Below are 1,134,435 nucleotides of genomic sequence, written 5' to 3'. Positions count from 1 at the left end.
GGTATTCTACTGAGGGAGAATATGGCCCATATCTTTAATCTTGTTTAATATTAGTTAGCTAATATAATACTCCATATGAAAAGATTTTTCTTACATTAATACAAATATGTTAAGTAAAGAGAAAGACAAATGGTGATGCAAATAAGTTAGCAGAATTTAGGAAAAATATGAAGCAGAACATTTGCTCCTCAGATTTGGACAATGATAGCTTACCACATTTATGAATAATTCCTTACAGTTTTTTATCACTTTCTGCCCCAGCAGCTAAATTAGTTTTACAATTATTAATTGAATTGTCCAACTTCACTACGCACTGGGTGATAGAAAGGATTATTAACTCCACTTTACAGATAAGGAAACTGAGACAGGGAGAGGAAACGATTAGCTGGAGGTCACACAGGGAGTCATAGAGAGATAAATCCCAGATCTCTCCATCCAATGCATTAAGTGCTGAACATTGCTACCACTCCACACAAACAGCCCTCAGAAATGAGACACATTTCAAAGAGAAACAATTAAAGGAACATTTCATCAAAGAGAAAAGCTTCTGAAATTCATCCTACTCTAGTGATCCCAAATGTTGTTCTCTTTTGTCTCTGTCACATTGTTTTAAGAGCAGATTATCCCTCCTTCCTTGCTTCCTTGCACCATTGGGCCAGCATGTGCAGCACATGCACTTCCATCTCTCCTGTAGCCCCCCTGCAAATATCTGCCCTACCTACATACTGCACACTGCTGAGTATGCACGTAAGCACCATTTCTATCGTACAAAAGCCGCTTCCAAGTACAAAAGCTGATCATTCCTTAGCACTCTGGTACATGAAGCACGTCTGCCTCTCCAAAAAGACAGTGTCTATACAGATGTAGGACATTTTTTCTATTAAGAAGTTAATGGGCAAGTTTGCAAGTAAGCTGTGCCAGGGTCAATTCTCTGAGAGGATCAAGAGGGGTAACAAGTAAATAAATAAATAACAATATACCTTATACTTCAGAGATTTGCTTGGCCTGACTTCACTCACACTCTGGGTGTCCAGGAGAGCTCTGTCATATTCAGCTTGCACAGCACTTTACAATTTCAGCTATCACTACTCTGAATAAGGTACTTGATTAAACTAATTAAAGTGGTGTTTATTAGCTGACAGCCATTAATAAGCAAGCTGGTTAAACACTTGCCACAATGTATCAATCAACAGATTAGAATTTTCTTTGTTTTCCTGTAAGCCTACATGTTTTTGTTATAATTACCTTAGTACTTAGCTCTGATCCTGAAATTCCATAAATCAACAGATAGGTTGCCATTAATTTACACAGGAAATACACCAGGATCTCTATTAAAAACATTTTATAAAGCACAGTATGTAAGCAAATCAGGTGTCTATATGATTATGGTTTTGAAGAACTTTAGCTTCTGGCTTTAGGACTTCTATGCATACTCTCGTCTCAAATTAATACTTGTTCACAAATTATTTGCTCCACTTCTAATAGAGTGAAGGAGGCCTAATGACTTTAGTTTAATGGGTCATGTCTATGCTACTAAAGAAGAAAACAGAATTATTACATAGCAAACATTAGGGCAGTTGTGCAGATTCATATCAAACAAAACAAAATACTTCAAGAGATAGCATTAACTATTAAAAAAATCTTGTTTGAGCTACACCATTTTTGAAAACCATTCTCAGGTTTTGCTGTGCAAGTTTGTAAAATAAAGAGTTCCTGAATAGCTGCATGGATCAAAAATCAATGTATTTTTAAAACGTTTCTTAATGACTGCTAATTTAGTGTGGAAATAGCCTTCAGACATTTTCAAAGTTAGATAAAAGTATGTTTGTCTGGATTGGTTTCAGTGGAATCACTGGGAATATGATCTGATGAATGATTTTCTTAAGATTAAACTTCAAAAAACTATCTGGAAATCAAGAAAATGCAATTAGATATAATCAGAATGACTTACTAATCATTACTGACCCTACAACAGTTGTCTCTGCCTATTGCTTGCTATAATTATAAATAGTTTTTACTGGATTGTCCTGATGTCTCATACAAGGCCTAGAACATGAGCACATTCTAATTTACCTATGACATTCCTTAGCTAAAAAGGATAATGCATTAAATTTTAATATTTGGTCTAGATACATTAAAAAGTCTTTATTCTGCTTGTGAGGTGAATACTCTGCTTATTCACTTATAATTGTTCCTGGGACCAGTTATATTTTGTTGGAACAAACTAGAATGTGTAAAGAATGACAGACGAATACTTAAAAAAAAAGCCAGAGTGAGTTTGGTTTATAATAAGACTTTTTCAGGCTATCTAAGAAAAAGAATTTATAATTAAAGACTTCTGTCTTCTTAATAACAGCTTAATAGTCCTTAAACTCAAAGCCATGTTTAGACTTCAGCTGTAGGCCATTACACATCTGTGACCTTCACCCTCCATCAGCTGAAGAACTTTTTGAATCTGTACCTAATGGCAACTGTGTTGTAGAAAGGAAACAACCCCAAAACAAAAAGTAACAATAACAACAAAAGCAACCAAGCAACCAAACAAGAAAAAAAAACCTTATACCCAAAATTCTGGAATGAAGCACTGCCTCGCTTCCAGGAGGCACTGCCCCTGTTCTTTCAGGCTAGAAGGGGCTCAGAAACCCAGGAATTTCTTCCACCAGTGTTATTCTCCAGAGGGAAAAATTCATGGTGTACAGTCTCATTAAATGCCTAGGGCTGTGTCAGGGCACTGGATTGTCACGTCTGCACACAGATTAATTTCCAAACCCATCTCCAGAAATCTTTCCCATTCTTGCCTCCCAAGTCCCAGTGCAGAGGCTTGGTCTGTTTCGGTTCCATTTTAGATGCCAAGAAGAACTGAATGTTCTGCCACAAAATCCAGGCTACAACTGCATCTCTATTTGTGCTGTGTTTTGAGGCAATGCAATTACTGCACACTGGTGCAGTCTACAGAACAGTGTTTACACTAACTGGGCTTCTTTTCAGGGATGTCTGACATGATGGTGGTGCTCCATATGGCCACCAGTTTCACTTCAGCCCTGCTGGGGACACATGAGCCTGTAACAGTGGTTGCTGCTCCAGAGCACGACTCGTTGCAGTGAGTCAGTTCCATCACAAGAGTGTGTTTGAAGCAGATCTCCCGACTGCCCCACTCTTTGATTTGCACTGCAGAGGGGTCTCAGAGAGCCTAAACTGGATTCCTTGTAGGTGAAACTAAACTAGAAAATGTACTTCAGTTTCATCTAGGGCACTGCAGCTACTAGTGGACATTCAGTGTATAAGATCAGATGAGATCCAATTTGAAATACACCCTCTGAAACACACAGAGTGTGGTCCTCAGCACCAGCTACTTCCCCCTGCAGGCCTGCTCTTCCTGCAGCACACTATCTGCTAACTTAAACACAGCCTCAGAGAGTTTCAGACCACATGTGTGGTCTTGATGATTGTGGGGGTTTGGGAGTCCAACTTAAAGCTGCTGCAGAGTAAAACCTCTGGACTGCACATAATATAGACGTACAGGCCTCAGAACCATTCAACTCAATAACTGTTCCTTTTATTGCACCAAATTACTTGCTAATATGGATGTAGCAGAGAGCTCTTTGCCATTAGACAGTAGCCTCTGATGCTAAATCATGCCAAACAGAGGACAGGTATTTTAGATGTGTGAAAAAATATATGCAGTTTTATCACAATTTTTACACCTGAACACTTATGCTCATCTCTCTGTTGCTTTAACTCTATGGAACTACTGACAATAAGGTTGCAAGTAGGGAGAGGTGGGAGACCGGTCATCATAGAAACCCTGAAATAGGTTGATGACTGTTGGTTTTCATAGCTCTGCTTACTTAAGACTAAAATTCCATCATGCAGCTTTTACTGACAGTTTATTTAAATCCTGCAAATGCAGTTTTATTTTATCAATGCACTGTATATCAGATTAATTTTTGCATGCTTTTTTTTAATCTCTGTATATCACCTAGAATTAAAAGTAGAGTCACTGAAATAAATACATAAGTGAACTCAAATCCACCATAATTCTGCTGGTCTGATTCTGATTTCATGCTAGCATTAATCAGAACTAAAACAACAGAAAAAAAAATCAAAGCCATATACTTCCAGAGCTGGTACTAGTACACATCACAGAATCAGAAGGTTGTCATCTAGCAGCACAGCAACTTCTGCTGTTGTAGATTGCAAATACTAAACTAAGGAGAAAATCATGACGGAGCCTAAAATTAATCTGATGCAAAGCCCAGGAGAGATCCTCCACAGTCCTTGTCAAAAGGGAACAGGAAAGATTCAACCAACTATTACTGGTCAGGATTTAAAAAGTGGAAATGAAGGTTTCCACACACCGCTGACTTCTGCCATGTCATTTCAGTCTGCAATAGAATCAACGTACAAAAGAAAATAAATTATGACAGAACTACAGACAAAGACCAAGGCTGCTTTAGATTAAGTTACATCAGGGATCTGCACCATCTGTTTTGTATTGAAAAAGAATAATATTTTAAGGGACGTTTATTTCAATATACTAAGCATCTTAAGAGCTCACATAGTCCTTTAAAGTATATCTTGAAATTAAAGACAAAGTCCAAAAGTGGAAACTGAGGGTCCTCAGCATCTTTCAAGAGACATTCAATAACTTCACGATAGCACTGTAAATGGAAAACAAGCCTAATATATATGATTCTTGCCTGAATCCCATAAAAATAAACACCATTAGTTATACTGTGCAACTCACATATTTTATATTCATATCCTGTAAGTTACAAAGAGTTATAATATTTACAGATAAATTTCTGTTCTACAATTTTATGGAGAACTTTATAAAAACAAAATATTTGTTTATTTTTAGTCATGGATGGACCTACTAAATTTTCATACACTAGACTTCAGACAAACCGGATTTAAAATACATACAGCTTTTTATTTATTCACTAGATATGAAATCCACTTTTTTTGTTGGGTTTGTATAACTTTTCTCTTATTATTCAGATTTCACAATGTCCTTGCATTGTATGCCTTGGTGAATTCACTAACTTCAGGGTTTTTTAGCAAAAAAACAATTGATGAACCACCACATATTATCCTTGAGCACTGCAGTTACAGTTTCCTTTATACAATTTAGGAAACTCACCCATGCTAGGACTGTCATGGTCAGTTGTCTTTTTAAATGAGTTATCCAACATCATGATAGATATAAAAGGGCCCTAATGGGATCTGGTTTTTTTTAATGGTTCTCAGAAACTAGAGTTACAAAGACCACTTCTCTGCAGCTTCCCTGTTTCCTGCCTCTAGCTGTCAGTGCAGCAGCATGACTGTCTGGCTGACAGAAGGGGTTGGGCCCCTCTATTCGACACTCATGTCCAGTTTTGGCAACCCCAGAATAAGAACAATATGGGCATGCTGGACCAAGCCCTGCAGACAGACATTAGGATGTTTAAGGGACCAGAAACACAATATACAAGAAGGAGCTGAGGTATCTCAAGAGGAGAGACGACTAAGTGGGAATCCAGTTTCTGCTTTGAACTGCCTAACTGGGTTTACAAGGAAGATAAAACCAGACTCTTCTCAGAGCTGCACAAGGAAAAGACGACAGTCAGGTTGCAATAAAGGGAATTCTGAGTTGATACAGAAAAAATTCCTCTGTGAGAGTACTTAAGGACAGGAATAGGTTGCCCAGAAAGAGCAGGAATCCATCTTTAAAGAGACTCAGATTTCGGCAGGACTACCCACTGCAACTTGAAAGCCGATTCTGCTTTGAGCAAGGGGCTTTATGTGGTGACCTCCAATAGTCCTTTCCAACTAAATTCTAAGCCTATGTGCATGGGTTGCTACTCCTACCACAGTAATACCTCTCATATCTAGCTTCTACATCTGCATCTATACACTAAATCTGTCATCCAGATCCTCATAATCCTGCATCCTGATTAATTCAAAACTGTTGCTTTCAGGCCATCTGTTATACATATTCCTTCCCGCCCTCCCCCATTGAGTATATACAAGATACAGTGGTTATGATATTCCCTGAACACAATTCTTGCATTTTTGTGTCTCATCACAGCATTTCTTATCTCCCCCCACAGCACAGGAGATTCGCTTGTCCATTTGTCAGATTCTGCCACTGGAATCAGCCTGTGCTGGCAGATCTGCATGGCAAATCGTAGGCCGTGACCAGTCCTTCTGAACTGGTGCACAAATGCCTTCCAGCCTTCCATATTCTTTTGCACAGAGTTCAGTTATTGTGATTTTTTGAAGAAGCTGCCAGATGATGCATAGCTGGAAGGGTCATGGTGTTTGTCAGTATCTTTCTTTAAAATGATGTGATACAGATTAGAACATTAGGGAATATGCAGAATATGGTATGTCAGCAATTAAATTCAATTAAATAATTACATAAGTCTAGATAACAAAATAAATAATTAAAGCAGTTTTCAAAGTATAGGAGTTCTCACAGATATGGGACATGTTTGACAAGAGTCTAGGTAACAACAATAAAAATACTGTGAAGGCTCTTAATCTAAGTTCGTTTTCTGTCCAGAGGTCTTTAGGCATTTTGATGATTATGTTTTTGGGGAAGACTGTAGGATGTTGTGCTCTATACAAATACACAATTCTGCAAAATAAAGTCCATCACAAAGGTTTGATTCACATACTTGTACATAGGCACCTGGTGATCTCTTTGAAATGTTCTAGTTTCTTGCAAACCTGCCATGGCCTCTGTCTTGGCACTACAGAGAGAGAACTAATCATACACTACATTTGGCAGCTACCTGAGGATTCCTGAGATCCTCTGGGATGTCTGAAAAGATATGGAGCACCTTCAAATAGAGGCAACTAAATCGGAGGCCCTAGCCCCTAGTTTGTATGTAACTTGTAAAATAATAAAATAACAAAGGAAACAATTCTACAAAATACGCTGAAATTATTAAAAAAAAAAATTGTAAGAAATCCAACGGAACAACAACAACAAAAAAATCGCCATCAGGTATTCAGTTTCAAATGTTGGGTATATCAGTTCTTGGCACACTGGAATGGAAAGTGCTTTCAGTGCTGGTGAATCTAGTCCCTGCTATCATTGGCACAACCTATAATCCTACAAGTTTTGTCCTTGAGCACATATCACCTGCTCTGCCAACTAACAGCCAAACCTGGTAATCAGTTATAACCCATAGATACATGTGATACAAATATGGGTTATATTTTCCTGGAAAGATCTACATTTTGATTGTTTCTCACACTCTTTCCATTCTTTTGGAGTGTGTTTAGACCGTGATTTTAAAGAATTCTATCAGTAAAGCTGGATATCAAGCTGCAAGTTACGGAATACTTGTCTCCAACTATCTGGCTACAATGTTGTTAGAGAAAGTGGAACTACTTACTAGACAACAACCCTGTATGCTTCATATCCTTAGGATAAAAACCACAAATAATTATATCTCCTTTTGTACTGCCTCTGCCCATTTTGGACTGACAATCAGCTGTCTAAAAACCGATATTTGGTTTATATTATTCCATATAAAAAGAGAAGAAATAAATTCAGGACAGATACATCAACACAGAAAAACAAAATCATTCTTAAAGTGGTCTGACAAACAACAGCTTCAGTAAGGGAAGATTAGTAATGGAACTAATAAATTAGGATTTTACTGAACTCTCTGCCTAATGGGAAGTTAGAAACATTTGTGGCTGGACCTCAAAATACACAGTCAACAGAGCTCAAACCCACTGACTGGAACTGAGATGTAGATTTGATTCTCTTTGCAAAGGAGGGGAGCATTGCTAACTTCCTATATTTTTGGTCATCTTTTTGCTTGAAACTCTTCACTGGAAAGTTCAAAATAACATAGAGGAGGAGGACGAAAAACTTATTGTTTTGAAAAAATGAAGAGAGTGTTCATCAAAACTATAGACAGCCTTGTCCACCAGACAACTCCAAGATCCTAGACCATAAATAACTGCATAACTCTGTGAATATAACTACAGGAAAAATCTTTAATAATACTGTCTACATTGATCAAAATATTTGCATATTGAATTCACCAAAATATCCCCAAATGCATCCACATCATTATTCAGCACAATATATTAATTACAGATTGAACTTGACAGCTATGACCAGTTTCATAAAAGCATTCTGACATGAAGTGTAACCCCTCATTTTACTTATAGTAAAGGATTCTTTTCTGGATTTAGGTGACTTGTTATAACAATCTCTATCTTTTTTTTGGGGATATTATTACCATATTCTCTTCTTCCTTAGCAGAGAAATTGAAAGTATCTGATGGTGTTAATTTTCTTGCTGTATGTTGCTTCTGGAATAATAAGCACAACGTGGTTACAGCCTTCTATCTTTTTTACCCAAAAGATGTGAGTGAATGTACAAGATGCTAGTCTGTGGCAATCACATCCATTACATAACTGAATTTAGACTCAGACCTGCCAAGTATTTCACACTGCTTGCAGGGCTCCCACAGTTGGCTCCTGCCTGGCCTTCTCTTGCAGCTGGGGATCCAATACACACATGTATTCAGCACTTACACAGATCCTTTGATTTGGTGCATGAGATCATGGAGCAGGAATGAAGCTGTCGCAAGCCCATGCCATCTTAATGGAGCCTTCTGCTCACAGAGGTCCTGCTAGGGGATGGTGCTCTCTGGATGCAGCCCAATTTACCAGCTGCATGTTAGCCCATCACTCAGTGCTCCCTCTGTCCCTTGGCCTCACACAGCATTCTCACAGGTACTGAAATAAATAGGACTGAAAGCACCGATATCTGATACAATGCAATGCACAGAACTTGCAGTTTATTATGAAGCAGACAGTGCAATAAATCCCTCTGTATTATATTTAGTAATGGTATCATTTGTGTCATTCAGGAAAGTGATCTTGATAGTTTTGTAAAGCCCCACAGCTTTGAATAAATCACTTCCAGAGTGAAGTATTTGACTGATGAGACACTAACTGTCCTACAGCGAGAAAATTATTCAGGCTGGGAAGATGACAGGTTCAGAGCCCAAAAAACAATAAGCCATAGAGAGGCTGGAAAGAACAACATGTACAAAAGACCAAAGGGCAATTGTCACTATCCCTGAGTAATGACCATAACAACAGGTGCTAAAATATACAATGCAACTATATAGTACTAGCCAATTTCTAAACTGGCAGAAAGCTCAATAGCCAAGTGAAACCCTTTTATAACCAAGAGAGTCTCATTAGCACAATGAAAGGGACAAATAAAAATGACTAGGTTTTGTTTGCAATACCCGTTACAGTCGCTTGCAATGTGAAAGAGCTTCCTGTTTTCTATTTATATTTGATCTCCCTATGCCATATCTAATATAATGGTTGCCAAGTGGAAAAAGGAGAATAATCTGTAGTTAAAATTGTCTATGGCCTTGAAATTGTTATATTTTTTTCCTCATCTTTCTTTCCAATGAGATCTCTGTCTTACCAAATATAATATATAACTATTCCAATTTTCCCTCTTGAAGATGTTTATCCTTTCTTATCTAGCCTGCCTGTCATATTTTATTATAATTTACAGAAATCTGAAATATGCTGTTCTGATAAACCTGTCAGAATAATAAAGAAACATGTATAGTTAATCATTGTGATAGGGTTTCCATATTATTCTGAGAAAGACAGAACTGAATATTATGAATAATACTAAATGTAATTTATATGAATATATAAATCCTTACTAGTGGTTTCAATTTTCTAATAAACTTGAAATTTTATCAGATACTAATTGCTAATAAGCATGATTCATTATGACTTGCTGTGCACAGATTTACTATTCATGACAGTGAAGTAAGACAACAGACATGGGCATGAAGTATTACTGAAAATGAAAAAAAAGTTGTAGCTATCTATAGGTCTGCCAAACATTAAATACTTGTTCTAAAGAATGTCAGTATGTCTGTGTTGGTCCTCAGTAACTATGTTACTCTCAGCATTTTTTAAAATATAGTATGCAACCAGGCTGAGGTAGCTAGAGATAAGGATTGGCATCAAGCTGTCATTTGGGGAAATATTGCATCTAGATTCTTTAGGTCCAGTCAGGGGGACCTGAGGGGAGATTTATCTTTTCCCGTAAATTGCTAATTACTTCAACATTGAATTCACAAGTTCTGAAACCAGAAAATAAAAACCCCAGAGAAAGACTTTTTTTGTTTGAAAGGCACATTAGCTGTAATCCTAAGCATATTTTCCCTGCCCCCTGCACAAATATAGGAAAATCCAACAGAACAAGCAAAACCATTCTTTGATTTATTTCTCTGAGCTTTGTTGTCATCAAGCAATCTATTTCAGCCTCCTCTGCGCACCTCACATCTCTTCTCATTTTGCTGTTTTTCACTGCAGCTCTTCTTGCTGCTACTGTCTCTTGAGTCACACACAAATAGATTTAGGCATGAACATTTAAAGGCAAAAGCCTTTGAAAATGATAGAACTAATTTTTTTTTGTCTAGTTGATAGCTTGCAGCACCAAACGAAACAGAATCATTAAATGGTTCAATGGACTAAGATCAAAGGGAGACACCTGTAAGCAAAATCCTCTATTATCCTTTCACTGTCAAAAGTAATTGTTGCTAATTGAACAAGTTTGTTTAATTGTAATATAGCTCAAGAGACCATATCCTGAGCTGCTGGAAATAGATCTGGTTCTGCTGAAGTCAGCTCTGCTAATCTGTAGCAACTGAGGAACTGTCACAAGGAAACAGTTAACTCATTGCTTAACTGCATGGGCTGCATGACCTGCTATTGCAACCAAAAATGTCTCAAAAGTTGGGCTGAACAAGAAAAAAAGATCACATTAATCTTTGTCTAATTTTATGTGAGCTATTAAATACACATGTTGGTATCAGTAGACTAAAAGACATCCAATAGAATTTTATGAAGGCCAAATATAAAATATACCAGAAAGTCTGCAAGCAGACACCAAACCATCATTTTGTAAATGCTTTTAAAATCTGATTTCCCTTTGCAAGAAAGCAAGCTTCTTTCCTACTTCTTCAGGTTTAACTACCACAATAAACCAGCAAACAATGAAAAGCAGTGCTAGTGTACGGATTTAAAAGTTTAGAAAATAAATAATCATAATTACAGCACATCTTCAAATCAGTCATCTTTGTAAAAAGAGCTCAAAAAAAGGGGATGCTTCTGTGCACCCTGGTTTGAGCGTGCTCAGCTTCATGTGTCTTGCGTCAGGAACTAAAACTCATGAACTCTTTGGCTTGCATCCTTCCCCTTCTCGCTCCTGCTTTAATTCTGCAAGACAGTTCCTGAATCTGAATGGTGAAAAGAACAAGATCCTCGGGTACCACAAAGACAGACCTTGTTCCATCTATGTACAGTCATTTGTGCATCTCACTAATGATAAGGAAGGTAACAGAACACAGTTATAAACTCTAAAGCCTTTTGCAATGCCATTACTCTCTGCATTGGAAACTATATCCTCAAGTCTGGACTTCCCAAGGTCCTTGAAAAGTTTCTGCTCTGCTCTATAAATGAACCATGTAAGGCAACTGACCTCAAATTATTGCTGTTCTGGACAACAGTGATTTTGCAAAACCACCCAGCATTTACTCCTATTCTGAGTTAAGCATAGCAAAAGGCGCATTAGTACATATCTACTCAGAAATTAGGAGTGGGCAAGTACAAAAACTGCCATTCTTCTAGAATTCTCCTCAAAGGGAGTGCAAGATCCAATGACACCTAAATGAACACAGGAAAAGCAGAAGACAAAGGACGGCTGTGTTGCAGGAAATGTTAGTTAGCATCTTATTCAATATCCTAAACTAAAGACAGCTCTCAAACAATTCTGTGCAGAAATCCTACCAAAACTCCTGAACACACCCTGACAAACACCTAAAATGACTGGGCTGATGACCAATTTCCTAACATCCAGAAATAGGTAGCATTTTGGTAGGCTGACAATATGCCAAGGTAATTTTCAACACAAATAATGCCAAACCAAGAAGTGGAGAGTAATCAGCCTGGGAAATATGTGAAATTCAAAATAACTTCAAGTAAAAACAAGAGTTTCAAGCAAAAACAAAAGTTTCAAGTAAGAACAAGTTTCCATGCAATTCAAGGTCACAGACTAAAGCATAGCTTATCTTGCTTTTTCTGCTCCTCTTCTACTTTGTCTAGCATTTTTAGGAGCAAAAATATAAGATCTTGGCTTGGCTGATAGATCTAGAACTGTATCTACATCTAATTGAAAATGTGAATTACACTATTCTAACAGTAAGGCCTGGCACTGCAACCAGGCTTCAGAGACAGCACTGCTGAGTCCTTCCAAGTTTCATGGGCTCATTAAGGAGTTGGCCAGCAAGATGCTGGATTCTCACGTCTGGTGTGAGTCTGGCAAAAACACTCCAAAACAAGCATTTGTAGGGTGTGGGAACACATAGAAGCTCTGAATTTTACAAAAATTCCTCTGTGATGGGAAAAGGGAAGAAAGCAGCTTGAAAATACTTAGATATCCTTAAATACATGTATCTGACTTTTTGCAATAGTAACAAGCTATTGAAATATTCTCACAACATCAGAAAGGACAACTGAGAGTTAAAAGCAAAGAATGCAATGAATAATAATTAAAAGTGATATATAGACTGACAGCTTAAAATATTTTAAATAAAGAGATAAAATTTCTCATTTCTGAACCCATTTTCTAGACACAAAGGGAATTTCCAGTTAAAAAAACCCCGAACAACACTAATGGGACTTTCATCCAAACTGGTATCTTTCTCAGGAAAATTGATTCATTTGACTCATGTGCATAACCTCAAGCTTTAAAATGTTTGTTTCTTTTCTGTTTTCCAAATTTAAAAAAAATCTCTACATAGCGATTTCTTTTCTCTCAGCTGCAGGGATATTTTGCCTTAAGTTTTTAAAAGCTGTACAGTGAGAAACAGGAAAATGCAACTGTAATTGTGTACTCCGTACTGTTTTTTGAGTTATGTAAATTACAGAATAGATCAATGAAGAGGAACTGAAGAAAAGTGAAAAAATTGCTCAATTTCCCCTATGAGTCTGAAAGAAACATAGGAAGAAAAAGAAAGGGACCAAACTCTCAAATTCTGAGACTCACAACTCTATAATTAAAAGAGCAAAGACTTTGATAAAGAATGATTCTCATTTTGAATGCTGCAGTATTGAATCAAATGAAAAATATTCATTAAACTGTCTTCTATATTTTGTGAGTCTAGCCTTCAAATGCAAGAACAGAGTTGTCATTCCTTGCAGAAACACAGCCTTTGGCAAGGCTTCAGAGGATCGGTGCTGCTACAAGAATGGAAACAATGCAGCATGATTTGTCCTGAGGACACTACAGAATATTCAGTCTTTGAAGAATGAAGCTGTACATTGAAATTTGGGCAAGAGAAGTCCTAGGTTTTTTAAGTACAATCTTCATCAGCACAGGAGATTGTGGCCTCTGAGAACACCCGATATCGAACAATCTGTCCAGGATGACACTTAACAGTATCCCTGAGAAGTGATTCAGTTTAGCCTTTAAAAGAACCTATGTCTTGGGAAAACAAGGATTAAAATATATTTGCTAAGAGATGTGAAAATATTTAGGCAGAATTATCTGATCTGTATTAGATGTAAGGTCAAAAATTTCTTCACTTACTTCCCTTCCTTCAGTCATTCCTTGCAGTCATTCTTTAACATCTCTGATAACATCTACAGTTTTCAAATACCACTTTAGATAAAAACCCACTTGTATATATTCATTTATGTTAGCTGACAGTGGTCACTCCTAACCTACTCTTTTTTAAAAACAAAGAAGGTGATAGTCACGGTGATGTAAAACATGATCTCATTTTCTTGGGATACATATGCCCTAAGAAACAAGTGTGCCACCTATTGATTTCCCAGGTACCGCTTAAGCATTCCCTTCCTGATTTTGTAATGCTTATGTGATCCAGCAACAATTTTTGAGAACCTTAATGAATTTCATCTCAAAACACTGTGTACGATGAGAACTTCAGAAGCTCCCAGTTTCACAGGCAGAAATTCAACTATAGAAATACTAAAGTATTTGGTAATTTCTGTTAAACAACTAAATTGGTTTCATTTTATGCAGTTTATTCAGGATTATACAGAAAGTTTTGTGGTCTCAAATCTTGGCTTAAAGCTTTCACTGCTGAACCACCTGTCCTCTTCTGAGAGTCTCTGAAGCTCTTAAGTACATACATACACATCCACTGATGTGACATACCATGAGCAGCACTGAGGTCTAGGTACAAGCTGTGGCTGCAAGTCATCAGTTTCTAAATGATAGTGCTATGCTATTTGCTAAAAGTTCTAATTCATGAACTTAATTTTTTTGTTTTATAGAAAAGAATGCTACTACATTGGGGGAGCATTTTTCAGTATGCCGACAGCATACACTTGGTTCAGGCAGGGTGCCTATGAAAAATGAAGACTTACAAATCTCACTTGCAAGTCAGAAGAAGGAAAGGCTTGTTCTCCATTTTGATTTCCCTTTTTTTTTTCCCTAGAGAAAGAGGTCAATTTACATTGATATTGAGTAATTTAATGTGTGAAGTAATACAGAAAACAGAAATGCCAAGATGATGTGTTATAAATTCATCACTCCTTAAGTCAGCTGCTTCTTGTCAGAAAAGGAAAGTTCCTTTTAAGTGTCTTTTGAGACTGATATAAAACAAGTTATATGACAAGACTGTTTGTACTTTATGTCATCAGGTATTTCTTAAAGCATAAATTATGACTAATTTTTTTTTAATGGAAAAAAAAGAACTATTTCATACAAGCAATCCAGCAAATAGTAATTCTACTTCTGATGTTTTAGGAAATGAGAAATGACTCCCCCAGTGGCACTTTCAGTAAAAGCAGAGAGATAATTTCAAACACTTCAACATGCAAATTTCCAACACTTAAATTCAACAAGTACTTTGATTTGGCAGTAGCTTATTAATTTAAATCCCTTTTGAAATTAAATATTTAAAATGTTTTAAAATGTTGCTCCCCAATATTCTTTCAAATATGTTTCTAATCCATACTTGATTTTTTTTTTCAGAAGCTTTAAATTAATCGAACTGATTGGCCCTGTCTCTTCATTGGACAGCACACAAATTCTATAGTGGCTTTATCAAAAGTTTAGTCATGAAATTTCATTAAAATGTGTAGTTAATGAAGTTCTTGTAGTTAATTAAGTCCTTTTACACTTTATTAGGTATTGAGTGTCTAGAAAGTTCTTTAATTTCATAATCTCCTGTCTTGGTTTGAAAGACAGGTGTCTGCCAAGGAAGGCAGGCATCTCCCTTGAAATGGAAGAAAAAAAGATTGCAACCCCCTTCCCTTTGAATTATTATAATTTTGAAATTAAGGGGCTTTCAGGCAATGATATGAGGAACAGGAATAATAGTTCTTTACTATTATATATCTCTATGTGTATAACAAGGCAAACAAACAACAATAACTGTGGCAGTAACAGCGAACAATCACAAACCCAGTGCCAGCCTTCTCGGCTGTCAGTCCCTTTTCCCCTCGGGTGCAGTTCCGCTCGCAGCCGGCAGGGGCGCTGGCGGCTCCCGGTGAGCAGGGCAGGTGCGATGGTTCCCCCGCGGCTGCAGGGGGCGCTCCGGAGCGAGCTCGGGAAACCCGCGGCACCAGTGCCCCGGGATCCCGGGGAGGGATGGAACAAAGGCTTCACAAACCCCTGGGCAGCTGATCCCGGTGTCCGGCCGGACCCTCGGGAACAGCAGGCGGTAACAGCAGGCTGGAACAGCGGGGACAAGCACAAATCCCGGGTGGCTGACGAGATGTATTGAACTCTGGAGCGGCAGTGGGAACCCCCGGAGGTCTCGGCAGGCAGGGCGTGCACGGCTACAGAGTAGCGAAGGCTTGAAGCAGCGGCAGGGGCAGGGCGGCCACAGTCCAGCTCCCAGCAGGGCAGGGAAAGGCAGGCTTGGGAATCCTGGGGTTTCTCCAGTAGAAGGAAGGCAGCCGAAAAAGCAGAAGCCTGCAGTGCTGATGAATTCCTTCCAGCCTCTCCCTCAGTCCAAACGCCGGGAACTAACAGCCCACAAGCCCAGGTGAAAGAAAGTAGCCAGATGCACCCCTCCTTCTGTGGCCAGGTCTTTTGTTTTTCTTAAGCACCCAGTAATTTGTCTGCCTGGCAGCCTGTATGGGGAAAATTCTTTAAGAGAAAAAGAAAACAGAAGGAGAACTCCTAAAACCCCAACATCTCCTATCTTTAATACAATATGTATTATTTTGGTTTGCTTATTTTTTAGTGTTAGAATAAATTGTATTTCAATAAAATATTGAGTTCAAGAAGTGTTTGGACAATGCTTTCAGGCCCATGCTGTTATTCTTGGGGCTGTCGTGTGCAGGGCCAAGAGTTGGGCCCAACGATCCTTTTGAACCCCTTCCAACTCAAAATATTCTGTGATTCTGTGGATTCTGTCATTTGTGACTAGTTGTTGTGAATTTTCATGACATCTTGTAGCTGTTCTCCTCATTAGTTCTCCCCCTTTGCTTCCTTATTAGTACTTCCTACTTAATGATACTACATTTCTACTTAATGACACCTTCAGAATATTTTCACAAAATAAATTTAAAGATATTTTTCTTGATATATTTGCATAATTTTCCCAAAACACATGTAAAAATGCTGCAATTATATGTTTGTCACACAGTGCTTGATTGCCACTTCTCATGGCAAACATAGATGAAAGTAAAACCACCAAGTCTTTATTCTGTCTCTGCAGGCTTGACTTTCTCCTCATCATCTGCTGTTCTCCATCTTCCTTCCTGTTTCTCAAAACAGATTCACACTCTTCACAAAATTTGTGAAAAGTGCTGGCTATGAGTTTGAGACTACCTGTGCATTTCCTTCTGTAGGAGACACTCTAGTCTTCAAGGAGAGCCGAGCCCATTGTTCCATGTGAGTGTATTGAAACACAGGGTGATCCTGCACCTGAATACCATGTCCCTCTTCTTTTACATGGATTCTGCATCATCGTATATCTTTAATGTGATCATTCATACGAAGTAAGGAAAATATCTAACCAACGAGCAGTTGGCCAGAATTATGCCTGAAATAGCAATAAGAACTACCATTACTGATGATAAAAAAAAGACAAGCTTTCCCAGTAATGAATATCGTTGGGTTTGGGATAAGTAGAACCTAAGCAGCAACTAAGCAGCAGTGGGCTGCTTGATCAGTGTATCTCCACACCCCACAGATGCGGGCCAGAATTAGAAAAACAGAAGTGAGAAAGCAACAAATGGTTCAAGATAAAGACTCATTAATAAAGGAAAAAAAAATTTTTAAAGTTTTTAAAACCCCCAAAGATTTGCAAAGGCAACCACTTAGCACCTTCCACCAGCAGGTAAGTGCCCAGCCAGTCCCCAGGCAACAGCTACCTTGGGAAGATCACCCTCCAGCTTTATTGCTGAGCCTGATGTGATACGGCATAAAATAACCCTTTGGTCAGTCGGGGTCAGCTCTAACAGCTGTGTTCTCTTCCCAAACTCCTGCCCACCCCCAGCCTATCCCCTGGCAGGACAGCATGAGAAACACAGGTGGCCTTGACATTGTGCAAGCACTGCTTAGCAATAGCATTATCTACACTGTTTTGGTCACAGACCTACAACTCGGCAACATACAAGCTGCTAAGAAGAAAAGTGTCTGCAGCCCAGCCACACCCAGCACAGAGTTAAAACCAAATTTTTGCCATTACTATTTACATTAATCTCTTTAAATTCATTTAAAGCACCTACCCCTCACTGTGGTGCCTGACTCTGTTTAGAGAAAAATCCATGAAGAAGTTTGGGAAGCTGGTGACTTCTCTCTACCAAAAGTTTTTTGCTTCCTTTCCTGGTAGGGTGAGACAGAGTGTCTTGTAAACCCAAGATATCCATTGGCCAGGCTTTATGAAAAGTCATTCAGCCAGTCACAAAGTTCAGTGTGACTTCTTTTGTCTCCAGAGGTACCAGTCAGTATAAACGGTTCTTGACTTGTCATCACAGTTGCTTTCAAAGGAAGATGACTATAAATCTCCATAAATTTTGTATAGGCATTATGATGTTAAAAGTGGAATGAAATGCCTTCACATGTGGCTTGCCTATGGCTGAAAATGACCCACTGGGTCTTCTATTATGATGGTATACATTTGTCATAGTGTCAGGCCAGGACATGTTTCTGCCATGATCTCAACAGAATGATACGGCTTATAAAAATAGAACTAATTTAGACTTGCAGTGTAACATTGTAAGAAATCTGGGGAGAAAGCAATGATATTTGTGATTAAAAGGAATCACAAGAAAGAGATTATAGCAGCTGTAATTTCTTTACCTATTACTACCTGACTTTGAGGCCCCAAAATGATTATATTTGCCTATTTTCTGTTACTTCTGCAGCCACTGATAGCAATTATGCTGCATTTGAAGTAGAAAATGTTATTCGATTTCAGAATTCAGCTTAGGATTCCTTCCAAAATAGCCCTGGCTGGCAGAAGAGAACACTGGAATGAATTATTATTCTGAGACTAGCACAATTCTCCACATGGCACGGCTTCCTCCATCACCAGCCTAGAGCTGAGAGGAGAGGAGGTCGCCCCTCGGGCCCCTGATGTGCCTCTGTGCTCATGTTCTGCCCACGGGGCTCTGACAGAGGTTTGCCTGCGCCGTGCTCTACCTCCTGGAGAGGTTTTATCCATTTATCCTGAAAACTGTTGGCTTCAACTTAATTTTTAAATTTTTTTTTCCATGAACGCTCTGAAAACAGTTAAACGAGATCGAGAAAAATCACAAAAGGAAAGTATGAACATAGCAACTTCTAATTTTTAGACAGACTGTACACGTTTGTTAATTTTCAGAAATTGTGTCTTTGGGTGAGAAAGTAGCCTTTTCCTTTAGTCTGCAGAAATAACTCATTCCTTTTTCCACTACTACTCAGGGCCCATCAGCATTAAAGACTTAAAAGTTTCCCTCCAAGCAGTGTCACCAGCACTTCGGAGTCGAGATAAACTGTGAAGAAATGGATTATATGCATGTGTCACGGCGAAACCGTTCCCCGAGGACTTCTGGGAATTCATATTAAACACTCGAAGCCGCTGCCCGGAGGCAACTGGGAGAGGGGAGGGAAGGAGGCGCGGGGGCGGCGGGCCCGGCTCCCTCGGGCCCGGCTCCCTCAGGCCCGGCCTCCCTCAGGCGCGGCCGCCGCCGTCTCCCGGCAACGGCGAAACAGCGGCGCGGGCGGCGCTGCGCGATCGCCCCCGGGCGGCGCGGGGGGCGTGGGGGCGCGGGCGCTGCGCTCCGCCGGCTGCGGAACAAGGGCGGGGAGCAGCGGCGGCGCTGAGGGCAGCTGGCCCGGGGGCAGCGGGCACAAACCGCCGGGGACAGTTCCCGGGTCGCGGCGGTGCCGGAGCGGCGTCGGGCGGGCGGTGCGTTAGCGGTGCGAGCCCTCGGGCCGTGCCCCGGCTGCTGGTGGGTCTGGCTCCTTAGTGCTTGTCAGTGAAGTGAGGGCCACGTGTCTGTAGACCTTCAAAGTAGTAAGTTAAAGTTTTCCAAGAATTTTTTTAAAAATTCTTTTTTTAATTGGTAGTATCATTCCAGGTACCAGAAGGGATAGAGCAAGACTATTTACACGGGCATGTAGTGACAGGACAAGGGGGAATGGGTTCACATTCGGAGAGAGTAGGTTTAGACTAGATATTGGGGAAAAAATCTTTACTGTGAGGGTGGTGGAGGCACTGGAACAGGTTGTCCAGGGAAGCTGTGGGTATCTCATCCCTGGAGGTGTTCAAGGCCAGGTTGGATGGGGCTCTGAACAACCTGGTCTAGTTGAAAGTGTCCCCTGCCCATGGCCGGGGGGTTGGAACTAGATGATCTTCAAGATCACCTTTCAACTATTATTGTAAGATTCTATAATTTTAGAAGGCATACATTGGTGTTTCCTCTAACAACAACCAAAAAGCCCACTAAAAACTTACTGTCTCCATGATAGGGGCATCTACCCCTTCAAGAAAAGCAGTGACAATTGCAAGATTTATATTAAAATTGCGGTGTTTAATAACAGCTAAAGTGTATCAGTGGGAACATAAATAAAATTTAAACCCAGACAGAGAATATCCTGCACTGAAGGGCTCCTGACACTATTTTATACTAGAAACTGGAGATTTAGGAACTGGTGTCAGCAAAGGTAGGATAAGGTATGGGTGGACACATTCAATAGAGGATAACTGTACCAGTATTTTTAGATGTGAACTGGGAACCAAGAAACTGCAGTGGACCTGCCATAAGGAAACTTAGATGGTAGAGGAAAAATAATTTTATTTAAAAATCTAGACAGATAATAGGGAAAAAGAAAGAAAACCAGTTTACTTCAGGTGAGACGTGGAATTTTTGTGTGACAGTAACGTGAAAGGTATGAAATCTAAAATCCTGTAGATCAGAGATAAGAATATAAAACCCCAATTGGATACAGAAGTTTTCTCTGAAAGAACAGTCACAGGTGATTAGGCTTTTAGGGGGAAAACCTCACCTCATTTATTAATATTTAAAAGGTTTTGGGACTTTTGTAGATGAGAATTTCAAAGCAAAATATGGGTCAGCTGGTAGAGAAGCATCGTCTGTTGTACAGAACTCTTTTAAAATCTCTTTGGTTATCTGAAATGATCATCTATATGAGATAGTCTGGTACTTATGCAAGGTAAAGACATCTGCTTTCTATTGTTCATTGACAGTAGGCAAGATCACTTTCACATTTATTGATGGAAGCAACATTTTCTTTTTTAATTTCCTTTAATTTCTGTGATTTTTATCATGTTGCCATTTTCTGATTATCTAATATTACTCTAACACAATGGATGCCAACATAGGCTTATATATCCATTGCTGCAGTTATGTTTGCAAACCTGCTGCCTGCATATTTGCCTTAAACTGCAACAAATGTCTTCTTTTTTTTTTTTTTTTTTACTGTTAGCATAATAAAGTCTGGTAAATGAGCAGTTAAAATTAAACAATAGGGCTACCCTTGCAGATATACAACCATAAAAATCATGAACATGATAATAACACATCTGAGACATTTCCCTTGTCGACAAAGAAATATGAGTACAATTTTGTACAAGACAGGAGAGGCTTCATCTGGGATGCAGTGTTCAGCAGAGGTCATCCATGTTTTCAGAAGGTTGACTTAAAAAACGCTTTTGAGGATGATCTTTCTAATGCAAAAATTCAGAAAAGGAAACAGTCAATATATTTCTTTGAAGAGAAAATTATTAATAGAAGCAGTTTCCATATCCCTGTATTCTTACAAGGTCTTGGAAAAGTAAGGGCTAAACTTAGAGTTTATCTCATTTCCTGGGGTTCTACTTATGTTGTGGTGTTCTTCGCTCAAAATTCGTGTGTGTGTGTGTTTATGTGTTTTGTGGTTGTTGTCTTTTTTTTTAGAGTTAAGTCCCCCTTACAGCAGAAACTCTTTCGTTGCTTTCATTATGTCCCATCACAGCCATTTTTCAGAACTTATTTATACTGTTTAAAATAACTTCATTTTCTGAAAAACAGTTCTTACTCTTCAACTATACTTTTGTTATCCAGATGGTGACATATGGCCATGTCTCTTCTTGCTCTTTTGCTTGTACATGTATAAACTACGTATTTTCAGTGGTAAACTTTTTTACTGAGACAGGAAAGAACATAGGGTTTCAGTATGTGCAGTGTGAGAAATCCTTTGATTAAGGTTGCAGTTTTGCATCCTTACAATAGACAGAGACTATTACATATATAAAATATATTTTAACATTATATGTATTAAAATTTTATGTATATATAATATTATGAATTAAAATAGAGATGAGGATAAAAATTCTTTTTGGGTTCCATTCAGGATTTTTATTTGTTAAAAGCTTGACTAATCCATAAAATTTTACTGTATGATATAATCATTATAATGTTTTACAATTTTTATTAAAAAGTTTTCAATGAATAAGATGCTGCTGGGACATGATTTTTCTTTCTAAAGCAATCTGAACACTTCAGTCAACAGCATGTGTCTTCAGGAAGTTTGTGAGGCCCCTTTTTTGAACATCTTTTTATGTAGATAAGTCTTTAAACATTCTGGTTGAATTTAGATACATATTTCTGTAATTACTTAAATTAAAAGAGGCCCTGTGGAAAGATTGGGACTAATTAGGGGATTGGGCAATCACCAGACGTGAAATTTAGCAAGGTCAAGTGTCAGGGATGGGACAACCCTGGATGTATGTGCAGACTAGGAAAGGGACCTGGGGGTCCTGGTCCATGGCAAGTTGAACATGAGCCAGCAGTGCCCTGGCAGCCAGGAGGGCCAAGCGTGTCCTGGGGGGCATCAGGCACAGCATCACCAGCCGGGCAAGGGAGGGGATTGTCCCACTCTGCTTTGCACTGGGGCGGCCTCACCTCGAGTGCTGGGGGCAATTCTGGGTGCCACAATGTAGAAAAGATATTAAACTATTGGAGAGTGTTCAGAGGAGGACCATGAGGATGGTGAAGGGTCTGGAGAGGAAGCCATATGAGGAGCAGCTGAGGTCACTTGTCTTGTTCAGCCTGAAGGAGACCAGGAGGAGACTTCAATGGAGTCTACAGCTTCCTCACAGGAGGAAGTGGAGGGTCAGGCACTGATCTCTTTTCTGTGGTCACCAGTGACAGGACCTAAGGGAATTGTCTCAAGGTGTGTCAAGGGAGATTTAGATTGGATATTAGGAAAAGTTACTTCACCCAGAGGGTGGTTAGGCACTGGAACAGCTCCCGGGGGAAGTGGTCACAGCATCAAGCCTGACAGAGTTCATGAAGCATTTGGACAACACTGTCGGGCACACGGTGTGACTCTTGGGGATGGTTCTGTGCAGGGCCAGGAGTCGATGATCCTGATGGGTCCCTTCCAACTCAGCATATTCTATGAGTCTATGTGGGAAATAAGGAATCATTTTTTGAGGGAAATTAGAATTCTTTAACAAAATGAAAACTGAGTGGGGATATGTTTGTTGTCTTCAGATAGAGGAAGGGCGTGATCAGAGGGTTGGAGCACCTCTCCTATGCAGACAGGTTGAGAGAGTTGGTGGTTTTCAGCCTGGAGAGTAGGCTCAGTGGAGACCTTAGAGCACTTTCCAGTACCTAGAACAGGCCCACAGGAGAGCTGGAGAGGAACTTTTTACAATGGCATGTAGTGATAGGACTTAGGGGAATGGCTTTAAAATCTAAGAGGGTAGATTTAGGTTAGATAGTTACTCAGAGGGTGGTGAGACATTTGAATAAGTTGCCAGAGAAGTTGTGGATCCATCACTGGAAGTGTTCAAGGCCAGGTTGGATAGGGCTTTGAGTGACCTGGTCTAGTCAAAGGTGTCCTTGCCCATGGCAGCAGGGTTGGAATGAGATAATCTTTAAAGGTTCTTCCAACCAAGCTGTTCTATGATTCTAAATGTATTCTGATTCTATATATGTAAATATATGTGGAATTTATATAATGTACTATATAGTATATATAGAATACAGTAAATATATATTGTATAGTATAAATAGTTACTATAAATAGTATTTTCATACATGCCAGCAAAGAAAGTAATTGACAAATGATCAGACATGACACATATATAGTAAACTGTAGACTGAAAATTAAAAATTAAAAAAAGTTCTCTGATGCTCTTAGCAATTGGCTTGTGGGACAACTTTTTAATGAGAGAGGTGGGAAAAAAACCTAAGGTTTTTAAGGTAGTGTTATAAGTGGGATTAACATGATGCCATGGTTGTGATGGGGAGGGGGACAAGTCCACTCATTCAGAATGTCCCTTTCCCCCTATGTCCCTGTGAAATGGCCAGGAGAAGGCGTTCATTTTAAGACATGTAGGTTTTCACAGCTGGCTAAAATATTAGGAGTGTCTTTAATTTTTTACTAGTACTTCTTCCTAAGTCAGACCATCTTTGCCTTCTGAATGGAAGTGTCCTGCTATTATAGCTCAGATAATGGTTGTGTAACTACTGTCTCTCATTTGGTTTAGATTAAGTCAATTTTTCTTTCTCATGGGATGAGGGATTTCACTGTGCCTCTCAGACATTTGGAATCACACACATAATTTCTAAAAATCTCCTCGATTAAGCTTGTCACAGCTTGGATTCTCCAAGGATAGATCCTAGGTCTGTTGTTATTTAATATGTTCATTATAATTTGGAAATGAGCAATAACATAGAGAAATAAAAATTTTCTGGTGAGATAAAATAATTTGTTACAACTAAAGAAGACTTGTAGAAACTTCTGAGAGCTCTTCTGCAGTTGGGTGAACTGGTAACACCATGACAAATAAAATTCATTGTTGATGAAAGCAATGTAATTTATACTGTCAGGAATACTTGGAACAATATACTCTTCAGTAGTAAATTTAAATTAATTGTGATTGACTGAGAAAATGAACTGTTTACCATATGTGGATAACTTAATGAAAATCTTCACTGAGGAAACTGGGTAAAAATAAATACTCTGAAAGTTACAATGTCACTCAAATAAGTCAGTAGTGTTCTAGAATTGATTATGATATTTCTGGTTAGGTATGTCATATCTGAGAAAGATTTAGCAGTCACAGAGGGACTCTGAGACAGGAAACATACATGTCTGGAAAAGCTATATGGAAAAAATAATTAAGACGGCTTAGAAAGGAGGTAAATCAGAATGTACAGTGAGGTATAAAGGAAGGTAAAAAAGATCAAGTTAAGGCATCTGTTAACTAAAGTTGTAATACAAGAACGAAGGGTTATTGTGTTGAATTGAATAACACATTTAAACTATTTACATATTTTTAAATCTAAGGAATAATTCCTTATACAATACACTTGACAATTGGACCTGTGCTGTAGCATGTCTGACTAAGAATGAAGAGTAAAAGGATTAGGCATTTATGTGGACAGTAAAAATAGCTACTATTGTTAGGAAGAACATAAAAACTTTAGGAGATCTAAACCTTGGTACTTTAGGGAAATAGAAACCCTGCAACAGATGGAGGAAATCTGACTTTTGGGATTAGTTTCATGCATTTATCAGAAACATTTGTGTGTTGTCATTCTGGAGGCTGGATAATGTTCAGCCATGTGGAAGACTGTTCTTATTCACAGAAGCACAGAATCACAGGGTGGATCAGGTTGGAAGGGGCCACAGTGGCTCTGGTCCAACCTCCCTGCTCAAGGAGGGCCATCCTAGACCACATTGCACAGGATTGCATCCAGATGGTTCTTGAATCTTTCCAGTGAGGGAGACTCCACAACCTCTCTGGGCAATCTGTTCCAGTGCTTGGTCACCTGCAGAATGGAAAAGCTCTTCCTCATATTCAGGTGGAACTTCCTCATCATTCTTTTGACAAATAGACACGTGGACACAGATAAAACAGTGGGCAAATTCAAAGGCCTTGACTTAATTATCTCTCATATAATGTATTATTTTCATGTGGCCCATATATCCATATCTGCAGGAACTGAATATTAAATTGGACCTGCTATCTCTTTTTAACTTTCTTATTATATGAAGCCAAGTTTTTTTAACAGTGTGCTGATGCTTGCCCTGTCATTACAATACAGGGAAAGGGGATCCTGTTGATCCATATTTAAGGAGTTGGGTAGAAAAAAAGATGAAAGAAGAATTCGGGAGAAGGGAAGGAGTTTCAAGACTATTCCACATTGTCCTCTTAATTAAGATGAAGTTATCTGAGAATGATGAGGAGGATCAAGAAAGGAGTGAGATTGTCTGCTGATGATATGATTATATTTTGATTGCATTGGAAGGCAGCAGTACTAGAATGTCCATACAAAAATCAATTGAAATAATCAATGATAATGACCGATTTATAGGCAATTTTCACTGTTATCACAAGAAAAAAATAGTTTCTGTGAGACAAAAATGAGCAGCCAGACTTCACTTAAACTTACTCAGCTAAATTGACATTATGTTATTCTCACCTGTAAGGCAAAAAGAATCTCACTTGTGCATCATTTTCAGTAAGAACCTGAAAATCGTGGCTAGGTTGTAGTAACACAGATTCAGACTGCCTTAAAGCATTTCACTGTTAATTTGAAAAGTGGATCATGTGATAAACAACTGGTTAGAAGCTATTTCTAAATCCTTCTCTTTGCACTGGTTTTCTACAGGGGTAATTGCTCTCAGAAGAGACCTTTGATTCCTCGACTCAGAGGTAAGTTCCACAGCTGGCTGTGCCTTTGACTTATTCCTGTTCTTTGTCTCAGCTCTTGCAGTATGTGCAGGGTCCTAGGTTATTGCATCTGTTATTTAAAGTTTTAGAAAACAGAAGATGCAGATGGAACAGGTAGTGTTTTCTAAATGCATTGTCTGATATAAAACCAGAAAATACTATGTTCTTTAAGAGTATTCAACAGGACTCTAATAGTGTAAAGGAAGTATTTATAAGACTTCAGTATTTCAAACAGAAAAACAATCAGAAGACTTTCCTCATATTTCAAAGTACGATTTATAGATTCTTTTTTTTGTTAAAGCTCACTTGCTAGCCATCATCTTGTGGTTTTTTTTAAAAAAAACAGTGCAGTGACTAGAAATAAGTGGGTATCTCAGATTTGCAATCTAAGAAACTATTCACACTGAGAAAAGAAACTATTCACATTAAAGCATGACAGTAAAATAAGTACAGGGATCAGGGCCATCGTTATCTTATGATCTAGTACTTGGAATCTGCTCCTCTAAGCAGGCATCTGCTGCAACTATTTCAAAAAGTAAATAAATTTTCCGTATTTTATTTGACATGGCAGAGATGGCAGTTCCTGATAAAATAAGTCAAGAAGTTAGAGAGTTCCACTTTGAACCAAAAAATCCACATTTGTGACCTTCCTCAAAATCATTTTCCACTTACAGGGACAATGTTCTGGTCTTAAAGATTTTACTGGAGATGTTCCTGTTCCTGCAGCCATTTCAAAAAAGACAAGGTGGCTCTGTTTTGTTGTATGCCCGGTTCTGCTAATGTTCACTCTGTTATGATAGTGTCTGCCAGACCTATCCTGGCATGTGGATTCATGTGGAGAAATGGGGTAATAAACTTAGCTCACAAACTTAGATGTCAATGTAAATGTAAATACATGAGCTAACAACTCTAGACTCTGGTTTTGGTCCAAGGAAAAAGTAGTTATTTTTAAGGTGGTATTCCATTTTAGATACCTCCTTTAGGATGAATCTGCCTTAAGAGCTATTGAATATGTTGACTGTATCTCCATCCATTATCAAGCAGAGTGATTAACTTCAGTGCTGATGCTTAGTTTAGTTAAATGGACACTACTCATAGATTCCGGATATGGGTTTAACTTAGGATACTCACACTGGAGTGGTTTTGGTCCTGTGGGAAAGCTGGAGGTCCTAATGAAGTTCAGAGTGAAACAGAAAAGTGCCTACTGAGCTAAAGCACTAAGAATAGCCAGAGCTGAGGGAGAGCTTTGGGGATTGTGGTTTTGGAATGAGGATTTAGTTAGACATAATGACTGTCCTGCTGCTTGAGAGACAACACCTGATTGCACCACTGCACTAAAACTGGGTCAGAGTAAAGTAAAGCAAACTAGTTTGTCTACCACTGAGGCAATAAATTCCAGGTGAAGGACAGGAAGTAGCATAGAATGATAACTTCATAGATTGCTTGGCTATGTATTGGCTACATCTGTTAGGTCAAAGTACTTTATTACCACTAGCTCTACATGATTTCAAACAATCAAGCCTTTAATCTCAAAAAACATATGTAGAAAAGGCATGCTCCTATGATTCTAGAAATGTAGAGGACATGAAGTAGAGGATATTACTTAAATGAGAATATTATTTTCTCTTCAAGATTTAGAAACATAGAATCGTTTCGTTTGGAAAAGACCTTTAAGATCAACAAGTCCAGCTGTTAACCTAACACTGCCAAGCCCACCAGTAAGCCAGGTCCCTAAGCACCATGTCTTAAATACCTCCAGGACTGGTGGCTCAAGCACTTTCCTGGGCAGACTGTTTCAATGCTTGACAACCATTTTGATGAAGAAATATTTCCTAATATCCAATCTAAACCACCTCTGGCACAATTTGAGGCCATTTCCTCTTGCTGTATTGCTTGTTATGTGGAAGAAAAGACCAACCCCCACCTCAGTACATCCTCCTTTCAGGCAGTTGCAGAGAGCAGTAAGGTCCCCCTTAGTCTCTTCCAGGCTGAACCCTCTCAGCTGCTCCTCATCAAACTCGTGCTCCAGAGGCTTCACCAGCTTTGTTGCCCTGCTCTGGACTCACTCTAGCACCTCAATTTCTTCACCTCCCCCTTTCATGTAGTGAGGGGCCCAAAACTGGACCCAGGATTTGAGGTGTGGCCTCACCAGTGCCAAGTACAGGGGAACGATCACTGCCCTGGTCCTGCTGGCCACACTGTTGCTGATCCAGGCCAGGATGCCATTGGCCTCTCGGCCACCTGGGCACTCGCTGGCTCATGTTCAGCTGCTGTTGACCAGCACCCCCAGGTCCTTTTCCAGCTTGCATCTTTCCATCCGCTCTGTCCCCAGCCTGTAGCACTGCAGGGGTTGTTGTGACCCAAGGGCAGGCACAGGCACTTGGCCTTGTTGAACCTCAGAGCTCTGGCCTCTCCCCATCAATCCAGCCTGTCCAGATCCCCGTGCAGAGCCTTCCTGCCCTCCAGCAGATGAACACTCCCACCCAGCTCAGTGTGTCTGCAAACTGACTGAGGGTGCCCTTGATCCCCCCATCTGGATCACTGATGAAGATATTAAACAGAACTGGTCCCAGCACCAAGCCCTGGGGAACAGCACTGGTGACCAGGCACCAGCTGGATGTAACTCCATTCACCAACACCCTCTGGGCCTGGCTTCCTGACAGTTTTGTACCCAGCAAAGTGTTAACCCATCCAAGCCATGAGCGGCCAATTTCTCTAGGAATTAATTTAATTACACATAATTACTAGTGAATAGTTTTCATTTCTAAAATACGTTTTTCAGGTGACATTAAGCCAGCATTTGATAGATATAAAAATTTAAGCCCTACTACAATTGTTTTCCAAATTCTAAATATTTAGATTGGTAAACTGAGAATCAAAGATAGGTATACTGTAAACCTACTGTGAAAAAGACAACATGCAGTTATCTTGGAGAGAAAGGGATTTGAATAAAGAAGCTCTTTTATGGGTCAGTAGCCTTTCAATACCTGTACACATTGATTGTCAGTGATAATTACAGATCAATGCAGAAAACACATTTTTAATTATCAGTGAGCCAAAGAATTCCATGTCCGTCATTCCCTCAAGTCAGAGAATGACCACTGAATACAGAGAGCTTTATGGAAACAAAGCTTACACCAACATTTGATGGCAGAATACCTTGAAATCTAGACTAGTAATTGTAGCAAAGAAACAGACTGAGGGGCATAATCCACAGTAAAGTAATTGACCTGTTTTCTCTACTTGTTGCTACAGATTACACTGCTTTTTTAATGAAATTTTGTAAGGAACGACATATTTCTGAACACTTAGAAATACCTAAAAGTTTCTTTAAAATATGCTCAGAAGTTGGATGCTTTTATACAGAATGAAGAAATATTTGCCATTAAAAGGCTTAGTTATTCTTGGTCTTGAAATAGATACATAATTTGAATCTGAGAACATTAATTATATAACATTATATAAATAATTTTACATCAATTAACTTTTAAAATTATTTGGTTTAAACTTAATTAAACTCACTCAGAATTAAAATTGCCTTTTATGACTGCAGCTTAATTTATATCTGAAGTGAATTGAGCTGATCTGAATGATTCTAAATAAGTGTCCATATCTCCATACCAAGATTTAGCGCAGTTTAAATGACCCAGATTTCCTCAATATCTGTCTAAATCTGATTCTTGTATGTATGCATGATTCTTTCTTTCTACAGTGACTGCATAAATCAGAAGGTAGTGTATCCATCACAATTGTTGAATATACTGTTGGTATTTTGTCCTTATGCTTTTCCTTATATAAGTGAATTTGTCTCTGGCCAAAGCTGTGCTTTCTGAAACACTGAATTCGCATGTGTGTGGTTCATATATGTGTATGTACAGATGCACAAGGGTAAAGCAGATTGGAGCTGAAAAATCTTTGGTTTTATGGATCTTCCTCTCCAAACTGTAATTAGTGACCTGCCTGTGAAGTTTTAAATTTCAGATCTGTTTTTAGGATATGCTTATCAACTGCTTTCATTACTGATGTGTTACAATTCATTTGTAGAGGCTGGTAGAGGAACAGTAGCTGGAAAATTCAAGAAGAGCTCCAAATTTTTTTTGAACACGGTGAACAGTAACCTTGACTTTTGTAACCAGCCAGGCGACAAGTCATGTTGCACTAGAAAATAATCTCTTATACCAGGGGGAGGCTCTCAGTAAACCCTGGCTGAGGGTGAATGTGTGGTCTCCCTTTGAGAACTAACTGAGGAATTAACAGGGGATACTAACAGTGCACGTTTCACTTTTACACGGTGTTAAACTTCAGTTTGGCATAACTTGGGTTATGTTCTATGTATAGCTAGTGCTAGTGGCTCACGTTGCCCTTTACTTTTGCTGGTACCTTAACTGGAAGGCTCTGCTGAAGTTTTGCAAGCCGCACAAAATTAGGTCCACATGAGGTATTACATCCATATGCTTCAGAAGCTGCTATCTTGGTCTTCTTGGTTATATGCACATGTGCTAACACAAAAAAAAAAAAAAAAGAAAGACAAGCTGAACTTTGTGTAAATAAATGTAACTTTTTAAAGTCAGTGAAATTTATACTGTGCAGAACCTGTGGACCTGATTTTTGTCTCCTGTGAAATAGGAAAAAATAATTAGAGTTGTATTTGAACCATGTTTTCAAGGTAGAACTTATTTGTACATTCTGCAGTTGTATGGAATGTTTGCTGGCATAGAACGTATAGACAGACATGGGGAAATACCCTAAAAGGACTTTCAAGTTCATATATGATTTATAGATGCATATAAAGCTAATTTACAGAAAGGGATGTTCTATATATTTGTACCACATTAGAGCCTGAGCCTGTGATGTCTCAGACCTTTTTAGCTATGTATGTTGTTGGCAGATGTATTTTACTATATGTGTACTAATGTTAGAAAGAGGGACTGCTTTCTATATAGAAATTAGTATGTCAAAGAAATCTTCAGACTGATTACGTGGGTCAAATGAATAAGAAAGTCTGTCTTACAAGCTTTCCTAAATCACTGGTAAGCTGGTTCCTAAAACACAGAAGGGAGTTTGTTTGTCTGCTTTTATTTTTTTTGTTTGTTTGTTTTTAGAATGGGTAAAAAAGTAAAGAAGGAAGCAGAGTCTCCACCCAAGGATGTGGTAAGTTTATAAACTGCTATGTGCTATAAAATAAACAGTACACAATTACAGGCCCAGCTCTACCATCCTTCACATAGTTCCTTATTTTCCTAGTGTACCCTAATTATTCTAAAAATGGCTTTTAAAGATGACTCTGTTTCTGCTTTTCTTGGACAGCATACAAACCAGAGTGACTGGGCATGTGTAGTTCTTTGTAGAGATTGTTGTCTTTGGCAGGCATTGAATACAGTTATGTATGAAACAATCCAGGCTTCTTTTTATTTGAAAAACAGTGTTAGCTTTCTCTTTGTAAAAATCAAAGGAGAAAGGAGAAGAGCAACCTGAAATCTGCCTGTCCTTTCAACTGTGAAGACATTATCTTTCTTTAAGGATGAAAGAGTTAAAAGCCTAAATGGATCTGCATAGTTTTTTACTGGATACTAAATTTGACAAATATTTTGAATAATACTACATGCTCTGGCTCTTTTGCAAATATATACAGTCTTAAGAGGCAGTTTAGGTTTTTCTGTTGTCATTGGAAGTACAGTGAAAAGTACAAGAGCTGAAGCCAAATATATAATAATGGTGATAGTGTGACTTTTTTTTCAAAAGGTAGAGGTTAAGGGTCTGACACTAGCACACTTTTCAAGAGTTTCTATAAATTAACAAGGTACAAAGAGATCCCCCAAAAAGGTAATTGTTCAAAATATAACTATTTTTTGAAGTTTAATTGTTTTATTCAGAAAGAAGTAGGGGAAATACAGAAACATTGAAAAGAGTACAGTATAAATTCTGTGTCAGATAAGAACCAAATTAATGAAAATGGGGACCTCAACAAGTCCCACAGAGGGAGTCCTACTCCCTCAATGAGTCCCACTAAATGCAAAGTTCAGTACACTGTTTTAAAAAAACCAATGGATTTATGTCCAAAGAGTTGTAGTACTGCAAGAGCTTTTTCAAAGATCACAGAAAAGTTAGTCAGCAAAAACTACATTACAATTTCAATATTAAATAAGCATAGTTTTGACTAAGACAGTAATATCCAATAGCCATGATGTCCTTGAGACATAGCAGTTGACATCAGGTTTACCCAGCTGTTCTGTGGAAGGGTGAATATTACCAATGTAATTCATAACCTTCAATCAGTAATAAATCCTTATGAAAGAAAATTGCATAAAACCTCAACATAACTTAGATCTGTATAAAATAATCTCGAAACCCAGGAGTCACAAAGAAGGTGTATGTGGATAAGTCTAATTAAAACAGGTCTGAAGAATTAGAACTAAGTATCTTTGCAGTCTAAGAAAAGGTTTGAAAGGCATGACGACACATTTAAGTCATACATGTGAACTGAAGTAATAAAAGTTGACTTTTTCAGTAAATAGCTAGAAAATCAGATGCAGTACCACAATTTTTATATCCAAAAGATACCATTAGATTTTCTAGAGAAAAGTGTGGTACCACCTACTAGGTTCTACAGTAACCTGTGAATACTCAGAAAAAGTCAGTAAAACTATCAAAAAGGAATGAATTGGAAAGAGTGAATTCCAGATGGCATCTACAGCTTTTGGCTTAGTTTTTACCCTTACTGTACTTCAGGCTAGCATATCTATTCTGACAGTCCTAGCAGGAGAAAGAAATCCTGAATGTTGCATATTAAACATGAAAATTGATCATTGTAACTATTAATGAAGAAAATCTTACCATGATGAGAATTTTGTTAATAATTATTGTGTAAAATCAAATCCGAAAACTTTAAATTTCACCTGGGTATTTCAGATGGCAGGAAATGAGATGCAGACAAAATAAAAGATGTATTAGCTATTATCTTGTGATTGATAATCTGTTTATGAAAATGTCAAGTCCAAGAAAAGAAGCCTTGAGAAAATGTAGATGAGCTTATAAAAGAGGGCCTTTGTGCATGTGGAATACTCTGAGAATATATGGTTCTGCAGATGACCACTAATTTTTTATAGATTTCTAGGAACAGGTGGGAAACACATCTCTTAGCTTAGCCACTGCTTGTATGTTTCAGAAAGTATTCCTGAGGTCTCTGTTTTCACTGCCTTTCATAATTTGTCTTTTACCATTCTCTGTTCTGAGAATTGATCTCCAACAGGAAAAACATTGCTTTGAGCCTCTATCTCTATATGAATGACCTAAAACAGTAATTCCGGCAGATTAAATATGCCAGCTTTGACATAGATTGATAGGAACTTTTCACATGATAACTACATTAGGTTTGGTCTAGACAATACAATTATTTGATCATCAGCTAGGTCATGGACATTGAAAGGGGAGCCTAAGATTATCCCTAGAGAAAATACTGAAGTGTTATCACTTAAAGAAAGCTATAGATACCTGAGTATTTTTGAAAATGGCTGCATTCACAGGACTGATGTTAAAAGGTGGAATGTGTGAATTGGCGCAGTCAGCTCCTGAAGTTGTCTCCACATAAACGCCTTATTTTGATTAATGCCTAAATATTAATTTAACTTGGCTTTAGTGAGGCTTTAAATACTGTCTCTTGTAATATCCTCATAGGTAAACTGGGGAAGTACAGACAAAATAGTGTAAATGAACTGAAAAGTAGCTGAACTGACAGGCTCAGAGGGTTGTGATCAGCAGTATGAGATCCTGTCAGAGGTCAGGCACTAGTGTTGTGCTTCAGGGGTTGATCCTGGGGCAGATACTCTTTAACCTCTTCATCAGTGACCTGAATGATGGGACAGAGTGCATGCCCAGCAAGTTTGGAGAAGACATGAAATTGAGAGGAGTGATTGACAGACCAGATGGTTGTGCAGCCATTCAGGGGGACCTCAACAAACTAGAGAAATAGGAAATTGGGAATTTAATTAAGTTCAATAAAGGGAAATGGCAAAGTCCTGCATCTGGGGGAAGAATATCCGGTACAGACTGGGTGATGACCAGCTGGAAAGCAGCTTTACAGGAAAGAAGCTGGTGATTCTGGTGGACATGCACCAGCAATATGAACTTGGGACAAAGAAAGCTAACAAAACCCTGGGCATTAGGCAGTGTTGCCTGCAACTTGAGAGAGAGAACTCTTGTCTTTCGCTCTGTGTTCGTTAATGAGACCACACCTGGAGGGCTGTGTCCTAGTGTTCTGAGTTGTCTGGTACAAGAGGGACAAGGCCTTACTGGAACAAAGTCTTGGAGCATTTGTCGCGGGAGGAGGGACTGACAGTTGGGACTTCTCAGTCTTGAGAAAAGGCATGGAGGGGTCTTGTCAGGGTAAAAATGGCTGATAGGAAGAAGTAAAGAAATCAGGCCAGGCTCTTCTCAGTGGTGCCCAGTGAAAAGATGACAGGCAGTAGGCACGAATGGAAATGCAGGAGGTTTCCATTTAATCATGACAAAAAAATCCTCTTTTACCATAACAGTGATGGAGCATAGCTTGGCAAGAGAGCTTGTGGGGTTTCCATTGTTGGAGATACTCAAAATCAGACTGTGCACTAGGCCTGAGCTCTAGCTCCCCCTGCTCTGAACAGGGCAGTTGGACCAGATCGTCTTTGGAGGTGCCTTCTAATATCAACTATTTGTGATTCAGTGGAATATCTTCGGTTTTATTGTTAGTACAGGAGATCAGACAATCACAGAACTGAAATAATTAGCATGTCCAGGTATCTACTAACTCTGTTTTTCTAGGTAAAGGAAAAGGGGTTAAGAATATCAAAGATATCAGTAGTGCTTCTAAAGATTCTATGAGAGGTGCAAGGTTAAAACTGACCTTAAATCAAATTTAAGGGATGAAAAAAAAACAACCCAGCATGATGAAACAGTAGAATAATAGCAGATAAATACAACCTTCAAAAGGTGGGATTTTCGTCCAAATGGGAAAACAAAAAAATGCTTTCACTCCCGAAAGAGAAGTAAAAGCACTATGTCATCAATGTTACCTTGCATCAAAATATTTTGGAAGAGAACTAGCAAAGATACAAAAACTAGCAGTAAAGCTTTTTCAAATTGACTAGATGCAAGAAGCTTCTTAGAGGGACACTGTTAGGTGATTGCAGTCATGAAAGAAAAAGAAAATGACTTATTTTTGTATCAAAACCCAAAGCAATGTGGTAATCACTAAAATAAATGTGATAAAATTGCCGAAATAGGAATAAATATTGTTTCCCCAGATCTTGTGCTAAATGAAAAAATTGCTAAGATCTGAGAATGTGACACTAGAAGAATGGAAGGTAGAAAATTTCATTTTCAAAAGGAAATACAGCAATAATTACAGGAGGTTTATCTTCTGTGCTGTGCAAACTGGTAAAAATAGTTTTGGAAAAAAAACAAAAACAAAACCAAACCCATGGATAAATATGACAGCAATGGGGAAAAATCATAGTGCTTGTGTAGAGGAAAGTGTGAGCTACGAAATCTATTTGAGGAAATCTATTTGGAGGAGTCAGTGAGCAAGTGGATAATGGTGTTCTGATTGATACAGTTACTTAGCTTTTTCAAAAGTTTTCAGACCAGACTTTTCACTCACATAAACATGAACAGGTAAAAAGAATTTCCTCTCCTAGCAATAATGTCTGGTTATAAAATAGGAAGCAAAGGTGAGAAAACAAGTTATTGTTCAGATTTCATAATGGAGAGAAATTGTCAGTCATGGGGTTTTATTCTGCAACTGTGTCATCCAGTGTATCAGAATTAATGTGGATATTTTCATGAAAATGGCATCCAGTTCCTAAGTAGGAAAAAGTGAGTAAGTGCAAAATTTCAAATTCGAGGAATAAAAGAGAAAACATTATGTTACTAGCAAATGCATTACACATGCACATGAATGCCATTAACAGTTCTGGTGTTTCCATCTCAAAGAGATACAGCTGAACTATAGAAAGACAACAGAATGAACTAAGAATGAGCTAAGAAAGAAACAAGAACAGACAGAGCGGCTTCTGTTTTAGGAAAGATCAAAGGGAATAGTTTTCTTCATTCCCAGAAGGAATCACTGTGAAGAGGAGTATCATAGAAACTTACAAAATTATGAATATACAGGGAAGGCAAATGGGTGCAATTTATTTCACTTTTTCTTATAGTGAATGAACTGTGGAGGATCAATAAAATTGTCAGGTGGTATTTTTAAAACATAGAAGAGGCACAGTTATTTTATGACCCTTTAACTCTGATCTCATGTCTCAGAATATTAAGGGTGTTAAAATACAGATGGCTTCAAAAATTATATACCAAATTTTTCTTGGACTTTTCGAACACAGAGATAAGAATCACTAGACTCTCCAGTTCTCTAGGTTGCAGAATGCTGGTATCTGAGAGGGAGCATAAGTAAAATTTAATAGTCTGCTTGCCCACACCTGTTACCTGGCCTTTGTCAGAGACAGGATGCTGGGCTAGGTGGGTCTTTGGTCTGACTGGAAACATATTTTGTATTACATTCAATTTCAACTAAATTAAGTTGATGGAAGCAAAAAAAAACCCAAACAAAACCCCCCACAAAACAACAACAACAAAAAAACAACAAAAAAACCAAAGAAACCCAATAAACAAAAAACCAAAACTAAACCAAAACTAAACCCCACATACTCTTCAGTTTCTAATGGCTTTGAAGTCAAATGTACACAAAAGTCAAGATCAAAGACACATAGAAGCATTTGAGTTTATAGCTTGCTTTTTCATTTAACTTGCTTTTTTCTTAATACAAACTGAATGTTGGAAATGTTGTTGCTTATAAATTAGTTAAATTCTGTGTTTAATTGGGTTGTTTGTAACTTCAGGTATGTTATTCTAGCACATTATGTCCTGTATGTGCCATTACAGGAAGAGTCTGCAATGATGTATGAAGATTTAGATGCAAGGCTTGGGTAAAAAAAAAAAAAAAAAAGGTGGAACAGTACATATACTGGCATTATGATAAGGAGAAGTCATAACCAGTTCTATGATAGTTTTGAGGAACAACATTACTTCCCTGCGAATCTCAGAATCACAGAATGGTTAAAGTTGGAAGGGACCGCAGTGGTCATGTGGTCCAGCCTTCCTGCTCAAGCAGGACCATCCTAGTGCACATTGCACAGGAGTGCATCCAGATTTTTCTTGGATATTTCCAACGAGAGAGACTCCCCAACCTCTCTGGGCAACCTGTCCCCATGCACAGTCACCACACAGTAAAGAAATTCTTCCTCAATCACTCAGCTGCTAGGGTGTCTTGACTTCTTAAACATACATTGATTTCAGTGGCTATTTTTACTGTGTTTTCAGCACAAAAGTGCTTTTAATAGGAAAGTGCCTATTGAATATTTCGGAGAGTAATAGCAAATCTAACGTCTAATCAAATGGGTAGAGATTAGACTAATTTCACTGTGTTCATGTGCCAACCTTGTCATTAAATCCTAGGAATTTTCATTGAGTTGTGATTTATACAATTAATTGTAAACATGGGAAACAGTGAAAATGGGGCAGTGCAATTGTGACTTTGGTATTAGATTAATGTATAAATAACTGAGATTTAAAACTCTTATTTAATCTTTCATTTCCTATTGAACTTCATCTGAGATCAGTATTGATGTTTATTTTTCTCTGAAGAGCTAACAGCCTTTTCTAAAACTTGGAGTTTTATCCCATCACCAAGTATTTGACCAGACTCAGGAGATATGGTTGTGTTTAAATAATAGCACTTACCTGGAGGATTGTGTTCTGTCCCATGCAAAGACCCAAATGATCAGAAGTAGAGAAGTATGAAGGAGAATAAAGGGACTTTCAGTCGCCTCTGAATTCTCCCATGGGTAGGATGAGCTGTGATAAGCTGAATTTTTTGCCTCCTTACTATCCAAAAAGAAAATTCCAATAAATAATTCCATCATTTTAGGCCCATCGTTAAGATTAATTTGTAACTTGCACCACTATAGTATTATTTGATTTAATTCCCATTGCGGAGTCATTATTAGGCAAAATGACTTACGGTACAGTAAGCTGATTACATTTTTTTTAGAAAGGAGCTTTGTTCCATGCCTTGGCCCATGCCTCCAGCTTGTCACAGCAAGCATGAAATTGGACAGTGTCTTCGGATTTTCAGACCTGATTGAAGCTAGGTAGACCAGTTAAGCACATTCAGCAGACCACCTCTTAATGCAACTTGTATGTTGAGCTTGCTGCCTGCTAAATTGTGTGATCTGTCTCATGGAAGGTGTTGAAATTACTTAGATTTAAAAACCTATTGAAAATATGAATTTAGAGGTCTTGGTACTAGTATCATATTTTGCCTTATTTTTGAGCAAGTCAGAGAAGGGAGAAGAAAACACCCTTTTCTGTGTTCATTTATTTCTAGCACGCTCATAATGTTTTTTAAGGTTTGCTCTCCATAATTTCCTTGCTTGACAACTGATTTGTATGTATCTTCATACCTTGATTGTTCAGCAAAATGTGCCTTTGATGTAGGTATTCGAAGTTTTTTTAATGACGTAAAAGAAATCATTGACATTTGTAAATATAGATGTATATTTATTGTGATAATATTTTAATTAATTTATATTGATGTCTTATAATCTGGTATATTTTAAAGATTAATACATTGTTTTTGAGAAACTGCATGACTCGAGTATCTAGTCATTTCTGTATGTAACACAGATACTGTAGAGGCCTGAAGTGTGAGGATAGAAGACAACTAGTTTTTTCATACTAATTAATTGCTTTAAATCCAAGGAAGCTTAAAACTTTTTAATGAGTAGAATTTTCAGAATTCCTTGAGTCTTCCTGAGAAACAAAAGGCTTTTTTAAAAGATTCCCTTGCTCAAGTGATATTAGTCCTAAGGAGTCTATTGAGAGGGTGAAAACTGTCTGATTTGTTGGAAGATTTCTTTCTGCATGGAAGAGCTCAGAAATGGAAATGAAACCTTTGTATCATTTCTAGTTGGGTGAGCAGGAATTACATCTTGGAAATACTTCATCTAGTAGAGGATCATGGTGAGCTGATGAACTGAGTTGACAAAGGCACAGAAAGTGTTCCTTTATTTTTTTAAGCAACCACAAAGTGATATTGCTGCAGAGTAACCAAATTCTCTTCTGTGTACACCACCTGAGTTCACAGGCTCTGTGTACAGCTGCTCCAAAGAAACTTCTCATGTCTCTTTCTGAAGCCTCAGAATGCTCTTACATGTGTAACAATTACATAGTATGTTACCTTCAAAACTTTCTAGATTTGCAGGGAAGCGTCAAGGTTTTCCTAAAATCTTTGTATGCAATGAAATCATTATAATATTTATTTGGAAGTCAAGTTTTCTTTCTTATTTTTCAACAATGTCTCTAATTGTTCTTAAAAAAATTGGATTTTCCCAAGCAAACAGCACCTCATTAATATTTCTAATTCAGTGTAGATATCAACCAAGATTTTATTTTATTTTTGGTGAAATGTGGGAGTCTATTGCAGCACACAGGAAGACTCAGTATAAATCAAACTTTTCTTTCCCCCTTTTTTGTAGTTTGATCCTTTATTGATTGAAAGCAAAACACCAGCAACAGCTGTGCTAATGCTTAGTTCTCCTGAAAATGAAGTTTTGGCCAAAGCATGTGATGCTCTATATAAATTTGCATCAAAAGGTTAGTCTGTTTGCAATGAGCTTTCTTTTGCACTGCTTAGATTTTGATAGTAGTTCACAATTCTTTAGTTTCTTAGCATTGAAATCTTTCTTTCTTCTCAAAGGTGTCTGTTGAAGTTTTGGGGGTTTTCTGAAATATCTATCCAACCTGTACTTGCAGTAATAAAGAAGTCTTGTCGTTTGCATGAAGGAAACTTTTGTCATTTTGTTGAAGAATTTTATATTCACTGTTTAATAGAGCTTGTTTTAAATATAATATAGATACGCTGTTTATGAGCAACAGATCTGCAGTTGTGAACGAATTCTCTTTTGTATGTTACAGTTGGAAACTTCTGTACCAGTGTAGTTATTTGGAGCTTCAGTTTTCAATGAAAAGGACTTCTTAGTTTTTTTCTGTTATTTTTACACAAAGTTGTTGCATCAGTATTTCTGTGCAGATGATTCATTGGAAATTGCTCAACCTCCTTTATCAAACTTATTTGTATATGAGTTGGGAGTCTAACAAGTCTCCAAGATTCCACATCTTCCAAAGGTCCCTATATAGTCTATAGCTAAATGTCATTTTCAAGGTACTCAGGAGACAAACAACTGTGTAACAGAGGCTCAAATTTTTATGGCATGTAATTTCCTAAGTTGTCTCCTACTTATTCCATGTTATTTGATATTAGTCACTCAAATTGGTATACACTGGTAGTGTTCTTGCTCTGATGAGTTAAATTTTAATTTCAATTTAATTTATGTTTTATTTTAAAATTATATATTTATATGCTGATAATTATACTGATGTAAATTACCAATACTGCTGAAATTGTGAGAGAAGAGCTGAAGTCCTTGATGGTTGGCTAGGGGTCGCTGGGTTCTGAAAGATGTTCAGGTTCTGCTTAATATGGCAAGCTTGGCTGACAGCATGAGATCAAATTCTGAATATGTGAAGAGAGAATGTGGACTGTTGGGAGACAGCTATGAACCATAAATTCTTGCTGGCTCCTTCCCTCCTGTCCACAGTAAAATATGTCACACTGCAAGAGGATAGATGTTTATGTCTTCTATGTTTATACTGAAAGAATAATCCTTTAAATTGTTAATATATTCCTGTGATCTTCCAGAAGAATAGACTAACTTTGTGGGAGCAGGAGTTGATTTCAGTTAATCTATTTTTTTGGACTGTTGCTAGTAAATTAAGTCCCATCCCTCAATAAAAAATACTTCCTCCATTTTAATAATGTCTTGTCCTGAGATTGAGCATAGATCTCCAGTTTCCTCTCACATTGCTCACTTGTAGCCTGGAAGGGCAGGCATGGTTCACTAGAAAATGAATTATAAAGCTGTTGTGGGAACTGAAAATAAGAGTAGGACTGGGATTTTGTTTCTTGGGGTTTGTGTGTGTTTTGCGTGAGCAGGAACAGAAGGCTGTAATCACACTAAACTTCTCTGTTCTTTGCGTGTCCAGCACCAATTCAGCTACAAAGCACTTCATTCTCAGATAGTAGAAATCTCATGTAGGAATTAATGATACAAATCCTGGTAGTTGCTTCCCTTGAGGGATAGTAAAGATCCATAGAATTAATGAACTGTTATTTTGAGGAAGATAAAATTGGAAGGCAAGAAAAGAGGAAATAGAATGCGTTCACCTGGTGGTGTTCACCTATACTTTGCTAAGTAGAAAGCTTTCCTTTCTACTTCCACGGCAGTCTCCAACAAATGAGTGGAGTGTTCAATAGACAGTAGCATCCTTTGCTTTAAAAATATAATTAATCTTAGATACTACTAATCGTGAAACTATTTGACACATATGTATTTGGGGTATAAATTAGATGATCTCCAAAGGACCTGTCAGGCCTCTGTTCTTTAAAGTTTACTGTCCAGTAAAAGATTGGTAGCAGTTTTACCTTGATACATTAGAACTGTGAGGTTGCTGGAATTTTTCTTGCGCTTTTAACCCAATTCCTTTTCAGGTGATGAAAACAAACTGACACTTCTTGGTCTTGGAGCACTGGAACATCTGTATAAACTCCTCTCACACGAAGATCCAATTGTACGCAGAAATGCTGTCATGGTATTTGGCATCATGGCTTCTAATCGTAAGAGTCTCAATTTTTTACTATTTTTCAGTGTGTGATCATCAAAACAAGAGGTTGATCATGTGAAAAAATCCTAGATTAATGGCCCAGAATAAAGAGTAAGTGATGTAAGGTTGAGTTTCAGTGGCTGTTATTTTTATAGTACTTTATAGACCTGTATCTGATCAATGCAATAAGCAGGTCTTAATTTGGTGAATGTTTTACCCAATTGTCTTCCATGAGGATATCCCAACCAGTCTCAAGTCTTTTCGTCAACTGCTGCCTGCTTGTCATTCTGCAGTGGACCTTGCCCTCTCGGGTTACTTTTAATTTGGCATTAGCATATAGTCAATGCTGCTGCACAAACATGGATTTGAATGAACAAAGATCTCCCATTTATATTCACAGCTTAATTGGTTTTTTATTTAAAAGTAAATTAAGCTCATACCTTTCTTTTTTGCATTTCAACATGTTGAATATATTGATAATAACAACACAACCCTGTAGGATCGCATGAAGTCTGTCCCAAAGAATATTATTTGATTTTTCTCTCCAGGAGTTGAGGTTTTGCTAGTTTGCCATTGACAACAATAAAAATGCAATCTGAAAGTCTTTACTGTGATTTTAGTAGGACCTGTGTAATTCATGTTTTCCATTTGCTGTGTGGGTTGGTGTTAGCATAAAATTGCAAAGTGGTGACTTGAAAACTAAATAACAGAAGGATTAGTTTTATTTTGATAATTTTAACCACAAATAATTTTGACAATTGCGGTGTGACTTCTTTGGCAACGAAAATCATGCAATATTTAGTCAGAACCTGCTACATGCAAGTATTTTGAATAAAGTTTCAATGAAATTGAAATATAGAGGAACTTGATATGTATCAAATGTCAAAGAATGTCATCTGCTACTTGAAAGTCTCTGCTGTTTTTTCTGGGCCCATTATGATCTTGGTCTAACTTCAGTTGTGTGTCTTTCCCAGTCAGATCTTTTTGTCACTCAGGGAGTAACCATAAGTACATTTTGCTTGGAGCAGATTCTGTTTCTTTACTCAGCCAACATTGCCAAACAAAAGACTTCATATTTGTATTTACTTCATTGTAGATGATGTCAAGAAGTTACTGAGGGAACTGGATATCACAAATTCACTTATATCACAGCTATCGCCAGAAGGTACCTTACACTATTTTCTCCTTGTGCAAAAGTACAGTCAGAAATACTTTATGATTGTCATTTTATGAGACAATTTAATAAAATCTTGCCTGTAACTTACAATTTTTCCTACTACCTGTTAAATAGGTAAATACTTTTATATAGCTCTGTAGCTCACTGAGTAGAGTTTTATGTTGTAAAGATGGAACAAGATGTTTGTGGACACACTGGGTATGGTTAACAGCTATTATTTATTGACTTCAAATAATGTTTTAAACCACTGGATTAGTGAACATACTCTGTGCTGAATAAAACTTGATCAAAATGTTTCTTTTTTCCCCCCACAGAAGACGTAGTTGTCCATGAGTTTGCTACTCTTTGTCTAGCACATATGGCTGTTGAGTATACTACTAAAGTAAAAATATTTGAGCAAGGTGGGTTAGAGCCACTTATCAGACTCCTAGGTAGCCCTGATCCTGATGTTAAGAAGAATTCAGTTGAATGTCTCTACCTTTTGGTACAGGTAAAGTTTGCTCTTGTTTGTTGTCTTAAACTACAGAGGCAGATAAGCATTTGCACCCCTGACATTCTGTGTGGGGTTAATAATTTTAAAAGATTTGTTTCCTTTACTCCCCAGTGCTCATCAATGCATTTGAAACATTAAGTCCTTGCACCTGAGTCCTTGAATGTTAAATTAGTTATGAATATATCTGGTTTTACTGTAATTCTGTTGAACCTAATGCAGTTGTCTGTGCTGTACTGCAGTAAAAGTAAAATCAAGATGAGCTTCAGGTTTTTAAAACTAAACAATAATTTGCCTTCTTAGTTGAAAAATATTAATCTTAGTAATGAGAGTTGTAATCTGTCTATCTAAAAGGTTGGAATAATCCTGTAAATTAAAGAACTACCAATTGCATTGTGTCTTGTTTTGACCGGCAAGTCCATAGCACAATTTTGAACATCTTTTTAATGATAGGTGAAGGCTGTCAACAGCTACTTTCCATACTGGGGGGAATAGATTTGTTATTGGCTACTTTCACACTCAGCACTAATGTCATCCATATGCTGCTTAGCAAAAGAATGGTGCATTTGTATGGCAGTTCTCTCCCATGGCTTAAGTGAATCAATTCAGTAATGAATTCAGTTTATAACTCTATCTCTTTTGGGGCATCAGAGCATGTCTATTCAGAATCACATTTTACTCTTTCTCCTTTTTTTACTATCTCGCTGTCTTTGTTGCAGGGTATATCTGGATAACTGCACCTGGTGCTTGCTTATATTGATAAGGATAATTGCATGCTGCACATGTGCAATAAGCTATTTAAAAGCAAATTGTAATTTTTTTATTTATTTTGGTTTTTAATATAATCAACTACTGTCTTTTTATTAAGCTGCACATCCACTGTTTAAACTTGAAATTCTAAATTGTCATGTTATAATTACTAAAACAAAAGAAGATATAACCAGGCAACCACAGCAGAGTTCAAAAACTGTTTTCCTCCCACTGAGGTAAATAAAAATGGTGAAACTAAATCTACAAAACTTTCTCAAAGAAACTCTTATGTTGAGACAAACATGGCAAAGTCAAGAGTGAATAGGCTTCTTTATACAGGACTAGATTTTGTAGTGTGTACTTCAGTCATGCAAAAACCCCTAGAATTTAAGGTTTGTGAGGCTTGATTATATTCAGTTTGGTTCTTGGCTTAAAAGAAAGCAATCTGCCGAATGAAGCTTTGGAGTATTGACTCATTTTTAATGTCTGAAATCAGATTTTTGGTGTTTTTCTGTAAAGTGAGGAATTGATGCACTGTTATATTCTCTATCACTAACATTCTTTGTTGGAATATTTTGCTGCAGGATTTTCAAAACCGTGCTGCAGTTCGTGAACTGAATGTAATTCCCCCCTTGCTGGGACTACTGGAATCTGAATACCCGGTCATTCAGTTGTTAGCCCTTCAAACCTTAGAAGTAATTAGCAAAGACAGAGAAACCAGGATAATACTGGGAGAAAATAAGGGATTAGATTTCCTTCTGAATATACTGGAAAACAATGTACGGTTTACTTGCCTTAAAAGTTTTTTTGTTCTTGGTGCTGATGTTTGTATGACTAATGAGAAATATTACTTATTTTATGGAAGAGTGACATAAGAAGAAAGAGTTACTTACTTGGGGTGAACTATGATAGAAATAGGGTAAGCTAGAATATCTACCTTACTAAGAAAAGAAGCAAAGACATTTCCCAAAGTGTTTATTATTCAGTTTTTTAGTTGAATTTACCTTATATAGTGGCTTTCAACACAATTTTCTACCATTGTTTATGTTATTATGAGACTCAGTTTCGTACTTCCTGAGTTCACGTGTCACAATGGGAAATATAGTGCATAGAGAAATTAGTGATGTTTTTGAAGCTTTAAGATCACAGGCCCATTCTGAGTACCTGTCTAACCCACTTTGATGTAAATGAGAAACTTCGGGGGATTTTACTATTTTTGATACTTTGTGTTGCATCCTAAGGCATCATCAAATAAATTACATGAAAATATGAATTTGTAAGTATGTACTTTGCAGTACGAATAAACTGTCCAAAAGAAAGTTACAACCATTATCCCACAAACTTAAATGCCAAAGATATTTTAATCCTGATTTCAAGGTTGTTTGGTTTTGTTTTTTTTTTTTAATTAGGAACTCAGTGATCTACATATTGAAGCTCTTGCTGTGTTGGGAAATTGCCTTGAAGATGTGCATACTCTGCAACTGATTCAGCTGACAGGAGGCATTAAAAAACTACTTTCATTTTTAGAAATCTCTACTGTTCCTGGTATTCAGAAGAATGCAGCAAAGGCAATTACCAAGGCAGCTTTTGATGGTATGTGACTTTTCAATAATCCATGGACATGAAATTGTTTATGAAGTAAATTTTTATCCAGAATGAAGCCATCTTCTCTGGTTGAGGGTAGTACTTGTGCTGAGGTAAACATTGGAAAGAATTAATTACCGTGATGAGTCTTGCCGATCAGAGCAGCAATTGGATGCTAGGAGATTATATATATATATATATATATATGAAAATGTTAAGGTTTTGCCTCAATTTATTTTTAAATGTAATATATTCTTGTAAAATGCTGTCCTCAAAGGAAAATAGAGTTCTGAAAATATGATCCTTGTCTTTTGTTTGGTGATGCCAGCTGACTGCCATCTTAAGCCACCTTTGCTGGCACTGTTTCTCGCTTCTATCTGTTAAGGCTTCATGGCAAGCTGACTTCTTTTTGCATTCAACTGCTCGTCTAAATGTCAGGCAATTTCAAATACAAATTCCTTTAACAGAGGCATGAAAGGAAACCTTTCAAATGGCTTGCAGATTAATATTCCCAGGGGAGTTAAATAGTTTCATTGTAATCTTTTCATAATTATTCATCCTATAGTTCTTTTTTATATACTTTTCTTTAATTCACCAAGGAATTCCGAATTAGGCAGAGCATGCTCATCATTTATGCCCACAAGGATGCTCTTTTAATCAAACTACATTTGAAATTCCTTCTGTACGTTGGCTACTGAGTTGCAACATGTGCGAAGTAGTGTTGTGTAACAAAATGCAATGTAACAAATACCATACTTCTGACTAGAGAAGATTTTACTTCTGTCAAGGGATTTTTATGACAGTAGAATTTAAATATTTCATTCATATTTCTGGCACCTTGTGGTTGAATCATGGCTTTAATTTATGTGTATTTTAAAAATATGTCATTTAATTTAATACATGGATAAAATAATCTCTCCTTGCTGCCATATTTCAGACCTCCTTTCATCTCTCTCCGTGCTATCTTTCCAATTCTTTTCTCACCTTGCTTAGTTTGATATCCTGAATATTTGTAATTATTTGGATTGAAGATGATACACAGAAAGAGTGTCCTAGTATTCCATGGGTTTTTCTGTGCTTTTGTCATTATCTGTTGGAAGCTTGGCAAGTCACTGAAAATTGTTTTCATTAATGTTCAGGTATCAAAGATAGGAAGGGACTTTCTTATGTCAGTATTTTCTTTGTGTATTTTCGAAACTGTGTTGTTATTTTATTATGCTACTTAGGACTGTCAGTATCATTTTTATAGTCCTGTGACAGGCTTGTAAGTTGTATGCTAAGCAGATTTATATTTGCTCCTACTGCTTTCTACTGCATCTTACTCCTTTATCATATTTATTTTCAAATAAGCATAGCCTTCTTTTCCTCTTTCACACTTTTTTTTTCAGTTTTTGTGGCCTAATATTTTAGCAGCTGTTAGTAGAAACATGTCTGAGCACATTTTTAAAGCACGGTTGCAAGAACCACACATAATATATTACAGTACTGCCTATGATCTTATATCATGGGATGTTACCGTCAGTGAAGATGCATCTTCTTGTCATGCTTCTTTACAAATGGAGTCAATGAGGTTTCATTATAAAGGTTTGCTCTCTTCTTCAACCTATGACAGTTAGTATGGATGCAGCAAGCTGGGAAAATACATCAAAAGAATATTTAAAATACTTGTTTTCAAGCTGTAGAATTTTGGTGACACCCAGTTAGACAAAAGGAAACTTCTTGTCCTGGTGCAGTGGAAAACACAGTCCAGTAAACTTGCTGCTCAATGTGGCCCCCAAAAGCACTGAGTTTTTCAGATACAAAGAGCTTCTGGTCTAAAGTCAGCCTTGGAGTGGAAAGAAAAGGCCATTTTAAGAAGTAGCCCAAGTGCAAAAAGAAAACAGAAATATTTTCAGGTTTTGTTTGTTTGATTGGATTCTGGTTGTAAGCATACTAAACAGCCTATCCAAAATGCAACACTAGTGTATACTATACTAGTACTTGCCTTGATGAATCCAGTATAATACAACACAGGTCTTAGTTCTGTGGTGACTTTTTCATTAAATTTGCAATAGCCATACCCACATTCTTCAGGTTTGATAATCATGGTTGCAATTTACCAACATTTCCTGTATACTTGGGAAAAAAAATACTGCTTTTCATTGGAATGAAAAACCTACTTCTGCTATGACAGAACATGTATCTAGCTGGTTTTTTAATCCTGGCAGCTGAGTATACGGCAGTATCTGGTTTTGAAATTATTATTGTTGACAGATGGAATTTAGTTTTGGATTGGTTTTTTTCCTGATAGATGTGATCATAGCAAGCAGTTTTGTTTTATGTCCCTTTCAACCCTTTGGAAAGGGACTCCTGTAACTTGGTGTTGTTGTTATAAGATATATTTATCCCTTAAGATTTATTCTCAGTATCAGAATAAATTACATGGTATAAACTTGATATTCAACTTTAAATAGCATCTTTAGGATGCTGCTCTGTTTAAGTACATTAAAATGGATCATATTTCTGTACATAATCATTATGCCTTTGCCCCTGAAATTTTTTTTGTTCTGTAACATAATTTTGAATTGAATATATTAATTTATTGATGATTTTGTTTTGTATGCTCAGAATTACAGTGGTGAATTATACTGTGATTCCTGCCTTGCCCACCAATTAATGCAGTCATTTCAGAACGCTAAATATAATCTAAAGCTATAAATTATTGAATGTCTGTGAGTGGATTATCTGGACTTTTGATTAAGGAGGGCCTGATTTTCCCCTGACAATGCCAGACATGCCAGCAACAACAAAATGCTGTGGAGTGTGTATGGAGAAAGTGATGATGATGCTCCCTGTGCCAAACTTCTGGTTTGAAGCTCTCCCGGTTCTTTCTGTGTATCTCAATGCATCTCATGCTCAAAGGGAAGCACACTGAACATGCTCTGTAGCCTGATTCACATTTGCATTTCATAATACGGATCCTTGTTTATCTGCGTTAGCTCAGCTCAAGATCAGTGAGAAGTCATGATACTATATAACGTTAACTTTTTTTCATTTGAAATTGGTATAAATAATTCCATAAGGTGGTGACAGTGACCTGAATAGTAATAGACAGAACTCAGATCATGATTTTGGGGTAAGAAGGGGAAATAGGAAAATATATTGAAAAATAAAGGTTGTCCTACCATGGGGTCAATGCATGAAAAACTGGACAGAACAGTTGATACTCCAAACTCTTTTAGTTGTGTGTGCTTGATTCTCCTTCATGTTGAATCAATGCATTCAAATTACTTAGGGGTCAAGAAATTAATCACTGTAAAAATGGTGTTGGCACTGACATATGAAGTAATTCAGTATAAACAAGGCTTTTCAATTGTGCATTCTTTCTAGTCTGTAGTAAAGGACACAAAGGAAACAACTCATACACACAGAGAGAGGATCGGCAGAAAATGTTCATTCCTTTAATAGAATTCTCACCTGGATATCGAAATATTAATAATTTTCATTGATGTAGCTAACTAAATATAAATGAATACTCTTTATCATAAGTTCAAATTCAAGATCTGTTTTTCCACATTATTATAAAATTCTTTTTCTGTTTAAAATATTTTAAATTATTATTTTCACTCATTCAAATGAATTATATTATTATTTCATATAGGCATGAATTTTCTTTAAAATAAATGCTTACCCATCATCATAGCTGCCTTTAAAATCAAGAATAATTTTAAAGAAAATCTGTAAATACATAAGTAACTTGCTGTACAAAAAACAAAATTATTGAGACATAAAGAACCTTTAGAGATCACTATTTGAGATTGTGGACTACTCTGGTGAGGAACAGGCCAGCAACATACTTGATAACCTGTCAAAAAAGTCTCTTACCCAATTAAGGCCTTCTCTGGGAGGTGGCTGATACGTATAAAGTTTATGGCCAAAGTTCTTCTGACACTTAAAATCCTCTCTGTTTTATTTGTTGCATCTTTGTTTTGTGATTTCATTTGTGTATCTGAGGATTCTAAAAAAGTTTAAAGCTGAGCTGAAGAGGGGAAAGTGACTGCACCTCTCTCATCTACGTGCTTTGAGTCATTTCTGCTCTGCAGTTACATTTTTGATCAAACTTGCTTCTCAGTGACTTTGTGGACTTGTATTTGTTTACTTTTATTCACTACAGATACAGATTTATCTAAAAGAATACTTACTATATATTTTTTTCCTTTTAAAACTTTTTTATTTGGAGGACAACAATCCAAACCAGGGAGTGATCCCTCAGAACAGTAGCAAAGCACTGGTAAAATTTCTAAATATTTTGAAGTTCCACTGACTTCACAATTCCTGAAGTTCTTTAATACATTCAAAAATTCTACTCTGTAGATATAACTTCCAACATGTAATTAGTCTGATTTAAATTATGCATATGGTTAAATGCTTATTGACTCTCATCACTGTGGAGCTTCTATGCTGTCCTGTGCCTTTCTTCATGAAAAAGTTTCTTTCAGGAGTGTTTCTAAGAAGCACCTACGTTGCTGATCTCATCAGTTTTGGGATGAGGGAGTTTATCAGTTTGTTAGTATCTAAATACAGCTGTCTGTAGATACTTCATAGGTGCTGTGTGTTGTTACTTGTGTAGAGGAAGGAGCATCTCTGTCCTTCCTCAGCTGCTGCCGCTCAGTGCAGTGGAGGTCAGCAGTGAACTCTGTGTCAGCAGGCTAAACTACAAAATTCAAATTCTCTGCAAAGTGGACATTAATGAAGAACTACAAGCTGTGCAGAATTTAAAACTTTCTTTGTAATGCTCCTTGCCTTTTTTGGGCTATTTTAATACATTGAGTGGTATTTCACCAAGTTAATTGTACATTTACTGGTATCTTCTTAAATGTTATGCATTTGAACTTCATTAGCGTAAACTGAAGTTCAGCACGATCCTGAGTAAGCATGATGTGTTGCATTGGAAAAGCTGTTTCCATCAAGCCTTTATGCATTCTGCAGTTTTAAAGTCTTGCAGAGAACAAACTTTGCATTCTGTCAGCCTATGTATGTTTATACTGTGTTTAATAGTCATTATTTGGGCTTAATTCAGAGCTCAATGAAGCCTAATCCAGGAGTTGGACTTGGATGATCCTTGTTGGTCCCTTCCAACTCAAGATGTTCTGTAATGGATTTGGCTCAGGTCCTTTGTGCACATTTCTTGATGGCTGGTTCCTCTGTTACCAAAATATTTCCAACAACTAAATGAAATCAAATTCATGTCCTTTCACTGATTTGGAAAACAAATGCAGATTAATGCTATTGTTGATTCTCATTTAAAGCTGAAATCCGAAAAATCTTACATTGGGAAGAGGTTGAGAAATTTCTCCTAAACCTTTTGGAAACTAACAATGATGAAGTTAAAGTTGCTGCTTCCCAAGCTATTTCTGCCATGTGTGGGAATATAGACAGTAAAAGTGTCCTTGGACTCCAGGGTAAGTAAGGTGGGAAAGGATGAAATGTGAATTTGTGTTTTTTCTGTTTATAAGGACAATATTATAATTTTGCAGACTGCCATGGTTTATTTAAAGGCTCATATATACAATTATTTCTTTCAAAGGGATTCCCCAGCTAGTACAGTTGCTAAGCAGTAATAATGAAGAGGTAAAAGAAGCTGCAGTGACAGCATTAAGTAATTTGACAACAGCCAGTCCTAGAAATGCAAGGTGAGTCTGCAATAATTAAATTATTATTTAAAACACTAATCTGAAGTGGTAATATTTTTGTTTTTAAAGAATGCCTCATCTTGTCCTTATCCTACAAGGCAGGTCTGTGTGAATTTGACTATAAGGCACTTTTTGGTACTTACGAGTCACCTAGAATAGCTTGGTTTTCCTCAGTGTTACAAGAGTTGTGCTGTCTCTACTAATGTTTGCTTCATCAAGGAAAGGTATGAAGCAGATGTAATGAAAGCAGAGATATAAATCTGTTTTGAAGAGAACATATGAGCAAAATATGCCTTTTAATCTAAAGCATTTGATGTTGGTTTATTTTTTTAAATCCAAAATCATCAAAATGTTTTAAAACTTGATGGTTCATACAACCTTTTTGACTGATCTAAATCCATTCTTTGAGGGAGATAGATCTTCTGAATGTTGGCATTGTTTTGCTCTTCCTTTTGTTTTATTGTTTCCCAAGTAATAGGGAATGCTTATAGTGCATTCTCTGAAAGAAAAGAAGTGTAACTTCAGTATCCAAAATTACTAACAAAGGTAACAATGGTTAGCTCACTATATGTTTGAAAACAATTGTATCAACTAAATTCTAATGTCAGCTGCAGCATTTTTTTATGCCAACTCTATTAAAAGTCCTGTTAGGGAAAAGCAACAGAGCAGTGTGATGTGTATGAGCAATCACACAAAACTTACAAACCAAAAAAAAAAAATCCTTGAAAGTTTCCTGGAATATACATACTTAAAGAAGTTGTAATCAATTCACAGGCATCCTTTGACATGAAAAAGTAAAATAACTCACAAAATAAACTATTTGTTTCAGTTTATTGATTCAGCTCTAATAGTCACTAGTATTCACTTAATGTTACCAGATGGAGCCATAATTTGACACAAGAGAATAATACTCTGTTCTCAGATTCACATAGTACATTTTTTTTTGTCTGATATTCTGCTCTCCTCATGTGCTGGACTCTTCAGTTGGTGTCAGTGGGAGTCACACACACATAAAACAAGCACAGTGCTGCAGTCCAGAGGTCAAACTTTCAGCTCCACTACAGCTGGTTTTCGTAGTGCAGCCCTTTGAGGTTTCACATTGTGAAAAGGGGATCTCTGGAGAGTTTTGAGTTGGTATAGAAGCTTATGCCAACTCATTCCATTTCTTTTGCTAAGGAGATAGTCAGGACATTGTTTAGCTCAACTGCTGGAACAATTCTCTGAGACCTCAGGCAGGGAAATAGCTGTCTCTGTTCCTCTGCATTATAATGAAGTCCGTATTTGTTTCTTGCTGGGCAGAGTCAGGAAATTGTAAAGGTGGCTTACATATACTTCTGTCTCCTCACAATCCAGCTTCAAGTACAATATGGAAGCACCAGATAATCTAATCAGAGGTCTTCTGTGAAAATCAGGAAGCAATAATTTACATTAAATATGTATATTGGATGAATTCCATGTGACTATATAATTACTTCAAAGCTTCATTTCTAAATCAAAACCATTAATAAGTCATAGAAGGGTCTGAGTGTGACTAGGATCTAAAAATTAATATATAGTGTTGAACCCTTAGCTGATACAAATTGGTACAGTTCCAGCTCACTGACTGACTATCAGGCCCATATTTATTTTACATTCACATAATAGGAAAAAAAAAATAATTTGGAGAAAATTCATTCCAGACTGAGTTACCATAATCATATTTCATTCTAGAATGTTTCATTTGTATGTCCTGTAGACCAGTGAAAATAAGTGTATAAATAATGACGATGCTGATACACTTTTATAATAATGTGACTTTGCTGTCTGATTATGTTGACAACATTCTGTTCTTAAATGAAACTGGTGAGACTAGTGCCTTTTTATCAGTTATGTATTAGATTCTTGTTATAAACCCTCCAAGAATATAAAATCATAAAGGTAGTAGCAGCAGGTGGACCTTATGGGCAAGAACAAAATGGGTCCAGTGATGGGGAAGACTATTTGCCATAATTGCTTTCACTTTTTACTGGCCAGTCAAATATTTAACCTTATTGAATTCGTATGCATGCATTCTGCTGTATTTCAATTAATGAGCATTCTTCTATGTTATATTGATTGAAGGTTGTGTACCTTGCCCTTTTATTTGGTACAGTGTATATTTGAGGCTCTAAAGTGTGAGTACAAGATGTTGCTATTTTTGCTGGAGATTTGTTGCTCTTGTTAGGAATATCAAAAAGTGCTGCCATATAATATGGAAAAAAATAAGATGTAAGACAAATTGTGTGTAATTAAAACTCCCGCCATAGGTAGCCCATAAAGTCTTCCATTGATTAATAGCACAAGAACAGCATAGGCAATGGGCAGTACTACCCCCCACTAATATAAATTAACCTTGACCTTTAGGTGCTTCCCCACAGCAATGAAAAGCTAGTTCTGTACCCCTACCAAATCAATGGTTTGTTTCTCAACTGAGACAGCTAATAAAGGTGTCAAATATGGTGGAGGTTTGGTAATTAGAGCACCTGTTCATGATGAACGGGACAGAGACCAGCTTGTCATTTCACACAAGTCCTCAAGCAACCATGATTTGGCAAAACCAAATAAATTAATGAATTACTGTGCTTCCCATAGTAGTTTAACCAAAAATCTAGAGCAGAAGAGGACATGAGTCCCCTACAAGTGGTTTGAGTTTTCAGGTTTACTGGAAAAAATGGATTTTCAATAGGATCTCTACCAGAACACATAGCAATTAATATAAAAATAACTTCTAAAATATTTAAGCATTTAAATTTTTGCTGCAGAGCTGATGTTGTGTCATACTTCAGTAGCACATAGAAAAAAAATACAGTGGTCAAATGCCTCATTAGTTTGCAGACTGACACCCCCAGAATATGCTTTTATAAGAATTTTACCATAAGGACGGAGTTTTAATGCTGCTCAATATTGATGATAAATCCTTTTAAATTGATTAATAATTAGGCTAAGTAAAAATAAAATTGCAAAGTGCATTGCAGTTTAAAATGCCATGTGCTTATTCTAACATGTTACGTTATATGTTAAGTGTGCATTGCTCTGAGGTCATCCTTGATATATATGTCAGAATTTGTTTCTGTGGTCTGCTTCTGGAAAAAAAGAGAATTATGTTCAGCTGGGTATTTGCATCCATCTTCTCCATTGCATCTTTTAAATCCAGAGCAGTAAGTTGCTTTATTGAAAACTGTATACAGTTATTTGGACAGAAGAATGCCATTTAAAGAATCTCTGAAGCTTTCTGGTTTTGCTGTGTCCAGGCATCGGGCAGTGTGGGTGCAGTCACTTCAGTAATGGATGTGGTGCACAAATGGAACAATTACACGTGAACAAAGAAACAGCAGCGTCATCTGTTGGGCAGGAAAATAAGTGATTCTGTGCCACACATCTAATCCTGGAACAAACGGCTTACCTCAGCCTCTGCCTATTTTTTCTCATTGAAAGTATAGTCAATTATTTTTGCCTTTCATGTATTTAGGATAAGATAATCATGTTAAACATAAATACAATATTAGAAGTAGCACATAGAAATAAGGTCTCAAGTATACCAGTTAGTCAGATATTAATTTGACCAGCTCTTTTCTTCAGTATTGTCATAGCACAAATGCCATTTCTAATAGCTGCCTTCATAAATCTGGCAGTGTCTGAATTCTGAGCACCTAATGGATTTGCCACTAAAGAAAAACATATGCTCTGGAATTTAGAACTTTGTACTGGACATGAAAACTAATTAGCAGCCTCAATAATATTTACCCTAAATTGTTTATTTTAAGTGCAAAATTTATAGCATTCAGTTAGAATTTGGGCTGGGGGAAGAAGGAGAAGGATGTTTTTTCTTTATCTGTACCAAGGGCTTCAGGAAGTTGTGGTACGTGACAGACTTATGACAGAATATTTCTCCTGGGGTTTATAGTGACTGTCATGTGACAAATTTCTGTATTGTATCTGGATTCAAGGCAGCAAAGTATCATCCCAAAATTTACAAAGTCATCAAGCTTTATGTTATTTAGCTTTCTAATTCTTAAATCCTTCACAGGAATCAGAGAACCTATTTAAATTCCCAAAGGTTTTATCCATATAGGCAGTTCCAGGCATTAGTGCAGCATCTGAATGTATGTTTTCTGAAATGTATCAAGATTGTCAAGATTTGAGAGTAGTTTGGGATAGGAGGAGAGGTTGGGAACTTGTTGGTTATGAACAGTGCCCAGTGAGGAGAAAGTGGGTCGTTCCCTTGACTTTGGATATTATATCTATTATATCTGTTATTCCAAACTGAAATTCATGCACTGATCTAATGACTCAAAATACATCCTCAATCTGTTTCACCTGTAGTGAGATCGTCTCACCTTTTTCAGCTGAGATTTTCAGTACACAACAGATCTTTTTATTATTTATGAGTATCGCTGTCAAGGAATAAATTTGAAGAACATCCATTTTATCTTACATTCCAAATATAGTTATTATTAGGAAGTAGTGATTACTACCATTAGGTAGTAATATCACTAGGTAGTAATCTTCCCTATTAGAAAATAGAAAACTTAATAGTAGCTTTTCTCTTTCAAGACTGTAGATGGAACCTAAGTCACATAACTATTGAAGTGTCAATATTACATAAGATAATACATTTGCATGAATATATGTGTTAATTTATGAACACAACAGGAACACAAATTTCTAGAACAAGAGCTACATTTAATAGCATATATAGGTGATAATCCACTATAGGTTGTGTCCTTTTTATGGTTTAATAGTTCTTTATGACCTAAGTTTGTTTTTCTGAAGGAGGCGATCAACAATAGAATGCTGCTGGCAGTATTGTGCAGATGTAATGTGTTTTAATACTGACCCCTAGTGACAGAATTATTTTTTTGAGCTAATGTGCTGCAAGGTAAAGGGATTTTTTTGAGTTTTGTGGGTTGTGCTGTTACTTTTTACATTAGCATCCACGTCTACTGCATCCTGTAAAATACAGTTATCTCAGGCCATGAACAGATTCCTCTTTTTCCTTTCTCTTACTGTATATCCGTATTATGTGAGGTACTTTATAAAAAGAAAAAAAAAAAAGACTACAAAGCCACTGCCCATTACCTACAAGCTCATAAGCTTTTCCTTGCAAGTTACATCTTGACTTCCATTGAAAACTGCAAAATGTTTTATGGTAAATTTCTTCCTTGGCAGAAAACCTGAATTAAATCCTGTATGGGATGTCACTCAGAAATGGGTTCCCACTAAGACCTTAACATCACATCAGATGACTGATACACAACCCACAGACATGGGTCTGTGCCCTGCTGGCAGTGAAAAATCTTTCATACAGCCAGCTGTTGTATTTTTCACTTAGATTGGGAAGGTGTGGCTGCATGGGAAACTCCTTCTGTAGGCTCAGACACTCTAACTGTGTTTTCTTCCAAGTACAGGTCTTCTTTCACAAAAAAAAGAAAAAAAAAAGAAAAAAAGAAAAAAATTGTTATGCATTCTCCTGGTTTGGTTTTTTTTTGTTGTTGTTTTTTTAACTTTAGATTATATTCAAGACAAAGACCAGTAAGCGCATTTATCTCTATCTAACACAGATCTCATGTCACCACATCCTAAAGTGCATGGAAATCTAAGTAGGTCTGAAATAATTTCAGACAGAACACTTCTGATCTGGGATAATGATAACTACATAGAAATTTTGCTCCTTGTAGATATAGCAAAATCTTTTGGCCTGTTTGTACACCCCTACTTTCAAAGCCTTGCAGTATGATCACTGTTTATCTTGGCTGTGGAAGGCTGGAATTTCACTCAGAGCATGTGTGTTGTCACCTGTAACTTCCCATTATATATTTCTGTGGGATCAGGTGAAAACTTTTTCTTCCCAGATGGAGACTCCTAAGCCTGAGAGAGAAAACTTTCTTTTGTATGGTGGCACAAGTACCATGATTACTCTTGAGTGTGTATCCTTGCAATGTCATTCAGTGATATCCACAGAGGTAAATTATGCTTTTTTTGAATTAAAAGTGGCAAGGTTTATTTTACATATGAGTAAATATTTCAGACAAATATATTGGTGGTTTTGCATGAACATTTTCTTTGTAGTAGATTTCTAAATTAAATTATTAAAGTGTATGTATGTTTGTTTCAACTTAACTTGAGTATAGTGTGAAGTTGTTTATTTGAAGTTGTCTCTAGGGAAATTTCAGGGTTATGACTGACCTTGCAAACTTAATTCTGCCCTGCTGTGAATTTAACCTGTGCACTGACTGGCATGTTGTCCACTTGGACTGTCGTCTGGTAAAAATAAGCTTTCACAAGTAACCTTAACATTTTGACATGCAACCTTAGTAATTTTATCTTAACATAGTGGTCTATGTGTATTTTCTTAGAGATGTAATTTAAAGAGAGAAAGCTAAAAGCATAAATTTCTGCACTCTAAATCATTGTAAGAGCTTGAACTTTTAGCAAGGCAAAAGAGACTGCTGCCTTCTAAAATATGTTCACAGTTGTCCAGAAAAGAGTTATCCAGAAGTGGAAGTTCAAATTCACAATGCAAAGTACTGTGTGTAGAGACTGACTTGGTACAGCTTTTTTATCCTTCCTCAGCTGGTGCTTCCAGAGATGAAGAAGAACCATGGTCTCCTCACTCTCTGTGTTCAGAGGAATTTTGAGGACCCTGATTTGGCTTCTTCTTTCCTTACACCTCCATGAAGGCTGCTCTGGCAACACATGCATGTTCCCTCTTACTTGGCTTTTGTAACAGTGTGGATTTCAGACTCTGAATATTTGTGCCTAGTTACTGATTTTTGCATGCACTACTTCTTGGGTCAGAAAAAAGAGAGAGGGGGATTGTGTCATTTTCATGAGCTTATCCTGGCTGAAGGTACGTGGGATCTTTGAGGAGCAAAAAGGGTATCTGTTGTTGAATTTCATGCCTTCCACGTAATAGTGGAAATGTCAGAAATTCTTTACAAAGGTTGCAGTTAATTGAAAATCTCAGGTATCATGAACAGATAGTTCATTACCAATACTCCTGTAATATTTTAATTTAGGTATACTACAATTTTAGAACTGAGATCTGTGTAACTTTGTCAGATGACTTCCATGGTAGACATTGGAAGATCTCTGTGAATTGCTAAATGAGAGTCAGGTATTACAGTCTCTGCTAACCCGGACAGGTTAAGGTTTTATTACGTCCAGACTGTGAGGTTTATTGAGTTTTGGTTTTGTTGCAGTTTCAACAAGATATTTGTCATTAGAAAATAGGATAGAGGGCTCAGTTCCTGAAATGAAAAATTAATACGGTTTGTTGATATCATCGATATTTTTATTGGAGCACAAAGGGCCCCCAGATTGTAGATCAGTCTCTTGTGCTAGATTCCCTTATTCAGAATAAACATACTGACATTAATTTCCCTTGTATAGTGAAGAAAACGGAAGTAATATTAGTCTTTAAATAAAATACGAGTGACTATTTACAACAGTCAATTGCTTTTGAAAATAATTAAATCACAAAGTGAAATTTTTGGTAAGTGCAGAAGCCATTTATTGGATGTGATTATTCTGATGGCATAACAAGGCTAATGAAGAATACTAATACATTTAAGGAATAAAAAGGAAGCTATTTCTTGAGGCTTTTTCAAACTTCTGGTTATGATATTCTTTTTCAGCCAGAAATTGCATAAGAGAGCTGGATCACAAATGCCTGGTGTGAAAAAGAAGTCATGCGATTTAACATAGATAGAGTTGATTTTAAAAAATATGTGTAATTAGATGCATAATTCTTATGCATAATTTACATGCAATTATGTATGAAAATGAGATATGCACAGGCATAAATGGCTAGCTAAGCACCTCACACACAATCACAGTAATTTTGCACAGAAATTAAACATGCAGTTGCAAACACATTTGAAAAAAATGAAGTCCAGTGAGGAGGAAAAATTTGAATTTTTTCTGAGCAGAAATTGTGTTAAATCTTCAGTCAGGAGTGGGGGGGGAGTAATCAGCATAGAAGTGAAAAAAAAAAAATTGAATATAAACCAGTTTATGTTCAGTCATGAAAGAAGAAACAAAACCAAACATACTTTACCATTTTTATGAAGTGTCGATCTCACTAGTGTAAATTTAGTACAGTCCTGAGTAAACAGTGGTGTCAAGCTGTACCACTGCTCTTCTCCTCTATCTCCCCTCCCTGGAAGGTTGTTTAGGTTAGGGGTTTGGGGGGCAGTCTCAGTATTTTCTGGCAGCTTTTTGAACACTCTTAGTTGCTTTCTCCCTTAGGCTAGACTTTCTCTTCAGGAGGAAAATTCCCGATGCTCTGAGTAAATAATCTGTTCTTTTTCTTGCCATGGCAAGAAGGCTTGGTCGCAGACCAGAGCTTTTATGCTCCTGTGATGCCAACAAAGAGGTGGTTCTTGTCACAGAGTGCTTATACTATTAAAAATAAAGTAAAAAAAACCCACAGAATTTTCATCAAATTTTTATTGCTGATTGTTTTTACAACACACTTCCAATATCTGAGGTTTCCTGTTGCACCCCAGACAACTAATGCAACAAAATACTTCAGTGACATTCATACACTTCTCCAAATTGTTTGTTAAAAAAAAGTTTGTATTGTGAAGTTTTTGGTAATGATTTTATTGACAACTTAATTTATTTTTGCAGTAAAAGTAGTCAAGAAAATGTTTGTTTTTCTTAGTCTCTCAGCATTTATTCTTTGAGTCTTGAATGATCTTTTAGAGAATTTTCAAGAAAATGTCTTAATGTTACAATGTATATTTAAAATAAATTAATTAAATATTTATTATCTGACCTTTTAATATTTCTCTTCCCAATGACAGTTGAAAAAAATATTTTAGTTCTTCTTGAATACAGTCATTTGAATCCAATTGTAATCAGAATTTTACTGTTTCACTAAAGAGCGTGCTTAAGGTCCTTATGGTACCTGAACTGTGTATACCTTGATTAAGGTAAATACCTAACCCTGTTAGGGTAGGCATTCTAAGGATCATAATATGTGCTTATAAATCATAACGTGAATTATTTTAACTTTAATTTAAGCTCTTCAATTCCTACATCTGTCTTGCGTGTTTTTTTCTTCTTATTTGTAGTTCAGATAGGCAGCTTCCGCTTTTGAGGAAAGAATGGTGATGTTGCAACATCCTTTTTTTTTTTTCTCATCATTGTCTTCTTTCCTTTTCCCTAACCTTTTTTCTCCTTCCTTAGGAAAGTGTGTATTTTGAATATATACACAACATGGAGGAAAAAACTTGTGGATTTATTTAATTTACTCCTTTTCCAGATCAAAAAGTGTATTTTTTTTTTCAGATAAACCAAGGCTCACTTCTTCCTTGAGGATACAGTTCCGTAGTGGAAGCACTGATAAATTCCACAGTCTCAGTAGGATGTGTCTGAAGGAGAGTGTTCTGGAGGCAGGGAGAGTCTAGTGCTAATCTACATTAGTCAGAGACAGAGCTGGTGAAAGCATTCTCTGACTTTTGTTGCCTTATGACAAAAAGATTACGCTTTGCATGTCTCTGCCCAAGATAGAAGGGAGCAAGGACCTCCATACTTAGTGGTGTGGTATTTCAGCACCTTAAACTTAAACGTGTTCATTCTCTCAGCTCCCTTCTGAGGTCAGGTTCTGTGGCCCAGGGTGACAGTACTATTTCTGTGTTCTCCAGAGGCCTGTGGGGTAGGAGTGAGTTGAACTATGAATTCTCCATTCTTCCTTCTTCTGTGTGCATCTCTGTTACCAGGACACAGCAGTGGCCTCAGATGTTCATGCCATCTTAAAAACTTATTATCAAAGGCATTGATTACCTTCAACTCTTGTTACCTGCCATTGTCACTTTGAACAAATTCTTTTTGCCTTGTGCTCACTTGTACTACTTGATTAAACTATATGCATGAAATTGTGATTCAAAATGAGTCTGCGCAGAAGTAGAATGCAGGATGGAAATAAATATGCATGATCTTCTAAATCAGTGGTTCTCAACCTTTTTGAAGTTGAGTGGCACTTGAGAAAATTGGCTGTGCTCTGTACCTTGCTGAGGTCAGCTCTGAACACACAAGGAGCCGTCACCTTGCTCTTTTGTTAAGTGCTTGTGTACTTGCTGGTTTTATCGAAATTATAGTAAATCTGCTTATAATGTGATTGGTTACGTCATTCAGTGCTATGTGTCATTCTGTAGCCACTCTGTCAGGGACTACATGTTTACTAGGAGCTCCTGTGGGAGAATACGTGTATTCTTGGGTGTAGTATAGGAATAGTAGGTCCTCTACTTACTGCAGAAATATTGGATATACTACACCTGTCAGATGCAGCGATGCATTTTATGAGTAGTGACTCTGTCCCATAAATCCTGGAATTTCTGTATATCTGTTGTAAAGGAGAAACTGCTTGGTTTTATTTTTGTTTTTTTTTTTCTTCCTGGTTAAAGTGTGTGTGTATGCACTGCATAATGCAGTAAATCTGATAGCTCATGAGCACACCTTACTGTGTATGGCCGTGTGTGTGTGTGTGCGTATGGTGAATCTCACCCAAGCTGTGCCAGCAGGTCCGTCCTGGCATTGTTACATATGCTGGGAATGTGATGTTTTCCAGCAAACCTGTGATACATGTGGTGTATAGCTCATTCTTACATGTGCAATCAACATGTCCAGAATTTCTTCATATACAGCAGCCTGGATAGAGCTACAATAGCCCTGAAGCTGAAAATTTGGATAAAATTTTCATGGGCAAGGTAAGACAGTATTAACCAAAGAAGTACATACTTACCTCAGTAAAAAACCCAAAAAAACCATGAGAAAGAAAGCCGCCCATCAAATAAAACATTTTCAGCTCTTTGTCATCTGGTCAAGTAGGAACAGGGAAGGAGGACACACAAAGGGAAATCCAGCTACTTGAAGGAAGACATGTCTGCAGTGTGGGACATCTGAAAATGTAAGATTCACTTCTGAATAGAGACTGAAGTGCTTGCATTAAAGCTACTGGTGCTCCAGGAGGATTAATTAGGCAACACCAAACTGACCCTGTATCTTAATGTTGCACCCAAGCTAATTCCACTCACCTTCAGTCCCTGGATTGCTGCATTTTCCCTGGTTTTCCGAACAGGTAACTACTGCCCGCCTGCCAGATTTTGTTAGATCCGTGCTCCAACACTACTTGTGAGCTGCTACTGCCTTGCACCTGAGGCAGAGATGAGAGTAACAAACCCCATTAGGCTCTGCTGATTCATTCCGAGTGTGCTCAGGAGCATCTGTATCCCCCTCTCTGACAATGTGGACATACTTGCACTAAGATGAGTTCACAGTAAGACCTACATCATGTTGCCCATGTAATGGGATTATGTGGCACAGGTTGGCATGTATTCTACTTTCTGTCCTATTTGCATAAAAGTGTGACTGGCAGCATTCCTCATGAGGTTTTTTGTTTGTTATCAGTGCCAATAGTCGTTGGTTATATAATGTTTTCTTTTATATGTGATACTTCTAAGCTTGGTTTATTTTGTAACTGTGAAAGTTACCAAAATACTAGATTTTGGTAAGGCACTGTTACATGAAAAGATTTTCACATACAGATCTCTTTTTTACTGTGTTCACAGAAATTTAGCAAAACCTATAAAAAGTGTAAACTCTTTTGTTGAAGAGTTTTTCATGGTTTTGATGTAGACAACGTACTAATAGAGGGTATAAAAAGCAGTTGCATTGAAAATTCAACTTGCCATCTGTGCATTGCTAACAATATTACCAACTTTCGTTTAACAAACAGATGAGCTTAAAGTAAAATTATATATGCTCTAATAGTGCAGCTCCTTGCACCTTCTGCTGTCTCCTTCCCAAAGTTCCTACTACATTAATAATGCTTCTTCAGTGTTTTTTTTCCTCTGACTGTTCTCTAACCTAAATCTGTGAAATTATCCTTAGAAAAAAAAAAATCCCAGCCATCTTCCCCAACGTTATTTGGAAATAGGTTATTTGAAGTCTAGCTGAGGACTTGACCACACCAGCATTTGTCCCAGCACTGCTGAGGGGCAGCACCCTTCAGCCGTGGATGTAAAATCATCTGGGAACAGAGGGAATATGTAAACTGGATCTGCTGTTGATAGACTAGTTGATCTGGACTCATAGTCATAGCCAGCCCTAAGCTCTGTTCTGATGAGTGTGCTGTTACCCTTCTAGCTCAGCTTGTGTAAGTCCAGCTCAGTAATTCCTGCATTGTACTGAACTGCACCATGTTCACTTGTGAACATGTACACTTTCGCTGTAAGAATGACAGAAACTTGGTGCTTATATTTATACCACCCAGGTGTCTGATCACAGACATTTACAGAGGCAGAACAAAGAAAAATGTGATTTTCTGTTCACTATAATCCTCATTAGAAATCGTGCTAGAATGTTTATGGGGAAAGGTGGTAAGAGGCTACAGAAGCATTTGCCTGGAACTAAAGATACAGAAATTCTGCACCTTTGAAAAGATGCAGGATTTAATTGGCTTGTTCATTTCACTCAGAAAGAATCCATGTCCTTGTAAGTTAAAGAATCCAGAAGTTTGTGTCTTGGGTTGTCTGCTTAGGTTGTTCCTCTTGAATTCTCACTGTGAGTCATATATAAATCACACACACACATATATATGTACAGATACATACATATGTATATATGTAAATCTTGAATTGCAATACTAGTTTAGTTGGTAAAATAAGCACACTAAGAAGAAAAAATGGTCCTAAAATAATAAATATTTTTCCCCTCCTTCATTTTGCTAGTGTTGTTGCTGAGGCTGAAGGAATTGAGCCATTAATGAACACCTTGAATGCCCAGAGAGATGGAGCCGTTGCCAATGCCATTGCAGTGGTAACAAATCTGTCCCTGCAAGAGCCATCCCGCGTCAGTATCCAGAGCCATGGTATCATGCGTGCCCTAGCAGGCCCACTGCGCTCAACCAACAGCCAAGTGCAGAGCAAAGCTGCGTTTGCTGTGGCTGCCTTTGGTTGTGATGCTGATGCACAAACTGAGGTAAAACTACTCTTTGAGGTTGTGGTTATTGATAACGTTTCTAGATCTGAGTTGGGAGTTACATGAATCAGGAATCTGTTGTGTCTGACCTAGAAGTCCTGAGCTTTCTAGGTAGTTACTTATTTTTGAGATACTTGTTCTGCTGAATTTAGCTCAGTTTTTCAGGAGATCTTGGAAAGGGTTTTCTTTAACTTGAATTTTTGTGACTGTTTGCTTTCACCAAATTAATGCTTTGCAGCTTTTCAGTAGCTCAAATGAGCTTTAACCAGGGCTATATCTTGATCTGTATATTTAGGAGCATTAAACATCAAGGTTTCTTTCAGCTGCAACTGTCAGGTGAACTTTGAAGATGAGAAGTTCAGTCCTCTTTACTCTCCCTCAGAGTTCTGTTGCCCATTTTCAAGGCCTGAATGGCAATGTCTGACCTTGATTAATGAGATATTGGATATGCATGGAGTAAATGTATTTCAGACAAAACTCAAAATATAATTAATCCTTTGATCAGTGACATCCGGCAAGTTGAACTCTTTGCTGTTTATGAATTGGTCATAGTATTTTCTTCTCATAAATAAGAATAATGCTATGTGCATTCATAAATCATAAGCTGGGGTTTTCCCATGGGTCAAGGCTGTTAATAAGGACATGAATAAGGGGCATAGATAATTAATCTACCTCTTTCAGTGTCCTTAAAATGTCTTTCTCTTCAAAAATCCAAATGAGCAATATTTCCTCCAGCATGTATAGGAAAGGTATTGTAGCACACAAGAGAATAGGATGTTAATAAGATTGTCATACATACAATACAAATTCAAATATATTGTGATGTAAATTAGTTGCTAGGAGGCACCAGAACACAGAAAAAGCCGTGAAACTCTCTGTGGCAGTCTTGGGTTGTGTAGTCTCTTCGGGTTCCACACCACAGGCTAATAACTGAAAAGCAGGGCAGAGCCAGAAGGGATGTCTGCCTTGTACCACTCTGAAGCTCCAGCCTATGCAGAGTTCACAGAAACACAAAATCCCCATAAATGACCTTTTTTTCAGCCCAGTATATACAGCTTGTCTACAAAGCTTGAATGTTTTGGGAGGTGAATTTCACAGGCCGTTCTTGCTGGGATAGAAGAAAGATATAAGTGGCAATGTCTTCACTTTTCTAATAGTTAAGAAATGCAGGCGGACTGGGACCACTCATTGAATTGCTGCATTCTAAGAATGAAGAAGTCAGAAGAAATGCCTCTTGGGCTCTTATGATCTGTGCAAGTGATGAACTAACTGCTCTTGAACTGTGCAGCCTAGGGTGAGTAGAAATAATGTCAAAAGTCAGAGGAAAATTTTTGATGGGAGAATTTAATTTAAGTCAATCTTTACATATTTATAACAGAATAACAAAGCTTTCTGATAAGCTGAAACTACTTTTGCACTACAGATGTTACAGATGAAATGGTATTGATTTTTAGGAACAGAATCTTCTGACAAAACATAAGCCTGCAGAGAGAACTGTCTAGAATTATAAACCATTTATTGTTTCTTTGACTGAATTAGACTTTACACTGAAGATAACTTATATCTATCAATATTAGGGACTACAGTGCCCCATACATTTGAAACTGAAATAAAGGTTTCAGGCTAAGTTTAATATACAGTAAATTGTACTTATTACACATAGGATAGATTTGATTTACAAGCTCTGGTTAACTGCAGGTGTGCTGAAGTGTCATGTGAAAGTGGCTCTGTTTCTTAGAAACTCCCAGTTCCATATATTAATATCTGAATTACAGAATCTGGTTTAGGTTATAAGAATTACGACACAGAACTCCTCAGACAGGGCAACTCTTTAAGTTACTGTTAAATTAAAATATATGTAATTGCCCTGCTCCCTCTGCTGGGCACTTCTCTGATGGCTGCACAGATACTTTAGATCCATCTATGAGGGGATTTCTGAGACTCTCAGAAATTCAGATCAAGAGGGGACCTCAAAGGTGACGTTATCCACCTATCCTAGTGTAAGACAGAATAAGGTACACTGACATATTTTGGCTTGGGTAAATACTGATCCTAGGGAGTTTCACAACTTTCTGAGGTAACCTGTTCAGTGCTGGAATATCCTTACACTTAGAAGAGCTTTCTCAGTTTCAAATATCCCTTAAAACAAATCATGTTGTCCTGCTTTCAGTGAGATTGAATAACCACTTTTTATAGCAATTTGCATTTAACTCACTAAATTTTCTCATTTTCCATGTCCCTCTCTGTTTCCTTTTCATGACAAAATAAAAAAGTTAGACAAGTTTTGTTTCTATCATTTCATCACACATCTCAGAATTTCTCTGATTTTTATGCCATTTGAAGTACCGTCTCCCAGCTTGGATGAGGTACTTCAGGTGAGGTCATACCACCATCAAATAAAGCTCAGTAATTATTTTCTGTATCTTGCATATGGCACTGTTCTTATTTAATCCCTTTTTGTGATGGTACCGAAGTAGGACTCTAATTTATGTGTCCTTTGAGTTTGACAGCATATTGTTGATAATAATACATTAAGCATAGTGTTTCAACTAGTCAGGCACTACTTAATGTTATTTTCATGTAGATCATATATCCCTGACTTGCTCATGAGTATCCAAGTAGGAATAAGTGAAAAGACTTAAAAAAGTCAAAACATATTTCAAATTCAGCTCATATCACACATCTACTTCTTCTGCCTATATGTTAATTCAATTATCCTATTGCAGCAAGGATTAGATTGACTTTACATGATTGATTCTTGACAAATACATAATGGCTATTTTTCATCTCTTGTTGCTTGCCAACTGATTGTTTAATAATTTGATATGATGTTCTTTGGACACTGAAATTTGGCTGAATGATCTCTATTGTAATTTCCTTGTTCTTAGTTTTTTCAAAACTAGATTGTATCTTTGCCCTTCTCCACTCACCAGGCATCCAGCCTAGAATTTTCCAATACAATTTTAAATAGTTCCAACGTTGCTTTTGCAAATTCATAGAGTGTATGAGGTAAGTATCCTCAGGGATTGCTAACCTTTTCTCCTCAAACTTATTCTAGACATGTCAAGACTACTGTTTCTACCTCCTTGTTAATATTGCTGCCAGGCATCTGCTTGAAACCTTTCTATGAAAACTGAAGCAAAAAAGGCATCAGACACTTCAGTCTTTTCTGTGCCATCTGTTATGAGTTTTCTTTCCACATTGAGTAAGAGGCCTACATTTTCCTCTCTGACTTGTAGCATATGAAACATTTATTTTTGTTTTGGTCCCTGACTAGTTGTGTCTCACTTTGCCTGTGCATCTTTTGGGTTTCTCCCTTACTTTTTCTATTCTGTTGGAAGTGTCAGTGTTTTCATTTCTGTTTGATTCCTGGCTTTTTTTTTTTATTGTTTTTGTCTCTTCATGGAATTTTTGGTGCAGCTGTATTTGTTTGGTTTTGGCTTACCTTTCCTCCATATGAAGATAATGTGCCATTGTGCCTGTAATGTCATTTGATTTAGACCCTGCTGTACACATTAGCCTTTCTTTATTCATTTACCCATTTAAAATTCTTGCCTGTGTTGCTTGCTATTTATCTGCAATATGCTGTAAACATACAGCCTGAACTGCTCTTCCACTATCTTCTCCCACTTCTCTCTTCTATAAGAGAAGGTTGTCATGTGCCTCGCCTGAAAAACTTGTTCTCTGGAGTTCATCTGAATTCATCCCTCCAGAAGTCTACATTGTAGATGTCCACAACTGAGGCTCCCTGTGTAGTTCACAGAAATATATATATATATATAGGGTACATATAAAATTGATCCCTTGGGACGTGAAGAATATCTGCATATGTGCATAGTCGAACACACAGATAGAAATTTGAATATGTACACACACACACACACACGAAGATATCATCCTTTTTTCCTGTGTTTTTTTTCATTCCTAAACAGTCTCGAAACTGCAGTATGCGATGTTCTCCTGATTTGGTTTCCTTTATCTTCTTAGTGAGCTTTTCCTAAGTTTTTCAGGTCAAATGTTACCAGTATGTGTGTTTCAGCACCAGAAACAGCTTAAGAAATTAACTCCTGTCCTCCCATGTCCCCACATTACTATTTGTTTCTATCTCCATGCTGCAAAAATCCTGCCATCCTGGTGGTGTTGATACAACTCTTTGTGTTTCCATGCTCGTTCATGTTAAGCAAATACCTGCCAGCTGTGCTCCCCCAAACACAGTAACAGTCCTAGACCAGAAGGATTCACACATTGCATAATGCACAACTGAATCTGCAAATTGCATTGCAGCTGGAAAGAGAGAGAGAAAGACAGAGAGATAGAGGTGGGGGGAAAGAGGGTGAGAGGGTGCTTGAACTGTATCATATGGTCAGCTCTGATCATTATTACTTTTACATCTTTTTTTTCCCAAGTTCTCTATGGTGCATAACATCCTTCTAGGTAAAAGGTTGTGGCATCCTGTCTGCATTTCTTTAGGTAGCATTTAACTACCTAAAGGAATTGCTTTTGCTTTTGAGCACCACACAGAGAAGGAATTCTGTGCATCCCAGCCAGCTCATTGCTGGCCCAGAGGGCACAGGATCAGCCCTTGGAAGTGAATCTACCTTGGCCTTGGTAATGCTGAAACTAACTCTGAGCTGTATAATAACAGTTAATTAGTATTTAATGATTAATTAGCCTTTGTATTTTATTTATCAGTGCTTTAGACATCCTAGAAGAAATTAATCTGTCAACAAAGCGTAAAAATAAGTTTAGTGAAGCTGCTCTGGAAAAGCTACTTGATAACAATCTTTCCCAAAAGTACAGCCGGATGGGATATTTATCATCAAGTAATATTATTACTAATGGATTCTATGATTGTGGTCAGGTAAGGTATTCTGAAAAAATTACTCTATTTAGAAAGAAAAAAATTTTCCTCTTAATTTAGGAAAAGTACTGTAGCAAAAGCCAGAATCTGGCTACAGAAAAATACTTTGTTTTCCTGTCCTGAAATTTCACAGCTGTTCTACAGATCTCTTTCAATTATCTTTTTTCATGGATGAAATCATCTTCATGCTATTCCCTAGTTGTGATCCTGCCAATCCTATCTAAGCTCTTCAGACCTAGTTCCTTTCCAGATCCTTTCTCAAACTTTAGTTCTTCTGGTCTCTTTCCCTGCACTATACTTAATGCTAACTTGACATTGAATGACCTATGGACATTTTGTTTGTTTATTTTTACATAAGGAAGCAAAGAGTTCATATTTTCACCTCAGTCATGACCCTTTCTTTCACAAAAGAAGTGTTTATATATAAAGACTGACTCCAGTATCACTTGTTAGTGCCGTGCTCAGTTTAAATCCGAGAAGGACTTTTCAAAATACCCAAATGAAGTAGAAATACTGGTCTTACCAACAATCAGTGAAATACCTGCTCCTAAAGCACTTGGTTGCTTTTGAAAATTCCATCCTGTGTTGTAAAGCCTTCAGAATCAGGAACATTCCTTATTCTGGAACTGTTTGGAATGCTTAAAAACAAAAACTACAAGCTAAAATATTTATAAACAATCTTTTCTAAGAATAATTGATGAAGAAAATGCAAATTAAGAAGAAAATAATTTCAGATATTTTGAATGGCTTTATAAGTTCTTACACAGTCTTTGGTTTACAATTAGGAATTTTAAATTACTGTTTAGGTATCTTTTAAATATATTTTTTCTCTGCATCTTTAACTGAACAGAACACCTTATATTTTATGCTAATTTTCTTGTAGATAAAACATGGAAAGAAATTTTTGTCTTTGGAAGAACTAAGCAAGCAAGGGCTTACTGACCGTCGGGCAATAATCTTCATTAATGCTAAACCCCAAGAAAAGTGAGTCATGTTAGATCTACTAGCATTTGTTGCAATAGCTCATATTTTTAATGGTTTTCACTGTTTCCAGTAAAAACTTCATTCTATCTATCTATCTATCTATCCACACACATATATAAAGTAGAGACATCTGTTTTATTCACAGCACAGTGCTTTTATGTCCTAGAAGGCAAAACATTTGTATTTTATAAAAAAGAAGAATTTGGAAAATAGCTTATTCAGTTGAGGTGCTTTATTTATCTTAGCCTTGAAGACTCATTCATTTAACACTCTTTGATTCCTGATGATGGGACACCCAATGTTTTATTAGCTATAAAAAAGCTTGTCATCTGCTGTAATAATTATATCATCTAAGCTAAATGTCAATGTTTGACAATGAAACCTATGATTTGATGGTCCTCTTGTACAGACAAATGCATGGAATTTTAAGCACATCATTCCAAGGGGTGGAACAAAGCCAAGCATTAAGCTCTCAGGCTTGATAAAGAACCTGTGTCCATTTCTTCTCTGTTTAAGTTGAAGCCAGCCTAACAAATCTTCTTAGATTTGAATGCAGGAAGTTGGTATTGGGCTTGTTTAACTGGGAGCCATTTCCCCTAAACAGTCTCACAGATCAAAGATTGCTCTACCAATATTTTGCAAGTCCAAAAACTTCTGCTCTGTCAACACATCACATACTTGGTTTACAGTATCATTAGCTTCCCTTTTAAGCTTGTATATGACACCATAAAGATGTCTGGGAATATCTATGACAAATTAGACTTCCATGCTCTATGTCGATCCCTAGAGTTGTATTTAACTATGAGGTCTTCTTTCTTTGACTTTGATACAGCTTCTTGCTTTTGCACTTTGGCAGCAGTCTAACTCCCCAGTTACTTTTGTGTCCATCATTGGATATTCACTGATCTCAGAAGGAAAACAGAGTTCTAGCACAGGAGCTATCAGGGCTCGTTTGCAGAGCTTTAAACTAGCCTGGAAGGGAGAAAGGGACAAAGCCAGGCTGGCCAGTGATGAGTGATGGGATGCTGTGTCAAAACTTGAGGAAAGGGGCACTAATGGGATTTCCCAATGTGCCTCAGGAGGTGTTGGCTACAATGTACCACACCTGAAATGTTTCCACACTAATGCCCCCAGCATGAGGGACAAACAAGGGGAACTCCAGGCTTTGGCCCAGTCCCAGAGATTTGACATTGCTGGCATAAGTGAAACCTGGTGGGATGAGTCCTGTGCCTGGAGTGCCTTGTTGGATGTTTACAGGCTCTTCAGGAGGGACGGGCACGGCAGGAGAGGTGCAGGGGTGGCACTGTATGTAACAGAAGGGGTAGAATGTATGGAGCTCACAGCTGGCAATGGTGCAGTTGAGAGCCTCTGGATAAGAATCAAGGAACAAACAAATAATGCAGATGCCATCGTGGGAGTCTATAGACCTCCTGGCCAGGACAATGATGAATTAATCTTTGAGGAACTAAGGGGCACTTCCAAGTCAACTGACCTTGTCCTTATGGGAGACTTCAGCTTGCCAGAAATTAACTGGGAACACAACACAGCTGTACAACCCGGGCCAGAAGATTCCTAAAAAACTTGAATGACAACATTATGGAACAGGCTAGGAAAAATGCCCGCCTTGATCTTCTCGTCAACAGAGTGGATCTCGTGAGCAAAGTGGATATTGGCAGCTGTCTTGGCCTCAGTGACCCCGAAGCAATTGAGTTTAAAATCTCTGCTAACAGAAGGAAAAGTGCAAAAACCTCTACTCTGGATCTGAGGAGAGCAGACTTCAGACTGCTCAGGCAATTACTGAGTTTCCCCATGGAAAATGTTTTTGCAAGTGCTGGGGTCCATTAGTGTTGGTTGCTTTTTAAACATCACCTCCTAAGGGCACAGGAGCAGGCAATTCCCAAATGTCAGAAGTCAGGGAAACAAGGCAGAAAGCCATCTTGGTTGAACAGGAATCTCCTCTTAAAAATAAGGCAAAAAAGGAAGGTGTATGCCCAGTGGAAGCAAGATCAGTTGACATGGGAAGAACACAGAGCTGCTGCTTGCCACTGTACGGAGAAAATTCGTGTGGCCAAAGCTCAGCTGGAGTTGAAGCCAGCCAGAACTGCGGGGGACAATAAACAGAGTTCTCTCAAATATATTAATGGCAACAGGCCGTGTAAAAACAACATTGTCCCATTACAGGATGAGGATGATCTCCTCACAAACCAGGACAGAGACAAGGCAGAGCTGTTTAACACATTCTTTGCCTCTGTCTTCAACAAGGATGAGGACCAAGGGTGCCCTGAGCTGGAGGACCATGACTGCGAGAATGATCAACTCTCAGTCAAACCTGAAATTGTGCAGGATCTGCTTCTCCAGGTGGATCCCTATAAATCTATAGGGCCTAATGGGATTCATCCAGGAATTGTCAAAGAGCTGGATGATGTCATCGCAGAACCTCTCTCGATGATTTTTGAGCAGTCTTGGGAATCTAGAGAAGTCCCAGCTGACCAGAAGCTGATTTTGTCCATTTGTGAATGTCCTGATTTTCAAGCAGTGCAAGAAGAAGGACCCCAGAAACTACAGGCCTGTTAGTTTCACTTCACCAGTACCTGGTAATGTTATGAAGAAGATTATTCTGGGAGGTTGATAAACACCTTAAAGACAACACAGTCGCTGGTCACAGCCAGCACGGCTTTATGAGAGGAAAGTTCTGCTTATCGAAACTGATTTTCTTTTATGACAAGGTAACCCAACTGGTTGATCAGGGGAAGCCACTTGATGCGATGTTTTTGGATTTCAGTAAAGCTTTCCATGCTGTCTCTCACAGTGTCCTTCTGCACAAGATGTCCAGCTCACATGTGGATAAACACATCATGTGGGGGGTGAGCAACTGGCTCATGGGTTGGGCACAAAGGGTTACAGTGAATGGGGTGACGTCAGACTGGAGGCCTGTCACTAGTGGGGTTCCACAGGGCTCCAGCCTTGGCCCTCTGCTCTTCAACAGCTTCATCGATGAGTGGGACCCAGGACTGGAAGGGACACTAAGCAAGTTCACAGATGATACAAAATTGGCAGGAGCTGTTGACTCCCTTGAAGGCAGGGAGGCCCTGCAGAGAGACCTCAACAAATCAGAGGGCTGGGAAATCACCAAACATATGAAGTTCAACAAGGGAAATTGCTGGATTCTACACCTGGAATGGGGCAGCCCTGGATGTACAGGCAGACTGGGGAATGAGAGGCTGGAGAGCAGTGCCAGGGAAAGGGACCTGGAGGTCCTGGTCCATGGCAGGTTGAACATGAGCCAGCAGTGCCCTGGCAGCCAGGAGGGCCAAGCGTGTCCTGGGGGGCATCAGGCACAGCATCACCAGCCAGGCAAGGGAGGGATTGTCCTGCTCCACTCTGCACTGGGGCAGCCTCACCTCAAGTGCTGGGGGCAGTTCTGGGTGCCACAATAAAAGAAAGATACTAAACTATTAGAGAGTGTCTAAAGTAGGGCCACAAGGATGATGAAGGGTCTTGAGGGGAAGCTGTATGAGGAGTGACTGAGGTCACTTGGTCTGTTCAGACTGGAGAAGAGGAGACTGAGGGGAGACCTCATGGCAATCTATAACTTCCTTATGAGAGGAAGAGGAGGGGCAAACGCTGATCTCTTCTCTGTGGTGATCAATGACAGGACCTGAGGGAATGGCCTGAGGTTGTGTCAGGGTAGGTTTAGGTTGGATATTAGGAAAAGGTTCTTCCCCCAGATGGTGGTTGAGCACTGGAACAGCTCCCCAGGGAAGTGGTCACAGCATCAAACCTGACAGAGTTCAAGAAGGATTTGGGCAATACTCTCGGGCACACGGTGTGACTCTTGGGGATGGTTCTGTGCAGAGCCAGGAGTTGGACATGATGATCTTGATGGGTCCCTTCCAACTCAGCATATTTTGTCATTCTGTGATTCCATACTTCGTTTTTGATCCCTGAATTAATGTCTGGTTTATTAGTAGTTACATTATTTTTTCCACTTATATACCACCTAGGAATATATTTACTGTCCTTTAAAATCCGAACTCCATTTTCATAGCTTCACATGCAAATATTAACTCTACAAATAACGTGTGAAAATATCTTACTCTTTTTCAGTGTTGTTGTAGAGAAGGCACAAGATGTGTCACCATCTCTTTCAGGAACAAGCAGTAGAGAAAAAGCGAGGTATGGTTTTCAGATTTGCTAGTTTTCAATGTTCTGTTGCTGTAACAGTAGAAATAGAATTCTGACTGAAAATAGTGACAGTTTCTGAATGGAGTACAAAGACCTAAACACAATGTTAAATATGTTTTTGTAGTCTTTCTTTCACCTTCTATTTGCAGTAATATTCCTTTGTCTACCTTAGTGATTATTTGTCCTCTCTTCCCATGCTATATTTGAACAGCTCACACTTATTTGCTCTTTCTTTCCTTCATTAGCCTTTGGAAGCAGTGAAATGCTGTTATTTTACAATTTGACAACCAAGACACAGGGAAATTACAGTAGAAGTTCTTTCTCAGTTTAGAACCTAGACCCTTAAAATGTTCCTACACTGCCTACATGCCTCCTTATTTCTAGATTAAATCTCTTCTAGTGCAGTTCCATAGATGACTAAAAGCTGAGAAGGGTGTGCTCAAAGATGTCCTGATTTTTAGGCAACTAGCCTAAAAATGATTCACTCTTGCAGCGGTTGTTGTGATCCATACGATATACTAGGTACAGTGCTGCAGTCTGTCTCTTCATACCAAGTAGATCAGAACCTCTACTCTTGTAGTGGAAAATTAATTTCCTTCTTTTACAGAAAGAGGATTTGAGTCTGTCCCTCACACCTGCAGATAGCTGACCACAAGATATTTGGGGCTTAGCAGTCTCTTTGTGGTTTGTTGTAGCTGATAACTAACGATGAGGTGTAACGAACAGGGCTTTCTACTTCAGCTGTTCAGGTACTTAACCTTCCTTACTCTTGCCAAGACCAGGCTTCTAGTCCTTTTCTAATATAAAATACTTAACCTGTAGTTTGTTCCTGTGGAGGAAAACTGAGCCATGGTCTCCCAACTGTCCTTTATGTAAACCAGCAGCACAATCATGACCACAACAGTGCCTTTTGGAGAAGGCAGGTGTACCTGCCTAATTCCAGGGGAATCCAAAACCAGTCCAAATAGAGCCTCCTTGCCATCAATGGAATGCTAAGTGCTGCAGGGTTGAAAAAAAAGGAGAAATGGTGTGTCTGTTTTAGGAGCTGATGTGCTGTTTCCAATTTTTATTTTGGAGCTCATTCATGAACTGATACCCTACTGTCTGCACAGGTGTTTTATTGACAGATATAATGGCTGATTTCTTACACTGCTTGTATATTTCTGTGTATGTTTGTATCTGTGCTTGAGAGACAAAATGTGCGGTAAGAAAATCAAGAAAAAACTGAAATGTGCTTTTGATCTTAATAGTTCAGTGGTATCTCCAACAGAGGGAAAGCAGGAGTTATCTGGACACATCAGCAAAAGCAGCACTAGAGGAAAAGGCTTAAGGTATTATACTTTGAGTAATATTTGAATATGCTTGAATTATATCAACTTGTTTAGAACATTCATGCAAATTATTGACAGATAATAACTACTGACTGTGAACATTTCAGGTTTTGACTTAAGTCACAACCCAAGATAGACTAGACTGTCAGACTAGTCTATCCAGAAGTTATTGACTTAAAAGGCATTCCCATTTGACTAGTCATTAGGACTGCAAGCACTTCTGGACTCCAGTTTAAATAATTTTATAGTAAATACCTGAAATGGATCATATGAACTGCATCGTGGAAGGTCCCTGTGTCAGGACGCACAGAGTGGATACGGCAGCTTGAGTGTCTTAGGAGGCCTGTCCCAGCTTCTGCTCCCTTGCAGGTCCTCCTGCTGCCCCGTGTGCTTCTGCCCATGACCCACTGTGCATGTGCCCATTCAGTCAAAGGGAGCAGAGGCAAGGGGAGGTACTGAGCCCCAGTTATGTTTTCTCTGCTCCACTGGGGGGTTCCTTCACCTCGGAAGATGCTCTAGAGTCACAGGCCATTTTGTATAGTCTCGAGAGCTGAGAGACCTGTTCTGACAAGATAATATATTTGTTTATTACAGTGTGTGATGAGGATACACTTGGATAGTTGCTTATTAATGTAATTTATGTCAATTACAGAGTAAATGACTGCTCTGTTTGCAACCATAACTCTTCAGAAAGCAAAAAATTTTCGTTAGGAAAAAATAAATACCTGCCTCAATTTCCCATAGTAAACCTTGTGGGGGTACAAGGACTCCTTTCTTCAACTATGAAATAATTGCTTTTGAATGTCATGATCAAGTTGTATGATTTATAACCCCATTGTCATTCATTTTGAATCCATAATTCATATATCATTGTTATTATTAATTTGTGAGATATATGGGAGTTACTTGAAGGTCAGTAGCTGACTCCAAGTCTCAAACATGCTTAGACATTTTCTTACATATTTTTTCCTTTGATCATATGTTTCTGTTCATCACTATTTTGCAAAGTCCTACTGAATACTGTTTAAAGCCACTGTTTTGAAAAAGTGATACTACTTTATATAAACCATAGTTGAAAGCCAAGAGAAAGGGCAGTTGTAATTGTCTGCTGGAAATGTTTGAATTAGATGTAGAGGAAGTGCCTAGTTGATAGTTTGACATATATTCGCATTGACAGCAGCATTTTTAATCAGGCAGTTTCATATCTGATATACATTGACTGGGCTAAAAAATTGTATTTAATGTAGACTAATAAATGTGTATTTATTCCATCCTATGTTTCTGTACTGGATTTAAGAAAATATTTCCCAATGCTCATTTATTCCTTTTCAAAAGAGAACCAGGGCATTTAAGCTATGCAAAATGGAAAGAAAATAGGTGTCATGGCTGCCTTTTTTTGGTAGAATACTGTATTGGCTGCCTTCTTCCTCCAGCTGATGCTCTGGTGACCTGTTGGATCTTGTACTAAAGTTGCAAAGAATCAGAAACAGCTTGGAGACTGTTAAGTGCCATGAGCTTTCCTCTGCAATATTCCTCTGCTTTCACAGCAAGTAGTCTTATGACTAGGAAGACAGCTCTGAGAAATGAGAGTGATTTTTTTCTGATGTCACAATTCCCACTGGTAAGAAGATGGGGATTTAAAAAAGAGGGCAGGAAAAAATGCAGTAGAAGTCTCCTGTAGTGGTTACCAGTTATTTTATGGCACTGAGCTGTAAGACAGCAGCTCCACAGTTCCTTACAAGGTAAGGATTAGACAGATATGATGAACTGAAGAGTTGAGGAGTAAGGTAGAGACAAGTGTGGAAGACAACCTTAAATCACCTATTCCACCAAGGAACAGAACATAATCATACCTGAGAGAAATAAGCAGCAGCAAAAAACCCAAACAAATCACTGTTCAAACCCGTCTCTCTCAGGTGTTTTGTTCCTGAAAACTGGAAAGGAGGAGAATAAGTGTGATTCTAGAGTTATTTGAATAGATAGGAATAGGGAACAAATTCTCCTATAGCACTGTAATTTTATGATGCACTTCTCATAGAGAAAACAAAGTACTGGGAGGATAGAAGGGAAGAAGTGGGGAAAGAGCAAATGGTGAAGAAACAAGGATTATAGCATTTGTAAAAGTTGTTCTTTTGAAAATCTCCTAAACTGGGCACCAGGATTTTTTAAACACTGTATTTTTAACCGTAGTGTATAAATGGTTAAATGGGTAAGTAGATAGCTATTTAATCTAGCTTTATAAAGTTCTCTGGCTATAGTTAGATAGAGTCAAATTAGATAAAAAAAATTGTTTGTCTGCTTTTTTCCAAGTGTAAGTATAATTAGTAACTAGAACAGTTTATTTAAGAGGGTGGTGAATTTTCTATAATTTTAAGATTAAATCTTAATTGGTTACCCTTCTAAAATAATGTCCTTTGTGACCCCTATGAAAAAGGTTTTTTGTGAATATGGTAAATCTCAATAGGTTAAAGAAAATTTTGCAAAGTATTCTGAAGACAAATTGCTTGAATTCAACTACTGATAATGGTATATGCCCTTTTGCTTTGTTCAATGCCTTCCACCTTAAGAGTGCTATTCACAGTAAAAATTTTAAGAATAATTTGAAGACCATGCAATAATGATAGTGTGTCCTGGAGCCATGTACGCCAGTGGTCCTTAATTTCTTTTTTTCTTTTTCCTTCCAAGATCACCAGAAGTACTATAGATTTTTAAAAAATAAGCCAGAACTGTTAAATGGAGGAAAGAAATTTTGTTGTATTTCACAGTATAACTGTTCAGGATCTATGCTGAAAAAAGACATAATGCTTACAAAATACTAGTTTCATGTGTTCCCACAAATGAAAGATCCTAAACTGTCTGGTTGTATAGACCTTAATAATACCTCTAGTAAGATACTGATTTTATAGTTGTTGCATAACTTGTGAAATGCACAGTATTTAATTGAAGCAGAACAATCATTTCATTTATACTTCTGCTGGGTGTTTAAGATGCCTGTTTAGGATCATAGTAATTTTTTCAAATCCTGAGCATTAGTAAAATATGAAGCATGTGCAATGAAAAAAAGTTAGTAAAAACACAGACTTGTTATAAAATCTTTCTCTGACAAGCCATGCTGTAGTTTGCATAATGCTTGAAGTACTTGAGCTTGCAAGTACAGAGGCTGTCTTTTGGAATATCCTGTCAAGATTTCAGCCATGCTTTTGATACCATTTTTTCTTTTATTTGAAGACCAGATTTTTATCAAGTAAAAACTCATTGGAGTTCATTATTTTTAGTTCATATCCATACAGAACTAAACCATAACTAAAAATATGCCCTATATGTATATAGTAGGCAAGTAAGTGTCTCCTCCTCTAGATAATCCATGTATGGGAACGGCATATCAGAGCCATTAACTAAAAATAAAATTACAACATTGTTAATATGGAGTTAGTGGCAGTTGTTCCTAACCACCTCCTGAGGGCATGTTCCACAAGCGTTCTCTACAGCTTTGTAGATTTTGGATATTTGTTACCAAGAGAAAAGATATTTCCTACCTTCCACTTCTCCCCAGTCAATTTGTTTAAATGTCCTGATGGAGAACTAATGTATTTGAATTTGAACTTTAGAGTTTACAGTATTCTAAATAAGTGTGTAATTTTTTTTCAATGTAAGAAAAGGGAAGGGGGAAAAAGAAGAGGAAAAACCAAAAGAAGTTATTAACATTACACCTCAAGTCCAGGAGGAAATAAATGTAGAACATTCCCACTGGCTACCACCACCTGACTTCATTTTAATGGATTACATTAATGATGCTTCCAGAACAATTCTACCACTAACTACTACCCGGGAACAGGTTGTGGCTCTTGCACAGTGAGTAGCAAATTGTATTTCCATAAGCTGAATTGGTAAAATAACTGTTTTCTTATCCAAGGACAACTTTTCCAAAATAATTATTTTCCAATGCTTAAGTGGAATCCAAAACAGCTTTGGCCCAGAATGTTGACATAATTTTAGATTTTAGTATTTTGTTTCTAATTTTGTTGCAATTAATTTAATTTTTTTAAAATAAATATCACTTGCAACAAAAGAGTATCAATTTCTCATTTAAAAAATATTGTTATAGACAATTTCAGGTTCTTTTTCATGTTTATGCCTCTGTACTGATTCTTTGCAATGAACACATTAGCAACGCATCAAGGAGCCCCAGAGACCTAGGTTTTGCAAAGCCTAAAAGCATGCTTAGAACACAAATCCAATAGTCAAGATGGTTGAAAGTTACATGTATCATGTCTGTTCTTTCTCCTACCATCTTTCCTGCCTACTTAGTTTTGGAACCCCTTGGGACAGCAACTCTGTTGTATTTTGTTTTCTATAGAGCCAAAAGCATAAGACAAGTTTTCTAATATAGCTTTTAAGTGCTCTTGTAATTAATATCCTAATGATTTAATAGTGCCAGAATATTGCAATAGTGCATGTACAGACTGTTGGTATCAATGTGTGATTCATTAGTTACACTGACTTCTCAGCCTGGGCACCAATCACTGCCACCTCCAAGCAGTGTGTCTGTTTTCATCTTCTCCATAGTTGAACCTTTATATCTTAGCAGTTTCCTGGCTGCCTCCTGAATCTGGAGAGTTTGGTGTCAGATCCCACTTACTCTCACAAAATTTGTTACTTTTACTAACTCATTTTAATGAAGTGGTCTAATGTGATATGAGGAATGAATTTTCCATTGATTGCAGAATTTGACAGGACAGATATTCAACCTTAACTATCTAGCTGTGTATAAATCATGCTCCCTTCCTCAAGGTGGAATCCATAAAATTCTCTTTTAAATCTACTCTTCTAACACACCAGTGAAATACTTGCAGACACACAACCCAGTGAAACAATCATGGGAAATTTATGTAGAATGTTTTCTGTGGGGATTTTTCTGCTTGTGTTCCATTTCAGGCAGCTGCCTGAATAGCATGTGTTGAATAGGGAGCAGGGGAGAAGGCAGCTGCCATCCTTCAGCAGCCTGGCAGCCTGGGCAGAGTTCCTCTTGTGCTCATTGGGGAGGGGGTCAGGCTAGGTGAGGGGACATCAGTAGTGCTGGATGTCTCCTCTGGAACAAACACACAGCGCACCTTTGTGTAGTGGTGAGCACGTTGGCTCGTGCAGCTTTGCTCTCTTTAATGAGGGCTGGCCATGGGCAAACACAGCACAAGGGACTGCCTCGAGCCCCACGCTTCCTCGGCTTCACCCAGTAATTCCCAGCTTCAAGACACTCCATCTGACACGCTTGGTGATAGCTCTCTGTGGTCATGCTATTGCAATCAGTGCCTCCTCAGCCCTAAGTTTTGAAAAGTGAGGCCTCAGAGGTTGCCTTGCTTGTGCTGTGCAGAGGAACATGTTCACTGCTTCTGCAGAGATGGGGATGCAGGTTTTAGTTCCCTGTCTGAAGCAGTGGCTTGCGATTTTCATGTCTAATTTGCAACATCTTGTCCAGAGTGAGAGACCCCAATAACCCTTGGGCCTGTGGCTGAGACACTGAGGGGAACAAAAATCTTTACGTACAGTGACCCTGCATAGGGGAGGTGAAGGTGTGTGTATATGGGGAGACTTACAAACCAGGTCTCGGTCCTGTGTGTGCACAGTCCCCCAAAAGACATGCTTTCAGCAGAGCTTGCACTGACTGTGAGTTCTGATCTGTTTCTGTTTCTGAGCCATTTGTTTTAATGGATAAATACCTCTCACCCCCAGTATACTGGCTTCAATATAAGAAAACACATGTAGAAGGTAAGTACCTTCAGTGAATACAGCTGCTTTCCTATGCTGGGATCATTACCTATGGCTTTATTTTTGGCATATATATTCTCATGCCTTTATTACTATTTCAAACAAATGATAGGTCTGGGGACTGTAATATGTAACTCACCTAATCTGTTGCCTGTAAACATGAACACTAGCTTCTGTAATTACTTCCTGAGTAATTAAACTGTTATTGATGACTTTTTCTGAGGACTTTATGCCTATACTACACCTCTCCAGAATCTCTGCTTTTGCACCTTGGTTTAGGTCTGTGACAAATGAATCACCTGAGTTATGGTTATCTGTATTTATCAGTAAGCATATTTAAAATACCAGTTACTGAATTTTTAAAAATTAATTAGGCAAACATAGAAAAAGTGTTACAGTCTCTCATTGTGCTACATTTTTGCAATAAATACAAGAGGAATTATAGATGTAATTGATCCCGGCATGCATTTGGAACAGGTTTGTTGCGGACAAGATGGGTGGCCCTGTTGAAATAGAGAAACTACACAACTTCAGCTGGGAACTTCAGATAAGTGAAATAGAATTTGAGCTGAAGTGCAACATTGTACCTATCGGGAAAATCAAAAGAGGGACGTTCTATCACAGGGCTTTACTTTTCAAGGTACATTATAATTTCTTTTGCAACATAACATGTTTTTGTTAAATGGATATTCTAAACTAAAGTATATTTGCATCAGTATAATACAGTATTTATATTAATGTAAAATCTTTTGTATACAGTTTCATAATTTTTCACCAGCAAAGTTGATTTCCCAGTGAATGAAAGCCAGCATCGCTTCTTTCTGTAAACATTCTTGTTGTCATTAAATTGTCTTAAGTGATATCAGCAGAATACTTGATAAATGGCAAAAAGCCAAAGGATTTGATTTGGAGTCAAAACATTTTACATTTTCTGTAAACTGTAAAATATTGAATTATGCAGCTTCCTTCTTTTTCCATGCTGCAAATGTAAACTTGTTGGGACAATTTATATTTGGTATCTACCCAGTATTCTGTGATAGTATATAACAGTTTCTGTGTTCTAGTTTCTTAAACTGGGAAGTTTTATTTCTTCTTTCTTCATATGAAGATGTATGGTGCAGCCTGGTTATCTGTCCCATCCTTTTTCCTTGGCTGGATTTTTCTCTTTCTTGAATGGAAAGAAAAAGAGAAACAAGGGCCTAGCACATTAAGCAGGAAGGACCTAGGAAAGAGTACACAGGAGAAAGTGTACAACCCTAAATTTATGGTATCCATAGGGAGAGAAAGTTTGCAACTTATTTTATGACGTTCTGAGGGCATGAATTAATTATGCTCCACTGTTCTAAGAAACTTTTGTAGGGACAGGACGTCTCTCTTAAAGCCACAGCACTCTAAGCAATAGATATCCTTGTCCATTTGTAACAAGTTAAAAATCTTCCTGGATTTCATTCCTTCACAGCAGATGCATGTTGAAAAAGCAGTTTGGTAGCTGGAAACCATTATAGGTCTGTCTGTGATAGTGCAGCCCAGAGGAAAGGCAGGTGTTTCATCTAGCAGACACTTGCCTCGCGTTTCATTGTCTCCCACATTTCCAGGGCTGAAAAGCAAGGAGTGTCCTTCCAAGTGAAGCAACAATCCTAAACTTAGACTGATAAAAATGTTACATTTTTACGCTTAATATTTCATACTAGCTATATGTGTGCAGTGTGCCTACACCTAATTGCTTGAATAGACTTCAAAATGTTATTCAGAAGTAAGTCTTCCAAATAGAAAAAAACATTTCTGGGTACTGTGGGTGTTGCACTTCATTTGAGGTCTGAAGGACTGGCTGATAAACAAATGTATCAGTGTTTGAAAAGAGTTAAAATCAATGTTTTGCATGTTGTGCACAGGATATGTGAGAAATAACATTTAAAAGTCTACATTTTCTAAGCAAAACCAACAATAAAATTTGAAGTTTGTAACACCTGAGACATTTATAAAGTCTGTTTCAAGAAAGCTCTAGGCCTTTCAGGTGTTCATTTTGTTTTTAAGCATCTCTGGGCCTTGCTGTACATCACAGAAGCTACATGAATGAACTGTGATTAACAACTTTTTCTTTCTTTTTTAGGTGATAGCAGACAGAATGGGCATTGGCTGTAGTTTAGTTCGTGGCAAGTATAACAGAGCTTGGAATGAAGTTAAATTGGTTGAAGACTCTCCCAAAGGGCTTCTGCTTCCTCCTCAAGAGTATGTTGTAGATCTGATGTTTGAACCAGGCTGTTTGATGAAACAAGGAACTGCAAAGGCTGATCAATACAAACGTATTTAATCATCTTGATGAATTTCACCAAAATAAATATTTTAAATATGTTTGCAGTGCTGTATTTATGAAACATAAGGGGGTTCATATCCAACTATCAAAAAGAAACGTATCTGGTATGTTGCCTTAAAGGTTTAATAAAACATGGTTTTGGTATCTAACTTCAGTGCTTAAAAATTTTGTTAAATTTTTTGTACTATTTTAAGACTAAACTGCAAAACTACAGATTAAAATTTGGTAATCAATCATATTTGGTGTGTGCTAATATTACAATGCTTATTAAACAGATTTAAATTCCAATACCACAGATTCTTTTTTTAAATTTTCCTTCAAATCCCATGCACATTTATAGGAATTTCATGTCCATAAAGCAGGAAAATGTGACATCTGATGAAATAACAAGTCACCTAAAAACAACTGGACAATTTTTGTGTGAAATAACACAAGAACTGAGAATTATAACTACAATAACAGTATACTTACAGCCTCTGTAGAAAAAAATCCCATTTATATTTCTTAGAACTTGGCAGAGTTAATATTTACAGATGATAGGATACTCTGGATAAAAGTAAATACTGTTTGTCCTGGCACAGGAAAGACAGATGATTGATAAGTTAATGCTTGTGATCTCTGTTCAAGTTCTTTATTTTTGATGTGAAGATAAAATGGACTCCGAGAAGGCAGTGGTTTTAGACAGGGAATTTGTATTTCTTGCAGCCTTGGGTAACGTGGTGTTGCTGAAGAGTGGCAGTGCTTCTAAGAGAGGTAAAATACTGGCTAGAACACTCTAGTAAACACTTCCTGGTGAAACTGTCAGGAATGTACTGGAGTATTTCAGAGAGCACCACTATCAATTGAGTTTACTGTGGAAAACTGAGAAAATGTCCTGTACAGCAGTTAGGCCAGTGCAGGCAACATTGTAGAGAACTGAATTTCAGAGGACCAGAACACCTACAACAAGACATTTGCTTCCTGCCCACCAAAAATGTGATTTAAAAAATTGGGGTCTGTGTTGTTTTAGCTTTTTAATGTTTGTATAAGCACAGTCACTTGTCTCGACTGCTTTGGGTTGAGGAGGAGATTTGTATCCATTGTATTCATTACTGCTCATGAGCATGATCCCACCACTCCCTCTCCTTCCTCCTCTGACATGCAGCATGATTTCCTGGTAGCCCTTAGGGGAACATTTTATCTTTATGTTGTAAATTCACTTATATGGCCTCATGCTCATTTGTTATTTTTACCTTATGTTCTGCAGTCCTCTAGACACCAGAATGAAAAAGAACTCTGGAAACAAAATGCAGGATGTGCCGGCAGAATTGAGGGAAAGGTGAGGATGTGTTTCTTATCATTGCTATGTAGCAGGTAGGAGACTGATGGAAGGTCATATGCTCTCACTGACAGGTATGATTCGGTATAGAAACCCACAACTTTGAAAGTCCAGTAAATTGAAGTAAAGTAAGAATTAATTTCCTGCTAGCTATCATTTTGTATAGTTTTCTTACATTGGAATTTCATTATTTTGTATTGGAACCATAAAGTTAAAGTATGACTTACTGTGTTTGAGGAGGTCTTGAAAAGAAAGCAATTTATTTTGTTTCTAATAAAAATTGATATTAAAAAAACCCCAAAATGCAGTTTTTCAAAATAAAAATTGGGAATTTTCTAGACATATAAGCTCACTTTACATAAAATAATTATCTAAACAAATAAAACCAAATACTATACCCTGCAATGAATAATGCAGAATTTGATGATCCTAAAATGTAGGATCCAGAAATGTTTTATGTCGTTCACAGTTTTGAACTTAGAACTGTTTGAGTTCTGTCACTTCAAAATTGTAATGCACGTGGATGTCAGAATTAAGTTCTAGGTAGAATATAAACACTTCAGTCTCAAATTGTTGCTTTGAAAGCTGCACTTTATTTGTCAAGTAAGTCAAGAGATGCCACACCTTTTTATTTGATGTTAATCCAGGACCTATGGTTGTGTCCATGGGCTGGTGAAGAGTTCCTCCAGCCTTGATAAGAGCAGCTCAGTTCACATTCATTCCAGAACTGAATCAGAAAACAAAACGTTTAAACGTTTCTGTTGGGCTCAGCTGGGTGAATATTCCCAGGACACGCCCAGCACGCACCATTTGGTTTGGGCCATGCCTGAGGGATTTGATCACCTACCTTCATTTAAGGAGCAGATGGGGAAGGGCTCATACTTCCTTTTACGTAATAGTTCACTGGGCAGATCAGTCACACAGAAGGAGTCAGGCTTGATGCCTTCCTAAGCATGAACAAAACAGTCTGCAGCTACCTCATTGCAGGATCTGTTCTGGCCACTAAGCACTCAAGCATCCCCTTTTGAAGATCTGCCGTCATGTAGAAAAGAATGCAGGATTAATAGACTACGGAAACAGAAAAGTTGAGCAACCTCTTCAGCTTAATATTTGGGGGTAGCAATTAGGCTTTTCCTTTGGGAAAAAAGAGTCTGGGTCTCCAGTACCCACTTCCAGAAATGTTCTTACAGTTTACTGCATAGACATGTAAACTTCTACTGTAAGATGTAGAAACTGTACCCTACCTAGAACAAGATCCTTATAATTAGGTGCTCTCCTGCAAGGGGAAAAGCTGTCTTAAGCAAAGGTAAGAACTGAGATGAGGTTCATTCCTCCACAGCTGTAACCACCATGCAATGACACAGAAATGGGCATCATGCCCAGCAGCTGTGCAGAATGAAAACCAAATGAGATGTGCTCAGCTTCATGAAAGAGAGGGCATGTAGATGATTATCCCAGGACAGTGATGGGGACTGAAGATCCTGATTTAAATGAGGCACATCTAAGTCATCCTCAGTGTGGTGTCTGTGCTTCTGAGAGAAGCTGTTGTGAAGACTCATTCCTCCTGTTCATGGGAACTGCCCAGCTTAGTATTGACTGTGCCAAAATGATGTAGTGCCCTGCTCAGCTTCCTGCATGGTCTCTTCCAAGGCATCTGCAAGTGACACACCACATGTGCAGACACACACACCCCACTGCCCCTGCTACTCATTGAAAAGAATTTTGGTTTTGATTTGGCATTGAAAAGTACAATGCCTAATACAGCACACCTGCATATTAAGAAATAAAAATCTGGACTGTGCTGATAAAAGGTCAGGTATTATTCCAACGTTTCTGATGAATGTGAGCTGGTAAAGCAGCAGACCAAGCTGATGGTGGTGTCAGTGGGATTGCAAGCTGCAGTAGAGGTTTTGGTATGAAAGAGTCTAATGCTTTGGCCCTGCATACCTCTGCTTTTGCTTGTTCTGTGTGTGCTGGGACCATTGTGGCTAAGGGAGTAATTCCAGGCTCTGCAGATGAGTTTTTGGCTGAGACCTGTTTCTGAGGGGTGCTCCTGGTAAACACCTCCCTGCAGAAGAGGACTCTTCCTCCCCCAGCAGGTGCCGAGGCAGTACAGATTGCTGGCAGCAGCACCACCAGCGCTTCCATGCCTCCCTTCTGTTGCCCTTGATCCCTGAGCAGTAGGAACACTGAGGTTAGCTTACATTTGTTTTATCTTTATGCTAGCAGAGAACAACTGCAGTATGATTTATAGGATTGGGACATTTCAAATAGTTTCTGATTACCCACCGCTAAACTAGAGCATTGATGGGACATCACTTCCTCAAACCATGCACTCCCATGCATGTAGAAATTAAAATGAGCTCTTCCTCCCGGAAATCTCTGTTGCTGATTAACTCTGGATCCTGAGAAGAATCCAGAGCTCTCAGAACAAAATAGGTATTTATTTTCAAATCCAAGAGGAACTTTTATTCTGTTACTTTTCTCACTAAACTTGTCTTCAGGGAAAAACAATTCTTTCATTAGTAAATGTGGGCTTTGAATGGTGACATTATTTTATCTACAGCTTCTTTGCATGAATCAGCACCTCTTCTACTACATGATTCATTTCTCTGTAAATCCAGCTTATTATTGACACAGAGTGTCAGAATGGAAACAGCAGAGGCAGTAGACATGTACTGGCCAGTGTGTCAACTTAGTCAAGATAGAAAAGTGCATTAAAACATTTATTATATTCATGGCCCTCTTGCTGGTTTAGACAAGAGTCTTCCTCACAAGAACTCTTTGGCACTACCTACTTTCCTTCAAAGACTGGAAAAAAGAAAAAAAAACAAAAACAAAAACAACCCATGTAATTAAAATCCTGTGTTGGGTTGACCCTGAGTTGATGGACAGTCTTTAAGACCAATTACGCTTCTCACAATTTACATATTTAAACCGCACGGAAAGGCGGGACTTCCCTTTTTGGTCGGAGCTCGCCTGCTGGAAGGTGGGGGGGGCTCCGAGCCTCCCGGCCCCGCTGGGCCGGGCCGGGCCGGGCCGGGGCCACTGCCCCTTTCCCCCTTTCCCATCGCTGCGGCACGGACCCTGGGTCACTGAGGGGGACTGTCCCAGAGCCGCAGGCAGCTAAAACCAGCCATGGACTGCTCACAGCTAAACCCATCCAGCGCGGCTTCTGGGGACAGGCGGGTCCCTCTCCTCTCCATGCGGAGCCGGCGGAGCCAGCGGGAGCCGGCAGAGCCTCCTGTCTGCAGCCAGTACACTCCGTGCTGAACTGAAGAGGACACCACGCAGCCAGCAGCACAGAGGGAGCGAGGCTTTCCCCACCGTAAAGCCTGAACAAGAACACTCTTCAACATGGCGGCTTCAGAGTCAGAGAGAAAGAGAAGTGAGTCACGTGGGACGGAGCTGGAAATGGCGACGGGAGAAAAGAGGGCGGTGCCGCGATTCTGGCGCGCAGCTTAAAAGAAACCTTCTTGCATGCCGTGGTAAGAAACTGTAATAGCACAAACTGTTTGTCTCTTTAATCCATTTGAAGAACATGGGGGGGGGGGGGGGGGGTGGAGAATCAACGTGTGCCTATGAAGTTTGTGAAGAGTGCCTATGCCAGGCTATATAGAAGCAGTGAGAGGCTGTTAGAGACTTGTGGCGAAGAAAAGCCTCTGTGTGCAGGCCAAAATAACTTATCCTTAAAAAGATGAATAACCCCATGTGATGGCCCATGTTCTGTAGTGTGAAAGAACTGTGAAATTCTTCATGGGAGAGATGTTCTACACATAGCAGACTGTTTGTTTCCGGGCGGGTCTGCTATTGGTGGCAGTTTGGGAACCACGTGCAACTGAAGGAAAACCCTTTTTTCCTTAAGCATAAGAGAGAGACTTTTCAAGAACTGCAACACTGACTAACATCCCATGTTCTGTCATCCTTGTGTGAGCTGGATAAAAGGAGAGAAGTGCTGGAAAGAAGGGGGTGGGGGGGAATTTACTTTAATTTTGTTTTGTTGTTTTCTCTTTACTTTTAATTCTGTTAGTAATAAAGCTTTTTCATTGTACTGCAACTGTTTAAGGTTTGTGGCCTGCTTTTGCTTTTCTCCTAATTCTTATCTCACAGAAGGAAAATAAGTAAATAATGAATATTTTGAATCAAAACCACTACATTTAATTGGTGTTTTCCGCCCGGTTTCAAACTCAACCCGCTACAAATCCCAAACACATTGCGACAAAGCATAGGAATTGACAGACAGGATCAAGCCAGGAGTCTATGAAGAAAGTAACTCATCTCCAGCAATGGTCAGTATGGGAAAGGTAAAGAGTATGGCCCAAATACATTTCTGTATTTCCAGAGTACTCTGCTAGGTTCAGCACTTCAAAGCTGAGGGAATTTCTATTTGTCTAGGGATTTAATAACACATTTACACAGAGATGAAAACACATAGCACAGATATGCCTGTACAACCACCCACTGGCACATCCAGTAACACAAACGCTCTAACTCTACAGCTGTGACACTGTACCTTCTCTCCTCCCAGGCAGCTGCACCTCTTCCCAAATGGCACAGAGGGAAACAACCAAAGGTTGTTGCTGTGGCCTTTGCAATACAGCTGTGTATACAGGACATGATTTTTTCAGTTCACCAGAACTACTATTGCAGCAGATCTTTATAGATAAATTAACAGCTCTTTAGCCCTCTTAATGAGCTTATTATTTTCCTTTTATACAAACAATGTCTCTGACACTAAAAGATATCAGAAATAGTGGAATAACTTTGGACTTCCTTGTCCACTATCACCCAGGCAGAATTTAGAATTCACATATAGGTAGAGTATGCACAGGCACGAGGGAAACTTAGGGTGGGAGAGACATACATACACATGCATATGTCTTTGACCTATAAAAATGTTATTTGTAGGACATGGAAGAAATTGGAGTATTGGAGACACAAGGAGCTTTTCTTTCATGAAGAGTGAGCTTATTTTCATGCTAATGAACCAGCTAGTTCTTCCAAGTCATTGATGTTTCACTGGCATGCTAAGATGCCATCTATGGGAACCTTGTACAAAGGATAATGAAGCCAGTTCTTGCCTGAGGTTGGATAGATATTGGGGGAAATACAGTAAGATGGGCAGCAGATCCTGTTGCTCGTGCAGCCCTTTGCCCAGGCTACACCCACCTATTCAAATGCTGTCCACAACCAGCTCTCCTCATGCTAGTCCTGCCTTGCATATGAGCACAGCAGAGGGTTTCTTTGACCCTGTCTTCCAGCAGACCAAATGCTTGGACTCCGCAGGATCTTTTTGCATATTTTAGAATAAGAGACAAAAAAAGCCGTTCAGCAGGACCTGTTTGCTGCTGGTTTTCACTCCCTCATCCATGCTGCATAAAAGTAACAAAACTCTCCATAGGCTCCACAGTGTGTAACATCTTTCTTTTAGTGGTGCCAGTGTTGTGCAAGTTTGCTATAAAACATGGTGCCAAGTTCTTGTGAAGCAGAAACTGCTCCTAAGTCACCTCACCTTTTCGTTGCAAAAGAGGTTGAGGTAATCCCAACCAGAGACCTCAGTGCCTGCTGGTCCCACAGCCTGCAGTCTCACTGTTCCCCATTTCTTTGTTGCTTTCTCTTGCTGTTTCCCTAGATTGTCTCATTGTGTCTGATACTGATCTGTTGTGTTTTCTAATCTACATCCTGTCATGGTTTAACACCAGCTGTCAGCCCCACGTAGCCTTTCATGCACTCCCCCTCCTGTAAGATGGGGGACAGAATCAGAAAAGTGAGAAAAATCAGTTTAATAGGTAAAACAAAAGCTGCATATGCAAGCAAAGCAACACAAGGAATTCATTCACCACTTCCAATGGCCAGGCAGATATTCAGGCATCCCCAGGAGAGCAGGGCTCCATCGCATGTTAAAAGTGACTTGGTAAGACAAACAGAATCACAGAATCAATTAGGTTCAAAAAGACCTCTGAGATCATTGAGTCCAACTTTTGACTAGGCACCACCAAGTCAATTAGACTATGGTTCTAAGTGCCATGTCCAGTCTTTTCTAAACACCTCCAGGGAGTGGACCTCCACCAACACTCCACCACCACCATAAAGGACATCACTCCGAATGTCCTCCCCCTTCCTTCTTCTGCCCCCAGTTTTATATGTGGAACACGATGCCATATGCTATGGAATATCCCTCTGCTCACTTAGGGTCAGCGTCCTGGCTCTGTCCCCTCACAGGTTCTTGTGCAGCCCCAGCCCACTCGCAGGTGGAGTAAGGAGCAGAAAAGGCCTTGGTGCTGTATAAGAGCTGCTCAGCATTAACAAACACATCCCCATGTTATCAACACTCTTTCCAGCACAAATCCAAAACACGGCCCATACCGGCTACTGTGAAGTAAATTAACTCTATCCCATTCAAAATCAGCACACCTTTTCTACAGATCAGCAATGCTTCCTAGTAATAAGAAGGATTTGAACAAAAACCCCCACACCATAGCATGTTTTTAATTCCTTTTTAGTATGAGCTTCTCTGAACAAGGTGCTTTTAGTGACACAGTCTGAAAGAAGATTCCTTAAAGGCCAGGTGTCAAAAAGATATTAAAGAGTCAAAAGGCTTTTCAAAATGTCATTAGTTTTAATTGGCATTAGGGAACATATTATGAAAGACTGGAGGTCTGCTCAGTGTCTCAAGATATAACAGATGTTGGTAATGATATCTAATTTCCAAAGTTGGAGAATTCTCTGACAAATGGGCACTCTTAAGACACAGCTTATCCATGGTAGATCATACAGAAGAATCACATGCTGTGAGTGCCAGCTTCTTTTCATTTCATACACTATTTTTGCTGCAGACTTCTAATGTAAGTGGGTTTAATCCTAGATCCACCTGCTATTAATGGGAGCTGCATTACCAAAGAGAGAACTACGTGACTAAAGGCTGGCTCCTAGGCATAAATATGTGCAAAAAAGTCAGGGACTGTAAGCCCAAACATTGGGCTATTCAGGTACTACCTTTCTTCAGGAACTCCCAATGACAAGACAGTATCAGGAATTGATGGGGACTGGGACTTGCAGCACTGGGACAAATTTAATGTTGGGTCTAAGTGTCTCACTGCAGTTTCCACAAGCTAAGAGCTGTGTGGCATGTGGTACAGGTCTGTAACAAAAATAACATGAATGAAATGCAGGGTGAACTCAGGATGCAGTGTTCCACATGCCAAGGATCACACTGATCCAATGCTCAGGGCACCTCCTTCAGAGCAAAACCTCTGGTCAGAAATCTGCAGTTATTTACGCAGGGATTAGTCTGTAGCATTTGTTAGCCTGGGGTAGAGGAGGGATGGGAGTCACAGAATCATAGAATGGTTTGAGTTGGGAGGGGTCCTAAAGATCCTCTCGTTCCAACCTCCACAGTGGGCAGGGACACCTTCCACTAGACCAAGTTGCCCCAAGCCCCATCCAACCTGACCTTGAACGCTTCCAGGCACAGGACATCCACAGCTTCTCTGGGGAACCTGTTCCAGTGTCTCATCCAGGGGCTGCCACTGATTCAGTGTGTCGTTGCCACTTGCTGTGTATTTGTTGACCACAGAAATTCAGTAGTAAAGAGCAGCACAGGTTTCAGTCAGGTCCGTGCTCAGTTTTGATACTGGAACACTGCTGAACATTAGGTATGGTGGGAAGGTATCTTTCCTTGGCACTCAGGAACTAAAGCAGTGCACTAACAAATGTGCTAGCTATACCTGACCTACCAGTATTTTTTCTTGCTAGATGAATGGCAGTATGGTAGAAATAAGAGGTCCATGTGAAACGTAGAGCCTGCTCTGATCCTTTCTACCCTCTTCCTCCATAGCAGATATGGACAAAAATATTTACCACAGCAGCACTGACTCAGTACACTCTGCCTTTTAAAAGGCTCCTCACCTAAGGTTCCCACATAAGTAGGTTGTCCCCGCAGATCTGGCCAGATTTTGTATCACATGAAGCTGGAGGAGAAGGTTTTGCTCAGCTCAGAGTTGCTCAGATAGGTTCTGGAAAGGAAACCCCAACTCCTGTTCCTGTGGGAGCAGGGTGTGCTGGGCCAGACTGCCACCAGGCACTTCATTTTCATGAAGTGGAAAACCAGCTCATGCCTTGAGAACTGAATGCTAGTTTTTCCAACAGATAACTGCTGAGCATGCTGAAGACCAAGGATTGTAACTGAATCTTGAAGTAGTGCTACAAGAATGAGTTTAAGGCAGGCAAAGCACACAGGTAGTGCAGAGCTGCACACTGTGCACCTGCACCTCCCTTAGGCAGTTTTTTGAACTAGTTTCTTATTTTTCAATTCAATCAAAATCTGGTTTTATATAACTGTGAAAATAAAACTCAAACAAAAAAGCCTCCAAAAACACAGATGTCAAATTATTTTTGAGATATTTTGTCCCCTCCACTGTCCATCTACTTTATTAACAGTCCTGCTCCTTACTCTGTAATTCTTTCCCTAGTGAAATCAAGAGGCGAGCCCAATCTCCCAGTCTGGCGACAAGGCAGGTGTCTCTTGCAAAGAGCCACAGAGTGTTTGAGAGCCCCATCAAACCCCCATGACCCAGGTCACAGCCTTTAGGGATACTGAAAGCTCTGCCAAAGCTGCTGCAGACCCAGAGCACAGTGCTTCACACTGGTTAGAGGTGCTGGTGGCAGGAGCAAACACCACATAAAAAAACATAGGGCTAAGATGTTCTTGGCTTTTTAACTTGTTCAAATGCATCCATTTTTAGTAGAAGAGTTCCAGAGGACAGATGTGCCAAGAGGTCTTACACAAGACAAGTCAATCAGAACTAGAACTCCCAGCTAAAGCATTACCATCACTGGTGGCTGGGGCAGTGGCAGTACAAAAGAACGTAAGGTCATTTGTAGGAAGCGGGGAATGCACACTCAGCTCCCTGCTTTCTTTTCCTCTTTTCTAATCAAGAGCACTGCAGTGAAGGTGTTACCTGCACAAAACCTCTAGAGTTTTTGGTAGAGTGGGTCACTCTACCAGATGGGCCCACATCTCAGCAAAGATGAGATGGAGAAAATGCAGTCTTTGGGGAATTTTTAAGGAGCATGATTTTGTGCTTTCCCAGATTAGAAAATACATTAAAAATAAAATTTTGGGGGCTCACTTAAGAGAGAAGGAAAGGAGATTCATAATTTCACTTACATGAGCCCCAAATTAAAAAATACATCTACGATGAATGAATGGGAATAAAACTTGTTCTTGTGAGCCCCATTCCTCAGTAATTCCCATTTGCTGGGAAAAAGGCAAACTCTGTTATCAGGGAAGTCTATTGGAGAGAGCCATTTTCCCAATCAGAGTGTGAAACATGACACACCCTACTCTTAAATCATTTCTATTTTACTTTTTTATGATTCAATCATGAATTAGCTTTTTCTGCATTTGTAATGAGAGAATAGAACAGATGGTCAGGGCTTAGTTCAGGGTGATAAATCCATTAAGATAACCTACAGAAAGCTGCTGCTATGGCCATTGCTGCCAAATAGGTGTTCATTCAATGCTCTGTTCAGGCTTTGGTTACAGTCTGGAAGAACCATCTCAGTTCTTCACTACCTTGGGGTACAAGGGATAAGAAATCACACACAAGTTTGTAGAATGTATTATTACTGTCTATGTGACTTAAGAAATTTGGATGGTGTGGTACAGGGGATGCATAGGGCAATGCAGGGAAATAGCCTGGATTTGTTGCTTCCCAATAGCTGCCCCTGAAGATACGTGTACTCCATACCAGACTGCATGTCTGGGGCTCATTTGCAGAGTAGAGTTTTCTGTCAAGGAGTGATTGCAAACTATCCATTTAACTTTGAATTCATGCCTTAATTTGTTATGCAAGAGATTTCTCAAGGCATTTAGAATCCTAGAATAATTTATACTGGATGGGACTTGTGGAGGGCATTTGGTCTAATCCAATTCAAAGCATTTGTCACAGTGGACCAAACCGATAGGTCCCTTCCAACTGCAACTATTCTATTCCGTTCTGTTCTGTCCTGTTCTGTTCAAATTCCAACCTTAGACTCCAACAGAAGGCTTCCACTTAAGCTAGTCCACAAATATGACCTATTACTTTCCAAAAACAAAGGTTAGAATAATCAGGTATCCTATAGCTTATGATTAGCAAAAAGAGGTATTAAACCATAAAGAAAACAAAGAGAGAAGTTGTGTGTTCATTATTTCTGATGATGTCTTTGACCTGAATCACATCAGGCTGCTCCATAAATTAATCTAAGCAGAATCCGTAGATCAGCTTCAGGGAGTTTCAGATCTGCATTCAGTCTTTGTGTGTCTCTGGAAACCAGCAATACCCTTTTCCAAGGTACTTTGACACTTCTGCTTCTAATAAATTTTGCCCAAATCCCTTTCCATCACTGGAATCCAGCAACAGAGAATTACCGAGTATCTTATGATAGTGTTTCCATGTGGAAACAGTATCTCCATATACCAAAAGCTCATAGTTTCATTGCACCCGAGTGTCTGGAGCCCGGCTGTGGAGCTGTATCAAGTCTATTAGAGGAGAGAGAAGACTCTGCTGAGGAAGGATGTGGAGTTCCTGCAGTATCTCCTACAAAAGCATTGAGGGTTTCTGTGGGGGAAGACGGAGCCCCCCACAGATACAACCTACCTCTGAAGGGCTTATGCCAGGCCCCTGTTCTTCACTCCCCAGGGGCCTCGGCGCACAGCATCACTACATATGGCACCTCCAAGACAAATTGTTGTGTGTTGAGCTCCCACATGTTTCAATGGAACCACCCCATAGGAGGGGGCATACACGAGGTATGACACAGTGAGCAGAAGAAAACCGATTGCATACAAAATAAAACCACCACAATTTCAGTGTTTTTTTCCATACATAGTAATGTCGAGGGGCTTTATTAACAAACGCTGTGTGAGCAGAGGTTTGAATTTGAGCAGGGCTCATTTCACTTCTGCATCTCACTGCTTCCTGGCTGACTGCTCAGTATCTGCCAGTGTAGGCATTACATGGTGCTCTGCTCCCAAAGCTGTCAGTCAAGACAGAGCCTGAGCCAGGAAATGGTTGGAGCCCAAATAAATATTAGCAAGATAGTCTGGACTGTGACTGCTTCCTTCTTCCCTCCTGCTCTTGCCTTCACATGTGCTGCTGCTGCCTCAGCACAGAGCCACCCTATAGGAGGAGCTGAGGAGCTTCTCCCCAGCTACACGTGTCTAATGGGACACTGTGCTGTGGATGAGTGACCCTTCCCTGGATGCAGCTTGTGTACATGCTGGAGTCAGGTGACATTTTTAACAATAAATCTGCTGAATTACAACTCGGGGAGAATTTACATGAAAATTTACATAATGTAGCTAGGGGAGATTTTTAACTGCTTCCCCTTGTGTATAAGGGAGAAAAAAAATAGGACGAAAATGAAGTAACAGCTTAATTGGCTTTTAGAACAGTCTATGGGGAGAAAGGCAGGCTGGATGTCTGCCTAGCTACACGGCTTGGTGTGTGCTGTAACCATGGGAGGCAACATTACAGGCATGACAGGACAATGATTTGGTTTTTCAGCACTGAAGATCTGAAAAATGAATTACCTCCAGCTGGGAGGGGTTTGTTTTCCACTTGAGGAAAGCCTGTCATGCTGGTTTGGATGACTGCAGGTCAGGCTTCTGTTGGAGGGGAAAATAGAGGATCTGCTCCACCATGCACCACCTCAAATGTGGATCACAGCTGTTGGGATGAATGGGATCTGCCTCTTCCACCACCACCCTCATTTTAATAAAGGAGTGGCTTGCAGTGAACTGGGTAACTGAGAGGATGATGAGGCTTGGGCTGATGAGCCTGATGCCTTCTGCTCCCACTGCCCCTCAGGTGCCCACTTCCCTTGCCACAAACTAAGGAAAATGGCACAGCAGCAGACCTCTGTTGGTTCAGTTCCCACTGCCTCAAAACTGCTGCATTTTGGGATGGTACCAGTAACAGAGACCTGCAAGGAAGATACTGACAGTTCATTTTTTATTTTATTTTGTCTTTTAAAAAGGCACCAGTTAAATCTATGTCAATTACATGAAAACATGCAAGTTTAGGGACTAACCACTTTCTCTCATCCTCCTTCATTTCTCAGATAATTCAGGGAGAACTCTATTGATTACTTGACCTCCTCAGGAGCAAACACTGTCTGAGATTAAGAACAGGAATGTGAGGGAAATGCCTCTTTTCCACAATTGAGCTGGAGACAGAGGCCAGGAGTGACACCATCACCCCCTCCCACATTCCAGCCCTAAGCCAGTTGCAGAACTGGGGGAGTGTCAGATTGGGTCTCTCCTCTCCAAGGCTCCCTAACATGTTCCAACTCCCTTCTAAACCATGGCTAAATGACTGATGTAAGATGCCATAGGGGTAAGCTAGAAAATGTTTGGAAAGATCACAGGATCTCACTTCCCAAAATAGCTGAACATGGAAAAATGTTGTCCCTCTGCCTATAGCATGGGATGCTGCCTTCTGCCAGCACCAAAGTGGGCTGGCAAAGCCCTCTCCTCCCTGCCAGCAGCACTGCTCTCCCAACATCCTGAATCACAGTCCCGATTCACAGGTATCACATCTCCAGGATTTTTATCCAGGTACTCTGGCTTCACTCCACTGTGTCTTATTACACAGGACAAAGCCATAAATCAGCTGTGTGCCCCTCTCCCCCACCACTGCAGACAGTGAATGCACCATGTAGGAGCCTTGCTGATATCCAGCCTTGGGTGCAATACTCTGTGGATCCGAGCAGAGGCAGTGATTGCAGCCATGGTACTGATCAGATGCTGTGTTGGAACTACCATGCTGCCATGGAGCTCACTGTGTTAGGCATAAGGATGGTTCAATACATATGTGTATATACAGGACTGATCACACAAGACTATTTATAGCTTTGATTTTAGAATTAGGCTAGAAGAATTAGACTAAAGAGAAAGTAATTTTGCATTAAACACCATTATTAGCTTTGCTATCCAATGTAATCAAAACACTTCCTTCCACATCCTTCAGAAATGATGAACTAATTCCAAATCAGAAATGTAACTATTGGAAGAAAAGCAGACAGTAGCACTAAGGCTTAACCTGGAAAACTAACTTGTGTTTAGGCCTACCTTTTAGGGACGGGCTGCCAAAATAACACACGTGTCCTGTTACAGGTATATTTATAGGCCAAGCCAAAGCAGCTGTGACTGCAAATCACTCCACGAAAACAGGAAACCCTCAGATGGCACAGCCCCTTTGCCATTCCTCGATCAATAGCACTGAGAGCAATGCCTGTAACATGCATCCAGGACAGCAAGAGAGCTTTTGCATGCAAGTACCAGACTTGTTCTCCTTAAAAACAACCTAGAATGGTTGCAAGTAAATGTCTCAACAAGATTTTGTTGTGTTTGCAGCTGCAGCGAGTGTTCATTTTTAAGCTGGTCTCTTTGCCTCTCGGTAAGAAGTGATTGAAACCTTTACCTGCAAATGCTGCATCGGCATTTAAGCGGGTGCTTTACTCATTGCCTTTGTGAGGTCTGATTCTTTAGGTGGAACGCAGAGATTACACACGGCCGGCGTCTTCCCCGGTCCCGCCCCGTCGCTATGGCGGCTCATCCGATCTGGAGGATGCTCGGGAGCCGCCACCTGCTCGTCCTGCTCCGCTCCCCGCTGCCGAGCGCCGGCCGCGCCCGCGCTGCGCACAGAGGCACAGGTACCCCGGCCTGGAGCGTGGGGAGGGGGAAAGGGCATCCCTGTGCTCGCCGTCTTCTGGCCGCTCAGGAAGGGCTACGTTAGCATGCTGTAGGTTTTGGTCTTGAATTGGCAGGCTAAACTGTGGGGTTTTTGGTTAAACTATCATTTTAAAATTCATTTCTCCCTGCCCTCCCCGCCCAGTCTCACCTCTACCTTGCAAGAGATGAATGCAGGTAAGCGTTCATTCCTCAGGAGCTGATTGTTTTTCGAGGATTCCGTGCTGATGGGAGATAGGCTGGGAGGTAATTCCCCACCTCAGACTTTTTGATTTTTAAACTATTTTACTTGCTGTTTTTCAGACAGTCTATTAATTCTTTGCCAGTCCCATACCACCATAAGTGTTCTTGGTGTGTACAGACTCACGGGATGTGTTACTGGAGGTTTGCACCATGATGGGTGACTTCTGCTCTGCTGTTGTGTATCCTTCACTTAACTATGGCCCCTCTTCTCTTGGGCTGCACGTGTTGCTTTCTTCCAGGGTTCCTTCAATGGGGCCTGTGGAAGTTGCTAGTGTTCCATAGCTGATAGATGAACATTACTTCTGGTTTCTGAGCATTTCCAAGAGGTTTGCCAAACCTTTTAGTGATACCCAGGGATGAAGAAGGAGCACCAGCAGACCAGCAGTTATCCTGAGCCAGGGCAGATATGGGCATGCACTGGGAGAGTGGATGGTATCTTGGGTCATAGGTGCCCATTTCCTTTACAAGCCTTCCCAAGCCTTCTGGTTTGCTGGAGCTGCTCTCTAGATGTAGCACACCAAACAGGAAGTAGATGCAAAGTCCTGCATTCACCCCTGCTCACTTCTCTGAGCTGCCCTCTGTGCTCGGTCTGTAGCCATAGAAACTTTGGGAGAACAGAGATGATAATGGAAAGCATTAATGGAATCTAAGTTATGTTAATTATCTTTCTGTATCTAACTGAAGACACGGGCTCTCTCACTAAACAAGCTGAAGCAACTGTTGCTACAGACTGGAAAAAAAAATTAACTCCGGAACAATTCTATGTTACACGAGAAAAAGGAACTGAACCGGTGAGCAAAAGTGCTAATGCTGTCCAAGGGTGAGCCACCTCCTCTGCCTGCTGGGCACAGAAAAACCTGCCCTGGGGAGCTGTCACCACTCAGTTGCTTCACAGGATTTCCCCTGCCTTCCTGTGGATGAAAGTTAGACTCAACATACGGAACAGGGTGGATTTTGTTCTGACCCAGATTGTTTTGCAGATGAAAAAACATTCTGCATTCTTTTCATATTTTATTGTTTGGTTTTTTCTGGGATACTTTGCTGCCAAATCAACTGTTTGTGTGGTGGGAGTAGAGGCCCCTCCAGAGGAGGGGGAGATCATATTTTTATCCTGTAGTCTCCTTTTTTTGACCATATGTAGATTAGCCATGGAAATCTTAGACATAGCTCTCCCTTCAGGAGATGGGTTCTCCCTCATGTGCCAGATCACCCACCCACATGTCCCCACTTTTCCTCCTACTGTGGTGGAGACCATGTAGCATTGTGGGTGCAGAGCTGGTTGTCCCTAGCCCAGAGCCAGGACTCCTGCACACATGGAGCATGTGCCATGGGATTAAGTCATGTGAGCTGTGCCCAAATCCATATCTGTAAAATAAGGATCCTGGTACTGGACCATGCAGGAAGGAGGAGAGTTCCTTTGTAAAGCCACTTTAAAGTTGTGGCAGTACATAGCAGAGCCCTGGCCTTTGGGATCCTGCACATTTCACCAGTCTCTTGGAGGTCACGACTCCATCCTTGGTACCTGGATGATTTATGCATCTGACTAGTCTCAAGAGTTTGTGGGGGTAGGGGGTAGTCTTCACTACTAATCCAAAGGCATCCTCCCCGTCATTTCTTCAGGCTGCTAATGTTTGTTCTTCAAAGCCCCCCTGCGAAGCCTTCTTTTTATGGTTTTTCTCCTGTTTTGAATCTGATTCCTACATGCTTCTTCCAGATGGTGAGCTTTTAAAGACCTGCATTGTTAACTTGTCTTTTTTCCTTCCTATGTTAAAAGCCATTCAGTGGGATCTATCTGAATAACACAGAATCAGGAATATACTGCTGCGTGTGCTGCAATGCCCCACTCTTCAGGTAACGTCCTTTGGATTTCACGACATCTTTAACATGTACTAATTGTGGCAGGAGGGGCAATGTCTTTTCATGAATGGCATGGGAAGTGTTGGTCAGAAGAAAAATCCCTTGGTGCCCAAGTGCTGTGTGTAAGTCTTCCAAGATGCCTGTGGTGATACAGATACCTGGTACACCTTTTTCTTGAGCCCATGAGGATTGCCAGTGACCAGCATGCAGCTGCCGCATCAGGGTCTGCCTGTTTCTCCTGGCACACACTGTTCTTTTTGGTTAATAATAATTCTCTGTTTAAGAGGTCCTTAAGCCACAAGCTACCACAAAATATGCGTATTTATGCATGAGTATCACTGTGTGTTTGCTCTGTTCTTGTGCTCCTCCATACTCATCTTCTGCCACCCATGCTGCTTGGTCTGCCTTTGTCTACTGTTGTGATGTTCTTATTGCTGGGTCCCTCACACTGGAGCTGAGACCTTCTCTTCATCCACACCGCCTCTTCATTCCCTAAATTAAATTCCACTATTCTTGCCTTTTTGGTTACATCTACTTTTTAAAGCCTGGCTGCAAATGACTGCACAGTTAACCTCTGTGCTCTTTACAATACTATATATTTTGCAACTTCATTAATGTCTAAGTAAAAGGAAATAGAGTACCTTGGAGTAGGATGTGCAGAGGGTGTTCTGTTCTCTGTAACTGAACCAGGAAAGACAGTTTCTCATATTTTTAGTCTAGAAAATAGCCCTTATTTATTCCCAACTGAGAATGGAATGAAATGTGGCTGATATGCCCAAGTTTACGAAGACTTAAAAGGATGAATCACAGATCAGAACTTCAAATTATACTGAAGATCAAGAGATCTGCTTAGTAAAAAAAGGACGGGAAAATGTAATGGAAGTATTGAAAATAAACCGAAACCAAGCAATTTAATGATAATTGTGCACAAATAATTTTCCTTTGGCCAAGTGAAGAAAATTATTGTTATGTAAACATGCATTTGCTTAAATGTACAATTTTCTATAGAGGTTTGCTACTGAACACTACTAAATAAATTTATTTCTGATGTTAGCTCAGCATTACAAAATATTCTGAAGACTGATATAAAACCTAAAAATGCCTCTGGAAAATTCAGATAAATTAGAAAAATTGTAAATTACTAAGCTGTAGATGAGTTCCTTCAATTCCTTCAGATTTTTCTTCAATTTAGGCATCTTTTGTATTAGACAACTTATATTGACAGGCCAACATGGAGAGACAAACACTGGAGGGAATTGCTTCTGTTGTTAAACTAGTAACAAAACAGCAATATAACTGAACAGTCAGGCTGCCTTTTGCACTATCCAGCTCTCAGAGAGTATAAGCACTTTTCTTTGCAGCACAAGATAATGCTAAGCCTCACAGACAAAAAAACCCAAACTTTCAGGAAAAAAACCAAAGCCTTGTAAGAAAATTGGAAACTATTAAATGTGCAAAATGGTCTGAAAAGATCTTTTCTATGGAGGAATTATGCTGTGGAGAGCACTAGCAATGAGGGGGTGAAATGGTATTGGATGAGGGACTCATTCATCATATTTATTTCCTAGTCCATTAAAAATGTTCTTTCTTTTTCAAATGCATTAGATCATTAGCTACAGGTAAACATGAAATATTTCTTCCTTCTTTGAAAAATGTGTATATACATTTATACCAGAATTTATTACCTTCTGCTACCAAATATTCATTTGAATGAGTTGGAAATATATGGAACAAACCCCTAACCTTTTAAGACAGCAAATTGTGGTACTTTAATGAAATTTCAAACCTTCATCAAACCATAAACCTACAGCTGAGATTCATACAGCAGAAAGCACTTTTTAGAATTATCTGGATTCCATCCAGGACGACTGAAAGAGGGATCAAAGTAAATGACATGTGCTGGAGGAATGGCGTGTTGAAGGCTAATCTAATGCATATGTTTAGGGAAAGTCCATTTATCCATAAATTAAGTGGTGAAATACTTCAAAGGACAAATATGATCTTGAACAGCAATATTTTTGGGTACTAAAATGTTTCTATTAGGGAATCTAAGTGATATTACTGTTAATAAAACCACACAGAGACCATTTCTGTTGAGAGCTAGTTTAACAGCTCAAAAGATTGTTCCTTTACCAGTGGAAAACATCTACAATAAACTTAAGTATTGTGAGTGGCATGTAAGGAACAGGGTCAGAGTCAGATGCAGAATCTACACAGTGTTAAAGACCTTTTTTGGCTCTGTGGGTTTTCAAAGAGGATCTTTGTATCTATGTGTGAATAAACATAAGGATCCCTGTGTCAAAAAATGAGTTTTGATAAAAAAAGGAACAGAACAGATGTATGTAAGGGAAGCTCAGAAGTCATGCATGGATATGTGTCCCACAGGTTATTCTTGGGGACTCTGTGTCTGGTAGGCACAGTGTTCATGTGGTTTTGTGGCAGGGAAAGCAGGGAGCCCTCTTTGGCTGCAAAGAAATAGATCTGAAGCCCTAAGGACCTTGATGTACAGTGTCTGCAAACTGCATTTGCTTCAGAGCAGGCTGCTTCTGTGCTGTGTCCTATTTCTCTCCAGTTTTATGGAGAGGAGGGGAAGGAGAACTTTTCTCATGGCTGTTTGTGCATTGATGTAAAGGACTAAGCAACATCCCACACAAAAACTAGCCTTTGGTCATTCTGTGCTTGCAAATCTTTTATTTCCACAGCTGCATTACTCAATGACAGCACTGTACAGATGATTATAAAAATGCTGACTCACGCCCTGTTCTTTGGGTTGGATTTTTTATGCTTTTTTCCTAGTTTTTTTGCCTTATCTTTCTAAAAGGCACTGCAATGAAGATTTTCAGATTTTTTGCACTGTTAATAACCTACAAAAATATACATGCCATATACCACATACTTTGTTTATATTCTATCTTAACCAACGTTTTAATCCCCTTGATCAAGAGCTGTTACTGGTGTTGATGTCTCTGTCCACCACTAGATGCCGGTAAGAGCATTAGGTTTGCAAAACTGGAAAAAAAAACATGGGAAATCGAGAGGAAATGGTTGTGGTGAATCTCCAGACTACTGATCTGAGAAGCATGTGAACCTATCTTCATTTCTTGTTCTGACTCACGCAAGGTCCCTCTTTGATAAGAGAAGGTTCATATTGCTGTCAAAGCTTGCACAATTTTAAATAGGAGGGATTATCTATACCAAATCCCCAAAATATCTTCTGGTCATATTTGCCAATACACTCTAGGTTTTAATATGCAGCTAAACAGTGTTGGTCACCCTGGATGTTAACAGGAGGCACCCACAACCTGACAGTCTGTTGTGCTGTTTCTTATGGCTGCAATTATCTTGGGAAAAGCAGATCTTTGTGCTGTGAGGATTTGTCATTGGTTGATTGATGGTTTGAACAAGGCTCTGTTTGATTTTCCAAACCAGCTTGATGGCTGACTGCAAGACAAAGCCTCCATCATCATCAGGCACGAGCCTGGTCTGGTGGGCCAGCCTAGCCTTTGTCTATTCTTCATTTCTTCTTGTAAACCCTTTTTTTCTGAGATTGCTGGATTGGGCCAGGCTTCAAACTGCAACTCTGTAGGTGTAATTCAGCTGAACACTATAGCATTTTGGGGTTGTTTAGCCTGGAGAAAAGGACACTCAGAGGTGACCTTACCACTCTCTATAACTTCCTGAAAGGTGGTTGTGGTCAGGTGGGGGTTGGTCTCTTTCTCCAGGCAGCAACTGACAGAACGAGAGGACACAGGCTTAAGCTGCGCCAAGGGAAATATACGTTGGATATTAGGAAAAAGTTTTTCATGGAAAGAGTGGTGAAGTACTGGAATTGTCTGCCTGGGGAGGTGGTGGAGTCACCAACCCTGGCTGTGTTTAAAAAAAGATTTTATGTGGCACTTGATGCCGTGGTTTAGTTGAGGTGTTAGGGCATGGGTTGGACTTGATGATCTTAGAGGTCTCTTCCAACCTGGTGATTCTGTGAGCATAGTATTAATATAGCATAGTTGTCAGATAAAACCCTTTTCCAAGCTTTATAAAATACCAACCTGTCATTGAAATAGAAACAGTGAGGCAAAATCTCCTGTTGTGAGCTGATCAAGAATTCCCTTTGGAAAAGAGTTTCCAGCACAGCTTGATGCCAATGAGAAAACTTCTACCGTGCCAAATATTATTAATATTGGTACATCATAGGAATGAGGGGAAAAGCCAATGTTCTTAATAGAAGCAGACTCTTTTGTAACATCTCTGTCATTAATTAATAAGAAGATCTGGTTTCCACTATAGCTCAGAGAAGAAGTACAATTCTGGGACTGGATGGCCATCTTTTTCTGAGGCTTATGGTGCTTGTGGCAGAGATGAAAGCAATACCAATATCATGAGACGACCAGATAATTCACTGGGATCAACTAGAACTGAAGTTGTCTGCAAACAGGTATGTTTATTTTGGAGATGATACACAAAGACACAAATCTTAGCAGATAAGTTTTGTTTGTGCCCATGAATGAATCTACCTAAATACAGCAGTGAGAATTACAGTACTGCTGGAGCCATTCTGTCTCAGCCTGGGGTGAAGAAAAGTATGTGACTGGGGAAAGCAGTTGTGTATGTATAGCCAAAGGCTGGAGTTCAGACAGAAAATTTACTCAAGGTATGCTGCAAGGTGTGGCAAGAGACAATAGAAGAGACTCTGAGGTAGGGTCCATGCATTTGGCCCATGACAGGGACAGTTCTTCCTCATTCAGTCTTGCTAAATATTTGCTGTAGATGTTCTTAAAATATGCAGAGATTGAGACACCAGCCACTGAAGCCATTTGCAGCTATTACTATCTGCCTTCCAGGGTGGTGACTGTGCCCTGCATCTCCATAGCTATTTTCTGTGGATTCTCTTGTTTCACAGAAGCCACCCTTCTATTTTTTCTAGCTATTTTGACTCCCTCAGTCATCTCCTTTCTGGACTAGAAAGGTCCAGTTCCTTCAACCATTCCTTTTTATGCAGTGCTTTTTAGTGTGCTGATCATCCTGTTGCTCTGTTTTGCATTCTTTCCGATTGACCCTTTTCCTTCTTGAAGTAGAGTGCGAGGCTGGACATAGCACTGCAGCTGGGCCCAGCATGCAGCAGGGTGTAGAGGCTGTTCAGGTGTGTTAGAAATGGTGTTCCTGTCCTTACACCTTTACGTTTCCACAGTCCATATTACACAGACACATTTATTTTGGGATCTGCTGTAACACCCAGGTTCTTTTTCTAAAGAACTGCCACCCCTAACCATTTCTTCCCAACCCTGAATCTGTTTCTTACTTTTGTTAAGGTATAAAAGTATGCAATTGAATCTAATGAACTGTATCTCAGATTTGGGGGGTTTTTTATGTCTGTGTGTGTCTGTTTTTCTAAACTGCTACGATAGTTAATGCTGTCCTTCAGTGTGCTTGCAGCAGGCTTTGGTACATCTGCAAATGTAACAAGTCCATTTTCTTGGTAGTGTTCACATTTGCAGCCATATGCAGCAAGCACCTTCAAGAACTGCAGCTGAAGACCTTCCAATTTTATAATGTCACCAATAGCTGTACTGAGTCTAATTTATTCACCTCAGTAATTTGAGAGGGGAATCCTTAGTTGATCTCTGAGAATGACCTACAGTGACTTACTAATTAACTTGATATTTTCATGATATATTGAGATGTCTAGATCCTCTCATTTATTTCCTATACTTTCTGACATTAATACCTTTTGACTTGCTCTTCTGGGATCTGCTTGTTTGGGAGCAGATACTTGCCCACTGACCAGATGTGATTCCTTGTCACTCCCCAGGATGCTACCAGTCACACAACTCAACAGTAATTTAATCATAAAAGATTCTTAATTCAGGATAGATACATGAGGTAACAGCATAATATTGGTCCATAAGTGCAATGGTAATAACGCAATAACAATGGTTTCTGGTCACCAGTGCTGTTCCCCAGGGCTCAGTGTTGGGACCAGTTCTGTTTAATATCTTCATCAGTGATCCAGATGGGGGGATCAAGGGCACCCTCAGTCAGTTTGCAGACACACTGAGCTGGGTGGGAGTGTTCATCTGCTGGAGGGCAGGAAGGCTCTGCACGGGGATCTGGACAGGCTGGATTGATGGGGAGAGGCCAGAGCTCTGAGGTTCAACAAGGCCAAGTGCCTGTGCCTGCCCTTGGGTCACAACAACCCCTGCAGTGCTACAGGCTGGGGACAGAGTGGATGGAAAGATGCAAGCTGGAAAAGGACCTGGGGGTGCTGGTCAACAGCAGCTGAACATGAGCCAGCAAGTGCCCAGGTGGCCAAGAGGCCAATGGCATCCTGGCCTGGATCAGCAACAGTGTGGCCAGCAGGACCAGGGCAGTGATTTGAGGCCACACCTCAAATCCTGGGTCCAGTTTTGGGCCCCTCAATTTAGGAAGGACATTGAGATGCTGGAGTGTATGCTGGATGCAGGAGAAGGGCAACAAAGCTGGGGAAGGGTTTGGAGCACAAGTCCAATGAGGAGCAGCTGAGGCACCTGGGGGTGTTTAGTCTGGAGAAGAGGAGGCTCAGGGGTGACCTTATCACTCTCTGTAACTGCCTGAAAGGAGGGTGCAGCCAGGTGGGGGTCAGCCTCTTCTCCCAGGCAACTGAACGAGAAGACATGGCCTCAAACTGTACTGGGGAGGTTCAGCCTGGACATCAGTGGGAATTTCTTCATGAAAAGGGTTGTTAAACATTGGAATGGACTGCCTGGGGAGGTGGTGAAGTCACCATCCCTGGAGGTGTTCAAGAAAAAACTGGACATGGCATTTAGTGCCATGGTAGTGATCAGTCAAAGACGGACTCTATGAACTGAGAGGTCTTTTCCAACCTAAATGATTCTGTCATTCTGTAACAATACAATAATAAAATAGCAATAATTTCTGTTGCAGTGTGACGCCCATCTAGGCCATGTGTTTGATGATGGACCCACACCTTCTGGGCAGAGGTTCTGTATCAACAGTGTTTCATTAAACTTCAAACCAGGCTCTGGTCAGTGAGAAGAGGCTCTCTCTGGCTTGCAGAACATTCTTTCTCTGCTCATACACGCTCATGCACGCTTGTGAAAAACTCTCATGCTTTTAATATATAACTCAAATTTTAGTATTTTTGCTGTAGTAGCTTTGTTTTCCAGCTGTTATCATTGTTGATAAAATACATATTTTTGTTTTAACTCTTTGGCAGTCTATCTTTTCATGGTTAATGTGATGTGTTGATCTGCTTATTGTATTTTTTGATTTAAAAAAAGTACCTGTGCAATAGTTCACATTCACAGCTGTCATCATTAACTGTATTGAGGCTGCTGAAATGAGGTGCTCTCCTGAACCTGACTGCCTGTTCTGAACGGTAGTTGTGGCCCTCAGGAACACAGATGTACATGGCTGATCATGGCAGAGCTTATACTTCTGTAAAATCATCGTATCCTTCTAAAGGGAAGCAAAAATAACATGAATCTTCAAATAAGGTCTGAGGGGGTTTTTTCCCCCTAATGTGAGAGACCTTTAGCTGAGCCAAGTGACTTTTCTATGAACCCATAAAAGCAAAGTCCTGAAGAAGGACCTAATTAAAACTATTTCAGGCAATGGAACCAGTGGAGACATGGAGTCTTTCTTCTTTTAAATCAATTATTTTCATTCTGTGTCCAATAGCAGAGCTGAAATAGGGTTTGCTCCAGAAACTTCTCTTACAGCAATTATATGATAATAATGTAATGATATGTGTCATATTTTCAGACTTCTGTTATCACTTGTGTATTTCAGAATCCAAAAATGAAAATGAAATTAACTGTATTTGGGGAAAATAAATCAGCATCAAAGACCAGGTTTGGTAAAGTGATGCTTTTGATGCCTTGTCTGTTCTTCCTTGTACAAGTTTGTAAATACTTCTGCATTCTCCCAAGCATTGTCATTATGGTTGGCCCTAACAGCAAAATAAATCCTACATCTGTTAAACTGAGCTTTCCTTCCTTCCGTATTTTTTCCAGAGAAAATAATCTGTGACTCAGAACATCAGCTTCACTAAACTGGCTGGGTTTAAATGCTTCCCTGCTGAGAGTTACTAGGCAACATCTCATTTGGCTTTACCTATAACAGCCTGTTTCCATTCTGCCCACTTTGGTTGCCTCAGTGATAAAAAGGGTGTGTTCATTTACTAGTGTAGTCTTAAAGCTGTTTAATGTCTTCAGAAAATGGACCTCTACTGCACTGAATTTACTTCTGCTCCTTCTGTCTTGCAGCTCTGTGGTTTTTCATTCTCCTGTGCTTTCTACAGGGCAACTCTACAATTCCGTAACTTTTAAAAACATCATAGGGACAATGATCACTACAGCCAGCCTAAACCAGAATGGCACAAAGCGCACCAGAGGTGTGAAGCAGCATGAATGAAGCAGACACTTGGTGCTACTGATTTTATGTAGTGTCACAGCTGGTGCTAGTCCCGTTGCCATCAGAGGTGTCTGTTAACAGCACCAGCGTGCTGCTTGCTGTGCCTGTGCTGCATCGTGCTCTGCCTTTCAGCATTGCCCTTGCATCACCCTCTCTATTTTCTGTCTGCTCTGACAAGGCTGTGAATGCCCAGCCTGCCCAGGTCTCTGCTTTCAAGCGCCTTCACAGAAATCACTGTCTTTGCACTATCTGAATTCATGTGCCCCCTATCCTGATACATTTTCATCCACTGTTTGTTTGTATGTTTTTTTGTTTGTCTTAAAATCTATTGCACAGCTACTGAAAAGGTTATTTGACCTTTAAAGGCATTCTTTAGTCAGGCAGCCTTCTCCATTCTCCTTGCCTTTCCCAACAGGAGAGGCTTCTCTCAGAAAGGGGGAAGGTGTTCCCATGTGGACTCCTGTGTTCAGCCAAATGCTGATGGGAGAAGCCAGCACCTGCCTTAGAACAGTGACTTTTGGCTGGGATACCAATGGAAATGTTCCTCATTTCTGCAAGTGGCCAAAAGGAGAACAGAACTGGCAAAATACCTAGTTTTTTTCCTGTCCCCAGAGATTCCAGGTCTCACTGACAACTTTTGCAGATGAAAGTGCCATACAAACAAAACAGACCATGAAGCTGCAAAACAAGTATCCACACAGGCCTATGTGCAAACCACGCTCATTTTAGTACCTTGGAGGGATAGACATGGTTGGTGGAGATCAGTGCTTAGTAAACTGGCAAGTTAGTAGCTACTACTGACGGAGGGAGCTTGCCAGAGCAGAGAGTTCATTTATTTCACACCTACAAACATTATTGTATGCAACCAGATGTTTAGGGTGAGCAGCAGCTGGTACCTCCTCACTCATACAGCAGGATGACCTGAGGAAAGAGTCCTGGAAGGCCCCAGTTCAGCTTGTGCAGTGTTACTGATCCATAATCACATGAACAGATCCGTAGCTTTGAGAAGAGCACCTGACCTGCACTGCATTGATACATCACCAAGCAAACACAGGAAAGCCCCCAAGAAACCAGACACTGAGACAAGCAGCCTTGTTCTGCTTCATATGAAGCAGGGGGAAAGAGGAGAGTTTGACCACGCATGTAAAATCAGGGTAATGACACATCACCTTTCAGTGGGATGTAAACTGTTGGACGTTTGGGACCTCTGACCAAAAGCTCTTTGGGGCAGTGCACTTCATTATCTTCTGCGTTTGTGGTACCAACCACACCAGGACAGATCCCAACTAAAGGCCCAAGGTGTTGTAAGATCATGAAAAATAAAGACCAATAATAATGGAAACCATTGTCAAAGGGTATCATAGGCTACAAGAATTTCCCCATGTGTTGGCAATTACTTTGTTCCACCATAGCGAATAAAGAGCAGTTTCTTTTCTGAGTGGAACATACTCTGCTAGGCAACTGTAGATTTATGTTCCATCCTTCGTATCTGAGGAGTTTTTTACCATGGTTATTTCATTAATTACATTCAATGATGATACTTTTTATCCCATTGTGTTTTTAAATAGCCTTTTTATAAATCCTAATTAAGGTTTCTACATAATTCTTAAGAGATTTTTACGTCTTAAATAAACTATTTAATGACTTTCTTGGTCTTTATAGCATCTCTACAAGGCAAGCAACTATGCCCTCTTTTACTGAGGGAAGACTTGATGAGAAAAATTTAATTGACTTCCTCAAGACTTCAAATTAAATTTGTAGCCAAGCCAGAATTAGACTCTGCATGGCTCATGACAGCATCCCTATATTCTGACCCTACTTTTTGAAAACTTGTCTTGGTATTTGATTGTTTAGGGCGGAGAGGGGTGTAAATTATCAAAAGAGAGGGGGTAAACTTAACATACGTTTTTCCAGCTGTGGTATTAAAACCAAATCTAATCCAACACAGGCAACTTGGCTCACAAAGAGCAATACTTGACCTCTTTCTCAGAGTAAATGTGGTAAGGGCTTGGTTAGAAATTAGAGAAAAAAAAGTGAGAAAACAGGAAAGAAGGAGCAGATTACTCCCATATTACTAGAAACTTCATTCAGAAGAAAAACAGAATGGGTAGAAATCATAATGCCCATTATTTTAGCCATGTATCCACAGAATTGTAGTGATGCTCTTTTCTGTTGCACCATGCTGCAAATAATTTGGGTTCTTTTCTGTGCTTGTGGACAGCTTAGTCTGATTTTGGTCAGAATATGAATAGAAGGTATAGGAGAAAGTTTCACGAAGGATTTCTGGACTTCAGGCGGCTCTCTTGAAAGCTGTTTATTGCATCGGCGAAGTTAGAGCATTTCAGGGAGTGGATATCCAGAGCCAGCCCTACAGCTGTCAGCTCCAGCTGTAGGCATACCTGAAGCTTCTTTCTGTTCAAGTTACAAAGCATTAGATACTTTTCTTTGCAGAGTATCTTAATACATATCAACCAATAAGCACCATACACAATACCTTTACATTTGCCTATAGCCTATCATAGCTACTACCATCACCATATTATAGTCATTATTATCCAATCACAAGAGTAAGTAAGTTACAATTTAAGCTTACAATGGAAAATTCTCAGACCTCTCTTCTTCTTGCTACATTGACATTTCTTGTTTGCCTGCCATATCTCTCTTTTTGGTAAACACATGTTTTCTACTCTTCTTGAGACTTATTTACTTGGTGAAAAACATGTCTTTGTTTGTGGTCACATACCTTTGTCCTATTCATAAAAATCTCCTTCCAACTCATCTCCAACCTTTGCCTTCTCAGTTACTCAGTGGTCACTGTTTCAGCAAAACATCTTTTACTCTATATCAAAACTTGCTTTCATTTCTATCTCATCCTAAGTTTCTACATTCAGAGATCTTTCTGCCAAGCCTACATATCTGTGAAACTTTCTTACCAAACTTTCATCCTCTCCAACAGAAGGGACACTATTCTCAGCGCAAATACAGGATTTTTGCTGCTCCTAAACATCTCCAGCATAAGGTGGCTCAGGAGATAGTCTGCATGAGAAAGAACTGGAAAAGTCTCATCTTGCGTTTTGCTTTTTTTCTGAGTATTTAGCTAGTAATCCTAAGCACGTTTGTATTTTCTGGTCTTAAACCCTGGCCCTACTGTGTAGAAGAAGTAAGTCCTGTCACCACATGACTCCACTGCCTCCTCTTTCATTCACTTAATGACTTTTTGCACTGGGCAGTGAAGTGTTTTAAACCATACTCCTGTGCCTGCCCCACCTCCTGCCATACCCGAGTGATGAGCTGATGGTAACACTACCCTCACAGCGTGTCCTGTACTGCTCAGCACCCAGTCACCCTCATGGATTTCACAGCTCTTCACACACAAATGATGCCTCGCCCCAGCCCTTTGAGGTAGTGGTGAGCCACACATCACAGAATTGGAAGCTGAGGGACAGCTGTGGGAAGTGACTCGCCCACAGTCCCCTGGGGCAGGGCAGGGAAATCTGATTACAGAAAGGGTTCTCAAAAGCTCTCCAAGTGTGAGCTGCTGCCAAAATTCACAAAGGCAGAGTAGTTTAAAAGCAAAGCTCTTTATTGAAGAAGTGCCCAGATTTTTTCAAGACTAAAAGAATTTGTCTCAAGGCAGGTGTGTCCATGGGGACTGGTTTTAGTAGCACTGAGGAATTTGTGTAGAAGAGATTGGCAGCTTGCCACGGGGCAGAAGAAAGAGAAATGCATGCCCATTATTGCACTCCCTTTTACTGTCTTCTCTTTTGTTGTGGTGTTACTTTTTTTCTGTTGCTCTTTGGTATCCTTCCTCGCTCCTCCTCCCTGGGCTCTGGCTTTCTTGACTGCACTCACCCTTACCTTGTGCCTGAACCCTCCTAGCTTCACACTCAGTTCACTCCCCTTGGTGCCCGAGAGACGAGCAAGCTCACGGTCCTGCAGCCACGTCCGAATCAGCAGCTCCCTGCCTGTGCCGGGCGTGACTGCGGGGATCCGGCCGGCAGGCTCTCGGGAGCTTGGATCCCGGGCAGGCTCCGGGGGTTGGATCCCCTGCCAGAGCAAACATCGGCTGTGCTCATCCTGCTCTCCTGCTTTGCACACACAGTTTGACAACATTTACAAAGTGACTTCCAGAAAAACTCATCGGGGCAGAGGAGTTGCCACATAGATCAGGAAAAAACCGGTAAAAAAGTCACAAGGGATTCTTGCATAACCTTCTTTGTTCAGGAAACAAAGGCTGTGCTGCCCTGCTGTATTACTGATGCATGAGATGTAGAAATGTGGACCACAGCCAGGTCATCTTTGCTCAGGTGTCATTTGTGGAAGAGCAAAAGATGGATCCAGACATCTTGTAATAGCAGGAAAAGGAACAGGAAAGAACAGCAACTGTTGCCCAATTACTAAGAAAGAGGCAAAGGCAACACAGAGGAAGGTGCTGGAGTCAGGGACATCGAGAATTCATGTTTTCCTTTTCAGAGGAGTCAGCACTGAAGGATGATGACACAGCTGGTGGATGTCAGCTGAAGAACTGACTGAGCTCTCAGAAACGGGAGAGCTGAGATCAATCCTCCCTGGTGTGAAAGTCTCTTGGGGATAGTTCTGACAGAGGCATGGGATGCCTATGCATATTCTGGGATTACTGAAGGAGAGAGCCTTGTGAAGGGCTAGGATATGAGCAGTGCTAGAAGCAGGTGTTCACGCTTGGTAAATTCAGGAGATTGACCTCACTGTTAATCAGAATACCAGGTGCAAAATGAACCCGCATACGTTCACTGCCCCAGGAATGACCCTATCCCAATCCAGAAAATGTTCCCACCCTATTTCAGGCTTTACATTTTACTTTTTAGTCCTGGGCCTCTCCTGAATGCACTTTGGTATTCACGCTTGGATCCATTATGAACAAAGATCGTTAAACCTTGTAATGTACAATATGTCTCACTGGAGTTTCCTTAGGCCCCCAGAGAAGGAAAAAAGGGGCCTCCATGACACTTCTCCTCGGCAATAGCTCAAATAACCTCTGCCTCTGGGCTTAGTCTGTAAGACGGGCATTTTCCAAAACTGGATCACATGTAACTTTCTATGACCTTGTAGCCTTCACTTAAGTTTTATGAATGAATCTCTATTAAAAGCGGGGGGTAAATGTTTTTCCTTTGTCCCTCTTTCAGTTTACAAATTTGTCTTCTCCTATAGCCAGCTGTTAAAAGATTGGTTCTGCCCCTGCTTTCACCTTTCCTGTTTTATCAGCTGAGACGTCAAACTGCGGGCCTGACCACTTGGTGTTAAAGATCCATGGCTTTTTTTGTAAGGCAGTGGCCTGGCCAACTCTAGACTCTAAATGCTGCCTTGTCTTACAGTTTGAGTTAGCCTCTCACACCCTAAATCGTGAGGCATCGTTGCCTTGAGCAATGAACAGCTTCTCCGTCCTAATTCAGGGGCGACAGCAGTTAAGAAATAGGTGAAAGAAAATGTGTGTTTCTGGTGTATGAGCACTGCTTGAGAGGCTTGATTCTTTTGGCTCTTGCAAATTGTTTGACATGCACAGATGAAAAGGGCTGTGGAAATGCTTATGATGGCTTATTATTTTGGTCCTGTTGCTATTTTTATTTCTATTACCCCTGTGCCAATTTATCTTTTCTGCAAGATTTCACCTTCTTGCTCTACAACTGCCTCAAGAATAGCCAGAAACAGCCAATTGATAAACATTGCCTAAATGGAGGTAGCAGATGAGCTTCTCCAAAGAGGCAGTAAAACTCCTCCACTCCACCTATACCATAGTATTTAACAAAGTCCCTTAAGCACCTCTCCACAGATAACTACAGCTGATTAGAGGTGTTCAGCTGTGCTTGTGATGACTTCCCAGCCTGTGGCAACCACTGCAAGGACCTATTCCTATCTGCCAGCAGAACCATTCTTCTGGTTGGAGAAAGGAAACAAATCTATTTGATGGAACCATGGCAGGGTGAGAGAGGCAGTTTGTATATGCTGCAGAGATGTGATGCAGACAGGATGATGAGACTAGGCTACTCCACAGCAGGAAGACCTCACGGGGTGAGGTGTGGTAGAGGGAAGAGGTGGGAATATGAGGTGGAGGGTGTAGCATGAAGGAGGTGACATTCTGCCTGAGAAAGGTAACAGGGCAGAGTTTTGGGATCCTGCTCTATGGAGCTATGGCATATGGTTGGGTGGTTTTGGAGAGAGATGGACAATGACTACTCAGAGTCACCTCAAATCTAGTATTTCAAAGTGTTTTGATAATTTTCCCTCGAAACACATTGCGACTCAAATGACTGCTCTGCAGTGACCTCTAGGGTACGTTTGCTTTCAAACCTACTGCAACGTTCAATCACCTCGAAAAAACAGCTTCCCCTGAACATATTATATGGACCTACTTTCTCTTCTAAAAATGGCTTGTGCCATTGCCTGGCTCAAAGTCCTTCTTCACATAATGCCCTGCACAGGGCATGTACAGAGAAGAGAGCCTTGTTATCTCCAGTTTGCTGGTGCATCAAAGGAAGTTGCAGATGGTCTGCGTGAATCTGGTCCAATACTCTTTGAAGTCAATGAAACCCCTTCCCTCGACCCCTCATTCAGTTCTCCTCTCTCAGCTCCTTATGCAAATCATAGTCTATTTTGTGTGTCTCTCCAACAAAACCAACATGCTCCTCCCAAGCATATCCCTTTGTAGAACCTGATGGCAAACCCTTCAGAGTTCTTGGTGTTCTCTTTTTCTGATGAAGCGTGACTTGAAAGTAGATTGGTGTTGTCCAAAGCAGGGGGGAAGAAGTAAGCCCCAACCCTACAAACCTGTTTAAGTACTAATTACTGACAGCTATTATCACTGACTGCAGCAGGACTGCTCACCTGGGTAACAGCCAGGACGAATAGGCCTCAGAGAGGAACCTGGTGAAAATCAGACACAATGCCAGTGAATGCAGGCCACTTGACACAGAAGGTTGTCAAGAAGCCAAACTGAAAAGTGCTGTCCAAGCCTCAAATGAAATTGCCTGTATTTGCTACAAACAAACAAACAAATTGATGGATGGAAGTTAACAAAGTGCATAACTCCTAGAAAACTCAGGAGGAAACTCTTGAAAAATTATGCCAAAATTCACAGTGGAAGCTAAAACCAAAAAACGAGAAGCCCTAATTGTGATGCCTGGGATACCATCCTAATGCTTTGTGCCTTATAAGATCGTTCTCATGTATTCATGTGCCAATTGCCCCCCCCCTTAACAATTAAAAATCCGGGATACGGATTAAAGCGATAGCAGGTGGCAATCTAATTACTATCAATCTTACATCTGAATCTCTCATTTGTCATATAAGCCCAGCAACAGCTGGCTCTCAACCCTAGTTATCCTCGTGGCTGTTACAACAGGTTCAAAGAAGGTACGGAGGGATGGTCCCTCGTCTGCACGCTGCCAAGGGGCAAGGGAGGAGGGGGTGTCCAGGTGCCGTGACGAGATGGAGGGGACACCAGTAAAGCCCATTTTTCGTTCTCTTCACGGGAGTGGTTTGCAGCAGGACTCGGCACCGCTACCTGGTACCAGCCCCAGCCCTCACCCTGAATCAGCGCGGGCTGAACGGCATCCCCGTGCCTGGGCTGCGGCCGCAGACATGCACCTCCCGGGGCAGCAGCACAGCAAATGAAAGGCGCCCTTCTTAGCGACAACTACAGAGAAAGCACATTTCCAGTTTCCAGGACTGTTTCAGTCGTATCACGGTGTTCCAGGCGGCGGAGCCATCCCAGCGCCGCTCCCGGCCGGCTCCGAGCGGCGTCACGAGGTGGCGGCAGAGCCCCGAGGCTCCCGCTCCTGGCACGCTTTTCCCGTGGGGAATCTGGAGACCTGGCCTGGAAAAAGGTGGAATGAACTGTTGTGTTGTGAGTTTTGGGGATGTCTGTGTTCACACTTAACGGAAGCTTGGTCGATTTTTGCAGCCAGGTACATCGTAGTTTCCTTCTGAACAGGTCACACTCCCATCCCGGAGTGCAAGTCCAGGCACAAAATTGTTTGTGGTCTTGAAAGCTCTGTGTGGCATTTGCCTCTGGAGTTAAAAAGTGGGGGCTGGCTGTGCCATCAGTATCTTCTCTGCTGGAATTTGGTGAGAGACAGTAACATTTGAAATTGCAAATCTTGGGTAGAGAAGGAGAAGAAGGAGCAAAAGATGGTGACTCCAGGCACAGGGCAGTAGGGGGAGGGGGAGAAAGGGAATAAGGTACCCACTGAAGTGAGGTGGCATGGACAGGGGTTTCAGCAGGTAACTGGGATGAGTGAGGGGAAAGATTGGCGTCGCATCATAGAATGGTTTGGGTTGGAAGAGACCTAAAGGATCATCTAGTTCCAACCCTCCTGTCATGGGCAGGAACACCTTTCACTGCACCAGGTTGCTCTGAGTCCCATTCAACCTCGTACACTTCAAGAGATGGGGCATCCAAAATTTCTCTGGGCAATCTGTTCCAGTGTCTCACCACCATTGCAGTAAAGAATTTCTTCCTAAAGTCTAATCTAAACCTACTCTCAACTTAAAGCCATTCTCTCTTGTTCTATCACGACATGCCCTTGTAAATAGTTTCTCTCCATCTTTCTTGTAGGCTCCCATTAGGTACTGGAAAGTCACAGTTAAGTCAGCCTTCTCTTTCCCAGGCTGAGCAATCCCAATTTTCTTAGCCTTTCCTCATAGGAGAGGTGCTCCATCCCTCTGATAAACTTCATGGCCTCCTCTGGACTTGCTCCTACAGGTCAATGTCCTCCCTGCTGAGGACCCCAGAGCTGGATGCAGCACTGCAGGTGGAGTCTAAGGAGAGCAGGGACAGAATCCCCCCCTTGACCAGCTGCCCACACTGCTTTTAGTGCAGCCCAGGACACATTTGGCTTTCTGGGCTGGGAGTGCACATGGCTGGGTCATGTCCAGCTTCTCATCCATCAGCACCCTCAAGCCCTTCTGGGCAGGGCCACTCTCACTCTGTCCATCCCCAGCCTGGATTGACACCGTGGATAACAGCATCTCTGAGGACTCATTAGAGTGTGTAACCTGGATGTGTCTTGTGGCTCAAGCTATCATTACTAGCATGACCCTTCAAGAAATGGGGTTATGTTCACCAGGTAAACTCCATTTGCATCTGATAACAGCAAAGAAATGGCAAGGTTATAACCAAAAGTACAGCTGAAAATGTGTTATTGTCCCTCAGCTGCTATTCCTAAACAATTGCAGTACCCAGGGATCCAAACTAAAGGGAGGCAGCATCTCTGCCCTCTAAAGAGAGGACAATCTGGTGTGTGAAACACCAGGCAGAAGCCCTGGGAATGCAGGAGCTGAGCCGTGAAGACCTATGGAGGATTTGCAATGAATGCTGGCATGGCAAAAAGAGGGCACTGAATTCACACGCATTGCCCTAAGCCTTTGTGTGCCAGTGCACAGGGCCCGCTCTCGCTGCCCAGTCCCACAGCCGTAATTAAGGGATTCCCACTCGGCGTGAACAGGTGCAGCCCCACCCAAACAACAAGGCTGCAGACAAAAGATTATAAATATGGCCTAAATCCCTCTACTGTACATTGCAGTGGTGAGGGGGGACAGGTGGCCTAGGGTAATTCAGGTTCAGTCCCCATGTTGGGGTGGGAAATTGCAGCAGCTCATTTGGATGTGATAACTCCTTGTTGCCTCTGTTGATTGGGAAGCCAATGGCGGCATGGATTAAATCAAACAGCCTGTAAGATACTGGCAGTGGAACTTTTGCTACAGATTTCTGACAGCTTGTAAATAAAGGCACAGATGACAGAAAAGCTGCTTTCTCAAGCTATCCCTTTCTCACACATATTCTATGTCATTTATTCATTCATTCATTCATTCATTCAGCTATAATTGATCATAAAAATCTTGTACATCAGATGAGCCTGAGTGTATGTATGCAGGGCATTTGCAGTGTTCACACACCTTTGGGGCTTGCTATGTTCAGAAGAGCTCTTGAGAGTTTTAGTAACAAAAAAAATTGTCATCTGATGTGATATTTGCTGTTTTCCAAATTTATTGCACATGTGTATTGCACACTGTTGTGTTAGGCATGTCTTGCCACTGCTGTCCTGTCTGTAGATTTGGAGGGAGGTCTTACCTCTGCTCATGTAAATTTACAGTTTCATAATCTGTACTACTTAATGTATCTTCCTTGGGTGCATGTGGCTCTGCTACCACAGATCAGAGTGCCCTGCAAGCTTTCTTCTGGTTATCCTCACCTGAGAGTGAGCGAAAGGCTGTTTTCTGCATTTAATAGGTAGAGCTGAGTTATAAAACCCTGGATTCCTTTGAATCAACAAAAACACCCAAGCTAAAGTTTGAACACTGCAGGTTCTCTCAGTAATTGTTAGAGACCTATAAGCAGGTAAAGATTGTCCAGAAGTAATTTGAAGCAGTTAGCTTCCTACATGGCACATCTTCTGTAGTGCTGAAAAATCAGCCAGACTAAGCCTGGGCCAGACTGAGTGCAAGGTGCTTGAGTACTTAAAGCTCTTCTTAGGCTTTTGAATCATTTAAATGGCAGAATGCCTTGAGAAACATGTAGCTGCCTAAATATTAATACTTTAACTTGCAGGTAAATTGTTTCAGTTCCTTCTGTTGCCAGTGAACCAAGAGTGGCATCTTCAATTGCCACCAGACTCCACCTTTAAAAATTTCCCTTCTGAGGGTGGTTTGTTGTCCCCTTTTTCTCCCCCTTGACTATTGATGAGCACCTTACACTTAGGAGGGCAGTTACTTTAACATAGATGCAGATGCTCTATCCTGTTCTAGATGCTCTCAGGTGTCCCATATGGATAGCCTGCATGGAAGTTCCAGCTGAGCCTCCAGAAAGGTGCAGGTCTCCTGTTGATCCTGTGTCATATCTGCAAGCCCCAAGTGCTGCATAGTTTTGGGTACTGTGTAGTACTTAACATGGTATTAGACCATATATGTCATATTGCTCTGTGTAAGGGACTGAATCCCTCTCCTAATTAGTGTCCAACTCTTGACTGGATGAAGTTAATGAGGACTCACACCCTAAGTGACTTGCTTGAGGACATTGATGCCAGAGGCATGTGTTTACAAGCCTAAAAAAGAGCAAAGAAGAGGATCCTGGGAAGTATAAATCCATTAGCGTAACCATGATAATGAGAGTAAATTATTAATCAATTTGTAAGCACATAAGTGATAAGAAGGCAGTAAAACATATCAGCATGGATTAATCAAGAACATATCACTTCAAATTAATTCAGTGTCCTTATTTGAAGGACTAACTAGCCAAGTGTGTAAAGAGATAGATATATGTCAACTTCGTTAGTGTCCAAAGCCTTTACTCTTCTTATAAACAAAACCATTGTTGGGGTTTTAGTTTAGTCTTAGGTTTTTTTCCTGTTAAAGGAATTTTCTCCCATATGCATGTTGCTAGGGGACAAATAGCTGTACTTAAGAAAGACAAAAAGGGGAGTGGGGCGGGCCTGGCTACTCCTTTGTCTACACCTGGGTGTGGGGTCAGTTCGCTCTGAGCGTCCGGAGAGAGAAGCTGCAGAGAAAGGAGCTGCTGCTTCTTTCTTTTTGGCCGTTCTTTCTTCCTGCTGGAAACAACGCCGGGACCCCAAAAGCCGCTTTCCCTGCCCTGCTGGAGACCGAGCTGTGGCTGCCCTGCTCCGCTGCTGCTTCGAGCTTTCGCTACGCTGTAGCCCTTCTCGCCCTGCCTGCCTGGGCCTCCGTGGGGTTCTCCCATCTGGATACATCTCGTCTGCCACCCGGGATTTGCCGTTCGTCCCTGCCATTCCAGCCTGCTGTTCCTGAGAGCCCGGGATCAACTGCCCAGCGGTTTGTGAAGCCTTTGTTCCATCCCTTCCCGGGATCCCAGGGCACCAGAGCCGCGGGTTTCCCGAGCTCGCTCCGGAGCGCCCCCTGCAGCCGCGGGGGAACCATCGCACCTGCCCTGCTCACCGGGAGCCGCCAGCGCCCCTGCCGGCTGCGAGCGGAACTGCACCCGAGGGGAAAGGGCCCGACAGCCGAGAAGGCTGGGACTGGGTTTGTGATTGTTTGCTGTTACTGCCATAGTTGTTGTTGTTTTGTTTGACTGCTTATATACATATATATATAGAGTAAAGAACTGTTATTCCTATTTCCCACATCTTCGCCTAAAGGCTCTTGATTTCAAAATATAATAACTTGGAGGGAAAAGGGGTTATATCTGCCACTTCAAGGGGGGCTTCTGCCTTCCTTAGCAGACACCTGTCTTTCAAAACCGAGACAGATCTTGGCGCCCAATGTGGGGCCTGAGGGCATTAAGAGATAGAGGTGAAAAAGGAATAACAGTTCCTCGATAACTTTATTTTGTGTGCTGGATATTGGAACCTTGTTAGGCAGCACTATGTGGTCTAGTTTACCCTGGTTTGGGTGGCATGTAGCCGTGGCTATATTCTTCCCCTTTGCAGCTCCTTACTTGAATATGGGTCCTCTGACTAAGGCTACCATTGCTGTTATCCAGCTTGCGTTATGGGTCGAGAAGGTGAGGAATTCATGGGTTTTTAACTTCCTCCGGAATGTGGGCACATGGATAAACAGCTATCACACACTGAGCACATGTTTTTGGGGTTATGTTAACAATGGTACCTTCTGTGAGGAAATGACACCAGGGGAAGTTTTCTCCCAACCCCTCAACCAGTTCTTTGGGCCCACCCCATCAATTTTCGAAGGGTTTAAATTCCCTCTGAATACTAACCATCTGCTGCTGATAGGCCTACTCTATTTAGCATTCAAGGATAAGTTGAGATTGGCTTGGATATCTACCCGGACACCAGCCCCAGAGACTAGAGATCCTGCCCCAGAACCTGACATGGCCCCAGAGAGTAGAGTTCCTACCCCAGAGCCTGATCCTGCCCCAGAGCCTGACACGGCCCCAGACACTAGAGATCCTACCCCAGAGCCAGAGCCTGCCACAGCCCCAGACACTAGAGATCCCACCCCACAGACTGATACTGCCCAACAGTCCACCTCAGAAATGGACTACCCAAACTGGGTGGGGGTACTGGCAAAAGGGATGCAGGAGATGTGCCAAGAGATGGGTCAGGTGCGCCAGGGGATATGCCAGGAGATGGGTCAGGTGCGCCAGGAGATATGCCAGGAGATGGGCCAGGTGCGCAAGGAGATGTGCCAGGAGATGGGCCAGGTGCGCCAGGAGATATGCCAATTGCTAAGGGAATACACCTCCTCAGCTAGTGAAAAACCCTCTCCCTGCTCCAAAGAGGGTGAGTCCGATGGTGCAGCAGTGGAACCCACGGATGTTACAACCGTCCAGGCTTCAGCTGAACCACAAGGACAACCACAGCCAGCAGCAGTCGCCCCTGTGCAAAGGAGGAAGTATAAGACCAAATCAGTACGACCAGTTAATGATGATGGGCAATCAGGGCCCTCACAACCAGCAGGAGAGCCAGAGCCAGAAGTCATCACTGAGTCCCTGTCGCACGACAGTCTCCGTGCTATGCGAAACGACATTGTGCGAAGGGGGCATGAGCCTTATACCACCTGGCTGCTTCGGGTTTGGGACCTTATGGGCACAAGTGTGCAACTGGATAGTGGTGAGGCAAGGTATCTGGGATTGTTGACCCAGGACCCAGGTGTGGACCAGATATTTGTGAGGGAGCCAGGGCCTCTCTCTCTTTGGGAGCGGCTCTTAATGAGTGTGAGAGAAAGGTTCATTCACAAAGAAAGAATGCAGGAGTATCATCATAGAATGCAGTGGAAGACACTCGAGCAAGGGATCCAACAGCTAAGAGAGGTGGCAATATTAGAGGTACTCTTTGGGAAGGATGGACAGCATGATAATGACCCCGATAAGGTCAGGTGCACAGGACAGATGATGTGGAACCTGGCAAGGCTAGGGCCATCGCAATACACCACCTTCATTGCAACGATTGATGCTGACAATACCCGAGAAACAGTGGGCTCTGTTGCCAACAGGCTCAGGCATTATGACAGCATGATCAATGGCCCGCTGAAAGCTCATGTCTCTGCTGTGGTCCAGGACCTCAAAGAGGAGATGAAGGAGATGAGGGAGGAGATGAGGGAGGAGATGAGGAGGGTCAGTGTGGCACCAGTGCGAGTCACAGGCCCCCAAGTCAGAGCCCGTCATCCCCCTGCTAGAGAGAGAGGGTACACCCCACGAGCTGAGCTGTGGTTTTTCCTGTGTGAGCATGGGGAAGACATGAGAAGGTGGGATGGGAAACCCACCTCTGCCCTGGCAGCGCGGGTGCGTGAACTCAAGGAGGGAGGCACTAACCGAGGGGGTTCCGCTAAGGTGAAGGTAGCCTCAGCCTCCCGTGACCGAGCTGCCAGGCATTACAGAAGGGAGGATGATATGTCGGATCCCCTTGAAGGTACCTCGAGCATGTACGCCCAGGGAAAGAATGATAACCAGGGCTAGAGGGGCCCTGCCTCTAGCCAGGAAGAGGCACGGGAGAACCGAGTTTTCTGGACGGTGTGGATCCGATGGCCTGGCACATCAGAGCCACAAAAATATGATGCGTTGGTTGATACTGGGGCACAGTGTACTTTAATGCCATCGGGACATGTGGGGGCAGAACCTGTATCCATCGCTGGGGTGACCGGGGGATCACAGCAGTTGACCCTTCTGGAAGCTGAGGTGAGCCTGACTGGGAAGGAGTGGCAAAAGCATCCGATTGTGACCGGCCCAGAGGCCCCGTGTATTCTGGGCATAGACTTCCTCCGGAATGGCTACTACAAAGACCCAAAAGGACTCAGGTGGGCATTTGGGATTGCTGCTGTGGAGGCAGAGGGCATTAGGCAATTGAACACCCTGCCTGGACTATCTGAGAATCCTTCTGCAGTTGGGCTCCTGAAAGTGGAAGAGCAACGAGTGCCAATTGCCACCTCGACAGTGCACCGCCGGCAGTATCGGACAAATCGAGATGCTGTGATCCCCATCCATAAGATGATCCGCGAGCTGGAGAGTCAAGGGGTGGTCAGCAAGACCCACTCACCCTTCAACAGCCCCATCTGGCCTGTGCGCAAGTCTGACGGGGAATGGAGATTGACTGTGGACTATCGTGCCCTGAATGAAGTGACTCCACCATTGAGCGCTGCCGTGCCAGACATGTTGGAGCTCCAGTACGAGCTGGAGTCCAAAGCAGCAAAGTGGTACGCCACTATTGACATTGCCAATGCCTTCTTCTCCATTCCTCTGGCAGCAGAGTGCAGGCCTCAGTTTGCCTTCACCTGGAGGGGCGTGCAGTACACCTGGAACCGACTGCCCCAGGGGTGGAAGCACAGTCCCACCATCTGTCATGGACTGATCCAGACTGCACTAGAAAAGAGTGAGGCTCCAGAACATCTGCAGTACATTGATGACATCATTGTGTGGGGGAACACCGCAACCGAAGTGTTTGAGAAAGGAGAGAGCATAATTCAAATTCTCCTGCAAGCTGGTTTTGCCATCAAGAAGAGCAAGGTCAAGGGACCTGCCCGAGAGATCCAGTTCCTGGGAGTAAAGTGGCAAGATGGACGACGTCAGATTCCCACTGAGGTCATCAATAAGATCACAGCAATGTCTCCGCCGACCAACAAGAAGGAAACACAAGCTTTCCTAGGTGCTATAGGTTTCTGGAGGATGCACATTCCCGAGTACAGCCAGATCGTGAGTCCTCTCTACCTGGTTACCCGCAAGAAGAATGATTTCCACTGGGGCCCTGAACAGCAGCAAGCCTTCACTCAGATCAAACAGGAAATTGCTCACGCCGTAGCCCTTGGCCCAGTCAGGACAGGACCAGAGGTGAAGAACGTGCTCTACTCTGCAGCCGGGAACAATGGTCTGTCCTGGAGCCTCTGGCAGAAGGTGCCTGGTGAGACTCGGGGCCGACCACTGGGATTCTGGAGCCGAAGCTACAGAGGGTCTGAAGCCAACTACACTCCCACAGAGAAGGAAATCCTGGCAGCTTATGAAGGAGTCCAGGCTGCCTCAGAAGTAATCGGCACAGAGGCACAACTCCTCCTGGCACCCCGACTACCGGTGCTGGGGTGGATGTTCAGAGGAAAGGTTCCCTCCACGCATCACGCCACCGACGCTACTTGGAGCAAATGGATTGCCCTCATCACGCAGCGCGCCCGAATTGGAAACCCAAGTCGCCCTGGGATCTTGGAAATAATTACAAACTGGCCGGAAGGTGAGACTTTTGGGTTATCTTCTGAAGAAGAAGAGGAGCAGGTGACACGTGCCGAAGAAGCCCCACTATATAACGAGCTACCAGAGAGTGAAAGACAATACGCCCTCTTCACTGATGGTTCCTGCCGAATTGTAGGCGCTAGCCGGAAATGGAAAGCCGCTGTATGGAGCCCCACACGACAAGTTGCACAGGCTACTGAAGGAGAAGGTGGATCGAGCCAATTTGCTGAGCTCAAAGCTGTCCAATTAGCTCTGGACATAGCTGAAAGAGAGAAGTGGCCAAAGCTCTACCTCTACACTGATTCATGGACGGTAGCCAATGCTCTGTGGGGTTGGCTGGAAAGGTGGAAGAAGGCAAACTGGCAGCGCAGAGGAAAACCAATCTGGGCTGCTGAGGAGTGGAAAGACATTGCCACTCGGGTAGAGAAGCTATCCGTGAAGGTCCGTCATGTAGATGCTCACATCCCCAAGAGCCGGGCTAATGAAGAACATCGTAACAACAAACAGGTAGATCAAGCTGCGAAAATAGAGGTGTCCCAGATAGACTTGGATTAGCAACATAAAGGAGAACTGTTCCTAGCTCGATGGGCCCATGATGCCTCAGGTCATCAGGGCAGAGATGCCACCTATAAGTGGGCACGAGACCGAGGGGTGGATCTAACCATGGACAGTATCTCCCAGGTTATCCATGACTGTGAGACATGCGCTGCGATCAAGCAGGCCAAGCGGGTGAAGCCTCTGTGATATGGTGGGCGATGGTCCAAATACAAGTATGGGGAAGCCTGGCAGATTGATTACATCACACTGCCTCAAACCCGCCAAGGCAAGCGCTATGTGCTCACAATGGTAGAAGCCACCACTGGATGGCTGGAGACCTACCCTGTGCCTCACGCTACTGCCTGGAACACCATCCTGGGCCTGGAAAAGCAAGTCCTTTGGAGGCATGGCACCCCTGAGAGAATCGAGTCTGACAATGGGACTCATTTCAAGAACAGCCTTATAAACACCTGGGCTAGAGAACATGGCATAGAGTGGGTGTACCACATCCCTTACCATGCACCAGCAGCTGGGAAGGTTGAGCGGTGTAATGGACTGCTTAAAACCACCTTGAAGGCACTGGGTGGGGGGACTTTCAAAAACTGGGAGATGCATTTAGCAAGAGCCACCTGGTTAGTTAACACTCGAGGTTCCACCAGCCGAGCAGGCCCTGCCCAATCCGAACCCCTACAAACAACAGACGGGGATAAGGTTCCAGTGGTGCACATGAGAGGTATGCTTGGAAAAACTGTTTGGGTAAAGTCTGCCTTGAGCAAAGACAAACCCATCCATGGGGTTGTTTTTGCTCAGGGACCAGGTTGCACCTGGTGGGTGATGCAAAAGGATGGAGAGACCCGATGCTTACCTCAAGGGGACCTTGTTTTAGGGTGAACTACCCATGGCTCTGTACTTGTATCAGTATCAGCATGTATATTTGTATATAATTTGGGTAATGCATAGAGTTATATGGTTAAAAAAGTTAAGTTTCATGTAACATGTTAGTATGGGAAAAAATTCGGGGTGGATAATGTTGGGGTTTTAGTTTAGTCTTAGGTTTTTTTCCTGTTAAAGGAATTTTCTCCCATATGCATGTTGCTAGGGGACAAATAGCTGTACTTAAGAAAGACAAAAAGGGGAGTGGGGCGGGCCTGGCTACTCCTTTGTCTACACCTGGGTGTGGGGTCAGTTCGCTCTGAGCGTCCGGAGAGAGAAGCTGCAGAGAAAGGAGCTGCTGCTTCTTTCTTTTTGGCCGTTCTTTCTTCCTGCTGGAAACAACGCCGGGACCCCAAAAGCCGCTTTCCCTGGCCTGCTGGAGACCGGGCTGTGGCTGCCCTGCCCCGCTGCTGCTTCGAGCTTTCGCTACGCTGTAGCCCTGCTCGCCCTGCCTGCCTGGGCCTCCGTGGTTTTTCCCATCTGGATACATCTCGCCTGCCACCTGGGATTTGCGTCCGTCCCTGCCGTTCCAGCCTGCCGTTCCAGCCTGCTGTTCCTGAGAGCCCAGGATCAGCTGCCCAGGGGTTTGTGAAGCCTTTGTTCCATCCCTTCCCGGGATCCCAGGGCACCAGAGCCGCGGGTTTCCCGAGCTCGCTCCGGAGCGCCCCCTGCAGCCGCGGGGGAACCATCGCACCTGCCCTGCTCACCGGGAGCCGCCAGCGCCCCTGCCGGCTGCGAGCGGAACTGCACCCGAGGGGAAAGGGCCTGACAGCCGAGAAGGCTGGGACTGGGTTTGTGTTTGCTGTTACTGCCATAGTTGTTGTTGTTTTGTTTGACTGCTTATATACATATATATATATATAGTAAAGAACTGTTATTCCTATTTCCCACATCTTCGCCTAAAGGCTCTTGATTTCAAAATATAATAACTTGGAGGGAAAAGGGGTTATATCTGCCACTTCAAGGGGGGCCTCTGCCTTCCTTAGCAGACACCTGTCTTTCAAAACCGAGACAACCATTTAATGAGATCTAAATAAAATAGGGATTAGAATGAGCATACAATGTTTGAATCATATAAAAGTGCTCATCCACAATTCGCTGTCAAAGCTGGGTGTGCCAACTGGAGTCCTGCAGGTGTCTGTTGCAGCCCCAATGTTTTCAACAATAAATAGGCTACTGGGAAAGAGAGTGCTTTATTCAACTCCAGAGAGCACTGCCTGGGAGAGGCTGGGAGAGTTTGATTTGGAGAACAGGATCAGGACTCACATTGATCTTCACAGATTGGAGAGCTTGCCTGAAATCAATAAGCTGCACCATAGTAAGACAAATACAAAATGCAATCTTGGGAAAAAAGACAGATCAAATATGTGATTTGTGAAGAATAACTGATAAGGCAGCAGTAGTGCAGGGATGGATCAGCTGGCTGTTGTGAACTATGCACGAGGCAAAATGGGAGATGCAGAAAAACAAATGTCATTTGAGGGAACATTAACAGCAGTGTTTTGGGTAAAACACTGAGGTAATTATTCTGCTCTACTTGGCACTGGTGAGGCTTAGCCTAAGTACAGTGTCCGGTTTTGGACACTACACTTGAAATGCTACAAGGACATTAGCATCTAACAGCATCAAAATGTTAACATGTATAAAAAGTGCACACTTGAAGGGGTATGGATTTGCTTAGTCTCAGGAAGAGGTCACTGAGAGGAGACATGAAAACAATCCTCATTTTGAGAAAGTTTCTCATGGAGTGGAATGAACAATGTTTTCCCCTACTGGAAGGTGAGCCCTGGAGAAGGGCTACCAGGCTAGGTAAAACAGTACTTTTAATGTGTGGACAACTTCCAAAGGAAATGCAGCATCTCCTTGTGTAGATGTTTTTTGTGTCCCTGACTTGGTTAATAATTTGCCACAAAGATAAAAGCCTCAGGGCTAAATGGATGGAGAGATGTGGTTTTGCAATGCCTAAATTGTAGGTGCTGGGCACGCAGCCCCAAGGCTCCTGGTATAGTGAGAGGCAGGTGATAATAAAGAGTGTAGGAGAGACGAAGTGGGCTCACTAAGGAGCCAACAAATGTCTAACTCTGGGCCAGAGGAAAACATAACTGCACTTAGAAGTGGAGGTTGAGGGATCAGCAGTGGAAATCCTTTCCTGGAACTGAACAACCGTGGCAGGTCAGCTATTCTTGTTAGAAGTCATCAGGATAGTTTTACCATCATATTACAGCCAAGACTACTCAAGAAAACATCAACAATGTAGAGTATTTCCTTGTGAGAGACACTTGTGGGGCTAGATGGTAGCTGATGGGAGATTCCTGAGGAATGTGGACCCTTAAGGTGCTTTTAAGCCTTTGGTTTTTCCTGCATCTCTAAGTTTTGTCTCTTTCTGAGACAGGAATCATTAATTTTAAACTCAGCTCTACTTAATAGTACCTAATAGTTTTAATAAAATTACTCGAGTTTTAAAAGCCATTAGACAAGTTCATGGAAGGGATAGAGAGGGAAATGTATCGAGAGCTCTTAGACACATGGATCTATGCTGTGGCCCAGGATAGTAATCTCACTGCTCTTATGGACAAAACAGAAACTTTTTCATGAGAATTGTAGAACAAAAGAAGGACTGAAAATAATATTTGTCAGTCATGGAACAGGAAAGGCATCCCAGCATGGAAGGGGCTTGAAAAATCATCAGAGGAAGCATAGGACTGTGAGTATCAAAGTGGCAAAGAAGAAAAGAAATCCAGTGTTAGGAGGTCACACTTTAGGGACGTGTATTAAGAACATGTGCTATGGCTGTGTCTTGATAGTCCTTGCCAGGAAGAGGAAGAAAAAGACCTTGGGGCACTAGTTAATGACAAAGTGGTCATGAGCCACTGAAGGAACATGGCCATGAAAAAGGTAAATACAACCCTTGCAGTACAAAGTGAGGGATTTTGGCAGAAAGGCAAATGCTTACGTCATTCTCCAAGGAGCTGTGAGAACTCTCCTGGACAGGTGTGTACCATTACGGTTCTGGTTATCCCAGAAGATTAACTTAAATGGAGAAAAGGGCAGGGAAAGGTGATAAAGAGGGAGTCCAATCCTGAACTTGCTTTGCTTTCCCTGGCAAAATGAGAGCTGAGAAGGAATGTGGTGACTGCATGTAGACCTAAGGGAAAACCCCATGGAGATTGAGATCTTTCATGGGAACCAACACCCACACCAGAACAGATGGGCATAGACCAGGAAGAAAGAATTCAAGGGAAGAAGATAGAAAATGAATGGAGTTTCTAACCAACAAAAAGGATCAACGTCTGGAAAGCTTCATTTCTATTTAATCTAGAGCTGGTTTCATTTATGGAAGAGACTATGTAACACGGGTGCTTAACAGAATGGAGAGGTGCCCTGTTACCCACTGGGTAGTCATTGGAAATTGTCAAGAATAAAAAATTAAAGCTAAATCGCAGCATCTCCTGCCAGCTGGTGTTAGGGAGCCTTCCTGCCCTCGTTACACCGTAAAGCAGTCACTAGCTTTCCATCAGCTGTGCCCTGCTCTGCTGTGTTTCAGCGAGCCCTTCTGCACTTGTGGGGACAGTCACAACTTGTGGAGTGTTTCAAATGAGCGACCCTGCGTCAGAGCGGTGTTGTCAGGACCTGGTCTCGAGGAACCATTTCCTCTTCCCATGAGTGTTCTTGTGTCTTGGAAGATAAGACACTCCTTAGCAAACGTGCTTTTTACATACTGCTTTCCTCCAGTGGCCCTGTTTATACATTCCCCACGAGGGAGCAGGAGGGACACCACGCAGCTCGTACCGCGGGATGCGGGCAGGGGACACTGGGGAAAGTTCTGCGGCCAGGGGCTCCGGGCAGCCCGGGGAGCCAGCCCCTGCTCCCAGGCTGCCCACGCCTTCTGGGGCTGTCACGGCCTCTTAGGAGAGCCCGTTCCGTGCGGGGACCAGTCGGGTTGGTTGCAGTCTCATTCCACTGCGGTGCACTGAAGGAGTCACTGCTCCGTCCCCGTCCTGCAAAACCAGCACCCGCCCGACATCCCCCACCCTGCACCGTGGCTGCCTTTTCCTCCGGCCTCTCCGTGCCCGGGGCCTGGCCGGCCAGCTCCGGCTGGCCCCGCAGGCTGGGCACGGCCGCCCCGCTCGCACCTGAACAGCTCCCGCAGGAGCAGCCGCGGCCCTGCCGCCTCCGCAGCCTGGAGCCTCGAGCCCGGCCATCTCCGTTGATGTAAATGATATTAACTTTAAGCCCTTCTATTGACGGGTCAGTTTAGAAGCTGATGAAACAGTAAATTGTTGGTGAAAACGTAGGCAGCTTTGTGCTTTGCCAAGCAGGTGCCTGGCGGTTTTAGTCAAGGACTGGTAAATTTACAAGAGCGCAGTGAACGTGCCCTTCCCGGGCTATTGTGAAATTGAGGGGCGAACAAAGGAGAACGTGAATATTCACACAGCCGCCTTTCAGCGTGTGGCATTGCTTCGCAATTTTAAAGCGCTGCGCTTTTTTTGGTTGTTGTTTTGTTTAGGAAAAAAACTACCAACAGTCCTCCCCCCAAATCAGAAAGTACCTGTTTGCGTTTTAAAAGACATGGAAATCATCCGTGAGCAACCATATAATTTGATTTGCTAAGCAATCTGCGAGGCGATTGCACATCATTTATAATGTTCATTGAGCATTTTGCTTAATTGTGTCTCTTTTTGTAAAGGAAGCACAGCCCCCTCCCGGCTGCGGCCGGCACAAGTGGCCAGATTCCCATGGACCCGCAGACAACCGCCGGCCCCGCGCGGGGTTTTTCCCAAGCGGAGCCGTCCCCCACGCACGTCTGGGGGGCGAGAAAAGGGCTCAGGTACGAGCTCGCTGTCTGAACCCCCTCTGCTCACAGCCCGCGGCTTCGGCAGGTGCTGCCCGTCCAGGCTGGCGGGTGCCCGGCTCGCGTCTCGCCAGGGCGGTGCGTCCCGCGGGCGGCGAGCGCCGGGATCCACAGGTGCGGGACGGGCCCGGCAGCAGAGATGGCGGGAGGGGCTGATTCCCTTTGCCAGCCCCAGGCGCAGGAGAGGAGTTCGGAGAGACCTGAAGCCGGCACCAGAAGGGAAGGAAAGACCTCTCATGCACGACCTCGCTGCGGTCCGCTCCATCCCGTTCCCCCACACGTGCTTTGCCGTAGTCGGTCGCGCCTCCGCACGCCGGGGAACCTGCGCGCAGGCCGGAAGCGCGACCGAGAGGCCGTCGGGCCCCTCGGGCAGGGAGGTGCCGGTCGGGGAACGGCGTTTAGCGGGACCAGGGCCAGCCCCTGGCAGCCAGCGACCCCCCGCCTTTCAGGCCCCTGCACGGAGCGGCAGGCGAAGCCGAGCGGGGCTCGGTGGGAGCGGAGCTGGGGCTGGCAGCCCCTCCGCTCTCCGGCGGAGGGAAGCCGGCAGCCTGCCCGCCGCCCATCCGCACCTTTTGCCGGCCGCGGCCGCCCAGCCGCACCATATAATTTGATTTTCCCCCGTGCCCGCAGATCGATTGCAGCTCATTTGTTACATTCAGTGGTTCCTCGGGACGGGGAGGGGGGAGAAGGGCGGGCCGGGGGAGCCGGCGGCACAAGTGTTGGGATTCCCATGGGCTGTGCCTGCTCTCCAGCTTGCCGCACTGGCACCCCGGCCCGAGCGGCCGAAGGAGGGGGGTTTGCAGACACGGTGACCTCCGCGATCTCGGTTTGAAAGACCCTGAAAGGCGGCCCGCTATGGTGCATTACCAGCCCAGCGCCCAGGTACCAGCTCGGAGGGGAGGGCGCGCAGCCGGGCCGACCCCGGCTGCAGGTGCCGCCTCCTCCGCCGGGCGGGCGAGGGCCCGGGGCCACCCCGCCGCCTTTGTGGGGCCGCCGTCCCGCCGCGCCGCGCTCGCCCCGGTAGCGGCGCCGAGGGGGGAGAGCTTTTCGCCGTCTTATTTATGGGCCTCACGTGGTGGAGGGGGAAGAGGTGGGCTCGCTGCGGGCTGCTCTGCTCCCTCCGCACCCCCCGAGCCAGTCCCTGCTCCGGGAAAGCCGCCCGGGTCCTGGGCACCTGCCTCCGGGGATGCTTGGGCTACAGGGCCCGGAGGTGCTATGGGCTGGTGCGGTTCTGCTGGCCCGCGGGAAGCAAGAGAGCTCCCGCAGACGTCTCTGCAAGGTGGGTTTGGGTCTCCAGTACCTGGCAGCTCAGACCTACCTGGTGTCTGGCGTGCAGACCAGGAAAGTTGTGTAAAAGTTTATTACCATGAAACACACAATCCCCCAAGATTGCACTGAACAAAGTTTGATTTAAATTATGCTTTCAGTGGTAAAAAATTCCTAGAAGTTGCTCAATAAAGTGCCACTTTGTATCGTGAATTGCAATAGGACTTTTTTTCCCCCCCCAAAACCTTTCCTGGTAAATATCATTTGCACAGATAGTGGGCAGACTCTGGTCCCGTCTTTTAAAATACTCCTGCTTCCTTTCTCCATCAAACATTGCATCTCTGAATGAGTGCAGCACGCCAAGGAGTCCCGACAGGTGAGCTGTTGAGTTTTATAATCTTGAGCAAAAAATGGTCACACTCAGAATTTGCTCCGCTGAGGATTTATGGACCCGAGACTTTTTGTTTAACCAGACACTGACAGGGTGGGTACGAAGATTTGAGAAGAATATTGCGTAGAGCCTGCATGGATGAAAGTGGAACTCTCCTGCCTTGTCTTCCCATGCCTGTGGTATGACACCCTTGAAGGGTATTGGATCAACAATAGGAGACAGGAAAATTATGCAGTTAATATAGGAATAAGAGTCGAATGGGAAGCCCAACACACCGGGGGACTTCTGGGGACCAGGATTCGTTATTCTGGAATCTCACATGCGTTTGGAGCTACTTCACAAGACTCCGGACTAAAAGGCAGGGCGCGGGCTGTGGATCTCGCCCCTCACCTGTGTCTCCCCTTCACCTCGGACCTCACTGCTGCCCTTTAACGCCACCTGTTATCCATTTTCCGTGTCCTAACTGCTGGGTGAAACATGGCAGAAAGTAGAAGCCGGGGCACCTGTGGGTTGGGGCGGCTCGGGGGCAGCGGGGGCCCGGCAGCTTCTTCCCGTCACGGGGGCTCAGGTGCGCAGTAAGGCAACGAGGACGAGCGCTGCCGCTTCTCGCCTTGCGGCTCATCCTCCGGCGGAGGGGCTGAGGAGCAACGCCCGGTCCCGTGTTCCTGCGTGGGTGTCCCAAGGGAGAAGCTCACCGCCACGCCCGCCGCTAAGACGGCCAGGCGCAGGGGTGTGCGAAGGTGTTCGTGGGGATCGGGACAGACCCTTGGGAGGTGCAAAGCCCGCCAGGGTCCAAACCTTCGGGCACGGCCCGACGTGCTCAGCGCGGCGGGCGCTGGGACAGTCAGTGAACCGGGACTGCCATCCTGTTGCGCTACGTGCAGAGCATCGCAGGGGGCCGTGCGCTTTGCAGCCCCTCCGGGGCGAGCGACTGCCCCCGCTTCCCGGGCCAGCTCCGGCCCCGAGAGACCTCGAGGGGAAACCTGTCGACGGGAAGTGATGGGTGGCGGTGGGCCAGGCGCGCTTCTTGCCTTAGAGAAGAAGAGCCTCTGTGGACCCTCAGTGGTGCAGGGGGCGGCCGGCCACGGAGGAGATCTTTATCGTCTTCTCGGGCCAGGGCCGAGCACCCCAGCAGAGTCAGGGCCGAGTGTGCTCCGGATCCCCTCCATGCAAGGTTCGCGCCTTCTCCTTATTCCCCCGACGAGGGGCTTTGCGTGGTCCCGCAGAGTGTCGGGAGTGGGTGCTGGTGGGCCAGGCTCCGTAGGCAGCCCTGCCCTGGCCCCGTGTCCCGCCCCATCTCTGGACCTCTGGTGAGTCCTGGTCCCCGTGGAGGTGGCTGCCAGCTAGACCTGTCGTGTGGTCATTGACTCTGAAGGAAGGGCGATGCCCTTCCCCCCCCCCTTCTCCTCTCCCCTTAACACTTGTTTCTGCCCTCAGTGGATTGAAATAACGACGTGTCAAGTGCTGTTCATACATTTTCATTGCTGGAGAGTGGTGCAGGGAGGTGTCCTTCCCGAGAACAAAAGGGGGCCAGGTGACGCATCCGTGTTGGACAAATATTGAAAAAAGGGAATTTGCGACACAGGCGGTGGTGGCCCAAGTGTGATGCCGCGGCCCAGGCTCTGCTTGTACAGGTTCCTGGTTTTTGTAGATTTTCTTTCGTAATATCTTAGGCAACCCAAGAGGAACCTTCCTGCACCTCAGGCCGTTCCTTCGGGGACGGTCGGTATTCATTTCCCAAAGGCAGATGTACAAAACTGGAATCGTTCATCTTTAAAGCCATCACTGCCGCAGGGACGAGGGCTGAGTTGGGCACAGCGAGGGAATCGCTTCTGCCGGGCGTCGCATCGAGCGCTGAGGAGCTGGGGAGAGATATTTCGTTTCCTGCGCACCCCAGCGCACAGGTAGAGCGCCAGCCGTGCCCGTCGTGGGGTTCTCCCTGCATCGCTTTCCTCCCTGGGACATTGCTCCCAAATTTTCCAACGATCTGCTAGGTCTGACCGGTTTCAATACAAGCTCCGAGTCTCCAACAGTCTGGAAACAGTGGGTTCTCACAATATCCCTCCGCTTCCCTTTGCAACTCTCTTCCTTCGCCATCGGTCCTGACGGAGCTGCCTCTCAGGGACAGACAGACCGCACAGACGGACTTCCCAGACTGCCTGCCTGAGTTCTGTGGCCTAGTGGTGTCGTGCCACCTCCACAGTGTGACATTGGCATCCTAATGCTGCAGGGCTCACCCCGGCTGCGCAGTGTTAACCGTGCGCCAGAGCTGAGCAGGCTCCGGCAGCCCTGGGAAAGGGGGAAAGACTGGCATGGTAAATGAACTGAGCTCCCCCGTCTCTCCGGGCATATGCTGTGCTTGGATCAATAGGACAGATCCTCTTCTCTTCTTTCTTACTCCCGAAGGCCTTGTTCAGGCTGTCGGGAAGATGCTTCACCACCGTGTTAACGAGAGGTGCCCTGGCGCCTTGTCACGCTCTCGAGGACAGGGACACACCGTGGTCAAAATGCTGTTCTGGGAGAAGGCTGGTGGCAGAGGTTTTGAGGGAAAGAGCCTATTTGGGGGTGTTACTCCCCCTCAGGATCTGGCTGCACTTAGCCTGTCTGACCTGGGGGAAAGGTTGCAAAGTGGGCTATGAGTGCGTGTATGTGAGTCTGTGTGTCTCGACCGGGGGCAGTGGTGTCAGGTCGACATGGTTTGCTCATCGGCTTTCAAGTGTCCGGCTCCAGCCAGAATGCACCAGGAATAAGGACTCGCCACCCCACTCCAAGGACTCCTTGGGCATGCAAGGGAGGGAACAGAGCCAGCTCTGTGGCCAGGAAATTCCCCCGAAATCACCTCAGTGTTGCTAGGGTTTAGCTTTTTTCTTTTTCCGTGTGTTTTGCGGTAGGTGTGACGTGGATCCGAGAGGGATGCACGGTATGTATTAGATTTATACTTGTACTTCTGGCTGTGGTGCTCCACCGGTAGCGATCATTCCCTGGCTGCACTCAAGCCCATTTGCTTTTGGAAAAGGAGATACTTCAACTTCAGGCACGGCCCGGCCCGCCCACGCTGCGCGGGGCCAAGGTGAGGAAGGACCAGGCTCACGTTCAGGTGTGTCCCACCAGACAAGAGAGACCGCGAGCTGAGCCCCTGTCCCTCGGGTCTGCACAGGCCTGGAGTCCGGGCTGCTGGCGCTGACACGAAACAGGGGTGCAGCACAGCTGTGGGACTGTGGATGAGCTGGCGGCTCCTGGCGGCCGTGGGGCTGCAGGGGTGGCCGTGGACTCCCCCGGACTACCCGGCCCCTCCACTCCCCACAGCAGCCTCAAGGGCTGGGCACGGCAGGTCCCTGCCGTCCCACCAGCGCATCACGCCCGGCTGCCGTGGGGTCGCAAAGCATTTACCCACCCAGCGGTGAGGAGCGCGAAGGAGGGACAGGGAGGCTCGCAGTGTAAGGGGGCAGCGTGGCCCCCCCGGGACCCCCGGGGCGGGGAAGGGAAAGCACCCCTGTTTTGTGCGGTGCAGAAGCTGTGTTCGCTCCCAGGTGGATCTTTCTGCTCAGCAGGACAGGGCTGCTCGGGAGGAGTGATTCGAGGGCGGGCGATGTCTCTGCCAAGCTACGGCTGAGAACGCCAAGGGGCTTCCTGGCCGCCGTGCTCAGCGCCATTCGGAGCAGTCCCCGCCAGGCGCCGGTGGGCAGCGAGCTGAGCGGGAGCCAGCCGTGTGTCCCGGCCACACGGAAAGCCGGCAGAGCTCTGAGCGGTATGAACACGGTCACCGCTCAGGAGACCGAGGGAATGGATTATTGCCCGCACTCGACGCTTGTGAGACCGCATCTAAGATGCGGGCGGTGTTAGGACAGCCAGTGCAGAAAACAGTCGTGAGGGGCGAAGGGCTGAAGAGGCAGAGGAAGCTGGAGCAGCTACCTGGGGCGGGAAGGCTCCCCTGGAGTGGGGCTGGCTCAGCCTGGGGCAGATGCAGTGTGGGGGGCACCGCGCAGCTCTGCGGGGGTGGGCGTCCAGAAGCCTGGCTCTTGACAGAGGCGCATGGTGAGTGGTTGAGGGACGGGGGGCGTGAGTGGAAACAGGAGTCCGGACACACTCATCCCAGTCTCCTCCGAGGTCCCCGGTCCCGCCCCGCGGGTGGACGTGAACGGGGAAACGCATTGCCCCTCTACGGGGACACTCTCTTAGTTTCCCCTTTGCGGGACGGTGGAAGCAGTCCCCCGGCCACGCGTGGGCGCGTTCCTGGCTTCGCGCAGAGGTCTCCGCCTTCCCTTCTCGTTTTTTCGCGTGGTCCGTCTGCAGGCGGGACTTTCCAAGAAGTGGTTCTTGGCAAAGCTCTTTGTTCCCTCCCGTGACTCACGCGTTTCCCTGCCGTTATCACGGCGATGTCAGCGGCTTTGAAGTCGAGTCATTTATTACCTTCCCGGAGCTGGCCCTGTCTTGCTCTGCTGATAGACCTGGGTACGTTTCCACGCGGAGTTTGATCTCTGCCCGCGCTGGTGGCACACTGGAAAGTCACTTTCGATAAACCTCGACAGACTCTGCCGGACAAACTATTGCAGCGCTAATGACAGAGATAATCCTCTCCTAATCTGGCGGGTAATCCATTTCACTCACAGTGAGAATTTTTAAGGCTTTAATCAGTGAGAGTCAGTTAGGGAATTATTAACAGAGCCTCCTCCGAGCGAGCTCGTCCGGAGAGGGGCAATGGGAGTGGGAAAAGAGAAAACGCAACGGGGCCCGATGAGGTCAAAATCTATGCATGGCCGGGCGCAAGAGCTGAAGTGATGTGTTCTGATGTTGCGATAGAATTGCCTTCAGTTCGAAAAAACCCGCGCCATCGACCCCCGCTATGTCCGCTCCGGCAGTGGCTCTGCTGGCGGCGGGGACTGGCGGTCCCGGCGGAGCGGGAAAAGCGCCGGGGGCAAGACGCGCAGGGGTGGCGCTTCCCGATAGGGAAGGCTGTGTCAAAGCCAAGAGGCGCGTTTCGGCAGCGGCTCCAGAGGCGGCCCGGGGCCCCTCGCCCGGTCGCGGTGCGGGCGGCTGCAGCGGGGCCGGGCGGTGCCGGGCGGGGGCTCCGTCGGGTCCCGCCCCCGGCCGCGCGCGGTGTCCCCGGCGGGCGGCCCGGCCCCCCCGGCGCGCGCTGATTGGCTGGCGGCGGCGGCCGGCGGCACGCGCCCGGGGATGTCGTTATAAGACCCCTCGCGTGCCGGCCCGCCGCGCCAGCGGCTCCGGCCTCCTCCCCGGAGAGCGGCGGCGCGGCCCGGCCTCCCGCCACACCGGGGCGGGCAGGGCGGGGGCGGCGGCCCCGCCACCGCCGGGGCGGCTCGGACAGCGGGCCGGCGACAGCAGCTGCGGGCGCGTCCCGGCGGGGGCTGCCCCCCTGCCCCGTCCGCGCCGGGAGCAGCATGGAGACGGTGCTGCTGGAGCACTTCCCCGGGGGGCTGGACTCCTTCTCCTCGCCCCCCTACTTCGACGAGGAGGACTTCTTCTCCGAGTCGCCCCCGCGGGACGTGCTGACCTCGGACGGGCTGCTGGAGCCGGACGTGGATTTCCTCAGCCGGCAGCTGCAGGAGTACTACCGCGACGGCGGCGACTCCGAGGGCAGCTACCGCTGCCCGGCGCCGCCCGCCGCCTTCCCGCCGTCTCCCGCCTCGCCCGGCTTCGCCTACGAATGCTGCGGGGCGGCGGGCGCGGCGCTGCTGTCCCCCGGGGGGCGGCTCCAGGCGCTGGGCTCGGCCAAGCGGCGGAGGCGGGTGCGCTCCGAGGCGGAGCTGCAGCAGCTCCGTCAGGCGGCCAACGTGCGGGAGCGGCGGCGGATGCAGTCCATCAACGACGCCTTCGAAGGGCTGCGCTCGCACATCCCCACTCTGCCCTACGAGAAGCGCCTCTCCAAGGTGGACACGCTGCGCCTGGCCATCGGCTACATCAACTTCCTCAGCGAACTGGTGCAGTCCGACCTGCCGCTGCGCAGCGCCAGCAGCGAGAGCCCCAGCCAGCCCAAGAAAATCATCATCTGCCACCGCGGCACAAGTAAGTGGCTGGCCGGCACGGCCCCGTACGTCCCGGCGCGGCCCGGCACCGCGCTCCGCAGGAATGCCAGCCCCAGCAATAACCCCCTGCCTTCCTTTTCCCCCCTGCCCTCCAGGATCTCCCTCCCCGAGCGACCCCGATTACGGACTCCCCCCTCTGGCCGGTCACTCGCTGTCGTGGACTGATGAAAAGCAGCTCAAGGAACAAAACATCATCCGGACAGCCAAAGTGTGGACCCCCGAGGACCCGCGGAAGGTGAACAACAAACCCTCCGTTAACGACATAGAGAATGAGCCCCCCTTCGACTACGTGGCGTGAGGCGCCGCGCGGGTGGTCCCCGCCCCCGCCCGCTCTGTACATGCTGTATGTAGAGACCTATATTGTAAATGTAATTTAAGATTCAGACTCTAAGGGCAATCAGCTTTATTTATCTATTTATTACGGCGTAGTGATAATGAGGTAGAATCGTCTGGTTTGAATATATAATTTATATAATTTATCTTGATTTTTAAAGATATGCAATAGTTTTATTCCACCAGCACCTTTTTTTTTTCTTTTTTCTTTCTTTCTTTTTTTTTTTTTTTTTTTTAATGGGGGAAATATGACAGAACCTGTGAAAATAATTTATTGCCTTGTATTTGTTAATAATAAACCCGAATTGTACCTTGCGGAGCAGTGTATTTGTGGGAAGAGGCTGCCGAGAGCCTCACCGCATCCCGAGGAAGCCTTGCAATGAACGCCTGGACCGGTCTCCAGGAGGGGTGGGCCCCGAGACCCAGTGGCATGCTCGGCCCAGATGCTGGCCCCACTCTACCCCGTCGCCGGCTCGGGCTGCTTGCTCTTATAGCGTCGCGGGGACGGGGACGGGCGGGACGCCTTCTCTCCACCCCTTTTGACGTCCGCTCCTGAAGTGCTTCCAACTGATGTCTTTGTCTATCTCTAGAAGGTCCCCCTCCTTTCAGTGTCTCTGCACTGCTTGTGGTTTCCAGCTGGACGATCCGAGCCCCCAAACACAAACCTTGCGAGGGTGTGTGTCCCCCGCCTGGTACCCCCGGCCCTGACGCCATGAGAGTGGGCGCGCTATCTGGAGCCGCATAAAGCTGTTCCCTAAAGTTGCCGGGGAGGGAAGGACGAGGCTGGGGGCCGAGCAAGCTTGGGGTTCTGACGGCTGCCCCTAGTCTTTCGCGGTTCTCCCACCGGCCGCGCCTGGGAAACAGCCCCCGCAGTCCTCGCCCTGGGGAGGGGGCAGGGGGATGGCAAAGCCATCGTGCAACTGGTGGTAGAATCGCTCTGGTAGCCCCAGCTCAGCGTGCCCGGCTGCGGAAGGGACGGCTGGGCTGCACCTGCCCGGGGGCGAGGGGTGGGGGCGGCAGTGGCCGGTCGGGCCGGGGGCTGCAAGTGCTCCCGGCGGGGGCGGGGTGGCCCCCCGGGGCTGGGGCGGGGGGCTCGGCCCGACGCTGCAGGTGCTGATTTTCCCGTGGCACCCGCGGCTCAGCCCCGACGGCTCAGCCCCCGGCAGAGTCCCAGATGCCCAGCCCGGCCCGCGGCCGGAGCAGAGCTGTTCCCGCGCGGAGCCCAGGCGGATGGGAACGGCCCGGGTGAGCCAAGGTGTAATTATAACTCATCATATACTGTACACCTCTCCCTCTCCTTCTTTTTTTTTTTTTTTTTTTCCCAAATCTGCTGCAAAGTAGGAGCAATATGTTGCGTGCATGCTAATTGCATTAACCTAGTTAAACACATTTAGTTCCCTAGCGCGGATGGCATGGATCTATTCCAATAGCAATTAGAGGAGCTACTTACACACAAACACGCCGAGACTGGGCCGGGGCGGGGGTTGAGTGGGGGCATCATTGCTTATTTATTTGCTCACTTTTCGTGCGATTCCGGGCTGCGGCGGGGCTGACCGGCCGCAAGCCTTGCCGCGTCCGGCGGGAGGCGGGCGGCACCGGTGTCATTGAACTTAAACGGGGCTCTTTGAGAGAGAAAATGAGCCGACCTATAATTCGATCTTGTCCTGTATTAGGACCTCATTAAACACAGAAAGTCGCTTTTTCACAAATGCTTCCATCAGGCATGTAATCTCATTACACTCATTAGAAAGTCAAATGTTAGTCGGACTTCAGCTTAATTATAAGTTATGGAAGTGTTGTACCGTTTCCTTCTGTGTATAGCCTCGTTCGTCTCAATTGGCTTTGGTGATGCGATCCCCCACAATTAAAACACTACAATCATTGTTATGTGGCACCTTTTCTTTGGCGTGCCACTTTTTGTGATTCAATGCTTCAACACATCCTTTAGTATGGTGCAGATGAAGCGGAAGAGCCGGCCTTCGCATGTAAAGCACCAGGGTCTCTATCTTGTCATTCTCCCGTCTTGACTTGGCAAGTCCCTTTAAACGCAATCTTCAAAGAGACTGACAGCTCCTTTTGACTGACTCATCATCCATTCACCCCAGCGTCGCGCTCCTGCAACAAAATCCGCCGCACAGGGCAGGAGGGAACCGCCTGTGCAGGTCCCCCGGCCCAGAGGGACCCGGAGGGACCCGGCGGCTCCCGCAACGCCGGCTCGCAGCTTTTGCGGCAGCTTTGGGGGGTTTGCTGGTGGGGAACAAGGTTCGGAGCGGTACGGACCAGCGTGGAGAAGGCGTGACCGACAGCCACGCAACCCCAGCACCCAGCCGCCTGTCCCCTCCTCCCCGCGGCCGTGAGCTGCACCTTCTAGCGCTGCCCCCCGAGGCCCCGTGGGCAGTGGCTCCCCGCCTCCCTGCCCCGCTCCCAGAGCCCCGCTCCCCGCCCGAAACCCCGCGCCGGCTCCCGTGGGGCCGCCCCTCCGCGCCCGCACTGCCCCGACGGCACCCCGGAGGGGCGGGGGAGGCCCTCCCGGGCGCCGGGACTGTCCCGCCTCCCTCCGCCGCTCCCCCCAGCCCCGCATCCCCGCGGGAGCTGCAAAGCAGGGTAGGAGAGAACAAAAGGGGGCGGGGGGGGGGGGGGGTGGAATCCTCAGTCCTGCTTGGGGTAGGAGGGAGTGTTAGAGGCACTTGCAGGCAGTTTGCTTCCCGCAGTCTCACAGGAGGGAGGTGCGGACTCTAGGTATGCGGGCTGATGCTGTGCTTCTGGAAGCAGGATCGCTCGTGATGCCCCAGGTGTAAAGACAACTTAATTACCGAAATGGGCAATCCTCCATAAAAAACAAAACCAAACCAAAACAAAAACCCTAACCCCCAAACCCCAACAACAAAAAAGTTCCCCAACCCAAAAAAACCAAAACAACAACAAAAACCAAAAACAACAAGCCCCCCACCCAAAGGACGGGAAGCATCAGACCGCTCGCCTGCACAGACAGCAAGGGGATAGGAAGGCGTGCGTGACTTCTCGGCAGAGCTGTGCGCAGGCAGGGGCTGCCGTGGGCACTGTGAACCCGTCCCGCCGCGGTTCCCAGGGCCTCTCATCTGCCGGCAGTCGGGTGAGCGCACTGCGAGGCGCGGGGCGTGAAGCCTCCCAAGCCCGGGATCTCATCCCTCTTTCATTCACGCATCTCTCGCTGGCACCGAGTACCAGCTGCGAGGTCGAACAAACACCAGTTGAGTGTCCCCTGGTAAACCTCCCGCTTTCCAAAGCATCCCGCAGCCGGTGGGAATGGTCCTAAATAACTCCACAACAAACCGTGCTGCCGAGACCTGGAAGCGTGGGCGGGAGGCGATTCCCACGACGGGGCCGGGGTCTGGCCAACAGGTGCTCGGGTTTGGCGGAGGGCGCCGGGGGAGCCCGGGGAGGCAGAGCCTCCGCTGCCAGAAAGCAGCCTGCTCCGGCGCCTCCGGCTTTACATGGCGTGGAAGCCACAAACAATCGCAATGATATCTTTATTGCTAGGTTCATGTCCTGGGCTATAACATATCAATCCCTGTCGTGGTTCTCTCGGATGCACCTGGTATTTCAAACTTGTTCTTTTTGTGCTTCTGGGTCCTGGACTGCAGCTGCCTAAAGCGAGCAAAGAGAGAGGCCCTTACAATGTGTCCAAGACGTGTTGGCATGGTTTGCTTGTCTTTAATGTACCATTAACTATTGTCTTTACACAATATGGGAACTGTAAAGCATGACATGTGTTATAATAAAACACATTTTCAACGATACACTTGGACTCGGCGCTGGGATGCAAGCAAACAAACAGGCCCAAATCTTGTTTTGTCTCCCTCGCTAAGCCTACTGGCAATTAAACTTAAGACCACTGCTTTCCCCTGATCAGCCAATTAAATTTTATGTCTCCTAATTTTTCACATAGAAAAAAAGTCTCGGTGCCGGCCCCTAAAGACATTGATTTTCTTGCTATCACCTGGCGCTCAGACCTTAGTTCCATTTATCAAGAAGGGAAACGTCAGGCGTTACATAAAGTGACTCTGTTACCATAAGGCTCTCACCATCCTGCCCTATTGTTTTCCCTTGTTAATAACTCATTACCAGGATTTAACAAATCAACCATTACATATGTTTTGTGTCTCCATATTTTGATCCGTACGATTAAGCAGATGTTACGATTGAAAATTGAAAAGTCCAAGGCTACTCTCGTCTGAAAGAAAGAGGGCAGCCTCAAACAACGAGCTAACAATGAGATTCAGAAGATCTTCAGAAAAACATTTACGACCAATAAACAGACTCCAACCTGCTCCATTTCAACCATTGTGCGCCTTGGGGGAATAATTAAGTTGAATAGGAAGAGGTCCGCGGGGTTTTCAATGCCAAGCCCACAGGTGCGGGGTGGCACGATGAATGATCCGCCTGATTTTTGCCAGGCTCAAGGGCCCTTCTCCTGGCCGGGCGAGCAGATACGAAATATTGTCATTTCTTTTAATTCACAGCGTTACTCTCAGGGCGAACAAAGGGGCGGGGGATGAATGGCTCCGGCTGCAGGCAAGGCGCGCCCGGCCGCCGCTGGCCTCTCCGGAGACCGCCCGGCGGGGCCGAGCGCGCCGCCGCCGCCGCGCCCGGGGCCGGTCCCGCGAGCTCAGGGGGGTGCCCGTGCCCCCCGCGCCGCCGCGCGCCCCCCGCGCCGCTCCCCCCGCGCGCCCGTCCCGGGCCCCCGCCGCCCCCGCGCCCCGCGCCGCCGCGCGCCTCGCCGCGGGCCGGACCCCGCGCGGGCGCACGTGCGCCCCGCCGCTCCCCGCCGCTCCCCGCGCCGCCGCCGCGGCCGGGAGGGGGCGGGCGGGGCGGCCCTGGGCCGGGGGCGGCTCCCAGCAGCAGCCCCCGGTGCGGACCCGCCGCCGTCGGGGCCCCGGCGAGCGGCAGCGGGCGGCGGCAGCGGGGCTCTCCCGCCCGCCGGCCTGCGTTGCGCATGGAGGTCTCCAAGAGGGGGCCCGTCTGCCGGGCGCCCCCGCGGGCGAGGGCGGCGCCGCCCCTGTGCGGTGGCCGCGCCGGGGGGGGCCCAGGAGGGGGCCCCGCGAGGAGCCGTCGCGTCGCGCCACGGGGCCACGTCTGGCGGCGGCCACGCCGGAAGGAGCGGGGCTCCCCCCGGACGGCCCCTGGGGCGGCGTCGCCGGCTCCGGAGGCAGCGCTCCACTCTCCGTCTGCGGGCGCAATTCCCGACCGGGCGGCCCGGAGCCGGCCCCCAGGGGACCCACGGGAGCGCCCGCCCCCTGCCTGCCCCGGTCCCCGCGTCCCCAGCCTCCGCCTGCCGCCCCGGATGGGCGCGGACCCCCGTTTTCCCCGTGCACCTGCTCTGCGCAACCTGGAACGCCGAGCGGCTTGGAGAAGGCAGGGGAGGCCCGGTCCCGCCGCGTCAGCCCCGCTGTGGCGCCCCGCAGGACAGCACCGGGGTGCCAAGAGGCTCTTCCCGGCCCAGCCCGGCCCCGCCCGGACGGACCACGGCTGCCCCGGGCCCTCTGATCCTCGCCGCCCCGGGATTTCCGGTTGGAACGGCGCGGCCCGAGCCTCCGGGTCCGCCTTCGGAGGGTGCCCGCTCCCCGAGGACTGGCAGCGTGGCGGGGTCGCACGGGGGGGAGCATCCGCCGCCAGCGCCCCGCGCCCCGACGGGGCCTCGAGCCCTCTGCCGCCCCGGGGCGCGGTGAGAGGACCGGGCGGAGGGGACTCCTCGTCGGAGGAGTTCCGCACTGCCCGGGCGGACGAAGGCGGCTTCCCGTACTGGGGAATGTCTCCGCCGAGCGCCCCGACGGCTGCACAGGTCCCCAAGTTCACCGGGGGCCGGGACAGATTCAGAGCGGCCGCTCATCGCCCCAGCCTCCCGCGCTCCGGCCCTGGGCAGAAAGATGTCTCGGGCAAGAGCCACGGCTGGGACCCGGGCAGACGGCTCCCCAGCGGATGGCGGGCAGGGACGCCCCCGGGGCGAGGTGGGCACCCCCGACGGCGCCGACCCCCACTCGGGCGAGACTACGGGGAACTGCCCCTTGCCGCTGAAGCGAGAAGTGGCCCGAGGCTCGTCGGGGCGAGTGGGGAGAGCCCCTGTGGTCTCAACTCGGCTCGGAGAGCCTCTCTGATGCCTGATCGCCGCCGGTGGGCTCGGAAGGGTAGAGTTTTGGGAAAAGGGGGAGAACACGGTGCCTTCGGGACGTGTCTGGACCGATCGTGCCCTCCGGCGTGGGGAGCACGGAATCGGGGATGCGCGAAGCACTGTGGCCCCCCCCTCGGCGGAGCGCAGCCCGCGACACTGACCTTCCCGCGGGGGCGACCGGGACGCGCCTTTCACGGAATTAGCCGCACAGACGTCTCGCTATAACTTTTGTTCCCCGCCACCGCCCGGACACACCGCACCCGCTCCGCCGCCAGGCCGTCCCGTCCCGTCCCCGACGGCTCTCCCCGTGCCCTGCCCCGACAATGCGTGAAATGCATCACTGTCACCGGTCGCGGGTGACAGATGAGGCGAAGGCGCGGACCCCTCGCCAAGGTCAAGTTGAAGATGCCGGTGGCGGTGCGGTCGCCGCCGGTTGAAGCTGAACAAGGCCCTCGCGGGGGCCCTTTCCGACGTTATATTTGCACCTCCCCCGCTTCCCCTTTGCCAGCCCTTTCTCCGGGGATCTGCGGGGCCGAGGCGCGGTCCGAGGGGCTCGGGTGCTGCTCGGTGCTGCGCGAGGGGGGGTGGTGGTGGCGCGGAATGCCGGAGCTCCGGGCCCTGCGGGTCCGGGTCGAGCCCAGCCGGGCCGTGCTGGACTGGGCCGGGGCGCGGAGCCCCGGTAGCCGTCACAAGCGCGGTCACCGCCTTGAAATAAACTGCAAAACGCTTCGGGGTGAGTTTTACCCCGCGTTCAGCAGAAGTTTTCCAAACGGAGTCTGGTTAAACAAACACTTCACCCTGCTCCCGGCTCCCTCTCTCCCTCGCCTTGTGATGATTGATATTTTTTATTCAGCCAACTTTTATTTACCTTGCAAAAATGTTAGGGACAAATGTGATAAATTACAGATATGCAAATTTCTTTGAATGGCGTTGTAAGTGTGTCTCGCTGGAGCTGAATAAGTCCTTGCAAGTCGGTCTGCGCGCACTCAGGACCCCAGGGAGCTGATCAAAGCACCCTTTCTCTTTCATCCCCAGTATTCTCCTCCAAACTATTTCGATACAATATGTTTCCATGATGCACTTAATGTGCTAGGGACACAGAACTCATTACAACCTAGCTAGTTCTGCCGACCCCTTTGTTCAGAGGCATAAAGTTAAAAAAAAAAGGAGGGGTGGAGGGGGGGTAGCGCTGCTAGTTGCCAGCTTTCTGAAATGTTAAAGCATGCGTCATTTTTCACCAGGTCTCGTCTTGATATCCTCAAAAGACAAACTATGAAACCGGCCTCAGCCCTTTCTGGCATTAATTACGCTGCTGTCCAGCCGATCTGTTTTTCCTATTATATGCATTTCTCAGCAGGGATTTTTTTTTTTTTTTTTTTTGCAAGACTAATGCAGCTGCAAGTCGAAGTATGAATACGTTGTATCGGTATAGAAAAAAAAAATAAGTGGAAAGGCTGAAAAAGGTGTCAAAATCAATGCTGATGTTTTTCTTGCTTGCCCCACGTTTGAGACAGTGGCTTTGGAAAAGGGTTTTGAATCGCCCTGTAATGTTAACTGGTTTTGCCTCGAATTATAAGCTTCTTAGAAGGGAACAATCTCAGCCGAGGGCTGCTGAAAGCAGGTTACATGTTTACTGAATGCCGATGCGCCCAACAAATCTTTTTCGCTGGAGAAACGCTTCAAAATATTTGGGGAAATCGCTGGAAATTAGAAGCCCCGAGTTCAGGGCGATCCATTTCAAACCCATGGCGAGGTGGCGGCTGTTTGGGGAAATGACTCCAGCGGGATGACAGTAAGAAATAAACTCTATTTCAGCGGATGGCGCGTTTGTTTACGGGGTTGATTGGTTGACGGAAATGGCTGGCAGCCAGTTCTGGGAAAGATTCCAGACCTGACTCCGATTAACCCTCTCTGGTGAAACTCTGCTGGAAACCAACTCACCAGCAATTGCCATTAATCTACTTACTAATTAAGCCAATTCATTTCTAAAGGAGAAAAATTCCTTTCTTTGGCCAAACTGATGGGAGGAAATTTGAAAGAAGCGCCAAACTGTGTAACTGTAATTCAGCCAAGGACTGCTAAAACAAGGTGTTGATATATAGCTGGAGATTTAAAACAAGTTTCTAGGGCAACAATCCTTTGGAGACGGTGGTATATAGTGCATAGTAGATGAAGCTCGAATAATGGTGGACTGCAGTGTGCAATTGTACGGACATTGGTTGGAACCAGGACTGCTTTTCCCAATTAAGCCGCTCAAGGCTTTTACTCCTAATAATTTATCTGTCCCGTTCTAACGTTTCAGCCTTGGGTGACAGCTACAAAGAGCATGTGTGCCGGACCCAGAGAACATGGTCATAGAATCACAGAAAATACTGTACTGGAAGGGACCCACAAGGGTCATAGAAGTCCAGCTCCTGTCTCTGAACAGGGCAACCCCAAGAATCACACCATGTGCCTGACACCATTGTCCAAACGCTTTTTGAGCTCTGGCAGGCTTGGTGCCGTGACCACTTCCTTGGTTGCGGAACTTGACGTCCAACGTTCGCGTGGCGTTGGCGAGGACACTCCATCTCCCCTCGTCCCAGGGTCCGGATCAGCCCAAGGAGACACAGGGACACCCTCTGCCCTCGCAGTACTCTGCGCCTGCGAGGGCCCGCCAGGGCTTCTCACGGCAACGTGGCGTCACGGCGGTGCCGCTCCGAGGCTCTCAGTGCTACTGAGGTATCACCTTTAGGCGAGCAAAGCTTGGCTCGGTCTGGGCGAGGGAAGAGAAGTGCCGGGGTGACTCGGCCGCTGGCCGCGGCCGCGGTGAGCTGGCTCGGGGGGCGGGGTGCTCTTTTCAGAGCAAGCCGCCAGCCCTTGCGCTGCTGGCAGCGGGGCACCTGCAAGGTGAGGGGGAGAGGTCATGAGGAGGAGCTTCACCCTTCGACTCGGCACCTGCAGGAGAAGGAGCAGCCCCCGGCTCCCTGTCCTGTTTGTCGGCCCTGCCGCCAGCATCCCTGCCCGCCCCCGCCCTCGGGGTCTGGCTCGACCACAGTCAAGGGCACCCGCCGTCCCGGGCAGACCCGGGGCCCCTTCATCCTTCGCTTTTGCCTCTCAAACAGCCGTGTCCCTCCGCTGTTCTCTCTCTTGCACCTTTCTCTGTCCCGCACCTCTCGCACAGCAGCTCCGCCACTGCCCCCCGTGTGGTCCCTTCTGTGCCCCCGGTGACGAGCAGCGCTGACATTCCCAAAGCAGTGCTGAGGGTGTGGGGCCTATGACGGGCACGCAGCGGGGAAGGGAAGGTGCCCAGCCCCAGGCCACGGCGCTCCTCCGGACCCGCGCCGCCGGCACCCCCAGCCGCCGGGCTGGGTGCATTAAGGGCGCAGCCCTCGGGGTGTATGGCGTAAGAGACGACACACTGAAGGAAGGATAGTTTAAAATCAGTGTAACCGATCCTTCCTTTTTCGTTGCTATTGTTGTTGGTTTGTTTTGGTTTTGTTTCTTTTCAGGTGCGGGTAATCGCATGAGGAGCAAATTCGGCGTTCGGCGGAGCAGTCTCCGGACAAGGAGGCGGTGGCCAAAGAGCTCGGCGGGAAGTAGGAGGATGCTGAGCCCTGGACGTGAACAAACCACCCTCCCAGAAAGCAGCAGCTTCGTGTCATTGCACTAAAATGACACGATCTCATGAAATACACGGTACCACCAAGTGATGACAGCAGAACTATGGACGCAAGCTGGAGACGAATGGGGAAACATTTCCTCCAGCAGCTGATGGCAAAACTTAGCAGGTGCTGTAGGTAGTGCGCTATGTCTTCATATCTCAAGCAAACACTCAACTTCTTCATTTAAGTCTCTCTCTGAGATCATAAAAAATAGGATGCAATATCTTAAAAAGACTAATGACATTTCACAGGTAATGCAATTTAGAAAGAAACACTTCCATGTTTTCTTTTCCAACAATGTGCATTTTTGTAAACTGCTATAAATTGCAATTCAAAAGCCCTGATCTCGCCATCCCCAATCATTTTTTATACTGATCAAATGAATGCAGATACTCCCATTTGGGAGGGGCGACATGACATTTCACTTGGCAGTTCTAAACAGGTCACAGACCTTTCACAGACCCTAAGGCAGTGGGAGGGAGCTCTTTACGAAACCGTGTAACCAAATCAAACCAATGGTTACCCCTTTTCAATACCATTGGAATGGTTTGCACAATGCTATTCACATAGCAGCAGAGAAACTGAAAGGATGGTCATCCAATGGAAATTTCTTTTCTTTTGTTTAAACTTGTGGAGCTCAAAAAAAAAAAAAAAAAAAAAAAACCAAAAAAACAAAAAAACCCCACCAAAACCCAAAACCAAACCCCAAAACCCCCCTGGAAAACAATTACTTTTTGTATGACAAAAAGCCAAACACTTCTACGTACAGACGTACGTGTACACCAGGGCCTTCAGCGCGCCTGGATGTTTATACAGATATAGTCACGCATCTGTGTGTGGGGATGTACATTTATTGGAGATGTTGCTTTGTTTGAAGCCATAGGCACAAAGACACAACATGGCTGCCCTGGAGATGACCTATTGCTTTCAAGTTGCTTGAACACATCAGAATTTCTATTGTTGAGGTTGATTAATTGTAACTGATAAGTTACCATGAATAAAGATTGTTTTTCTGTTTAATGTGGTGGGCCTGATTTGGTAAATGCTTCATTCATGTAGCCTTGCAGTGCAGCATATGGGCAAGATTCATTCAGTATCGCAAACATATACAATTTATTATGCCTGTATGGTCACAACCAAAAGGCCTTTCTATTTTAATGACAAAGTTTGAATGAAAAATTCCATTTAAAGAGTCACTAACATTAAGTGCGGCTTCGTAATTTATTCCTGTTGCCGGCTGCCGGGGAATCGAGCCCTTGCAAAAGCGAAGGCGCAGCGGGCAGGGCCGGCTCCGGGGCCAAGCAGCCGCTCCTCGCAGGCCTCGGCCGCCCCACGCGTGTCGAGGCCGCTCCTCGCGTCACGCGCTGCTGATAAACTCATCGCCCCCGGCCTCCAGCGCCTCCTCTCCGGGCAAAACCGCCCACGGGCCCACGAACGCCTCTGCCTGAAGCAGGAGGTGTCAGTGCCCACCCGGCGCTGCCCACGCCGCCGGAGGAGTCTCACGCCGAGGGCTGCGGTGCCCTCCCTGCGCTCGGGTGTCCCGAACCACGGCACGGCACGGGCGGGCGGCCGGAGCTCACCGGGGGCTCTCCGCATCCCCGCGGAGCGCACCCCGGCCCCCGTGGCGGCAGGGAGGGCGGCGGGATGCCCGTGCGTGCTGAGGGTCTCCCGCCGGGTGCCCTCCCCGGCCGTGGGTGCCACCCCGGGGGCGCTTCCACGGCAAGGGCATGGGAGGAACAAAAGGCTCCGTCTCCAGTATTGGCTCACCCAGGGCCTTGTGTTGATACTCAAGTGAAGTTAAGCACCACTGTGGCGCAGGGGATCTTTGCACCCTAACCTTTCTCCTTCCCCGTCTCTTTCTGGCTAATCACTGGTCTAAAAGTTTTCAACATAGGCGACTTTCAGCATTGGCCTCGCGTCTACTTAAAAAGCCCCTGTCGTTTTCTGCATTATCTATTCCCAAGGAAACAGGTCAAAACAACAACACAGCCTCACCCAGCAGGGGAAAAAGATCAAACTTGAAATGGAGATGTGATGAAGACATGTCACATCTAGGAACTTGGGTGTGGTGCAAATCACTACATTTCAGTCTACAGGTAGGGGGTTAGGTCCTGTTCCTGTCTATTTGAGGGAATTTGTAAAACAACATTTCACAAAATCAGCATGTTTGACAGATAAAGTAGAGCTTCTGCAATATCACAAATAAACATTTAAATATGGGGGTGAAATTTACGAAAAATCCCTTGAAAGAGCCCTTTCAAGCGTTTTTTAAAAAAATATGACCTCTTAACCTCTTCCTCCTCGATTGACAGAGTAATTTGAAACAGAAACAATGTAATCTATCAAAATAAGTTGTGTTACTTCTGTAAATCAGATATTTATGTTTGAGCTTTCCCCTACTGGCAAGCTGTAAAGACCCACTGTTATTCCAAGGCTTTATCTCTGAGATTCTTGTCTTTTCTGCTCATTAAGAGTCTGTCTATAGATTACAAAGTCAATAGATGCAAACACCAGACTGTGAGAAAACTCTCCCTGGGTACATAAAAATCAACAGCACTGGATGCTATACAATGGAAAGCATAGATGTTTGTAGGTGTTCGGTTTTATCATCTTTAAACAAGAAGGAAAGTAAACATTGTGGCAAAACTTCACCTTCCAGTGTTGCACACTTCCTTCTGCCATTTCTAAAGGTGGATCTCTGCAGCATCATTTCGAACTGGCAGATGTAAGTTTAGTTGAAAGACAGTTTATAACTGTTTTGAGTTTTCTACCCCTATCTACAGTGCTAATTATGAATCCAAATAGCAGGTGGTGCACCTGGACGGGATGACTTTACAGCTACTTTTACGGATTATTCTGTAAAGGCATGACTGAACCTAGTGGAGCTCTTTCACATCATTAAAAGACTGAAGGATCCTGGGCCATGGACAGGCTCCTTCAGTTCTTTAGAGGTGCTTTGAGGTGCAGATTTTCAGTATTTCCTACAATATTGAGTCCAAGTTACTAGATGAACTTTTTTTCCTTTTTTTAATGCTGCAATGTGTGTGTGCATTCTCTATATTCCTCTGTGCTCGCATGCTAAAATGAGACTAAAGTAAAAAATATCCACAGACAAAACTCTCAGCTTCAACCCAATCCACACGAAGGGGAAATTATCTATGAGGAAGCTGATGCACACAGTCGGATGGATTTTGCCAAGCTTTTAATAATCGAGTATTACTGTCAATAACACTCTTTTAAATACCTACAAGTAGTGCTTGGGGTCACCTTTAAAAGCTGGCAAAAAAGCAAAGCGATTTTCCAAGCTTCCTGTGGGTACCAGGAGGTCTGCAGTGGGCGCTGCTGGAGAGGAGCCCGCCCGGCACCGCGGCTGCGGGACCGCCCGCGGGCGGGGGCGCGGAGCGGCTCCGCGGTGCTGAGCGGCCGTGCCGGGGGCGCGGGGCTGCGGCCCGGAGTGCGGGGGCGGCGGCTGGAAGCGGGGTTGGAGGTGGGTCGCAGCCCACGAGTGTCTCCTTCCCCCTGCTGCCAAGGGCTCCCATGGTACCTTCACGCCAGCTCACTGTTTCGTGTTGAAAGAGCAATTAAGTTTCAGACCTAGGCGCAATCAACATTCCCCGTTTCGCCCAGCAGTAGGGCAGACCCGGCATCTTCCCTCACGCGAAGTTAACTTTGGGATGGGAGGAAGGTAGGAAACTTTAAGTCAGTTTGTGTAACTGCCTAGGCCCGGTGCTTTACAGTTGGCACCTCATTTAATTCAGCTGAATTAACTTTTCCTGCCTACACTATTGTCATGCACTACCCACTCAGGTGCATGGTGCTTTTTCACTTCATGTGCTACACGGAGCAGTGACTGCCCAGAGCCCTGAAGGAGCCTCTTGCACAGCAGAAGCTTTACACCTGGGTACGTGTGGCCAGCAAGGCTGTGCTTACAGCTTATATTTGTAACTGCTTTACAAAAGTAGCAAATAATTGAGAAAGGTCTATTTGAAAATAAGGAAAGTATATAGATGAGGTGGGGGCAGGTGTACAAGCTAGAACCTGTCCAAGATAAAGGGATTTAATATGTTTCCTAAGCATTTATAAAATATTTTTTTTTTGCAGGATGTTAACCTAGCATAAGATTTCCTCCTTTACCTTTAAAAGGTTTAAGGTTCTACATACTACATTTTAGATAAAAATACATTTGTATGGGAATAAAGAACCTATATTGAAGCTGATAAAGTCACAATTATCTTTACTGTGAATCTATTGTATTATTAAACTTGTATGTGGAGGTAGACAAATGGGGGAAGTGATGCACCCATTGAATCCTAAATTCAGGAACTTCAGGAATAGATAAAAGAAACAGTTCACTTCCTAAGATGTACTTGATTTATATTATCATACATTCCTCAGCATCTGTTTTTTCATGTCTTTGCTTAAGTAATTATTTATTTCATTAAACATCAGCAAACTTATTCACAGAAAAAACCTATGCATTTAAACATTATGTTATTTTCCTGTTTTAAGAATAATTTCCCAATCTGAAAAAAATTCCAAGCAATTAACATACCTGAGATTTACTGCAATTAATTCTACCTCAGTATACAGAGTTTTCTGGATTTATCCATGGGATTTATCTGGATACAACCAAGAGATGATTTCACTGGTGCTTTGACAGGGAGCACCAAAACTGTTCTCACTTCCATACTGTTTGCAAGTATAACCAAAGTGATGCATTTCACCCTTTTAGAAAGGAAATTTCACAATAATTGCACTAAGTGAAAATTTCTCAGTTGATGTTAATAATATTTCCATAAGCTGACAGCTTGCAATAAATCAATCATGGATATTTTAAAAAGGAATCATAAACCCGAAGCATTTCTTTATGTTTGCATCAGTTATGAGGGCTTTGGTACCTTGAAAAGAAATTCTAGTTTGTCATTCTTGACATAAAACTGATAATTTTAAAATCAAGTATGTTTGTACCATTCCTTTCTGAAATGGGCTAGCAATGTTCTAAGTATATTTCTCTGGAAAGCTTGACCATGCCATTTTCAATTTGAAACTTTTCAGAGTTTTCTTCCCTGAGCATATGATCAGATGTTTTGAAGCAAATTCCTTCTGTTATTGGAAGAATAAATCCTTGCCTGTTTTTGGACCATCTACTGTGCTTAGTAGTTTAAAAATCTTATTTTAATAACCTCTATTTTCTGTCTGGTATTTATTTATTACTGCTGGTTTTTAGGGTAGGTTGTGTCTCTGTTACTGTAGGTACACAAACCCATGAATTCAAGACTGGAAATGCTGAGAAGCCTTTTCCTCATCCTCAGCTGACACTTATCACACACAGTTCCTGATAACTTGCTTCTTTTGGTGTGTGCTTATGTATACATTCATCTGGTGTGTGACTCCTAAACCTCCATGTCCCCAGGGAAAGCTCCTGCAGTCAATACTGAATAAGGGCTCTGGGACTGTGTTCCCATATGCAGCATCACATGACAAGACATCAGCATTGACAGAGGTGGAAATGAGAGATTTTGCAAAGAAACCCCTTTGAGCACTTGAATTCTACCCATACATACTATTATAGCTGAATGTTCAAAATCTTCACAGAAAGCCTGTGGCAATAATCTCATGAGCGGGGAAAGGCAGAGTATTTTGCAAGTGTATCTTGTGATTAATGCTAGGTAGGTAAATACTTAAACTTGGGAAGAAGTGAGAAAGAGGGCTTTTTCTTCTTTAAAAATTGTTCATTTTCTTAGTATTTTTTGTTCATTCCATCATACATGACAAGAGGGTGTAGGGGTACAAAACAGAAAATCCATATGTCCAGATAGATTGGATGCCTTCTGATAATTTACTTGAATATGGAAGCAGGGATGAGGTTGGTTACTACAGAATATTCAAACCAGTTTATCAGCAGTTAAGAAGAGACTTTTCAGGGCAAAAGAGTTATTGAAAATACCAAGGATTCCTTCAAGATATCCCATATGCTCCTTGAGGAGAAACTGTAGGGCAGACATCAGCCAGTGGTACAGGTCTCTAACTGGAATGATGCTATATAGCACTGGTAATTAGATCAATTATTTCTGTACAGCTTCAATTATGCATGCAGACATTGTACTCTACAGCCTAATCAACTATTCATGAGAATGTTATCAATCCCTGTGCAGAAGCCAAAACATCACTATGTGTTGGAGGAGTCTTTTGCTGGGTCACAGTTTGCAATATACTCCTTCATGTAGCTGAAATGATGAATTTTTTGTAGCTGCTTTTCAATAATATTAAAGTATCAAGGTTAGGCTTGCTTTAAAGGAAATTAATAATGAATTTATTTCTAAGAATTTTCTCTAGTTAGGGGAATGTTTTCCTTTCTGTTAGTGATAATGCAGTGAACACTCTTTTTTGCCTAACTAACACTTTTTTTTTCTTTCCAAAGTTCTGAAAACAAGACATATTACACGTATGTACCCGACAAGCTGATCTTTCTATGGAAACAACCGCTGAAGTATTTCAGAAATAGTATTCCCACATTATTTTCCTTTGTGCTCCACATTGCCCCAGTGAAGGTAGCAAAAATTCTTTCAAATCATCAGAACAACATGACACTCTTGTTGCTGAAAGTGTAGTTTCTTTTTATTTTAACACAGTCTAGCTGATAGTCTTTCAGTATCTAAAAAACGCCAAAACAAACAAAAAAAACCCCCAAACACAAAATTTTTCTTAATTCAGCCAATATTCAGTGTTCAGTAAGAGTGATAGGTATAAAGAAATAAAAGAAGTACATACAACTATTTTGTAATCTGAAATGTGCTTCTGGCTTGCTAAAAGAGAATGGAGAACATCTTCCATGCATTTTTGGTCATAGTGAAATGCAGTTGCATTTCAGTTTCTCTATGCTTTGTTTGGAGCCCTACAGCTTCTCTCGGCCCTTTGGACTTTGGTGAGCAGGACTCTGAAGAATGCTAAATGAAATTTGGCACCTAGATATGGGATGGAATCACAGATTGCACTTGGAAAACCAAGGAATCATAGGCTGTGTTATGCCTGGTTTTGTTCCATTCATCATCTGTGAAAAATTCCGGTGGAAATTACTGTAGACATGGTGGTAGAAAGAAGGCAATGGCCAGTCAAGACTCAATCCAGATCAGCCCCAAAAGATGAGCAGCTTGCTAAATGTATTAGAGGTTGATGAAGGGAGAAAAAGAAGGAAGACAGTTCAGAAATCCTTTCATATAGATGAGAGAACAAATGATACATTTGCCTCAAATTCCCAGAACCATTAGCAATTACCAAGACATGCTAGTGAAAGTGTCTAACTGGACAAGTTAGTACATAGTAGGTATTTGCAAGGCTTATGCATTTATTAGAGAGTCTTCGTAGAGTGAAGGAAACTAGTGTGAAACCTCCAGTCACTGAAGCAATCAGACTTTTGTGTATCACAAACAGAACCCACCTCATTCACAATGAGTCATAAACACTCACACATCCCAAGCATCCCTTCTTAGCTAGCCAAAATAAAATGTTCTCTGAGAGGCTACCTCCAAACCTTCTGATCCTGTGTCCTGAAGAACAGAATTTTGCCTGAGACAACTATTCTTTAACTCAAAATGTGGAATTAAAGAGCTCTTTCGCTTGCTCCCCAAAATCTCCTTTGCTTGGATTTTGGGTCAGATAAAATAGCCACTGACAGCACAAATGCCACCAGATGTAATAGATTCAAGTCCTTTTGAATGTAACCATCTCTTATCTTTTTAAAAACCACCATACCCATGCTATTTTTGCACTCCAAAATTGTATGACTGCAACATGCTAAAGTTAAAAATACTTCAACTTCAGAGTATGTTACTATGAATCAAAAATTTCAGATTGACTGTCCTCAAACACTGTCCATTTTTGTTGCACTTGGAAGTCTAAGAAATTAATCTTTGTCTTCTTTTTTTCTGCTCTTCTGTAGTCTGGATATTCTGTGGTAGATCTATGGCTAGAGGAGAAATATTTCTTTATCAAGGTTGATTAGAAATTATTGTTGGCAATAACAAAATAACAAAAAAAGCCAAGTTATAGTAAAGTTTATCTGAAACTCAGGAAAAAGATGTAAAATTAAAACTGTTCTTAAAGAAAGACTAAAACACTTTAAAATACAGAAATGAGACTTACATGAACAATTCTCCTGCTTAGCTTAGTAATGTAACTAAGTAACTTAGCTGAATGCTTAAAGAAAACCTTCTGAGAAATAGTTGAACTATAAGCATGTAAGCCAAATTTAATTCTTGAGGGACTCTTCTAGGCCCTAACTCATCAAAATAAGCATAAATACTTTCACTGAGTTATGAGAACTGGAATTATTTCTTACATGCCTTTTTTCCAGGCTATAAAATGAAGAATTTAATATTTGCATTTCTGTATAAATATCTGAATCTATGTATGTAGCTATGTAACCTATATCTGTGTCTGTATCATCTATATTTATACTTACATTTATTTCTGACTGACAGCTTGTTATTACATGAATAAGGCACATTTCCATCATCTTGGTTAAGAACCCAGCTTTATCCAGTTCAATAATTTAAAGCAGGTCACTCACTCATAGATGCAGTGAATCAGACTACTGTTAGACACACCAGCATACCATGTAGTCTGTTAATAGCCATAATTTTAAGCACTTAAGCAACTAATATTCCTTTTAAATAATTTCACTTCTCTTAAAGAATTGCTAAGATATTTTCATGTTCTCTTCTGAGAGAAGCACCTGAAAGTCAATTAATCCATTGTTATTTTGAGACTTGTTTAGAGAATTGAAAAGACACACTTCAAGATGATTTTCACTGAAAATTGTCCTTTTTTCAGTTTATCTGAATTGATGGTTAAAATGGAAAGCTCATTATTTTTGTAACTTTGTAGCTTTTCTGTAATTACCTATAGCATCCTGAACAGCATCTTATTCCTCACTAGCCCTTACTTCAATGTAATTTTTTCCTACCTGAATATTTTCTGTCTCTATATTGACCCCTGGATCCCCATCATCTTCTGTCATAAATAATCATATCATAAAGGTCTTTACATTCACATTATATATCAGAATTTCAAACTCTCAGTTGAGTGACATGTATTTCTCACAAAAATTCTACCTGTGTTCACAAACTGGGTTTAGAACTTTCCATCCCCTCATGATCTACCCACTGAGATCAAGGTTTATGAGGTAGCAAGACAAATTAAATTCTCACTGGTTCGGCAACTGGTGGTATTCATAGCATTAGAAACTCACTCATTTCTCATTAAATAATTCTGGTCTTCCCATTTATTTTAGAACTGGAGGAATCAGGGTCACACTGGCCTTGCTACCCACTGAGACAATACTATTTCAGTTCATATGCAGATGGTTACAATTGCAGCCACATTTATTTAAAACAGAAGTTGGGAATTAATTGTTATTGTATACATTTGGAAAAAACCCCAAACCCTTAGAAAATCTGAATATGTTAAATATTTAAAAAATAAAAAGCAACACAAAATAACTGCAAGTAATATTGCATATTGCAGAGAAAAGGGAAATTCCATTTATGTCCATAAACAAAAGATTTTTAAAAGAATGTAGCATTTTGTTGACTCTAATTGAATATGGGATCATCACTGTATAATCATTCTTAAATCAGGGGAATATGTTTTAACTTGACTGTTAAATTGAATTGTTTATCTTTTCCATTGAGTATGAATGTATTTGCAAGCAAATTTTAAATATTACTTTAATCAAGAAAAAAGTCAACGGCAAGTACTATTGTAATGCAACTCTGTGTTTGAACATTCACATGCTGGTGATGGTAAACTCAAAATGTTTCCAATTTGACAAGTTCCATCCTTGTTCATTTTCCCTGAAATTCTTACTATGATGTCAGAACAGCACTAAGGGGGACAAAACACATACAACTCTGCATGAAGGACATGAAAGTAATTATTTTAAGATTGACTGTGATGCAATACATGAATTTTAATCCATTTATACCTCCCAATTCTGTTTTGCCAAAATAATTTTCTTAAATCCCTCCAAGGCCAGTGTAGTGTATTTCTAACTGAACAGACAGGGACAATATGGATTTGTGCTGACCCATGGCCATCCAAAGGATTGACTGAAGAACCTTCTGAACTCTAGAGCTTTTAAATCAAATCCTGAAGGGCTCAATCATTATGGATTCCTCTGCCCTGTTCCTGAGAGGAAACCAGACTGTGCTAATCCTGCATCTAGTTGAGAAAGTATCATCCTATATTTAACATCCCTGGAAAAAAACAGGCCCCTAATTTCAATCAGGTCTGCTGTGATGTATCCACCTGCAAAACAGAAGGACAGATGGCTTTTTAGGGGTGGCTCTCCCTGCTGTGTCAGGACTTGAAATGTGAGTAGCCAACAGAGAGTAACATGCCAAACCTCATAGTCCTGATCTCCCTACCTTCTGTCAGGTGGCTACAAGGGGCAACCTACAGTCTGAGTCTGAGTTCAGAAAGTGGCTGAAAGAGTTACCATTGTGGTTCACTGTGAAACCCCACCTGGGTGGGGTCTGGTCCTCAGCACAGGAGAACCATGGTCCTGTTAGGTTGGGTCCAGAGGAGGACTGTGAAGATGATCAGAGGGCTGGAGCTCCTCTCCTACAATGACTGGGTGAGAGAGGTGGGGTTGTTCAGCCTGGAGAGGAGAAGACTCTGGCCTTCTTCACTGCAGCCTTTCAAGTACACAGAGGGGGCTTTTAAAAAAGGGAGATTTACACAGGCAGATATAGGAAAAGGAAGGAATGGTTTTAAACTAAACCAGGGGAGATTAAATTAAATATTAGAAAGAAACTCCTTACTCAGAAAGTGGTGAGACACTGGAGCAGGTTGCCCAGAGAACCTGTGGCTGCCCTATTCCTGGAAGTGTTCAAGGCCAAGTTGGATGGGTCTTTGGGCAACCTGGGCTAGTGGAGGGTGTCCTTGCCCACGACAGGGTGGGTGGGTGGAACTAGATGATCTCTAAAGTCCGTTCCAAGACAAACCATTCTATGATTCATCCATATACTGCAGAAGGATGTCTTGTTTACACAGTCAAGGCACAATTCCTGTGCTATTTGTACACACAAATTATGTACACAATATTTCACTGCATGCAGCTGAGCATACCCAGCTTTGACAATCTGCCTTTGTTGGACTTACTGTTTTATAATTTCCACTGTCACATGGCATGAGCAGGCTTCTATGTCTTGATGTATTAGAAAGGTTTCTTTTGATAGAAATGAAGCATTAAATAAAATAAACCAGTTGCCTTGTCTTTACTTACTGTCTCACTGAGAGATGCACATTTAAGTGCTTAGTAACTGGCGTTGCAGTTTTTTTTTCCAAGAAACCTGTCATCCTTAACCAATGCAGACAGAAAAGATTTTCATATTAAAGTAACCTATATAAGCTTGTTGTCATTCTTAAGATTTACAGTACATAATTAAAACCATACTGAAATAGAATTCCCAAAATATCAAAGTAACTGTAATGAAATGGACATTTGATTTTCTCTTGAGAGATCTAAATATAAGAGACTTTTAAATATAGATGGAGCATCTCAGTTCTGGGTAGCCACAACCTCTGTAACATGAGAAGTGACTCTGGTCAAAAAATTCTGCAGCTGAATTTCTCTTAGCGAAAGAAATCAGTTGGTGTATGAATTATTATCCACTGCTCTGCCCAATTAATATTTACATTCATTAAAATTTTGAAAATGAGAAACTTACCTAATTCCATCATTAATGAGTGTGAGGTTTGGCTTTTCCCCCTCCTCACTTTATTCACTAATATTTGCCTCGTCCCTGACATATTTTCTACAGACTCCTGCATATTTCCTCTGCATATAATTTCTATAGGGTATCAGGTACCAGAAGTCTTAAGTTCTGTTCATTCTACAGTGACTCTTGCCAAAGAGTTTCTTAAGAATTTATACAAAGGTTGCAGTGATAATAATGTATTATAGCAATGAACACCAGGTATGTTTGTGAATATGGTATTTCTTTTGCTATGTGAATGTACGCTACATTTCTTAGGTACAAAGTAACAGAGCAAGAATTTAAAAATACACTCAATTTTTAGTCTGGTTCCATACTACTAAAATGACTGTGATAGAAACAAATAAAAATATTGGAAACCAGAAATTAAATGCCAGAATAAACCAGAAAAATACAAACATATGCATTGACCGTTTGCATTTCTTGACCATAAATATAAATATACCTATGTAATAAATATATAATTGTACACAAGTACCATAAACACTGTGATACAGAAGAAGATTTAGGTATTGCAACCAATACTCTCCAGTAGAACTTTAAAACAGCCAGTTACAACAAACTGTTTTGGTCTCTTTTCAGGCCTCAGGAGAAATAACTAAGCAAATGCTATTGATCAGCAGAATTAAAACAAATAATCAGTAAACGTTCAGCAATCCACAAGACACATATACATAAAAATGACATTATTATATTGCATTAAATATTTGAATACAGTAACAGACCTTATGTAGTGGAAAAATCTGTGAGGAGTAGAACACAGAGCTTGAATTTAAAATACCATCCCTTTTCTCTCCTATAACTTTAATCACAGAGTGCTGATATTTTATCTAATCCATGAAAATTACTACCTAATTTCTCAAGGCCCAGCTCATGAATTAATTTGAACAGCTGTAAAATTTTTCCTCTTTCTTTTCAAAGAAATGCATGACACAGCAGAAACAGGTCTTTTTAATGAAAGGAAGCAAAATCCCCTCAAAAATATGAAAAATGTTGTATCAGGTGATAAGAATTTTTCTTTAAAAAGATTATGTAGTTTGGATTGTTTGGAATATTTTTTCTTGAATTCATGAGGGAAGAGTGATAAGTGGCAATGAAATAAACTCTCTTCCACCTCAGAATCACCTCAGAGCAGCTCCAGTTCAGTAATAACTAAAAGACAGCTCTGACTGATGGTGATATTTGGTCCTATATGATTGAAATAATTGATATATATGAAGACTTTAAAGTAAAAACATCTGTTACAAAACCAGAAGTTCCTGGACATTTTAGCTACAAATAGTAAATTAAGAAAAATATAAAAGAAAAATTAAATGGATTTCATTGTTATCAAAAATGAAAGAGAACTGACACTAGAAGTATTAACTAAAGAAATGTACACTTAGTGTTCTCTTGATAGTTTCCAGCAGTTACTTCACCAGGCCACATAGTTTTTGATGATTTCATAAGACACATAGAAGATATTCCGGCCACAAGAGGGCTCACATATTTTATAGATTTTTTTTTTTTTCTTTTTTTTTTCTTTTTTTTTTTTTTAATGTGTATAATAAAATTATAACAATATACAAGCTAAATTCAAGGGGAATATCTGCTGCCCAGATAGTCACACTGTCAGGAAAAAAATAATTTGTCTGGTTCTTTAACAAGCTATTGGAATAAAGTGAAGAAAAAATAAGGCAGTTCCTACAGGCTATTTATTAGTCTATTAATTGGCTTTTCATCAAAATTATTTTATTACATTACACGTTAGCTATGGTTAAAATGACACATTCATATTTTAATTAAACAAAAATTTTAATGGTCTGTGTTAAAAAATATCTTCCAGCACCTACCTATTCAGGTAAGTGTATACTCATTAAAGCAGACTTGGCAAGAATATAAGAACTTTATTTTTCTAAAGAGACCTGCATAGTTACTATAAACACTGATAACATTGTCATTATATAATCAACAACATAGTGTATTCTCACCATTTTCAGATGAGAAGATAGCTTGGGGCCGATTTCAGTGAATACTGAATTTACTGAGAAACTATCCATTGATCTTAGAGATACTGGATCAAGCTAATTAAGCATGAAGTACAATACAGAGAGTTTGCTGTGCAATGGATGTGTCTTCATTGCAGTTCACCATTTGTAGAACAGGAATTGCTGCATTTCCATGCCTTTGGTTTGTGTTGTGGAGATAAAAAAATACAGGAAAAGAACTGTCTGAAAGACAGCAAAATGTGCAGTTCATGGGAAATATTGTTCAGTAAAGTTCGGTATCAGTCCAGATAAATTTGAAATGAACTTGAATTTCTGAAAAAAAGTAGTCTTGGAAAGAACAAAATGTGATGTTTACATGATTAAATAGATTTTTCAGGACTCCATAAATCTGAAGTTAATATTTGTCTGATTCATCCCTACAACAGTGGAAAAGACACCACCAAGAACATATTGAATTAACTAATTTGGTATTTACTCAGGTTCTCCTATTCTGCTATTCCCAACACCACTCACATGTAAACTACCTCTGGCTGTAAACCATACAACTTCCACATCTTGTCCCAGAGCTTTCAGACTCTAGTTCCTAAGTTCATAGTAGGGACCCTAGAAGCTCTGAGAGCCCTTGTTAGAATAGAGGCTCCTGAGCCTTTCCACCCTACTTTTGTGCTGCGGAGTTCTGTCTTAGTAAATCCTGCACATTTCACAGACAATAAAGATGCTGCATGCACTACATAAGACATACACCACTAAAATGCTTTGCTGCAGGGAGGAAATCATAGCTCTAAGATATGCCACATGACTTGTTAACCACACTGATGAGTACCAGTGACCTCCTGAGTGGACTGGTTGCATTCATACTGTGATAGGTTGGGTCCCATGGGACATACGTGTGGATTTCAGGTATTCTTAGTCTGTAGTTTCCCACCTAAGATTGCACTGGCTCAGTCATGTCCTGTGAGAGAGGTGTTTCTATAGCATGGTGCTAAACACATCCTTTGCATGTTCTGAGATGTGGCCTGATGTTACATGGGCTGTGTCTTGTCTGTTCTGACCATAGGGAGCAAACCAGCACTACGGTTTTGCCTTGAGAATCTGGCTGATCTATTCGAAAACAAAATACGAATGAAGCAATAGAGACACTCTGAGGCTGGCAGAGAACAAAGACCCAAGGATGAATGCAAGCATCCAAACCACTAAAAATTGATGGTATAGATGTAATCCTAGCCCACCTGACTGTCCAAGTGCTACTTGCCTAAGGAGTGGCATAAAGCTTCTTCAACAGGCAAGATTTACACTGGCACCAGTTTTAGACCAAGGGAATTCATGGCTGTACAAGGTTTTCAGTCTTCACAGCAAATCAGAGAGCTGTGTCCTCAGTAGTTGTGCTGGAGCTCTGTGACCTAGAAGCACTGCATTTCTCAATCAGTCTCTGCAATGATTAGAGGGAATTCCTGGGTTTTGACAACCAGCAATTTTCAGCCAAAATGTTTCACAACATAGGGAGTGAAGATTTTAGAGAGGCTGGATAGAGCAAAAGTGGTTGAGTAAAAAGTATGCAAATAGGAGAATAGTCATCACATGAAAAACAGAAGAAAGCACTGAGATTCGGGGAAAGAGAAAGTGCAGTGACAGAAAATGGTGATGTATGGAACAAGGGAGATGAAAAAGAATTCAATGAAAGAGAGCCATTAGAAGGAAAGACAAAGAGAAATAAATAAGGTAAAAAAGCATAATCAGATTAAAAGCTCATTCAAGACTGATATAAGAAAGACATAAAAAAGATGCAGTCTAACAGCACACAAAACAAGTTCTGTTTTTAAGAACTCTGAGTACTATTAGCACAGTCTACAGAATTACCCATCTGAAGTGCTTATCATTGTTAGAAGCAGTTTAACAGTATGCTATTCAGCACACTAATATTTAATTCCAATCTTTTAAAGGTAGCTATTGCATCCTCAAAAGCTAATGACTAGGTAACTGTATAATGTATATCATTACCTTAATTTTCACAAATATAATTTGTACAATCTATAGGCTTGAGGTATTTTATCAATGCAATTATGCAACAATACTAAACCTGTTCTATAAAATCTGGAATTTCTTTTTAATACTGTGTTATTTTGCTCAGATTCCTAAGATAGAAAAGTGCAAAGAGAAGAAGTTAAATCATCTCAGAGACTTCTTATATATCTTTGAAACACAGCTTAGACGTTTTGGCCACTACCTTTCTGTGGTTTGCCTTTCCTGACCTTTATGTTTCTTGAGTTTCTCTGTTTCAGCAGTCAGGCTTGTCTTACCAGCTTGCTGCTCAGGTACCATGCATGTTATCTGAAAGTAAGTAAAACACTGATTATTTTCTTTGCTAACTATGCAAAAACAAATAGGAAATTTTGTTAATATACAGTGCTATTCTTGGAAAAAGTATTCCCTTTTTGGGGTTGTTAGATTTTTCCAATATCCTGCTAAAAATTGAAAGGTTTTGTAACCTAAATGAGTTGTTGGAAGTTGAAATTTTTTTTGTTTGTTTTTGTTTTTCTTTTCTTTTCTGTTTTGTTTTGTTTTTATGGATTTCAACAGGGAACATTTTGGCAACTATAACAAAAACAGCGTTGTGGATAATTAAATGCAATCTTGTTACTGCTATCCATGGTAAGATTGCTATTGCTTTAAATGGATGAGAACTGAAGACCTATTGTTACAAATTCTCACTGGCAAAACCAGTACTTTGAGGAAGGTGTATGGCCATGTGAACCAAAGAAAGAAATGAACTCTTGACTCAGAGCTAACTCTGATTTTCACAATTATGTCTATACTTGGAGGCCATGAACCCTACCTAATCTTGGTTTTGTGGGGATGCTCTGACTCAGATCAGTCTCAAGTCAGAACTAGGAAAATCCAGGTCCACAGACTAGAAGGGAGCTGTGGCACATTTCCAGTCTGGGTGGTTAGATGGGCTGATGCCCACGGAACATCCTGTCATATAACTTACACACATCCTGTGTGACTTTGGATCTTCACTCTCCTTTCCTGGAAGCTGATTCCTATTTCAGAGAAATGGCATGAGGATTTCTGAAGGGTCCTGAGATAAAGCTGCTACGTAAATGACTACTACTACTTTAGCAATAAAAATGTTAAAGATGACGTAGTTCTGTGAGATCCCTAGACTTTAGAAAGGTCCACATGTAAATGTATATAAAGTATATATCTAAACAGAATCACAGAAAGGTTGGGCTTGGAAGCAACCTCTGGAGCTACAGCAGTTTCACCTAGAACAGCTGCTCAGGATTGCATCCAGGTGGGTTTTGAATATCTCCAGTAAGGAAGACTCCACAACCTCTCTGGGCAACCTGTTCCTGTACTCTGCCACCCTCACAGTACAGCAGTTTTTCCTCATATGCAGATGGAACTTCCTGTGTTTCAATTTGTGACCACTGTCCCTTATCCTGTTGCTGGGCACCACTGAGAAAAGCCTGGCTCCATCCTCTTGGCAGCTCATCTTAGCTTGTAATAATTCAAAGATCACCTTGACAGTAAGTTTTTCCATCTATTTTTAAGGTATTTCTGTCTCACAAGGTGTTTCTTTTCCAATTTTCTTTTATCCTTGGGCATTATAGTTTCAGTTTCACTTTGCATTGGCAAATTGGTCATTATAACTTACTTGCAGTGGTGAAAACTGACAAATAAGGCTTAATAAGCACACAAACCTGTTTTAATTTCCTGTAGTATTTTTATTATTTGAGAAAAGAGAGGACCATTGATGAGGCACACTATCAAAAATCTTTATGCAACCAATCAATCTCAAATCTTCCATTTTCTCTCTGCAGGGTGTAATATATATTACTTTTCCAACTGAAAATTATATTCTATACAGAACAGATAAAATCTGAAAAAAACTAAGATGAAATGCTTGTTCTGTCCTCTCCCCAGCTATCTCCTTCTTCACATCTCGCACAAACACACATTCCCTCCCCTGTTACATTTCCACAGGTCTCCACACATGAACATGGACATGAACCTGGTAAATCAAATACACCATGGACCCACCTGTTTGAACAGAACTTCCAAGTTTTCAGTCATGTTTTGTATGAAGCCCTAGTCCTATTCAGATCAGGTCCTCATTTTGTTTTTTCAGCTGTAGATGCATTCCACTTTCTCTCACATACACGTGCTGGTAGCTATGGGGCTCATTCAGAGGTGTAAACACCAGACTTAAAGAACAGATAATATTGCAGATACATTGCAGTATCAGGGCTTTTAAAATAAAAAAAGAAATCTGCAAATGAAATTCACTGTAAATATTCGTTATTACTAAATGACTGCAAAACCAATCACAGGGTCAAATTCTCCTTACAACAGAGGGATTTCATACTGATGTAGCACCCTGGATTTCAGTGTCAATATAGCTGGGTAAATGGAGAGTTTGCAAAAGCAGAATCAGGCCTATTGCAGCTGTACACAAAACGGGCTAGAATTCAAGCCACGCGATAACGGTCCAAAGCAGCTCCAAAGCCACAAGATTTGATTCCCACCTGCTTGAAATAGAAGCATAAAAGGGTTTCTGTAGCTCTTACTGGTATCCTCACTGACTGCTAAGACACAACAGAGTAGAAAAGACCATGTCTAGAGACTTTGCACAGTTTGAAGACCCTCAGCTCTTGGGATGGTTCTGTGAGGAAGCAGTGGCACTTCTGAACTCCAGCTCGCTATGACAGTCAATAGGAGTGAAGGACAGTTGCACTTGTGCTTCGTATAATATTTATTGTGAAAAAATGGTAAAAAAGCCCACCTTTAAAACTAGTGCTAAGGACAGCTACATCAAATTTAAACATATAAATGTTTTAAATATATAATTCCCTCCACTATGTTTTTTCATTTCACTTCTTTTCCTCATTGCAAATCGTTATCATGTTTCTTATTAGATCACTTCGGTCACTCCTGCGTTTTGATATTCTTTCTACTCTGCTTTTGTTTACTCCTCTGAAGCCTCTGTCACCACATCTGTCTCTCAAAACTGTGCTTTGCCTGCCTGAAAAGAAGAGCAAATATCTTTGCAGATGTGGAAAGCAACTATAAACTGGATTAAAATTAAACTTTTGAAGACAAGTGAGACTCCTGCCCCTTTTCAAGGGTCTTCAGTGTATTCTTAATACAGAAGGAGCCTCGATCAATCTCTTGGTCCAAAAAGGCCTTGCTATTTAAACTGTATCCTTCAGCTTTAAAATCATAGTCAGGCCTAAATAAGATTTGATTCAAATTTATATATAAAAGTGAAAAGAAACACTAAACATCAATGTAAAAACCATTAGGGTATTCAAATTTTTTTTCAGAAGTTTGGAACGTATCATTCTAAATGTGTTTATTACTGTCACTCATTCTGCTCAGTGCAGAATGGTGAACTAAAATTTAGGCACTCCTGCAGCTGACTGAAGCTAGCAAAACAGGTTTCTACCTACTCCTGATGTATCAACAAACCTGGGTGAAGAGCTATGAAACTATTGCCTTCTTCCTTACATTTGATTTAAGCTCTGATGCCTTCGTTTTTTTTACATAATGCTGCTTAGAGTAGGACACCCCACAAGCACAAGCCTACTGAGTATTTTCCACTGTGAGCTTCAGCTCTCAGCAGCCACCCTTGGTACATGTGCATGGTCTTTGGGCTGCCTCAACACATGGCCATCTGTCAGGACTGCATGGTGCCTCCCTACAACTGGGTCGGACCCTTGCCTGAGGGCATTTGGTTCCAGACAATGCTGGTTTAGATGAACACTTTGGCTGACACTACAAGTGCCATCTGTTCTACAGGAAATCCTTTCTCTGTGTCATTAATGAAGTGTTTTCAGCACATAACTATATATTCTTCTCCTCATATAAGGTTTTATGTAGTAGGGATTATGAGAACATGTTACTTGCAAATGAATAGTTTGCAAAAATACCAAATTTCATTACATAAAGTTGCTTGATACACTCAGTACAGATGAGCCCTACCCACCTCTTTGGCAAAGGAAGCAATTGCTTAGATGGTGTTTCAGCGTGGTGACAGCACCTCAGAACCTCAGGCAATGTAAAAGAGCTGAACCTTGATCTAAACCTTGCTTCCTCAAAACCAAAATATGAATCCTGTTAGACAGATTCCAAAACTTAAGTAAGGAAGGTGAGCTCCTCTAGCATAAGTTAGGATGTTCTGTATTAGTATGATGATTATAAGAGTTATATTTCAGGGAAGATCTTTAATATATTTCAGATATATGATCAAATATGAAATTAAGTTTTGAAAAAATAAGTATGGCCAGAATCTAATAACTACAGCTTTTCATGTTCACTAAGCTTTTCATCCATTCAGATGCTGGAGCTTTAACTTTCTGGGTAGGAAAGGGCATTGGCAACCAGTCTTTTAGTAACATCTCCCCCTCCTTCCAAACTAATTTTCATCTTCAAAGGTGAAAGTTTGGAAAACAACATATGCTGCTTGACTCAGCACAAAAAGCTACTCATAGTTATGTAACAGAAATATTATTACTGCATTTCAAAAATATTAGATTTCCTTCTCAACAAGACTTCTAATTGCCTGAAGAGTTTTAAAGTGAAACCCTTTTGGCTGAAAGGCCACAAGGGCTGGAGAGGGGTGAAGATACCATGGCTTTATAGACAGGATCAGAGATAGACTTTCCCTTTACACTTAATGGAGTGTCATAAATATCAGATGCAGTAACCTACTGGAAATCTTCAGTTTTGGGAAATTTCAGGAATATTCTTTCCTCTCTAGAGTCCTGGAAGTACAACTACTGAAAAAAAAAAAGGAACACTTTTATAGGTCACTGTTCTCTTTTTTTGAAGTAGTTACAGTTTCTACTACTTGCAATTCAAATTCACTCATCTTAATCTACTTAAGTTCAGAAAGATTTGCAAACTTGTGCCAAACTATGAGCATCAACAGTATTATGACAAGATTTCAATAATAATAAATATTATTTTCCATTACTTATTGTATTATTATAAGGTTTTATGATGACAAAGAGAAAACCTTGAAGAATATAAATACTAAGGAAGGAAGCCATTCAGTATGTACTAAATATTAGGAGCTGAGGGTTGAATTTAAGGAAGTTAGAAAATAGAATGAAACCAAGAAATTGAACTACAAATATAACAAGTGAGCCTATGAAACAGATTTTGGGACAAATGTGGCAATTTCATTACTTGTGACACTATATCTGTTCTACTCTTACACCGTTCCCATCATTATATTGCTTGGATATGAACTGTTGCTCTAATGAAAACCCCACACTAAGAAAAGCCTTCCCTTTGATGGGACTAGCTAGAATAATCTAGTATATATTTCCATCTCTAGTCTCCTGGTTCTGTAATAAACACTATTTCTTATTGCTTATGTCTCCCTTTTTATCAACAGTACATTATGCAGTCATCAGTTACCACTGAAACAGAGGATAAACAGATATCCTATTATTTTCAAAATCTTAATCTATACCAAAATGGATTTTCCAGTGTAAATAAAATCCCTATCTAGATACATAAAAATGTATAGAGGTGAATGCAGGTGTCTCTATCTACAAAAAAAATTACACAACCAAACCTGCAACAGTACAAACACAGTGTAAAAGATCAGCTAACACTGTATGTGTACTTAATAGTAATTGAACAGTAATTGAAAAGTAGTTGCACATTATTGAATGTGTTATTGTGTGCTCCTTCAAACCCACATTCAAAAATTAAAACCCCCAAACTATAGAGCAAAACCTCACCATATCATTTAGTGTTTCACCCATTAAGAGCAGATTGTATCTTGAAAGCCCTTCAGGCCATGCCAAAGTGTACTCAGTGTCTGAGAGGCACCATCCCCCAGGACTGCAGGGCTGTGAGCAGGGAGTGGTGTATGGACACCCCCACATCCCCGTGTGATGGCCAGTCAGGAGTGGTCAGGTCTGGGCCTTTATCCTTTGCTAACAGCCTGAAGGGAATAATTATGCTTTGTACTTTTTAAAGGGTGTGTGGAGGATGAGGACTCATCTTCTCTCTTGAAGAACCACTGTTGTTGTTCAATGTCAATACAAAGCCATACAGCTTTAAAAAGAGCATCTGCAACCACAAAAATGATACCTAACAGAAAACTGGAAAAACTGTAATTCTTACTTCATCAAATTGCACTAGAATCAAAGTGGCCATCTGAAGACCAGTCCTTAAAAAGGACTGAAAAACATTTTAGAGGTGGTGTGGGGGCTGATTTTTTGTCAAAATTTTGTGTTGTTTCTATTGAGATTGAAACATTATGTTTCTGCTGTGATTTTACTGTATGAATATAGCATTAGGGCAAGTAGAGGTCTGGGTAAGTGTCAAAGCAGTACTTAATTGATACTGAATCCATTAAATAAGAACATGAATTAATTTTTTTCAATAATGTGTATTTCACTGTGCCTATTTTGTGCCTGTTTTGAGCCACAAGTCTAAGTAACAAATAGATAATTACTAACAGTATACAAACTTTTTGTTTTAATATAATTAAGTACCACTTTCCAAGATCACACATACTTCAACTAACCTAGATGTGCTCTAGTTCAGTTTATCTCAGCATATGGCTTGTTCTCACCACATGCCATAGATTTCCAAATCTAACTGTAATTAATAGGTTATGTCAAATAACTATTGAAGGAAATCCAGCCTCAAAAAGTGAGGCTGATTAACACATTGATTGAGATAGCAACTTCTAAGCATTGCCTTAGTTGGTTTTGTTCCTATTATTTGAAGTTTCAGGAAGATCGGGGATATTAATAACCCTTTACTCAAATAAAGGCATTGTGAAATATAAATTCAATGTAACTTTAAGGATAATACAAACAATTAAAAAACCTTTTGTTTTTATAATGGTTCACTACTTGTATTCTGATATAATAAAAATATTTTGAAACAGTTAGAAGAAGTCCACAAATATATCTATACACACACATATATGTATATATATATGTATATATACAAACACATTTCCAGGCAAATGCTTTCTAAAATGATTAAAATATAATTCATAGCAGAAGGGAGATCCAAACAGTTTCACTGTCCCCACACCTTTGGCAAATGACAGGATGTAGTAGTATGAATAGATGACAAATTATATTTTTATTTGATTATAATCACATTGAGAAACCTCATAGTAGAGTGAGTTTTTAAATAGCTGAAATAATTAATGGAAATCGTTATAGATCTGTCATTCTTACGAAGGGAGAAAGAGCATTTTTTAAAGGAAAACATACAAATGCTATTTAAATGGTACAAGATCTTTCCTTATTTCTTTCACATGTTCTTTACTTGAAGGATTCCAAAATTGGGAAGTGTACAGAAGGACTTATATGAGCAAGGATTTGGAAAGGGAATATGACTTATGTAAAGCAGATCACACTTTCTCTCAATAAAGCAAAGAAGTGTTTTTGATTATTCAGCATGAAAAAAAGGAAACCATAAATGGAGATTTAATCCCTAAATGTCAAGAATAACTCAAAGAGATATAATTTTATTATAAAACCCTTTAGACCACTGCTGCTGGGATCCCCTTCCATGCCATTTTAAATGAAACTAGAATGCAATACAGGACAAATGAATTTCCTAAATGAACTGCTCTGTGGGCATATTTTGAAGTGTTTCAGTGATAGATTATGATAGGCTTTTAAAAATTACACTAAACATTGCAACCACCTTAAAAACTAATTATGTATCCATGTATACTTTACTTGCAGACTCTCCTGTATTCCAAAAACATTTCTTGCAATAATTTTGCAATAATCTTTATTTTCAAGAGAGTTCAATGATTTCTTAATATCCTGAATACTGACAGCCACAACATAGTAAGATCACTTTATATATATATATATCTGTTTGTCAGATTTCTTTCAGTTGTATATATTCATTACATATGTGTTATTGTGCCTTGAAGGCTAGAATACGTGAAGTGCAAGAGTAAGGAACCATACCTCACATCAGGTATAAAAACAGAGCAACTAGAGGACCTCCATGCAGGTATCCGTAATTCCTCAAGAACCTCCTGGCACCACTTAGGGCCCACACAGGTTTTTTTCTGGTAGTTACTCGCTCAGATGCCAGCTGTACCCAAATCCCCTAGCAGCATTTTAAATGCTGCTTCTTTCTCCATGGTCCCTACAGGATCTGTTCCTACTCAGTTAATCTCAATGAAGTAGAGGAAATATTTTTCACATGAGGACAAATATGATTCTCAGCTTAAGATTCAGAAAGAAAAAACTATTCAACACCTGGACTACTTTTTCCTAAAACTTGCTGTGTGAAGGCACTACTGCAGCTCTGTAAGCTGTTGGTCTTCTGCAATACTACAGCATTAAGGTAGGATTTGTGCTGCTTTTGGAAATACGTAGGTGTAATGGCAAACAGCAACCATCTTGGTTTTCTGTCTCTGTGATTCATGTAGTTGTGTATTTTTGCATTGTTTCTGGTGGAAAACCTAGGATTTGAGGGCTGTTTAATATTTTCCAGTATTTTTAGCTATCTGTGAGGTACAGTGATAATAAAGGGATTTCTTCCATCAGACTCCTACCCTGTAAGTTGAACTGATTTCAGACAAACAACCCCAGAGTGACACTTACCCAATAACTGTAGCTGTCAAACACCATGACCATCACCAGACCACCACCCTGTGGTCTGCCATGCTCTTCTCTCTAGATTGAAGAGCAAGGATCAGTGAGTACCTGTTCAAAGAGGTAGAAGGTAAGGACCTAGTTTAGTAGTGATGTTACTCAACTCCATTTGAGTTAAATGGAAAAAAAGGCTGTTTAAAAAAGCATAGTTGTAAAGAAAGCAGACTGCTTTAAAGAAAGTAGACTGCTTTTGGTGTAAGGAAAGTATTTAATTACTTACATAATACTCATACTCACATACTTACAAAACACAAACATAGGCTTAAGAGAAACTGGTGGAAAAAGAAAAACTGGACTAAAACAAATTTAAACAGAGGTATAACACAGTAACAGCACTTCACAATATTAAGTAATAAAATTTGTATTTGCCTTATGAGTTAATGGCATTCTTCTTTCTGCCACACCCAGGACACTTCACAGTTTTCTCTTGTTGTCTTCTCCTACTGCTGCTGAAAAAAACCACCAAGAAATACGAACAAGACTATGGCCAGAAATCTTTGCAAAAAATCTAATATTAACCAGTGTTATGGTTTATCTAATAATTACATTAAAATTAGTTACAAAGAAGTCATCTGTGAATAGTGTATTCAAAAGCCATAGAACTTTTTTTCAGATATAAAGCTAATTGTATTAGCACTTTGATCTATGCCAGTGGAAAACTGTTTTTCAGTTCACCATCTGGGAACATAATAATAACTAGAGCAAAAATATGCATTCTTTTTCTTTGAAAATGCTGTTGAATATGAGCTGGGACTGTCAACAACATTAGAAAGTGACAGCAGCTCTAGCTTGTACTGAGTTGTAACAAAGCCAGCTATTTCTGTGTACTGCTCAGCATTGCTCATGGATTTGTACTACCCAGATGATGGGAAACCAATAATATTGTCTATAGGCAATTAAATGGAACAGAATATTGATAGAATCATTAAAGATGACAAAAGGGGAACATTTAATCAATTGATATTTTTCTCCATAAGATTTTCCCAGGATTTTACTACTGATTGAATATTCAGTACTTTGTTCCTGATTCTATTTTGTAATTGTTCATTTTTTAATGTTAGTCTAACATTGTTACATTTTCCAGGATTTAAGATAGTCATTTAAATGACATTAGGGAATGTCATTTTCTAACATTTTTATTTGTTAAAATAAAGTAAAATATATGAAGAATTGTATCATAATAAAGAAAACATTACATTTATGTAATAATCTTTATGAAATTTCTTTAAGAACATGTTAAAACTGAGAGCAGATCTTTTGAGAGCACAAATGCTTTATTCCAATCACACGTTTTAGGATTTATATTTCCAGATTCAGCCTTACTGACATATTAATTTTTACATTCCAACTTCATCCCACACAAGCACTATGTACACTGAGAGTGTTTTTATTCTCTTTCTTGTCCATCTTTCTTTTCCACATTTGTATGCACTCAGAGTACCAATGAGAAGTCCCAGAGAGGAAAGCTTTTAAGTTCTCACTGAGTCTCCTCCTTCCTTGCTGCTTTCCAGAGGAGCAGCATTCCACGCTCAATGTTATTTCCCATCCACTGTGCACATTACTGCTCTGAATTACTTGATTTAGCTGCATTACTGCTGTATTTCTTTTGTGCTTAATATTGACCTGTTTGATAATATGCAATGACAAGACAAGGTCCCAAAAACTTTCATGCTAAATAAGGTTAGGGGTTGCAATCAGTCAAGGTATGTTCATCACTTTTCACTATCAATTGTGAACGCTCTCCGTGTTTTGGAGACCTCAAAAGCAGACTCCAAAGTATGTCCTAGATATTTGACAACTGTGTGCTTGATTTTAGAATTAGGAGGAGAGAGAAAATTAGGAGGAGAGAAAAGAGTGAGACCAAAGCTCACTCAACAGCCTTTGCAAAGGCCGGACCCCTGCGCACTCAGACTATTGCTACACCTGTGCATGGAAAGGTTTGCCCAATTCATCCAAGAACATTCCCTTAGAAGAAGCATTTTTAGACAAAATTTTGAACTATCTCTGGATTGATAATAAACTAGAAGTATAGGTGTCTAATAATAAATATGTATTTTAAGAACCATTTTTATTCTGAGAACATATTTTTCTCCTGAGTTAATAAAAGCTTCCTAATATCTAGATTATATCAAATCTGACTGCTTAAGCTTTGATGTTAAAGGTCCCACTGTGATTTCTAGAATTATCACAACTCAATTTATGACTTAAAATTATTTTTCTAGGTGCCTCAGAGATGATCCAGAAATGTGTCTGAGCTGTTTTCATGTTACATACCACTTTCGAAACAGATGATGAAGCCAAATCAACCCTCAGTTACAGTATCTTACACCTTCCAGTGCTTTTGGTAAATATACCAGTCAGACTGTAATTTTTAGCACTAACTAGGATTCTATGTGGGCAGATTCTTATCCCAAAAGATTTTCCCTGAAAGAGCAAAGTCTATACTCTGGCCTGACTTTAGACAAAAAAAAATTAAAATATTTTATTTATTATTTCCAATTTAATGCAGTCCTGCTTACACCTTCAAGTCAAAGAAATTTTCTTAAAATGTGATGAGAATTATAAACTAGTTTCATTTTGAAGGTGCTTACTAGAATTTATTTAATATGCAACTTATTTGGTAGGATTTTTTAACCTTCACAAATTGTTTTGAAAGACCTACTCTACATTATACTTTGGGTTTTTTCCCCCTAATTAAAAAAAAAAATGCAGTCCTACAGTACTTACCCAGACTCACTGAACTGAAAACTGAGTAAGTACTGCAGGATTGGTCCTCTATTAAAAAAGCCCAAGACACATGGTGGTGAGATTAACAAAACAAAGTAAAGCAGCTATGACTTGGCACAAAGTTTGACAAGCTGCAGAAAAGCAAATGTTTAAATAACTGAAGTGGTACTGTTTTTCTATTCACAACCTTTTCTCTTCTAAACAGTATCATATTCTTTTCCAGCACATTTAGATTGCAAGTCAAGCTGTGTTTTATTTTTTATTATAATAAACCCAGTCAGTTTACTGTAACAAAGACGTACTAGCAGTGATCAGTGTGAAAGCCAGTACGAAATCAGGCTGGGGAAAAAAAAAGTCAAATGGCAAAATAAAGGACCAGCCGTCTGGAAAGTTCCTGGATCATGTAAAAAGAAAATAAAAGGCAGTGTTCTTATGAGACTAATGCAGAATACAAAAATATTTTAAGACAAAACTCTGTATCATTCCCTATGACATTTGCAAACAGCAGCAGCAAATCTTTTCAAATAAGGTTGCATTTATTAAATATTTTCCAAGTCCTCCTAAATCAAAATAGTAGTGTTTTTTTTTTTAAAAAAAACATTTCTAGTAACAATGTTTACCTCTGTTCCTTTCAAAATACAGTAAGAACAAAATAAAACAGTAACGTATGTTTGCTGTCCTTTTTCACATGTAAAATAACTTTCCTACTTTTAAAACAAAATTATTCAATCTATGGGCTACCAAAAGACTTTTGCATATTTTATTAGACTTGCAATAATAAATGATGGTTACAAACAACTGTGTACACACCAGTATCTCACCAGATTTTTAGCCGATGGTCTTTCATTGTCAAGTTCTGCCTTGAATTTTGATCAACTAAAATACATATCTGGGAGAAACAGAGTTGGATTTCTTACTACAAACAGGCATAAATTTCTAAAAACCCTTTCAAAGGGTCAGTCTCCCTGATAAAGAGACTACAGATACCTAGCTTCTGGCTGGGTTTAAACCTTGACACACATACATTCATTTGTGTGATAACTGCTAACAGATAGATATCTTCACTTAGAGCTACATACTTTAATGTGAAGTTTAATAACGTCACAAGAGCCACACATATAAAGCAGAGTAGAGTGTGATGTCACAGGAGGCAGGAAAAGGATGAAATCATCAGAAACAGAGACTTCAGTGACCTAAGCCCTCAGAAAAGTGGGTACTTGTGGAAACCTGTTCCAGGCAGACAGCAAGGGCAGTTTGGAGCTGCAGGAGCAGTTCCACTGTTGTGTTGTGCACGTGTAGAAAGATCAGCAGATGTCTGTATCATCTGCAGCAAGTTCTAACATGTCCCTGAGAGACAAACATTGTCAGGAAAATTACACATCTCTTCTCACCCAGGACAAAGGATTGTGCCAAAGGAGCAATTTAGGCAAAATTCTTTATGAATTCTTTAGAAGTTCCAGAATCAAACTCCTTTAAACAGTTACACCGCATGGCAAAGCTTCCTCAGTTCTGCTGGACTGGAGCTGTCTGTCAAAGCTACTGTCATTTGGGAGTTAAACATCTATATTTCCCAGTGTCACCAGGAGCATAGTTTGTTACTTACTGAATTTGCATTTTGAACATATTTAAAACTAGACAATGTTGAGTACAACACTGACATTCATTTTCTTTCATAAAAATGGAGAAATGCTCCCCTTCAGCATAATAACCTAGGAGCTAGAATGCTCGGCCACAAATCAGGGCAGCTGGCATTGTATGCCACTGGGAGTTTTATGGGGCTTGATTACAATATCCCAAGTCATGGAAAAGTAGCCTAACTACCCCTCTATGATGAGAATAAGCCACCAGTTCTGTTCAAGCTGTGCCATTGGACACAAAGAATATGAAATTCATGAGACTAGATACAGAATACTCATGCATGAGCTTGATGACATACCAAAGCTGTGACTGCATGAGAAAGGGACAACCCTGTGTTTTGGCTTGATAGATTATTTATGCATTTTACGTTAGACTATGAATTACAAGAAGACAATATACAAAACATGCCCCCTTCCCCCACTCTGCAACCCAACCCAAGCAAAAATACTCAGCAAAAATACAAAGAAAGAAAAAACAGATCTATAGATATAAAGTCTCTTCCTCTATGCTGAGTATCCCAACCTGCATCCTAGAGATTACGGCTCTCCTGTGCTTGTTCCCCCTGTATTCAGTTTTAAGAGGCACGTGGTATAACCTAGAGTTAATTCATTGGTATATGGAGCTACAGGTTCAAAGGTCCTCACGTTCAATGATCAGAGCCCTGGGCAAATGCTCCAGTCCTTGTGAGAAATTCAGTCCTTGCCATTTCTTATGATGCTCTTATGATGAGAGAAATAAGAGAGGCAGTGCTACCAGACAGTGCACAGCTCGGCTGCCTGGGCACAGGAGGAAGATCAAGACTCCAAGTCCCACCTACAAGAAATTTATCAGTAATTTCTAGTTAGTCCAAGTGCTTCCAACGGGTTTCATTGCCACTTATGACTGGCTGTGTCTGCTTGGATCCCATTTTTAAGTCTTATCTTTTCCTTATACTGCGTATACTGGATACTGGTGCCTGTATCAACTTTGTGAATTCCCTTTCTGGAGTAAAATATCCAACTGCTGGGTACTACAGCAGTGTGTGCCTTCATGCCCAGCTCCTCTTTTTTAAGATCAAAGCTTCATAACCAAAGAAGAATTTATGCACATTCTGGTTATCTGGAGGACATTGATCAAAGGATATGTAGTTGATCTCTAAGAATTGTGGTTTTCCTTTTAAGAATTGAAATATAATTAGATTCATTATCAGAATTATAATGAGGACTGCCCCAAAGATTTCTCACAGAACTTCACCTACCTGTCACCTGACAGATTGTGCCATGACTCTGAAGGGCCTCCCGTACAGGCAGCTGTGCTGGAGGCAATTGGGAGGAGGGTGTGTGGTCCAAATTTACACAGATATGTGCTTGCAGATCATATGAGTGGCACACAGAAAAGAGTACCTGTGCTGCTGCTCAAACCCACAGACTGAGGTGACACCTATGGGAAGATACTAAATATTAGACAACACTCTCCTTTGTACGGACATGAAGGGAAGAGAAGGAAAACAGAGTAAGTTTCAGGAAAAATTTTCTGTGAGTGAAGGGGTGAAAAAATGTACTTTAAAAATACTCTTTGAACTTTGCAAATGAACAAAGAAGGAACATTCAGTATAGGAACAGATGATTGGCCTTTTCTTTTGAGCATGAGTCTTCAAACCTAAGCTGGATTCCTGAGCACTGCCACAACTATAAAGAAGATAAAAGACAACAGTAGACACATCCCTCCCTTAACAGACTATTGCATTAGATAGACCAATTAATACTCCAATTTTGATTTTGGATTTCATGTACAAAATCCTAATGAATTTATCCTTTCAATGCTCCTGTAAAGATAAATAGGTATCACTATTATAGGAGTGGGAAATGTGGTCATAGAAGGGATATTCATCCAAAGCACAATAAAAGGCAACAAAAGGGATGATTTTAGAAATCCAATGCCTCAATCACCACAAAAATATATCTATACTTTTAAAATATGAATTTGTATGAGAATTGAGTAATAGTGGGATTTGAATATAGAAGTACCACTATTTCCCTTATGTTTCATCACAGGGAAGTGAGTAATCTACAAAACATTTTGGAAATGTGTCACAGAAGAAATGTTTTTTATAGGAAGAAGTCCTGTGTCTATTTCTTAATTTTCAGAATGAGAACTATACACTGTAGAAAATAGTCCTTTGAGAACTATCACAAGATAGGAAGTCCACTGGGAAGATACCTAGATGTTATACCAGGAAAACAGTGAGTGCTGTCAACCTTTTACTGATATCAATTGTTAATTAATAAATATTGGCATTGAAGGTTTTCTTTAAAAGTTGGCTTTTACATCTTGTTCAGATAGTGTTTTGGTCAGATATTATATAAATAATAATTCACATGTAGTAATAGATCTATTTAGGAATAGTGGAATATTTAACAAGTCACAGGTTACAAAAACTATTAATTTTCTTTTTTGAAGTTTCTAGCTATTCACCTATACAAATCTTCTTTCCTTACCTTCAAAAACTTACTGAATGTGTTACTTTTTAAAATAAAGTGTTCAATCCTTTTACTGTAGCATATTGAGGTTTAGAATATTCATGGTTTTTTCAAGTAATTTTCATTCAAGGAATACCAATTCATTATTACCCTACAATGAGTTACACTACCATAACCCAAAATGTAACATAACTTAAAGTCAGCTTTCTAACATTATTTGGACTGTACATTGCCTACACTCCAAGCTCGTTACTGTTCTACCAAGAGTGTAACTTACAGAAATTAAAATACTTTGAACCTTTTGAAGTGCTTGCACATCTCTTTCCATTTTTAATTGCACTGTTTGAACTTGCTTATCTGAAAACAAGAGGGGAAAGAGAAAACCCATGAAATCACTTGCCTACGTTAATTTATACAAAATGTTTGCTTCAGGTCAGTGTCCGAAGCCAGCAGAATGCACTGGGATGAGAGTCCTGGCAGAATTGTGACCTTCACCGCCGCCCTTGACATTCACAGCCTCCTCCCTGCTGTTCTGCTGGCTGGGCAGAGAGATAGGAAGAACGAAGTTCAAGTGTGACTGAGTGCCCACAGCTTTTCATTAATATTGGTTCTGGACATCCTTGCTGCTTGTCACACCCAATACAAAGTGTTTTAGCAGGTAGTTCTTTGTGTCTCATCTAAAACTACCAAAAGATAAGAGGTAAGATAGGATCAGATGATAAACAGGAATGAGGAATATTGTCTGTATCAAATAAATCTTGCCACTATTAAAGGTGATACTGGGTCTAACCTTTGTAGACGTAACAAAGCTAAACAGCCAAATTTGATTCTGTTGCCATAGTTTCTAGTCCTCCACTAAATGTTTCACTCTGGCAATATGTGAGAAGTGCCCTGCAGGTAAGGACTGTACATTGCATCTGGAAAAACACCTTTTTTTAAAGAACTATAATAAAGCACAGGTATCAAAAGTAGCACCAGCTTATTTGAGAGAAAATGATTCTGTTATAAACTTTCCCAAAACCACAAAACTAATTATATGAAGAAATGTGCATTTTGCAGAAGCTCAAAAACTACTCTAGGGAGAGAGTAGATTTTAATATTTTTAAGATAAAATAGTAGACCATTATTTAAAAACATAACTATCTACAAATGACACTTTTCTGTATCAGTAACTTCACAGTATATATCTGTCACAAAATAAGAAGTCTAGTCACATTGCTAGGCAATATTAGAAGTCTCAAAAGCCACAGCAAATATTCCTTTGTCATAAACTAAAAATATGTAAATATATGCATTAGAATTAGAATAAGTATGTATGAATTTTGCTGCAAATACATACAAAATTAGCATTTGATACCAGAAAAAGACAACAGTCCAGAAACAAGTTCTGAAGCATAAACAATTCCAACTTAATGACATTTCTTACACGTTTTTAAACTAATCATCTTGATCTGATATCAGTTTAAAGTTTTACCTAATAAATACTTTTCTTTTTCAGCATGTTCCAGAGCATTTTCGAGTTGAGAAGTCTCATTGTGCAATTTAAAAGCCTCATTCTCTTTTTCAAGCATTTTTTTTCATGGTCATCGTCTTCAAAGACAACCTGAAAGATTGTGACGCCTTGAATTTATAAGGAAGGAATCAGGGATTTAAATATGCTGCACTGGTGTAATATTATACAACACAGTATCATATAATTTCTGAATTCTATTACAGAGTCATAATATGAATAGAAAAAAGTCGAGACTCTAAATAGGTCCCTGCTAGAAGAAAGGCTGCAGTACATTATATACAAAGCCCATAACACATGGGGACATTTTATTGACAGGAATAATGCATATCATACTGTTTGTGTGCCCTCATCATTCAGGTCAATTTATTATGGAGGCTGTGTCCAGGAAGGCAGCTGGGGCCTATCCACCCACACTTCCCCCCGTGTTTATGAAGTGCTGTCCGTAACTAGGCAGGCAGGAGGGACTGTGGACAGGCAACACCAGGGGGTTGCAAAGTGCATGGCTAAGGAGGGGGGCTTGTTGCCTTTGTGTCATTTCTCAGTGACAGTGCTGCCAGTGTCATGAGGAGCACATCACATGTCAAAGCGGTGAAGTTTTCAGGCTGGGAGCCGCATGGAGTCCATCAGGCCTTCTGATATCAACACAGTTGGTTTTCTACTTGGTGTCAGAGCCACCCAGAGGCAATTCATATTCTGAACATTAACATGGCTTTGCATGCCTGTCACACATAGACCGTGCAGGGGTTTAATGCTATTGAAGACTACGGTTTAAATCTCTATGCAAACAGTGATTACCTTGTAAGAAGGTTCCAGGATAACATGCAACAAAAGACTTTAAAGTTATAGTTTTAGTAAAGCAATCTCATTTACATTTTTATTATGCGTGTCCTTTGTTTAAATCTTGCCACGTCCATTATGGAAAAGACTTCTTATGCAACTGAAGCTTATTGGGACAGCTACTCTTTTTTTCTTGTTGGTTTCAAAGCTATTGAAAACATTTGAATATATTGTCTTATGGCTGTCTAGTTTTTACTGCCACATATTTCTTTTAAAATTATAGAAAAGCTTTCAGAGCTGGCACAGAACTTTATAGTAATACCAGAATATTAACTAACTCCTGAAACTATTTAAAATATTAACACAAAAGAGAAGACTCACACAACAGTTGCTTTGCTTGCTAAAAAAACCTCAGGATATTATTTGCATTGCTTGGTAAAAATATGAACTTTTAAAAAAAATTACTCCAAACAAAAAATCTTAAAGACCTTAAAAAATTAAATTTCAAGGTTTTGAAATGGCATGTAAACTTAAACTATAGTGTAATGAGTGATAAAATATAGTCCATAACGATTTGTTTTTCTTTGAAAAAGACATTTTTTGTCTCAAATTTACCAGAAGAAATTACTAACGTACATAAAGTTTTGGCTGCAAAGTTTTCATTGATTTTATAAGAAATTGTGTAAATAAAATGTCAAGTGCTTTGCAAATTAATTCATATTAGTTTGTGGTTTCCCTTCCTGTACTGAAGAAACAGTAGCAGCTTACATAAAGACCACTTGTGAGTAACAAAAATGTTATTTTTAATAATGCAATATTTTAAATAAATTCTAGTGAAATATTTCATCAATATTTCATTTTAAACAGTGTTTGTGCAGTATCAGATTTAAAATTATTCCTCTGAGATAACTGTGAGTGTGCATGCTTTCACTGAAAACTTTTACCAGATCTTGTAGACAGCCGAACACCCTGCAGGGAAAGCAGTAGTGTTAAGAAAACAGCACAAGAGACATTTAGGTAATTAGCTGACACTCTACTCTGGCAGTGGTCAGCTCTAAACCACCGCAAAACAACCTCAGAATTTCAAAAGACCTTTTAAGTAACTGTTACAGCTCTTAATAGGCTTAAGTATTTGTTCCTCTGCTCTGGCTGTGTTTAAGCATCAACAGCAGATGCTCGAAGAAGAACCTTCACACAAAATAAAGAAAAAAAGATTTAGATGACTCCTATGAGTAAGTCTGAAATGGCATCTCAGTGTAATCATGATCTTGTCCTGTTTTTAAAGAAAGGACACGAAAGGCTTTCCTGGCCGAGCTGCCCTCTGCTATTCCCGGACAGCCTTTAGCTCGAGCGCCACCGGCTGCCGCGGCCGAGAACTGCAGCTCATTAACTATTCCGTCTCCTGCTGCAATGAGGACACTCATTAGCAAAATGAACAAAGGGACAATTTTCTGTAGCTACAGTCATCTGTTACACTTTGAGTGGCAGGTTTTGTAGCAATGTTCTCCCTACCATCTGCCCGCAGCGGTAGCGTTTGGCTTGCTTAAACTGGGGAACTTTTAAGTTGTAAGAAAAAAGGGCTAGAGGTTGCATGGCTTATACAACATGGCTCAGACAGGAGACTTTCTAGATTTCCCACCTTTTCTGATGTACTGCCTTCATTCTAACAATTTATTACTTTAAATTAAAAAAAAATAAAAGAAAATCAGCATATTTCAGCCTTAATAATGCTACTCCATATTTGCTAAGGTTTTGTACAGTGAACTTAAAATAGCTTTTCTAATAACACTAGACAGATATGCACACATAGTTGTGGAGCACAACGAGCTTCAACTAGATTCATTCACCTATACTTATAGTATTCTAGACAAACAGGTAAAGGGGAGAGAACATAGCTACTCACTATGCAATTGAGAAATACGCACTTCAGTTTTGGTGCCTGGCAGTATTTAACACACACTCAAAATAATAATTCGGCCTTTTGAATAACCGCTATGACTTTTGCACTCCTATTGCAAAGAAATGTGATGCAAATTACTGATGTTATCCTATGACATGAAAGAAGAATGTATTTGAATATATTCCAGTTAAAATTATAAACTAAAGTTGTTACATTGGTAATTTTCCTTGAAAACAAATCCATTCTCGAGAATCTGTCACCCAAATGATCATGTACCTCTGTTTCAAGCTCGACTTTAGGTATTTACAGGCCATGCTGTGTGCACACCAGAGGGTGCAATTGCCCAGGCTGTCATTAAAAACACTCCTTTACAAACACACCCAGTTCTGAGTTGCAAGGGAAATGATAATTTCACTATTAATTTTTATTTATTTTTATTATCCATAACATCTTACATTCCCATGATTATAATTTTAAATCTTTCACAATTTATAACTGTATATTTCAAAGAAATACAGTTTAAGGTTTAACATGGGAACGTGCAGTATGGGCATTGGTTGGATACAAGCCTTTACTTTACAGTCAGCCATCCTGTTACTAAATCCGTATCTTCAATTCAGCTAATGGATATATTTCATTAGGGCTTCCAAGGTCTTGAAGGAGATCAAAATGTCATAATTCCTTTGACAACATGCTCTAATCAGCAACCATTCTCATAGTGGTTTCATCTTGTAGCCACTGCATCCTGTCATCTATGGAGGCCTTTTAAATGAAACAAAACAGGCACTGCCCAGGGAAGGATTAACAAGTGGCTACTGGCCCAGATACCTCCATTTACCTCATCTATGGGGGCCTTTTAAATGAAACAAATCGCAGACACTGACCAGAGAGGGATTAACAAGTGGCTACTGGCCCAGATAGCTCTACTTACCTTCTAATGTCATGTCAGAGCTGGAAATACTAAAGACAGCATAGCTTGGGAGGGAAAATAGGGTTTTAGTTGCCAATTCTTTGACATAAGAAAATAGTGAACTTTTCTTGTTCCTGTTTTGTATGAGAATGCAGAATTCTCAGAGAAGCTGGTGATCACAAACGTTTGCTGTATGGATTAGCTAAAGATTGCATAGATCCTGAAGTAATCCTGACAGTGCCGCCTAAGGATGAGGAGTCGGCCATCCAATTTGACACTAAATGTTTACTGCAACCAACTGTTTTCATCCATTCAGAAGCTTGTTTGGGATGAAAATCAACTAGCAAAGTTTTGTAAACTGTTGTTAGAATACTGCATGTGACCTGGAGAGAGATTAAGCATTCTCTTAAGAGAGAGATTCCAAACACTATGCAAAGATCTCCAAGTCTTCTCTTTGGCAAGGTATTCAGATTCTGTAATCAAGTAATCTCGAACTATATGATAAACAGATTTAAGATGAGTTTTTCAACTTAGGGCACTTTCTCCAGTTTTGACTGGAGAAATGTTTTGACTTTTTCTTGTTCACTTCCCTATCTATGCAGGCTAGAACTAGTACTAGTTCTCAAAGACTTCAGAGATCTAGTACCTCTTTACACTTATCTGGCGCCTGTTCCAGTACCCAACCAGCCTTTGAGTGAAGCACATTTTTCTAATATCCAACCAAAACCTTCCCTGACACAGCTTTAGGCCATTCCCTGTCACTGGTCACTAGAGAGAAGAGATCAGTGCCTGCCACTCCACTTTCCCTCACAAGGAAGCTGCAGACTTCCCCTCAGTCTCCTCCAGGCTGAGCAGACCAAGTGACTTCAGAAGTTCCTCACACGGCTCCCCTCCAGGCCCTTCACCATTCTCGTAGCCCTCCTTTTGACATTCTCCAATAGCTTTTTGTCTTTCTTATATTGTGACATCCAAAACTGCACACAGGACTTGAGGTGAAGCCGCACAGAATAGAGCAGGACAATCTCCTCCCTGGCCAGCTAGCTGTACTGTGCTTGTCCCAAGGATTTTCATTTTATTAACAATTCCACAATTTTTACTTAAGAGTAAAGCCATACAATTGCACTCATGTTCCTTGCTTCCAATAAATTGATTATTTTGTCCTTAATTGTGCCATTTATAGTTCTTTCATAGATATGTTGTCCATTTTATGGACAGGTCTTTAGTAAAAGCAGTTCTCTCCTTTAGTAAGGGCCTATGCCTTATTTGCCACATACTACTTCCTTTTTTAGGAATTTCAGCTTTTTTGTTCATATTATTGCATTCAGATTTTAACTAGTTAGTCAGTTTTTCTCATCAATATATATCAAGCTTTGGAAATATTGCATGTATGTGCACCAAAACTCACTTGCATACATAGATGTGCTCATATATTTATGGCATAAATATATATTAGCATCTCATTCACCTTGGCCTCACCTTGAGCCCTGTGTCTGGTTCTGGGCCCCACAATTTCAGAAGGATGTGAAGATCCTTCAACATGCCCAGAGGAGGGCAACAAAGCTGGTGAAAGGGCTGGGAGGAAAGTCCTATGAAGAGCAGTGAGGACTTTGGGCTCATCTAGTTTGGAGAAAAGGAGAATGAGGGGTGACCTCATTGCTCTGTGCAGCTTCCCAAGGAGAGGAAGCGGAGAGGAAGGCGCTGATCTCTTCTCCCTGGTGTCCAGTGCTAGGACACATGGGGATGCTTCAAGGTAGTGCCAGGGAGGCTTAGACTGGATATTAGGAAGCATTTCTTTACTGAGAGTGCCGTCATACACCTGAAGAGGTTTCCTAGAGAGATGGTCAATGCCCCCAGCCTGTGTCTTTACAGTGGGTTCACACGTATGACAGTGGTAATACAAGTGCCCTGGGGTTAAGAGGCAGAGTCCAAAAACGCTATCAAGATCCCTGATGATCCACTAAATAATGCAGCATTACAGCACTAAAATCTACAACTAACTGGCCTAGTACCACTAAAAGCTGTGAGGCAGTTCAGGTATTGCTGCCTAACTATTTTGAACCATAATAGCAATGAAAGGTTTAACATCTGAATTCCAGTGAAGTTACAAACGTCTCTACAGGCTTTCTGATCCAGCTGGATGTTCTAATAGTACTCCCACCAACTCAGAACTTTTAAAAGATAGTGAGGAGATGATTTTTTACCCCTAGAATTTCACATACCGTCTACCTTAGGGGGCTGCCAGCACAGTTAGATGGCATTTTCAGATCTCGTTAGTACTACACATCTCAATGAAACATAAAGAGCAGGGATGAAAAAGCAATAGAGTTACAGGCTTAGCTGGCACTGTGGAACCTCTTTAGAGCCTGAGACTGCTTTTACCAGCCTAAAGCATATGTGAAGTTTCGAAAAAGTGTTACAGATTTGTCACATTTCAGTGAAATCCAGATGAATACAGTGAATTTGGATAGAAGGACATGTTTATGTTGCGGAAGGGATAAAAAGATGCATGGGCAAATGAGACAATCATGTCTTCCATTTGAAGACTACAGACTGAATAAGCAGGAGAGTTCTTTGCCTTTATAACTACCTATTTACGTCTGCATTTGCATGGGGGAAAAGATTAATAATTGAAAAGAGGTTCTCATATTTATGAATGGTTGTACCCAAGTAGCTGTCATACACCATGAACTCCTACTGCAGGTGTTAAGAAAACTCAAATGAGGGATTTTGTATTACATCTTTATATTTCAAATGAAGTTATATCTTCACTGTATATTTGAAATGCTGATTTAAATGATTAACAACCCAATTCTGAATGCAAAAAGAAAATACTTATTTTAGAATTCCCAGAAGCAGTGTTTCACTACCTAATTGTAAAAGGGAACATAGACTATTCTTCAAATTGTCTGTCTAGTCTACAGCTCTTTTAGATTATCTCTGCCTAAAACATTAAAATTAATTGCTAGAAGATTCCTCAATGCTCACAAAAACCCCTATTTTAAACTCGGTTTTGGAGCAGAATTTCTTTTTTCAACTGATAGTGCTACAGACTATTATCCAGGAATGAAGAACAAAAGTAAAAAATGAACATCTTTACGCTCTGTGAAGTTTTAAAAAATCTTGCAGTTTCTTTCTTTACACAAGCCACCATTTCCTTCACTGCTAAAGCCTTGGATTTGCTTTCTAATCACCCACTTTAAGCTATGCAACATTCTTGAACTGCGTATCATCTTCTGTCACTCGGTCAGTGTTTTCTGCATTCTGATTTCCTCTCACATCTTCTTAAAATTCCTCAGCCTCACAGCTCCCTGTATCTTTTCTGTGAACTTTTCTCCTTTGCTTCACATTTCTCTATCCTATTCTGTGAAACATCCACATGATTAATGCTGGCTTAAACCCATTCAGAAGTGCACCTGTTCTCCTGTCCCTGCACATGTCTAGGAGATCATTCATGCTGTAAAAACACATTCTTTTCTCCTTCCAGGATTCTCTATGATTTTTTAATATACTGTATTACACAGTAGATGCTGTTAATATACTGGACACACTTCCCGCTATATATCTCCACTTGACTGTGCTATGTACAAACAGGAGAGTAATTTTAGCTAAATATTTTACCCACTACGTATCCCAACTACCCACATAAGTGAAGTAATTTAATAATCCTTTTATTTAATACTGACTTTGTTTTGTCAAGAAGTACAACTGTGCATGCTCTGTTTGCATGCAGGGAAAGAAAGATTCCATACTTCCTAATGTGGATTCTTTTTGCTGTTCCAGTTATATGCTGAAATTAGTCACCATGAAGGTTTGTGCACAGACCCTAGAGGGCACTAGGAAGCCACCTGGAGTGCCCACGATTGGTCATCATGGGCTACTTGGGAGCCTAAGAGTTCAACTACCAAATTCATCAAAATATTTTTTTTTTTTTTTAATTGAACCAGTCTCCATTTTATATGGTTACTATGTTTCTGCCTCCTAACAGACCCAATCACAGACTGGCAATAAAGCAGGCTCCCTTCATTTGCTGTGAATTAAAGCATGCTCATCCTTCATGATTTGACTATCCTGAGTAACATGGAAAAGTAAGCACTGACTGCATATTTGGGTCTAATTCTACACTGCTTGAATATTTTGTGGTCAATCTTCACCAGTCAAGAAACTAAAATCTGCACTTTTTGCATTCTTCCACTGGTATCTACTAACATACCTCATTCATGCTGTATTAACTATGATGTTACTCACCTAAAACTGTATTCAAGAATGCTAAACTGCCTAAGGAAAAACAATACTTGTAAAAGGAAATTTTGTGTTGATTTTTTTCTATTAAATATAGTTTAAATGCCTAGTGCTCACAAAAAAATCAAATACCTTCTCCAGGTTTTGAAGAGCAAAGTTATACTCTGTAACTAGTTTACGACACATTAATACTCAGATCAGCAGTCTACTATCACACTAATGACTAAAACCCACCTCAAAAATGGCCCTGAAAACAGCCAGTACATCACATACCTGTTGTTGGTGTTTTGTTGAATTTGGACCTCTTTCTGTAATTCAATTTGTAATACATTACTGAGAATTTTGAGGTTCAGTAAAAGGACAGGAACAATTACAAAACTGAACCAACTACTTTTATTTGTTCTTCTTTTTTGTTTAAGAAAGTTAAATCCAAGATCTTCTACTTAAATAATAGGCTCATGTTCCTTTTCTGTAATTTTTTCTGCATTGGCTATTAAAATATTTTTTATTAATGTTCGTATCAGAAACCTGAATCTGAGGCTTTATGTATATTTCTCTCTTGTAATGAGGGTTCACTGATTGCAACATGATAGCCAAGGAGTGTTAATGCTGGCATGGGCTGTGATTTACTACCTAACAGTCACTGACGGTATTTTGTCAAATAAATATGTGGGAAAAGAACTGTAAATAAATTATACACACAGAGAGTGTGGTACTTTTCTTGCCCATTAAAATACTGCTATAAAGTATTTCACCAGAAATACCACAAGAAAATTTAAGAATATTTTTCTAAATATGGTTGTTAATATGCCAAGTACATTGTAATTCATGTTCTGCTCATCGCAAATTTGCAAAAGGCACCTTACACAGTAATTTTCTAATCTATATTAGTACTATTCTTTGCTTCCTTATTTCCAGTACTTCCATGGATTATTTTTCATTAAGGAAAGTATTGTTTTATCTGCACAAAAAGGACATATGAATGAATCCCAGTATCTAGTGAAGATGAACATATAAGTAAAAAAGAATTTTTTCTTTACCCATTTATGTAAAAAGTCAATGTCTGTCAGTGGGTCATTTATGTATTTACAAAGGTTTGGAGCCTGCTCTTCAAAATTTTCTTCATATTGTGCTTGACTGATGCTTTTGCAAATGAACAAATCTGGCTAGAGGGAGCAACTGAGCTAAAAATCAAAACCTTAAAATTATTTATTTTTATATAGAAGGCAAGCTGGTCGAAAGAGAAGTATGGCTATTCCATTACTCTGTTCAAGATGCTGATGACTAGAGTCAGTCACCTAAACATATTTCTATGTCCTACTGTTCACCTGGGCAGGGTCTCTACACCTGTCAGAGCTCACAGCTTCATATGAACACTTTGGACATCTCAGGCTGCCAGCTGAAATGACATCTGCAGAACAAAAGACCTAAATTTAAGTGTCTACCTAAGAACTTGGGGAGTTTCAGCCACACGCATAAGGCAAATGAAACCTGACTCATGAACACATGGTTTAGTGTCAGAAGAAGTGAGGTATGAAAGACATCTCATGCAGGGCTGGCTGACAAGGCACAGGGCTGAAGGAAACCTCTCCCTTTCTGAAACCAAAGGCAGAGGCCAGGTAGAATATCTTTAGACATCTCCACTGAACAGAAAGATCTGCATTGACTATTTGGGAAGATACTCTCATAAGACACCTAAATGTATGTTTCTTAATCTGTGAACTGATTCTCAACCCAAACTAACAAATTTGACTGTTAAATAAAGTATCAGGGAGCCTTCTGTAAAGAAAATAAGAAATATTGCACTGTAATGCTGTTTCATAAAATTAAAAAGTAATTACATGAAGAAAATTCTAGTTTGATTTTGCAGAATAAATTGTAAAAATGTGCCCAAATTAACATATATTGCCAAGTCAGAAGTATCAATGACACCTTTTTAATGCTTGTTGTAAGCATTGCTCCATTGCATCACTCCTGGGGATGTAAAATTTAAAACTAACACTAACATCAGGAAAACTGTAACTCATTAAATGGAAGATCTGAATATACAAAATTGAACACATATCTCATTAGTCCCATGCAAGGAAAGCACGAGACCTGACCCTCAATATAAATATACTTGGTATACTGGTGTACAAAGTGTTCTCTGTTAAACTAAAGACTCCCCCTCCAAACCTTCAGTACTGCATATTTGGAAGATACTTGGACTCACTATTTGACAGGCAGAGAATATTTATGCAGGAAGGATATTCAGCTTTCTCAAAAAATAACTAACTTAGGAACACTCAAGTATCTGCCAGATGGTAACTAGTCAGATTCTGCAAATGAGACCCACACATATGTATTAATACAGATATCAAAATGTAAGCCCAGTAAGTGGCCAAAGCTTGTTTATAAATCCTAATTCAACATCCTGCAAAGTATTTTTTTGATAAAAAGAATTGAAAAATCAGCATTTTAGCAAGTAACAGGCGAAGGGTTAAAGGAAATACATTCTGCTTGCCCCTGGTTCAGATGAGCAAAATACGCTGGAGTCTTCCAGGGATTAGAGGCAGAATGAGATACTGCTTCTAAAAATAGTACCCGAAGCATTTAATTTTAGTACTTATCTCTGTATATCGAGAACTAAAAAGAAAAGCTTATTCTTTCTAAGAATTTTGTGCGCATAATTATTTTATAACCCTAAGCACCTTCCTCTGAAATTTCTTACACAGTAAAGGGACAGCTAGAAACCCCTCATTTTGGAGGAACACATCTCCCTCTGCAGGTCTCTAGAGGCAACTTCTTCCCGCACAAATTGCTAAGGCACTTACGTTAAGCAGACTGCACTGTGCCTACTTTAGGACTGCACCCTCCCTCCCAAGTCTAAGCATTACATTCCAGTGACACACTGCTTAGGATACACGTAACTGCGCAAGACAAGAGTAGACTATATTATTTGGATCTTCTTCCCAGTTTGCTTTTGTATGTGATTTGCCAAAGCACTGCACTGTTTCATTTAATCTCCTTAGATGTGTGAGATCAGCTAAGCCAAACTTGTAACTCACACAGGGCAAGTGTCAGGGGAACTGCCAGGGCCGCATTTATCTCTCTGCTCTTAGCCACTATTCTAAACTTTCAGAATTTTCACTTATCTTTTTTGTACCTAAAGCCATGTTAACCCCTGTGTAATTTTCTCTGATTCAGATAGCCGAGCCATCCAGTCTCTAATTAAGCTACTAATACTTGCATATTAATCTATTTTAAAAACAGAAATCTATATGATTTAGCTAAAATAGGTATATGAAAACAGAACAAAAGCCAAATCAGATTCCTTAAGGATTACACAATACAGAGATGACAGTGACAGAAGTATTTTTTATACCGCAAGGAAAACTCTGACATTTTCCTAATTACCTTGACTAAAGTTTGCACAGCAATAGATAGCTCCTTTATTCTGGTATTTCTCTGACACCTGCTTGTGTCGCATGATGTGTCATTTTTAAGTCACCTGAAATGCAAGGGATACAAAACTTAAAAGTTTGAAAAAACCCCACTTGCAATATTACAGTACTTGCATTATTAATCGATCCTCTGTTAGTAATGGAAAATCAGAGGCAGTGCCTGTATTTCTTGTATCATTTCACTTGAATCACTTTTTTAAGATAGACGGCGGTATTGGGTTTGCATGGCCAGGTTTCGGTAGCAGGGGGGCTGCAGGGGGACTGCTGTGGTAAATTGCCAGAGACTTCCTCCATGTCCGACAGGGCCAATTCCAGCCAGCTCCAGGACTGACCCAACGCTGGCCAGGGCTGAGCCCATCACTAACGGTGGCAGCACCTCTCCGGTAAGAGATTTAAGAAGAAAAAAAAGTTATTGTGCAAATGTGATTGTGCTCGGACAGGAGTGAGAATCTGAGAGAGCAGCAACTCTGCAGACACCAAGGTCAGTGATGAAGGAGGGGGAGGAGGTGCTCCAGCCGGAGCGGAGATTCCCCTGCAGCCCATGGAGAAACACAGGGATGTAGCGATCCACCTGCAGCCCGTGGAGGAGCCCCACGCCGGAGCAGGTGGATGCCTGAGAGAAGGCTGTGACCAGAATCAGGAAAAAGAAGGCCGAGTCCCGTTAACAGCGTCACCCGTATCACGGGATGAGGGTCCGGGAGCCGCCCTCGGCCCTGGAGCTGTAGAGCCCGGCGGGACTGCCCCGGAGCGCAGCCGAACCCCGACAGTCCCTGCCCGGCAGCGCAGGAAGTGACGCGGGCCCGGTGCCGGGGCGGCGCTGGGCTCGGGCCGGGCCCGCTCCGCTCGCCCGGTGCCGCCGCTGAGGCCCCGCCCCGCCGGGCGCGCCCCGCGGCCTCCGCGCTCCGCATGGGCCCTGCTGCCCCGGGCCGCCGAGCAGAGCCCGCCCCGTGGCTGGGCCGCCCTGCAAAGCCTTCCCGAGCGGGGAAAATCGCTGCAGCCCGACCGGCCCATCTCCCCGGAGGCGGAACGCGCTTGATGGGTTTCTCCTATTTGCTACCAGTCAGCTGTTGCTCCGCAAATACCCTCACTCCTTCTGCACGTTTTTCTCATCTGACACGTTTAAATCTCATTCCGTAGCCTCTTCCCCACCTTAAGCCAACCTCCTCGCTGTTGGAGCATCTGGTCAACTGGACACTTCCTATTTAAGCTAGAAGTGCTGTTAAGTTGTAAATATCAGTGGTTAGATCCTCACTGGAGAGCGTCTGATGAGAGTTCATGCACTCCAGGTAAACAAGGTCAAGAAACATTCTCCCCACATGATGGCATTTTTCAGACAATATTGCACATAACGTGGCACCAATGCAATGACTCCCACCACACATAGAACTTCTCACCTCTGTTTACAAACAGACTGGAGGAGGGACAGGTGGATGAAGTTTACATGGGTTTTTAAAGCTGCATAAGAAGGAGAAGAAAATGTGGAAGAAATACAGAATAGTGGCTTAGGTGTTCAAGGTAGAAGAAGAAGACGAAAAAATCTGGGCAGTTTATGGCTGCAGGCTAGAGGAAGATGGTGTCAAACATGAGTATAAGCCATTATGAATGGCCAGTTTTCTTCCATTGTAATAACAAACGTAGACTTTGACATTCTAATTTTCATGTGGTTAGGAGACAATAGTGTGATGGCCCAGAGCTAGGCATAATTTTCTCCCTTGATAGAAGTCAGTCAGAAAGTAAGGGCTAGCTGAAAAAGCTATAAAGGTATTAATGTGAGTTTGAATACACTCTTGGATCTATAGTGCTCTTTGACCACAATAGCTATTAGCATCTGCATTAAAAATTCCTTGAACTTTCTTTGAACTCAAATTACATCTAAAGAGATATCAAATATTTAATATCAAACATTTCATTGATGCCTTAGGCATCATCATCAACATGGCACAACTATACAAATATAGAAGCAAATAATGACTTATAGATGATGCAAGGAGTTTTAAGCAGGATGATTTCTTCTAATGGAGTTGAATTTTGCAAGTTCAATGTGACACACAATCTTTATGGCTCATAACTCACCATGATCAAATGAATAAGACTATTTCAAATTCTTAAATTCCACAGAAGTGCCAGGGAATCATATGGCTTTTAGAAAAAATGTGCCTTTTTTTTTCAAGAATGAAAATAATTTTACTAATTGTACCTTTCCTGCAAGTGCCAGGCATTATCTCACATCGTCTACAGAAGAAAGATGGAAAGTGATACGAACTGCCAACATACAATTAAATGCTAGATTTTTTTCTCTGAGCTCAAGCTGAAAAAGGGATAAACAAGTGATCCCTATTATAATAGTAAAAAAAGAGAAATTTAAGAAGTTACATATAGTACAGGAGGTAAGTTATGAGTACATTGACAAATGTTACTTAAATGAATATAAAGGAGGGAGATTTCATTATTAAGTCAGATGTGCTGAGTAATACTTTAAATTGATACTTGTAACTTAACTATTCTTCTCAGAGGTTTTCTTCCGGTTAGAAAAATAAAGATAACTGAGTGGCAGAAATTATTACTTGGCTTCAAAAGACCTTTTGTAAAGCCTGTCTTTTAGGTCACCTTTCAACACTAATAATATAGGGAAGAGTGCATTTTGATTTGGAAAAAGCCTCATGAGCCATTTGAAACAGATCAAAAATTTATTAAGAAAAAGCTGCTGAAAATTGCATCAAAGTTTTTATGACATGTAGGAATCAGGTCACAGATTAGGAAAACTTATTTCTTTATCCTATATATTGCTTTGATCCATATGAAAGGAGCAAGTTTTATCCATTAGAAGTTCTGATCAGAAAATTCACATGTATTTATGAACTGAAAAACTCAACACTTTGTTTATGATATATTTCATCCTCTGTTCGTTCTTTTCTTATTTTTGATTACTGTTGGTCTTAACTATTCTAACTAATGTCTTTATGTTAAGTAACTCAATGCTGCACACCCTAATTACCTACTGCACTCATAATAATCTTGTTTATTTAGAAATGTCTTTGCTCTTTAGCCTGGGCAAGGACAGCTATTGATTCTCTTAGATAATAATCAAAAGCTGTTTGTTTATATTCTTCATTCTCCAAATTCCCTGAAATGAATTTTTATGATAATTTTAACCCAGTTAGAAGCTGCTGAAAATGGATTTGGAATGGTACTGATGCCAAATCTAAAAGAATAATACTTCTGGCATAATAAAACACTGCTTTTAACTTTGAAAAATGGGTTCAGTTGTAATCTTTGAAAATGAGATTCTACTTGCCTCTGGTTTGTGTCCCAGCCTGGCTAGGTATTCTGCTTTCTGTGCAGGGAACACTGTGGCACCACAAAAAAACCCAGGAAAAAAAAAGCAAACCAGGAAACAGAGAGAAATGGAACAAAGATGTGGCATAAGATTTGACTGCACATTAAGATCAAAGTCTTTACCAAGCTATAGTCTTCTGTTATAATTCAACCATAATGGTCCTCACATTCATAGGCCACCCTGGTTTCACCATGCTGCTGCAAGTATTTTGTTACCAGGATCCTTTCATAAAATTATTTGCAGTTATGTCATATCTGAAAACCAAGGCTGTGAGTCAGGACTAAATTTATTCATTGCCAGTTTGTATCCATTTCTTTTTGGCCAACATTACCTTTAACCTAAGGAGCTCTTCTTACTCCCTAGTATTTAATTTGTGATGTATTTGTTGGGATCCCTTCTCAAACTCCGTTAGGTAATGCAAGCCAAGAACAGTTGTCTCCTCTTGTTACACAGCCACCAGTGCCCTGATCATTCTAATTCCCCCTTGCTCTCCTGCCAGTCAACATCCTTAAGCAACAGTGAACAGAAATGTATACAGTATCCCAGATTAAGTTTCACAAGTCCTTTCTAAAAGAAATATTTATTTTGGATACGTACTCACCTGCTGTGTTCTAAGATACTATTTATTCTTTTGAAAGTTACATCACATCAGAAACTACAGTGATTCTGCCTCTAAATAGCACTTGTGTGTCTTCTGTCCTGATGGTTTCTCACAGCTGAGATTCTGCTAATAGCAGAAATACTGACCTGCCACCAGGTGGATGTCCTTTCATTTTGCACTGTTCAATTTCAGATAATCACATAAGAAATTCTGTCTCTAGTCTTCAGATGTTTCCCACATGACACTTAAAAAATCTTCTTTAAATGCTGCTCAGCTCTGAATCTTTAATTCAGTAGCACACCTAGTGGTGGTGTAATTAATGAAACTATTTAAGTCAGTCTCAAGATGGATCTTGGAAGAACTCCACTAGCAAGTTTCTTTCAGTATAACAGTTTCTTTAAATCATTTTCAGTTGTCTCTTCCCATCACCACCTTTTATTTCTTGTTGTAATCCTTGTCTTCATTGGGTTGGTAATGACTCATACCATGCAGTATCAGAAACTTTATTTAGATACTGCAAGATTAGGTGTACTAAATTTCCTATAGTGACTTTATATTCAGATAGACAGATATAAATTCAGATAGACATGAGCTAAACCCTCTATGTCCAGGTCTGATATAGTAATCTGACTGTATTTGGGATTCTATCTGTGAATTACTAATTGATTAATGCTTAAGTGCTTACCTATAAATCACAACTTGAAGAATGTTTATTTTCATGTATGGATAATGTAGCTTTTACAATTAGTGCTTCTTTGTAACAATGTTAATGTTTCTGTTACACTTGAACAAATACTGAAACTCTCAAATTGCCAAAATCCTGCTTTAAAGTCTTTGTAGATACTCACTGGAAGCCTCAGGAATACTAATTTATATTTCAGGCCAAATAAAGATTCCATCCTGATCGGAGTTACCAGTATAAATCTACTAACTGGAGAGTATCTGTCCCTGATTTCTTCCAGTGAAAAATATTTCAGATTCAGGCTCTTTATATATGCTATATATATAGTTATAAATGCTTTTTAAAAATTGTCTCTTGTTATATTAGAACTTTTAAAATTCAGATCAGAAAAAATAATTCCATATTGTACACTTAGGTATGGTAAAGTGTGTTAAAGAAAGGTTTAATTATTTACGCAGAGTAGGACATCAGTCAGGATGAATTGATGTCATCCTCCCTCTCTAATGGCTCTACCTGTGTTATTTTGTCATGTTAAGACAGTGGAGTTAAATAGCTGTGATCCAACCTTGCCATAACAGTTAACTCTGTGCTACATAAATGGAAACAGAGCAGGTTTTTAATTGTGATGAGGTAAGCTTCTCCCTACATTTCATCAGGGATTTGACATGACTTGCTGAGCTGGTTATGTAGCACATAAGCACAGCCCTTTCCCACAGGAAGGACTTGGCAGTGGAACAACAAAGCTGGTTAATGTAATTACGTGCTATTCCGTGACTCTCAAAGCATGAATGATGAAATGTGGTTTTCTGTGACACTCACTTCTCACTGATTCCTCCTTTTGCTGCTTATTGATGGCAGAAAGGCAGGGAAAAGTGTACGTTGCAAGGTTGTGGAGGATAGAGGGCATGACACTTGCCATGGAATCAGTCTGTTTCCAAAGTCTTTCGGTTGTGAGGCCACACATGGTAGTGCTGGCTGCTTGCTACTTCACTGGAGTATTTTTTCACTTCAGGAGTAGACAGTATTGCACCTTCTTTTCTACCACAGTTATTTTATGCTTCCAGTTTTTATCAAGATTAATCTATTAATAGTATTTCCTGTAATTGTGAGTGGTGATTTCCTGCTTCTGGTATTTCTGTATTGCCCATTTCCCCTACCTCCTTCACAGTCTGTCCTTGTCAGAACTGTGTTCTGCTCTTAGTCTTAGCCGAAGTATCTACTTTCCTTGACCCTAAATTGCCATTAACCAACATGACAGGGAGAGAAGGTGACTGACCTCCTGTAACTGACAAAAAAATAGACATTGTGAACACTTTTATATCTCATAAGGTTTATAAAAACAGAGAAGATAACCTTTCCAAACATCATACACATTATAAAGTTTGTCTATGTAACATTATTACCACATTATTATAATTTTTTTTTCAGAGGAAGCAGCATTGTAGATCTTCCGCCTTCCCCCCTTTTTTTTTTCCTGGTATCATCTTAAGGCCCTGTGCACAATGATCACTGCAAATGCCATTTACACTTCTGAGCAGAAATGTGAGGCTTGACCTGCGTCATCGCTCACATTTAGAGACTCAGTTATCGAGTGGGATACCAACTGAGCCCTTGAGACATGAGCAAATATCTATATTTATCACCAACAGCCCTTTTTCCACAAACTCTTGCCACATGATGTCATAGCACTGCATCTCTAATGCCTGGTGCATCCATACAGTGAATAAAATTTGAATATATGCAGAAGCTGAACAACAAATTGTGAGGCAAAGCTCTCTGAGACACAGTCCTTGTTTTATGCAACTTTTTCACACCTCAGTGTAAGCGTGTATACACTTTTCCTCCTTTTTATGTTAGCATTTAGGGTGATATGCAGTAGGTACACCAGTTAATACTAACACTTAGGCCATCACAAAGCAGCTGGCATCAGGAGTAGAAAAAAGAGATGGGGAATGGGAAAGAGCAGAACTGGTTCTTTTGGCAGTGCTGTTGCCTTGTGACAGCTTTATAGATTCACTGACTATACCCTGAATAAGTTACCTGTAACTGGTAATTTTATGAAAGATATGATATGATATGATATGATATGATTGATATGATCATCTGCAGGCAACAGAGGATAAAATTGATGTTTTGTCAGTACGTTCCTTCTAATTGAAGTGTATATGCATTTCTTCCCTGTATTGGAAGATCCTTGATACATTTTTCTATTTTCTATTATTTTCCACATTTTGTCCTTGGTATACTGCTTCAGATTATTAGTATAAATTCAACATTTCATTTTCCAGTTACATACAGAAAGTTATTAATTCATTAAATACATCAGTCAGAAATACCTTTGTCTGAAGGGCTGTTATTTCAGCACAAAAAAAAATCAAAACAAAAAACCAAGCAATGGAAATGCTCATTCAGTGTCATTCAATACATAATTTTAGCCAACTTCTTGTTTCTTCACTAGCAAATGTTCCTGGTGATGTAATTAATTTGTTTCTTCTATGTCAATCATGTATCTACTACATATTAAAGTTAAAAGTAGTTCTACTCTCATGCATTTTGGTTTACGTCAGTGAATACCACTGTTATTCCACAGCTGTTTTTGTGATTGTGGTTTGCCTTCCAAACAATCTAAACTATTCCTGGAATGTGCAAGGTAACCAGTGATAACAGTAATGTCAAGAGAAACTTTAACCACGGAAGATGTTTATGCTTTATTACTACAGAGCTTGTTTTGAGATCTATTTTGTAAGAGCAAAGGACTGCACATAACCCTGTAACGAGTGAACCAGAAGCTCAGGAACTCTGTGGAAAACAGTGAAGGGCATATCCATGCTGTGTTGTCCTCACTTTCCAAATCCCTCTAGTGCTTGTGAGGCCACAACAGGTAGGCAAAAGTGGATAGAAGTTGGAAATACAGGAGTATTCTGGAAGCAATCAATACATGCGTTGTGTTTTAGCCAGGTCATCTTAAAGAAAAATTTAGTTTTCCCTTGGAATTAACAGCAGTTCTATATGTAGCTGAAAGAAATGTTGAAGACCAATATTCTGGTAGTAAAAGGCACTAAAGGCAGAACCACATGCCCCTGGCTTTTATAGATACCATTGCATTAAAGGATTCAAATATTTCTTTGAAATTTCTATTTCACCAGAATTGTACTCATAGCATTTGATCATTCCAGGTCCTGCACCTGGTGGTGGTGGATGTCCCACCCATGGAAGTGTTCAAGGCCAGGTTGGATGGAGTTTTGTACAACCTGGTCTAGCAGAAGGTGACCAGGAGCTAGATGATTTTTAAGATTCCTTCCAATCCAGGCTGTTCTATGATTACTCCCTGGTGCAGGATGTTATTGTTAAAACCTGTCAGATATCTAAGAAAATTACCTTTAGGAAGTGGTGATTCCTGGTAACTCCTAGTATGATAGTTGAAAACTAAACATGAGATATCTTGTGTGGCAGAAGATCAATGGGATTTTTGTCATTGGTCATCCAAAGAGACTGGATTCCCCTCAGGCCAAGTATGTGTGACTAACTCTGGCTGCTCAGTTATGAAAAATGTTGGTTGCATTACATTGTCAGTATTTAATAACAACACAGGTAAAACACACCAAGGTGAGCTTCTCTTTCCATTTACTTCACACAGGACATAGTAAGGATATCAAAAGTAGTATACTATTAACACCAAGACAGTGGTTACAATGTTTGTTTTGTCTCTCAGATACCTAGCAACAGATTTTGATTATATTTTAACCTTTATTAGAGAGCTTATTATGTGCTTTTTAACTGAAAATATAGGAAAGACATTATATCTGCTTATAAGCAAAAAGAGAAAAAAAAGAACAATTTATCTGCTACCATTACAAAAACCTGCTGGCATATTTAGCGTGTATTTCAGGATATTCACTGGATTTCTGTTCAGATAAACAAGTTTTCTTGTTGAGAATATGCTACATTAGAGCATTAGAATACTAGCACAAGGGTAATTTGGGCATACAAAAATCTGTTTCTCTCCTCAAATGAAGCACCACAAGCTTTAAGCTGTACTTCATTGTAACTAACAATCAGATATAAACAGCTGCCCATCCATTAATGTACCACTGTTCCAAATAATCTATGGTTTTGGAGAGGCAAAAAGTCATTAGCAGGAGTTTTTGTAATATCCTAGAAGAAAGAGATTTGCAGTACTGAGTATTCAAAATGCAGCACTTTCTCCTGCCAGAAGTGCTCTTATTCTGCTGCATCCATTTACTGTTCTCTAACAGAAAGAGCTGCCTCTCTCCCTCCCCTCTCTCTGTTACCAGACCTTTGAAGACTTTGAACTGCCATCCTGTACTCAGCTCTCACATTTACTAGTAGACAGAACATTCACTAAACCAAACCACAGACACCTGTGAAAAAAAGTAGCAGAAGAACTGGTGAGCTTTAAGTAACATAAGTAACATACATCTTTATAAATGACCAAAGCCACAATGAAGAGCAACTGGCATATTTTAAACCAACTTGGAAGGGGAAATTTCCAGTAGTTTTACACTAAATCTCCTATCAGTATATATATAAACATATACATGTTAACTTGGAAATAGACATTGTCAAGTTTTGACTAAGAAATAAAACTAGGCGGGAATCTTTTCTTTGCTCCAAGCAACCATTTCAAGGAGGGAAGGTTTCAATTTACTACTATTTGATCAATATATATTCCTCTCTAAGTAATGATTAGTCCAGAAATAAAGACTCACTGACTGGGCTCACAAGCTATATTTAAAACAAAGTTCTGAACATTCTGAAATACAAGAGTCACTCTGTAATTTCAGAGCAGTTGTAATATCTTATCCCCCTGTAACAGGCTGCCAGAAATTCTCCTGGATAAGGCCCTGATATCACCATTTGTTCTAAAGATATCAACTTTTTGGCTGGCTCTGGCAGGTAAGTGAGGACATTTGGGCTTTGATTCACATCTGATATACTTCTTACATTTCAGCTTCGAAGGCAAAAATTTTGGATATATGTTTAGTCTGTAAATTTTTATTGAAAGGCTCCCAATATTGCATGCAATAAACTGCTGTGTTTTATCCAGAATAAAAGAGATGGGAAAGCTTTTTCCATAAATATCCACATTACATTGTATGAAGGGTTTCAGCATTTTTTCTTAAACATGCAATTTAGTCAAGTGAATCATAGTATGTTTTCTGTGTGAAGAGAATGAAATTCCATATTGTTAATTATTCATACTGGTAGCCCTTGAATCAGCTGCAGAGACTGAAGATAGGAAGTATATCCCTAAACATGGATACAAAATACAACCAAGGCTCCAAAGAAACTATTATTTTTGACATTGCAGTATATTGCAAGTGATCCTCTTATTCTGTCTTTTTAATTAATGTAAGTGGAATGAGGAAAATAATTTTTTCAGAATATTCAAATAAAGAGTTTTCTGTTTGTTTGTCTGTTTGTTTTTAAAGTTCTGCAATCTGCTTGGGTTACTAAAATTTTCCTGAAGATATTTGAGGCTGTGGGATGGAATCCAGAATTGTTTTAAAATATCACTTTGAACTTGCCTATGTCAATACCTTTCCCCCCCATTTTTTAGGAGCGACTGTCTGTGTTAATATTTGATCATAGTGTAAACTGGTGTTTCTCAGTCAGCATGCCTGTCAGAACGTAATCAAATCGAGTGTGTAGAGATCACATCGTCATCCATGGACAAAGGCTTAGGTATGACTTTATTTATACCGCACTGAGGCTAGAAGACATGGCTTAATTTCAAGGTGCTACAGGTATTAATAAACCAATTATCAATGATCTTGATGAGACCCCTATTTCAGACCGCATCTCTCCTGTTAATATGTGCTGTTTTATATCACACGTGTTTGTATGCATGCACTGCATTTCCCTGAGTGGGACTACAGATGGACACACACCAGCTTGTGCCTGCGACTGTCCAAAACCGAATGGATAAAATGATTATTATTCCTGCCCGAGCTGCAAGTTAGGAACCGTGACACCCATCACACGTAGGCAGGAGCTGGGCGGTGCTCGCTGACGTGCCGGGCAGCCCCGCCCCCCTCCCGCGCTCCCGCAGCTTCCAGAAGGGCCGGAGCCCGCGGGGGGCAGGGCCGGTGGCGCAGTCGGAATTGCCGCGGCCGCGGGGCCCGGGCGGGGCGGGGCGGGGCAGGCAGTGATGCCCTTGTTTATTTTTACCCAGGCGGTTCATCCTCCTCGGCAGCCCCAGCGCGGCCCCCGCTGCCGCTCCCCGCCCCAGCTCCGACGGCGGCGCCGCCTATAAAGCGCCGCCCGCGGGGAGCCGAGGATGCAGCTCTACAGCTCCGTGATCACCCACTACCCGGCGGGCGCGACCGCAGCAGCCGCCGCGGCCTCGCCGAGCTCCGCCGCCGTCTTCAAGGTCTCCTTGTCGCCGGGACCCTCCGCCGCGGAGGCACCGAGCGCCGCCGACGCCGCGGGCCCGAACGCGGCCGCTGAGAGCTCCGGCAAGGACAGCTTCGTTCCCGCGGGGGGCAGCAGCAGCGCCGCCGCCATGCCCGCCTTCTCGTCCTGCCTGGAGGTGATGCCGAGCGGCCCCGCGGCGGGCCCGGCCGGGCGGCCGGCGGGCGGCCCGCAGTTCAGCTCCTGCGCGCAGGTCACCGTCAGCCGCCGGCGGCCGCTGGAGCGGATCGTGCCCATCCGCATCGTGCAGCGCGCCGAGGCCGCCGGAGAGCTGGTGCCGGGCTCGCCGCGCAGCCGCGCCTGGCTGGAGGGCATCCTGGAGAGCGTGCGGCAGGCCGGGGGCGACGGCGAGGCCACCGCCGAGGAGCCCAGCAACCGTAGCCTGCGGCTCAGCGAGCACTGCCAGGCGCTGCAGGCGGCGGCCGCCGGCGCCCAGCCCGGGCTGGCCCCCGGCTGCGGCCCCGCGGAGCGGAGCGGGGGCCCCGCGCAGCCCAGCGGCCCCGCGCCCTGCGAGGAGGAGGAGGAGGCGGCGGGGCCCGACGTGCGGCGGGGGCCCGGCGGCAGAGCGGAGCGCAGCGAGAAGCTGGCGCTGTACCTGGCCGAGGTGGAGAAGCAGGACAAGTACCTGCGGCAGAAGGGCCGGTTCCGCTTCCACATCATCCCCGACGGGAACTGCCTGTACCGCGCCGTCTGCAAGGCGGTGTACGGGGACCAGCGGCTGCACGGCGAGCTCCGCGAGCAGACCGTGCACTACATCGCCGACCACCTGGACCACTTCAACCCCATCATCGAGGGCGACGTGGGAGAGTTCCTCATCGGCGCCGCCCAGGACGGGGCCTGGGCCGGCTACCCGGAGCTGCTGGCCATGGGGCAGATGCTGAACGTGAACATCCACCTCACCACGGGCGGCCGGCCCGAGAGCCCCACCGTTTCCACCATGGTTCACTACCTGGGGCCCGAGGACCCGACACGGCCCAGTATCTGGCTGAGCTGGCTTAGCAATGGGCACTACGATGCTGTGCTGGACCGCATGTGCCCCAACCCAGAGTACGAGGCGTGGTGCAGACAGACTCAGGTACAGCGCAGACGGGATGAGGAGCTGGCCAAGTCCATGGCAGTGTCCTTGTCCAAGATGTACATTGAGCAGAACGCCTGCTCGTGAGACTGCCTGGGCCGCAGGCTGGGAGCTTTGCTGCAGGGACTGACAGAGAGAAGGTGTGCTGGCTGTGATGGTGATGCCTTAATCCTTAATGAAGCAGCAGCACCACAGACTGAGAAGGACTGTAGATTGTGGGGGATAAATACAGACGTATTTGTAATATTCTGTTGTAAAAACTTAGCCTCGGGTTATTTGCAAGCAGATTTCTCTGTGTATGTTTGTGTCTCCCCTCTCCACTGTCTATTTTCTATAAGAATGTATTTTTTGCACACTATTTTTAAACTGTTACCTCCATCTTCTACATCTTACATTAGTATCTGGCTTTCAGCTGTACAGCCAAAAACGTTTGTAAACAGTTTTTGTAAATACGGCTTATGATGTAACAGCTATTTTTTGCTGTGTTTTTTACCCATAAACCTTATATTTTTACCAAATGAGGTTGATGTCAAACTGACCCCCCTAGCTGATGAAACTGTTGTGGGTATTTTCTTGCAAAGTTAAAAGAATGGCTTTTGTAAGAGTGCAGCAAAGTAAGAACAGACTGCTTTTAGGAACAGTTGCTTTCTCTGCCTGGAGCACAGAACAGGTCCTTTGAGCCAGTTGGAATGCAGCTTACAGCTACACATGAACAGTGCAGGGAGCAATTGACTCTTCTGTATTTAATTACTGTTTTGAGTAAACTGGCCTCTTGTTGCCTGGTTGGCTCACCCTCTGCTCCATTTTTATTATTTATCTATAATAACAGAACATTAACTTGCAATAGAATGTTGTGACTAGATAATAGTCTCCTGCTTTGGCAGTAATTGCCTTGGCTGCACCTCAGTGTTTGTGTTCTTGTTTCTGGGGTTTTGGTGTCTTTTGTATAAGCCCTGCTTCTTTTTTTGGCACTGGTGTTTCACCAACAAATCATTATCTGATCACAACATTTTATTCACTTGACTTTGTTTTCTAATCAATAAATCAGGAATGGTATTCTACATTATGGTTTAGAAGAAAAAATACTGAAATTGAGGTTTGTATGGTTTGCTGGGTCAAACATTTAAATGTTTCCAATATGAATTCTGTCTCTTCTACTTTCTGATTAACTTGTTAGATCTATTTATTAAGTAATGCAGTTTGTACTTTTTTATTTTGTAATATATTGTGATTTTGGAATTTCTACTGTATTTGTATAATAGGAATATTCACAGCTAAAATGGAATGAATAAAGAATATAATTTTACTTGTGCTCTTTTTTGCTATCCTGTGATTCCTGGTGTGGGAAAGAATTGCGAGTGGGTTCACAGGACCTTTTGTTTAGCTTCTCTGCCTTAGTCTCCCCTATTACGATGTGGGAAGAAGGGGCATAGTACTTTACAAATGTGAACCACTGATAGTTCTGGTGTCTGTCAATATGTGAAAGACAGAAATGCAAGCATATGAAGACAATTGAGTATCTGTAATTATATTCTTACTGCAAGAGATCTTAGTATATCTGTTTGCCAATGAGAAATGATTTTTTGTATTAACATGCCTTAGAAGAGGTGTTCTCAAGCACAGTACATGAGCTGGTGACACCAGGGTTGGTGGTGAGCCAGCTCTCTGCTGGACTGTGCACATGTGGGCTTGGACATTGGTCTTCGGGAGCCTCCATTCTGCAGTTAGCCCCAAACTTGCCTGAGATTTGTTCTGTCACTGGTGATACTTTGGCACCCTCTTGTTACATGAATAGAAGTAATGTCGTAAGGAAATACAGCTTTTTATTCCCCTCACAAGATGGAAATTCCTTGCAAGTTGTTAAAACATGTTTACAAATCAGTCCCTGATCTCAGAATAGTAGAAGGCCCCATCCTTAAACAACAGAAGGGTACTCAGTTAAAGTCAGGATTAAAAAGTAACTACGTAGTTGAAATGCATCAGTCTTAATTGAGCACATGTGATAAAGAGCTGCAGGACTGATTTTGTATGTATTTGTTACTGGTTTATATGGTACAAAGAGCAGATTTAAATACTATGTTTTTTTCAAAATATTGGTAAATATTTTTGCCCATTTTCTTTACACATAGTTATGCTTTTTCTTTGAAGTGCAAACAGTGATGGAAAACCCCCAGTCTTTCTAGTCCGCTACTGCTTAACCACTGAATCTTTGGAAAGCTGAGTTTTGAGGTGACAGCAAGGCAAAGATGCAGTCGTGGATGTGTTCAGAAGGAACAGAGGTAGTTTGTGGGGAAAATGGCTACTCCCGTGACTCTAAACATGAAACTCTTGATACAGCATCAGTAACTACCAGTGATGTGTTGACTGATTAAAAACATTGTGTCCAGGCTGCTTAGGTTTTGGGTTGGATATGATTAATTCATTCAAAATTGTGAATATCCCAAACTTTCAAAAAAACCCCAAACATACTTACTTTAGGTCTTCTAAAGTTACCATTTTCAGTTGTATCATGAATTGTGATCACAAATTTTGTTCTGTTTTGCAGCACAAACCTTAGAAATGCTCAGTAAGCTAAGTGGAAAGGATTGGTACAGCATAGTGTTCACTCTCTGTGATAAAAATGATATTAAAACATCACAAATAAATAGTGTTAAAAATGAACTGTGCAGGACCCTGGGATGGGTTCCCATGGAGTTTCTCAGCAATTTATCTACTGCATGAGTCATAGGGGCATGCAGATAACTTTAAGGAATTTGAAAAAACTGGGTTACTTGTTGAACTAGTTTGCAAAGACATTTGAGGGTGTGTTGCTGAAGCGTGTAACAAGGCACTTGTTTTTTGCAGCTTGCATTATAAACTGTGTCTAAAAGGAAATTACAGAAATGGCACTTCAGATGTTTTGGGCACATTGAAAGTGATTTTTTTTTTTAATAGCTGTGGTGTTTAAAGTTCAGCTGAGACATTAGGTTGAGATGCAAGCTAGGGGTATCTTGCTTGAACAGGAGTAGAGGCAGTTTCATGGAATAATTTTATGGAAGCAGGGATCCTAATGTGGACACAGCTTTACAAAACTCCTTGTAACATTGTCACTTGCCACCAGCAAAAGCAGAGGTAGATGCAAGTTTTCCCTTACTGTCCTCTGTTCAACAATTCCAGTAACAAGGGAAGGACAAATACTGTCCTGGATCATAATTTCAGTGCCTCATTATTTTAACCTTGGCTAATCACTTGCATAACCCAGCTAATCCTTAGACCTGTCTGGGGACTTTGGTCAACAGACTTTTTATTATTGAAAATAAGTCAGAACAAGAGCTTGATTTTCACTATGCCACTTGTATGGTTCTGTAAGTCAGGTAGAAAATGCTTTAATTCAAACCCAAGCAAATGGGAACTTTGGTCTGTGGGAGCAGAAGCTTTGTGATGCCATCTTTGCCTGTATTTTATAACACAATTGTGAATTAGTTGACATGTTGGATGCTTCATTTCAGGAGTTCCTTAGGTTGCCAAGACTATGACATTCTGTCACTAAATGTGTATGGGATATGTTAAAATTCTTATGTGTTTTGAACAGACTTTATTACACAAAGCAACGTTTGCAAGAGCTGAATTGGTTTGCAATGAACGAATCCCAAAATAAGGGTGATGGGCAAGTAGGAGAGGGAAGATTTGTGTATCATTGTTTTCCATCTCAGTCAAGGGCTTGCTCTTCAGGAAAGGATGACACTTTGTACTTAGCAACTTTCTTAGGACACACAGAAGTTGTCTAACGCCAGCTACGGGGTTTTATCTGTCCTATTGTATTTGGCTGGTACATTACATGTGTGCAAAATAAATCTGTTGCATTAATGCCACTTGTAAATAAAGGTGTATTTCAGTACTCCTTATACATGTACAAAAATCACCTGAATATAAGTACTTCTTCTGTCTGCTTTTGCTTTTATCATGTTGGAATTAGTTGATAGGATTTTTGAGGACAAAATTTCAATTTTGTTTTAGTGATTTGTCAGTGTGCTCATGCATAGATTCTAAATCCAAGCAGAAAATGATGACAAATATTTCACAACAGAGACAAGTACCTGTCATTACCTGTTTTTTGCCTATAATTTGCTTATACTCTTTCATATTTATCCAGCAGTTTATTGATATGCAATGATAAGTGCTCCTAGGATGTTGGTGCAAAATGATGTGAAATGAAAAAATTCCTGAGCCTCAGTGTTAAAAAGATTGTCCCATTCCAGAATTGCATGATTGTGTGAAAATATGCAGCATGCAGTGAGATGGTGAGTAACTGTTTGAAAGGACATCAGCTCTGCCAAATGCAATTATGTAGTCATCAGAACTTTTTAAGAAGCAGAAAAATTTAAACTTTGAATTTTTACTAACATACAGGCCGATTTGTAACATTTATGTGTGTTTCAGTTGAAAAAAGTGTCTTTCATATTTCCTGTTCAGTTTTAATTTATAATCTGTCTTTTTTATAGCGAGTTTATAGTATTAATGGATAAAAAGATACAGCAATGCAGTAATACATTGCACTTCAGCCATTTTTTTCTGGAGTTAGTATTTAAAATCTGTTTATACAAGGAAACCCATACATGGTATTCAGACTGGAAATGAATGGAAATAAACCACTGTCAAGTTCCAGGTTTCTGTGGCATGAGTGGTTATTATTCCATCTTCTCATAAATTTGTCCTAATTACTGAGTAAGATCAGCCTTCTCTGGGGAAAAGGTGAGTGTGCATTTGTAGTAGCATGATGCGTGTACATATGGATGAGTAGAACACATCTTTCTTGTGTGTTCTTAAAAAATGGCATTTCCTGCATTTTTAGTGTGCATTTTTAAACCATTATGCTTTTAATCCTTATTTTACTTCATAGGTTTCTACTGGAAGTTGTAGAAATAAAACCTACTGTGTTCTTCTTACGAGGCATGGTTAATAGTGTTTGAACCTTCAGTGCTGTAGCACAGTTAAGCTGTGTACAGAGTAGCATCTGCAGGGAAGAAGACAATTGTGGGAGGAAAGTTGGAACTGGGATCTGGTTGGGAAGGGGCCCAGGTCGCCTTCTATCCTTTCTTCTCCCTTGTTCAACCACATCCCTGGCAGAGGGACCCTGACTCGCTGTGCCCTTGGGCTGGTGACAGCTTCAGGATCACTGCTGCTGCTCCTCCTTGGGGTCTAGTTATGGAGTTCTTGTACTGACAAGATTTTGGGGGCTGCGAATGAAGGAAGGGATGCAACACTCATTAAAGAATGGGAAGGATTTAATAGACAAAGACATGGCGTTTTTCTTGCCTGTGAACTTCTATTACTGAATTTCAAACACTTAAAGCATGGTTGAACATCAAAATGGTTTGGAAAGATCAATGTAATTTTAAAAATCACATAAAGCATGTTAACAGATTTTTGAGACTCAAATAATGCTGAAATATGCTGAAATACCTTTTTTTAAAAAAATTAATCCATAATTACATTAGCAAAACTATTATTTTCACAGGTACAAGGATTCATCATTTTTCCTGCAAAAAACTTCTATTTTTGCTGACAGCTAAACTTCATTTTCCAGCTGTTTAACTAACCAACATTTCTGGGCAAGAAAATAATGATTTCAGATCTCTGAGTGGGATTTGGAATTTGGTAAACTCTGTCAATTTAACCCAGTATCACTGAGTGCAATATTTCTTCACATTGCTGATGCTGTACTCAAGTTTAGATGTCTGCTTTGAGAAATAACATGATCTTTGGAACTCCAACTGAGCTTCTTTTGACATTTTTTAGGGAGAGCCTGTGGTCAAAATGTACTCCCTTTGTAAATAAACAAACCAGTATGTTTTATGTCTAAATTGCCTGTCTTCCATATGACTTACAGATTGAGATATGACCAAGCAATTAAGCAGCTAACTAATGTGTTTATATGATTTGTTTGCTTTCCTGACAAACTTCAGCTCCACTGGATTGGGTTACTCACAGGGACTGACCTTGCATTTTGTGGTTTAAGGTAGGAGCAATGATAAAATTATTGTCCCAATAATTACTAACACAATTCCTATTACTTCTGCAAACTCTTATCTTCCATTTTAAAATTTCTTTTAATGGTAATTTTTGTTGATTGTCAATCATATGCCTATTCAGGATTAACCTTAGAAAGCAGTTATGCTGTAAACCCAAACCTAATTAAATAGAACATTTGAGTGAGTTTAGGAGTTGACAGCTGTTTTGCTGTTTATGTATAATTGAGGGAAAGGTGGTGCCCAAAATGAAGTGGTTGTGAAAGGACTTGTTTTGCTCTGAAAGATGGTTATGTCAGCTTATAGATCAGCATTGTGACTGCTGATGTAAAAGCTTTAATGCACTTGAATTTTTTATTTCTAAATGAAGTAATAATGTTATCTTACAACAAGTTACATTTTTGCTACACTCAGGATGGAGACACAGGAGACAAATACTGGTAGATTAAAAAGAAAATAATGTTTTTCTTTTAGAAGTAATTGCTTTTTTTTTCATTTATCTCCCACCTTTGTAATAGCCAGTGAAAGAGAGCTTTGGTTTTAGGTACGGAATGTTTGTGCATGTGGCCTGTGTTCTTCCTGAACTGATAAGTTGAATACATGTAAAATAAGTTTTTTTACTTCAGATTTATACCCATAAAAGTGGTGAATAAACAGTTGGCTAAAAAACTACCTGTTATACTGGAGAGCATTTGGCTCAGCAAAGCTGCAGTCCCACTGAGACTTGGATGGGAAGCAGCATTAAAGCAGCACATGCTTTATAGGTATTTGAAAACTTAATCTCCATTTATTTGTTTTGCTTTTAGTTTTTAAATTTTTTTTCATGCACATTATCTTACGTATCAGGAAGTAAATATTCATGGATGTTTTGTCAATTAGGTAGCTGTCCTTTTGGATGTACTCACGATAATTCATGTGAACCATTCACGTGAATGTGATTCCTGGTAGATTTCCATTTTTAGTTAGTGTTTTACAGTGGTTGCCCTGAAGAGGCTATGTAACATCTGAAATTGCTAGAAATTATACCAAACAGTTAAAAAATTCAGCTATTTGATAGAATTTATGTAATCAGATTCTTTCTCTTGTCTAGCTCTGGCCAGAGAAAAACATGTTCCAAAATGGATAAATAAGACAACACTGGGCTCTGTTAGGTAAATTAAAGAGGCTTTTGCAGAGAAATAGTAACTGTGGAAAGCTTCACCAAACATTTTATTGCTAAGGGGGCTGTCGAGATACTGTAGTACATACGTTCTTCAAAACACTTTATTGTCACACTGAAATTGTGACAATTTCAAACAAACAAAACTTAAAAAAATCCAGACAAAAATGGCAAACAAAACCCCAAAAGAATGTAAACTTTTACAACCAAAACCCCAAGGGAAGGTGCTCTGAATAGGCTCTGTGTGTGAGGAGCCATCGTCACAGGGACAGGTTATATAACATGAACCTTGGCAGTGGCCTCAGCTCTAATATCTACAGGAAATCATTCTGCCAACCAGGCTTCTGCCCTGGGAGACCAAGTAGGTAATAGTAGATGCTCTACTTCAGTCAAGGGATTGAGTTAATCTCTGCTAAGACTTTTGGTGCTTCCTCAAGCCTTTGAGCTTTATCTCTGCTCTCTGGATTATACTCTTGCCAGCCTGCAGCTGTATCATTTCTCTTTGGGTCACTTGATATTGACAGACGAGGCAGACAAGAGGCAGGTGCTGTCTGTGTAGAGAAACCTGTGCTCCAGCATATCCCGTTGGTGTCTTGTATCACTCCTGCCTAGTATGAAGTGTGAGGAAAAAGAAATTGTACACCACTGGAACATGGAATCAGTTCTATCTCTTTGTTCACTCAGAAGTTCTCAAAGAAAAAAGTACAAATCTCTGCCAAGTCAGTTATACTTACTTTTAAAATTTATTTATTTTTTCTATGAACTATAAATATATCACAAGGAGTTTATAACTAGCCACTGAGGAATTTTACAGCTCTAAAAATGCTACAGACATTTGGTCACATGGAAATTTTCAGTGGGATGCCACAGGTTTTCTACCAAATTCAGTTCTGGATTCAGATTTATCTTCTGCTTGAATATTTATTTCAGTCTGTTTACTATCACCATTATGTACTTATTCCCCTCATAAACTTTGAGTGTTTATTCCCATAGCATAGGGAGGAAATACTGGGAATTGTTTCCAGTGTTAAAGCTAGAAAGGAAAGGAGGGTAGCACCTTATGGTAGGGAATGTTCCATGACTGCTTAAAACCAAGAAAAAAACACCTGAAATCCTTGACATGGACATTTTAACTTCCTTTTTTTTTTTTTTTTCCCTAAGGGAAACTGTGGGAACCTAGAATGCAGAGAATATTTCTCTGCCTGTTTTGAAAGGTTTTACCCCACTGGACAGTACTGTTTTTGACCTTTGCCCATGGGAAAATTTGCCTAGCCTCTGAGAAGAATTTGAATCTACAATGGTGTGAATTAGGTGATAGAATACTATGTGAGATTATCACAGGGTGAAAAATTTAGAGTTTTTAGGTCTAATTGCATGGTAAATAGATAGAAGTAGAAAACCTCAAAATGGAGGATAAGTTGTAGTTAAAATCTTCTTCTTCTTCACTAACTCCATATTTTGCAGCAACAGTGGTTTGGGATGATTGGATACAGAATTCCGCAGTTCCTGTCTACGTGATTTAGGAACTTGTTGGACATGGTAAAAAAGTGAAAATATCTTGCATTTTAAGTTTTCATTGGGTAATTTACCTTTAAAAAGGCTGTGAAATCTTGATAAGTTGTCTTCTTGCTGCATTCTCTGCTCTGTGCTGTGTCTAAGCCATGCCAGTGGCTTGTACTCCTTAGATAAGAATTAATAAACACCTATCTGGAGACTGAGAAGCATGAAGTCCCATTCGCCTCTTTTTTTCTCCTGGCAAAAGTCTACACGTCTTCCCCCATCAGGGAAGACAACAATTAATGACGTGGACAGCGTTAGGAAGCAGTCATTTAAGTCCAGGCCTTGCATATCGATTTCTTTTTGCATACAGATATCTGTAGGGATTGTGGATGAGAAAGAAAAAAATTCAATAAAATAAATAGACAAAAATGTTTGTATACACACCAAAAAGGTTAGGAATGGATTTCTGGTCTCTCACTACTAAAAGGACTAACACTTGGAAAAAATAGTTTCAGACTGAAAGCCTTCTTTAGAAAGCCTTATTCTGGTTAAGTATTTCTTGTATTGAGTACATGCTGATGCCTTTGCTAAACACGCTGAAGAGAGGGCCAACAAAATTGTGCCAGCAAAAGTGGAAGCGATGTGTCTGTCTCTGAGATGAAAGTGCAGCATGTGAGGCAGCTCTGCTTCCCATTGGCCTGACCCATGGGTTTTATATCTCACTTACAACTTTGCCTTTGTTTCACTGGCATAAAAAATGCATTTTATATGTTTTTGCAACACATTTCCCACCTAGAGATTAAATATGAAGAGAGATCTTGTTTCTTGGGAGTCAAGTCCAAAATATATTTTAGAAATTTTCATTTGATTGCACAACCTTTATGGTGTAATTCAAGCACAGAGCTGTGAAAAGTATGTTTGTAAAGGAGTATTAATTTCACCTTTATAGGCTTTTAAGGTAAGTGTTTATAGCTGGGTTAAGTTTGATAAATAGTAAGGGAATTCTGAATGGGAAATATGTGAGTAGGATGTTATAAAAATATGACATTTCTTGTTCTTATATGCTTCATTGTAAATTTCCAGATTTAATTTCTTTGGGGGAAAAAATAATTGAGAATGGAGCTTATTTGAGCTCCTTGCTGCTGCACTGCTGGGCAAGTTCATCCCAGCAAAACCCTGAACCTTGTCACCTTCCTGAAAGATCATCCCTTGCCTCTAGTTATTGCTGATGAGGAATTAAATGCAGAGTCTGTTTACACAGATTCCTGAAAGAAAATCTTTGAAAGGGAGAATGTAATAGCTACAGCTGTATGGAAGGTCAATCATCACCTGTACAATGTTTGAAATACCATTTTTGACTTGTCTTCCTTCTATGCTGCCCAGTGAGATGAAGAAAGAAAATTATTGTGCTAGTCCTTTGGGGAATGTTTGCTCTGCAGAACACAGTGCTGTGCAGAGATGCTGTCGAGCTCAGCAGGGGCAGCAGCATCACAGAATGGTGCTCCTTAGGTAGAAGGAAAAGGCAGGTCTCTGAAGCAGGTGCGTAGGATTCTGAGTCCCAGAGCTGTTTTGCTCTCTCCCCGGTGCATGGACAGGGTCCTGGACACTGACAAGGTTCATTGTCAACACTTGGGAGCATAGGTCAGTTTTTAGGGGTTTAACTCTGTAGACCTGGTTTGAAGGTATTACTCTGTGCATAGCTGCCATGCAACAATCTTGCAATATCAAGCTGCAATAATTGTATGAGGAGAATGTAGCCCCGGGAAAGAGTTAAAGATACTATATTACATCTAAAAGTTCCATATATAACCAAATTACTTTTTAATAGGAAGCCATGGTGACTACAAGCAGGAAAATGTTATAGCAGTTGTAAATAACATAAACCACTTCTCAGCAGTTCTGGTGGAGATGAGAGGGAATTACATAACAGCTGCTTTCCAGCCCCAAGCTAATATGACTTGCCCGCTTTGCCAGTTCTTGGAACTCAAAGATCTGAATCGTCACCTCCCACCTACACTACAACTGCTGAGCTCAGAAGGATGGTTTAAAATAATGGATGTTCTACAGTCATATTTCTGTGAAACATGCAAACTTGGTTCTGTTGAGGTGTTGGGGTTTTTTTGGGTGGTTCCCCCCCTGCCCTCCCTACCCCCCTGAAGGTTTAGGAGGAATTAGACTGTTCTCAAAGTCACGTGTAAACTCTAAGGTCAAAATGCAGCCCTAATGCACATGCAAAAATTGGTTTTTTTCTCTGGCTATTTGAAAAATGTGACTTTCACTCCCCACTGTCCCAGGCAGGCCTGTCACTGTCCCACCAGTATTCCCACCTCTCTCTGCTGCATTACCTTTAACTTTGCTCTTACTGTCTGTACTGCTTCTGGCTGGGGTAGAGTTAATTTTCTTCACAGTGACTAATATGGAGCTGTGTTTTAGGTTTGTACTGAAAAGAGTGTTGATAATAGATAGATATTTGTTACTGGAGAGCAGTGCTTGCACAGCGTCAAGGCCTTTTGTACTTCTTGTACTGCCATGCCAGGGAGGGGGCTGGGGATGCTTGGAAAGCTGGGAGGAGACACAGCCAGGACAGGTGACCCCAACTGACCACAGGAATATCCTATATTATAGAATGTCATGCTTAGTATATAAAGTGGGGGGAAGAAGGATGAAGGGGAGGATGTTTGGAGTGGTGGTGTTTGTTTTCCCAAGTCACCATTACATGTGATGGGGCCCTGATCTCCTGGAGATGGCTGAACACACCTGCCTGCCCATGGGAAACAGTGAATTAATTCCCTGTTTTGCTTTGCTTGCATGTATGGCTTCTGCTTTTCATATAAAACTGTCTTTATCTCAACGCATGAGTTTTCTCACTTTTACTCTTCCGATTCTCTCCCACATCCTGCTGGTGGGGGAGTGAGTGAATGGCTCTGTGGTGCTTAGCTGCTGGCTGGTGTTAAACCACAACACCGTCTCAGCCCCTTCTCCCCATCCTTTTGCCAACCTGTCATTGTCCTCTGATCCCAATGCCTCTTCCCTCTCCCTCGCAGCATGCATCACTCCCAGTGGCAATTACCACTTTTCACAGCATGTGTCCCAGTAATGTTGGATCTAAAGCCCCTGAGTCACAGAGTGACTGCTGCTTTTCAAAAGGACATAGCAACACATCTTATTAACAGCAAGCCTTGTTTTTACTGGTGATATCCTAGTAGGAACTAGCGGTCATTTGGAACAAAGTTGTCTTCCTCTTGTTTTCATGAGCAGGTTAAACAAATTACAAGTTTGAATGCATACACAAACCTTCATAGCATTACAAATCCCAGTGCTGTTGGCAGAAAGGCTGTAGTGTAAGGCAGAGAGTAGGTAGATCAGAGAAGCTGCTGTGGCAGGGCTGGTTCTGCACAGGCCTGGCAAAGCTCAGCTCTGTCCTGACTCAGGGCCAAGGAGGCTTAGGCAGCAGCACAAAGGTCTGATGACTTTTTTATTATTTTAAGACCTGCTTATTCTAAAACTCTACAGTTCTAAATTACTTTAGTTCATTGCATAGTCACTGGTAACTGCCAAAAGCTGTAACAAAGGTGATTTTAGCATCATGTTCTGCTTTGCTTGCGTTGCTGGAGAGATCAGAGCTGCAGACACTGCAGACAAATCAGCCCACCAACTATCCTGATGATCCAGAGCCTGCAGCTTGATCTGAAAGGAGGTGAGTGAGGCACCCGAGTGTATTGAGCAGTTGGTGAGCTTACTTGCGTCTTAGTTATCGCTCCCTGGAAACATGAGGTCTGACAGGCTATGATGCCTCTCCACCCTTTGGAAATGTGGCATTTTGTGAGGCGCATATTATTTTATGGTTTTGAAAAGCTGTGTTACACTGAAAATTCTTCTTCATTTGGATAATTTTGTAGACTACATGGCACCCTATAAAATTTTCATCCTTACTGGTAACTGTAACTTATGATTCCTGCAGTATCACAGCTTTATCCACAGCTTCATCAGTGGCTCATGGCTGTGACAGTCATGCAACTGCTCTTGCTCAATTAATGCGTATCAGAGAAGCAAGGAACAACTTTCTCACAGAATTAGCTTACATGAGGTGAGAACCTCATGAAGTGCAACAAGGCTACATGCAAGGTACTGCACCTGGGTCAGAGCAATCCCAAGCACAAACACAGGCTGGACAAAGCAGCCCTGAGAAGGATTTGGGGATGTTGGTGGGTGAGAGGCTGGGCATAAGACAGCAATGGGCACTTGCAGCCCGGAAAGCCAAATGAGCTAAATGGGCTATATCAAAAGGACCTGCATGGCTAGCAGTTTGGGGGAGGGGGTTCTGACCCTCTGCTCTCATGAGACCCCATCTCAGGTACTGCCTCCAGCTCTGGGGTCCTCAACATAAGAAGGATGTGGGCCTGCTGGAACGAATCTGGAAGATGGTGACAAAGGTGATCAGAGGGCTGGAATACCTCTCGTATGAGGGTGGGCTTAGAGAGTTGGGACTGTTCAGTTTGGAGAAGAGAAGGCTCCTGGGAGATTGTATAGCAGCCTCCCAGTACCTAAAGGGGGCCCACAGGAAAGATGAAGAGCAACTTTTTACAAGGGCATGTAGTGACACGGCAAGAGGCAATAGCTTGAAACTGAAAGAGAATAGGTTTAGATTAAATATAAGGAATAAATTCTTATGAGGATGGTGAGACATGGAACAGGTTACCAAGAGAAGTTGTGGATGCCTCATCCCTGCAAAGCCAGGCTGGATGGGTCTGAGAAACCTGGTCTAGTGGAAGGTGTCCTTGCCCTTGGGGATGGGAGGTGTGGAACTAGGTGATCTTTAAGGCTCCTTCCAACCCAAATCATTCTATGAGTCTATGATTCTATGAGTTACAACTAACAGGCTTTATAAACAGCAGAAAGTACAATAGAGTTGCTGTGAGTCACGGTAGATATGATACATGCACTTTATTTTTCCTTATTTTTCTGTGCTTGTAAATTGCTAACTCATGATAGATGCGAATGAAACATTTGGCCTGTCTAGTTTTTCATTCTGTTAGGTTTCTTTTGCTGTTTTCCTTTAGGCTGTAACCCTTTTCTGTCAAACTTGCTTTGCATTTGTTTTTGAGTAGATACTTATGCATTTGTCTATTTATATACAAAAATATAGCATTCATTTTCAATAGTAACAGAGAAATATAGCATTTACTCATAGATCTTTGCAGATTAAAGAGAAAACATACAGAATAGATCCAGTTACTAACTGGATGAGGAAAAGACTTCATAAAAGCCAAAAGAAGTATATTATGTTTATATATGTAACAAATAAAATGCCTTAATGAACATAATACCACAAGAATAGTCTTGCATTTTAACAGAATGGTGTCTTTAACTCAATTTACATTAAAATTAATTCATATAATTATCATTAAACCCACATTTGTTTCAGTGAAGTTCTCAACTTTCAAAAAGACAGAGACTTGCCATCCATTTCTGGTAGGGCCAGTAATGCTGTTTGTACTTTGGCCAAGGCAGAAAAATGTGCCAGCTCTTTGATTAATAACAATAATTTGCAAAATAAATTCCCTCCTCTCAGGCTATTTCATATCACTAATTTGTTTTACTTTGCTGTATGAAAGATTCTATCTCCCAAACATTATTAGAGATAGAAGCATGTTCACAAAGTTTTTTGTCCCTAAACTTGTGTTGTTTATTGTAGTATCTCTAATGCCTCTGAAAAATACAAGATTAAACCCCCTCAGTATGCTGGATTCCACTGACAGATGAGATTGAGTCTTTTTTATGTCACGTGACTGTGTAAACAATTTTGTAGGAAAACAGCAGTACCATCATATGTTGTTCTCTCAAGCAGTAGGTACATAATCTTCAACACAAATACCTTTAAAAATAGAAAGGGTGAGTTGTACTGTGTGCCTGTGACTTTTAGTTCTACGAGTACTGATATATATCAGATACTGTACTGCTGTGCTATTTCAACCCTGTGGAAAAATTGGTCCCCTGTAAATAAGTGTCACGCATAGGGCTGCATATCATTGTAATAACAATTCCTGCTTAGTTCTCTCATGTTCAGAACTTCTGTTCCTTACAGTGCTGAACCTGTAAATAAATGAATCAGACACCTAAATAATGGGAAGGAGAATAATAGTTATGTTGTTCATGAACTGTCTTGTGTTTCATTACTCTTTGGAGTTCCTCACAGGTTTTCTAGTCAAGCAGAACTGCAGCTCAATCCTAACAGCTGTTGTGAGCTAAGTGTGCTTTTGGCTAATCTTTGTTACCTTCCATGTTTGTGGCCTTCAGTTAGTATGCCACAAAAGTCCACAATCTTAGACACCATCTTCATTTGTTACATATGTCACTACAAACAGATGCTTATGATAGAGGAATTCAGTAGCTTCTTAAAGTGATTAAGAGATTACATTACAGTTTGAGGGGAGCATTATTAAAGGATTAGGAACCTCTCAACCACTAAAAGCACAAGCAGTCTAAGGTGTTACATTGCTTGATTTGCAAAGCTATAGGTATATGGGTGTGCACTTTCTAACCTTATGAGTAGATGTGGTTTTGGCTGATGTGGAAAGCATTACTGTTGCCAGAACTCCTAAACACACCCAGAACATGTATTATAAACACTCCGAGAGCACCTATTGTTACTGCTATAGAGGGGGAGAAACAAAGTTTGGATTTACAACACTGAAAAAAACACTGATGTGGTGGTTTTTATGTACAGTGTTAATTTCCACAAAAATTGGAATTTACATGGAAAACATTTTTGAAGTTATTTTCAATCACATGTTAATTAAAGAAGGCAATAGACTTTTCTGAACCGTGTGCTTTTAATGCCATATATATGGTGTGGCTCTTAAAGGTCATGGATTTGCTCAAAGCTATTTGAAAGTGTGCTTTTTGTAATGTTTGTGTTGTAAAAATGACATTGTAATGTAAAACTGGTAATGTTTTTAAACTTCTTATTCATTTAGTTAAGACCAAGCAACTCCATCCTCTTGTGATGGATAAATGTGTTTGGATAATGGCAATCAATGTGGCAGTGCCTGCAAAATAGTTACTGCAACAGCAATCACTTCAAGGAAACCTAACAGGTTTGCAGGAAACAGCTGAACCCTTGGACCCAAGTGAATGGTATCTGAGCTTAACTTTTTCAATATTCAGTTCTACAATGCAAAATGTTTTATCCCAGTAACAACACTCCTTTGAAACGATTGTATTTTTCAGAGCTATGAATTCAATACCAAGCTATACCCCTAATAATTGTACATTCTTGGTAGCTTGGAATCTGTTCAGAAAGTAATTTAAGTTTTATAACCTATATCGGAAAAAAATCCATTCCAGGATTTTTTCCAGTCCTTCCAAGAATTGCCCTTTCAGCTTCAAACACCCCTGTGTCACTTAACTTGCCATTAGGAAAAAAAAGAAATATCTGCAGGGAACAGATCCAACTGTGCCTCAGCAGCAAAGAAAATAGCACAGAGGTGTGACAGTCTGGATCCTGTACTTACATTCTTCAGGGGAACGTAGAAGTAGCTTTATTGATTCAGAGGGGTCAGCAGCACCTGGTCTTCTCTTTCCTGTAGTAACTATAAGTAGACACCTGGATGGAGGACTAAGGACAGGCCAAGCATATGTGATATTCTCCCCAGAAATTTTCCCCACACATGATTACTCACAGCTAAGGGGTTTGTCTATTGGGTTGGTCTGTTTTGTAACCCTTTCTCTTGCAAGGTGTCCCAAGCAATGGGCAATCTCCCATGAGTTCCCTTGCATCTACAACTTCCTTTGGTCATGCACGGCACCCTTCCATGCCTTGCATCTCACCCCACACACCACATCCTCAGGGAAACTGCACAGATTAAGCAGAATCACTCCTGCACTCAGGCAGGAATTCCTGGCTGTCTGCTACCAGCATTTCTCACCATCAGCTACTGCCCTCTCAGACCTCTCAGTCCTGAGCAAGAAAACCTGTTAAAAAGATGAAGCTGAACCTTCAGGAGAACTACAACTGTCAGTGTAAATAGAGAAAAAGGTTTTCTATCAAGTTCCACAGGCAATAATGACCTGGAGTTCCTGTTTCCCTGCAGGAGATAAACATCTCACCTTCTGCCCTCATTAGCACTGTCCTGGAGACTCCAGTTACCTTTTCTCTCAGATGATTAGCATACCAGACTAAAATTGCAGGGATTTCTTCAACTTGCATTCAGCTTTGAATATCACTGCCCTGTTTGAAGAAAGGATTGACTGTCTGCAAGCTTTTTTTTCCCTTTGTACCGGGTGGTCTATCGAAGACCTTCCTCTTCCCACAAACTCTCCCTTTCTTGTGCCATTGAATGTTCATGGTGGTTACGGTTACTTCTAAGAAAACAGCTATTGAAGGAATGGTATTGTTTGAATTACTGCTCACTGTGTTCCATTTTCAGGTTGTATTTAGTGTCAGTAACAAAGACTTAAGATTTCCTAGCACTGGATCTTGAGGATAGCGGAAGTCAGGGCTGTGAGGTTAGGATAACTGGGTAAGTAGGCCAATAAGTAATTATGGTAAGAAGGTTAGGATAATTAGTAGCAGCAATAAATGGCCAAAGTTATCCTGCTTGAGTTCTCTGTTCTATATTTTGTCAGTGATCATTTTATTAGGACAAATTAAGAGAAGCAGAAATACCTTGTTAAGTACCGTTGCAATCATAGAAGTTAAAATTAAACTATATCAATGGGAAGGGATCACTGTTTTTTGATGTGAAAAGGATGAAGTAACTGGTGTTAGTAAAGTAGAATGTTATACAGTGAGTGATACTGATACAGTGAGTGAGCATGGAAAGCTCAAAACTGAAATTAATCAAATGGAAATATATGAAAAGCTTAAACAGCAATACATTCAAGCAATACATCCTGCAGCTGACTTGACTAAAAAAGGATTTTAAAGAAAAATTCGTAGTTAAACATGCAGTTTAGTGCATATATAATTTTTATTTGCACACAGACCATGCACAGCACTGGAGAAATTCCAGGTGAAATGTAGTTCTTGGCTTTCTTTCAATATGTTTTCATGTACTATTTCTAGGATTTATATCTCTTGTGCTTGGGCTTTTCACTCCATCTCCTCCTAGTACTGAAGTCTGGGTGACTTTGTGTCTAGGCCAGCCTATGTAGAATAGACTATCTGCTTCCAAGTAGGATGCAAGTAAGATCATCCATAAGCTAATAATTCTCCTGAATCTTTCCTGTACTTTGTCTCAAAGTGGAAGATGTTCTTCTGTAAGTGTCACTGTTTCCTGGTGGAGCATGTAAATGCAAAGAACCACAGACATGTGGGCTGGAAGTGTACTGACAATTACAAAAAAGGGCGCAGCTTTGCCATGAGGGGAACCATCAAAGAACACAACACAGCTGTATATTCTGCTTTCTTGCTACTGCTGATATTTTCTTTTTCTGACCACATTATGCTAGAAATTAAAGTCAGAAGTGTCAGTAACAAAGGCTGTATCCTTGTCCCTGCGATTCCTGCTTGAAGAACTCACAGCTGGAATATTAGTCTCAGAGATGGCTGATATATGCCAGCTTTTGTGTTCATCTATGTTCATCATGTATCAACTCCTCTTCCTGCTGCCCTAATTGGATTGTGAGGGGGTTCTTTGATTTTAAATAATCAAGCTATGGAATGCTGCATGTCTACATCTGATCTTGTTAACAGCCTCTGAGGTTTCCTAGAACCATAAAAGGTGTTTGTCTTCAACCTGAAAACCAACACTGCATATGCTGGTTTGATTTCATTGGAATCTCTTCTTCTTTTTTACTCTCCTTTTCATAAACCAGAAACTGTGGGGTTCATCCAGTGCTCAAAGGGATAATATTTCCAAGTAAAAAAATATTCAAACCACTGGTCTTCCTTTTCTTTTGCAAGTGTATCTTTCTCTTTGAGAAGATAAATACAAACTCTTCAGGGTTGATCAGGACCTACAGGGTTGGTGTATGCCTAAACATGACCTCAAATAAATTAGTGGTTTACATGCCTATGCATATTATATATAGTAGTAACATACAGGAGCCCTGACAGAGATTGGTTTAAGCACTTTATAAATGGATAAACAAGTAGATTCTGTCTGTCAGAAAGCCTGAAAAAATGCAAAATAAGTTGTTGCAGATGAATAAAGTAAGCTAGATGATTTTTCCATATGCTGAGAAGATCAGTGTCGGGGTCTCCTCCCCCTGCCATGTAGCCCTGGGAGAGGGGCCCTGGGGGGAGACACGGGATTTCCCTGCCCCTGCTCAGCCTCGTTCCCCATTGGTTGTTTTGTGTTCCCCTGCACGGGCAGGGACCCTCGGGTCCCGTGATTGAGCAGTTCCTTGGCAGAGCCCCGGCCATGTGGCTGGAGAAATAAACATCTCTGGAACATCTATCAAGAATCGGTCCATAGATATGTTTCTTTTCCACAGGCCTCGTTGTTTGATACACATGTTGCAGCTTCCCCACTGTAACAGATCAGAATTATGAATGAGTAGTTTAGTCAAAGTACCAGCTTGCTGCTTGGGGGTACACTTTATAGTTAAGGTTGTGGCATCCATCCTTTTGAAAACAAAACATTTAAAGTAATGCATACACATACACACACATACGCACAAACAGTTTATTATCATAGGTCAAAATAAGTTTGTGACAGTAATTACAGGTTCAGAAATAACATTGCATTTCTTTAACTTAGTAGAGCCATGGGCAAAATGGAGTAAAAGCTTTATATGATACTTCTTTTCAGCAGAGCTGACATTTTTCTAAAATTTCATCTTAAAAATTCTTCATGTCTGCTACTTTGTCATTAATTGAAATCTATCCTGCATGACTAGTAAGGCATGTTTCACCTGAATTTTTCATACCCTATGGAGTATAAAGGATTCAGCAATGAAAAGTATTTTACCCAGCTAACCATTGCCTCTGAGGTTATGCAAGAGGCTGGTATGTTTCCAGCTAGGCTTGTAAGTTTGCAACATGAACTCCAAATGTGCATCAAACTGGGGTGGGCTCAGGGCTTCTGTCTCCTTTGTGCTGTCCTCACTTCAAAAGTTGGGGTTGGGGCCTTTTGCTTCTCTGCTGAAAGCTTCTCTTATGTTCTCCATTTAGAAATTTTTGAGGAAAAAAATGTTTTAAAGGAAATTTTTTCTTCCTTTAAAAGAAAACAGTATGGAAGTTAGATGTGCTAAATGCTATCACCCCTTTATGTGAAAAATAAGAATCATGGTGGTCATTCTGAACAGACTAGATGAGGTTTCCAAGAGGATTTGAGGCAGCTAGGGAGGTAAGGTAATTAATAAACCTAAGTACCGGTGGTGTCACTTGGACAGACTCTGCTTCTTACTAGGTGGCTCTGCATATCACTACGGAAATAAAGTGTTATCACAGTAGTCTTGTTTACACTTTGGATGACTCCTCTTGCAGTGACTTGTAATCTCTAAGTAGTGCAATTCTACACTCTAACAGAAGAGAAACACACAGGGCAAGGCAGTGTGTGATTTTCTTCCACCACACAGTGAGGAAATCCAGACTCGTTTAGATTGTTGTACTTTTCTCTTGCAAAATAAAATTTTTAAATCTTCATTTCTCTGAGTTGAGAAATGACACCTATCAGCTCTAATTCTTCCCTAATGTAATGTCAGCTTTATATTTTCCAAGCAGTGGGTTGCAAACAGTAACCTGTTTGTGCCTGGAACAGCTGCAGAAGTGAAACCACAGTGGCTCTGGGCAAGGCAGTGGGAAAGAGAAATGGATTCTTCAGGTCCAGTGCCCAGTGCAGTCATCCAAATCCTACTGAACACCAACCTGGGTGACTGTGGACAGTGCAAAGTGTTTGGGAGGAGTAGCTGGGCATGGCATCCCCCTGTTTAGCTACCCCTTGCATAGCAGGCAGACGGTCAATACAAGCACTGTTGCTGAGGTGAGGGAAAGGAAAGAAAGAAGAGCAGCAGAAAAGTCAGGAAAATGATGCAGCTTCTTCTCTCGTTTTGCTGCTCTCTTCTGCCTCTGTGATTGACAGTGCTCCTGGGAAATCCTTGACTGACTGAACCCATATGTTGGACTGAGCAGATCAGCCGCATCCAGCAGCTGGCCACTGTGCAAGGAGGATGCAATAGTAACTGATTTATGAATTAAACCTGCTTCTTTTCAAGTTTTTTCTTAATGTTGCCAGAAGGGAATGAATCATATTTACCATCCAAAAAGAGCTGGACATAAGCTATCCATAAAAAATTAATAATTTCATTATTTTCTTTACTGTATTTACATATCAAGGGAGGCTAATCCTGATGGGATAAATGAGTTTGTGGCATGTCTGTTCAATTTAGAGGTCTCTGAATTGAAGCCTGCACATATTTACAGACTGAACAAGGATGAAATACTAATCTGGTAATAAAGCCTCTTATTCTAACATGCACACAAGAGTCATAGTAAAGGTCTGATTACAGAAAGGAAAAATATTAAGGTAATGTATAATTTAAAATAAAGAAGCAGGTTGTTGTATTTAGTGGATTTTGAACAGGAAACAGAAAATACACAAAGCATATTGTATTTGAATCTTAATTTGAAAGAGAACGGTTTCAGGTTGTTCTCTTCAACGTGGTCAAGTGTATTTCAGCATTTGGGCATCCCTAACTACCAAAGTTATGATTTGAAGTTTAAATTCAATAAGTATATGAGGAAATTGAAAGAGTGAGTCATAAAAGATCATATCCTTGCAAAATATTTGAATAATCAACTATATTGTGAGGGGAAATAATATGTATGACAGCTTCATGTGATTTTTGGTAACCAAATTACATTTTCAAAGTTTGCAGAATGCAGCGAGAGCTCTGCAATTGGCCTCTGCTCAGAAGGTTCCTCAACTCATTATCATCACCATTTTTTGAGTAATAGCAATAAAATATTTCTCTGCTACATACAAAGTGGTGGTGAAAATTGTTGCTAACAAGTGTATATGGAAATGAGATTCATTTGTTTTTATGTGGTTATGGGTATGAACAAAAATCTTGAACCATAAATGTCAGCATTAACCTTTAGCTTGAAGGTCCCTCTCAGCCTGGAGGCAATGCTGGATAAAGCAGAAGTAAAATTGAAATAGAATAGACATTCTTTATAAAATGTCATTTTGAATGCAATAGCATTATAATTGAAGACACTACCAAACCAACACAAATAAATTCGTATTAACATTAAAGGTCTCTCTAACTTAGCTGTTTGAACAAATGGCCACCACAGACACACACAAGTGCTGCATAATGAGTTAATATTAAGAAAACTAAGGTCAGTCTCAGATTCAGCTACCTGCTTTCCCCCTTTAAACAAAAACACGCATCAAGAACAAGAATCAAAATAAATCAGTAAATAGAGAGCTCAAACTGAGGAAGATATGAGGCACCTTTTTTTCCACAAAGAAACAATTCCATCTGCAAAGGAGCTAAATTGTTACATTTCCACCTTATTAGCTGTTCATCACTGCATTATCATAATTTTTAAGAATCCTGCTTCTAGAATTATTCAGATACCACAGAAACTTTATTTATGGACATTCTGAATAAGCTGAATAAATCATTAAGCACTGTATATAAAATTCACAGGACAAAAAAAGACTATTTAAGTTAATTTTTTAATGGAACATTCAAGGTCTATTAAAGTTACGAGCTTTTAGAGTAATGTAAAGAAGCTGCTGCACATTGTGACTCCTGCTTTCATCTGTAATACTTAATGGTTTTAGGTCTTGCTACCATTAGGCTAAATTGAACAAATGATTGGAAATGTTGTTAATTGGGAGAAAGGGGGGAAATGTCAATCATGAGTCATTAATCATTTTACTTTTCATATCTGCCTTTACAAAAGCATGGGCAGAATGTGCTGGGCATTAAGCGTGCTTTAATTAGAACTGAGAGACAAACCCATAGCTTCACATTGAAAGAGAGGTGTTTTACCTGGTCTCTGGTGAACTTAGAGTAACAGGGCATTAAGACAATTTATTTCAGAAGGACCCTTCTAAAGCTATTATTCTTAAGGCTTCCAGATGATCAGCTGATCAATTCTCCTCCCCACTGTGTGGTACTTATTTGCCAGCTGGGTTAAACTTGCACAACATTTAAAGAAAACCTGCTTAAAACAAAGAAGGTAGCATTAAAAGCAAAAATACTACAAAGCTTAAAAACCTAAACCACTTGTCCTCCTTACAAAAAAACTGACAACAACAACAAAACAAACAAACAAGCAAACAAACAAAAAAACAAACAAAAGAAAAAGCAGCTGCAGTGTTTCTCCTCAACTGCTGAAATACCTGAGGCTTCCCAAGCTAATATAGTGGCGTTAGCTCATTGCAGGTGGTAGAAAACGTGGAGGTTTTAACACAGACAGTCAGGACTGTGAGAATTTGCAGCACAACCCCTGATACTTCAAGGACTGCTGTGTGTAGAATGGTATGCACACCAAAGTGTTATTGGGATCTGATTACAGGGATAAAAATCCCATCCCCAGTCCTGTCCTTTCATGTCTGTCTTTTAATGCCTCTCCCAGCAGTGGAGCTGTGCTTTGCCAACTTATGTGCAGACAATGACTGCTGTAGAAAGCAGAGCAAAGTTTTTGGTAGGAAATGAATGATGGGAAATAAATCTCTTCTTGTTCTTAATGACTGTTCTTTAGAGTGCCTTGATTTGGCAGCCTGCCTACTCATTGGTATTCCCCAAGAATGCAGTGGGCTCTTTGCGGTGGGATGGTACAGAGTGAGTTGGGATGGGGTAGGATGGGATATGGTGGGGTGAGTGGACTTTCTCATCCAGGAGTACTGGGTGCTCTTTTGCCCTGCTCTTCTGGTGGCTACTGCTTTCTACTGCTTGCCAATGTGAGAGGGCAGCTTGTGATGTCCAGTGGTATACTGTCATATTACTTGTTAGCGTAGTCATTTATTTTGCCTTGTTTAATATTTCAGTAATGAGTAAATACCAGAAAACTTGTGCAATAATCTCTGCCTGAGTATTTAGGCAGTAGTTTGAATAGCGTTCCACTCTGGGAGATGGATCTGCAAATGACAAATGCTAAAATACATGTTTTTATTTGTGGCCACTTCCCTGAGAAATGTGCAGTTTGCATTTCTTTCTCAAGGAATACTGAGCCTGAGAAATCAGTTTAATGTTATTTTTAATAGAAAGGTCAGTGATGGCTGGCTGTATTTCAGAAATTCCTATGAGAAAGGACTCAGCTTGTCTCTTGACAGCGCTGCAGATGAGCAATGATCCCAGCACAAGAGAGGTCAGTTCAGCTGCCCAGGGGATCAAGATAGCTCAGATTGTAACAGGGATTTCTGAAAACTGAGCTATGGCTTTCTACAAACCAGTCAGCCAGGCCTCCTGTCTATGGAGAAAAGGAAAAAGCTTTGTTTAGAGTCTGAGATTCAGCACAGGGTTTTCTCTAATGATCATTATTCTTCAGCTACTCCTGAGCACCAGCTGCTGCAGTGGCCCTTCATCCCCACCTGTGTCTCTGCAAACACTGCTCCAGTCCAGGTCTGCTTCACCCCTTGGCCAGCAGCAAACTGAGTGCTCTCCACTTTGAGTTGGTTACAATTCACTCTGAGTTTGGTCTGATGCTGTTAATAAATTTTCTCTTCCAGGGAAACACCTTCATCTCAATCCATATTTTCAATGGTTAGAGACTTTTTTTCACTGGAATATGGAACTCTCCATGCAGTCATCTCTGATACCAGTGCTCATGGTACAAGCCGTAAAGACTGCTGCACCCATCCTTGCTGACACTGACCCTTTTTCACCAACTGAAATCAGAATCTCACTTGAGAGATGTCTCCTGTTGAAGAGTATTTTTATTCCACTTTTTTATTGCCTCCACTTAATAGAAGTATTTTCTCATCATTTCCTAGTTTTTCATTTGGGCAGCAGTCATCATATTGCCTTACCCCAGAAGGCAGGTAACAGATAGGTGGGAATCTCCTCTTGGGAGAAAGTCTTTGATTTACTGTGTTCAAATTAATCCTACCAACCTCCTACCTTCCCTGCTGTTGCAATATCCTGTTTTGGATTCTAGGCAATAAAGGAACAACATTAGTTTCAAATGTTTTATTCCCTGAAAGGTTTAAGATGAACACTAGGGCATGCAAGGTGATGACCTTTCTTGTGGTACTGACAGAAACCGATAGTTAAAGATGCCAAACTTCTGTGAGGAGAGGAGAAACCCAGTGGGTGTTTAGAGAAAAATCTTTCCAGGGGAAAATTGGTTCTTGGTGGGTAAGCAAGTGTTAATAAACTCATCTTTTTTTGTCGATTACTTTCTTTCCTCCCTTCTCAATTCCCCACCTCTAAAGAGATTTTCTTTATCTGATTCAGTGGTCATGGAATGCTGTAGGGCAATGGAGGATAAATATATTGTGCATTGAAAAGTAGCTAATACTGTATGTCAACCAAGGAGATGTTCTGTGGCATCAGTTTGTCTTATTTGATTTGACCCAGGGACACTTCAGTCAATCAAGCTGTGCATTATCATTTCAAGCTCAAGGAGAGATACACTATTAATCTAAGTGAGCTGTAGTCAGACTTGACGGGCAGGGGACAAATCCCTAATCAATCTTTTAATCACCCACCTGGGGTGATTTGAATGAAGTCAATTAAGGGATCTTTCATCAGCAAAAAAATCTGTACTCAGCTAGCTGAAGAAACATATGTAAGATCTCCTTTGTGAAGATATCTTTAGACTACAACTCTCGAGTATCTTTCTCTTCCCTCATCCATTTAGTGGAGAGCAAGCTGGATGAGAAAGGAAAGATGTATGTAGGAGAACTGCATAAGATTTCAAAATAATATGATCACAGACATGTATTTGCAATAAATGTCCTTATTCTCCAGAAGTGTTGCAAATATTCCAGAAAATGCCAAACTGGAAAGAAACATAAATACTGAGTAATTCTTTTCATAAACCAGCTCTATAAAACATCATGATCAAATAATTGGTTGAGGTGTTAAAGGACTGCTTTTCCTACTGTAGATAGTGAAGAAACATATGGTGGAGACTTTTATAAATTCGTTTTCTTCTGTTGACTTTTCTGATACGGTTTGTGACTAATATTTTGTATTCAAAATTCTTGCCAAAGCTAGTGATGCACAGGATGGCCATAGAAAGCAAAACTTCGTTGTGATTTCTGAGGAGAGATATTTTATTTTAACTCATTGGAATATGCCTGTAAGTTTTGAGAACAAGGTGGTTCTTTTCCACTGAAACTTGAATTGTGCGATTTGCTTACTGAGACTTAATATTTACAGATCTTTGAATATATGACCTGTTGTGCAATTTTATTTTATTCTGGAAAAGTTTGAGCTGAAGTGTCAAAACCTGTAGCATTTGTCATTCCTGTAAGTGACATAGATTTGGTGTTCAAAAGCAGCTTAATCTTAAAACAACCTGACAATCTACCTGCAGCACGATCATGAAAATGTGACCGTAAACTAAAAGTACTTTCTCAGGGCATCTCAGATGGAGCTTCTATTTGTGGGGAATAAAATTACTGAAGGAATTTTCAGGATAAACATTAAGTAATCTGTTGTGGTTGCTAGACTTCTTATTCAGCCTTGTTTTTAAAGCTTTGTTGGGTTATTTCTGTTCTTTATCCTTGTTTGAAATGCATCCAGGTTTAAACTTCTATTGCATGTACATTGGGAGAGATCAAACCTTCAATTCTGTAATAATATTATTTTTTTCTTCCCTAATAGAGTCATATTAGTGCTGTATTAGGAACTTAAGCACTAAAGGTTGAGCTGACAAATAATCGACTTTTATTTTCCTCTCTACTTAGATCTTGAACTGAACAAAATCACCAGCTCCTGGTAATGTTGTCTCCCATTCTTATCTCTGTAGAAGACTGAGATAAATTTCAAAAGAAACAAACAAAACCTACTTGAGAGGGACCTGAGGGATGTGCAGGATTGCAGTGACATTTTCTGTAATCCTCTTTGGCACACTTTTGGTACTGCCTTGTGTGAGCAGCTGAAGCCACTTCCTTTTTGAATAGCAGGTGTTATTGCTAGCTGAAGCCCAGATTCATGGGGACTCTCGGGAATCTGAGCATACACCTGAAAATCTATTGTGTCACAGCTGATGGGGTCACACCCCTGGTTGACGTGAGCTGCCTTTACACATCTCTGAAAAAAGAAGCAAACCTCTCCTATGCAGTTGGACCTACATGCCTGCTCTTGAGGTGGTTGTTCTGGTTTCAATGTTAATTTTGAAATAGGAGTTGAAATTCGCTGGTTGCTGCTCAAGGTCACTGGGACATTGGCTGTTGTTTCAGATTTTATTTTCCAAAGAAAGTCAGGAACCAGCACATAGGACTTCACTCTGCTTCTGTTGAAACAATAGGAGAAGACAGAGACCACCATGAAGGACAGCTCACAGAAAAAGAACAACCAACAACACACAACAAAGCCCATGGGAGCCATTAGCTGCATGGAGGAAGGGTCAATTAAGGCTTACGAAGGAAAAGTCACTTTTCATTTCTTCTGGCTTATCCATTTCAGCTTTCACTGAATTCAGACAAATCACTTCATAGTTACACCAATGTGGTAAAAAAATCAGGAGAGTGGGTCATGCATGCAGAATTTATTGACCTGGCGGAACCCCAAAACCAGTGTCTCCTTACACAGGACCACTTTCAGCACAAGATCCCTGTGTGTCCTTGAGCTTCTGGGGTGACTCTGCCCTCCCTGCAGGGACAGGTACCTCATGCCTGGGGGCAGGATGGTGGTTCAGATTTGGGCTCCTTTTCCTGTGTGCTGGGCAGGTGATGTTCCAGGCTGTGCTGTAGCTGTGTGACGTGAAGTAGAGCAGCCCCAACCTATCTTTGATCCTGTGTTCACGTTAGGTCACAAGCATAGTACCTGAGAATGTCTTGCAGAATCTGGGACTACCTATATGCCCTAGTGTGTCCCAATGTTCCACTGAATGATGATCCAAGTGTGCACTGTCCCTCTGCAGGGTCTGAATTTCTGCGGGAAGGTGATTGGGGCCTGTGGGCGAAAGGGGACCTGAGCTACAACTCACCCTCTGCCCGCTGGAGTCACCTGGGACACGAGGGTGTTTGAGTTCAGATACAGCCTCAGTCCCATGCTCCCTCCAGACTTGGGAGATGAGAATTGCCTCTTATCATTCACAGGCATGGTTCTTAAGGTCAGAACCCCAAGAGGCAAAACTGAACAGCTCAACAGTTCACATTCTGCTGTAGGATGTTGCTACCCTCTATTTGTACAACAGCTCAGGTGGCCATTGTCTTCATGCACATTAGGAAATGAGTCACAGGAGTGAAAGGCAGGCCTCATCAAACCTTTTTTCTCTTTCAGTCCACAGCAAGCTTTTGTATGCTGAGGAGATGACAATTAATGAGCTCTTTAAATAGTTACTTGAGAGAAGCAATTCAGGTTGTGTGTAGTAGACACAACTTTCAGTAGTGTATGGAAAACAGATTTACTCTTTAGAAAGAGATTAAATTTCATTCTTAATAGTGTGTCTTTCTTTTCTATAACAATTTTTTAATTAAAATTCCTTAAGAATAAATATCCCATCAGGTTGAATAAAAAGGCTATGCCTAATTTATGCCATTTAAATTCAAATGATTATTATGGTGTTCAAATACCCAAAATCAAGTGGGAGCTAGGCAGACAATGAAGGCACAAAAGACAACATAAAATTTTTAAGGGAGAAAATGCTCAGGGCTCTGCTCCTCAAAGCCCTATCTCATGCTAGTCCATTGACTTCACTAGGATCCTCTGATAAGAGTCCATGCTGCTGGGGTCATTCCCATAAGAAGATATGTTTTCAAATTAGTGTAGCTTTTCTGTTCTTAAACAACAAAAATCTGAGATGATATGTGCAGCTGACAGGAATTTTGGAAAGCAGAACTGCAATGAATCAGTAGGATAGTACATAGGAAATCAGGGGATTAAATAAACCAGGAAAATGTGTGTGGGGACTGCTCCAGAACACCATTTTAGAAGCATGGAGTTAACGTGTACCACCTACCAGGGAAGAGTTTTTAAAGGACTGAAAGGAAAACAAAATGTTGTCATGATCAAACATCAAGGCAGTGGAAACTGCTAAATTAAATCAAAGGCATTTTTTAAAAGGTGGAAGTCTTATCTGAACAAAGAAAATGGAAAAGATCATAAACCTACCATACTGAGTGTCCCTCTTTAGTAAAGTAGGCTGGAGAAGATTTTTGAGGGGGAGCTAGTATAAAGGTGTGAAAGCTGCTATAAATCTGCATCAAAAACATCAAAGGAGAAAGTTGACCAGAAAGTCAACTGGACCAATGCATGATGAAGTGTAGAAAAAGCACCCTGTGAAGACAGGACCTTGCAGCAGAGCTAAATGATGTGTTTCTATTAGTGCTGTTTACAGGAGAGGTCAGCGAGGCTCCTGCTGGAGTCATTCTTTGCAGGAGATGAATATGAGAAACTGATTGGAATAAACCAGCAAACTGAATCTAACCTCTTCCCAGGACCAGAACAAATTAGTGCAGGAGCTTTAGGTAACTGCAATTGTCCTGTTTGAGGCACAGCTTCAATCACTTAAAGACAAAATAATGGAAGGCTGCAAATGGGACACCAGTCTTCAAAAAAGGGATTGAAGAATAATCTGAAAGACTATGGATTAAGTCTAACATCCATAGCAAGACAGTTGGTAGAATTGAAAAGACAGTGGGAGATGGAAGGAGCAACTTTCTCACTCATAAGGAGGCTCTTTCCATGGATCCTTCTCTTCATCGATGGCCCAAGACAAAAACACAAGGACCTGATACCAAAGATATCCCTAAGGACAGAGACATAGGGACAGTCAGAATGAAGGGCTCCTCTCTCTTTCAAAGATGATGTGCAGCTGGCCTGGGTCAGCTTTGCCACTGTCGCCTCATGCTGCTAGTTGGAAGGGTCATGGGTGTAGTTTTAATGTGTTGGTGAGAGCTCTGGGCCCCAGCTCACCCTGCTGTGTCCCCCCGGTTTGCACCCCATGGCACCCAGGAGAAAGGAGGGTCTCAGCCTGTGAGAGGGCACATTGCAAAGGGCAGGGACACTGCACAGCGGGGAGGAGCGAGTAGGGCACAGGCTTTCGGAGGAGGACTCTGACTGAGCCTGCTTCATGTTCAGGTGTTCCATGGCTGTATGTTGGAGAAAATAGGAGGTTATTTGTGGATTATCACCTGATTTGGGCTTATGACTATGCCATTTAAGACATAAAGGATATGGTAGGAAGATTCGAAAGACGAAATGAGGGACAGCAATGCAGATGTTAAACCAGAATATTTTCTGAGAGTAGTCTGACCTGAAGTTACCTGAGCAGATTTGCAGAGATGACTGATTAATGAAATGGCACATGAAATTCAATGTCAATAATTATGAGGTAATGCATACATGAAAAAATAAGTATAAACATAGTCAGTAAGGGATTAATTCCCTAGTACCACTCAGAAAGGAGGCATAAGAGTTAATGTGGATAGTTTTCTAAAGGCATCAGTTCAATGGTTGTTCAGAGTCAAAGGCAGATTGAATCAGATATGCTTTTAGGAAAGGAACTTACAACAAACCAGAGCATATGATTATCCTCCAGAGCAAAACTGTGATGAGTTGGCACTGGAGTGCTGTGGATGAGGCCCCAGGACTGACAATCCTGGTCTGCCAGACCTGGAGGAGGCTAAAGCCAAACCAGGAGGAGGGTGCCTGGCTGCCTGTAGGGAATGATTTGCAGGTTTGGTTTTAAATTTATGCCTTTGGTCTCTCTCTCTCTCTCTTTGCATATGGGGCTGATTTCTGAATTGTTAAAATTTGTGGTGTGGATATGTGTGAGGCTCTGTCTTAGGAGAAATACTGTATGCAAAGTCCTGTGACCAGTATAACTGCAGGTGCTGTTACAGGAGGGAATACAGAGATAGTCCCCCTTCTGAATCGACAGCTCAGTTACATCCCCAAACCACAGCCAAGCCTTTGACATGCAATTGCGGCTGAGACCAAAGAAAGTGGCCTTTTGGTGAAACTTTCTCTCCTCTGTATGTGGTCTTCCGATCTCATGATAGGATGAAGTTTTTCTGATGTTTGTCTTGCCTTGGGGAGGCAAAGAAGGAGAGCAAAGCAATCTGTCCATTGTATACTCACTTCCTTCTCCCATCAGGGTCAAAGTCCTGAGCTGTTTGACCTATGTCAAGAGGGATGAGCTGGGCTTCCAAATTCAAGTTAGCAATGACACTGAGGCACTTCTCTCACAGACTTCCTGCAGCAAAATTGTTTTTTCAATTTATTCTGCTGCCCAGTGCATATATCTTTCTATATTTGTTTTTATATAACTGTAACAGACTTTGCAGGGAATGTTCCTTTGGTTGCTATTGTACAGAAGATAAATTACAGTGTCTGTACTGTATACCCAATATAACACCAAATTTTTTAAATTTAGATATTATTTTATTATATTATTTTAGTATTTATATTATGAGACTATTAAATGATTTTCCTTTATCTAGAGGGCTGTGAGTGTGCTTAATTTTGGCATTAGAATCATGTTAATCTCTTGTAAAAGCATGATGAATCGAGAAATATTAGATTGCTAATAGTCCAAGTGGATTAACTGTGTGAGTGTAATGTAAAGTTCTTACATTTAGGTAAATCTGTATAGTATCTGATAATGTGCTGATTTACTGTTAGTGCTCTGTTGTCTGGTGCGGTAATTGGTACAGAAATAGAACACTAAGTTATGTTCTGTTAGACAAACATGTACTTTTAAAAAACGAAAAGCAAAAACTGTTACAAGTAAAGATATGGCCTGTTTTTTTCTACTAATATTGGAAAAGGCAGTTTCATCAGTTAGTTTGTCCTTTGTCCGTGCTTTAAAATTGTTGCTCATATTATGTTGCAGCAGGTTCGAATTTTGCAAGCAAGGGAGTTTTGTTGAGCCCTTCACCTTCAAAAAGTGCCCTTGAGTTGAGCTTTCAGCTAATCTCTCTTGAAACTCAGCTTTGATTACATTTTGAGAGATTAGGAGCTGTTTGTGGTGTCTTTGGGAATGACAACACTAGGCTGTAGCAGGGTGTAAGTGTGCTCTTCTTGAGTGTGCTGCTGTCTCTCCTTGCTGAGATAGCTGGGTTTTCTGAGCTTTGAATGTGTATAAAAGTAGAAGGGAGGCAGATCTTTGCTATCCCACCAAAGTGAGCAGATCTGCTTGGAGGATTAAGGACTGCACAGCCTGTTTTAGCAACCTTGCACAAACAAGGTTCAGTGATGCGACACTTCCATTAGACCTTTATCAATATCACCTTGCTACTAAATTATGAGCAAGAATGTATTTATTCTTCATAAAAATGTTAATAAATTCCTCTTGCATTCATTTAAGCAGCAGCCAAATAGCTTTATGTTCTACAGTGACACTTAACATACCAAGGTAATTGTTTTACTGAAGTGTTTCTACACTCTTAGCAATCGGGTTTGCTTCTTACTTGCTCAGCATTTTGCTGTGCTGAATGAACAGGACGTCACTGAAAAACTTGGGAACCTCTAGAGTGTTTTAAAAGATTTTAGATGGAGAACCTTAAACTCACCTTTGTATCCTTTGGTATCTGCTTGTTCTCGTTTTTTGCCTTGAAGCACCAACATTCATACTTTATTTACAGATCTCAACAGGCTTTGCCTTGTCAAATATTTTGAATTCCATAATGAGGTGTGTAATGTCTCTTATATAAGCTCTCATTTGTGCTCTCCTGGGGATGCCTTGCTTTTGTGCTGAAATGGATTTGCCTGTGTTTACTCTACTCATTTTACTTTTTACTGAGAAATTAAGGCAGTAATGTTTGGCTTATGTTCTCCCACCATGTCGTTATTCCTCTCCTTGAAAAAAAACCAAAATAAAATGAAACTCAAGCAATCACCCTGCTTCAGATCATCAGTTTGGTTTAGAACTAATGTCAGTTCCAAGAAGCAAGTGGGCTGAGTTGAAGGTGGATGAATGTCTCCAGCAGGAAGTGGGTGCGCTCATTTTTCCTGGATGAGAACTTCATTAATACTGTGATGGACTGTATATACAATCTGAGCTACTTCTATTTATGGACTGGCTCTCCAATTCATGTTTTATGAGTTTCCTCCCAGGCAAAGCTGCTCTGTTTGCTTCATTAAAGTCCTGTCAGGAGAACAATCAGGAGGATATTAATCTGAAGCTCAAATACCATGTCAATTAACAGGCGAGGGTTTTGTACTGTGGAGTTCAGAATGTACTTGGCAGAATAAATGCAAATAAACCTTTTATCAATGAGAGAGCCTTAAAGCAGTAGATAGAGACATTTCAGTCCCTTTTCTAAATATGGTCTTAAAATAGTTTGTACCAGATGCCATCTATGAATGACACTTTGTTATTCTCATATTTTAGATAAAAATTTTAGAACAGAACTTCACTTTCATAGCAAATATGTGGATATTTTCATGACATATTTTGGAGACAAGCAAACAATAATCTGTTCTACTCTTTTTTATGGCACAGAGAAGCAAACAAAGAGAAAGGTCGCTCCTCTAGAAGATGATGATGGTTAGATGCACTTTTTAGGAGCCCCACCCTAAGTGTGGAACATTGGTAGTAATATACTGTGGGAAACTCCTTTTTTACTGGCAGGCAAAAAATCTTAGCTTTTTCATGTAATCATTGGTACAATCCATGTGAAGTAATTTCCTTACAACACAATGGGATAAAACATAAAATTGTGTTTGGGAAGCTGTGATGGGGACTGAAATACAGGGATTATGGACACACATTTGAGGCCATGTCCTCTGGTGCACTGACTCTCACTGTCAGGAGGAAACAACTGAGCCTTGGCAATATGTGCTGCATTTGGGTGAAGAGATTCCATTTCTAGGTTAATTTTCTAAATTATTTAAATTAAAATAAGTACTTCAGTGTTTCAGTCCATTAGAAGTTGGCTTTGATACAGTTACGTTAAGGTCTGAACTAACAGTGCCAGAAACCGTTTTCAACCGCTTATGCTGGGTAGTGTGGGCATAAAATGCTAGTAAATATAAGTCAGAGTATGTCACATTCATTTGAACATGAACACAGCTATGTTAGCTTCAAGGCAGGAGACAAGTAAGGCATGAATTTATTACCTAGAACAAACCCGCATGCATGAGGTTTGAAGTCACAGTCTCACTGGCCATGTGTGTACTGCTTTATCAGATTGCTCCAGGGGACAGACCCAGGAAGGCAGCCCAAGCTGGAGTTCATGTCCACATTTGGGGGTTTACCATACTTTCCACATGCCCCAGATGTGTCCACACAAAGCAGCACTGAGTGTCCTTGGGATCTCCTATCCTGCAGTGCTTTAGGCACTGTCAGCAGGAGAAGTGCTATCTATGTGACCTACCATCAGCTCTGCCTAACTGGCCTCTCTTGCCTCTGTTTGTGATTGCCAGTAGCAAAGACAGGTATAGAGCCTTTTTTATTTTCCTGGACCTCTGGATTCCCAGCTGGTCTCACTGCTTCCCCAGAGTTTGTCTTGAGTTGGAAGCAAACAAAGCCCTGCTGGCTGAGCCCCCAGGGGGTTCCCTGATGCCAGGACAGGTGCCTTCCCTCTTGCTCTGCTCATCTCAGGCTCATTCTCTCCCTGGGCCTTAGTTGCAGCAGTGGTCCCCAGCACCCACACTTGGTAGCATTGATCCCTTGGGAGATGCGGAAGGCGAGACCCTTCCCCTGTTCCTGCTGCAACTGGATTTTTACAGCTTCCTCATGGAACTGAGTCATGAGCTAGATTGTGCGTTGCCAAGTGACAAACACGTTGGGCAGGACTCAGCCTGGGACACTAAAATTAGTCATCCAATGTATTTGTAGATGAGATTTCTAAGCTCCCACTATTGATGGTGAAGATCCAGTCCCCAAATCTCAGGGGAGGGATATTCAGCAGAGATGGTGGGGTCTGGAGACTGAGTCTGCCCAGAGTGAGGTAGACACTGAGAAGTTCCATTTGGTTGCCCTTTTACTATCAGTGGTAAGTGGTAGCTCTGAGATGCCTGAGGCTACATTAGACATCAAGATGGGGCTTGCAGATGTGACACAGGATCTACAGGAGACATTAGGTCCACTGGAGCAGCAGCTGGAGGCCAGCCAAAAAACTCCAGGGCATCCTAATATTATCAGACACCAATGCTTTCCAGCTGAATCACGGCTGATCTCTACTGACTATAGTAGGAACTGAGATGCTCAGCTCACAATTAAAGGTTTGAGATTAGGTGCTTAAATTTAGATACTTCAGTCTCTGACTGAACACCATCTTTGTTTCTGGCAAGAACCGGGAGCCATTTTTGCACTCTGAATAAATTTACATCCATAATACACACACACACGCACATATGTACACACAAAACATAAGTTCTTGAAGCCAACTACCAAACCAGCATCCCCTGGACTTCTCTGTTCTCTGTCTTTAGGAATGCCCTGGGCATGGGGCTCCAGCCTTTCCCTTTTCCAGCTTCCTTGGAAAGCTCCTGCCACCTCCTTTCTTCATAGGTGAGTGAACAACAGCTCCTTTCCACCCTCACCCTTGGTGCTTGGCTGGCGGAGTCTGACAGCCCTGGCCTCAGCCCCTCATGCCCACACAGGACTATGAGAGAACATTTGTGCTGCCTCTGAGAGCCCAGGATGTTGAAGAGGTGGCTCCTTTTATCATACCAGTGAAGACAGAGGTTCTGGCACTGGTCAGCACTGGGCACAAAACCTTCCAGTGAGGCTCTGCTATGAAGTGGGAACTTCTGCTTTACTTATGTTGTGGCCTCTTGAAGACCACATGGTCACTGTCAGCCACAGCCTTTGATGCAGACTCTGAACACACAACATCACCTGCAATGCCTGGGGACAAGACCCTGTGAGCACAGCACAAGTGCTGACATGAACATTCCTCCTTAATGAACTTCAAAAAATTCTGTTTTCTGAGAAGATAACCACAGATCCTCTTTGTCAGTATGTGGTGCGGAGAAGAGTGTGACACCAGCTTTATATCCTGGAAATATTAGTGCAGTGCTTCTTTGTCTTCAGTATAGCTATTGACTAGATATTCGCTTGTATATTCTATTTATGCATTTGTTAACAAAACAGTTGCTACAGTTGCACTGAATGGTCTGGGTATAAAATTTATTAATTCTGGAGATAAGCATGTTCAGCAAAATGTGAAGTTGCACATGACCTTGGCAGTGTATGTTTGCCCTAATTTGATAACTCCATTGTTTGATCCTCTGGCAGAAGCACCTGTATTTGTTATTACTTATGTTAGTTCTTATTATCACCGTATCCACATCCACAGGTCCATCTCTTCTATACAGCATACACTGAACCTATCACATTTGTCTGGGTAAAACCCCACCCTCTTAGCAATACACTGGTACCCCCCTACTCCTACTTACCCATTACCTTCTCAGCAAACAACTGACTGCTTTGTCAGTCCAGAAAGTGTTCCAATGCAAGAGACTCAATTACCACTGTTCAGAAATGTTCAGATATTATCTCCTGGATCTGAAGAGCATTGTGTTTTAACAGTATGAGATACTGTCAAAGAGAAACACACAGAAATGCTTTTGTTTGGGCCTTCGCTAACAGAAGTAATAGAACTTCAGAAAATTAAAGAGTCTAGGTAAAATTACGACCATAAGCAAAAGAGGACTGAAGGTGGCACTGTAGGAACAGATATTCCCCTTTTTAGAAAAGAGTGAAGGTAAATGCTTGCTTTCTCTTTGAAACAAGAAAAAGAAAAAAAAGAGAAAGGAAAAGAAAAAGAAAAAGGAAAAAAAAAGATAAGGTTGTAATCCATGACCCTTATTTTCCCATATATTTTCTCTAATTTTGCTATTCATCCCCCTTCCTCAGAGTGGGACAGCTTTGAGGAGAGCACCAGGGCATTCCTTGTCCTTTCCAGCAGAACAGACACACGTCTGCCCACAGTGGGCAGACCGTCCACACCACGAGCAGGGCAGTCAGCTGGATGTGGGGAAGTCCAGCCAGTTTGATACCAGGCTGAAGAGCCATAAACTACAGCACTTTTCTTGAGAGAGAGGTCAGGCCTATGGCAGGTTATTTACTTTCAGCAGGTCTACCCCTAACACTCACTAGAAGGGCAAAGAGAGACACATCTAAACCAACCAGTCTTTACACAAAATGCTGTGGGGTTATTACTCAGCCCTGCAACTCTTAACTCCAGCCAAACCTTCAGACTATCTTTGCCTAAACTAACCGTCCATCCTTTCTTTGCCCCTTTGTTCTCCCTCTGCTGTAGGTGGTGGCCCTGCTGGCCTCCAGGCAGGAAGACTTTCCAAGAGCAGCTCCTTCATCCTATGAGAAGTAATGGTTATGTTGCAGAGAGGTTTATGGTTTCAGAAACTATGGCCTAGAGCTCCAGAGGTGTCCAGCACCTGCTTTGGGGACATACAGCAAGTACAATACCCTGAATGTCTGCACAGTCTCTATACCACTTAACTGCAGAGTAAAGGCTTAATTTTGCAAATATTATGGGCCAGATGCACACAATTCAGAAGGAACCTTGTGGGTTGCAGCCAGCATCTGCATCTACCATAGTGCTGTTTCACTGTACTCAAAAGCTTTTGAAGACAGGGATCTGCCTTCTCACTCAGCCACAAGAACCAGACCCATGTTGGGAAGCAGCAATGTGACCTGGTCTGGGAACAGCTCCAGCTGTGAGAGCACAGGGGGGGGTTTCAGATTTTGTTTGGATTTGGTGCAGTTAATGTCTATTTCTACTTTGTTTTGGACCCTGTCTGAAGGTTCAGCCTTTTCTGGTCACAACTTTGCTCCTATAGTTCAGCAAATTAGTGGGATTTATTTTCTTGTTTTGTTTTCATGAGAAGGACAAATCATTTGTCATTGTAGGCATAAGTAGGCATGGAGGCTTTGAAAATCAGAAAACGGCCCTTGAAGTGGGATCTGCATCAGGAGCAGGGTGCTGGGCAGTGCCCCAGTGTGCGGTGCATCAAAATGAGACAGATCTTCAATCAACAGCAGCTCCAGCATTGGTGAGCTGGTGGACAACAAAAAAGTACAGCAAACCTGAGTGTGTGCACATACACACATAGCACAATGAAGTTCAAGAAAACAATAGCATACAAAACAAGACCAGAATATGTTATTTGTTATCAAGATACTACTGAAGAGATGAGAGTTTTTAGATGTGTATCCTGGAAGCCAGAAAATACAGTCACTGTGTGGAGGATATATGGTTTTCCTGCATGCTGCTTTGGTGTGCAGCCCAGGACACCCCATGCCTGCCTCTATGGATCTGGGGACAGCCAGTGACATCCCCAGAACGGACCGATGGAGAGGTTTCACAAACATGAGAGCTATGAAAGGCGTTTAAGAGCTAGTAAAAACAAGTATCATGGGAAACTTGTTATTTCTTGTAGCAAGTTGCTACATCTTGTAGTTTATTATCTGTTGTAACAGGTTTGCACAAGGTCTGTAGTTGCCTCCTACGACGTTACTACGAGATTTGTTCCATGGAAGCTAAGCTCTGTTACATTTTGCCAGTGCTAAATTTCATTCTAAAGGAAAAATGCCATGGAAATACTTTGGCAGGGTAAATAAAGCAATGTGGATAGCCCAGCATCTGTAAAGGATGAGTCATTCCTACCTTCTTGTCTCTAAACTCTGCTGTGGAGCAGGGTGTCGTGTTCAGAGACATCTGGGGTATCTTTGGGCAGGGTCTTTGTTCTAGGACCCAGAGTATATGACTGTGCTCTGTCTCTGAGCCTGGGGGATGAAGTTGGTGTGCACTATGAGGACAACTCAGGTAGAAAGTGTGGTGTTGTCCCCAGAGGCAACTTGCAAAGCACTTGTGAAGATTTTTGAAGGTGTATCTGATTTAACAGACTGATGCCTTCAATGGAGGGGTCTGTTGTAAGGCAGGGGTGTTATTCTGTGTGTTTCCTTCATGTTGGCATTGCTGTTCTCTGAATGTCTTTCTCTGTAGGAAGGAAAAGACAAGCTCCTTCCATTATTTTAGTAGGACAGGCAGAGTTCTTTTCCTTCAAAGGCTGGAGGTGTGTTGGTGTGTGCTCCACAGAGCTTCCCTTGCCCAAGAAAACATCCAGTTGAGGTCCCGCAGCCTGATGCAGATTTTAGGGCCCTCAGCTTCATAACTGCTTCTGACACAACAGTACCCTAGGTCTGAATGTGCCTGGTCAAACAGGAAAGATGAACAAAACAAGCACATCCTGTATTTTTCTAGAGATGCCAAGGAAGACTGTGTAGGTGGGAATCTGGTATCAGCCTGGATATTGTGCCTTTGGAGACTTCTCTCTCTCAGTAGTTCTCAGTAGTTATAGCCCTGATGATCACATGTGGGTACCAAAATCTTCCTCAGTGAGCCACCACATGAAAGCATGCTTATTGTCCAAGAGTGTTTTAACTGCCCAGATTACAGCTTCAGTGAGAGTGTTTTATTTGCATGGGAAATGTTAGGATGGTTGTGAGGAGGTACTCATTGTGGCTCATACCCTGTCTTGCCTCATGTAAGAAATGGGAGATTCGTATGCAACACTAACTGTATTTGAGTTATGAGAAAATAGAAATCCTTTCTATGTCTCTCTCTCACTTTTTCTGACACCCTCCTATTTAACAAGTCCCATTATCTTCAATAGGAGGCAATTCATATGTCAGTGGTAGGATAATGGTTGACTGTAAGGTAGCAGATAACATAATCTGCCTCTTGAAGTTCTACAGAAACTGTCCTTTCTATTTATTTTACTTGACCTGGAAAGAGCAAAGTGCTGTTAAGCGAGCAGGTTTGATTGATTGCAGATATATATCTATACCCAGGAGTCTCGCCTATCAGTAAGTTACTTTCAAGTAAGGATAGGTTTGATTTGCAAGCTTTGTCCTTAATCTAAACCAATGTGTAATGGAAAGCTAAACCTCAAGTCATAAGGTGCTGTTATAAATAAAGGCAATCACTGGGAAACAAAACAAGTTACTTGTTCAGATGATTTGTTAAAATAAATTAAAATACAGTAGTGTGATAATGCTGTTCTTTAGATGCATTTGAACATCTTCTATCACTCTCTGTCACTTGGTAACTTCATTAAATAGCAGTAGATTTTAAGAAGGAGAAAAATACAAGTTATTCTTTTGCAAGTTGCTCTCCCACACATTCACACGCAACATCTGTCTTTAAGAGCTATAACACGTCTGAGGCTATGACAGCTCTGCTCTCTCAAGTGAGTATTTATCACTAACCTGGGGAACTTGATGATTTATAGAAAATTTTGAAGCATGACAATTATGAGACAGCTTGTAGTAGTCTTTAAGTCGTGTGTGTTCATTCTGGTCATGGATTGAGCAGTGGAGTATTTTTTGCTTTCATTTTGAGCCACCTAGTGGTAATATAAGTGAGATACAATTTCTGTGCTGAAGAGCTGTGAACCTTTCTCAGCAACTATTTCTAATTTAATGGGACTAAGCTCAGTAAAGTGAATTGAGACCTTAATATTTTCTCCTTTTGCTAAAGATCTTTTGTTTTGTTAGAAATACAGTAAAACTTTCAATGCTGTCTAACAACAAGGAGTTAAAACATTCCCTCAGATTTTTCCTGTCAATGGGCTGCTCCAGGACTCTGCTGAAGTTGTTTCAAGCCACTTTCAGCTCTGGGAGGCTTTCTGGGGACTTTCCAACTCACCAGGTGTTCAAGTGATGCTTGGCAGGTGTGGCAGAAGGGTGCATTTAGTGCCTCCCTCACCTCAGCCCATTGCCTCTTTTGCACTGGAGATAAGCTTGGGTGGAGAGTCAGGCAGCCTTGGGCCATACCATTTTCTGGCCCTTAGCCAGATCTGGTTTGAGAGGCTTCCCCAAAATATTCTTTGATTGGAGTCAGGATTATGAATGGAAATCCCTGAGCTTTGCCTTGTGTCTTCAGCACTTGCTGCTAGCTTTCATTCTCCAGAGCACTTTTATCCAATGTATCCTAATATTAAAATCTGAAATTAAAAATAGTGTTTTCCAAAATTGAGCAACCCAAATACTAACTGCATAGCTGAACTAGAATTAGCAGGGAGCATTATATATTCATATATCCATGACAGAGCTGCATTTTCTAGGCCTGTTGTCTGAATGATAATCAATCACATGTCTTTTAGCACTCAAAGAACCAAAGTTAATTACAGACCTGCTCAGTGGTCTGTGAGATACACTCAGCACCTCAGATATACTGTAGCTAATTTTAGGGTTTCCTAAATGGGAACTGTAGATCACAGTATCTTTCATTTTGTCTCTGCACTCATAAAATGGTCTCAAGAGCATCCAGATCACTAAAGCCTTATTGCTAATCTTGCAGGTTAGAAACCACAGTCACCTTTCTTTCCTGTGCTGAATTCTTGAAGCCTGTCTAGTCTTTGGCTGTTCCCTGATGCCATGTTGCATACCTTTTCCTTTTTTTCCATATATCACTCAGTTCCATAAATATGACTTCCAGAGGCTCAGACTATGTAATGTTCCAGAAAACCCCTAAATATTACATCCTATATTCTCAATTGTATTACTGAAATATTCTTCCAGAGCAATCTTAAAAAAGAAATAAAATAGTTCATCCTCTGATTTTAATATACAGTCTAGAAAAACAGAGGTCTTATTAGAGAGAAGAAAAAAAATGAAATATTGTATCTTTAGTGCTTCCTAAAAGTTAACAGGCTCAAATAATCCCCCAAGCATTAGGAAAGAGAACATGCTTTGCCTTCCCCATAGGAAAGTTAAGACTTCCCCACCCATTTAGCATTTGTAATTTCTGTGTGATACCTCAAGATTCTGGTATGTCATGTTTCTGTTTAATTTCCCCCTAAATTGGGTACCGGAAGCACCAGACCTATTAAGCTGAAAGATAGTTACAGGCAGAGTATGGAGACAGGTGCTCGTTAATTATTGTTTGTTCTGAAAAAAACATGTAGAAAGGATTATAAGAATTCCTTGTAAAGTAGGAGAGGAAGGAAATGTCAGCTGGGGCAGGGAAACCACAGGAACAGCCCATATGGGAAGAGAAATTCAGCCAGATGTTTGTTATCATGCTGAATGCAGTGAAGCCAGACACCAGGTTGAGGATGAGCCTGGACAAGGAAAGGGATTTTCTCTCTTCTGCTGAAGGGCTGTGTCCAGAAAAAGATGTGTCATTTCCAGATTACTGCCTGTGTGGTCTAAAAGGAAGCTCGGCTTTTACTGCGCTGCGTGTTTTCGGGGTCAGAGCGAGACAGCTGGGCTCCAGCTGCCGGCTCCGCCAACGGAGCGATGGAGGCAGTGCTGGAGACCATGGCTGGCAGTGTCAGCCGCTGCCGTGGTTGCTTTCCTCGGACACTGCCCTGAGCTCTGGAGAGAGAAGCCAGGCAGCTGCCGCGGCCCCAGATGAGCAGCGCTGTGCCTGGGGCCTGTGGGTCCACAGCCCGCTCCTCTCGGTGGAGTGCTAACCCTGACCTCCGCCGCTCCTGGGAGCTTTCTGGCTTTGCAGGGAGGATGAGGGAGAGGGGGAGAGCTGAGCACGAGAATTGACACCCTGACTACTGCCCTGAAGGAGTGGTGGAGACCACTCTCTGTTCCAGTCCATGTGGAAATACTGACCGTGAAATAGCAAACCCCAAATTGCTGTCTGTTACACCCAGAGAGGAATTTAGGAATGTCGTTCAGACAAAAATCACGAGAATACACTGGCTATCTAAATGACTGAGGACAAGTTTCACTGATTTTCAGTGCTTGTAAGACAAGGACGTATGTCTTTAAAACCGGACTTTATCTCCTGCCAGGTTTGCTCAGAGGAGATGGGAATTCCTCAATAAGCCTAGAAAGGAGGTTCTGGAGTTTGCAGCCATCACAGGTCTCGAGGCACAGCAATGTCAGTGGTGGTTCCATCTGGCACAACTTTGGGGTAAACTCTGCCTTTTTCTGACCAGAGAAGGTGGGGGTGTCTGCACAGAGATGTGTGCAGTGAACTTGGGCAGGCAGTTACCATTGCAGAGGGACATAGGCTGGGGGGAAAGATAATCTGTCACCTGGCCTCTCTACACACCATGGATGTCTGTGCAGGGGACCCAGTGCAAGAACCTTTGTTGGGCACTTCCTGATTTCTTTCCAGGCGTTTCCCCAGGGAAGGACAGGCAGTGGTTTTAGATAAGCCCTGCCCAAAACGACTGAAGCTTTACACCCCTTCTCCAGTCACTTCCTCCCTGCTGTCCAGGTGTCCCTGGCTGCTCTGCACTGGAGGCAGCAGTGTGGTCTGGTGCCCAGGCTGGCACAGATGCCAGGAGAGCCCTGGCGTGAAAGAGGGGTGAGGAGATCCATGTAGGACCCACACTGCCACTGCCATCAGTTCCTGGAAAACTTTCCAAGCTGTCTTCCCTGCCTCTCCATGGACACACGGAGAGCTGTATCCACAGTTTTCGTGGCACCTCACTGCAGGGCATGTTTTTGGCTCCCATTAAGCAGCTGAGAGGCATAAAAAATAAGGCTAGAAAGGAGCAATAGCTGGAATATCAGAACAGAAATTTCTAGAGCGGGTCTGCCTGCTCAAGAAAACAGTGTGCTAACAGAAGCAGTGTAGCAAAGGATGGGCTGTTTGAGATAAAACCATTGAATTGACATATTTGCTGCTCCACAGAGATCTGTGTGTTCTTTAGCTGTGTTACTCCACCACAAAGCCTGTCTTGTAGCAGAGTTATTGCTGCTGTGCCAGTCTGATGTAGGGAAGTTTCCGGACTTGTGCAGGTAACTGCAGGGCACTAGCCCTGGCTTTGCCAGCTTTGCCATTTCAGAAGTTCTTCAGACCCATATGCATGTGCAGGGCACAAAAAGGTCATTTCCACCTTGGGGGCCCATGAAATTTGTCATGCAGCAGGCAGGTATGCTCAAAACTTTTAGATGCAGCATAACTGCTGGACTGTAGCCACCAAGTAACTTCCATTTGGTCATGGAGAGAGCTGCAAAAACCCTTCAGATGTGTCTAGACAAGGAATAAAGTTTAAAGTTATTCCCGCCAAAGACTTCTACAGACTCACAGGTATGTATGTATCAATCCAAAAAAACCTTCAGGTAACAGTACATTGCATGGAGCTCATGTTCAGTTATATACAATGTTGCTTGCAGAGCAATTATTTTCCTGAGAATATTAATGAATAATATAAGCCACCATTCTTATTTTAGGTGTATAATTTTGCTTTGGCCATTTTCATAATCCATATTGTCTAGTACCACCTGCTTTATAAATTGATCCACCTCTCTCACTCTGCATTACTGACATGTCCCCATTCTTTACTACTCACCGATTTCTCTCAGCTGCAGGATAAACTTTACATTTTCTTCCCAGTCACTGATGATAGTGTATAGCAGTTTCTTGACAAGAGGGAAGGAGCTGTCATGCCAGTCTATCAGGTCCCTGTTATTAACTGCAGCAGCCAAAAGCCCACATTGCTGTAGAGAGGCTGCCTGGCCTTCACAGCACTGTTACAGCAACAATACCCACTGTAACCCTTCTCACCCACTTTAATTTCCCTGCAAAACATTGATAATGATGTTGTCAATTCCCAGTCACGTTCTCAGCAAAGTGATTATGCTTAAAAAAAAAAAAAGGAATTGCAATTGTTTAAGGAGGGATTGATTTCATAGAGTCCGCACTTTTCTGAACTGCTTCTGAAAAACAAAGAGAAAGAAACAAAATAATGTGCAGCTAGTTAAGAAAGAGCTTTCAGACTTTATTTTGTTGGGAAATGTTTTAATGTTGCTAGTCATGGTTAGACAATAGGGGCATGACCTGAACATCCTAGAAAAATACCAGCTGCTCTGAAAGAAAAAAATTACAAACATATGGTGAAACCGGTATCACTGAAGCATTTAACTTGACAAATTTCATGTAAGTTAATTCTCGTGGTAATGTAGTTTCTTCCGGGAACATTTATTTATTTGCACACTGTTTTTCTAAGTGAGTTACATCCAGGCTTTTTCACTAAGGTTCACTGTCTCTGGGGAATGTCATTCAATTTAATGTTGCTCAGAGTGGTCTCCGAACACACTGCTCCAACTGTTTTTTGAGCAGCACAGTTGTGTCTCTTCAACCCAGCCCTCCCTCTGCTGCTAACTGCCTCACTTTCCAGACTACACCACAACCTTACTTACTTTCAGAAAGAACTTCCTCCACCCTTAAAAATTTTTGTTTGTTTGTTTTACTGTTTTCTTCTCTGGGATATACTTATTTCCCTTAAATCAGCCTTCTACTTCATTCTTCAGGCAGATATCTTGAGTTGGTTTTGACATTGTCTGCCTTTCTCTCAACTCTGCCTGATGGGCTGTGAGTTGCTCTACCCAGACCTGTGCCAGCTTTTGCTCTCTTGAAATCTTTATGTCCAAATCACCACATGACTTGACAATTGCAATTTTCATTTCTGGTTCTCCTAAATTTTTGCTGTCTTAGCTCTGATATTTCTGGGATGCTGCAGCCAGGCTCCTCTTGGTCCTTGAACAATATCTACTTCAGGATTGTCCGTGACTGTTGGTGTATTGATTTGCCTAATGTATAAAATTAAATACATTTTTTGGGCTTTCATATTTTGTACTGCAGATTTGTGGCTATGTCTGTTGATGCAACCTGTACAAAATTAGTCACCAACTACTTACTGTATTGGAAACTAAAAGCTGGATTTATGCTGCATTGTTAGAGGTGATACTGTTCTCTCCAGGTCTGGAGAACTTTATATTGCTCCATTTCTTGTGCTCCATCTGTCCTAGCTGAACTTACTTTTATCCAACCTGCTCCATCAGCACAGGCAATTCCCTTCTTCTGGAAACAAAGCCTGTCTCAGAAACCAGTTTGCTACTGTCCCTGCTTGTAAATTTCACATGGTCACCTACATGAGAAACTGCTTTTTAAGTTTGATACATAGTTCTCTGCATATCTGCCCAGCATAGGGGTACATTTGCCCTCCTCTGTACAGGGACGTGTTGAATACCTTTTGATTTTCCAAAGTCAGTAACTGACGTGCTGAGTCCATCTATAACTTTGGCATTTTTTTGGCTTATCTCCTTTCAAAATTTCACTTTCAATGTAAAAGGATATTTTATATTCCTTTATTGCCAAACATGTTATTAAGTTACATAGACACGAGACAGAAATTGGAGGACTGTGGGTAAGAAAGATATCATAGATCCATAATTGTGCATATATTAAAAAAATATGCCAGTATAAGAGAAAGAGCAGAAGTATAAGAGGAGATGTTTCTTCATTGCAGTTTTTTATATCGGATAGTCCAAAACTGGGGCATGGGGAGAAAACACAAGAAATGTATGAGATGAATGGGAGACTGGGTGGGAGAGGCAAAGATGTGAGAAACAGTGGTCCAGAGAAGGCTGGATGGTGACTTTAAATCTCTTTTGGCCTGCACAACCCCTGTGAAGGTCTACATGTGATGGTGAAGAGAGGTGGCAGCCAGCCCCTGAGCTGGGGTGTGATGCTGGCACTGGGCTGTTATGGGCCTCTGCAGTTTCCAAATGAAAACAAGAAGCGTAGCCAGTGTCTACCATAAGCCTCTCTTAATCTCAAACTATTTCTTTCAGCATATGGAGTGTATTAAAAGAGTATAAAACCATTCTCAGTGGAGGTTTACTGTGTATTATACAAAAATTGAATTGTTGTAATAGCAACTGCAGTTGACTACCACCTCTAAAGATGTGGCATAAATCTGAGTTTTAGTGCCCCATGTAGTAAACACTTAGTGGGTAACGTTGCACAGTCTGCACAAATAGCGTTATGGAGCAGAGCCTCTCTGCTAAAACAAACACGTTGCCACCAATCTACATTAGAAAATAGAAAGGCCACACCAATTTAGAAAAAATATGTATCAAAGCAGATCATTATTAGACATATAAATCTAAGTTGTTGTGAGATGTTGTCTCAACTACAGCACCATCATAAAATGATCCTAATAACCTATACAGCCATTTAGCTTCATTTAAAAATACACGTTCCTTTGACATGTATGGGAGTTGTGTACTGGTACTGTAATTACCTTAACTGGGCAATTGCCATTAATAATTCTCCTTTTTAAGGATTTGAAGATGCTCTGAGTAGTTCCTCTACTTTGTTCTTACTATAGTGTTTTCCTAGTTGTTCAAGGCAATTATTTAGAATTTAAATGTGCCCAGTGAATCTGCTATGTAAATGCAATTTATTGTATATAAATTATTAGCTATGTCTAGAAAGAGGAGAAGCAAGAAAAATTAAGACCCAGCATATGTGGTTATACTTTTTGTAGCATCTAAGTATATATTTTTTTTTATTTTTCCAAATTTCATGTCATTTTCCCATGTAAGAAGAAGTACAAGATATCCTGATTCTTCTTGTATTCAGTCATATGCTTTTAACTTGTGATTTAGGCTGGAAAAATATGAATAAAACCAGCTTCTTTGACAAAAAATATGTATAGAGAAATATTTTTCTTAACAGTCTGATGAATGAAAAGACAAAATATCACTGAACGGTAGAAAAAAATGTTGACACACCTAACAATTTTTTTTAATCCTGCAACAACTAAAAACTTCATTAATGGAATAATGACGTAAAATAAGTAAAAAATGCCATGGGGAAGACCCGCTTTAATATAATGAAGAATCTTGCTGTTCCATATCTGCAATATTAGAAACACTATACATTGCATATATACGTGGTGATTCTGCAGGCTATGAAAACAGTGACTCCTCTGTTATTTATAATCCATAAACTGTAAAAATCAAGTCATTCTCATTTCACAGGTGAGAAGCAGTATTCAGTAGTTCAGTATTTCAATACCTGAAGTTGTGGCCCATTGGAAAAAAATGGAGGAACATTATGAGGGATGAGTTCATGAGGAGGTGCCTGAACGAATTAATGAATGAACAAATGAATGAATTAATTCAGAGCTCCCATGAACAAAGGAATTTTCCAAGTATAGACCTGAGTCATGGGTAGGAGGATCCAATCTACAAAGACAAAAGTGAACATCACAATTCTTTGCAATTATGACTATGTTTTGAGCCAATATTAGAAGTAATAGAAAGCATTATAAGAAATAATCCTTACTACTGTAAGGGTGACACCATTCTGGAGCTGTACGATACATCACTACATACTATGTTCTCACATTCCAATAACTGTAAGAAGTTTCTGAGGATACTCAATCTCAGCCAGCATCCAGGAACTTAATTAGAGCTAGGCAAAACTGAGAAAAATTAGCCTTTGGAATTTTTTCTCTTCTAAAACATAACACACATAAAAACCACACAATAATAATAAAATCCCCACCAAGCATGAGGAATGATGAATAGGAAGTTGACTGCAGTGTTTTGTAAAAGCTGTGTCTGAACTTGTCAACTGAGTGTGCCCAGGATGGTACCTGGACCCAGAGGGCAGCTGATCCACCACTGCTAAATTCCCTCAGGCCTTGGGGTAAGGTATCACATCTCATGGGTAGCAACCAGGCTATGCTAACTCCCAAAATGTGTTTAGGAATGGTTTGAGAGAGTAGGAGGAGGCATGGGCCAGCCTTGTATTGGAGGCAACTCTGACGGCTCCAGTGCCTGGGGATGCTCCTTTGAACTGTTTAATTTGCTAGTATTGGTACAATGAGAGAGACAGTCCTAAAATAATAGCTGAGTATGTGTGTGTGTGAGAACTGTACCACAGTCAAAGTCTTACATTTGTATTGTCTTTCTAAGTATGTATGTTTAAATCCTGAAGTCATTCCCTTGAACCACAGTCCCCAAGAACCCGGTTCTGCAGATGGGGAGAATGAATCTCTGGAGAGCTATTAAGTGAGCAAGTATTTGTGGCGAACAAAAAAGCAAGTGTCAGCAGGATTAATATTCAGGCATCTCCGCTCTGGCCCACAGCCTGCCTGCCTGGCATTGCTCCCGTGTGCCTGCCTCGGCTTACCTTGCTGCTGCTGCTCCCACCTTCCCCACAGTCCCAAGGCCTCTCTAAGCAGTGAGTTGCATCTCCCACCACCCAAGCTCTCTCTCTACTTGGCTCCTGCTCTCCTGAGCTCCCAGTTACTCCTCTTTCACCAGCTGGTCACATCCTGTTTTTGCTGCAGACTGCTTTTCCCTCTGGCTCAGGCCCCTTCCATTTGGGCAGCCAGTATCTTTTTCTCCTCCAGCATCAAGCCTCAGCTTTCCCAGGAAACTTTTCTCTTTCCAGCCTTTGAGTAATCTCTACTTCAGCAGCAAGCCCAGAACACCCATGAAAGACAAATCTGCCTTGGCTGGGTATCCTGGAGGCTGTGAGTCATGCTGAGGGGACAGTGCCCTCCCTGTCACTGGAGCAGTTTGAGCAAGATCAGAGAAAAGTGAATTCTTGGAAACTGTGCTGTGAGAATAGAAGTCACCACCCAACAAGAACAAACAGCATTCTTCTTCCCAGAAATTAAAAAACCCAGCAAGATCTGGTGAGATTTATCGCAGGCCTAAAAAAGTGCAGCTCAGAAGCAGGAACCATCCATTGTGTCAAAACATGGCAGCACCAGATTTGTCTCTTCTGTTATCAGAAATTTTAAGGCTGGTAAAACAACAAATTTCTCGAAGTCTTGCATCCTGAAATGATAGAAACATTTAGGCAGCAACACTTAAACCAGACAGTCCCAGTAACCAATACTGCCTGAAGCAAAAACCCAACATAGAAATATCTTAGCTGTATAGACATGCACTAGAAGAAGCCAAAAAATAGGATATATTGAACTGACAACCCCACTTTTCATACCAAACCATGCTCATAATGTAGGTAATATGGATTACCAGAGCCAGCCCAGTTTGACACCGCGTGGCTCAACACTAACATTTGAAATGTTTATACAAATGATGGGTACTCACATGATAAAGTTATCTTGTCTTTATTTTAGCTGATTCTCCCATATCAATACTGTCACACAGCCTAAAGCAATTGAAATGATTGACTAGCAAAATGTGCTAATAACGTTGATTGTCTTCATTTATTTGCATATAATTCTTTGCTAATTTCTCTGCAGTAATTAGGACAGTGGCACATTGCTGACATGACTTTTTAAAACAAGAATGTGTTAAGTAATATTCAAACCTGTTTTGTGATTTCCAACTGATGTTTTCAATAAAGAAAAATCACCTTCAGGAAAGATATTTCTGAAATGAATATGTGTTTCTAGATTTTAAGTAATCATTAGAGGGAGATTTTGCTATCAATGCAGATGTTAGAAATCCAGAAGACATTTCTCTTGAGGCTACGGCTCAGTCAAGATAGATCACTGTTGCCAGTCAGGTAGGAGTTGTTGCCTGGGAAATATGGAAATGACCCAATGTTCTGCACTCAAAGCCCCAAACTGGTTGGAAGAAAATCCTGGCAGAAAGAAATGCACTCCTGTAGTGTCCCACGAATTATATTTCAGTTTGTCATTCCACCTGTGGCATTTAAGTAAATCTACTGAGGTTGATAAATTACTTATTAATTATGCATATTCCCTTTTGTTCAGCAACTCTTCCTACCAAATCTTTGATCCTCTTTGGGGGTTACTTACAATCATGCTACTTATAAAAGTATTTAAATACTTTTTTTCTTCCTGTCACCACTTTAAATTGCATCTATACTGTGCATTACTGGGTACTAGACACTGAAATATTTTATAGAGATAGCCTGGATGTTAGAGTCTGTTCTTATCTCTTATTAACATCAGGTTAGCATACAATTCACAACTCGGTTTTGTGTCTGTGTCCCTGCGAGACAAAAGAATAAAAGTGAAGGACAAAAATCTGTGTCCAGAAAATCACGACTGGACAAATGTAAACTTTCCTGAGTGCTTTGCCAGACACATAACAATTTTAAATAGAAGAAAGTGAACAGGTGAAGAAAGCATCAAAGTCAGCATTAATGCTGCTGCCTAAACAGTTTAGCTGTCTTTGCTCCATTTCTTCCACAGCTATTGCTGACTGTGACTACAGATAAGTTGAAAAAGGATGGAGGTCACCAAAACAAGAAATGCCCTAATAATTAAGGGCTCAATACATTTCACAAATGCACCTTCTTCTATATCTGCTGCCAAACAGCTGTGTATCTGTGATATCTTGTAAAAATAAATTAAGAAGCCTGAAAGGTTCTGTTCATGATCTAAATGTGGAACTGGAGATGCAGAATGAGGATGAAACTACTAATTACTCTCTCCAGGCTCATACTTGCAATATAATCAAATCTGTCTACCGGGGCGATCAGCACTTAATCAATTGAAGTGTGATATAACCTTGCACTTCATGCTAACATGAAGCTAGAATTAAAAAAAGCCCTGTCATTGTTACAAGCATATTTTCAAGGCAGAGAATTAGCAGGCTTTGGTCTCCAAAATAAGCCTTTCAACATTTAATTACCTATAGTAGGCTGCACACGTTTGTTAATGTCTGTGCAGAGCTAACAACTGAGCCCACTGATGCCAGCAAGCCCTTCCTCTGCTGCCCTAAGAATGGTTTGCTATAGGAATACCTTGTCCCAGCACACTTGTCTGTTGGTAAAACACTAAGTGCTCTCCTTGTTTTAATGCAAGATGACTTATCAAGTAAAGAGGTGAAGAATTTTACATTTTCCACACTGTCATATCTTATAGCCTGAAGAAAATGTTAATCTTGGAAAGGTTGCAGTTGTTTGGTTGTTTTTGTTTTTAATTTTATTTTTGCTTTTGTTTTGCTTTGTTTTGTTATTTTTTCCCCTTTTTAACTGAGACTATTCTTATAGCTGAAAACCTCTGTATAACATCAGTAGTCACTTAAATGCTGTGTTTGGACAGTTAGCAAAATTTTGTTGATATGTATTTAAATATCAGGGGAGCTTCTCTGCCTGTCACATTAGTAGCTGGCAGCTCAAGAGGAAGGTTTCCCACAAAGATTCACTTGTCCTTTGATTGTGGGGAAGTGAAATAACATCTCTCTGGTTTTTTTATGACTTCTACTTCCGAATTAAACAGGGAAATACAAGGACATGATAAAGAGAAAGATCTCAGCTTTCTGAATCTGTAACACACTTTGGTTAGGCAATAGAGTGAAGATTCTGTGTCAGCTCTTGTTTATTCAGATATGCTTTTGCTGCCCTCACAACAGGTTTTCCTACTCAATGTCCCTTTCTGGGCATGGAGAGCAACACTGTGGAAAGGGACCTGGGGGTCCTGGTTCGTGGAAAGTTGAACATGAGCCAGCAGTGCCCTGACAGCCAGGAGGGCCAAGCGTGTCCTGGCACAGCATCGCCAGCCAGGCAAGGAAGGAGATTGTTCCACTCTGCTCTGCACTGGGGCAGCCTCACCTCGAGTTCTGGGTGCCACAATATAAGAAACACATTAAACCATTAAAGAGTGTCCAAAGGAGGACCATGAGCACAGTGAAGGATCTGGAAGGGAAGCTGTATGGGGAGAGGCTGAGGTGACTTGGTCTGCTCAGCCTGGAGAAGAGGAGACTGAAGGGAGATCTCATTGTGGTCTTCAACAACCTCACAAGGAGAAGACGAGGGGCAGGCACTGATCTCTTTGCTCTCGTGACCAGTGACAGGACTCAAGGGAATGTCCTGAAGTTGTGTCAGGGGAGGCTTAGGCTGGATATCAGGAAAAGGTTGGGTGGTTGGGCACTGGAACAGGCTCCCTAGGGAAGTGGTCACAGCATCTAGCCTGACAGAGTTCAAAAAAGGTTTGGACACTCTCAGGTACATGGTGTGATTCTTGGGATTGTTCTGCACAAGGCCAGGAGTTGGAAGCAATGATCCTGATAGGTCCCTTCCAACTCAGCATATTCTATGAGTCTATGGTTCTACGGTTCTATGATTCTGTGATTCTGTGATTCTATGATTCTATGTTTCTTTCCAATCAGATTTTGAGATAGTTGAAATGCTGACACAAATCATTTTGGTTTTGTCTGTTGTTCCATTTCTTTAAAACTGTTTAACTCCCAAACTTTGATTGGAAATGCTATAACAAAGAAAAATATTTTTAATAACAATGCTCTGTTTTGAAATTTCTAAAACAAAGCTTAAGGATCTTGCTCTCCCTAAAGAGGATGATAACATGGCTGTTTTGCTTAAAGACTGAAAGAGAGATCAGTCTGGGGCTCCAGAAGATTTCCAGCAGGCCTCTTGGCCTGATGTTCACCAGTCTCCATTGCTCAAGACAACTGAGGTGTCAACAACTTGTTTCCCTCTCCTGGGTGCTTGACTTTTCTCCATTTTGTCTCCAGACCGTCCACCCTGGACATGACTCTTGTCTCGACAAACTCTGGAGAATAACTTACTTGCATGTTATTTGCATTTCATCACTCTTAAGGTTTGTTTAATACTAATTTGTATTGATTGTGTAATATGACATCTTTGGTTATACACCTTGGGTTTTGGAGACAGGAGGGAGGAGTTAGTCTGGCAGTGTCATGGTGGAGAAATGAGTGCTCTGGCAGGAGGAGCAGCTCGGATTGAGCTGGCTGTGCCGTGTGGAAGGTAAACACACTGGATAAGTTCTCATCTGCTGCCCAGGGTGGGCAGCAGCTGTGCAAAGCTGGAGCACAAGCCCCTGTTCTTATGCTGTACCTTGCTCTGCTCTGTAGGAGTGTGCATTACTGCATATACTGCAAGTGGGAGCATTTGGCCTAATCACCGTTTCTGCTGAAAACAAAATCTGTCAAGTGGTAAAGACAAAACACTGTGCTGAAAAACCTTCACATTTTCTGCTTCTGTTTATTGTGAAGTCTGCCTTGAAAAGAAAGGAATCACAGAATCACAGAATAAACTAGGTTAGAAAAGACCTTTGAGATCATCGAGTCCAGCCTGTGACCTAACATTACCTTATCAGCCAAACCATGGCCTCATTAAGTCTTTTTTTAAACACCTCCAGGGACGGTGACTCAACCACCTCCCTGGGCAGCCCATTCCAATGCTGAACCACTCTTTCTGTGAAGAATTTTTTTCTAATATCTAGCCTAAACTTCCCCTGGTACAGCTTGAAGCTGTGTCCTCTTGTCCTGCCACTGGTCACCTGGGAGAAGAGGCTGAGCCCCTTCTGGCTACAACCACCTTTCTGGTAGTCATAGAGAGTGATAAGGAAGGCCAACTTTACGCCACTACAAAAATGAACAAACTACATTTCTGCTTTCTAAGTTCAGCACAGCCTGTGCTCTCAGAAAAATATTCTCCCAGTAGGCAAAATATGAACACAAAGACATGATATCTTTGCTCATTCCTATTTTGTCCTATCACCTTCTGTTAATATCCAGAAAAGTGAAACAACCTTTGTAATTAAAAAAAAACCAAAACAAACTCCAAAACAATTTCCTGTGTACTTCCTTCCATGGATCAGGAGGACATTAGAGGAGGTCAGCTGTATCCTTGATTTTCTTTTTCTTTGTCAGCAAAATAAGAACATCAGAATTATAAAAATGTCCAAACTCAGTCAAGTGTTCATTAGCATTCTGTGGAGTCACTTCAATTAAACAAAACTCTTATTTTGTCTGTATCACTAGGGAAATGCAGACTAAAATTGGAATGTAAATGCGGTTGTATTTTAGAATGATTTAATGTGACAATCTTCCTATTTGAAAATGGCCCAGCAAAGGGTCAGAGTTTAACATCAATTCATAGAATAAAATGCAAGTTCAAAAACATGTCAGAACAATTTGCAGGATGTTTTTCAATTATCTGGCAAAGAACACACAGAGATTTCTTATGTTATTTCATTTTTCCTTGAGACTTTATATGCTGCCAGTTTCGAGCCACGAGTTGTTTGCGTTCTTAAATTCCTGTTTGGGAAGTTTGCTCAGATTCTAGCAAGAAGCTCTAGCAAAGTTTCCCTTCATTTCCAAACCACTTCAGTGTCTTTTCCCACTGATGGGATAAATGGGCTGAGCATTTTCAGCTGCATCTCAGGTAAAACCAACCAAAATCAAGCCCTTAAGGCCCTGATTTTTGGAGTGCTTAACACTAACTGTAGCTGAAGGTAATTGGAGCTGCTAGGGCACTGTAACCCTGAAAACTTTAAACAATGCTGTCTTCGTGATGAGGATGGTCCTTGGATTGTCAGACTTGCCTGGAGATGTGAGGTAGGATGACTTTGCACATACTGCTTAAAGTAGGACTATGTTTTAAATTGTCTGCAATCTTGTTGATCACAATTTAATGAGCTGTTCCTCTCCCCTGTGCAATTAAGGTTAAGAAAGTACTCTAGATATTCTGTAAGTAGGTACAGTAAATACCCAGTAAATAGGCACAGAGGTTCTGCCCAGCCTGAGGAGTTTCCCATCAGGGCATTGGGTGGTGGGGAGGTGCCCTCTGCCCCGGAGGGGAAGCAGCCTGGTTGCTGTTCCCTCCTTGCTGGGGACGTGTGTGCACACAGGAGCATGTGCTAGACACTTGTGTGCACTGGGGTCCTGATCTTGTGGCACTGAACACTTCCCAGCCAGTCCCCACTTTTCCACTGGCATGAAGAGCAATGCCAGCTCCATCACACACTGTGCAGAAAAGCAAAGCAAACCCAGGCACATTTTGTAGCTCCTAATTTCTTTGGTGGGGGAGACATTAAGAAGTGGTATTCCCATGTGCGTCTCGGTCGTGCTTGTTGCTATGAAAGTGCTATAAAATCCCTGACCTGTTCTCAGGCTCTCTGTACCTCTGCCATTGATGTGCCCATTTACAAACCCCTTGGCTGTTCCTCCCAGCTGGGACTCCAGAAAAGAACCAGGACACTCAGGCATCAATGCCATGAAATAGTTCCAGCTAATATTAGTGAATTCAGTAGAAGCAGAGCAAGGTTTGAACTCTGAGCTCTGTAAATGGCACTCTGTGGTTACTACAAAGTGATAAACCAAAACTTAAGCTACCCTTTTGATATCTGATGTAGTTAAAATTGTGTATTGTAGAATCACAGACTTGTTCAGGTTGGAAAAGACCTTGCATTTGCACCTTAATCAGTATGCCAGGGTCAACACTACTGGCCATCTCCAGCAGCCATGAAGACTTGAAGACATACTACAGTTAGACCTTCTGCTGAAACAATTCTCCCGTGTCAATTTGTTCACTTACTTCTTTCACAACTGATCTTTCAGCTTTCAAGAGTGAAACGACAAAGTGCGAAACTATAAAGTGCCACTGAAAAAATACCCTCACTGTCATAGTCCAGTGGGGTTCTATACTCACTGTCTGTCAGTGTGGCCCACACCAAATAGGTTTACTGTACTAGACTGAAAAATAAAAGTATTTTACTAACTGTGAGTCTTAGAAGATGGAGTGTATTGACTGAGCACATGAGTGTATTGACTGAGCACAATCCCGTACAGCCAAAATATTAATTCAATCCATTATCTTCTCTCTGATAGCAGTCATCTGTTGATGCATTGAGAGGAGTACAAAGCCAGGGAAGCCATAAACCCTTCCCCAGCATAATATCTCAACTTCTGATGACCCATAGCTCCTGGGCTACACATTTTTTCTCCATATTTAATAGAGCTGGACTGATTTTTAAAATTTTCCTCTTTTGACTCATCACTCTGGGAAGCCTGGGAAGTTCTGGAGAAAGCCTGTGGAAAGACTTTTTGCAGCTGACTGTGTGCTTTATTTCTTTTCTTTGTTTTGAGTTTGCCATCTTTTGTCTTTCTTTGATACTTTCTGATTCTTGCACTAGAAAAGCCAGTGAAAAAAGATCCTCGTTTATGTTTGCCATACACTTGTGATTTCATAGACCTTTCTTACAGCCTTGTTGTCACCTCTTTTTAGACTGAAAAAGCCTGGTCTATTTAATCACTTCAGATGCAGAAACCATTTGACACCTTTGTCATCCTAATACTCTACCTCTGACCCCCTTTCAGACCTGCTGTACACTATGGAAATGGGCAGACCAGAACTGCCCGCAGTATTCAAGGTGTGGTAGCCCCACATCTATGCAGCATGGGATGATGTTCTCTCTCTCCCTTCTCTTTTCCTTTCTTAACAATTCCTCACATTCCATTTACTTTTTTTTTTTATTACTCCTCAGCATTAAGCTGACACTTTCATAGACTGTCTATTATATTTCCAAGATCTTATTCCTGAATGCTAATTTAAAGACTGTCACCATGTATATAAAGTTAGGATTGTTTTCCTTGTACATGCTACTTTACATTTATCTACTTTGAATTTCATTTGCCACTTAATCATTCAGTCAGTTTGTTTCCTGCAGTTCTCTCTCTTTCTTTTTTTTCCTGCACGAGCTAAATTCTTATCAACAGAAAACATAGCCATCTTACTATTCACCTCCTTTTCCAGGTAATTTAGAAGTGTGTTGAACAGGGCAGACTTATCACACACCCCAGTAAGACTCTACTGGTACCTTCTCTGCATTGAGAAAATTGGTTGTTTATTCCTACTCCTCATTTCTAAACCTTAACTCTTTACCTATCCCTCAAAGGAGTTCCTTTCCTATACTGTAGTTGGAAGAGTTTTTGGTGAAGGACATTGTCAAATACTTTTCAGGAATTCCAGAGATTAAATCCCAATCAGTATGTGTAGGATAGGGTCGGAATTGCTTGTTCACCATCTCTTCTTGTACCTGAAGTGGGGGATATTGAAGGATGCTTCTATAAGGCATACTTAGGAATTTTTTTAAAAAAGGAAAATGATTCTTTGTGCAATGTGTAGTTAAGTTTCAAAGTTCATTGCCACAACAGTGTGGATAGTATTTGGTATTTGTGGATTCTGGGGACAGACTGGTCTAGCTCACAGATCACAAATCCACTGAAAGTTACTAAATGTATAGAAATAAAGGCTGCCTGAAGAGCTCATGAAGTTAAAATGATTGGAAGCCCTAGGAGAACTCATCAGGAACATCTTGTACATCTGTCCTGGTTGTCTTCTCTTTCCTAGGCATCCACTTTTGGAGACAGGATTCTTAGCAAACCCAGCACAGCCATTCCTCTGCCTTTTTGTGCCCACATTCTTAACTGGGTCTATTATTGGATGCCTTCAGAGAATTTTGTCTGGTTTGAAAGGCATGACTCCCCTCTATGAAAGCTCCTTCCCTGGGGTGCACTTTCCCAATATCCTCTGATTTAAGTCCTACCCATGCTCCTGATACAGTTGTCAAACTAGGAGGTGCTACAGCTCTTCAGGTATACATTAAAAATTTGTCATCACTTTTGCCATCCTCCATTCCTGCAGTGCAATGACAGCTCTAATGCCTTGCAGGTTCCTTTAGTAGGTCAGCTTTTAAATCACCTGGACCCGACAATTTTTTACCTTAATTTTGACAATTTCTTTTATGGATTCTTCTAATGAACTCACTCTGAAATAGTTCCTTTGACATATCCCCTCTGATGCATGAAGAAAGTTTCCAGCCCAGATATTTCCCCAAACTCCTTCAAGGCTGTAAAAAATAATTTAATTTTCCTCCTCTGCTTTATCTTCTCTGAAAGTTCCTTTTGTACTTTGATCAATTAATGGGCCTACAAACTCTATAACTTCCTGCTCCTGATGTGTTTGAAGAAATGATTAATTATGAGGTTTTTATGCCCTCTGAAAACTGTTCTTCAAACTCTTTTTTACTGGCCTGAAACGAGGAACAAGGGAACTTTGCTGAAGGCATTAATTTTGATTTTTTTTTTTGTATTTTTACTTCAGCAAAGAAAGGAAAATTCTTATTGATTTTCATAATCCTGAAAATATATGGATTTGCAACTGAACATACTTCTACACCAAATTTGTTACTCTTTTGGTCTTACATACATATCTACAATAACAATTATACAGCATAACCTGATTTGTTTCTGTAAAAATATTTTTACATATTCTCCGACACATTATTTTATGCTAAATAACTAGATGCCTTTTTCTTTATAAGTGTGACAAGTTGCTTCTGTAAAATGCACAAAAGTAGTATTTTAGTCTTCTCTTTCTTTAGCTAGATGAAACTACTTGGATGCCTTTCCTCTCATCTGCTTACATCTGACTTGTATCTCACCTATGCTTATGGCAGTTGGTTGCTCCACTGCTCTTCCACAGACCCCTTTACACCCCCATATTGATTTCTGGCTGATATTTGCTGTTTAACTTTTTGTACTTCTGGTTTGGTACTTGCCCAGTCCCCAGTCAGTTCGGCTACTCCTGGTCATTAGTATCTCCTTTGTTTGTTTAAGCATTTCCATGTTGGTAACTTGGCTACTCTCCTCAACTTCTGGTATAGAGGCTGTTGTGAAGTAAAATAATCTCCTGGCTCTTGTTCTGTGCCAGGGGGTGTGTTGTGGTTGGGCATGCTTCTATTCTGCCTGCTGATGGCAAAAATCCTCTGTTGTTTTGTAGCTTCATCTTTGTACATGTTCGCAGAAAGCTTCTATGTTGCTCTCTACCCTACTGGAAATGTTCATATTCCTAGAAATCTTCCCTGTTCATTCCTTTATTTCTGCTACTTTCTGGTTGTTCACAATGTAAGTAAATTTCCCAGAATTTCCTATTTGCTTTTGGATATTCACAATCATTCAAATTTTGCTGAAGTTGGTCTTGTTGAAGCACGTTATCTACTCTGTTACTCATGGCTTTGGAGGTTTATCTGTATGTGCACAGAAACTGGGAGGAGGGTTAAGTCAGTAGCAAATAATGGCTCTTCATGTTTCAGAGGAGGAACTTCACATTTCAATCCCAGGAACTTCACAGTGTCCCTTTTCCAGGTCTGTCTCATGGGCCTGTTCATGGGCAGCCTGAAAAGTTGAGGCAATAGCAAACAAAACTGTGATTTTTAGTCCTGTTGTGCTCCTTTTTTTACTCATGATTTTTCCTGATTGACAGCATCTGCCTTCTCACTAGAAGATTATTACTCTTCCCTAATTCTAAGTACCTTTTGAGGTCACTGTATGCCATGAAATTCTCTTTGTTAAATGAATATTACTAGAGATGATATGCACATCTAGACTGTTTAATGACATAAATTTTTGTGATGTATAAGATTTTTCTTCTCTGAAACCTGCTTGTTCTTAGCTACTTGCCTGTGTCTGATTTCATTTGTGATAATATCACTCATTAACAGTTTCTGACACTGGCACTAATAATACTCTATTTCTCATCTTTCAAATTGCCATTCTTTTGGTAGTTTGACAGTAAAATAATCTTTAACATTAGCAGAAGTAAGGCATCTACCCTGTTGGGCAGTTCTAAAATTTTCTATAGTTTTAGCTGACTAAATGGCCTCACCTTTCTAGAATTAGTCAATTCTGTCTCCTTCTACCTTGTTTTATTTACCTCACTAGGAGAAAAAAATTGATAATTTTTTTTAAAAAAGCAAATGATTAAGTATAATTTAAATACTTAACCTTCTTTGAAATTGTGTATTTGCAATAAAAAAACCCCAAACCCCAAAGTGTATTGGAATCTGAGCTTGGATGTGAGTGTCAGAATGAGATTTATAACCCCTTCATAGCCACTGGCCATTGGGATTCTGCTGAACTTTGAGGTTCTTGAGTCAAAACGTTTCTAAAAATAAATTTGGAGAAGTTTAGAAGTGTGCTTTGAAAGGTGTGACAACAGAACACACTGAAGAAGGACTAAATATACTGCCTTTACTCCCTTTTACTACCCTCAGATGTGCTAAGCAGAGCTAGGCAGACCTGTGTTTCGATGAAATTTCAGGCAGAGATACTGCCTGTACAACATTTCAAACGTGGTTCTGTATGGTCTGAGAATCTCTGCTGATGGCCTCTTAAGGATGAGCATGTTTGCTCCTTGGCCTTTGTGGCTCCGGCTGTGGAGGCATATTTTTGCTTTGCTCAGTTGGTAAACCTAGCAATGCCTATGCCTGGAAGTAAAAGAAAACCCCACAACAAACAAAATCTGCTTGAAGGAACTAGCTTTAGTACTTGTTCATTGAGTGTTGATTCAAAACCAAACCAAACTGCTATAAAACACAATCACCACCTCTGTGAGCCAGACAAGAGTTTCAAGGTTTGGTGCTTATCTGAAGCATAAGATGCACCACTGATCTCTGTCTCTCCAAGAGACACAGCCCACTTTCACTCTGCCTTGTTGTCCAGCCACTCTTTTAGTGCCCCTTTACCCTTTGGAAATACTTGGCTGGCTCCTGGAGCGCCAACTGTCAGAGTGGCTCAGTCTCGGCTGGGAGACATCTCCTCCCTCTGAGCCCTGCTCACCGTAATGTTTTCTGACAGGGGGAAGCTGGTTGTGGCTCCCTCGACCCTTGCCCACACCTCTCTGCTCAGCTGCACAGAGCATCCTGTGCAGTTATTTTCAGATGATAAAAGTTAGCTGATTCCTACAGCAGGATCACTCTTGCACTGCGGATGAGCTTTCTTTTATTGCTTTGTTCTTCAGCATGTGTGAGGTGGCCCTGGAAGGACTGGGGTCCCATTAATCTGGTATCTGTACAAATCTTTAATGAGATGCTGTTCCCTGCTACACAGCTTGCAATCTACAAATGTCTTATGACATATGATGAAACCCAAACTACAGAATAGAAGCAAAGGGATTTAATTGAATGTCATATCCGCAAAAGCCAAAAGGCAAAATCCTGGCCTCACAGAGGTCACTGGCCAAGATCCATTGGCTTTAGCGGTGCCAGGCTTTCAACAAGAGTCTTTGCAGCACAAGTATTTGTATTCTGCTCACATTGACCTACTTCAGGTCGAAATTCCCTTTAGCAGTGCTCACTAAGCCATAGGGCTTGCTGGTAAACCTTAACGTGTTTAGCCAATGCAAGCTGACAAGGGCATGACATCATTAGCCAAGTTTCACATCCCACTGACCTTGCCATCATGACTTAATCCTCTGGGGTCTGTCATCCCTAATGGTTTGGTCTGACAGTGCTGTACAGCACTTGTTGTGTACTCACCTACTACAGTCTGTCAAGAAAACATGGATATGCAGAAGCTGCTGTATGTCTCTGATGGCATATGAATTATAGCAAAGATTGACTACTTTACGTCTTTTGTTGAACTAGCATATTGACAGCTCTGTCTTGTTTTCTGATACCTGAGTTATGGATTTCCCAAGTCTGATATTATGTGAATTGTGTCACACAGAAATTACCACATTTTGAGAAAACTTGGTATTTCTACTGAGAGGGTGATTTATTATGATTTCACATCTATCATGTTTGTCTTTCGAAATTCCACACAGTTTTACAGGCATCAGTACCCTGATTTATTTTAGAGAGTGAAAACCAAAGTTGCACGCTGACAGGTCTGACCAGAAACCATTGTTTCACTGATTAGGTCTCTCTGCGCTAGCAGAAGGAAGAGTGAGTGCCACATCTCCAGTAGGGAGCTGAAGTATTGCAGGACTGTTCTGCAGACCAAGCACACAAGCAACTCACCTTCTACTAGAAAAAACAGAAGCAAGTACCATAAATTCCAGAGCATCATGTGTACTCTTCTCTACGCCCCATAGAAAAAAACAAAACAACAAAACCGGAACCAAAGCAAACAAAACAACCTTTCCCCCCAAGGCCCCCCAAACAACTAGAAAAGAGAAGAATCAACACCACCTAAGATAAATGATTTGGGCAGCTGGGGGAAAAGAGGGAGATATGGACCTGTACCTCCAGGCACTCCTATTTGAAACATCTTTCCACATTCCAAGTAATTTCTAGTCTTGCCTAGCAAGCTGCATCCGGGGGAGGAGAGTGGGCATTTTAGTGCATAAAAGATGAACTAAGCTTTACAGCTCTTTTTGTGAACTCCTTACATTACTTTCATTAAAAAATTGTCTGTGTGGGGCAGTTGTTGCAGAATAAATGCAGGGGGTGAATTCAAAGTGCAACAATCAGTCCGTACTCCTTCCCAGTGTGGGTTAAACAAAACACACAGGGACAATTTCACTATGGATTAAGAATGTCCTCCTGAAGAGTTAGTATGCAATAACTATTCCAGGCTATTTCCCCAGGTAGACAAGCCTAAACATCTGATAAATAGTTCTATTCCTTTTCCTCTTAACCAATTAAGTACTTATTTTAGAAGGATAAAATGAATTATCACATAACTATTTCACTGCAATATGTCTTACTTAGTGCATTAATGTCAGAAAAAGTGAACTACTGTCCAGAGATTAGAAAGAAAGGTATTAATGTTTTGCATGTACAAGCAAAGAGATGTCTCTTGACCTTATTTTATTTTGGGTAAAGATTATGATGTATTGTTGTTTTTGCAACGCTTCACATTTATTTCACAAAATAAATCACATAATGGACTGTCATAATAGCCCCAGTAGCGTGATAGGAAAAAAGAATTGGTAGAGCTACACTTCAGTGCACAGTGAAATAGCTAACAATTTGTTAAATATCCCATGAGTGGATTAAATAGGCATATGATCAGTTATGTGGCTGCCAAGCCACAGCAGGAGCCAATTAGAATTCACCAAAAATAATTTAGATGAAAACTGATGAATCTATCAAAACCTAATTAAATTTATGGAAAAAAGCAAACATCTCGTTGACAGATTACATAACCAACAAGTTTGTCTGTAAACAGTCAACAAAGGATGGTCACTGAAAGTAGACCTGCATTATTTGATCTTGCTTGAAGAGTGATGAGTTTTTTAACAAGTAATATTCTTCCTATTTCAGTTTCAGGTAAATCAGTCACATAGAAAGTGAGTCAGCTGGCTTTACATGAAGTAGCACAAAGTCATTCAGCAAATTGTAACTGTTGTTAATTATTTCATGGCTTGCCTTATGTGAGACACCTGAGTCTGTGGAGGGGGAGGGATTTGAATGAAGAAGGTGCTGTATACAGGAGCTCTTTCAAGCTCTGATTTTATATAACGAACTAGAAAATACACTGATAAATACAACTGTTAGAGCTTGAGTTCTTTAATATTGAGTTATTTTCTATGGTATAATGTTGGGGTAGAGCATGGTTTTTATTGAAATGTTGGGTATTAGGCCACCAAATGGTGAAGCAAGTCTGTGTAAGAATGAGCACTGAGATACCAGCAACAAAACCCAGAAGGCAGAAAGGCAAGACACCTCTAAATCAGAGCTTTCAGCTGCAGTAAATAGATAAGCTGTCTTTAGAACCAAAAAGACAGGGACTCGCATGGTTATTCTCACTGAAATCCTGCAAAGAATTATCCAGAAACAGGGCTGCTGATCATCTTACTCCAGCAATGTCAGAATAGGTATTTCTAAAATGTACCTTACACTCCAGTTGTTTCTCAGATATCTGCACTGTTCATTATCCCATGAAACTGTTGTACATTGTGAACTATAACCTGAGTTTTCTTTTCACAGAAATTCAGTTTTCCCAGTGCACCAATGTATTTTGTGCTGGATGTGTTTTGTATGACTAATCAATACAACAAAGACATAGCTGAGTGTTACTCAAGACAGAGATTTTTTTCCCCCCATGCTATTCAGAAATGAAGCTTTCAGCTGCCAACAGAAGAAAGGTGATATGGCCACATGGGAAAATGCTAGGCCAAGGTCTGATTCATCTCTCTTGAAACTTGGGAAGTTAGCAATGACTTTCCTTTTCCCTTTTCCCCAAATTGAAGGCAAGTGAAAGATCCAATCCTTTAAACACAGTTTAAAACATTCTTCCAACTTGAAGAGTGAATATTTAGAGTAGATATCTATAAAAGTCAAAATGCAGAAGAGTATAAGTTCTGTCATCACTGCATGAATGTTAACGTTAGCCAGACCCTTGCATTACATAAAGATGTCTGAATTACCTTGTATAAAATATTCTTACAGTTTAAGGAGACATTTTAAAGTGAACGTGTCTTAATGCATAGATCCATAATAAGCAGAGGTGTTTGCTTTCTCTGGGAAAAAGAGTAGTCACACATGCCCCATTTTCTGATTTTTCTCGCTCCTAGAATTAAAGCTATCCTTTCAAATGAGGCAAAAATAGAATTGGACTGTAAAATATGAAGTAATTTAAGTTCTTGAATTAACTTTAATTAAACTAGAGATAACCTAAAATGGAGGAAAATGGGGAACCAAAGGGGAAAAAAGAAAATTGCAAATGAGAATGAGGACAACTTATTCAATCAACTGTTATACTCCCTCTAAGAGATGCCTTCCTGAGAGTTTGGGATTTTTTGGGGGGAGTGGGGCGAAGTTTTTTTGGAGGTTGGGTGTTTTTGCTTTTGGAGGCTTTTGGGGGTGGAATTTTTTTTTGGGGGTGGGAGGTGTTGGCTCATTTTGAGGGAGGAAGTGGGACAAAAGGCAGGAGACTCACCTTGCAGGGCCCTGAAAAGGGACAAAAAGATGCTGTGCTTTACTTGCTCTTGGTTGTTTCTGTGGTGCTCTGCGGGGAAGAGGAGACTTTTGGCATGTCTACCCCAGGCAGCACAGGGACTGCAAAAATGCTGTACAGAGTCATACAAATAGATGACACACTATGCAACTTCTCGCCACGCCTAAATAGCCATGAGTGAGCTTCCTGTGGAAAACACCCAGGAGACAAGCTGTGAACATGTAACATTTTCTCAGCACTTAACAAGGCATCACCTTGGAGCTAAAGAGGATAGCTACCCTTTACCTCCTTGTTCAGACCAGTCCCCAGCCATAAATAAGCCCCTTACACTGCTGCAATGTGCTGCAAGGAGCACTTTGAGGACCAAGAAAAATAAGCTTCTGCTCAGGACATAACAAAATGCAGGAGCACAATCTTTCACTAGGAATTTCCCACTGCTGTGGGTTTTTTTTAGGAGTTGGATAACCAAGTCTAACAGAAGCTTTAGAGATCCTCTAAAAATGGTGCTCTGTACCTGAGACTCCAAATTCCTCTTGAACAATCACAGAGTCTGCCCTGCTCTGCTCAGACATAAAGGACAGCCTACTTCTTTGTAAGAAGGAATTAGATAAAGATTTGTTGTGATTACTTTAAGCCCCATACCAATTTGCTAAAACTTGAATTCCTTGATGTATTTTGAATTACTGAATATATTAAAGAGAAATTACAGACATTTGCATTATCACAACTGGGTCTTAACATATTTTTTTCACATAAAAGTCACATGACAGGTTGGACATTAGGAGGAATTTCTTCACAGAAAGGCTGATTAATTGTTGGAATGGACTGACCAGGGAGGTGGCAGAGTCAATGTCCCTGGAGGTGTTTAAGGAAAGACTGGACATGGCCTGGTCCAGTTGACATGGTGGTATTTGGTAAGAGGCTGGACTTGATGATTTCAGAGGTCTTTTCCAACCTGTGGATTGATTCTTTAATTCTGTAAATATGAAGTTCTATGACACTACTAGAAATATGCCCTTTCCACATCCAAGGGTTAAATTTCATGCTTTGCTCCTGAAGAATGCATTAGATTCCTTTAAAACACATATCACCTTTTCCTGCTGGGGCTGGTGCAGGCAGGCGAATAAGGGCTAAGCAGCAACTGAAATATGTACGTCTTGTGGTAGATTTCATATAAGATGGTGCCAATGTGTCTCACATTTATCTCTCACCAAAATTTTTGATAGTTCTGGAAGACCTTTCTAATGTATCCCTCCTATTTGTTGTAAGCAGAATGGGTCTCAAAACAACACCGCTGCACTCTAATAATATGCATCAGTTTCTCATTAAAAGAAGCTTATAGCTTTGTTATCTGTTTGCAGAAGTAAACAGAAAGAGCTTGGTGTATGCACTAGCCTTAATGTAGAAAATTTTAGAAGTCTCCTTGATAAAGGCACTACATGGTAAGGCATAAGAATGCATTACAGAGCATCTTTAAATAAGACGGAAAGTGTTCATTTTTTAAAATCACTGGATATACTCCTGATAGGGAGCTTGATTCATACCAAATAACATCAATAAAAATGTAGTCATTGACTTCATTAGAAGGATGCTCAAACTAATTATTTGCCACTGGTTTTACATCTACAATTAATTTTGAACTTAATTTTCAGAGGTACTAAGCACACTCCCATAACCCATTGATTTCAAGTAATGTTTTGGGTGCTGAGCACTTCAAAAAATGAGGCTGCCTTATCTACAAATTCAGTCAAATTGTTAATCCACATTGGAATTAATGGACTAAGCTAACAGAATCTGCAAATAAATTGGAAGCACTGAATTAGTGCGTCTCCTGATGGTTCTGGAGAGCAGCCTTATCTTAACCAGCCTGATCCATTTTTTCACCTGCTCTGACAACAGGCTGCCAGGCGTGGGCTGCTCTGCATGGCAGCAGCTTTCTGCTAGGGCACTTTATGTCACACAAAAATATATTCAGTGCTTGAAATGAGCCTATTATTAATAAACACCAACACATCTCAGGGGTGCTATTCATCTTAGCACCATCCTCATAAAACCTTTTTTATTGTTTGTGTGATACATTCTCAAGATATTAACATTTTATGTGGCTGGAAAGAGAAGAAAATCCCCGAATTTCACTCTGTGAACTCAAATCCAAAAGTGGCCAGTGCAGAAACTGTATAAAATTGGATAATCTGTTTACAGAAAGAGCTGGATGGGTAATGGGGTTGGCAAAGAGATTCAACTTTTATATAATTGGCTCAGATTCTTTCCGAGTCAGAAGGGTCAGTAAGGCTTTACTGCCTGAAAGTTGCTTTGAAAACCTGTGAAATAAACTGCACATTTATCATGTAAGGGACATTGCCCATCATAGGAAAAATACCAACATGCATAACATTGCCTGGTATCATGGAAGAATTGCCAGGATTTAAACCAGAGGCAGCCGAACAACAAATGGGGTTTCAGGTACTTACAGGATCCTGGAAGATTTGGAGTCAAATGATGACTGGCCTCCCTACCCTCATGGAACAACCAACACTCAGACACCTGTATAAACAGCAATAATTAGCTCTTTTGTTGATCTATTTAGAAAAAAATTATATTTCAGCATTTTTAATTAACTCTGGGTTGGAATAAATAATCTTTATTTTTAACATGATAGTCTCAACTTCCATTTCCAGCATCTCCAAATATTGCTGACTATTCTCTTAAAATGAATCTTGTCTAAATAATTTCTTAAAATCTTTGAATTCCATATTTTAAAATATGCATGAACTTACTCTATAATAAACGGAAAAACTAAATGTATGCTTAACAAAGAAAGCTGAAAAGACATGAAGTTTAGAGTAAGACCATATTTATTTTTTCTGGTTGTTTTGGTATATAAAGCCATAGAAGAGAAAAAAGCTAAACCTATGCTATATTAACAGAAGTTAAACAAATAAATTGCTAAGTAAGGCTAGAGAATAAGTGAAGAAAAGGAACAAGAAATCCACAAAATACAGTAGCTTGTCTATTTGAGTTAAAATGAAAGCAAAGTGTTCACATGTGTGTAACTTCCAAAATATTCTGCGGGAAGAGAAAGAATTCGTAATTTTCTGTGCTTTTCTGCTCTTGATTTTCAGAGCTAAGTGCAGTAAAGATGTAAAAATTTTTGAGTTCTTATTGTTGTTTTGCTCCTATTGTACGGAGAAAGGAAGTAAAATCCTTTGGATATTGAATATTCCGTTACAGGTCTTCCTGCAGGCCATTTGGAATCCTTGCAGCTGTGAGAGAACTGCATGCCAGACCCAGGTAAGCCTGGCTGAAATTGAATGTTCAGCAGGGAAGGCTCAGGTGTTGGGAGCTCTCTTCTCTTTGAGTGCTTGTAAACTACTGGATCATTTTCCTCTTGCTTGTGCTGTTTCTGTCCTATACACAGGGATGGAGCAACTTCAGGCTGGATTTGTCTTAGTTGCATATCCCATAGAGTAAGGAATAGACTTCCTGGACCCACTGCTCCCAGTGGGACAAGGATGGCGAGGGCTTTAGTTTCTACCAAAATGTGTGATGACAGTAATGAAAAACCGAAGCTGTCCTATCACCTGCAGCAATTGCAGCTTTGGTATTGAAGCTTTGAGACTAGAGTTATCTTTTGGGCACAGATCATTTTGGTAAGAGTTATCACATGGATATCACCATTGCTTCCCTCCTTCTCACCTGCCTCATATCTGTAACAAAAGTTGTCGGTATGTATAAAAGTTTGTGCTGAGAAAGTCCTGCTTAGGCATGATGTGAGTAATGACTTCCAGACCTGAGTGTGGAGGGACTCTATGCTTGGAACAAGTGCTTGCCTTACTGGCATTCCTCCTCGGAATATGTAGCAGATCTTTGATAGATAGATCTGTGATAGAATGCAATTAAATGTATCAAGTTCCAAGGTTCAGAAGAAATTTAATACTTCCACAATTTTTAGTAGTCCCACAAGAATGTTTGGCAGAAGTTGCAATGCGTGGTACAGCAATGAGTATCAGTCTGTGTTTGGAGAGGATTTTGAACAGAAGAGTGCTACCATAGACAACAGCAAGGTGAGTTTGCTATCAAAACAGTGGGACAGTGCAGTCAATGCTACCCTTTGTAAAACACTCCAAAAGCCAACAGAACATAACCAAGTAGACAAACAGTTATGTCTCTCTCCTTTGTATTAAGCTGTGTAGTTAGTACCCCTCAGAAGGCCCTGCAGCAAAGAATGATTGATGCACGTAACAGTGAATTTCATCCTGCTCCTCGAGGACAGGAGCAATTGCTGTGCCTTTCCTCTTCATTTTATGCAGTTCACCATGCTCTTTGCTTCATGCTTTTCAAGTCCTTGAGCATAATCAAAACAGTACAGGCTGTCTGTAACCTCAAAGTAAAACAGATAATTTAGAAAATGTTTTCGCATATCCTTTCTTCCCTAATTTTTCATTTGACCTCCGATTATTTTGGTTTCTTTTTGGCATTTAATATCAAAGACTATACAGCTAAAGTCAGTACCTACAAAAGGTATATGAAAAACAACACCATGTTCCCAGACTGAGAAGGGTGCTTGTCTGGATGGTATAATTTTAAAAAAGTCTAATTTGGCTGCAATAAAATATTAATTGAATGCTTTGCATTAGCTGTTCTTATTTCCTTGTGTGCAGCATTCTTTCATACAATTCTGGTACATTCTAAAAATGCTACCAGTCTAAGAGGAAGATCATGTCTCTAAAAACTTCTTGCTAATGGAATATTAAAATTACAAGTCAGTTGTCTTAAAACCACTGAGTAACAGCACTTTCCTGTTTACCAAAAAAACTACTCTTTTCAAATGGCTTTATCTGCCTCTTAGATTTTCCATCTTAGCCTACTGGCCTGTGGAGGAAAAAAAAAAAAAAATTATGTGGCCAAAACCGGAATCTGCATTAGTTGCCTCTGGGAAGACTGAATAACATTTCAACAGTACTAGCACTCAGTACCTCATTGTGATTTTCAGCTGAGACCACTGGTGCTTAAAGGATACCTATCTAGGTCACAGTAGTACTTGTTTATCCATAGCAATTGCTGTATGTCCAAACAAATAAGGTGAAGCTTAAAAGGCAGAAAAAAAAAAGAGCAGCTTTTGTGTCATCAGTTTGCCTTGAGAAACTTAGTCACCTATACGGTTTCATAAGAGCACATTATGTACACAGCACATCCACAAAACCAAGTGTGTGAAGGGGGCCTATCCAGATGACAAAAGTTTTTCCAGTCTTGGCAAAATGATTTGGTTTGACAGTTGATATGGGAGCCATTTCAAGGTAGCTGGGCACAGGAAACGGATGGAATTTCTCATAAGGGGGAAAGGTTTCTTCCCATTCCCTTTGCCACACGGTGATGTTGCAGCTTTCAGCTGAAGAAAATGTTTCATCTGGGTCCTGATAAAATTGTTATCATGTAGTGAGTTTTAGAGTGAACAGCTTTTGTTGCAAGTTTACAGCTGCCTTCTGATTTCAAATGGATTTCAAACACACCTGTGCAGTTCTTCAGGCATCACTGAATCCAGCATTTACTGATTTCTGTGGATCAAAAAATCTAGGAACCAGTATAAACTGCAGACCAATATAACACAGCATAGATATTAAAGTGCAAACCCTGCCTATGCGATGTTTCTCCTTTAGCTCCAGGCACAAATGCAATTTGAGAGACATTTTCTGCTCAAGAACCTTCAATGTCTTACTATTTGTTATGGATGTTGAATGTACAATTTTTAGCTTTGAATCATGTCATCACTGTCACCATTCAAAAGACAGCATGTCATTTTGGCTTAGTGTATGAATTATGGAGAAACACAGTTTTAGTACTTTACTTTCTATAGTAATCACATATGCAGTCTTGACATACTTCATCTTCTCTTTAGCCTTTTGGAAATAAAGATCCTTATGAACAAGCAGGTATTGTCTGTACTTAAAATTCTGAAATGTTGATCAGTAGTTCATCATTGAGTATATAAAATGAAGCTTGTACCATTAGCCACTTTTACAAGAGCTATTTTTTGGGAGCTGGAGCTCCAAGTGTTGATATAATGATTTCCTGTTTTCATGATGGTACTGCATTTTCAAATATTTTCTACTCAGAGGACTATCTCAGTTACTCGAAATATAAAACAGAATACTCTATAAATCTAGAAATAAATGTATAAGCACATCATTTCATGCTTAATGTATTTGTCATAGGTTTCCATAAGTCAAAAAAGACCCCATTAGTTTTAGCATTTTATCATGAGTGCTTCTCTTTTGATGGGAACAGCTCAGTCATAAGCTAAGAGTAATTACATTGGATGGGAGCAAAGGCCCACATCACTCAGGACACTTGCTCTAATGGTCACCAGTGGCAGATCACTATGGGAAAGTAAGTATAAGCAAAAATAAGTATAAGCAACAAATTTATGTCAGTTTAGGGACTTCTATGCAACTATTGCATATACCCCACTGTATTCAACAGCTCTCCTTGGATGTTGGTTGTAAAAAACCTAAATGATTTTGAAAATATTTGTATTTCAAGCTGAGTCAGATATTGTCTTACTGAGACCTGTTTCTTTACTTTAAACTTGAAGTTGGATAATTTCAACTGGTGGATTATAGATCTAGAATTATGAGAGAGAGAAGATAATGATTTCTTATTTTTCATCTCGATATCATCCATGATTTTAACCTTGGTTGTATCTTCCCAGTTACATCTTTTCAAAACTGGAGATTTCAGGTTGTCTTAGTTTCTCTTTGCAAGATTGTTCTACCCCCAGTCAGAAGTTTTTCTAACAGAGGCATCATTCTCTGTGGGATTGCTGTAGGGACATTATTAACATTATTGGGCTCTAATAGTCTTCAAATTGTGCTGAGAACTATCTACAGATGTATTCAGCACCTCTTAAAGCAAACCATTACAAATAAAATAGTTAAAAGGGATTTTAGCTGCCTATCAAAAGCCACACATAGCTAAAAGTCCATGATGTCTAAAAGATATGGTTTTCCAGGAGGAAATCTGACAGTGTAAATATAGATTCAAATTGGTGTTTCAGGAACATTTTTAGTCGTTATTGTACAGGTGGGGAGACAGTGAGCTTCCTTTTTTTGTATTACTCTTCGTAACTTGGTTTTATATTGAGGGTTTAGCTGCCCACCCTTCCTTGGCAACAGGCACATGAATGAAAAACATATAAACCAAACATGTACACACACACTATCCTTTCACTCTGGCATCTTTTTTACACTGCAGAGCAGTTCCTGGTCCGTTCCTGCTGCAAAACCATGACTGGCAATGCTTCAGCAGCATCTAAACTGCTGAAATCTTTATGCCAACAGTTGCTAGGGGAGGCAAGGATACAGCATTTGTCCCCATCCTCTGACTTTCCCCAGGAAGACTGACAACTAGGAGATTTCAATATCCTACCAAAAAAAAAAAAAAAAAAAGAAAAAAAAAAGAAAGAAATTTATTGTCCAACATATTCCTCTTATTACTCTTCTCTCATCTAGAAATGAACTTCTACTGAAGCCAGCAGAATAACACCTGACTTAGCTGGGAAGAGAACCGAGAATATTTGGGTTGCCTTCCTGAAAACACTGATGTCATTGTTCATTTCCATTTTATTGAAATGTTATAACTTTCGTCATTTTAATGTAATTTCAGTGGGCATAGTCTAGCACAGAGTTCAGACCTAAAATTTCTTTTATCTGTGGGCTTTTATTTTCTAATATTTTCTTCAATATATTTTATTCAAAAGTGAATGATTCCAAGGTCATGTAACATCAGAAACACAGTGTCCTTCAGCAATGCATAGAAAATATGCAATTAAATTAATCTGTAAAGTGAGTGAAACTGAATTGCTAGGAATGGCAGAATATTGCCCATTCCTACTTCAGTGCCAAAATGAGGAGTCAACCAGTCCTCTTTTGGCTAAAACAGAACCAAGGGAATACTTGGGGTGAGGAAAGGCAAAAAGAAGTTTCACTTCTTTGAGGAATCCAAGAAGGCTCTTTGGCATTGAAATGAAATATTTAGTTAGGGTTTTTTTCCAAAAGAAGCAGAGAAAAATGCAGATTTGGGATTGGGTTCAGAAGGGAGAACCAGGAGTGTGGCAAACACCTGCATCAGAGATACTGATGATAATGATCCTAGAGCTGGAGATGCTCCTCTGACCCCCCAGCCTGGACTCTCCCTGTGCCCACTCAGCTTACATGTAGGACAAACCTGGCCACCTGCCACAGACTTGACCTTGTGTTTTCCAGCAATTCCTGGAAAATGCCAGCTTTCCAGAACAACTCGTAACTCAGGGAAGAGCCACCATGGGAAAAGCTGCTGCACTGGACAGGACGTAGCTGGATCCTGCCTGAGTTGTCCTGGGTGTGGATACTAAAGCAGTTGTTTTTCATAGGAATTTAATTATTTTTGATTCCTCTCTCTTGCTTTAGAACATTGTTGAAATTGGCTGAGTGCTCTGCTATGTACTATTGCAAAACCCTGTGATGATCTTTGCTAATCATAAATGGTTTTTTGTGTATTTTCTTAGTTTTTCTAAAAATCTCTTTTCCCTCTGTTGGTTGAAGTTCAAAGGAGTATTGTGTGCTCCAAAACAGGGGAGAATGTTGCCATGATGAGATTGTGTCTCGCAGAATTCTTTCTTTTTTAAATGCAGAAAGTTCTGAAGGATATTTTTTTTTTCTGCAGAGCTCCCTGCTTGGAGATCTGAATTAAATCTAGGAAAATATTAATAAAGTTTAAAGATAATTCCATAAGAAAGCAATGAAAACAAGTCCATGCTCTAGCCACAGAAAATGTAAAAGACTAAATGAATTCTCCATTGAGGTGGTTGCCAGGTTGTGCTGCAAAGGGGATGAATTTGGCTCGGAAGCCGAACTGCAAGTTCACAGCCTCCCCAGAGGTTTGGTTCTGTTGCAGTGTCTCTGCTGCTGTGAACAGTGACTTCTGGGAACTGTGCCTTCCCTCAGTAATTCTGCAGCAGTGCAATCCTATATTTAATCAATTCAGGTTCTAGAAATACTTCATTGCCCAGTGTGAAAGTCACTGCACAGACCCAGAGATCAAGAGAATGTACTTAGCCCCCATTCAGAAAAGTTAGACATTCCTTTGTAGAAAAACAGATGGTGAAATGCAAGTGAAAGAAAGAGAGAAAATACTGTGTTGGACTTTTCTGCCCTTTCAAAAGGTGATAAAACTTCGGGGAAGTTAGAGTTGGTTTGTTCAGTGGTGTTTTTCTCTTTTTAAAAAAAAAAAATATTTTTTTAGGGGGGTGGTGTTGGTGGTTTTTGTTGCATTTTGTTTTGTTTTAATACTCCTCATCCCTACTTGACTCTTGGAAAACAAAAGGGATTGTTTAGGCATGTTGTACTCAGGCTAATAAGTTTTAGATGTAACGGTAACTTAAAGCAACATCATGATTGTCTCAGGAAAACAATAGAGAAGTAAAATCAGTGAATGCAGAAGTTTTGTGGATATCACAGGTACAAAAATTCCCTTCATTTCTCACGGTGCAATTGACAATTACAATTTTCTTGTGAATGGGATGGGGAATCACAACACACCTGCACAAGAACTCTATTGCAAATACCAAAGTAAATATTAATCCTAGAATAGAATATTTCCATCTGACTCAACTTCTTTCCACTCATGAATGGCTGCATTTAGATATCTTCCTGTTTGCAACCATGACAGGAGCTGTATAGAACAGCTAACAGATATCAAATAACTAACTTTACATGAGGACAATGTTGAAAATTGATTCCTTTTGAAAAATCCCACTGAATGGAGAAGATGGTACTTTTTAGCATCTCTAAGGCTCTTATTCTGCCTGCAGGAAAAGCTTGTTTACTTCAATAGGAAAACACAAAAAAATAAGTACTTGTCTGCAGATAAAAATGCAGCATTTTAATGTAAGATTTTTATTCACAAGAATTAAAAAAAAAAAATTCACAAGAAAAGACTAGCATATGCTTTCTAAAGATCATCTTAAGTTTATTAATAATGGGTTTGAATCAACCCCAGACAACGATTTCTTCAGTGCAGTCTCCATTGGTATATATTATTTGTGGCAATTATACGTTTAAAAGGCTTTGTGGGTTTAAAAGGCTGTGGTGGCTGATTGACCTGTGGTACAAGAGACAAGAGAGTTCTTAGTAACACAGTCTCTGGTGCCAAAGACTTAGGTTACAGTGAGGGAAAGAAGCCTCTCCCAGGATGCCGTGTTGGGTTTCGGTAATGTACCCCAGTTCAGCTTCCCCGCTTGGCTGCTGTGTTAGCCACAGCCCTGTACTTACCCTGAGCTGTCACGTGCTCGGGGTCATTGGCCTCTGGAAACCTTCACAAGTTGTAGCAATGAACTGCTTTCTGTGGAACTCTAAGCAAGGACCCTTCTCAACTCCTTGCCATCGGTTTAATATTATTGGAGCCATCCCTGCATCTGTGTGCTCACGCACGTGAGCCATGGAGCTGGCAGGGAACCCAGTAACAGGGCTCTAACCTGCTCATTAGGCCAACACACAGGGATCTTGGTTCTGTACTAAATCTGATGAACATCACTAGGATTTTCCTACAAGAGGAAGTAATTTTCCATTTACAGGTCACTGTGGGATGTTCAGTCATGCTCTTTGGCAAGGCTCAGGGAGCGTCCTGTGAGACTGCAGGAGCCCTTGACTGCTGGTGTTGGTGAGAGCAGAAATCTGCAGCAGGACCTCTTCATGCAGCTCATGACAGTGTTTAGATGGGTGCTTGCAAAGCAGCATCTTCCTTCCAGTCCCTCACAGCTTCCTTCTTATGTTTCTAGAAAGAAATTATACAGATTTGGTCTCAGCTGGACTGAATAGCTTCCTTTGAAAATGCTGAGGTAGATCTTTTCAGATGTTTGGAATGAAATAATCTGAAGCACTGCTAAATGCAAAGGCATTTTTTTCTCTTTTCAGTTTATTATAATGATACTACTATGATTGTATCCATTTCAGAAGTTTCCTTTGCAGTTACCCAGTTAGAATTAATCACCACCTCTACTCTATGAACTTATGGCCCAAGAGGCATTATAAGTAATGAAAATAAACAAGTCCTTAGCATTACTTTAAGTGAAAAATTTAAAGCTGGAAAAATGTATTTAATACTATGATAAAACATTAAGCGACCGTTACTGTATTTTACATAAGGGCATATAGAGCATAAAGGTACTTATATTTATTTCTGGTGTGTAAAGTCAAATATCATTCAAAAATGATTCCATTCATAAATATCTTCAGTGGAGGGGCAATAATTTGCACTAACGCTTGGAAAACCCAATCTGAATTCATTAATTTTGCAATTCAGCAAGAAATCAGCATATTTAGCACAAAAGAGGAGAACTCAACTGAAATAGCCTGGTTTCAGGACACCAGCACGAAATTGTATTGAATACCTTTTGCTGCTAGTGCTTAGAGCTGTTCAGAAGAAGAAGAAAACCTCAATAAATTAATGCACCATAACACCAGTCTTGCTAAAAACACAGTTTGTACATTTGATTTTCAGGACTGTGCTCAGTCCATCATGTCATCATTTAAAGAAATGCTTGGCATCACTGGAACTGTTGTATGGGCTGCTGGATCAGACACACCTCTTGCATGGTCTTGGGCAAGTTATTTCACCTTTCTTTGCTTCTGTTTACCCTGCCATCACTTGCCTGTCTTATCTGCTTAGCCTGGACTGGAAGTCTCCAAGACAGGCATGCTCTCTCTGTGCTTGGTCAGTAAAAAGCCCGAGTCTCAGTTCAGCTGCAGCCTTTGTGCACTGCTATATTACAAATACTGCCTCTCACCATAGATGTAAACACAGTGTATTGTACTTGGCAAAACCACAGTCCTGGTAATAAGATCTCTCTCTAGAGCATCTGATACTCTAAAATCTCAGAGAGATGGAGAAACCACCTTATTTATATGAGCAAGGGTGAAGTTTGTAAGGACATACATTATTGAAGTTTTGTTGCTGCTCTGTCTCATGTTTAAGTGGATTATTCAACTTCATAGCTGTTGGTTTTTGCCCAGCACACTATGCAGGCAAAGCCCCATGCCTTTTGATAAAAAGGTCAAGTTCAGGCTGTCTACCTTCCAGACGGAAATGTCAGCTAGTTGAGAACAGGAGGTGCAGAAAGGCAGAAGCCAAAACTGCATTACTAGCTGATCCATTTTAAATATACCTGCAAAATAAAACCATCATCCCCCATCAAAATAAACTAAAGCAAGATTGTGACTTTATAATCAGAGTTTTTAAATGTTGCCTGTCTTGATATTTCTTGCTCTTGCCACTTAAAATTCTCAGATAAACAAAATTTACAAGCATAGTAGTTGTTCCAGGAGGTATTGCAAGATTGCAATACCAGTGTGGGCTCCTTGCAGCATCAAGAATCATTTTTATGATGGGGGGGGGGGGGGGGGGGGGGGAACACAACAAGGAAAAAGAGATTTAGTATTTTTCTTTCATGTAAATTTCTTTTTTCTTTCTGAGACCCTGTTTATTTTGTTTGAAGTTTTTTTAAACATGCATGACATTGTAGAAAGTTTCCATAATTTCTCATCCTCATTTACCATCAGATTACATAGATAACTGCGTCCAAGTTTAGATTCTTTTTTTCTGGGCTCCTCGTGCATTTAGATTCTTGCTCAAGATATTTTTCACAGCCCGATTAGAGTGTGAAAGCCCAGTTTGTCCGAACAGAACTGCTAGTACGATGTTCCCACAGAAGACAGTCGCGTCCCTGTTCTGATAGAAACCACTCAAGCCAGCACTCTCCTTAAAAAGCAGAGAGGAAGGTTTCAGGGGCTGGGGCACACGCTGATGCCCTTCTGGCTATCTCTCCACCTGGCTGTGGCAGGAGAGCTCTTTCCCGGTGTGGAGTCAGCCGGGCCAGTGCGTGAGCGACTTCACATTATGCCCATGTAGAACTGATTTGGGAGGTTCGAAGCACAGGAGCGACACGACTAAAATGCTCCGCTTAGCTAGATGCGGCTATTAGGACGCCTAATAAATATTTATAGCCCCTCACCGAGGAGGTGATTGACAGCACGGGGGCAATCCCTACCCTGCAGCTGCAGGCAGGCAGCCGCCTCGGGGAAAGCATCTCGGGGCTGGGGTCGCGTAGAGTAGGGTGGCGTTGCTTCCGCACTCGCGGAGGGGCTTGGGACGGCCCTCGGAGTTCCACAGTTCGTGCCTTCCTCCTCAGGGGCTGCAGGCACCGCCAGGGCAGGACCCGCCCCGGCCCGCGGAGGGACGAGCGGCCGCTGCGCGGTGCGGCCCGGCCCGGCTCCCCCCGTGGTGCGGGAGGGCGCTGCCGCAGTGACTGCGGTCCCGCGGAAAGCTGCGGAGCCGCCCGCCCCGCCGCAGCCGGGCTGCCTGCAGGTGAAGTGAAAGTCGTCGGGGAGAGAGAGGAGGAGGAGGAGGAGGCGGCTGCGGCGGCGGCGGAGGAGGAGGAGGAGAGAGCGCGCAGCCCGTCCTGCGCGCTGCAGCCGGCGGAGGCTCCGCACCGCCCCCGGCCCTCCGCGGCGGCGGCATCCCCGCTCCGCCGAAGTGAGTGGTCCCCAAGTTCGCTTTCCCGGGGAAGGGGGTGACCTTGGGGCCATCGCCCCGCGGGCAGGTGGGGCTGAGCGGGTCAGGGGTCGGCGCTGTCCCCGCCGCCGCCTCCCGGTGCCGTCAGCGGCTCGGGGAGGCGAAGGGCGGGCGGGGAGCGGTGCTCGGGCGGCTCCCGGCGCGGGGGAGGCACCGGCAGCCTGCGCGGGAGCAGCCGGGCGGCTGAGCGCCGGGTCGGGAGCACCGCATCCTCCGGCTGGTCTGGCTGTCCCTGTGCCTGCCTGTGCCTGCGAGTCTTCTCCTTGTGAGTAAACTTAGGAATATGTCAAACTTAGAAGTTACTTATTGATAAGCGTGGAGTACTACAGAAACTGCTTTTCCCCCGAAAAACATGATGGGGGTGTGTGTGTATTGCATGCTTTGACTGTCAGAAGCTTACCACAACAAAATGACTGTGCTTTTTGGAGGAAAAGAATCCCAACCTAAATCCTTTAAGAATGTGCAGTTTGAGTCGGCAGTTTTTCCTTTGAGCCCTGAGGACGAAAGCGCAGCTCTCCAAGCACTCCAGGTGCGGGGTCCGCAACCCTAGACCTGCTGCTCTGCTTGCAGGGACCGTGTGAGGGTATGGAAGATGCTTAGTGGGGTGTTTTGCGTGTCTTTGTCCATGTGTGTGCCCTGAGGTATGATCTGCTCTCAGCCGAGAGTCAACTTTTTCTGCTGCTTCTGAAGTTCAAGCAAAACTATTGTTAGCTTCAAGAATAGCAGGATTTGGCTTGTTTGTGTTTGGCAAAGTTCAGCCCCTGCATGCAGTACTGGGCAGTGTGATGATGTCAGCTTCTCAGAATATTTAAATGTCGTGTTTAGTGCTGCATATCTGTGCTGCTGTTTAAAATCAGTCATCCTTAATGTGCTTTTATTTCCTGTTCTTTCTCTGTCCAAATGCCTTCAAAATCCTTGTTTGGAGTTCTGCAGATGAGCGTTGCATATTGCCCAGGGATATCACCAGCTGATCGTTTGCATGTCTCTGGCTGCTCAGGAAGGCAGCCTGGACAGTAGCTCTTGCTTATTGGGGAAGCACAGACTATTAGGCAAAGCATTGCATAATATCAATCATTAAGATGCAATCTTGTAGACTTCTAGTAAACTGACTTTCTGCTTGTTAGAGATGGATATCAAACCCATATTATTTATTTTTTCCTTCTGACCTTGTGAACTGTGTGAAGTGCAGTGAGTATGCAATGCATAGGAATCTGTATCCTCTAGTTCTCTGAGAATGACATTTTTTTACAGTGACCAAGATAGATCTCTGACTAACTATACCAACTATATTTTTATTTCATTATCTCTGTGTTCACCAAGCCAAACCTAATCTCAGATTCTTTTGATAACACCCAAACTAATGCATGCAGGAATTCCTGGGCACACAGCTGCTCATGTTGTACGTACAGTGTCCAGGATGCAGCACTGATAGTGCACAACTCTTTCTGCAGCCAGAACCTCACTGTGATTTCATACTTTGTGTACTTGGAGTTCTGACTGATGTGCATAGGCCCAGCGACTTTATATAATGCCATAGTTCAGGCGTGGATTTTAGAGAACCTTTATCCTCACATCATTGCACAATTAGAGGAGGAAGTTTAGTATTGAGTACTTTTAATGCTCCTGTGTCTGGAACTATAAATATATTTTTTTTTCCTGTATGGCAGAAAAATTATTCTAAAACTGTTTTGACAATTTGTTGTAATTCAGATTAGCTATGTTTTCTAAAGCATTCAATGTGCAACAATAAAAATGCCATTAATAAAACTCCTGTATTTGGTTACTTTTTTCTTGCCCATAAAAGCATTGCTTTTGTATTCTTATTCATCATTGGTTTTGTCAGGGCTTTTTATTTGGTTTTGTTTTGTGCCTTTTTTTTCTTAACAGATAGATGTTCTGATTAGCTAATTTGCTGTGTACCTGTTTTCAGTGCTTGACATAGCAATCTCCTGTTTATCGCTTTGTGATCAATTACTGTACTGATACTCCATGTATGTAGCTTTTGGTTTAGGCTATAGGAAGAGGTGAGAAAAGTTAGCTTACCTTGTTTTTTCCCTTACCAGTGCTCTGGTAGGGCAATTTTGTTTGTTGAGTGAATAAATTCATTTCTCTTCATTGAAGGTTAAAGCTTGGCAGCTCTTTCATGTGGAGCCTTGTATAATAGGGGCAGTGGTTTTGTTGGGGCAAAGATGACGTCTAGGCTGCTTTTGGTGACAGTTTGGATTTTGTAAGGTTGCCCTTAATTGAACAGCTCTCTTGTGTTTGACATTTGCTGTGACCTCCTGCTGTAAGCAAAAGGAGACAGTTAATGATTTTGAAGCTTGTCTTTCACTCGGAGTTGAAAATGAGGATGTTATTTCTAGTTCCTGTTCTAACTCTCAGCAATGATTGAATTTTCACTTTTTTTTTCCTGATATTCTATTGCATCCCTATCACACTTGAAATTTTTACAAACATACAGAAAAATTTGTGCATGTACTGAGAAGCTAGGTATTTAAAGTTTGCTTTAAAGATACAGAAGTCTTAGAGATAAAGCTAGCCCATTTTTACAATAGTTATGTTGACTAGTCAGTTAGGGTTTGCAGACTGTTGGAAGTTAAGTTAGAAGTAGTGAAGAAAGCAATGAGGAGAAAGTAGACTGTGGGTGGTAAATATGGGACTAAGAAAAAGGGCCATGCTCTGGAGCAAGAAGCAGAGGATGCAAAGCAAGCTGAGAGGGAGGAAAACTAAAGAAATTGCTGGGAAAGTGGGGTGGAACTAATGTTAGCTGCCAGGGAAAGAGAAAAAATGTGGACTTTTTCTATTTGACTCATCACTTATATCAAACTGTAATGAGTTTAAAATCTCATGGAGGACGATGTCATTTTTACTTATGCCCATTCTGTATTTGACACTGTTGTGGTGGGCAGAATCTCAAGTCTATAGAGAGGAATTTTATTGCAGACCCAGCTTTGCTGGCTTGTGGTAACCAACTAAATAATTTGTGCACTACCTCAGTCCTGGGCTCTTCTACTGAAATAGTGCATGTGACTGGTTTGTCACGGTATTTGTGTGTGCTTGCACCTCGGCAATGGAACTGAAAATGGCAACTTGAGCATTCAAAGGGTGGTTGGTGGTAACTGCTTTGTCTCATGCATAGCCCAGCTGGAATGTAAATTGCTGACCTGGGGGTGAAGGCCCTTCCAGTCCATTGCAATTACTTGAGGTTTTGGGCCTCCTCCAAAACAGTGCGTTCCAGCTAGGCATCACTGATTCTTTAATTCTGCAAAAAATAAATTGCTTTCCCTTGAATGCGTTGGGCTGTGGTGCAAAGGGACATTCCTCTGTGATACCAAACATCTCAATCCCTCTGACTGGAGGAGGTGTGGTCCTTGGTCTTGATTCAGTGAAGACTTGAACATAACACTTGACATGATATTTATCTGTTAGTCCTTCTAGATTTGTATCCATGGATTTGGATTCACTAAAGATGTCTCAGAACTTGTATACATAGTTTATATACATGCAAGACTGCTTCTCATTTTTTTTCTTCCTCAGCACAGTTGAGTAATAGTGTTTCTTCCATTTTTTTCTCCAGTGTAAGCTGGAATTGGCTATATTCCTGAATGCCTCAGAATTCATTAAATAATGGAATGGTAGTTTTCCAAGCCAGCATGAAACGAAATAACTTGTGTACATGTGTGCACAAAAAGAAAATGCTGAGATATTTGTTGTTAACATTAAAGTATACTTTTAGATCTTGGGATAACAACATTGTCTGTCCCAGGGTGATGGGTAATGCCAGGAGAAGAAACAGGTTTTGTGTCAGGGACAAAATGCATTGGGACAGTACAGTGGTTATTCCAAGATCATCCCTTGATAGTAAATGGTGGTGGTGGTTTGGTTTTTTTTTGGTTTTACTTTTTTTTTCCCCCCTGTTTTTGTTGTTGTTGATTTTTTTTTTAATTAAGGGGATATTAGAATGATTGATTGTTATCCCTGTTGTTCCAATTTCTTTGGATGGGAGAGGGAAACAAACCCTTCTGTAGTTCCTCACTTAAAATCTCTCAGGAAACCCTGAGAGGTTGGAGTATCTACAAATTGCTTGATACAGTGTTTGGGTTCGTGCAATGTAATGGTGAGTTTGTAAAATCTTGTGGACTATGTGTTTCTTTGAAACAGGGTAGCTTTTGTATTTGTCACCATATAGGTTCTTTCCCTGTATCTCTTCCCTCTGCCTGTAGCATTATGCAACTTTTTACTCTAGGCCCCAAATTGCCTAAAATATAAGTCATAAGTCACGTGTGTGTGTGTGAGTTTCTTTTTCTTTTCTCTTTTTTTCCTTTTTTTTTTCTGTTCATGCAGTATAGACTAAATCAGTTTTTAGATCTTAGGAAATGCAGTGGAAACTGTTACTTTTCTGCATCCCTTCTTTGAGTGTGGTGACACATGAAGTGGTGCCTTTGTAGAATTCGGTAGGAGTTTGGTTGAGAGCCACAGGATGATTAAGATTGACAGGGATCTCAGGAGTCCGTCTTGTACAACCTCCCAGTTCTAGCAGGCCCGCCTAAAGATGGTTGTCCAGGCGACTTCTGAGCATCTCCAAGGATGGAGATTCCAGGGCCTCTCTGGATACCCTGTGCTCAGTCAGTATTGCTAAAAAATATGTGGACTCCTTTGAGATGGAGTTTTAGAGGAGTGTTAAAATCTTTGCGATTGGCGATGAGTATTTGATGAAAGATGCAATTTAAACCAAATTAAACCCACTACAACCAAAAACTTCTGGGGTTTGCTTATTGCTAAGGTGCTTTATACAGCTTTATGCTGCTCAAACTCACAAAAGCTGGCATTTTGTTCTTCAGCTTGCCTACCTGGTGCTTCCCTTTCATTCAGTTTTCTTGTGATCTCTATCCCAAAAGAATATGAGCACAAGAAACATTTAAATCCTAATTTCCTTTACAAGAATGGAGAAAGAAGCCCTGCTTGGACTACTGACTAAAGAATCCCTTAATTCTGGAAGAATGAAACTTAATCATGTCAGATTTGGGAGTTCTGGACCACAAATATCCCCACATCCTCCTGCTCCTTTCCTGGTGCAGCTGATGCTGGTGGGTGCTCCATCTATTCTGTTCCTGAGTCTGGATATGCAGTTCAAACAGACCTTTCCCTAGCTGGAGTCACAAGTCTCAGAGAAGATCTGGAAAACAAAATACATATTTATCAATTAATTTGCCATTTGTGGTGTTCACTGTGTGGCTAATGTTACTGGCCTATTCTGTACTTTCTTTAGAATACATTGAAACTATATTGCATAAATTCAGTTTTGTTGCATTGCTCAGGTATCATGTACAGCAGAGTAGGCAAGACTACTTATAATTAAGCATTTACTAATTGTTTTAAAAACTTATTGTATATAGCTTTTTGACCTAGGAAGGTTTTTGTAAGTGAAACATAGCAATACTTTTTTTCCTCATAATTGACTCATATATTCTGTTTAAACCAGTTTTTTTCTTGCCATATTGCATAAAATAGAGTAATAGAAGGCTCTCTACAAGCATGCCAGAGCTCAGCTTCATGTTTTTGGCCATTGGGAAGCCAATGGAGAAAAGCAACAAGGTTGTCTTGGGATCATGTAAAAGAGAACATGGACTGTCTAGATAGTTAGGACTGAATACTGCTTTAGTAATGACAAGTCCTACCTTGGAAACAGCATTCTGTCTGGCAAAAGTCTAAGTTCTGTGATTAGGAAATATATTCTATCCTTTATTGCTATGACTTGGTATGGGGATTATTTGGAAAGGTTTGCTGGAAGAAGTTTCTTAAAGTTATTTGTCTTCATGTTGAAATCCATAAAGATGGATTATACCTATTTGTTATGCAGGCATGGAGTATGTAATTAGAACTTTGGCTGAACATGTATTATGCATTTAGTGAGCAAATGCTTTCCATTGTTATGTTTGTTGAGTAAACCACATTTTAGTATGGATAATCCTCTTTTAACATAATTAGAACATGGAGCTAATACTAAAACATCTTCAGTTTAAAGACAAATGGGATAGTAATAGTATGCTACTGAAGTATCACCAAAGAAATATTGAAGGAGTTGTGCTATAAGCATGACTACAAGACTTCTGTATTTCATCCTGGCCCATTTCTTTCATTCTCATGTGTGGTGCTATAGTAATTATGAAGGCTTTAATTGCCTAAGGGCTTGCCAGCTTGCCAACTATGCTGAAATCCTGGCCAAAATCTTCAAAATCATGCAGTAAGCTGCAGTTGGCTCAGAATGGCGGATATAAATAGATGATATGGTGCTGAATTACAATTCATTATTGAAATTCAGCTAGTATCTAACAAATAGCCATAAAAAGGCAACATTTTTTCCCTAATAAGAGCTTTTAAAAGAATGCAGTATTTTTTTTTTTTATTTAGCAAAGTTAATATTTATCACAACATCGTAAGATCTAGTTCTTAGTTTAGTGACTCTTTCCAAACAAAAATATTTTTCTGTTTTTGAAAAGAGTTGTGGTCTACTATCTAGTTGGTTTCCAGTATGAACAGTTCATTATTTTATTTTGGGGTGAGGTAAAATTTGGATGAAGACAGTGCATTTTATTCATAAATTGCTTTTCAAACATCTTGCTTCAGAAGTTGCATTGAAGAACTGCAGTACCTAATTGATAGTGTTTTCAAAATGATTTGTGTTGCCTCTTCCCAGTAATAAGGAAAATTTGTGCCAGATTTGAAAATGGGAAGATACAACGGCTTGTTCAGGGAATCAATTTTAACTAGTCTGTGTGTGGCTCCCTAACAGTACCTTCCAGAGGCTAGAACAACATCAAAGTCCAGTGGCATGACATGTTATGGCAAGTATGGGAAGAACTCATGGGATAAATCAGTCTGGAAGGGACCTCATAAAGTCTCTAGAGTGGCCTCCAGCAGACAGCAGGGGCAGCTGTGGTGTCTGAACAGGTTGCTTAGGGCTTGATTCAGTCTTGTCTGTGCAGGCTCCATCCGTTTTCATATCCCTCAGGACAGCCTGTGCTGCTGCTTGACTCTCCTAACAGTGAAAATGGCTTTATGGATTATGGGTTTCTCCAACCTGTATGCTTGGTGTGTGCATCTGTGTTAGATCTTGACTCAGTTTTTTGTGTTGCCTGTCATGTGGTTTTGCAGTTTGATTTTTAGAAGAAGGGGATCAGTTCCCTGATTTAAGTGTTTCACCTATGTGCTTGGGCTGTTTCCTTTGCATACAGAGAAGTTGGGTCCCTTAGAAGCCAAGCGAAAATGCACTTCTTGGGGCAGGAGGTGCAGAGTGTGAGGAAATGCTGCATGTGTTATATTTGATATCCTGTCTCCATGGAGCTTAGGCATATGAGGCCATGCCAAGTATTGGGTGTGCTAGAAGTCCAAAGTCTAGCATTTGCAAAGCATTATGTGGGGCCAAGACCAGGACCTAGTTCCTGAAGCTTTGTCTGTTTGTGTTGTGCAGCTAGAAAAGCTGTTTAATTGACTTATCTCTGCTCCTCTGAAACACGAGACCTGAGTATGAATACTTCAGGGCATTTTAGGTAATAGGCAAACAGGTTAGTTTGAAGCGCTTTCAGCAGTGTTTCAAGTTACCTTGTACATTGCTGCCTTCAAACTAGCAGTTCTTCCCTAGAAGGTTCTTCTAAGATGTACTAGGTAATTCTGTGAGTGGTAATCTGAGGAATTCAAATTACTTCAGCCCCAAGTTAGCACTTCCAGCATCACCTGGCAGGAAAGTGAGAAAAACATTCAGCAATTCCTCAGCCTAAGTAAGTCTAAACCCACTTGTCCTGTACCCTAGCATTGTAACTTGCTGAGGTCTGTTTATGTGTCTCCTATTAAAACTCTGCATCTGGATGAACAAACCAACATCCTTGGAGGCAAGAAAGCATAAAGCTATTTCCTTTCTTTTCAAGTGATGGGAATGCTGAGAAAAATGGACCTGAGCTAGAGTTCACTGTCTGCAGATGCAGTTTCTCAGGCTTTATCTGTGTTACTGTGAAGTGTAACTGCTGGTGTATTCACTAAAGGTATTAGTGATGGATACATCAGCTGTCAGCATGCTAATAAGCATCATTAACTATCCTCAAAGCAGCTAAATGACACAGCTGTTGAAAAGGCAGGAGTTGCACTCTAGCCTCCTGTCTGAGCTCCTCTTTAGGCCCTAATGGATGGAGCTTACTGGGGGAAAACCTGAGGGCAGAAGCTTGGAGGCAGGTGAGTCTGTGTGAGAGATTCCTCCTTTTGATGTTTGCTTTAATGTTAACAGAGCACCAGCATGCGCTGGAATTGTTTGACTAGAGTTACTGTTTTTGTGTCTAACGACCCATAATCATTTATTAGTTTCTGATGTTATTACTGTAATTGCAATAACATCCAAAAATTTCCAAATGATGCAGTGAGGCCACTCTGCCTTCCTTGGTTAATTGTAGGTGCAGATTTACCGGTAGCTTAACCTTTTCATTTTTTACTGTTTTCAAGGTGTTGTCTTGCTTATCTAAATGTTACAAATTGTCTTTGTAAACCAAGTGTCTCCATGGATAGCTATTAATATCCTATTACTGTACTTCTGTTATTTTGTAATGTGAGTCTTGTAACCAATTCTTTTACGGGATTCTCTTTATGGCCTCTGGCACAGAGCTTGGTCTCTGGATTGCTCAATAAAGACCAGGCCTCTGAATGCTTTCTATCATTCACAAAAAATCAGACCATTCACTAGCATCCAGCACAGCAATAAATGATTTTAAATTTTAAAATTTTTTTTGCCTGTGAAGGAGAAAATCCTCCTCGCGTTTGCGGGAGGACTGAGAAAAGAAACGGGGCACTCTGAGGTTAAATGGAAGGAGATCTGGGGCACAGCGAGGAGCCGTTCAGCATCGTCTGCCCCTTAAACTCGGGATTCGTGTGCTGAGGAGGGATGGGAGCAGCGGGGCGCTGCCGCAGCTCTCCGCGGCCGCGGGAAGGAGCGCGGTGGCTCCGCGCCGGCCGGCGGGGCTGCTCTGCCCGGGCCCGCTGCGCACCCTGGGCGGAGCAGGGCAGGGTTTGTCCTCGCCGGGACATCTGCGGCTCAGCCCTCCTGTTCGCCGGGGCTGGAGCATCAATGCTATTTTATGTGTCCAGTTTTAAAGGTTATGTGGGGCGTTGTGTGCAGGGCGAGAACAAGAGTCTCTTTCTTCTGCAGGCTGCCGACTTCGAGAGCTGCTGGCAACTTTTAACGAGTGATAAAGTTGTACTTTTCCCTACTCTTTTTATTTTTATGGCTGACATTTTAAAAATTCTGAACAAATATCTGCAAAGGGCACCAAATAAGCTGAAAATTATTAAGATTCAAAGATATGAAGTGCAGCGATGAAAATATTTAAACCACAATTTTGTTTATTCTTTCCTTTCTTTGGTGGATTAAGCTAGTCAGTGAAAATCTGTCTCAAGTTCTATTGCCCACCCCCTCAAAGAGAACCTCATTTTGCCATGCAGCACTACTGGACACAGTTGTTATAACAATGGCATTTCTTTGTGATTCTGTACTAAGCTGAATTTTAAGGATTCTTGGTTTTCTCCCCATCTTCGCATTCTGTCACTACAAGGATTTCATTTCTCAAATGCTCAAAGAAACCCAAACACAGTATGACCAAAGAATATCAATAATACCTATTTATCAACTGCTTTAAAACATAGCTATTGTTTTAAAATCAGAGTTCACCAGAAATACAGACCAAATCAGGTGCTCCAGCCAGTCATGCTAGTTCCTTAGGTGCAAAGCACCCTTTGAATTCAGACACACAGAAGTCCCCCTGACCCTCAGTTCATTGATGTTCAGAACCATGTTTCTCAGCGTTTTAAGATTTGCACATATTTTTTCCTGAGTTATTTTTTCCACATCTTACATTTGCTCTAGAAGAAGAAATGCAATGGTAGTGATAAAAAATACAGACACTTTTTCCTTTTGAGGCTATACAATGGTATTTGACACATAGAATTAAAGCATGAAGGTAACCAGACAGACTGTCACTACATTGCAGCCACTTCTCAGATTCAGTACTTTATTATAGACCTGTATGTAAAGGATATGTTTGTGAGATTTGACATGTCCAGTAACTTCTAGCGTGACGTGTAGCAACTTGAGCCTAAACCCCGTCTTCACACCTTCATCTCCTTACTCACTTTAGAAAGATGCAGACATTAGACATACTGTCCTTTTTGATATGAACCAACCCAAGTACATGATTAAATTAATAATGTAGGAGAAAAATAACTGAGGCATAAAACCTAAAACCTTGAGGCTAGTTATTCTGTGGATGAATATCACATGAAACATTCAAATATAGCAAAGTTAGTTATTTATTGTAACCAGGCAGAGCTGAAATACTGTGACTATACCAGTTCACCAAATGTCAGGTACTAAATCGGAACTGATTAAATGTGTAATTAATTTAGTTCATGCACTGATTGTGAAGAACTTCAAACTAATATGTGTGTACTAATAAAGCTGCATTTTTGCATTGCAGCAAGCATGAGCAGAACTTTTTATTTGTCATCCTGGTCCCCCGATTTTGTTTTACACAGCTGAGTAACTGTAAAACTGAGACTTTCTGTCATGTGGAAGCAACAAGAAAAATGTTTGTAGTCTCCTAAATAGCTTTGTTTGTCCTAAAGGCAAACCATATAGTCAAACCATAATTTTCTTCCATGGTTAAATACTAAATGACGGAAATTTGCTTGTTGATTGTTGAGAATTGTTGATACAACATTTGGGGTTTGATGATTTACTTAGTTATTGATTTATTCTCCAAAATAACTTTTTATGTTTCCATGGTCCAAAGGATAACTGTAGCAAACCAGTGACTGATGGAACTGATGCTTTATAGCTGCTTTTAGTTTTGAATTTTTGGGATTAATACTAGCAGTTCTCAGGAATAGAATTAACACTTAGCTTCTTTCTGTAATAATACTTACCTGCTTTTTGTAGCTCAAGAAAGGTGCCATGCTGGACAAGCAATGCTGAGTGCTAAGTGAGGCATGTACTGCGCACATCTTCCTCTTGCAGCTCTTCCAGCAGAAGAATCAGGAAGTTTTGATAGTAGCACTACAGAATGATTGGAAAACAGGAGGCTGTAGAATTCAGTAGTTTCTGTTAACTGTGAGAGTTTTCTTTTCTTGTGCATAGGGTAACATGACCTACTAATGCGACCATTAACTTACAGGGTAGTGCAAGTTGCTTTGTGAAGTGGGGCAGGAGGGTGAAAGCAACAAGTCGGTAGCTAATTGTCAGAAATTGGAGGGTGTCACAATAGAAGTACTCTTCTAAACCTTGTTATTTCTTTTCCTGTAGTTGGCTACTATCAGAAAAAAGTGGGCTAATAAATAGTAAAGTTTGATATGTTGCAACCTGCCTTGAGTTTTACACAAAGTGGCAGTTCCAGAGCAGTTACACTGCTGACTTCTGTTGCGGTCTCCCTCCATTCTGTTGGTGTTTTAGCTCTGTAGTACAGAAAATAATCTTTCATTCATATTTTGTCATCAGCTTAGGTTCCTCTTTATCTCTTGACACCCATGTGCAAGAATATTTGTAGAAGAACTTGCTTAATAGTTTCAGAACCCATTTTTACAAACAACCTGCACCTTTATTTCCTTTAGGAATTCCTTTCAGGTGCGGTGTTTATCATACAAGTTTACCTGTGGCTGAGTATGCACATCCTTCATTGCATATATCTTTATCTGCACTGTAAGGGAGGCTTGGTGAGCATTGGCAGTACTGCTTTTAGAAAGAACAAATGGCCTGTAGATGCAGAGCCTGAGATGGAATTGTATCACCTTGTGCTTGATGAAAGCTTATTTTGAAGAAATGCTGTCCGTAAGACATTCTTCTGCTATACCGTTCAGTCTCTTACTAAAAAGGGTGCTTTTTTTTTTTTTTAATATAATCCTCTTCCCCGCCTCCGTCCCATCCCCTTCCAGTTTCCATCATGAGCATGTTCAAAGGAGTTGTTGTTGGTGCTAAATGTGACAAAAAGCTGAGCAGGAAGTCTGGGACTGGTGCCGTGCTTTGAGCTCCCTTCTGACTGTATGAAATGAGTGAAGCATCCATGCTGTCTCCCATTGCTTTATGCAATACAGTTTTATCTCTTAATCCAGGATCTTGTGATACCAGAGAGAGAAGCTGGTGTGATACAAGGGTTTTGAGCTCCATTGCTTTTATGCAACACATCTGTTTCATATATTTGATTTTATTAGCAGTGGTGTTACAGGTGTCAGGCTTTCAGCGTAGATTTCTTTTAACTGTACCATGAAGTACTGTTTGTTAAACAATACTTCATGTTTCTTTTCAAAAATTATGTTTGTTATCAAACACAGTAGTTGAGTTATAAGTAGAAACCAAAATGGTGGCATGAAACATAAACATTTCTCACCTTTGGGGATGATGAAAGAAAATACCTTTTAATAACAGTGTTTTACTAAAATGAGTAAAGGTGAAATGTGAAGATGGTTTGTGGGCTCAAGATGCTAAACATCATGCTAGGAACTACTAGAACACATCAAATCTCACAAACATAGCCTCTACATCCCAGGTCATAATAAAATACTGAACCTGAGCAGCTGCAATGTAGGGACAATCTGTCTGAATACCTCTATGCTTTAGTTCTTCATGTCAAGTATTGTGGTGTAACCTCAAAAGGAAAAAGTGCCTATATTCTTACATTGCTGCTGTTGCCTTTCTTGTTCTACAGAAAATGTAAGAGATGACAAAAATAAACTGAGGGTCAGGTGGACTTGTGTGCATCTGAATTTGAATGGTGCATTGCACTTAAGGAACCAGCATGACTGACGTGAACAGGAGCACTGCATCACCTCTCTGTTTCTGGTGTATTACAGCTGGTGAGGGGTCAGAGGCTCTGACCCACGAAGAGGTGACCGGTCTGGAGAGATGGTCCTGAAAGGAATCGCCTTCCCAAGGCCCGGTGTCTTCCCTCAGCTGCTGCCTAGGAGGGCCCTTGCAGAGGCTGTCAGCTCTTTAGTGGTTGTCAGCTCGTGATTTCAGCTCAGCTCTGCAGGGCAGCCTCCAGGCCAGGCCAGGCCAGAGAGAGACGAGAGGCTCGTGTGGCTGCTCTGCACGGAAGGTAGCTTTACTGGTCCATACTCCGGCAAAGGGGAAAGCCAGGGATGAGAGCTCTCTCTCCCACAGGGGCAGAGGGCTAGCTTTTATAGGGATACAGGGGATGGGTGCCAGGGGGTAAGGGCCAATGGGTTACAAGGGATCTGCACAGGGTCTCCCAGAGGATTGTGGGTCTGTCTTTTCTAGCCATGACTAAAGAAGTGGTTGCCTTTCCAGGGAGTCCTGCTGGCCGATTATGCAATCTCAGCAGATATCGCTCCAGGGCAGGGGCTGGGCATACCCCACACTGGTGAACTTTGATTTTGAAACCATAGCAATGTTTTAAAGCAGTTGATAAATAGCTGTTATTGATGTACTTTCGTCATAATGTGTTTGGGTTTCTTTGAGCATTTGAGAAATGAAATCCTTGTAGTGACAGAATGCGAAGATGGGGAGAAAACCAAGAATCCTTAGAATTCAGTTTAGTGTAGAATCGTGAATGAAGAAATGCCATTGTTATAAATACTGTATCCAACAGTGTTGTATGGCAAAATGAAGCTGTTTGAATTTCTTAATTGAATTTTCATATGTAGCATATTTGGATTCTTTCCACACATAAGCTTAGTTCATTTTCCTGCATGCTATAAGATTAAAGCAGGGCAACATTAGGGTTTGGGATTTTTTTATTTTTAATTATTAAGGTGTTGTGAACAGATTGATTTCCACACCACCACCACTTCCTCTTTTGTGTTGTTCATGAGAGAAATATGCACCTTTAAATTCTATTCCTTATATGTGCTAAAGCCTTTAAAATACATTGTTGAAGTGTTTAACTGTTTAGCACAGTTTATTATATTCACATACGTGCAGTTCTGTCATCCCTTAGTTGCTCTGCCTTGTCCACTGTGGTATTTTAGTAGTCTTTTTTGAGTTCTTGGGTTTTTGTCTTGAGTTTACAACTGTACAGGATGGACTCTTCAGTCAGTCATTACTGGTGTGTTTCTTGAAGTGACAATTACTATGTAATGTTTTTGCTTTCTGAGAGGTGTAGATCTGGATGCAAACAAGAAACAGGATTTATACTGTCTGTCTACATTTATAAAAGTACTCTTTAGCTGTGAATGGAGATGACTGAAGCACAACCAGGAAAACTTTATCTGATACTTGGATGATTGCCATAAATAGAATTCAGCTAACACATGCCTTTGTCTGTTGTTGAAAATCAACTTGAAAAGGATTAATTTCTCAACCCTACTCTGCTGGGAAGAATCCTGAATATTAAAAACTTTTCTGAAGGTTAGTGGAACACTGCATTAACTGGTTTTTGTTCAGCTGTGAATTGCTCTTTAATAGTAGCATTTTTGGTACTAAGAGCTGTGTTTTAAAAAATGCAAGAAACAACTTTGAGTTCTCATTTTTATTTTTAAGTACAAGAAATAATGATATTACAGTTGTGATACAATTTTAATGATTTTCTGGTTAATAATATATTCCTGATAATCTTTAAAATAGAAGCGTCTGTCTTTCAGCAAATTCTCCTATCTTCACTAGCATACTACAGTGTGCATTTCAGTGTTGTTACATTTGCAGGTAAGATTTGGATTTTACACTGTCCAGTGCTGCATCATCAACAAGTGCTCAGATCCTCTGCTGATTCTTCAGCAGAGCTGTGCCAACATGAAATTTTTGATCATGAAGTTTTCTAGTGCAGGTAGAAACATGGCATCTGCCTTTCACTATGTGCTCATGAATTGTCTTGATTTAGAGTTTTCTTCTTTTCTCTGAAGCCAGAGGAAACTGGAAGGAAGATTTCTGTTTGGCTGTGTAAAGCATTCCTGTCCATGCTGCAGCTTCTTTGAAAACTTGCCACTGCTCCTGTAGCATCAACACAGCTCTGGTGCTGATAATAACAGGGGCACTGGAGGGAAGACTTGCTTCCAGTCTTTTACTGCTTTACCATCTGCAGCTACTCTGAGTTAGTGTGGCAAATAGAGGGAGGGTATAGCACTTTGTTTCCACTGTCCTCTCTTTAGTGGTGCTACTCAAATGAAAACATTTGATGAATATTAGGAAGGCTACCAGTTGTCTTGCTGACATACTTTGATTTGAGACCTGTGTGAAAATTAGTGGTCCAGATAGTGCTGGGAAACTTACTCTGAATATATTAATGTCAATAGGAACAGAGGGAAGCAGTCTTTGTGTATTTGTCAATTAATCACATTATTTTGATATGTATACGCAAAGACATCAAATAAAAGCATTCTTTTAGTAAGTCTTTCCTAGCAGATTGAGCACTGGGTAAGACAAATTCAATTGTGCCCTGCTGACAGCAGGGTGAGGAGTCTAGGCATTCTTCTATGACTCAGTTTCTGCATTTTCTAGGAGTAGTCAGACTGACAACTTTCTACAAAGTTTTAAGGTGTCTCCATCAAGACTCTTATATAGTGTATGGTGCCCTTTTGGTTACTTTCCCCAATGGTAGGTTTTTCTTGCTCTTTGGCTTTTGCCATGGTTAAATGGTTAAATTTCTATGGATAAGTGGGACTTGGCAGAGTTAGGTTTATGGTTGGAGTCAATGACCACAAAGGTCTTTTCCAACCTAAATGATTCTATCGTGAAGAATTTTAAAGAGTAACAGAGACTGAAACCATATGAATTAATAATAGCTTTATGACTTATCTGATTGCTGAAAACAGTTATTTTCTTGGCTACGTTACTGATTTCAAGGTACCATAGCAAAATGCAGATGTTCTTGTTCACTGTAGCTAATGTACCACTTGTGTGTGTATGTGCCTTGCTCATCTGTCTGGGCTGCATCTGAAATGATGTCAAAGGTGCAGAGGTGTGTGAGAAACACCATTTGGATGCTTTCATATATCCAAAATGGAAGCTGTTCTGCTCTATATTGAAATGACTTCCATTAGGAGGAGTTCACTTCAAGCAAAAAGTGTGTTAAGAGATACTTCTGCTTACAAAAACGCACATCAGAGCTGAAGAGACTTGGAAGGATTTCAAATCTGCTTGTGCTTTTGCATTAAATGAATGATTTCTGGTGTTTCTATTCCTCTGCCCTTGCTCCATTGCTACTGTGTCCTTTTTTGCCATTTTCCATCATACTGCCTGTTTGTCGCAGGAAGAGACCTTGAGCCTTCCTATATGGGTGACTTAAGGTGTGCTCTGTGTTCTGTTCAGTTCTGTGTCTGCAGGCACCATCTCTGCTTGGTCCATGGTTAGGAAGTGGAAGCAGGCTCTTCCCAGTTTACGTTGAATTATGCAGTTCAATTAGCTATGTTTTAGATAGCTCACTGAAGCATAACTTTCCCCTCAGCAGAGCCCTCTTCTCACAGGGCAGCTCTCTGACCTGCCTCTTGTATATGTGGTGACAGATTTTTGTGTCATTTGTGCCTTGAGGGAATTCTTGTGCTTCATGGAAGGGGAAGCGAAGAGGGCAAACCACACTTCTACACATTTTTGGGTTTTTTTACTCTGCTTAGTGTGGTGGTGGAGAGGAATCTTCTCCACGTCCCAAATATTTTTTGGGCAACAGGCCCAAATGAAAATCCTTTTCTGGTGCCAGGAAGAGCACGGCTGAGATAGCCAGAGGCTTGGTTAGCACCCCAGCCCCACACCTCTGGGGCAGGATCTGCCAGCCTCTCTGCATGGCCACCATGGTCAAACTCTTGTACCTTCCAGGGTTTTCCACGAAGGATGGTTTGTTCCCTTCTTGGAGACTTAATCTGAGTCTTGAAGATGCACGTGAACTAGTAGGGCAAGAGAGTGAAAAGCAAAATGTGAGTCTTGAAAGACTGGGGCAGCTTGGGTTTTCTGAGATGTATAAAGAAGCTTTAACATTTCTAATTTAATTTTAATTGTTAATCTCTTTATTTGCCATTAAATTCATCTTCAGCTATTCTATTTTATGTTGTTAATTTCCTTTCTTTTCTTTTTATATTTATGTCCTATGCATTAACAGTGTTATTCATTCAAAGGGTATGGCTATCAAACAAAATGAACAAATAATCAGATGGTTCAGAAACCTTTTTTTAAATTATTATTTTTAGGAAATAGGTTAAGCAGTTAATAGCTTAAAGTAAGATGGTAAGAAAGAATTGAACAACCCATTTCTCTTTGGTTTGGTCTACATTAACTCCCTCATGTTGCTTGCTATGGCTCTCATCTGCTGCCTGCAACACTTTCCCATTCCAAAGTTAACTGTTTCTTTCTTCTTGTGAGCAGAAGAGATAATGGTGAGGCCATTTGGAGAGCAAGTCAAGATCTCTAAAGTCAGTTTGTGGAAGGCTGCTTAAGCTGCTGCCACTGGAGATTGAATGTTACTCTGTCACTCCCATGCCTGAGAGTGAATAGGTGATGCAGTTCTTGTAATGCATAACTTCTCTGCTTGAAAGTTGAAATTGAGTCCATGTTTATACATTTGAATGATTCAAATTTAAAAATAAGAGTAATTATCTGTAGTGACACACTAAAGAAACTGCACTTTTCTCTCTTCAGAAACACTTTTCCTCTGGAGAATTCAACAGCAGCAGTATAAGGCAGTTGCTCTTTTCAGAATATGGGATTTCTTTCCTGGCCCTGAACTTTTATCTTGCTGAAACTAATATTTTACGATTAAGAAGACTTGGTCACATCTGGTACATCTTAAAGAGGGTTGCTTTTCCAGGAATAGCATGCAAACATGAAATCAGAATCACAAGCAGATGTTTGCTAATATGGCCATAGATAACCTTTCGGTTTCATGTTTAATTTTTATAAATAACCATCTGTAAAGAATGCAGATTAATAGAGAACAGAGATAATTTCTGTCAGCGTTAATATGTTAACTGCGCTGTGTTGCTGATGTTGTATTTATTACTGTAAACCAGCATTATTTATTATACAAAATTGTCAGCTGCTGGTTACACAAAAAGAGACGTTTTTGTCATTGCTCTTTTACAACCTGGAAATGTTTGCTTTTCTTTAAAGAACACAGGATGATCACCTGCGTCAACAAGACTGCTAATTTTGGCTTAATTCTTTCATCCATTGATAAATTACTTGTCAGAATGTTGTGGAATAGAGGGAATTTCTGGCTTTTTGTTTGCCTTTGCATTTTCAGTGAGCTTGGCATGGCTCTTGCAGTTGGGCTGGTAAAAGTGAGGTATTTGCTCCCTTGACTGCTGGCCTCAAAGAAGCATATTTTAGCCTATTAAAACAAAATCTGTTTCATAAGGCAGACCAGTAGCCTCTTATTCTCCTCTTATAATATTCTCCTTTTAACTTACTTAAATTAGTTTTGGATGGCTCAGTGTACAGATGCAGCTGAAAGGTCTCCCTGTCACTGCTGCAGCAGGAGACAAAGGCATAAGCTATGCTGCCACTGCTGCTGCCCTTCTAGAAGGGTCCTTGTCACAGTGGGACCTTAATTGGTGGCAAAATGTATTCAGATGCCATCATGGGGAAGGCATGACATAGGACAATGTCAGAAGTGTCCCTTAGCAGTAAGAGCTGGATGCTCCAAGCATGAGGCAGCTGCCATCTACTTTCTGCTGAGGTATCCAGTACGTCATGTCTTTAGGGCAGCTCTTGGTGTTGTGGGAGTTCAGGATGGGGGCGACTACTCGTGAATCTGAAAAATTATTGTTGGCAGAGTCACGTTTGGGGAGGAATGCAAGTTACCAAATCTGCTTACTCAGAGGATGAACCTTGTGAGGAAGAGGGGTGAAGTTCATTGGTGTGGTGCTGCCCAGTTTGTGCCACTTGCAGGACCCTGCAAACCCCTTCCCTCCCCTGGCTCCAGAGAGTGGTGCAGGGCCAGTCAGCAATTGGGCCGGTGGAGAAGGATGAGATGGGGTAACTGCCAAAACAGGTTAATGTGAGTAAACAATCAACCTGTAGAAGGTGTCTGTTTGGGGCTTTTTGGGGGGTGTGTTTATTTTTTTTTTTTGTTTGTTTTTAATTTTAGGAACTTTGGAACTTCTCACTTGATGATAATATTGACATTCCTCAGAAACAGAGATGCACATGAGTATAGCAAGTACATCTCAGCATCCAAATTTGCAGATGACGTAAAAGAACTGTTTGGGAAAGATAGCACAGCACTGAGAATTCATTAGAGCATTGCTTGCATTATAGTTGAAATACCTTCAAAGAGAAACTAACAATTGAAATAAGTTCAGAAGCAGAAGAGCCTTGCAGGCATTAGGGAAGGGGTGGGTAGAAGCTTATGTGCTAGCAAAATTTCTCCAGCTAGAATATTATTTTACATCCCTGTTCTGTAGTTTGCTCCCTTGGTAATTTGCAAATGGAAAATAAAATTTAGAATTATAGCTGATTAGATATTGTGAGCTCTCAACAAAGCATGTTTGTGTTCTGTATGCAATTATTACAGAGTTGCTGGGTACAACTTGGTAGATGAATCTGAGTTATCTTTTGTGTTCAAGCAATTTAGTCTCTTCTGTTGTGTATGAAGAACGAACTATGTTCTCCTCCAACTACAGCACTCTTTAAATAAAGGATATTTTGTTATTTTTTAAACCAGTAATTATTTTTCAATTTTATAGTGAAAATTATCCTAATTTAATCAAGTATAGCCTGTACAAAAGATTTTGATTTTGCCAGTAGTGATTGTATAGACTGCATTCAGGTTTAAATAAGCAGTGTTGCTATTCTCAATTCTGAAGATATAAACCCAGCTACTCTGGCTCCTTTTCTTTCTCCTGGCTCACTTATTTGTACGTGTTCAAGTACTTTGGCCCTTTCAATCCTAGATGTGAATCTGTGATTCTTGCTAACAGATTGTCTGGGCTTGTTCTGAAAAATGCCACTTATGCATCTTGATGTGGGGACAATACCAGAGCATTTTGCCAGTGCCATGTCCTTTTGATGGGGAACTGGAGCCAGGAGAGGCAGAGGCACTGGGATTCTGCCTTTTGCTTTCTCTTAGGGTAGTTTGAAGCTCACAAATGGGGCCAACCATTTGCAGATGTGACCAATGATTCCCCACTGTTAAGCAGTGTTCTTAAAACTACCTTTGTTTTGAAATTTTGAGAGAGCATAGGCTGTGTTTATCAGACTACAAGGCTTTGTGAATATGAAATGTTGTCTTTAAGATTGGGAAATATCCGTTAAACCACATAGATGCAAATTAAAGGGTAAATTGCATAATTATATCTCAGCCTTTCAGTAGATCCACATTAAGTGTTTGCTGTACTTTTAACAACGGTCATTATTTCAGGATATTGTCACATTGAACCTAAATCACATTAATGGCATTGATAATCTTTAAACTCCTATTGTTCTTGAGTGACAGAGGTAATGTTACTGTTCTTTTTTATTTTCTTGCTTCTAGATAAATTTTTTTTATTTGAAATGACTAGAACTAACAAATGGATGAAGCTTGGAAATGGATATTGGTGAAATAAAGCTGAAATAAAATTTTACAAATGCTGGGAGCTCAGTATTTCTTTGGGCATATGTCAGCATTGCCTTGTGATGGAAGGGTAGCTGATGCTTTAAGTTGGATGATTTGTGGCAGAGTAGTAGAGAGAAGACTCAGGTGCAAGAAGTATCACACTGATTATGTAGATGATTGTGGTTAGATCTATTGCTAATACAGTATCTAAATATTGCCAGTGCAGTGTATAATATGATCAGGTCTAAAGGGTTATACCATAAGCAGGTTCAATTAGAAATGTACAGGTTTGCAGTCTTTGGCTTGCAGAGTGCACAATTACAAGGCTACAAGCCACCTCTGTGGCTACTTTTGGATTTTATTTCTGCACATGACTGGATCTTAGTGCTGTTACTCACCTGTCCAAAATGAGTGTTCCCTGTCTTCAGCCTGGATGTACCCTGCAGACATCTCTGCCTGGGGAAGGGGTGAGGGTGCAATCCACCTGGAAGCTGCCTGCAACTTTAGGGAACCAGTTGGCCCAGACTCCAGCATTTTATATCCTTTTGCAGGCCAATCTGTACCAAAGTCAATCACAGTCATCACAGCTTCCCCACCTCTGGAATGCATTCATTATGTTGACATACAGACAGATCCTCCAGCAACTTCCACCTGGTGTTCTAATCTTAGGAAAAAATCACATTGCCAATCAGAGACAACTGCAAGGGAGTGGGTGCGTGTGTGTGGGGAATAGGACTCAAAGACCTGTCTTTCCTTGCTGTCACCCAGATGCTGCTGGGCATTTCTGCTGCGTTAAGAATACTTGGTTTTGAGATCATTGCAATATTTTTCTGAAGTGAATAGCTGTTAAATTGCTCATACTTCCAGCTTTAATTGCATTTTAACAAACAATGTTTTTGTTAGTCAGCCTCGATGATGTGTTGTTTGCAGGGTTTTCAGCTGTGGCTGTCTGTGGGAGGCCACCACTGCTGGTTTCCAAAGGGGCTTTGGCACATTCACTCATGACTCACTTTTTTCTTGTTTTAGGTTTCCTGAAGTTCCTGTGCTGTGATGCCCCGGAATGCCTCATGGCAGAGCCACCCGGCCGCCCCGCTGGAGCGTGGCACTCCCCTGTAGAGAGCTGGGTAAGTGAAACCTCATCCTCGGCATGGAAAATGCTGCCCGCCCACATCTCCTGTCTTCACAAAACTGGTGACATGGGCTGGTCTCATCAGCCCCTTCTTGTGTGTCTTATCACGCTCTCCTGGCTTCATGTGCATTGGAGGATGGTATGCTGGGCACGCATGTGTTTTTCTGACATGCTTTGAGGCAGTTTCTTCTGGAGAGGTGGTTATGTGTTAGATGGATAGGGAGGATATGAAGGCAGAATTGATAAGATTTGGAGATGCTCACTAAGATGTGAGTTGTGTCTTCATTGTCTCTTTTATATATATGTACATAGAAGATAAGCCTTGGGGTGAGGAAGGTGGGTTAGAGGAGGTGCATCTGAAATGCCCTATTGCTCCCCTCTTTAAAAAAATTAATTTCTGGAAAACCTATTTTTTTCTGTCATGAACACTGTTGATTTCCTTCATGTGCTATGAGCCCCATCACATCTTCCATGTAGTGCTAACATTTGATAGGTGGGACTGCCTGTTAATGGAAAAATTACTATGTGGTACTCCAGTTGTATTATTTCCCTCTTGCAAAACTAAGGTGTGGTGAGTGGCTGGGACCTCCTCTTTGACCCTCTGAGGAAGACATTTGACTGTTTCCAGGGCCTGAGTTGGGCTTGGGCCTTTCTTTATGATTTTATCAGTGTATAGGTCACTATGTCTGCTAGGGAATCCTGCTGAGACACAGAAAATCCTGCTTACGATTCTCATATTTGGGAATAAATCTAGATATTTGCATGTCAATATTTGTGGTTTTATGGATGGTTGTCAGGTATTAGACAGAACTGTGGACTTCTGGATCTAGATCCTTCTAATAGCCCTGGCAAACTTATGGGTCTAAGGGGAATCTCTAGGAATTAATCCAGCTGTCCAAGAGAAAGGACAAAAAAGTACTCACTGGCATCTGATCATTTGCTTTAATTGACAGGAAGGAGAGACATACCTGAAAAGAAATATTCTCTCTTGGTTTTTCTACAACAAAGAACTGTCTTGGGCAGTCTGAAACCTGAATATGCCAAGCAGAGCTGAGAAGAAATTATCCTGTTTTATGTAGATAATGCAGTCCAGTGCTGGGACCAGTTCCTCAGACCTTTGGTTTAAGAAACTTGCAGATTACTGATGGACTGTTGCCTTTTGGATTTCATTTAGGCTCTGATAAGAATGCATTTTGAATATCTGATTTCCCCAAGGCCAAATACTTACATTTTTGGTCTACTACTGTAGTTGCTTAGCAAGTGCCAGCTCACTTATCCAGTGGTGGACATTCATTGTTAGTGTCTGAATTAATGGGTAGAGATTCTGCTGATTTTGAAAAACTGTCTGATTCCCAGGAAATGATCTTTCAAAGCTATGTTGTTAACTGATTATTTCCTGTCTTGTCCCATCATCTTGTTTGGGAGAAGATGATTGTGAGGAAGAGGCTTTTCTGTCTAGATGCCCACGGATTCAGAGAAGTCTGAGCCTGCTGCCCTGCCTTCCCCTGGGGTGGAAACTACATGGGTGAGAGATCTGTCTGCATGGTCAGGGCTAATAAGTGATTTTGTTAAACAGGACCACTTTGTGATCTTGAAAACACTGTCTGTGTGCTGTTGTTCTGGTGTCTGAGGGGGGGTGCATTGGGGCAATGTCTCTGGGAGGACTTGCAGCAGTGATGGGTGACTGCTGTTGCTGAGAAGAAATGTGAATTGTTGTGTAATCCATGTTGATGTGAAGCTGCTTGAGAAGTCATTGTCAGCAGAGCACCATCAGTACATTGGTAACAATCACTTGGACTCATGACCAGGCCCTGTTCAGGCAATAAACATGTTGAGGCCTGTGGTTGCAATCTGTGCCCCTGGAGGGATTGTACTCTTATTTGCCTCTTGGGTAGATGATGTCAGCAATCTGCTCCTCTCATCTTGAGATCTGACCAGTGGAGTTACCTTGTCATCAGGTTTTGTGATGCTGTTAGCTCAAATGTTTGAAGCTCTTTCTGTTCATCATGCTTTGCATTCATTTCTGGTTGTCTTGAGACAGGCTGAGTTTAAATTCACCTTACTGCTGTGTTTGTAGTTCTGAGGGACAGACTCTGAGTCTCTGCAAGACACCTTCTTTGAATCTGAAGCACTTTTTTTAAGTAGGTTTAGTACTTGAAAATTACCTCCTCTTTGGGATTTTGCTTCCAGCCCAAGCTAGGAGATAGCAAAGCTTTGAAGTGGGGTCTGTGAAGGTGGTGTCTCAGTCTTTCCTTCTATGTCTGGTTAGTGACACTATAACCTTTTGTATCTGCTTTACAGAAATATTTTTTCAGGTTTTTTTTTTTTTTTAACTCTTTCCACAGTTGATTATTCACTTCATTAATTTTATTCAAAAGAGGGCACATACAGTTCAGTAGAAATTTGCCTTATGGTTATTTTTAATTGTATGAGCACTTTCCAGTAGTAGATTTTCTGGAGATCAGTTGATTCACAACCAGCCATGACTGGCATTCACTGTGGGTTGATTCTTGTTTTTTCAAATAACTGATTTTGACCAGTTTGGTTATACCAGATGAAATAGGTTCATTTTAGGCACCCTAGTCTTCAAATGAGACTGGGTATGTGGTAGGGCAGAGCTGCAGCACAGGGAAGTTTCCCAGCCTTGTCCGAACTGGTGTGGATTCTCAGCATTGAGCTGGGATTTTCCTCCAGCACAATACAGTGATTTTAGGAGCTGAAAGGAAGCTGTTGCAGTAGTTGGGCTAGCTGGAGTTGAAGGCTGTTGAGCAGCTTGAGCTGCATCAACCTGGCACTACGATACCTCTCCCTCCCTGGCACCATTCCTGGGCTTGTATTTGGACAACCCTATAAAAATGAGGGGGTTAGAGGGAATCTTGCGATTCTTCATGACTATTTATTGTTATTTTCCTGCTGCAATGGATATTCACTACATGGATTTGGCTAGTTGCATTACATGCTCATCACTTACCAAACTTGCATGTTCAGAAAGTGCTTTTCTTTTCACTTCTGCTTTTCAAATTATTGTTTTTCTGAGTGTGGTGGGGAGTGTGTGTGTGTGCTCCTGGTATCTTTTGCTTCAAATGTTCCTTCTGAGTCCTTATCTCTGCATATGTATTTATGGGTGTTTTTATTTTAAGTGCCCAAGTTGGAAATCTACTTTCCTTGATAGTGTGTCTAAGGCATTTGCACCCTGTCTTTCCTGTGCCTGTATGGATAAGCAAAACAGATGTACCTGATAAACAATTTTGACTTTCTCTCAGTCATTTAAATGAGTCAGAATTCTTTTTCATTACAGATTTTGCCTTTGCCATTGTGTTGTTCTCAGGACTGTTTTCTCTCGTTGTTTTGTTTGTCTCTGGGGTTGTGTGGTTTCTGCACTTCTCTTATGCTTTCACCTTTCTTTGAAAATCAAAGGAAACATTAGTTTATGGCACTTCTTTATCAGACCTTCCCAACTTTTTATTAATTTCCTTCCTTTCTTTCTGGGATAACTGTAAACTTTGCCCATCCTGTGGTGGGATATTTGTGTCACAGATGTTCTTGTGAGGTGCTTGAATTGTATGGGGGGAAACTGCATCCTGAACAAACACTCAATCTGCTGATCTTTTAAACTCTACCTTGTTTTTTAAAAAATTATTTTACAAAGTACACATATGTGTGAACATCTTTATCAGTCTGGATTCCTTCTCACACCTGGTAAGTCAAGAGACTTGGCACTGAGAGCATTTCTGTATTCTGCAACATTTTAGGTATATATATATATTAAGTAAATTTTGCAAAATATTCTTCTGAAGAGTGCAACATCCTGAGAGAGGCAGATGGCCTGTAAAACCAAGTACTGCAAGAGTCTTTTCACCGTCTTCTGTGCTCCAAGATGCAGTTCTTAGGAGGTCCTGGATCCTGACACGCTGAAGAGATGAAGAGGCCCCGTGTTCCTCCTTATTTTTTCACACTGGAGCAGATTCATTTACCACTCACTGTAGCCTCAGTTCTGTAGCCCTCAGCCCTAGTACATTTTTGGTGTAATCATAAAGATGTCTATTTTAATTTGAGACTTAAATTTATCTGCTCTTTGAGACGCTAGTTCCACCCTTTCCTCCCCAAGCTGTAGAAACGTTGTATCTTCACTGAAATGTCAATAAGGACACTAGCTTCCATTACAGTGACCTGAGAGGCTGGGCAGAGCATTTGCCATGGGCATGACTTGGGCAGTGTTAGCACAGTAAATGTATGATCCCTCATGGTGAGCCCCAGGGCACCATGCTTCTCCTTAGGCAATGAGGTTTTTCCCATTTTCAAGGCAGATGCATCCGCATATGAAGATGGAAACAGCCCCCAGCTTGTTGCCTGAGAAGCAGTCGTCACCCACTGGGTGTTGATTCCCACCATCAAGAGCTGAGGAGGTGTTATTTTCTTTCTTTCCCTTGTTCTATTCTTGAGGATTAACAGGACCTTCTCAGGAAGAGAAGAATGTTGTCTTTTAACAAAGACAGTCCTCCCCTGAGGTGGTATCTTGAGGAACTGCTTGATTTCTTCATCTTTGTTCCTCATAAGCTGCAAAGGTGTCTTGGACTCTGACCATCTGATTACTCCTTCCAAGAAGGATGTTTACTTTCCTCTTGAATAGGAAACGGTGGGTCTTGGACCCTCGTGAACTTGAAGAGGGTAGGTAGCTTTGCAGTGAGAACTGTAGAAGAATGTGTATTTTTAGCAGTGGGGAGTGTGATTAGGGAAACGCATTGGACCCTAGTCTGAAGTGCATTCCATTAATGTAAGACTTGAGGGCTGAACATGGCAGGTATCAGGACAGAGAGGTTTCCCATTGCTTCTGTGAGGAAGTTTTATTTGCTCAACGTCCACCAGCTAATAGTGTTTGTTATTCCTGCAGAGTTGACATCGGTCTGAGTCGTTGTGATGTGCAGGGCCTTCTGCCCAAATCAGGATGAGGTCTGATAGATATCAATTGCTTGAACCTGGGACCAACCCCTCACTTCTGCATTTTCTCCTGAGGTGTTTTGTCCCTCTCTTATTGATCAGCATTTTCAGGGGAATAGGAAACATCCCAGCCTGCACTGCTAGTGCTCCTCTGCAGAATGTTTATTGTTGGAAAGGCCTTAAATTCTCCCTCAAAGCTCCCTGCCAGTTTTGTGTCAACGCACCAGTTTCTCTCTGGATTTTCTGTTTGGTTGGCTTTCTACTGCTAACCTTTCACCTAACTCTGGGGCTGAAGTATTCCTACAGCTTTTTAGTTTTCAGGAGGGTCTAGAGATGTGCTATGAACCTCCTGATATTTTTCTGATTGCTGGCCACAGCCTGGGAGAGGTCAGTAGCATCATCTATCCTCTGCTTAATGCTGGGAGTCTCCCTTCCAGTTTCTGCCATAAACTGAGCTGTTGCTGAAGTATCAAGAGATTATTTGGCCTTTGAGTGTTGAGGGAGGCAGAAATGATTTATCAGCTTTTTTCTTGAAAATGTCTGGTGACGTGCAAGGAGCAGAATGCAGGGCTGTCAGTGTCACCCAGGTTCAGGGGAACGTATGGTGGAGCAGTGTGATGCACAAACAAATGTTGTAAAATGCAGCAGGTATCAGTCAGTAACATCTGTTACTGTGTTGTTTTAAAATTAACCTTTGGCATATCGCAGCATTTGGAAAAAAAAAATCAGTACTGGAATTTTGATGATGACACATAACATGGGGAAAATGTTACAGCAGTCAGGTTTGTCAGTGATGTTCAGATGCTTTTCTCTGTACCATTTTTATTGCTATCTTAATTTTAAATAAATTGCTCCTGTAATACATAGTCCTGACTACTTTGGGTCCAATATGACTTCAGAACAAATGTCTTCAATACAGAGATTCCTTCTGGCCTATTCTTTTTCTGTTAAAATAATCAAGATTTAAAAAGAATGCATGGAGTATGGTCATAGCTCCAGAGTGGATGTGAATGTTGAACAGTCATCATGGCAGTGCTGGAAAATACTGCTGTAAATAAAATGTACTTTCTTGGGTTTAGGGTGGGGTTTCAAAAAAGACTAAAAAAACCCACCAACCAGGTAGTTCTAGAAGGCTTGGCAGCATCTAGGCTGTACTGATTTTGATGAGTAATTATATTATTTACTCTCAGAGAAGAACATGGTTAGTAGGAACTTTGTATTGAAGATTATTTTTAACATGGTGAAAAATGTCTCATCTGTCTGTTTCTTTTCCATGTCTCTACTATTTGTGTCTTTCATTTCTTTTATTAGTAAATGAGAGGGGAAAAATGGGAATAACATCAGGAAATAGATGAAGGCACAGTAAACAGTACTATGGGAACAGTAAATAAAGCATCCGCTCTTGATTTTTCTGTGAAATCCAGAAGTAACTGGAGAAAAACACTTGTTAGATATTTTTCAACTTCTGTATCTGCTGTCACGCTTCCCCTACTTCTAAGAGTTCCTTTTTTTCTCTTTTTTTCCTCCTTTTCTCGAAACAGTTGCTTCATTGAAACCAAGACTGAAGCCTACAAAGGAGCCATAGTGAACGAATAATAAAGGACAGAGATTCCAAATGTTGTTGATCTGGGCTGGATTTTTCTGTAGCGTTTGTGCCTGGTTTGGGATCCGGATGTGACCCTTCCCGGCAGTGCATGCTTGTGAGGCTGGAGCACGGCGAGGTCGGTGCCTGCAGCTCTTCGGGCACCACTTATTTACTGCTGGGAAATTAATGTCAACACGACATGTAGTTCACCATTTTCGCAGGTGGAATGGGTCTGTGGCATAACCTAGGGATGGAGACTAGAGAATTGTTTAGCATTCTGCTTGATTATTTCTTCTTTGGTTCCCCTCCATGCCCTGTTCACACACAGATTAAGGCTCCCATTACAGCAGAGTAGCAACGTTGGGCTCTGCCTAAAGCTCTCTCTAATCCAGGCATGCATCCCATTTGGGGCTATGTGCATGCCTGTCAGGAGCTGGTGGCTAATCCCAGTCCTAGACCATAGGGCAGTGAGTAAAGCAGTGCTGAGTCTGAAGGCAGCATTGTGATACTGATTTGGAGCCAGGGCACAAACCCGATACAGCTGCGGTCAGCAATGGGGCCCCCAAATCCTGCTATTCTCAGTAGCGTGCTTCCTGACACTTCCCTTCTCCTGAGGTATGTACCAGGGAGCTGGTGGCTAGTGGATATATGATTTATGGCTTGCAGATCAAGGCTTGCCAGTGGTATCCTGGAGGTTTGTTTGCTGTTCCAAGCTTGTCACTGCAAAATGGTATTAAATGGGAAATAAAAATGGAGAGGTTTTTTTAAACATGAAAGATTTTAAGCAAAACCCATATAGCTGTCTGCCAACTTTTAATGTTTTTATTCCTTTAATATTAAGGGCTAAAAGTCTATTGTTTTGGGTTTTTTGGGGGGCTTTTTAAAAGTACGTGAGTCTCTTCTGCAAACATCAGACTTGAAGAACTAAGACTTTGAAAGAGCCAGATGATATTGTGAGACTCTGGAGGGAAAAATATGATGCTTATAACACTGTAGATAGCTCCTTAAAGTACTCCCTCTGCTTCCACATCCCTTTATTCTGGGACATGAAAGAGAAACCTGAGCCAATACAGGATTACAGAACTAGGTTACAAACCTGAAGCTAGGCTTCAGGTTTAAATTTATTTTATATGCTTATTTTGGTTTAAAAATTGTATGCATCTGGAAAACCGTCTCTCCCCATGAGAGTTCTTCCTTTCAAGTAATTAATGCAAGACAGTAAGCAGCAGAGACAATGAATTGTAAAATTTCATTGCTGGTTTACAACAAGAATTTGAACCTCATCCATCTGTCATCAAAAAAAACCCAAAAAAGCCTTTCAAACAACAGATGGTCTCGTAACTAAAACAGATCTGAATTCTGGCAGACAGGGTGAGAAATGTGCATTGTGAGAATAGGGGAAACACTGCACTGGGAAATGTTCATCTTGGTGGAATGCTCCTGCTGTGAATACCTTTGCTAGTTCTGCCTTGCACGATAGTGATCGTCAGAGGGCACAATCAGTAACTTCCATTCCAGCACAGCTTGTACGCTCTTTTTCTGAAAGGTGCCATTTCCTAATAGGTATTTTATGAGCAACTTTGGTGCACTTTGTGCATGTTAATAACAAGGGCTTCTGCATAGGAAGGATTTAATTCTAATTGGAAATCATGGATTAGCATTGCAAGAACCTCCTTCAAAATAAAACTCTCTACTTACAGTGCACGGTTTATGCACAAGCATTTGGTCTTATGGGTGCTCTCTAGCAAGATACTTAAATTAACAACCCAATTAATAAATAATGCCAGCTCTCCATCATTTAATGGTACTTTGAACGACAGCAAAAAAAATCCCCAAACTTGCTAGAGGCTGATTTCTGCCTATTACTCTGCTTTGTGTTTTACCTAGGTGAAGTTGTAGCTGTACAAATTCATTCAGGATTCATTCTCTCTAGGAATCCTTGAGTTATTTAATGAGATTCACTGGCTGCAGTGGATAAGTAAACTCAGTGCTGCTTGCATGTGTGCCACAGATACCACTGATAATTGAAATTCCTAGGGGCTGTCTGTGCCTCTTGCATGAGGTTTGGAGTTCAGTAGCCCAGCACACTATTAAAATTGCTTTTGTGACTGTTCACTAAAAATCACATTGAGCCTTCTCTCAGGCAGCAGAAATGCTCTCTGGAGTTATTTTAGCCTCTTCATTGATATCTAGCAGTTTTTTCAATAATACATAGTGGGAAATTCTCTCAGTTGAAAAATACAGTAGTAGTACAACACATCCACATTTTAACTATTTTAGGCCTAGTCTTTAGTCCATCCTATGTTTAAAAACAGGTTAGAAATCTGAAGACAAGATTTTGATAACTACAATTGCTTGTGTCCCAAAAAGCAGGAAGATGATCATGAACAGCAAAGTCAGTAGCATCATGTGGAGTCTTTGGGTGGGAGCCTTCTTTATGCAGTGTAGTGCTGGTTTGTGCTGCTGACTGAAGCAGAAAGCTGGGGATACTCTGTGCAGTCCCTTGGGATGAGTTTTATGCCAGAGAGGCAGCACTTGCCATGCAAATAGAGGAAAAGCCAAACAAAAATCTTTTGCATGATTGATGAATATGTTGTTTGGTTGAAGAGAGCCATCCTTCTTGTCCACATCTCTTCTAGTAGTACTTCCTTTTAGCGTTGTTCTGTCTCTTGCATGCATGCAACATGAGTTAAAAAAAATGGGTACAGCAAATACCTTTAAAACTATCCCAAGGAAAGGAATACAACTGCCCAACCTGATAACTCTCTCTTCTGGCTATTTAACCGAATGATCTACATCAGAAGATGTGAAAAACCTTGAAACAGTGCTGTATACTTAGGAAGGCTTCTTCCAGAGCCCATCAATATTTTTATTATACCCAGGGACCTGAGAACAGTCATAGCTCCTGCAGTCTTCATCCTCATACGTACCCAACATAATACTTAGGAGAATCTGAAGGTATGTGAGCTTTTAGTCTCACTAAAATATATTAATAAAAGATGTGAATATTGGCATGTGGGCTTTTCTTGCACTGGTGATACAGTTCTGTGTCTATTATATCAATGTGCTTTAAAAATAATTCCTTATAATGCATGTCATTACATTTCAGTGACCCACAGACTGAAATGTTCTTAGCTTGATAAGTAAAATATTAGAAGGAAGAGATCCAGTTTCAAATCTAATCTCTGCCTTACAGCAGAATTTGAACTGTGACATCTCACCTTGGGAGCATTTGTGAAGCTGTGGCTAGAGGGTCTCCCTCGATGCTGTACTGAAGGTACATCCTTTGGCATCAGTAACAGTTTTGTGGAGCAGTGGTACTGCTTGGTTTTGTTTGTTGTGACCTCTGGGGCACTGCCTGGAAGAAGCGAACCCCTGTCCACCCCTTGTGTTTATATTCTGGTGCAGAGCCCCAAAGGTAAGGTGAAAGGGGAGTCCTGCAGCACTTGGTACTCCAGAGTATACTCCACAAGGATGGGGGATATGTGCTTAGGATCCCTGTAGGTTACGGGGGTTCTGGGGTCCTGTCGGGACGGCCGGACGTAGACGGTGACGGATGGAGACGAGAGATCTCTATAGGCAGGTCTTGGGACACAGTCGGTTTATTGTAAAGGGCGTGGGTATTGGGGCACTGCTCAGAGCTGGTAGACTCAGCTCTGAGCAGGCCCAAGAGAGCAAGAGAGTGAACGGGTGAGAGAGAGAGAGAGAGAGAGTAGGAGCAAGAGTAGAAGTGGAAGAGAGGAATGAATAGAAGAGAGAATGAATAGAAGTGAGAATGAGAATGAGAATGTCTGAAGTCCTGGTTACAATACAATAAATCATCTTCTGCACTGAATATTCTAATTGTCACTAACCAATCTAATACAAGATACAAATCCTATAGCATTTACATACAGCCTATAAGAGTTCTTATATTACCATAGAGTGTTACATCTTAACTTCTAAAAACTACTCTTTGGACCCCTTCTGCTGAGCTAGTAGGGTCTGCTCTGACCCTTGGACCTGTTTGCAAGCAGAGGGTATTGTTCCATCAAGAGGGGATTACTTCAGTGGCCATACCATTCTTTTCTAGTTGTTCAGTAACTAAGACCTGGTATTTCAAAAGTGGCTTTCATTTCGATGTTGCCTGTAGTTTTCATATTCCCAAAATCTTTTGTCAGGCAATCATATTTCCAAGGCTTTCCTGTTTCATCTTCCCCAACAGATCCCCTAATGATGGGAAGGAATTGTATCCATGGACCAGCAACCTGCTCTAGTGGAAGATGTCCCTGCCCATGGAAGGGGGGATTGGAACGAAATGATCTTTAAGGTCCCTCCCAATCCAAGCCATTCTGTGATGTTCTGCACAGGTCTTAAGTTTGATAGTTAAAAGAACAAGATGATGCCCCATTTTTCTCCAGCTCCTCTTAGCTACAGTCTTGCACAAGTGAAATGTCACAGGACTTGCAGCCATCTGAAGCAGAGTCACCTCCTCTGGCTGGAGTGAGGTCCAGCTGTCCACTCTCTTCTGCCTGTGTTGGGACTGGATGCACAGACCTGAATTTCAGGGGCTCCATTTTCCAGCTGAAACCCACACCATTTCCTGCTGCAGCCTGTCCTACAGTGATATACCTTGTTTCGTGTCAAAGTTTAGACTTCAGGTTTTCTTTTTATTTTGGTGAAATGCCAACTTGAAGGGTTCCTGAGCTTGTGTGCACTGCTTTCTATGTGATACAGCTACCAAATAAAATCAATAAAAATTGAAGAGCTCTGGGTGTAGTGTTGAGGTACAGTTTGGCATGAGTATGTTAACGTATACTTGGTTTTCCTTATTGTCTGTTTCATTGTTTCATATTTGCTTTTGTTTAAGTATTTAACCCTATTTAAAATTAATCTTGCTCCTCTTTGAGACCTTTGTATATGTTGATCTGCTGTGATGTTTCTCATGGCAATTTCTTGGTTCTTTTTAGGTAAGCACCTGTCCAGATTAGTCATCACTGCTGCAGCACTTTCCTCAGATGGGTAATGCATGTTGGGTTTTGAGGACAAGATAATCAGAAAAGCTTGATTTCTGCCAGAATAGAACAGCTTCCTCCCTCTCCTTTGACTTTCTGCTAACAAATCACATCACACTGCTGTTGGCAGTGGGAGGACTGTAGGGTAGGAGGGCAGCCGAGCCCACAGCGCTGCTGTGGGATGCGGAGATGAGCCCCAGAGAGGACGTGTAGAGCTGGCACAGCCCCACTTTCCAGATGTGGACCCTGATCCTTTAGTCACATCTCTGGTATGCTGTGGCAGTGCTTATGCTGAGTGGTGAAGCTACAGAATCCAGTGCATGTGGATGTTGTGGTTTGAAAGTTTACCTCTAGTTTTCTGTCAATCCAGTGCAAACATTGCTGTAAGAAGCTGTTTATTGTCCATGCAGCTCCAGGAGTGCCTTCAGATCGCATTTCAATGTTGAATTTTTTTGTGGTCAGTCAGAACGTGCTATGTTTGTCACAACTATTTTATTCAGGTCTGCTAATGGATTCAAGAAGAAAATGAATTTTGCAATTCCATGCATGTCTCAGAATCTTTCTCAGACTTTATCAGAGCCTGAACCCAGCTCCCTGGCTGTTGTCATTCACACCTCTCAAGAGTGCATTTGTCAGGCTGCTGATGCAGTAATTTCTTGGAAATATTAGTGGAAAAATGAGGTTTGGAGGGAAGATCAGGCTTCTAGTCTTGAGATAGGAGTAGTAAAGGAACGAAGAAGTAGAAATTCATAGGCATTTTTGCTGTCATAGATTTCTGTGAAGTTCTTGAAGGAAAATGAGTTCTAGGTCACATTTAGACATGTGGGTTTTTTTTCTTTTCTTAAAAGGACAAAATTGAAATCTTTTGAAAATCTGTTAAGGCATCATGTCTGAGGACCACAGCCCCTGAAGGACCTCGTCTCTCATTTAATTTCTCCATAAGATGTTGTATTATAGATCTTATATCTATATATTAAATTTTCTTGAGATCTTATTATGCATTATTTATATTTATATTTATGTTTAAGATATTTCTGTGTTAAGGCATCTCTCATGCATCCAAGAGCAATTTTTAGTTACTAAGTAAGTAATATGGTGAATATTTTTCAGAATGTGGTGCTGCTTAGAAATTTTATATCTTTAGTATGTTGTGTAGGGATACCTTTGTAGTAAGTATTCCATGTAAGTTAAATTGTAGATTGAGGAACAAGATCCTGCATTAGCAAGCTAAAATTCTGCAGGCTCATTCTTTGCTAAACCCTAGCCTTTCATGGAAAAGGCAATTGAAAAGGGAGAAAAAGCCCTGCGGTTATCTTACAGCAAAGGATTAAAACTAACCCACCCTGGTCTGGGAAACTGTGTGGCCATGAGGGAAAGGGTGATAAATTCAGCTGACTTTAATTTGCCAGAAGTCATCCTGTCTTCTCCTTTAATATTAGCTGTTGGAGAGCTGTGATTAAGTGTTCTTCCTCCTGATAAGGGCTCACTGAGAAGTGGCTGACAGGTAGAAACAGCAGCCAAACTGCTGCATGTTTTAGAAGGTGTTTGCTGACGGCTGGCATCTCTTGTCAGCACTGTTGATAAGCGCTAATGCAAACAGCCACCCAGAATTTGTCTGGCAGCCCTGTGAAGGGCCGGATGAATTGTGCTATGCACAATGTGCTAATTGTCACAAATTGGCTACTCTTGGTGGGGAATGACAGGGTGAGAGTGTATGGTGGGTTTTTTTATAGTCTAGTTGTTGCATACTTAGCTTGTACCAGTTTTATTCTGAGAACAGGCATTTAGAATTTTTTTGTACATTGGCACGAAAGGGAATTTTTGTTAACCTCAGAAATACTGTTGATTAACTATAGTATAAAATTCAAAGCAGTTTTATTTAAAACTAATTGAAAAGTGCAAGAAAAAGTTCTGGAATGTACTATGAAGAACTTTTTTATTGCTGAAGTGTTTTAAAAATATTTTAGGAAATATTTATTTTTCCTTTCCAAGACCTTTTAAAGTCAGAAATTCCTTCTATCCAAAAAGGACCTGGCCTCCAAAAGCTGACAATAGAGTGTCCCCTTACATCCCCTCAGAAATAGGTGGAATATCTTCTTTCTTCTCAAAAGGCAGAGCCTGTTGTTTTTTCATTTGCTACCCTCCCACATCAACACTAAAATACTGTTAGAACAGCTCAAGCCCACAAGATGGGGGTATAAGGAATCATATACAGAAACGGGCAGGAGACTGAATGTGTGTGTGCTCTGTGTGAAAGCATTTAGGAGAATGAAGCCCTTCTGTTTAAGGGGGAGGTGAGGCACTGGTCAGCTGTGTTTGGAATAGATGGAGGGGCTGTGGCTTTCCTGATGTGGAGGTGACCCTGTGGCACCTGATGCTGTGCACCAGCCCTGCTGCATGGTGGGGGCACTGGTGTGGTACCCCCCAGCAGCTGCCACTAGGAGTGATCGTAGTGACCCATCTGACTTTGACAGCACTCAGCTTTAGGCTGCAGGGCAGACACAGCATATGTTTCTGAATATCTTTTCTTTTCATGGTCAGGAACTACAAGGCCCTTCTAACACTGTCCAGAGAGGTGGGAATGGAGACAGGAGGTTTGCTTACTGTTCCTGTTACAGCATATAAGCATCCTGGCACAGTAAGTGCTGCCTCTGCTTGTCCCAAGCTAAAGACATATAAGAAATGCAGGTTCATGCTACTATCTGCTTGTCCTTTCCCAGCCAATTTATGATTTAGATCCTAGGAGCCTGCTGGGTACACTCATTTCTCTTTGAAATACAAAGCTGTTGCCTTTCTTCTTTTGTCCAGCTGCAATTCAGGAAGAAGAATGAGGGAGGGACACAGGCACAGCACCTGTGAATCCAAATGTGAGGGCATGAATGTTTCACGGTATTATTCTTTGCTATAATATAGCAAATAATAAAGTGCTCTGTAGTAATAACACTACATGTTTGCTGTGCTGGGGAAATTGGCAAACACTGAGAGAAGGAAGAGTATTAAGAGAAAACAGTAGCTTGGCATGTTTGGTTTCTGTGCAGGAGCCCCAGGAAATGAGGAGAGTGAATAAACAGAAGCAAGAAGATCCTGTATAGTCAAATTGTGCTAAATTGCCTTGACAATTGAAAGAAGGTGAATGGAGAGGGCAGGATGTTCAGAAGGATTTGAACAGCACCTAAGGCAGGAAACAAAGAAAGATGCTTAGCAATTGAAAGGGTATTGGGGTCTTTTTTTTGTTTCATTTTGTTGCAGTTGCTTTTTTTCCTAAAGTTTTTAGTCTATTATATTCCCAGTGGTAGAATCCTGTATTGCTCTTTCATCTAGCAAAAATGATGGTTACAGTAATGGTTGCTGTAATACTGTGTGAAGCATGAGAGAAATGTGAGAACAGTTTGAAGGAAAAATAAGTTTATTCTGATTAAGAAAATCAGTGGATGGATTACCATTCAACTTCATGAAGCAGAGCTGCATGCACTGCTTATTTACTTAGTCTTTTTTTTTCTTTTTCTTTTTTCCCCCTTTTTTAAAGGGGAGTATTAAATGTCAGGAAACAATTGTTATATAATCTTTGAAGAATCAGGCTCTTTTGAGTTGTTTAACTTTATAGATTTAATCTGGTTTAAATGACAATTAATTCTTAGGTGAGTCCATAAAAGTGCTTTAGAGGTAACCCTGATTTTACTATTTATTTAGTTAAGTTTTTCCTAATATAGACTTTCTTTTGTGGTTTTCTACTGGCTTTCAGCATAAACAGCACACAAATATTAGAGATGCAGTCTCTTAGAATAAACCTTTTAATCAGCATTTTTGGCTGCTTAGTTCTGAATTCACCATTTGTGGCCTTTTCTTGCAAGCACTGCTAGGCTTGCTAAGGCTCTGTGGTCTTGGTAATGACCACAGGAGCTTTCAGGAGCAGTGAGTTGCCCTGTGGGCTGTGATCTGAGCCTCTGCACATCTCCCTGTTCTCTGGTGGGCCATACAGAAAACAGAACTGCTTGTGTTTCCACAATAGTGATTATACCCTCTTAGCTCTGTGCTCAGTGTCTGTGAGCGCCATGTGCACATGGATTCGGGTGCCTAAGACAAGATTAAGTGCAACTGACCTGTTGTTGGCCAAATATATTTGGGTTGGGTTTCTGTCTGGGCTTTCTTGCCCTTCTCAGAAGCTACAGAAGTTCTCAGCAGCAGAGATGCTCTGTGGGAGAGTCAAAGCTTGGAGGTTGTACAGAGCACTCTTGTTTTTTTGTGAAGATGTGACATTTCTTACCCATGTGGTCATATGGTTTGGACTTTAGAAGGAATGTTCTCGTCTCCAAATCAGGTATGCTGGTACTCATTTGCGTGCTGGGACTCTGATCACAGGTTGTTAGTCCTCCATCATGTTACAGCATCAGTGCTCTCTTTGTAATACAGGTGTTCCACCTGTGGGACAAACATTTTCTGACATGTCTTAAAGAGCCATTGGGAATGAAGTGGGATTGAGGGAGAAATGTAATGTTTCATGCAATGCAGGAGCTGGGATTAGGTGGTTGAATAGTCCTTCCTGGCCTTACCTCTATGAAATAGATCTGTTTTGCTGAGGACTTTGAGGACTGATTTAGCACTGTGCCCAGCAGAAAGAGATGGCACAGTTTGGAGGCATTTTCCAAGCTAACTAGCAAGATGGAATAACTTCCAGTTGCACAAATCATTAGAGGTCTCCAGTGGTATTCAGAGACTTCTTAAGAAGGTGGAATAAAATGGGCCTTGTCCTTTTGTTGTAGCTGCTGAAAGATTGTCAGAGGCATTCCTCAAATAAAATGTGACCCCTCCCCCCATCTTTCTCTTATGCAGTTTTAACTTGAAGATTTATGCTGTCAGAGCTGTACATCAGTTTTCATTTTTGATGAGTTTATTTGCTGCTTTTACTACATGCTTACATGTTTTAAAAGATTTTGGAGCTGTACTTCAAAGTTGTACTTTGATCAGATGCCAGAAGTTATTAGCAGCCCCTCGCCTCTATTATACTATAAAACTAACGCATACAGGAATTAATGACTTTTGTGTCTGAAATTTCACAATAGTTTGCTAAATTTGACGTTAGTAATGAAGTGCAGGTTCATTGCGATGTCCTTCAAAGTACGGTACAGAGTAACTTGCTTCAACACAAAACCTGTATGAAGTGAGGCTGAGCGTAAGGAAGACTCTTCCCTACTCCTAATATACTAGGTGGTGATGTAGTCTGTGTTCTGAATGTCTGGTAGGCGCTCCAAACTCCTGTTCTAATAATTTCCATGTAAAAATGGAAAAAAACCCACTGTTTCCTCAGCTGGTACAAAAATTCAGGTTTAGGTTCTGTTGCCTACTGTCAAACAGAACTTAAGTTTGGTAGTTAACAGTGGTTTAAAACAGTTTTTCTCTAAATACTGTTTCAAAAAGACACAATTTTGCAATGCCATTTGCATTTTTTACTGGTTTTCTTTAAAAAGGTTATATTAATGTCTTATTATAAAAAAAAATATTCTGAAAAGTGCCCTCTGTGCAGCAAAAGTTACCTCAAGCTAAACAAAAATTCCTATTTCCACATTAAAGAAAAATAACCCAGAGAAGTGCAGATCACCAGGAAGAAGAACTGAATATTCTAGGCTCAATTTATTTTGTCTGCTGAAGTTAAATAACTGCTTCAGGTGAACCCAGATTTTAGTGGAATTGAAGACTCAGTCTCAATCTGCAGGAGTTTTGGAGATTTTTGACCTCCAAATGTTCTGCACGTTGCAGTGTTTGAATGAAGACAACAACAAACTTTGCAAGCCTTCTATTTTCCTGGCTTAGCTGTTTCCCTCCTTCTCCTTCTTGATGTCCTCTGCTGTTCCCGGATGCATTAGAAAGAACGTGCATCTTCCTGCTTTTCTGCTGGTCACCGTAAACTTGAGCCATGGACCCGTGGACACTTAATGCTGTGTGAAGGGGTCACAAAGTCACAAAGGAGTGTGGTGTCACCTGCAGGTGGCTATTGGCTACTGGCTGTGATAGGGATGTTGAAATGCTTTGATTGAGTTCTGGTAGCTATTGAGATTTTACCCAGTTGCTTGTGTTGCTATCTGCAGTTTCATCTCCAGGTCTTGTGATTGTGGGAGATGCAGCATTAGTACCACAAGTGCCAATAATTCCTTGCCCTTGTCATTACTGAAAAATGCGAATATGTGAAGATCAAATAAAAACCCCTCTGAATTTCCTTTACTAAACCCCACCTTTTTCTTTAGTCATGATATTTTTTCCAATGCGTAGGCTTGGGAACACTGTTTAAAATCAGTGAACAGCATAAACATGCTGGTTTTATGTGCTGATTTTGTAAGTTGGGGACCTGACTCCCTTAATTTTCAGTGAATAAAGAGCTTTATATGATGAAACTGCTTAATGGTGAACTGATTTTTCTCATTGGTGGGAAACCATTTTTGTTCATTCTCACTGTGGTTGTGACTCTGTCAGAACTGTCAGAAAGCAGTTGAGATGTGCAGGGAAATGTCCATTTTGTATTAGATTCATAACTCTGCTTTCAAATGGTCTAGTCCAGATGCCATACAATAATGTATATAGAAAAGAGAATATATATTAATTGCATTATTATTCAAAGGATAGGCAAATCTACTGTGCCATACATCAGTTTTGTAGTCTTGCACTCTGCACATACCAAATCTGAAAGTAAATATTTTGAGATCTGGTCATAATTTTGTTCACCTTCTCAAAACCTATCTGCACTTTTAAGTTGAACTGAAATGATTTTTCCCCAAAGACATCTTCACTTACAAGCTTTCTGATGTGACAAAGAAATTAGCACTCACCTAGTAAGTCTGGAGATAAACTAGATGAAGCAATTTGCTGAAAATTGTTTTGGAAAATACTACAGTGTGAATGTTGTGCAGTTCTCAGAACTTTCAATGATCCTGATCATTGATTATATTTTGATAAATTGAATCTTCTACACTAAAATAGTTTAAATTTTTTTAAATGTGTACTTTATGTGAAACTGTATCAGTCTTGTCATTACTCCTTGTTGACTAATCTTGCCTTAACTGAGGCACTATGAAGCCCAAGTACCAAGAAACATGGCTGTAAGACATGGTGAAAAGGACTCTGCTGCTGATGTGTCTACCCAAGTGAAATGGGAAAGCATTTACCAGTCTTCTCTTTTTCTACCTGTTTTTTTTTAAATGCATTGGAGGGGGCAAACATAACATATCCTCTGTCTTTTCTGGGGCATGGTCATGCTCTGGTTAGCTAAATTTCATGCTGATGTGCAGTGACAGGAGTTCACCATTAGATCTGTCAGTCTTCTTACCAAGAGCTGATCTTGACCTGATTTCTCTATGCAATCAATTAATATAAAACCAGATGCCAACAATCTCTATTAACTGTGAATTAAATTCTTATCAAAATGAATTGCCCCAATTTGGGGTGAAACAAACAGAGCATGTCATTTGTTTCAAAAAGTACACCATCTGTCTGATAGAGCTGATTATCCAGAAGTGTCACTAAAAATGTCTGCATGTCTACAGAGGGGCAAATAATTTGCCTTAGGAAGAAAAAAACCCGTCTTGCTCTTACTTCTGAAAGTTACGCTGATTGATAAGGTGATTTGTTGTCCAGAATGCCTGAAGATGAGCTGTGTGTGTGGGACTGTTTATGGGGTGGGATTCCTTCTCCTGAGGGTATGAGAAGGGCTGCACTATGAACCTTGTGTGTGCACTGTACTCTTACTCCTCTTGACTTCCAGCAGCACTAACTTTTATAACCATAAAACACAATTATCCCTAAGACATGCCTGGTAATGTTGTGGGAGTAATTATGAAGCAAAATGACTATAATACAGCTGAATGAAGAGCTCAGGTGGTTTCTCTTAAAATTGCAGGGCAGGTCATGTTCAGAGAAGAATTAAATACTAAACGAGGGGTGAAAATGCACTGGAGTAGAGCCTGGATTCTGTAAGTAAGTTGTTGAGGACTATAATCTGGTTTCTTCAATGAGTATTAATCCAAATCATGTATGATATGGTGGTGAGTAATAGTAGTTAAGCTATCGATCAGGAGTCCAATTTTCATCATGTTTCTAGGAAATATAAGACCTAGTGTTGCATAGCAACAGTTGAAGGTATAGCAATATTTGCACTTGAAAATGTTTAGTGCTTTGGGAAGCATTAGGTGGCTGATGAGGTAGGCAGTGAGGAAATGGTATTATTCTCTCTTCGGGTGCAGTTTAAATGCAGTCTTGGTTTTACTGGCTGAAGAACATTAACATCCAAATAACTAGCTAAATGTCTGCAAAATGAGTTATTGGCCTCAGTCCAGTTTTCAGAGCACCCATATTCACATTTCAAAAACTATTTCTGTAATTGGCAGTGTTGTTGGTGCGCTCTGAAGGCAAATTAGATACAAACAGCCATGGAGGCAGCCACAGATCTCTCTGCTACAGAGCACTCCTGCCTGGTTGCAGGGGGCTTCCTGCTCTGGTCCTCCTGCCAAATTGAGCAGTTTCTACTCTTTCTAGCTTATAACTTTTCTCTACAGCTATGTGGTGAACTTGAGAGCACATTATTTACATTTCATAGGATCCTGGTATTTTCGTTGTATTTTGTGTTAACTGTGTTTTGAATAAAAGATGCTGCCTAGGATATTTTTCATCTTTTGAGATCCTCCTAAAATATTTTACACTTAAGTTTTTCAGAATGAAATGTGAGTTCCCATTGAAGGTAAGAGTTTTTCAGAAATGTGTAATCTCTATCCAAACCATCTGTTTTCAGAAGGTTGGTGCTTTTCTCACCTGGCACACCTGGAAATAGGAAATCTGAAAAAAACCAGGAAACTATCAGAAGATGCAGAGAAGTAAAGCTGCTGGAATGACATGACAAGAATTTGCAGTGCTCTAAATGCAATTTGGTACATTAGCTGTTTATTGCTCAAAAATTAGCAGCTTTTTGTCAGAAGAGCTTGTCAGATGCTCAGTAGGACCTGAGCATGTCGTAGCCAGGCTAAGGAGTGTCACAGAGTAACAATGAGCAAAAGGCATAAAAACTGGCAGCTGACAGCATGACAGCCATAGAAGTGCTTGCTACATGTTTTGTAAACATCTTATTTTACTTTTTTTACTAGTATTTAATATGCTTTAAAGGAAGTATGTGTAGTAGATCATCTCCAGGGTAAATCCAATACAGCTGAGAAGTTTGGAAAGGCTCGAAGATGTCCTTTACCACACGAAGATGTCACTCAATGCCAGTGCTGACTCTTCATTTTGTTAACTGCCTAAAGTAAGCTTGGTCATGAGCTCCGTAAGAACATTTCTGACAAGAGAGAGGTTCAGATTTAAGATCTACTAATCTTTAAATAATCACCTAAAAAAGTATTCTGTCGTTGACTCCACTTCATTGCTTTAATTTAGGAGCCCTCAAGACATATGTAAATTAAATGAAGGACAGATTTACAGGACATCCCTAACTATTTTGTTCCACAAAAATACATATTTGAATCCTAAAGTAATTTTAAAATGTTGTAGCCATTTCTGGATAAAAAGATTTATGACTGTTCTGTTTATGTTGCTTTTTCTAACGGTAAGAAATTATGCCTATGTCATTTCACTGTTATGGTAGTAGCAGGGATGAGGAAAGGTGTTTATTAGTGAGGTCACTCATGTTAGCAAAGTTAATAAAGGACAAAAACACCCCACTGGACTCCTGTCATGAGGCTAATTCTTGTGTAATTTGGAGTTTTGAAGGTCTTTGGTAGGAAACTATGCACCCTTCTTGAGATAACCTTTATTATCTGAACACAATGCCAGCACGTCTAGAAGTCCAGAGTTTTGTGCCTACTCATAAGAGAAGGTGAAGAGTAACATTTCATACTCAAATCTGGGAACATCGCAGCAGATTCTAAAATGCATTAATGATTGTGAACTTTGTAACATATTGTGGTGCTTGGAACCTAAACAGCTTACTGTGTATTCAAAAAAAAACTTCATTTTTTTCCAGAACTTGTATCTTCTTTTTCTTTTTGACAGCAAAACTTCTTATGATGCCTTCTTATGGTTTTAAATATGCCTTCATTTGTCTATTCACTGTGAGCCAAGGCAGTTTTCAGCTGTGATTTTTGATTAACAGAGAAGTGATGCCTAAAAAGGAATTTTATAAAATGTTGGAAATTATTTCCCATCCAAAGCATGTGCGCTTTTTCCTGTGGGTGAATTTTGTGTTTAGTCTAAGGGATTATGGAATTTCTATCACCTTAGTGAGACTCGTATCCACAATAAAACAGTCAAATGTAATCTGCTTCTAAATCTCAAGATCTTGTTCAGTTTACCTTTTTATATCAGAACCAGTCACATGAAAACTGGAAATGGAAGGGAATATACCTTATATGCACAGTTAGGGCTAACATCAGCAAGTGAATGCTGAAAGGAGTACATCTTATTTACTTACATGTGCCTATTTTTGTTTAAATATATTAAGCTCTGCAACTTTGGCTTCAGTGGGAATTCTGCATGCCCCATATATTCAGAAAGCTAGTCATGTTCACATAGATTCTTAAATACATTTTTGATTTAAGTGCTTCCTTTAGGCACCTTTGGGCCTGACTTCTAAGTAAACTAGATCCAAAAAGAAACTGAATATTCTGTATTCAAGTATCATATATATGTGTAAGGAGGTAAGTTAATGCACCAATTTTTTTGTTTTGTTTTTTTACCTTGGCTGAAGAAATCTTCTAGTGCTTCTTGATGTTTGCAATAAAAATTGGTAGAAACGTATGCAGAAACTTGAAGAGATTCATAAACCACTTTTTTTTCTTGGTTGTTATTGTACTTCAGTTGTGTTTTTATAAAGTGCCCTAACTTTGAATTCATTTCTCAACGAAGCTCTTCTAAGGTAACATTTTTAGGTTTAATGTGTTTTCACCTTTTTCAATCAATTTTGTAGCAGTACTTTTGTTTGCTTAGTATCTAACAGGTCTGCTCTCGTGCCTTTATATGCATAAATTTAACTTGCCTTTTATATAAAACTCAAATTTTTATATACATAAACTTAATGCAAGTTCTGTAATTTGTGAGGAGGATTTGGTTGTGCATCAAAGTAGGCATCTTTCCTAAAGGGGACTAGTATTTAAATATATAACCCTAGGACTTTTGTTTGTTTATAGAGTGAAAGAAAGATGGTATTTTCAATGGAATATGCTATTTCTAAAAAATGAACCAAAAATACACCGCCCCCATGCTCTTGTTAGAGCACTAAGCCTCTTTGTGACATTTAGCATAGATTTAATGTTTCTCTGGTTTTTAGTTATTTGATGCATTCTAAAAAAAACCCAGGTAAAAAGCGATGATAGCTATACCTTTTTTATTTTTCTTGAATTTTCATAATATTCTATCACAGAAAAGAAAAAAGTCTAATTTTTGTGCTTTGAAGTATGTGCTTATGCTGTTTTGAAAGAGTCTACATTAAATGTACATATTTTAGATGAAAAATACACATCTTTTTTGGTTATGTAGACTGCATATATAATTGAAATGCTATTCTCAGAACGTTCATACGATAGGATATGACAGCTTTGATGTAAAACCAAATAACAAAACCCAATAGGAATTTGTATGTAGTTTTGTTGATTTTTAGCTCATTATACAGATTATATTTCATTAAGGTCTTATTAATGAAAGATATAAAGATCTTACTAAGCTATGTCCAGTATTTGAGGGCCTGGCACTGCAAAAGCAGAAGGGAGCTTTGGAATTTTGTATTTCCATTGTGAACTAAGGAGTGTGTGGAACAGAGGGAAGCATTTTTAATTTTATGCATATGAAGGTTTCTGTACAATACACACTGATGAAGGCATTTTGACATAGTCTGAAATATTCCTGACTTGATACATCTCTTGATACTTCTTATTAGGTATTTTCTTGAACTATTGAAATTACTGAAGTGCAGAGCAGACAAAGGCTTTGAGTTAGAGAGATTTAGGATGCAAAATACATGCTCAGGAGCACTGAGTTTTGTTTCTCAGCAGGGGTCTACCTGTATTCTTGAGGAATTTTCTACCACCAGTTCAGTGTCTGCAGCTGTGGTGTTCGTGTGTCTGTATGTAGGTACACATGAGGCTGTTACTGGGAAGGTTTAGCTGGGATTGTGCTAAGAACATCTTCCTCAAAGGGTGCTGGACCTTTTCAGCACTATATGCTCTGTGTGGTTTTGGTCTTGCCCTTCTCCAAGAGACAACAGAGAGAGAGAGAAGGTAAGAAAAGAAACCTCACTTTGCAGTCCATGGGATCCTACAGTTTGTTGTGGCAGTTCCCTGGGGGTGCAAAAGCACATCAAATAGTGCGTGATGCCACTGCATAGTGATCTGGACCTGCATTGCCCTCTGACAGCTGGGCTGTGCTCTTTCTCCAGTCCTGGGAGATCAGAGATGGCATTTTGAATCTGCATGACAGAAAAACTTTCCTGTGAACCAGATCTGTTCCCAAAGTCTTGCTTGCATCTGTTCTCATCAAAGGATGGTGCCTGCAACCTGGGCTCTTGTGTCTGGTTCTGCTTTCAGGACAGGTTTTCATGAATGTAAATGGGTGCTTGGTCAAAACCTCCAAAACATATTTTGGAGTCCTTGAACAGTATAAGCAGCTTATAGAAACATGCAAGGTCTTTGAGGGCCTTTCAAGGTCCTGTCCTGTTGTGAAACCTAAAGGAAAGTCTTTCCCATGTCAGTTGATGGGGCGTCACACCAACAGTGTCTTTATTACTAGGGCTTGGCATTCTGTGGGACATAGCAGGCAATTTATAGCACACTCTAAAAGCTGAATAATCCTCAGCATAAAATCCTGAGGCAAGTGGTAGGCAGAGTGTCAGACTGCCTGCCTGAATAATGAAAGGAAGCGAGTAGGTGCTTGTTTTCAAACACCAGTGCCATATAAACAGCAACATGTGGGAGTGTCAGTCAGTGAGAGATGGAGGGCTGCAAGTGGAAAAACTAGTAGACATAGAGAAATAGATGTGCATTAAAAATATGTAGAGTAAGACGTTCCTGCTCCTGGGGAGGTGCTGGGAATGGCTGGCACCAACAGGAGGAGATGATAGTAAGGAGGTGGATGGGCCATTGCTAACCCAGGTGTGCAGCAGTGCTCTGGTCTGAATATACTGACATTTACAGGCTGCACACCTCAGCTTGTGATGTTTATATTTCTTCTAATCCTGTGCTTCAGCTTGATGTTCTTCATCCATTGGCTCTGGGTTGTGCTTCTATGGGTCCCTGCTATAACTGCCCTTCTGGTTCTGGTTGGTTGCAAAGCAGTGGTTCAGTGGGATCACCTGGCTGGCAAGCCCTGCTAAACTTGCTCTGACTTCCTCTCCTTTGCTGTTCCCTGCTTGGCACAGTCCTTGCTCTATCCCCAGCTTTGATTACACAGATGCTGCTTTTGGGCAGATTTTCTGCCTAACCCTCTTGGCTTTCTAACTAGAAAAGAAAATTGAGAGAGAAAAATGGTAAGAAAATATTGTTGTAAAATTGTATCAGAGTTTTAATGTAAATTACTATTTCTGTAGACACCATCAGAGCAAGGCTGTTGCTTGAGCATAGGCAGGACTCACCCCACCCCTGAAGAAGCAGGGCAGAAGCAGCTGATGTCATGCAGAGGCCAATGGCTTTGTCATCTGACCTCTGCCAGCAGCTGCTGAATTCAAATGAGCATTGTTATTACCAGACGTTGCAAATCATTAACTGTATATTAACAACTTCTCATGGGATTCATATGAGCATCTTCTATTTAAGAGCACTGCAAGCATAGGAGGAAATACAGGAACAGGAGAGGGAGACAGAGTGATCCAGAAACTGCTCATTGGCTCCTTACATTGATCAGAAACTTCTATCATTGTTTACCTCTGGAGTGCATGGTGAGACTTCCTTCTTTTTTACTTCAAGTTGTTTTTTGGTGGACAGCTAATCATACCATACAACCTGAGAAAATTAGAAACTTTTAGCACTCTCTTCAGATGCTTTAAAAAAGTCAATAAAAGCTCATGAAGATGCATTTTATAGAAGCATAGGTAGGCCAAACATGAGCTTTTACAGGGTGGGGAAACCTTTCCATCCCAAAGGATTTAACTTTCCAGGTGTGAAAAGAACAAGCTCGAATTTGGAAAGACACTGATCAGTTGTCATGTTTATGCTTTGATATATAGGCAATGTTTGGTTCTGTTCACAGGTGGGCTGAAAAGACTTTCTGGAGAAGGAACCTGTATTCTCTGAAGTAGACATGCCTGAACGGTTTGTGGGAAGGGTGGTCCCATGGGTGGCTTTTTCATTTCTGTTTTGCTTTTACAATGGGAGATCCATGGTGAAGGTGGAGCTCAGAGCTGTGTTTGGAGGAACTGCTGACAGTCATGGATACAGGATGCAGAGCACCAGGGCAGTCTCTGCTGGTGGCTCTGGAGCAGCTGCTTGTATTGGCTGTGTTGGGTGAATAGAACTGGTTATGTGCACATACAGCAGTGTCCTAGAAGCACAGGACTGTGACTCAGATTGGATGGCATTTCCACTGAGAAAGGCAAAGGATGAACTATCTCAAATGAGGTTTTGCACTAAATGTCTTTTAGATGTGGCAGCACAATACTGCTTAATTTGCAGATGGAAGACCAGCTACTCTCTTCAGGCTAAAACTGAGTTTCTGTAGATGCCGGCTGTCCTTGTGATCACAGAACAAATTGCTTAATTTACTAACTCAGAGATGTCTGCCTGGTGCTGGAGTTTTGTCTTTTCCTGTTTCTTTAATCCTTCGTGTTTAAGGCTGTGAATAAGAGCGTAGCACATCCTACAGCTGCAGGGCCAAGGCACCACTGATAATTGTTTCCACCACTTCGCACACAAAACAATTGCTTTCCTTCAGGATGTTGTTTGCCTGTGACTTGAAAATCATCAAAACTCTCATTTAGAAACTGATGGTCTTTCAGTTCATCCTAATACACATGCTATCTTTTTTAATGGCTTGTTTTACACCCCCTAAGCACTTTTTGATTGTTTTCCAGATTTTTTGAGTATTATTTCCTGTTCCCTTTAGAACCGTGTGTATGCTTTTGGCTTTAGCACTTGATCTTTCTTTGACATTCAGTAATTTTTACTGTGATAGGAGTTTTACTGAGTGAGTACTAAGCACTGTCATTGTGTTTCCTTATTTCAGTCAAACTAGACCGCTTCTGTCACTGTTGCAAATATGTGTGTGCTTCCTTTTTTTTTGGTGAATGCATTAGGTTAATGAACTTTGCTTTCATCAGTAGCTCATCAAGCAGTAACTAATCAAGGTCATTTTCTCTTATTGAAACTGCTGTTCTAATAGCTGTAGATATTGTATAATAATTGTATGAAGAGTCATTGAAAACTTCACTAAATATTTGTATTTGCACTACTGAAAAGGCTTTTAACCTAATGTTCAACTTCAGTTTCTTTCAGTGAATGGGGAAACATATTAGTGACACTGTTTTTCCATGTTGTTGTGAAAATAAATCGTTACCCATCTGTCTTTCCATAGGCCCTAACCATGATTTAATTTTGTTATTCTAGGAGGGAATACAATAAATTTAAAATTACTCAAAACATTTTTTTGAGTTTTTTTTTCCCCTTTACCTTTGTAAGATTTCTGGGGAACTTTAAAATGTTGGCATAAACCCACTGTCACCGTGCTTTTCCGGTAAAAAGACTGGACTTTTTGTGGTGGGTTGACCCTGGTTGGACACCAGGTACCCACCAAAGCCTCTCTATCACTCCCCTCCTCAGCTAGAAAGGGGAGAGAAAATAGAATGAAAGATCATGAGTTCAGATAAGGACAGGGAGATCACTCACCAGGTCATGGGTAAAACAGACCCAACTTGGGAAAATGGGTTTGATTTGATAGGTAATAGATTAGAGCAGGGAAATGTGAAATAAAAACTAAATCTTAAATACCTTCCCCCTATCCCTCCCTCCCTTCTTCCTGGGCTCAACTTCACTGCCCATTTTCTCTACCTCCTCCCCCCAGCAGCACAGGGAGATAGGGAATTGGGGCTGTGGTCAGTTCACCACACATAGTCTCTACCCTTCCTTCCTCCTCAGGGAGAGAACTCCTCCCACTCTTCCCCTGCTCCAGTGTGTGGGGGCCTCTCCCACAGGAGATAGTCTTCTATAGACTCCTCCAGTGTGAGTCTTTCCCAAGGGCCACAGCTCTTCCCAAACTGTTCCAGTATGGGTCCCTTCCATTGGGTGCAGTCCTTCAGGAACAGACTGTTCCAGCATGGGTCCCTCACAGGATAACAAATCCTGTCAGAAAACCTGCTCTAGCATGAGCTCCTCTCTCTACGGATCCTGCCAGGACTCTGCTCCAGTGTGGTCTTACCATAGAGTTGTAGCCTCCCTTGGGAATCCACGTGCTTCAGGGTGGGATCCTACATAGGCTGCAGGTGGATCTCAGCTCCAGCACCTGGAGTACCTCCTCTCCCTCCTTCTTCACTGACCTTGGCATCTGCAGAGTTGTTTCTCTTACATATTCTCACTCCTTTTGGGACTGCTGTTATTCCAAGCAGTTTCTTTAAATATGTTTCCCCAGGGATGCCACCAGCATCACTGATGGGCTTGGCCCTGGCCAGAGGAAGGTTCATCCTGGAGCTGGCTGGAACTGGCTCTGTTGGACATGGGGGAAGCTTCTGGTAGTTTCTCACGGAAGCCACCCCTGTAGCCCCTCTGCTACCAAAACCTCGTCATGCAATCCCAATCCATTAAAAAAAAAAAAAAAAAAAAAAAAGCAACAAACGAACAAAATCTGTCACATCTTAATTAGTAAGAGATAACAACTTCTTTTTTATCCTAGGAGAATTGGTTGGTTTGTTCTTTTTTCTATTTTAACTGACACTTGTCATTATCTGGCCTGGACTGTAGGCTCCTATTTAAGCCTGGTTAAATCACCAGGAAACAGCAGGAGATTTGTACATGCTGATGGTAATTTTTGAAGGAGTGTAAGTTGGAAACCACTCAACTGTTACCAGCCTGAGTCTGTTGCTCATAGAGTCGCAGAGATACAAGTGCTAGGAGGGTACACATTAGCTTAGAATTTAAAAATAAATGGTCTCTGTCAACAAAAGTGATTTTCTTTTAGCCCAATGTAAAAGGGAGAACTTGATTATAGAGAATGATTGATATTGGTGCTTGAATGTGTTTACTAATTAAATTAAGAACTTTTTTGGTGGTACTCCTTGTTCAATATCCTTGCACAAATCCCAGCAAGAACTAGGAGGGAAAGGTCATATTGACTAAGATTCATTTCTGCATATAATATCCTGCATTTACCGAAGAAAATCCAGTAGAGGCAGCCACTCTATTTTTATGAGTGTATTTTATTTATTTGTTCTTTTTTTTTTTGTAAATTTATTTACATACTCATTTTTGTAAATCAGTAACATTTTAAAATATCTGTGAAGGTAAGTTGTTGTCCATTAAATGATGATTGCTTTTTTCTATTCCATTTTTCCATGCATTGTATGCTTTTCTGTGTACACAAAAAGTACCTTTGTTCCAGGTGGTGCATTCCATCCCACTTGACAGAAGAATAACTTCTTCCAAGCACAGGTTGTAACCTTGTGCTTGTTCCCCTCCACACTTGGATGTTCTCCAAGGAAAGGTATTTTAGAATTGTCTCTCTGTGCCTTTGTTGGTGGATGTTGATGGGGCAGAGGGAGAAACAGGGTTCTTGTACTATGGAAAAATCTTTTACACAGTCCTTCAGGATGCATAGATTAGTAAAGATTCAGCTGTTAATACTCCTTTATCAATTAGGAAAGCAATAAACAAACTAAGTGACATCCTGCCATTGTGTAATTCAGTCTGACTCCTTATAAAATTTACTGATGCACTTCTTAGCGGTTCAGATTTAGGTCTCAGTATGTGTTGGTGAGGCAGTATAAACCTCTTAACAACAGTTAATTACTTACAATGTTTTCTGCAACCTTATAAGATCTGTGTAGTACTGTGCATTTTAGTTGTCATAATTGTGTTCAATTTCTTGACATTATCTGTCATAAGACTTTTCAGCAAACAGAGAGATAAGTAGTGTTTTTCTACTGAACTTTTGAACTTTTGCTAAGACAAGATGCGTGAAAAATACTAAAAAAGTACAGACAAATTTATGAGTTGGTAGGCGCCAGCAGTCTAATACAGGAGCCTGATAGGAAAACACCCCACAATTAAGAGGACTAAATTCAAAGTTTGAATTCTAGCCAAGTGTCTGAAGGCACTCTGGGAAGGAAAAGCGTAAATGTTGCTACTTTTTTTTTCTAAAAGGTTAACTGAATAGTTGGAACATGAATAGTTGATAAATATGAAAGAAACAACATGACATGGTTGGTGAGATACCCAGATAAAAACTGAGTTGGATGCTGCTGGGAACTTGAGAATATTGTTGAAGTAATTTCTTAGCTGTTGATCTGTGCTAGGAAGGATGATTTCGGTTTTATCTGTAATAAAGGCTGGAGTAATGTATTCTGGGCAGCCTTAGTCTGGTGAGGAGGGAGAGGGGTGGGAAGAACCACTTACGATACGGTGCAGTGAGAAAGAGGAGACCTCCTGTAGGATTGCAGCTCTTTAGTCATCTCTGTACAGAGAATTATTTTCTCCTCTCCTTCTCTAATGCTTTAAACTCCATTTTTATTTACTTCTGTGTCATGTCCTGTTACATGACTGTGAGTGCCTGAACTCCAGAGGTGCCGCTTCTCTCCATTGGCTCCACGTGGTTGGGATGCCTCCTGGGGATTGAATGATTTCTACATTGCTGAAAAGTTAAGTGTGAGGAGACCTCTTTCACTTGTAGCCGAACTTCCCAGGATGACTTGCTGGTGTTACAGGAAATCTTGAAATAGTGGACTTTCCATTTCACTTCATTCAGGCTTGCCCCTGCTGGGAGCCCATTCTGGCTCCTGAGCTGGCGGTGTGGAGAGCTGGGGCTCCCCTTAGTGTACAGCTGCTGTTGAGCAGAGTTGTTTTTCAGTGTTATGGTGACTCAGGAAAACTCAGGATCAGGAAATCCCTAACTATCATATATGAGAGATTTTTTAGACCATTTAAATGTTTTAATGTTTAACAGAATCTCTCTCTTGGTGATGTAGAAGATCATACCTAGGAGCTCAGAGATACCATTTCTTTGAGGTAACAGGAAAAGCTTGAAATGTCAGGCAGTTGAAAAGTTGTCTGCTGAAATGCTTTTTGGAGGTGAAAGAGAAATTCATTTGTAGAAACCATCTCAGGGGAGTCTATGTGTCTTGGATGTGTTTTGTGATACTTACATGCAGTCTTACAGTTGCAGCAGTTCTGCACAGAAGCAGTTTCTTATTTTCCTGCTCTTTCAGATATGCCTTGCCTCATGCATGGCTTTTTAAATGTCTCTGTTACTGTTCTCTGCCATGCCACATTGTCTTGCTTATTATTATTGCAGCACTTTAAGTAACATGTCAGAAGTGATGGAAATACAATGATAGGGCCAGCAAACAGAAGGCTGCATAGAGGCAGGCAGTGCACATCAGGCTTCATTTTAGACAAGTCTCAGAATAAAGTTTTAGGCCAAAGCTCTCATAATTTGGGCTCCTTCTAGTGCAATTAAGTGGAGATTACTATTTTCTAAAAGCAGAACTGGAGAAAATTGATACTGTCAAGCAACTTGAACTTCTTTATTCTTATATGTAATTTTCCTTTGTCTCATAAAATATCAATAAATAATTAAAACAAAGAACAATCTTTCCCTTTCAGTTGAATGTCAGGGTAGGATTAATTCTCCACTGAAATACAGTAATGGTCACTGCAAAAGAACTGGCTGCATGAAAGCAGGCACTAAAGCAGATATATTCTCTCAGAAGCACTCCATCCTAGAGTTTCCTGGAGAACTTCAGCCATTCCCATTTGTCTGCTCAGAAACCTGATTTTCCACAGTCTGAAAGTGAACCAGTCAGCTTCAGGTGTCAAGGAGTTGAGGGAGCACCTTTGACGCTCTCTGTGGCCTCACTGACACTCTTTTGTGCTGCAGTAATCTGGGTAAATGTCTTCATTTAACTGCTGTGGTGGAAAACCAGCAGTGCCCTGGCTGATGGCAAAGTTCAGAGGTTGAAGCTCTGGTTTCAGAAAGGTAACAGGCAGCAGGTGCTCTGGTTTTTGAATATACCCCAGGGGTTTTGCCTGATTTACCAAGAATTCCAGGGTTTGAGCCTAGAGGTGACAGGGTATGCATTGCACATTCAGGAAATGCCTGGATGTCCAAGCAGTCACAATCTTCTTGTTAATGGTGGGTGGAAAGCAGAAACTTGCCACTCTTCTTTAATCATCCAGAACTGGAGAATTCAACCAGACCTTCCTATCACTGAGATAACAAAATGATAGTTACCATTTGTCATGGGGCCTTGTAGGAGGTTCAGCCAAATCCTTTGGCAGCTTCTCCAACCTTATTGAGATGTGGGTTTGGGTAAGTAATGAGGCCATTAAAACAGCTGGCTTCAGTAAATGGGCTTGGATTGAGTTTTCACAAGTTAAAATGCATAGAAAGATATGTACAAACACGCATGTAAGGTTTTGGGTTTGGAAAGGACAGACTGCATTAATCTGATTCCTTAGTTTATCTAAGTCTGCTGGGCTGTGGTGCTCGAATAAAAAAGTGGCTTGAATATTGAAGTAAAGTTTTTTTCCCCCCTTAGGAATAGTATGTATCTGGCATGCGTATCTGAAGCCAAGGGAGACATTATGGAGAAAAGGACACTGCATTTGAGTGACATTTTAAAATATAAATGGAAAATAACATCTCTAAAAAAAAGTACTGGGGAGTAGCTTTGTAATGAGGGTGTCAAGGGCAAAAATATAAGTGCTTGTAATATGGAACTCAGCAAATAATTTAAAAGGAGCTAAATATGGTTCTGAGGAGAAAGAGGGTACTGGGCTTGATTAGTGAGTTGCTCTTTCTCCAGTTGCTATAATTGTCTTGGTGCTGTGGCACCCCCAAGGCTTGCCCAGACCTCAGTGAAGTAAATCACAATATGAAATACAGCTTTGTGTTAGCTCAGACTTGAAATTGGTCCTGTAGGTTACACCTGGGCTAGCAAGCAGGATCAGGGCATTGGTGTGAACTCCAGCAGCTGTTCAGAGCTCAGTGTGGCCTGGAACAACCAGCCCTCATTCCTGCAGCTAACCAGTTGTTCCCAGTCAGCAAGAGGTCAGCTTCTTTGGAGTATAAATGGGCCAGACCTCTGGGTGCAAAGCTTCACCAGCTTCAGAGACAACAGATGGGCACTGCCCCAGAGTGGTGCATTCAAACACTGGACTGTGTTTGAAGCTGCTGCCTTGGTCCTCAGGCTGGGTCATGTCTGCTGATGTGATGCTCCAGACTAACACCGAACAAGTCTGCTGAAATTTCCTTTCTGTACCAGCTGTATTCCTGTGGATATGGTTTTCTCCTGATTTATGCAAGAATTAATTAAGCCAATGATTTTATGTGTCCATATCTTCTCATAACGTATTGTGAGTGGTCTGCTGGTACAGGAAGAAGGAAATGTAGCATAATGTTTTGCAGTAATTAAGTCCTTTATAGAGTAACGTATAAATTTTTAAAAACCTCTTATTTTAATACTTCCGTCTAAAGCTCTATTGTCTGCTCCCTGCATTCTAGTCTCTTCTGCTTCTCCTCTCCATGTTGCATGAGGCTGTTTTACATTTCTCTTGGCTGTCCTCTGTATCAAGTAATCACTATAATAGTCTCTTTTCCTGTTCTCAGAGTGTCCTTTAACTCCTATCTGAAAATCTATTCTCTCATGCTCTCTAATGGTGCTCATGTGTCAGTTCAGTGTTCTGGGTTGGAGGTTTCCCTCTCCTTTCACTCCAGCCATGGTGTCAGGGACTGGCCCTTGAAAATGCAATCTCCACTACATGGGAAGTTTAAAAGCTAAAATGTCATAGGCTACCCTGAGAGGTCATCTTACCTCTCTGTTTTTTTAACATGTGATTTTCTAAAGATAGAAATGCAGCTACTGTCGTGCAGACAAATCACTGTGCCTTTTTAGGAATCATTGTTACTAGCTGAAGCTAGAGGATTAGTGGTCACATAGATGGAGTTGATCCTGGAAACCTTTGTGTAGATAGAGTAGTAGGAAGTTGGCTGTAATTGATGTCCCTGTAAAGGACAGCAAGAGTCAGGGACATAGGGACAGAGGAGAAGCCCTTGAGAAGATTCTATATTGGCTTTGACAGAAGCAAAGACAGGCTAAACTTGATATATGCTATATAATACCACACAGGAGGGTGAAAATAGTGGTTGCTGTTCCTGAATTTCCCTGTTACCACACTTTAGTACAGGAGTGGCAGCTGTAACCCGCTTGTTGATGGTTTTTTAGGATGCCTTTCTCATAGCCAGTGCCTGACAGTTGCATGCCACAACCTGGCAGTAGAAAAGAGGTGGTTTTGGTGTGAGTGCATTTTATCAGCCCCTCCTGAGTCAGGTATGGATTATGTCTGCAGTCATGCAAATCCAGTTTATTATGAAATGGCTTTTCTGGCCATTTCATTCTCACTCCCCCTTTCTTCCCCCTTCTTGGAAAATTCCTTGTAATAATTTATGAAAATACTGACCAAACTTTTCCCACAGGGTTTTTGTTGAAGTGGGATAAGCAAGTAACAGTTATTTTCTTCTCAGCTACCTGTTTTATGATAGTTAATTCTAAAAGCATATAAAATCAAAAACTCCAGACAGTTTTTGACAAGAACTCCTGCTAAAGCAATTCTGTGCATCTGCTGCCAGATAGTCTGGCTCCCTAAGTATCACTGTATTGTCATGTACTTTTAAAAATAAAGCTGAATGACCTCTTCATTTGAGTCTGTAACTGGCCTGCTTGGCAATGAGTTATAAAGTAATCATGAAAGACCCTCACACATACTTCCCAAGTAATTCTAAAATATAAAGTTGTTATGAGATTCCCAAGGAACTGCTTGCTAAGGCTGGGCACCTCTTTGATGCAAAGGAAAAAGTAACTGTGTGAGGAAGGAAAAACCAGAACTCACAAGACACTCAAGAGTAAGGGAGTTGGGAATCTAAGGGACCTAAGAAAGGGAAGACAAAGAGCTCCACCCAAAAAGAAAAAACTGCAACGAACAGGAGTAGTAGTAGCAGAGGAAAGCTCTGAAAATTACATTCTTAACATCTCTTCTATAGAAAAAAAGAGCTGAATTAGTTTAATTGTAAGGAAGTATTTTCTAACAATCATTAAAATATTGTAAAGCACATTAAAAAAGTGGCATACTGTGTGTGCCATTCTATCAGCATCGTAAGTATACAGTAATGATATTTTCCTGTGTTTATGCAATAAAAATTGTCAAATGTTTATGTAATTTACACTTATTTCAGTATTGTCTCTGCACTTTCAAGCTTGGAAGGGGATGCTGTAGTTTGTTACTGCTCAGAGTTAATATAATGCATTATCTTATGTAGCACTCTATCAATTACCCAATTTTGTTTCACATTTACAATGTGGCAAAATAGAAATATTGTCTTTGATTGTTTTAAATCTTATTCTGTTTTGTCACCCTTAAACTTTATTTAATTGAACTTCTTTTTTTTTTTTTCCTTTTTTTTTCTCCTTTCTTACATTACTAACATATTTGTTTGCAGAGTGGGGAAGACAATACGTTTTTGAATGTGTCATTGTTTCAGCATTCATTTTATATTGTATGATTACTTGTGTTACACAAATACTTTGGATTTATCAGTTTTTTTATTCAGAAACTTTGAATTTTGATGTAGTATTTTTGAGATAATTATTCTTTTTTTTTCTTTTTGGTCCTAAATTGTAATTAATATCGTAGTTGTTAAAGGTTGGAAAGAAGTTTTAAAGTCATATATCCTTCTCACAGGACCTTTTTTTTCCGGTCCGTTTACATGATGATTGCTGGTTATTTTATGAGCAATCCTATCTTCTGGCTATCTTTTCATTCCCAGGTGGTTGCCTTTTCCTTTTCAATTTCCTTGCATCTTTAAATTTATAGCTGGAATCTAGGACCAATTAAATTATTTCCTTTCTTGAAAAGTTGATAAATTGGGGGGGTGTTTTTTTGAATGGTCAGATGCCCATGAGATTCAGGGCTAGTCTTTTAGGAGTGACTGGTTGGTATCTTCCCTTTTATTGGGGAAAAAATACTGTTGGCTGTCGGTGGGCAGGAGGGGAATTTGGAGGCAGCAAGTCATTCTAGTTAAATGGGAGCTTCCTGTAGGAGCACATTCGGGCTGGACTTTCCACATAACTGCCTGTTATTTGCAAGTTGACTGTAAGAGGTGAAACTGAATTAAACCAAAAAAATCCTCCCCAATGTATTCAAAGCTATAACTATTTTACTTTGCCCGATTGGGAGAGAAGCATTGAAGTCCTTTGGAAAGCAATACAACTGCTCTATCTGTGGGGCTCTGCCCAGTGGTGGCTTTCCATGTCACTTCTTTTCCCTGTGGCACTTTGACTTTATTCTGTTATTTCTGATTATTAGTCAGCAAGGAATGAATCCATTTCTGCTTTAGATCATGTGTGCTTGCTTACAATTTTTTCAACAGTGTATTGACTTAACATGCTATTCAGCACTGAAAATTGCCTAAAAGTATCTGTAGGATTTAATAGTTCTTTTGTCTTTATAATTTCTATTTTAATACGTGCCAAGGTTAAAGATATGTGAGGATTATGATTTTTCTCTTTTTGTTATTATTTATTCTGAATTCTGCAAATTCATTCAGTGATCCAAGAGTCAGGCTGAGTCCATTCCTTCTCACTCAATAATACAAGTTTTCTGAAGAAATTATGTCTTATATATCAGTTGTATCATACCCGAGCCTTGTCAAGTCCTTGGTGATAACTGTGTAGATCATCTGAGACTAATTCTTACAAAAGAATTAGTGTTGAAATGTGCGTAGCAGTTCTGATAATTAATTTCCTCCTCCCGTTCTCCCACTGTCACAGCTCACTGTGGAGAGGGATGGAGCACCGTGGGTGCCGTATTGTCACAGCGAAGGGCCAGGGAACTTGTTCTATCAGGTCCCTGGTAGAAGATTCCTAAGTAAGAAAGTCACATCTTCAAAGCAGAATAGCCCTTCAGGTATGGGCTGAAATAGGACTGACAAAACTTCAGGGTTTTCTGCATTCTCTTGGACTTCTTAGTGTTTTCTCTTCCTAAGGGGGTGGGGGGAAGGGGTGAAGGGGAAAGAAGAGGGATTTCTCTTCTCCAAAGAGATGAATTTGGGGTTTTTTTCTACTTGAAGTAATAAAATGGCATGCTTAATTTTTAAGGCAATTCACTGGATAATAAGATTTCAGGGTTACTGCTTTTATCCTCCTGGAAAACCAGTGTGCACACATCCTGGGTTGAATTAATGCTTTTTAAGGTATGTGTTTTGCTTTTCCTATAAACTAATTCTCTCTGTTGAAAGGCAAGGGAATTGCAATTGAAACTCGGGGAAATACTATTTACTGAAGGTGTATTTACTAATAATATGGAGAGTTACATGTCCTACATATCCCACACCATCTAGTGGAAATATTTTGCATCAGCACCATGAAGTCAAGGACCTGAAGGGATTGAGAGATTTCAGAATGAGACTTTGTGCATTTTCCCTCAGCTACCACAGAAAAAGTGCCACATGGATTAATAATGAATTTTTACTCCATCTCCTTGAAAACCACGTATGATGGCTTGTTACTCCAGAAGAGGGAACCTACTCAAGAATATTTGCCCGTGTCATTAAACAGATCCTTATTGAAACCCTGTGGACAGATGTAAACTAGAAAAATAAGGGTTGGGAGAGGAGCCAGGCAAAAGGTCTTCAGAAGCCTGTGAGTTTTGGGTGGGGACTGGCCATGCTGTATCTTCTGATACTACATGATAATTCTTACAAAATAGTCAAATAGTTTTTACAGAGATACTTTTGCTTTGCCAGGTACACCCAACTGGTGTGACAGCCTTGGTCTGGAAGGGGCACCTCCTGAGAAAGCTTTTTGCATGGTCTGTGATTCAAACATAGAGCCTCTGGCCAGCAGCAATGGTGACCCTGCACATCTGACTTCAGGAGGCCACTTCTCTCTTGAATGACCATTTGTCATCTTGGATGCAATGGTTGCAAAGTCATACAGACAGTGGGATTTAGCTGCAATTGCAAAGGTAGTAATGCTAGCTGATAGCTGAGTTTGTATGGCGAGAAAGGGAAAACCAGAGAAACTTGGACTGACTTTAAGACTGGATCTTGTAATCTAGGAATGGCTTTCTGATTTTTTAAACTTACTTTGTTTTGCATTGAAATGTGGATTATGGTTTATCACTTAACATCACCTGAGATTTTTAACCTAAGAAATTCCCATTACTGGTATTGTTCTTAGTTAGTAATGCCTTTGGTTCTTCCTGACTTGTGGCTTAGGCTGGTAGCATTTCGTGTCAGGTCATGGGTTTGGCATAGAGTGTTTGGAGCTCACGCTGTGAGTTAAGTGTGTGTGTAGATGGATTTTGACATCCTCTTGTCTGGGCACGTGTGCTGCTCAGGATGGAGTCAGTAGCTCAGGTAGTCTCTTCTGATGTTAGTGGATGGTCATGTTGGTCTCCATGCTACACAGTAGCTTTGTTGTTGAGTCTACACTTGCCTACCATGTGTATGAAGCTCAGAGAAAGCTGAACCTACCTTTATATAGCTCTATATTAGAAGGCCTATTTTCTTCTATGGCCAGCATGAAGGTGAGCCATGCAGAGAAAACCAAGAGAAGAAAACCATTATTTCAACAGTAAGGAAGTTAACTATTTCCAAACTGTGAAATCTAATTTATTGAGCAGGGATTTTATACCAGCTTTGTGTTTAACAGGCTTGGTTTTAATAAATTATGAGCTGAGAATGTGTCTGATGGCAAGGGATTGTTGGGGCCCTTCCCCTCTGCCATGTAGTCCTGGCAGAGGGGCCCTGGGGGGGAGACACGGGGTTTCCCTGCCCCTGCTCAGCCTCGTTCCCATTGGTTGTTTTGTGTTCCCTGCGCGGGCAGGGACCCTCGGGTCCCGTGATTGAGCAGTTCCTCGGCAGAGCCCCGGCCATGGGGCTGGAGAAATAAACATCTCTCTGGAACATCTATCAAGAATCGGTCCATATATATTTCTTTTCCACGGGCCTCGTTGTTTGATACACGTGTTGCAGTATCTGAACTGTAACAAATGGTGGTGAAAATGCTGGCAAGACACCGATCCCTAAGGACAGAAAATTCGTGAGTAAAAACCACTCTAGATCTCTCTCTTCTCGCTTTGGTTTGGATATTCTCTCTGGACTATGAAGAATTGTGGGAAGTGTGGCTCTCTGAGTTACAGAAAGAAATGTATCTAGAAGTTAAAGGAATCCTTGAACAACAAAACAGGAAAGTATTTGTTCCGGGAGATCTAGAACATTTTTTTAACTGGCTTTTCAAAAATTTCTTCTATATTTCTCAAGACTTAGTGTTTGATATTGATCCTTCTGGAACTGGTAACTGGAACTTCTGGTATGAGATCTTGGAAGAAATAATGAATCAAACAAAACATGCACTAGTGACAGAACCTCTCCATGCATCCCGTGTAATCAGTGAAGCTCTTCAGGAGCATTTGTATGGTCCCCTTACCCCTAGAGCAGAGGATGGCCGTAATCCCGTGGCTGAGACCGTGCGGCCGCCATCCCAGGAGTGCGTGACTGCAGCCGTGCCAGCGGAGGTGCCTGTGCTGGATGCGCCCGGCCCCCTCGGGAGCCCACACCTTATCGTGGACCCCATCCCTGTCTCGAGGTCCCCGGCCACTCGACCGTGAGTGAGGGAGTGACGCCGCAGGTGCCGCGGGTGCTGTGGGCCATGTGCAGCAGAGAGGCGGCCCCCACGAGCAGCCAGGAACCGGGGGTCGGCGTGGAAGCCCGCTCTGAGCACACGGCTCAGAGAGCCCTGTAGAGCGAGAAGTGGCGGTTTCCACAGTGACACGAGAAGCCGCGCAGTGCCGAGCCAAAACGGGGCCGCACTCAAAGCAGCGTGGAGTTGGCGGAGCGGAACTGCTCGCAGGGCATGGGGCCAGTGGCGATGGCAACGTGGGGCCGCGCAGAGCCCGGACACGTGCCGGAGCAGCGCCGCTCAGAGAGTGCGGAGCAGCCACAACGCGGGGGCCCGGCCGAGACGTCGGAGTCAGTGAGGCAGCGGCCACGTGGGACAAGCAGCTACAACACAGACCCAAGCACATAATAGGAGAAGTTGTAGAAGTGAAAATCACAGGAACTGTGAAATGGTACAATGTCAAAAACAACCATGGATTTATAACACGAGATGATACAGGGGAAGATTTATTCATCCATAGAACTGCCATTAAAAGGAATAACCCTAAAAATTACCTGCAAAGTGTAGGAGATGGGGAAGTTGTACAATTTGATATAGTGCAAATGTTACTGGGCCTGGAGGTATTCCAGTCAAAGGCAGCTGTTATGCACAAAATTATAAACAATATCCATCCCAGCAACTTCCCTACCCACAACCTACTTTCCCCTTTTACCCTATACCCAATATGAGCCCTTTCCTAAGTTTACCCCATCCCCATTTTATTCCTAATCCGTTTTTCACCCCATGGCTTCCCTATACAATTCCCTTTCCCTACAACTCCTCTCCGATGCCGAGGGGGGGATGAAAAGGGGAAGGGAAGAAATTAAACCCCCTCCTGCCTCAGTTTCCCCACAAAGCATGCCCAGAGAGTGCCTGTCTCCCTTCTGTCAGCCTTAACATGTTCCAGAGAATCTGTTTGGACATTTAAAGACTCAGGAGGGTGGCTTGTTTTGTTTTGAAACTGTCCTTGTTATCTCATGTTTATCCAGTTGTTTTCAATGTTAAGTTTTAAATCTCTTTTTGTTAAAAATAAACGTGTGAAATGTCGGGGTCCCTCCCCCCTGCCATGTAGTCCTGGGAGAGGGGCCCTGAGGGCACAGACACGGGGTTTCCCTGCCCCTGCTCAGCCTCGTTCCCCATCGGTTGTTTTGTGTTCCCCTGCGCGGGCAAGGACCCTCGGGTCCCGTGATCACGGGAGTTCCTCGGCAGAGCCCCGGCCATGCAGCTGGAGAAATAAACATCTCTGAAACGTCTTTCAAGAATCTGTCCATATATATATTCTTTCCACGGGCCTCATTGTTTGATACACGTGTTGCAGTATCTGCACTGTAACAAGGGATGCTGATTTTGAGGTCTGCAGGTTAGAGCCTGCCAGCACTTATTTGAAGGTGCAACTTTCTGATATTGAGGGAGAAGACACTGGCTTGCAGCAAGGGCAATCACTGGAAAGTAATTGCTAAAATGGACATCTGTCTGAAATGGAGGTGGCTGCAAAAAAGTATAGTTTACTGGACATACTCTGATACTTTCTGGTCTTTCCAAGTGCATGACCGGTTAAGGAATAATAGTTTCCTAGACTCAAAGAATGGTTTGGGTTACAAGAGACCTTAAGGATCACCCAGTTCCAACTCCCCTGGCATGGGCTAGGACACCTTCCCCTAGACCAGGTTGCTCAAAGCTCCATCCAACCTGGCCTTGAACACTTCCAGTGTTGTTCCAGGGACAGACCCACAAGTTCTCTGGGCAACTTGTTCCAGTGCCTCACCACCCTTCCACTTCCTAATATCTAATCTAATCCAATCCTTCCCTGTTTTAGTTTAAAGCCATTTCCCCTTTTCTTATGTCCTGTTTAGAAATCCTTGTCCAGCTTTTTTGTAGACCCCCTTTTGGTACTGGCAGGCTGCTCTAAGGTCTCCCTGAAGCCTTCTCTTCTCCAGGCTGAATAACCCAGCTCTCAGCCTGTCTTCACTGGAGATAAGCTTCAGCCCTCTGATAATCTTCATGTCTCTCCTCTGGACTTACTGCAGCACCTCAAAATCTTTTCTATTCTGGGGCTCCTGTTAGTCTCGCAGGAGTGGTAAGGATGCCCACACACTCAGACATTACAGTAATTTGTACCCATCCTCAAATCTGGATTTTGATTTGAAGAAGAGTCCTTTCTGCTCTAAACAGCTTGAGTTGAGAATGGAAGGAGAAATACAAAAAACAAATAAAGCAATGGTTGCAACTTGGTCATCCTCCAAATAACAATTGTTGTCTCTTCCTGTAGCAGTAGCAGAATTCATTTATAGAAAACAATTCCGGCTGTAACACAGAGTCTGTGTTTAGACAATAGCCTGAAGAGAAAAAAGAGTTTTCGTTTAGGAAGAAATACCATACAGACTGGCTGCAGCAGAAAATCTACATGACACTACAATGAAAACATCTTTCTCTTTTTTCTCCTAACTAAAGCTTTTTGATTCCAGGAGAAAGTAACCCCCTAAGTGTAGGTTTCAAATATGTTAGCTTATATCTATATAAATAAAAATATAAATATATATATATATTTACACACACACAATTAAAAAATATATATGTATGTGTGTATATATATACACACATATAAAATTTACCTGGCAGCATGACTGTGGACTACTTTTTCTTTCTTCAAATACAAATTGTATTTTCAAGAGAATTTTCTGTTTTCCCATGTATTTTCTCGCAGAAGTTTCTGAAGAAAAATTAGCATTGGGAAAAATGTGCTAACCACAGGATTCAAATGCAGTAGCTTGGTGGAATTGAAACTGCCTGTACTTTGATTTCTGTACCTGAACATGTACTCTGATACAGACTTGTCACTCTCTGGAGAGGGAGGAATTTAGTGGATGAGAACATGGGGAAGGGAGGTTCTTTTTCATGTCCTTCCTTTTAGAAACATAGAAACTTCCTGAGAGTTATTAGTTTTATACTTTAGAAAAGAACAATTGTTTTCATCCCATGTTCTAAGTGTGGCTTATTTTTTCCTCTGACAATGTTGACCAGAGACCTGCAATTTAATATTTGTAGTGGTGCGCTGTGTTCTGTTGTGTGCTACCTATTTCTTCTATCACAAAATAGAGATGAAGGTCTGCTTCTTTTTTGAAGAAGTTTATAGTATCACTATTTGGAACTTTTTTCTGATTTGCATCAAAATCTCATCAAGCTGTTTTTCAGGAGATTTTACTTTGCTTCTTCCTGTCTCTCTCAAATCACCATCACATGAACCCAAATGTAAACATTTTTACATTTACAACCACTTTGTGGAATTCATGAAAAATTTTCCACCTCACACAGCCACCTCTGCTGTTCCCCACTGAGGGTTAAATTAATCTCTGCTTTGTATGCTGAAGTGTCTCAGAGTCTATCATCAGCATCTGCAGGATGGGAAAAGTCTGTCAAAACGCAGAGAAGTTTGGTCTCAGAATGCTCAGAGCTTTCCCCCTCCAATGTGTTCTGGGAATGGGCTTGCCAAGGCAGGCCATGGCTGTGTCCCCTAGAACACAGGCAGCCAGGTTGCTCTGGGCTTTTAATCGGGTGTCAGAAGGTTCTTGTTTAAAAGTCACATTCTTTTAATTGGGCACCTCTTGTTAGAGATTTAAAATTAGTCAATTTCTAAAATTTCCCCTAAATTGGAAACTGAGTGGCGCTTTCATGTGGTGATGCTAATTCCTAGCAGAGGTCTGGCTGCTGTAGCCTGTGATTCTGCTGGCTGCAGTTGACTTCTGAAACATCCCAGTGGGGGTTTCCCTGCACCTTCGGGGCTGCTACTGAGTTAGGGAACTTTGAAAACTTCAGTTTGGCTGTTTCCAAACTGGCAAAACTTTTTGAGACCTGCATGTTTTAAAGCCCCAGGTAGTGAGTTTTGTTGTTAATGTGGACATTCATGGAAGAGTTGTTTTCTTCAATGTCTACTTTTTTTTTTTTCATCATAAATTGCATTTTAAAAGTCAGTGTTTAATGATGAAAGTGGGAGGCATTTGAAGAAGAGATTCAGAAGCATGAAGTCCTTCTGAAGGTGAGTATCTGGATGTCCCTGTTAATAGCCACATTTTAGACTGATTTCTGACTTCAGTGTATGTTACCTCGAAATGCATTATGCCTTTCTGCCACTTCAGGGAATGCACAAATAGTGAATTTCTATGTTCTGATTTATAGGGAATGAATGCCTTGCATTTGTTACACAACCTTGGTGTCTCGCTTATTCATCTACGGACAGAAAACCAATTGACTTCTCATTTCCTGTGTTTCACATTCTTTTATGAAGCAGAAAGAAGCTTGTGATGAACTGTTACAACATCTTTTTTAATGCATATATAAAATCATTTAGCCCAGTAAATGTTTCAAGGATGGTTAGGTCAAGTTGTGTCAGCATCAGTCAGTAGTTCTGTGACGCACAGAAATATTTTTGACCTCAGCAATCAGCATAGGAAACTTTTGCATTGTTTTAACCTCCCGGGCGTAAGTTTTTACCAGTTCTGGAAGGGTTTGGGAGCTCATGAGTCTGTGCAGGACCACTAACAAGCAAAAGGTAACAGATGACTTTTCTGGAGAGAGCTTTCTATACATGCAGGTATGGCTGTTCTTCAGTTTACTCAGAATAGACCACTTGGTGGATAACTCTGGCTTTGTGAAACAAATTTGTGGGAGGTCAAGATGGGTGAGAGTGATTTACTGCAAGTAGGAAGTGAAGGTGATTTATGCTATCTGTTCCCTCCATGTGGCAGCTTGGGTCGTGCCTGATGACTCCATTTTCTGTAATGTGTGGGCTGTACTTGTATTCTTTTTTAGGATGCTTTCTCCTAGTTTTGTCTTCACTTGCTTTCTCTGCAGGAGAGGCACAGAAGAAATGATTACTAAGTGAGTTGATATGTTTCATGGATGGCTGAAATTAAATCCTTTTTTGTGACACCTGTTCTGTTGTGCCTTCCTCTCATCCTGTCTTTGATACATCTAACACAAGTGCCTTGTTTATTTCTGAGTAAATACAGATTTAATTTACATTATGGCTCTAGTTATGTTCATGTATCTCTTTTTGGTGCCCATAGGCCCAAGTGTGCCACCTCCTTGTCATGAATTGAACATCTCAGCTACAGGACATCCTGTATTGAACTCAGTGAGGAAAATACATTTATATGAGTTGCCTGTTGAATATTTTAAATAATTAATGCACAGGAAGAGTGCTGAGAAGGGCTGTGTACAGTCGTGATTAGGGCAGGCATAGGAGAGCCCAAGAGTGCTGAAGCCACTGCACAGCCAGGGACAAGGATGGAGACAGGGCAGGTGTCACAGTGCTGCTGTGGCCTCCTGCTCTCTGCTGCTTTGGGAGCTGTAGTGCAGTGGATGATCTTTACAATGCCTCCTACACTGGACTCTGCAGGGAAGGTTACAGAGCGAGTCCTCGTTTGGGGATTTCCCCAGTGCTCAGGAGAGAGCTCTGAGCAGCTGCACAGCTGGGAGGCTGACCTGGTGTTTCAGCTAAATGCAGAGGGGCTTCACTTATTTCTCTGCTTGTCAGTAATTACCTACCTACAGCTTTCATTCCTGCCCAGTGTTATTGTTGTGCTGGAAGTCCATGTCAGTGGCTGTCCTTTCCTCATTGGGTACTTTCCAGAAACTACTTTAGCAGTTACAGTTTGTTTTCTTTTTCTTCTTTCCATTCATATAGTAGTTCAAGATAAAATAGAAATAAATTAATGTAGTTTATCATGTTCTAGATCATTGTTAGCATTTAAGAACATTTACATGGAAGATAGACATTTATATTCCTCTATCAACAGGAAAGAAATTGATTGAGCTTCTGCTGTGAAACCAATAAATAACTGGGGAGAAAAATACTACAGTTATTAGGTCAAAGAATCCTCTTTCAATGCATTAAACTATCTATTACCTTATCAAATTTAATGTTAAAAAGCTTAAGAATAGGAAATGTTTGAATCTTCTGCCAAAATCCCATTCAAATGAGTAAGACAATGTATTGTAGGTAAAAAATTAGTTTGGACAAATTCAATTTAATCTTATGAGAAGAAGTAATGCTATTCTGGTAGTTATAAGGCAAATGATTGTGGATTTCTGTCTCAAAGTAATATTTTGCTCTCTTGAAAATATCTTGGGAGCATTAATGTTTTGTTTCTAGGCTTGTGATCTCTTAATTGTATTATACAACTACATACTTACAGAATCACAGAATCACAGAATAACTTAATCAATTTTCATCGTGAATCAACTATGTGTTTTAATGAAGAAATGATTCTGTTACATAAAGAAAAATAAAACTAAATTTCATAATTAAATTTTCAAACTGTTAACTCTTAAGTGATATTAGCCACGGCTGGTTTTGTCGTGTAGTCAAGAGAAGTTGCCTGACTTAAGAAAACTAAAATGTCTAAATACAAAGTATAGAAATATCTGTTTTTTCTTACCAGGTTATTAATTATTTACCAACAATAATAATTAATTATTATTTATTATTAACCCAGCTATTAATTAATTATTAATCAACTCATCTTCTATTAATTATGATATATTATCACTAAATTTATAGGAATAGTGGGGTTTTTTCCCTACATTTTATCTCTGCTTTATTAACTGAGATATGCTAGAATTGGTCTTATGTGGGGGAAAAAAATGTAGCTGTCTAAGGCTAGAATCCATATTCAATTTTCCATTTTTATTTTTCATGGTTTTATTATTTATGTTTCTTGAAACCAGAACAGAGAATTTAAAAAGTGATTCTGTATTGTACCTGGAGAACTAATTGTTAATTCTTACTTGGTGATTTTATTGGTATCAGTAGGTATGAAAATATGGCACAGAATGTATTTTGCCTTTAAAAATCAAACATGGCCATGGAATTTTATTCATTACCATTGTATAAATCTGGAATTTATAGCTTGAAATTGCACTGATATTCTTTCTGGCTAGATGGTATCTGGGATGTTAATCTGGTTTGTGACTGACTGGAATCTTGCTCATTCTTCTGGTTTGACATGTTACAAAGTTATAGAAGCATCTTTTTAATCAAAGTTAGCAGACGAACACAGGAAACATTTCTCAAATGGGAGGTTGTTGGGTGTTTGTTGCAGCATTTGGAAAAGAATGGATATTATGAGTCATGCAGGATTTCTGTGTTTGTGGACTTCACAGCAGCACAACATTGACACCCCATAGCATGAGTTTTCTGCTCAGCTCCAACTCTGAACAGTTTTTCCAGGCCATCACCAGCCCCTGCTTGCTGAGGAGGGAACCTCCATGCCCCGCACCCAGAGGTGCGCCTGGGAGCTGGCTTCACACTGCGCCAGGACCCACTCAGAGAAATCAATGCTAACCCTTGTCTGAAGAGGCTGTTCCTGTGAGCCAGAGCAAGTGCCTCACATCAGGCTCCACACAACGCAGAATACCCTTGAGTCTATTTCTTCTGTTACCTTGATGGATCTCTGTTGGGATGGTCATCCAATTGCATATTCAGGCTTCAGATCAATAGAGGAAGTTGAAGCATTTGATGGTCATGCCTTAAAAACTTAAGGACCTGAATGTATGATCCCAGATGAGAGTGGGTGCTGCCTAATCCCGTTGATGTAACCAACAAATAGAAAGCAACACCTGTAACTGCAGATGTCTTTCAAAGCAGCATTTCTATTTCTGCCAGAATTCTAACCTCAAATTACATCTTGATTGTAATTTTCAAAAATTTGACAGATTTTAATGTTAAATGGCCAGACTCTCTCCCAGGTACTAAAAGTCTGGCCAAAAGTTGTGGCTCATCCTATAATTTTGAAATAAATACACAAAATCAATCAAAAGCAGAAGCAGGGGTCACTTTTTTTTAGTGTTCATGTACCATGTGTCAAAGATGCAATCCCCATTTTTATCAGTTTGTAAAGAAGACAAAAATGAAGACAAAATAACTCTGCTGAGCTGTTTGTACTGCAAAAATCCATCCAGTTCCCTTTCATGCCCAGATGTTCAGAGTAGTTCTGCAGTGCATTTTCAAGGAGGGGGAGGAAAAAAAAAGTGTACAGATTTTTTGTGCTTGCAGATTTCTTCCCCTTACTGAAACAGTGAGACATGTAATGGCTGTCATTTTGAATACGATGATGGTGAATAAGAGTAAAATAAATTGAAAAAATGACTCCTGGAAACTTGAAGTACTTGTATAATTAATATGACAAAATTGACTTTTTTTTTCCGCTTCTGAAATGTTTTACAATACTCTTGTAAAATTTAGTGGAGGTAATGTTTTAGAAAGATTAAACATATAATAAGGGAGAAGAGTCTTCCTAATAGCAATTTTGGAAGTGCTCAGGGAAAAAAATGTTCAGTGGAAGGTAGTGTTATGAAATTAATTATAGAAATTGTTAGAAGATATAAGAGGCAATAAAAAAACCCGCTGTTTTTCTACAAATGAAAATCGGCAATAACTTTGTTAGTTGTGGAAAATACGTGGTGGCAGAAAGATAATGCCAAATAAAAAAGTATAAAAGCACTTTCCCCCATTGATATTAAGCACCCAAATAACTAGAAAAACTCTTTAGGAGCCCCGGAGGAGCCCTGTAGATAACATTTTAAACTTTGTTAAGCCCTGTCCCTGAAGACTTGTCGAGATAATGACACAGTTTAGGAAACTGCCTCAGGACATGCTCGGAAATTACAGGCATTCAGTTGTAAACTAAGCTGTTAAAAACGATTCTAACATGTCAAATGGGAGAACATTAGGCACCCACAGCTCCGTTAAGTGTGTGTAGTGTAGGTTAGGGAAAAGAAGTGGTGCTTTAACCAGAGGCAGGGAGGTGGAAGCTGAGATGCTAATTGGTTAGGACTTGAATTAAATAAATATGTTAATATATACACCTTTTGTTTTCTGTAGGAAATATGCACAGCAGCCTCAGAATTATTGTGACGTTTTTAACACAGCAGAACAGCCCTATGATTCTGTGATTTCTTTTAAGATATTCCAGTTGGCTTTTGCGTTTCTTACAAAATTATACCTGCCAAAATTGTCAGACAATGGCACTGTTTACAGTGTATTTTTGTGCAGAAAAAAACTCTTCGCTTTTCCTCCTTTGAAGCAGACACCTGGAGCAGCTGTATACAAAAGGTCCGTTTTTATGTGCTTGTCAACCATTACAGCTTTTACTGCTCTGAAAAAACAGTTGTTCTGTTGATGACTGACAGAAATCACATACAAATGGATGAATGAGAGTTTAATACATATTTAATGTAGGAATATTTCCTAACAGGGATAAAATAATGAATTATCCCATTCAAAAGAAGCTGTGTGCATTTTTTGCTCTTATATTTTCATGACCAAGTGCTAAATAAAGTAGGGGGAAGCACCACTCGTAGCTGTTTTGGAAGGTAGAGAAATTATATTTAAAGGATGGACGTGAGCTTGAAAGGTAGTTGGTTTTAGAAAAGCACCTAAAAGTAAATATTAGCCTGTTTCCTGCATCTGAGTCTTGCTGCCTGTTCTGAGTTTCTAATAACTTTTGTTGATGAGATAGACTTAGCTGTGTTTCTTTATGTAATTTTTCTATGTAACTATTATTAGAGAGCAAAGTTTGTATAAAGTCCGATTTACTTCATAAAAAGCCAAACACAAAAAGAAAAAAAATTCCAAAAAAGGAAAACTGCATCAATTCCAGCCATCCCTGAAGTCTAACTTTTGAATATTCAAAGATATTTGATGTTATGAAGAGCTGTCACTACTTCACAGCTATGGATGCCAAATCAATTATGTTTGCAAACCTTGAGATGAGTCTGGTTTTTTTACCCTCTCACTTGGGAGCAAGGAAGCAATTTGGCTGAATATTTAGGCAATTAATGTTGAAATTAGCTCCAACTTTTGAATTTTAAGGAGTTTAGAAAACTATAATCACATATAAATGAACTTTTTGGCACTTCTTGAGGAATACCATTTTCTGAATCAGGTATTAGCTTTAAGATGTGGGTGGAGGTAGGAGCAGGGCTCTGGCAATCCTGTCCCTGCCAGAGCTGGGTGCTGGTGTGAGTCAGGAATTGATGGAAGTCCAGCCTGAATGTCTTGCTGACAGCACCCAGGACCTTGCAGCTTAGGGACAAAGTGAGTGGTGGGATCTGGGGAAGATGATTTGGGAGATGAAATTTTTTGGGATCTGTATTTACGCTGCTCCTTACTCTGTCCTCCTTTTGGAAAGAAGCTGCTCTCTCCCAGGTGATCTCTCCAATGCTGTCAGGAGCTGTTTGAGGTGAAGTTTTGTAGGAGCATTCCCTCTGTTGGTCTCCTTTATACTCCAGAAAGTGGGATCAGCTGCCAGGGCGAACTCTATCTCACTGGAGCAGAGAGGTGGCAAAGCATGACTGTGGGAAGGGATTTGTGTTCATTTGTGCCAGATTGCTTCTAGTGTTTTCGAGAAGGCATGTGAAGGTTTGTAAGGGTTTATGTCTCCCAAAATCTAGACGGAAACATCACAACATGACAAAAGGCATACACCTAAGGTCAAGACTTTTTTATTGTTGAGTTTCAAAGCCCAGCAGAGAGGAAGGGTGTCTAAGGAAAGGTAAAATTATCTGTGTAGGAAGAATTTTAGGCAAAGAAACAATGTGTGAATTACTGCTCATTCTTACTTTACTGATTGTGATGTGAATGGTGGGGTTGTGTGAGGCTGTCTTGGCCAATTCTCTGGTTATAAATTGCGTTCTCAGTTTTTTCCGTACAACGGTGAATTGGTGTCCAGGAACAATCAAAGAATAAATACTGTGACATTAAAAATGTAATTTATTTGTTAGCTTCCAAACAGTGGCAGCAAGGAGCTGTTGCATCACTACAGGAGATAAAAGAGTCACCCAAGAGACCTGAGTCACAGAATATTCTGAATTGAAAGAAACCCACAACAATCATCAAGTCCAACTCTTAAGAGAATTGCCTGTTGGAACCCTGAGTTCTGAGAATTTCAGCCTTTCAGTGCTGACAGTGATCCTCAGAAGCACACTGCTTTTGACCTGAAGCCTTGGGAAAGGCTTCCCAAATTGTGCAATAACACTGAGGTTGTTGCTGTATAATTAAAGTTGTATCAGTGGGTGGAATATGTAGAGATGTAGAAAATTAGGTTTATGGATATATGTAACAAAATGGAGGATTTGGGGTGTGGATTTGTTCTTCTTCTTTTCTCCTTCCTTCTTTACAAATCTGGGTGTTCTGGTATTGGGTCAAAAAAACCCGCAGTGCACATCATGAATAGTTAGTTATTGGATTATAAGTAAAACCAAATTAATTGGCATTCCATAATTGGGTGATTTGGACCTTAAAAAGCCTTGGAAGTTAGAACTCATGGCCATTTTCCACCTTGTTAACTTAGAGGCACATCATGTGCAGCTGTATTATAGATAAGATAAAATAAACATCTAAATCTGAAGATAAACTCCTGATCTCCTGCATTTTAATTCGACCTCTGAGTAAAAGAACTCACGAAACAAAGGCAAAGAAAAAAAGAAACGATAAAAGGAGAAAATTAATAATTGCCCATGCAGGGATTGAACCTGACCCTGGTGTTATTAGCAGTCTGCTCTGACCAGCTGAGCTAATCTCAGGGAGAGTTATTGCTTTCTCAATTTTAGATTCTATGTGTTTTAAAAGATGCCCCCCTCCCATGAAGGCTTTTAAGTTGGAAACACTTGAAGGCTCCATTCAACACCTGCTCACCTATCACTGGTCTTATGAATGACTGTATGGCAAGAGAAACCTTTGCTAAGCCTAGTGAGGAGTTTAATGCCAGTACAGGCTGCCTTAGGTGCTGTGTAGCAGACTGGGTGTGAGTAGGTCAAATAGGGATTGGTAGAAAACAGCTTAATTCAAGTAACATCTCTGATTTCCGCTGCAGCAGGAAGGCTGTAAGTGGGAGTAATTTGCACATATAGGAGTTGGGGAAACTAGAAGGAAGGACATTTACTGAGCTTGGGTGAATCCTCATACTCATTTTCCTCCTCTTGGAGTATCCCATGATGTAATTACCATCAGCTGAGGTGAAGAGGTTAAGATAGTCACACAGAGCAATTTATATGTCTGGCTTGAGACATATAGCCAACACCGAGTGTCCCAGGAACAACTGTGGGGCAAGTCAGACTCCTACAGCAATACCTGTGCTGCTGGCAGGCAAAGCTTTGATCTGTCTTAGGACATCCTCTGGTGTGCCCTAAACCACCAGAGGTCTGGGAATGTGTTGGCTCCAAAACAGAAAGGGAGATTAGTCTTGATTAAAGCATAATCTTGGTACACGGGTTTAAGTTGCCTTATAACACCCTGTAAACAAGAATTCACATTTCCTTGTGTTGGCTTTTGAGATTGTAAATTATATTTTAATGTTATAGGCCTAAAGGCTTGGTAGGCTGATAAGCAGTTCGATATTTAAAGAATTAATTGTTGTTTAGTTGCAGAACTTACTATGAAATACATGCTTTATGGTTTAGCTATTTTGGAGTTTAAATATAGATGTTGTTAAAAATCATTTTTTTAAGTCTCTATTTCTAGTAGTAATTTCTCTTTTTATCATTTAGACAGATCTGAATAACTGTAGTATTTTCACAGCAAAGGCTAATCACACTGCTTTTAGGTGTATGTAGTCCCTGAGACAAGCATGGAGGTTTTGTATTATTTTGATATTTATTTCTTTTAATAGAACTAAACCAGTGCAGAGCCAGTCTTATTTGCTGGTGACTCCTTCAGTTCCAGAGCTCATGAAATATGGCTACAAATTGTTTGCAGATATATGAAGATCCTTTCACATTGATGAGCAAGAAAGGAACTAATAACATCACATTTATTATCGTCAATGACACCAAGAAAGATCTCAATCTGATTGTTTGGACTCAAACAAACCTTGCAGCAACCACTGCCCATTTTGATCCTCTCTCATTGCTGGTACCTAAGGACCTCAAAAAGATGGTGATGTTCATATGAGAAGCACAGAAGCTATTTCTGTTTTTCTACTCAACCGTGCAGATCCCCTACCAGGGATCAGTGAAACATTCCAGCACAGAGAAACCATTCACAATTTTTGAGGGATGGAGGTTTATACAGTTCAGGTTTACATTGTTTTAACATACCATGCAACACTGGTGAAAGTGGAGACAAATGACCATTTATTTATTGTTCTGCTTTTTTCATTATCCTAGGGCTAAAGTAAACCACAGGCTCTTGTGGCCAATATGTTATTCCTCAGTGTTAGAACCATCCCAGGAAAGCTTTTAATATGGATTTGAAATGATCTTCTAAGATGCCCAGGTGAGTTGTTCTATTTAGTTGATGTTTTTTCCTCTTTTAATCTCATTAGAAGCATTTGGTTTGAAAGTGGGACACACAAAACTAAAATAAACCAGGCATTGATAGTAGACTTGAACTTTATAGCATTAGAGGCTGGTAGGTATTCTTGAGTTTGGAAGAGATAAGAGTAAATTTCAGATAAATTTTTATTATGGGCTTTGAAAGAAGTACTTAAAATATATATTTAAAAATGGATCCCATTTCAGAGAAAGGTGTTATTATACAGCAAATCTAAACAAAATTGTTAGATATTAATATTAAAATACAGAAAAAGCAGCCAATATTAGCAAAGAAGACATATGTCAATATTGGCAAAATAGACATATCACTGCATGTAAACTGGGATTTATTTATTCAGTATCCAATTATATTATACCTTTCTAGTGGATTATGAAAACACTTTGATTTAGATTTTTTTTTTTTTCCAAATTCAAGAGAGTGAAAGTTTGACTTTTGTGGTTAAGTAGGCTCTGGTGATTAAAAGTGTGATTCCCATTTCTGCCAGACACGTTTTGCATAACCTTGACAAGGTCATTTCATCATTACGTGATGTTTAATTCCTCAGTGAATTCTTAAGGATAGTTGTGTAAAACCTGTAGCTGATACACTATTCAGTTCACGTGTAGGTTTTGCCTCTAGACACCTATATCTAAACATGAATTAATTATGGAATAGAAAATGAAAGTCCATTTTGGCAGACAGTACTTGCTGAAGAGCAACAGTCTGTGTGTATCTCACAGTTTTATAAGGTGATGTGTAGCAATAGTGACCTGACTGCATTTGTGAGGAATACTGTGGAAGGCTTTAGACCTCCTTTGTTTGATTAGAAGAATTTTTATTAGTCTTTATAACTGATGATAGAAACTGTAGAAGTTTCAAGTTTTGCATGCAAAATGTAGTCTATAATGATTTTTTATATTTAGGTTTTTGCAAAATACCTGTGATCCACCAGACTATGAGCTTATAAATACATAATTAATTACAGTCAAGGAATGAGCAGATTTTTTTTTTTTTATATTTGGCTTTACACAGTGACTGGGCAAACATTCCTCTGAAATCTGAGAGACTCTGATTGATGTGAAGCAACAAAGAATAAAATATTGAATACTGTTGCATCAAGAGGCATTAATACTTTATGTAAATCACTTCCTATTTTCCAAAGGCTTAATTTGCTTCCAATCTAGAAGGAAGGAAGGCACAGAGATGTACAGCGTTGGCAGAAATAAATGGTGGGTGATGCTTGCAGGACCTTGCTCTGTGTAGAACTGTACAGATAATGGATTTTGCCAGTTCTGGATTTGGGACTGATTCTGTTGCATACTACATGGTTTAGTGGTGAACGCAGTGGTCCTGGGTTAACCACTGGACTCTGTGATCTTAGAGATCTTTTCCAACCTTAACAATTCCATGAATCTATGATTTTATGGCAAAGGAACACAGGAAGTCACACACCAGGGGAGGGAGGGCTGTTAGGCCTGTCTGGTGGTGCCAATATGATTTGTATAGGTTTTTGATATTATTTGAATGTTGTTAGTCTCCCTACACATAGCAGCACAATGGGAAATTGCTGATTTACAAAGGATCTGTGATTGTCTCTGACCACAGCGAACATAGGTCATGTCCATCACCCACCACAGCCCCACTTTGCAAAGTGCAGTACAGAGATCCCTGCAGTTGTCCTTCCTCGGGGCTGGTGGTTTCTGCTTCTCAGTATTTTCAGTTCATTTTATAGGGAAAAAAGAGCAAGCATGAGGATTTCTCTCTCAGTGCAGCTGTGGCATGAGAGGTCATGGTGACATCCTCTCCTGGTGGACAAAAAGAGTTCTTAGGAGAAGGGTTTCCACATCTTGTTGTAAGCAGTAAGGTAGGAACTCAGTTTACTGCCTTAGTTTCTGGAACTGAGTTAGTGATCCGAGAGAGAATATTATTGAACTAAAAAGTTGTCTTCACAATTGTCTCATAGTAATTAAAATCCATATATTAACTGAACGTTAATTATAAACAATTCATGAAGATCAAGAGATAGGAATTTTTTTAAGGAGTTACATGTGTGTATTCCTTGTAAAGAATTTTTTATCTCTCCATCTAAATTGCCTTTTTATTTTTCTGCTCTTAATTTAAGCTTAAATTTTCTTTTTGTGAGTGGTTTGAATATATATCATTCTAACGGGGTTTTTTTTTCCAGGAAAACTCTTGTAGAACAGCCATGCATTAACAGTGCATATTTACAGCGTTCCAGGAGGCTGAGTGCCTGGAGAGAAAGGCTTCTTAGTTCTATATTCACACTGTTTTATTTACATCTGTGTAACAAAGACTCACACAGTGTATATCTTTTGAACATATGTATTGCTGAAAATTATATGTAAGCATGTTGCCACAACAGAAGTGCATGACAAGCCTTTAATTTCCTGGCATACCCTCGAGGGCACAAACCAGTTTGGTGGAGGGCTGGGCTACAGTCACTGGAAGTTGCTACATCCCAGTGAGGCAAGAAGGAGCGTTTTTGTTTCCTCCCCTAATGTGCCTGTGCATGCTTCATCCTGTTGCTATTCTCTCCCTCCTTTGAATTCAAGCTGATAAGGGCTGTGGTGTTCTCCTTGGGTTTCCCCTGGGCTATCTATGAGGGCAACATTTGAAAAGCTACGGTAAGTTTGTGGCATGTTTGAGCATATTTAAGGTTAAGGTTATTTCTATTTTCTGAAATGCTGGTGGTGATTGGTGGCAATCTGGGACAATTAGGTCCTCTTCTTGATAGACATAGGCAAAGGTGCTGGACTGAAGATGTTTACACTTTAAATTGTTGATGGGCAGCAGAACCACCCAGAACTCTTCTTATTATTTCCTGTAAGGTTCTAAGTAATAGGAATGTGCAAGGTGGGAAGCTCATATTGCCACAGTAAGGTGCAGGTTTGTACTAGCCCCCACCAGTCTGAGAAGACTTCTGGCTTAAATACAGGAGAAGCTGTATGGAGAAATCCATTTGACTGTCCTTTTAAAATCAGAAGAGATGGAGAGGTTTATCTGCAGCAGATAAGCTGTTGCTGTACAGCACAAGCACCTGAATAATAATGTTTCTGTGGTGAGAAGGAGCTGCAGTATTTCGTCATAGGTTTGCTCAGCTAGTGAAGAGGGCTTCAAACTAAGGTTGCCGAGGGAGGGGAACCACAATCTACCTGCTCTACCAGTTTGATGCCAATGCCAGCAGGAGATGCCCAGAGCCTGGTACGAGATCACAGGTCAGCAGAGAAGCACCTGAAGAACAGGACAAAGGAATTGCTGCCACTACAGTCAGTAAGTTGGCTTACTGTTAAATAAGGGGGGCCCAAGTTAAATATCTCTGTGCAAACACAGCATGGGGAATAAACAAGAGGAGTTAGAGATGTGTGAAGACTGCAGGGCTGTGACCTAGTTGTCATCAGTGGTCAGATGGTTCCTATTACTGACTGGAGTGTTGGAATGGAAAGATATGGGCTCTTTAGGAAGGACAGGCAGAGGAGGTGAGGAATGAGTGTTGTTCCCTATGATAATGATCAGCTGGAATGCATGGAGCTCCACCTGGGGATGGATGAGGAGCTGACTGAGACCTTATGGGTCATGACTAAAGGGAGGGAAGGGACAGGTGACATTACAGTGGGGGTCTGGTACAGGCCACCTGATCAGGACAACTGAGTGGATGAGGGTCTCTGTAGACAGACAGGAGCATCCTCACATTCACAAACCCTGGTCCTTATGGGGGACTTCAACCATCCCAACAGGAGGGTCAACATAGCAGGAGATAAGCAATCCAGAGGTTCCTGGAAAGTGTTGTTGATAACTTCCTTCTCCAAGTGAGAGGAGCCAGCAAGGAAAGATGCTATGTGTAACCTCGATCTCACCAACAAGGAGGGGTTGATGCAGGAGGTGAAACTCAAGGGCAGACTGGGCTGCAGTGACCATGAAAAAATGGAATTCAAGATCCTTGGGGAAGCAGGGAGGAGGCACAGCAAGCTCACTACTTGGGACTTCAGGAGAGCAGGCTTTGGCTTCCTCAGGGATCTGCTTGGTAAAATACTATGGGATAAAGCCTTGGAGGGAAAAGGGACCCACAAAAGCTGATTACTATTCCAGGATCACCTCCTCCAAGCTCAGAATCAATACATCCCAATAAAAAGAAAGTTATGCAAAGATGCCTGGGGGCTTGCATGGATGAACAAGATGCTCCTGGACAAACTCAAACACAAAAAAGAAGCCTACTTCTAGAGGGTGGAAGCAAGGGCAGGTAGCCTGGGAAACATACAGAGAGATTGTCCGAGCAGCCAGTTATTTGGTTAGGAAAGCTAAAGCCCTGATAAAATTAAAGTTGATCAGGAATATCAGAGGACATCAACGGCAGCAAGAAAAGCTGCTACATACATGGTGGTGAAAGAAAGATAAGGGAAAGAGTGGGCCCTCTCTGGATAGAAATGGGAGACCTTGTTACCTGGGATTTGGAGAAGGCTGAGGTTCTCAATGGCATTTCTGCCTCAGTCTTCACTGACAAGTGCTCCAGCCACACTGCCTAACTTGCAGAAGGAAAAAGTGTGTACTGGGAGAATGAGGAACCGCCTGCTGTAGAAGCAGATCAGGCTTGAGACAATCTAAGGAACTTGAAGGTACACAAGTCCATGAGATCTGATGAAATGTATCTGCGATAAATGTTCTGAGAGAACTGGCAGATGAAGTGCCTAAGCCATTATCCATCGTATTTGAGAAGTCCAATTAAGTTCCCACTGACTGGAAAAGGGGAAACATAATGCCTGTTTTAAGAAGGGATATAAAGAAGACCCAGGGAACTAGAGTCCCATCAGTTTCACTTCAGTGTCTGGCAAGATCATGGAGCAGATCCTCCTGGAAACTATGCTGAGGCACATGGAAAATTGGAAGGTGATTTGTGACAGCCAACGTGGCTGCACTAAGGGCAAATCATTCCTGACAAATTTGGTGGCCTTCTATGATGAGGTAAAGATGTTGGTGGATGAAGAAAGAGTGACTGACACCACCTACCTGAGCTTGTGCAAAGCATTTGACACTGTCCCATAGGTTTCAGCCTAGCTCAGGGCTTTGAGTGTCAGAAGTTGGGTTACTGCTCAGCCTGTCACACTGGTTTGGGATGGACTCTGCACTGTTCCTAGTGGGTGGTGAACATTTTTTAGTCTGTGGATGTTACTTTTGGCAGGACTTCTGTCTGGAGTGGTTCCAAATTTGTATTATTGTACTCTAAAAAACTCCTACATCTGAAATCCTTGAACAGAGAAACAATACTAGTCATAAACTCTTCTGAAGGAATTAGGTGGAAAGAACCACCAGACTCTCCCCTGCAAATGTATAATCATAATATTTCCAGATGGCTTCAGTAATTTTGCCCCATCTGGAAGCAGCAAGCTGGGAATGAACTAAGCAAAAGGTAGGCTGCATGCTTTGTGTTTGTTCTAACAGGTGATGTGTTGGTAGGAGACAGAGAGTTGGAGGTTCTAATAGAGCTGTCTGACAAACAGCCTGGCACACTCCTTGGCATTGCCACAGGAGTAGCTTTGAAGAAAGTGATGGTAAGGGGTTTTTTTTTGTGCTGTTCTTTTTCTCCTGGAAAATACCATTTGGTAAAAATCATATTTCCCTGGTGGAAAAATAATATTTCAGTGATGTTTTGGATTTTTCTTTTTATTTGGTGGTAGGGGGGAGCAGTGAGGAGGGAAAGAGAAGCAGTGTCCTGCTACACTAAAAAAACCAATTGCAAGGTGGCATGAGGTTTCTAGATTTGTACTGCCATTTTTGTTTTGTGTGTATGCTCCTTGAAGCTAAAATCACCTGAACTAAAAACTTTAGCTTTATCATGCACAATACTTTAATTTACCTGAAATCCCATATAATTGTTTTATTTTTTGCCTCAGAAACCCCCACTTCTATTAATCCTGATTGGGAATATTGATGATTTAAAATAAAAATAAATGAAAAAAAAAGTGGAATTTTCCACTGAGATGAATCTCAGTTCTAGAAAAGGTTTCTTCATCTCTGTATTGTTCAAGTGTTGAAATAATTAAGTGGGTGCTTGCTTTGTATCTCTAGTATTATCAGGCTAAGTGCAGACTACAATGTCATAACATTTATATTCTAATTAGGTAGTAATTATCCTGGTGTATTTGTTCTAATCTCCACCTGGGATGGGCATTGCAAAATGTCATATCTAAGACACACCCTTCTTGGATTTTTTCTTGTGAATATGTGCCAATTGATTAAACTCATTGATTTAAATGTTCTTGATCCCTGCTGAAGACCTTACAATTGTGCATCACCCCTGTATCAACTGCACATCAGCTATTGAAAGGATTTATACTCAGAAGGCTTATTTTGTTGGTACTGCCCTTGCCCTGCCACAATAAAGCATTATTTGGTGACCTTTAATGAGTCCAGATTAGTAATGCGGAGAAAGCTGCACTCTATTCGTGACAGCAACCTGTAGTTGGTTGACCCTGGCTAGACCAGGGGCCACCAAATCTGTTCTATTACTCTCCTTCTCAGCTGGACAGAGGAGAGAAAATATGCCGAAACATCATGAGTTGAGATAAAGACAGGGAGAGATCACTCACTGATTACTGTCAAGGGCAAAACAGACCTGACCTGGAGAACTTAATTGAAGTTATTATCAATCGAAAGATCAGAGTAGGACAACAAGTAAGTAAGAATAAATAAATTAAATCTTTAAAAAACCCTTCCCCCACCCCTTCCTCCTTCCCAGGCCTAACATTATTCCCGATTCTCTACCTGCCATCTCCCAGCAGTGCAGGGAGATGGGGAATGGGGGTTACAGTCACTTCATCACATGTTGATTCTGTTGCTACCTCCTCCTGGGGAAGAGGAGTCCTTTGCCTGCTCCAGCATGTAGTTCCTCCCCCTGGAGCCAGTGCTCCCCACACTTCTCCAATTTGAGTCCTTCCCATGGGCTACAGTTCTCTATGAACTGCTCCAGTGTGTGTCCTTTTTCATGGGGTGCAGTCCTTCAGGAACAGCCTGCTCCAGCATGGGTCCTTTTTCATGGGATGCAGTCCTTCAGGAACAGCCTGCTCCAGCGTAGGTCCCCCACGGGTCCGACCAGGAGCCTTCTCCAGCTTGGGATTTCTACATGGTCACAGCCTCCTTTGGGCACTCACCTGCTCACCCGTGTGGGGTCCCCTGTGGGCTGCAGGGGCACAGCTGCCTCACCACGGTCCTCACCGTGGGGCTGCAGGGGAATCGCAGCTCTGGTACCTGGAGCACCCCTGCCCCTCCTTCTTCACTGACCTTGGTGTCTGCAGAGTTGTTGCTCTCATATATTCTCACTCCTTCTCTGGCTGCAAATTACTTCTGCCCAATAACTTTTTCTTTTCCTTCTTAAATATCTTATCTCAGAGGCTCTACCACCATCACCGATGGGCTCGGCCTTGGCCAATGGTGGGTCTGTCCTGGAGCCAGCTGCTATTGGCTCTGTCAAGATACAGCAGAAGCTTCTGTCAGCTTCTCACAGAAGCCATCCCTGTAGGCCCCCCACTACCCAAACCTTGCCTGGAAAACTGAAAACACAGGCCCAGACAGCAGTTACTTTAGATGACTTAACTCTTTTGCAATTAATTGCCTTGTATGCAGAATTTTAGGAGTTCGGGGTTTTTTGTCTTTGGGAGGTTTCTTTGTACTGCTTTAGACCCTGGTGCAAGAGCAAGCCTTATGTCCAAATACTGCCATGTCAGGTGTGGGGTAATGATTATGGATGGGAGCTTGCTGAAACAGGGTTACTGTCTGGAGGGAAGAAAAATTGGTCCTTGGACCCTTAACCATCCCTTTCATCCTGCTGTCATTTTCTTCTGAAGAACACTGTGAAGCCCATGGGCAAGAAGTACAGCTCAGATGTGGAAGCACAAAGGACTGGAAAAGAACTGTGGAAACATAACTGGTTGGTATTACAAAAGAGGCCAGACATATCTTCTTTTTTTTTTTTACTTTTTTTTGCTTTTCTTTTTTACTGGGTCTGATATAATTGCAAATTCTGCTTGAATGGAGCTTCCTGCTGAAGTGTGGAATTTAGCAATGCATTGTTGCCTTGAGAACAGCACTCTAAAAACTGAAGCACTTTGCCAGTGGATCACATGGGAATTCTGAAACTTAGATGACTAAGGTCAAAACCTGTGTATGCTAAGCACTTGACAATATCATTACTGGAAACTGAGGGTCTTCAACATCTTGTGGAAAGAGATCTGAATTTAGCCACCTCTTTTCAGAGTCAGTGTAACTCTCTCTAGAGTTTTCTTTTTTAAAACTAGAGTTCTTAGAGTCATGCTGGTAATTCAGTAGTCTGAGGTAAAATGAGTATGTTTTCAAGTGAATGTGCAAGTATAAATGAGTAGTGATAGTCTTGCCAAATAAAACTGGGACAAAACCTACCAGACCACTACTGAAGTGTAGTCTCATTGATGGGTAGGCTGGAGTTATGGGCAGAAATTGCGTTGCTGTCCATATCAGAATTTTTGCTAAAAAAGATTTTCTAAGTTTGGCTCTCTAAAAACTGGTCATAAGCTGTATTTGTACCTGGATAAATCTGGATAAACAAGTTATTTGCAGCATATCTTTGGTGCATTTGTAATGCTGTCTCTTGAAAATTGCTGGGCATATCTAGACTTCCAGCTTTGCTGTTGTTGGCTTGTGCAACCAACACTTTTTTGTGCATTTTTAGATTCTCCCTCTTCTCAACTAATTTCCATTCTCTATTGATATTCTCCCTTTTTGTGCCTCCCTTTCTTCTCCATCATTACTTCTTTTATTTCCTCTCTATTCTTCCATTTTCATTAGCTCCACAGTACTATCCAAACCAACAAAAATCTAGTTGGTGTTGGGTTCATTTCAGCTCAGTGACAAACTTGTCTCCTTGTGGTTGCCTGTCGTTGTTGAAACCCTATTAGCAATGTAAAACCAGCCCTGAGTCCAGGCTGGCTGAAATGCTGTGCCTCTGAGCCACATCTGCAGTGTGGTGCAGTGATAGGCTGTAGAGGAGGTGCTGCCTGTGCTGATGAAGCATCCTTATCCTGTGCAGGCTCCAGTCCACTGGTTTTGCTGTCATTCCCCTAGTATTTGGCATAAGATTTTCATGCTTTTTCTATTTTATCTAACTATATTAAAACACTCATAGATAACATATTAGTGAATGTTAGTAGATTTTTTCCTCCTCTGAATATTTCCCATTTTCATTTAAAGTTGAAGATTCACAAGTAGCTGAGGAGAGACCTTAGCACATCCTTAGTTAATGCAATGCACACACAGTGCTGCTGTTCTTGACTTCCACTTGGCTGCTGCTGGATCCTGTTTTCAGTCTGACCTGTGTGTATTTTTGACTTTGTGTTTATCTGTTTGTTAGTCTCTCGTGACACTGTCACTTCTAAGCAGTAATTCGCTGAGCTTGAATAACCCAAGTTTTGAACTTTCTGACCAGTATTATTAAATGGGGACAGAATAGGTCAAGGAGAAAAAAAATCCCTGTTCTTGACTAACTGTGTAATGCTATTGAATAGGCTAAAATTAGCCCTGTCATTCCTCTTCTTGCTTTTAGGCATCTCAGGGTAATTAAAATGGGAAAAGCCAGCCAAGCTATAACTCAAATAAGCTTAGGTTTTAAGGCAATCTTTTTAATGATTTGCCTTTCCCTCTAAGTAAAATACAGATTATAAAGATTAAGTTAGCGGTTGCTTTTTCTTGCAGAGAGCATCTCAGGTAAAAAAATGAACCAGTTGTAAATTAAAGGCAGATATTCAAGCAGAATAAAATAATAATCAAAAAGTGGACCAGACAGCAAATGCAGCTGATGCTCAGGAGGGTTGGGTTGAGTCCCATTTCTGATGTTTTGGTTAGTTAAAAGCTGTGATTATGTTCCACATGAACTGCAACTTCGTGTATGCATTTTGCATTTATTAACTATGTTATGAAGATGATACAGACAGAGACTAAACTGTTATGGAGGATTTGGGATGGAACGAGCATGCTAATGAGCCTATGCAAAAATGCATCTATTAGCCAGATGGTGAGTTACACAGACATCAGTTTCTGTTTACCATCTGTAAACCAATCCTCAGAAAGAGGCAGGAAAGGAGCTAGAAATGGTGTAGAGGAACAGCAAACAGTAACAGTGTAGTAACCTTCACGATATGTCCTGAATGTCGCTTTTCTTGAACAGATCAGTGAAATACCCCTTTCTTGTCTCTGGCAGTAGATACTAAATTACTGCAAATTCTCTACATTTTTCCAATGCTTCATTCTCCACTGCATCCCCCTTTCCCAATATTCAAAAAAGACAAGTAGTTCCTCACCATGAGCAAAACACTTATCATGGTTCAAAGCAAGTTACAATTAAAAAAATATTTTAAACTACTAAATAATGTGTACCACGGAGAGGAAAAAAAAGGTCCTGAATGTAGAGAGAAAAAGACCTTAAGGTCAACTAGTCCTATCACCTCCTCAACAAAAATGTGTTTTTAAATGCAGTTTGCAGTCTTAAACTTCTCGATTTATGGAGTGACAGAGTCAGGAAAAATAATTGCCAGAAGTGCTGTTGAAAGAGGTCTCTATTTTAGTCCAAAACTGGAAAACTGAATTGAGTAATGATTCAGTTTAGATTCAATTCACTGTAAGATTCAAAGGTGCTTAGAGCTTATTTTTCCTTGTTCACTAGAGGGTAGCAGAGAGAATAGTGAGAGCGTTTCAGCACAGCCTGTGCTCAGTAGCAACGAGTTCACTTGCAAGCTTCTGTATTCTTAGACTAATCTGGTGCCCTTCAGGCTTCTTGGTAGAGCAGAAAGGTTACATTTGATAATATAAATGTAAACCAACAGCTTAAAACTTAAGAGCATTCTTAATGTGATTTGATAAAACTAAAAATCATTCTTGGTTTTAGCACTGTTAATAACTGTTTTGGTTTTTTTCAGATAGTAAACATAAGCATTTTTAACATGCTCATCTCTAAGGAAGCATGTTTTTCGTAGCATTATATTGTGCATAGGAGACACTGTCATATTTATGTAGGCAGAAAATTTTAAAATAATACCATGACTGTAGAAGGTTACTTCTCTTCTAGTCTGTATTTGTGGATATTCCACTGAAATAAATGCCTGCAGTCCAAAATTTCCTCCTGCCACCACATTAAATACCTGACAAAACAAGCCATCATGCTATATACCAATAACGGAGACCTTGTGGCACGTCTGCTTCTACTGCATTAAAATTCAACAGATTTCAGTATGAGTTACCTGTACCCTTTCTGGGCTGCAGATGTCCAAAGGAATATCAAGAGTAGAGTTTCAAAAGCTGTGTTGAAGAGCAGCCTTCTACTCTTATGGTATTAATAGACAAGCCAAAAATGTTGCCCTATAGCAATATCTCCCACCATCAATATTTATTGCTGTGTCTGCTCTCTGGCATTTAGAATTTTAAAGTTATGCAGTTTCATGAGGTGGTTGTTAAAGGTAATGTTACCTAACTGAGGATGATGTTGTTACTATGTTAAAAATCACCCTTTTTACCCAAAATAATTCACATTGTGGGTTGCCTTTATTTGTCTGTGATGTAGAAAATTGAATCAAAAAAAAACCTGCTTAAAAATGTTTGCCCATCTCTGTTTTATATGGTCACTTGAGCACAAGGTAATAAAAAGGGACCTTTCATTAAGTACTGGGGAACCACTTGAAATAGTGCTCATATCCCAAATAGCACTTCAGGTCCAAAGAAAACACCCTTTTGCAATCTCTCTGCATCGTGCTTGTAACAGAAGAGTATGGACTGAAAAATCTGTGTTGCTGTCCTCCCCTCCCCCTTCCTGTCCCCATACACATGCAAAGATGTGCCCACAGGCCCTCACAACCTTTGAAGCTTTGGTGTGTGCTTGTGTGCCAGCCCTGCATTGCAAATAGAGAGGTAGGGGGACTTCTTTGGTGTTACCCAACTCCATGTTACACCCATCAACTGATTTCTGTAGGGCAAATAAATATTTGGGCAATCTTTGAATGACTCACCCCTTTGCATTAAAACCTTTCTCAATTCCTACCTCACTTCTGGTCTGAATTCCACAAAGAGACTGAAATCCACAGAGGGGATTCATAAATGTGCTCCTTACTAAATACAGCAAACAAAAAGAAAACATGTTGGTGTAGAGAACCATCCTCCTTGTTTTGCTGATTCAGATGTTGTATGATTAAACATTTATAAACCAAAACTGAAATATAAGCTCACTTTGTATGCTATATAAGAAATTTAATATGGTCCTTTTCATCAAATTGAATTGCCACATCAGTCTTCAAAGACTTTGGAGGCTTTGGAAGCTTCGTGTTGCAGCATAGCATACAGATGTCCTGCCTAGGGTTGAAGCTTTATCGTGTTTCACTTGTGAGATGGATCATGTCTGTGCTCTGTTCTTTTATCTCTGTTATAGAAAACCTTTCGGACTTTGATTCATACTCAGGAGTGTAAATAATGCAATTGGTTCTGATGTGCTCCAGTGAGAGGGAGCCATAAGACAAGGAAAAACCAGCTAATATCTCATCTTCCTGAAATCTAGATTGAAATTAGCTGTAAAACAAGTTACATTGGCCATTTTCAATTAGTTTCTTATGTCTTTTTAATGACTTCTTTTAAGACAAGTTTAAAGAACAAATTTCTACGAGATTATGACATTCATTTTTAAAGATGTAATACTAGATATTTATCTTTACTGTAAAGCTGCTCAGGAAACTGAAATTTGCATAGCAGTTCTGAAACTGCCTCTGCACCGTGGTAGTAATTAGTGCAGTCTTAAGCAACTTCTTACTACCAAGATCCTGTTAGTGGCTGTGTAATGTGTATTTGTAGAAATCCCCTCTAGACCATGCCCCAAAACAACATGAGCACCAGTCTCTCTCGGTCCAGAACTTTGATATCAGCCTCTTTGGTGTTTGGGTCTGTAGGATTTGGGGTATCTGTGTGAAGTACTGCCTCCTGACTCTGGTTTTATGTTCTTTTTTTTTTCTGTCCCATCAGCCTGTGGTTTTTTGCACAGAATTTGCTAAAATAAAAGCACCAAGCTTCTGTGTTTTGAGTCCTGTCATCTGAGTTCCTAAACCCTTCAATTAGGCTGAAGCATTCTCCATTTCTTTGACTTCTCCAGAAGCTTTCCTCACAGAAATATGTTTTTATTGTTTAAGGACAACTCTTCACCAGAAAAGGCTGAAGAATACTTTGCCAGTGTCGTGCATGCCAGGATAATATCACTCACCTAGATTGTGTTGGTACCCCTGGACACTGACACTTTAAGCTGCACTGCTCCAGTGCTTTGGGGTCTTGCTTTCCCTAGTGTTATCTGTCTGGTGGGTCTGACAGGTTATATCCAGATGTTTCCAACAGATGTTGTCTCAGTATGGGGGACAAAAGGGTCTCACCTTCATAATCAAAGAACAGCTCATGGAGATACATGGACCAGTCTACTCTATACGCTAACAGAATATGCAGTATCAAAGTACTTAACAGTGATGAATGGAATGATTTCTCATTATCCCTGCTTATTTATGTCATCTGTTTTTTCATTGTTATCTTCTTTTTATTGACCAATGTGCAAATTTTTTTTTGAACGTAAGTTTGTCTATTTATGTTTATAAAATGCCAATCATTCTGCTGATACTATCAAATAATAAGTAATAGTAGCATGAGTCAATGTACATTGAATATACAAACCAATACTTCAGAACTTCATGAATTTTCTTACACTGTGTTTATGAGCTCCCTGAGTATTTTATGTGCATTCAGGCCACTTCAGTTCCTGTGCTTGATGTAATTAAACCAGACTGTTGAATTTTTTTTAACTAACCAACCTTGATGGCCTCTCATTAATAAACAACTTGTTAAATGACAAATTTCTGCAAGCATGGATTTATTATTCAAGAAGCTAGTGAAAATAATAGTTTGGAAGTCAAAAAACCATCTACAAATTTATGGTTTATGTAAGGATAGCCTAGACTATGGAAAAGTTTCAGTAAGGCTGAAATGTTTTGAAAGTAGGACAATCATGCAAAGTCATGCAGGGATATATATGGCAAGTGTGCAAATATGCAAAGTATTTTCATAAGCCATTCAACTAATTTTTGTTCAGTGTCAAACCTGTCATCACTGTTATCTCCACCTCCCGTTCTTGATGCTGCAAATGTGTGTTAACCAGTTACGGCTTTCTTGGTCTTTAGAAATATCTTTGCCTTCCCCTCTCCCCACTGTGCTGGTGATGTAAACATGACACCTCTCCCAATGCTGATGACATTTGCTAAATATTTTGGTGCCTGCTCCTGTGATTATCCTCTGGACACGACCATGCACTTCAGCAGGGGAGGATGGGGGGGGTGGTACAGACAATATTAATCCTGTCATAAGGATGTCTGTCCTCTGCTGCTGACTGTGCCAGTGTGAGGCATTAGCTGCATAATGGTGTCCTTCTCACCCTCAGCCTTTCTGTTCCCCTTTGAAATTGCCTTCTGTAAGCTTCCTCCACGGCAAGGCACAATTGGTTACGTTGGTTAGCAAGGAAGAGGAAAAGAGAATTGTAGTTGGACAAATCTCTTTACCTTTCTTAGCCTTATCCACTGAAAACTAAAGTTTTTTTAGATGATATTATATATTTATGTTGCATGGGTAGTATCTTGTGTAAATTAGGTTTAATACACAGACGTGTGGCCATGTGTGTACAGTCTCATGCCTCAAGTGTGTGTCCCTGTTCGAGCTTGCTGCAAGTCCCCTTTATTTCCATAGCTTGTTACAGTGCAGCTGAGTAATAGCATTAAAAATTGTTCAAAGCTCTGCACTTTAAAATAGTCATATTGCATTGCTTTAGGTGAATATAGATATCCCCTGAACATAGACATCCTAGGGAAACTAGGACAGTGTACTCTGTGAGTGTGCGCTTCCATGTAGCATCTAGCAACTGAGTTTGGATACTTAATTGGTGTCAATAGTGTAACTGGTTATTTCAGTTCTTGATCCTTGAACATTTTAATAATAAAAACTGCATTTATTGTGAGCTGTGAGTGCCTTTATCATTTGCTAGTAAGAACTTTTTGTGTCTCTACTCCACTTACATTTTTGGTTAAGAAGAAATGTGGGTTTTAAATCTCATAAGTGGGTGATTTCAGACAGTCTATATAAATGAGAGTTATGAAAGCACAGTGTGTTTAGCGAGGGAAGGCCCATGCTGACCTTTCCTCCCTGAGGACAGAGAGCATTCTGGATGCCATTCCATAATATTTCATTTTTATTGGATGTTTGAAATATTTTCATTGAGAAGTTACTGGCCTTCGTTACAGATTTTAAGTGTATGACCTATGATGTATGGAGGCACATGGATTGTCTGCAGGGTGCCTGGAGATTTTAGTAATTTAAAGTGTTTAATGTACCCTAGCTCTCTGGAATGTCCAGGGAAGGGAGTGCAGGGGAAGTCACTCTTACCAGCAGTGCTTTCTAGACAGCACTGGAAGATCTTATCCAATGGAGATGAGACAATATTTTGACCATTTCAGGTTTTTTAATCTCCCTTGTACTTACGCATGGGGGAAGTTTATTTGGCACATTGTAAGCACTGATTTTCTCAGAAAGAAAAACAAGACGGCATCAAATGAAGCTGCACAGCGGACTCCAATCCCTGGGGTTAGAAAGGAAAGATCTCTTTATATCTATAGGGAAGGGGGGTATTTAGGTGCAGCCTCGCCTGCTTTGTCTGGGTCAGGCATGCAAAACTGTGGGATTAGCAGATGCAGTTTAAGTGGCCTCATGCTCTAAGTGGCACAATAGTTGGCTGGTGCATAACTTGTGTCTGTTGACCTGGTCGCTGTTGCCTCTGAGCTAATGCCCAGACAGAGGAGTCAGCAGTCACTTTCACTGTGTCTGCTTTGTAAGAACAGTCAGGGGAATAAAGCAAATGCCCAGTGGAGATTAAATCTATACACACTAAGTCTTCATTCACAAAGTTCTAATGGTGGTGGTAGAAACAGGAGGGGGAACAACAAGGTTTTACAGTTACTCATCCTCTTTTGCTGAGGAAAAAGACAAAATGCAGTCTCAGGAACTTTGCATCTCACTATATGGTTTCTCGTTCTCATACGAATCTGGTTGATTAAGAGGTGATGTGGGCAGGGACAGCTTTCTGGTGCATCTTCTGCCTGCCAAAGCCCTGACATGTAAGTACACAATATGCAGAGCTTCTGCATTCTACTGCTGAATTTCAGCAGTAATTTGTTTCCAGTATCTCAAGGTAGAGTTCAATATCGTAATGATTTTATTTTTTCCAGAATATTTCTGAATTGGTCCTCATTTATCATAATGATTTGTCTAATCTCCAGTAAGTTTTTGAGTAACTGTAGGTTACCTCAAGAGAAGTAAGGCAGTTAACTTCATTGAAACTTTGTGGAGTTTGAACACATGAGTTATTTATGCTCTTTTGAAAGTCTAATTGGTGGGACTACTTGTTATTTTTTCTGCTTTCAAAAGCGCAAGGAAGCACTGGTAAGTTTTATGTATTTGCATGCCTCTGTGTGTGTGTGTGTGCGTGTGGGCGTACAGGATATGTATTGCCTGCGTCTCTTGGGGCCTGTTTGTGTTGCTGCTCTGACTGCTGTGCTGCAACAAAGAAACTGCTTAATAATGTTAACTCAGTGTTTGGATCGGAAATATTTTTTTTGTTTCCAAAGAAGAATGAGCTCCTTCCTGTGTTTCCTTGTAGTCCTCTTGTAGCATTACGGGCTCCTTCGTTCTCTCTGCTCTCGCTAGGGAGCTACCCCAGTTTCAGCAGCAAGGCAGATGCTTGCCAAGCCACCTCCTCTTGAGCTGAGCTCCAGAACTACAGACCAACTTTGAGTGGGAGATTAGGGAGCTGCTGTACAACAGCAGGCAAAGGCAGAACAAGCAGCAGGGGCAAAAATGAACTTTTTAAGGCTGTGTTTAAAAAACTGCTATTTGAATGTGACAGCAGATAGGATGCATCCAGAGAAAAAGCAAATTTTTTTTTCATAATTATTTACACTGATTTTGGCTTTAGCAGAAGATTGTCCTCAGCTTTCAGAGGTTATCTGGTGACAATATTGTTGACTTTTATGAATAAGTACAATGAGACTAGGGAAAATGCAGTAGTGATATCTTAAACATGCATTATTTTTCAGCTTTTCGTGTTATAGCAGTGGATCCTCTCCTCTCACATCAACTTTCCTGCTGCCTTTTCAGTGCTTCAGAGGCACCCGTAGTCATTGCTGTCAGCAGCAGCAGCCAAGAGAGCAATGACTCCTGCCTGCTAAGGGATGCAGCAGGGTCTTTGATCACACTCTGGAAGGCATAAGGAAAACATTGAGGAAAAGTGTCTAAACAACCACTTAAAAAAGGATCCTGGCAATGAAAGGGAGATGGGTAGAGGAACTGGAAGGATATTCAGAAAAAGAGTGAAGCTCAGCCAACTCTGAGTCTGTCTGCTTAACCTGGCTGCAATGAACTTCTCATCTGCAGGTTTTCCTTCTGGTAACAAGAATGAGATTTGAAAGCAATCACTGAGTGAATGTGCATGTAAGGGTTTTTATTTGAGGGTGAAATACAAAGGGTTCCAACCTATGCTGTTTTTCCTTCCATGGGGTTTTCTTTGTTCAGACATTTAGGGGAACAATAAAACACTGTAGACGTTTTTCAGTACCATTGTACTCTGTGTCTTCAATAAACCCTCAGGTAATTCAGCAAGTGTAATCCACTCCTTTTTAGGCTTTATACATTCTCACATTTTTGTTCTTAAGAACTGGCCTTTCTTATTGAAAAAAATATTGTTCATAATTATTTACACGCACTTTTGTATCTAATTGAAAAGGTTAAAACTTGCATGTAAATAAAGTGATATTGTTTTACTTTTTTTCCTATAATTTGTGCTAAGTTTATGGGAGGCAAATATTTGTATCTGACGTATATACAAGAAACAGCTCAAAAAATTCAGGTGATGATGGACAGCAATTATTCCACCTCTCAAAGATAAAAGCCTCTTATTAGTTGATATCTCAGAATAAGACATTGAAGAACGCACAAGATTCAAAGCTAAAACAAAGTGCTTCTTACTTCTCTGGAAGTGTGTGACCAGATTTAGTAATCTCGTCTGATGACTTCTTGGATGGCTGGGGCTATCTCTGTCTATATCTGTAACCCTATCTGTGGTTATGTTATTTATATATTTTTAAAAATATTATTAATATCACTACATCAGAATTCAGTAAAAATTACTGATGCAATTGTTAGAGATATGTTTACATAGTATGTAGAGAGACATAATCTAAAAAAATGTCATGGTCTTTCTCTAGCTGCTCTTGAGGTACTCTCAAATTTCAGGAAGTATTTAATGACTGGATTGGTATCTAGTTCATGTTATTAATGACTTAATTAGAATACAGGTATCAGCTATTCATGTTTACATGTTTCTGATTTGGTGTAGTGAAAAATGTCCCTTAAAAAAAGGCAGGGGGAGGGGCTGGTGAGAATAGCAGTGTCAACTCAATTGTGTGCATCAGTTGTAACAATTTACTCTAGTCTATGCCAACAGCCCCCCTCCACATCAGCAGCTGCTTATCTCATGTCCTGGAAAAGGAAAAATGGATTAAATGGATGAAAAAGGATGGCATGAGCTTTCATTCTTACCATAAATCTTGTAAAAAGGCTCCCTAGCAATGGCATAGCTTTTTCAGTTGCACTTCTGAAATATTCTGAGTGGGTCACCAGTTGTCCGTATTTGAGCCCAGTTAAAGGCTGTAGTTTGAGATCTCAGTCATTCATTCACTGGTGGTAATAACAGTTCTGATAGTAGAGGCAGTAAATTTTATCAGGTCAGTCTGATTTAACAAGTGTTTAAGAACATAAATTTTAGTCTCTTCCAAAACCACTTCTATATAAAGCTAAAGGGCCACTTTTAAACAACTCACTGAATTAGGATTTTGGATGTTTTACTTTCCAACTGTTTAGTAATCTCATATACCAAATGTTATCTATTTCTATGACTCACAAGGACTTGCAATTATGCTGCTATTTTCTCAGAGAAAGTATTATGAAAATATATTAAACAATGCAAAAATAATACCAAAAGAAGATTTACACTTTATTGTGTCTTATCTGATGCTACCCTGCCAGCAGGCTAAGCATGTAGCAAAAATTAGGTTTTATGAAGTGTTCGCTTATGTGAAGTAAATGCATATTTAAATCAAAAACATTTTAAAAGTGTCAGGGTCTAAGTGTTTGAAACCTCTCCAAATTTGAATTCTCAAGACCTCTCTGAATTAAGTTCTCATCATGAATCCCTGGGGATGGTGAGAGTTTTATTATTAATGATTTTTAGGGATTTTTGGCACATTTGTTGCCCTGTGATAAAGCTCCTTGATGCTGAGCATCTCAGGACGGCAGAGTTGCAACTGCTTCTTGGAAGATGCCCCAACGTGATCTGTATTGATAACAGGATTCACTCTGCTGTCACAAGAAAGGAGAAATTTTTACGCTTTTAAGTTTGGATTATAACAAAAAACCCCACGTTTGAGAACACTGGGAGGTGAGTGCCAGTTACTGAATAAAATTACACCTTGCATCTGTGTGTTCAAATATCCTACACATTTCTATTTTCTGAGTGAAACTGCCTGGGCCAGACTCTGGGTCTGACAGGTGACATAAATGGAGCCGAGCCATCCTTTTGAGCATCTTTTGGTCATTTATATTTGTCTGTCTTTAACACAGAGCTGTGGCTCACTGAAGTGCATAAGTGGTATTTTGCATTGTTCTATCAGTGTATTTTAATTACTGAAACTTTGTGCCTGCATTCTCCAGTACTGGAGTTCTTATTTGTTGTGTTTAACCATGCGTTTGTTAGAAGGATACAAATACTTTTAATTTATTAAGCTTCAAATTTGAAAATAATTTGTAAATAAATGTAAGTAGACATAAAAGATTGCAGTATAAAATTAATAAAGCAGAAGTAAAATATATTAACATTCTGCAGTGCGCTTATGCCTCATCACTGCAATTCCTGAGGCTCAGTGAACCTGCAGTGACTTTTCACTTGCATTAGGTATAGAAAGTCTACCAGCAAAGTAAAGGAGATGAAGCTAGTACTCATTTCTTTTGTATCAATATTTTTTAGTAAAAGCCTGGTTTTAGTTGTGATTTGGATAAAACTTACCTTTCCTTCCCCATGATTTGCTTTCAATAGACAGATATTGCAGATAATGTAACTCAATCTATGCCACTGCATGGGGAAAATTCTTGCTGGATTTTTTTTTGTCCTTCAGCCATCATTCACATTCTCAATTCATGCAAATTTAACAGGACTATTCATTTACAGATTTGTGGGTTGAGGAGTTTTTAAGGTATTTTATAAAACAAATATTAGGAGAAATTGAAAGCAAGGCCTCTTTCTCCTTGGGTGCTTACAAACCTAAGCATGTGAAAAAACGTGAAAAACAAACATGTTGGAAAGTATGTTCTCATCTTTCCTGCTTATTTAGGTAGTGGTTTTTTGATTGTTTAAGAACAATATCTGTTCATTGACATTGACTCATATTCAACACAAAAACTGAAATGCAGATATGAAGGCAAGAACTGTTATTTTGATGCGACTGCCTTGCCTCATTAGTCCTCTTACAGGTTATGTCTACTAGTAAAAACAAGGGATTTTTTTTGGCGGCGTGATAGGGATATGAAAATTTAAACTATTTTCCTTTCCTCTTTTCCCTGCATTTGGTAACTGTATATCTCAATCTCAGTAGAAACTGAAAAATCTTTGTTCAATTAACTAATTCAGTGCTTTTGCTCTGAAAACTCAGTCCAAAATTTGCATTGAAAAAAAAACCCCAATGTTTTATGTTTATTGGATTCCTAATTAATATTCTTAGTGACCTAGAAAAGAATGCAAGCAGTCAGTTTCTGTGGCTAAAGTAGTTCAGAGATTCTCAGCTTTATTCCATGTTTAATAATAAATATCAAAAAAGCTGATTCCCCCTCAAGAGCATTATGATATAGCACACATTAATTTTGAGTGAGCAGGAATAAGTAACACCAACATCTGTTCCAGATGTTAAAATAACGAAAGCTTAAGATTTGGCTGGTGCACCGCCGTTGTCACTTGGCTCTCCTGGGACTTCGTGGACGCCCGTTCATTGGGATGGCCTCTAGACTTTTGTTTAGGTGTCTCATCTGGGCACTCCCCCACCAAAATCTTAGATGGCTTTTCCAGTAGGGTGGTCCTCTCCCATCCAGCCCAGCATAACTACCTGCACTGCCTGGGCAGCTTTTGGAGACCTACATCTCTAGAGACATGGAATGGAAAATCCTGCCTGCTTGCCTTGGTATGTCAATGTATAAGGAGCACAAATACCTCACAGGAGAGATCCAGACATGAATGTCAGCCTGCCACGTTTTTGTGTATCTCAGCTGAGGGAGAGTGAAGTTGTAAGCAGTGTCCACTCTTTGAGTTGGAGTTACTCTGCAGCCAAGAACTCAACAGTCATGGAACAAATAAAGGTGTTCCAGGCTTGAAGGTTGGGATTGGAGTGTTTATCTGCCCAGCCCCTGTTTCCAAGACAGTTCTTGCTTTTAAAAAATGCTTATCTAGTAGATGAAAGTGTAAAATGCATACATGTGCTTCCACATTGCTGCCATTACTGCGGCATTGGCCACATCTTGGTTTTCAGTGTTTTTGACAGATCTCAGCTGTTTGCTGGAGCCTACATGTCTTGGGGCACAGCTGATCAGCAGATGCCTGTCCACTATAAGCATATGTATGGGTAATTAAGGTTAATGCACAGGGAACTTTTCCTGGAAACATGAAGTAAGGAGCCACCTGTTGAGTTTTAGTACCTAGGAGATTAGGTAGTTAGAGTGAATTAGTCAGTTGTACACCTTCACTAAGTTTTAAATTTCACCTTCATATTTTATTTTCTTGGCACTTTTTCTTTCTGCTACATCTGAGCTCTCAGGAGAGCTCTTGGCACGTGATGACTTTGTGGCTTCCCGTGTCTCATCAGCAAGTTATTGGTCATCACTCACACGTTATCCAAAGCTGAAACAACTGTGTGCTTCAACTGGTTCTATCTAGAAGTTTTCTTAAACAGGATCACAGAATCAATTAGGTTGGGAAAAATCCTCTGAGATCACTAAGTCCAACCTATGACCGAACAGCACCATGTCAGCTAGACTGTGGCACTAAGTGCCACCTCCAGTCTTTCCTTAAACTCCAGATTTTCCTTAAACATTTCCTTTGTTAAGTCACTGGCTTAATCTACTAAATCCCATGTGATGGTGCCAGCCGCTGTCGCCTTTAAGGCCGCAGGGTCCCCTTGCTTTCCTCTCCAGGATCTCCTGGCTTCAGTGCCTGCAGGCATCTTTCCTACTTTCCTAAATTGTTTTTTATTTAGGAGATAGTCAAGTGAGGCACATCTTGGCTACATTTCTGAGCTGATATTCCTGGTTTCTCTGATGTTTGTCAAGGAAGTGGTTGGTTATGTCTTTTGTCGTGGCCTTGGGAGTATTATCATATGTATGTGTGGGAAGGAAGGGAAAGGGGAAGATGGCAAATGGGAAAAAGGGATTTTCAGTGGAGTGAATACCAGCACTGGTGAATTGACATAAATTGAATTGCACCCAGCCTGTTTTGTCTTGTGTCCTCTGTTCTCACCAGTGTACACTGAGAGTGTCCAGGAAAATGATTTGCACTTTCTCATTATTAACTATTTTGCTGCCATGGGAGGGCAGTTGTACTCGGCCTTCCTTGCCCAGGTCCTGACAAGTAAAGGAGTGAGTGGTGCTGGCACATTTCTTTTAAACTGGAAGAAGTCAAGAAGAAAAGTGGCATTGCATATTGGGTGTTCCTGCTCTGCAGATGCTTCTCATTTTCCTGCACTGATGCCCACAGACACTAAAACCAACATCAAAGAGAAACAAATGAAATGTGTGTGCCTCCATGCTTGTCCAACAGCCAGCAATGAGTGTAGTAGAATCAGTTATTTTGTGATTCACTGAAATAATTTGTTAGTTGAGTGTAAGATTACTTGCCATAACATTTCTCTTTCAATCATGAGACCTTTGCCATGTAGGTAGATATACCTATCACCAAAGGAAATAGTTTGAGACATTAAATTTTGAAATGATACTTAGATATTGTGCTCATCTGGACTGATATTATATTAGTTGAAATAGTTGACCCTGATGTACGAATCACACTCAGGGTATGTATTTTTTCCCTTAAGATCTGTGAACAAAATGATGATTTTGCTGATTTCACAAAGTCTCAGCAAAAACTATTTCATTATCATTAACCAAGAATTGCAAAAATTATGTTCCTGTTAGGTTTTGTTTTATCAGTTGTATGTGCTTACTTTTTATAAATAATACTAACTTTAAAAAAAGTATCATGTAAATATATTTTATTGGGAAGTAATGTATGAGCAAAGCTAGAATCTGTTTCTCAAATAGTTTGTTAGCTAGATAATGTGTCAGAATATCACTCTGACAAAAAGAGAAGTAGGAAGAATTAGATTTAGTTTGTAGAGATGTGGTTTGAAAGACTTTTGTGCATCTCCAAACAAAGAGAGGCCAGATCAGAGATCAGTGATCAAGTTTTGTTCAATTAATTTACTATCATTTTTGTCATAGTAGCATGGGTCTAAAAGGCTTAGGAGAGGAATGTATTTCTAGAAAACCATTTAATTTCAGTTGAAGTGAGAAATTACTACACAAGAATTGTGATAGAGAGGGAAAAAGGGAAAAAGGATTAAAAGTGGCAGAGGAAGAATAGGGGAGTGTTTTCAAATAATAATAAAGGAATAAAAAAGTTAGGCACACAAAAAATAGGCAATTTGAAGCACAATGATACCTAAATTATTATAGAAGGTGACTCGGAAGAAGGTGTAAACTTGCCTCTGTTTTTTATACCTTAGTTAAGGAAAATAAAAATCGTAAATACCCAGTAGCATTATTGCCTCTTTAAAACTCACTTAATATGTGCAGTAAAAACCAAATGTATAGATGGATTTCCTTACACTGGCCCTCCAGATAAAATTTATGGTGCAAACACAATTGGAGGGAATTGTCAGAGAAAACCAGGTTTGCCCTGTGCTATCTTCTGAGTGAGAGTATGGAGTGTACAATGATGCAATGAAGGTTGTGATTTCTTAGGTGTTATCCTAGCCTCCTTTGGATATTGTTGGACTAGTGATCAGACATTGTGTCAGAAGAACCTTTCAAGGATGATGTAAGTAGGATAAATTACTGGCAGAACAGCATACAAATGAATTGTGTTTAACAAATATTTTAGTATTTCAAGATATAAAAACATAGTAAACCAGAGAATAAAAAAGTCCACTCCACAAACTGTATAAGAGAGTTCAGTAAACAAGACTTTTAAGTTAATATTCTGAATTTCTATCTTGATGCTTTCAAAAATAGCATCTAGTGAGTCACCCTTTGGACAGACTTGTGGTACTAAAGGTTGCTTATTAAGAGTAAACCTCCTGCTTCTGCAGGATTCTGAAAGTCAAAGAATTAAGTTACTTGTTTTAGGACAGGGATATTTTTAACTTCACAGGCCAGGAATTCCTAGCTTTGTTGACAAGCTACAAAAGATGCCCCAGCAGTATCAGAGCACCATATCTGTGGATGGAGAGATGGTTCCTGTCCCAGCGGTGCAGCAATAGCATGGGAGCATCCTGCTTTGCTGGTCCTGATGCAGACTTTTTTCTTCAGGTATCCTAAATTATATCCACCATTATTTATTCTTCAAATCTATCAGATTATTTAAATTCAAATTATGAAGGGAATTTCTCAGCAAATAATGTCCTCCAGTTCAGACCGACATTGAAAATAGTAAAATGTAAAAACAACCTCAGAAAAAATACCAGCTGTATGGGAATAGAGAATCAGTTGAATTTATTTCCCCAAACACAGCATACTTTGTGGATATTTCTTCTGAGTACAACCAACTTGAAAGGAAGAGAAACTTTATTCATGGGAATGTAGGTCAGTCAGGAGTACAAACTCCTTTTTTTCCCTCCTCAAAGGCCCCATATTTGACAGTCTATATATAATAAATAAGTAATGATTGTATGTGGACAAATCAGGCTAAACAAGTTAAGAAAATTGGAGGAAGACCATCTAAATAGTGTAGATTCAGTTGGTGCTTCTGATCCACTTTAAGGTGGCCTCTAGAGCCTCTGCTGCAAAAAATAGCTACCAGTCAGCACACTTACAGCATCTTCCCTCCCCTCCCAGGCCTGCAACCAGCCATCTCCCATGGCCCAGCTGTGTTTGGCCTTGGCTCAGGGTGGGAGCATTTCCCTACCAAGTCAACTGCTGAGGGGAGAGCCCAGGGACAGCCACCTACCAAGGCTGGGAGATAGGGCTGGCATGCTCATCTCTGATTTCCCCCTTGTGCCTCTGTCTCTGGGAAGTAACAACTTTCTCTTAGTAAGCATAATGAAGCAAGTCAAAGTATTTGAAGATCACAGTGGTGTGACCCAAGAAATGCGAGAAGATGAGCTGCCACACATTTCTTGATGAGTTGTTTCCATAGTGAGGGAGTGAGGAGGGCTGGGAGGATGAAGGCTGCAATAACATGGAGCAAGGTGTGAATAAAGTGTGCATGAAAAAGGACTATTAGGTTGTGTTAGTATCATAACACAGCTGGCTAAACAGTGTTTCTTCCAAAGTGTTTCTTCTTTGCCACATTGTGCTCTTTCATGTTCTCCATTATAGGTAACTCCAGCCCATTTAATATCATTCAAATGAACTCTTCCAAGGAATCTCTGCTGTTTCTGAAAAATGCTACACCCAAAAGGGCAATGTTTCCAAAAGAACATTATTTTCCTTGTAAAAATACCCTTCTCTTGTCCTGTTTGCATGTCATTGCATTCAAATCCAACAATCAACAGCAACGAACAGATATTACTACTCTGTGAAGTGTGTTTTGAAAAAGGCACTACATAAACAGACATATATACACACACATACTAGACTGTAAACTTGAACTCACTCTGGAGTAACTTCTGTACTTAATTCTGTACTTAATCTAGCTGGACAAAAGCTACTGTTAATGGTTCTGTGTAGCATGCTATGCCTTTTGTGACAGGATATGTAAGTGATGAACAAAGATACACCTCTAGAACTGCTCTGCTTCCTCATAGCAGGTCATGGCAATGTCTGTGAGCTGGTGGACAGCAAGCAAATGAGAAAATGTATTAAACTCTCATGGATCTGTACAGTGACAGCTATGGCCTTGCTATGCCATCTCCTACACAATTCCCTCTTTCTTCTGATGAATCATGACAATATAAAAGGCAGGTTTTTAGATTAGAAGGATATTAACGTGTTGATATCTTCTACTGAGAGCTTTGGTGATAAAATTCTAACATATCTTTACCCAGCACACTCCCAGTTGCAGGTGTGTCATGGCTGGGTTATTCCCCACTCTTTCATTCTTTCTTTTTTTACCCTGCAAATTATGTATAAACATAAAAAAACCCACCTGTATTATGGCCCTAGTCTGCAGTCATGTGTATAGTAGTGGATCTGTTCTACTTGAGATGAGAGATGTAAGTTTCCAAATCAGAATAGGATGATGAAGGAAAAAAAGACCTTTATTTATTTACATTTCAGTAAAGCTTCTGAAAAACCCCTAAGTACATTTGTAAATGCAGTTTTTGTGATACCCAAGTGTTATTTTTGGCAGTGTCTAACATTTAAGGAAACACTTACTAGAAATTAACTTTTTTAGCATGTGCAACTATAATCATAGATTACAACTGATGCCTTGAGAGGCCTCCTAGAAACAGAGACTACACAGGAGTAAAGGATTAAAAGAGGTGTTTATTTGAAAGGCCTTCAAAGGTACACCCTGGGGAGCCAGAGGCTATTCTCAAAAATGGACCCCAGGTCATGAGTTCTTCACTCTTTTATAGGTTTTGTTCATTTGCATATCAGGGTTAATTCTTCAATTAAAGCTTCAGTTTTCCCCTCAGCTTGCCCACCCCTTAGCAGCTCTTTGGTTTACACTTTTGGCCTAGGACAGTCTTGGTGTCCTTGGAAAGCAGGCCCAGAGAGGCTTTGTTATGTCTACTTAGCATGAGAGAGCAGAGATTAACAGGCTACAAGAAACCTCAGAGTCACACACCAAGCAGTACAGAATTTGAAAAATATAAAGGTTAAAACCCAAGGCATCACAATCTATGATCGTAAGTATGCTAAAATCCATTAAAATTTATGGCATTAATTATAACAACTCTGGTATTAGCCCATCTAAAATGTTTGGTGCAAGTTGCGGATCAGACTAAAGAAATGAAAGAAATGGGTGAGTTCTTCTTTCTATCACTGAATGTATGTGAAACAATTGCTGTGTTCCCTTGCATGCCAGACAAGGCCTTACAAGTTCTTGTAGACCATAAATAAATGGATATGTGGCTGAGATGGTGCCTTGGGGCTAAATGCTCATGAAATGATAAATCTGAACAAGTAACAAAGCAACCTGTCAAATACAGGGCACATTGTTAGATGTGGATGCTTGAAAGCTGGGAGGGATGGGTTGCCTGAGGAATGATAAAAATTATGATGTTTACAAGAAGACATGTTAAGTTCTGCAAAATGACTGCATATTTCAAAGCAGGAAATTGTACTAATGCAATTTTAAGGTTATACTGTTAAAAATCATAACGATTCAAGGAATACTGAAGTTAAGTGTCCCATGGCAAAATTGGTTCGGGTTCCCCGTGTGCCTGTTTTATGGTCCTATGTTGCATTCAGTAGTACAAACACCAGCCTAACCTACCCTGCAGCAGGCAATGTGCAAGAGGCAAAGCACAGGTGTAAAATTACCCAAGAGCTCAGCAGAGATAACCCTGCTTTAGCAACCTTCTTTTATGTTTTTTGGCACCGCAATTAAACCATAAATGTTCTGCAGCTACATTAGCTTAGCTTTAACTTGTCTAATATCCTATCACGCCTGTTCTAAAGCAAAAGAAAGGAATTGCATCTTTCAGGAGGAAGACAATTTTTTCTAAATAACAAGTGGTTGTCTCTGGACAGGGCTGAGCCTTTACTGTTCCACAGTTACCGGTAGTACTGTTCTGCCCATTCCATTGGAGAGGTTCCACTCCAAATTCATCTGATGATCAATTCCCTTGACATGCGCACTATAACTGAAGGGCAGCTCCTCATTTTAGGTTTCTAGACTTGTATCATTTTGCAATTGCCTCCCTTTTTGTGATGACAGGTTGAAGTAGACCTCGTGTTTGCCTCTGGCTTTGCTTTCCAGGCTTGGGAAGAGCAGTGCAGGCCAAACCCTGGGTTTCCCTCACAGCTCGCCAGCGTGGAGGCATAGCAGTGTTTGACTTCTGTCACTGAAGCTTTCATAGAGCAGAAGCCAGGCTTTAACTGAGTCATATATTCAAGAGCTTCCAAACTGGAGGAGAATCTGTTCTGGTCTTTGAAGTGTCTGGAAAAGTTACTCTCCTGCTGACTCTGTGTAGAATTCTCTACCATAGCTTATACTTCTGTCTGCCTCTGTCTCTTGCATACACCTGCCAGCTGCTGCACGTTCATTTATTTTGTGCCCCAAAGCCACCATTTCTCCCTCTGAAATGTTTCTTTGTTGTTTATTTGGAAATCATCTGATCATTTAAATCAGGTATTTCAAGTCCTACTAGGAGCTCTAGAAAACGTTGTGTTTCTGCACTTTGGATGATGGAGTTAAGAGCCTCTGGGAAGCTTATGCTGCATGGATAAAGTACAGATTGTAGGCGATAGCACAAGTAATTTTCTCTCTACTTTCTAGGCCAACAAACACTTCCAGCTTCTATGAAGTTTCCCTCAAAATTCTTTGTATTGATAAGACATCTATCTTTCTTGAGTTGTATAAACTGTGTTTGAACTATGTATTAAAAAACAAAACCAGTTTGGTTCTAATTCTTGGAACAGGTGTTGGTGGTTGTTTGCTGTGCTGAGAGGTGGAAGTATTTTTGCTTCTGTCTGAAGTTTTTCAGAAGTAGTCCATAAATGTTTCATTTTCTACTCAGGTGTTCTACCTCTAACATAAATCATGAGTGTCTGTAAAGGTAAGTGTTAAGGGTGAGGGTGAGGGGTGGGGGTGTGAGGATTGCTTTTGGCAAGACAAGGAATGAGGGTTAAATGCCAGAAAGATGTCTGCTGAGATAAAACATTGGGTGGGTAGGTATGTTAAAACCAATTTTGCATCTTTGATTAAAGAACAGTTGTTTTGGACCAGACAGGTCTAAGCAAACACTCTTGGATGATGAGAGAGGCAATCCTGAACTGACCCCTTTTTTTTGCCTGTAAAACGTTGATCCTAGACACTGACCACATCCCCAGTCAGCCACACAGGCAAGGAGGACAGCATGGGGACAAGTGGCTGGCAGCAAGGGATAATTGGATGGCTTCTTTCTGGGGACAAACATGTGTCTTTACTTAGTTTTGATGATTAGTTTTACCTGTGTGGTGCAAAATTGTAGATACACTAATTCAGATAGCTGGGTAAAATTGAAGGTTTAATTTTCATCCAGTGGAACAAAAAGAAGGTAATGTTTAATTTCTCTAGAGATTAAATTTTTCGAAAATTACATACAATATTATTTTGTGAGAAGAAAATTTTTCTACAGTATGCTCATTTTCTGATAATGTGCACAGGTCTATAGCATGCCTTGGAATTAAGAACTAATTTAATCAGTCATTCTTTGTGGCCTGTGGCTGAGATGTAGTTTAATATGACAAACTTCAAACTTCTATTTTATCCAAGGCATCTTCAACTAAGGAGCATTCAGTGAATATGAGGAGAAGAAATAGGGGTGCTTGTCTTCATCTCATTGGTTAATAGATTACTCTGTAATGTTGATGGATATAAGACAACTTTTCCCTGGGTTCTGTTTGGAAAGAGACAAAGTGTGGAAGGTATCTTTTCAGCTTTATACCGGCTAGTGCTTGTATTTCAATGCCTTAGAAAGCCTCGAGCAGCCTTGAGAGGTAGCAAGGGCGATCTAGCACTTTAGCAGCTCTAAAATCGGTACCTGTATCAGCTGCAAAGCAAATACCATCAGCAGAAGCAAAGAGGGAGAAATATAGCTCCCTGCTCGCTCAATTCCCTGCAGTTAGAAGCTTTCAAATGAGACAGACAACCAGAGATGTTCACAGAAAAGTTGGTGAGCTGAGAGAGGGCGTTTGCCTCCCCTCGACCATCTTTTATTCGGAGAAGGGGAAAGGGGAGGACTGGGGGCATACCCGGGGTGAGCGGCCAATCAGACACTGCTAAAGAGTCTGAGTTACATTTGGTTTTGCCCACATTTAGAACAAAGGAGCTCGGAGCACATGGGCAGGAGCACGTGTCTTTGGGAGGGGAAGCTTAGAACAGGCAGCAACAACAAAGTGCTGTGGTTGATGACAGAAAGCTCTGCAGATTGTCATACCTGTCTGTTACATGTCTTTATTCAGGTTTTCATGCCTGACTGCTTAGGAAATAAATCTTGTCTCACATGAAAAGATGTATGTGGGATCTTGGGTGGTTCGGACGGTCGGGACGGACGGAGACGAGAGATCTCTGAAGTCAGATCTTGGAACATGCGGTTTATTGCAAAGGGCGTGGGTATAGGGGCACTGCTTAGAGCTGCCAGACTCAGCTCGGAGCAGGCCCAGGAGAGCAAGAGAGTAAGAGTAAGAGCAAGTAAGTAGAGTGGAGCGAGAGATAAGTAAGAGAGGAATGAGAGTGTGAGTAGAATGAGAATGGAATGGTGAAGTCCTGGTTACAATACAATAAATCATCTTCTGCACTGAATATTCTAATTGTCACTAACCAATCTAATACAAGATACAAATCCTATAGCATTTACCTACAGCCTATAAGAGTTCTTATATTACCATAGAGTGTTACATCTTAACTTCTAAAAACTACTCTTTGGACCCCTTCTGCTGAGCTAGTAGGGTCTGCTCTGACCCTTGGACCTGCCTGCAAGCAGAGGGTATTGTTCAATCAAGAGGGGATTACCTTCAGTCGGCCATACCATTGTTTTCCAGTTGTTCAGTAACTAAGACTTGGTATTTCAAAAGTGGCTTTCATTTCGATGTCGCTTACAGTTTTCATATTTCCAAAATCTTTTGTCAGGCAATCATATTTATAAGGCTTTCCTGTTTCATCTTCCCCAACAGATGTATTTCCCCACTTAAGACAGTTCTGGCCTTTAATATAAAAACTTTCCCTCTTATACTAATATTTATTTAGTGCCATTTGTTTTTCCTGGTCTTTGTGTTGTGAATCTGGGTTCTGCTTGACCACATACGTAACAGAGTCTCATGAAAAGTAGAAGAGTAAGATTTGGAACTTGCTCTGATTCCTTGCCTTTTGACACAATGCACAGTTGAGGTTTTTTACTTACAAATGCATGAAGTCCAAACGTAGTATTTTGCCAGAATCAGTGAGGATTGTTGACCTACTGTCTGTGATTGCCATGGAGAAACCCTTCTCTGGAGTTTTTCTCCCTAAGTGTTATGCAGTTGCGGTTCCAAACAAAAGTGGAGTTTGTACCTGAGTAACCGTGAGTGATGAGAGCTCCCTGATCTACTCAAAGACTGCAGTTTTCCTCCAATTTGTGGTTCTGCTGACACACTGGGTTGGTAAGAAAACTACTGCTTTTCAATGAGTAGCATGGTACTCTTCATCCAGTGAACTCACTGACTGCTCCCTCTTGCTTGATCCTCTTAGGAGAAGCATTAATTGACTCTAATTATAGTAGCAGGAGGTGATAACCTCTTTCTTGTCATGTTTGATTTCACAAAGCTCTGGAGCGTGCTGCTGTTCAGTGCCACGCAATGACCAGAGATGCTCTGAAGGTCTGGCAAGAAGTAACTGATAGTTGTGGGGTTGTCCTTCCTAAGAAGAAGATAGTGCTCAGCCTTGAAGGAACTCTTGCATTCAGAGTTAGACCTTACAAGATGACAAGCTGCAAGGGAAGCTCATTAATAAACCTGATGAGTTGAAAAGTGAGTGCAAGGTTTCTGGAAGCCCTCTCTCTGTGCAATTGTCTTCCTAGCTAACATTTGGAGCAAATATAACATGGAGATGTCATCACTATTGGCCACCCACCCAACTTCTCTCCCCTGAAAGTCCAGAAAGATGAATCATCACAACAGGAGTTACCTAAAATTGGTATCCAGATGTTCTGGGTGCAAACGGCAGATGCGGCTGTTGAAATGCAGGGAAGCCTGCAGGGGGGAAGCCAGAAATTAGGATAGCTGATGATGAGACCATCATCTGGCACTAATGTCCAGGTTTTGCTATCTAATAGGGGAATGCAGAGGAGGGTGATTTATCTTAAATGTCAGTTCATGAACACAGTAATTAAAGTGCTTACACTGGAAGTGAGATTTTGGTAAAATGCTTTTCTTTTCCACAGAGTTTCAACTCTACTCTAAATTGAGTGTTTTAGGAGTTAAGTGATTAGAGTGCCTAGAAATCAGTGGAAGAGTCTTTCTGTGCCATTCTCTTCTATATTTTAAATGTAAGTAATTATGAGAGTACAAGTCCATTCCTTTGTCTCACTCCAGCCTGTAGAATCCAGACAAGACGCAACGTGAGAGGTTTTAAAAATAAGCTAGAAATGTTCATGCACACTATCCATCTAGACATTAATGCTATTCATATTCCTATTGTATTGGTGGTTCTGACACATATGAGTGTTTCTCACAGCTGTGCTGCTCCATTTCATTTTGTCTGAGAAATAATGAAGGTAAGCACGAGAGTGATGCTGTCCTTAGTGGGCAGGTTTGGAACCCATAGAAATGATGAGTTGTCCTTGGGGCTAGTGAGAGCACATTTGATTGCTTGCAGGCATAGGGCCTCCCAGCCTGGGCAGCGCTTCCAGGATTTATCCCTAAGAGGCAGATGAGCTCGGTTAGGAGAAGCACTAAGTTTTGAGAGACCTTGCAGATGAGTATAAAAGGATTTTGATATTTTATGGGCCTAGGTTAGCAGATGGCAGATGCAGTGCAGTACACATTCATGTAGAATAAATAATGAATCTTAGAGAAAAGAATAAGAGGAAACATCTGCTGAATTGAAACAGGATGTATCATATTGACCGAGAGAAGAAGAGCAAGTTACCATGGAGAAATTCTCAAAATGGGCAATACAGAGAGCAAAAATGCTGTTACTGCATATTATTTTAATTTTTTTTTTTTTTTTTGTTAGAACACAGTGTGTTCATTTAGGGGTGTATGATTGCTGTGCAGGAATATATATTAGTCTACTGGCATAAAGAGCTTCCCCCCACTTGAACACTGAGTTGTAGGGCACCTAGAGCCATACCTTATCCATTGCCCACCAAGGGTGAATTTTTCTGAGAAATGTGCCAGTAATTCAGCAGAGTGAAACAACTCCACCCATCTGCATTAATGTACCAAAAGTGTGATGGTGCAGAAACTTAAATACAAAGCTTCATGTTCAGGGTCAGGATCTAATTGCTCATTCTGTTGAATTCATGTGGCTGAACCCATAAATGAGCCAATTTCTGGCAATGCTGCCTCATGATAACCGGTGAGGTGTTTGCTTTAAACAACCAAATTGTTTGAGTTTTTGAGTTGGTGAAAATGTTACTTTTTAGGGAAACAATCTTGTGGTTCATTCCAGCATTATTGCTGTATATGTGTTAGTGAATTTAATTATTTCTTGGTGTTTCCTGTTACAGAATGTGAAATAAGGTGGCACTGATATTGTTGACAGGTTCAATCTCTGTCTCCTTCCTAGTACTGAATTTAAATATCATTGCTGTAACTGACCCTATGTAAGATAGTTAAAAAAGGGTCAATTCCTATTTTGAAAATCCTATGAACTAATAGTAGAGATACTGGTAAAACAGTTTCAATTTTTACTTTTAATTTGTTTTGGCTTTGTTTTATGAATGTTCAATCAAAGAACCTTAATACAATGTTAGTTAGCATTAAGCTTGCATATTAGCCAGGAGAAGTTCCATATAATATCATAAATGTTGCACAACTGTATATTGTTACACAAATTTCAGTGGTTATGTAATATTTAAAGAATGTTATTCTGTCACAGTCAGTATTTTTAAACCTTGTATCCAGATACTGTGCTTATTCATATTTTCAGAATAAATAATCCAGCAATCAGTGAGACAGCAATATACTTGTTGTGTATTTTATAAAAATAGACTGACAGGTATTCCGAAATTCCTATCTCAGTTTTCCCATGATCAAAAAGAAAAAAATTAATAATGTGACCTTTACATTAGTATACCACTAATTATTGTAGTTCAAATATTTGGATGCTGACGGACAAGTACCAGAGGATGGAAGGGAGATTTCCTGGACTACTAGGTACAGTGTGTTGCAGTGCAGGAGAGCAGCAACCCTGTGGAAGGGTCTGCACAGATTTCACTTTGAGATACATTGCCTTGATGACAGGATCAAGTACCTACAGAACTGAGTGGTGTTAAGATGACCTCGATAAGTCAAATGAAAATGTGAAGTAGTCTGGAGAACTAAAGGTGCCAAATTCTTCTTAAGACAGAGCTGGTGTCAGCAGCAGCCTTTAAAAGTGCTTGGTTTAGTGGTTCTTTCCTGTCTGTGGCTTAAAATAAAATCAGGAGTTTTTCTTCAAAGAAATAAAAATATCTCAACACCACCACAATAGTGAGAGAAATTTGTATCTCTCTAGTTTGTTACCCTGGGACAGGACAATGAGCATACATAGTTGTTCTGCTTATCCTTTTTTACCTGTGTTTTTTTCCTGCTATCAGGTTTGTTTCTGCCTGGTTCTGTTCTGAGACAGAAGGTGGATGTTGCAACACCTATCTCTCTTCTTTCTTGAAAGCTTAATGTGAATTAATTTCTTCATTTGGTCTCCTAATGACGGAAGTACCTTTAGCTGCAAAGCCATTCACTGTTATCTCGGTAATTTTATGGGCCACTTGCAATAGTTGTATCTAATTCAACACGTTTCAAAAAATAGGAACCTGGTACAAATAAAAAAAAAAAGAATATTATTTAAAAAAATTTGAAACGAGTGAAAATTACTGGAAAACTTGCTGAATTGGCATGTCATGTTTGCTTGTCTATAAAGTGTCCACTTAAATAAAGACCAGCAAACAGGGAAACAAATGTCTGGGATGTCATTCATAATAAACATAGATGAGCATTTGATTTAACATTCTAGGAAAGCAGGCGCTTTATGATGTTGGGACAAGAAAAAAGTTACTAGACCTGGAGAAACATAATGATTGGACAGAGCCAAACTACATGGAGGGGAATATTGAGAATTAAAAATAGTAAGCTTCTCTGTATTATGAATATTATCATGATTAATAAATATTCTGACAAATACTAGGAGGCAGTAAAGATTCTGCTGAGAGTTGTGAAGTTTTCCTTGGAGAACAGGATTTGAAACTCTGCAATATGCTAAAAAGGGTCACTACAGACCCAAGAAATGAGTTTCCACCAAATGTTATTCTATTTTGAACTGTTAATATTTGTGAATTATTGGCAGCTGTGATCTAACAATTATGCCATCTTTCCTTATTTACATTTCCTGTCTGATGTAAAATCTCAGCAGTTACTGTATATCATTTGGCCTTCTTCAGTGCTTTATATTTTTCCATATTTATCCAAGTCAATGAGAAAAATGTTTAAATTGGCATTACAGAATATTCCTGTAAAACAAAAATATTTGCTAATTGAATGTAGAGAAGAGTGACCAAGATGAGACAGTTGTGTTAAAATATCCCTCCTAATGCACAAAACATGCACTTTCCATTTTTTAAACATGATTTTACTTGGGAAATTCTGTTTGAGATGTGGCTGCGAATAAGTTAGTTGAAGACTGAGTTGCCTTTGACAAGATCTGCATGTGTATGTGTACAAAGTGTATTTTATAAATGTATGTGTACATGGCAGAAATGAGATAAATAGCACAAGAGATACATATGTGTGTTTATATGGTTTTGGCAACTTAAGTTGCAATGTTTAGGCCACTGGTGTCATTTTCCACATTCCAGATCTCAGAAAGGCTTCAAAGAGCTGCTAATCATAAAACAAGCCAAACCTCTGCTTGCTTTGGTAGGTATTTGAGAAATGTCTATGCACACTTTTTCCAGTGGAGAAACCCTGTAAGTTCAAGTGTCTGAGCTGACAGAGCAGCTTGGCAGAAACCCAGGAATGGGGGCTTGGGCTGCCCCAGCCTCTGGTGCCTGGGGCTGTGCTGCCACGCTGGGCACGGGCTGCGCACACAACCCTCCACAGGCATCAGATGCACTGCAGCCAGGAGGATTATTTGTTCTGGCAGCAGCTGTTTACTCCCAGTCACTGTCTTTTTCCGGGGATTCTCCCTTGCCCCGTCATCTGTAGTAAATCCAAAAATTTCATTTATGCAGTGGAAGGAAGGCCATGGCTGCCTCAATAGGTTGTGCTGTCCCTGTAACTGAAAAAACCCCAGGTTGAATTCAATAAATCATATCAAAGTATTTCCATATAGACATTTTTATCATCTTTGTTTAGAGGCTCCAAACCATTTGTTAAAATGCAGATAGTCTAACTGAATCTGAATAAGGAGCTGGAGAATTGCTATCAAAACACATGACTTAGTCATAAGGTACCTAACTTATTTTATTGATACATTGCTTAAGTCTACTGAATTAATGTTTGTTTTAAGTTAGAAAAGCGAAATATTTGGCTATAGGTGAAAAAGGTGTAGGGTTTTTTGTTCTCCTAGTGATTTCATTTCCATGATGAACTTAAACAAGCTTACACTGGTGGGTTTTATCTTACACCACATGGAGCTCCATGTCTCACAAGATCAGGTTGTTATTACACAAACTTTTACTGAATTTGCTCCCTGGAATTTGAAAAGGGGAGAAAATTGGAGGAACATTAGGTAGAACCAGGAAGAGTATTTTTTAGTGGCTGAAAAACATTACACATAAGTGATTTTATTATTTTTCATGTGCAATATGACATCTTGCCTATTCAACCACTGAAAGACATATTATATGAAAACTCAGTGAATGTGTGCAAAAATATTTGCAGTTATAGGGTACTCATAACAATCACATATTCAAATAGTAGGTGTTTTAATGGATCAAGCTTTGGGCAGGGGCTAAGGATACATGATCTGCTTTCCTACCACTACTGACCTTCTGTAAATCTTGACAGGTCCATTCTCCTGTTCTTTTTCCCATAATTTACAGTCGAATACAAAGGAAAACGTCTCTGGAACAAATAGTCAATCTTCAGCATTCAGAACATGTCCAATATAAACCCCACCCTAATCTTGACTAGAACTTCACCACCATGTGAAAACACATCGTTACTAACCCTGTAGTAGGTCCTGAAGCTGGTTTCAGGTTCAAGAGAGAAAATGCCTGCGTAAAACTTGCTCTAGGACGTTAAAGGACTGTTGTAGGAAAGTTTTAAAGCCTGCAGTGCCTGGCAGCACAATCACTCACGTGTCAAATAATTAATTAATGTTCCTCTTTATTGCATTCTCTGCCCATATATAGAAACAACCCATACCACAGCCCAGGGGTTTTAATGATGTTGCAATCAATAGAAGTGTCCTTGACCGTTTTATTCAGGGGTTCCTTCTTGGAGCTTGCCAGGGCTGGTAGAGCCTCTTGCTGCTTCAGTACAAGGCCACACATGGCTTCAAAAAGGCCACAAGAACTCCTCAGAAACTGAGGAACAGCTGGATTGGGAATTTCCCTTCCTCCTTTGCTTGTTCCCTACCTTTGTTTTCCTAGCACTGAACATAAACCAAATGCTACTGCCCGAGCCTGCCTTGTGCTGGTGCCTGGTGTGTGCTTAACCTGGGAGTCAAGCACTGCCTGTGCAGACATGTGGTAAGTGACAGTCCCACCTTCCAGAGCTCATGATCAAAAGATATTCAATGCCTATTTAGGATTTTGGTATCTTCAGTCTGGTGCCTGAAATTTCTCAGCACAAAGCAAAACCTAAATAAAAGAGTATTAAACATCGTGTTGCTGTGAAGCCAGCAGTCTGTGTGCTACTGCATATGGTGATACCTGCACAGGCATTATATAGTCATGTGGGTGCAACCTGTACTTGAGATTTTAATGGTACTACAGTAAAGGAAGTCCATCATTTAAAAGATGCTTAAAATATATTTGGAGAGGATAAATTGTGGTTTACTGTGCTGTGAGTCAAATGAGAAATGGTCCTCAAATTAGCCAGGCCACATGGCTGGGGTTTTGTTCAGCATGGATAATCAAAAATGTTGAATTCTCATCACAGTGACAAGCTAGAAGTACAGCACTTTTTGATCTTCTGTTTTGATTTTGCGTTCTCTGCAGAGCAGCAGCCCATGCATCTGTAGGCACCCAGCTCAGGAGGGCCAGCTCCTGTCCCCTCCTGCTTAAGCCACAGAGGTGAATCCCTGTGGTCGTGTTTTCCTGTTAAAACACACAGCAGGTCATTTTGTCCTATCAAATCCACTGATTTGCTATCACTTACTCAGAAAGATGGCAGGAGTGTTTGCTTTCTTGTTAGAGCTATAGTAATTTTCATTGACTCCAAGATATTACTGAATTGTTTTGTAAGACCAAATATTTACTCTGATAACTACTTCTTTCACTATATTAGTTTTGGAGGTGTTTGAAAGTGTGTTCATTTTTGACTGCAAAAGATGGTGGGTCATAGTTATTTCCCTGTGTTACCTACTTAATTTCAGAATCCCCAGTGGGTTTCTGTCCTGCAGGATGTCAGGATATTTATTCCTTCAGTTGCCCTCTAAAATTCCTCTCTGACATTGCTGGAAAGTCTTTGGGTTCGTTTCCTTCAGGATTTGAGGTAACACACATTCAGTGTTCTTTTCAGTGCTGCTGGTAGAAACATTCACCTGGTAGAGGTTAGAAACTTATTTTTAGAGACACAGGCCTGACCTAAAGGCAAAATATAGAAATCAGTGGAGCTCAAAATTGACTTTGCTGCTTTTGTGAGCTGTCTGCATGTGCCACAATCCCTGTGTTACAGTGGTCTGCCGGGGGTCAGAGCACAGGTCTGACTGGTGGGCTCATCATCGTTGCCCTGTGAGAGGCTGCCTGCGAGGACAGGACAGGGTCACGGGGAGCAGCGCAGAAGGACAGCATGGGGTGCGAATCTGCTCGAGAGCACGGAGCCCACACCTTGAATCTGTGAGTTGGCTTCTTGCCTGTCTGGTAACTTAGGCCAGGATGGGCTAATCTTTGGAGGCATGTGGACTGCCTTCGGATTTTGGGGGCCTGCTGGCACCACCCCAGGACCAGCAGCTGCCCTGTTTTGCTTATGCTCCCAGGGAGAGGTGGTGGGACAGACTGACATGGGCCCTGAGCTGCCCGATGCTGATGTAAGCTTTTAGCAGCACAGCACTCTCTAGCCTGAAGGCGATTACATTTCTGGCAGAATCAGGATATTTAAGATTAATTCAGAACTCAAATGATTATTAGTAATGTTGCAGTGAGATAGTGTTTATGGGGAAAAGAGGTACTTTTCAAAGTTATCAGAGCACTAAATGGAGGAAGAATTCCTGGCTTCACTGAGCATCTCCTAGACTTCAGCCTTTTTTTTTTTGCTTTTTTTTTTTAGATTGGTTGTGAACATCCTAAGTAGGTCAGTGTATATTCCAAACATTTCACAAAATGCTAGAGCTTTTAAAGCCTGATTAGGAGAGGTTACTAGATGCTTGCTTTTGGTGTTTGCTCCTTTGTTCAATGCATCGGGTTTTAGTTCGTGTTCTTTGTATCTTTGTTAGCTTTGTATCTTTGTAGCTTTTTTACTTGTGGAACAGATTGCAAATTATTTTTGCCAATATTTTTTAAAAAGTCTAAATGGCTTGGAATTTTTTTTTGCTTTGGTTTTTTTGATGCAATGGCTTTTACTACTTGGCAACATTATATTATAGAGTGAAGCTTTCTGTTGTTTCTCATTTCTGTTTCATAATACTTCAATACTTTTTAAAATGTCCATTAAGTATAATGATTTTGCTTTACTTACTCCCTACACTGGACTGCTGAGACTCATATAATCTTTTCTTTCCCACTCAGGAGTTCTGTTTTCCTTTAGAAGGAAATTCTTATTTAGAAGAATATTTTTCATGTCTGATAGCCTTCTTTGCTCTCTCCCTCATACTGCCTTTTGGAGATGGAGAACTAAGGAGACTTATTAGTCTGATTTTGGGTTTGGGGGTTGGTTTTATTTTTATTCTCTTGCTGTGCTTTTAATCAGGCCTTTCTCATATGATATCTTCATGAAGTAGCCTGACACAAGCACATATTTTAGTGCTTTAATCACTCAGGCTTTCTTTTAGCTAACTTCCGTGTTCTTATGTAATTCCTCTCTTTAACAAGTAAAACAGGGATGGACTCTGTACATGGGGCCAGGCATTTTCTTCAGTATTGTGTTGAACAGCAACTATTGGAGGTGGAGAGGAAGACCTGGGCTTGTCAAGGGAAGTGGGAATGCACTTTTCAAAGGGGAGGGGGATCAGAGGGAGAAGCAAGTGGCAGTAGAAAATACCAGGTTCAGGTTACTTTGAAAAATACAGGATAATTTAGTCCTTGTGGGAAAGAAGAGAGAGACAGAAAGAAGAGAAACCAAAGGGGATGAGAAGAAGAGAAGTTGATAAAGACACTATATCCATTACAAAGTGGATGGACACTATATGGGAGCAATAGGAAAAAGATTCAGTCATCCCTATTAACACCGAAGCGCTCATAAGACTTTGATGCCAAGGGTAGGACTCCCCCACAGTGGTAGTCCCTCATCAAAGCTTTACATAATATGTCTGCTTACAACCTTATTTATATTTGTCATGAATGGAGGTGCAAAACTATTTAGTAATAGATCCCTTAGTAAAGAGTTACTTAAACTTGAATTCGCATCCCTGAGTGAAATGCTGTTGATCTGACTCTAGAGCTGAAGGAACTCAGAGTCCTCTGGTGGTCTGAAAGTCTGTATAAGAAAAAAAATATGAGTAACATATATACTTTCATAATATTTATACAGCTGTAAGAGTTTTACTTTACTTAAAAATTTCAGCAACTTCATGTTATCCAGAAATATTTCCATCAGCCTTTTGAACAACGAACCTAAGATGATGTGAATCTTAGCCCAAAGCCCATGCACATAACACATGTTGTATTGTGAGTTGATAGATCTGAACACCCGTTCCTTATTATTGCCTTTATTTTTTCTTTCTGAAGAATATTTTCTTTGCTGCCTTAAAACTCATGCGATAATCAGATCAATTGCATTAATCTGTGTTCCTGAAAGATGGGACAGACATGTATTGTAGCTGCAGATGTTATGAAAGTTTGACAAAAAATGTCTCATAACTTCTGTAAGTGTTCAAGGTCATAGAAGAAAAATTCTCACATAGAGCAGGAACTTGGTTTTAGCCTGTGAGTCATAAAATAGAAGCTGTAAAACAAGTCTGTGAAATATAGTAGAAGAATATTAGTTGTTTTCAACTGACAATTCATTTTGTAGGTACTGAAGTAGACACAACTCTGTAGCACCAGTCATTCCTTCAGAGAGAGAAAGTGTATGGTCAGCATAGACTAATGTCTTTTTGTGTGGAAAGGTTTTTATTCCATTAGTAGAGTAGCTTGTTGAAATAATAAAATATGTACTCTTCACCTCTTATTTTCATTTCCTGATGTATGATTGCTTGAACTGCTGTTGAGTAAAATTTGCAGCAAATGTTCTTTCTTGTTCTCATTTGATATAGTTCACACTCCATTAACATCCTGATAGAGAGAAGGACGTTACTGCATAACTTTTTATTTTCTTGTACCTCTGAGGTGACTTTGGGATACCATACTGTGACTGCAGAATATCACACAGATTTTAGATAGTGTCAGTGCAGGGGGATGAATTCTTCAGTGATACTCAGACTTGAAATAAATTTAATAATCATATTTCAAATTAATTGCTTTGTTTAATTTTTTAATCATGAGATTACAGCTGAATTTATCCTATTGTGCACATGTCTACTTGAGCACTCACACTGTGAATGCCACTCTGGTTCTGGAAAATACTTTGCCTGAGTGTATCTGCAGCCCCTTGTTTAAAGGAAACTATTTCACATTGGAAATAAAAAATCACTTGTTCATGACATTGGAAGAGAAAGGTGATTTTCGTAAAAGCAGAATTTACTTTTTCTATTTCCAGTAGATTAATACAGTTAAATATTATTTATTTTTCAGATGAAGCATTCTTTTGCATGTGTCTGTAGTCATTTCTTCAGCACAGATTATATAAAAGTGATGTTTGTATTTGAAAAATTGTCTCTTATACAGGTAGGAAACAACTAGACTCTGTAAGTCATGTGATGGAAGGGAGATACTGAATACAAGATTAGTTTGAATACAAACAATGGTTAAAGAGGTAAAGATCTAAAGACAGATACCAAAGGACCTGTCTGGATGGAAAAGATAAGGTGACATAGATCACTTTAATGAGCGTTTCAGCTGAAATTCAGAATTAAAGTGCCTAAAATTGGCACCAAGAAATGCTGAATGCTTTTCATTCTTTTTAACTGAAATGAAAATAGAACTTCTTTTGTCATCTGACAGGGATGTGTTTATCAATCTGAATACATGGCCTGTCAGAAGCAATAAGCATTTGCAGATTCCTTTGAGGTCACTTGGAGTTGAGGGATAAGCAACCTTTTAAATCTACTCTGAGTGTCTGTGACAGAGTGCATGAGCCTTGGGGCAGGTGGCGTAAGGAAAGAGTTAATTAAACAAACCTCTGCAAAGGGGCCAGCAGCTTATTCTTATCTGAGGATCTGCAGGGCTATTGGGGTGGATCCATGGTGTCTGTGACTCTCTCCAGTCTCTGTCAAGTGAAACAGAGGAAAGGGATTAAAATGAGGCTTGAAGAAGCCTGGCTATTAATGGGAAGACTGAGATCAAGCAAACTCAGGGACAGGGGTGCCCACGTATGGAAGATCTTATTTAAGTCGTCTGTAAGTTGGCATCACTCTGTTACAATAAGAAGTGGGTTGGTAACAGCAGAAAGGTGTTCCACGGCGTCACACTGGCCATCAGACTATACTTCCTTTGATTCCTTTGTGGTTTGGGTGCTCTAGACCAGCTGCATGTGCTCAGAGGAGACTTGAACTGATGCTGCTCTGATCTACTACCCTTGTCCTGCTTTTTTAACTGACTTTGTCACAGAGGCTGCAGACCAGAGCCAAGCTCTCTCCTTATCACCTGTTTGATTCCAAGGCAATATGTAAAAAGTGTTTTTTATCTGCAAAACAAACCACAGAATAAGGCAAACCCCTTGGTGACATACCTGTGCTATTTTAATGTTTGAGTGTGGGTAATGTAAGCAGGTTTCACCGCACACTGTGACTTCTGCAATACCTCAGCAGTAAACAGTATTGGTAAGAACTGCTGGCTTCCAAGAAGATCAAGAAAGGGAAAAATAAGGACGCTGAAGTAATATTTTACTTTGTTAATAAATGTTTTCATTTCAGTTTTTCTTAAAACAATCCTTTCTAGGATTTGTATTTTGGATTCCTAATGTCATTGTACAACAAGCAACTCTTAATTAGATTTGAGAGTCCTGAAAATCAGATACCAGTCTTTTTGGTAGACAAAACATGAGGTATTTTTTGCCTATGATTTAGCTGGATTTGAAGTTGATATATTTGAAGACTGACCTGAGTCAACTCTAGTGGGAATAAATCAGAAGGTTCTGTTATGGGCTTTGTGTCAGATGGTGCTCAAGATCTAATTGTGTAAATCAGAAGCCTTATAAGTCTCAGTTCATGCTAGCAGCCATGTGAAGAATTGCTGAGACTTTCTCAGCACCTCATGGGGCACTGCAGCCTTTGACTAACTGTTTTCTTGGCACCTCTCTGAATCTGCCCAGCATGAAGCACTGTCTAGGGAGGAGAATTCCTGCATCTGTGTTCTTGATTGTGTTTTGATTCCTGTTTGGTTAGTTCAGAAAACCAAGATTTTGCCAACTTACTGTGTTTTGACTTTTATCAGTTTTTCATCCTAATTTCTTAGAAAACAGCCAAACACACTGCAGAAGTATGGCAGCCCCTTACTCATGTGAGAGGAAAACAAAGACTTGTCACTGCACACAGCATGCCTGAGCTGTGATGGAGGAGCGCGTCCCAAGCCGTGTGCCATGAACACACGACTCTCGGGGCAACCACTCTCAACATACTCAGTAAGTCCCTTGAAAGGCTGGGGAGATTGGGAAGAAAGCCTTTATTTGAATTCAGGGTTGTGACTGAGCTGTTAGATGAAAATTTGGTTTCATCTTGGACTATGGGTAAGCTGCAATTTTTGTTAATAAACAGACATTGTGTGAAACTTCTGAAGAAGATAATGGGTCATCCAGACACCTTTAACTGATTTAGGGCTTCTTTGTCATTATCTTGGATTTCTGTGCACTTCATAGGATTACGTAAGAAATAGCAGGTGATGTCCTGATTTTTTAAAAGAAACTTTCTGAAAGATCAGGAGATGTGGCAGACCACCAATTTGAGCTGATTGCATCAAGTAAGACCTCAGTACTCATTATGGCAAATTTCATTCCATATATACAATACTACACTTCCTTTCGTATCTCTGGAAATTTTACTTTTTCATATGTACCCATGAGGAAAAATAAGTTACTTGTGCTCTTTGACAGCCTCCTGTAGTTTTAACATTTGCAGCTAACTTACAGTTCATGTTTTCTTCGTGATTTGAAGTGTTTCCTTATTACTTCTGCTTCCTCGCTCTCCTTTTTGTTTTGCTTGTCTGCTGTAGGAAAAATTCTTCCAGTTTTATCTGGTGTGATCTTTTAGGAAGCTTCAGTCTCTTAATAAACAAAAAGCATTGAATTCTATTTGGATGAAAATTCTCTAATTTTTGTGTAATGCATGCATTGCATTTTGACTCCTAGAATTTCTGAAATACGACTAATATGATACTGTCTAGAAATGACCGGTATTAAGCAAGCAGCCTTAAAGTAAATGGTGCATTTGCTGTGTGACTGCAAGTTTTGAGTCCCTGCTAATAAAATAGTCCTGAGGAGGCATTAAATTCCATGAGAGCCTTTACTCTTCTATCTTTCAGAACACCTCAAAAAGTTTGTTCTTCTTGCTGTACCAGCTCAAGTAACTTTCACTTGCTAGCAAATCCTTGCCTGGAAGTTGACAACCCCTTAATTGCCTGTATCTGACTGTATTTTTAGGAGTGACTCTGTGTCGTAACTCACCCATCTGCACCAGACCCCCATGTGAGCAGTGTCATCAGTTTCCATCAGAGCACTGGAGTCAAAGTAGGACTAGTTTGGCTCAAACTGAACATCAGCTGTTTCCCTAGGCTTCCGAGATGGCATTTATTGTTTAAATAAATAAAAAGAGTTAAAATGACCATCTATGTAAGATGTTGCTGAGTAGCCACGTGGATTATGTCAAGCCACTAGGAAAATGACCATTTTTCATAAGATTAATAATGCTGGAAAAGGAAGTGCAGGCTTTGTGATTGAAGGCAGCTGTTTAGTGGCGGAACATAATCCTGGGGACAGCTCATAGGAGCTGAGCCTTGCTCTGGTTTGTCAGCATGGCCTCTATGTCAGTTCACTGTGGAAAGGAGGTGATGTTCTTGCCAGGTCATGGTGCTAAGCTTGCACAGTGTTTCTATTAACGATGTTATTCCTAGTGGCCTGGTAAAATAGGAGAGGGTGTGCATGAAGTAACATGAAGTAGTTGGACACACCAGATGTTTCTGGTCTGCTGCTGCACTGGTGGCTCAGAAAGCAATCTGCAAAGTTGTGGTAGGGGCTTTGTGCCCTTCTGTCTGTCCTGAACTTGGGAAAAGCCCTTTTTTCAGGGAAAGTAAAAAATGAAGGTGCCTCATGTCAGAGGAAAACACGTACTTCAGCTCCATACTCCAAAATACTGGGTCTGGCTCATAGATTTACTTGCAATTACAACACAGAGTATTTTACTGAGGTGACTTGTAAATAAGTATTTCAGGCAAAGATCCAGCAGCTCACTTTTATCTATTATTTACTGATGTCTGAAGAACAGAATAAAAATCCCACAGGCACTTAGGTTTTGTGCAACATTCTCTGTATAATCCCACAAACTATATCCAAATCCTGTTTCACTGTATTTTTGTGCAAATGTGCATGTTTCGTAAGAATAAATGAGTGATAGTGTTCATAATAATATTTTTCTGTTACCTTTTTTAATATCTTACTTATAGTCTTGGACAATTTTCAATTTGCTGCGGAATTTAACAGTCTGGAGAAAAACTGGTGTCTGTGTAGAATAGAATAGACTATTTTCTGTTGGGAGGGACCTACAATGATCATCCAGTTTCAACTGCCTGACCAATTCAGGGCTCACCAAAAGTTAAAACCTTGTCCAAATGCCTCCTAAACACTGACAGGCTTGGGCCATCTAATGTTTTGTGGCTTGCTTTGAAGGTCAGCTGTGAGGTCTGGGTCTGACTTGGAGGAAGGAGAAAAGCAGATCTTGCTTTTAAGCAGTCAGCAATTACCCTGTGAAGTATGGGTAATGTAGAACTTGACACTTACAAAGGCAACAATATGCTCACTTATATATTGGTTTGTTGTTCAAATGTTACCCTCTGAGTGAGAGAACTATAATGCTCCTCCTTACAGCCTCAATCAGCCTTGGCTCTTGCATGCAGCTTTTAAGTCACATCTGTTTGTTGTGGTCGATTCCAAGGTAGGAAATTTTACAATATATGTCATGCTTGCAGTTTAAATTAAGAAATAAGTAAATAATTTCCATTTGTTCTTGATTGTTTTTCTTTTTTATTTTGTTTGTTTTGTTTGTTAGTGGTTTTTTTGTTTAAGTTTTAACTTTAAAGTTTTAAATTTTAACTTCATGATATGGTAATCATATCCACCACATTTTTACTAATGTCAGATACATACCTATATATGTATGCTTTGAAACCTTCTTATACTGCATAGTTCAGCAAGGCATTTGTAAAACTTGCACAGTCTAACCACTGAACATACAAAGGTTCAGAGCACTTGTGCTTCCATGCTGCTGGCAAAATAAGAAAAGCTCTTGAATAAATTCTATAGAGAACTACTGTTTTAAGAAAGAGATTCTTGTGGTTCTGTGAAAAAAATATTCCACATAGTACAGAAGCTGTAGCTAAGTTAATATGTTTCAATTCCTTTTCAAAAATCTACGCATTTTATGAGTTCTGGGTGATAGCTATTTCCTTCTCAATAGCAATTTTTGTCTCACACTCAAAAACAAGTGCATAAAACAAGAAAGTTGGAACAGACCAAATCATACCATCAGCTTAAAAACCTGCCTCATCCACCAATAAAGCTAAAGCCACAAACACGCAAAACTGTTTGTCATCTGGTATCTAAATCCAGGAGAAGATGTGTAATAGGAGACTAATAGTAAAGGTCTTCTTTTAAAATCTTTTTGAAATTACCCTAATATGCAATGGAAAATCTGATTTTAGAAAAGATAGAAATACTGTCATGAAAAATTAGTTTATGTACAGTTTTATTGTATATGTAGTTTATAAAATGTTGAAGTTCTTTTTTTAAACTCTGATTCATTCAATTAGACTATGCGTAAGACTCTCATCTAACACCATTATATCAGGTGCTGGACCAAAGAAGGAAAGCAATAATCTCAAATCAATGTCCCTAATATGGATACCAAATAGTTTGTTCTCTTAATAAGAGGATTTATCCTTTTTTCTTAGTGCATAAAATTCACTTCCTCTTTGTTCGCATGTTTAAGTTTTACACTCTAGCCTTGAAATACCTCTGAAAACACTGTACAAAGAGCTGGTTCTGGGCAGTGCTCAGTTGCTCACCCTCTCTCTATGTCTCTCCTACAGCTTTCGTGCTGATTATTGTGCTATCTCCATTAAATGCTTATTCCTTGTGTCACCTTTAGCTGAAATGAAAAAAATCATAATCATAACTGAGTCAAATGTCCAAATGAAAAAGTGGTTTGTCTGTATGCAAGGACAGCAGTGTCCTAGATCCCATGGACATGGCCAAGAGGTTGAGAGGAGGAATCAATGCCCCCTGCTTAGCACTCATTAAACCTCACCTGTACATTGCCCAGTTTGGTGCCCTCCAGTGCAAGCGCACACCACAAACCAGAGGGCCTGAAGGCGCTGGGGCCAGAGCAGCTGCCCTGAAGGGAAAGCTGCAGTAGCAGGGCTGGCTCAGATGGGGTCAGAGGCACCTTGGGGCACCTTGCAGCCCTTTAGGTCACAGCGAGGACGTGACTGCTGCTTGCTACAGTATATGGTGAGGGGCCAGAGACAACAGACAGAAATTGGAATGAGGGAGATTCAGAGTGGAATTGAGGAAAACCTTTTCCACCCTGAGGAGGGTGAAGCAGCAGCACAGGTTGCCCTGGGAGGTTGTGCAGACTTCATCCATGGAGGCTTTCAAGGCCTGAGCAGCTTGGTCTGACTGTGCATCTGCCCCAGTGTCAGCAGGAGGTTTTCCTAGGGGAAGGATTTCCCACATCTTTAGTCTTGGTGCTCTGTTCCTTGGTGGGGATTCAAGTTAATTTCTTCTCCTCTGTGCCTTTAGCATCCCAGTTTCTTGCAAGGTCTCCTGCACCACTGCTACTCTGATCCCAAAACCTTTTGCAACGGTGATGGTGAGAGGCTGGCTGCACTTTTGCAGTGCAGGCATTCCTGAATAATCTCCACAAATCTTTCATGATTCACTGTCACTTTTTTTAAGAGTCCAAGTCCAAGTTACGTATTATTGTAGAAGTTGCTTCAAAGCTTTAAAATGGACATAGAGTGAAGTTAAATGAAGAGACATGGGATATTTTCTTACAATTTCTTGATGTGTTGCTGTGATAAAGCAATGACATAACTGGCTAAACACAAGTAACTTCCACAAAACAAAGAACATCTCTGGCATCTAACATGGGGTCCTGCCAACACTGGTACCATCAAAGAATTCTATTGCTTTTTACTGAGCTTGAAGTTAATGAAAATTTAATGAGTTGTAATTAAGGGCTGAAGGAATTGAAGATTCTTTATCAAAGTTTCCAAATTCTGCTTGGTGAATAACAGTAATTGGCAAATGCAAACATATTGATTGATCCTTTATCCTAATTGCTATTCTGTAAGTGGAATGAGCATTTCCCCCCCAAATTAACAAAAGATCACTTTTGATGGTTTAATTAACTGTTCTTCAAATTCTTAATTAATCTAAAATTAACCTTCTGTGACAATTATGCACCTTTAAAAAAAAATTCCTTCTAACATAAGCTATAGAGGTGTACACTGACTTGGCAACCTACCATTAGCTTGCAAAAGAGAAGATTTATGGCTGGAAAACGCCAGCTGCACCTGTTGTTTTTGCTGAACAAATCACCCTGAAATACACCATCACTCCAGCCTGCCACTACATCATTTGTATTGCTAGGAAAGTGTTTTTTTCTGCATCAATAGTATATATTTTTTAGAAATGAGTAAAACCACACAGTTCCCCAAAGTCTAACTGGCATGTTTGTGATTTTACTAGAGTCTTATGAATCACTGGTAAAATAACACACTTCGATTAATGAGTAATATTAGCTATAAAGTGTCTTAAATTAAGATCACAGGATGTGGTGTTTTTAACCTCTCATAGAGCAAATCTGAGATCTGTGCTTTGCAGATTGCATGTCTCCATGAGCACCCTGTTGAAATTTGACTTTGTATTCTTCATAGTCACCAAAATAAAAAGACTAGCCAATTATAAACTTTCTGGAAATAATGGATGGTTATCACAACTGTGGTCAGAGAGGCTTCAGGGGATCACATTGGTGTGCCACCTGAGCATAGATTTAAGGGAATTTTGTGCTGGCTCCCTCTGGTCCGGAGGCTTGCTCAGGGATGAAGGGGTCTCTTCCCTAATGTTCTGCCGGGGATTTGGATAGGGCAGTCAAAGCTGCTCCACAAAGGAAGTCCTCAGGGCAGCTGCTCGCAATCATGACAGCAGGCAGATGGACATACCTCTTGCATTCCCCACAGCCCAGTTTTGTAGCAACTTAGTATCATATATTCTCACCTACTTGAAAATATGCCTAATGTGGTACAGCCATGATAGCTGGGAGAATTTCTCCCTTTTTTTATCCTAATGTCTTTCCCCTCTTCTTTGACCCAAATTGCCTCTGTCTCCAGCAGGTTCCCTCACCATCACATGTCCAGTGCACCTGGTGGGTGATATCAGGCTGCAAACTGCAAGGCTTTCTTTTTTGACAGGCTTTGTAGTGTATTTAGAACAGTAAAACTTGATGCTCAGTCAAATAAATGGAGACAACAACCAAAGAAGCAACTCTAACTGCAGAGTCTGGTGGCTGAGATAGAGGTGGAACCAAGGCTGATGTAGACTGTAACAGCTGCTGTAAAATAAGCCATAGTTCACTTAAAAAGTATAGGATTAAATCCTGAATCTGGACCAGACTCATGGTATGTGGTTAGGTTCCACCAAATTAAAATTACCTGTGCAATTACCTTTGAGTGTAGAACCCTAAATAGGTGGCTTTAATAACTAGAAAAATTTTTGTTATTAAGGGATATGTGATCTTATTAGTGACAAAATAGACCAAAATAGAGGTAGTCACTGCTTGTGGAAGAAGATGGCTAATTTGTTTGTGCTGTAGAAAACTGTGGAGAGCTTGGAAGGAAAGGTTTAGGATAAAAATGTCCAGAGCATCATTAACCAAAGAAATATTTTTCCTTTTTTTTCTGTTATCATGTAATAGTGCTCTTCAAAAGTATTAAGGTGTGTGTCATACTTCTTGGCAGTTGACTGGCAATGGGGATTATTTTATTCAGTGGAAGACATTGCTTTATGTGAAATAAACACTAAGGTCTCATCTTGAGACCTGAAAGTGTTACTTGCTTAAAGCTACCTTTATGGTCACTGCCTCCATTTTCCCTATGTTTTATGGCTGTTAGCTTTGCAGAGTTGTTATATTTAAAGGAGAAGGCAGTAGTTTTCTTTAGGTTTAGGCATTATCTGGGACTTACTTGAATTCCCAATTGCAAAACTTCATTTTGACATGGGAGTAAATAATTTACAAACTTGTCTTTAAAGTCCAGCAAAGATTTAAAAGATCCTTTTAATTCTAATGTTAAACATGGAAGTTGCCCAGATCCTATTTTCCCCATTCAAGGAGTCTTTATTGAGGTAAGAAACCTGATTTTTTTGATCCAAGTGTTTCCAGTCTTTCCCCCTACAGACCTTTTCTCTGAAAGACATTTTAAGGACTATTAAAATGAGGGACATCATGAAGGCTTGCTCTCAGAATTTGTAACATTAATTTTTAATAGCTTCTGAATTATTCTGTTTATTTTATGGTTCATATAATAACATGGTAGATATGGTGGTTGCATTTCAGTGGAAGGAATTCAGGTCAAACTTGCTGAAATCTCCCTGATAGCAGACTGGTGCCCATTAAAAGCACTGGAGGTCTTATCAGAGGGGAGTTGCTGTTGTTCTACTTCTTTTCACCTATTTTCTTTCTGTCTCTCTTTGCATGTGTTTTTAAGTGCATGTCTGTTCTTTATGTAGCAATCCCTATAACATCAATTTTATTTTAACCCTTTGGGATCAAACAGGAACATATTGAAGTTAAAGTTTTACTTTATTTGATTAATGCATTAGTACAAATGAAACAACTTTGAACTAAGACTCTTTGTTTTTTACATCTTTTAGTCATTACAGCAAACCAATATAGCATCAAGAACAGTCAGATCAGAGAACACTATTTGGTAGAGCATAGTAAATAATGTGGTCCTTGGGAAACAAAATATGCATTCAAAACATCGTTTTACCAATTTCCTTCATGGTTCTAGGCAGAAATGCTGGTCATGCAGTGTTCTCTTTATTTTAACTTGTGCTAACCTACTTTAAAATGGCCATTGACCTTTTTTAAAGGTATAATTTTTATATTGTACTTGGCATGGTCATCAGTTTAGTTTTCCATTCAGAAAATAGGTTGGGGGTTTTAATAACATACTTCATAGGCCCTTATTTTTTATTGATAAGGTTATTTATTAGTTCTTTTCAAGATTTTTCTTGGTTGGAAAGACTACTATTTCAGTTTTCTTTGCTTCATTGCCATCTGCTATTGTCTGCTGTTTGACCACTGTATTAGATTTTCCCTTCATGTTCCTGGTGAACAATGTCTAATGATGGAGGTTGGAAGAACCATCAGGGTTACCTGGATACCACCCCAAATATCTGCCATAAATAAAGAAAACAACAGTTGCTGCATTCCTAAAGCATGCTATGTGCTGCAAGCCCCTCACTCTTAAGTGCTAGTAACTGGGAGCATTTGTTGTCATTTATGTAAATAAGGTAATAAATCATCAAATATGCAAAGCAGGACATTAAGTCATCTGCATAAAATCTCCAGATTTCAGAACATTTAGTCTCTACAAATATGGGCAGATTGTAACCAAGAAATATCTTTCCAGATGGCTTGAGCAGGTGAGGATGCAATGCCTGTGCTTTTCAGAGGAGTAGTGGTAAACTCAGACTACCTGAACTATTATCTATAGCTATAGAAACATAATAAATGGAGTTGCAGATTTTTTATTGTTGTTTAACAAACATGTTCATCTCTCCAGAGCTGCTCAGACAGCAAGGGATCAAGCATCTGACTGTTTATAGACAGTTTACACAAACTCATGCAGTCAGCATTATAGGGCACTTACTGTGCTGTAAGGACAGTATAAGGGACAGAAAGGATCAAATTCAACACCAGTCACTTGAAATTTTGACACAGAAAAGAACCTTATGCATCATATATGTTGTACTGCATAAGTAAAACTGTGCAAAATGTAAAGCTTGCTCCACTCTTATGATGCACATTTTAAGTGGAACTTAGGAGAAAAAGTATTTTTTTTTCTCTGTCATGGCCAAAACCACACAAAAATCACAGACAGCTGATCAGATTAGCTTCTTGAAATATTCATTAATGGATGTCTGAAAAATATTGCGTCTCACAAGTAGAAAAATAACATTTTATATTCTGCAGTCCACTAAGTCATCACTCCCAGGACTACACCTGAGAAAAGGACACTGGATTGGTGGAACACTCTCTGTGCCTGTCTGCAGTTTAGACAGTGTCTATAATTATTTTGCTTTTTAAAAAAGCCCCCAAATAAATGTCATTGTAATACCTGACTATAAAGGGTTCTATATCTGCTTACTTGCTTTCTGCTTTCCATAGACCTGTGGAGATTTTTCTTTACATCCAAGGTCTCTGGTGGAAAAAGACTATGGTAGTCCAGCCAAGAGTGCCAGAGCTACGGGTACCCTACAGAGCTATTCCTTCTCACCACCGTCTTCAGAGGACGACCCTTGCCTTCCCAGTGTTCTCTTTTCTCTGTAGTTTGCTCCTCCTTATGAGACTATCCACTGCAGCACCCATACCCGGGTGCTATTAATGGAGCCTTGGTGGCTGAGGAGTAGTTAAAATACTTCATGTGGGATATGAGTGAATTGCCTTCATGCCTGAAATTTGTCTTCCTTTCATTCATTTTGTGCTTACTTTTCTTACCTATTTTTTTCCCCTGTGTGGATGATGCAGAACTTCATGATGAAAGAGGAGTATTGAAAGAATGAAAAGGACTTATCTGTGCCTTGACCATATGCACAGGATTCTGTCAGTTATGGACTGTGTTTGTGTCTCCTGGCATATCCAATCTGCTCTTGCTTCCTACCTATTTCCTCTTCATTCCAGGATTTCATTCAAACCATCATAAAGGGCTGAATTTCTGTAAGGGATATTTTCTCTTTCATAAAGCTTTAAGCTCTCTGTATTTTTGATGTGTTAGAGCACTTCTAAAGGTTATTCTTTTATTAAGAGGTGGTCATTTGAAAATGATGATTGAAAAAGCTAGAGAAGGCTGCAGTTATGCTAAAACAAATTAGCAACTAACATTTGAAACTAACATTTTCTTCAGAGTAAAATGTCAGTGTAGTGTTATAAATTGTTTCTCTCCCTCCCCTTTTTATAGTGGCAATAAAGACTAAGCCAGTCATAGTTTCACTAACTTAATTTCAGGAGAGATTTTAAAATTTGGACACTTTTCTCTTTTATCAAAAAAACTACTAATGCTATGAATTTCACAAAAGATAATTTTGTGCACATTTTAAAATGCATTAAGAACCTCATATGAAATAACTGCAAATGTGGAAAGCAGTATTCACATTACTTAACAATGAAGTAATAATAGCAATGATCTGCAGTGATTTATAGCTAATGGATATTCTTTTAAGAACATATTGAGCCTAAATTCTTATTTGATTTGATTAAAAGATCAGAACAAAAGCGAAAAAAAGCTTTGAACCAAGATTGTGTGAATTTTAGCTCTTTTAGTCATTACAGCCAACTTGTGCAGCACCAAGAACAGCCAAATCACAGAACACTTTGCTAGAGTTTAGCAATAATTTAAATGTGGCATAAATATATAAATTTTTTATTCTTCTGTGAATAGCTAATAAATAGATAAAGGTAATATTCTGCAAAAAAAAAGTATTTGTCATGCGTTGCATGGGCAGCTGTTGACAGTTGATTGTTCTGTCTGGAATTGCTTAGTGATTAACATATCTCATCAGGATAAAGTACCCAGGCCTGCCATCACAGTTGGCACCAATTGGAAATCTTAGCAACAGTCTTGGCAAACATTTCAAACATTAAAGGCTGTGTTTACACACCAGTGCCCCCCCCGTTGCTTTGTTCTTCTGAAGGTGCACCCTTTGGTCTGTGCAGTTACCTAAGTGTGCCTGGGCTCCTATAACCCTTCAGGCAGGGAAGGGAACCAAGTGTAGTTGTCAAAAGGCATCCTGAGGACAGAACAACACCAGGTAAGGGATAGTGATGATGTACCTACACTGGTTTAGAAAAACCATAACCTTCATATAGTTCAATGTTTACATACACTGTAATAGTAGGCCACAGACCTGTGTACTCAGGCAGACCAGGACTTTGAAGGTCTTGTAACCAAAGCCAAATATGAGACGTATAAATGATAAAATAATAAAGAAAATTAACTTTGCCCTTACTTACAGTATTTCTGGGTTTGTGGCAGAATAAGGTATTTAGATTCTACATCTGTATATGCTTTTATCTTTAAGAAAGTCTTTGCTATGGTTTAATTTTTGAAATTCTGACAAAAAGGAAATAAAATAGACCTGAAGGGTTTTTTTCTGACTTAGGCTTTTTTCTAAAGACTTGGAACTGAGATTAAATTTTTATGGCTGAGTAGTAAATCTCTGGAACAGGATTTCCTGATATAAATGACAGCTCTACTTTAATTATAGCATCTTCCGGGCAGGTATTATATTACAGCAGGACCCTTAACAGACTCTCCTTTTTAAGACCATATTCAAAAGTAACAGGACTTGCCATAATTACAGACTACTTTCTGTTGGAGGGATTCACTTGTCTTTGAATAAATGACTAGGTACCTTTTGCATGGTTTATTTTCCCAGCAAGAATGTCTTCAGATCTGTGTGAAATGTTTTAAAATGGGTCTCAATATATTGAATGTGAAGCTTCTTCTGTACTATGCAACTATTTCAGAAATCATATATGGAGAAATAAAGCACTGGTACATTCTTCTAAGAAAGCTTTAACATCTGCAAAATTAACTTGTCACTAATTTTGCATGCTTCAGTTACTAGAAAATGTAGCTCTCTGAAGCACCAAGCTTTTTATTTTTTATTATTACATTACATACCTATCTGTGACTTGCATCTGAAATTGTTTTCATCACTGATCTTGTTCTTTTGGTGCCTATACATTTATTTCACATTTCATGCTGAAAATGTTATGCCATCTGGTTACTTGCGTAATTTTGTAAAGAGAAAACTTCATTAATTTGCAGTTTTAACTTCTGCACCTGCAACTTCCATTTACTGGTGTTGCAGTTGTTGCCTGTCAGTAGTTTAGAAAGAGTCTGCTGAAGTAGAAATATTTCTGTATACGTGCCTTTCTCTCTTTAGATAATTTCAGGCCAAAGTTTGGGAGAGGATTTGGTCAGGCTGAGAAAACATCACATCCTGAACCGTACAGCATCAACTCCCGATTTTTCCTGGTTCACATATGAGGGATCCTCTCCCCTCCCTGGTTCTTTATGTGCAAATGTAAACTAGAACTCCATGGTTGCCCAAAAAAGGAAATTTCAAGCTTTGCAAATGCTTTGTTTGGATTAATAACATCTATAGTCACGTTTCTTTTATCCCGGAGGGCACAAACATTGCTGAAGTTAATAGTGGTATCATAACCTATTTAATATGCTATGGTAAAAATGCCTTCTGTTAGCTAACTCTTAACAAATTCTTGTTGTCATATTTCAGCAGTAATTTATTTTCTAGGCAGGAAAGAGGAGAGGTTAGTTTTGAACCTAAAAGGACAGTGTTTTAAGCAGGGTATGGAAAGTGTATGGTTTTCTAAAAATACTACTTGTTTACATATATGTGATTATTCAAAATCATAGACTGCATTGTTGGTCCCTTAATATTGATTTCCTCTGCATGAGGCTGTGACAGTTTATTCATTGACCCAAAGCACTAGAAGACTTCCTACAGCATTTTATGAAAACCTGACAAACTGAACTGCTTTTTGCTTAATGGTGTGTTACATCAATATGATGTCTCTACCTAGCTGAAGTTGGCTATCTGAAATCTAAGGGAAAAGGGGCTGGGCTTGTTTTGGACTTTGTGTTTGGGGTTTTTTTTTTTTGTTTGTTTATTTTTGGTTTTGTGGGTTTGTTTTGGGTTTTTTTAAAGTAGTTCAAAAGAGTAACTTGGGGTTTCAAAAAGCCTGAGAGCTGATGAAAGACTTGCTCCCTGGGGAGCTTCATTAAGAACCTGTGATGGAGAGGGAGGGATTGGCAGGAAGAGACCTGCCCCACAGTCGGGAGGAGCCCAGGCCTCCAGGGCAGCGGGGCTGGGGAGAGAGGAGCTGTGCAGTTGGGATGTGGGTGATGGGGAGCTGGCAGCAACCCTGGGCTGCACGCTCATGGCTGTTCCAGCCTAGAGTGCACTGCTTTACTGTGTCTACATCCAGCCTGAAACAGTCAGCTAAGCAACCTCAGCTTATGTTCTGGAATGGTTTATTTCAGGGTTTGGGGGGATTTTGGGGTGGTTTTTTTGGTGTTTTGGTTTTTGGGGGATTAGTGGCTTTTATTAAGGGTTTGATGCTCATAGCTGGAATCACCAGCTTCACATCTCAGAGCCTTTAAAACAAACAAACAAACTGGACTTTTTTTTTTGGGAACACTCTGCCAGTCTGCAGGAAGCTAAAACAGACAAATTACCAGAGAGGAAGCAAATGCTCTCAGAAATGGAAGTCAGGCATGGGAAAATTTAATTGCTGGGACTTTGGAGAAAGGTTGTACATCTACCATTGGACAGATTTAAAGATATTTAAGCTTCCAGATTATAAATAGCCACTGAATAAATTCAATAATACAGAATGACAAAACTCTGGGGGGTGGGAAGGCACTTCTGGAAATTGTCTAGTCCACCCCCAGGTCAGGCAGACTCAGCTGCAGCAGGCAGGTCAGGGCTGTGCCTGGTTGGGTGCTGCTTATCTCCAAGGATGGAGACTTCATTACCTCCCCGGCCAGCTTGTGCCAGTGTCTGACCACCTTCACTCTATAAAAGGCCTAAAGTTCGTTCTTTCCCCTGGTTTCAATTTGCACTCATTGTCTCTGGTCCTTCGCTGGGCAGCACTGAGAACAGCCCACTCCCTCCCTTTATCCCCACATCAGATGTTCATGCACATGTAAGATGCCTCCTGCAGGCTGAGCAGGCACAGCTCTCTCAGCCTCTCCTCACGTGACACCGTGCCATCAGGCACTGAGATATTACTGAAAATGGTCATCTTTGACTGGAGTATTCCAGGAATTTCCCATGTTTGAGGAACATATTTGACTCACCCCATTTTTGCAGGGCTGTATCTCTGCTGTGAGACAAAGAGCTTCTTTCTTGTCAAAACCAGGATGTTGCTGCTGTCTTTCAGTGGAGAAGTGTCACCTTGGCATCCAAATGGCCAACTTAGGGCCTTTCCTGTCAAAAGCTGATGGATAGAGCTCCCTTTCCCCATCTTTTTTGCTATGTTGCTCGAGAGAGCCTTAGGAAAATCTTGAATTCACTATGTCCTTGCTTTGCTTAGAAATTAAATTATTTTAAGTTTACAGGTAACATGACCATCTAGTTAGATTCTCCTTCACAGATGAGGCCATTCTTTCTATGAGCAACCTGTGATAAGGGTGCTTAGTTTGGGTGAATGTGTAATGTACAGAAATCTCAGTTGGATTTTGCTTTAGCAGTAGTGATTCAAAAACTGAAATACTATTTTTGTAGTCACTCAGGACTGGATTTTATTTCACAATTGTTCTGTGTTTGGCAGAATTAAAATACGTCTTTGTAGTGTCAGAGGCATTATTGTCACTGCTCAAAAACTCTTTTTAAGCATACAGCACTTGTGTCTGCTTACACAATGAGAAATCATAATGGAAGATATTAAAAACTACTATTGGTCAAGCAGTCCAAGATCTTGAGAGGGAATGACAGTACTTCTTAGGCTCAGTACAACTGACCTCTCACATACATACTGGCTTTCAGATTTTCTCTTCCTTCTTCACTCATTCTTTACTCCAGTTACATGATTAACTCTCCATTCATCATCTTGTTTCACCCCTGTTTGTGTTCTTCATTGTCTTCTGCATGACCTGCTGTGCCTGAGCACTGCTAATGAGCTGAGTTACACTCATGCCTGTCAGGTTCCTCCTTGTGAGTAGAAATCTTCCCACTCAGAGTTCCTTCTGTATTGACAAGATAATATGCAGAATAATATCACAGCAAGGCTTACTGTATTGAACGTAATCTGGCCCATTCTTGATGGGACAGCAAAGCAATAGACACCATGCTTTATAGAGAAGGCATAAACAATTATCTATTTAATGTGGGATTCTTGGAAAAAAAATGGAAATAACTTGCAAAAATGTTTTACTGCATTGTACAGTTGCCATCTCTGAAAACAAGGAATGGCTGTAATAATTTAGTCATGTTTTGCTTTCTTTTTGCTTGTTAAGCATTTCTCCTAAATATCTATTAGTACTTTAGCTTATGTAATATTGATTTGCTTATGTTCATTCTAGTTTTGAAATAAAGTGGACCCTCATAATCTGTTAGAGATGCAGCATTCTGTTTGCTTAGGATATTGAGAAATACATTTTAAAATTCAGCATGAAGATTTTACTGTAACTGTAGCTGTGATGTTTTCTTTTGTTTGCCCTGTGTTGTTTTTCTTTAGAAGTTCTTTCCAAAATTATGGTGAATGGAATTTTCTTTTCATGTGACCAAATGCTCTTTGTCTTGGCAGCATTCACAAGCACAGAGCTGGCAGAGAAAGTTAGGCAGGATTTGCCTGGGCATTTTCAAAGAAGAGCACCCAGGAATTGAGATTTGAAATAATGTAGCCTGAGGTCAGGAACTTTTTCTTTAGAGAGTCAGTAAAGAACATGATTGTCTGTAGTGTGCAAGAAGCCAGGGATTTTCTAGATATATATATATAGCAGTGAAATAGGAAAGTATAATGGGCTGTATTCTGTGCAGTGTTGCTTCCTAAACAACGCCAGTTAATAATAAGGGATTTGGACCATTTTTCAAAGAGAGATGATATTTGCTGTCAATCCTTCCTTTCTTTTGGTGAGTCAGATAATACAGTGCTAGGAGAATATGCATCATTTAATCCAATTTAAGCTTGCACTGTGCTTAACTCAAAGACAAATGTGTTCTTGACATCAGGCATTTACCATATAGCACTGAAACAGTGTGATTTTGGCGCACTGTGAAGAAATCTGCTGAAACAAGAAAGTGTTTGTTTGAGAGAGAGGGTTGGGAGAGGAATGCGGGAGGGTCCCACATGCAGAGGTAAACCCTGCGCCTGGGTGGTTTTTCACGTTATACCTGCATAGGTGGAGCATTCCCCTCATGCCAGGGTGCTCTCAGTGCACACCAGGAGCTCAGGACAGTCCCTGGAAGAGCATCTGCTCCCCACAGCGTGGTTGGGACTCAGCACTGGGACAGAGTCATCTGTTTTACCCCAGCACACATTTGCATTCCACAGGTCTGGGAAACTGCGTGACCACCCAACGCTTGGTGTTTAAAACTGATCGGGCTGGCAGCACAGCACTTCACATCCAGCTGCGCTGCACACACAAACTCCCCAGCCTCTGTGCTGGAAAGTGAGCTGCGAAGGATTTTTTTAGGAATTGCTTTCGGAGCAGGTACATTCCTGCACAGGCAGGATGTCCAAACCTTCTCGGTTGGCTCGACCTGTGTCAGCTAGTACAGCTCCTAAATCGCCTTTGTCCAGGAAAGAAGATTTTAACAGCCGATCACGAAAAATTAGGCTAGGTGAAAAGATTTTGAGAGCTGGCAGCGAAGGAAACCTGGTTAAACAGCATCAGCAAGAGCAGGTGGAAATCACAGAAGGGCTTGTGCCACGGAGGGCTCCTTTCCTGAAAGGTAACTGGTTATTTCATGCTGCAAAGGAAAAAAAAAAGCATTTGCAATCTTTGTGCTTTTAATAAACCCCAAACATCAATTATGCTATAATAGGGGTATATGTGTGTATGTGTGTGTGTACTGTTTCTAAATGACAGATTCTTGTACATAAAGCATTTGTTTTGAAAATAAAAGGGCTCAAAACATTTTTGTTGTTCAGTTTTGGCTGGGTGCTGTATACAAGCTAAAAATGTTTAGCTGTCAAACTGGTAAATCACAATCTTTTACAGTCTAAATGTGCCACTGTATTGTGAAGCTTTATTTGAAATAATGATTTGAAATTATTAGCAAGTGTGAACAAGATTAAATAGAGAAAAATAAAGAGAAAATAGACATCAGTGCAGGCACAGAATCTTTCAACCCTGCAAGTAAAAGTCTTCTTCGTGGGTCCTAACAAGGCAGCTGTGACTATTTCTTGCATAAAAATTAAACAGATCAAGTGTATTTGGAAAGGCTTATATGCTTTCAGAATGCAAACAAATGTGGAGGATAATATAAGATTACAATCTGCTTTCACTGATCTGTTGAGCAATGGGCTGCAGAAACATTGTTTCTTTTTAACTTAGTTTTTGTGACAGTACTCCTTAGAACTGAATTTAAAAGTAGCCATTTAATCCGCATGGTGTAAAATGGGAGTAAGTTGTCATTCTATCAGGAAATAAAAGTAGTAGTATTCTAATTGTACTCTTCATGAAGTTTATATTTAAATATGAACAAGAAGCAGAATCCTTTCAATACAGAATAGAAATGTCCCTCCATCCTAAATCCACAGGAAAAAGAAGTGTAGATTATAGACCTTTGTAACTTGAAACTGTACTTTCATTTCACACACATGGTATCCAAGGTCACAGTTTTTATTCCCACCTGAATAAGGTTTAAAAGAATTTTTTTTTCCTGCAGTATGACTTTTATTATTTCACAAAGAAGGAAAAAGTGATGACACCTAGTCTTACTCAGGGAGATGGATGATCTGTTTGTTTCTACAAAGGAAACTGGGTTTGAAGCACTTTATTAATGGCAGAAGAGAGCAAATAGAAAAGCTGGAGGTGGGAGGGCTTAAATTTCTGGTCTCACTCACAGAACATCTTGCTTATTTAGCAATGTAATGTGAAAACTCATTTTTGATCTTGAGATGTATTGCAAGAAAGTTTATTCCAAAAAAAACAGATGTACAATTCTTTTTGCCCTGGTAACCAATATTTATTGATTTTATAGTAAATGATGTTTCATAGTCAAGTTTTTAAAATTTGAAAACTTTCACAGAAAATCCTGCAACAGTATGTTTTTCACCAAGCTAAAGTTTTTTAAATGGCAGTTTGTGTTCTCTCATTTATTGAGAAAAGGAAATCATGTGGGATATACAGAACAGAAAGTGTGTCCTTTTAAGAGATGTGATTTTTATGGCACTCTCAATTCCTTTATCACCTTACTCACTTTTTCAAGGTGTTCTTGGGCTATGTAATGCTTTGCAACTTAAAGCAAGGGTTGCAGTCACTCCTTAGAGTTTTGGGTGAAATTTCTCTAAAACAGAAATCTAGTGTCTATCAGTAGTGCTGCAACATGGCATGTGCTTTTAGTATTTATAGCTTACACTTACTGTCTTTTTGAGCATGAGTTAAACCCTGTTAAGTACTGGCTTTCTGCACTGGGATGGTTGTTTTACTTTAGGCAAGATGTTACTGTGAGTTGTTTTTGTAAGAGATGTTGAAGAACAAATATTGATATTTCTGAAGGGAGCATACTATAAGGGTGATGGAAATGCAGAGTGTGGTTTTTTCCCTCTGGAAATGGGACTGACCGGATGACCCCCAATAAAGTCCAAACATTGGCCAAAGTGATTTGAAAGATGTTTTGTGAGAAGCTGGTACAGACCTGGATGGTGGAAGGGCACCAGATATGGCAGAAGCCAAAAGAAGCAGTGAAGGGTGTAGAGGCCACAAGGCAGTGCCCTGGGGCAAGGCTGAGTAATACAAGAGAGCATGAGCAGCAGCCAAGGATGTTTCTGTGGTCTTGAAGTGGTAAAGAGGAAAAGTGGAAGAGGTGGCAGAGGGCAGGGATAGCCTGAATGAGATGGCTGAAGTAGGAAGATGAAGTGAGGGGAGGCAGAAAGTTCCTGTGGGAAGAAGACTGGGGCTTGGAGGAGAAAAAGAAGGCAAAGGAGGATTGGCTTTTAGGTGGGTCAAAGGGGCAGGAATGGAGAAGTGGGAGAAGGAGGCTCTGTTAGGTGGGGAGTGGGGTCCTGAACAACCTCACATGGAAGAGGGATTTGACCAAATTTCATTCTTTGTTGTGTAATGTCAGTGAAACCCCATGGCTGTGTGTGTGCGCTATACCTTAAAATCCTGGTCTGTGCACAGAAGATCAAGCTGGGTTGTCTGGATTATTTTGTACTGGTGAACTTCACATGTCTTCACGTGAAGCAACATTACACTATTTCTGGTTTCTTTGAAAGTTTTAAATTAATAACAAAGAGATAACATGCTTGAGTGGTGCTAGCAGACTACAATCCAGCAAAGCTCAGTGCTTAACAGATAGGAAATACAAAATTTTGGCTATAATTTTAATAGGACTGTAAAGTATGATGACTCATTTTAATTACATTATATGTTGGGGGGGCGGGGGGGTTCTACAGAATTCTTGCCCTGTTTTGTGCAAGACGAGTTGTGCTTAACTGAGAAGTTGGGTTCAATTAGCAGGGGGGCAGCTCATGGCAGAGACAACAGTAGTCCTTGTAGGTACTGCCATTAAAGGTCAGAGTGGAACTCTGCCTCTGCCACTGAGGTCTGTGTGGCGTAGACAGACATACTGCTTCAACTTTCACTAGGGAATGCTGGCTGTATGGATTGGTTTTTTTTGGTTTAGTTGTTGGATGTGCAAATCTGAGACTATGGGTTCTGATTTGCAGAGCTGAAACCACGTAACAGTAACTGAAGTCAGTGTCAGCTGCAATTTTATTGCATGAAATACTGTCTAATGCAAAGGACTCAAGAAGGTCATCTCGTACTTACCTGTTACTCTTCATCTGAATTTAATGGACAACTTTGACCATAATTTCTCTAGATGCCAGGTTCATCTTGCTAAAAGAAGAAGGAAGTAGAAGAATAAGATTCTTAATTTTTAATTAGGAATACTTTGACCCAGGCTACAAAATTTGTTGCTTGGTCTTCAGATAAAGACCTGACAAGTGTGCAGTACATGAGCCCCAAGTCCACATCCAGAATAGCCAAGATGAATAATTTGCTTCCATGCGTATGAAATGAGTCCTGTTGATTTTGTGAGGAGAACAAGGCGATGGCCATATGAAGGATGGGATGGGGTTGTGATTAAGGAAAGTCTGTAATGCAATGCATGTGTACAGGGAGTGGGAAACAGGGTTGCAGAGACAGTCTGAGTTTTCTCACTTCCCATCTGGAAATTTCTTTGTAAACTGAACATCATTTTAGGATTTGCTGGTTTAAAGAAAAAAATGAAGATAGGTAAACCTTTCTTTTTTAATTTTCACTTTCGTGACTGAATCAATTAAAATAGGATTTTTTCTCCTCTGGGATGTGTTACTGATTGGAGAAATTTATGAATTTCTGTTACCCATACTTTCCTCCAAGAAAAGCAGAGAATATACTAATGTCTGCCTTTTCAGTTTCCTTTCTCTGTGCCCTTTTATTGAGTTTTGATATTTGCTTTAATATTTGCCTTCACATCGTTTCACTTTGCTTTATTTTTCACTCCATTTTCTCCATTACAGTTTCCTCCCTGGTTTCTCCTCTGCACTTTACTTTGCAGTTCATGGTGCTTGGAATGCAAGGCCAATACTTTTAGACTAAACCTTTTGGTGTCTCATATTCAGTTGGATCCAAAACTAGACAAAACCTGTTTGTTCCATCTCTGGTTATTAAATGGGGGCCAGAGGACTTTGGGGATATAGTGGGATTCATATCTACAGCCTCTTCATGCAAAGCAAGCAATAATAGCACCATAGAAAGTGGAAGTAATTACATTTTCCCTATTTTGTTTTTATGACAAACTCCAAAGACTATACAACCCATATGTGTATTATTAATTACCTCCAAGAACATTATGGTTTTCAAATAGATATAGAATAATGGCCAAAGTTTGGAAATTATTCTTTCTGACGTTCGAGTAATATCTGTGGAATGTTTAAGGCCAAGAACTTTATTTGTCAGGAACTTCCATCTCACAGCATTTCCTGACAGGGATGTACCTACAAATACAGAACACATGTCAGAGTAGGGGTTTGCCGTCCAAGGAAGTTCATTATTAAAAGAATAGCAAAGCAAAGAATGTTTGTATTTAGCCTACAGTATTTTTGTTTCCTCTGCAACTGTTTTAGATTCATCAGGGCAGAGAACACAGATCCTGTAAATACAGTACTTGTATATACAAATGTTCATTATCTCACAAATTTAATGCTAGCTCTCTTCTTAACTACCAGTACGTTTTTTTCTCAATTTGAAATGCAGCATTTTTACTGTGATCTTAAAAAAAAAAAAAATCAGAAATTTTATTGTCTTTTAGAGTAGTCTGAAAAACTATAGTGAAACTAGGGTTGGTATCAGATGTACAACATAATACAGTTAGTGGCTCAGAATTTTGAGCTTGAGACACATAGCTTTGGTGACCTAAAGGGACTCTATTATTTCATTTTACTATCTTAATATTGGAAATAGAGAAATAACATGGGCTGTTAGATTACAAAATAATTCTAGATTAGATATCCAAGCTGGAGAAGAATATTATTAAGATAACTCTTGGAATTATATAGTTGCAGTGTAGAAACAGAGATCAGGTATGAGACAGTAGACATTCTTTCAATTGCCTACATGAACATTTATTTCTATAGCTGCTGAAGTATGACTTCACCTGGAGGGTTAACAAGGCAGCTGAACATGCCTCCTTCCAGTTAAGATTATGCAGTATAAAAACTGGAGTTATGGTTATTGAAAACTGAATGTCTGGACATTTGTTTAGGTAATGAATGATTGGCCTACCTATGTTCTTATTTGCCCTGAGATCATGACTCAAGCATAAAGTATACTTTAGCTACTTTTTAAAGCATGATTTCTTACAAAAATTGGTCATGTCAGAAATACCTGGCAGGCTTTCTTTCATTGGTAACCTTTTACCCATTACCTGAATTTGTGCAATTATGATGGAGAGGTAAGGGTCTCAAAAATACTGCATTTCTGTGATATACTGTATACACTGTAGCTTTGTAGGATACTCTGTTCTGTACCTGACAATTTGCTGGCTGGGTGGAGAAGGAAGACCTGATTGATAACTGTGTTCAGCGAAAAGCTGCAGTGTGTGCTCAACTCTTCTTGCACATCAGAGAGTTCACGTGTGGGTGACACCTCATAAAAACCATACCCCAGGGACAAGCTCAGGCTGGAGCTCACAGCTCCCATAATTCACTAGAGAAGAAAATTCAGACTGTGGATGAGATTGCATGAATTCTGATGGAAACGTTTTGAAATTGAATGTATACTGCAGCCTAAGTATAATTCAGTTTACCAAGTCAGTAGTCAATCCCAAATAAAAAATAATAGAAGAAAAAGCTGCTTTGGAAACCAAGTTACAGTAGTTGCATGGCTTACAGAACTATTTTTCAATTGCAAAAAGTATTTTTTTAATTTTAAAAAGGCGCTTTAAAATTTTTCCTCTGGGACCTGGCAGGAAAAGAAGGAGAGCTCTATACATCCCCTTGGGAAGCTCAGAATCTTCTGTTTGTTTTACTATAAGGGCATAAGGGAAGAACAAAAACGTCACCAATTCTCTCCACAGCTCTAAAAAAGCTTAAACAATATAGATAAGGGAATTTTGGAGAGGTTACAATTTTGGGGGAAAATAAGTATAATTTTTTGAAGGTTAATTTTTCCTTAAATGGTCTTTCTGAAATCTGTCAGAAGTTTTGAAGTTTAGATTAAATTAAGCAAATGAATAGATGGCACGGATTGTGGGTATTTAAATGTTCCTCATTAGGTTCTTGTTCCATAAAGCAATTTATCAATATCACTTTGACATGTTTAGGACGTAGGTATATATTTCATACTGAGTATATAACTTCTCATGTATATACAAAATTTACAGCAGTGTAAGAATGTCACCTAAGTGGCATGACTTAATTGGAACCATAGTACTTCAGTATTAGACATTTCAGTATGTGTCAGTCAAACAGTAACATGCAAATCTGTACTAATTTTGCAAAATTTGAATGAGAAGGCTCAGAAATGTTAGTCCTACTGTCAAAATCCCCTCAAGCCTGGCTGTTACTGTGAAAAAGGATTTTTTTCTATCCAGAATTGACCCTATTAATATAGGATGCATAATTTTTGAGTGTCCCCTTTTATCAAAACAAGAGCTAGTGTTTTGAATTGAAAGCATGACTTTCAGATTTATCCATTTATTTAATGCTGTGGATATTCTAGTAGATTAAAAAGTTACTTGTGAGTTCTGTTTTAGTTTATTTGTATGATGTCAAGACAGGAGCTGGTCTACAGTTGAGAGGTTTTTGACTGAAAGTGGAAAGAACATCGCTGAAATATGATAAAAAGAAATTCCAATGATCATGTATTTAACATTCTTTGTACTTGATAAGCTTGTGTATCTTTTCTTTTTTGGTGGATGGACTCTAGTATCCTTCCAGGCTGAAATTCAACTCCTTTCTCTACCTGTTGTTATTCTTATCTGCTAATTAAGTGATGAGACGGATCGAACTTTCTTTAATTTTCAAGTTAGCTCACATCATCCTCTGCAATGGGATTTTTCAAAGCTGGACATGGTGCTCCAATCACTGAGTACAGTGGAAGGATTATGTTACAATTATTGCAGATAAATGTTTATAAATCCTAGTGCAAGTACAGTTTTTCTTGCACAATGGCATGGTAATGTTTTAAGCTTCTGATTAACTCTAGAGCCATTTTTGCTGTTAATCATCTTTTAACTTTAGGCATTAAGGGTTTCCCCCTGACCCAGAAAGACAATCATTCTAGCTGATCTTAATTCCTAAATCCTTTCTAGTATTATAAGTCTAGACACAACATCAGCTCTTTCCAAATATTCTGGTATTTCACCCATCCTGAGTGAATTCAGGTAACTATTAAGAACACAGAAATTTTTGTCTGTTAGTTCTTGTAGTGCCCCAGAATGAAATTCGTAAGATCCCAGCACACTGTCTGGTTTCATTCCTTTTCTTTTTAGATTTTCTTGCTGGTATTAATTATGGAAGACATGTGGTCACAGCTGACCCTCTTCTTGAAGTCTGATATGAGAAAGGCATTCAAAATTATGCTTTCCCCACCCCATTTGTTAAAAACTGTCTTTTCCGATTGAGTAATGGATCCATCTTTTCTTTGCCCTTCCTCTGACTAGTAAGGCATTTATGCAATAAGTAGTCACCCAGGCCTGCTGTTCATTTTAAGGAAAGAGAAAACATTCAGGACCTAGTCATGAGCCAGTTATGCTGCTTAAAAAAAAAAAGGCAAACTGCAAATACAAGAAAAATCAAAATATCTGGAATGCACAACTAGCTGGCTGAACATATCCAGGGTATTAGTATCCAGACATTTAAGAACAGGCAAAGTTGTACTATTTTTGGGAAATACATTTTATGATGGCCATCTCCTGATGACATAGGCTGAGGTTGGGTCCTGGCCTAGAGAAAATTTATCTTGAGCCTCTTACTTTGAGTTTGTGAGCATGCTAAGGTCCTTGCTGCAGCTTCAACATATGAGTAGCTCCCTGAGCAGTGAAAAATTTGGAGACATCTCCTCAGCCTTCTATCTTCCAATACTCAGATTCGTCTGCAGCATCTAGATGTGACATAGATAGACTTCTTGTCTAGACTAATTGTTTGAAATTAAACTTTTTAAGGACCTCTTGTTAGAACACGGGAAAAGAGGTTTAGGCAGAGAAGGTGTAAGTGCAGCCCTGCTGTCTGAGGCGCAGGCACTGCCTGGCTAACAAGTAAGCTTCAGAGGCAACCGTGCCTGGCTGCATCTTGGCTGTCACCTTGCAAGAGCCTGAGCTGGCAGTCAGGACCTGGAATGTGTATTCCTTCTTTTGAGGCTGCAGATTTATCTTCTGGCAATGATATTCTGCCTGTCTGAAGATGGTCCCTCTCTCCCCATACCCATATGGTTGCCAGTGCCAGGTGATTATGACCTCTTTCTCTCTCAAATATCAATTTCATTAGGGCAGAGGATAAATACTAAGCATATCACTAGTGAGGGTGATGAGATAGCACCTAAAGGGGTTAAAATTAATCCAGCAGTTTGAGGCCAAAGTCTAGCTTCCTTTAAACACATTTTATGCTGACCTATAAGTTATTGTTTTGTGGCACAGATTTCTCAATGAAGCCTTGAGTGCATGATAAATGACCTCATTCACATGCTGGACATTCCAGTCAGTGTTAAAATCATGCACTCAGTTCATGAACTAGCCATGTCAACTCACGTTACACTTGGCCATTTTCCAGCCTGCACATCTCGCTGTGCAGTTTGCTTCTCCTACTGACCTTGTGCACACTGTAATTATCTGAGGCTCATCCACCACCTTTCTGTGTTTCCCATTGTTATATAGTGCATGCACTTACAGGATTCAGTTTATCTTCGTGCTGAATTACGTCTCATATTACCATTTGATTGCAGTTCAGGTAAACTGTGTTTCCTATTCTTCATGCTTGAATAACTGAAGTATCACTTTGAATGCCTTCTTGACCTCAGTGGAACTAACTGACCTCTTCCTTTGCAGGGCTCTATAGCTCAGAGTGTTCTGCAATGGTTTGCATGCTCCACGGCTGGGCAAGAGCCTTTGTGTGGGGCAAAGCTGCAGCTTTTGGGCCAGACTACTAACATGAAAAGCTATCTCTACACAGCCTCAGAAGTCCTTCAGGATCAAGCAAACGGTTTAAATTGTACTTTAAGTTGTAAACCTTTAATGACAGTTAAAATAGGTCATCCTGGAACCAGAGCATCGTTTGTAATGCTTATGCAAGTGTGCGTGTGTACCTCTACACGAGTCATCCACCTGCAGCTCACAGGGAAGCTGCTGGGAGACACAGTGGTGGTAGTTATTGCTGAGTAAATATCAGACTGAAGTTAGCTGCTGAGGAGATAGTTTTAAGTAGGAAAGAAGTGTAGCTAGAATTTACTTGCTGACAACTAACTGTTGGTTTATAGTGCATTGTTTAGTTGGTTTTTTTTAATATCATCAAGCTGATGTGTATCATTGCATGTAAAGTAAATAGAGGTGCAAACAATACTTGTGCCAAGAAACCTAATTCTGTATTTTTAGAGGAGTTAAGAGGCTTATCAACCATACAATATTTCTCCATGAAAGATACCTCTGTTCAAATGCCGCTATGTCCTAATATAATTAAAAGCAGAGCAAAGAGTAGCTTAACTTACATAAATATTTTGTTTGTTTGTTTTCCACATTCTTACAAACTAGTCTTTGCTAGAAAATTGTGATGCAGTTCTAGACACTCATTGTAATTAACCCACTGCAATGTTTGTCTTCATAACTGGTGAAATTAGGGAACAGTGATATTTAGCATCAGGGGAGCTGCTGCTAGTTAGCTGGATGGTTTGTAGCAGAGAAAACAATTCCTTCCTGCTTGACTGGCAAGTTATTTTAACAGAATGTAAATTAAAGATTTCAGTGGTGTTCCTAGTTGCATGAAATCCCCTTGGGTGCCTTACTGCCATGACCTCCTTGGACATTAATGCTGCTGTTATTGCTTGTTCTGGGGGCGTTAGGAGTTGCTGTCTCATCCAGGATGCCATGGAGCTCCTCCCTGAGATCATCTAGGAGCTTCATTTAGCAATATCCTCCTGTTTCAAGGACTGAATACCAGTGGCAATAGCCTTGATCTCTCCTTTTACTTATGTGCTAAATCTAAACTATGCATCCAGAGATAAAAATGGTGGCCTGTAGTCATCTTCTGTATTTAGTAATTCCTGTTCAGCCTTGAATGAAAACTGTAATTTTTCAAGTCAAAAATGGACTGCCGTTTAATTTCTTTTTTAGTCAGCTAATCACTGCAAATGCAGAAAATCATGTTATGTCAAAAGAAGGAAATTTCCACCAGTACAAAGCCAAAAGCTTTAGGAGGAAAATGTGTGAGGCTCCAGGCTGCTTCCCTGGTGCATGGTACAGAACATTGCTCCATCACAGCTGACCCATAAAAATCCACAGAGGTGATCTACAGTAGCTGTTTAATAGTAATTTCTCTGTTTTCCTCTCAATAGTAACACAGGAGTTAAATTTTAAATGGCAAGTTACAACTAAAAGCACTGATTTTTCTTTAGTGTCTTTTTGGTCTGTAAGCACAAGTCTTATTGCAGATGACAGGATAGAGATTTTTCCAAACCCTCTGTGAAAATATTGGTAGAAAACAGCAGGTGCAGCCTTAATTTTCACTCTTCATCACGGCATGTTTAAGCTCACAGTCCTAGCACCAGTTGGTTTTTATCCTCCTCAAAAAGTTCTGTAAAGCTTATCAGTACATTGACTCAAGCCACGTTCCTGACAGTTGGAGTTGTTCTGCACCACTCAATAGCATGCAACAGCTCATATCTTTATATCCTGTAGAACATGTATCTATTTATTACCTATAATAATTCTGATAAAACGTCATCTCTCAAGCAGAAGTCTTGTCATGTTAAATGTTTGAAAGCCAAATCCATTATTTACTGACCATTTTCAAATGATGCTGATAGGATGTGTGGCTGATGAGCTCAGGCATTCAGTAGTTTGTCAGACACTGTTCTGGAGAGATATGAGAGGAAGTTTGCCCAAGTGTCCTTATCTCTCCAGGAGGCACATTGTATTCTGTAGCAGTAAGGAAATGCAGCCAGCTGATGGTACTAGATATTCTCCCATCATTAAAAAAGCTAACATATGAGATGAAAGATCCTGTAGATTGTGACAGAACTATTTCTAAAGAGAGTTGCATAACCCTCTAAAAAGGTTCTAAGTAAATTTGTTTATGATTTTCATCTGTATGTTTGCTTAAAGGACATTAAGAGCAGGTATAGGTCCATTTACAGTTTGAATAATTTCCTATTAATATGTTTGCTGTAGCTGCCATGAAGAGACGTGATGAAGTAGCCACTGCCTGACCTGTGGGCAGTGTCAGTGTGGAAGGGGAGTCTGCTCATTGCCAGGACTGAGGATCCCTGATCCTCAAAAAAGATTTTTTTTAAAAAAATATGTGCTTTGGTACATGGAAATACAGACCAACCAGTGTGGATGGAACAGTCAGGACTCCCTTACCTCAGCCATGCCACGGGGTGCCTTTTGGGGCAGGGGTTGCTTGGTGGATTAAAAGTGCTGTAAAGGAAGGGGATGAGGTGTGTATTAGGAGTTACTTTAGAAGCTGAATTCTGAACAAGTCAGAATTCATGGCAAAATCTGTGTCTTCACCATAATGATATATGGTTAAAATACGTGAAGCCCTCGTAAAGGATTCTGTATGTTTTAAATGAAAGGTGATATACATACAGACAACATTACTGATATTTTCAATGGAGAAACTGAATAAACATCTGATAACACTTGTGTTGAGGACGATAAAATACTGTATCTCTTTTAAATTACCACAAAATCACTTCTACAGGAGTTGATGTAAGTACTGTTTTAGTCTTCAGTGATTTTCAAAAGAATACATTCAGTAACTTCAAAACACAAGTATTTCAGCTTTAATTTTCTGATTAGATGCTTCCAAGGATTGAAAGAAGTAGGTTTGAGCTCTGAGCTTTTCTGTTTTACTTTCTTAGTTCAATGAAACTGGACTTATATAGACTTGGGGTAACCAAAGCAAGCACGCTTGCCACTTATTATATTATGTGATCTTTGCACAGCCAAGCCTTGTAAAATCATCAGCATGTTTAAGTCTCTTGGTAGCTACACAAGATATTTATACACTTTCTCAGAAGGGAAGTGCTGTGAAACTGTCAGAGCTCTTCTGAATTTCCAAAAGAGTAAAAAACCCCAAACAACCAAAGAAAATAGTGGGTTTGGATGATGCAATCAATATGAATTGCATCCTATCTGCATTGGTACTAAACATTGCCATAAATATTTTTAATTATCACATGATTTTGCTCAATCAAAGTGATGTGTATTCAGCAGTTCTATTGAGTAGTCACAGTCAATACGTGGATTTCAGTTCTTTGATGTGTCTTGATATGTGAGACAACCAGCTATAAGGAGGGGAAGAAGAGTGACTTGCACTAGCAAATTTAACTGGTCACTCATCTATTCACTCAGTATGCAGGCTACAGAATTCTTAGGCTTTGTTTGATAGCAAACAAGATTTATGGTTTCTCCTAGCCTTAAGAAAATTCTTGTACAGTAGGAGTAATGCAATTCCTTATTTATCTGTCTAGTTTTGCTCTCACCTTCAGCTATCTATAAGAGCTGGGGCACCCTTCATCTGTCATTAGCAGGCAGCCTGAGCACCCTGCTGCTGTGTGTAATTAGCCCTGTTGCAGCCCTCTGGACAGGTTAGGAGCTGGGGAGCACATTTCCTCAGCCAGGTACCTTCTGATGGCTGCACACTCCCGTTTCACCAGCCAAGGGATGCAAGGATGTGTCCCTGTCTGTGTCCTGTGAGCAGCAGGGAAGTTATATGTGCAGCCTGTCCAGCTTGCCACAGTCTCATCTGAGGAACTGATGATCTGCATGGCTGAGCTACGATGAGGACACTAATGCTTTATGGGATGTGGCTGCCGAGCAGGTGTGTATGTAATGATAGTAAATAACATCGACCAGCAACATATCAGCATGCTCAAAGTGTCACAATAATATAACACACTCTGGCTTAGCATGTATTTACTGTCTCTAACATCAGGTTTAAAATTTGTAGTTAGGTTGATCTAATAGTATGGTTGTATATTATGAAAGACTTCATCTTAATATAGTAATGTAAGCATTACCTTTCAAATGTTCTGTTATTTCTTCCACCTTCTTTCCAGTACTTTTGACTCCAAAGAAAGCCTTTTTAACTGTTTTTGCAGTTTATAAAGAAATGTGTCCACTTATTAAATCCAGATATGCCATTTGTTAAAGGAATTGCATCCTGTGAGACACCCTGGAGAATGTTCCTTTCATCTTTTAAAAACTGCTTCAGCTAAATCAAATGGGTATTCAGCCTCCCTGAGTTCACTTTAGTGAGTGTTGTAATGCTGACTTTAAAATAAATGGGTATTTGGAAGAAGCATGTTTCTCCTGCTGTGCCGAAGTTCTGGTATTTTCAGTATGGTACAAGCTGCCTTATAAATGTTTTATCTGGACAATTGAGCATAATGCATCTAAAGACAACTCTTCTGGTGTAATGATAGTCTTCTCATTATAAATTATGGGGGAAAGGAGATAGGTGAAAGCTTTGGGATCATACAGCTAATTCCATCTGGTAAAGTCTAGACTGCATTGAAGGGGTAGTTTGAGATCTGGGTTACTTTATGACAATACTGATAGATGACTGTAATTGGACTCAGAGACACTAAAATGAGAACAAGAAGTAAAGAGGTTAAGAATTTTTGTCTGGGCTGTGAATCTGTCTGGTGGTATTCTTAATGCATTAAAATAGTATGTATTGTATATTAATAGACCATTGTTTTAAAATTATTCAGTGTTGTTCTCTCCTGTCGTCGGCATTTTAGGTGCATTAAATTACAAAAGGAAATTGAAAAAAACCCTGTGAGCACAGGAATCCAAGTGAGTTCCTGCATGTCAGACGGATATCTAATAAAAATTAAAGCACATGTTGAGTTTAGATTGTGATCATTATTGATTAACTGCAGAGACCAGATGGGGACACCAAAGGGGATCTGGAGAGTAAAAAGTTTGCTGCATGTGAGGGCATGAGACACTTGAACCTGAAAAGAAACAGGAGAGGAATGAGGAAAGTTCTTACTAACCCTATTTTGAGTGAAGAATGACTGTGAGACTCATGTTGGAGTGGATCAACAAGGACCGCAAAAAGATGGAGAATGACACAGGGGAGAGCTGAGATGATCTCTGGTAGATCTGTTCAGTAGATTATCCCTAGAGAAGATTTGGAAAGGAAGAAAGTTTTAGGCAGTTTCATTATTGTATGTCAGTAACAAAATAAGGTCATTGTCAGTGGGTGGACAATATGCAGCTTCCTCATTTTGTGGGATTGATGAGAATAGTTTTAAACTGATGAAATGGGATACAGGCGAAAGTGCAAGAGAGACCCATGTGATGCCTGTACAAGCCTTGAGGGCACAGAGAAATTAAAATTGGACAAATGAGACTACAAAAGTGGAAAAGGAACAATATTATGAGACGATAGCTAGCAAGAGAAAACTAGTTCCGTTGTTGGTAAAAATTTTGACATGAAGATTTAGTTATGGAATAATCCCATCTCATCTGGCTGCGAGTTTGGGTGAGGTCAGAGTGAATCATGGAAGTGTTGTTGCATCAGTGTAAGGATCCAGGCAGGTGCATGGAAGCCTATCTATGCCAAAGGGAGAAGAGGTGTTATCCAAAAAATGGCAATGTGTCCAGGAAGGCTTGTATTGGCAAGTGGAATCAGTTCGGTGTCTGTGCACATTAAGGGCATAAAACTTTGAGATAGGGAAGATGGGATTAAAATAGAACCTCCATAAATAAAGAAAAAAAAAAGGGAAGAAAAACTAAGAGAAGAGCTCTACTGAGGTAGTGTTGCAGTAATCCAAAGGTGGGTGGGAACAAGGACAGGGAGAGAATGACTCAGAAACTGACATAGGTCTGTAAGGTTTCCAGTGGACAAATATTTGAGAAGTTGCAGGAGGCAGTTAATGAATCTGGAATAGAAAGTGCAGGGACTACTATATAAGGCAGGCATGAATGTCATCCTTAGCCCAAGGTTCAAAAAAACTGCTAGAACTAATAAAAATATATAATTGAGATACATTGTAAAACAGTTTCCCATATTTCATTGTATAAATAATCATCCTAAAAATAGTATTAAGCATAAGCAAGGAATCTGAAAGTAATGGAAAGAGGATTGGCCTATGCAGAGAACTGTACCATAAAATCAGAAAATATGAGAATGAATTGTAAATGTCTAAGAATCCACTTAACAGAGATGAAACTATTTTTCTAAAAATTAAAATTGCAAAAAGCAAAGAAGACTGGAAATGCAGTCAGTGAAAAAATAAAAGAGAATTTTGACATTAGTGGTGATATAGGTGGATGAGTTTTAGATGTAATAGGTAGCATTCTTCATATTTTAATGATTCTATCGAAGACAGAACAAATGCAGGACATCTAATAGGCATGATTATGCAGAAATGGAAATTCTTACCTCCAGGGGGAAGCAAAACTTAAATTATGTAATTGTTTCAATCAGAAGAGACCATATAATCCACATCCAAGAACTTGCATAATATTTCAATTCCAAAAGCAAGTAATTTTAATAAATATATCACATCAGTTGGTATTACTTGGGGAAATAAATGAAAAATAGTACTTAAATTGGAAAAAAAAATTACTCCATTAAAGAGCATTATTGTAATCTCAATAGTATGTAAAATCTTCTTAAAAAAAAAAAAAAAAAAAGGAAAGAATAAGCAAATGACACACAACATAAGTGAGTGAAGACAGTGTAGGATCTCCACAAGGAGGTCATGCCTGATTAAGCTGATACCTCTAGCTGAAAAAATATCTAAGCTAATTCTCTAAACAAAAGAAGTAATGATATATCCACATGGGCTTCAGTAAAATACTGTATTTGTCATCTGCTGTGTAGAGATTTGTTAACATAGGAATTATGAATGAGTTGTAGGAGAGAAAAGAGAATGAAAACATTAACTAGAAGCAAAATTGGAGCTGGAGGATGGGTTGGAGGTCACCAAAGGGTTTCCCAAGGACCTGACTATGGGATCAGTCTTAGGAAATGTTTCTGTTACCAGTTGTACCACAAAAGCAATGAGAGGGGGAAAAAAGTCTTGGTGACACACGCTACCAGAAGGATTATGCTGAAGGCTGGAGTTTAATTTTGAAGAAATGGGATGAGCAAATGAGTTGGAAAACAATGCAAGGGAGATGAAAGACTGCTGTCAGAATTGGAGGGTCGTGCACTTGGGAGCTTGTATGAGGGAGAGACTGGACAGGCATGGGAGTGCTAATCACAAGATAACTGAGGCCTCAAAATGAGACTTTTGTGGAAAGTGGACAGATTTGGTTCTAGCATGGATCATCTGACATCTGGCAGTACAAGGAAGTATGTTTCCCATGCAAGGAAGCCTTAGTGCTGCTTGGTATAAGGTACGTGTAAAGTATAACACACAAAAATCTGTGCCAGTGTGATCATTTACTTTAAGGAAAGTAAATTCAAACTGTTATAGGAGCCTAGGCAGGTTTTTAAAATGCCTTGGGGAAGGGAGAGACGATTTTATGAGGGGAGATTAAAATCCTTGATTTGTCTGAGTCTGTAAAAAAGAAAATTGAGAGGAAATACAATTGCTGTCTTGCACGTAGGAGGATTTGTACATAAAAGATAGCTCTAGCACAAAAAGAAATAATTACACACTGATCTTGAGAATCTGTGGGGTGGAAATTTAGGCAGCTTTCAAATATGAAGCACAGTGGGACAAGGCGCCTAACTAATTTTTAGATGAAAATGTGTTGATTCATGAAAAAAAAGTATGTAATGTAGTGCCATGTGGTGCCTACAGGGAAGGGATTTGGTAGTTAAATGGATTTCTCTTCCTAATGAAAGGAGACACTGGAAGGATGGGAAAGGAAGACTGTTTAAAATAATATTGGTAAAGGTAGCATGGTGATATAATCGTAAATTATGAAACTCGTGGTTTTGATTCAGAAGGGAGGAAACCCCTGTATAATACTCATATCTCCAAAAACTACACACCCCAATAGCTTTTTAAACTGAATTTTCCTTGTCTGGGGAGACTTAGACTAATTTGGCCCCTTTTTATTGTGTGGATAGGTTTGTTAAATGAAAGCCTAACTGTATTTCTAAATATTTTTTATTTTAAACATTTTTTTCTACTTTCTTTTAGTAAAAATGATTTTTACACTGTACATCAGAGAAAAAAAAAGGGAAAAGCATACTGCAGCTGCCATTTTGCTAAGCTTTTCACGTAAAACCTTGATATATGCCAAGTGTGACTGTATTTTGCTGTATATTTATAACAGTAATTATTTTTGATGTTACCTTTCTGCAGTAAAACACAATTTCTTGCAACTTATGGGAAGCATAAACTTTATGACTCTCATATTTAGCATAGAGAAGAAAATCTCACAGCAAAAGAGCAGTTAGTGTCTTGTATTAATATTTCTATGATTAGTGTGAGAAGTTGAGTTGATTATTTTAATAGCCCGATTAAAGAAGTAGAATTGTATAAATGGGCTTAGTGCAGTGCTGTGTAATGTAATCCTCCTCACGGCAGCAAAGAAGAAGGAAAGGTTTCTGCTGGAAATGGCATTTGGTGTAGCTCAGTAATGCAGTCTTTCCTACAATGGCACAGAAAGATATTGGGAGCCTCAGACTATGTTTCTTATAATGTCACTTTAGTTATTCTGGTTTTTTTGGGTTTCCTTTTTTAGCTTGAAGGAATTAAGTCCCATTGAGATGGGAAAGATCCATATCTGAAATAATGTAAATTGTTTGTTGATTTTGTGAAATGTGTGAGTCATAATGTGAGCAAAAACAAATCTCTAACTTTGATGGCATGCTGTGAACTTTCTCCCTCTGCCAAAATGTTTGTCCTTGGAGGTGATGCATGGTGGAAGATTTCTAAGGGCAAAGATAACAACACAGTGATGTGTTCCTGGAACTAGAGCATTGGGTTAAGTGTTCTGCTTGTTTGTTTTTTTTTCCAATTCGTTTCAAGTAAATGATGATCATTTACACAGACTTGGAGAGTTCGATGAATAAATGAATCCCAGGAAAATATTAGGCGGTTGCCTGCAGGGTTGTTTAGAAGAGACAGTGTTTTCAGAGAGGCGGGAGCATTCCTGCGGGAGGGTGGCATTTGTGACAGCTGCCACAGGGCAGGAGCCAGCCATGAGCTTTGCTGTGCTGCTGTTATCCTGGAATTTCCTCTGCAAATGGGTAGTCCTGCTTCACACACAGCGGCTTTTTGAATTTTGGCTCCATCAATGCAATTGCATTGCTTCCAGCTCAGCTATGATGGTGTAGCTAAGATGGCAATCTGGTGTGGGGTCCTGGGGCAGGGAGGATGCCCCTGTGCTGCCAGCTTGGCCCTGCTGCCCATGAGCAGTGGCATCCCTGCTGAGCCAGGCACCACCAGGCAGGGGAGGAGTGACCTGTGCAAGGCAAGTGCTTGAGCCCTGCAGAGATGCAGAACTGGATCTGGCATTGTCCTTGATTTGCACTAATCCCAGTCTTTCAGCAAGGTCACCAGTGGTGTGAGTATGGGGAGGGATTTCTCTGCCAGGCAATGATGAGTCACCAGCAGGACCCACCACAGATGGGAGAGGGCCTATTTCAAGAATTACAAACAATACACTGGTTAAGGAATGTAGGTGGAATAGGGATGGCCCCAATATGAAGTGAGCCAAGCTGCAATTTTGTGATTTCTCAGTGAATCTTTTCCCTCAATATTATTGTTTTGAATGTTCAGAACAAATCTGCATTTCATAACGAAATATATTGGTTGTTTTTGTGTTATTTCCTGCTTAGACATAACTAGGGCATGTGGGGGATCTTGGAGGAGATCTAAGATAGCTATCATCTGAGATTTCTATCCTCAATTTTCAGACCATGCTGTGTAACAAAATCTGAATATTCATTTTGAACTATTGGGGTTTGCTTATCCAAACTATTTGAAATTCGCCAATCATTATCAAAGCTAAAATCTTCTTCTCTTTGCTTCAGTTACTGAGAGAGATTGCAAATTCTTACTTGGGAGAGTAGTCAGTGTGGGGAGATGGACTACATAGCTCCAACTTTGAAAGTGGGACAAGTTTAATGTTTTATTTTCAGTTTAAAAAGCCCCCTAAAGCAATGGAGAAAGGACATCTAAAAACTTACATTTCCTTTTTGAAATTTATTAATAGAGGTGATTCTCCCTTAGCAAGCTGTTTATTTGAGCAATGATGAAGTTACATAACTTTTCTTTAGGTAATACATTCATCAACATAAGCAAAATCAGTTCTTGTCTTTTATACCTGGATATACAGTTTTCCCACTTTGCCTTCTTCCTATATGTGAATTACATAGTCTTGGCCCCTTGAAAACTGAGCTTCAAGAATAGAATATGGTGTCAGTGGAGTGTCCAGCTCACCAGCCTCCATGAAAATAGGTTTCTCTAATGTAATTTGTGGTTGCATGTGTGACACAGACTGTCAAAATCTTGTATTCAACATTAAAAATATTATTTCTCTTCACTATTGTCATGTTTTTCTTTCCCTTAGCTTTATTCCATCTTACTCTCTTACCTTTCCTTTGCCCTCCCTCAGCCTTCTCACCTCTTATTCTTCCCATTGTAACAAGCTTTTATTTCCCTTTGCTGCCTCTGTCCAGCTTTAGTTTATGCTGTTTCTCCTCTTCTCTATGCATATTTTTCCTTGTATTAATTTTGTAATTGGACCACTGTCTGTGGTGGGATGAAGTGAGAGTGAATGAATGTGGTCCTGAGAACAAAAATTTAAAGCTGCTTTGATGGCCAAGCCCACATCTGTAGAAATAACAGTCAGGTTGAGTGCTGTGAAGGCCAGAAGACCACCTCTTTCTTAAAATAAGGGATGGGAAGGTTTGCCCATTTTCCCCTGCCATTGTATAATATAAAGCTGGTTGCTCTTCAAAGTGATCCAAGTGGCCAGATGGATTTTGTTCATGCCCCTGGACTGGGCAATCAAGAAGCAGAGGAGTCCGGCCAATGGTAGGGAAGAAACCTTTGAAAAACTCAGAGGGGAAGGGATTTATCTGACTCCTCAAAGGGAAAATTACTGATTCTTGCACTCATAGGATGCTTCTGTTGGAATAGTGTGAAATAAGCACCTTCAGGACTCGGAGCTGCTTTGGAAGGGTTTCCATTGCACTCCACCACAAAATCAAAGGCAGGCAAGGAGAGGATTTTCATCCTGGTTTGTTTAACTGCATTTGAAGGACAAGCCTTTGCATGTAATTTCAACTCCATGGAAAACGTGCTTTTAAAAATGAGTCAAAATGAGTGGTAGAAGCTTCCTGTATTTTCAAATGGCCAGGTTGGTATTGCAAAAATTAGGGAATAGAAAAAAACCTCCGTCAGCATATCACAATGCCTGCAGAAGGCCTTTTTTGGGATATCTTTCCTTTTTTTTTTTTTTTCTTTAAGAGAAATTGCTTTGTTTATTTTCTGATATTTCAGCTGCATCAATATGACTGACCATGTTACTTTGGTGATTAGAATTATTCCTGCGCTGGGCTGTGTGCAGTTTTCCTTTTGTACGCAAGAGGAATGCTTCTGCCAGAGCAGGCAGTGCCCCTTCTGTCTGCAAAGTGGAACACGTTGTCTACAGAAGCAGAAACATACTTGTGATGAGAGGGAAAAAAATATTAATCCTTTCAAGAATTAATTTTCCAGACTATGCTTTTGCAAGGTACTGAGTGTGTAAACTGAAGCTGCTCATCTTAGATAAGGATAGAGGGGAAGGACAGATGTCTGCGGACAGGAAAGAGAAACTGCTAAGCGCAGACTCTAGGTGCACCACAGGTAGCTTTATGTGTTTCTATAAACTGAAATGTGATTGGAAAAATGACAAATTTCTGAATGTGAAAAATTAGAAGGTAGAAAATGATCCTTTGCCATTGAGGATGAGCATTGCCTGGGACTGGGGATGGCCTGGCAAGGCAGCGAGCACATCCCTCCATTGCTGGGTGTGCATCCCTCCCTTGTGCTCTGGGTGCCTGCAAATGGACAGCCTGAGCAAGTCAGTGCCTCACCCCTGTAATCTGTGCCTCAGTAGGGACCCTGCAGCAGGAAATCCTTTAGCACACACAACTTTAGAGCTCCTTTCCTTTTCCTTCAGATGTCCTCACACTGCTGTGACATATGTGAGTGAAGTGCCGATTAATGTCATGGGCAGTACAACAGACCTGTTCAAAGGCTCAGGGTGATTCTGCTGCCTGAAATTTTTATCCATTAGAAAGATACATATTTTTAATAAAAGGATATTTTTAAGCTAGAATGGGGTATGATGAGAAATGCAGAAGAATGAAAAAGTTCAAAAGATATCACTAATCCCCTAAGGAAAACAATCTCACAAAATCACTCTCAGGTGCTTTGTATTTGTTTGCTAACTGGAAACTCTGGATTATTTTAACAAGAAAATTATGAGTAAGTACTTTTTCTTTGGACTTCTGCTACTGTAAATAAAATGTGAAATACTTTCCCTGTACAGGAAAGGACTATTTTACTGATTCATAGTTTACTTTCGTTTTTATATTGAAATTTATTTTCACCTTTCTCATGATGAAAATGGATAAATTACTTCAATCTGTCTATATACGTGTAGTTTGGGGGTTTTTTAGTAACTTTTATGGTATGGGCTGTAAGCAGGTATCTGAATCAAAATATTTCATCCTGAAGTTCTCTTCCACTCATTCATGAGTAATTTATTTCCACAATTTGTTTAAGTAGGTGATTAGAGTAATAGGCACATACTGGTAGTTTTTAAATTATTTTCACTTACACAAAAATAAAATTCCATTTAAGAGAATATGTTTAATGTGACATTGAATGAGAGTATAACTCTCTCAAGATAATTGTCTAACTTTTACTTGCAGTTGCGTCCATCAAATACAAAGGCAACACGAAAAATTAGAGTAATAGAAGAGTAGATACTTTGCTTTAGTGAGAGACTATGAGCTGCCCTGGTGAACATTAAGAAAAAATTACCTTCCTAAAACTTAATTTTAGTATGGTGTGTTAGCAAGCATCAGACATATCTTAAATAAGAGATGATTGGGGAAGGATTTTTTTTTTAATTACTCTCTTATTAACTTATTTAGTTATGACTGTGAACCCATAAATGTATAGTTTGAAGTAAGCAGCCTTTGACATTGATATAAAAAAAGTCTCATGTCTTTTTCCAGCTTTAGATTTTCTTGGTGCTCCAGCTCCTGGAATCCTACATGTAAATTTAAACCTCTGATTCCAGGAAAAGAAAAAAGAATCTCAGTATTAGAGTTACAAAATGAAATTGGTGGAAATATTACCTGCCTGTAACTTAAATGCTCAAAATCCACAAAGCAAATGAAGAGTCCAAAATTTATTTTGGATTTTGGTGGGGATGATTTTAGTGGGGATGATTTTAGCATAGCAGGGCTGTGCTAAACTCAAGGACATCTTAGCTCTTTAGGTTCAAAATGCCACAGAGCTTCTACTCTGTCTCCTTCTCACATCTTCCAAGCAGGATATAGATTTTTAATAAAAGCTCTGTGAAAGGAAAAATAGGTGTTCTGAGCAGCTTTAATCCTGTTCTTTGAATTTATACAAAGAAGCCGGCTATTTGTCATTTCATTTCTCATGCTGTATTTCTACCTTCACTAAGTACACGATTGAGCAGCTACACACCAGATTTAAATGAGAGGAAAACCATAGCCTTTCTAAGAGAAAGTCTCGGTTGTGGCTGGGAGGGTCTGGGCGGGGAAAGGAAGAACGCATTCTGTTAACTCAGTTTGCCTTCGTAGCTTCTCTTTGAGTCGTCATCGCCTTTGCTCCCACCTTTCCTCTGACACCTGGGGAGGAAGGAGATGCCATCCCCTTCTCAAGTCATCATGAGATTCTCCTGGGTCCCTGTCAGGTGTAGCACAGTAAAGGTGGGAGGGCCTGCAGTGCAGTGGGGCTGTGCTCTGCAGGGATAAATGCAGTTTCAGCCCGACCCCAAGGAGTCTCCCGAGTCCAGCCGAGCCCGTTCCTTCAGCGAGGCAGCACAGTGCCACCACTCCTGACAGTGGGGATTTGCAAACTATGGGGGGTTTTTGCCCAAGTAAGCATTTTCTTCATACAATATGAACAATTATTTAGTTTAAGTGCTCCCAAATTTAGACACAATTTCTTGTAGGTAAAACAAAAGGATACTGAGGTAAGATTTCTGTAAGAAGGAGCTTTTAAGAGTGAAGTTTTTCTTCTTGTTATGCTTGGTGGGACCAGTGACCATAGCCAACAATTTTTGGTGCTGCTAAGGGGAGAAAGAACAAGATCACTTCTCACCTCCTTCCTTGGCCACCTCCTGGCTCTGTGCTGGTCAGATGGGACAAGAGCTGTCCCTGTCCTTTGCCAGGACCCAGACCTCCAGGGCAGAGTGGGAGCTGCAGAGGTGCTGGGAATGTGGTCACTAGCTTGGCTTTCGGCCCCATCTGGTGAGCTGCCATCGCCAAGGATAAACAATGTAAGGATGTGCTGGTAAGAAAAAGGGCAGGAAAAAAGTGATTCCCAGTGTGCTGCAGGAGGAATAAACTCTAATGTGATCATCCCTGTCACAGATGGAATATTTTACAAAGTATTCTGTCTATAATATAAGAAATATGCTAAACATCACTATTATGCTGCATTTGAAACATAGAAATAAAGACAGAAGTTGAAAGGTAGAGCTATTGCCTCTGCTGGGTTTATAGCCTGCTGTCAGTGGAAGATGTTAACCCTAAAACCTCCTGGGAGCAGCTCGTTCACTGTGGGGGAATAGCCTTAAGGGTTAATAAAATGTAGCAAATTGAATTTTTTACCACTATAGCTGGCCATTATTTTTTAAGTTCTGGAATAAATGATTGAGCACAGAATGGTAACACAAACTGTTGCAAAAATCAATCTCCGTGTTAAATCCCACTTTTGTTTTGATTGAGGTGGAGTCAGTTATTAACTGCATGATCAGAGCACAGACGCTGAGTACTATTCTTTCCTTAATTGAGAATTGCTGTTACAGATACTTGACAGTGGTTCATAGTGGCAATAATCCCTTTAGAAAATGGTTGTTATTCTAGTCATAAGTAGCTTGCCAGGGCACTAGCCCCAGCTTCACCTCTGATGGTTAGGAAAAGAATCTGTTTGGTAACTGATGATGTTTAGTGATTTCCTGCTAGATAACTGCTGAACTAGCAAAGTAAGAAAACATAACTTTAAAAATATTTTACCTTTGTTTGGAAGGAAGGTGTGGGCTATGAAAAATACTGTAACTCTCATTGTTCAAAATGAAAATTCGCTGCTTACTGAGAGTGCTGACTTAAAATTCCTGCACGTCTTTTGTTGATCTTGCAGGCTGATGCACACGACCTGCTAATGCAATGCTTGGCTTTCCATACAGAGCCATTCATCCATGTTATATGTGAATGAAGCTTCCTGGTTTGTACATGTGCTGTGTCACATTCCTCTGGTTTTCTAACAAAGCTTTTAATTGGTATGCTGTGACTAATGAGCATGAAGTCCCAGAGGAAATGGAGCAGAATTTCCCATTATCCACCAAGAAGCTTCAAGCACATAGATTATCAGGGCTTGAACTCCAGGATAAACCAGGGTCAAAGGCTCCAAGTATAATGAAACTTCATAGCTTAATATTTTGCTTCCATAACATTAAATTAATAGTTTCTCAGCAAAACTGGATTGTCTGTCTGATGGTGCGGTGCAAACTGTAACTGGCATTTCACTTGGACATCAGATCAAATCCCTGACCCTTCACTGTTAAAGTTCCCATAACACTTGAATACTGAGGTCCTGCCTTTGTTCCGGTTTGGGTAATGATGTGCGGCATACTTTTGTGGGATAAATCTCTCTTCAGTTTCAAGCAGAGAACTTGCTCTTCATTCTTCTTCCGAAAAACTATTATACAGTGTTGCTGACCCAGGATTGCTGCCATATGGTGCCCAAGAAGTGGTTGCATTTTGGCGGGGGGTGGGGGGTGTTAAGAGCTCTGACTCAGACTTGAACATGTTCAGGACCACTTTGTTTTCAAGATTAGATGAGATTGGATGTAGTGAGACCAGCATATAGGCTACCTCTGCCAAGTAGAGGAAAGTAATTATCTTCTATGCCTTATGTTCAGCACACCTACTAAGTGTCCCCAATAGGCACAGTATCAAAGAAAATTTAAATTAACTTAAAAGCATAGAAAGGTATTCAGAATGTTACTGGAAGTGGTGGAGGAAATTGTGGTTAGCTTTCCAATAAAGTATATGGCATAATATTTTTACCAATTCACTCTTTTAGTATTTAGCCCAGTATACAATTAATCTTTTCCTCCTTTCTCATAGAGTCTCAGCGTGACTTATGCTTTGCAGTGAAGCCACCAACCCAGAGAAGGAAAAAAAGAGTTTTTTTTTTTTTAAGGTTAGTTTCAGCAGGGTCAGTTCCCTGAGATGTCATGGTTCAGTGTGTGGCTGTGCAGAGGTCTGTGGGGACAGGGACTGGAAGTGAGCAACTGAGGGAAGAAGGGATGTCTTCTTGCAGCAACATTACCACCTCGTAACAGGTTAAAGCTCGTGAAGCTATGGCTTATGTCTTGGGAGCCCAGAATTAAAATCAAATAAACCTGATTTCTTTTACATGTTGAAACTCCTCTATTGCAGGAAAACATTATGGTACTTGTGGGAGCTGTGTGGGGTAGGTTGGTCCTTCTGGTGCAGGTGGATCCTTGCCTTCCCAGCAGCTGTGGCTGCAAGAAAGCCACCTTTCATCTGCTCCTCTCTTATGCATTTGGTTTGCTTCATTTCCTAGCTGGTGGGCTCTTGTAGACCCTCTCTGTTCTCATTCTGGGAGGGAGTTGCCAGAGGTGCTCTCGTGCTTGTTGCATGAGTGCCCAGTGTCTCTGGGGGGTGTAAGTGTGTGTGTGTGTTTGCAGTGAGGAGAACACAAGGAGTTCTGTGGTTCTGTGCATCTTTTTGAGAAACAATAAGGGAATTGATGCTCCAGAAGTATCTTGGACAGTTGTTTCACAATACAGAATTGGTTTCTTTTGTTTGCATATCGAAGAAATTCTGTATTAGCACTGTCTTATAGAATATTAAGGTTGTATTACAAGATTCAAAGGTTACCAGGTGCAAACACTAAGAGCAATAAGTACATTGTGTATTCAGATTGTGATATATTGTCTTTTTATCCTGCGAGGTAGGGGTTTATGCTTCCTCTGCCATCAGGATTTCTGCATGCACTATTAACCATGGATAGCTGTAAATACTTGCCTGTCCTTTTCTACTGTCACATATACCAAGGGGACAAACTAACGGTGGTACCAGAACATGGTACCTATTACTGCTTTAAAGCCCACAGAGAGGGGAAAGGGGAGTGGAGTTTAAAGGTTTTGGTTACATTCTAAATGCAGGTAAGAGAGCACAGCTGATGTACTCCAGGGTGGCATGGAGTATATCCATTTACTCATCCATGTTGCTGTATTTAAAGTGCAAAAAACCAAGGGAGTTGAGGTGAAGGTCAGTACTGCCTTTCATTTTCATTTGACAGATCCTGTAAAACCCAGAGTGTGGATGTCTGCTAACCACTGTTACACTGCAGGTTGTATTCGGTGACCCAGCAGTATTGCAAAATATGCTGGAGCTTCATCTGTGGAACACCTCCTGGCTTTCCAGAGAGCAGAATGCCTCACAGCCCCTGAGCTGGGACACAGGTGCAGCCCTTCTGGGCTAGCAGGGAGAGAGGGTGCCAGGGGCTGCTGGAGCTCTCCAGACCACATGCCTGGACTTAGTACTGCTCTGACCTTCTGGCATCTTGCTTTTGTTTGGGAGCCCACAAGTGGAAGGAGAATTCCTCTGTCCAGTCCAACCCCCTTGTCCCAAAGGGCAGTGGTGTTGAATCACACTCACAGATTTGCTGGTTTCCAACTCAAAAACCACTTTGGTTTTCATACTAACTGTGCATTTTGGAAAGCTGTTTGGTGCATGATTCCTTTCCCTTTCCAGAATTGTAGCATGTCTGCTGTGCAAAGAACAAAGACCTTTACCACTCAAAACATCTCCTGTACTGAAAGGGTGGAACTGTAATAGCCAGCCTGTTTCTTTGTGTAGGCAAATGTTTGGGAAAGTCCTCCCACAATCCCCCTCTGGTTTTTTTAACCCCCTGTGCTGCCATGACAATCTAGAGAAGTCACTTACCTGTTCTTATTTTCATGCAGGTGAGAGGGAGGTGATTATAATTACGCTTTGGAAGCCGTGCCTTGTGTGAAAAGTGTTATCGAGCAGAACCTCCAACCTTGTGCCTTTGAAAATCAAACATGTTTTCCTACCAATTTCAACAGGTACCCAAAGGCACAAAAACCTTAAAGAATTTTCAGGCTACAGCAAGAACCTCAAAAATTGCTCTTCCCAGATCCCACCACTATATTCCCCAGAATAATTACACTTTTTGACAAATGGGATTTTGGCAGCTGTACAGAAATAACCTCTTTTTAGTCAGTAGTTCAACTGCTCAGAGAAGTGTGTATTGAGTGATATTACTTCTTAAATAAAATAAATGCTAATATGTGCTAATGTCTAATAATGTCACGTTTGTATTTTGGTTTTATGCTTTTTGTTAAAAGCCTTAAAACTTTCTTCTGAATTTTATACTTACATTTTAGGAAACAATAAAGCTATAACCTTTAAGATCATTACTGCTTTATAAAATGAGGGTAAAGGTGTTTGCTTTTTTAGTGCTTTGGGAGATATTCATATTCTAGTAAAATATACCACAATAGTTAATCTAGATCTTCACTAAGCAAATGTAAAAGTCAAACTTTTTAAAAGAGTGAGAAATACTTGATTTTCAACATTTCTCTGAAATAAGATGCCATGTCCTACTTTTTAGTGCTTGGTTTGTTGAAAAGATCAGAAGTACAGCCCTTATTGACTTAGTCCTGTGCTGAGTGTAAATTCGCACAAAGAGGAGCAATTTAACATGTGACTGACCTTTTTCAGTGCAAGATGAAGAAATGTGCTGTTAAGGTTACTGGAGTGTGGCAGGATGTTTAATCAGCTTCTTTGCTTTAAAGAACAGTAGGAAGGAGATGATGTATTAAAGACGATAGCTTCTTGTAGATTTTAACTCGTAATGCCAGGATCTGAGTACAATAGCAGATTAAATCTCTGTAGGGAAACTTCCTACTGGACTTTCTATTTTTAGATGTTTGTGGCTGCTTCTTCCTTCACTTCTCACTAGTTGGCTTTTGCTCCCTTGAAGAGTTGAGTTGCTTTCTCTGAGATTAACTTCCAAATTCTGACAACATATTTCTTCTAAGAGCAATTTTTTTTTTCTCAGTTTTGTAGGAAAGGCAAAAGAAGACAGTATATGTGAAGCCATGCACCTCCCTGTTGTATTTCAGTGCATGCATGAGGTAAATTCATGGCTTTGAGCACTAAATGTTTGCAACACTCTTAGTGTGTGTTTAACAGCACAGCAAACTTCCATGTAATAAAGCAAATCAACCCAGATTTGTGCAGCTGGGTAAGGAGGGCAGTCTGGTGTTCTGTGCGTTCAATTTGTCCCTCATGTTTGAAAATGGCCCAGAGCTATGTGTGTCTCCTCTGAGTCATGCACATATCCATAAGTCAGATGGCTTCACCTGGCTGCCTTTTCTCTCTAACCAACATGAATTGGTTCCAGAATAGCTCTTTATTTTAGGAACAGCACCTTCTTCCTCTACTGCCCCCCATGCCCTCTCTTGAGAGATTAATTTACAATAGGAATCCTGATTCTAATCTATCTCAGAGCTGGCACAGCTGAGGTTATGATATTAATTTTAATTACAATGAGGCCTTCTTCCTCTTCTCCACTGTTCATCCTCAGGATGTTGCAGTTCTGTGCATCAAAACCCACCACTCTCTGCCCCTACTATGATCTTTTCAGAGGTTCACATATCTTGCATTTCACTGTCTTTCAAATTCCATTTTTGTGTCCATTCTGCTCTTGGGGTTGGACCAGATGATCTTTAAGGGTCCCTTCCAACCCAAACCATTCTATGATTCTGAATTTCTATTCTAATTCAGGCAATGCATATGTATTTTTTGGAAGTTTCAATAACCACTTCATTATTTGTAATTTGCATTTTTGGCTCATATATTTACTATTAATTTTCACCTTTTGCCAGTCAATGATCCTTATTTTTAATAAGGTATATTAACACAGTGAAACTATTATAATATTACAGAAATATTCTCCTATTAGTCTTGTATGTTTAGATGAATGCTCTTTTCACTGTAACAAATTTTCATTTTATTCTTTTTTAATGAAGCAGTGTGGTGGGTTGATCCTGGCTAAATGCCAGGAGCCCACCAGAGCTGTTCTATCACTTCCCTCCTCAGCTGGGCAGGGGAGAGAAAATGCAATGAAATTCTCGTGCGTTGAGACAGGGACCAGGAGAGATCACTCACCAGGTACCACCCCAGAGAAAACAGACTCTGTGTGGGGAAATTAGTCTAATTTATTACCAGACAAATCAGAGTAGGATAGGGAGAAGTTAAATCTTAAAACACAACCCTCCCTTCTTCCCAGGCTTATCTTTATTCCTGATTCTCTACCCCCCACCTCCAGCAGCACAGGGAGATTGGGAATGGGGGTTACAGTCAGTTCATCACACGTTTCTGCTGCTGCTTCCTCTTCAGGGGGAGGACTCCTCACACTCTTCCTCTGCTCCAGTGTGGGCTCCCTCTGAGGAGAGACAGTCCTCCACCAAGCTGACATAAATCCTTCCCATAGACTGCAGTTCTTCACCAGCTGCTCCAGTGTGGGTCCCCCACAGGGTCACAGGTCCTGCCAGCAAACCTGCTCCAGCACGGGCTCCTCCCTCCATGGGTCCACAGGTCCTGCCAGGAGCCTGCTCCAGCATAGCCTTCTCGGGGGTAACAGCTGCCTTCTGTCACTACAGAGCTAGCCTAAGTTCACACATATTTGTCAGCAGTCTCTCCTTGGACTGGGCTGTTTTGTCCATGGCTTCCTTGTGCCAGGGTGGTGCTCTGGATGCTGGATTTCAGGCTGATAGAGATGGGAAAACCTCAGCTGTGAGGGCAGAGGATGGAGCTCCAAGAAGCAAGGAGGTGTGAGGAGAAGCGGCAGGATTGCTGCATGTTGGATACGGAAAAGTCTCTTCCCTCCCCTAACTTCTAGGTATCTCTTGACTCCCCTTTGGATCTGGCTCAGCTTGTCTGGAGGGTGGAATTAAATCTGTATACAATTTTTGCTCTCTGTGTCATAAGGGTTGTCAAAACCAGAATTACAAGCATTAGTTTATTAGTTTTAAGAATGGTATAGCTGAGATAAAAGCATTAGCTGCATCACTGAAACAAATCTCCCCAATGATACTGACACACTACCCTGCAGAGGACACTTAGGGAATGTGTTACAGTGGGTTATTTAAGGGGCTGTTCTTGAGGAGTGCAAAGATACACCTTCAAAGGATACTTCTGTAGCAGCAAAACACACATGCACAGCAATAGCAAGCTGTCACAGGTTACACCCCTACTTCCTGGAATTAAGGCAAAACAGGGACACACCAAGTTTTTGGAAGAACTGGAATGAAAGTTCTGAGTCTCTGTTTGAGCTGTGGTGTATGAGCCTGGCAGCAGCTGCTTCTCCCCGCCTACGCCTTGGCTGTGTCCAGGGTGACTGTGACAGAGGAGGCTACAGTCAGTAATGGTTTTCATTAAAAAAAAAGTATTAACAGCAGCATAAACCTTCTGTGGGTTCTTCATGATCACTGATAACATGATGAGTAAAATAAAGATATGGTAAAGACCATTACAAAAACTTCATTTGCTGCTAAACAGCAATTTTATGCAAAATAGCTGCAGCCTCTTATTGGGTCCTGCTACTACCCTCCTGTTTCTCTTCCAAGAAGAGGCAAAGTTCATGGGTGTAGGAAGGGTAGCTGCAATTTATTTCCTTTATTCCCCAAAGATGCTTTTTGGGCACTGTAAAATGAGATTTCAGTTTTGCAGAGCCCTGCAACAGGCCCTACATAGCTTGGGACCCTGCTTTGGGAACCATTGTCTTGGACTTTAAATGTGAAATCAAGACAGCATCTGTTTGCATTTAGTCTGCTATTTAAATGGACATGGATTTTGGTATGGCAACCTAATTAGTTTGAGACGGCATTCCTTTTCCTCATATGAAACAAAAATCATCAACCGAATAAATCTGTAACAAATTTTATTGACACTTTGGGAGGTGAAAGCATTGCTAGTGTCAATTCAAAGTATTGTCACATGCTTTCCCAGGACAGACTTTCAGTATATCAGTCCATTTTCATACCTGCTGCCTCTATGGTAGCACTGCTAATCAGATGGCAGGTAGCCACGAGCCATCAAACACGTCTCTCTGCGTTTCTCCCAGGAGCATTTTTATTTCCCTGCTTCCTAATGAAGGATTTCTTTGCCAGAAAACTTGTGGAAATATTTTTCCTGTATTTCTTCAGACTTTTCCCAGTAGAGAGTATCTTTCAATTTCAGCTCTTTTCCTCTGTCACGTTGACCCCACCACTGTTCTTTCTGGATTTCCTGCACGTTTTGTTTTTCCAAGTTTCTGTTTGCAGTTTGTGATGATTCTTTTGCACTGATGGAGCATCTGCCCATAATTTGCAATTTTCTATTGTGAAAAACCATTTTGTTACAGTGAGGCTTTGATTCAGTGATGAATTCTAGTTCAGTCTGTTATTCTCAAAGATGACTGACTTCTAGTAATTTAATTTCAACCCCTAAATGAGCAGCCTGGGCTCCTGATACAGCAAATAAAACCTCCATAGAGGAGTCTAGAGCACTCTCATCTTCCTGATCATTGATCAGATTGTCTTAAATTGATCAGGGATGGAGGAAGATATGTCCTTAGGAAGGACTTTCTTTGTCTCTTGCTTTTTATGGAAGGTGATAATCCTGTTGAGCTGTTACAGTTCTTCCACCTCACATGTTAGTATTAAAAGTTAGATCATGGTTTCTCTGTTTTCCAAGTCTGCAGCAAGGTCAGAAAAAGATACGAGCGAGGGATTGGTAAATCCAGGAGTGGCATGCTGTGCTGAAGAAGCCTGTGATTACCAATCCAATGCTACATAAAAATCTCATGGAGAATGCTTTTTATCAACACAGTTTCCACAGAAGAGTCCTGGGAAGGTTGTGAAGGCTGAAGTGCTCACAGCACAGCTGAGTTTTCAAGATTTTATATCAGATCTCAGGGTGAAGGCATGGACTAAAACAGGGACAACTCTGGCCTTCCACCTTTCTTAAGATGCTGGGGCTGCAATGTCAGTCTCTCTGCCAAAATCCCTTAATGATACAGAAGGATCTCTGAGAGGGAGTTTCACAAGCTATTGTGCAAAGCCCCTTTCTTTGGCCTATAAGAGAGAAGGGGAAGTGTTCCAGGCTGAAAAAATGAAGAAGAGACAGAGAACACTATCTTTTAAAAACCCCAACTACTCCAAACAAACCCAGGAACCAAAGGACCCTCTATCTTCTCAGCTGCTGAATTCAGCTAACACCCACTTTTCATCATTGCCGTACCAAGGCTGATCTCAGAGTCTAGCATATGGTTTAGCTATTGACTTGGCTTCCACTTAATTAAAGTCTTTGAAATGAGATTGTTCCATGCTGTGTAATGCACATTTATGCAGCCACTCGCTAAATATTTTGCCTTTTCCTTGCCTATTAATGACAGTAAAGTTGTCAGGAGGCTGTTGCCACCTGAACCTTTTTGTTGTTGTCTGTCTTCTGACTGTTGACCCTGCCATATGGGGTGAATTCCCAGATCTTGCAAGGCTGTGTGGGGCTGATGTAGAAATTTTCATTTAACATTCATGGCAAAGGCACTCTGTCCTCTATCGGCATCCATAAACTATCACTGGTTTGTTTACAAGACTGGCTTGTAAAAATACACCCAGAGAGTGAGTGAAAACTTGTTTCCTTACTACAAGTGATCTTAACAAAGAGCTTTCCGGACTTGAAAGGCAAGACAAGCAAGCATTATGCTAAGATTTAGGTTTCTGCAGTAGGAAGTCTTTTAAAACAGCTCATAGAGATCTCCTTTCAGAAATGTCTGTGCTGACATTTAATAATGTGGTTGTCAAAATTTTGGGATGGAGATTGTTTGGTTGGGGTTTTTTTAGTTCGTGAGGTTGTTCCTGCCTGTAGATTGAGAGTTGCTTCCTTTCCTGGGGTTGGAAAGGAAGACTTACTGCAATCTATTTCAAGAATAGTCTGAGGAGGAGGAAATTCCCTTCTTGTTCCTAATAACACTCTGCTGGAGGAGGAGAATTGTTCAGTAAGTTAAAACATTTAAATGAAGTTTTGATTTTATACATCTTGTTAATATCTAGAAATTTGACTGTATTTTAAACAGAGTATGTTTTATCTTCTTTGTTAAGGGGGAGGGACCGTGGGTATCGTGTAATGTCTTTGAATTCAGTAGATACTAATTTGGTGAATTAGCAAGGGTGAAATGTTCAGTAAGAAAAGAAAACAATAGCAGATCCGCTACTGCTTGTTATTACAAAGTGCCAGTCTAAGCTGCTGGGTACCTCTGAGAGATATCAGCAGTGCATTTCATTGTCCAGGATCTTGGATTCAGAGACAGAGGTAATTTTGCCCATCCACACATCTGTAATGTTCTTATCTTTTCAGATGTTTCAGATATCTTTAGGGTACTTCCACCAACAGTTTAGAATCAAGGGTTCTGTTTAATTATCAATAGTAGAGCAATCCAAACCTCCTTCAAGGCAGAGTTAGATACCCTAGGTGAGCAGAGTAGAATGAGAGTGTTTGTCTAGATGTATTTCTCTTTTGCTTTAATCAAAAATGGAGTGGTGTTCAAGGCATATCTAATGCTGTACTTCATCCAGAAGTGTGTGCTGTCATGCTGGGAGCAGTGGCCATGTGGACCTAGGTATGGAGGCACTATGGAAGCATTTGTGCCCTCCATTACACAAGGAAGGTGCTCCTGGTACAGTGGGGTGTGTGCTGAAGCACAGTGGGAGCCCCCAAAGTCCCCTTACCCTCTGCTCTTTCCCCACAGGGCTGACTTAGGGAGGCAGCTTGGGTGCAGTAAGACAAAGCCCAGGATCTGTCTGTGCCTCCTTGCCTGCTCCTTGGCTGTCAGTAGAAAATTTGTCTTCATCCCAGTGGCTGTGATTCCACTGCTGTTTTTGGGCTCGTTGTAGGAGCTGTTACACAAATGCCAAAGAGGCTCTGCACCCCAGAAGTCTTAAACTGCTGAAAATTCACATTTGTTCTCCTTTTGCCACCCCTAGGAACTGAGGTTTGGTAAGCAAATTCTTGAATTTTTATACAGCAAAACTCAAAGAAAATAATTAATTTTTTAAAAATGAGAATAAGCTGGAGATGGAAGAAACATCTTCTGCCAGATAATTTATCAAGTGTTCTCTGCAACCCTTTTCAAGCCAAGAACGTTGCTGCAGGTGTGAATTTGCTCATGAAGCTGCTTGTATACCCAGGTGAGCCACCCTCACACACTGTCCCCACCATGTACATGCTAGCCTTTCAGAAGAGACACATTCCAGCACTGAGTGTCTCATCCTATCCCATGATCTGTTTTGGGACTTGGCCAGGTGGGACTTTTATCTTCTGCAGACAGTATAACCTGCTTTGAATTTCTTAAAGATCTCTGTCAGACATGTGTGCCAGTATGTGAAACTATTAATGTTCATTTCAGTCCTGCATCTGTTTCAGAAGATGATTGCTACATTTAAGTGAAAATCAAGTATTTAACTGAGAGAGAATTTCTGCAATGCATTTTAAAGTATCACTTATTATATTACGAGTAATAGCCTGAAACTCTTAGCAGAATTCATTGGACCATTATATCACATGCTGTGCAGGAAATTCTTGTGTGTCTTGATAGAGTTTATAATTTAATTGATGATGAGCAATTTAGAGAGGGAGGGATATGCTGTGAAACAGAAGTGTAGAATTATGTGTCTGTGAACACAGGTGTGTATACATGGAATAGTTCAAAATTTAATAACTTAAGAATGTCTGTCTTCCAGTCTATACAAATTTATAAAATTTTGAGTAGAGTCAAATAACTAAAGGTTGTGGCATTCTCTTATTTCATTTTTCTTAAATCACTTTATTTTCCTGTAACTTTGTGCCTTTGTATTTCTTGCATGTGAAAGCCCAGATTTCAACTTTTAAACTATATGTTAGACAAATTTCAGGAATTCAAGTGCTCTACTTTCATTTTTATTCTGCCATTGAAAATACAGGAAAAAAAAAGATAATTTGCCTGAAAAACATGTTGGGTGCTTTTAGTGTGTTTCAGGTATTCAGAAATTTTAGAACTATCTATTCCTTTAAGTAGAACTCAGTGCATTGTCATGTCCAGTGCATGTGGCACTGTAAGGCAATTCTTTTTGTACTTGTAAATAAGCTTCCATATGCAAGTACTTTGAAAGTGTTTTTTAAATCTGCTGCATCTGTGTCTGATGTTAAAAGCATGAAAAAACAGCCAAAAAACAAGCCCTCCTAATGACCTGAAACTGCAGAATAAGTATACACATTCAAAACTGCCTATCTTTAATTTAAAATAGCAAACATAAAAATTAAATGCCTTCCTAAGCTTCCTCCATGAGCTTTACTGTTTTATAGACCTTCTCTGCCAAAAATGCCTTGTTCTTGCTCGCAGTTTTCTCGTCTGGGCAGAGATAGTCATTCCCTTCTGTGCTCTGACCAGAGCTGTTTTGATGTCACCTCATCTGCAGGGTGACACAGCAAAACACTCGAGCCTCTTTCTGCAAAACCTGGAGCACCCAGTGCCCCCTGCCTTGGCACCCTCTTCAGTGGCCCCGGCCAGGCATGGCACAGGCAGGGCTGTGGAGGAGCTGTGGCACTGCAGAGAGAACCAGGGCAGCCAAAGCCTCCTGACTGTGGGGCAAACACCACCGGGTTGAATTTAGAGTTGTAGAAGCAGCTCAGATGGGGAGAGCTGCTGCTGTGGTCTGTGAGCAGGGTCTGACAAACGCCTTTGGAGAGTGGGCTGATCCCATTTCCACCAGGAGGCTTAGCAGCAGAAACCACAGCCTGGCACCCAGACTGAGTGGTGGTAGGTTTGTGCAAGGTATGTGACACTGTGAATGGACTGGCACTGAATTTGTGTCAGGGTGGCAGAAGCAGTTATGGTCCAGCAGTTGAGTATTGGTAAATTAAGCCAATGACAGGCATAGAAGGACTAGGTCAGCAGAGCCATACTGGTTTAAAATTAAATAAGTGAATAAGGTCCATTAAAAGATAAACCTAATAAGCCAGTTACATTTTAATTTTTCACCTAGTAATGTTTAGCAGTATTATATTATGTGTAAGGAAATTGTGGTATCTTTTTAGGAGACAGTAAGGCTTCTTATGTATTTAAAATAGAAGTTAAAACACATTAATGAAGTTACGTATATGTGAGAACCACCTTGTGCAGATATTATGAAGCTACATTAAATTTTGCCTTGGCAGTTTAGCTTTCCCCTAAAAAACTTAAAGTAGTGGGTTTTAAGGGGTTTTAAGTCAACAGAATTTTTATGTCATAATTTTGCAGCAAGTTGTGATTTTTATAGATTGGTGAGGTTCAGCATGGTAAGTGGAAATTTATCTATCACTGGAAACTATGTGAAAATGAGTTTTACTTATTGTTTGGATTAAAATTTATTATCTTCTTACTTCTGTACTTATTGATTAATTTAAAGTATAGGAAAAAAAATTTACTAGGTTATGTAACAATGGGTAAATCTTGACAGTAGTTTTGTAGGAAACAGACCATGTAAATGCAACATCAGAATGGTGTGTTTTCCTAAAGCAGTACCATATGTTAGTTGATTAACAAGTTGTAGGGTTATTAGAAGATCTTGGCTGCTGGTAAGAAGGAGCATCTGTTTTCTAAGTCTTTTATCTAATATGTGTAAAGACTTTGCCAAGTCAAGTTTAAGTGTTGGGTTTTTTGGTTTTTTTTTAGGGGGTGTATATCAGCTATATATTCCTTGGGTATTTTTCTTTCCATAGGTGACACTAATGCATTGTTGGGATTTAAATCTAACCCCATTCCTGTGAAGAGCATGCAGTAACATTAAGAAGTAATGCTCAGTATCCCACGTGCAGGTATTTTATAAGATCAGTTCAAAATTCTGCCAGCACCACAGCTTGTATTTAGTCTAAAACTTTATGTTTTGTTTTGTTTTTATCTTCAACCAGACATCAACTCCAGTAACTAAATAGCAATTATGGAAGATTAGTTTTCCTTCAGAACTTAGCAGCTTACACTGATGGTATTGGAGTGTGTCCAAAGTGCCAAGTGTGCGTGCCTGCATCACTGTGTAACTCCAAAAACAAGTGTCATGAGTTTTACAGGGTAAAATATACCTCCACTTATGATTTATTCTGAGATGTTACATGGAGTTTTAAGTGGTTAATCAATCTTATGACACCGGCTTGGAGCAGAATCTCTTGTGGTCTAGCCCGTTTTGAGGCCGTAGGGAGAGACAACAGCCTGAGGCTTCACCCTGAAAACAAATGAGGTTTTAGAGAAAGACTGAAGATTTTAAGATCTTTCAGGACTCTCAAAGAGAACTTTTACTCTTCTGTGTTCAAAATCAGTATGTGGTTTCCAAAGCAGCATCTAAGAATAGCTTTAAGGTTTCTTATCCAGGCCTGATGAAGTTTCTGGACTTTCATATGGGGATCTTGCCAGCCACAGGGAGCCCGTGGGACATGCTTCTGCATGTTCTTCTTTTGGGACTCCTTGTGTTTCATTAAGGATGAGAGACAAATGGAAGTTTTAAAAAGAGCTTTTTTTAAAAAAAAAACCCCATGGTTTGCATATCATTAGTGTCTCTATTGTCAAAGTCTGATTTCTCTGTTCATCTGATTTCCCCATACTTTCATTAGAAGGCTGTAATTTGAGGCTGTGAAGGAAGTTTTGACACAGACAATGGGTGGAGATCAACCTATTTTCTCTAAACTCTGGGACTTTCCATGGTAGGAAACTGTTTAGTTTTGCAAAAGCTGCCTGTATTTCATTGGCAGGACATTGAGCACAGTTGGGTCATGACCACAAAGTGAAAAGCTAGGACAAGTCTTGAGATGAAGTAGCTTGATGGGAAGTGAATTCCCTCTCCTGCTGCCGGGCTGTGTATTTTAGGGGACAGCAGCTTCAACACCTGAAGGAGGTGGGTGCTCGCTTTCTCGCAGCCTTCAGCAGCTGTAACCCCCCAGGCCAGCTCTCAGCCTCTCACTAGCCCAACTATCCACTCTATCCAGCTACTGACAGCTTTAAAAATGCAGTCTTTTAACTATGCCTTTGTCTCTAAATAGCTTTTCTTCCCGTGTTTCTTGGGGGGGTGCTAGGTGAGGCAAAGTAAGATATGTTGTCAGCAAAATACACTGAAGACGACGAGCCAAGAGGTGAGAGAAGCAGCAGCTGAGCAGGCAGTGGCAGGATGCACACGTGTGTTTGTGTGAGAGAAGTGTTACCTCTCCGTGTGGTGCCATATGCTGCACAGCTCTAGATCCCCACATGGCGTAGCAGAGCCCGGTGTGGATGCTGCAGTGTGTCTACATGGATTGGGGTCAAAGTGTAGAAGGAAGCGCTGTTTGCAACCCTTCTGGCACAGCCACAGCAACCACTCATGAAGTGTTACAGACAGAAGTTTTAAGAGCAGGCTTCATGCTTCGGTTTTCAAAGTCTGGGCAGGAATCAGGCAACAGCTCCATCTGGTATGAGATTGCAAACAGAAATGTAGTGCAAGGGAAAGACAGACCATCCTCAGCCTTGTAAAATAGCATTTTATGGTAGTGAGAGTCTCCTCAGAATATGATCTGGGTTAGATTGTTCTGTTTCAAGAGAGAAGTCTTTTAGAAACTGATTGTCTAGTCTGCTGGCAGCAAAACAGTATGACAAAAAGTGTTGGGCAAAAATAGAAATAGGAAAGTCTTCATACAGAGAATCTGGAACATGAGTCTAAAATTTAGAATTAAACATATGCTTCGCTCTTGAGGAAAACAGTCTACGTGGGAATCATTCACTGTCTAAAACATTGTGGAAATGTTAGAAAGAGTATAGGAGATATTTCCATGTATAGAGAGTACATATTTTTCCAAATAAAAAATTAATTTTATTTTATTCTCAGAGCTATTTAAGGAAGTGTCATGCCATCCAAAAACCCACATGTACAGATGTTTTCAAGTGATCACCACTACCTCCATTGGAGAGCGGCCCACTGAACAATAAGTGCTCTACTCTGCTGCGTCCAAGAGTCAGCTCCTGTAACATTGGTCCTGTACGTGCTGGGCATTTAGTCTAATGCATATGCTACTGTACAGTCATGGAGAGGTGTCTCAGGAGACTAATTCATCTCATCCTAAAACAGGTGTCTAGAGTCAGTGCAATGAATTACCTTCAGCAGGTTCCTCTTTAACTTCTGTGGTTGCTAAGTGGATACTAGGTGGGCATTTGCTTGTACTTTTGATGGCTGGGACTAAGTGAGGTCTGGCAGGTTGGCTTCTGTGCAGAAGAAGGAAGGTCTGGGATGCTTTGGTGGTATCTAAGGAGAAGTCCCATCAGCTAGAAAAGAGCACTCTTATTTTCTCTCATTTGTAGGGCCAATATTGCAGATGAGTGTAAAATATCTGTAGAACAACCAGTGCATCTGCCAGCCTGCAGCCACCTTTGCAGGTCCATGTGCAGAGCCCTGGTCTCCAGTAGAGGACAGATTTGGCTGCTCTACACAAACCACAGTATCCAAAGGTTGCTTATGCAAGGTGTTACAAACTGTGTGTGCCCACACCCATGAAACTTTAGTGATTTTTTTTTTTTTAACTACTTCAGATTTTCTGGGTGAGGAGTTACTAAGATATATCACTATATATCGTGTCAGATGTACACCACTTGAGAAACAGTATTTAATCATGCAGATAAAATGTTTACAAAGAGTCTGCTGCAACAGAATCCCAGACTCCAAAAGCTCCCTGTTACAGCAATAGCTCCAAGTGCACGACACTCCTAACTACTCTGATGTGTTTCTGCAGTTAACACACAAGTACATAATCTCAGATATGAAACTGCCATTGCTTTACTGCTTTCTAAAGTACTTGAAAATCTAATGAGATTCTGGATAGGTCTCTTTCAAGTCAGCCAGTCATAACATTCCTTGGGAAATGGCTAGTAAAAAGTTTCTTACTGTGCATCACTGCTTAATAAAAGGTGTATTATTCTTTGCCCTTGAAAAATGTCTCCTGACTAAAAAAAAAAAAAAAAACCAACAAAAAAACCCTCTTGTTTCCTTGGACTGAGAAAGCATAAAGATGGTTACACATCTCAAATAGGAAATAGTCAAAGCAAATCTCCAAGGAACTACAGGAACAAAGCATATGATGCCTTCATAGCAAGGTTTTGTGCAGCAGTGTGAGCAGATATTCAGATTTTGTGCTTCTAAATGAGCAAATTACCAATGACCTACCAGATCCTAGTGCTGCCTTGTGGAGTTCTGTGCACTGATCTGCACAGCCTTGCCTGCTGTACACTAGGTCCCATATCCCAGAGAAATGGGGAAGGGCAGGGGAGGCTTGGTGCCGTGCTGTGCTTCAGTCTAAGTCAGGGCACCTAAAGTCCTCCAGAGTGGCTTCTGAGTAGCAGGGAATTGATGCAGGAGAAAAGATGATCTCAGCCCTGCCAAGCTGTACAGATCCCTTGTTCAAAAGGTTTAACAGTGTTCTGACACTTGATGGTATCCAGAGCCCTGGATGCTGATGCTGTCTAAGATTTACCCTGCATTGTCTGTCACCTCTGTGGAACCGCTGAAGCACCGCAAATTCGTTCTCTAGCTTCCACTGCACTAACTTTCCTGCATAGACTATTTTCTACAACAGATGAGACATGACTTAATATATTGTATGCTATTCATTTTCTCCCGTATCCTCTCTTCAGGAGGAGATTTCCATGTGATTCTCAAGAGAGAACACAGTGTTTTGGTTAGGTCTAGGGTTGCTGTTTTTCTGTTGTAATGTGCTTCTATTTCTTTATGTTTAGCACATATTACAAAGTGTTGCTATCAGTATTAGGGCTTCTTGTACCTTGTCAAGTGTAAGAGCAGTTGTAGCAGGCCCAACAACGTGTCTTGAATGGTGATTGTTACCTAAGGAAGAATGTGGGATCAAGGAAAGTATGTAGTGATACTTCTGGAATATCGTCCCAGCTCCCAAAAATATGCAATTAAAAGATTACTTGAGAGAAACCAAGGATTAAGTCCTTTTTATTAACAGTGCTCAATGGATTTTTTTTTTCTATTAGTTTGTTTTTTATTTTTTTTAACTCCTCTTAACTCAGTAACTGCAATGTCTTACAGCAGGAAGTTCGCCAGCTTCACTTCCATATTGCTCTGGGAAATTAATATTCACATCTATGTAGTTTGGAATCATTAGCTTACTTCTTTCATTTGATGACCCTACAGTCTGTATTGAGAGAGACAACGAACAGCCTTTTTCCATTCAACTTCTGTCACTCATGTTTATAGACCTCAAACAGATGTTTGAGTCATCTGTTTTCGTAATGGAGAGTTCTACATAATTCAGTTGTTCCTTGTACAGAAACTTCTATAACTTTGATCATCCATGCTGCCTTTTTCTAAACATTTCTATTATATCTTTTTTGACCAGGAGTAAATTAAAATTGCATGCAATATCCAAAATGTGAGTAGGCTGTGGATTTGTACAGTAGCATAATGATATTATCTTCCTTTTTTGCTAGTCTTTTCCTAGCACTTTCTACCATTTATTTGGTTTTTTAATCACTAATGAGCACTGAGCTGAAATTTTCAAAAATGATTATAACCTCAAACTCTCTTTTTGAGCGATAATAGTTTGTTCAATGTCAATGTGCATCACTTTACATTTGTCTACATGGGATTTCATCTTTCAATGTACAGCCTAGTCAGTGAATCTTGTGGTCTCTTCCTTGTAACCAATCCTTGTCTTCCCTGAATATCAGAATGTACTCAGTAAACTCTGCCACCTTGCTTAAACCCCCTTTTCAGCTCACTAATGTTGAGAGCTGCCTGAACCAGTCCACTCTGTGTGATTGGTAATCTACATCTCCAGGGAAATTTGGCTTTTGTTCCTACAGGGTTTTTCCTATTTTTATTCAGATTTTATCAATGGAAGATCTCCTCTCTTTGTTTCTTTACTGAGGGATGTTGCTACATGCCCTCTGGAAATCCAAGGGAGCTATGTCTGCTGGCTATCACATGTCAGTTCTCTCACTGGGCTGGGAAATGGCAGCAGTTCTTGCTTCTGCTTTCTTTGACCCATATGATCTTGTGTTTCAGTTCTCTCTGCAATATTAAATTGCTAATTTCACACTACCACATTTGGCGGTTGCTACCTGCCTAACACATTGTCCACATGGAACCTGTCAAGAGCCCTATTGGAGAGGGACATACGCTGCTTTCTGAAGTTGGGGGAAGTGTTAATGGTTCTTATTTTAGCTCCATCAGCAAAAGAAAATTACAAGCGATAGTGCCTCTGTGGCTAAATTTGTGGTTTATTGAAACTGTGGCAGAGCCCACAAGATGAGGAGAGAAAATAATGTCTGATTTTAAATTTCAGCTGTTGGCTGCAGCTGCAGCTTTCAGAAAGCTTTTCAGCCTGGTTCCTGTCCCATTTTCTCCTAGCTTCCTTTTACTGCAAAGGGAAGCTGAATTGCAACATTGAGCACTCCATGACTTAGGTTTTTCTGTACACAAACAACTTTGACTTTAACTGGCATGGTTCTTAGCATAGGTATTATCAGACGTACATTGTTTAAGTAGAGGATGAGGAAACAAAAATTTTTAATTGATTTTTTAAAGTCTGAATGTGTAGCAATCCAATTGATGTTTTTAAATAAATAGGAGAATTGTTTGAATTTTCTGCAAGGTGCTGAGTTTTTATGTTACTGTTTAATTGGGATGTCACTTCCTCAATGAAATAATAGCATCAGAATTCACAGTTACTTACATATTGAATAAAACTGTTGTATTCTTGCAACTGGTGACAACTACTGCAAGATGAAGGGGAATTAGTCTCTAACCTGATAAAAAAAATCTCTGTGGCATGGCAGTCCCATACTGATAAGGACAGCTGAGGAACTGGAAATATGTTACCTTTCAACAAGCAAGGCATTATTTGTTTCTTGGAAAGACTCATGAGATTTACACAGCACTATGAAGAAAAGGTATTTAGTGATGATTTGCAAAACATTGCCACAGTCTTAATGTCTGTGGCTAAAATCAAATACAGTGTAAGACCATGTTGAAAAAGGACCTCATGCTGCCCAGGAGGCCTGGGGTAGCCTTGCCCTTGAGAGGAATATTTCTCAGACTCTAAAGTCAGAAGACCACCCAGTCTTTTCCTTGCTGGGTGGAGAAAACAAACAAATTACTTTCTTTGATGGTTGGGAAAAGAAAGTGATTGATAATTACTGCCTGCAGCATTTTACCCCTAACTGTGGTATTCAGCCTGTGTTTTCTGGCTGAGTTTAGGCACTTCCTTTAGAAGACTCTGCATAAGAGCAGACTAAAAGCATTACGTTAATATTACTCATGGACTGCAAACTCATCCTTCACTTACTTCTTCACCTTCTTCCAAGGGCACTCCTGTGTTACTCTCTGCTGTGAGAGGGGACTTATAGGAGTTTATAAGAGTGAAATGGAGGCATGTAAGTAATACTGTATCTCATCTCAAAGAGATCTTGTACTTCTTTCCTTCTATAGCACTTTGCCCAGAATTTCCTCCAGCTGCTGAAAGGATTTAAATATCGTTCCAGCTGTGGTCTTGAAGTATTATCTTTTAATCACAGTTCTAGAGCAAAAAAAGCAAAAGAGGGGTGAAACCAGGAATTTATTACTGGACCTTATTATATTAATGATTAAATATTACAGTATTAGTATGAAAATAATAAATAAAATTGAACAAATTACAGAGTTACATTTTGCAAATGAGTCTTGGAAATCAGAGTATTGGAGTATATACATACGCAGTAAAGGCTGTCTGTGTTGCCAATTAATATTTAATAGCCTTTTCTTCTGGACTGAGGAAAATCTGTCATTGTCAGTACTTACTGCCTGCTCCCTACCCTGCACTGTGCTGCATGTAAAGGCATATGCCATGTTATGAAACATATTTATATATCTCAGCACAGACTTGCAGTTTGTAAAGGGGCATACATAATAAAATGTCACTTTATGTTGTCAGTGGAATGTTCACCTGTGAGTCATCCCATGGTTTGAAAAGTTTTTGTAAGAAATACAGAACAGTTGGAATTAAATTGTCTTGGGTTATGTATTTATTCATGAGAGAGATAGACACTCTACCTCTGAAAAAGCTTAAACCTTGTATGACACCTTCCTATGCTGATGTTGCTTATTCTTGTCTTCACCCCAGGCAGTTCTGTATGCTTCTTGTGGCCTGATAAGACAGAGCTTTGTTACTTTTTCTCTGTTTTTATCTTCTTGCACAGGAGCAGCAGACTTCCCCTTGTAGGAGGAATAGGATATGACGTGAGTCATGACACTGCATCTCACTTGGTGTTTGGACGTTTTACCCTTGTAAAACCTGAAACATTCTTTCCCTTTTTGGGAGGAGGTTGCTGCGGCCACAGGCTCCCTGTCCTGGCTGGGCAGGGTGCCCCAGCCTCAGCCCCCTTTCCCTGGGGGCTCTGTGTTGTCATGCAGCATCCAGCTGCACCGGTGTTTTCAGAGGTAAATTTAGGTCATGTACCCTTTTGTTACTGTTAGTATATTTAGTTCAGAAGAATGGGCTCTGACAATCCCACTATCTGTACTGCAAGGAGAAGATGGGAATACTGGAAAGAGAGTGAAAAGAGGCAAAGACTTGTTTTCCAAGGAGAAAACCAAGACAAAAGGATAACGCAAGTCCAATGGAGCTCAGGATGTGAGTGAGTGAGTGAGTAGTCTGTGAGGTGGCTTTCTTACCTAGCACACATTCTACAGTACTGCTGGGTCTGGCTGACAAAGGGGAATAAATCTGATCCTTGGAAACTGCAGTTAAGGCAACTTTGCCATGAAGAAATAGGAGGCTATTTCTTAGCACTGAGGGTAATTAAACATGAGTCAGTTAACTGTAACATAGTCTGTGAAATGAGAACAGTTATCTTTGCAAAGCCATTTGAGCCCAGGCAGCAAGAAAACCTGTATTTACTGGGTGGTTGTGGCAGGGTGGAGGGTTGTAGCAGTCCTGCTGCTGCTGGATGTGGTATGCCCAAGTCAGCAGCTCTATCAGCCGTGTCTGTGGGCCTGCCTGCTGAAGCACCCTCCAATAACAGCACTGGCAGCTCTGTATTAAAGGCAGTGATTAAAATCAACTGTCATGCTTGCACCTTTCAGCAGGTAATGGGCATTGCTCAGCAGGATTCATTCCCTTCCATGTACATCAGGATAGGTATGTTTTGAGGTGTTTTTCCTTTCAGGTTTTTTTCTCATACATAAAAGATGGCCAGTGCTGGAGACAGTGACTGGATGTGTGTATCACTGCTTTGGTTAGGATGGTTTGGAGGTTTTTAAGGTGAATTTCTCATGTGGGAAATTAAAGGCAGAGGAGAGAACTTTGCTCAGTGTTATGTTTCCTCAGATGGGAGCTTGATGTCCTTCACTTTCTTATGCTGATCCTCCAGGTAGATCTCATTGCATGTGTGGTGGAGTTTTAAACAAATGCTAGGGCAGATGCAGCATTGGTGTCCTGAGATCAGTAATGTCTTCTTCATCTCATTTAAGCTTTTGGCCTTTGTGGGAGGTTCCCGCATCAAATTTAATGGCTTGTGATAGAATGGGAAATCAGACAAGACAATCAAATGGTCTTGTTGCCCTAAAGCTATGAAACCCTAAATACTGAAGAGTGAATTATTAAGTGTGCATCCCAGCAGAACAGACTGGGCAGACCTGAAAAAGAACAGCAGTGCCTCTACTGTCAACTCCAATTGCTTTCTTACTAATCAGCTGTCTTAATAATAGCATGAGCATGGTCTGGGGAGGTCAGAGAGGCACTTTGAAGGAGGGAGATGTCCATACTATTGGAGAGGTCATTCAACATTACAAGTTGAAAGGTCTACATCAGACCTCTGCTCTTACATCTGCCTTCAGAGGCTGGTGCCCTACAAAGGGTAGATAGAAAAGCTTTACATACCACAACCTGTGACCATCCCTGCTGGGTTAAAAATCAGATCTGCATAGAAAAAAAGCTGTAAGGATTTATTCTGCTTGTCTTTATGTCTTTTCAGACATTCAGATAGTCATTTGTTTTATAGTACTGCCTTTGTAGTAGGGGACAGGGAGAAACTGTGGCAAAAATGATTTAAAATGTCCAACTCATTAAATCATTAATGGTGTTGACTTCTCACTTGATTTTAGTCTGAGTCTTAGAAAAAATCTAGTTCTTTCCAGTGACATTGTTGAGAAAAGTCAAATACGTGTTTGGGTACAGTCCAGAGATGAATAAAATGAATAGTGTTCCCAAAAATGTTACTTTTCACGAAAGACCGTCATCATGAATTGTGTGAATGCTGTGGGTTGGCAACACTGGTGCCATTGTGTTATATTTCTAATCATTATTTACCAATTTTTTTATTGAAACAATTTTTTGTGGTAGAATATTTATCAGAAATGCTGTTTGATAAGTAAGTTGTTATGGTAATCACAGCATAACTTGAACTATTACTTTATTTCTGAACTCAGGCTCCATTGAAATACACTATGTATTTCCTGTTAATTCAAGCAGTCACCTGACAATCTTATAAACTTGATGTATACATGGTAAAAGCTAAAATAAAGGATCTCTCGTATTATTTCAAAGTATAATTGTACTTTGTGTAGAGCAGCTCTTGATACTTTTGATCACTAAAGCATGTCACCTCACAAATGTACAACCAGATCCTGCAGACATCCATGAAATCGTCAGTGTTTCAGGCAGTAAGTCTATTCTTCTGGCACTGCTAAAAAGTTGGATCAATTTGAATTGAGACTCTCCACCAGAGCTCTTTTTGAGTCAGTTTATCCAAAGTGAACTTACCAAAACCAAAGTGCTTTACACTGGGGAGAAATAGAATTTGAATGTAGAGCAGATTGACTTTAAAGTGACCTTCCCCCCTCCCTTTAATCCACCTCCTTCAGGAACAATCCCCTACACTGTTCTTTCCCACCCACATATTGCTTTTTATACCATTAAACTCTAGTGATTAAAATTTCTGCAATGTAAGGCATATTTTGCTTTCACAGAGTAATTTGTTTGGTACCTTACAAAAACATGATCATATTTTCTGTTTCTGAGTTTGCAGGCTGATTTCTTTCCTTACCTTCCTGTATGAAAATGTGGTGTGTGAAGGGCTGGCGGGTGTGAGGAGGAGCTGAGGCATGTCAGGGTTGCCAGCTCAAAGCTGGCTGTTCTGGTGGCAGTGTAGTCATATTAATGTTAGTTTGGTATGGTGGGATGACAACAGGCGGGTACAAAGGCTGAAATAAGGTGTTGCATTGAACGAGTCAGAAACATGGATCCTGTAATTATGCTCATTTAGCTCTGTTCCATCTTCCCTTGGGCAACAGAAAGGGAAGTCATGGTAAAGTGTATCTACTGTTGGCTTTGTTGGGATTGTCCCAAACTAGAGAGGGAGACAAAGTTATTGATGAAAGAAAAGAATCACCTCTTTTTTTGTTTTTCTCCTCACTTGAATGTTGGCTCTTCTTTGTGATGACCACAGTTCTTCTTCTCAGTTTGATTTAGGGCATGCAAAAGTGTTTACTGCCCTCAGGCCTTTTAACTTATTTATAAAATTGGAGGGAGAGGAAGGAAACAAAAATAAAACTTCGAAAACAGAAAAATCTAACCTATTTAACATGATCTATGTCCAGGTGTGAGAGTTGTGAACTTGAACAAAATGTCTTTCGGAGTGCATGAAGGTTGCTCTGTTACTGAGATGAGCATTTGAGAGCTTGGCAATGCCAAGTGACAGGTGATTATAGCCACTTCCCAGAGCTATATTTGAAATGGAATTGGAAAGATGAATATATCTTCTGCCTAAATATTTTATGTTCAACTTCTTAGTCACTCTTTTGTACAGTTTTAGTGATTAAGTCTGGCTCTTAGCACCACTGTTAGTCTCTGAACTTTTCTGAAGAGCTGAAACCTGGTCTGACAAGACACAATGAAATTCTGTTGTGGAGATGTGCAAACTCATACTTTTTTGCTTCAGCTGAGTGTTACCATTTCACTCCTTGGGCTAATTTTGCCTCACAAGTAGGAGACTTCTTAACTGAACTGGAATATACAGAGTATAAATATTGAAACTCTCCACAGATTTTTAACAGGGAAGGTAATTTCATTATAAATAATCCCAGTAGTTGTTTTAGATTGTCATTGTAAATTTTAAAATCAATTTCAGATGTTTTCCTTTAATTTAAGCACTGAATATTTTAGCCACTATGCTTGCATTAATAATAGGACCCACTTCATTGAGATCTTTTACTAAGCAGATGAGACCAAATGATCATAAAGCCCCCCTCCACATCTTAAAAATCTCGAATACTTTGTACAATACCAAATCAATAGACAATTAATTTAGAAAGTAATCCTCTTTGCCCCCAGATGTATTTACATGGATTCATATTGATAGACCTCAGAATTTTTTTCATTTTGCCTGTATATGTTAGTGGCTGCTATTATATCTTCTTTGATAATATGCTGTTTGAACATAGTCCTTTTCTTTTTGAAGTGAGTCTGTTTTAGTTTAAGCATTGAGAGACCACCACCCAGCCTGGCAGTGAAGACACTGAGGATGAACAAGAATGAAGATGTGCTCAAACAAGCTACAGCCCTGAAGCTGGTCTCTGCTGTCCAAGGGGGAAATCAGAGCTTTGTCATGTGAACTCGTTGCTCTTCTTCTGAAGTTAGTTACTCTCTCCATTTCAAATCCGACTAGTTCACAGAGAATGGCCACCCACGATTCCCTGGAGTACAGAGGGGAGGTTTCCTGACACACTGGAGCCATCCTCATGATGCTCCCCTCCTGCAAAGCAGCCCCAGGGCAGTCCCAAGCCATCTCGGGCCATATAAAGGCTTGGAAAGGTGCTGCAGTGTGACCCACTTGGGTGCTCATAATTCCCCTCAGGCTTCTGCCTCACCACTCCAGGTCTAATATTTTTTTTCTGGACTACAATAGGCTGAACAGTGTCAGGCTGGCTCCTGCGGAGAGCATTCATGATGTTTTTCGCAGTGGCTGCATGATTTCACATGGACATTGAGACAAGTCTTTAATTATGGAACACTTATGATTTAACTATTAATAATTAGATTCCCAGAGATTTAGTTCTGAATAATTGCTAGAGCCATGGAGTCATTGTTGTATATTATAAGTTGGACTAATTGAGTGCAGCCAGTATTTGTTAATTGTTCCTCTTAACGCATATGCTAAATCCAGAAGAGTTGAAGTCGCTCTGGGACATTAATTTTAAACACAATTAAAACATCCTAACCTGTTGGCAATTATTCTCTCTGCATTGTTTTGATATTGATGGATCCAGATCTGAGCACAGTAATTAAAAGGAACCACTGTTATTGTTGATCCCACAGATAAACAAACGCTGATTGCCTGCTGTGAACTGGTTAATCAAGTTTATTTAACTTGTCGTTAGTGATTCATCCCAGTGACTCTACTGGGGTGCTCTTTATTTGAGCTTAATAATATAAAGGTTCTGGCTGTCTCCAGCTGCTAAAGGAGTTTCTCTAATTCTTCTAAATTAACTCTGGTAACATCTTGAGGAATAGCATTGTTAGATACACAGATTAAATCCAGCTTGAGACCAAGGAATTTTTCCTTAAAATGAGACATTCTTTGAGACCTTGCTGTTGAGACCCAACTGCTCCCTGTCCTGAGCTGCAGTAGAGATGATTGTGTTTCCTGGGTGGTGATTATGTTTTATGTGCAGGCTCTTCTGTTTTGTTTGATTTTGATGATACTAAAGTGTGCCATGTTTAGTCTCTTCCTTTGCCAATGCTTTTTAATCCTGTTTGAGAAACTACTTCTGCAGCTGCAGAAGTTCTCATAAGGTGACACCCAGTTTTCAAGTCACAGGTCCACAAACAAAAAACCAATCTCTCCTAGACCATCTCTATATTCTGGGTGTCCAGTTTGCTCAGGCCCCTTAGCAGCACTATCAGTACCATTTCCTGTCAGTCTCAGAAGTAGAAGCATCTTGCTGTGGCCATGAAAGCAGCAGTTCCAGACCAGCTTGGCACTTTCCTGAGGGGCACCCGGCTGCTCTCTGGGACTGGGAAAGTCAACAGAACAACTCTTTCTTGTGCTCTTGGCTGAGAAAACTAAAGGTGCTGGCTCAAAGTAGATAGTTTAATTTTATTATTATTGTTGTTGTTACTGCCATCATTATTTTAGTCTTAGACTAATTTTCTAGGTATTTTTCCCCACCATGGATGGAGGGAAAGCCTCCTAAGGAGCTAGAGTGCACTGATTCTGTTCTTATTAATGTTCTTGGTACAAACACTACTGACCTTCACAGCTAACCCTGGTTTTGTACAAGGCTGAAAAAGTTCCTTCCTTTCATTTAACGCAAGTATGTTTTGTGCTTTCTTTTGTGTTATTTTAGGATGAGGTCTTTTTAAATGCCCTTAGTTTCTGAACTCTCAGTTTCTGGGCCCTGTGTACAGGTAATGTCTTAGTACAGCTTTCATGGTGCTGCTCCAGGCAACCACAGTGGCTTTCTTTTTCCATCAGAGGTTTCTGAGTTCCTTTACATTTCTTGAAGTTGCTGGTGTTCAGTGTTCACTATTCCTGCAAGAACCCTCTTATCCTTCCAGCTGGCTGTGAATGTAAATTGCAAGAGGCTCATCACGATTGTCCAGACTCTGGAAACCATTGGTTAAAGGTACATTCCTTCATATCACACACATCAGATAAGTGGGATGGCTGGTCATCACTTCTCCTCCTAAAATAGTCCACAATCAGAATGAGCAGGAGGAACCCAGGGCCAGTAAAAACACTATTCTAAATAAAATCACACTGTTTTCTTTATAATTGCAGGGTAACTATAGTATAGTATTCTGCTGGGAGCACTGTACTGCAGACCTTAAATAGCAGTGCTAATGTTCAAATCGTATTTTCATCTTTTCTATGTTTTCCATGCCAGATTTCTGGGACTTTTGCCAGGTTCCAAGACCATATAGAATTAATTGTTAAAAAGGAAAAGAAATATTTCTGAAGTGCTAGACAATACGTATGTCTGATCTAATGAACAATAGTTTCGTTCATTATCAATTGTTCCTTGTAATTTACTCAAATGCCCTTTTTTTTTTTTTTTTTTTTTGGTCTGGAAGCGGGAGGATAGGAGCATGAGGAGAGTGATCCTCCTTGAGCTTCTGTACTGAATTTATATACATGCAAAACATTTCTGCATTCAATAATCTAAGTAGACAGGATGACATTTCTGCCAGATAGAGATGTAGAAGGAAACGTAGGGGAATTTTCCTAGCCTGTCTGGACTGGGTGGTTGAGAGGTCATTGCAAACAATTTGGCTGATGTTATATTGAAGTCAGAGTTGAAGAAAACTTGGAAGACCATATTATGCTAGGTCTGTTTAAAAAGACATCCAAGATACTGTTACCTGGTGTTGGAGTATGCATTTAAGTGAGAAATTGCCTATTTTTATTAATATCTCAGTTATGCTTTGTTCTTAACCTAATTCAGAAGTTGTCTGTGGATAAACTTTCTGGTCTTCATGCTGTAACTCAACACTAAGTTTGTTCCACCAAGTCTGACTCAGTGTTATGATTTGGATAGACTAAATCTGTCTGATATTCTCTATTAAATCAACACATGTAGCATCTGCTGGAATCTGTGGGATTTGATCTCATCCTTCTCAGCCACATTATTTTTTGCTTTGCAGTCTGGTAGATCTATCGATTTTCATGCAGGCTGCTGACCTGTGATCTGCCAAGAGAATTAGTTACATGTTTCTGTATGTTTTGCTACTGAGGCTTCGGAATCCCTCTTAACCCAAGTCCCTGCTTACATATTGCTACCATTCGTTTTTATTGGCTTCGCTGAAGTTGGATTCCTGTATCTCGATTTTTCCCCGATCCATTCTTTGAGCGGCTTGAAAGAATCCAACTGAAAACAAAACCTCAAAGAGTTTATATAATGAATTACTTTTAAACTAGACGCTAAAAAAGACAGAGGAGCATTTATCAGGAATGTTTGTGGGCTTGGTGGTTACGAGCTTAAAAAAAAAAATACCGTGTGGAAAGGCTTTTGTCCCATGACAGAGATTTAAAAGGCTGCGGGTTCGGATTCCAGCGGAGGCTCAGGCCTGTAATCGCGTTTGAAATGCTGCCTTTCACACGGCCGCCCGGCTGCCGCGGGGCGCGGGCCGGGTAGGGGCGGCTGCGGAGCCGTCACCTGTTGGGGCCGGGCTCGGGGCGCGCCGGTGCCGCCGCGGGACCGCGTCCGGCCGCGGGGCTGCTGGGGGCTCCGCGGGGCTGCTGGGGGGCTCCGCGGGGCTGCTGGGGGGCTCCGCGGGGCTGCTGGGGGGCTCCGCGGGGCTGCTGGGGGCTCCGCGCCGCCGGCGCAGCGCGTCCTTTCTCCTCCCCGAGCCCGGCGCGGACGGTCCGGGAGCTGCGGCTCCAAGTTGGAGAGCTTGTGCGGTAGGCAGGGACAATGGAGGAAAATGAAAGCCAGAAACTTGAGCTGTGCCTGGCTTGCCCAACAGACAGCAGGCAGACGAGGGGTAAGTAAGCGGCGATACAAGTAAGGCAAAGATGGAGTTATGTTGAAGCATGTCCCTCGTTGCTGCTTTTTATAAGTGGAGGCAGAATGCATGAAAAAAAAAAAAGCATTTTTTTCTTGAGCTAATGACTCTGGTGTGCACATTTCCCTAATATTGGAACTTTATGAGTTTAACTTTCTCTTCTGAGAGATTTCTGTGTGCCCTCTGAAGCCGGGAGCACGCTGCATGGCTGTCACGGATGCGGGATCCTGCCGGTGCGGAGGCTGAGGTGGGGAAAGCACGTCCCCTTCCCTTTAAATGCTCTGCCAGCCTCAGCTATGGCAGAGAAATAGCTCTTCCTTCGTAAAAGTGGGTTTGAGCTCATCTTTACCTCGGGGTGTCTGTTAAAAGGGGGACCTTCACGGCAGATTGTGACAGGGTTAGTTTACTTTGAGTGAAACCACTGGGGTTTGTTTTGGAGCGAAGCCAGGACTGTCTAAGCGGGGTTTCCACGGCGCTGTGCATTCATACGTTCACTGCTGCACTATCTATTTCCTATAAAGCGAACGAAGACTATTTCCTGGCGAATTCTACGTGGGCTATTCCACGTGGAACAGAGCATTCAGGTAGCATGACAAACACCTAATCTAATCTATATCTATTACAGTATCTGTGGGGCACCTGTGGACATTGCCATTTCCTGCATGTTATATTCCTCAAAGGCACTTCAGGAAAAGTTGTATTACTGTGCTTCTGTGAAACAAATAGTGCATGTGGTTTAAAAAAAATCACACAAGTTTATGAGCATGCAATACCAACAAATAGTGCATTGGCAACTTAGAAGGAAAAAAAATGCTCTTTTTTTTTTTTTTTAATTTGGGTCTTCATTAATTGATTGATGCTCTTTTGAATTGCTTTTTAAGTAAAATTACTGAGCATTGTGAGTAACCTTTGTCTGTGTATGTTTAGTGGGATGGAAATCTTCACTTTGTGTTTGACTAGGGGAAAAAAAGCCTTCAGTAACACATTTCTTCTGTAGGGCTTGTATGAAACTGCGTCAGATATGTGTGGAGCTAGGAAAACAGAGGGCTGACCAGACTGATTCTATGGTTCCAAAAATGTTGAGTGCTGAAAGCTCATAACCAAATGTAGTAGTTTTGGCCCATATCCAAAATTTACATTGGAAAGAGAGCTAATTGTAAAGACAGTGAAGTAAATTAGAACAATTCCAAATAATATCACATTTACTGCTAACATAAATGTAACAGAGATTGGTTTGACTCATGCTGTTAAATCCGTATTCTTTTTTAAAATTTTAGTATTGAATGGGGTTTGCTTCAAGGCTCAGTTTCACAGTTTCAGTATGGGTCAGGTCCACACTTGTTCCTTTCTGAAATTATTCTGAAAATGTTCTGTTCTCATGTCACCTAGGTTGCAAAACAGGACTATTTAAAATCTTCATAGCATTTAAAGTAATGAAGCAAAGTGACTTTCCTGACCTTTGTAGATTTCATGGAGGGTGTGACTTAGAAGAGTTACATGCCAGGACATGTCAAAGGACTTTTCTATTTTTCTATTTTTTTTCTCCTAGCTCATAGCCATTAATCTGTCATGATAATCTTGCTGCTGATCCTAGATATACTGCTTCTATGCTGCAGACCTGGGCCTTTACTGTAGTCATGGGTGACGTTGGTGATGTTAAGAAATCTTGAAACTTGTTTTCAGATCCAAGAAGCAAATCAAGTATAAGAGTTACTCACACCTTTGGATAACCAAATTCCTCCCTGTCAATCACCAAGACTTGCTTTTAGTTGCCCTCTAGACTTGCTGCTTTATTGAACAGAAGAACCTTCAGCTTTTAGCTTCAGAATATGAGGGAGGGAGAGAGGGAGACAAGCTTATCTCACACCTCTGAGTTTTCTATTGCCTTCTCTTTGCTCTTTTCCCAAGGAGGGTACTTGCATAATTTATCCTTTTCCATCTCTACTCTTAGCACTCATCTGGGAACCAACACATGATGTTTCACACGTTTCACAGTTATCTGTGGAGACTGATTTGCTAGGCCTATTATCTTCACTTGGAAGATATGGAAGGTTTACCCACGATGTTATTGAGCAACTCCAGAATCCAGAAAACCTCTCTCAGTTTTTCCTCCCTGTAGCACTCTGGCATACACAGCATCTGTAGAACTGATGTGTCTCAAGATCCACAGGGGGGTTTCAGCAGCCCAGTGCTCAGTCTCACCATTGAAGTCACTTCTCCTGTCCAGGAAGTGATCCACAACATTTTTTTTCAGCAATTAGTAGGGAAAAGACCCATACTGAAACACAACAGATTTTGGTTTGCAAAGAAAGTCACGTGCTGCTGAGTGCTGTAATTGTGCAGGATCAGGATCCTGCTGGATGCCCAAGTCAGCTCTCTGGCAAGATGAGAAATTAAGTTTGCATAGTTTACATTCCTTTCTTTTCACTGGTATTTATGCAGTATTTTCCAAATATATGAAAGAAAAATAAGAGAATTTGTTGATCTTTCTAATACAGTATAAGAAAAATATGTTATTTTTGATTCCTTTTCAAGGTTTCACCTAATAACAAACAGTGGTAAAACACTTTACTTGATATGTCTTTTTATGTGCCAAAAATTACTCTTTCTTAAGCTATTGAAATTACTGAAGTGCAGAGTAGGGAAAGACTTTGCATGAGAGAGATTTAGGACCCAAAGTACAGACACTTGAGTTCTGGGTTGTGCTTGTCAGCATAGGTTTACCTGCCTTCTTGAGGAAGTGCCCGCCATCACTGCAGTGATTGAAACTGCTGCTGTGACCATACTCTGAGGGTTTATACCAAATTGCTGTACTCAGTCATCCGTGCTCATGCTGACTCCCTCCAGCTCCAAGAAAATCCCTTATTTTATGTCTGTGCCTTTGTTCCAGGAGCCTCAGGGATATAACCTCTAGGCTGTTGGCGCAACAAATTAAAGCTGGTAAATTCCATCCAGCCCCAGCCCACTTCTCCCTCCCATGTAAAATCCATTGGAATGACTGTGCAGCTTTCAGAAACCATTTTCACTGGGTGTATCTAGAATAGCCATGCTGGCTTCTTGCAAGCAAAACTCTCCTGTTTGCCATTTTTCTCAAACAAGCTCAGTGTACCTGGTGGCTCATGCTCTGACTTTTCAATAAGCAGAGGGTTTGGATGTTTCTTAATTGAGTTGTGCTTGAGAGGTTGAGTGCATGCATGTTTGTACACAAAGGTGAGGCTGCTGCTCTGAAGGTTTAACTAGGATTGTGCTGCTGAGAAGGTCTTAGAAGGTGCTGTGAAGATCACAGATGACATTTTGAATCTTTGTGAGAGTAAGACTTCCCTGTGAACCAAACCTGCTCACAAAGCTGTGTCCAGATCTGTGCTCATCAAAGCATGGTGTCACCTGCAGCCTGGGCCCCCATGCCTGCATCTGCTTTCAGGGTAGGTTTCCATGAATGCAAACAAGAGGGTGTTGTTGGACATTTTGGAGCCCTTGAAGAGTATAGGCAGCTTACAGAAACATGCAAAGTCTTTGAAGACTGTCCAGGGCCAAGTTTTGTTATGGAACCCAAGGAAACTGATTCCCTACGTGAAGTGGTGGGACACCACACCAGCAGCGGCTCCACCGATAGAGGATTTGCTTTATTACCAGGGCTTGGTGTTCCATGGCATGTGGCAGGCAATTGACAATGCACACCAGAAAGCTGAGAAATCCTCAGCATAAAATCCTGAGGCAAGTGGTAGGCATGGTGTCAGAATGACTGACTGAGCCATAAAAAGAAGCAAGTAGGTGCCTGTTTCCAAACAGCGGTCCTATATAATGGCAGCATGCAGGGGAAACATCAGGGGGAAGATAAGGGGCTCTGAGGAAAAAAGTGTCAGACAGAGAGAAATAAAGATTTATTTAAAACAGGTAGAAGAAGGAGCTCCCTGTTCCTGGGGAGGTGCTGGGAAGGGTTAACACTCACAGGGGTGTCCGAGTCTGAGTCTGCCTGGAAAAGATGAGGAAGGCCACATAAGACTTGGAGAGGCCTTTTCAGTGCTTCAAGTTTTTGTTAGGTTTTTTTTCTTTGCTGACAAAGGAGTGAGAGATTTTTTCAAAGGTATTAGGTAACAAGGCTCCAGTCTACAATTTTTTGAGCATCAGAGGATTCATGTTACAGAGTTACCTGAAGATAAGCCAGCACTTACCCACAGTGTCTGCCTATCTCTTTACAAATGTCGTCGTGGTCTTTGGTCTTAAAGTAGATTTTAAAGTAGTAACATTTATCTGAGGGGTTTTTTCTTTTCCTTTTTTATATCACACAAAACTTGCTTTTATACTATTTCTTAAGAAATGGTTTATGAAAAAATGATGTAGAATTTTCCAGCCCGCTGTCCTGAGACATATAAAATGCAAGGGAGATCTGTGAAATTTAAAACCAGACCACAGTCACAAATCAGGAAAAAAGAGACTCCCAAACCCTGTTATTATTTCCTAGGTGTTTCAGAACCTGTTGAAAACCCACTGGAAAAAAAAAGATTAAGGATTACAAATCTGCTCTGTCAAAAGGATTTTATCAGTTCGTATCCTTAAGGATACTAGTTATGGGGCCATTAAGTGTATTGGACCCTATTGAAGAAATCTGTTTCTTCTTGTAGAAAGCATCCTGTAGATCTTAAAGGTCAGGGCATAAGAGCCCTGTCAGATCTTCTTTTCAAGTCACATAGGTAAAGTTGATACAAAAGGAACATCTACTTCAATGATGCTCGCTTTTCTGTGAGGCAATACTGCAGTTGTGTGATAAAAGTATATAAGTATGTGCAGAGCTTATATAAGGGATTATTTCCGGGGCACTTACTATGATGTATATATGCCTAATGATGCAGAACATGCCGCTGCACACTGCCAGACTTTTTAAAGTACCTAGCTTTTACATCAATCTATTTTTCCATTTTGCTGCTAATGCGAATGTTGCTATTAAGTTTTTATAATATGAACTATGTTTGGTTTTGGTTTTTGTTTCTTTTCAGACCAGGCAAAACCCAGTTTGCATGTAACATCACTAGACGATGCAGAATGTCTCCGATCTAAAGAGCTCCTTTCGACCCCAAGCAGTCACGCTTCTTCTCACTCAAAGTCCACCCGCAACATCCCTCGAAGACATACAGTAGGTGGCCCTCGCAGTTCCAAAGAAATACTGGGAATGCAAACCTCAGAAATGGACAGGAAGAGAGAGGCTTTTCTTGAGCATCTGAAACAGAAATATCCCCACCATGCCACAGCAATAATGGGACACCAGGAGAGACTGAGAGATCAGGTAAGGAAGTCAAATTTGTATCATGTTTTTTGTTTAACAGTCCTTATAACTCCTACAAAATTGAGTGTTACATCATTACAAAAGGGGGGAATTAACAAAGTATGAAACAAATTTTTTGGATGTGGCCTGCGATTCAGATGTTGCCTTAAAATTCAAAGAAACAATCATTAAAATTAATCTATTCAATATTACCTTGGAATTGTTTGTTGAAATTGACATTTCTGAAGAGCTTTTCATTTTTTTTAGTGCATACACAGAGAAAGGAGTGAAGGTGAGACTCTTGATCTTCGTATATGAGTCTCAATCTACTTTTCACAGCTGAAGGGAAAACATGGAACAGCTGTTAATTTCTGTTACACTTTCAGTATTGGCACCACTGCCTGGGAGAAAAGAAAATACCTGCAGAGTGTGTCTGTATGCTTTAGCTGGCTCTGTTACACTTTCATTTGCTTTCTTTTCTATTTTTGAGTTTTGTAATGCAAACAGAACAGACTTACCCATAACTATCTGCCTCCTCCAAGCAGCTTTGACACCCACATTCGTCTGTCAGCAGCGTACCTGAGGGTGGTGTGCCTCTCTGCCTGCAGTTGCTTTCCAGCAGCGAGCAGTAGTTGTAGGGTCAGAGGAGAGGTGACATGCTGATGTATTTCTCAGAGCAGGTGGAGGCTGTGACACACCAACTTTCTGAATTCAGGGAATGCCATGCAAGGATCTGTTCCTAACTCTGGACTCTGGTTTTGGGTGCAATGATAGAGTTTAATCTCTTCAGGCAATCTACTGTCTATTCAATAATTAATTTTTTTTCCAAACAAGCATCAGAATTTGGAGTTTGGTCTACAAAATCTTGTGCTCATTATTCTCGGTTTAACAGCAAACCTTTTTGTAAAAGTTTTTTTCCCTTAGTGGTTTATAGGTGTTTCAGCACTAATAGCAAATTAATTGTAAATAAGCAATAAAAATAAGTTGGAAAAATATTGCACACTGTTGTGGAAGCTCTTAGTGAATTCCAGGCTTCTTTGAAGCTTTGCAAACTTGAAAGGCTTTGAAGATCAGACTGCTACAGGTTTGGAAAGATTGTAATTTGTTAACTCAGCCCTAGAACTTCTCTTTTACAGAGTCTCTAGAGATCCCAGGTGCTATCACTGTTAGAATCCATCTGTATTCAGCTAAAATTGCTGCAAGACTTCAGCTCTAATGAGGATGATCTATTCCTTATTTTTAAACAGCTTTACTCCTTTCTTTTTAGAGTCTTGACTTTTTTCCTCCCCACTTATCTCTTCCATGGACTTTAGTGACTGTGTGGAATGTGCTGGGTGGTGGATAAAGATAGCATACAAATTAAATAAAAGGGGTGGGAGGGGGGTGAAATCCAGAGATTAGATCTTTTGGAGTCATGTAAATATTTAGTTCCAGTGTTGCAGACACTGCAAACCTCGTTTGAACAGCCTACAGCATTACGCCCTACACATTTTGTAATTTGAGACTTTTCTGAAGGCAATAAATTACAGAAGGAATGCAGTAACTGCTCTTGATATTTGTTTAAAATGTGTCTTCCTTGCTAATTTATTGAGGGTAAAATTCATTCTCCTGCTTCTATTTTTTAGTGATTAGACATATGTATTATATGTGTTGTATGTAATGAGTTTTTTAACAACTTTATAACAAAATAACTTTAAAACTACTATTAAAGCATCAAAATGTATTTCTTGGAAGTGGGAAATACTGAAGACTCCATCCATTCAGCATTACTTAAAGAAGTATAGTCTGAACCAAAACCACATTAAAACATACAGAAATAAATAATACAGGTTGATTATAAGAAAGTTGCTTAGTTGGCATGTGATGTATCAACTGTCTGGCTCATCAGATGCAGTAAGACTATGATGATCATAGCATTACAATTCAGAGGGGGATTTTCTTACCAACTGTGTCTCTGTGTGCACACCCACATACCAGTATTTCTTGTGTGTGTGTGTTTGCATGTGTTTATATGTAACTGTATATAGATACACATAGGTATGTGTGTGTGTGTATATATATATACACACAGAGCTCTGTGTGTGTGTATGCTTGTATGAGTATGCATACTGCCTGCTTTCTTAGCCACTCCATGAATAAGAATATAGTATACTTTTGCCTTTGAGGGTGTATATGTGTGTTTAGCATCCATGCTTCTTTTTTCTACCCATATATATGGAAGTGTGTAGCAGTGGTATGGAAGACAAACTACATGCACATATAGTAGGTATGCATGTGTAACATATACAAAGATGTATGGGAAAACACGATTTAAAATGTCACATTCTAAATTAAAATGTTGCAATTTATTTTCCAAGTTCCTTTCCAGGTTCCTTTTCTCCCTTCTTACTTCTGCAGCTGCTCCAATATCTGGAAAGTGGCAACATTGTCCATGGTGGGAATTTCCCCACTGTAGGATACCTATCAAGGATAGTAGCTAATGCAACACCATTTTGTAATCTCTCTGTCAAATGGTGCAGCTGAAACATGAAACACCCCAGTTTTTATGGTCAGGAGGTAGCCCTTGGTATATCTCATAATTTCTCTTCCAGATTGCTCTAAACTCCGTAAGGTCCACAACCAACAGAAAATCAAGATTGGTAATTGTCTGGTTTTTTCCTATGTGGACTTTCTTCTCTTGTCCATTTTAGCCATCAGTGTCTGAGTATGGCAGACTGACTCCTTGTTTGCAGAAAATAAACATCAGGGAAAAATTATTTGATGCTGTCACATCCTACTGTATCACTTCTACCAGCAAGGGCAGCTCTGAATATTGTCTGCATCTTCCACTATGCACTAATAGTTTCCTCCAGGCTTCATTTATTCAGATAAATCCCTCTCTGGATGTGCCTCCTGAGGACCCATTTCTACTCTTGATAATCTGCCTCAATCAGAAGTACAATCATGGCCAGGTAAAATGCCTGCAGGGATTACTGATGGTGAGCTAACGTGGTGACCTGAAACCTCCCAGCTGTGCACACAGATAATTTCTCCTCCGAAGGTTTGTTGCCTTGTTTGTGATATCCTGTTCTGGAAAGGAAAGCTCACAGAGGCAGGGGCCATCTTTATTTGCACAAAGGGGCTTGGGATACTGCAGCAAGGCAAACAGCCCGCAGCTAAGCTGGTCTGTGGTAAACTGGAGCGTGACTTTGCAGCAGCCTGGGGATGCAGACGTGCAGTGCCTTGTGCACCTCAGCACAGGGGAATGCAGCACCCAATGGCCACAGCTCTGCGACCCACAGCCTGGCAGCTCATCCTCACATTTGCAGGTTTTTCCCCTTCTAAGGTAAGTCCACAGCTGGGCATCAGAGCTCCCTCCACCTGGAAGCCTGTAAAAGTGAGGAACAAAATTTTTTTTTAGGTAATGCAAGTTTCTGCAGGAGCTTTAAATGTCTTACCTCTGCTAAGGCTGTCTCATCTGTGGTAATGAAAGGAAGGTGCTAATGTAATCCCCAGGAAAGTTAGAAAAAAAAAAAAAAGAGAAAGCAAGAAGGAAACAGTCTGGGATGTTTTCAGTTTCAGACTGTGAATCATCTGCTGTGGAGCTCATGGTAGGACACGGTCACCCACTTAGGTGAGGTCGACTCTGGTCAGCAGAGAAGGAAAGAGCAGGAACAAGTGTAAAAGCTGGGTCTGTAGCTGCAAGGATGAAAAGCAGTTAGCAATTAAGAGGTTAAAATGCTAACCTGGCAATGGGAGGGGGTAATCCCTGCTGTGAACCTGTTTTACAAGTCACCTCTAAAAAAACCTTTCTGAGGGGCAGAGAACAAAAATGACTGTGTGGAAGTTTGTCAGAGCAGGAGTTTTTGAGCCTGGGGTAAGAAAGTGAGCTGGAAGAAGTTTGCCACAGCTTTCTTCAGTTGTTGTTTGACTAGGAAATAGGCTGGGAGGTGTGGAAGAGTCAGGAGCAGCTCTAGTGCTTCAGGCAGTGCTCCGTGAAGAAGAAATTTTCTTGGCAAATGAAATTAGATTTCAATCAATTAAAAACAAACCCCAAATCTTTCCGGTGCCTTTGGAGGGCCGATTGCCTAGAAAATGGTGGTTGAGGAGTTTTTGTTACGTTCATTTAGGTCTGAACATGACAGGTAACTCTGGCATCTGGGCAGGTGTGGCTAAGGTTACCATGGAGATCCATGATGTCATGCTTGATAGAGCATGTCAAGACAGCTAATCTAACATGTAGATGTTCAAAAAGTCCCATAGGCTAGGACTAAGCTTTATGCAAATAACAAAGTTACTCTGCAGGAGAGCAAAAGAAAACACGGCTGAGATATGGCGTGCATTGTACCTGGCAGCCTGAAAGGATTATTACAGACTTCATCATAAATTAAAACTTTTGGAACTAAAAGAAGAGGATTTCAGACCATCTCTGGCCTCACCTGTGGAATCTCACATTTCGGTAAATAAGCCTCTTTCTGTTTCTGCCCTTGCTGTAAAAAAATGCTTTTGAAATCGTGGAGTTTGCTTCACCACGTTGATCCTGCTGGCAGCAGGGCTGAGTCAATAAAGCAAGTTTTCTGGCAGGGCATGTTCCCTTTTCTCTTTCAAAAATGAGTTCTTTATTGAATGAACTAAGAATTCAGAATTATTTGAAAGGCATTGTAACTTATCATGTTGATTATATGAATCATGCTGCAAAAATTTCCTAGGTAGTGTTTTGGAGGAGAAACTAAGAATGGAGACACTGTATTTATTTGTAGATTATTGCCAGATGTCTCTCCTTTAACTGTTAAAATAGAACCCTAAAATTACAACAGCGTTTATTCCAGGATTTGGTATCTGTTAAAATATTAAAGCTTTTTGGTTTTTACTTGAATAACAGTATCAGTTGGTTAAGCTGACTTTGATTGTGTGTTTTGGTATCATAGGTAACGTTTGAACACTTCTTAATTGGTTTTTTTCTTGGGTAAAAGTACATTAGTGGAGGGTAAACACATTTGGAGGTGAAAGTCTAGCAACAGAAAGGCTATTGGGACTTTGGGATTTGAGGTATAAACAAAAGGGGATAGTTTCAGTCCCTCTGGAGAGACAGTACACGCCTTGTGTTCTTAGTTGCAACCACTTTTGTGCTCACATCAGTCAGGACAGATCAGTAAACACCAGTAGGTAAGGGATGGCCCCCCGCTGGCACGGCAGGATATGATATCGGGAAGCTGGGTTAGGGCTACAGAGTTCACTTGGTTCAAATCGCTCAGTGTGGAATGGGAAGGGGTAGGTCTGGGTGGGAAAGGGTGGGGACAGTGCCCGAGCTTAAAAATGTGAAAAGAGAAAAATCTTAATGTTCTGCCTAAGACAGCTGAGAGATAGAAACTTGAGAGGAACTTCAGTTCACTGTAGATCCTCAGCAGGATTTAGGGAATGAGGGGGCTGCAGAATGTGGTAATCACTTTGTCTAATTCCAGGTGAAAAAATAAAGGTTTTCTGATGTTCTGCATTGCTTGATCAGGCAAGGTTAAATAAACTTTTTTTTGAATGTGTAGTGACTTTTAAAGTAAAAGCATTGAAAGTACTAAAAGTGAAGAAATCACCAACTGAATTTTTTTTTCGTCACAATTCTTTGGCTTTTACACCCAGTTATATCTTGAAACTGAATTATTCATGGAAAGTTTTTAGAAAATATTTCAATTTAACCCTTCTCCCAAAGTCTGAGTGTTAGTTATTTAGTACTTGTGTATGAACAAATAACAGTGTGTCAAATGAACTAATATATTTTGCATTCATTACGCTGTTGCTGGTTGATGCCATGGCATCAGGTAGGGAGAAATTGATTTAGTGTTAGTACTGCACGAACAATCTTTTGGTCTGTGCAAGTTAAAAAACAGAGTTTAAAAAATTACATTTAGGTTTAAAATGCAAAGAATGTGATTCTAATCTGGATATATATTGCTGCAGATTTTTCTAGTTGGGAACATCCATTTCATTGAATTACTACTTGGTTCACAAACTGCTGTATTTACCGTGTCACCAAAAAATGCCTATTTGTATCTGAGAAGTCAGCATCATACAGCCAGAACTTGCTGTTGTGTCGGCATAGGCTGTAGGTATTTCTTCAGGAGAAAAGTAAAGTTTCAGAAGTTGTCTGAGGAGATTTCTCTGAGTTCCTGCCTCCTCTCCATCAATGGGCACTATCTCCCTGCCCGAATGGGACAGCGGTTCCCCCTCGTCCTGGGGCAGTCTGTGTAACCCAGCAGAGCACACTGCACACTGAGGAAGGGAGGCTCTCCCCAGTGTCCACACGTGTCCCCTGTCTCACATACATCTGGTGCAACAATTTATTGCTTTCCAAGGCTGCTCTAAGTTAAGGGCAACTGCTCATGTTTTATGCTGTTACAAGAACCTAAGAAAAGCTATGAAAATGAACATACGCAACATGATTACACGGTTAAATGTCTGCTGGATTCCAAGCCCTTAGCTTTTGTTTATGGAAGGACATGAGATGACATGTCCATTTGTTTTGAGCTGAAACATGCTCTTTAGCCCCTAGATAATGCTGTGATTGCAAGATATTTATAAATAGCTTGATAGATAAATGAACAAAGAGCTGGTTCATTAGCAAAGTAAAGTGGATTTACTTTGTATTTACTCAAAGTGAAAATGCTGAGGAAGAAGAATATTCCTAATAGAATGTCTCAGTGGAAAGTCTTTCAATTTTACCCTCTAGTTTATAAAAGTAAGGCAACCTATTAAGGTACATATTAAACTACTAGCCCTAAGGTATCTCTGGGAGTAAATGAAGTTTAACTAGATCGTTAATACTTGCTTTGATAAATGTAAGTTTCTCCATTTATATCTATTGGTTAAAACTAATTTGAAAAGCTGGGTTTTTTTGAAAAAGCAAACAAAACAAAGCTGCAAAAAGGCTAATAAAGCAATTCCTTTTCTTTTTCCTTCCCTCCCCCATGCAAACCACACACCAGTGCAGTTACTTTGCCCCAACAGGATTAGTAACTTTTTTTCTGTGGCAACGCCTCTGCATTTTAAATAGTATGTATTGTTTGTAACTCAGAAGTCCCAGGTAGTTGTTTGTACTCACCTTTGTTCATGTGAATTTTGTACATATATTTTTCTAATCTAATTTTATGACAAGCAAAAGTATTTTTAGAATGCTTTGTATTCAGCTGACTGAATTAATGCCTGCACTAATCTTGTTCCAGTACCTATTGTTAAATCCAGTAAAGAATCTAGGACTTTGGTATCCCTTAAAGCGTATTTCAGGCAGCTGCCTTCAAGAGTGTTGCCCATGGAAACCTCTCCCAGTTATTGTAGACACCTGAGATTACTTAGGTTTCAGAAACTTAAGCTTTTCTGGCCCAAAATGTCCTGAGGCATTTATAGGTGTGTTTTTGCACATACTTGGTTTAGCCCTCTTTATTTCTGGGTTGCCTCTGTCGACAACTGCCAAAAGCTGCACCAAAACAGCCAGCAGGGCCCTGCTTGGGGGATGGGTTCAATGCAGCACTGGCTCCTTCAGCAGTGATGGGGAGGAGCATCGGCACAAAGGGTGCTATTGCCAGTGCTTTTCCTTCCAACTCTGCTTTTAAACCAAAGCACCTCCAGTTGCTTCCTGCCTGGCTCAGGGGTGAACAGCATGGGAGGCATCCTCAGGACACCATTCTACATGGGGCTTGTCAGTGGCCCCTAAATCCCCAAATTAATTTCAAGCCCCTTATCAACTTATGGGAGCACAGTAAGTTTGACAGAAGTGATAATAAAGCCCTGGTCTACAAACGCTTTTGGCCATGCTGGTTTTGAGGAGGCGTTCTCACTTGGCCGTAGCTCTGGAGGTCTCCTGCAGAAGGTGTGAGGAGCACTGCCTGGCAGATGATCACAGACAGAGGTGTTGGGTGAGGGCAGCAGGTTGTGCTGGTGGTAGTGCTGAGGTGACAGCATGACTTCCCTGGCCATGGGTCAATGCTCCCTTTTGTAACCTGTGATTAGCCTCAGTACTGGTGAATATTTGCTGTGTCCAAAAACCATTTCCCTGCAAATGGTTGTGAATATACTTGGGTTGTTCTTGTTGCTGCTGAATAGTCGTGTTACCTTCTCACTGGCAGCACTTTTGTGCTCTTTGCACAGTCACTTGGGATGGGAGCACGTATTTGTGTCTGTCATCAGCAAAGTAAATGCACCTCTGGACTATTGCTGCTGCTTTACAGCATTTTTCAGTTGATCTTCTAACAAAGGCAGATTGCACTGAAGCCACCTGATTAACTGGTTTGGTTTAACCATAATCACTGGGATTTAAATGTCTTTTCTGGGCTCAAATAGGAGAACAGGAGTAAATAAGACAAGCAAATTGCTTATGAACATATATTCCAATTTCCTTTCTCTTCAAATGAGTTGAGTACACCAGGAAAAACAGTGCTATTGTTAAAACTGTGGCCAACACCTGTGACTCTGACAGCTGTCCCTGAAATGTGTCTTTTTAACATTCACCCAGTCATGGTCATTGTGCCAGTTCAGTAAATTCAGAATCTGTGGTATTAAGTCTTGCATTTTGACATAGCAAGTTAATGCAGGGACTTTTGGTTGGTCAAGAATCTTTTGAAGGGTCCTCTTTTGGTCTTGTGGATTTTCTGTCCTAATTAGGACCTTTTGTGCTACTGCATTTTGTGTGGTCTCTTGTGCAGTGGATTGTAGCGATTCCAGTCAGTCACTAGGAGATTGCTGCCTTAGTAAGCACTGATCAGTGTTGTTTGTTGAAGTTTAGGAAAGATTTTCATTGGCTGATCAATACATGCCATGAGTGCAATTCACTTTAAAAAAAAAGTCTAAAATTCAAAATTAGTTATGAAGGAAAGAAAGAGAGAAGCTATTCTCTTAGGTTATCTTTGGTTATCTTTGGATTATGAAATCCAAAAGACCAATAATATGTTTTTCACCGTGAGTTCTGCCTCTTGAGGGCAGTTTCTTAACACCTGTCACGTGGTAGATGTGGGATAATCAGCCATCATGTATGTTCTGATCTTTAGCAGTTACAGATTATTTTGTCCCACATCTTGAGATTTATCTTCCAAAATTATCTTCTTGCTAGTTGTTAGACTGGATCTTCCTGATAACTACATGAGTGTCCAGTTCTGTTTTGTATTGCTGAATTCTTATGTTAATGTCTCATGACTGAAAATTCCAGAGCTCAATTAAGTTTTAAGAATATTTCATATTCTAAGGGGTTTACATTTCTTACACATACCTTTAATAAACTATCTTCATGCTCTTGCAATTATTTCATTCAAAAGAGAAAAACTAGTTGTACTTAAATTTCAGTTGAAGCTAAGTATTTCTTCAGTCTGGAAGGAGATATCTATCTTTCAAGAAAGGAGGAAGGCAGCAAAAGGAAAATGTGAAGAGTGGAAAACAGAGTTAAAAGGGGTTTTTTTTTTTATTTGAAAGAAGTTGATTCTGATTTTAAATCCTACACGATATATCCATTTCAGATACACTTCCTGCCAGATGAACAAGCAGAGACTTTTCCAATTTGCACCTATGTTGTGGGTATGTGGGTGTCTAAAGTCTGGAAACAGACCTGCTGTCAGTGTTTATGTATGAGCTTTGGGCTTTCTTCCACTGTGCTTTGAAAGCATAATTTTAGCTGTATTTATTAATTTGTAGCCCTATTTTTAGTAACACAAAATACTATACATCAGAGTGTTGTAATTAGTAACAGACTACCCACAGAAGGAACAAATACTTGACTTTGATTAGAATAAGTAAAAAGAAATGTCACTTATTTCTCATTGGCTGAACAAATAAACCATTGCATGACATTGGTTGGTTGATTTAAATGAGAGTAAATATTGTTTGGAAGGAAGAATTATTTTTTAGAATAATGTAAAAAAATAATTAAAAACTACACATATAACATAAATGCTTCAATTTAAAATGTGTACCCAAAAAATTAGAACACTTATAAAATTTCTTGTGGATCTAAACAAACTGTTTATTTTTTCTTTTTTTTTTTTTTTACAGAGAAATAGTAATTTGAGTAAATTCTTGATCTACTTGTATTTCTATTATATATTTCCCTAAAAGTCTTTAAAGAAAAACTCACTCCAAAACCTCACAGATATTGTGTGCCAATTTCACTCTTTCATTATGGATATCACATGTTCTTTACTTTTTAAAAAATGTTATTTCATACTAAAATTGTTTAATAGCTTTGCATTAAACAGACAACATTATGTCAATGTCTACTACCCAGTGATGTGGGAGAGCCTCTGTATTCTTCTGTTCTTAGAGTGGGATCACCACAGTAATGCAAGTACCGTGACCTGTCAGTAACTACTGCAGTTTTTTGGGTTTTTTTTAGAGGATCTCTATTGTTCTGATTTTTTTTCAGCTACTAATCCAAGATGCCATCTTTCTGGCTAATACTAAGTCCAGCACTGGGAATACAGGCAGGATGGTGCCTTCTGCCGGCCTCTTCCATGCTCCTTTGTGGGTGAGTGGAGGGTTTCTGCACTACACAGACCAGAGACTCCCTGTTTTGCCAGAGACATTTAGTGTGGTGTCTGTCACTGGGGAATTTAAATGAAAGCATGTGATAGAAACAGCATCAAACCTTTTTGGAAGTCATTGGAGAACCTCTCCCTTCAGAACATTGCAGAAGGGTGGGATGGGGTGGAGCAAGGAGGCGCAGATGACAAAAATGTTTTTCTTGGCCCTCGTGGTGCTGGTATTGATGTCAAAAAATTCCTGCTGACCAGGGTACAGTTGGCTCAAACCCCCAGCGGATTGTCTGACCGACATGCTCTTCCTCTGATATCAGATGCAAGATGCAAGCATTTAATTTCTGGCTCATGTGTACTTCCCTTCTAATTTATTTTTACCAAGTGTTTTCCACAGCGGACGTTGCAGCCGGCGACTTCCCGCGCAGGCACCTGCTGCTGCCGCCGCTCCCTCGCACCCGGCAGCTGCCGGGCGCTGCTGCTCGGGCTCCCGGCCACAGCGTCCTAATCTCGGCCTGAGCAACTGGGTTAATCCCATTCTGAGCCTGGAACCCTACAGCAAGTGGAGTCAGGTTTCTTCCTGAGGCCACAGAATAGCTTTCAGTAATGCAGGACCACTGTAGAGGTCACATATGATACTTGGTTGTTACTGTAGCTTAGTTCAAGATATTTCACCACAGCATTAACTATTTGTATTACTTTGCTTTTTTACGTCTTCTTACTGTGCATGTTTTGCCCTCTTCCTTCATTACTAACTTGTGACTTCCTTGGTCTTGGCTATTAATCTTGACACAAAAGGGTAGTTTCCAGCCCATGTGCAAATGTATTTGCTCAATCCCCACCCGTGTGCGAGCATGCAACCATGAGAAACCAGTATTTTTTATATCTGACTCATTCACACACCCGGATGTGTAATGAAGTTGCACATCAGATGAGGCTCTGCTGCATGTGCACACCTATGGAAAAGCTGCACCAGGAGGAAGAAGGACCTGTGCTGCTCCTGCTTCTGCCCTTCCATGCTGGTGACAGTGTGCTCCTTAGGGGATGGCTTTTGGGGAGAAGGCAACCCCTTGTGCTCCTGTGGCACAACCGAGAAGAAAAAGGAACCTCTCAGCTCTTTGCTGCTCCTCTGGTGATTCTCCTGCAAGCCAGGTACAGCTGTGATAAAGAGTCAGGGCTTTCTTCTGTGTAAGAGAGAGTGGAAGATTTTGGATAGGCTGTTATATTCAAAACATTGCTCCCTGTAAGAAGGATTGTCTTTAAGGGTTCCTTATTATTATCCTATTGTCCATACATGTTTCTAGGTTGATTTTGAGAGGTGCAAAAAACTTTATGTTACTGCAGTAGTTATCAGATGTTTTTAAGAGGGAGACTGACAGTCTAGAGAAGAAGGGTTCCTCTTGAACCATGTTAAAATATAATTTGATTTTATCTCACGGTTTCAAAATTTGTCATATGCGGTTCAAAACCCAAAACGCTTTCTTCTCTAATTATAGAGAATGCAAGGTTTAATCATTTTATTGGAAGTCTTCCAGGACTCTGGACTTTGTGGGCTGTGGGAGTGTGTTTTGCTTTGGTTCAGTCTTCTAAATTGAAGGGTTAGAAAACAGACTTCTACTCTGAAGATACTTGAATAGTGAAGATGCGTGAGCTACTTTTTTTCTCATGTCTTCTGTAGCTTCTACTGTAATATTTTGGGTTTGACATATCTTTTTTCCTCTTGCTGTGACAGCAGGTATTGGTTCGTTTTAAAGAAACCATGAACTCACAAGTTCAGTCTTGTTTCTGCATGACCTAAACCTGTCTCAGAGACATTATTTTGCTAAGAATAGTTCCACTTATAATATGTTAGACAGATTTCTTTGTTACTGCGGTATGTAGGCAAAGCCAGCTTGGAATTAAGGAAACTTTTCATAGTTTGTAAAAGGAGAACTAAGGAAATGAAGGGGAAAAAAAAAGGCTCACAATTACTCAAACAGGTCCTTGTGAGATGCTTCTCATAGAGGGTTGGGGGGTTTTTGATGTACTTTTGCAGATTTCTCACAATACCTGTTAGTGATGTATTGTCAGAGAAAGGGCTGAGGTTTTTTGTGATGTGTCACAGCAGTGTGATTTTGGATGTAGGAACTGGGGCAAATAATTCTGAACTGATACCAAAGAGATTTTTTTTTTTTTTAAGGTGATCACTCTCTGTGATGTCTGTAAGGAGATGCATAAACTTCTAGATTAGATTGAGTTGCTGTGTAGCCTTTTAAACACACCAGACTAAAACTAATGTGGGGTAAAACCTACAGATCTATTGAGTCACCTGGCAAAACAAGGGCAGTTTAGATACCATTCTTTAGCTTACTGTGGTAAGATAAACATGGAATTCTAGGTATTTTCCACAATAAAAGAACTTATGTGGTCTTTTGATCTGTGCTTTCTGCTGCCACTTGTCAAACTTCCCTGGATACTGCTAAAATGTCTGTGCTTTTGTTATTGTCCTTCTCTCTCTCTTTCTTTTTTTAATTTTAGGAACACACTATTAGGTTTTGAGAGCAGAATGGTTTCCCTAACTCTTAATTTCTTCTGCAAAAGCAGTCAGACAGAAGTTACCAAGCCTTTCAAATGAGGTTTGTCTAGCCACTACTTCTTTGTTTTTCAGCTTATCTTCCCTGTGGTTTGAAAACTTTTTTATATGTCTGGGTTCTGTGATCTTTCAGAAGTCTTTTAAAATGCAGTCATAATTTCAAAATGTTCATTCTGCCTTCAGATACTTTCAGTGGAGACAAGGGTGATGATCTGGTTTTACTTACTTCAATATATGGCAGGGAGCTATGTTTGGAAGCCTAATCTCACATACTGTTTGACTGCTCATTTAACCAGAACAGCCAGCCTGATTTCACATTGCTGTCTCTGCCAACCCACAAAATCACCTACATTTGTTCACCCAAATTCAGCAAAGAATCTGAGTCTGGCAGCGTTCTGTTGCAACAGTCAGATTTAAGCAATTTTATCTGAAATCCAGGAGGGAGGGAAAGTTGAATAAGAATTATAAGGGAAAGAAAAGTCTGGATGGGCCAAGGAGAATGTTTTGCTTTGAGTGCATTCTAGGTGTGTTGGGTGTTGCACTGAAGAGCAAAACCATTAAAATCCTTTTGAAAACTAATGACTGGCACCAACTGCAAGGTTAACAGCATATTGTGGTATCATGCTCAATAAAAGCACATAGTTTATCTTTTACATGACTAGACTGCCTTGGTTCACAAAGGGAGAATTTCCAGTTTCCTTGTTCGTAACAGGTAAGCAGTCATAACCATAGCTCTGCTATTTGATCACTTGGAAGTCCTGGCACCAAGATGCATTGTAAAGAGCAAATTTGCCCAGACTCATAGCCCATGCGATCCCTCTTATCTCTCCTGTCACTTTGCTCTCATCTAAGATGATGATCAACCAGTTGTTTCTCATTTAAGCTCCTGCTTCAGACAACATTAGGCATGATGCTCAAATATTCCCCATAGAAGTAAAGCTGGTTGTCAGCAATGTAAAAAGGCACCGTTTTTCCCCATTGCCTTTCCTAAAAGCTCCATGTAAATATACAGGCAGTTGGTTTTTAATAACCAAGCTCTTCCTGTTGGAAAGTCTCAGTAAGTAGGAATATACAAACATCAAACTGACTTCGCTGTCCCAGGCGGGTGTTTGAGTTAACTGCTGCTCATTGAAGATGATTTCAAAAGCATCTGATTAAAATGTTAATACAAGTGCTGTATTTCAACGTTTTTTGGTTTGGTTTTTTTTTTACTGATAATATGATTGCAATTTGCTTCTGTAAGTCCAAAGTGTACTGATCAAAAGAAAAGTGATGCTGAGATCTGGAGACATTGTGGGAGTTGTACTTCTTTTCCTCAGCCTAATCCAAAAAGACACAACCAAAACAAGTTAATAATTCATCATATTGGAAAATTTCTTAAGTAAATACTGCACTATGAGCTCTGTTTGACTTGAGGGAGAACAGCTACTATACTTCCACTTAAAAGAGAGGGGGATATTCCTTCTTATCAGCAGAGCTATTTCTTTCCTGACAGTTTGTGCTGGTCAGAAAGGATAAGGGATAAGATCACAGGCCACATAACAAGGCCTCTTGCCCCCTTTTTCATGATTGGTAGGCTGAGAGTCAACAGGACAAAATCTTTATTTATTTCTCTGACACACTGCCTTGCTACTTCACATGAAAGCAGTGCAGTCTTAATCTAAGGGGTTTTGTACAATTTGAGTTAATCCAACCATTAAGAAGCACATTGTTTAAAGATTTGCAGATACTATTTCACAGGTCAAAAAGCTTCTGAGAGATTGTTCAGCCACTGCATTAGATAAACAAAATTAGAGCAAACCATGATGCAGTTGTTTTGCTCTTTTTTCTTTGCAGGGTATTTTTTTTTTTGTCTTCCCTCTTATATTACAGGTTGCCACAAATCATTTGTAGAGTACAGTGACCTTTAAGAAAGACTAGTAGTGATAAGTGCTTAGGGATCATCGTCTTGATAGCTGGTAAGAGAAGATTATTGTAGCAGGAAGTTATCTGAATGATGAAAGATCAAAAAAATACAGATTCCTCCCAGCCTCAACCCCTGGTAGAGTAGCCAGAGGTTTATTAGCCTCCAGGAGGGCTGGACTACTGGAATGGGTCATCTGGCATGGTTTTAGGCCTGGTCATTGATACCAGCATAGTTTGTACACCTCCTCCTTGAAAACTGAAATCAGGAATATGATTTACTGCAGACACAGCCAGGGGGAGGTTCATAATCTGGATTTTTCCCTGCAGAAATTTCAAGGAAAATGATCAGGGTGCCTTGAGAATTGCTGGCCCTTGGGACTAGCACAGAGAGAAGTAGGTGACATTTAACATTTGAAGAAATCCATGGATTGCTTCAAAGTTTGGTAATAAAGTGCTCTCACCTGGGTTTGCCAACTTGAGTTTGGTACTCAATCTTATTTTATATTCTTTGTAAATTTGTGGTGAAATGAGTTCATTTGGGAGGAGGTAAAAATAGCTAGAAGTTAAGATTTTTCATATAGAAGAATGTTAAATGTCATCTCTTGAAACAGTTTTTGGTACTACATTGACAGGCAGCTTTTACAGAAATGTTTCTTTTTACTGGGGTCTGGACTTTGGCAAAGAAATCCATTCTGCTTAAGCTGCCAGCAGTTGCAATACAATTTTTTGCCATAGGAGTATGACATATTGTCCTGGTAGGTACACAGTATCTTGTTACAAAACCAGAGTGTATCTCAGCCTCAGAGAGCATATTTTAATATGACGTTATCTTCTGTTTCCTCAATACTTCGTCATTAAAATGGACAGGGAAGTTTGGCAAGCAATCCTGTAAAGATGTGAAGAGTGACAAGTGAGAGAATGGTGATTTTACAAAGAAAATTACAAATAAAACAGATGAGGAGAGACTTTATTCAGATGTGTAAACATATCCTTTGGGCCAAGAGATAAAGCCAGAGGTAATGAACTGTCAGACCCAAGTAACCACCTTAGGAAATGTGAGAGTGTTTGTGCACAGACAAATGTGTGCTCTGCTCACAGTTCCTGCTGTGAGTCTGCTGTGATGATGCAGAAACCTGCAGTAGCCTGCAGAGTGACTTTTTAGGGCTAAAGAGTAGAGCCAGCTGATGATTATGAGCATGGTGTAAATACGTGATATATGTACGTGTTTAATATACCACAATCCTAAATGGGTAAAACTTTTCACAGGTTAAGAGAAGATACTGGGTTGGTATTGAAAGAATCAGCAGTGGCATTACAAGATCAGATGACTTTGTAAAGTTTTGCCTTAGCTTTTGAAAACTGCAATGGAGAGTGGAGCAACTGCATTTGAGCAAATGTGTGATTGTGTGTCATAGAAATGCCTAAGCTGAAAAGGGCCTCTGGGTAGCATCTGAACTGCTGTGGAAAGCAGAGGTTTAGATTAGGTTATCTACACCCATCAAGCTGAGCTTTGAATATTGCCAGTGAAGGAGTTTCCACCACTTGTCCAGGTGGAATTTCCAGGAACAAGGTAAACTGTACCCTGGAAAATGGTAAGTCTGGAAGGGATGTTAGGAGCTTTTTATCTTTCTGATTTCACAAGAGTTCCTAGTGTGATGCTATCATAAAAGGAGGAGTTATTTTCCAGGAAGACAGTGATTATATCCTTACCTCTGGATGTGCATTGTGACAGGAATGCCTGCTGTAGTTTCAGAGGCAATACTGTTGAAGGGAGTTGAACCATGGGAGCATTGCAGAAGGACATCCAAAAGGTTTGAGATCTCATCACATTACTTCTCTCAGAGAACCATGATTTTTTTACCCATTGACTCAATCAAAATAGAGATCCTCCTTGATTAAGAAATGTAATTCTCTGGAAGCAGGAGAAAATATACTGAGTTTATATTGGCTTTTTAGAACAGCAATAAAAATCATAACAGAAACTAATGGTTATAGCTGGAGAGCTGGGCAGATTCAAATCAGGAGTAATGCACAATATTTTTCATATAGAAATGATTCATTATTCTGACAAATTATCAAGGGAAGCAAGAGGTTCTTCATCTCTCTAAATCTTTGAACTATGACAGGTTGCTTTTCTAGCTGATATACTTTAGTCAGACAAAATTTACTGATGAATAGGGGTGATTGGCAGAGACTTATTGGGTGCTCCTTGGCCTTGGTTATGCAACTGAGGCTCTTGGCTATTCATGCAATTTTAATGTTTCAAGGGCTGTTCACATGGAACTGAGTTTGACCCAGCTGCTTTTGAATATAGGACTGCAATAAGAATGATCTATTTTAGAAAAAAAAAAGCTTTATTATTTGAAAAATTAGGTTGATGGAAAATCTAAGATTAAAAATAAGAGTGGTACACAAAATATTATAAGAAAAAGAGTCAGAGTGAATAAAATTAAGGTAAAGGTAGGATAAATAGTATTTGCCATTTACAATTAGAATATTAATATATATATTATTGTAATCCTAGGCAGGATACCAATATACAGCTATCATAAACAAGCACAAGAAAGGCTCGTGTGGTCGCCACCACAAAAATTTCCCAGCCTTAAATGCCCTTAATTCTGAGGAGTTTTTTTTACCAAAACTTTGAATTTCACCTCAGTTATTCCTTGGGAAAATTCTTGCTTACAGCAAAAAACAGTAAAATTTTTGGTAATGTTAGAGATCTCAGGATTGGTCCATCCTGAAGTTGATACTTTGTAAGGTACCACCAAAGTTCCCCATTGCTTCTTCATGTGCTGTCACAAGTAATAGATCTGGCTACAGTAAATTGTTCTGAACAAGGACAAGACTACAGCAGTCAAGAAGTAACCCACAACCTAATTATTTTGGGGCATGGTAGGGTAAGGAGGAGACAAAAAAACCTCCCTTCACTAGAGCAAGGTTCCACAATGGATAGAAATGTACCTGAAATTGGGACTTTGCACCATTTGACAATTACTTGTGGGCACAGCAGAATGAGGAATGGGATTCTGTCTGAGGGAAGGTGGTGACAGAAATCAGAATGAGTTTTCCAAGAGAGAACAAGAACAAAGTGAACAGAACAGAATGAGAAATTTCTGTTAGGACTCATGTCAGAAACAAAGAAAGGACAAGTGCCATGTTAAAGCAATATAGGAAATCTCTAATCAGAAAGTAATTCTTGATATGTTCTTGTAATCATAGCAGTATGTAAAAAAATGAGGGAAAGAAATGTAATGCACATGTGGTGTAATAGGCCAGAGGCATAACATGGATCTGTCAGAAAGGCACACACGGCTTTAGAAGGGGTTAAGTGGATGGCTGTGCGCCAAAGCTGGTTGCAGCAGGAGGGGAGCATTTTGAACCCAGGGACTGAGGTCAGTGAGTGCTGCACAAAGCTGCTCGTGCTGAGCAGTTTTGTAGCTGGGAAGGCTTTCCTAAATGATGTACAAGAGGTCTGTATGTCTGTGCCTGGGAATTCAGGCTGCAGTTTGGTTGTGTGTAGCCCGGCTGAAGGTAGGGGGGGGTTCTGAGAGGGAACCTCATTATTGTCTGTAAGGATCTGAAGGGAGGATGCCAAGGAGGTGGATCCAGTCTCTCCTCAGTGGTGCCAAACAACAGGCAACAGGCAGAAACTGATGGACAGGAAGCTCCGCCTGAATATGAGGAAGAAATTCCTTACTGTGTGGGAGACCAAGCACGGGAACAGATTGCCCAGAGACGCTGTGGAGTCTCCTTTACTGGAGATATTCCAGAACTGCCTGAACACAATCCTGTGCCATGTGCTCTAGGATGACCTGCTTGAGCAGGGAGGTTGGACCAGATGACCCACTGTGGCCCCTTCCAGCCTGACCTATTCAGTGATCTTTCCACTGTGTGGGTAGATGGGGTTTGGTCTAATGGTCCAGAGACCATCTGAACTGTATCTTCTTTAAAATACATGTACGCAAGAATATATAATTTCTTTATTGAACCCATCAGCAAAAATTAAAGTTTTAGTGATTTACAATTTCCAACCAAGTGAGGGGTAAATTTGTTGTACTGTCAGTCGTAAAGGAGCTAATCTAGCTCTGCTTTCTTTCTTTAGTGCCTCTTTCCTTCTTTCTTCACAGGTCTTGCTTCTGTTTTGAGAAAACCAGATTTGTAATAAAAATTGATAACGGCCTAAGTTTAAAAAAAAAAAGCTGCCTCTATCCAGTTTATACTTTGTATAGTCTAGACAGTCTGCATTCATAAATATCCTGCTATGGCATTAAGCTGTAGCAAGCTTGACAGTAATAAAGAGAACTAATTTTTCCCCATGCTGCAGTGGTGGGCCTTCCAGGTTTGTGTGGGTGACCCCCAGAGGTTTGCAATATCACTGTCAGCTGCCCTGGCTCAGCAAAATAAGCAGAAAAATTCATCTCCGGGGTCTCTTGGAGTTTAAATGCAGAGGAGGGGAATTTGTAAAAAAGAAATGCATTGCCAAGAATTCAGAACAACATTTTCCTGTTTTTTTTCCTGAAATTTCAATCTGAATAAAGCAAATCAATCTCAATTTTGTCCCAGTCTCAGCAGGTACCTTTTAAAACTTTAATTTGCTTTATTTATTTATTTGTTTTTTAAAAAAAGCTCTTAATTTTAGTGGTATTCCCTAATTTTGGAAGTAGAATTTCTGAAATGCTGTGGAGAAATTTTGTCTCGGCCAACAGGAGGAATACTGAAATGCTTTGAATGTTCTTATTTTAATGACGAGTACCTACTTTAGTATATAGACTGTTAAAATTTGGATCAGTTTCAGATGAAAAGTTGGCCACATTTCTGCAGACGAGTCAAGAACTAAGTCTGTGAGCGTGGGAGTTCATTCATTAACATGGTACTTTGTTAAACTGAGTCTCTTAAGCTCTGCTCCCAAAACATTATTCCTTACGCCCCTATAAAAAGAAGCACCTTTGAACTGAAATTTTCACAAGCATGAAAGTTATATTTTGTTTCCCAGATAATTGTGATCTAAAACATTTCTTTGTACCAAGAGTATATTAAACTCCCTATAACATTCATTTCAACCAGTAGTTCCTCTCTTTTAAAAGAAATGAATGTTACATAAAATAGAAGTCTAGTGTCCATGTCACTTTCAATTCTCCATCTGTCATGAAATAAGTAATTTAAAGGAAAACAAAGCATCCAGAGTATGTGCTAATGAGTCAAGTGTACAGTTGCTTTTATTAGAGTTCTTGGTGGGGCTGAGTATTATTTTGCACAGGCTTTTCGAGCTTTGCTGACAGCTACAACACACCTGTAGGGTGTGGGTGGTGGAGTCCCAGGAAAACAATACCAAAATGTACCCTTGACGTATGTTATGCAGTACTGGGTTTCTGTCTGTACTTTCCTGAGTTTGGGTCACATTCTCTGCAAAGTCTCCAGGCTCTGTACAGAGGTTTGTGGCTGATGAGAAATGTGCTTCCAGTATTTCTTGCTGCTTGACCTGGGTTGTGATCATTTCTGCCTGTAGTTCTGAAGGCATGGATTGCTAGTGCCTTATAGGCACTGGGAATAACACTATGCTTATGGAAGACCTTTAAAATTACATGTTAACCAGCAAGAGAGAGAGGGACTCAGTTTGTAAATCTCCTTGAAAAGCACACTGGAGTGTGAAAGTGTTTTTCCTCCATCCCCTTGACTGTACTGCTGCTGTAAACCCAGCACAATGTTCACTAATCTTCCTCTCTACAAATATCCACCCTAAGCTTTGTTCCAAAACTTGGTGAAGCCTCGGTTTTGTCATCTCTGGAGGCTTCTGACCATTTCTTCACAGTCTGAAGGGATCAACATTGTCTGTGGTGTACCCTTTCCTTCCAGGACTTGTGCTTGGCTTGCATGGCTCCCTCCTGCCAGAGAGCACTGAAGTGAGGCCAGCTACCAAATATGTGTCTGAAATGTGTGCATATTGTATATTTAAATTAACAGACTCTCATATTTGTATATAAATGGTACTTTTAAGCTATTTCCTTCATAGAATACCAAAAGATTCCTTCCTCCTCTTACTGTGGTGAGGCTGGGGAGCCTGTAGAGGGGAGGGACGGCTGTGAAAGCACGAATGAGTCTGGGGAAATGTCAGGGACAGCCTGTGGACCTGTGCCATCAGCCAAGTGTGTCCGGGCAGCAGTGATCTTCAGCGTCCCTCAGCCATCTCATGCCAGTGGCCAGGGTCAGTGGAATCACCACATGACCTTTCCCATGGGAAAGCTTTCTCCCACAGCATATTTGTGGAAGTCTCTTGTATTCAGGCTTGGAGAGGGGGGAGTTGGCCTCTGTTTACGCTAAGGAGCAGATTGGCGATTGCTGCCAGTGAAGCATTTTGCTCAGCACAAAGCTGTTTGGATAATAAGATGCTAAGATGAGGATATAAGAGTTCATACCACTTTAAAAGTCCATGTAATTATTTTAAATACTGGAAATACTACTTGAAGAAATGTCTCTGTGCTGTTGTGTCGCAAGAGTGAAACAATAGCACATTTTACTTGAGACCTTGAAAATATTTTCGTCTTTCTAGTAAGACTGATACAACTTTCCCACCACTTGCATTGAAAGTTGGCAAGATGCTGAGGAGCAGTTAGAGTTTTACTATTTAAGTTAACTTTGCAATCATGTTTGTACCTGGATGGAGAGACATGATTTACTCAACTGTGCATAAGGAAATTTCAGCTGTGGGAAACAAGTCTTAGAATGTGTTTACTTTTAATTCTTTTCTTTGCTGAAAGTTGAGGAAACTCATACTCCTAATTTAAATGAACATCAAAATTTCACTCAATATCTTAAAAAAAAAAAAAAAAAAAAGACATGTTCTACCACACCTACAACTGGTAGAGAATTTGAGAGAGATTGGTATTATGATACATGATACCGGTTTATAATGAAGGCAGCTATTGTTTTAAGAAAACAAATCCAAAAAGTCCACTTTCTGCCTTATCCAAAATTTAAGGCTTTAAGTTGTATGAATCACAGAGAATTTGACACTGGCACACAAGGATTTTAAAAGCATTTTATATCCCTTAAAGTGGTGACCAGCTTTCTATTCAGTTTTAATACGTAGGGAGAGTAGCATTACAGATACTATTTTAAGTTTTGTGATGTTAACTAGAATTCATTCAGCTGATGAGCCAGGGCATGAAGGCTTTCTCTGAAAAATAAAAGGAGAAATAGAACAAAATCTTATCCAGATAGAACTGAGCCAAAGGGGGCTATTCAGAGCTGTGAGTACAACAGGGATGCATTTAGGTAGGAAAAAGGATGTCCACCTGCTAGCTTCAAACACTTCTTGGCCCCAGGAAAGACAAGCTTTAGTCTTAGCTCTTCATCCAAGATCAGTAGGTAACTGAAAGTGTGTGCAGCAGTGTTTGTGCAGTGAGAGTTAAGGGGCAGTGGCCAAGGAGCCTTCCCAGCATTCCAAAGCATTGCAGATGGGCTTTCGACTCATTCCTCTGACCGTGCAGATGGGCCATAAGCTCTGACGAGACAGCAGGAATTTCTCCAGTGAAAGGAAATTGCCAGGTGGTTTAAAGCCAATATGTCCAACTCTACCCAATTTCCTTGTGCCAGTACTGTAGGATGAGGCAGAGGGGTCAGGGGGACACTGGTGCTGTCACTGTCTGGTGGTCTGTGGCTGCTGGCAGCTTCTGGGGACAGCAGGGGCTTGGAAAGGCCATGGTCTATTCACAAATGTACCAGAGAGGTCAAGAGTTTATTACAGGAGCACCCCCTCACCTGGCTCCCTACATTCAGCTAGATTTGTGATATGTGTAAAATTAGTCAGGATAATTTTAATAATATCTGAAAAGCTCAGATACTAGTTCATTAAGGCAGAGTAGTTAAATCTGATAGGCAACCAAATAACATGGGATGAGAACAGTGTAAAAACCTTGAAATTACAAGTCTAAAAATATCCTTCAGGATTTCTACTGAAAGCAGAGAAAAAAGAAAAAGAACAGGGTGATTTTGCTTTTTTATTAAAAAACAGCAAACAAAACAGATGGAAGACATCTCCGACTTGTGTCTGCCTAATGTGAAGCACCAAAGGGTATTTTTTCTGTTTTTCATTTTGAACATGGGGGTGGAGATAGATTAATGGGTTTTGGTTTAGCCTCCAGTTCTTAAATGTCTTGCACTTGAAAACAGTGTTTTTCTCCTCCTTTATACCAGATGTTACACTCTGGAGAATAATTTCTTACTGTTTTCCAAGTCCAGTGAACTGCCTTGTATTTTAATGATGTTGGTTAGGAAATGTACCAGTTCATAACCAATGATGTACCTAAGGCTGTTTATAGACTTCAGTATAGGATTCATCACAACTGAAATGGCTTAGGAACATGAAACTTGATCCTTTTGGACAGCTGTGTACTTACACTGAGGAGAGACAATCAGACAAGGAAGGATGACACTGGTTTTTTTACATGATGAGATGTTTGGGATTTTGCAGTTATTTAAACAATACTTCAGGATTTACAGGATCAGAATGATTCCCCCAGGTAGCAGGGCAGCTCACAGTAAGTTCAGATCATTGATGACATGCGTAAGCTGTGTATGTTAAGGTAATTTAGATAATATTTGTGAGCATATTTTTTTGCTTTTATAGGGATGGCTTAGTGAAATATGAACAATTTCCTGGTGGATTTCTTTTGTTTTCTCTTTGCGGACAGGGTGTAGTGCAAGGCATTTCTCTGAAGTTCTCAGTTCTATTGCCAAGTATCATTTCCAGCAAACTAATTGTGAGAGTTCATTTAATATTGCTCACTCCATTACACTTTTTCCTTTGTTTTGCAGCATGTTTCTCTGCTTGCTTCTTTTGCTTTCTTTTATGTACCGTTTAAGCCCTGAACGAGCTGCTTGAATAAGTCTGTTCCTTGAGATTTTCTGCCTTTAAATCCCTCTTGCTGACTGACACATTCCTCTGTGAGATCTGTGCCTACCATGGCATCTTAGTGGACTAACATGGTGCAGCTGCATGGCTGCTTAGCACAAGCAATCTTGCTAATTAATAGAGGCTCCCCTTGGGGAGTGGAATCTCAGTTCAGTGCTCACCCTGAAGGAGCTGCCTAAAATGGATCAGATGACATGTGTCTTAAAAATGCCCACTGATTTTTAAAGGTGATAAGCTCACACTTAAAACACACCCTGTGGGAATCCACAGTGTAGGTGTCCTGCATTAGGGAAGATCAGTGTTTGAATAGTTTTGTCTTCTAAAAAATTGTGATTAGTGCATTGCCATCTTTTACTTTTTTTTCCTTGAAGTTCAAGCTCTGTGAAGAAGGAGCTATCTAACTTCTTGTTTGCACAGTGCTTAATAAATAGTGAATGTTGTCATGATGTTAGCTCATTAAAGGCATTGCAATTTTTAGAGCTTAGGGTCAAGGCTGAGAAAACCACATGTTGTGAGGCCACACAGAGCATGCAAAACTCAGTTCAAAATTCAGAATTCTTACTGCAGATCTTGCTCTGTTTAATGAATAATATTGAGATACCTAAGGATTTTTAGATAATTTTTTAAAAACAGCTTTGTCAACCAGGTTACAAAGAGAAAGCATAAAGGACTTTATGGTGCATTTCCATTACATAGTGACACCATTGTGGGAGTAGTGCAGAAACCAGCAGAAGGAAGAAACAAAATACAGTTGGTATAGTTCAAATACAAGGATAGGAGGATATATAAAATATCACATAGGGCATAGAATCAAATATTAGCTGGGAAGAATGCCAGGAAGACTTACGTTTTGAGTTCAGAAGTGCTTTTAGTTACATGTCTCCTTTTCTTTTTTTAATTGAAGTACTGTTTTTTTCTCCTATGGCCTTTCCTTCAAAGGCTTCTCATGTAGATGTTTATTAGTAAACAGTTGCTTGCAATGAAAGACCATTACTTTAAAGCCATTGTGGTTTCTAATGTTGATTGGGGGCTGTTTGTGCTTCTGTTTGTCCTAATATAAACCAGATAAGAATATGTAAGTATTCTTAAACTGGGCAGTTAACTCATATAAAAGCTACATAGATCAGATAACAACCGTGCTTATTCATAGAACTTTTGACCCTTTAAAATCCTTGAAGTAAAATAAATCATTAAAGTGTACCTAAAGCGCACCCTCATGTGAAAGCTTTTATTATATATAATTACTGTCTATACATTATCTACCTATATATGTATGTGTGTATGTGTATGTGTGTGTGTATGTGTGTGTCTGTGTGAAAACAATGGTTATTACAAACATGTTTATTCTATTTAGTTATTGTATTTAGCTCTCCAATGAGGTAGGTACTTGAGAACACTGTGAAGATGCTTGATATTTAGGTATTAGAATTGCTGGTGTTGTCAGCTGGTGTCTTGTTTGTTCAAAGTATTTGAAAGATGGGATGTATTGGAGATTGGAGTCTGTTAGATTGAATTCCTTAAAAAATCTATATATAAAAATACAGTTCAAATCTATAAGATACAATTTCCTTAAGTTGCAGTTACATAGTAACCACTGTCTTGTCAAAAATTTGAGGCTAGCTACTTGTGGTTGAGTACCTGATGTAAGTTGGTCTTTAAAATGGGATGGTTTTGTCCAGTGCAGAGTTGAAAGAGGCTTGGCCTCTGGGAGCTTAACATTTTCTACAGTCTTGAAGCTTGCTAAATGGTTAAAAGATGCTAAAGCTACAACAGTACTTATGTTGGTGATCTGAGAGTATTCTCACAGCTTTGAATAATCAGGAAAATATTATCTCTAGGATGTGAGAGACACAAACTTAACACAAATATGTCACTATAGCTTCACTTGATTTGGTTTACTGAGGAACAAGGGGACAGTGGCTATAATAATCCAAAAGACTGAGCTTCTGTGAACACCAGAATTAGACTGTAGATTATTTATTTTGGAAATGTTTTGGTATTTTGAGGTGAAAAAAAAAAAGTGTTTTTTTTCCTTATGCTCACAGAAGTTGAGTAGTCATGGGTGTCTCCAACAACAAAATGGTGTAACAGAACAGGGCACAAGGTTTGTAAGAGAGCAATGATCTAAGTTAGGGAGTGGCTCCAGGGATAAGTCAGCACAGTAAGAGGTTAGATGACTGAATGAGATGTGATGGAGGGAAGGAAGAACAGGAAATTACAGAGCTGCAGATTTCTAGGGACTGGGAGAGAGTTCTGGAGCAGCATCCCTGTTTGCATCACTGTTCTTAACCAATTTCCTGAGCACCTACTTCAAGCTGGTGGTGTAAACAGGCTACTGCAGTAGCTGGACACTTGGTCGAGTCCTTCTTATTCCTGAAATAATCTCTAGGCCATAGTAACCCCTGGCTGACAAGGATGAAGTACAGCTTAACACCAGGAGAAGAACCAGGTTTGGGGAAAAAAAGTGACAACTTTGCCATTTGAGTCCCCTGCCTTAAGCACTGAGCCCAGAAAGTCTCTAGCTCTCCAAACTTCACCAGGCTGCCTTTCTCCAATTGCTCCCCAATATCCTGCTTCAAATAGTTTTCCTTCTTCCCAGAAAATTGTTTTCTTGTCAGTAATTTCTCCTTCACCATGCTACTGTTTGAACTGTTTCCTGAGGGTGCTTTGGCCTTCTCCTTCCCTGACCTGGATATGTAGTTCTCCAGGCTTTTTCAGTAGCTGGTCTGCAGTACAAATAAAGGCCTGTTTGCATACAGCCTCCTTGCTTTGTTCCAGGTATGGAAGCCTGAAGATTGGGAGGCAGGAGTGTAGTGTTGAAAATTTTCCATCCACATCCATCCTTGTGTTGTACTAAGTTAAACTTGTCACCTACTTAGTGACATGCAGTTTATATCATCTTACATATGACCTTTGACCTTGTCCTGCTAAATTGAGCTTGAACTTGTGAAACTTTAATGTCAGAAGGCTAGAGCAGGTCTATGGGGAATTATAAGAGAGAATTGAGCTGTGAGCTGTAAAACCTGCCTGCAGAGGCACATGGCAGAACAAAGGAGCACATGGCAGCACAGAGAAGCTTGTCTCCACCGGGCCCTGGGGGAGGAGGTGTCACACTGCAGACCCCTACGAAGTGTGTTGCTGATGTGGCAACACGGGATAGGCCACGCCATATAAGGAAATCCTGTGCCTTAGAAAAGTGTATAAAACCAGCTCATTCCTTTGAATAAACAGTTCAGAGTCCCTGGCAGTCTGGGTGCGAGATTCAATCGCCGACACAGGTCAGAACAGCACAAGAACATAAGTTACAGTTCGCCATACTATTAAATTTGAGCTTTACTAAACATAGTACAAATTGCCTTTAAAGAAACACTATTGACTTAGAATTTGCACTTTGTCTTGGAAAAGTTGTGTGTGTGATATATGAAGTCATTGGACGGAACATATAGGGAAAATTTTCCTTTGTATTTCATCTTATTTGTCCTTTTGCTCACATGTTGTACCTTTGGTCCATACTTTGTCTTTTTGGTTGGTTGGTTGATTTGGATTGTTTTCTGCTTTTTTCAGAAGAAAACATAACTGAAATCCACAGCAACAATAGGTAACCCAATAGTCATAAACCACTTTTCCTTAGCTTCTCTCTTGAAAGAGAAGGCGTCTTGATACCGATTTATAAAGGGGGCTGAATTTGTTATAAATTCAATTCAGAGTAAGTTAACATTACTTAAAAGGATATTTTTAATACTAGTAGGATTTGATGGTCTGACTTCTATTTCTTCCCTAAGAATGCATATATATGCAGTAGAAAATATTTTGTAATATGTTTATCTAAGTATTCTTGACTGTTCAGTAAGATTGCTATCCAAGGTATTCGGATACTTATTTATGGGGGTAAAGATCTTCATTCTAGGACATACTATTTGTGTCTCTTTGCTGGTTTTTAGCACTTGTCACTGTGTATTGTTTTGAGTACAAAACATCATCAAAACCCAAATTAACTGGGTAAAGAATTTACTTGTGACCTATGATCTCTTTCTTTCTATAGACTTACTCAGAACTAAATCTATCAGTGGTTGATAAGGGTAGCATAAGGACTTTAAAGCCTTGGAATTTATTTTAGCTGAAGAGCAGAAAGAATAAATTTGTGTTTCATAGCCTGCTTACTCATGAATAACTTTGACTGAGATATATTTGTAAGCCTGGAGAACAAGGCAGAGGAGTGTGTCTGAGCTGCTCTTGAGGTTTTGTGGCTAGGTGCCTTTGGGGCTCCCTTTCCTGGAGGTTTTGTGACCAGTGGGGAGTAACTAGGGGTATTGGCTCATAGTGAATAAGAATATTGTGTCAAACCTTTAAAAAGATGAAAATACGTGGAATTGACAATAGTCCAGTATATAGCTTTTTTTTTTTTTGTCATGTAATTATATCCAGAAGTGGACAGTTTTCACCTGTGTTTAAGGTACATGCAAAGTTGATTTTTGGTGTGAGCCTCACTTGGTTTCTTCTAATTCCAACTTGAAAACAGACTTGCTGCATTTTTTTGCCACCATGAGGCTCTTTTAATTAATACTTTCTAACTCCAGAGTTTCTTTTTTCTTGAGATTGCCTCAGAAGGAATGTCAACCAAAGAAGATTGGCAAGATTTATAGATGAGGTGCAGTAAGATGTGAGGGAGAAAGAAAAGCACTCGTTAGTTTACAAAATTAAAAAGAATCGGTTGCAATTGCAGGTCTTGGAACTCTTGTTGAAGCTCTTGTGAATGTCACCGTTTAAGTGCACTGTTTGTGCCTGCATACATCATCTTATTTCCAGCACTCTTTGATCATCTAAAGCTCCAATCTCACCCCCGGGACAAGCAGCGTCCTTCTGCCTAGCTTTTATTAGATTAACAGAAGGAAGACTTACTACTCATGTCCCCAGAGACCCAGAGGTATTTCCCATTTCTAGAAGAACAGAATGAAGGAAGCACATTCCTCTACTTTTTGCAAGACCTTCCGGGGCCTTGTGGACCTGAAGCTTTCTCCTTGGACAGCAGTGGCTGCAGCCTTTACCTGTGTGGCCTGGGGCTGGCTGACCATCACATCAACACACCTCTTCCATGACATAAACTACAAAGCTTTAGCACAGAAGGAAGGGCTAAGCTAGATAAAGTTTTACAAATTCAGTGGCATGGAGTAAGGAGTGTTTTGGACAGAAAGGTAGGCTCAGAGAGAAGGAATGGAAAAAGATCCAGGTTTAAAACTGCTTTCTTCCTCCTGTGTGAGAAGAAGGGTGTTCTGCTGTTTGTGGCTCAGTCATCCTGAGGAGTTTCTGTGAGAGAAGGAAAGGACAGGGACAGGTGGCCTTGCTTGACTTCTTAGTGCTCGGTAAGGGAGTAAAGCTCCAACCAGTCCCTCAGGCATGTAATATTGTTGGGGGAGCAGGTCTCTGGGGAACAAGTCTTGGGGAAAAAAAAGCATAAGAAAGAAATGTAGTAAATGATACATTAAATTGTATAGAGAGGGGGTTATAAACATTTTTTACCTACTTTTTAACATACTTTATTCATGAAGAAGTCTTTGTAACAGAGAAAATAGGTAGAGGATGCAGCTTAGACTGGAATACTTCACTGCAAAAAGGGAAATTCCTCCTTTGTGTAGTAGGAAACGCCATAAATGCGCATTCCCTATGAGTTGTAACCATTGTATACAGCAGATACAAACTCAGACTTTTTCAGGAAAACATGAGCCTTCAAATAGAAACTGGGGTTAAAACAAATTAAATTTAATCCTTTTCCTGGCTGCATGGTGTGGGTCATTGGCTAGTTCCTCACGCAGCTCCCAAAGGCATTTTGGCTGTCCTTGTGCCTCTGAGCATTTGCAGGGTGAAATTGTACCATGTCAAAAGCTTTGCTGTCTTTTCAGTTTGCAAGGGATAAATATGGAGTCAGATGATTTGGAGTCAGATGATTTGATCAAAAAAAAGAGGCTTGGACATAATTCTGTGTATTGCCGTGATCCAGGGTGAAGCGAGTAAACCTCTCTTACCTGCTGCTGTTGGAAACAGAAAGCCAATAACTGCAGAGTGGGTATAAAAGGCAAGTCAGAAACTGAGTTATGCATCTGTATTGTCTCACTGGCTGCCTTTGGTAGAGTGCTGAGCTGTGGTTATGAAACTGTGCCCTGCATTTACTCATGTCACATTTGATTTGCAAACCTGCATGCTAGAGTGGCAGGTCAGTGCCTCTTGCTCCGGCTGGGAACACCCTCATTCCCTCTTCTCTGCAGCTGTTGAGAACCTTGCCAGAGCATGCCTTTGTCTGAGAAAGGATGCAGACACTGAAGTGACAATATGTGGAGCAGAAGCACAAATGGGGACAATTTAATACAGAGGGCAGGCAAGCTCTGTCACTCAGCCCTGTGACAGGGAGCTCTGCATTTCCCTTTTTTCAAGAAATTTAATCTGGTGGAAGTGCCTGTGCATGACATTTCTGAACTTGCTGGTCCTGTTCTCCTGTGTCTGCATATCTCAATCTGGCATAGATATTCTTTGATATTTCTCTTTTAAAGAGAAAATTTGGTGTCTCTTCTAAGTGTTTGTAAAGAAAAATAGCATTGTTGAGTGAGAATCAAGCATCTTGTCACTTTCATAGAAATGCTCCAGTGCTAATGCAGACCTGAGGGAAGGTGCTTTCACTTGCCACAAAGGTGCCTGGAAGGATTTGGAACTTGATCTCTCTCACACACACAGATAGACAGAATGTTCAAGATATGCTCTCCTGCCTCTGGTGTTTAGATTTTAAATTCTACTCTTCTTCTGGAGCCATGTTTGAGATAGTTGATCTGTGTAGCACTTAAGTGCACTATGTCCCTGAGATACCGACGGGAAGTTTGGAAGGATGCTAGGCAGAGAAAACAAGGTTGCTTCCTCCTCTTTTGGAGTTCTTGCTCACTAAAAGATCACAGGATTGTCTCAAATTTGTTTTAATCATCAGAGACCATGTGGAAAGGAAGAGGAATACCAGAACATTGACAGTGTTAGATAGAGAGAAGTAGAAGGTTCTTATTCATGGTGTTCTTCAGAAATTAAAGTGCAATATAAATTTTAACACCTTTGCTTAAGTCTAACAAATAAATCTTTATTAAGAGAATAAAAACATGCCATCACTTACCAATGATCTTGGAAGCAGGTAGAATGAAAGAGGGGATTCTGCATTCAAGCCAGGAAGTCCTCAAACATATTAGCATCTGATGGCCACTCAGAAGCTTGCCCACTGTGACTTAACATTACTCCACACTAGTTAAAAATACACCTCACCTTTGTGCCCTGGGGCCATTTCATTCAGATCTTGCCAGTGTCCTCTTGAACCAGATTTTGAAGCTGACTCCCAAGAAGCTGAATCCCAAGTGGCCTGTAATCCACTCTTAAAAACTGCAGAGTCAAAGACCAAGCAGTTTGTGGAGTTCCTGAGGGAGCAGAGCAGCAGTAAAGGCAGGACCTGGGGCTGCTCCACAACCCGGGGCAGCACTGCAGTGTCACAGAGTTGGCTCCATAGCACCATCACCTCAAGGGGCACAGAGAGTCCTTTCCATCTTCTTATCCTGTATCTGTCTCATTGCAGGGACCACACTGTGTGGGAGTGAGACCCAGAGTAAACCTGGGTTTTCTGACCAGGGCCAGTGCTTTGGCAAGGAAGAGGCCATCTGGTCAGCCCTGTCATGGCCCTTTGAGATCTTACAAAAAGGCTTGTAATTACATTTGGGTTGGATTTAAATAACATATGAAAAGCCAAATCTACCATAATGCACTTAAATACAGCAACTACTCTGCTTTTCTGGTTTAGTGAGGATTGTGTGAATCAAAAATACCTTACTCATCTGCAAAAAGGCTTAGTCCCAGTAAATTATGACTTTAATTACAGGAAATAATCATAAACTACTTTATATGCAATTAAAGACACTTTCTTTTGGAGATATTTTTGTAATTTGTATTTTTTCCTAAAACCAATTATCTAAAATACTATACTTTTTCATGCCTGCAGTGCAACTTTGTCTTGCATATAAATTGACTTTCAAAAATTAAGCTTTCTTTATGTGTAATTGAAACTTGAGACTATTTTACCTTTATATAGTTAATTGATTAATAGGTCAGATAACACCTGCTGGTTGGCAGTAGCAGCTAACAGTTTTGTGCTACAGTTTGCTTGTTTAAATAATTGTATTAATTTAGAATGGAAATCGGCACAATTACAATGGTATTTTTGAAAATGTCAATTTTTTGGGGTTTTTTTAATGTTAATGTCTAATCAGCCTGTGATCAAATGCTGAAGCTGTTTAAAACAGAAAATACTTCTCACACTGAAATTTAATGTAATGCTGGTCCAGAGCTAATTCATTTCATGGGAAGTCAAGTGTTGGATTTGGACTATGGTCATAATTTTACCCATCTATTGAAACAGAATGACAATATTCAAATTCAGACCGAACAGTGGTGTGGCCCAGATCTTTCACAAACAGCTGCAAACAATCAGTGGAGAATTTCATGGCAGTGGTAGACTTGAAGGCCGGGGAAAATGTGTCCTGAAGGATATGTACCCCTGTAGTAATTGCAGCCCATGATGTGGGAAGAAGAGAAAGGTAGATATTTTGTCTTCTTGTGCTCAAAGTGACAGTTCAGGGAAGATCCTTAACCTGTAATGAATATCTATGAGTCAGGAACAGAAACATGATAATCCAGCAAAAGTAGTTCTGCCTGTGTGCTCTCATGGCCTTTCCAGGTGAGCTGTCCTGGTGCCATCCTCCTTAGTAAATACGTGAATGGTTGATTGGGAGGATAGGGCTGGATGATGGGAAAACCATCAGTGTTCTAGAGGCTGCCTTGTCAGCCTCCTGCCTCAAAACCCAGTCTGCCTGTGACGTGACTTTCACAGGACCATGTTGCCCTACCAGCTGGTGACACCCCCCAAGTGCTGGTGTGAACACACAGCAGGGCAGGAGTTCACACACCTCCAGGAGTACTGCACATTGTTTTCATTAGTCCTGATCTGAAATGTGATCTGGGGAATTTGCAGAATTAAGCTGTCAAAACTATGCAAAATTAATTATAGGCTGGATTTGGCATAAAAGCTTAGATACAGTGTTCTCCCTCAGCATTTGTATTTGCTGTTGGAAATGCTTCAGCCCATACATTGTGCAGATAATGCCAATGGGGGAAATCACTAATGAAACATAGTTTTACAGGTGGGTTTCTCTTTCTCAGCCTTAGGCCAGCCATTTATCCATTAAGTATAAATAGGTAATTTCCATTAATTTTTACAGCAGCAAGGATAATTTAGTGTAAAGTTACATGTTATGTCTGTATTGATCTAACAATCCAGTATCCTTTTTTTCCTCTTTCCCCACACACTAGTTAAGGACTCACAGAAACAGGACAAAATTAACATGGTGTTCGGAAATGAGAAGACAAATCGTTTCACCTTATGCATAGGGAGGAAGATGGGGATATGAGGTGGGGAAGGGGTCAGGAAATTTGAGGATTTTGCCCCCCCTTCCAGCTATGCTGAACTGTTAGACCAGCTGAGCCATAAATAATGTATCTTCAGCCTTAGATTAGTTCAGGATGTAATCTTTCATTTTTGCCCTTCCCAAGGAATCACTGCTGAAGCCCTTTCACTAATAGCAAAAATATTTATTCAGACACGAGATAACCATTTATCCCAAGGAACCACTTGTTCCTCCAGAGACACACGAGTATATCCCATTTAAGTAAATGAGTGTTCTGCAGACCTAATTAGAGACAGAGTAAAGTCCATGGTCCTGTGCCAAAATGCTACATCATGAACTAAAATTCATGGAAACTTAATACAGAGTCACCATTTATTTGCTATATTTAAGTCAGACTTTACACATTAAATGAAAGCCAATACGCCCAATAAAAGCTTGTAATCCAGACTGTAATAATAAATCTCATGCTGGTATCCTAGTACAGAAGAGGGTGAAATTGTAACTGCATTGACATTAATGTCATGGTATGTCTTGACTTCAGTAGATCCAGGATTTTTTTGGTAAGGTTTTTAAGGGTCTTAATTTACTAGCAAAGTAAGTAATCTAGGATTTCCTGTCCCCCCCCCCCCAGTCACTGGTGTTGTGATCAGCTTCTGGGACAGTACTAATATGTACTCAGCTGGATTTCTCTGCAGCATCAGCTGTCTCCTTTTTTTCATCTGCCCCCCAGAGCCACTTCTCTGTTTTCACTGCCTTGCCTGCAGCCCACGGGCTTGGCAGGTGCACTGGTGTGTTTGGCTTTTAGACTCCTTTCCTAGGAGGAGAAAGCTCACATGACTGAGTATGCATCTTTTTGTCTGCAAAATGGTCTTCAGTGATTTTATTTGAGTTTGAAAGGAGAATAGCTATCCTAAAGGTCACTGGGCAGAGGAGGTAATCCCAACTGGAGCACCTTACACTGCCCCAAGCTGCCTTGGGAGGGGAGCAGAGGCAGCACTGCCGGCAGCTGAATGCCTGTGGCACAGACATTGCTGCAGCGGGGGCTGTCCTTCCTCAGCAGGATGGTGGAGGGAGCACAGGTGGGTCTCACTCTGTCGTGCTGTGTGGATGAGGAGGGGTCAGGGACAAAGGACATGAATGAAAGGCAGAACAAGTTTCAGAGTTGTGTCCATTGCAGAACTCTTTTTTTTCCCTCTGAACAGTTTGGTTTCATGTGACTTGAACCCCTTCCACTGAATGGTGGCAACACAATGATCTTTGCCAAAGTGTCTGATTACGATTATTTAAGACACGTCTAGTGGTAGAAAGTCAGTAACAAAAATCGATTTGCAGCTTTTTCTGTGCTTTGCAAAAGGCACGCAAGTTTCGCTTGCACTAGTTGGAAGCAAGTGAAAATAGTTATTAAGTTAAGAAATATTTCATAGTGTACAGTGATAAACTTATTTCTTGAAGAAAATTAATTTATATTATTACATATGACATTACCATACATAAATGGGAATTAATTTTATGTCCTTGGAGATATAAAACAACATGGAAACCTGCATAAATACTTTTGTCCTCAGTTATGGTCATTAAATTGATGTGTAATGTCTAGTGTTGTGTTGATTTAGCTGTAGCTTACAGCTGGGGCTTATGAGCTGGGAAAAGGTAAGGTGTTTGCTCTGTCTGTACCTTTTATTCCATGTGTATCCATATTTTCATTGCCTTCAAAAATATTTGTGTATACGCAAGAGGCACAAGATTGGTTACTAATGTGCTGGCTACTCCCTTTTATTGTTTTGAAGGGTTTAGCAACTCCTTTATACAGACTTTTTCATTAATTCTACATTTTCTTCCTGGCCTGTTGGGGTCCCTCCCCTGCCGTGTAGCCCTGGGAGAGGGGCCCTGAGGGCACAGGCACGGGGTTTCCTGTCCCTGCTCAGCCTCGTTCCCATTGGTTGGTTTGTGTTCCCTGCGCGGGCAGAAGGACCCTTGGTCCCGTGACTGGAACAGTTCCTGAGCAGAGCTCCGGCCATGCGGCTGGAGAAATAAACATCTCTCTGAAACAGCTATCAAGAATCTGTCTGTCCGTATATATTTCCTTTCCACGGGACTCCTGGTTTGATATATGCGTGTTGCAGGATCCCCACTGCAACAAATGGTGGAGATTTGAGAGCAGAACGATCCCCGATCCCTAAGCGACTGATTTGTGTGAGTAAACCCTGGAAACTTTGGATTCCTCTTCTTGGTTTTGCTTTGCTATTCCATATCTAAACTATGGAGGAACCGTGGGAAGACTCTTGGCTCTCAGAGCCGCATATGGACATTTATCTTAAACTTAAAATGATTCTTGAACAACGATTTGTGAATTTTAGCTTGATTCAAGCTCAAAAAGAACTGAAACACTTCCTGGCATGGTTGTTTAAGAACTTTTTCTATGTTTCTTGGGATTTAATTCTTACCAAGGGCTTTTGGAAAACCGTTTGGACACAGTTAATACTGGAGTCAAAATATATGCCGATGGAAGAATATTTTCGTGAATATTATTTAGTTACCGAGACTGTTGAGCAATGTCAGCTGTGTCCTGGTGAAGGGAAGCGTGGCGCAGGGACCGTGCGGCCCAGGCCACGTGCACCGAGCGCTCTGAGAGCAGCAGCGAGGCAGTTCCCGCGCGCGGGCGGAGCCACGCGAGCCGCAGTGTCGGCGGCGGAGCGAGGCGCGGCGGGACCCGGCGGTGCCTGCCCGGTCCTGTGCAGCGCGTGGTGGAGCGAGCCCCGTGAACGCCCGACCGAGAGGGGCGGCGCGCGGGCGGCGGCTGGAGGCGGTGGCGGTGGAACGGAGCCGCGCCCAGCCGAGACGCGCGCTGGAGCGGGGCGCGGGGGAGTCATCGCTCGGGGGCCCGGCCGAGACGTGGGTGCAGCGCCCGGCAGCGGCAGCGAAGCTGCGACCAGAGGAGGCGACGCACGGAGAACTGAGCGGCGTGGCCCGGCCCGGCCCGCGCAGCCCCGAACGCGACCCCGGGAAGAGCGCGCAGGCACCAGCAGCCCCGACAATTCCAACACGGGAGCGACCGAAGGAGAGAGCAAAGACGCAGCGAGACAGAAAACAGCAGCCACTCGAAAAAAGGAAAAGATCATAGCAACTAAGACCTTAGGGATAGTAAAATGGTATAATGTTAAGCAAAATTATGGTTTTATAACAAGGTATGACAACCAGCAAGACATATTCGTGCATAGAACTGCTATTAAAAAGAATAACCCTGAAAAATGCATCCCAAGCTTGGGAGATGGAGAGGTGGTGCAATTCAAAATTATACAAGGTAGAAAAGGGTTACAAGCATCGCAGGTCACTGGGCCTGATGGTGTTCCTGTAAAAGGCAGTATATATGCAAAAAATCGTAGTCATGTTAGACAGTATCTCCATTGTAAGCCCCCCCTACAGTTTCCCTTTCCTAATCCCACCTTTCCCTTTTACCCTATGTCCTATTACCCCCAGTGTATTCCCAATCCGTTTTTTCATCCATGGTTTCCCTCACAAAACCATGCTTTTGCCAATTGTTTCCCCAAAAATCCCTTTCCAATGCCGAGTGGGGGATGAAAAAGGGGGAGGGAAGAAGTTAAACCCTCTCCTGCCTCAGTTTCCCCACAAAGCATGCTCAGAGTTCTGTCTCCCTTCTGTCAGCCCTAAGATGTTCCAGAGAATCTGTTTGGACATTTAAAGACTCAGGAGGGTGGCTTGTTTTGTTTTGAAACTGTTCTTGTTATGTTTATCCAGTTGTTTTCATTCTCCTTTTATTAAAATAAAACGGGTGAGGTGTTGGGGTCCCTCCCCTGCCGTGTAGCCCTGGGAGAGGGGCCCTGAGGGCACAGGCACGGGGTTTCCTGTCCCTGCTCAGCCTCGTTCCCATTGGTTGGTTTGTGTTCCCTGCGCGGGCAGAAGGACCCTTGGTCCCGTGACTGGAACAGTTCCTGAGCAGAGCTCCGGCCATGCGGCTGGAGAAATAAACATCTCTCTGAAACAGCTATCAAGAATCTGTCTGTCCGTATATATTTCCTTTCCACGGGACTCCTGGTTTGATATATGCGTGTTGCAGGATCCCCACTGCAACACTGGCCTTACCTAAAGATTTCATTTTGCAGGCTCCTGTACGTGAGTTTATCTTTAAAGGTACCAGTATTATAGTACTACAAATGTTAGGCAGGTTTCTTGAAGTTAAGCACGTGGGAGTTTCTGCAAAGTTAAGGCGAGACAGGGAGACATTGAGCTGCCATCTGAATAAAAAATACCTTCATTTTCAGTAGATGTGAGAAATGAAATGTTCCTTAGAAGGTTGCAGACAGGTTTCATGCACTGGGGACTGATCTATGAGCATTTCTTCTCTGCTAGATTAGAGCATAAATATGTTTATTCTTATAAGTCACAGTACAAGGGCAGTGCAGTGGCAAGCAGACACCTGACTGACCAGCAGGTTAAAGGAATAAGGAGGAAATTCATAGTTCTGTTTTCTTGTAAACTACGCTTATGATTCTAGTGTGTCTGAAATTAAGGTAGAAAAGAAAGATATACTGGGAGTATTCAGAAATTAGATTACAGTAGTATGTTACCAGTGAAGAGAAGAATCCAGTTATAAAGTTTACTCCCTTATTATTTATTTTCTTTTCTATAAGGGAGTCTTTTATTTCTGTTTGGTGGGTAGGATTCATCCATAGCTCAGTTTGCTTACACCATCCCACCTGTCCAATCTGTGTGTGTCAGGAGAAGGGTCCTGTGTGCAATTGCTCCCCAGAGAAGGCTTTGTTGCCTGCAAACAGCAGTTGAGAGAGTCCTTTAGTGCTTATATGGTGACTCCTCTAGAGAAGTTCGTTATTTAATACCTATTTTATTTTAGGACCAAAAAAAATCCGTAAGAGAAATGGGCACTGTTCACATCAACTGTTTCTGCCCTGCAGATATGAGGGGAATAGTTTCCTTTGCACAGGAAGAATTGCCAGGAGCCTTTTAGCCAATTACCACAGCAGTTTGTGGACCACAGCAATAGAGGGATTACTTTACCTTCCGTAGTGAACATTAACCACTGCTGTGCTAAACAAATGAGCCTTTCATATTTTATCTACTTTGATATTTTAAGGAAATGACAAGTCTTGAAATGACAAAACCCTGGTAATAATGAGGTGAGTTATCACCACATGGCTATTATCAAGAGAATTTACTTTTTATACTAGTGTGTGTTAAAGAAGAGGCATGCTCCTTGTTTGCCTTGGAAGTAAAAATCATTCAAGTTTACTCTTGTCAGGTTTCTGAGAAGAATAAAACATTGTTACTGTTTGCGAAAGAGAAATGCCCTGGTGGAGCCTGGCCCACAAGTTGTCTTCCTGGAAGCTGCAAGCAGTCACGGCTCTTGTCTTGCTGAGGTTTCTCTGATTCCACCTTCATCTGTTGTCAGGTTCAGCTGCTGGCAGTCAGTTCTGCATTCATTATCTCCAGTAAAGTTACCTTATTTGCAGTTAATCAAACAGGGTAAAAAAAAAAGTTGGACTTGGGTGTTTTTTGACCAGCATAGACATTACCTGTAAGGTAAGAATTCTTTTGGCGGTGAACCGCAGCACTTCTGTAGAAGCTGGTAAGCCTGGAAGTGTAGCATCCACTACATCCCTGAGGTAAGGCTGTTTCAAATGTGTCCCTGTTCATGTCCTGATGTCCTTCATGCTGTATTGGGAGTAGACTGACGATAAAGGGAAGCTCATGTAAATACAGGTAACCAAAAATATACCATATACTTAAATTTTATATTGTAACATTAAATTAGTAAACCACTATTCACTGTGACTTGTGCATTAATCTTGTTTTCACGTAAAACCCTGTAATCATGTTTTGTGCGTCAGTCAGTCAGTGTTCACTGGAAACAGCCAGATGCGCAAGGACCTTTGCTGTAGTGCTGTGCTTGGAGTCACTAGCACAAGCACAAAGCCATCTGTTTGAAGACTTTTGCTACTTCTTTCTCGAGCTTCAAGCATGAAACTATATTTCTGTGCAGTGCAACTGTGGAGCAAACCAAGAAGAGCCCAGGTTACACTGCTGTGTACACCTAAAGTGTAGAGTTACAGTACTACTTTGTGGTGTCAGCATACTGCAGAAATAATCAGTGTATAAATTAAAATATTAGCTTTCCAGAATTGCATGTGGTGAGCTTTAAACGTAGTTAAACAACATGGCAAAACCTATTTAAATGTTTACGTACATTTGTCTACTTTTAATGTAGGTGCTCTCAGATGGTTGTGGATGCCATGTATAAAGCTTTTGTGTAGTACAGAACTTGTATGAGCACATCAGTATGCCCAGCAGCCTTTACAACTAGCAAGAAGAACCTAACTGAACGTAAGAAACTTCATCTCTGATAAGGGATTGTTTGAAAAGTTTTTCAGAGAAAAGAAAGACAATTTTGTAAGAAGCTTTTGCCACTTCAAAGCCTAGAAAAGTAACACATTTGGATTCTAAAGCTAATTGGAAAGATGATTTTAGTAATTGTATGAGCATCAAGAACAAAGACACTTAAAAATTCACAAAAAAGAAGTGCAAATAACTTTATAAAGCTACAAAAGCTTTATAAAAGTAGACCAGATATTACATAGCTGGATATTCTACCATAATGGATCTGAAAGAACTACAGAAGTAGAAACTCTGAAATTCTCCTAGACATGTGAAGTAATGCCTTGCATTATTTTGTGGGCAAGGCTGTTTTTCTTGGCCATCATTTAGAAAAGCTTTCCTGTGTTATCATCAATGAATTAGAACTTGAATAACAAATCTTGGATATAATCATCATAATCTGTTCCTGTTGGGGAGAGACAGAAGGGGAAAAAAAAGCTTATTGTAAAATAGTTTGAACATACTTGATGAAAAAATATGGGTAACTCATTTGCTTAGAATAGCTTATCATTTAGGTGGACTTTTTTTGTTGGGTGGTTCATAATCATAGAGCCTGCTTTAAGAGTTCCTAACTCAATCACACTGCAAAAGCAAGCTCTGTGTATGTTACTGGTTAGGATCTTGTGGCTGCTTTGAGTTCCATTCTGAAATGGAGTAACTGAACATGTCAGCCTGTCCCATAAAACAAAAATGAGTGAAGTAAAATTGGTTGCAATGTGTTCTCCATATTGCATACCTGCCTTAAGAAATTACTCTTAATAGGCCTTTGGAAGACACTGTAACTGTGTGACATATGCTTATATGTATATATACATATATGTATATATCCTTATGTCCATTCATAAATTATTTTTACACATGTCAATAGGTATCAGAACTTGACTTTGTCTTGCCCTGTGGTTGTGAGTGTTCTTTGAAGGTGTGTATGTGAGAATGTCAAGTAATAAGACCTTGTTGAAACTGCAGGCAGTCATGTTAGGTGGTGATTGTTAGTTTAGGAGTCTGAAAAGAGGAGCATCTTTATATAGGGAAGTGGATAAGATGGAGATTTTGCAGAAGACAACTTTTGCCTTGTCTGGGTATACAGAGAAGAAGGTAGATTTCTACTATGTGGGGATAAAAGAAATGAAACTTTCTGTGCAGAAGGGATGTGAGAGGTGCATGTATTCTTGGATGCAATATATGAAATATCAGACATAACAGTCGTTACTTCTGTTTCCTTTGTTTTTTTCTGTCCTTTTTTTTTTTTTTTTATGAAGGAAAAAAGCATCATTTAAGTGAAAACCATTACATGAACTAGAAGCTTTTAATTTCTTTCATAACCCATGTGTCCCTCTGCCCAAACAGACTCAAATTCTTCAGTTTTCCAATAGCTTGCAGTTTCTTACTGATATATCTCAATTGTGTCCATTTTTTCCTAGTTGCACCTAAACATAAAATCTGCATTCTGATTCAGTGGTCTTTCCAATAACTAAAAAAAAAAAATGTTAATACATTTGTTTGGAGCAATGAAGTGGCTTGTTGAAACTTCTTGTAGTGACTGGCAGTATAACACAGTCATTAGAAAGACATTTAGTGAATTTGTCTTTAGATGAACTTCTTACTGCAGGAAGATTTTGTGGGGCCAATGGTGTGGGGTCATTCCAAAATTACCTTATTTTAGTGGGTTTTGGTCCACTGTGTTTCAGGTTCAGAAGCATTTACTTTGTTCTACTGTGAGTGATAGTGCTTCATTATGACATTTGCACTGACAGTTCTGGGAGAGGTGCTGAAAGGCCCTAGGCTACATCATAATTTTCGAACTCCCACATGCTTCTCCCCATTTTTATTAGGATCTCCTCAAAGGCAGTTACACACCCTCTTTCAAAGTGTTGTTTATAATTCAGGTCTGTCAGGTTGCCTGTACAGCACTCATGAGTGACTGGGCAACCGGAATGCTAATTGCTACCTTACTGAACCAACCACAATGGCATGTCATTTTCTTTTTGCAACCTTTTTGTGTATTAACGTTTTGTCCTTGACCATACATTTTAATTATTGTGGCTTTGGAGTGGATTTTGCTGCCCGCTTCAAGCTTTTCAATGCCTGTGTACAGCACTGTGTACAATGAGACCTAATCCTCAGCTGGGGACCATCTCTAACAATGCAGTACAAATACATTGTATTTCAACATTTTTTGTTTGATTTTTGCCTCATTCAAAAGGGTTTTTGTTGTTATTTCTCAATTCCTATTTGACATATTAATTTTACAGTGATTTTCTGGCTATTTAAAGCAGATTTGGGGGACACACTTTGGTGTTTTGCAAATCATCCACTGCACAACATAAGAAACAAATCCCTGTATATATGGACTGGGGGTTCATTTTTAGCATGTCTCTACACACAGTACCTGCTAATGTACTTGAAAGGTAAAATGTGTGACTTTCTACAAATCTTTAGCTTTGCAAATCACAGGACTGAAGAGCTGGAGTCTGCTTGTTTGCTTTCTCATGCTGAAGTGGTACCTGTCATTACTGTGTGTTACCTTTTTAAAAAAGCAGGGAGGAGAACATTTTTGCTACTGTGTATGCCTCACAGAGCAGGAAAAGTAAGACATCATTTAAAGTGGCTATTGTGCAGGAGGTTTCTGGAATGTTTGGCATTGCATGTTCAACTTTGGCATTTTGTCATTAAAAACTGGAACAGAGCACAGGCTCTCAAATATGCAGTCAGGCCTCTTGAGCTCCTGTAAAAATAAGCTGGCAAACAAACCCCTCTAATAAAATGCTGATGCTGGAAAAGATATACGGTCATCATTTCGTTATGCTACTTTTCTCAGCATGTCTCATCTATTTCCGAAAGTAACAGAGAGAGATGATTACCAGAAAAGCAAAAGTCATGATGAGGTGAAATCCTGGCCCTGCAGAGACAGAGAACAGCTATATCACTGGGCCAGCCTTCGAGCCATGAAATATCCCAGTGCCCTGGCCAGTTCACTGGTTTTGATGGCCATTAACTTGCCTCTTAGTCAAAGCAGTTGTTTCTTCCCCCCTACTGCTCTTATGATGTTCATTGTTTAGCAGTGTGAGTGGGGCTTATGATTGTTAGTTTGGGCTTTAATGACATTGTAGCCATTTAAAATGGCCCCCTGGAGCCTCCCAGGGGTTGAGTGTACTGGGGAGGCAAGAGGAGGCTTCTGGCACTGGGAGCTTTTGGGTTTTGGGCTGCTGTTGATGACCTGGGAGGTGAGGGTGGGGACCGTGCTGTAGTCCTGCTGTCTGGGCTGCTTCTGCTTACTGGTACTGTTATTTTTCCTAGCAATTTTTCTCAGGATGGGAATTTGTAATTAAATTATAAATTTTTAACTCATGTATTTTTTCATTCCAAATCTGTATATGTACTTGCAACATTCCCTTAATTATCCTGTGCTCTTTCCTTCAAAAGGAAAATACATGTGCTTAATATGTACTGTGTGGGGCGCTTGTGTAGGATAGTTGAAGGAGTAATTACAGGAGTAATGACAGCCTAGAAAAGTATAGTATCAGAATATTTGGTCATTTAATTTATAAATTACAGTTCTAGTTAAAAAAAATGTATTTTCAGGTTAGACTCTTCAAAGTCTATGTGTCATCTCCTAATAATGACAGTAGAACTTTCCCGAATACAAATAAAAGGTGAGGATAAAGAAACTTGTTTTAAAACAAACATTTTGGCAGTGCTGAAAATGGTAACTCTAATGATGTTACAGAAGTTGCACCATCTTTCCTGTCATACCACACTGGCACATGGGAGGCTTAAATAAGAAAAATACTGACATGACAATCAAAATAATTTGGTAGAGAGGGAGTCCTTGAAGAGACCATGCGTGCCAGAGCAGAGCTACTTTCCAAATACTCTTGGGTGTGACAGTGATCAAGTAGGTTCCGAAGAAAACAAGTTTGTATGAGACTACATAATCTGTTTTCTGTTTCCGAATGAAACACTCTTGTACTGCCCTCTCAGTTCTCTGGCCAGCTCTACTGGGCACCTGTTGCTGCCTTGGAAGGAGCCCATGGGTGCCTGGAAGACTAATTGTGTTGAATGAAGGCAGGACCTGAAAAATAGTCTTCTTTCCTCATTCAGAGAGTAATACTTGTTAAACTGCCCAGCTTTAAATATGGAGGAAACAGTACTTCTGATCATCTGCAGTGTCAATCAATCAGTCTTATCTTTTTCTTTGTGCTGCTTGATTACTGGGGAAATATTTAACTATGAGCAGCTTAAATGTTTCTGAAACAACTCTCTGATCACATATTGTTTTGCCTCTTCAGTTTTGGAAAATCTAAAAGGAAAATACTATTATTTGGTCTCTAACCAGTAGTGTGTTTTAATAGAGTGGAGATGAACGGCGTTGCTTATTTGTGGCTTCTTTCTTGCTTAATTCAGTAGCTCTTGTGTCCCACTGCACTGAACAGCACAGTTTGTATGTGGTCTCTACTACTCATAAAAGCAGCTCCAGGAACTTTTTTTAAACTTCTATCTTTGAGAAGGTCCTTGAGCCTGGCTATCTATAGCTCACCAGAGAACAGCATGTCCTGTGTGCTGCACTCTGTTCATCACGTCTTGGAATTGTTCTGGGCATGCATCAGCCATTCATCTGGGTGAGATGAAACACAGACATTTCTAACATTTTGACTCCCTTTATCCTCTCTGTAGGAGCTCAGCAGGCAGGATGTACAGTGATTTGGAAATTTCTGCATTGAATTCCTAAAACAGCTGAGTCAGCTCCAAGGTTTCTCATGGCTGTGTTTTTAGTTGTCTGTTTCATAGATGGTGATAGGACTGTGGACTGCCAGTGATGATAAAAACAAATATATATTTGTGGCAATTAGACATTGATGTATCTGGAGCTAAGCTGTACTGTTGTTGGCAGGATTACAAGAGCTGGGTTGTTTGGAGATTTAATGTTCTCATTGTGGCTATTGTAGGGCAAAACTGAAAGCTCATAAAACTGAAGGCAGGTCATATCAACAGACCAATTAAAGACAGTGTATATCATGGATACAAATGTTTGTGAGCTATATTGCTTACACAGTAATCATTATTTTTGACCTTTCAGCATGAGCTCTGTTGATTCCTCATCACTTTTTCATGCAGGATAGTCTTTCAGAGAAAATACTATGAGACATGACTTCATACAGTCCCTGACTGCAGTCCTGATTAAAACTAACTTGGTTTTACTGGAGTGATGTAGGGGACAGGACAAGCCAGCTTTTCCTTTCTGTGGTTTTCACAGTGCAGGTCATCTGAAAAGATGAAAATGGTTTTCCCAAAAAAGAATACTTTTTCCCATAGGTTTCATTACTAAATTGGAACTTGAGTGAATGATTATTGTGTGCAGTTGAGTGGCATTCGCTTTAATTGTGCGTTTGCAGGTGGCACTGTCTTCTCTGTCAGGAGGTAGGAGAAGGTCTGAGGACTTTATCTGTTAGTGACACAGCCACTGGAACAGCAGCAAGATAGCTTGGTTTGCAACCACAACACTGTTAAAACACAGATAACTTTAAACAACTATATTCAAAGCAAACTTCTGTCTCATCAATGCCCAACTGATCTCTAATAAAACCAAGCTTTAGCTCTTCTTTTGATCTGTTTGCATTGAGGCTTGTTTGCATGATGCAGATGCAAAGGAAATACCTGCTTTGCTTCCGTCTGACATTTCCATTAAGATTACTCTTAGTATAATCTTGCTTCACAAAAACAGATTCCAACCTATTTAAGGGTAAGATAAGGGCCTTATCTTGTGGCAGAAAGCTGCTGAGCCCAACTGGTGAGGATTCTTAGTTGCTGTGAATTGAAGAGAAAATGCATAGACTCGGAGCTTTTGTTACATACTTTTTTGATGTGTCACTAGTTCTCACTGAAACTAAATTCAGGCAGAAGGTTGGTGCCCTGATACCAGGGAAGGTATGAGAAGGTTGATAAGGGCCTACATGTAAATCATAATCACAGTGAAACCCAAATACTGGATGCTGGCCCAGCATCCTTCTTTATGGTATTTTTTCTATGTTCAGTGTAATATGCAACTCTTACGTTGCTGTTAGCTACCTTTAAACAGCATTAAACAGTGTTCTTGAAAAACACAAAAAATGTATGGACTTTCATCCGTTTCTTGCTAAACACCTTAGATAAACTGTTGCAAGCCCCTATATCCTGTACCTTTTCCATTATGGTTCTCTTTTTTTTTAATACCATGGTAACTAGAACTAGTAATATGTAACAAAATGAAATATGATGAGCAAATTTCAGCTCTTAAAGCTCACTTCAATGATATGAAAGTTAATCTTGTGCTTCTGAGTTTTGTCCTGATAAAGTCCCAACTCTTTCCATCAACTAAAATCGGGGTTTCACCTCTGGAAATATACCTTAATATTAGAAAATGCACATCTCTACGTTTTAGGACGAAACTGATTGCTATAATAACTTTTTTTTCCTGTCTCACATACCTTTTCTTCTGAATTGAAGTGTACTCTTTTATCAGAAATTTCTCACAGGTACCCATATTACATGATCAAGTATCTTTTTCATATTCTTTTGAACAAAGCCTGAAGGGAGAACTTCTCTGGCATCATCCATAATTCAGAATTTTATAGCTCTTTTCTGAATGTGCTGAAGTTTTTCAACATTACTTTTGAAATACACACACACCAGAACTAAGCTCGCGTTATTTTATGGTCCTGTCAGAGTCACATAGAGGAGTAATGCTGCTTCCCTACTGTTACTTTGAATTCCCTTCATATATTGTACTCACTGGCTGCAGCATAGCTTTGGGAGTTCATGGTCTCTTGTTGCTTCATGTTTTTTAAAACTTTTTTAAACCATTACCTTAAAGATTGTCATTTTTTGGTGGCAGAACCAGCAAAGGTCTCACAAATTTCCTTGATTATACAAGGTGGAAAAAATTCCACTTAGTCTAAGCAAAACTCTGTAACTGATGGCAAGGCATATCAATAATCACATGATAAGTAATGTAATTTATTGTATTCTTAAGGTTTTTGACAGTTGTCACATCCAATAAATAATTGCAGTTTTACAATATCCCTATAGACTGGAAAGTAAGTTTTATTTTGAAGTTTGGAAACTGAGGCACAAATTTTTCACTTGCCAGAGTGTTGCTATACCTGTACTGAACCTGTTTTTACTGAGTCCACAACCTATTCATTCCCATCATGATGTTATTCTGAAAGTGCTTCCTTACATGTGGACATCATACCTGTTTTTAGGACAGTCCTGTGCAGGTTAGTGGTCTCTTACCAGTGCATGAAATGCACCATGGCAGCATGAATTTAGTTGCTCAGCAAGTCTGCATTCCTTGGCACAGGGATCAGGATAATACTGCTGGTGTCCAGACTTACTGTTTTCATAGTGCTGCATTTCTTCAGTAATGGCTTATGAGGCAAATATTTAAATGCTTATTGTTACATATTCTCCTTTCATCTCATTATTTATAGAGCAATTGTTAGGATTGTGAAACTATAATTTTTTTCCTTTTTTAAAAAATAAGTTCAAGCAGCAGAAGTTGAAGACTTTCAAGTGTGCACTTAGGAGTTCACAGTGACTGTTTTGTCTCCTGTGGTTCACTCCTGGCACTCCTTCAACTTAGCAGCCCTCGATCAGCAGAGCCTGCTGTGCTCCAGCGCCTGAGCTCCTGCAACACCTCTGTGTCCTCACTGGAACGAATTTGAGAGTTGTCAGACCCTGGCAGATAGATGATCTTCCACCCTTAGAAGTCCTGTCAAATCTACTAAAGTATCTTTTATGGTGGAGAACAGACACGAAGTGCTTCAAAGGACTTGCTCAATCTTGCATCGTTTTTTCTCTGCTGTTAAAAATGTGGGGCTCAGGTCAAGTTCAGCATGGGACTTTTTTGCATCATGGAAACTTTTGTACTGGAAGGAGAAGTTCACCTATTAGTTAAACTAAAAGAATAACTATTTTAGGAACTTGGGGTACTTTTGTTGGGCCAGATACTGTGCATCTCCTGGGGAGCAGGTTGTCCTCTTCGCAGTGTATGTGTTTTACTCCTTTTTGTACCTGCAGAGAGTTTTTGCTTCAGTGTACTTCGTACTTTTACCTTGCCCTGATCACCCAGTATTGCTGTAGAAAAGGACTCTTTGGGATGTACCTTTTTCTGCTCAGGAGACCAGTTTTTCCTCTGATCACAGCTGTTTTCTTGGAGCCCATCTCAAGAATGGAAGCCCTTGTCTCATCTGAAAGATGATTGCTCCTCTCTCCCCTTCCCTGTCCCATGATGACAGCCAGATGTACCTCGCAGCCTGGATTGGTTCTTCCATGCCTGCACTGTCTGGAAGTAAAGGCAGGAGCTGCTCAGGCAGCTGGAGCTGGAAGGATGCTGGTGCCAATCCAGGAGAAGCTGAAGGGATCCTGGTCTGAGATGTTTTCCTCTGAGCTGTAGTTTCAGCCCCTCTGCTTTCCCTGCTGATGCTTTGGGAGCACAACGCAGAATGAGGGGCTGCCCTGCTGCCTGCCCCCCACTTCATGGCATGGCTTGCTGCTTCCCAGGGGCAGAGCCATGGACTTTCTGTGGATCAGGGAAGTGTGGAAGAATCCAACACACCCTTCCAAGCCTGGTTGTCTGCCTTACCTTTGCTGCCCATGCCAGCCTGTCACTCCAGGGCAAGCCTTGCCGTCTCATGAACCCCAAGGCTGAATTGTCCAACGTCCCACTTGCTAAGAGAATGGAAGAGGTTTTTTTAATTATTACTTCTTTTTTCTTTCTTCGGAGCATGCAACAATCTCTAGAGGTCTAGAAAACAGGATGCTGTTGAAAATTACTGCCCTAACCGAGCCTACGTCCTTGCCCAGTGATCAGGCCCTTGGCTCAGCAGGTGTGGTGTTAGATGCAGCCCCTGGAGGAGCCAGGTCAGGATCCTATCTTCTGCCACCTAGAGAGCCAGGGATCCACCACTGCTAGAAACAATCAAAGAAGATAGTCCCTAGCACTTTGGTTAGGGAGTGTTTGTTTACTCTGCCCTCCTGACATATATCCATGATCATAAGGTCCTTAAATTTTTTTAGCTTTTAAGTGTAATTATCAGAGACGTTCTAAGTCATCATCTATTTATCCAGTGCCTGAGCACTTGCAGAGGGGAGTGCCACTTGCTGTGTGGCCCTTTCATACTTGTAGTCACTGCCACACTGCAGGGTCATTACCCAGTGTTTGTTTTAAATGTCTGAAGTCCAGATCTTTGTTGGTATGTTAACCCACCACTTCTGTGTAGTCTGGAAATGTTAAAACCATAAATTATTATAAACAAAGTGCCTTTGGGGGAGCTTATATATTGTGGTTATTTAAGTAGTTCTAGAGATTTCTGCCTTAGAAATCTCTTATGCCTTCTTCTGCTCATAGAATGTATACACTATCAGAGAAATATTCCACAGTTCACTGAAGAACAAAGGTATATTTAACAGAAGATGTATTTCTACCGACTATATGCTTTTTTAATTAGGATTTTAGCTTAAAAAAATAATTTCAGGTTGCTTCATCTGCTTTCCATATGTAACTGTTTCAGCTAAAATACATAGCTAAAGGTTTAATTGAATCAGTGCCATTGTGTAAATACAGAATTTCTGTATATGTACATTTCTCATTCTGATAGCTTCCAAAAGATAGCTAAGTGACCATTAGAATAGTTTAACAAGAAAAGATTTTTGTTTTATGAGATGTAAGTTCTCCTACATAAAATACAACATGCTGGAACTAATTTTCATTGCCTGGTTATGGTTAATGGGTAAAAATTTTCAGTCTGTGCAGAACCATTTCCATACCACTGACTCATCTGTTTTAAAGAGACCTTGTCTTGAATAATACATGATATTTGGTCTTTGAGGAGGAACTCCCATGGTCCAGTGTATACTCAGTACACCCTTGAAATTTAGTCCTTGGTTTTGAAAGGTTCAATATTTCAGTGTCTGGCCATCTTTAACCCTCAATGAATATTTTTTCATAATAGATAAAGTTCCAAGTAAACTGCTATAGTTTTCAACCACATCCAGGAGGAACAAAGTGAGTTAAGGCTGGAGCCTAAAACTTCTAGGCAGAACTAATAAAGCTTCTCTTTGTTGAGGTTTTAGATGTTGCTTTGTTCTCATATGCCCTGGTGAAAAAAATGTTTCTTTAAAAAAAATATTTTACAGACACTTAATCTTGGTTGTGTCTAATGCCTTTCAGTATTTTTAAAAGAAATTCCAAGTGGATGAGTTATTTATGTGTTTAGCTTTTATTTTCCATTATGTCTTTTAATAGATTCCAGATCTTATCCATATTGTAATGGCTTCTGTATTACGGAGCAACAAAATTTACTGGGTTAAATATCCATTTTTCTTGCCTCTCTGACATGAAAGTGCCATAGACCTATACAATAAATTGCTAACACATTTTTGAGCTTGAAAGCCCACGCTGTCACCCTGACTGTCTGCACACGGGCTTCACCAGACATGAGGAGGCCCCGGTGCACTTCAGCACACCTGGAAGCACCGTGTTATTCCTAGCACTCAGGTGAACATGCTTGGTAGACATGATGATTAAAGGCTGTAAATGGAGAAGTGTTCAGGCTTGAATTCTTTGTAAATCACTTCCCTCAACCAACATGTTGAAGCATATGTAGAGCATAATTTTATAGACTTGTCTGAGACTTGGGGTATGCAGATGGAATACGTAACATGAAGTCAAAAAGAAGAGATAACTCAAACTGCTGTCTGCTTTCCCCCTCACCATCCTGTCTTCCCCACGCACACATTTCTTTTCTTTTTTGTTTTTCTTCTGGCTATATTTACTTTAATTTCTGGGAAAAGCAGGTGTTCAGGGGCCAGAACAGCACAAGGAGTGAGGCTGAGCTTTTAGCATCTTGGAATTGCCACCATGAATCCCTGATTTATTTTTTTCTGATTTTTGAGACTATAAGCTCCAGGAATTGAAATATAACATTCTGCACTCAAGAATTATTCCATACAAAATTGAGGGAGCCTGTAATTAAACACTTGTGCACAGATAGCAGTATTGGAAGAATAAATTTGGTGCCAGTCTCTCCAGAAGTGGTTGAAAACCGTAAATCATGAAGCGAATAGATAATCACAGATATGACAAACTGTAGCTGCATCTGCTGATTATTTTCTCCTCAACCTCTTGTGTACAATTAAGAATTCAGATTTAACAGCTGGGAATGATTTTCAAAAGTTGATCTGAAGCAGAAAGTTCTATTCAGAAACTTTCAGCAGTTCTTTTATCTTCCCCATTCATTATTTTTTTCTGGAATAGGTTAAAAAAGATAGTACTTGACCTGCTCTGCATTGAGATAGAAAAGAGATCATTATAAACTCAGATACGGATTTATGCTTAATGATCCACCTTCTAGTGTGACTGAGTTCAACAGCAAACAGACTGAATATCTGTCAACAGGCTAAACTTTCTTTGGTTAAGAAACTTCATCTGTTAATATTTTATTTTCCTAGTTCAGCAGAGAAACATCTTTCAAAGGTTTCTTGTTGATAGTTGTGGCAAAGAAACTAAGATAAAAAGCTCACAGTGAGTGCCTGTTAGAGACAAAACAGAAGGGAAAACTGTTAAAAACTGAAGGTAGTTACTAATGTAATCATACATCATTATATACGCTGGTTAGCATAGAGTTCTATATGTAAATATACCAATACACTGAATGGACAGATCTGTGTAGACCACATCTACATATAAAATTCCTACAGAAAGATCTCCTGTCTGTCACTGTGCTACATGTGAATCTGAGTTCAAAGCATTTGGCATTTAGGGTGACAAAATCAGCTCTTCAAGCATCAGGACACAGTGTTTATATGTTTATGTTCTCCAATTTTTTTGTATTCTGCCAGTAAAACCTCTGTTTTTAATGATCCAACAAGCCCATACAGGAGTTTTATCTGAATATGTATGCACATGGATTTACATGCTTCCTTTATGACAGCAGGTATTCAGACATCTTTCCCATGTCCAGTAAAGTGAACTGTGCATCTTTTCCAGTGTGGTAAAGGATTATTGTGATTAATCTGGTTAATTAATTAGTCCCTCTGGAAATGGATAAAAGAAGAATTGCATTTTTGGTAAGGGTACATCCTGACGGGAGGCACTAAGGGCAAGTTTATTTTTTCTCATTTGACACCAACAGTTGTGGTGTACATTTTAACTTCAAATATTTTCTCCTCTGTTCTTTTCATTTGGGCATTTCCGGTTGCTTTGCAGTGAAACAACATACTTTTATTTTTCATCAAATTTTTTCAAGTCTTAACCTTATTGTTTGCAGATCACCTCCAGGAAACCTGTCTGAAGTCCGATCACCCTACACAAATGTGTCCAATTTTGGATTTTTGAAAGATAACCTGCATTATCAGTCAAAGTATTCTTTAGAGCCAGTATTCTACTGCTTATCTTTCTCTTTATTTTTAATTTGCTTAGTTGTGTTGGGGTTTTTTAATTTTATTTTATTTCATAACAGCAGTATACCCATACCTAAGCTTTTCATTTTTTGCTTCTTTTGTTCCATTTTAAAGGTGCAGAATTATGCTCCCTTCTCTAACTTGGTCTTGTTCTCCTGTTACCTGGTCTGCTGTTATATTGTCTGCTGCTCAGGTTAAGAAGCTTTCTTCCTACAGCCTTTGTAATTTGATGTGTTTTTAAGGATAGAAAGAAAGTAATTTTTACATCATTTTACAAGCTGAACATCGAGAATAAATGTTGTTTTAGACTATTTCAATATTAATTTAAACAACCAGTTTTCCAGAAAATTTGCTTAGAATGGAGGAGCCATGATCCAACTTCACTTTTTTTTTTAGGCTGGTCACACTAATTTTCAGTATATCCAGTGATTATGGAAAATTTTGCTCATGGTAGACCGTGGTGTTTCCTGGGGTTTCAGCTGGAAGAAAACAGTAATATCAGGTGGTGGGATAAGTGAGCAGATGGTACAAGATAGGGAAATAGTGAACAATTTTCTTAGTACAAAATGATCTGCATCCACCGATTAACTCAAAGCGATAAAGCAGTTTCCAGTGCAGCCAGATGTCAAGACATACGTGCAGGAGCAAAGAACATGGGCCATGTAAGATCCTGAGGACATGGGCATGTGAAGCACTGGCTTCAGAAAAACTTGAGAGCTGTCACTGCATATTCAACCAATCCTGACCTCTCAAGATGACTTGGAGTGGGAGGGCCTTCATGGCCTTGGAGTTGAGCAGGGAATTCTTAAGTAATGCTAGGAAGATGACACCTCTTACCAAACTGAAATTGAAGAAATTACCCCTAAACTCTTTTTTCTAGTTCTGCTTTCCCCAGTTTGAAAAGAATGTTGAATTATAAAGACCCAGACAAGCCGTCTAGTTAATAGCCTGAGATTATTCATCAGAGTAAGCAGAATTTCCCAACTTCAGTCAAGTTCCAAACAGCTCAAAATCAAGACAAGATGCACATTTTTTGGAATCCACATTTTTGCATGAGAAAAACTATCCACTTGAATAGATGTTGGTTAGGGGTTTTTTTATTTTGGTTTGATCTGTTGCTTTTGTTGTTGTTGCTGTTTTGTTGGTTTGGTTTTTTGTTATTTTTTTTAAATATGTGCTTTATTCTAACAAGAATGAATTTGGATTAGCCCCATTGCCTGTGTTCAGACTAGTGGCTTGCTCTTAAGTGAATCTTGGTTTGTGTGTTTTAATTTTCAACAGGAATGTGAGCATTCCTAATTTTCACCACTTTAAAAACTCAGAAAATTTTTAACAGGTTGTGGAATACTAGCTTTTCTGCTTCTCTGTCACACTTGGAGATGAAATCTTTCCAATAATAGGGTAGCAGACTGGAGAAACAGTCATATGAACAAAGAACTGTTGAAACCCTTTGAATTAAAATAAAAGCAGTGCTACTCTACACCTTAATCAATGGAAAGGGCTGTTTGAGCCATAGGGGTTTTATATTTCTTTTTTGTTTACGGATTTACAAAGAGAATTTTCAAAAGTTGTCTTCAGGTCTTCCTTCAGAGAGCAGTTGCAATGTAATTACAAGATACATATTGAGGAAGAGGGAGCATTTTCAAAGATGTTAAAAAAAAAAGCAGTGATGATGGTTTTCAAATAATATATTTTATACAGCAGGAAGAAGGTGATTACTAAAAGGTTAGCCCAGATTATTATTCATGAGTTTTCTGAGCTTTTAAACAAATGTTCATAACCTCATCATTTTCTCCCTCTCAAAAGGTGTTCAGATGTCCACACGTGCAACAGATGAAGTGTACTTCAAAAAATAGGCATGTTGTTTGTGCTTGCAATTCCAGATGATCTTGTTAATGACAGTGGAGCTTCTGCGAGGAGTTATCTGGGGGCTGTGTGGATCCTTTCTCACTTCAGTTCCTCTTACAGCTGGGAGCTGCTACTGTACTGCAGAAAAATCCTCTCCTTTTTGGGCACTGTGCTTTGGTTTCAAAGCCAAATGCAATTAAGTCACCCCGATTAGATCATTAGAGCCTTCAGTGAAATCTGCTCAGTAACATGTCTGAACTTTTGCTGTGGTTCCAAATGAATAATTTTTTGGTATTTGACTTTGCTTTGAAATGTGGAGTGCTCCTTGCCTGAAGGGGTATCTGGTATTGTATAAACATGGAAGGTTTCAGGCCATTTGAGGGACACAGTGCAGAATAATTCAGCCATGCTGAAGATCTGAAGTATTTCAGCAGTATTATTGACACTGTGCTCTGTATCTGCTTCATCTTGCTGAAAATTTTACAAATTAGGGGGCCTCCTCACAAACACTTCTGGAAGAGCTCACTGGGCAGAACTAGCTGAGCTCTCTCCCTCCTGTGTAACTCCTGTACATGACCCTGTGCATTCAGCACCAGGCATAAAGTCCTTAAGGGCATCTCCCTCCCCAGACACTTTGCTTCCATGGTACACCATGTGCCTCCTGAATGGTAACGGAGTGTTGCAAAGTGTGGAACACTGGATATTGAATATTCTCAGTGTCAAGGCTGGCATGAGGGCATTATTTACCAGAAAAGGTGAATCCATAGGGAGAGTAGCAATTTGCTTTGAAAATCAGGGTCACTTTCACACACTATGTGCCACTGAGCTACATTCTGTGGCAAGCCTCACCCCTGGTCACAGTGGTCTGTGGGAATGCACAAGTCACCAGATGCATGTGACATCTTCACTTTACATGTCCTCACAGTATTGTAGGGGTAAGACACGGCCATAAGAATCACCAGTTGAAGAAAACAAGAGGAAAGAATATGAAGGTAACAGTGAGCGATGAAAATACAGATATAAAACTGGGAAGACAAAATATACAGAAGAAATCCCCTAAACATCTGACACCACCAGCTGTGCCTCCACCTACTTAAAAGTAGTTGGAGGTTTCTTGTGAGCACTCTGGCTCTGGTTTTGTTTGTTTGTTTTCAATGCTAGAAATTCACAGAGATTTACTGTAGGATTAATCACTGTTCAGCATGACTTAGGCTAGCAGAATTTGACTGCTTGACTAGTGTGAGAACTCTTCATCAGAAACAAAACCACTAAAAATTCTAAGCAAAGCCTGAGAATAGAGCACATTATTTTTTTATTCTCCATGGCATCAAAATAATAATTAATAGTTAGTACCATTTTGGTGACTCTTTGTTTTAGAAGTCAGACTGTTAAAGCTACTTATTTTCAGAGTTCCAACCTTTTGTTTGTAGTTTATAGAAATAAAACATTAGTGCTTTAGACTTCTCATCAGCTCTGTGCCAATGAATTTGACTATATGAATAGCTGAATTCTTCCTTCCAGCAAAGTATGTTCTTCACAGTAAGCATTTTTGTGTGCTCCTCTGCACCACTCCAGTTAACATAAGAAAATCAAGAAAAGGAATGATAGCCTGAAACATAGTTGGCAAAAGTTTTATACTTTCATACTGAAATGTGTTTCTTTTGCCAGTAAGTTTACTAAAATTCAATTTTTTTGGAAAATACAGTGCCTTAGGAAAGCTGTAGTACTTGCTAGGGAGATCATATTTATTAACCCGAAAATAATAATTGGAAAAGAGATGAAGCATGGTCTGTTGCTTTAGAAGTTATTCTTTGAATTGGCCAATTTTCAACTATGAGGAAGTCTAGAAGGACTCTATCCCATTTCTGCCTCCTAGATTTTTTTTTTCCCAATACAACACTGATAAAAGATTGCATGTGAGGCTTCTATTTTTCCAATAGACAATGGAAATATAAATTATCTCTGGGGTTTTTCCTAGTTCTAATGAGTTAAGCCTAGTCTGGAAAGAATATACACAGAATGGAGAGATGCAATTTGGACACATGTTTTGCTGTTAATACAGGATATTGTGAAATAGCAGATTCAGGCATTAGGAATGCAGCACTCTGAGGTGGTAGGCTGTGACTACTTGCAGCAATTTGCATAGCATTTTCTGCGGGTCTTTATCAGTTTACTTTTATTGCTATTTCACTTCCCGTGTGAAGAAGTGGAAGACCCCCTTCTGCCAAAGAAACCTTTGCAAATTACGCTGACCAAAGGAGGAGTTGCCCTTCCTGATCCCACTATTCCATACCCACCACGAAGATTTTTCAGTTTACACAGTTACTGGCTTTCCCTTCTTTGTGGTCTCATCAGTTTTGACTGTGGAAGAGATGTGCTTTATCTTACCCCAAAAGATCGGATACTTAGAAGAATTTGTCAAGTGCTTTAATATCCTGTGATGCCTTTTTAAAATACTGCTTTATTATTACTTTTAGGCAAAAAGGCAAATACTAAAAACACTTGGAAAAGACCAGATAACTCATAGACATACGCGAAGGCTAGGTATGGTCAATCAGATATTCCTAGCTATGTCCCATTGATGGTTTGTGGCAGTCTAAAGAGAGACCTGGCTCTTCACATGTGACTGACTTTCTTCTTGCATGTGAATCAAATGAAGCTTAGTCTATCCCATATACTGTCATACAGCTTTTTCACCTATAAGCCTTCCCAACATTTGGTGCAGCAATGCACACAAGTGCAACTGAGGTGCCATCACAGGGGCCATGACTGGAAGAGCTGCTGTTCTCTGGGCCAGAGGTTCTTGTTTTGCTTGGTGATCTTTCCTGCACCAACATGAATCAAGTAGATTGAGAACTAGCAGAAGTTGCTGCTTGGGGATTTGCCCACGGATTTGGGCATAGGCAGCTCTACAGGAGACACCGGGCAGGTGAAGGGTGTACGGCTGGAGCTCACTCTCCCATTGCTTGCTGCTCCTTCAGACTGCCCAGTGTGAGGCAATTCAGGAGAGCTCTGTAGCCAGCTTATCTGAGTTATAACGTGGCTTTTACGGCCTCTGCTTCAAGGAGCCAAAGATGTTCAAAGTGGCTGATAGCTGCTCATCTTTATCATCCCTGCAGCTGAAATCAGGCATTTCCCACCTATTAATGTGTGGTCTGGAGTTTGAGAGCTCATCTGAAAATCGGTTTGTTCACCTCGTGAAGGTTAACATTTGGTAGGGTTTTTTTTGTTTGTTTGCTTGCTTACTTGGAGCATACATTTGACAAAGTACCAGGAGTTTGCAAACTGTTTTACCTGTTCCTTGGGCCAAGTTAACACACCTTTCTCAGTCCTTGCACAAAAAATGCTGCAGCTGGAGTTGCAGACTTTAATAAGCTGGTATCTGTTGTAGTTCCTCAGAAGAAAGGTCTCAAAGGGTGAGTACGGTTTTGTTCCTTCTTCCCCTCTCCCCATGTTAAATGCTATCTAATAAGGATTGCTTCTAGACCATATGTTATTATTTGTCTAGTATTTACTAAGCCATAAAAAGGGAGGTGCACAGTTTCACAATAGTTTTTGTTCCAAATTTCCTTTAAGTATTTCATGCATACAAGACATGCAGGTTCTGTTAACTAGATTGAAAGGATTAATGATGGGAGAGTATCTTTCCAAATTAAAATTGTCTACAGAATGCTTTTAAAGACATCTGGGGGGTTTTTTTGTACTCTTAGGCCACACAAACATATTTTTTACATTTTCATTTGCATTTCAGGCAAGAAAATATAAGAATATCTAGTTAATTTAGAAACATACTTTTCTGGATGTTCTTATGGTTTTTTTCTTCCTATTTTTCTACTGTCTGCCTTTCTCTTGTTCCTCTCTTAGAACAATTTCTGTTTTCCTTCAGCACAGGAGCTATCTTTGTAAAGATCAGCATGAGCAATACTGTTGGGGAGCTCTATCCACCATTATTAGTCAAACCTTTACTACAGAAGGGTCTATCTTTTCAATTAAAAAAACATTTTTTATAGATTTCTAGACCATTAATTTATAAATAATTTAATCTGATACTGAATTATCTCTATGTCCTATAAGCAGCCCCATGCATTTAAACTTCAGACCTCTGAGTTCTGAAATTCAGCAGACGCTATCCTAACAATCATTACCTTTTAGTACCTAAAATTCCACTTAGAGAAATTTCTTAAAAGTTTTCAGTTTTCCAGACAGGGAGCTTTAAATGAAATTTATAAGAAAAAGTAACAGATATTGGGAAAGAATCTAAGCCATCACTAATAAAATCAACAAGTAGTCCCTCAGTTCACATCGCAGAGGGGTCTGTGGAATTGTCAATTTCTTGAATTACACCAGAGAATCAGAAGAGACATCTAGGTATTGCTGCTACTGGGTTCTTTTGTTATGCCCTACTTTCTTCTGTTAAAGCTCTGACAGAAGGATATATGACATAAAGTTATTTATTAATAGCTCTGAAATAATCAAATTATTATTTCTTTTTAGAATTCAGTGTTCCTTCAGAAAAATGAAATATAATCTTACTTCTTCCAGCATTGTTGTACAACTTGCACCCTTGCCTTATTGGACACTATTGAAATTACTGGCCACTTATTCAGTTCCTGAGATAAACAGAACTGAAAGCTCAGTCAATGCATGTCAGGGCAGATATGATCATCCACTAGATATTTTTTCCACTTGGCTTTCTTAAACTACCTAACCTTCAGTGAACTCCCTGCAACATCTGCTTTCACAGAATTCTCCTTAATCCACCTTCATTGTCAGACTGGGTTTTCTGTTCGATTTTTAGAAATAGAGAAATAATCCTACTTCTGGTAATTTCAGTAACTAGAGAAAAATGACTGAGGATGGGAACTGATTTAAGAGCGTTAAAGGGATAATAGGGTAACACAGTCAATGTGAATAGAAGTCTTGAATATGTTCATGTCTTCATAAGAACTTAGTATTTCCTTTTGGGTTCATCAAATCAGAGTATTTCTTCAGTTTTGAATTACTTTAGCCCAGAACCTTCAGGTTAAAAAAACCAAAAAAACCAACAAAAGTTTCTCAGTCTCTCTTCTGCAGCAACCAAATAGATCCTATAGTATGAAATATTTGTCATATAACTATTATCTCTCACATAAACCATCTTTGCATCTCCTTTCTGAGTGGAATAGAATAAGAACTGTGTTTTCTAGCTAGTCAACCTGGGTATTATTCCTGGGAACAACGATGCCTGTCATCAGTTTATGTTGTGAACAGCATGCTGTTGTGAATAGCACTGCTGAGTATATCTCAGGGTCTTGATTTCTCTCCATCAGAATTGATACAAGTGGAAGCAAGAAGATAATCTCTTGAGGACACTGAAGGGAAAATATGCACCTCTGCAGTGCACATTTGGGTGCTGTAACCCACCATCACAGCGTTTTCCTTGCTAACAACTGCATCAAAGAATAGAAGGCCTTGATGTTTGTAAAAAGACAATATACATTTCACTGCCATTTGGAGAAAAAAGTTCCTATCCAAAAAAATTGGCAAATGAGGGATTAGGAACAGAGACCAAAAAAAAGTAAGTATTGCTTCATGGCCAAAATAGAAATTATTTTCTAGTTTCCAAGATAACAGCAAGACAGAGAGCAAGCACCAGACAGGAGCAAAGCTACAACAGAATATCTGCAGAGTCTATGAACATATTTATTTTCACAAGACTAGGTACCGGTATGTCCCTCAGGAACCATGTTCACCCATGTTCAGACACATCTAAAAAGACCACTGCCAGTATGTTTTGCTTTATAAGTCCTGCAGGATCACCTGTTGGAAAGTGAATTCTCAGAAAATTCTTGCAAGAACAATACATTAGAGTCCATTCTTTCTTCACTTTGAACCTTTCAAATCTGTTTTTGAGGCTTAAAGACTCTTAAAGAGGGTAACTTGTAGGGATGCCTGTAGTAAAACACATTCTCTGAGCTTCTGTGGAGTCAGGATTCCTTTTGTGTGCATACCTGTAACTCGTGAGATGTGCTCTCAACAGTATCAGTAACCAGGCAAATGGATAATCTCAAGTACAAACCTACATTATGTGCTGGGTGCACTATTTATTGGCTGTTGGAGGCTGTGTTATGTAATTAGAAGAAACTGAGACAGTTTTTTCAAATATTTGTGTATACCTTTCTTTGTTTGAACAGATAACATTTTCTTTTGCAGTATTTAGGAGAGGGAAGGCACTGAAGAATGTGAGGTCATTGAATATTCACAAAAGAGCAGACGAAGCTATGTACTGCTCATCTGGTTTTGTCTACTAAAGCTTAGTTCATTTCAAAGTTTCAAGATTTGATTTGGTAAATTTTCAGCAGTTCTGAGGACACTGTGTTCTAAAACATGCATATGTTCTAAAAGAACACTAAATCATGAAAGAGAAAACTCAAATGTACATACTCCTGTTACTGCACCTCCCTCTGATATTCAGAAAAGATAACTGTTGGCTCATAGTAATCACAGAATGGTTTGGGGTGGAAGGGACCTTAAAGATCATCTAGTTCCAACCCCCTGCCATGGGTAGGGATACGTTCCACTAGAGCAGGTTGCTCAGAACTCCATCCAGCCTGTCCTTGAAGACACTTGGGGATGTTAGGCTTGCTTTCTCCTAACTTTTGATACTTTGTCATTTAAGAGTGATGCTAGCACTGTAGCTAGAAAGGTTTTTGGTGAACAAAGATGTTCTTTGAACATCTTTGTTCACCGAAAGAAAAGATCCCAACTTGTGAAATGTTTAAGCATCTGAAGAGAAGACATGCAAAATACAAGTAAATGAGATTTTAGAAAGACACCTCTCTTTGTAGCACATAAGAATAGAGAATTGCACATTCCTTTCTGCATGGATGTGTTATATCCCTCCCCTCTTGTCCTTAGGAAAAAACCCTATACTCTATTGCAAATTATTATCCACTGGCGATGGGCCTGGCCCCTTACAAGTTGGAAACCATTTTATATGCTGTAGATTCTTTCCAGTTTTAAAGCCCTGTGTTGGCTTGTGAACAGTGATGACATCAACTCCTGAAATCCAACTCCAGCTTTGTTCCCTGTTCCGTACGGTTTATAAAGCCAGTAGCATTTGTTTTTGTTCCCAAATAGGATATATTTAAACTGACATATCTGATTAATGGGCTGAAGTTATAGTTTGTTTATTATTGGCTTTACATTGTATCCCTTAAGTGTGAGAAGATAATTTTAAGAAGAAAGTTTTGCAGTACATAATAAAACATATTGCAATAAAGACTTCTGAACAATATATAGTATTTGACTATCTATACATAAATCTGAAAATGAAATTAATATGTAAATATCCTTATCAATGAAAACTTAAAGTGTTGCTTTGCAATAGTGATGTTACAATAATTTTCCACAGCCTAAAGTTGGCTGGAGTCAATTAGCCCCTGGCATTATAACAGTGATACCTGATTGTATCAAAACCAGGAATCACTTGGGACCGTGCAGAATCTCACTGTTTGTGTATAATATTATATGTACTTAATATTTATCTATCTCACTTACATGAGATAACTGATATTATGAGATAATAAGACTGACTTATTCTCCTGGATTCCACTCGAATTATAACTATTCAAGTGTAAGCCGCTGTATGCTGCAAAAAGGCATTTCTGAGCTCATAGTTCTCTTGTAATTGTGTAGATGACAAGTATGTGTTTAAGTAAGGGGGGAAGGTAATAAAATCCAGTTAATCATAAAACAGCTTTTTATGTTTGATGTTGTAGTTCAAAGTTTTAGGTGTTCTAAGGGAAAATGCAGGAGACTGCTTTGCAAAACCTCCCTACTGTGCTAAGACAGTGATCCTTACAAGAGGTTAAGAGCAAACTTAATGTGGTGTATAAATGTAATACTTTTCTGTAGCAGTTTTCCCTGCAGTGTGATGGAAACTGTTCATGAGTTAATTATTGCAGAAACCATGTAAGGTAAAAAGGCACTGTGAGTTCTGTTGCATATGGTCGGCCAAGGACAGGAAAAGTGGTTTTGTGACTGGAATGCAAACCAAAGCTTGTTAACTCTCAGACCACAGAAAGCTATGACTGGACCAAAGTTATTCACCCACTTCTCTGTTGTCAAGGAATTCTGATTAAGTTTTCTAATAATGCTTTAATATATTGAGAAATACTTGGTTAAGAGAGCACTCACCAAAGAAAGAGGTTGTCACTGCAGTTCTCCATTGATTTTTCTTACCCAGGTTACCCTCAATGAGTATTCTCTAAATTGTTTCTGCTCCACTACTTATTTTCTTAACAGAAATTAGGAGCTTTGAAGCATATAAATGAAGTAGGTTTTACTTTTTGTAAAAGCTGAGCAGAAAAGCAGGCTGCTGGATGCAGTCCCAGGCATCCTGACATAGGCAGGTACTCACTCTATTGCATGAACCCTTTCCTAAAGTTGTCTAGGGCAGTAGTTAAAAATGGTGGTTCTTGGCTGAGACCTGCAGTTGCCATCATTTGAAGTTGTGGGCTTTAAGTTATTAGAAAACCTGTACATTGAAGTTGTTTTGTCTTCTGGAGGTACACAGCAGAAAGGTGGAACAAAATGTGTGTACACGTTTTTGTTTATACTGTCTTCTGAGTAAACACAATATAATTCTTTTTTTCTTTTGGGGTGGGGGAGCAATTCCTGTAACCTTTTCATTCTGAATAGGAAGTAATCCAAATTTTTATCACTTCGAGTAGTTTTTATAAGGTTTAAATGGATGAGCAGATCACAGACTGAAAAACTAGGTAAATTTAATCAATATTGAAGGCCAAAATGCAATCCTAAAACAAGAACTTCTAAAAGAAACATTACAATTAAATCTGAGCAATGAAAGATGACAAGTCTGTGCATTTTTCTGCATTTCAGAGATGTTGTTCTCAATAGACCATCAGTTGTCATTGCATACACCATACTGTGCTTTTCAGTGATGGTTGTTGTATGAATAACCAGGTCAGCCAGTTGTTTAAATAAAGTTGGGAGAAAAATATCACAGAAAAATGAGAGAGAGCAACAGCTATGCTCTTTAAACATCACATTTTCTCTATTATTCTTACTTTTCAAAATACTGGAAACAGCTCATGAAATCTTTTGCTTCTTAGATCATCGTTTCTTTATTCCTTTATAAAGATTTATAATATTTTTTTGTTGTTGTTTATCTTCAGCAATTTATTGTGATTCCAAGAAGAGGTGATAACAATAGGAGGAAGGGAGTGAATAATATTGGAAATAAAGATACTGCATTTGTCTAATTGTCCCAATTTCTAACAGTGGAACAAATTCAGAAAAATGGTAAACAATATACTTGACACTTACTTAGTAAAGTTTAGTCTCTGAATCCATACTTAAATTATTGGATGTGTCAGATATTACATGTCAGTGGCTGAAAACCCCCAATTGAACCAATAACTGAAAACTGGTCTGTTTCATGCTAATCTTACCAGAATTAGTAGGAGGCACAGGGAGGTACCTCTTTGTAAACTCATAAGCCTCATTAGGCAACCACATTTGAGATCTTCAGTCAATGTTTTTTTCAGTTTCCGTGTCTGTACAATGGAGGCTTTTCACCTACAGAATTTTGCATCACAAAGGAGTGATTCAAGTTCAGGTTCATGGATTCGAATCAGGTTCAGATTACCTTAGAGAAATTAGGACCAATCATCATATTTTCTTCAGCCTGCACCAAGCAGTCTAGGTTTGCATGTTGCACTGACAGAATTTAAGTGATACTTAAATTCTGTAGTGGGGAAGAGACAGATCATAAACACAGGAATAATTTCTTTTATGTGTTGTCTTGTTTACTTTTATGTGAAATGTGGAAAGAGGAGAGTCTGATAAGCGCCCACCCCTGTAGGTGCTAGAGCCCAAGAAAAACCAAACAATCTGTTCATGCCTAACGTCTTTAATGAAAATAGTCTCATGGACTTCTTATATGATTATTCCTAATTATGTGCTTAATTATATACTTTATGCATAAAGCCAAGACTGAAACATACAATACCCTGCAGGTTCTTTCTTAAAATCCCCTAGACTTAAAAGTCATCTAAGGTGAACAAGAAGTTATATTTTCCTTTGTTATTGCATGTGGAGTACAGATACAATACTGCCTTTATGTAGAGACAATGCAAAAATAAGGTGCTTCAACACAGCATCTCCACATGGGTGTAGAGACAAGAAAAGGGGGTAGGCTATGTGACCCTGGAGAAATTCTGAACCTCTTAAATGCCAGACTATTTTTTACTTTAAAGGTGTAAATAATTTGTATCTCTTAAAAAGTATAATTTGGACTGTGATCTGAATTCCCTTGAAAAATTTTTTGGTCTAGTTCTGGGTGTTTGCTTTTAACATTTACTATATATATGAAGTTATATAAGATAAAAGATAAGATAGATTAAACACAAGGTTTTAGCTATTTTTTTTACAAGAACTGTGAGGAAGATGAAATCAACAATGTAGAGAAGACCCTTCTTTTTTGTTGTTGTTTGGAAATCAAACCCAAAATAGTTTGCCTGGTTAACATATGTCATTTTTAGCTGTAATGTTCAATGAGTTTGAGCCAAAGAGCATATGCAGTTTGAAGGATATGTAGATGAAGAGTGTGCTGGAAAATGTAAATCTTCATTTGATTCATTGTAAATCAATGGTAAATTGTAAATTTACCATTTGTAAATTGTAAATCTGAAACATAAGAAGTCCTAATGTTTTGTGCAGACCTCTTCCTTTGCTATCTTTTTGAGTGCATTCCTGGTTTGAATTTCGCTGGTCTTTTTGTTTCCATGCTTCCTTTAGAACATTTGTCATTGGCCATCACCACGTGTGTCATCCCCCACCCCCACAGCTGTTTAAGTGCTGTCTGTAGATCGCCTGCAGTTGATCCTGTACATGGTGTTTTCATGTGATAAAAGACTTCACCCTTTCCCTTCTTCAGCAGATACTGGTATGCTTAGCATTTCTGTTGGAAGAACCTCTTTGGCCTGATCCCAGCTGAGTTACTATCCTGACGTTTTCCCATCCCAGAATTGTTGAGAAATACCATTTTCTCGCATCCTTCCCACAAAACCATTGCGCACAGGATATAGGCAGTTGATCCTCATTTCCTTCCTTCAGTTTCAAGCTGTTTAAGAGGACTTATGAGTCAGCATCTCATTTAGTTGTATATTATCATCTACATACTCATCTCAAGCCCTTTGTGTTCTCATTATCATTTCCCTACAGCTTCAGCTGATTGCATGTCTCTGCAGGATTTCACCCAGTGACTGTAAACCTAAGGAACGTTAATTGTCATCCTAATGTCCTGGGGTCCTGGCACAACTCCCCTTTGTTTCATTCTGTACTCCTGCATTTCTCTGATTTTAGCTGCTTTTTTTCTGAACAACAGTGTCATCTTCCTGGGTGACCCTTGATAAATGTAATGCATTTAATGTATTCTGCTTTTGTAAGGACTTCCCTTTTGAAATCCACCAGAAGCATAAATCAAGGGCATATTACACAGACTGAAAAAAAGGGGAGAACTTAATATGCTCCTCTTTTGCAGCACTGCCAGTGAAAAGGCACTTTGGCTTGTATGTCACTGCCGGCCAGAACAGCAGTGCTGCATTCCTGCGGAGGGAGCACATTGTGCTCCTAACACCCTTCTGTGACATTATTTCAGACTGACTCAGGGGGACAGATGTCTCCTACTAAATCATCAACACAAATGTCCCAAGCATCTGCGTCTTCCTCTGGATACTCAGAATTTCAGTGTTCAACAGGCCTGATCCTGCTTAAAATGGTGAATACATTCCTTTGATCTGCTTAGCAAGCAGATCCCACAAGGCAGATTTGCAGTTCATTCACCCTTGTTTTGAGGGCCCTGGAATAATGACTAATACAGTCAGTCAGCCCCAAGGTATTAATCTTTGTCCTCCCTAAGCTGCTGTGTACTCCTTTGGGCACTACCTTACAAGTGGTGTTCACCAGACTTATTCTTATGTCTTTGTTTGACAACATTCAGCACATTCCTGGCAACTTTGCTTTCCTCCTATGACTCTTAGCTTTCTACACCTTTTTCCAGGGCCACCACTTGCTCATTTAGGTTTAAAGTTCAAAAGCAACATGTTTTGCAGCTGTTTCCTTTGTCTCTGGTACTTTTCTCATTACAATGATGTCTGGCTCCCAACATTTTCTCAAATGTAATGCCCCTTCCTCCTCATACCTGCCAGTAGTGACACTCTGCAACCGTTCCTTAGCTGTGTGTTGTGTCCCAGCCCCAGCTTCCATTCTCCTTGGCCTCTAGTATTTTCCACCTTTTTCCAGAAGAAACTACTTATGCTCTTTTGTTGACTTTTTTATGTATTACTTTTATATATCCACCTGCCTGTATTAATGTTTCTTTGCATGTCAGTCCAACATATACAAGCGTTGGTGCCTCTTGTATTCTATTTGCTTCCACAACTCATAAGAATATAACACTGGTTTCAACAGGAGCCTCTGTGCTCTGAAGGTATTTGGTAACAGAAAGTGGAAATCTCTGTCATTTTTCCATCTCACCGTGATGTGACAGGCCCACCTTTCACAGGTTTTCCTTGTGCTGTTTGAGCTGGTCAAGTAATGTTCATTCAAGCCAGCTAAGGACATGCACTCATAGATGAGAATGAAATCACAGGCTCTGTACAACTCCATTTAGGAGAAGGCATGGGATCCTATCTGCTGGCCAGCAGAGGTTGCTCAGAGCACGTTATTTGAGTGTTCTGCACTCTACAATTCTTTATTTCTTAGTAAGTCAGGTCCAGGGGTTTTTAATCTTCTGTGGGATTTGCTCCAATATCCTGTTTCTCCCCTCATGCTGGGTATTTGTTTGGATGCCTCATCTCTCTGGAACAATGACAGAGTTGGTGAGAGAAGCAGAAGACAGGGGATTGTCCCAGGAACCTGTCACTGGGCTGGGAGAGATCACAGCCCTTACTGCATTTGGAAATTGCAAAGATCTCCTTGGATTCATTTCCCATCCTTGTGGACTATATATATATCCATATGCATGCCAACAGATGGAAGAAAAATCATACTCCTCTACAATCTTGAAGTAAAGGAAAAAATAGATTATTATTGTTTTCCATCTTCAAATACTCCTGAGGTTAGTGAGTGCTGATGAAGGCATCAGTGTGGTGTTGAGTTTGGATAGAAATGCAGACAGTTAAGAAATATTTTGGAAAGTTCCAAAGGAAGCCATGCTTCAGGTTTGGGTTCAGACCCAAAAGTCTTCAAATTTCATTCATAATAAGGTCTTTACGTGGGCTGCAGTAATGGTCTTAATTATATTTCTCCCATACTGGCATGTCTGGATTTTCTTTAGGAGATCTGAAGATTGCCACATAACACTGTGGATGCCTTGTTTGTGTCCTTGTGCTACCTCATGCAGGAGCTGAAGAAGCCTCCTGCTGCACTGCTGTTGTGGTTCTGGATTTGTGTGGGCTTCATTTTTTTTCCTGCAAGACTGTTTTTTCAGAGAACACTAGCTCTGAATCTGGCAGCATATTTGTATGATTTCAAATCAATTCCTGCAGGAGGAGGGAGAGACTTCTGGCTCTAAGGTGGACTAATTTTATGTATTTTAACTGCAAATCTTCATTTATCTACTTGCTTTAAAATAAATACCATGTTGTGATGAGAGGGGGAGAGAGTTAGGGATACAGGCAACATTTTCTCTGGATTGAGGGTGGGAAGTGTTGCAGGTTTCCTCAAGCATCCTCATTTCCTTACCCACCCTTAAGTCAGAATTAATGTTTCACTTCCTTTGGGACTAGGAAAGTGGAGAGAAAAGTGAGGCAGTTGTAATTCTCCATGAGGTGACAAGGTTTGAGGAAAACTAAGTAGCTCAAGTTGCTCCTATGCAATGGCTTTAGGCAGGGTGACTGTTGCACGCTTTTAATGCTGCTGTTGGGCACAGTAATGTCCCTCCTGAAGTGTGGTCTTCACGTGTAATGATGCCTGAATGTCAAGCAAACATGCAGGATGATTTTTTTCCCTTGGAAGTCTTGTTTAACATTGAGAAGGGACTTGGTCATTACAAAATTATTTTCTTCTTTTTTCTTTTCTTTTCTTTATTAAACAGACTAGTTTAATAAAAACCAAGGCGGATTTCTCAGGTTTGCATATGTGGGGTGGTAACATTATAAAAACATGAAAAACCCCAATACAGTTTCAGTATTACCGAGACATTAGCAACAGACTGTTTTGTCTTTGTGGTTTGGAACTGGAATTTTTCCAGTTGTTGCCGGAAGGCTACATTTAATTTGTACTGTGTTTGCATAAATAGCTTATTTGTAAAAATCACATTTTACTTGAACAATTCTAAATGATGCCGTTATCATAGGGAGAAAAATGATCTATTGTTCTCTTTATAATAAAATGGTACTGCCCTTCCAAAGTATCCAATGACAAAAGCATGAAAAATCATAGCATACTTGTAAGTTGCTTATCTCCTCCCCAGAATCAGCTCTCACATGCTCATATCCTCTGGGTTTGTAAAATTCAAAAGATTTTTTGAATTACTCTCTTAATTGTGCTGTTTGCATTATAATTACTCGCTAAATAAGATTCTTTAACAATGACGTCCTTGTTGTCAAAGCAGTTGCATTTCTTTGCCTGGTATGAATAGCTGCATGTTCTGAACTGGGAAGCAGCAGTTGTTATGGGATCCTGACGCTGTTGAAGGAGGAATTGATTGCTTAGAGAAGAATTTTTAGAGCACTCTACAGAAATCTCTCTCACCTCCACCCACAGGCAAGTGAAGATTAAGGAAAATACAGGAGCTCCACCTCTGTGAACTCAAACAGCAGTAGGCAATTTCCCCTCCAATTAGCATCTCGTTCATGTGTTGGAGGGAAAAAATGGTTGGGTTTTTTTGGCCTTTAAACCCCTTTTCGCAAATTCTCACATTCTATGGGGTTTAAGATCAGAGGTAGAATAGTAAAGAGAGATGTGATTGGAGAAGACTTTTTAATCATACCATAGTTTCTCTTATTCTTTTTAAAGTTGTGGTTAATCATGAGTTACACAGTATTTCTAAGTTCTGCTTGAAGGATTCCATGTCTCTGTAGTAAGTGTGAAACAAACACAAAAGTGTAATGACTGCTGCTAACTCCAGCCAAGAGTTGTATCATTTCTCAGGAAGAATGTTTTGTTATTTGTCAGTTACGGTTTTTATATATATATGAATCTCTATGGCTCAGCTTTCAGCCATTAACTCTTATATTAAAACATTCTTTGTTTCTTTGACATACAACCATGTGTAGCACATCTGAACGGAGTCCAGCAAGAGTTCTAAGAATATTGCATATTAAGTATTGATAGACCATTTTGTTCTCTGCTACGTGTTTCCTTCATTATTTTTCAGTGCTTCTCTTCTCTTCTTTCAGTATACTTTCAGTATGTACAAGTTATTCTTTTTTAATTTATATTGTTCTCCTTTTTCTTTTCCTGTTAACAATTATCTCTCCCCCTCCCCTTCTTTCCTCTCTTTGATCCACAGGTTTTGCAGTGCATGTTGGTCTCCCTTCATTCAGAACTTGACATTCAAAGGTACATGATGAAAATTGAATCCTCTCAGAGAGTTAGTACTGTACTTTTCTTTTTTCTGCACTCTGCTGTGAATTGATTTTGTGACCCTTTAATTGTGTGTCTTGCTTCACAACTAAAGTTCTCAAATAAATATGAATCTGCATGCTTTGTGTCTCTGTATTTCACAGCAATGAAGAATTACGCATACAGATTAATTGCATATGGAAGTGTGATGCATGTGCATCCTTTGACAATTTTTTAAATTCTGACTGTTCCTTTAATGGCATGATAGACATGAAGCTCTTGTATTAGATGCTCTGAAATCCACCAAAATTCAATAGGAGATCCTAGATAAGTAAGTGATTCCTAAACACTGTCCCAAATCTAGTCTTATATTTCTATTTATACATACATGTATAAATATATATAATAAGGCTTAGGTGGTAAAAGTCTTGCTGCAAATTGAAGGAGAGCTCTGTGGGCAGAGCAGTATTTTTGTACTGAACATGCAAAAATCTTAGTTCTGCAACTTGCGGCACTATACGCACACTGTGCACCTCTGAAGTCACCTGTATCTCACCTTTCATCCCGTTGAGCTTCTCTTCCATTTTAGATGGCTTGTAACGCCATACAGGATGGATGTCTACAACAGCTACCTTTTTTTCCCCTAGGGAGGCAGTGAATGTGTCGTGCCTTGTAGATCCACACGTAAAAGGTGCCTCTGCGTGGTTTCTACCGCAGCCAACAGCGCAATGATAAAAGCACCAAGATAACGCGTGCTGGGAGCAAGGAGGGATGCCTCGGAGCAGGCAGAGTGGCAGCGGCTCATTTGCACCTCATTTGTGTTTCCACTCTCGGGATTTAAGCAGGCCAATAAACATGCCGACCACAGGGAAGGGTGGGAGAGGCAGAGGTGTGGAGAGCTGTAAGGCGTCTTCCTCCCTCACCAAGGAGATGGCCTCGAGGGAGGGAAAAAGAAGCAGAAGAGCAAGGTGACAAGTTGGGAGAGAGGAGCAGCAGAAGCTTCCATAACTTCTCTCCTATAGCAGCCCCCTAACTCTCCCAGGTGCCAGAGCAACAAGCTCTAGTAAGTGCTTCATCACATGTTTACTTCTACGAGTAGAGGCTAAAAATAAGTCCCCGGCGTGGGTGTGCTGCCGCCGGAGGCAGCGCTGCCTCTCCCGGGCGATTGTTCTTGCTGGGGGCGGGCAGCTGCACCCTGCCCGCAGACCTCGCTCCCACTCACCGGCCCTCATGTCGATTGGTCTTTTTTTCGGGTATTTTTTAAATAGCATGTTAATTCAGAGCGCCTTCTTAGCTTGTAGAAACACAGAAAAACAGGTTTTTCCAGGATCGCTGCATTGTGTTCCTTTGCTTTGGGAAACTGACACCACAGAAACAGGCCCTCCTCCTGTTTTCCTTAGGGACATATGTGGGAGAACAGGGGTGGGTAAATAATCTTCTTGAATCAGAACTCACTATCCTCTAGGTACATTTAGGCATCTAGTATATATTCTCCCCCCCCACCCCTCGCCTCTTAGTTTTTGCATGTGGTTTTAAGCATGTAAAGATCTTTCCCCTTTAATCAGCATAATGACAGTTTTTGTTTAAATCATCCCTTTTAATCTTCACAGTTCTCATGGCGATTTTGGAGATTGTGTAGGTAGGAGTTACCTCACCCGCTGCTGATGAAATGCAGCCATCTCCTGGATGGAACAAAGGGTCGTGCTGGGTTGTGAATACTTCACAGTAGAGTTTTTCAGGAGGGAAAAGAAAAATAGCTTCCAACTGAAATTGCCATAAGGTTTTAATTAAGACAAATGCTGATATCCAGGCTGGAATTTATGGATAACTTATTTAAACAAAGTAATAATAAACTGAAGCTGTGATGCAAGAATATGACAGAGACGGTGAAAGACGAAATTTTGCTCTGAGCAAAATTGATGGACCCATAGAAGCCTTTGTGGGGAAAAATAGTGAGGTGATCAGGGACTTTGTAAATTTGACTTTCACGTATGAATAAAGTCTTCACATGGAAAAGGATGAGAATAAAGCAGAGAGATAAATGATTTTATTTTAAAGATTTCTTTCATTAAGTATGACTTTTACTTTTTATTAGTGGGTGACTAATAGTTTTCTCTATTGTTTTACTTCAATTTTTACCCTAAAATTTCAGGCAGGCATTTGTAGAAAGAGAAAACCTTGGATTTGGACAGAAACATACTGTAAAATATTTTTACACTTTAATGTGGATGGCTTGGGGTTTTCTGATAATACACGTATTTCAAAGAGATGCCACAGCATGTTGCATATTTCAGTCTGGACTTGTCTGGACCAATTAAGCTGCTCTTAGATGGGCTGTTGAGTTCCTTAGGGCAGCATTTTCAAATGCAAGTTCCTGCAATTAAACATCTGAATAAGAGGTCTGGCAGCATAAGGGCTGAGCACCTACAGCTTTATTGCTCCTAATGAATATCTTTACTATAAACAAACAGATTTCCTGAAAAACAGGTTTCCATTTATCTAGGTGCTTACAGTTAAAAAAGAAAAGTTTGAAAATGTTGCTTTATGTTAGTCATTTATAACAGAGTTTCATGAACTAACTCTGGGGATCAACCAGCTGAAGAGCCAGCCATGGTCTTGCCAAGGGGGAGCAGCCTGTGGATGTCCTGCTTGGTGATTCACAGCACTCAGGATTAAAATAAATGGGTTTTGGCAGCTTGCCACAGCAGGGAGCATGCAGCTGGCCACCAACAGGAGCTAGCAAGGCTCGTGAGAAAATGTGCAGATTTTTAGGATGATTTGAATATCATTACTACCTAAAAATATGGCAGATAAGCTCTGTCACATCATTAGACGTGGTTTTTTTCCTCTAGGTGGAAGAAATTGGGGTCAGCATCGGTGAATACAGAGTGGTGATAAAGATCCTGTCAAAAGCAGAGAGGAGTTTTGCCTTCAAATAAATTCACTAAATTGAGTAAAATGGCTACTTGTTGGAGCATCCTGACCCTGTCACAGTGACGGGTAGCGCGTGGCTGTGACTGAGCATTGCTGACGCTGATGACTGAGTTATCTTTCCCTCCTTCTCATTCACCATGGGAGGGAGGAGGAATGCTTTCTTTTACCTTACTTGGAGAAGTTCTTCTGGGTCTGTTTCCTCCCTTTCTCAGAGCATAAGATCTGCACTGGGGCAGTACCTCAGGTTCACGGTACACTGAATTCATTGCTTTGCTCAATGACCGCACAGCAGGTGGCCGGCGGGGGGGGCTCTGTGACTTGTGCTCTGCTGGCTGGCATCCCTCCGGTGTGAGTATGGCGAGCTCAGCTTCCCTCAGGACCGCCGGCGGCAGGAGAAGGCCGGTAGTGCTGCTGACAAGGGCGAGCTCGGGCAGCATCCAGCGCAGAACATGCCTCCAAGCCAAGGAGGCTCCAGGCAAGTGGGGTACCTTGGTTCAGTGCTAGGGGTGGTGGGCAACCATGGCTTAGGCATAGTCTTTCTCCTTATCAAAGAGGAAAGAATTCTTGCCATTCATACCATAGAAATCAATATTGCCACCAAACGGAGGTGCTTGTGAGAAAGAACTGGCTTTGTAACTTGTCCTTGATTCAACAGAAAGTAGGGAAAAGTTTGAGTATGAAATAGAGAAATGAAAGCAGACATAGAGACATGCTAGTCCATGAGTAGGCACCAGGGAGGAGTATAGCCAACACCTACAGGATCTGCGTGTGGGCAAGTGGGCAGTTGCTGTCTCTCTCTCTTCAGCTCTAGAGAACACAGATGCTGGCATGTGCCTGCTCCTGGCGTGGTACCATTTCCAGCTGATGGCATCTGAAAGAAAGATGCCATAGATTTTTACATCTTGTAATGGTGAAAAAGCACACAGAGAGTAGTTAGTTAGCTTGTCATGAGAGATGGTTTGATGTTGCATTCAGCTGCTGAGTCATCTCCCCACCCTCAACTCCCCCAGTGAGACACAGTATCCAAATACATCAATTGCACAGATGTACTATGAACTTGAGTTTATACAGACACGTATAAGCATTTAACTCGTCTGAGAAAGTGCTGTGGAAAAATATGGAAAATGCTTAAGAACAAGATAATATGGGTAGTATTCGCTCTCTCTTCAACAGTAATGTGTCACTAATAGCATGTCCAGACAAGTAAAACCCCGTTGCTGCGTTAATATGGAAACCCAAAGACTCTGTATCTGTGGAAAAAGCAGATCCATCCTTCAGACAGTGATAATTTAGATCTGACACAAATGTGATGAAGTATTATTGTTGCAGTAGTAATAATTCATGTGCTGTGGCAATACTTTGGAGTTAATAAACTCATCATACATTAAACACAGCCTGTTTATATGCCTATTTGCAGTCTGTCACATATCCTGTATCCATCTTTGGCACAAGTCACAGGACAAATAGTTTACTTGAAGGTCAAGAAGAGTAGGCTTCCATTTTTCTACTAATTTTTCCTCTCTATTTGAAATGTCAAGAAGACTCTTAAATGTGGGGGGAGGAGGGGTTGCCTGTGCTTTGTTCTTTAGAGTACATGATTGGAAAAATATATTTTACTAGCTCTGTATTATTTTTTGATGTCTTTGTTTACCATTTGTACACTGCCAGGAGTGCTAGCAACTTCCAAGATATGTAGGATTCTTCTCCTGAATAGATAAGTTTCTGTTTAGATAAGGGCTAAGGAAGTTCCTGGAGACAAGAAACAAGAAGTGTGAATTGATCAAGAGATGAAATTAAATCTTCAGGTTATATGATTTTTTTTTTCTTAGTTCTGTTTTGTCTGTGGAAATGTGTGAATCAAATTTGCAGGAGAAAGGAAAAGAGGGAAAAAAGATTTCTGTTATATAGATTAGTATGAAAAATAACTGGAAACAAGCATAAAAGAACACTATGAAGAGCAGAAATATAAAACCGGCTAGAACAAAAGCGTGAGAGAATTAGTGTGGACAAATGTGAGCAGAGGGCCAGAGGCAGAGACATACAGAGAACTTGATGAAAATCTCTGGTGCTCCATGACTGCCCATTAGATTGGTATCTCTGCAGTATTTCACTTTTCCTTATTCAGGTACTTTCAGACTTCATTCCTAATTATTTGCTATTTTACTGCGTTTAAAGAACCTTACACTTTTTTTCTTTATTTTTTCTGAGTCAGTGAAAGGACTAAAGCAGATGTATTGAAAATGCATTCTTTTAACAAGCTGTAGCAGACAGATACCAGTCATGAGGCATAATTAACTACAGTTTTAATTCTTCATCAAATCCCAAGAGTAATTGAAAGATACTGGATCTTATGTAATTGCTAGCCCCATGTGCTATATTTAAATATATACCCTGAAAAAGTTACAAGGACCTATATCCTTGTAAATAAAATGGTATATCCCAAGTAAAAGAGACATCTCAATGCACTGTGTAATTACATGTAAGTTTGCACCAGAATTGTCTGTCCTTATTTTGGCCTTTCCTTTCTGATGATCTTCTAACCCAGAACTAGCACAGACAACATCTTTTGTCAGAGAAGTCCTTAAGGAGGGTCAGCTCTACTCAGCTGGCTGAAAGATGAACCCTATTGCACAAAGAAATACATGGGGGTGCCTCCCAACATGCAGCTTGGGGGGAAGACCATGGCTGACTGAGGAAATGTAACCTACCTGGTCTTGGCAGAGGGGGCAGAGAGACCTGCTGCCTAGTTCTGAACCTCCTTCTGTTCTCTGGCATTTTTCACCAAAGTGACTTGGAATGTGCCGATGTTCCTTTGGGTTAGTCTGCCTCTGTGGAATATCTATTTACATTACATTACATTTAAATTTTGGATAATGCTGTTCCTTAGTGAGCACATCTTGAGTTTTCTTCTCTGTTAGGCATTATGGGTTTTGTTGCTACAGTACCATTCTGACTCACATAGCAGCAGTCTAGACTATGACTCTAATGCCTATAATAACAGTATATGCCTACTGTTGGGTCCTGAAACATGGACTATTGGGGTCAACATTTATTTTGTGAATGCTTGTACTGTGTGCTAGTTCCTGAAAAGTCCTTACAATGACACTTGCTGGGGTCTTATTTTAAGCATTTTAATATTAGTGAACATTCAGTGCAAAAAAAAAATGTGGCATTACTTGTTAAGTATTTATTTGCCATTTGTCTTATTTATCTTATTTGATATTAGAATCAACATCCTGAATAATTATTACAAGGGTCAGATAATGCTGAAAGTTTCTGCACTGCTTTCTTCAACAATCTTTACAAGTCCTTGTAGTTATAGCTACATAAATGCTGCTGGTTCCCTCCCCACTGCATGGGTTGGTTTTCCTAAGAAGTGATACCTAGCAATCCGCTTGATTATTAAGTAGCCTCAAGCCTAGTGCTCATTGCCAATGATAAAAATGCTTTGCTATCAAATATGCACTCATATCTCTCAGTTACTTGAATAACCACTGTTGTTGCTGAGTTTGAGAATTTTGTTAGCATCTATTTAAAATTCAGAATCCTGAAATGTAATGTTTATAGGAGCTGAGCATGACAAATAGCTTGAGGCCTTTCATAAACCCTATGTGTATATTTGGGGGATCTCACTTATAGCTTGTGTTGGCTTTATGTTTGTGCCACTCCACTTACTAGAGTGGAACTCCTATGGATTTGAACTGGTGGATTAAGAGGAAGACTGGGCTTTGTGTCTGAGCAGAATCCATGATGTGCCTCTGGCTTGCTTCAGAAAGTGCAGTATTGATGGTGAAGAATGAGGGCTGCCAAAAAGGGGTCTTTTTTAGTGTGGTGGGTTGATCCTGGCTGAACACCAGCTGCCCATCAAGCCACTCTCTCTCCCCTCCTCTGCTGCAGTGCAGGAGAGAAAACAAGATGGAAAAGTGTCATGGGTTCAGATAAATGCAGTTTAATAAAGAAAAAGCAAAGGCCACATGTGGAAGCAAAAGTAAACAAAGTATTCTCTATTCACCATCGGCTGGTGATGTCCAGCCACTTCCCAGGAAGTAAGGTTTTAGGCTCCAGCACGCATAGCAGTTGCTCCATAGGACAAATGCAGTAACAAATGGTCCCTTTCCTCCTCCTTTTTCTTAACTTTTATTGCTGGGTAGTCATCATATGATACGGAATATTCCTCTGGGTCAGCCCTTCTGATTATGTCCTCTACCAAGATCTTGCCCACCCACAGCCTCCTGTGTGAGTGGGGGGCATATTGGAGAGAGCCTTTATGCTGTGCATGCCCTGCTCAACAGTAGCAGAAATACTGGTGTGTTATCAACACCTTTCTAGCCACCAGTACAAAGTACAGCACTGTGAGGGTTGCTATGGAGAAATTTATCTCAGCTAGACCCAATAGATTTAGCTACAGTAATGATGCCATGTCATCTGTGGGGATCTGGGATGCCATATCTTAGGTCCTACAGCATTTCCCCAGGGACAGCCAGCCAAAGAAACAGAGCATGTTGGCTCCATCTGTACATTGACAGAACACGCTGGGCAACTGCTCAGCTAAATCTGTGTCTGTTGATTTTGGTAATGAGGTGTCCCCTTACTTCTCAAATATACATCTGTTCATATGTGTCAATGAACAATACACATGCAACTGCATGTCTGAAATGACACTTGGGGATTATTATATTATAAATTAAAGAGAAAAAAATAAGCAAAAGCAAAGCAAAATAAGCTTGACCCATATTTTCACATTATCAGTATATATTTTCTTAAAGAAACAAAAGCAATCTCCTTTCTAACAAACTCCGAAACGAAGGACTTTTTTCAGGTTGATTTTGTTGCCTTTTTTTTTTTCTTGTTTTATTTTTAGTCATGGTTTTCTAGAAAGGGAGAATTATATGCCTTCTAGCTCCCCATTAATGGATATGTACAGATAAGTTTTTAATCAGTACAAGGAACTATAGAACTGTAATGTCTTGGCTTGGTAGTACTTCCGTAATATTGCCCATGTAAACAAAATACTTTAGCAGTGATGGTTCACAAGCCGTTTTGGAAAGTTGAATGAAGAAGTACCGACTTACCAGATTCTTTTCTGCATTTGCAGGTCACTTGTCACCTCTAACTTTTCTGGCAGAGTCCCTGTATTTACAACCTGCAGGCTAGTGGTGACCATGTCAGAGGCACTTCAAAGCATATTTTAGAACAAATGTTGTTAGCTTTAAGTTCTGCATAAAATTCTATGCTCTTGAACAATTTCATTGCAGGACATTGGATAGTACTTACTATTTTAATATTAGCATTTTAAAAGTGAGGAGTTCTGGAGGATTTACTTTCTTGTGAGGTATATCTAATCATTGTAGTTTGAGAACAACTGCACAGCTTGGCAACAACAGCCCTCTATAGCCAGCTAATGAAAATGTAGTAAAAATTGAAGTTCTTCATACATTCAAAGTCACATAAGGAATATTATGTGATGCATGCTTTTGCTGAAATGAGCTCTCTTCATTTCACTTGAGAAACCACTGAAAGAAACAGATGTCAGCAAGATTTGTTAGCTTAGCTATCCAGAAAGAAGCACAATCTTTTTTGGATCTTGACAGCATCTTCAAACCTAGAGTTGAAGTTGATTTTGATACAGGGGATTTTTAACGTAATAGCATCTGACCTTAAATGATAGGGGAGAGAAAAACATGTAAGTTTAATGACATCTTGTGCCTGGTGCTGATTATAGATGTCTGTAAAGTTCATATTTACATGCTGGATTTGGAATCGAGTAAGCTTGCTTTGCTTTGAATTTCTGCTTTGTATGTTCCCATTTGTTGTGATATGGTTTGATGGAGAAAGACCAGGAAATTATTCTTCCGAAGTAATAGTACATGTGGTTGTGAGGGGGTTTCACTACACATTATTGAGAATGCTTCTTAAAGCAACCCCTTTTTGTAGAAACGGCTTATAGTGTCACGTACAGTTGGAAAAAATGTTCAGGACATTTTATTTCCTGTTGAGTGTGTTTTTATTAGGCAGATCCTATGGTGAAGAGTTGGTAGAAGTGCATAAATGAAACCATATCTCTCCCCTGCTGGAAGAGTTGGGTTTTTTCCCAGCAACTGTATTTAGCAATTTACTAGTATGATTTCCCAGTAAAAGCCATAGTTAATTTGGTCAGTTAATGAATACAGTTCAGATTTATGCTGGTGTAACAAAAACGAAAGTAATTGTGATTTCAGCTAGAAATGTCGGATGGCTATCTTGGTTTTGCTGCATGACCTGGACCTTGCATAGATGGCACAGCAGAAGATACTGAAATTGATAGCTTTACAACTCCATTACAGTATTGCTTTTCAGACAATTTTTCTTAGCAGACTTGTTAACATTAGAGAGAGAGTGTGTGTGTGTGTGTGGACAAAGAGAATGGCATTACTGTACATCTCCTCAGCACATGTCTTATCCTCAGGGCCTTGTTAGCAACAAAATTTGCAGTGTGGATATACAACCATAAAAACTGGAGCAGAATATCCAAGGACACTCTTTTCCTAAATAATCTACACAGAAGTGACCTTCAGCATACCAGTATTTGAAGAAGTTTGGATTCCTTCCTTCTTCTCTTTGATTTTTTTTTCCTCCCACACTCTGGTTTCAGTAGACTAATAAGGAAATACTCTGTGTTGCAGACAAGAAGCCCAAAGCCGTCCCAGAGCCCACAGCCCAATTTGGGTGACCACACAGAACACCTCTCTGAAGCATCTGCTGATTCCTTAGAGGCCATGTCTGAGGGTGATTCTCCAACCCCCTTTTCGAGGGGCAGCCGCACACGGGCAAGTCTTCCTGTTGTGCGGTCAGCAAACCAAACGAAGGAACGATCACTGGGTAAGAACCTGCTTCAGTCCTTCTCCATTCTGTGCTTAGTCTGTGTTTTCTGTGTGTGGATTTGAAACAGTCTTTAAATAGTTTGGGGTTAAAAAAGTAAAGACTTCAGTAGCACATTATTTTTCATGTCAGGTTGTTCCTTGGAAATGAACTAGGTATGGGATACTGAGTAACTTGGGGGAATGGTGAAATTCTTTTCAAAGATCTGAAAGTGTGATGGGAGCATAGTAGACGTGCAAGAAGAGCGATGCAGGCCCTGACATGAAATGCTGAGTAATGGTTAAAACCCACTATTACAAACACTTTCTGCCAAGCCTGCAAAATATGTGGCAATGAACTTAATACAAGATTGTACCCTCATTTTCAGACAGGAGACACAGGCTTTTTCACTTTGCCATCTCTTCAGAGCCAGACTTAGTTGAAAGAAACCTAGAGATATTTTTGCCTTAGTAATCCATGTTACTGAAAAGGTTTGTATGTGCATGGTGGTAGCTTTCCAGGCAGAGGATTTGAATGGATATGCTGATGGAGATGCCCTTTACTTTGGGGCAGTGCCCTTCTGTCTGCACAGTGACAAGAGTGATGTGTCAGCATAGGTGGACAGCTCTGGTTCCTGTGTTCTGCCCGTATCTCAGGGTTGAATTCAGCCCAGCTGTGAACCAGACCTCCTTTTATGATGGCGAATTTTGTCTCAGAGACTGTGCTCAGCTGATGGATGGTAGGAGTAAAGGCTGTTCTTTTGAGGGAAGACACCAGAGGGCAGTTAAAGCGTTGTGGGAAGGTGCATAACTCATGTGCAGATTGCTGAGGAAGGCAGGTTTTGCTCACAGGTAATAAAGTGAAATGCTGCTTTCCTGTGGGCTCATCTCCCAATACAGAGAGTGACACAAATCGAAAACTGGACTGTAAATCATACCATGCTTGTAAGCTTGTCACGGTGGTTTACTCGTCCCTCAATAATCTAAGACAGTTTCTGTCAAGAGTAGTATGATATCTGACAAACACAACAAACGTGAAGAAAACAGGGCTGGAAGGGGTCCCTGCCTCTCCCGGAACTGGCAAGTGAAGAGCAGGGGGGCTGGAAATAAGGGGCTGATCCCTGTCTGTGCCAGCTCACAAAGCGGCTGCCCTCCCACAGCCTCCTGGGCCACCAATATGTTGAGCTTTTGGGGAACAAATTTGTAAGACTTCAACCTGGACAAGACTTTCTGGTTTTGAGGTGTTTTTAAGAGCACATGTATGTTTACTGTACATGCAGAGGGTTCATCTCTGCCTGTAAGTCACTGCTGGCTACGGCATCCTCAGTATGGCTTACTTCACCCCAGGAAAACTTGTATTTGCGTCAACGTGATGTTAAGTGGTTGAGCCTTCGCAACTCACGGTCCAGCCCCACTGTGTGGGCTGAGGACCCCAGAGCTGGATGCAGCACTGCCAGTGGGGTCTCAGCAGAGCAGGGACAGAATCCCCCCCTTGACCAGCTGCCCATGCTGCTTTTGGTGCAGCCCAGGACATGTTTGGCTTTCTGGGCTGGGAGTGCACCTGGCCGGGTCATGTCCAGCTTCTCATCCCCCAGCACCCTCAAGCCCTTCTGGGCAGGGCTGCTCTTGCTCTGTCCATCCCCCAGCCTGTGTTGATACCGGGGGGGTGCCCTAACTCGGGGCACCTTGCACTTGGTCTTGTTAAACCACATAAGATTCCCATATGCCCACTTCTTGAGCATCCCTCTGGATGGCATCCCACTCCTCAGGCATGTCAACAGCGTCACGCAGCTTGATGTCATCTGCAAATTTGCTGAGGGTGCACTCAATCCCTTCATCTATGTCATTGATATAGCATATTAAATAACACTGGTCCCAATAGAGACCCTGAGGGACACCACATGTTGCTGATGTCTATTGAGACTCTGAGCCATTGACTACTACTCTCTCGATGCAACCATCCAACCACTTAATTATCCATCTAGCAGTCCACTCATCAAATCCATCTCTTTAATTTAGAGAGGAGGATGTTGTGGGGACCATGTCAAAGGCTTTACAGAAGTGAATATATATTCCCTTGTCCACTGCTGTAGAAGCCCATCATAGAAGGCCACTGGGTTGGTCAGACAGGACTTGCCCTTGGTGAAGCTGTGCTGGCTGTCCTAAATCAACTCCCTGTCCTCCATGTGCCACACACACATGTGTGTATGTATGATCCTTTCCCCAAGTGTTCTCAGCCTCAAGGTATCTTCAGCTTAGAGATTTCCTGGTTATGATTTCTGCCTGTATAATAACCATCAAGATATGTCTCCTCCAGGAGAGAGGATCTGGCCACCTTTGATCCCATGTAAATTTTTCACATCTGCAGCAGTGCATCTGTGACTTTGGCAGCAAGTTTCTGTTGGTTTACTGCCCAACCATTGCTTTCCTGTTGCTTTGTTTTGTACGTGTTTATCAGCTCTAAGTTATGCTCCCAAGTTCTTGTGTTGGAAGTGACAGAAAACATCAGATTGCTATCTGCTTCCCCCAGGCCGTATCTGGTTTCTTTGGCCTGTCATTTCCCTCAGGTCATCTCTTCTCCAGACTGAGAAGTGCTGCTATAACCACTTGATCCTCATTTGATAGTCATTGTTGCCCTGAACTTTTTGCAGTTCAATAATGTCTTTGTGAAGATGAGAGAACCGTAAGTTCACTGTTAAGTAGTTCATTCTTAAACCCTTTTTTCTGCATCTCTTGCATGTACTGAAGTGTGTTGTCCAGGCTCTAATGGAGGACAGCCACATGAAGGTGTACTATTTTATTTCATGGCCAGGATTTCAGACCCTGCAAGATACCCTGTCTTTCATGTACCACAGACAAGGCCCCAGCTTATCCCATCATGAACAGGCCAAAATCAGGAGAAAGAAAAAAATAAGCAAACAACAGGGAAGCAATGTAATATGATGCATTTCAGTTGAGAGTTTTTAAATTTGAAATGAACAAAATAAGTCTTTTCTCTCTGTATTGCAGGAGGGGTCACAGATATGTGTGTGGCTTAAGGGATCATCAAATTAGCCAAATAGGAGGTAATATATTGTCATCATCCCACAATCTGTCTTTCAAGTTGCTCCAGGAACTAAGTAATAACAAATAGCTTGTTTTAAAAGGTAGTCTAAAAATTATTCCAAAATAGTTCCCTTTTTTTTTTTTTGTTATGTGCACTTCTTTTATAATAATGTCCTTTTCAATTTCTTCTGCCACTGCGTTCTAACAACACCATCAGCAATTTTCTGAAATTTTACTTTTGAGATGCTTTGCATGCTGTGGTCCTGTTTAGTTCCAGCTGTAAAAGGGGACTGTTTATTTAAAAAAAACCAGGAAACTGTTCATAACTTCAGATTTTAAAGTGTCATGAAAGTACTTCTATTCACATGATTTTAAATAATCTGTGTATAATCACCTCCCTTTCCATATCTATTAACTTTTTAATTTAATATATTTTAAATACAAGTTATGTTTTGATCCTCAACCAACATGATTTCAGTGAGGAAAATAATGAACTTTTGTAAATTTTTATTAATTTTACATTGTGTATCTCAATGCCATCTTAAAAAACTGATATTTTCTTTTTGAAATTTAATTGTTCTGTGGGTTCCTGTTTTACTAGCTGTGTATGAGTCAGTCCATTTCCAAATTGTGGTCTGAATTAACATGGGGCCTGAGAAAGAATAACAGAAATGCATTTTGGCTACCTCACTACCATGGGTTTGTCAGTCAGGACTAATCTAATAGGACATGGTATTCACGTGGAGTTGACCTAGAAAACAGGATTCCAATTGTGGGCCCATTTAAAATTTCAGCCACAGCTTTTGAAATTAAGGTCTTTCTTGGCTGAGAGGTCCACCAGAAATCAACACTTGCTTCATCATTGTGCAGCCTGGAGACAAAACAAGATATTAAAATAAATGAATTCACTGTGCAAGAGAAAACTAAATGCATTTTAAAATATCTATTTGAAAGCTGGGAGCTTTTCCAGTGCGATAACTGTGGGAAAAAAATTATCTCGCAAAACTGTCAGTGAGAATCAGCTGAAACCTGGAAAGTGCTCAAAAGTTTTCAGCAAACTTCACTTGCAATTTGCCTGGAGGAAGCAGAACCTGACAAGCATCCAGTGAGGTTGCACCAGCAGCTGCCTGTGGCCACTCTGCAGCTCGCTGCTGTCCCTGCTCCGGTACCTCCTCGTGAAATGAAAGCTGACAAATGTGTTCACTTGTAGTCTCTCGTGTGGTACATCTGTCCCGACAATGGGCAGCATCCTTTGTAAGGGCAGGCACTGGCATCCTGTGTGGTGATGGAGTGGCCAGGGCAGTTGATGCAATGGGTCACAGCCCTGAAGGGCGGGGCGTGATCACGACCTCCCATTGCGGCAGCAGCTGTTGGTGCTCCTGCAGGATCGGGCTGTACAGGCAGGGTTGGATGAAGGAAGAATGTGGTACAGGGGGGGATTTCCATAAATGCACAAAAATTTGGATTTGAGAAGTGACTGAGGAGGATGGAGCTTCATGGCTCAAGGGTTGCAATCATCCTTTCTGGGTGCCCCAGCTGGAGTGCCTCGCCACTCCAGTCTAGATGAGTAAAGAGCAAAGGATGACCAGGCTCCCTGCTGGTAAACCCATGCCTAAAGTTAGGTGTGTGGAAAGGCCTCTTCAGAAATGTCTGAGCCTGCCAACATTTGCATTTTATTTGCATTTGGAGGGATTACATAAAGGAGTAAAATTATACAAATGCTCAAGGATTGGCACGGGGAGGGTCTTAAGCAATCATGGAGTATTCTGATTATTATTTATTAGCCCCCAAACCCGAGTTTTGGCAGGCACAGGTTTTAATGTCTGATTACTTCGTTTTCTGCCACCTTATATGGAAATGCCATTACTAATTATAATCATAACACCTCAATCTTTTGTAGCATTTCTTACAGATGTCTCTCAAAGCCTGGTAAAAAAGAAAGTCAGGGCCACAGTGACAATTTCACACATAGCAAAGCCTTTGCAGAGAGACAGATCATTGCTTTTCAGCTGGTGGTAGAAATAAGTCCCTATTCGTGTGTATGCAAGATACTGTAAGACACACAGAGAAAAATATAAATGGTAAAGGTAGACATATATTATATTGGAGCTAATTGATTGTTACTTACTATTTATGAGCTAGAAATTAAAATAGGCATGTAAAATCAGACAGAAGACGTGTGAATGGCCATGGACTTTATATGAGAAGCCTGTGATTTGCTAGCAGTGGCACTGCCCTCTCCGATACCTTAGGGCATGATTTAAGCCTAATGAAGTCAGCAAGAACTTCAGTTTAGTTCATGGGAAAAGAACTCCCTGGGAAGTGCATTTCAAGTTAAGGCTAAGTATAACTTTAATGTATTCAGTCACCTTAAAGAATTTTCCCTATCTTGACTTTTATAGTGTATGTAAAGCAGCCAACATGCAAAAAAGTCATGTAAGTATTTGCTGTCATGGTCAGATAGCTTAACAGCAACTGACAGGTCTGTAGGAAAACCAGCCTGAAACAACTAGTTCCAATTAATGAATTGAAACACAGACCTTAGGAAATACAATACTCTAATGTATCTCAAGTTTTCCTTCCAGCTTTTCTAGACTTTATTTTCTTTCCTATTTCTTCAAATTATAAGAGCTAAAGGTTTTGGACTTGGAAAGAAGAAAACACACACCTCTTACCTGAAATCTTTTGTAACAAAAGAAGGTAAACAATGATATTGACATATCAGAGTTTTTTCTCTTCCATTTATTATCTCTACAGGATATGTGAAAGGCAGGTATATAAAAGAGTGAAATATGTGACTTCCCAGGCCTGCACTTATGCCCACAATTACTGTTTACTTAAGAGTTTCTTTCTCCTATGATAAAATATGTTGTGAGTACCTGAAAAAATGCTTCCAAGGAGCAAGATCCTATTTAGTACATACTGTCTCAACAGTGGCACATTCTGTCTGCCACCAATAAGCTGATATGCAGGATATTTCGGATGCTGTGTCACACTGGAGCTGAATTTTGTTGCAACAATTTTTGTATCAGCATGGATCTAATGGGTTCATTGCAGTGATACTGGAGTAGAAGATGTACAGTGTGCTAAAAAAACCCATTAGTTTATGTTTATGTTAGTTAGTCTGTGTCTGTCACTGCTATATCTGTTGATTGACTTTTGAATGCAACCTTTATTAGTCATGTGCACTAAAGTAATACTAAAGGACCTTGAGTAAAAATGATGCCTCACTGTGTTGGGTAATATGTGGTGACAAAATACTCCTATTTCAGAACCTTGCAACATGAATAAATCAGAATGAAAAGTGGTGAAGATAGTAGGAGAAGTAGAGTAATGAGTGTACAACCTGGATGAACTGAATAAAGCTATGTCAGGGTGGCAGTGGCTTTTCTCTTTACCCCAAATCATGCCCTCACTGAAGGTGTAATGTCTTTATCCAGCTCTAGTATCACTTCATATGCTGATTTAGCAGCAGGAATTTGAGCCTTCAGCATTTGGTGTCTGCTGGAAGACGGATTTGGCAGATGGAGTAGCTTGTACAAGCCTTCTTCCTTCAGAGGAAAGGTAGGAGGCCAGATGGAGCTGTCCCATGGGTTGTATCTAGCACAGGAGCTATCACTTGGATAAATCTGATCTAATTTTTGTGTCAGATAAAATTTTTAAGTCTACCTCTAATACAGTAAGTCACACAAACACCAGAGCCTTTCATTTGACGTGGGCATGCAAAGGAAAAAAGTGCATTGCAGTTGCATGCATTGTAAGAAGTGTAAGGCTTTGGCCAAACAGAAAAGCAGAGCCTGTCCCTCAGCTCATTGAATTTAGGATTTGCTGCCAGGGCTGACAGCAAGTCCCTGAATGAGGACAGCTCTTGGATTTAATCATTGCTCCCCATACTGTTTATATATTTGGTAGCAATTCTAATGCATAATTGCTATGCTGGGCCTAAGTTCAGATTTCTGTTCCCAGAGGGAAATAATGTCATCTCTGTGGTATCTCTTGTATTTGTTCTTGTTCTGTATCTCTTTTCTGCATTTCTGGCTACAGAGTACCCAATTCAAACAGGATAAGAGGATAATCACTGCATCAGAAGCTTGTTGATAGCCCACTGATTAGGGTGCTCTCTTGGGACAATAGGGGCAATGGTCTGAGCAACTCTAAAGATGGGAGCCCTTCTGGATAATTTTTCAGCTACTCAGCTGTTTCGTAGGAGACAGGTGCTTGTACCATTGCTTTGCCCAATTACCTTCTGTGATGAATAGACCATCTGTGGGTATGAGGGCAGAGCGGTGGATGTTATTTATCTTGGCTTTAACAAGGCCTTTCACATCTATCATAGCCTCCTTGTAGCCACATGGGGGAGGTAGGGGTGGCCTTCAGGGTCTGTAACTGGCAGCTGGGTTTAGCTGTGTTCCTCAGGGCTGGACTCTGGGGCCAGTGATTTTTAACATCAGAAATGGTTGTTGGGATGGAATGAACCACCAGTAGGGTCAAGTCTGACACTACATTTGAGAGAGCATTTAGTGTGCTGAAAGGTCAGATGGCCACTTCGCTGGGACCCAGTGGGCCAGAGAAATGGACTAGCAGGAACTTCATGAAACTCCAGAGAGGCAAATGCAGCCTTTCACCAGGGACAGAACAGCCCTGCAGCAACACTGGCAAGGACAGGTTGGCTTGGTAGCAGCTTTGCAGAAAGGACTTGGAGTATGACAACAAGGTGACTGTGTGCTAGCAGCATGTCCTTGCAGCAAGGGAAAACTGCATAGCTGGCTATAGGAAAAATTCAGCCAGCAGGTCAAGGGGAATGATTATTTCCCTCTTCTCACCATTTGTGAGGTGGCACTGTGTCCAGTTTTGGTTCCCCAATAGATGAAAGATAATGACAAACTGGAGTGAGTCTAGGAAATGGCCTCTTGGCATTCTTCTTAATCATGCACCCTAAAGTCTTGGATCCAAGATCCTGTCTAAAGTAGCTTGTGAGGACTTCACACAAAGTCAAGCTGTTTGTTAGAGCCCACAGAGGTGAATTTTTGGTATGGTGCCATAACCAGCTGTGCTCTTAAATGCTGATGGCTCAACCCCTAAATTTGCTACCGACAGTAGTGAACTTTTTAGAAATGAAATAACTTCAGAAGTATTGAAGATAATTCCTGCTGTAAATACAGAACATGTGGTAAATGGAGCAGAACTACAAAGGCATGCATGGCCTACATGACTTTAATGCTTCATGTCTGTGGATTATTCAAATGGTCACATTCTGCCCTTGAACACATCAATTGTACCTTATTTAGTACTAAAAAACAGGGTTTATATAAATAGTCATTACTCAAAAATTAGTTTGATACAGCTGATTTATACAGAAGGGAAATGTAATTGGGTAGAATTTATCTTTCTTCATGTTTGTTGAAGAGGAAGAATGAGTAGTCCAAGAAATTTAATTGATATTTTCTTGTCTTTTTTGCTTTTGCCCATTTAAAATTTACTAACAATAATGCCCCTATGTAAAGTACTTGACTACAGTGGCCTTAAATGCTTCACATATCTGCGTAGTCTTTGGCATACACATCCTTGGAAACTGTACTAGTCAGCCTGGCAGCTTTGGCTGGGAGCCAGCCATGGCTTACTGGCTTCTTCGGAGGTCAGGGGCTCAGCCTCTGGTGGACTAAAGCAGAGCCTGCTTGGACATGTCCCGTGCCTCTGTGTGTGGAGTTCTCTCATTTTACTATGCTGAACTGGAGTAGGTGCAGCATGGCAGAGCCTGCGTGCCCTCTGAAAAATAGCTCTGGTTCTCGTTCATCTCACTGAGTTGTTCAGTTGTCATTTTTAAAGTATTTTTTCATTAAGTATCATAGGGATTTTGTGTTCTTCCAAGTTTGCTGGCATTGTTTTGTCAGTTCAGGGTATGAAAAAGTCACCTTGATGGTCAGTTGGGCTATTCTGTGGAACAGAATGCAACTATTGTCCAAAAGTCATCCTGCCAGAACATTGATTTCCACCTGGGGAACTGGGTTAAACTGAAATGTTGTCTCAGAATCTCTAGATGATAGAAGTAACTGTTTACAGTAGATGGACTTGCTGATATAGGTATATAGACAAAGTTGCCTTTTGGCAATAGGGTTTTTCACAGGTTTTATCAGGAATCAGATGGGGAAAACACTGGGTTTTCTTTAGGTAAAAAAAGTTGTCCATTTTCTTTTTGGTTTTTACTTATTCTTCTTAGCCAGCTAAATGTATTTGTCTGTAGAAAAGTGCTAGTATTTTAGTGGCAGTTAAAAACTTTTATTTTTCATAACACTTTGGTGGGAAATTTATGTGACTACTGAGTTTTCCATCTGTCTTTTTCATGAAGGAACAAAATATTGCAAGTCACTGTAAATAGCAGAGAAGAATGAAATAGCAGTAAAAAGAGGTACTGGACTAAATTAAAAAGTTCCTTTTTTTTTTTTAAATAGTTATCAAACAACTTAATACCTTGAACAAATCTCTTCAGACTATTCTGCAGAAAAAATAAAATAAGTAATTGCTTTTATTCATTAGAAGATCTACTTTTTTATTCTCTTAGTACTTGAAGACAACTAAGTATATTTATAGAAATTTTCTGAATGTGGAGGACAGATTTTCAGGAGGGAGTACTAATAGAAGTTATTATGAGAGCTTCAGGCTAGAAATACCACAAGGATCATAGCAATGACCTCAGACTAGTTGAAACTGTGTGTGGTGAAATAGGAGAGTTAAGTCTTGAGGGTATGGAAAGTAAGAACTTCATCTTGAGGAATTTCTTCCATGCTGCAAGAGTTGTTACTGTAATAAACTTGTGTCTGCATAACTTTGGCAGAATTTGGTGATACGCGTTTGCTCTGTTTATTAGATAGTTGGGGGGAAGGAGGGACAGGGAGCAGAGAACAATATGGGCCTATGCCATCCTTACAGTCTTACGTATGACAATTTTGTCAAATAAAAAGCAAAGAAAAATTTGAAGTATCTTGGAATTTTAGTAAAAAAGTTTAAAATTGTAAACTATTCTTTTGAGGAAGGGCCTGGCAGCGTTTATTGTGACCCCCCGTGGATTGTCCTGAGGTGTCCCAACAAAAACAGTTATCATTGAGACTTTAAAGGCTATCCTTAGTTTTTGAAACTCGTGCAAGTCTCAGGTAATGATTTGACATTAATATAAGTAAGAAACAAGGATGCTTTTTCTCACTTTTGCTTGTTACCATTGCTGCTGATTTCAGCACGAGGGAATGTCCACACAGAGACAGTGACTCAATGGACTTATGGTGGAAGATCAAGCTAAACCAGCATGAAAAGACAAAGATCGCCTGTCTTCTCAAAAAGATACGGTTAACTGATGGTTATGGGTAAAGAGTGAAACTAATCTAATGGCATTTCCCCCATTTTAGTTATACCTTGCTTTGCACCTTGGATTTCAAGAAGGTCCAAAGGTCCCAATGCATCCAGTTTTTGATTGCTGTAGCCTAACCAGCTTTACTATTACTAGAAATTTTCAAACTGCTCACAGAATTTCCAGAGGATACATACAATAGCTGTGTTGGAAGAGAGTAGGAGTGCCTTGTTCATGCCAGTGGTTTTTTGTTCTGTGGGAAGGTTTCAATGCTCCAGCGCCCAAGCATCCTACACCAGCCAAATACAGATTTTATCATCAGTTAATACCTCTCTTCAGCTGGATTAAGGTATTGCCAAATGCCAGTAAGATATTTCAGGGCAGAAATTTGCAAGACATCTTGCCTACACAGAGGGAATCCTGTAGCTTCACAGAAAAGAAACTCATGAACCCAAATGTAAGCTTTAACTGTATTTTATTTCATAACACTGAGGAGTTATTAACTCTTCCACCTCAGTTTTCTCTTCTTCATTATAAGAGAATTATGTGAGAAATTGTATTTTCCATTTAAAACCCATCGTTTGAGAGAATTAACAGATACTTGTGAAGGTCACAGAAGAGGACACAATCTTGTTTGTTTACTTATTCTTGATTTATCAGGTATTTAAATTTCCTTTCTTAAATAATGAATTTCTGAAGATAATTTTTGTTCTTTAAACAAAAGCAAGTTGTGATTAGAGTTCCCCTAAGTATGTAAGCTGTCCTGCACTGAGATCATTGTTAGCAATATAACCATGATAACACGGCGCTTCGTCAGGGTTAGGTCAGCACCGTGTACGCAATGGAGGTGCTGAGAGATGTGAGCTGGGTGGTTTCCTGACACCTGCATGACATTAGCTCTTGCCATAAGGAGTAAACCTTTACCAGCTCAGGGGTTATGGTCTTATCAGTTTAGGTGCTGTGCCAACTCTGTTGTGGTCATGCAGCTCCTTGCACTAAAAGCCAGCCTAGAAGCCCATGAGCTCAGGTGAGATTCACCATCACACTGTGAGGGCATGCCATCAGCTCCAAAGTGGGTTTTGCAGCCCAGCAGCACTACGTGAGCTCAATGCCCTCCATGAACGTGGTGTGTGTGCCTGAGCTCAGAGCTGCGCTGGACTAAAGGCACAGGATGGCTGCGCTGGGCACCCCGACCCAGTGCTGATGGGCTCAGCCGCCCGAGTCAGGTTAACTGTGCACCTAACACACTGTGTTGTGTTTCATGTAGATCATCCCTGAGAGAAATGATGAAATCTTCTGCACATCCTGCCACTGACCCTCAGTACAGAGGCAGCAAAAAATACTGTGTTTGGAAGAGCTCTGTATGTAGGGAAGGAAAGGGCAGTCATGTGGTGTGTTCACAGGATCATCATCAGATCTGGGTTTGATGCTTGTAAACCTTTCTTTGAACATGTTCTTTCACCTCTCGGGTGTTTAATTTCCCCTTCTATAAAGCATACCTCTTTGTTGACAGGAATGTTGTGAAGCAATTTGTTACAAGGCTTATGTTATTAAGGCCTAGTGTAAATGTTTTCTGCTGTGGCCTGTGTTTAAGTCTGTGGTCTGTTGCTTGTCGGGTGAAGAACGATCAGAAATTCCAGAGGTATTTCTGCAGCTAAGTTATACTACATGACAAAGGGGATGGCTTAACATTATGGTTTGTGTTGCAGCTGTAGGACAGTGCACGGCTGGCAGTACCTCCAAGCTCACAGATGTAGGAACCACAGCATTGTCTGACATGCACTTTCAAAACTGTTGGATGGTGTTGTTACTTCGTCATCTTCATACATGTTGTCCTAGAGTAGCAGGGAATTTTGTAGTCCTCTTTGGTTTGTGTTCTATGAAACTGGGCACAATCTTCATGTTTCAGGTAAATCTTTTGTAGCAGAAGCGTAAGTGAAAGAGGGACTTGAGGGTGCATGGAGACAGGAACATCCCTTGTGTTTAATTGTATTTTCAGCAACTTTGCTGACACATGTCCTGTGCCCTAAGTAAAACCACACCTAAGTTATATTCTATTTCTTCTTGCTTTGAAGCTCCATGGGAGTGATTTTTTTAGCTGAAGGTAAAACATACCTGAGAGCAGCTTCCATGAAGTAGAACCTGTGGGTATTGCCGGTGTTCAGAATTCCACCTGGGCAATGTGTGGAAGAAAAATAATGTGAATGATTTTAACTAATGGATTTTGAATCTCTTTATTTTGTCATGCTCAAAAGGGATTTTTAGAAGTGAGCAGTTAGTTCTGTCAAATAGGAACTGCTCTGAAGCATTGCTGTATCATGATATGGATCAGACAACTCAAGAGGAAAGGCAGTTGGTTTTTTAAGGGCATGTGATTTAAAAGAGAATAAAGAAAAAAAGAATTTATTGTGTCTTTGAAAATATCTTTTCTCTGTCAAGTGAGATTGGGGCCAAAACATTTCTCCAAGTTGTATGTTTAAGCTATTTTATGGCATAACATGCATATTTGCATTGAAAATTCAAGACTCAAGGACAACTGTGATTTTGCTTTTATGGGAGCATTGAAGCACAGGCAGAATCGAGACTGTTCTGCAATGATTTAGACTTGTGTATAAGGAAGTTTTTTCAACTCTGCCACTTACTCTGTGTTAACGGTTTCAGTAGCTCAGTATTGAGTGTGGTTTTAATGGTCTGAAATGCAAAACTAGCATTTTTAAATTCTGCACTAGCTTCTAAACTGGGCAGAAAAGAGAGTCACACTCAACTGCAAAGCTGATATGCAAAGCCTGTCTTTTTAGCCAAAAAAATCTCCTTTTTTTGCCACTAAATCCAAGAAAGTTTAACTGCCAAAACACAGAAGGTTCCTTATGTTCTTCATAAGAACTGAAAGCTATCATCAAAAATGAATATGTCTTTGCATATCTTGAAAGAGTGAAATAAATGCAATCATTAACTTGCTTAATTTTTTTTTTTACAAATATAGTTAGTTTCTGAATCCTAAAGACTGTTTAGCTGCATAGAATATTTGAGCATTAAAAAGACAATTTTACCTAGAAGAACATAAAGAAATAAATGGTGTCTCAAATTATAATAAAAAAGAGAAAAACAGTTTAATAGCTCATTAAATATTTGCATTAGAAATAAAAGTTGTAGGAAAACTCGTCTCAATCTTTGAAAGAAAACTAGTTAAGCTTCAGTCTGAAAAAGTTCTTACAGACAATGGAAAATGGAAATTTGTAGTAGAATTCATATGGGGTTTGATTGCAGTATTAATGAACAAAGAAGTATCAGCTCTTGATAATAATACAAAGATTAAGTTAACAGCTCTATTTTATAAAAGCAGCCTAATATTAAATAATGGTTAGGTAATGCTGAGTAGTCTATTTAGTATTCAGGAAAGTTAACATCTTCCATCTCTAAGTGCAAGCACAATTATCTACCCACTGATTGTAGGAACATCTGACTGTTTGTGCCTTCCTCTATAGCAATTATGGGCAACACAGGGACAAAAATACTTAAGACTAAGGGGAGAGAGAGCACTCAGCTTGAAATGTCTTCTCTTCTTTCCATTAATTGCCTTTGTATTCTAGGACCTCAGCTTTTCCCACTGCTTTTGCTCATTTTGTATCTCAGCACCATAAACTACCCATCCATCCTGTTGCTGATGACTTTCAAGTGTGAATCACTGACTTGCCATCTAAATTTTGTGATTTGCTGAGATTTGCTGATGTCTGATGGTAACTGCACTGAGGCCTTGTGTTCCCAACCCTCCTGATTACATTGGTCATGGGAGAACAACATTACAGTGCATCTACACTGCAAGAGCTGTGGTGAATTCAGGTTGTGTGAAATGCTCTGCCAGGCTTTAGCCCATTTGTGTTAGTTACTAGTTGATGCAAAGGCCTGGCAGCACAGAATCTTCCCAAGATTGGAGAGAATCCAATAGAGGGTCACAAGGATTATTAATTTGGTTGGAGCCTCTTTGCTCTGACAGGTTGAGAGAGCTGGGACTGTTCAGCCTGGAGAAGAGAAGGCTCAAGGGCAGCGATGTCATCAATGTACAAAAGAACCTGAAGGGGGGGGGCAAAGAAGAGCCAGGTTCTTTTTATTCATGCCCAGTGAGAAGACCAGAGACATTAGTCATCAAATGAAACATCTGAGATTCCCTCCTAATATCAGGAAACCCTTCTTCACTGTGAGATTGACCAAGCACTAACACAAATTTCCCAAAAAGGCTGCGGAGTCTCCGTCCTAGAAGGTATACAAAAACTGTCTGGACATGGTCCTGTGCAAGTGGCTGTAGCTGTCCCTGTTTGACTGGGATGGGGGGTGGACCCGATGACCTCCAGAGGTGCCTTTCAACCTCAGCCATTCTGTGATTCTGTGATCTGCCATCTTTTTACACCACTGCAGAAGCTATACTTGCTCCATCTCGTACAGACAGCAAGACAGTAAAGGTGTTTCCTCCTGGGACAATGCAGTGTTGTACAGAGACACCTGGGATGGCTCAGGAAGAACACAGTGCACTAAGCTGGGCTCACCAGTTCCCATTTCCTTGTATCCAAAGTAGTTCAGCTGAGCACTTGCTTCTGAATCTACTCCCTAGTGCAGTACATCCCCGGAAATTGCTTAGTTTAGTTGCAGTCCTGTGGTTTCCTGCTGGGTCCTAATAAACCTCCCCACATTGGAGATGCTCATGAGAAGACCTTTTGGTTTTCTTTAGGAGCCAAGCCCAGCATGGTTAGAACTCATCAACACCATCAAGTCCAGACTGATTTATTCTGTTGAGATGGCTCTTTCTGAGTGCTTTAGTCCTTGGAGGGCTTTGGAGGTGGCAGTGGCATGGGAGTAGGCTGTAGCAATGCTCATGAGCAACGCTCATGCAGTACTGGCCAGTGGTATACAGGCACCTGCTGGTTATACAGGAGTCAGCAGAGGCCTGGCAGGGCCTACACAGGCATCACAGAAGAGGTACTTCGTATGCCTTCATTCAGTCCCTGGTCTGTATTATTCATGTTTCTTTCCATTATTGAGTATATCACAGCCTCTCTTTCCCTGAAAATAGCTATATCAGAAAGGTGTTCTGTCTTGAGTGAATAAGAATATCCATATTTTTCAATTTGGCATCTAAGGTTACTCATGTTCCTCCCTGAGTACCAAGCATGATTATTAACAGTACTGTGAAAATGAAAGATTCTAAAATTCCTCTTGTTTTTGTGGGGCACCTCAGTTTTACTCCTGGCAGGAGTTTCACCTCAGGCTTTATACGATATAATGCCAGCAAACTGAACTGTGAATATAAAATTCCTTGTGCTAAAATAAAAATATTGGGTTTATTGATAAGTGTGAGGTTAAAGTGCAAAATTTATGTATAAGGAAAGCTGTGTGCTATAAAAGGATAATAATTTCTTCTTCAGCTGCTGTTTTAAAAAATACCTTGTGACTTACCAACAACTTCCAATATGCAAACTTGGTGTGTTTGAGATTTTCCATTAGGATTCCTATGGTAAACTTCTGATTTACCTAACTGAAGTACAGTAAGAGGCTTCTCAGTACTGGGACTAGCACATTTATCAAGGTAGAAACATATCATTGTTCTATGCTCTATTCCAATAGACTGTTGAAAAGGAAAATTACATATGTGCTTTATTTTCTAAAGAGTGTGAGTTCATTTTTCTCTTCTTATTATGAATGTGGCCTGTGTTCCACATAGATTTTGAAACCAGATCATTACTGTGCACTTAAGAATATGTAACTTCCTATTACATTTGCTTGTAGGTGTATTATATCTTCAGTATGGAGATGAAACAAAGCAGTTGAGGATGCCGAATGAAATCACAAGCACAGACACAATTCGTGCCCTTTTTGTAAGTGCCTTCCCCCAGCAGCTGACAATGAAAATGCTGGAATCGCCCAGTGTCGCCATTTACATCAAGGATGAGAGCAGAAACATATACTATGAATTGTGTGATGTGAGGTAAGACATGGAATTAGAGCTATGGGTTTGGAGATTTTTTGTGGGTTTTGTTCTGTTGTGCAGTTATAGAATAGAAAGGAGTGGGGTTGATAAGTATCTGACAGAGAATGGCCTGACATATAAGGGCATGTTCAGTGGTATCTGAGTAATCCAGGAGGTCTGGTCTGACAATGCCTTCAGCTGTAGGTGCAATATCCATTGCACAAGCCACTGATAAATGGCATACCTTGCTGAAATATTTGTATAATACACAAAGCTTCACATATTTAATATGTTTATTGAGTTTTAAATGAGACACAATCACTTAAAACACAGAATACAGAATAAATATTTACAGAAAAACGGAGTTGTTTCTTTGCTGGGAGTGCAAAGCTGGATTTCGTGAGACTGAAGGAACATGAATGTCACTGATGTCCTTACAACAATGCCAGCTAACACAGCCAAAGCTCTGCGGCACTGGTGACCACTGCTGCAGCCCCATCGCCTTCCTGTTATATGTCAGGATGCAGCAACTGATGCAGTTACTTCCCTTCACTAATTCAGAGCTGGGTCAATAAATAGTTCACCTTTCTATCCTTTATTTTGTGGGAGTGCAGCTTCTTAATTAACCATGTTTCTTCAACAGAAATTCCAGGGTCTCAGGTCCCTATAAAGTCCCAAGTTATGCATAAATAAAGCTCTCGGGTACACCTCAGACATGTTACACTTTGTAAAATGGATAAAATGGACAGAGGAGTGTAAGAAGATGAAGGAGAAAGCGGAAAAGCTGTTTGCTCTCTGCTAGTCTGCCACTAATGCAGGAAAATTATGTGGTGCATGCAAGAGAAGTGTACTGTCCACTGCTGCCTTGTTTCTTCTGGAGATCCTATGGCTAAGGTGTTTCTCCATATCATGTTGTAGTTAAAAGAGCAAGTTGGAGCTTTTCTAGCCCTTCCCCATCCAATTCCCCCATTCCGGTTCTTAATCTTTGGACAGCACCACACTCCATTTTCTCACCTGTGTCTTGCTCTCCCCAGGCTGTCTATCCAGTGTCTTGTCATTAGCCAGTCTCTTGGATTTCAGTTTATTTTAATCTTAGTTGCTTTGCAGACTCCCACACCCCTGTTTGGCCACTGTAATGCCTATGTGAAGACCCATCTGATTTTTTTCATCAACATCATCATCTTTCAACAGTTTCTATACATCAAACAGTTTATTCACAAGATCAGACCAACTGATTGAATCACGATAGGGGTTACCACATCTCTGTTGCCAAGTGCATTATTGCCAACCATCATCTAGCGCATTGGCTCCTTTTCTCTCCCTTTATCCCTCCATCTTCCCTTGAGTTTCAGACTACCACTTTATGACTTCATCTCCTCCCTGCCCCTGAGAATGCAGTTGTTGATTATCTTAATGCCACTCCGCCTTTTTTTCCCTTGCTCCCATTGCAGGCATCACTCTGCCAGCCTCAGGCCTGGCTCAATCCCAACATCTGCTTCCTCTGTTCCTATGCCTGTATTGTAGAGCATTTCTAGAGGAAATCCCATAGCCCAGCTGACTTCCTCCATAACAAAATTCCTCCATAACAAAATTCCCTCCTTCAGTTCTGCCACCCTTCTTTCTTAGGAAACCTCAGCAATTCCAGGTTAATGGAGTCCATAACATGCACTATCAGCTGCATTTTCACCACCTTTGAATAATTTCCACAACCATTTCTCCATTTCTGTTCCTTACTCTTCACAAGATCTTGCCAGTGTCTACCCTCAGAGAACAGATGAAATGAAGCATCCTTTTTCTCTCCTTTGCTTGCCATGTCTTCCTTCAATCCTCTTCTTCCTTTCCCTTAAACACAGGGGTTTCAGTCAGCTCTTTAAGCTCTCCATCTTCCCTCAGAAGCTGCTCCATGTTCTTCTGTGCCTTGCATTAGGCCATCATACTTCTTCCCCTTTCTTTCTCTTTTTTCTCTTTTTTCTCTTTTTTTCTCTTTTTTCTCTTTTTTCCTCTTTTTTCCTCTTTTTTCTCATTTTTTCTCTTTCTCTTTTTTCACTTTTTTCACTTCTTTCACTTTTTTCACTTTTCTCTTTTTTCTCTTTTTTCTTTTTTCTATTTTTCTGTTTCTCTTTCTCTTTTTTCACTTTTTTCACTTTTTTCACTTTTTTCACTTTGTTCACTTTGTTCACTTTTCTCTTTTTTCTCGTTTTTCTCATTTTTTCTCTTTTTTCTCGTTTTTCTCATTTTTTCTCTTTTTTCTTTTTTCTATTTTTCTTTTTTTTTTCTATTTTTTTCTCTTTTTTTCTCTTTCTCTTTTTTTTTCTTTTTTTTTTTTTCTTTTTCATTTTTCCCTTCTTTTCCTTTAAATTTTTTTTTGTCACTCGGGACAAAGCCCTCTCTTTCTACTTAAGTAGAAAGTTTTTCCTTAAAACGGTTCAGAACTCTGCGTCCAGTGTAGACTTCACATTTTTGCTCCAGAACATCCCTATTGTACAGTCTTTCCTCTCCCATCACATGGAGAAAAAACACTCATGTAATCATTCAATTTTTTTAATAGCAGCTGCTGTAATCGTCTTTTCTTGGCAGTTGACACAGGTAATAGGTAATCTTGCTTTTACTGTTACCCATTCAAATGAAGCAACAAAGATCATTCTCCTATTTTGACAAGCAGATTGTTCCTCATGCATTTATTTTTCACTTGTCCTCTGACTGTATCTTCTCCGTCTTTTTAATCCACTTGTCTTCATTATGAGGGCTCTTCCAAGCCCACTTCAATGCTACTTTTCATTTCTTGTTAAGTACCAAGTGCCATCTGCTTCCACTTGGTGAATAATGCCAGCTTGAATTCTAGGTCTTTAATTTTCAAACAAGTGCTTTCCTGCTCCCTCAGGCAGCCCCTCTAACATGCTTGGAAGGTGTCCTCCACAGACATCTGCAAAGCCACTGCGTTAGTCTCCTTCCCACTCTCTCTGTTGCACTGCCTACTCAGATCATGCCCATGGTTCCAGCATTTGTTTGTCACTCCTCTGTCTGGAGAGACTATGATCTGAGTTCTTTTTGTTTCCTTATCTTCCTGCAGCTATTGTCTTTTGTGACTCCTATTCACCTTGTAAGCTGGTGAAGAGGTTGTCTTCCTGGGATGTTTACACAGAACACACAGATCAGTGAGGCCTTTGAACATGCCAAGGGCATCTGGGAGCTACAGTAATGCAAATTATAGTAATAATAAAAGTACAGTAATACATACCTGTTATCAGTAATGTTTATCTTAGAATAGCAACATGAGGTGAAATACATTCATATCAGAGATCAAATGCCTAGTATTTTGGTGCTTTGCCTTGCAGCAGTGTTTTACTTTAAAGTGTCATGTTTCTACAAGAAATATTTATGGAAAATGCTTTTATAAAAAAACTCCAGTTGTTTGAGGTCCCATCTCGTAGCCATCAGACAGAAAAGACAGCAGATAAAAAGTATTTAAATGAATAATATGCCATTTGTTGAACAGGAGATGAGAGAGCTTGCTTTGTATTGAGAAGAACATAGTCCCACATCCAAGGCAGATGGTGGTAACTGAGGCTCCCAGTGCAGGTCTCAAAGCAAAAGGGTCACATTTGCAAGATGGAAAACACTTCATGTTACCATAAATAATTGAAGAACTTGAACTTGCCACAAGGTAGCTATTTTCCTATGCAGTCTACAAGTAAACACTCAAAAATACTAAACTTCTCATCAACCCTCTAGTTCTTAAACACAAGACACTGATCTGTCTCTTAAGCTTCAGGGTTTCTTTAATAACTACTTGACATCTACAACAGCAACACAAGTTCTGACTAGCTACCCATTCAAAGCAATCACTGATTGTAATATGACATTGTAAGAAAGAAATTGGACCTGCCCAACAATCCTTCCCTTCATTTTTAAATTATAATTCAAGTGATTAAGATCAGTTCACTAGACTTGTAGCTGCACCTGGAGGAAAGGAATTCAGTCACATGTGTAAGTAAATTCTCTAGAGATCACTACAGGGAAATGAACGGAATCGCAGATTTGAAAGGATGTAAGTGAGCATAGATTGGAGGCTTTGCTACTGATTAAATGTGAACCAGAATTCAGCAGAGCTCAGGGCAAGTGTCAAAGCCATTAAATTATTGTAAGGTAGGTCTTGAAACAAAATAGAAAACTCTCCTCTCTTTCCTAAATGTAGTAGTTAAAAAATGAACTAATCAATGACAAAGTATAGAGTCCTAATAAAACAAAAGCATTCTCGTAGGGCTTTTCATCTAAACCACTTCTGTGTGAGCTTTCATCAAAACTTTTGCTAATTTGTTTCTATAAAACTTACTTTTTCCCTTTAAAAACTGTCTTTATTATAGATAAAGTTTAGAGGAAGAATTTATCTACTACTGAATTTTTAGCTTTTGTGGATTTTTTCAGTTTTGTGAACAAGCTGATAATTAAAATTTCATCAAGAATAATTACAGTTAGAAAGACTGCTTTTCTTCTGATATTCTCGCTTCTTAGAACAGCAAAAATTTATGTGGGCTGAGTGCACAATAAAACATGTAAATATTAACTAAATCCCTTTTGAGTGCTGTGCAAATGTTGAAGTTCTATTGTTTTCAAAGTGTTTTCACTCTATGGCAGGATCTTGAAAGAAACTTAACACTATCTAATTTTTATGGGTGTGGAGTTCTAGTGAAAGAATGATACTTCCCATGGGAAAGAAAATCAAAGTAGGCTTTTGTTTGTTTGTGTGTGTCTTAGTTATGGCATTTACGTTTTCCTTATAGATCAGCTGCAGACCTACTATGTTTGTCTGTTGCAAAATTCATCTGTCTGAAAATTTCAGACAACAGAGTAAATAAAACTTCTTTCATCTGTTGTCATTGCTGATTCTTTTAATTCCAGGAATATTCAAGACCGATCTTTCCTTAAAGTTTACAACAAAGATCCTGCACACGCATTTAATCACACTTCCAGAGCTGTAAATGGAGATATAAGGGTAAGTACTAGTGCTGCATTTATACTCTTTTCCTCCAGGTTTTATGCTAGATGTTTGAATTCTGAAATGTAATATGTACACAGCAATTCATAAAATCAGGGGTATATGTATGACGCATACACAGAAGAGGGAATAAATAATGCTTGTTGTAATGTGTTTTAACTGCTTTTCTTTTTCCAGTTATTTGACATGGGCATTAACTGGTTTCTTGATCTTGTTTAAATGCAATAAAGCATGTGAAGCAAAACACAGCCTTTAATTATGTATTTTGTGACACAGACAATACTCAGAGTTTTTTACAGCTTCCTCTCTGTGTTTCCAAACCCTTTATACTGAAGTATGGCATGGTGTTAGTACACTCCAGCAAAGTTTCAGCAGGGATTGGTTTCCAGTGACTGAGCAGATGTACCTCACTTGAAGGCTGCTGAAACTCTTTGTAAATGACAATTTTGGATAGGAAATTCTGATAAACATTGTGGTGTAAATGGTTTTGTCTTTTTCTAAAATTTTCTACCTGTGCTGAAAAAGGATGAGTATATTTGCATTTTCAGGTGAACGTTTTGTATTAGGAAACTACAGAGAATGCATTTGAAACATTTGATTTGTCTCTCTCGCTGTGTCTACCTTTTGCTGCACTGTCACCTCCCGCCCTGATGCCAAGAGGGCAGGAGATGCAGCTGTGGGGCACCTCTTCCACCATGTTGCCTGCAGCTGGTGTTGCAGGAGAGGGTGGTGGTGAGATTACACAGCCTCATCTCCTCCCCACCCATCCTAGGTCTGTCCACAGGAAACAGTACAACCAAACTAACTCAGTGGGACCAGAAGAGAATGCTGCTACTGTCCTACCTGCTTTGTGCCTTCCAAAGCTGATTCAACTGTGCAGAAAATTTCCTGTGATTTCCTTAATTGTACATTTGCTACTTGGTTTCATTATCAATTCTGAGCATGTCTCACTGCTTTATTACTAATATTTTGTATAAGTGCTTCTTGTGTTTCAACAGTTAAGGGCTACAATATTTTAGAAAGATTGAAATAGTTTATTTACAGGCAGTATTCTCAACCGCCTCTCATTTATGCACTTCAGTTATTAAATGGTCCTTTGGATAGGTCAGAAATCTAATTACTTGATTTTTCACACTGCTGCACACACAACATGAGAAAGGAAATGGATGTGCTTCAAAGGGAAGATGTGATCATTTTTTGTGTATTCTGTAACATACTGAAATTCTTCAGTTCTAGTTATATTCTGTGGCAGTAAGTGGATGTATCTGATACATCTCATTCATATCCAAAGGCATGACATACTGTCATGGTGCATTAGGACATTAATGCTTGTAACTGTGGCTTTATGAAGTTATGTTATACTCTTGTTCCATGTACAGTAGATGCTGAAGGTATATACTGTGGCTTTATTTGTGTGTTCTAGGCCTGTTTGAAGGTACTATTGTAGTTAACTAGATATATTTGAAAGTAAAAACTACTTCTTTGGCCCTCTTTCAGGCATTTGCTGCCTAGCAGAATTGTTTTGAACACAGGTGCTGCCTCTGTGCAAAAACTGCAATTATTTGAATTGTTTATTTTAAAATCCTATGTTGTACAACAGATACGCACACTCAACATCTCCTGGTTATGCCTGAGTCAGCACCTGTTGGTCATAACTAAAAAATAATGGTGATGCAGTGATGACCTCTGCAGAGGTGGTGTTTTCATGGCAGAATGTTGTATTTTACTTTACAGAAATGCAAAGACGCCATTTTGAAATTCTGTGCACCAGCAAAAGAGCTATTTTCTCATCTGGCTTTTGCTTTGCATTGGCAGATTTCTTGTCTTTCTGGTCTGAGAGGTGAAGTCAGAGCCAGGATGTTCATAGAGGCTTTGTGGAGAAACATGCAAAAAGTCTTCCCTTTGATCTATGTGAACTTCTGCACTTCAAAGTTATGAGCATGGAAACAAGCGATTTCTTGAGCTCCAGAAATACTGAAACCTGTTTTTCTAAGGATGTGTGTCTTTTGGTTGGGTTCTTCCTTATGCAGCAACACTCAGGTCCTAAGTGAGGCTTTTGCCAAAGCTGTAACACTCTCCATCCTCTAGAATCTAAAAAGCTGAAGCCCACACTGCAACTGTTCCTCTTTGGCAGAAGTACAGTAGGATCTTCTGTCAAATCTCTAATTTGGCAAAATTTATAGGGATGTAGTAGTCTTATGGTTTCTATTCATTGGTTAAATCTGGTCGAAATTTGCCTGGGGATTCACAGGTTATTAGTTCAGCAGAAAAAAGCCACCAATAACCAGATGGATTATTTATCCCTCTTCCCTTAGCAAGGAGGTGGAAATGTGAGGGTTATAAGTGAAAAACACGTACGTTTTATGTACTGGTATCACAGAGTACCCATAAGATTGCACAAAAACCTTTCCTTCCTATCTCTCCTTTTATGTTTGCATATCTTTGCATTAGGCAAATTGTTATATCATACAATATATGAGTGCTAAATTCACTACAGTGGGAAGGAGGGAGTTTCTGCTTGGCATCATGTTTAACTGTTTCAAAATACCTACAGAAAAGCAGCTGATTGTCAGACTGTTGAAAAGCAGAATTTAGAATATAATGAATTAGTCATTTTAAGTATATTTTTCCATGGTGATACTCTGAGTGTGGTTGTATCTCCTGTCATCTGTGAGTTAAAACTTTATTTTCTTGATGTTTGGGAAAGTTTTGCCTTTACAGATTTTTCTACTGTTTGTCTTCTTGTCCCTTTGGAATGTTCATCCCTGGGTTTGATGAAGTTCAGGCTTCTATTCATGTGCTTTATAATAATTTCCATGTAACTGGCCCAAAATAATCTAAGAAAATAGTATTAGCTGCCAGCTTGAACACCTGTTTTAACTACCAAACAGATGTGAGACCTGTATAGGAATTGGCAGTAACACTTGAAGTATTAAGTATTATCCATATGGACAAGAAGATTCAGAATGTGCAAGAAGAATGTGGGATCTGTAACCTTCAGATCTTCCATTGAACCATTCAGCTTTCATGTTCATTAATCCTAATTTTCCTGCTCTTCTTTGTTTCATGCATTTTTCTGAGTGGGTTGTGTTTGAGAAAAGAGAATTGGCTGAGGGTCCAAGCAACCTCTAAAGGAAAGATTTTATTGAAATCCTTCTGAGTGCCTCACTTGCTTACTGGTATTGGCCACTTACATCTCAAAGAGTGTGGTCTGCTTGACAGGTCTGCTATGTTGAATGCTGCTAAGCAAGAAGTAGCCACATAGTACAGTCTCACTGAGTATTTGTGCTTGTGCTCTTCCTTTTTTATTTTTCCTTTCCCAAAATGTATGCTGTAAATATACAACAGCTGGGGTTTTTTTTTTTTTAATGTATCTTCCCATTGCTGTCTTTCATTCATTTCTTCACTTGAGCTTGTATCATTTATGAGCACTTTCTAGCTCTCTGTGCAACAATACTTTCTTCTGACAAAATACTATCTTATGAACAATTGTTTAGATGGTCTATTTCTTCCCCCTGGCATTGTTCTGAATTCCATTGTTCTGAAAACATGTAAATGCATGTACACAGCCATGCAGCTCTGTGCCCTTAGAATTACTGTTTGTGATTTGCATAGGTTGGAAGAAGGGCCCAGGTTAGCAATGGTGTAGACTGAATGCCAGGACATGGCACTAAAGAACTAACAGTGGGGCTTTAAATGTTGCTGAGTGAATTGAGTTTCTTTGCAAGTGTCACACAGCTCCTTTCATCCTGGGCTGTTGAGCTGAAGTGATTCCCCCACTGAATGTGCACAGCATATTTTCTATCCTCTTTCCCTACACCCTCCTTCCCTCCTTTTCTGGAGTGGCTAAAGGCTAAAGAAATTTAAATTATAATCTCCCCCTACTGTTACAGAAACTAGTCAGTGTTTCTGGTGGCACAGCTGGATGCTAATAACGTTGGCTTATGCAGTGGTTTGTTTTGGGCTTCACTTACCAGCCAATTCTGAGAACTGGGAGGGAGTTTTTGCTTCATAAGAAAGCAGTGGCTATTTTGCTTGGCACTCTTTTTCTTCCCATCCACCTGCCCTAAAGTCTGTGGGGTACGCTTTATTTTGAAATGTCCTAGACCTGCCATTGTTTCGCTTAATTCTCTGACTTGCATAAGATCTCTGCTGGGTGAGGTCAGAATATCCTAAGAATGCTTGTTGTGGCTGTTGTTGTATTGAGGTATGCTTTGAGGTGTTTTGCGTTTTTTTTAGAGACTGTTTCTCTAAGAAAGAACAATTAGGGCAAGTTGAGTCAGAGCTCAGCTGGAGCCGTGCAGGGTATCTGGAAACTCCACATTTTATGGGAGTCAGAGTGGCAAAAAGATGATGATGTTCCTGACAGCAGTGGGGCTGCCAGGGTGAGAGGAGAGGAGTTAAAATGAGTTGTATAGGAAAATGAGACAGACATTTGGTAAGTTGGGTAAACTTGTGCTAAATAGCTTTTATTATTGAAATTGCACACCACCAACTTTTCAGTTTTCCCTTGAAAGCAACTGGTTAGCAGGCTGCTAACATAGCTCTCTAGAGCCAGATGCAATTTGTGAACTTGAAAATACCCTACAAGTGCTAAAAACCCTCAAACAACTGCCCAAGAATTTAAGGCTTCCCAGGAGGCTGAAATTCAGTGCTGCTTTGCAGAAAAGACAGAGAAATAATAAAAGCAGAAGAATTTTTCTGTGTTCTTAAGGTACCTGTAAATATACATCCAGCTTCTTTAATTTCTTTTCATTGGATAGCTTATGATCTTAACATCAATAAACATAAAAGTTGCAAATGCTGCCACAGTTATATCTTTACATTGCATACTACAGCTAAAAAAAAAAAAAGAGCTCCTTGCGCTACATAGAGGTATTTAGAACAAAAGTATTTATTGGAAAATAATTCAAGCAATAAATTGAGTGAATGCATTTTAGTGCTAGGATGCCTGCAGGACAGCATCTATGTAAGTTGCTATGTGTTTACCTTACTGATTCTATTACTTTAAAACTTTGTTTCCTTTTGGGAAGAAAAAAAAAAAAAAAATGAAAAGGCAAATGCTAATACCTCTATTATCTGATAGAGACCTTCCAAATGATACAAATCTCATCTCTCCTGCTGTTTTGCTGTCTGCTTTTTCTAGTGCTCTTTTTGTCATTGAGAGGTTATGACAACATAAGCCATATTGTATTTATAAACATCACGTGTTTCCTTGATATGACTTGCGGTGTCTGCCAAACAGAACACATGGAAGAAACATTTCTCATTAGCTCAGCATTGGTTTTGGTTATACTGATTTCCGGGACAGGAAAAATGCCTTCCTTACTCAGATTTAACTTTCATACAGTAGAAAGAAAGCCTCTGAGTGTCCATGAAATCTCTTGAGCAGAGACGCTGCAGCTCTTTCAGGCCACATACTTTGTCTGACAAAAAGAGAAAAAGCAGTTTATTTTAAAGAGCAGATGTAATGGCATGTATTGCTGAAACTAATTCTGAATTAAAATACCTGCCAAAGTCATCTAGAAACAGAACTCACCAGGAGCTGTAAGGTAAGATGATGCTTATAAATAATGAGGGATATGTAATTTTTTTTTTACTATTATTTTCCAAATGAAAATATATTTTCAGATTAACTGGGAATTTAAATCAGAACAATGAAAACTGTTTCATCTTCCTTCAGCTGTTGAAAAAATATTTAATTGCTCTTTAAACCACCAAACTCTACTCTCAGATTTTATGTCTAGTTTCAAACTTACATATTGAACATGAACAGTTATTTTCCAACTTGCTGTTACAAATCTTGCTGAGATCTGACCAAAATATATAAAAGAAGTCTCTGATATTCTGGATTTTCTTTTTACTGATATGGATTTTACTACTTTTGCTTTGAGTGGGTTTTCAGTAGTTACCAATTATTTATGCATGTACAGACCTGCAGATATCAAGGAGTACCTGCATCAAATTAGTCTGTGATGAAAGACTGTAAATGTACCTGTTCTCTTTCATTCATGTGTCCTTTGATATACAATACCTACTGCTGTGCAAAGCCTAAATTAGTGAGAAAAAGGATAGAATTATAAAGAAAAAAAATTATTTTAGCTACACATAAAACAATATATTAATCTCAGATGTTTTCTAGCTCAAAGCTGCTTTGTTTAAAGATACAGATCCTGCATTACAATTGGATGGACACTGCACTGTTTCTTTTTTAATATGATGGCTTTGTGCTTTGGCGTATTTTATTTATTTCACAAACATTAGAAATAGTATTATATGTATGTATAGGGAATATATGTATGCATAAGGAATATAACCTTGTATTACCATACCAAGATTTTAAAAGATACTTCTGGGTTTTTTTTAAATTTTCAAATAATGAGTATGGATTTTAAGTTGCTATGAAGCTGCCATTGAAAGAAAGTGCCATGTGCTTGATACGAAACCTCGCAAAGAACACGAGCTTGCCACACCCATGCAATCATCTCCCAGTTAGTCCGAGTGTCATATGGTAGATATCACAAACCAGAAACCTGACAACTCCCAGAGAGTGGAATTTTTAGGGGGTGGGTTCTTTATTTCCCACTAACAGGCCTGTATTCAAGCTGGTCTGCCTTTCATGTTGAGGTTTGCTGAGAGCTTACCCTGCAGCTGATGAAGTTACTTAAAGACAACATATTACCTGTTTTGGGTGAAGGTCTTTCCAGCCTGTCATTAAAACTGGAAATCTTATCTCTCATGTATGTCTGAGGTTCTTAGGCAAAGATTTTGCTGCCTTCAGTGACAGCTTGCCCTGAATAAAAACATAAGGATTGGATTTGAGTCCATTTTTTATTGTCTACTAGTTTCTGCTTTTATTCTTACTCCGCCTCTTTTTACATAATGTTTCCTTGTGCCAATTCTTTCGAAGTTTTGCTCTTTCTTTTTTTTCCCCCCTGCTTTCCTTGCTTTTAGTACAACAGTTTGCACTAATTTGACTGCTTGAAATTCCTAAATAGATGACAGAGTCAGCTGTTGCCAGAGCTCCCTAAACACATTGATAGATGATAAAAATGCTCATGGCTGTGACCTCCCTTACCAGGAGGGGAGGTCCTCCTTTACCTCCTTTGTAAACCAGGTAGCTTATCTGAATTGCAGGAGTCACGCAAGTCAAAGTCCAGTCAAGTTTTATGACTTCCAGGTAGCTTTCCAAATGAGCTGTTACTCAAAGAGGGGTTAAAAATCACTTTTTGAAGGTGGGCGTTTTGCTACCAGGGTTCTCAGAACCAAGTGAAGTTAGCAACAATGTTTTTTCTTCTTCAAACAACCCATTCTTCTTGTCATCCAGGACCTTAGCTTTTTCAGTAAGTTTTTCACAAATCCAAAATGCGTTAGTTCATGTGATCGTGTCCCAGATTCTCTGCTTTTATTAGTCATTAGCCTTATGAATACTAAAGAGAATTAATTCTGTCCCTATCTTCCTTTTAACAAAGAGGAGTAAACCATTACCTGGTGTTTAAGGGAACACAGTTACACATCTGAGAATCTTGATTCTTCTCCATGTTGGATTGCACTTTTTCTAATAAGGGCTCTGGAAAACTAATCAGTCTTCTGAAAATATGAGCAGTAAAAATATCTTTCCTTGGATACAGGTTAAGATCTGGGGTTAAAAAAAGCCTCAGCTGGCAAAAGCAAGACAGTTGCAAATATCAGCACTCAGTAGGACTCCATGAGAAATGATGTGATGCTGAAATTATTTTTTGTCTGAATAGATGCCTTTCTTACATCATTGCAAATTTGAACTCCATGTGACTAAGTGAAAAGACTGAGCGGGTGTGTTGGGTAAAGGGCTAGTCCCTGTATCACTTGATACTTACTATAGATAGCTTGACCTTTGGCTAAACTAGATTGTTTATTTCAGCCATGCTGACCAATTTGTATATTTTTGGGATAGAAGGAAGTAAAATGAAAAGAAAATGTAGGATTCAAACAGTATAGGAAGAAGTTTGTGATCTAAGAAGACTCTTAGTTGGTGCACTGATAGCACTTCTAACTCTTCAAAAGACATACAACTGCAAATGCTGTTTGACCTTATAGCAATGAGCTGTGGTGTGGCTTGGACACTTGCATTGCAAAATTCGGTTGAATTAAAGACTTTCCATGACCATTTCTCCTGCCAATAGTGCTGACTCCAGAACTCAGCACAGCAACTTACTTCTTCTGACTTTCTGTGTCCTTATATTGGAAGAAACAGGTGTAAACATGCTGCTTATGTCTTTTGACTATCAGCTCTGTTTTATAGTATTTTTATATTATTTACATTCTAACCCATTTCATATATCTGTAGTAGGAATTTTATTTTGACTCATTTGTTTGGTAATGTAAGATGAGAGCAAGGGTTACGCTTTCTTTATGTTCATTTAACTATATTAAGTTGTTCAGTTTTATTTGTCTTCAGTGCAATGAGAAGATACACAAATATGGAACAAAAATAAGAGCTGAGTCGTTAGTACAGGGAGTCAGAAAGCCATGCATTTATTTTGATTTATGAGTGCAGTTACTAAAAGTATTTTTCTTTTAAATAGCAGGAATCTGATATACAGTATATTTAAACCAAATAAAAATGCTGATCTGTACCAGAATTGTATATCTTTGAAACTATTCCTTTTTTGGAAAAAAAAGAGATGACCCCATCAGCTCTGTGGTGCCCTGAGGAAGTGCTGAAATTGAGGATGGTCTGAAGGGTTTGGCTCCCTGCATTGGTGGTGGTTGTCTCTGTTATGTACATGGTGTCCTTCATCTCTTCAAAGAGAACAGGGAGGGGGGAGGAAATGCTTTATGCATTTTCATGAATTACATGACTCTGTTCTCAGAAAATTCTACCATAAAAAGCATCAGTGGAAAATCAAAAGAAAGGAACTGTTGGTTTGAAAGCAAAAGCAACAATTGGTTTGAATGCAGCACTATTTATGAGGGTTGCCATAATGTTAACTTTAGAAAAATAGATCAGTAACAGCTTTTTTATATTCAATCCAAACAATCTAATAGCTTATGGAATGGGTGGGCCATGCTATACTGATGAGATAAATGTGGATATTGGCAAACCAATGATGTAATTATGTGAATTCGACCTTTTTAGGACTGAAATGTGTTATGTTTTAGTGTGTTTATATTTTTGTCATTTGTGATAAAACCTTGAAAAATCTTGGCTGAAATGCCAGGAGGTTTCTTAGTGCACTCACCATTCTGTCTGCATAGTACACAAAGGAAGCATAGGAAAATAAAGCATGAGAAATTTATTAACTTCTCTCTACTTAATTGGATAATCTAAACTTTTTTTTAACTCTCACATTTCATTTGTTCATAGGAAATTAAATACATAAATAGGCAGAAATGAGTGCCTGTTAACTGATCTGGGTGTTTGTCTTGCCAATCAGGAGTAAAGACTGGTAGCAGGGAGATAGCTGAAATGATGAAATGCTGCTGGGGAAATAAAGTTCCACACAGCGGCACTGTGATTTCAGACAGGCCAGTCAATGCAAAATGTGCTGCATCTCATCCATCTTTTTGCTCACTTCGCCTAAAGCCTAAAGTGTGGCTAGACTGGAAGCTCTCATGGGGCGGATCTGGGTCAGCCTCCGAGTGGCCTTGTGCTCCCTTCCCTTCCAAGCACAGTTCAGCCAGTGTGTTGTCAAAGTTGTCTGACTGACAGCTAATCTGTGACAGCAGGTTCAGTACAGGTATAACCAGGCTAGTCCAAATACAGAACCCATTCCTGTAGCTATGTTTAAGAGGATGCATGTTGTAAGCTCACTGTTTTATGGGAAGAACAGCGATACTGCTTTCCTCTTATTTTTTTGTTTGCTTCTTGTTTTACACCTGAAAAAAGGTGACCTCCGTGTAGGAATGGGAAGGGCCATCGAACATTATGATGGCCAAAGAGCTCTTGATGTGCAGGTGTTTTCTTGTGGTCGTAAGTCTGTGTGGTCAGGGGATTGATAACATGATGGAATTGATAAGGGGAAAATTCTTCTGAGAAGTAAAGGCTGCATGTACATGTGCATGTACACACACACGACATCTCTCATCACTTGCCAGAGCTTGGTGATGATTTCATCAAACCAGAGTTTCTGTTGTCCCCCTCTAACAACCAGACACGTACAGAGGGCAGCAGCCACCTCAGTGTTCTCTCTCAGCACGCAGTCCCACTGCACGGGGCCTCTCAGAGGTGCTGCACTAAGGCCTTACTTGTAGGAAGCTGTTATTTCTCACAGTGTCTGAGGGAGATGAAGCTGTTTGGAACCTTACATCTTCAGTGGTAATGGCTGAACTAGTTTTTGAAACCTAATGCTGGGTTTCAAAAGCCATTTATAGCTTTAAAGTGCATCTCAAATATCTTTGTTTTGAATATGAGAGTGGATTGCAAAGGCAAGTGATGGTCTTATCTTCTTTTCCCATGTTCTCAAGCATTCATGGGTCACTCCAGCTGGCATTTACCTGAAGTGCTCTGCTCACTTCTTTCCTAAAAAACACCCTCGTGTTCTGACCACACCTGCCAAAAACCCCACAAAGCCTCAGACTATTAAACAAAACTAAATAAGTTTATCTTGGATGTTCTTCTTCCTAGTCCTTCTTCTCCTTCCTTCCTTGTCCTCTCCCTCCCATGCCTGCTGTGCTAGGCTACAGCATTGTAATAACAAGAAGTAATGCAAGATCTTCTAGCACGGAAGAAAATTTGCATTAGTTCATGTTTTTCCACTTCATTCTGTTTTTTTCTTTCTTTCATTGAATTTTTTGTTGACTTTTCCTTCATACACTACAGTCTCTTTAACTCCTCTTTTTCTCATCAGCTCCTATCTACCGAGCTTAAGTAAGTCTCTTATTTTTCTTTTTTTATTTATTATGCCTTTCTTGTTTCGCTATTAATTTCTCAGCATTCCATCTCCAATATTACTTTCATCTTTCACAAACCCCTATTTAATATCCTTCACACTGTCTCATTCCCTTTTTGTTTTGTCTTTTTTCCTTCCTTCTGTAGTTCTACACTAAGAATTCCCTATTACCTTTCCACATAATTATTCTTTACCTCCTGTCTATCTTCCCAGTTTCAGGGAATCACAGTCATTTAGGTTGGAAAAGATCTTTAAGGTCATCAGTCCAAGTCATGAGTTAAGTCTTAGTTAAATGTCTGCAATATATGACTTGCTTCTTTTTATTAATATTTCTGCATTACCTATGAACTAAGAAGGAAAGATTTCATGCCACAAACTCAGTTCTCTGCATTTAAAAAGTTAGAAAGTTTAGGCATAAACAAGTGTGCTAATGGTAGGACAGAGGAAGAGGAAAATGAATGTACTTCTGTGTTGCTCTGCTGCTAAATAATGTTTATTGCCAGCTTCAGGAGAGAGATGCTTAATTCTTAGTTCAATAAAACAGGAACCACAGGTCAGGTTGGATTCTCCACAGTGGATCACAGCAATGTCCATTGCGTGGATCAGCAAGCAGCAGATGGAATGAAGCTGTCATTGTACTTTGTAGTTATAGGATCTCAGCTTCCCTATAAAGAAGGGGGAGAAAAAGGAAAAAGGTAGGATGAGAAGCAGAGCAGAAAGTGAGCTAAATGAAAAGACATATGGGCAGGCTCACTATAAAGAATTTTTTAAAAATCTAATCCTTGTAAGCTCAGTGTAGAAATTGCCGCCCACTGCAGTCAGTGGTGAGAGGTTGGGAATGCAGAAGGGCAGTTCGTCCCACCCAGCTCTAGGGGAATGAGCTGACTCTGGAGGATGTCTGGCTGACTTTCTTTTAATGGAACATTAGGTGAGAAAAATCCTCAATCTGGAGCAATTAATATTGCTTCTTGACTTTTTGAGAGGTGCTTAATGCGTATATGTCTGTGATACCTGCTGTGATACTTTCCTATAGCTAGGCAAATGCCCTTGCTTAAATTAGTACAGAAACAAGGGGGAAGCATGAGGTTTGAATTACGGGGTAGAGAGACAGACTGCAGACCTGATGTAATAGTTCAGTTTTGCAGAACCTTCTTCATGCAACTCCAGTGAGAGCTGGCTCTATTTGCTCTAGTAAACGCAAAAAAAATTTTGAGAGGCTTATAGAGTTTCCAGCAGAGGAGTTCCTACTTTTACTTGTTTGCCTTTAACTTTTTTTAATCTCTAAAAATCAAAAATTTTGGATTATACAGATCTGTCACCACAAAAGGACAGGCCAAAAATTTACTGCTACTATGCAAAACATGTATGTATGTATATGTACATAATGTTAATACACAGGTTACAAGACAACACCGTTCTCTTGGGAGTGTGGGCTGGTTCAAAGGCTTTGCACACAGGTTGCTCCTCACTGCAAACTGCAGCTGTTCTAGTGAGAGTGCTGCTTTGCCAGCAGTGACGCTGTAGAGCTGCCTGTCTCCTTTACAGTGATGCATTCTAGCCAGTAGTAATGTGCTCTGTGGTGAGAGAGGGCTTTTTGTTTGTTTGTTTGCATTTATGTTGTAAGAACTAGGGAGTTTGGAATAAGAGAATTTTATGGTACTTGTGTTTACCCCAAGGCATATCTGTTCACTGCATGCCTTTGGAATCAGTAAACAGAGGGAATACAAACAATATGCATGTTTAGGAGAAGATAGTGTGGTCTGCACATAATCTCAAATCCAGTATGTATTAGGCAGCCAGAACTGTTCTGTTCCCTCCCTGTTTGTTTAGCTTGGCGTCTCAAATTCAAAGAGCTTCTGTAGGATTTTCAGTCTTCAAAGAAAAACACCACACACTTCCTTGTAGGTATAAACATGGGCAGTGGGCTGAAGAGCTGATGTGAAAAAGTCAAGGCTGATTTGAGAGAGTTTTTCAGGGTCATGGAGAGCAGTGTGGAGTGCAGAGTGGCAGCAGCACAGCCTGGCTGGATGCCAGGGTGTGTTACCTCGGTGACTTTGTGAAGGACAGCAGTCTGGGGGGCTGTGTTCTGCTCCCTCATTTTTGCCATGGGGAAGCAACTGACACTGAGATCAGGATGAGGTAAGAACACTCTTTTCTTCTCTGCTGAGTATTTTGGAGGCAAAGCTAAGGGTGGATCACTCTCCTTTCATAGAAGAAATTGAATATCATATCATGGTGCCACCCTAAGCAGAGAGAAGAAAGATGCTGATGGCAGTTCCCCAGCTGCCTTCATGAGTCTTGTGTATCAGAGCCAGCAGATTTAGGAGATCCTGCAGACAACTCCACAGATGGGTCTTTGTCATCTCAAACTGCTGGTTTCTTGGATCAAAAATTAGAAGCTGGGTGGGCAATAGGACTGGTGAGGTGGTAGAAACTTCCTTGGCAGAAAAAACCCCAAACCTCAAAACCCAAATCCACACCCAAAATCCTAACCCCAAACCCCCAAACACAGGAGAAAATATGCTTTCTTTGTAATTCAGCTCTAAAAGCTGTTATCAGCAAACTGTCTTTCCATTTGGATTCTGCTGGACTGAATTAACTTGTTGAATTTAAGCAAAACCCTATTGACTCCACCACAAGCTTTGTTCTGGAGTGCTGAGAACAAAACCAAGTCATGAGTTAGTGACCAGCAATCACTGTAAGTGCTTCCCTGTTTTCTGTCAAGGAAAGAGTTGTTTACAGCACTATAAGGCATTAACTACTTAATTATTTCCAGCCATGAAAGTATTATTAAAGGCATAGGAACCAAAAGAGCAGTTAGCAGGAGCAGAAAGAACTTTGATCAGCAGTCAAGCAGTAAGTTATGTCTATGTCACACGTATATACCCCACAGTAGACTTCAAAATATTCTCTGGCTTTATAATTGTGTGTTCTACTGATGTTTAGTCTCTAACATTTTTTCTGCTTCAAAATGAGGGACACAAGCAGAAAATAAATTGATGTGATGAGCAAATTGATGGAAAGGTCCAACATACCAACATTGTTAATGATGTAGAAGAAAGGAGGGTGACTGGCATTACAGGTCTGTGGTAACTTGAGCCTGTCATTAGTTTTGGTTAACATCGGTTTTAAAGTCCTAAATTAACCTAAACTTCCAGGCTTGGTCTCAGTGAAGCATAGGGTGTTGTGCCTCTTAGGGGCATACCCTTGGATTACACAGGGGCTTGAACTGAAAAGGAGCTCTTGTTCTGTACAGTACTTTATAAATAAATATATGGCATGTAATTATACACGGGATAATAGATAATAGATGGCAAGCTAGATAATGCTTGAGGGCTCTGATAAAGTAATTGAGATGGAAAGTGATGCTTGAATTGTTTGTATGCACTGTTAGAACCTACAAATTAAATTACAGCCTTGGTAATGATGTAACTGTGCCCGATGTATTTTAAAGTTAAAAGCAGATTAATTCATCTAATTAAAAGCTTTTTGTATGCATCAGACATACATGAAGACTCTTGCATATCATGTCATATGTATGGAGAACTAGTTATATCCCAGTCTGATGTTCTGGGATATACTTTGTCATGCTGGAGTCCAATTACTGAAAATGTGCAGCCTACCAGCTTGCAAGTCATTGCATGGAAACTTAGCAAAATACAGTAATCTTTATTATCCTGCATGTTAGCATAATAATGTTATTTCTCACTTCAGGTTTGTTAGCCTGTAAGGAAGAGCATGGATAGAAGAATATTCTCTGCAACTGCTGAAAAGCACATGTAGCATTAAAGTGTTCTAGGAGAATTTGCTTGTATTTTTTACTCTTGATGTTTCTGAGTCGGGTTGGTCCGCCAACCTAAGCAGCTTTTTAACTAGGTCAAGTATATACATTCATTCATTAAAAGGGGATGCTTGACTGGTTGGTTAAACCTGCCAAATATAAACCAGATTCTTCAATGGTAAATACTGCTTTACCCCTACACTGCAAGAAACAAGCCTTGACTGATTAAATTTGAAATAAACATAAATAGGTTTAACATTGTTTCTGTGCCATAATAATACTTTATTATAGTGCTACTGAAAATATTTAATAAAAATAATTTTAATATATTTATGGGGAAACTGAAAAGTAAGCATTTATGACAAAATTTTTTTTCTTACATTTATGAAAAAACTGTTACTATTACACTTCATATAAGGTTCTAGTAAAGGTCTAGTCAAGATCAATAATAGCTTACAAATTTACAGCTTACATTACAAATCTGAATTCACAGCAGCTGTCTAGAAATCTGGAAGATTTCTCTGATGCTGGGCTGGGGGTAGTAAGAGGTGGAACACCTGGATTTTTAATTTTGGCTACCAGATCTGCTCTGATCTTTCTCCTGTTACTTAAATGCTTAGTGTCAAATTGCTGTTTCATACCAGAAATGAATGATGCCTCCTTCACTAGTGGCTGAGAGCAGTATTGTGAAACAGAAATGCTACTCCTGTAAGGTCCCATTAGAACTGATTCTGCACAGTAATATTAGCTGATGATCATATGCTTAAATTGTATTTTTATTCCTTTGAATGCCATTTATGATGATATAGGCAATTTTTTATTTGCACAAAAGCAAAATCAGACAAAATCCAAACCAAAAGCAAAAGAACCAACCCCCCAAAGCAGAAGATAACTGCAGGACGGGGAAGGGTTTGTGTCATGAGATTTTTCCCTCATGATATTAAAGTGTCATCTCTTTTAGGCTGTAAATGCTGTCTTTTTAAGGAGACAATTTCCATATTCTATGGTCTTTTTGTGTGAGGAGATAGAAGGGAGTGAAGCATCCTTTCTGTTCTAATTTTGGAAAATGTATTTACCTTCTCTATTGTTTCCTCTTAAAAAAAACCCAATAAAACAAACAAAAAAACCCCCTAACAACCAATCATAATGCCTTATGTGGTGTGCTGCAGAGATAACAATGAGATTGATTTATGGGGATCCCGAAGTTCAGATTCGCCAAGTGGCTCAGGTGCCTGGTTAATGAGTAGACAGCTCCTCAATGGGAGGAGTTTGCTCTTCCTTCTACAGTGTCACTGCCAGTCTGAGGAGGTGAAAATCTTCTAAGGTTTATAACTACTGAAATTTTTTTCTTAAAATTCTGTCTACTGGGCTTGCTAAATAGTTGGAGGTCTTCACCTGTTGTTGTTGAATATGTATATGTCTCATAGTGTTGCCTTTGAAATGCACTGTGTTACTGAAACAGAGGTTACTCACTATTTTATTTATGCCTTTTCCCCTTTGTGAGTCTCTTTTGTGGTTCACTCCATAATGTTAGTCTCTTTCTGTGCATCTTATAGGCACACATTAAAAAGTGATTGAGCAGTTGAATGACATAGTGTTGCACAGTTTGTGACTGGGTGACATGCCAAGGAGGTTATTTAGTGACTAATTTCGAAGGGGAGGAGATATCGCAGGCTTGTCACGTGGAAAAGTACTTCAGTCTATTGAAACAGCATTGCTTAGATGACCGGATAAAGCAAGATGGCCTGTTGTGAGCAGAGGGAACAAGGAACATTTTCCCTGTTTCGAAACCTTTTCACAGAAGACATGGCTATACAAAATACTATACCATAGACCAAGGATTGGGATTCAAGACTGAAAACAAAAAGTGCTTTATTAGATGACGTGGAACCAAATGTTCATCTCACTGCTGTAGCCATTTGAGTGATTTCCTTAAGAAACAGTAAGTGACTTTAATTATTTTAGAGCAAAGATCTTATCAAAGATTGTTTTATTGGTCCGTAGGCAACAATGTTGTCTAAGTGTGTAGTAAGAGTGCTAATGTTTTAAACAGTGAAAACAAATACTCAGGGTAGCACCAGGATAGCTGAAGAAATTATGCCCAAAGAGCAGACTGTGTAGGATTTGGTCTGAAAACTCTCCTCTCTGCTTGTTTGCATGATCCATCTTCAGCATGCACATTGACTTACAGGCAAGGTGAAGCCTTGAATCAAACATTATTTTTGATATTACCATTACATTTGTTTTGTGGTTAGCTTAGAATTTTATGGATCTGTTTTACATTCAGTAAAAAGTGAACTAGGTATTCTTTGTTTTCCCCATGAGAGCTTTAGGACATGGTATGAATTAAACTTATATGTAGTCAGGGATATAAAAGGACATACTGAGACATGTAAAATACCTTGAGGTAAAACATTTGGATCACTGTAGGGACTGGATTCGTACACAAGTGTGCATTAAACATATATGTATAAAATAAGGGAGAATAATGTTAAGAATGTGTTTGATGCTCTATGGCATGGCAAGGGAAATGATGCTGTGTCTGAGCTTCAGGTCAGTGTATTGGTAACCACAGTATGGTGTCCTAAAAATTCTGCTTTTGAGGATCAAATAGTGCTTTTGCCATAACCTCTGTGCACACCTGCACAACTGGGAGAAAGATGTGGGGACTGGTTGTCACAGTGATATTGAGTAGTGTGGTGACAACACCTGATTATGATTCACTCAGGATGCCTCCTTTCTGGAGGGTCATGTTTATGTTCTCTAAATTCCACCTCCTAAGATAGGGAGCATCATCTTCTGGTTCTCCTATTTTCTTCATGTCAACTTCTAGCTAGCTGAGCCTGGACAAAATAAACAGTAATCTATGAACATAGAAACTGGAGGACTGGATGATTTCACCATCACTAACCATCACAGGCTCATCCTAACAAACATCTTATATTGACTGACTGTGTTGTTGTTTGTCAAGGAAAAGAAAAAAACATGGAATTAAGAGCATAAATGGAAGAAGAAAAACCCAGTGATTCCCTTGACAAATCCACCATATTTGTAATCAGTCCCTAGAAAAAGAAAGGTTCTCTTTCATAGATGGTCTGAGTTTTTATCTCAATTCTCCTTTCACCATAATACAGAGATTTTTACAGCTGGGCACATACCGAAACTATACAAAAGGACCTAAAAAACTGAAACCTAGGTGCATGCTAATACTGGGAAATTAATTGTAAGTGTTGAGATTTCTTAGGGAGCTCTGCAACTCCTTTTCTGGAAAATTATCCAGGAAAAAAGAATGGAAATATGTGGAAACACGGAAAAATATAGAAAAATGTTAAGAGCAGCAAGCCGGGTCTTGGACTCCCCATTCATTGGAAGTTTGAACATTTGAAATCAGCTTCATTTTACCAGCATGTGGTCCCCATAATGAAAACCAATTGTGAACCCTGGCAGCTCCTAGAACCATGAACTGTGGGGTCAGATTCAGCTGAGACCAGGCTCCAGCTTAGGCAAGGTCAGTGGTTTCGTGATCTGAAACCTTTTTTTTGGGCATCAGAGGGCCCATTCTTAGCCAAAATTGCCAAGTAAGCTTCTAGTCTGGAAGCATTGCTGAGGAGTGATGGCTGTTGAAACCCCGGCATGTCTCACTGCTCGGTAACCCCAAACTACCGAGCACCCACCCTGCTGAAGAGACCATGGAAGAACTGGGGTCCCTACCCCAGATCAGACTCAGACCAAATTGACCCAGGTCTACAAATCTGGAAAGCCAAAGCTCTAGAGCACTCAAGGGATGTCTGGTAAGAAATAACACCACTGTTGACTGAAATCTGCTGGGTGCTTTTTTCCCAGCTTTTGTCTTTACTGAAGTTTTTATGAAACGTTTCAGCTCTCTTGGATTAGAGTTGTCTGCTGAAAGTACATGTCATTGGAAAGTTTCTGACCAGAAACAGCTAAAAGTTATGCTAATGTGTTTGAAGTTTTCAAATATGGCGTCAAGCAGCTGGAGGAACCCACAACTGCAACCAGCATGATTTTTTTTTCTGTAATGACCCAACAGAATGGGGAAATTTATAGGAACTAGAAGGCATTCTATGAGAAAGCAAGAACAGACAAGTGTGACAGCCTCTCAGTGATGTGTGATTTGGCTTCAGACAGATAGTTTTTATACAGATACTTAAAATTTTCATTTAACTGTTTACCAATTCTGTAATTTTCAAGTGCACTTTTTTGTATTGTAAATTATCTTATTTTAGAAATACTAAAACTATATAAAAGTGTTTGGGTTTTTTCAAAAGTGGATTTGTGCTTTCAGCTCTCCAAATTCAACTGGAATGAAAGATCAGTCATGACAGAAGTGTTATCATGTAGTGCAACTAATGGTGAAGCTGAGCGGTTTGGACAACTAGTACAGTAAAGCTGTCAATTTATTTTTATGAAAAAGAACAAACTTGTGGATTCTATTGTTGTTGGATTGAGGGTTCTTTAATTAAGTCTTTCCTCATTAGAAAAGTGAAGGATTGCCTTACTTTTTAGAGGATTTTTTTTCTGTTGAGCAATTTTCATAAAAGATCTCTTTACAAACAGTTTAATTTATCAGTTTTGTATCAGTACTTAGTGTTTCTGTAGCTTTTTCATCATAGACTCCAAGGTCTCAATATAATTCTTTGCAGGTGTCCTGTGTTTACTGTTGGGTGAGCCAGCTTGAGGAGCATAGGTGCACTTTCCTCAGGGAAATGCAGGGTGTCAAAGGGAGAGTAAGAAAAATAATAGCTTCACATGGCTGAGAGGTGATTAATGGAGTCTGTTGGGAACTCCCCAGTGTCTCCAAGAGGGTGCATGGGTAACCTCCATCTCAGGAACATGGTCTGTGTAGGTATTTTGGCAGTCTGAAAAACTTGGGGCAAAGCCAATTGCTGTGTTGTCTGGTGATGTAGAGGAGGCCTAGGAGAGCAGTGGGAAGGGCTGCCAGGTCAGAAACTCTGGCCTACTTTTCCCTTTGCCCGAGTTTCACTCTGACATCTTAGCAGATAATGGCTTGAGTCAGGCTGTATGTCTGGTATCCAGCTGCACGGTGAGCTGAAGGGTTGGAGTGGTGCTCATGAGTCAGCGGCAGGCTTGGTGCCGGGTGCTGGCTGGCATTGCCCTGGTGCGTGCGCAGGCACAGCTCCGCGTGCCCTGTCTGCTGGATGCAGAGGGACTGGCTCTGCTTGTCCTCTCTGTGAGCCACCAGGAGCAAGACTCCTTGTACCCACTCGGGTGGATGGATAACTGGTTTGCTGACTTTGTGCAACAGATATTTTCAAAATCTAGCAAGTTACTCAGTGTGCCAATAAGCTTTGAAATAAAGAACATAGCTGGTTTTATATAATGTTGACTCTTTAGTATATAGAGATCCTGTTTAAAAAATTATCAAAATCTGTATCTTACAGTCTTAAGTCTTGTTAGACTGACCAAAAACCTCCACAGGAGATGTTTAAACATAGTGTAATCTTTTTTGCTATAGAAAGTGAGAGATTCTCAATGATGTGATTTTCCCTCAAATGTTTTATACGGAAATGGTTGCTAGCTGTTTGCCATATTTTAACCAAAGGATTGATAAGACAAGTTTCCATTTCAAGGGTGTAAGTTCTGTAGGCAGTAAGAACAAGGAAGAGAGCTATGTGCTAAAGAAAACCACACCCTTAGGCAAACATATTACATGGCTGCAGTCGAAAAGCACATGATCCTGTCCTTTCTCTAAAAAATCTTCCTCTTGCCCTCAAAGCAATTGTTTGTGACAGCACCCGTTATTTAGAGGCTCAGATAAACCCAATATCCTCTTTCTCTGTCCCTGAGTCATGCCAAGTGGCTCAAGATAGCCTATGTAGAAGAATATGGGGTTTAATGAGCAACATGGGGGTTTTGTGGTGAAGGATGGAAGACGAAAAACAGCGCAGAAAGTGAGATATATATGAGAGAGAGTAGTGTGCCTAGGCTGTCACACCAAAGGGGTACAGATGAGAAGCAAGAAAAGACCATCCCTTCACATTTTTAAACTTACCATTAGCAAAGAATCTGGAGAGGAAATACCAGCCATGTGGCAGAAGACACTGTAATCCACCGGGTGAAGCTGCCTGGCTCCTGGGAACCAGCTCAGATCCCTGCCCAGCCCACATGCCCTGGTGAATCTTTCCTGGGCACCCTGGACTCTCTGGCTCCAAAAGTCTCCCCTTTGGTACACTCCACCCGGGGCCTGAGTCCTGGCTTAAAACAGCAGGTGAACTTTTCAGAAAGGGGTTGGGTGCCCAGGTGTTTGTGCCCTGCCCAGCCCAAGGGAGCCTTTATTGAGGCTGTGTACACCAAGTGCTATATTAAAGCAAAAGTAAATAATGTTATATACATCAGTACTCAGACACAAGATTTTGAGCAATAGTCCCATATTCAAATTCTTTTCTGTCTTAAAGTATTCCATCTAAATGATGTTAAGGTGGAAAATAGTAATTTTTCTTATGACAGATTGCTTTGACTTATGAGAAATTAATGAGCATATACAGGAATATATGTCCATATGGACAGGAAAGTCCAGAAGTAAGGGGAAGTTAAACCTTTCAAATCTTCCCACAGAGGTTTTCTCCTCTCTGCAAGGTAACATTGGAATTTTCCTCTCACTGCAACCCAGCATATCCTAGTGGCTGTGGTTTCTTTGACAGATACTATTCCATCTGTTGTAGCTTTATCTGAAGCGACTAAACAGGGCATGGTGTAGCTTGTACAGTAGAAATCTAGGAGCATTTTCTTTCTCTGTGTTCTTCTCTTGGTATAAAACATCTGCATTTGCCTGTCCCTGAAGACATGATCCTAAAGCTGCTCAAGTCAGTAGGAGTTGTTTTGTTCTGCTGGCCCAGAGCCAGAGGCAGTACACACAATATGGCTTAGTACGTTGCAGTGTTTCTTCAAGCCAATAGAAAATATGTTGAATTCCCTCTTACAAAGTGATTAATACTGTTTAGTTATATTTTAATTATGTCTTATTTTAAATTCCAGACTAGATTAATTCTCTGTGCAAATGAAAAAATTATGCCATGTTCTTGTTTGGCTTCATAATTTTTGTCTGGCTCATAAAAGGCCTATCCCAGTGCACACCTTTGTTCTGTTCCACTTATTTATTATTGCTGTGGCCACAATCAGGTTATCTCCTTTCTTCTTTCTGATACCTGATTCTCCAGACTGTTCATCTCCAGCCCTGGGGAACGTCATTTCTAATTCCTGAGTGCAGAACCTGCTGTGATAAGAACAGCTATTGTTTATATACTAACACTGCAATTCACTTACCAGTGGAAAAACCTGTGGTGGGGCAGGAATAATCTCTTGCTTCATCTGCCATGGATCACTGTAACTTCAATGAATCCAGTCACATTATCAAAGCAAGGAGTGAGAGGGGAGAAAAATTGTGTAGATTTCAGATCAGCAACATCCAATGTACATTATTTTGTGTTCTGTAACTTTAGGAATGTGGAGTCAGGCTTGGTGATACACAGTTTTCTATCCCTTGGAGGTAATGGAGAGGGAGGCTGAAACTGTCAGCATGAATTTTAGAAACTATACATTTTTTTCCTATGTAGTTGGTCCTTAGCTGAATTTTTCATTTCCCTCTTCATCCGCCTTAGCCCAAGGGCACCAGAGCAGGCACATGATGCTTTCTAGAGGGAGAATTTCTCCTGTCTGTCATTGATAGTGTTCAGCCATCTAGAGAGGTCATGGTTGTCAGAGTGAGATTCTACACTCTCAAAAGCACAGGTATCCATTGCAGATTTTTGCCAAGGCCTCTCTTAACAAAGCACTAATACATTTGGACTGGCAGTTTCTCGTTTCTTTTCCTTGCTTGCTCGTTCCTTACTGCTGCTTACAAAACTATGATAAAATGTTCAATGACTTTCTGAGCGTGTGCTCCCCAAACCCTCTGAATCACTCTTATCTTTGCAATGGCACATGTTATATAGGGTCAAACTGTTTTCATATAACTTGACTATGTTGTAGTCAATTAATGTGTGGGTTTTTCTTCTATGCTTTGTGTATCCTTTGTGTAATAAAGACCATATCAAGTCATTAAAAACTTAAATCCTGCACTGAAGAAAATGACCAATTAGTTGTAATATTTATTTTTCTTGTCTAAGGACTTCAGGTATGTTTGTGATGCCAGAGCATCAGCATTTTTATCCTGCTTTGGAAGCAGGGAACTCTAGCCTGTGTGTCTGATCAATAAACTGTTTAAGTCTGTCACTGGCTACATGTACTTGAAACACGTGGCACCGCAACCTCTGATTTCAGCTTCAGTAGCTGTGAATATCAGATTAGGGTGAGAAGGTATTTGCATAAGTAAAAGCATTTTTAAACCGCTCATATTCCTGTAACATACAGCCCATTTTATTGCTGTTTATAGTTGTTATTTTCATTAGGCACTGAGGTCCCAAAGTGTTTTATTTATGCAGATGTAAAATTATTTTGTCTTGAGGGTTTGTTTTTATTTCCTAATTTTCCATAGACAACCCACATCATGTTTTGCTCATTCAGTAATTTTATATCTTCTGTGTTTTTCCTTTTCTTTCCAGATGCAGAGGGAAATTGCTTATACGGGACGAGACGGCCCAAGTGGTTCCCGCCCTGGATCTGCCACACACCCTCTGCATGTGATGCCCAGCTCTCCACCCTCCACCCCAGTGCCCCACTCCATGCCTCCCTCTCCGTCCAGGATTCCCTATGGTGGGGGCCGGCCCATGGGTGTGCCAGGCAATGCCACCATCCCCAGGGACCGGCTTTCCAGCGTGCCAGCCTCGCGCTCTATATCACCCAGCCCAAGCGCCATTTTGGAGAGACGGGACGTGAAGCCAGATGAGGACATGAGTAACAAAAACCTTACCCTGGTCCGAAATGAAAGTCTGTACGGCGACCCCTACTTGTTTCACGAGGGGAGGATGAGTGTGGCTGCACCACTCCCTGGACACCCCCTTGATGTCCCCGATCACGTCGTAGCCTACCATCGCAGTGCCATGAGGTCATCGAGCACTTACTGCAACCCCTCTATGCAGCCTGAAATGCTGGAGCAGTCCTTGTACAGACAAAAGTCACGAAAGTACCCGGAGAGCCATTTGCCCACTCTTGGCTCTAAAACACCTCCAGCCTCACCCCACAGGGTGGCTGACATGAGAATGATCGATATTCATCCTCACCATGGCCCTCACATTCCTGCCCACACCCTCCAGCCTGACAGGTCTTCCCCCAGCCGCCAGTCCTTCAAAAAGGAGCCAGGACCGCCCATGTTTGCGGATGCAAAAGCACGGAGTGCTGTCGGCCTCTCGGGCATGGCCGAAGCAATGCCCTCTCCCATGGACAAGCAGGCCTTTGGCTATGGGTCACCCACGATGCCCAAGGATAAGGAGACAAGGTAAGGCAGAGCTGGGGCTTAATTTATGCAAATGAGAAACGTTCCTAATCTGCACATCCTTTGTCGTTTAAGACTCAGGGGACAATGTAATGTGTAGGAGGCTGCTGCACCCAGCTGCAGTGTTTATTAGCTGCCTGTCAAGGTAGTTAATAATTTAGAGGAGATGTGCCACCATTCATTATTAATTTGAAAGTGTTGCCAACCCATGATGAATCCCTAGTTATTTTCATTTGTGTAATTTCAGTCATTGGAAAAAATATAATAAAATAAAATGATTAACTGGGATTTTTCTTTCCAGACAGCCAGATCATGTTACAAGAACAAATGATGTTCTGTTCCTGCTAATAAGGGAATATATTTCACCCCCATTAAGAATGACACTCTGATATTACAATTTTGGTTCTTTATGAAGTGAAGTTTTTCTCATCTAGTGTTAGGAAATGGGAAGAATTTATCATTACTGTCTTATCTCCAGTAGAACATGAATTTGCATAAAAATAGGACAGTTGTTTACAATAATGTTCCGTGAGGGGAAACTGCTGAGAAAAGCAAGTCTGTTCCAGGGAAGAAATTGAAACACGAATGCTGTTCCCAATGATTTTTCCAGCATCACAAGTAGCTGGTGACCTGACTGTTGTTAACTTCTGTGCAATGGCAATGATGACAATGATCTCTCCTGTCTTTTTAAGGACCAGATTTACACAAAGGTCTGTGAAAGCTTTTCCTGCCATAGACCCTGCCCTGGGAGAGAAAAATCATTACATGGCCAGGCGGTTGCTTTGTATTTATATGAGCTGTGTTAATCTCTAGCGTGTTGTTTGTGCTGTTAACTTTTATAGAGCTCTTTAGGGAAGTGAAGATGAATAGCTGGAAAATGCTGAGCTCACAGAGGCCAAAGGTAACTGCTGACTGCCTTAACCACTGGGAAGATTTGGAGCTTCATATAGACCCCAGGCTTCCCCTCTATCTGAGCAACTTGCTCAATAATTAGTCACCTCTTACCATGCTTGGCCAGAAAAAAAGTGGGTCGTGAGGTCCACTGGTGGGGAAAAACTGGAAGAAAATAAAGAAAATCAGCCACCCACAAAAATTACAGGCTTATAGCTTGGTAGACACAAGAGTACAAGTTAGGGCATATTACAATCTAAGATCAGTGAGATCTGATTTTTATGTATCTGTTTCCAAGAGAAAGTTGCAGGTATCTGAAATTTCATTTCAAGCTACCATTATTAAAGCTAGGAAATTATTTGAAGGAAATTTGCCAATTTTAATCCATTTACAGATTGAAAATTTTACAAAGTTCATGATAGGGATTAAAAATAAGGAAGGACACTAAAAACTTTTTTTTTTATGGGCAATTTTCTGTCTTCCCACTGGGCATCTTAGCTGTTCACTCAGCTACACAGATATGCACAAGGCTGTGTTTGTGAATGGATAGAGAGCAACTACACAGATAGTTCTACAGCTCCTTAAAAGGGAGTTTTGCACCAGGAGTTTTAATCCCGGTCCCAGAATATATCAACAATGAAGAAAACAGTATTTGCATAATTGCACTTCCATATAAATACAGGACCCTAAAATTCAGCATGGTGTGTATTAGTCACATGGCACTGAAAGAATAATTTTGAAAGCTGTCTTTATGTGTTGTGGTTTTTTTCAACCTTGAGGAAGTGTGACTTTCTAAAAAGTAATTGTAAATACAAAAAGCAATTCGTGCAAATTGGTGTGTTTTCTAACAAATCTGCAATATTAAGAATTGGGTTTGATTTCTACAAACACAAAATGCTCTAAGCTGTAATTTTGCTTTGTAGTGATTTTGTAAACTTTGAAAGCAAACACTGTTTAAACCGTACTAAACCAAACAAGGGGTTATCCATGTTGAGGTGCTCTTTTCCTGCTTCAGCAGGGGCTGAATTGTTACCAGGTTGTTATGGATACCTGAAGGGTGATGTGTATAATGGCAGACAGGTATCCCCTGCCTTGTTGTGTAGGACTTAGAGTTTACACCCCTAAACAGTATGGGCTTGCTTCTGTGAGTAAGAACATTTTTGGGATTGGAGAAATAGGGCTGAATTCATTCTCTTCCAGGCATGGTAAAATGAGGTGTATGCTGCTCGCTTGCGTATGTTACTACTTGCTGAGGCCAAGAGCCTAAAAGCCAGGCCACAGAGAGCACATAGTAGTGTGTTCAGTCAGCCTGCATGCAGAGGTGTCAGCTGTGGGCAGACAGAGCAGCTCTTAGCCTTGGAGGTGCTGAGGAGAGAGGTCTTATGCATCTGTGCACTGTGGCAAGACAGACTCCCCTGATTCATTCAGGAGCAGGTTGAGGACCCTGCAGGCAACAAACGCATCATCTCAGCACTGTTGTTGCTTTAGTCCCTAGTGGACTGTGCTGAGAGCAAAGAAAACATCTCTTGTGCCATATCTTTGTGGAAATTACCTTCAAGTAGTGCTGTCACAACCTCAGGACAATGCAAGTTTAAATATAAGTCAGAGGAAGATTGAAATGGATAGTGACAATGTCAGAAGTAAAACTGAATCTCTCTTCCCATCGCAGTTCTCCTTCAATTTTTACAGTCCAAGGCTGAACTGGGATATCTCTGTATCAGAATATGTTGGCTACTTACACCAGACAAGACCTCTCATTGACTGGATCCTGGTTTTGTTGAAGAAAATAGTTCCATTACCTTTGGAACATTAACTGCAGCAGATTTGGATCTATGAGAGATGAAAACTGGTATTTCTGAGCTCTTCTTTTGGAGTTTCCCATTTTAGTTTGACACTGCAGAAGCCAGTTTCATCAAGCCTGTTACTTAAGGCAGAGTTGAGGGGGATTTAATTGCTTCATGTAGGGCTTTCTTGTAACTGCTTTACCTCGGTTATTTCCAAGATAGCTGCTTCTGTGGTATAAAGCATTGAATAAATTCTCGCAGTTAATTCATTTACCAGAAGAGTTCCTCCTAAAGCTTTACTTTACAACAGTAAATAAAATAAGATAGTGTTCATGTGCAGAAAAATATTAGAAGTTATAACAGTTTGCAGGATTTCACCTTCAAAGGTGAAAAAATGCTGAAATCTCTTAAATCTGAAGTCTACTGGAAGAATGAGTAAATTTTTGTGAGTGAACATGAGTTGTTTAAACAGTGATTTGCTGTCATGTTTTTGGATGGCTCACTTTTTGTAGCTTGTGGGACATTTCTGGAAGTTACTATGGGCCAAGCAGATGTTTAAATGTTGATAAATTGGAAAAGAAGCTGTTTATCCAAAAGTGCATTAAATTAAATGCTGTTTAAATCTTTGCATTTATAACACGTTGCAAAATTCTAGGTTATTTGATAGTGCTAAATATGTATATAATAAATGCTGTTACTCCTTAAACAGCAAGATAACTCTAGAATATTTTTCCTCCAAAAGCATTTTAGGGGTGTACTGTGGTTCTCTTCTGCCTGAACACAACTTTTGTCCTCTACTTTTTATGCCATACTAGTGAGAGAAGATGATAGTTGGACTGAGCAAAAAATGTGATCACATTTTTGGCTCATGGCTTGCAGTTCAAGACTAAAGTGTAATGGCCATGTGTAGATTATTAGATACTGTTCCCTCCACAAAACCACTTTATTGTTTGATATGTTGAAGTATGGATGGACTCTATGCTTTGGAAAGAATGACCTTACTTTGTAAAGGCATGGACAGTGAGAGACTCCGTCAGCAATGCACTGAGAAGTGTGTAAGGGAGGCTTTGCACATACACCCTCTCAGACACTTTCCACAGGGTCAAAACTGCATATTCCTCGGTGAAAGGTGTTGAATAACCAGGCAGAAAAAGATGAAGTCCAATGACCAATACGGGATGGAAGAAAGGTAAACTGTATTTTGTCTTCCTTCTGTTAGAGGAAGATGAGATGCAGGCTCTGGGATAAGAGTTGTCAAATAGTGTAACAGCTGGTGTGCTTCAGAGCTTCTTTTTTAGCTTCAAGATGTAGAAGGTTTAAGTTTAATCTTCTCCTTAGAAGACTGAAATATTCACCTGTGTGAATCCTTCTGTGGGAAGAAAGCAGAATACAGAAGAGTTCTGCTGATCCTTGGGTTCCCACCCTTCCAGGACACCCACTCATCTGTTTGGGGGGAATTTGGGATAAAGTCTGACTAAGACACCTTCACTTGATTCTAGGAAATCCATTGGGAAAGCCAACCTACTCCTGTTTCCTTTCTTTTTCCAGTGAGATTAAAAAAAAAAATTATAATGAAATGTTTCTATCATAGGGTAATATAGAAAGAAATGTGTATTTCTCTGTGTCTGACCCCCTTTTCATGGCTTCATTTGGAGTTTAACTATAAAATATGAAGTCATTGAAAATGTTTTCTCCAGGAAGGTGTGCCAGTCAGTTCATGGTGCAGATTTGGTGTTTTGAGTACATCTGTTGTGGGTGATGTGCTGCACAGCCTGGGGTTGGACAGGAACATGAATGAACAGTTGCACAGACCAGTTTTATTCTGTGTCTGTATGAAGTATCTTCTCAGTGATGTGAATATTAAAGATGTCCCCAGGAAAGGGAGCTAACATGCAAGTAACGTCATGCTTAAATAGCATTGCTGTGACAAGTGGATACCAATTCAGCAATATGCTGTACCCCTTCTTGGAATTACTTCCAGTTAACTGGAGTAGAAGGAATAATGTGAAACATCAGTGAAGCTGTAAGGAAGAAATCTGGTGATGAAATCTGATGTATCCATGCACAGTCCCCAGAAGAGCAAGGGGTTCTGCTGAATTTGGTGAACAAGATACTAAGGCCAGGCCCCAGTTCCTGGACATGCCCAGAGCCAGAGCTGTGGGTCAGGCTGCTGGGGAGAAGAGGGCTGGTAAGTGGCCTGTCCCTGCCTTCCTGGCCAAGCTCTGTGAGAAGCCAAAGCCAAGTCTGACAGAGTTCTGCTGGGCGTCACTTCTGACCTTGTTGCCTCCTTTCCTCCCCCACCATGGTGCCACCTCTGACTCTCCCAGCATTCACAGGAAAACAATGTGAAACAATGCCTTTCTGTGCTCGGGTTGATAAAATAGCCATTTCTTTCCCAGCTGCTGTAAAAGGGACCCTCCCTGCTCTTCCTGGGTGGTGGACAGATGCAGCTTTATCTGGGAAATTAATCTCTGAGCAGAGAGCGTTGGCTCTTCTCAGGCTACCACCCTTCTCGTAGGAGCAAGCAGAGGCATCGCTTTGTTGTGTTCTGCCTGACCCTCTGTCCTAGTGCTCCACATCCTGGCCTGCCCTATGTCACTGGGGTGCCAGCCTGTCCTGTGTCCTGGGAACCTTGGTCTTTCCTATGTCGCTGGAGTGGCAGCCTGTCCCATGCCTGGGAACCCTGGCCTGCCCCATCCATTGGACTCTGGCCAGCCCCGTGCAGGCAGAGCTGCTGGGACAGGCTGTTCCCACCTTCCCTCTCCCAGCAGTGAGCACAGCCAGGGGTAGAAAACATGCTGAGAACCAAAAATGTACAATTTTTTTCATGGCAGTGCTGGCATCCCTGATAGACCCTGGCCTGGCACAGCCTGAGGAGAGCATCTTTTCTCTCCTGCAGCAGAGGCTGCTCTAGCCCTTCACAAGGGAGTTGGAAGCAAAGGGGTCGACCGCAGATCCTGCCCCTGCTCTTCTGGGGCCTTGTGGTGACAGAACTGGGCCACCAGCCCTCCAAGCACATCAGCCCAGGTTGTGGCCCCACCACCAGGCCATCCACATCCCTCCCTGTGCATGCTGGAATGCACTGCCTCCCACCACCTTCAGTCCGACCGCCTCTGAAAATCAGGTTGTTTTATTTAATGCCTAAAAGGCACCTCCTTTCAGACACCTGTTTTTGAAATGTTTAGTGCTAATGGCCATAACAAGTCTGGGTATTACAGTGAAATGATTACAGGAAAAATCTGCCTTGTTTCTAACAGAGTAACTCCAGAGCACACGTAAATTCTTCACATTCTTAATGCTTTTACCATATGAAAAATAATGTGTTCTGTGCAATTGATTCCAATATTTCATTCATTTTTCATCATCTCCTATCTTGGAACATCCCTCTCCCTCTTAACAACATACTTTCCTAGATTTCATGGCAAAGGACATGATCAGCTCCGTGTTGCCATAATATCCTTTGAAGCAGAAAATTGTTTCCAGATTATCTAATGTGGGATGAAAAAAACATCATATTTATGGATTGGTAAAACAGATAGACTTCCAGTTGAGTTTAGTTTCAGGAAGGTTTTGTGATGATTATCTGGGGAAAAAAATGTTTTCATTATTAAGTGTCAAAAATGCTTCATTAAAATTTTTTAGAGTATATTTATCCCTGGGTTTTCGTACTTGTTTTTGTTCCAAATGTTACTGTAGCCTGCACCAGTTTCTTATTTTAAAACTTGTAATAGTGGAAATTCCGTAACGTAGTTCTTGGTTTGAAATTAATTAAGTCAGATTCACTAGTCTTCTCATCACCCTTCAAAATACCTTTCAACATGCAGACAGAAAAGTAAGAAGCGTGCACTGCATTAAATTGCAGTAAGAACACATCTGCTGGCTGGGGACTGACTGAGCACTCTCTTCTTCCCTGCCTTTGTCTGTTAGCATCTCATTACTTGTTTTGCTGCCCTGTTTTCTCGACCTCTGGGTGTCTCTGAGTCTCTCCTGGCTATGGTATCTGTGTGCTATTCCAGGAAACCTCATACATTCCCCAAGTGTGAATGAAATAATTAGCCAGGATAATCCATCTGGCTGCAAGCAGGGCTGGTTACTTGCTTTGTATCGTGTCTGCTTGCTTTTGGCTGCTGTTGGTACCTATGTTTGAATTTATATGACTATTATTGATGGATGCTATTGCTTTGGCCACCAAACAGCAGCTGCAGCTGGGGTGGCCAGTCTGGCTGCTCCCATGTGCACAGGATGCTGCAGTGGTGATGGATGGGCTGTGCACCACTCTGAGTCTGTGTCTGAGTTTGTCTGTCCCATCTTCTCTCATCAGTCACTGCTGCTGGTCTTAACCACTTGCTTTTTGAGAAGTTTTGTTACCAGTCATCTTCCAAAACCACAGGCTGCTTGTTAGAATTTCCTTCTGCATGTCTCCCCACACACTTAACTGCTGTAATAGAGGGATGCCTTTTCAGAAGGTCCCATACTGATGTGTGTCTGTGTTGTGCTGTGTCATTGACGTACTGGCACATGTAAGTAGGCACCTGCGTGAGCAAAAGGCTGGTTTGGAGATGACTGAGGAAGTCCCCTGCTACCTGACTAATATATGCATTTATGCAAACAGATAAACACACAAATGTTAGCCTTCACATCCAAAAAAAAGTTATTGTTCTTGTTTAGTGACCTTTGGTTCCTATGGAAAACACTGAATATACTTACTGTAGTTCTCCATCTCTTTTCTTCTGCTTTCTGGGAATTTCTTGGGATATCTGCATGAAAGAAAATCTGTTTTATTATCATGTTGGCGTACAGTCTGCATTTTATGTCCTGTGCCTCTCTGTCACATTTCTGTCCTTTTCACAGCAGACAGTTGAGACGTCAGGTGCAAAGGATTTGGACTGGAAAGTAGTCAGTTTGGACAGATTAAACGCTTTGCAGACAAAAATCCTGGGTTTGAGGAAAATAAAAATAGTAACAAGAAGAAGTGTAAAGTCTTTAATCCTTTAACCTTAAGTACAGACAAAACGATTGGCCCAGTGTAGGTAAAAGAGAAAATGCATGTAATGCTGAAATTTTTTTTTTCACTAGTTCCAAGAGGCATTAACAAATTGTTTTAGGTGCCTGTCTTGTGAGATCATTAGAAGTTTATTATTTGGTTGTTTGTTTTGTTCTTTTGAGCTAAGCAGATTTTTTAAAATTGTCTGTTACTGTGCAAAAGCTGTCCAAACCAAGATGTGGTAAGCTGCTGCAATAAGGTATATGCAAACTGGTACCCAAGGGCCTTTGCACAAGCTCTGTAGTGTCTTTCCAATCCTGTGGTAATCATTCACCTAGAAAAACAAGTCTGAAAGCAAATATATCTGGCTTTAACAAACGGTTCTCTTGTCTTACAGAGAGAGGATACAAGCCATGGAGAAACAGATTGCCAGTTTAACTGGTCTTGTTCAGTCTGCGCTTTTTAAAGGGCCAAATACAAGTAATAGCAAAGATGCTTCTAGGTAAAAACAGAATTCATCTGTAACGATTTTAGTAATCAATCAACAAAAATATATTTGAATGTAATAGTAAAAAAAAAAATCCTGAATGCTCAATCATTTTTAAATTTCTTTATCATCTCCATGAGAATGCTAGGCAGAGAGGAAGAATATGCCAAATGATAGATGGAGATTAACTGCATTACTCTTCTTTGTGATAAAAAGAATTAATGTAGCTACATCTCTGTGCTTTCTACTGCTTATACTCCATTCCTTGCTTAACTTATACTAAAAGGTGATTAAAAAAAAAAAAAAACTGACAAATTACTGGTGATTTAAATTAAAAATATGTATGTTAGACAAGGACATTTAATTTGTTGAATATAAACTTCACTACAGTTTTAATAGCTAGTAAACTAAAATTACAATTTTTCTTATTATTACTTAGTGAGAAGATGATGTTGAAAATTGTGTCCAGCAAGAGCAGCGTTGACACTGCAGGTAAGATAATTCACTTGTAATTTACAACTTATTCAGCTATATGAATAGCTCTAACATTACAAACTTCCCAGCTTATGGAAATGTCAAATTTACTTAAATTTCCATAGCTGTACTGTCAGAACTAAAGTTCTAAGTGCAGGATATGGGAGTTGATCACATGTTTAAGAAGGAATTTCTGACAGGTTGAGATGGTATTTGGAATGAATTTCACATCTGTGCTGAATGGTTTAAATGAGATGCAGAGCCTCTGTATCTGGTGAATTTCCCAGTGACTCATCCTGTCTATAGGGTATATATACATACATATATATATAGCTGTCATTAACCCTAGATTTGTCCAGATTGCTGTAGAAGACTAAATATTTAACTCCTTTTCTTGTCACCTGAACTTTTTCTAAGGTCCCTCTGTCACTAGGATACTATGGATGTAATGACATCGAGAAATTTAGCAGTCAGCAAGACAGCACTTTCCCTAATTAAGCCACGTTGATGTGTTACTAATTATTAGCGTGCACCTAAACTGCTCTGAGCAAGCAGCAATTATGAAGCCAGTAGGAGCCTGTCTCGTTTTAGCATCCCACTTGGAGAGCTGTTAAGTGTGTAAAAGATTGAGTTAAGGCCTGTTGTGAAAGAAGATCTCTGTGTGGTTGAAGCTCTTTGTGTATGGGCTGCTGCTGGAGAAGTCCGCAGGGTATGCGTGTGCTTATATGCCTCCTCTTCACCTTTGTCATGTACTGAATGCAAATAAAGGCAGTTCCCTCCTTCCTGGTAGTGCTGTTCCCACAGGGAGGTCTGTGCTCCGGCAGGTAGTAAACCACACACATTTATTAGCAAACCTATTATGCTCCTAACTAGCCTTTCTGTTGGGGCTGTTAGCTCACGTTCAGGATTCCTGTTTGTCTGGAATTGCAGTGTGTCCTCCTAATAGACAGAAACCAAACTAGACCTGGAAGCGATCAACCACATGGAAGAGAGAAAAAGCTAAAGTCTTGGTACTGAAGCTTTGCTCCCAAGTCACTCTCTGGTGCTGTTCCAACTCTTCCCTTCCTGCTGGCCTCTGGATGGGGAGAGGAATACTTAAAGCTTTGAAGAAATAAGTTGTAATTTTTCAGTTGCAGACAATATGATGAAAAGTCTGTCGTTATTCAAAACAGCTGCAAAATGGTCTTAAGATTTTTCCCTATTGCAGTGTCATTATAGACTGAGAATTTATGGCATTTCCCACTTGCACAGGCTTCACCTCATATAAAGCACTTATGAAACCCTCACAACCAGCACATACAGTGCCTTGTGTTCCTCTTTGTAGTGCATTGCAAACAGCAGCCTCTCTGCTTTCCCTGTGATGGTACCAGTTCAGACAAATACTTGGTGGGGGGCACTGAGTTGGAGGACCTGATCTAAGTGGGCCCTACTTTGAGTGGGAGTTTGGACTTCCAGAGGTCCCTTAAAACCTAAATTATGTAGTGATTTGTGTGTGCACGTGTGAATGTGCTCTCACTTAAATGAGAAGTGGAATAACATTCTTTGGGAAAACAACCTTACGTAAAGCAAAGGCGGGGCTTCCCTGGGAAGTCATGCCCAGCCCACCAGAATAGCATGGTTCATCTGACCAGCAGCCATTTCCTGACACTGTTGTTCCCAAGTACTCCATGCTCACGTTATCATATGACTGACACATCCCTGAAATTACAACATTACATCTAACAGCTGCGTGTGCAAGCATGGTGGGAGAGATGGAGGGTGGGGAGTGTAATTTACTGTCGAAGGCCAGATCATCATCTGTCGCTTACTGACAGAGAGACTGGCTTTGTCACATGGCCATGTGCCTGTCCAGCATATGAGTAAGGATTCCAGCATTCAGCTTGTGCTATAAAAGCCTTTCTCATCACTTGGGAGAAGGGGATAGGACAGTTGGAGCAGCCATGCAGCCAGCAGCTGCAAGGATCCCTATCAGTGCTATAAAGTATAGTTGTAACTCCAGCACCTGCATCCCTATATCCTGTCCTTCCAACATGACTCAGCCACAAAATTAAATTGTAGCAGGTAAGGAAAACAAGGTGTGATGACCCCAGTATACTACAGTATTGTAACCCACAACAGCTATTATTGAAGACTGCCGTATAAAAGAATAGTCTTTTATAATGGAATATTTTGCTTTTGCACCTAGAATTGCTCAGGACATGGTCCAGTAAGTCAGTGCAGTCCAGCTTACTTGAAAATTAGGCGATCTGCCAGAATATGCTACAGAATGTTCCTCCTTTTTTGTGAATCTGCTCGGGTTCAAACATGCCGGCAGGAGCTGGACACTTCTGCTGACCACTGTTTTGTTCTTCAGTTCACCCCAGTCTTTATTGAGTATAGCCATTTAGGCAGTCGACTCTCTTACTTTACAATTCCATTTGACAACTGTGCGCTGAGATACCAGTTTTAGCAATTTCAAAGACTATTTGAAAGAAAAAGTGGTATAAAATGTTGATTGAACAGTCCTTTCTAGAGCTCTGATAAGCAAAAATGCGAATTGCTTCCCATTTAAAAAAATAAAACATCTGTGCAAGATAATACTGCCTCATCAATGTTGAACCAACATTGTATTATATAGTATGTGTTCCAATGATAGGACACTTTCATGCAGAAAATAGAGAACTACATCCCTTGGGATGGGAAAGAACCCAAAATTTCTAAACCCTAGATAGCTCTATATAGCTAGATTGTGAATATTCTGGTATGTCATATGAACCAAATTGTTGTTTTTAACATGCTTTTGCTTTGCCAGGCTGTAGAAAGCAGTGGCTTCTTTAGCCCCAAATGTTAAGAACCCTGAAGAAACCCAGCTTTTTCACTGAGGAAAATGAGTCTGTAATGACAATGCTTGTCTGCATCTTTTATTGCTTTAGGCTCAGTTCTTTCATGGGGGATGGGTTCAAAGAGCAGTAACCCTCCACAGACTGGCTATATCTCTTCTGCTAATGTTAGGAGAAATGCCATGACTGAACCCTTATAAAGATCTTCAGTTCATGAAATGCAAACGGCATCAAGGAACTCTTCACTTAGAAACAATATGTAATTCTAAAACCAAACCATACTAGTAAGAGTCCCCGTGAGATTGCTAACAAATATTCTGAGAAATACTCACATACTCTCTTTTCTGTCATATTTTTGTCCATCATCTGGAGATTGATTGATAGACTAAATCCTGGATTAATTTATTAAATTGGGATCAGTTGTTTCATGGATTAGCAGAAAAAGCAGTAACTTTTTCCTAGTTGTTGCCTTGTTAGAAGAGGAAGGAGGACATTTCAGTATTCCCTGAGAAGGGGATCAGGGAGTACAACTTTCTGCGCTAACACCACCAATGCAAAACAAGAGGAAGATGGCAGCAGGGAGAAGTATTACAAACATAGGGCTCAGATTTGACTCCTTGCTCTTTGTGAACTTGTCTGTGCATATCTGTGTGCCTTTTTCACATGCATGACTCTTGCTGTGATGACCTGTGAATTAAATCACTGTCCATATCTGCTTGCTTATCTCAGATTCAAGGACAGATCATGCTAATCTTAGAACTCTGTCATCATTTGCAGATAAAATATGATCCTGAATTCATTCTGGATCAATGAGGTGAAGTGGCACCCTAATGTATATATAGAATATTTTACTCTCTTAAGAGTGATTTAGTAGCATCTATTTACTGTCACGTCTTCCCAAATAATGCTTGAAAATATTGTGGCTCTTTAATAAGATTAGTAATTGTGAAGAAACATTGCTAGTTGTCTTCTGATGGCCTTTTGTCCCAACCTGCTTCAAAATAAAATCTTAGCATTTTAGAAAAAAAAAAAAACCAACTGGAAAATAGAAGGAGAGCAGTGTCTTTACAAGCATAGCAAAAGTCAAGTGTCAGGGAGTAGAAGTCATGTTCCTTACTCCCTGAGCACACAGCAAACCTTTCCTCTTTCTGCACATCAGTTCTCTCTGTGCTCTAAAATGGCAGCTTAGTTCATTAGCCTTTGTAAAAAAAGTTAACTTTTTTTTGTTTGTCCAGAGTATTAGGAAATTATGGTGGAAGGTTGAATTTCCCTTACCTAGCTCAAGAAGGGGTTTATTTAAAAACCCAAGAGCCAGTGCTGTTTCTTTCCCTTTAATCCATCTGGCCTCACATCTAATCGCAAAGCTATAGCCTGGGACTATTTCCAAAAGTGAGCTACACTCCCTAGATGAAACAGCCCCTCATTCAGCTGCCTTTTTATTCTTTCTTGATGAAAATATGTATATCTGAGAAATCAGCTGCTGATCATTATTGCTCACTCGGTGTCTTGTGTTTCACACCCCCTGGAGTTAGCAGTCCCAGTGCATGTTTCACAGGCTCTGAGCACACCCTGCAGCAGGGACACTGTGGCAGCCAAGAACACCTAATGGCGAAAAGAGGTGGCTGAGGCAGCAGTGGAGGAGGAAAGCTGCTTTGTAGGGAGTTGGAGACATTTATTGCTTACAGAAGCAGATCACAGGCAATCTACACTAAAAGGAAAGCAGGCACCCCTTCCTGAGAAAATATGTGAATTGACTGGGGTCCAGCACGGGGGGAGGGACTGGTGGGGTCTGATTCATGCCTTGGCTGCCTCTTCACAGGGTCGGGGGCTGAGGTTTTGGAGCTTTTGCTAGAGGCAAAGAACAGCAGAAAGGTAGATGTGCTTTCAAAAATAGTCCAGATTTGTGGCTAGGGATCAGAACTCTTGGAGGCTTATCCACATTTTTCAGACTCTCTGGTGGTTTCTGTCTGTAAGGTTTATGAACTAAATACCATTTTCTTAAGAAAAAAAAAAAGGCAAAAAATAGTGCATGTGGGAGGGAAATAGATGCTTGACTGTAGGTTAAACTGCAGTGTACGTATAGACAGATAAGTATTAGCCTATATTAGACTGAAGCATGGAGTGTGTACATAATGGCAGAAAACAAGGACTGTTTATTTCTTGAGTGTTGCTTTCTGTTAAGGAGCTCTTTGAAAGTCAAGAGAGCATTGAATCATACTGGAGTATAGCAAAGATGTGCAGCAGCTTGCTCTGCAGTGTAATGACAAGTGCTGTTGTTTGAAGCACCAAGCAGATCTAGCTGGAGTACGTTTAGGGAGGGTATAGCATTACAACAGCCTGTACCAAGCTAGAAGAGCATGTCTCCAGAAGCCCATGGCATGGCACACTGTATGTAGCATGGATCCAGCCAGAGGGGCCTGGATTGCAAATGAAGGTGAAGTAACAAACATGATTCTTAAAAACCTTTTTTTAAAATAAGAATAGGCCAGTGTAATTTCCATCCTTTCAGAATGCTTCCCCCAGATGAATTTTGTAAAAGCTGTATTTGAGGTATCCACACCTGTTGGAAAAGGAATAACAGTGTGTTGTTATGCTGAGCTGTACTTAATCAGGCACGTTTGGAGGAATGGTTGAAAAGACTACGAGGGATGAGAGCATCGGGAGAGAACTTCCCAGTCTTGGAGTCATACTCATTCCAGTCAGAAGATGTGTAATGCACTTTAGTGCACTGAAAATTTGACTTCAGCAGGCAAAGCTCACAACACTGGTTTTTGTTTGATTTCATTAAACTTGATAGAATGTGTGCCTGTGGTAACAAATGATGACCAAAATCCCTGTGCAGATCCATTGATGAGCTATTTTCTGTTTCCTCAGTTTGTTTTTTTTTAATCATAGAGAAGAAAGACATTGAAGTAGGGAATGACCTAATCATAGAATAGAATCATGGAATTATTTAGTTTGGAAAAGACCTTCCAGATCAACCAGTCCAACCATTAACCTAACACTGCCAAGCCCACAACAAAGCCAGGTCCCTAAGCGCCACATCTACACATCTTTTAAATACCTTCAGGGATGGTGACTCAACCACTTCCCTGGGCAGCCTCTTCCAATGCTTGACAACCCTTTTGGTGAAGAAATTTTTCCTAATATTAAATCTCCCTGGGTGTAGCTTCAGGCCATTTCCTTTTGTCCTATCATTTATTACCTGGGAGAAGAGACCAATTCCCTTCCAACCTCCTACCAGCTGCCTTTCAGGCAGCTGTAGAGAGCAATAAGGACCTTGAAACTCCTTTTTTTCCAGACTGAACACCCCGAGATCCCTCAGCTGCTCCTCATCAGGCTTGTGCTCCAGACCCTTCACCAGCTTTGCTGCCCTTCTCTGGACATGCTCCAGCACCTCAATGTCTTCCTCGTAGTGAGGGGCTGTTAACTCAATAGTTCAGGGAGCAGCAGCCATCTGAGCCATTTGAGATCAAGGCATAAGGTGGATTTGGCAGTGTGATGAGAAGAGTTTGCAGGACTACCTAGTACTGGACTTAAAAAATGAAATTTGTTGCACTGACAGTCTGTCATTGTCTGCTGGGGGAATAAGGGGGGAAGGGACACATTAGAAAAAAAATTGAAGAATATGGGTGTGCAAGAGCAAATTGCGATAAGGAGCTGACATATCTATTAGCTGATGAGCTGGAATTTGCTTGTTTTCTCTAAACACAGCTTCTTCCCAGGTACTTGGGACTTGAAAGAACAAGCTTGGCATTGTTGCTGTGTAGAGGAAAAGCATTCTTTAACAAAGAAAGTTTTGTGAGGACAATGATCATTATTTTCAGTGTGGTTTGGCTCGTTTCCTTTTGTTATGCTGTATTCCTTTCTGGCAGACTAAAAGGGAGTGGGGTCAATGCAACATGGCTGGAGAGCCTCTGCCACACCATCATTCCATTTCTCTGGTTTTATATGGTTGCTGCTGGAGGAGATAACCTGCTAGAAATAATGCAGTTGTCCTTTAAGCAGTGAAGCAAGATTCTCTATAGAAATCTTTTCTCCATATTTGGCAGCTTGGCTGAATCCCTCTCCTGTGATGATTAGTCAACGAATGTGCAGTTCAGGAGTCCTATGAATGAATTTGCATCAACTTGGTCTCAGACATCTCCTGGGAGGACAGTCCTGAAGTTACTTTCAGAACCAATTTGATTTGCTGCTGTTTTGTGTAATCAGCAGTTATAACTTATTATCCCATCTCCACTACATGTGGTAGAAAGCAGTCCTGGGGTAATGCAGGGCTCTGATAGAACTGAGGTTCCAGCACAAATACACTGATACTGTGCAGGCTTCCCTCAAAATATATTGGATAAGGAGGTGCCAGTCCCCTGATAAGTCTGAGCATTGGCATCTGTCATTTTGTTTTCTCATCCATCTAGGTGAAATACGTGTGGATTCAGTGGGCAGAGGAAGGATCATGTTTGCACCTTCTCTGCTGTGAGCTCAACCTGTACTGCTGCTTATTGCAGGTGCTGCCAGCATATCTGGGGGGAAGAATGCACTGGCAACTGTGGAGTCAGCTGTGATCCACCATCCTGCTGGAGCCCCAGCAATGCAAGTCAGCCTGCATGATATGAAACGCAACGTGTCGGATCTGCGGCTGCAGCTGCATCAGATGAAGCAGCTACAGGTATGATTATCTGGATGATGCTGGGAAAAAAGGTGGGTTGTCAGCAAATGCCTCCTTACTCCCTCCCTCTCTCTCATTTTCTCTCTTTAGCTTTTGTACAAGTGAGTCTCAGTAGCAGAGTTCTAGCAAAGGGCAGACCCGAGTACTACGGATACAAAAGCTTGCATAGTCCTCGAGGCGTGAGAATTAGCTCAGTTAAACTACTGCTGCTCAGATATTGAGAAAAAAATTCATTTCTAGCTTTTTTTGGATGACTCTAGACATTACAGCACTATTTCTATTATAATAATACCAAGTCTGTGATTACAGTTTGGACCCTGCTATGCTATGTGCTGTATAAACATGTCAAAAGAACCATGTTCCTGCTCCATACTGTTTACAGTTGAGACAGATTTTAAGTCCCTGAATAAACAACTTTGATGTCAGGAAACCCAAATGTAGCTGAGGATCAGTAGATATGCATCCTGTCCTGTATTTACAGAATCTAGACAAATAGCCAGCTTGAACAGTAAGAAAAAAAGGTGTTTCAAATGTTGCTGCAAAGGTTTGTTGTGGCCTACTTACATTCACATTTTAGCCATACCTTCCTAATGCACATCAACACCTCAAAACCTTCAAGAAACAATACAACCAATGAAGAGTTAACAAAAACAGCATGTTGGCACATACAGTCGTGCTGCAAATATAAATATATGCTGTTCATCTCAGACACTGTGAAAATAAGCATATGCAGCTGTACAGGTCTTCAGCCCTTCACTTAATTGGAAACTGAAGAGCACTGTGTATCATCTCAGAAGATGGAAAAGAAGGCAGAGCACTTTCTTGTAAGACAAAGTGGGCAGCAGGGGAAGTTTCAATACTCTGCCAGTCCTCCTTGCCCAGAAAGTGACATCACATGTTTGGTATCTTACAGCTGCAGCTACTGCTTTTATAGCCAGGGTGATTTTGAATGGTACTATGTCAATCACATTTGATTTGCTGATGAACTTTAGAACAAAATAATGATAATACAAATCAGAATTCAGAGCATGTTTTACCTTCACCTCCTTATCTAAAGGAAATTGAAAGATGAGCCAGTCATAGAGCAAATGAGCAGAAGGGTGAGGTAAACATCGGTATAGGAAAATGTGTCTGACTGAAGGTCCTGTGACCTGTGAAGGTCCTGTGCTCTGTTTGCTGGGAGTGAAGAGATGGCAGAATGTGTTTGATGCAAAGAGTTGTGTCAGGTGACTTGTGTCTGTGATACAGCTCCCAAGTATTTAAATTTTCAGTTTAGGATGAGTATGTTCCAAATGTCCCTTTCAAAAGCTGTTCTCAGCAGTGCTGCTTACATGCCAGCCATCGTGTTCCTCATCTAATTTCAAGGCACTGGCATGGGATCTCTGCCCTGGGACATTGTGTATAAGCGCATATTCTTCCACATTTGTGGTGCAAACCACTGCAGCCCTTCTGTCCTTCTCAACGCCATGTGCCAAATGCAGCTCTTGGCAAATGCCTGCGGTCTGGCTCCCAGCTGCGCTCAGCATGTGGCCTTGGAAAGCAGGAATGGAGGCCGCAGTGCTGCTTGGAGGCAGGGAGTGCATCCTTCTCACAGGGCTGCTCACCAAGGGGGTGGCATTTCCCCAGCTGCGCTTTGTCTCCACGGCCCTGCCCAGGGCAGAAGCCTTGCTTTTGATCAGACGTAACATTGTCACGCAGGAGCAAAGAAATTTCTACCATCTGCACAAATCAATGCTGCCAGGGAAGTCTTGAGAAGGAAAAAGGACATATCCCGAGTGTGCTCATTAACTCTGGCTGGCTTCCCTTAATTCAGAAATTATAGCAAACTTGGTGCATTGAGCTAATAGGAAGTTGAGAAATTTTGATAGTTGGAAGAACCTGTAGCTCAAGGGAAACTTTGGTATGTTACACATAAATTCCATTCATGACAGTTTCTGTCATGGCATTCCTGAATTATTTTGAAAAAAAGCTCACAGTTTGTAGGACAGCAGGTGAAACAGGCAGTGTTTTAAACTGAAGAGTGTTGAAATATCACATTTTTAATGAAATATTTTGTGCTATGTTTTTTCAAAAATAATTATGGGTAAAAGAGAAAAAGTATTTTTCTGGTTTCCCAGATTGTTTTCATTTTATATTTGACAGTGCTTCATATTTTTCAATTTCACTGTTTTTCCTGGGCTGGCAGTCAGTTTGTTCCTGTTTGTGTGAATTTTTTGTACAGTGACAGACTGGAAGAAATACTTCAAAAAAATGGAAAAAAAAAATTGCACAGGCACAAAATTTGGCAGGATAACTAAGAAACAGGAACAGGACATAAAACTGTGTGTAATAATGTCTATTGTTTAATTTTCAATTGATGTTACCACCGTAAGTTCGTACTAATTTTCTTACTAGAATCGGAGAAATACATGATAGAAAAGACCATCATTCATGTATCCATTGTTTGTGCTGGCAAAATCTTCTTTTTCAACCATATCCAGCAGCAGTGGATCCAGATGTATTGATTCATACACCAGATAAACATATGTTACAAGATGCCACCAAAAAGTCGAGACTCAGTCTGTGGTTGGGTTTTGAACAGAGATTCTTAGCACACAAACATTTCCCTCATGGCTGTTGCTAGGGACTGTATACACTTCTTGCTACTACACTTGCATGTTCTAAGTGCTCTGATTTTCAGAGACATTCAAGACAGACTAGTTTCATGGTGCTGTGGAGTTTTCCTCATTGCTAGAGATAGGCTGTAACCCAGCCTTTGTCCTGGATGGATGTGCTACTGATAAGAATTGAGCCCATGAGTTTAGTTGTTCATTCTGTGCTCCCAGATAATGAGAACTCTTAGTAGCAGGTTTGAACCAAGCCTTAGAGTACATGTACATGGTATATATCATTAGCCATTATATGTACATTGGATTTTTTGGTCTTTTCCTTCTTTTCTTCAATTGAACTCATTTTAAGGGAACACAGATATGATAAATGTTCACCATTAGGAACGTGTATGCATGCATGCTTTTCCTTCACTCAGTGCACTGTTTGCAGGGAAATGAGTGCTGCAGAAAGGACAGAAAATGTAATAACAACACTGTCATAAGTGGTATATGATACTCAGTCTCGCAAGTGTAACTTTGAATTAGAAATTCTAATACATTTTGAGCTGCATTATAGAACTGGAGACACTACCTTTAATCAGTGTATGGTAACTTCAGGAACTAGGTACTTAGATTCTACAGAGGTCTTGAGCTGCAGGGAGCTAGGTCCTGTTTGTGGCTGGGCTCTGTAGTTCATGGGGAGGTGGGTGGCCCAGAAGCCTCTCCTAGAAGGGCCTGGGAGGCTCCCACTGGGCAGGTCATGCTTCTCTCCTAATGAGGAACAGGGTTGTGAACTAATACTTGGTTTTTTAGTTACCTGTCTCATAGGTAATAATTGGTTCAAAGTGAACTGAGCTAGTTATCAGATTATTCTTGAAGTGGGTGCCAGAGGCAGAGCTGGGGTACTTGTGTGAGAGCAGTGATGAATAATGGCTGGAACACTAGTTGAAGAAGAGGGACAAGGAAGGTATCTGGAGAGATTAGTGAGGCTGGAAGTGAGAGCCAAGGGTAAAGAATGTATGAGAGGATGCTGGAATTCTAAAAAAGCATGTTAAATTTGTTTCTGTTTGATTACTGCTTGCAGTTACAAGTTAAGTTAACTCTAATTAGCAAGAAATTGCCATTTGGTGGTGACAGGAAAGCCTGCATTGCTTTTCCTTACTTTTGGGCGCTTGCCTTTGGAACTTCAGTACTGTTTTAAGAAAGTTTCTTTTCAAGTATGAATGTCTAAGATTGTTCATTTGGCTTGTTTTCAAGTAAGCTTATAGTACAAAAGGTTCTACTGTGTGGAACCAGAATAACTGTGGCAGATCCATAAAACATCTTCTGCTTGAGATGGTGGAGTAACCAACAGAGGTGGTCAGAGGGGCAAGTGGAGTGTGCACTTAGCCAGGGAATCTCATATCTGATACTGCTGGCAGAAGAAAGGTAAGAATCAAGTTCAGTTCCAGAACATGGAGGTGAATGTAGTGGCCAGAGACTGCCTTCTCCTTCTCAGCCACAGCTCTTCTCCTGTGCTCCTGCTCTGTCTCATGCTGTCCTTTGTCTTCTGACTGCCACAATTACTCCTCTCCCACAGTTTTCTTTTGTCTCTCTGAACCCATATGTACATCTTCCTTCTCACCTTGTGTCCCTATTCCCCAAGCATGAACAAACCCAGGTTTTCCATAACTAGCCAAGTATTGCATGAATTTTCATAGAAATACCAAAACCATTTCTTTGATACCAACATGAGTCATTTCCCAGATTTCAAGAGCTCACTCCAAACACTGAGGTTTGGGAGTCCTCAACATACAAGCTTTTTTTGAAATCTTGCTGTGTTACATTTTTATTCCCTATTCTCATTATCAGAAATAGATGAACTTTTATGACTGAAACTTCCTGGTATTGTTCAAGCACTTCATAAATGGAGGTGACAAGCACCTTCGCTGTACACATCACCACAACAAATACAGATCCCCTACATACCTCCATAATAGGAAAAAACCTGTGCCTGCCATTTCACAACCACACACACTCACACATACTCAGTTTTGCTATTAGTGGAAGTCCCTGTTACCAGCTGAGGAACATCAAGGACTTAAATTCTGGATACCTAAGACTTACGTCTAACTCTGTTACTGACCTTCTCACTGACCTCGGATCAGTTGTTTAACATATCCTAACTCACTTCCATGTGTCAAATTTCCCCACGTTTTAAAGAGCTGTGAATAAGTTGTATGACTGAAGTGTTACATGCTCATTCACTCATTTATTCATTCATTTAGGTTTTCCTACTTGAAAATATGACATGATGAAAGAGGTGTGTATCTCCGATAGTTGTGCTGGCCTTGCAGTAAGAGATTTTAATTTATCAAATCTGAACATTAATTCCATAATGGTGAAAAATACACATATGCACTGTCTTCAAAATAATCCAGATATTATTTATATATTTCTGTGATGTTGAAATGTTTTTCAGCTTCATTTTTTCACTAGCTCCTAACACTTCTCTTCAGCTGAGTTTTGAGCTAACTCTTCCTGCTTGTCACAGCTTTTCACAGACACACACACACACACACACATTTGCAGTGAGGTGTTACCCTCCCTCTCATTGCAGTTGTGTAGCTGGAGAAGAGAGTCAGGCACAGGGACTGAAGAGTCAGGAGTGGGGAGCTGAGTTTGTTTCTCTCATGCCCATACTGGTTGGAAAGAATTGTCTCAGCAAAGGATTTTTTTGTTGTTGATTCTCATGAATTTTCATAAATCAATTTTAAAGACATCTTGCTACAGTATACTGTCTTGTAGGTAACCCATTTTTGTGATTCTTCCTATTAGGTCATGGGTTTATTTTGTGTTTTAAATGTGGTTTGGCTGTTAAGCCTGGATGTTTACAAGACAGATGACAGTTCAAGTGCTAGTTTTAAGATGGGAATTTTGTCCCCCAATTAACACAGGTGCTTATTAAAATTTTACCGTATGAGATAGCTTCTGGTCTAACAGAGTTGTGTTTATGTTGCCTGTATCCTAAAACTGTGACTAGGTGGAGTCCTGCTTACCACTTTGAATCTTGTGATTTACGTAACAGACTTAAACAGGTTTGGTTTGTGTGAGTGTGGGTCTGCTCCAGGGCTACCCACAGAAGAGTACAGCCTGGTTTGCCTTCTTACCTGTGTTTTGCTCTGTGAGCTTAGTATCAGCAACACAATTAATGCTTTAGTTACTTAACATCAAGTTAAGACAAGAAAGAAGGTGTGACTTGCAGCTCTCAGAAAACTACCATATTATAAAGGGGGGAGTTTCTGGTGGGTAGAAGGAGGTTTTATGTATTGCAGATGAGCTGTATGCCTCTACCAAATTACACCACATGTTACAGTCCTTCCTCTGCCACTTGAGAGACTGAAAATTTCCATTCTGAAAACAGAGTGCATTCCAGCCATGACATTAATGTGTGGGATTATCCACTAGGCACGTATGGGCAGTGAGATGCATAAGCTTGCACGATACATGCAAAGTGGAAGTCAAGCATCCGACATTCTCATGAGGCGTAATTAATGCTTGATTCAAGTTGAACCAAGCAGAATAAAGGGGCCACAATCCTCGCAGAAGTTATGCATTGAAGGTGATGTACTGATCCCAACATCTTTAGCTTATCAGTTTGAAACTGGAAGCTGTATATATACATGGAATAATGTTTATAGGTACAGCTAAAGAGGGAAAGAAGGTAAAAACACTCACTCACTGTAGGGTGGTATTTATCCCAACTTTCTGAGCTCTGCAATGTATTCTGTTGCCAGGGATGTCAGTCAGGCAGGAAAAATTGAAGTTGATTTCTTTTGTGCAACAGCTGCAGAACCAGGAGATGCTGAGGGCAATGGTGAAGAAAGCAGAGCTAGAAATCAATGGCAAAGTGATTGAAACAGTGAAGAGGCTTGAAGATCCTGTGCAGCGACAGCGCAACCTGGTGGAACAAGAAAGGCAGAAGTACCTCAACGAGGAAGAAAAGATTGTAAAGAAGTTATGGTGGGTTGAGAAACCTCTTCAAATTTATTGCTTTTGCCTGTCTTTTTCTTCCATGAAGTAGACACTTCTACCACTGTGAACTGCATCTGTATATGCTGTATTAGCTATGTTTCCTTGATGTGTATCACACTGGCTATAAACCTGTATCTTTTAGTATTCAACTCACTGGTCCTGGCTGGGAGTCCTTCTCCACACTGGGTAAGTCCCACCAGTACCAAGAGTTTCAACCTCTTCAGAAGTCCCCTGTAAAGGGACAGATGACTGTAAGGACTGTGCCCACCCCTGTATTCTGGAAGCCTCCCCCTGCACTAGTTCTCCCCTTCAGCCTTATGTATTTTGCTTTAGGGAGGGAGGGAGGAATTTCCTCGAGAACAAAGAGATGCAAAGGAAGGTAATGAGTTTGGCTTTAAGTACGAAAATCAGGTTTCAATAGTAAGTGCTTTGGCTAGTGCATGGGAGAGGTAGGGGAAGCTCTAATAGAGCACTGGACTTTAATTACAGTCAGTAATGCCAATCCTTGTCTAAAATGTACTCACTGAGATTTCCAGCCACTTAACTGTACTTTTTGTTGTTGTTGTTGTGTAAAGGCCTTTTGGAAGATTCTGGGGTTTTTTCCCCAGAACTTTGGCCCACCAGGACTGGTGGGATCAAGTTGTTTGGTTTAGTCTGTGTTTAGAGTCAGGAGGAGGCAAGATAAAGCTGAAATTAATAAACTATTTAACTAATTCTAACACTCGCATTTGTAAGATGTTATATAACTAATTATTTCTCATCACTGCCTTTCTTTCACACCTGAAGAGTTGCTCCATAATGGAGAAAAAATTTCTAGTCAGCTTGTTGTTGGAAATTGTGATTGAAGAGGCATAGAGTACAGTTATTGACAGCTGAAGAGAGTAAATCCTTCCTGCTGATCAATATGTTGTCAGATTAAAACTTTTTGTAATTAAAAAGGTGCATCTGTAATGGCAAGGTTGGATGTTACTAGGGGAGAGTACTGTGAAGAAAGGGTGAACGTGCAGTAACAGTCCATGCTAGTGTAGGTAATCCTCTCAGCTGGTTTGTAATCCTAAGCAATGACCTTCCTGTTCCTCACTTTACTCCTGTGTACCTCATTGCCAAGTTCCTAGGTTGTCTGTTCTCTGTGGAAAGAACAATTTGTGTGATGGCTGTTTATGGCATTGCCTCATTAAATGGATACAGAGTGAGGTCAAGTGCCAGTGGCATTTGCTGTTACAGCTGCTCATTAAGGATATGACTCGGTTTGCAATATGGTTCTGTTTTATCAGGTTTTGGAATTTTTCCTTTCACAGAGTTTCTGCTACTTCTGTGCTACTGCATTTGTTAAAGCTATAGGAAAATGTAAATCATTCAAATGTTAGGTTACCCCTTTTAGAAACATACTGGAAACAAACATTTATTTTTCATCAGTTGTGTCCAATGAGATTCCTTTGTCATGTATTTGCTCATTTGCAGGGTCAGAGCCTGAAAGAAAAGCACATCTGACAACAGTAATTTCAGCAGCTGATGGCTGTTAATAGTAGAGAGCATACAGCACAAAATTACACATCAAATGTCACTGTATTGAGAAAAAGGTTAATATTCTGTATAGGCATTTACAACTAAACTGATCCCACTGCAGATGTACAAATGAATGCAAAGCCACCGGGCACAAAAATTGCCATTTTAGGATTTCAACTGTCACACTCTTGATCTTTCCTAAATCAGTAGACTGTCTTCATGTGAGACAATGGAGCCTAAGGATTACTGCAATACTTACAAAAGTGCATTTACTACTCTGAGGTGGTAAATGTTATCTTAAAAAGTCCTTTCTGCAACTGAAGATTATTGCTTGAACATGGAGGTTGGACCAGATGACCCACTGTGGTGCCTTCCAACCTTACCCATTCTGTGATTCTGTGAAATAAGGAAATAAGCATATTGGGAGTTCCCTGTTGTAAACAACAGAAATGTTGGTGTACATTTCAGAGTAAGCTTTCTGTTTAGCAGAAAGCTTGCTCAACAGATTCATAATGGTGCCTGCAGAAGTGTACCCATGTGTGTCACAACTGTAGCAGGATTACAGTTCAGAGATACCTAATGAAATCTGTTAAACATAGTGTTTATGTACTCTTTTAACAGTGAAATACACACTCAGAATTGAATGTGTAGGTTTTTTCTATCTAGTCTTTTGACTCAACAATAGAGATGTTATATATAGCACTTGTAGATACTAGATTTAAGATTTACCAGGCCAAGGACAAATTACAATGCTATGACACATTGACTAATGAAGTAATTGTGTCATAACAAGCATCTTAGAGGTGTGACCACTCTATGTTGTAGATTTTAAGCACTTTAATAGAAGGGGTTTATAAGCACAGTATATAAATTATAGCCACATCCAGTCTGTTTAATTGGATGCGATCCACAGTAAGTTACAATTTATACTTTGTTAGAAAAAGTAGCAGATTTTTCATAATAATAAACATGCTCCATGAAAACAAAACTGCACTTAGCAATCTTGGAGAACTACTAGTAGCAGATACTTGGGAAAGGATATCAGAAGACTCTCTTTTGGTTTTGTATCTTTCATCTGTCAGTCAATCCCCAAACTCATAAATGATGCACAGCAGAATATTCACCCTCACCATGCTAGTCATTACGTTACAGACACTCCCCCACTCCCTTTCTACTCCCCTTTCCCCCACTCATGCCTTTTCCAGCCTGAGAAGTCTTAGTCTGCTTAGTTAACCTTCTTCTAGAAGCCTTTCCATACATTTCATCATCCTGTTGCCTTTCTCTATGCCCTTTCTAACTCTGGTGTACAACTGTGAGAGGGGGATGAGGAGATATAGGAGAGCCCTACAACAGCTTTGTTGGATGCAGGCACACTGTGACCTCATGCATGGTGTGACCTCCCTGTCCTCATGTTCCACAGGAGCTTTACATTAAAAATCCGACATCTCACTCACAATGGATGATTATCAGATCATCACTGTGTATAAAACCTTAGGGTTTTGGGAGGTTATTGGTTTTAAGTAGGGTTGATTTTGGTTTTATTTCTCCTCATGAGCACACCTTACATATATTAGGAGTTAATTTAATCTTTGGTGTTTTCCTAGTCAGTTAGTATCAGATGGTCCATCTGCAGTCCTCTGCAGCCACCTTTCATTTGCATTTCCCTGAATAATATGATAGCCTTTTGAGATTTGTTTTTTTTTGTTATATTATTCATCCTCTTTTCAAATTATTTATAGTATGTTGAAAAGCCCTAGCAGTGATCCCTGTGGAAACCACCAGGAAAGTACATTGATTGAGTTAGCTGTTCATTGATCCCTTATCTTTACTTCAGTGCTTTATCCATGAGAGAATTTCCTCTCTCGTCCCATGGCAACTTTGCATTCTTGAAAGCTTTTCCTCAAACACCTTGCTGAAAGCCTTTTGGGCTATACTTTGTCCCCAAACTTCCATTGTTTCTTCGTGGATTTGTGAGACCTTCATTTTACACAAACCATGTTAATTCCTACCTAACACAGCATATTTATCCGTTGTTCATTGATTCTTTATTGTTTTTTCTTTATTTTGATATCTGTCCATTACCAGTCTAAGTGTCAGTCTCACTAGAGTACAGTTCCCTGGATATCCCCATACCATTTAAAAAATGTATTTGTATCATTTATGACACTTTCCACTGATCTGGTGCCAAAGCAATTTTAATCAAGAAGTTTGATGCTTAGCGTTAGTAGTTCAGCTGTTTCAGCCTCAAGTTGCTATAGAACTCCAGGGCAAATACCATCTGGTCTAGGTGATTTGTTACCATTAATTTTGTCAGTTTGTTTTGTAACCTGTTCTACTGATACAGCAGTCTGAGGCAGATCCTCTGAGGGTTTTTTTTGCCTAAAGAAAGATCTTAGCATAGGAGTTGCCTCGGCTTCCCCATGTAGAACATAGATGCAGAAAAATCATTTACGTTATATTAGCCTTCTGAAACGGCATTAATGTCCATGTCTTGCTAATTTGCTCAGGCCAATCTATAAAGCCAAGTGTTTTCCCCAGTGAGAGAAAAGAAATTCTGGAGACCAGTGAATCTGTTTCAGGCTTTGGGTCCTAAGGGATGAAGTTTCTTTTCCCTTGCAGTTAGCCACATGAAGCAGTGTAATATGGTATCCCCTGGGTAATTTCAGGATCAGTTGTCTTGTTTGATAATATGTAGAATCAAAGGGGTTTGTGATGACCCTTCCATTTCTGCTTAAACGGGAAAGTGGGCCACAGTCAGCTACCTGCAAGTCCTTCTTTCATCCCTACATTTCAAACAAGCATAAACCTAACAAAACGTTGTAATCTCGTTCTGTTTTCCTTTCTCTTCTTTCCACACATGAACAAATTTAAGTGTCTGTCTTTATATTTTTGTTGCCTGGTAGATGCCAATATCTGAGAAGCCGCTTTTTCAGTGCAGACCTACAAAAGGGAGGAGGGATACCCTGTGATCCCCGAAGCAGCACTGCCTAGCCTCAGTGCCAATAGCAGGGCATAAAGACTAGGGAGGATGCATGACTGCAGAGCCCCGTGCTGTAGAGCAGGAGCCTTTGTGTTATAATGAGCGACAGAAGGCCAGATTCTTTTTCCAGGTCCTTGCTAGAGTGTGTCTGTGCCCTTTATTGCAAAGGCAGCCAGAGACAGTAGGCATTTACATTGTAGCGGCCTCTTGCGCTGGAAAAATACCCTTAGAAATGTTCCCTTGCTGCCATCGTGTGGTCCAATGGATTGTTTCCTGCAAGTCTGCTTGTGCTAGTGGGAACTGGGACTCCCCCGGCTTTCTGAAGGCAGAGCCTTTGGGAGAAGTGTTCTTAAAGTGGGACCGGGATCATTTACCTCCACTTGTTTGTGATCGGTTCAGGCACAAATTGTGATTCTCAATTCAAAATAATGTTTTAGTTTCTAAACTTCTTGGTCTTTGGATTGAAATGAACTCTTTGCTGTGCATGCTTAATGTTCAGATGCTGATCCTGTTTCTGTTTCTCTGTGTATGAGAAATATCATTGCATTGCCATGGATTGTTCTGTGGGACTGTGCTTCTGATCTAAACTGACCTACATGTACAGTAGTGATGTAAGGAATTTCCTTTAGTTTTATCCCATTACTCGCCACCTGCTTTTTTTCCCCATGTCACTGGGATGGGTCTGGGAAATGGCTGGCTTTGCGTGGCAGTGCCAGGGAAATAGTGGAAATGCAAGACTTGCAGATGGTGCAGATGGCAGGCTTCTCCCACCCCTTTCATGGCAATCATCTTGTACCTTGGTTCTCTTACAGCAGTTGCAAAACTGATCCCTGATGGATGCAAGAAATGAGGCCTAAGATTAGGTTCAAACAAGTAACTGATTTGTCAGTTCAGAGTTTCCATTGTTTTCTGTCTGCAATTAAACTGCTTCCTAGAATATTCCTGTGAGTAAATTTGATATCTTAATAGAAGTGAATTTCTCTTAGATATTCAGGAGATGATCTTTCTAACGTATTTGCATGGGTGTTTGTATAGTTGCACATAAGGCATCTCAGGGTTGGGGTTTTTTTGAGAAAATTTTATGTATCTGTATGGAAACCTCAGCTAAAGCAATGTTGTCTCAAGTTTTAATAGAAAGAAGTGGCTCCTCCCCAAATGAAAACAGAGTTTATGTGTCTGAAGTATTGAAAAATTTTCCATGAAGTACAGAAAGATTGGAAAAAATATTGGGAAAGGTGAGAAGGAAGCACCAGATGAAGCTGGAGGAAGCACAGAATGGCAGTGGTTGGAAAAACATCCAAAGTGATTCATTCTTGCGTCCAAGCACTGAGCAGGAGCTGCACACAGTGCACACTTGCTGTTTCAGTCTGGCTATTCATGGAAACAGGATCCTGTATCCTGCCTAGCAGTGCCCAACAGATAAACAAGATTGTGTCAAAGGGCCTTTGGTGCCAGTTTTTGGGTTGTTCTTAACTGTTGGGCATGTCATGAGCAATGAGAAAACACAAGGTGTAAACCAGCACTGGATATAGTGGCACAGTGTTTCTGTACCCTTGGAGCATTTGCATCCCCAGAGGGCTGCTGGCTGTTCTGTGTGTTTTACCACCCCACCTGCCCTTTGTAGCACAGCTGCCTGGAGGTCAAGACGCTCTACACATCTGCAGCCTGTCACAGAAAGCAATGACTTGAGCTAGTTACAAGCCTGTTCTTATGCTGTGAGTGTCCAGCATTTTCACCTCCCCTCTTGGTATCCTGTGGTTTGTTCAGCCTGTGGTGTCAGATTTAAAGGTGCCCCACTTGACGTTTATGGTTTAGTTTACTCCGTTCATTTACATATATTTGCTTGCAATGTGAAAGTCCTGCTTAAATTTTCTGTCCATGTTATTTCTTTTGCCAGTGAGCTGGAGACATTTGTTGAAGACCTGAAGAAGGACTCTGCTGCTTCCAGCAAGACAGTTACACTGAAAGATGTTGAAGATGGAGCCTTTCTTTTGCGTCAGGTGGGAGAAGCTGTTGCTACCCTGAAAGGTATGTACTTTCCTTTTTACTTTTGTTTCTTTTCTTTTAACCACAGAGAACAGTTTTGCCTTTGATCTGGAGGCATTAACGTCTACTTCCAAAAAGATTTAAAGCTGGGATTAGGGAATTCACTGCATGACCCCTGGAGACAGATAGACATTCAAGTAATTGACATTCCCCCAATTGTCTGCTACTGCCCAGGGCTTTTATAATTTCCTCTTCAGCTTCACAATTGTTTTCTTTGCAGGAGAGTTCCCAACCCTGCAAAATAAAATGCGTGCTATCCTGCGGATTGAGGTAGAAGCTGTGAGGTTCCTAAAGGAAGAACCACACAAGCTGGACAGCCTGCTGAAACGTGTGCGCAGCATGACCGATGTCCTTACCATGCTCAGGAGGTGACTTTTTTTCCTTTTTTCTTCAAGCTTAAAGGATTTCCTCAAGCAGGGCTGGAACAGCTTTTGGGTTTGTTTTCTCCTCCTCGCCCCTGGCAAGTCTGAGAAATTCAGCTTGTTTATAGGTTATTCCTGGAGCCCTCTCAAGGGAAATCAGATTAGCCTTTCCAGTGCTCTGTGCAGTGAGTCCATTCTGACCAACAGCCTCAGTCACTGAGATCTTACAATTGAGACTAGATGCCTCTCAAGCTAGCACTTCCATATTTGGGAAGTACCTGGATGAGAAAACTTACAGTGGCAACAGTCTGAGCTAATTAACTTTAGGTATTTACAGCAATTTAAGCTAGCAGAAACATTCTCTGACACTGAAAGGTTCATCTCTTATAATGTAACAGTAAGAAAAAAATAGGGAAAGAGTCTAAGTGGATAAAGGTATCCTAAACTTTCCTGAAAGAATACACTTCTGAATTAATGCCAATTCTTTTTCTCTTCTTTGCAAGGAAGATGCATTAGAGAAAGGTGAAATATTAGATAAAACTTACGTCCACTAAGTGCCAGTGTTTAGCTATGTCAGAATATATTGTCAGAATATACGAGCAGCAAATTATTGCTGATTTATATAACTCAGTGGGCATTGGATTTAATTCCTGGTCAAAACTGTCAGTGGTGGTGGTCTCAATTTTAGTTCAATTACAAGAAAATGTAAATCATGACCTATTGTCACTACCATTATTCTAAGGAATGTAGGGTGGCTAGTGTTTCAATATATCCTGGATCATATGTAAAATGGATTTGGCAGTACTGGCAGATGGATAAAATGGTTTATGTAACAGGTTTTCTAAGAGCCATCACTTATTTTTCCATGCAAACATCTATATCCTTTCACATTAGTTCCTTCTCTTAAAAATTACTACAGTTATTTCCTGTCATGCAAAGAAAAATAGAACAATAAGCTATGCATACCAGAGTTTTACCAAAAGTCATTTTTTGCAGCAAAATTGCATATTGAGCCTCGTAAAGTCTGTTTCAATAATGGGAAAACCGATGGCATTTGATGGCTTGCGACACTCAGAAGCTCAGACATTTCACAGCTAGCTGCCAGAAATAGTTGCTTCTTTACATCCTCAGCTCATCCTAGCCCACACTCTTGACAGAAAAGATCTTTGTGAAGTATCATTTGAGACAGAACCTTATTTGAAGGCTCTGTTTTGACAATGTGCCAGACTGCTACCTCTCATTATATGTAGCTTCACTTTTCTGTGCTTATAGTCCGGGAATATCTTGTTTAGCTAGATACATTGTATACAGTTTAATCAACTGATTTCCATTCTTGCTCTTAAGTCAACCCACTGTAACTCATGGTTTGGTCAGAAACTGCCAGCACATCACTGAAGGTTTGTAAACACTTTAGAAATTAAAGTAGCCTCTTTAAAATTCTGAGCCCCTGACTGAGAGAAAGCTATAAAATCATACAGCTGAGAGCATCATGAAATAAAAACCCACCATTTTGATTGTTTTGATGTAGGTGCTTTTTCTTTGCAAGAGTTTATTGTTATGTATTGCTCACGACTGACCTGTGTGCTAACCATGTGCTGTTGTGTTCAATTTGACTGGGCAGGCATGTTACAGAAGGTCTGCTGAGGGGTGTGGATCCATCCCAAGCCGTGCAATACTCTGCTACAGAAAAGTCCACTGCAGCTGACACTCTGAAAAGCCAAGAGGAGCGCAAGCCCACCCAGGGACATGCACAGCAAAACCTCACAGCAATCCCATCCGAGTCCCAGGTGTCATCAGTCAAGTCAGAAGTCATCCCCTTCTCCACAATGACTGTCCATCACGTGCAGAGCTCGCCTGTTGTCATCCATCAGTCTCAGCACTCCTCAGCCCTGGTCAACCATGCCCAGGGCTCACCCACTGCAGGCAGTCACAGCGAAGGTGTGCCGGCAGCTGGTCACCCCACAGCCACCCCACCAGAGCCCACAGCAGGATCCCAGTCCACACAGGCCACACCAGCACCACAGGTCTCTATCAATGGCACCACCATGCAAAGCCTTTTCATTGAGGAAATTCACAGTGCAAGTACCAGAAATCGAGCTGTATCAATTGAGGTACGGTGTATTCTACTCAACCAGCTGTCCTCTCTTTGGGTCTGAGCTCCCAGCCTCACTCTTGAGGCTGCAGGTGGGACTTTCCAAATGCATTCTGGGGATTTATGTGCTTAACCCCTAATTACACTGTACTTCTGAAGATACCCTCTGATTTTGTCCCTGCTCATTGCAGAAGGGTTGGATTAGATGACCTCTAAAGGTCCCTTACAACCCAAACTATTCTATGATTTTAAATGCAATGGAAAAATTACACGTAACCAAAATTAGTAACTGTGCTTTTAAAATTATCTTTATTGAAAAAAAAATCAGAATTCTATTTTAGAAATTTTAAAATATCTTATTTTTGACCAACAGCATATAATTCTCTGGCAACACTTGCATCAGTGGATTTCATTCACTTTTTAAATCTCCATATCCCTTATTATGGAGAAGTAAAAGTGAAAGAGTGTGAAGCTCCAGTGGTTTCACACAGAGATATTGAGAAAACCCACAGGTGAACTGCTGTGTCCTATTACAGACAGGCACTTTAATCACCAGTGTGATATAGTACTAAGGCAGAGACCCAGATTTAAATTTTGCCTTTGTTCCTTTAGTGAGCAGTGGTCACTGTCAGTCTGCCATGTGTTTGTGCCAAATCTAGCACAATAGAAGTCAGAACAGTGTGCAGTTACTGTTCAGGTATTTCCTTTAGCTGCTGACTAGAACTGAAAGAATCTATCCATACTGACCTATAATGTTTCCAGATGGATTTTATTTCTAAGCGAGTGATCACAATGGAAATCAGAAAAATAAATAGATGCTTTACTGATTTTGTCTAGAAAGCTGAAAAGAAGTGGGAAGAGAAAAGACAAAACCTTGATCACTATAATGGAAAGGAATTTGAAAAGCTCTTGGAAGAGGCCCAGGCCAATATAATGAAGTCAATTCCTAACCTGGAGATGCCTCCCCAGCCAGCAGTCCTGCCTAAAGGGGATGCAGCAGAAAAACTAGAAGTCTCAGGTAAGGTTTGCGAGAGTAAATGGTGCTAAAGAATTGCATGTCTGGAAAGGAGAGGTTATTTTTCCTAATTTCTAGAATGTTTTCAGTTTATAGATTTCTATGATCATGAGGAAGGACAAAACAATCTCTGAATACACAAAAATCTGCTTTAAAAAGCAAGAATAACTTGCTGGGTGTGGATAGAACAGCAGTAAAAGCTGGCAGTTGCAAGCAGTAAGATCCAGGTTAGGCATTAGGAAAAAACCTCAGAAAGATAAGGAAAGTGAAGCACTGAAGCTACATGAGGCAGTGAGGAGGATGCAACATCCCCATTACTGGACAGAATGGCTTAGACTAGCACTAACCGGGAATTACATAGGTAGAGCTACTTTGTGGTAGCAAGATGGCAAGATGTCCTTCCAGTCCTATTTCTTTCACAATTTAACATACAAATCCATGTCTGAATTTATGCAAAATTCAAGGAGCAAAGAAGATGGCTCAGCCAAACCTTGGATTTATCCCATTAGCCAAACATGAATCAGCTGTAAGATTCTTGCCCAGCTACATAGGCAGGAGTCCATCTGGCTCAGTCTCTGGCAGGCAATTGGAGACGCTGTGTGTGGGGAGCACAGAATCTGGCTGCCTCCTGCAGTCTGCTGGTAGTCTTCCAGCCCCCCCCCCATGATTTTAAAGGGAATATCCCGATCTCCTTTCCGTATCCATTATGGAACTTTTATCCAGTATTTCCTCTTTACTTGGCTTATACAATTTGCATCCCCTTGCTGTGGCAGCAAGCTCCCATCTTGTGAAGGACCTTTCCTTCATCTCTTTTAAACTGATACCATACCAGCTTCACTGAGTTCCCCATAGTTCTAATATTCTGCCATTTGGCAAACAGCTCTTCATTTCCTTTATAAAATCATGAAGGCAGCGGATAAACCTTTATAATATCCTGGAGCTCTCAGCCTGCCCCACACTTCAAACTGTGAACTTGCAGCCTTTCTGGTCCCTTCATGCAGGCCAGCTGCTTCGTCCCCAGGCTAGATTCAGTTACCCTTGTTTAACTCCACTGTGTCCTTCTGGAGCTGTGGAGGTCAGAGCTGCATGCTGCACTCAAGGTGTTGGCATGCCAACGTGGTAAAAAGCTGAAAAATAATGCCCTAGGGGTTGTGTAGACAAATTCATATAAAAATTGGGAGGAATGTTTTCAGATCCAGCATTTTGTTCTGGGTGTACCTTTGACACTGCCAAGTTTTGCCTTCTTGGATGTTTTGCAACATACATGTTGAAAATAAATTCTGTTGAACCTCATAAAATAATTTTAGAATTCTGGCACCGTTCAGTGAGATTACTGGCTATCAACACAATTAGCTTGTATAATGTGTGGCATAAATAGAAGAAGCCAGTGAAAATAAGTACCATATGGGTGCAGTGAGCTGTGACATCTTAAAAAGTGCACAGAACAGTAACTGAGAAGTTTTGTAAGTCGCCTAGTTAACTAATCCACTTCTGGAATACAATTTTGCACAGTGTGCAACCAGCAGATTTAAGAATAAATTTGATGAGATTGAGACATTTGCCTTCTGTTGTGCATAATGAATCCTGCAATAGTAACATAAATACAGGAACAGCAGAACTTTTCCTCAATATCTAATTAAATATCTCACGTACCACTCAGCTCTTTTATGGCTGAGGATGAAAAGTTCAGTACCAGTCTGCTGTAGACTTGAAAACTGAGCAACATAAGAAAAGACAGACCACCTATCTATCAATAAAATTCATTTAAAAATTTGGCCATAAATTAGCAGAGCCCTCTGTTGGCTCATCTGCAGTCCCCAGATAGGCCATGTTGCCAGATTGTGTTGTCTCATCCATTCTCCACAAAGAACCTCTCCCAGTGAAGAAACTATTTTTATTTCTCTGCAAACCACAAAGCAAAATAAAATTACACACTTTATACTGTCTTTCGATGACTCTGTAAATATTTCTTCAATGTTTTGACTCTTAACTCATATTTGTATCAAGATTGTTCAGTGAAAAATTTGGGGATTGTTTCTAGCATGTACTTTAGAAATTGGTCTCCTTCATCTCTCTTTGTGCCTTCATATGTGAGAATGCCCTGATTTTTGCAAGTGATGAGTGATCAGTAGCTTCCATTAAAAAGAGTTTGTCTGACTGCAGAGACTGCCTCAAGGCAGGCATTCTAATTTTGAAACCTTTTGGATTTATTTTGGTACAAGTAGAAGTCTGTATGGTGGGAGCAATTAATTCCAGTCCATCTGCCTGTTGAAAAATGCTGCAGTTTAGTCAAACAACTGGCGACAAACAACTCACATTTTGTTCACAGATGTGCTGAGCCCTTTGGCACCAAAGAAGGTTCCATAATGTGTAGGGTTTGTTCATGGGAAGTCTCAGGCTTAGTGAGTTAAACTTGCTTATTTACTCCTCCCTCTCTAAATATGCCAGAAGGAAAAAAATAATAGATTAAGATCTTCCCCACATTTTTTTTCTTCCAAAGTTTTTTTTTCCTTCCCATTTATATTGGGAAAATATAATTGTTTAGTAAATAAAATAGAAATCCAGCTTTGAAGTTTTATGACTAGCCTAAAGTCACTGCACTGACCATGAGCAAACTCCATCACAACCTCTCCTTAATGACTCCAGCTAAGGAATGCCAGAGGGATTAGCCTTCGATAACCAGTGCACCTTCCACACTCAGAGACAATATTTCTTGCCTGTGTTCCTCCTTTTTATCTCCCATTTTGAAGATGGAGATGGATGAATGTCTCAGAGATGTGAATGAGATGGTAGGAATCATGTTTTCTTTGTGCCTTCCATGCCTCTCATTCAACCTTGCTCTCATTAAGTGGGAGAAAAACTTGGAATTCTTGTAGTCAGAGTCAGAGTCACCAGTTTGAGGGTAATAGGTTGTGCCTATTAAAAGGAGTAGGGATTTACAAAGGCCCTACATCATAGTCTGCTAAACACCATCTTGGAGAATTACTCTGATTTTACAGCAGAAGTACATCTGATGTAATTAAAAACTGAGTGGTGTGTATTGACCAAAGAAGAGGTCTAATGTCAAGTGCATCTGGAAATTCACTCTTCTTGCAGTCCTGCAAATGAGTGCCAGATAACCAGGGAGGGAGATAATACAAGTGAATATTTCTTTAAGCTTAAGCAGTTTCAAAGAACATTTGAGCTAAGAAGGAAACAAGGATGAGCCCGGGTTAGACAAGGGCTCCATCCAGTGCCCAGGGCCAGCTGGAGCATTGGAGGAGCCTGACAGAGCCCCAGGAGTGGGCAGTTATGCAGTAATTTTCCCAGAGGGAACACTTAGCCCTAAACAGCTGAGTAATCCCAAAAGCAGAATGTTTTATCTTTCTGGATTATATTTATTCCAGCTGTTTATGTAACAGTGAGTAGCTGCAGAAAGGTCGTTCTTTTGCTCTTGAAAACAAACACTGTAAACAGCAGTGTGAAAATAGTGGCTGTTGCCATATTTATGATGCTTAGCCTTTAACCAGAAACACACAGGGCCAGGTCATGAGCAGGGTAATGCTACTTCCAGAAGTAATGCTGTCCAGGGACAGTGGGGAGGAGGAAGTGGCAGCTGGTGGGAAAGCATCCTTGGGGCAATGCCAGTTTGAGAAACTGGTCTTCTCTAGGAAGACTCTCCTCAGAAAGCAAGGGCTGATTCTGGTCAGCCTTTGCATTTGGTATTTGAATCTTCTTGAGTCAGTGAAATATAGGGCTCTTATATGATAATTCAAAGGCAAAACTGTGCATTCCTGGAATGTTAGCTAGTTGTGTTCAGCTGTGAGATGGACAGAACTCCAGCTCCTTGCACCTTGCCAGCAGCACCTCCCAGGCAGAGCAGAAACGTGTGCTGGTTGCTTCAGAATTGCTGAGAACAGTGAGAAGCCTCCAGGCTGGTGTCTCACTTGCATCCGTGTCAGTGGCCTTGCTTTCAAAGGAGCCTGAGGGGCACTGTTTGTAGCTGGGCACCCAGAATTTGCATCTTACCTGCTTCTTTACACATGTGTGCTCTGCTATCCCATTTGTACACCTGATGGCTGAGACTCAGCTACAGTGGCCTGGAGGACAGGAGTTTTGCTGAAAATTTCTGGGTGAAGTGACCCGGTTTCTCTGTGCAAGTGCAGTGCTATTTGCTTTCGTTAGAGGTAGTTACACTTGAGTACCAAATGTGTTTCTGTTCATATATTCAGCAACAGGACCTTTTAAGACATTTTTTTCCTTTCCAGTTGAGGCAGGTGTGCAAACACTGTTTTCCTCTCCTTACCTATGCTTACTTTGTGCTGCTCTACTTACCTGCAGAAGAAGCTCCTGATGGAGAACAGGATAATGACAAGCTGACCAAGTCTCCACCTCCTCCACCTCCACGGCGCAGTTACCTGCCAGGGTCAGGACTGACCACAACGAGATCAGGAGAGGTCATCTATACAGCCAGAAAAGAGGCTGCTGCTGTCAAGGTTCGATGATTCATACTCTAGGCACTCAGACTCCTGATGAGAGGTTGGCAAAGAGACAAGACACAGGCTTGGGTCTATAAACCACAAAATAAGTTGAGGCAGAGCTATGTGTTGGAAAGCTACTGAAACTGCTTACCAGGATGCACTTCTGTTAGGCCAAATGAACAAGTCAGATTTGTTCAGTTCTGTTTACAGGAGTCTTGCTGCTCTTATCTCCTAGCAATGCAACAGGCAAGCCACAGTCTGCTTTCATTTAGAGTGTTAAGAAGATTAAAAATCAAAAAAAAAGAGGAGCATGCCTTAAACAGATGGGGAAGATCAGGTCAGATTTGAGGGTGTTTTTACAGAAATGTTGCAAATTAGTTTCTTTGGGCTTGTTTTCCCCATCTGTTCTGGGGAAGGAAGTGGAGGGAAGTCCAAATTAGGAAGCTTTTTAATCTGTGAACATAATCACATTAGCAATATTGGTTGCCTTTTGAACTGATGAAGTAGCAGGAAGAGGGACCTTGCAAGAGGGGAGTTGCAGTAGTGTTGAATTTTTGGTGTTTACTTTGCATCAGGAGGGTCCATTTGTGTTATCTGTCTGTGCTTTCTCGTCCCCTTGTAGGAATGCAGTGAAGATGCTGGGCAAATAGCACAATCCAAAGCCCCTAAAGAGGATCAGGCATTGTCTTGGAGCACAGGGCACGCTGTAGCACCAGCTGCAAAAGATGAAGAGGAAGAGGAAGGAGATAAAATAATGGCAGAATTACAGGTATGCCTTTAGGGTTGCACATGAGGACACCTATGCCCAGCGTCACTTCTATGGCCTCAGTGCAATTTCCAGCTCAGAACATGAAGGAAAGTAGGTCTGCTAGCCTCACCTGGTACCACTGTGTTGCACTGAGTGGTACGCTTTTTGGAAGTACTCCCAAATTTTGTTCTGAGAGGTCTGGAGCTGAGTGGTCAAGAACACAGTAGCTGCCACTGGAGAAGCCTGCACAAGCAGATGGGACAAGTTAAATGTTGGTGTGCATTCAATGTGGTTGTCCCTGGCTTAGTGTTGCTCACCTAGTACCAGACTGGCAAGGTGCTGAGAGCCCATCATCTGTGCTAACTTTGGTGGGAGCAGAGAGTAACTGGGTCTGCTCCTGGTGCGCTGTGCTATGGTCCAAAGTTTCCCACAGTGTTTGAACATCAGCACATTACCTGATCCCTGTGGTGCAACTGGTACCTCACTCTGCCGGTGGCACAGAAAAGGGCTCTCTTGCTGGTCCTTCACTTGACATCACATAGGACAGTTCACTTTGGTGATGAAAATGCTGCAGTAAATGCCAACTGTTCTAGCTACCATCAGTGAGCTCCAGCTTCCCAGGGGCACCATCTGTCCTCTTCCATGCCCACATGAGGAAAGGAGGTGTGGATCAGCCTAACTGGCTGTAACTTCTGGTGTTTTGGAGCACTGTTGCAACACGAGATGATCCCTGCTGTCCACCTGCCAGCAGGTGGGCTTGGTGCTGCACAGGGAGCATTTGGAGCACGGGAAACATGGGCATTGAGCAGTAACTGTTCTGTCTGATATGGGTGCACCCTGCCCCTTCCCTCAGCTCTCACCCACCAGTGCTGGTTTGCAGGAGAGAGCAGCAGTTTACCCTTATCCCCCCTCCGTGTGCTGATGACCAGCGGGACAGGAGAGCTGAGGACATGGAAGCTGTCATGACATCTCTGTCTCTAGGAAAGCAACCCTCTGCCTTGCAGCTGGTGACAGTGAAGTGGAGGTGAAGATATGGAAACGGAGGCTGAGAGAAGCTAAGGAGGAGAAATAGGCATGGTTACTCAACAGGGAATGGGTGTTAAAATGCTAGTTTTGGGGGCTAGCAGTACTAATTTTAAACCAATACCAAATACCAGGTATATTTTAGAAGTTTAACAGAGTACCATGTTTTAGAAAGGGCAAATTGCCTCATCTAAGAACTACAGGCTCATTAGTTTGATATCAGTCATAGGAAGAAAGATGGAAAATGAGATATGAGATTCAGTCATTGAATAACTAAAGGACAGACATAAACAGTTATGCCAGTGAGCACCATGTGATGGAACAGAGAGCTATCAAAGCAAACAACACTCTTTGATCAAGTAATAGGTTTGACTGCTTGAAATGAACGGTATACCTATAGACATTCTAGAAAGGCATTTGATCAAACATCACACAACATTCTCATAAAAATCTGGCACCTCCAAGTATACCAAAAGACCCCCTATCACAGCATAATTGAGAGCTGTCTGATTTTGAAATCACTGACCTTGACGCAGGTGTTTATAGACAGGTCTCATAGGGAGCAGCAGCAGGCCCAGTGTCTCTCTGTATTTTCATCAAGAACCTGGAAATATGTTTAAAATCCTTACTGTGTAAATCATCTTAATTCAGATCAGTGGAGTATGAAAGCAGAGACATGATAGCAGTCACTTAATGGTCATAAAGCTTTGCTGAACTAAAAAGTCCCCATGAAGAACAACAACATATAGGCCAGGCCACAACTGCATGTCTTGGAAAGAAACAGGAGTTGCAGTAACAAGTTGACAGGAGCTCCCAGGTCAGTGCTGTTGCCACAAAATTGTGTCTGTTTTGGGTGTATATGTGTGAATGTGGCGTGTTTTTATCTCTGTGTACAGGATCAGTGAGATCCACACTGTGCTGCTGCATCCATGACTAAGTATCCATGTGTCTCCCATTTGAAAAGGCTGTTAAGAATATGAAGCTTTTCAGAAGAAACTTGAGTACAATGTGAAGATTTTTAATGCAGCAGAAAAAGGCATCATAATAATCAGTGGCTGTAGCACAAACTATTTGGAGACTGTTACAGATATTTCAGAGCATGGGTGATAAAAAAAATAAGAAAGGGACATAGCTTTTTTGACACTTAAGCCTGAAGGACTTTGAGGATGCTTAACTCAAATCCACATCACTGGTCTCACAAATGGGTACGTTGGGGAAAAATCCCTATCCTGTATTGTGAGGAGCAAGACTATTTTTTCTATTAGTTTCATGTCATCTTAGGTATTCTGGTCTATTAACACATACAAATATGATGTAATGGAAAACCAGAAGAAACTCTGATTTTCTGCACTGGTTTTTTTTTTGTTACTCTTACTTTTCTGATTTTGCATAAACATGCAGTACATATGAAGAATACAGCATTTAAAGGGCAGGCCTGATTCTAATCTGCAATCAGGGCTAATAATTTCATGACTTACCAGGAGTCAAATAATTTCCCTAACACATGGTATAAAAATATAATCTTACTGCATGTCAGGGTGTGTCTGACTCCTGTGAGCACTCCCCCCTTTTTGCTGTGTCCTCCCTGTACATCTCACTGTAGGCAGGCCATGTGCCAGTAGAGGCGTATGGAAATTCTGGTGAGGCACATTCGCTGCCTGCACTGCACAGTGATAGTGGCAGGGATAGTTTTGGTCCTCTGGATCTGGGAGCCAGTTGGATAGAGAAACTCAAAGGAAATAAAAGGAGGATAGCAAAAGAAATGGCTGAAAAGTCTGGGCCATGCCCTGGGGGACACATGGTGCAACGTCAGTGTCCACAAACCCATAGGTTGAGACAGCCAACTTATGGCTCATTATCATAGACTGTGACAAAGGCACATCTCCATGTTCAAAGTTTTAATAACAGTTTGTGTGGGAGAAGTGGAGTTATGTAACTCTTGCATGATTATCAGCCACAAGGAAATAGGTGCTGTCACAAGCCCTAAGCTCATCATGTGCTTTCTACTTGAGTTTGAATAGTCTGTAGCACCTCTGTGTGCCTTCATCATCTGCAAATTCAGAAACCAAGCTTGTCCTCTTTACAGGGAGCACTGAGGTCAGCATGATGTTAATCTTGACAGGCTGAAGGGGTTGCCCTGGTTCTCTTAATCTCATAGTCTAAAATCTCTATCTCACAAGCTTGTAGATAACATTGTTGAGCTGTGACTGTTAAAAACAAGTGCTCTCTTTGTAGTTGGTCATCTCCAGATATTTCTGTGCAAAAGTCTTGGTCTCCTGATAACCTGCAGTATTTATTTCCTAGGCTTTCCAGAAGTGCTCTTTTATGGATGTAAACTCAAACAGTCATGCTGAACAGTCCAGAAATGACACACATGTAAAAGACATAAGGCCTGGGACTTTAATGCATCACAAGGAAAAGAAGGTAACAAGTGGCAATTGTAGACAAGCCACCCTGTCTTGGCATAACCTTCTTTCCTTCAAAACTAATCTTTTATATCTTGCATCCTGTTCTTTTTAACCCCCACCCAGCACTGCCCAGTGGTTTCCTTCCTTTCATCTCTGTATGGCCCAGAAACACTCATATGGAACTCTGTATTAAACTATGTTATGTGTCTCGTTAGCAATTACACAATGGTTGCATGAAGTTCTATGATTCTGTGAAATCCAAACAGGATCCATCAGTTTCTGTCAGAGATGCTCATACTACTTGGAACATCCTTCCCCTGCTGTTCTGGCGATGGATGGTGAAGCATCTCTCCTAAGCTTGAGGGGAATTAATGGTTCCTCTCAGTCTCTAGAGCCAATTTAGAGAATATGTGCTTTATTTTGTTTCATTTGTGGGTCCCAGAAATAGTTCGATATTCAGAAATCCCATTCAATGTATTGGATGACAGAGTCAAAGTGGACGGGGGAATTTTCCCTTATGCTGAAAGTTAATGCCCAAAATTCAGTTGTGGGACTGAGAAGAGGTGCTGTGTGTCTGGGGCTGTAGCCGGGCTGGGGTAAATTTCACAGCTGCACATGGACTGGAGTTGCCAATGGAGTTGATTGGACTTAGCAGGCAGCCAACGTGCAGGACAAGAAAAGGATAAGTATTTCTACCCTTGCAGACCTCTATTTTACATTTAAGAATAATGAGTTGCATCAGTGCTGGGGTTAGGGTGTTGAGTGAGCATGACAACTTGACAGCCAAATGCCAGTTTGCAATGAAGGTGGGTATGGTGGGGAAGGAAACACAGCTCTTCAGCAGAGCTGTTCAACCTTCTCATGCATTTTGTGTGTGTATGCAAATGCTGCCAGCTCAGGGCATTGCACTCAAGGACTTGTGTTGGAGCTGCCCAAACAGAGGTTCTGGTCTAAGGCTGCAAACAGCTGCCTGGGTGAGGGTACAGGCCCATGGGAATGAGGGAAAAAGGAAAAACTGTTTTGTTGTGGAATGTATGACAGTGTTACAGAGGAAAAAAAAGTGTGAATTCATCCTCATTACTACTGTTGTCAGAATGAGAAGATCATATTGTTATATAAAATCCTGGGTCATCACTCAGGACACTGCACATCCTGTAGCACAAACATTTCTTTGAAAGGTCCTGCCAAGTAATTGCCATAAACTGGTATTTATTTGAATAGCACAGAGTCCAGGAAATTAAGGTTAATGAGATCTGTTTTTGTAATCTGACATGACAGTGTTTATTGGCTTTAAATATGGAACATTATGGTCATGATAAAATCGTTGAGGAAATGAGTTTTGTTGTGGTTTTATTTTTTTAGTAGAAAAGCAGCAGTTCCTAAAATGAGATATATTGTACAAGGACACCATGAGGTGTTGCACTGGTGCTTGGAACTAGAAGTGGAACTCGCTAGGAAAAGAGATGCAGTCAGCATATCCAGAGGCAACGAGTGCCATTAAGTGGCTTGGCCTAATTCTGGGGAGTCTGATATGTCATGGGACTGGGAGGCACTGAGCACTGGGCAAGTCGGGGCCTGGGGGGATCACAAGCCCTGGTGTTTGGTTCCCACAGTGCCCCTCAGCACCAGGTGCAGACAGTGTCAGCCTGCCCACCAAGGCCTTGCTGCTCTGCTGGTTTGCATGACAGCTCTTCCTCATTTAGAAATATGAGGGATGTCAGGGTATCCACAGAGCAGCTGCTCAGCCTTGTGACTGCTGAACAAGCCTTTGTGGAGGTGAACTGTGACTCTGGTGTGTGAGTGACTTTGATTGTGAGTAAAGTTTTTCTGTGTAAAATCCTCCAACTGTACATAAGAAAACACCACATAAGGTGTAGAAACTGTACCTGGTGATCTGTATGTATGGGTGTGCATGCACAGCCAACCTGGGGATTTCTGCACCGTCACTCATCCATCTCAGGTGGGAGAGCAATGCTCCTGAATGTTCTGCACATCTTGATGCTCACATAAGTATAATCTGTCCTTCTGGTGTATTAGGAGTCAGCTTCTAGTCTCAAGCAAGCAATGTCAGTATTACTGCTTTTGGTTCACTGCCTTTGGGCACTCGAGGCCAAATTACTTTCCTTCTTGGTGAGCTGTTTTTTGACTGTAGATTTCTCTCTTACTCATTCATAGTCATGGTGTCTCCTCAGATCAGTCCTTCACCCTGATGATTGGTGTTTCTCCTAAGTTGTCACAAGAACTTAAACCAAGCCCCAGAGAAAAGCGTGGTGTTATGAAACAGCATTTCCAGGGGTTCTCACTTGCAAATAAAGAAAAAAGTCCCCCTAAAGTTTTGTTGCTGGGAATATACATACTCTTTTGAGCCAGTGGATGACTTTTCTGTTTGGTGTTTGGCATTTCTGCTATAAGTGAATGTAGCTCAGTGTTTCATTCTGCACTTCCACAGGCACTACAGAGTGCCACTGGTAATTCTGATGGAATACTTCTAAGCCGAAGCAACGATTTAGAAGTGCTCAGACTGTAATGATACTAATTGTCATGGAGCAGCACTGCTCAGGTGTGAGCAACATTAGAAGAAGCAAAATGTAACTTGAAAATCAGCTTTTACTGATATAAAACTTCCTTTCAAGGCGAGCCAGGCTCTCGCGTTTGGCTCTCTGGGGAGCCAGCAAGCCGCAGTGCCCTGCTGTCAGCCCTTCCACGTCAGCCTCCCTCTGGTGTGTCCCAGCAGAATGTGACCAGATAGTGTGACACTTTCAACTTCAATCTTATAAAAACATGGGGGGTTTTTTAGCTGGAAGGTGAACAGGTCAAGGAGCACTGTGTTGGAAATAAGGTAATTAATGTGCTTTTGCATATTCTGGAGGCCTTGTTAAAGCAAGGTAACATCCCATCCTGACCTAATGCATAGCACAAAACAGTAACATCATGCACTGTTCTGCCAGAATTTGGAATTTTGCCCCGAAGAAAGACAGGAATCAGATGACAACTTGAGACATGTCTCTGCAGCAGTAAATGGAGTGGTGAGTTCATGAGGTCTGCACTTCCCCTGAGATTAATCTTGGGGGAAAAAAAAGTCCTGTAAAGGTAAAAGCCCTGAATAACTAAGTAATCCAACTTTCCCCCTTAGGTGTATGGGGCTACAACAGGATCTCCCACAGATAGTGACCATCCTAAAGAGAAGAGGGAAGGGAGAACTGAAGAAGAATTGGGTTCTGATTCATCCAGTACATCTGACAGTAAAATTGGCTTTTCAATGAATGACAGTCCTACATTTAGCAAGGGTTTGTTTGTAGACAGTACAGACTATTCTAACAAAAACCTTCAGAATATGAGCACAAACCTGTCTGGTGTCAGTTTGCCAGAGGAGGACAAACGAAGAGGGGCTCAAGATATCTTAGGATCACATTTTCCAGCTGTTGAGACTGGAAAACAAAAGCCAAACTACAGACTGTCAAGAGATGCTCACCAGGACGTTCTGCAGGGTGAAGCCTTGCAGAGCACGGGCAAGCACATCCCCATCAGCAGCGTTGCCCCTGTCCTGAGGCACACGCAGGAGGCTGCAGGGCCTCAACCTTCCTTGCAGGAGCAAGAAGTCTCTGCAGTCAACTACAATCAGGTTGTGCTGAGACCCAAAGTGTCCAGAGCAAACAGTGTGAGCAGCATTGAAGACACAGACTCTCCAGCCAGCTCTCCAAGTGAAGATAACCCACCCACAGAAAACATTGCCTTCATGATTACTGAAACAGCTGTCCAGGTGCTCTCAAGTGGGGAAGTTCATGACATAGTCAGCCAGAAGGGAGGAGATGTGCAAACAGTCAACATTGACGCGAGGAAGGATGGGGCATCAGAGAAGGGCATCCCTGAGAACACAGACAGCGAAGAGCCAGTGGTGTGTCTGGACAAAAAACCTGTCATCATCATTTTTGATGAACCGATGGATATTAGGTCAGCGTACAAACGGCTTTCTACAATTTTTGAGGAATGTGATGAGGAGTTGGAAAAAATGATGACAGATGAAAAGATAGAAGAAGAGGAGGAGGACGAACATGAAGCACGTGAAGTCTCTGAGAGGCAGAAGGAAGAGTCCCCAGTAGCTAATGATAGAAAAGCAACCACAGAACATTCAGCAGCTCATGGTCCCCAGAGGCCATACCTATTTAGCCTTCAGTCTGACTCTGTAGAAAGCAGACCTCCTGCAGAGGAGGAAAGCACAAAGACAAATTTTAACAAATACTGTCAGATCTATGGGCTGAACACAGAAGCAAACTCAGACTCTGCTGATCAGTTGGGAAGCAGGCAGGATTCTAAGAAAAAATTTAAGTTTAAATTCCCTAAAAAGCAGTTGGCTGCTCTGACACAGGCAATACGGACAGGAACCAAGACTGGGAAGAAGACTTTGCAGGTTGTGGTCTATGAAGAAGAGGAGGAAGATGGGACCCTGAAGCAGCACAAGGAAGCAAAGAGATTTGAAATCACTAGGTCTCAGCCTGAGGAGAGTGATAAAAGTCCTTCTGGGAAGCAAGAGGGACCCTCTGGAGCTGCAGTGTCCCTGTCTAGGACTGATGAAATTCGACAAAGTACATACAGAACGCTAGACAGCCTTGAGCAGACTATAAAGCAGCTGGAAAACACCATCAGTGAAATGAGTCCAAAACCTATCCCTGAAAACACATACACCTCTGAGGGAAGCACTGTCCCCTTCTCTGCCCAGATAGTACCAGAGACCCCATCCCGAGAGCATGTAGTGCTGGATGAGAGCCTTGCTGGTGTAGAGCCCCCTGCATCACTCCCAGCCACTTCACGTAAGGTACCTTAGTCCGAGAAATCCAACCTCCAGCTGCTTTCTAAAATCTGCAATAATCACCATTAAACAAGAGGGTCTTGTGATTTGTTTGCTTCCTTTCAGGTGGCTTGTTTGGGCTCCCCACAAGGTGTCTAACAGCTAATAGACCATTGGTTTTTGGGGTTTTTTTTAATCTTTGCTGCTGATTGGTGATGGGCAAATGCAGGGGAGCTGGGTAGAATAATCTGCTGTGTGAAATGACAAGCGTCACTGACATGAAATCCAGGCTGATCAGTAGCTGAGCAGTTTTCTCCATTTGATTCTGGAAATTAACACCTGCAGTGTGAAGCTCCTGAACTTTCCCTGCATGTAGTACTGTGGCTTTTTTTTGGCGCATGGTGTGCAGTCCTCTCTTCAAGCACTCCAGCACTGACCACGCCTTCTTGTCTCCCCTCCCTGCCCCTCCACTCGTTTCCACAGGGCTCCAGCGCTGCCTCCCAGACAAGCCGGATGCCAGTCCCCATGGCTTCAAAAACTAGACAAGGAAGCATGGAGAAATCAGGCAAACAGCACAAGCTGCAGGATCCACGCCAATACAGACAGGTAGTTTTACCCTAAACCCGGTGTTTGGATGGACATTTCATGTTGTTTGTTTATTTAAAAACTCCAGTAACTGACTGAGATTATACCAAATATCGGATGCCTGAGGTCTAACTGGACGTCCTGGATCCTGGGGGCATGACAGTACTGACCTTTTCACCATGCTTGTGCATGCATGTCTGCAATAAAACACCTGCTGCTTTTTTTGTTTGGTTGGTTTTTTTTAATTTGTTTGTTTATGGGGTTTGGCCTTTTTTTTTTTTTTTTTTTTTTAAACTGTGGTATTCAGCTGTAATTTTAAGATGTCAACTACCTGTTTACTTTCCATTTGGTAAATGTGGTGGTTCCTTAGGAGAACTGGGAATGCTTCAGTTCAGAGTCTTTACAGGAAGCCCTGGACACTAACCTGTTGGTGTAGGTGGCAGTGGGTGCACATTAACCTCGGCAGGACGTCTCTCACACGTTAATAACGCGCAGCATGGCCGACGTAGTGCCTGGTCTATAACTCGTAGGTCGCCTTCTCACAAAGCTCTCTTGGCTCTTTCTCTATGCACTCTCCGTTGGGCACTTTGGGTTTTCTACCAGGTCCAGTTCATGGCTGCAGGACTTAGCTCAGGCCTCGAACTGTTAGTTCTGATTCTCTGTAGGGCTGATTTCCCAGGTCCTGTTGGTTTATCATGTTACTGGCTTTCTGACAAACTGTCTCCTGACATCTTTATTTGCAGGCTAATGGAAGTGCTAAGAAAGCTGGTGGGGACTATAAGGCTACTTCTCCTACCCTACCTGCTTCTAAGATCCCAGCCTTTTCTCCCACTTCTGGGAAAAGCAGCTCAGCACCTGCTTCTAGCGGTGACAGCTCTAACCCTCTTAATCCACCTACTAAAACCTCCATTCCTTCCTCCTCCCTTCTCGGTCCTCAGACAGGTCGCATAACTTACTCTACCTCCCTCATCCCCTCTGTCTCTAACGGCTCCTCCAAGTTTCAGAGCCCCACTTACCCAGGGAAAGGTCACCACCTCTCGTTCTCACTACAGACTCAGAACGGCCGACCACCCCCTCCTTCCTCCTCTACCTCTCCCCCCTCCTCTCTCTCCCCTCCTTCCCTGAACCAAGGTATGAAGAGCATCAGGACAATCCACACCCCTAGTTTCAACAGCTACAAGGCACAGAACGGGAATGCCGGCAAGTCCGCCCCATCCACGGTCAAGGAGCCATCCTAAAGGCTAAGCACAGCACATCTGCCAGGTCACCAAGGCTTTTTGTTCACTTTTCAAAGAATCCGCAGCCAATATTTTAACCAGGGAATGTAACCATTTTGCTGTATTGCTGGAGGCTTAATACTAATCACGTGCTAAATACTGAATTACTACACTAGATTAGAGTGAAGCTTTTTGGAAAACTGTTGCTGTTGCAATGATAAAAGAGCATTTTCTTTCTATAGGCAGCACCTCTTACAAAAAGTGTGAAGGTGTGTGAGTGAACTTGATTGTGTGTGCACAGTGGTGTACTGAGCATGGGGAATTGTATGGTTAAAAATTTACTAAGTTGTTTTGTATAAAGCTATTTTTCATTATGGGGTCTAGAAGTGAACAGAGATATACTAAAGTGTGATTATATTCAACTGTAAAACTGAAACTAAAATATTTTTCTTTTATTTTGGTGTTATTTAGCTTTGTTACAGATTTCTATTTTTGTCAACAAATGTCATGGTTCCTTTCGAGATCTTTTTGCCAAAACATTTTGATACTATTGTAATGTACATTTGAAAGTAGTATGCTGGACAGTAAACCTCTGCACAAGAAACAGAACAAGACTGGTCTTATGTGTGTATGAGGCAACTCAACTTATTGCACTGCCATTCAGATTATATTTAAGAATTTGCCAGCCAAGGAAAAAATAAATTGTTTTACACATATAGATAGTTGCTGATTACTTTTTTTCTTAGCTAAATCCACCCTTTTTCCTTCAGTTTTATTTTACTGAGACCTGGTAGCCCAGTAATGTATTGCATTGTGGATTTTAAAATGTACACTTCAGTACTGTTCTGTATACTGGCAAACTTTTGTACATATCTATAAATATCTATAAATAAATAAATACTGTATGTGGCTGGGCACATAGAGTAGTTTTACCACACCAAAGTTAATTTTTATGCATGCTTAAAAATATATATGGGGAAGGGTTGAAAAAGATGGGTATCAGTTAAATAGGAGAAGAGCAAGAAACTTGCATAGCTAATGGTTTTGTAAATAAATCTATTTGTATAACACCATAATGTAATATACAGAACTATGATAAGCAAAGATCTTTACAAAAATAAAGGGCTGCATGCTTATATATTTGTATTTTGTCACTAGTAACTTTTCGGATGGTCTCAACTGGCTGTTCAGCTGGTTTGCCTGAAGGTGTTAAGCCATTAGGAGAAAACCTAACTTAATTTTCCCCAGGTTAAGGTTATACATAGTTATTAATTTCAAAATGGTGTCTTTCAAATTTATGTCGATAAAAACTTACTGCTGGAACTCCAAGTTAGAAAACCAGCAAGCCAAAAAAAAAAAAAAACAACCTTTGAGTGATTGAATGAGGTATCATCCCTTCCATCTTGCAGTACTCCTTGTTTTATTTGCCCTTGTGAAAGGGGAAGTTTCCTGGAAGCATCATTCCAAGGCGCTGCCCTCGGATGGTGCATCACATGCAGCTGGAGAATGTAAACATTGAGCCATACCTCAGGAACACAACACACATTCTGCCTCCAGTGGGGTCAGGCCGAGTGCCATCCCCTCTGCTGCCACGGCAGCCAAGGCGCCTGCAGAGCACAGGAGCTTCAGTGCCAGGCTGAGCTGGGCCAGGACAGGCTGGGGTGCTCCAAGCCAAAGCAAAGGTGTGGCCAGAGCACCCACACAGACCCACTGGAGTGAAGGCAGTTCCTTTCTAGCCAGGGCAGAGCAGCAGGGACTGGTGGCTCCAGTGCCTGCTCTGTTCTCTGCTTTCTCAGGCATGGAGTACACGACTGCCTGGCTCTAAAGGGAACCTGCCTGATCCAATGCTGTAGCTTGTTACCAACTCCAGACAGCACACACAGAGCACCAGCTGGCTGGGTACCTGCTCCTCCTTCATACAGCCAAAATGTAACCTCAAGCTAAATGATGGACAGAGCAGGATTTGTTCCAAACTGTTTGTCTGACATATCCCAAGGATCAGACACTTACTGAAGAACAGACTTACTAATAACTGATGCTCTGTAATGGCACGTGAGGTGTCCCCCATGAGCCATGGCACAGGCAGGCAGGGTCCCCAATGGCTCTGGCACTGCTCCCATGGCTCCTTCTCACAGCCTCTTCAGGTGCTAAAGCAGCACATTCTCTGCATCTGGCTGAATTTAGACATGGACAGCGCTTGTATAATTAACCAACAACCCTGCACAGTCACTGGTGTGTGTGGGCAGTGAGGCAGTGCTGCACTCACTGCTTGTGGTGGTGAGTGTGAAAATTGCCGTCAGGGAGTGAACACTACACCCACCTGAGGCCTTAGTGCATTGTGACCTGCACTTTTGTTGCACCTGCTCAGTGCTGGGGTGCAGCACCCGCCAGGAAACAGCATCAGGCTCAGCCAGCTCATAACGCACTGCACAGGCAGAACTGCCAGGACTGTCTCAAGGCAGGCAATGTTTATTCCCTCTCCATCCTGCTTGTTCAGCAATGACCAGGCTTTCACACACACGGGTAAGAGCTGTACACAGGTTGTAGCTCAGCACAAGGAAGCCATCAAGTCTGTAAACAAATTCCTTGCACACAGAAGAAATCAGAATTGGACAGTAGTGAAAAAGACAGGTTTCCCACTGGAAAGCAGTTATAAAGAGCAGTTTTGGTGGAGCTGGCTGCTGAAGTTTGGTACAAGCCATGGGACAAGGTACCACTGCAATGGCAGCTCTGCACTGGCAGAGCAGCCCCAGCCTCACTGCTCTGAAATCCAGCAGTGAAGCAGCTCACTAAAGGAGCTGGCAGGTGAGCAAGACCTTCCTGCTGCCTGCTGTAGTCACAGCCAGCCAACGACTTCATAGCAGAGTAAGCACCATCCCTGTGTCCGCCAGTTCCTCCTACAGGGAGGGACTGCAGCAAAACCACTGCAGCAAAACCAAAGTGACACAGCACAGAGCCCCCACACTGGGCAGCACACGGAGGTGGGAAGGCAGAGCCAAAGAGGCTGCATATAGCAGGAAAAGGGAGGGATGTGCAGGACATCTGAAGTGCACAGGGCCAAAATCCATCTGATCCCCACTGAGACGCAGCCCTTCCTGCAGGCTTATAAGCTCATGGATTCTATAGCAGATGGTTAAGGCAGACTTTTACAGTCTCATGACCAGGAGCCACAGGTACATGCACCACTTCAAGGATTGCAAGCCTACTTTAAGCCATTCCCCCTCCAGGCCACACATCAGCCCACACCCTTTCCAAAGGCTGGCACAATTAATTGGTTGATTACTATCTAAATGTGAACGGTGTTACGGGAACAAAACCACAACTTTTTGTATTAAATGAGGCCACATGTCAAACTCTTTCGTCCTGTCTGAACGAAGTGGAGAGGTTCTCAGAGGCTACACAGGAGCCTGAGGTCCTTAATGTGCAGCTCAGCAAACAATTTTCCTTCAGCTCTGCAGCAGCACTACAGAAGTTATGAAAATGTCTGGCCTGTGGCCATGTTTTAATTCCACATCAACAGTGCTGTGAGTGATACTAATGGGGACCACCACAACAAGCCCTTAAAGTCTTACAAAGGGGTCACACAGCACCTTCCAGCTACCACACTCCAGAAAAGGCAGTTCAAACTAAAGCACTGATCACCACTGAAGCAGGAATTGCTGTTAGGAACCATTTAAAAAATCCAAACACTACCATTGCTACCAACACAGTTCATACTTCTATTATTTCTCCATCAGATCTCAGCTTACCCTGTCCCTAGCAGCTCTAAACAGTCCTCAGACCAGAACTACTTTCCAAGCCAGTCTGAATCCTAATGAAATATAGAAACAAAAAAGGGACACAAATAGCAAAGTTAAGAAATTCTGTTTAAACATAAAAAACCACCTCTTTTTATTCTATGACCAAAGACTGGCACAGGTTGCCCAAGGAGGTCGTGCAGCTTTCAGCTGTGGAAATCTTCAAAATCCAGCCATAGCTGCAGCCCAGAGCAACCTGCCCTGGCTGCATATGGCTCAGCTAGGGGTGAGCTCAGTGATCCCTGCCCACCTCACCTGCTCTGCAACCCTGTGGAGCTGCCCATCCCCCTGAACCCAGCTTCCAGAGGGAACACTGACAGTAAGAGTATCCACCTCAGGACAGTCTGCTGTATGCACGCACTTCCCTTCTTGAGTCAATCAATCAGACTGTCACCCTTCTCTTCCACAGGAGGGGAAAAACAGCAAGAAAAAAAAAAGAAAAAAAATCCCCAACACAGTAAAAAAGCACGACAGATAAGGGTCTGAGATAGCTCCTGTTAAGATCAGGGCATAGTAATGACTCCTAAAAATGTCTATTTTCTCAGCTGCCACACTGGCTGCAATTTAAGGTGACCCAAAATCTTGGCAGTCTTCAAGAAGCAGAAAACAGCATCAGTGATTTTCCAGCCTCAGATATGCAGTCACTCACTACTTTTTTCAGGCGGAGCTCAGCAGCCTCCTGTCCCTGATGCCCCTGGCAGATGCTCCGTCAAGTGGAGCAGATCTCCCCCCTCAAATCATGGGTTTCCCTTGCATGTTCAACGCTACCAGTGCAGCAGCAGAGAATACCATGGAAGCTGATGAGGTTAAATAAATTTGTACCTGCAGCACTGTCAGCCAATACAAGTCATGTTTTGCATGTTTGTTTTCTAAGTTCCTAATTTTTCAGATCTCATGTTCTTCTTCATTTAATACAATAAAAGTTCTATGTTCTCAAACACAAAAGTTGACAGCCATGTGTCTGGGTTCAGAAGTAAAATTATCAGTTATCTAGAACACAACGAAGTGGAAATTAACCCATTACAATGGCTGTCAAAGCAGAGTAACCTGCAGACCCCCAGCCCCCCCTGTGCACCTCCCTAAGTACACTGCTTCACTGAGGAGACCTCTGGGACTTCCTGTGGATGCTCAGCACACGCTGACGAGCTTCTGAGACTAATGATGGGACAAAATGCAGCTCCAGTAGAAGACAATGGGTACTCACTGCTGAACAGCATTAGAGGCATCACAACACTGTATTCTGACAGCCCTTGCTGAGATACACTTTACTGTTATGACTGAAACAAAACCCATCCTCAGTTACTCGGCCCTTCACAAAACACACCCGTTCTTCTCGACACTGCACACAGGAACACTGCTAATGCACCCACCTCTGTCTGCTCCGGCAGGAAAAGACATTTTAGTTTGCACAGACACCACAAGAACATGGCTCATTTTTATGGGACCTGGTATTAGATGCACCCAATTACATGGTGAGAACTTTCAGAGGTCAGCTGTCGTATCTGGGACTTTTCTTCACAGCCGATTTTTATAATGATTTCTCCCAAGGATCAAAACCACAGAAGATCAAAGCACAGGACTGTTACAGTCACTCTGGAAAGAAATGAGGTCTGCCTTTAAAAGCACATCAGCCAACACATCCTAGTACCACAATTCCTTCTCCTCGCAGTAACTGGACACACTGAGAGAGTTTTAATCCTCTGCCAAGCAGGAAACAGTGTAAGACACAGGGACACCCAAAGTGATGAACAGCTGCTTTGTTTTCAAGTAGGTATGCAAGAACATAGAATAAAAAAATATAACTGATATAGTTCGCACACAGATGACTTTTTAGGGTAGAAACACTTTTTTTAGTTAAAATTATAAAAAGTCCAAGACCCAAACTACAGTATTGTTCTGACTGGCAGATACTGATGTTCATTCTGACGTCACAAAACCTGCGCATTAAACCCACAAACCCACTTCCTGCATATCTTAGAATCAAATTATGTATCAAGATGAAAATATTTAACCAACTGAATCCCTCTCACCTGCTGACCTGCACAGTGTGGCCCCACAAACAAAAGATTTATGAGAAGTTTCCTTCATCCAGGAGGAACTGCAGGCTTGGTGATCCCGAGAGCAGTTGCTGACTGCAACTTATAAACGTGACATTTCAGAACAGTTCATCAGAAAGAATTTGAATCACAAAAAGAGTCACCAAAACAATTTTATTTCCAGTGTTTAAGTGGGTATGCACACAGGCATGATACAGGTTTGGATTCATTAGGTCTTCATGCAGAATTATATTCTCGATAAAAGAAACCAGTTCCATCCAGTATCCACTATCTACACGCCTATGTTACAACATTTATATCAAATCTGGTATCTGAAGAAAAGATACACATGTAATATGTACAGTTAAGTTACTTATTTTACAGAAAGATTAGAAATTCAAGTCACATAAAACTCAAAATCTGTATTAAAATTGGAAATATAAAACTCCAATATTTACTGGAATGCCTAAGGAATGGAAGCTCTGTAGCCACCTGTGTTAACATTTGTAAAATGTAATGAAACTCGTTAACAGTAAAATTCATTCATTTGTTTGTAATAAGTTTCTCTAATTTAGCAATATGGCACCCTAACAAACCAAATGAATTTATAATGAGGCACTTGTTAGTGACTAAACCAAAAGAACAATTTTCCTGCATACTAATGCCAGGCCAACTCTCAGTCAGAAAACCATGTATACACTACACAGCATGTTGCATCAGATGCTTTGTTCAACATTTGTATGCAGCCATCAAATATACTTTTTCTTAAAATATATATATATATATATATATACTTTAGTGTTCTTCTGGCTGTGGTAATGCACTGTGAAGACGTTCCACAGAGCACATTGATGAAACCAGCCCAAATGAAGGCTGCATAACAACAACAGTACAGGAAAAAAATATTTATATATGTACACACACACGCGCACACACACACACACACACACAGAGTTACTGGGAAGTGTAACAGTAAGTTAATGAATTGCTGCAGTGGACGTATCTCCCCATTTCAAAGATACTGGTAAAATCGAGATCTAACCACTTGGGTCCCAGACAGTTTATGAGGATGGGCATCAACTGCTGGGCTGAAGTTGTTTTTGTTGATGTTCTGATAATTTTCACCATTTACCTGGTCTGGTGGCTGAAATGGTCCCGAAGGTGGTGTTCTATTAATTAAGGTCAAGCTGCTGGAAGAGCTGCCTTCATCTTCCTGCATCTCTGCAGATGAGGGCAGTTCTGCCTTTGATACCTCTGCTAAGTTAGTGTTCTCAAGTCTGGGCTTTCCAGTTTCACCCGTACTAAGGTCAGTTGTGCTAGTGCGTAAACGTTCCCGTGCAAGCCAGTCCGAGATCGAGAGGTCCTGGGCTGGACATTTTGGCTTCAACCGAGTCACAGCTGAAAGCTCAGATTCTCTCTCTCTACTTTGACTTGGTTCTTGAGCTTTCCAAGCATTCAAGACACTTATTTCAGCAAAATCCCTCTGCCCTCCAAGTGTATGCCTTCGCCTGATATTCTTTCTCTTTGTAGTCTCTGCAGAATTAGCTTTTTGATTCCCAACTCCAAACATATCATCAGCAGATGATTTGAGTCGCAGCTTTAACCTGTCTGTAATCTTAAGTCTCCACGTAGGTTCTTGTTTGTCAGCCTCATTTTTGGCCGATGTAGCTAAACTGCTTGTAGATCTCCCTTTTTTCATGATGTCAAACATTTTGGTCACAGTAGGCAAGTCCTTCTCGCTCTTCGCATCCCCTGACCCCTCACTGTCTGTTTTGTGCCGTGCAGACTTTCTCCTGGAGAGCGTATCACATTCAATAAGTTTGTGCGAGCTGAAAAGTCTGCGACTCTCTAACTTTGGCGTGGAACTTCCCTCAGTACAACTTACTTCGCTTTCTTCAGAGTTCCTCCGACTGGTCTTTACTGCTTCTGACGCCTTCCCTTTGGACAGCCTTTCGGCAGCAGCGCTGGTAGCAAAGACAGGGAAGTCACTTTCACTGTCCGTCTCCATAGGACGCCCTTCGCTGATCAATTCACTTCTTTCATCATCAGCATCTTCTCCCTTGCTTTCTGTCACTGACTGCACCTCAGGGCTCAGCATACTGGCATCTAAACCAGTCAGATACATAGTAGAAGAAGTAGTTGAGTAATCTGAGGTGATGGAGCTGACATCAGCTGCTAAAAACTCACTGTGTTTAATTTCAGGGCTGGCTACTTTTTTGCATGAGTATCTGTGCTGGGAAGCCTGGGAAGAAGTGCTTAGCATAGTGCCAGAGTCAGACACTGTCTCCTCAACCTGGGAAGAAGATTGTGAAACAGGCATTTTTGGGTTATTCTTCTGCATGGTTTGCAGAGAGTTGGTATTTGATGATTTTGTACATTTTTCATGGTAAGGCAGTGAAGGTTCCTCTGTCAGGATATTTTCTTTCTTTAATGACTTCTTTTCATCCTTTACAACATTCACATCTTTTTTACTGCTGTTCTCTTTTTCCTTCAGGACAAACATCCTTTGTTTTCTCCCTATCTCTCTCTCTCTTTCATATTCCCCTTTAGCTGTGTCCTCTTTTGCTGTGTCACCACGAGATTGTTCTGCAAGCTCCTTCTTGAAAAACACATTATCCAACTCATCCTCTGAGCTACTTGGTTGTGGTTTCTCTTTAGTTTTTTTCCGCTTGCGACTAGCTGCTGCAAAAATGGAGGACACAAGCAGTTCCTTGCTATACTGATCCTTTCCAGAACCCCAAGAACCCTGTTAAGAAAAGGGAGAGGGCATAAGTAAAGTCAAAAATAAACATTCGTTAGCCTGAGACAGTTTAAAAACACATCCTGAGCTTCACAGTAAAAAGTGTGTCTTCATTCAGGAAACATTTACATGCTCTTTCTGTAGTTTAAATGACATTGCCCCAGAAGCCAATTTTCATCCTGAGCCTTCCACTTTTTATCTGAGTCCCTTCAACTTAAGAAAGACGAGTTTGTGTATACTATTATTTAGTTTTTGATTGACTAATAAAGCAGGCCCCATTACAGTAAGAAAACCTTTTCAAGACTGGTTTGCAACTGCTTCACAGATGCTTCACAATCCCTCCTTTCAAGGTCTCACCTATTCAAAAAGGCTAATTACTCCATTTTTCAGTTCATCTTTCACCTTTCAGACTGAGTTTATAAATGGTATCAATTAATTACTGCCAATAAAATGAATGTTACTCATAACTAGTTTAAGTGTAGAAAATTAACAAATAAACTTCCTTATTTTAGAGGAATCTATCTTTAAAATGGCACAGAAACAATAAAAGTGCAAGCCAAATTATTCCATTTTATGAATTAAAAACTATTTTCACTACTCTGACAACATTACCACCTGGTCCCTTGGAAGCTTTGCTCCTTTCCTACTTACTGCCCCCCACCGCTACAGGCAGTATGATGTGGTGTCCTGGAAACTGGGCTATTTTGAGGAAACAGCCAAACCACCAAACATCCTCACAGAGCAGCTGTGTTGGCATCTCCACAGTGAACCAGAAGGATGCTCTGAGTCCTGTTCCCAGCTCCAAGGGGGGCATCAGTGCCACACCTGGAATGCAGGCCAGCATAAAGCTGTGCCATGAGCTCACTGAGGTCAGCTGTGTGCTGCCCTGTCACCGTGTGCTACCCCATGTTAGAACTACTGAACAACAGCCCAGGAGACAAAAGATTTGTGCACATGTCAGATGAGAGCTTTGTCAATAAACTGAGGACTGAGCGAACGCCCATGCTCCAGTCTTGTTCCCCTGCTTCACAAGGCGTTCCTCCCAAGCACAGCAATACTTCCAAGGGAGATTCTGCAGAGCAACCTTCAACCACAGCCTTTGCCTTCCTCTAAGATGAGGAGCTATTACCTCCTGAAGAACAGGCTGAATTCTAAGTATATTTTTCTCAGTGAAATACAGAAATATAAATACTCTCTGTGAGTTAGTACTATGCCAACAACAGGGAACATATATATACATTTACCTCTACCAAATGAGATGCAAAAAGGAGCTAAGTGCTCACAATTGTGAGAGCTTGGAATGAAGCTGTTGCTGTGTGCAGCTGACTGCTTTGGTAGATGCAGCTAACCGCACACAAGTACTTCTCCAACACTTCAAAAATAGGTTATGAGAAAACAGTACTACCACTTACTCAAGAAATTCTACATAAGCTCTATAGTACATCTCCATATCAGTGATTTAATAAAGCAAGCACCGAACAGATTTCAGAAGCTTGTACTACACCACATCACAAAATTATTTACCTTAGATTTTGCTGAGTCACTAGTAGCTGAATCTGTGGAAAAATTAGAAAAAAATTTTGCTTAGTTCTCTGCAACTTTTTTCTTGTTGCTACAGACAATGCTGGACTTATGAAAAAGACAAGCACGGAACAAGATGTGAAGCAAATTAAAACCAGAACAGAGTGAATAGTCAGAGCTCACAAAGATGCAAGCTGCACCACAGAAAGCCACCGCCATGAAAGGATGCTGTGAATTGTAGGCAGAACCAGCTCAATGACAGGAATGGCAAAGGAGCCCTGTTCTTCAAAATCAAAAACAGAAATACTAATGTTTATTTGATGCTTTAAAGTATACAGCCCCTGCAAAACCGCAGCTGAGAGACCTTTTCAGGATGGCACTGTGTACTCTCTTGAGATTCAGAATACACAAAGCATAATTGGGTGTCTTAGTACAGCTGGCTCCCTAAGTACAAATCATGGTTCTTGTAGTCATACTCTTTTTGTGAGTTTTTAAGGAATTAAGTCATATTTTGTGTGTAAAACCCCAATTATACATCTCTCTCCACCTCTTACTACATACAGGCAAAATTTTATTTTTAAATTGTCTAGATGTCAGCAGCTACTAGTTTTGTACTTTCCCACAACAAGCGCTTTTATGAAATGAAAAATGGACACCATAGTTTTACTGTCTCGCAAAACCCAAGATTATACAATTATAAAGGGGGTAGGAAGGGGCTAGCACAATGACTAAAAAACATGAACTTGGGACTTCCTCCCTGGGAAGAAAGAGCTGAGCCCCCTGCCACACCCCTTTTTGACACATGGCTAATGCTTTATGACTAGAAAGACTGGTAGACCATACCATGCTATTTCTCCTCAGGGTCTGCTTCAGAGATAACAAGAAACAGCAGAAAAACTTTTAAAAAGTAGCATTGATCTGTTTAAAATACTCTTAAAAGAAAATTTACAGCACAGATCAACTTGGGTTTTTTTCCATTTACAAGAAACGGGGGTTTCTGCAGACAAGGCAGCTACAGTGTGGGCAACAGTCCTCCTTCTTCCTACAGTTCCAGCTGTCCATCAGTGACATCACAGAATCCACTAATGACATCACCGTGTGATAGACTCCTCCCACTTCGCCTGTTACAACATCAGTACAAAGTGACTGTTTCAGTAAGTGCTGAACAACCCTTTGAAAACTGAAAAAAAAGCTAGAAACGAAGGGATAACATTCGTGGGATACAACATGCTGGGTTAGTGCAATAGTAGAGTGAAGGGAGGAGGGGAAGAAGTCACCAAAAAAGAGCCTGTAATGCTTATCCTTAGCCACAAAAGAGGATGGCATTTATAAACAGAAGGAAACCAGCTTTAGTATAAACATACTGCAACATACTTAAAGTGTCCATCACTTGACAAGAAAACATAACTCAATTTGCATTCCTAACGTTGGAAGGAGCAATATTAGAACACCACTGAAGATCAGTCTTTCTGCCATCACAACAAACCACTTTATAGCAGCGTATCTGCTTGACCTCACAATGATGATTGCATGGGTTACTGTGAATAAATAAAATACTATGTGCAAGACTCATTTTTTAATGATTAAATTCCTGTTAGGCAAAAAAGTCTTCCAAATTATATCATGCATGATTATCAACAATTCAAGTCTTTAAGAAGTGTTAAATGATCTTTTGGAAAAGAGGAAAACGTTTTATTAGTAAAAGAAAATAGGAAGAGAGAGTTACAGTGAGTTAACAGAGTAGGCTATTCTAGCCTATGGACTAACACTGTCCAGGCAAGAGTTACCTGATACGTCTCCAGGAGATACTCCCGTTCTTCCAATGTTGGTGAGTAAATGATCTATGTTTGGCACTGGCTGAGATTCTACAGTGTTTTCCTCCTGAACTGCTGTCTACAGTTAATAAACAAAGATCTCTTCATCATCGTTTCACAAATAGTTCATTACGATTCAACAGCATTTAGAAAACTGCATTATTCACCTGAAGAACACGAGGAAAGCGTGTCCTATTTTCCTTTATGCTTTTAAAACAAATGCATGGCTTGCTTTTTAAAAAAAAATAGAATTCATTACTACAAGGACTGGAAAGCTAAAAAGGTGCTTCTGAAGAGCAAACCATACAGTGACATAGTAAGAAATACACAGGCGGTCTAGAGGCAGCAGAAGCAGATTCTAAACTAAGGCAGTTAGAACACAAGTATTTATGCCATAATACTTACAAGAGGTTCTTCAGCATCATCTTCTGTGAAAAACCAGTCATGCTAAAAGTTAAAATAAAAAAGGTGAAAACCCCACAGGAAATACAAAACCCAAATGTGGCACAATCATACATGGATATTACTAAAAGTGACAGTTTGATGGATAAATACCAGACCCAAACTGGTCCAATGAGAAAAAAGCTGGTTGATCTCTGTACGATCTTATTTTTTAAATAATGAAATGCACCCACTTACTTTTTGGATGAGTGTTTCTACAATTTTATATTGGTCTGGCATGTGCGTAACCATGTGTGTCATGTTATCATCAGATGTCCTCACAAGTGTTGGACCAAATACTATTGCCAGGTTTCTTGGTTCCATCTAAGAAATGAAATATTTCCACATCATACATTTATAATGAGAAAATACAGTAATATGGGCTAAGTACATTAATATAACACTATTAATATATATGAGAACTATTTTAAATAAGGACATAAAAGAGTTTTTTAAAAATACATTAGGTACTCAGGTAGCATGTTACACTACAACAAAAGTCTCCTAATATGCAGCTGCAATAAATACACCCAACATTTCTGCAATTCAGAATTCCAACCTTCCTTAACTTACTGCAAGCAAATGGCTCCACAAGCACAGAAAACTCACAGACTCAGATATATTCTTTACACTTTCAGGGGGATCTTTTCATCTTTCCTTAAAGAAACACTGATGCTTGGAAACATTGATGTTTTAAGAATTTCTTGTTTTCTAAAAAGGCATTTATAGCTCCCTGGTTTTTTTCCTGAAAATGTTTACATGACACACACACACAAAAAATTAAGCTGGTAATCAAATACTGTATTATATCTACTGATAAAGACCTCATTCAATTTTCACCAACTTCAGAGGAGGTGGCAGAACAAATATCACACATCTATTCTAAACACATCTATTTGTGAGACAGGCTCAGAGTTATGTGATCAGGTCACCACTTTAAAAGTGAATTAAGTGTATGACTAATGTTACATCTCTGACAAATAATTTCAAGAAGCAGCAGCAGAACTTACCTTCTATTTTTGCTTACTTCTTTAACTCTGAATTTACTATTGTAGTATAGAACAGGCCAGTAATATACAGGAGGCAAGGTCTTTGTGCTTACCAGAAGTAAGTTGCAAACGTGACACAAGCCCCTAACACTCTCTTGGACTTGAATTGTGTCTTTTGACAAGTCACACAATTGTAACAACACCTCCTTCATCTAGCCTTATATATTCAATAATATTAACAGTATTTAACAACATTCATATAGCCCACCAAAACCATAAAATTATAAAAAAGCTTCCTTTAGGCACTGCACTTAAAAATGACATTTACTATAATTTCCTTATAATATCTGCTGTAATTTCACTGAAGTTTATAATCTGTTGAATTTTTTTTAATTAACACACAAATACTTCTCTTTCATATTTACCTGGAAGGTATTATTTTCAGAACCTACCATATTCACCTCAACTGATCTTTTAAGTGATTTAAGATGATTTAAATGATTTGGCCACAGGCTCTTCTATATACCACCAATTATATCAAGTTTTTTCCTTTATTCTGTTTGTAGGGTATGCCCAGCCACTGCCCTGGAGGGACGTCTGCTGAGATAAGGAGATTGCTCAATCTCCCAGCAGAACTCCCCTGGAAAGACAACCACTTTTTCAGTTATGGCGAGAAGAAGACAAACTCAGAATCCTCTGGGAGACCCTATGCAGATCTTTTGTAACCCATTGGCCTTTACCTTCTGGCACCCACCCCCTGTATCCCTATAAAGCCAGCCCCCTGCCCCTGTGGGGGCAGAGAGAGTTGCTTGTCCCTGGCTCCCCTTCGCCGGAGTATGGACAATAAAGCTGCCTTGTGTGGAACAGCTACATGAGCCTCTCGTCTCTGGTGTGGCCTGGCCTGGAGGCTGCCCTGCAGAGCTGAGCTGAAATCAGGAGCTGACAATCACTAAAGAGCTGACAGCTTCTGCAAGGGCCCTCCTAGGCAGCAGCTGAGGGAAGACACCGGGCCTCGGGAAGGCGATTCCTTTTGGGACCATCTCTCCGGACCGGTCACAGCTTCCTCGGTCAGAGCTACTGACCCCCCACCAGCTGTCATAACTCTGCCCACTGGAAGCCAAGCCACCACATTTCCTGCCTTGAGGTAAACATCCATAAGCACACCCATATTATGGACAGCTTTGCACTCAGCTACCCCTCCCTGAGAGCTGAGAAAGGGGACACTATTATTTGTATTTACTGTAGGATTATAGCATGCACAGAAGCACTCAACACCTCTCTCCCACCCTACGGAAATGACAAAAAGTTACATTTAGAGGTGGAAAAAGACCCAGTAGTGATGGACTACCACCACTTACAGTATGAATTTTCTTTATTAAAACCAGCCAAACAGCATCTATAGGGTAATTAAACAGACAACTACAGCAAGTCCTAGTCTTAAAAATTTCTCAAGCATACAGAAGCCAGGCTTCAAAGAAAGCTAATGTGACAAACACTGTCAGCACTTTATTCACCTGTGCCCTGCCCAGGCAGTCTCACTGGTGTCTGAATTGGATTACAGGAAATTTACAGACTTGGGATAAATTTAGGATGCAAGGAGTTATTCCCAAGAGACTGACTACCAGTTTGAATAAACTTAATTCACACTAAACAGGTGCATATTTTGCAGGAGCACTTAGCCTAATACAAAAATCTTCTCCACATAGCAAAACTCCCTAATTTCATCTACAACAATAAACTATCACCTTAATTAGAAATAACCCGGCACAAAAATAATACTTAATGAAACTAACCAAAACACATTATATGTTTCTTTCTAATACCTTGTTCTTTTCTGAGTTCTCTGCTACTGTCTTCAGGTGTGCAGAAAGAAACTTGAGAGTCTCATAATGGTGTTCAGGTAAATCATGAATCTGAAACAAACAATCACTGTTCAGAACTCTGAACACTTAATGCTACTTTTGTAATGCACCTGCAACACAACTGATTTTAGTTTACCAGTCTCTTCAGTGTTTTCAGACGCTCAACAGGATCTTCTTTTCTATTGGCATCTATAAAATCTGCATATTTATCTGTTAAAAAAGCAGAAATTATTCATATATATGAGTTTTTATATCTATGTACGTATATGTATACACCCCCATCTGCCAGCCCCACTTCCCCTTGAACACAAGTAACATATATACAACAATGACCTCTGGAATTAGCCCATTATATTGTACATATATGTATTGTATGACAGTGGGGAAAAAAAACCCCAGCTTTCATAGAATACTGCAACAGCAGAATTGAAAATTTTACTCTTTTAGTTGCATATTCATAATCCCTTCACATCAGAGAAATTCTATTGACACCTCTCATTCTTAAGATGATCACCATGACTCCCCACCCTTTAAGGAAGACAACATTTATTGCGGAGTGGGGATGATTTCACTGGATTTTCTATCAAATCATCTGAACGTTGTAAGACAATTGTTCAACAGCAAGTCCTAAAGACAAAACTGTAATGAAAACAACCTACCGTTGGTAAAGAGGGGTTCTGGGAGCTTTCGGAAGAAGGATTTCAGCAAACTGCTTATCACGTTCAAGTCACGCCATTTCTATGTGTTTAAAATAAAAGGTCAGACATGCTTTATATTTCTATAATCACAACACAACCAGAAGTTTTGGGCATTTTAATATGAAAACAGTGTGCTCGAAGACTTACATCATCATGAACATCAATGTCAGTCATTCCTTTGTTGAGCTCTTCTTGCATACTTGAGATGGCAGCATTATTTCCAGGCACTCTGTAAATACCTGTGTATTCAAGACCTCTTTCTTCGACCAGTTTGCAGCATATATCAACAATCAGCGGAATATACTGAAGAAAGAGTTGTATAGATAAGTAATTGATTTTAAAAGTATTTTAAATTCACAATGAAAAAAAACCTCTACTTCCATACTTTGTTGGTATGAGCTGGGGGGCAGTCATCCAGTCTAACACCAAATGTTCCAACAGCAGAGGGCTTCTTTTCAAATGTCTTCCTCATAATGCTTGGAATGCCTTTTCTCCACGTCCCTTTGTCTTTTGGTGGGCTTGTCTCATCTTTTTGTTGTTAGGACCATGGAAAAAGAAGAAATAAAGACCAAAAATAAGAACATTTATGCCACAAAGCCGACTGTAAGTACAGGTAACAGATTTGCAAAAAGCAAGTGGCACCTGCTGCATTTTTAGCTTTTACCAGCCTAGCTTTAGGCAACAACTCACTAAATATTAGTCTGTCTTGAACATTACTTCTCTTACTCTTCTGTGGTTCAAAAGATAAATCTAAACATACTCACACCCCAGACTTAGAAAAGCAAGTAGCTGGATGGAACTGTGGCATTTCATCATTCTAAGACTAAAGGTATATAAACTATGCAATTTAAAATTTATATAAACTACTAAATTAGAAAAAAATAAAATCTACATTTAGTAGCACAACACTAAGTCTCTATGGAATCACACTGCTGCACGAAATACCCATCAAACTCTAGAGCCATGCTCACACATGGGCAGACTTACTCTTTCAGAAATTATCAGATTTTAGTCACTCCTAAATCAGTCCAAACATTACTCACTTAAAGTATTCTCTATTCAAAAATTAGATTGGAAGTTCAGTTGCTCTGCCTACCTCTCCTATAGAATTCTTGTAGCAAATTGCAATTCCCATTAATCCTGCACTGCAAGTCACCTAACACAGTAAGTACTTCCTTCTTATGTCTGGAGATATTCTTTCAGTAGATTTGACATTTACCCAACACATGGAATTTAGTCACATGTGTAGCACTGCAGGAGCAAAGGGACATTTGTTGGCAACAAAAAACAGAATTCACTGATAGCTTAAATTCAAGACTGAATCATTAAAAAGTGGCTGATCAAAAGGATCAAAAGTGATTGCTTATCCAATTGCCTGAATTTGTATACAACATTTTTTAACCAACAGTCTGAAGTACCATATGTTTACACACTACATGAAAAAAAAAAAAAGAAAAAAAAAGAAAAAGAGAGTAAAAAAGAGCAGCTTGTGACATTATTTGATGGAGTTCAGATACTGATTCAAGTTTGCCAGCTCATCAGACTTTTTTAGAACTCAGGAGGCATTAATTTTATTTCAGAAAAAATAATACAGGTTCACTCCAGTGTTTTAAAAATTAAGACAAAAAAAGCTGTTCTTCTGTACTTTTGAAGTACTTTAATGGAAAAATTTACCTTATCACTTCCAAGTCAGCTGGAGACTGACTTGTATGTATTACACACAAAATTATTTCCAAAGCTTGGCAAAATTTTGCTCACAAGAAGCCTAAAACCTGTATTTTACTACTGTTAGCACTACATTGAGCTGTTGGGGAAAAAAAGCCACAAAACCCTCTTGAGAGGGATCTTAAATGAAACGCTTCAGGGATCTGAGATGAAGTAGTTCCTAGTGACTAGAGTGAGCAGAGCTGCAGCTTAAAAAGCCCTGGCTAATACTTGGTTTGCATCTATGTATTCATGAACTAAAAAATACCTGAGAAGGGCACCTCGACAGCCTTGCACTGGGGCAGAAGGGAACTAGAAATACACAAAACATACAGACCTTTAGTGAGAAGCTTCCTTTCAGTCTCATCCTTAGGAGAATGTGGACTCTGAGTCCTTTGTTCTGCTTTAGTTCCAAGCAGAGTCTGTCTGATACTTAGACTCTGGCGAGGTGTTTTGGGAGATGGCTCTGTTTTGCTGCTTGAAGAGCTGAACAAGAGAGATTACTTCAGTTAAAAGAAGCTAAATAAGAACTCTACAAAAACTACTGGCAACATACAATCCACCTACCTCATCATTGTACTGTACTCTTTAATCCTTCGACTAATCAGATCTCTACTAGTAACACCCGTATCCTATAAAACAAATTGAGAAACACTTTATATTTCGTTTCAGAATATGATCAACTCTTCTGGTCACCAAATAAATACTGAATTCAGCATTTCAGTCCACTTTAAAAAAACCCAAACCCTCAACCAAACCAAACATCCTAACAGACAGTTCTTGAGAACAGTAAAGACAAAACATTTAAAACCACAAGGAAAACAAAAGTGAGTAATTACAAATTACAAAAGTACTGCTATTTATACAGGTTTTTTTTCAAAGCAGTACAATCTGATTAAATCTTTTTAAACTGAAAGTAAGTTTAAACAGAAAAAATGCAAGTAAACACATATTACTACTTTGAAAAATACAATCCTATGTGCACACAGTACTTAGAAAACTAATTGCTACTACAAATACAGCTGAAAAGACATGAATTCAAATCTGCTTTTTTACCTATCTTTGTAATACTTTGGATAATTATTTTGAATCTTAGCAGATGTGCATGACCACAGACATGAATATATTCCTCTGTTGCTCCTCAGTGCAATGAAAATGCACCATGGACAATATTGGGACAGATATTGATACCTTATGTACAACAAGAGATGTTTGCCTTTGGCAATGAGCATTAACTTAATTCATAGAAACATCAGCATTTAATCAGAGAAACAGGCATCCTCCAAAGTTTCACTTTTTAACTGCTGAGAAACTCTTCACACTGTACTACTGCACACACCACTTTGCAATGCAAGCCTGAAGAGAGACCCCACTGGTCCTAAACATGCAATTATCTTTTAAAAAAGATTAGGTATTTTTGGCAGATCAGTTTACTATAAAGTGTATCTTTAGTCAAATCAGCAACAGCATTAGCTAATTCCTTTCAAAATTCTATGTTCTAATTATGACTATATTGACCTTTTTTTAAACTCTATTCATTTACTCAGTTACCTTCCCTTTCACCTCATTTTCTTGTATGTTCCTGTACACATTTTGGTCAACTGCTTAATGAAAAATTAATTCTTCTGTTCAAGTATTAATTACAAGAAAACACAATACATGTAGAATTAAAATGAAAGAACTATGACTTCTGTTTCATATATTATAGAATTACCTCATCATTTAAGTTGCTGTTGTCCTGTATTGCTTTAATCCATGCTAACATATTATCTCTGTCCTCAGCTTGAAACAGATACTCGCGGTCTGATGTGGTGAGTCTAAATACATTTTTCCTCTTGGTTTCACAGTATGAGATGTCTATTAAGCAAGCATTGATGCTTATAGGTTGTTCTTCCTCAGAGAGGGTCACTTGTTCCTTTTTATCCTTGTACAAGTAAAGTGAATGACCTCGAAGAACAACATACAATTGCTTCCACGGCCGAATGCTCCCACTAACTCGCTGAAAAACAGCAACCAAAGTGTCAGTTTGCTTACGTGTTACAGTGCACCATTCTGGATTACATAACTCCCTCCAGAAGTTTCACAAAGAAGGTCTACCCACCTGGCTGGCAGAAAGACTACACAAGGTGGGATTCACTAATTGCTCTCCATTAGAGGAGTGAATTGCTTGATAACCTGCTCTCCCAGACCACCCACTGAGTGTGAGTTCACATATGACAGTAGTAGGAAACAGAATGCAACAAATTCTGGTCTGGTATTTAGGGAACTCTTGCCCATGCCTTTTAAACTGCCTTCAAGTCAGAATGGCATTTTCACACCACTGCAATTCCAGACTTCCAGTTTTCTTTAAGTGTTAGTCTGTATTTGTGCAGAAGGTTAATTTGAACTCAACTCCACAACACTCACAAAAATTACAACTTTTTTCATTATTAGGAAAGAGGAAAAAAATACAACTACACCCACCAAGAGACTGATTCTTATTATTTAATTAGCCATTAGAAATTAGTTTACTTCAACAGATCCTCTGAAATGTAAAATTAAAACCGTTTGGAAAGCAGTCTGTAGAAGAGGCTGAGGAATTGACTGAAGTCAATTTTTAACAGGTCTGAACTTTTGTCAGTCTTATTGATGATCTTATCCCATCCAAAAAAATAAAAAAACCCAACCAGGAAGGATTCAAGTTTCTTATCTTAGTTTGTCACCAGCTTAGTGTTTGTCCTAAGTGAAAAACCCAAACATGACAGGTACCTTTCCTTTGTCTGTAAAAAGCTGACGAAAATGGAGCCATCCTTCTTTGGAGGCATCAGCAAACACCTCTGAAGAAGAATCTTTTCGGGAGCCAGAGTCTTCTGAAGATTTCTGGCTGTCTGGGACCTAGAGAAGACATCACAGAAAGATCCCCACATTGTAATTCTAGACACATTTGTCTACAGTTCCTCTGTTCAAGATGTTTCTCCCTTTAAAAATGTCCCCAAGAATATGCCCCTGGGAAAATATAATTTCTAACGTTTACACACAACAATAGTGACCTTCCACATGTCAAGAATACTTGGAGAAACTTCAGGAGCTTTAGACTTTCATTAATGAGTTTTCACAAAAGGCCACCACATTTAATATGCTTTGTTTACAGAGACTAAGGAAAATTAAAATCAAGGACCATGTGATGAGTCCAGGAAAAAAGAGACCATGTTTACCTATATGATGTATACATCAGCAATCTGATCAGTAGCAATTCCAATGAACTTCCTGTCTGTTCAGCACATCACTTTGTATAACAGACTTGCATAATTCAAACAATTTGTCACAGCAGTATGGGTAATATTTAGGAGTTGCTATATATATATTTACCTACCTTAATCCCTTTTAAACTAGACACATGTTTGATGGATCTGTTGGAAGAAAAACAAATGTTAAAATGAGATTTTAGACACTTTAAAAACAGATGTCCAAATTCATTGATTTTTTCATGAACTCACGATTTTCCCTCTTCTCTGTAGTCGTCCAGTCCTTCATCATACGACTTGGATCTCTCCGTTTTTGCAGCAGGCTGGCTATCCAGGACACTAGGCCGGATGGATTCTACAAACAAATAGAAATTTTTGAGTATGCAGGAACCTGAATCACATTTTTGCAATTTATTTCAAGCAATAAAGAGTTTACAAATTTCACTTCTGATCTCCAGAGTGTGAAAGGAAAAAGGTTGCAAGAGAAGAAGAATGAAATCAACGCTCACCATGATCATGTGAAAGTTGTCGCCGAATTAAAGGGATTGGAGATGTAGGACTGGGAGGAACAGTTGTTATAGCTGGTGCTTGAGAAGCAGATGCAGAAATAACAGCAGAAGCAGGAATGTGTGCAATATCATGGTCAATACTAGGACTAGTCGGTTCATCTACAAAGGTAATATGTTATATATTAACATATTAAATGCATTAATCAAATGCTCAAACCAAATAGCTGTCTGAACATTCTCGCTACTGGGATATCAGATATCTTAAACATGAAGTCATTCTAACAAACAGAAGTGTCCAATTAATTCACACTGTCACATGTACTCTTTTTTTCATGAAGAGAAACCTCTGTTTCATTTCTTAGGGATGTTAATTGGACATTAGGGATAAAGGCGAAGAACATCATCGATTTTGCTGTGTTTGAAAAACTGGAATTATTTGGTAATCTCTCAATATTATTTGCAAGTAGAGTCTTTTTGTTTATATGCATAAGTAAAACACACACTTATTATATCAGTAAGCCTGAACTCAAGAGACAGATAACTACAATAAAATACAGGCAGACTATCAAAAGCCATTTGGTTTAAAGGAGTGTTCAAGTAAAAGAGGCAAGTTACAAGCAAATAAAAAAAAGCATTTTAAACAGCTATCTAGCATTCGAAGAACCAATCCCCCCATCCTCCATACATTCAAATAAAGCAGCAAGTACCCAGACTTTTAAAAGATGGGACTACTACATACCAATCAGCTCTTCCACTAATTGTTCATAGAAACGATTGCATGCCATACATGCCCAGCACCTCTCAGTCTCAATAGCCACAAGAGTCATCATGAAAGATTCCAAAAAGCTTTAAACATTCTAGTATTTAACATGTTTCTTACAAGATGGAAGAAGCCAAAAGATGCATTTTCCATCATTTTGAGAAAAAAGCCATAACATCTTCTAGAGCACATTACTAGTAGAAAAATCATTCTACTTCATGCTCTGGTAGAGGAGGGGATGGAAAAGAAAAAAAATCAAGTCACGAGCAGGGGCTGAACTGTACTGCCGTAATGAATATGAATGTACTCTAGGTGCTAAGAATTGTAATATGCAGAGCTACTGAAAAGCCTATTGAAATCAATGAACACTCACAGACAGAGGTTTATTCTTTGCTTTGTGCGAACACAACTGCGTGTGCTGCATTGTGCTGCTCCAACAGTCACTAACAGTTCTGTTAAGGCAGCACTTGTACCATCAAAATTTGGCAATGTACATTTAGAACAAGGCAATAAACAAAGTACAGGACGGTTTAGAAATAACATGCCTCTAAATTGTCTGGAGTGAAAAATATGGTAACTTTTGAAGTTAAAAAAGCATATCCCAAAAAACCCAGCTGCAAACTAGAAACATTAATAAAAAGGAAATGCAAAAGAATTTACACCAAACCATGACATTACAATTAAAAAATTTCCATGTTTTACTTGCATCCAAAGTGATAAATTAACATCATTTACAGATGACTTCACTACAGCAACTAGCACACAGGAAGAACCTCAGCTACACTTCCATTTCTAACCTACAACAGCACAATTTTCTATTGCCTTTTTTGTCTCCTGAGCTCCCTGAAGCTAATGTTGACTGAAGAATATAATCACTCACTGCACAATTGATTGACTTACAGCACACAGACTGAAAGTGCTCAGGTTTAAGTTATTTATGTTAACAGACATATCTCAAATGTCATAGTCTCTACTCCCAAAAGTTATAAAAACACTAGAATTTGAAATAAATCTCTGCAAGCTGTGAATACAAACGTGTTTGGCAACACTACATCATTTCCCACAACACTTAAATCCAAGAATTCAGATGAGGAAGAATAGTTTATAAGTCCCTGAAAGCAACAAAAATTATTCAAATCATTATTACTTCACAGTGGATCTAATTCCCAGTTGTATCAAAATTAAAGTTGTTTTAGAAATATGCAAACTTTAGAGGAACTGCAAATTACATTGGTACAGGAGGGGAATAACTATTCAATCCCTGAAGGGACTGAAGGTCAGCTCATAGCAAGCTTTTATGTAATATAAAGTGATTATAGAGCAAATCTTGACGTATACCATATGAGTTTCTGCCTATTAATTTAATGCATTAGCAAATACCACTGCTGCTGTCCAGTAAGAAACAAAACCCAAACAACTACATATATTCCTTGTATTTTGATCTTTCTTTCAAGTGCTTGCAATATTTATCTACCTTTTCAGTTTCCTCAACTGACGTATTTGAACCCCAAAACTCCTCGCACAGCATATGAATGGGTGTGTTCAGCTCACCAATCAATGAAAATGACTGTGTCCAAGAAGCAGTGAAGCGCACAGAACAAACAAGCCAGAAGAAAAACCACACAAAAGAACTCTCTCTCAGTTTCCTACCTCAGATTACTGATGTGTCTTTAAATATTTGCAACAAAAAGGTCAAAGGCTCCATGGAAAAGATTACTCTGGGTGGTACTGAAAAACACCTGGAGGACAATGCAGTCATTGGTCAGAGCCAGCATGGCTTCATGAGGGAAAGTCCTGCTTGTCAAACCCAATTTCCTTCTATGAGAGAGTAACCCACCGAGCTGATCTAGGAAAGCCTAGGATGTAACCTTTTTGGACTTCAGCAAAGTTTTTGATACCGTGTCTCACAGTGTCCTTCTGGACAAAGCATCCGGCTCACAGCTGGATAACCCTGTTACATGATGGGTGAGCAACTGATCAGGGGTCAGGCACTAAGAGTTACACTGAATGGGGTGACATCAGGCTGGTGACCTGTTACTACTGAGGTTCCACAGGGCTCTATCCTCAGCCCAGTTCTCATCCACATCTTCATTTTAATGACTCAGACACAGGACTCTAAAGAATACCACGTAAGTTTGCTGACAGTATTAAACTGGAAGGAGTTTTCAACTCCTTCAAGGGCAGAGAGGCCCTCAACAAGTTACAGGGCTGCACAACCATATGAAGTTTGAGAAGGGCAAGTGCCAAACTCTGCAGCTGGGATAGGACAACCCTGGTTGTGTGCACAGACTGGGAAATGAGGGGCTGGAGAGCAGTGACGGGGAAAGGGACCTGGGGGTCCTGGTCCATGGCAAGTTGAACATGAGCCAGCAGTGCCCTGGCAGCCAAGAGGGCCAAGCGTGTCCTGGGGGGCATCAGGCACAGCATCACCAGCCGGGCAAGGGAGGGATTGTCCTGCTCCGCTCTGCACTGGGGCAGCCTCACCTCGAGTGCTGGGGGCAATTCTGGGTGCGACAATATAAGAAAGATATTAAACTGTTAGAGAGTGTCCAAAGGAGGGCCACAAGGATGGTGAAGGGAGGAGAAGCTGTATTAGGTCACTTGGTCTGTTCAGCCTGGAGAAGAGGAGGCTGAGGGGAGATCTCATTGTGACCTTCAACATCCTCACAAGGAGAAAAGGAGGGGCAGACACTGATCCCTTCAGTCTTGTGACCAGTGACAGGACTCAAGGAAATGGCACTAAGGTGACTTAGGAGAGGTTTAGGTGGGATATCTGGAAAAGGTTTTTCACCCAAAGAGTGGATGGGCACTGAACAGCTCCCCAGGGAAGTGGCTGCAGCACCAAGCCTGACCAACTTCAGGAAGAGTTTGGACAATGCTCCTGGGCACATGGTGTGATTCTTGGGGTGTCCTGCACAAGACCAGGAGTCAGACTCAATGATCCTGATGGGTCCCTATGATTCTGTGATTCCCGCACTACTTCATGTTACACTTTTCAAACACAATCTGTTCTGCATTATTGTCTATGAAATGACACAGAGACCGGCCATCAGAACAAGCCAACACAGTGACAGAGCATCTGTGGCCAAGGGGGCGGATGCCACTTGTCACCTCTGTTTGCACATGAGAGTGCAACTGGTGAACAGTTCAATTAATGATTTTCCGGAAGATCCCTTCAATGCAAAAACGTTTATGGGGGTAAGACACCAAAAACTTGTAATAAATAGGCAACACAGCTCCAACCACAACTAACTGATCCTCTAGCTAAGGCAGAGAGGAATTAGTGTATCAAAGTACACTTGTATTGCCATGCAGCTGGAAACTGGGGACCTACAAAGATAGGGAGCATCTGTACACAATGTAGGTGAGCTGAAAAAAACCTAACTGATTCTGCAAAGACACAGATTTACACAGAATGGGCTCAGAGGCAGAACCGGAGGCAAAACTGAGCATTTCAGGGGTGAGAAAGCGTAACAAAGAGGACATTCTATCCCCACTACATGAATGAGGAACTAAGAAACAAGTATTAATCAATTAATCAGATATTCAAAGAAACAGGCACAAAATCACTGAAAAAAAGCACAGATCCATATAATAACCTATTAAGCTGCTACAATACAATTTTATCATGATTAATATAACATTTCATGTGTTTGTTTATTCCATCTCCTGAACAGTCCCTTAAACATTAAGGTTTAAAAGTAACAACCTGAACACGAAAGGGGGCATATTTTGAGAACCTCAAATGTAATTTAAATGAATCACAGAATTATTCAGGTGGAAGCAAACCCTGGAAGGTCTCTTAGGCTCACATCCTCCACAAAGCAGGGCTAGTGATGAATTCAGACCATTTTGTGAGGGCTCTTATCCAAGAAGTGCCAAATAGAGGGGAAGATGTCCCTCAATATCCTGGCTATGTTCTTTCTTATTGGTACAGACCAGGACAGTGTTGCCAAACTTAATAAGAATATCCTGTCTCCTCTCTAGGTCATGAAAGTTGTTTAAACAAGATGGACCCTGAAGAATGCCACTTGTAACCAGCCTTCAGACAGAATATGAACACTTAAGCAGTATCCCTGAGATCTGATAGTTCAGTTTTTCTATGTATCCAGCAGTACAGCTGGACTGTACGGCACAAGGATCTAGACTACGGCATAAGGATGGTATCACTGAAGAGCTCAAAACCCTTGCTGAAGTCAAGGTTGGTGACCACCTTGTGTTTTTCCTCTCATTCACAGATCTACTCATCTCTCATTACAGCAGGCAATCCCATTAGTCAAACAGTTGGTAAATCCATGCTATTCCAAATCATCTTGTCCTTCCTTTGCCCAGAAACTAGTTCCAAGAGGACCAACTCCATGATTTTCCTAAGGACTGAGATAAGGTCAATTGACTGTCTTCCCTGAATTGTCCTTCTCATCATTTTTCAAGATGGGTGTACCATTTGCTTTTTTCCAGTTAACAGGAACCTCTTCCAGTCCTCATAATCCTTCAAAGATAGTATCTCTGCAATGACACCAGCCAACTCTGTCAGCACCTTCACATGCATTTCCCTGGGTTGCATGGACAGGTGTGGGCTGAGCTGTACTGGAGCTGTCTTAAGAATACCTTCTTTATCCAAATTGGTAATGATTGTGGGTTTTGTTTCCTTGTGTTTGTTGTTGAGTTTTGGCTGTTCTGTGGTTTCTTTTTTTTGGGGGGTGGTGGGGAAGCAAGGGAGAGAGGTATTTAAGGAAATTGTGTAGTTAACTGAATCATACACACATGGGAAAAAATTTCACAGACAGACTTTCGCACAGACACCATCAGGGATGCTTTAATAGGGATTATTAACAGAGAAAGGTGATTTCTCCTCCAATCCATACGGATTCAGTTTGCCAAAGCTTTTCTTCACTGGTAATAAAAAATTACTGGAAAAAACTAGCTTCCCAAGGCTAAAGTCATCCTTCACATTTATTCTTCAGGCACGGCAATCATGCAAGCAATGTTTCAACACCTCAAAAGACTGTAAGAAGGAACTGTGTTATTTAGTAAATGTATTGCAGACCACATTACCATTTGTAACACTAATTGGGCATCTTAGTTTAAACAAACAACATGAATATGTGGCCACAAAGCTTAATTCAACAAGTATGTATTTTATCAAAGACTATTATCTGATTTAAAGATTCAGATCATAAAATGTAACAGCTGTGTAGTAATAGACACTTAAAAACAGCTTTACATTTCACATGAAGAATGCTGAGACAGGATGCACACCCAGGAACAAAAAAATTGTCCGACATACAATTTCCCAAACTGCACACATTGAAGGAGATAACTGTATTTTAATGTTATTGGCTTTCTGACAACCATACCAAACTCTTAGATTAGGTATTTGTTTATAGATGCTCCTGTAGTATTTAATGCAATTTTGGTTACTCAGATCTTGTGTAAATGTAACAGCGATCGATTGTAAAAAGGCCAGCCTTCTGCAGAAGGCTACAGAGAGGTAGCTTATGCTGCTGTCTGTAAAGCACAGGGCTAAATGAGTCATTACAAACATTATTTTCATTCAACTGAGGCACAGATGTCAAGGTTCCTTACAGACTCAGATGGCATCTACCTGACAGCCATTACAGTAAGTATTTTAACAATTGCCTCTCTATTTCTTCAATAGCTCAAACAACGGGCTATGGCTTTGGGATGCAATTTAAGAATGAATCTTACATGTCAAATTAATTTGCTTATGTAAGAAAAGAAAGAACAAACTATCAAGTACTCATTAGTAGAATTAAAAAAGCCGTAATCCTCTCTTTATGAAAGGACTGACAGGATGTGTCAGTGACCCTGCAGCATTGGCTTTAGAGGCACTGCCTTACTGATTTCAGCCCTTTGCCAACAACTGTTTTGCACTCCACATCCTTGGCCTGTCCAAGTACTCCACAGTACACGACACCACAACAGGCTCTGCACTGTCATGATGTACAACAATGCCTTGCTCTGAAGTATTCTTCCTTTAAAATCTTGCCCTATGTCTAATACACCCTCTGTGCCTCTCAGGTTAGATTTGCTCCAGCTTGCTATAGGAAGCACTTCTCTTAAAGTACAGCCACATGGACCGGATGTCCCTTCCTTGAACTCAGCAGCAGGCGGGACACAAAGGGTCGAGAAAAGGCTGCTGAGGCACAAGCGGAACAAGGCAGAGCACAGCAGGGAAGTGGCACCAGTGAGAAGACTGCAGAAAAGAAGGAGAGAGCATGGATGTATTGGGTTGACCCTGAGTTGATGGACAGTCTTTAAGACCAATTGCGCTTCTCACAATTTACATATTTAAACCACACAGAAAGGCGGGACTTCGCTTTTTGTCGGAGGTCGCCGGCTGGAAGGTGGGGGGGCTCCGAGCCTCCCGGCCCCGCTGGGCCGGGCCGGGGCCACTGCCCCTTTCCCCCTTTCCCAACCCTGGGTCACTGAGGGGGACTGTCCCAGAGCCGCAGGCAGCTAAAACCAGCCATGGACTGCTCACAGCTAAACCCATCCAGCGCGGCTTCTGGGGACAGGCGGGTCCCTCTCCTCTCCATGCGGAGCCGGCGGAGCCAGCGGGAGCCGGCAGAGCCTCCTGTCTGCAGCCAGCACACTCCGTGCTGAACTGAAGAGGACACCACGCAGCCAGCAGCACACAGGGAGCGAGGCTTTCCCCACCGTAAAGCCTGAACAAGAACACTCTTCAACATGGCGGCTTCAGAGTCAGAGAGAAAGAGAAGTGAGTCACGTGGGACGGAGCTGGAAATGGCGACGGGAGAAAAGAGGGCGGTGCCGCGATTCTGGCGCGCAGCTTAAAAGAAACCTTCTTGCATGCCGTGGTAAGAAACTGTAATAGCACAAACTGTTTGTCTCTTTAATCCATTTGAAGAACATGGGGGGATGGAGTATCTTCGTGTGCCTGTGAATATTGTGAAGAGTGCCTATGCCAGGCTATATAGAAGTAGTAAGAGGCTGTTAGAGACTTGTGGCGAAGAAAAGCCTTTGTGTGCAGGCCAAAATAACTTATCCTTAAAAAGATGAATAACCCCATGTGATGGCCCATGTTTTGCAGTGTGAAGGAACTGTGAGATTTTTCATGGGAGAGATGTTCTACACACAGCAGATTGTTTGTTTCCGGGCGGGTCTGCTATTGGTGGCAGTTTGGGAACCACGTGCAACTGAAGGAAAACCCTTTTTTCCTTAAGCATAAGAGAGAGACTTTTCAAGAACTGGAACACTGACTAACATCCCATGTTCTGTTATCCCTTGTGTGAGCTGGGTAAAAGGAGAGAAGTGCTGGGGGGAGGGGGGGATTTGCTTTAATTTTGTTTTGTTATTTTCTCTTTACTTTTAATTCTATTAGTAATAAAACTCTTTTCATTGTACTGCAACTGTTTAAGGTTTGTGCCTGCTTTGCTTTTTCTCCTAATTCTTATCTCACAGAAGGAAAATAAGTAAGTAATGAGTATTTTGAACCAAAACCACTACATTTAATTGGTGTTTCTGCCCGCTTTCGAACTCAACCCGCTACAATGGACAAGATAACACAGGTTAGGAAAAGGATCCTCATCCACATACAGGCAAGGAAGGACAAAAAAAAGTTATGTCCATGAAACCCCAGAAGAAGCTGCCATTAAGGTAAACACAGACACACTAATGTAGGCCATTTTTCTCAAAAGCCTGTCAAGAAGATAATCAAATAAAAATACCCTGTATATGATTTCGCCAGTAGTGAGAAGGTCAGAAACAACCAATAAACAAAAATGAATTGTTGAATCAAAAGTAAACTATATGGAACTAACCCTGTTATCATACAAGATAGCACAAAGGACTAATAAATGCCCCACAGCAATGACTTCTTGTTTTAAATCTTGCAGTACAAGCTGCTGCATCTTCTACTTCAGCCTGCAAGGGTAAAAGCTCCCTTATGTATAGATCTCCAAGGCTAAAACACGTGATTTGGAAAAAAGATAACACTATTGCCTGGATTCCTCATGACCTGTTACCTCATTTCTTCAAACAAGAATCTTTAAAAATCTATTTTTTTGCTAGTTTTTAAGTACTTCCAGCACTGGCAGCACTAACTGTCTTTACAAAGAACTTCTTCATGTATCTACTTTACGCAATTATCCTCACGTGGCCAAAAGAATAGAACGGAAACATGTCTGCACGCTGAACACATTGATTGCTCTAAGCCCCAGAAACACAGGACTGGAACAAGCTTCCCTGAATCATCAAATCCAGTCCTCTGCTAATGCACTCACGTAAATATGTTTGTTATACTGACTGAGTTACACACAAACAGAAAAGGTTTCCCAAGGTTATCCTTCATGTGAAACTATTGTGAAAACTGTATCTATGAAAGTCTATTGTTTATTTCAGTGTCAAACAAAAGTTTAACTATCTTTCTACACAAAGCAATTCTAAAGGTTCCTGCTTGCCATATTACCCATCACACAAAAATGTACAATTCTCAGTATACTATTTTTTTACCAAGAACCCCAACAGCATTCCCTTATTACCTGAAATTGTTATTTGAAGTTATAATGATACACTAAGGATGATTTATGCTTTGAAAGTATTTCTCATTATCAAACAAATCTGATGCTTCTACTGAATTAAAACTCTTCTAGATGCTATGAATCATTGCTCCCAATTTTAAGTTTTAATTAAAAAAATATTTTTGAGTTACTGACGCATTTAAATTGTACTTAAAACACTAATTTGTAATTTTGTATTTTGGCCGCTATACTTCAGAATACCACAATGATTTAAAAATTGTTTGTTGGATAAGAAACACTGAAATGTTCAGCCTGGAGCAACAGTGATTTGGCAGGCCACACTGTAAAACCCTGAAAAAAAAATACAAGGCTGATGCTTATCTTAGAAACACTGATGACATGTTAAAAGCTGTTCCAATGCTATCACTATAATAATGGAAGAAACAGTCCTCAAAAGTGAACATCTGTCAGCCCTAATCTCTACTGCAATTACATTTGTATTTTCGTAGTGTGGAATAGCTAGGCAGTAACTTGTAGAAAAGAAAATTATCACAATAGCTGAAAATTTTCATTTTCATCTTGACTGCTAGCAGTTTTTCCTTAAAACACATCATATCAACCATCAGTATTCAGGCACCATTTGCCCTGAAGATATCCATAGATTTTGGGTTGATGAACCACAGTCTCTGCTGGAGAAGTCTGAGGTTTTGAATTTCTCTCTGCCTGATGCTTCTCTCTCCTCATAAGCAGAAAATAGAATGAGTACATTCTTTCAAATGTTTCCTTTGTGCATGAGAATATTTCTGCTTCTTTCCCCTAACTTTGTCTATTCCTATCATCGTAACCTTTTTCATAGTGTGTTGTGCAAGCATATCAATTTATTTTCTTGTTTCAATTGCATTCAATATGTGTGTATCCACACTGTCATCTTCCGAGCCTCAGCAGCCTGCGCAGAGAGGCACTAAGGTGTAGGGGGAGGATAGGGAAAGTACGGCACATACTCCCCTAAGACAAGACAGTAAAGTCTTTCGACTTTCCAAAAAGTACTTGGAGTTACGTACATAACCTAGGATTTAAAGGTAGGGATTGATAAAGTAAAGCCTATTCACCCCTACTTCCAGCACTAGAGAATATGAATGCAATCACATGTATAATAAAGTCACCTGAAAAGTTTAATACTACTAGGTGGTTTACAAACTTTCAACTCCTGATTCCTTAATGTACTTTAAAAACAATATATAGTAACAAAATATAAAAATTAAAAATAGGATTGAGCAGAGCTCACTGGAAGCCAGGTAGGTACATTTACCCTACCTGCTAACCAACAAATACCCAAGTACTTTTATTTATGACATATTTGCAGAAAAATAGGTAATACCAAAAAAAAACCCCCAAAACCAAAAAACTCACAAACCAAATCAAAAAAACAACCACAAAATTCAACCCACCCTCCACCTCCCCCCCTCCCCCCCCCCCCCCCCCCCAGCTTTTTGTTTTTGAAAATTAGCATGAAGATCAGCTTTTAGCTCCAGGTAAACAGTCAAGTGTGCCTGATTACTAGCACAGAAATTGCTGTGGTGGTTTGCCTGCACAAAGGGTAGAAACAGAAGAGAGATTTATTGTACAGGTGGTGAGGCACTGCATCAGATTCCCCAGAGAAGCTGGAGATGCCCCATCCCTGGAAGTGTTCAAGGCCAGTTTGAATAGGGCTCTGAGCAACCTAGTGGAAGGTGTTCCCACTGATGGCAGGGGGTTGGAACTGGAGCATCTTTAGGGACCCTTTCAACCCACACCGTGAATTTAGTTAGCAGGAGACATGTTTTAGAAAAACAAAGAAACACACTAAGGGAATAAATACCATGCAGTTTAAGCTGTGAAACTCCTGGCAAATCTTTATTTAAATCAATACAGAGTATTGGACAAAATTTTACTGTAATACGAAAGAGAATAGAGAAATTTATGGTGCACTTAAAATCCCATTTGGCTCACAGATGTTGTAAAGTGCAAATAGTTCGGAGGATAGGAAGTACCAACATTAAGTATCACATATCCTTGTCCTGCTCTTATACCTTTCCTAAGGTATGAGTTTCGGTCAGAGGAAGAACACTCATCTAATTTTTACAATATTCTGGTGTTATCAAAGTCTGGTCAGATATTTTTATCTGTCTAATTTTCTCTCAGTTGTTCACAAATTATTAGTGGAATGAAGTGACCTAAAATTTTTCGAGGGTAAGGATGTACTGAGTATTTTCTAAAGGGGATCACACCTTTGAGGAAAAATCTTTGTACTTATGTGATGCCACTCCATGCCTAAGAAAAAAGCTCTACAACAGGATGGCTATGAACTTGATTTAATTTTAAAATCATTTTGAACTTCAAGATGATATTTAAGCTAAGTTTTTTAAAAACATATCCGTTTAAAACTAATTTTCATGTGACAGGCCACTGCAAAGTTGGAAAGAACATTCACCCAGTAGTGATGGCCAAAGCACTTAGCTGGCCTGACAGCTAGACATGCTGCAATCAGGTTAAGTGTTGAAGCAGTGCCCCCATTTCACTCCTGTGGGTAGCTCATTCAGCTCAGTATGGGAGCTGGATTAACCTCTATAGTAAATAGTGTAAGAAGCAAAAAAATATTTTCAACCTTGCTGCAAATCTCAGACATGCATACTAGACATTTATGTCTACGAAATGTATTAAAATAACAATATTCTGAATGAACATTTTCTCAACAGTTACAAAACACGTAAAATGCTTTGGGTTGGAAGGGACCCAAGCCCCCTGCTGTGGGCAGGGACACCTTCCACTAGACCAGGTTGCTCAGAGACCCACCCAACCTGGCCTTAATACTTCCAGGAATAGGGCATCCACAAATTCTCTGGGCAACCTGTTCCAGTGCTTCACCACCCTCACAGTAGAGCACTTCCTCCTAATATCGGATCTAAACTTCAGTTTAAATCCATTGTCCCTTGTCCTGTCCCTACACATTCTTGCAAAAAGTCTCTCTCCATCTTTCTTGTAGGCTCCTTTCAGGTGGAAGGACACAATTAAGTCACCCCAAAGCCTTCTCTTCTCCAGGCTGAACAATCCTCATTTTCCTAGCCTTTCCTCATGGGAGAGGTGCTCCATCCCTCTGATAAACTTGGTGGCCCCTCCTCTGGACTTGCTCCTACAGGTCAATGTCCTCCCTGCTGAGGACCCCAGAGCTGGATGCAGCACTGCAGGTGGGGTCTCAGCAGAACAGGGACAGAATCCCCCCCTTGACCAGCTGCCCACGCTGCTTTTAGTGCAGCCCAGGACACATTTGGCTTTCTGGGCTGGGAGTGCACATGGCTGGGTCATGTCCAGCTTCTCATCCATCAGCACCCTCAAGCCCTTCTGGGCAGGGCTGCTCTTGCTCTGTCCATCCCCAGGCTGTGTTGATACCGGGGGGTGCCTTGACTCTGAGCATCTTGCACTTGGTCTTGTTAAACCACATGAGATTCCCATGTGCCCACTTCTCAAGTGGTCCAGGTCCCTCCAGATGACATCCCATCCTTCAGGTGTGGCAACAGCACCTCTCAAGCTTGGTGTAATCTGCAAATCTGCCAAGGTGCACTCAACTCCACTGTTCATGTCATTAATGAAGATATTTAATAACACTGGTCCCAGCAAGGACCCCTGAGAGACACCACTTCTCATCCATTTCTATCAGGATGTTTATCAGCATTCTAATTTCCATTCCAGTGAACATTAACTCATCCAAAAATTACCCAGACGGTCAGAAAACTATCACTTGCTGTTCTTTAGCACAGAAATCATGGAAAAATTACAAGTCCGAAAAATGCATATTAAGCACCACAATTGCTAATATAGTCACTGATAGAGAAAATTATTATTAGTGTAGAGAACAGGTGAGACCATTTCAGGGTAAATAGAGTAGGCTGTCACTAGACTAACTTGTATAGTTTGAAACAATAAAGAGCATTTTAAGAATACAGCTTCTCTTTGGACCTGAAATAGAAATAGCAGTTTTCTGAGAACAACAATATCCTGCATTTAGTAGCACATGGAAAGTAGTGAAGCCTGGAATACCACAGCATGTTTATCTGTAAAGCTGCCAGCTTTCATCATCCTCCAAGACCATGTGCTTACCTGAAGAAGAGTTTGAACACACAGTATCTTGCCTAATTTTTTCAAATAAATCCATCTCTCCCATAAAAGGTACTCCAGCTACCTACTAGGCTTGGTCTGGTCAGATCTCTAATTTCTATTAGTAAATTAAACCCAAAATTTAAATCTCCCTGCTTCTGAACTGCCTTTCTGAAAAGACTAGTGTCAAAAGGCAGTCAAAAGTCAGTAACCCACCATGATCCCTGCAACAATCTGCTGTAAGGAAGCTCGATGGAAACTCTGCTTGGATTTTTGCTGGTGGTGCAGGGCACTGTCCTACTTACCAAGAGGTAAAATCATCCTGATGTGCTATTCTCAGAAGCAGGTTAGTCACAAAATACTGCTGCAAAAGGCAACTGTTCCTGGCTGAATTTCTACCAAAATAAAGTCCTGGCCATATCTACTACTTTTAATAAGCAGAAAGTGGTGATAAAAATAGACACACCACAAATATTTTAAACACTGCACCTATTTTAAATGGCAACAATATGTAACCTTGGAAGATGTTTGGTACCCTCCTCCCAATTTACATTTTTACACTACTCCAAGTATCTACTGTACAAATTACTTCAGTAAGTGTATTTATTAAATTAGCTCTATCCAATAAAACCTAAGAATGCAAAAAACCCAATTGCATGGATATAAACATAAGGGAAGTAAAGCAATTGCCAACTTCAAGGTATGTTTTCATTCAAAGATCCTTCTCCGTCATCAAAGAGAAGAAAAAAAATAAACAAAACCAAAAGAAAACCCTAAACCAAAACACAAAACTCCCAGTGATTTTCCATCTGAAGAGTTAAAAAGCCTTTAACTGAATTTCAAAGTAGATCCAGGGTTTTATCCGCCTGATTAAGTACAGCTTTTAACAAGTGAAGTTGTAATTAGGCATAATGATAGCAGAACAAGCAAAGTTAGAATATGCATATAAATTCTAACTTAAGAAGTGGTCCACTTTCATAACATTTCATGTTCTTCCTATTCAGAGAGGGTTAATTCCTTCTCAAGGTGCTGGAGCTGGTGTGGAAATTTTCCACAGCACCTGTACTGGCAAAAGAATTTTTGGCTAGGAAGACAGCCACAAGGACCATGCTGGCTCAGATAGTGCCCAGGCTCTAGAAGCACCAGTTTTCAGCATTTCTGGAACATTCAGGAGGTTCCATTCCAAGAGGCTTATAAGAATTCAGTCCCATGTGGTGTTATGCCAAGAGGCTGCAACGGAGAGTTACAATTTTGTTCCTTCTGAACTGCTTAGCTGCTACCAAATACAGTACAGCTGATATGTTTAAGGCTTCTTTGAACTTTCATCAACACATTTCTCTAAAATATGGAAGCAAGTCACATAAATAAAAGTTCATGGGAAATCTTTGTCAAAACCAAGACAGGAGATGGTGTAGAAAAGGTTGGGCTTGGCTTTACCAATCTTGATCTGACTTTAACATGACATTTAAACTGTATGGGATTACAATACTTCCAGCAAACATGGTACATAACTAAATCAAGAGCCCAACACTGATTTTAGGCAGAGTATTGAAAAATCTTGCACAAAGATCAGCTACATGCCTTACAAACTTGTGCTAATCCTTAAAGATAGATTGGCTGGTTCTAAAGAAGAATCTAAAATTACACTGGGTACTGATGCATCCAGTAATAACAAGAATGAAAAAAATCTATACAACTTCCATTCAAAATGGAAAACCCAACATAAGCAGCATCTGCTAGCTAAGAAAGCACTTTTTAATGTCTTACCAGTATTCTGTCAAAAGAACAGAATTATTGTATCTTTTGTATGATTTCCACTTTCTGATGAACACAAAGATTCTTCACTGTTTTTTGGTTATTCATTCTCAACTAGTAACAGATAATATCGATAATGCTGGGGGAAAAAAAATCACTGCTTCAGATTCACAACAGAAGACAATTACGCTAAGACATTGTATCTGTAATTCCCTTAACCTAATGTGTAAAAAAAAAAATGGATCATTTAGAAGAGTTGTTTTTCACACAGATGAGTTCGAGAATCAAAATTCAGTATTCAGTATTTTCTAAGTACTTCTTACACTAAATTCAAGAGCACAGAGTCAGGTATTAATCAACCCCTGTGGAAAATGATCCACAGACATCCAGACTACAAAAGATTAAATCAGCCACAATGTTGGGGTCCCTCCCCTGCCGTGTAGCCCTGGGAGAGGGGCCCTGAGGGCACAGACACGGGGTTTCCCTGCCCCTGCTCAGCCTCGTTCCCATTGGTTGGTTTGTGTTCCCTGCGCGGGCAGAAGGACCCTTGGTCCCGTGACTGGAACAGTTCCTCAGCAGAGCTCTGGCCATGCGGCTGGAGAAATAAACATCTCTGAAACAGCTATCAAGAATCTGTCTGTCCATATATATTTCCTTTCCACGGGACTCCTGGTTTGATATATGCGTGTTGCAGGATCCCCACTGCAACAAATGGTGGAGATTTGAGAGCAGAACGATCCCCGATCCCTAAGCGACTGATTTGTGTGAGTAAACCCTGGAAACTTTGGATTCCTCTTCTTGGTTTTGCTTTGCTATTCCATATCTAAACTATGGAGGAACCGTGGGAAGACTCTTGGCTCTCAGAGCCGCATATGGACATTTATCTTAAACTTAAAATGATTCTTGAACAACGATTTGTGAATTTTAGCTTGATTCAAGCTCAAAAAGAACTGAAACACTTCCTGGCGTGGTTGTTTAAGAACTTTTTCTATGTTTCTTGGGATTTAATTCTTACCAAGGGCTTTTGGAAAACCGTTTGGACACAGTTAATACTGGAGTCAAAATATATGCCGATGGAAGAATATTTTCGTGAATATTATTTAGTTACCGAGACGGTTGAGCAATGTCAGCTGTGTCCTGGCGAAGGGAAGCCTGGCGCAGGGACCGTGCGGCCCAGGCCACGTGCACCGAGCGCTCTGCGAGCAGCAGCGAGGCAGTTCCCGCGCGCGGGCGGAGCCACGCGAGCCGCAGTGTCGGTGCCGGAGCGGGGAGCGGCGGGACCCGGCAGTGCCTGCCCGGCCCCGTGCAGTGCGTGGTGGAGCGAGCCCCGTGAACGCCCGGCCGAGAGGGGCGGCGTGTGGGCGGCGGCTGGCGGCGATGGCGGTGGAACGGAGCCGCGCCCGGCCGAGACGCGCGCTGGAGCGGGGCACGGGGGAGTCATCGCTCGGGGGCCCGGCCGAGACGTGGGTGCAGCGCCCGACAGCGGCAGCGAAGCTGCGACCAGAGGAGGCGACGCACGGAGAACTGAGCGGCACGGCCCGGCCCGGCCCGCACGGCCCCGAACGCGACCCCGGGAAGAGCGCGCAGGCACCAGCAGCTCCGACAATTCCAACACGGGAGCGACCGAAAGAGACAGCAAAGACGCAGCGAGACAGAAAACAGCAGCCACTCGGAAAAAGGAAAAGATCATAGCAACTAAGACCTTAGGGATAGTAAAATGGTATAATGTTAAGCAAAATTATGGTTTTATAACAAGGTGTGACAACCAGCAAGACATATTCGTGCATAGAACTGCTATTAAAAAGAATAACCCTGAAAAATGCATCCCAAGCTTGGGAGATGGAGAAGTGGTGGAATTTAATATTGTACTAGGGAGAAAAGGGTTACAAGCATCGCAGGTCACTGGGCCTGATGGTGTTTCTGTAAAAGGCAGTATATATGCAAAAAATCGTAGTCATGTTAGACAGTATCTCTATTGTAAGCCCCCCCTACAGCTTCCCTTTCCTAATCCCACTTTTCCCTTTTACCCTATGTCCTATTACCCCCAGTGTATTCCTAATCCATTTTTTCATCCATGGTTTCCCTCACAAAACCATGCTTTTGCCAATTGTTTCCCCAAAAATCCCTTTCCAATGCCGAGTGGGGGATGAAAAGGGGGAGGGAAGAAGTTAAACCTTCTCCTGCCTCAGTTTCCCCACAAAGCATGCTCAGAGTTCTGTCTCCCTTCTGTCAGCCCTAAGATGTTCCACAGAATCTGTTTGGACATTTAAAGACTCAGGAGGGTGGCTTGTTTTGTCTTGAAACTGTTCTTGTTATGTTTATCCAGTTGTTTTCATTCTCCTTTTATTAAAATAAAACGGGTGAGGTGTTGGGGTCCCTCCCCTGCCGTGTAGCCCTGGGAGAGGGGCCCTGAGGGCACAGACACGGGGCTTCCCTGTCCCTGCTCAGCCTCGTTCCCATTGGTTGGTTTGTGTTCCCTGCGCGGGCAGAAGGACCCTTGGTCCCGTGACTGGAACAGTTCCTCAGCAGAGCTCCGGCCATGCGGCTGGGGAAATAAACATCTCTCTGAAACAGCTATCAAGAATCTGTCTGTCCATATATATTTCCTTTCCACGGGACTCCTGGTTTGATATATGCGTGTTGCAGGATCCCCACTGCAACACCACAACAAAAGAAAAACCAGCCCAACAACAACAGGACAAAAACAACAGATGCACTGACTACTTGAACAGAACAGAAACGCTCTGCCACTGTAACCCTCTCTTCATCAAAAGACACTAATTCATCACATATCCAAAATTCTTTTTTTTCTACTATTTCCAATCATTCTTTTAGTTCTTTTCCTCTTCAGCCCCCTTCCCATAAGCTCCCTGTAATTCCAACCCTGTTTGTGTTGCAGCACATAGACAAATCTTTCTGCCTTCTCAGATTCTGCTTCCACAAACCCTTTCATTCATATCCACACAAGCATCTTTACTTGCAAATCCCTTTCTTTTTATTGCTATCCTTTCACCTGAAAGAGCTTTCATCTATTCCCCATCTGTCTCAGAAGCTTTCGCCATACCTACTCAGCTGAAAAACTTATTTTTTCCCCACATATCACTCTTACATGGATTTACATCCATATTCTGTCTTTACTGGATTCCAAATATGTTTTATACTAGAGAAGTAAAAGTATTTGAAAAGTGTTGCAAATGCTAGTTGTCCATATACATAATATCACAACATTATGTGGAGCGATAACCAGATGGAGTTATGTAACACAGACTTCTCCAGAGGGTTAAGGAAAACTCTAGAAAAATACTACATCACTGTAGGCTTTTTTACACTCATTCTCCAGGACTCCCAAACAAAACAGAACATATTTTTTTCTCCACTGAAAAATATTTTTACATTACCAACCTAAAGTTATTCTACATGAGAAAAATCTCCCATGCCTCTCAGCCTCAGAGTTTACAGTAATAGCAGTCAGCTACCTGACATGGTGGTTTTTATCACCTTTAGGAGAGAAAAGCATTTGACGTACACTGAAATAATTTAACTCACCAATAAAAGGAATTGAAGCCAAAGAGTCACCAGGTGGGCTGGAACTTGATGCTTTCCTTTCCTCTATTCTTTTTATGTGGACTTCTCTCCGAGCATCATTAGGTAACCAACAGGTAGTGTCTGAGGCTGCTTCTTGATCATTTACAGCAAGAATGTAGGACTGATGCCTCAAAGGCTGGGGAGTTTGGTGGCCAGAAGGTGATTTGTCCCGCATGACCACTGCGTCTTTGTCATTTCCCTGAACATCCATTTGCAGACTTTCAGACTCACGAACATCTTCCCTTTCAAAACCATGAATCTTTTGTCTGATGGAACCATCTACATTGTCAGAGGTAGTTGAACACTCACTTGTTGGCTGAACAAGTTTGGCAGAAGCTGGAGCCAGACAGGAAGGTTGGATGGTTTTACCAGTTTCTGTTTTGTGATCTGGGGCACCTTCGGCTCGGATCCTTGACTGTTGGTTTAACAGACTGCTTTGATGCAAGTGATTTACTGTTCTTTGGTCTTTGCTGGCAATAGCATCCAGGCCCTGGTTAAGGGGAATTGATGGTTTTGCTGCATAGGGAGCTGAGTTCTTCAGAGAGCTATTTTTAGAATTTCTGGCTGGTGTGAGAGACAACCTCTCTTGTGAAACACCTGCAGATTTTGAAACTCCCCCAGGAGTTTGCAAATCACGAGAAGGCTGTAACATTTTAATATCTGGTGAAACTTTCTGAAAGTGAGAACCAGGCAGAGAAGCTCTACTACCTGTTCTCCTGCTGTCTGAAATATAAGCACTCGGAGCAATAGGAAAATTTTGGCCTCGAAGGGACATATGAAATGCATGTTGTCTAGATCTGTCATAAATACCTCGCCGATCGTCTTGTTCGGTAAACCCTGTCCATTTGTAAGTCTTTCTCCTATCTCCATTTGCATCTGCAATCATATTCTCAGAATGAAAATTTTCTAGCACTTCACCCTGTTTGCTGAGATAATCCCACGACCGAGCCCTGTGATTTCTAGCATTGACTGAAGGCGAAGTTAAAGTATCTTGTGAAGCACTTCGTGGCCATTCTTTCAACACAGGATCTTCAAGCCTTTCCTGGGATACACTTCTCTGACGGATCTGGACAGACTGTGGAACCCTGTCGTGAGAGGTGCTCCTGCGCCGTACCTGAGAAGCAGTGCGATTTGGCACCACCTGATTATACTCAGTTGTGTTCTGAGAAGCTGCCCTTAAGCTATCTAACCTTTCCTGTATTGTTCTGGAGCCATACATGTGCATGCGCCTATTATCAATGTACTCCTTGTAAGTTTTGTAGGTCTTCCAGTCTATATGTTGGTGGGAGGTTGGAGAACTGTAGTGATTAGTAGAGACTGAGGGTGAGTCTGTGGCTTGAGTAGAAGGTCTAGTGCTTGGGATGCCTTCTGGACATACTACATAATTTGAAGCTTTACTTACTGTTCCAGTTGTATCAACTGGTCTTGTTATTGGAGTCTGGGGAAGTACAATGGCAGTGGACACTAAAGATGGTGGTGATGTGGTCCGTGCTTTTAGACTGGTTTGATCTTTCAAGCCATATCTTACTTCCTCTGTCCTGTGAGATGGACCAGCATGGTTATTTCTGCAAGATGGCAAATCTACAGCCTTCTCAGAAGGCACAATAACAGTCCTTACAGTTTCATTGCAAACACACACGGCTGTATTTGATTTTGCAATGTCTGTTGGTGATGGAGGCACTTGTATTTCCATTCTGTAGGCCCTCTCTGGCTGTGTCAATGCCCGGACTGGTCTACTGACTTGCTTTTTCCCCAGCGAGAAGTCAGAAGGTAGCTTGTCTCCAGCTTGTGCCTTAACAGAGGCTGTGGATGTCAGGCGTGGATAACATATTGGTGGTGGTTCAGGTATGTTGTGGGCATTACCACTGTAGGCTTCGTTGCCTTTCAGGTAGGCATCTTGGGAATATGCCTGTGGAGAGAAGAGTAAGTGAGTATTCAGCAGTGAGGGAGATGGAAAAGTTCACCATCTAGTATTTGCATGAACAAGCTTCAAGGGAGGGGAACACAGGTTCTAAATTCACACTCCCTCTAATCTTAGACAAAATGTTAGTTAAGAAGACAAAAACAGCATTCCATTGCCTTAGTGAGCACAAACACAACAAGCAAAATCATGACATACATTCCCTCCCTCAGCAATTAAAAACCTGAACTGATGACCAGTTCCAGGAAATACTGCGAGTAGGGCACTGAGGCAGGTTTTTCAAAATCCATGAGCACACAACACAGTATTTTTCTCTCCCTTAATTTTGCTTTCTAACATGATACTTCACACATTCTTCTTGTTTAAGCCTCCCATTGCTGGAAACTGGAATTTCACATCAATCAATAGGTTAAAACGCTGCATAATAAATTCAGCTAGCACTAGAAAATTCTCTATTCACTTAGGGTGTAAAACAACTGTTCACTTAATGCAGTACATATGAAAAGTACAGACATATAAATATACATACACATACTCCTCTAAGATGTCTTCTACATAAAAGCCACTGTTCCTAAACATATAATGAATAAATTGAAGCAGTAACATATTGTTGTGAGCCAACACCCTGTAAGTCACCTTATATTTTACAGGAGACAGCAAGTACATGGTACGCAAATTTTACTGCAGAAAACATTAATGATATTCAGCATTTTTAACTTTGAGGTACAAATACTATGAAAATTCATACATAGCCACCACTGCCCATGCACTATGGAAACCCAAACTGAAATCTCTAATTTCCTTAGTGCACTTTGCATCTTCATGCATAAGAACCTGACTCCTAAGAAAGAAATGGTTATACTACACTTAGTATGTTTCCGCAGCATTTCTGAAAAGCAGAATTTGTCAGTGTGAAATTAACAGAACATTCAAAATAATAAATCAATGAGAAGCACACAGCATACTTAAACAATATTCTATTATTGAAAAACTTTAGCATGACTTTGTTCAGTTTGACCATAATGAAATAAAGAGCCAATGCAGAGCCAGCCAATGTAACAGAAGATTAAAATAATTTCTCAGGGCTTTTACACACTTAGGCGTGCTATCATATCACAACATTTCTTGTTCAAATCGTAACATGCTCAATTCCAGTATATCAGTGTGCTCTGTCTTAATAGTAGACAGTTATAAAAGCCCAAGTGCAGCCATAAAATTAATACAGAGCAAAGTACAGAGGAGGGCGAGGCATTTACTGCTGCAATGTTATACCGAGCATTAGCAAAGTGCAAAATATTAAAGCACATTGAGAGAAAACAGACCAAATAACACAGGCACAAACCACAAACCAAGAGATCAGCATTATGAAGAAAATTCAGCTCAGACTATCTAGCTCATTTCCAAACTTGCTGTTTCATATTCTTGCTTCTCACAAATCATTAAGAAAAACATGCCTTATAAAACCATCAGAGAAATGGCTACTGTACGTTTCTTACCAGTGCTGTGACATCCTTTGTAAACTGCAGCTGGCAGAAAACAGGAAAACACAGTAAAAACTGCTTACAGATGTAAAGACAGAATTATCTTGTCATATTGATGTTGACTACAGCAAGCTAAAAATACAGCTACACTGATTTCACTGGAAGGTACCAACAGACATAAAGGGCAGTAGAGCATAAAAAATAACTTCACCCTCCTTGTGAGCATGTCCATCTCAGGCTTATATTTGGTCCTTACATTTATCCTGTACCTTTACAGAAAGCAAAATATGTTTGTGCCATTTTGCCTTGGTGCATCCCTACAGCTGCCTGCAGAGAGCTCTGGCTCTGTGCAATGAGACTTCCCTTCCACTACAGCAATATTACTGTCTCTCATTTCCCTGGGCTGCTACCATCCATCCCTGCTTCCTGGTGACGAAACAACGGCTTTATTATGCATTTAAAACAGCACGCCCCTTCCTCACATATATCCAAACATGACCACGAACTGTCAGCTGACTGCAGCTGCTTTCACGCCGTACATCTGAAATTAGAGGAATGATGCTGCAGAAACACTCTCCTCATGTGATTTGTAATTTTTTTCCTTCACTCATAGTAAAAATCAGGACAGGCTTCCCACTGACACATTTAATGAGGGGAAGGAGCGTAAAAAGGGAAGTATTTCTAAACCTTTAAATAAATGGCTATTTAAGATCTTGATGGACTATAAGAATTAAATAAAATTTGGAAAAGATGCTGAAGACCCAGAAACAGATTGAGCGAGATCCTTCTGGCATGAAAGACAAACAAAAACCATTACATACTGCCCCTTAATTAGAAAATAATTATCAATTTATACAGCTGATAAAACAGCTTATATTCCAACTTCTCTGGGATATGCACACATCACACCAACAGAAAATACACCCCATCTACATTTTTGTAAAGCATTCCCCTGACAAACAATGCTTCATTGACTTTGACAGCACAAAGGCTAAATTCCAAAGCTGATGTGATCTGATTGTAGCTGAAGACAACAGATGAGTATAAAAGTAAGTTCTCAGCTCTTGACAAAATTTATCACAGGTATTAAAATATCACCTTCAGAAGACAGGGTCCAAAATGATATCAGCTAGGTTTTCTCCTCCCAAAAAAAAGTATGTTTCCATGATTGCAGGTATATCCAGACAGACGGACTGCCAGGTCTGTTAGACAGTTACTGGGAAGTGTGTTTCTCTTTTCAACCTCACTTCACCCAAATCACTGAAACAAAGTGGAACATACTTCCAAGAGAGAGAAAATTTACAGATAGGACTGTGATAGTTCCACAAAGAATATTTGATATCTTTGTTCCATAACTCTGATTAAGGGCCTACAGGAAATAATGCAACATAGAAACAGATGGATCTGTCCTAAATAATGTCACGCTGAAGGATGCATTATCAGCCTTTTTACTACAAAATGTTTTAACTGCTTTAAGCACAAAGTGATGAGATTTTTAGAAAAGGTTTAGAGACTAAGAAATGTGAAATACACCAATATATTTATTACTTCATACATTGCTTTGACATTTAACATATTTTGCAACCACATAAAACACAGTTTGATTATTACTCTCTTTAGTTTCTCTGACAATAAGTCATGTGAAAATGCTACCTTAATCTCTAAGTGATTGCAACAGGATACATTCATAAAAATGTCATTAGGGTATGGCTGAATTTTAAGTGTTTATAAAAACACAAAAGCCAAATCAACCAAACAAAAAAAGGCTTGCAACTTAGAAAACAAAAATTTTCTTTTAATATCCAGATTAGTGATGCTCCTGATTCAGACACCAGCCAGCCTATTTCAATTTCTAAAGAACTAGTTACTCAGCAGTTATTCAGAAGTCTCAACATGATCGAAAAATTAGTCTAGATGTTTTATGAGCTCTTTTCCACCTTCTCAAAACAACGGCAGTTTTAAAAGACTACCATACAAATGCAGCAATTTAGAGTGACATTAACCGCTCTGATGGATAACAGCTCTGCAACAATTACTAGAAGAAAATTGCTGCTCTTACAGTAGGAACTCAGCATGTTTCCAGTTATTGGGTACCATTTCTTCCCACCTTGCAATCTGGTTTTGTTTGCACGAAGTTTGCAAACTCCTATGGTAAAGGATTAATTTCTTACTGTGAATTTGTAGAACCATAAAGGGTTTAACTCCTAAGGTAATTCATGCCATATGATAGGCAAAATACATTTTATGCAAATAAAGCATTTTACAAGGTATCTCATTAACCACTTAAAATTCAGCTGAAGGGTTTTGGTCCCATTTTTATCCCCTTGATTTTATGCCATTAGATGCTAGAACAGTAACAGCCAAATGCATGAGGATTCCTCTGGGAAAGAATCATGGTGAAACCCTGTACTTTCAATAGCTCAAACTGACCCCTTAGCCCAAATCCATGAAAACATGCAGCCCTATGTTTCACTGAGGATGGGTGTGCTTCACTACACTTCACTACAGGAAGAGTGACAACACTGATTTCAACAGAACTATTCACAAAATTGGTGATAAGCATTTTGATAAATCAGACGCTAATGTGCCCAACTCCTTGCAAGACTGAGCTTGGGGCATTCTTCTTTCCTTCTCCAACTAGTTTGGCTTCAGATTCTTTACTACTAAATTGTTCTCTTCCCTGGAGCTAACTTATTCTCACAGTCATCATGAGTATGGGAACTGCACACCAGAAAAGTTTACAGCTCTCTTAAAAGGAAACACTTTCTAGTTACAGTTTTTTCTGGCAAGAATGTTAATAAATACAGCTCAACTGCTTTCATTTTAGTCTGAGACACCCAAACACTACAGTCAGATAATGTTATTTGAAAAAAACCCCAAAAAACACACACCCTTTCTTCCTAAAGGCAGTGCAATTTTAGAATTCAAAATTTAATGCCTTAGGCCCAATAAATTTTATTTCCAAATACAAGGTGTGTAACAGACTTTCTTGTAAAGTCTAAATTGTGGTTAGGAGGGTTGATGAAAATGGTATTTTCTAACATATGCAGTGTTCAACAAAGTTTAAGTCTCTTCTTCTAGGTCACTGCGTCTTCACAGCACACGCTGCCTTTCACTGTACTTGCTGCCAGAGCTTTAATATTAACCTCTGTGCACATCAGTAACTGTCAGCACAAAATCTGGAAGCAAAAAAGTGCTCCAAATCTCTGGACTAAATACAACTACTTAGAAAAACGTATCTATCTTTATTAAAAGACAAATGAAAATAGTTCACAGTTTGCCATGTTGCTGCACTAGGTCTGATGCAACTGGATGGTCTCAGGAAGGGGGGAAAAAAAAAAGAGTCTTTAACATTGAAACTGCGGGCAGACCTGCAGTCAGAGACACAAGGTTACTTACTGGGTCATGTAAAACTCTAGGATACATTTCCTCATTTATTTTTCTTTTTGTTGTGGGTTTCTTTCCTTCCTTTTTTTTTTTTTTTTTTTTTTAATTATAGGTGCACCACTGGCAATTTCAGGCTACTACAAGGCCTTGAGAATCACCAAATTCCTCAAAATCTCTAAATTCAGAAATGATAATGCAGCAAACTCTTCTCTTTGCACAGATCTCCCAATACACTGAAAACTTCCATATCACCTGACTAGAAAGAAGGGAAAACAAAAAAGAAAATCTATGCTTCAATTCACTTTTATTCACTTTCCTGGTCATTCCATCTAGGATTTTTGGTTCCCCTACTGTCTATGACAAGAGAAACATTTCTGTCCAAATGCAGTCAACTTTCAGTTACTGATATGCAGCTTCATTGATCTGTAATTCTAAGGAAAGATTAAGACTTAACTAAACTTACCAAAAACATAATAGTAAACAGCCCCCTTTTATTTCCATATTTACCATTACTCATGGAATGCTCAATAAAATCTTTCTGTAAATGAAACTGCAAAGTTCTTTCCAGAAGGCTAAGGCATGTTTCAACAGATTTGTACATTTAAAAAATTTAATGGTGACAACACCTAAGACCAAAAGTAACCTCTTACTGTTTGGGGCAATTCCTCTAAGGAAATGGTTTTTTAGAAATTAAACTGTTGGAGGTAGGCTAAAAGTTAGGTAAGACGAACTTTTGAGTGAGTGGGCAGTGAGAAAAGTGCTAGAAAATGAAAGGTGGAAAAAAAAGGACACCTTACCTATAGTACGTATATACAACATAGTTATATACATCAACAAAATAATATCTACATCTATTTACCTATAATAAGTACTATATATAATGATTAATATGTTACATTACAAACAAAATTCCAAATAAATGGCTCCAATGCAGATCATATTAAAGATACCATTTTTCAAAGAGTGGTATTTTCAAGTGCCTGGTACTTAGAAATTCAGTGACTTGTAGGCTGTATTCTTTTTTATATATATAAGGAACAACTAGCAAGTAAGTAAATTCCAATGTGAACATTCCCAAAAATCCTGCATACTGAGGACAGGCTAACATATATGTGTTAGACACAACAAAGCCTACTGACAAAAGTCATAATAATGCTCACCTGTAAATAGGCTTAGAAAACCCAATTTACTCTGTGGAGCACCTTCAGTATTTCAGTATTTTCCACATAGCACAAAAATTTTTGAACAACTGGAAAGTTGTCAAAATTTGAACAGTATTTTAGTATTAAACTTGTTATCCCAAGGCTACAAAACAGCAACAATTTCATTGAATACACTTGAGAAAAATGAACTATTTGTAGTTGACCTAAATGTGTCTTCCCATTTGCATGAAGTCAGTGGCACTAAAACCTACAAGATGCCAAAATTCTGTCAAAAAAGGTTGACAATGCTACAGAATTTGCATATAGATACATCAAATTTGAAACACCAAGGATAGCATGACATAAAAACAATCCTCCTCTTCCTAGTTTAAAAATGGTCACAATACCTAGAAATGTTTCAAAATAAGGTCTGTTGATAAATTTAAGTAAATTAATCACAAATCTGAGGAGGAGCACGAGAAAGCCAACACATACACAGTTGTCAAGAGTTCAAATTTTTGTCATAGATAGAGATGTTTTAAATATCCTTTTCCCCATCCACAAAGTGACATTTTCAACACCAGTGAACAAACACAACTGACACTGGTTTCACTAATGGCAGGATTTCACATGTAATTCCCTTCCAAGTAAGCACTGTTCACATGCCACAGAGGGCAATGGCCTGTGGATTGGAGCACTTCATTGTTACTATTGATGAATGGATTTGAATCCCTGTTTTCAGGAAATTCAATATACCAAGAGGTTCACAGACATATATGGATGTTTCTGAAGACTAAACTCAAGGTTTAAAATTAGTGAACTAAAGATAGAAACAAGTAACAGTGTTTCTAGCCATGGAATAGACTATGTTAGTAGTCATGAGCACATGGAATAGACTGCCAAGTACTATAAAACTTAGCACAACCAGCATCATTCCTGAATATAATGAAACTATTCCATCCTAGATACACCATTCATGAGCTCATACCACAATATCCAGTAGTGCTTGGAGCTTTTCTGTTTTTGCAGCATACCAGTATTTAGCATGAGTTTACAATGAGTGACACTATCTGAAGACACTTACAGTGAAACATATGACAGATGTCACAGAAAACAACTATGTTATTTAACATTCTGTAATAGGCTTACATAACACAACTTCAGGTTTAAGTTTTTCCTCTCTTAATAAGGGCCATGTACCTTACCATTGACTGTTCACTCGGCACTTACACTGACACCTGAAGATGTTTCATATATCCAATCTTTTTCTAGAACTTCCACAGGCAGGTATTTTTTCTCTTTTCTTTACCCCTCAATCTCCTCAAGGATAATTACCTTATTTTCTTTTTGTTAATATCCTTTCCTTACCCAATGACAATAATCATCTTTTTTTTTTTCCCTCTGACCCCATCTCATGTGTTGGTACAACAAGTTATATCCAACCAATTATTTTTCATCTCTACTTCACCTGAAGGTTGCACTTCGTGTTTCACCAGCAGAGAGATGATGTGCCTAAGACCTTTTCACCCAGACAAATACAAATGTTTAACTTTAAAACTACAAATCCTGCCTTGCCCAGATTCTTACACTGTTACGGCTACAAGACTGCATTAGATGCATATGGCATTCAGGAAATTGAAATGTTAGCATTATTCCTGCATTTATACATATTCACAGTTCCAGTTAAAAAAAAAAAACAAACCACCAAACCAAAAATACCAACCACCAAAAACACCCCAACAGCTTTTCTCTCCCACTTATTCATGCAATTGAAACTCACACCCTACCCCCAATATTTTCTGTGTTGGATTACTGAAATACTTCTTCATCAAATGTTCTCAAAATATCACTTCTATTCTAATAATCTTGGCTTGTTGTCCTAGCTGGAGAGCTCCTGTACTAGCTTCTACCTCCACTTTAACTCAAAACAAAGTTTTTTGGTTTTTTTTCTTTACCCATTAATTTGATCTGTAATAATGGAAAACAGCTGCTGAAACCCATAGGTTTTTCTTAACTCAAAGTCACCTTACTACTTCTGTGTGCATTAGAAAATACACTTTTCCAGCTACTAACAAGAAAATCTACCCTGCTTGTCATCTTCTCCTTTCCTCTGCTTCCAATTAAAAATAAACTAGAGCATATCAATATATTAGGTGTTTTTCTGATTCTTCCCAATAGGCACTTACATATTGCGTATTATTCAAGGCTCTTTTGGACTTAGAGACAATAAATGGGATATGAATTATCTCACTACATATGCAGGACCTCAGTTCAAATCAAGAACAAATAGGCACTAGTGCAACAAAACATTTACAGGAGTCAAAATTAAAAAAATTGGTAATAAACTTTGGCTCATTCATCACATTTCTTAGTCCACTCACAATTAGTGAATTATTAACAAAGGCTTCATGTGTTAATTTTTGAATTCAAATTCTTTAGAACTGGACAACCTAGCTAAAGGAAGCAATCCCATTCATAAATTCTAACATAAGGAAATTAATCCAAATTACAGTAAAAATATAAACAAGATGTATTTTTTAACATGCTAGAAATATCATGTGAAGACACTACTCCCTATATTCGGATTCCCCTGAGATTTCAGGCATGGCAAGAAGGTAGGAAAATATTTAAGGAGTGACAAAGAGATAAACTCTTAATTATTTGCTGATAGCACACTTCAAAGACTTTGTAAGCAACAACAGAACATTTTTGTCTAGTCAATATAGTCTCTGAACAGGAGCTTCATAAACATACCAGTTGAAGGATGTCCTCATCTTTTGGCATAACACTAAGTTCCAATACGCTGTCACTGAAAGAAACAGGAAAAAAAAATACATCACAGATGAACTTCTGGAGACTTTCAATTCTTATTATAAAGATAATCCATTTACTTCCATAGATGAAAACTATTCAAAAACTCCAACTCAGCTATTACGACAAATATGCAACTCAACAAAAATAAACACTGATTTCCACTAGAATCTTGGGAAGTAAGAGTAGAAGAGAAATCTGACTGAGCCAGTTTATTGAGCCAACACATTGGTTTGGGCAGTTTTATTTCCTTTTATTTTCTCCCTCAAGTCCTAAGGTACACTACTTGTTTGGAGCTTCTCAAACAAAACAATGTGGCAAATCTGCGAATAAAGCTAAAACTTCCCACTTTCTTCAATTCAAAAATAAAGTCTCTTAGCACTCTTTAAAATTGCTGTGGTGATGTCTTAATCATCACACCATGTGAAAAGAGGAGCAATACCAAGGCAAGTACTGACTTACACCTTTCCACTCCAATCACCTCCTAGCAGAATCAACTTAAACAGTCATTCAGATGACATCTGAAATATGGATGAAAAACACTTGCTATTTGTAAATGCTGCATTCATCAGTCTGAGCTGGTGAAACCAAAAACAGCAGCAGCATAAAGATCCAGGAATCTGAATAGTTCAATCAGTGTGACTCAAACACAAGCAAAACCAGGACATCAAATGAACAGTGTTACCAGTTACCCAGCCAATTATTTTACAAACAGTGAAATCCACGGTTGGTTTTCACCAGAAATAAGGTATTTTCACAAGCAAGAGAGAAGCATATGCTTGTAACACTGGACACAGAAGAGATGAATTTATTATCTCATTTGAGATAATGGAATAAGCTGTTCACATTCATTAAATGTGAAGTGGAACAGGTACAGAGAAGGGCTACAAAAGGCTAACATACAGTCTATTATAACGAGGGGTAAGAACCAAAATGAAGATACTACGAACATTATTTGGAAATCTCACGTCAAAATTAAAAAAGGATATTTCAAAAAACCTGACCAGTATCAGCATTAGAAAAAAAGGCATACAACCTAATTTGGTATGTCAGAAACTGGCTCATCTGTACTGGTCAGTACATCGCATTAGGTGAGGAAAGACAAAACCAGCACAAACACTGGCCCAATTACAGGGCACACCAATCAGCCTACTGAGAAGGACCTCAGATTATTTCTGCAGAAAAGAAACCCATCATCTCAAAACGTAGTGTGTGATTTATTATGCTTTCTTATATGAAAAATGTTTCTAATTTGTGGTTCCTTTTCCATTTTTTAGCGACCACATACATAAGGCTGATTTCCAAAACAGAAGAGTAAGGGTATTTGGTTTCACAATCTTTTTAAACCATTATTCATTTTGGAAAAGAGTGTTCTCCAAGTAGCAGAAAACTTACTTTAGTCTTAAAATTGAAGATCAGCAGTGATTTAAGTTTTTAAATCTACATACATCTAGGAAAAAATAAGTCTTCAAAAGCCTTGCAAAGATTTTTTTTTTTTTTAAATACTGAATTATAAGAAACAAGGGAGTATTGATTTTATGTGCACTTAAAATAGCATTTCCCATATTGACTGAATGCATAAACAGCTTGAGGAATTTTTAACAAAGCGTTCAGATTTCAGTTCTACACATGCATAGCATGTACATATAAATCATATCAGACAACTGCTTACTTGCAGGATGAAGACTTTGGATGTCAAAAATATGATAGCATTGCTCCTCTTGAAGTACTTCTTATATAAAGAAATAAAATTTGACACAGAACAAACCATACTAATTCAAGTATTTTGCGTGTTTCCTCCCCCTCTTCTAAGAAGGTGATTAAATCCATTTACCCAATTTACATTGTTTTAGTAAACATTCAGAAGACTAAAGGGTTCCATTCAGGAACACTGTTTTAAACATAATTCAAATAACTACTTAACAATTCTATTCCTGTTTGCCTGAAGAATCTTTTGGAGACAATTTGGATCTTCCTACTTTATATTTCGTGACATGCTCTGAGGATGTTTTTTAATTCTTGTATCAGAAACAAAAAGTATTAAGGAAGACATCTGTTTTTTTGTACTACATAATGTAAATGCAAATTATGAACTAGAAAGTGCTAGTAAGAACCACCACACAGAAAGTGATAGTCTACACTGGAACTCCAGACACAGTACTCAGAACTCTCGAGATATTTATCATTCTCATTACTTGCATCATGCATTCAGAGTGTTAAATTTAAATGTATTGATTCCACGTCATCAAACTAAAGCACTAATCATGAAGACTATCTTCTGATGCATTACTTTGTATTAATGAAACAGATTCAGTAGCAGAACTCTGTACATTCCTGAGTAATCCCAACACTTTCAGGAAGAATTTGCAAAGAGAAACAACTGGAATAGACAATCATTCAAATTCCCCAGTTTAAGAAAAAAAAAGGGGGGGGGGGGGAAGAGAAGTTGCAAATCAGAATCTGTTTCCTCTTTTATTTAGAACCATAAATAATGTACAGAGTTTATGTTAGCAATCAACATATCTCCAAGTTGATTATGTATGTAAACAGGTAAGAATAAATTTTTAATGGACCAAACCAGCAACTACTGGCAAAGAGTAGGAAACCTAGAGTTAAAAGAGTAATCATGATTAATTTTACAGGACTGTAATTTTAGCAACTCTTTTGAGGTGTGCCTTTCATCTCCCAGAGGAAATAATTAGTGTAAGTTTAGTTTTACTATCTCCAAACAAAGGAAAATAGAAAACATTCTAGACACAGCTTGAAATTTTTCTGGGAACAGTACAAAGCACAGCTGAATTATATCTCATCCTTAAGTCCCACTGGAAGATACGGGTATCATTTCATCTAAGGCAACTAAGTTCTGATGTCTGCAGCATTATATAATGAAGACAAGCAGCTAAAATTGAACAACTTTTTAGAAAAATAATAAGCAGCTATGACAATGGAGCCACAGGAATAATCTAAAAAAAAAAATCTGCCAGCCTGCACTGAGTTTTACTGTAAACAGCTGAACAGTGAGTGATGCGGAAGCCCTCTCTTTAGACAGAAAAGATGAAAAAATGTGTTGTAACCTTAAAAACTACTCTGAAGATGAGTAAAATGACAAAAGAATAAGCATCTACACTCATCAATATGTTTGAACGAGTAATTAAAAATTACAAAAGTACAGCAACTAAAATGTCTAGAAAGCCAACACACAACATACTAAGACTATGAAGAGAACTGTCTTCATTCATAAAAAAGATTTCAGCTGACAACTCAGCCTTTCAAAGGGCCTTTCAGCAAGTTGCTTGCACATGGCCAACTAAAGAAGCCAAGGCATGCTGGATGAAAAATCAGCTAAGACACAAAACAGCAAAAACTGTGTCACTGGGTGTTTTGAATGTGAAGAGTTTAAGTACATTCAACAGTGAATTTGTGCAAGACCAACCCATCATGAATTATTAAATCAAGCAACGAAGGTAAAACCTGTGGTTTAGCAAGTTCCTGAACCAAGATTTACATAAAGTGGGCTGGTATTATCTGACCACTCAATCACTCTACAGTTCCAGTGTTTTCACGGACTTCAAAGAAATCTTTTTTGATATTATCACAGAGGATAATGACATAACAGACCATCAGTCTGACCCAGGTGGCAATGCTAATGCAAGAGCAGCATGCACCATAATGCAATTTTACTTGCCATGAAATGGCAGCATAAGAAGTAAAAAAATTATGTTCAGAACAACTGCTCCGAGTTCAAAAATACTGTTTTCAAGCAAAGAATGAGAGACAGCTGATTCTTCAGTCACATGAGAAGTACTGCCTGTAAGCTACAAGATACAGCTGATCTGGAGTCCGAGTTCTCTTCATGGATCAAAATTAATATTTATCTGTTTATCCTAAGAGGTTCAGATGTAGACTTCCTGATGGTTGCATCTGCTGTATGAAATGCTCAAGGATACACATGACTTTTTGTTACAATTGCCTGTGATGTACACATCTGGCTCGAGAAAACAAACTGTTCTCTCCTAACAAACAATAGCATCCCTTCATCCTCCCTGCACTCATGGAAATCAGGGGGACAGATGCAGCAGTGTGCTACACCATTCCCGGTTGCACCAGATAATCACTGACAAGGCCTTGTTCAGGTGTCCCCAGTTTTTCCACACTCAGCAGGGGTTCAGTTCTACTGAATGGTTCACTACCTACCCTCACTGAAAATAAATTCCATTCACAGGCACGCCTAGAGTTAAGAATCCCTGATCACAGAGGCCACTCAAAGACATGACTGGTCTCTCTCTTTCTTGGATTAAGAAAGTTAACTGACTGATCTACATGGCTGGGCACGTAATGTCTTGGGTATACAGTACCGTACAATAGTGGTGCTTGTAAAAATACAAAATAAAGAAATTATTTACGGCTAGTGTTATGTGCAGTGAAGGAAATAAAAAAGCCCATCTGTCTAGCCCTTGTATAGATAGCATTAATGACACAAGACATGTTTCAGTCTACCTTGCCCATCACATCTCTGAACAGTTTTGTTGTTTATAAAAAACCCCAAAACAACAACAAAAGAAACCCAAAACAAAACCACAAAGATACAAACCACTCAATACATGTGAGACGTACACATTTGCAACAAAATCTTCAATAAAGACATCACTGAAATAGAAAGATCATAATCTTATTTTTCCTATTTCAAACAGTAAGAACATCTAAATCTTAACACGTGAAAAGCCACTAAAAATATGACATTTGAGATGTATTCTTTCATACTGATCATAATACAACTTTTTGCCACATCACTCAACATTACATTGAAAACTTGTTGCTGTAGAACAGAAATTCACACCAAGAAAACTGTAAAAGTGGAGGCAGACATGAGACATGAAATGGAGAATCTAGACTCATGCATAGACATGATTTCACAAGTGCTTGTGAGGTACAGGAGCAGTAAATATTAGTGTTTTCTTAACTCTGTGCAAAGTTCATAATTTGCTGCAAAACAGAGGAAAGCAAAGACTTACTGCAGATATTCTGCAGGTGTGCACTAGCATAATTTTTTTCCTTCACCAGATACACTGATTTCTAGTTCTCAGATATCATAAACAAGGTAGAATTTATAATCTTATTTTCCAATTGATTGTATACATGTATGTATACCTAATCTGTCTATTTTAAATTCAGATGTCCTCTACATCACTTGGTGTTACTTGCTAACAAGGGACAAGTACTGACAATAAAAGGACTGTGGTACAATTCAGCACCCATATTCTCAACCTTTTCTCAGCATTCAGCAAATACATGAAGAAAAGAAATAATAAAATGGAGTGTGTATAAGTGAAAATTCAATAATATGATGACTTTTCAAAACTTCCATAAGTGGTCATTTCATGCTTAGTATACCAGAAGTGTGGCACATAATGAAATACTATTATCTTACCTGTTCTGTATTAGAGCAATGACTTGAGAATATGTCTTCCCAATAACACTTTCTCCATTGACTTTTATAATTCTGTCACCTGTAGAGGGAAAAGTTGTAACTGAAATTGGTTTGTCTAGATGTTTTTTAAACAGTTTTTACTTTGTACTTCTGTACTTCACAATAATCAAGAATACCAATATGTTAAATTCAAGGTTAAGTCTTCCTTAGAAATAAAAAAAAAAACAAAAAAAAAAAAAAAACAAAAAAAAAAAAAAAAAAAAAAAAACAAAAAAAAACAAAAAAAAAAAAAACAACCAAAACCAGAAGATGCACAATACAACTACACGTAACCATACACAGGATGCCAAATTTCTCCTCTTTTCCCTGAACATTTTCAGACATTTATCTTACTCTAAACTTTCAAATTAATAACCCGGGTAGTCATAGAAAGAAAACTACAAGCAGCTGTAAGATACACCAGAGGCTCACTTATGTATCCCATCTTCACAATAAAGCTATCAATGTATGGCAACACACACTAACAGCTCTGCCCTATTCCTAAATAAATTATAAGCAGATATAATTCCCTGGGATTAGCCCAGCTGGTCAGAGCAGGGTGCTAAAAATGCCAACGCCACTGGTTCAACCCCCTATGGGCCATTCACTTAAGAGTTGGATTCGATGATCCTTGTGGGTCCCTTCCAACTCTGAATATTCTGTGATTTCATTCCAGCACTTAAAATAAAACCAAACTTTAACTCTCCTTTCATAGCAGCAAATACTGCAATTCTGTGCTTCTCCCTTATTACAAATAAGGAACAAACATTTTGAAAGGCTCCAATTTCCTCCCTTCTCAGAATAATCTGGGCTGTTTCCAAGACATTACTATCTGTTCAATGCATCTTGGACAATGGTAAATGGCTATTCCTTATTAATACCCACCAATCTTTAGATCTAATATCACTTTTATAAGATTTCTCCCAGTAGTTACACCTTCCTCAAGAGCTTCATATACTTCTCATAAATTAATTGTCAAATATATTGTGTAGAGCTATTTTTAGCTTGTGGTGACAAACCTACCCTGTTCTTTTGACCAAATGGTATTTAAGACATCTCTGATCAGAAGAGCAGAAAAGAATCTTGAATTTCTTAACGAGGAGAAAATGGTCTGAAGGATTATAGGGAGGAAGCTTCGAAAAGCTACCGGAGGAAGAAGAGCTGTAAGAAAGGACCTGTGCAAAGTGAGGCAAAGGGAATGGCTTTTTCAACACTGCTTTAGAAACTGAAAGCCCTTTCTGTGCTTCTGGCATGATCAAATCAAAGCAAGGAAAATGCTGTTCACTCTGAATGCTCGGCCTGACTTGGGGACAATAACGCTTTAAATGCTCGTACTCTGTGGAGGTTCCCCGTACAGACCCCAAGGATTAACAACCTACACAGAGCTGACTTTTTAATTTGGTCTGCACACATAATGTGAACATCATGCAAACAAACTGGTGTGATGTTTTCAACTTTATGAAAGTATACCTATTCTCCTTCATCCACTGGTTACTGCTTAATTTTTTACTGCCTGAAAGAACTCTTCAGGTTTTGTCTAATGCTTCCTAAGCAATGAAAGAAAGCTTGATAGCAACAAGCTCTGAACCCGGTCCTGGCTCAGTCATATTGCAAAACTTCCGCAGAACACACCAGATCTTTCTCTGGGACTTCAGCTGGCTCTTTTCCAGGCTGTTTAAGAACAGCCTGTAATGTGGGCTACATTGCCACAGATGTAGATCTTTACTCAGTATTCCCACTAAAAACTATAATTAGGAGTATCTTTAGAGTAGGTCATAAAATTTTATCTATACTTGTGCAGCTTTTATTTTTCACAGAAGCAGACTAGATTACACACAACAGTGACACAAGTCTACTTGAAATATGCATCCAATGGATCTGCCAAAAGATCTGATGGGGACACACTGCAGAACTGGTTACATAAATGACATGAGCACAGACAACTCTGCAAGTAAAACTTTGTTCTATTTCAGGTACATAGAAAGGGGAAGTCAGTGCCTGTAGTGCAAAAAAGGATACAGACACATGAAGGCTTTTTCTAACAGCTCTCCATCAGTCTGGTGGCCTGCTACATATTTTGATCAGAATGCCTTTTCCACACACATTTTAGTTCTTTATATTCTTGCATACAGATAAATGACAGCACAAAGATCAAGACACGGGGAATGTAGATCTGTTTTGGCTGTTTGTATTTCAATATTTCTAAAATTTATGAACTCCCACATATGTTATTTTTAATGAAATGCCTCAGAGGTTAAATATGGGGGAAGTATTACCTTTGTAACTCTAACAAAAATGATTTTACAGGAGCATCCAAGAATTCTTCAGAATGGACTGTCTTATATTTAAGATATTTTTCCTTACTGCTCAGATTTGCAAGAATATTTCAAGCTTTCTGGTGAGTAGCAGCCAAGTAAGCTCCTGAAATGGAGCTCATTTATCACGAGTGATGAAACTTACAGTGAGACTTTCAGTATTACAAAGGACAAACATAACTTCTAAACTCAAACTCAATCTTCAAGTATTTTCATTTGTGTAACCATGAAACAGAGCGAAGTTACATTAGGAAAAAAAAATACAGTTGATTCTACAAAATAAGAAATGTATATACAGTGTCTGTATCAGAGGTTAAGCCATCAACCTGACTGATTTTTCCCTGAGTGTTTTATATTACTGTATCTCTGTCTTGATATTATATTGCGACCTAAAATTCATAAACAAGAAATACTGGCATGACCTAATTAGATACAACGGCTATAAGCAGTGTGTTTAAGAAGACTATTCTAGTTATTAAAAATGTCTTCTCTCATTTGTTTTCTGCTCTTTATTCTGGGCTCCTAAAAATCTCTTCTGTAACTAAAAATAAAATATTCTCTACAGATTTCATCTCTCTCAATTTGGCAGACACTGAACAGAGCAGAAATTAACATGGTTCCTCTGTACAAGTTCAACATATGCTGTGTTTTATCAAGCTAAAACATTTCTTTATATAATAGCAATCAAATTTTGCCAAAGTAGCCCTTCTCTAAATAACTGTTTAAGGAGGAGTTAAAAAAAAAACCCAAAACCCTTATGGTGTACAAGTAGGATCTAGAACTGTTTTTAAACTGATCAACCTAGAAACTTTGTCTTTCTTTAGGAAGAACATTTATAAAACTTATTCTATTCCAGTCAAATGGATGTAAAGAATTCTTGAAAAAATATATCTACATCCTGTAAAGGCACAAGCCTTTTATAGAATACAAGTTCTGCCATATTTTTAAGAAACCTGGGTTCATAGTGGTATCCATCTATGTATGTAATTTTATCACCTGTAACATTTTCTATTCTAATACAGCTTTTTTCTTCCTTCAGCACTTAAGTGAAGATACGATACAGTTCACAAAAAAATCCCACGTTTTCTGTTCTCCAGTTTGATTAAATGAACAACTGAACAGAATTTTGTAAGAATAGAGAGACTTGGACTGTTCCTATTTGATTTAAAGGACGTAGAGTAGAAAAATTTTATTTAATGTACAAAGACCTGAATGGTTCCAGGTTATCAATTTGTCCCAAACCAAAAGAAATGGGAGCTTACAGACATTATTTTCCTTTTTTTGCCTCTTCTTCACGTATTTTATTACTCTTTTCAAGATAATAAATCAAAAATACAAAGACTTTAATGCCTTAATAAGCAAAACAGTGTTTCCAAGGTGAAAATACTGGAGGACAACATAAAAGTTTCTAAAGGAAAGAACAAGGTTTAAATGGAACATAGAACTATGTAATAGCAACTTAAACCATAAGTATTTTATATCATGCACACAAACATGCTATTGAACAGTACCTGTGCACAGCCCAGCTTCAAAAGCAGGTCCACCCTCTTTAACTTGTTTAACGAATATGGTATCCATTGGCTCCAGTCTGTTTCTTTGTTTTCCTGAGAAAGAAAGAGTATCTCTTAACAGCATTTCATTATACTGCATTACAGTGTTTTTACTTTAAAAATATTTTGTGATGTAATCCTGCTGCATTCACAGAGACATATAGAGAAAGAAATAGTAATGTAATGGAAACTGAAAAATAATATTTTAAAATCTGCCCTTTGAAGGAAAAAACATAACATTGAGTTACAGTTCTCATGGACCACAAAACTGATTTTCCAAGTGCCTTTCAGAAACTCCAAGATGAGGTCTAAAGTTTTCCTGAAGATTTACCAAGGTTCAAAACGAAATTTATAATTCAAATTATATGCACATCATATGTCTGCACATGCTGTACATATCTGTACATACACAACTTCAAGTTAATCTACAGTAGTTAGAAACCACATACAGCTGTATTTTCTTGCTTTCTCAATACACTCTTAATTTCTATACTTCCAGAAACACATGTACTTTTTGCTTTTACAAGCCTGTCACCAAAGTTAAGTAATTCTTTGTTAAGTAGCCACAGCTTCTGAAAATCAAGATAGGAGGGTGGGTGTGTGTACAGTAAAACAAACAAAAACACCAACAAAAAACTCCACAGTTATACTGCAGGCTAAAATACAGTGTTGCTGTCCTATGTTTGCACACAGATGGAGTAAGCCATTTTACAGCATCTACACAGCTTTACTCATGCAATCATTATGCCAGCGAAGTTAAAAAAACAGAACCAAACCAAACCCCCCCAAAACCCCAAACATTCAACACCCCCCAAAGAAAACCACCCACCAATAATGAAAAATAAATAAATAAAAGAATAATAGCCCTACATGGTTCAGTGCTGACAGAACCAGTGGCAGAACCTGAAAGGCTACAGCCAGATAAACACAGTCTTACAGTGCCAGTGCTGGCTTTGATAGCCTTGGTCCCTCCTGACTCCTGGCTCCAGTATTTCTGGTGCACACTCTCAGCTAGGGAAATGCCACTTTTGGAGGCTACATGATGAGCCAGCCCAGGGAACTGACACAGCACGAAAATAAGCTGAGTCTGTTCCAGTTTAGCATGAAACCCTGCCAAAGTGAAGAGAGAGAGGTTTAAACTGCAGGAAAAGAAGGCACAGGAGGAGAGAATAAAGGAATTGCTTTAAACTGGCATTGCTGATAAAGAAACAACTCCTTAAAACTGGAGCTACTAGGTTCTAACCATTTCTGAAATGACTGACCTTTGACTTAGGCACAAATGGCCCTGCTTTTGGAAGTACTTTCCCTATAGCTTTAAATGTCCCACCTAAAATGTTTAATAAACCACAGTAGTATTTACTGAATATAAGGTCCCCCTTTACCTCTTTTTTAAGTTCAGTTTCCATGTGAGCAAAGCTCATTTGAAAAACTTTAATAAACTGCAAAAAACCAGATCACCCCCTGATTCACATTTTTCAGATACTAGTTTTAGCCTAATGCCTTTATTGTGCAGACCCTCAGTGTCCTGCCATTTCACCATAAAACAGTTCAACAAAATGGCTTACTCATGTGGCTCCAAATGGCCTTCTCAAAATAGTTCGAGATTGGGAGCAAATAATCAAAAAGTTTATTTGATAGAATCAGATAAATTCTATATATAAAGCAACTGAATTACAAATCAAGAAACTCCAGCTGGCAGCTCAGTCCCCAAATACTTAAAATTTGATTAGCGGGATACAGCTACAAGACATACAAAATGCTCTTTGTGAGCCAAAGTTAATATCTGTCATTTTTAATCTGCAGATTTAAATAGACACTGAACATATGATGGGTCTTGTCTTTTAAAAAGCCAGCAACATTTCAGCAAGTTTAGAGAAGCTTCAAGATTAATCTACCCAGATGCCATGAAAAAAGGTTGCTTCAACCGCTTACAAGAATGAAGTTAAAATATGACCTTTTATAGGACCACCAGACACCCTTTCCCAGTGCTGCCATTTATCTTTTACTGAAGGCACATGCATTTCCAAAAGTGGCAAGTAAAATAAAAATAATACAGCTCCCATGGCACATTTAATTTATCACATTTCAGCTTCCTTTATAAAATACTCTTCAAAAAAATGTTACTGCTGGTTTGCTTAATACTCAAGTGCTGCTTTATGCCTTGTCCACACCTGAACATGCAAACCAAGAGGTCAGGCAGATAAGGTTACTCCCATTCAGCATGCAAGACAGAACTCCTTTAGTACACTTCCCACTTCTGAGTAAGAGGGAAAACTTGCAACGATTTATGGAGACCAGAGACTGCAGGCTTCCCTGACATCTGACCTGCCTGTCAGCTACACCCAGACATTATGGGCACTCACTTCACATTTCCACAGCTATTTTATGAATCAATTCAGAAAGCTAATTGCACATTAAACTTGGTTCTTTGACCTACTTGCAGAAGGAGGCTACGTTACACAGTCATTCTTACTTCCTAAAAAAGGTCAGCCACCACACTAAAAAATCAATTTAGGGGCAAAAAATCAGAATAAAAAGTTCAAAATATTGATTACATTTGCAGGTTCATAATATTAGTAATATCAGTAATATCCAAATACAAGTAGAAACAAGAAGAAATCTTAGAACTCTCAAGCTCTGGTAGATGAATATATGTTCTTCATTTCTCCTTGATCTTTTACATACTTGGATACAAACCAAATCTTTTTTTAATCGGTAACATATAAATGAACTTCCTTGAATACACAACCTCAAAATGTACATTTATACTTTTGAGTTTGAAACTCAAGCAAAGCTAAGCAGTATTTTTTGACAGTAGAAGCTAACAGTACTTCCTTCAGATCAGCTGAGAAGGAATAAATCTTGTAGATGTGCACTCAATCATCATAGAAATAAATCTCAAGTAAAATGGATTACCTAATAACTCACCTCGTGTCTCAAAATTTAACGCTCACTACACTCCAATTTAATTGTGCCTAAATCTTCATGTGGTCCTGTCTGCATCCACTCACCAGGCAAAAGCAAGATGCTGTCTAGAAATGAGAGCTTAAATTTCCCTCCTAAATGCCACAATCTAGAAGAGACTGTAATAGCCCAAGTTTTACACTAAGTTCTCCAGCTCTGCACTACATACTGTCAGGATTCATGATTTTTGTTTCTAACATTGAAAAGATCAATGTTTTGGAGCATGCCAGAAATTCCTGACAAGGTGATACAACTAAGAACAGTAAAAGCACCTCAGACCTCTCGTTTGTAAGACACATAAGCCTTATTTGTGCTTTTCCAGTGCTCATTACTGCGTATGATTTTGCCTCCTTCCCCCTTCTCCATACTTTTGAAAACAACTTTGTAATTGAGCATTACATTGCAGGCTATCAGCAAATACAACAATTTTTCTCCCAAATCTTCAACTGCAAGCGAAAAGTAAGACATCATGCACACACAAAGAATAGACAAAGTGTGAGTTGCCAGTAACACATTCACATGTGCAAGGAAAACAGCACAGATGAAAAGCACAACTTCAGTTGGTAAGTACACAACTCAGCTGATCAGAAACTGGAAAGTCCATCAAGTTGTTCTTTCCTGTATCAGTTTTGTAAGCACACAAAAATTTCCAGCATGAGTAAATGGTCACCAGTCAGGATAAACTGAAAGGCAAGTTTTCATCCAGTCACTAGTGTAGTTTTGCTAACAGAACAACTAAAATACTCCTTGCAGTGCAATAACTCCCTTCAATGATGTTATCCAAATGAAAACAGAACTTCCGAGTAAGCAAACAGGTGTCTGAACTTCTAATTCGGAGATTCAGCATCATTAGAAACAAGGAAATAAAAATAAATCCCTGTATATAGAAGGCTCAAGGCAAAAATTAATTGGCTTAAACAAGGATAGTACGGAATCAGCAGTGTTGGGGTCCCTCCCCTGCCGTGTAGCCCTGGGAGAGGGGCCCTGAGGGCACAGACACGGGGCTTCCCTGCCCCTGCTCAGCCTCGTTCCCATTGGTTGGTTTGTGTTCCCTGCGCGGGCAGAAGGACCCTTGGTCCCGTGACTGGAACAGTTCCTCGGCAGAGCTCCGGCCATGCGGCTGGAGAAATAAACATCTCTGAAACATCTAGCAAGAATCTGTCTGTCCATATATATTTCCTTTCTACGGGACTCCTGGTTTGATATATGCGTGTTGCAGGATCCCCACTGCAACACAGGAGAGTCTTAATACTAAAGTCCTTAGTCTAGATAACCAACATTAAGAAAAGTAGTCTGAAGAAGCACAAACACCTGTAAATCAAATGTAAGACAAGTATCAGTTTATTGCAACATTTTTCCAAGCCAATATAGTTTTCGTAATTCTATGCAAATCTTCTAATTAATCATAAACTACATGCCACCTTCAATAACCAGTGAGATCACAGTGAAATCTACAAAATACAATTAGTGTCTTTTTTTAACTTTTGTTCAAATGACTGCAAAATAAAGACTTTATTTATAACACATATCATTAAATCATTTAAAATCTAACCTTTATACTACCTGGATCTACAAGCTGAGACTTCAAGTCAATAATGCCTTCACAGTCTGACAGGAGAAAGCAAGTCTCCCACTGCTAAGTTACAAGGAAGTTTTCCTGACAAATGTTTAAGAGGCCAGAAGTGGGTGGCAGAGGGGCATATGTTGCACTAGCAACTCTCACATTTACAAAACAATAGAATTCAAACATGCTCTCCCTAATAAAAGGGCATATTAAAAAAAAAAAAAATACTACTGCTTTTAAACAGAACAGTAAAATTAAGACTAGTTAATATTTAAAACTGACTTACATCTGGGGGCTGATATTCAGCAAACCTTCTCCTGACTCCCCCAAACTTGACACAAATTAATTTTATCTAGGTGCCAATTCTATCTTAATCCCCTAAAAACATAGTTTGAAATACAGCTGTTACAAGGAACATAACTAGTATTATATCAAATGCAGTAACCATGACTCAGTTTTTACACTACTCCTTACAGACCAGACAGTATTACTGTACTGCTTTATGATTCACCTGGAAAACAAAATGACATGGCAGAAGTTATGCTATCAAATCTACCAACACATTACAACCTAGCAACAAGCACTTCACTTCTCTGAAGTCATTAACCTTTTGATATAAAACACAGACTAAAACATCTGAGTCATGAAGACTACAAAAAGGACAACCTTTACATTTGGAATAGGAAAGGAAAAAAGGAAAAAAAAAAATCTCACGCTAAAGTGCTACTGCTAGCAGAGCTCTTCCTTTCTTTTTGACCAGAAGAGCACAAAGCAGCAAGTGTTGGGACACAGTATAATACATACTTTCTTACCAAGTCTCTCCAAACTAGCCACTGCTTAAAAATATGCCATTTATCCTCTTCCTCAAGAGGGGGAAAAAAAAAAATCTTCTGCTCAGGACAGCTGAACTGCGCTTAGAAGTCCTTGTAACACAGGGATTCAATAAAGTCTATTGAGGTTTGTAAAATAACCTTTTGTAGAACATTTTTGCTCCTAGCCCTATGCTCAGCAGACAGCAAAAGGATGACTTTCACTTTTCCATTTAAGAAACCAGCCCCATGAAACACCTCAAATCAGTCAATTAAGACAGGCTCTTATGTACATCTTTCTCTGACTTAAGGAGGAGGAACATTCCTCTTGAGCATGAAGATCTGCAAGTATGCTTTTGGGTATCCAAAGCATTTGACCTCCACTGCTTCAACAATGCTGAGTGGCACTGATTCTTGGGATGTCTTTCAGGCAAAGGGAGGGGGAACAGATACAGCAGGGCAAATGCTTCAAATCGATTACTCAGTCAAAAACCTGTTAATCATTTCCCAAACTACTCAAAAAGAGAGTGCTGAAAGTACAGCAAAACTTACATTTATTAACTGAGATTTCATATAATTAAATATAAATCACAAACCTGTCAGGATTAGATCTGACTGAGGGAGTCCAACTAAAGATAATTCTGCATATTATAATCTGCAAACTGAATTTCATACATAGTAAGCATTTCTCCACTAGCAATTCACTGTGGAAAAGGAGCCCAAAGGTCCCGGCCCAGCCCCAACAGAGCTTATTTCACCTACTGTCAAGCACAAAGCAACTCAACTGAAAAACACTAGCTGAAATACAGTGCCAGGGATGAGCCTCTGAAAGAGGATGATAAGTAAATTAGTGCTCTCGAGTCATTTAGCAGAGAAGCACCTGGCATTCAACTCTCTTAACACAGGAAGAATACACTCTTATTTCTCAAAGCACCTCTGGCATTTTGATTAGGCAACTCCAAGATGGTATTTCTTATTTTGCTTACTTTTCTGTTAAACCACTTGACTCAACCTGATCTTCATGCCAAGGTAGGGGAGAAGAAGAGAAAATAATTTGGCAATATTATAATTCGGAAAATTATAACACAGTTTCAACTTAGTTACAAACTCTCCAAAACTGTGTTTTCTCATTGCATTATTTGCCATTACTATGACTTTATTCAATTCTCTCAAATCTCAAATAAAACCTTTTCAAGTTTAAAATTTAATCTATTATTAGTCTAGAGGATTTACTGTAGTCCTTAGATAAGCATAGAGCAATGCAATTTTTATCTGTTGTAATGAACCTACGGACTCTCCCTGAAATCCTTTGAAATCACACTTCATGTTTTTATTAGAAGTCAAAGATGATTTGAACTCAATAGAAATCAGTGAAAAAACACACACGTGACAAGCTGGAAGACGAATCCAGTAGACATTCCAGATGTACTATAAGAGAACAAGGAATGCACAGGCTCTGGTCTCAGTAGAAAACTAAGTGAGCCCTCTTTTAGCATTCCCAACATTTAGGTGTTAAAAAATTAACTTGGATAAAAAAATCCACAGAAGAGGGCCATTTACTGTCGCACTATCCTAAAGTATTACTGTTACATACCTCTTGCCTCTTACTCCTAATTCTACCTTGGACTGTATCATCCCAGCCATCTATGACCTTTCCAAATGTTTGCTTTCATATTCATTCTCTTGTTCCTTACCTACCTTGTTCCCATCATCACAGGCACAATATGTTTATTTCATAACAGATCGAGCCAATAGACCATGATGTTAAAAAACATGGGATTAAATTAAATCCTGGGAGAACACAAACTACATTACAGAAATCAACAGTCTGTTAAAAGAAATGAAACATTAAAAACTCCAGGCCTTATGTAAGCAGCAGTAAGGAAAAAGAAACTTTTCCTGCATTTATTCCACCCTTCCCTCAAAGGCTCTACCCTGTTCAAAGCAGACTTGCACAGAGCTGAAGAAAGCCAGGTAATAAATTGCAACTATTTAGTGTAGACAATTGAAGGGTAGAAACTTCAGTACATACTTAGGCACATTAAAAAATAATAAGCCTGGTGATCAAATTTTAATGTTGTAGAAATCCCAATGAAATGTCTGAAGTCTCATTAACAAGTGCACACTGGGTCTCTACAGAAAAGGACACTGAGTAATATATTTAAGTTGCCTTTCATTTTTATGGAAAAAGGAGCTCCTAGTTGCTATAGCTACTTCTACATAGAAATAGAGACAAAAGTACAAAAAAGCAAGAACATAATACTAAAAAACAAAAGACACTGGATTATAATGATACTAGATTCCCAGGTACTGTGTTAGACAGAAAATATCTTAGTTCTATTGAAAGATAAAATTTCTTTCAGTCTGTTTCTTTATGCTTATCCACTGTTCACTTTAATCATGATCACCAAGCTGTAGTGGTTTGGTCCAAAATACTCATTACTGTTTACCTTCTGTGAGATAAGAATTAGGAGAAATGCAAAGCAGGCACCAAACTTGAAAGAATATAAAGAAGTTTATTAACAGACCTAAAAGAGGGAAAAAAAAATTATACCACCTTCAGAACTCTCCTCCTCCCCCCACCTTCCTCCCTTCTCCCACTGACAATGTAAAAAGACAACCCTTAAGATGTTCAGTCTGTTTACCACTTCCATAATAACCTTGTTTAGTCCATTTAGAAAGAGAAGTCTCTTCTTGCTCATGCTATGAAAACATTATCACAACGAGACAGCCGCCCACTTCCAAATATTGTTCAGTCCATTGAGGAAGAGGAGTCTCTCTGCCTGCGTGTGAGTCCCTTCCCCCGACTTGCAGCTTTTCCCGCAACTGCTTTCGAGGGTCCACTCTTGAAGTTTTTTGGGGTACAATTTTAAGGTTGAGCCATTCAGGAACAAAAACAGAGGCCCTTCTCCTTCCCTGGGAGCAAAGGGTCTTCCTCATCTTCATCGTTAGGACTATCTCTGGGAGCATCTCTAGGGACTGAGGTTTTCTCCTTTCCCGTTTGGAGCAAAAGTCCTCATCTGGTTCATCTCTCCCTGTCCAAACTTCTCATGAAATTACAGCTGAGTCAGCATCTGCCTATCTCAGCGCAGGTGCTTTTGCTTACGAGTTGAACACTCCACCCCCCATATCTTCACGAAATTACAACAGGATACTCTGATATATCATAGCTTCACAACAGAATTTCAGCTTTAAGCATCTCCTCTCTCTCTTCCCTCAGGTTTTCAGCTCTTCACAGCAATAAAAAGGGTTAATCTCACCTCGGCCTTGCAGCTTTGCAGCTGGAATGTTGAATTTTTCTTATCGAAGTGGAGGGGGGGGGGAGCCGAGCCGCTCCGGCTGCCCACGGCAAGGCAGTGGGGGGGGTTCCACGGCTGGAACAGGTCCATCGGCTCCAGGATGGCCGTGGCCCGGCCCGGCCTGGCCCAAGCAGGGCCTGGCTGGGCCCGCTGGCCCCCACTCGGGGCCTGCAGCCACCTGTGCCAGCGCCGGAAACGAGAGAGAGCTTGGGGGGGAGTTTGCCTATTCTTAAATGTGGATCACAGAGGTGATCACAACTTTAAGTGGCTTAGAGAATTGTCCATATTCAAACTGGCCAGCTGATAGGTTCTATCAGGTCCCAGAGGAAACTGTAAGCACCCCTTAGCAAGGACATCCCTTCCGGGACTATGCTTGCTAACCTATGACACAAGCCAAACTTTTTTAAAGGAAAGCATGTTTTAGGACAATATACAAAGAACTACCTTCGTATGTACAAAACTTGTATTTTGGCATCCACAGTTTTAAGTAATATTTGAAGGACAAGAAGATACAGAATCATACTAAGTGCACAATCAAATGGCATGAAGTTTTTCTCCAGCACCACTCATCACGTGTTGACAGTGCAAGTTTCTAATAAGAATGCTAGGTTTTTAATAGGTATGGGTATTTTTCACTTTGGCTCCAAATATTCCTAATATGCTCTCCTGGAAGACTTCCAGGAGATTCCACTTAAATAAATGAGTATTGAAATAGGGCAACTCCAAATAATAGGAAGAATGCCAAACTCATGGCAAGCTGTCCTCAAAACACACAAAACAAATACTCCAAGTTATTTACTGGAGTAATAACTCCAAGAAATACATAATACAGGCTGGTCAGTATAACAGAGACTCTCTGGAAAGCAGTAGAAGCTGATAGAAGTTTCCAACCAGTGACCAAAGAATCCACTGTGGAAAATCTGTACCTTCTGATAAAACACACCTGCTAGAGAAGCATTTCAATGACTTGGCTTAAGATCAACAAACTGGAGCAGTGAAAGTATGAAAATAACTGAAAAATTTTAAATAATCACTACAAAATATCTGAGGTAAATCTGTTGAGTTGCCCTTCTACCACATAACGGGGTGCTAAAGTCTCCCACAAGGAGCACTACATGCATATGTGAAGCCTACACCGCTTGTCCAAAGAAAGCCTTGGCTACTTCTTCCATCAGAGGGCAGTAGCAGACACCCACCAAAACACTGCCCACAAATCCTGACCACAGGCTCTAAGCCAGCTCCCCATCCATCCCAAGCCAGGGCTCCTTGCATCCCTGCTGTTGTCTCACAACTGGGCCACAGAGGCAACTTGACCTCCATGGCCTCCCATCCTGTTCTTCCCAAAGTACCTCTACTTATCCACTGCAGCATCCTGGTCCTCTCCTGTGAGATATCCCACCAACCCTCTGTGATGTGTGAGTGTGCAGGGGCTTCAGAGAGCTCCTGAAAAAGGCATGAGAGCTCCATGATGTTGTTCTGTAGGCTCTCTCTTTTTCACGTGCATACAGTTAAGGACGTCCCCTTCTGTCCCAGCTGTTGACCATAAGATGTCTCCTCCTCACAGCATCCTATCTCTTTTGCCTGACAACCCAATCTTACTTTTGGGCCATCATCTTCCTCCTGTGTCATTCCCAGTTTAGAGCTTGCCTGGACAAATTTGCATTACCTTTCACTACAAATGCTTTGAAACTTTACTGCTTACCAAAAGGAAGGTTAATGCAAGCCAGGAGCTTGATCTAACCATATACTAAAATTCTATACCAGAACCTAAAATCATACAAAAATATTGCTTTCACTATTAGAACACATCAAACAGGGTACCTGCTTTTATCTTCTGCCCTCTAGACTTAATTAGGTGTTTTGATCCTTTGGAAAAATATTCAAGTGCTCTCAATGAAAGGTAATAGCAACAAAGATGCTTTTCTCCACACTCGCCTAGTCAAATATATAAATGCTGAATTTGATAAAAACCCCTCATCTTTAACAGGTAAGCTAAACCCATGACAAGAGCAAAGCATAAAGGGCAGGTAACTATAAATTTTCACTGAAAACTGATACAAAAAAAAAGACACTTCTGCACTGGCACACACTGCTTCACAAAAACGAAATGCTTGGATCCCCTTAGCTTAGTCTTTCAGAGAGGAAAGCTCAAGGGAATTAAGTGAATTTTCATGTACAAACTTCAAAGGAAAGTGTTTTTCAATAGGGTGTTTTCAGATAATCCCGGCAGGGCTTCGCAGAGGCTGGTTTTCCCAATTTCGCTGCAATGCAGGAACCCGCCACCAGGTGGCTCCGGCGCCCGGCCCCGAAGGCGCAGTTCCCACCGGAGCGGCTCCATCCCGCGCTCCAGTGCGAGGTGCTCCAAGAACCCTGAGATAATCCTGCATAGAACTTCTGGCCTACCTGCTGCTGCTGAATAAACACCACTTTTGCGAACATGCAAAATGAGATGTGCGCTTTTCATGATTTTCTCCTCACAAGCTGCCTACTGCCCTTATTTGGGAACAGGAACAACCTGCAGCAATGTAAACGAAACAGTTTCATCCCCTGTATGCCCCCAAAGATCATGTCAAATGCTGGAGAAAAGTGTCTAACAGACTTTGTCCCATTTTGCTATTTTTAAAGGTTTAATATACAAAAATGGCGGGTTAAGTTCTACTGACACCTCACAGCCATTTCTCCTCTTTTCAGGGGGACAAGTCCAACCTCCTCTCCTTCATGAGAATGCTGTTAACTTCCAAAGAATTTGTGCACTCTGATCTGTATTTCAATGTATACAACATACTACGGCGCTATAAATAAGCAACAGTTGAGCTGTGATTCATAGGTTTAGAAGCTACACAAAAAATTTTCACGAAGTAATCTTTTTTCCACCTTCACAGGTCTCATAGCAAACCAAATAAATATTTCTTCACTGCTGTTCCTCTACTGAAAAATAGCTTTCAGATAACATTTTAGATAAACTGACCTACATTACATCTTTAGCTGCCTGAGTTCTCCCTGTGAGAACGAGAATACCACAGAACTTCTCTAGATCACAAGTGGTGTCTTCCATACTGGTTTGGCACAGAAGATCAACTCCCTTCCCTTCCTGAAAGAATCTGCCTTTTTTCCTTTTGTATGTCAAAACAGATAAAGGATGTTTCAAGTTTGGGGAGCGATAAGAAGTAAGAAGAAATTAACTTCTCACTGTTTAACATGCAGGTGATGACAGCTGAGTAAAACTAGGAGGATGAAATGGATGTATCCATCTGCTTCCAAAAGAAAAAAGTAAGAAAGTTCAAATATTCATGTTTCCCAGAATGCTTCTAATACATCACAGCTACACAAAGAAAATGGAAACAGGAGTTCAGACATACCTTCGTCTTCCAACTGAAGGAGGCATTTAAGGTACACTGAAAGCAGGTACCATGCTTTGCTGCAATCATAACCCACCAGCAGAAGCAGCACTCAGCCCACACTGTCCCCAGCTCTGGGCAGCCCCATCAGCAGTGAGCTGCACTGCCCCTGTCAGGCAGAGCACCAGGGGAACCCCACACAGTGCAGATAATCATCCCACTGCCCCCTGTACCTCGCCATCATGACACACTGGGAAAACAGAAAGTGGGACTGGGTTCCCAGTCTGAAAACCCAACTTCCTTGAATCAACATGTTTTTCACCCTTTTAAGGAAACAGTAAGATATCAGCAAAATAGAAGCATGGATGAGAAAATAGCTAAATACCAAAGACAAATTTAAATTAACTGGGATGGAGATAGAGCATAAATTTATAAAAAATAAGTTCATGTGTGAATTAAGAAAGAAAGCAGACATAGGCAATGTGAGAGGGAGAAAGCTAGGAAAATGGAGGGGAACTGACTGGCATAATCTAGAATTAAGTGACTAATCAATGAGCTTGATGCTCACACTGAAGTGATTTTAAATTTCAAGCTCTTAGGTAGCAATTCAAGTCTATTACACAGCTGAAGCATTCAATATATTGGATCTGTAAGAGAGTAAAAACAAGACATACCTTGTCTGTTCCCATTCTCTTCATCCTAAAGAGGAAGAAAGAGTGCATATTAAAAATTCAATAAATGGAAAAAAATGCATAGGCATCTCTAAGATACAAAGACTTGAAGTGAACTGGTAAGGTTAAAACTGTATTTTGGTACCTCCTACTTTCTCCACAACTATTCAACTTAAAGAATTAAAGCTTTTGTTCTGATAATGTAGAATTATAGCTATTTTAAAAACCACAACTAAGCACAATCCTATGAAACATCCCCACAGAAACAACATGAACATCATTATGTAGAAACAAATGTACCAAACCCCATGAAACTCTGCCATGAAGCCTCATACTGCACTGCATGTTGTTGGAAGCATGTTTCAACCGAAAGCCAGGCAGGAAAGGTTACACTAAAATCATCTCAGGATTCAGAGCTACATATGCAAGAGATACAAAATATTTTGTAAGCAATATCTGAATATGCTTCCTGAAATTTGAAATATCAAGTTTGTTTTGCCTTCAGTACTACTAAGGAAAAGTATGTACCCCAAACACTATTTAGCGACAATCTTGAAGAGTCTCCTTCTGCACACTGATCCCAAAAATCACACAACTGGAAAGTACTGGGGGAAAATGGCATGCTTAAACTAAAAAAAAAAATATTACCTAAGTTACATTCTTGTCAATATTTTGGTATGAAGAGCATGGTTAACCTTCTCTACAAAATTCTACCCTTTAAGAAGCAAAATTATCTAATTAGGAAAATACCTGCTTGCTTTCTAAACTGTAGCCTTCATAGAGTAATAAATATTCAATCAAATACAATTTCTGAGACTAATAGGTAGCATTTGAAAAATATTTCTAACTATTCACCTCAGCTAATTAGAACAGCTTTGTCCTGAAGGAAAGAAGGAGCAAAGAAATGACCATGGAAATAATTGTCACCTGGATATTTCTTCCTACTTTTACATGGACTAATTCCAAATTTCTAGGTATTTTGCCTTTAAAGAAAAATCACTATGTTTTTCAAATTAAATAAGCTCAAAGCAACTACAAACTGCCCTGAGCAATCCATTCAAGAGAGAAAGACTTGAAGAAAGAGAGGAAGTAAGACCCAGATAAGATCATTATATATTGATGAGGAAGAGGCAAGTCTGTCCAAGGTGCAATAACTTTCTTACAAGACATACAAAAGTTCTGCTGGAACTTTGTAAGACATTACAGAAAGATAACTTTAAGGAACAAAGAAATAAAGAATAAAAGGACTCCCTCAAACCTGAAACACTAAGTTATAAAAATCTAGCACATATTCTACTTTTTAAAAGACATGATATATCATTCCCACCCAAACAGCGTATCTCTAAGTTGGACAGTTCTGCTCTACACTTTGGTAAAAATGGCACACTAGAAGGCAAGTACCATTGACTGCTTACTCTTGAAGCCCTGTAACAGTCAGTTGGTTCTGAACTACAATCAGCAGCCAAGAATTAGACATGGAACTTCTGTTTTGAGTTGTGGCTCAATCTGTCAAGTGAAAAAACATCTTTAGGACTTTAAATATTAGAACTCATAGTCTGAAAAATCTGGGTTACATGTATGGGAGGCTATTTGATGCTATATAACAAACAATTCTGAAGAGAAGATTTAGCCAGAGTAGAAATGCCATAATTTATGAAACACTGCAGTGGGTTTTTCAGTTTGTCACTGGCCATGTAAAGTTCTGTTATCAAAGACAGCTGCAAAACATTCGTTTTTCATGGTATCAAGCCAATGAGATCAGGCCTTGAAAAATGGAATGAATGCTTTATAACACAAGTGTTTTGAAACCAGCTTTCCCTCCTACATTCACCCGTTACACGTGGCAAGATGTCAGCATATGCTGCATCCAGACCCGTAGAAAAGGTTTTCTTTTACAACTTACTTGCTTCTCAGACAAATGAACTTGGGAGAACAAACTTCACATGCAAAAACGTGTTTCTAACAAATTCCAATAAACACCTGATGTTAAAGGCATTATGTAACACTTGCTTTTTGCAATGCTAGCTTAAGAAATCTTCCACACACTCCAAATTCACTTTCTTAAGGGAAAGGAGGCATGGGAAGCAAGGACAATATATAAATGGGTTATTCCTGAATGTGCAGCTATTCCCTGTTTGGTGTGTGTTCCCACAGAAGCACTGTCAAGTACTTTTGCCAAAACGAAATGTGTTAAACCACAGCCTCCATTTCCAAGGTCATCTTTCACACTGTCCTTCACACAGGGCTGTCCCTCCCAAGAGACCTACCAGACAACAGTTTTTTCCATAACCTATCACAGTGTTTATAAGTTAGTTAATTAAGGCCAATTACAATGAGAAAGAGACCCTTGATTTATACTTAAATAGCTGTTTTATGCAGGAACCATGAAAAGATAGCAGAACTTAGCAAAATATCCCGAATTTGACCTAGACTGAAGTACTACATACATAAGGAATGCCAAAAGAATTAGATATATTTTTATTATACATATATATAACAAAAATATAAAGAATTTAAATACAACATACTAGCACTCCATTTTAAAATATGCAGAGACACTTCCCTGAATTGATCATAACCAATCATTTTCACATGGGGAAAGGGTGTCACAAAAAAAAAAAGAAAAAAATATCACCTGAAGTACTATTAGGTGTTCATGTATCAAGATAAGTGTGTTTTGGGGCTCAGAGTAGTCACCCAGGTCTTGGAGGCAGATCTGCCTACATCTCCTTCCTTGCAGCGAGATCTTTGGGACAATAAATGAAAAGGCTTTCCAACTGAACAGAAGTTTTATTTTTTAACAACTAGAACACTGAACTTCTCAAAATTTAACAGCTCAACACCACCAACACACCTAGACAGAAAACAGACTACACATTTTATAAAGTAATGCCCACTCTCCTCCACTCAATACATCCTCTGGTGTGCAGTTCTTTGCTTCCAAGAAAATTCACCTCAGTGGCTTTCCAAGCAGCAGCATCCTCCAGCATGTAAAGAGCTTATCTTTCAATTCCCATGGAATATGCAGCTGTGGTGTGATCTTTACCACACCCTGCAGGCTAAGAACATTATGCTCTATGTCCTAGAGATGCCACTGTTCTCCCCTTGTGAAGAGTCTTGTCCTCCTCTTCCCAGAGGATTCCACCTGACCCATTAACAGCTTTTTCAAAGGCAGAAACCACAAGCAACGGGAACAGAACTTTGAATGGAAATATTTTCACTAGTATTTCTGAATTGGAACCCACAGTAGGTATTAAAAAAAATCAAAACCATATACATCCACAAAGAATGTGGAAAGATTGTTTGAAGGAAAGTACTTTTAGACACTTTTCTTTCTCTTCACTACCTCTACTAGTTTATGTTGATTTGTAAAATTTAAGAGATCATAGGGCAGGCTTACCTTGGGGGAGGGGAGGAATTAAATCCAACAAAATTAAAGGAGCTAGAAATGCTTTACACCCTGGGGTAAACAGTAGAGACTTCTGCATTGATCTAGAGGGGCAGCACCAGCATCACATTGACACTTGTGATAACAAAAGGGCTCTGAGAAACAGGTCAAGGATTGAGTGACTCCAGCTGTTATGTCAAGGGCATCTTCAACATCCAGTTGTAATCTGTGTCTTACATCAGCAGTGGCTGCATTCTCAAGTGTGAAGGAGGGACAAGGCTACTACAAGATTCAAAACAGTCAAAAAACCGAATCATATTCATCATTGTTATACTGTCTCTGAGGGGTGCAAAACAAAACATCTGTGACTTCTGAGGCACTTACAATTTTGATCAATGAGGAAAGCGAGAGGAATGATACTTGAGCTTACAGTCGATGACAGAGACTGTAATTTGCTGGTAACCTTATCTGATCAAAGATCCTATTGAACAGCTGAGAAATCAGATTTCCTCATATTAGGATCAGGCTGACAATAGGTGAATTTCATTCTTTCGTACCGTAACTTAGGTACATAGATTTCCACAAAAGCCACATTATGAAGACTTTTAAGTAGTAATTTGGAAGATCTGTTCTTTTTTTTTGCTTCACCTCATGGACATTTAAAAGAAGAAAAGAGAATATAACTGTTCAGTTTAGTTTAGAGAAGTGCAGACCAGGGCTCTGTCCAAATGAACCTTACCATCTTTACATGTAACTGAATCCATGAATAATGGTGTTACATTATCCAATCATCCCATCATTTCCTTTTCAAAAACAGACAGAAATAGGAATGAATTAACCAGATTCTAACATGTCCAAGAAGAAACAGAGAAAAAAATTAAGAAGGCATGAAGATCTCTCTTGCAGAAAAAGAGGGAGTTAGAGCTTCAAGAGAAGTCTCGAGATTTACAGGTGTTAGGCTCACTACGAACTGCTTGGGTCTCTCAGAAACCATCAGATATGAATGAGAGAGGAAGAGAGAAGAATTTCTTTTTTACAATGTCCTTCCCTTGTGCCTGTCTCCCTTCGCATGTGAGAAACGTATTGACTCCCTCAGAGACATCTAGCGATGGCTTTTTTCCAGAACATATCCAGTCACTTCTTAGTTAAGGAGGTTAACCTTGCTCATGCTGTTTATTTTCACCCTCAGCACCAAGAGGGGCTCTTGTTGAGAGATGCTAACAAGTGCATGTAATTTGTTCTGCTCAAGGCTAAGGATTCCCCACCCTTCTTCCTCTGTTTCACACTAAATTCAACCAGAGACTGCTATTACCTGTTCTCAAGGACAGAAATGTTAGGATCACCTGATACTGCTAATAACTTCACTTCCATATAACTTCAGTCACTCCTGTCAAGGAAAAAATTTGGGCACTCAAGTGGAGGCTGAATAGCTGAAGTTAACTGGAAAATTGTGCCAACTTTCTTCTGCAAATCTTTTTCTACTTCGAAAGAAATCTCACAGCTACCAAGGACAGGCAAAGACAGACAACTTTATTGGAAGACACCTGCAGAGACACATGAGTCAATTAACTTCATGCTCCTTCCCAAAAGCTTCAATACCCATTCCCCAGCTTGGTAAGAATTTGTTCTTCTGCCTAACTGGAAAAGCAAAAGCAAAACTGAGGGGTAGCAGGGCTCATGAATACCATTACAGTTGATGCCTTTAAAATGAGCAAGTGTTATTTGAACTCTCTAGGAAACACCCTCTCTCGATTTTCAAATTCCTCTCATTATTAAATGGACTTTTTCTCAACACCACATACTACAGCAGCTTTCAAAAGCTTCAGACACATAAGAGAACATGTACACTCTTTGAGCAAGGAAGACCAGTTAGCTACTTAACATTTAGATCTTCTTGTTTTAAATAACAAAAATGTAAAATACTTTAAGAAAGTTGTCTTTTAATGTAGGCCTATATATAGCTTGTATATATTTGTCTTTTGACTAATGGAGAGCTGCTCTTTACAGCAGAAAGAATGTAACATAGAAACACAATCTGACTTTCTAATGTACATTGATTTTAGGATACTCAGTTAGAAACTAAGGCAAACTAATTCTTCTTCATCTCTTAGTGTGATGGTGTGACAAACTTCAGTTTGGGGGGGAGGGGAAAAACAACAACAAAGAAACCCAAACATCAAACCCTTGAAAATTAAATCTACACTTTAGAAGAGGTACAGACTAATTAATGACACTGGCTTTGGGTAAAAGAAGAATCTGTACAGAGAAATACTTTCCTGTTCTGCAATGACCACTGCTCTTACCCATGATACAAATATTTTTAACTGACTGACATAGTCAATTCCATTTTATTGGAACAGGTCAGCAAACAATGCCATGAACCCACCCACCTTCCAAGGGATCTTTCAAGTAAGCTGGATTTTTGACCCTAAAAGGTACAAGGCTTTATAAAAAGTGCTTTATTATTAATTCCACTTACTTTAAAAGAAAACTGAACTGCAGATTCTGGAGGGTAAACTATGAAATGTCTTAAGGTGAAGCCAAAGCCCTGAGATGTCCTCCTTAGCACGACAGTTTTAGGACCAGGCCAAGAGAAAGTTTCTTCCTCCTCCGATGGTGATATAGCTTCACTCTGCTCTTTTCCATCTTTATTTTTTGATGTCTAAAATAGAAAAAGATATGCACAGAAGTTTTAATTTGGATCATTGAAAAATAAAAAGAAAACAAGATTAAGAGTTCCTAAACATTCCTGTACACTTGAAAATAGAATTTCTCCCCCGTAACCAAAATAACTTGATGATCACTAGTATTTTCAAATGCGTACTCCAAGGCAGCACCCCTTACACCACTGCACCTCTGGTCATCTTGCACACAGAATAACACTTAAATTTTAAATGAGGTTAGATATTTTAAAAGTCAACATTCAACAATGAAAGACTTGAATGAACCACAAGAAATGCGTACAGCTTGCATGTTTTATTTGCCTTCTATTTACAGACTATTAGAGACGTGACTTCTGGGACCCCATTTCTGGCTGTGCTTATCTCACACACACATGTACAAAACAAACTTCTCCTTCCCTCACAATACAGGCATGATTTTCTTGACTAATATCTCCTCACTTAATGTAAATAAAACAGAACATGCAATTGGTTAGGCTTCCTCAGCAAGACATTTTCCTCTAGTCATATCTATGACCTCACCTTTGCTTTTTCCACCCTTAGCTATTTTCTCTGCACATTTCACTATGCAAATTCTAAACACAAACGTAAAAAAGTCTCCTTTCCTTTTACAGTCCTACTGCAATCCTTCCTCTCATGCAGAAATAAGCAATCTTGGGTGGGTTTTTTCTTATGGCTAATTTTATATACCTATGACTCAAGAAACATATTAAAATATTTATCTTCTCAGCCTTATATAAAATCTTCCATTTCAACTTTCAAAGTGAGTGCCACACCAGCACTCAAAGGCAGGAGACACAGAGAAAGCATGCAAAATCCTATGACCCTCCTCTAAAAGATTCTAGTTCAATGATGCGTGAAACAAATTTAGATACCAGAGCCTATAGCCTATTCAAAGGGTATTCAAACAGAAATAATAGTCTTCTTGTCCTCCAGTAGCTCTGCTGCTGTGGCTCAGCAACTGGCTGATGTGTGTCAGAATTTACTGCTTGGTTTTCTCCCTGTCCTACTCCAAAATAATCTCTTTTGCTTCAGTCTTAGAGCTGGAACCTCAAACTGCAGCGCTTGCTGGCAAGGTGGGCTCAAACAACTCCAACCAAAATCTACAGAGAAGACAGAGCATGCCCACTCTAACCACAATGAGAGTAACACGTGTTACTACAAGAAAAATAGTGCAGCTCCTTGGTAAGAGCTAATCCACCAGAACAACATTTTGCATTCAGGTACGTAAAACACAACGCATTTGTCCACAGAAGATACAGTTTGCCCTCAGAAACCCCCATCTTGCTATGTCCAACAGGGAGAACCAGCAAGTACTAGCCAGTGCTCCAAAGACCAGCCTCCCTACCTCCAAAAACCCTGTTTTCAGCAAGAAAAAAAACATACAAATCAAGAAGGGTCTTAACATTACAGCCAAGCAAAGAAATGGAGCTGCTTCAGAAACAAGAAAATATGGAGAATCCAGAGCAGCCTGACAGGATTCTGCTCTTCCAAACAGCCTGGAAGAATTAACAGCAGATTTTGGAAAGAACAGTTATAAATATCAAGGACTCAGTCTCAGCCTAGTCTGTCCTCATCTATCATCTTCATTCATGTTTTAAAGTGTTAGTGTGAAACCCGAGAAGACTATGCAATTAGATGACTAATGAACAAAAAATTAGTGAGCACTGCAGAACTGCCAAGAATGAGTGGCTTGAGTTTGAAGTTCAAACAATGAAAAGATTAGGGCAAAATTTACATAATCCTTTAGCCTAAGGATGGAGTTTGTTACTGAGGTGTTCCCAACCACTCTGTTCAGCTTCTGAACACAACAGCGTTTTATCAGTTCTGCACAAATAAGTGTCGCTTTTCAGGCTTTCAATCTCAGGACACGAGCAGAAACTGGAGCCAGCAAGAACATTTTGATCCTAGTAAACTGGCAAAAGAAATAGCTCCTAGTAAAAAAAATATCACTGGCCTCTAAAAAATGACAGTGATTTCCTCCATCAAGTGACTCACAGCAACCCATCTATTTAATATTCCCTTGCAATCTTTTGTTTCTCCTCTCAGGAGAGCAGGCAATGCATGATGCAAAGTTTCAAATGATCCAACAACCACAGATATTGAAAAATGTCCATAAGCAAATACCCATAGTTAGAAATAGGTAAACAGCAAGCTTAAATGTAGCACTGAAAAATCCAAGTCTTCAATATACTTCCATCTTTTTTCTAACAAAAACCTCCTTAATTAGCCAAAAGGTAATTTTAGTATGTGTAACAACTGATCACTGTAAGTTACATATAGAAATACTGTAACCTCAGTTCAAAATAGAGCCATACAGAGAACTTCACTAGCTTTTAGAAACAGGAGTTGCAGCATTTCAGTGTAGCAAGAAAACCTCTAATTTCCTCGTAATTTCATGCAAACTTTTTGCATTCACAGAAGTTACTGAACTATAAGTTATTCATAAACCCACAGTCAAATAATTACTTCTTGAAAGAGTACACCAAAAGGGAAAGGTGAACTTCATGCCGACCTTGGACCCCCCTGCAAGGTCTAACAGGGTAACAGAAAAAGCCAGTATCAGTAATAAATGTGAGATATGTTCAGTAATAGCAACTTTCAGCCACCACTACAAACAAGCAAGAATCTGATTTATAAAGAGAGTCAACATCTGTTGAGTAACCCTGTGACACTTCCAAGCACAGAACACACACCAGAATATCCCTTGCCAGAAAAAGCTTTAAAAAGGAACAAGAAGATTTCTCAAAAACATAAACAAAACAAGGATGCAAGACAGCAAGCAAGAAACAGATGATGTTTAGCCCAGGCAAGTACACACTACTGAAGGCAAAGTCCCTACACAGTTTTCCTTGCAAATCAAATATTAAGTTACAAACACATAAGTATCTCCTATCCATAAGGGAATCTGTATTTTGGGTAGAGTCATTTGCATTACAAGAGATGAAAAATGCATGCTTCATTTTCATGTAAGATCTAACAAACCAAAGGTTATTGAGGCATATTCCTTACTGAAGATCTGTATGTTCATTTCTCTATAGACTCAGTCCTCAAAATCGAAGTCAGAATGCATACAATCGAGTTCAAGGACTGAAGAATCCCAGGCTACTAAAAATGATTCAAACATCATTTCCCTTGGGAATTTTTCATGCAAGGTTTCTGAACAAAGTATCTCAACGCATTATTTCCTGTTCTATGCAATTGCAAGGACATACAACAGATGCTTAAGTGCATTGTAAAATGCATACCTTGTTTTTAATATTGTATTTAACCCTTCTTTCTAAGCAATGAAAGCATCCATGAAAAATCAGCTAGCATCATAAAAAAACTACATGAATCACTGGCAGCTTAACATGCAGTAACAGAATTATGTAAAATCGCTAAGTAGCATTAATGTTTGTAAATATTATTTCCAATTAAAAATAAGTCTCAAAGCAATAGTTTCCCATTATATCGGTCTGAAGTAACAACTAAAAAAGCTAATACACCCAACCTGCATGCTCTCTAAAGCCCCTCTAATTTCTAATCTTCTGATCAATTTACAGACCTGTACTGTACAAGCTAAAAATCCCTAAGTGACAGTCATAGGCAACTGCAATCAAAGTTATCAGTAAAGAACAGTTGTCTTGACTACCTAAACAAATAGGTATGGTCCAAGTTCCAAACACCGTCTTCATAGGTGAAAAATGGTGAACACTAGAAATAATTGATATATTCCACTATCGATTCTGGAAAAATCATTCAAGCCCTTTTTAAGTTGGTATGAGCAACCAATTTCTATCTTTATTTTGTGTTTGGTATCCAAACTCAAAATTATTTCTAAAGAAATGGGGCATGGGACTGACATCCAGATTTGCTCCCTTTTTAAACTGTTTTATGTGGTTTTTTACAATACAGAATGCTTCACAAATAAGTTATGTAAATAAAAGTCTCATTGTGGATGTAAGGATTTCCCACACTGCATTTTTTTGAAGCCTAAATCTGTATTTAAAAAACAAACTAAAAACAAACAAACAAAACAGAAAAAAACAACAAAAAAAAACCAACTCCCAAACCAACCAACCAACCTCCCCCACCACCAGACCATCCAGGGGACTTACCTATGAGTACCCCAGTAACAGCATGGAAACAGCCTGTGCTAAGCAGCACCTACTTCAGCTGCACTTAGCAAATGTTCAACTTTCAGCTAGTCTACCAAGAAAAGAGATACCTGATACAGCAGTTCAGCTAGACAGATCTATGCAGAATAGAAAATGGGCTGATGTTACCCAATTTTACTGATTCAACAGCGATCATATGATTTTTAGGGCTTTTTATTAACTACTGACATAAGCCAGAGCAAAAAAATATAGTTATTAATCCCTAAAATCTTCCTGAAACACTGACGGGATATTCCAAATGCTCTAATAAATGCTCAGTTCACTTGAAAACAGGAATATTTCTTGTATTGGGTCATTTACTTTCTCCAGTTTTTGCACCCAGTTGCTATCACTTAGCTAACCGTCCTGTTAAATATCTGCTATTGCAGAGAAAAAGGCTTTTCTAGAACAGTCTGGCCTTATTTTAATGTGACAATGAAACAGGTTCTTTAAAAAGCTAACAAAGAAGAAATAAAAAGGTCTTTTCTGGCTAAGACTACAGAATGTGTAGGAAAAAACCTGCCTATGAGACAGCCACATAAAAGATTATACAACTTTTTTCTGAGATACATTATCTCCATCCTCATTTGCAGTATAGGAAGGTATACCCAGCCTACAGACAGTATTTTATCTTAGTAGCATCTGAGAAGTGGGATCATTCACACAAGGTGTAAATTGAGTCTTTTTCTTTCAGTTCTCAAGCTAATAAACCAAAATTTCAAGGGAAATGGGTCCCATTTATAAAGCCAAATACCTTGATCATGTACTGAAACAGTCTAAAGATGCAGTGAGATAACTTCTAATGTGTCTTTAAATCAAACTGCAATGTACAAACAGCATCTTGTACAGAAGTTATTCCCAGTTGAAGAAAAGTAATTACTGACACATAGGTAACATTTTAAGTAAATCCATCTTCCAGGTATCCAGCGCACAGCCTTCTTCTAAAAACAAAGAAATTAATTCCATCACTTTTAGCCTTAGGAAATATATTAATTTCTTACTGAAAAAAATGACTGCAAAGAGATCAGCAGGAAAACTGGAACACAGAAAACCCCAAACCCACACAATCATTTTAGGCCTCTGTGTCAAATATCCACTTGTCCAAACTTCTGACTGACTTTTATGTTTACCAAAATTTGTAATCTTGCCCTGAATAGGTAGGATGTTGACAGAGACAGAATTCAGGCAGGAAAGATAACCTCTCAGTAAATATACTGGCAGTGTCCTTCCCTCAAAGAAGTGTTTCATCATTTTATGTCCTTGAAAGATGGCTAGACAGTGTAACCAACAATATTCTCCAAACCCACAAGGATGGTCAGAAATCAGTCTGCCAAATTGGTGAGATACGAGGAAATCTATAAAAATCCTAGATGTAAGACTGTGGATGGTAACTGACACCATAAAAAAAGGCATCTAGAATTTGCAGAAAGCAAGAGAGGCAAAAAAAAAGAAAAAAAAAAAAGGAGAAAAACACCAACTGAATATTTAACAGCTGTACATGCTAGACTTGTTAAAACACTAAGCTGAATTCCAAAGACGCATGTGGCAGCGCATGCATAATACCAAAGCTGTCCCTTCTTTACTAACATCAAAATTAGCATACACAGTTAATTAACAAATACCCCAAATGTTTCAGTATTTTGATTGTCAAACTGGAGCATTCGTTTTTGCATGAATGTCACCCTTCACATTAAACAAGCAACAAGGTTAAAAAATTATTTAATAATTATTAAATTATTAATTAATTATTAATAACATTTAATTTATGTATAGATTTAAGCTGATGGCAGATACATAGTAACATTAATTAACTGCTCCTACCTACATGCTCTACCTACTTCAATGCAAAAGTACATCCTTCTTCTTGTCTACCTTTTAGAAATACGAGCATTACTTGGGCATGGCTGAGTGTAATCAACTCCTGTCAAAGTGAACTTTGCCAAGTAGAAATAAATCACTGTGAGTTAAATATAAGTTTCCCTCTATCCAATAATGAGCTGAACTCTCAACATACAACTAAAACGCAATACAGATTCACAGCACAATATACTCAACCTAACAGTACTGACCACATATTTACATGATTGCTGACATTCACTATGTGCTGACACACAGTACTGAAATTAGTTCACTCCACTGAGAAAGCCTTTATCTACAGAGTGACACTGAAAGAGCATTCCCCACAGAAAAATTAGGCAGTTTGAGACAGAGATGTACTGAAGCACAGAAGAGGAAAGTGTTTCCTATCCCAGGACATCTCTAAGGATTCCTCTTTGCAGAATGGGCCACAGGGAAATGGATCCCACTCAACAGATCTCTGACTGGTAGCAAAACCCTCAGAGCACAAGACAGACGGTATCTGTCTCCATCCTGTCCGCTTCAGTGCTATTCATTTAACAAAGCTGCAAGAAGGACTTGGTTGCTCAGCTCTTGTAATTGCTGAGCCTGTTTTCAGTAGTTACCAAGAGGAGGCTGCCTTGTCATGAAGCACCTGAAACTGGAAATGGAGATGTAAAAAAACCCCCAAAGCTCTAAAGATCAAACAGCTACAGAATCACACTCACCACAAGACGAGATGTGGAGATAAACACAGCCTGAGTCCACATACATAAAACCATCAGCAGATAGCATTAACAGAGACAGATAAAGCTGATCTAGTCAGGGCCCTCACTCTGGGGTCACTGCTGTCTGGTTTTGGAACTGGGGGCACAGCTCCTCTTCCATGCTACAGTTCTTCCTGAAGGGGAGGCTAGGGGAGGTGTGGAGAGGGAAGAAAAAATAAGAGTTTCCAGAGAAAGACTTCAACTCCCAAACTCTAAGAAAGCATCAGCACTCAGAGTCACCAGGGTTCCCACTCATCTCTTACCGAGCAGGGGTTATGCATGCATGAAGTGCAGGGTATTTCCTGAGACACCCCAACAGTAACATTTCTCTTGTATTGCAGCTGAGTGGGATGCACTAACTGGAAAGGGTAATAGAGGCAAACAAACTGAAGAACTCAACTACCACTAGAACAAGATCCAAATCCTTTATGACTACAAGTGGAGACTTTTACTACAATTAATGGTTCAATATCAAACAACAGGAAAAGAGAAACAGATTATTAGTAATCACCATAAGACTAAGGGGAAGATTGGCAATGCCATTCCTCCTGTTTGCCGCTCACCTGGGTTGGTGAGGTGGGACCCAAGCAGCCACCAGCAGCAGTGAGGTGGTCTCCATGAGCAGCTCTCCCTCTCTCAGCCCCCTCATGGGTCTTGCTGAGACCCCTAATGAGACAATTCAGAGCAAGGGAAGGCAATAAAAATGTCAGCATCACTTGATGGAGTGACCACAGGTCCAGGGGTGTCCCTCACTGGAGCTCACTTCTTACCACTCTAATGCACCACTATGGCACTAAGCCCGGGTCCTTTTTGGTGGACTAACCAAACTTAATTCAGGCATATGTTAGGACATAATCCTGAGAGCAAACCTGCCTGTCTTTTATGACTGTGAATCTCACCCAGATGGAATACAAGCCAGTACAGTTCAATAACAAAGGCAGCAGCTGCCTGCCTGCAGCAGAGCTCAGTGAGAATGTCAAATTTTGAGGTGCATCTCAGGACTGAATACTCTAATTCAATAAAATACATAAATCATATCCTCAAACCAAGAACAGGTAAGGAGAAGGGCAACTGAGATGGCAATACATGACTACTCCCAGTGTATGAAGTAAGTGGGAAATCTGCGACCTTTCAAAACCAAAGCATACCCATGCCAGCATGGCAGATGGCTGGGAGGCACAGGGAAGGAAACATGCAATTCTGTCAAGCACCATGCAGGCTTACAGAGCTGGCTTGGGCTTGGAAGGAGGACAGAGGGATGCGTGTTTCTGTGTACTTTCTGCCTACTTCTGTAGTACTACTGTTGTAGTAAATACAGTAATTCAAAGGAGAAACAGTATTTTCAAGATAAAGGATTTCAGTTCTCACAAAGGTCAAGGCATACACAGAAAACAAACAGTAAAAACCTCCATGTGTGCATGTTACTACACAGCTCAAACTTGCCTTACTGCACTCTACTGTTCATGAAAGGCAGCTCTGTAAAGCAGCTGGCGCTCATGTCAGTTTCATCAGTACTCCACGAGACCTAAAATGCAAAGCTGAAGGCTATCTACAGCAAGGATGATCTCAAAAATGTTCCCTCCATGTGTCTGTTCAACTGAAAAGTTTTCAGTTTACCTGGCTCTGGATTAAAAACAGTGACACCCCAAGTGGATCTGCAAACTGAGGCTAGCTAGACATGCTTGCTCGAATGAAAGCAGCATTCAGCTTCCCAGGCCAGGTGAGATTCGGAAAGAGTTCTTCTACTTCAAAGTAGGGAAAAATCCCAACCTACTAAGACTGCCTAGACTTAAAGTAACTTTTTTCTTTTTTCACACAGCACAAGCTCTGGTTTTCTCATACTGTAGTTCTGATAGCTGGACCTTTTGTACAATGCTCTTAACTTCACCAAAACCAAGATCATGTCTGGTATGACTAGTACTCCACCACTTCTTAAACAGGATTTCTCCACACTTAGCCCCAAACCCCTGAATTATCCACAAATAGACATAAACTACCTTCTCAGATCTCCCTTTAAACACTACATACTACCAAATTTAGCACATTTCAATTCATTAATCTACCATACGTCTATTTTATTTTTATACACATATATACACAGACAAAAGTATACTGTGTTGTGTGTGTACATATATACATATATTTGTAGTAGCTTGTACACATCCAAAAAGTGTACTAATTGACTGAGATTCTTTGCAAAGCTAATTAAGCGCACTTCAGATAATAATTTATACTGCCTCAGAGTAAAAGCCCATTTCAAGCAACAGCACCAAGAAACAGAGTAAGAAGTATATACTTCACAGTTTTTTATGCAAACTATTTCCATGATGTGTTTTGATTGTATCTTGAATTCTGTTATTCACAACAAACATGGAGTTCATAATATTATATTTAGTCAGAAAAACATTAACAACAAAGAGAAATTGAGAGCTTCCTTGTTTTCTTATAGACCCATTAGCAAAAGCCTCCCCTCTTAACAGCTACATCCTTAAACTGGAAAGAAAGGAAACATCTGCAGGGCTGGTAGCTAGCACAACAGCAAAATATCATGTGATCTTAATTTAGCTAATTTGAAAATTTTCCTTCTCTGCTTGTTCTGTCATTGCTTGTTAAGAATAGGAAATTCTTTGTCCTCACCTTACAGTGTACTCTGGAAATATCAGAGACAGGAGACAAAGAAAGCATGCTTCTGCTCCTCAGCATTGAAGAAATGTTTGAGGTTACCCCATGCAAGATAAAAGAATCTTCTCAGCAGTCTGACAGAAGTGCTAAGAGCGCCTCGCACAGTCTCCACCTGTCAAGAGCTGCCTTAGACTGCTCCTTTCAACCTATAGGAGTTTTCCAGATCCAAGACTATGAGCTGCCCCATGACCCACTCTGCTTCCTACAGACAGGGAGAGGGCAATAAGAAACACCACCTATGTCCCCAGCTAAGTACACTACTGCAAAAACAGGAATGAGTTTCAGTGAAGTTTGTACTCTTTTTGCTTTCTAGAATAACACAGGCTTTACCAAACACGCAAGATACCACATAGCTTTCACTACACTTTCACCACAGTATTACCACAAACCTATTTACACGTGAAATAGCTTTGCAGAAGCCTTCAAGAAAACCAAAACCACTGCACAATGTAAAATCACCAAAATCACCTGCACAGACCCCATTTCAATAACATGATGGACCACAGGTGCATTGAAACTAATACCAGCCCTGAAACTACCGACAGATTTCCTTTGCTTCACAGTGTTTCTCTCCACTGTAGCCAGAGACTGTCTTGAATCAAACAACTATTAACCCCGCAAGGGACACAGTTAAAGTTGACCAAACCACCCATTTTTCCATAGCTTCTCTGTCCCTAGGGCAAACCTCTGTGTTTGGACTAGGCTACTCCAGGATGCAGCTACAACACTGAGTAAGAGCTTTGCTTTTGGGCTGAGCAGTGGGACAGTGGTACATCTTACACCTGCTCTCTATTGAATGTAAGCATTAGGCTGACCTTCTCTTACTGAAACTACTTGTCTTGGGGCAACTACTGAACTTTTCAACATTAAAAAATATGCTCCTTCCTGTTCTAAAAACAAGAAAATTAGGTCATTTATAGACTAGACACATCACTTCATCTTCATAAATACATCATCGTACCTGCTGGTAATTCAAGCTGTTAATGCTTAAGCTCATTCAATTCTGCAGTATTGCAGCTCTACTTGAGATTTTATTTCATGTACATCAGAAAAGTCTCTGACCCACCCAGAGCCAAGCACAAGCCTTTGGAAGATCAAGGATTTGATCCTTCAGTGTCAAAACCTGAATAGTAACCTTAAAAACATGGTTATTGCAAGTGGGTTGTTATTCTAGAGTTTGACTCTTCCGTTTGCAGAAGATTTACCTAGTCATATGGGGGAAGTTTTAAGAACAACCCATTTAACAACAACTGTGTGGATCAAGACTAAAAAACATCATAGAAATTTTAAAAGATAACATGGCTCAAAACACCACAAAGAAGACCAGTGTGTCAAGATTCTTTACCTCCCCATATACACAGCCTCTCTCCTCAAAAATAACCTCTAAATAAATCTACATACAGCTTGAGATACTCAGTGTTGAAGCCTTCTAATACAGTGACCTATTAATAAACTCCTGCAAACTCAACACTTAAAAACAATCTTGGTCCTGTGTTTCTAGACATTTAATTTCAACATACTACATAATGTGCAAATCAACACACTCTTATGTTTCAAAGCCCTAAACCCAGAAGTGAAAAGGCTTGTCCATTGTAAAGCAAAATAAAATAAAATTAGGATACACAGATGCAAAGCCACATATCCAAACACCCAAATTAAATTACGTTCAACCTCTAAATTTGTAATCTATTGTGCATATATAACAGAGGCAGAAAAGTAGCCTTTTCAGTGAATAACTTCTTTTACAAAGATACAATGCACAGGAAAATGCTTAATAAAGGACTGTGAAGTCATTAACCTGAAAAAATATCTTAAATCTTTATGCCCAGAGATGTCACTAAGAGGATAAAGAGGAGAAAGTTGTCCACAGGATTTTCAGTTTAACTGCAAATCCAAAAGCTTCTGAACCATGACTTACGTGATCATAAGTGACCTGCATATTTCCTCACAGTTTGCACTGTGTATGTCAGTAAGAATGGTTGATATAGGTAACTAAATCTACATTTGTTTCTCTGTCTGGAGGTTGGAGTGCGGAGAGAGAAGAAATCTATTTTAACACAAATCTGTTTGCTTATTTAAGAACTACGTGCCTTTTATTGTGGCTTGAATTGCTCACTGTTGCCAAGTTATTTCCCTGTACTTCGGACATTACAAAAATGTTTCTTCAGCAATGTGAATTCCCACAATGAGTTAAGTCACCAGCTATTTCATGCAATGATTTTACACTTTTTGCTGAAGCTGAAAACCCTGCACTGCTACCACAACAGATTTTTATCATATTGCCTCCCTCCCTTTCAGAGGCAGCAGATGAACAGAAGTAAGAGCACAGTAAGATAACATAAATATCGCATTTCAAAACCATTATCAGCTGCAAATATCTCAGAAGGAATGCAGACACCTTTGTTATTTCATCCTCCGAGTGACACATTTGGAAGACTGAAAAGCATTTTTAATGTTATTGGAGATTCTCCAGAGGAAGGGAAATAGCTGCAGTGCAGCAGCTGCTGCAGTGCTGCTGCGTTCTGGGGCTTGAACGAAGGTGATGCGAGAGCCGGGCTCGTACCGCAACGTCGCATTCTCACACGCTGCCTGCAACAATGAACTCCAGCTAAAGGAACAGGAATCAGACACCTTGGCTGCTACGCCACCACATACTAACAAACCTTCATGTACATCAAAATAATCTTTGATGAGAAGGTTTCTCCAAGCCCAACAACTGCAATGATGAAGCCCACCCTGTGCACTGGAATTTGACCAACTTCAAGAACCTGCAAAATACTTAGCCCTGGCTGAAAAACCCAAGATTTGAGTATTTACATGGCTGAAAGAGCATTATCGTTATTTTTAGCGGCTAGGCTGCAGCAATAAGATAAAAAAAAAAGAAGCCTGATGCAGTTCATCAAAGAACCAATGAGAACAGCACATGAGAAGATCAGCTCTCTCTCCTCAAACTAATAGAAGTCTGCTCAGAGCATAGTGCTGACCTATGCTCTGGGCTGGTAAGAAGACAACCTACATTCAATTTGTGGTCTACCGTTTCCTATCTAACACATGAAAGAAAGGCATTTGTGATAAAAGGACGGAAAAAAACCAAAACCACTGTATCACCTACTTTATATTACCTACCAGTACTTCTTCCAACCATCTGAAGCAGTGGTATTTATTGTTTTAGGCATACCTGCTCTACTGTATCTCACCATGGCCACAAGGTCAACTGACATACCAGGCATCTCCAGAGTCTGCTCACATGCTGGAGGCTCATAAAGGACATCCTTACAAGGACAGAGGAAGTAGCTCCTACTGCATCTTACTGAGAATGAGGCTAGCTCGTATGTTACTGAGGAAAAATATTACCTAGCTCTTCCACACATTCATTGAGGAACTCCTCTTGGACCACAGCTAGCATGCTAAGTTATGATTCCAAGACTACAACTCCATAAACACTAGACTATCATATGAAAAAAAAAATTGCCTTAACTTTTTAAGGCACTCTCACTCTCTCATTTTTCTTCTTTAGGAAACAACACTAAAAATTCCTTGTTTACTAAGACCAAACTATATTAAAAATAGGATCAATCATTTATGATACTGTCAGGGCAGTCTGGATAAGTACAACACAAATTTGCACATAAAGCAGTATTTACCAAGGTCCCCCACAGGATACCAATCTTTTACCTACTACTCTGCTTCACTAATTCTACATTTGCAATCATGTTGAAGTTCTGAATTGCCAGTAAGACTATCACACTTGAATCTACCCCATGTCCCACAAAACAACTGTCACGGACAACATAAGCAAGATACTTTGGTACTTTGCAATAACTAATTTGAATAAATATTTTTAAAATAGGTAATGCAGTTCTCCCATGAACAAAAAGTGAAAGATGAAAAACTGCAAGCAATCAAGTTTATTGTCACTGAAGGCTTCTGAGTAATTATTTATGGATCACCATGTGATAGCCATCAATCCTATTCAATGTTTGGACTAAAAACTGTATTTCACTGATGCCAACAGAACTTCACTGATCTACATCATAAAATAATTTTATTTTAAGGGTTTTTGTTTTAGTATGAAACACTGCATATCCTTTGAAAACATTCTAATATACTTAACAGCTTGCCGTATCAGAGTGCAAAGGGCAACTGTGCCCAACCATACTAACTTTTATGTCACACTATGAAAATACTTTTTCTAAAATTTAAACCACCGTGGTAGACAGAAGAAAATATCCCTGCTATTTCATGCTTGCTCACTTCCTGTTTTAAAAAATAAGCTTGGGGAAATATATGCTGCAGAGCCAAGGGAGTGGGTGGTGAACAATAAAACCAAAAGAAATCCTTAGAATGACAGCAAACTAATTTGAGATATTATTAGTGACACAAACTTCAGAAGTCACCCATCTGCTTTCTCACCAGCAGCCTGCTTGGGCACTGTGAGGTGGGAAGGGTGAAGAGCAGCACTGCTGTGTGGAACAGTGTGCACTTCTCCCCAAGCCCGGCAGCTTCCACTCCTGCCATGGCATTTCAATGCAGCAGGAACAGAGTAGCTGCACTGTAACATCCCATAAATGAACTTCCAGCGTCATCTCAAAGAAAAGTATCAGCAGCAGTTCATTAAATTGTATAGTTTACAGAGACTGGACTTCAGTTAAAGTTAACAAAACAACCCCAAACACACACAACTGCATCGTCTATTTAACAAAATCTAGCAAGATCAAACAGTTCAGCAACATTTCTAACTCAAGCATGCAATTTATTCAGGGTATACTGATCTAAAGCTTGTTTCTTCTTTCCAGATTGGTAAGAAACAGTTTTTAGATTATGTGAACCCCATTCTGCATTGGGTTGAGGGGTTCTTGGCGTTTTTTGCTTGGGGTTTTTTTTTTTTTGTTTGAATTTGGTTAGGTGTTTGGGGTTTTGTTTCTTTTTTTTGGGGGGGGGGAGGGTTGGTTTTTGGGGTTTTTTTGGGGTGGGGGTGGCAATGTTTTGGTTTTTTTAAAACCTTCCACTTCAATATGCTCAAAAACCAATTCTCTTTTCCCTTCCCTCTAGCTATATCAAATGCACCTTAAAACTTTGCAGGACTGCCTACATCATAAGCCCTATTTCTTCTTGATTTCTGTGAAGTATGGTAAGCAATTGCCATATTGCATTTGACTGGACAGGTGAATTCTTACATATATGTAAGCAAACTAGATCAAACAGCTGGGCATCTGTAAAAATTTAAAGTTTAAGAAAATGCATCATGTTTTCTCTGTTTTTTTAAATTCAACAGAAGATACTTGTTACCTGGAATATTACCTAGACTACTTGAAACACCCAGACACCACCAATCAGGATTTGCACCATTAACAAAAGAACTAAAACAATACCCAAAACAAACAAAAACCAAAACCAAAGCACACAACCATCATCTAACAGTGCGTACTTTCCTGATTCAGAAGCTTCAGTACAGATGTGACATACTGGGATTGCAGGCATTTTTAAATGGCAGATTATTTCAAAGGACCTCTATGTATGGTGGAAAAACATTCTGAAACATCTGCTCTAGTTACTGTACTGAAACTGCAACTTTATAAGAAGTGCTTACCTCCCCCTTACACCAAATAAAAATTAAATAAATTTTCTTCAGTGACTGGCTGAACGTTATATGAGAAATACAGGTTACATCTAGAGTAACTTTACAGTAGTATTACAACTGCATGCACTATTTAAAAACCTTTAGCGAGAGGATTCTATTTTGAAACATTTTCATTCAGAATCCAGGCAACTTTGTTTGGGTTTTTTTCCCTCCAGTTCTACAGCAAGGTAGTGAATTAGAATTAAATCTGTCCATATTAAGAACTGAATAGCATCCTGTGATTTATTTAATCCTATATATTAAAAAAAAACCAAAAAGGTAAAAACCTCCCCCTCACACATTTTTTAATCCTATTCATGATCAAGTATTTTGAACTAGCCAAGATGCTCAGTCTTTTTAAAGCAGGAAAACATATCAGCTTTATAGTTATTAACAACTTAGTTTATCTTGGCATATCTCCCCCTTCCTATACGTGATATTTACCCTTCTGTGCAATTCCTTTAACAAAACCCCTCAAAGCATAAGACTCTAAAGAGAACAAACTAAAGCACTCAAAGTGGTAAAAAAAGCAATTATATAGTCAAACCATGCTTTGTATGCTTATTGACTCTAGAATATTCCTTAGTAAATAGCAGCATTTCCAATAGCTCATCTTCAGTAAGACTGGGGGTGGGGAGAAGACATCAACCCGAGCCTTTTTGTTTTCCCCTTATACTAAATTATATAATCACCTTGTATGTAAGGACAAGCAAACAACAAACCTGATCGCTCCATGCACAGTACAGGTTACATATGAAACTCCAGTTGTGATTGATCATGCAGTCCAAAATCCTGAACTGGGCCATGTCTTGCTGTAGTGCAGAGTACTGCTGTGCTCTGACTCAGCTTTTGTCCGGGTGATCCTCAAGGATATGAGAGCTATGCAGTAATGACATGCAGGAACAAGGACTTTCCTTCCTGTTCAGTCTCCTTTCCCACCCCAACTATGTGTCAAGATAAATTAACAGAACTGTGTAACATTCTTCAAAATAATACTTCCGAAGCTGACAAATTATGCATTCTTGGGAATATATGGGAAACAAGAACATCCTAAGAAACCACACTAAAGCAAACAGAAAGGCACTTTCAAACTGCGCTTGTTCTTTCCCCTACCCCCTTCATTTCTGCTCCTGCTGAAATCACTCCAAATATCAGCAACTTAGTGCCATAATTCATATCATATGAATCTTAAAACTTCCTTAGGCACAGTTGTGATGATGGTTCCCCATACGGTACATGAGATTCAAAAGCTATGGTTGCCTCTTTTAAAACAGCACAATACAAACAACTTTTCAAAGTTAGAAGAACATCACAGTGTTCATAAAAATTATATGGGATTATCTACTTTGCACTCTTAAAACAGCAGACTTCTCTTTAAACCTGTAAAAGTACCGTTAGCATTGCACAGAAATGCTGGCTGCCTTCTGTAATGAAAGGCGACAACCCTACTGCTCAGGGTTGCAACACCAGAGGGATCCTGAGAAACTGAAGAAAAGTTTCCTCCTTCCTTCATGTATTCCTTTTCTGCAATCTGCAAACAACAATCCTATTTTAGCATGAACCTCACTTACTGTATCTGGACTGCTTACCTAGTATTCCCATTCCAAAGTGAGATTCAGAAACACAGGAAATGTGTCTCTGCAGAAACATACACATTTTATCTGGTGACTACACAAACTATTAGACTATTCACAGAACCAGCTTAGAATAACCTGCAGTTTAAATGATACAATTACCTAACAACATCAGTGAGATGCAAGAGACAGAAAACTGTCTTGGGAAAAGATGGAGGAACAGCTACAGGAACAAGTGGTCAGTTCACCCTTTGGCTCAGTAATGGCCAAAGGACTGAAAAGTACTTCAAATGTCAAAGAAAATGTATGCTATAAAAGTAGTCTGGAAATACAACAAACTTGTACATGAGGGTCAAACAAATGGTGTGGCCAAAGAGCAGCTCTAACTTTGAGACAGTTATACAAATAAGGCCTCATTTGTTTCAACCAAACTAAACAAAAAAATCTTGTTCCAATTTCTCATCCGAAGGACCCGGGAAATTAATACCAGAGTCCAAGCCAACCTCTTCCCTTCTTGCCAATGTGAAGAGTCTGAAAACTTCCAAGACTCTTTTGTGTACAAAAAAATCTATTCTGGTTCATTTTAAGATATATATGACAGGAGATTCTCGATTATCTTTAAAACACCTAATTGTGCAAAAGGGAGAACAGCAGTATCAGTGGAACCCAGCACGAAATGAATGCGTTCTCAGGTGAAAAAAAAAAATAGAACAATTACATCTCAAACAAGTTAGATGGTCTGTGCTGACATGACATGCGGCTATAAGAATCATTCTGCGTAGCAACTATTACTAGGTGGAACAGATACACTTCCTCACAAGAGACACCATAACTATCCAAGCCTGAGAAATCTTGGAGAGGATGTCTGGGAAGGCTTTACAGAGCAGGGGGTTACTGCAGAGATGCCAGAGCAGACTAAGGCAGTGAAGTCTCCAGGACAGCAATGCTGGAACGAGGAAGGACTCGGCACCCTGCAGGACTGGCAGCAGGGATGCTGGCAGAGCGTGTGGGGCAGCCTACACATGGCTGGAAAAGCAGCCAGCTGCACATTTGTTAAGACTGTGGAAAAACGCTGTCATCAACTAAATAAGGCAGAGAGAAGAGGGAAAGTAGATCTGGAAAATTAAGAGAAGACTGCTCTTCTATACCAAAATCAACATCAACCAAGTTATTCTTAAAGAGTACTTCAGTACAGTTCTGCAGTGATTGGTTTTACTATCAATTTTCTACTTGTAGATTCATAAAATGTGACTCCATACTTATTTCCTATGAAGCACTCAAACTCCTAATAAAGTATTCAACATATTATATTAAAAATCTCCTACTGTACAGTATGTTATTATTAAAAAAACAGCAGTTACAACTCAATCAAACTTGTGTAATTCTTTCCATTAAGTCAGCAGCCATTATTTACCCATTACTTTCCATTCATTTTCAAATCTGTTTCAAGGAAATCCTGAACCCATTTTTTATCTCCTACAATGTGGACAGTGCTTATACACCAGTGCAATTTATGCAAAAGTGTCTAAATAGTGCAGATAAAAACATAAATAGCAATACAGAGCAGTAGGAGAACATTTCAAGAAACAGTCAGTCTTGGCCTGTCAGCTGCTGCCAAAAGTTAGTATTGAAATGCTTGTAAATTCGACTAGGCACAAGAATGAGGTGAGGACCGAAGTTCTTGCAAGCTAGAGTCTTTATTGAAGTGCCTCAGATAAAAGGAGTTCACAAACTGCTGCAAGAACAGCACCTTGAACAGTAAATTACAGTTACTGCTTAAAATGGACTGTCTCAAAGCTCTTCTCCAAGTCAGTCTTTATACTTGTAAATTTCAATCTGCTGTTACTGAAAACTGTTCCTGATCGTCATCAGCCAGCTTGACAATTGCCCTCATTTACAAGAGACAAATCCCCTTCCTGGCATGACCAAATTCCACTAGTTCAGCACTCCCCTGTTCTAACCTTATTTTCTTTATTATTAACATGTTTTTTGGGAGACTGTTTTTATTTCTCCTAAGCATGGTTACTACATATGAAACTTCCTTAAAGCAGGCATATGATAATGAGAGGGCTTCCCTTTTTGCCTTCAACATTCAATTTACCAATGCCTTCCTTCAAAAAGTTTAATTCAGAAGCCAAACTGAAATAACTTTTGTTGTAAACATTAAACTTTTTAAAAGTTTTGCTCAAAATTTAAAAGCAAAGTTTACACACTGAATTTCCAATTTGGAGGTCAACAGAGCATTTAAAGATGCACCCACAGTATAACCAGAGAATGACAGATGACATACATTAACATTAGCAGGCACCAAAGGACTCACTGTCCAGAGAAAATTTGAGTCCAGGACTCAATTGCCCAGAGACCTCCTTATCACACACTGAGCTTGACTGAAAAACAGATGATGATGACACCTCAGTTTTTGATGTTCTACTGCTGGTCAGCTTTCCTCCCCTTAAAATAATGAAGGGACCACTTAGAATTCCAAGAACACAATGAAGGTGAACTTCAATTATGCAATTTATTAAATAAAAAATCAAAAGCTTATCCAATGCCCTCTCACATCTGTCACCATGTCCAGTGTTTTCTCCTGGTGTCAAAAACCAGGATTAAGATCTCAATATTTTGAGGTAACTAAGCTAAAAACAGGTCAGAAACAACTTCCTCAACCCTTTCAGAACTCTCCATCTTTGTATGCAGATTCTAGAGGGTTAAAAAGGAACAGTAGAAAAGAGGCACAATTTCCCTAAAATTGTGCCCTTCAAGCATCTAGACTTCTTTCTAAAAACTGCAGTGAGTTTTCTGAAACAGCTCATGCTCAGAGAAAGGAAGGGCTTCCACTTCCCTGTAACGCCGGATACTTTTTGTACGTGAGCAAATATGCAAGCCATACACAAGGGTCAGCACATTGGCAGCACACAGCGCAGCGCGTACCAGAAAGATGCTGTCCAGAACTTGTGACACAATTCTTTGAAAGGGTAAATCCTTTACCAGCAAAGTGTAGACTGATGATGATGATGGTGAAGCTCTGGTGGAAATCTGGGGGGTTTTTAGCAAATGAAATTGAGAAGTGCACAAGAACAAAAAAGGAAAAACGTGTCTGAAGAAAAAGTGTTTTCATTGCTCAGGTCACAAAGACTGACAAGGAAAAAAGTTCCTACAAACCAAGTCAACAGCAGGAAGAGGTTGAAATATGATTCCATTTTGAATTCTTTCCCTATAATTGAAATTGCTACAAAAACCTATGAACATTAAGAAAAAAGGAAGAAACAGTAAATACAAAAACCATCTCTCTCCATAGTGGGGGGGAAAAAAAAAAACTGGAGTGTCTCCTTCCCTCTATATCAACTCCTTTTAAAGATGCAACACAGTTCATAGAATTAGAATTACAACAGATCCTTGGGGGGCAAAAATGCAGGGTACAATGGCTAGCACGGTACCATTTCAAGCTGTTTAACACATGCATACCTGTCTGCTACAATTATACTGGTATTTTAGTCCAAGAACCGAGAAACTAAGGGAGTACACAAGAGACATCACCCTTCCTTCAGAAACTAAGGGCAAAAGAAGGTAACTGAGATTAGCATAACTGTCATTTTTCTTCTGCATAAATGCAACTTGTATTTCATCAATGCATAAGCTCATCAGATGAGCCCAACAATGTATTTTGTGATGCATTTTGTAAACACATTATTCCACCACCCCGGAAACAAATTCACAGTATCTAAATCATATAAAAAGAACTGTTCTACTAATTGTTTTAAAAACTCATGCAGTGAGGTACTCATCACTGTGGCTGCCTAATTCTTCAAAAATTCTCCTGCATCCCCTCTCAAGACAACTTTACCATCATATTTGCTTCCAAGAAGGACATGCGATAGCAGGATTGATCCGTCAAGTGTCAGTTTGAGTCACAACAAAGAAAAGTCCTTTTCTCTTGAGTAATCAGTTCAGTTCACCAGTTAAGCTCAAGTACTGCTCACTTCCTTGGATTTTAGCCATAGTTCTTTTCAGTGGACTAGTTCTATGTTTCCTTTCTCTAACCAACTTTTAGCATTTTCTCTTCTTTATCTGACATATTCCACCACAGATCTCTCTGTTTCAACAATCAACATCTAAACAATAACTGCCTTTTACTAGCTTCAGCTACAGGAAAGTATAATTTTCCATGTTATCCCATAAAAATGAATATACTGGATATAAAACAGGATCAGATTCCTTAAACTGAACTCTAGTAAAGCAGCTGGCAATCTTTAGAAACTGGAAGCAAGCTTCTAACACTGCTCTATTTAAGAAATGCACAGCCAAATTTAATGGGAACTGAGTAAGAAATAAAAGCCATATGTACTCTTATGCAAAGTATAATTCTGTCACACCCTTAAGCACTTGGTAACATTTACCATGTTAATGAACTCAAACTCCTGAGAACATGTAAGTTTACTCAAGCTATCATCACTGCTACCTACAAGCTCAGTGTCTCCCAAGAACAGATCACTTGCTTTCCACCTGCAAGCTCCTGGATAGCAAACGTACTCCTCCAGAGGAAATTTCTGTTTGTCTAACCAAGTGTCCACACAACTACATCAGTTTTGTTTCAGTGTCCGCTTGCTCTCACTATCCGTAGTTTTTTATGTTGGCAGAGGATGAAAACAGCAAAATCTAGAAAAAATTTTACGAAAGTCTATTTGTTAAATGCATTTTAAATCACATTAGTACTATTCACCTGGTTATTTTACATCATCTCCAGTCTAAGACAAAATGCAACGTGACTTAATTTGAACTTTCTTTACATGGTAATTTTTCATGTCTGAGCAAAATGTGGAAAAAGAATACTGTAATGCTTATTCCTACCATAATGTTCCACTCACCACCACTTAACTTGTCCTCATGAAAACAATTGTAAGATACATTACTAATTGTTTCTAGATTATGTCTGAATCTCTAGAAGACACTGTACACACCAGCAAATGATGCAGCCATTATCAGGTTAGAAAGCAGGCAGGTTTTCTTCTTTTTTTTTTTTTAACCCCCAGGAATGATGGTAAAAACCTCTGAATTAAATCACATCAAATGTAATGGCTTTGGTATCAGCAGCACACACATTTTCTTCTACAGAAAGGTTTTTCACTGACAGTGATCCGATGTGAACACACATGTGTTCACAACTGGCTTGAGCACCACCACAGGGAAAATTCTAACAGGGACTTCCTGTTTGTAGGGTATGCCCAGCCACTGCCCTGGAGGGATGTCTGCTGAGATAAGAGATTGCACAATCGGCCAGCAGGACTCCCTGGGAAGGCAGCTAACCTACTCAGGTAAGAAGACAGACCCAGAATCCTCTGGGAGACCCTATGCAGATCCTTTGTAACCCATTGGCCTTTACCCTCTGGCACCCACTCCCTGTATCCCTATAAAGCCAGCCCCCTGCCCCTGTGGGGGCAGAGAGAGTTGCTCGTCCCTGGCTCCCCTTCGCCAGAGTACGGACCAATAAAGCTGCCTCGTGCGGAACAGCTACACGAGCCTCTCGTCTCTCCCTGGTCCGGCCTGGAGGCTGCCCTGCAGAGCTGAGCTGAAATCACGAGCTGACAATCACTAAAGAGCTGACAGCTTCTGCAAGGGCCCTCCTAGGCAGCAGCTGAGGGAAGACACCGGGCCTCGGGAAGGCGATTCCTTTTGGGACCATCTCTCCAGACCGGTCACAGCTTCCTCGGTCAGAGCTACTGACCCATCACCAGCTGTCATACCTGTTGTCTTCCCATTCTTCATTACACTGCAGTGCCATGCCATCAGCTCTGCTATTTTCTGATCCCAGCACAATGCCAGAACTAGGTAAGTTATTTGCCTGCTTAAGACTGAGCTTCAGAATCCTAATATTTCAATTGTAATAAAATAGAATCCTTACATACATTAATGTCTATAGAAGCACATAGGAAAATGTAGTGCTAGCTCTGGTGATCAAACAGAAAATCCTTTCAATTTACTGGGACATTTATTTAGATAGCAAATATATTATAATACAGTTAAGTCTTCTCAATAATCTAGCAATCTCTAAATACAAGGCTAGGATAAAGCCAATCAGCAATTGTGACCACACCGAAGCACCTTAACTTACAACCCAGTACCCTCCTATTGAGACCACGGGATGTTCAGAAGGCTGAACTGTTTGTGTACAGAGAACTGCCTTCCTGAAAGACAATCCCAGAAAGCAACACCCATGTCACTCCAGACACGGTGCCAGCCTGACCAAGACACAGACATATTCCTGCTTTCTCTGCAGACTGTAAAAAGAGAACCAAAATTAAAAAATGTTACTGTTGGTAAACAAAAGAACTATTAAGTAATAAGATCTTTTCAATAAAATCCTCCCACTTCCGTTAGAACAGTAGGTTGTCAGTACTTGACTACGTGGCCTACTTCAAAGCACAACTCTGATATATGGAGAGTAACAGCATAACTGTCCTTCAACATCAAGTACAAATTTTGAAGTTAACATAGCCTCACCTAACAGGTAATCAGAACAACTGAGCTCTTCCTGAAGCCAGCTAAAACAAGAAAATAAAATCTTCATTAAAATAAAATTACTAGAGCATGTGTGAAGCAACTAGAGTTTATCAGCTAGTAAAATAATCACCTTTGCTTCCCCTGCCTTCCTTTTCCCTCAGCTGGAAGGCAGCCCACCAGTGGAACAAGAAAGGGACTGTACCAAGCTCTTGGTCAGAAAGGTAAGCTACAACTTCAGAAAGCGGAAGTCTAATCTCATCCACAATACAAAATTTCCTAACATTTCTTTCACATAACTAGTACCACTGACTGGACTGAAAACCAAAAAACAAACCCAGAAAATCAAGTTTTGGCATGATGGAAAACAGATTACACAGTATTATTGATCTTAATTTTCACAGAACATCTTTATTTTGTTATTCTTAATGTACAGGGTTTTTTCCATGAGTAATGAAAATATGTTTCTGTTAAATGATAACTTACCCTTACAGATTGGCAATCTCTATAATTTTAAACTTTACCATCTGCACTATCGGAGTCAAAAAGCTTCAAATTCAGCAGTAATTCTTCAAGGTGTTAGACTTCAGAACAACAATGGGAGTTTCTTTTAGAATTGCTCTCCCAAAATTCAAGTAAAGATCAGTCATTGTACACATGTCCTAAAAACACTAGAAAAAAACTTGTAAGTGAACATTACATTCCTTAATACCTCCCTATAGGTTTCCCATAGCAGCAAGAGCCCTAAGACCTTAGAGCAAACTTGCTTAAGGCTGTTACACTCCAGCTGGCGAGGCCTGTGTATGCTGAACACTCTCCTTAGCCACTTCACCTCCACACCAAGAGACATCCTGAAATATTCTTCACAGGAGCCCTTCCAAATACCTTTCTCCTGTTCCCACCTGTGGTCTCATAAATGGAAAGCTTGAGTAGAATACCCACATTGTTAGTGTCATGCAAATGCTACAGAGAAAGGTGCCATGTAGAAACATTATTTACACTGAATTACTCATTGCAGTCTGAAGTCCTTTGTTAGCACATTTTTTCCTGCAGATGCGTGGGCAGGGGACATAGACTAAGATACTGGATTACTAATGAGCAACACTCTTCACACCTGCACCTCTACTTTCCTTTTGTAGGGGGATAAAGTGTAAATATATTAGCTAACATATGCTACAAATAAAGCTACTCCGGGTTGGGTTTTCCAGTCTGTCAGGCAGTTTGTTGTATTGATTACAGGCACCATAATGCAGTACAGAGAAGTCCTGTCACACTCAAGCTACAGAACCCTGCAGAGAAACAAGTATCACCACTTGTCACTCCCAAGAGAAGAAGAGTTAAATAAAAACAGCTTGTCAACTAATACACCCTGGTGACTTACGTCTAGCTTTCTCTTCTGACTGTCCCCAAATTTTGTTAACTTGCACAGTGCCAGAGGCTCATCTAGAACTTCGATGAAGCTTTCATTCCTTTGAATGAAGATGAGGTACCTCAAACAAACAATAAAATCAAACACCCCTGTTTCCTGTACATCAAGTTTACAAATAAAATTTTAGTTTAGACCCCATAACCTTGCTTCCATATGCTGCATTTTCAGAGGCTTAAACTCAAGTCTTTTTAAAAAAACCTCAAAGATTAATCTCTATAATATCTACTAATCTCTCTAGGCAATTTACATAACTGGAAGAGATTCAAAGATTCAGATTTTCCTTCAGTTTTTCCATAATTTTTTCTATTAGGAACAAGCCCAGTTTTGCACAGTGTTACCAGATCAGTCATGTGACACAATCTGAAACTAACTTTCATGACTTCCATTATTTTTTGTTTTATAAAATACGTGGACTTGATCAAAGCTCTTCCCCAGCATTGTGCAAATTTCCACCTCTTCTCTAAAGTCTTCATTCATCCAAAGGCAGATTGACTTGGAAGAAAATATCCTTTTAAAGAAGTTAACATATTTTCCAGGGAGCTTTGGAATGCTAAGAAGGCTTACCGTTTATTTTAGAAACAAATTAAACATATCAAGTTGCTACATGAGTAGTAGAACTGACTTCGGTCTCATACATCTTGTAACTCCCCCTCAATCTTCTTTCGTCCTGTCAGATCCCCTGTAAAGGAAAGAATGTTTTTTGGCAGTCACGCATGTGCTGACTGGCCCCAAGAGCACCCCCGTATCACCTTCAGTGTGAGGCATTAACCGAGGCTTCTCTTCCATCTACCTACTGAGTGGCTCTGAATTTCCAGGCACTTCATTACCTCTGAGACCTTCTTCCTGCCTTGAAATTCGACCAATATTGGCCAGGGATCTCAAGAGCAACTGCAGAGCAACTAACAGATGGGCAGACTGATGCCATGAACAAAAGAAATCAGATTCAAGAATTTTTACTTCTTCACTCTATTACATCACTTGCTTCTTACACTGTCTTTTGTCTGAAGAAAAGGAGCCTTGCATTTTCACCCGTGCTGCCTTCTGCTACTTCAGCATGCAATTATCCTACAGAAATGCAGATATTGTGATCTTTCCATCAAAAGTAAAAGAAGAAACTTGCAGAACCATAAGCCACTGCTTTTAATACATTTCAGTCCCATAATGCTTATATACATTATTTAGGAACAAAATAGCGTAACTGAAAATTATGAAGTCAGCCATATTCTTGGCAAAAAATTACATGAGTACAGGTAGAACAATAAACTTTTTTTTTTGATCAACATTCATTTTCCAATAGATTAAACTGTACTGTCCCCATTTTCTGGATGTCTGTAGAACTAAAGATCATGTTTTTCCAGGGAGCAAGAGCTCAAATTCACAAAATACAGGCAGAGCAAAGATAGTGTTGCACTACTCTTTACGGGGTATAGCCCCAGGTCTAAGCATCTAGTTAGGAAATTCAAAACAGCGAAGTACAGACCAGGCAGATGCTAAAAGCAGCATTATGCTGAAGAAAGGAGTACTCCAAAATCCCACCTGTTTTTACAGCTTGGACAACAGAATGTATTTGCAGATGAAATGTGAAAAGCACTATGTAAAATTACTGCAATGCATGTCTAAATGATCAAAGGTGCAGAGAAGCCAGGTGTCTCAATCTGTCTGTATGTAACAGAAAAAATTACCTGTGGCATGAAAAAGACTTGACACGATACTTAATAATTCTTTCATACAATGGAATTTAAAACCTTTTAATTTCTTAACCACAGGATAAAAGGAACTTTTATGACAAAAACAAACAGTATGCAAAACACTGCTGTAGCACTGGCAAAGACCTGTTTTTCGTCAACTAGAAGCACTGTCCCATTACACATACAGAGGAAGTCAATAGCTTCACCCTCTGGCCTCAACATTTCAATTACACTGTGAACCCAGGGTAATTTTTAGTGCTTACCGCTAAAGGGAAATACACTGATTGCAAAAAACCACAGACTCAACACATGTAGCTCCACAGGGATAGTATCTAAGTAGATCTTAGTAATGATGTGTCGCTTAGAATTATGGTCTTAAACCTCACTATGCTGGTGGCACAATTCATCATTCCAAAACTCTTGGAAAAAAAGTCAGGGCATCCTCTGAAAGCTTAAGACAAAGAGAATGTTCCCTAAATGCAGGAAGGATCTTAAAAAACAGAAGTTTGCTCATATTAGCACATTACCATTCATCAGCACAAAATATCCAACTAATAATAAGTAAGTTTCACTTTCCAAATGATCTCTCAAGCCTACATGACATTTCTAGAAGTGATGGGCTTGGCCAGCCTAACAGCTTACTGCTTGCCCCTTCACTGAACCACTTCAGCCAAAGACTGCTAAGAATGCCACCAGAAGTGCAGCCAGGCCTCAGAGGAGATGGGAGAAAAACTCCCTATGAACTAGAAGGAACTGGTTTCTGAGAGGTATCATCTTTGCTCAATTAGTAACAGAAAAATAATAAATAAAAAGCCTCATCTGAAGCTAATTCTAGAAATAAGGTCTTCCTCTGCTTTAGTTAGTAGGGAGTGGAGATATATTCCCCTAATTTCTAACTCAGTCAAATAATTTTGTCAGTTTTCATAGGACAAAGCTGTGCAAAATCTCATTTTTTAGCTTACAAATATTTTGGGGTGTTTACTACTAATGAAAAGGTATAAGCAGAGCCACACCAAAACTCTGGCCAATAGGGTTCCACCCCACCAAGTTAAGAGCTACTCACAAGCCTATCTCCAACCCTGCACACGAAGAGTCACATAAGTAAGGTTATTTGGAAATCAGTAATAGCATCCACTGATCTCACTAATAAATAACGGCCTAGCAAGGTGGCTGTGGTACAATGGCCTAAATCATAACTCCACCATTTCCTTCAGATTTATCATCAGTCTTAGAAGCACACTGATCTCAGATCCATCTTTTGTACTACTTATTCCCAAGATCTTGACAGAGAGAACTGTTTACACTAAGAAATTAAAGGACAATGGAAAAAAATAAAAAGGGTTTCCAAGAACTGAGTTTAAAACGCAATCTCTGGAATTCCCCAACATAAGGATAAAGTAAGAAAAAAAACTCTAGAAAGGAAATTTGTACGTTCATTTTTCATGAGCACTGAACCTGAAAAAAGTTGTTAATACAGGAAACACAGAGACAAAACACTCCTAAGAAAATGACCTGATTCTCATTTTCTTTACCAAAATTTCACCCTCCAAAGTTAGGCAATAAAGAGGAACTGTAAATTTGACCAAATAATCACCCTAGTAAAAACTCATGCTGGATGATGAAAAGCCACCTCCTCTGCAGTCATCTCACTGAAGTTCTTGAGACAGGCTTAAAACCCAGATCCATCATCCATTTTGGTTTTTTTTCTTATCCCTGAAACACCTTTATCTCTAAAAAAACGTAGTCCAAAATAGCACAATTTCACTCAGCTTTACTTTACACTGAAACATAATCTTCATAGGTGGGACTCAGGGGACAAAAAAAAAAAAAAGAAAAAAAAAGCCCCACACCAGTGTGCATTGAATCTAATTCCAATTTTTTAAAGAACTCTACAGGCATAGATAGGTGTCCTTTTCTTCACATAACTATATTAAGAAACACCTCATTTTTATTATAAAGGACATGCTAGTAAGATTTTTTAAAATGGAGTAGGCCAGAAGGTTTTTTCAAGAAAAAGGAACAAACACACAGTTCTTATCGCTGACACTGGAGACTGCTGATTAAAAGGCTGCTGAGGTCTTCATGTGGTAAAGTCCCAGAAGTCTCCAAAGAGGAAGGTTCCAGGACCTCTCACAGCCTGTTCCAATATTTAACCACCCTGAACAGTAATTTTTTCTTGTATTCAGCTGGAGTTTCCCTTACTGCACCCGTTCACTCACCCCTTCCCTTTCAATAGGCTGAAGGCCCCATTCAGCTGCCTCCACAGCATTCCCTGCTTCAGGCTGAGCAAAGCTGGTTGTAGGAGCTTTGGGGTTCAGTCTGGACCGGGTGTAGACGAAGACGGTGACGAGAGATCTCTGAAGTCAGATCTTGGAACATGCGGTTTATTGCAAAGGGCGTGGGTATAGGGGCACTGCTTAGAGCTGCCAGACTCAGCTCGGAGCAGGCCCAGGAGAGCAAGAGAGTAAGCGGGTAAGTAAAGAGAGAGAGAGAGAGCGAGAGGAATGAGAGTGAAGAAGTAGTAAGAGAGAGTGTAGTAAGAGTGTCTGAAGTCCTGGTTACAATACAATAAATCATCTTCTGTACTGAATATTCTAATTGTCACTAACCAATCTAATACAAGATACAAATCCTATAGCATTTACATACAGCCTATAAGAGTTCTTCTATTACCATAGAGTGTTACATCTTAACTTCTAAAAACTACTCTTTGGACCCCTTCTGCTGAGCTAGTAGGGTCTGCTCTGACCCTTGGACCTGCCTGCAAGCAGAGGGTATTGTTCAATCAAGAGGGGATTACCTTCAGTCGGCCATACCATTGTTTTCCAGTTGTTCAGTAACTAAGACTCAGTAATTCAAAGGTGGCTTTCATTTCGATGTTGCTTACAGTTTTCATATTCCCAAAATCTTTTGTCAGGCAATCATATTTATAAGGCTTTCCTGTTTCATTTTCCCCAACAGCTGGTCTCAGTGGCCTCCTATCCAGGCAGGCACTCCAGGCCTGAACAACTTCCCTCTCTCCAGTTTGCCATGTCCTGCAGCAAGGGCCAAACACTGGACATGGTCTTCTGGGAGGAACACAACGGTGAACAGATGGGCAATGACACCAACATGTTCTGAGATTACGGAGTACAAATGTTGTGAACATTGACCAACCAGATACACTACACCACCACAGCAGCAGCAATTACACCATCTCCCCTCACCAAATTGCTTGAACAATGACCTCCAGAGCTGCAAAATCAGCATGCAATTCCCTGGCCTTTCTTAAGTCTTCTACTCATTAAAGGAGGAAGTCTTGCCACACACTAAATAATGGAATGAAAGCCCCAGCAACGGAGGAAGTAATAGCTCAGTAGGAAGATGAGAAGGGGTAAGAGAGGGCATTAAGTGGTCCTCATTTTTAAGACACATGGCAGGTGTGATCGACAACATACAAAGGCACACAAAGGCTTAACTGAACGTGAATAATCTGTCATACATTAAAAACTTACGCCTATATTGAATACTAACACAAGGTACATTAATGAGTAACAGATTCCCTTTCTAAAAAAGCTGGATAGAATAAAGGGTCCAAGACTTTTTATTCTTTTAACTGGAAAGTTCAGGGCTACAGTGCAAAACTAATTAAAAATATCAAAAATTCCCACTCTGAAGATTCTTAGTAAATATGGAATAAATGTACTAGCACTTAAAATCTCAAAGAAACTTTTAATAACTAAAGACTGAAACAAACAACCTGAGCCAGAAATCCAAGGGCACAAACTCAGAATATGGTGCATAAACCCACCCAAGACAGTATATTCCAACAGACTGAAAAACTGTTCACCCACCAATACATTTTCTGTATGTAAAAGAACACACCACATAAAACGTCATCAGCAAGTTTAAGTCTGTGAGAACTACATTAAAAGTCTGAAATTAATGTGCCAGTGAAACTTAATGAAATTACCATTTCAAGAAAAGCATACAATTTTAACAAGCAAGTCCTAAATCAATCACAACATATCAGGTATCAGACTTCTGTCAGTACTCAGGGGAGTACTAATATTACAGCCAAAAAATCCAACAAAACAAGTTATAGAAAACTACAACATTCAAAAAGAAATTAAAGAAAAGCATAGCTGAATGTGTGGAAGAGGAAAAAGCAACACACTAGCAGAAACCAAGAAACAAGCAGGAGGTTTATCAGTGGAAAACTACAGGTTGACTATTGACTATATAACAAACAAAATCACATGAATTAAATTCAGAGTTGCTTATATTTCAGCAGAAAGTCTGCCTTGTGTCACCACAACCTCATTTCAGCCAGCAGCAGGTCTTGACCCTTAACAAAAAATTCACCTAGCATCATATTAAGCTCATAGTATATCTTAGGAATGTATTTTACCAGACTTATCCCAAATGTGAGTACACACACTGTGGCCCATCAATCACGAACTACTACACACATGCCAAGCTCCTCATTACATAAGTGACAATAATCGGACAGTGCAAAAATACTTGGTACTAGGGAAGTGGCTCTCTTCTGGAGGCTTTTGCTTTCATTTTTTACGATGTCTGTAAAAGGACAATGTATTTCCTAACCTTGTCTTTCAAGTGAGAAATTTTTTTTTTTTTTAAGTCACCATACAGCAACTTCAGGTCAAACAGCAGGAGTTCCATGACCTGCGTGTGTTTGCACGAAATACCACGTGTCAAATGACGATAGGAGACCTGCACTCTACTAAGACACAGCAAGACATGAAGACAGCACAACTTGCCAAAATACTTTGAACCAGATTTCAAAAATGAAACTGACATCGAACAATAACTAAAAACTACTTAACTGCAGGAACGCAATCTGTTGTTTCAGTTTTATTTAACAGTCTTTTTCCAAACCTCTTCACTGCTTTTCTTATCAAATTTGTATCCTGGCTTTCAAATTATGTCATATGACGAAACAGATTAATCCTCTAATGAAATTTCCTCTTCTCTGCATTTAATTCCCCCGCACAAGTTCCTGGCCAACAGCCTTGTACAAGACCAATTCAGAAGGTATTCACAAAAATATAAGCAATAAAATACACATTATTTTTAATAATCTTATTAACATCACAGCAGAACACAAGCAATCTAGTAGGTTTTCAGAATGTGCTAACAGTTACTTTCTGACACAGGTGACTGAGATTCCAAAAAGGAACAGGCAATCTACTAAATCTTGTATTTACAGAAAAGGAAGAATTCTTGGGAGCATGAAGTTCAGGGGCCCCCTTGGCTACAGTGACTGTGAACAAGATTCAGGATCCTCAGAGCAGAGAGCAAAGCCAAATAACAGCATCACAGCCCTGGACTTCCACAGAACAGAATTGCTCAGTGATCAGCTTGGAAGAATTTCAAAAGGAGGCTGTCCTGGAGAGAAGAGGGGTCCAGGAGAGCTGGTTCATTTTCACGGATCTCCTACTACAAGCTCAAGAATGGCCCTTACCAGTGTTCAAAGAATCAAACAAAGGTGCCAGGAGGCCTGCATGGACAAACAAGAAGATTCTGACTGAACTCAAATGTAAAAGGGAGTGTAACAAGATCACAGGCATGATTCCAGGTGATCCAGAAAAAACAAAGACCCTGTCTGAGCATGCAGTGATAGGGGTTAGGAATGCCAAAGCCCATGCAAAAGCCAAAACCCACTTGGATTTCCATCTGGTACAGGACATGAAGGGTAACTAGAACGGCTTCCAAACATACAAAGCACAAGAAGGTGGATTTATCAAGAATAAAATGTACTTAATCAGCCTGATGGCTATTTGTAAAGAGTTGACTGGCTTGGTGGATGAGAGAAGAGCAGCAGGTTTTTTTGCTCTGACATCAGGAAGGCTTTTGACACTGTCTCCCATTATGTTCTTATGGACAAACTAATGAAGTAGGGGCCAGATAAAAATGGACAGTGAACTGAACTGGAAATTGAAGGAGTTATGAACAACAGGAAAAGGTCCAGCTGGAGGCCAAGTATGAAATTAGAAGAGGCACAGAAACTGAAATAGAGGAAAACCCATGTAAACATCACCACCACCACCCCCCCAAATTTTACTATAAGCATCATCAAACACTGAAAAAAATTTGCCAGAAAAGCTGCTGAGTCTCCATACTTGTGGTCAAAACCAGCTTGGACAACATCCTGGGCAGCCTGCCCCAGTTTACTGAATTAAATGATCTTCAGAAGTGCCTTCCAACCTCAATGATTCACTGATACTGTTAGAACTGGTTTTAAATCTGTGCCATATTTTCAGTGGTGAGAAAGCATTTTACAGCAGCTACGCAAATCGTAGCTGCAGACCAACCAGGTTCAGACTATTTTTGGCGAAGTGTTACATTCTAGCTCAAATCCCTAACATTCCCTACCTGCTCATGGCCAATACAATCCAGCAATACCCTCTGCTAACATGCACACAGGACTTGGAAAGTAAGTGTAAAAGTGTGGAGGGCTGTGAGCCCTTGGCACAAGAGCCCTCTGCACTCCCTTGGAGGAGAGAGGCCTGAGGGCAAAAGACTCTCCCAGAGATAAGCAACCCTCCTCGGGTCATGGTGGTAAAGTGAACCACCCCCAGCATGCCTTGTTTCTATATGGCAACAGCCTGTACCCAGTTGGCTAACTGGTTTCTAACCCCACCCCCTGCCTTTCCCATAAAAAGCCCCTGTTTCTGCCCCTTGTGAGGGAGCCTTTGTCCCTGGCCTTCCCTTCACAGGGGCTGCTGGACAATAAAGGCCACCTCTGAGGAATTACCAAATGAGGCTCCTGTCTCTCTGTACCGGAGCTCACCTTGGGTGATTTCACAAAGAGCTGAATCACAAGAGCTGGAATCACTTTTAGCAGAGAAGTTGCTGCACTTGCTGAAATCCCCTGCTGCCCAGGGAAGCCTGCCATCGCCCTGGAAGAGCTGCTCTTTGCAGGACGCTCTCTCTAGGAAGGTCGTCACACACCGGTGCTGACAAGCATCGGACCCCCTGCGATATCAAAGTGTATTCATTCCTTCTCTGCCATTCTCATTCCATTTACTGAAACGATGCTGTTCATGCAATTGCCGTCATTTTCTAAAACTTCTGGCTTCAGCAACCGCTTACACAATTATCCAATCACGTGTATATGGAAGGAAGGAAGGAGGAAACAGAAGAACAAATTCACCTTAATATTGATCTCCGAGTGCCAGAAACTCTCAAGTCATGGATCTAACACCAAAGAGAGATGGCTGCAGCTACAGCAGTGGTCACCACGCTCCAGGTAAAATCCTGTGGTAACTACAGGAAACAAAACCACACCAGGAAGACAAAATTCTCTTTAAACAGGCAGAGTTTGTTAATGCTGGAAGGAGATACTAGATGAAGTATAATTATACTTCAATCCATGACTTCTTATGGAAAGATGCTCAAAACTTCTTTTAGTTTTGCTTTTTTTTTTTTTTAATTAAATTTACATTTTTTAAATTCACAACTTGTACTGCTTTTGCAGCAAAGAGTCTTATTTGCCTGTTTTTGGAGACATACCTACAACTCTTTCAAGTTGCAGACATTCAAAAAGGCAGGCCACATTCTTCACAGATTTCCTTTAAATGGACAAGCTTCTTCACCCTCTAAATCTGAGTAAGAATAAAGGAGTTGTATAAAAAGACAAACTTTTTGTTCCTGAAACAAACTTATCTACTTCCACTGCATGTTTAACTTCAAAATACAGTTATTTTTACTACATTCTTCATATTTTCATGTTGGGACTTCATATATAACAGCATGTCAGGTTTTCTATAGCATATATGGTCTTGCATTATACAAAGAACTGGTATTTGTAGGCTTTTTACTCTAACAGTTGAAGAAAATCTTAGTTGCTTGTGTTATTTTTGCTTAAACCTGACATGGGTCTCTTCAAAAGAAGGTTTGAAGAAAGTATGTAACTCAAGTTACTTATTTATATTCTAGCACATAATACAAAAAGCAGTCAGCATCAAAGAACAGAATAGGTAAAACTGATTTTCAAAAGAATTAAAGATTTTTTTCAAAGGCTCATTTATTAGAACCACTGATCCAAAGCCTGCTGAAGTTCAGAACCATCTTCAGCTTAAAGGATTTATACAGGCTATTTATGAAGTATGAATAAATGTAATTTTTCTCTTATTTTACTATTTAAAATTAGAACAAGTATTTTTTTCCCAATTATTAAAAAACTTTTATTAACATAGGCAACACAAGATGTCTTCCGACATATTTTTTTATCATTTCTGAAATCATCTAACTTAAATCTGCAGTTAAGAATAAAAAATATTCTGGACTGCAATCATTTAAAACAATAAATACAATGGAACTTCAAAAGAATTCACTGGAATGCAAAATACAAAACAGTATAATGGAAAAGTAAATAAGGTAACAGAGGAAAACAAGCTTGTGAAATAATGTGCAGGTAGGCCAGAAAGGCCTTATTATGCAGTACGAATAAATTGGAAGATCCTTCTGTAATGAGTCATTCTAACATGCAACTAGTTGTATTTCTTTCCCAAATGAGAAGTGTCTTTGCAATAAAGAAACCAAGTTCCACAAAAAACAACTGCACCATGGGATAAAGAATACGGAGAAAGGACAACCACTGCTCCTCATGCATTGAAACACTCAGTTAGGTGACATATTCTTGTATTCTTGTATGAGTTGAGTAACACTCAGCTGAGTGTTTTACATTCTTGTAATCCCAGCTTTCTCATTTACAAAAGCAGGGAAGACTACAGGCACTTTCCAAGGAATGAAAGCTCAGGGTATCTTGGGTCCTAGGCAGGAAAGAGAAATCTGCCAGACCAGATTATCCAAGTGGGGGAAGTCACCACAGTATTAGCTGAATTTAAGGTCAAGTCACTCCCACAAATCCTGGTTTTAATCTCACACATAATGCCTTCCCCTTAACTCATTTGGTAGGATTAATGGTTTGAATTTTTTAAAAATCCAATAATCTAAAAAAACAAACAAACAAACCACCACCCACATAGCAACAGAACACCAAAAAACATACCCAATAACCACAAACAAAAAAAACTCCATGATAAAACATCATTATTCACCTTTTTGGCACTATCCAAAATAAGGTGATTGTGGTGTTTTGTGCTTCACCTCCCCCACAGCAGACACAGAACCTAACACAGAAGAAAAATCTGTTTCCAAACTTCAGACTCCCATTATGAACTGCAAAGAAGCTTATAGACAACCATTACATCACTTACTGATGTTGCATCATCCAATATTTAAGCCACTGAATGGTGGCCACGAAATGCATAAAGGTTAACATGCTGAGGGAGTTGCAAGGGGAGAATCTTTTTCCCAAATAAACTCACACCGGGATAGTGTGAAAAACAGGCATCACTGAATTCTAAACTAAATACAAGATTTTTTCCTAAGTTTATACAAGTCCCCGATTTAAATGAAACAAGGAAAAAATGATTCTCTACAGACAAACTTAGCAGTGAGGACTGTTTACCCTGAACACGCCTTGCTGAGTAACTGTCTAATATTACCACTGGCTCTACTCACTCGCATTAAAGAATTTAGTTTCTCAGTCATGAATCACTGATTAGAAGAGCAGAAACCATCTGAGCCACAGACACCTTGTAACATTTTAGATCAAGCTTTAAAAATAGGTTTTGGGGGTGGAGGTTGTTTGTCTGCCCACCCACAAAAGACAAAAACCCCAGCTCAACAAAACTTTTTGTGGCCATCTCATTTCACAGTTGCTTAGGTAGAAGTTTACCTTTTTTCTCCTTACCTTCCAGATAACTGATTTTCAGGAGTGGTGAAGGGGAGAAGTTTCATTTTGCCAGATGGAGCTGCTCCTTCCAGTCCTTTCCCTATCCGTACATACATCACTCAGGCCCATGCCTTTAGAGCTATGTAGCTTGCTGTGTAACCTCTGAAAGTGCTACTTCCTTCCCTTAAGCTGTAGAAATGGAGTGAAAGAGGAGTAACTATTCTACAGCAAACAGAAGTCCCAGTAGCATCATTCACCACAAAAGGAGAAAGGACTTTTCCACAGGATCTAAGGGATTTACTGGATTTGCTGCTGCAGTAAGACCTGGAATCAAAACTGGATTTGCTGCTGCAATAAGACCTGGAATCAAAAATTAAGTCCTGCAATGTAATACAGTCCACTAAAAAGGTGACACAGAAAACTATTCTACAGGCAAAAAAAGCACTTGCCTGACTGCAAACAAGTAGAAAAGAAATGAAAGTATGACAGCATATGTAACTTGTGTGTACAATCCCGAAACACCTTGCATTTTCCTTCAGTTGGGAGAGAGGATGGAGAAGAGATGGGAGTGAAAACAAAAGCAGGCAATGGTGCATTTCATTTTAGCTTATTAAAACTGGAGAACATTAGACCCATATGATGCAACAACTTTAACAGAAGTGAGTAAAAACAAAGACATAAGTTTGGTATCTTGAAGAAGCAAAAATAGGCCCAGTCCTGAATATCTGAAAAACTCCATTTCCTGTTGCTGATCACCAACAGCTGCCTTGTTTCATCAGGCTTGGTACAGAACCTCCTGAAAGCAGAAGGAATCCTGATGAGCTATTATGGAATCAGCACTCCAACATGTAAGAACACCTGTAGATCAGATCAAAGATTCAACTAGCCCAGCTCTTACAGTGCAGATAGCTGTGGATAATTAGGAAAGAACACAGAAACAAGCATCACTACACTATCCTCTCAGCTTTAATTATTCCCAAATCCATAATTCCTTCCACTACAAGGGTGCTAAGTAACTCTAAAAGTATTGCTCTTTCAAAAATATATCTGGGTTACACACATGCTTTTAGCTTCCAAAATATTATGGTGCAGAGTAACCAGCTTAATTAATTTTTATGCAAAGGAACATCTCTTTTTGCTTGTTCTCACTCCACCATACTCATCTGACACCTCCAAGTTCTTGGTGTAGATAGGATAAAGCTGATCCACAGAAATTCAAGATGGAAACAGAGAAAGCTACAATATCTCAACACCGTCTGTCTCTATTCTCCTCTTTCCTAAACTGCCAAGTCCTAGCTCCCTTTTTTGGTTTTGATACACAAACAACTCCATATATTCAATTATCATAGCTAGCCTTTCACCCCAACTTTTCCAGCTGTACTACATTGTTTCTGAGATGGGGAAAAATGAAGGGAGATGGGACCTAGATACACAAGCTCCAAGTGCAATATAGATTTATATACTGAAGCCTAACAGAGAACACTGTCTATAGATGATGATTTGCTCTTTTGACCAACACCAAGCATTAAGCTGCTCTTTAATCTGTGGAGTTACCTACCAGAACATTTAAGATTTCACCCATGAGCTCCTGTTTAATCATTACCTCTCAGCATTTTATATGTGACAATTCTTTGACATTTACACACATTTTATACCAGCTAGTGCTGAAGAAGGTCATTCAGCATTTCTGCACAGACAATTCATCTACACTAATCTGAATAACTATCAGTAAGCAAAAGTTCTCTACAACGAAAAAAAAAATAGGCACTTTACCTCTCCATTGCCATTTAACTCATGAAAACAACAGAAAGTTATCAGACCTATTTAGATATACAGCTGAATCGTAGCCTCAGTCAACAGTGCAAATGGAGAGAAAAATACTCAAAACTATCTACAGTCCTGAACTCACAAAAAACAACACCTAAAGGGCATGGGCTATGAAATGCTACCTGTATTGGCCAGCAGCCATTATACAACATAATATTTTGTAACACTTTCATACAGAAAAAAACCTTTTGTTGCACGGACTCAGCTACAAGGACCATTTTGGTTCTGTATGCAGTATTTTTAAAAAGCAAGAATTTTACTCCTCATGTTTAAAAAAAATTAAAATGCTAACAAGAGACACAAGCATGATCACCTTGTAAGATCACCTCCATAACATCAGGATCAGAATACCAGCTTGCCAAACTACTTACTGCTACTGAATTACTTCAGCATCTGATTCAGATGCACAGATTGTAACTAATACTGAAGGTTTTTCATGTTTACTTGTTTCACTCTTCCAACTTTCATATTATTGCTAATTTGAAAAGATGAGAAACTTTAAAAACCCCAGAGCAGCACACAAGTCATTCATTCTTTTTTCCTTAAGAAAGATCATGTTTAAATCGCACCTCACAAGCAGCTCCAAAGCAACTTCTCCAACATATTTTTTTAAGAAAGTAACTTAAGCATACAGAAAATGTGAGACTGTATTTAGACAGACCCATGTAAGTACAGAGAATGGAGCAGAAGGCCTGTAAAATTGCCATGAAAATTGATTACTCCGGGCAAAGTTTACTTACTCACCTTTTAGCATGGTGACTGAGGATAATAAAATTTTTAAATGCATGCAAGAAGGAACAAGTCAGATATTACAGCCATTGATGAATAAGGAATGTTTGTGGCTATACATGGGAATACTTTTCACTGGAGTCACAGGCTCCCTATTAAAGTTGCATCAAAATTAGAGAGAGAGCTGAGAAGAAAAGCACAGCAACAATAACAAAGCATGAAGTGCAATGGGACAGCTTGTTACACGAAAACTGCAGCATTTCGTTTGGAGATAACCCTAACCAGATCTTTATCTTACAAAAAACAGGTCACAACCCACAGGTAAGAAGAGTCACCGGCTTGAGGAGCACATACTAGACCTGTTGCTTCTTTTGCTAACCAAAAAGAACAACAAAAACAAAATGTTTCAGTTCTCAATTCTTGTATCAAAAGGAAATTCTGATAGCTTTGCATACTCCTGCAAGCACTGACTGACCTCTAGCTCTCTTAAACATTATGGAACTCGGGACATATACATTTAAATATGTGTAAACTACAACAGACTTTAATTAAAGAATTGTATTTAAGTATCTGTCAAGTTTCCTAGGAAATTAACCACTTCCACATTCTCTTACATCAGGACAGACCTTGAACAAGTTATAATGTCGTGTTTTCCTCAAAAATAACTGGAATTGTATTATGGTTTTGAAGTCCACATGACTTTAGCACCATAAACCAGTTTTTGAACATCTCCACATAGGCAGTTTTCCAATATAAAACCACAACTTAAGTTGTGGATTGAGCTCAGTTTTAGTTTTCAAAATTGAGAAGTTCACCTCAATGCTGTGAAGGTATCACTGGACACATTGTATCTATCTGCCACAAGCCAAGTGATCTGTAAGGGATTCTTGAGAATTTAAAAGACTCTCTTTTTGCTCATCCCATGGACAGAACAAGTTGTATCCAAGACACCTATTCACCTCCAAGTTTTAAATCACATCAGCATTTGAATTTTAGTCTTTTCTGCCCTCGCACTTAGACTAAGAGAAGTACACAGATATATTCAACACTAATATTTAAGACAATTTAAGAAGCCTTGATTTTTTTAAAACTTTTTTTTATTACAGGATTGTTCACTCTCTTATGTCACAAACTTTAATACAAAAAGACCCAAGTATTTAGATGAAAAACTAAACTAGGAGAGAACAAAATACAGTCTTTCAAAGGGTGAGTGGTTTGCAATAAAGTTTCAATAAGAAATAGTACTCCATCAAGTGTACAAAGAGATCTGCATACATATACCAATAGGAGGGCACACTGCCATTTCTGTTAGGTAAAAAAAAAACAACCAACCCCCCCCCCCCCCAAAAAAAAAAAAAGCCCTAGCAAACCAAAAACCCACAACAAACAAACACCAAAATCCCCACACAAATCCAGGTTTCTCTTTTCAACCTATTTGTACCAATTGCAACTGTGGTCTTCTTTTTAATTTCTTGTCCCCAGCCCCTCAAACAGACAAATATAAACCTCAAAATTTAAAATACGAAGATTACATTATCCAGCCAAGTCAGTGATGCCAGTGCAAGATTACTCCCTACAGCATATTTGCTAGTGCTTAATGCAGTCCATACTGTGTGTCCTAACACATTATGCAAATGACACACACATAAAAGAAAATGTCTATCTCAGAGTGCCCCCCTCCAACAACAGACAATCTGTAATTAGCCATGTCCTCTAAGGAGGCACCTCATTCACTCTCACCAAAGCAGCAGCTGCTGGCAAATGGAAATAAAGAAATTTAGAACAAAAATAAGCCTACTACCTATACTCCCAAAGGTGTATACTCATGGTTGCAAGCCAGAGTCAAAATCTAAACAGCTGCTTGTATTTTTGCAGAATGCCCACACAGAACCTCTCATGCCCAGTGCCAAATATTTATTAACATGATTTGTATCAGGCTCTCTCAAGCACGCTGTACAGAGAGCTGCAGCAACAGATCCCAAGGCTTCACTGAAACACTTCTGATCTACAAGCTCCCAAGGCAAAAATCTAGAACAGAAAATATAAAGTGGCAACGCTTTCTGCTGAACACAATTCAGAAAAATGCAGTAGTTCTAGTCCCCCAGCACAGAGGTGCAGAGAACAAAGCATACAGTTGTGCCTAATCTTTACCATCCTACTACAAAGTGATCCAATTGCTAAACTCTAATATCACCTCCCCAGAAGAGTTCTCTTCAAATCCAACAGCAGTCACCAAACAGTAAATTCTGAAAATTGTTCCCTGTAAACAACAATTCAAGGAGTAGCCAGAATTCCCATCTATCTAGAGTAAATGAAAAATGCATTTCACCATGGTTAAATAAATAAATAAATAAATAAATAAAAAGGAAAAACACACCACAGAAGAAGCCTTCCCATTAAATAACCTTTATGTACTCAAGAACTGTATACATAAAACAATCCCACCTTCCAACTCTAAAATTATGCACTTTCAGGTTTACAAGATGTGTCAGGCCTCTGATATGAACAAAATCAAAGCCTGTTTGATGTCACTGCTCCCACCCATTATACTTCTACTGCGTGTGCCTACTACTGGATGATGGGCAAAAAATACCATGGAAGTGTCTTTGCAAAAATAATAAAAATTACAAGACATAAGAAGAATTTGGACAGCAGAAATGCACAGCATTTATAATAATCTGCATTTCGTATTATAAACGGGCAAAGTGTTACAAGATTCCTGTAAAAATAAATCAATCTGATCAGACAACATAACTCACATCCACTGTCTGTGTGCTATGCTTAGCGTAACATATTTTTAGTACGTACCCATTACCTTTTGATAAGGCAGACAAACACCTCCTCTGTAGCAAGGCCCTAAATTCAAGGTTTTGACGAGATCGTAGGCTCTGACAGCTTCCACAATCATGAAATCTAACAGCCCACCAAACTGACTTCTGGAGCACTGTCAATTCAGACTGTTTCAATGCATTTTAGAAGCCTCAACATTTATACCAGGGCAAACCCATGTTGTTTTTTTTTTCCAACAGTGACTCTTGTTAACCACAAGAAATCAATCTTGTTTTCATTTAACATCATTTTGTAATTTTTTCCTATTCTACGCAATTTAACACACAAACAACTGCCAGGAAGAATAGCACACAACCTCTGAATGCTAGAAAATCTCAATTTTTTCTTCCAGTTGTTATCAGAGAAAAAAACCAAAACATCAGCTTCAGAGGACCAGTATATACTCCTAACAGCTTAGCCTAACAGTGCCACTTAGACTTCCTTAGAAAGGTAGTATTTTTTTTAGTAAGGCTCACAGGTTACACATGTTTATATTACAGTCATCATCTACACAGCCACATATGTACGTAGTCAGGGAATTAAAGAAAAAAAATACCATCTTTTACTCTTTTCAGAGCCCATACTGTTCAGCTATGATTTCATTTTCCACCTACAGTAAGATGTTTTCAAAGGTACAAGAGGGACAAGATCACAAATGCATACAGCAAGATAAAAAAACCTCCTCTTCCCTAACTCCATTGTTCTCTCAATTGTTTTTGCGTGTTAAGTAAACACAAATGACATGAAATATGTCTGAAGTAGCGAACGTTATTTTTGCATCTTAATGATAAAAACTATTAAAAATAGCCTATAGAGAGAAAAAACTCAACTTAGTGCTTTGATGTTTGTCAAACCTGCTAAAGAAAAAGGTTCAGCTGTATAATGCATATACAGCATGCAATAAATGCAATTATTTCATACACAGTTCAAGATACTCTGAGTCCACTGCATTTCTCTTGCAAAAGGTTTTTTTTTCCAGACAATTATACCAAAGTGGTACAATCAACAAACTCGTACCACTGGGAAGCAAGAAGTTACTTTAGAAAAACACATCAAATGCAGTTACACTGGAATGCAAAGAAGATATTTTCCTTTCCTTGAAGGAACGACTTCCTGCTTCATATTGTCACTTATCAAATACGTAACATTTCCTCATGGAAGAGGTCCATGTTTTGTCAAATTACCCTAGGCTTATGCTGACATAAATCAGACCAGAAGTCAGCGTTATGCTTGCATGATTAAACAGGATTTGACTCAAGCTTTTTAAACAGCTTCAACCAAAACTCCTGGTAAGGCTGGTATTTATACTGAATTTATTTAACAGAAGCTTTGGGCAGAATTCTCTATCACCTAAGTAATGTACACTTCTAACAACCAGTATTGTGTACTATTTGACATATAAAATCTTACAAATGGATTTCTCTAATTCTGATCTTTAACATTACGATTAAACCTTCCAGTGTCTGAGTATCAGGCATAGAAAAAGCACCAGTACCCAACAGCAGAGAGTTCCAGAACAGTTCACATGTTTACAGGCATAACTACAGAAAGACTGACATTCTGCTCGGATAGTAGAGAGATGTAACACCTGGGAGTCACCACTTGAAGTTTACCAATGTTATCCCAACCGGGCTATTAAAATAGTAAACAATCTATTCATTATTGTTAGCAAGAAGGCAAATGATTTTCTATTTTTAGTGCCACCATTGCCCTTCCCTGGTTCCTGACCCAGCACATGCTTCTCCTCAGTTTACGCAGTTGTGCTCTCTCTGATAAGGTGTAGGAGTGAGAATATTGCGGGGTTTTCTTCTTCTCTGAAATTGAACAGTTGTGATTACAAAGCAAGTACTGATAAACCTCTTTTAATTTTACAGAAGTCTTTGGAAAGGTATTCCTAACTTTTGACAAACACAGAAGCTCTGGGGAATCACTAAAGACTGTTCACTATTCCTAACAACCCACCTGATAAGCAAAACAAAAACATGTCACAAAACCAAAAGAAAAATACCAGTCTTAATAAAATTATTTGATAAAGTATTTTTAGTATTCATAAACCGAGGAAATAGCATTGTTAAGAATAAAACTTGGCTTTTAAGGCCACAAACACTGTTGCTTATATTTTCTTCAACCTGCATTTAATGTTCTGAATGTAATTTTAATACAGATTAACAGTAAACTATACCACAAAGAGACACAGCAATTCTTTAAATGCAAAACAGTAGGAATAGAAAAGCAAAAAAAACCCCAAAAAATAAAAGCACTTTTTGTTGTGCTTTTACAGGCAAAAGGACGGAAAATTAAATTTACACTAATGAAGACACCAGTTCCAGCCTCAAACCTGGACAGGCCTGTGGGATGTTGTGACTGAAGCAGTACTGGCTGTATCTCAGCAGGGCTTAAACTCTCCAGCAAAACACCACTACAACCTGACAGAACAGAGATAGCCAACGCTTATTAATCTAAAAGCCAGAAAGAACACGCTCTCACTTATCTGTCCTTATGAACATAAGCCCAGCAGTTCTTCCATTTGTAAACGTGTGTCAGATTTCAAACAGAATGGCAAACAGCCCTGAGAGTCCCTGGCCCTCTCTGCCAGCTCCCCCAGGAGCGCAGAATACGTGACCTGTCCCTTTGAGCAGGCGCTCCATGCTCAGACGGAGCCTGCAAGCCTGAACGTGCAATCTTTGTTCGCAACAATCGTTTCAGTGAAGGGGCTCTGAAGGGAGAAAGACCACTAGGTATGGTGTCAAAGGGAAAACCAAAAAAAAAGGAAGTAAAAATAAAAACAGAAAACGTGGCAAGGCATGACCAAACGGAACTTAATATCAGAGTAGGCAGGCGTCCAAAACAAAACACAATTATTGACCAACATACGCAGTATCCCCAGACGACTCAAATCGCATGTCCTCTATTCTCCTACCTGTGTACACAAAGATTCACAGAAGCACCACTTCTCAGTCAGACATTCCCTTTCTTAGTCTGACCACTGATCTTGAAGCTAGAGGACAAGTTTTTCAGTTCTTGCTCAAACCTTGATGATTACAGTTGTGCATTTCCAAAACCTTAAACTGATCGAAAATCCTAATTTCTGTTGCAACTCCCTTGACTGTAGTGAACAACAGCTATGCTTGGAGTCTTCCTCATGACAACCTGCTGTCTGTACAGGTCTACACCTAAACATTCAATGTGGATCACTTAATTACTGCATTATAATGCAAACACCATATGGGATCCAGTATCCCAAAACCATTAATCATTTCTCAAAATTGCTAATACCTTGCAGATCAGTGCTAGAACACTACAAACCCCTGCAACTGCAGCAATTTTTTTGAAAACTAGAAGTCCCTTTTTAATAGTAATTGTCTTTCCTTAAAGGTGTTTTCTCATTTTTTAAACAGAAAAGCCATTCTTACTGTTCAATACCAGCAAGAGAGACTTCAATTAAAAGGATTTGGTCACATATAGCACAAGAAGCACTGTACACAGGAACTACTCCATCAACTGAACTGAGAGAGCAGATGCCAAGCCACAAATCCTCACTCTCTTGGCATTTTACACAAATCTAGGAAAATAAAGTTGTAAGAAAATAAACTGAACTTTAAGACATGCAGCAATATTACCGAAGGCAACGGAGAACGCACGGCAACCTTGATCATACATTCACTAGGGCCGTCTAAGTTCAAGCAAAGATTACATCAGGCCTGCTCTGATCAAGGCAATCACCCGTCTGAGCGCATTTTCTACCAGTTACATTTTAACTCTAACATGTAAGTGCCTGGCAAAAGAACAGGCAGAGCAGTCCATTTTGTAATTCCACACCTATTAGTAGTCCCCAACTAGACAGCTTTAACATGATGAGCTCCGAAACGAAAGCGCCACAGACCTTGTTAGGGCTTACCACCGTAGGGAGAGGTAGATTATGACAAGAGCCAGTGCCAAAGCCCAGAAGTTTCAATATGACAGAATTAAAAAGCAGATACTCATTTTTACCCTTAGACATGTGGTCTTCTCCTTCTTCCCACACTATCTGAACTATTGAAGAACAGGTTCTCCAAACATGCAACTGTTTTTCAGCTGTATTTTATCACAGAGCCTTTACATCTTCTCTGCTCTTACTTAAGACTCCAGTTTCATCCTCACCCAACCCACCTGACTTTAAGAGACTGTGTGAATCTCTTAATTGAGGTGATAGCAGAAAAGAAAACCCTACAATACCATATGTAACACTTTCAGACGAAGGCAAAAGGGTGAATTCAAGATAGCAGTAAACCAAAACCCAGTGTCCTAAGGAAAAAAAAAAAACCAACAACACAAAAACACAAAAACCACACAACAAAAAACCACAACCAATCCAAAAATCACCCGGACTTTTAAATTAAAGTTCTGTATGTTTAAAAATCACTCAATTGTATTTCAACTTCAGGAAACAAAAGGGGGAATACCTACATAAAGGGCATATATCTCATAGCCCTACGCAGATTTAAATCAGCTTTTTCTTCAGCACAACATACATACTCTAACTTTGAGAAATACAGAATCAAGTTTGTCTTTGTAAATAAAGTTTAAGAGAAATCTTAAAACAAGTCTACTGAAACTGTTATATGTATTTTGTTGAATCTGAAGTTCATGGTTTTTTCAGAGACATTTATTACTGCTAATAGGGAGCACAGAAGGATCAGACACGGTTCTGTGTTAAAAACTTTGTCTTACAAGTCAAAACATGCAATGGTGCCACCATAGGGCATGCTATTAAGTTTCTGAACTAAACACACAGAGGATCGTTCCAGCAACAACTGCTATGGACAGAAATATCCTTAATATAAGCTGCTGCGGATAGACAGGAGAGTGGTAAGCACAGGGTACAAGCAGACAGAGGCCAGACCCTGATTTCTACTAAAAATCATCACGGTAGAAATGTGACAGGAACGCAGCCGTACCCCTGAGCGCCCAGCGAAGCGCTCCTCCAGGACGGGCAGGTTGGGCGTGGGAGCGACACGCCAGGCTCTGCCCGCGGGGCCGGAAGGGGGGCGAGGGGCCCAGGGGGCGGCCCCGGGGAAACCTCCGTCCCGAGGGCCAGGGCGGCGGCGGCTCCGCAGGGCGGGAAGCGGAGCCGCCGCCCGGCCCGGGAGCGGTGCCCCGAGTGCGCGGCGAGCGCTCGGCCGGCCGGCTGCCTCCCCTCCGCTGCTGGGGAGCCGCACCACTCCCAGCGTCCAACTCCCAGCAACTCCGGGGCGGGCGGGCAGGAAGAGTGGGAGGGAGGGAGAGCTGGAGGGAGGGAGAGCGGGAGGGAGCGGCCATTAAGCCCGCTCCAGCCAAGCCGTTCCCCGCGGCGGGAGGCGGCCGCCCGGCACGGCCCGCGCCCCGCCCGCCTCCGCCGCTCCTACCTGGCCGCCGGCGCCGCTGCCGCCGCCCGGAGGGGGCTCGTTGTCTCCATCTCCGCCGGGTAGCCCCGCTGCCCACCGGGTCGCCATTATTTCATTCCCGGTTACAAAGGAGGCACAAATCCTCTGGAGCCCACATCGGGGAAGGGAAGGGACGAGAGGCGGGAGCCAACGCCAGAGCCACTCGCGCCCACCAGGCGAGGCTCGGCCAGCCCAGCCCCGCCGCCGGGGGACGGGGGTCGGCCCCTTCACGCGGTTGCCATAGGGAAGAGTACCCGAACGACCCTAGGCTTCAGCTACGCTCCCCGGCTTCTGCCTTCATGGCTGGAGGAGAAGAGAGAGCAGATGTGTCAGTCCTCGGCGCGGGGCCGCCACCGCCTCCGCCGCCCGTCCCTTGTTAGGCTAATTGCACCCACTCGTCATCTTCCTCTTCCTCCGGCTCCTCCTATCCAGAGCTCCAGCCGCGGGGAGGAGAGGGCAAGCGGGGAGAGGCGGGAGGCGTCCCCTCCCTCCTACTTCGCTACACGCCGCCGGAGGGAGCGAGGCCGGCGGAGCAGCGCTGTTTAGGCAGCCCCGGCCGGCGGGGCGGTAGGGCCGCTCCCGGCCCAGCCGAACTTTGATTAACTGGTAGAGGAGGAGGACGGGACCGGGGGCCGAGGGGCCGCTCGCTCTCCAGGCCGGGCGGAAGCCGCCGCCTGCTCACGATTCCCGCCCCGACTGCATCCAGCGGCGTGCCGGGGCGGACGGCGGCAGCAGAAAGCGCACAAGCCCTGATGAAGAAGTGGCAACAAAAGACCCCTCCGGCAGCACCGAGGCCGTGCCGAGCTTTTGTCTCCTACGCGGGTCTGCCCCGCTCGCAGGCGGCTCCCTCCCCCCGACTACGTAGCCGGAGCCGTTCGCGATCAGACCACCGCGCCCCACGCCCCGCCCGCGCCCCTCCCTTGGGCCTCCCCCCGCAAAGACGTTGCTTCGCTTCGACAGCGGCAGCCGGCGGCCGCTGCGGCCCCGCCGGCGGCAATTAGGGCGTCTCGGCGCTGGGGCCATCGCGCCGCGCCGGTTACGCCCCCCTGGGCTCCTCCCAGGGCTCCCCCGGCTACCTGGGCACCGGCCCGGGCTCGGCGGGGCACTCCAGCCAGCGCCTGCCCGAAGGCGGAGGGCTGTGCGCGGCTCTGCCGCCTCCCCCGTGCCGCTCACCGCGATCGCTTCCCCGGGCCCTAGCACGGCGCCCCTTCTGCCCCGTCCCGTTACAACCCATCCCCGGGCAGGCCCCAGGTCCGTCCCAGCACCGCAGGCCGCCCCCGCCCTGACAAGAACAGGGGTGACCACCGCCCCAGCCCGCCGGGCCGGCAACGCGACTCCGCGAAGGGCGGCGGCGCCGCCCCACGGCCCCTCCAGCCGTCCCCTCTTACGCGGCGGCCCGCGGGGCTCCTGCCCCTTCCCCCGCCGCGGCGTTCCCGGCGCTGGCGGCTCCCGCTGCCTCTGCCGGTGGGGAGCATGTCCCCTTCCCCTGCCTCCCGGCTGGCGCTTTCTCTTCCCTCCAAAAATCCACCCACCTTCTCAGACGACACCGCGAGGGCAGGAACTGGCTCCCGGCTGCCGTCCAGGGCACCCGCCCTGCGGCCGGGGAGCGCACAGCCCCGCCGGCCCCCGCCCGCCAGCACGGCCTGGGGCGGCGGCGTTTGCTGCCGCTACCCTGGGCGTTTTCGGGGGTGTTCACACAGCACCGATCTCAGACTTTCCGCCCTAATGCAGGATTTGGTGCTTCTGCCGCCCGCTCCACCTGCACCTGGCTTCGGGAGGACCGGGACCGCGACCGGCTCTCGGCTGGCTTTGGACGGTCCCGGCCGAAGTCTTGGGCCGCCCCTGGGCGAGTGGCGGGAGGACCTTGGTTTTGTTGTAGCCGCGAAGGCGGTAAATGTAAACATTTTCTATGCTTTATCATCATCGGAGTGTGTGATTTTAAATTTCTTTTCGGTGTTTAGAATGGTGTTTTCTAGCGTAGAGGCTGGACAAATAAGGTTTCTGTGAAAGGGAACAAAGAAAAACAGCATTTGCAAGAATTGGTAAAGAACTGAGTGACATGAAAGGTTGTGTCTAGTTTGTGTTCTGAAAGCAATAGTAATGTTTTGGGTTGTGGTTTTTTTTACTGTGCTACCCTTGACCATGAGATTGTAATCTCTGAAAAGAGGTGACTGCCCTGGTTATCCATCAGCAACTTGCATCATCAGCAGGGATGAATACTGGTATCCAGAGAATTGGAGAACGAGCTTACTTCCAGTAGCTGGAGGAAAAGTCTCAAGGCCCATATGCTAATTATTGTCAACCAAGGTCACGTCTGGTAAGTTTAAAAGGGTGTTACAACTCACAGCCTGTCACACTGATTCAGGTGCTTGCCTACAATACTGTGTGTTGCTGTGGATTTCATTAGGCGTATAGATAGTTAAAAATGTGTGGTAGTTTCTGAATTTGAGTTCCTCATAAATTTCTGGTGTTAAAGACTACTTTGTGCCTGAACCTGATCTGGCCCAGAGATTACATACGGATGTTTTGAATAAGCATACTGCTGTCCAGCTGGCAATCTACAGGAGGGTTCTGCCCAGCTCCCTAATAATTTCACACTGTCCTACAACATTGAAAGATTTGTTTGCTATCCAGACCTAGGAAAAAACTGTTATAATATAGTTTGCACAATGGTTGTGAAGAAGTTGAAAAGACCAGAATTAAAATCACTTGACATTTTTGAAGGGTGGAGAAGGGGAACAGTTGGGGCACTTCTGTTGAGATTCTGTTATCAAACAGAACCAAGAAGTGTAGCTGTGTGCTCAGCTGCCTACTGTTCTTTGCATAGGAGTCATCATGCCAATCTGCAGAACACCATCAAGAATCCATGATGTATACAAAATCAGTTCCTGTATTCATAATAGTATTTTTTTTCTATGGTAGCCACAGTACTTACTCCAAATCTAAATTAGCATCATAACTAATACCCATAGAGAATGTTGTCAGATTTACAAAATGCCTTGGAGAGATTGAACTACAAGTGGACTCTGACTATAGTATCTAACAAGTCTCTATATCAACATAGCTACATCAATACAGAGGCAAATCTTCCAGTTTCACTTTTTTTACATTGCCAATCAATTTCTCTAGCTTTAGTTTTCAAACTTTAACGGGGAGATGAAAATATCCTAGAGGAAAATTTGATCCTAGAATCACATATTACTTCATTGCTGGGTTGAGGGATTAGATCTCATTATTGACTCTGAGACATTTATATTCGTGTAATTATCAAAAGAAAATTCAGGCTACTCAAACCTTTGTTAAACTGTGTACTTAATTTTCTTCCTCATATTACAGTGTTCTGTTTTTTCAGTCACAGAAGTTTTTGTTCAAGACACTGGGGTGTTTTTAGGACTTTCCTGTATAAGACTATCTTGCTGTAATTTTTCATTGTAAATATGGTGTCATAGTTACAATAAAAGCTTAAGGACACAAACTTTCAGAAATGTGCTCTGTATCTTGGGTTCATAACACATAAGCAAAACCTTTGAGTTCCTTAATCATCCTTGAAGGTAATTTAATGAAAGAGGTTGCAAAATCAGAAAGGGTAACTGAAAGCTATAATTTCACTTTCTCACCTTCCAGTCTGAAGGTGTTGACACATACTCGCTTAGCAGGCAGCTGCAGCAGCTTAAAGTGTTAACACCATCCTACTGTTTATTATCACTCCTTGCTAAAGAGTATCATCCCCACAGGAGAGCTGCTGCAGACATCTTTGAGTGCATCTCAGCCACTTCAGTGCAAAGTCTAGCAGCTAATTTAAATTGCCAAGGTAGGCAGACGTCAGCCTGTCCTGCAGTCTGGGGGCTAAGGTGTGCTCAGTCTTTCTGTTCTGCCCATTCTGCTGGGTCAGTGGTGGCACAATTATTGGGCTCTATCTTCTTAAACTATCACCTGCTGAATGAATGTGTTGATGTGTTGAGAATATAGATATTCTAGAGGCTAATTTGTGGACATCAAAATTCACTGGGCCAGGTAGACTGGAGGACTGAATTTCATTATACTAAATATGTTTTAGGTACCTGCCTCCTTTCCAGATGGTGCATAGCACCTGCCTCTGGCAGGGCACAGGGGCATGCTTTTCTCTCACATGCACAAGTGTATAGACTTGTAACCTGCACCTAGGTGAAGCAATTCATTTGCCAAGCAGTTCTGTTGTCCTTGCCATCTTGAGGGCTCTCTCATTTTTCACCACCTGCAGCACACCATGATATGTCAGACCTGAGGTGCCAGAGGCACTGAGGAGGCTCAGCCATAGCCAGTCCCAAATGCCCAACCTTTGGATTAGACAACAACAGGAGTAGAGAGAAAAGGAACTTAAAGTGAGAACAGGTTTTTTACAGGACTCTTTAGATTAGATTAGATTAGATTAGAGTGGAATACCTGAGTAAAATAGATTAGATAGGCAGCAGTGGGAGATAGCAGTAAATCTTGAGTATTTTGTGCTGGAATAAGGACTTCTCTCCTAAGGAGAAGTCTGAAAAGTTAAGTAGGAAAAGGTCCAAGTTTAACAGGGCCTGAGTTTAGGGATGAAAGGAAGAGTGAGTGGGTGGAGATGCGCCTCAGGCAAGTAGATGTTTGTACTGAATTTTGCCCTCAGAAACTGTCACTTGTAGGAGCTGCTGAGGTAATGATCGTTCTGATAAGCATTTCTGTTATAGTCACTAGTGGCTTTAATCTCACAATCAAGGCCTGCTTTGAGATGTTCAGGCTAAACCTGGACACCTCTGCTATGTTCTTTGTTTTGAACATAAGAAATATTACTGCTTCCCAGGAAGTGTTTGCAAGCACGTGTAGTGTGCCTGACTACAGACTTTTCACCACTAACAACATCCCCACTCCCCGAGGATGCTGACAGGTGCCCGAGAATGATTCAACAGATTCTCCCCAGCATGAGAGTTTGAGGAGTGGATTACACATATATTTTTCATTCATTGGTATTTCCAAGATACTGCAGATAGTAGTCAGACCCTCCAAGACATGTAAAAGCCATTAAATCATTACTATAGCTCCACAGTAACATGACCATTGTCTGCAACTGCATTAGCTTTACAGATTCCTGCATTGAAATTCCTATGATTCAGACATGATACAGGCATCTGTTTCTTGTCCAGCACTAGTACAGTATTCATCCTAGACATCAGTAGTGATGGCTGTTTTCTTGGTAACCATACCACAATATTCCCCTTTCACTTCATGGATGTACCTATCAACCAACACTCAGGAAACAGAAATAAATGTCATTGCTGCCATGCCTACATCTTGCCTCCCCTTTTACACCAAACCCTTACAAATGTGTCTCCTTTCTTTTATTTAAATCTTCTCTTCACAGGAGATCACACCTATCTCACTTGGCCCCAGACAATGATGCTTTTAAAGTGCTCCAGAACACTGCCAAAGAGAACTGCAGCGAGGCCTGTCACTGGGTCTATAGTAAGAGAGGATTTTGACATCCTGAAGCTTCAGTCAGCCGTCTCAATCAGTCACAGGGTGTTAGGCAATACCTCCTAGAAGTGACACCATTTTAAGCACATACAGTATTCTGCAAGAGTATTCTCAGGGAAAATCACTGCCTGGGAGTGCCAACAGAGAGTAACATTGCAGCTTGGGTGGAAGTCTGGGCATCTAGTTCTTATCCTGCTGCACTGTAGGGAGAAAGAAGCCATTTGGCTTCTGGCAGTGGGAACCAGCTACCTATGTTGTGAAAACCTATGTTGTGTCTCAGATGATGTGTCTTATACTCCTCAGTGTAGTCTTCTCAGATAACAAAGCTGAGGTGTTAAGGGAGATCTGTGTCTGTCAGGATGCTGCTCCTGATGTGGACAGGATAGCAATGTCCGAAGCACAAAGAGAAGCCAGAAGTGGACAAGCAAGATGATTGTTTCTCCTGGCCAGCATCCCTGATCCATCGCCAGTCTTCCTGAGCTGGACCCAGAAGTGTTTGTGTGAGGCTACCAATGTGCACCAAGGCAGGCTGGCACAACTTTTACTGCAGTAAGCCTCAGCTGTTCAACACTAATCATCCCTGCTGTTCTGACTGGAGTTGGATACATTTTGGTGGGTTTGCAGCATTAGTATTTCAGCTCAGACCACAAATTTGGTACTCTGTAAAGAAATACAAAGTTGTTCAAGCCTGCAAGTATTTACTAGCATCCAGCCAGGGACAAAAGTCATTTCAAGTATAATTCAGTGAGCCCAGGAGAATGGGTTGCAGTATAAAATTTGAGCAAGCAAGGTTATGGTTAGGAGGAGCCCAGCAGAAGTCACTTAATACTTTTAACTTGGGTTCCTAGCAATGAAAATCTACTGACACACACTGAAACCATGAGCAAAGCAAAACTTGTTTTTCATGCTTTGCTGTTGGAAACTGTCACTGTGGAATAACAACAGTGACAATGTTTCTGAAGATGCTGTGCCTGTTTACAGAGGATTTCCTAATTTTTTAAAGGTCGAGGGAAATAAAATCACTGCACTATTTTCTGCATTCACTTAAACTATCTACATTCTTTCATTTGTTTCAAATTAGAGGAGCCAGAGTCTAACAGATAAAGTCATCGGCCTCAGTTCTGCTGAGGGTTTATTCACTTTAGGTCAAACAATGTTAACTTGTTTTGGAAAGCCATCAGGGACTATTACATGTGCAGCATTTTCCCTCAGAAACCCTCCCCTCCCACACATGCAGTTTAAAAGAGTTCAACACAATAAATATCCAACCTATTTAAAACTGGCCATAACAGGAAAGGTTTAAGTGCTCGAATGGCAGAGAAAAGTGGAATGACAATTCGAGTTACCTTAGCTCCTTTACTGAAGTAACACCTCTGTGTTTGGTTCTGTGCTTCTGACTGGAAGGTGATAAATCAGCCCTATTTTGTAAAATGTTTAGTTTAACTACTGAACTGACAATTTAGATGGAAGTAGCTGGTGATGAATTGACAACAGTGTTATCACTCTCTCCTTGCTTGATCACATAATCAGCAGCTTGATCCGCTGATTAGCGAAGCCTTGTTTTAGTAGCACAGAGGTGCTAACAGCCATCTCCAAAATTCAGGCTACCCATCTTGTATTTTTTCTGACTATCCACAGCTTCCCTCTAGATGGACAAAGTGTGGCAGCTTTCTTCTGAGCTCTGCCATGTAACAGATCTTCCCCTAGAGCTGAGCTGGATCAAGGCAGCTTTCAGGCATTGAGGAAAAGCTCAGGAGTAAAAATCAGACATATCACATGAATATGTTGATTTCATTCAAACCCTCCCTCCTTCCAAAAATGACGTGCCCCACCCAAAGGCAATGTGTCAGTTGCTGCTCCCACATTTTACCTACTCTGTCCAAAGAGCTCTTACTTCACTTTGAGCTCATCAGAACCTCACTGCCAGATACCCTGTAGAAACCACGTACTTGGGTTTTACTGGCTTCTAAACCTGATTTCATGTGCTTCTACTTATGCCAACTGACCGCTGCTCAGCTCTCTTTTCACTGAAGAGACACAAGAGATGTTCTCTAGGACAGCAGGAATCATCCAAAGGTCAGAAGGTGTCTGAACCTGTAAGCTGATTACTATTTATGGGGACTAGGCTCTGAAAGTGATATTACACTGGGGTGGGGTTTTTTTTGGTTGACTGGTTGGTTGGGGGTTTGTTGTTTGGTTTGTTTCCCCACTGCTTTCCCACCACCCATCTTTCTGCTGAAGCTTTTAAAAAGTGAGATGGAAAATAGGGAGAGCATCCAGGGAAGCATGATCCCACAAAAAAAGAAAAACGAAAAACAAACAAACCAAAACCCAAACCAAAAACCAAACATGTGAGGCAAGCTGGATTGTATTTATGTCTGTATGGTATAAATTTTCCAGAAGAGACTGGATTTGGAATATCTTTGGTATTTTAACAGAACTAAACTTTTACTATAGCTTCCTGAAAGAAGTATTATAAATTCCCCAGCAAGCTACATCCTGCTTCCAGAGAAAGGATTGTATATGAATGCTGCTTTCAAGAAGAAGAAAATACAGGATTAATTTTCTTTCAGTGTTTTACAAACCCTTTGAAGAAATGGTGCAGAAGATGCTGGCTGCTTGGAGTTAGAGATACTATCTAATGACTGATTCTGCTCTAGCTTTGGGGACTAACACAGACAACTGTGGGAATTAGGGACACTCAGGATTGGGTTCAGGTTCCAAGTGGCTCATCTGCCTTTACAGAAAAAAAACCAACATAGGAATCCAGCAATGTAAATTATTGCAACTAATGAACAGAAATGCTCATTAATTTTCTGTAAACAGGCTGTGTTGATTGCCTATGCAAACTGTAGTATGGAAAGAAGAAACGTGCTTTTGAACTGACTGAAGAAAGCATTAAACATAGCATGTTTCTAGTGTGACTAAATTAATCATCTGCACCCTCCACCAGTTTGTCCCTGTTTGGCAATGGACTTAGAGCTTCAAATCTAGTCAAAAATCAATCCAGTAATCTGATCAGCAATAACATAATGGTGGGAGAAGTCAAAATTAAAGTAATGAGCTAAGGAACAAAGCCGTGTTTACAGAATATTTTCAGCCCAGTCTTCTGCTGAGGCACCCTCAGATATTCATTTCAGAACTGCTTTCCCAGAAAAAAGCAGCAGCCAAATATTTTAACTCATTAGATATACTTGAACTTTTCGCTGCAGTATTGTGCTGTTCACATGTGCCAGACTCCAAATGGCTCCATGTGGATGCAAAGTATGTCCACACAAAGGTCATTTGCAGGATTAGACCAAAGAGTTGCATAGGAGGCAAGGGAAAGCAGTCCAAGTTAATTTAATTCTCAAGGCGGTCCTTCGGGCCTAAGCAAAATACAAAACAAACCGAGCACAGTAATGCAAAGCATTTTTCCCTGATGTCTAGGGTCAGGGATTAATATTTTTGATATATTAAGAGTGGTCTTTCCTTTTGATCAGGTAGGGATGGACTATTAGCTTTCAGGACTAAATGACTACCTGAGGTGAGGGCCACAAGTATTTTACAACTTTTATAAAGGTAATTAGCCTGAGTAACTGGATCTGATTAATATAAAAAAGACATCCAACGGGAAAACCCTCCTCCTTGATATGACATATTCCTGTTTACTCTTCTCATCCCCTGTGGGACCAGCTGCAGGAGCAACAGGTTCTATTCCATTTGCAATGTGTCAGGCTGCTCTTCTGGAGACACCCTCTAAGTTTTAGAGAAATTTTGATGAAAGCCAGAGAAGAAGCAAAGATTTGCAGCAGTCGTCATTTGTCAAACTTCTGTATTCACTAAAACTTTTTTGTGCTGCTCTTAGCTTCTGTGTTTATTTAATCTGATTTTCCTTATTTTTTGCTTTCTTTTGTAAAACAACCGTTGTTAAAACACTGGCAGCTCAATCATTTTCTTGAAAACTGGTTATATTGCCTTTTGAACTGTGATACTTCCAAAGCACAAAAGAGTTAAAGAAAAATAAACAGATTACTGCAACTTTCTGAATTTCAAAATAGAGGCAAATAACATCTGTGCAGTGCTCAAGTCCCTTCCAATAGTTAGCTGCTTTAGCGAAGGGGTGAACCATGTGGAAACACTGCAGCAGTAATCTTTTGTCTTTTCCTCCTGCACGATGTGTTTTCTGACTCCAGCTCAGAGGATTATGCTTTTCCTGCTCATGACAATACTGTTCTTAGAAGAACAAAAATGAGAGCAGAGAGTGAGGCACATTGCTTGGATCACTGGGGAGGATGGTCCATGTTAGTGCTGCCTGAAGACAGCTACCTCAAACAGCTCCCTGATTTAGCTGCATCTGAAGCTAAATGGTAATTTCACAGACTGCTGGACTAAGGAAATAGTGCCCCCACCCCGCTCCTTTCCATGCTGCTCTGCGTTGATAGAGGGTACAGAAACTGACCCAGCTGGAGGGGATGGCAGCTATAGGGAGACTGGTCCTTCTGAGTGATGGGATTGTGCTGGTCAGTGATCCTGCTCCTTGCAGCATCCTCTGCAGAAGCATTGCTGGAGCACCTTATTCCTGTTGAATGTGTCACTCGGTGCAGAGCAGACTGGCAGGGTGTTCTAAACCATGTCAGGGCTCACCTGCCACTCTTCGACAGATGCGGTCTCCTTAATAGTCAAGTATTTTGGTTCTTCTCTGATAAATGCCAGAGCCTTGTAATCTGGGGTCTAGTTTGTTGTAGTCTTTGCTCATTTTACATTGGCTTCCTGCAAGCTTTTCGAGTTTCTGCTCATGCACTTTCCATTGATTATACATAAGATGCCTGCAGAATCTAAATGGTCCTTAGCGTTTTGGCTGGAAAAGCTTTAATTAAATGGATCTCATACTCTCTTCTTCTTTTTAATGAAATGACTTCTTTTGGTTCCAATTCAGAGCAGGAGCACTGCTGAAATATTGAAAACATTAATGGATTATCAAAGCATATGCTGGGTACTCTCCTTCAAAAATATGAATGTCTTATTCACCTTCAGTTTAGCTCAATGTGAAGACAAGAATGAGGGGCTCTTGTTACAAATACAGGTGTTCCTGCACAGCCACTACTGTTTATTCCAGGAGCAAGCAAATCCTTACAAATCTGGCTGCAATAGGACTCCCTTTCTGGGCAAACAGGGAGCTTAATAACACAACCCCTTAATATCCTGAGACAAGGGAAATTTTCTGCTTGCCTTGTGCTCTCCAAATGCACTAGACACTGAGGATGGTATTCATGACACCTGATTTTTTTACCCATCTATAAATTATTCATTTGATCTGAGATAATCAGCTATGCTCCCTCAATAGTCAATTAAGAGACAAAGAAGCTGGCCAGACATGTTCATACCACACATAAGATGGCTTGCATCAACCTCTCAGGGCTCTTATTTCTCTCCAGTGACTTCTGGGAAAACCCAGACTACTGCAACTGCAATGACATATTAGCCCACTTTCTTTTTGTCCACCCTCATATTGAGAGAATTTCAGAAAAAGTAACAATTTATTCTTGTGTATAAAACACATCCCTTTGATGGCTAGCCAGGGACAGCTGTGCAATTCTGCTCTGTGTAACTATACATATAGAAGTATTAATTATTTCTATATTTAGAAATAAATATGACATGAGGTAACAGCAAGGCTTTCATCCAAGTGTGTAGGGAGAATTTTCTCTTGGTAGCATGGGTGTTAACCAAGTATATTAACTGAGATGTTTCAATTATGTTAATTAGTTATTTTCTAATTCTTTAGCTTTATAAATTGTCGTGCCATTTTGTGGGGTGAGAGCAACAATGTGACTATGCTGCAGGATCTGTATTACTAGAGGTTTGTCTTTAGTAAGGAAGAATTTTTTACTCTGAGCAAGGTACCAGGCCTTGTATTTTGAAAGCTTCTGTAAAAGAAAATATTTATTTTCAGTTTCGTTTCATTCATCATGTTAAAAAATTTAGCAGTCTGGCTGTCACAAACTATACCAAGAATATTTGTGACCCTGGAAACAATATACCTAGTACATACGCTTTTTTTTTTACATAGAAATTGGATCCATTTAATAGTAATAAAGAATTGAGCAGTGTGTCCCCTACCACAGGAAATTATTAGAAGATCTGTTTCACAACTGATTTGTGTGTAAGTCCAGAGAAAAATAAAATATTGAAACATGATGTAATTGACCTCTCTTGAGGTGAAGAAACATCATAAACCATGTGCCAAATGCATTAAAACTAAATTCAAATCTTTTCAAAGTACACACTCTCATGAGGGCTGGGGGTTTTTTATTCATTGTAAATCTGTATGTCAGCATCATAGAAAGACTTTCTGGACAGATATTCTTTAAACTACTCCATAGCAAGGAGTGATTAAATCCTTATCTTGTTCACCTGGACAAGACAGTGATTGGAAATGTGTTCTTTCCATGGAACTGGGATTGAGAACGAAGGCCACCCTACAGCAGGATGCTTTTCAGTCATGTGTGACTTGAACTGAGACCGCTATGGTTATTCTTCTGATGCTGCCAGCAAACAGCATGAAACAATAACTTTGTTATCCAAGCATTGCCACATTTATCACAGCCTCAATGTTAATTTAGAAAGCAAATACAACTCAGGGCTTTAACTGTATGTCTGTCTTAAGGCATAAGTATATGGGAAGGCATGTCAGAGGTCAAAGGTGCTGTTAACTACAGTTATGAAATAGAAAAGAAGTTTTGGGAAGGAGATAAAAAATAAACTTGTGAGTGTTAGCACTGTAGAATCTGTGACTCAGGCATCCATTGAACACATGCAAAGAGCATTTGGCAGCAGGATGGTCCTTCAGGAGAAACCATAGTATTTCTAAAGGTGCCAGAACACATAAGTAGCTGGGTATGGCCCCTGTGGATCACCTGGTAGCAGCTCCTGCAAAGTGCTTGGAAGCCTGTGCATCTCTCACTGTATATTCTCATTTATCTACTTGCCTTTGGAGTCAAGAGACAGCCTCCCACGAGTTCCTGAGTGCCAAATTACAGTTACCCACTCTCTTGTTATAAAAGCCTCTCGTTCTCCTGTGACAGCTGTTGGAGCAGAGCAGTGCCGGGGGCGGGTCCTGCAGCCCACCGGCTCCTGGCAAGTATAGGAAGGCAGCATCACAGTGGAAGAAGATCTGCACAGGATATTGACCATTATTTCAACATAAACATATTTGAAATAATGAATATACTATAGAATATACTATGTTTTCCTTCTTTGTTGTAAGAAACCCTTTTTTCATCTCCCTATGAGGCTGATATCAAAATGTGCCTCTGTCACAGGACTTGCAAACCCCACTTTTTTTTTCTTTTAAAGACCATTCATCTTGATTAGCAGGATTTCCAGTATTATAACTATGTCAAGAAAGTCAAACTAACTTAGGAGCCGTCTCACACACTACTGTGTTACCCAGGGGCAGATCAGGCCTCATTACTCCTTTCATGAAGCTATAGTGTTATGATCACTATTATAAAGACCTGAGGGCCTTTGGGATATTAGTCACATGTTAGATCTCCTCCCTTAAGTTCCTTGTGAATTTCAGGGGTTTTAAATCATTTTCCTTTTATGTGGAGAAATCCCTACCAATGGAGGAGCCAATTTCTAGTCACCTAAATGGTCATGTACACAACCCATAATTGCAGAATTTGTATTCAGTGAGCTACGCTCACAATGTTTATTTTACCCGCTTCATGACTGGATGGAACTACACAACTCCATACTTATTTCAGGCTAAAAGCATGCAAGTGTTCAGCACTGAACCAGAAGAATATCTTTTCCTGGTTTACCTCCAAAGTAGTTCTGTTATGAAGATCTATTCCTAAACTAGCACACAGATGTCACTTAGAGACAGGTTGTAATGGGAAACATTGGCTTTTTGGCTAGATTAGTGCATTTAAATGGATCAATGATGTGATGCAGCTGTAGGGTGGAGGCTCTTTAAAAGCTGCACTTCTCAGTGCCAAATATAATGAAATACGGATGACTTCCAGCTAACTTATTGTTGATCTTTATACAAGGGGAAATTTTGCCACATGAGTATTTGATACTGTGAAGCTGCGCTGTGGAAAATCAAAAAAGATACACAGAGATTATAAAGATAAGACAGATACAGGGAGGAAGCAAAAATTGACAAAGTTGGTAAAATAAATGTGAAATGAGCTGTAGATAATCAAAGATGAGTAAAATAAAAATTATAAAACTCAATAAAAAAGAGATTAAAATAATGGAAAATGTAACATAGAGTGAGTAACATGAAAATGATCAATAAAAGACTGGATGCAAACAGAATAATTATTGTATGAGAAATAAATTCTTCTGGAACAAACTGTAAAGCTGTACAAATTCAGAGCTAAGAAGGTTAGCCTGATTCTGAACTGATCACTTGTCAACACAGATAATTTTTTTTTTTTGCTGTGTTGTACTCACAGCTCTTGATTTGGATTGTGTCTTATTACCTAAATTTACAATCTCAGATAGATAACAAAAGGGAGACCCATGAAATAGTTCAGATCAATGTTCTTGTTCCCAAGTAATTCCCTTTTCCCCTCTATAGATCTACCACAGCCATTGTCAGTATATTTTTCTTGTTTCAGACTGTAAGATGGGAAACTCTCAGGCATTTTGTGCTAATCCAACAATAGTTAAAAAAAAAAAGTCTTGCCAACTGAGAAATGCAGCAGCCCATGTGAAGATGCTCAGCTGAAAAAGAAATAACACACACAAAAAGACCCTGACCTAACGTCCTCTTCAGCAAACCATAGAAAATGAAGACAGTTCTGGAGATAACAGTACTCAAGTACTTTTTTTATCAGACCCTTAAACTTGAAGTTACAGGTTTAATTTCAAAAGAAATCATCAAAATGTGACCCAGTTTGTGTTCAGGTTTCCTCAGCACTTCAACCCAAAAAAATGCATTAAAGGAGCTTTCAGTGAGTTGGAAGAACAGCTGTGTGTGGAGTGAGAGCAGGGCTGTGTGTGGAGAGCAGAGCTGTGTATGGAGTGAGAGCAGTGTTGTGTGTGGGGTGAGAGCAGTGCTGTGTGTGGAGTGAGAGCAGTGCTGTGTGTGGGGTGAGAGCAGTGCTGTGTGTGGAGTGAGAGCAGTGCTGTGTGTGGAGAGCAGTGCTGTGTGTGCAGTGAGAGCAGTGCTGTGTGTGCAGTGAGAGCAGAGCTGTGTGTGCGGTGAGAGCAGAGCTGTGTGGAGTGAGAGCAGAGCTGTGTGTGCTGTGAGAGCAGTGCTGTGTGTGGGGTGAGAGCAGTGCTGTGTGTGGAGAGAGAGCAGTGCTGTGTGTGCTGTGAGAGCAGTGCTGTGTGTGCTGTGAGAGCAGTGCTGTGTGTGGGGTGAGAGCAGTGCTGTGTGTGGAGAGAGAGCAGTGCTGTGTGTGGGGTGAGAGCAGAGCTGTGTGGAGTGAGAGCAGTGCTGTGTGTGGGGTGAGAGCAGTGCTGTGTGTGGGGTGAGAGCAGTGCTGTGTGTGGGGTGAGAACAGGGCTGTGTGTGGAGTGAGAACAGGGCTGTGTGTGGAGTGAGAGCAGTGCTGTGTGTGGAGAGCAGAGCTGTGTGTGGAGTGAGAGCAGTGCTGTGTGTGCGGTGAGAGCAGAGCTGTGTGTGCGGTGAGAGCAGAGCTGTGTGTGGGGTGAGAACAGGGCTGTGTGTGCGGTGAGAGCAGTGGTGTGTGTGGAGAGAGAGCAGTGCTGTGTGTGGAGAGAGAGCAGTGCTGTGTGTGGAGAGAGAGCAGTGCTGTGTGTGCAGTGAGAGCAGTGCTGTGTGTGGGGTGAGAGCAGTGCTGTGTGGAGTGAGAGCAGAGCTGTGTGGAGTGAGAGCAGAGCTGTGTGTGGGGTGAGAGCAGAGCTGTGTGGAGTGAGAGCAGAGCTGTGTGGAGTGAGAGCAGAGCTGTGTGTGGGGTGAGAGCAGAGCTGTGTGTGCAGTGAGAGCAGTGCTGTGTGTGGAGTGAGAGCAGAGCTGTGTGTGGGGTGAGAGCAGAGCTGTGTGTGGGGTGAGAGCAGAGCTGTGTGTGGAGTGAGAGCAGTGCTGTGTGGAGTGAGAGCAGAGCTGTGTGTGGGGTGAGAGCAGAGCTGTGTGTGGGGTGAGAGCAGTGCTGTGTGTGGAGTGAGAGCAGTGCTGTGTGTGCTGTGAGAGCAGTGCTGTGTGTGGGGTGAGAGCAGTGCTGTGTGTGGGGTGAGAGCAGTGCTGTGTGTGGAGTGAGAGCAGTGCTGTGTGTGCTGTGAGAGCAGTGCTGTGTGTGCGGTGAGAGCAGTGCTGTGTGTGGAGTGAGAGCAGAGCTGTGTGTGCGGTGAGAGCAGTGCTGTGTGCGGTGAGAGCAGAGCTGTGTGTGCGGTGAGAGCAGTGCTGTGTGTGCAGTGAGAGCAGTGCTGTGTGCGGTGAGAGCAGAGCTGTGTGTGCGGTGAGAGCAGTGCTGTGTGCGGTGAGAGCAGAGCTGTGTGTGCGGTGAGAGCAGTGCTGTGTGTGCAGTGAGAGCAGTGCTGTGTGCGGTGAGAGCAGAGCTGTGTGTGCGGTGAGAGCAGTGCTGTGTGTGGAGTGAGAGCAGTGCTGTGTGTGGGGTGAGAGCAGAGCTGTGTGTGCAGTGAGAGCAGTGCTGTGTGTGGATTGAGAGCAGTGCTGTGTGTGGAGTGAGAACAGTGCTGTGTGTGGAGTGAGAACAGTGCTGTGTGTGGATTGAGAGCAGTGCTGTGTGTGCAGTGAGAGCAGTGCTGTGTGTGGGGTGAGAGCAGAGCTGTGTGTGCAGTGAGAGCAGTGCTGTGTGTGGGGTGAGAGCAGTGCTGTGTGTGGGGTGAGAACAGTGCTGTGTGTGGATTGAGAGCAGTGCTGTGTGTGGGGTGAGAGCAGTGCTGTGTGTGGGGTGAGAGCAGAGCTGTGTGTGCAGTGAGAGCAGTGCTGTGTGTGGATTGAGAGCAGTGCTGTGTGTGCGGTGAGAGCAGTGCTGTGTGTGCTGTGAGAGCAGTGCTGTGTGTGCGGTGAGAGCAGTGCTGTGTGTGGGGTGAGAGCAGTGCTGTGTGTGCTGTGAGAGCAGTGCTGTGTGTGGGGTGAGAGCAGAGCTGTGTGTGCGGTGAGAGCAGTGCTGTGTGTGGATTGAGAGCAGTGCTGTGTGTGCGGTGAGAGCAGTGCTGTGTGTGCGGTGAGAGCAGTGCTGTGTGTGGGGTGAGAGCAGTGCTGTGTGTGCGGTGAGAGCAGTGCTGTGTGTGGGGTGAGAGCAGTGCTGTGTGTGCAGTGAGAGCAGTGCTGTGTGTGGGGTGAGAGCAGAGCTGTGTGTGGATTGAGAGCAGTGCTGTGTGTGGAGTGAGAACAGTGCTGTGTGTGGATTGAGAGCAGAGCTGTGTGTGCGGTGAGAGCAGAGCTGTGTGTGGGGTGAGAGCAGTGCTGTGTGTGCAGTGAGAGCAGTGCTGTGTGTGGGGTGAGAGCAGGGCTGTGTGTGCGGTGAGAGCAGTGCTGTGTGTGGGGTGAGAGCAGTGCTGTGTGTGGGGTGAGAGCAGTGCTGTGTGTGGAGAGAGAGCAGTGCTGTGTGTGGAGAGAGAGCAGTGCTGTGTGTGGGGTGAGAGCAGTGCTGTGTGTGGAGAGAGAGCAGTGCTGTGTGTGCAGTGAGAGCAGTGCTGTGTGTGGGGTGAGAGCAGAGCTGTGTGTGGGGTGAGAGCAGTGCTGTGTGTGGGGTGAGAGCAGTGCTGTGTGGGCTGACAGTGCTGACTGGATAACCCCTTGTGTTACGTAACAAAAGACCCGAAAGTGTAAATGGACAAGAAGGTCACTTGTATCTTGTCTGAACTTGCCTCATCACCTTTATTGCTTTTCCAAGCATCTACACAACTGTTTTATAGATGATTTTTTTCAAGAAGTCGGTGTGGCTGGATGCTGGTGGTTTGCTAAAAACACAGCCATAAATGAACCATTTTTTTGGTTTGTTGTTTTTGAGAACTGGAAACTTGAATTGTTTATGAGAAACAATATCCTTTTGGGCCCAAGGCCTTACTGCATTAACTGCACATGGAGTTGGACCATCTCTCACACGCAGCAAAAAGTGACCCATGGCAACAGAAGCTGTTTCTAGCCAATAGCTCTGAAGAAATTAGAGGGCTGGCTATGGCAGTCCCTGTTCCAGCAGGGCTCTGTAAAGCATTTTGCATTGTAAATTGCTTCAGCTCTGCCATCTAGGGGAGCTCAGCCCAGCAGGGTATGTACTATAGGAAATAACAAGGAATCCATCGAAAACAAAGGTTTTTGCTAGAAAAATCCAAGGACAATCCCTAGCCAGGCCTGTGATTTGGAGAGGAGGATAACCTGTACAGGACTCCTCTGGTCATCCTGCCAGGCTTTAGCTGTGATGTGGCCACAGCACAGAAATCTGATCAGACAGAGTCACATTAGCATTTCAACCTGGCCATAATGAGTAGAACACATGCAGCTGCAGGTTTGCCAGTCCCACATGAGCAGGCCTTAAACAAAGCTTGTTCTTTAATTTCAGGGGAAGAGAAACTGAGACTAAAAACATCTTTCAAAACTGTCTAGTTCATCCCCTTCCAATTCCAATTGGGTTGTTCCCAGTGCTCTGTTTTTTAGTGATTTATCTGTTCTAATTTTAAATGTCTCAAGAGATGGAGTTTCCACCTCTTCCCGTGGGAAATTAATCCACGGTCTGATAGACACAGCCAGGATATTTTCCTGATGTTCAACCTTCAGTGGTTTTCCTTTGTTCAGTTTAATCTCATTACTCTCAGTTATTCCCTGTCGGTCAGTACCAAGCACTCAGCCCCTCTCTTTTGTGTTTACACCTTCACAGTTGGATACAGTTGTCTTTAGAAAAATCTGGTAGGCTTGATTATATATTGTCCACCTTCTCAAATGAAGAGAAAAAACAAAAAAAAAATAAGAGTAAAGGATAGCACAAGTTAGACTTAAAGGATGTTTTCAAGACTTAATCTACTTCCATTCACCAAACCTCACAGAGACCTGCTCATGTTTTTTAGGTTACAGTGATTGGTGACCCCATACAAACCCATCACCACTTTCCTACACATACAGAACTATGGGAACATAAGTTATACAAGGTGGGAGTAACGGATGTGAGAAACCAAAATCAGTTTTCTATAATAAGAGGACACAGAAGCCCAAGAGTTGCAAGAAAAATGTGTTTAGTGGAGTGGCATTAAAACATTACCAAAAATATCTGAATGTGACGAATAGGAAGTAGAAAAGCTGGTGAATCATAAGCATGGAGAAAGCTGCCGAAATGGTATTTATGGTGAGATCCTTCAGAGGCAAAGTACAGAGAGGGAAGAAGAGGTGATAGAATGCAGCTATTTCTTGAATTTGCAGAAAATATTGAAAAGAGAGTAAGGATCCCTTAACTCCTTGTAAGAAAGATTAAAAAATGTGGAAGTGGAAATAGAATCGTGGAAGCCAAATGAAAGAATGGAGAGTAACCTGAGCAAATCCTGTGAAAGTAGGAGACAGATCAGAGGAGGAAGGTAGTATTGCTAGAAATAAATCTATAGAAGCTTTTGTGGGACCCTCAGCAGACAGCTGGGCTTTCTGGAAGCATGGTCTGAAATGCGGTATCAATAGAACAGTCTGTTTCTGCTTTGCCCTCCTCATAAGGAAGCTGCTGAGAGAGATGCACTATTCCTTCTCCTTCCCCCACAAGCTTCTGTCTTTAATATACCTGAGTTTTACGTATAACAGTTTAAAATGTTTTTAAAGTGACAGTTTATAATTAGAATGGAAGACTCATCTTGCCTCCAGTTCTGAACTTTATGGACATCGTGAGCCAAGTACTCTGATTCAGTGGAGCACAGGTGGCAGAAGCCAAATCAGGGAAGAGTTAGGTCAGAAGAAGAAAACTCTGAGCAATGATGTGCTGCTCAAGGAGCAGACCTCCAGCAAGGAGGAGAGAGCACCCGGATGGACAACTGGAGTCAAGGACAGGATTTTAAGGTGGGAGAGATTAAAGCATCCTTAGAAAGCATTGCTCATTGCACCTGCAAATATGCTAATTCCTCTTTTGTGGTGAAGCCACTGAGGAGGCAGCAGGAGAACATTGCTTTTGTCAGGGATAATGACTGTAACTCCGTGGCACTGACATTATCAGGAGCCACTCCAACAGCACACGCACAAGCTGCAGGCCCTTGTCCTTTGCACACAAGTGAAAAGAAGAACATTCAGATACTAAGTAGGACAAAAAGTTGTTCTAGGCTCAGGCATGGCTGTTCCCAGGACACTGCATTGCCTTCCAGCCCATCTGGACTGCAGCGAGGTGTGGAAGAAAATTCTCTGGCATATCTTCATGAGCTAAGTGTAAAGTTATTATTGTTATGTGGTGGCTGGTGATAGAAACTGCAAGAACTCTTCTGGAGACAGCAGAATCTCCTTTCAGCTAGCTTAGTTCAGATAATGCCAAATAGACAGACCCTAGCCAGAGACATCCGAGCCCAGAGATACATTTAAAAATGTATAAGACATTCAGATTTTGAATTTTAGAAGTTTAAGCCAAATATCCCCTCTTGCCATAGATAACCTTCTGTGATACATATTTGAAAATTAGTTTTCTCTATAACCTCTTGCTTTTTTTCCCTTATGCTTTTTTTTTTTTCCTTTTTTTTTAAGATTGTACATTTTCAGTTGGACTGGAACAAGCTGAAGTGCCTGGTAGCTGGCTAGGGTCACCAGCACTCTAGTTGTCAGACAGGAACAAAGAAAGGCTGCAAAATGGCAAATAAGATCTCAGGCTGAACTTTTTTGAAGAAGATAATAAATCAGGGGTTATAAGACATTAGGAGATTTTTAAACTGATTTAGGAGCTGTAAGGCTATGTAATTTTTAATTCATCTGGGAAGCAATAGCACGAATATAAGAGTTTTGTCTAGACCAACATCTAGTGATCTTTTCTAATTCTGCATTTTGCAGTGACTCCACCTAAGCCATTTGTCTTGATATTATTTGGCTGGACTGTAGTGCCGTGGTATGCAATATCACTTACTTATCCATTTTAAGGATCAGCCTTCAGCTCAGAAAGAGAAGAGAAACTGTCAGGACAGACAGCAAGAATCTGTGATTCACAAGATGTCACATGCTTCAGTTTCTTGACAGGAGTTTCTGAAACAAGAACCACCTGCTCCTGGTAGTAATGCAGCATCTCAGCTCTACAGCTATTTCAGTAGAGTCTGGAGGGAAAAAAAAGCTACAAGAAAGAAATTCTGCCAGAACTTTCAGCAGCAGTCCTGTGAGACCAGAAAGGAAGTGCAGCAGATCCGTCAGTCTGAGAGACCAGCAGAAGGCTGCTGGTTCCAGCGAAATTAAGACAAAGCAGAGCTAGAAATACAACAAAAGATAAACGAAGACAATAAAAGAAATGCAGTGGGAGAAAAAGAGAGTAGTATTAGGAAGAGGCCAAGGTGCTGCAAGCAGAGTATTATCTAGCAGTTGATCTGTTGGGCAAGGGGCCAATTAGCTAAACCCCAGCACACCCTAAGCCCTAGGCCTGTGATGGGGCATCCCCTCAGGGTGCTGCTGCTGAACAGGACACTTTGCCATGTGCAGTGCCACTGCTGGGGATGAAAAGCTGGGACACCTCAGCCCCTACAGAACCTTGGTTTCATTTGCTGTGGCACACTCTCTAATAGCTTGAAAGTAGTGCTTATACATATCTCTAAAATCAGGCCTGTAACTTCTCGATTTTTGAAACAGAAAATCTGTGTTCTTGCCCACATCCTGTATTTGTGCTGTGAAAGCCAGCTCTGACATATCTGCAAAGGGCCAACCTGTAACAGTCTTGCTTAATGCAGTACTTTTCTCTAGGATGTCACTGCACTTGGCTATCCACTCGATTAGATGAGCTTCCATGTTTTTCAAGACTGATTTGAAAATATGAAGATATAGAAGGGAAGATGATATCCAGAAAGGAGAAGAGGGGTGGAATCTGGCCTTCAGCAATACCTGATATTTGGGTGGGAGCTGAAAACATACAGCTGTTGCTTTTGATTTTAATTGCAATAGAATTTAAAAGAATTGTAATTAATATGACATGAAAGCTGAATGGAATGGTCTGGCATAAACTGAGCCTGTGGTTAGTTTAAACATCTATCACACTGACCTCTCATAAATCAGGGTCAGGAAATAATGAGGGGGCAGGCAAGTGTTTGTGATGTTGTTTGCTGTCTGGATGTTCAAAGGAATGCTGGAAGAATGTGCCAAGAATCTGGCTTTGTCAGGAAAAAATGTTATTGTTTTTGAAAAGACTGACAGATCTTTAGAGACAAAGAAGAACAAGTTGGCACACAGGTGAAGCAGACCAAATCCAGAAGCAGGGCTTCTAGAAGTTTCTCCAGGTGTTGCAAATAATTGAAACTAGTAGGATAGGCCCAAGACATCAGGCTGTAATCTGGCATCATGCTGTGCCTGTGTGTGGAACCAGTCCCAAGGGTGGGAGCAAGGTGGGGGTCTCAGCAGCCTGTAAGGCTTGTGTAGGTGCCTGCCCAGTCCAGAGAGCAAACCTGGGGTTGCAGAGATAGATACTGATTGCAATGCACTGGGAAAAGCAGATCAGCAATCTGTGGCATTGCCACAAAAATCTGCAGCAGGAACTCAGATGAGGCCCAGCATATATTCTATGCTATTGTCATGGCCAGAAGGGCTGAAATGATGAAGGATATTCCTCTAAAGCCAGTTGTTCTCACTTCGAGGCTGCCTTGCTGTGGCACAAAATGTCACTGGAGCAAGAGAAAACAATTTCGTAGTTGCTGAGATAATTCAGAACTTAAATGTGATCCACTATGAACGCAGCCAAGATATATTGGGAGAAGTAAGGCGCGCTGACCTGCTGTGGAAAGCACGAGGGAGGGCAACAAGAAAGATAATTTGGATGAGCAATCTGTGTTGCCACCTTTGAAATATACTTGTTGGAAGGAGGGAAAGTGAGCATCCTAAGTTAAAAATAGACTTGTGAGGGTTCCCTTAACTGGAATTTCTAAGGTCAGTAAAGTAGAGCTAATGAAGCACACTCGATATACAATGAGGCAGGAATTCTGTGGATTAAATTTACTGACTTAAAACACAGAAGTTCTGGTAGAATTCTGAAAAATGAATGAGAATGTGAGAAATAGAAAAATACCTTTTAGCTGAGACTTTCTCAAAACAGGGATAGAAAAAACTGATTTTTATTTTGAGCTGTTTTTCTATGTCCACATTTCTACTAACAACTAATATTATAGGAATATTATACATAAATAAGAATTATTTTTTGTCTTTCAGAAAGCAATTAATGCAGCTAGTGACACCTGAATGCTTAATTGCCTATTTTAAAATTAACTTTTAGAGCAAATTTGGTATGAATTAACTCAGAAGAGTGATGGCAACTTCCCAAGATTTTTCACCTTAGGTGAACCTATAGACAAAAGAACAAATCATAAATGCTTTTTTTCTTGGAATGACTAATTAGAAGACTTTTGAAAATAAGTTGGCAAGGGATTTTTGCAAAGTGTGTCAGGGAAGAGGAAAATTTTTTAAAAAGCCAAAGCCTCCCCAAACTCTAAATTCTTAAATAATTATTTACAAGTTTGCAGATCTTTATCTGTTAGCTCTTAGTTTCTATGATAAATACGGTATTACCTACTAGGATACTACATTTCTCTATATATCAAAACTGTCTGAAGGAGCGAAGGCAGCAGCTTCTTTCAACGGCAGCAGAGAACATCAACCAGGCCTTGGTGCCTTAGCGTTTCATGTATCTTGACACTATAATTTTGATTAAACCTAAACATGGAAATCACCTACTTTCTTGATTTTCAAAATAACTTTTTCCCACTCACCCTATTATTTCAGTTGTAGCTGTGGGCTGGGAAGGGAGTAGGTCAGGAATGGTAATATTGAACTGTAAAACGCACATTTATGAAGCAGTCTCAGGCGAGAGCCAGTGGAGGGTGAGAAAAAACTGGTTCTGGAAAGAAGATGAAGCAAGGTAGCACCAGCAGCCAGGGAGAGCAGCACAAACCCTCGGGAGAAGGGCAGGGATGTTTATACAGGTAGCATGAGGACATTTTTTATTTAGAGCTTGTTCTTGGTGAAAAGCTAACTCCTACACCTTTACAGTTTTAAACTGTGATCCCATCTGCTCTAACACTGGGAGCTGAGCTTGGAAAATGCCAGGAGACCTCAGCGGGGTGCTGGACTTGGCGTTGGGAGCTGCCACTAGAGGCTCTGAGCCCTGAGGGAGCACTGTGCTCCTGATGAGGTGCTCCGGCTGCTGCATAAACCAAAGACTGTGATTGTCCTTCTCATATCCTCAGCCCAGCCCTTCCAAAAATGGCAGGGTAAAATGTCACTATCCCTATCCCAGTTCAACCCAAGCCTGTTACTCCATAGGCTGTGCTGATACCCAGTACTTTGTGGCCACTCCTGCACCACGTAACTGGTAATAATTTTACATAGTTCAGTGCTTTGGCTGGGAAAGGGTTTCTCTTAGCAAATTAAGGTAGAAGATGCAGAGGTTGTGCCTGCTCTGTCAGGATAATGACTGTGGATGAAACTGTGGCTTTAGGCAGGCCAGCTTGGTCTTGAGGAGCCTCAAGGGAGAAAGCCTTGGAATTCACGGGCAGGTGAACTACAGAGCAGAATAAAGCAGCTGTGCTCTGTGATGATTGTTATGATTCATAAACAAGAGTTTATATTATACTCTTTTTGTTTTACTAGAAATGGGCCTTGTAAATTATTATGAATTTGGAAAGTCTGCCTAATGATAGCTGAGAACAGCTATGATGTGCCTTTGTCTCCTCAGGTAATGAAGATTTACCTCAACAGCAGAGACTTCCAGAGCACATTGGTGGATCAACTGGTGGTAAGCCTTACTTCAAACTGCACGGCTGCTTTCGTGTCATATTTAGTGATGTATTAAATTTTGTGCCCAAAGTTTACATTCTTGTAGTTAACAATAGTACAACCATTCCTAATTTTAGGCCGATGCCATTATATTAAAGGAGGCAAAAGCACTGTTTGGAATAACATCCATATTGAAAATTATACTATTTTGATGTGTACACCTAAACTAACAAAAATCTGTGGCTCGGATCTTGCTCAGACTCTGTAGGGGCTGAACATGGGGTGTGTGAGCAATGGTGGTCACCTGGTCTGTGTTCCTCTGTAGGAACGGGTCTTGTATGTGTGGAGTGAGTTGCCATTCAAATACAGAGAGCATACACTCCTTCTTGAGTAGCTTTACTTTTCACAATCTATTTTGGCTTCACACAATACTGTTGGCCTTCTGCATAAAAAAATTTACGTCTCAGAGACTGCTGAAGTTGAGACAGTCTAAACACAGTTTAGGGGATGGAAAATAACCCTGGTAAATCTGTTCCCAGCCAAAGAGTTCAGATCTGCCTGGGGCAGTGCCATGATGTGCCTCGATTCCCTTCTTCCCTTCTGCATAGGAAAGATGTTCTTATGTTTGACTCTTTTTCTATAAATAAACGGACCTTAATCAGGAAAACACTTGCTAGCTTTGGACTCCAGCTTGTGACTTGTGTGGGGAAAATATTAAAATATTTTGAGGCATATTTTGGCTAGACTGCTGTGAGATATGGCTGAGGCCTGACCTGACTGGGATAAACCCTATTCTGGATTTGTCTGAGTACTGGAGCTATAAAAGCTGCAGCAAAGGAGGATGTTTGTTGTGCTGATTTGTGTCTCAATGGCTGGATTCCTCCTCCAGCCCCAGCTGCTGCCTAAGCTCTGGGAGCAAACAAAACCACACTGTACAATGGTGGTGGCACAAAATCCTCCCTCCATGCCTTACAAGCCAGTCACCTCTAATACTTCTGGATACAAACCAGAGACTTTTTTTCCCAAAAAAATTTTAAATATTTGCTACGTTTCTTAAAATCTCCCATGAAAGACCAGTGACTGCCACTCAGCAGAGTATCTCAGCACTTTGTGGGTTTTATTTTCTCTTAGGGTTGCAAACTCAGCAGGGTCTGTCTCCAGATCATCTTTCACCTCTCTCCCAGCACCTGTGAGCTGGTAAATTGGGTAATAGGCTAAGAGGAATTGGGAGAAATTAAGATGTAAGGAATAGGGGTAAAGCTTAGAGGGGAAGACCTTAAAATCTCAGAAAATAAGACAGAGAGGCTGTGGGGAACAACACTGAGATCTATATAGATGGAGTAACACAGATGTCTAGTACTTGATTAAATTTAAGACAGAGAGATTGAGATTGACTTTACAGGGCTACAGCTTAGGCAAAATAGTACTGGAAGCTTCAGTTGGGTGTTTGTAGTTAAAAGCTTGAACACAGTTAATAGCATCATGTTATTATGTGAACTGCTTCTGAAGAAAGATAAACAATTTCAGTTTATTGTGGTTTTCTTTCCCATATGGCACAAATGGGCCCAGGACCAAACTGGCTCTCAGCAGAAAGCTTCCATCTCCACACTCATTCAGCAGGTCATATTTAACCAATTTTAATATCTTGCCTGTACACCCACTGGTGGATCCATTCCAATCAATATTCTACAAATAAAGTTTTTTTATGACACTTCATTTTTTACTCTCCTTGACTCTTTTGCCACTGCTGTTGAATATTCCTTTGTAGCTGATCTGTTTTCTGTCTCTCTGTGCTAATGTTTATGCTGAGTCATTATTTCCAAAAGCTAAATTTTGAGCACTCTCACTTCATTCCAAATTTCCTAAGAAAGAGCAGAAACACTACTATAATAATGCTCATGAAAACCCAAACAAATAAATCAATTAAACACTTGTGTGATTCAGAAAGACAAAGAGATATTCATGCCCACATCAAAGAATAGCACGATTGTACTTGCCTCTCCTTTTTGTTGTGATATCCTCCTGTTTTCATTCCAAGTTATGTTGCTGCATATTTTCCCAGTCCATCCAGATTAGGCAAGAAACATATTTTCAAAGGTATATGGTCACTGAAGGATGCAGCTAGGCACCTACCCAAGCAGGTGAAATCCCATGAAATTCTCTTGGATGCATAAGCACCTTTGAAAATCTGCTTTTGAATGTTTCAGGAAAAGGGCTTAACTTTCCTGGTAAACAACAAGCATTCGTGACTGTCCTTGAAAACTACAGGACTGGCAAGGACTTGGTTAAAACACATTGTGATAGAATAGAACATAAAAGCAGGGTGTAACTGGAGATAAGAAATCTGAAGAAAAGAGATTAATACTTCTAGAAGTTTATGAAAATGGAAGATTGCTGAGAAAAGACACTTCAAGATAACTCTGTTTTCTGGCATTGCTTCCAAAACATCTTAGCTAAATTCCAGTGTTTTTCTATGCAAATTCAATAGCTATGAAGGCATAACATATGTCTTCCAGCAATAGCCGTCCCTTGTGTAACCTCATGACTTAACAGCACTGATAAATGTACAAAGCTCTACTAACAGTAGGAAAATGGATTTTTGAACACATGTAGTAATGAGTTAATTTAATGAAATTTTGTGGCATGATTAAAAGCAAGACTTTCTTACCATTATCAGAGGCCAAATCATGCAGATTGAAGACAAACTTCTAGAACTACAGTACTACAAGTAATTTTTGTCTCTTTCTGCTATGGAAAAACAGAAGAAAACTTTCATGCCACTCCTGAAACAAACTAAAGGTCATCCTCTGAACAGTATCCAAAACTTAGTATTAGACATAAATCGCTGTACTGCAGACTCCAATAGTTTGTCAGTAGTTCATTGCTCCATGCAGCAGCAGAAGGAACGAGGCTTGACAGCAAGTATTTAACTAATTGAGTCTAAATTTCTGCATTTGGAAACCCCTTGGTGTTCCAAAACAACTGCTGGCAGCAGTGAAAAGTTCAGCTGCGGATACGCATGTGTTCATGTGAAGGTACAAAGAAACCAAGCACTGGTTTATTGACAGAAAGGAAGGCAGGGTCAGCCAGTTCTGCGTAACAGCACAAGCATCCAAACTACAGCTGACAGCCTTCAAAGGGCTTACGGAGCCTCACCCAGAACTGATGTCTCCTTTTTTCCCTTCTAAAAAATTTTGTGTGTTTTCTGCAAAATAAAGGATAACCTTTCCTCAGTATGTTTGTACTGCCTTCTTTATTTGAGGTGTCTTCCCCTTCTAATAATTTATAAGTGCATAATATTGCTGTTTCTTAACAAATAATTATCCTTTTAACACTACAAAATAATCCCACAGTATAGTTTATGGCTTGTGATCAAACTTTTCTAGCTGGCCAAGTGTTGCTGTGGTGCTGTCACTGCTCTGAATATCCCTGGCAAGCACAGCAGTCATTCCCTAGTGGTACAAACATTTCAGCCAGGTACTGGCATAGCTGTACGTGGCTGCCTTCCCAGAGGAAGGCATGTGGCATTAAAACAGTAACTGTGAAAAAACTGTGAAAAGTGTATGAAATTAGGATGCAAGCATTTATTTTCCCTCCACTGTATTTTCAACTTTTTGAAAGGATGGCTAAAGCACCTGACACCCTGCTTCTCTCACCTAAAAGATTTCAAATGGGGACAGAGACAAGCACAGGAGGAGGCTGAATCAGCCCCTTAGTCATCTGGAGAGTACAACCAGAGCTAACTTTTGGAAGGCTGAATTGGTAACACACACCTACCTTAACTTATATATCTACATTTCTCCCTCCAATTTAAGGAGAAAAAGAATTTAAGATACCTTTCCCAGTACACTGAGATACTGCGTTCATCTCAAATCTTTATATTTAGACTATGAGAGGTTTTGGAAAACATTTAAAAAGGTAAAAGAAGGAAAAAACATCCTCAAATATGATGGTTTTACAAAAGGGCAAGGAATCTCTCTGTCTCTTGCTACACGACCCTGTACTGGTTTTCTTTTGAGACTCTCATTTTTAACTGAAACTGAAAATTAAAGTTTTCAAGGTAGCTAGAATCAATTACAGTTTGCATGTGTAACAAGTTTGATTACAATAGGGGTGTTCACTGCTATGTTATCTGAGAAAATCAAAATGCAAAATATGCAGAGAAGCCGATTCAGCCTTTATCTTCTTCAGTATAAAGAAATATTAAAATTTAGAATTCTCAATATTTGTATTTAAATAAATCTTATTCTTACCACTGAGCAATAATGATGACCCATGACAAAAGTACATCTCAATCATTTTACTGTGTATACATTGTGATGATTTGACTCTTTCACAGATCAGAAACTGTTCTTCAGCTGAATATCACATACAGTTAGTATTGTATTTTGGGGGAAATGTTGGAATTTTCCATTATACAAATTTATTAATAACTCTTTGAGGATTAACATAACATGGTCAAGAAATATAACTAATAGTAAGCAATCAGACACTATTTTCTACTTTGTTCAGTTCTAACTAGAAGAGTGCAGCAGCTGATTCAATTGAAAAAATATCTTAATTACAGACCATTTAGACTATTTAAATGCTATTTTTTAGGCAGAAAATAGTAGATATTCAGACCGTATCTGTGGTTTGCAACATGAAATCCTAACTTATATTCAGTCAATCAAGGTGCAGGAATTATTCTTCCTACTTTGACCTTCTCTCCAGAAAATCACTTTTGGCTATTTTGGAATCAGACATAAATTGACTGAATAAAGTCTAAAACCTGATGGCTGATAAGTATTTACATCACAGATGGGGAAAAGATGCTGGTGTTAAGTGCACAAGAAGAAAAACTGAGATAAAAAAGGAAGCCCACCCATAAACACAATGTCCAAGGAAAAGAACGGATTTCAAAAAACATCTTCTTCTCTTAAGTAACAGATGTTGCTGAACTGATTAAAAAAACCCAAACATAGCTTTGTGGGTCATAGTGTGCAACCATAACTGAAAAAATATTTAGTGGCCTTTTAGTTAAAGAAGTGGAATCAACACTGTTACCAAAACACAAGACAATAAATTCTCTGAGCACACCAAAGAGACTAAGCCCAGTATTAATCAGTCATATATGCATGATTACCTGTTCCCTCAGTTACACTAATGATATTTTGGAGTCTGATTGTTAAAGTAATTGAAAGCTAATTTTTCAGGTGGAAGTGCTTCAAGTGAAGAGTAATGTTGTTGGCAGCTGAGATGCCTGGAGATGCTCAGATACATATAAGTACAAAATTCAAATATGACATTAGAAGAGAACAGCCCCTTATTCTCGGCATAATTCCACATGCAAATTCATTAGTGAAATCTGTATGGTGCTCTTTCACAATGTGAAAAATATGATGACAGGAGGAAATGGAATTTGAAGAAACACACCAGTTCTCATATTTGCTAGAAATCTGGTCTTTTCTATTAAGCATGTAGATTTTAATAATCTGAGTCTTCCAGTTAAACAATTTTAACACTGTCTGAAGTAAGTGTATCTACAGTACTTCATATTTTCACTCTAATTTTACACTAACTCGCTACATTTTTGTTGTTGTTGCTGAAAGCTGATCAATGTAGCAAGGTGAATTGGACTGCGATTTTTTAAGAAGAGAGGACAAAAAGGAAATAACCTAACGGATGTCTTGGACTAAGCCTAAGCCTAAGCATGTCAGTCTATTCAGTGTGTCATTACTACTAAATCCAGGGCAGTCAGAAGCATTAAGAAAAACTTCACTACTCTCATAAAACAAAAAGTGATAAAATTCTTCAGCAGCTTCTTCCAGGTTCTGTAAGGGTATGCATTATTCTCCAAAACAGAAGAAATTTACTCTGAGGGAAAGCTTTTCAACAGAACTCTTTTAAAATACAAGTTAAAGGAGTAGAAAAGAGCTCTAGCAATCACCGTAATTCTTTGATCTTTTTCATTCCCTTAACATCATGGATTTTATCCAAATAACAATAGATTATCAGCTACAGAATAAATACATATGGTATGTTTAGATTACCAGGTAAATACATATTTTCGAAAAGCTTTTATGGGATGTGCAAAATACACTGAAGTGGGAAAACAAACAACTGTGCAATGTAACAAGAATTCTTCATGTTCCTTTATTAGTTTATATGAATCTGCAGCTAGTAACAATCTGCCTCTCAGTTCAGAGCAAAGCTACTGATACACAGCTACTTACTTGCATTGGTTTCCCTGGGGAAGTTTTTGAGAACACTTATATTCAATACAGAATTAAACTTTTCTCAGTTAATACAGTATGTAAATTCACAAACTTCTTCAAACACCATCTATAAATGAAGGAATTTAGGGTCTACAGCGCTCATGCATTAACTGGTTTTCTGTGTTGTCCTATACATTTTTTCTTTTTTTTCTATACAAGTCTTCTTCAGCATTGTCAGATATGTGTTCTCAAAGACTACGGAAGGTTACAAAAAGTCTCAGCTTAGGCATTCTAAAAAATCAAATCATAACTGAATAATTGTCTGACTGGCATTAAACTTCTGTGGTAAATGAGGTTTAGTTAAGTAAATGAGGTTTAGTTAAGAATATAAGCTCAGAAGAGCACTCTTAATTTTCATACTTGTTTGTGTCCTAGAGAAGAAAGGGATACCATGCAGAAACTCAAACCTGCCTGGCATTGGTTTGCCTTGATTAAATTTCAGCACATTAAACAGGTCAAATCTATGGCTACATGACATACCAGAACCACAGTATCTTCCAGTTTTGGGTCAACGGGGCCTTGCAAAGGTTCATTTTGACCTGTACTCTAATTCAGCACATTCTGAGAGCTAAAACTTTGTTTGGAAGAGTGGGTAATGAACTGCAACACAACAGAGAACTTCAGCTGAAACTTTTGAATTGTGGAGTTAAATCAAAATAATGCTTGCCATTTGGTAGCAGCATATCTGACCAAGACTAAAGGGATGATGAAGTCAATGAAATCTTGTAAAATAATCTTCATTCACAGAATGGCACTTTTGAACAATCTTACAAAATACAGTGCAGTAGATGAATTGCAATAGGTGGAAGGAGGGACTGAGCAAAGAAAAGATGCGTTCACAATGAGACCTGAGGCAGACAAGTTATTAGTCAAAAGGCATCTTAGGTGGTAATTTTAATACTTAATAAAGGTAGTAACTGTAAAAGTCCTATGCTTCACATTTTAGATAAGAGCTCTCACTTGTGTAAATATTCATCAGCATCTCTAGAGTAAACCCCTTCTTATACTGAGTTAAAAGACATACGAGTCAGTTGAATTGCTCTTCAGGGAGATGCTTGAGGGAGTGTAGTCAAAGTTCTGCTTCACAGAAATATTCAGGTGTGGATGTTACTGCTTCAGACTCTGTATTTTGTTTTGCCATGATCATTGATAACGCATATGTGCTGAAAAAAACAGAACAGATTGCAAAAGCATGGTTGAGTACATTATTAATTATTAATGAATTGTTTAGAAATTCTTAGGCTTGGCCTACCTAGTGATCTTATGATTACTCTTTCCTTTCCAGTCATCTGGAAGTGAATTCTGATTTCATTTTCTAGCTACAGCAAGTTTTCCCACTTCAAATTCCCAGCTTTGAGGCGCACCTCTGGGAGTACCACAAGAAGCAAAGGCAAGGTTTGCATCTTTTATCCATCCTCACCTCTCTGAGAAAAGGGACAGGCAACATAGCATTCAGACAACCTGTCTGACCTATGGCTGTGTTTCACTTTTGCTGCTGTCTCTGCACATACTGGCAGTGGTGGACCTGAGAAGTCCTAGGCTCACAGAAGATGGAAATTTAGGGAACTCTTAGGGGGAGGGAACTGTTCACAGTGCTGAGCAAGGACTCCTTTGGATTATTTGAGGTCTTGCAGGGAGTTCTGTACTCACTGAAAGGATCCCAAATCCCAACCACATCAAAGACATACCTCCACAGAGCCCCAAGGAGACAAATTATGGGATATTTATGGGAATAAATAAGGGAAAAGTAGATCAGTGACTTTTTAAACTATTTTTTTATAAGAAACTTACGTTTAGATCTCTGAAGTGCTCATTGTAGTCTAAGGCATAACCTACCACAAATAAATCTGGAATTTCAAATCCGTAATCTGTATTGAGACAAATAACAAACACCATCAATACAAGATCAATGGCAGTTATAAGCCCTTAAATTCATGTGTGGTTCTCAACAAGCAAACTCTGCATATATGTAGTCAGTTGGGGCTGTGTTACTTTTGAATCTGAGACATCATGGTCAGCAATAGCTCCCAGTCACAGAGTACTTGTGACAGGGATGTGAATAGTGAGAGGAGAGGAGAGTTGTATAAAATTATCACTGGCATATTGTGGAAGGAAGCCAAAATCAGAGCTGGAAAATTCTGCTTGCATTTGGAAGCTCCACTGGTATATATGTGTGATGACTACTGTCCTGTATCACAGTAATGACAGAAAAATGTAAAATGTTAAATCAGAAGTAGCTTCCAGAGATCTATATATTTTCTGCTAAGAATAGCAAAATCTATCTTTTATTTTATGCTACCAAAACATGTCAAATGCTTCTTAAATTAAAACCCCAAGCTTATGAAGATGCAAGCACATGCTTAACAAAGTAAATGCATGCAGTGCACCTCAATTATACAACTCACACACATGAAGCTAAGCACAGATGTGCATCTTTTTGAGTGTGAAGGTCTGTGCAATATCAGCACTATATAAAACAAGTTGGACTTTTTCCAAATTGTTCTTTAAATAACTAGAGGAAAACCCAATCTTACAGACACAAAAATAGCTCCACATAAAAAATTCTACAGGTATTCAGGTAAGGAATTCATTCAGTTGTTTTAGATTGGGGGTAATAGGCACTTTGGAATTGTAAACTTAGATAAGTGAGGAAATGATACAGCACTGTCAGTGATTTACAAAAGAGATCTCTGATGTTTTATAAAATTCAATGCACTATGAATAAAAGAGGATAAAATCTATTTCATTTAAAAGGTAATACATAAAAATATAAACCTACCCTTCATGAAGTAATTTTATTGCCTCTTTTATATATTTAACATTAGTGAATCCATTCAAATATATGTCTTAATTTACTGGATTAAATTCTAAATGTTAAAAATACCACTCCACTGTATAAAAAGTTGTACAACAAAATGTTTGGATCATAGTTCAGATTACAGGGCTAAAACCTCAGGGCCATGACCAACATTTAAGTAACTTTGGCTTCATAAATTTTCCCTCTCTCCCACATCTCAAATCAAGACCCTTCATGCTGCCTCCTGGTACTCACCTTCTACCCTCCTCCCCAGCTCAGCTGACCAGAGTCTTTTTCAGTAGCAAATACTGGTCGATCTCTTCTAGGTGGATCTATTCTTTTCGAATTTAGCCACATACCTGTTATTACATCATTTATTCTAAATAAGTCTAAAATGACAATTGCTTGGTATAGCTCCATTTATAGCTTCATCATAATACAGTATAAGGACCAATAATTTAGAGAGAAATGGTGCTGATGTGGTGCAAACTGAGCAGCAGGAAGAAGTTTAAAAAGCCTGTCCTGGGTTGTAGTGTATTCCATTACCATCCTCATGAGCTGTTGAAATCAGGTGGGGCAGTGTTTCCTTGCCTCCTCCCCCCAGACTATCTTTCTGTTAATTGCCCATCATTGTCCTGCCACATGACTCAGAGATAACTCCCTCCGGACTATCTTCTGTTAATGAGCCTAATCAACACTTGGCCTCATGACTCATTACCCCATTGTGAGATGCTCCACCCAGAGGGAGGAACCAGGCATCCCATCCTGGATATAATCTGAGATTCTGAACACCAGAGATAACCTTTCCACTGGATTTCCAGAGGACAGGAGCTGCACAGCCACCACTGGACCTTCTGAGGAAGAGCAGCCCTTTTTTCTACAGGATCACCACTTTTGGAGGACTGCAGCCACCATTCTATCAGACTGCTACCACCACCCTGACTAACAGGGTGTCAGGTTGTATCTCGACTCTGTCAATTTGAACCAGTGTTTTCTTTTAGTTTTTCCTTTTCTTTAATTTCCCCATTAAATTGTTATTCTGACTTGGTGCCTCCCACTGGTTTGTTTTCAAACTAGTACAAAGCCCAATTTATCTTCTGTTTTTTAGGGAGTGGGATTTAATTATAATATCAGAGTTTTCCCTTTGAACAATAATACTTAAAAATAATTAGAAGTGCTTTTGAACAAAAAAATATAAAGCTTGTTAATACTTAGTCACAATAAAACACCTTTCGTGCTCAGATGGAATCCTGTGGCTCCTCTAAAGAGATGCAATGAGGAAGGAAAAAGAAAAAATGGACATTCTCTTCAACATTGTTTGTCAGAGACAGAAGATAAAACACTCACCTTTCACTGATAAAATTAAACTCTTTTGAAATTTCTCAGTAAAGTTAGTATTCTGCAGAAAACCTAAGTAGGGTAGGCTTTCCAAATGACAATTATACAAATCCTTCCATTGCATCCCATAGACCCATTGACAACTGGGTCATTGACAACTTAGTATTTTACCAAGTTATTACAGTCCACAGAATGTTATGAAAGGCAAGTGACAAAGTAGTAGTAATTTCTTCTACTGTCAAGTAGAGATTTTTCAGAACACTTACAATCTGGTCTGTACCCATCAGGCCGAGATGTTCTTTTCACCAACAAACTATAATTAAAAATAAAATAAACCCCATTTAAATCTGGATATGTAACTGAATAACACACATAAATACTATTCCCTTTATCAAAAAATCTTCTGAGCCATGTGAATCCCTGTTCTTGTTCTGCTTCTCTTCCTGATTGCAGGGAAGAGGAGGATGTATTCCCCTCCCAAGTCCATCAGTGCCAGTCTTGAGATGGCTGGAGGGTCATCACCAAGGGAGAACAATACAAAAGCATTTCCCCTCCTTTCCTTCACCCTCCCCTTAGTGATTCAGGCAGTTCCTCTGCACAGCTCTCCTTGATACTGCAGCATCAAATTAAAGCAGGATCTCTGAATGGGAACCTACACTGAAAAATATGCTGGACCAGAATAATTAATTACAAAATTTTGTGATTGTTTTACTCACCTTGCTACTTTAATCATTTTGGGCTTGTATTTTTCTATATTGTTAAGCAGAACCTTCATGGTCCTGCCAGTTCCAACAATATCCTTATAAAACAAGAAAAATAAAGTAAGTAAAGCACAAAGGAAAGCTGAAAGGAGGAAATCTGGACAATGACTGAGCAGGTCCACATTCTTGTTTTGTGGAGATGATTTATTTTTCCAGTGCATTGTAAACCACATCCAAAAAAGGTTTTAACTGAGCTTACACTCTTTGAAGCAAGCACTTTCTATTAATAAAATTATCAGTTTAAGGACTGTCCACTTCCTCTTGAAAATAGCTATGTTGCAAGTACTTGGGATGTAACACGGGACTGGAAATGACTCTACTGGGCACTGCAAGGATGCAGGGATTAGACTTTTCATATTACGCTCAAGATCACAGTATATCAACATGTCTCCATGTCAGGACTAAATCTGCCCTTTTTGTTGTTTTATTAGCACAGTACAAATGTGATTTCTCCACAGCTGCCATACCCAATATCATCTCAGTGAGCTCAGTAGGTACCTAGCTATAAAACTGACCATGGAGAGCAGCTGTTGATCCTGAACTCTGGGGGTGGATTAGCAACATCTTGTCTCTTTTTAATACCATTAACAAAATTTGCTGTGGACATTTTTAATTTCTGTTAAAGCAGTTAGAATGAGTAAATATGGAGCTCTTAGCAGCTATTCAGGTAACCAGTCATCTCTGTGGCTGATGGCTTTTTTTCCATCCTTTGCTAAGAAAAGAAATTCCAACATTATACAGTTCATTACACTGTCCAGCTTACTTCCCACACAAGTAGACTGGGTCTGAAATGCCAGGCAGATCCTAATGTGCTCTCTAGCTGTTCCAGTTGCTTACCCAACATTTTCAAAGAGAATCACCTATATTAATCATATGAGAATTTGGAGCACCAGTGAGGTGACACATTCTTTCCTTCTATAACTGGACACTGTTGACTTACATCAGCCCCAGCTCTGTGATGGGCTGTTGCTCAGGGACACTGCTGGGTGGAGAGTTGGATGCAGCAGCCAGGGGGACTTGAGGGAATGACTGACACGCCCAGCCAGACTGTGAACAACCCGGGGGCTGTAAAGCATATGCAGGGCCACTATTTCAAAGTCATGCACCTGAGAAACGCAGGGCATCACTGCAGTTGATTCATTGTCCTCTGAGGAACAGAACAACTTGCAGAACAGGGGTTGATGAAACCATAGAAAGAAAAAATCAAATTATGCAGAAACAAAGACTCCTGTGTATCACAAGGCAGAGCACCACTTAGAGTGACAGCAATGTAGTTTGATCTGTCATGCAGTTGCAAAAAGACTGAGAGGCCATTAAGCAAATCAACCCCTCTCCTTCTTTACCACCTCCCAGCAAAAAAGTGTAAACATAGACAGTATTTAGAAACTGAACAGCCAATCATGATTTGACTGTGTGACTTTATCTAAGTACAATATGACATAAGCATCCAGCTTACCTCCACAATTAGAACATTCTGGAAGAAACAAACAAAAATGAATACAATTACACAATATTCACATAGTAAAAGAAACAAATGTTTAAAAAATGGAAATTAAGAGATAGGTCCATGTGCATATGTACAACACAGTAGGACACAAGGAGTTTCCTGTTTCATTTTTGTGCCCTGAAAAAGAGCCAGCCATAAGAGCAAGCCCTGCAATCAGGGACCACAACTTAACTCAGCTCTGTCTAGATTATCCTCTTTGTCCAAGAACAGATGTAGCTTTGGAAAATAAAATAAGATGGAAGAAGTCCAAATAGGATGAGCTTCACTTCATTCCAGTGTCTCTAGCTGTGTACTACAGTGTACTCTATAGTTCACTAAATACTATTTCCAATGTTAATATGACCATGCAGCAATAATATTCTTTCTCTGAAATAAATGGTCTTCCTCCCTCCACCCACACCCCAGCAACCTCATAGTAAAGGATTACAGGCCAAGTTGTAACACCCACTCTCAAACTGTGAAGCACCCTCTTTCTCTTCAGATACTGCTGCTGAAATAAGTATTATTTGAAGGGAAGGGGAGTGGGCCAGCCAAGAGCAGTGATGTCAAGCTTTATGACAGTATCATCACACAGGCTGAATCTATTTGCTGAAATGGTTCATCACTGTTGCAGGAATTACAATGTCTAAGGAGACTTCTGCTCTTCTACTAAAAGCAATAATAAGATGTAATGTCGTTATTAGAAGAAATAAAAACCTGTTTATTAGTAGGCATGATGATACGCATGGTCAAAAGGATGGACTCTTACAATCTTGCATTAAGATCTACTTTCTGGAGTGAAACCTGCAGTAGCAAGAGGAAAGTTATTTCACAAATACCTTTATCTATCTATCAATGTATACATCTTAGATGCATGTGCACACTGTGTGTCCTGCAAAACCTTGAGACCACATAGTTTCGTATCCATGCAGTATCCACCAGCCTAGTTTACATTCCACTTCCTTTCTATCAGGCTTGTTGGCTTTGCTACGTACATAACATGGAGACTGTCTAACTTCCTGTTCCATAACAGAAACCCAAGTTGAGAGTTGTAAGAGACACTCAAACACACAGAATGAGTGTGAAGGGAGCATGCTCACAACCAGCACACCTTTAACAGCTTCATTAACTGATATGTAAATAAATTTTAATCTTCAAACCAGAAATTATTAATATAGATTACCCATATATATATTCATACTGCAGCTCTTCCTAACACTCACAGTGCTTGGTAGGGAGATATGGCATACTTCATGCATCAAGCACTGAAGAAACACGTTACCACACACTGTATTATACCTGGATGCTTCTGAAATGGCAAAACACTTGGTAAAGGTGTGGAGGAAACTCCCGGTAGCAGTTGAGCAAATGTCAGCAATGGAGATACCACTCAAGAAAGCCACTAATTTAGACTGAGCTCTGGTGGAATGTATATTAATCTTGGAGGGAGGCTCCTTTTTGGTGTTTTCATAACAGGTTTCACTGGTGGTTATCCTGCTTGGCACTCCTGACTTTCAACCTCTCAGCTGCTGACACAAACAACTTTGGATCTCAAACACCTAGTCCTGCGAAGGCAAAAAGTTAAAAGCCTCTTAACAACAAAAGTCTGAAGACACCTTGCCTCTAGAAACTTCTCCCTTCAAGAAAGAATGGATGTCAGTTGTCTAGATAAGATGAAGAGACCAAAACCATGTTCAGGAGAAGCTTATGACAAGTGTGTAGGAACACATTTTTTTGAAGGAAGCCATTTGGATCCAAAATCAATTTGGTTCTCATCTGGCTTCCTGTATGAAGTCCTAAGTAGGAAAAACACTTCTGAAGACTAACTCAGGACACCTGGATCTGAGGCATAAGGAAATCACTTGATTCAGTCAGTGGACACCTGAAGATAATGTGCAGGAGTAATGGCTTAAACACCCCCAAGGAACTTGTGCAGCTAGTGATACACATAAATATTGATCTGTTTGCACACAGACACACGCACGTGCGCACACACCCCCATGTACATACATACATACATACACACATATAGATACATCATATAGGGAGATAGCAGAAAAGTTGACAAGGAAAGAACTTCACCAGAACTAAAGATGGAAATGAACTCTTTTAGTACCAAGCCCAGTGATCACACACAGCCCATGGATCTCCATGCAGATCCATAGCGATGAGACAGGTTCAACAAAGTTAGTCTATGTGTCAGGGTCTGAGTCAGTGTTTTCAGTAATGTACAGGTTTGGCTGTAGCTGAGCTGAAGGTCACTACCCACACAGCACAGATCAGGCATGGATTAAGAGCCCAGGGCTGAGCTGGTGTTCCTGTGCCCACAGGTGTGAGTAGAGGCCCCAAGAGACACAGGTCATGGCCATTGGCATCTATTAGTGCACCTGTTAGTGCACTGTGACAGATGGAGAAAAAGCAAAGTCCTGGGACATTTCATTGACAGACAAATAGGTTTCTTTGCTACCACAGTTGCTTCAGCTATTCTGTCAAGATCGGCAGTAGGGATTCTTTTGCTTGCTCACATGTGGAAATCACAAAATTGAACAGAATGAGGGGAGCGGCCTCCCTGACCATGGAAGTTGGGTTAACCAATAGGGAGCAGTAGACCTTACTATTTAACTTGTGAGAAAAAAATCATAGACATTAATAGAAAATGGGTCTGAAGAGATGTCCTGGGTTGCAGTGTATTCCATTACCATCCTCATGAGCTGTTGAAATCAGGTGGGGCAGTGTTTCCTTGCCTCCTCCCACCAGACTATCTTTCTGTTAATGGCCCATCATTGTCCTGCCACATGACTCAGAGATAACTCCCTCCGGACCATCTTCTGTTAATGAGCCTAATCAACACTTGGCCTCATGACTCATTACCCCATTGTGAGATGCTCCACCCAGAGGGAGGAACCAAGCATCCCATCCTGGATATAATCTGAGATTCTGAACACCAGAGAAAACCTTTCTACTGGATTTCCAGAGGACAGGAGCTACACAGCCACCACTGGACCTTCTGAGGAAGAGCAGACCCTTTTTCTACAGGATCACCACTTTTGGAGGACTGCAGCCACCATTCTATCAGACTGCTACCACCACCCTGCCTAACAGGGACTCAGGTTGTACCTTGACTCTGTCAGTTTGAACCACTGTTTTCTTTTAGTTTTTTTTCTTTTCTTTTTTTTAACTTCCCCATTAAATTGTTATTCTGACTTGGTGCCTCCCACTGGTTTGTTTTCAAACTAGTACAAGAGACCATGAAAGATCATCTTCTGTTGGCCTACAGAAGAAATTTTAAACTATCCCTCACAGATATCTGATTAATCTCTTATAGACCACAATGAGTACTTCAGAACCTCCCCAGGGAATGTGTCTCAATACCTCACTATCTAAGAGCAAAAATACAATTAGAAAACTTCTGTTGATATTTGGCCTGAACTTGTTTTGAAGAGAACACGGAAAAAGCTTTGTTTTCTTCTCTTTTTTCTTCTATATTTGAAAGACATTTCCTCAGTTTCCTCTTCTTCAGATTAAACAACCTGTTTTATTCAACATTTTCTCACAAGTTATATTTCCTAGCTTTCTGATCACTCTTTTGTTCTCCTCTGGAATTTGTCCAGTTGGTCAGAATCCTTCCCCAGTTGTGGTGTTCCAAACCAGAAAGAAGTCTTTTCCAGTGTCGAGAGGAATAAAAGAACCACTTTGTATGCTTCATAAATAATCCTCCTTTCTATATATCCTAGTACAATAGTTACATCCTTTATAAAAATCTACTGGTGTCTCATGTGCAACTTGTGATTCACCTATTGTCTCCAGGACTGTTGCTGAGTCAGTCCTCCCTCACTTGCATTTATGCAAAAGATTACTTCTGTATAAACACAGAAGTTGGTATATGTCTTTATTGTCATTACATGTCATTCTTTGAAACAAATTCTTAAAATAATTTCTTAAGATCATAATATCTTGTATTTTTCCAGGTAGTATGAGTACTATTAAATGCTAATTCCATCTTTTCAATCATGAATTAAATATTGTATAGTCCCTGGAGAGGGTGCTTTAATGCATCTTGTCTGACAGGGAAGTATAATTAACTGTTTCTTGAGAACAGCTTTCCAACCTGTTACACATCTGTCTAATAGAAATTTAATCTTGTCTGTGTTTCAGTATCACAAATGACTCATATGAAGGAAAGAGGATTAATGTGGATCCAGACATGCCTGAAAGGTTTGTCTGGCTACAGGAGTAACAGTCATCTGCACATGACTTCATCTGAAGTGTAAGATCTCATATTTATTGACTAACTTGAGAAGGAAGGATTTTGGTGGACTCTGTCTCTCATCCATAGAGTCAAGGAGTCCAACTGTTGCGAATCATACACATTGGGAAATTTGGTCCTTTGAAGTTCCTGTAAGTTGTCTAGGCCAGAAAACACAGATGCTGTTTTGTATTATGCACATTCTCATTATTTCCAAAACACTGATGAGGATTTTCTGTACTGTGGAGAAATCCTGTATGTAAAGACTTTGTAGTTGAAAAGCCACTATAAAATATTTAGATATGAAAACATTTTGTAACTATAAGTAAGCAGGCATCCTAACTGTTCAGAGTGATACTTTAATCTCTGTTTTCATTATTCAGGGTTACTGTGTCTAAAGTCACCATACTTTTCAGTCATTAACTGCTGCTTAAGACTGAAGACATTCAGTGGTTTCCAATCCTCTGGTACCACAAACCCTCTCCTACAAAATAATGTGATGTGCTGGGAAACTGACTGTCTTGCTGCCTATCCCCTGCCTTTCTACTGTTGAAGCAGTCAGATAGAAGATTTCAGAAAAGGGATGGTATAGCAGAGTAGTAGAGGAACAAACTACAAACTGCCAAGAAACGTTTTGATATACAGTGTCCAAGACTAGATAGTGGTGACATCTAACTAAAACTGGTTGAAATAGATTAGCTTATCCTTGATCAGGTGGATAGCAGAGGATGGCAGAAGAATGCAATGGATACAACAAATTAGTACATTATTAGTAATGTCAGCATCATCCTAAAAGCACAGCTGGCTGCATCCAGCATCTCTTTTGAAAGGTCAGTTATGTGGAAGACCTTATTCAGCTTTTCTGTGAAAACCACCCGTGAGGTGGTGCACAGGAGACTAGTAAAACTCATGAGTTTGTGGTGCTGCAGCAGTAACTGATGGCTGGATAAAGAAGAAGCTAAAGGACACTAAAGAAAATAACTTTTCACAAGTATGTGTGTTTGGAGCTCGTGTACCACACAGATCAAGACTGTTTTGTCCTTTCAGATATATTTGAGGAAATTACAAAGAAGGCAACCACATGAAAAGAAAACTAATCCAGCCTTCTGGATTCTATCTACTTTTGAAACCCAGAGAACAGGAAATAGGGATGTTTACTGACATATTGACTAGACTAAAGATGGTTTAATTTCTGAGTAGAGCCATCTTCACCAATACAATCTCTGAAGTACATCCAGAAATCTAATAATGGCATTAATATATCTTACAGTGAGACAGAGTACAGTCAGTTTTTAAAAATATGTCCTGGAAAGATTTCATACATAGTCCAAATAAAAAAGGATGCTGGCTCTCAGAGAATGAAACACCTTCCTATTGAGTCACTGCAAAAGAACCAACATTGCAAAAGAATCAGCTTCCATTGCTGGTGGATCAGAGGGATGGATGGGAGCTGATAGATTTGGATGACTGTGATCCATTCTTTGTTTACACCTTTTTTTACCAGGTAGCTGCCAGAAGGTAGGCTGGTGCAATATAGAGTCACAGAATATCTCAAGCTGGAAGGGAACTCATAAGGACCATCAAGTCCAACTCCTTGCTCTTTGCAGGATTACCTAAAATTAAACCATATGAATAAGAACATTGACCAGGTGCTTCTTGGTACTCTGACACACTTCAGACCCTGACCACTTCCCTGGGGAGCCCTGGACTAGCCTTTTGGTGATGAACATTTTCCTAATGTCCAGTCTGAACTTCCCCTGATGTGGCTTCATTACATTTCCTCATGTCCTGTTGCTGGTCACTAGAGAGCCCTGTGCTCTGCCCCCCTTGAGGAAGTTTTAGGCTGTGATGACGGCACCCCTCAGCCTTCACTTCCGTGGGCTAGACAATCCAAGTGACCTCAGCCACTCCTCAGAAGTCTTGCCCTTGAGCCCTTGCACCAACTGGGTTGTCCTCTTCTGGACACACTCTGATAGTCAGAAGTCCTCTTTGCATTGTGGCACCCAGAACTGCCCCCAGCACTCGAGGTGAGGCTGCCCCAGTGCAGAGCAGAGTGGGACAATCCCCTCCCTTGCCCGGCTGGTGATGCTGTGCCTGATGCCCCCCAGGACACGCTTGGCCCTCCTGGCTGCCAGGGCACTGCTAGCTCATGTTCAACCTGCCATGGACCAGGACCCCCAGGTCCCTTTACATGGTGTTGCTCTCCAGCCTCTCACCCCCAATCTGTATGTCTTAACAGGGATTACCCTGTCCCAGGTGGAGAATCTTGTTAAATTCCATTCGATTGGGGATTGCCCAGTTCTCCAGCCCATGCTGATTTCTCTATAAGGCCCCTTTACCTTGGAGGGAGTCCACAGCCTCTCCTGTTTTAGCATCGTTGGCAAACTTTCTTAATGTACGTTCGATTTCTGACTCCAGATCATTTATAAAAACATTAAAGAGCAGTAGCCCTAAAATTGTCCTCTGTGGTTTTGAATGCAAAGGGGTCCTGTGAAGTTTAAAATTCTCCAGTTTTGAGTGATCAGGGCACACACAGCTTGCAACTCTGCACGTGATCATTTGAACTGAGCAGAAATAATATTTGTGGTGTGAGCTGGATCTGCACAAAAATAAAACTTGCACTTCCATATTCTTTTCTAGACAGTAGTGAAAATGGCCCATAGCAACATGTCTTGGGTCATCTGAAAAAAGAAGTTTTTTGACAATACTAGTACTATATTAAAAAAGAAGAAATAATTTTAAATCCTCGTAGAGCATGTGAATTTATCACTCATGCTAAAGAGAATTCTCTGTGAATTTTGATTTTTTTTAATAATGAACAGAAAACATACAAAAATTGAAAAGCTGTCATTTACTGCTTTTTAAAGCCACGCAAGTTTATACACTGCAAAAAAGTAGGTTGTTTTTACAGTACATGTAAAAAAAATCCTCACTTAAAATAAGATGGATACTCCAGCACTGAGTCAATACATTTCTATTGTTTGCCTTCCCACAGGTCAGTAATAAATGGAACAATGTCAGCTAACAAGACCAAGCAGAGTAATGAGAGCGTGTATGCCTCCTGCCTGACAGTAGTAAGTGCTATGGAAGTTATTTTTCATCTTCCTAGAAAAGAATAACAGTTTTTTTTCTAGACTTGGATTTTATGTTCCGTTCAGAAGACTGTTTTCAAAGGAAAATTGCTATGAAATAATAATACTTTGAAGTTAGCACTGAATAAGACTTTGAGGAAAACAGTGTCTTTGAATTAATATAAAATGTGAAATTTGAACAAGGTAAAAATTCTAAGTTGCACATTTAGAAAGGGGGAGTATTTCCTTGAAAGCTGAAACCATACTTAAGTAATCAAATAAACAACTGTATTTAATGCAATACTACAGCTAAGAGGACAAACTCAGCCCTCACTTGTATAGCAAGAAAATCAGGTAGGTACATAAAGAGGATATTTTCTCCTTAAATGTTTAGCATAAAATCAGCGGAATAGCATGCACACACTTTTTTTTTCTTTAATAGAAAGAAAAGAACAGAAAGAACTTAAAACTGAGAAAAGAAAAATAATTTGAGAGCTGAAAAAACCACCTTAGAGTGAAGTAAGGTTTGTAGCAGGAAGTAATAGCTTTTATTTAATTAACAGTCCATTTCCCAGTGGGGGAACATTTTTCACAAAAGAACTTTGACCTTTCAGCCCACAGCCTCAGAGAGAACACAAAATACCTTCAACAGCTGAGCCTGGGAACAAAAATTCAGAACTGCTGTATGCACTCGAAATCATGGACTGAATAAAATACTGGCTTTACAGCACATTATAATCCTCCACTGCAGCTGCCCTTCAACTCATTTATCAGTGTTCCACAGCTGATAATTTCCTCTCTTATTTTAGCTCAGAGGAATTCTTAACATTTTAGCTGCCCCTCTGGCCACAGGGCAGGTGATTATGTAGGGCAATTGCTTTTCTTATCCCAAATTGTCTGATTACCACATTAGGTTAAAATAAAGAGTTTCTCCCAGCCTGTACTTAGCTTTAAGTTTGCTGATTCTATTCAGACCAACAGAAGGACCTACATGCTTGAAATTTCATTTCTTCCAACTATATCAGTTGCCTACTATTAATTTCTTGTTGTTAATTCCACCTTCAAACCTTGTCTCATTTACATTCTACAGTATGCCAGTACTGTACAGCAGGCTCCCCAATGGATTAGTTTATCTAAAAGAAGCTTAAGTAATGACTGTGTGATAGGCAAATATGCAACCATATGGCAATATAAATTTGATAATGGCAAACTGCTCAATCCAGTAGGCAAAGGTATTAAAAGAGGTAATAGCAAAACACAAAAAACTGTTCACATTCAGAAGAGAAAATTAGGTTCACCATCTCAGCAGTGATGACAGTTAACTATTGGTATAACATGCCTGATATATGGTAGCTTCTCCATCAAGTCTCTAAATCAAAATTGTTGGTAGTTCAAAAGATACACTGTGGATACAGTGAAGCAATTATCATTTGGGACCCTTCATTCTAATCACCCAGAAGTTCAGACAAGATGAATTTGGGCCTTAAGATAAAGGAATCTCTAAACAAAGCTCTGCTTGTGATCAGGCCAATTAACTGTCCTGGGAAGGAAAAAAAGAAAGGGAAAAAAATGAACCTTAATGTGGCAAGATTGGCAGAATATGGATGGATGGAAATACTTTTATCTTCAAGTCCCCATTGATATCCTGAGTTCCTTCCTGTCTCTTTCTAGGATAGAACTATTCTTAAACCATTTGGGAGTACTTGTAACATATTGTTAGTTACACCAGCTTGCAAAGCACACATGAATACACAGTTGCAGGAAAAGGTGAGTTCTTTTATTTGTCCAGTTCTATGAGTGAAAGCATATTTGTAAAAATACCTCAAAACTCCCAGTACCTTCCCCCCACAAAATCTCTTTTTTATCAATCTCTATTTCCTTTTTTGTTTTGTTCTATGGTGGTGAGGGGATAAAAAGCAATAATATAGTGTATTTTCATCCCCTTTAGTTAAATTTCCATTCACTAGTCTGCATTTTCAGTTAGATTCTTTCTGAAGACACCTTTTCATGTGTACTCCATATCATTAGAAATATATAAATTAATAATGTGATTCTTCAAACTGAATTTTTAATGGTTTATCAGTTTACTCATCACACATGCAGTACTTGCTTTCTTAGCATTGTATTTGGGGAACCTCAGGTACTACTGGTTAAACAAGACATTTTATGACAGTGCCATAGAGCTGAAGAATCACCATTAAATAACAATTAAAGAAAAATGCATCAAATTTCAGTGAAGAGGTTCAAAAGAAGCTACAAGGACTCCTGTGAGAAGTGAAATAATTTCATGTTATGCACACAGGAATGAAATCCACAGACATTAACACTTCATCACAGTGTCAGAAAATAATATTAAAGACTTTTGTAAAATGAGACATCTAATTAGGAATTTTTTATGGGGTTCTAGAAAAGGTCACATATGTCTGATTTTCATCTTTTCTGCTGAGCTCATCCACATCTTATAGCATACTTGGAAGGACAAATATATTTCAAAAATGGGTTTTTTTCAGACACTTTGTTTGGTCAGTAGCAGCTGCTGATGGGAGCAAATGAGTTAATGTGTTAAGAGTCCATGTATACAAACTCCAGCTATTTAAACTGTGTAAAACAAGTTCAGAATCTCCAAGAGTTAACAGAGGGGGAGGGGACATAATGGAGGACCTGATGCTTTGTTCTTAGAGAGCATTGTGTCAACTGCTGTGCACACTCATGTTCCACTTGCAGCCATCTTCACAGCATCCTTCTGTTGCACATAAAAAGTAGAACAAACTACCATAATTAATCTAAAGGTAATGCAGGAATGCCTCATGTCCCCATTTTCTCACTTGTATGAAAAGGTACAGTCTTCTGGTCATCTGGAATTGGATGAGGACTTTCTGGACATAGGTGGAATAGGATTATGAACAGGTATGATGTAGAAGCAGGCAGACAGTGGCTGAGAAGAGCCCATGTGAAAAATGGGATAGGAAGGCTGTAAAGGTTATTTTATAATTTCCTTCCTCCAGAACAACAGCAACAACAAAATAAAATAGTGATGAACAGCAGAACAGATTGCCTAAGAAACAAGTGCAAAGAAAGGTGATTGACTTTGGAGAAGGAAAAAATAGTGTATTTTGCTTTGGAAAAAACAGTTAAGGATGGCAACTGTCAGAAGAATAGACAGTATCAAATCTAATTAAGAAAAAATACAGAACAACAGAAGTGACTAAAGATGGAAGTTAAGCAGAGGTACTGAAGATGTGCAATGCTTCAAGACACATGAAATCAACCTTTGAAAAGATGAGAAAGGCAAGGTTGCATGTCTGATAGGAATAAAGTAAGATGTTGAGGTCAGTGGGGGACATGACTATTTCCAAAGTGTATAGTGAATCTTGTACACCTTTATTGTTATATAAACTGTCTCTCGTGTACATAATGTTCTAAAGAGAATGGCATTATTGTTTCTGCAAATTTATGGGTGTTACTCTGGAAAGGAATGCATATAGGGGAAGAAATCACAACATTAGCCAAGGCAGTGAATACTGATGGAGAGAATATAAGAAGTATAGACTGAATAGAATTCTGAGAAACAAACTTGAAATGGTGAGGATAATATGTATATTATTCTAGAGAATAAAACATTGTGTTAGACAGGTGCCACATGTATGGTTTATTAAATAGTGAAGTGCTAACATATTTAGGAGAATGATAGAGAAACAGCTCTCAGAACTGTTTCTGGAGCACACAACATGCATAGAAAATGGTTCAGTAAAATAGGAATGAAATGAGAGGCATAAGAAAAGAAAGTAAGAATGCTTTATGTTCCTGAAACATCCTCCTAAATGACAAGCTGGGCAAGAAAATGGTAGACAGTGGATAAATTGATTTAGGCAAGACATACAAAGGAATTTTGGAGATTTTATAGCACAAATCCTGCCGGAAGGAAGTGAGGAGTGCTACATGGAGGATATATTCTTCTGAGTGAAACTTCTTTTTCGTATGAGCTGATCAGTCATTTTAGGAGACCATAAGAGTGATGATGGAGTGCTCAAACTAACACAATGAAGTGCAGAGAAAACACAAATACTCACTTTCTTTTTTCTTGATGACTATTTATTACCTTCTACACTTCTCTGAAAATGACAAACACTGGCTGTCAACAAGATGTACTTAATATGAACAAGGGAAATTCATACAGAACATAAGCATTGACAGAATTTCAGAAATTCACTGGCTCCATAATTGTATGGTACTAACTGTAAAACTACTCTGTTTTTATTTGAAGTTCTTATTAACTTAATGATGATTATTTTTGTTCACATTCTATGCTATACAGAAATGGGGCAACGACAGTAATATATGGATCTGATTTTGACATCAAATATATTATACAACTGTAATTAGTATTTAACTGCAAAATGATATAAACTTCGAATTTAAGATTTTATCTAACTTGTCTCATTTGCAAGGAGACAAGTCAAAGTGGTATAGGAGCTTTTTGAAAGGTTACAGGACATATTTTACATATGGAGTGATATACAGAATGATTCCTGTCAATGGAGACTTTGGATTACAAAACCAGCCCCAAAGCTCTTCAGACAAAACATACATACATACAAATATAAGAGCTAAATGGCAGTGGTACTCATGACTCTGGTACAGCTGAACCTACTGAAGTTTCTAGATGCTTTAAAATTTACTTTGTTCAAATGTCACAAACACTTGAAAATATGTTAGGAATTTTTACAGTATTATACAGTATGGTTACAGTATTGATACGAAGCAGGGTTATATTGTTTGTTCTTTCACGTCATCTTCATACATTTTCATTACCATCTTGCTGTGAAACAGATTTCTGAACGGTAATTAATTATCTCACCTTTTCAAAACGTTTTCCTCTTTACAAACATTAATGATAAATTTACCCAAGTGAGCATTTCAGCTTTAAAGTAATTGAAAACTAAGTAACTACTTAACTATGAAATCAGATACTGAGAAACTTTATGTTCACTACTTACATGATTAAAAGAGAGATTTTTAAATGATATTTTTCTGGATAGAAATGGTTACAAAGCATTAGAGTGTTAAGCTATATCAGGATTCATTCTGATAATTAATTAATGATTCGTGCCACGGAAAACTTCATTCTTGCCTCAGTGACCTTCTTCACAGAAGAATAATTTCAGATGGGGGATGATTTTCTTCAGATAACAATTTGGGCAGTTTGGGTCTGTATGCTAACTCTCATAATATTTCTCTTTTTCATGGTTTGGGTCATCATACATTTTTGCTAGACTTATAATATTTTTATAAACAAAAGCATATAGTAGAGAAGTACAGAGGAGATATTATTCTGAAGAGCTATTATCCTTAACAGCCTCTTTTTAATTAGCTTTTAAAATTTTTTGCTTTGTTTAAGCTTTCTCAGCAAAAAAAAAAAAGTTATATATCAGTATGTTCAGTCAGTAATCTGTTTTTCCGATAACCAGCAAAGCACAAACATGCCTTAGTTCTTCACTCAGATTATAGGCTAGCTGAGGTTCCAGGTATTATCACTTAATGAAAGGCAGTCCAACATTAAAATCTCAGAATCTTTTGTCTGTAAGTTTCAAAACTGTTTACATTTATTGATGCTTTTCAACTTTACAGAAACTTAATGGAACTTATATTCCAAACCCACACTGGTGCTTTTGAAAACACCTTCCATGATCAGTAAATTAATGGGATTTCACATGGTATATTAAATTCTCAGTGTAATTACAATCTTTTCTTATTAAGTACTCCAAGCAGGCAGAGGAAGAACAGAGCTTGCTCGATAGCAGGGAAGTTGAATTCTATGAATAAGTCTTCAACTAATTCACTCAGTGACATTGGATGGTTAATGAACCAGCAGTTTTAAAAGCCAGCAGCTAAAGAGAGGTACTAAAAAACACTTCAAGGAAAGATGAAGGATGTAGGAGGCTCTGAATCAGCCCACAAATGGCTGATTAGTAAAATGTGCTGAATACTTGCACTAACTGCTGAAGTCAGCAACAGATGGAGGAGTTGGCATCTGTGGACGTAAGGCCACTCCTTCACATATCCAACTTTAGATACGTAAGCATGAGCATTTGAGCCTAAGCTTTGCATTCCAGCTTTTCAAACAGTAAAATAAGTCTTAAGGGAACCCTGTTCTCACATGTTATAGTGAAAATGCTATTTCATTATTCATACATCAGCTGTGTCCCAGACAGCCCCACACACAAACAAATGCCAAATAGGCCTTTGAGCGTCTGCTCCCCCGGCAGTCCCAGCTCTCCCCTCAGGCCCCGCTCCAGCCTCCACACCCAGCTTCCAGCACCGGGCTCCCTTCCTGAGCAGCAACCGCCTTTATTCCCAAGCCAGCCACTTCCCACCTACCCAAGAGCCCAGCCTCCCTCCCCAGCAATCTAACTATGCTGCTTCTCAGTCTTCTCCCCGAGTATCTCCTAGCCTCCCAACAGCCAAATCTTGTGTCCCATTCCATACCCAGGAACAGGAGAGCCATGCCACTGAGAAAAAGATTACCAGGATTTTCATCGTACGAAAACAATTTACTTAATTTTTGGTAAGAGCAGGACTAAATAGGGTGAAATCTTCCTTCTCTCTCATACACATGTGGACTCAGATAAATACACAAAAGTCATGCAAAAAAATAATGTTTTGCCCAGTGAATTCAAATGATATTGAAAATATTATGTCTGGAAATAATATTAATATCTGCAACCATTAATCAAGGACATTTGGGATTGGAAGATGGGGAAGGAGAGCTGGGTCTGGAAGTTTAGAAAGTGTTTGGACTTTGGGAAAGATAAATGTTAAGTAAGATGAATAGGTGCACTGCCAGTTCTGCCTCTGAGGTAGATAAACATATGCAAAATCATCATAGAAAAACAGGTAACTCCAGTGTTTGAATATTAGAAAGTAGCAAATTAATTAATATTTCCCCAGAATATGATTAACGCTTTAGTGGTAATTTGGAAACAACATCCAGCAGGAGTATTTAGAAGTGTAAATTGAGTACATATATATCACTAAAATATTCTGAGTATAACAGCATTTTTTAAATTTCAGTTCTAGTTGCATCAAAAGCTATTTAATATAAATGAAATATTTAAAGTTAAGCTTTTCTCTTCTTTTTCTTGTGTGCTATAGTACAACAAAACAAATGAGTTTGCCAATGCTCCATTTGAGTGCTTTGAAGAAACTGGTATTATCTAGAACCACCTAATAAAACAGTGACTGCACCTACAGTACAAATAACAAGATAAGTATTATGTTGCCTTAATGCATAAGTAAAGAATCCATTTTCTGACCATTTGCCACACAGACCATTTGCCTAATGAAATCAGCCTTCCTTCCTCTTCAAAGTACTGCTTTGTATTACCATGGTTGGATGAAAATAGCCTTTTCACTGCCTCAAAACACTCTTTCTCCTTACCACAATGCTCAAGCATAGTGCAGATTCAGCCATACAGCCAGCCTAATGCTGAAATAAAAAATCCCATCTGCTTCTCTGAGTGAAAGGTTCCACAACTTAATTCTGTGCAGTAGGCAAAATGGTATTAAACTCATATGCTGAATTCAACAGGGATACACACTATGCAGTTTGCTTGTATGTACCCATTGAAGGCAGAAAAAACAAGGCTCCATGACATAAACAAGCTCAGGGGAAACATTTTGCCCACAATCTCGCTGGTAGTACATATATAACTACTGGGAAATCCCTACACAAGGATGGAGAGGCTACATTCTGACCTTTTTGGGCATCTGCAATCTGAAAGCAATGGCATCACAGCAATTTAATACAGAAGAGTAAATATCTTTGATTCCAGTATTAGTATCTGACAAAAATTACATAGCTTTTCTCAAGTATTTTTAGTGAATTTATTTTCTTTCTTAAATTTAAAATTAACAAACCTTGCCAGCCAGCTTTGAAAGATCATCTCCTCCCATTATCTGCATATCTTGCATAGACTGATCATTCTGAAAGAAGAAAGATAAAACTTTGAAATTGGTTATAACTGCATAAAATAAAAATATAAATGTTATCTTTTTTTTGAATCTTGATTACTAGTCTTGGTTATGATTATTTTCTAATGCTTGTTAGTATTGGTGTACAAAAAACCCGCACTCTCATTTCTTCCTGTGGCTTCCTGCATCTCCAGGTTGCTTTTAAGCTAACATCAAACTCTAGGCTTTACAGGACTAGAAAAGGGTGCATCTTCCTTTTTAAAATAGTGTTCCCTTGCTTGCTATTTCTTAATATGACAAGTGTTGAGTAACGTATTTATCCCTTTCAAAATGGGAGTACAGAAGCATCTCAACACTTGACTGAACACCTGTAAGCACATTCTTGGTTTGGAGCAGTTTTTGGAAACACAGGCTAAATGTGCTCACATCTAATCTCTTTTTGGAGGAACTCACTCCATCTTTTTCAGGGGAAAAAAAGTTTTGCAAAATTTATCACTTACTATCAAAAATATTTTCAGTGTGTCATACAGTTTCCAGAGCTTTGCATGTTCTTTTTCAACTGACTCAAAGATTAAATCCTTGAGGTCAATTACTGAAATATAGCAAATGAGGTTGAAGTAAATGCAACAGATTAATATGCTTTGATTTTCCTATTAAAAAAGGTATTTCTTTGAAAAAATCAGATTTTTTTTTCTGGATTTGTTTTATAGACATTTCTAGTTGAAATTTTTCTGATGGAAAATTCTCAACCAGCTCTAGCTCCAATTCATTATCAGCGGAACACAGAGTTAAGATCACATAAGGGGGACTCGTGGATGCCCTACTTTTAAGGCAAGACAAAAGAGGCCTTAAAGAAGGTAGCAAATTCAAAAACACACGGTCATGGACAGGCTATATGAACTTTTCAGAAAAAGCAAGAGCAGAAATAAGTATAGTTCATGTGGGTTTTTTGCCAAATTGATGCATATGCTAATCTAATCTTCCTACCCATAGGAAGATAGCATTAGTCCAATTTTAATAGTAGCTGCAGTACCACAATGTGACACTGTGGTTTACTGGTAACCCCAGGAAGCTTCACCATTACAGACAACTGACAAAAACACAATACTTGAATACTCTGCTTTTATTCCATAAATCCAGTGCTTTGAAGTGAAATGTTTTTCCACGGGTAAATAGTGGATCTCAGGACTTACAAGGTAGGTAAAGATCTACTGGACTAAGGGGTTTATAGCTCTTCTTCTTCCCCTCCCAAAGCAGGACAAGCAGAGGCAGCACTTGGAGGGTCAGAGCTGCCCCCTGTACAGATGGAACCGCACCTGCCCACGCTCACAGCCCAGGGGCAGAAGTTCAGGGACTTCCAAGCACCTTTGCAGACACTTGATCACAAGCAATTCTGGCAGCCCCAGGAACTACTCGTGGTCCTCATGGGAATGGATTGCCTATGTTAATATAGCCTTCCTGAGTAACTGTAAGTAAAGGTTGTAGAATTGCCCAGATGAGAATTTCTCCAAGTTTGCATTCTGCAGACCCACCAAAAGGCTCCCTGGCTTTTGCTCAGACTCCACTCTCCACAAAACCCTAACACCACAGCTTTGTAAGAGGTCCTTAGCAGTCATAGCTTTAAAAGACAGTTTTTAGACCTGCCTTCACTTTTTCTGCACTGGATCTGGGAGCTTTAGATAAATCTCATGCTGCTCTGATCCGTTTCCTGGGAAACAGGGCTAGAGCAGCAATGAAGGTTACATCCCATACATCTTCTAATATAAGTTTCAATATATCTTTTACTTTTGTAAAGAAAAACAGAAAAAAAGCCCAAGCAACAGCAAAGCAAGCAACTGCTTTCCTCATAAGATTATTTTAAAACTAAATAAAAAGTGGAGATTGAGAAGATTTTAAGTTCAGGTTTAAAAGCATAAGTCTTTTGTTGTAAAGCAAGACAGGTCACTCTTCAGAAGTCAGGGATGTATTCAAGTCAAGACTATTATAAGACTATAAAAAGCAGATTGTTTCTAATATCTACCACAGCATGTGTAACCAAGGCACTGACAAAATATTTTTTCATTTCCAAATGAGAAAGTGTAGAATTTCATTAGCAACCAGCACACAAGAATTACTGAAGAGGCAGTTTGCCCTTAGCTGCTGGCTGAAAAAGAGAACGAGAAAAAAGATAACAGTGAGGTGCAATGATTAATGAATTTATTTATTTTCACTAAAAAAACCCCTCTCTTTCAACAGTATTCACAGCAGCACTGTTTCCTTTGCATTTGGTATTTCTGGCTTCAGCTGAAAGGAAGATGCTGAAATAGCATCTTCATTGCTGGCAAGCAGCTAAGCAAACACAAAAGCCATTGAGAGCAGGGGGATCACAGCATCCCGTCAATCTCTGCATTCACACATGGCTGTTGGGACACAACTGCACACATTTATGAAAATCCTGGTGTTCTGACTGGAGAACGAGTGCTGTCAGAGGACAAGGCTGAGTATTCATGGTGCCTAAAAGCCATATCATTTTCTATATGGTTTTTCTATACACAGCTCAGAACACTTCAGCCAAGGTATTTTCAAAAAAAGCAAAAGAAATTCCTTGCACCACACTGGAGAGCAATTCTCTTGTTAAAAAAAAAAATAAATTCAAATCATTGATTTTAATGCCATTTGTAACTATCTACATTCATCACTTAACTCATGTTGTAAAATACATATCTGCCAAACAGCAAGGCTCAATACCACGGTGTGACATTACCCTGATCATAATGTTCACATAGATAATTTGCACACTATGGTTACCATGGGAACCTCGCAGTGCATATTTCTGACTTCTCAGTTTATGATCTCAAAATAACACTAACTAAATGTTAAGCATAAAGTACAATGAATGTCAGGAAAGAAAAAAATCTGTTTCATTCACTACCAATTAATGTCAATTCAGAACTGTTTGTTGAATTTTCATGGTCTTAAGTCATTCAGAGCTTCTTTCTTCCTTTGGGAGTTGTTCTAGCTGATATAATCAAATCTCTGAGATTTCTTATAAATACAGAAATATGAATTGAAGCTTCACTTTCTGTCACCCAAAGTTCCTCAATACTTGCTTTCTAAAATCCCTAAACTCTATCAACTCTTTTTTTGTTTTTTTACTATTTGACACTAAATATATTGGCTTGGATAGACACAACTCTAAATCACAGTATGTTTTGGTTAATGCAGCACAAAATTTATTGCAGCTGTTTCTGACAAGACCACAATGTGTTGTGTCACATCCCCACACCTTATCACAAGCTATAGTTAATACTACATTTCTATTTTTTTTCTGTGCTTAATAAATCTGCATTTTCCAGGATAAATCTCAATTTCTTTGGTTTTAATTGCTATGTTGTGGTTTTTCACTTGTTCATCTTTGTTGTATAATTTTATTTAATTCTAGGAATACTTGATGAATTAAAGCAAGAATGTTATTTCCACCACCATTTTTCATGGCATACAAAATAAAACTTTTGCTTTCTATGTAGATTGGAAGTATACGTATTTAAATTCCATCTATACTAAGTCATGTATTTTGAACTGGGTGGGGCACAGAATTATTACATCTCTTTTACATCTCCTGAGATCAACACTTGGACATAGTTCAAGTTACAAGTGAAATGAGTTGGGTGGTCTCGGGAAAATTCATTATAAACAGCATTGCTCATCTGAAAATTGCACCAAACTGTGAACATCTGTTACTCTTCTGAAGAAACAGAATCTGGAATACATTAATACTGGGCTCAGTAAAACAAAGATTCTTTAATCATGGCAAAAAGTAGCTTTAACAGAACAGTTTAAATGCATAACTAAATTATGAAATATGGACACAAGGTCATTATCACACATCTAATTACTACAGTCTGCAGAGTTCATATGGAATTTCTTAAAAAAATGTGGTTACCTTTTTCTCAAAAAATTCATCAGGGAAACTCAAAACAAAAAAGAATGTGACCACCAGGACTGTTCTATGTTGCTTTTGTCCCCTTGGGTGATACAGCAGATCCTCCAACCTGAGAATTCCCATTAGAACAGCTCTTTCACTTCACACCATCATTCCATCTCCTACAACTGGGTTTTCCAGGAAGGTTTTGACCAAAAAGAAGTCAATGACAGACCATTCACTTGTCCCTTGGATCCTAGTATAAAACTAAATGGCTTTGCAACTCCTGAGACATACTTCAAAATATGAATATGTTAGTTGGGGAAGTATCAGTATGGCATCTACATGATATATTAACCTATTTTGGCTAATAAGTAAAGCCAAACTGATTTTTAAAGTATAGGCTATGAAATATCAGTGCACCAGCAGAAGCCGAGTGGTAGTACATAAGATGCTGTACTTAGAAGCAGCAGTACACTTGAATCAATACAATTTTGGGTTTCTTCTCTCAAGAACAACAGCTAAGAACAAAAGACCTCTAGGGTGCAGAACATGAGCTGCCACAGTCTTCATGGCAGGCAGCTAAAAGGACTATCCAGGCTTAAGTAGCAACGTTCAGAGGGCAACTAGTAAGTACTGTTAAGCTGGAGACTTGTGCAAATGAGTGGGAATGATATGCATCACTTCCCAGTAAAGACTGGAAAGTTTGCCTTCCCTTCCCCAGAATCAAATGTATACCAAAGTCTGCAACCTCCGGGGTACACCCACATTCAAAACAGTCAAGTGCCAGGTCACTGATATATTTTTAAGAAGTGCCTTGAATACCTTGCAAACAATCCAACAATGCTGAGCCAGTTGAGAATTGAACCCAGTAAACTGGCACATACCCACTGCCAGAACATCCCCTTTCCCACAGGGAAATACAGGTACCTGTGCACTGAAGCACTGACAGCTTTGTAGATCTCTGAAAGCTTTAAAGCTGCCTTCCTGAGCTGACCACACCACTGACTGTGCTGCACTGAGACTGGCCTTATTGCTATTGCCAGGGTAACAGATGATAGCAAATTTTAAAATGGTGTAGGTGTATACCTAGCAGAGTTCTAGTTACCACACTATAAGGCGTATTTTACTTCTGTAGCAGTAGATCTACAATATAACTCATTTGAAGATTTACTTATTTTTTATTCTATTTCTTCCTTTTTGTTATTCCTTAACTAAAAGCTCCACCACTTAGGTTTGGAACTGCTTCAAATTCAGGCTAGTCTATCCAGTTCCAGGGAAGGCCAGAGTTTTGCAATGAGGAAGTTGGCTTTGGACAGAGAAAGACAAACAATGAACTTACTGACAGCAAGGTACTCCTTATCAGCTGACCTGTGGTAACAACTGGGTATGTTTCTTCCCTACTGTAAAAGCAAGGCAGGTCATTCAGCTTAAACAACACTCTGGGAAACAGTAAGTCATTAAACTTAATCAATGGAATTGTCTGCAATCATCTGTTCAGACACTCAGTAATTTTTTGTGTACCAGGACTCCTGCATGCCTTCTCTATATTTAATCCAAGGAAGGTAAGGTATCTTAAAAAAGGGCCAAACTGTCATAAATTGAAGTAGAATTTAGACCAGTTAACTTGGCTATTAAGGATTTTAGACAATAAATTATTTCATTTTTGAATTTCTGATTTAGCAATTAAATTTTATATACTTGCTTAGCATTGGCTAAATGGGTTATTTTGTTTAAGAATGAGGCAGTAAGATTGCAGCACTACATATAACCATATGGCACAAACAGCACCTGAATACTCAAAAGATCAGCAAGGACTGAAATCAAGAACATATGATAACAAAGGTTTTGGCTTGTATGTGTATCAGAAACACAATAAATCCTCAAAACTCAGGTGAGTTTCCACAGACTGTAGTCTGAGATTTCCTTGTACTCTATCTTATTTTTATTCTCTAAGATAATATTTAAAACATAGAAATTTAATCTGTGTATGTTCCAGCATCAGAAAAGGTACTAACAGTTTTACATGGCTGTTCAGCCATGTAAGGTGAGGTTCATAGCACATAATTTTTCTCCAGAGATGGGAAGCAAGTAAATTTTAAAACTTACGGGTAAAAGAAAAATTTAGGAAGCATATCCTCCAGAACTGCCATAATCCTACTCAGGCACTCCTTTTGGGCTGCCAGGAGGCATTGCTAAGGGTGTCTCTACCTTTTGCGATAATAACGTAATACCAGCCCACACTCTTGGAATAGCAGACTTGGGATGCTTTTCCTCCTCGGCTCCATAAGCTAAAGAGTGTATGGAAAATCTTCCTCCTCCTGTGGTAATGCAAAAATCATTAAGGTCATCAATCATGCTATGGCCAACTATAGTGGACGCAGGTAGGAAAATGTCAGTTTGGATTCAAGTCCACAATAACTGGAGTATCTGTCTTTTGCCCAATTATTGTTTAGCATTAAATGCACGAACATTACAGCAATGGAACTAGAAGTCATGTTTCCCAGCCTCAACAGAGGATCTTAGCATGACAGCTGGGACACTACTAGATCCACATGTATGATCTTACCCCATTTTTTAAACTGTGTTGTAAATTAATGATCAAAAGTGCATGAACATTGTGAAAAATCATATAGTGAGTTTGTAGCTCTGTACTAAAAACCCTGTTCACTTGGAGATTCTGCAAGCACAAGAGAAAACAGCTTTCTCTAGAATAAGCACAAAGTGCTAACCTTCTGACCCTGACTATCATTAGTTCCTAGGATCTGGTGATAAAAGGGAGATAGAAGAAAAATCTTGAACTTTGTCAAATAGCCACAGGCTGAGAAAACAGATAAATAGGTGTAAGCAAATTCACAGAAGATGAGTCTGATAAAAACCTCAAAAGCTTAGTCCCTTCCAGCAATCCTGAGCTTAGTGTATCGTTGACTCTCACAACTCAGTAGCACTCTCTCCCATACCGCTGTGTTTAGTCCCTTGGCTAATGACAACTTGGAAACTTTTAACAGCACACATATTCTTTGTGAATTTTCTTGCAAGGTTGTTCTATAGTGTCTCTTCTTTATTTAAATATTTTAACTTCTGTTAAACTTCTGTCTTTCAAATGAGGAGGGAAAAGAACTTTGTATCTGTCACACAGATCAGCACTGCAATTACAGAGGAGTTCCTGTTATAGCCGTATTCCTTTAGAGTAACCCTTTTGGTTTATGCCTTACAGCCCTGCTGGGGTGTGACACTCCATAAGCACTACACATGTTATGATCTGTTTTAAGAAACAGCGTTTAAGATGCCAGTAAAAGGGAGTCATCAAATTCCTTGAGAAAAATTAGAACCCTCTGGCTTCTTTTAATTAATTTTGCCCCATTTCAGATCTTAATATGAAAAACTCACATATTAAATGGCACTGCTAGCATCCAAATAATGCGATATTTTTCCAGTGCATAAAAATGGAAAATGCAGAGTACTTTCAAACTCATCAGATCTTATTTTTTACAACAGGATTTACAACCATTTAGTTCTGGACCTTTCTTACATGTAAGATACTATCTCCCTGTCACTGTAAAATCTGTGAAGCAGGATGATGTATAGTATTGCTGCAAATGCCATAACTTAGTAGTAGATTAGTGTCTTTTTTGGCAGAATATGAAACATTTTACTAAAACTAAACTTCAATGTTTTAGGCTTTATAAGAAACCACTGCTTTACAACAAATATTGTATCCAGGGCAATCTGATTCTTTGAAAACATGAACAGTTGGACACTTCTAATAAAATCCCTTGATGCTTTGAATCTGTTCTAAAAGTGACCAATTTAACAATATCTACAGTCTTAAATGTTAAGATGTTCCACGAACCTGGATTGCTTAAAAATACCAAAGATTTAAGCTCACAAAAAAAAACCATATTAAAAAACCTTAAGAAAAAGGAACTTCAGATCAAAAACTATTTATACATAGCAGCTGTACCCTATGTAATATACTGTAATCCAAGACATTTATTTCAAATTAGGAGATGTTTTTCAAAAGAAAACATTACAGCTTGTAAGAAAAACATGATCCTGGGGGAAACAAATTTCTCAAAAAATATTAGAAAATACCTCTGTGGAGTTTACATTAGATCTGAAATCCAGAATAACACAGTACCAACCCACAGTATACGAAAACTAATTTTTTTTCATTTAAAAAAAATAATTCCATAGCCAAAAATCATATATCAGTATGAAGGAAGATAATACCTAAGCTGGAAATGATAAAAATTAAAAGTATGTTGAACAAGCATGTAGCTACTTGCTTTAGTATGCCCCATAAATGCTTTAAAACAATACTTCGACATTTCTGAAAAGCTGTAGGACAGCTCAGTATCACTCTGCCTTCACCACCACGTCTGCTCTGGTTCTGTCCCCATGGCAATCAGGCCGCTTCCTACTCAGTTCTCCCTCGACTGTTTGGTTCCCCCAAATCTTTCATATGTGAGTCACTGAAACACTTACTCATACTTTAAAAAAATCACTAAGAATTCAGATGGTGCTAACATATTCAAGTGATGCGTAGGTGTGTTATCTGATGCATACAGTTACAAAGATCATCCTCTATGAGTAAGTTTTACATTAGAGATAAACTTGATAAACTGACTGTATGATAGACTTATTATGACCTTTCCTGAACTATGCCCACAAATCAACACCTACTTACATTAGAAGTAGCATCCCAAGCCCCTGAGCAGTGTCCAACAGCAAAATACTCTATGTTTTATTTTAAATATAACACTTTCTTTGAGCAAGAAATTAATTAAAGCTCTCATATCTCACAACTCTGCCATCACATTAAATGGAAGCTGTAGATGCCATGCAGGTGAAAGGAGACCATCTGCCTCCAGCCCTAAGAAGTTTCAAGAATCTGACTTTTAAGTTCATGTTTTATTCCACATAGTATGACCTTCTTCAGTTTATCTTAGAATACTGTGAAAACTAGGCTGGTTCATGAAAGTAGCTAGGGTTGAAATATCCACACTTCTGATACCTTTGAGGAGCATCTCTCAGGTAAAGCAGAAGGTGAGTCTGAGGCTTGCACACATGGTAGTAAGGATCCCTTGACTATGGGCAGACTCCTTTTTCCAGCAAGAACTGTGCTGACTAAAGAAGTTACTGCCCACAAGCTGTCCCCAGCTGCTTGTTAAGTCTCCCTCTGGCAGGGGTTACTGAGATGCATGTGTGCATCTGGGTCACTAAAAATTAATCCAGCAAGCTCAAGCGGTGCAAACAGAAAGTCTCTCATAAATGGTATCATCTGGGCTGAAACAGGGAGTGCTCAGAAGCAGCTGAGCTGGCCCATGTGACTGCCTGGAGGGCACTGCAGTCCCTGAAGAATGAACTCCAGACGGTCACTGTTCCAGCCAGTGCAGATGCAATCAGAAAAGAGACCCACCTCCAGTGTCTGAGTTTTCACACCAAATCACTAGCTGTCTGTACCTGATGTACAGATTAATCTGGCAGGAGAGTTTACTCTCAAAGTGCCTGAATTGTGCTGCTACTCTTGTAACACCACCCACAATTTAACCAAAGAGACTGCCATTCTTCTCATTACATTTTTGTGAATTTCTTTTAAAGGTTTATCAGCTAGCTGCAAGCTTTGGGGATGACTTCCACTACTAACATTTTCGGCTATTTCTCTGAAAAGTGTGAGTGTCTCTAAGGCTGACAGTTTGCAGTAAGACACTGCTGCATGTTGATGTGGTTTTTTGTTTCTTTCATGAAAAATATTCTATTTTTAAAGAAGTCTTAACACTTGAAAAAGGAACATTTGGACACAATTTGGAGAACTGTGAATTGTAGCATCTCCAAACATTCAATTCACAAAAAATATGATCTGTTTCCACTGTTCATCACCTTCTTAACCATCTCAAGTCTTACTAAGTTTCAGAGAATACCTGAAGCATAAGAGATAACAGACAGAGCATCAATGCCTGCTTAAGATTTGAGAGTGTCTTTGGCTTGGAGGTGTAAAAGACCTTTTACTCACTTGTTTTAGCATCTTATGGAACTTTCACTCAAAAAGATCCTACTACTTTGAGATGTAAATGCCATTTTGTCCATTCATAGATATGGAAAGTGCACAGAGATAAAATCCCTTTGGCAATTCTAGGAGGAGATTTCCCAAATCTCTCATCATTAACTTGCCCATATGACATCTCTCTGGTAGCATCATCTACAATCAACAGAACATATTTCTCAGAACAGCAACAACTTTAAGGTCTAGATCCCTGACACTGGTAGCTTCTATGGACTAAATTATGTCATGTTTCTGCTTCCCATTAGCATCTAAAACTATGCTAAAAATGCTGCAAAATTCTCTGTAAAGTTGTTCACTGTCTACAGTACTGACTGCAAGACATATATCTGAAAAAAGTTGACTATATTTTAGTTTTTGAATGTCTAGTACACACACAACCTCTCTCCAAATTAAATAAACCACAAATTACTAATTTTCAAATTAAACCTACACTGAAGTTATTTATTTGCATGTCAAATGTATAATTCACAGATAATTTGGAGTTCAGTCCTCTGAAATTATGGTAGAACTTTGCTTTAAATTTGACAGGAATTCATTCTATCAGGTAGGCTCCAGTTTGTAATTCTTCCATGGCTACTCAGCATCAAGAAGATGATGCAATCATCAGCTTAACTGTGTACATGAAGCAAAATAAAGGGAACTCACAATCTGCCCAAGAGAAAACCTGTTAGTACAAAAACGAATGTGAATTCTCTTTCATCTCAGGATGTACATTTTCCTCAGGAGATCACAAGTTGTGTTTTCCTCTGTGACACAGCAATGGAGATAAACAATCATTGTAACAGTGGTGTAGAGTCTGGGTATAGACTTGAATCACTAAATGCAAGCAAGACAGTTTTTTCTTCTGTGTTGTTAAATTAATACAACCATTTTGAGGTTACTTGCTTTTTCAGGGTCATGATTTCAACATATTTTTAAATGCAAAGTTCATAGTGATCTTTAAAAGTCAAGTTACATACAATAAAATTATACTGAATAATAGGTTATTATGAAAAGCAGGACTGTAAATTTTATACCACTCTGATTATAGTCTGATGCTTCATGCTGTTGAGTCTTTTAGGAATTAAGTACACTCATTTGGTGCATGAGAAGGAAACCTGCATGGCAGAAAAACAAATTGTTTTACTACATTTACCAAGCTTTCAACTTACTCATTATAAAATCCCTCTGTTTCCTTGCCCCTGCAGTAGAGAGATTTAGCAAAACTATTTACTGAGGTGGCTTCATATAGCAAAAACATTCAGATTTCTACTAAACAATGATAGTTTTGTTGCTTGCTTTCAGATTCTTGCAGCACTAATAGTCCTGTTTATGCCAAGACTAATAACCAACAGTTGTAAATATGTTTCAAACAACTGGAGGCTGAAGAGGAAACAGATCATATCAATGGATTTGTTTGTGAACAGAATTCAATGCAGTCATTGTGCATGGATTACAATTCAGCAGTCACATTTTTACATTTTTTTTATTTGTTATGTTCTGGAAACCATAAATAATGTACTCATTTTAAAGAATTACATGAATTGACCAAATCCACATAATCCTCTGCAAGTTCATTCATATTTGGAGCATCAAACACATCTTTGGGCAAGCTGTTCCAGTGCCTCACCAGCTTCATCATAAAAAAAATCTCCCTTTATATCTAGTCTAAATGTATCCTCTATCAATTTAAAGGCATTTCCCCTTGTCCTGTCATTCCACAGCCTTGTAAATATCCCTCCACCTTTCTTGTAGGCCCCTTTGAGGTACTGGCCACCTCCTCTAAGGTGTCCCCAAAGCCTTCTCTTCTCCAGGCTGAACAACCCCAACTGAATCAGCCTGTCTTCCTAGGAGAGGTGCTCCAAACCTGTGATCATCTTTGTAGCCCTCCTCCAGACTCCCTCCAACAGATCCATGTATTTGAAATACAGAGGACTCCAGAGCTGGATGCAGTACTCCAGGTAGGGTCCCAAAGTTATTCAAAATAACAGAGTTTGTTATAACAATGTAATTTCAAAATAACAGAGACGGCTGGACTTCTGCCACTTTAGCCCACATATATAACCAAAGAAATCACAAAAGACTTAAGGAAAAATAACAATCTCATTCCTAGTTTACCTCTCCATGGTTTTCAGTGAAAAAAGGTTATGCCACCAAGATTCGCTTGCCCTTCCCCAAGATGTGAGCTTTACTATCATACCTATTTTATAAAATATAGTAATTAGGAGAATTAGATAAATATCTATGGATAACTATATGGGAATACTAAACATTTCACAAGAACAGGTAGCAATGCATGTAGAAAGCACACTGGTCTGACTAATAAAAGTGTGTGGTGTTCCTCCTCTCTTCTGTCAGTCCCCACCACCAGTTTCAACAACGACTCTTATCATGATTCCTCCTCTTTTTAGCTTCCATCACCTATCCACGAAAGAAGTCTTAATTCACATGCATTTACCTTCTCTTCTATTTAGAGGTTGCTGGGAACTTCTCAAGAAAGTCTGCATACTTACTCTACTTCTTAATTTTTTCAATTCCATTTAAAACTTGAGGTTGACTTAAAGATCACATTTGGCACAGCCATGGAACAGGATTAGGTGATATTGTTGCATCTCTTAGTAGTGGATTAGACTTGCTAAGCCAGAACATCCTCTTCTGTCTCAAGCTGTAATTCAACCTTTACCTTTTCAGCTTGTCCTAAATTGTCTCTTCCAGACTGAACAAAGAGAAGGTCTAATTGCTGTTTACAGTCTACTCTTCTGCTACACTTCTTATAGAATGTTTTTTTACTAAAACATACCCTATTCAGCCCTTCTCTTTATGACATCCACACCCTTCTATTTTTTTGTTCACTCTCTCTTTTGGTTCATCCTCAAGCATTCATCCTTGTCTAGTCCTATCATTTAATTGAAAACGCCCTAGTAAAATATCTTCCTAATTTCTCTGTTATACTTCCCTCTGGATTCTCCCTAATTAGCTCTTTAATCTCCTAAAGTTATCAGTATCACAAACTTATTACAGAATTTCTGGATCCACCATCTCTCCTGCTAGGGTCACATTCTCCTTAGATGGCATTTCCCAACTCAACTTCTTCCACCATTAATTTTCATCCTTGACTTCAACATACCATGCTTCTGAAAATATTTTTGAATTCTCCTTTCAATCTGAAACCCTCAGCCATTTTCAACTTCAGAACTCCCATTCCCTGTGGAGGAACAATCACTCAGGAAAAAAATTCAGTATGGTAAAAATAGAGTAAATTTTATTCCTCCAGTTTTAAATTCAAAAATCTCTGCAGCCAATTCCACCATCCCTGACTTATATTAAAATCCAGTATCTTAGAGCTTAATATCTAAAAAGCTGCTAGATTCTATCAGTTCTCATGTCAGTGTTTCTAGAATACAGTGTTTTCCCCTAAAACTTGGTGTGTACCTTTCTATATAATCATATTTCACATGAGGACTATTGTAGGGCTTCTTGCTCTACCCACTATACTTCTTGCCTTGCTACTCTTGAGTTCATTCAAAAAAGTGTATGTTTTCTCTTCTCTGCCTCTTAAAACTCAGAGCTGCTGTTCTCGTTCAGATTTCCATCCGGAAAATGCATTTGATTTTCCTCTCCATCTACTTACTGACTTATCCTTAACTCTACCTGATGCTTCCTATCTTTTTACTCCTGAAATCGTATTTTCTAACTCTCATCTTGGTGCCTTCTTTTAATCTGCCCCTTGTAAAATACAGGAAAGTTTCTCACAAAAATGTAAAAATGTTCAGGCACATATGACAATATTTTGCAAACCAGATAAAACCATCCTGATTATGGAAGTACAAGCAGCCATTCATCTCATTAATATCCAGAGAATCTAAATGGACTATGTTTTTTTTTTTTAATCAATTCATTTGCATGAAGAAATCTAACAAAAGAAGATACATGCCCAGCTTTCAGCTACGTAATCTGAAAGCAGATCCTAACATACTAATTAAGTCAAATTCTAAAGTCTAAATTCTGTAATATTATGACAGCTTTGAAAAACAAAGAGCCATGTAAAACTGGTCATATTTGCAATCTCCTTTTCCTGTAATCATGTCTGTATGCCAACCAGCAAAGTACAACATTTTCCACTGATGCTTGGTAATTAAGGTGTACTTTCACAGATGCCAAGATCTGATTCTGGGTCACAATTACAGCCCATTTTTGCTATCGTATTGAACCAAGAAATCCCACTTTGAATTACAACCGCTAAAAATGAACTAACCTTTCAATACTGAAGCTGGAATGAGACAATACAAAAATCCCATGAGTTTGAGCTGAAATTAGTTGCTGGATTTAAACAGCTGGAGGGGGGAAGGGAGACATGTCTGAAGTAAGCATATTGAGAGCAGCAGAACTCCCTTCAGGAGAGAAAGAGAGAACAGTTAGTAAAAGGAAGCAGGATAAATAATGCGAGAAGAACAGTGTCTATAAAATGACAAAGGGATAAAAAGCGAGAGCAGTAATAAGTCTTGCTAGAAAGTGGAACAGAAAACACAAAGGAAAGCAAAGGAGTGGAACTTGTGATGCTCCAAGATTTTAAGTAGAGTCTTATCTCTAAAGCTGTAATTATTGCCTCTGATTAAAGTGTAAAACACTGAGAAAGATATGCTATTACAGAATAAACTAACATGGGAGATTTGGGAGTTTCATATAAGTCTGGGATAAAGAGTAACTCCAGCTAGGGACAGCGAGTTCCTCAAGTGTTCTGAGCCCAGCTGTGTTGACAAGGGAACATTCTCCAAAACCTGCAATTGCACAGGACACAACAGTAACTTAAGATGCAAAGGATGGCAGGGAGTGGTACTGGTACTTTAGTCAGCATTATATTTATGTATATCTCATGGACTGCATCTACCAATATTAAAGTAATTTCAAATTTCTACTGCAATGTCATTCAGCTTCTGAAGACCAGACAGGTATCAAGCCTTGATCCAAGCACTAAATCAAGGACAGCTTCAGCCTCTAAATACATGACACCTCCTTGAAAGTACATATAAGAAAAAAGAATATATTTAAAAAAAAACAGATGCAGGCACTAGTTCTTGGGAAGGTGCTACCTTTCTGATACAGCATGAGGTTAGGACCCAAAAGATGAATAGCCACTAAATGCTAAGATCATCTAGGACTTAATATTGGTAATTGCACCTTCTCATAATAAAATTCTTAGTGCTGTTTCAGCTTGATTTAACCTGCTTTTACATTATTTCCTAAGCTAAAGATGTGAAGATTTCCACATTTTTGCAGTACACATCTTCTGCCACTCATTGATTACGGGTTAGTATGGCTAATAACATTTGACCCCAAGGAAAGAAATTTTAGAACCAGGATATCTTCATACTGGCTAAAAGATAACCCTATAGAAAAAGCACATGCATTACCTATATGCCAGATGCAAAATAAAACCCAATTTAAGTAATTCCACTGTTTGCTCAGCAGTGTTACTGAAGTGCTATCGTAACTACACAAAAAAAACTTGAGTAAAATTTCCATGTGCCATTATGTGAGACAAACATTACAATTTATTAATTATTTCTGTAATACTGCTGAATATCTAGAAAATAACTAATATTAGTATTTCACACATGCTTCATAGAACTAACTAATTCTTGAAAGAGAAGTCCCAGGACCAAATCCTAGCCAAATGGCTACAAAAGGTTCTCATTCACTTTTTTTCCACTATGAAAAAAAGTCAGACTGGATCTGTGAAAGTTAGGAAAAGTTTATAGTCACTGGGGTCAGAAGAAAACGCCAGCCAACAAACTGTGGAAAGGATGTAGAGTTACTGTGGGAACTACTGGACACAGCAAGTTGCATTTCTGCAAGACACCATTTTATCACTTCATTTATTTAGTGTACTTCCTCAGACCTTTCTACATCAACTTACAGAAATGCTCCCTCACTATGAAACATGCACTGCAAGGTAGAATATAAATTTATAACTTATACAATAAGAAATCGTAATTAGAGGTTCTAAAAAAATGCTAGTCATCTCACTATCAATATCCCCACTGACACAGGTGAATTATTATTGCATAATTTTCTCTGAAGATAACAGGAGGTCTTGATGACTACTTCAACACTGGATTTGATTCAATGGCTTGTTTCATTTTCTTGTAGAACACTATCATCATCTGGTGGTATATTTTGCTGCTATGTAAACTGCATGCTGTGAAGATGAAAGCATTTCATTTACCTAGTATTAAACATTTAGAAGAAGACACAGATTTACCACCTTGTAGTTATGCCAAACTATGTGGAGGTGGAAAATGCAGTGGCATGAAATTAACTTGACAGAACTGCTGAGGATTTTGATAACAAACAAGATGTCGACATTTTACATGAACGAAATTTGAATACTTCTCTGTCCAGAAGTAAAAGACAGACTAAATAAAACAATAGAGCTCAAGGATGCTTCATATCCTCATTCATACTATCTACAAAGTATGAGGGATATGAGTTTTTAGAGAAAACTTCACAGGTTTTTCAAACAGAAATATTTTTCACATAGTTTTTCTTATAATTGGAGGCGGAGATCTCATATGCAAAAGTCAACTATTTATTACAACATTCAACCAGAATCTACATAAATCAGTTGTTGACTTACGTGGTAACTTTTCAGTCTAACAAAATCGACTTTCATGGAGATGAACCTTTCTGAATTTCTGCTAAGATTTTTAATGTGCTCCACAAGATCAGCACAGAACTTGTAGCCACCTTTGAGGACACAGAGAACCACAATATCATTGTCTCCAAGGTCTTGCATAATATCTTTGGCCAGTCGTTCTGTCCTGGGCAAAAAAAAAAAATTAAGGATAAAGTAACATTAGATGCAGATGCTCTAAGTTCATGGTATGCTTTACAAACAAACACTATGGTGAGTATAAAGCTTGACTGACATTGTTCAAGTATCGTGACTTCACAGAATCACAGTCATTTAGGTTGGAAAAGACTTTCAAGATCGTCACGTCCACCCTTTGATTGATCATCACAACGTCAGCTAGACCATAACAGTAAGTGCCATGTCCAGTCATTTCTTGAACACCTCCAGGAATGGTGACTCTACCACCTTCCAAGACAGTCCATTCCAGTGCTTGACTGGGTTTGGATCCAGCTCACAGAAGGCAGATACAGAGTGATGGATGCATGATGCAAAGCACTTGAATCTGGTGAACCGTAAATGCATAAATTCCCCAGCTATACAAACAGGAGCTACACATCTCAGTATATTTTGAGCTCATAAATATGTCAGAGACTCGAGAGAAAAGAATGTGAGCTAGCCTTCCATTTTACCTCACAGGAATTACCAGTATAAAACATACCTGTACAAACCCCTAACTTGTTATGTTAGTTACTGCACAAGAACAACAAATTCAGTGAAAGACAGGGAAAAGAATTATTTGAAATATTTCATGCTGATTGGCTTTGGAAGATGCTATCCTTACAATTTTAATAAAAATATACATAAATACTAGAAAGAAATAGAGCATCAGTCAAAAGCTTATATTATCACTATTTTGTACAGCTCGCTGTTTTATACAGCAGAAATGAAAAGTGCAAAGAGCTTCAGTGACTTGTTCAAGGTCAAACACAGGCAAATAATCGAGCAAATGCCCCATTAAAACCCACAGTTGTGGGGTTCCCAACCAAACCTGTCTTCCCTTTGACAATTCTGCATTGCAAACACAATATGGCAGATAACTGGAAACAAAAGACACATTTCTGCCAGGTAATGCTGCATACGTTTTCAAGAAAAAAAAATTAATCTTAATAATAAATATAAATAATAAATATTAATCTTAAAGATAGCATTTCTAGACCCACAATAGGGTACTGGGTCATTTCTAGATGTAATGCAGTATCAACAGAAAATTCAACAATGTCATTTGATGTTTTGAGGAAAAACAGCTCAGTGCATTATACTCTGTAAACACACTGGAAAATTCTTTGATAGCTCTCTGAATTAGATTAGTAGTTTCAATAAGAGTAGGCTTGTTGACAGGATACAATTTATTAAATAATCCTATCATCTATCCTATGCCTTTCATTATTACACTTTTCAGGTTTAGCTGTTTTTTTCTTTGTCTACCAACAGTAATACAGAAATCAATTTGCTTCTACATAAATACATCAATTGAACTTTACTGAAATCTGTGCATGGAGCAGAGAATAATAAGCTCTAGACTGAAGATAATATCCTAAGTATGAGAAACGGCTGTTGCTTCATTTCCACATCTTTGTATTTTTAATGCTCTAGTAAATTCATATAGCAATAATTAGTATACTTTTCATTTGAGAAATAGAAGATACTAGAAATATGAGATCATCTCATTTGATGTGAAATATATAATTCCTTTTAGTGTTGTAAGAATGAGGATCACTTACTTTACTGAAGATTAATAAAATAGTCTTTTATCATCTTTTATCAAGTCTAAGAATAATGGGGAAATCCTCTCATTAAGAAACATTTCTTTGATGAATTTTCATTTTTTTATATTATTCCTCAGATTGTTTGGAGCCAAAATTTCCAAGAACTCCAAAGACCACTTTGTGTGTTAAAAGTGTATGAACTCCAGCACAGATAAAAATGTACTAATTTAAATTTCTAAATAAGAATAGCCAAGTTTTTAACTTTTAATATTTTAGGACAAAGATTATACATACACTGTATATGGATGACAGCCTTCATAAAAAAGGATAATACTACCGACCAAACAATTTATTTAGTGACATTCAAACTACACATACCTGTCAACAATAATGCCATGAGGTATGAGCACATATTCCAGATCTCCATAGTAGTGCTGAGGATAAGTGAACAAATCCAGACTGTATCCAGGCCAATTGTCTGAAATCTGAATATCAAATAGTACAGTCAAGAACACTTCATGGTGTTTGACATTATGTAACTGATACAAAGTCAGCATTCTAGTACACTCTATTGGATGCCATACTTTCTTCCAGTTACAAATTACTATTTTGCTTCTCTCATTAATTATTTTGCTTCTCAGTATATCTCAGACATCAAATGCTACAGTTTTTTCCTCACAGAATGTGAGAAATCTCACCTGAAATTACAAACAACTGGATAGATAAAGGAAATATTTAATACTAATCTACTGTCAAAAGTAAGTTTCTAAGGACTTTCAAACACAAAACGCCAGTAAGAAGGGATTCTCCAACGGGAGATTCAGACGGTGGAATTAAAAGTAATAAAATTCTATATTAAAATTGTACATTTCTAGTTTAGAATTACTTAAAAGTAATAAATAAATAAATAAATAAATAAATATTCTACAGATGAAACAGCACACATGGAGAATAATTTATGTGGTTCATGGATATCTATACAAATCAGTGAAAAACTGTACTTCTTGCCAAAGGTGAGGTTCTTAATTTAGATATCATCAAAGATAAGTGATTACAAAATGTTTGCATCTCACCTCACTATCAAACTAGTCTGTAAATCCATATATTTACAGAAAAAAAATATACATTGATTTTGTAAGTGTCAGAATACAAAGATTAGACCTCTCAGCATACAACGGTAGTAGAGATTAAGGTCAAAAATTCGCCAACAGTGGAAGGCTTCAAAAAGCTATGAAATGCAATAAGTCACCAGCAAAAAAACTAAACAAACTCCAAAACAAAAATTTTCCCTATTCCTTATGAAAGACAAGATCTGAAGGTTCACAAGGTATCTTGAAATCATTACAAAGCTTTTCTTCAGTACTGGTTCAGGATAAAAAGCGACACCTAATAGGTTTTCTTTACAATCATATTCCTCAAGTCACACATTGTCTTTCTACAGCTTGGCTGCAGGAATCTTGAGTAAAAGGAGAAATGGTGACAAACTTGCCATTGTGCAGTGCATGTCTTAATGGCATTTTTGCTACAGATAGTCCTTAAAGGACCATCACTGAAACTAACCTCTGCTTACCATTTTACAGTAGAGCAATAAACTGTTTCTCACAAATATTTTTGCTAAGATAACATATTTGATGTTGAGCTGTTCCTCCACATCTGCTCTTCTTTAACTCAGACACAGCCCTGCCTCATGCTGTATTGAAACACTGTTCTGCCTTGTGGATTTTGGGTTGCTTGGGCACTTTTTTTGCATATTAATTGACAGCTACAGACACCTTGACTGGAATGTTTTCTTAACTCTACCCAAAAATTTCTGCATCAAAAAATGTTATTCGTTGGCAACTGCTACTGAATGTTTGGCCATGAAGGGAATGACTGGGAGATCACTGGAATCAATGAAAGCTTTTCACCTGACTTACACAAGCCTTGAAACTACACAAAAGAAAAAAGTTACTTAGTTGTGTTCCTCATTTCCATAGAAACAGGAGATTATAAATATCCTCCTTGGCGAGGTTTTTAATTAGAGGCAAATCTTGCTCCAAAAACACTGCTGTAGTCGGCCTGGAAAGACTATTTTCCCATCTACTTTTTCAGTGCATGGGGGGGGCTGAAACTTTAAAAACATTTTGTAGCAATGAACAGTCTGTTCAAATGCATTTTAATGTAAAGTGAAACAATTTCATTAAGTATTACAAACACCCACTAGCAAACCCTGTCAGTGCTGCTAACTTCTGCATTCTTGTCAAATTGCACGGTTTCAGTGTGATGCAGAACATCAAATTAAATGGAGAGAAACTGCTTCAGAATTCATACAACCAATAACTTTTACTTAGGTTACATTAACTCCTTTATGAAATAAGATAAGGATGATATTTTGATTCTCCCATTTATCCTTCTGGTTCTCTAGAATAGCAGAGCATAAACAGCTTAACTCTGCAATAATATTGAAGTTCTTGTTTACAAGTGCTTGCTGGCATTTGACAAATAATGCAAAGTACATGTGAGTGAAATCCACATGTACTTTCAAATTAATGATTTGTCTAATATAATAAGCCTGTTTCATATTCTTCTTTCCTTTAAACAGGCACTTCCCAACAACAACTCTTAGAAATTCTCATTTATCCTAAAGCCAGCCACAGTATTATGCTATAAGAGAATTTTCAAGTAACTGTAAATTCTTATTACTATTCTGTTTGAGAATTTTAAAAGACCTTGAAAATATGAAGGAAAAAATTCTGATTTTTTCAGAAAAAAAAAGCAGTATTCAACTAGATAAGTAAATAAATATTCTAAATACTTTGGCACACTTCTGTGTAAAAAACTCCTACAGTGAAAGAAAGACCTACTTTTAAAGTTCAGGCTTTGCATGTTTGAATAGCCCAGCAGATATTCTTCTTAAGTCTTTAACAAGTTGGATGTGAATGGATACAAAAAGGAATACAAATACATGGCAATATCCAAAAGTGTTCTCTTGAGGCCTAAGAGAGAAGCTGAAGATACTCAATTGCAACACCTTTGGAAGAATATTACTAGTTTTGTTGTCTGGTAAAATGAGCACAGGTGAAGTTTGAGCACAGTCCTCAGCTCCAAGCGAGCATCAAGGAAGTCCAGCTTTTGTAACTCAAACTATGCTGTGCTGGACTTACTGCTGGTTGGGTTTTCAGGGAGTTGAGCAGAAAAAATGAAACCAGTGCAGCAGAAGATGGTCATGCACATTCACGTCCTTCTTTGCAATAACCTCATGTTGCTTTGGTGATACACAGTCACCCACTTTAAGAATGTCATTTATTACACAGGTGTCAGGAGAGCTGGTGGATGTGCAGTGTTTTCAGACAGCTCGAACACAGAGATGGGTCCTTCGCAAGGGGCTTGGCAGGGACGTTGGAGTGGACAGAGTGTGACCCCTGCCTACACAGAGGGCCCTGTCCTGTAGGCAGCTGTCCTGTGAATCTTCTGTTAAAATCCTAATGCCACATTAAAATAAGAACATACCTAAGGTCGTGGCAGTGATGGCATTTGCTTCATAGGGGAATCTGGTGTGTCTATCAGAATAAGGATCACATTCATTCATTTTTGCATCATTTATCCATCCCCACCCCAGCAGAACACGGGCAGCCCAACGTGCTTTCACAGCGCTCGCAGACCCCCAGGGGCCTCTCAGAGTTCTGGTGGGAGAAAGACATCTCGGGATCCCTGGGGATCCTCATCCCCGTTACTGAAGGAGTCTGGGGAAGCACAGCCACCGCCACAGGAGCCGCTCGGGGTGATTCCGGACCGTGTCTTCACGGCGGAAACCAAGAGCGCGGCGCAGCCCGACACGCCCGTCCCCCTCCCGCGGCCGCAGCCGGGCCGGGGCCGGCGGGCGTGGCGAGACCGGCGCAGGGTGAGGGGACGCGGCCCCAGCGCCGGCCGGGGGGCCCGGAGCGAGCGGGAGAAGGGAAGGGGAGGAGAGGGCGGGGGGTTCAGCACAAAGCGCCGAGGGGCAGAGGGGAAGCGGGGCCGGGGACCGGGGAGGGACCGCGGCCGGCGGGGGGCGAGCGGCCGAGGCGGACCGGGCCGCGCTCCGCATTTACCACAACGCCGCGGCCTCCAGCGCTGCTCCCGCCCTGCCCGGCCATGTTCCCGCGCGCGCCCGCCCGAGGGGCTGCGGCGGGGCGGGGCCGCGCCGGGGGAGCGCGGCTGCAGCGGGTGCGGGGTGCGGGTGCGGGTGCGGGATGGAAACTGTGCAGGTGTAGGTACGGTCGGGAGGGTGGAAAGGCTTGGGCAGGGCTGACCAAGGGGCCTGGCCTGGGTTAGTAGGTAAAATTAAACTGGTGTGGTTTAAACTGCCGTTTTAACAGGACTTTGCTTATACTCCAGGAGAGAATAAAGCAAATTTCCAATAGTTCAGTAATCATACTTTCCATCCTCGCTGTCTGCTGGAGTTGCTGCTCCTTCCCCACCACCGTGCACATGCTGGAGCTATGTCTTCCCATTGCCTCCAGCCCATGCCCATGGTGCCTATGCTGTCTGTGCAGTTGGAGGAAAACAGATCAGGCACCAGGAACAACGCAGCTTTCTGCCACCCCCTTCCAATTCTGTAAAAATTATTATTAATATTTTGGTTTCACTGCCTTCTCAGAGGAGAAGGAGCTTGTTTTTTTTCCTAGCTTACTATGATCATTGCCTACCTTTACGTTCCCATATAAGACGTTAAAATTTGGACTTGCTCTATCCTTTTTGTATCCTGTCTTTGGGGGGAAATGCCAACAGCCTCTCTGCCCACTGTGGAGAAAAAGAGAGCTTTTCACGTTCTTAAAATTGAAAGTTGGTTATAATTTCTGGTATCTGTCAAATACACAGCTGGTAGAATTCTGCCACTCCTATACTAGAAAATACTAAAGGAAGGAAAAGTTGCTCTTCGGGGAGACCTGGACGTAATGAAATATGCTTGGTGGTACCTGAGGTGCTCTCACCAAATGAGTAGGAAACATTTCAGGTTGATACACTACTATTCTAAAATGTGGTCACTGACACTTGTAGGTCACAACAGATGGATCCAGGGAGCACTATGGGTATGTCTACACCGGGAGTTTGGTGTGCAATGTGGACTAGTTTTAAGGTGCATTCTGTTAGTGCACTTACATTAGAACTGATAGGACAATTCTTAGGAATCTGCTGTTAAGAAGGCTCCTATAAATGAATCATTTATTAAAATCTGGCTAAGTACTAGAGCAATTGAAGATTATTTTGTGATAAATTATTTGTTTCATATATGAAGCCAGGTGTGTTTACTTTGTGATGAATTAAGGAACTATTCTTTAAAGAACTATTGCTATAATAGACAACATGTCTGGAAGAACAAAAGACCAGGTTTACCAAGTATCAGAAGTCCACTCCAGAATATATCTGCTTCAAAGTGGTGCCTGTAAATGAAGACTCAAGTGTGCTGGGAAAAAGTAGTTCCTGTTCACAATGCTGTAAAATAATAAGTAGTGAATTTGATAAACAGCATATGCAGACTTGTACAAAACTACAAAGAGTAAATAAAAATATTTTTGTAAAGTACATAGGGGACTTTCATAATGGACAAAATCTCTAAATAGATTTGCATTTCAATTACATGTCAACATTTCATACAACTATTGAGAAAGAAAGTTTAATATTTCATCTGAACTTTGGGTTAAATGCCCTGATTTGTATTCACGATCACTTTTCAGGATTCGAAGATTCTTCTTGTCTGAATGTGGGCAAGAATCCCTCCTAAAGCCCATATTTGCCCTAAAGCTAGCACAGTCTGAATCAGTTACCACCACTTTACCAATAAAGCTGCTGCTACATTTATATCACAGAGCTGAACTCTATGGATCTGAAGCTATTTAGATTACAGCTAGAAACTCAAATCAATTCTGTCACTTCTGTATGAGGACTGGTTTCTTCTACCTTTCAGACTACTTGGGTTACTATTTACAGAGTTTTCTGTACTTTTCACCGTGTTCTTTATCAGACTACTGCAGTATAAGAGATTGTTCTGACTACACTGCAAAGAGAAGCTTAATGCTTTGAAAAACATTAACATGAACAAGATACTAAAAAATAAATTCTTCCAGCATTGTGCTGGGAAACTTAAGCAGGAGATGTTTGTTCTTCCCATCAAGATTGGATGACTGTGTTTGTCAAGTCTTTGTTTTGGTATTCTTCCAGCAATTTTGCAGGGCTCGCTTAAGGAGTGTAATGAAGTGTCATGTCTTGCTAATAACAATAAATATGAGTAAGGAAATTAAAAACTAGATAAATTTAGCTGGGGTACACGTTGCTAGTACTGCTATCAGCAGCCACACACACAACCCACAAGACTGTTCTTCTCCATGCAGGATTTTTTCATTGGCACAAAATGTAATACATTTTGTTTCGTTTTGTTGCAAATGAGAGAAATTTGTGGTTCTGTGAACTCACAGAATTAGTGGAAACCAGAATTAGTGGCATTCTTTGTGCATGATGGAAATGAAGCTGCTAAGGGTTTTCTAATGGAGGAATGTATACTTACTGAATGTTTATTTTTACAGTATGAACTGGTATAGAATGAATGAATTTACAGTAGACTTTCAAAACTTATTTTAATTAGGGCCAAAGTATGATTAGTGAAAACATGATATTTGGGGCTTAACTATGAAAAAGCCTATACACATTCTGAAGCATGTTCTTACTATCTTTGTTTAGCTGTTTGTTTATGAACTAAAAATAGGAGGAAAAGAATAAACATTTCTAGATATACAGCCATGGGAAATGATCAAAGGGGAAAAGAACAAAGAAAATAAGGGTAGATAAAACTAACAAGTAGGACTGGGTAGGTCTGGACACATAGCCAAGAGCCATAAAGGAGCAGACGGAAGAAGCGACACACAGAGAAACAAAGCAGAGTTAAGACTTATATGCAAACCCCTTGTGAATTTATTTATATCTTTGGCCTTTACACAACCTTATAATTTCAATTAGATGTCTATTCTTCTCTTACCATGTTACTGATAAAAGTAGGACATGCTCACCCTTTCACAACTCTAATGTAAAGAAATACTGAAGGTTGGGGGCAGGGATATGCCAAGAAAGCAGTCCAAGACAAATACTATTATGGAGTTACCTGTAAGCAACCTTTGCAACTGCATTATGTATTCTGCTTCCAAGAAGCTATAACAAACATTTGACAACTCAGTTTAATATGTAAACACCAAAACTAGACAAGAAATGCATGAAAATCCAGAATATTTCAAGAGGTATGGCTTACCTAGGTAGAAGCTTGCCAATTAGGGGATGAAGTAAGAGCTCTTATTCTGGTTCTGCCTGTTGATGCAGCTGTTACGTGAACAGCAGAACTGTAAACAATCTTATCAAGCATAAACTTGCATTTCTTAGTGGTTACAAGGTAAGCTATAGCACATACACACCCCCAATTGTGGCAAAGACATTTTTGGGTAAAATGGTTACTGAAGAGATTATTAAAAGCAAAAGTCTAGCATATATACAGTACTTTAGGGCATGTTGGAAGCAATTCTGAATTGTTTTCATATCCAGTTTTAACATACTCCAGAATTTTGAGTTCTTGTGTATTACCTGAGGCAGTTACCCAGTCCATAGGGTGGCTGCTGGAGACCTTGAGTGTGGCAGAACATGTCTGGCAGACAGTATTACAGACATCTGGGAGAACGTGAAACAGCATTTCAAACCATTCCCCTACAGTCATGAACACAGGGAGGCCATAGGAAAAGCTGCCCCCTTAGCAGGGCTAAGGAGCATCCTGTGATGTGCAGCAGAAGAGATGCACATTGTTCTTCATGACTCCTGTACTAGAGCAGGTGACACAGTGGCACTGCAAGCTGGAATCTGGCTCCTGTCCACCTTCCAGTTCAGAGGAATCAGAAAGTTCAGCTTTGAAGCAGTTGCAGCATCTAAGATCTACAAGGGAAGCTTGGTCACAGTTAACCTGTACTGAGTCTGTGAGACTGACTTAGGCTTTGAAAATTAACTTGAGCAAGTTTGATATCAAGAAAATGGCTAAAAGCTGCCATTCAAGATGTTAGTCTATTTTTTCAAGTATTTATGACCTTCAAATCACTGTTAAGCACTGCTTGACAGAACCCTGGGCTTTGACTTATTTGGTCTATGATAAACATCTTTAATACAAAACTACATTTTGTTTGTTATTAATCTCACTGTGCCAAACTAGACCAGCAAAAGCTTCACTTTGCAATTTCCTGGCTCCTGAAGATACCCTTCCTGCTTTTCAGGTTCATGTTATTAATACAGAGTCCTTATAGCTGAAAGAAATGCAAACAGAAATTTCCTCTTGTCCTTTAATACTTGAATAAACTTTATAATACTATGGAAATATTTGCCCTTACCAGCTATTTAGAGGTATTGACGTTTGAATGATAAAGCATTATTTTCAAGGAATGCCGCTCACATCATATCCTATGACAAATTCATCATGCATGACCATGAAAACTAGTCAGGGAGTTGTAACTATATAGTGGGTCACACCCAACGTAATGAATTTAACTGTTAATTTTCTTTTTAAAGGAAGAACAACCATTCACTTGGCTTCATCCCTCTTTTTAATGTTTTTTTCTTTTTTTCTTTATTAAAACAAATCTGGGAAAGTCTGCCAAATAAAAGAATTCTGAGTGTCTTAAACAGCTAAATAAGTAACAGTTTAAGGGCTTTTTCTCCCCCAGAATAGCTCAGTTATATTTGATATAATTTTGCATACTTCACAGCTTGCCTAGAATAAACAGTGCAGTAACAAAAGTGTATTGAAAAACAGAGTCTGGTCCCAAGAGTCGTCCTGTAGTGTAGGGCAGTGAATATTCACGGCTGGCCAGCCTCTGTGCTCTGTTGTGGCACAGAATGACCTGCTACCCGAGGGTGCTGGAATGCTGGATTTGGACCATATGCTAATTTTACTGTTTGTGTAAAAGACAGATTATTCCTCCTGAGCAAACAGCAAAATGTGGTTGTTTCTCCCTTGTGCAGTGCTTGGGGCCACATGTTGAACAGTACTGGAGTTTTTTCCTCCAAAGAGAGAATTACTATGTTGCTTCCTCAGCTTTAATATGGACCTCAAAGCAACATGAGGTCCTTTAACATGGACCTCAAAGAACAGGTCTAGAGGTACTTGTCCATTTTTACAGCAGCTCGTGGAATTAGAGGATTGAATCCCCTGAATTTTTTATATGGGGGCTCTCACCTAGCAAGACTAAATTAAACATTTATTTCAATAATTATGAACAACCAATAGCTTTTAAACTATTCCATAGTGCTGTCTAGGCTCAACTCATAGTTCTAACTTTAGGCACATATATCCTGTATTTAAAACAGATGGGCTCAAATTACCTAAGTCAGGAATCCCAAAAATGAGAAATGCAGTATTAATGGTTACCAGTGAAAAAGCCAGGTATAAGTCATTTACCATTGCATTTCAAAAACATTCTATGACAAAGACATGAATAAATCATATTGCTCCAGGGAATAAGTTAAGTGCTTTAAATCTCATTTCTCTTCCTTCAACTCCTACTTTCCAGTTGCTGAAACAAATGAGATGAGGGTTCTTGGAAAACAGATCCTTTTAGTAAACAACATGAATCTTATTGCATGGTCTTCATGCCCACATGATCATATTTTAATATTATTATTATTATTATTATTATTATCACACAGGAGCACCACTAACAGACAAAATCATGTCAGACACTAAGCAAAGAGAGAAAAACATGATCCACATGACAGATAACATAACAGTCTAAGACAAGAAACAGCACGCTACAGTGCTAGGGGAGTTCAAGGAAACTGCACAGGTCAGCGAGATAAATCCTAGTCTCAGCTCACCAACAGCTCAGCTGTTGTTAAATTTTTGGTGGGCACCATTGAAGAGGACATTTGAGGAAAGATTGGAAGACAAAAGTTACTCCGGTGTTTGCATGTTGGTGTAAATTTCTCCATGCTGTGGAGTCAATGTCGAGGCTGGCATGAACTAATGAATTAACACCACAGACTAGTACTGTGACCAAACAGAAGTTCACTCTCCTAGCAGCATCAACAAGACCAGAATATAGCTGCTATTTGGCTATGTCTGTCTGTCTACAACTATTTGTGGAGGTACACTGTGCAAAAAAAATGTTTTTCATACTTGGTGAAATGGAAGTCACATTTACATCAGTGCTCTTTAAACAGTAAAGAAGAAAACACAAGAAATAACTCACATTGCATTCCTACCATAATACCACTGCTTAGCCTGGAAGGTGAAAACCCTGAATTTATTCATATTTTATTTACATAACTTTGCATGACAAGGAGCTGGAGGAAGATTGAGATAGTATGAAAAACCCTATAATCCAAGCATTCAGTTGTCAAGTGTACCTCACCACCTTAGATGGTCACTCATGGGAGAAATGGCTGTTCCTTCTTGGTTTGGTCAAGCTCAATACACCCCTAGTTCCTGGGCTGGACAATGCCAGCCAGTGGCAGGGCTCAGCAGCTGCCTTCCTTGGCTATGGGAAATGTCAGACAACCTTAATAACAGGGTTTGCCACCTGTCTCTCCTGTAATTACGTTATTAATACTATAAACATCCTAAAGCTGAGGATGAAAGTGTGGACTAGGGCTAGCACTTACCTAGGATTCCTATTAATTTGCATATATGTGAAATTTTCTTATCTAAAAGATGTCTGCCTTCATTAGGCATTGTTAGATATGTTGTGTTCCCTGAAATGTATGCCAGTGAAAGGACTAGATTTTAGCTTTGTGGCAGAGCAATCACAGCAGCAGTTTGCAGCACCAATTTTCCACAAAAATATCAAAGGGTCAGAACATGCCCTCCTAGAATAAAACCTACCTACAGAGACAATGGAAAATGAATTCAGGGAGGGTTTTCTCCCATTTTTCCCTCTGAACTTTGCCCTTACTGTTTTGTGAGGGGAATGAAGTTACACCTCTGCAAGGAAGGTTCTGAAGAACTGTTGCAGTGGGGATCCTGCAACACGCATATATCAAACCAGGAGTCCCGTGGAAAGGAAATATATACGGACAGACAGATTCTTGATAGCTGTTTCAGAGAGATGTTTATTTCTCCAGCCGCATGGCCGGAGCTCTGCCCAGGAACTGTTCCAGTCACGGGACCAAGGGTCCTTCTGCCCGCGCAGGGAACACAAACCAACCAATGGGAACGAGGCTGAGCAGGGGCAGGGAAACCCCGTGTCTGTGCCCTCAGGGCCCCTCTCCCAGGGCTACACGGCGGGGGAGGGACCCCAACACCTCACCCGTTTTATTTTAATAAAAGGAGAATGAAAACAACTGGATAAACATAACAAGAACAGTTTCAAAACAAAACAAGCCACCCTCCTGAGTCTTTAAATGTCCAAACAGATTCTGTGGAACATCTTAGGGCTGACAGAAGGGAGACAGAACTCTGAGCATGCTTTGTGGGGAAACTGAGGCAGGAGAGGGTTTAACTTCTTCCCTCCCCCTTTTCATCCCCCACTCGGCATTGGAAAGGGATTTTTGGGGAAACAATTGGCAAAAGCATGGTTTTGTGAGGGAAACCATGGATGAAAAAACGGATTGGGAGTACACTGGGGGTAATAGGATATAGGGTAAAAGGGAAAGGTGGGATTAGGAAAGGGAAACTGTAGGGGGGGCTTACAATGGAGATACTGTCTAACATGACTACGATTTTTTGCATATATACTGCCTTTTACAGGAACACCATCAGGCCCAGTGACCTGCGATGCTTGTAACCCTTTTCTCCCTAGTACAATATTAAATTCCACCACCTCTCCATCTCCCAAGCTTGGGATGCATTTTTCAGGGTTATTCTTTTTAATAGCAGTTCTATGCACGAATATGTCTTGCTGGTTGTCACACCTTGTTATAAAACCATAATTTTGCTTAACATTATACCATTTTACTATCCCTAAGGTCTTAGTTGCTATGATCTTTTCCTTTTTCCGAGTGGCTGCTGTTTTCTGTCTCGCTGCGTCTTTGCTGTCTCTTTCGGTCGCTCCCGTGTTGGAATTGTCGGGGCTGCTCGTGCCTGCGCGCTCTTCCCCGGGTCGCGTTCGGGGCCGTGCGGGCCGGGCCGGGCCGTGCCGCTCAGTTCTCCGTGCGTCGCCTCCTCTGGTCGCAGCTTCGCTGCCGCTGTCGGGCGCTGCACCCACGTCTCGGCCGGGCCCCCGAGCGATGACTCCCCCGCGCCCCGCTCCAGCGCGCGTCTCGGCTGGGCGCGGCTCCGTTCCACCGCCACCGCCTCCAGCCACCGCCCGCGCGCCGCCCCTCTCGGCCGGGCGTTCACGGGGCTCGCTCCACCACGCACTGCAAAGAACTGTCCCAGACTTAGTCCCCAGGAATGCATGCAGAGCCCAAAAAGCCACCATGGTCCAAGATCAGCCACATGGAGCCCATATGCTCCTGTCACAGCTGACGCTTGCTCGAGGCAGCTCTATCGCAGCCGTACAATCAGGAACTCCTCGGTTTGTGATGATGCCATATCTGATCCCTTCCTTCCTGAATATAAATAGTTTCATTCTCAAGAACAGCCAGTGAGATACTCATCATAATTTCATGTTGCTATTTTTAAAAAATAGATACACAGCTTTGTCATGCACAACTTCCAACAGGAAATATTTTCAGTTTGTGGCAATGTAACTCTTACTGACCAATAGAGAATTCATGCCCCACTTTGCATAGGTTTTATTATGGTTATCCAATTTAATACGGACAATTTAAAATTACCAATTTTATGATTAGGAAGTACTGAAGCATTTTGGTTATAGTCTTCTAATTTCATTGATTATTAGTAACTGACTAGTGAATTTAAAGAATGTTTCAAGTGGTAATGCTACTTTTTAGCCTGTGGACAGACTTGTTTCTGTTAATATTTAATAGCTTTTATGAGGGAACAATTCTATCAGAACAATTGAGTTTATTCACCTTTTTCATTTTGTGATACCAATGGTATATATTAGTTGATTCATGAACATTATACTTTCAATTACTGGATTCTGTAAATTTATTTTGTCAAACTTCCCAGAGAGAGCTAAAGGGTATGAACATTATCCTTCTGCATGCATTTTCAATGATTTTCATTATAACAATTTTTTTCCATAATCGGAGGTGTTGGCAGGTCCCTCGGAATACACACCAAAAGGAGTTACAGCTCTCCATAGGGTGACAGAAGCAATTTGCATGTCTCGTGAGGGGAGCATGCAGCAGAGCTACCTGCAAAGAGCTATATGAGGCCCATGAAAAAAACCCCACAGCACTTTTGAAAGACACTACTGACAGTCCACTCAGCTACAGATGGACACTGGCTTTTGTCTCTTCCTCTGCTGTTAAGCAGGAATACTTTTTGCATCCCTTCCCATTCACTTCCTAATTTCCCAATAATATATTAATATACTTTTGACAATTTTTAAAAGCAGTCATTTCTACTGGTGAATGATGATTATTTCTAAGTGTGGTCTAGCTGCTTGTACCAAATTTTGGGATAGGCCACCACCTACTCTGCATTTCCATAAAGATAGCACTGATGATAAATGGAAGAACCAAATACAGATTCTAACCTAAATCAGCCATGTAATCTACAAGTAAGTAAAAGCTGAGAGGGAAGCAGTGGGAATGCATGCTCTTTTGGAGCCAAATCCATTTTTTTTTTATTTCAAGCCATAAGAAACAGCCTTTTCTAATTACATTTAATTTCTTAAGAGGGGCATCAGGTACTTTATTAGAAGATAATGTGACATATTATTAAGTGCTAATAATTAAGTGCGGTTTTGTTAAAATATACAGTGTGTCATTCTTTTGAGTAAAAAGTATATTAAATCCATGTTTTACTAATCTGCATCTTTCTTCCAGCTTATATCCTTCAAAAATAAACATGACTGATTAACAGTAGGTTACAAAGAAGAAAATATGCATTCCTGCTCACCCACACGTTCCTAGTGCATGTCATAGACAACCATAAGAGGCACAAGAAATAGAGCTTAGAATCACTGTGAAGTCTTCAAAGCCATTCCCTGACAAATTTAGGAAAGGAACTTAATGTATGGGGAAATTTGGCTTTTCATTGTTAATTTCAAATTTTTTACTCTATCCTTTGCATGTCAGATATGATGATGTCACAGCAGCTGCTGGTGGTAGTGATTGATACCATACAGAAAAAGCTGTGTTCTGACTGACTGAAAAAGGTCTTTTCTAATCTAAACAATATCTATGATTCTATGAAGCAAAGGTTAACCAGTAGGAAAGAAAAACATTTTTTCCTTCTATGCAAACAATTGCAATAGTGTGCTGATACAATTTTTGTCAAAGTCTTGACTCAGATGCTTGTATATTGCTTTCATTCTAACAGTACACACATAATTCCAGTCAAAACATTTTTTAATCGTAGATTTACTATAGTATTACAGAATTATGTACTTGTAAAAACACATAGCCAACTACATGTGGTATCTGTATTGTGTGAAGTCTATATAATAATAGGTTTCCACATTAAAAATTGGTTTTGGTAACAAAAAATGAGTACACAAAACGTTACGCAGAAGCCAAGATGTTTAGAAATACAATCACTCAAGTTTTTAAGTAAAGCACAACATCTCTTTAATATGTAGTCCAGAAGCCATTCCATCCTGAAGTTGTATTTACCAAGCTGTCTTCAGCAGCCAATTATTTCCTTTTGTTTTGGCTAGGCAAGGAAAAATGTGCTCCAAACATATGAAACAGTGTTTTATATGCTTTCTGTATGGTGTTTATAGAAATCTTAGTAGTTAATAAAAATTACAAAGAATAATAAATTAAATTCATTATTTATACTCAAAGTTTAGTTACAAATTTTATTTCAAAATGTTTTGGGAATTGTACAGATGAAAGTTATATGTAACAACTTTTCTAAGAAGCTACATACTTAGTTGAGTATTTGCTTCTAAATAGTTAAGAGTAGTGTCTTCTGAGAATTTAGAAAGGCACTTCTTGGAGATGTAGGGATAGAGAGAAAGGAAAAAACAGGCAATATCTGCATAACAATCCTTACACATCTGCAATGTAAATATTTTTGTGCTTCTCAATTGCTGCTATGTCATGTTCCAGTTGTTTCAGCTTTAATTCTAGCTCTTCTTTATGTATCTTCTTGTACCTGGTGTCTGTTAGTACTGGAAGACCCTGATATGCATGATTTATTTCTTCCCAGTTCTTTTTCAGTGCCTGGTGCCATTACATGAAAAGGAAATATATAAGAAAAACTTAAAAGTAAGAACAGCATGTTCATAAACTACTTGGTTTTTTAATTTATATTAACTTGCATTGCTAAGTGTCACTGCAATGTAAAAATAATAGATAAGTACATGAATACTGTGTAATCATCTTAATTGACCAAATTAATTAAATCCTTAAGAGTTACACTACTTGGAACTCCAGCCAAAATTCAGCAAAATTCAGCAGCAGTTTCAGGCCACCACTAGCTTAATTTTCTGTAATTGAGACTTTGTTCAGACCATGGTCACCAGACTAATTCCACAATATTTTAACTTCTATAAACTACTTTGAAAAAATGTGAATAATTGCATTCCCCTTCTAATCTACATTTACAGTAACAACCATAGGCAATTTATCATTTAGACTAAAAACCCTGTTACTGACCCTATCAACAATAATTGCAATAACTACTACCTTTCTTGAATGATGCTGTGCAAAGAATTACCTTTCTAGATAAACCAAACCATACCCTCCATGTATAAAACCTTGAGACTAAAACCCTCCCTAAAAAGTTAAAAATGCTACAATCCAAAACTTATTCACAAATCTATTAAGTCAACACCAGAGACACTTTTATCCACCAATATACACTGAAAGGAACCAGACAGTGGTAGAAAAATAAAATTTAAATCTTGTCTTTATATCCTTCTTTATACCTCTTTATATCCTTTACAGTTACCACAACTATTTCTCTTACTTTCTCTTCTCAAAAGTATAATCACAACCTACACATCCTATCCACATGTATGTGAGGATTTAGTAGAGTTTATCAAGTGCATCGAATGTCCTCATGAAAACTGTATGGGTGAACTTAATAACCACAACTAACAAGGAGCTGAGACAGCAATCAGTAAATAACATAACACGCCTATCAGTGAGAAAACACTTTTCCAAAATGTTTATGGCTCTCAGTTCTGTCACCTGAGAGGGTATCACAAAGTATCTTCAAAAATAAAGAATTGAAGTTACTCTCTTGGGAACTGAAGTTTTCAACACTGCTCCATAACTAAAACTGGATTCAACTGGCGCACTGATTTTATGGCACACTGTGATTTCCAGCCTCATGTCCTCCATTATTATTAAGCAGCTTTTCACACAGATTGGCTAACTGATGAACATACTGAAGTTAAATTTAGAGGGTTTATTCTTATACACATTTAGCTTTGAAGATTGTTGTTTCTATTTCAGAGCTCAAGGGCTCTTGCACTTAAAAACTTGTCTTTTGATGACTGTATGAATTGATTTAACAGAAAAAAAATGAACTCTTCTGCCAACACTAAGAAAAATGTAATCTTTAATATGAACTAATATTTTAACAATTCAAACCAGTGTATTTACTGGATAGCAATTCATGCTTTTTGCATATTCATATTAAGCATCTAAGTGTTGTTCATAAAGGTTATTCCAACAATGTTCATATACCAATATCTACATAAATTTAAAAACCCTACTGCTACATGTGAAACTTAGAGCAACAAGGATATTTATCTACTGTCTTGTAATGATACTTGTCTTTGCTATCCAAGGCTGTGAAGTACTTTGATAAAGCTCGTAGTCTACCAGGCATTAGGTAGAGTTTACAAATATATAGGCATAAAAATAAATCTCATCTTTTCAAAAACTTTCATATAAGAGTCATTCGTAGATTCTTTAAATAATTCTTCTTTGTGTGCATTAGTAGAAACTGGTTCGGAAATAATTGAAAACAGTGAATTTTAAAACATTAGAGCATACACTCATCAAATTTGCTCTATCCCTACAAAGTGGAGAGATCAAAAGCAGATCACAACTCTATAAAAATCTCCTACACAGCTCCTCCAACAATGTAATATGCTGACCACTACTCCTATAGGCTAGATCACAAACTGAATATCCAACTCTATATAAGGAATTCTAATACATGCTGGATCAGTGAGAAATATGTACTGCATTTATCAACATTCTCTTTTATTCTCATAAAATCCCAACCAAAGTAAGCATAATGGAGAGTTCAAAAAATGTTGGCACAAATTACTTCCCTTTATTTTTGTAAGATCATGAGGCTTGATTTTGGTCTCAGGCATCTATTGCCACGTATTCTTTCAAATCAGATAGTGCACATGTGTTCAACAGCAATGCCAATTATTTTAAAGGACAGGAATTCCCATATGTCTACAGCTGAGCACTGGGTAGAGCACATACCCTGGGGACACTAATTCCTCCTGACAATATAACTGTATAAGTAAGCCCATGAAAGTGCAAATGTTTTTGAAAAAAGATAAAAAATAGAAGAAATACTGAATTCATAAAAACAACCTAAAAACTTCAAAAGTTAAAAAAATATTCCAGTGCATTAAATGAAGAATGGTGAGCAGCTGAACTCCCGTGCCTTTTTTCACATATATTTTTGCAGCATAGTTAACTTGTTGGACCATCAGCTTGTTCCATGCCTTACTCACCACAAAAATATCCCAGTCTTCTTCAAAACAGCATGCTGTTACATTCTTTATATTGCTGTCAATGCAATACCCTCACCTCTCTCCCATTCTCCTTTGTAGCTTCTACTGCTTGTTGTATATGCAAAAGACCATTGTGCTGGACATTTCAGACCTTGCCAATTAACCAGTTCGTCTTTCAGGCAAGTTAGACACTGTTTCCTCTCTAGATTTTTTTTTTTTGTTTGATGGGCATTCAGCATCTTAGAGCTGTCCATATATCTATTAATTTGTTTCAGGTGGATGCTAAGAGCAAGTTATTAAGGGACAGACTGATAAACAGGTATCAGAGTCATTTTCATAGGAAATTTGTCTAAAAAGTGGTCAGGAAAAATTCCAGTTCAAGGGCAGGATATACTTTTAAAATGTCTCTTTTATGGTATACTTCTTTTATGATATTAATTCTCTTTAGATAGTCTTGTGCAATAAAAACTGTATGAAAGACAGTATCCAGAACAGCTTGACAAAATACAAAATTTTCAGTCATAGTTCTATGACTATATTGCAATTAAATTCTGTTTTCTTTTTTTGCCACATTTTAAAACATGACCTTATGCTTTAATCAGTGACATCACAATGTGAAGATAGAAACTACCAATAAAAGGAGCAATATTCTGCATTAGGAAAAAAAATTGTATTTCTCCATTAATAAGTGTCACTAAATCCATATCGGTGATTTTCTGCTCTTTGAAGTTTCACTGAAATTCCAAGTCATCAAGGTGGATAAGAATCAAACAGAATTGAAAACTGGATTAAAACTGTAGCTAGAGCAGTTCCTTTCAGTTGTTTACAACTGTTCTACAGCACCATCTAGTGAAAAAGTAGCCAACTCACTCATCTCGCTTAAAAAACCAAAATAGTATACTTTTATTATTTATATGGACTTAAACTACCTTATTTAGTCTTTTGGACATGTTACTAATTACACTCAATCAAAATATGCACCTTCAGAATATTTGTCCTTTCTTCATCAGATAGAGTTTTCATGGCTTTCTTCTTGAGTTGCTCCAAAACACTGGCCTCATACTCTTCCTCCTCTCTCTTAATTTCTTCATTTCTCCGTGTCACATATTTTGGTGTAACACCATAATTCTGCAAGGAGAAGGAAGAAGTTCCTTTTATATGGTTTTACGAAGGAAACAATGAGATACCTGTCATCCATAATATATTACATTTGCAAAAACAGCTTGGAATGACAATTTGTGCTACTGAGCACTAAAATCCTAAACCACCATGTTCTTAAAAGTGTCAAACATTTACTACCTTTGTAGCCTGAGAAAAATACATAGACAATTCCCTTCAATTTCTTTTTACAACCTTAGAAGACAACAGAATCCAGAAACCAAAATGTCTATTTGTAAGAACTGATTGTTGAGCAAAGAGTTTGAAACCTGTTTATGACAGTGAGCTATTTTACATTTATATGGTGTCAGATTCTATGACTAGAAACATTCCTTAGAGAATTTCTTTGAAAGGTCTTCCTGTATCCTGATTTTTGCTGAACATTGCAACATACAAGAATACATACATGAAAAATGAACTAGTTAAGAAGGATAAACTATCCCGTATTGATGTGTTTCTGTGAGGAAAAAAATAACTTCTGAATATCCCACATGTTCTTGGGGAAACACATCTATTTTGCCATAACCTTTGTAAAATGAAGCTCATGTAGCTCTGACAGAAGATATCAGAGTCTACCTTCTTTCTAATAAACGCAAAATTATTCACAAATCTTTTAGCCTCAGGTAGCACCATGACTAGCACTGTTTATATACATGTTTAGCCATGGAAAAGTACTGCAAGGGCTTCAGGTTCTTTTTTGGCATCTTCTCCGTCTTGAGTTATGTCTTATGTCATCTTTTTTTTTTGCATAGTGCTCTGTCATGGGTTCCATGTTTAGATAAGCCAGACTCTTGATACATCTTATTTTCCTGGGTAGGGAATGGACTGTTCTTGTGCTCAGAGGAGGTTGTCCTTAAAAGCATGTCAGCTCTCCCAAGCTCTTTGCTTTCCAGAGCTGTCTCACGTGGGATTCTACTTACCAGTTACCCTGAATAACCTGCTGTTTGCTCTCCTGAAGTACAGGGTCAGTACACTACCACCTGCCTCCCCAAGCCAGAGGGGATCTGGAACTGCTACATGGCCTGTGCCACCCAGACTAGAACTGATTATCACACCCCTGACCAATTCTTTCTCATTTGTAAGTAGCAGAGCCAGAAGAGCATTACCACTGGTTGGCTCATCCACCACCCATGAAGAAAGCTGTTGCTGACATGCTTCAGGAAACTTTCTGGATTGCTTTCATCCCATTGTGTTATCCTTTCAGCAGCTATCAAGGAGAGTGAAGTCTTCCATAAGAACCTGCATCGTGATCTAAAGATTTCCTCAAGTTGCTTAAAGAGATTTTCATCCAGTTCCTCACCTTACTGGGTGCTCCATAACAAACACATTTTTGACAGCCACTGGCCTTTCCTCTGATCCTGACTCACAGGCTCAACACAGCCTGTTGCCAATTCCACAGAAGAGCTCCATCATTTGAACAGCTCCTTCATTCAAAGGGCAACCCTCCTCTCTTCTTCCCTGCCTATCTTTCCTAAGCAGCGAACCTTCATTCATCACAGAATTCTGTGTCTCCCCATTCGACACTCTCTGGGTTCCCAATGCCTGACATACGTCATTGCTTTAGAACAATCACTCTGCAAATTTTTTTGGCTGACAGCATAAGCAAATGAAAACAGAGTAAAGGCAAGGCACAAATCTAGTGCCAGTGATTTCTTCTTGATGAATTCAAGAGGTCTAACATGAACAGCTATGATATCTAAACATCTCAAAAAGAATAATAAATATTTCACAGGAGAATGCAATAGTGAACCTAAAATAGGCATTACTAATAGTATTTCCAATATAATTTAATAAAACTTACCTTTTTTTTAATGTATTTTGGAACAAGTCCTGAAGGTTCAAGGGGATATTTATCTCCCTGTCTTGTATCAACACAAAAAGGTCGAGGCTTTTTAGGCACCCCCCTGATAACAGCAACTGCATTTTTAATTATAAAATTCTTTTTAATTCGAATAACTGGGCGGTATGTCCTCTGTGGCACTGATAATGGAAGCAATTTTTTACCATCCTCTTCTTTTTTTTCTGTGAATAGAGCATGTAAACATCCTCAGCAATAAACTTGAAGAGATTTGCAATTTCATATTTTTACACTTTTCAAAAGGGAAAAACTATGTACACAATTACATAGAAGTAGAACCCAACAGTATCTACAATGGAAGAACTGCCTGTCAATGAACCGTGATGTATGTATGTTTGGCCTAACAGAAGTTTCATAACCTAGGAAATACTATGTTGTTTCAGATGGGTTTTCCTTATTTGTCACTCATTTCCTCTTAACCACAGTAGTACAGGACTTTTTTCAAATGTAATTGTAACTACTTTTAGTAGAGGTCCTCGTTGTCAGAGCCCTTAGGCAATAATGGCCCCATCCAGTCTCACCTGGGGCATCCACCCTGACCCCTTGGCCTCAGGAACCCCATTTCACCTGTCAATACCTGGACGAGCAGTCTCAACCCTAGTCCTGCTCCTGAAGAATTGAGTGGAATCCGTGGAGGCACCTGGCCTGTAACCTGATTCTGCCTGATGGTCACTGGGACACTGACAGGACAGACTTTCCTCACCACCCTGCTCTGCTGGCCTGCCTCATGTGGTGGGACTGCACTCTCTTGGTGAGGTCTTTGCCCAGCGTGCATTTTGGTTGCCCTCAGTGTTTGACTCATCTCTCCATAGGGAAGAGCCCTGCTCCTGCTGCTCCCTAATGCTTGTAAACAACTTCTCACAATCCTTTATCCAGAGAATATAGAAACTCTTCCATTTTAGTGTAATCTTCTCTCCAAGGCACCAACAGAAATTCAGTAGTCTCCTGAGTAGTCTCACTTATAGTGAGCAATTAAGAATTATTATTTCCCATCTTATTTCCCACTAGACATAGTTCTAATTCATGATCATTACCAGAGGTAATGATTTGATCCAGGTTGTCTGAGTTCATGTTCTTCTTTGGCAGAAAATAAGTATAATGTCACAAGTGACAAAGCTCATTCCTATAACAGCTGGTTTCCTGATACTGACCCCATGAACCAGTACTTTCCTGGGGTTTGTTTTTACAACCTGATAGCTGGCCATAACTTAGTACTGTAGGACACACAGACTAAACTCTCTACTGTAAAAAATACATTACATATATTTTCTGTCTACACTTACTTGGTGCTAGCTTGGGTTCCTTGGAATGTTTCTGCAGAAAATCATTTGGAGATGGCACTGCAACTTTTGCTGGCCCCATAGTTTTCCACTGAGATTTATTTTTCACTGCTTCATGTTTCACAAATTCTCTATATTTGGATATATACCTTAGAGGTTAAAAAATAGCCATGAAGAAGTTAAGGGTCAGAAAAATATTCAAAATATTTCTTCAAAGAATATACTTTTCTGCAGTAGTTCATGGCAAAAGCCTAATCTGATTTGTTTTGTACTCTCTCCCAAATAAAGGCCATCATTCACACAGCCTTCATGCTAAGGCTAAACCTAGTGGTGCACTGATAAATGAGTTTTCTGGTTCTGAAGTTAGCTTGATTCTTCCTTCAGCTCTTGTGTCTCTGATGTCAAGATTATCACACCTGGGGAAAAGACTACCAAATATAAATACTGAACACAGACATTCTAAAATTCAACAAAACCTAAATTTGGGGAATAAACTTGAGTATTTCTTGCATGAATTCCTTATGGTACTTGGTGTGATTCCTGTCCTGTGCAAGGACAGGAGTTGGACTCAGTGGGTCCCTTCCAACCCAGCATATTCTATGATTTATGCTTGAGAAAGGATGTCAAATGTAGTCAAGAATTGTACAGAATTCTCATTACTGTCCACTGCATCACTGTCTCAATGTTCCTGTCGAACCATCTGTTACAGACTCTTATGAGAGATTATATGAGATGGGTTACTGCTCTGGAATACCACAGCACGCTGCAGATTCCTTATATTACACAGATATGAGCTACAATCCTGAACAATGGTAATCAGTGCTGGGTTTGGCACTGAAACAGCCGATGTGAAAATCAGTAAGGGCTCAGACATGAAAAGCTGTATGCACATGGTATGCACACACTGCTGTTTTGGTCTAATGTTGCATATGGCATGGTAACTTCTGCTTTAATCAAAATCTCCAAAAGAAGCCAAATGCTGATCATTAGCTGATTAGCAACATCTTGCCTCTATCTGAAGGACTGAGCTGTCACAGATGTTTGCCTGAGGAAGCAGAACTCCCTGCTCCTGAAGCGAAGGTTCCCCCACTGTACTTTTATAATCTGTCCATCTTTAGGAAACATGTCATATTAATTTATGGTAGACAAAAGCTCATGAAAAACTGCATTTTTTTTATGGAAAGAAAAATGTTTATGAAAAAAACTATGCCATGTTTTCAAGTAAGCATAAATCAGAAGAACAAAAAAGATTACATATAGTGCAACCCATTCTATGGAAATACTGAAATAGGAGAAAAGATACCATGTAATGCTGGGCCACTGAATGTATATCACAGTAGCAACACTGATAAAAGCTCTTGTCCATGAGCTGCAAATTTGCAATACATGTATTTGTACTTGATCATAACATTAGAACATGTCAGAGGACTTCATTAAAATTGTGGATGGAGTTCTTTTGTCTTTTGGAGGTTTGGTCTCCAAAATCAGAGAGAGGATTACGTACATAAGATTATATATAATTCCTGAAATACTTCTAGTTATAAGGAATGAGGTTTTATTTATTTTTTTCTGTTAAATTCATGGCAAACAGCTATAGACATTGCACAAACCAAACTGATAACAGTATTTCTCACCATTTTCTAGGAGTGGCATTGTAAGCACACAGGAGAGAAAGGCACTGGCTTTATGAGAAGTTTGACCTAGTGGGGTTCAGAGTCTTGGAATGAGAAAATGAATGAGAAGACACTGAGTTTCTTACATAGTGGCATGAGGTAAAGACATCATTTGAGCTATACACATTCCTTTGGACAAAGAGATGGGGAAGCCGTTATCTTTTCAGTGACTTTCCAGGCCAAGAAAGTGGCTCAATGCCACACACCAATATCATAGGGTTAGAGAGGGCTGCAAGGAAGAAAACATGGTTATGGGGAGCATCAGAATCTAATCTGTTCATCATTTAGCAAGGGAAAAAAAGACAATACATCTGTAAGAAGACAGAAGATGTCACCTATTCCTTAGGTGTCATCTTTGGATACCAAAGCTGGGGAAAATGAGGATGTTTGCTGTGGTTTCATGAGCAGTACCAGCCAGCAGAGAGTAAAATTTATATGATTTCATTTGGCAAAAAAAACCCCAAACAACAAACTAGATTTTGTATGCATTAGTTAAAACTGGTCAGATCACACTATTAACCAGGTTCAACATTCCTGTTACCAGCTTAATATTTGTCACATTGTGAACCTAAGCAGCAAGTGTGGTGACAACAGAAGCCAGTGAGATCAGAAGAGGATTTAGTCAGATTATATCCAAGCCAAGGAATCCCTTGCCTAAACTGAACCTGATGGTCATGGAGTACACAAATCTCTGAATGGTATTAAGTCAGGAACGGGTTTAGTGTGCATGCCTTGCCATATTGTCCTTTCACCTTCCTCTGTCTTCAAAAGTATCTCTGTCCAAAACTATATCCATTCACAATGGAAACAAACAAAATCTTAAAAATCTACTTTTACGTGGAAAAGACTCAGAACTAGGAATCTCACAAGTCTGAATCCTTTTACTTGAAACACGATACCTTTGTTCTAATGAGTGTCATTGATACAGCTACTTATTTTAAAGCTATTGAGTTATGACCTACATTACCCTTTCACTGAAGATGCTAAGTGTAATAGCCTTCTTTTATATAAATAGAGACTTGAAGAAAACCCAACACATCTGCATAACTCTTGGAAAAACACTTTTTTTTTTTAATATTTATAACGTAAGAGGTGAGAAAGAGAAGCAGAAGAAACAGTGTCAGAGGACACACCCGACACATGGGAAGCATGGAAATCAGAAAGCCCAACTTTTCAGCTGCTCACTGAGAAGTTGTTTTAAGCGCAAATAACAAAGATGTCATGTAATTCCTGTGCACAGAAAGAGTGTTTGTCAATTATCAATGAACAAGATGACACTTAAGATACCAAACTGAATCATCACCTCATGGAGCAGACTGTAAACTCTCAGATCATATAATCAATTAGGTTGGAACAGACCTCTGAATTACTGAGTCCAAGCTAGGAAAGAACACCAGCTTGTCAACTAGACCATGGCACTGAGTTCCACATCCAGTATTTCCTTAAACACCTCCAGGGATGGGGACTCCACCACCTCCCTGGGCAGCCCATTCCAGTATCTAATCACCCATTCCTGTGAAGAATTTCTTCCTAATGTCCAACCTACACCTCCCCTGGTGCAGCTGAGGCCATGTCCTCTTGTCCTGTCACTAACTGCCCGGGAAAAGAGGCCAGCCCCACCTGGTGCACCCTCCTTTCAGGCAGTTGTAAAGAGCGATAAGCTCACCCCTGAGCCTCCTCTTCTTCAGGCTAAAAACCCCCAGCTCCCTCAGCTGTTCCTCACTGGAACTCACTGGATTCGTGCTCCAGACCCTTCACCAGGTTCGCTGCCCTTCTCTGGACACGCTCCAGCACCGCAAGGCCCTTCCTGATACTAGCGACTCGTTAGGAGGAGAAATAACTATACAAAAACTAGTTTGTTTGGGGGGGGTTTAATACCTGTTACCCGTTAAATGCATTGCCTTGCCAAAACCAGCCACCCTGCCTGCAAGTGGCTCCGTCACACCCACATACCTGGCAGGTTTGCCGGGCTGCTCCGGCCGGGGTGGGGGGTCAGAGGCGCCCTTCTGGGCACTCTGCGTGGCCATGCTCCGGCCGCGGGACCCGGGGCACGGGGAAGACCCCACCTGTTTGCAGGGCTCTGGGCGCGGGGTGCCTGCCCCGCTGCGGGGTTGGGATATGGGGAAGCGCGGCCTCGCCGAGGGGCTCGGGGCGGGGCCGGCGGCTGTTGTCAGTTACCGGGGAAACCCGCTACGGCGAACGGCGCCATGAGGGGCGGGGCCGCCGCCGCCTGCCCCAGTGCCCGGCGCGGAACGGCTGCGCAGGCGCAGCTGCTGCCGGTACCGCGCGGCGCGGGCGCGCCGGGGAGCCAAGGCGCGGCGGGCCGTTGGACTGCGCGTGCGCGGTACCTGTGGCAGCGGTCCCCGCCCCCGCCGGTACGTGCGCGCGCCGCGCTGAGGGCGCCGGGGGGAGGGGGTGGAACCAGCCGGGATAGGGGGGGACGGGACAGGACAGGGTAGGGCAGGACGGGACGGGACGGGACGGGACGGGACGGGACGGGACGGGACAGGACAGGACAGGACGGGACAGGACAGGACAGGACAGGACAGGGGCCTCGCTGCCGCTAGCGAACGGAGGCGGCAGCTCGCACCCCGGGGCTGGGTGGGTGGGTGCGGTCCGTCCGGCTCCCTCCCTCCTCCCTTTCGCGCTTCGGCTCCTTCAGGGAGCCGATGCAGGAGCGTGGTTTGGGGGCTGGTCTCGTGTCTATCCAAGTAACAAGGCCCATTTTTCACTAGAGCGCCTATCATCGGCACTGGTTGTTAAAATTGTGGGTCACGGCTAATCATAGGTAGGGGCTTTCCTCGTTCATGTCGAGCTGTGTTGCCAAAACAAAATGCCATTGGAGGTATGGGTGTAAGCTCTGCTGCAACAACCCCACCCTTTTGGCATGGCGTTTATATCTGAAGTTGGGTGGGTGGATCATTTGAGCTGGTTTTACTGTTAAAGTTTTGGCAGTGGACAAAAAACTATTCCAAAGAAATGAGTTGTATTCAATGGTTGCAGGCTTCTGTGTACACGTACTTTATGCGGGTGGGTGCAAAACTGAGTTACACCGGAATGGGTTGAAATGAGTAGCTGAGTAAAGGAATTCTCATTAAGATTTTGCACCAAGTTAACTCAAGCTGATTTTAATCAATACCTATGGCCTAAATTCATAAAGCGGCCCAGATGTTACACCCATTATTTGTGTAATGCAAGTGACTGCAGCTCAAAGTTAATCTGTAGTGGAGCAGGACATGGCAGGTAGGACACTGTGCTCGGCGTGGTTTTCATTCCCTTAGTTCACACACAGCGCTTGAAATGATTCTTACATTCAGGAAATAAACTCACTAAAATATACCGGGTTTGGGTTTATTTACTCCTAAATATAACTTTTTTACATCTGCAAGTTTAATATGAAGGTCTCTTCCTGTCCCAGGAAGGAATATGTACATACTTCTGTATGCAGTAGAGTGTGTTACTATTGCAGTACAGCTTTAGAGTAATACTGGATATTATAATTACTCCTTGCAGTTTGTTTTTCCTTTTTAATAACTATTACAAAAAACCTTTATATTGCATCTACACAGGATGACCACCTTATACTTTACAAAGATTGAGGGGAAAAGCCTGTACAGTATGATATGCACATCTTTACTCTGATCTGTGCCCTGTAATTACAGCATATCCACCAGGTCACAGCATTTGGTGCAAACACAGACTTACTGTTTGCAAGCTCAACTTCCCATAGAAGTGAGCAAATGCTCTTCCCCCTGCCCCCCTCTCAGTTTTAAGGAGATTTTGAGAATCTTTCCCCCTTTGCTCTAAACATCACAGACAAATCATGTGCTCTAATTAGTGCTGATATTGGTGTTTATTTCTCTAAGTAAACAAAGCACAATGTTGGGAGTTTCTTGCTTTGTTGGAAATCCCATCCTTCTCAGTTACTTTTTTTTTGTGGGTAGTGTCCTCATGATTTCTCTCTCTGTCTCTCTCTCCCCTCCCCTCTCTATCCCCAAATTTATATTCAATACAATTACAGTATAGAAGTTCTTCAAAAATCCCTTGCTTGGTTTGTCATCCCTTCAGAAGAGGTTTGAATGCAACTCTTACACAAGACCGTGAGTTATCTGTGTATTTAAGTGGGTCTTGCATTTGTTTTTTTAGAAAGAAAGTATTAAAAAAAAGTTTTCTTGGGAGGTGGGACAAATGCATGTTTTGTTAACATTTACAAGATTACAAGAAGGTAATCAAGGTAATTGCTGCTTATAAATGTGTAGTATAAAATGTGTAGTATAAAAGCAGGTGTACTAGAAGAAAAGCTACTTGACTTTGAATTCCTATAAGCAATATTATTTGCAAACAGTATGACAGTGTTAGGCTTGGATGTCTTTTTTTACCTTGAGGACATGGACTGTTTGAAGGTGGATTTGTCAGTGGAAACAAGCCGGAACTATGCAGGAGAGGGGAATAAGTCTTACTCTGAAAAATACCTCCTTGGCACTGATGAAGTTGTAGCTGGATTTATGTTTGAAGTCTTGTTCTAAGTTTTATATCCTTGAGGATTTTTTCATAGGTGTTTGCTGAAGGACTAGTTACTGTTTGTTTTTTTGTTTTTTTCTTTCTGAAGCAGCTAAGTGGATTGTCAAGTTGTCTTGGAAAAAAACCCACAATAACTCATCAGAAGATGTTTCACATTTTTCAGTATCAGCCTTTAAGACTAATAACCCAAAACAGTCTTTCTAGCGTGTGTTTAAAACTGATGCTTTCAAGACCTGTTGCATTTGCACAGATATGGAAGTCATGGTTATCAAGTCATTCTCTTCTTGGAAAGAAAAATATTATCCTGATGGGACCTCCAGGTGCTGGGAAAACAACAGTTGGGAGAATAGTAGGCCAGAAACTGGATTGCCCTGTCATAGACATAGATGACGATGTCCTTGAAACAACGTGGAATATGAGCGTGTCAGAAAAACTGCAGGATGTTGGTAATGAGGAATTTCTAGAGGAGGAAGGAAAAGCCCTGTTGAAGTTCTCAGCATCTGGAAGTGTAATTTCCCTTAGCGGGTCCAATCCAATGCACGCTGCTGGCATGCAGCACATGAAGAAAAATGGAATAGTTGTATATCTGGATGTGCCCACAACAGTCATTATGAGCAGGCTGAAATCAAAGGAAATGGATCGTATAGTGGGCCTGTCTCCTGGTATTTCTCTCAAGGACATACTTCAATTTAGGAAGCAGTTCTACAAAAGGTGGTTTGACATCCGTGTTCTTTGTGGAGGGGATATTGCAGCAGAGGTTGTAGCAGAAAAGGTACTTGATGCTGTGAAGAGATACCAAGACTCAGAACTGGAAACTTTCATTTCAACGAGGTCTAGTAGGTCTGGAAGGAGTACGGAAGAAGACTCTCATAAATTCTATTTCAGTGACGTTGTTACTCAGGGCTTAGCCCTTGATGGAGGACTCTTTGTTCCTGAGAGAGGGCTTCCAAAATTCACTGCTGAAGAATGGCAAGGTCTGATAGAAGCAACTTACACTGAAAGAGCCCAGGTGATACTAGAAAGATGCATACATCCTGATGATATTCCTGCTTCTAAGCTGGCAGAAATTATTGAAACTGCATATGGAGAAAACTTTAGTTGTTCTAAAATTGCCCCAGTTAGGCATCTGGCAGGAAACCAGTTCCTTCTTGAGTTATTTCATGGACCAACAGCATCGTTTAAAGATTTTGCATTACAGTTGATGCCACATTTATTTGCTTACTGCATTCCCAGAAGTTGCAATTACTTGATTCTGGTAGCTACTTCTGGGGACACAGGGAGTGCTGTTCTAGATGGCTTTAGTCGTCTCCATGACACTGACAAACAGAGAATTGCTCTGGTGAATTTTTTTCCTGAGGATGGAGTAAGCCCAATTCAAAAATCACAAATGATTGGCTGTCAGAAAGAAAATGCTTGGTCAGTGGGTGTCAAATCTGATTTTGATTTTTGCCAGACAGCTATAAAGCAAATCTTTACTAACTCTGATTTTACTGGCTTTCTTACAGTAGAATATGGAACAGCTTTAGCTGCAGCAAACTCCATAAACTGGGCACGACTGCTTCCTCAGATAGTTTATCATGCCTCTGCATACCTTGATCTTGTTCATCAAGGTATTATTTCTTTTGGAAGCCCTGTAGATATTTGCATTCCTACGGGAAACTTTGGCAACATGTTAGCTGCTCTCTATGCTAAAATGATGGGCATTCCTATTAGAAAATGTATTTGTGCTTCCAATGAAAACAATGTTTTGACTGACTTCATAAGAACAGGTGTTTATGATTTGAGGGGAAGAAAATTAGTTTCCACTTTTTCACCAGCAGTAGATATTTTGAAGTCCTCCAATCTTGAGCGATACTTACACCTGATTGCTAATGAAGATGGACAACTGGTGACAAAATTATTTAATCAGCTGGAAAATCAGGGCCACTTCCAGCTGCAGAAAGATCTACTTGGAAAGCTTCAACAGGACTTAGTGGCTGGCTGGTGCTCTCATGAGGACTGCCTGGCTGCCATTCACTCTGTGTACAGTACCACAGGATATATTTTGGATACACACACAGCTGTAGCTAAAGTAGTTGCAGATCGATTACAAGATAGAACTTGCCCAATTATTATTTCATCTACAGCTCATTATTCTAAGTTTGCACCTGCTATCTTGAGGGCCTTGAGGATTGCAGAAATAAACCAGAATCCATTAAGTCAGCTACACCTGCTGAGTTCTTACAGTGCTCTGCCTCCAATCCACTGGGGCCTATTAGAGACCCTGAAAAAGACAGGAAATGGGGATCACCAGGTCTGTGCTGCTGATATGACTGCACTGATGTCCCATATAGAAACCTTAATTCAAAATCATTTTATGAAAGTTTTTTGAGCAACTGATCCAATGTCCACAATTGTAATACCTTCTTAACAAGCTGCATGTTTTACTAAAGCCATTGTTCATCTGGCCTGTGTCCAGTCCACAGCTTATCACACAGTTTTAGATTCAGTTGTCGAGCTTTCAACAGTATTTGTAAGTAATGTGTGAGATTTCTAGTGGTGGTGAAAGGTTGTGAATCGAGAGTGTAAAACTGTTAAGAGGAAGAGCATTTTGCGGATCACACACAGTAGAGAAGCCAGTACTGCTGGCTTTCCTTGGCAGTGCTGTCTCCTTCACAAGCCTGAAGGATCCTCGATGGAAGGAGGCAGATAATGAAGTCTGACCTTTCTGGAACTAATAGCTCGGGTTTTGTTGCCACAATGATGTGAACCTTTGGTCAGTGGATGTTTTAATTAAACTTCCACTCATTTCACTTAGGGCACTGAAACATAATAAGATAATAAAATGGTGTTCATATGTTACTAACGAGAGTTGATTTCACTACAAAGATTAAAGTATCCTTGTATTATTATTAATCCTTGAACCATTGACTTTTGTGATATATTACCTTCTATGTATTGTGTGGCCAGTGTCTAAGTAAAAAAATCTGATCTTTTTTTTTTAATACCTTTTTCTCCCAAATATTTTCCTGTGTCAAATAGAAAACCTAATTCAATATTTTTAATATATTTGAGGTGTGGCTCTTCCTCCACTGTCTTGTAGTCTTTTTCCTAGATGTTTTTTATTTGAACTTTCAACTTTAGAATCCTTTTTTAGTACTATAGGAGAATCTGCTAGTAGTAACAGCCATCTTCTTAAATAAGAATCAGACTTCACCATTTATTTGCATATGTTTTTTGTATTATGTTTTGTCTTTGAGATCATATAGCTTTTCTTGTTCTAATACTTATGTTTTCATATTTTTCATAAGTTAATTTCCTTGATGTTCTGTTCTATTCATGCTTTGCATGAATTAGCGTAAGAAATAAGCTTCCCAAATTGCTTGGCATCTCATCAAGGAAAGTGAAGGATGAATTCCAGTGTGATAGCATCAGAAGTGTTCATTATGTAACCTAAAATATATCTACGTGGTTTTGCTAATGACAGGCTCTTTGCTTTTTTTTTTTCCCTGAAGAAAAAATAGACTGGATTATCCTGGGAGATCATGTGGTTATGGACAAATGTATTCTGCTAATTGAAGATTATATTTCGCAAGGACATAAACTACATTTCACACTATGAGAAATGGTAAAATGATGTATTGGAAGTTTTGAGTGGCATGCAGTTAAAGGTAAAGAGCTAAGAGTCTTCAGATATAAGGACATATAGATATGGGAAGTTGTGTTTCCTACTAAGATTCAAATAATCTGGTAATTGATAACATTTTTTTTTGCCTCTTCAGTAGGCAACATTTCCTACATTCTCTTGGGGCTTTGAACTGTTGCCGTATCTGACAGCTTCCTCTATGTGCCTGCTTGTACTTTTTGCCACACTAGAAGTGAACAAGACACCATCTGGCAAACTATTTTAAAGAATTGTCATTTCCTCCAGCGTAAGGTAAAAGTCTCAAGCGTGATGTGCCTTTGCCACAGTGAATCCATACGCAGTATCATTAAATGTAGCTGAGAACATGGGTGTGACACAGTAGCTTTCTAGATTCTCCCATTCTTAGATACTTTTTTAGGACCTTTCTAGTTCTTTGCTCAAACCTCATTCACTATGTCTGCAGGAACTTTGAAAAATAACTTTTTGTTTTCATGGAATTGTGAACAGACCAGGTTGGAAGTGATCTGAAAACATCCGGGCCAATCTTTTGTGACTAAGGGAGCCTAGATGAGACTATGTAGCACCCTGTCCAGTTATGTCTTAAAAACTTCCAGAGATGGAGACTCTTCCACATTGCTGGGGCGACTGTTCCAGTGATTGTGTTCTCACTGAAAAAATTTGTTTCTTATATCAAAATGAACCTTCTCCTGGTGCAGCTTCCCCCTTGTCATCTCCATATGGCTCCTTGGAAGAGAGAGCCTCCAATCTCTTCCTAACCACCACTGAAGCATTGGAAAACTGTGCTGAAGTGCCCACTGAACCTCCTCCAGTGTGGAAAGATTTGACTTACTCAGTGTCCTTGTAGGGCAGGGGAATTTTCATCATTTTCCAAACATGGCATGAGAAAGACCATGATTATGTAATTAAAAAAAAAATCCAAGTCCTGTAAGAAAAAGTTTCATAAGCATATTGCCAAGAAAGAAGCAATGCTTGTATCAGTGTTGAGTGAACATCCACCTTGTATTTCTGTATGTTCCAGTCTGATTCTTACAGTAATTCCAAGTGGGAAAAAAATGTAATTTTTTTCTCTGGATGTGCTCCGTACAAAACCAGAATTCTAAATCTTGAAAACAGAAAAAAAAAAAAAAACCAAACAAACCAAATTGCCTGGATTGAATTACTGGGACAAGGTTTGGTTTCAGCATACAGACTTGGTGGAAATCCTGCAGTACCTAGTTCCATGGGGCTTAATTCAATTTGGCATGACAGGGCAATTTGTCACACACTGTTACAATACTTTGTGGAAACATCTTCAAAGAAGAGCTTGTCTTCTTAGAAAGTACCTGAGAGGGAAGAACTGAGATTCTAAACAAGATAAGACTAGAAGCCAACATCCTACCCTGAGATAACTCAGTGTTAGATAAACTGGTCAGAAATAAACTAGCAGGGGTTTTATTTTGGCATGACTTAATCATTATTTCAAAGTTCATGGCAGTAACCCAAGTATGATTTGAATTTCTAGTTGCTGCTTTCCTATCACATGAGCCATTATAGCAGTTGATATAAATTAAATAAGTAAAAAAATGAGCACTTGTACTTAGGTAAGGGCTTTCAACGTGGACTAAAGGTGTATAAGGGCAGTGGTTAATGAGCACATACAGTATTAATAAATTTCTCAGAGTGTCTGTTAACTTCAGTAAACTATTTTTGTGCACTACATCTGCTTGTGGATCCTAGTAATGGACATTACAAAATGCTGCAGTAGTGTTGTGATCCTGGATGTACACAGTATTTGTGACCTGGTGTTAATGCTGTGTTCTCGTAGCTGTAGTGTACAGTCTTTTGTTCTGCAGGGCCTACAGGAATGGAAGGGAAAAAATTTCCAGCATGCTCAGAATAGCTGGCTGTGTGTACATAGGATAGCAATCCCCCTTTCTTCCCAGCTTAGATTTTCTTAGTGTCAGTAATATACCGTAGTTCAACAAATATTGTGCTACTGTTATAGTCCTTTTTTTCCCCACTGTCAGTATGATGAAAGATTCAAAAGGCATTAAAGACTGGGCATAAGTGCCCTTTTTGTCTTGTGTGTTCAGCGTGCAGACACTGTGCACACTGAGTGCTGCCATACGTTATTTTCTATTAACGTCTTAAGGCAAAGGTGGTGTGCCAATGGTACAGAACAGCAAATCTATATTGTGCTGGTTAGCAGGATTCTTTAAGCCATTTAGGTTTGCTGTGTACACAGTTCGTTCCTATTTGTCTAGCAGGATGTTGCAATATCAATCAACAAAATCCAGGTTGATGGAGAGTGTGAGCATGCAGAACTACACATTTCCACTGGCTTTGTTGACCCAGAGTAATAACATAGCTTTAGTTAAGCTGTTATTCTTCTGTACAGATAAATCTTTGCTGAACACTTGCTACTACATGGAAAACCTTAGGGACAAATTGAACAAATGTAAGGACAAATATAATGTCTATGTTTACACTTTTTATTTATGTGAGAAATGCTTTGTTTTGCTTACAGATGTACCAGGTGCTCATTACTTGCATTTAGTCACAGCCCTTCTTCTCAGGGTGACAGAGAGTAATGTAAGGTAAAGGATGAATAGAGCATCAGAAGATAATTTTGTGTTCTTAATATTTTATGATCTAGAAAGGATTGCTGTTTACAGTTTTGAGGTGCTGGAACATTTTATCTGATGGAACTCTACAGGGAAGATTCTTGTTGTTCAAAAGGTCAGCTTTGCTTTCAAGGACATCAAGAACAGACATTGCTATTAAGTATATCATGTTTGGCATACCTGAAATACACATTACTCATTTGTATCCACTGTATTTTTTTCTAAATAAATACTGCAGGATCCACACTATAGCACTTTCTTTGCAAATATGTTTGTAAATCCTTATCAATCTGCTATGAAGAAAATCTACTAAAATAAGTGGTTTTCGGAGTTTGATATTCTTAAGTCATGAAAGATGTGTTCCATCCTGTGTTTCCTTGAAAATTAGGGGTATAGTTGATGACAATGTCGTAATTCACTGCTAAGACTAAGGTTTTAGTGAGATAATCTGCATCATTCTGGAAGGAAGTATGTATAGAAAAAGAAACACAGATCAAAACCAGCAAATGTCTAAACACTCTGTTTACATTGCACCACAGACTTGTCCAGTGCTGCATGCAAAGCCTGTATTCTGAGGATTAGTATGGAAAAGCAAATCTCTGACTGTTTAATATTTCTTATTCATGTTTAGTTCAGTGGAGAGATGAGCTAGTTGTCTGTTAGCTGTTGTGAAGCAACTTTGGTACACTTCTAATATCATTTCAGGATCATGGGCTTAAAAATTACTTGAATGGTTTAAACAGCAATGAGCAGTTAATGTCAGAGAATTAATGTGAATGGGCCATTGATTCTGAACATGTATTAGCAGCTTAAGGAGGATTTAAATGTCACTGTGTTTTTTCACAGCAGTTACAATGTGCTCAGCTTGCTTATGAGAACTGGGAAGCTGGTGCTTCAGATTTTTCAGAATGTAGCAATCTAAAAGATGACTCTTGCTCTTGCTCTCCAGTTTAGCTAAAACTTTTGAAGATCTCCTAGACATAGATCTGTTTGTCCCTTTTACTCGAGAAGACTTTATTCCCTGATAAATGTTTAAAATGCTGTCTGGCCTCTTTCTTGACTGTATAGGAAAATTATTTAGCAGAGTTAAGAAAACACCTGATTTACTTGCTTATGTACAGTATCTTATAGAATTTAACCAAGGAGAGCATCCACAGTGTGTTCCTTGTGCAACATAGGAACACATTTTTCATAAAAAGTGTATCTCAAGTTTCATGAAATCAGTTACATAGCACCAGCATTGTTACTCCAGCATTTTATTTAGATATTTTGTCACTGAGATTTGGAATAGACTTAGATTTTCAAACAGTTTATTTTATTTTAAAGAAGTTATTGTTATAGAAACATGCAAGGTATCACCCCCAAATTTAAAATTCATCATGACAATAATTGAGTCAAACCCAAAACACCTTGAAATGTAAATCAGAAAGGAATGACTGAACAGATTTGTTATGTGCATTCACACAGGATTTGGCTCTTAACCATGAGTTTATTAAGAACATAGGAGGAAATAAAGTAATGATTGTTCAAATCTACAAATGCCACGAAACTTAAATACTAAGGAGCCACTTAATCAGAGCAAGATTAATTGCCTGGTTAGGAGCTGTAAGCAATTTGCATTTCATTCTGGCCTAAAGCAGACCTGTGTTTTTCGGACCATAGAGGTTTGAGAACATACTTAACAAGTTGAACAATTTGTGGTAGGAAGTGCTGACTTTGAATAGTGTCTGGAAATGTGCATTCTCAACCAAACACAGATTTTCAGCATGCCTTGTGGTCAAAAGGACCAGTGAGATCCTGAGGTTAGAAATGGGAATACTGTCAGGGAAGTAGTACTACTGTCTGTATTTGACTTTGGTGTAACCTTTTGGAAGAATATTATGCCAAATTTCAGTAGTCACAATTTTCAGTAATGCTGGGAAGTTGGACAGAAAAGTCATGAGAGCGATAAAAGTATTAAAAAGAAGCACTGGCATCAGAGTCTCAACAAACAGAATCTGCTTAGTTTAGTGAAAGAAGAATCAGCCTAGATGAATCCTCTTTGGAGAAAAATTGATAATAATGAACTGTTCCACCTAACAGAGAAAGATCCAGCAAGTCTAAGCAGAAGTCGGACATGTTACAAAAAGAGATAAAGGTACGTAACCGAACAGTAAGGTATCCCTAGTCTGGACATATTATATGATTTCCTGAAAAAATGTGATTTGATAGAAAGAGGACTAATTCAGACAAGTCAGACCCATGTTACACAAGAGGTCAAACCAAACAATCACAAGTCGTGTTTGGCTGCCCCAGGAGTAACTTGCCTGTTAACAAAAGCATGAACAGCATTTCACAGAGGTTTGAGAGCTAGAGATTGTGAACTAATTTCAGTTCTGCTGTGGTGTGATCAGTACACAGAGGAAGTTGTGTGCTAAATAGCCTACTGGATATGTTTAGCCTTGTTCTTTCTGTCTCCAGAGAATTGCAAATGGACTACTAATGCACACCCTGACTTGACTCATAGCTATTAGGATATGCCTCATTAGTTTTAAATTTCATTATACAATTCGGCTTGTGATGGTTTGGGCTATATATACTTTCATTATGAAAATGAGGTGAACAGCACAGGAGGAAAGTGTCTGTGTAAATGTCAGCTTTATTGAATGTAGCTAATTATTATTTATTTTTCCAAACTTTTTAAAGTTAGAGATCTTTTAAAATTTATTAGATATTTTTGGACCCCTTTTCTCTCTGCTTTTACAAGCAACTTGCAATGCAATGGCCATTTTCAATTCATTTTCAGCTCATAACAAGATTTATATGACAAATGGGAAAATCCAATGCTTCCTTTTTGTGGTTAAACTTGAACTTTTATATACCAGTTAAAGCTTAGAGAAGGTAAAATGTACTCACAGGTTCTGCTCTAGCAATGTATTTTGATTAAAACATATTTGCTGGCGATTGAATCACGAACTCAGACTGGCAGGGAATCTGAATCGTTTCTTCAAAGAAGTGAGTCAGTTTTATACACTTTTCTAAGGCACAGGATTTCCTCATATGGCATGACCTATCCCGTATTGACACATCAGCAACACACTTCCTAAATGCCCTTCTATGGGATGGTCACTCACTGTTCACTCGTCCGTCAGCTCCTGGCAGGCTCCTCTCCGTAGGGCTCTGCCGTGTGACGCCTCTTTCCCCAGGGTCCGGTAGAGACAAGCCTCTGTGTGCCACCATGTGCTCCTTTGTGCTGCCATGTGCCTCTGCAGGCAGGTTTTACAGCTCACAACCTAATTCTCTAATTCCCCATAATTCCCCCTTTTCTGTTTTATACAAATAAAAATTATGACAGTTATTAAACAGGTAGAACTTTGAGAAACAACATAAAGTTGTCTAAAGCTTTTACTATCACTCAGAGTCTACAACTGCTGGAAGGTCTTGTTGAATCTAGAGAAGACTTAGAAAGTCTTTCTTAGGCAAGACTTTTAAGTTTACTTTGAAAGAGGGTCCAGCTTTTGTAAGCTCAAATTAGCAAGTCAAAATGACTTGACTACACTTTTAGGGCAGAAACCCTTGGGTCTGATGGTATAAATCCCTAGTCAGCCAAGGCTAGGGCTTGGCCAGAGCCTTAAGCCTTGACTGAGAGGGTTTCTCAAAAATACTTATAAAATTGCTTAAAAACTTTAGTAATATCATTCTGAATGCGATTGAAAAATTAAGAACATATAAAATTTTTTACAGTCTTTTGCGGGGGGTACACCCCATCTCTGCATTCCCCCTTTTCTGTTCTAACAATATGTAACATGAACATCTTTCAATTTACCCAATTCAGGAAAATATGGAACATAACATGCAGTTTTCTTACTATGAACAATAAAATAATACATCTAACACAACAAGTGTGCACCAAGTAAAAATAAGCAAGGTAATATCATTAACTGCTTAAATACTTCACTGTTTCACAGAATATATATAAATCTAGGCTTTGGACATTGCAATTATAATAACATTAACTTTTTAAGTGGTTTCAAAAGGTTTCAAAAGGTAACAAGTCTAATTCTTGCTTAAAAAAATAGCTTACAAATTATAATTATTTTCTATCACAAAAATCAATCAGACCAATGCAGGGTGTCACAAGGTGGTGTGGTAAAAAAAAGCATTAGCTTGCAGCTGCTCTCGCACAAGCTGGTGCAAATGCTGAATGCTGCAGGCTCCCCCACCCCCGAGGAAGGGGCAGGAGACAGGAGCCCGGTTGTAGCGGCTTGAGTCTGGCTGTCCGTGTGGGTCCCCCTGGCCACGTGGGCCCCGCTGGCTGTGCGGGCCTGGGTGGCCGCGCAGCTCTGCAGAGGTCCTCTGGCAGCCGGCAGAGGTCCGCCAGCCCATCTCTTCACCTCTTACATGCAGAGAGCCGCCCATGGCCCCCGCCTTGCGCTGAGCAGCTGCAGCCCCGCCAGCTTTCAGCGCCGCTGATCCCGCCCATCCACGGTGTGGGGGGCGGCCTCCGGGCGCGGCCGCCACGCGACTTTGCCATGTGCTCGCCAGCGCTGTGCGGCCCCGCCAGGCGCTCGCCAGCGTGTGCCCTCTGCTGCCGCGCGCTTGCGTTCTACACTGCCGCATCTGCCGCTGCTGCACTTCCGCAGAGGGCAGAGACATAACGTGGTACCAGGGATTATCGCTGGCCAGTGTTCCTGCTGCTTGCAGCAGCACTTCAAGTCCCATGGGGCTCACCGACGGACGCACAGATAGGCTTATAATGAATTCCTCACACGGGGCACCATTTGCTGGCGATTGAATCTTTGACCCAGACCGGCAGGGAATCTGAATCTTTTATTCAAAGGAGTGAGTTGGTTTTATACACTTTTCTAAGACACAGTATTTCCTTATATGGCGTGATCTATCCCATGTTGCCACATCACCAACACACTTTCTCAATGTCCTCCTATGGGGTGGTGACTCGCTGTTCACTTGTCTGTCAGCTCCCGGCAGGCTCCTCTCCATAGGGCTCTGCCGTGTGACACCTCCTCCCCCAGGGCCCGGTGGAGACAAGCCTTTGTGTGCCGCCATGTGCTCCTTTGTTCTGCCATGTGCCTCTGCAGGCAGGTTTTACAGCTCACAACCTAATTCTCTAATTCCCCATACATGTTTTCTTTACATTTTAAACTAATTCACTAAATTATATCTAAATAGAGCAGGCATTTAGGGGACTTTTTTACTAAGTATCTGTGGCAATCTGATTCTGTTTAAAATGGTAATAAATGCATCCCATCTCATAATGAAACCAGTGCTCCCTGCATAATTAATTTGCATTTTATACAGATGAGGATGGGAAAGCCATATTCACAGTAGTTTTCAACCAGAAAGGTTAATAAAAGGATTCTATGCAGTTCTGAAACACCGCATAAGCGGCTCATTTCTGCAAAACCAGTATTTTGCAAGTGAAAGTTTTAGTGAAATTTACCTGGAATCGTTGTTCCATACAGCTCTTATCCACAAGGTGGCATTCCTAACGGGGGTTTGCTAGACATGGTCATTTCTTGCAGTTTTTGAAGGGCTATAAGTGAAAGGCAGTCATAAGCATTTGTAATATTATACAAGCTTTTTATGTTTTCATTTTTATAAAGTGTAATTAAGAGTAATTAAAGTCAGAAACCTTAATGATAATTAGATCAGTACTCATTGATTGTGGAGTATCCAGAAATATGTGATGGTTCCAGGTTAACAAAACAACACATTCATTCATGGCATTATATGCTACTAGAGACTTTTCAGCGGTAAATCTGGAATCAATTTTGCTTTAATGAAAGAGTCTAAAATAATAATTTAAAAATTCTCTAAATCAAGAGCACAAATAATACCTAGGTCTTGTATGCAAACCTCAGTGTTTGGTGTTTTGAAAATGATGTGGCATATGGGGAGCTTGTAGTGAGTTCTGGGTTAAGGAAGGGGAGATAACAGTGTTCTTGGGAAAAAGCTGCATAGATTATGTCTTACTCTGCAGGGGAGGCTTTTTCATAGTTTCATGTTACAATGACCAAGCAACTTATTTTCATATGCCTGTCATCCAGGCTGATAACTGAGCCTGCAGGCAGTTCTGCTTTTCTTCAGGCTTTGTATAATTTTCAGTTTCTTGTAATCTTTGTATGCTAAATTCAAATGCCTTGTTATTCTTTTTCTTTAAATACAAGTTTGAAGGGAGTATAATACAGCCTGCTAAACCAATACAAGTGCACTAGATTTTATATAACAGGGACATGCATATTGTACTTTTCTCTCCTGTGGTTAAGGTCTTGATCTTACTTTGCTTCTTTTGCTGACTCTGTAAGATCAGACCTGAGCTAAATAATCATTTATATTTCCATTCTAGCTTGTGCCCTACTTGCATTTTGGTTTGCAAAAAAAAGACATAACCTAAAGTTTGTGCTTAAACTGTAATCCAGTGAAAATTGTGGAATTTTTTCCAGGTCTATTTCAAGTCAACAGAAAGGAATATGAGTAGATTTTTGTTTGTTTGATGTATTGTTTTGTGGTAGCAAAACTTCTGTGGAGTCTTTCCTAACGCTTAATTCCTGCTAATTCCTCTGCTCCCTGTGCCGACTCCCACCGATGCCTCAGCCCTCTGGGTTTGGTTCCTGTCACTTAACACAGCTGAAAGGACAGAGCAGCGGCTGCATCCACGGCTGACACTAATGACAGTCATTGCTGAGTTAGTGGGCACTACTTTGACATTAAGCAGATGTTCTTTTTCCTAACATGCTGTTGTACCTCTATCATCTCTCAAAGATGAGTCTGCGAAATAGAATACGAATTCCTATTTACTGAAAGCAGTTGTCAGTCAAAAAAAACCCCACTTTCAGAATATTTAAGATGGTAGAACCTACCTGCTTGTTGAATCTGGCAAGCACTGTAGAAGCAAACCTTCTGAGTTGGTAGTATCTCGTGCTGACTACCAGTAAAATTTGAGGGCCTGAACATCTACCACATGCTACAAATTTTAAAGAAATGTGGTGAAAATTACTATTTCCAGGATGTGGAAATGGCTGGACAAAGAAAGTTATACATAACAATTATGAAGCATTAATGAGGAAGAAAATTATTTGTTGTTGTTGCCTTTCAGGTTAAGCTACACACTGGATTTTCATTACAGTAGTTAGGTGTAGCAGTAGGTGAGTAGATGGGGGCAACATTCTTCTGAGAAGAGCAAGAAGTCCCACAGGGGAGGTTTAGGAAAAACAAATGTACGAAAAAACAAATGGAAAGAAACATTCTCCGCTCTGATGGCTGCCATGTGGAAAGGGCTTATTGTGAAGGGCGGTCTGTAGATAAAACTGTACACAGCTATACAAGGGAACAGGTTAGTCAAGGTAATGGCAGGGTTCAGGGTCCCCAAAAATGCTGTAATGTGTAGGGTGTGATGGACATCAGCAGGAGAAATCAGTAGTCTGGAGCATCGCTGATGTTGCTTCTGGGACATCTCATGATGTTGGATCAGATGGATATGTACTCCAACTCCCAGAAATGGGGGAAAGAAATTATGCTGAATTTGTCCTTTTGCCTGAGGGTCTCTCAGTTATGTGACAGGGATTATAAATTCATATAAACAAGCACTTGCAGGTAACACTGCCAGAAAAAATGGCTGTACTGACTGTAGACAAATAATAGTCCTGATACTTCATGATGGATCTGGAAATTACTTTGCTAGTACAAAGCACGTCAGGGGCTAATTTGATGCGGTTTATTGCTTGCAAGAGGTGGATTATAAATGTTTGGAATTGCATCTTATGTAACTGCTGGTGGATAAGCATAGGTATGAGTAAGTGTGAACTGGGAAAGGAAAATTTGATACTGGGAACTGTAACCACAAGTATTATCACTTCCCATATGTAACAAACTTATGCCTAGGGCAAGGAAGCACAATTACTGACAAGCTGTGTTTGCTCATGCAGGTGATTGTATTGCTGTAAGTGATGTATCACTCTGGATTACATTTTTTGATGAAAGACTTTTCTGGAATGATCGTACTCCAAAGAAACTTTGGAGTTGTTTGCCTTCAATAGATGACCAGGTCTGCCTTTTGAAAATGTTAAATTTGTAAAGTACTTCCCTGGGGGTTTTAAATTGGTGGAAGACAAAGGGTCATTATTCAACATGGAGGTTTGCTTCCTCAAGTTAGTCACATAATCTCTTTCAGTCTCTCCCTTTGACTTCCTCAGTCTCAGAAATCTACAACTATGTATTTTAGAAAATTATCAGATACTTAAATATTTAATATACTTCCAAATTGTATGATTTTACTTTATCTGTTATCAAAAGAATATGCTGGATTCTCTGAAATTATATTGGGTGCTGAAGATACACTGATGATTTCTGAAAACAGAAAAACTGTCCTCACTTCTTTTACAAAAGGCAAAACGATGTTACATTTTCAAACTGTTAAATCTAGCTTTTAAGTCCTGATTCCAGGAAGTGTGCAGCACCTGAATTGCCAACATCTTTGTTCATTGTGCTCCTGGGTCACTGATGGTAAAGTTCTTACTTTCTTATGCATTTCTATTATTGTGAAAAGAGATAGTTTTACGTCTAGATACCTTTCTTCTCAGAGGGATCTGAATGCAAAATAGAGTTATCCACTGTGTTATTTTGTCCTGACACTAGAATTACTTTACTCAAGACAAATCAAACCTAATACCCAGTCAACCCCTGTTCAAAATACAGTGATGAAGCTGAGCCAGAAGATACTGAGTGCAAAGTGAACTTTTCAGTACTGTATAGAGCCAGTATAAAAGCTAGTTGAAAACTACTTCACAAACTACTAAGATCTCTGTAGTGCCCAATATCAAACAAATTGTTACTCATTTCTGCAAGGCACAGCTGACAGCTGGTGGAAGAAATATAAATCACTTTTTAAAAAAATCTGTCCAAAATAAAATTTGCCTTCTGTGAGCACTTAGCTTGTTGTGCTAAGCCTCAGGGTGGATCTCCCTGAAGAGTGGATCTCCCATGTCCCATGGTGGTGGCTCTTCGGTCAGTTCAGGGACAGCAGAAGCATCATCTTCATTTATGAGGTTTTTTCCCGTGTATTAATTGCATGATCTGCTTCATAAATCAACTTACATTTAAATGGAACAGCTTAAAAGTAATTGTGCAGCTGAGCAACTGATGAGTTATTGTGCCTTATGGCTGTGTGGGTAAGGACCAAAAAGACAAAAATTGGTCTCTTTAACCTCCAATGTCCCTTAACTCTCCTCCAATGAGTTTCCTGTCACTTTAATTTAAGATGTATTTTGATCACCTTATGAAAGCAATTCTATGATGCATGTATCTCCAGTTCCCCAGAAACAATTGGCCAGTCCTGTGTTCCTAAATTCCCTTCTGTATATTGCCTTTCCTTTTTCCTTTTTTGATAGCTGTAATAGATGTTGTTAGGGATGATGCTGTGTGTAGATCTGGTTTTAGAGGATAGACAGAAGAAATAAACAATATTTGGAGTGTCATTGAGACCACCTTGGTAATTTTTTTTTGCTTGCAAAGCAGATGTCTCCGTTATGCACTCAAATTCTTCACCACCACCCATTATCATAAAGTCTTTTTAGCATAACTATTTTTTAATTCTCTGAGCTTTTTCATGGCACAATTTAAAATCAGTCTTTGTAGGATAAATTTCAGTTTATATTACAACTCAAAATACAAGAATCATAATTTTTTTTTTTAAATCTTGTAATAAGAATTTTGCAGTTAATGTAATTAAGTTCCTTTCAGGCTAATACTTGGGCTGCAAATCAAGAGTTTTATTTTCCTTTTGCAATCAGGTACCCTTTGAAATGTTCACACTTAAGTTCTGTGAACTGTGTTGTCATTCTGTGTTGTGACACTGTTGTCACTCTACTTCTGTCAGCAGGATTTTAAAAACTGCCATGAGTTCTGACTGGAAGGAAAAGTGTATGTATGCAACAATTTTCAGTGGAAAGGAAAACTAGAAGACATTATTTTGTTATTATAACTTCACCTAAGAGGAGAAGAGGTGCATATGTATGTGTGTGGATATTTGATAAGTTTATATCTTTCTCAGAAAGCTTCAAAGTCATGATTTTTGCAACACTTCAACTTGATATGGAGATGCTGGGGTTTTTTTCCCCCACCTTACTCCTACCCAAATTCATTAGTGAATGACACAAAAATTTTAAAAATCAGACTTCACTATGTAGAAAGTAAAAAATGGTGGGGGGAAAGAGCAGCAAAAATCAGATCCAGTGAAGACTCAGAAGCTGGATGCAATTCTGCTGAGTATCTGTAATTTAAAGCCCAAGACTGAAATTCTGACCACTTAAACAAGTCCTTTAACCATGGCCATGACTAAGGCTTCCCCTAGCCTTAAGATCCTACTATAAAAGTGGAGCTGTCGTTTTCTTGAGAGATTTGTGTACATGCCTGCTGCAGTGAGGCTAGGTACCACGGAAACAGCTTTTGCGGGGGGGCAGGGGCGGTGCTGAGAGGAGTGGTTCTACTTCTTGTCTGGCAATAATTCTGAGCTAAAAGAGGAAGAAAGCATTAAAATTTTTATTTAAACCCTCAAAAATTGTGTTTAACATGGAATGAGCATTTATAGTTTAGCAGTCTGTTTATCTGAGACTGTATGATTTTATGTATATGCACATGTATATATAATGTACATGTATACAGATTGTATATGTATTTCAGTTTGTTGTGTGCATGGAATATCGTGCTCACTGGATCATTGTGACCCATCTTGACTGATACATCTCAGATCATGTGCTGAAAGAGATGTGCATCCCCGTGAAGGAAGAGATGTGCATCCCTGTGGGTACCAGTCTGCTGCATCATCACATCCAGATGGGATCTGGCCGATGCAGTTGTCCTTCCTACTCAATGTGAGTTTGATGTCACAGAGGGACCACACAACTTCCCTGAGCTGTGCTGTCAGGTTCAGGGCATCCGCAGCCCAGGGCTCCAGCTGGCCTTGACCCTTGGCTGGTTTTGTGTAGCTCTGTTGCCTGACCCTGGTTCACCATCACTGAGGAAGCTGTTGCTGAGCTCTGAGAGTTTGTAAACTGAAACCATGCAAGATAAGAAAAGTAAAACCAGGCAGAACTGAGTGTGCTGAGCTGGGAACACTCTCAGGGATTGGGCACAAATACTGGTGGGGAATCTAAAAATCTGAGGGAGAAAGCAAAGACTTAGAAGATGGCATCTCTGCAACTATGAGGACTTGAACTGATTTACTGGAGTATTTTGACATGAATGAAAGACCTTTCTTATTAAAGTATGCAACACCAATAAAAAGCAACAGAAACCACTTTGTATGCTTTTCTCTTTTTTCCCCCTCTCCCTTTTCCTCTTCCATATGGATCTTCATCTCATCAGCTCCCTCCTGACCCATCTGAAGGATGCTACTCTGATCAGCCTCTGGTCAAAAGTGCCTCTTGATAGCCTTTACTGCTTTCATTTAGCTCTGTGAATCATACATCCCTGAAGGCACCCTTGGCATGTGGTACTGTTCTCTCACTGCTCTTGACCCCAATGTCCACACTGGCATGGTGTGGTGGCCCTGAAGCGCTGCAGTGACCATCCATCCCCCTGGCTACCCACAGAGATACCCAGCTTGACAGCAGGGCTGGAGGAGGAAGAACAACATTCTCAGCCCTGATGTGAGTGTCCGGGGTCAGGGTAGGGACTAGGGGCCCAAAACGTTCTGCACTATTGCTTATACAAGCACCCAGGTGAAAATAACTCTGGTTTCTAATCACAGCAGTCACCAGGGCTGCTGAGCCCAGGCAGAGGTTCCCCACCTTGCTGTCGCAGCCAAAGCCAGCAGCTGTCTCCAGAAGCACGCTACATTTATACATGGCAGACTCTGCTGCCTGCAGATCCCTCAGATTAAAGAAATCATCTCATTTTGGGAGTGTCTAGTAGCCTTCATAGGCTTCATGTTTGGATGTACTATTTGTATAGATGGCATTGAGATGCAGCCAAAGCCATACTGAACTTCTGTTGGTTTTCACATAGACATGGAAGAAATATGTGTGCGCCTTCTGGCATGTGCTCTGCAACTCCTCAGACCAAACTGGAGATGCTGCATCTCCTTATCTCTCATGTCCTTCAGACCAGGCTCCTTTCTACCTGCACTGTGTATCTTGATGCCAGTCTCTTCATCTCACTTCTGATGGCAGGTAATTAAGCAAGGAGAAGGGCATTGGACAAGACAGACGACCTGGACAGTTTAAGCTGGACTGCAAGTATACCTGGATTCCATACATTTTAATGTGAGGAGGTTTTTGTTTGCTTGGGTTTGTTATTTGTTGATTGTTTTCTTTGTTTGTTTTTAAATGAAGATGCTAACATAAAATGTTTGGCAATTTAGCTGTCCCTGAAATGTCAGTTCTGAGGACCAGATTTGGAATGGGATTTATCTCTGATTTTGTTAGAGTATCCATTCTGGCACAGAGTGGAAGTTGCATTTGATTCACTAGTTGCAATCAGACCCATCAATACCAATATCAATCAATTTTTTATTATTTCATATCCACATTGTGTAGATTTCAGCTGTAGCTTCAAATGCATGAACAATGCTTGCTATTTGCCAGCTGATAATTGAAGAAAAACCTTAGCGGTTGGAAATAGTAAAATTCAGAGAAATTGAAGATATGATTTGGTAATTAAAGTGGTTAAGAAATTCCTTCAGTGTATCCTTAACTAAAGAGAGGAATAAACAAGTGATGGAGAATCAACCAAGAGGCAGGGGCAGAAGACAGGAAAGTGGCTGTAATGTTAAGAAGGAAGTTCATAACTCATTAATGTAGGAGAATTATTTGAAGATATTAATGTTATGGTGTACAAGGGAAGAGCAATAACTTTCTAGAGCTTTTGGCAGAATTTCAGATGAGAGTACAGTGGCTGCAAATAAATGGAAGGTTTTTCATTAGTTTCATAATTAAGCAAAAAGCAAGGGGGAAAAAGGTAGCTGTAAAAAGGGGCTTCTTTTAACTGGAAAAAAATTACAGATTACAGTTACATTGAAAGCTGTTTATTACAGAGAAAGATATGGCCTCAATCTGGCCTACAAACTTTGTACTTGGATGATTTTCCGTACAACAAAAACCCCACGCATGTTAACTGCAAAGTAGCAGTGAGACATGATACCATTGAGAGGTCTCCAAAGCTACAAAGTGTGAACTAGATATAGACAAAATATAAAAATATATCCAGTGAACTAAACTGCCCATGTGGTTAAATCACTTGGGAACCTGGAGAAGTAGAATTTCATACACAAGAAAGAGACAAAGGTGCTGAGGAGAAAGAAAGGCTTCCTAGTCACACTGTGAGCTTCTGCTCTGTAGAAACCGCTGCTGCCCAAACTCTTCTGAGGAAACCAGTCTCTGTTTGGTGTCAGCTGAAGGCAGAAATATTATTGCACAGTGTACAACAGCATTTACTTTTGGGCATTTGCGAAACAGGCAAAAGATACATTTTGGAGAGAGACTCACAGCAGTCTATCAACTGGAAAATAAATTATCCTCTTCTGCAGCCCACTCCATTATTCCCCACTGCCCTTAGCTGCCTCCTCTGAACTTGGATTCACTGCATTTCCAGGCACATCTGAGCTTAGAGAACATATTATGTAGCACAAGGGAGAGCAGGTGGTCCTGTGCAGCCCTGTTTGTGTTCAGCCTAATCTGAAAGATTGGCTTTTGGAGGAGGGGCAGAGATCTGGGGGGCAATATATGCAATTCATCATCACTCTTTTCACTGACTGTGAGAAACTGCTACACCTGCTGCTCTGCTTCAGATGGGCTTTGAAATACTGGCAGACTGAAGGACATATGAGTTTTTCTTTCATGATAACAAAAATAAGCACTTTGTTCTGGTATCTGTAAAGCTGAGGCAGTTTCCTACAAGCAGCGATAATTTGAGAGCAGCTTCTGGCTTGCAGTTGATACATAAACAAGTATTTTTGGAAGGGCTGGTTGCTTTTATTATTTAAAAAAAAAAAAGAAAATCACTGCTAATTTTCAGTTTGCTGAGTCTTTTAAAACATAATTTCCAAAAGAAGCACTTTGAATTATCAGGCAGAAGGAAAATAACTCATTGCTGTGAGAGAAAATCAGCAGTGCTTAGTATGAAGTAACTACTAGAAATCATTGTGCTCTCAGGAGGAGTCTGGGTGCCTTTATGCCACAAAAAGTTCAAACAATGTTCAGCTGTGATCCAGAACCCAGAATAATGATGCAAAGCAAATGTCCACTGATGTACACAACCTGTCCAAGGGGAATCTGAGTGTGTTAGAGGGCTGGTAAGATGCCTAAAACCAAAGTGCTGGTATGGGTGCCCTGATGGGAAAAAGACCCAACACACAGTAGCTCAGAATCTGTGTTGGAAGGTGCAAGCTGTGAATGCATTTTCTGTGTTTGCCAGGCACTTCTAGAGAAAGCTGGGAAAATTCACTCCTGATTCATCAGAGGTTTTCACAAATATGCAGATACCAGGCCTGAGTTTGAGGTCCAGGAGAGGCCACGTGCCGCCTGTGTGGCTGTTGGGGGAGCAAAACCAATGCGTCCTTCCCCATGTGGAAATTGGGGAACTCAGCTGCCCTGCCGAGGGTGTCATGCCCAAGGTGAGGGCAGGGCTCTGGGTCCTGCTTTCCAGCACTGCCAGTGTTGGCTGCCCCATCCCATTCTGCCTGCACCATCCTGTCCTGGCCCACTTCACCCTCTTCCCTTGCTGCAATTCCACAGCTGCCTGGTACCACTCCCTGCAGCAAGTGTTTGTACCTGCACTGCTGAGAGCCCTGGAGCTGATTTGGGCATTTAGGGAAGGCAAAACCAGATATGCTAACAGTGCATATAGATAAGATAATATTTTATTTGGAAAAAAAAACTGAATACAGTTTCCAAACAGCATTTGAAAATGGATTGCAAGAAGAAGCTGAACTTCTCTTGTAAATAATAAAAATTACAAATTGTCCATTGTAAATAGAACCTGTGGCTTCATCGAAGTTCATTTATTTAAGCAGGTTATGAATTATTCTAGTTTTGTTCATCACCTGGTTATGTGACTGTGTAACATTAGCATCTACATCTGTATGGGAGTAGTATTACTGTACGTCTTTGAAGACCCTGGAATTTCAGAATAAAGGGTTTAATTAAGTGTTCGATTTTACTTTATGGAAACTCTGCAACCTGATTCATTTCAAGTGAATAACAAAAGTGCCATGGAGACCAGTGGGAGCAAGACTGGATTATTGCAAAATGCAGGCTTAAAATTATTTAATATTTATTAACTTTAAAACAATTATCCATGACATTCCCTCTTAACCTTTTCATTATTGTTTTACACAGCCTAAAATAGCTACCCAAGAAGTGGCTCTAAATGTGAACATGAACAGGACATCATGCTTTCCAAAACAATTAAAATTCTCATTCACTCTTTCCATCTTCCTCATGCTTGCTGTGTGTAATGAAGATGAAAGACAACAAGGGACATGGTCACTGGAGATACTTGTCGAGTCTGTGACTGAGGCTACTGAAATTCCCTACTAACTGGGCTCATGAAAACTTGGCTAAAGAAGTGCTACAGTTCCAAAGTCATTCAGCTACTAGAAATAACTGAGTCATACCTTCCAAGGCAGCCTTAGCTCAATTTCCCTATGTATATACCCTTTATAATATAGTATTTAATAACATCATCACAGACAAGTTATTCCTGAAATTTCTTCCTAATACCTTGAGCATATGTGTATCTATGTAGCCCTATGAGCTAGGTCTTCATTTCCTCCAGAGAGCATTGTATTAGAACCTAGCAGAGAGATACTCGATCTAAACTCTTGATTTCCTGAAGTTTCAAATGCAGAGTCAACCTGGCATGACAGCCTTGAGTGAGGAGAGCTGTGGGGGGCCCACAGAGGAGAGAGTGGAGCCACATGTCTCTTTGTCCCATCCACCTCTTATATTTTGCTACAAATACAGTGATCAAAGTGACAGTCCAGTGCCTCCCCAGCAACACAGCCCCACCACTCACTGACTAACAAAAAAAAAAAGCCCCTTGCCCAGCGGGATGAGCTCATCCATGCTAGCTGAGCATTCAGGATTTTATTTTGCTCTAGGGTCAGGGAAAATGCAGTGTGATTTTAAATTCTGTCACAGAGGAAGGGTACATAGCAGGTAGGCAAACATGCTAAGGAGGACTTTGGACTCTGGTTGGTCAGAGATTGGAAGGTGTCAGGAAACGCCTTGCAAATCACTGGGAATAAGAGCAAAGGAGCAGCTCTGCGAGTCTCCCTTTTCCTTTCGGCAGTAGCTAATTAGTCTCTTCATCAGGAACAGGTTCCCGTGAAAAGCAAAGCCCTGCACTGGCTGTTACCAAGCAATTATTCATTGCCATTCAAGCAATTATTGCTGTCTCTGAGACAGCAGCTACTTTCTTCTTTGAGAAACATAGGAGACGACTTTCCATTAAGCAGTCAGTCTTGTTTACAGGAAAATGCATAAATAAATAATAGAAATAATCTACCAAAGCAAAATTCGATCTTTTTGATTTTTAAGTGAAAAACCTGAGGGGAACCACTGATGTAGAAAACAGTGAAGGTTTTTGACTCTACCTGAGGAAAAATAAAAGAAAAAGCCCAAATCATTTAAAACCTTTTTTGTAAAAGATTTACCTTATGTTTTCAAAAATTATGATAACCTCTCCAGATAGGTAAAAAAATGTCACTGCTCCCAAGTTGGTGGAGAAACAAAGAGTTTGCAGTCTTTACTATTAAAGACTTAGTTGGTTTCAAGTGTTCCAATTTCTGATTATTTTGATAGGAAAGCTTGAAAGGATGAATGTGTCTGTCCACTGCCTGGTGACACTCTAAATAATGATCTTGTGCACTGTCTCGGGGTTGCTGAAGACCCTTATCAGAAGGCATGAGAACAGCAGACAGGTTGCACATCCAGAACCACACAGACCCATCCACAGTTTAACAGGCACATCTTTACCTGGATATGAGTACTGTACATGCCTAGGTCTCCACTGTGCTCAATTTCAGGGTTTTTTGCAGGACTGATATATATAAAGCTGGTTAGAAATAATGAACAGGATCAAGTGGAAGCGAATGGCACAGCAGTAAGAGGATCTGTCCTTTTACAAGCTGTGGCAGTAACAGATGAAGCAAACTGGCCTTCCCTGGCTCTGCAGCTTGGCTGCGGAATTTCTCTCCAAAGGGGGCCGAGCCCGCAATCGCGTGGCAGCGCAATCGCTCCTAAAACTCGAGATGCTGCTCTCCTGGAGGTGGCACAGCGTGGTGCAGAGCTGTGGAAATAACAGGCACGTTTCTCTTTCAGCCTTACAATAGTATTAGTAGGCTTTTCCAGGAGTTTTGCCGACTTCTCTCATCATACTTTAGTAGCCTAAGGCAGGATGAAGGCCAGGAAGGCGGCAGTCTGTGCTGCGCTCGGGAAGCAAAGACAGCCCTGGAGCGGACACCGCCCGGGCTGGGGCCGGGCTGGGGCCGGGAATGTGCCATTAAGGGCTCGCTGGGCTCTTTTCATCCCGGTTTTCCGGACAGAAAGGCATCCTCAGCAGCCATCTGCCGGGCCCCCGCTCCCAGCCCGCCTGCGGTGCACTGGCTCCAGGGGGAAGCATCTGACTCATTTAACCTGGGCTGATAACATATTGCAGATATTTTGCGGAGGACAGCTGAGCTTTTTGGTGCCTCCTGATGCCTAAAGAGCGTTTTGTTCCTTTTGCCTTCCCTATGTATGCCGGTTCCTCCGTGGTGTTTTGGAGGGCAGAACCTGTCATCCCACAGGATATTACTTGCTTTGGTACATCTGCCTCGTCTGAGAGAACTGGGGCTTTGGTCCTTCTGAAGATATCAGAAAATCATCTTTTAAAGGGACCCTACTTGCTAAATAAATTACTGTTTACCTAAGAGTGCACGACCTGCTGTAAGTGTTCATAAAACTTTGGGTTAATGCCTTAAAATCAGCTAACATTACTTTATAGTGGTTCTATTTTAGTTCATTTATTTTATTTTATTTTATTCTTCAGCTTGCTCATTATACTCCAACACTGCTCTTATGCATGCACACATGTTGCTATTTGTACATCAGCATCAAAGAAAAAAAGAAAGACACTCTATTGCTATCTCTTTTCATCCTCCCCTGAGGATGCTGTGATTTAGTCTCTGATCTGGAGGGCACTGTTATTGGGAACAATGCCAAGTCCTTTTTTCATAGCATGTATGAGACTGAAATTGCTCATTAAAATTCTTCCCCACCTTAGTGCACAGTGTTTGCTGTGGGCTGCACTGCTGTTTGACTGACTGTGTCAATACTGTCTGGCCACTCAGCACCTGAGGCCTGGGACTGCCTTGTTATCCCTTTCTGACCCTGCCTTGAATACTTGCAGGATTGTATTCGGATACCTTCCAAATTTCAGCATCTTCCTTTTATGGATTTAATGGCCTCACCAGTTTTATCTGCTTCTGTTTTTTTCAGCTCATTTATCTTGGTTACATTTAGTTAATTGAGACTAATGTTTTGTTGAAAAATATCTCTCTTGGTCCCCAAGCTGAGCTTTTGAAGTGAGTAGATTTGAGTAAAAATTTGCAAATGAGCTATTAATATCACTGCTGCAAAGATACTCTCTCTTCACCCATCATTTCCACATTGGCCTGCAGGGAATTCCCTTTCTTGACTGGTAGTCAAACAGTTGCCAGCATGTCTGTTAGCCTAGTCTACTGCTGACTGCTATACTAGAGCCAGTCGTACTTATGAAGGTGTAATACTACATTTTATCCCAAAAGAAAGGAAAAAATATATTTTATCTTCAACTCCTTAGTATCATTTTATAAATTAATCTGAATTCTTATTTGGCTCTTAAGTGTGAGTATCGCAAGATACTCCCTGGGAGCAGGAGGCAGAAGTAGTTACACATGCTAAACCAGCCCCCCTCTCCTTTGACTTGCTTAGGAACCTGTGAAACTGTGATGAGCTGCCTGGGAGATCCCAGCACTGCCAGAGGGCCACCTCCTGAGAAACACAGTTCAGCAACAAGGAAGCACCTGGTAGTCTTTCTGGAGTTTGTCTGTTCTCTTGCTTGTAAAAGGACCTGCAGTTTTCTCGTGTTTACAGGCTTAATGTTGCAAAGGGCACAAAGGTGCACCCATTTTTCTGTGTTAGAAGTAGTTCTTGACATTCCTTCAAGGTGGGGTGACCCTGGGTTTGTCTAAACTCCAGATTTGTGTGGCTGGGGATGCCTCTACTGCTGCCCTTTCCAGCCTGTCACTGTGACACACACTGTGCCAAGTCCCCATGGCCTAGGCACCATGAGGGTTGGTTGCTCAGCTGCTCTACAGCTGCAGCGCTCTCTGTCCAGCTGGAGAAATGCCATTTGCACCAGCTGAAGGTCTTTCTCAAATATTTAGTGGCCACATCTTTCACAGCTCCTGGCCATTATTATATCCTTAATGATATGTGAGTGAATGATTAAAATTCTACTACTAAAAGTAGAAAGATGTTTGGAAAAAGTTGGATCTACACCCCACAGAAGGAAGAAAAATGTCATAATGTTTGGTCTTGCACTTGACTGAGAAGCTGGTCAAATTCTCAGAGATACAGATCAAGCTGAAAACCAAATCTAATTTCCTAAAACTGGAAGAAAACTCAAAAGACAGTATCTTCAAACAAGAGTCATTTTATTAGGGGAGCACCAGGATACAGAGCCAGTCCAGGAGAAGAACAAGCTCATCCATGTCAATCTGTGACTGCACAGCGCTGCTGGGGCAAGTGGGAGCAGAGACCTCAGGGAGGCACAAACCTCTCCCTGACTGGGAGTGATGGCAGCATTGTGAGCAGGGGTGACAGATGATACTTTTTTCTGCAAAATGAGGATGGGAATGTCTCATCAGTGAATTCCCAGGCTGCATTTCAGTGGACTGCAGAGGTTAATACGATGCCTGGAGACAGGGAGCCGAACAATCACAAGACCTAATTGCACCTTCAACCACCACCTGTCAGTGGAAGACAGTTATGTGAGAGAGTCTGAAAGTGAGTTTTCTGCTCCTCATGATTATGTCCTCAGCAAAGACACATTAGCTGAAAAGCTGTGAGGCATTTCTAAAACTTTAATCATGACTTATTATCATGGCTTATTATCATGGCTGCTTTCTGCTGGATATTCCTAGCCTCATGGGCCTCTTAATATTTATAGCAGCTATCACCAAAATGAGTGCAATATGTCTTCAGTCCAGGATAGATGGGTTGCAGAGAGCAGGGAATGGGAAAGTGTTTCTCCTGGAGACCCTCGTTTCCTGTGGCGATTTAGCCTGTACTGAAACTAATAAACAGGTCATGTCATTTAAAAGGAATACTCCCAGGTGGAAAGGTAAACACATGCTTCAGAGCAAGGCTAGGTTAGTAGGTAAATAAGTATCCCTGATACTCAGGGGCATTTAATGTGAAATGTTAATTGTGTTACAGAGGGCTTAGGTTTGGCAGGATAAAATGACCAGACAGCATTTCTAGATCTCACAGCCAAGCTGATGACAGTATTTTACTCTGTTACAGTCCATGGATTACCATCTAGTGACATCAAATTACTGCTAATAATGAGAACCTGTGGCACAGAGTTCAGAAACACAGCATTGCACAGGCAACCACAGCAGAAAGGCATCCCAGGGACCACGGCAGGACTTGTGCTGAGTGGGGCAGTAAACACAACACGTGCTGGCACAGGTGAAAAGTCTTCAGGACAAAACATTTTTCTTTCCCTTTGGAAAGTGCTTTCTCCAAAAGCACTGCTTTGCCTTTAAGTCAAAAAATTGACTTCATGTTGCTAGGAGGATATGCTGAATGAACAGAGTGAGATAACCACATTTTATTGGATATCTTGGTATGATATTTATAGGGTAATATTGTATGATGTTAATACCAAGAAAGCTCAGGGTCAGTGCTCCCTGGTCTTGCCTTCACAGCCATGGAAGAAAGCAATCCCATGAATGACACTTGAAATAAATCTTCCTTAAGAAACTTGGGTTCTGAAATGAATTTGCTTTTTAGTGCCCAAAATTAGACATCACAAAGATTTTTTTTAGAAATTGTTGATCATATTCCAGCTCTGAATGTAAAGGCTCCTGGCAATTCAGCCGTGGTCAGTATGCATAGTTCTATATTTAGGTATCTGATTGTAAGGACCCTGGCCGTGATCTCCAAGACAGCTTCCTGAAAGCACATAGAGAGGCTGCAGCTCAGCTCATTCTTACTATTTTCACGACCTTTTGTGCTCCACAGGTATATTTGTGATGACTGAAGGAAAACAGCCCTGTTTTATGGGAACCTTGGGAATGAAAGAGCCTTTCTTGAATATGTTTTTGGTTTTGTTTCTTTATTTTAAATCTGAACAGAGCACTGAAGATTTTTGCCTCTACAAGTTCAATAAAGTGTTTAAATACTGAAACATTTTCACTCTTGGCTCATTACTCAGGGCTTTCAGCATTGTGTTTGAAAAGGAGCTATTTATGGGTTATCAAACAACTGTGCTGGGAGAAAGGAATTTAAAGAATGTCCTTGAGCCTTTGGGGAGCTTTGCAGAACAGGAACAACAAAAACTTGTGCCAACCCTTAGTGCCTCCCCAGCCAGGCTGCCCTTTTGCGTCTGCTTGCTGCCACAGTGGGATTGGAGGACTGTCCCCACAATGACATGGGCACAGGGTTCAGGAATGGAATCACTATATCCTTTTAAAGACAGCTCAGGTGCTGTTCTTGAAATGGAAGGGAGGTTTTAGTTGGGATGGATCCTCTGTAGGACCCAAATGAAGAGTAGATATCCCACAAGAGAAAATTCTGATCAAAACAGAGCCCTGACATTATTTCTTCATACTGGGACAATATGCAGTGATGTTTAAAGCATGTTAATGAAATATTTGTATGAATCTCTTTTAAACACAGCATATTTTGTAGATGACAATGACAACAAGAAGACATAGTAATAGAAAACTCACTCATTTCTCACTATTAACTTGAGTGATGGACAGAAGGAAAGTGCCTCAGCCACAGTGCAGGCTCATATGCCTATCCTGACCTTCTTCTGGCTCACTCTCTTTCCCCATCAGGGCAATTTCATCAGGGAGACACAGATTTTGTCCCATCATAATGGACAGGAGAGCAAGGGTGCTCTGCCATTTGGGAGATGGCTGCACAGACTCCTTGCAGAGCTCTGTTAGCAAATTTCAGGGACATGTCAAGTCCAGCAAACTACTGTCCCTGCCTGCCAATACATGCAAAGGGAAAACATTGAGAAAGAAGAGATGTATCTATTGAAAGAGCCCACAGACTGGCATTCAGACAGGACATACACAGAGTACATTTCAGTCAGAAACCTTTTACCTCCCAGACACTGAGATTTTGCAATAAGCTCTCTAAGATTTTCACAAATCAAATGCTTTGCTATTTTGCCAAAGAAAAGGGGCTGGCATCTGGAAGGAATGACACCATCTGGGCTGTTGACAGCAGGGGATGAGACTTAATGACCTGTCTGGCTGTTCTAGGTCTCTGTTGTTCTCTGCCTTCAAGAACTTTCCCTCTCTGCTCCCCCAGTTACTCAGCATTTCTAAACTTGCTTATCCTCAAGTGAGTGTAAATCCTACACTGTCTGTATACAAGAAAAGGAATTATCCTCATTAAAACCAAGTAAATTAGTATCTTATTGCAGCACAGCAAGCTAAACTCTGACTTAGACAATTGGTATTGGTGTTATCTTGGTGTTTTGTGGCTCAGTAGGAAACAGCTACTGTATAAAGCCCCCTCTATTGAACCCAGTATCTCATGCTTTAAATATGTTCACCAGTGCCTGAGGGATGCATTTCCCAACTAAAACTCCTCTATACCCTGGATAATCACTTATGGACAGCAGGAAAAGCAATAACTGCTGGCAAAAATCAGCTCTCCAAACCCCACAGTCCTGCTGTAAATCTGAGGAGATATAAGACGGATATGTCAAGAGCTCTGCTTATGCCCTAAGTCATCTACTGACGAACAACAACAGAAGACCTTTACCCCATCTCCTGCCCAGCCAAAGCTTGACACCAAGGAAGGGCTGTAAATCCAGTACATGAATTTTGAGTTTGTTTTACCAGCAATGACGCTCTCTTCTTTCTGAGTAGGATGTGAAAAACTTGGAAAAGAATTTGAACTCCAACTGGCTTCCCATAAGCCAGGGACATCATAGAATCATAGCATGGTTTTCACTGGAAGGTAGCCAAAGATCATCAAGTTCCAACCCCCCTGTTGTGTTGAGGGACACCTTCCATTAAACCAGGTTGCTCAGAGCCCCATCCAACTTGGCCTGGAACACTTCCAGGGATGGGGAATCCCCTCTTCCCTGGGCAACCTCTTTAGTGCCTCACAAATCTCACAGACAAGAATTTCTTCCTAATATCTAATTTAAGCCTCCTCTCTTTCAGTTTGAAGCCATTGCCCCTTGTCCTGTCAGTACATGCTGTTGTAAAAATTCTCTCTCCATCTTTCTTGTAGGCTCCCTTCAGGTACTGGATGGCCCCAATTAGGTCACCCTGGAGCCTTCTCTTCTCCAGGCTAAACAATCCCAATTCTCCCAGCCTTTCCTCATAGCAGAGGTGCTCCAGCCTTATGATCAAGTTGTGGCCCTCATCTGGACTTGCTCCAACAAGCCAATGTCCTTCCTGTGCTGGGAATCCCAGAGCTGGATTCAGTGCTCCAGGTGGGGTCTCACAAGAGCAGAGGGGCAGAAACAACTGCCTTGACCTGCTGCCCACCCTGCTTTTGATACAGACATGTACTGGAGAAATGCTGCCAGACTGAGGAACTAGGCAGGCTGTTTCTTTAAGGGCATAAAAAGATCAGTGTCTGAAAGAACAGATCTCCTGACACCATAGGGATGACATTTGCTGTATGACACTACATGAATTTTAAGATCATTTAGAGTAAGGTCTCTGCTTGGCTTGTACACTTCCAAAATACAGTGAGGTATTTAAAAGATGTGTAGATCTGGCGCTGAGGGACATGCTTTAGTGTTGGGCTTGGCAGTGTTACATTTAACAGTTGGACTTGATGATCTTAAAGGTCTTTTCCAACCTATATGATTCCGTGATTCTATACTTGCTCAGTTGCTCCTGTTGGACATGAGGGGCATTGCCAGGGTCCCCCCTGTGCACTCAGAGCTGACAACATTCATAGGCATTTTCCAGATTTCTTACCTTAAAGTAACCTGAATTTATCACCTGACAAACTCGGCAGCGCAGTCTAGTTTTTATCTGTCACAGAGCAGACGGCAGTGGAAATGGAGGTCCATTACTTTCTCTCCAGGACTGCAGTGCTCCCCGTTTCACCGACCGGCTGCTGGCCGACAGACCGGTCGCTCTGTCTTCGTAGCTGACAAGGGCTGTTGCAGACGCCACCTCATCACTGATCTGATTATGTCGAGATGAGGGAGGATGTGGTTTTGAAACCTTGAATGCCCTTCACTCTCCAACTGCTCTGCCGTGCAGCGGCTGCTGTGCAGTGTGGGCTCTTCAGTTGTCTCCTGGATGGAATGATCTCATTAGGTGATTTCAAAGAGCTGGATGGAGCAGAGCCACCTGCTTTCTCAGAAGGAGAGTCTCATCGGCTTTCCTGGAACTGATAAAGCATATGTGAAAGGGATGTCTGAATCCCATGAAAACATTACTTTAAAGACACAGCTCCAAAATTTCTTTGTTTGGAGAGCAGTAAACAGACCAGCCCTTTGCCTCCTCTCCTTCTTCCTCTAATCTTTCTCTCCCCTTTACCCAGGCTTTTTTTGTTTACATTATACTTCCAAACAGCTTAGGGATATTTATCAGTCACCAATATTTTTTTTCTAGAACATGTAAGCCAATATGGATACACAGGAATAAATCCCCATGGGGAAACCCCCCTTCTGGAATAAGGGGACTTTTGATTTCTAATCTACAGTGGTAAAATGAAAAAAAACCTCCTTGATCCTGGAATAAGACCATGTCTGGGGGTGTATTACCAACATTGTTGTAATCATGTGCAGTGCCATGTCAGCACATGCTGGTTCAGCTCTTCTACCAAAAAGAGCTGCTGCATGGTTAGAAGTGCTCCTGAGACTCCAGGAAGGCGAATTCCTGTGCCTGCCTGTGGAGTGGCGTGGGTATGGCACTTGAGGAGTGCAGATTGGGCATCCACATTCCTGTCTGTCCATGAGCTGCACAGAAGAACCATTTCTGGGAACAGCTGGAGGCTTGGGACTGAATTGCCTCCGGTAAGAAAAACAATACCTCTGATGGAGATTTTTCTAATGGGAGTATCTACTGCCTTCAAAGTGGGGTGATATTAGCAGCTCATTTCATACAGATCATAACGTAGCTACCTAATCTGCCTTTAAATGGTGGCCTGCCCGGTTTTTTGTTTCAGTACCATTTCCCAACTCTCCTTCTGTTCTGTAAAACAAGCAGTATTAGAGCTGTAACTGAAGCTACAAATTGTGGGGTGGCCTGTTATCTTTTTAGTAAGCACCATAGACTATTTGCTCAGCTTACAACTGACATTTTTTCATTGCAATCCTTTTAAACATAACCTGTATTCTGGAAAGCCAGGCTGGCTTTCTGCAGTGTGTGTGCATCAGTAGCTGAAAGGTAGAAGGCAGCATTCAGTTTTCCTGATGATGTGAAGGGCAGACAGAATCTGCTGCTCTCCTCTTGTGCTACTGCCTTTGTGGGGCTGTCAGATCAAGGTTTTTTGGGTAGTAAATGTGGCTGGATAAATCAGGAGAGAGCATGTACGTGCAGAATGAAAGTGCCATTCCATGAGGTTTTTTATCTTAATGGAATTTTTAAAATTAAAGTTGGTTTAATCTTCGATATTGCTTTTGCTTGAAAGCTGAGGCATTGCTAGTTAGATTATGGAAAACATGCACTCTCATGTTTTTCTAAAGTTTGACCATCTTAGAGATGGTTTTCTAAGACATTCTCAGAGCTATTAGAGAAAAATACCCTTTTCTCAGAGCATCATAAGTATAGTTTGCTGTCTTCTCCTGGGATCTTCAGAATGGTTACTATTTAATTATTGATATTTACAATGTGGCAGTAGTTAAATGTGGCTGCTGTTCTGAAAGCAATCTTCATATGCCTACATTCAGATAGAAAAATATTTGTATTATGATGAGCCACAGGAACTGATTTAAAATGCTGCATGTAAACATCTATACAACCTCTACCTGCAGCCTGAAATTCTTGGCATAAGCAGCAGGTGCTGACTGAAGTGTGCAGGGTTTAATCTGACTGTTGTTTCCCTTTGCTGACACACAGGCAACTGTGTGCTTGCTCCTGTCTCTCCTTGCTCAGCAGTGACTGTGCCTGGACTGGTGCAGCGGGAGAGCCGAGGCCCCTTGGTAACACCCCTGCGGCCAAACCATCCTGCTGCCTTCACCAGATGCATTAGACACTGCCTTATGGTTTCCAAACCCACTTTGCTTTTGTGCCTTTAGATTTTGGCTTTGCTTCCCTGAGGGATTTGCTTGCAGAAAAGCTCTCTGCAGCAACAGGAAAAGCACTGCTTTTCTCCTGACAGGCATCTCCAGCCCTGGCCTTTGCTGCTGGGACTCCTCTGGGTGCTTGAACTTCCTCTATCATGTGCATTAGCAGCAGTGCTGGAGTACAGCAGCTGAAGGCACCAAGAGCAGCCATGGGGCTCACCTTTGGGGAAACATCAGCTGCAGCAGCTCAGGCGCTGCGTCTCTTTAATACCAGGCTCCAGCAGCAAGCGCTGGGGTAAGGATGCTTTTGCACTCCCTTCTGCTGAAAGCACTCTGGCTCCAGCTGCTGACAGCTGACATTCCTCCAGTTGAGCCTTGCCTATCCAGCCTGTTGGAAGGTTTAGCTTTCAGTAAAAATCAGACCAAGACACCCATTAAAACAGTCTCACATTAGGGCTTAGCAGTCTGGGTAGTCTCTCCTGCAGGCAGGTTAGTCATGCCAAGATTTTACACTGGTGGATGGACAGGGACCTGTTGCAGTTTCGGAGACAGATAAGCGACAAGACACACTGGGTTCATGCACAGCAGCCAACTTTTATGGAGTCCTCCTTTACTTATCTAGAGTTGAAGGTCTGCGTGGTCGATCCCTATGGGCTGAGCCAGTGGCCACCTGGCCAACCAGCCAATGGCTGCTTGTGTCCCCAGTGGCCTGGGCCTGCTCTCCAACAGTCCACACTGGTTGGATTACACAACCCACCTGTCAGGGTACTTATGTAATTTCAGTTATGTCTTCATTATGTCAGTTATAAAAGAGGCAGTTATAAAATGGGATTAATTATTATTGCGAGGCCTTCAGGCCAGCTGCTGACCACCACAATAGGGACCCATTCTGTAAAAGTGCCCTGGGTACCAGTGCATGGTGGTTCATGCTCTGGAAAAAGTGGGCTGTTGTTCAGAGCCTGGTGATCTCTGCTGATATACTGCTCTGGGGACAGGCTGAGGGTTAATCAATTCATCTGGGGCCACCAGCTTTCTCAGCTGGTTGCCACTCCCAGAGAAACGATATTTTCCTCCATCAGACTTGACTAATTGTAAGCCCTTAAAAATGGCACCTCCAAAAAAGAGGGACCTGCTGAGTGAGTGATTAGTCATCCTTATCTGGGAGGGAAGCGATGGTTGCTGTAACAGCTTCTTTATCTCTGCAGCACCATGTTCTCCAGAGAGGGGGCTGTGGGACGCCAGGTGCAGCGAGCTGCCAGACACCTTCCTTCAAGGGGACCAAAGGGTAGAACAATTTGTTTTTGAAGGGCTATCTCTGTGCTCTCCAAATCATGGCTTCGTTTTTAAAAGCTGATTATTTTTAACAGGTTGTAACTAATAAAATCACCTATATTTTCCTGTTGATGTCTGACACAGGTTGGATTTTGGGGGTTTTTTTTGCACATAGATGAAGCTCAATGTTTCTGCTGATGAATGATCCAGCTCTGTCTCAGAGCTTGCAGCAGACTCTGAATGTCTGGCTGGGAATATTCTCACTCTGCAAAAGTGTGATCCTCTGTTTGTAGGCACAACAGAGCCCAGAACACATTTTGAAGAATGCTGTGGTTGAATTCACTTTTGTATGTCCTCTGACGCCCTTCCTCTTGGGTTTAAAATGGTTTCTCACATACTTTCCAAGCTTGATTTTGTTGTGGCTACTTTTCTGTGCTGATGAAGAAGTCTCCAGAAAGCATATTGAGCATGTTATATATTACACATATGTGCAATCCACTGCTGGGAAATGGCTAGGGGTGTACCAGACTGGTCTTTCCTAAGTGGGAATGTGAGAGCATCACTGTGTCTTCTCTCTTTAACCCCCACATATCTCAAGAAAGAAGAAAACAGCCTTGTTCCAAACCTCTCTTAGCTACACTCCCTCATCCTCTCCATCCCACAGCAGCCCCAAGGAACCCCTGGAGAGCACTGCCCACCACGGCCATTCAGTATAAGTGGTAGATGTCTTCAATTGAAGTTTTGAGTTTGGTCTGTGATTCAGAGGTTCATTCATAGGTGTTTCCTATCAATTAGCAAAATACTTGTTGTCCAGAAAAACTGGCAGTGATCTGCCTGTCCAAAGTAACTGAATTGCTGTCAAACTGTCCATCCTGCTCCTCCTTTGCATAATGTACTCTGGTACAGTGCCTGTTTAATAGAGCAGTATTGTCTAAGAAATGACATTTGGCTTTTGCCTTGACAGGGGTTTGACAGTATCTCACCACCTTTCCCATTATTTTCCCATTACAAGTTTTATCCCTAATGAAGCTGAGAATAGGGGCTGCTTTGCTCTTATCACAGAGATTGTCACAAATGAATTTACCCCCAGCTTCTTGCAAGGACCCATCAGCACCTAGTTTACTGATTAGACCTCGGGTGTCTAATCAGCAAATTCTTCTGGTGCAGCAGGGAGATGTGTCTCTGCCAAGACTTGGCTTCTGCAGGTTGAAGAGCTGCTCTGTTGCTTTTATTAGCTGTGATATCCACATAGGCATTAATGGGTCAGCTTTTGCTCCTTATCTGTGACCTTTAGTCCTGTTTGTTAGGACACTTGTGTGATAAAGAAGTGCGCCTCCCAGGTTGATAACATGGTTTGTTTTTCATGAGACATGTACTTGCATAAGAAATACAGAGTATTACTTGAAAAAAAAAATTCAAATTTAGTATCTCTCTCTTGTGTTTAAAACATTCCAGGAAAACTCCGTATCAAAAAGTATTCTCAATTTCTATTTCACAAATTTTCTGTTTTCTTTTTCCATCAGCAGAATTGACCTCATCTGGGCACACAGAGGGGATGATGTCATTTTCAGGGGCTGAGGTTAACATGAGGTTCCTAAGGCTGTCATCCTGTATGCTCATTTTCCACTGAAAGAAAAACAGAAAAAAAATGCATTAAACCATTTTAGAAGTCAGAGTATCTAATCCAATCCTTTCAAGCCCCTCACTGCAAGAAAGATATTGAGGTGCTGGAGCGAGTCCGGAGAACAGCAAAAAAAGCTGGTGAAGAGTCTGGAGCACAGGTCTGATCAGGAGCAGCTGAGGGAGCTGGGGGTGGTCAGCCTGGAGAAAAGAAGGCTCGGGGAGGACCTCATTGCTCTCTACAAGTCCCTGAAAGGAGGTTGTAGCAAGTTGGGGACCAGTGTCTTCTCCCAGGTAGCAAGAAGAAACAGCCTCAAGTTGTTCCAGGGGAGGTTCAGACTGGGTATCAGAAAAAAGTTCTTCACCAAAAGGGCTGTCAAGCACTGGAACAGGCCACCCAGGAAGGATGTGCAGTTACCATCCCTGGAAGCATTTAAATGACATGTAGAGATGGCACTTAGAGATATGGTTACCTGGGGACTTTGGCAATGCTGGGTTAATGGTTGGACTCAATTAAGTTGAAGGTCTCTGCCAACCTAAACAATTCTACGATTCTATGAAATGTCTTCTAATTCAGAATACACCACCTACTTATTGCCTGTGCTACAGAGCTTATAATTTTCCATACATTGCAAAAAGTTGTGAATAACTGATGATGTAATAAATTTTGCTTCAGCACTTGCTTCTGGTTAAAGTCATATACAAAAGTGCTCAGTTTCCATTATGGTTTACAAAACAGGACAAAATGTCTAATGGAAAATTTAGATCACTTTGCTCAGAATTTAGCTAGGTTAAGAAGTTGCTGAAAAAATACCTTTTTCATTTATACACATATAAATTCAGAGAGATTTCCCTTTTAATGATAGACCAGACATGTGTCATCACAGTGACAGCTAGCTGAGTCCCCTGGCTGATACAATACTGTTTGTCAAACAAATGGCAAGGAGAGCAGGTTGCAGGAGCCTCTCCGCCAACGAAATGCCTCCTGCCAGCACCGTAGGTGGCTGACGGACAGCTCCTTCCAAACAGGAACAGTTATATAATAATAACTCCACTCTGTGTCAGTGGTGATGCTAATGTATGCAAATACTGCTATGATGAATCCAATTAGATTTCTCTGTATATAGAAATATGCCAGACTACCTGTATCTAATATCATGATAAAGGGAGAGAAGAGGACTTCAGCCTTAGAGACATCACCCCTGTCTCTGCTCCTGGAGCTGCTCTGCACTGGGCTGGGGTCCTGGTACACTGCAAAACTCCCTGCTCCTGCCAAGTCCTGCTGGCTGCTGCAGCTGCCTGGAAAAAGAGGCACTGCAGCTGAGGGGACTCAGAGGCTGGCATTGCCCGCTTTACCAGGCTGCAGTAGGTTCAGAGGTACAGCTGGTCAGGGCTAACAGTAACAAAGAACTGTGGAGCCTGATCACCTGCTTTATATTTTCAGGAGCTCGTATTCACTTCTGCTATGGCATTATAGAAGAGCCCACATTGGAAGCAGCCATGAAAGATCTTCTGGTCCAACCTCTTGTGGAAAAAGGAACCTGCTATCTGGCACCCTGGGACTGCCCCAGCTTGCCCCAACTGCCCCATCACCTCCAGTGATGGGCACTCCACCATATTCTTGGGAAGGTTGTTCCACTGTAAAAAATGTCTTTATTCTATCATGGTTAGGTTACTGCTTTCTCTTGGTTTCATGACAAATCTCTTTGAGTGTTTCCAGCTTATTTCCTAAGCTGGATAGTGAACAAACTCTGTTGTGCAAGGAGGCTGGAGGGGAAGCTGCTGGCTCAGTAGACAAGAATGAGACACTTCCAGACTTCATGAAAGAGAGGTTGTAATTTATTAAAGAAATTTTTCTTTAGGGCCTCCTGAGTACTTATTATATTCTTGTTCCTGCTGATCGATGTTCCTGTTGTCTTGATTAATCAACTGATCTTTTGAATAGTTTTAATCAGCTCCAACATTGCCAGGAACTAGCCCCACTTCAAGTGAAGGAAACACAACTGTCAGCAGCTGACAGGACATCCAGCTGCTTGTTGGGCCTGAGGCTGGATGCTTGGGATGGTATAAAGGCAGATTCTGGGAGAAGGAAAGAAGATGCTGGGAAAGACAAGAAAAGAAATAAGGACAGGAGTCCATTGCTGTGATCTATGATTGTGGATAAGGCACTGGCACCATGAGCATGGCAACATGCAGGTGGCCAGAGTGGTGGCCAGAGGGAAAATCCACTGCTTGCATTTTTAAGTCATGCAGTAAACACTGCATAGACTTCATTTAGCTGTATTTATACCATTGGCCCTGATCCCTAGGGGATGGATTGACTTAAAATCACAGGGTTTTCTATGTAATAAATCTGTATTTCTTTTTGTTTGTCTTGCAAGCTGTGGATTCACCCAAATTCATATGCTAATATTTTTCCCTTGTGATGACAGGAACCACAGTGACAAGGACTGTGCATGTGTGAGTTTGTCCAGCCATTCAAAATTCAGTGAACCTGTGGGCACTGCTTCAGAGAGACAGAACATGCTGCTGCAGTCATCTGGGCAAGGCAGCTGCCTCAGACGTGGCAGTCAGCGAGCTATGGCCCTGCTGTGCCACACAGCTGCAGACAGGCCAAAGCACTTGTGGGGGACTCAGCTTAAAGCAGCCTGTGCCCCTTTAGGTGAGCCCTGCAGGTTCGTGTCAAACTCCTGCTCCCTGTCCTCCCAACACAGACATCAGGCTCCATCGAAAAGACCTATTAGTTCCCCTGCTCAAATGGAGCACAACATAAACGGGATCAGGTTACCCAGGTCCAAGCTGCTGGGAATACTTGCTTTGATCCCCACAGGTGCAGGATTTCTGCAGCACTTCCCAGGGCATGCTGGAGCAGTTCCCCTGCACTCCTGCATTCCCTGGAGGTTCACACACCATCCAGTGGTCCTCTCCTAGTACCTGGCACTGATGCTGACCTGATGGCAGCATTTCACAATGAGATTTGCCTTCTTTGCACTGGCAGGGCAGCTCCAGCCTGGTGTCCACCTGGTGTGGCTGCAGGTTTGCAGGGCACAAACTCTTCACCTCACACATCTCATGGCACACCTCTTCCCAGAACTCCAACTACTAGGTGGTTAAGTTTGTCTTGCAGGGTCAATGGAAATGCATTCCTGGCTGCTGAGTACCAGCCAAGGAGCCTAAGTGGCTTCCTTTCACCGTCTTAAGTAACAAATGCCCCTTCCAGGGCTTACTCCCCTACCAGCCACCAGTGACAATCAGCACTGGTCACCATTAGCATTGCTCCCCCACCATCATGGGCAGCTGCGCAGGAGCCTGCTCTAAAGTCACATATTTTTAGGACCGAATTCCCTCTGCCTTCCTGCCTTCAGCCTGGCACCAGGGTTGCACTGCAGATTTCTTTCCCTGATGAGGGCAGAAAACTGATCAGCCATGAGGTGCAGCTGATGATCATCTCTTCTACAACCCAGTTCCCTCCCAATACAAAGCAGCATACATTCTTTTATGATATGACATATTCCTACAGTGCATTTTTCTAATAACTTAATTATATTATCTAGATGCTAAGTATGTGCTAAGTGAGATCCCATTGTTTGCAGTGGTTGATCTGTAAACATGAGCTAAGAGGAAGAAAGTGGAAGAACGCCCTCCACAGAAATGTTACACTCAGACTTGTGGATGGAAAAGAGTAGAAAAAGGACAATCTGCTGCTGCTAAAGCAAAAGAATTTCTATAAGGCTTCAGTACTAAATTTCTGATATCAGGAGCAGGAATGAGAATTATAGCTGGAAGCTCTGAGCCCTACCTTCAAGATCACTCACTGATAAAGAGGCCAGTTCTCTGGCAGGGGAGAAGTCTTACTTGAGTTTACCTGAGCTCTGAGGAAGCTCCCAAGCCATTTGCAGATAGGAATCTTCACTTGAACATGAGCTCAGATATGGGTCGATTCCTTCCTTTAATGGCTTATCCCTAATATGAAATTATCTGTCTTTTTAAGGCCAGCAGATATACCTCCTTGCTGTTTGCAGTCCAGCTTCTTTCTGTTGATCCAGCAGATAAGACATCATGGCTTACCACTCACATCTGACACTCTTTGCCTCTAATGCCTTTCCTGTTATCTTTTTTCCCATTAACATTAATTTGTATGATCAAAGTCAGGCTGAGGCTTGTGGTATCATTCACTCATGTTCTTCTACCTCTCCTGCTTTAAACTACATCTAGATTGCTTACTACGATTTAACATACCAAGGCCCACAATAATATTGAATATTGAAATACATGGAATAATTAATATTATCATGCTGCACATCTTTTAATGCCACATGTAACCATTTCCTGGTTTGTGTGTGCTGCTCGGTGCTCATGTACCACAGTTGTCTCACCTCAGCCTCTGTCAGTTCTTTGAGGGATCACAGAGAGGCACAACCCCTCATGACTTACCTGCCCCATGCTGAAGCACTCCGCCACTTCAGTGGTGCAACATGCAACGATAAAACTTCACAGCTTTAGGGCTTTGAGGTTTCACTTTTTCCTATCATGTAACCTTTGATCAAGGCTACCAGATGTTTCAAGTCATCACAGTGTTGAGTAGACACTACCTGGTTTTACTTACCTGTCCACATTCTCCACTAGAGAAGGTTTCCTTTTGAGTAGGAGGTGTATAAAGCTTTATCAAATCTTGCAATTTGCCTTTTGTCATTAATGTTGGCATCTACTCTCCAGAAGAACTGGAAAGACAGTGGCAAGAAAGGTACATTAGCTTCCCAAACTGAAGTTTTTGGTTTAATACATAGTTGCCATTGCATACTGAGGGTTTGTAATAGAAGTTTTTAATTGAGATTCATGAATTGTTGACAGACTGATGTCCAAAACTATTCTACTTACCATCAATTTGCCAGCATAAACGACTGACCAAGGTACACAGTTGGTATAAAAATCTTTCTTATATCCCTTTTATCAGGCTTGGCTACACAATTCTGTTCATTTTCCACAGAAGATCAACAGCAATAAATAGCTGTCACATTAGGGCCATCACAGAGTCACTAATATAGCTTCTTTGCAGGACCAAAACATCGGCTGGCCTAACTTTTCTTTCACAGAGACCATCTAGGGATCTAGAAACACCAGAAATGAGAGAACTGTTCAAATTACTTTTCTAATATTCCTTCAAAAGAAGTCAAAGCCTCCTGTATGAGGAGCTGGGCTAATATTCCAGAGACCAGTTCTGCAGCTCAGCATCTGTTTTTGTGCAGAAATAATTTTCTATCTAGAGTCTGGCGTTGCAATTATCTTGAGTTTTTCCAGGAAAATTTATGATAAAATTAAATAAATTAATTTTCCTGCTTTATCTATTGAATATTCACTCAGGCTCCATAGCTAGGCCTTCTTATAAGCTATAAAACACCAAAACAAGCCTTTCTTCTCTATGTCCAGCTGTGCTGTGTGGAAAAGCCTCCAGGTAGGAGTGTGCATCTTGAACTTTTCAGTTATTCTTGTTCCTTGGTGGGGAATTACCTCCCTCTGGGCCCCAGTGCTGAGGAAGCACCATGTTCTGCCACCGACCTCCCTCAGTACCTCCTTTCCCAGGTCCATGGTGTTTGCTCTTAGGGAACATTGCTGTGCAGAGGTAGTTGAACCATGTGGTATCTGCAGCACCCCGGTATGGCCTGCCCTCGCTGTCAGCAGCTCCATTAAGGCAGGATTTGGCTTTATTTCAGTGGTGCACTGGGAGGGGTCAGTGAGGGGCCTGTTCTGTGCAGGAGTGACCTGCTGTCGATTCACCGACCTGGCCCAGACCTGAAAGGTAATCTGACTCAGAGAGCTGAGAGGTTTTGTGTGGAGACAAGGAGATAACAAAGCCAAGCAGCTGAGAAGGATATTATTTTCTCGAAGGAACTGTTGTCGATTAAATTCTGATATAAGAATAAAACCAAAAAGAAATTACAGTTGTTTAGAAAAGGCTCTTTTCCACAATGATACTGCAGTTTTTAACTTGGCTAATTTAAAGGCTGCACTGGGGCTACAAAAGGGTGTCAAAATGAGTGGTTCTTCTGAGAGGGTCAGTCATGTCCTCACAAAGATCAGCTTGCTTTTGAGTGTCGTTAACACGAGGCTCAGTTTCCACCTGGTCCTGAACACCACATTAGAAAGGTCAGCATCAAAAGATCCACAATAAAAAAATCACATGTTATTGTCATTTTTTTTAAATGCTCCTGCCCTTCTTAGAGAGCTGGCAGCAGGCAGAGAATGCAATAGGCCTTTGGCCAAGGTCATCCTGAAAAGCATCCTGACGGGGGACTGGGCGGAGGAATCATGCCTTGCCACCTCAGTCTGAATCCTGCAAGTGCCTTCAACCTTCACAGGGCTGGAGACCTCAAACTATACCAACTGTTTGAATTTCACTGACACAATGAACCTCTGCATCCTAACTCCAAGTGTGCAAATCTTTCCTCCTTTTCCTGTTCCTTTATGTGTAGGCAAAACCACCCTACAGGATGGTTTTGATTGTGTTTATTTGACTCCATTTGATCCCTGTAAATCTGTTTTACATCCCTCAAGTAAAATTGCTCCAGTATAAGGCAAGAACAGCTTTTTGTCATTTATCACCTTGCTCTTTTAAAAACAGACTCTGTGTTAGTGCTAAGTAGAATAGGAACAGCTCAGAACAGGAACATCTATTTTCATGAGAGATGAGTCTGAGATTCTTCTATACAGGGTCATTGGAAGACCCAGGAGTCCCTGCCCCAGTGCAGAGATGTGCTGTGTGCACATTTAATCTCCAAATGCTTCCAACTTGTGCTACCTGTCAGTGATGCTGATGCTTCTGACCTCCCACGAGTGTGCAGACTGCTGGATGGAGATGTTAAATAACGGCTGCATTTTCACCCCATGCTGGCTTGTATCTGTGGTGACAGGAATATTTCCTAGGACTATAATGCCGTGCTATATTTTTACATCTGTGGGTCGAGGGCAGAGGTTTTGAAGAACGGCTCCCAGAGGCACTCCCTTCTCTTTTTCCCCAGCCGCTCATAAGCAGAAATGATGTAAACCAAAGAGATCTCCTAGGAGGATGAATGCAGGAACATCTCACTTTGCTGTTTGCCTCTCCAGCTCCTGTCCATAATTATCTTTTTGAGGGATATGGACTCCTCAGAAGAGTCTTGGTGTGTGTGACTTCTGCAAGGACAACAGAGCTGGAGGAGACTCAAACTCCCTGGAATAGGTTATGGAGAAAGAGGACATCTCTCTGGCTGTCCCTCGACTGAACTGCTCTTCTCATTGCTGTGCAGATACTACAGGATTTTGGTGGTGGGCTTGTTTGCCTTGTCCTTGGGAAGAAAAGAGATAAGCCCTGTTTAACTGGAGCAGGAAGAAAGGATAGGAGGTTGTGAAGGGAAACTCACTGACTGCAGTGTACTGAACAGGAGTAACCAGAGATGGAAAGTCATTATAGTTTACAGACCATCCAGTAATTTGTAAAGCATCTGTATATCCTTCAGTGCCAAGGTGCCAGGCAAATGGGTCAAGACTACAGGTGGTGAAAATAATTAGGAAGGCAAGACACGTCATTTTGATAATCTCTTTTAATAACAGTAACAATCTCCATTTCATCCTAAGAGCTCTGAGGCTAATCCAGCAGTTTTATTTCCGAGCATTCTTGAGTGTGACTTTTAAAATCTCTTCAGCTAATTCACTGCCTTCTATTTGGGGAAAAGCCTTGAGAGGTACTGCTAATGAAGACAAATGAAGGAAAAGGAACTTGACCCCAGAGTATGAAATTTTGCTCATTAACTTGCTCTTCCAGTTGGCTGATTGATATTATTTGGATGTAGATAGGATAATTAATGACAGGAAGTAATGCAGCAGGATATGAGTTGTGCAGAATGCACTTCAGTAAATCTACCTTTTATTATGTCTTGTTTTATTTATGTGCACTGTATTTGTTATGCCACTGCCTGATGTAGTTACTACGTTCATTCAGAATTTCCTAAATAGTTTTCTTCATTCTTTTATGCTATTTTGGGATTTTTTTGTTCATGTTTCTGTATATAACAATTTCCTAGTCTGTTTTTAGTAGCATGAGGATGCATTTTCATGGTCATATGGAACATTCAGCATGTGAAACACTTCTTACAACAGGAATTGCCATTGAGATGAACTATACTTCCTTCCTACTTCACTGGACAGGCTATTGGCATTGCCAGTAAATTAATGGTCACGAATCTCCCATGTACTCTCACTCACATTATTTCTCTACCCCAGAAGGAAATGAGCTAAATATGAAATTTTTTACATTTTTGAGGTGGGTGGAGGGTGAAAGAACTTTTTTTTTTTTAAATGACACAGTCTTCTGGGAAGGAAATTATCTTATGGTTTAAACCAAAAGATTTTAAACTAGTAAAATACCACTGTGCTTTTGATTTAGCTCCTTGATGTATGAACAATAAATATCACCAAAGGAAAAGATGAGCTTAGAATACTGAATGATGTGAAATGACCTCTGGTAAGCTTCTGTAAGTGTTTATGCATGTGAATAATTTTACATAAACTTACCGGGGTGGTAAGAGAATATACACCAAAAAACTATTGACCTTAATCTTTGTTTGAATGATGACGCTGTTGCTATGAATATTTTTACCCAGGTTTCTCAAAGAACACTATGTTTTGTAAGTTTGCCTGTCCACCTGTCTTTTGCCACCCCAACCTGCTTTGAATCCTTTGACATAAACCTGAGGTCCTACAATGAAGCCTTTTACGTAATGAATAGCTCATAAAATTAAAACATTCGAACAAAAAAATAACCTTATTTTATGCAAGATGTAAAGCAGAAGATGGAAGAAAGTGCCAGGACAGATTAAGAATCTGAAATTAAGAAATAGTCCCTGTCTGAGTGGAGCTTCTATGGTCATTCAGCACATATCAGCACAGATTCCTAGGAGGCAGACAAAATGGGAGTTACAGTTTGGGGCTACACGGCAATTGTTTGTGTTTACCTCGCTGGATCAAGGGGACTGAGACTGCTTATCTGCGAGTCGAAGAGGGGAAAATGACCTCACACGTCCTGCAAGGAAGAACATTCAGATGAGCAATTATCAGACAATAGCTGACGCTCTGGAATTTCCTCTAGTAACAATAACTTGATTGCTTGCATATTCTTACAGGCACTGGAAAGAGAGGCGGAGAGAATCAGGCACTCCAACAACTTTGACAGTCTCCATGATTTTATTTAGGACACATGGAGATGAAAAGTTGGAAGTGGTGTTATAGAGTAGAGCTGCATTCCTACTGAGTGTGACTGTGTGTTTCAGGTCTGTGCTGCTTTTAGATTACAAAAGTATCTTTCTCCATGCCAGACTGCTCCATCCTGCTCACTTCGACCATGGACATCTGGATGTCCATGGATGATGAACATCATCCCAGACGTAAAACGGAGATCTTTCCTCCTGAAGACACCCAGTGTTGGCTGCAGGGTTTTTGCTATATACAGAGAGATGTGTGCTTATTAGTGTCCTGTACCTGAATATGGCATTCGCTTGTCATTTTGGATCACTGTGCAGTGAAGGTAGTGCAAAGCTTGAATTTCACCCCAGAACTCTTTGCATTCCTCACTTCTAATAAATGAAACACATTAGGAAGAAAAATCTCTCTTTAAATTTTTTTATTGGAACATGCTCAGAATAGTTCAGGTATAGGCTCAGCAAGGGATCTTTTAGTGATCTTATTCTTTAGTATGCTTCAAAGAACTAATAACACCTTTAAAGTTCATAATAAAATACCCTAATAATGAATATTAATCCATGTGGGCTATTTTTATGAGATTGTAACAATCTGAAGTGAAAGTTCATCTTGCTGGAAATATGTAACATAGCCAAGAGAAAGAAAAGCTCTCACCCTCTCCAGTGAGAACTGCAGAAAGGAAAAAAGCAGACTTCTTATCATTCAGAATTTACTGAAAACATGTTGAATGTTTATTTGAAATGAGAGGAAAGGCCAGCCAGCTGGCAGCCTTCTGAAAGTCTGCGTGTCTCCTCTCAGCAGATGGTGCACACAGAACCCAAACACAAAGCCTCCTCCTTTTGTCTGAGGTGCTTGAAACGTGCTTCAAGGCAGAACTGTGGGCTGCTGTGCGACCACTGCTGCTGTCTGCAGGGGACTAGTGAGGGTAGGAAGCATTTTAAGATGGGTAAAAGACCATTTAGTGTGAAGGATTTTATTGTTTTCTTGATGAAATAAGCTTCGAGCTGATCCTTTTGTCCCAGCACAGAGGGAAAAAAAAAAAAAAAAAAAAAAGGCTTGATAATCCCTCTGTGTAATACTAGCAGTCAATTGCACAGACTCTGTTATCTCTTCCAGTGTCTCCCGCTCTCCTCTGCTCCCCTAGAGCACCCATCTTTGCCCTTCCCCACAACTGCTCTGCTGTGATCTGCCCACATTCATTCTCTGTAACTCAAATCCATTCCATCTCCTTTGAATCAGAGCTTTTCTTTTACTTTTTCTCCATTTCTTCCCTAATGATTATTTATGAAGTAAATTATGCACATTACAGCTTATATGAAAATAATAAATGTTCTGGCACAATTACTATAGTAAACTGTCTGGGTAATAAGCCCTGAAAATTGCAGGGAAAATGCCAAAACATTTCATTGTATAAGCGCCACAACCTGGGAGCATGAAGTGCCCATGACTAATCATTGGTCTCATTAACTAAACCGATGGTGGATGTAAAGACAATAATTAAGTCTGTGGCATTTATGACTTTTTAGTCAGAAATGGTAAAACCATCGTTGGTAATTGGCCACTTTGAGAGGCGGGATAAGCTGGCGGCCAGTTTTCCTAGTAAGAAAACACCTGTAATGAACCTGACCTTAGCGCTCAGCAGCATGCGCTGTGCTGCCGGGGCCCCCGAGCCGGCCCGGGACAGACGGAGCTCCCCCCACACGGGAGCCGCGGCTCTGCCCCCGGCACAGCGCTCGTGTTCGAGCGGGAGGAGGGAACGGAGCTCCCCCTAATGTTGTTTCCACATCCTACAGCCCGGGCTGCCCGGGGGGGCCGGGCCCGCTGGGGCTGGGCTCTGCCCGCAGCCGCCGCGTCTCTCGGGAGGGATGCTCGGGGTACTAAACCCGAACCAGGAGCCCTTGCTGGCCCGCCCCAGAGGTGTTTGCTGGCTCCACTCTTAGGACTGGGCCTTATTAGTTTAATCATAGAATCGTAGAATGGTTCATGTTGGAAGACACTTTCCAAAGGCCATCTAATCCAACCCCCCTGCCACGGGCAGGGACACCTTCGACTAAATCAGGTTTCTCAGAGCCCTGTCCAGCTTGACCTTGAACATTTCCAGGGATTTGCCTCTCTGGGCAAGTAGTTATTAATTAATTAATTAATTAATGGCTATTCTTACTGTTAAGCCTCCTAGGAAAAGCTCTTCATAGCTAAGCAAGTTGCTTACACTAAAGCAGGAACAAAGTGAAAAGTGAATTTCTAGTTTAAGGATTAAAGGCAGACTCCACTCACAGGCACGTCAGAGGATTGCCTTTTACTGCTGTGGGTCCCAGGGCACTGACTCTGGTAGAATTATCCAGCTGCTCTGTTACTCACTGAATACAGCTTTGTGTAATGGTTGTCTCATCAGCCTTGAGGAGCTCAGGCATAATGGCTAGTTTTATTATAGCCACAGATCTCTGACACAGATCCTATATAGTAGAGAGAGCCTCTTTACCCCCTTCTTTTTAAACCTGTTTCCACAAGAAGAAATGGAAAGGGGTTGTTGTTTATGGAGTGTAAAATCCACTTTATTTTATATATAGTTAAACACCTTATTTCTCAAGGCCCGTGTAAAGTTCTGACATGCACAAGCTTTTCACAAATAAAGATTATTTTATGAAATACCACGAGGTAAGGATTATAATCTGGAGTATTCCTGTTTCCATTCAGAGGTCCAGAAGCCTGCAAAAGTCTGTAAACTGTACGGGGCACAGATACTTATAAGAAATGAATGTGAATTGGAGTGGGTGGCATTGTGGGTTAGGTAAGTGTCCTGAGTTAGGCTGCTGGCTGGCTGAGCTTCATCTGAAATAATGCCATGTGGTACAAAATATTGAAATGGCCAGAGTTCTGTCCTTGGCAACACATCTGAATACCCTCAAAAACGGTGTAAAGAAGGCATGTGCAGCATCTAAAGCCTGGAGCACTACCTAGTGCTTCACCCAAGCTCAGTGCATTGGCAGAAATCAAGAGGTGAAATAAAGCTGCTGGGGGAACTGCTGGTCAGTGTGTCAGCTTTGGCTGGCCATTGGCAGGATGATACACATTTGAGAAGGGATGTTGTCAGACCTGATTACTGCAACCCACCTACCAGGACAAAGCAGTCTCAGCTGTTGAAAGAGCACAACAAATTCTGGATGCTAATATTGGCATTAATGAGTTGAGTAAATACAGAATCATAGAATTTAGGTTGGAAAACTCTTTTAAGATCATCAGGTCTAACCATTAATCTAACACTGCAAAAGTCACCACTAAACCATATCCCTAAGTGCCACATGTAATTGTCTTTTAAATACCTCCAGGGATGGTTACTCAACCACTTCCCTGGGCAGCCTGTTCCAGTGCTGGACAATCCTTTCAGTAAAGAGATTTTTTCCTAATATCCAATGTATAAACCTCCCCTGGAGCAACTTCAGGTTGTTTCTTCTCGTCCTTGGAAGAAGAGGCCAACCCCCACCTCTCTACAACCTTCTTTCAGGCAGTTGTAAAGAGCAATAAGGTCACCTCCAAACCTCCTTTTCTCTAAGCTAAACACCCCCAGCTCACTCAGCTGTTCCTCATCAGACTTGTGCTCCAGACCTTTCACCAGCTCCATTGCCCTTCTTTGGACTCTTTCCAGCACCTCAGTGTTCTTCCTGAATTGAGGGGCCCAGAACTGGACCCAGGATTTGAGGTGTGGCCTCACCAGTGCCAAGTACAGGGGAACGATCACTGCCCTGGTCCTGCTGGCCACACTGTTGCTGATCCAGGCCAGGATGCCATTGGCCTCTTGGCCACCTGGGCACTTGCTGGCTCATGTTCAGCTGCTGTTGACCAGCACCCCCAGGTCCTTTTCCAGCTTGCATCTTTCCATCCGCTCTGTCCCCAGCCTGTAGCACTGCAGGGGTTGTTGTGACCCAAGGGCAGGCACAGGCACTTGGCCTTGTTGAACCTCAGAGCTCTGGCCTCTCCCCATCAATCCAGCCTGTCCAGATCCCCGTGCAGAGCCTTCCTGCCCTCCAGCAGATGAACACTCCCACCCAACTTGTTGCCTCTGCAAACTGACTGAGGATGCCCTCGATCCCCTCATGTGGATCATTGATGAAGATATTAAACAGAACTGGCCCCAATACCAAGTCTGAGGAACAGCACTGATGACTGGCCACCAGCTGGATGTAACTCCATTCACCAACACTTTCTGGGCTCAGCCATCAGGATAGCTTTTTACACAGCAAAACTACTGAAAGAAGGGGAAGACACAACTTTTAGAAAGACTTATTTGACCTTGTGTGACTTAAGGGGAAACCTTACAGATGGAGGAATCTTGAGTGCAAGAAGAGGTGTTGCTCATTCTCTTGGATTTATCTATCATAAAAGTGGGATTTCAGATTTTATGGTTCTCTCAGAGTAATGTCTAAACAAATTTTAAGAAGTGGAAGAGACTCTCTGTTGAGATTTGTAAAAAACGTAAGTGCAAAAGTTCACATTGTGACCTTCCCATACTCTGTGTGTGTCTGTGGATGGACATCCACCTCCACCAGCTCTTACCTATCACTCAGAGTAAATTCTCACCATTTATTTTACTGTGTTGCCCTTCAGCTTATCCTCATTTTCTATGGTACCCACAAAGTTATTGTAGGGAAATTACAGGTTTAACGTTAGCTGCAACCTTTGTCACAAGAAGACGTTAGGACTCTCAGAAAAATCTACCACAAGCAGCCAGCACCTCATTAGAAGAAAACTCTGATCAAATGTGGATTTTTTTATGAGAAGTTTGAGCACTTTGCCATGAGGATAGATGCAAAAGGTGTGAATAAATCAAGGGGTAAAATCACTGCTATAAAATCTTTTCTTGAAAACATTACACCAGGGATCCCAGATATTACTTTTCCCTACACTTATATTTTTCATCCATCAGAGTTTTTTCAATGTCATCTAATTTTGCAAATCCTGAAAGGTCACTGGTTGTAGGTGGATTTATATACTTCTGTTATTTCAAATAGAAATACAGCACTGAACTTTGTGTGTTTGGCCCTTTATATATCTTCAGGAAATTCTAGAAATGAAATACTGATGGATAACACAAATCCTATAACTAACCCCTGCCACTTTAGGGAGAAAGAAAACTGCTAGTGAAAATGAAATGAGCTTCTCAGCAGTAAAGTCTTGCAGACTAGGGGAATTGACAGTGAAACCAAGGATACCCTCAGCCCAAAGACATTGCTAAGAGAATTAAGAGAAGAGTTAGGGAAAAGCAACATACCCTGTGCTGAAAGGGTGGCCGAGGAGTGAAGGAAGCATGTGCTACATGGTATTAGAATTATTGCAAATGCTTCAAAATGTTTTAACAAGCATTCACACTTATTTTTAGATCACACATATTTAAACCACAGACTGAGCACTGAGACCTCCTCTCCAACACAGAAGAATGTAAGTATAATGTTTACTGGGGAATGGGCAGACTAACAAAGAGGCAAAGGCTTCTCTTCAGTAAAGCAGTGTTAGTGTGCTGCTGGGAGTAATCTGGCAGGGAGAGAGATCCCGAGGGACCTGAGGAGAGAGCACAAGAGTCGTCAGAGCTCTAGAAAATATGACCAAAGAAGAAAAAGATTGAAGTCCCTGTGGTAGTTCAATCCAGAGAAATCTGAAAGTGGATATGTTCAAAATCTAAATGGTACCTCCAAAGAGGAAGGAATGAATAGTTCACCATATTCACTGTGTTGGCACAGGAAAAATAGACTGACATTGAAACAGGGATAAGCAAGGATGGGGGAGCAAGGTTAGTGGGGCAGGCATCTGGTTGCTAGGAAAGTCTGGAATCTCCACCACTAAGGAATTCTGAGAAATTACTTAATCCTAGAACAAGAAGTATGCTTTCAGGTGCATTTTAGTGGCAAAAGTGAGTGACTGAGAACAGTGGGGCAAAGCTTTAGGGGAAGAACCATTTTCAAAACTGACATAGAGGTACAGACATGGAAAAAGAGAGAAACTGAGGGCCAAAACCTCTGGGCTAGACAGAATTGATTTGCACTAACCCCAAGGACAAATGAGAACTCTCAGAGCACAAACCTTTCTCCAGTGCTCTAACTCACCAGGATCTAGAGAGCTGTGTGCTAAATTTAACACTGTTTGCAATCTGGTATTCTCTGAAAGAAAATGTTGAAAGAAAATTTCCTATGGAACAGAACTAGCTACACAAGGCCCTTCTGCCTCTGGGATAAAAAGGAAGGGAGACACAGTACAGAGCAGATTAAAAATTATGTGGGGAAAGCCATGAAAGGCACCAGGAAACATAGCTGAAAACTAGACTATGCAAATGCAGACCAGACATAAAGTGAGAAGCTGGGGCACAAAAGATGACAGGTGTTGCACAGAGATTAATAGTTCCTGTGAAGATTAAGAGTGTCCGCTGTCTCTAAAAAATAAAATGGGAAAAAAAGAAGGGAAAAACTCCAAAGCTGGCAAAGCTGCAGAGGGAATAGCAAGGTACAGGTGAGTTCTAAAAATATGGGAAATGAAAATGAAATGGCTTGGAAAGAAAGTCAATGGAGAAGATAACCAGAGAAAAAGGAATGAGAGAGGAACAGAAGAACTAAGAGATTTAAAACCTTTACCATCACATATTATCACTTCCCAATAAAATGTGCCATTACGAGGGTGCTGCTGCCAGAATCAACAGAAAAAAGGAGAAGAAGGGTGATAGCAAAGATGGAAGAGTAACAGGGTTTTACAGATGATTTGAAGGAGAGTGTTCAGATGACAAGAAATGGAAGATGGTAAGAGTTGGTCGACTGATAAAACTGAACACAGGAAAGAGATCAAAGAGGCAACATCCAAGGGCTGTCTGCAAGTGAGAATGCAGAGCAGGGAGGGAGAAAAAGAGAGAGATATCCTGTTTAGAGAGGTGCAGCTAAGCTTGAAATGGCTGAATTTATGGGGTGAAAATAGGAAAGACAAGAGCAAATTCAGATGAGAGTTATAGGCTGTCTCACACTATGAAACAGCCCAGGGACCATTTGGAGACTGACTGGCCCAGCGCAGATTGCACCTATAGAGCTACATGTTCAGACCGCTGAACAGGATGGCTGTGACCAGAAAGCCTGTTGGAAATGTTCCCAGGTTGGCATCAATGTCCTAACACTGCCATGGAAGGAGTGCTGGGCAAGGCCAGCACCCTCCCAGGGTCTGCAGTACCTGTGCAGGCTGGGTGCTGCTGCTCAGGACAGTGCCCTTGCTCCTCCTGTAACAGATGACTCCCAAAGGGCCCAAAACTTCAAGAGAGAGGGAAGATTAAGAGTCTGTGGAGGGTGCTTTACCATTGCTACTGATAGGACCACACAAATGTCATTACCAAAAATAAGGTGGTTCAAAACAGAACAGCTGAGTAGGATCATGAGTAAAAAGCCTTTTCAGGTAAATACAGCATCATCATGTTGCTGCCAGGAACAAAGGTAATCATTTCAGCTGACAGGACGATGCAGAATTGAGTTCAACTGGCATAAATGTAAAATGTATGCATAATGCATATTCCTGGAGTAGCAGAAATGAAAATAGGCTTGGTATCATTCCGCTTTGATAAACATGGAGCTTATCTTCTGTTTGCAATAGCAATTTATCAAGTCTGATGTCCTAGAGCAGTGGGGGGACAGGGGAACATTTGCAGCATAGTGAACAGCATAGAAAGCACAGCAGAGATGGCTGGACACCTTTGTGGAGCTCACAGGGTACAGAAAAAATAAAAGTTCTGCAAGCTTCAGTCAGAGGGTGTGCCCTGGAACTCAGTTGATCTAACCCTTACCTCTCAGCACTGCAGTCTTTGTTAAGCACTACTCCTGGACATAAGAGGAATGCTGGATGAATTTTTCCACCTCTCTTGCCCTCTGCTCCTTCCCAGCTGTGTGAGATGCGGCACCTTCCTCTTCCTGTCGTTGCAAATGCTGGCTCTGATGTTGCCTCAGGTGAGTAATTGAGACTCTCAGGGCTAAAAATGTAGGTGGGGTTGGAGTATAAAAGGAACATGGCTAGGACAATCCATAGGGTTCAAACCATGTGGATGTGAGTGTTTGTGTATTTACGTAGTTGAATATATGAGTGCAATGGAAGAGACCAAAGCAGAGACCTTAACTAGTATCAGAGGATCAGAGCTATTCAGCAGAACTGGAAGGTAAGGGAAGGGATTTTTTCCCCAGTCTTGGGCTATTTTTCCAGCATTTGGTCATTTAATGGAGGTACTTGGTGTGTTTGGTATGTGACAGTTCACCAGTACAAAAACATTTTCATTTACAGCAAAGACAAAGGCAAGAGGAGACACATCTGCAGCACCACTCCAAGACACCAAACCTGCACCTGTATTACACTGAATGGTGCTGCCTCCTCCTTCAACAGCGCCTGGTCTCACGCAGACCTTGGTGAACCCCTGCCAAGAGTACACAATTTTGTTCTTGCATCAGGGTGGGGCTGCTGGGATACACACTCCTGAAAGATGGGTCCCACCGAGAGGTGGAAAGGTAACCCTGACACTGGGACACTGAGCTGCAGAGAGAGGATATGATGTGCTTTAAGCAGGTGATGGAAATTTTACCCAAAAGGTGCATCACAATGTCAAGAAAAAATTTTTCATTTGGGCAGAGGTAGGGAAAGGAGAGTCCTCCTGCCTTGAACCACAGAGATGGAGGGGACCCAATCCAGCTGCCAGCCGCTGAGTTTCCCATTTATGTGTAGCATAAGCTACAGTACTGCACAGGCTCTGAAGGCACACTTCCTTTCTCTTCCCATTTTTAATGGCTTTAATGGAGCCCTAAAGCCAGCTTGTCTTCATTCTCTGGTCTTCATTTGTTGTGATTATTTCTATACAGACTTTGTGGAGATCTAAGAGCCAAAGTTATAGAATGGGTTTTTGTAGAGTTAGGAGGAAAATCACAGCTGATTTTACCTTTAAGGAAAGAATGAACTCACCAAATATCGCAGCTGATTTTTATAGAGAAATGTGTCTACACAAACTAATTTAGCATATTGAATTTAAAAAAGCATTAAAACCCCTTAAGTACAACATTTCTGCGTTAAATGAAATTACAGAAAGTCAAATGTAATGGCTGGAAGAGGAAAAATTATCTAGTCTCATATTTGATTTCCCTGACTGCTTCTTGTTGGCTCACTGAGCACATTCACTTTTTCATCAAAATGGTCACCAGAATTTTGTTCTGCTCTGTTTGTTGCAGAGCATCACAGACACTGCAGATCTTAGGAAAAAAAATCTCTTTTCCCTCTTTCTCCCAATGTGTTAAACTGCCATCTTGTAAAATGAACTAACCTTGCAATTTGGTATTAAAATAAACCTCTATGCAAGTCGTTTTTACAGCAGGAACAAAATTTAAGCAATGAATGCTGATACGCCTACACAAATACACATACATGCACACACGCCCACACACAGCCATCCAAAGTGAAGACTCAGTTCCAGATTCTGTATAATTTGACCTGGGTTGTGCTCATTTCGGATGTAGAAATCTGTAGTTTTTGTGGAAAATGCCTTAGAACAGCACGCAGGGCAGTGATAACACATTTGCAGAGGGGCAGTATAAATAGCAGATCTGAGATAAGATGGCTGATAAGTTCTGGCTTATCAGATAGAAGATGCTCCTCCTGCTTGTGGAAGAGAATGAATGATTTACATATATCTTAACATAATTCTTTGATATCTTTTAGGAAAAAAAGTAGAATGTTGTGAATTTTCCAAACCTACAGAGTCCAAGTCTTGCTTTCCAAAATGATTTTTAGCTAAAAACATTGTGATTCAGAGGAATCAGCAGCACAGAGGCTGCTTACACTTGCTGAAATTATTAGCTACAAATGACTGATGCTGAAAGCAAAGCTGAAGGTTATGTATCTTCTAATCACAGCAGGGTAAAACCAGATGACATTGTCTTGGAAGTGAAAAGAAGACATTGACCTGAATTGTCCTCGGCAGAGTTACATGTGAAGGAAGCCCACTTTCCACAAACCCAGCAGCATGGGTTTGGATATACTTGATCTGTCTCTCACTTAGGTGCTGTTTCAAACTTTGGAACATGCACCAAACATGGACAGAATGAGGGACTTACAGTGTCAAAAGCAACATTATCCATATCTTCCCCTCTCTGTCGTTAAATGTTTGCAAGGCACAGCATCAGTCCAGTGCAGAACTTGACGGTGTCTCTCCTTTGTCAGTGTAGACTAAAATACTGACTCTCGCAAAATCTGTGAGTGGTTTACTATTGATTGCAGTGTAGATAGATTTTAGCCTCTGCATCTATTTGAAAATGAATATGGAGTTTGGACAGACCAACTGAAAAAAAAGTAGATTTTGAATAGGGAAGTAGCACTAAAACCAGTGCACTTATCAAAATAGGTCCCTGGATTATCTTACTACCACCAGTATTTTTACTGCTCTGAAAGCTGTCATTTGTGTTTCAATGAAATACCTAGAGCCGGCTGGCTTCTCTTTCAGCTACTGGAAGTTTATTTTATATGAAGAACTGCATGTCCCTATGTAGGTTACTCAGAATCAGTAAATTTACTGTATCTCAATAAAGGAAAATGAAACTTATGCTTGGTAAAAGTATTGTATGTCTAGGAAAACTGGCAGACTGCAGTCCTGTTACTTATGCTACAATCACAGTGGGTCACTACTTACACTCTTGGAAAAGGACACACTGACGTGGCTTCCTTGCCTTTAGTCATTTGGTGCAGCTGAGTCAGAAGAGACACAGGTTTAACAAGTGACCCAGCTCATCATTCTCTTTCTGGAGCACAGTGGGATCAAGAAGCATTCTGACTCTTGAGAGAGCTAGCATTTTAGCCTGCATTGGCAAAAGAGAGGCATCAAGCCCTGCACTGGACTGATGCTGTCTCTTGAAAACATTTAATGAAAGAGAGCGGAAGGTATGGGTAACAAAGCTCTTGACACTGTAAGTCCCAAGTCCCCACTCTGTCTGCCCTTGGTGTGTTTTCCATAGATTGAAACAACAGCTGGATAATACTGCCAAGACAACTCAAGTACACCCATCCCACACTGCTGGACAGGATTTGCGAAAAATAGGCACCTTTCACGAATTATGATTTGGAGTAAGAAAATAACCAGCAGCCTATTAGATGAAAACTGAGTATGAACAAATTTGTCTTTGAAGCTACAACTTAATGTGTAACTGACACACCTTTGTTTTGATTTTACTATTTGAATTGCCTTAGAAAAGTAATTGAGATAATCAATGCAAAAACTAAACCACTGGCTATATTATGCCTTAGAGAGAGGAGTTGCAGGCTGAGGTTAGATGTAGAAAAACAGTTATCCTTCTTTTCTATTGCTGCAAAGTAGGTTGGGTTTTTTTAATGGGAAATCATCACTCTTTCTAGAGAAGGCACATTGAAATGTTCCACTGAAATAGCTTTCCTCTTGACAATAATGGCTAAATCCTTTCTATACCTCATCAGTATTAGCTTTCAATCTTTTCAGAAGCCTCTGATTTCTAGAATCAGTGGGGAACAAGCACTTTCTGCTGAATGCCATCCTTGCTCAGTTGAACCATAGACTCAAGTCTCCCCAGTTTTACAGACATGTACAAAAATTCCCTGCTGCTCTTGAACTGACATTAATTTTGAAGATAATTCTAGAGGAATGCTGGATTGGCTGAAGAGATTTCTTCTTCTATAGGGATTTTTTTCTGAGTTCAAAGACCCAAAGCTCTTAGCCCCAAAAGACCTCTTTACCATCTGTATGAATGATGTAGCTCTGTGCATCACTATTCACTACAGGTCCCAGTGACCAGTGATCCACATCAGGAAATATGAACCCCAGAGTTGCAAATAAAGGGCATCAGTGATGAGGGACCCTAAAGTGTATCTGTCAGTCTGCTCCTACCCACTGGCTGCCTTATTTCTTCGTGTCATGCCTCCCTCTTCAGTGCCAGAGGACTGCCCAGATCAACTGACAGAGTTCCCACCCCAACACTGCAGTGGCAAGTGACTGTCTCATCTCTCATCTGCTGTCCTTGCTTTAAAGGGTTTGTATGACTTTTGAAGGTTTGGCCAAAAGCTTATCTGGCCATGTGCCCTCTTGTCCATTAAAACTGCTTTCATAAATCAAAAAGATGAGTATTCTGGAGCCTTTTACATATAACAAAAGGCTGTATCATTGTTTTATTTTTCTCACTGTACTACCTCCAACACCTTGCCTTTCTCTTCCAGAGTGAAGTCTGTCTGACCTATAGTCAAGCAGAGCCTCTCTTTTTTACAAGTTATTAAAAAAGGGTCAGAAAAATCAAATTTCTTTGGCTCCACTTTTTCCTTCCATCTCTGATATCATTGATATGTCCCTCTCATTCATTGTTTAAAAAAAAGCATCTACTCTGTCTCACCTCTTGTTTTTCTGTTGAATGTGGAATGGGGCGGCTGGACAGGAGTAGGGAGAGGATAATCTGGTTTTCTTGGATAAATCTTGTTTCTTCCAAGAAGAAAAATAAAAGCAGCATTTTAACTGAGGGTATATTTTGAATATTTTATCAGGTGAAAGCAAGGGCTGCCTCCAACCTCAAGGTCCACGATCAGTAGCTTCTGCTTTTTGCATCTTATTTCAAGTGGACAGCTCTACATGAAACAGCAAAGCTGTTAAAAGACCCACTTAACAACACAGCATAAAGAAACCATTTCCAAACAGAACTTATTTTGAGATTGTGATTTAGCTCCCAATTAATTCAAATTATTCCTCCCTTTGAAGTTTATTTTCATTAGCTGACATCTGCAAATTCTTAGAACAAAATGTAACAGGATGTAGGTTCTTGTAACATTTTAATAGGAATTCTGTATTCTTCCTTCTGTATATGAGGTGAGTGGGCAAATACTTATCTATATAAATTAACATAAATTCATTGGCTACAGTAAAGATATGCTAATCTACATCAGATAACAATTTTTTCTGTTTTATGTAACAGAGAGAAAATGCAAGATGATTTTAGTCTTGAAATAGATTTGAAAAAAAAGTAACTGGTATAATAATTGGGAGGAAGAATACTTAATCTGGACATAAAGTTAAATCCAAAGTAGTTACCATGCCATCATATTGCAGGTTACATCTTTGAAAGTTCAAAAAACATTTATAATACCCTAAATCCCTAAAGCAGCAAGGAAGAAAACAACAGACAGCAATTTACTGCTGTACAGACTGGATTAGGATTGTGTACATTCATGATTTATTGCTTGATAGCAAAATTATTTTTCTTGAGATATTGTTGGAAGTACTATGAATGGTATTCTTGTTGTAAGAGAACAAATAAACCCACCTTGCCTGTGCTCTTCTCCCAGTGATTATTCTTCCCTGACAGTTCCAAAGGATGTATATTTAGTTGCTAAAAAGCACTGTATTAATTTGAATGCTCATTGTAATTAACTAGTTCATTACTGAAACCAAGGTGCTCAGAAGAAACTTAGCTACTTCATATAACACATCCTGGTTGAGATGTTATTTTCCTGATGCTTATAATGATTTTTAAACTTTATTTTTCAGGTGATTCCTCCTTTATCTCATTTTAGTGCATTTATCTCTCATTGATTTCTTGCCTGCTTCATTCTGACCCTGGCAAGGTGCTGGACTGCTGTTGAGCTGTGTCCTCAAAGTTGCGGGTTTGAAGCTCTTGTTGAGAAGGGTCTCCACCTCTCACTTGCCATAGGAATGTTCTAGGCCCTGGCTATTAATCCAAAAATAAGCACTCTCACCACCTCTGTCTGTGTTTAAGCAGACATCCATTAATCTGTACCCAAATACATGAGTTAGGTAGTTAAGGACAAGAAATATTTTTACCCTTTGAATGAATGCTGCTCTTGCTGCAGCTGAGATTATCAGGGGATCGAGCACTCCTCCTCTCCATGTGAGTTACTGCTCACCCAGGGATGGCTGAGGGTCTGAGCTCAGCAGCTTGTTCTGCTGCAGGGGCTGGGGATTCATGTTAGCCTTTAGGCTTCATAAAAGAGGGCCAGAAATACTAATGTCTCTTTTCGGATATAGCAGTGAATCTTCTTCTACCATTATTAGGGGTGTTGCCCACTTAATGTCCTTATTTAGCACAACATTTACACTGGAAATTAAGGGGAAGTGGGATTTGCTTTGTGAAGGCAGCCCAGGTACTGTGCTAGCCATTTATTCCATTTGCTGCACACTGCCTTAATTGACACAGGAGTTTCTGGTTTACCTTTCTTTGAATTTCAAATAAAGAATTAGTGGAAAATGCCTCAGGGATCTGACTGCTTTGGGTATGTGTTCTGAGCTGCAGTTCTGCTCTCCTTAGTGCAAGTGTGTTACACTGTGTGTCCTTGCCACAGAGGCTGAGAGCACCACCAGCTCTCAGTACCTGTGCACAGTGTTTCCCAACACTCACATCATGTCTGTAAAGTACAAGCAGAGTGGACTGTATTTTTATCTGTATTTTATATGGGCTATATTTAGACCTGAACTTCAGCATCCCCCATCTTTTCCCAACTGTGAATAAGCTAACAAAGCTTTGAATAGTGTTTATATAAACTGTAGAGTCTGCATCTGCATATTAGATATCAGATGCAAGTTCTCCGTAAACAATTAGGTGCCAAAGTCATCAATGTGTTTTCTGACATTTTCTCCTAATCGAGAATAACATTCTCTGTTGGAGATAAGATGTAATCTTTCAAGCATATACTACCACTTGCTATTTCAAGTGTTTGGGGGGAAGATTTTAAAGTTGGAAAAAAATCATGCTGTGTATTTTCAGAAAAAGAGACGAGAGAGATTATAAAGAAACGAATGAAATAGATATCACCAGAAGACTACAAAAGAATTATTAAAGTACTTTTTAGTAATCACCCAGAAGTAATAAACTGATTAAGATTAGCCAGTGTGAGATTGTCAAGAAAACTCCACATGAAACAAGCTGAATTTTCTTCTTTGACTCATAACTGACTTCATGGACAGTGATGAAGCAGTAGATATTCTATATATCTGCATCAGCAGCATTCACTATATACGTAGCTTGAGGTTCTCATCAGTAAACTAAGGAAATATTGTGTAGGTGATTCATGAGTCAGTAAGCAATTGCTCCTGAATTCATTTTCAAAAGTAAGTATCAGCTGTGTACTATCAAACCAGGAGGATGTTTCTAGTAGGTTCCTGAAAGGTTCTGATCTCAGATACATTCTCTTAAATAGGTTAATGAACAGATTGGCTAAGGAAATAAAAGGTCAAATCATTAGCAAATGACTACAAGAAACAAGGAGATAGTTAAAAGCATTTTGAAAAATGCTTTTAAGGAATTAAATATAATCTGGAAAAATCAGAGGGTGCCTAAAATCACTTTGGTAAAATTCAGCAAATACAAGTACAAAATACTACCCAGAGGTAGGCGAGCTCAAATCCTCAAATAAAAATAGATTATGGATAACTGGGAAGCAATATGTTTTGAAAGGTTATGAGGATTACTAAGCATTACAGACTTGAGTACTGGTCAATACCATGATGAAGGTGAAAGAGCAGGCAGACTTCAATGTGGGTGTATTAACAGAGAATTTTACACATCCTGGAGAAGATGCATAATGGGAGGCCTTGTCTGGGACACCTAGAGAAACAGGCTAACAGAATGGATAGTCAAGAAGAAAACAGCAGGGCCAACAACAGTTTTGGAAAGCAAAGCATAGACTGTTAAGAAATTGGATTAATTTAGCCCAGATAAAGAAAAAAAGAAGTCAAAGCGGTCTTTTGCAGACAGATACTAGTTTATGGTGATTGTGCTCCTGAGAAGAAGGCAAAGAAACAAAGAAAGTAAAGAAGACTTTGAGTATATTATAGGGCCCCCTTAACCCCACACCTGATGCTAAGGTTATGAAATCTGGAAGAAGGTAGTTAGGGTGGCCATGTGGTCTACCTGACTGAAAGTCTCTGAGAGTAGGCAGACAAGCCCCTGCCAGAGACAGCTGCCAGACTCCTGCTGCAGTGCTGGAGTGCTCTACTAGAGAACCTCTGTCAGATTCCTTCTGTCCCAATGTTTCTAAGAAATATCCAGTGGGTTGGAATTTCTCACTACCAGTGAACATTAACTGACAGGCAAGCTCCTGCTGCTTCTTTCATCCACTTCCAAGTAAGAACTTTAGTGCTCTGCATTTTGACTATTTCCCCCTGAAATATTTAGCTTATGGTTTTAATTCATTTGTGAGAGGAAACAAGAGAACTAACAAAGCCTGCTTTCCAATGGATTTGTGTTCACTTTTTCTCTCACCCTCTGCTGTAACACCAGCATTTCTCCCAGCCCCCATGGACTCCTTGCATTGTTTCTTAAAGTCTCACAGCACTGAGCTCACTGTCAACAGTACCTGCAACTCCCCCTTGTCTTTTTGAGTTCCACCCCATCAGCCCCCTTGGCTGTTCCCTCATTGTTGCATAGGGGGGGCTATCCCATATATTCCAGCTGTTTTGGGGGTATATTTATGCTTATTGGCCAATATGAGTGGCCAAATGAAACACCAAAGAGACCATCTAACTGTTGAATTCACTCTGAAGCTTTTCCCTCAGTGTAAAAATGAACGTGGGTTGCTTTCTTTGATCCAGCTGTGAGTTTCATGGCATTTGTAGAAGCTTGTAGACTGCTGTCAAACTTACCTGAAATGAATTAAAGGGATCAGAAGTCATTGGCAGACAGAAAATATTGCTGTTAGAACATTATTTGTTTAAGTACTCAAGCTAAGAGCACTTTTAAGAATACTTCATTTTTCATGTGTTTTTAAATACCATAAGCAGTGATTTTGTCTCTGTTTTGTGAGAGACATACAACACATAATTTTACAAGTTTTGGCACTTACTCTTGTGGGTATACTCTGTGTATCTCCTAAATAGCTCAGGACAAGCACTAATAAATGAGTCTTTAAATATATTTCTTTCCTTGCTTGCAACTGGTTTAACTGGCTTAATAATGCAGTAATTGTGATGCTTTTAGCTTTCAAATACTTCAGATAAGCCAAGATCTTTTTGCATAGGCCATATTTGAAGAAAGTAAGTTACACTTATTCTGGTCTGTTAATAACAGCTAACACTTTGCACTACTGTTCTTTCTACACTGTAATTAGACTCATGTAGAGCTGACTTCTATCCTGATAGGTTGAATTTGGATGCTTCATGTGCATGTACATTGCATGAAGTAATTGCAATAGCTGTAACAAAACTCAGAAATATTCAGGACAGTGGCCAGGTGCCTCCTCATTCCTCACCAGTGGATGGCTCGATGCAGCACCTCTGGCAGAACTGAGGCAGAAGCACAGGAATTATTCAGTCACAGTAATCTTGTGTCTCAGGGGACTCCCAGTCCATTTTCACATTGTCTTGGTCACAGCTGAAGAGATTTCTGACACACTCAACTGATTACAAATAACAGTCCAGAAAAACTAATGCATTTTAATATTAAAATAAAAATACAATGGTCAAAGGCTTCTACACCTCTTCCAGTCCTCAGTAAACTGGTGTAAATAAAATATTTGGTAGATTTCCTTAATCTAGGAGGATACTACATTTCCATTTTGCCAATTCCCTGGATCTGGGCCATGAATGGTAGGCTTTGGGTCCCACAGCTTAGTGTTTACAAAGTCATAAGAAGATGCACATTTGCAATGGCTTAAAATCTATTTGTCTCATTTTGGACTGGCTGTACACAGTAGCTGTTTGGGATCAGCTCTGAACTGACTGCAGAAAGAAGCCCTACAGGATAAAGAAAGCCTCTTTGAACCCTCTGTGATACACCTGTACAAGACTCAACCATGATCCTGGTACCCTCAATGAGAAAGTCCTCATTAAACCCCTCATCCTCTCCCTCTGGCTCAAAAACCGTAGCAAAGAGACCAAACACACAGAGCAGACCAATAAGACGGGGAAAAGAGAGACTTCTAATGCCTGAGGTTCCGGGAGACTTCCAGCAGCTGGAGGTGTGCACTAACCCATTTGGGTCTTTCCTGCTGGCAAGCCTTTGGGTTCAGAACTATAGTTTCTGGGGTGTTAGTGAAGGACAAGGGGCCAGGGGAGCGGTGGGTGCTGCTGAAGAAGGGTACGTGGAAGGACTATAAGGTGATCAGGAAATACAAGGGACTTACCATGCAAGGACATGAAGGGGATATCTGATTATTCTGAGAATGTGTGGATATGGCCATTGAGCAGGCCTAGCGCAATTCAGATAGGAATTAATAGTCAGGCTAGAGTAGGGGAAATGAATTTCCAACAGGGAACTGACCTTTCCTTTAGAGCAGCCCTTGTCTGTCAATAAAGAGAATCAGCCTAGGCACACCATTAAAAAAAACGTGTTTATTTATGTTGCCAGTGATATCTCTCCATGTAACAGATCCCATGTTAGTTTAGCTCAGACCTGAGAGCTGCTGCTGTCAAAAGCCCTAGTTATCTCTCATCCGTGGCAAACGATGCATCTTTAGGTATTTGCTCAGAGCAGATTTGGAAATACAGACTTCCTGTGCTGTGCTAAACTGTAAATACCAGTGTCTGAGCTTCTCAGTATAAGCAGTTTCTAAATAATCTCACAAACTCTTCACCTGAGGGAAATTTCAGTACAAGTAAATGATTGTTACGTGTTGAATATCCTCTTCAACTGCATGCAGCAAGAGAGAAAAAGGATTTATAATTTTCTCCCTTAACCAACACATGATATTATAATTATTAAAGGTGTCCATAGGCAAAGTGCATAATATCACTAGGATATATGGACTGCAAATGTAATTTACATTCAGCTGTGTTAGAGTGACTACTCCATTAAGTGTTGTTTCAAGTAATTCTAAAATAAGATTATGCTTTAAGGAGCAGATATAGCTTATTTAAAAGTGGTTTAAAATTAGATCATATATTCTGCATAACTGAAATAGGATGTGCATGCACATGTGTGTGTGGGAGAAAATAAAAACAAAAGATCTTTTACTACTCTTTTCATCTGCACTTTTGAATTCCAAAATGGAATTTTATATTAAATGAGAATGGAATGTAGTTAGAAGATTTTGCTGTGGACTACCTCCTCCAAAATTCACCCTTTGCTGTCTCCTATCACAAACCCCTCATCCATTAGTAAGATATTGAGCAGGTGCATACTTCTGCCAAAGAAAATGTACAAAGTTAAACACATGTTGAATTGTTTTACTAAACTACATCCTTATTACTGATCATGATGGCTTATCTGGAAAATCCCAACTATGTCTTCTAAGCATTTGTGTTATTCCAAAGGGGTTTCCACAGAGCAGGAGGAAAGCTGGGTGATCAGCCTGTGCTGCTGTGGCTCCACAGAGGTGCTCTGAAGGTCAGTGTTAAAAGCCACTGGATTAAGGGTTTAGTTTTGAAGACAGCTGTAGGAATTAGCATCTTGGAGTTCAAACACTACGGGGAAAAAAAGAAGAAAGATCACGGTTACACAGATACAACCAGCCAGCCACCGTACTGCAGGGAGAAGGAAAGTGGCCCAGTGCCCATTCCGGCGGGATGCACTCCGTGCCCGGGGCAGGTGAGGCGAGGCGGCGAGCGCGGCGGCCCGTGCGAGGCGCCCGCGGGCCGCGGGCCCGGAGATCCCGAAGGCGCAGTTCCCATTCCCACCCAAACATCGTTCACTTCGACAAAGGCATCCCTCCTGGGCAGCCCGGCTGGCCGCACGCGTCCCGAGGGAAGCCGAGGAACAGCCTGTGCCCCCGCCACCCACCCTAGAAATGCTGGAAGCAAGAGCGCCTTCCCCACAGCGGCACGCAGCCCTGACAGGCACCAGCCTACGCTGCGGATCTAGCTGGAGCTGCCTTCCCCCGGAGCGCCAGGCTTCTCCTGCTCCCTGCAGAGGAGGGAGGGAGGCGGAGCGGGGTATTTTGGGCCCCTGATCCCCCCCTCCTGCCCTCGCCCCGCAGCCGCTCCCGCGGGTCCCGCGCTGGCCCCCGGCGCGGAGCCGCCGCGGCGCCGCCCCAGGCCCGGCCACCAGGTGTCGCTGCCACGCGCCGCGGACGAACCCCGCGCCCCGCGGAGCCTCCGCAGGTTCCCCGCCCGCGACCCCTGAGCCCCTGGAAAGCGGAGCGGCTCCGAGTGGGGCGGGCATCTGCCCCGCCTCCGTCCCGAGCGGAGCCGGCTGCAGGTGAAGAGAGGTGCCTCGACGCCTCTCCGCGGTTGCAGCACCGCCTCCCCCGGCACCGCACGGCGCCGTCCTCCTGCCCCGTGAGTGGTTGCCGGCTGACTGACAGGCGAGGCGGCCACATAGGGCGGCCGCTGGCTGGCGTACACCTATAAGGGCCGGCCGTGAGGAGCGCCGTGAGGTGTGGGGTTGCTCGTGGCCGAGCCGCTCGGCGAGCATCCATCCTCCCACGGCCGGGCGTCCACGCTCGCGGAGCCGAGCGCTGGCTCCCCGGCAGCAGCCCCGCCCGCCGATCCCCGCAGCCAGTGGCAGTCCCGCGCTGCGGGCCCCCCTCTCCGGCAGCGGCGCCCGAAGGATGCGGAGCGGCGGAGCGCGGGCGGCGGCGGGGCGCCGCGGGGGGACCCGCCGCTGCGCCGGGCGCGGGCGCCGCCGCCCCTGCGCGCTGCGCCGGGCAGGAGCTCAGTGAGCGCGGTGGCCGCGGCGGGAGGAGGCGCAGGCGGGCTCGGCTCTGCCGTCGCCGGAGGGGCTGCGCGCCGCTCCGAGCCGGCGGTGGGGCTGTGCGGAGCCCCGCGCTGGGGAGGTTGCGGGCGGCTCCGCCACAGGTGATTCGCGGGCCGGGGGTCGCGTTCCGCCCCGCTGCCGCTCGGCCGCCTCTGCGCGTTCGCACCCCTGCGCCGCGGCCGCCTGCGCGAAGCCCATCTTCAGCCGCCTCGCTGTGCCGGCGCGACCGGCAGCACCGGGGGACATGGCTTTGCTCCGGCTCCTTCTCTTCTTGCTCCTCGCCCAGCGCGGGCTGGGGGCTGCCGCCGACCAAGGGCAGGCAGTGCGCGGCCGGGAGCGGGCGCTCGGAGGGAAGCAGTCTACTTACAACCACATCAAGAGCCGGGAGCCTCCGCCGGCACCGCGGAGCCGCTCTACAGAGAGCACCATCTTGGCGCAGCGGCTCGCCGAGGAGGTGCCCCAGGACGTGGCCTCGTTCCTGTACACGGGCGACTCCCGGGAGTTGCGGCGAGCCAACTGCTCCGGGCGGTACGAGCTGGCCAGCCTCGCCGGCAAGTCGCGCTTCACCTCGCACCCCTCCCTGCACGGTGCCCTGGGCACCCTCACCCACGCCACCAACTTACTTAACATGATCCTCCAGAGCAATAAGTCGCGGGAGCAGAACTTGCAGGAGGACCTGGAGTGGTACCGCGCCTTGATCAGGAGCCTGCTGGAGGAGGACCCCAACATCTCCAGGGCCGCTATCACTTTCAGCACGGAGCCTTTTTCCTCCACTCCCCAGGTTTTCCTCCAGGCCAGCAGGCACGAGAGCCAGGTCCTCCTGCAGGACTTGTCCTCCTCGGCTCACCGCCTGGCCAACGCCTCCGTGGAAACAGAGTGGTTCCACGGCTTGAAGCGCAAGTGGAGGCCACATCTGCACAGGAAGGTCTTAAACACGGGCCCCAAAACTTTGGAAAACAGTTGGAAGAGGCGGGAGAGCTTCACTGCTGAGAAGAACCACATCAGGTGGTCCTCACCATATCTGGAGTGTGAGAATGGGAATTACAAACCCGGCTGGCTAGTGACTCTCTCGGCAGCTTTCTATGGGCTGCGGCCAAACCTCCTGCCCGAGTTCAGGTAGGAGGAGTGTTCTGCTTGCTTTCTGTCGAGAAGGGGAGGGGGTAGTTTGGTTCTGCTCCACTCCTAGGGAAGGGCATTTTGGGTCTCTGGGTGACCTCATCAACCCCTGCCGCACCGGCTGCTCAATCACACCGCAGAGCAACCTCAGGCCTTCTTGTTGAGGTGTGCCTTAGGGAACTGTTGCTCAGTACAAGAATCGCTGTCGTCTCGGTCTGTAAGACAGCGTTTGCTTTACCTGCTCCTACTGGAGCAGGCGTGCATGTGGGTTACGTTCCTGGTGTGCTTGTGGTGGGGAGACGAGAGCAGCAGTTGCCAGTTGAAGTTTATCTCTGTCTGCAAGAGGAAAATGTTCACCAGGGCGTTATTAAACTATGTAATAAACCTAACTTGACCCCAGCTATGCTTTTAACCAGCTGGGAAATAACATTATTGTGCTGGTAAACTGCTGTTTCTGGTCTCCAGAGCACATCCACTGTGGGGTGCTCCAACCTGGTCAGCACACTTGTAGGTAAATAGGTGTTGGTGACTGCAGTTCTGTCATAGTGCATGTGGCTATAACCTCGACTGGCAGTAGGAAAGCTTTCCGTAGGACACCACCAGCTTTATATTTGATACCTGGCATATGTAAAGATTTGCTTATTTTTTATTGCTTTATGTACTTTTTGTTGCTTTTATATACTTTGCCACTGAGCTGCAACTAGCAGAGAGGAGGATAGAAAAAGACTCTCTTGTGTCTTTGTATTTTGACAGCAAAGAGAGTTTGCTCAAAGAATGACCTGTAGAGTAAGAGATGTCAGATTTTTCCCCGGCACTTCTGCAAGGGGTTCACAGGTAGCTCTGCCCAGCGGGGAATGTCTGCTGCCCAGAAGCAGCTGGCACTTCTCAGGGTGTGAAAGGAACACAGGATTTCTTTTGTGCTATGAATTAGTAGTAAGTGAAGATAGATAAGAACATAGCAGACACAGAAGAGATTTTGCCACACCTAGGTGGCAAGGCAATAGTGTATGCAAAAGCTGTTTCTCTTGGCTTAGTCTGAAATCCAGTGAGATCAGAGATATGAGTGGAGTCATAAATCCTTGAAAAACCCAGAATCTGTTGAATGGATAATGGCTGCATATTTCTCTGTTGAATTACATTTTGCCCTGAAATTTTCACACTTATGGGAATGGTAGGGTTAAGGTAAAATGAGCTCATCTGTATGCTGTTTGTTGCTGAATTCCTCTCGAGACTAAAACCTAGGAATAGGTCTACTGTAAGAGCTCTTTTGGACCCTAGGGAGTCCAGAGGAGTCAGGAAGCTTGTCAGAGATCATTGAAATGCAATGTTCAACACTTGATGAATTTCAGGATGTGGATGAAAGTTAATGTAGGCTGATAGTCTCTTGTTGGGGGTAGAGTTTTGCAGGACCACTAGGCTGGAGGTGTGGTGGCAGCCACAAACTAGCGGAGCATATAAATTTTGATATGAAGCTTATCTCAAAGAAGCTTCAATCTTGACCTAATTGAAGAGGAAATAAACCCATGTTTTAAGCAAAAGAGTCTAAAGCTTCAATCCCATCTCTGTGCCAAGATTCTGTGATGCCAGGAAGCATCTCAGTGGTGTTGGTTTCTGCTGTGGTGGCTTTGGTGTGCAGAGCACACCAGTTCTGTTTTGGAGTAACCCTGGCCAACCCAGGCAACCAGTAGATGTCCTCCTGGATGCGGTACAGAGCAGTGCCTTCCCTGCCTCATCTTCCCAGCCTCTGTTTGCCATGTGGGGGTCACTTCTGGTAAAAAATAGAATAACCTCTTATAACCCTGATACTTCAAATGGCATTCACTGAGCTCATCTAAGCTTGGAGAACCACTTCTTATTAAGATGATCTTGAGATGGAGTATGCCGTGCAAGTTCAAAGTGTTGTGTTGCTGCTGTACTGAACAGTTAGGACAAAACTAACAAAGCTTTGTGGTATCAAAAGAGATGAGTTTGTAAGCATTTCTAAAAAATGGGTTATGTTTTATGCCAAAATGGGTTATGTTTTATGCCAAACTATTAAAGAAGCAGGTGGAAGAAGTAAAATTATAAATGCATGTATGCACATTCTGGCAAGGCTAAAGGATAGTTCCTGTGTTCCTGGTTTGAGGTATGCTAGCTGAAAGATGGGCTTTAATGTAAGCTTATCATTTGGGATATTGAGAAAGTAACTTCTCAGCTACACAGAAAATAGGATACACAAAATATGCTTCTTCTAAGACTTGTAGTTTGTCTCTATCTACACAATGTTTTCAATACTTAATAGGTACACAGCCTCAATGTGAATTTTTAAGAGAAAAAATGGTTTAACGTATGTGTACGTAATAGAAAACTGTAAAATCTAATGTGGTTACTGGAAAATTAGTGTGAATTACTATAAGATGCCTCTTGAAGTAAGCTTTACTTCCCCTCGCCAACAGTCTTTGAGTGACACAATATTTTGACTTTAAATCCTTATTTAAGGCTCATATGATAAAACAGTGTTTACTAACCTTCACCTTTTGGGACAGCTAGGTTGGTTCTCCAGAAAATGTATCTTTGAACCATCTGTTAGAAACATTTTAATGAATCAGTGTACATGCTCCTCCTATTTAATAGTCTGGCATGATGTCCTTAATGGTAATTTAGTGTATGTCCCTTTAATATTATTCGATCTGTTTGTGTACTTTCTTTGCTCACATTAGGTTAAGGCATGGTACAATAGGGTGAGATACATTCGATCATGCTACATTCATGAAAGAGTTCTTTCAGATTACAGAAGGAAAAGCCGTTGCTCCTTCTTGGTATCTCTTCTGTGGTAGTAACAGATGTGTTTGTTCATGTGGCATAGCAAAGGAAAGAGTTTAATGGAGGCAATACTGGTAACTGCTACTGGCTGTGTTCAGTGCATGCTACTACTGCAGTGCTGTTGTCAATGACATTCTGAAAGTGCAGCCAAAAGCAGCAAGCTTTGCTCTTAACACTGGGAAGAGTTACAGTGCTTTTGGCCTGAGGATGTGAGTGTTACAGGCCAGGAGGCTCCTGCAAGCAGCTTGTCTGTCTTCAGTTTCACCTCTCTCCTTCCCAAGCGATTACTGCCAAACTGCCCAGAGTGAAGGCCAAGGAGAGAACATGGTTGTCTTGCCATGACTAATACTATAGATGAATACTGAGATGAAGTTGTGCTGATAAATGTACCAGAGGCTGTTCAGGCCCAATGGGGCCACATTAGCCTAGTACAATGCTAAGCTAGCAGTGCTGGCTGTCTGCAGCTTCTTAGCAGTGCTTGCTGGTATTTTGTTGTCAACATCTGCTGGTCTTTCCACCCAAAGTGCATGGAGGGAACATTACTACTGCCTGCTTGCAAGAGGCAGTGTAGGCTCTCATTCAGAAATGAGGATCCACAGACTAGAAGTAGTCATTTGGCGTTAACCATCCCTTCTGTCTAAACTGATGCTGTTTGCAGCTGAAATTCACCACCTAATGTGCCTAATCACTCTACTACTCCAGTGCTGCAGGGGGTAGAGCCCAGTAGCATCTGTCGCTGATCCTCCATGTCCCTCCTCTGCTGCTGCCTATCACATGATGAGAATGAACCATATTTTATGGCAGGTAATGAGCCAACTGTCCTCTCTGCAGCCCTACTGAGAAGGTGGGAAAGTGTGGGAAGCTGATTCTTATAAATACAATTCTTTCTCTAGAGTATTTTCTTGGCCCCAGAGAAGAAATGAGAGGTCTTCATTGCTTTAGCAGTCCAGGAGACAAGTGGGGAAGATCACTTACTCTAGAGGAGAGATGACCAAATAGTCAGCTAATAGGAACACACAAGTTAAAAAAAAAGTCCTCCTTGGGTCACTGAGTCAGTCTTCTGCTGTCACAAGCCCACTTAATGTCATCAGCTGACAAATCCCCATCTTAAAGTAGATGGGTTTCCCTCTTGACTCTTCAGTTCAATGGCATGCCAGACCTAATGGCTGGATAGCTTCTCCTGATTTCTGACCTGAATTTATTCACAGTCAGTTCTCATGCATTTTTTCTGGTCCAGAACTGTCTTCCATCTGACTTAGCACTCTTAGCTGGTGTTTACTGCCCTGACTTATTTATAGACAGTGGCCCCTTCTCCACCTTTGTTTACTAGACTACACAAAGTGGCTTTCTTTAGTCTCTGTCATAAACTCTCTGTTGCCATGGTCCCTCTTCTCAAGTCCTGTCCCAGTATTTCTTGAAGGTGGTTAGTCAGATTCATGTGCGCTGTTTCAGCCTTGTGCAATGACATCAATTATCCCCAAACTCTGATGAATGAGTTGCTGCTTTTGCAGTTCAAAATGTTCCCTTGTGTGCTGTTCTCATTTTCTTTAATGTTGTATTGTAATACATCTACATTTTGGGAACTGGTCATTGGTCTCACATGATTTCTCATTGTGGAGGTCAGATTGGCTTCAGGATACAGGGCATTGGCTTTCTTTCCCCCCTCCCACCACATTCCAGCAAGTTTTTCACCAAATTCAGCACAGCATTTGCTATCTTTTTTTTTTAAGGTTTTTAGGAAGAATCCAATGGAGTAATGTCTGTTTTGGCAGAAAGGTACTCAATCAGCAAGCTGAATAAGTTGGGAGTGGGGGTTTTTTGTTTTTTTTTTTTTTTTTAATTTTTTTTTTATTTTTATTTTATTTTATTTTATTTTATTTTGAATGGAATCTTGTTCTGGAGCATTTACAGGTGACTTCATTCTGAAGTTTGGCCAAATTGTGCTACATCTTAATATCTTCTGTCTTCCAGAAGCTTGCTACTTCTTAATTATTGGAAAGATATTCCTTGATGCAAAGATAATCTTTACTGCACAGTTAGATTGAGCTGTTTCTTCCCTAAAGGCAGTGTAATGTAGTGATTTCCACTGTACTATTAACAATTGGACCACTCCAGTGTTGGACTATGATGGGACTCTTAGTTAAGGAGACATTACTAAAGGCAGATTAAACCATGAAGATAGAAGTATTTATGACAAATAAGTAATTTCTTAGGGATTAAACATAATTTCATATTCTGCTAAATATTTCACAGCTGTTAAATTGCTTGGTAAAAAACCCTAAACAAATGTAGACATGAAAAAAAGAAATTTTAAAAATGGGCAATTATTTTAAGCATGCTTTAATTTCTTCCTTTAGCCCCCTTTTTTTTAGTTTCTCCCAATCTCTCTTTAGTCTCAGTACTGAGCTAAGAGAAAATTAATTTTAATTGTTTAAGGAGGCTTTTTAATTTTTTGTGCCATTGTGATGTGACACTAGTTGTATAATACGGAAAGTATTTTGAAATGGTGTAGTTGACATTTTTTATAACATGTCCTGGCTCTTAACATGATTGAAGGTGTGGGTGGATTTAGAACAGGTTTCAAAAATGAAAACGAATAATTTATTTCCTAGAATTTCTGAAAGTCTTGGATTTGTTTTCCTGAAAAGAAGTTAAAACAAAGAAGCTTCTAATGATTTACTGTCTGTTTGTGGAAACCCCCAGGATGTTGTAAGTGTTCCCTGGGCAATCAGTCATGTCCCTGCCAGCATTTTTCATATGAGGTCATGGATAGGGATAGAAAACTGGATGTTGATGAAACATAGGAAAGGAACAATAAATAGGGATTTTTCTTTTTAGAACCATGATTCGTCTTTCTTCAGTACTGGAGAAACAGAAGTGGGTCTTTGAAGAAAAAAGTTAAATACGGCCATGAGAGGATTGAAACACATACTGCATTCATGTCCACAATTACGTAGCATGTGCTAAGTTGCAATAAAAGGAACTATTCTTTTTTGGGTCAAACTTCTGTTTCCAATTCCTCTGTTCTCCACCTCCATCCCCCTTGGGCCTGACTTCCAGCACAGCAGGTTATCAAAGTTCTTTTGAAGGGGATGGACATGTGGCAGTCCTTACTATCTGAGATTCAGCTGTAGGACTGTCATCTTTTCTGTTTGTGAATGTGGGCTGAGATAGAAATGTTCCTAAGGGTAAGAAAAAATGTATTGCTGTGTTAGGTCAGATGAAAGGTTTCCGTAGCCCTTGCTCCAAAAGCAGCTTCTGGCAGGTACTGAAGGAAAAATGTCAAGTTCTCCTAACCTGATTATATCCAGTTTACCAATATTAAGCAATAAAAATAAATTGTTTTTCAGACTTTATCTGAATGACTGGATAATAAGTATAGATTAAACTGACCTTCATGGTTCTAATCCATGTTTTAACGCATTTGTCTTCTGCAATGTAGTTTGGCATTGTATTCCATAATTATTTATTTATTACATAATATCCATATATTATGTGTTCCATAATTTTTTGGTTTTAGATTCACTTTGTGAATCTAAATTCATTGGGAGATCCCAGATTCTTGAATGAACATTTCCCAAAGTGTTTTATTACATCTTTTCTGTGTCAGGCAGGTTTAGTTGTGGGTTATATTAAGTGTTTTTATCACTCACAGACTTTGTCACTGGCTATCCATTTGTGGTCATCTGTGAATGTGCCAAACAAAGAAAAGAGTTGCGAAGTCCAGCTTGTTAACTGCCCTGCATGTGAAAGCTGACTTTAGTTTCATTGATTCTTTCAAGAGCAATGAAAATAACTAATTTTTGACAAAAGCCGTCTCTACTCTGAGCAATTTTTATATCTTGGTTTTGTATTGTGTTAGAGATTTTAGTTCAGCCTTCCACTTTGAGGTATTTGAAATGTTTTTAATTAGTAGAGCCTGTCCTTTTAACATGCTGTTTCTAAAAATGTCCTGGTTTTGTCTTACATTCTTGTAATTTGTATGTTCCTCCTTGCCCAGGTTTATGCCTTTCCATTTTTGGGGTTTTTTTGAGCTTGGCTTCCACTTACTTTTGAGTTTTAAAATGATCTTGTTACCTTTAAATAAATCTTCAGGGTCACAGGATTTGATATAGTTAGGCTGAGACCATCCCTCCTGTGTAGGATTCTTCTATTTCAAAAGCTCTTTGTGTTCCTGACATATTTTCTTCTATCATGCTCTGTTCCTTGGGACTCTTTCTACCTGCCTCTTTCACCTCATGGAGGGTAATGGAAACATTTCAAAAAAAGTAACCTGAATTTGGCTCCAAGACCTTTTTTCATGGGGGTAATCTAATGTAAGTGGTACTCCACCATCACTGACATCTGGTATTCCTATACAAGGTGATGTTTTGTGACAGAGTGAAGATGCTAGCAGAAACTTGAGCATCCTCAAGCAAAAAACAAACAAACAACAACAAAAAAAACCAACCAACCAAAAAAAACAACAAAAAAACCAAAAAAAATCCCAAACCATCTCTGCCCCTCAGAGTATCTAAGAAACTCTCTGGCTAAACTGCAGGGAAATCCCCAGGGAGGCAACACTGCATGCCATAAATCTCAAGTCAGATTTAAATCTGAAATAATTCCTCAGACAATAGAGAATTCAGCTTTAAGTATTCTGCCCTTGTAGTACTTTTTCAAATGGCCTAGAGGGATTTTCTTTGCAGGTGAATCCTAATTTATGTGCCCACACTGCTTTACCTTACTCCTCAGTTAAGTTTATTTTTAGTGAAAGCTGGTTCTCCTTTGAAAGGAGTGTGTGTGTGCTGAAGAGCAGCAGTCATGCTGTGGCTGAGGAATTAGGGAGGTGCCTGTCCTGTTAGTAAGGAATTGGTGGTAACTCTGTGACCAGGTCAAAATTGTGTGTCATGTCCCAGTAGCCTTTTGTGAATCTGGCTGGTTAGGCATGGTGACAACTTTAACAATGTCTAAGTGATGCAGAATCCTAAATCTTAACTTTCAAAGGCAAGCAGACTGCAGGAGCTGCTGTTTGTCAGTACGACTTATGGCTGAAACTCATTTGTGAATTTGACACCAGGATTATTTTTGGATGCTCAGTTGATGGTACATTGGAGGAGCCTCAGGTGTCAGGTAGTATGCAGTATTTGAAGACATATTATTGAAAGTGGCAACCTCAAAAATGAGTGGTCAGAAAAAAGGCATCTGCCCTGAAAACATTGGCTTTGCTAAATACAGTGTGTATTTGTCTAGAGGAGTGGGCATTTGTAGATTTCTGAGGGCTGTAGAGAACTTGTTTTTATCTCCTTGTTTTGTGGTAAATAAGGACTTATGAAGGACAGCATGGAGGGCTGAATGAATATGACAGCAAGAATCTGAGCAGCTGGCTAGATGTGGGGGATGATGCACACTTCAGTGTGTGACAACCATGCCTTATACCTTAATTATGAGTGCTCACAATGCTTATGGGCTCAAAAATAAGTGTACAAACTTAGAAGGCAAACTGCGTGTTTAGCTGAGCTGTGATGACCTCTGTGCCAAAAAAGCTTTTGAAGACTTAGAGGACAAGGATGCTGTTTATCACCGTTTAAATGCTGGCAGGCTATTATTTTGTACTGTTCTGGCTTAAAACTGACTAGGAGAAGGAGAACATGCTCTTTCTGCTTTTTTTATGATGCAACGGTAGACGCAAAAAAAATATTCTGTAGATAGGTTTTACAACATGTTACAATGAAATATTATAAATACTGAAACTATCAGGATAGCTAGTAGGTTGGGAAAATAAGCTTAAATCAATTTCTGGCACAGATTTCAAGGCAAGCAGCATGCCAACAAACAGTAGTACTGGAAATACAGACAGGCATTAAAGCCTCTTAAATCAAACCTCTGACCTGACAGAAAATCCTTGATAACATCATTCTTCAATGATTATCTTACGTATAATTCAACTAATTCGTTCTTAACTGTGTGTTTAGCATGGACATGCAATCCTTAAATACCTCTTTTGTGTGTGTAAGGACTGTAAAATTGTGGCAGGAAACAAATATCTATTGTTACAAGGAGATTAACAAAATATACTTACCTGCCAGATGGTCCACAATTACCAGTAATGTTGTTATTAACTTATGGCTATGGCTTGGTTCAGCCAGGCAGCATTGCCAGTGTGGATGAATGTGTTACGCTGACAAGCAGAGTCTAGTCTTACACCCTTGATATTTGTCTTGATTGCTTCCACCAAGATAGCAACACTGCAATTATTCCCAATTAGTTCGATAAATATAACACAGGGAGTTGGTCCATATACGTTCTGGGAGTATGTGTTCTTCCATATGTTCCATTTTCCGAATGCTGAATCAAAAATAACTGGAAATGTGGGTGGCTAAACAGGCTGTGCCAGCTACTGTATTAATCACAGATGAATTTCAAAAATATATCGTGTACATATTGGTGTACTCTGTGTAATAGCAGTGGGGTACAAGTCTGAGATGGTGTTTTAAAATGGCAAAGGATCTCGAATGAACACAGTAGAAGTCTTGTACCATCATGATACTTTTTGTAAATGCCACATATACGCTTAAAGAAACTTTGCTTTTGAAAGCACTGTATCCTCAAGTAGTTTCAGACCCTGGTACTACTTCAGAAGTGTGATGTTACTATGAAACATCTATTGCAGAGGTCTAGTGAAAAAAGGATAATACGCACCATGGGGGGAAACAGTTGAAATCCAATGGCAGCTTGTAACTATTGGGAGAGAGTGCTTTCCTGCTTCTGCACTGTCCTGTTTCTTCTTGCTGTGAATTTTCACCCCAGAAACTCACAAAGCTCTGAGAAAAGGGAAAACCAGAACAACTTAACCATATCAAAAGTTCAGGTTGTGCTGCAGATGGGAAGAGTGTAGGTAGAAAAGTCTGCACTGAGTTCATGAAGATTAGGTTTTGTGAAAGACACACACTCTTGTAAGAAATGCTTTAGTACAAGAGAAGCAAAAGGAACATGCATTTTTAGTTTGAAATGGTAGAATTTTATAGTGTTTCTGGAAGAAGTATTATGAAAATATTTTCAAGCTTGCATAGCTTAACAGGGAGATCCTGACAAAACTTAAGCATAAATTGAAAGTGCAGGTGGGAGTGGGGCCTGGTAACCTGGGAGGAATATGGAGACGCTGTCTGAGCATGACTGTGATCATGAGTATCTTGTATCAGCAACAGTGAGGCCAGCAGGACCAGGGATGTGATCGTTCCCCTGCACTCATCACTGGTGAGGCTGTACCTCAAATCCTGTGTTCAATTTTGGGGCCCCTCACTGCAGGAAAGACATTAAAGAGGCTGGAGCAAGTCCAGAGAAGGACAGTGGAGCTGGTGAAGGGTCTGGAGCACAAGTCCTATGAGGAGCAGCTGAGAGAGCTTGGGTGTGTTTAGCCTGAGAAGAGGAGGCTCAGGGGAGACCTTATTGCTCTTTACAACTACCTGAAAGGAGGTTGTAGAGAGGTGGGGATTGGTCTCTTCTACCAAGTGACAACCAATAGGGCAAGAGGAAATGTCTTCAAGTTGTGCCAGAGGAGTTTTGCATTGCATGTTAGGAAAACTTGCTTCACTGAAAGGATTGTCATGCATTGGAACAGGCTGCCAGGGTTGAGTAACCATCCCTGGAGGTATTTAAAAGATGTGGCACTTAAAGACATGGTTTAGTGGTGACTTTGGCAGTGCTTAGTTAATGGTTGGGACTCAGTGATCTTAAAAGGTCTTTTCCAAGGTCTTTACTGCTGAATGGAAAAGTGTGCTTTGTGACAAAGGATGTTGAGAAATCCAAGGTACTCGATATCTTCCAATAACTACAGGCTGAGCAGCCTCACCTCAGTCCCTGGGAAGGTGATGGAGGAAATAGTTGTGAAAACCTGTTCTGGAACACATGAAGAGGAGGAGTGTGATTGGGAGTAGTCAGCATGGATTTCTGAGGGGGAAATAGTGTTTAACCAACTGAGCAGCCTTCTGTGTGTGGATGACTGGTGTCCAATTGGAGGTCAGTCACTTTACTGTACTCCTGGAGGGCACCAGTTTGACATGAATCACCAGTGTATGCCTGTGGCAAAGAAAGCCGACAGCCTCTTGGTCTGTGAGAGGAAGTTTTGCCAGTGGGTTGAGGGAAGTGGTCCTTCTTCTTTACCCAGCCTGGTGGGGCTCTATCAAGAGTGCAAGGTTCACTTCTGGGCTCCTCAGCACAGGAGACATGGATGTACTGAAGCAAATCTGGTGAAGGGCCACGCAGATAGTTGGAGCAAGGAAGGGTTGAGTGAGCTGGGACTGTTCAGCCTGGAGAAAAGGCTTCAGGGGCATTTTATGTGTAAGTACCCAGTGAAAATGGGTAAAGGAGAGAGAGACAGACCTTTCTCAGCCTTATTCAATGAAAGGCTGGAAAGCCCAAGAGGCACAAACTGAAATACAAGAAATTTCATTTAACATCAGAAAATTTCTTTTTTGACACTCTGTGTTTGGTCAGTCACTAGATCAGGTTTCCCAGAGATGGTGAAGTCTCCATTATTGAAGGTATAAAAAACCCCGAACTTAACGGAGCCTGCTTTGAGCAGGTGATTGGACTGAATGATCACAAGAAGCTTCTTCCAATGACAGTTGCTGAATGAATCTGATTTTTGCATCTATTATTAACAAAATAATTGTATTAAAGAGCTTTCAAAGGATGTAAGTTCTTTAATCAATTCTGATGTAAGAAGTCCAGAAGTATTTTCCTTTCTTTCCAGTACGTGGCTCTGAGTGTTAATATACTCTTCTGCATTCTGATGTTTGTCCCACTAGAACATGCCATGAATTCTCCAAATTGCAGCACTTCTGGTACAAGGCCATACTCAAATGCTTTCTCAGTGCTCTTACTGACCCTAATTTCTCTGGCTTGTGTGTGTTGTCTTTCTCAAAGTAACCTCTAGGTAAGTTTTCTTTTGAAAATATTTATATTCTTTTACTGACACACTGCTCCTACAGGGCTTGCTCGTGATACCACACAGCAAACTCTTAAAGGTGTTTCTTCTCTTCTGGCAGTGATTAGTTTGTCCTTTATTTGTAATCTGTACTTCTCTTTGCAGAAGTGTTTGAGGAGGGAAAGGTGAGTTTCCTCTCCTACCAGTTAGTTTCCCTTGTGTACAAAATGTACACAAGGGAAAAACTTCCTGTGTAAAGGAAATTAAGCCTTCTTCCCTAAGGTGCTTGAGGTCTCCCACGTGAATGGGTTGCATTTCTACTGAAGTTCAATCATCACTGCTTTTCCTACTGATTTCTTTAGAGTAGTCAGGATGATGCTAATCCTTGATAGCTTTGCTGATGTGACTGGTGTATAACATGAATTAGGAGAGCAAGGAGTAGTGTTGGTCCTGCTCCTGCTTTGTGCCTCTGTGCAGCCATGGGGAGATTATTCACTTGCAGAACAGGTCCTGTCCTCAGCCCACACACTAATATTTGTTTGTAAAGGTCCAGAAGATACTAGAAACCTACCTGATGGGATCTGCACATGACCAGATAAGTAATCTGTTACCTCTACTGGTTTGGGCATCTGTCTTGCCAGGCTAAATTTGTAATCCACTGATATCAACATTTTAAAGAGATAATCTGTGCAGTATGGCAGTTTTTCCTCTTAAGGTTATTGCTCACCTGAAACATGGAAGAAACAGTTCCTTGGGATAGAAGTATGGTTTGAGCAGTCCCTGGGAAAACTGCTGTTCAAAACAAGTGTGCGAAGGCACAAAGCTGTAAACTAAAAATATACCAGAATATTCTAGAAGTGTGATGTGTGCTAATTGAACTTCCTAGAACCAGCACTTAAATATTTCAAGTAATTTCTAAATGTGCCCAGCATTAGATTGTTGAGATTCTAGGCAGGAGACTGAGGGGGGTGAAGTGCTCCTGTACTGTCTAACTTCCTACTGTCTGTTTTATGTAATTTTCTAATGCATTCTTCTGACCACTTACATGATGTAGTTGTGCTTCTCCAATTACTATATAGCATGTCTGAAGACGAATGTCCAAATTTAGCTGTTGTGGACTCTTGTTGTACTGGGGTCAGGTATGAGGGAACAGTGTTGTCCTGGTTTTGATCAAGCTCACTCTTATGCCTGTTCTAATTTTGTTTTGTTTGTTCCCTCTCAAATATGACTCTGTAGCTATCTTGTTACTATTATTGTGTTATGAGCATTAATTAAAAGAGGGAATGTTGTAGTGCTAGGTTTAGTTTAGCAAGCTGCAGCTTTCCCTGAGAGCTCAGCGCAGCTGCTTGGGGCAGGGCAGCCATTCTGTCCTCCCAGAGTAGTTTTTGGATGGCTCTGCACTCTTGCTCTGGCCAGCTATCACCTCTACAACACAGTGATGGTGAAGGAGGTGAGAAGGGTCTCTCCCTAAGGGTTGCAGAGGACCTTTAATAGTTACATCTTCTCCCGGTGCCCCCAGAGGCAGAGAGACCTCGTGATCCGGGTGCAGGGGGGTTTTGTCAGATTGCAGGGGCGGTACATGGGTGGGGTTGGGGTACAGGAACCAATAGGCAGAACTCGAGGGAGTGGCCAGGGCTATGGGCAAGGGAAAGTGGGGTGGGGGGGGTGAACAATATGGGATAGGAAAAGCAGGGGGTAAACAGCTCACCACATTTCCCCCTTTCATATTAAGTTGAAAAGGGAAGGGCATACAACAGAAAAAATGGTAAAACAATGCAAAATAGATAAATTTAAAATGATGAGGCAGCTGGTTGTTGTTGACTTTGGAGATTGGTGCTGGTTGGGTTCTCACACAGCAGCTGCTTTTGTACCTTATCCCATTCTTTCTTCTGCTGGGTCTGCTAGGATGGCATCTTTCTGGTTGCTGTTAGTTTCACTTCTGGTCCATGCAGGGTGGCGAACAGGGGAGGCTATGCCACTGCTCCCACTCTGTGTGGCGCGCGGAGCTGCTGATACCCTTGAGGCAGGCCAGGTCTCAGGGTCCCTGGGCTGGGCCTGCCCCGTGGATCCGGTCCCAGGCCGGAGCTTTTCCCCAGTGCAACTGCCGCTCCCGCACTGATACTACTTGCAGCCGAGCCGGTCCCGGTTTTTTAGGTGTGGTTGGTTTTTTGGGTGTGGTGGGTTTTTGGTGAGGTTGGTTTTTTTTTTTTTATTTTTGGCACGGGTGCTGCTCTCATGCTGCAGTCTGAGCCGGCTGGCGGAGGGGAGGGGTGGCGTGGGGCAGGACCGTGGCAGGCCATGTGGCACCGGTGCTGGACTGGAGCCGCGTGCACTTCCGGGTTCAGGAAGCAAGAAACTGGTGGAGAGGGGAGGGAGGGGTTGAGACAGGGATGGGATGGGTTCGCCAGTGAAGCGGGGTGTGAACATGGACAGGACTTGCTGCCAGGAGGGAAGAGGCCGCTGCGGCAGCCCCTGTAGCCCAAGGCGGGGTTCCATGGCCGGAATGGAACCCCTGGTGGTGGGGGGAGGGGCTGCTGGGGGCACGTGCGCTGCTGCAGTGCAGGGACGTGGCACAAAGGCACTTTGCGTTTTGAGGGGGGGATGGGAAGGGACCAATGCAGCAATACTGAGCGATGCAGGGGGTGGGGTTAAGGAGGGGCCAAGGGTTTTCGCACATGCGGGAAGATATGGAGTACAAGAAGGAGAAGGCAACATGGCGGAGCCAAACATGCGGTCGTGGCCATCTTGGCTGCTACTTAGAGCCAACATGGTGGGAGTTTTGGGGGATTGGGATTAGGGTTTAGGGGGAGCTCCCGGGCCAGGGTGATCAGCCCTAGCTCGGTGAGGGGACAGGGGAGACATGGAATGGTCAGAACATTTTCCGATCTCTCCTGAAGGTCAGAGGGAGAGGATCAGAGGTTTCTGCTTCCAGATGACTGAGTGAAACAAAACAAAAGCTAGTTCTTTTTATCTCTCACATGCAAGGACCCCCCATGCACTGCTAAAATTAACTCCCAAACTGGGGGCACTGAACTTGCATCTTCTCTTGTTAGGGATGGGTTCTTTCTTGTGGGGGCTTGACATGAGGCATGACCTCCTTCACCTCAACAAGAACCCACCCCCAACCCTCCACCCAAACCGAGGCAAAAGGATTAAACTAAAAAGAAAAAATGATCCTCTGAACCAGGCCATTTCCTGGCTCCTTTCTGAAGCTTACCAGCACAAAGAGTCTCCCACTCTCATACCAGACCATCCAGGCTCCTCTTCAGGGCTTGCCAGAACAGAGAATCAACTTAAGGCACTCAGCGTGGTACATTGCTGTCCAGCTGACCTGTTTTCAAAACCGCTACTTTTCTCAAGGAGCTAATGGCTGTCCCTTCGGTCATCTCGCTGAAATGTGAGCTTTGCGTCGGGGAACTGGCTTCCCAAAGGCAACTGTGCTCTCCTGGGCACCTCTTCTCAGATGCCACGCATTGGGCACCATTTGTTGTAGTGCTAGGTTTAGTTTAGCAAGCTGCAGCTTTCCCTGAGAGCTCAGCAGAGCTGCTTAGGGCAGTGCGACCATTGTCGCCCTTCCGTAGTCCATTTCAGACGGCTCCACGGTTTTGCTCTGGCAGCTATCAGCGTTACAACCACTGATGGCAAAGGAGGTGAGAAGGGTCTCTCCTTATATAAGGGTTTCAGAGGACCTTTAATGGTTACATCTTCTCCCGGTGGCCCCCAGAGGCAGAGAGACCTCGTGATCCGGGCGCAGGGGGGGTTTGTCAGGTTGCAGGGGCGGTACATGGGCGGAGTTGGGGTACAGGAACCAATAGGTAGGACTCGAGGGAGTGGCCAGGGCTATGGGCAAGGGAAACCAGGGTGGGGGAACAATATGGGATAGGAAAAGCAGCGGGTGAACAGATCTCCACAAGGGAACATGCTTTGAGGTGAGCGAGGTGTTTCTGAGATAGAGGCTGGGCCATGCCCTTGTTAGTTCGCAGCCTGAAAGAAGGGATGATGGTGTTTGTAGTTGTAGAAGTCCAGACTGTGGAAATGAAAATATCTGTCCCAAGTGGTTGAAATTATTGACTTGAAAGGAATGGTATTCTAGATTTAAGAAATCAACTCAGAGCATTCATCCACTATGAATGAGTTTGTGTAATGATTTAGCACCTCGAAGTTGCATATTGACATTTTTGTCAAGTCTGGACCGCAGCAAAGCAGTCATAGATGACACACACTCACAAAATGATGCTATAAATGTCCTATATCATTCTGAAGAATATGTAAATCTTTGAAGGATTTTTTTTTTTTTAAGATATACAACTACAGTCTTGTATCTTTCTTCTGATAATTTTCAAGTTTTTTATAAAATAGTGTGTCCGCTTTGAAATTGGCTTGTTAGGTTTTCTTTCAAAAGAATTTTTGAGGTAAATTGTTGATGATGAAACCTGGAGACGACTTGGTGTAGGACTTACACAATTCAGACAGTCCTTCAGGACCTGTGTGTGTAGGAAACTTTTTTTTTGCTTCACAGACATCAGTGGTCTGTTGCTGGCTTGTGCAACTTTCTGATGTTGTATCAGGTTTTATTGCAGGGCCAGCTGGCAGAGGTGTGGGGAGAGGGGCTTGGATGTTTGCTGGAGGAGGATGTTGAGTTGCAGAGAAGAGGCCTGAATGTCTCTGGAGGCTGGGTTGTCACTGGGGAGAGTATAAAAAAAGGCTTTTGCCAGTTGTTTTGGCAAATAGGATTCCCTGGAGCAAAGGGGAGAATGTAGTTTGTGCTGGACATGGAGTGAGGTGCAGTGCCTGGTTCCTTGCTCTCAGATTTGGCTGGGAAGGTTGCTGGCTTCAGAAAAAGTAGTGCAGGTCTTTCACTGTATTTATTTTGGGTCTTTGCTGCACTCTAAAATGTGAAGGGCATTACACTGTTTGAACATATAACTTGTTCTTAACTGCCACCCTACTCTTAATGTGTTAGATTTACTGAGCTCTTGTCATAATACATCTCAGTAAAGTCTAAAATAAGAATGTGTCTGTGATGATGGCTCTGGGAGCACAAAACTTCTCTGGTTTTAGACATTTTATCAAATTCCATATTTAGAAGAAAGATGTAGTTCTGCTTTTCAGGCTACAGCATCATAAAAAAGTTTAACCTATTTCTGTAGTTATGTTCAAGGCTGTTTCTCTCTGTTTTCAGAGGTGTTGTCAAAGTCGACATCAATCTGCAGAAGGTGGACATTGACCAGTGTTCGAGCGAGGGATGGTTCTCAGGGACGCACAGGTGTCATCTCAACAATTCTGAGGTACGTCTGTCCCTAAGGGGCCTCACTTCAATAACAAATCTTTACACTGAGTAGTGTTCTGTAGTATAGATGCTATTTATTTTATAGACATTAAATGTGGTTTGTAGGGCTGAAGAAATCTTTCTGTGCGAGGTGTTGTGGAATACATGAGTTTCAGGACTGCCTGCATTTCAGAATTATTGGTGTTAAATAAAACAGAAGCTAAGTTATTGTGAAGAGATAACAGTTACAGGGAAGAAGATTACCAATGAAATGATTTATGAGGTTCTGCTTTGCAAGTCTAACAATTATTTTGCACCCAAAATCAAAATAGGCTTTTAATGTCAGTGTCACTTTCCTTGGACAGCTTTACAAAATATAATAGAAGTAGCTGAAATGCTAATAGTAATTATTCAGAAAAACATGATCTTTTGATAGAGTGATACAGAATAACAGGCAGAATTGGATACTGTAATTCCTTCTTAGTAGAAATGCCAACATTTTGACAGAGCTGGCTAAAATGTTTGTGCTCAGCTCCTTCCTGCTTCCCCTTTCTTCTGAAGGTCTGTGTTTGGTTCCATCTGTCAGCAAATCATAGATCATTCTGCCTGGGAAGTCATATGTGTTCAGTGAAACTTTAAAACAAAATACATTTTGATTTTTCTTTTAATTCTGCCATGTAAAGGTGATTTCCAAGGCACCCATTTGTTTTCTGTGAGAGTAAGCACCTTGTGCGCTTCTGTGCTTTTGGAAAGGACAATTAAAATGTAGGGAAAGTTGACATTTGTCTACCAGAAGTTGGGAGATGTTTGCCTAATTTGCTGTAAAATGCCAATTTATCAAAGCCAAGTCTAAATTTAGGAAAACAGTTGGTTTTGATGAATTCAGCTGCTAACATATTTGAGCAAGAAGAACTCACAATTTTTGTAAACTTTTTTTTTTGTATTTTCACTTTGATTTTTTTTTTCTTGAAATGAGAAATGAAGTCTCTTATCAAAGACTGATTTACGACTAAATATTTCTGTATGTGGAAAAATGTTTTTCTTTGTCAAGTACTTCTTGACTTCTGAATTTGAGGGAATACTTTTTAAATAGCTCATGTTTCTTCCTGGAAGAAAATATTGTTTCCCATGTGATCTGGTAAAGCTTGTTTTTTAATATATTCTAGTTATCCCAAATGTGATTATATACTTTGACAAGTGCTCCTCCTTCTCCTAATGTCTTATGAGCAAAATATTTCAGCAGAAGGGTGGGATTGTAAGTTGCATTTCTGCAGCCAAGAGTAAAAGGGAAAAAAACCCAGTCTTAGGTCTCTTGTGGTTTAGCCCCAGTTGGCAACTAAGTACCATGCAGTCATTCACTCATTTCCCCTGCCCTCACTGCCATGGGGAGGAGAACTGGGGAAAGAAGATAAAACTGGTTGGTTGAGATAAGAACAGTTTAATAATGGAAACAAAATAAAATATAACAACAATGACAATAAAATATACTATTACTAAAATGATGGAGAAATAAAAAAGGAAAATGAAACCCAAGAACAACCAGTGATGCACAATACCACCTGCTGATCAATGCCTGTCCTGTTCCCCACCACAAGTGACCCCTCCTGCCCAGCTCTTCCCAGCTTATATACTGAGCATGATGTTCCATGGTGTGGAATATCCCTTTGGCCGGCTCAGGTCAGCTGTCCTGGCTCTGCTTGCTTCTTGTGCACCTCCTCAGTGGCAGAACATGGGAAACTGAAAAGTCCTTGACTTAATGTAAGCATTGCTTGACACACTGATGTTTTGGCTGTTGCTGTCAATGTTACTCTCATAGAGAATCCAAAACACGGCACTGTACCAGCAACTGAGAAGAAACTACCACAGCTGAACCCTGGAGAAGTTCCCACGTGCTGCTTTTCATACTTGTTCCTTTGGAATCCACTGTGTAGAATAGGGATAACTTATATAGTTGTGCAACAATGTTTTCCACGCAGTTTTGCTTATAAATGCTAATGAAATCATATTTCCTGTGCTCTCTTTTACATACCTAGGAGCAGTTAAAAAAACACCTGCTGATGGTGGAATGCTCTGCCCCCATTTACAAAGTCTGTCTCTAGCAGAGTAGGAAGAGAATGGAGATCTCTGGATTTCCAGTTCTTGTTAAGTTAGACCTTCCTTGCTTGCTTTAGTTTTGTTAGGTGACTTGAGTGTACACTGCAGCATAGACTTTGTGCAGACTGTTTGGTAAGTCTTTGCCATAGTGAATTTCTGATTTGGCTCTGAAAGTGTTTACTGCATAGCCCATACCATGTGGCCAGGCTACCAATACCATTAAACTAAAGGCATAAAGGTCAATATTTCAGAATATTCAAATATTTCAGAAATACAACTCCCTTCTTCCCTAATGCTTGAAAACATAGAGAGTGATTTAATGAAAGAATAAGAGGAGAAAACCAAAGTAACGGATTAATCAAAATGCTTCTTTGTTTTATATTTCAGTAAATTTTATAGTGGCTAAAATCTACTAGACACATAGCAGACAAATTCTCCTACTTTCTGTGCTGTTCTGAAGTGTTTGTTTTCTAAATAAAAAATTGGCTGAAATGAGGGAGATGGAGGTGCATTACAGTGAATGGAAACATATAGCCAGTGGTCTGTGTGTGCTAGACAGAAAAAAGGGAAGGCATGGGTGGCATCCAACTTCTACCAGAAAATTGAGACTGTTGTTGAAAGTACTGTGTTGCCTTCACATAGTCTCACACAGCAGCACTAGGAGATGATGCTAGCTGTGACACTGAGATTTGTCTTTGGAAGGTCATCAAGAGCAACCTGATTGTGATGGAATAGTAGTGCTAGTCCTTGCTTGGCAGAAAATAGTGTGTGGTTGAGTGATTTAAGAATATTATGACTCAAATAGGCAAAATACTGAGACATACTAATCTTCCTTTTAATTACCTTCTGTCCTTTGGGTGTTCTGCCTTAGGATTGGTGGCTCTTAAATATCTTGCTTTATGTATGGTGCCCTTAAGTACAAAACAAAAACAAGCACCGAGAACTTTGGATTCCCCATTTTAATTCAACTACCAAATTCCTAGTTTGTAGTGAAATTTTTACCCAATTTCTTCTCTTTTGTGGACAGTAAGCATACATCCCTGATTTCATAGCAGCCTAGATGAGCTGGAAGAACAAGAGTACCCTCCTTTAACCTCAGGGTAACTGGACACTGCTCAGCCTAATTTTGCAGGAAGTTAGGTGATACTTAACACCGGAAAGCCAAATCACAGCTATGACTAATGTCTATTTCAGTTGTGACTTTTTTTCTCTTTTTTTTTTTTTTTTTTTTTTTTTTTTTTGTAACTGGATCGGCCACAAAGAAGCTGATGGCCAGGCATTACTTATGTGTGAGAGAGCTATGTTCTGCTTCCTGCCTTTTACCTTGACTCTGAAATATGAAATAGGCAACAGCTTCCCCAAAAGCTATTGGGCAAGAGATATGGGTTCTCTGGGGCTGCAACAAGTATGACAGGTAATATCTGCAGAGTTAGAAATAATGAAGTTGGGTAGATCATAAAATGATGCAGACAATTCTGAAATTAACAAACAGAAGAAGTGTAGTTACCCAGTAACAAATGCAAAGTAATTTCATTGTACAGTATACAGTCAAGGCTGGTTATAGGAGTAAGAAAACATGCACTTTTACCCTGTTTGAAATCCTTGAAGACTTTTATTATATTGGATTTCCTCTCCAAGAAGCTGACAGCAGCTGCTGGCACTTTTAGTAACAACTTTAGAGTCCTTGTTGAGACGCCAACAATAATGTCAAGGCTGAGGAGCGTCTGAAGAAATCAGCTGGTGTGGCCCCTTGAGCTTGGCTGAATCCTTCCAGCCAGCAGCATCAGTCTGTGAGCAGTGGCAGCAGACTCCACACTGCTCCCCCAGCCTTAATGAGCCTGCCAGCAGCTTGCAATGTGAGACAGGCTCAGCTGAGATCCCTTTGGGTTTCAACAGTATTCCACAAATGACAGCGTGCAAAAATATCTAGAGGAAATGAGGGAGGCAGAGTAAACAAGAAAGCTGCACTGCTGTCTGTATACAGTGTCTGCATATCTGTGTTTGTAGAAGGATGCATAGGCCTACTGTGTGTGTATTTATTCAGCACAAACACAAAACCATTTGAGAAGGGAAAACAAATGAGCAGTACAGCCAAAATATTTTTTCCATTGTTTAGCAAAACATTTGGGACCATCATATTTTATTATACTGCATGCAGGGTTACAAGCAACTGAACAAGGTGGGGGGGGCTGATTAAAGATAGATTTGTAATGGGGACTGAGTTGGGGGGGGGGGGGGGGGGAACCTAATGCTTTCCAGGTTTTTCAAGCAAATGCTTTTCAGTGCCCTTGTCAGACTGGGAAAAGGCTATTAATATGCACAGTCTGTGGGAGGGGAAGCATGGCAAGAGATTAGCATCTGAAGTTATAACCCAGTGGGTCATATTCGGTGTCATTGATTTTGCTTATTACTTGCATGTATTTTCTGTCCTATCCATTAGGAAAAGTGCAGTCAGAATTAGAAGAATTAGAAAGGAAAGATGTTTGGTGATTCAGTCTGAGTGAATGGGTTTATGGACTATAGTTAGATTCTAATTTGGAAATAATAATCATTCTTGAAGCTACAGATTGCATCTAAGACAGGACAAGAGAAGTACCCAACCAGAGCAGAGAGCATTGTCTTAAAACATCTTTAGTGATAGAAAACAAATTCTAAATGCTATATCAATTCCTGGGCTGAAGGGGAAATCTAAGGCAGAAAGGGCAGTGGCTCATTTCAGTATGCAGGTAAAGGAAACATAGCCAGCACTTCTTGGATTCAGAAGCAGACAGGTGTATCTGTTCTCTCCAAGAGCTCAGGGTATTTGAAGAGCTTGCAATAGACACAAAGAACATTTTGGATGCTATTTTAAAAATAACTGCATCATCTGCATTCATGGGAAAAGTCCCCTTATGACAGTAAACCAAATCTAATCTGGCACTCCCCCAGACACTGTTACATAAAATAAGGTAGAGGTTTGTCAGAGTTCTCAGTGATAAACAAGGTGCTGTGGAAACCAACTTTCAGTTTGAGGAGAAGCCAGGTTGCTTAGCTACAGCATCTTCGCTTCTAAGACTAAAAATTTAAATGAGTCTGTTGTGCAGGAGCTAATCTTGGTTATCAATGTTTTCTTCAAAGAAGAAAACCTTTGCAAAAATTCCTTTCATCCTAGTTAGCGGTCTTAACTTGAGCATTTAAGTTCATCTGGGTCAATTCTATTTGCTTCCGGTTTTCCCTCCCCCAGACTTAAAACATGAAAAGGGGTAGATGGTTGGCTGAATGATGTTGTCTGTCAAATTAAAATAGCAGGGAGATATTTGTTTTTTCTTGCATATGACAGATGATGGTAGCATTGCATCCATTCCCAGTTCTTTCAGGTCTATGGCTGCAGTTTTTGGATCTTTCTCTGCTGAGTAGAGCATCCTGTTAGGCAATGCTGATTAGTTGAACTGGTGCTTCTTCCCATTGTGTTTGGGAAGGGAAGTGGTGAGGCCCAGAAGTTTAGCTGGCTGGTGGAACATGGCATAATATACCTGGTGGGAGCAGAGGGAGGTTGCAGAGAGGGGAATGGGAAAGAGCTCTTTCCAGGAGAGAGATTGAGAAACTGAGGCTGGAGCAAGAGAAGGAAGATCAGGGTGTTTTGGGAGGCACAGAAAACCTTGAAGTGAGGAGCCTGGGGACTGTAACCAGGCAGCACCATTCTCATGACAGACTGGCTGTGAATTCCCTTTCCCACATGTGAAGTGGCAGAAGCTGTATCAAATCCAGGCATAAACAGAGCACGGCTTCATTCATTCATTCCTGTTTTGACACTGACCATGCTGTAATCAAACCTCTCCTGATGGGAGAGAGTTTTTAAAGTCCTTGCCAGGAGTTCCAGAGACAAACGGGACTCTCAGCCTTCGCTGCTTCTTGATAGTTGTTTATTAAGTCTTATCAGAGAAAAAGAGTCACTAGCATGATCCAGACATAGCACAAAGCAGGGAATACAGGAGAAAGCTGAATTATCAAGATTACATGGCCTTTTTAAAGATAAATTAGCCAATGGTTACTAAAAATGTACATTATTTTTACTTTTCTACCAATTATTTAATGACACAGCCAGGAACTGCAGAATTCTTTGTCCAATCATCCCAAACTACTTTTACTGCAGAATATGGAGGAGTAGAAGAAGGTTTGGAGAACAACAATAATCCATTTTGATGTTTTTTGCTTTTATCTATTTACTACATTAACAAACCCAAAACCTCTAAATTTTTCACCCTGTGACAATCTTACATAGTAGTCTGTCACCTAATTTACACTACTGTAGTTTCTAGTTCTTTTCCAATAGTAGGCAGTTTTTCCCACGGACAGAGGTCAAAAGCTGTGTTGTTCAGGGGAGTGAAACCCCTCAAAACAGGCAGAGACATATTCTCTGCACTCTGGGTTCCCACACCATTTCTTATCACTACATTCAGAGGACTGTACAGTATCTGAAAAATGCCTCTAGTAGCATTAAGCACAATTAGATATATGCAATCAGATAAATACACAGCATTTTGATTTCCAAGCATCTGGTCTGGCCCATTCTGTGAGGGATCTGACAGGCTCATCTTGGAAGGTGCCAAGTACTCCCATATCATGTGAGGTAATATAAATACTATTACCCCCATCTTCTAGCTTACCCACAGACAAAATTATTATCTCTAAACTGATAGACTGGAATTGAGCAGTGAGTGCCGGGTGTGTGAATTACCTTTTCCAGAGTTTGATTTCTGCAGAAAGGTGTGCCAAGCATATGAGCTGAGAGTCCCGATGTGCTCCAGCCAGGGCTCAGGCTGGATCATCTTCAGAATGGGATTTTGGAGTGCCTCACAGCATGTACTCACACCATGCTTCAGATACTTCCAGCAAGACTTAAGCAACCTGATATATTTTTGAAACCTGCGTCTGATGAGCTTCGTAGTTTTCTTAGTGATCTTGACTTGTGGTAGAATTTTGGTCAAAAATGAAGTCACCCAAACTCCTCTTAGATAAACACAGTGTTGCTACACTTGCTGTCATTGTAAAGGACTCAGCTTCCTATGAACTGTGCAGACTGTTCTTGAGTGACACAGTTAACTATCAGTTTACTGCAGACAGTTTTCCGCATTGTTAAAGCAGGAAAATTCTGCTCATGCATACATACTGCAGTTAATTTTTTTTCTTGGGAAAAAACCTGGGTTTTTTTCAAGACTTGAGAAACGGTTAACCAATAGAAAAAACTTATTGTCTACCTTACTTAAAAAAAGCTTTTATCAACTGTAGCAACTGTTTTTCCTGCTTTTTTAATACTTCATGATATGTACATAAGAGGCAAGTTTAATTTAATCTAGAGAAGAAAGTTCATTCTTTTCTCTATAATAAATTAAAATTAGCTTGGAAACATATTAAAGATCTTGTGATGAAAAACTGGAGACAATTGCTGCTGAATCTTTATATTCAAAACAATGTACTGAATCATAGTTATAATCTTAATGGAAAAAACCTAATTTAGATTTATTTTTAAGCACAATTTTATAGCACTAGACCTTCAAATACAGTCATTTTTGTTGGTGACTTCTGGTAGGAGGTAAATGTTCTTTGGAAATGAAAAATGACTGCTTTTGGGTTATCTATGTTTTTTTTAAAATCTCAGTAATTCATATGATTTTTTTCTTCTGATTTGCATTTGCCAGTACTGATGGCTGTCAGGGACTGGTCTCCTGGAAATTTCTTAGTCTTTACTAACCTACTTAGCATCATCTTTTGTGTTTCTTTAATACTTTCTTGCCCTTTCCTGTTTGAGATCGTGAATGTACTAAGCATCAGTACCAACATGGGAATGATGGTACATTTGATTTTTGATCTTCAGCTTTTTGAGTATTACTGCCTTTCTGTGTTTTGGCTATTCCATAAGCCATTGCTGAGCTTCATCCTACTGCATTTCTGTATCTTTATTCATCTCCTATAAGGGTTTTATTCTTTCTGTCAATGAAAAGAAAAACACTTCTTCCCAACATCTTATATGGATAAACTTCTTGAGATAAATAAGATATTTATTGTCTTTGATTATTGGTGAGCAAAAGTAGATACTGCTTAGAGGCCAATCAGACAATTTAATATTTGTTATACTGAGCTGTTTATTTCTTGGTGCAGGATCAGAATCCCTCTGAAGTTAAATTTGGTCCCCAGATTTACCATAACTATTCTCAAGGCAACCAGTTTTCATTTACTTTCATGAAAGAAGCAGTATGATTTGCTTACTGAGCTCTACTTTTTTTTGTCAGAATGTAATAGCTACTATTTTTCACCACCAATCCCATCTAAACATTCTAATGATTTTTCCTCTTTCAAATACAGTTGGCTAGGGGAAAAAAGTATTCCTGAAGTGGTATAACCATGCATTCTAATTTAAGCAAAGTGAGTCCCATATCTTTCATCTTAACCAGTTATAGTCTTACCGTTACATTTTAAAATAAAATTAATTACATTGGCTTGACCTGAGAAACAAATTGAACTTTCTCTATAGCTAATAAATTGAAATATTTGCAACCCTCAAATATTTTTGTATGTTTTATATTAATGTTTATTTACAGCTAACCTGTTTGTGAACATCATATAAATGCATGTGTTTGAATGTCTATCTATACATGTACTTGGAGCTGTGAATTGCTTGGTCCTTTGCACAGAAGCATTCTGCCAGAGCAGCTTTGTGCTGAGATGTTACAGAGGCTGTGGGGATACTGGTCCTTGTCTTGCACCTCACCCCATGCACCAGGACAGGCTGTAGGGCTGAGCAGCTCAGAAGCAGCTTTATGAAAAAGTCTCAGGGGGTCCTGGCAGGGCACTATGTTGACCATGAACCAGCAGTGTGCTCTTGAGGCCAACAGCCTCAGGGGCTGCATTAGGCAGAGCTTTGCCAGCTGGTCAAGGCCTCCTCTGCAGGGCTGTGTCCACTTCTGGGCTCCTCAGTTCATGAGACATGGATGCTCTGCAGGGAGGGCCACCACAATCATGAAGTGTTTGGAGCATCTGTTGAATGAGGAGAGGCTGACCAAGCTGGGACTGTACAGCCTGGAGAAGAGAAAGTTTTGGGGATTTTCTCTGTGTGTAAATACCTGATGGAAAGGTGTAAAGGAGGTAGACAGACTCTTCTCAGGGGTAGTCAGTGACAGAGCAAGATGTAGTGCTTCAGACTGAAGCAATATAAAACCCCCATTTTTTGATTACACTGTGAGAGTAGTCAGGCACCAGAACAGGTTGTCCACAGTTGAGATGGAGTGTCCACCATTGGTGATGTTCAGAACCTGGATATATGTGGCCTTGGGCAACTTGGTTTAGCTGAGCCTGCTCTGAGTAGAGCTTGAGACTGGATGGTTTTCAGAGGTGCCTTCCAGGCTCAGCTGCTCTGTGATTCTCTGGTCAGCTGCTCTTTCATCCTTCACATGATTCAGTTTTCCTGTCTGATTTATGTTCAGAAAACATGGCATCCCTTTTGAGCTTTGCATTTCTGCACTGCTTTATTTATACTTATGTCAAAACTTTCTTCCATGGCCAACTGCTTTTGCTCATCACTTTTTTCTTTTAAACTTCTAATAAGTGTATGAAGATGTGTGTGTAAGTTTCTTGAGAAGTCTTTTGCTTTAGACACTTTTTCTAGAACAAGTTCAACACTTTCCTTCTACTACAATAGAAGAAAGGGAATCAGTATATCCAGATTCTTATTTTTTTAAGATGATAGCTGTAACCATTTCAACTTACTTACTTTCAGAACTTCTAGGAAAGTTGATTTAGTAGAGAAAACACTAAATTTTGAATTGTACTGGCTTCCTACTTGCACAAGGTTTGAAACACCTTTATCCCTTCATATATATTATCTAAGTATCTAATGGTTAAATCTTTGAGTGGAGAAAAGATCTAAAATATAGATTTGGTGGTGCATTTAATTGGATGACAAATGCTGCATTATAAAATGTGAGTTTTCCAAATAAACTACAATGTATAGAATACTGTCATAGAGAATTGCTAGGGATTTTTAGTAAATTGTTATAGGCTCTTTTGAAATTAAGACACTTTGATACTTGTTTTCATCCTAAAATGCAGTGAAAGAACACCAGCAGTGCAATTTCCTGAATTAACATGTTTAAAAAGTGTTAATTTTGAAATATGAAAACATGCATTTCAGGTAGATTCTTTAGGAAATTGTATAATTTGAAAGACTGATAAAACTTGATCAAAAATGGTGATTAAATTAATGTCTTAATCCTTTCTTATGGGCAGAAAGTGAAAAAAGTACACTTTGAGAGTGTCCTGTTGTATGGTAACAGCAGAAGGCTTTGTGATACATTTTGAGCGTTTCTAGAAACCTATCTAAACATCAAAGCCACACCAAATGCATGTCTTTTTTTTCCCTCTTGAAAAGTTTAGAAACTTTTGATACTATTTGTCCAGTTCTATTGCTAATCATATCTATCTTATGCTGTTGGATATTCATTGCGTTATTTCAGTTCAGCCGAAGCAGCTTGTCTCTCTTCCAAGAAAGGAAGTCAAATAAAGCAGCACTCTAGAACTTGTGAACTTTTACCAGACATGATAAAACATCATTACCTTCCAATATGTACAAGACATGGCACAAATTGGTTTTAAGCATGTGAGAGCAAATATTTGCCCTGTAGAGCTTAAACTCCATAATTAATATTGTTCCACTGCCCTTCAAAGTAAATACTGCATGACACTGGCTGAAGAGGCATTTCTTGGTAGCTTAGGTATACAGAATTTTTGTATGAATAATTAATATATGATGCTTGTTTGAAATAAATGTCTAAATAAAATGCTGCCATCATCCTGATATGAATATTCTGGAATATTTTTGTGAAAAATGGCAAGACTGATTTTTTTTTTTTTTTTCTTGGTAGTAGAATAAACTTTAATTTTTAAATTTGAGTTTTCTTTCAGGATACAACTCCATAATGATGATTGCTTTCTAAGGGACCATTTTATTGCTACACAGAGTGTGAACTATAAAAAGCAAATTCTCATGAAATATTATTCAGTAAGCTACTTAAGGAAGAAATATTTTTGCATGTTTAATGCACATTTCAGTTATGTTTCATATCCATAGGTGATTGAGAGTTGCTTTTAATTATGCATAAGAAGATTATTCTAACTGCTTTCTAACATTGTTTAAAAAAAAGGTACATTATAGCAGTCGTTTTTGTTACAAGTGTAACCTAACATATTTTCTTTGGTGATTACATGATTATATGGAGAGACATTTTGCATCTTTGTTATTGTGTTATACTGCAGCAAGTTTAAGTGTTTCCCCTATTTGTGTATCTTTGTAACACTGCTAAATGGTGAAAATGTTGAAATACATGTAATAGAGATGTGTCAGCTTTGAAGTCTTTACTTCTCACTGAATTTTCCATAGGCTTTACGTTAATTCTGTGTTTGAATTTGTACGTGTGAACACGAGAAATGGCTGCCAAGCTGGTGTGTATGGAAAGCACTGAGTATGTCACTGGGACCCTGGGGCCACAGCAGCTGTCCCCATAAACTGGGGCTACAACCTTGAAAGTCCTATCAAGGAAAGAGTGATGGAAGAAGAGGAGGGCTTAAAAAGCATGAATTCTATATTCAGCTGTATACTTACCTTTTTAGTAAGAGTCACATGAAATAATACCATTGTTGCCATTAACTTCTTATAATGAAAGAATACCTCACTTGTCCATTGTAAGCATCAAGCATTTGACTGTGCTCTTGCTCCACTCCATTTGTTTTCTCCAAAGATATAAACACTGTTACAAAGAACAGTCCTTGTGTTTTGTGAGGTTTTTTTTCCATATTATTTCTTGCCTTAAGTCCCAAATAATTTTGGGTTGCAAGCGTGAGAATGTTTGTAATTATCCATTCAGACCATCCATAGCTGTGTGAGTTTATAGAAATAGCTTTACCTTAGGAATTGGTCTTCCAGTCTGTAGCATGCAGGCATTTCTCACTAATATCATTTGAATCCTTGTTTGGTCCTGAAGAACAGAGGCAGTGTGTAACCTGTGATCTTGGCAGAGAGGAGTGGAGCTGCTAACCTGTTGTGTTGGCCCTCAGAGCTCCAGTTGTGCTCTGTTCTGACACCAGCATTTTTGAGGGCATCCTCTGTAGAGAGACATTTTAGATCCTGGAGGGAGAATGAAGGCAGGTGGGATATGTTCTTCCCTCCATTCAGGGGGTCATTCTCTCTATCACGTTTCCAGGTACTATTGATCTTTATGTTCAATTTAACCATCAGTACAAGCAACACACTCTTAGTAAACACAGTCCTGTGGACATGATCCAAATTGTTAACATCAGTCTGGTTTCTGGCAGGCATTCATTCTGACTTCTGGAGTACCTTTGTGCAGGTTAAAAGAGGTCTTTTTCTGCTTTTTCTTTTTGAAAGGATGTTACCAATAATTATTTTTGCCTTTTGATACAATGTCATAATTGAGACAATCAGGCCTTTTTTTTTTACCTTCTCCCCCTACCAAATCCCATACCACATGTTGTCTTTTTGGAAAAAAAACAACCCCAAACAACTGCATAAATTTTTCTTAAGTATGCAGTCTTATTTTAGATTGGAGTCTCTACTTAGCTTAGCCTCAGGTTTACATTGTGTTCCTTGTTTTGGGAAGTACACAGATGTAAATACTAACCTGTGTGCAACTCTGCCTTAAATCTGGTTTTGCTATTCTCCTCTCTGGATTGACTGAAAGGCTTTAGAGTCACAGCCTATTATTTATTTTGCCCTGATGACTGTCAGTGCAAATATCCTGATGCTGGGGATATTTGCATTGTTAACCAGGAAAATCAAGTACAAATATGGCCCAACTGCTTTTCTGCCTGGTGTTTAAATGCAGACTAGATACCTTCCTGGAAAACCCTTATTGGCCATTCCCATGCCATTGGGATCCAGACAGAGATGTTTTATTTGAATTCATGTGGTCTGTTATTGTAGGTGGTCAGATTATATCATCTAATACTTGCTTTTGTCTTAAAATATACTGTAAAGTCTCAGAAGTGATGAATCATTTCATCGTAGGTATCTTGGTGCTGTGCTTCTCCTGGGGAGCACCACTGGACTGGTCACATCTCTTCCTGAAAATAGTCTGTAAGAAGAAAAACAACAACTCAATTTTGGATGCCTGCCTGATACTGGCTGTTTGGCTTTTACAGAGGAAATGCTGCAGACACGAACTGAGTGCATTTTCTTCAGGACAGATAAAAGAAACACCTCAGCTTTTTAAAAGCAGCTTGCAGAGTTTGCTCATTCACCTCTAATCACCGTGGCCATCTCTAAGGAAAAAGTTCTGAGTCAGAACTATGAACTTAGGCTAATTTTTTTTTTTTTCGCTATTTTTCTCTACTTGTATGAAGTAGGTTCTCCCTTAAAATGCTATTAGCACTGATCTTGTGAGAGTTGACTCAAGAAACTGTGCTCTGACTGGCAGGAAAAGGTTACGTATTGGAGGGTTAGTGCATTGTCGAAACACCTAAAGATATTTAATTGCTTCAAAAGTGACTGCCAAGTAGAACCTCATTTTTAGCTTACTGTCCTTATACAAGAACTAAGTTAATGACATAGCTTTCAGGGACAGAGGCTGACAGTAATTCAACTAATGCTAACATTAGTTGAATGTATTCATGAATATTTTCAATGAAGTCATGAGAGAGAGCAGTTAGTTTCCAAGCTTCCTATCCCTTTTCCTGGACTTGAATACAGTCTACTTGATTACCTCTTCTAGTCTGATTTACAATTGTTTTTAGGAACATTTACTTCCGTGACAATAAACATGTCTGTGTTCCTTTTTTTTGTGATGTACAACCCATCACACTTTTTCCCAGTAAAAGTGGACTTTTTAGGCAAGCATTCTTAACATTTGTTTTCACAGCTTCATAGAACTAGAGCAATTCTGGCACATGGTGTCACACTACAAAATATATTCTCTTTATCATTTTGCTTGAAGAAACAGTGGCAGGGGCTCTTCCTGTGAAGATTAGATTGTGTCTCAACATTCAGGACCATCAGAACTGAAATCTCGATTAATGGCATTCTGACAGAGACAAACAATTCTTTGGGAGAAAGAGAAGTAGATAAAACCACTATTTTGAAGGAGTGCTGAAAAAAAAATACTCATTTTTGAATGTACATTGAAAGGACTGATGCCCAGTTTGTCAATACACCCAAGCAAATTCTGATGGAGAAGCCATGTGCTATTGCTTTGTACAACACAGCTCAGCATCTTCTAGGTCACAATGAGAAGATCCTTTCTTAGGGAAAAAACCCCTAGAACTTAAAATTTACAACAGTAAGTAAAAGGTGCTTTCATGTATAAGAAGTAATGAGGGAAAGAGATCAGCAGGGTTCTTAGAGGAAAAAAAAATTAGTATAATGAAAGATAAATAACAGGAGCCTCTTACTTCTAGATGAAATTATTTTAGAGAGCCTAGTGACAATATTAACTAAATAAATCAGATGGGAAAAAAGCCATTGTATTAAGTTTCAAATATGTAAACTGAGAAAAATGCAGTCCTAGTAATGTAATTGTTTTTTTTAAGATAAGCGAACTACTTTTATTCAGTAGAGCACTCTGTAGAAAGCTATTATATGCAAGTTAAAACTAACTTATGTTTTAGACTCAAAATTTAGACTTGTATATAAATTTCTATCAGGTAGTATTTTTCTATTGGTAAATCCCTGGGTTTAATGGTAATTTTAGATTAGCTAGAATGAAAGTACTGCTGAAATAGTTCTGTAATAAGACTTCTTTTACCCAATAAATATAGTTCTGCCATTACAAGAGACAAGGATTCGTAAGCAATTTTCAGATGAAGCACAGAAATTGAGATGGTGATGAGTACCTGTAAAGTTAGTTTGTCCACATGTGATCTCAGGGTTCTCAACTATACCATGTGCCCACACCCTAAAAACCTACATGAGAGCCACTGTAACAATCTGGGCAGGCCAGGCAGCCCTGCTCAGCTGCTGGACCAAACCTTCTGAGTTCTGTACTGACCTTAAGCACTATTTGAAGGACCACAGAAATCTGACAACTAATAACTTAGGTTTTGGGATGAAATGAGGGAAAAAAAAATACGCTATGGTTGAAGAGTTATGTCTTGGTTTACGTCTTTGTCACTGATGTTTGGCTGTAATTTTTTATGGCAGTGGAGTGGCTTCAGTTGAGAAGCAGAAAATTCCTTTCCTACTGCAGAATATCCTAGCAGAAAATTACTGCAGAGGAGCCACAGAGGAAGTGTGTCTTTTGGTTTTGAGGTGAATGTCATCCTTTCAAGGGTATTTTAAAATATTAAAAAAGAAATAAAAAAAGGGGGGGGGGGGCATGCAGGGGCAGCTCTAGTACTGTGTGTACCTGCACAGGTATGGCTATTACATGCAGAGTCAACAGAAGCTGGTCTGGGCAGGTGTTTAGTTTTTCCTCATTGGAGAGCGCTGCCCTTGACTTCAGTTTAGGACTGAACTTTTCATTACAGAACTTTGCTGCTCAAATGACTGAACATTATCAGACAGCCTTTGAATTCATAAAGTAGTGACGAAGACATTTGAAAGCATGTAGAAGTTTCCAGAGCTTTCTAAAATGCTTATTTGGAGAGAAATTACTGTATTAAAAGTTCACAAAAGTATGTGTTGTTTATGAGTAAAAAGACCATGAAGCCATTAAAATAACCTCTCTGAAATACCTTTGTGCTTCTATCCCCTGTGCAAATTCTCTCTTGCCATCTGAGCATAAATGGACACTTGTCTGCCACCTCCTCATGAGTGCTTGAGCTTCACTCATTAAATCAGGCAGAGGTGTCCAGTGATTGGTATCAAGGGGGCAAAATCACCTGTGCTATTTTACAGGTGTACCTAAAATGGCTGGAAGTTCATTAGTATTCTATAGCATCCTATGGCATTTCAAAGGACAGGAGTTCCTGAGGACTTTTTTTGAAGAAGGTGGGAAAACCATTATGTTTTGGTTTTGCTCTGCCTGAGAAGTCAAAGTAGATCAAATAACTCCATTATGCAAACAAGTAACAGATGCATTATTCATCTCTGTCGCTCCCAGTTCATGTATTTTGTATATGATCTATTTCCTTCCATTTAATGAAGAAGATAAAACCCCTGAAGTAGCTCTTTTTTTCTTCTTTTTCCCCCCCCTTTGTATTTTAAGTGTTCTTGCCGGTGCTGTCTGGTAAAAAGTCAAATCAGGGTCAGGGTGTCCAGTTTGCCCAAAGTGAAAAGGCTGGACCTACTTTTAATTCAGGACTTCAGCAGTGGACACAAATCTTGAGATTTGTTCTACTGCTACAGTTGGTAATGGATACATAATTGCATACCTGGATGGAATGAGAAACACTTGATTTGAGAATCAGGCATTCTAAGAAAGAACCCAACTGAACTGTGTGGCAGGGAGCGTATCTTTCTGCTTGTTTCACATTTCACTCTTACCTTGACAGGAGGAATTATAGAATACTGGAAGATTAATACTGATAGGCTGACAAAGGGTTACATTTTCCCCTTGCTTACACAGGGGTTACTTGAATGTGACTGCACAGATTCCAAGGAATTGCTTCTGAGTTAGACTGAATTCATCACCAAGCCTTGTGTTCCTGAGCAATTTCACCCTAAGGCATTGGTCTAGCAACTGGCATGTGTAAGGTGTTTAGTTTCTCCAAAAGTCTCACAGCGTGACTCAGAGGTTTTTAACATTATTGCTCCTTCCCTTCTTTGCTGTTTTATATTTGTGCCTACTACCTAATTTCTGTGGTCGTGATATTTTGCATATTTTCTACACTCTAACTTCTACCCATCCGAACTCAAGATCTCAAAATTAATGTTCTCTGGCTTCTTTATATGACACAAAATCAGGTTTATGTTTGTCCAGCTATGTTAGTGTATTGTATAGATACCAAGGATCTAATTCAGAAATAAGAATTAAATTCATTTCTCTACCTGAAACTAAATTACTTTAAGGAGGAGCATCTTTCTCTGAGGTTTTGTGTGTGTTACTGCTAAAATTAGGGGGAAGGATTTCCTGAACTTTCTTTGCATGCAGGTCTACTGCAGGACCAAACTTATGAATAATTTGAACAATACGGTACTGTTTAACATTGAGTATTAACTGCAGGTATGTATCTTAACAATTTCCAGTCCAGTGTTTTAATGTCCCCGGTGTTGTTTTGAACTTGCTTTTCCCAAGTATTTTTATGCACTTTGCCTACAGTATTTTTCAGTTAATCAGTAGGTAGCAATACTAGTAGTGAAAGGTAAGCAAACCAATATGTCCATGTAGTCTGTGAAAAGGCTACCAGGGCTTACCCTGTATGGTTGACTGTACCAAGATGGAATTTTTATTTATGAACCATTACTATAATTAAATTACTTTTTTTTTTAAATTTCCTTTTTTCAGTTTTTGTATTTCCCCCAGAAAATAAGAAAAGGAGGTCAGGAAGCATGACTATAAATACACAAACTGTTTTTGGAAGCAGAGCTCATCTCTTAGGGACTTTGAAAGTTCAGTTCCTTTGTGACAGGTGCTGAGCAGTCTAAATATTCTTTTCCTAAGAATGTAGTGAAAAATTAAGGAATTGCTTTTCTTAGGAATTTAATTACAATTATCTGTGTTGTCTTGAGTGGCTGTAGGGTAGTTAGACCTTAATGATCTTATTTTAAAAAATCCCACAATGTTAGGAAAAAAGGCTTGAAAGCCTTGTTTCAGTATAACAGTGCAAACAACAATATGAGAATCAGCAATAAAGGAGCCAACAATTAGGATGAAGACTGACCTTGAATCTTTTCTCAGATCAGACCTCTTCTTCCCAGAGAAGTTGTGGATGTCCCATCTCTGGAAATGTTCAAGGCCAGGTTGAATGAGGCTCTGATCAACCTGATCTAGTGAAAGGTGTCCCTGCCTATGGCAGCAGGCTTGGAACAAGATGACCTTTAAGGTTCCTTCCAGCCCAAAGCTGTTATATGATTTCATGATCAGGAACACATTAGGAACAGGACAGAAGGACTTCAATGGTACTGAAATGCCACCTTAATTTTCAGCACAAGCTTAAGTGCATTCCTGATATGAAGTCTGGCTTGTGAGTGACCGAAGAAATGGGGTCAGCACACTGTAAAATGTGTCTTCAATCAGAAAAGTCTACAAGAGCATCTCTTTGGATTTGTGGGTTACCCGTCCTTGTACTGAATTTTTTATATGCCTCCAGGAGGAGACTTGTAATACTGAAAAGGATTGTTTGATAAGCAAAGGTATTTTCACATTTTAATAAGGATATAAGTGACAAAAGTTGACATAAGTGACATAAGACAACTTTCATTTGCCTGGCTCAGTTAGCAGCAGTACCAAAAAAAGATAGGTAGCACAAAATTTGGAGCAGTTTACACAAATTTAAACAGCTCTTTATGCTGCCTGGTGAGGTACAGGCAGGTGAGTTGTTCCTGGTCGTGCTGAAGACGTGATTTCCTGAGTGTTGCATAAATACATGCAGGACACCACACCTCATAAGTAATGTCCAAAAAGTATGAACAATATCAAGAGAAAAATACCTGAGGAAAATACCACAATGGGTGGCGTAGCCTTGTCTGTGGTAATCAAATGGATGTGTCAGCATTTGTCTCAGTAGTTGGACACTAAGTAATTTAATTATGTCTGGCAGACACAAAGCAAGCCATTTTTATTTGAAGACTGATCAAGGCATACAAAGTATGCTAAGAGTGCTTATATATCATCTAGTGGGCTTGGTGAGACTCTTCAGGAAAGGAAAACCATGTTTAGAGTTTGTTTCATGGTGGGAAGGGACAGTAACAGAGGTTTGCGGAATTCAGAGATGGGTTGAGCCCTGTCGATTTGTTATCTACTGGGAATCTCTGCAGTCTCTCTTCTCTGGCAAAAATGATATTTTCCCTACTGAGTAAAAGTCACATTTTTTGACTTGTCAGCATTGTCACAATAGTAGAACTGATTATTAGTTTTAATAGATCAGAAAGAAATACTAGAATTTTCTTACTGATGTGGGTCACTGTCTCTACCATTGCTCAGTAAAAATGCGTACATCTTTCTATGTACACAGAAAGATGTGTATCACAGCTTTGTTGTTAGAACCATGATGAATATAAAGTTAATGAAATACAGAACAATTTCCATTGCATTCTCTGAGAAAGATGCTTATTGCACTTCTCTACTTTAGTTGCACCTCAATTCACAGGCAGCTCTAATGGGTATAGTGAGGTGATATTGGAAAAAAGTGCTTTTTAATGTAAGACTTATGGAACCTAGGAATCCTGATTTCTTTGTCACACAATATAGAGTATATTTTAAAACATCAATTTTTATTTAATTAGAAATTATTGAAAGCTATTTTCAAGCTTTTTTTTTTCTTTTATCCTTCTACTTTCAGTCTCCCATCTTGGCAGTCTTCAGGTTTCTTAAAATATAGAAATATTTCAGGCTGAACAGTACTTTTTGCAAAGTCTGGTATTAGCTGATTCCAAGGGATTCCTTGCTGAAAAAAGAAAGAAGAATACTTACTGGGTGGTTAACACAGATAAGATCTATTGCCCTCTGCATCCACAGCTTGTTCTGATTAAGATCAGTTATCTTGCCATTGGATAAAGATTTATTTTTCATTAAGGTTTCTTAAGGGCAAGAAAAATATCTGATTTTATGTGTCTCTTTTTGGCTTCTAAAATAATTTATTTCTATCTCTTTTTTTTTTTTTTTTTAATGAATAGTGATGCTGATTTATTTCTTAGGAGGAATGATTCTCATTGTCACCCTAGTCACAACTAGCCTTAACTATCATGAACATTAAAAGCAGACTTACATTTTTCAGTCAAAAAACCCTAAGGGATTCTGCCATCCATTTTTACGGAAGGAATAGCCATATTCCATCAGTCTGCTGTTACTTTTATTTCAGATTGTTTTTCTCTTGCTCTCAGGAAAGTTTTCATGGTTGTGTTCACTGTATTATTGTAATAGACTGGAGCTGCTCTTTCACAATCTCCTATCTCTGCAGAACACAAAGACTGTAAGTATTTCAAGGTGAAGCAAACAGAAATCAAAGGCACCAGCTGAATTACTGAGAGAATTAAAAATCATTGAGTGGTAGCAGGCAGAGGGCCTGAACAAGAAGCATTCTCGTCTTATGTTATTACTGAAAGAGAGTACCCCAGGCTTTTTTTGTTACATCTTTTGTGAAACAGTTCGGTGCAGTAATTTCCTGAGAAAAGAAGGCAAAAACCAAAACCCACTTCTGCAGCACAGGTTCACAGAATCACAGAATATACTGAGTTGGAGGGGACCCACAAAGATCATCGAGTCCAAATTTTCAGCAAGGAATCCCTTGGAATCAGCTAATACCAGATCTTGCAAAAAATACTGTTCAGCCTGAGATATTTCTATATTTTAAGAAACCCAAAGGCCGCCAAGATGGGAGACTGAAGGTAGAAGGATAAAAAAAAAAAAAAAAGCTTGAAAATAGCTTTCAATAATTTCTCATTAAATAAAAGGACCCAAGAGTCTCACCATGTTCCTGAGAGCGAGATCCCCTTTTGTTTTTAGATTTCAAATGGAAAATGAACTGTTTGGTGGCATGGTACATTTTTCAGCAAAAATAAGTCTCTTGTCCCGTATCTCCTTTACTATTGGCTAACTTCTGCTATAGATATTTGTTAATCAAATGAAGTCTGCCTTGTTTGTGAAAATGTGTTTCAATCTAAACTATTTAGCCTTTTTTTTTATCATGAAGTAAGTCTTCTTGTAAAACCCATTATCTGGTGTTCAGCTCATTTTTATGGGTCTTTCCCTGGATTTACTCTAGTGTACCACTGATCTGTCACAAAATGTATACACCAGGAATGGGCACACATCCCAGAATGTGCTTCACCCTGGCTGAATTCAGTCATGATGTAATATCTCTACTTCACTATTTGATATTTTTTGTGGCATTATAATCAAAGATTATGTTATCTATCAGTCTTCCAGGTGACTGCAATGTTTACTTTTCGGGTTTTTTATGTATTTTGACTTTTAAGTGCATCAAAACTTATGAAAGAAAAAATTTTAAAAATTGATTGGTATCCTTGAATGTAGCCTTTAGTAAAATAGGAAGTGGTTTTCATAAGTTCTGTATGCATTGATATTTTAATTCTGCTTTTTGCTGCTCTTGAGAAATTAAAATGTGAATTACATGCAAGTATTGTGTTTGTATATCTGTAACTGATACAAAAAAGTAAAAGAAATGGAAATTTGAAGTGAACTGCACTTGCAGATCCATAATGCTCCAGTATTTAGACAGGATGCTTCCCTAAGCAGGTGGGTTACTTGAACCAACTGTAATTATTTTTTTGATTGACCTGTCACTGATATGTCTACTACACCTTGCAACACTTAAAAAGTATCACTGAAAATAGCAGATGGCATAATACCAAATGATTTTGCTTAACACCCTTCTGAGGCAATATTCAACAATATAACATGCCTAGGTATCACTTTCCCTTAAAACTTTCCAAATACATTTACTTCGGATTGAACTGGGTGTTGTCAGCTGTGATGTGTTACGCAGAGTCACTGTGCCGGTGCTTCATGCCAGGTGTATTGAAGCAAGTCTTGGATAAATTACCTGAAATCAATGAAGTTGCCTTGATGCACTGAATTTTGAAACTTTTAAAACAGCTTTGTCAGCTTAGGACTGAGAGGAACCACTGTTTTTGTATCATTTCAGTTAAAAAAATGTCATTTGTCTCTACAGCATGTTTGTAATTACTCATTCAGTTTCAATAAGGTTTCTATAAACATACTGGGACATGGTTGAATTTCTTACAGTCATCTCTTGCCAACCACAGGAGGCAACAGGTTGTTTCAAAAGTCTGTCACTTTAACTGGAAAAAGTAATGAACTTAATTACATTTTGAGCTTATGTAACTTCAATTTCTAATAATTGAAATGACTCAGGCGCTTTTGTTGGATAAAGGCAACCAGTAATAAAAGTCTATCTGGCAGGAAAGTATTTATGAAAATAATTGATTGTTATTTTATTTTTTAATAAATCAGATTATCATTCTCTCCCAACCTTTAACTCATTCCTGTAGCTGTTTTTGACTTCTTCATTTTATTTTTCCTTACATTTTCTGAAATTTGGATGCTAAGACAAGATGCTGCCTTTTAATTATGGCTTCATGAATGCCACAATATGATATTAATGTTGTCTCTTCACTCTTGCAGTATTCCTGTCTTGATATATGTCAGCATTAACTCTGCTGACATAGCAGTCCAAAGTAATTGGTGATGATTTTTGATCACTGATTTCTAATCATTCAAAAGTCCTTCAGAGTTTCCTTTTGCTGATTTCAAGTTCAGTGGTTAGCAGATTCCTGTGAATTTTCTGAAGATCTGTACTTCAGTCATGTTCTGTGTAACTGCTTTCTCTGACTCTGTCTTTCATCTGCTTTAGCTCCTTGCTCCTTTAGGTGTAAAATTCAGATTGCACACTCCGTGAACCTCCTTAACTGGCTATGAAATTCCTATTTTTCCTATGTGGTCTTGGTAGCACTTCTTGATTATGCCTTCCTTTTAAACAGTGGTTTTCCAAGTTTGGCTCTGCATTTCCTCGTACATCAGGAGGAGTTTCTCATATATTCCTCTTTCATGAAGCTTTTTTACATTAACTACTTATGCATTTCCTACTAGGGGAAAAAGGTGACTGAATTTATTAATTCAAATTAGGTATCTTCAACATATAGCTGAGTTGCCTGCCCATTTTTTGTTTAAATATCAGAAGACTTGAGTAACCCTACCCAGACTGCTGGCCCTGGATTTCTTGCTTCTAGGAGTTAATGGTTGTTGTTATTCAGAACTGAAGAATTTTGAATCATTATTTTGGGTATTTTTGCTTATAAAGGTGGGAAATGTTTGCAGATGTTTCTGTAGCAGAAGGGCAGTGTAGCCTATTGGACATAAACTCTTTCCTTTGTAGTTTCAGCAGTAGCCTGGCAGCACCAGCAACCAGGGTACAGATGAAGCTTCATGTCTGTAGTAGCTACATAACATGTCTAGACATCCCTGTCTGGCTAGGATAGTTCTGAACGCAGAATCTCCTGGCATCCTAATGGAAATGGTCAGGATGGTTTTGTGCTGTTTCTCAGGGCATGAGATTTTCTTTCTGCAAACTGCTCTCCCCAGTCTCCTCCCTCTAGCTGCAGCTGTAGGAATTTAGTGGTTTCTGGGACTTGGATGTGCAATGTAATAACTGCATTGGGTTATGGAACCTGACACAGAGCAGGTCCCTGTCACATGTACTAAGTGGCCAAAAGGAATACAGGGAAAAAATTTGCAAAAATCACAAACAGGAAAAGACAAAGCACATGTATTTAGTAACAGAAGAAATGACTTTGTATTCCTGAGGTTATTCGTTGAACACTTGAATTGCTTATAAATATTAGCTGTTGCTGTTCATTAAAAATCTTTCTTGATAAAACTGATTATTGCATGTTCTGTGGCCTTTTAAAATTGACAGCATTTAATTTTGAAGACCTACGAATTAATAAGGTCCAGCCAAATGAATGAGTCATTAAAGAGATGCAGCATCCTGTTCCTGTCTGCTCTTTAGCCGTATCATCACCCTTTTCTTCTGTGTCAGAGACACCCACAGGCACTTTTTCTTCAGTCAGTAATTTGGAGCATAGAGATCACAGTAAGTGGTTGAAACTCCCATCAGCTTGTACCATTTAAGATCAGCAGTGGGAACGATTCACGGGCTGGGTAGGCCTAAATCTTTTCTAATGACTTTTCTAGATGTCTTCGGCCACACTCCAAACAGAATAGTTTGATCTCTGTCATCTTGAAGATGCTGACTGGGCTACTCTTGTCATCCAAAATAAAAGGCTTCTCTTTCTTCTCTGTAATACAGTTAAATATTTCTGAAAGGCTAACCTGGTGGGTCAAAATAAATCGTGTCATAAACATAAAGTGAGAACGATATGAAAAATGGTGAATCCTTTACAGAGCTAAGATAGTTCTTCATCCTGTGTAACTGTTAGCCTGGGAGAAGCAGATCTGCCTCTGTTAGCACAGAAAGGGTAGGTCTTTGGTCTTCAAAAGCATTCTTAGCTTTTTCAGCCACGTTCTGAGAGTTTACTCTGTTCATGTATTATGTAATATATTTTGCTTTTAATTAGTGACCATTGCCTATGTAGAACCAGCATTTGCTGGAAAATGGATGTTTTCTGTGACTGTATTTTTTGGTTATATCTGGAAACTTGCTCGTTGATATTTTTAGCCTTTTCTTGTCTCTGCACATTTCTAATTTTTGCTCTATTTTTTTGCTTGTGTCTGAACAGTTTTGTTATTTCCTGCTGGCTAATGGCTTCTAGTAGGAATGGCTGCTGCTGTAGTAATGGGTTTTGATAGGCACATTTCAAAACTTCAGGAAAGCAAATATGATCTACTTAGGCTGTCTCTAACATAACAGAAGAAAGATAATTCTGTAGAACAAATTAAAGTCCTTTGGTCTTGTGAAATTTTGTTTCTGCTCTTCTGGGTAAGTTTTCCTAGAACTGATGCTCTGCTATGCTGAGAACAACAAAACCACTAACTTTATTTATTAATATTCATGTCTGTGTGTTTCTCTCGCCACACACAAAATCCTTAAGGGCTGATCAGAGTTCAGTGCTGACTTGACTGGCATAAAATATCTCAGTTCCTCACCCCATAAATCTTGTGGGGAAAAAGTAGTTTTCTTCTGCCTCCAGCTGTGTTATAAAAAATTGTGAATTGTCCTTCCCTGTTAATTTGCTTGGTGTCTGTCATTTTGAAAATGTCAGTAATACCTCTAGTAAAGCAAGTCTTTGCCAAGCTGGAGAGTCAGTGAAAACACTACTTGGAACAGTATGCTAAACACCAGCAGAACCCACTGGATAATGTTTGAAAAGCAGAATGCAAAATTTGTTATCAAGCATCATTCCCAAATTTAATCAGCTACTAAAAAAGTAAACAGACAGTAATTGAAACTAAATCAAATGGGAATAAAATAAGAATGAAAAATCTAAAGTTGTTCTTGTTACAAATGTCTGGTTATTTTTATTTCCTACTTAAGCATTAAATTGAATTTCATGTTGATGAAACACACAGTGTGAGATGCTTAAGAAATGAACAGCCAAGTGAGATGGTGAGCAAAGAGGAAAAGGAAGAGATCTTGGATTCCCTGGTGAACATATCTCTGTTGTTCTGTATTAGTAAAAAGAGCACAATTTTTTGTTAAATGGATAGTGTTGAAAATTATCTTGGAAATGTGCTTGATTTTGACTGAGGGCTGTCTTTAAAACAGTGGATGTGAAAAGGCATGGCTCTGTGTGTGTATATGTGTGTACATAACATAGCTGTTGAAGATCTGCATTTTATTTTGGAGAAACAGTTATTTGAAGAAAGGTTTACAGAAAAGGACATTTATTCCTTTCTCCAAATAACAAAACAGGAAAATGCAAAAACATTAAGATTTAAAACATGATAGGCAGCAAAATCAAAGCTTTGTTTTTAAAATAGGTGAATATCTCTTAAGTTCAGAGATTTTTTAAAAACAGTTCTGTACGGTATGGACTAGGAGTCTACAGGGTATTTTGTGTATGGTGTGTAAGAAGTGCAGGGGTGCACTCCTTGTTGGAATGGGGGAGGAATGCTCATGGTGGCTGATACCTGCCTCCAAGCCCAAAGTGTGCTGTTCCCTGTGCCATCAGACAGGCTGTGCCTTTCCTGGGCTCTCTGGTACAGGTCAGCTCTGCTCCCCATGTATTCGTAGCAGTGGTTACTTTTAAGCAGAATCTACTGTCTGTCTCCCAGGATGATACGACATTATTGGAAGACTGCAGTGGCAAAAGCTCTGCAATTTTTTTTCTTGCTGTAGGCTGGTTATTTTCTCATTACTTTCAGCTCCCTTCCTTGGGATTAGCTTTATATTAGTTAAATTTCCTTAGTCCATGCTTATTGACCCTCACATTTTTATTTAATTGCCTGTCATGTTCACCTGAGAAATGCAGTTGGAAGGAGTTCTCTGTGAAAATATGTTGAGCATTTCTGTTTCTCTTGGGAATATTCTTTCAGCATTTATGTAAAATTCTTGTTAAGTGGCTGGATATAAATACACACTGGAGCATGCACGTAACTCCTTTGAATGTGAGTAATTTTATTGATTAGCCTGTTATTACTGTATCCCACAGCCGTAGGGAGGAGAGGAGAGAACATCCAGCAGGCAGGAATTGTGCAGCAAGATTGATTTATTTAATTATTTTACAAACTCTTTTATAGACTTTTTTATTCATAGTCTAATTGGACAAGGATCAGCCACCCCTTGGGGGTGATTGGCTAAAATCCTAAAACATCCATTGTCAAAATATTTTTCTACTGTACCATTAATATAGTTCTACAAGGTCGCAGGTGTTCATAGTTTACAGAACTTCTGCAGATATCTTTGTGAGAGAGAAAAGTATCTCACGGGCTTAGAAAGAAGCAGGAAAATTTCTAGCTAACAGCATTTTTGTATCCACGGTCTGTTAAGTGTGTTTAACGTTGCCTCCCATCACTCCCCAAGAGGCTGGGAGACCGAGAAACAATTCAGGTTCCTCCCTGGCTGTGATACTTGTGGCAGTGACTTGACTTTCTTACAAGAGCCCAGGAAGGCAGAACCGTGCAATCTCTGCTACTGACTACAGTTACAACCACAAGCTTTAATTGTTTGCTGTAGCCTTTTGGATACAGCTCCGTCCCACGGAAGAGAGGTCTATTTTTTCAGGTTGTTAGGAGAACACCATCCTTCATTGTCCTTCTCTTCCAACACTGGTTTGTTGTTGTATACGGTAAGATCTTATTCTTTTTTAGTCCTTCCCCCACAAATGGAGAATAAGTACCAGAGATACTTTTCTCTTTCCATAATAGTGACAGTGTGGGAAGGAAGATACCAAACGCATCAAGCAGGTAACAAAAAGAAGAGAGGATTCCTTTGTTTGCTGAATAGTTCTGCACTGAAATTCCTTGACAGGGAACACTGTGGAGGCTCAAAGTTCACATGTGTTCAAAAACTGTCTGGACACATGAAAGGAAGCAAAATCAAATGGGGATTAAATCAAATGCAGATTATGAAATTCAGTAATACTGCGTCTTCCCCCTGAGCTGGAAGTTGGGAGAGTGTTGTAGAGGAGTATCACTGTATATTATTCCAGTCCATATGGGCTTTCCTACATTTCCTCCTACCCATGGTACCAGACTGGATGTTAAGTGACTTGTTGGTCTGATTTAATGTGGCTGTCCTGTCCTCTTGGCAATTGTCTTTAAAGGATGTTCATAATAAGAGCACCAGATGAGGTCTCTGGCTGTATGGAGCAGAATGTAGAAGAATTGTTGGCCCTGTGTGGCTTTCTGGCTTTATGGAGAATGGGAAGGGTTAAAAACAGTAGCAAATTTCTCTCTTTTGCTTAATTTTCTGAAGTCTCCCCTTGTTCTCTATCACCATACCTTACTGAGTCCTGAATCTATGGGGTTTTTTTTTTAAGAGATCCTCTTAAAAGCAAATTTTGGACAGGACACACACAACTCTGCAGTGATCTCTTAGAGGCTGAAACATTATAAAAATTCACATTAAAATTGGAAATTTACACTACAAATCACACAAAAATACATGGGTAGATGAAGAAATTTTATCCTCCTGCTAAGTATGGTTACATTTTATTTTTCTGCTAAGTCTACTGCATGTGTGATTATTTTTTGATTGTTGATGGCTAATAGCTTCTTGAGTTCTGCTACAGTCAACTTGTGGTGTCAAGCCAGGAGTGGTTCCTAATGCATGCGTGGCCCATTGGTCTGCTCATCTGGGGCTGTGATGCAGGTCATACAGGCTCTTTCATATGGCCCTGGGTTTTCAGGATGCAAAAAGGAGTAGATGACAATTTTGTGTTTTCTCTGCAGTTTTTTTGAGCTGCCTGTCCTGTTGGTAACTCCTACCATCAAGGGGCCTTACTAACTTGTCTGCAGCACTCACTGTATGCAGACAGTGGAGACATCACTCTGCATAATGCAGCTTTCCATGGAGAGGTGTGAGCTTGCTCTTGTGTTTTAGCGTCTATGATTTCAGGACCATTAAGCCATGAACATGATCCAACAGCAGAGTTCCCTCACTGATGCAGCACCTCCAAGAGCCCACACAGCTTTGCTATCCAGCATCTTGGTTTATAGCTCTTTTCTTACCCAGTACACCTCCCAGTGTATCACATCAGGCAGCTGCTACTTTTCACGCTCCACGTGCATATCTCTGCCCAGTGCAAAAGTATGCCAAACTTGCTCCTTTTATTCCTTCACATTTTGTGTACACTTAAAGCCTGTAGCTGTTTCAAATTATTATGGTATGCAAAAAATATGTACTGTTGATGGCATGATGATTTTTTGCCTTTTCTTTTATACCACTTTTATATACCTTTTTATAGCTTTTTGTATTCTTAGTGTTTTTTAGCCTACATTCTTAGACTTACTTTATTAAGCTAGGAGACTAAACATCTTAGAAGCTTCGTAGGTAGGGATCAATGTGCCCCAGACCCCAAGGTCCTCTCCAGAACACATTCTGTAAACTAAGATAGAGCCATCCAGGGGGGGTTCCTTGGGGAGGGGGCTCACTCGAGTCTCTCACTGGGGAATTTTTGATAGATATGCTAATTAGTAAGACCTGTAATGTTATACCAGATCTTTTGGGGGTGTGCATTTTGGTTTGCATTGAGGTGCATTTGACCTGGACGTGGTGCACCTAAGGATCTTTAAAATAAATACCAAGGTAAAATCCCTTTTTCCCTTCTAACCGTGTTTGATTCTTGATTTTAAGACCAGCAAAAGGCATCACTGTCTTTCCAGATCTAGTTATTTTCAGTTAAAGTAGTAAGTACAGCAATTAGATTGAAAGCATTCCAGTTTTTGTTAGCTTCGCTAGTTCTACCTGCTTCCTCAACCCTGTCTGTACTACTGGGATCATCATTGTTACTTTGACTCATCTACAGGTTTGTGCAATTAGCATAGTCCCTCCACAGTGTAAAGCAGTTTTGCCTGTTGGCATGTGCACTATATATTCAGTGTATGAAATATCAAGCTGTCTGAGACCTTGCTGAGCTGTCATAATAACACAGCCAAAAATCCTACTGCCTGATACCCATGTGCTCAGCTGGCAACATCCCTCAGTCACCTGAAGTGGTTTCTCTGGATGAAAATGGTCAAGAGATCATAAGACCTTTGATGAGCCTTGCAGTAATGTCAAAGTGGTGACAAATCCTGTCTCTGGTATGGAGAGATAATCTGGGTTCTCCTATGATCTTGGGTTTGCACTGTGTTTGAAAGGAGACTTGAACATGGTTTCTCACAGAAGCTTGGATTGGACAGTAGCACTACAAAATTCAGAATATCATTCTACACCACCAGTGGTTATTAAAATCAAAGTATTAAATAAATTCTTCTTTTTTTTTTTTTATAATCTTAGTGTAGGTACTGAAAAAATAGAGACTCCAAATTTCATGTGTAGTGGGATCACTGGAAGATTGCTACAACTTCTATATTGTTTCTATGAATTTTTAAAAGAGGTTCTAATCTTTTTTTTTGTCAATTTTGAGAATTCTTTAGAGTGAGACAGAAAGTAGAACAATTCTATTTAACTCCACAGATTTAAATTTCCTCTATATTAGGCCTGAATGCAGCCTTATATTTATCCCCTTTTGCTGCCACTGGAGTATGGTATCACAGAAGGACTGTGGTGCCTGTTTACTTCCCTTGATCAAATTTAGCCTTAATGATATTTTTTTCATTTCAGCGGTTACTGCAGTGTAAAAAGCAATGAGACGAGGAGTGTATTGCAGTTGGTTACAAAGTGCTTTGTGGTGCTGCTACAGACAGAGCTTTTAGGGTATACTTGGAAATTCTTATGTAACCTTGTATCATTTATGCCTTTGCCAGAGTATTTACTTTGAATTGTGAGATGTGACCCTTTGATATCTGCTTCTAATCTTGCCTCCTCCCATTTCAGATATAACTTAAGGATCCAGTATATAACAATTTTTTAAAATAATTAAAGGAGAAGGTTAATGCTTCATAGCCTTTGAAATGTTTTTAAGCTATTCTTGGCTAGTACAAGGATCTGATTTCTATTTCTGGCTGCACTTGAGTTATTGGTTGCTAATATTGCATCCAAATTGAAATAAGGGAAAAGGAAAGTAAAAATGTTATAAAAATGAAGTTACGTGATTTTAATGTCTGCTATTGTGCCACTTGCCAGGAATAGAATAAAATGCTTTCTACCATTTGGTAATTGAGAATTGCTGTGTTCCATTAGCACAGGCAGTGTTGTGCTGCTGCTGGCCCATGAGATATTAACTTTCCCAGCCTTGAACGATTTTCTGTGGGGAGCTGTGGAAATTTGAGTTCACTGAATCTTGCAGAGTAACATTTAATCTTTGAGTTCTTCAAAGACATAGAAATAATATGGTAAAGATTACACAATCAGTATTCCTCTGTCTCAAAATAATTGCAGGCCAATAGTTATAAAAATGATTGTATTAATGTTATTGAAAGAAAATATTGGTGGGTTTTGTTTTCTTTCCCCCATACAATCTAAACATGATTATTAATTTACTTTAGGGCTATGGCTGGTGCATACATGAAATGTTCCCTAATTTTGGACTTGGATTAAACCAAAACTAAGAAACGTGTTCTTATCCAAGAAGACTGGGAGCTGGAATCAGTCAGGACCTCGTAACTTGATGAAGTGTGCCACCTTAAAATTGTTTTGGATGGAGACCAGTCTGTAAAGGGAAACATTAATTTGGAACTTGTAGGACACATGAAATCACGTATCATGGCCTCAGCTGTGGCTCACCAATTTCAAGGCCACAAAGAGAAAATACAAATAACTGGTCTTATCAGCTACGTAATTCAAAGCACAAAATGTCACTCAGTAATTCCTGCTTTGAGGAAATTCATCTGTTCTAAGGTGTGAGTAAAAGCAGTCAAGTCTGATAAATTGTAACTGAACTCAGTATCTTTGAGAGAAACCTACCATATGAAATTAAGGACTAATCATCGAGAAATTCCGTAGTTCCTTTGGTGATCACTTTGTTACTCATGGGTCTGACTAGCTCATACTCTGCTGTTGGGCTGAACGCAGGACTTATTTGAGTGGATTCAATGTATGCTAATGCTGTCCTTTCTCCATTTCTGCCTTTGTCCTAGTGCAGTTTTTACAAACTGTAGTTCTCAACTTGGTGAAAAACTGCACCATGATGTGAAATGACTAAGTTATAGTAGACTGAAGAGTAGCAGGAAATAAAATTACCGGAGAAAAGACAATGAAAGGAGAGAATATCAACCATGGAAACCACCTCATCCTGTAATATAGCGAATATTGCAGCTTCTTTGCCGATGGGCAGAAGTGGTGCGTATCAACTGAGATAATTATGTAGTAGTGTTTAAATCACCAAAGTTGTTTAAGTTTGATTGAGAACAGAATTTGGCCACTTACGATCCATTTTTAGCATATTACTCATATAAAAACACAAAGAGGGGTTTAGTTTTCTGAACAGATGTCCTTAATGTTTATTTGAGCAGTCCCATCCAAATGTTCTGGAATTTCTGCTCATCATGCAGGGTATTTCTTCTATAGAGCTTCTATTTGCAAAACTCTTGTATAGGGAGAAGGATGTTAGGTCTTGCAATGCAATTGTGAATTTAAGACTGCACAACTAACCTATATTTTGAACTGGGAATTGTGGACAAAGTGATAGGAAGTTATCTTGCTTATCTCTTTATTGATTCAGGAAGGCTTAGCAAGGCAGGATTTTGAAAGACCCATCTCTGACTTTTGAATTTAGCAGGGTTCTTCCTTGTCTGCTGTGCTCAGTTATTTTTACTTTCTCACTAATTCTCGCCTGACTTTTTGGTGACTCTTCTGTTAACAAACTGTTAGTTTCTGGGTACTGAGCTCAAGAATGTTTTGCAATAGAAAATATTTTGGGAGGGGTTGTTTTTCCTAATGTCACCCATCTCTTATACTTCTCTCTCTGTGAAAATCTGATTACAAATGAATGATCATGCTGTGATTCCAGCTTGGAAGATGATGACACCATTTTTGGTACAGCCAACTACTTTGTCAGAATTAGTAAACTGTAAAGTGGTTTTATAGAGATAATTTCTGAATATAATGTAATGCAGCTTTTCATAGGTTCTTCCAGTTGCAGTGCAGCCCAACATCTAGGATGTTGAAAGATATATTCAAATATGCTCCTTTATCCACATAACTTTACATTATGTTTCAGCTGGCTGTGTAAACAAGAAAAATCATAATATAATCTAATCCTCCATATTTTTGTAGTAATGAACATTTTCTAAAAAGTATTACTTTCAATTTTCTTCAGAACACGTTTACAGTTATCTCTATCTACTTACTATTGTATTCTGAGCTGTGTTCTTAAGCAGTGAAAACTGAACAATTTACTTTTATTTCCAATTTAACAAGACACTGCTCTAGTACCTTAAGGTGTAGACAGATCTCTTTAACAGTGTTTATTTACTTACATTCAAACATAATGTCAACAGTTGTGAGTTTAGTTTTGCCAGCAATATTGTTTTAGAGAATTTAGATGGGTTACCCTGATCCCTGAATGCAAGGGGGATCTTTAGCATCCATGTGCTCAGCAGCCAGGGATAGGCAGAAGGGACTTAGTTTTATCCTCTTATCAAGGCTATAAATAGCTTTGTAATTAAAACATACAGCCTTTGCGAGTTGAAGTTCTGAAGTAATTTCAGTGTTGAATAGTATCGATGCCTTATCATTAGACACATGATCTGCTAATTATGTCTGATTTGGGCTGTTCCTGGAGTCTCCTGTAAGTGAGGACCATGAATTTTGGCCTTGGTTTCATGGAGGTTGTGGATTAATAGAGGCATTAGCACTGCTGTGTGGCAGCTCCCATTTCTGATGTTGATGTAACTCAGGATCTTATCAATTGCCTGCAGAAGCAGCTTGTGAAGGTGGGGTGTGATGCAGGGGAGAATAAGTGTCCTCACTGTTCACTCAGCATCTTTGAGTGAGTTTTTCCACAGGGAATGACAAGAACTAAGGAAAGAGCAAAGTTTCTTACACTGAGAGACAGGAGAGCTCACAGATTGAGCCAAGAGTATGGACAAGCCTGAGCCTAATCCAGATTTTAGCTCCTGGAGCTGCTGATGTTCTGTTTATCGGTTCTCCTTAAGAATAGTTGTGTATTTGCCAAGGTGTAAGTATGTTTTGCAAGCTACAGTGACTCCATTGTTCTCACATCCAGCCTTACTTTGCAATAGCTCCTGAAGTCTCATGGAAGTTATTCTGGCTAGTGGGAGAAGTAATAGCAGGAGACAGGCAGTGACACTGAAGGTGCTTAAACATAAAGAGCCCCAAATTAGGGAAGAGCCACTCTGGCTCAGGAAACTTGTGCTTTCTTGGAGCAGCCTGGAGTTCGGTCCTGGCTGTGCTGCCTGACTGCTGTGCAGAGAGCATGGGCAGGCGGCTCTGCCTCTGCTACTGCTTTAACATTTTCCACATGGTTTGCGCACTGGCTGAGAGCAGCACCAGTCCAACCTGCTTCGTCCTGCCCCCATCACACTGACTTTGACTTTAACACTACAGTCAAGGAGCTAGGGATTCATGAAAAAAAATTTTTTTGGAAGTCTTAAGGAATTAGCATGCAAACCTGGGTGGATGTGCTGGTCCAAACCAGAGCTCTGCGCTGCTGCGGCACCACGGTTTCCCAGCGTGCCAGCCAGCCTGTTTAAAGATGGTATCTCTGTGCTGCACTGCGTCCTGCAGCATCAACACACCCACTGTCTCCTGCTGTTTGGTTCCTCCTGTGCTCAGGGAAATAGGACTTTTATAAATATAAACACAATTGTGTCAGAGGATTTCGTGGATCTCTAATCAATTGCTTCTCTTTCTGCAGGCAGCCCTCAAGCCACTGATTCTAATAGTGTATGTCAGAAAAAGTAGCAGCATCATGCAGTCACATATACACACAGATTAGCAAGTCAGTTTGGCCTGTTTTGTACTTCTCTTTTGTGCTTTTTCTTCTAAGCTGCCTTTACTTGCTGCTTCAAAATAAATGCTCTGGGGTGTGACCTCAAGCTTGTTTTGAAGAGGTAACCAAAAAATATGGAAAACTGAGAGAACTGAAGGGCAATATGTCTGTGTCAACTGAAGTAGAAAATCTGCAAGAAGATGGTAACAAAAATTTCTATTAGCCAGTGGAAATTTTGCTGATTCACACCTGCCATAGATTTCCTAATGAAGAAGAGCTGGGGAGACAGGCTGTGCAGAGGGACTAGGGGGCTCAGCTTCCTCCACATGACCTGCTTCTGGAGAGAGCTGGCACTTGCTATGTTTGTTAACAGGGCCTTTTCAAGTGTATTGAGCTGAGGCATCCTGGAATCAGAACACATACAAGAGCAGGCTGCTGTAGAAAATGCTACCAAGATACCTTTGAGGTAGTAATAGAAATGTCAGAGGGGAGCATTACTCCACCTGCATCCATAGGAAGACAAAAAATTACCTGAATTTAAGACCAGGGAAATTGCAGGCTGTGGCAGATGTTTCCTAGCAAACCTATGTATGGTAGATTGAAGCACTGCTACCACCAGCCTTCTGTCTGTCCCTGCTGTCAGAGACTTACGCCCCTGCTACAGGGTGCTGCCAAAAGATTGTGGGCAGGTACATTACCTGCATCAATTTTCCATCCTGAGCTTTAATGCAAACCCACCTTTACCAGCTGATGATGATAGGGCCATCAGTAATTTAGATGTGTCTGAGGCAGAATAAACAGCCAGGACAGCAGTGTCCTCAGCAGTGGCAGCTGGAGCCAGCCCTGCTGACTGTCAGGCTAAATATTCAAGATAATTAACCACAGGTAGGTTCTCCAGGGAACATCTGTGAAAATCTGTCTCTTTAGCATGCTTATGTGCCTCCTTTCCTTGTGAAGTATCTGAACACTGCCAGCCTTTAGAACAGCCCTCTGTGTGACTCCCTGTGCTTTAAGCATGTGCTGTAAGCTGTGCCTTCAAATGGGGATATGGTCTCAGATAAATGTCAAAATTCTGTTGGGATAACAGACTGCTGTTTTTTATTCGAGGCACTGTAACTATCAACTGGATAGACTCACAGAGTGATTCAGACTGGAAGGCCCCCAGGAGTTTATTTAGATACTCCTAGTCTTCCCAAGTAAAATGTATTAGCTTTAACCTTTTTGCTGAGGTTTTAAGTGAAGCTGCATCACTTCATAACTTTAAGTCAAATATGGGGAATTGAAACATAAGAAGAAATTCAGGGGAATGGGAAGCATGTTGAAGAGAAGGTATTTAGAGACAGCCATTGATTAGTCTAGTCCATGAGACAGTGTGCTTAAAGGACATTGCCAGAACAGCCATAGGTAAGATGGTCAATTTGAAGGAAGAAAAATCAGATTTCTAGTGCCAAATCTGGCAGCAAGGGCTGAATCTTGAAGAAAAAAGTGATCTGGCACTGGAAGCACTCAAGAGGCAACTTAATCAACAGCAGTGCAGACCCTGTGGGCAGCAGTAAAAAAATGAAAGAGACCATCTTCACACTGTTTAGAAAAGAAAACTGTTGTGCATTGTGGTTCACATAGTCCAGACCACATGTGATCCACAGATGGGAATTAGCATGACTTCTGCCATCATATTTGGGTTGTGACTTTAGATCTTTGTGCATTTTCTGATGAGCAGACTTATAATTTCTAGCTGGTATAAAAATTATGACCAGTAGACTTACAAGTTCATGCTGTTTATTTCAGATTATCCTGTCTGATATTTTTACTACCATCATGTGAAGCTCAGTGAATAAATGCCTAATCATATTTACATCTAAAACCATCGAAATCAATGTGTCATATTTATCCACTTCTGCTGACAGCTTTAATGAATTGCAGGTCTTAGAAGTTTTATTTTCCCCATGGTCACTCATGAAATCATTATTGAAGCACCAATGGAGTCAGGGAACCAAGCCCTTCAACAGAAAACCTAACTCTGTTTAATTTTCCATAACAAAGAAAGAAGGATGCTATGTATTAAATGGATGATCTAATAATGACAATATGACAAGTCACCATGTAACTGGTGGGTTTCTTTTCTTTCAGTAATACACATGTTGTCCCTTTACTTTTTGATGATATAATTCCACATCACTCCTTGCTTCTCCCTTCCCCATGATTCAATCTGCCCCTATGGGAAGCTCCTCTCTAAGTTATATATTTGGTAAAGTAGGACAATTTCAATTCTTCCTCCCAGAAAGGTGCCTTCTTCTCAGGCTTCTGAGTCATCATGGCTGTGACTCACATGGCTTGCTTTCATGAAGATGAGTCACTCCAAATTTTCTGGCATTAAAACTGTCCTACTCTCTATCAGTGTGTTATCTGCTGTACACTGGAAATGTTCTGAAGCACTGAGTTTTAAGTAAGCAGTAGTGAGGGGTAACAAATGAGAGGGAAAATCTTCAAGTGATAGTTTGATTTATCTTCTTGGGGGAGATCGGAAGTGGAAGATGATGATGGGGATAAAGTATAGATTATTCTGGTGACATTAGCTGATGTTCTTCTTTGGACTGCCAAGTTCCATGGACAACAGTTCAGGAGACTGCTAAAGAGAAATTCTTTGCCAGTTAACTGTGAGAAAGATGGAAGAATCTTTAAGAGACTGAAATAGCTGATGTCTGAAAATAAGAAGCCTTTCTCCCTTCCAATAGCTGTAGGAAGCATGTCAGCAGGTATAGCAAAAGCCAAAGAAGTGGGATAATGATCATGTGCTGTATAAACTACAAGAGTAAATATTTACCTTTCTTGTGAGCTGTTATTTCTTCTCTTCAAAGGACCTAGAGGAGAATGGTTACAGCAAAAATGGGTTTTGCTTTGATCATGTGACCACAGACATGCACTCTGAAAAGGTTCCCCAGAGCCCGGGCAGGTTGTCTCTTTGAATCTTCCCCCACTTGGCTTTTTCTCTCCTTTGTCCTTTTCTTGAAAGTAGAGGAATGGCACCTAGACATAAAAGCAGCAGGGGGGGAATTGTGTGTGTGTTTGTGTGTGTGTGTGTCTTCTTGGATTTGTCCAAGAGGAAATGTGCTGAAGGGCTTCAGGAGCCTGCAAGGCAAACTGAAGTAAAGCTGGGGAATCTTGGGTGGCTGAGCTCTACTTCAGCACTGGAAGTTGGGAGGTCAGAAGATGCAGCAGAAAGGGCACTGAGTTAGGAGGCAGATTTAGATTCAGTTCCCCACTCTGACCATTGTATGACTCCTGGCAAGCCACTGAAGGCAGCAAAGAGGCTTCTTTCCGTGCTGGTGAGCCCCCCCTGCATTATGGGCAGCCTTTTTTATGTTTTCTCATGGAACCTCACCATGCCTCACTCCTTTAATTTAAAACACAGCTGGAAGAAGAGCTCCAGCTAGTATCCTCATGCTGCAATAGCTCAGTAATTAAAGTTCTCAGACAGGAAGAAGGAGACCGGATTCCAATATTTTTCTTTCTGAGTTAATATAAAACCTCTAGATCAAAGGAGTAACATGCCACATGGCTAATGCTTTTCTTAGGTGGGACAATAACCTTTCTTCTTGTTGACTTGTGTAACCAAGGAACCAAGATAAATCAGATGAGAGAAAAGGGTTGTGGAAAGCTCTGTTCTGGAGCCAGATGGTCAGGGACCTCATTAGATCTGGAGGAAACTTGTCCTCTTCCTCCTGCATGTGTAATTTCTGTGTCTTGTACAATGAATCTTTAATTGTGTTTAATAATACTTCAGCTACGTGGCTGAGGAGCACTCTCACCTCCGCCTGCCCTTCATCTCCTGTCACATGTGCAGAGTCCGGAGTCTGGTGATCAATGCTCTGTCTTGGGATTTGCATGGTGAGAATTGAACCGTGTTCAGACAAGAGGGACCTAAACCTATGTCTTTTTGTGTCCTGTGCAACTGCCATAATCCAAAAACTACTAGAAAAGTGTTGGAGGGTGGCAGGATGCTCAACCAGGCAAGTGCAGCAGCTGCTTTGGGCAGGGACCTGCTCCTGTCAGCACTGATGTGCCTGCCAGGTACAGGGGCAGAAAGGTCAGGGGTACTTGAGTTCTGCACCTTCCTCAGGTGTCAGCCTCTGTTCAAAGAGTGTAAAAGCCTGGTGAGCTCTTGTTAAGGGGACACTGTCAAGAGACCAAGGGCCTTCAGTACTCTATGACCCAAGTCCTGACTCTTTTTGTAAGGGATGGGTGCGTGGGTCATTAAGGTTAGTAATGGAATAAATGTTAAGACTGAAGTCCACCTGCTGGTTTTGGATGTTGTCCTGAGTGGACTGAGGTAATGGATACTCAGAGCTGAAGGCTGGGGAAGGTTATGTCACCGAGACCAGGAAGTTTTCAGACTTAACCAAGATGCTTGAACTTCCCTGCAGTACTATCTTTTCTTTCGATCAATCTTTTTAGAAGATCTCAACAGTGGAGCAAAGAAAGATCTTTGCTTGGGAACGTTTGTGCAAAAATAGGAAAACATTTCAAGTAATATTAAAAATCACATCATTTTGATTATGTAACAGTTTGCATAGTTCTTTCTACTATATACTTGTTTCACCATGGCTATGTTTTGGAAGGGGCTTCGCAACTTTATGAAAGATAATTTGAAGGAATTCAGTGTATTCTGAATTAAAGTTTATTATTTGTTGCAACATGCATTTTTGTAGTTATTAGACTTGTTTAATATCCAGCATCTCCAAACACGTGCTGAATGTGAATCAAACTAGTTGATAGTGTCCCTTTAAATTTGTTATTGCGGTGCTTTCATCAAGCTAACTAGCACAATAGTCAGTGCCATGAAGAAGCTTAAAACATGCATATTTTATGAGTGTTTCAGAGAACTGCCACACAAAAAGAGAAGTAGGCTATGTCTACAGCACTATCACTTCACCTATTGTAACCTTCTCAAGAGGTTTTTTTTAGATAAAAGGAAAACTGCAGTGTATGATCACTGCAGTGCAGGGTTAGAGATCATAAGAAGGGGGAGGAAAACAATGACTTGTGTCTGAGGACACTTACTTCTTGTCACCTTGCTGCATGCCATCTGATCATCAAACTGTTCAGAGCTTTATACAAAGGTTATTGCTGGAGTCATTAAGAACATACTAACACTCAACACTTGTTTCTGGATTTTGAGGGGTTTTTTGCTAAATGGTTTGAAATGTTGGCTGGGTGTTTCCAGTTTTTTGTTAACTCTGAAGGCTTGTGACATCTGGGAACCACACAGTATTCATAAGATATATATAGCATCCTTTTACTCAGTTTCTATCAACCCCTGTGAAAACAGCTTTCCCCTTTAATGAGAATGAAGGGAAAGGCTTGCTAGAATGAAATGCAGTAGTTGCCTGTTTAAAAATAAACCAGCACAGTCCGCATCCTAGAATATTTACTGGTTAATTCAACTATAAAACACCATTGGGAATAGTAGTTTAGACATAGCATTACACAAGTAAAATTGCCACACACCTTGTGTTTGCTCGGCCATGCAGAAATATGTAGAGCTGTATTATTGCGTGTAAATATATAGGAAGAACTGCAGCTGTTTTTATCCATTGGCAAAGGCGGCAGCCAGGGACAGGGGTGACCTCCACACAAGATGTAGATGGTGTGTGCAGAGTGCTTTGGGGCTGGGTGACTGTGCAGTGAAGCCAGCAGAGCTTGTTCCTGCTGCCAGAGCTGAGTGGTGTCAGGATCTGTGCAGCTGGGAGGGTGAATGAGCACCCGGTGAGTCCATGAGGATTGTGCTCGACGTGTTGGATGCTCCTAACCTGTGGAAAACTGCAGGCTGCTGAGCAATCTTGCGTAACATTTATTTCAGATTTCTCATGAGGCAACCTTTGAAGGACTATTTACACAGCAGTTTTAGAGGGACTGTTAAGACAGCTCTCCCTGGAACTATTTTCCATTTTTACTCATCGGCTTTGTTTGTGTGCCATCTTCTCTTGTTCATGCTCCTGTCTGGCTGATCATAATGTGTGATTATCAGACTGCTTCAGCTGGCTTCCCTCACAGCAGCCAAAATGTGCGATTCCAATGGCATCTGCAGGGCACTTGTTTCTTTCTTCTGATCTCTGCTGCTTGATTTAACCAAAATGCTTTGTGTCCAGGCTTTTTCAGATCTCTGCCTCTTGGAAAACCCTTATTTTCCACATCTTGATAGGATAGCTGTCAGGAGGACCCCAGAGAAGTGCTCCTAGCTGCACACCTTCCTTTCAGCAGCTGTTGAGAAAGGGCATGACCTATCCCTGACTGTGATGGGGTTCAACCAAACAGACCTCAGTAGAAAAAGTCACGTTCTTAATACTTCACTATACTGACTTCAGACACCTTACATGCAGCCAAGAGCCTGACTTCCTGCCCAGGGCATATGAGCCTGGGCTTTGTGTTCTGGATGTGCAGAGTCTTGAATCAGCTCACTGGCAGGGTGAGCTCAAGTCTACCAGATCGACTACAGTACCCTTTGCAGCATGGGCTGGAAGAGGAGCTTGTTCTTCGTAGTTACCCAGATCATGAAATCATCCTGCAAGTCCTCTAATGCTTTGTCTCATTTTCAGTGTACTGATCAACTACAGCAGCAAATGAAGCAAAGGTTACTCAGAAAGCAGGCACTGTCAGCACTGAGATTTGTCCAAAATCCAGGTCTAGCCTGGATGAAGAGGCAACAGCCTTGGACTTGTACAGTTACACACACTATCCTGTGATTCTCTTGCTTGTCTCAGTGTTTGCTGGGCCATCCTCAATTTCTCTCCTTGCTTCTGGTGTCAGATAAAACAGTCCTGTAAGGGTCACAGAAATACGAATTTTGGGACTGTGGGGTGGAGGTAGAAGATGTAATCAGGCAAGCCATCCTAAAAAGTCTATTGCTATGTAAAAAAATAAATTAAAAGAAGGCCAGGTAATTTAGTTGGAAATGGCAACAGGATAGAGCTGGATGTGATTTGTAATGGAACAATCAATCATAGAATTCAGAGCAAGTAGATGTGTGATATTTATGGTACATAGCTTGAGAATATAGATAGGAAAAGGAGCCAGTGCAGGGCATTCAGAAATGCCGCTAATGGCTTGGCCGTGAAAGGACAGTCCAGGGAGTCTGCAATGGAGACCAAGGCTGGTGTGTCCCCAGGAGTGTCACAGGATGGTGATCAGGAGTGGTCCTCACCTGCTGGCATGGTATACATCTTGGTGAGCTGTGTTGGAAAAATCAGAAAACGAAGGGAAGCACAAGAGGGGAGTGAGGCTGAAGTTTGCTCTCCCCAGCTTTCCCAGGAGCAACCTTTCTGATTGATGTAGGAAGGAACTGTGACCGAGCACGGGGGCTCCTGGGAGCCATGGTACAAGGCAGGGCTGGGGCTAAAAACGCCTCATGAGTAGTTACTCCTTCCCGCTGGTCAGAAGCTGTGGCAGAGCTGGTCAGAACTGGGGACAGACTGTTCACAGTTTACGCTGTAGTCCTTTGAAATACAGTGTGTCAGATACATACGTGTTTGAGACAGACTCATGCCTTCTGCAAGTAAAGCATGGGCAAAGATTCTCAGACTGGGAAGATGAGTTTTTAGTTTAGAAGGGGTGGCAGAGACACCCATGACCTCTCATGTTTCTGTGGCCAGGTTTCCACACTCCAGGTTTATACACATAATGCTACTCCTGGCAGTCTAATAATACAGTTGGTAGAATTATGTGTAATATATCTATGAGTGAGATGACTTGCTTTGCATCATTTGAATGAGCAGAGTTTCTCTGAAAACTTCCTAAGGTGGTGGTCTTGTTGCTGCCACAAATTGCTCAAATGGCAGGAGACAAGCCCCAGCATAACTGTGAAGCATTGAATAGATAGTACTGGATTTCACTTTTATGGTGAATAACAGGATGGATAACAGCTTCTAATGGGAATGAGTAGCCAATAATGACAGAAATGATCCTGGGGCAGATTGAAATTATTCCCATATGGTCTGGGAAAGATTTGTGGTATCTATAAATATGCAATTAATCTTATGAGGGAAGGAAAAAAGCAGAATAAAAGAAGGAAGCTACCACTACCTGAGCAGCCTTCGTCTAACTGTCTAAAGGAGTGATGAAATGGGAAAGGAGTAATACACAGCAAAGATGTTGCGCAACCAATTATCTAGTAAGGCAAAAAAAGAAAACAGGATGCTATGAACTATTTTTCTGCAGAAATCTGTAGAATCTTTGTGTTGGTATTGGTTTAAAGCTTGGTTCAAATGCTGTAATAAGGCAAGAGGGATTTTACTACTTAGAGTGTGTTTGACTTAAATTGTTTATTGCACAATTTTTTTTGTTCTTTTATTTCATGCATACTAGTTAGAACTGAAAAGAACTGAAAAATATACAGGCTTGTTTTAGAAATTGACTTTGTAGATATGGTTTTTTTCTTGGTTTTCTCCACAATGTAATATTCCAAATTCAAACAATCTCTGTTGGTTTTCTTGGAACATATTTGTCTCATATGTTCTGTACTCTGATTTATCTTACAAATATCCAGCCATTACGCATTTGTCATTTGGTTTTCATTGTTTGCACTGCTATTTCTGTGGGTAAACTGTTTAGCTGTTTATATGTGGGAGTTTAAATAATGGAAGATTCATTGAAACTTTTAATCATTCCAGAGTATTATGTGAAAAATATGAAAAGATATCAAATTTCCATTTAATGATTTAAAACCATTCTTACGAAAGATAAAGATAATGTATATTTGAAATTATATCTATTTATATGGGTAGAGAGTTAAACAAAGCATCACTTCTTGTTTATGAAAGCAATACAATTATCCTAATATAAGCACTTTTATCTAGATAAATGCATTTTTGAACTGCACAACCAAAAATGAAGAAGGTATATAAAATTTAAATCCTCTTAAGGATAGCCACTTCTAGAGAAGTATCAGCATTGTGTGCTTTCAGTCCATATCCACTGAGAAATTAAATGAAAAATCATGTCATTCCCAGACAAAAAAATTCCTTAATTTAGCTGAAAGTGTAAATACATATCTGCTAATTAAAAATCTTATTAGAGTGTTTTTATGAATGGATGATGTGGGTTTAAATAAGTCCCTGCCTTTTGCCCAGGACTCTGGCAGCAGGCAGTTGCATTATTGAGGTGTCCAGCACCCCAAGACCCACTCTCATTCACAAGTTCTTTAATAATGGCTGATTCAGTCTATTATAAAATGGATTATTTCTTTATAGACATAAAACTAACAGACATAAAACTTAAAACAGACTATTACTACACAGGAATAAGACAAAGGGAATACTAGTATTACACACGTGGGGTTAATGGTACCATTAAATTTACAGCTGGCTAAGAAATAGTATAACTTAGGATGCAATGTTTCTTACCACCAAATTGTTGAAGGGGCACACATCGAAATCCTTTCCCTCAATTTCTGGAAAAGTTAACCACGAAGTTTGCATCCAAGCTTCAGGGAGAAAGCGTCTTGCATGTTCCAAAGGAGTGTGCAAGAGAATTCTGCCTCTGTGATAAACTGTAGTACTTTTATAGTGTAAAACTGGCTTTTTGGTCACCCATGGTTTTTTTATCTCTTTCCACATCTGTTAAGCTGGCAGACCTTCTGGTGCCAGGAGATGATACCCACTGGGCCTTGCCTGCCTAGGTTGTCTCTCCTATATGCACAGGCCACCTGTGGTGGGGAGAGGGGTGATATGCCCTGCCACAAGTGTTATTAGAATTTCCCAATCCACCAAAAAGCAAATCTTAAATTCAAACAAAAGGCTAAGCACAAATGCAAATGCATAAATTCAAACAAAAGGCTAAGCACAAATGCAAATGCATACCCGTATCTTCGCTGGAAGGAGTAGCAGCACACAAATCAAAGACATTTTTTGTCTGTCAGTAAGGATAATTGCAAAACCCAATAGTGGTTTAGTCAACCTTGAACTTTATTTTATTTTTTTAAATTATGAAATTACCTTAGTGAATTGACACTTCAGTTCCTATGTTTTCTTGCTATTCATATGCTTCTGTTCTTACATTGAAACTCTTCCTTAGTGAAGGCATCTAATAATTGTTAAAACTCTGGAGACTTACTATGGGGAAAAAGAAAATAGATGTTGCTGTGTCCTAGACTCTGACTTCTATTTCTCCTAGAAATCTTTTGACACCATTGTTGCAGTGCTTAGGGAACAGCAAAGCAGTGTTCCTCATATGTGGGAGAAGGAAAATAGGTTTCTTGCTGTGTGCTTGCTTTTAAACATAGCCAACCAGAATGTCTTGAATTGAATTCATCAGGAAAACAAGACTAGAAAGTACATTTTTTTCTTCATAAGTGTTTCTCTGTAGTCCAATCTCATATTATATCTGTAAAGTTGCATCTGCAGCCTTGGTAAGATTGAGGACAGTCTGATTGACAATCAGGTGTCTCAACAAGGTATAGCAGCCCCCTGCTGTGAGGAAATTTCCAGTGATTTTCAAATTTCCAGTGATTCTCTCTCAAATTGGTATGATGCATGTCAAAGCTGCTCAGCTTGCTGTCAATGCTACAAAGGTGGCAAATGGTGGATCAAATGCTAATGTGTTTTTTGGCTGGGAGTAGGTCAGTGGTACTTACCAAACTGTTTAGGCTGCTTTGTATTATCTTTGGACACTTGGATTTTAGGACAGATTGTTTTAGACTGAAGACAAGTGACCTTCCTGGTTGGGAAGGGTTCATGAAGAAATTATTATAGCAATTATTAATGGGGGTTTTTTTTAGGAGGGAAGGATAGAGTATCTAATGGTGAGGCCATTGGATAAATTTTGCCCAGGAAGCTGGTTTCTGCTGCTGATAATCAAATTATTAATGACCAATAAGCAAATTGGATTGTATAATGATCCTTGCTTCATTGCTGCTCTGAAATGGTTGGAAATTATATTATAATCCCTTTGCTCAGTAAGCACAAAGTTTTGGGCAATTCTCTATCTTTTCAAGATACCATCAGTCGGTAGGTTCCCATCTTCTTTCTGCTGTTGGGGTACTTGCAGCAGCTATTATTGTGCTAATGTAATGACTTTTATCTGATGTGCTTCACTCAAGTGGTGATGCTGGACACAGGAGACATGCTCTTGATTAGCTGTAGTGAGATGACCCAATCTGCAGCCAGAGCAGTGCTTGTGCAAAATGTGGAAGCTATGGTAGAGAGAATTCTAAGAAAAAGAATGGGGTTTTTTTTCTGATGATTTCTTTGAACTGATAAAATGTCAAACATATTGGAAACTGCTGTGTTTCTACAGTCACTTCTCTATCCAGGTCATACAGTTGAAGTTGTGATTGCAGAAATCTACAAGCTCAACAGTAAAAAGATGCTGAAATAGAGCCCTCTCTAATGGTGTTCAGTGCAGCCCTGGGATAAAGAGAACCAGATGTTGTCTAATTTGTCAGCACATTCCAATATCACAATTTTACTAAACTGGAAGTCTGCTTGGACGTGTTTGGGAGGCAAGCTGTCCAGGTTAAGTTGGGACAGTCTCGTAGCTCACTGGGTAATAAGCACAGAACTTTGAGTTCTTCTAGAGGGAAGAGTGTGTTACTGTTGGATGTATTTCTATGGTAATTTTAGCCTGGACTTCCATTGAAAATATGTATTCACCAACTGTGTTGTGTGACTGTCAGATCATCTCACACAGAAATTTTGAGCCATTTGTCAATATGACATGGAAGTCACAAATATGTTCTGGTCCTGTGTGTTTTATGAAGAGAAAGGAGTGGAGGAGGGCACAAGCTCTCCATGAGGTGAAAGATGTGGGGCAACTTCATGTGTTTCAGGCAGGAGATGTTGTCAGAGTCCCAACAACGTAAGAGGATTGAAGAAGAGCTCACTGTGAAAGATGAGGTGCATCTCTTAAGAAACCAGACTTCCTTCATTGTACTGACTGCAGAGATTTTTTTTTAGATGGTAAGAGTGGCATCCAGAGTAGCAGGAGAGATGTTAAATCCTATTGTCAAGCACCCTTTATATAATCTAAGGTCTAAAAGCAGGGACTTTTATATTCTGTCAATACTATAAAGCACTGCACAGCCTGGGCAGGCATTTTTCAGAAAACCAATTTTTAACAAAATTCAGGGGACAGAGCTTTGTGCCAGCCCGTGAGCTTGCTGAATTCTTGCCTACTAACCACAAAGGGTACCTCTGCAGATTGCTTTGATGGAACTCTGTTCCTCTGTGGCCTTTTGACGATTTGCTATTCGTATAGCACACAAATGGGTAGTAAAGTGTTACACAAAGCAACATTTCACTTGTCAGCTTCACCCCTGCTGTTGATGCTTCCCACTCGGGAGCCATTGAGTTAAATGCAGCATAGTCAGCTGGATGTATTTTTCTTCTCTCCCATGCAATGACTTCACCTCATTACCTCCCAGGTGAAACTGGATCTGTCTGCATCAGCAACCTGCTTCTGATTTCAAAGAATGAGTTAGAATTTATGATTGTTGACTGTGTGAGGCAGGGATATTGGAGCACTAGCCTATTTTAAATCTATTACACCAACTTTATGTTGCAATTACTGCTTCTGGAATTAATTGTTGGGCTTTCTTGGTCAGTTCTGTTTTCAAGTACACAGTAGAAAGCTGAAAAACATAGGAAAGAAAAGGAGGGCAACACTACAGAATAAAATTTAAACTCTTCCCTTTGACTCCTGAGAAATGGCACAGCAGTGTTACTTGTAATATTCAAGTAGTTGTTGCAGATCTCCATTTATCAGTTTAAAAAGTCTATTGCTAAAAATTGACGTATGCAGAATATAAAAATGCATTAGTAAAAGAAGGGGGAATCATACTAGTTTGTTTGCTTCTCTGCTCTAGCAGCTTAGATAACACAGGCTGAATGCTTTTAATTGCCTTTGTAAGATATGTTTGGAAATTCTGAAGCAGTTATTTAAAAATATGTAAATCCTTTAATTTCTATGGAGATGAGCAGTAACAAATAATTACAAGTGTAAGCTAGGATCCAGTGTATCTGCAATTAAAAGCCTGTGTTCTCCCAGGGTGTCCGCATTTCCAGAGTGCCTGAATCCAGGCTGCCCAGTGAGAGATTCCTTGGCATTCATCTCCTCGTAGGCTAATCCTACACTGACTGCTTTTAAGAAGAAATCTTTTTTGTTCATTCTTCCTCAACATTCAGCATAACCTATTTAATGCAGAGACAACGACTAAAATAAAAAATAGCAAGCTCAGCTGGTTCTGTTATTCTAAAACCCAGTGTAGAAACTGAAGAAGTTGGATCACATGGAGCAGTTTCACGTGTATTTACGGCAGCTGCAAGCAAAGTGGACTGAAAAAACATTCTTGAATTCTGTCCCCAGGTGTTGTTTCATACTTCTGCATGTGGTGCTATTTGCAGCACTGTTTCTTACAGATCCCAGGTGGGAGAAGCACTTCCCACAGAGCCCTTGGGAGCACTTAGTGTGATGGTGCTCTACCAGGCTGCATCCTTGTTTCTGTTTCCCTTGGAGGTTACCAGCTGTCCATTAACAACTGCACTGATGACACAAAAATACTGTAAGTGTGATTCAGATCTCTGGAGACAAAGTGCCTGGGGAAGTGGACAGAAGTTGTTTGGGGCTGTGGGGTGGTGGTTTATCCTGCCTGAGGATGCCCAACTTCTCCAGCCAAAATAAAGGTGCCTTCTGAGTTGCTGTTCTTTTTCGATTGTGTAGTTTCTTTGAAAAATAGCTCACATAAACCTCTGATGACTTCTAAACTCTTAAGCATTTCATGTGACCTGTGTTATTGGGAAGAACAGTGTGATTGAGTTTGTCCTTCATTCATTAATCAAAAGTGGTAATCATATGAAACTGATCTAACAATAGAATTGAAAAGAAGGGGAAAGTCAGAAGCAGAAAAGGATTCTGAAGGAAATTTAAAAAATGGAAAAAATAGATCAGCAGAGTAATTTCTGCAGATGCAGTTCAGGACTGTGAAGATGTCTCTTTCTGGAAGTTAAGTGCTCTAGAAGGCAGACAGGAGGGGATGCAGCACTAAGTAAATTCCCAGGCAAAAGCCTGGGAGGGGCATATCCCAGAGCTCAGAAATTCTGACACCGACTGCTTCTGCTATCCTGCTGCCTTGTCCCCTCCTGCTTCGCCAGGCTGTGAGTTCCTTGGGCAGAGATCATGTGTCTCTGCCATCCAGCACTCTCGTGAGTACTACAAAATATTTCAGTGCTCTGGTGAAACGTGAAAACTGAGAGGGCACCTTGAGGACGGAAGTGTGTGATAAAAAATGTACCAGGGTTTTTTGGTGTGAGGAGATGGGACACTTCAACTACACCCTACTAAGTGTCACTTAATAAATTACTTAGAGTGCTGCCATGAGGCATGGAAAGCACCAAGAAGGTGTGAATGGATTAGTTGCCTGGTAGATAAAGGGTGCATTTGAGAGGTGAGATGCTTTTTCTAAGGCACATTCAGACAGTTGAACTAAAATGCCCAGAGATCATTATTTTACAGTCTTCTGTTGAATCTGAGACAAACTACTTCCAGAATAATTCTGAGTGCTAGAGCAGCCTCTCGGGATGAGAGATGCAAGTTTGGGTCCTTCAGCACAAGAGAAGGACCTGGACCTGTGATGCCTACAGTTCAGTGGTAGGTGTAGGTTCTCCTGGTTTTTCAGTGCCCAGCTGGAGACGAGCAGTTCTGCAGCCAATATTGAATCTGTGTTTTAATCATACAAAATTTAAGCTCTCCCTCTCCTCAACAGTATTTTTCACTGGAGTGGATTCAGACAGTTAAATAATTTAAATATGACCCAGACAATTCTTATTTTGCAAATAATAGTTGAAAAGTATTTTCTCCGCCCTGATCTAAGGTAGTGCTAGAGCTTCCCTTCAGCCCGTATCTCATAGCCGTAAGTTAGCAAAATAGGAATGGCCCCCATTTTCAATGGAGGCCCTGGTTCTGCTCTCCTCAGTTGGTAGAATTCAAGTATTTGTGATACATACTTCACATGACATAGGCTTGTTAGGGAAAAAGTGGTGTCACAGCTGCATTGCTGCCATCAGCACTCACAGGCAGATCTGGTGCACATCCATGGGATAGGGCATGTAGGAGCTGAGCATGACAGGAGGTGAGGGAATGGTCTTCAGTTTGATCTGCTGATTAGGCTGACTGCAAGAAATGTGTGTGGACAGCTGGAGAGATGGTCCTTTCCTCCTGAAGAAGGATGGCTGTGGTCCCTGTGCGGTCAGCAGGGACTCCCAAACAGGCAGCTGGGTGTGAGGGCAGGCGCCCAAACCCTCCGTCACTCAGGAGGGGATCACAGGGGACGTCAGGAACATCTGTGCTGTTGGCTTCCCCTGTACAGGCTTAACTTCTCTTTGGAACTGAACCTTTTCCTCTTGCTCTTGTTGAAATAAATAATACTCACATTTCCCAGGCATGGTTTTTAGGCAGGATTCTGTCTGGCTAAATTGGGGAGGACCGTGGACCATAGCCTTTGCCACTGGATGGGACTGATGCTTTCAGACCACTTACTACCTCCTTGTGATCCACATTAAATAGGGCAGAAAGTAACATAGTGCTGTGCTAGGTATTTTTTGGCAGAAAAATTGCAATTTGCTGATGGCCTTTCCCCAGTTAAATGCTGTACAACTACATTCTTGTAATTAATATTTAATCAGACACTAATAGTACTTTATGCAGAATCTAGATGTGCTGGTGAGACCTTGCTGCATCTCAGAGCTTAGAGCTGTGCTGCTTAGAGAACAGTGGTGTCTATATTTTAAAATGATAGATCGACAGATAGCTCTGCTTTCATCTCTGCAGTCATTGTAGAGGAAATGTATTATAACATAGGTAAACATTACTGCAAGTTGTTTCACTCTGTGAAATTTAACAACACTGACAGAAAAATAAGAGCTTTGGGGACTACAGTTCCTTCAGAAGACTGGACAATACGTTTAGGAAAATATAATGATTATTGGAGTGGAACCAGCATTTACTGTTTTATTTGGTTTGTTTACTGTTGGTTACTGTTCTGAAAATTTTACCTACAAAATTGAAAGTTAATAAAAATTGCAGTAAGTTTTTCTTTCTTTCTTCTCCTTTCTGACCATCAGATCTCTTAACTGTGCCATCAGGCAATGTGGCTCGATCTCTTGCTTTTCTGAGAATACAACTTTGGACTGCACTGCTAAACAGAAAACCTCAAAGTCAAGCTATGATTAAAAAAGTGAAATTAAATTGAAAGTTGCATGTGTACAATTAAGAATAATAATGGGGAAGATCAATCTTACTGGTGAAGCAAGTGTTGACATAGTAGATACTGCCTTTCAGGTTTGAATGAGACTGCTTATAATGTTTTTCTTCAGTTGTCTTTCAACGCAATGTTAATTACGCTGTGGGGTTTCCCCAATGACATGTTTGTTGAGCTCTATGTAAGTGACAAGATGATTATGTCTAAATGATTGGTAAATGTTTTGGCTTTGACGGCTTAAATATTTGTATAAATGATTCCTCCAAAATTCGAGAAACACTTGACATCTTCACAGGGTAACAGCTTTTTTATGCACCTTATTTTAGGGCTATATTTTATTTCTCTTGCTCATTTTGGTAGTTTCTTGCACCAGCAAAGCAACCATGAGAATATAAAGGGTTATTTCAGTGTAAGAAGCAAATCAGGATCGGGAAGGTGGCAGACGCTCCCATGCAAAGAAGGAATTTCTGTTGTAGCCATAAGACGTATGCAGCCATGACACCTTCTTCTCTTAGAGCAAATGAGGAGAAAATATATCTGAAGTTAGTGTCTTTAAGTGCAGAGTGCTTCTTACCTCTGTGAAAGGGTTTAATAGAATTCTGCAAAGTTATTTTAAAGGATGAAATTTTGAATCCTGATTCAAATCTATATGATCCTAATAGGAAAAATATTCTAATGATTTCAATTTCTAAGGAGCTGCTGACACATCCAGTTAAGGAGATGTGTAATGAATATGAACTCCAGGGTGGTTGCCTAAAAACGTTTAGTGACTTTCCTCCAGTTTTTCTATAAATTAAGGAGCATGTCTTGGACTGAATTGAAAAGTGGAACAAAGGAATATGTGAAGTGGGAAAGAGAAAGCGAGAGCTTTAACTGGCACAATTTCAGGTTGTGCAGGTAGGGAAGCCTCCCAAGACAGCAAACGGGCTGCAGACAGGAGAGGGAGAGGGAAAACCCAACCTGTGCTTTGGGGCAGATGGCCTTTCCAGTCCAGCAGACAGCTCTCATGAAAAGTGAGTTAGGGCATAAAAAGCACAGTGGGTTTACACAGTAAAGAAAGAGGATGCTGTGCGTAGAGAGATCTGGGTGATGACTGAAATGGGAAATTCTCATAGCTCAGGTGAGTGTTACTGCTGTGTAAAAACCAGCTAATTTACTGACAGGGAAAAGGTGCCTCTGGGCTGTCAGTTCTGCCAGTGCAACTGCTCTTTTTGAACAGAGGCTTTTTGCAACCTATTAGCTATTTTGGTTGGCTAATAAAATGGGAGTCGGGCATAGGACAACAGGCAACATGCAGAAACTGATGTGAAGGAAGTTCCACCTGAGTATGAGAAGAACTTCTTTGCTGTGTGATGACCATGCACTGGAACAGGCTGCCCAGAGAGGATGTGGAGTCTCCCTCACTGGAGATACTCAAGAACCATCTGGTCACAGGCCCAATTAATGTGCTCTAGGGGAACCTGCTTGAGCAGGGAGGTTGGACCAGAGATGTCCAGTGGCCCCTTCCAACCTTAGCCATTCTGTGATTATATTCCGAGCCAGCTTTAACTGTAATCTCAAGTGATGCTATAAATAAATATTCCAAAGGATCTTTGGTTTTCATGGAAAGCAGTCATACAATTGTATTACTCTCTTCCTCCTTCAAAGATCCCACAATCCACTTTATGGACTTCTATAATAGCTCAGGGATTTTTTCCCACCTCCTAATACTGAAATCCAGCTGTTTCAATGATAAAACTTGGCACCTCAAGGCGAGTTTGCAGTTTGCAGCAAGGAGAGGGGCTTGCTCAAGCTGTGGATTGAGAAGATTTGGGCATTTAACAATTTTAGGAAAGTATTCATTGATAAAGCTGGAATTTGATGAGGACCTGGGGAGTCATGTGGCTTAATGAGTGCTATTTGCTAATTGGCAACAGTAGCAGGGCTGCCCTACTTTCTCATCCTTCTGGAATCTGCTGGAAGCTGGTGTCAAAGTGGCACTTAATGCTGAGGTGATCTTCATTCTTAGGTTTTATAACTTCTTAATAGTCTCAACAAATGAATTTATATTAAAGAAATTGGGTATAAATTAAAGTATAAAAGCTGAAGGAGGGAAAGTGGGTTTGATTCAAGCATCATTAGCCAGTAATTCCAGTGAGGTGACTGGAAGCACTGGAGTCACTGGAATTTTGTTTTATTTAAAATAAGGTCAAATGAGAATAGAATTGGATCCTTCTCATTTTGTCTTTCAAGTGTCTGTTACAATAAACTTCATGTGACAGAGGCTGTGTATGTCTTTTGTTCTGTGCAGCTCTGTGCATATTAGTGTGGTTCTGAAAATAGCCTCTAATCATTTCCTGAAGAATTGTCCTTTTTGATGAACTGCTGTTTATTCTCAGCAGCTTTTGATATGCCACTAAAAGCTGGTTTGCCTTTCAAATATGTTTCCTCAGTTCTAGTCTGGGGTTCAGCAGCACAGGATAAATGGCTTTGTCTGGAAGATTTAGAGATTACAAGAAGTATGAGGGAGAATGGGGTCCTTTTTTAAAATTAACTTTATATGGTTGGTAATCATGTGAATTTATATAATTAATATTATTTTAAATTAACAATAGTATTTACTTGTAGTAGTATTAGTACTAGATGAGATTAGTACAAGATGAGATTTTTTTTTTCACTCTCTGTGTATTTATTTTGGTGTTTTCTAATAGGAGTTTGTTAGGAGATGTGGCTGAGGAGCCTGTGGCATATTTCTAGGGAGAAAGACAGTTTTAAGAATACTAATAGTTTGTATGGATGCCTGTGTAAAATTTTGTAAAGTGCTAAAGAATGCAACTGAAGGTAGTTTCTGTGTTAAATCACCTGTCTTGTAGGTGTAGAAACTGTAAAAGAAAAAGCCTGATGGGTGCAGTATATCCAGGCCCACCCTTCTCCTGTGTCACGTGTGACAGTTGGAGGCGGATGAAGGGGCACGGCACTCACCTGGCTGCTGCTGGAGGCATGTGTTCTGTGGGTGGAGGTGTTTAGTTGCCCATTCACTTTTTTCCATTTGGTCCTTACACAGGGAACTTTGTGTTCACAAAACTAATTGCTCTACCACAAGCCTATAAAAATGGTGGATTGTAATTTGAAAAGTAGCCAAATGCTGAGTGCATCCCAAATGCACTATGTTTTCCAAATTTGCTTTAGTTTGAATATAATTAATTTCAGTGTCTGTAACTTGCTCTGTCAATACTAGCATCACTACCAACATTAACTGTTTGGGTTTTTTTTTTACAAGTCAGAGTGATTATAAGCAGCATAACGCTCTCAAAAGATAGCAAACCCAAGTACAATTTAGCTTGTCAGGTGACTTTCTGTATGTCACAGGAATACTTAAAAATACTTACATTGGAGTGAGCAAGTTACTACTTTTTAGAGCAAGAAACCTTTCTTTTTTTCTTTTTTTTTTTCTTTTTTTCCTCTATTTCCCTATGGGTATGATGCTGACTAAACAGCCTGATATATATACTACTTCACCAAAACACTTCTCATGGTACAAGGCTGTATGAAATCACTAATCTTGAGATGTCTTGAGGATTTGCAAGTGGGACCTAAAAAGAAAATCCCCCACCCCGGAGAAGTCCATAGACAGGGAGAAGATGTATCATCTACAAGACAAGTGAGAAAGAAGCCTGTAAATAAGCAAAGGAACAATTTTCCTGTTGAGAGATAGGTAAGGATTGTTGGTAAGTGAGTCACATTGACAGTCTGTGGAAGCATTTGTCCTGGAATAACCATGCCTATGAACTTCTGAACACTTTGAACCTTACCAAGAACCTCTGAACTTGACCTGGAAGCTTGCAGGCTCTGCAGGTCTGCAGGGCTCTCATACTGCTAGTAGAGAGGGCTTTGCTTTTTCCTCTGATGTTTCTGAACTTTTGGAGCTCTCAAAACATTGCCTCTGGGTTTTAGGGTTTTCAATACGTGTTCTGCAGCTGACTCACTGAAAGGTTGGTGTGAGAGAGGTAGGATTTCACCATAAGCTTCTGCCATGGTCCATTCATGCAGTTTTGTAATTCTGTAACACAGTGAACGCACTCCTATAATGAGATAACTAAGATTGAACTTTTGGATATAGTTGCCATACTATGGGATTGTTTTCACTATATTATAGAATTACAACTTTAGTATATAGAATTCAGAAACTTCATGGAATCTGTGAAGCAATGATTCTCAACATTTTGAGGGTTCAAAAAAATTCAATAGAAGCTCTTGTCTACAAACTCTGCTGGTTTATAATTTGCTTACCATGCAGAAATATGTTAACACATTTTACCTGGTGGTTTGTGTTTGTTTGTGTTTGTTTGTTTGTATTAATAAAGTGAGTGGTTGAGATGGAATTTTTCAAATCTCAGAATAGAAATCTGGAAGACCCAGTTTGTGTCCTATTTGCACTTTTAGAAGATTGGGAAAAGTACTGGTCAATGTATTTGAACTGGGAAGGCCCTTCAGACTAAACGGGCTGGTTCCTGGACTTGTGTCTTGCTTCGTGAGTGTTTGAAATACAAGTCTGTTGGAGTGAGGCAAATGGAGAGTCTGTGTCGTTCCTGGGGTGAGGTGGGAGGCTTTTCTGGGGAAGTCACAGGTCCCGTGTCCTTAGTGATGTGTTGCATTTTGCAGCAGAATGAGAGATGAAAGGACAGAGAGGGGAAAGCAGTAACAGAAAACATAGTAGTAATGTAATTTTACAAGCCTCTGTGCTATAATAATGTTGTTCTGGAATTGTTAACCCAGGAAACTGTGAGTGTTATTTATTTATAAATATGAAACAAAACCTGATGCCTTTAGAGTGCAGGTTAATGAAGTTACTAACCAAAAAATTTCTCTCTTAACCGAAGTTGTTTCCTCTTCCATTGAGACCTTTATAGCATCTACATGTTACCAACTAAAATTGATGGATGTGGGAAAGGACTTGGTTCTGCCTTCATTAGTCCTGGCTGTAGCTTCACTGGTCTCCACGATTTTGCTAGTATATAGAAGTGGTAACTGTTGCCACATCTTCAAAATGTTATTTTCAAAAAGTTATTTCAAAATGAGAGTCAAAAACTAATGATAGAGAGCGAAGGTGGGTGCCTGTGTGCACACGCCTGTGTCACATTAAGGCTGGCAGGTCTTTGGTGCTATTTCTGTAGTGGCTTCCAATAAAAATGGGTTTGCTCTGTCAGACGGAAAGTAAACTTGACATTTCGTTCAGTCTGAGGCAAACTCTTCCAAACATCCTATTGTCTGCTGAGGTTTGTATGTCTACAATGTACTGCTACCACATGCTGTTTCACCATTTCTGAGAGCTCTGAATTAATAATGGAAAACAATTTCACTTTTAATTTTAATGATGTCAGAAAAGATCCAGTCCATCATGCTTTGTGAACCAGCTCCTGGCAGCTGCTGAGTAATAGAGAGAAAACTCCAGCTTGCTTTCTCTTCAGTTGATGTACCATGTTACTTGTTATTCATTAAGCCTGTTTTCATGCAAGTTCATTAAATAGAATTGGTGAGTGATAGGTACTGTACTGCCTGAAGGCCACTTTGATTCCTGTGTTTTAGTGGTAGTCTTCTGCCACTGTATACTTGCAAATACTTGAGGAAGAAATAATTACAGTGCAAGTAAACTTGCTGGATTTTCTGACATTCTTAATGATTCCTAGGAAACTGGCTTCCAAATTTTCAGTCATGTGTGCTTCAAATAGTGTTATCAGTAGTTACCCTGCCAGGAGAAGGAATACAAAGTTCCAAAGTTTCTGTTTCCAAAGACTGTTTGATGCTTTGCTGTAGCTTCGTGCTGCAAGCCGGAGCATCATCATGTATCTATGTGGTGTGGCCATCTGCTGTTTGGGTTAGCAGGGAACTCATTTTGGAAGTGGGCAATCTGTCCCAAGGTTGGGACCTTGACTCAAAAACAAGGCATTGCTGAACCAAGGGAAAGCAGAGTACTGAACAAATTGAACCAAAAGTAAATTTCATCCTTCCAGCTTACATTTGAACTTCACCATTTTGGAATGTGTAGCGTTATACATCTCAGAAGGCTGATTAACTGTGGCTGCACTTCTGTGGTAAGGTTAGTTATACTATAGATTTATACAAGAAGAAAGCTGTCCTGGTTGGAGCCCTCACAATGCAGGAACCTGTACTTCATATTTATACAGGAAGAAAGCTGCCCTGCTTAAAGATCTCACAACAGAGGAGGGCTGCTACCAAGATTTTAAGCCACCTTGGCACACTTACGAGTCTGGACGGTTCTGTGGATTCCCTGGTATAACACTGTCCCACAGCCCCTGCAGGGCTCTGGGACCAGTTAAGCGTGGGTGATGTGCTCCAGCAGAGTCCCACCCACTTAGAATTTCTGTGGGTGTGAGAGGACCCTGTAACACAGGGTCTCCCTGTTGGAGACAGGACAAGGGAATATTTGCATTCCTATAGATACCTGGACACAAACCTTACTCTTAGTCTGAATGCTCTTTACTGTATCAAAGCTCATGTTACACTGTGACCTTCAAAGAACAGCTTTATAGTGTGTGGCTTTCCTAATGTTAAATGGAGGCTGGCTGTAGCCTCCTAAGGAGCTCAGCTTGGGCAGGAAATGGCAGTCGAGCAGAACAAGGAAAAGTGTCTTTTAATCACCAGGGCACAGGAATAGCCTTGTTGGAGTAAGTGCAAACCTGAAGGAAAAATAATGATGGGCAGAGAGAAGCATCATTAAATATCAAAAGCAGCCATTTAGAATGGAACTTCTAAGAAATTTACATTCATGGCCAAACCCTCCAGCTCCAGAAGGCAATGGAGGAGTGAGGTATGAGTCATCAAAGCTACGTTGGCTTTGGAAAAAAGTAACAATCTAGATTTGAAATAAGTGAAGCAGAAGAATAGAGGAACTATTTTCAAGATGTCTGTCTAGAATATGGTGGCTTCATATATTGGGCTTGATCACCAACCCTCTGGCTAGCCTTAGACCTAGAAGTGAGGACATGCCTATGGAACAGTTACTATTCAGGGCATTTTTCAGCAAATCTGATAAAGGTTGCAGGAAAAAACAAGTGTTCAGAGCAAAAAGCAGGATTTCATGGTGTGTTCTCCTGGATGATCTCTGAGGTGTCCTGGATGAGAAGCAGTAAGCAAGTAGACAGGTATTAATTTATCAAGTATATTGCTGTTTCATATTAGATTGTTATAACATTTTGTTTCTGATTTGTTACCCAAAAGTTTAACTGTCTTGCCCAAAGCATTTTTAAAAACTCTTGTGCTTGCCTAGTGCTGAAGAAGAGGTGGAATGAGCTATCAAATAGCTGGCAAATGGTGGGTGCTCTGTTTTCATGGTGCTAGTGGGACATGCAGCACCTCTGTGAGACTTGTGCCTCGTAATGAGTGAGTGTGCATGCAGCTCCAGGCTGTGGAGATCAGTGTGAAGTTGTTGCTGTCAAGTAGTGGGATTTGGGGAGGATTTTTTTCTGACAGCAACAATATGGTGCTTCTTCTCACTGAGGGATTGAAAGCAATCAAGAAGAATCTGTAATTTAACAGAGCTCAGATCGTGGTTAAACCCAGAAACTGTGCTCTGAACTTCAGTTCTGGGGGACATTCCAACTCTGAGGATGGGAGACTTGTGTCTGAACATGGAAATATGCTTGACAAGTAGAAAAACTCAAATTCTGACAGTATCTTGTAACTAAGATTAACTTTCCTGGTGAGTTGACACATGGTCAAACTGTAGAGGCTACAGTCCAGAATGAACCAAAATTAATGAAAGGATATTGACCAAGTTGTGGACAGAGAGTGCACTCTGCTGCAGGACTTGATTGTCTTGAATTAAAGAAATATGCTTTTAAAATGCATGCTGCTGATGGACAGAACATATCTGAGAGTTTAGTTTTACCAGTGACCACCCAATAGACAGAATGACTTGTGTAATTGATTATGTCAGACCATGTTTTGTGGTAGAAGATGCCATGTCTTCATTCACGTAGTAGTGAGGTGGGTATTTTCCTTCAATTTCTGTCTAATGTGACACCAATATAAAAGGGAAAAAATGCTGTAAAATTGACCAAATATATCAAAATCCGAGCCTTTATGTAGCTGTCTTCTCAACCATGTTGCACACGAAATCCTCAAGTAGAATTTCAGTAAGAATTAATTTTGTAAGTAGGAACATCATTTATTCAACTTCACACAGTTGGACTCAACTCAAGACTCCTGTCAGTCTTGAGTAGTCAAAAGCTCTGGAAAAATAGGCAACAAGTCCTAAAGATGGGCTGAATACCAAGGAGTGGGAACGTCAGGTTATTGTAGCCTGGTTTCCTAATATATTTTCTTATCATAGATCACAGAATGGGTCAGATTGGAGGGGACCACAGTGAGTTATCTGGTCCAAACTCCGTGCTCGAGCCTGGTTCTCCTAGAGCACGTGGCACAGGATTGTGTCCAGATGATTCTTGAGGACTTGCCCCTGCTGAATTTCAGACAGTTCCTCTCTGTCCATCTCTCCAGCCTGTCAAGGTCTCTCTGAAGGGCTGCACAGCTCTCTGGGGTATCAGCCACTCCTCCCAGCTTTGTGTTGACAGTGAACTTGCTGAGGAGGCCTCTGCCCCTTCATCCAAGCCTTGATGAATAAACTAAATAATACTGGGCTCGGGGGACCCCACTAGGGACAGGCCTCCAACTAGACCCTGTGCCACTGATTATGACCCTCTGAGACCTGCCATTCAGCCAGTTCTCAATCCACGTCTCTGTTCACTCATCCAGTCCACACTTTCTGAGTTTTTCTGTGAGGATATTATGCTGTTCACTGATGTCTAAGATGGCACCAGTTCCAGCTCAAGCATTCCTTGTGACTGTGGCATGCTCAAAGAGCATTTTCTGGTGTCTAATAAAAGGTATGTCCTTGTGGTGTAGTGTCTCCCTCAGAAGGGACACTCAGAGGGTATATCTTCTCTACCAGGATGTTATTTTCATGAAGCTTGTGGGAGCTTAGCAAGTTTCTGACCCCCTTGCACTGTCTGAAACCAGGCACGAAGTCCAAAGAGTGATTGAATTGGGAAAACAGACACAAACTGTTGCAGATCTTTTAAATGTGGTTATGGTTGCTAGTGTGTTGAATCAGCCTAAAAATCATGTTTTAGGAATAAAGAAGTAATTACATGAATGGTTGCTAGGAAATGCAATAGAAATGACAGATATATCTACTGGCTAGAAAATGTTGGTTTAGCAATGTTGTCCACGTTAACTTATTAAGATATCATGCACTGTTTTCCACCATTTTATTCCCCTCTTTGAATTATGCATCTAAATTACCTACTGATTATAGCAGCTATTTGTTAGCTTTTGGATGAACCATAGAAAATTTTTTCCCTCTCCAGCTAGCAGGGCCAGCAGGCTGTCCATGCTGGAAGCACTTCAGCAGTCAGACTCTTTCCAAAGAATGGTGCAGTCTCCTGGATGTTTGGCAGAGCCCTTCTGTGAGATGAGCTGTGGAATTCCCGTGCACCCGCGTTACTGTTTCCTATTCTAATTGAGTTTTCTTTGTTTAAGCACCACAATTGTCTTGATGAAGTTACTGGGTTGGATTGGCTATTCTAATAGTTTCTATTGGCCCTTATAAGAAAATGTAAAAGACTGTTTTTAGTATTGTAAATAAATATTTTTAATAAAGTTTATAAATGTGCAAAATGGATTTCAGAGTGGAACTAGATTACATTGTCATAGGGCCATTAATTGCATTTATTGGCAGAGGTGGGCCAACTGAAATTTGGTTAAAAAATGGACATTGATAAGTAATACAAAGCTGAGGGGTTCTGTGTTTCTTAAAACGCTGCATCTTTTGTAGGGATCAGAAATAGATGCAGCTTTCCTCCCCGCCCCCCTCCCCAAATGGTTTCGGAAATGAGTCACATTCTTGCAGCTTTTGGCAAGCTTTCTTAATCCCCTGTCTCACTGTGTGGCTCATCTTCCAGGCAAACTTTGCAACAGTTGCTGCCAAGCTACAGATGAATGCAGAAGTAGCTGGCAGAAGCAGACATCCAGAGGTGAGGGACCTCTGTGTGTTTTGGCATATTGTTTTACACCTTCTGGAAGGTCTTCTACCGATGTTTGATTTTTCCAGTATTGCCCGTGTTTAGAGCCTGCAGTTACCCTAGTGATAGGAAGAAAGTGTTAGAGAGACAGCATGAAGAGAGTTCTCTCTTAGTTAAGATACTGAGGAAGTGAACTAAACCTTGCTCTAAATGAAGTTTAACCTGTGCTAATGATGAAAAATGTCTTATCTTCAAAGCCAAGGATATCTGGCCCTGAGAAAGTGCCTTTGAATTAATTACACTGCATTATTTAATGGTTATAAAATTCTAAGTCCCTTTGGTGTCTGTTAACAGATTCCCCTGTAATTGCAGTACAGTTTTCTAGGAGAGGAGAAATTGTAATTTTATTGTTTAGTATGTTAACCAGAAGTGAAGTTTGATGTGTTCTAAAGTGATATTCAGGTTATCAATGTCAATTCCAGACTATCAAATAAAGAGAATTTTATTTTTAAAGTAGTCTGATTGTAGATTGCACAGATATTTTCAGCAGTAATGAAAAATCTGTCTTTAAAAATGTCATTGCTGAGAACCTATGAGTGTCCGAGCTACCCATCCTCTGAAAATTGCTGTAATTGTTGTACTTTGATCTGTCTGTAAAGGATCTTGTGGGAAGCTTAATTTGTAAGCTGACCACAGGTTCTCCACGTGTATGACAGCAGCTGTCAATGAATTTTCTGCTCCTTATCCCCACCATGGCCCCCAAGTAACCTGCTTTTAAACACTGCTCAATTAAACTTTTTCCTCTTTCACCATCTTCCAAGAAGGTACTATGATTTGTACATATTTCTGATCTCCTCTCTTCATTTCTTTGCAAAGTACTCCACTTCCACCATTATTTTTTTTTCAGTAGTACTTGCGTGTTTGTAGTTTTTGTTCACCAATGGGCTGATAATATCATCATCTTTGAAGTGAAGGAGATGAGAACCAGAAGGGAATCAATCCTGTGTGTCCTCAAACATACAGCCTGATCACCAAACTGAGTCACATTTCAAAAGAGGTTAATTAGATGTTAAACCCTAAATGTCCCTTACATTCAGGGAATGACATTAACTTTTCTGCTTATGGTTTGTCAGTAGTCATGTGTCATTTATCATTATTTGTGTGAATGAGCTGAGGCTCCTTTCCATCACTGCTTACTCTCATCCCATGCTTAACAAGACCAAAATAATGAAAAATCAAATTTGAAAGCACTGAAGAATTTTTAGCAAAGCATCAAGCTATAAAGACAAATATTGTCCTGACAGCTACCTTTGCTCTAAGCTGAATCAGATCAGCTCTTGCTGTGCTTTGACTGACTCAGATTTAAACAACTCAATGTTATTCTAAGTCTCTTGTTGTTGGAAAACACATTTTTAATTTGAATATAAAAAATAATTTAACTCCACCAATGCACTCAGAAAGGAGGAGAAGAGCTACAGGGGCCTAAGCAACCCTGCAGTAAAAGTACGGAGTGTCCAACCCTGTCCTGTCTCTTTGAAACAAAATGTTGTATTTGAAAAGAAAGGTTAATGAGTAGTGTGGTTGGCAAGCTGGCTGCCTCCTAAGCTGTCTGGAGGCAAGCAGGGCCTCCCAGGTGATGCACAAGGTTCATGGATGCATGGATGTGCTCACTGCTCGCTTGTGGGGCTGCAAACACAGTGTAACACAACACTCTGGTCTTGAAGGGTAAATGAAGTGAGAAAATGCAGTGGGTAAAGCCTTGTCAATGACAGAGCTGTCACTGACTTAGGCAAGGAGACTTTGGCTTTTATCTTCTTTTTTGTTGTTGTTTCCTTTTATTTTGTTTGTTTTTTGTTTTGTTGGTGGTGGTGGTTTTTTTTGTTTTGGGTTTTTTTTTAATGAGTGAGTGTGCTTGACTTGAGTGGTAAGCAGGATCAGAAAAATCCTCCTGGGGTCTTGCAGGCCACCAACCTGCTCCAGCTGCTATTGTGTGCCAGGCACAAAATTACTCTACACATTGCATTTTCTAGGAATCCCTTATGTGCTGCCCCTAACCAAAGCAAAGAAACATGGGCTGACTTGTAATATCTTTGTTAAGCTTTATCTATCCTGACATTGCTCTTACTATGTCCTTTGAACAAGGAGTTGACTTTAGAAAAGGGAGACATTCTCACTGCTGTATGCATGTGGAAATATAGATTTTGAAAGCTGCTCTTTAGAGAAACTTGAAATACCCAACTCAAGGCTGGCTGCATTTTTAGTCTTTTTTCTTTTTTTCTTTATTTTTTTTCTCCTAAACTCTAAAATTACTGGTTTTACCCCCTCTGCTCCAGAATGCCAAAAGATGGATTTGTTTAGTGCTTTATCTCTGAGTCTCTAAATTACATGTGGGACACGATGCCACATGCTTTCTCTTAAACTACTAGTTTGTTTTTGCCCTGTTCTCCTCTTCTGGATGTCTCACCTGCTTTGTGTGTCTGCTGAATACTTTGTCACTTGGTTTCTGGCTAATCACATCTGATGAAGGGCTTTGGCTCAGACTTCCAAAGCAATTGCACAGGTTATTTGAAGGGTTTATTTTCTTTCCAACAGAGATAATCTTTATTGCATTAGGTTTTACCAACTTAGTCCTTTACAACACGCAGCATAAAATTAAACCAATACATACTTTTAAAAAACTGGTTTAGATGTTGTGTTTAAATGTGTTAGAATCTTGTGTTGGTTCAAGAGCTATTAATTTATAATTTCAAGATAAATATTCATGGAATATCTAATTTTTTTTTGAGCTGAACATATGATTTAAAGCTTACTATATAAAGCTTGGGAGTCATTACATTATACTACTGCTGTAAAGCTAAAAATATAATACCAGGGAAGAGACAAGTGGAATAAATGCACTGTGTGAATTCTACAGACATCTATTACTCTCTCTTTAGCAAACATGATGATAAAGTTGATCTTAATTGTAACCAAGCCATCTATAAGAACTAATGACTGGAAGTTAAAGCGATACCAATTCCATTTAGGAGTGTGATGTCCTGAAGGCCATATGGGTGAAGGATCATTCAATAGCCACCTGCATCTTTCACTGTTTGCCTCAACACTGGCTGCTGGCACATAGGAGGTGTGATACAAGCCTAAATGGAGCTACCTAAGGTAGCTGCTTTTATGAATTGAATAAAGTATGGTTTTAAAAAAGCTGATGACTACTGATGAGGCAAAAATACTCCGGAATATGGTGGGTTTATTCTCAGAGCTTTGCTTTCACATTTATAATGAAATTTGAAACCAGGTCAGTTTTATGCTTGCCTCTTTTTTGCTTATGTGGAAGCAGATATTTTTCACACATCTGCTTTTATTCAATGCTAAATTCTATATGGATCAAATCTTAGGTAATTTAGCAGCAGATTAATATTTTACTGGCTGTGTCTACACAGCGTGTTTTGCATCACTGAGTTCCTGTGCTCCTGAGGGTCTGAAGCCCATGGCCAGTTCTGTGGGCTGAGCTAGTACAGCTTTGCAGGGCTTGGGCTCATAGTCTGCCACTGGGGCCACTGGAAACAGGTGCCACTTGTCAGGGCAAGGACAAAAGCTGCTTACTTGTGCCTGCTATGTATTGTGTAGATTCACCTACAGATTCACCTACAGGAAAAGCCTTTATCTGTAAATAAACATTACAAACAAATCTGGACTGCGTTTGCTAAACTCCTTTTGTATAGCAGAAAACAGTTTATTTATTACCCTTTTCACCATAATATTTACCACCATTGCTTAATAAAATATTATCCGTTAAATCTTTTGTAAAAAGAATGAAATTTTTTCTTTCCTGAGAAAGTATTTTTCCCATTTTTGGCCTCATGGTATTTAGTGTTTTTTCCTGCCTAGATGCTGCAATTTCTTTAAAAAACTGAGGCTGTAAATAGTTCTGTTTGCATGCAATGTTGAGCACAGTGGAATTTCAGAGTTTGAAATTGCATCTAAAGGGATCTAGGCTTCTTTCTCTCCTTCTCTGCATCCCACCTTTCAACATGATATTCTGATCTCTATTACACTTTTGCCTGGGATTATGTGGACTGCAAGAAACAATTTGACTGATGGTTTTTAAGCTGTATTACAGCTGCCAACATCTGGAAACAAGGATAATGTCCTAGACCAATGAAAGATAACAGCATTTGAAGTATTTTGTCCATTTTCAAGTTCTAGACTGCTCAGTGACAATAAAAGTTACAGGCGTTTATTTGGTGTGAATATTGGATGTTTGTGAAAGGATCATTGGTAAAGCATTTGTTTTAATGCAGAACAGATTCATGAGCCTTCAGCATATTTGATATGAACAATTCTATGACTCTATGGATTTGTTCAGTGGCAAAGGATTATGAATGCAGTACTAGGGGTGCTGCAGTGTTCACACAAAACAGTAGGAGCTGCTTCTTCCTTTCCTTCAAAAAAAAATGCAGTCTCTACAGCAGCATGTATCTTCATCTTACAGAGCAAGAAGCCAGAAAGGTGATGAGAATTTTTCTCTGAAAAAGTCTTTTTACTACTTTAACTACCTTTTTGTGCTTGGTTAAAGAGGTTTGGCTGTCATTGGACTTGCACATACACTCATCCCACTTCAATTTCTCCCGTCCCCCACCCTGTCAACAGTCACATTTCTGCAGGGTGAAGATAAAGTGTGAAAAAAAAAAATAGGTTTGGGCCTTCTCTTTCCTTTTTTTTTTTTCCTTTCATGTCTGTACAAAGGCTGAATGAATTTTCAGTGTTCTTGCATACCGGTTTCATACTTACTAGTTGTTTTCCAATAGTGCCTGCAGGCCTGCACTGCCTGCACTGCCTGCACTGCCATCAGATTGGCAAAGAGTGCAAGAAGAGATGATGCTATCTGGGGAACTGAGGCAAAGAAAAGCAAAGTGGCTCTCCTAACATCAGGCAGAATTATGTCAAAAAGCTGAAATTTGAGATAATACGAGACTCTTAACTTTTTTTCCCTGAGTTTTTCTCAAGTGTCTACAGTGCAGACTGTCCTCTCTTGGTGTACATTTGATTTTTTTGTACTCAGGTATTTTTTGCTGAACTCTGTCCTCTGCATCTTCCTCCCAGTCACAGGCAGTTAGATATTGAAGCATATCCTAGAGTCACAGACAGTCACAAACAAGTAAAAAATATGGAGGTGAGAGGACAGAGGCTGTTTTAGTTAAGTCATTCAGTTGGTCACTGAGGAGCTGCTAGTGTCTAGTTCACATTCATGGTACACCTACACTATAGGTACACCTGTACTCATGGGAAAGGCAGCTAGTATAGTAGTCTACTTTCATCTGATGAAGTGAAATAAACGGTACTGGGAATCATCATTTTACAAGTGTTTCTACCTTTATGTTGCTGGACTGTTTCTTCCCTCTGTACTAGGCAAAGTCTATTTGATGTACAGAAATGGTCTGACAGTAGATGTTCTGTCATGGTAATAAATTTGCTGTGGCTGACCTGATGTCAAAACTAAGCAAGCGTGAAGCTGAGTTTAAACAAAACTTGTTTCACACATTGCTACCTTGAAAAATTACCAGAGATTTTAAAAGTATGGGGCTCCTCTTGGTGTAGGTTTTCTCTCTTTCACCCAGGTCAGATTTATGTCTGCAGCCGTTTTCTGTAACCAGTTGTTGTCTTTCTCTTAGCTGGACTATCTCCACTTTGCTGTGGCTGCAGGGGCACTGGCATGTGCTGCCAGCAGGAGGTTGGGGCTTGGCTGCAGGTGTTCATGGTCTTCCTCATGTAGTGTGAGCTCCAGCTGTCTGAAACCCATCTGCTGGGCTGGGAAAAAGTGCTGGAAACCCCTCAGGAAAAACCACAACTGTCTGATGTCCTGTCTAGATCAAATGTGCAAGAGTCAAATTTGTCACTTGGTCAGTTTATCAGCGGGACAGGCTTGATTATAGCTGTCTTTGCTCTTTGTTGGAGATGAACAACAAGGCAAAAAACCTGGAGTGACATATGACTATGGGAAAAGCTGCTGAGAAAGTACTGTCAGTCTGGAAGGAGTGCCTATTTGTTCTTAGAAGTCTGCGCAGAGCATCTTGTAATGTTTTTATGCTTGAATGTACTTCTGAGTATCCAGTTGTATGATTATCTGCATGACTTTTTTTTTTTTCCTTTCTCACAGTGCATGCCAATTAAAGGCCTTGGATTTGTGCTTGGAGCCTACAAATGTATTTGCAAGGCTGGATTCTATCATCCCAACATCTTCTCAGTGAACAGCTTTCAGAGTAAGTGCCTTTGCTTGAGTTAAAAAAAAAAAAAAAAAGAGCTAGCATTAATAATGCAGGGCTGCTTTTTATCCTCATCAGGGTTATACAGTAAAATCCCAGTGGTTTGCAACTCTCGGATTATATAATCACTTAAGGAGTTCTAGCCCTTTGGTTTGTCATTCACGATACTCTTGAGAATCCTGTAAAACATACCCACTTGAAGAATATTTGATTTGTAAATAAATTAAAAAACATGAAAAGAAGTCTTGCTAAGGGGAAATAGAGATTTCTGGCATCTGTGCTCATGCACAAGTATTCTGAAAATTAATCTACTCATTTTCTGTTTAGCCAGAGGAAATGAGAATGCCCTAGCCTCTGGCTTTGTGCGGGCTTTAATTGTTTTCATTTTACTTCATTTGCAAAGGAGAATTCAAAGGAGCATCCGAACTCTATTATGTACTGATGAAGTAATAGAGATGGTTCAAGCCTGGGAGTCTGTTGGGCTGGATGTATGGATGACATACATCCTGCACATGCCCAGGACACACATCGTATGGCTCTTAGACTGAGTTGCCCACAACAGGAGAAACAGAACTTGGCTGATGCTCAGCAGGGAAGACAGACAAACTGCATGCCCAAAGCTGGTGTCTGTTACTGTCATCCTATGACCAAGTCTCTGTACGGATTTTGTGCTGAAATTGTTACAGCTGTACTGGTAGAGCTCATGCTGCAGTCACAGGTGCAAAGCTACTGCTTGGAAGTGTAACAGGGTATCCTTCTCTGCCTCCTACTTTCAGGTTCATGTCATGCCCAGCTTCTTTGCACCATCTTTTCACCAGAGGTTCATGTCATCAGCTCTCACTGTGAGATCAGTTTGTGTGAGATATCCAGGGAATGGCAACGAGTAACTTTCACAGAGCCTGGTCCAGGACTGTGTGCATTATCTCCTGCCTTGTGTGCAAATAGCTGTTTCTGTTCCCCTAGAGAAATACCTCTAGTACTAATCAACACTTAATGTGTGCATATATATAAGTAAAAAAATACATAAATATATATATAGGGTATATAATGTTTTCTGTATATATTTGTAGAATAAATAGCACAGTTTGTTCAACAGTTTATCTGCTGACTGTTTTCCCTTTTCATATTGTAAAGTGTTGCAGAAGGCAACCTTGTGAGAGTGCTGTTTCTCTGGGCTGTGTGAACCTTTTGCTAGAGTAAGGAAGATGTTTGGTTCTTCCTGAAGTGCAGTGACTTCTGGTGGAATTAGGATTTAATTCCTTGAGAGAGCATATAAAGAAAAACTTTGATTTTTGTCATACCCAATGCTCTAGAACACATGCAGAAATGTGGCTAGAGATCATAACAACAGTGATCATTAGGGATGAGATTAATTTTATTTCATATCAGTTGTGCAAAATATATATGCTTGGTATGTGTTAGTCACCTAGGTTTCAACTGCAGTCAGCATGAAGAGCGTGACTCCTCTGGAGGGTGATTTGTCTTTAGGTGGAAAAAGTAATACCTCCATTTTTTTTCTCCATTTGCTGTAGAATGAAGAGTCCATATAGTTACCTTAAAATGGCTATTTAGCGCCTGATAAAGTGAAATATGTCTCAAGAAAGTTCGTATATGCTGATATTGTAGCATGTGGGAGGCCAGTTTGATTTGAGCCTTTGTTGCTGTGAGGTAACTTGAGTTTTGGAACAGTAATGAAGAACTTTTTAAATTCATCCAGATGAAGCTCCATCTGCCAAGTTCTATAGATGATTTCAAAAAGTGAACAGTGAGACTGGAAATGACTGAAGTAATGAGGAAAGTCTGTGATTCAAAGGAAACTTGGCCCTGTCACACAGCTGCATTCTGTAAAAAGAAAAGAGGAAAAAACTAACATGGCTAAAATGGCTGTAGTATGTATCTGGTGGTTCAAAATTATGTTAACATAGGAACTCTAAACATGAATTCTGCAAGCAGTTTTGACAGAAGCTGTCTGACCTGAAGATCTCTTTGTGGAGCTAGGTTGGTGAAATCTGATGATAAAAGAGATGAAACTGAATAGGAATGTTAATCATTTAGAAAATATTCCTAGTGGGAAAAAATAAGGAGGCAGCAAAGATTTGCAGGTCTCAAGATATAAGAAAGAAGATAGATAGGAAAAAATGACCAGTTTTGTACTCCACTCGATTGAAAAATTGGATTGTATTGTGTCTTGACGTGGGAGCATTTCTCAATGATACTGGGATTCTGCACTGCAGCAAAACATGGTTAACTACAGTTGCACATTGTGTCCGAAGTGTCCAGCTTTTGAGTGGGGGAAAGGTTCTGCTTTAGGCCCCGATAAATGCTTTGGTTTGAGTCTGAAAGATAGCTGTATGATATGGCTTTGCACAGACATTGAATACAGAGTTTACTGGAAGACTCTTTGGGAACCTGCAACGTGACATAAATAGTGTCTTGTGTAGGAAAGATTCTGCAAATCAGTTGCTTTTCTATCTTAAAGCAGCATGGTGTTGCTGTTCCCAGAGAGGCTGCATGTGTTGCAGGTTCCCAAAGACTGTGGGACAGGAGCATAGCTGGAATTCAGGCTGTTCTCTTACTGAAAAAGAAGCCAGGCAGGATGGCATTTCCCTCCCAAGTTCTTCAGAACTGATGGTGCCAAAATATGTAAAAGCTTTCTATTTTTTCTACATGTGTTAATGAGGACCTTGGGTACTAGAAGGGCACAAAGTTATTACCATACTTCCAGGGTGTGTTTTGAGGTTGGAAATTGATTTTAGAAAAAAACACATTTCATGTACACAGGTTGTATTAACCTGTAAGTGCTTGAGTACATGATTGTGCACTTTCTCCTAATGGCTTATTTTTAGGTAGCACTATTAGCGTAGGTAAAATAGACTAACTGATGACTACTTATATTTTAACATTCCTGTAACACCCTTCTCCAAAGCACTTCTGTTCTCTGCCTCCTGGCGTAATCAGGTTTGCACTGGAAAATCCTTAGCAGAACAATGGTGCTTTGTTCAACCTTGAAGTTTGCTCTTTAGCAATGCATCATCTATATATTGCAGAAATTCTCAGCTCTTGCTGTTTGGATGTGAAACCTGCTCTGCTTGCACCAGCAGTGGCTCTTTTGTCTGAGTATGGGACTTTGCCGTCTCTAACATTGCTATGATTACATAAAAATTTCCAAGAGGGGTTTCCAGTTCAACAGGAATTCCTATTTTTTACACCTGCCCTTTGGCTTTGCTTCTTCAACAGAACTCACATGTGCAGATCTTTGCACATAGGAAGGTTGTCACTGACTTCAGTGATCCCTTTCTGGGGTGAGGCTTATGACCATGGCTGATGACCAGGTTTTGGTGCCAAAAGGTCCAGGTATATTCTCACTAAGTTACTGCAACATTGCTGATGTGACTGGAGTGTTCCTAATTTACTCAATTATAGAACAAGAGCAGAATCAGTCTTTTGTTCTGCTCAGTGCTCAGCATGCACTGTGCTCTCTGTGTTCCTGTGCTGAGTTCTGACTGGAGTGCAGGATGATTTGGTTAGGGGCAAAGCAATCCCTGCCCTGGCTCTCAGCAGTCTGTGGTGCCATTCTTACTTTGCAGGAAGATCTCAGCTGGCAATGTCGCAGCTGCTGAGGCATCCCTTGCGTGGCAAAGTGTCCTTAGGAGAACCACAGCTGATGAAGAGTTGCCCTCAGGAGAACATTTCAAAAACAGATGGGCCAATCACACAGAAAAATAAGGCTGGGATAGAAGAGAGAAGAGCTAAGAAAAAAATATGGTAGACTGGAAATAGATGAAACATTTAAGCTTTTTTTATTTTATTATACTTCATGTTAGTTTGTGTCTCTATTCCTACATTCCACCTACTTTGCTTTGCTCTTTTCTCCTTCTTTTTTATCCTTTTTATTTTTTGGTTTGCTACATTTTTTTCTGTTCTTCTTTCCTTTAGAATGGTATTTTTTTACACCTTCCTCATTTTCAGTTTTAACTCCTGCAGCACAGTGTTTGCTTCCATCTCATTTGTGACACTGCTAAAACTGCTGCTGCCTTACACAGAGCAGAAATGACTTCTTGTCCATCTACCTTATCAGTGTCTAGAATCTTTTGTCATCTTTTGAGGTGGAAAAACTGTTTTTATTCACTGCAGGAGATGTGTAATCCCAAAGAACTGCTGAGATAGGAGAAGGCACAATGAAACATCTAGCAGTGCTGTTAGAGGCACTCCAGGCTTGGCTTGGACTGTCTGTGTTTTGAATTGATGGTACATTGGCTTTGGTGAGAGGACAGGACCAGACAAAAAGGGCAGAAATGTTCAACTATGCGTTGAGCAGCTGTGCCCTGAGACATGTAGTCAGGGCAAGGGCGTGGGCGGACAAGATCCCTGTCAGTGGTATATACAATGAACAGTTCTTTCCCAAGAATTTATTTTAGAGGGTCTGAAAAAAATACTTTCTTTTTGTCAAGGAAAAAAAAAAAAGAAAAAGGAAAAAAAAAAAGGGAATTTTTAATTGTTCCTTATCACATTGTAGAAAATCTCAAATAGATCATTTTTTTTTGATCATTCTTTTATTTGGTATAAGGAGGAATCACACAGAAACACAGAATCCAGTAGGTTGGAAAAGACCTCTGAGATCATTGAGTCCACCCTATGACCAAACACTGCCATGGAATAGACCATGGCAACGAGTGCCATGTCCAGTCTTTCCTTAAACTCCTCCAGGGACGGTCACTCCACCACCTCCCCGGGCAGCCTCTAAACGTGATGCCAGACACATCTAAACGAAAGTTTGCTGTTGTGTTATGAAGTCATATCCATGGGATACTTACTTCAACATGCAACTGTTTATTGGCTGTTAGCCCTGTAGTATGTGATGAGCATCCACATGAAGAAACTCCCACATATGATTCAGATAAGAAGCTGCTTGATGAAATGGAATATAATGTATTTGCAATAACTTTCAAGGTTGAACATTTCAGAAATAAAGTGATTGCATCAAGTTCAGGATCATGAAAAATTATCCAGCCATATTCATATAATATTTGTGACAAGTAGTCTCATAACTGTGGGTTTTAAACTATTTTTTTCAGTGTGTAAGTTTTTATACTGCAAATAATTTATTTAGTTGACACAATAAAAATATATTAATGAATGGCTCATGGGGCTCAGAAATGTGAGGTTTAAAAGAGATGGGCCAATTGAAGGGCAACTATAGAAGAGATAAAGGAACAGATACATGGTGAAAAATCAGGTTGACATGAGCTTAAATGTTGAGGAAATGAAGTGGAAAACTTGGACAGTAGGGAATGCACTCTTGGTTTGGATATGGAGATGGAAGGCTATGACTTCTGTCTCTGACAGAGGACAGTATGAGTCTGTTGCTCTAGCTGTAATTAAGAAAGCAGGGATTTAATGTTAGATTTGGAGAAGGTGGTTTCTGTTAAAGCTCTTGGAATGATAAAGCGCTGAGGTCCATGGGTGTGTGCTCTGAAGAGGAATTCCAGTCCTAGGGTATCTTCAAGCTTAATGTTCCTTAGAGGTTCTCCATCTGCTTGGTATGCCCAAGCATCATTATTTTCCAAGATTTCCATTCCTGTCTCACACAGTCTGGGTCAAAAAAGCGCAAGATCTTTTCTTGCTCACTCCTTGTATCTAAAAATCTGACTTCCAACATGAGTCAGCACTATGGTATATTCAGGTTTCCAACATCTTTGTTTAAGAAAAGCTCCAAGGAGGAATTAATGATTTTCATGAGAAACACCATCCTGTTCTCTGCTCACTATGGGATGTGGAAGCGAGGCATCCTACACTGAAGACAAGGAGCATGGGGCTGCTGGAACAACAAGCCAGATAAACAGACCTGAGTATGTGTCCATTTCCCAGGCTTTTCCTGGCAGCAGATGTATGCTCATGTGCATTTGGGCATAGATTTGAGAAAGCAAGAGGTAATTTCCTGTATAGATAACCTTCCCTTCAATTGTTTCAAACTAAAAGTCTGAAGAGAGTTGAATAAGGCTATGTGCATGTGCAGCATAGGTGGAATAGGCTGTCTCTTGAAGGACTCAACAATGCATGATTTACTACTTTCACTGACAGAGAAGGAGAGTTTTGATCAAAGAAATTGAAGAAATTCTCTAGAATTGTGAAAAGTGAGAGCAGTTATCACACATTTTAACACACCATTGATTTGGCTTTAGCCACATTCTCTTGTTTCTGTGAGTTCCTAAGGTTGTCTTGCCTATAATAAACATTTTCAACAAATCCTTTTTTTCCTTTTATTTAACAATATTCTTTTTTTTTTTTTTGCCCCCTTTCTCTTTTACCTTTTAACTCTATTCATGGCCTGTAGGGCAAGCAGCCTTAGAGGGGTTTATGGGCCAGTGTCATGGATCAGAAGAATTAGGAATCCTGTGTGCACTGTTGATGGGTTCACTTTGATGGATGAGATGTCAGTTCAAGAGTCATTGATTTTCCTAGACAAAATATTAACTTTCCAATAGGTTTTCTTCCTGGTGTCCTTGTGTGAACAATGGAAAATTATATATAGTCTGAGTGCACTGGTTTTGCTTTGGGGATAGAGTAGTGCAATCATGCAACAGCCTGTTGAACAAATGTTAATTAAGAGGGGTTTTATCTAATTTGAAGCTCATTAATTCACTAGATAGCATGTTTATAAAACTGAGGGACAATCTGAAATAGGATCAGAGTTTGTACTATGAACATTAGGTTGTTAATGGGTCTGCCCTTCATGTGTCTGTGTAAAATCCTTTCCTTATTCCCAAATATTTAATGTAATTTTTTCCCCATTCAAAATCCTTCTTTGTAGAATTTCCCGTGCAGATTTAGCCCACTTTAAATATAACAGGAAAACATTTGATGTTTAATGTTAAAGTTCACATTCCCTCATGTCTAGATGGGTCTGTGTTTTCTGAATGTTATAAAGGATGGTTCAGTGAGAAAAGCAGCACTGGCCAAGCTATCTTGTAACCTAAAGAGAGAGAAGGGGAGGGAGAGGAAGCCCAGCAGAGGACTGGTGCTGAACTCCCCATCCTCTACAACTGAAGGTGTCTCCCCTTGCTCTTCTGATACTTTCAGGAAAGGATGCAGAGAATCGCTTTTCTGGTGGTGAATTGTCGGAGGAAGTCTACACCTGCCTACCCTGCAGAGAAGGATGTTCTTTCTGCACAGATGATACTCCCTGCTATGCACAAGAGGACAAGTATTTACGGCTGGCTATCATCTCCTTCCAAACGCTCTGTATGCTGCTGGATTTCATAAGCATGCTGGTGGTCTACCACTTCCGTAAGGCAAAGGTAAACCCGCGTGTTTTACTTTGATGTTCCTGCTCACTGTGTGGTACACAATCATTTATCTCAGATGTATAACTTCCCATTTGGAGAGTCGGTTTCTCAGGCTAGGAGCTCAGCACAAGGGGAGGATGGGATTTCCAAAACAGGAATGTTTTCCTAAATTGTTGATATAGTTTTAGAGGGAAAAAAAAAAAAGCTGAGTAATTTGTCTCTTCCAATGAAATATGCTTACATTTATAGATGTTCAGCAAAATCAAGGAAACTATTATGTTCAAAGTAATTTTGGAAAATCAGACCGATAATGCACGTATCTGGGGGGACATGGGGATTTTAGAAACTGGGGATCTTGAAGGTCTCTATTTTGCCACTATTGGAAATGATGTTTGGTTTCAATCTATTTGAGAGACTAACTGGAAAATAATTACGGCAAAGAGAATTTTTTCTGAATAGTTCTAGTTCCTAGAGAGTTTAAATGTGATTCTATGGTTAAAGATTATTATTTTTTTCGCTAAAGCATGAGTATATTAAGGAATGTCTGTAAATTGCTGACGCAGCATTTATATACTAAGCTAACAACTTTCACCTCACTGAAAATCTGGTAACATCTTTTGGAATCTCACTGTTGCCTCAGTAAAAGCAGAGTATTCTCTGAAACTTCAAATTTACTAAAAAGAAATTAACTGAAGCTGGCATATATTCACTACCTACATTTGGGAGACGTAGGTGTGCACACAGTATGCTACATTATTGAAATTAATAGCTTCATCCACATTCTATAACCAGATAAGTATTTCCATTTTGGTTTTTGGAACACTTGATCCGCCAGTCTTCCTGATCCTGCAGTGTCTGTGTTACAGATGCATGGCTCATTTTGAAAGACTTTAATATCCTGCCAGGAAATCACAGAACGAGCAATAACATTCCTTTTTTTTCTTCTTCTGTTTCTGACAGTGTCTTTGTATTTAATGATGTTGCCTTAAATGAGTCAAATTACAGACTTAATTGTATTCATAAAGTTTTTTGTTATGAAAAGTTTATTGTAGGCATCTGTTTAGTTGCTTGACATTAACTTAGCAGAAGAACTTTATTCTGATTTTGTGAGGTTTTAATATGGTAATGTTACTCACTTTTAGTGTCATAGACAACATAATGACAGAAGCATTTCTTGTGAGTGAAAACTATTTCTAGACCTGCAAGGTGATATGCAGCTATTGCAAGCTGGACAGCTTCTTTTTTACACACTGAAATATTGGTTGTTTTATAGGAAATTTTTATGTTTTCTCACAAATAGGTTGAGATCAGACACATGTAAAACTGTGTACACTCTTGCACTTGTACATTTGCATAAGTTCTGATATAGATATCTGCTACAGTAAAAAGATATATCTTTATCAGACATAACACAAAAATCTTGTGTTTCGCAAAACCTGCTAGTCATGAAAAGCACATTTTTACGTTTGTGATGATTAGTCATTTCTCCAAAGTAGTCTGTGAGTAAACAAACACATGGAATCTGAATCTTTCATACCAAAGCAATACTAAGGAGGCATATACACATCTTTCATTGTTTCTGAAGTGCTTTTCAGTCATAAAGAAAAAGTTTGGTATTTTTTCCATACTCCCTCTTACCATTAGAAATCATGACATATGAATGAGTGAGAACCAGACATAAAACAAAGCATTCTTTTTCCTAGAAAGAAAAATGATGCCTTTGAGACATTGCAGTTCATTCAGTTGACCAGAGATGGATTCAGTTACAATTTTGGTACCTTATAAGAAAGTTGACTTTCCTCTAAATGTGTACCTCACAAGGAAAAGGGAAGGAAACATGAGACAAAAAAAATAATATGGTGATTAACAAACCTTTCCATTTTGATTGATGTTTTCAAGGAATAGAAACTGATAGATTTTTCATAGCTTTTCATGTCATTCAGTTGAGTTTTTCTTGGCTATTCCTTTCGTGTTCTTTATCTTGCTGGTACAGCATGAAAAAGATCTTGTGCGTTTACCATGAAATGAGAAGTTGTATGGAGGGCAAACTTGTTGAGAAAAATGAGTATTTGCATGAGAAACTGCTGGTTACATTGGGAAATGACAGAAATTGGGAGTGAAGAAAGAAAACTGGTAGCTTAGTACGTACTCTCTGGCAAGGAGGTAAAATCATGAAAATGAAAGAACACATATTGAAGTATATTCAAAATATCTGCCTTTTTGAGAATTTCCAACTGTTAGTGAAGCAAACCACAATTAGGTTAGTATATATGTCTGTGATTAAAGTTGCTGTGTTAAACTGCTCATTTCCATTGTGCTGTGTGGGTGTCAGAGAAGAGCATTTCTTTGGATTCTCTCCCACGTGTAGCACTACAATATTCAAATGGTTGCAAAAATAGTTTTTAATGCAACATTTTAACAGAAAGAACGGTGTACTGCTACTATATCAAGAAGCAAACTTCCAAGTGTTTAAGGGAGCAGAAGGTGGGGGTTGAGAATAAAAGATATTAAATTAAAGCCCTTTCAGTGCTGAAAGGAATGAAGAGTAGATATGTGGCATTTTGATTCGGCTGTTGATCAGTAAAATCAGAATGCAAATGGGATCAGGTAACCTCTTTAGTAAAAGTGACTGCAGAGGACTTCTCAATGCTTGTACTTCATGGGGGTAATTACTCCTGATAATTACTACCTTCAAAAAGCTAAGGTCCTGAAAAGTTAAGGTCTGCCAACAGAAAGCACTTGGGAAGAAACACCCCAGGCACCTTGGCAGTGATATTGTGAGTATAATAATTCACAGAAAGAATGATAAAGGTCTATAAGCATCCTTTAGCTTATGATGGAAGTGACAAGACATTGTTTTGTCTTAAGAAATCAACATATCAGTAAGAGCAGATGCAGATCCTAAGTATTTTAGGGAAGTGAAGAAATACCTCAGCTATTCAGATCATACTGGTTGCACTTCTTATGACCAGTACTTAAAATGGAACATTGCCATCGGCCTAGTTTTGTCAACAGTGCGGAATATACGTGAGATCCAAGGCAGTTACTGAAGCACCAACCATGGGTAAAAGATAGAGTGCTGCACTGCCACAGAGCGTGGCAGAGAATGGAGAATGGATGAGAACAGAGACCTGGACAATTACTGCCAAAGTGTTACTAACAAAACGTGATGATACAACTTTCATTTTGACATGATCTTTATTACTGACCTAGGCCATAATAATAAGACTCTACAGAAAACCTGGTAAATAGCAGCTTGTGAGTTCCCACTCAGATATTGATGGTTAATGAATGGTAATAAACAGGCAAAGCCTACAGCAAGCCAGATGACTGGCTTTTAAAAGCCAGGCTTCTTTTTGGAGGAACTTTTACAGGTCTCTGAAGTTTTGAGTCTCTTCTTCTAGAACTCACTAAGGTTCCTCTAAAGAATCCTCTTCAGATGTCTGTCTAGAAAACTGCTGAACTATTTACTGTGTAATAAGTTTACATTAATAGCAGTAGAGGAGCAATGGAAGATAGGAAATGTGACATCTGTATTTATGAAGACTCCCCATAATAGTGACAAGAACTGAAGACCAGTAGGTCCAACTTACTCACCTGCAGATTCAGAGTAACAGTAATAATAATAGAACTACTGGGTCCGTGGGCAAGTGTGGGAAGTGCACTTTTGTGAGAAAGTGATGCCCTACAAATGTATTTGTAGCTCTGTGAATGGGGATTATAAGCATGAGGGGGATTATGGATATGAGAGTACTTCTTCCAAGGTCTGCCACCAAAAGCTCTTAAAAATTATGGTCTCAAAGGACTAGGTGAGCTGCACTATTTTTAGGTAACCAAGGGATGACAGAGGAAAAGACAGGACAGGAAATATGATATAAAATCATGTACAGCAGAGAGATGTGGATGTGTGAACATATTTATATATATATTCATGGTTCCTTTTATGGTATCACTAGAGGGATTAGGGATCAAGGGGTCTCTCAAATGTTCAAGAGATCTCTCAAATGTTTTCAAAAGATGAAGTAGTTGCATTACACCACTTTTAATTGCTTTATGTCACTCATTGGCAAAGAATATCATAGATCCCAAAGTATAAAGCAATTCAAACAGGAAGGAATCATGGAGGATATTTCTATATTTCTGTATATGTTTTTATATTTCTAGGGTGTTTAAACACAGTGGTTTTGGTGAAATATCTGGTGCCACAAGGCCATAATTTTATTGTTGGAAACTTGGAGGACAGATCAGGAAGGATCACTCACTGCTTCTTTAGTAATGCACCACAGACTGTGAAGTGAGGCAGGAGTCTAAATCAGAAAATCTTTTGCTCTCTTGGCAAAGAGTCATTCAGTTAGATTTCATGTCTCTTTTTTAAAACCTCGTGGATACTCTTGTAGACTTGCGCATTTGATAGGTGGCAAAACAAAATTCAGCTTGTTCATTCAAAACACAGTTGGTCCAAATTTCTGGTACCACTGACCAATCTGACCATTGCCAACCTGTAAAAGTAATAGCAAAGTAGTGACTTCAAGCAGTAGTCAGAATTGGCCAAAAGAACAAAATGGAATGGCAAAAAGATACTGTGACAAAGCTCAGATTTGGCTTTGTCAAACACAGGTAAAAATGACTCAGCAGCTCTGAGATCAGCTCAGCAGCAATGGTATTAAACTGCAGGAGTCATAACTGGAGAAAGTCACATGCAGAAAATGTAGCCCTTTGCCAAGAGAAGGAAGAACTCCAAAACGATAAGAACAAAAAATTTTGAAGAAGGTACAGAAGGAGTAGCAGGAGCTAAACCACTAGTGAAAAGCTTTGTAGGGAAAGACAGAAAAAGATGAAACATAGATAAAGAGGAGATGCTACTGCTATAATGGGAAAAGACGAAGCATTTTAGCAGGAGAGAAATGGGGGAAATGGGCCAAACAAAGAGAAAAGAAGAAAAATTATTCATAGCTAATACAGAAGGGAAATCAGATGTGTGGATCACTCCAAAGAAATCTTTGCTCCGGATAGCCCTCATGCCAATCAGTAGTAAAAGCTGGAAGCCATGAGCCTGGCATTGACACAAGGTGCAAGAGGCTCAAAAACTCAAGGGAGATGAAAATTTGTGAAATCACATCAAAAAAGCTGACAGCACCTGACAGCACCAGTTTAATGACACTGAGGGAGTTCTGTGATGAAGCGTGGGAAAAAGAGATTTTTCCTCAATAAGGAAAATGTTGGAACTCTATTTGACTGCTCTGACAGAGTGATTTTCCTGAATCTGACCTGGGAAGATGGTGAGGCTTCAGAGAAGTAAAGGGACGCTGGATGCAAAACCAGGAACAGGCTCAGTGCTTCTGATGGTCATGATATGTCTTAGCAATCACAGAGGAGTCTGTAAAGGAACAGGCTTCTCTTACTTCCTTGGTTTCCAAAGGCTTTGACAGAGTATAAGTACAAGAGGATCTTGCAGAACAACTTTCAGCCTTACCAAGTCAGATTTTCATGGCTGTATACAGATGTGCAAAACATTCTCTAAGTTGAAAAACTAAGGAGCAAAACAGCTCAAGGTGATACTAGCAAACATCTTTATGTGCTGTGGCATTATTATTGACTGAATAATGCAAACATCGCTACAAAAACATGTCCAAAAAGTATGAGGCTAAGCTAACAAAAGTAGCTGGTTAGACAAGGACAGAAATCATGGATGTTAAAACAAATATTCTCAAAAATGAGAAGCTGAACAGTGATTTTGTAAGAAAAAGCATCAACAGAATAGGAGAATTCACCTGTGCAAGTAGTGCTATGTGGACCAAGAGAGAGCTCAAACAGGGAATGACCAACTGCAGTATTGATTACATGCAGTGTGAGGGTAGCAAAGCTACTGGAAAGAAACGGAACATTTAAATAACTATGAATAAAAATCAGATTTTTTCTTTTAATTTCAGACTTAACATAGGGCTAATAATCTACCAGAGCCTTAAAGAGAAAACCAGCTGCATTTTAATCATGTTTTTGTGAAAGTACTGGACTGTGGAAGGACATTACCTGCAAAGAACCTAAAGGGCTCATCAGTTATCAGGCTGCCTTTTCAAATGAATTGGAAAGAAGAGCTGAAAATAACTGACCTTTGCATAGCAGCCTCCCAACTCAAACAGGGAGCTCTCAGGTGGAATACAGCTGCTGTGAGAAATTTTAAGTGCCCTTAAGAAATGCCAAGAACCTCTACTGGCAAAGAGAACAGAGAAGTTGGTCTCAGCTATAGAGTGGAAGAGACTAATTGCTACTTTGTGATGAAGGAGAGATGAGAATGTGCTGCCAGCCTTGACTCATGCTAGACCTTTTCAGAGGTCTTGTTTGCTGGGAATTCTCGTTCAGATCAATGCTAAAGGCTTCAGAGTAGTTGCACTAAAGCCAAACTACTTTGCCCTCATCTCACCACCCTATGGTGCTGCCAGGTTCTGAAAGTAGGGGAATGAAGGGCGAGCGTGGGGATCTGGTCTTTCCATCTTCCTGATGTACCTGTGGATGTAAATCCAGCATGTCAAGGTAAAATTGGTAGCAGTGAGCACACTTGGAAAAGATTTTCAGCTCCATAAAATAATGGAAAAAATGCTTGGAGTCCAACACTAATTTGGAATGGTGCTGTCATATGGCATTAACAATGATGAAGGACTGTGATACAGCCCATTGGAATGAAGGGCCTTGCCCTGTTCAAGACCGTTTCCAACCCCAAATATTGGAAATTTTTGGCTAAATGACCTTTCATTGTACTGGTCTCCCCCCTCCCTCCCCCATTTATGAACATTCAAGAACTGTTGGAAATACAGAAATACAAATACTTTTAATGAGAGGAGGAAAATACTCATCTTGGACACTGATGAAGATAAAAACTCACTGTTAGCAGGACCACATGGCTAATCATCAACAGGAATAAATCATTTTACCTCTCTTGAGGGAACTGGGCAAATAATAGCTACAGACTGTTTTTATATGGTTTTTATTCCGTCAAATACAGATTTTCAGTTTGGAGTTCAGGCTGCCACCACTATCCCATTTTTCCATTTAGTGTAAATATATTTAAGTGTTCTGCTAAATATGATTTCAAAACTGTGAAGATAGTCCCTAAACTGCAATTTTAACACTGCACAGAACTGCATGTAGATGGAAAGGCAACATGCAAATTTATGCTGTAGTTCCCCTTTCTAATACTGAGAAATCAAGAATGTCTTTTCTCCCTTGCTGCAGCCATGATAGGATACAGTAATTCAGAGTGAGGTAATCACAGGCTATTGATGTGTGTTACATCTTTAAATATGAAAGCATGCTGGCTTTGCAAACATACCTCTTTTTCTAATGTAAATCAGCCAATCCTTTTTCCTTTTTTTGACTCCACAGTGGCATCTCGATGTGCTTATGCCTGGATGCCTTTCATCTTTGGTGCACATTCTGCTTTTTTCTCCCTAGACAACACTTTCTGACATTTCAGCTGAAGTGGAAACTTGATAGAGGGAAGAGATCTTGTGCAGATGGAGCAGCTGCCTTTACATGCTGTGCTGGTGGGCATACCTGATAGTTCACTCAGCATATCCACATTCTGTGCAGGGCATTATATACCCTTTCTTCATCCTATCCTAGGGTGAGAACCTAGTTTCTTGTGATTTCACAGGAAGTTTATTGTAGCCTTCAGGTGTGCAACTTTAAAGACATTGCTGATGTTTTTTTCAAAACTCTTGTTTTTAGTGGAATTCGCATTTCCTTTATTTGCATGTCCCTTCCCAATTTTCTGTGTAGTTAAGATGTGCATTTAGGGATGCTGTACTTTGTTAACTCCCACACAAATAATTTAGGAGTGCCATGTTGGAATGATAAGAAGTGGAGGGGCTGTTAGCCTGCAGCAATAGCTGAGTCTCAGGGAGGATGTACTGGCTGCTGGAGTTCCCAAAGACAGCAGGCATCGGTGGGCATGGCTGCAGTGGTGGCATTGCCATGTGCTTGCAGGATGTTGTGTGTATTCACTTCATAAGGCCAAAGGTTTCACATGAGTATGTATTTGCATTCTAATACACAGCTTAGAGGCATTAAATACTTGCAAATAGAAAAATAAACTACAGACACTTTAGGCCTAATGAAAACTAAAGTGTGAAGAAAATAAAGATCTAGATATGAAATATGTTCATTGATTTCAGTTCAGCCTCATAAAGAAGAGCTAATGAGAAGAGCAGGGTGGTAGGAAGCAAAAAAAAAGTCCTCTAGATAGAGTCTATTCCTAATGGACAAGGTAGGTCATAAAAATAACTTTTCATCAATACTCAGCACTAGCTCTCAGGATTCAAAAGCTACAATCTTCTCTGTATAACTTTATATTAGGCCAATGCTTGTCTGTACAAAGTTGAATTGCGCAACACCTTAGGGGGCCCATCTGGAAAACAGTTGTGGTTTTTCAAGGAGTGCACTGCCTTCAAAGTGATGTGAATCAGCCATGGATTGTGACACATTTGCTCCCCTTTGACACTGAAACTGATTCCTGGCCTTTGTTTTCTTAATCTTAATGTCTTGCTGCAAAAGACCTCACAGACTGTGAACCACTGTTACCTTCTGTTCCACCAGTACTCCACAAAACTCTACAACACAGAGCCCCAAAGTTCAAATGAATGGAGCTGGTAGTGCACTTCCAGTGTAGGGTGCTGGCCAAGGATATAGCTGTGACCAAAGACAAAGCTGTAGTAGCCTTGAAGGCATATATTCATTTGATTCTATTACACTATGATTTCACTTATAGAATAAATTATAAAAAATAAAGTAATTTGATTCTTGAATTCCAGCAAATATTTTCCAACAATGACAACTATTACAGCATAGGAAAGCTTTTCCAAAGTATTTTCAGAGTCACAAATTAAACTGAGAAAAATGCTGAGATTTTTGCTTGTCTATTATTCTCTGATTCCTGCTGAGTCTTGTACTTATAGCCCTTACAGGGTATCTGAGTAGACTGAATAGTCTGTCACATGATAATAAGCTTTCCCCACTAATTCTTTGATGCAGTAACTTCAGGACAGTTGCATTTATCTGAAGTTTCGTTTGGGTTCCTGAATGGGCATTTACAGATTTGCTGGGAAGAGACTTGCTATCATGTCAGCAGAATAACAGCTACATTATTTATTTATCCTGCTATTTGTCTTGGAGTTATATCCTGCTGTGAACCTTCCTTGGAGAATCAATAGCAATAGCAAAGTCCCTGGTGGCTTGCATGAGGTCTTTGGCATGCCTCCCTCTCCAAAAGAAGATTTCTGTCTGAAGCAGGGCTTTCTTTTTGTTTTAAGGGTCTAATAGTAGGACCCCATTTTGATGTTGAAAAACCAGTTTAACTAAGGAGAAGCTCTTATGAAGATGCGAAAATAGGGTTTTTTAGAAGTTTTACTCAGAGAGAAGAAAGAGGTAACATAAATAAGATACAGGGAAAGAAAACACCAGAAAAAAATGTAGCATGAGAACTTTCAAGCAGTAGAAATAAAACTGTATTGGAAACCTTATTCTAGGAAGTCTTGCATTTTTTACTGGATATTTGTAACTGCAAAACTTTTAGTTAATGGTAGAATGTTCAGAGAAACTTCGTGCTGGTTTTAATATTTTGGTCAGTTGGTTTTGGCTATATCATGGGGTACAAGCTGAATACAGATCACTCAGACTAAAACATATGCCTGTTCTTCATTCTTTTCTTCATTTCTTTGGGTGAAAGTTGAAGGTTTTTAGGAGCAAGCTCATGCTGTCAGCTTCTCATTAGGACTTTGTGCTATGAGCACAGTCAGATTGCTTTCTGCCTTCCTTGTCCCAGCTATGCCTCCCCCTGTCTGGAATAAAATCATGACATTTTTCTCTGACATCTTCTTATCAACTTCAATATAGCAGAAAAAAAACCTTGATCTCCTCCTGCTTCCCTCTAGGACATCCCAGCTACTGCTTCCTTAGTTTCTGCAGCAACCTGCTTGTTACCAAATGTCATTCTGGACTCTGGAGCTCACCGTGCCTCTGGCTGTGTCTAAGCCTTGCTGAACTCCTTCTGAACTCCCTTTTAATACATGTTTTCTGCTGGTCTGCAGACCTAAGTTTATTGTCTCAGCTTGGTGTCTTGTGAGTTGACTACTGTGATGTCCTTTCATCTGGCCTTGGCAAATGCAGCCACGGCCTGCTCCTGTCTGTTCGAAATGATGCTGCAAATGCTTTACTCCTCTGCCACTTTGTGTTGTCCTTGTTGCATCTCCCTCTTGACATCATACATGAGCTGTATATCTCTTTTTTCTTCAACTCCCACATGAACTTTTTTCTCTCTCCTAATGCTGTTTCTTTGGTGCAGATGTTTCAACACCAGGCTCACCTTGTTACCTTTTCCAAAAAGCACTCCTTGTTCCTTTCATACTTTCCTCATGCTTGGTGGAGGCTTTCTGAGAGCATCCCCTGCTCTTCATATCATGTCTTCAGATTCAAGTGCTGACAAAGTAGGTGACTTAGAGTGGGATACTGATAGGCTGGGACTACTAATTTCTAGTTCTGAAATGTGATATTGCCTTGTTGTTCCAGTGTTCTTCTCATCTGCCCGTATCCATATGCTGTCCCTTGTCTTAAACTCTTAACTTTGTGCAGATAGTACAGCCATTTTCACTTTTTCCTTGTGCAGGGTCTGCACTAACTTGAAGCTTCCCTGGGGTTGGGCCTTTCAGCAATACAGTGGTAGGAAGAATAATTAAGTTATGCATAGCAGTATTTCCTTCAAAGATAAATGTGCTTTTATTTCCAGTGAAACATACATTCCATGATCTAAACTTAATGAGAGATTACTTAGCATAACAAATTCTGAAGAGCTGAAAAATCTCACCATTTTTGGGATCAGGATTTCTCAGATCCAGTCATAAGGTATTAGTTTGGAGTGGTTTAGCACTTGGCTCTTGTAAACTGAAAGTGAATAAAATAAACTGAAGTTGGATTCAAAATCTTCAGAATTATGAGGTTTTGACTGATCTGAAATTAATATAATGATTTTCATCTATAGTTCATTTGCCTTCTAAGTCATGAAAATAATGAGATTTTTTTACCTTAATCAGATTTTTTCTAACGCTTCTCACATCATTCTCAGTTTGTTTCCTCTGAGATATTATGAATCTTGAGCTTTGCAGTCAGGTTCATCTTTTTATCCTGTATTTTACCATAAACTGTTTATTTCTGCATGATTGCACTACAATTTATACAGACAACTTCGGTGAGCTGTGGTGTTATCTTCTGTAATGGGTGAGGCCAAGTTGAATAAGAAAGCTGAAATTCAGGTATTCTGACGCTGTTTGTAAACTAAACAAGGGAACTGCTCCTGAAATTTGGTTTCCTATTCTATCAGATTTTTTGTGTATTCCATTTAATCTCTTGGTGATTAAGCAACTATCAATATTGGAATGGATTTTATTCTTGAAAGTAATGTCTTAGGATCTTCATTTAATTTCTGTGTTAATTGAATGCATAACCTAGTGAAACAGGTACTTCAAGTGATCCAGATTTTTGATGATTGTCCTTGTACGTATTCATCCTTTAAATTAACGATAAAGCTTTGAATAGACTGAAATTGAATTTAGGTGCTATTTACCTCATTACTAATTTTCTTTCATATATATATTCACCACTATTTGATGAGAAGCAGGTGTCTTGATCTAAGCAGTATGTCCCCACGGAAGGAATTTCTGCCCATGTAAGAAAAGATGTCCCTGGAACATTAACCATTTTTATTGTGAGGGTTCTTCACCAGCAAATACTGTTTTCTCAAATGTCTGTCTTGTAGGTGATGTAGCACAACTTAGATGCAGCAATGCCCATGTTTCTAAATGCAAAACACCTTACCTTCATCATGGTATGTCTCAAGAGGTTTCGTTACTTGCATAACAGAAAGGATCAAGGGCCACATGAATTGAAAAATAAAGTATTTGGGGATTTCTTGGATGCCTGACATCTTGTGCACTTTTAATGAAATTGCTTTATGATTGATGGCCTTTGCTTTTCCTGACTTTTTTTCAAGTAAAAAGTAAATTTAATAGTTATATTCTGTTTGAGCTCAGCTATAACTAGTAATAGAAAAATAAATTGACCTTCACGTAAGTATTCTTCAAAGGCTTGAAAGGGAAATGAAAGAACATGAGGATTATATTTATTTGGTTTAGGACTACTGCACAAAACCTTCAAATGCCAGAAAATTCTGACAATTTGTCAATGCAGTTTAAGTGGCAGCCCATAACCGTAGGCCTGCCTTTGGAAAATTTGCCTTTGGTATGAATATTTCTGTGCTTGCAATCTGTAATCTATTCGGAGGCTATGATTCAAATAGGTTAAATGCATTTGTCAGTGTGATGAAAGGTTGAGCAGGACACACAATTTCCTTTTCATTATTTTACAGAGAAATTTTTAAAAGAGGTACAACTCTTTCTCCCTTGAATTGAAGGGTGTTTCCTGCAGTTAGCTGGGAATGAGTTGCTTGAATTTTGTACCTCAACCAACAATAATAAAATTAAAGCAAAGCCTTGTCATGGAATTTGACATTTATGTTTTCCTGGGTAGCAGTCCTAATCAATCCCTGAATTTATTATCAAGAAAATAAATAGCTTATGACACTACTGTTACAGGGTACTAACTGAGGATTCAGAAGACTCCTTCCAGTTAGTTTTGTGCCCATTCTTTAGTCCCCAGTACTTCTCTTCCAGGTGTGAATAGTATTAGGATAACCACCGCAATGAAATGTAGTTCCACTCTTTTCTGCAACTCTTAATATCAGTGTCTGGGAACTGGCAAGTCCAACTTCCGTCTCTTAACAGAAGAGCCAAACATCTTGCTTTCTGCCTCAGGGACAGAAAGAAGAACCTCTGTGTTCTATTTCTTAAAAGTAAATTTTAATTGAGATAAAATTTCTGAAAATTTTCTCAATCAGCTCTTTCACTAAGAAAGATAACAGTGTCTTTGTGGTTGGGAAAAGGTATATAGGATAAGAAAGAGGAAAAAGGTTCAATGGGCTTTAGAAAAACAGCACATGGAAATCAAGACAAAAATATAGTCATACTGGAAAAAATTTACTTGTTGGGAAGGTGTATTTTAGTAAGAAAAGCAACTGGTAATAAAACATTTCAACCAGCTCCAGACTATGTATTTCAACTCGACAAAAATCTCTTCTCACTTCTGTCATTTAAGAGAAGTGAAGAACCACCTGTACCAGGAAAAAAAGAATTTGAACAGGAAGAATTTTCAGAGAAGTAAGAGATAGATTTGGGAATACAATCCTGTAAGGTCTCATCACATCTGCCATGTCCTCACATGTAGAGTGGGATGGATCTGCCAGATCTGCACCACAAGGGTTGTCCTGGGAGCGCTGCAGAGTTAGCACATTGCCTTCACATGTACCTTTGGCTACGCTTTTTATTTCACTTGTTTTGAGGGAAATTTTGATAGTAATTTTCTAGTCACTTCAAATACATCAGCTTAGCATAGCTGAGCAAACCTGTGCCTATTCTCTAGATTTCCTTGCTTCTCTACCATTCTGTCATGTATCCATACGTGTTTTCCATGGAGTGATAGATACACTGTCCAGTTTAATAAATATGAATGTATTCAATAAATATGAATGTATTCAAAGTTCAGATCAAAGAAGACATGTATCTGAATTTTTTTTCTCTAGTAATTTCTGACATGCTTCATTTATCTGAAAGGCGAGCTCACATTATGGTGAAACCACCTTCGTAAAAGGAAATTTTCTGTAAATCACAGCCTTCTTTGGTCATTCTTTATGTTACAGAAGTTGTTTAACAAAAGTAAAAAAAGTCAAAATATGCCAACCTTTTCCCCTCACTAGGTTTCCATGGTACCATGCTCATATAATACACAGTGACATGTGGCCCTGGAGGAACCTGCAGTCTTCCTGGACTGACACCAAAAGCCTACAGTTCAGTTAATTCAGTATTACACAATGTAACCGATACAGGATGACTTTAATTTTTTTTTGGCTTTTAATTTCTTCTTTTTTCTCCACTATGAAAATACTCTGACACTCGTATCACTTATTTATGTGATGACATTCAGGAATTCAGTGCTAATTAATGCTGTTGTATTTCCTGGATTGCTTAGGACCGCAGACAATTGAAATGCAGTATCTTCTGTGCTTGTTTATACATCGTTTCAGCTTTTGTTTTGTTACACTTGATGCAACTTGGGCAGCTACACTTTTAAAAATTTTCCTTATGCAAATAATTGTTAAACATTTATTTATGACCGTTTAGCAGTGGCCAAGAGACACCTATGACTTTCTTAATGTGATTTTTCACAGAAATGGTGTTACTGTCTGAGATTCAAGGATAAGGAATGACTGTTTATCTCAAAGGCTACTAATGTGGTCTGGATAGAATGGATAGATGGAAGACTGAGCAAATCCCAAGGCATAAATCAATCTTTCACAAGCAGTACTCTTTGCAGTCTTAGATAAGTAAATGGTGTAAGTATGAAAGTTAGTATGAAGCTAGAAACAAAATAAATTGCAGTATTACTTAGGTGCCAGCAACATGTAACCATTGAGTGAGACAAGGAAATCCAGAAAGGACAGTTTTACTGAGACAAATAAGTAAACATAGAAATGAAACCCTGAATGGGAAATGAACACACAAAGTGGCAATAAACTGTACACAAGATAAACAGCCAGAGAACTAAATAAGTAGAACCAAAATAAATGCCAACAAGCAAGACAGATGCAAAAACCTCCAAGCAGCTGTTAAAAAAGACCAAAAAAAAAAAAAAAAAGCACGAATATTACACACAAGTGGAAGAAATTCCCGCTGCCTGAAATTTGAGGGCTTTATCCTAAAATGCCCTGATTTCTGTGAATTCTGTTAGAGAATTTTATTTGTGCAGCCTCTATAGGTGGACACCAGCTGGTGGAGACTTTGGGTTATCATTAGTTTCCTTTCTTCTGTTTATTTTCTTAAAAGAGCAAGGGCTTTTTTTCCTGAGGTGTGTGGGCATATTCACTGCTGTTTATGTTGCTGATGCCCATAAAGTCAAGCATTTGTGATCCTGTCCCCAGCCATGCCTTAGGGACTCATATTTGCAACGTCTTTACAGTGGAAGATTCAGCTTTTGGTGGATAATCTATTAGCCAGAGACTGCTGGAAATACCTGTATATCTAATATAAAATATTTTTAATAAATTAATTTTGAAACATTGTGCTTTAGTTTTGATTTTCTTCTCTCTAGTTAATCCCTTCAGTGCTAGATAGTCTTTTCTTCCTGGACTTCTTGGGCTATGGTGGTCATTATGGAAGAAAAAAAGGAAATTAAAATCAAGTGTTAAAATACGTCTTTTTCTTTGCAGTAGAGAAAACCAACAGTTTCAAAAATGCAGTTTGGGAGAATTCTTATACTACCATTTCCAACCGATTTCTTTTTCTTTTCTCTACACTTATGCAAAAATAGTTCTTTGCTTGTACTAGTTTGTATTTGAAGTTTTGAGCTTTTCCTCATCATTGTGGATAGCATTCATCTCTGCTAGAATGTCTATTCCATTTGCCAAGGATCCTGTTTAGAAGAGCTGTGATATCTGTAAACGTTGGGTGAAACCCCTGTTCTCCTGGTATCAAAGACTGAGGTGAGAGTACAGTCAAAACCTGGATTCAAGCTCATTTTGAATTCCAGCATTGCTCTGCAAGCCACACTTCTTTTAGGGCAGGAAGCAGAAGTGCATAGGTAGAATTCACAGAGAATGGTCCCTACTGGAACACAGGTGAGAAGAAAATCATGGGATAATTTATTGTTATGGAAGAAGAACTGGAAATGCTGAAGTTCTTTGCCCTGGCAGGTTATCTTATCATCATGCTGCCCAGAAACAAGCTTGATAAGAAAAGACTGATCAGGATGTGAAAGACTCGTTTAGAAAAGGATATCCATACAGAAGTTACATGGAGATCAGATGTTTTAGAGAATTTCCATCTTCTCTGTATGAAGCTCATTTCAGTTGCTTTGCTGGTCATTCCAGTATATAGAGATTCATTGCACATAATAAGAAAAAAAAATATTCTTTAGTGGTTTGAGCATTGCTCAGTCATGAGAGACATGAGTTCACTGACCTCTGTCAGTGTCTTGTATGATGTTGGAGTAACTTGTGTGAGGGAGGGCACTGGAATGATAAAAAGCATTATCCCACCTATCAGGATCTGATTGTTCTTGGCCCCATCCCTTATTTGTCTCAGCTTCTTGCTAAACAAAGGTTGGTTTGTTGTGGTCATCCTCTGGTGCTCCCAGCCTCTGCACCTGGGCTGTACCTCACACATCTCAGCAATCCACCCCTGCTTTTGCAGTGGTTGATTCTCTGAGTCATTAACCCTTAACGTTTCTGTTTCTCACAAGTGTTTTGTCTCTAAGATAAGGCACAATTGCACTGTACATAAATCATCAAACTTACTGGAATACACTTTGTATTAGGGAAAATAATTGATTTTTTTTGTTTAATTTTAAGATGTAAGAAAACCACATTGGAGAGACTACATTAGAATCAGTGAGGAAATGGCATAATATTTTACAATCCTGATAAGTTAATGAATCAACATCTTTGTACAAAAATTTCAGAAAAAGTAAATGCGCTTGCAGTCTAAGAGCACACTCTATATTCAGTGAAGTTGTAGATTATTCATACTTATTATGGAAACCAAGTCATTAATATTAAATAAGCATAATATTCTTCAAGGGACTTCTTGAAATTTAAACAATGCAGAACAAATCCTACAGTAAAATTCATGTCTGTAATTCCCATGGTCTCTAATTTTTGACACTTGAGAGCAAATTTAGCAGTTTCAAATCATATTCAGGTAACGTGTGTTTAATAGTATTTAACATAGGAAAAAGATTTTTTAGATTGAATTTTGTAAAACACAACCATTCTAACAGGCCTGTGAATTAAAGAGTGTAGAGCATGCAAGTATGACAGACAGCTTAATACTGTGCTTTAGTAAACATTACTGTGGAAATGTTATACTGACAAAAGTGAAGGTACCTTTATCAAAGTGGCAAACAGAGAGAATTTTCTAATATTTTGTGTTGACTTTTGTCTTCTAGAGTATCAGGGCTTCAGGGCTGGTGCTGTTGGAAACCATTCTTTTTGGATCACTTCTTCTGTACTTCCCAGTAAGTCAAACTATAACTTTTAAAAAAAATTCTATCCTTGCCGACATTTTAAAACATTGTATGAATGACTGTGGTGAAAATACAAATGTCAAAAGTATTTATTAATTATTAGTTTAATCTGACTACAAAATGTGCTGTGTTCTGTAAATATGCTTAAAAACACTCAAATGTTTTACTGTATTTGTAATAATTCTCCATTTTCAGTTTAGTAATATTGCCAGTGGTTTAATTGGAAGTTTTTGGGTGTTCTGGGTTAAGCTGAGATTTGGCTTTGAAAGACAATACCTCTCTAATCTATGCTATGGCCAAAAAAAGCAAGGTATGTAAAAGGAAGACACTGATTATACCAAGTATTTCTCTGGAATGTAGTACAAAAGAGATTAATTATTTCAGTGGCATGTATTTTGATGTTTCTGAAGGTATGTGGCATCTTCAGTGCCATGTCTCCCGGAAAATTAGATGACATTACCCTTACACTGTAAGTGGAAAAAAAAAAGTCATGTGAGAAATAGATCACAAAAGTCATAGAAGCACATGTCCATTCTCTTTTCAAAAGTCCCAGAAAAACTGAGTTTGTTAATTGCCACATAAACCCAAAACAATGACTAGATAAAGCGAGACGTCAAAGTGTAGATTGAAAGAAGTTGATAGAAAGCATGCATGTCAGGAGATAATCAGAGATGGAGTTGTGGACTTTTTAGAATATGTTTATGTTCTCTTTCCCTCAGTAGTCAGAATTTTCTGTGCTTTTACAGACCATCATGTAGTAACTAAAAGATGAGCTGGATAACAAAACTCTTCAGTAGTTGCAGAACAAGTAGGAAATAAACTGCAGTAGAACGTGTGAAGAATACTATAATAAACACAAATCCTGGTGGAATTTTTATACATTGCTTTTTGAATCGTGTGAGCCTTTCAAGTTCTAAAGAAAAGCTGTATGGATTTCTAGGATAGTTTTATGTATTTTTTCATCTTTCACTTTTCAGAAGTCAGGGAAACAAAAGTTTTTGTTTTTTTCATATTGTACAAATGTTTTTTACAACTTATAATAAATGCACCTCCCGTGGGTTTTTAGAGCTTCTTTCACATTTCTTTCCGGTGAACAGAACAGAAAGCCCATGCACTGCTTCCTCATCTGGTGCTGTGGAACATTTACAGGAATTCATGGCATAAAGCATTATGCAAGGGGTTTCCTTTCCATGTCTGTCTCCTCTTTGCTTTCTCAGAGAACCGTGGAGCCAGGGAGTGGCTTCCCCAGGCAGATGCTCGATTAGAACCCGTCAGTGTCTGTACAGCCTCAGCTCCAAAGTGTGAGAAGCCTCATCACAGCTCATCAGAGTTGTGTCTGCAGTCTGCTCACCTGTCACCCATTGTTCAGTTCATTTCCCAGTTCTTGTCCTGGTCCTCCATTTGTTGTATTTCACAAAGGACAAATGTCCTTTGGTGGCTGGCTGTCTTCAGGCTTCAGGTCTTCAGCACCAGGGACACTGAGATACTGCTGTGAAAAAAGACTTCTCTCAGCACTTGACTTGAAGGACCATGCCATTGGATGCAAGACCTGGTGACCATCCACAACCTTTAAATGCACAGGAAGAAGAAAGGAAATGGTTCTGGGAGGGAGCAGTTCAGTAACCCAAGCATCCCCTCAGCTCTTCACTGACATTTAAGCGTTTCCCCCTTTTTTTCACTGACATTTAGTATGTTAAATGTACAGTAAGTGCAAAATGACAGTTTGATGTATTATGAGGAAAAAGTTTTTGCTGGAAATTCCTGATTAGCCTGTGTCCCAGGTGGCATGTAAATACTTGACCAGAGTTTATCTTTCTCTGCACATCTCAAGCTCCTACTGTATAAAACTCCACTGAGAACACGTTCTATCAGAAATGAATAGGCAAAATGTGCGACTTAGCTTCTCTCTTTCTAACAGTTTTATGTTCCCACACTCTTTGCTGGGGCACTCTTCTTTCTTACAAGGGTAAATACTAATCAGGCTGCTTACTCCTACAGGGTGGAAAAAAAAAAGAGAGCAATTTTATCATTTCTAGTTTTAGGGGAGGGATGTTGCAAATGTGATAGTGGGAGGTCCTTTGCATGTTCAGACAGAGAAATTAATCCTGATTTCACCAACCAGAAAAATATGGTTTCATAAAATCAAAGAAGAGCAGAAAGATCAGCTTTTCAATATCCTTGTCCCTCAATTCACTGCAAGGAAGTTTTCATTAATTTCTGATTCAGGGCAAAACAGTGAAACGGTAAATGTGTGAAAACTATAAAGCATAGTCTTTTTAAGAAATTAAAACTGCAAGGCGTGAATTATGAGGGGTGAGCCCTTGGAATGTGAACTCTTGATGTTTTGCTGTACATGTCCAGAATCTAAATGTGTTCACCTGCTTATTGTCTGGGAAAGAAGCACAAAGCAGAGCAGAATGATGCAAGAAAACCCAAGCTTTAAACGGAATCATGTTTGCATCAGCTGACATTCACACACATATTCATTCATAGCAGGTGCAGAGCATATATTATCAATATACATGTTTGTCATAAGTCAGGTACCTGCAAAGCAGATTTTGCTTTTCCTGGGTTATATACATTGTTTATTTACCCCTTCATGTTGTTTGGTGTTTTTATTTGTTTCCAAGAAGAACTGGGAATGTTTTGTGTCTTAGAGGTGTGATTTAAGACGTAGTAATATGTTCCCAGAGGTCATTGTTTCAGCTATTTGATTTGGTCCTCATTTTATGCTAGAGGAGTACATGAGAGCTCTAAGGCTAGTTAATATAGATCTCACATCTTATACACCCAAATTAGGCTGTGTTTTCCATAGATAATATGAAATGCGAGTTAATGTATGGAATGGAGTTCATAAGCATTACTGCACTACAGTGTTGTCTTTTAACATAAGGCTGTTTTACTTTTGTATCATCTCTTCTTCTATTGTGATTTGGAATGTAAAACTAAAAATATTTACTTTCACACTCAACCAAGTGTGGAATTACACAGCTTGGCTTAGTGCATGTAACAATGTAAGGACATTAAGTGACGGCATTTCAGTTCTAAATAACTGAAATCTCTATTCATTTGAGGATTCAGTGCAAAATTACATTCTTATTTAAAAAACAAAATCCTCTTAGATTTTTTCAACACTGCTTTAAGCCTTTGGCCTCTTTGTTCTCTGCTCTTCTACACTTCCATAATTCTCGCTTTTTCTAGATCTGTTTACTCAGTCTGTCTCGGATTGTTTTGAGAGCCTTCAGCATACAAATTTCACTGTGTCTAGAAGGGGTTTATTGCATCTCTGACTTTCCCTACCCTCCAATTAAATGGAAGCCAAAACCTACTTTGTTACATTGCTGAATTTCTTTCACTAATTGTTGTTGTTTTCATGCCTACATGCAGTGATCTATTCATAGTGTAACATCATTAATTGAAAAACAGTATCACCAGTCAGCTGCTTTTGGTGAGAAAAACAGCTGTTACGATGCCCTTCTAACCAAATGGGAAGTGCAAATGATGGTCTCCACCTAAATTTATTATTCAAGTTCTGCTATACTGATAACAACACTGATCTTTCCTGAATTATAAGCAGGCAGATGAGCTTTGTCTATTACAAATGCATAGATTTTACTCAGAAGTTGCTGGGCAGCTCACATTTCTGAAACTCTAATTTCTTATATTTTCTGTAGTCTCATAGTAACATCTCTAATTTCCCTTTACTTAGTCTTTCCAATTATCAAGGATCTCCTCTAAATGAACACTAGGCTTTCTAATTGATTTTGTTTATTTCTTTGTTCTTAGATTTTGAACAGAAAGCCAAAACCCAACCATTTTATGGATGGGTCTCTTAATTTCTGTACTTGGCATCTGAGGGGAGGATTCTCATTACTTTCCTTTTCCAGAAATACTAACTATTTTGAAACCTTTAGACCTTTCTTAATTCCCTGTCTTGCTAATGCTTGGAGCATGCTACCACAAGTTTAAAGACTCTTTGCTTGCTACAAAGACCTTAAAATAAAGTGAGCAGTAGCACAATGTTGTAAGAGAGTAGCCTGTTAATTGTATTAGGGGTCAGACCTTAGGTGATTTTAGACATCTGTAATGGGCACAAGTTGAAAAATAGGAGATTCTGACAAGATATCAGGAAACCTTTTTTTAATTGTGAGGGTTGTCAATTACCAAAACTGTTTGTCCAGAGTTTATGAAATACCCGTCTTTGGAGGTGTCAGGACTTGACTGGGCTCAGCTCTGAGCAACCTGACCTAGTACACCTGTTTTGGGCAGGGGGCTGGACTAGATGACCTCCAAAGCTCCCCTGCAAATGAAATTCTTTGAGTCTGTGTTTCTTAAATATGCATCAATAGCTGAGATTGTCACCCTATGCTCACCAAATCCTGAAGAGGAACTGGGCCTTTTATGAGTTGTTTTAGACTTGGAACTTGAAGATGAGGTGCATCATGGACAGCACTTCATGGACTATAAACAAAGTCTGAAGTGCTTGCCTTGAATGGTGATGAGTTCCACCCTAGGCATCTGGGATTATCTGATATATTAAATAGTTATCATGCTCCTAGTCTACGTTAACTGAAACTCCAAACTCCATGCCATGGAATGGATTGCATGATATGATATGATATGATATAATTCGTACAGTCAGTGATTAAAGTTAAGTGAGTATGATGATTCAAAGGGCAAGGGAATAATTTCTTCTCCATGTTCTTGATATAGCAGATAAGAAGTACTAGATTTAAATTCCAGCAAGTGAAAGTTGTTAGACAGTGAGGTTGAATCTTATAACAGTAAGTTCAGCTAGATCATAAGATGGACTAGCTTTGGAGGCTGCAGAGTATCATTTTTAAAACTTAGGATTTTTTTCTTTCACTCTTCCTTTGGCTAAAAAAATCCAGATTCATTACAGCTTTGCCCTGTTTTTCCAAACTGAAAATTGTAACAAGGCAATATTGTTATCAGTTTAGAGAAACGGAGCTGTGGGGTGGAGGGCATTGACTTCCTAATGCTCATGAAATAGTTCAGTAGCGAATCCTGGAGTAAACTTTGTGCTCAGACAATTTGTTACATGCATTAGGTGTTAAGATCTGTTTCTGGGATTGTCTTACTCCCTCTTTCACACTCAAGCTGAAGTCACCTACTCTTTTGTGTTATGAGAAGGAATAGAAAGTGGGGAGTCATGGAGCTTAGATATGGATATGGGTTTTTTTCCCCTCAAATGATCTGTATGTGCATTAGCATGGAAGAAGTGAGTGGTGAGGGTAGGGAGCATGAGACTGTGGTAGGTCCATTAGTGGTAACAGTCCTGAGCAGAGCAAGGTCACTGGGAAGCTCTGGTTTTGACACTAATGAATGTGAAAATGGAACACTGCAAAATACTCTTATGCATTTGTCCCTCAAATGATGGATGTGTTACTAAAGCACAGTCACTGTTTATTCCATACACATTGATGTGCACTGAGGCCAACTGAAAAAATTGCTTTTTCCAACACAATTAGCACTGCAAGTCTGCTCTGATACCCTAGATGTTTTAGGTTGATTCTTTTTTAGGATATAACTACATTGCCTTTACTCACAAAATAGTGCTTAAAGCTTTTAGAATGAACACTTGTCATTTTATTCTTTTTCGGGTAAAGAACTTGCCTGTCTTTGGTGTTGGTGTCACTGAAGTCCAAGGACACAGTGTAAATACCTGCTCTGAGCTAGTCACTGCAGATTTCCCTAGTACTCTAGGAAAGAGTCTTTCTATTTTATTTGGATCACAGTGGCTTAGACATCCAGCCAATGCAAAAAGCAGATTTTAAATACCATGTTGCAAGGATTTTATATGTGCGTTGTCTTGCTTGGGCATAGAGGTGAGGGAACCAGGCAGAAGACAATGCAGTAGTTAGTCTCTCTTGGTCAATGTCCTTGTCAGACGAACATACTTTTTGAAGTTAACATGCAACCAGTAAACCAATAGTTTTTTGAGAGCTTTGAATGCAAAATCCAGAAGTCAGCTGGTATAGCCTCTGCATTAGAGGCTACAAAGTACAGAAACATCATAGGTACTGGAAACACTTGTGTCCTTGCCCTGAACCATGCTAAGAAAAATGTTTGTGACTGTTTTTACTGATAGGAAGCAAGCACTGAATATTTTCTGCTTTTGAATAAGTTTATTTTAAATGTCAGAAAAGCAAGATACATGGTGTGATAATTCTTCATGGTTGTGTCGCCACTAATCTACATAGCTATCCTAAAAAATTCTGTCAGCTACTCTCAAGGCTCTAGTTATCTCCGAGATAACTAGAGGCTGTTATATATATTATCCACTTTAAGAACTGTGATTAGGCAGAGCTATGTGTCTCCTGATCTTAATTACATATTGGTATATATTGGTGTATATATATTGGTGTATATGACAAAAGTTTGGGGTATTGGAAACTCAGTAGAGCTATGACATCATAAATTCTAAGAGATTATACAGGTGGAATTTGGTGAAGAGTATTTGTGTGTGTTCTGTGTGCTTGTGTATATCAGTGTGCTGTGATACCTTAAGCTGGAAGGGACCTCAGGAGGCCTCTAGTCCAACTTCCTGCTCAAAGGACAGTCAGCTATAAGACTTTATACAACACAAGGTTACTAAGGGCTTTATCCAATAGGTCTTAAAAACCTGCAAGGATAGAGACTACCCAATCAGGCAGTGTGCAGGCATGCAATAAAGTCACATGGTTGTAGGTTTTTGGATAGTGATAAAATATGTGATGCTGCTGGAACATATTTTAAATGAATTTATACATAGCAGGCTGAAAATAGGTCAGTGAAGGTACAGGTACTGATTTTACTATTCTTTCACCTCTTGGACTCCCATGCACATCCTTGTGGCACTACTTCTGATACCATGACAAAGCTCGATCTTCCCCTTCTATGAATTTGAGGGTACAATATGGTGTTGTAAGAGGGCATTGCTGTTTTTGCTAGTCTGAAAGCTTTTTTTGAGAACTGAGTTCAAAGGGCACATTTTTCAGAGTCTGGGTTCACTGAATAGCCAAGTGTATGTGTGAAGGGCTTGAGAGTAGGAGAGAAAAGGACAGCAGCCAGTGACCTGAGCCAACTGCCATGTTGGGTTTTCCTTGACCTTTTTATTTTAAATTAATATGTTGCACTGCCAGCTTGCAAGGACTTATGTGGTACAGTCTTGCCAGCCCTTCATTCAGAGAAATTAATCTTGTAGTGAAGGGAGCAGAGAAAGATCTTGTGGTCTTTCCTCTTTGCTCATAATTCCACTGAAGTAACTTGAATGAATAAACTTACATATATAAGAATTCATAGATAAAACTCTACATTAATATATTCTTTTCAGAGAAGTGATATAAAAAACCAGACTGAAGTCCTAAAAAACAGTGAACAATTTTTAGCCAGGGGATTTAAAATTTTTTTGATATAGCATGAGCAGTAACACATGCACAAGTTAAAAATGTGCTACATTTGAAAAGTAAAAGTGTGGGGAACTCTTTTCTGATCACAGAAAGCCTTGAAATACAAAAATTATCAGAGAGTAAAATGTGGGTGCGTTCATATGGAGGAAAATAGTGCTGGACATATTCATGGTATGTTCCTTACTAAAGCCTGGACCATGCTCTAATAATCCATCCTCATTGTTCTGCTCTCTAAAGCTGAACCATTCGGTGCTTGGCGAGCACTTGAGCAGGAGACCACAGCAGGGCCACTTCCATGCCAAAGAATTACTGAAAAACACCTGATTGAAAAAATTTAATCAGTGGAAGTCTTCATTTGGCCTACTGTTGCTGCTGAATTAGAAAACAGGAAGAAAGTCTTTTACAGAACTCTTTTATATATAGTCTTTTATATATCTTTTATATAATGCTTGTTGGATCTCAGTGCAAATAAGCTAGAAAGGAGTGGAATAATTTTCTCAGCCAAACGTTTTGATGACCACATTGATCACTTGGCAAGTGAACTGAGTCAATAGGCATGATGCTTAGAATATGTTTGAATTTTACTGTAGTGACTTAAATTTATGAAAAAATTGACACATGAAAAAAGGCACTCTCATGTATTAGTTCAAAATATGTGATAAAACTTTTACAGGAAAGATATTGAAAGACAATATATTAAATTTTTATTAAATTGTAAAACTAAAGAGGCAATAGGTTTTGATAGTAGAGATGAGCCAGGATTGAACTGTGCTGGAAAGGAAAATATTAAGAATTGTAGTCACCATGTACATATTCTCAGTAAGGCATAGTCCTTGCATCAGAGATTTACCTTCACTCATTAGTTTCGCACCGGAGAGACTGCATATTGGTGGGAGATAAATTTCAGTCATTCTTTTTCACTTATCCAGGTGTCCTTCAGTGAAAGCTGGGGGCATGTTCCTTTTTATCCAACAAATGCCTTTTCTCTTTGTTTATTCATGCTTTCATACCTAAGAGCCGAGGAACAACAGCTATAGTCAAGTGAAAAGCCTGTATGAAAATCTTGCTGAACTCATTAGATTCAGCTGTTGCCTGCTTTGTGGTTGTTGTGATCTGCATCAATAAGAATCTGAAGCTAAGTGAAAGCAGAAGCAGTTCATGCCTAAGGAAGACTTGAGTTAGATAAGCTGATACTACCATGCTGTTTCTGATATGAAATTGGCTGCAGTTGTAAACCAACGCTGTCAGAGGAAACTGGCGGTATCGTAACTCACCATGCCTTGGAATATGAGGCTGAGGTAAGACATTGACCAGTACAAAATGTACAGGTGAGCGAGAAAACATGATATCCTACCTATCAGCTTCTGTGTCACTTGACAGAGTACTGCATCAACACAGAGGAAAAGTCAGTCTCCATCTCAAAGCCTGTTCCCTGTGAATAATACAGGAGCTGAGTTATGGGTTTTTTTCTCCTTTAGTTTTTCTTCTCCATCTCTCTTCTTTTATGTATGAATGCATTAGGTATTTCCTAACCATCTACTCAGATTTTAAGTGTTGCACCATGAAGGATGATTAATGGTTAGTGATAGGAGAGATAAGAAATTCAATACATTACAATGGAGGAAGAGAAGATTTGATGGTTTTGGAAGAGATCCTTAAGAAAGGAGAATTTCATCCATCAGAGCTGAGGCTGCTCTTAGTCATTGTACAAGCTGAGAACTGAGAAGATGCAGGCAATGGTATCTTTATGGTTTTTAATATCAACTGCTAGAAGTTAAGCAGTTTGCAGGCAAAATTATATGACAACTAGTGAAATCTTTGCACTGGAAAAATTTTAAAGAATTATAACACTGGTAGTGCAAAGTTTTCATTACTGTATAGCACTTCTAAACATCTCATTTCTAAACTCTTGAGATAAGAGATCAGTGGAATTTAAATCAGTGCCTTTAACCCAAAGCCACATATCATCCGATGTATATAGGAAATTAGCTTTTTACGTGTAGAGAGGAACTTGGAAATGTAATATAAACAATTATGAGAGTAGAGACAAGTTTGCAATATAAGTTGCAATAGGAAATTATCAAAACACATCAACAAGTACCAGTGTACAAGATATTCTGTATTTCTTCTAGTATTGACAATAGTAGAGTCGTCCGACGAAAATACCAAAGTTTTAGTTTGCCAGGGTTAAAAAAATGAAGAGGGAGGGCCCAGCAGGTAAAAAATTTGCCATGTAACTAGCCAGATGGATTTCTGAAAAGGAGACATTCAAACAACTCATGCCTGGGTCTCAATCTACATCACATCAAGTAGGGAGAGATGAGATTTCTGTTCTTAGAAGTAACAACAGTACTGCAGATGCAACAAAAGATGTTCATTAGAGCAAGAAATTAGTCTTTACAAAAAGATGCTTTTTTCTATGTGATACAAATTTTCTGATTTCTTGGATATAACTCTGTTTATTAGGATCACATACAAAAAGCACTATATTTTCACTATTTGATTTCTAGATCTTCTTCATTTGTGGGACTAAGCACAGATCTGCAAATATATGCAAGTTTTGAGGAAGCTATTAGGAAATATCCTGTCCTTTATAACCAATATACAGTATCCATTTCTCTGATCTCTCTGAAATCTGAATCCAAAGTAGATTTCTTGTAGTGGCGTGATGCCGTGCAGTAAGTTCTGCACATTTTTGGGTAAAAAAACACTAACCAAACAAAAACCAACCAAACAGCAAAGAGAAATATATCAGTTCAATCAAAACTCAGAAATGGGTGGCAGGATTTCCAAGCTAAAAAAAAATTAAAGCAATTCCGAGATAATACATATGAACAAAATACATACAGAAAATAAGAGGATGAAATGAGACTTTCTTTGCACAAAAGGTTGTAAGTGGAAAAAACCAACATTTTATACAGTTCTCTTACATATCATTACATGATAATTTATCAAACTTCAATTATTTCAATCATCCACAATTTTATTACTATTTGATGTTAATATTTTAAATAAGCCAGAGCCTTATTGAATATGGTTTAGTTAGTAAAAGCAAAGAAAAGAATGATAGTGAGAAAACAAAATAGAGAACTTCCCCCTGAGGATTAAAACACAGCAAAAAGTCTATTATAGCAACTGGAAAATTTATCCAAAATTGAGCAACCAAACAGTACAGAAATGAAAACAAGACACAAATGACATCTTGCACCTTAATACAGTGAGGACTCTTATTGTCACGACTACATGTTATAGGAGATATTTATAAAACCACAGATTGTACATTCAGTGCTTGTTCTTTACTTGCATACAGTTATTTCTCACTGCTCCTTGCAAGCTTTCTTCTTTCCTAAAACACCACTTACATAATTGTAGAAGATAAATCTTTTATTCTTTCTTTTTGCTTCCTCTTTATTGATGTCTGGTTTCTCTTCTCATATTTAAGTTATGAGCCCTTTGGTACAGGAATGTTTGGCATTGCTGTGCCATGCACGGCAGGGTCCTAATCAATGAGTAAGAATCACATTACAAATGGCTGTTACTAATAATAACAGTGAAAGTGTTTAAAAGTATTTTATTAAAGGTGTGAGCAAGGACACATTTAATGGTGAATTTCTCATCTCCTCAAAGGATTGGTAGCATGCAACTGTTTTTATACTGCTAGAGAGTATAGGAACTTTATGAGAATTATCTGAGAATATTTGAGTTATGTTTGAAAAGATTAAGCCATAATAATACTAGCAGAAAAAAGCCTAATACTGATCCCGCATGAAACTGCTCTGCTAATTTCTGTGGAGCTGCACCCAACTTGTATGAGAAGACATGCGTTAGGTGATAAACAAAGCAGTTAGAAATAGTAGAAGAAAATTCATTGCTCTCAGTAGAAATCTGTGGGATTTAAGATAACGGGGAATAGTGGAAAAGCTGGCAATGTGAAGGGGCAACAGCAAGAAGAGGTCCCAGTTCTACTCAAATGAATATTTGTGTCTTCTTCTGAATAGACACAGAATGATGATTTTGCCCATTTTTAGGGGGCTGACCTGAGCTCATAAGGTGCAGACTGTCACAGTGAATGCATTCAAGCATTCCATGTAAACTGGAGCAGCTCTGTTGGCAGGGGTTGTAAACCGGCCAGCTTCAGATCCCTGAGTTGCCTCATGGTGGGCATGCCTTTACACATAAGGGACTTCAGACTCTCTCAAACTAACCAGGGATTTAAGACTGCTTTTCCACAGCCTGAGTAGGGTTATCAGTCCCTTGGTTTCTCCTTGGCAGCAAGACTGGATCCTATGCCTTAACAGCTGAGGAGGGCTTAGAAGGGAGTTAGATGTTACATGGTTCAGCACTGGCATGAGTTGGGTGGGTTCAGATACTTGCTAGGTTAGACAAGGTTTTTGTGACTTACAGCAGCAAATTGGTCTGGAAGCTAGTCCTTTAGATGCCTCAGACCCCTTGGCAAGTAATTATTACTGGGTTACTTGTCTGGTTTTCTCTTATATATTGCAGACAGTAGTGAAGAGTAGAGAGGGTCCTTGCTTTGTATGTCCTGTGTGAGATTGACTCAAGGCTGGTGAGAAAGGCAGTAAGCCAAAAAGCAGGCAAAAGTAAACCTAAGCAGTTATTTGGAATACCTGGAAACTTTATCAGTGCCAGGGTCATTGGTTTTAAAAGTAATCTGAAGGGCCAAATGCATGGGGGAATGCAACCCATAGTCATAGCATACACATAAATTCTGACATATTGTGAATGTGTTGCACTGGTGCACGTGGGCAGATCCACCACAAAGGCAGAGTGTGTTCCTTGGGTGTGCTGCAATCTTGGTGCTTTGTGGTGGAGTAAAGTTGTGTTAGGAATTCCTGACAGGAGAGCATTCCCTATGCTGCAGCCGTGGCTGGCTGCCTTTCTGGCAGCAGTGCTTCATCTCTGACAGCATTTGCAGACTGAGAGGTTGTTACAAAGAGGTTTGGGTCTACTTCATGGTGCGTGTACAAAGTTTGGGGAAGAAACAGCTTTTGATAAAGGGAAATTTTAATAGTTCTTTGTTTAACTTATTTTTTCTAATTAATTTATATTGATGCAGCTTTTGTTATATAATCAAAACCTTTTTGATCGATGTCACTGAAAGAAATATTTAAACCCATCACATGTATATCACACAGGTATATTTTGTATAGCATATGCTGATACTTATGCAGACTATGATGAAATTAATACAAGAAATCTAAAAAAGATAAATATAAGGAATATATTAAACTATTAGAGAGTGTCCAAAGGAAGGCAATGAGGGTGATGAAGGGCCTTAAGGGAAGCCATGTGAGGAGCAGCTGAGGTCACTTGTTCTGTTCATCCTGGAGGAGACTGAGGGGAGACCTCATTGCAGTTGCAACTTCCTCGTGAGAGGAAGAGGAGGGATAGGCACTGATCTCTTCTCTGTGGTGACCAGAGACAGGACCGGAGGGAATGACCTGAAATTGTGTCAGGGGAAGTTTAGGTTGGATATCCAGAAAAGGTTCTTCACCCAGAGGGTGGTTGGGCACTGGAACAGCTCTCTAGGGAAATGGTCACAGCACCAAGCCTGACAGAGTTCAAGAAGTGTTTGGACAACACCCTCAGGTACATGGTGTGACTCTTGGTGCTGTCCTGTGCAGGGCCAGGAGTTGGACTTGATCCTTGTGGGTCCCTTCCAACTCAGCATATTCTGTGATTCTGTGATTCTGTGACATTTAGGAAGAAAAATAAAGGAAATTACGCTGGCATAAGGAAGTCCTTTCCATTTTTCCTTCAAGTATTTTGTCTTGTTCAAACTTTAATCTTCCTTTTAAATTTTGGAATTTTCTATAGGAAATAGTTAAATAACCACTGTTTTAAAAACATGGAGCTATGATTTAATATTCAGATATCTTCTTCTATGTCAGTCCAAGTGTATAAGTTCTCACATTAGTCAGAGTCAAAAAAAAAATTGTACATATTCCACCAGTGTGTTGTTGAATGTATTAATCTTGCTCAATTTGTTAACTACCTAATCTTCAGCACCTACTGGAGTGCTATATACAGAGCAAATGTTCTCAGTGTTCAGCTCTCTCTCTTAAATTCTTAATCTGGCATCACCAGCATGCTGAACCCTTGAAATGTGGGGGTTTTCTTTAAATCTGACAGAGCTTGCTGGCCCGTAGAGTCAGCTCATCCTTTTTTCTGTCTTTATTGGTGGCATTGCCTTGAAATCTGTAGAGAAGTGATCTATAGAAGTTACTTAGTCAGCTATTTATATCCATATTTATTAAATTTGTATCTACTTTCCAAGCCTTGAGGCATATTTACATCTTTGAAATCACAATCAAAATAAGTTACTGCCAAAGTGGCAGGCACTCTGTTCAAGTAATCACCAGTTGTTGCTACAAGAAGGCAAAATGCTGTCATAACAAGTATTTTAAATCCCTAAGGAACATGTTTGTTGACCATTAATTCAATGTAAGGCTCTGTTAGAGTATCATATGCTCAGTTGTTTGAAGACCCAGGAATTTTGAAAGATAGCTGAATCAGCAAAATACTCTAAATGCTTACCATGTAAGTTTTAAGCAAGATTAATACGTTTATTATTGGCAACAATAAGATATCTGCCAATTTCAGATGTCACCAAGAATACATTAAAAAAATCAAAGTTTCTCTTTTAGCTGCTCTTCATGTAACTTTTCTGGAACCAAAGCACATTCCAAGTTACTAGATTTGCAGGACAAGAAACTTAATCTATTTTGATCCTGAGCTGACTTTATATGGGCTGCAGTTACTGCTGTCGGTGTGGGATTAACAAATAATAAGGAGCACTTCTTTTCTCAGGCAGGATATCTTGTCTGTTTAGGATAAGGGACATCAGTGCTTACTTCGTTTGGAAAGCAACCCTCTAGTGTATTAGATTTTTCACAAGTGTTTACAGACTTGGCTAACCTGGTAACATGGAAAGCCTTTCGTACCAAATGACATGGTTGTGCAAGGCACTCTTTTCTGGTTTGACTCTCCAGTGTGTATAGCAAACATCAGATGTGATCAAGAACTTGTAGATGTGAAATTGATAGATAACTAATTATATTCGATACCATAATTAGTATGTGTTGCTGTTAATAGTTATAATGATAATAATGGATCAGATTAAACAAGGAAGTTGGCAGAATGAATTCTTGAGAAGACAGTAAAGGGGAGAAAAATTCTGGTTAATTTCAACAAATGCAAGAAAAAGTTTGGAACCTTGATCTAACTTCAAGTAATGTTTAGTCTTAAATCATTAAGAAATATGTTAGAGAACAGGAAAAATGTTGAAAAAATTGAAAGCGTTCAGAGTGAAAGAGAGAAAATTGTATAGAGCACAGAGAAGTCCCTGTTGCTAAACAGAGTGCTCTATTGGTCTAGAGAGCACAGCAGACATTCTTGAGATTTTGAGTTATCTTGAGTTATCTAAGAAAGTTCAAAGAAATATGGTTTTTTTCACCCCCCATGTATGTCTTTCATAAAGTAGATGAAATTTTGTGGCATGATGCACTGAATCTGCTAGATTCATTTCCTCAGACTGTTTAAAGTAATGCATTTTTCTCAGACATGTCACAAACAATCCTGTCAAAATCTGCCTGGATGGACTTGTTTTAAATCATAAATACTTGTTATATATATAGTAAATGTTCAAGAACCTTGAAGAAAAAGAAGGTCATGGCCTTCTGAGTACTCACAGCTCCTCAACTAAATATGAGTCTTGAAATGTTTGTTTTGGGCAGTCTCACATATGGGGTCTCACCACTTGGTTGGTTTATCTCATTGCTATCTCTCTATCTATTTTAGCAGCCTGACTTCTCTTTTAAAAAAGAGAAGTTTCTCCCTGGCTCCCTGGAGTTCAGTTATTTTGGTTTCTGTTTGCCATCTCATTCTTAGCTCTGGTGACAACTGTTAATTTTGCTCTTAAATATTTTGCCCTTCTGCTTTTATGCTCTTTTTATTGTGCAGTTGTTTATTCAACACCACAAGCATCTTGGTAGGGAGGATGGAGAAGGAAGTTCATATAAATAAATAATTGCAGTTAAATGCAGAGGACTGCCTAGCAACAAAATGCAGTGGAATATGTCTGTCCTGCTAGAAGATGGGCCTTTTCTTTGATAAATTGGTGAAATGTTTGGAGGACTCCCCCTGTGCTCAGGAAGGAGTGGAACATTTGAAGAAAGCCTCCTTCTGCTGTTTTGTTAGCTGTTAATGAACGCATTTTGTGGACCGTGCAAGTGAGCTGTGCCAGGAATGCCAATAAGCGATCTTGCCTGAGAAGGCTGCTATTTCTAATGCTTTATTTTTGCAGCTGCAGCAACAGGAGGGAAGCAACAGGTACTGGTTATAGGTATTTTGGTTGGTGTCTCTCAAAGGAGGAGACCAAAGATGCTTGAATAGTTTAGCCATTAGTAGGGAACATGTTTCCTAATACAGCCTCAATTTTTATCATGCCAAGTCTTTTAAGGACTCAGCTTACCATTGGGTAAGCATTGCAACCTCAGATTGCCGTGCTCAGTTTTGGTGCCTTGAGGTCAAGTGAGGTACTCTTTGCATGAGATGACTGTGCTCAGTCAGGGACACAGACACCAGCATGCCTGCTTTGTTTGCTTAGGGAGCTGGATGTCCTGTAGAGAGAAGGATTTGTGCTTATCATCTGCCTAGTTTTTCTGCATGGGAAAGTGCCTTCCTTCACCAGGGCTGCAGACTCGAGCCCCCTCTTCAGGTACAGAATCCTCACTTCTGTACCAAGGGTAGGTGGTAAAAAACCCAGCCTATAGACAGCATTTTTATTCAGTATCCCACTTGGTAATGTTTTCCTTCTGGATGTGGCACTTGGGTTCTGTTCCCCTCTCTGGCTCAGAAGATACAAACTTTTACCACCTTGAAGAAAGATTTACTGATTTGTCTCTAGGATGCCATAGCATGAGAGGTGTTCAGCCTGTTGTGCTGATATTGTTCCATTTCACATTGCTCCACTAAACAGTAGTAAATGGGTATAAACACAAATCCAACTACAGAGCAGTAGGAAAGGTATTGTACCCATTGGTTAGATCACATATTGGTTAAAATGGGGTGACCTGGCTTTATAACTGCTTCATGGAATGGTTAACTTATTTTTAGGTATGAGCAGAAAGTAGCATATGGGCCTCAACTGTTGTCACTGAAAAAAACACAGCTTGAATTTGGTTGTTTTCCAGGTTAAATCATTCACAGTCAAGAGCTTTCCTCAGAAACCTGCTAATTGTTGTACTGCAGACAGGTGTGTTGTTTTGTCTAATCCCACTAAATTTTCAAAATAATAAAAAATTGGCTCCTCTGAGGGTTTTTTCCTTATTCACAATTAATTTCTCTGTAGTTAATGCATGTTTGAAATAAATGGCCATTATAATCACATGAAACAAACCCTAAGTTACAGGGGAAGCATAGTTCAGCAAAACAAACTCCAAGTCCCAGAGTTGTTCTGAGTGTCTGAGTTCAAATCTTTAGGACCTGAAAAGACTTCATATCATGTGAGGAAAAGGATTCAAGTTTTTAATGATAACTGAAAAAGACATTAAATATCAAAGATATGCCTATCTAATGCAACCTTACATCTCAAATGTTTTTGTGGTGTCTCAGTTTCTTTTTGAAAAAAACATTGCCCATGTGAAACAATTAAGAATTCATCAATAAGTTAACTTGTGCATTTGGTAGTGCAGTTTTCTGGAAAAGCTGAATGTATGCAAAGGTTAGAAAATGCAATATTTGGAAGATGATATGCCTGTTATCCCTTAGGGATTGTACTGTTGCTGATGTTACAGGTGATGAGCAGCTATATAGATTGTTGAGGTGTCATGAAACTTTGTTTTCCAGAGGAGGAGAATTTACTACCCTTAGTTTCTCCCAGTCAATAATTCCAGATTGTGCAACCTGATTCCTCTCTTTCCTGCATCATTGTACTTCAGACTTCTCATCAACTGCTCAGTGACCTCCACAGACTCCTTAAAGTTTTTCAAGTCCACACTCAGTTTCCTAAAAATCTGCTTCAAGATTCATCTCCTACTTTCCACTTCCATGCAGTATTTCCAAAGGGAGATTTCTGTTCTGAGTTGTTCTGTTTAGTTGGTTGCCACCTACACGTGTTGAAGCTTTTGAAGACTGCTCTTTCAGAGTCAAGTATGTTGTTCTCAAACTCTTAAAGAAAAATTCTTCCTGATGAAGAGTTCTGTGATGAAGAGTTCTTCTCAGGCTCCACTCAGGCCATCCAGCTCTGTTGCCGATACATTGCTTGAGGTTGCTTTGTGACAGCTTGTATGCCTAATCTTGAGATCAACGCTTTCCATTTTAGGACTTTTTAATTTTTCTTCTGTAATGGAAATGTCACGTGTCCATTGAGAACATGGCCCTCAACGTGCTGATGTCTCTGTTACTTTCTATACCATCTTATTTCTGTGTTTCTGCATTTTTCAAGAGGTGCATTAGATCCATGAAACATGACTTTTGTTCTAGGCCCATTTCTTTCCAAATCAGTTCAGTGTTCTAAAGTTCTTTGCTTAGAGACACCCAGTTTAAAATAGCAATAAATATGAAATTAGTCTAAATAGTTCTGAAGCTTTTTCCAGCTTGTTCTCCTCTGTAGTATTTCAGAGTTGAAGGATGGGCTTTACATGGTCTGAGAGGTTACTAGCTGCTGCCTGCACTTGAAAAAAGAGGGAGTACTGAAAACTCAGAGTAAAACTTTGGAGTGGCTATTTGCAGTGCAGGGATTTTTTTTTTTTTTTTTAAATTAATTTTAACTCTGAACATCACATTTAACCCTAGGCTCCCTTTTGCCTGTGGAGGGAAGTAGGCACCTCTGGAGGACAGCACTCGTAACCCACCTTAGGTACCTGTAGAAGGATGATGTGGTTTGCCCTCTGCCTACAGTGCTCCCCATTGAACACAGAGGGAGCTTGGGCCAACTGTCTTGGAATTTAATGATTCACTTGTCTTCCCTAGCTCAGGTGTGTAGAATATCTACTCCAGATTCCTAGTCCCAATAGAAATAGAAGGATTATAATATCAAACCACCCTAGTTGAATGTGGTGAAGAGAATGCATATAGAGAACTTCTCACATACTGTGTGAAGGAGTGGTTTATGGCTGATGGAGATGCCCTGTGAATCATTCTGCAATAAAGTGTATTTCAGGGCTGCTTAGGATTGCAGGAGACTGATGCTGATCACGTTCTGTGTTGCTTTTCACAAAGCAGAAAACATTGGCACAGATACACTCAAATTATGCTGCTATTTTGGAATCAATGTGCTTTAGAATCTGCATGAAAAGCAACTAACTTTTGAAAGAGAATCATGATTTTACAGGCAAAAAAATCACAACAAATGCACCAAATCTGTTTCTGTATTTAAATATATATGTATTCAAATATTTATACAAACGTGATTAATTTTATGCTGTTCTTTAAAAATCACCTGGGTGGCATATGTGACTGAAAGAAAATGACAGAAGAGCTTGATCATCTTGAATACAGAAATTTATTTTGCTAAATTTGTTTTAATTTCTCAGTCATAATAATTTTTCAATATCTGCTCAACACTCTACAAATATTCTTCTTGCATAGATTTCTATTAAACAGGGTTGTTTTTCCTTTTGACTAGACTAAAAAAGTATGAGCACTCTGGCCCTCTTAGGCAAGCAAACTGTCCAAATAATTTTTTTGGAAGGTGGAAATGTTTGTATCCATGTGATAAAAGAACAATAAGAATGTCTTCCTACTAGGAAGAAAAATTGTGTTTCATTCCTATTTCCATAGTTTCTACTATGGAGTGAATTTTGAGTTTGCAGGTGTTGGTTGGTTGGCTGGTTTCTTCTGGACTTCATTAATTACCTGTAATGAATTAATTATGTTAATAACATAATTTGTTTGATACAGTTAGTGTAGATTGAAGGTTAATGTAGATTATGCCAGCAAGGTATGTCACTCATTTTTACAATTCATCCAATTACCAATAGCTTCAGTTTACCTAAAGCAGATTTATGAGAGACATTCTTCATTAGGGAACATTAGGAGATGGAGTGTTCCCAGCACTTCTCCTGGAGGCTGGTCACGCCATGGTCTCTGGCTTGTCCCCACTGCTGTTGTTGCTACAGGTGCATAAGCTGAAAATGAAAAGTCAATAGTTCCAGCAGAGATGTCTGCAGTAAACTAATCAGCACTGGCTGGATTGAGATGTCTGGCTGGTGTTTTGTGGAGAGAGTTTTTCTAAATTGCTTGTTGTCAAAATAAATACCAACAAAAATTGTCCTGAGGAGGATAGCAGACAGTTCTGTCCTGCTCTTCACTGTCGTTTAGCAGGGTATTTCAAAGTCCTGATCTGTCCCCATTATCTTTTCCAAATAGCCATCTTAATAGTTGATGTCAATAAAATTCCTACCATGACTCATGAACCTGCCAGCATGCAGTTCAGACAGAGCATGCAGACAGAAAGGAGGCATTTCTGAAGAACCTAAACCATCAGATAGCTTTTTTTCTCACGAAGTTTGTGTTAAATACTTCTCTGGCTTTGTTAGATTAAAATGAGGAGATAGGTATTTTTGGAACTGTGAATACTGCAAGTTTTCTTTTCCCCAGGTAGGAGTCACTATTTGGAAATACTCAAATAACACTCCCCCCCCACACATCTTACACTGTATATTTGTAGGGATTTCAGCTATAGTGTAACAAGATAAAAAAAGTCTGTGTGAGTCTCTTTTGTGACCTGTGTCTTGCATTAAGTATACTTGACAAATTGCTCTGAATAATTTAATCTATTTTGTCTTGATTTAGCTGCAGCTCTTGCAAGATTTATTTTAATATAGACTACTTCACAATTATGTTTTTAAAAGATTCCTTTTTCCTAAAATCACAGACATGGTCTTAAAATTAATTGTTAGATTTTCCGTAGTTTTAATAAAATAATGAAAATACATGTCCTTAAAACTATTATTAAAATGTGTCAGTGATTTGGCAAATGAGGAGACTGAAGAGATGTCAAGGTTTTTTCATTAGAGATGGGTCAGCTCGTTAAAATGTTTCTCTTTCTGCTTCTTCGGTTACCACATTCTTTTTAAGAAAAGATGATAGTAATGCACCCAATAAGTAAGTTAAGGGGTTTTTTTCACATAGGAAGTAGATAAACTAGGACATTCAGTTGACTGTTGTCATTTACCCAGGTGGCATGTCACATGGAAGAAAATGTATCTGAACAGATGAAAGAAGCAGTTGGATTATAAAAGTTAACTGGCGGAAGAAGCAAATATTTTAGAAGATATTTTGACTTTGCAGCTTCCTTTGATTTTCCACTTTTATAACATCAGCATGAACAATTTTTGGTGTGCCTGTACATTGCCTAGATAAAACATTCGGATGAAATTATTTCTATTAATTTTGAATGACGTTTTTTGAATGTAATGCAAACTATGAAAATAGAAGCTTTGAATGATTAAGGAGCTCAGCTTCTCCTCTGTATTTCACTTGTGTTTCTCTTCTCAGCCTTAGTGTGCATGAGGCTGGAGCCCTGAATGCCCCATCTGCTCATCTTTGCTTTTAGTGTTGCTGCTGGCAGATCATGTCTAATAATCTTCACTCAAAACCTGACCATTTGCTTGGTCAGGAAACCCACATTTTCATGTATCTTTCAGTATTTCACTGGAAAGTAATTGAAGACCTTTTCATCTAAGTTTAAAAAACATCAAATGAAAAAGTGCAGAACATCAGTGCTATCTACACTGCTCTTAGCACTCTTTTTGAAGACAAGAAGCCAGATATTTTTTAAATATTTGGTAGTTGCCTTTCAGTGAAGTCGATGGCTCCTGACTCCCTTGCTAGGCCCTTAGAATCTTTAAAGTCAGATCAATGACTATGCATTAATTTTGTGCTTCAAGGCTGTGGTTGGTGACCTACGTGAGTCAGGAAAAGCATTTTGCTCTGTACACAAACAGAGAATCCACAAACTACGTGGATTCTGGTAGGCTTTAAATTTTCAAACACAACAGTTACTGTTGTTTTTAAAGAATCTTGTTCAAACACATTTTAAACTTTCTGAGGCAGTGTCTTGATTTCAGAGGAAACTTCAGACCTCCAGCCAAGTCCACATCTGGCCAGTTTGAAGTGTCTGAATTGCTGAGATGAGCCAACTCTCAAGTCCTCAGGGATTGACTTCTGAGGCTGTTCAGGCTGTTTTTAGGGTAACTGTATTAAAGACTGTGAGGTTGTCAGGAGGGAGCCAACATACATGTGCGGCATAGACATCTACCAAAGACAGAGAAATAAGTGGCACATCCAAGCAGATGAGTAGGAAGGTCAGTTGGGCCAACCAAGCTCATTACTTTTTGGACTCCCTGAAAAGTATTTATTTGCTTCTTTTGCTTTATGGTAATGGTGAAGCAGAAGTACCTTTGAGTGAAAGGGAAAGCATAGTGTGAAATTCTGACTTTATTTTCTCTTCTGCCTTACATGGGACATGATTAAAGCTAGCAGATTTTTTTTTCAGCTTGGATTTTTCAGTGTTAGGTAATTTGTTCATTGTGGTACACTTTGGCGTGGTCTCAATGGAACTTCTGAGCCTCAGACCTTCTCCCTGTCTTGTACTGCTTCTACAGAAGCATCCAATAACCAGCAGTGGTCAGGAAGACACCTGTCTTGGACAAACATTTGCCCCTAAGGAACTGGACTTGCCACCTCCATCACCTCAGTGCCTACAGCCCCTTAGACTGGAAGATGTCATACTTACTGATTGATCATGTTTTACCTGTTTAGTGTCACCACTCCCTGGGCCAGTACCACTGAAATCTCTCCTTGTATTTGAGAGTTTTGCACCTGAAGTTAAATAGTTTATTCTATTACAGTGAAAAGCTAAGCATGATCTCTGTGTTTGGAAACAGATGCAGAGAACATATGTGATAATCCAGTGTTTCAAGGTGATTCCTGTTTCTCCTCAATTCCTCAAAAGGTTCCCACAGCAGCCTGGAGGAGAGGTCTAGTCCTTTTGGTAATACTAGTTTTTATGCTTTTTTTTTTTTTTTTTTCTCCCAAAGAGGGTGCAGACCTGGTGTGATATCTTGCTTTGTAACTCTTTTCTCTTGTTGGTTGTGAATTGACACTTGGAGTACCTTTCAACCCTTAGCATTTATAACCAATTCAGCCAGGGCATCAGTTGATGTCTATCATAAGCTAATGAACTGCTTTGTGACAAAGTTTTATCCTTTATTAGGAAAAAGTCCTGGATTGCTCTTCTCTACTGTGTGGACCTTGTTGGACATAAAAATTCATTTGTTGTGATCAAATCTATCTACAAGAGTGCAAGCATGTCTCTTGTTAAAGCCGTTGTGGATTACATGTTGATTTTTTCATTACTTGACTTTAAAATACTATTTATTAGACCAAAGCAAATAGGAACAGTGAAGCTGGATCATTAGTAAGGCTTAAGCAAAGGCTAGAATTTATGGGGAATAAATGCATTTTCAGGCCATGTGTTCAAGTCATTTATGAATAAATATTTCCAGAGCTGGTAGGATCTGTGGCATATCACTTTTTCTCTTTGGATTGGAGGAAATACATGACAGCATCTTGGAAACCACATGGAAGGGGGTTTTTTTCCTCAAAATAACCTATTCAGGGGTGTCTTGTCAATAGTTAGTTGAGATCTCCCTTATGAACAGAGGAAGGAAAAAAAAAGAGGGAAAGTAATCGAAGATATATCCATAAAAAGGCATTCTAAGTATGCAGTCTTTTGTCAAACCAGAATGATCTTGAAGGTTCTGTTTGCTTAATCTCCAGTGAAATCTCTCAGGAGGCTAAATGAGCTCTACTGTAAAATATGCGTTCCATAAAGAACTTTAGAGTTCTGTTGTTACTGCCTGGTGAGGATGAATCCAAAGGGTAATAAAACCTAGTGATAGCAAAACATTCTGATGAATCAAGTTCTAGAAGTCTGCCCTTTCATTCTACACTGGTGTTGGTGGTTATGTGTTTATACTGGGTCTTGGTCTTCCAAAAGACTTTACAGGCAAGACATATCTTTGCTAAAACACAGACAGAAGTTTAATAGGTATTTTATTAATAGATATTTTAAGATAGGCAATGAAGAAGACAGCAATATCTACAGTTGAAAGTATAGTGGGAAGGAAAAAAAGATTTCAGTAGGTAGAATTTCAATCTGGACTTTGTGTGGATGATGAGGAAAAGTTTGTCTTCTTTTATGAAGAAACCCAGAAGATTTTACTTAAATGGCTGCAAGGATTTTGCCTGTGAGATACATCTTATCTGAAATGCATTGCCCCCAGCAGCAGAGTGCTTCCAATGCTGTATACTGGGAAGTTGATTCAGTTCCAATTCAGAGGCATATAGAATATTATTCTATTATAAATATAGAATTTATAATGATAAAACCTACTGAGTAGTTACCGTTGTTTTGTGCAGCAAATGTGTGCTTTACAGAGGCATCAAGCTAATGATCCGGTGCAGCTTGGCTCTAAAATGGTGAGATTTGCAAGGATAGCAGGGTTTGATGTACTGTGTGCTCACAGGCCTATTATAGGAAGATGTAATGTCTCAAAAAGCACATGTAGTTTAAAAAATGGGGTGGAAGTGGAAGGAAGTGTTCTTATATTCAGTTATTATCATACTAAAATGTTGTGTGTAGCTGCACCGGAAATGCTTGTGGATGGTACAGGGCTGGATAAGGAGCTGTGCATTCGCTAATATTTAAGCAGATGATCTGAGCTGTGACTCATGCTGCGAGCAGTGGTATGTGGAGCCCGTGCACAGGCTCATGAGTGCCTTCATTCATCCCATCTGTTGAGATGGCAGTGTGCCCACATACAAGTGGATTGGTCCCTTTCCTAGGAAGTGTAGTGCCAGACTGTTATGAGTTTGGATGGCAAGCTTATCTAACATTGCAAACAACATCTCTGCTGCAGGAAATCCCCCCTCAGTGTTAGGATTGAAGCATTAATAGGTGACTTGAGATACCCTGGAGGATATTTGACTAGTTGAAAGAAACTGCTGAAACATGGCAGAAGAAAGAAGACTGCCGATCCCTCAGCACGGCAGGATACTGAGAGGAAGTATCTGATGGCTTGTTGCATAGCAGAATTGCCTAGAGACAGCCCTAGACAGCTGTTGCAGTCAGGCAAGGGCAGATGGTGCTGGGCAGTGGAACAGATCCGATGGATCTCTTCACAGTATCTCCTAGATGCTCGTTAATGGAATTAGCCCAAAAGGCATTATCTTGAATAGCTGTGTCATGTCCTGCATTGAACTGTGCAGAGTACTTCCAGAAAACTCTGAAGTTCAATTAAAAAGTAGGTAGTTTTCCTGTAAAGTTTTTTGTGTTAAGTGGGCACAATTTTAAGATGAATTTGGTTATTTGCAAATGAGAAAAAACCCATTACTTTTGCGTCATTTTTGTCTAAAGTGGGTGACTTGCACCTCAGATCTCTAAGCAGATGATGCTTATGCTCAAATTCTAAGCTCTGAATTTCATTTTCATCTATAGAACGTGGATAACATCCCTGTCCACAGCACTAGGAACTAGATGAGCTCTAAAGGTCCATTCCAACCTAAATCTTAGTGTGAGTCTACAACTGAGGGCAAAAATAAGAAGAGTTCAAAAATTTCGAACACCTTGGGGCTTTTGGAGTTAAGGTCCTGCTCAAAATTTTTCACGTTTAGCTTTAGGATTATTAGCAGTGACAATACTCGTATTTTTTAAAGCTCTTTGACTTCTGATCTTTTGAGATGTTGTAGTGTTGCCAATTCCCTCTCAACATGAAGTATAGCAATTTGATGATTGTAGAGGAAAATGAGTTTTTGATCTATTCATGTGACTTCTGTGGCTTAAGAATTTAAGTAAAAAGTACTTGTCTTAAATACATTACAAAGTTGGGTGTATAATTACAGCTGGCTATAAAGTGCTTGGCTTAGTCCTCCTAATGCAGATTATTAATTGACATATAGTGAAGCAAATTCCCTAAAATAAATGCTGTAGTGCCTTTCTAGTCAATGGAGATGTGTATTTGAAACCTTTAGGCCAAGCTCCTGTCCAAGTAGCTGAAGCTGAATTTCTTCAAGGTACTGGGTTATCTATGAAACTTGCATTAGTAGTCCTGATTTACTAAATCCCCTAAAACAGTGTAGGAAGAAATTATATGTTTGATTTAGCCAGACTAAATCCTGGTCAGTGCACCTTGGGGAAGTGCACAGTATAAAAATATTTTTGCCTGCATCTGATGCCAAGGTGAAAGGCAGAATTAACCATCTTTTAATGTGCACAGTAAAGTTAATCTGAAAGACTCAAGAGCATTTTGTGATGCAGTTTTGCTCACTATTAACATTATAGGGCTATAATAAGGTCTATTTTTTTTTTTAAGGATCTTTCTAAAATGCTGTTTATCTTTTAAGAAGCAATGGCACTGAGCCTCTAAAACTCAATAATTCCCAATTTTTTGTGTGGATGAACTCTGTTAGCTTTTTGAATGTTCAATTGTTCAGTGTTAGTTCTCTTCACACTTTTACTTTCCTACCTGTCCCGATAAGGAAAATTTGCTGTAATATGTGAGGTGCTTTTATTGACTTCAGCTGTTGTCTTTAGAGAGCGTGTGTCTGTTCACCATGTCAGATGAATAACTGAGCCGGCTGATCTCTGTGTCAGCAAGCTAAGTCCCTCTTCCGTGTCTGTAATTCTCCAGCTCTAAACACACTTGACAGTTAGCTGGTGACCTTAGGAAGTCTTTTCATCTCTGACTCCACAAGTGGTAGCGTGACTACTGGAACAATGTTTTGGCAAGGATAATAATAGCTTAAACCACGTTGAGTTTAAAAGCAAACATCTAAATGCATTTGTCCAAATGACAGAGATGAGCCACAGCTCATGAAATCTCACGCACAGCTGCAGTAACCAGGACAAGAACAGACATTGTTTGACTTATCTTCTTCTGGTTACCAAATGATTTTCCCCAGATCTTTTTGTTTAAGTAGCAGAAACTGATGTCTAGTATTTAAGTGGATGCCAGGAGCTGGCAGAACTGATGATAACACATTTCTTTATGTACAGTAAAAAGGTTTTGTTACATCTATCAGCAAAATATCCCAGCATTTTTAAGGAGATCATGGTCTAATGGATCACACGTGCAAAAAGGGAAAATGAAATATTGCCAGATTTTTGGTGGGCAGGGTAGTCTTTTAGAACTGAGGGATTCCCTTGTTCTGCTGAGAGCAGCCTGGATATGTGGGTGAATCTGATGCTCATCCTACACTCCTCACTTGGAGCTCAGCAACCCTTTGCTGCACATTTGTCATCACTTGAAGAAGGCTTAACTCTGGGGATAACAGTAGGGAATGGGGGTTTTGATAAGGTGGAAGAGGCTTATACAAAACAAACTGGAGACTTTTCTGTGTTATGTTCCTCTTTTTTTTTTTGTTTGGGTTTTTTGGGTTTTTTTTTTAACTAGGGGAGAGTGAGGGATGGAATGCAGCAGCCATACTTTGGACCAGATTCTTTGCAAGAATTGTATTCCACCTGGGTTAAAAAACTGAGCAAGGCTTCCAGGGCAGTGTTTCTGTAGCCTCTTGGCTCCAATCCATTAAAGACTCTTCAGTTTAGAAATCGTTCCTCTAAAATTCATGGGGCTTATAAGAGATGTAATGCTAACAAGAACTTAGAGAGGGCAGTCACCTGAACATCCTCGTGAGCCCTGATGGGAATGGGAATGACATATTCTTAGAATAGCCTTCTGCGATGCCTAAGAATAAAGCAAAATGTACACATAGTAATTCTTGCTCTTCAAAGCCTGGGTCCATGACAGACCACGTGCAAGAATAGGCAGAAATGGACACTGGCCCTACTGAAGGCACTGTTACAATTCTCCATCATATAAACACAGGGAGATCCAAAAGGGACTCAAACTTGGGTAAAGTCTTTCTTCTGCAATATCCATCCCCACTGGGTGAAGGAGCAGTTAAAATGTGTCTATTTCAAATGGGAGCCTTGCCTCTGCAGCCTTCACGGTGAGCTGTCACATGCCAGCTCACACCAGGCTGCATTTGAAGTGGTGGTTTCTTGGTTGATATCTAGCCAAATGCCTCAGCTGCTCATACAAATGATTCAATGCAAATCAATGAGATTTTCTAGACACAAGCAGTTAATGTTTCAACAAGCAGCAGCAGATGAAATTGCTGTGTCAGATTGCATGGCAAAGAGAGCTGTTGCCCTTGTTCAGAAAATTTTATGCCTGGAGAGTTTTCAGACCTTCCCATTTCAATTATCTAAAAAATTCTGCTTTCAAATCAACTTTGAAATGTTCAGAGTCTCTGTATGCCAGTCTTTTTTTGACATTGTTTTTCTTCTTTGGAAGAATCAAAGACGAAACATGGTGTTTTCTACCCCCTGGCAAACCTCAGGAGACAAGTTACTGCTACAGACTTTGCTCAGGTTCTGCAACTGTCCTAATGTATATAACTGTATATTAGGATAAGAGGTCATCGCTGCCTTTCAGGTCTTTCTGAGAAGCTTTTTGCTGGATGTTCTGTTTGCCCAAGCGTGGTCATGCACATGTTGATGCATTTTGGTTTTCCAGCTGATTATCCAAGGAGAAAAGCTGAATGCTGCTGCCTTTCCAACATGCAGAATTTGTCAGAATCCCAGAAAATGTCTACATTGAAGCATGTCAAATCAGGAAACAGTTTTTCACCCAGAGGGTGGTTGGGCACTGGAACAGGCTCCACAGGGAAGTGGTCACAGCACCAAGCCTGACAAAGTTCAAGAAGCATTTGGAGAGTCTCAAGCACGGTGTGACTCTTGGGGTATCTTGTGCAGTGCCAGGAGTTGGACTTGATGATCCCTGTGGGTCCCTTCCAACTCAGTATATTCTCTGATTCTATGTCAGTCCAATAACAGTGAAAAAAAGTAGGTTAAATTTTGCAGCACAGTTTGATTCAGCAAATCATATTTTTAAAAGAAATAGTTTGATTCTGCTGTATAAAAGAGCATGCCAGTGAAGCACAGCGGCTTCCATCTCTCTCAGCCCACATCTGCCATTTTTGCCCCCACTCTTCTAAAGAAGTCTATGTCACCCAAAGGATGTAGTCCTGGGCTTTTGGCCAATATCCTGAACTTGAATTCCACATAGAAGAGCTTTTACTTAGGGAAATAATATGTGACAGCCAGTAGGCACAATACTACCTCTGCTGCCAGAATGTACTGACTGTAAATGAAGCTGTGACAGATGGCCTGAAATGTTTCAGTGCTTGCTTTCTCTAGACCAGGATTACCTAATTAATTTGTACTGTGGTGCATTGGGTTGTTTTACCGGGTTGTGGTCAGACACACTGAATGCACGGGATCTAGGTTTGTTGGACCAAGCAGGGTCCACAGGTGGGGTAAGGACAGGTTACCAATAAATCCCTGGGACAGCAGGCTCCTGGTGGGACCAGATGAGTGGGAAGGTATATGGGATCAACCCTCAGGACACCAGGGACAATGTCTGTTGGAAGGAGAAGAAATGGACTCCTGGTTCAAATTGTGACTGAGTTCACTGAGCAACCCTGTTTTAGAGAAGAGTGCTATTTTACTTGATAGTGAAGCTTCTATATGCACTGTACCTACAGAAGTAGCTTTCTGTTACTGCTTACAGAGTGTTGTCCTTGTGCATGGTCCTTGGCAGACAGGGCAAAAGGCTTGTAGGACCTCTTTTGTTGTGATTAGAGAAATATGTAGGTGAACAAAAAGCTTATTTTCCTTAAATAAGTGGTGATGCATAGGGAGATTTGGTATAGCTTAGATAAAATATATGGGGCAGAAAGAGTTAAGTGTGTCATAAATATTTCGTATTTTGGATAGAGAGAGACTAGTGCAATCATTTTTAGTTTGGCAGAGAAAAATGAGCAGCTATCATTTTGCTAGGTTTATTAGGAGTGACTTTGAAGTGTAACCTAGTAAATACAGCCTATCAAACCAGAATTAAGCCAGCTGTGTTATTACTTGAATAGCTCAAGGAAAATGTCCTTGTCTGTTCTATCCTCTTCTCTGGGTACATGTTTTCACTCAGTTAAGAAAAGTCAGTGGAATTGCATTTAGAAGTGTTGTCACTTCACAGTCTGTCACAGGGTTTTTGCCAGCTCTCTTCAAAATGGAGTTGGTGCCTAGAACTGTGCCAGCTGGTTGATCTGATCATCCCGACGCTTTACTAGAAAATCTGAATATACAGCAGTACGAGCTGAAATGTGTCTGCTGTCCTGTTTTGCAACTATTCTGCATTTGAATGAAGAACTACTTTTTCATGAAAGCAGTACTGAAGCTCTCTCTATCTTTCTGTTCTATAGGTTGTCATTTTGTATTTTGAGCCAAGTATATTTCGCTGTGTTCTCCTAAGATGGGTTCGTCTTCTGGGCTTTGCTACTGTTTATGGAACTGTGACACTCAAGCTGCACAGGTATTTCACATATTAATTTCCATCTCTGTGGGAGTATGTGCAATCTGTGTGGGTACTTAGATGGAAGAGCTGCAAATATTATCATAAACAAGTGCCATTTCTGGTTTTAAACTCACTGTGTATTTCTCTTCAATTTTCCTGCTCAAATTATATGCCACTAATCTGAGTTGAGAGCTATAAATGCTGACAGGATTTGATGAAAAATATATATGCATCAACTGTAAAATTGTGCAAGAACCCCTTTTCACAGGAGGTGAATGTATTTTCTTCGAATATAAAAAATAAAGAAGTGTTCATAGAGTGTCCAAAAGTTTCCCTGGGGAATGTTCATAGAGAGATGCTTTTAAAGTGTTAAGACACAGCAATGGTGGGTAAAACAATGGACTGTGGTGCATGTACTTACTATGTTTTCTTATGGCTTTTAAGTCAAGGACTGTTTTCTTCAGGCAGTCGTAGCAGACAGGCTACACACTCACAAGCATCAGTACCTGCCAGCAAAAATGTGGGGCAAATTCTCGGCTCCATGGGATTGGCAGTGCATTCACATGTGACTCAATTTAGCAGCCCAACTTCAATTCCCACTCCTACAGTCCCCTTAAAAATTGAAGCCTTTTCTGTGTATGCTGGATAAAATCCTAATACTTTTCCCTCTTTAAACTTTAATGAAAAAAATTACTGATACATTCTGTAAGTATTTTTATTCAAGCAAAGAGATAAGCAGTATATTGATACTTGGACATATTGAATAACATACACTCGCTCATCTTTTTATCTTATTTTCATTACTGTGTTGGCATGTTAGATAGAGGAGGTTTGATATTATGCTCACAAACTGAATGAGAACTAAAAATATCTTGTGTTTCATGATGTATTATTGGCTTGTCGCATTTTGGGTGGAAACCCCTGTTCTCCCATTAAAACAGAGTTCCTTCTTGCAGCTTCCTTTTATTTGTGTCCCTGGTTACAAGTGTACACTTAGGCTAGTAAACTCCAATTATAAAATGCTGTGTCTGGTCACATCTTTGCTTTGAAATTGATCAAGAAAATCCCACACCTCCATGGTATTTTCTGGGATGAACAATTTCTGATGAAAAAAGTGAAACAACTAGAGCAGTAGAGAAGAGAGGGAGCTGGTGACTTTGCTTGGATGCTTTGTTATCTATAGATCAGATAGATAAAAAGCCTATGACTGCGGGTGGCTCATGTTGTCACTGCAGTTCTGCTATCCTAACAGGTTGTTTATATGATTTTACATGATGTGAGGAAGCAGCTATCCTGACAGGACAGTTGATCTTCCATTCATATTAAGTGAGGATAGGCTGCAAAATTGGGCAGAAAGTCTTCTGCTTTGCTCATTCAGCTGTTTGGTGTTACTTGGCACATGTGCTGACAGGGTCAGCAAACAGGACAAAACTGAATAAGAAACCAAGAATGCACTGTATCCTCATCCTTGATCATCACAAAGCAATGAAAGCAGCAGACTGGACTGTATCAATGGGACAGTAGTCTGAAGGCTGAGGGAAGTGATTATTCTCCTTTACTCAGACCGTATCTGTGATGATGCCTCCAGACATCAGTGAACTTGGATGAGTTCAGTGAAAGGCCATCAAAATGGTCAGGGCTTGGAGCACTTGTCCTGCAAGGAGAGGTTGAGATAACAGGGTTTGTTCAGCATGAAGAAAATATAGCATTGGAGGGACCTAACATGAGCTATCCAACACCCACAGGGAGGTGAAGCACAGGGAAGTTCTTTACAGCAGTGTATAGTGGGAGAACAAAAGACAATGACAAATTGAAATAGGAGATTTCAACTTCATATAGTATGAATTATTATCAGGGTCAGTGTTATACAAGGAAAGAATTTTCAGTATCAGGTTGCTGGTTGCTCATGAGGTTATTAATTTCCATACTCTGAGGTTTTCAAGACCCAACTGGATAAAGCCCTGAGCAACCTTGTCTGGATTCACTGTTAAGCATGCTGTGAGCATTGGATAGCCTTCTGAATAATTCTGTATTTCTTTGTGTAACACAAAGAGGGAAAAAACCTATTTAGTATGTTGATCTAGAAGTACTTCTCTAGGAATCTATCTTTTGTTTTCCACCCAGATATCCTAACCATTCCTTTCCTACATTTGTGATATTGTGGTCTTTTTTGGTGCTGAATATCTCAGTCCCAGAATGTGCCTTGCAAAAGACTGAGTCAAGGTACATATATATGTTATTATACACATTCACAGCAATTATGCTGTTAGGAATAATGTGATACTAATAGAAATTTGGTAGAAAATTTTGGCAGATCTAATTCAATCCACAGTTCTTACAGGGTTGAGGAATGGCATACTGCAGACATCACAAATACTCATGACAAGCACTGGTTCCCTCCCACAGCTAACCTCTGTCCTGCCTGGGGGAAGAAGCAATTGCCAGCAAGGAACTTGTGAATTTTCTGGGTTAAATGGGAAAACCAATACTGTGTAGAGGTAGCTCTTAATGATAATGAGAAAGTCTAATGCTGTAGTTCTCAACAAATGAGGTGCTTTGAGTAGCACTGGAGCATGAAGGTTAACCAAAGCCAGGAGTCACTGGAAACACTTGCGGTTTTTGTAGCTTTTTTAGTTTTCCTGTAGCTCCTCACTTCCTAAGGAGGTCTCAGAGGTTTTGTTCAGGTCAGGCATCAAGGGGAAATCCGAAAATAAGTCAAAAGCAGATGCTTAAGGAAGAGTAAAAGAACAAGGAAGTCATGTACTGATTCATTCTTTGAACACCTGTCACAGTCAATTTCTACAGTGCCTCATCCTTAATTGCCTCTTTCTTATTCACTGTGCATTTTTAAAGTAACGAGCTGATGTTTATGGGGGTGGAAAGATGGGGGCATGGAAATGAGCTTAATTTAAGAAATCTAGCTGAAGAGCTATGAACATAAAATAAAACACTTTCCTTAACAATGAATTTTTCAAAATAACTCAAGAAATAATGATGTTTCAAATTTAACCTTTGGGTTTAAAGGGGCTGCTGATGCTGCACCTTTCAGTATATTTCTGTAACTGAAGATTCTCTATGTCCTTTTTCAAGCCCTGTATTTTATGAACAGGTTATCTCATTATTTTTGATATTGTGTGAACTTCTGTCATCTTCATGTCTGGATTAATACAGAATCCTTAATTCTGGACTAAAGCATAAGAATGAAACAAAGCTACATACAGACAAAAGTATGCATATGTGTGTGTATACATAGGATAGCTTTCAGCTATTTTAGGGAAAGGAAACCCAGGTATGGGGTCTCTAGTTTGTGGGAATCTCCATTTCTTATATTACCAAGAGAAACAGAGGAGAGTGGGAAAGTGAGGAGAACGAGAAGGTATGGGGAAGGTAATGTTTCAGGTATGGGAAACATGACAGTGACATAATCCACACTTTTTTGAGAGCAATGATGGTGGGATGGGAGTGTTAGTGGGAGAACAAGATGTTAACACTATGATGCAATTCTGCGTTTCATCTAAATGCTGTGCTAAGATTATATTGCTGTGCTTTGCCATCTGGTACAGTTGGAGCAAGTAGTGGACCTTCCTACAGGTTTTGGAGGTGGTAAAGAACAGAGGAAAAAAGCAGTGTGGGTAGGTAGTGTGCAGGTGTTTAGAGGCATGTTTTAGTGGGGGACATGGTTTAGTGGCTCTTTTGGCAGTGCTGGGTTTATGGTTGGACTTGATGATCTTAAGGGTCTTTTCCACCCCAGACAATTCAATGACTCTCTGTTTCTCTGGATTGTGGTTCAGTATCTAACCAAAGAGGAGACTCATGCTAGCAGAGACCCCAGAGAAGTTGTCAGTTTGCTTCTTGAAGCATCAGTGGTGAGGACATGGTGTCCTGTTCCAGCCAGGACAGGGTTAAAGTTAGCATCAGCCAGGAGGGGCACAGCCAGGACCCTGGGGTTATTTGATATCGACTCACACCATGTGCAGGGGGTCTGAGGGTGAAGGGTGGGTGTGTGGGTGGGGAGCACTCGTGTATGACTCATTTGCCTAATTTGTACACTCTGTTATTAGTATTATTTGTTGTTACTGCTCCTTTTCTTAGTTCATTGCTGTTTCTGCTAAATTGTTCTTATCCTGTGATCTTTACCTTTTTGTGCTTTCAGTTCTTCTCTTCATCCTGCCACAAGGGAAGGTTGGGGGAAGTCAGCAAGCAACATGGGGTCTGGGCTGTTTCAGTGGGAACACTAAATTTGGAAATACCGTTCCTAACTACAACACATGGCATATATGACCTCCCCTAGGTCAGCTAGAACTGGGAAAGAGGATACAGATGAACTTGTCTAAAAGTGTCTGGTGGGAATGTGGTGCAGAAAGGAGCAGAAGGTACCTTGGCAGTTGGAACCTGTACAGCTGGATAATCCCATGGCCAGTATTTCATAGGGCATAGTGCCAACAGGTAACAGCTCCATAGTGCCAGTACACCTCTACCCCATGGTTCCATGAAATGGGACACTGGTGATGAAGCACTGCAGAGAGAAGTTTTGTCTCGGAGAAGTGGTTACTGGTAATAGCTTAAATTGGCAGGCAAAGTGAGATGGGCATGGGCTGTAGTGGTGAACCAGCCTGTTTTTTTGAAATGAGTCAGGCCCTCATAGTTATGTTGGTTGAACACACAAAAAAAGTGGAAGATTTACTTCCTATTGAATTATTCTTTTTTCTTGTGGAAGGTAAGAGTGAAGTAGCTTCAGACAGATGCATTCACTGTTTTGATGGATTTTGCCACTGGATGTGGTCCATAGTGATTTCTGTAGTCATTGTTACCTCACATGAAACAAAAGGAGGAACATCTGTTTTCAAGGCAGATGTTACTATTGCAGAAAGGCAGCGTCCAGAGTGCTGATCTGATACTGTCTTGTTGAACTGTTTGGGTTTTTACTGCTTTAACTTGACTGACAGGATTTCAGTCTGTTTGCAATACAGGAAAAGGAGTGGTTTGGACAAGCTGTAGAGATTTTTACACTGTAGGGACTTTCTGTAACTCTTCCAACCATTTATCTATTTCTTCCCTGGAAGTGGCATATTTTAATACCTGAGGTTGTATGCGCTGAGTCTTACTATGCTTTGTGAAAAGCAGTTTTGGGGCAGAAAACAGACCTTATGAGTGTTCCCACAGAGCAAAGGCTGAAACCTGCAGCATCAGGTCCTTCTTTGCCTGGTATGCCCTGGGTGGTCAGTAGGCACACTGTGCTGGTGGCTGCCACACTGTGCCTCGGGCCTGGCTGCTGGAGAAAGTGGCAGAGAAACGAGGTTTTAAGGGCTGGTGACTGAGTGAAAGGCTGGGGATCCAGGTTAGGGAGGGAGGAAGCTGGGCTTGCTGAAAAAGTGTCCGCACATACAGTAGGAGTTCATAAGGAATGAAGTTTCACTAATTAGACCAGTCATGGAAAAATCGGTTTTCTTGTTAGCATGCCTTAATTAATTAATTTCATGAGTATAATTCATGCCTCTTGTCTGCTGCAAACCCTGGCTACTTTGTTTACTTATTTTTATGGTATACAACAAAACAGGGCTTTAGAGAGTAAATTCCAAATAGCATTCTTGCATGATGCACCTTCAAGATGAAATTCTCATTTTTGCAGTTCTTCTAGATTAAATGAGTCACATTCTATTGTGCTGTGGCTTTTTTTCTCAATAAAACCTGCATTATTAAAATCTTATTTAGCTCTTTTGTATCCCTGCCATTGTCAAGCAATAACTAGCCTTAACTAGACAGTATAATGGTTCAGTTTCATATTTCTGAATAAAGTATCTACTTTCTTATGTATAAACTAGCTGTTATGTAGCACAGCTGTTAAAAAACAGTGCAGAACTAACCTTGATGGGGCATCATGTAGAAGTGGGATTAATAAACATTATCTTAAAGCAAAAAAATCAGCAGCATATAATGTATTTAAGATTATTAGAGCACTGGGATCCTGGAAAATATTCTCATCCATATTCCTATTAATATTTAATTTATATAAAAATGTTGTAGATACAGCTGTACAGTTCCAAGGGCTGGGTTTTTAATCACCTTAATGTAGCAAACATCCTGCTTTATCATAGCAGACTGAGTTTGGCTAGGAAGGTTCAAAGAGAAGATAAAGAAATTATCTGGTGTTTTAATATTCAATTACATTGTTATCATGATTAGAAAAAAACCAGCGGTGGGTTGGAAGGCACTTTGTAATGATACACAGGTATCACAAGGCCTCTCAGATGTCTTTCCATGGCATGCAAGAGCACCCTGGCAGATATTGTGAGAAGGGGCTGGTTTTGCACATGAGGTAAACATGATAGGAGAAGGGCTTCAGAGGTGGATCTGGAACCTATCCTTTCCAAGACCTTAGCCAAGTCCAGGACCTCCCTCGAGTAGCAAAACTTTGTGTGTGATACAGTACCTTCCAGGTAGGTGTGCATTTGTGCGTGCATTTGCAATACAAGTAATAATAGCTCTACAGACTGGTTTTTTCTCATTATGTGGGAAGGATGGAACTGGTCAGTGGAGCAAGGTATCTCTGCTGAGTGGGATTATGGCATAAAAGAGAAACCAGGCATTACACTGCAATACTTGAGTTATAGCTATTTGTGGAGGAGCATGATGAGGGAGTGAAGTATGTGACTCACAGGCGGGCTGATCACAGTGGAAGCAGAGATTTTCAGATCACGTATGCTGATTGTCAGTGAAGACTCATGACTGGAGAGGAAGCTTCTGGTGGGCTACTCTGAAGGATGAGGAGTAAGCCGGATACTATTTAGCATTTTCAGTTGCAATGAACAACCAAGCACAAAATGATTACTCACAAAATTTTGGATAACAAAGCTTGGCGAAATAGTAAATTCTGTTTCAGAAAGTATAATAATGAAAAGTATTCTTCACTAGAATCATAGAATACCTTGACTTGGAAGGGATCCACAAGGATCATCCAAGCCCAACTCCTGCCCCACACAGGACAGCACCAGGAATCCCACCATGAGCCTGAGCCTTTGTCCAAACACTTCTTGAACTCAGACAGGCTTGGTGCCATGACCACTGGCATGGGGAGCCTGTTCCAGTGCCTAATCACTGGGTGAAAAATGTTTTCCCAATATCCAGCCTAAACCTCCCTGACACAAACTCAGGCCATTCTCTTGTGTCACCACAGAAAAGAGATCAGTGCCTGTCCCTCCTCTTCCCCTCATGAGGAAGTTGCAACTGCATTGAGGTCTCCTCTTCTCCAGGCTGAACAGCCCAAGTGATCTCAGCTGTTCCTTATACGGCTTCCCCTCAAGGCCCTTCACCATCCTCATGGCCCTCGTTTGGACACTCTCTAATACTTTAATGTCTTTCCTATGTGGTGCTCTAAGTTGTGGTGCCCAAAATTGCATGCAGGACTTGAGGTGAGGCTGCCCCAGTGCAGAGCAGAGCGGGACAATCCCCTTCCTTGCCTGGCTGGTGATGCTGTGCCTGATGCCCCCCAGGACACGCTTGGCCCTCCTGGCTGACAGGGCACTTCTGGCTCATGTTCAATCTACCATGGACCAGGACCCCCAGGTTCCTTTCTGTGGCACTGCTTTCCAGCCTCTCATTCCCCAGTCTGTCTGTACATCCAGGGTTGCTCCATCCCAGGTGCAGGATTTGGCAGTTGTCTTTCTTAAATGTCATGTGGTTGGTGATTGCTCAGCCCTCTGATTTGGCAAGGTCTCTCTGCAGGGCCTCTCTACCTTCAAGGGAGTCAGCAGCTCCTCACAATTTAGTATCACTGGCGAACTTACTTAGTATTACTTTGAGTCCTGTGTCCAAGTCATTATGAAGATCTTGAAGAGAACTGGGCTGAGAGTGGAGCCCTACAAAACCCTTCTATTGACCAGTCAGCTGATGTAACCCATTTACTGTAAACCTTTGCACCTGACCCATGAGCCAGCTGCTCACCCATCCCATGATGTGTTTATCCAGCTGTGAGATGGGCATCTTTTGCAGAAGGACACTGTGAGAGAGAGTAACAAACACTTTGCTGAAATCCAGAAAGATTATATCAACTGGCTTTCCTTGATAAATTAGGTGGGTTACCTTGTCATAAAAGGAAATTAAATTTTACAAGCAGGATTTCCCTCGTGAAGCCATGTTGTCTGTGAGTGGTGACTGTGTTGTCCTTCAGGTGTTTTTCAATAACTCCCACAATAATAATCTTCTGAATTTTACTGGTCACTGAAGAGACACTAACAGGCCTGTAGTTCCTAGGGTCATCCTTTTTGGGACATTGGGACAACATTAGCCATCTTCCAATCAACTGGGACCTCTCCAGATTCCCAAGACTGTTCTAAAAGCATTACAAGAGGCCTTGCGATGAATCATCCAGCTGAGTGTTCCTGGATGAATCCCATCAGGCCCCATAGACTTAGAGGGATCCAGCTGGAACAGCAGATCCTGTTCAGGGATCAACTGGGAGTTTTTCATTCTCATAGCCATGGTTCTCCTGCTCAGGGCACTGGGACCTCATCATCAGTGTTGCAGACAGAGGCAACAAAAGCATTAAACATCTCTGTCCATGTCCCTGTTGCTATTGTTTGGTAACTTGGGCTTTGTCAAAGAGATGCATTTGAATGTAAGCAAAAGGCAAATTATAACTAGGGACTATTTAAAGACAAAAATGTATGGAGAATAGGAGGTTAATCAGTAGGGAATTGATTTTACAACAGGAGACAACATCTTCAAAACTCGTATAAATGCATTATGTCCTATTCTTGAGATGCATTTTTAAAGGAGGTGTACAATAGATGGTTGTGGTTCAGAAACTATTTGAGGGCTGGGAAAATGCTTGATACTGTGAAAGCTAATCTGGTTTTTAGATCTACAAGAAGATTGAGAGATGACTTCTGTGGTGTATAAACAAGCAGGGAGAGGAAAAGTAGTCACAAAAGACTCTTTAATCTATTGGACTGAGGTTTAATCAGATCTGGTAGCTGGAAGCTAAAGCCAGAGAAATTCTAATGAGCAATCTGGCATACGTTTTTCTCAGAAGGGTGCTTAGCTATTGAAAACTCCACATAGATTGGAGGAGAAATGAAAAATTTTTTGTGCTGCTTTCAGTTCAAGACTGATTCCTCTCTAGGAAGATTCTCTAGCTAAGTACTACTACAAATGGCAGGAGTTTCAATAGAAAAATGTAGTGGTCTGTGTTATACAACTGATCAAGCTGTATAATTTAGTGGTTAATCCAGCATTTGGCCTATATTTTACAAACATGCAATAAAAATTAAATTAAGCATTCTTTTTAGTATAGATCTATTAAGATATTAAGTGTATTTGTAAACTGAAATGACATATAGTGGTACTGTTTGTTGGAGTGTACCAGCTGCTTTGACATTCATTATTCCTGATCACTTACTCTAATGTGGATCTTAAGTACGGGGGAAAGCAGTCCCTGGACCACATATTCTCACATATTAGTTGTTCTTTTCTGGATTTCTATGAAGGCCAAAAATTGCCATTATGTTCTTGAAAAATTGAGTATCTGATCAGTGGTAACCAGCTACTGGTGACATAAAATGCTGTGTTGCTCTGCTGTAACATAGACAGGGATAAAGCTCATTCAGCATTGTACTGGTCTGCACATTGGTGAGTTACCCTCATAGATGGTTTTCTGAAAGAAGCCCGAGGTGCTCTAAGAATTTAACATGCGGTATATTGGATCCATGATCTGAGCTGGAAAGGCCAAGACAATGCTGGCTTGACTGCTTGAAGCTCAGGAATACATACACAGTAGGTCCTGTAGAAAGTTTCAGTATTAATTCAGTTGTAAATACTAAGCTATTCTTTTTAGAACTAATCTGTAGTATTTTCAATTGATATTCACTACCAAAAAAATAGTATTAAAAATAAAAACTGTTTTTCTGCTGTAGAGTATTACAGTACAGGACAAGTTTTGGATGTTCTTGAGTCCTACCTCCTTTGTGGGCACAGTGTCAGCCTCTGTTCATACTTGCAGTTACTGTACTTGGTTCAAGCTGGAGCCTCTGTTTCTGGCAAATCTAAAAACACTAGGTGTTAGTAATCAGTGTAAAATTTTGAGTGCCTATTTCCAATGTGTGAACTAAGTTAGCTGGGGGTACTGAATTATTCAAGGGTCTCTGAGTCTCTTCCCAGCCATCAGCAGTGCTATGCTCCGGCAGTTCAGGGCAACACAGCTGTGCTGGTGGAGCCGTGTTCTGCCCTTGGCCTCTGCTACAGCAACGTCTCTTCTTCTGAGATTTTCTTGAGCAAAAAAAATCCTTCTCCCCCCTTGTTGGGCTTTTGGGGAGATGTCACCTGTTCCTCCCAGGTGTGTCTAGGGGAGGTTACAATTCCATGTGAGTGCGGGGCTGCTGGTGGGGAGGCCCCAGCTTTTGGCAGCCTGTGCCTCAAGCGCTGGCTTGCACAGAGCTGTTGGGAAGTGGCAGCCACTCTTGTGACCGCAAATCCTACTAAGCTTTTTTTTTCTCCTTGCCTATCTTTCTATGCAGCCATTAAGCCTCTCTGGTATCAGTCCTCACCAGTGCAGGTATTCTTGTTTTCACCATTCTATTCTAAGAAGCATCAGGCATTGGCAACCAGGGATTCACTGGTTCTGCTTTGTTGCTCTATGTGCATCAGGGTCTTTGTCAGAGATGTTTTTCAGCAATTCTTTGATAATATTTTCCACTGTTCGCTTGGGAATAATGCAAATAAGCATTACATGTCTGAAATCATACTTCAGTTCAAATTACATAAATTCATGGCTTCTAAACAAGGAGAAATGTCAGAAGATACTGTGGCAATTTCACAAGGGCTAGTAACAAGAAAGTTGATATGTATAAGCAAGTATGGTACCACTGTCTTATTGAAACAAGGCTAAAAATCTGTGAACTGTTTAGTTCCAGATGCTGCAATCAAATTTTTGAGCACATTTTTGCAATCTTCTAGTCTTCTCCTTGACTTGCTTTTCTGGTTTTTGCATGTGACAAGCTTTTAGGACTTTTTTCATGCCACTGTTTGTAAAGTTATGTATTAAAATTAATATTTTAAATTATTTTTTTCTTAAACCATGTACTTTCTAGCTCTCCTATGGTTTCCTTCAGTCTGTAAATGACCATCATATATTCCTGAGATATTTCTCTAGCACCTCAGAAATCACTCTCTTGTTGGCTTTGAACAAAACTCCATACAGTACTGAGAGGCTTGAAACTGATAAAAGAGCTGGAATTACACTGTCCCAACCATCCCTTAGTAAAAGCTTTAATTGCTTTATGCAGGATCTTGCCTCAGTGATAAGTCTGCCTTCTGTCTTAGACTGAACAGGCTTTTCTTTCTTTTAAATCGGATTAACATAATCCAGCTCTGGACTTTGCTCCACTGCACTTTTTCAAATGCTTTGGAGAATGTGGCTGCAATGACCAAATTTCAGTTCTAAGTTTCTATTCAATTTGAAAATGATACTTTCCTAGTTGAGAAAATGGCCTGTGTGTTGCTCTGAGATCCCTGCAGGGCATGATTGTCAAACTTGTGTTAAGGTAGCAATTGATGGCTTCCAGTGAGTGTCAGCTACCATTGGCCTGTGAGGAGCAAAAGCCTATTAGTGTTGGTTGGTAAGCCATGACACTGTTGTACCCAGGAAAAAGAGACTGTTTTACCATTTGAATGTATGAAAATGTAGGGGTTTGCAAGAACATATGCTATGGAATGTTCAGTTTTGTCTCTGGCTCAGTCTCTTATAAGGAAATTTTGTCAGTGTGTAGCCTCAGAAATATTGGCTGGTGCTCTGTTTGCTTCCTAAGATGTTGCCTCAGGTCTGGAAGCTCAGTGAACAAACTCCTACTGTTTTTTGCATTCTTTATTGGGATTTGCACTCACGTGTGCTGCACAGCTGCACCATCAGGGCCACAGATGTGAGCAAGGCACAAAATCCTTGTTGACCATTCTGTTGACCATTCTGTGACCATTCTGTGTATTTTCATGCTCCTTTTAATTTGGTTGGCAAACATGATGGTGATGCCCACTGATTAGTTATACTCATCTTTGAACTTTGTTTCTGTGCTTGCTGTTTCTCTCATGTGGCATTCTGGCACTTGTTTATCTTTGCTCCGAACTCTTAGGTCTCATTAGAGATTCTCAGGATCTTGGACAGCTATTATAACTGTCCTGGAGTTCTTCCTGAATGATTTTTGTGCTAGCAAATGGCTTTTGTTTTTTCTGGCTGAAAATTTTGGTATGCCAAAGATAAACTACCTTGCCCAAAGGAGAACGTGAGTATGTGCCATGCATAGAAGCATGGGGCAGGACTACCAAACAAATGCTATTACTTGATGGTTTTCCACATGATACAACATCATGTGGATACCTAAAATACATAGAGCCCTGCAGCAGTGTGCCAAACACTGAATCACAGAATCATTTAGGTTGAAAAAGGCCTTTAAGATCATTGAGACCAACCATAAACTTAACACTGACAGGCTCTCCACTAAACTCTGTTCCTGCGTGTCACACTTACACAACTTTTAAATACCTCCAGGGTTAAATACCTCCAGGCTGCCACTTCCCTGGGCAGCCTGTTCCAATGCCTAGCATTGGCATCTTTTAGCCATCTAATGCTAATCTAGCATTAGCATCTTTTCAGGAAGAAATTTTTCCTAATATCCAATCTAAACCTCCCTTGGCACAGCTTGAGGCCAAACTGAACAAAAAATCTAACTCTTAACAAATAGCTGAGGTGGGTATCTCAGTAACATAGGGATGGTGCTTCCTGTCCTGATACTGGTGTGCTTTTTAACTAGTACAGCATTTCTGTGCCATATCCATATTATCCCTTGAAGATGAGAGTATTGCACAGTTGCCTTAGCATTTGGCCTAGTCCATGTCCTCCAGGTTTTCCGTGGTTAGGACAACCAAATATTTCTTTCAAATTCCTATTTGTATTTAGCCTTACAGAGGCAGGGTTGCATATTTAGCTGTCTTTATTTCCCTTCTGGAGAACCAGAACTACCTACTTCCTTGCTTGTTTGTCAGAGCACCGAGTGACTCTCTCCATTTAAGCTGTTGCCCTGTGGTAAGCAGCAAAAATCACCATAAAACTATAGGTCATTTGGACTCTTATGAATGTGCTGTGTTCTGCCAGGATGTTCCTCAGTTGCCTGTTCCTTGCCTCTCCAAAGCTGAGCAAGACCAAGAATGAGGCATGCTGTTATCCTCTTAATTCACCCATGTTTTTGTTGGTAAAAGCTATAAACTGAGTAATTTCCAATTATCTATTTATCTGTATGTATATTTAATTAGTCAGCTTACAGGATGTTTGAGCACTAATTAACTCCGAAACTACACTTACTTTACATCAGCTGTGCATTTACTTTGAGCACTAGGCATTATTTCAGCTGCCATTTTGGCTTGTAAGCCCTGGATCACCTTCAGCTTGACCACAGGGTACTTTGTTGGTTCATTCATCACTCCTGTGGAGCCAGCAGCATTGCTGGTTTAGTCCTGTGTAGGATGTAAGGGCAGGCAGGTTTGTGTCGCTCTTCAGCCCTTCTTCAAACAGGCATAGATGCCTCCATGTAAGGCATCTTTTTCTTCAAACACTGTAACTGGTATTTGAAGAATACAGATGTCTTGTCTAGCACCATCAGGTGCAGTGCAGTGTTTATTGTAGATTTTTTCACATGCCTTTTTGTCCCACAGGTCTTCTGATCCAAAGTTCTGCTTAGGTAATTTAATTGCTAGACAAATTCTTATGGCTTTTTAAAGGGCTAATTCTGGGGTCCCAGTAATTCCCTTCTGATTTTTTTTTCAAGCAAATGTCAGCCACAACCAGGTCTGTTGCTCAGTTTCTCTGCCTCAAATGACAAGACCAATTCTTTGTCATAGGTACATTACAAACTCTCTTTTTTCCCTTCTTTTCACCTTCTCTTGTTCACCTTCTTTGGGGTGTCTGTTTGAAATACCACTTCTGAGAAGAAGGTCCTGCACTTTGAAATGTCAGTGCAGCAGTTCCATATCTCGCTGCTACTGTCTGTGCCTGCTGCCCATGCCTCAGTGCTCCTGGTTGCACATGCACAGCTTGCCTGGGCTTATCCCCAGGCACCATGAAACACTTTAACCTTCTGCTTGCGCTGAGAAAGGTAGATTGACCACAGAGAACTAAGACTTGTCTGTGTTTTGTTTTCCTTCTATAGTGTTCATGCAGAGCCAAAGTCTGCTTTACTCAGTGGGCACAATCCAGTGTTGTGTGACAGGAGGGGCACAGCCACCAGCTGCCACACCTTCCTAAAGATGCAGTTCCCTCAGCTGACCAACACTTTCTTGTACAGAGTCACAGGGTGGACAGAGTGTCCTGTCTGTGACATCTGCAGTCCAGCCAGAGTGCACAAGCCTTCTTAAAAAAACCACACAAAAAAACAAAACAAAAAACCCAAAGCCCTTGAGACTTCAACTGTGAGGCTTTTTTGTAAGAAAAAAGGTAGAATTTATAAATCAAGTCCATGAACTTTGTAGTTGTTTTCTGCACCTATTTACTAGAAGCACAGTGACTGTAGTAAAGCCACTGACAAAGATCATCCTACAAACCCACACAATGCTATTTGTCCCAAATCCCAATAGGGTTTCCTGGGTGTGCTCCTCAGTTTCTGGAATAAACACAAGACTGTCGAGAACAGCAAAATTGAGTACCCTGAAATATATTGGAAATCAAAACTAACAAGACAGGTTTTGTAGCTGTCTTCTCAGAATGCAGTGAGCATTGAAGCTTAGCTGTTTCCTAGGTTTGCAGCCTGGATGCAGCCCTAGCAGGCTCAGATGTATGAAGAGCTGGCAGCACGCCCTGCCCTGGACAGCCTCAAGTCTGTCATCATGCATCATTAGCATGAAAAGTCAGAGTCATCAATGCCATTTGCAAGACTTATCAGATAGAATACAGAAACCAAATTATGTATCTAGACTATTTTCAGTGAAAACACAGTGAGTGTTCTGCTCCTTTTTGTCTGCATGCTCAGTTAGACCAGGCTTATTTATTTTCATCTTCATGCTACATGAAACACCACATTTAAGCTGTTATATTCAAGAGTACAAATCTGTTTCTTGTGTGATTAGCTCTTGTTGCATGGATGTCACCAAGTCTGAACTTGAGTCAATATCTGACTATTAATTAAAGAGAAATCTTATTAATTCCCCCTTTTTCCCCCCCTGTTTTCTTCCTTGGATTATTTGCTTGTGAAGCAAGGTCATTGCCACTGCATTTCTTAGCACTGTTTGATGTCTCTCTAATTGCAATATTTCTTTGTAAACAACTACTCTTTAAAAAACATCATGGCTATCAACACTTCTAAAGTGTATGTGACCACAAAGTAAAGATGGGGTTGATCTGCCCTTAGTCTTTGCAGATTTTATGGAGCTTCAGGCTTATTGCATTTTACTCCCATTCTGTTCAGTCCATGTTGCTGGCAATAGGGTCTCATTGCTCTGTGAGGGTACATTGCCTGTGTCTGTATTTCTTACATCTTTTACATTTGATTTCAGTGAGAATACAAGAGTGTTTTATTTATCTCATAGCAATCAACTGTTCCTCTTTTGTCCTGAAAATTGTGGCATTTAAATTAACTCTCCTGTGTCTCATTAAATAGAAACATTATTCTTGTTTTTCTTGACAACTAAACCTTTGACTGCAATTTAAATTAAAATTTCTTTCATTATTTTATGGTCAAAACAGAAAACAACCGTTTGTGGAATTCAGCTTGTCAGATGATGCTATTTCTTCTTCTGTTTGTGAGACGAAGCATAGAAGATGAGAGTTAGTATTTCTTGCAGTTAACTTTTTTAAGTTAACTTAAATAAATAAGTATTTTATTGCAGAATGACAAATAAAGAGAACATTTCATTTATTTATTGAAGTTTTATGTTGCAGTGATGTATATAATTGTGCTGAGGATTATGAGTAATTGCATTGCCCTCTTCATTAGAATGGATGACGGCACTGTATAGTAATAAATTTGAGGGGAAAAAAAGTGAAAATGTGTACTTTAGTGGGCACCTGAGAGCATAATTTGTGATGCCTTGTAGAATATTTAGTCAAAGCTCAGAAGATCATAGAACAAGTTATACAAAAGAGCTTCTACTGCTAACTGCTTTTAATACTAATACGGTTCTAAAGCATATTAAATCTTAAGATTTAAGATCTGATTAAAAAGCTTGTTACAGAAAGCATACTAAGAAAATATATTTTCTTCCATCTATACATCTGTATATCAACTGCACAAAGATTACAGAGTCACAGAAAAGCTGGGGTTGGGAAGGACTTCTGGAGATCATAGAGTCCAACTTGCCTGCTCAGAGCAGGCTCAGCCGGATCAGAGTGCTCTGAGCCATGTACAGTCAGGTTCTGAATGTCTCCAAGGTTTTTCTTATGTTAAAATGGATTTTCCAGGGTTTCAGTTTGTGCCCATTGCCTCTTATCTGGACATAGGGCACCACTCAGAAGAGTCTGGCTCAATCATCTTTACTCCCTCCTATCAGATATTTATATACATTGGTAAGTTTCTCCCTGAGCGTTCACTTCTCCAGGCTGAACAGTCCCAGCCCTCAGCCTCTCCCCTTGCAAGGTGATCAAGTCCTTCAGTCATCTTTGTGGCCCTTCACAGGGTTTATCTCCATGATGTCCGTGTCTCTCTTGTACTGGGGAGCCTGGAGCTGGACAGGACACTCCAGCTCTGGTCTCACCAATGGTGAGTAAAGCACAGGATCACACCCCTCAACTTGCTGTACATGCTCTGCCTGATATGTTCCAGAAGGCTGTTGGTCTTCTCTGGCACAAGGGCACACTGCTGGCTCATGGTCAGTTTGATGTCCACCAGTATCACCAAGTCATCCTCTGCAAAGCTGCTTTCCAGCCAGTCAGCCCCTGGAATGTGCTGCTGCATGGTATTGTTCTTGCCCAGCAAGCAATTACCGAGACATGCAACTTTAATCATTTTCCCAAAATTTAAATTCAGACAGACATTCAGAAACTAGTTTCCAAGAAACTGTAGCTTCCTCAGAAGTACTCATTATTAACCTAATTAGCATTTTTTTCTGATTGCCACACATGCTTACACGTATTGAGAGTAAACATAGTCGATTGAGCATTTACCTGGCATAAGATCATAGAAGCTTATCAAAGAATTAATTTTAATCAGATATTGCTAACACTATACAATGATTCCAGGCTACTATTCTTTAAATGTCTTATAACTGTATATTTTATTTTATATGCCAGAACACAGGGTTCATTTGTATTGCTGTGTAGTGTGCTGCTTGCACAAGCCAAGCTGAAGCTAATTGGAGCACAGGAATCCATAGGGATGCATTTTATCAGGTGTCAGTTTTATACAACTGGGGCTTTTTGGCTGCTGGATTTTTTAGTCACTTGTCTTGTTACTATAGTATTATAAACTGAAGAAGTGCATTCTTCTAATCCTTCTGTATTTAACTTTGTTCTGACCAGAATTTGTTTTAGCTGAGGAACTGTTTTGCACATACTAATGTTCATTTTCTTGCATGGGCACTTGTTCTTCCAGCAGGAGAGGTGTTTGGCATACTAAAGTACCTAAAAAATTCTATTTTGTTCTGCTTACCTTTACTGAAGAATTTTTTTTCCTAAAGTTCCTAGTGAAGGAAACAAGTAATTGGGGCGATTTGTCAGGGAACTTATGTGACTCTGCTTGGTTATGAACTAATGTCTGTTTGTCCTCTACATCATCTGTCTTTAGAAGAAAAGACGGGAGTTTGAAGTAATGAAGGCTTGGAACCCTTGCAATTGTTGCGTTTGAGAATGGAGAATGTAAAATAAGATGACTAGCAAAGCAAGGAACAGACTGTAGTAGTACTGCAACCTCTAATAGCCATATCTGCACCCCTATATTGATAGATTAGAGGCATATTTTTATATGATGATTTTCCTTCGTGTTAAGTATCTCCTGAGAGCCTGGAACTTGCAGTGAAAGACATGAAGCTTCTATGGGAACCTTTGCCATTTAACTTGTATATTAGACTTTCTATTCTACAGAGGGTCACTGCTCCTCCATGCCAGCAACTGGTCTCTTGCTTTCCCCTCTGCAGGAGGTTCTTGACATAGTCTAATAACTCAAACCCCAACTGTACAAGGTCCTCAGTAACCTCCTGTCATTGATCTGGCTTGGATCAGGGTTGTATTAGAGAATTTCTCAATTTCTCTCTTCCAACCTTGGCTATTCTGTGAGTTAATCAACCAGAGATGTAATAACTCCCCAGATGCCTGATAAGCTTTAATACCCTGGCCAGCAGTTTCCCTCCATTCAGTGTAAGTTACTCCAGATGCACATTTACAGAGGAATATTTTAATAATAACAATATAGCATGTAAATTTTATTCAATGAAGTTAACGTTGTTTATGGTTTCAATTTCTATTGGCGTTGACACTTATATTTTGTGACAGGTGGAGATGTTCCTGATTTTATCTGTTAAAAAAGTGGTTTGAATCTTATCTTTTGCAGGCAAGCTGAAGAATAAACTTTCCTTTCAACTACACATGAAGGCCTTAGCCATGATACCTGCAAGCACAACCATGAGATAAAGTTAATATTTATTCCACAAGTGGAAGGAGAACACAGTGCTGATAAAGAGCTTCTTTTGCAGTAGGGTTTATACAAAACACTGCTGCCTGTCAATCTCATTATAAATTGGTGAACATTTGTTTTACTAAAGTGGGCAAAAAACTGGCAACAAATATTATAACTAAATAATGCAGTTATGTGTCTTTCTGTACCACATTTCATTAGCCCCTGTCAAGTTGGCATCATATAATAAGGGTGTTGGCAACCCAGCACCTCTTCTGAGCTCTGCTAGGTACAGCAATCTGCATTGTGGATCTGAGGGAAGGATTGTGTCCAGTGGGTGTGATTATTACTCTTTCTCACACCTAAAAGAAGGAAAAGAAGTCAAGACAAGTTCTTTCTGCTACATCTGAGCTGTTTAATTAGCTGGCAAGGCAATGAATGTATCTAAGTGAGAGCACAACTCATCAAAGACTGGACCTTCCAATGTATCCTCCTCTGTCCTCATGGTTGAAAAGAAATGCGTATTTATGATTACCAATGAAGTGATAAAATTAGGAGGATGATGTGTTAAAAAAGTAAACGTTTACCATAAACGTGGCTTTATTTGGATATGTAAAGATGCACATGCTTCTGGTCATTTAAAATGGAAGCAATTTAGCCAGCACTGAAACACTCTGACAGAAGCAAAGTGAAAGAACAAAAACACACTCCAAAAGATATAAGGGCATAAAAATGGTGGCTTGTTGCAGTGTATAAAGACAGGACAGGCTCCTGTCCCTTCGACTGCTGATGTTTGCTTCCTGCATCTTTAATAATGAATTGCCATTTTAAAGTTCGGTGTAGGAATGTCATTGCACAGCAGAAAAGGAAGTAAGTGCTTGCAAGTAAATCTGTGAGGAGATACTTTAGTGCCAAAAGATTTTGTGTATGGTGCTTTAGTCAGTGCTTCACAGATACAGTTCTTTTCCTAGACTCCTTTTTACTGGATTTTTTTCCATGTAGTATACTTAAACCAGTCTATTTTGAGAAATACTTCTCTTGAGCATCCTCTGAAAATGCAGCTGGACCCACAGTCAGTGACACCTTTGAGCTTTTTGCAGCTGCTCCTGCAGGATCCCCCTCCAAAAAGACAAAGAGAAAACTCAGAAAATCAAGGTGACTTATTTTTTAATGGAAAAACCTCAAAGCAATGAGATGCATCAGACCAGAAGCAGCAGTGCTTGTGCCTAATTCTTGATTCGTGTGCCAAGCTCTTGCAGGGTGGTCTTGATTTGGTCTGGCTTGGTGAATTTTGAAGTTACATCAAGTTTTCTACAGTCTTCTCTGTTTCTTGGGAATTTTGTTTCCAGATTCCTGCATCTATTGTAGGTCTCCTACTGTTACCTGCTGCTGTCTCCCAGATCTGAGCTTGCCCAGCAGTCCGTAGATTGACAGAGAAATAGCACTTCTGTCAGAGAAGTCTACTGACCCCACTGTTTCTTAAAAAATTGTATCTTTAATGTCTTACAAATATAGCTATTGCCAGACATCACATGGAGTTTGAAGATCCACAAGAGAATCTCATCATCACAAGAAACTTTATAAAGGAAACACAATTTGACTTCCAAGGAGAAATCAATTTTCCTGCTTTTCATCTCCTGCAAGTGGAATTTTCAAAAAAATCATTAGGTCACTGAAGCTTCTGTGATAACAAATCCAAACCCAAACTCTGTGGTTAGATCTTGTAAATCAATGTATTTGTTCCTTTAGTGCAGAGTTGGGAACCTCTTCCTTGCTGGGGCTGTGGAGAACATGCAAGCACCTGTACTAGTCTGTGCATTAATGGGGTCCCAGCGATGTCAGCCATGAACTGTCAGCCTCGGTAAAATGAAGAGCTACATCTTCCCTGAAAGCTGCAGGATCACAGATGCTGCTCTAGAAAATTCAGTAGCATAGTTGTATGGTATTATTAGAAGAACACTATTAAATAGTTTTTAATATTGTTAAAACAGCTAATAAGACAAAAGAGATCACATAGCAACACATTTCATTTTATTCTGCTTTAGTGTAGAAACTCTCTATGTAATTAGGACTAAAAACAAGTAAAGGATGAGATATTTTAAGTGAAAGCTTTTTATCTTGTTCAAATCCACAATGTAGCACACACAAACACACAGTTACAGTATCATATTAACTACTAGTGAAGTAGGATACAAAGGGTAAAACAATGAGGCATCTATCTGTGAACATGAAAACATTTATCTGTGAAATTATGGTTGTTTTCCTTCAGCTGCCAACTACTGTTTAGTGCAGTTCTCAAAAAACGAAGTATAGTGATCTCTAAATATGCCATGGATATATAGTTCAGTCCTCACAATAAATAACTGCTAGCAGAGTGAATTGTAATTCACTCAAGCCCACTAAATTTTTATTCACTATTTTTTGATCCAGTGAAAAGCCTTAGATGCTTCTTATGCAGTACCCGAATAAATTAATCGAATGCATTTATAGAAGTTGTGAAACACGTAGTACAGCTGCAGTGGATTGCTAAATCTTTAATAAAGTGGCAGCTTTTCACATCATGCAAATGGACCAGAATATTTACCATCTTTAGCTTAAAAAGAGTGAGGTATTTTGGTTTTCTGGCCACATTAAAAATGCTGGAAAAGTACTGTCTTTTTTAGGTGGGGCTTATCATTCTCTGATCAGAAGTACAATGCTTGCCAGTGAACTTAAGGAGGAGAAGAAAGGAAAGAAAATCATACAATCACAGAATATTCTGAGCTAGAAGGGACGCACAAGGATCATGAAGTCCAACTCTTAAGTGAATGGCCTGTGAGGGAAACGAACCCCGACCTTGCTGTTATTAGCACCATGATCTTTCTTCATCAATATAAATAGCCGCTCTCAAATTTACTTGAGTTAGGGTTTGGGCTTTATCCGTTTCAAGACTTTCCTTGTTTGTAGTATGACTATTTTAAGAACAAAAGTACAAGCTTTGGCATAAGGTTTTGCCCAGCTACCTTATTGATGATGGTAGAAAATGCCTCTGAAAATTGAAAAGGTTGTTGAAATTGTCTGTGAATGTTTTCAGTGGTAGAGGAGCAGTGTTAGATAGAGCAGCATTAACAAGGAGGGGAATTTTTCATCCCAGCTGGTTTTACTCAGCAGCCTTTGTCAAATAAAATGTTGTAAGCCAGGTTAATGACAGGAGTTGCCTTTTGTATATTCAACTCCACAGTAGTCTGTGAAGCAAATTTTGGAATTAAAGCCTTGAAAATGTTCTTGACCTGTTGTAGGAAAAGATTACCAGGAGGCAGCTCTTGCATCTGTTTTCACTGTGTAAGCTTCCTGATAAATAGTGACCTTGAGATCTTTTGTACTGCCTTTCTGAAAGTCTTTGATAAGGATAAAGAACTCAATGGCTTTAGATTTGCAAAAAAGATAATAACCACCTGATGAATTTTAAAATGCAAATAATTAACTTATCCAGAGCTTATATAGGCTGAAGGATTTATAATCTTTAGACCAAACTACTAGTGGCAGGAGTCTTGAGGATCTATGAGTTAAAGTTTTTGTCACAAAGTCACTACAAATTTGGATGAAGGAAAGACTTCAACAAGATTGGTTTGCTTTTGGAGAAAATTGTCTGAGGAGCTGACCTCATTTTTCACTGAGAGAGTGATGTAGTTATTTAAACAGATTTGTTAGGAGGAGAGTATTTAAATGGCTGTGTTGACCATTCAATAGCGGACTTGGAAAGAGATGGCTTTGTGCTTATCCCAAGGACCTGGGGTTTTCAGAACTTTAGGCATCAGATTCTGTGGTCATGAGCTCGGTGTGATGTAAACTTAAGACCAAGTAGTTGACAAACAGGAGACATTAAAGTGTTCAAGGCCAGGTTGGATGGGGCTTTGAGCAACCTGGTCTAGTGGAAGGTGTCCCTGCCCATGTCACCGGGGTGGAACAAGGTAATCGTTAAGGTCCCTTCCAAACCTAACCATTCTGTCATATGTCACTGCTAGTTGTCCGGGGACAGACTGATGGGCTTTTTATTTCATGGTTTATGGTGTGCTCTGTAGCAGCTCTGCCTCATCAGAGTTTGACAGTGGAGTGTCAGATGTTTCACTGGCCCTCTGTAGTTCTGCTAATCCCAGCAGCATTCGTGGGGGTATTAGTGCAGTAAGTAGTTTATTAGAAGAGATAATTAGCACAAAGCAGATGAGGATTTAATAAATAAGGAGACTTGGTCTGCATCACTTGAAACCTAGCTACGTGACATGGCAAGTCCCCTTGTTGAGACTTTTACCTCTGAGCTCCCCAGTGCCTAATACATCCATCAACACACATTCAGGGTGGGCAAATCCTGTTGAGGAGTGACCATTTCTGATAAGACCTACCTGGATGATATGGTGATATAAACAAAAGCACATCAAAAAGCAACACACACACCAGTAGAAGCTTCACTATCTCCTGCAATGGGAGCTGGCAGGCAGCTGGAACAGATGCAGGCAGCAGGGCAGTGAGCTGGGGAGCAAGGAGGCACTGGGGAAAAGCAAAGCTCAGCTGGTCTGTCAAAAGACTCCAGCTGCAGTTCTTGGAACTAGCTCCAGGCAGAGAAAGCTTTTTGTTCTATGATCCACCAGGAAATTGAGCTTTTCTCAGGTGGGAATTTAGACTTGCAGGTGAAAGGAGAAAATAAAACCTATGCATAGCATGAAAAATGTCAGAATCCTAGGCTACGTTTAAAGAAATAACGTTGTTTGCTCACTCCAGGCTTACCTACAGATTGGCAGACAAAAGCTACTTCAAATCAATAAATTTTCATCAAAGCAAGCAATATTTTTAGACTTTTTCCATGTTATTAAATATGCAGGAAAATATGAGTCCAGTGCTGCTCAGATGGGAGTGAGTGGATCTGATTACAGTGGGAAATCTGTTGTTGTCCTGTTGTCTCCCAATACGCAGAGCCTTTCCTTGAACTGCATGTGATTTTCCTCCCACCTTCCTCAGTCTGTTTAAACTCCTGGAAATTAAGTCAGTGTTGATCCAGAAAGGGAACTTTCATTTAAGCACTGTAGGATTACCTTTATATATGTAGAATTAAAACTAATCTAGGAAACTCTTGTGCGGAGTAGGTTAGCATTAAGTCATGACACGTCTCTTTGCCTACTAGTGGTAGATTTTACCAGGCACTGAGGTAAAATACATCTTCACAGCTTGTTATGCTCGCCCTACATTATAAATTTGTATAGCATTAATTTCCCACAATGGAAAATCACTTTAAAACTCTAGGGAAGATGTGAAGGAAACTGTATTTTCAAAATAACATTTTTGAAAGTAAATATAATTTGTTGCAGAAAGTGCTTCTGCAGCAGAAATGTTGCAGAAAATGTTTTGGAAACAGCACTGTTTCTCTCATTACTCAGTATACAAAGTTATCTGGTTGGGAATTTTTACTGTACCATCAAGATATCCTCACATATTAATATTGCTGTTTATTAAACACAGAGCTCCAGGTAAGGATTTGAAGTCAGGTACACTTCCAGTATGGAGGAAACAATCCTGCAGCACAGTCTGCCTCCCCCTGTTTCCAGTGCTATTGGTACCTATGGTTTACCCTGTAACTATTGAGCAAGCTTATGATACCCTTAGTGGCCTCAGTGTGCAGACCGGCCTTCACAGAATCACAGGGTGGATCAGGTTGGAAGGCACCACTGTGGGTCTGGTCCAACCTCCCTGCTCAAGGAGGGCCATCCTAGAGCACATGGCACAGGATTGCATCCAGATGGTTCTTGGATATCTCCAGTGAGGGAGACTCCACACTCTCTCTGGGCAACATGTTCCGGTGTGTGATCACCTGCACAGTGAAGAAGTGTGGTGGAATTGAGATATTTTGATGGTGGTATGTGGCCAAGTTTGCTGGCTACACACAAGATGGGGGCTCTCAGAAGTATTCATATGCCCCCATAATTGCCAAAACTTCTTTTTCTAGTTGTTGTATGTTTTCTCTGGACAGGACATGATGCATGTGATGCAGGTCTTGCCATGCTGTTGTCATGCTGTTGACATGGCATGCCTCTCAGTCCAGGTTTGCTCAGGTTCAGTGTGGTCAGAAACAATAAAGCAAAATGTCATCCCAAAAGAGTGTTCTCTTCAGTGGTGTGCTTCTAGTTTGTTCTGTGCTGAGGTCTTGAGAAATCACTTGGGAAGTAGATAATGACTAATTTGGACACTTTCAGCTGGGGATTTGTTTAGAAAGCTGTTAATTTCTCTCCCTCAATTGGGATTTATCCTTTCCAGTGAAAGCCAGTAACTGATGGTATAAGTCTATCTAAATATATTTTCTGAGGTCTTGGGCCTTAAATGTTGATACTCTTTATTCAGCCATCTTTCCTGATGTGGAAATTATACCTGCAGTCAGTATCTGTGTGTGTGTCTGTGTGTCAAGTGTGAAGTGTAGGCAATCTTTTGTATTGACATGGTGCCATACATGTCCCACTGGTACCTTTTCACTGTTAGTAGAATCACATCAGTTTACAAACTCAAAGTAACTAGTGGCATGTTCACTGTTAGTCCAGAAAATGTAGATAAGACATCATCCCTGCACTGTAGGAGGGCAGTATACTTCCAAAGAGCTTGACCTGTTGTCTTTCTGATGTAGCTTTTGTATCACAATAAAAATCACCAGTCTGGAACAGAACAGTTTGACAGAATGACTCAGTCGAGCTGCAAAATGACAGATGCTAGAAATAAAAAATAAACTGTGCCAGGTCATTGCTGTCAAAGCAGGATCCTTCACCTGTTGCTTCTTCTGCTTATGCAGTCAGTGGTAGTTTGGGGACCATCATTTTGTTGATATGACATGAAAATTTAATATGGTTTTATTTATTTTCTAAGATTACACATTGCATCTTAGGATATAACTACAGCAGCAGCCACGTGCTTCACTTAATGTTTCCAAGCTGGTGATCCCAGCTGGTCCTGTGAACTAGCATGCTCTGTCCCTCTGCTTCAGATCCACTTGCAGCATTGCCTCCCTTGGCTCTCAGCGTTTGCAACCAAGCCTTCCTTTTTTCCATTTATATGGAGCCAAGCACCCCAAAGAAAATCCTCAGACCATGTAGCTTAATTCTCCCCAGACTTGACGGTGCAGCCAGCAGAGTTGGGCGTTACATGTGGTGATCTCCAGGCAGTTCATTCAGCCTGAACTTCACCTTCTGTTTACTCTGTAAAAAGAATGGCTATTGCATATCAGCTTTAATGCTGCCTGTAGCTGCCTGCGAGTCAAAGCTTTGCTTGAAGGCAGCTGCGTCTTCCAGAAAAGCAGATAAAACACATTGCAGTGTTCTGTCTGATCTGCCTGTAAACAGAGCTGATAACATGTCACTGGAAATGATTGTTTGATGATCCAACAACAGTGCAGGAAAGTGGATTGCATATCCTGAGTGGCTTTAGGTGGGAGCATAGCTAGAAGATGCTGAGGAACAGTTAAGTTTCCTCTTCTGCTTTAGACCAGAGACCATATGTCTCAAACAGACCCCTGAGCTTCTACCAGGGCACTGACTGGCACTACTGGGAATTTTGGATGTAGATAGGACAGGAGGAGGAGTCTGTCCAGTTTGCCTTACTTGATACTCATAATTAAACATTAATTTGCTCGGGAACTTGAGTCTAGAGCTACTTTTATATTCATAAATTAAGTAGCATCTGAGAACATTCCTGGGCACTGGGACTCCATCCTCTGTCCTGCTGAATTGTAATGCTGAGGGTAATAGTATGGATGCTGGTTGTTCTGTGCCAGTTGGCTTCCGTGCCAGGAACAACCCAGGGCATATTTAATTTCCTAGTATCAGTGCAGCCCACCAGCCCCATTTCTTGCCTTCCTGTAAGAATTCTCTCTCATTTGTTCAATAGCTAGTTTGACCCAATATAGAGATATTGAACTGAGTAAAAAAGGGGGGCTTGATCATTGTCTGTCCAGAAATCAGGACAAGGATTTGAATCAAGAACTCCTGTTTTCTGATAGAGGGTACCAGTAATCAAACACTATGTGTTTGCTGAGGCAGTTTGGTCTCATACTGCAACAATTCAACTTTTTTACAGTGAACTTTGATTGTATGAGTGAGAGGTACAGGAAGGATAATGACCCTCCAGTCTGGTGAGAAGGCGTGCCCTTGGGAGAGGAAGTCTTGGGCACTTGTCTCTGCTTTGATACATGTTCAATAATACATAGAAGATGAGAGCAGACCGAGCATGTAAGTCCGTGCTGAGGTGGTGAGCAATTCTTTGGATTCACATTGTGACAGGAGGATGAGGGAGTTGCAACTTGAGAGCTTGTGTTCTGCTTGACTGCTTTTATACCACAACCTCTGAAAATGAGATTTGCACCATTACTAATGTAACCCAACTTCACAGCTTTTCAGAAAAAGAATGTTTGAAAAAAGAAGCATAAATGCTGGCTTACTTGTAAGCCTACGTGTCCAAGGTAGAAATGATTGTGGTGGGGGATGCTTATTTTTGTGAAAAAGAGGAGAAAAAAAGAAATGTGATTTTATCCACATTGGAGGGGGTTTGACTGCTGTACTGCAAAATATTATTTGTTTCACTGTGCTTAGGTAAATAATGTAACAGCAGCCCACAGAAACTCTCCCTTAGAAAGCTGTTAATGAACTAGTACTGGAAAAAAATCTAATGGGTTCTGCCTTATTATGCCCATAAAAGGCTCACATGTTGACTTTCAATAGAATCATCAAGAATTGACTTTGGAGCCAAAATACAAGAAGTTTCTAATAGTTCTCAGCTGGTTTGTGGTATTTCTCTAACAATTAAACATTCATAAGAATGTACGATGAGATTTTTTCTCAAATGACAAACTATAGCTGTGAAATTTTCCAGTTCCTTACAAAAAGAATACATTTTTCTTCCCTTCAGAGAAGCTGACTATTGACCAGCATTCAGAACAGGGAGAAGGGAAGCCTTTGCTTTCTGATTTTTATTGTTTAGAAAATGAGAGTTCACCAGTGCTGCCCGGGAACAGTAGTGCTGTAGCTGAGCAATGCAGAGGGATGTGGCCTGCCTTGCCTTTCTGTCTCTCCTGGCTGAAGTCTTTGGGAGTCTGTTTCCAACATAAGGCACTTAGCATCTGTAAAGCGAGAGCAGAACATCCATCAAACATGGAAAGATCAAAAACTGTGACTCCCTGTGGAGTGACTGTTGGGGGGAAAACAGCTGAATAATGTTGGACATATTCAGATCTCTGACTTCACCTAATGCACACTGGGAAGGCTGTGTTTGTAGTCAAATACTGATTCATTTTTATGGATGCAGAAAAGCTTTTGTGCTTCTGCCTTTAAAGACACTGCTCTATTAGTTGTTTGAGAGGCAACACTAGTTGATTCTGCCTTCTCTCAGACAAATATAAGCATAAATGTTAATCTGAAGTGTGGTTTTGTATTGCTGAAAAGGCAGGCCTGGTTGTAGGCCAATGTCTTGGGAGGTGGTGTGGTGCTTGGTACACTGAAATAACTTAAGAGCTGACAATGGCATTTAAAAACTCAACTTTAGGAAAAAAATAATCAAGATCCTGAAACTTCAGTGATAATTTGTCCCTTCACGGATATCAACATTGGACATGCTCATGCTCAGGAGTCAGGAACCACCATGATTTTGAGAACAAAATCACTGAAACAGCTTACCTCTTCAATTTGAAAGACTCCTCACCCCAGTCTCTAAAACAGCCTTTAAACTTCTGCTCATCTGCTTCTAAAGGTCTGGGTACATAAAAACTTCCGTGATAGCCTTTCCTCAGTGCTCATCCTTGGTAGCTGAACAGGGCCAAGGCAGGAGCACTGCAATGCTCCCAGAAGATGCTTCTGGCAGATCCCATGCTACAGGCAGCACAGAGAGATATTTTGTGCTACATGAAGAATCAAACTACTCCTTCTTCCCAAGGGGATTTCCTCAAAGTTTGGTTGTTCTCATGCTCCCAGGAGGACCTTTTTCTGCATTAGCAGGTGGTGATGGATAGAAAATGCAGGTGATATTTGCTTGAACAGTTCTTGGTGGGAGTAAACTTATCCCAATAATAAGTGCAATTATTTTTAAAGTGAGTGTTACATGTTCAGTAGCTGTTATGTGGTGTAAGTGCTTGACGTGTGTTGTGGCTTTTCTTATGATGGTTCTGTCCTAGCTCAAAAAACATGTTGTTTCCTCTAAACAAATCAAACCCCATTTAATTAGCAAAGTGCCTTCCACAGTGATTTCTATGATGAGTAGGTTATTGTCTCAGCAGCATCAAACTCAGTGGGAAAAATATCTAAGAAGTGTTAATTTGTTCTCTGGAAATAGCAGGATTAGGGGTGAGCATCATTTTTGACAGCATCAAAACAATAAAATCTCACATACATGGTTGCTGTTTTATGGAAATGACCTTTTGTCTTTTAAAGACAGAAGTCTTCCACTGGGAGATGAAATGTACAAAACAGCTTGACAACACAGCCTGTAAATGTGTGTCTCTAACATAAGCATAGCTAATATTTTCTATTATTGCTGTATAACACTCTCTGGGCAGCAATCAGTTCCATTTAAATATGATTAATATGAAAGTAATAATGTTCCAAACTTCACTCTTGTACATACTGTCAGAGGAAAGACTGTTGATTTTTTAAAAATAATCTGATACTGAAATAAAATGAAAGTCTAATTCCTGTGACACTGCTAGTGCTCTTCTTAATTCTGCACTGTTTGAATTTTTCAGGGTTTTGAAGGTATTTCTGTCCCGAACGGCTCAGCGTATTCCATATATGACAGGTGGGAGAGTGATGAGGATGCTGTCTGTTATTCTTCTGGTAGTCTTTTGGTTTCTCATTGGCTGGACTTCTGCAATAACCCAAAATTTGGAGAGAAACATTCCACTCATTGGTCAAGGGCAAACATCTGACCATCTGATCTTCAATATGTGCCTCATAGACCGCTGGGATTACATGATGGCTGTTGGTATGTTAATTTTCTAGCTTATCTTTAATTTCTAAAATAAAGCTTGGTTGCCTTTTAATTTTTCTTCTTTTAGAATATCTTAAAGTTTTGTCAGACTGCCTAATATCATGTGCAAACTTATATGGAAGTAAAATATTGGCATATATGTTTTTTAAATGGGCTGAGAAGTAAAACAAAATATGCTGACACTTCTATGACTTTCAAAGGTTTGTAACTTGGATTGTAGTAACAAAGTGATGGGTGCTCAAGACAGTTCATCTTTGAAGGCAGAAGGAAGAACTAGCTCTTCTACTATTGAAGGTCTTCAATAGTTCTTCTACTATTGAAATGAGAAATTGTGGCTAGTTTAATGAAGGCTTTTTGATTGTACACCACAGAACTGGGCAGAGGTCTTGTGTGATGAGGGAAAGAACTTCCAAGACTGCTCATTCATAACCTTACAGAAATTCAAATCAAAGTACAGGGAATAGGAAATGAACATCAAATGCGCCAGCTTGATGTACTTGTTAGATGTGCATGGAAAAGGCAGGAACTAAAAAATGACACCCTGCAGAAGTCATATAAAGGAGAGAAAAGATTAGTTTTTGTTTCCTTAACTCCATAGCAAACAGTGGGTTCCCCATGCCAGGGTTCAGCTAAATGGTGTAATGTGCTTTCTCCCACGGCCTCACAGCTTCAGTGCTTCCACCTAGAGCCAGTGTTTCTTGTACAGCCCAGGCCAGCCACCCACTGTCTCAAATATATCAGTGTTTTGAAATCGGAAATAAATTCTTACTTTTCTGCCCTTTCCCTGCTTCTCCCATGGACATCCCACTGACAGAGCTCTGCTACTGAGGATTAGGGAGAGGTAATGATGGCTTCTCTGCATGAGAGTGCAGATGAGATGGACAGAAGTGTTTTCTCTGAGCGTAGTGTACAGAAAGTCAGCGTATGACAAAACACTGCTGCCAGATTCACTGATGGCTCCAAGGTGACCCTGTGCTCCATTTTTCTCTCCTTTGTGTAAGATCTCAGAGGCCGTCAGGCACAGGAGTACCCCATCTATCAATGTGCTCACTGGTAAACCACACAGAGAGGAGTAGAAAGGAGCACATTTTGAAATGCATCTCGATTTGGGTCCCTCTGGAGGGTGTACTTTGCAGTAGTGGAATACTAGTGTTGCCAGGGATGTTGTAAAATTAACAAAAAAGAATTAAATGTGAAACACTTGATGATGTCATCTGCACTAACCCATTTTGGATCAAAACTTTGGTGCATTCGACAGTGTAGTTTTATTAATATTTTGATAGTGGAGGTTTTTGCATAATGGCAACAAATGTTTTTAGCCTCTGGATTTTGTAATTCTGGTGGTGTAGTGATTCACAATTCAGATCTTCATACCCAATTATGATCAATTGTCTCTTTTGGCAAGAAATTACATCAGTTGCTGTCTGCACAGTTTTGAAAAAAAGTAAGGATTGGTTTTTTTAAGGTATACTTACATTTTGAAGATTTTTTAATGTTTTTCAAAATACACTCAGGGGTAGTAGAAGCAAAGTGAGCGCTTGAGCCTGAAAAATCAGGCAGAATTTATTTTGTTCAGTCACTTTATCTTCTTACCCACGCTACCTCATAAACAGAATTATGCAAGTCTTCAGTAAACTATGCAGTCATATTAGTGGTACCAGGAGATGTGCACCTACAAGACTGTAGTAATGTGTGGTCTATATATATATTTATATATGTGTATGTGTGTGTGCATGTGTACTTCAAGATTTTTATTGCTAATAGCAGCTTGATGAGCTTACAGTCAATAGGAACTAGTCCCAGAATTAGATACTTCATCTCAGAAGTGTGTCAGAAGTGATGTCCTTAACACAGAACTCCTTTTATTCCTATGGCAGCAGCCTTGCAAGATATAATATGTAATAAATTAATCGATAGATTCTGCTATTTGATTTCAAATGCTAAAATAAAAATGGTGGATGGTAATTTATAAAAGACTTGTTATTTCATTTCATTTAGTCAGGCACAGTATTTTATATAAATCTAGTGAGTGTTTTGCAATATATTCTGTCACTTGTAGCCCTTGCTGGAATGCCCCCCTATTTCACTCGGCTGTCAACACTTCACTGAAATGTGGACAGGGAATTTTCAAGGTCACTGATTAGTGAAGTGAGAATTAACAAGGCTCTGCTAGAAAGTTGTAATGAGATGAATCCTTTATGCTACCAGAGGTTATTGGAATTGGGATTTATGAAGCATTTTCCATACTAATCATACTACTTAGAGTCTATCTCCGGAGACTTTTATTGCAGTGAATGTTTTATATTTACATTTCCATTAAGTTTAAGAGGATGCTCTCTGTGAGAGAAGAGGGACTTAGACACAATGGTTATCACCATTTCTAGCATTGCCTCTGTACTCTGTGATATGCTGATGAGAACAATTAGCATTCAGTAAATCTTATTTTATCTACATAATATAATGTAAGTTAGTGTCTATTTCCTGAGGGTTTGTAAGTTAGTGTGTATTTTCCTTAGGATTGTTTACTTGTGGGTAGCTTATTTGTTACTTCCCTATATTCTTTTATTTCCTTTGTGTTAGTTTCTGCATCCCTTTCAAAGTCGGGGCATCTGTCTCATTGACAAGCCATGGCATGGTTGACAATCTGAGATTGCAGAGAAAGACCTGAGGCCTTGAAAACACTCACCCACAAAGCCTTTTTCCTATGGCCTGAATATATTCTACACCACTACCTGTCACCGTCAGATTGTGACTTAGAAAAAAACTCCAAGTGATAAACTTCTGGTACCTAAGGGCCTGCAGTGTCGCAAATCAAACTATTATTCTTTATCCTGAGGGGAAAACATCCCGTAAGTGTAACAGATATTGGCACAGGATTTAAAAGAGCTTCCCAGAAATTGTGAAAAGAGACAATATAGTAAGTTTAATGAACAAAGCCCCAGGGAGGAGACAAAGGCAGGCAGAGAGATAAACATGCACAAACACAAACAAAAAGCAGAGGTGAAATCTTGACAGGTAGATGTTCCTGACTTCAGCAGGGCCAGTTTTGCCCAGAATAGATAGGGTAAGATTTTTTAAAATCCCTTTTGCCTTCTGTGTGTGTTTTTCAGTTTTTATTTAGACCAGAAGTGAATGACAGGTATTAAGTAAGCACAGGGAGATGTTTTTCCCCTGCATCTGTTTGATTTCTGGCTGGAAGGAGCAGTGCTACTCCACTGCGCTGAGCTGCTGCCATGGGCCACACATCCATAGGTCATGCTTTGGGTCTTGGCATCAGGATTGTTTCAAATATGAAGCTTCCTCATGATTACTGCATGCTCTCAGCCAGGAGAAGGAACAAAGTGAGTATTTTGGACTGTTGCCAGAAGAACTCCCTCCCACTGTTCATTTGTTGATATTTAACATATATAATCTTTGTATCTAAAGAGGGCATGAGGTGTCAGGACAGGCTCTGACAAATTTGGCATTAAGACTGCCTGTACAGTTTTGAGCTAAGGCATTGCAATACATCCTTATGAGGCCCTGTATTAAATTTTCTACAGGCCTTCTGCTGCATTCAATGAATGAGTGATTATTATTTCTTTTTTGTTATCCCCATTTGATGTGGCCCTATGCCATATTTGGGATGTGTTGTTCAGAGCATGCAATGAATAAAGAACTGTTCGTTTCCAAATGGGCTTTTTAAAACATGTTCCTCTTAGCATCAATGTGCAAAGATTAAAGCCAAAATTATCTATTTTTGCTGTCTGTCTTGAGACATCGAGGGACTGGTTTTTCAGAGTACTGTTTATAGCCTCCTCTGTGGAAAGCACAACCAGGAGATGCTTAGAATTCAGCACTGGTGTGGATCTGGCTTCATTTCTCACATTAGATACTTAAAAAATGTATAATGTAAAAGTAGTGATCACTTGAGAAAAGCTTATTCTAAGTGATAAGGCCAGGGCTGTATAAAATGTTTGCAGCAGAAATAGGAAAAGAAGACTGTTTTACAAAGTACCTTCAGCTCTGTCCCTTTTGTGCCCGTAAACCACTCCTCCTGCCACCATGTACACCTCTTTCACAGTCCTTCCACAGTCCGCATCGCCGGCACTGTGTGCGGTTTATGGCACTCATCGCTAGGATAAGGTAAATCTGGAAGAGTATGGGGGACAGCACCAAAGATGGGGAGTGCTGCTGGAACCCCCAGGTTCAGCATTTGAGTTGCATTACCCCCTGTAGTAACATTGCTGTTTCTTGTTACCTGCTACGTGATAAGTGAAATCCTATACCCTTTACTTAGGCATGGTTTCTACAAAATATTTCTGTTCAGGAAACCATGTTAGTGTTGTCTGAGCCACGTGTTTATGTATTGGTGAATGCCATATTTAGTTGCTTCTGCAAGTCACCTGTGGTTTGGGAGAGGCTGGAAGGTGCTCTGGCTTCCTTTTGTCTTTGCACTGCTCTTTTTGGAGTCCTCTAGTGGCACTGCTCCAAATCTTTCCAGCACTTCAAGTACTTTCGACACCATTGGCATTTGCTTGCATCCTCTTTAAGATGTGAGAGAAGAGGCCCCACACTCAGCCAGTTTTTAGCTGATCCTGTTCTCCCTCTTTCATCCACAAGCAAGTGAAGAGGATGATGGGGCACATGGAGACAAGAAGAATGTCCAGCTGACTTTAATAACAACAATGAGCTATGGAAGTCAGGAGGCAGGGCAGCATATCTGAGTAGAGGAATTAAAAAATGCTTGAGTACAAGGGCTAAAAGAAGTGCAGAAATGAGGGGAGCTCCTAGAGACCCGAGCACTGGCATGTGTTTATTGCAGTGAGACTCCTAGGTGTGTTGCTTGCACTTAAGTCAGTGGATATGTCTCCATTGCCAGAAAAAGCTATCTCTAGGGCACCCTGAAGCCATGGGACCCACAGACCGTGGTCAGCATGTCCCTTGAATTACTCTGAGTGGACCTGCAAGGCGGTCTTGCGACGGTGTGGGGGACAGAGTATGCTATGCCTCCCACCAGCCCAAGGGCCCCAGTCACCTTTCTCAGCCTTCACAGCCACAGGCCATGGAAGTTCTGGGAGGCAAAAAAGTCTGAATCTGGCACCGTCAATTCCTTTACCACACATAGGTCTCTTTATTGCTGTGCATAGCTAATTAAAATGATGCTGAGATATGGTGGGAGAGACAGATAAACCTCTGGTAATTTATAATTTGCTAGGAATAACTCTAATAACTCTAAAGACTTGTAATCACAGTTCATTGAAATATATGAAAATCCTTTCAGTTGAAGAAAAAAGCTTCTCCTATGACATGGTGCAACTCTCCAGGTGGGAGATTGGGCACAGCAATGCAGAAAGAGATTGCGTTGGCTGGCAACACAGGAGCAATCGAGGACACAGTTTTTTTCCAGTTTTAAAATGGTGCATGTTCAGCTCCAGCTGGCACCCTGAGTGAATGAATGGATGGAAGAGCTGTGCTTCCAGATCCATAGCTCACTTTATTTCAGTAAACGGGATTTAAAATGTAGTGAGGTGGTCGAGAAATAGATGAGTTGTCGTAGCTGTGTTATGGATGTAAGTACAGTGGAAATCAGTAATTTGAGTTTAAAACCTGGGGAAATAATGGTATAACTGTTGGAATGGTACTATTTTACAAACAGTCTAGAGTTCAGAACACCAAGTGAACGTAGTCAAGTCACAGCTTTAATGTCACCATCTCTGGGGATCAGTGGCCTGGTTTTGGCATATGATGGTGCTTTTTAAACAAGTAAGTGTGGTCAGACATAAAGCTTATAGAGAATCATGAAAATGGGCTTTAATCTTTCAGGGCTGTCTTTGCAAGTAGCTTCTGGACAACAGAGTGCCAGCGAGCACAGGAATGGGTGTCCTGGCTCCAGGGAGCCCACAGCCATCTTCACTGAGATGGCATGAAGAAGAGAATGTAGAGAAAGGCATTTCTGCCAGGGTAGGAGGGCTGAGAAGCAACCAGGAAAGTCTAAAATAATTCACTTTCCTCTCCTGACCATGGCAGGAAGGAAACCCACAGTTTAGGACTTAAGCTCTTTACAAATATGGGTAAATTTATTTCCACCGTCATTGTGCAATGGGGGTGGCATTACCCCCATTTTACACAGGCAGAGCTGAGGCACAGTGAGATTAGGGTTATATGGTCCATTTAATCCGGGTGTCCATATTGCACCGCCTTTGGCTCAGTTACAGAGCTTAGTCAAATGTATTTGTAACATTATGTATGGTCTCACTGGCTACAAATACAGCCCTGCATGCTTATTTTTGTTGCAAATCTCAGCAAAAATGCATATTTGGCACCCAAATAGCAAGAAAAATACTCCTACCTCTGCAAAAAATTATCACCTCTGCAAAGTTTGGATTGAATGGGGACCTGAAGTTGGGGCTTTTTTCATATTCATAGGAGCTTGAGGCACAAGCAGAGTTAGAAGTCAGTTGTGCATGTGTGCTAGACCACCTTTCCCTCTTGCAGTCTTTCCTCTCATTCACTAGACATCTAAATGTCATTTGCAAAAAATTGCAGAGCTTTCTTCATTAAGCAGCCTTGATTTATCCCTGGAAATGCTCTGTCACATGCATTAAATGAGTCTGGTCTCTTAAGACATTATATATTTAGCTGAAGATGATATATGCAAAAGAGAGCAAGTTAGGGCTGCATGTGTGGTATTTTTATTTGAGTGCTGTGCGGCTTTTAGACAACAAAGCTGTAGAAGTAAGGGTGAAGTACTTTGCTGAGGCCTCTGAGAAGAGTTGGTATGAAAGCCATGTTCCAAGGTGCATTTTCACATTTCTTGATTTTTCATGTTTCCTTATATGAGTCTCAACGACTTCTTCAAATCTCTAAAGAGAGGACAGTAACTTTGGTCACTGCTCTCAGTTTGTCATATTTTGCTCTCTAGTTCAGTGCAGTCAGGTGAAGTACAGACATCTGCATAGCAGGAATGAAAGCAGCGATAGATTAACTTGGGGATTTCCTTCTGCTCAGAGCAACACACACCACTGCACATTTAGCAAAACCTAGAAAATATATTAACCCAGATCTTTTGAGGAAGTTTGGTTAAGTCAGTAATAACAACCCTGAGTCCATCCTTTTCTATAAAGCAGATACATACCTCCAACTGTGAACATATATCATTGTCCTTCATTATCAGAACATGCAGAATATAAGCAATGGCCTAAAAAGATCTCAAGTGAGTAGACATGACACACTCTTCGTTGTAACAGGCCTGTGGCATCAGGTGAGTCTGGCCCAGTGTATTGGATGATCAAGCTAAGTGCTCCAAGTTGCTTCATTCTCTAAAAACGTAATCAGCATCATGAAGACACGGAAGAATGCTGCTTTTTAAGCACCAAAGAATATACTAAGCAAGTTGATCAGATAATGCAAAGACCAGATAAAAGGTTCTGTGGATAAGAAGTAGGTAGTGACTAAGAAGAGATATATTTAAAGACTAATTCATTTGTGCACATGGCATATTGAGGTCACTTTACATTTTCATCTCCTACCTTCCATTCGTATTTGCATCCGTTTATGCCTTTAAAGCAACTGTGCCTTTTCGTAACCTCTTATCTAGCAGAGATTTTCTCCCAAAATCTGAACACCTGGTTTGGACAACTATAGAGTAGCTACTGCAAGGTTTTTTCACAGCTTTTATGTTTTATTGTTTTGACTCTGCATTTTCTGTCCAGAGAACAGTTGACGGCTCTCTCTCCTAGGAGTTTCCATAATTTTTCAGAAGGGGAGAAGGTTTTCTTGGTTTTGTGCTGAATATGTAAAATGGGATCATTTATAAGCCTTGTGCTAAATCATACTTACAGGAGCAAGATCATGTGTTTTGAGCCTTGAGTTTGCTCTTGACAGTTATGCAGTATGCTAAGATATTCCTTTAGTGGTCAGAGAGTCACTCTTCTACACCAGACTTTTAGTGAAAAATTATTCAGCAAGCCAAATAGAAATTTCATGTCACATTTCACAGATTTTGATCATTAAAGATATTTGGTCCAAAACAGTTGCTAGTGTCCCGTAAACAAATCTAATCAGATTTGAGTTGTACATTAGAACCTTGCTGCATGGTGGCCAGATGTACTCAATTATCTGTCTATTGTTAGTTAGTTAGTTAGTTAGTTAGTTATATCTTTGTTTTTCTTTGGAGCAATAAATACATTAATATGTCACCTTACTTTATATTGAGAAAGAAAAGAGGCCATTTAGAAAAACAATACAGCAAAATTTTATAACACCTTCAGGTTTTGTTGCAAGTTGCACTAATAGTCTGTAGCTAATCTTCCCCCCTCAAACACAGCTTTTACATGATACATTTATGCTGTCTAATTAGTGGTTTAGATAATAAATTGGTTTTCTATCAGTCTGCTTTGTTTTGCCATTGCTAATGAAATTATTGTAATGTTGGGCTTAGCAAGTAAAGGAACTCTGTTATTTTACCTTACGTTTTAAGAGCTCTTCCCTATTTGTGTTCCATACCAGATGTCACTATAATTATTATCTGCAGACAGGAATGCCAACTCTGTTCTAAATGTAAAGCTTTTCTAAAAGCATTATGCACTGATGGTACAAACTACTGTTATGTTCCAGTATATTAATACTTTGTAATTGCCTCTTGTCTTAAGAACTCCTTGTAACTATGATTGTGAAACTGAAAAATTTTCAAAATTAATCAGATCTGGAGATCAAATGCTACCTACCTTCCTACTTGGCCCAGCTAATTGAAATGTTTGGGTTGTAAAGGTTGGGGTTTTTTTAATGGAAGTATGGCTTTTTCATTTTCATTTGTTCTGTATGCAAAAAAACCAAAAAACAAACAAACAAAAAACCTAATTCTTGTTAATCTTCAAAATTACAGTAATTTTATTTCTTCTTCTAAAAATAAGCAAAATTTGGCCTTCACTCTTTAGTTCAAGTAAGAATACCTTCAGCACATGAAATTTTACCCATACAATGGGTATTTTCATTACTTTGAAAGCCAAACCTTTCCAAACTCTCAGCCTCTGTTAGCACTTGTAACTGATCTTTTCAGTCAGAAAGAGACTTGGGGCTCTTCTTGCTTCAGCTGAGAAAGAGGAAGAAGAACAGACCATGGGTAGTTTTGTGGAGTGTGCCTGTTGCTGCACAATTAGCTCATCTATTCAGTTCTGCTTCTCATGTTGGGGAGCAGGGGAAATTTGGATGAAAGGCAAAATGTGAGGAAATAGGCATTGTCTGGCATGTTAGAGGAGCCCTGCTGAATTGTGTTAGTATGAAGAGTTTCTATGGAAGATAGGACAGTAAGATACAGTGATTTGGCTTTAGCAGCCTAATTCTAACCATTTTCTGCTTTTCAATGACTTCTGAATCATTATGGAGCAATTAATGCAATAAATTACGGTCATTTTGATGCCTTTTCCTTAAAATCAAGAGTCATGCATGATTAGAAGGGGAAAAGGGATTTTACCTTGGTATTTATTTTAAGGATCCTTGGGTGCACACATCCAGGTCATATGCATGGAAATGCACCCCGCCGAGTCTCTCCCCAATGATCGGGTATAACATTATAGGTTTTACTAATTAGCATATCTATCAAAGATTCCCCAATGAGAGGCTCAAGTGAGCCCCCCTCCCCAAGGAACCTTCCCTTGGATGGTTCTATCTTAGTTTGCAGAATGTGTTCTGGAGAGGACCTTGGGGTCTGGGGCACACTGATCCCTAGCTACAAAGCTTCTAAAATGTTTAGTCTCTTAGCTTGACAAACAAGTCCAAGAATGTAGGCAAAAAGCACTAAGAATACAGAAGTTGTAAAAAGGTATAACAGGGGTATAAAAGAAAAGGCAAAAAATCTTCATGGCATCAATTTGAAGAGCAATACGTTTCAGTGCCGTGATTCTGCATATGTGAGGCAATGACCTAAAGAAAAAACCCAAACTGCTAACATTTGTAAAAAAACATTTATTCTTATTTCGTTGAAGCCAAATTTGTATTCCACTTGTTCAGGAAAGATGTCAGGATCAAAATGCCTGAGTAAGTCATTCTGTGCAGGAGGTTTTAAGAAACCAGAATGATAGACTTCATTTACAGAATAGCTAATTTTCTAGGAATTAAATGGAAGTAGCATCCAGTTTGCCCAAGTGTATAGGGAATTTGGGAAAAACATACCTGCATGTGTGGTTTTGTTGAGCTCAAAACCAGACTGGGACATATAGTATCAGAAGATTCATACCAAGCTTTTTTTCCTTTTGACGCTCAGTAAGGCCTCAAATCATACTATTACTTAGTCAAAAGATCAAAAACTTTATTATTGTTAGGATTTGGTGAGGAAGAACACAAAACCAGCAGTATGGATGGATTATACCTCTTCAGATGTTTGGGTTTATGTAACTGGTAAGGCTGCTGGGTCTATGAAGGATGTGTTCTAGTAAAAATTATGATCTTGGATCTAGAACATCTATATTTCATTAAGAAACGTGCAAAGTGTTGTTCAGAGTTCAAACTGAACTTTTATTGTAGCACAAGATACCTATGTAACTGAATTCACTTTATCCAGACTTGTCTCCTACTGATTTTAGCTGAAATTAATAGCAAAATTAGAAGTTTCAAAATGGTGTAACAATATATTATAGGTAAGTTACAGCAGTCATGCACTACTAAAAGTGGAGGAACTAGAGGACCTTTTCTAATGAGATATCCAGTGCTGATGTTATATGTTAGTCTGTTGTTAATGGTGGGGTTCACAAGCATTTGTGTCATTATCGAAACCAGACCAGTAATTTTTTGCTGATCACTTCCATGATGTCACTGATCACTGGGTTTAGTTACAGTATAGAAAAATAATTGGCAAACATAAGTCTGAAAAAGAATTAATTTTCCATTATACTGCTTTTAATTGTAGTTTTTAGTGGAAAAATTCAACAAGACAAAAGCAGCGTATGAATAACAATGGGATAACGTTTCTGAAACTGGTGTGGAGCAGTGCTGGCATTGCAGGGGTCTGACACAGAACTGCACATTGCTGGATGACACTCAAACACTTCCAGCCACTGCAAGGCAAGAGGGACTGGCACCTGCTCTATTCATAACTGCATGGCAGAGCTGTAGGGTTTTTTCCTGGGAGTTTTTTCAAGATGGTTAGGAAATCACTTCGTTCCTATCAAGATCAAAATGATGTCACATCAGAGTCTGTCCACTGGAAGCTGAAGTCAGCATACTGCTGGGTACAGATGAGCTAGCTCTAACTAAATAGTTTAGGCTGATCCAGACATTCTACTTCTCCTTTCTTCCTCTACTGATTTTTCTCCTAACAGAAGCACATAATTTGTTTTAATTGCATTAAACCCTCAGAAGTGACTCATCATATTATGGGTATCAACAGAATTAACTATCATGAAGAGGAATTTTTTAAACATAAAATATATTGTTTTATCTAAGTTATAAACCTTTGAAATGGAAGTGTTGTCTTAAAAAGCATATAGCCTGGTAGTAGCACTGTATCTGCCTCTGTAACAAGAACCAGAGCTACAATTAAAAATAGTTGGTATTTGAAGTGATGTCAGACTTCTGTAGTACTGATTATAAAAGCAAGCAAGACATTTTTAGACATTGTCTCAAAGTTTGTCAATTGAAAAACTGAAACACCATGAATGTAAAGGTTCCTGATCTGGAAAAAGATGTGTAAAATTAAAACCAAATATATCATGTACAGTGACAATATCCAAAAGAGTTTGAATGCCTATGTGTGTACATATATACACGTGTATTGTCTTTGCATAGATACTCACAAATACAGAAGATACTGTAGTGCTTCAAATTTCCTTCCATCTATAAAACTAATTGCAAATTATTTCTTTTTGTTCTTCTCACAGCTGAATTTTTATTCCTCTTGTGGGGTGTTTATCTCTGCTATGCAGTGCGGACAGTCCCATCAGCATTTCATGAGCCACGTTATATGGCTGTTGCAGTTCACAATGAGCTCATTATCTCTGCTATATTCCATACAATTAGGCAAGTGATCTGTAGATCTAGTAATTAACCATTTATCTTTCAGGTTTCATATGGTGCAACTTAGAATGGTTGAATGGGATAGGATGCATAATGGAAGGTCTTATAAATATTTGTTTCTGCAAATTAAGTGATTACTAAACTTAAAACTGTTCCCATGAGATTCAAGGATATGAAATTGTATAGTTAGGGTTTTTTTCAACATAGTTAGGTGATGTTTTCTTGGATCAAAGTTCAGTATATATGATAAATTAGGTACAGAAGAACAACTGTCTGTCTTCAGTCATCTGCATACTGCTCACTGTTTTGTATCCCTAGAAAAACAGCAGGTAAGAATGTTGGTTTGTATGAACTTTTGCTGGTGTGTAGCAGATTGGCGAGCTGCAGCTATACGTTAAGATTATTGTACTGGTTTGGGCATGAAGCATAGTGTTTTATATGCGAACACAAAAAAGCTGTTATGGTATGATGTTGTATCAGTAATATAAAGCCCATGTTTCTTCTAAAGTGTATAATGAGCTCTACATTTCATACTTGTAAGTTATTTGGGTAGTAACAAATAAAAAAGGGTCTTTGCTAGAGCTACATGAAAATTACTAAATCTGCCTTTCCTACAGAGTACCCTGTAAAAATGAATTGGTCCTAGAAAATGCAAAAGAGCAAGATAACATGAGTTTCATGTCACCCTGTAAATTAAGGCTTTCTTCTGACATTCTCACGCCTTCTTTTGCCTCCTAACAGACCTTATCTACTAAGTTGGTTTTTTTTTAAATTTGCATTGCTTCACTGACAGTCTTCAAAGATTCTTCTCTGTTCCTTGCTCTGTCTTGGCACTAACCTTTCTCCCTGTCTTCTTGATTTTTGCTTTTGTGTTTTTTTCTGAGTAAACATCAGCAAAGCGAGTCCTTCATCTCTCTTCCTTCCTGATGTTCTTTTCTCTTATCATTGTTACACAGTTCACTGCATTTTTCAGACTTGCCATTTTTTTTCCTTCCCGTTCTCCTAACCCTGTATCTCAACATCCACATACTCTCAAAATCTCTACTCCCTAACACAAACATCTGCAAAGTTATTGTTTAAAATCTTTATTTGATGGAAGCATTTTTCTTTTAATTCCTGATAGATATAAAATTGACTTACAATACTTTTGAATTTATTATAACCAATATGACAGCTTCTCAGTCAATTTTTCCCCCATTAATTCATATTCCTAAACTGTGTGTTGAGCCATGTTAGAAGATAGAGTTCAGAGCTATTTTGTGGGCTGCAAGTTTCTTTTAACAATAGAACAGGAGGCAGGTAATCTTGGATTAAAGAGAGGGGAAAAGGGGAAAATGTGACATTTTAATACATGCTTTATGAAGGAGACACAAAAGGATTAAGTCTTTCAGTTTTTCTTATTGACAATCCTGTGCCTGCAGCCTAAGGTCTGCTGATCTTATTCTTCCTTATTTTCTTCTTTTTTTTAATGTACATTTTGTATTGATTCTCTGCCATCTGTCTGATATATGCTGGTTTGTTGACGAAATATCGTGTAGTGTTTATAGATAAGATTGAATAAAATGCACATGATCCCTCCTGAGATTATGTCCATTTCTGCATGCACAACTCTTAATCCATTTCCTTACCTTTTTTTTTTTTTTGCTTCCATCTTCTCTGCCAAGTTCTGGATGTAACTGAAAGGGCGGAAATGTAAAACTTAGATTTATATGACATACCTGAATTGTCATGAAGTTGAAAGTACTGGAGCCTTGAAGGACACCTACAAGGCAGCCATCCAGTTTGAAAACTCCCAAAGCTCTTAGGAGATTGATGTGAGCACTAAATAAAACCTTGAACTGTTTGCATTTTGTTTTCCTTTGAAAGTATTCCCATTTCAGAAACAGAAGGTTCTGGATTATCTTCAGATCAGTATAGTATTAAATTCCTGCATTGCTCTTTTTCTTATATTACTGAGAAACCCAAAATTTATATGGAAAAAATCTAATTCAAATAGAAATTCCATCTTTCTAGGGCTGAATGGCTACTACAAATGCAATTTTGCTTTCAGAGGCATGGTATGGCATGTATACCTTAATCAGTCAAGGTCTCAAGCATAAAACAAGCAAAAAAGCCTTCACAGAATTTGAGGATTGGATCTCGTAAGCGTTAACCAAATCCAGTGGCCATCAGGATGTGGGTGCTTTCTCCTGTCTGTCTGATGGATCTGGCTGCTGCTGGTTCCATTTGCAGGTTGAGCAAATCTGCATCAGGGCAGTCACACAACACCTGGCTGGCCACAGGAACAGCGCAGGTCCAACACTCACAGCCTGGTCCTGCTCCTCCTCTGCAGCTGGGCCTGGCCTGAGACCTTGGGTCTTCCCAGGGGCAGGTCACCCACGTGCTGCCTGAGGTTTGCTCATCAGTTGCACATACCCACATGCACCATGGAGAGAAGTGCTACTGATGAGCGGGAAAGACTCCACTACTGGAATAAATAATAAAGTAGGTATGTTTATTCCAGCACTGGGACACATGGGAGATCGCTCCTCCAAAGCCATGCGTGCCCACAGCTGCATTCAGCCTGGTATTTATCGGGTTACAAGTTCCATATTCACTGAGTTTCCCCATACGCCTATACATATTCATCACCTGGCCCCGCCCAGCCTCGCTTCGTATTGCAGTGAGCCCAAAAGTCATTGACAGCCGCGTTGCGCTTGCGCAGTGCTGTCTGCTGGTCCTGGGCAGGGGTCTCCGAGATGAAATAAGAGTCTTCCTCAGATGAAGTAAAGGGTCTTCCTCATCCTGAACTTTTCACCTTTCCTCCCTGCGCATGCTCTTTATGCCCCTGGGCTAAGTCCAAACTTCAAGACTGGTTTGAGTTAGCTTTAGGTTAAAAACAGGATCTTTGGTCAAGATTCCTTCCCTTTATCAATAGTCTCATATCTTCTCATCCTGCTTTGGTGGGTACAATAAGTGTTGGGCAAGCGGTATGCATTGCTTCTAACAAACCAATTCCTAGTAAATCATTTAATCTCTGCTTCCCCGTCCCCCTGATTCAGTATCACACATATCAGAAGGATTTAATGAGAAGATAGGAGATATTTCAGGTAGAGGGCTCAGTGACAACTTGCTTACATGTCACTAGCCATTTTACACCTCCCCCCCCTTCCAATCCCCTATCTGTCCCAGTCCTTGTCTTCTCCCAAATAAACAACCCACCCTCATTATTTTTTTCCTATTGGTCACAGTTTTGCTACATCTGTGCTCAAATTTGGTATCTGTGATGCCATTAGCTAGGTAGTCAGTGTCTTATCTGCTTTTACTGATATGTTTACATTGGTGCCACTGACCTTGCAAGTTCTACTCCCTCAAAGGTCCTTCAATTACCTGTGAAGTTTGGCCATCTTTCAAATGACTCCCTATTAACCACCTGTGAAGTCTTGCCATCCCTTACAGCACTGTCTGTAACTTTTGTTCACTTTTTGCTCTGTTGTTACATCCATCAGTTTCTCATGTCATCTTCATCAGTTCAGTTGTGTTCAGTTTACTAAAAATCTCAGGCCTGAGCTTCCTCATACTCCTGCACACCCCAAAGCAACATCTCTCTAAGAATTAATTAATTGGAATATTTTGTTGTGTACATAAAACATTTCATTTACAAAGTATTAAACAAGTAATTATGACTTTATTATTACAGCATGTAAGCCAGTGTTTCATGCCAGACTATATCTGTTAACAAAAGCTTCTTCAAAATGTGCATCTGTGAACTTGGATAAGTTGCAAATGTCATTCCTGTCTGAATGATTTTTTTAAACCTGGAAATTGCAAGCCAGCAGTACATCCATTCATCCATTGCATTGCTTACTGCTTCTATCTTTGAGAGCTCACTAAACCAGACAAGCCAAGCATGCTCCAGCTTTAAATGCACCCCTTGTTCTACCACTCCTTTAGAAAGCTCAGCAAGGAACTGTTTTGTTTGAGTAGTTCAGCCACTCACTTCCAAGCATTCACAGGCTCTTGGGCCCCGCAGCAGTGAGCTGGGCAGTCCTGCAATAAAGACCATTTCTCTGCTCCCTGCTAAAATGCATTTCAGTTCAGTTCTCCCTTGGATGGCTTATCAGCTGTACTCAGTAGCTGTGATCTGTGGACATCCTGTGTTTATGAAGTGCACTGCAATTCACCGTAGTACATGTGCTTACATAACCTAAAATCATCCCTTCAGCTCCTTAATGTATGTAAGCTGCCATAACTCAGGCCAAAGAAACTGTGACAATATACACAAAAAAAGGGCAGCTCAATAGAGTGAGAAAGATGGAATATGGAGTATAATTTAAGGTCTGGTGTTTCCTTTTATATTTTGGTTTGTTGATTGTTTTTTTCAGAGTTGTTTTGAAATTGTAGCATATATGGAAAGCATGTGGATGTAATTTTTAGTCCGTATGAAAGAAGTACAGAACAAAACCAGTTGTGTTTGGCCATTCTGTGTAAAAAAACCTAAGGAATATTAGAGATATTAAATCTAGTGCACTGGAGAAATGCAGTGAATTGCAACCCTGAATTCTATTTTCAGATTCATTCTTGCTTCAAGACTTCAGTCTGACTGGATGCTGATGCTGTTCTTTGCACACACACATTTGACTGTGACAGTCACTGTTGGGCTACTTCTGATCCCTAAGGTATTTGAGTCTCCTGTCTCTTTTCTTTTGCCAAGACTGAGGAAGATAAATGTTGTCATGCAGAAGCAATTCTGTTTAAATCTAGCTAGCAAGCAACTGATAGAAAAGGAGGATGTAAAATTTGGCTATTTTACCTTAAAAACTGGAACTTCTTTATTTTTAAAAAGTATAGATTTTCAAAGATTCTTTCTTTCAGCTTTCAAAATTCCAGGAGTTTAAAGTACTTAAAATTTTGAAGTAATTAATACAAGAAGGAAAGAATCCTGCCTAACTATGCTTTTTTGTGTGTGTGACTGTGCTGCTGCCAGAATTAGCTGAGATCAAGAAAAGAATTTAGGCAAGGGCGTAGAAACACTAGAATCAGGAGGCTGGACTAGCCATGAGACAGGGATGTAGGGATTTAAACCAGGCAGTTGCAGGCTGGAAGAGGAGAACCCTTTGCAAGTCAGAGCCTGGGACAGACAGATGCTGCATACTGGGAGGAGATATGCCCGTGACAAGGAGCCAGGAGAGGTGCTGGGTGCCGAGATAGGTGTGTAGGGGCACAAGTAAATGGGGATGGCAGGAGTCAGGGAAGAGCAGGGAAAGCCCCCGAGCTGCAGCCCGGACACCTCCCATGGGGCACTGGGAGCAAAGCCCCAGTGTCACCGGGGGCAGGAGGTCTGCAGGTGGCTCCACCTGTCCCCAGCAACAGTCCCCAGGAATGGAGTGGAACTTCCTTTTTAAGACAGTATCCCAGCAGAAGGAATGATTGTCTAATGGCTTTTGAAATGACTAATCATATTAATCAGAAGCTCAAGAGTCAAAATAGCAGTAAAGGTGAAATCTACATATGAAGAAGGAGCACTAAGTAGTTCAAGTTGATAAAATTTCCAGGTTAATGAAGCTGCTATCCCTGCCCATTTTCCTGTGTGTCAGAACAGGGTATGCTGATGACTGTCACATATATGTACATTGAACAGTCATAACAGGGGACTCATTGATGCAGCCTTAATACGCATAACCTTGTTTTATTTTAAATTACTTTTCTGGTCTTTAGCAATAATCTTGTATTTTCTGTTTTATATTCATGTACTTTATTAGATATCTTCAGAGGTGTCTTTCTAAAATAGCCTAGAAAATTTGTTGACCTTTCTGAAGCTGACTCATAAGTACTGATCAACATTTTCATTTTCAGCTTATTATCTGTGTAACGCTGCACAGACTTGCCTTCCAGCACTCCAAAGAATTCAGAGAATTAAGATTCACAAGGTTTAGTTCTATTCATAAAGTCCTGAAGACAGATGACTATGTGGACAATAGTAACTCCAGATGAGTGAATCAATATGAACAAAACAATAATGACAACTTCACTCCAACTCCTGATTCAAGGATTTGCTAAAACATAGAAGAGAAAAATGGTCTATTTTTTCATTAGTTTCTTTCTTTTTTTCTCTCCTTTTTTTGTTTATTTTTCCACCTTATGTCTTCCTTTTCAGGGTCAGGATCTAAAATGGGAGAATTGCTTTTTGAAGGATTATTAAGATGTATGTAGTATAAAATAGTGTCTTACTGTTTTAGCAGCCTAATTGGAAATACTGTTCATGCCAGCTTAATTGAAATGCCATTTAAAGAGGTTCAAATAAGTATCAAAATAAGTAGGATTTTTTTTTAGCTGATGTGAATCTCTAAGATTTAAAGTTAAGCCATCATTAATAAGAGTTCCTTCTGTACAATACTGAGACTCTATAGAACACAATTTAAGCGAGTGAAGCTTACAGTAATGCTTGAGTTTGAGAATCACATCAAATCTGTAGAAGGGTCATTGTACCATAAAAACTGTTGTAAGCTCTTACATTGATGTTGAAATAAACTTTTGCACTCACGGCAACATATTTTTTGTGAATACTTATTGCAGTTTTCACATTCAAGCAATAACCCAAGAGATGATATAGCTACGGAAGCTTATGAAGATGAGCTTGATATGGGTCGGTCTGGATCCTATCTGAACAGCAGTATCAACTCAGCATGGAGTGAACATAGTTTGGATCCTGAAGATATTCGGGTATATATAACTCATTTAAATAGCATTTGTTTTCAAGAATACTTCTTCCTACAAGAAAACTCCAACCTGCATGCATTTGTTTCTCTTTGCAGATACCAGCTGAAAAATGCCAGCTTAGATCTTTTATGATTGTGGTATCAGGTCATGTAAACTCTCATGGGAAGTATTTACTAGTGTGAAGAGATGCTGCATTACTAGTTGTAGTAAAAGTCATAGTGGTGGCTAAGGAGGAGGAATCATCCTTAGCAAGAGCTGTTATTCAATTTACACAGGTTCTCTGAATTATCTTGAAGAGCAAACAGCTTTTGGTTTCAGTGTAATCAGTCATTTGTATGTAACATATAGATAAGCATACATAACTATAAAGATAAAACTTTTAAAATGTGATTAATGGAGAAAAATACTTTAGTCTTATTTTACATGATTAAAGGTGTTATGTTCTGAGAACAAAGAATAGCTATAGAGTTCAGCAGGAAGGCATACACTACAGCATTGTGAAATCTGAAGCAGCACAAATGAATATGAAGTGTACATGCTGTGGAAAGTAACACATTTGTGCATGAAGGTTGAACTTTTTCTAAAGTGGGAAAAAATAGAATTCACGTTGATGGAGAAATGGCATATCCAAGAATTAGAAAAGACAGTGAAATGAATTTAATGCCCTTTTTAGAGCAATAGGTCTTGCTCATCAAGCTGCTTGTTTGACTATACTCTCTGTGTACGTACTAGTTTTGCCATTCACTTTGCTTTGCAGGATGAGTTGAAGAAACTATATGCTCAGCTTGAAATCTATAAAAGGAAAAAGATGATTGCTAATAATCCACATCTCCAGAAAAAAAGGTGCTCTAAAAAGGGCTTGGGGCGCTCGATAATGCGACGTATTACAGAAATCCCTGAGACAGTCACCAGGCAATGCTCCAGGGATGAGAAGGACCTGATGGAGCACAGTGCTGTGAAGAACTTGGCCACAATGAAGAAAAACACACCGGATTCCACAAGTTCTGCAAAGCCAAAAGAAGAGACTTTGAAAAACAGAGTCTTTTCCTTGAAAAAGTCCCACAGCACTTACGATCATGTTAGGGATCAAACAGAAGAACCAAATGGCTTAACTACAGAAAGTGCAGAAGTTATAGCTGCTGAGAAAACGCTTCTGGACTCCTTGAATGGTAACAAATTAACCAAAAATGCTCCTGAAAAAGTTGAAGCTGTCTCCACTGAATCGGTCCCTTTGGTGTGCAAATCAGTAAGTGCGCATAATTTAAGTGCTGATAAGAAGCCTCTGCATCCAAGAACATCTGTGTTACAAAAATCTCTCAGTGTTATTGCTAGTGCCAAGGAAAAGACTCTGGGACTAACGGGTAAAACACAAAGTCTAGAAGAAAGCACTAAATCTCATAAACCTCAGCAGAAGGGTAAGGAGGCCAGCAAAAAGCACTCAGCCTCCGATAAAGGGGAACATAAGGATTCCCACCGGAAAAACTCTACCCAGTCTGAGGAAACAAAGAAAACCCATAAATCTGGAATTATTAAACAGCAAAGGGTTAGTCAAACACCTGCAAATCCAGACACAGGCCCAGGTAAGTCTCTGCACAAGGACAATTTCAACATAGGAGAAGTTTGTCCTTGGGAGATATATGACCAAATTCCTGGTCCTGTGCCTTTTGACTCTAAAGCTCAAAAACATGTGTCTATTGCTTCCTCAGAGCCAGAGAAAAATCACCCTTCCCAGCCAAAGGGGAAGACTCATCATAAGCTGAAGACACCTGAGGGGTACCAACAGTCAAATCAAAAGAGCTCAGAGAAGGTGGAAACAGCCACTCAGGAGATGCAAGAGCAGCAGATCTTTGAAAATGAGAAAAAACAGTCAAATTCCAAGTCCCAGGTCTCTCCTGGGCTGAAGTGTGAGAATGTTAATAGATATACACCTAATACTCATGCTGTGGAGCAGGAGGAGCTGCCCCAGAAAACAGCAGAAAAGGAAAACCTCAATAAATTGGCTGAACAGAAAAAAAATGCCTCTTCTGAGGGAAATGTGCTTTCATCTAACTCCCATAAGTCAAGTAGTTACCTACAGCAACCTTTAGCATCTCGAGCTGAAGTCTGCCCTTGGGAGTATGATACAGCAGATTTACCAAATGCAGAAAGAAGTGTAGCTTTATTGAACACCTCTGCTATAAGTGCAAATAAAACAGCAGCACCTCGAAAATAAGAGGCTTTTGGACTGAGGAGAGTAGCAACATTGAGAAGACAGACAAGAAGAAGGACAGAGGGGACTTAGGCCAAAAGGATCTGAAAATTCCTAAGGAGCATCACTTAAATCAAGGGAATCAGCACTACAAATAAGTAGGAATTAAGCAAAGTAAATTATCATTAATGTTGTTATTATTTATATGTTGAGTGCCAACAATGTGATTAGCAGTGCCCAGAATATGGTCCCTGCTCCAAGGATTTTACTGTGTCAATGAAAGAAATCTGCCTTTGTGAAATCAATTCTCTTTTAAAAGAAAAAACAAATAAGATGGTAACAAACGCACAGTGTAGATCTTAACCAAATTATTTCTGGATGCCATAACTGGCTGTAACTTGCCCTTGGGACTTTAAAGATCCAGCAGAAGTAGGGCACAGAAAATGTCCTGATGGCAAAAAGGGGTATCAACGAGCAGCTTATTAAAATGACGACTTTTCACTTTACATATTTAATCTAAATAGCACTGCTAACTCAATGCATCCCAAAAATATTTTATAAAATGATTGCTCTCATTTTCTTATTACTGTGTGTTTAAGTACATTGTTGTGTCTCATATTAAAGCATTCCAGATTATATGATTTTTGCAAATAACTTTGATATTATGTGACACAACAACACATTTATGAAATCTGCAGATACTGTCTTCTAATTGCAAGTTAAAATACCTGCTGTAGACCTTTTTGTTTATATGTAGAATTGCGGTAATCTTTCACTGGCTATGGAAGCTGTAATTCATATCAGGAAATTCTTTTGGGCTTTGGAGATTGTATTTTTTTCCTTTCCTGTGATTTATATAGAGTGATTTTTTTTTGTTTGTTTGTTTACTCTCTGTTATTTAAATTTATAGTTTGATACTGTATTATTCAGGGGTTTTATATGCAGTAAGTTATGCACTTCCCTGTTAATGCTCATAGACTTTGTTAATAGTGGAAATTCAGTCGTCTTAGCTGCCTATTTTGGTATGTCTTAGGACAACTTACATGGGTTTTTTGTTACTAATTGGAAAATACCATCTAAGAAACCAGAAATCTTACTTTAAGCATCAATGGTGATGATCTTGTTCAGTATTTCATCCTGAACCTATCCTGTTAAATAAGACAAGCAAGAATGACAGTGAAAATACCCCAGAAATGATCACCTGTTTTACTAAAACCAGACACCTCTGAAAGATATATCAGTTAGCCTGTATGGAACAACACTGTACTGTTTATCCCTGCTGGCAAACCTCAAAAAATTGGCCATTGGAGTGAGGAGAGAAGTCTAAAATATTACTCTTCCCCCATATATGCAAATGTGATAGATACTGGGAACAGAAATTATGGCATCTCTCTCCAACTCTCCAAAATGCTTTGACTTTTTTAAAATTTATATGTACATTTACAGTAAAAGTTAGTGTTTGATACAGTGCTACTTTTCAGCAATAGCTACAGTCCTCATCGTGCATAGGAGCTTAATTCATAGGTGGCTCATTCACAACTCTGAGTCTTAGTGGCAGTTCACCATCAGGGCCTGAGGACGTGTTGAAAGGTTCTGAGGAGTATCAGTAGTAATGAAACACCCCCAGCCATCTCAATGCAGTACCAGTAAAGTGCTGTTCACAGGAATTGGCTATACGTAGTGTACTCCAGAAAACCAGCTCAGTCCTAAAGAACTTGTGCAATTTGAGAGAAGTGATGGGATTCAGACAAAGAACATGAAATGTGGATGATTTAATAGAATGTGTTGTTAAATATATATATAATATATATAAAAATAGATATTTATATATGTTTAATATATATATATAAATGTCATATCTAATACACACATGCACATACACATATGTAGTACAAACTGATTTTTTGTGGCATCATAGAAAAAGTGGCTTAAGATAAAATGCAATGAGCAGAGGGACTTAGACAACCTGGGCATGAGGAGGAGAAGAGTTTATGGGCATGTCTAGACTGACAGATCAAGATGGATCTGATTTTCCTACTGCCGCTGCTAAGCCCAAACCTGGAATGTGCCAACACCTGAGCCAGCTGGGGACAAGTTGACTCAGGTCTTGGTGCTGTCTAAGCCTGTTACCTCACTCATAAATTCTGCTCATTAGCTCCAGATCAAGTGGCTGAACTGCCCCAGCCAACCTGGTTATCCAGGATAGTGCTCAGTTCCACCACGGGGATGTGCTGACTTAGGTCTTTACTACCCTGGGCTTGTCTGGCTCTCCCACCCCTCTTTTGTAGGGCATAATTATGGTCTAGGAGATCTGACTGTTCCACCCATGAAAGGGAGTCAGGCATATGGGTCTGGGTGCTTTGGACATCAGTGCACCCACTTTGCACACGCAGTGCCACTGGCATCCTATGTGCAACCCAAATCCAACTCTGTCCTTCATGTGGAAAAGAGTTGAGATTAGACCTGGTGTGCTTAGATTCTCCCTTTCCAGTCCCAGACACTTACGGGATTTGTCTGTAACTTGTCTTGTCAGCTTCAATGGGACTTGATCAGCTTTTCTGAGAGAAAGTAACCCTGTATTTCCATGGGAAGAAGTCTATACTAGGAACAGAAGTTTCTGGGAGACCTCCAGGAGCACACTGACCCTGTGTGCAGAGAAATATGCAATTTTACACCTGCTGAAAAGGTGACCATCCCACACCTCTCCTACCCTTGAAAGGAAGTTCTGCAGTCTCAGCAGTGGTTTTTGGAACTGAGATGGGGGGACAGCTTATGTCAGGCCCTGACTCACTTACAGGAGCCAGACTGTGAGGTTAGAAGTGGGCATCCATGGAAGAATCATGGAAGGAGATATTTGTATGTACTCACTGCCTCTTGGAGACAGATGGTTGCAAGGTACCAGCCCTTGTGCCCTTGCTCATCTGGCCCTCCATCCTTTACCTGGGAGCTGGGCAAGGCCACTCTCTGCTCTGCAGGAGTTGTGTAGAGAATCCTAGTGTGCACCAAGGATGAGGGGATCCACATCAGCAAAGTGTCCACACAGTACCACTGCCCCTTGCATTCCTGGCAGGATCAAGCCCTTTATGCATGACTGTGTCTGTGCCATCGCTATATATCTGTACTTGCTTGGTTTCTTTTCCCGTTCTTTCTTTCTTAAAAGGTAACTTCATTAGAAACGCAGAAACAAAGCCCACTCCTTGGCTGGTGTAAAACAGCCCAGCTGCACAGCAAGCGAAAGCTGATGGCTGGTTTACCAGGGAAGGCATTGGCTTGTATATTCTCATTTGGTTTAGATTTCTTTCATCCTGACCCTTTCCCTCACTTCTTAAAAACTGTCTGTTATGGTTCTTTAGGCTCGTTGAAGTTACATCCCTTAAGACTGACACAATTGGAGAACTTTCCTTTAGAAAACAACAAAGCTTTCCCCAGATCACAACTGATCTTTGGGCTACAGATTCAATTGGGACTTAAATTATTTCACATTCAAGAAAATGAGGGGCCAAACTTCACTCAACTGTTCTATTTCACTATGATGCTGCTAGAAGCATTGCTTAATGAAGACATACTAAGTTAGACATAAATAATGTTCTGTATTTCATAGATTTTTCTCCACCAGCATATATTGACTAGATTGCTTAGATGTCTTTTTCTGGAATTTCATTGTCATTGTTCAGCCAAGAGAAGCGCAACTAGAGTAAAGATGTTATAAAGATGTTTTCTAGCAGATCTGTTAAGAGAAAAGACAATAAATGTGAAGGTCACAAACATTTGCTAGGTTGCCCTTCTAAATGCATGTGCAAGCTGCATTTCTCCTTTATTTCTAAGCCATGGTTTATAAATAATTAGATTTATACCAATCTTATTAGACCTGTATAATTTATGCAAGATTATGCGCTTTAAAATATAAATCAGTACATACCTATCATCAGCTTTGGTGGCATCATAGACCTGAAACCAGACAAGACGTTTATATTTGCTCTCCTTAGGCTTTTGCATGCATATGACAACAGGCAGGCCTGAGAAAACACTGCCTTTGACTTTTAAAATTTTAGCTACTCCAAGATGTAGAGTATATAAAGCTGTAAGTCTCTTCACTTTATAATGTGGTTCTTATGACAATGTTGTCTGGCAACCAACAGCATCCACCATGAAATACTTGATAGATTTATGTTGTAATGTGTTGCAGCATGTAAATAATGTAACTTCTCTGCAATAAAGCACATTTATATTAAATCTGTCTGCAGGCTTTTGTGTTGTGATTTTGTGAAGTCATTACTGATCCAAACTGAACGGGTTTCCCATCAAACTTGTGATGTAACTAACTTTACAGCTTCTATGATCTGATCATGCCATTATCATTTTCTGGATTTTCCTTTTATTTTCATCAGAGCAGATGTGTACTATGTTCAAGATTTCAGGTTAAGGAAATAGCTCTCTTTTCTCAGTGGTTGCAATTTTGAGGTCAAAATTGTAGAGTCTGTTCTATATTCTTTTGAATTTAATGGCAACCACAATGTTAGAAAACAATAGAAAATAAATAGACTAAATTTTACAATGTCATTGTA

At 40.4% G+C, this 1,134,435-nt stretch overlaps 10 protein-coding genes and 3 long non-coding RNA genes across 52 annotated transcripts; 9 read left to right on the top strand and 4 right to left on the bottom strand.

Moving 5' to 3' along the window:
• The first annotated feature begins 19,433 nt into the window (after positions 1-19,433).
• ARMC3 (armadillo repeat containing 3) lies at positions 19,434-84,139 on the top strand. Of its 8 annotated transcripts, XM_048295155.1 has the most exons (21): positions 19,434-19,544; positions 26,161-26,204; positions 30,267-30,328; positions 31,325-31,373; positions 39,800-39,917; positions 41,872-41,997; positions 43,081-43,149; positions 43,476-43,651; positions 44,986-45,180; positions 45,811-45,994; positions 51,274-51,426; positions 51,552-51,657; positions 64,413-64,662; positions 65,820-65,956; positions 69,355-69,523; positions 70,407-70,507; positions 74,615-74,683; positions 75,943-76,023; positions 79,678-79,875; positions 82,264-82,426; positions 83,897-84,139. In XM_048295155.1, exons 4-21 carry the CDS (start codon positions 31,326-31,328, stop codon positions 84,095-84,097), a joined length of 2,544 nt encoding a protein of 847 aa, XP_048151112.1. In that variant the 5' UTR covers positions 19,434-19,544; positions 26,161-26,204; positions 30,267-30,328; position 31,325; the 3' UTR covers positions 84,098-84,139. The 8 variants fall into 8 exon arrangements, with proteins under 8 accessions (XP_048151112.1, XP_048151103.1, XP_048151142.1 ...); XM_048295146.1 differs by lacking the exon at positions 30,267-30,328; XM_048295185.1 differs by lacking the exons at positions 30,267-30,328; positions 39,800-39,917.
• Positions 84,140-98,602: 14,463 nt separating this feature from the next.
• MSRB2 (methionine sulfoxide reductase B2) lies at positions 98,603-151,014 on the top strand. The gene is made up of 6 exons (XM_048295227.1): positions 98,603-98,741; positions 98,821-98,863; positions 98,956-99,119; positions 101,174-101,250; positions 105,541-105,688; positions 149,838-151,014. The coding sequence occupies exons 1-6, from the start codon at positions 98,649-98,651 to the stop codon at positions 149,853-149,855; spliced, it is 543 nt and encodes a 180-aa protein (XP_048151184.1). The 5' UTR covers positions 98,603-98,648; the 3' UTR covers positions 149,856-151,014.
• On the top strand, positions 139,158-140,492 carry PTF1A (pancreas associated transcription factor 1a). Its single transcript, XM_048295217.1, has 2 exons — positions 139,158-139,845; positions 139,961-140,492. Exons 1-2 carry the CDS (start codon positions 139,221-139,223, stop codon positions 140,161-140,163), a joined length of 828 nt encoding a protein of 275 aa, XP_048151174.1. The 5' UTR covers positions 139,158-139,220; the 3' UTR covers positions 140,164-140,492.
• A 23,787-nt stretch (positions 151,015-174,801) lies between the features above and the next one.
• On the bottom strand, positions 174,802-194,800 carry LOC125335043. Its single transcript, XR_007207312.1, has 3 exons — positions 194,603-194,800; positions 193,985-194,078; positions 174,802-174,874 (listed from the first exon to the last, which is right to left on the bottom strand). It is a non-coding gene; the product is annotated as an uncharacterized LOC125335043 (long non-coding RNA).
• A 9,922-nt stretch (positions 194,801-204,722) lies between these two features.
• OTUD1 (OTU deubiquitinase 1) lies at positions 204,723-207,467 on the top strand. Its single transcript, XM_048295131.1, has one exon. The coding sequence runs from the start codon at positions 204,953-204,955 to the stop codon at positions 206,246-206,248; it is 1,296 nt and encodes a 431-aa protein (XP_048151088.1). The 5' UTR covers positions 204,723-204,952; the 3' UTR covers positions 206,249-207,467.
• A 77,351-nt stretch (positions 207,468-284,818) lies between these two features.
• On the top strand, positions 284,819-651,548 carry KIAA1217 (KIAA1217 ortholog). Of its 21 annotated transcripts, XM_048294948.1 has the most exons (23): positions 284,819-284,928; positions 306,197-306,294; positions 477,413-477,699; positions 547,250-547,330; positions 556,899-557,094; positions 573,235-573,433; positions 578,315-578,408; positions 601,646-602,478; positions 610,532-610,636; positions 611,061-611,113; positions 618,420-618,580; positions 624,995-625,170; positions 631,566-631,696; positions 631,935-632,082; positions 633,698-634,187; positions 635,006-635,186; positions 639,504-639,658; positions 640,266-640,412; positions 643,719-643,838; positions 646,771-646,848; positions 646,956-648,635; positions 649,092-649,214; positions 649,937-651,548. In XM_048294948.1, exons 2-23 carry the CDS (start codon positions 306,231-306,233, stop codon positions 650,429-650,431), a joined length of 5,997 nt encoding a protein of 1,998 aa, XP_048150905.1. In that variant the 5' UTR covers positions 284,819-284,928; positions 306,197-306,230; the 3' UTR covers positions 650,432-651,548. The 21 variants fall into 21 exon arrangements, with proteins under 21 accessions (XP_048150905.1, XP_048150861.1, XP_048150887.1 ...); XM_048294904.1 differs by lacking the exons at positions 284,819-284,928; positions 306,197-306,294 and adding an exon at positions 419,298-419,632; XM_048294940.1 differs by lacking the exons at positions 284,819-284,928; positions 306,197-306,294 and adding an exon at positions 472,202-472,397.
• On the top strand, positions 366,200-372,909 carry LOC125321797. The gene is made up of 2 exons (XR_007201694.1): positions 366,200-366,941; positions 372,041-372,909. It is a non-coding gene; the product is annotated as an uncharacterized LOC125321797 (long non-coding RNA).
• Positions 651,549-656,403: 4,855 nt separating the features above from the next.
• Positions 656,404-776,832, bottom strand: ARHGAP21 (Rho GTPase activating protein 21). 4 transcript variants are annotated; one of them, XM_048295085.1, is made up of 26 exons: positions 776,429-776,832; positions 776,016-776,336; positions 729,067-729,249; positions 723,203-723,227; positions 710,516-710,608; positions 706,651-706,729; positions 701,166-701,220; positions 693,898-693,927; positions 690,442-692,389; positions 671,746-671,904; positions 671,489-671,591; positions 671,365-671,401; positions 670,761-670,886; positions 669,727-670,011; positions 668,580-668,644; positions 668,350-668,498; positions 666,694-666,836; positions 666,456-666,611; positions 666,270-666,348; positions 665,747-665,820; positions 665,572-665,661; positions 662,958-663,083; positions 662,724-662,765; positions 662,292-662,397; positions 660,508-660,539; positions 656,404-658,989 (listed from the first exon to the last, which is right to left on the bottom strand). In XM_048295085.1, exons 2-26 carry the CDS (start codon positions 776,100-776,102, stop codon positions 657,256-657,258), a joined length of 6,006 nt encoding a protein of 2,001 aa, XP_048151042.1. In that variant the 5' UTR covers positions 776,103-776,336; positions 776,429-776,832; the 3' UTR covers positions 656,404-657,255. The 4 variants fall into 4 exon arrangements, with proteins under 4 accessions (XP_048151042.1, XP_048151032.1, XP_048151053.1 ...); XM_048295075.1 differs by lacking the exon at positions 776,429-776,832 and having other exon boundaries at positions 776,016-776,418; XM_048295096.1 differs by lacking the exons at positions 776,016-776,336; positions 776,429-776,832 and adding an exon at positions 745,035-745,055.
• On the top strand, positions 675,738-678,928 carry LOC125321793. Its single transcript, XR_007201692.1, has 3 exons — positions 675,738-676,706; positions 676,964-677,075; positions 678,548-678,928. It is a non-coding gene; the product is annotated as an uncharacterized LOC125321793 (long non-coding RNA).
• A 29,632-nt stretch (positions 776,833-806,464) lies between the features above and the next one.
• On the bottom strand, positions 806,465-850,777 carry PRTFDC1 (phosphoribosyl transferase domain containing 1). The gene is made up of 9 exons (XM_048294890.1): positions 850,697-850,777; positions 847,005-847,111; positions 844,864-845,047; positions 828,226-828,291; positions 812,962-812,979; positions 811,461-811,543; positions 811,011-811,057; positions 808,401-808,477; positions 806,465-807,772 (listed from the first exon to the last, which is right to left on the bottom strand). Exons 1-9 carry the CDS (start codon positions 850,739-850,741, stop codon positions 807,725-807,727), a joined length of 675 nt encoding a protein of 224 aa, XP_048150847.1. The 5' UTR covers positions 850,742-850,777; the 3' UTR covers positions 806,465-807,724.
• Positions 850,778-851,302: 525 nt separating this feature from the next.
• ENKUR (enkurin, TRPC channel interacting protein) lies at positions 851,303-872,579 on the bottom strand. 5 transcript variants are annotated; one of them, XR_007201641.1, is made up of 7 exons: positions 872,260-872,579; positions 868,637-868,782; positions 867,297-867,517; positions 865,319-865,465; positions 853,885-854,552; positions 851,982-852,080; positions 851,303-851,387 (listed from the first exon to the last, which is right to left on the bottom strand). XR_007201641.1 is itself a non-coding variant. In XM_048294859.1 (6 exons), exons 2-6 carry the CDS (start codon positions 870,431-870,433, stop codon positions 861,675-861,677), a joined length of 729 nt encoding a protein of 242 aa, XP_048150816.1. In that variant the 5' UTR covers positions 870,434-870,535; positions 872,260-872,347; the 3' UTR covers positions 861,012-861,674. The 5 variants fall into 5 exon arrangements, 4 of the variants coding, with proteins under 4 accessions (XP_048150827.1, XP_048150816.1, XP_048150808.1 ...); XM_048294859.1 differs by lacking the exons at positions 851,303-851,387; positions 851,982-852,080; positions 853,885-854,552 and adding exons at positions 861,012-861,848; positions 870,393-870,535 and having other exon boundaries at positions 872,260-872,347; XM_048294870.1 differs by lacking the exons at positions 851,303-851,387; positions 851,982-852,080 and having other exon boundaries at positions 853,531-854,552.
• Positions 872,493-892,369, top strand: THNSL1 (threonine synthase like 1). Of its 6 annotated transcripts, none has more exons than XM_048294812.1 (3): positions 872,597-872,681; positions 874,328-874,406; positions 874,916-892,369. In XM_048294812.1, the coding sequence occupies exons 2-3, from the start codon at positions 874,386-874,388 to the stop codon at positions 877,196-877,198; spliced, it is 2,304 nt and encodes a 767-aa protein (XP_048150769.1). In that variant the 5' UTR covers positions 872,597-872,681; positions 874,328-874,385; the 3' UTR covers positions 877,199-892,369. The 6 variants fall into 6 exon arrangements, with proteins under 6 accessions (XP_048150753.1, XP_048150769.1, XP_048150780.1 ...); XM_048294823.1 differs by having other exon boundaries at positions 872,608-872,681; positions 874,333-874,406; XM_048294829.1 differs by lacking the exon at positions 872,597-872,681 and adding an exon at positions 872,936-873,094.
• Positions 892,370-940,277: 47,908 nt separating this feature from the next.
• Positions 940,278-1,134,107, top strand: GPR158 (G protein-coupled receptor 158). The gene is made up of 11 exons (XM_048294784.1): positions 940,278-941,426; positions 958,319-958,424; positions 1,025,005-1,025,107; positions 1,032,191-1,032,408; positions 1,049,497-1,049,565; positions 1,079,340-1,079,449; positions 1,108,748-1,108,986; positions 1,120,848-1,120,986; positions 1,125,536-1,125,641; positions 1,127,539-1,127,685; positions 1,128,440-1,134,107. The coding sequence occupies exons 1-11, from the start codon at positions 940,555-940,557 to the stop codon at positions 1,129,892-1,129,894; spliced, it is 3,564 nt and encodes a 1,187-aa protein (XP_048150741.1). The 5' UTR covers positions 940,278-940,554; the 3' UTR covers positions 1,129,895-1,134,107.
• Positions 1,134,108-1,134,435: the final 328 nt, after the last annotated feature.

The sequence above is a fragment of the Corvus hawaiiensis genome, chromosome 1, assembly GCF_020740725.1.
Source record: "Corvus hawaiiensis isolate bCorHaw1 chromosome 1, bCorHaw1.pri.cur, whole genome shotgun sequence".
NCBI lineage: Eukaryota > Metazoa > Chordata > Aves > Passeriformes > Corvidae > Corvus > Corvus hawaiiensis.
The sequence above is the reverse complement of the archived record's forward strand: the minus strand, read 5'-3'. Positions and strand labels throughout refer to the sequence as shown.

Bases quoted from the DNA above. Each gene is read 5' to 3' on its own strand.
- OTUD1 (XM_048295131.1), top strand. From the start codon at position 204,953: ATGCAGCTCTACAGCTCCGTGATCACCCACTACCCGGCGGGCGCGACC.
- THNSL1 (XM_048294796.1), top strand. From the start codon at position 872,514: ATGAGGGGCGGGGCCGCCGCCGCCTGCCCCAGTGCCCGGCGCGGAACG. The intron at 872,682-874,918 runs GTACGTGCGCGC...TTTCTGAAGCAG, and splicing joins AGCGGTCCCCGCCCCCGCCG to CTAAGTGGATTGTCAAGTTG.
- PTF1A (XM_048295217.1), top strand. From the start codon at position 139,221: ATGGAGACGGTGCTGCTGGAGCACTTCCCCGGGGGGCTGGACTCCTTC. The intron at 139,846-139,960 runs GTAAGTGGCTGG...CCTGCCCTCCAG, and splicing joins CATCTGCCACCGCGGCACAA to GATCTCCCTCCCCGAGCGAC.
- MSRB2 (XM_048295227.1), top strand. From the start codon at position 98,649: ATGGCACAGCCCCTTTGCCATTCCTCGATCAATAGCACTGAGAGCAAT. The intron at 98,742-98,820 runs GTACCAGACTTG...TTGTGTTTGCAG, and splicing joins AAGAGAGCTTTTGCATGCAA to CTGCAGCGAGTGTTCATTTT. The intron at 99,120-101,173 runs GTACCCCGGCCT...CTATGTTAAAAG, and splicing joins CGCTGCGCACAGAGGCACAG to CCATTCAGTGGGATCTATCT.
- ENKUR (XM_048294851.1), bottom strand. From the start codon at position 872,333: ATGGCCACGCAGAGTGCCCAGAAGGGCGCCTCTGACCCCCCACCCCGG. The intron at 868,783-872,259 runs GTATGTGGGTGT...TTAACCTCTAAG, and splicing joins CAGCCCGGCAAACCTGCCAG to GTATATATCCAAATATAGAG. The intron at 861,849-865,318 runs GTGCATATTTTG...TAATGGCACCAG, and splicing joins AAAGGACAAATATTCTGAAG to GCACTGAAAAAGAACTGGGA.
- ARMC3 (XM_048295146.1), top strand. From the start codon at position 31,326: ATGGGTAAAAAAGTAAAGAAGGAAGCAGAGTCTCCACCCAAGGATGTG. The intron at 39,918-41,871 runs GTTAGTCTGTTT...ATTCCTTTTCAG, and splicing joins ATATAAATTTGCATCAAAAG to GTGATGAAAACAAACTGACA. The intron at 79,876-82,263 runs GTGAGTAGCAAA...CATTTGGAACAG, and splicing joins CAGGTTGTGGCTCTTGCACA to GTTTGTTGCGGACAAGATGG.
- PRTFDC1 (XM_048294890.1), bottom strand. From the start codon at position 850,741: ATGGCCGGGCAGGGCGGGAGCAGCGCTGGAGGCCGCGGCGTTGTG. The intron at 847,112-850,696 runs GTAAATGCGGAG...TTTGATATTCAG, and splicing joins CTGGAGGCCGCGGCGTTGTG to ATTTCAGACAATTGGCCTGG. The intron at 811,058-811,460 runs GTGAGTAAAACA...TTTTAATTATAG, and splicing joins AAAATGATTAAAGTAGCAAG to TTTGTTGGTGAAAAGAACAT.
- ARHGAP21 (XM_048295085.1), bottom strand. From the start codon at position 776,102: ATGGCGACCCGGTGGGCAGCGGGGCTACCCGGCGGAGATGGAGACAAC. The intron at 666,837-668,349 runs GTCTGTATGTTT...AACAACAAAAAG, and splicing joins AAGGAAGCTTCTCACTAAAG to ATGAGACAAGCCCACCAAAA. The intron at 666,349-666,455 runs GTAAGTCTTCGA...TTAAACACATAG, and splicing joins ACATTGATGTTCATGATGAT to AAATGGCGTGACTTGAACGT.
- KIAA1217 (XM_048294904.1), top strand. From the start codon at position 419,413: ATGTCCAAACCTTCTCGGTTGGCTCGACCTGTGTCAGCTAGTACAGCT. The intron at 602,479-610,531 runs GTAAGGCAGAGC...CTTGTCTTACAG, and splicing joins CCCAAGGATAAGGAGACAAG to AGAGAGGATACAAGCCATGG. The intron at 643,839-646,770 runs GTAACAAGTGGC...CTGTTCTGCCAG, and splicing joins TGCATCACAAGGAAAAGAAG to AATTTGGAATTTTGCCCCGA.
- GPR158 (XM_048294784.1), top strand. From the start codon at position 940,555: ATGGCTTTGCTCCGGCTCCTTCTCTTCTTGCTCCTCGCCCAGCGCGGG. The intron at 958,425-1,025,004 runs GTACGTCTGTCC...CCTTTCTCACAG, and splicing joins GTCATCTCAACAATTCTGAG to TGCATGCCAATTAAAGGCCT. The intron at 1,049,566-1,079,339 runs GTAAGTCAAACT...TCTGTTCTATAG, and splicing joins CACTTCTTCTGTACTTCCCA to GTTGTCATTTTGTATTTTGA.